General features: G+C 41.5%; 4 protein-coding genes and 5 long non-coding RNA genes across 16 annotated transcripts; 5 read left to right on the top strand and 4 right to left on the bottom strand.

Annotated features, from left to right (window-relative positions):
* The first annotated feature begins 293,306 nt into the window (after positions 1-293,306).
* Positions 293,307-995,192, top strand: RORA (RAR related orphan receptor A). 3 transcript variants are annotated; one of them, XM_028508335.2, is made up of 11 exons: positions 293,307-293,523; positions 820,282-820,311; positions 958,849-958,934; positions 973,387-973,528; positions 976,083-976,478; positions 981,872-981,993; positions 983,744-983,876; positions 984,538-984,645; positions 986,083-986,193; positions 987,332-987,444; positions 988,805-995,192. In XM_028508335.2, the coding sequence occupies exons 1-11, from the start codon at positions 293,358-293,360 to the stop codon at positions 988,967-988,969; spliced, it is 1,572 nt and encodes a 523-aa protein (XP_028364136.1). In that variant the 5' UTR covers positions 293,307-293,357; the 3' UTR covers positions 988,970-995,192. The 3 variants fall into 3 exon arrangements, with proteins under 3 accessions (XP_028364136.1, XP_028364137.1, XP_028364135.1); XM_028508336.2 differs by lacking the exons at positions 293,307-293,523; positions 820,282-820,311 and adding an exon at positions 899,909-900,065 and having other exon boundaries at positions 988,805-989,017; XM_028508334.2 differs by lacking the exons at positions 293,307-293,523; positions 820,282-820,311 and adding an exon at positions 940,443-940,941.
* LOC118499019 lies at positions 296,734-302,745 on the top strand. The gene is made up of 2 exons (XR_004901525.1): positions 296,734-301,127; positions 301,354-302,745. It is a non-coding gene; the product is annotated as an uncharacterized LOC118499019 (long non-coding RNA).
* Positions 344,549-363,411, top strand: LOC118499064. Its single transcript, XR_004901568.1, has 2 exons — positions 344,549-351,558; positions 351,892-363,411. It is a non-coding gene; the product is annotated as an uncharacterized LOC118499064 (long non-coding RNA).
* On the bottom strand, positions 369,698-379,626 carry LOC118499049. The gene is made up of 3 exons (XR_004901554.1): positions 378,538-379,626; positions 374,058-374,060; positions 369,698-369,709 (listed from the first exon to the last, which is right to left on the bottom strand). It is a non-coding gene; the product is annotated as an uncharacterized LOC118499049 (long non-coding RNA).
* On the bottom strand, positions 416,332-433,872 carry LOC118499031. Its single transcript, XR_004901538.1, has 3 exons — positions 433,748-433,872; positions 433,285-433,287; positions 416,332-416,959 (listed from the first exon to the last, which is right to left on the bottom strand). It is a non-coding gene; the product is annotated as an uncharacterized LOC118499031 (long non-coding RNA).
* Positions 567,296-567,637, bottom strand: LOC114493455 (40S ribosomal protein S27-like). The gene has a single exon (XM_028508337.2). It carries the CDS (start codon positions 567,605-567,607, stop codon positions 567,356-567,358), a length of 252 nt encoding a protein of 83 aa, XP_028364138.1. The 5' UTR covers positions 567,608-567,637; the 3' UTR covers positions 567,296-567,355.
* On the bottom strand, positions 852,286-875,057 carry LOC118499053. Of its 2 annotated transcripts, XR_004901558.1 has the most exons (4): positions 873,443-875,057; positions 862,310-862,386; positions 858,513-858,624; positions 852,286-855,370 (listed from the first exon to the last, which is right to left on the bottom strand). It is a non-coding gene; the product is annotated as an uncharacterized LOC118499053 (long non-coding RNA). The 2 variants fall into 2 exon arrangements; XR_004901556.1 differs by lacking the exon at positions 852,286-855,370 and having other exon boundaries at positions 856,740-858,624.
* An 8,165-nt stretch (positions 995,193-1,003,357) lies between the features above and the next one.
* ICE2 (interactor of little elongation complex ELL subunit 2) lies at positions 1,003,358-1,065,662 on the top strand. Of its 5 annotated transcripts, XM_036034266.1 has the most exons (18): positions 1,003,358-1,003,459; positions 1,004,156-1,004,289; positions 1,004,395-1,004,526; positions 1,006,481-1,006,585; positions 1,014,538-1,014,799; positions 1,015,876-1,015,995; positions 1,030,404-1,030,541; positions 1,031,126-1,031,242; positions 1,031,490-1,031,649; positions 1,032,847-1,033,028; positions 1,038,932-1,038,973; positions 1,040,374-1,041,358; positions 1,042,072-1,042,247; positions 1,048,018-1,048,147; positions 1,054,797-1,054,881; positions 1,055,132-1,055,182; positions 1,058,862-1,059,120; positions 1,062,683-1,065,662. In XM_036034266.1, the coding sequence occupies exons 3-18, from the start codon at positions 1,004,486-1,004,488 to the stop codon at positions 1,062,803-1,062,805; spliced, it is 2,976 nt and encodes a 991-aa protein (XP_035890159.1). In that variant the 5' UTR covers positions 1,003,358-1,003,459; positions 1,004,156-1,004,289; positions 1,004,395-1,004,485; the 3' UTR covers positions 1,062,806-1,065,662. The 5 variants fall into 5 exon arrangements, with proteins under 5 accessions (XP_035890159.1, XP_035890161.1, XP_035890174.1 ...); XM_036034268.1 differs by lacking the exon at positions 1,004,156-1,004,289; XM_036034281.1 differs by lacking the exon at positions 1,006,481-1,006,585.
* A 17,515-nt stretch (positions 1,065,663-1,083,177) lies between these two features.
* ANXA2 (annexin A2) lies at positions 1,083,178-1,125,352 on the top strand. The gene is made up of 13 exons (XM_028506998.2): positions 1,083,178-1,083,308; positions 1,093,971-1,094,029; positions 1,096,947-1,097,046; positions 1,110,661-1,110,755; positions 1,113,841-1,113,954; positions 1,117,410-1,117,500; positions 1,118,402-1,118,481; positions 1,119,709-1,119,768; positions 1,121,375-1,121,468; positions 1,121,950-1,122,045; positions 1,122,465-1,122,523; positions 1,123,855-1,123,977; positions 1,124,983-1,125,352. The coding sequence occupies exons 2-13, from the start codon at positions 1,093,982-1,093,984 to the stop codon at positions 1,125,040-1,125,042; spliced, it is 1,020 nt and encodes a 339-aa protein (XP_028362799.1). The 5' UTR covers positions 1,083,178-1,083,308; positions 1,093,971-1,093,981; the 3' UTR covers positions 1,125,043-1,125,352.
* Positions 1,125,353-1,153,433: the final 28,081 nt, after the last annotated feature.

Below are 1,153,433 nucleotides of genomic sequence, written 5' to 3'. Positions count from 1 at the left end.
AAGTAACTTAGCCTGAAGAAAAATGTGTCAAGTATAGTCCTTGTTATAGCTAGTTTTTCAGCCTCTGAGGACTTTGTAAACTGTCCAGATGTATTTATTTTTTAAAAAATATTTTCTCAAGGAAAGAAAGGATGGATTGGAAAAGGGAGAATGGGATTTGTCTGTAGAAATTATCTCTTTGAAAAGAAAACTTTTGAAAGGGTTTTTTCTTTTTCTTCCCAGAAGCATTCTCTGCCTTTTGAGCCAATCCTGAAACATTAGCTGGTGTTATTCAGATTCTGAAGAATGTAACATGACTCCCTCTCTCTGCCTGGTTGCATCTATCCTCTTTGTCCTTCTTTATTATAGCTTGTATATGGACTTAATATTCCCATCAAATGAATTGGAGGAGATGAGAACATTCATTAACAGGAGTAATTATGTGCCAATTTAAAACTTGAGGGTAAAAATTCATAGTTCCTATCTACTGTGTCTCCAAACAACAATTAAGCAATGCTTTGTAATTGGGTATAGGTTGGAGCACGTATTTCCTTTTGATGACAACACTATTGAATGTCTCTCTCATTGTCTCTTGTGTATGTATATTCTTGGCTCTACAACTCTTGGGCAAACCATCTGAGAACAGGAGTCTGTAAGATAGAGAGGTTGTTAAGAGGGTGAGCTCCTGATTCTACCATTTGCCATGATTGTTGGAGTTGGACAAGTTATCTCCCTAATTCTTGGTTTCCTTATCTATATGATTGGAATAACATTGGAATAATAATAATAATAATGGAGTAAAAGAGCTAATATTTATAAATTTGTAAGTACAATGCCTCACATATTTTATTTGTATGCTTATCAGAGGCCTTTCTAAATCTTCTATAAATTGTTGTTACTTGCCTTTATTTATTAATTTTCTCTAAAAGTGGCATAATTTGAAGAGAATCCCATTCAGAATTGTAAGCACTTAATTTCTCAAGAAATGGAATGAATGAGAAAAAAGGAAAATGTGGAATTGATGAAAAACATAAGGTCAAATATAAGGTGATTATGGTGATGCTCCAGGGTGCATAAGTATTTATATTCGAGGACTTTGCATATATTTTATCATCTTACTCCAGACTTGATCCTCATTAAGAAGGAAAACACAACTAAGTTGGAAATAATGAATTGTCAAGTATATATGTAATGAGTTTGCTATGCCAGGAGTTAGGGTTCCCTGCTCTATTTTAAGACCCAGAGACATCAGTGGGTGGGATTAGAAGATTGGAATCATTTGAGTAAAATATAAACCATTCCAAATACTCATTTCTAACCCATGATAGCTTAATCCAATTCTTATCAGTCAAACCTTTTGTCCTACAATCTCCAATCAAGAAGCTCTGATTGACATTTGTTCCCCTTTTCAGAACATTTTCCTGCGCATGTTCCCAAAGTGCTAGAGTTTCCCATCATTTCTAGAGCTTCTCCATCCCAATACAAGCCCTTAAAAATTATGTCAGAAAATAAACAAAAATCAGATGCCTTTATATTTTAAAACAACTATAATTGGAAGTCAGAATTAATTTTGGTGTGATAAGAGTAAAGCCTGTGGGTTTTTGAAACTAATAGTAATGTTCCATGTTAATTTTCTAGTTTTGACAAATGTATCATGGTGATGTAATATTTTAACACTAGGGGAAATCAAAGTAAAGGGGAACATTTTGTTTTGTCTTTGCAGTTTTATGCATTTAAGATTATTTTAAATGCAAAGGTTACTTTTTAAAAATGAAAGATGGGGTAATCTAATCCATTTTTTCTTAATGTATATGGAAAGAAACTGAGTTTTAGAACTCAGGGACCCAAGTGACCAAAATCCTGGTTTTCTGATGCCTCAGATTAATGGTGTGTTTGAAAATGAATTTAGAAACTTTGACTCATTTAACTTAACCAATGATGTCTTTTTAAAAGAAAATACAATATTCTCATTTTTTTCCTACCATATCTTCATAGACATTGTTATAGTTCATCACATGGAGTCTCAAGGGGTGGCTACACTAAGGGGTGGCTTATCTGAGTATGAGGCTAAGAAATAGAGTCTCTTACCCAAAATCATTCAGCCTAAATTCAGTCCATTTTTATTCAGCCCACCATATTATGATACAGATCCTGGAATTGCGGGTCACGTGGCATACAGGTCATGTCCTGAATATAAGTGCAGGTAGGAGTCTTAGGAGCACTGACTTTTCAAAAGGAATGCTAGCCTTTGGGCCCAAAGCAAGGTTTCAAAGCTAATGAAGTTTGAACCTAATGAGTACTTGCTCGCTAGCTTAGAGGCTAAGGCTGGCAAAGTCCATCTGTTGCATTTGTTGAGTTGGGATTTTGATGTCTTCTGTTGGCTCTTCTGGTTCCCTGCACCTGGTCGTGCCCATTGCCCTGAGATCCTGCTATGCAACCAAGGTTTCAGCACCCCGCTGCTCCCTCTTGGCTTCCAAACCTCCTGACTTTCCTACTAGTCATTGGCTTTCATTTCTCACCTGGCCTTGACAGCTTGCACCAGCTCTGTCCTGCAATGCTTATTGGTTCTTGCCTAGTAAATTACCATGGACAGCATGTGGTAATGTTATGAGACAAGTCTGCCTTCTCAATGAGAATCTAAGCTCCCTTATAAGGACTGTTCCTCACTTGTTTTCTTGAACCAGTGTCTGTCCTAGTGCTGGGAAACATCACCACAGATGGCCTGGAAGTCGATTTAGCAGTGGTGATCCCCTCTTTTTCCATAGATATGACCTCATCTTAGTTCTGGTTCTAATTTAGAAGAATTTTGGTACTAAGAAAAATGGGCAGAGTTGGAGTTAGACAATAGTACACTGAGGCTGAACTCTTCTGGGAAATTTTCTCCTTTGAGCCTTGGTTTTTTCATCTCTAAGAGGAGGTTATTTATTGAGATTTGAGTCTTGAGATTTCTAAGTAACTACACTCAACAATAGCCCAGGTTGTTTCCTCACATATAATGGAATTAAATTGTAATGCAACATCAGAAGTGAAGGGATATCAGAGTCTGCCAGGTGCCCATACCCCAATTTTATAGACGAACAGCTCCAGAGGTCCCATGAGACACAATTACATCAGTAGATTGTGGAATTAATAGATGGGACTGCATTCTCTGATTTAATCCAAGAATCTTCTAGGACAGCTTCCTCCTCTAACTTGTGTTATTTCAGCCATGAAATTTGTTGGCATTGGCATTCTTGCTATAACTTCATCTCTGAGCTAGAATACAAAAGTTTATAAAGAATATGATGGCAATTTTGTTTGAAACCTGAATGTAGACAGACTGAAAGGAAATACACTAAGATGTTAAACCATGTCTATATTCTGGAATTTTGGGTGTTTTATTCTTTTCTATTTTTCCTTTTATCCAATGAATGAATATATAGCTTTTATAGTTAGAGAAAACAGCTAGTATGCAAAAGTGTTTTTTTAAATGCCAGAGTTTACTAGGGGTGGGAAAGAAACAAAGGGGATATGAGGGAGGAAGAAGTTGGAAGGTCACGAGTAAATTACATTTTTGTTCATTCTTTCAATAGATGTTCATTGAGTACGTAGTATAAATAAATCCTTAAATCCTTAAAAGTATATCAGAAACAGAAAAGCAAATCAGAAAGTTGATCTCAAGTAATTTGGACTTTAGCAAGAGATATATAAATATATATAAAATTTATAATTAGAGCCTGTGCATTGAAAACCATATGGAATCCCTCACAAGCAGCTTTGACTGAAACAAGATAAGGGTCACTTGGGGTTTCTAGGAAAAACCTTATTAAGGAGGTGACATTTGATCTGGCCCATGGAGGGTGAGTAGGATTTTGATAAGCAAAAATGATAAGAGGAGACCATTGCCCTCTCCACCTACTTCCCTGTATATAAGATAGAAACTGTGGAGATGGGAACTCTCTAAACTCCCAGTGATATGAAGGTGGGTGTATGGAGAGAAGAGTTGAAGGGATGAGCTTCCTGAGGGCAGGAATTCCAACCCCCTCATTTTCATATTCCCACTCTGGGCATACAGTGTCTCTGTGCTTAGGTAAAGCTTAGTAAATGGATAAAGAAATTATCAGTGAAGTCATAAGCCAAAGTGGTTAGTGGTAACATGAAGTTTTCCAAAATCATGGAATTACTCAACTACTTTCCAGGAGGGAACTTAAAATATGTAATGTGAGTTTGTAAATTGGTTATACATTTGCCATTTTAAGGTTTCTTATTCCCCATTGATAACATACATACCTTCCCAAGTGTTCCCATTGTTCTCTGAATGTTCTCTGTTCTATCACTGGGAATCAAGTGCTTAACTGTAATCCACCAGCCCCATTCAACTCTACTGGCTGAGGACTGCATCTATGTGTTGTCCATGGCTGTTCCCACAGGGACTGGCAAGCCAACTGTTCCTAAGTGGACACTATATAAATACTTGTGGAATAAAGGAGTACCTGGTGTCCTATGATGATCATGATAAAGTAGCAGATAACTGTCAATGGATGTGTCAACTTGAATGAGGGAAAAATTCAAACATTCAGTAGCTGCCTGCAAATACATTTGGGGACCTAAGTTGGGTCATTGTTTAGAGATGATGGAATTAGTTTAGAGCAGAATATATAACATTTTCTTTTGGATACCAAGGGACAAAATAATAAATACAGTCGAATGCTATGTGGCAGGACAGTGAGGGAAGGGCCACTCAGAACTTCCCTCATGGTGTTGGAGTTGTTTGAGAGACCTTCCGTTTGGTCTGGACCAATTAAAATAATTCAATCCTCAGGAAGTGACAAAGTAGAGAATTTCAGTACCCTTAATAAAAATTGTCTGAAGCCAACTTTCTTAACATTGTTCCTGCCCTTTGCTAAAAACAGGTACCCTTAGCCTTCCTGATTAAACCCTCTAATGACTTCTAGATTCAGTCTTCCCACCTGTTAACAGAGATGAGCTGTTACTGCTCCAACCTCAAGCCATTCCTCCCCCTCTACTTGGGCTGCATGCTAATTACTCTTTGTTTATTTAAGGATTTTGCTCCAAGAATGTTCTTTCTCTATACTGGATAATCCCCATAAATATATAAATATGCAGTTATTTCTCTTATCTTAAGAAAACCTTCTTTAAACCTCACTGCTACTGACTACTGCCCTTTCATTCCCCCTTTTAGCAAAATTCCTTACAATATTATGTGCATTTGATATCTCAAATTCCTCTTTTCTTCTTCCCTCTTCAAGCACTGCAGTGGGATTTTTGCCCCAATACACCATCAAAACACCCACCAGCATACACCCATGACCTCACATTAATAAAGCCAGTGATCAATTCATGATCCTCACCTTGCTGGACTTATCAATGCATTTGCCATGGTTGATTACATGCTCCTGTTTTTTCCCTCACTTTGTTTTCAATTTCATTGGTGTTTCCATTTCAGCACTCTGCTGACTTTTCCTCTTTCCTCACCTTGTAACGTTGGGGTATCCCAAGGTTTACCTGTTGCTCTTTGTTGCTTTATTTTCACTCCTTTCCTTATTCAGTCATATGACTAAATACCAAATATATGTTAACAATTCTCAAATATATCTTCAGTACAGAGCTCTCTCCAAAACTCTAGACCTTTATATCTAGTTGCTTTCTAGAAATTTCCAGTTGGAGGTCCAGATACCTCACTTTCACTATATCTAGCCTTACTGCATTTCTTTCTCTCATATCCTAAATCCAGTCCAGGATATATTCTGTTAACCCTATCATAAAAAGTATATGTAGAATTCTACCTATTCTCACTGTTTCCACTGCTGCCATTCTGGTGTGAACCTCCATCACCTCTTGCTTGAATTACTGCTAAGATCTCCTGGCTGGTTTTCCTCTTTTTATACTTGCCCCCTACAGATTCTTCTCAATACAGGCAAGATCCTTTTAAAACATAAATCAGATCATGTCACTCTACTGATCAAAACTCTACCATGGGTCTCTGTCTCACTCAGAGTAAAAGCAGAAGTCCTTTCAGTGACCCATAATGCATTATGTGGTACAAACCCTTCTCACTACCTGTTTCTTCATCTCTTACTAACCCTGCCCCTCATTCTTTTTTCCTTTTTAAAAAACTTTATTTTTCAACTACAGCTAATATTTAATATTATTTTGTATTAGTTTCAAATGTACAGCATAATGGTTAGACAGTTATATACTCTACAAAGTGATCACCATATTTCAAGTATTCACCTGGCACCATATATAGTTATTACAATATTATTGACTATATTCCCTATGCTGTACTTTGCATCACTGTGATGTTTCTGTAACTACTAGTTGAATTCTTAATCCCTTCACATTTTTCAGCCAGCCCCTAACCCTCCTCCCATCTGGCAAGCATCAGTCTGATTTTTGCATCTATTAGCCTGTTTCCATATTTTGCTTGTTCATTTATTTTGTTCTTTGGATTCCACATATAAGTGAAATCCTATGGTATTTGTCTTTCTCTGTCTGATTTATTTCACTTAGCATAATTACCTCTAGATCCTTCTATGCTGTCACCTCTTTTTTATCCATTTGTCTACTAATGGGTGCTTGGGTAGCTTCTATAGCTTGGCTATTGAAAATAACGCTGTAATGAACATAGGGGTGCACTTGTATACCCTTTTGAACTAGTGCTTTGTATTTCTTTGGATATATTCCCACAAATGGAGTGACTGGTCCACAAGGCAGTTCTGTTTTTAATTTTTTTGAGGAACCTCCATATTGTTTTCCATAGTAGCTGTACCAATCTGCATCCCCACCAAGGGTGCACGAGGGTTCCCTTATCTCCACATCCTTGCCAAAATGTGTTTGTTGGTTTCTTGATGATAGTCATTGTGACAGATGTGAGGTAATATCTCATAGTGGTTTTAATTTGCATTTATCCCCTAATTTTTTCTGCTCCAGATGCACTGGCTTTCTTGATATTTTCTTAGCATGTCAGAAACTCATAGGCCCTTTGCACTGCCTGGAGTATCTGTATGGTTTTCCTCCTCACCTTCAGATCTTTGTTTAAATATCACCTCAATGAAATTTGCTCCCTCCTATTCCTAGCACTGCCAATCCCTCTTAGTCTGCTTGGCACTAACCAACTTCTAGCATATTATGTACTTATTTACTGTGTCCTTTGCTTACCCTGTCTTTACCTGGTCCGATATAAGCCCCATGCAGACAAGGATTTTTGTATGTTTTTTAGTGATAAACTCCAAACATATGTAACAGTGCCTGAACATAAAGGGCATGCAGTAAATACTTGTTGAATGAAATAATGATGCCTCCCTTGTTCTTTCCTCTTCCTTTGTAGCCAGTCATTCCTCAAACCCAGTTTTTGGCACTATTCCTTTTTCTAACCATCTCGTTCCACTCCAGCCACACCCATTGCCCAGACTCTCGTTATCTCTCACCTGAGCTATTTTTCTTTACTGTCTTCTGGACCAAATCATCCCCCAAACACTTTCTGTAAATTCATTTGCAAAGTTATCTCTGACAATGCTGGGCTCCTAACTTTAGTGATACTCTGTTGCTCATATGATGAAATTTCAGCTCCTTGGCCTCGCCCCCAAGGGCTTTTAACTCACCATTTTAGTCTCATGTCCCACTCTTCCTCTCTACAGCTCATCCTCCTGCCAAATGATCTCATCTTCAGTGTTCTCATGACACATTGCCACTATCTTCTTCTCTGCTTTTGCACGTGCTATTCTCTTCCACCCAGGAAGTCTTATCTCCACTCCCCTATCTGTTCTCCAATGCCTTGTCTCTGATGCTAGACAAGGTTGGTATAAATAGCAATGAATAAATGACATGCTGGCCCTAATGTGCTTACACAGCTCCTTTAAACATAACAAGGACCTTTGGCCAATAGGTATGCTATAGAAGACATTACAAAGAGTAAAGAACAAATGTTGTGCTTAATGTGGGAGATGTCATAATAGATTAATTTGATCATATCCTTAAAGCATTTTCTGACCCTCTTGGCCCAAAAGATCTTTCCCCCCTCAGACTTCTCACAATAGTTTTTTATCTGAACCATGCAAATGGCTATTCTTCATGTACTGCATTGTGATGGCTTCTTGACTGTTCTCTTGAACAATATACACATGTATTGCCATTTTATTTCTAATGTGTTTACTATTGGCTATTTGCCCTCTGTGAGAATAGGAAACATCTCCTACACTCCTGGGTACTCCTTGCACAAGGCAGGTGCTCATTAATATTTGCATCGACGAGCAGGACATATTGCCATGTGGCCACCACATTGGGTGGTGATGAGGGAAAGAAGCGCCTCTGTTTCTAACTGTGCCATCTGTGGTTTTGGAAAACCCTGAGCCTGAACCCTGATGGTCCCATTATTCGACTTTCCTTTGAATTAGGATTGCATAGCTGAGCCCAAATCCCATTCCAATTTGGTCTTCATGCTGGTGATTGACACCTTCCAAGGGACTAATTTTGGGGAGAAGACATGTTGATCCTCCCTTGCTGTGTGCTAGCCAAGGGCTCAGTCCCAGGCTCTTTTCTTTACCCTCTACCAAATCACGGAGCATAATTTTGGGGGGCTAAGGGTAGGAGAAGGGAGTGAGGAATGGCCAAAAGTGGCAGTGGCAGGCATGGGCCCAATAGATACAGGTTCAAATCTCACTTCTATTGATTCCTAGATGTTTGATCGAGAGCAAGTAGTTTAACCTCTTTGAAAGCCCCAATTTATTCACAGCTATCAAATGAGGAAGGATTCCTTGTTCACACTCTCTTTTATAAGGATTAAATACATAGCATCTAAAATAGTGCCTGACTCAGAGGAGATACATAGTAAGTAAATGGCAGCTGCTATATGCTGCTTTTGAGTTTTCAAAGTGTGGCCTAAGTAATGACAACATTTACTCCTCATAATAACTGTGGATTAGCTACGGGCCCTTCGCCGAGTCCCTTTTACAAAGGAATAAACAAGAGATCTGGGAAACGTAACTGGTTTTCTGAATATCACTCATAAGTGTCATGAGTAAATGAGGTTGAAAATCCAAATCTTCTGTTTTCTAAACCCAAAACACTGTGTTTGATTATACTTGATATGAATAAAGCATGTAGTTAAAGTACTTATAGACTGAGTGGTAAAACGTTTTTTATATGTCAGTTATATAGTTACAGCATGGCGTGTTCTTTAATTGGGTCTTTGTATTTAATCAGTTCACTTTATACAAACTCAGTGGTGGATAGTAATGTTGAGAAAAAGGTTTATTTTCCCTTTCAGTACCTTATTCTACAAGTTTTGTCAGCAATCCAACGTATAGTAAGCTAATGCATTTTTTATTTTCTAAATAAAAATGTAAGAAATTTCTTTATAGAAAGTAGGTAAAACTTACATTTTTCTGAAGTGGGTCTCCAAGGATGCAAAGAATTGCCAGACAAGTACTTTCCTCCCCCTCCATATAGGAGGCAAAATGTAGTCTTATTAAAATCTTGAGAATGAATTCACTTAAGTTCCCCACTGCAGGATGTTTTTCTGACAAGTTCTGTCTTGAGAAAGTATGTTGTACAACTAATTAAGAAATTATTTTGACAGGATGAATGTTTTGAAGCACTGTGTTGTACACAACCTAATATGATCTAGTTTTCTTCCAGTGAAACAAAATATGTGGATTAAAAAAATGTATGGCCAAATAATATCAATAAGAAGAGTGTCTCAATTTCAGCTGAGAAGCATTAAAAAAGCAGCCAGCTAGTTTGTCTAGGGAAATTTGCTTGCAGACAAGATGGTGTAAAAGGTCTTGCCCATGGGCAAACCATTCATTTTAAAAGTTTAGAAAAAACTTTTTTTTTACTGATTGGAAGATTTTTTCAGTTACCATTTTTGTGTGAAAGGATGCAGGATGAGTAGTAAATAGTTGGCTATCTAGAGAGAAGTAACAAATTGGGAGTGGTTTTGAGTATTTACAATTAAGCTCTGTTCTGGGTTTTAAGTATATTTTGAGCTTGCAGCATATTCCAAGAATAATGGTGGGTAAGTTGAAATGTCTGTAAATGCCAAGCTGATGAACTATTCTAATGTTTGTGTGTTCTTGTATTATTCTGCATGTGTGCATGCACATGTACATGTGCATGATAATGTGTACTTGTATATACATATGTGTGTACATATATGTGAATAACTCCAATTAATCCCAAATCTTTATTTTTCTTATTCCTTTTGTTTCTAATTAATGGTGCTTTTAGAATATAGCTTATAAAACTTGTAACAAAGTGAATACCAAACAAGTGCTACTTATAACATGAATTTTTATATTAATTCTTTTATAACCACTTTCATTATAAAATGAGAAATGTCTTCTTGAAGTATGTGTGCGGGGTGGATGAGACTACCAAAATTATACCTATGAATGCAAAGAACATTAGAAAAATGAAAATAGTATTTCAAGTCAAAAGCTAATAAGGCTTTCAAAATTATGAATACAAAATAGATGAGGGTATTTTCATTTTTCAGAAGGAATTAGTAAGCCGAGACAGAGGGGCTGTTTCTAGTTCTGCTGCTGCATTCTATAAGACACTGGTTCCTAAATCCCACTGGATCAAATAATGTGCTTTTTAAAAAAAACCCATGCCTGCCCTGGACAGGTGGCTCAGTTGGTTGGTGCATCATCCTGTACACTAAAAGGTTGCGGGTTCCATTCCTAGTCAGGGCACATACCTAGCTTGCGGGTTTGATCCCCAGTCAGGGTGCATATGGGAGGGCAACTGATTGATGTTTCTCTCTCACAATGATATTTTTCTCTCTCTCCCCCTTTCTCTCTCTGTAAAATCAATAAACATATCCTCAGGTGAGGATTAAAAAATACACATTCCCTGGCCACAGGCCAAACCAGCTGAATCAGAACTTTCTTTTCAAGAGCTCCTCAAAATTTTTTGATCAAAAGGAATTATTAATGAGGGAAATCGAGAAGAGAAAGTAGTCTAGAAGGACTTTGGTTTTCTGACCTGGGTTATGGGACATGGTGCCAAGAGAGAAATGTAGCTTTAAGGGGAAGGAGTAGCATTTGGTCTTGGATATGTTTGTTGGAGGTGCTCCTGGGAACCTCGGTAGAGACAGCCAGTAGTTTGCTGCAAAACATGATTTGGAGGTCAATGGAGAAGGCCAGATCGGAGACATGGATTGTTGAACTGTCCATTGGTTCCTGATCATTGAAGTAGCAGACATGAGCAAGTTTTCTCACAATGAGAGTTGGGAATGAGAAGAATGTGGTGATCTTTAATTCATAACACATTTTTCTGGTTACCTACTATGTGCTAGGCATGGAACCAGGCACTCAGTGATCAAAATGAGTAAGTCTCTTCTCTCAATTAATTCATTTCTTCCCAAAGGAATTCACAATTGAGTATATTGGAGAATAATAATGTTCTAATAATCTGTGGTTGTGCAGGTGCTAGGAGACCTAGAAGAAGTGGTCAGAAGAGAGGGCCTTCTTGGAAGCCCTTGATATTTGAAATGAACAAAGCGAGGGGTGAAATGAGAAGTAAATATTCTCAATAGTCAAGATGGTTTGTCATGTTTGGGGATGGGGGATAAAGAGTTGTCAAACCCTTTCTACATTACGATGGTCAGATTTAGCTCCCCCACCAAGCCAAAACAAGCAAACAAACAAAAAAAAACCCCAGGATGCCCAGTTAAATTTGAATGTCAGGAAAAATAAACATAGGTATATTTAAGTATGTTCCATGTAGTATTTGGGACATACTTCTGGTGAAAGAAATCATTGTCTGAAATTCAAATTTAACTGAATGCCTTGTATTTTTGCTTCTACTTTCATGATTCTGTCATTGTCCCTTGCTGTATTGTTCTTGCTATTACTATTATTATTAGATATCATTTTGATTGTGCTTTACAGCATTTAAAATGTTTTTACAACTTTATGGTAGCCCTAAGCATGTTGAAACAATACTTTCTCACTGGAGAATACATTTGCACTGGATCACTGTTTTGTTGTTAATAGAACGTTCTCCAAAAACATTATATTTTTCATGATGATACCCTTATTTACTTTCATTCAGTGGACAAAATATTTTCATATAACTATCTCACATGTTCTCGTAACAACCCTTAAGAGGTAAGTAGGGCAAAGATTAGTATATCCATTTCCACATTAGTATATCCATGTTGAGGTTCAGTGACTTGCCTGAGGTCACACAGCTTAATAATGGTGGAGTGAGGCCCTATTCCATGTCTGCTGACTTGAACTCCAATGCATGTTATGTTATGCTATCTCTACAAAAAGATACAAACCCATGACATTGAGGTTAGCCTTTGCATTCTCAGATTTTGCTTGAACATAACCTCTAAATTATATTTTGAACAAACTTAAAACTTGGGACAAATGATAACAGACCGATGGAAAGGGGGCTGACCTTCCTAGATTAGCTACATTTATAGAGAATTAATAAAAATCATTGAAAATTTCCATGTGTCTTTTGAATGACTACCATTAATGAAACCTTGAAATATTCTTTATAATTATATGTTGATTGCTAGATATAGTCTATTCTTATGACTTTCGTATTTGGAAAAACATTTTTATAACATAATATATCCAGTTTGTTCCTTGGTGTCTGTAAACTTGTAAATAATTTTATGAATTAAAATGCCTTGAGAAAAGAACATAGTTTATAAGTGACATTTTAATAGGGCATAGATATTTATGTAACCTATTACTAAATATTTGCTCAGTAATGTGTTTCCTATATGTTTTATGGGACATGAATGTGGTCTCCGAGAGTCTAAATTGAGGTCAGTAGATCTATCATAACAAGGAGACTAGCTTGTTATTAGAAGAACATAAAGCTTTTCACTTTTAACTTTAATACTTAATGAACGTCTTATTTTTTTTTAAGTTGCTAAAAGTAGGGGCTCTGTTAAGTAGGTGAAGATCCTTCTGCCTAGCAGTCCTCTGTTTCCCAGCGCTGAGCACTGTTCCTCTGTCAGTTTCTTTTTCTGCTGCTTTTAGTTCAGGCTCAATAAATGATACCCGTATTTTCATGTTAAATGCTATGTTCTTTTTTAATTTTAGTTTTTTCCAGTTTTATGGAGTGTTATGAAAAACGGCTCACTTTAAGAAATTGACAGGTCCATTAACAGAGAGCTTTATGTCTGAGAGTCCAAGCAGTTAGGCCTTCTGGATATTCAGGAAGTGGAGGGTGTTAGACCAGTCATTTTTATTGCAGACTAAAATGATGGCTGCGAGGAGATGGGCTCACATTATGACTTCATATAAATCACCCAGCCTGTCTTTCATGTCTTGCCTTCGCAAATTTGGAAAGCTCAGAGAGTTCTTACACTTCAAGTAGGAAAAGAACAGAAAGCTTATGAGACTGGGTCTAGCTCAAGTTTCATTCACCCAGCTTGTGTCTCAGGATACTAAGGGACATCTAAGAAGACATGTATGTCCCCTTTGATTACAGTCATATACTGCATAAAGACATTTTGGTTGATGTTGGACCACATAAATGATGGTGGTCCCGTAAGATTGGAATGGAGCTAAATTTCCTGTAACAAATGAATACGTGGGTTCAGGAGAAACATTTTTCTTTGATGGGAGCAACATTTGGAGGGCTTGGCAGTATATTCCCTCTCACTCACAGAACCTTATTTTGGAGTGTATAGATTCTATTCCAATAACTCAGCCACTGACCTGCTTCAGCCCAGAGGAGCCTGTCCCCCAGCCCTGCATATTCCGAGGGTGCGGTAGCCCTCTCAGGTCTAACTTGATGGTGTTCAGAGTAATTTTCTGTGAATTCTTTGTTGAGGACCTAAGATCCTTTGTAAGAGCACAGGTTCACAGAAGCTACCCTAGCAAGTACTAAGTGCCATTGCAACTTTGGTAAAAGCTTCTGTGGTAGTGTGGAGCCAGCCTGTCCCTGTCTTTGGAAATATTTTCAGGTTATAATAGTGTAAAGCATAGATAAATTTTATTTTGCTCATCAACTCAATGCCAGAGAGAGTCTTTTGTGCCAGGTAGAGTCAATGGACCTAAAAAGAAATTTACAAAATCAAAATACTGAGTTCTTGGTTCTATTCTACACCCTGTCCATGATAAACATTTTCTTTAAAAAAAATAATAAATACCACAAAGTTCTTTAAACTCACCACTACCCCAACATGCCATAACCAAAACCACATTGTCCTGACAATCCCATTTGTTCCTTTGCCTCTCCATCTTAATTTCTTATTCCTGCTGATCCTCAGGTCACCTTTCACCCTCTCCTCATAGTCACTACTAGGATGATCTATGCCTTAGCCAGCCAGTTTCTACTCAGTATTTCCAATCAACTCAGTCCATATTTCTGTTAATGGAGAAACACTGACAGCTTTCAAGTTCTGTTTCTGACCTTGTCAGAAGGAAGCAGAGGCAGGTCATATGGGACAGTGTTTACAAAGTTTACAGTAGGGTACAATAGCATCACACTCACCCAGCACTCAATGATTCACCCAGAGCAACTTCCAGTCCTTGAAGCTCCATTCATGGTATGTGCCCTGTACAAGTGAGCCACTTTGTAAGTCTTTTATTATAGATTTTCTATGTTTAGATGCACAAGCACTTAGCATTGTGTCACAGTTGTCTACATATTCAGTATAGTAACTGAATGCTGTACAGGCTTGTAGCCTAGAAGCAATAGGCTATACCACATAGCTTAGGTGTGTAGTGGGCTGTACCCTCTAGGTTTATGTAAGTGCACTCATTCTCTGATGTTTGCACAATGAAAAAATGGCCTAATGACACATTTATCAGACACATGTATCCCATCACTTAGCGATGCATGACTGTAATTTCAAAGAATATGTATGTCTCTCAAATAAATTAGCATGGCTTTATAACCAGACAAACCTGGTTATAAATCTCAGCCTTGCCATTGACTAAGTATATGACCATGGGCAGGTTGCTTAACCTTTCTATGACCCAGTTTTTTCCATCTATAATATGATGACAATATTGACCTTAGTCTTCTGATGAGAGAGAAAGAGGTGGCCAAGATTCTGAATTTCCCACCAGAATTTGTTGAAGATATGGAGAGGAGGCATTCCAGGAAAATGCACGTTCTTTAAGGCCATTGCTCTAAGTGGGATTCTCCCCTGGGAAGGTGAAAACCGAGGGAGCCATGGTTTCTCTCGTCAAACACCCAGAATAAATGTAGCTCCCTGAACCCCTTTCCCTTCATGCACCTCAATTGACTCTTTGGAATCTTACCAAATTCTTTGGTAAGAATCTTCTTACCATCTTCTGATGGAAAGAAGGGACACAAAGATAAGGCAAAAGAATAGAGAGGTCCTTTTCCCTATGTGCTGGAGCAAGACTGGCCTCCCTATCAACCCAACCCCAGACCCTTCTGGAACCACTTGGTCCTGTCAAGTTGGAAGAGTGCCAAAGGGAAGAAGCCTCAAACCCACATTGTGGTCCCAGTCACATGGATCAAGGACTTCCACTCAGAAAATTCAAGAGGCTTAGAGAACTAGGAAAGGAAAAGGCCAGGAGAATTAGCTGATCATGTAGATGGAAACTCTTTCCCCAATTGCTATCACCCAACTGTGTGTTCTCCTTCCTATGGATAGGAGGCAGGGTTTCCCAACCTCAGCACTGAGGCCATTTGGGGCTGGATAATTCTATGTTGCAGAGGGCTATTTTGTGCATTATAGGATGTTTTAGAGCAACCCCAGCCTTTACGTGGGCCGATAATACCCTACTCCCAGTTGTGACAAGCAAAAATATCTCTAGGCATTACTGATGTCTCCTAGAAGGCAAAAATCACCCTCTGTTGAGAACTACTAGGTTAGAGGAATGAGGGGATCTTGAAAGACAATAAGGAAAGTGCCATTCACAGTGCCTGGGATATAGAAGGTGATCCATAAATTTAGGTTCTTTTTGTTCCTCTGTCTCTGGGGAGGATACTGGAGTGTGCCACCAGATCTCCTTGAGGAGTAAGGCATTTGTTCCCCCAACTACTGGGAACACTGGCTGCTGCCAGCTCACAGCTGAGTCTTTCCCTGGGGATTGCCTGAAGCATACTGCTTCAGCTGAGGGCAGGTTACATCCCCTCCTTGGGAGCAGTCTGTGCCCAGCAACTGGCCCTTGCAGGGACAGAAGTCCTGGCTGCCTTGTTTCAACTGAGGATGTCACTGAAGAGCCATTTCAGTTTTAGATCCTAGCTCCCTGTGGGGTCACTGGACACTTTGGTGATACATCAAGTTTCCACTTCTCCCTCACCAAGTCCTGCTTCCCTCACTCCTCACAGGTGCTGCTCCTGTGTGCTCTCCCCAGTCAACTGTCCACTTGCAAACCTCTGTGACAGAGTCCATTTCCCAGAGGACTTTACCTAGGACATATCTCTTTTGTTCCAAGCTTTACGGGAATCTGTCACTTTATAAATGAGGTAATGCAAGTTAGTTCCTTTGAACTATAGTAAATGTAATAAATACTAGCTATTATTATTACCGATGAATTTACTCATGATTTAAATTATCTATATCTTAGACTTCATCATTCCCTGTGGGTAATATGTTTCTGAGACAACCATCCTTAGGAATAAATTGGATATAATTTCCCTCCAGAATTATACATTTCATGATTCATGGAGCTAGTTCATCCTCATGAGTTCTGGTGGACGTACCTGCTCACAATGGTATTCTCCTAATTTTGTAAGTCTTGGTCATAGGTGGTAACTCCTTTTTAAAATGTCTCCAATGCCCATGTTGAGATGAAATCCTAAGGGGTCACAACAGGGTGGGAGGGTGCCTTTTAGACCCTCATGCTTTTTACTTGCTCTGTTTCCACACTGTACTTCACTGGTGAATAACAGGTTTTTTTCTTGCTTGCCAGATCAGTAGTTCTTAAGTGTTCCTCCTTGCACCTCTCTCCTTTTCTTCATCATTACTCCCAACACTTCACAACACAGACTTTCAGTACTCAAGGACCACATTGTAGCTAAAGGAGCAGGGTGTGGGCTCAGGAGGCAGAAAGGGATGTTCAGCTGAGGGGTGAAAACAAAGCTTCTCTCACTGAGAATGTGAACCACAGGCTACTCAGGGGAGGATCAGGAGGCACAAGACCCATAGCATAAACACAGAAATCTCTCTGGAATATGATCAGTGACATAAATTCACATAATACTAAGTGCTTACTACACCTGAGAGTCTTTTCCCTGACCCATCTTTCCAGTCATTTTCTGATGCCCTACCATCACTTTTCAGGTGAGGAAGTTGAGACACAGAGAACCTACCTATTCAGGCTGCAATGGTAGAATTCAAGCCCAGGACTGCTGAATTTCAGACACTTATTCATGACCCTTCTAATATAAAATTTCTCAGGTGATCTGGCCAAAACCTTTCACAAGAAATCTTATGAGGCAGAATGTAAACTCTTACAAAGTTTTAAGATAAAATTATGAGAGAGCCAAAAAATTATTTTGGGTGGGAGCAGGTCATTTTTATATACCTTCTCTGATCTCCTATTCTCTGTCCTTTTTTAGAGGAAAATTCAACTTTTCTCAATTTTGGTTTCCCCTATTCTCTCCCAGCTTCCCTCTTTTGTTTCCTCACACCCTGGAGAGGAGGCATGGACCTCTTCGACTGGCAATTGTGGAAAGAGTAACTAAGCACCTTGGCTCAGCAACTCCTTTGCTGTTTTTCTTGAGAGGGCCCCCATCCCTACAGAGGAACTAAGGTCCTGTACTCCATGGTATGCAATTCTCTCCCGGGTAGGCTGTCCAGTTCTGACTGAGTGAGTAAGAAGCTTTCCTAGCTCAGGGGTTCACTTAGCTGGACACTGGATTCTCACCTAAGCTATAGTCTCTTATTTAGCTTTTGTGATACCTGGCCTCCATCTTAACTCTTCTATTTCTGAAATCGTTCAGAACCTGGCTGGAAAAAGGAGGCCTATTTATTGTAGGCTCCCCTGGAGCCCTGAATATTTGTGACTGCTAGGAGTATTTGGGGAAAGCTTAAAGTCTGCAGGTCTGTGTATTAAACTCCCTTTCCTGTTTGTTCAACCCTAGCCTGGGAGTTCCTCACAAGCAGGAAGTCTATTCACTAATTCCTCTTTCTACTTTGTAATTTTTCTCTTGCCAGGGTCCACAGCAAGGAGCTAAGTAATAATTTTATTATCTACATGTCTTATGTTTCTTGGGTGTACAAAAGCAGGCCTCATACCATGAAAATCTTCTCTTCAGAGATGATCTGGTTGTTTCAAAAATGATATTAATAAAAACAACATATGAAATTGACCATTTTCATAGGGCACCCGTGGTAAGGTTATTGTTATAACTGACAAAACAGGTGCAGAATATTCCATGTATAATTTAGACCCCTTCCCTGTGGGCTGCTCTGCTGCTTTTGTATATAACTTCAGTTATTATTGCCATTAAGAAAGATATTTTAAGGACAAACTCATTTTTTGAATAGATTGTTATCTCAAATTAAAAAAGATTACGGGAACTGGCAATCAATGCAGCCATCTAATTGCTATTTCTGCAATTAAAAATTAATATACAGAAAGAGCTGCCTGGAACCAATTGGTCTTTAGATAATTTTGAAATGAGGAAAAAATAACAGTTTAAAAGCAGTGGGGCTGGGAGGTGAGGGAAAGGTTTGTGGTTCCTCGTCTCCTCTGCAGTAGGGCTGCAGGGCCAGGCATGTTCCTGACCTTGCACCTGTGGCCCTCACACCCAGGGCTGGCTGGAAACAAAGGAATGCTGAGCTTGTGTTTCATTGTTCCTTCTCTGTTATAGATTTATGTAGAAAAATCACTGTGTTTTGTGAGGTACTTAAGAATAGATGGCAGGTGTCATTTTCGTACAGTGCATGTCATTTTATCGAAGCAGTGGAAAACGTGTGTGACGGTGCCGTGCTAAAAATGTGCCTCTGTTCTTTGAGGATGTCAGCGATGCCGTCCCAGCTCCTTCTCTTCTGCAGAACTTCATTTGCTAAGCAGTGTTCAGATAGATGGGGATCGAAGAAAATGAAATCAAAAGAAGCTGCTTGTGACTTGAAGACAGGATGTCCAAGTAAAAAAAAAGTGAAAACTTGGTTAAATCTTCAACCTGAAAGAGCCATACTTTGCATTTTGAGTATATTAGGTACTTAATTTTAATTTGGAGCCAGTTATTATACATATGTATGCATGCATACATGTGTATGATAAATACAGTGGAGGGGAAGCTCATATATCCAGAGGCCTGATTATATCCCAGGAAGGAGGTGGGTTTCAGTGAGAAAGCAGCCCTGTATTTGATGGAGCAGGGGTTGTATGTGGAACCATATGGAACCCCCCTGGGATACTGGAATGTTACTTCAGGTCCTCATGTCTCCAGACAGATAGGATGGGGCTGGAGAAGATTCAGAGGAAGAGCATGAGGATCACTCAAAGGGCAGAAAGCTGGCTAAAAAGGATGAAACTGTGTATGGAACAGCTGGGGCAGAGAGGGAGGACATCAACTGCCTGCAGATGCATGAAGGGATTGGAGCACATGAACAAGGATGTGTCCAACACAGCCTCACTGTGTACACCCAGGGAACTGCCTATGAAATTTGTGAGGAGTAATCAGGGAGTCATAAGGGAAAGAACTGAGCCATAGAGGAGGCTGAGAGGCAGATTTAGAACCAAGAAAAGGAATGTTACTCAAAATATATGCACCAAACCTGTGCTACTCATCATCTTTAGATGGCATAAATTCCATACAAATGGTTCTCATCAAAATATGGAGGATGAATCTCTTATGTGATGTCAAGGAAGACCAGATGAACCAATTATGTGATATCAAGGAATTTCTCACAATTCTTTATTTTTTCTGTTTTTGCTCTGAGTCCCACTCAATGGCCCTCTTGGTCTTTAATGGTTAAGCCTAAGCCTTGGGACTTCCTAGACACCTCCTCTCCCTCTTACCCAGCCCTCAAGACCTTGGACTTGTAATTCCTAAATACACGTCTAGTCAGTCCTGGTTTTCAGCCATTGTAGCCACTGCCTTACTGATGCTCAGACTGCAACAGAGATCAAGTAATTCACAGTCTAGGGTAATGGTATGGCATCTGAAGCACTGGTATTTTTGAAAAGTTAGCCTGCTTAACCAACCAAACTATTTTCTCCCTGCACATTCCTCAGATACTCCTATCTCTTGGCCTTCATCATGCAACTTTTTCTTATGAAATGTCTACATTTTCAAAATTTACATCTATAATTCCTAGCGCTTTTTCAGACCCACTTCCCTTGCTGCCTTTTCCAAAGCTTTCTCAGCACTTTGGAAGAAATGAGTCCTTCTCAGAACTCCCATAACACTTTTTTGTAACTCTGTTGTAATGTACTTATCACTTTGGAGTTAGAATTTTAGATATGAATGGGTATATCTTATTTCTCTTTGGAGAATTTAAGTTTCTTGTAAACAGGTCTTAGAAACTTTTTGGTGGCCCTAAGTGCCAGAAAGTAAAGTAGTTTCAGCATGGCCAACTCATAGTTCTAAGACCTTTATTGGTGCTTGATCAATTATTCTTCATAACCATTCTGTAATATGGTACTATTAGCATCACCATCCCCATTTTGCAGATAAGAAAACTGAGAGTTGCTAAACCAAGACTAGACTAGTATGTGATTGAGTCAGTATTGGAACCCAGCAGCCCATTTCCTGAAGAACTTTCTCTGCTGCCTCTCAAATCAATGAATGGCTGGGTAAAAGTACATGGGTCAGTGTATCATGCATTTCAGCAGGATCATTCTGATGACCAGGACATCTGTCCAAAGCCAGGATTCCAGGGATTGAGCTGGGCCCTTATCAGTGATCACAGTTCTATGCTTCCAGGGAACCTACATGAACTTCTGCCTGAACCCTTCATTCCTGGGCTCAGATCCTGGCTTTTCCTTCTCTCAAAGAGGGAAACTGGTATGAAAGGATACCACCAGCATGCTCCCACATGGTCTGCTGCAGAGCAGTTACACAGAAGATCACAACAAGTGTGCATGTGAGTTTATTTTTTAGGGGGGGGGCTTATGTTTGTGGCTTCTATAGCTGCCTCTGCAGCTTGTTTATTTGCTTGTTTGTTTGTTTGTTTGTTTTGGTGAGGATAGGTGTGGGTACCTCTTTGCCCCTGGGCTCAAATGTTTCATATTTTACCATCTCATAGGAAAACCTTATATGTAGGTGTGTATGTGTGTGTGTGTGTGTGACACATTTCTAAGAAAACAAGGTCTTCTTGGGACCACAGCATGGCATGGTGGGGTGGAGTAGACAGTTGGAATGACTGACTATTCCGTCACCTCTGTAGAAGGAAGAACTAAAGAGCAAGTTATAGGCAACAGTCATCAAAGGAGGCCTGAGAGCCACAGGACTCTGCAGCCCAGACCAGTCAAAGCCAGAGTGCCTCAGCCAAGGCCAAAAATGCTGAAATTAGCCAACAGCAGGACTTCACAGGCAGGTGCTTCCCTTTAAATTTTCTATTTAAAAATGGAGTATAAATATGGCCACTCATCCCACAAAGAAAATCCAGTCAGTTATTCCCTCATTCATTTATTTGTTCATATATTGAACACCCATGTGCTAGAGACTAACTCTGCTTGAAGCCCAGGGATGGCAGTGGCCAGGGCGAAACATTTAAAAAGCCAGCCCTGCCCTCATGGAGGCAGACTCATAAACAACTAACTATAATTATATTTGAAGGAATCACCAGATAGGTGATTCCTAGTCACCTAAAGAGGACTGGATGCAAAAGTCAGTATATGGGATAAAATGAGTTCCTTATTTTTATGAAGTTTGATTTAAAATGATATATCAAGTTGAATAATCACTCAAATCACACAAACATCTTGAAAAGATGCCTTTGTCCTCCCCTCCAGCACCTTCAGTTTTCTGTACTTGGTTTCTTAGAGTAGCTCCATTTTCTGCCTGTTTTTGCTAGCTTCTCAGTGTATACCTTCTTCTCTTTTTATTTGGTTAAATTGTTTTTTTTTTCTTATTTATAAGGGACTTATGGGATTGGGGCTCAACATTCAGGGACATATATTCAATATAAAGGAGTGCCTAGATCCTCTGTGGTCCACCCTTCATGCCAGCCACACTACCAAGAACCTCCTCTCATAGACTTGTGGATTGTTGTTGATGGTGGTAGGGAGGTTAGAAAGGCAAAAAAGTTGAGCCAAATACAGTGAACTAATAGGAATCCCCCAGAAGAACACTGGAAATGTGGATCAGTGGATTTGTGTCCTAGGCTAGCTACTGTGTGGCCACACCTTCTTGAGTGGAGAGAGCACAGATTTAGAGCTAGGCCAACCTGAGTTTGAAGACTACCTACTAGTTATGTAACCCTGGGAGGTATTTGACCCTTCTGGGCCTGTATTTTCTCATCTGTAAAATGAAGTTGAAAATAATACCCATGTGCCATTATAGAGAAGACTAAATTGAAGAAATATATATATTATATGTTATATATATTTGATTAGTCATTATTACCCAGCCTGTTTAAGCTGGAGTAGGACTTTAATGAGTGGATCCAAGGATGAATCAGGTGGAGAGGCCAAATTCTGTCAATATAGATCATATTCCCTTCCTTGAGCCTCTTTGTTGAAGCCAAGTCCAGAAGCATGGCCAGGGCTGATTGGGACACTGGGTCCAGTCCACAGGCACTCTTGCTACAACTTGCTCCCCAAAACTGGCAACTGCATAAGGATGCCTCAGAAGGCAGAGAACCCAAATGTCACTGTCTCCTCTGTCATCTGTTGGGTTTTTTCCTAATACTCAGAATAACCCACAGCCATGCCCTGGTTATTGATAGTTGCCTCTAAACTTTAGCATACTCAATACCATAATTTACTGGCCTAAAGTTATATCCTGATCTTGTTCTGTCATTAGGTTTTCCAAAAAAGTGTTACTTCTTGTACGATTCCCAACACCTGACACCCTCACTGAGACCTGTTCCCATGGTGGATTGAGAGACTCTTCAACTTTCAGTTCATGTTTGTCTTAAAAAGCCACCAACAAGCAATTTCCATAGGCTCCACCTCCAAAACTAACACCTACTGAACGAACACTAAAATACCAAGAAAATTATTTGTACTTGGGTTGCAGATGTAGAAATTCCTGGAATCTTGTGGGACATTCTGTTCCACGAACAAGATTCTAGAACAGCATTAGGAAGGCATCAATTCACTTGCATTACTTGCAGAGACTTCTGAATGTTGAGCAATCTTTAGATAGCCTCTGTTTCATATTTGATTCTCAAAATCCACATGTAATACTTGGGAGCATTGAGAATGGAACTTCCCTCTCCCAAGCCAGATTGTATTTTGGATAATTTTAGCCTGCCTATTTAAATTACCTCTGACATTGCCTCAGGGCAAGAAAAAGACTTGGATTTCTTTGGGTGAAAAACTGAGTTTTGTACTTCCCTCGTCTTTTTATTCCATAGTCTGTGTCAAGATTCTAGTTACTGCAGTGGGAGATTCTGTGTCAGACTAAGTCTGAAATCCCTTATCTCCCATCCACTGATATACAAGAGAAGCACACATACCTACAAGGGAAGGAGGGAGCTCTTTATGGGGGATAAACTATAGCAAGCCATAAGTCACTAACACAGTTTGCCAGCTGCAACCTTAGAGGTGAATTGTACCACAGCAAGCCAAAAGTTAATCTATCCAGAAGAGCAAGATAAATTAAAAAGCAAATTGCTTGCCTTCTCCTCCTTCCTCTTCTGTATTTCTCTCAGACTGACCCCTGAGGTTGGTGAATACTAAATCTTTCAGACTTACCTCCTATTTCCAAGAGGTTTTAGATTATGGTCAACTCCTCCTAGTGTATTTTAGCAGTGAGAGCCACATGGCTTGGAAGAAGACAGGAGTGTCATGCTCTGGCTCTCCATGTCCAACCATGTTCTCATCACCTCTACTTGCTCAGAGATCTAGCTGCCACTCTGCTTTCATAGCTGGCTCTGTCATCTTGGCACAGATATTCTCATGAGTCATTGAATGTAGAGAAGTTTGATGCTCCACAATGTTATTATGATGATTATCTGTAATCTTTTCCTAGCTGGCTTTGTCACCTGACACAGAGAAGTCTTAACATTCCTCCAGTGCCATGTATCTCAGTTTAAGGAACTGATCTATGTGGCTAGTGCTGAATGAATGAAAATATCCATCCTGGTCAAAAGCCCCCTTGTCCTCAGAAGAGCAGCCCAGGTTCCAAAATGTCCTTTTCAGATTTGCTGTGCCATTCAAGGAGAAAGCATTTAGTGAGCTCTTCTAGCACAGTGTTTGGAGTCAAAACCCAAAGGCCCTACCCCTAAAAGTGCTTGTGATAGAATTGCTCATTCTACCTTGGGTTTAGGTCTCAGTTTCAGGTTGCATTCCAGGGTAATTGGAATAGACTGAATAAAGTAATAAGAACCCTGAAATAAAAGTTTGATCCTCACTCAGCCACTCTCTAGATTATGACTTAGGACTGCTAACTTGATTATCATCTACGTAACTCTGGATCTCTGTTTCTTCAATGGAAGATGAGGAGGTAGTCCTCTTTCTGGTGCTTATAGCCTTTGCTCTATGTTCATAGTTCTTGGATATGCATTGAAACAAACCCCAGATTTGTCTTGCATTTTTTTTTTTGCAGTGCCATACCTACAGTATCTAGTTTTCATTTTCTTTATGCACTTTTGGGGGAGGTCTGTTCCTTAGATCTCCTGTTGTTGAGAAGTGTTTGTGCTCCCTGAATCTCACAGCATCATTCAGCCCTGTGCATTTTAGGCTGCATTCCGTGGCGACAGGGTTGGTGGGGCTCCTTCAGGTAGATCAACCCTAGTTCCGTGTTACACTCTGGGCTTCAGCTGAGATTTTGTTTGAGGAAAGGGCTCCCCAGTCAGCTAGTGAGCATCTGAAAATCCCTAGTTTGGATCCATTGCTCTTGTTCCCAGCATTTTTGCAGAGTTGCTTCTCCTGCTTGTCCACAACCTTCTGGTGGCATTCTCCAGGGTCTGTCTTAGTCTTCCACTTCTCTTACCTTCTTGCATGATTTTTCACTCTAGGGTTTTTAAAACCTACTTTTCAGATATCTTCACCTAGACTGAAAATTCAGTTTTTCTAAAAATGAACAATCATCTTTCCTACCTTCACCTTTTACCTCTCAAAAACCTGGTCTCTCTTCTGTATTCTTCGTCTTTTAGGGTGGCACCATCAACCACATAGCCTCTGAACTTAGAAACTTGGAATTTACCTGAATTTCCGCTTCTCTTTATGTCACACTATCACTCAGGCACCAAAGGCTGCTGGTTCTATCCCTTTCCATCTCTCCACTGAATCCTCTTTTTTCCTCTTCCCCTTGTCACAGGCTGACTTTTTTTAAAATTTATTTTTAGAGAGAGAGGATGGGAGGAAGAAAGAGAAACATCAGTGTGTGGTTGCCTCCCACATGCCCCCTACTGGGACCTGGCCCACAACCTAGGCATGTGCCTTAGCTGGGAGTTGAACTGGTGACCCTTTGGTTCACAGGTCCATGCTCAATTCACTGAGCTATACCTGAGCCCAGGCTATCATGGGCTTTTGTTTAGCTCTGAGATGTCCTTGGCTGGTAAAGTAATCTTTATATGACAGAAATATGATTATGTTTGTCCTATTAGAATCATTGCCCAAGTGCCCCCATTTCCTACCAGTGAGATCTGCCCTCCTCAGCACAGCAGACAAAGTTCTTTGTAATCTGACCTGTTTGCTCCTCTCATTCCTCTTCTACTTTGCACTTGATGGCCCTACAATATCTAAGCTTTTGTGATCCTTGAGATGCATCATGCTGTCAACAGTTCTCATCCTTCCCACATGCGGTTTCCTCTTCCTGCAGTGCCCTTCCAACCTTGTTTACTTAGGGAATTAATGCTTGTCCTTCAAATGGCAGACTTAGTAGACAGCTTCAAAGACTCATATAGACAGGGGTACTCAATTCCTCCCCCATGTACTGTACCTTTGCTGTATCACTCACCAGGCAATATGACAGTTTGTTTGCATGCCCACATTCTCTTACAGACCAGGAACTTCTTAAAACAGAATTGTGCCTTTGTTGTTGTTGTTTTTTTTACCCACAGTGCCTAGCACAGTATCTGGTTGATGTTCAGCTAAGCTGAATTCTCATTGAAGGCAGCTGAATGCCAAATTACCAAATTATAGGGTTTGTTAGTAATAAAGAGTTAACTCACTTATTTTATTCTAAGTTGTCAAAACACTCATATGTTTTAAAACATCTAGTCATTATTCTGCCTAGAGAGGAATAAAGCAAATGGGAAACCAAAACTCTGAAAAAAAGCATTTTGCATAAGGCACAAATTAAAACGCCTAGGTAAATAGTAAGAGACACAGTGGGGGATTTTAGTGTGAGTTCCTCAGGAAATATTTGCAGCTAATACTTTTAATTGATATTTTCCTGGAGCTGTGAATGTTCTACTGTGTGGCTGACTAGTTTCCATTTATTTTTACCTTTCAGCTGGCTTTATCTTCGCATAGATTATCTTCTCTGGTTGCATTTAATTCCAGTTGCCCATGGTGTGATACCAAAGTAAAGCAGTTGGGAGCCCTTTGGGATTTCATAGCCATTTGATTCAAAAATTTATTCTAGTGAAACCCTTTAAACTATGGTGCTTAAAACCACATGGATAATCAAATGGAATGAAGAAATGGTCTCTTTGGGGAAAACATTTTAATTTATAAAATATTTCCCTCAGATGCCATAGGAGGAAAGGGAATGAATGTTTTCTGAGAAACCCACTGGCAGGTGACATTCTTTTTGTTAGCAGCAGCCCTTCTCCGAGTCCCCTCAAGGTCTGGGTCAGCATCCAGGCGTTTAAATATTTGTGGTTCCTGAAGCTGTACACATTCCTGTATGGGGTCCTTCTGCCCAAGAGATTTTCTTCCTTTGAGGACTTTGCATGAGGACAGAAGCTGAGGCTAGAGCTTTGCTTTTTCAGGAGAAGGTGGCTCATTTGTTCTTTAGGCAAATGCAGCAGGTGCTGACTGTCAGTGAAGCAGACATGTGGTGGCTGAACCTCCCCAGGCCACCCCAGATTTTTTAAAAATCTAATTTGGTATGGATGTTGGACAATTTTTTCATCCTATTTAAAGTGAATCAAGCTTCCTCAGGAGATTTAGCTATTTTTATTGATTTGTGTTAAGCAACCTTGAGTAAAAACAGTGTGCTTGCTAGGAAATGTAACTTCAGTATACACCCCCAGACCCCTGTTTCACCAGTTTGCCATGCCTTTGTTCCTTCTGTAGAGAAACTTGAAGCCCCCCTGCTGTGTTTCCCAGGGGGTTAGAAAGCCTGTTTTAAGATCTCTGCTGCACTTCATTCGAGGCCACATCTAAGGACAGTCAGCGGTGGTCACTTGGGAAGAGGTATGGACTGCACGTCCAGAGACACAGCTGCAAGCTCCAGTTCTGCCTTTGAGGAAACTGCCTCTGGCGCCTTTCACTGTGCAGAATGTGAGATTTATCTATGTAGTTGCATGTACCAGTAGTGTGCTCTTTGCTATTGCTGGTAGTATTTTATTGTGTGGGTGTTCCACAGTTGGTTTCCCATTATGCATTCACCAGCTGATGGACCTTTGGATTGCTTCCAGTTTTTGGTGATCGTAAATAAAGTTTCCATCAACATTTGTACATAGGTTTTTATGTGGGCATATGCTTTGATGTCTCTTGGATGATACATAGGAGCAGAAGTGCTGGTCATATGGTAAGTGAGTTTACCTTTATAATAAACTGCCAAACTGGTTTTCAGAGTGGCTGTACCCTTTTGCATTTCCACCAGCAATGTTTGAAAGTCTCATTTGCTATATGCATACTCACCAGCCTTTGGTATTGTTATTAAAAAAAAATTTGGACCATTAGAATAGTGTATAGTAGTATCATTTAGTTTTAATTTACATATCCCCAATGAATAATGATATTTAATATCCTTTCATTTGCATTTTTGTCATCCATACCTCTTCCTTGGTAAAGCATCTGTTCAAATCTTTTGTCCATTTTTAATTGTGTCATTTGTTTTCTTACTGACTTGTGAGTATTCTTTGTAGTCTTTATATGTTGTAAATAAAAAAACATTTATCAGGTATGTTAACAGAGTGTTAAAATATTTTCTCCCAGTCCGTGGCTTATTTTTTCTTTTTCCTACAAGTATTTTTGGAACAGCAGATAATTTTAATTTTTTATAATGTCTAATTTATCAATCTTTCATTTATAATTGTTCATAGCTAAATCATAAACACACTTGGAAAAAGGTAGTAGAGGTACCTTTTTTCATCCAAAAAATTTTCCAAAATTTCATATTTTTGGAAGAGGTACCTTCCAGGAAGGGGTACCTGGATTTTCATCTTCAATTACCTTCACAATTAAAGTTTCTATGTATTTTCTTCCTAACTGTTCTCTCTACTGTCCATGTCTTTTTCTCATTTTTCCTGTATTCACCTCTACTTCTGCCACACCCAGCTTTGTGTATTACAGTGGTTTGGCTGAGATCTGAGATGGAAAGTGCCCTTTGTACTCTAACTTGACTGGCACTTTCCCTTCCAAATTTTCAAGCCACATTGGCAATGCACCTTCTTTTCCAATGTGCCCCCAAATGAGAAAGTGAATTCTGGATTCCAAACTAAACACAACTAAAAGTATTTCAAATGATGTTAATTTATACTGTGGGTTTTCTTGATTATTTTATTTCATGTAAACTCTTCTGCTTGGAGTTTTTAAATCTCTAATTGCCTCCACCTGTTTACCCATCCTCACCTGCCATACCTCCACACCAGTATGAAGCTCTGCTACAGGCACGTTACTATCCATGGACACACCCCACTTTGCCAGACTGTGTTCTGTGGTTGGAATGGATCTGCCTGCCTGCACCTTGTCAGCCTGTTAGGAATACTAGTCTTCCTTCATAACCCATGAAGTCTTCCCACCCCATTGCCCAGATCCCCACCCCAGTCATTACTGGTCTTCCTCCATACTCTGTGCTCACACTGTACTTTGCATATGCCTCTGAGAGATCTGTTTATCCTGTGGTCATAACTGATCAGTAGACAGAACCATTCCTTCTAGAATATGTACTCCTTGAGGACAGAAAGTTCATCCTTCTCTTTGTGTTTCAAGTTTCAGGCAAACTTCTACCACACTCAGGATGTACAATGTGCAGCCCAGGATGGCTATGAATGCGGCCCAACACAAAATCATAAGTTTACTTAAAACATTTTTTTTCTCATCAGTTTCTGTTAGTGTTTGTGTATTTAGTGTGTGGCCCAAGACAACATTTTTCTTCCACTGTGGCTCAGAGATGCCAAATAGTTTGGAGCCCCTAGAGGCTTAATTCTCCTTAGCTTAATGAGAAATTTCACTGTTGCCTTTTATTTGTTTTTTTTTTTTTTCTTTTCCATTAAATGTTTCCTGTCTCTTCCTTCTATCAACTTGTATTCCATTCTTTTTCCAGGTTTTATTTGGAGTTAGTCTCCTCCATGAAGCCTTCTCTGCCCCCTTCAGATTTCACTCAGTTCTTTTCTTAGCTCTTGAGAAGCTGTCAGAATCTGTGTCTCTTAGTCTGTTTCTTAATCACTATATTGCCTCCCACTATTGCTTCTGTTTCATTTGCAGTTATTCTGCTTCCATAGCCTGGCTATGAGATAATGCTGGACAGAGGCTTTGTCTTTACACTTACAGGTAAGAGTATCTGGGAAATAAATTTAACTGACTGGGCAAAACATATGCCATTGGAAACCAAGTTTCTATATCTAAAAGAAAGGAAAGAAAAGATATTGAATTCAGCAGCTAGCATTCTATGCCTGAATGGTGAGGGTATTTATTTACTAGACTGTCTTAAGAGTCAAATGAGATAATGTATAAAAATGGTGGCCAATAAATGGTATTTATTATAATTATAAGTACTATTATTTTTATTTGCATGCCTGGAATATACTCAAGGCTTATTTGAAACAAATAAAGTGTCAGTAAGCAAATAAGCATTGGTCTGAATTTAATTGCTTCATTATTCCATTTATTTCTAATCATTAAGTATTTGTTCTTTTATATATTGAAGACTCCTATTCCTTATTAGTTGGTATTTGGTAAGGATTTTTAAAATCACATCTTATTGAGCCTAAGGTCACCTGCATCATGGAACTCAGGATAGAGGACTGAGAGGAAAAAGGATGAAAGGAGGGGAAAGTATGGGGTAAGACTTGGGAAATACAGATTTTAGTCCCAGCTCTACTACCAACAGTAAGGCCTAGGGGAATCCCTTACCATTTCTGGATTTTTGTCCACTCAACTCTAAACCAGGCTCTCTTATATGGCCCAAAAGGAATTACGTATTATGTGTGGTTTTTGCTTTTTCTCCATGTTAGTGATAATCTCATTAAAAATAGAGATTATGTTTAATACGCTTCATAAGCATCCAACACTATCACACATATGTGTGAACTGGGACTCTAGCCTAGGACGCCTGGTTTTTGGTACGGACTTACCACCAATAAGCTGTAGGAACTTGGGCAGATCACCTGCTCTTTCTTTCTGGTCTTCCACTTTCTCAGCGGTAAAATGACAGGTGGCTCAAATCGTCTCTCAGAGCACTTGCAGCTCTAAATTTCTGGCATTGCAATAAAGCAGCCCATTGCCTGCACCACACATTCACCCCGTCAAACTGATGTTACAATATAGATGCTGGTGATTTTCGAATGACTGAAGTAATTTTCACTGGCTCTACATGCCTCTTGAAAGAGAGTAAACTGGCCCTTGACCTTGACACACTGGCCAGTGTCTGGTCTCTGGTTCCTTCATCAACAACAGCCTGTATCCTGAGCCACTTGGTTTGGCCTGTTTCATATAGTACATCTTCATCGTCCCAAACGTCAAATCCTCCACTGCCTCCTTGGGTCCACTCTATAGCCTTGAGCAAGTTAAATAACCATTTTGAATCTTAACTTTGCAGTTTTAAAAGGAGTATTATGATATGTACCATAGAGGACTTGTGATGATTACTAAAAATATGAATGAAAACTTCTGGCATAGATTAAGCCCAACAGAAAAGTAACTGATTTATATCATTATTGTTCAGGGCCTCACTTTACTCTCCAGAGCAGTGAAAAGGAATATAGGATGAATGGACATTTGATCACCAGATAAATCAAATCAGGTCTCCAAATTGCAGTTCCTAAAGCAAAACTGAAGCAGAGAGTGAGAGTGAGCAGGATGCTGTGCTGGTAGAACAGGTAGGTCTCAGATCCTCCAAGTCCCAGAGTTTGAAGGGTTGTGAAATAAAACCTGTGATGGCCTTAGCACTGTTCCCATAGGTGTGCTCTGAGTAATGGGTGCTTATGATTGTGCCTGGGTAGTATTCAATGTCATCTCCTTCTTTCAGAAAAACATTATTATGATCTGAATAAAACAAACAAGAAATTTCACTAGTATAGACTTTTCAGAGCAGTATATTTGAAATCAGCTTTATTTCCCTATGAGTTATCCCAGTGAATGTGGATCTCTAGAGGCTGATAAGAAGTTTAAGCAACATCAACAATGACATCAATAATAAAATTAACAATGACATTATGTATGGCTTAAAACATTCTTCCCAAAAGAAGGTAGAATCCCGACTGCCCCCACCAGCTTAATTGTTTGCTGTTGCGATTAATGGATAATTTGCAAAATTTATTATTCCCTTCTGGCCAGCAAAGCCTTTCTATTGAGGAATGTAATAGATGTAATTTGGGTTTTAAAACCAAAAAGGGAGATCAAGCCAAAAGCTCATAAAAGACTCTAAAATTTCAGAAGAATCCCTGCTCAGTCCTGAGGTAGGTTAGGTCGTCCTGGGGATATTTGTTCCTGTCTTAGCAGGAGATAAGGGAGTGAGAATAATTGTAGAAGCAGATGCTGACCTTCCTAAAGGCCACCCTGGGTAAGGAGCATGAGTATTGCTTTCAGACTCACAGAGACTGCTATACTAGAAGCTTATCTCTCTTCTAGTTAAAGCCAAGAGGATAGCAGGCTAGAGGGACAGTCCATCTGTCCCTTGTGCTCTGCACACTCAGAGTCATTTTTTCCAAAAGTATCATGTTGGCCAAAAAGTTTGTTTGTTTGTTTCCATACGATGGCTCTAGTAGTGCTTAGTTGCCTTTAACGTCATTCAAAACAATTTTGTTAAGTTGTATTGTGACAACTGTCATATCAGCATGCATTAAAAAACTTATTAAAATTGGTGAATTTTATGTGCCTATTTTAATATTTAAGATGGAAGAAAATACACAACATTTTCAGAATATTATTCTTTATTATTTCAAGAAAGGTAAAAATACAACTGAAACACAAAATAAAAATTTGTGCAGTGTATGGAGTAGGTGCTGTGATGATGTGTGGGTCACCGGCCAGCAGTGATCACGGAACGCTGCGATGGCTCGACAAAACGAGAGAAAAAACATGCACAGAGACAAACTAGTTTCTGTGGAGAAGTAGGGACGGAATGGCCACCCCCTCTAGTGGGGAGCGCACCGATTTACTGTCCAAACCTGCTTTTATTGGGCTCATTTTGCATAATAATTCAGGTAAAGTACATTACTCATTACAAGAAGGAACAATAGATAACAAGGAACTCTGCGGGGCTCTATTTTGAGTCAGGGTCAAAGAGCTGTAAGACTTTGAGGAACAAACTAACTTCCTCCTTGAACCCTTCTCATTCAACTGAGAGCATTCTAAACAAAGAAGGTTTCACAGTAATTTACATGTTCTTTCTTAGGCCTGATCACCCCGGGGAATCCATCCTTTTCAGCACAGAGCTGCACCACCCTGTCATTGTTTCAGGCTTAGGTGGAGCAAGGGAACTAAGGCAACCAAGAGATAAGGAGATTTTCTCCCAGAGATTTTCTCCCAGACTCAGGCTATGTCAAAGCCAAGGAGTGAGGGTCCATCACCCCCTTTTGCTGTAGCCCCCAAAGTCCTTCTTTGGGGGGCCTCCCACGTGATCGTGCCTGTCTTAGATCGTTCCCCCCTTGGGGAATCTTACCCATCTTTGGCTAACCAACCAAGCTTTGGGGTTCAGTTATGAATGAAGCAGCAAAAGCAGCACTCCTGCCAGGGAGATAAGCTTTTGTCTCCTTGCTGGTTTATGGTTCCAAGGGCGTTCCCTTAGCCTAAGGGGTGGGGGCTGGGTTACAGCTTCTGATACTGGGCAGGGTGGTTCCCAACACTGTGACTGATGTGTCAGAAGTGGTTTGTGAAGTTCTGTGCTGGAGATTTCTCTCTGGAGGATGCTCCAGGGTCAGGTTGACCAGTTGAAATTGATAGCAATAAAATAAAGACATTAACTGAGAACCATCAATGTTATACCACATGGAAGACAGCTGATATACTCAAAATATCTAGATCAATAAAGTTATTGGTGAAAATGAAAAACATGTCTTTTATTTTACAGATAAAAAAAATCTAGATGGACTTTTAGATCAGCTGGATAGAAAAATCCTAAACCTATAAATGGTCAGGACATCTGCCAGTATTCTGGGGCAATAGGACAAGCCATCCAGGAAATCCAAGTGATCTTTTTAAAGGGATATTTCAGATAGTTCTGATAGTATAAGGGTAGCCCAGGCAGGGACTTTTGTGTCAATGAATGTGTCCTAGGCTGTCTGGTACTATGACAGACAGCTAGGGAGCCTCTTCCATAGTGGGGACCTTCTCTTATACCTCTTTGTTGGAAGATCAGGTGCTTCCGGTGGCTGTGCTGTCTGGTGTTCTACCATGGACATTGTGTCTGGGAAGGGCACTAAGAAGGTCCCTTGTCTGCTGCAGAGTGGCTTGAATTGCCCTCCAGGTACGCCAACATGGATGAGATTTTCATTTATCAACAACGATCAGGTTTTAAGTGAAAGTAGGCAGAGGAATGTGAAAGCTCATCTTCTCTCTGCCCCACTAGACCATGAGTTCCTTCAGGTCATGGCCATGACTTTGAGAGGTTCTGATGCCTAGCACAGTGGCTGGTACTTAGTAGGCACTCAATAATGTTAGCTGAAAGATGGTCATTTCCAACAGAAGGATAAAGTAGAAGACTATCTACTTATTTGAAATCCATCTGACTTTATTGCCAAAAATGGACCAGTTTTTCTGCTTCCTGTTGTCATGATTCAAAGTCCATAAATAAAGTGCCTGGGTGTGCCTTTTGAGAATAGTTAGGAGTACCTGCTCTTTCATTCTTACAGTTATGAGTTTATGCAAATTCTAATGGGACCAACATTTCTGTGGGATACTTTCTGGAACTGCAAATTATAATTTGCAGAGATTTGTTAACTATGAACTGGACATCAACACACCAAGTGCTGATGGAAAATAGAGAATTTTTGTTCCAAATTGCTCACATTCCAGAGTGGGACGTGTTCACTTAACAAGTGAGTATAATGAAGTGCAACAAAAAAAAAGTCCAGTACCAGAGCTCTGGCTGGCGTAGCTCCGTGGATTGAGTGCGGGCTGTGAACCAAAGTGTCCCCAGGTTTGATTCTCAGCCAGGGCACATGCCTGGGTTGCAGGCCATAACCCCCAGCAACCACACATCGATGTTTCCCTCTCTCTCTCTAGCTCCCTCCCTTCCCTCTCTAAAAATAAATAAATAAAATCTTAAAAGAAAAAAAAGTCCAGTATTGGGATTTCAGAGTGCCACAGGAATGCAAAAATAACATTGGCTGGGGCAGGGGTAGTTTTAAAAGATGTGAAATGGGAGCTTGCTCCTTACAGATGACTAGGAGTTTGCTAAAAGTATCATTTCAGATGCTGGGACCAGCATGTTCCAATTTCATTCCCAGGAACATTCAAGACTTTGGCTGTTTAAAGAAAGGTGAAACATGCTCTTTGTCAGGGATGGGGGGCAATGGCTGTGGGTAGGGCAAGGAGATGGGCTTGGGCCACATGGTGAGGGGCCTGGTATGCAAGGTTAAAACATTTGAATTTTACCCAAGGAACATTCATTCATTCATTCATTCACAAATCTTTGTTGAGGGCCCATCATGTGCCAGGCACTGTGCTAAATGTTAAGGTCTCACTTGAGCAGAACAGACTAGGACCTTAGCCTAGTGACACCGGTAGTCTACTGGAAGGACAGACAGCATGGAAGTGAAGGAATAAATGAAGAAAGTAATAGCAGACTATGATAAGTGCTTGAAGGAATTAAAGAGGGTTATAAGAAAGAAGTAATAGGGTGGTTTCTTTAGATATAAGAGCTTTTAGGGGCAGAATGACACTTAAACTGTGTCCTAAGGTAGTCATTCAGCCAGGATAGATTGATGGGGAGTAATTAGCAAGGAGCAGTTAGGAGGCTGGTGTAGTCAGCTGGGGAAGGAATATGAACTATTTGGGCATGAGGTTGCACAGGCCTCAATGTATAGGATAGGGGGGATGAAGGAACAGAAGGAGGAGCAAGATTGCTAGATTCTCTCCTTCATTTTAATCTTGGGTAATGTAATTATGATGTGCCTTGGTGTGTTCCTCCTTGGGTATAACTTGTTTGGGACTTTCTGAGCTTCCTGGACTTCCTGGAAGTCCATTTCCTTTGTCAGATTGGGGAAGTTTTCCTTCATTGTGTTTTCAAATAAGCTTTTAATTTCTTGCTCTTCCTCTTCTCCTTCTGGCACCCCTATGATTTGGATGTTGGAACATTTAAAGATGTCCTGGAGATTTCTAAGCCTCTCATCATTTTTTTTTTTTGAATTCTTATTTCTTCATTCTTTTCTGGTTAAATGTTTCTTTCTTCCTTCTGGTCCACACTGTTGATTTGAGTCCCAGTTTCCTTCCTGTCACTGTTGGTTCCCTGTACATTTTCCTTTATTTCACTTAGCATAGCCTTCATTTTTTCATCTAATTTGTGAACATATTCAGTCAATTCTGTGAGCTTCCTGATTACCAGTGTTTTGAAGTGTGCATCTGATAGGTTGGCTATCTCTTAGTCACTTAGTTGTATTTTTTCTGGAGCTTTGATCTGTTCTTTCAGTTGGACCTTTTTTTTTTTTTTTTTTTTTTTTTTTTTTTGTCTCAGCACACCTGTTATGTAGTAAGGGGTAGAACCTTAGGTGTTCACCAGGGCAGGGCAACCCACATTGCTGTGTATGACACTGTACATGAGGGAGGGGTCTGAGAGGGAACAGTGGTGCTTGGCCATCCTCTGCCAGTTTTCAGTCACTTCCCCCACTACCCACAATCAAATTGGGCCCTTCTGGTGCTGATTCTCGGGTGGGTGGACTTGTGTACATTCTAGGACCCTGTGGGTCTCTCCAATGAACTGTCCTGTAAGGCTGGGAATTTCTCCTGCTGCTGCCTCAACCCCCACTGGTGTTTTCAATCAGAGGTTTGAGGCTTTATTTCCCCACACTGGAGCCGTGGGTTTTGTGGTCTGTCTCACTCCCCAGTTGTTCCTCCAAGTTTATCTGCACATGAATGTGGGACCACCTGCTCCACTAGCCGCTGCCTCACTGGGACCTCCAGCCACCACCTTGCTATGAGTCCTCTCCACCCAGCTGCCCAACTCCGGCCCTCCTACCAGTCTGGATGAGTATATCTTCATTAACTCCTTGGTTGTTGGACTTCCATACAGTTTGATTTTCTGTCAGCTTTTGTTTTTTTGCTTTTAAATTATTGTTGTCCTTCTTTTGGTTGTGCAAGGAGGCACAATGTGTCTACCTATGCCTCCATCTTGTCCAGAAGTCAAGTGGTATTTTCTGTGTTAGTAAAGTAACACCTTATGTGTATGGACTAGAAAACTTGTCTCCTGACTGCTAGACCAGTGCTCTTTCCATGATACCAGGGTCCAAGTTGGGGGATGCACTTGGGGAATGAGCAGTAAAGCCCAGGCAGGGGTGGGCCTCAGTACGGATGCAGCCAGGCCTTTTCCAGGGGAATTGGAGCCCTACGCTGCCAGGGCTGGCAAAGGTTTTTCAGACCACCTGTAACAGCTCCTCAAGTGTACAGATAGGGACACAGAGATCCAGAGGCGGGTGACTGACTTTCCCAAATTCATAGAATCTACAACCAAGATGTACTTTCTCCATGTACCAGTTCTGCACCCCAGCTTCACAGCAGAATGACCTGGGAACCCCAAGAAAAAGCATTGAAGCTGAGTCTTTGCCCCAGAAGTTCTGATGTGGTTGGTCTCTCATGGAACCCATAGTTTGTTTTTATGTTAACTGTCACCAGCTGATTCTAACGTGTAACTAGGTTTGTGTTAAATAACAAAAATTCAACTGAGTAAAATGTAAAGATCTTATTGGCTTTATGGAATGATTAATGAATCAGGCAATATCACATCTAGAAGTAGATGGGTGCTCCAAAGGGCTGTAAAAATAGAAGGCTTTTTAAGGCAGAAAGGGTGTCAGGAAAGGGAAATTATTAGTTAAGAATGTTTTGTTTCAGGCAAGGTTACCCTCTAAAGGAAAACGGAAGGAGTCTGTCAGTGGACTACCTCCTTGTTCTGACCAGGACGTTCCAGGTTGGCTGGTTAAAGGTCATATTCCTGGGGAAGGTTGCAACTGTAATTGGGTTAGGTATTAAGTCCTGCTTGCTGATGTGGGGCTAATATAAGTGACTCCATTTGGGGGGCCTATTGTCTCCTTTTTTGACAGTTGATAATCACTGTCTATTCCAATGACTGTCCAATGACAGAGATTTCAGTAGTCTTGAATTTGTGGAGTACCTAATGTATCAAGATGCTTCACACAATTGCAGAAACACTGAAATTTGCTGTCTTTCTGGGGGCTGGGACAATCTCCAAAGGCCTTCAACAATAATAAATATAGGTATCTGTGGGTTAGAAGAAAGGACTGAGAAAATATATGGGTAGCAAGGAAAGTATTGAAACCAAGAATTTCTTATTAAAGAAAAGCCACCAAGTCGCCATCTTTCTCCAAGCACTGCACAGTTAGATCTACCTTTGAAATGTGGCCTATGAGTCACATCCTTTTTTCTCTCCTACTTCTCCCCTCCCTCCCTCATTGAACTTTTAGGAGATGAAAACAGGACAAGGATACCCTCAGACTGTTTGAATTTCACTCGGGAAGTACAGGTGATTTAACCCATGTCTGCCAATCCCCTGCCAACTTCTCCTGCACCTGCTTACAGCCAGCACATTCTGTAGTGAACCTTGTCAGCTCAGCACTCTAAATCCAGCCCCTGGCAAGTGATAATTGCCTGCAGTTCCTAAGGTCAGCAACCCTCCACCCAGCAGCCTACTCCACTCCGACTCAGCTCCTCAGGGCCTCCTTGTAGTCACTTCTTGCTATGTCTGTGTCACTTGGGAGTATTTTTGTACCCTTATAGCATTCTCCCTTCTCTGTCTGCCACAGGGCCTGTGTACATAATGTCCTCAGAGCCTGAAAAGCACTCAGCACAGATCCGGTTTCTCATTTATTTGTGTGAGTACTTGATTAATCTCTGTCTTCTCCCATTAAATGGTAGGATTTCTGAGGGCAGGTAATGCAGCTCTTTTTGTCTATCCACATCTTTCTGCCACTTATGTGCCTGGCACAGAGTGAGATGGTCAATAAATATTTACCAAATAGATGACTTGAATACATGGATGAATGAATCACAACTTGTTTGGTGAATTTAATGGAATAGTATGTGTGAAAGCATTTTATAAGCTATAAAATTACTGTTATTACTGTGATTGGGCTGCCTGGTTAAAATACCTCTTCACTATTGAGATGACACTATAGAGCTATCTCATATAAGCTATGAGTATAGCTTAGAGTTATAGCTTATAACTATGACTGTAGTTATAAATGATTTTCAACCTCTTTCATCTGATGGCACACATAAACTAATTACTAAAATTATGTGGTACACTGAAAGTATATTTTTTGTTGATCTAACAAAAAATACGTATAATTTTGACTTATTCACATCAGGTGGCTATTGTTGTGTTGCCTGTTGTGATTTTTTAATTTGACAATCTAAGGGAAAAGAAATCAGTGCCCCAGACAAAATAGTCAGATAGTGCATGTTTTAAAAACTTTTACAGCACATTGGTTGAAAATCGCTGTTATAGAGAAATACTGACTAGGACCAAGCACTAAATATGTTATGGATAAAAAATTCAGATCAACAGAATGTTGTCACTTCTAACTGTGCCTATTCCACCCTTGTTTGTGCCAATATAGACTCACTTAAAGGAAGGAATTAGATGCCAGAAATGGGTAATTTCCATCCTCCTTGACTATGGGACCTCCTCAGTTGGTTGTTGAGATGGTTTCAGAAGGAAATTAAAACCTTTGAGTGCCATGATATACCAGAAGTTTTCTGAATTGCCATTTGGTTTACATTTAAGCAATTCTGAAGGCAGACATTATCCAGCCTTATTGAAAATGAAAAGAGATAAACTAATTTGCTCAAGATCTAACAAGTGGGTAGGGTATGCCTGTTTCACAGGCCCTTGATATTTCCACTGCATGTGCTGACTCTTCAATAAAACCCAGTGGCTAGTGCACAAGCAGGCATTGGTGGAGGAAACTCAAATCCTGGTCTGTTGGTAGATAGGAAATCTGAACCACAGAGAAGTTCAAGTGATTTCCTCTCAAAGAAATAGCAAAAAACCACAGCACATTTGAAGGGTTTGAACCCAGATCTTGACTATCTCAGCCTAATGATATTTAAATTATACTTGTCTGACATAAAAATATATTGCAAGTTGCTAAAAAATGTGCGCCTGCTGGTAAGAGCTGTCAGTTGCTTCCATTTTAGTCTTTTTCCTCATCATGTTCTACTTCATGTTACTCTAAAAGATACTGCACACTCCCATTAAGCATCTTTTGACATCTGTTACTTTAAAAAATCTTATTTCTTTTATTATTTATTAACTATTCTTATTGAAAAGGTGATACACACATGGTAGGAAACTCCAAATGGTACAATAGGTATGTATGGGAAAATGAGAAAATCTCTCTCTTGAGTGCAGATCCCTTCCCACCATTACCTCTTCTCAGGTGTCCATTTGGAATTATTCTACCTAGCTGCTAGTATGTGTGTGTGTGTATACATATATATGGTTATACATATGTCTTCTAACGGCCAAAAATAATTCTGTGTTTTGCAGGAATATGAAGTATGTACCAAAAATTTCACTCTAATACTACCAAAAATCTTATTTCAAACTCTTAATTGTTTTCTATTTATTTATATGTTTGGGGTTCATTTTGGGAAGAACTTGGCAGCATCAAGACATTTGGCAAGAAACCCTTCCCTTTCTTGCAGTAGTAAATAAGAGTCTCTTCCAAAATGAAGTGAATCGGGTAGATCAAATGAGTAGATACGTATTAGGCTAATAGAAGTACCCTGGTGTGGTACAAGCAGCACAGAATGCTGGGAATCAGGAACCTGGCTGTTCTACCAGCAGTATGGTCCTCGTTAAGTCACTTTATCTCTCTGAGGTTCAGTTTCCCTACCAATAAATTCCGATAACTAGGCTAGATATTTTGCCAGGTCCCCCTGCTCTGTTACCTTATGGCTCTATGAATTCTGTAAGAAAATACCAGGCTGAAAATAGAGAGCCTAGGAATTTACCACAGTGTAGTCATTAATTCTGTTGATCCAATAGTTCCACCTCTTTTAGGTACACTATAGGGATTACATTCTCTCCTTCTCTGATGTTAGTCTTAGCCATGTGACTAGCCATGTGGTCCATGAAATGTGAGTGGACATGACATACTTCACTCCTCAGCAGAAGCTTGAAGAGTCACTGCATGATTTTGTGATCTTTCTGTCTCAGTAATCACAGACTCAGGGAGATGCCTCCTCCCAGTCTGGGTTCCTATGTGAGGACAGTGTAGAGCAGAGCATCAGTTGAATCACAGAGGACCTATAGTGTGAGTGAGAAATAAACCTTTGTTGTTAGAAGCCAAAAAGTCATGAACACTGTTTGTTATTGATACTTGACCAATATGTCATATAAATGCTAGATGTATTTCTATCTCCCAGTGTGCATGTAGCTCATTTTGCACGTATGAAGGAACTTTCAGTGATCTTCCTGGACATTTTTAATGCCAGGTAGAATCTGTAGTTATCTTTCTCACCCTTTATATTATCTTCCTTCTTTTTTATTCATCTCTGTTCCCTTTTAATTGGTTTCCTAAACTTTTGACTTGCTTCCCTCTTTTATATTTCATCTTCTGAGAGCATGCTGTCTTCTCTTCCATTACCCCTGTGCCTCTCTTTTAGCTGCAAAGCCTTTTCCTGACACTCATCCCCTGACAGTTGCTTTTAGACTGCCTTTCAGCTTTATAAAGCTCCATGTTGTCCCTATCTCCAGGGTTTATTTTTCCATGTATCTTCCTTCTTCTTTTTGAACTTGTCTAAACTGTTTTGTCCAAATTCTCTAATCAAACAGACAGACACCTTTTCAAATACCTTTTAAATAATCCTCATCCTCCTTAGCCAACCTATCACCCCTAGGAGAGCAGGTGACACCTTCTTTCTTAGTTTTGGTGAATCTTTTTTTTCTGGGGGATCTTCCAAATAATGGACATTGACCTTTATTTCAATTTAACTAACATTTCCTGAATCTCTACTATGAATGGGTCACTGTACTGTTGATGAGAAACCTAAAAACTGTCTGGGATATGCTTGAGGAGTAATACATCACATGAGTTCTAGATATATTTCTGAAATATGACAACTTGTACCCTTGAGAGTTATGAGATTAATCTGCCTGTATAGATCCAGCTCCATCATATGGTCAGGTCAAAGGAGTTAAGTGAGCACATACCTGAATCTATTGTGTTCAGGAGCCATACACAGTAACTTACAGAAGCAGACAACACGACAGGAAATGGGATCTTAGAGAGTATCTAAGGGGATTGTGTAACCAAATTCTGATAACCAGAGTGCTATTGAAATGGAAATCCCATTAAAGAGCCAGGGTTTATCTTTATGCTCCCGTTGTGGTGTGAATTAAGGGTGTCACCTGACAACCAAAACTTCCAAACTAGTAGGAGAAATGAACATACATGTAACTGTTCCTAGTTCAAAGTGGGTTGAGATGCCAGCCACAAGAGCCAGCAGAGCAAAGGAAGCATTCCTTCAGACTTGGGCATCCATCAGGTCCTCAAGTAAAGAAGGCTTCACAGAGGAGTTTTGAGCTGGCCTCATTCACAACATGAGGGCAATAATCCCTACCATGCAGGGTAGGTGAGGGGTTATGGAGAGCAGGCATGTGGGGTAGAATGTCCAGTACATGGAAGTGTGGCAAAAGTTTGTGGAATTTTATTAGCTGCAGAAGAACGGGTAAGAGAAGGGAGAAGTGAAAAATGGCTCCCATAGTTTCTCTCTTTGAATCCTGATTTCTTTCTTTTTGCTTTGAGATTCAACTTGCTCCAAACAGTAGTGTTAAGTAAGACTTTTCTGAGGCAAACAGCAATTCTAAAATGAAAAAAACATCAATTTGCAAAGTGCTAAGAGTGTATATTCTGGACTTGATAGTATGGTTTCAGTTTTGGCTATCCTTTGCTAAGTAGGTGAACCTAGTCAAGTCACCTTATATATCTAGTCCTTCATTTTTTCATTTGTAAATTGAGAATGATTACAGTATTATACTGAAGATTGACTGAGACAACAGTCCTGGCCCATGAGAAGTGTTCAATAAATTGTTTTTTATCATACTAAATGTATTGTTAATCAGTGCTTAGTCAAAAGGACTGAAACTACTCTGTATATCCCAAAGAAAAAAGGACTTGAAACAGAGAATTAGGTTTTTAAAATTTCATGAAGCTGTACAAGTTATGTATCTTATATTTTAAAGTATGTTATCTCTGTATATTTTAATAAAAAGTTAAGTAATTTTAAAAAAGCTTTGGAAGGACTGGCTGCCTAAGTTAAAGTAAAGGGGCAGCCACTAGCTTTTAGCTTTGCCGCTAAAACTGTGATTCTGAGAATCAGAACCTCCTAGCCACCTCCCAGTGGTCAACAAACTGCAGAAAACCACCATGGGCAATGGTCACAGCTGGTTCTGCAGCTCCTGACAGTCAGAGGAACAGGAATGCCAGTAATGACATGTGGCCAAAGCCATATGTTCACCAGCGCTGCCAGAGGAAAAATAACTTCTAGTTCTCTTCCAACACTCATTTAAGTGCATCTCACAGGCAGAACCTAAACCATAGCAAGAACTCTGCTGACATAGGAGTCTAGGAAATGCAGTTCCCAGCCATCATTATCTGAGACACTAGGAGAGCATAGAAGGGGCTGCAAATGATGCAAGTGCCAGGTAGTGCCCCCCCCACCCCATAGATGTGCCTGCATCTGGAATCCTGGCAATGGGCTGGAAGGCTCCATTCTATTTCCTTTTCATGCTCCATGGTCAACACCCCCAGGGGACTGTAGCTCTCTTCCCTTGAGTGTCTGAGTCTGAGCCTGTAATCAATTTGTGTCCTTACTTGGCTGCTATTGGGTCTCTGGCTGAACTCAGGGGATGTCCCCTGTTACACTTAGTGCCCCTGCCTGCCACAGTGAGGTCAGTGTCATCTTTGTAATCCATGCCAAATGCATTCACAATGTTTTGGATCCAACTACACAAACTTTGGACTGGAAAGGAGACAGTTTTAGCTCTTAGAATGCTTCAGCAACATATGATTCTCCTCCACAAAGTGCCTCCCATATGTCCCGGCAGATTTTCCACACTTTCTTTTGAAGCATTTTTAAGTTGACTGCGATTCAGCAACATCACCGTCCTGCTTTCAGCTGGCCATCCATTGGCTGTAGGACCCTGGGCAAGTTGCTTTACCTTTCTGGGCCTTGGTAGTCCCGTGCACAAACTAGGAGTGTTAAGTTAGATGGTCTCTGAGCTCTTTTCCAAGTCTGGTAGGTTATATTGGAGGCTGCAGTGTGTAGTGCTTAAGAGCATAGGTTTGTACACCAGCAGTGCTATGGGACTCTTGGATACTGAGAGCATTGTCTCCCCTCAATTTGCAGCTACCCCACCCACCCATCCCCCCAGCTAGGTAAGGGCTCTTGGGTCAGAGGCCACACCTTACCTAGGTGCCTACCTTGTAACCATCAACACAGTTCAGACACTGCTCATAAGCACATGAGTCTCTGTGTTGAAAGCTGCGGCACCAATGAGAGGCCAGGCAAATCCATGTTAGGACAGAGACATGTCATGGCTCATTTTTGCCTCTGAGGCCCTCTTTGTTTGGAAGATGCTTGTTATCTAAAGTCAGCTAAATTTATCCATATTTTGTCAGCTAGAATGTACGCTCTGAAGAGAAGCCTAGCAAATCTCAGCCATGTCACACTTTATTAGTCATGCAAGCACTTAAAAGCATGCTAGAAGAACCCGCTTCCTGGGATTGGTGGTCTCGGCACTGAGAAATGCTGTGCTGACTCTTTTAGGATTTACCTCAAAAAGCAGGATGGAGGGTAGAGCATGAAATCTTCCAAACAATGAGTGATTTTTTACCCGTTTCTTGCATGATTGACAAATGAGATATTCAAATGAGGAGAAAATGTACAAAGTTGGATAGAGTGTTCATGTGGACTTTTCCTTAGACATTCCATCCAAATCTCTCCCACCTTTCACCTCAATTTGAATTTAGAAATATAATTTAGTGGCTGGCATTGGGTTAACTATTTAAGGTACAGACATGGAGAGAAAGTAACCTTTGTTGAGTATTTATTTGGAGGATGTACTTTATGTTCATCATTTTCCTCTAGTTCTAAAAACAATACAATATGGCATGTGGTTGACCTTCACTTTACAAAAGAAGGAACTAAAATTCAGAGAGGTAAATAATGAGAGCCAGGTGGTAAATTCCACTTGCTTAGCTCCTAAGACCATATTCTTCCCACAACTAGCATCAAGGTAAGTACATTAAGGAAATTAATTTAACTGTGATTTTGAGATGAAAAAATCCCTGTCTTTATAATGGCTTCTAATTTCTGTGTACAGCTCTCTGTCAGTGCTGTGTAATTTCACCCTGTGAGGCTCCAGGGTCAGCACATATGTTCAAGCAAAACCTGCAGATCTCCAGCTACCAGGCACTCTCTGCAGGCTTGGGCCCAGGTTGCTTTGGCAGTTACTGAACAAAATCTCCACTGTAAGGCCCACAAAATGAAAAAGCAAACCTCTCTGTTATTGCGGGGGGTTGGGGGGGGACTCTCCACAGCTTTTGTTCATCTGTGATAATATGGCAGGTTGACAATTTAAACTCTCTCCTAACAAACCCTTCCTGTAAAATTTCCAGAGTTTCTAAATAAAGATGAATGCTTAATTCAATATGACAAGATGCCTCCAAGCATCCTGCAAAGAGTAATCACTTTAGTGCCCTGACCCTACCACATCTCCCCTTCCCTGGGAATTAAAGGCCCAATATAAACACCAGTCTAGATTGTCTGAGATCTTTTCTCTCATCTCAAAGGACATAATGGGATTCATGACCCTCTGCAAACTGGCTGTCTGAATGTTAGTGATGGAAGGGGCCTAGGAGAAGAGAAAATAAAGTCAATGAAAGTGAAGTGACCCATGCCAGATTTGACTGCCAGTTAGTGACGGAGTCTGGGGTAAACCTGGGTCTTCTGACTTGAGGATCAATAGATAACAGCATGGGAAAGTTGAAGAAAGAAACCTCTACTCTTGATGCCACCTTTTAATAAACTATATGACCTTAGGAAACTTTTAACCAATCAGCTTCTTCATTCAAAATAGGATGAAGTTTGAAAAGAACATTTGAGATAATAAGGTACTAAAGAAAGTGCTGCCATGGAGTGGGTATTCAATGAATGGTAGCTAATATTATTTGATGCAGACATCGGCCTGCAGTGTCCATGTCATTATGGATGAAATGAGACATTCACACAGACTACCAAGTCCGGTGGAGGAAAAGGGACAGAATGGCTTTTCTCTCAAGGGGAGCACAAGCCTCGGCCTCTGCCATGACAGGCCTTTATTTCTATCTCTGGGCACATTACATGATGGTCCTCATTTACTATGCACAGGTTCGCTTTAGGTGGTTGCCTTTTACAGAAAACAAAGGAGCCAATGCTGCTAATCACATCACAGAAGAAGGATATTTGCAAAGGAAAAGATAAAAGTGGTTGAACCAGTTACACTCATCCTTGGAAGATTTAGCATGGATTTTAGGAAGTTACTTTGCAGTAAATGTCCTCAATTCAGGAGGGTATTTTACCAAAAAAACAAGACTCATAGCAGCCTAGGCACATTGCAGGCCTGATTCCCCATGGGAGAACCTATCCATGGGCATGGGTCCTGTGCATCTCCAAGTGGGAGCTGGGCCCACACCATGCAGAATGGTCTCCTACAATTATTAAGTGGTAAAACCACTAACAGTTATAAGAGTTCAAGGAAGGAAGAGACCAGCATACTGGAGTGGTAAGGAGTGATGATGGCATAGAGACAGGCATTGAATCAGGCCTTGCAGATCTGATATTTGGATGGAAGTAAGAACAGATATGGCATTCTTGATAGGGCAATGAAATGTGTACACACTTGTAGGCAGAAAAAGCAAAGATCCAATTTAAGAACAGTGAGTAATCAGGTTTGACTGGAGCATTAGGTTCAGGAAAGTAGGTTGCTAGAGATCAAACTGCCAAAGTCAGATTGAGAAGATCTTGAACATCGTGCTAAGAAGTTAGAGATGTAAGCAGTCAGGAACCTTTGAAGGGCCTTAACCAGAAGAATTACTGAGCACAGTAAATCAGTCTGGAAATGACATGGAGCCAGCTGGAGGTGAGAAGAGGATCTTGGAATGGTTCTTATAGCAAGCCAGGTAGGAGAAGAAGAACAAAATTGAAAATTGTGGCTGCTGAAGTGAATTAGAAAAGATGAATGTGAAGGGCATTTTAAAAGAAAAGTTGGCAGGGAGAATCAATACTGTTATAGGAAAAAGAATTTATTAGCTTTGTAAAGTGGAGAGAGAATATTCATGGATTGTTAGGTTGAGTGCTGTATTTTAAAGGAAACGTGTCCCAATCTACAATCTAAGAGAAAAAGAACATGATAAATGATTAAGTCAAAATGACCAAAGGACTTTAAGAAATGGTAAAATGTACTCAAATGAAGATTAAATATTCAAGATCTGCAAGTCTTGGCTCAAACAAAAACTCTTAGAGTTAACTTTCAATATGTATCTTGGTGAAGTCTTTTTACTAATGGCAGATCTAGTTGCTGAAAAATGATGGTAGCATATTAAAATCAGTACATTTTAATGCTCCCTTTGCTGTACTGTCCTATATTTCTACAGGGATGTTCACCAAGTCCATTCGAGCTTCTCTTAACAATCATATTTTTAAACTTAACAGTAATACTCAGAGCTGCCTTTCTTCTTAGGCAGCAGCTTGGCAGAAGGCTAGACCCCTGAGTTGTTCCTTAAAGAAAGGGACATAGTCCAATAAGGTCTTGAAATGCCATATACTGTCAGAGGTCAGTTAGGTAGGAGACAAAAACCTACCAATTAATTGAACAGAAAGAAGTGAATATAAAAATAATTATAAAATTCTTAACTAAGTAACTGAAAAGGCAGAAGACTAAGTTATCATAGAGGCAACAACTGCAAGCAGCAATGATCCCCACTATTGCTGGTATTGTTAAATATACCAGCTGGTATTAACAGGGTTGGTTCTATGCTAAATTCTAGAAGGTTGCAGAAAGGGCACCAAGTTGCTGAAACTTAGGCCTCTTGGGAGGGGGTGCTGCTTGCAAGGCACTAGTTTCTGAGCTCAAAGGAGGAAGAGCCCCCATGAGTCTGGGCTCCAGACTTCTGAGGAGAAGATGCTAGCCACCTGGTGCTGGCATCTCCTGTGCAGTGAGGTTGGTCTTCAAGGGTTGGAGAAAGAACAAACTGGATTCAGCTCCTGTATAGGAGTGAAACAGGCTGGAAATGAACAGGAAGTTCCTCTTCCATCCTCCCTGCCTCCTCCCAATGCCCCCTAGTGGCAGAGCATATTGGGAGCCAGGTGGCAAAGCAGAAATAAGGTTTGTGGAATTCTAGTCCCAGCACTGGAAACAGAATAAAGAGGATGGGTTTAGAGCTGAGACACAATCATTTAATAATTGGCATATGCCACTTACTGTATCAACCTCTTGGATAGTCACTGTGTATATTAAAGGCTCTGCACAGTTCTAGAGAAAATAAATCAGTTTAACTTTGTGTAACTGAGCATTCCTCAAATTGACAGGAACCTTCTTACATCCCTAGTCCTTTCCAATATAATGAAATACAACTATGAAAACAAATGGGCTGGATCTATACATTGGCATAGAAAGATGCCCATTATAAGCTACTTTACTTTCATGTGAAAAACAAATTAAATGTTTATATAAAAATAGAGAAAAAGGCTGAAGCCTGCATGCACGCCAAACTATGAACAGTGGTCATATTCTGCCTGGAGGGGCATCAGTTATGACATTTCTTCTACTTCCTACATCGCTTCTAGAGTATTTGAATTTTAACATGAATGTGTATTATTTTATAATTAAAGAAAATCACTTTTCAGGTAAAAATAAGAAAGAACACTTAGAAAAAAGTCAGTTTTCACAGGACTATCAGTGTTCCTGTTAATATATAGCACCAAAATGAGTGTACTAATTTTGAAGAGAGGGGAAAAAAGAATGTAAGCAGCGTTTACTAAACACCTCCTATATGCCAAACTGTTGGGAATAAGGCATACCTTCTCCCATTTAATTTTCTCATCAAATCTATTATTCCTGTTTTCCAGCTGAGGGAAAAAGCTCAGAGGTGTATGGAATTCCCCAAGTACCTAGTAAATATAAGGTACTACCCCAAACCTACTGCACTGTACTACTTCATTATTTATCTTATATTTCTTGTATTTAATGTGTTATTTTCTCCCTAATAATAATTGTTAATATTCAAGGGCTTACATCTTCTTTTTTAAACACATCTTAATCCTTTTGAGGGATGTTGTGGGTTGAAATATTCCCTTACTCCCCAATTCACATGTTGAAGCCCTAACCCCCATTACCCCAGAACATGACAGTATTTGGAGATATGGCCTTTAACAAAGTGATTAACATAAGGTTGTTGTTGTGGGGCCCAATCCAGTCTGACTGGTGTCATTATAGGAAGAAGAAATTTTGACTCTCAAAGAAACACCAGGAATGCTTATACATAGACTAAGGGATGACTGTGTGAAGACAGTGAGAGAGTGGCCACCCGAAACCCAGAGAGACAGCCCTCAGAAGAAAGGTGGCCTATCCACACCCTGATCTTGAACTTGAACTTCTAGCTCTAGGACTGTGAGAAAGTTACTTTCTGTTATTTAAACTCTTTGTTGATATTATTTTGTTATGGCAGCCCTTGCAGACTAATACAAGGGAATTATTATGGCTTATGCTTGTTTAAATTAGCTATTAGTGCTTTGCAATAGCAGATCTTCTGCAAACATTTTGGTTATTTACCACTTTGTTCTTTCTTTCTTTCATTTATTCAATAATCTTACTTGAGTACCTCCCTGTTCTAGGGCCTGTGAGGATATACAGTGGACTAAACAAGAAAACCCCCACCATCATGACACTTGGATTCTACTAGAGGGAAGGCAAGAAACAAGACAAACAAACAAATACATACTATGTTAAACAGTAATAAATAAGTGAAATAAGGAGGGGGAAAACAAAGGTAAGAAAAGGATGTGGGATGGGGAAGAGGGTGTCCAGAAAAGACTTCATGAAGTAGGTGACACTGGAGAATCAGCAGGTTCTTGAGTAGGTTTCCTTGGTCATTTTAAACTTCTCAGTCTTCTAAAAGTCAGCAAACATGTACTTTCTACACTCTCAAAATTTGAATTTTCATCACCATAGGCCATTAAACAGTTCAGAGATACAGGTCAATCACAGACATGCTTGTTGCTTCAAAAAGGGATTACTCCCAGGTTAGCTTTTTTTGGTTCAGAAACATTCCCTTCCTCCAACACTGTTTTAAAGCTTTACTGTGGCAATCATTTTTTTTTTAAAAAAGAGACAATGCCTAAAAGTTATTTCCATCAAGTAAAACATGGAAATGGTTTTTAGTGGGTGTTAGCATCTCCATTGGAAAGGACCTAGGAAGTTTTCTGTTTGCTCACACCACTTCATATTTTAGCAGCAACAGAAAACATTGTAGGGTAGTAGTTGGAGAAGAGCAGAGACTAAATCACTTCTAGGATTTACAGATTTGCTGGCTGACCTCAACTAAATCTCCTTAACCTCTTTTCTTGAAGCCATAGTTTCACACAATAGCAGGGATAAAGAAATTTGTGGGGTTTTCGTTGTTATCAAATGTTTAGAGCTTGTGGTTAGAAGAGACAAAAAGCAGGCCGCTGTATTTGCATAGCATTTTTATTGCTCTTCTTCTCTGTCCTGGTTGCTGTTGTAATCAACTCTGGACAGGCAGTTGCTCCCTCAGCCCTCCCAGACCACCCAGGAGACACTGCCTGTGACCTCTCTGCTTCTCTCACTTTTTGTGGACCTCCATTGCTCAAACCTGGTAGCTGTGCAGTAACAGTGAAGCTTGTGGCTGCCTTGACTTGTAGCATCCCTTTGTTTTAACCACAGTTTCAGCCTCATTATATCTATCTGTACCTACAGAGCAATGTCAGTGGCAGGCAAAAATCTAATGGACATGGAGAACTAAATGAATTTCACAGGTTGCACTAAGCCACCCTGGATACCCTTGCACAGACCATGGTAGCTCCCTGAGAGGACCTTCCCTTGTGGTTCCCCTCCTGGCTCTGGGTGCTGAGACTGGTGGAAACAAATTCCCTGTGTTCCAAAACTGCAAATGTGAGAAACTGGTGCCATGAGGGGCACTTTCTCAGGATCCTCAAATGGACAAGTAAAGACTGCACAAGGTGAAGAGGCTCTTGGTAATTGAGGCCTGGAGGCTACTAGCAGCATCCCTGACTCGGCCCATTCCCAGGACCTCATCCACCTGCCAGATCCCCTTAGGATTCCCCCAAATGACAGATGGCTCTCCCGGATGGCCAAGCAGCACAGATGTGATCCCAGCCTTTAGATAAACAGTAGCCCTTGTTGGCATGGAGAGTAACCTAAATTTCTCCAATTATAAGTCCAGCAAATGCCAGTCTTGGACAGACGCTGTTTCTAGGTCCCCATGGTCAAATTAAGGACAGAGGCACTTGCACAGAGTGGAAGATGGAATAATGTATGGGGAAAGCCTGAGGTCTGGTCCCAGCTCTTTTACCAAACAGCTGAGCGACCTTAGCCAAGTCATTTCCTCACTCTGGGCCTCAGTGCCCTCATCCATACTGATTGCAGCCGTAGGTCTTTATGGCCCATAATCCACATGGAATGCACGTGTTAACCTCAGTGTCTGCCCTTTGAGATTCTACTAAGGCTCACCCCATGTGCAGTGAGACTCTCATCCTCCCAATATCTGGGGGTTGAGGGTGGGGACTGCAGAAGTCTTGTGGCTTTCTCCTCTCTGCCTCTCAGCTCTTGTGTCAGGTGGATTTCCTCACTTTATAGCTTACGTGTGAAGATCCAGCTCTGTCCTGTGATCCACTTTATCATTGATTTCTATCAGTGAACAATCATACAAACAAATTCCTTGTACCAGGCCTTTGTGTGGGAGGCAAACCTAAAACCCTGAGTAGGAGAAAAAACAAAGACTTGGTCTTAGACATCCTGGTACTTGAAAGGCTGTCCTTTCCAACCTAAGCTCCAGACTTTGGCCACATGGCTGGGGCCTCTTTCACCCTCCCACTCCCCATTTCCTCTCAGAAATAAAAGCAAATCCTCCCACTTTCCATGCAGAGCAATTAATTTCCTGCTCTCTCCTTGTCTTCCAGTCCTGCTTTTTCCTTCCAGACCTTGTTCTGGAGGCTTTATGGTTTCACTCTCAAATCACCCAATAATGTATTTTCCTCAGTGTAGTTAGTTCCTTTCCAAGAGAAATTCTACTGCTAGTTGTTATGTAAATATACACACATTTAATCCCTCCATACTTATAAGTCCTCAATGTTTCAACCTAATATAAATCATTTGAGCACCTAGCTTGGTAAGGGGGCTGTTCACTATGGGATCTAAAAAACCAACCAAACAAAAAAACAATATGTCCACATTGGCACCTATTCAGGTGGGGAAAGAAAATTAAAACACTCATAGAACTGATTACATTTAACTGGCAAAATGTATGCTAGGAAAGGAAGGACCAACTTGATATAGGGAAATTTTCACAGATGATAAATCTTGAGAGGGGCTCCAACAAATAGACCGCCTGCACCAGGTAAATATTTTTGGAGAAGTAGGCCATTTTGAAAATCTAAGAAGTAGAGCCACCACCTTCTGTGAGGTGCAGTGATTTTTTTCAAATACATACCTAGTTGGAATTTTAGCTTGAGCCTATGTGTGATTTCTCCAAGACAGAGATGATACTGATCCTCACTTGGTTTCCCTCTATTCCCCCACCTGTTGAGCCACCATTCTAGGCTCAAATCCTTACCCTCATGGACCTATGTTTCGGATAGCTCAGTGATGAGGTGGTGGCACCTTGAGTCTGGTTGTCAGCCCAGCTTCTTGTTTTTGGTACACATCTGTGAGAGCATAACCGAGGGCAGAGTACAGTCTATGAGCAGACCCTGGAGAAAGTGAAGATAGAAGCCCAGGGCCTCCTAGGCAGCATGTATGTACTCTCATTTATTCTTTCACTGGCCATTTTTAGAGGGCTTAGTATGTACCAGGGGATAGGAAAGGGAGTAAAACCCATTCCTTCTTTATGGAGTTACCAGTCTTTTAAGTTCTGCTTAAAATATGGCTTCTGTGATGTAAATGGATAATGAGAGCTCCAGGAGCTCAAAGCAGGAAGCCAAGAATTAAATCAATGATTTGGAACATAAGGAAACAAACAAAACAACCAATCAGAATAACAAGAAGAAAAAAAAAATTTTAAAAAATGAGGCTAGTGTAAGAAGCCTTTGGGGCAACTTCAAATGTTCCAACATTCACATCATAGGGTACCAGAAAGAGAAGAGAAAAAGCAAAAAATTGGAAATCTATTTTTAAAAATAATGAAATAAAATATCCCTAATTTGGTGAAAGAAATAGACAAACAGGTCTAGGAAACAGAAAGTTTCAAACAAGATGGATGCAAAGAGGCCCACTCCAAGACATATCATAATTAAAATGCCAAAGGTTAAAGGTAAAGAGGGAATCTTAAAAGCAGAAAGAGAAAATAAGTTAGTTACTCACAGGGAGTTCCCATTAGACTATCAGCTGATTTCTCAAAAGAAACTTCGCAGGCTAGAAGGGATTGGCAAGAAATATTCCAAGTCACGAACAGCAGGGTCCTACTGCCAAGATCGCTCTATCCAGCAAAGATATCATTTAGAATGGAAGGGCAGATAATGAGCTTCTCAGACAACAAAAAACTAAAAGAGTTATCATCAACAAACCACTATTATGTGAAATGTTAAAGGGACTTATTTAAGAAAAAAAAAGAAGATCAAAACTATGAACAATAAAATGGCAGTAAATATGTATGAACACTTGAATCTAAAAAGCATACTAAGTGAACAAGAAGAACAGAAACAGAATCATGGATACAGAGAACATTTTGATGGCTGCCAGAAGGGAGTGGGTGTGGGGGAATGAATGAAGAGGTGAGGGGATTAAGATGCACCAATAGGTAGTTGCAGAATAGCCATGGGGATGTAAAGCACAGTGTAGGAAATAGAACAGCCAAAGAACTTATACATATGGCCAATGGACATAAACTATGGGGAGGTGGGTTGCCTGAGGGAGTGAGGATGCTGAGTGGGGCGGGGGGGGGGGAGGAAGAGGGCAAAACTGAGACAACCTATAATAGCATATCAATAAATAAAAAAATAAGCCCTGGCTGGCGTAGCTCAGTGGATTGAGTGCGGGCTGGGAACCAAAGTGTCCCAGGTTCAATTCCCAGCCAGGGTACATTCCTGGGTTGCAGGCCAGAACCCCCAGCAACCGCACATTGATGTCTCTCTCTCTCTCTCTCTCTCTCTCTCTCTCTCTCTATCTCTCCCCCTCCCTTCCCTCTCTAAAAATAAATAAATAAATCTTTAAAAAATAAAAATAATAAAAATAAAAATATGCTTTAGTTAGGAGTGTAACAATAGTTTAGCTGTATCAATGGACCTTTTATGTATTAAAAATTGTACCTCATGATTAAAAAGAGAAACATTTATTCCTAGTATTCTCCTTGAAGGTGACCTGTAAGAACTTGTGATAGTGGTTGCTAGGGAGTTGCAAGCTGGTCTGTGATCCCCTCTCCTCTCACAGAGATTGCCTGAAGATGTATCTGGTTACTGAATAGAACATGCCTCTTTTGCTTCCTTTTCTTAATATGATGAAGTCCCCAAGCACAAAGGGAAAGTGGGCCATTCAGCACAGAAGTGATTATAAAAATTGACTTTTATGTTGACTGTAGATTCCCTGACATGCCTCCCACCCCATGGTGTGAGAAAAGAAAAAATGTGACAGGTCTCACCCTGAAGGCAAAGGCGCAGCACTTGCCGAGAAATGCCAACCAACCTGGCAATCTGGTGCTACAGCCAAAGGTGTCCTCCAGAAACATGGATCCAAAGGACATTGTGGCTGGCCCTTTCCTCCCTCCTCTGAAAGCTGCTCCTCTAAATGTTGTTTTGAACCTGTATACTTAGATGTGAAATTATTTTTCAAGGGAGTCTAGATTTTGCAGCTGGATTTTGGGAAGTCATGAGAAGAGCCCAATAAATTCCCTCCTCCTAAACTACAAACACCAGTAAAACAATTATGCTTGCACCTGGAACAGTAAAAAATGCTTTAAAACTCTCAAATTGTCACTATAATTCCCAGTTCACATTTAGAAATGTGGGATTTGGGAGTCATTATGGATGATAGTGAAATGGCCCATTTACTGCCCTTTCTTGGCTAGAATGTTTCTTGAGTGAGTTGTTTTCTACTTACTGGCTCAGGCTATACAATGCCAAACATCTGATCCATGGAACCAAAATTTCAGCTCATTATTTACTGAGAAATATGAAAATGAAAATATGAAAGTAATGAGAGGGGGGTACGAGTACAGGGGAGGATTAGGAAGGGGTTGGGCTGTCTATAGCATTCCAAACATTTAGATTGGCTCAAGGTTTCACTTAGTTCAAATGCTCTTCCTCAATGATGTGTTAGGGACACAGTTCTTGAGTGTCAGAGCATGGTTTCATGAAAATTCAATGCAGCCCTCCTTTCTTCTGAGTCAGGCAGTTATTTTGATCTTTCAGCTTGAATTTCTGAATATTTCGAACATTAATTTGTTGGTGGTGTGTTGGGCCCAAAATGTATTCAACAACAACAAAAAATCAGGAAACAAAGATATGGTTTCCTCCCAGTCAGATTCCAAGGAGGAGGCCAAATGGGTATTAGTATTCTCCAAAATTCTCCTACATCCTGGTGGGTTATAATAAATAACCAGGACCCTTAGGAGAGTGATGTAAGGAAAGGGAGATGGCCTTCAGATATTTCCTGCCAAGCATCATCTGATCTGCATTATCTATCCCTCTTTTGTGCATTTCCAAACTATCTATCAAGTAAAATTGTTCTGTTTATTTTATGCTAATGTTTAATTAAGCCATTACCATATACCAGATGCTGCTTCACATTCATTATCTGACTCAACCTTAAAAGGTAGATGCTATTATTATTTCTGTTTTACAGGTGAGAAAACAGAAGCTTAGAAGGAATAAGTAATAGTTTCATGGGCAGTGAGCTCCTTTGATTTGAAGCAAGATTGGAAAGCAGGGTGTGTTGTTCCAGGACTCCTTTTCTCACTCATTAAGCTCAGTGGCCTCTCAATTAAAGATCCAAGTCTTCCTAAAGCCCCTCCTAATGATCCCATCCACAGTGCAGTCTCTGTACTCAGAATTCCCTTCCAAGTTTCTACCTGCAGCCCATATCTGGAAACTTCCCATTCTCAAATTTATTATTATGTAATTCCAATAGTTCTTGTTATTTTAATTACCATTTAATTCTTGTACTTTGTGAGTTTTTCTCTCAAATATATTTTAAGTTATGGTAAAATGCAGACCAGGTCTTCAATACCTATACTCTTGCCATAGATTTCCAAATTGCATGTGGGCCTGTGAGGTGGCAGACCTACCTTATTATCACCAGCAGCCAGTCCTTGGCCACAGTGACATCAGTTGTTCATATTGAAGCTGAACTCATAAGGAGACCAGCTCCTGTAGTCCTTCTGTCCCCTTGGGAGTGTGTGAGGAGGTGCTTTGAAATTGCACAGTTCTGCTCAGAAATTTGGAGCTCTGAGTTATGGGTGAGGTTTACTCACTTCTTAGAAATAGCTGGAACACTGGGCAGGTTTTGAAGGCAAGAGGCATTTTTCTGACTTGAATGTTGGCATTTTAGTAAGCCCCCTCCCTGGAGTGTTAAGTGGGGGCTTGAGAAGTGGGTAGGCAGCCAGTGTACAAGTGTATAAGCCTTTTCTGGAGATGACACAGAAAATTCAAGCAAGACTTGCAAAGTGGTTTCTGTGTTCTTGGAGTTGTCATTTTTGTCACTTTATTTGGCTGTGAAGCTGATTTTCACACAGGCCTGGTGGTTGTTAAAGTAAACACGAGTATAGTATTAATATCCCCTGCATGTATTTAGGTAAAACTGACATCCACTTGAAGTCAAGAAGTGTTTTGCTTACTCATAGTTCTTGGAAACTGTACACATACTGATTGAATACTTATGTTCCCCATGTATACTTTATGACTAACAGTATCTTCTCGTCAAATTTTATAAAATTTTACAAATTTAAGCATACAAAATATGCTTAAAATACCAACTGAGTATTTTGCAGCCACTATACTTTGAGAATCTGCCAAGCCTGCTCAGAGTATGATTCTGAAATATTTCACTTTGAAGCTTTGGGAATTTGGGAATTCATTCATTCTTTGGAGTTACAGGCCATTGACTGCTATTAAGTAGACATGTATTTCTTCTAATTAGTCACCCCCATTGCAAGAATTCTCATTGGACTATCGAATTGACCTCAGCTCCTTATCAGCTTCAGCATGTTTTAAAAATGAGGTGATGCCTCAGCTAACATGATAGTCAGCAGTAATTGCTTTAGTTAAAAGAAGGCTCACTTGATCCTGGGATGGTGGTTGGCATTCAGATTGCTTCAGTGGCCCCCAAGTCTGACTTCCATATCTTTGATGAACTACATTGTATTTATTCCACAATGACAAGGTAATGACAGTTTTGTGGCCTACTATCTCCATGTCACCTTCAGTTTCCTGTAGATGACTAGTGTGCATGAAGTATTTGGTTCAAAGATGATGAACCTAGTCCTTGACTTCAAGGAGTTTGTAATTTATTTGGGAGAGAATAAAGTCCCAATAATGTAAATTACTTAAATAGTTAATGTAAAGTAGAACTGCCAAATATTGTATAGTAATTACCAAATGAATTATAGGTAATTATAGGAATCAAAAAATGGGAGATCACCATGGTCTGAGAAATCAGAACTTTGCTAAACAGCAAGAGGAAGTTAGCCAGCATTTATTTATTATGCACCTGTTGTAAATCAAGCTCCAGACTGCTTATTTATTACATCTAATCTTCAAATGGAATCTCAATTATTTCATTTAAAAAAAATCCATTTGTAGTTTTATTGGTATTTGTTGGGATTAAAGCTATAAGGAGTGCTTTCCAAATTATAATATTCATCTTACACTTGTAGAACTTCTAGTACACCTTCCCATTACTCAACTTTTCTTATATATCACTTGGTAAGGTATTTTGCTTTCCTTCACATATATTACATTTCTTATAAGGTGTTTCTAGATACTTTATATGTTTACTGCTATTGTGTATGGATTCTTCCTACTATATGGTCTAAATAGATATTGTTGAAAAATACATATATATATATTTGATTGTCTTAAATTTTCTATGCTTACTGAAAGACCATCTGAAAATATAGTTATACCTTTCACTTCTGTTTCATGACTATTGCATTGCCCAGATTTTTCAGAACTGTAGTCAACAATTTGGTGATATTTTATATTCTTTTTTTCTAGTTTTACTAAGAATTTTTCTAATTTAATGATTCTCGATGTTTGGTATGTATTAGAATCCCCTGAGAGCAGACCCTCAGGTATGTGTATTTGGAGTGTAGAGGAGAAGAATCTCTACAAGTAAATTCTGTAGTATATAAATTTTACTACTGTCACTACCATTATTATTACCATCAGCACCATAGAATTTGGTACACAAATGTTAGTATAACACTATTGCCCTGTTCTAGGTACTGTACTGAGCACTTAGCATGCCTCACTGTGATGATGCGCACACCAACCCTATGAAGTGAGAAGTTATTATGCCCATTTTACAGATGAAACCAAGGCAGAAAGACTAAATAATTTACTAAGCAACTTACAGGTAGAAAATGAGATAGTCAGAATTTAAACCCAGGTCAGAGTGGTTTTAGAGCACACTACTCACAACCAACATTCTGTGTGGTTAGGTTAATGATAGATGATCATGTAAAGGATTCTTCTATTCACAGTTTTATGAAATATACTTTTAAAATTGTATCTACTGCTTCTTCAGTACTCATTGAGATGGTTTTTCTCCTTCACCTTACTGATGTTATTCATTATAATGATGGTTTTCCTAATATTAAATCAGTTTTTCATTCTTAGGGTAGTTTATCAAATTGAAGAGGATAATTCTTTTAGAGGCCATTGAATTTAATTGGCTAGTATTTTATTTAATACTTTTCTGCTTATATTGATTAGTGCCATTGATCTATAAGTGATGTGAGTGTATGTTTATTTAACAAATTTAGGTTTCAGGGTAATGCTTCCTTATTAAAACAACAAAACTCTGCAGCTTCTGAGCTTTTCCTATGCTCTGAAATAAATTATGTGGCAGCAGAATAATGTGATGGAGGTTCCTTCCAACATTTGAAGCAATTCGCAGAAAAAGCCTTATGGCCTCTTGACATAATTTGTAGATGATTCTTTAATAACTTATAAAATTTCTCCCATGGTGATTGATCTGGCAGAATCATTCATTGTAGGTGGAAAGGTGTCATTGTTATTTTCTGCAACCTGTTTATTATTGAAAACTTAGAAAGTATGAAGAGTAAAAAGAAGCAGAAAAATAATCACCAGAGCCCCACCCCCAAGATCTACTGCATGACTATTAATGGATTTCCTTCTACCTTTTTCAAACTCACAATTTTTGAATTTATACTGCACACAGAATTTTATGGCCTATTCTTCTCAATTTAGGTGACAGCATAAGCATTTTACTTTTATTATAAAGATTGTCTTAAATTACTGAATGATATTCCCCCATTGTCAGGGTAGTCTATTTGGATTTAAGTTCTATATACTTGTTTAATGATTGCATTCTCACTAAACTAGCTGTAGAATAAAGGAACAAAGGAGAGGTAATATACAAATGAATTATCATTAAAAACCATCCTTCTCTGAGATGTTCCCTGGCAGGGAAAGAAAGCCAAAGTAGATTTCTGTGTCCTCCAATTTAACTCACTCCTATTTTAATATTACATATTCATTTGATGGATAATTTTATCATTCTACACAGGAAACAGAAATAATTAGAGTGGTGAAGGACTCCATTGCTATAGAGGAATGAGGCAAGAGGATTTCTAGTAGAGGGGATAGTTTCAATGTGTTTTAAAGTATGAAGAAAGTATAAAGTATGATAGTTTCAATGTGTTTTAAAGTATTTCTAGGAGAGTAGAAAGTAGAAAAAGCAAAGACATGGAAGTAAGAACCAGGGAGGTGTTTCAGGAGGATTATATGTAGTGCCTGGAACACCAAGAGTGAAGGACGGCTGGCAGAAAGCCAGGCCAGAGAGACAGGTGCTACTGAGATCAGGGAACAACAACCCTCAGTAGCAAGTGATCTGGAAGCCAAGGAGTGTTGGACCACCTAACTTAACTGTGCCTATCAATATTATCCTAAATTTCAGATGCTGTCAGATTGCCAAGTTTTAAAAAATATTTTTAAGTAGATGCTTTTAAATCCTCATTTCCTCAAGTTTTGATTTAGTAAGTAATTATTTTCTGTTTAGTTAGCAATAATTGGTTGGTAGCATCTGTGTTCTCACAGAAGCAGACACTAAGACAAGGATTTGGGTACAGGTAATTTATTTGTGATTGGTCTCAGGAAGCATGAGTAGGAGAGTGGGACAGGGATAAAGGGAAGAAAAGGCAACCAGTACTATTACTGGTGTGAATATCTGGAGCCTCATCCTACCTGGAAACTCTAGGAATATAAGCCACATCCCCCAGAGTCATCCTACCTGAAGGGCAAGGGAGCTGGTGTATATATACACAAATTCCTGTTGGTAATTATTCAAGGATTGCTGAGGGAAGATGCACAATTAGTTCCCTGCATATCTGACATGCTGTATGTCCAAGAAGAGTGGGCTCTGGAGGCCAGTAGAAGACCTCAGGTCAAGAGGTACAGATGAAAGTCAGACCAGCATGCACTGTAATAGGCTCAAGGGAATATGGGTGGGGTGCTGATGACTTCTGCTATAGCTGGATAGTTTGTACTCTAGATAATTAAATGAAATAGTGTTAAAGTTGCTTTGTGTCTATAAGCTTTTGTTTACTTTGACAAATTCCATAGAATCTTAAAAGCTATACAGTCCAACTACCATTCTTATACAAATCCCTTAGATTCCATGGCTGTAAATTGTTCACATAGCCCTATTTGAACCGCAGTGACTCCACATTCCTTCCCTTCTTCCCAAGGTAGCCCATCACATCAAAATGCATCTCCTAATACTCTGAAAAAACCTGTCTGTCATCCATTGGCCCTTGGCTGCATCTGATTTCTTTTACATTGGGGTTCCTTCCCAACCCTGGCTGCATGTCAAAATCACCGAGGAGTCTTTTAAAGTATACAGCTTTAGGGTGTGTAGAAACCCCTTTAAGCTATCTGAATAAGAACTTCTTGGGGATGGGACCAAAGAATCTGTAGAATTATCCTAGGACATTCTTACAGGGCCAGTCCAGCTCTAGCCTTGGATTAGACACTGGGACCATTGCTCTATACAGCAACCTTTAATAAACTGTAGGCAGCTTTCACAGCCATCTCAAGAGTTCCCCTCTCCAAAGGAAACCTTCCTAGTCCTTGCAAATCCCTAAATACATGGTTTTGAGTTTCTTCAACATTCTGTCCTCTCATTCAAACATAGTTGTATCTATTTTACATTAAAATAGATATATTTTCACTGAATGTAATTGTGATCTGAAAGTATAGAGCCCAGCAAAATTATCCTCTCTTGCCTTTTAAACACTATAATTTAATTAATGCATCCTCAGGTCACATTAACACTTTTTGAGACCAATTAAACTACAAATTCATAATGAACTCACCATTGACTACAGCTTCTGAATCTCCCTCTGTACTTTGGAAGTTAGACTTTTACTTTAATTTTTTATTGTATTTTTTCCATTACCATTTATCCTCCTTACACCTTCTTCCTCCTCCCACCTCCTCCCTTCCACAATCAGCACCCTGTTGTCCATGTCCATGAGTTCCTTTTCTTTTTGCTTGATCCCTCATCCTACAATACACTCCCCTCACCAGCTGTCAGCCTGTGCTCTATCATTGAGTCTGTCACTATTTTGCATGGTAGTTCAGTTTGTTCATCAGATTCCATATATGGGTGAGATCATATGGTATTTGTCTTTCTCTGAATGGCTTATTTCACTTAACAGAAAGTTCTCCAGTTTCATCCATACTATCACAAAGGGTAAAATTTTCTTCTTTATTTACTGCTGAGTAGCATCCCATTGTATAAATGTGCTATAGTTGTTTTATCTACTCATCTACTGAAGGACATTTGAGCTGCTTCCAAATCTTGGTGATTGTAAATAATACTACAATTAATATAGCAGGTGCTCAAGGGCATTATCTTATTGTTTTCCCTTTTCTTCAGTATTTTTTTATCCTAATTCCAACACATACCATAAGACAGACATTAAAGAGATGGGGTCAACAGGATTTGATGATCAGTTAGATATTGACACATGATGATGTGTCAAGGGTTCTAGCTTGGAAAGCTACATGAAGTGTCTATCTATTAAGAATTATAGGATTTGAGCATTTGGAGGGTGGAGTAGAAGTGATAAATTCAGCTTTAGCCATGTGGATGGATGCCTACTAGATAGATATGAAGCTCAGAAAGAAAGCTAGAAACAAATTTGGAGCCCACAGATTTTTAGGTGGTAGTTAAAGCTACAGAACTATTCCTTCTGGCTTAAATTATTACAGATTTTATCAATCTGTTTTAGTTATAATGTAGTCATTGAAAAAATACAGAACTGCAACATGGTTCTAAAAACAACTCCCTCTGGGTGGCCATGGATTATCCAAAACATATTTCTATATTAAACCTATTCGAATAGCATAAGAAATCTTGTCAAATTTCTAAATGAAATTCAGATATATTATTTCTATTTCATTCCCCTAATGTCCCAGATTAATAACCAGGGAAAAGGAGTGAGGTCTGACTTCAGGAACAAACCATTAGCAAATTATGTTTCTATTTACAATTCTAGTCACAAAGTTATTTGTTCATTGTTTAAGTAATGCCTTTTGGCTTGAACAAAAGTCTTTGCTCATGAATTGCATTCCAAGTTTTTGTAAACTGTTTTAAGATATTTGGCGAAGCAAACATAATTTCGATTAATGATGAGCACTCTTTCTCCAGGAAGAAACTTTTAGGAAAAAAAAACACCCAATGAATTCATTTAGAAAATAAAATAAGCCAAAACCATCTTAACAACTGTATAACTTTCTCTTTCTTAGCAGTCAGGTCTCAAGTTGTGACATAGTTAAAACAAGAGAAAGCCTTTTGGGGTTTCAATACAGAAAGGGACTCTGGGTTAAAATTCTCCTTTAACCCGACTGCAAACAGAACAGAGCAACTGGGTGTGGTTCTCCATCCTTTCGGTATATGTGATCACTTCTTTGTTATGAATTGCTTTTAAATTATTCCCTTTGCTTCTGTTTACCTCATTATTCTTTGAGCATAAATCTTACCCTCAAATAATTTATGTGTAAAGGAATCTGATAGAGGAACAGAACAGGCTCACCAAGTGTCTCCTGCTCATTACAAGAGAATAAATACATAGGAATACCAAACAATCATTCTCATTAAAAGAATGTGGTGTGTTTTTTTTTCCCTAGACATCTCAAATAATTACTGAGGGATTAGGGGAACCTAACCACTGTGAAACTTGGCAGAGGCATATCAAAGTCAGCACAAATATCTGGGATTCAGCCCCGGTGGCATTATTTTCTGCCATAATAAGCCTCTTCATGATTAATCAGAGATTTTATGCTGTTGGGAGCCAAATTCTCTGTGGAAATAGTGTGGAGTTAGGGGTAGGTGCATTTTATTGGGGGTGTTTTACTAGGACACTATTTTGCTATGACACAATTCAGGGAATTAGTATAATCTTTTGCTTCAGATTATTTGATAATGCATGCTCATCCCAAGCTAATAGTGATCAGAAGAGTGAGTCTCATTGGCCCACATGGACGTTATGCACATACCTTTGGTTTCATTGCACAGTACATCAGCCAGCTGAGTATTCTCACCACCAAGAGCCACCTTCCTCTTCTATCAAATGTAAGAGTTACATACCCAATGTAGTGTCCAGTTTATTTCCATACATAAGTTGGTAACTCATCATCTCTGGAACTGGGAAGGGTGCTAGCTCCTGACTCTTCCTTGGCATCCAGGGGCTCATACTAGATAGTGAGCTTATGGAGGGCAGAGGATGTTGAATTTCATCCTAGCCTAGATACAAATGAATCCCACTAGAAGTTGCAATCGCATCGTGCTAGATGCTCTGGCCTTCTTCCCAGAATCCTCTTCAGGAATAAAGAACTCCTTTAGCCCACAGGTGCTGGGAGTGCTCACAGGTGGCAACCCTCAGCTATTAGTCCTTTTAGGGGATTGCCTTGGCTAGAGAAAATGGCCTTGCCAAAGGTCACGCCTCTTCCCACAGGCAGCCCACACTCAATTCAATGACTGATCAACATAAGGGCATAAAAGCTCAGCCCTCTGCCCCAACTCAGGACAACTCTAGAGGGCCATCCTGCTGCAAAGCTCCCCTTGAAGGCCCCTGGGGCTTGCCAGGGGCCTTCATCACAGCTAATATTGCCTTCTGCCCAACCAGATTCCTTCCCCTCCATTCCACAGGTGCTATTCCCAGGAGTCTTCCCTAATAAAAGCCCTGCATGTTAATCTCCATCTCAGAGTCTGTTTCCCAGGGACCCACACAACTTTAATGTATGTCAATTAGCTTTCTTTTTTGTTGTTTCATTGGTTATACCCCAGCTTGTTCCAAAAATTTTTGAATTCAAGTCAAGACAAAGTCTGAATAAGTAAAATCCATGGCTATTTGTACCATCTTGGGGACTGGGATTTTAGCTGATATACATATAGCAGATCATCAGAATGATCAAGGGAGATGAGAAGGTTTTTAACATAGAGTTTCCCAGGCCCTCTTCTTAATAGGACTTTCCAGTAGTAAGGCCTAGGGATTGGTATTTGCTCAAAGCCTTCCTCATATTTTGAAGTCAGCCTTCTTTCAGAATCATGGCTCTAGGCCATGCTGGCATGCTGAATTATGGAGCACTCAAGGTACCAAGCCCTCAAACTGATTCTTCCATTGCCCTGACAGAGATGTGACAGTGTTTTTCCTCTTGGCTCCAGGAGAAATATATGTCTGGGAAAGTTTCCAGGGTGTTTTAGGTCTGCCCTCTAACAGATATCCAGGGGTAGCCAACAACTGATATGTGCTCCAGACCTGGGAGCTCTAGTATCCAGCTTGACTGTGTGTGCTATGCTTAGAGGAAGGACATATTCTTGGGCTGCTTGAAACTGTGGGTGCAGATTTGCTAGCCAACATGTTCAATGAGCCAAAAGATATACATAAGCTCTTGGGAACTTTGTACAGCCTTGGGAGTCCTTATCAAGCTTTGCCAACTTGAAGCTGCCCCAGGAAGTCCACTAGAGAGGAAGCTTGGGCATTGTATTAGGTCTTAAGAGAATGCTTCATCTCCTGACAAAGGCATGTCTTTTTGGTGCAGATCAGTCAAATGTTCAGTTGGGTCAAATGTTCATCCTGGTGTTTTGGGAAAATGGTTGAAGATTACAGATGTCTTTCAGGGATTATCCAGGACTCTTTCTCAACGTGACTGCAGCACCATCCTCCAATACCATTCCCCCACTATCACCACTATCCCCACCCTCACTTCTTTATCTGGTGCATGTTGCATGAGCTCTTTATTTGGAAGACATTAAAATTAATCCTTTCCTAAGAAGAAGGAAGACATTTGGGGATGAATTTCCAAAGGTGGAGTTTCAATCACTATGTCAGACCACAGGGAGAATGTTTCCAGGTTACCTCTGAGTCATATGGGAAAAGATACTGCCTCCTATATCTAACTCTGAAGCTGTTTCAAGGCAGGCAGGAGGCTGACTTATGACAGCCAAGGGAATTCACCTAACAGGTCTGCAGTATAAGGGTGCATTTAAGCAAGGGTCCAGGTGCTGTGTTTTGAAGTCCATTGCTGAGTTTGCATAGCGGTCACACCCTCCATGTGTTTCCCTCGCCCATGGACTAAGGATGAGAGTGATACAAAGGCAGGCACTTTGGGGAGACATGAAGCTCCTCTGGAAGCCAGCTATGGCTTGAGGGCTCCCCAGCAGCCTTGCAGAGCCTCCTTAGACTTCACAGCAGTCAGGGGCACTTCTGCCCAGTCTCTTTCTTTCTCCCTTCTTTCATTGAGGGATTGGGCTGTCATGGCAGTCTGACAGCCTTTCCAGATCTCTCAGCTTTGCCCATGTCTGCTCACAGGCACTTCTTCTAATAAAATTCTTATACATTTAATCCCTTCTTGGCTTTTGCTTTTTCAAAACCCAGAATAATGAACTAGTCATCTGTCTTAGCTGCCAATATTTGACTATTTATTAATTAGCTCTTTCTCCCACCACCATCTCCCATCTCAGGGGAGTTTGAAATGGTCCTTTCCATTAGGAAAAAGGGTTGTATACTCAGGGAGCCTCAGAAAAATACTTAGGGCAAGGAACAGCAGCCACCAAATGATAATAGTATAATAATAATTACAGTAGCTTTAAAGATTAAAAAGAACATGGCTATGTACCATTAATTTAATCTTCCTAACTCTACTCCATAAGATAGGAGAAAAGGGAAGAACAACTAGTGTTTATTGCATTATTGCAAATACAATGCATTTGCCTCATAATTTTCATAAAAGAAATTAGTGTCAACCCAGGTGAACAGATGAGGGATCCAAGACATGGAAAGGCAATGTAATTAATCCAAGGTCATGCTATTAGCAGGACCAGTAATCAAACAGCATTGTAGAACTTCAAAATCTGTGCAGTGCCTACTTGTTGGGAGTAAAATAAGGATATTTATTCCACCCTTTTGACTGTAAGATGGAGAAATGGAGTTAGTTCCTTAGCAGCTAGGCACACACTAGGGTCATTTCCTAGCTGATAAGCCAAGGGTGACCCATTTGTGCTTTCCTAAGTGTCTCTGCAGCAAACAGTTGTGGAATACACTCTTAGAGGCTCTGAATAGGAGCAAATGCTCCAGGCTTCCAGCTGAGCAATTGCCAGGACTAATAACAAAGCCTGGGTGAGCAAGAAGGAAGATAAGAAGCTACCTTGTTTACACAGAAAATTCAAGGAAAAAAACCTCAGACACTACAACCTTTCTCTGGAAGGCAAAACATAGTTGCATAGAAAATCCAAGGGAAAAAAAACAAACACTACAGCCTTGCTCTGGAAGGCAAAGCATAGTTGCATCCTCACAAATAACCAGAATATCCTCTAAGCCCCCCTTGTCCCATCTCTCTTGCCTGTTTGACTAATTTTTCTCTCATGTTTGCCCAGATGCTGAGTTGAATTTGCTTCAACAAGTCTGAGGTAGGGGGAATTTGGGGAGAGTTACAAATGGTAATTGTCTTGTGTTCTACTCCACCATGCGATGGCTCTGCCTCCTTCAGCAGGTAGAGGGTCTCATTCAGCCTAGTGGAAAGTTCAGTTCCCTGGAGAAACCGGCTTCCAGAGATTTGGGGGATGTTTAAGTCTACTTGAGAGTGTGAATTTAATTTAAGAGGTGGTCAAGTTACTTAGGAATGACTTCTACCATCCTTTTAGAGTCAGAAGGTGTTCTATAACAACAAAAAAAGTCAAGCTATAGAAAGTTTTAGGCAAGTTTTACTTTTGCTATTATCAGAGAAGAACTTGGCATGAGAAGAAAATTATACCAATGTCTTTTGCATCCTGGAGTCCTTGTAATTCCCAGCACATCATATCGTGGCACTCTGGTCTCTAGAGCAGAGATCAACAGACTTGAATGCATATCACCCAAAGTTAAATTGAGCCCAGATCCTCAATTTTATATCTTTACATATATGTATATTTACAAATGATACAAATATGCTATTATCACTTGCTAATATTTTAAGGCGCTATATATATATAATTGCATCAAGGTTTATTCTTCATGAGAGTAGACATAAATCTATATTCAGATAGTCTATTATGATTTGTAGTTTCTTTAGCTGACCTCTTATTTGATTTAATTAAATCATCATTGTTTATGTATTATAAAAGGGCTTGCTCATTCTTTGAGTTAAAGGAGTATAAATCAGCTATTTTCTTTTCATTTGTACTCCATTAATATATAATGTCATCTGTGAGTCAGTTTTTAATGGGTCTCTCTCTCTCTTTTTTTTTTTTTTTGCATATTTTGTGAGCAGAGGTTCTGACCGCTTTCATTCTGAAACTGTCTTTTCAAGGATGTTTGTATAGCAAACAGCCTTACAGCATGAAACTAGTGGCTCCCTCTGGAGCAGAGAGCAGGTTTATTGCTGTCTAATATTATAAAGATAATGTCTTCCTCTGGAGCAAAGGTTGGGCATGATTTTGAGTAATCCCATTATAATAGAATTGGGTTTCCTTCACTCCAGCTTTTACAGCTGTGACACAAACACAGTGAATGTGCAGCATCCACCTGGGCTGTCCACAGTGGCCCTGTGGGACCAGAGGGGCAAGGATAGCCAGGACAAACGTGAGCTTCATGCTGCGCATTGTGCCGTGAGTAACAAAGTCCTTTGTCTCTGACCCAGGAAACTTGCTTCTTCGGCCATCATTAATGAAATGTGGTAAACTATCTTGTTAACGTGCAAATAGAGTAAAACCTCAGACCCTCCACAATTTTTTAGAATATTTTAATATATTTTAAAAATAGAACAGGAATCTTTTAAAATCACTCGTCTATTTTATGAGAGTTAGTTTGGTTAAAAGTACATAATTTTGCCAAAGTCACCTAACTGCACACACCCTAATTCGTTTGAACCCAGTGACATGAAGACCAGTGCAAGGTCCTCACTGCCCACCTGCCCTTCCACTGAGCCCACCCTTTCCTCAGCATAGCTCACCTGCCACCCAGATCACATGGACACTGACACTGAATGAGGTAGGCTATGGGTCAATTCATATATTAAGCATTAATGAAGCTAATTTCTTTCCTTTGTAGATAAAATGCAAGTATCAAAAGAAATCATAATGTCTTCTCACACCCTTAAAGAATGAGCTGGGCACTCCCATCAGAGACCACTGCTTCCGCATGTGTCTTCTCCACCAGTGCCCTAGCAGCCGCGTAATATTTATCCAACATTTAGGACAGACTAGTCACTGAGCAAACACTTCAAGTGAAGTGTTTTGTTTACTTCATATTTATTATGTCTGAGCACTACCATATCTCTTTTACACACGTGTTAACTGTGGCTTAGATGCATAAGTAACTTTTCACAAAACCGAGTGGGTAACAGCCTTTGTGGCTACAGCCCAAGTTCCAATACTGCCTCTCTGCTTCACAGACAATAAGGCTGAAGGCCAAGGTCACTGACTGACTGGTCCTTACCCAGCACCAATTTCTATGCATGGCAGTGCCTTCCTTGTTAGGATAACATAGGATGGGCCCACTAGGATCTATTTTTGAAATTTTGTTTCTTATGGATTTCAAGGTAGAGAGGGTGGGTAACTTTGGGGTTAGAGAGAAACTTAGATTAGGAAACAAAAGGAAAGAATAGCCCATCAAATTATTATATCACATTCAGGGACACATTCATGGAAGATCAAACACACACATGTATGGGAAACAATTAATCTGCTGGTTCCGAGGTTAAGATACGATAAATTATCTTTCTCAACAGAGACTCCAGCAAGTCAGATGTGTCGTATCCAAGTACTTGAGCACTGTCTCACTTCACGCCTGCTGGTCTTTACAGAGATTGATTATCCTGATGTCTCTGAGGAGACCAGCATCGTGTGCCGCCACCAGTTTCTGCATTCTAAAAACAATATTTCAATTTAATAGAATACAAGGAAAATTTCAGAAACTGCCAGACAATCTCCTGCAGTTATACAGGGAAAAATCATCTGAGCTTCCACAAGTAGGAGGAGTGCTTGTGTTGTGTATATGGGAGGTGGGGGAGACCAGAGGGGAGTTTGAAAAAAGGAAAAAGGAAAACCATGAATTTTGTAGAAGAGGACTTTAAACACATGTGGCACTTTGTTGTACAATCTAACTATAAAGCACTGTTCATTGTAGCCCTGGCAGTGTGACTCAGCTGGTTGGAGTATTGTCCCATAACTGAGAAATTACAGGTTCACTTCTTGGTCAGGGCACATACCTAAGTTGTGGGTTCAATCCCCAGTCTGGGCATGTGTGACCCACATCTGGATGCATATGAGAGGCAGCCAATTGATGCTTTTCTCTCACATCAATGTCTCCCTCTCTCTCTCTCTCTCTCTTTCTCTCTCTTCCTCTCTCTAAAAACAATGAAAAAAAAAATGTCCTTGGGTGAGGATAATTAAAAAAAAAACACTGCTCTTGGTATTTTGTGACAATATACTAGATGTAAAGCTTTCTGGAAGTTACTAAATATGTACTTGTTGGAGGCTGCAAAGAAGTGTGGCAAGAATGAGTGTGAGAATGGATGGGGAAGGTGGGAGGTGGGTGAAAGGGGCAGAACATGGGGCTGGGCAGCAGCAGTCAGATTTGGGGAACTTTGCACAAGTCTTTCTTACTTTTTTTCCACATCATTTGAAAGCCCAAGTGATATTTCGTTTACTGCCTGATCCTGTCTCTGCCATTCCCAAGAGGATTCTGGCTCATGATCCTTTTCTGGCCCAGGGCAGTGCATAGAGGCAGAAACAATGGGCCCGCATCGGCCTCTTGAGACTTTGTCTCACACACAAGAAGATGGCTGCATACTTTTGGACCTTTTGTGGAGGAAGAAACAGAACGTGAGAAAAGATATCAGGATAAATAAACCACCTCACCTGTAATCTAGGGGAAAATAAGTCAACAATCTCTCTTGACCACTGGTTAGGACATTTTGAAATTAGTGAATAAAGTAACTAAAAATTTGGAAGTTTTTTATTCTTAGAATAAAGTCTTTTTTAAAATCCCTAATTTATAGCAAAATGCTTTCATCTTAAACTAGACACAAGCATAATGAGAGCACAGGAATGGCATGTAGCCCGACATCCTCGTTTTACATAAAAAGAAACTGAGACTCAGAGACCTACCCTGAGGTCACACAGCAGGCCAGGGCCAAAACCAGGTCTAGAATCCAGGGGCCAGGATGAACCATCGGTTCTCCTCATAAAATGCAAATTTTCCTGAAAGGATCATAAATAATTCTCATATGTCTCACTTCAAATGAGTTTCCCCCTTGACAAGAGAAAAGTAGACAGCTGCAAATCTTGAAATTCTGAAGCGGTAGAGGGCACAGAACAGGTCAGTAAAAACTCTAAAAACAAACTGTTCTTTAATACCATTGTCCAGAAACACCACCCACAAAGTTATTTTCTCAAAATCCTGCTGTCATTACTCTTCTGCTCGGAAATCCTGCACAGACTCTGTTATCATCTACAGAATGAAAAGCAAATTCTTAATGCACAAAAACCAACTCCAGCTTTCATACCCACTCCTCTCCAGAGGTACCTACTTTGTGCCCAGCCCTTGGAAGACATGGGACACAGTAGTAATGGCCAAACAAGATCTCTTCCCTCTTAGGACTCACATTCAATAGGGGGGGACAATGACCAAGTAGAGAAATGAATAGACAACATAATTATGGCTTACGTTGACTTATAAAGAAAGCAAACAAGATGAAGTAACAAAGAGCAGCTTATGGTGGCCACGGAGGGAAGGGGGAAGGGAGTTCCTAACTACTTTATCTGGAAATGACATTTGAGCTGAGGTCTGAAGGCCTTGATGAGCCAGCCCTATGAAGAGTTAAGGAAAGAACTGGCTAGACAGAGTGAATTGTAGTTTATCAAGCTGGATAGCTAGTCTGCCTTCATTTCTTTGTTAATGCCATTTGTATTGTTGGAAATGCCTTTCCCACACTTGCCTAGGTTGGCCAGTCGCATTTGAAGCAACACTGAGTGGTGGTTGCAAGTGTGGGTCTGGCTTAGATCTGGATGTGGTTCTCACCTCACCACCTATGAGCTGGGTGGCCTGGGCAAGTCAGTTCATCTCAATGAGCCTCAGTTTCCTCATCTTTAAGGTGGTGATGATAATAAAATCTACCTTAGGGAATTACTATGAAAATTAAGTGAAATATTTCATATTAGACACAACATAAAAAGTCAGTAAATGTTCATTATAAAAGTCAAAAAATGTTGGTTATTATCTATGTTTCAAGACCCAGCTCAAATCATTTCTCTATAAACTTTCTGGACAACAGCAACCCAAAGTAATATTTATTTCACTGGACTTATTTTTTTGGACCTGAACACTCCCACCTTCTGTAATTTTTATATCAACATTCTCTTGTTATATATTCTGTGTGTCTCTTTTATTCATCTCCCCTAATAGATTGTGAGCTCCTTCACTATAATCATGGTGTATCCTCACATTGCCTTGCTCACAAGTTACACTACATGTGTGTTCAAAGTACATAGAGTCATGGGTGGCTGAGGAGGAGGGAGAATGAGAGGCAATGCTTACTATAGGTATGTGAGTTAGGGTGTATGGGTTGTAGTTTTACTTTTACCCTCATAATTGTGGTGGTCCAACTCTAAGACAGCCCCTCAGTGATCTGCTCCTGCTCTGTATACTCTTGTGTGATGCTCCATACTTCAGTGCTGGCTAGATTTATGACTTGTTTCTGTTCAATAGATTACGTTAAAGGTAATGACGCTACCATGATTAGATTGTATAAGAGTATGATTTCCATCTTTTTGGAAGACTCTCTCTTTGATGAAGCAAGTAGACCACCTTTTAGGGAGGCTTGTAATGCAAGAAACTGAGGGTGGCTTTTGGCCAAGAGTGACCAAAGGACTACATTCTGCTAAGAAGCAAGTAAGAGAACTTGGGAGAGGGTCCTTCCCCAACTGAGCCTCCAGATGAGATGCAGCCCTGGCTGACACTTCGATTGCTCCTGTATTTCTGATTCACAGACACTGTGGGACAATACATGTGTGTTGTTCTCAGCCCTTAGTGGTAGTTTTTAATCATTTTGCAGTAATTTGTTATGTTGCAATAGATAACAAATATACTTGTTCATTGATTTTAGGAAGATAACTTCATTTCTCTGAACTGGAGTCTCCTTATTAAAGACCTTCACTGGGCTGGGCACTAGAGTAGGCACCTGGTCTACAGTAGTAAACAAGTCAAGCAACATCCTGCCCCATGGAGACACTAGTGTACCTTCAGGTCAGGGTATGGCTTTCATCCTGCTGGTTGCCCAGGGATCTTAAGCAGTTTTGGGCTTTTTTCTTAGGAGGTCAACCCTACCTCTAGGTAGAGAGACAGAAGCCAGAGGAATTCTAGAAGCTCTTAGGAAGGAAAATCAAATCAAACAGATGGGGACTTTCAACATAAGCAGATGCATTTAGGCTTTTTTAAAAAAATTGCTGTGCTTTTAAAATAAAGGCAAATGTGAGGCTCCTTCTGACAAGTAAGTGTATGACACGAAAGACATTCTGTAACCAAAACACATTCTGTTTACCTCTAGTTCAGAATGAAAGTCTTTTTACTCTTTTAAGAGAAACATGATTATAAGTATCATTTGATACAAGGAATAGTAGAACATTAACTGTATGATGGAAGTCAGCTCTGGGCTAGAAGAAGGTGTCCCTGCCAGAGGCCTCTTTCTTTCAACTAGCCTCACACAGACTCTGAGACCACTGTCAGAAGGCTGGGCTCAGTGGCCCAGCCTCTGGATTCCCAGGTCCCCTTCTGTTTTTTGCATCTCTTTCCCCAGATGTTCTCCCATAAGTAGCATTCTCTCCACCCCACTTCCCAGAGATACCACTTTTTGTGCTTAGCCATAAATTTTTAACTGCACCTTTTGCCTTCTTTATTAGGTGGCCAGCAGCCTGTGTGAAATTATTCTCTGAAAGGATTCATAGCTCTTAAACACACAAAACTTGTTTATCTTTTTTGAAGGCTAAGTAAAATCCTCAAAAATAAATGGCCTGTTGTCCCTTCCTGGAAAGAAGATGCAAATACTTTCTTTCTTCTTTGAGACATATGTCCCATGGTCTCTCTCTCCGTCTCTTAAGATTTCATTTATTTATTTTAGAGATATGGGAAGAGAAGGAGAAAGAGAGAAAGAGAAACATCAATGTGTGATTGCTTCACACATGCCCTTGCTGGGGACCTGGCCTGCAACCCAGGCATGTGCCCTGACTGGGAATTGAACCGTGACCCTTTGGTTCGCAGGCCCACACTCAATCCACTGAGCTACACAAGCTAGGGCACATCCCATGCTCTCCTAACCCATATAAACAATGTGTGGAATGTTGTCTCTAAGATTGGGACTCTGTTACCTCACTCATAATCTTAGCACAGCCACTAATAGCTGTGGGCTTATGATACATTATTTAACCTCTCTAGATTCTGTTTCTTAAATGGGGACAATAAGAGCACGTACCTCATGGACATGATGTAAAATGCTTAGAATGGTGCCTGGCACAGGGCAAGCACTCAGTAAATGTTAGCTATTACTATTAATGTAGCAAAAGAAACAAAACAAAGACAGTTTTTATTTTCAGTTACATTGAGTTTGATCAAAACACAACTGGGGAAAACTAGAAAAACTAGAAAAACAAACAGACTTTGTTCTCATCAACTTTCTACTTTTTATTTGAATCCTCCCTTACCTTTGTCTTTTCCCAGCTCCCCTCCTCTGTTCCCGTCCCAGCCAAAGCCCCTCGGGGGACAGTACCCTGCCTGGAACCATCTCTGCTGAGCCTCAGGTTGTACTGTCCCACTTCCTGTTCATCACATGTCTCTTCTCCTTTGTCCTTGTCTCTAGGGCTTTTGCTAGCATCTGATCAACTAATTTGTGCCAAAATGTTAATCACTCCAGGTTTAAATCAATTGTTCTAAGCTTTTTTAATATCTCCACACCATGCACATGAAATGTATAATAAATCTCCATTTGTAACAACATCCTTCACTACCCTGTTGATCTTAGCTCAGGGTAGGAAGGGGGCGTGTAGTCTAGAAAAGCATCTTACCCCCAGCACGGTCTCCCCCCAGCTCCTTATGACATTGAGAATCTCAGCAAATGCTGTCTCCCAGATTTGTTTTTTGGCAGATACTTTCAATGACTTAACCCAAATAATTTCTGAGAATGAAAATTTAAGATTCTACAGCAGAACCGTATTTAAGGCCTGGAAGAGGTTGATGGGTGGGGGACTTGGGAGAAGGTATATTTGAATACTTTTCTAATGATACGTATGAACTATCCTCTCCATCCATCTCTTAAAAACTAAGTAACTGTGGTCTCTTAGCCTCATTTTCCTCTGGCTTTTAAAGTAAATGTTAGACGTGCTCTTCAAGGTCATTCTCTACTAGCATCGTCAGAGCTGTCCCTGGGAAGAGGGCAACATCTTTATTTAGAATTGGGAATAATATGAAAATTGGCTCTCTGCTTATTTGAGGCAACATATGAGCTGTTTCTTGCCACTGAGGACACTTGTCTGACTGGCAAGGTTGGCTGGGAAAGGCTAGACAGGCTTTCTGCTTCGATTCCTTAGGCCAACCGGGATAGAGTGACCACCTACATCCTGGTGTTAGTGTCCTTGATGTCCCCAAATCTCAATTGTCATTGGATCATCCTACAATACAAATTTTCCCAGAAGGAAATACACCTCATGCTATATAGTTCCCGTCTGGTTTGAGCTAAGTAAAAGTATATCAATGTGTAGTATGCTGCTCTGCTGTGGAAGATGAGTAAAAATTAGCAGACCAGATCCCACTTCAAGTATATAATTCTGTCTTCATAAAACCATCTATGATGCTTAATATTTTAGTATCAAAATAAAGTCTTCTGATTTGATCAGGGTGATGATTATACATGTATTACTTTATTTTTTAAATATTTTATTTATTTATTTTTAGAGAGAGGGAAAGGGAGGGAGAAAGAGAGGGAAAGAAATATCAATGTGCAGTTGCCTCTCACACGCCCCCTACCAGGGACCTGGCCTATAACACAGGCATGTGCCCTGACTGGGAATTAACCAGCGACCCTTTGGTTTGCAGGCCAGCACTCAGTCCACTGAACCACATCAGCCAGGGCTACATGTGTATTATTTGGAAATATCCTATAAATGGCATGAATTGTATGTGCTTCTGTGGGTACATGGGTGGATCTACTAGAATACTGGTTCTAAACCTTATATCACAGAACAATTAAGGACTCCTTCAGGCATTAGTAATTTTAAAGTTTCCCAGTTGATTCCAATGTGCTGCCAGTTTGTGAATGTGAGTATTAGAAGAAAGGGATCTGTTGGAAAACAAACAAACAAACAAAAATATTTCATTCTCAATGAAAGCTTATCTGTAAGATCCTTTCAAGCTCTAAGTTTCTATGATTAAATAAATATTTGTTGCCTTACAAAAGGAAAAATACATCTGTGAAACTTTCTCTTGCACCTGACAATATCAGAAATAAAAACAAACAGAAAATCTTTTGGTTCACAAAACATTGTCCTTAGAATGGAAACTTTGCAACTTGCCAAACTCAATTTCTCAGAATGTCCCGATTTTCCTATAAGCTGGCCCTGTCCAGCCTAACGCAAGCATTTTTAAATGTACATTTGATTTCTCCAGAAGGTGCCCTAACATGGACAAGCAAAAACTAAAACCTAGAGGCCAGGTGGAAACTAAGTATCCTGGCTAAGTGTTGACTTCTGCCTATTACATTAGCATAGATGGAGGTCTTGGGACACAATTTAAGCTGCTGAAGCATCATTAATTTCAATTAGGTGGAAAGTCTTTGTAGTGGATGGCTCCAGCAACAGTCGTTTCCGAATGTCCTGCTAACATTTTCCTTCCCTTCCTCTACCACCCCACAACCCACCCCAGGGATACTGCTAATGGAGTTTTAGGTTCTTTTATCTGAACAGAGGCTTTATTAAATCTCCTCACGTCTGTAAGTACCTGTAGCCACCCTGTTCCCTCTTAATTCATTTTCTGTGCTGCATTGAAGAGTATTTGGAATCTCTGCAAAAACAAATAAACCTCTGAACTCCGATACATGTGTAATCTGCCAAGGTCCACCCCACAACTTCAGACTGTCCCCAAACACGGCTGAAACAACATCAAAAAGCATTAGTGTTTCCTGTAATGCATTTGCCAAAGAATGCTCCAGACGTGTCATGCTCTTATTTCAGCCGTGCCTGACATTGCTTTCCCTCCAATAACGGGGGCAAGGGGTCAAGGGAGATTTTCAAGGTCCAGATTTGTTAAAGAAAATGTACAGTCACTCTAGCTCCCAGGGTTCAGCACTAACCACCCCCTATCTACTTTTCTTTCACTTGTTTATTTTTACTCGGTGGATGGAGACTCTATGTATGCTGAAGAGCTCATTGAAGGTTCTTACAGAAACCAGCTCTGCACCTTTGGGCCTCAGCAGTTGCCTCTGTGAAATAGATAATTCCTCAGTACTCTCTAATTTCTCTGATTCCATTCTACTAACTATATGAAGTAAAATAAGCAAAATAGGGCTATTTCTATGACTACAGGTATACTCTGACTCAACTCCCTCTTGACAGCAAGTTTATGGCCCTAACGAAATGTAGACACCTTTCCAAATACTGGACGAGGTGACTCCAGGTTTGCCAGGAACCAGGAAGACCAAGGACTAGATAGGTGAGTACAATACACTCTTCACACTTTCTATGTAAACTGCCAGAAACCAGAAACACTGGGGATGCTTCTTCCTCTCGTAATTACTTGGGAAGGAATGTCATAGCCTCAAGCATAATTAACAGCATTTTAATTCATTCTCTCTTTTTAGGTTGTTCACATACTTGCTATTGTAAGAATGAGCACAGAATTATGGTGTGTTAATTTTTAAAAATGAGGCCACAGATGTTGAGTTATAGCCATCCCCATAAGGAACCTTGCTCTCTGCTCAAACACAGGTTGGGGGAAAGCATTGTGTACCTGTGATGAAGCGCATGTGGGCCTGCTGTGGTCTCACATGCCCCAAATGACATACAAACAGCATTTAGTTATGCTCATCTGAGGCAGCGCCTGCTCATTATCTGGTCGGCAGGAAAAGATTTCACAAGTATACCGCCCACTGACAAGTTACACAGTTAGCCACGAGGCCCTGATGCTGCATCTGTAGGCTGGCCCTCCCTCTCCCCACCCACTTCATCACTAGGCCATGGCAGCCACACTCACCCTCTCCAGCCCACATTTTAATGAAGAGGTTCCTGTGTATTTGCTTGTGCAAGACACTGCATGTTATTCCATAAAGTGAAATGTGAAGATCTCTTTCTTGAGATGTTTTCCGCTCTCATGGATATCTTTCCTTCACTCACAAAACACACAAAGACACACACCTGTACTCATGCAGAGGCCTACATGGACTTAACAGACGTGACGAGTTTTGTCCATTGTTTAATTTCATATTCCATGGCAATGAATTATTACAAAAGAAGCAGCAGAATGTGAAACTGACATTGGTTGAAATTCAGGGCATCCTGCTTTCCTATACATTATTCCTTGCTTCTGAAATATTCATAACCACTTAAAGATGATTTATAGATGTATATGTAGAATTGTATCCTGATAATAAGTGCTTTATGTATTTTTATTTTTCAGAGAATAGATATGCTTGGTAGTAACTGAAGACCAAAATGCAGTAAATATTTATATGTATTAATTATATAATATAAATAGACATGTAGTGTATATATATATATATATATATATATACACACACACACACACACACACACACACACATATATTTGCCAAAGCTATACAATGAGAGATTCCATGTCAAAAAGCAGTAAACTGTCAGGAATCTATGAATATAAATAATTTTTGGCAACAGCATATTATCAAGGCATTCTTAACTACATTTGGCATTTTTGGAGCAAGAAAAATGCTGGGTTTTCATTAAACTGCAGTGCGAAGGAAATGGAGAATTTGGATCCTATGTGGGAATGTCCTTGAAACGAATAGATTGCGTAGAAAAGCTGAAATCACGCAAAATTGCTCCCCTGCAAGAGAAATCTCAATTTATTTTTAAGTGCCCAGAAATTAACAGAAAAAAATGTAGTAAATAATTAAGAATATGTTTAAGTGTCATATACAATATTATTTGTGATACAAGTGAAGTTCATAATATTCATCTGTTTTCTTACATAAAACAGCAAGATCAAATAAAGTGAAAAACTCTATTTTTGTGGTCTATTTCAATTGTATACATTCTAATTTGATTGTAGAAAAATTACAGATGATATTTAGTGATTCATTGCCAGAAAAAGCACCTTTTTCAATGATGAACACTAAAGTTATACAGCAAATTGAAATTATAAATGATTCTTATTATGAAACACCCAGGCAATATTTTTACCGTAATTTGGGTGCCAGGATATCACCCCAGGTACCTCATTTAAGCTAGCCAATCTGTGCTACTCTCAGAAAAGAAGAATGCATTTCTGGGAAATTCGCCATTTGAAATTCCAATGGTTGCTTATCCTTCTCTGAGGCTAATGGTGCCAGTTGCTAAGAAAACAGGGCTACTTGGCTGGCCAGAGGACACAGCCCTTTCTCTGTTGCTGCAGGATCAGGGATCAACTCTGAGACACTCATTGTCCTGGAAAATTAGTGTATTGTGAGCTTTCTCAAACCTGGCACCCAAGAATGTAATTCATATTGCTTGTTTTTCAATCCCCAGGAAGGTGCTGATGACAGTATTGAAGTCAGTGTACTAACTCCCAATATGCTCCTATTGTAAAGAACTCAAGGTCTGGCTAGCTTGTGGGGAGACTTCGGGGAAGAATTTCTTAAGACAGAGCCAAAGAAGATGGGCTGACTATAGGTTTTAGTCATATTTTACCCCTGTTCCTCATCTTCTTTATCTCCCAACACCAGTGATAAGGTATATTAATTTTGAGTTATACTCTCTGTCCCTTTATGTTCTCTTGAGCCCTGTGCTAGATGCCTGATGTTGCTGCTGAAAACATGCTGCTAGGAAAGGATCCCCTCATTTCTGTGCCCAATCAGCATGCCAGATTCAACCAGAGACAAAATGGTTCACTAGTGCAGGACAGGATGCCATTAAAACAATAGTCAGGTTGTTAGAAGTAGTAGTCAGATCTGGAGACACCATCTCAAATCAGATTTTCTCCAGAAGGCAAGACCTAATTTTCACTTACGAACTACGTATTTTCTCCAAATCCTTCTGAATGTAAATTCCAAGCTTTTCTATCTGTAATTACAGAAGTGGAGTATGCTAGATGAAAGAAGTTGAGTCCAAGGGAGGAAGGTTCTAGAGGATGATCTAGAAAGAACTGTGGCGTGAACAGTAAAATAAAGCAGTGTTGGCTGGCATTCTCCATGAAGCAAGTGATATCTACTCCCTAATTATAAACTCTACACTGCTCTGTCACTGCCAGGAACGTTCTCCCTTCCTTGTGGCAATGATGTTTGTCTCCTCTACCCCAGTTCTTCCTTGGTAAACTAATAACACAAATGTTATTATTGATAACATTTATCTATCTGTACCTGGCTACATACACATGTTATCAATAATTCTTCCCTGGATTATCCAAGGGAGATTAAGCTTTCCTTTTTTTTACAGATAAGATAAAAGAAGTTAAGAAATTTACTGAGATCACAGAGCTAACAGGTGACATAGTTGGCTTCAAACAAGTCAGTTTCAAATCCAGTCTGTCTGAACCCAGTCTGTTATCTCATCCACTATGTATTCCTCATGCCTGTCTAGTGGTTCAGATAAAACCTTCCTGATTCTTCCTTCCTCTTCCCATCTCTGTTCAACAGCAGCAGCCCAAGATCTCCCGACACCTGAGGCCCCAAATCCAGATCGGTCCGATGCCAGGGCCTCATCATTTCCCACTAATTTGCACTGTCCAATGCAATAGCCATTAGTTACATGCAGCTACCAGGTCCTTAAAATGTGGCTACTCCTCATTGAGATGTGCTCTAAGTGTAAAATACAGATTTTGGAGTCTTAGTATGGAACAAAGAATGTAAAATATCTCATCAATAATTTTCATATTGATTTTGTATTGAAATGAAAATATTTTACATATATTGGGCTAAATAAATATATTATTGAAGTGAAAACCATTACCTTTTAGAATGTGACTCCTAGGTCATTTAAAGTTACCTATGTGGTTCGTATTGTTTTTCTGTTGGGCGGCACTGCACTAGATCATACAGTGTCTGCAGGGAAGAGTTTAGTGAGAAGCTGCTGCCAACCTGCTTTAGGAACTTCACCAGCTTTCTCGCTCCAAGCCCTCTGAACCCGACACCACCACCCTCAGTGGTCAACCTATTCCTTTCACCCTTGGAACCACGGTGTCAAGTTTTGTCTTTCTGCCACATGGCAGTCTGTTTATAGACAGATTTATTTGTGCCTGTGCAGACCAACACCGGTACTTTGTTATTCAGCTAGAAGTGTGGTGAACTGGTTCAGAACTTGGATTTCAGAGTCTAATTAGATCTGGCTTCAATTCCTGACCCCATCGTTTGATACATGTATGACCTTTAGCAATTTTCCAACCTCTATAAGTGTCACTTATCTATAAAATAAGGGTACTCCCAACCTTGAAGGGCTGTTATTTGCAGGATTAAATGAAAGAATATAAAGTACTTGGTAGTTATATATTTCTCCCTGGTAAAACCAATGGAAACATTAAAAATCCGTTATAATGGCCAACATACTGATCACACACACTGTGCTTTTAAGGACTCATTTAGAGGCCTGCAAAAGGCTCAGTAATGGTACTGGCCCTTATATTTTAGGACAGAATCATCTGCTATTGAAATTTTGCCATGTGATCCCTTAAAGGTTCATTTGAGGTAATTCAGAAAAGGGATGCATTCCTTATTTCTATTTATGTCCTATTTTCTGTTGTATTTCCTTATCTAATTTCTCTCTTCTATTCTATTGAAGTCAGTGCTGAGAATCAGCACCTTACAAGAGCATTACAGCAAAGGAGTATAGGGAATCCACGGCCAATTTCATATAAATATTTGAAAGCACAAGAGAAGAAAAAGGTGAAGAGAACAGTTATCATGTACTGTGCAGTTATAAAAGCATCAGAAATGCTGCAATAGAATGGGTCCAGCCATTCAGCTGGCTCGAGTTTCTGTCTCTGGCACCCAAGGTCATCCTTCCTAAGTCACCTTAAAAGTTTAGGTCTGACACAAACAGCTTTGCTTCCCTTCAGTATCCTAGTAAGCCCCTTAATAGAGCATATTGTATGGTTTTTTAAAAATACCTACCTGAGTGAATGTGTGTGCGTGGAGGGGCATGGGGGTGGAGAGAGAAAGAGAACGGCAATCTGTCAGACCTCTTAAAATCACTATGTGTTGTTTGAACTTATGCTCTCCTTTCACCAAGTTTTCCTCAATGCTATGAGCAGGAAGTCTGCTTATCTATTCCCTTAGTTACTTTAGGTGTCTTTCTCCAACCTTCTCCATGGTGGTTACATTTCACTGAGGCTCAATGACCAGAAATCTGCTTTGGGTGATGGTGGCTGTTGGGGCACAGTGTGGTACTTGATTTTCCCTGTCAGACGTTAATTTCTTTGATGATACCTAGGATGGAGACCTCCTTCTAGGCCCTAGCATATTCATCTCACAGTTCAGTCTACAATGATTTTCATACCAATTTTACATATAGACAAATAATATAGTTACCAATAATACAAACTCAGGTCCTGTAGTTCTATAAGTGTACTGAGGATCTTATATTTACATATCATTTTGTAGTATATTTCCAAATTTCTAACCCAATTTAAAGTGTCATTGCTATCATCAACACTTTTTAATGGAAATTATCTCCTAATTACATTGTGCTTACTTACCTTCAGGGGCTACAATAAAATAAAGTGCCTTCATTTATGTATTACTAGGGGCTTGAATTCCCTTGTACCACCTTCAATTAGCCCATTTTCTGTCTTTATTTATTACAGACTTTTAAACTCTGGTACATGTATATCATGACTTGAAAATTTTGAAAATGTACTATTACTCTCAACTTTCACTTGAAGATTTTGAAAATGTAATATTACTCTCGACTTCTGAGTTGTCACAGTGGTAAATTGGATGTACCCATTAAGCCTTCTCTCACTTTTCTATTAAAATACTCCAAAAATACATAAAAGATAGAAACTGGCGACAGAATTATCAACTAAACTTTCCATGGTCAGAGGTTTACATTAACTGAGTCACTGAAGAAAATGAATTGAGGAGCCTTGTGGAGAACTACACTTCACACACACACATCCTGTCCCGAATCAGAGTAGGACAGGTACTTGCTAAGAAGGCTGAATTCACACTCACTGTCCGGGCTCACTGCTCTGTCTAGGAAAATAGGGAGGTGCAACCCTATTAAATACTGACTTTCAGAGCCCTCCTCATCCCCATCCCTGTCAGCTATTTTTCTACATTTTTCTAACTCAAAGCTTGCAATACACCATAAAGTAATAGCCCTAAGTTGTCTAAGGAAAAATATCACAGACTAGGAGTAAAGATAGAAAAAGGTTTATGAGTGGTGGATGTTGTCCTAAACTATGTCTGATATTCTATATTGTGTCAAAAAAGAAAATATCAGATCAAGGTTCAGCTGAACATACCCACACTAGAAGATGCCTGTCCTTGGCAGATTGAGTGAGGGTAGTGCACATCAACCTGAGCCGAGAAGCAGGAGCTGCCAGTACCCAAGTGAGCAGCAGGGATCTAAGGACCTCTAAGCACACCAACTTTTTTGTTGCTGAGACAATAGCCCTAGAGAGAGTTTTCTCTCTATAAGTGATGAGTGAGGGAAGGAAGGAAGGGAGCGAGGGAACGGAGGAGGGGGCAGGGGGAACATATAACATGGGGATATAAATATAGGTACAGACAGATGTAGACACAGATACCTACATGGGTATAAATATATGTCTGCACTTCTGAACTGACAGTAAAACAAAGAAACATTCTCTGAAGATTTGGAGGAAGATATTTTCTTTCAAGAGGATTTTCTGAAATTAAAATCGTATACTACATTACTCTGGTTTTCTCAAAACACACACACACACAGGAGGACATGATTTCTATGACAGAAGAACAGATTGTCACAAAAGAAAATAGAAAATTACTGAGAACAAATATACCAAAAGGATCTAGTCAAAACAAGAAATGACTACAAAGCAATCCAAATTTCAAGATCGGCTTTAAAAAACCTCATGGGAAGCCATAAAGCACAGCACCGATACTGCAGAAATGAAAATTGAATTAGTGATGTACAGACAAATATAATTAAATAAGGCATCTAAAATATGTCAAGTCCAAGATAAAAATCAGTAAATGAAAAATTGTTCAATAGAGGGTCAGAAGCTGGCATTACAATAACAGAGTAATTTTATAGTAATTTTGAGGATAAAACCCAAACAATAGAAACAAGTATAGATACTATACTATACTTGTTATAGACACTGTAATCAAAGATACTATAAGGGAATATTCCTGTGCTAAGCAATAAATTGAAATAACTGAAATCAAACAAATAGATAAAAACATATGTTTCCAAATTTTGAAAATAAGGAAAAACTCACACACATCAAGGAAGGTTTACCTTAGACTCTTCCTCCAAACCAAAAAAGACTAAACAAACAAACAAACAAACAAATAGAGAACAATTGGAAAAATGTCTACAGAACTTCAAAGAGGAAATTCTGTGATACATTTCTAAACCCAGAACTCTAATATTTATCTCAGGTCTGTCCAGAAGTTATCCAGACATGTAATATGAAAAATAGAGACATTTATTGAAGAAGATACAAGATGTAAGAAACATTATGCATAGGACAATACTGCCTCAGTCCCCTTCAAAGTAGGCACCTTGAGACTTCACACAGTTCTTTCAATTGCTACCAGCTATCCTGTTGTATTTTCTTGAAGCTCATTGACTGTCTGAAATGTCTTGCCTTTCAAAGGTGACTTTAGTTTTTGGAAAATCCAGAAGTTGCAGGGCACCAAATCTGGGCTGTAGAGGGGCTGAGTCACCTGGGTAATTTGATGTTTTGCAGAAAAACTCTGTACAAGACATGATGAATGAGTGGGCGTGTTATGATGAAACTGTTAATCACCATTTGCCCATACCTTCAGCTTTCTGAATCATCTGAATAGTTTCTGCAGAGGAATGTTCAAGCTTAACACAAAATGTGATGCAGAGCCATTGCTCTACTCAGTCATTTTAAGTGTGATGGCCACACAGTACACATGCTCACTCAAAGGCATCTACCGCCCCCACTGACTAGTTCAGTGAAACCATCATTGTTCACACATGCACACTCCAGTCCACTCTTCCTGGCTGCCATTGATGTCGTGCAAACCGTTCTCATTATTTTAATAATGGCTGGACTTTTTCCAGACAGACCTCATATATAAAAGCAACAGAAAGAAAATTCTAGAGATACTTCTACAAATAAAATAGACCACTTATATCAAAATGAAAAACTCAAGAATTGGGAAGTTATACAATAAGATGTAATAGCATCAGACATTCAAACCACTTAAATATAAGGGAGCAAGTGCTTTCAGTATAAGCCCATATTTTTTAAATTGTTAAGCAGTGTCTCACTCGTACTTCCTCTCTCCTGAATCAGGAGCTTTGAGAGAAGGACTCTAGACATTTGTGTGTTTCAGGAGCTCAACAAAGGATTGTGATATGCAGTCAAGTTTACACATCATTACAATAAACTGATAATATCTTTGAATCTGCCTTACTGATAAATATAAGTCAAAATTTAATATATTAATTAGCTATTTTTATTTTTTTTGGTGCCCTTTTATAGAAATTTTTATTTCTTTTTATCTGTGTCTGGCAATATTTCTATTCATATGTCAATATTTTTCTTACTGTTTTGAAATTTTTATTTGTTAAGAACATTCAGCATTTGTGATAAATGCTAAAAATGTTTTTCACAGTTTATCATCTTTGAACTGTGTTTAAAGTTCATAGTTTATCAACTTTGAACTTTGTTAAAAAGCCTAAGTAGCCATTCACATTCATAGTCATGGATTTTAATCATTCTAGACTGTCTGGATGCATACAATATTTTAAATTCTTGCAAGTATTTTCCAAGTATCAAGCACTTGATGTACCCTTGTACAGGGCAGTCACAGCACTGTATGTGGGGAGAATGTGGTAGAGACATTCGAAGGTAACTGGGACAACAGGAACATCAATAGGCACATGCTGGTCCTCTTAAGGCCATTCCATGTCAAGGGAACATACTAAATCCCTGTTCAAACTAGAATGGAGAAAAGGGAGCCACTTTTAAGGTCATAACTCCACACAACTCACCCAATTCTGACTGAGAGCTAACTTTCTAAACCCTCTGAGGAGGACACATGGATCTTTTTCTCTGTTTCCCCCCCCCTCCTTGGTTTTCATATTTAGAAAACCCCTTACTACCAAAGGTACTTTTTCCTGATAATTGGTTTATATTTTGTCTACCTTTATGGATTCATTATTCACCTTTAACTAATTATCCTTGCAATTGCTGTGTTGTTGTCCTTTTCAGTTTTCAGGTGACAGTATGAAATCTCAGAAATGATTTTAAAAACTTGGCTCAAGATCAGGTCTTCTGATTTTAAGGCAGTTCATTCCCAGCAACTCTGGGATATAAAATTGGTTTCCAACCATGTTAGCCCCATATAATTTCTGTGATCATAGGAGTGGTGCTGAAGCACATGGCCTGGCATGGGCTATCCTAGCCAGTGCAACAGCAGTTATCAGAGAGATGCTCTGCACTGTGCAAGGCAATGAGGCTGTGATCTGCTCTAGAACCCAAGCAGGAGCCGCCTTTGTATATGCTCAGACTTCAGCATTAAGAGCCTTTTCCAGGATGGATCTGTGGAACCTTCTATAATTTTGCTCCCAATTATTTTTCTACATATCTTAGCTTTTCTTCAAGAAACTATAGGACTAATGTTCTTTGAAAGATGAAAACAAAATTGTTTTCCTACATAGTAAGTACTAAAGAAATCAATTCATTTCAGTGATATTAATTGAACATTTTATTCCAGAGGTTTTTTAGCCTACTAAATGAAAATAATTACTTCAATCTTTGAGAAATGTGATTGGTTCAATTTTTAGAATTTTGGAGAAACATTATAACATGAGAGAAAAATGGGCTAGACAATGTCACAAGCTTACACCTATCTTCTCCAGCATCTCTTCACTGACTCTGACTCTCACATATGGGTGCTCACGAGACCTTTGGGCTAAGATTGACTCAATATTAAATGTCCATTTGTCAATACAGAGATTTACAAAAAGACTGAGGGGAAATTTATGTGTGTTGTTTAAAAAGTGGAATTCAAGATTCTAGTCAATAAATTCCTACTTGGTAATGTAGATTTTTATTAATGAGAGGGAATGTGATACAGCCTTAATTAAAACTTAGCTCTGGCAATTGCTCTTTCTTCTGTTAGAACAGAAAAAGAGAAGTAATTAAATAGGTTGCGTTTTTTAAACACCCATGTGTTTTCCTGATATCTCATTGATAAGAATACACCGTACTGAAGGTGTAAACTAACTACTTGCCTTTTTTTCCTCTGATTTTTTTTTAATGATAGGGATACATTGCAAATCATTTTGGACCCTATCATTTAAACTTCCCCTGTGAACAAAGCACACCCTTCTGTTGGAAGACTAAGCTAATTATATTAGAAAAATTTAACTGAATATAGCATGTCCAGTGTTTCAAATTTATATGCATGGTATACAAATCATTCATTCATTCATTGAACACTTACTGAATACTTAGATATATCAGGCACTCTACAAGATATTTGGAACACAAACATGTAGACAACTACCCTGGCTAGGTGGCTCATTTGTTTGGAGTGTCATTCCATACACAAAAAGATTGCAGATTTGATTCCTGGTCAGGACAAATACCTAGGTTACAGATTCAATCCCCAGTCAGAGAGAATACAGAAAGCAATGGGTCAATGTTCCTCTCTCTCTCTCTTTCAAATCAGTAAACATATCCTCAGGCCAGGATTTAAAAATATATGCAGACAATTGTCCTCAGAGAGCTCACAGTCTAGCTAATAAGGGACTCTGATGAGTGAGATAAATGCTCAAACAGAAGCATGCATGAAGTATTGAAACCGAATAGAGGAGGGAAGTGCCAACCTGCCTATGGGAGTTAGGGAAGGCTTCACAGAAATGATAATATTTGGGGTGAGTCTTAAAGAAACAAAGGAAGTCGAGCAGTTTCACCAGCATGAACAATGTGTTTAGAAGTAAGCAATCTTAAAAGAAAATGGCATATTTGGAAAATAATAAGAAAATCAGTCTGATTTTAGGATATGGGGAACCTATATTGGGGGTAGACATTTATAAAAGGATACTGAGAAGTGGATTGAGGCCTAGAACAGTGTTGGTAAATTTATTTTTCCGTAAAGATACTAAATGGCTTGGGGGAGACTTAAATATTTAATTCTACCCTTACAGTGTGAAATCAATAGTCAACAATATGTAAATGAATGGGTCTGGTTGTGTTCCAATAAAACTTGATTTATAAAAAGTTTGTGGGCCCATGGGCCATAGTTTGTCACCCATGGCCTAAAATAGGAAGGGTATTTTAATATTATATTCTAGATTTGAACCCTATCCTGTGGGCATCTTTAAGCATGGCATGATCTAGCTTATTTTCCAAGGAGATTCACTTGTATCTTCACGTAGACACAGTGGGAGTGGAGATGGATGTCAGGCCAGTCTTCTGGGTGCTAAGGGAGAAAGATAGTGGAGAGAGAAGGCCAAATGTTTGAAGTAATCCCACAGTCAGAAGGTCAGGAACTGAAGGTAGAGTGGAGAGGAAGAGGCTAAAGTTGACTTTCACTCTGAAGTCTCCCCCATGTACCCTGACTGACAATTAATAAGGAGATCATTCACTTCTGTAGCCCAATTGTCCTTTCTGAATTTTGAAGATAAAACCAGAAGATAAGTCCTAATTATTTCTATTTAAGGTAGTATTTGTCTGGCTTTAGGTCTCAAGTCTTATTCCAATGATCAAATACAAGTTATGAAATTTTTGGACCTGACTTCAGACCTGGCCACACCCCTGCTGAATTTTTTATATTAAATATTCTCATTTTTTGAAAAGTCCTTGGAGATCTTAGAATCTAAAAACATAAAGGATAAAAAATTCAGTTATTAAAAAGAATTTAGATTTGTGTTTTACATTTTTTTTCATGGATATTAAATGTTCCGAATGGCTCTATCTTGACTATGATGTCCAGAGTACATTGGAACTTAAAAATAAATTACTGCCATGACTCAGAATTGAAATTACCATATCATAAATTTCTTAGTGATCTATCTATTCCCAGGCACCTGGCCTTGTCACCATGTGTTTATATCCTGTGATTTACTCTTCACCCCTCCTCTGCTCTCCTACCTCCACTTCTACTGTGATAGACAAGAGTCATTTCTTCTAGACAGGACATTTTTGTGCACCATTACTAGTGTTTTGGCATAGTCTCATAGACATAAATCAACTCAGAGATTTTCTGAAGCAGCTTCTAACACTGAGATGCTTGACTTTGTCTGATCAGTATTATGAAAGCATGGCTTATCAGCAAACTAGTTGAAGACTTTTGCTATTTTCTTCTTATGATGATTTGCTGACTTTGGACCTCAGTCTTCCCTTGTGTTGGTTTTGTTGTGGGGCCATGCTGGCTTTGTAGGGTTTTTGAGAACCCAAGCCTTCTCTACCTCCTCCAGGCCTGGCCTGTGACCCTGAGATGCACATTGCTGGTCTGCTTGACTGATTTTCCTTCTATTCCTCAGAGGACAGGCCATCTCATAACTCCAAATAAATTAAAACACAAAGCTATGAATGAATGTTAAGAGATTTAGTGATCTAGAAATATTCCCTTTGAAATTTGTCTGTATGTCAAAAAGGAAATTGCAGATTGCTGCTTATATTCTTACTTGTGGTCTGTTTTCGGGATTAGGCATATAGGGTATCCAAGTACTTCTCCTAGGACTTTGATTTTTAAATGAAGGAAAAACCACACACATTCTAGGATTTTTAAAAATAGTTTAATTTGAGTTACTAATTTATTTGTAAAATAATGAAATTGGATTAGATGCTTAATGTGCCAACCAACTTTAAAAATATTATATTGTTTTCATCGTTCAAAATGGGTTGCTTAAGAACTTAGCATGCCTCTTCTGACTATGTTGTCTTTCCTCAAGGATGAGTTCTGCCTGGGAATCAAGATGCAGCTTCTGAGCCTCGCTCTGCCATCAGTTACCAGAAGCAGGGTATCTACTATCTCCCTTCTATGTGGAGGAGAGGATGAGCTCCTATCACTTTAGGGAGCCTTTATTTCCCTTCCTTTGCTGGATCTAGAGCTGAGACATCACAGGGAATTCTGGGTTAGACTATTCATTTCCCTTTTCTCGCTCTCTTCTCCCTCATCTAAAAACAAGATGAATGGTCTCTTGGGCCTCTTCAGGTTCTGAAGCTCAAAGACAGCATATACTGTAACCTAATGTTTTTGAGTTATAATGTTTAAGAACTGGAAGAGAATTTAGATGTCAGATCCTATAACATTAAGTGCCATACTGTCTTTGTGAAGACTGGTAGAACAGAGAGAAAATCAGAATGATTTGGCAATGTTGGAAAATAGTATTAAGATTCTTAGATCAATAATTCTCATTTCACTCTATATATTCAGCTGGTCTAAAATGGTTTTCTGACAGAATTCAATAGATATGGCTATGTTGTGCTATTATATAGCAATGATGGAATATTTTCTCTTAGGAATAATCTTGTCAGGGGACTTAATGTTGAGATTTGTTCAGTGTCCTGGGTTGGGCTCCCTAGAAGCAGAGTCAGAGATGTGTTTTGTTGTCAAAGTGACTTATGAAGGGGATTGCTCTCAATGGACAGTTGTAAGGCAGTGAGGGGGTCAGGGGAACACAGGGAGGCAGCTAGGCAAAGATGTAGTTGAGATGACACCTCACCACAGCCTGGCCCCACCAGGAACTCTGGAGCATGCTGGCATCTCCGAATCATTCTTCCTGGAAGCATTGAAGCCCTATCAGTCAGTCGTTGGCCATGAGCCACCATCCCTATTCCCTCTAGTCTTATGCTTGACCTTAAAATATTTCATCACTAAAAGTGTTTGCCTTAGGTTTTGTTAACTTTTTAAAAGCATGGTGGTATTTTTCTCTGTTTCTAGGTTTCTAAGAATTTTATCATATAAGTATTCTGAGTTTTAGAAAGTACACTAATTATATATCTTAACTTTTGTAAGTTATAGAGATTTCAAGAATAATCCCTTCCTAGGTAGAGTGCATTATTTTTTATATACATAGTGGTATTCAAGATGCTAACATTCTTTTTTTTTAATTTATATAGCTGTGTTCATAACTAAGTTTAGCCTATTTAGTCTCAAGGTTGTACTCTGTTCACAAAATGGGTTTAAAGTTTTCTTCCTGTTTTCTGTTATTTAGAACAATTTCTATAATATTGAAATTTTCTGTATATCAGCTTCTTGAGGCTGCCATAAGAAATTACCACATACTTTGCAGCTTAAAACAACTGTTCTAGTAGTTGGAAGTCTGACATCAAGGTGTCAGTAGGGCCAGGCTCCCTCCAGAGGCTCTAGGAGAGATTCTGTTCTTTGTCTCTTCTAGCTTCTAGAGGCTGTGGCCACATCACTCTAATCTACTTGTGTGGTCATTTGGCCTCCCAGTATTCTGCCTGTGTCTCTCATAAGGACATGTCACTGGAATTAGAGACCACCTGCATAGTTCAGGACAACATTCTCATTTCAGGATTTTTAATTACATCTCAAAGGGTTATTTTTTTTTTCAAATATAGCATTTACAGATGCCAGGAATTTGACATGAATATAACTTTTGGGGAAGACACCATTCAACCCACTACAACCTGTTTCTTGAAAGTTTGGTAGGTTTCATCTCTAACATCATTTGCCTGTGGAGGGAAGTATGCGCTTAAATATTTGAATTCTGATTCAACTTCTTTAATGATTTTAGGTCTAGTTATTATTTCTTCTTAAGTCTGTTTTAGTACTTCTATTTTTTCTAAAAAATGTATTAATTTCATCTGTACTATCAAATTTACTGGCATGAAGTTGTACATTAAACTCTCTTAAGATTCTCTAATCAAAATATGTTGTATAAATACTTATATGATCTAGTGCTTTCTTAATATTGTTTGTATAGTTGTTACTGTGTACATATAGGCACAGGTATGTAATCTATCCCATTACTGTATAAATACTTGCATAATTTATTACAGTGCTAATATTATGTGCATTGTTCTCCTTTTATTAATTTTTGATAAAATTTTCCAGAGATAATACAGTTATATTCATTTTTCAAAGAGTACAAGTCACTTCCTTTTGAGATTTTTAGGAGCTATCACTTCTAAGGTTTTTATCTTCCAGATTTCATGAAATTTGTGTATCCAATTTGCTTGCTTCCTTTTTTTCTCTAAATACATAACACCTTCTGGCATACTATACATTTTATTTTTTGTTCATCTTACTTATTTTCTGTCTCTCAAATATAACATAGTTTTCACAAGAACAGAGATTTTTATCTATTTGGATCACTACTGAATCCCAAGTAAATATAACAGTCAATAAATGTTTGTTGAATGAATACGCCAAAATTTGCCTTAACTGTATTGGTTTCTATCATTGTTTTTTTTCTGTTTATGAATTTCTGCTCTTTATTAGTTATCCTTTCTTTTCTTCTAATTTAAGTTCATTTTCCTAATTATTCTAATTGTAACTTCTTAAGTTGAGTACTTAGATTATTACTTTTTAAAATTATTCTTCTTTTCTAGTATAAGCACCTCTGTGGCAGTATGCTAAAGTTTTTATTTGGAGGATTTTCATTGCCATTTAGTTCCAGATGTTTTATAGTTTCTTTATGATTTCCTCTTTCCTCTATGAATAATTTAGTAATAGTAAAAATTTGTGAGTTATTTTTAAGGTTCTTAGAGAGGAACAGCTATTATTTTGTTATTTACATTTTTATTGTACTTTGGTGGGAAAATATGGTCCTTGTAACATAAATTCACTGAAATTTGTTGAGATTTACCATGTGGCCAAGTAACAAAAATATTCATAAATGTTCCACATGTGTTTATGGTATTATAAATATGGTAGAGTGTTCTATCACTTCACTGTCCCTCAACTGGGAGTTTGTATTTCTGATCTTATGAACGTTCCCTCTCTCTCACAGACTTGTCTTCCTAACACAATGGTCACTGCATTGCAATTTATCAATATCCATCAACTTTAATGAAAACATTATTTTTTTGCAACATACACAACAGAATGTTAAATTGTAGTTGAATGAATATCACTCATTTGGCTATTCATTCCAATGGTATTAAATACTGTTCCAAAGTATCCAACTTAAATTTTAGGAGAAAGGTGTCTTAATGTTTTTCATAGAATATTATGTAATATCCAGAATGTTTTTCCTTACTGTGTCAATTGGAGATGCTATTATATATATTATTTCTTATTTGATAAACTTAGGGAATCAGAAATTAAAATATGATATTTGTCTTTCACCAACTGGCTCGTTTCACTTAGCATTATATTCTCCAGTTCCATCCATGCTGTTACAAAATGTTGGAGTTCCTTCTTTCTTTCTGCTGGGTAGTATTTCATTATGTAAATGTACCACAGTTTTTTGATCCACTCTTCTACTAGAAGAATCTAATGAACAAAATAACCTAATGAGCAAAATAGAGCCACAGGCATGAAAACATGGAACAGACTGACAGTGACCAGAGGGGATGGGGAAGGGGGATAATGGTAGAAAGAAGGGGAAGGGGCTAGTTAAAGAATATGTGTGAATGATCCATGAACATGGACAACAGTATCGGAATTGACTATGGGGATGGTGGTTTGGATGGGTGAAAGAGGATAAGGGGAGGGAAGGGGGGAAAATTGGGACAACTGTTGGAGAACAACAGTATTTTTCCTAATTTAAATAAATAGTAAAAAATTTTAAAAACTGGCTATATGTACATAGGGCTATAATGTTTAAAAGTTTATTTTAAACAAAAGCATTTTTAACATTAAAAAGGTTATCTTAAAAAAAAGTTTATTCTTTTTTGGGAGAAAGATATTTTCAACCAGAAATGAGACTTTTTGAGCTAAAAAAAAACCCCAAAACAAAAAACATTTCCTTCAACAAAAAATTTTTTTGTCTATCTAAGAGTTAAAATGAAATGTCTAAAAAATTAAACATCAAGATTATCACCAACACCTAGTGACCAAAAACATATTTGAATATATGACATGTATTATATCTAAGACAGTTACAGGCAAGCCTCGCGTCCCACAAAAATATGCCTTATAAAAATGTTCCTTTATAATCCAGTGTTTGGAACTTGAATGACAATGGCCCTCAAATAGTATAAAAGAAAGAAACTGAGATCCTAAGCAAGCCCCATCCCTAATGATACATGAAATCTAAATGTACTAGGAACAAATACTGTATTATTTAATCACTTATAAAATAATATTTCTAAAGGAAAATATGTTTAAAGTCTCCATTGGGATGCCAGGCACCCATCTCTCATTCAGCAGAGAGATGGAGACTGCCCTTCCTCTGCCACCCTTAGCCTCAAGCTGCCAGTGAGGGACAGCTGAGCATAGTTACAGGACCAGTGTTTGCTGGGGAGCTTGGGTCATACCCATGAACTGCCCTCCCTTCCTAGCCCCAACTATGGTGCCCTTCATTCTTCCTTTCTCATCCCATTGCATGTACTGTTTATATGAATTAGTGGGAAAGCATCGGACGGAAAAGAGCAGTGGGAATCGGAAGGGCAACCCAGAGTCCTGGTTGAATCTGCTCTGCCCCTTACCCATTGTCCAATCTTGGTTTTTCAGTGCTTGCTCTGAACCAAAAGAGCCTTCTCTTTGAACAGTCTCCTACAGTGTTCTTGGACCAGATACTTTCCAGGCCTCTGCTAGCTCTTTGAACTGTAATTCTCTCCCTGTGGGTTTACTTCTACCAGCTTGTTTTTGTGAGCCGTTGGTTGCCAGATTTGTGAGAATCAGACTTCATCCAATTCGGCCTGAAGCCCTTGATTCTAGGATCTATCCAAATGAGAGGAGCTAGTTTATACTTCAGTCAAAGCACTGGACTATTTTTGTCTTCTTCAACTTTGAATGCAAATTTCTTTCTACAAACCAGCTCAAACATGGGGACAAAGCAGGAATATGGTATTTTTCATTTCTAGCTCCCTCTAGCACCAGTACCTGACACAAAATACTGGCTCTATCAGATGGCAATGTGTTGACTAATAGTAACAGAAATTCTGACTGCAGTTGCCTTCACAATAGGGGTTTGTTTTTCTCAGATAAGCAGTCCAGGGGTAAACAGCTGTTGGTGTTGGTTCAGCTGCTCAGCCATGCTGACAGGGATCCATGCTCTTTCTCCTCCCTTCCCCACAACATATTGCATTTTTTGTTCTTATACTTGTCAACCATGTTCACAAATGGCCACCCCAAGGTCCAGGCATCACAAAACAACGCGCTCATCCAACCTCACCCTCATCGCCCTCCTGATATATTGCAAAGATCTCCAACCCATCTCTCTGCTTACACGCTGCCACCACCGTATATGCATTTTTCACCTAACAGCCACAATGATCCTTTGAACAATAAGACCAGTTTTGCATTTTTCCATTACTCAGAACACTCCTATGTTCCTAGTAGATTTAGCAGAAAATCCAAACTTTTGCCTTCAACCTACAAGTTTCTCAGGATCCATCTAGTGCCCCCTTTGCACCTCATCTCCTATAATTCACCTTCACTCTTGTTATGTTCAACCACACTGCTTTCTTGCTGTCCTTCAGAAATATTTTGCTTAGTCTCTCTCTAGGCCCTTTGCATTTGCTATTTCATTTGCATGGAATGTTTTGTTGCTTCTTGTTATCCATGTCTCAGCTCAAAAGCCACATACTACCTGGAACCTTCCCTAACCATCTAAAATAAAGTAACCATGCCCTCTACCTTTCTTCTTCCTCCCTCCCTCCCTCCCTCCCTCCCAGTCAGTCCCTTGTGTCATTGCACCATGGCTACTCAGTGAGGCTCACTCCTGGCTGCATGTTTGAATCACCTGGGAAACTTTAAAAATACCCTATTCAGTTCCTATTTTACAGATTCAAGTTTAATTGGTCTGGGATGCGCCCCAAGCATTGGTATTATTTTTAAAGCTCCCCACATGATTCTATTGTGCAGCTGGGATTGAGAACTACTGGGCCACATGGCTAAAAGTAAGAAACCGTAAACAATAATTTTGGATAATTCTACAACACTGACTTTTTTTCCTTGATATGACTTGACTTGATAAGGAAACCTTAGGATCGTACCCATTCTTGGTATATATATGCCCTGTAGCAGCTAGTGGGTATTTGTGTTAAATCAAAACTTACAGTAAAGAATTTTTTCATAGAAGAAAATGATCCAAATAAGGAAACAGTGTTTGCTCTCTGTGTGTGCATGTTGCATGCGTGTGTGTTTTCCCAAAGAGAGTGTGGTTTCTCAGTTTAGCTTACCCTCTACACCCCCTCTTCTAACTGAGCGGCAGTTTTCAGTCAGTTCTGGGGAGATGGACTGTGGAGGCAGGGACCTCAGGGGCTCTCGGAAAGCCTGGAGCGGCCGGAGGAGCCTGTGAGAGGGAAGGCACGGGTCAGAGGCTGACAGATGGTCTTTCTGCCACATGAACTGCAGGCAGATGGCTCTGACAGTTTGGACAAGGCCGCAACTTTGGGCTGCTCAGGCGGAGCTTTGAAAAGATGCTTGAGGAAGCTGCTGATGACATTTCTCTCTTGTTCTGAGCAGACACTGAGCCTGAAGATTTGCAGGAGGTGGCAAGGAGGAGGAGAAGCAGGGGCAGGGGAATGAGGAAGATGGAGAGACTGGGACATACTAAATGAGGCAACCCTTCCAGTCACCCTCCAATTTCCTGCTGCAGAGCCTGGGGAATTAAGCCCCCAGGCCCGGAGACAGCAAGGGCAGTTAAGCACAGGCTGTCGTCACCCACAGCTGCTGTAGTTCCAACTCTCCTGCTCACTATGTGCATAACCTTCAAAGGTTACCCGACATTGTTTAATTCCTGTTTCCTCTTAATTATTGAATCTAACTGAAAGCATTCTCTTGTGGAGGCACATTTATAAAATACTCAGCATAGTGTCTGGCCCACGGAAAGGACTCCTACCAAGGGAGCTATGGCTTGTGTAGCCCAAGGCTTAAAAGGAAGTAAACCCAAACCATGGCTTCATTAGAAACACATCCAACATTTTTACTTCTGCTATGGGGCACCAGTCTTCTCTTTTCCTACCATATGCTCTTCTTTTAATTTACCAGTATGGTCAATTTCTACTCAAAAGCAAGGAGATGAGGTATAACGAGAAAGAAGGACATGAGGATGTGGGAGACTGGTCTCGTGTTTACCTCTTCTTAGCAGGAGACCCAGGCACTTTGCTTAACCCCTTTGCAACAATCATTTACATTGTGCAGGACATCTTTGCTTGCAGTCATTTCCACCAAGGGCCCAGGTGAAGGTTTCTATGACTCTCCCCGTTTGGTCTATAGACCTCTGGGAATGGCTGCTGCAATGAGCACACACGTCCTCTTTTCCCCACACACCAGATTTAGCAAGGCCTCCTGGCACAGAACTACAGTAGACATTTAATTAACATAAAACACTATATAACACCATTAAGACTGTAGCTAGATTGGAAAGCTGGCAATTCCCCAACCCCATGCAGCCAAGTTCTCAGACACAGGTATGTCCTTCAACTTGCTCACTGTGGTTGAAGACACAGGCAGTCTTTCTTATTCAAGATCAGTTGCCCCTGAAGCTCCCCCAGCAGCATTTTCTGGTGTATATTTTTGGGGTGGAAGTTGAGGGCACTGCTTCACTCCCTTCTTCCACTCTCTTTTGGGACCCACCATCTGCTTTGTTTTCATGAGGTCACTACGGCTACATGCTGAATAACCTTTGCAAACTGCAGATCTAATCCAGAACCCTTAAGGACTTTAGAGGCTCATATTTTTTCCTTGCTTATGCCAATTTGTCTTCTTCGAAGTCTGCTCCAGGTCCCCACTCTCCAGATTCGCTGTTGATGTGAACAGAACCTGAGGTCCCATTAGAGACCTATACATCACACATAATTTGCATGCCTCCCCTTATCCTCCAATTAATTGGATCATCCCCATTGTAAGTCATGTTACATGTAAAAGAGGAATGTGTTCAATTGCTCAACAAAATGTGATTGAATACTTGCTATGTGTCAGCAACTAAAAATATAAGGCATAGTCCTCATGGCTTAGAAGGTGTGTGGTTTGATAAGACCCACATATACACCTCCCTTGAATGCAATGTAAGTACACATACAAAATCCTCTAGAAGCAGAAACAAAGGGTTAACTTCAGCTAGGTAGGGGTGATGTGTAGAATCGGAAGAAAACAATGGTGTCCAATGTTCTGTGATGACCACACCCAGCCTTCTTCCTTGTTGCAGGTACTGGTGTTGGGCTTTACACACTCATGGAGCTGAGTGATTAGAGATGTCAAAGGGGGCCTTTATAAGATCACCTTCTGTGGCCTGGCCTATACCTAAGATGTCAGCATTTGAGATTTTTAAAATTGTCATCATTTAGGGAGCAAGTACTCCTGTAAGAGGAAGTACATTATGCCTAACAGGTGCAGTCCTTTTGGATTCATTTATCCTACTGATCTTTAGTACCTCTTTGGTTGTTCTTCACTTCTAGAAGGAGAGTCTGACAAAATGTGATTGAAAGGTAGAGTTCTGCATAGAGGTTTACTTAGGGTTAGGCATACATAGGGGTGAATACCTTTTTCTTTTGAATTTAGCCAAACATTACTTTGTTAGAAAACCAGTGCCTGGGGTGGGGGTGTGAGTGGTGGGTAAGGATAGAAACACAGCAGATGGAAGCACAAAACCCAAACCAGAAATAGTAGCATTTACAAAGACAGTACGATGTAGTAGGGAAGTAGTGATTTTGAGTATTTGGAGACCCAGGCTCAGGTCCATGTGTGACTACTTACTGGTTTGTAATGGTCTATGAGCTTTAATTTTCTCCCAGGCAGTGTTTTGGTTTGTTTTGCAGCTCTACCTTTCTGGTTTGTTTTGTAGATGAAATTCTACAGTTATATGAATGGCCACAGTATAATAAGATATTTTCTTATAGATCCCATTTAAACTGTGGTTCATGGACCAACAGTGTTAGCCTTACACTGCGGGCTTATGAGAAATGCAGACTTTAGGGCCCCACCCCAAACTTGGTGAATCAGAATCTAACAAGATTAGGTTGTATTTTATCAAGATCCCAGGTGATTCATTTTCAAACATCAAAGTTTCAAAAGCCCTGGTCTAGACCACTAGTTCTCAAATGTGATTATACATTAGAATCACTGAGGAAACTCTAAAAATACCAACTGTTGAAGTTCCTTTCACAGAGATCCTCATGTAATTGGTATGGGGGTCAGCCTGGGCATCAAGGTCTCTAAAAACTTCCCAAGGTGATTTTAACATGAAAAACATTTTCAAGATCCACTGCTGTTAACTGATGCTTCTCAAACCATCTCTAGCGAAAGACCACTTTGCATGTAAATGTTCAATCTATCTGGTTATAAAACTAAAAAGTATCACATGCCTTAGATATAGCTGCAAAGTCAAACTGGTATGAAGTGGGTAAATGCTTGTTCTCAGTTTGTTCCTTCACTGGTCACAAACCTGTAATAAATGTTGTTGGAACAACAGTGGTCCTTGGACCACACTTGGATAGAGTTACACTGAGTCTAGGAAACCAGGCCACCCCACTTCATCCCCATCTCCGTTTCTCTAGGTCAAGGGTTTGAGTACACTATTTTGTTGAACACACTTCTATGGCACATATATTGTACCAGTACTGTTCTAAATGTTTTACAGTGTTTACTAACATCAGTATTAAACTAATTTATCATTGCTCTCTTCCTGTTTATGGGAATGGAAATGAAGGTGGTAGAAAGTTAAGTTACTGGCACAAAGTCACTGAGTTGGTATATGGCAGAACCAGGATTCTGAACCCAGGTCATCTGGCTCTTAATCATTGTGCTGCCTCATCCACAAGTGCTTGTGGGAGAAAGGGTTGGTCTCCCACATACACCGCATCTCATTGGTCACCTGTCCTTCCCCTTTGTTTCCAAAATGCCTCTGAGCCCCATTCTTCCTTCTCCATCCATTTGCCCTCTTCCCACTTGCTACCTCCATCCGGGCTCTCAACATCTTTCCTGCACCATTGCAATAATCTCATCTCTCCCTTCAAATGTGTCCTCTGAACCTTTATCAGGGTGATCTTTTTAAATGTAAAGCCAAGCAGATTCTGAATCCTTTAATAGCTCTAACTCTGGGCCTCCCAGGAAAGTTTACACTCCCTAGCACTGTGCAGCTGCCACTGTGATGGAGCTCTACCTGTCCAGCCTTCCTTCTGCCCCCTCCCCTCCTCTCACTCCAGCTGGTCAGAACCAACCACACCAGCCTGGACACTGCCTCAGTCACTCATGCACCAGATCCTTCGTGCACCTGGATGGAGGTCTTCTGTCTAAAGCTAACTCACCCTCCAAGGTGTAGCTCAAGTAAGCCTCCCTCAGGAAATCTTTCTTGAATATCCCCTCCTGATGCACCAACAGCTTCTCCTTCCCCTTTGACACTCTCCCATAGCATTTGTGATGCTCTATATTGGTCCCTGGGTTCTGTGCTGTCATCCCTCTTGACTCCTTATATCAGTGACCATGCTCTACTCAACTTTGTATCCTTAAAACTAGCACAAAAATCAGGATCATAGCAAGGATTCGCAATTAATCTGGAATGGACAAGTGAGTGAATGAGTGCAAGCAGCACCATTCTACCACTTTAGAAACATAGTAGATGGCATCCCTTTGTGCCTTTCCTCCCTTCCTTACCCCACACCCTTGCATCCTTCACCACCCTCTGCCTTTGAACAGGAAAGCTATATGTCTTCTTCTGGCTTTTGCTGAAGCCCTTCAGACTGTTGGCTGAGGGAACCTGCCCTTTCCTTCTAAGAGCAGCAGCTGTTGGGCAGCTGGCACCACATAGTAGTCTAGCTTCCCCTTATCACTTCCTTGCTCTGTGTGCCCTGGAGAGAATATTAAATGTGTGCAAAAAAATACATGCTAAAATATTCATGAATATATTCAGAAGGTTTGTTGCTTAAACCCCCTTTGTCTGAAAATAGAACAGAAGAGACAAATAGACAAACATGACATACAAAAGCATGGAGAGAAATATACAATAAGCAATTAGTTGCAGTTGAGCACTTTGCTCTAGGTTATCTAAAGACCAGTCTTAAAACATGCCTGGACATCAAAGGAGGGACACCTCCCCAGTACTGGAAGAATGTGCTTTTTAATGAATGTCTTCCTCCTGTCTTCATGACTGTATGGTCCCTGTATTGTCTACCTTTCTCCTCATTTTTAGAATTCCTGCCCCATTATTTTTTGAGGCAACCAGGCATTAGCGAACCCAGAGAACTGGGTCAACCTGGATGGCTTTGCCTCAGCTTGCCTGGTGTTGTGCAAAGGTAGACTGAGGAGAACCCTCAGGGCAGGCAGCTAGGTAGTGACAGTGGGTGCTGATCATGCCTGGTGCTACCGGGTAGCCTTAGTCAGAAGCAGCAATGGGCAGACCCACATGAACAGGAGGACCAGCTCTCTGTCCTTATGGATCTTCCACTTGTATTCTCCATCTCGCTGGTTTCCACAGAGGGACCTGGTTCCTTCATCAAGAGCTTCCCCACCAGCCTTGACCATAGCATGTCTCACACACCTGACCTCCTGGAATGTTACTCACCTTTACTGTTTATTTCCTTCTTTCCTTCCCTCCTTCTTTTCCTCCTTCCCTCTTTTGGCTTCCCTTCTTACTTCTTCTGCCCCTCTTTTCCTTCTTCTCTGAAAATCATCTTTCTATCATTTCTAAACTTGGAACAATATATGTGTAGTACATGCTGTTTCTTTTTTTCAAATTACATTTTATTGATTAGGCTATTACAGCTGTCCTGATTTCTCCCCCTTTGCTCCCCTCCACCCAGCACACCAACTCCTTCAGGCAATCCCTCCACCCTCATTCATGTCCACAGATTGGCCATTTCCCTTCCTATATGTACTTTACATACTCATGGATATTCTGTAACTACCTATTTGTACTTCTTAATCCCCTCACCTCTCTCCCATTATCCCACGGCCCTCCTTTCATTTCTTTATCTTTAACCTTTGGCATTTTAATTATGATGTGTCTTGGAGTGGGCCTCTTTGCAAGCGTCTTGTTTGGGACTCTGTGCCTCCTGGGCTTACATGTCTATTTCCTTCACCAAATTAGGGAAGTTTCATTTCATTATTTTTTCAAATAGATTTCCAATTTCTTGCTCTTTCTCTTCTGGCACCTCTATGAAGAGAATATTGGATTGCTTAGAGCTGTCCCATAGGCTGCCAACACCATCCTCATTTTTTTGGATTCTCTTTTCTTCTCGTTGTTCTGGTTGGTTGTTTTTTTGCTTTCTTATGTTCCAAATCATTGATTTGATTCTTGGCTTCATCTACTCTACTGTTGTTTCCCTGTAAATCATTCTTTATTTCAATTAGTGTATCCTTCATTCCTGACTGGATCTTGTTCATGCTGCTGAGGTCTTCACTAAGTTCCTTGAGCATCCTTATAACCAGTGTTTTGAACTCTGCACCTGAGAGATTGCTTATTTCTGTTTTGTTTAGTTCTTTTTCTGGAGTTTTGATCTGTTCTTTCATTTGGACCATGTTTCTTTGTCTCATTTTGGCAGCTTCCCTGTGTTTGTTTCTATGTATTGGGGAGAGCTGTAATGACTCCCTGCCTTGGTAGTGTGGCCTAATGTAGTAGGTGTCCTATAGAGCCACAGGCACAGCCTTCCCTTTCACCCAAGGTGGATTCTCGAGGTATGTCATACATGAGAGCTGTATACACCCTCTTCTTGTAGTTGAACCTTGGTTGCTGTTGGCAGGTCAATGGGAGGGATTTGTCCAGGCCAGTCAGCTGCAAGGATTAGCTGTGACCACTTACCACCAACCTCCACCCTCTGTGGAGAATCAGCTGTGCAGGGACAAGGTGGTGGTGCTCCAATGTGGTCTGTAGCTGTCCGCTCATTGTGCTGGCCCTGGGGTTTCCTGGGTGGTGCAGGTCAAGATCAGCACTCACTCGCAGTTTGCCTAGGGCCACCCTGCCTGAGTTATAAAGCAATCTGAGATGACTGCTACTTGTGCTGGGCTTGGAGATTTCCAGGCAAAGCCAAGCTTTGAATCTAGTCTACTAGTTCTGGGCCTGGGGCTTACTGAGACCAGGCCCAGATGTTGCTCATTTGAGAGGATTTAGGATGCTGTGAGGCATTAGTCAAGAACAGTCAATCATATGGAAAAGCAGCTGGGTGGGCGAGTAAATTGGGTGGGTGGAGCCTTTGGGGATCTCCAAGGTGGGTCAAATAGTATTAACCAGGTTGATAGAATCTTAGCTTTGGCACCAGTCTGCCTGCTGTGTGTGGGGAGGGCCCAGAAAAGAGACAAAGTCCTCTGTTCACTCTGATGCCAGACACCTCAGTCTCCCTCTGCTCGCCACTGGTGCCCCTCAAGCTGCCTCCTCAATGCTGGAGCCCAAGGGAGTAAGTCTGAGTAAGTGAGTCCATGTGTGAGTTCTTTAAGAGGAACTGCTTGGGGTTCCAGAAGTTTCTTCCACCAACTCAATCCCCACTGGTTTCTAGCGAAGTTGTGGGGACTTATCTTCCTGGCACTGGAACCCTGGGCCAGGGGCCTGGTATGGGGCTGAGACTCCTCACTCCTGAGGTATCCCTCCCAAATTTTTATCCACTAGCACCTGTGCCTACCCTATCAGTCTGGATAGATGTGGTTTCTCTAATTCCATAGTTGTCAGACTTCCATTCAACTCAATTTCTGTCAATTCTGAGTGGCGATTGTTCTAGATTTTAATCATAATTTGTTGTGGTTGTGCGAAGAGGTGAGCCATGTCTGCCTATGCCTCCATCTTGACCAGAAGAAGTACATGCTATTTCAACACTTATTAAATGGATTGGAAATTAAGCTGCAGTGAGGAGACTCAGTCCACTCAGATACAGCTCTTTCTAGGGGTTAATCTCATGATGATGGTGTAAAAAGATGGCTGTGCTAACATAAAACCCAAGCTTTCAGAAATGCACTGATGTCAGATTTGGGACTGAGTGGCCAGGGTGTGAGGGCAAGGCTGCCCACCCTCTGGGAGTGGGGACAAGATTGGAGTTTTTCTCAAAGGGTATAGACTTTTTCCACTATGTCTCATCCTGGAAGCACAGTGTCAGAGTGGAAAATGAGAACTTGTGAGACAGAACTTGGCTCAGCCCAGGTGCTAAGGCTTTGAACAGTTTCTGCATTGGGGATGATCTGCCCCGGACCAGGGGAGGCAAGCCACGACCCCAAGAGAAGTCTTAGTAGTTGTGACATTGCAGTGGGCTCACTATACCCCATTTCCCTATCTTTTGTTCAGTTCTTGCTTAAAGTTACTATTCATATGTGCAGGACCAGGGAGAGACTAGTGTCCATGCCTCTGAGAAAGCAGTATGGGGATAGCAGGGCCCTGTCCCCTGAGGCCTGAGGTGGGGGTAGAAGCAGCTCCACCATGCTCAGCAAGGGCCTGATCTCAGCAGGGCCCTGGGAAGCCAAATGGTGGATAGCAAGAAGACATAACAAGGGAGTTACAGATAAAGAACTCAGGTGTGTCTGTCCTGAGTCATGAGAGGAAGGTGCATGAACAAACTCTCCAATATAGCTGAGGGCCTTTGAGGGAACTAACTTACATGTGTCATCAGGCACTGTGCCTCCATCATTTGTGGCCAATGTCGAGTTGAGCTTGGACAACAATAGCTCCAGCCTAAAGGAATACACAGCCTGATAGGTTGAATGGAGCCAGGGCCTTTAAAATAGGCAGGGCAGGGCTCAGATCCAGGCCCACTGCCTTAACTTAATGTTCCGCTATCTTAACAATGGTTTCCTTAAATTATAAAGTGTCTCTGAGAACCAGTGCATTATCAGGAACACAGGGATTAGTAACAAGTAAGAAGTCTGGTTAGGATTAACAAAAGTAGAAACAAAAAACACAGTGCCTCATGATCGAAATCAGTGACTTTCAGATTTTTAATGGCTGTGCCACAGGAATTTCTAAAACATGTAATCCCAGAGTATTTGGTCAGGGGCACTGACCTCCTTTCCCTTACACTGTCAAATTTAAAAAATGACAACTGCCAGTGCAACACTATCCATGCAGTGTGAATGAATAAAAATTATACCTGTTTTTTTATCAGATTGACAAAAATATATTTTTTGGTGTGCAGCTGAATTTTAGTAATTAGTTTTTGTGTGCCATAAGATGAAAAAGATTGAAAACCACTCGTCTAGATGGTCCTAAATGTTAAGTTTTTTCTTTCTATCTAAAATGGCAGCTGTAGGACACTTGTCCCAGTGACAGGCCTCACCGGTCACACCGGTTTTCACAGTGTCTACACCAACTTCTCAATCCTCAGTAGAGGAGGTCCCAGTAGCTGCTGCTAACCCATGAATTTAGCATGAAAGATGGATTTTCTCTGCCATTTTGCCAGCATATTATGCCATTTAAACAAGTGGTTGGTTCCTATTGCTGGTCCCATTTCTAAGTCTCCAAGGGATGCAGGCCATGTGATATGGAGGATCACCTACCTCAAAGGTCTTGCAGGGCTGTCCAAACTTTTGGTATCTCTGGACCACACTGATAGAAGAAGACTTGTCTTGGGCCACACATTAAATCCATTGTGACATGTAATCACAAAAATATCTCATAGTGTTTTAAGTAAATTTAGGATTTTGTGTTGGGCCACATTCATAGACATCCTGAGCCACACGTGGCCTGCGGGCTGCAGGTGGACACCCCTGGTAGAGGCTGAGGATAGACCCTGAACTTTGAAGCCTGGTGACAAAAGACAGAATTTCAACATTATATAGTACATGCTATGGCAGAAGTGTGGATAATGTTTTATGGAAGTCATGGCAAAAGTGTGGACAACATTGTGTGGAAACAGTAGCAGGAAGTGAATGAGACAGAGTGCTTCCTGGAGAAAATAGCACCTGAGCTCAGTCTTACAGGAAAAAATGAGAGTTGACCAAATGAAGGGGGCTGGGGAGTAGAGCATTATATAGGTAAGGAGACATACTGAGCTGAGATGCAGGGGTGAAAGAATATAATATATGCAGGCGTGCTGGAAACTACCAGAAGAATAATGTTACTGGAGAATAAAATTCAAAGGAGGAAGTCAGGTTTGAGTGTTAAAAGGGAGTCAGGTCACATAAAGTCTTAAATTGTATGTGAAGAAGCTAGTAACTTTACCAGTGGGCAATGAGTGACTACCAAAGGATATTTTTCCAGAGGGAGGAACATGGTCAGAATGAAATCTTAAATCTGAGGAGGGATATGCTGTCTGGTGAGGGACATGACTGGAAACAAGGTAGGAGGAAGCTGTTGATGTGGGGATGGGGGATGATAGAGAGGAGGAGACTGATCTGACAATTCTTTAGGAGCTAAAACAAGGGATGCATGATGGACGAAGTTACAGGAAGAAGTCTTAAAAATAGAGGAGGCACAGAAGCCCCCCCCCAAAAAAAATTTGTCTTTCTTGCTTAAAGTCAGTGAGTAAAAGTGCATTGTAAGGAGAATCCAAGGCAGAAGGACAAACCTTACTTTTCAAACTTGATAAAGGTGGCCCTTGAGCTTGGAGCATTTGAACTAAAGAGAATAGCCCTTCCCACGTGGAAATCCAGAAACCCTGAGAAAAATTCTTGCTATATCAGACAAGGGAAAATAAGAAGAGGTACTTTTAAAAAAATAACATTTATGGCCAATAATCTGTAAGAATATGGGCTATGATCACAGAAAGCCCCATATAGTCTACAGGCATAATATTTTATAGCAGAAGAAAGAATGAGTGAAAGAAAAGGAAAGAGAAAAGGCAAAAACTGAACTCAAGTCTGTTGTAGAATAAGGATGCTTCTACCTTTTCCCAGCCAAGGCCCTTTTAGTCCACCCCTCTCCTAGATCCTGCTTTCCCTGCTGGGGTGGAAAGTTGGTGAGCTGACTGGTCATAGTGTAGAACATTCATCTGGTCACATTTTACCAGCAAGCATGGTTACTGTGCCTTAAAAGGTAAAGCTCACTGCTCTCCTCCTTGCTCTTGCACCCGGCCTTCCTCCACACCTCTGAACTGCTAAGGTGACGGTGCCCCCAGAGGTCTTGTCTTCTTTCTTTTCTGTGTTTCCATATGGCCAGGTGGGTGAGTGAACCTACCCTAGCTATCTCTCTCCTGACTGATAGCCTCATGTGAAGCACACTGGCCTCATAGTTCAGATTTGGGGTGTGGGCATGGGGACAGGAGAGTGGAGGTTGTTCATCTACATTAGCCTCAAGTCACATGCTACAACACAGTTTTTTATCAGCATTTTAGTTTGGGCTCCTGCACAGCTATTAATAAACTAGCACTTTTGTTCTCATTCTGTTGTTGTACTCTGTGCATATAACACTCTCAAGGTAGGGGGTGGGGATGGAGAGAATGGGGAAGAGTGATTATTGAGAAAGGATATAACTATTCCTGGTGGTCTTGAAAAAAAATCACATCATAGCAGGCAAACTGACACATCAATTCCTAATGATAAAAAGGAAACCTATCTAAAGAAGAATGAAAACACTACTGTGGAAACTTGATCTAGACCTAAGGTTTAGAGATTCAAATTTCCTTTCAGATCAGAGGCTGTGGCCCTTTCTGATGTATAAAATTTACTTATCCTTCTCCCTTTGACCTATGAAGTCCCAGGTCATGTTCTGTACTATCCTATGTTCTAAGCTTGAAACTGTTTTACTCAAAGGAATTATGTTAGGGGACCAAATGTAATGTCCAATCTTAACTATTTTATTAGGCACAGAGGTTTAAAAAAAGGTTATGATCTACTCAAATCCTCTGAGGGAGGGAGAGTAGTAAACAATATATAGATAAAAAGGGGAAGAAGCAAGTCCATGCACTGAGTGCCTATTATGTGCAAGGCTCGTGCTGTTATTTTACTTGTGCCATTTCCTTTAGTAAGAATTATTAGGAATGTGCTTTGCACACCAGAAGGCACCATAGGGATGTCAAGTGTCCTATTATCCAAGAGAGAAGAAGGCATGGATTCTGATGGGAAAGACCAGTTGACATCCTAGCTCTGTCTCCCACTGGCAATGTGACCCTGAGCCACTACCTCGTCACTCTGGATATCTGCATCCTCCTACATAACCACTCAGTACAGAGTGACTATATTGATAGTGCTAGAGATGATATGTGCAAAAGAACTTTAAAAACTAGAAACACAATGAAATGCTTTAAAATATGGAGTTTGTTATTTAGATCCTTTGTATGTGTGCTGTCAGGGGCTGGCCTTGTCCTTGGAGCTAGTGTCTGGTGAATAGGGCACTTGGGGAAAGGCCACACAGAACCATGATGGCTTCAGGGTCATCAGATGATTCTGTTCAGTGTTTTCAACTGTAAATGAGCACTCTGGCCTTACCTGCCCCAGATTTTGCTAAGTCATTTCGGAGTTACATGCCTGCCAAGGAGGTGCCAGAGGAGTGTAACTTGCTACACTGCTCTTGTGAGTGTGAACTGCACTTCTCAGGTACGACAGGGCTGGCAGGGCTATTATAATATTTGGTGTGATGTTGCCTTCTGTTATCACCACCTTACCTTCTCCTCTTTTTCCTAACTGCAAGAATAGGAGAGGTGCTATATGGTTCATATGACTGGGCTGTATCTTAAATTGCTCTTCATGATATTCGAGTCCTTTATACAAGGTTTGGCAGTACTGGGACCACCCACAACTTACCAGAAAGTGGAATTTGTATTTGTTTGGAATTTTTTTCCCACCTGAAGACAAGAACTCTATCTTATGTTTTCAATAGATATTCAATAAACGTTGAATAAGTTGTTCTTAGTTGGACTTAAATCAGTTTACCACTCAGAGCTATCCAAATGCATAAGAATTGAACACACTGCTATAGAAAGTCACCAGGTACTGACAATGCTGAGCATGGTGGGTAAGAGCAACAGAAGGCCAAAACCCGGTGGTTCTCATCCCAGTCAGCACATTAGAATCAGCTAGGGAGCTTTGAAAAAAAAAATCACAGTGCCTAGGCTTCCTCCAAGAGACTCTTGTTTAATTAGTCTAGGGAAGGCTCTAAAAATTGATATTGTTAGTAATCCATCAATACTGAAGGCTTGCTTTTACTTCTAGTAGAGTTTTTTCCCGTTTTCTTTTTCATTTTTTTTGTGACAACATATTTGAATCTCCTGGGAAACTTGAAAAAGTACTGATGCCTAGGTCCCACTCTCAGGGTGTTTTGTTTTGTTTTGTTTTGTTTTGTTTTGTTTTTTAATCCTTACTGGAGGTTATGTTTATTGGTTTTAAAGAAATTCAGAGGGAAAGAAAGCGAGAGAAACATCAATGTGAGAGAGAAACATTCACTGGTTGCCTCTCATATGCACCTCAACCAAGGATGAAATGCACAACCTAGTTATGTGCCCTGCCTGGGAATTGAAACCTCAACATTATGGTGTTTGGGATGATGCTCCAACTAATTGATCCAACCTGGCCAGGGCTATTTGCTGATTTTTGATGATAGCCATTCTGATATGTATGAAATGATATCTCAATGTGATTTTAATTTGCATTGTCCTGATGATTAGTGATGGGAAGCATTTTGTCATATATCTTGGCCATTTGTGTGTTCTCTTTGAAGAAGTGCCTATTCAGACCCTCTTCCCACTTTTTAATCAGATTGTGGGATTTTTTTTTTTTTTGGTGAGGGGCATGTTACAGTTATATGAGTTTCTTATATACTTTGGTCATTAACCCCTTATCAAATCTATTTGATATAGCACCTCTCCTTATCATCTGCAAACATCTTCTTCCATTCAGAAGGTTGTCTTTTTGTTTTGTTGATGGTTTTCTTCACTGTACAAGTACTTTTTAGTTGGATGTAGTTCCATTTTGGCTTCCTTTTCTTTTCTTTTTTGGTGGTATTTTTGCCACCCTTGCCTGAAGAGACATATCCAGAAAGACATTATAAAGAGCAATGTCAAAGAATTTACTGCCTATGTTGTCTTCTAGGAGTGTTCTGATTTCATGTCTTATATTTCAACCTTTAATCCATTTTTTAATCAATTGTTGTATGTAGTTTAAGAAAGTGGTTTAATTTTTATTTTTTGCTTGTATCTGTCCAGTTTTCCCAATATCATTTATTAAAGAGACTGTCTCTACCCAGTTGTATATCATTGCCTGCTTTGTTATGGACTACTTTACTGTATACACAAGGATTTACTTCTGGGCTCTCTATTTTATTCCATTGATTTGTATAACCATTTTTATGCCAGTACTATACTGTTTTGATTATCATAGCTTTGTAGTATAATTTGATATCAGCAATCTTGATACCTCCCACTTTGTTCTTTCTCAAAATTTTTTGTTTATTTGGGGTTTTATGGTTGCATATAAATTTTAGAATTATTTGTTCTAGTTCTGAGAAGAATGTCATTGATATTTTAATGGGGAGTGCATTGAATCTGTATATTGTTTTAGGTAGAAAATAAATTTAACAATATTAATTATTTCAATTCATTAGGATGGTATATGCTTTCACTTACCTGAATTTTCTTCAATTTCTTTCTTCTGTGTCCAGTATTTTTCAGAGTACAGGACTTTCTCTTACTTGGTTAGATTTATTCTTAGGTATTTTATACTTTTTGATGCAGTTTACTTAATTTTTCCTTCTGATCTTTTGTTGTTAGTGTCAAGAAGCACAGCAGATTTCTATATATTATTTCTGTATCCTGCAACTTTATTGAATTAATTTATTAGTTCTAATAGTTTTTTGGTGGAGTCTTTAGGGTCTTCTATATATAGTATTATGTCATCTTCATATAAGGAGAGTTTGATTTCTTACTTTTCAATTTAGATGCTTCTTATCTCTTTTCTTGTATAATTGCTGTGGCTAGGACTTCCAATACTATGAGGTCTGTCCATAAAGTATCCAGCCATGGACTATGAAAAAGAGACATTTATTGAAGAGGATACAAGATACAAGAAACAATGTACTTAGGACAATGATGCCTCAGTCCCCTTCAGGGTAGGCACCTTGGGCCTTCACATAGTTCTTCCAATTGCCATCAGCTGCCCTGCCATATTTCCCTGAATCTCATCAACAATCTGCAATCTTCCCTTACAAAGGTGATTTTAGTTTTTGGAAAAGCCAGAAATTGCAGGCCACCAAATCTGAGCAGTAGAGTGTTTGAGTCACCTGGGTGATTTGATGTTTCATAAAAAAACTCTGCACAAGATGTGATGCATAAGTGGGTATATTGTAATGATGAAGCTGCCAATCACCAGTTGCCCATAGCTGCAGGCTTTTGAATCATCAAAATAGATTCTGTGGAAGAATGTTCAAGTTTAACACAAAATTTGATGCAGAGTCATTGCTCTACTCACTCAGTCATTTTTAATGTGAAGGCCACACAGTATACATGCTCACTTAAAGGTGTCTACTGCCACCACTGACTAGTACAGTGAAGTCACCATTGTTCACACATTCACATTCCAGTCCACTCTCCTTAGCTGACAGGTTGCACTGATGTCTTGCAAACCATCCTTACATTAACAATGGATGGACTTTTACTGGATAGACTTATAGAATGGAAGTGGTGATAGTGGGCATCTTCTTGTCTTGTTCCTGATCTTAGAGAAAAAGCTTTCAGCTTTTCATCATTGCTGTGGATTTGTCATATATAGCCTTTATTATGTTGAGGTATGTTTGTTCTATACGCACTTTGTTGAAAGTTTTTACCATAAAAAGCTGTTGAATTTTATCAAATGCTTTTTCTGCATCTGTTGAGATGATCCTGTGGTTTTAATCCTTGTTAATGTGACATATCATATTGATTGATTTATGGACCTTAAACCACTCCTGCATCTCTGGAATGAATCCCATTTGGTCATGGTGTATATAGTCCTTTCAGCGTTTTACTAAATCCAGTTTGTTAATATTTTGTGGGGAATCTTTGCATCTGTGTTTATCAAGGATATTGGTTGGACTGTACATTTGCTTTGATAATATCTTTATGTGGTTTTGGTATCAGGGTAATGCTGGCTTCATAGAATGAGTTTGGAAGTGTTTCTTCATCATGGATGGAACTAGAGAGCATTACACTAAGTGAAATAAGCCAGGTGGTGAAAGACAAGTGTAATATAATCATACCTATAAGTGGAACCTAATCAACAAAACAAATGAGCAAGCAAAATATAACCAGAGACATTGAAATAAAGAACAAAGTGACAGTAACCAGACAGGGACAGTGGGGTGGGAGAATGAGGGAAAGAAATCAAAGGGTCATCAAGGAACATGTATAAAGGACCCATGGACAAAGCCAAAGAGGGGAATGGTTGAGGGTGGGAGGTAGAGGTCGGTGGGGCAGGGGAAAGTGGTGGTGGGAAAATGGAGATAACTGTACTCGTATAACAATGAAAAAAAAGGAGAGGAAAAAAATAAATATTTTGAAATAGTTTAAGATGGACAGGTTTTAATTCTTTGAATGTTTGGTAGAATTTACCTGTGAAAGTCTCTGATCCCAGAATTTTATTTATTGGGAATTTTTTGTTTGTTTGTTTGTTTTTATTACAACTTCAATTTCATTGCTAGTAATTAGTTCTGTTTAGATTTTGTAGTTCTTCTTGGTCCTAGTTTTATCTTGGAAGTTTATATACTTCTAAATATTCATTCATTTATTCTTGGTTTTCAAATTCTTTGTCATATAATTTTCCATAGTATTCTTTAATGAGTCTTTGTATTTCTGTGGTGTCAGTTGTAACTTCTCTTTCATTTATGATTTTATTTTTGGCAGCCTCTCTTTTTTTTCCATGATGATTTTGACTAGTTTTGTCAATTTTGTTTTGTTTTCCAAAGAACAAGCTCTTAGTGTTATTGATCTTTACCAGTTTTAAACAATTTCTATTATCCTTATTTCTGCTCTGATCTTACCTATTCCCTTCCTTGGCTTACTTTGGATTTTGTTTGTTCTTTTTTTCAGTGTATTTAGGTGTAGAGTTATATTATTTAGGATTTTTCCTTTTTCTTGAGGTAGGCCTATATAACTATGAACCTCCACCTCAGAACTGCTTTTGCTGCATCCCATACACTTTGAAAGTTATGTTTTAAGACAGTTTTTTTTATTTTCTGTTTGATTTCTTCTCTGATTCATTGGCTGTTTACTAGCATGTTTAGCTTCCATGTATTTATATTTTTTTCCAATTTTCTTCATGTAGTTGATTTCTAATTTCAAAACTCTGAAATTTGCTGAGAATTGTTATACAGATCAATATAGAGTAAATTGTTAATATTCTATCCACTTTTAAATAATGTACATAATGCAGTTACTGGGTATTGTGTTCTGTATCTGTCAATTAAATTAAGTCTGTTGATCATGTTGTGCAAGTATGCCGCCACATCTTTACTGATTTTTTTGTTGCTTTTGCTATCAGTTATTCTTATTTTATTGCAGATTTTTTTCTTTCTTCTGGTAGCTCTTTCACTTATGAAAGCACATATAAATTTCAAATTGTTGCAACTTTCTAGTTAATGGAAAGTTTTATTGTTATGAAAACTCCCTGTATATCTTTACTATTTTTTTTTTCTTTTTACTTTAGGTCTATTTGGTCTAATAGTAAGATAGTTAACTAGCTCTCTTTTGGTTAGAATTTGCCCAGTATGCCATTTTTCATTTTTTCACTTTTAACTATTTTATTTAACATATGTTATAGATATTCATCTTGTAAGTAGCATATGATTAGCTTTTTAAAATTCATTCTGATATTTTTATTTGGAACATTTATTCATTTATATTTAATGCAATTTCCAATATATTTATTTACCATTATATTTTGGGCTTTCCATTTGACCTTCTCTTATGACCTTCTTTCCATTACTTATTTTTATTTTATTTAAATTTTCCTCACTGCTATTTTGGAGTTGTGTTCTATGCTTTAGAGGCTACCTGGGAGATTACAGTATATCTACACAATGTATCAGAGGCTAAAATTAATTACTTTATCTTTTGCCAAGATAAGAAAAAAATGTGGAAGAATTAAACTGCTTTTTTAAACACTCCCCAACTTATGTGCTATTGTTGTAATGTATTCCAATTTAGTCTTCCTCTTCTTTTTTTTTTTAAGCCCTTAGTAAATGTATTAGGTAACACTAGATGTTGCATCAGGTAAATACTGGAACTTTGGTGCTGTACTGTGAAAGCTTGTTTCACACTGATGTTCCAGTTCAAAGGGAGGTATTTTTGAAGGGTCAACAATCCATGTGGGCATTCAGGGATCCACTCTCCTTTTATCCCATGGTTCTACCCTCCTTTCAATTTTTTGATCTCTCTGCATTAAGTCAATTAATGGGAAAAGAGACCATGGGAAAAGGTATACCCATTTTTTTACCACCTCATTCCAGAAGTAACTTACTCATATCACTTTTGCTCAAACACTGGTGACCAAAATGCAGTAACATATCCATATTTAATTGCACTTAACTCAGGTATCTCATGATAAAATGGTCAGCACAATGGTGACCACCTTACAGCACTGTGCAAGCACCAAACTCAGTGTATGGGTGAGTATTTACTAAGTTCTCTCCACATGCCAAGTACTGCGCTAAGCACATAGTTTAATCTTCACAACAAATTATAATATAGGAGCTAATTCATCTTCATCTTCACCTTCAGACAATACAACAAACTTCAGGTAGACTGAGTCTTCCATTTTGAAACTGTCCTGTAGCTACTTCTCTCCCATGCCGATCTCTTCATAACAGTGGAATCCTCCCAAGCTAAGTAACTACAGGAAGCCTCTTCTGAGTCCTCCTGTGCTTACTTAGTATCTTCTCCTTGATTCTTGTCAAAATCAAGCTATTTGTACGTATACAAACAACATTGCATGGTTCTGAGTTTGTTCCATGTAGATTAATGTTGTTGTCACAACTAAATGGTAACTTCCTTGATGACATTACTACATCCTACACCTAATTTATCATTCCTAAAGATGAAAGCTGAGAACACAGCAACAGGGTCCTGATGCCTGTTGTTGATAATGCCTGAGACTCTCTCTTTTTTGTACTTTACAGTTCTTTATACAGTACTGAACACATAATGGATACTCCATAAATTGTATCGATTAATGTATAAGTATATCTTTATATGGAGGATTTGAAAAATGTTCAGGAGGCTGCAGATAGAATGGACTAGAACTCCATTTAACTAGTTATACAAGTTTGGATTTTAATTCTCTGGGCATTACCTTACAAATGTACAAAATCAGGTCTCTAAACTCAAAATCATAAGTCTCTTTTGACTCTAAATTTCCATAATTTTGTGGAGTTGGGGATGACACATGTATTAAGTTTTTGCATAATTAATTCATTTAATTCTCACACTGAAACTAAGTGGTAAATAATTATTATCTCAGTTTACAGATGAAGAAACTAGGATTCAGAGAGGCTAGATAACTTGCCTAAAGTCACACAGTTACCAAGTGGAAGAACTGGAATTTCTACCTGGGTCCCATAGAAACTAAAGCACACATTCTCCCTACTTCACCACTCAGCCTCCTAAAAACCTCTGCCTTAGCAGTAATGGAGATTTTTATCAGACTTCCTTTTAACTGCTTTTCCTCTAAATGCACTGTCTCACGCTTAACCTCAGCAGAGAAAATTCTTAGGCTGTTAGATCAGAAATCAGCCTGGCAGCCCTTCCTCACAAGGTGCATGTTTGGCTCACTTTAATTTGTCATTCATTAAGCCTGGAGGAATGGAAGGAGAGACATCTTTGACTTTGCAGGAGCCAGAAGAACAAAGTTAGTGCCCAAACTCAGTGTAAGCACTTGGGTTTCATTTGAGTTTGAGATTTTGGCAAAGGTTCAGAGCTTTCCATTTTCTCTGAAGCCATTGCCCATTCCTGTCAGGAGATCAGTAAATTTTGAAAGAGATTCCAGAGCTGACAGATGAGTCACAGACGTCCAGACTCCATAGAGCCTTGCTTGCACAAATGAAATGACTAGATAAGACCCTGCAGCTTCTTTGTGTTACATGGACGTTTGCCATCAAACACGATGTAGAACTAGGTTCTTAATGCCAATGGATGAGAGGACATAAATTGTAAAAAGCACCCTTTGAGGAGTGTCCAGAGGGTGTCCTGAGACTTTGATCTGACTGTAAGATATTGTCAGGTGCTATAGAAACATCAGGGGCATGTCAGGCACAGCTCAGGGTAGTGGGCAAGAACATGGGATTTGGAATAGGCTGGCCTGAGGTTGAATCCTCACTGCCATTCATTCATGAACTTGACCAAGTTACTCAACCTCTCTAAGACTGAGGTTTTCTCATCTATAATTTAGGGATAATATCGGTAGGATGGACTATTGTGAAAACAAAATAAACATGTATGGGGAGGTTAGCATCATTCCTTGTACACAGTAAACATAACATAAATTGTAGAAGTTTTTAAATATTCAAAAGAACATAAGCACCCCTGTGTTCGTGGCAGCATTATTTACAATCACCAAGATATAGAAGCAGCCCAAGTGTCCATCAGTAGATGAGTGGATAAAACAACTACGGGACATTTACATAATGGAATACTAGTTGGTTATAAAAAAAAGAAGAAAAATTTACCCTTTAAGAGAGTATAAATGGACCTGGAGAACATTATGCTAAGTGAAATAAGCTAGTCAGAGAAAGACAAATAACATATGATATCATTCATATGTGGAATCTAATGAACAAACTGAACTAATAAGGAAAATGGGGACAGACTCACAGATGCAGAGCAGGATAATAGCTGGTCAGGTCTATTAGGAGGTGGAGGGATTGAGCAAAAAGGAAAAAGGACTCATGGACTTGGACAACAATGTGGTGATTGTGGAGGGAAGGTAGTAATAAGGGTACTAAATGGTAACGAAAGAAAAATAAAGTCAAAAAATAAAACTAAAAATAAAAGAAAAAAAGATCAGGTTTGTAAAGCCTTAGAGACTGTGTGGTTTGTTATCTTTTCAGATAGCTGAGGGGACTGAGGCCCAGAGAAGGGAAATAAACAGTCACTTCATTTAACCAGTGATGCATAAAATATCCCTCCCCTATTTCTGGACTGAACTAGCTGGAGAACCTTTCTAGCTTCCTTTCTTCACTGGTTCATCTGACTGAGATGAACAGAGGGCAGGAGGGTAAGAAGAGCAGGAGAGCACTGAGTATCTTTGAGGTCCAGGGGATCTATGTCAGGCTGGGCTGGGTGAGACCAAGTGTTAAGTGCAGTTTATAGGACTTCGGCTTATGACTTCATACTCTTTATTTGTCATTGTTCGATCCTTGTAGAAAATGGAGCTATAAAAATTCTCTGAGAGGACGCTGGGAGGGAGAAAGCCCCTTTCTGGTTGGTCCCTGGCCTTTAGAAATCTGGCCAGGACCTGCAGGTGGCTGACAGTTTCAACCGTGGGTGGAGCTGAGAAACAAGTCATATTTGCACTGGGGGAAATTGGCTTCAGTTGTCAAAACTTCATAGAAATCTGTCCTAAAGTTTCACCAAAGTATCACAGGGAATGCCATGTAAATCCAAATTCTAGAAAATAATAATAATAATAAAGAAATTTCACAGATTGGATTTGTTTTCACACTTCTCACAGCCAGGGGATTCAGCAGAGTTCATGGCTTAAAGAACTAGCTCTTTGTCACCAGGTTTGACTACAGAGAAATTTGCATGAAGCTATTCTGTCTCTATGAAGAACCTCTTAGGCCAGTATCCCCTTATCTAAATCCAGCAACAGGGTTGCCAAATAACTTCAGGAAAAAGACGGAGGAGCCCTTTATCAAAACCTATCAGCCTAAACATTGTTCCCATGAAATACAAGAAATGAGGTGATCATATGCATTACAACTTATATTTTAGATTAGAATTAAATGGTTTTATTGGTTATATCTGTATTATGTGTGTGTGCATGCATGTATCAGTTAAGTGTTATATATGTGTTTACCACAATGTTCACATCAATATTGGTTAATTATTCATTCAGTAAATATGTATTAAGGGCTTCCTGTATGCCAAACACTGTTTTATTCAATCTGTTGCTCTCTTTGTTTTATAATCATGACCCTAAAACTTCTTCCATGGCATCAGTTGACAGAGAAATGGAGAAAAATATTAAATTCATTGTCAATAAATTCAGTAGTCTCTGTTGAAAGTGAATAATTCCATTTATCAAGATATGTTCCTTCAAATGATAAGAACATTATGTCCAAAGCACACTCCTCCTCATAAAGAGAAATCAAAGGGGACTATGTCCAAGGTGGCAGTGACCAGATTTCTAATGATTAGCCAAAATTAAGTCTTTAGTCATGAAACAGTAATTTTTCAAAATGAAATCAGGTCTTCAGAAACTTGAAGCTCCTATGAATTCATTTATTGCTTTTAAGGGGACTCGATCAACTAAATGGACAGGTGAATAATAGTTCTTCTGTAATGGAACTAAAACTTATGCACTGAACTATGTATCAGCCATTAAAAACAAGAATTTCTGTGCTCAATTAAATGTTAAGACTTTCTTAAGAACAGAATTCTTTACCTTAAAAGGCCTCTATGTGATAAAGGATAGATAAATGTTAGATAAAGGATACTACCAGTTTACCACATTGTGTACTTTAAAAATACATGTCAATAATAATATTTACCCACCATTTATTATGTGCCATGTACTGTGCTGAGTTCCCTGAATTCATCACTTCATTTGGTCTTCATATCACAATGAAAAAGATATTATTCTTATTCCTTTTTAACAGATGAAGAAAGCAAGGATATAGAAAGTAGGTGACTTGTCTACAGTCACGTAGCTGGTCAGGTGATAAAGCCTGGCAGTCTCTGCAGAAGCCGCCCTCTCCAGAAACTCAGGTGGAGCAGAGGAATTTGAGCCTTGGAGACAGAAAACACCTCAGGTTAGAATTCCAACTCTACTACTTACAGGCTGTGTGACCTTGGGCTACACTGTGTATTCAGCACTGCTATGTTGCAGAGTACTTGGCTGGTAGACAGAACTATATTGATTAAGAATTATGCCAACTGAGTCACCGTGTGGTGCAGCATCAAGATACCTATATTAACTCACCAGTAAGACCAGGGATGTGCTGGTAAATGTATAACCACAGACCCTGAAGGGGAAAAGATCAGTGTTTGCTGATTTCTGTGGTGTAATTACCCCCCCATGGCTGATTTTGGTGTGATGTAACTGAATGCTGAGTTGCAAAGAGATTCAATCAACTCTTCCAAGCTGACAAAAGCCAGCTCTAGCACACTACTGAGTAAGACTCATTTTCATATTCACCACTGACTAAGTATCTTGGTGCTTAGTCCAGGTCTTAAGAATGAATGAGAACACCTGGACATCAGGCAAGTCACAGCATGATCTCCATACAATATACTTATATCCCCACAAGGCTATTTGTCACAGCATTGTTCAAAATAACAAAAAATTATGTGCAATTTAGTGATACCAAGTAGGAGACTAACAGATCTATAATACAATACTGAAGTGTTCAAGACATTCATCAGAGTGCTGCCAAATTCAGATCAATGAGCAAAGTTCTATTTGTATTGCAATGGAGGGACATACTATCATGGATTCATTCAGTAGGTGGAATGTTGTATTGGATGGGTATGTGCAATAGAAACAGAAAGGTACAAGAGTTTAGAGGTAGGAGGAGTAGTGTAATGCCAAGCTAATGCCAAAGAAAGACTTAGTGTTTACTATAAAATAGGACAACTTGACCTATGGGCAATATAAAAAGAGTGTGATCATGGCAATTAATAATTCTACTCAGATAGTTACACAGTGATGAATGATGACCAAGTGAATATGCAAAGCTCTTAGCACAGTGTCTGGTACATACATTGGCTATAATTATTATTGTGATAAATTACAGCATCCCATATGACAGCATAATGGTCACTGGATTTTTTTAAATGTGTATTGACATGAAAAGATTCACAATATATTTTATTTTTAAATATTTTTTATTTTAATTGTTGTTCACAATATATTTTAAAGTGAAAAAAATTTGATCCGATTCTTGAAATTATATGTGCTCAATTTTGGTAATAGAAAAATATTTGAAATATCATAAGTGGTTCTTTATAGATGGCATGATTTGGGGTAATTTTAATTTCTTTGTTGTGCTTGTGAAGATCTTCAATTTTTTTTCTCCAGTGAATATTTATCATTTTCTTATTCAAAAGACATTTTTAATTAAAAAAACAAATACCAACCTATATAACTATTTCTTTCCTTGTTCTAGAACAAAAATCAGTGCCTGTTCATGTGGTCCAGTGCTGGACAGCTATGTGTTTCTTTGTTAGGTTTGTTGAATGGTAGATTGGTTAATAGCTAGTCAGAGAATCTGGATATTATTTTGAGTTCTCTGCTACCCCATAAACCTGTATGACTACCAATCAGAGCAGACCCAGAGAATGAAAAATGAAGCTGGCAAAAAATAAGGAAAATGTAAGGAATTGCCTCATATCCTTTTTCCAGATTTTATTATTAAACTGTATCTTCATATTTAAAGCAGACTTCTTTAGACCACATTTAACTGGTCTTTTATCCAGTGTGGCAATCTTCATCTTCAGGTAGAATATTTAAAGTATTGACATTTAATAAAATTATTAATGTGATGAGGTTTAAATCTACTGTCTTGCTGGTCCTTTTCAACTTATCCCATATGTTCTTTGTTTTTTCTTTTCTTACCTTATTTTGGACTAATTGAGTTGTTTAACAATTACATATTGTTTCCACTATACATACACCTCTTTGCTATTTTTATTTGATTGGTTGCTCTGGGGCTGTAAACAATAGACACTTTTAACTTATTACAGTCTACTTTATAGTCATTGTAGCTGATGCAGAAGTCTTATATCCTCTTTAGAGGATAACTAGTATAGGATAACTATATTAGAATTAATGAGTAAGACATGTCTATGAAACAAAAATGTAGTCAGTGGATCTTTAATGAGATAGAGTATGGACCTGCTTTCAATGCAGCAGTATCTGAGTAGGTTTTATGCACAATTTATTAGAAGACATTTCCTTCTTTTTCCTTTTGTCCTATGGTTCCAGAGAAGCAGCATGAGGTACAATAATAGAAAGCATGTGCTTTGGAATCAGACTACTGCTTTCTGTGGTGTGACTTAGGTAAATTACTTAAAATGCATGAGCCTCATCTATAAAAAGGAGGCAATAATATCCATTCTTCAGGAACTTTATAAAGGTTAAATGTCATCAATATGTGTAAATGCTTTGCTAATACAGAGCCCATGCTAGTGAATGGTAGTAGGAAGATTTATACATCTTTTTTTTAGTAAGTTTTAAATAGCTTTCTTTGGTCAAATTTATCTTGGAGTCTAAATGAATTTTTATTTCCCTTACATTCCCCCCACTACTTTCCCACCCCCCAAAAAGTCAGGCTTCAAATCCTGGCTCTGACACTTACTATATGAAATTGGGTAAGTCACAAATTTTCAAGCCTTTGCTTCCTCCTTCATGAAGTGGAGATATTTTTGTCACAACTTTTTCAGAAAGTGATTGTGAAAATGAGTAGAACTCTCAAATTTGTGAGATCATAGTTAGCAATAATGCATGGTAGGTTCCTCACCAGAGGAGAGGCACAAGCAGTAAGTGCTGAAACATTTCAGGGAAGAGAGAAGTTTGTGGATTCAAAGGATAAGAAAAAGTTTCCATCTTGGTGAGGGGGAACACGACCAGGGTCATAAAGATGAGTAAGAATCAAATGAGTAAAAGAGGAAGGGGAGGAGAAAACAGTCTGGGAACTACAGCAAAGGGTCAGGTGAGTAATGCAGGAGTTGGTGTGCTTGTACTAGGAACAGAGAACCCACCAGTGTAGCTGGGGTGTGGTCTTCTTAGGGAAGACAGGGCCAGAAAGGTATGCCGAAGTCTTGAGTTCCTCAGTGAGGCACTGAAATATTTTTCTGTGAGTTAAAGTGTCATGGGAAGGGAGTAGGGTAGAAAGGGGTTAGACACTACAAGAGGAAAACAGTGTTAAATTTAGTCAGACCCCATAATTGGCCATTCCACTAAATTAACATCTAGCCAAAAGACCGTCATTCTATTAAACTGACAACTAGCAACCTACAAACATGTTTTCCTGTTATAATTTTTCAAGAATATGGCAAAATGTTTTTATATAACCCTATTTATCTGGAGTAGTCAACAAAATATGCATACTTTATATAATAAGAGAATGTTATGCAGAAAACAGTATGTCTCTAGACAATTATTGTTTCACTTCACTGGAAACATTACGTAAGTGCCACACACTCTTTCAGGATAGAATATGGAACCTGAATAAGAAGACACTTTCCCTCCAAGGCTGCTTTCCCATAAACTGCCGACACTGGATATGGGTGGCTCCGGAAAAGGGTTTTGGCTTCGATTAAAAAACGATCTGCAGGCTTTCTCTTCAACATTTTCCTCTTTGTGGATTTTTTGTCCTATTCTTTATTGACTAGTTTCCTCTTCATAAGGGAAAATGTGATAGCAAAGTTTTGCAGGTGAAGTAAAAGTTATTTTTAGCCTTTTTTATAAGCTACTGGGGAAAATTGCATTTCATTTACCACATGTCATAATGGCTCTGGATGGAATGGAAAACTATTAGAACTGAGGAACTTGAAGATCCGGGCCAGTAATATAAATTTTGTCAATTCAAAAAATCTCAAGGACAGTACTCACCAAAAGCATTATTTTACTTAAACTTACAACTAGTTCAACTAACTTGACAGGCTTGAATTTAGTTGAAATTCAATCCAGTTTTGAAAAACACTCAGGCTGATGGAATTAACTAGTTATTTGACTAAACTGACTCACAGTGTGAAATGACTAGTCAGCTTAATCAAAACCTTCTGACTGATTGAGCATGCCCATGTAAAAGTAGACAGCTGAGCCCTGGCTGGCGTAGCTCAGTGGATTGAGCTCGGGCTGCGAACCAAAGCATCGCAGGTTCAATTCCCAGTCAGGGCACATGCCTGGGTTGCAGGACATGTGAGAGGCAACCACACATTAATGTTTCTCTCTCTCTTTCTCCCTCCCTTCCCCTCTCTAAAAAAATAAGCAAATAAATCTTTTTAAAAAAGTAGACAGTTGAACACTCTTTCCTGGCTATTCTTTATTAAACAAAATGATAAATGTAGAGTTTTTAAAATATAATATGAATAGCAGATTACATAAAATGAGCAAGAAAGCAAGCAGTTTCTGCCCTGGGATCAGCACTCAGTAGTTTCACTCGCAGAGTCTGGATCTTCTAAACATACTTGCCAGATTCCTGGTTAAACTAATGTCCCATCCTGGGTCTTCCTGACTACCCCTTTGGCATTTCTTGTTATTCTCTGGACAGCCGAAATATTTTGAGGATCTGTTCTGTTCTATATATGTCTTTATAATTTACTCATAATGCATACAAAGACTATATTTTTCAATTTGGGGGAAGGGTATGGAAATAGGAGATCAGATTATCTGTAAAGCATCCTAACAATAGACCAAAATGTTTCCTGCCTGAGATGTATAATTTCCAAATTTTTGTGCCACAAGACAAAAACAAGAAAAAAAGGAAGGGGGAGGAATAAAGACAAGTAGTTCATTCCATATTTGAGAAAAAATATTATATATCATTATAAAATATTATAATCAGCATCATATAAAATGAGTAGGAAATCAAACCAAATTAAAGTATAAAACAAAACTATTGCTTAGCATAATCCTTTCTCCCCCCTCTTTCTTTTGTGGCAGTTTTATTAAGATGCTATAATGCTTCTTTTTAAAGAAAAGGACAGATTTTTAAAGATACAGGGTATGTTCAGTAGCATGCTGGACTCTAGAAATAGGAGTTCTGAATGCTGAGCCTGAATGTTACTGTCTTTTGGGAAATGAGTTTAGTAAATGAGTCCTTCTTATTTTGGAGAACGAAAAAAGTTAAACAGTTTGAAGACTTCTTAACAGTGAAAACCCCTCTGAAGAGCGTTTGAGGTGGGTGAAATGAATCAAAAACATATGGATTACATTTTGCTTTGAGTGCCTCAGGGCTCAGAGTGTTGGGCTAAGTACATTTTAGGTTTTTCCCAATACAGAATTGAAAAAATACTATTGCCTGAAGCACTTTTCCAAACCCAACTTTTACTAGGATTCAGCTCAGGGAACATCTTGCCCCTCTTCTATTAGAAATGCAAATGAGCCCAAGGTATTCGTCCTTTTTCAGAATGCTGTCAGGGAATGCATGCTTGATCTATAGGCAGGAGCTGCATGGATGGCATCACTTATGAGAAAAAAGAGAGAGACAAGGTTTTCAACTCTCCAGATATGATGAGTCATAAAATTCAACTACTAGGATCTTCTCCCTTTGTGCTAAAACATTATTTACGTCCTGTCCAAATGCCTCTTCCCCTGAGCAAAGGCAATTCACAATGGTGTAGTTACTCCTGTGTGAATGAGGGCTTTAGGCTGTCTCCTGTGTAGGTCACTGGAAAAGGTCAGTCCACACCAGAAGCCTCTCAGATCCTCCAGAAGAGGAGAGACTAGCACTTTTGCTAAAATGGATACAGGATACCTGTTCCCTCTCCACTGCAAAAGCAGTGATGATGTTGGGCTAGATTTCAGTTGGATGACCTATGTTTCAAATAATGAAGATAATATTAATGTTAGATATTTCCTTCATACAGATAATCTAAATTTTGATAAGTTTTATGACCTCATTCTTAGATATTCTGATTTAATTTTTCAGGATAAGGTATGGATATTTAGTGCCCAAGAGAGAACACATATACCAGGAAATGTTTTCAAGAGTATTGGGTACAGCATTCTTCTCGTAATTAAAAAAACAAAAAACTTGAAAACAGCCCAAATGTTCCTAAGCAGTGAAATGGAAAAATAACTGTACCATTGTCATAAAATGGAAATTCTCTGCAGCAGTACATTGGATTGTGGACAAGAGTTATGAACACATTAACATGGCAACATCTGGGATACACATGGGGTGGACCCTCCCTCTGCAACAATCGCTCCTCGTGCCCCTGAAGACCAGATGCAGCCACCACGGCTGCTGCTCCCATCACCAAGGCAGTTGTTTTCCATCCTTGGGGTCAGAGTGTCTGACTGGCAAAACGAGCCCCTGACTGCGAGGCAGCCTGGTAAAGAAAATCTCTGTTACTTTCCAATTCTCTAGTGGCAGATAGATTAGGATCTTGATTATGAGGTAGGAAATTTGCAAAATAGAGGGAGAAAAATTGGATGCTGGGCCTCTGAAAAGAATACCAGACATTATTACATAGACTCCAAGAGAAAGGCATGAGATACAGGAAGGAGGAGAGAACCAGATAACCAGTAAACTCATTGTTAAGTCTTACATATACATTATACATATATGTGTGTGTGTGTATATACATAAACATAGAATTGCTAGATCAAATGGTACATGCCTTTCTAGTTTTGATAGATATTACCAAAATTGCTCTTTGAAAACCTTGTACTCTGTATATCCCACCAATAATGAATGAACATGTTCCTTCATGTCTTTACCAGCACAACGTATTATCAGACTTTTCAACATGGCCAATTAGATGGGTGAAAAATGCCACTTGTTAATTTTAATTTGCATTAAAAATCAGCCAGCTAATTTAATTATTAGTTGAAAATTTGATGTTTATAACCATTTATATTTGTTTCTCTGTATGTTCTTGTTTTGCTCATTTTTATAATGCATGGCCTTTTTTATTATTTTTGTATTGTAAAATATACATAAATATTTACCATTTTAACTATTTTTAAGTGTATAATTCAGTGGCATTAGATACTTTCACATTGCTATGCAAACATTGCTATAATCAAGCTCCAGAAACCTTTCACTATCCCACACTAACACTTTGTACCCACTACACAATAACTCCCTGCTTTTTTATTAATTTTATGATCTCTTTATATAGTAATATCATTTTTGATTTGCCATTTAAATCCTCACAATAATCCTGTGAGGTGGGCAATTGCTTTTATGAGTCATTCTAGTTAGACTTTAACCTTGGCACTCAACTAAAACTGCTCGAAGTTCATCAGTGACCTCCATATCATGAAATCCAGTCATCAACTTCAGTTCTCATCTTACTTGCCACATCAGCAGAATTTGACACAAATGATCACTTCTTTTAGTAAACTTTTTTCCACCTGGATTCCAAGATGCTGTAACCTCATGGGTTTTCTTTTATCTCATTTGCTACCCCATCTCATTTGCCTTTGTCAAGTTTTCTAAACTCTGAAGAGCCTTAAGTCTTAGTATTTGCATTACTTCTCTTCTTTGTCTGTATTCACTCCTTTAGTGAACTCTTCCAGCCTGATGCTATCATCTATATGCTAATGACTATAAAATTTATGACCCCACCCCAGATCTCCACCCTGAACTTCACACATGTATATTCCTCAGTGTTTCCTTACACATATTTAATAAGTATGACAAACCTAACAGATTCAAAATTAAATGCCTGGATTACAGCTTTTGACAATAGTAGAATAACTTGGTTGTACTATGCTTCATACAAATAACAATTTAAATATCTGGACAAAATATTTTGAAAACACTTCTGAAAGCACTGTAGAGCAAACAAATGTAGGAACCATGGAGAAGTGGGCCTTTGAAAGATAGGAATTATGTGTGGTAGTGTGTGCATGTTTGTGGCTCTCGGTTTCAGGGCACTCACTCCCTGGTTTATAGCTAGTCACAAACTGTTGAATTGAGGTACCAGTTGACAGAGTTTTGGGCTATCAGAGTGACTTGAAAAATAAAGGTGGGAGTTAGGGGGAAAAGAACCAGAAAGGAGGGAACTACAGAGGAGTCAAACACCAGTAATATAAACATAACTTTTCCAATGACTGAGTAATCAGTGAATTGTGAATATTCTGGGGATATTCCAGTCTCAGATATGTTATTGATAAGCTGCAACTTTATCTGAAAATATTTTTGTTTCATCTTGATTTATTTTATTTTATTTTAGTCATTGTTCAAGTATACTTTTCTGCTTTTTATTCCCATTCCAGCCCACCCACCCATCCCTTCCCACCTGCCTCCCATTTCCACCCCACCCCTAGTTTTTGTCCATGTGTCCTTTAAATTTGTTCCTGTAAACCCTTCCCATTCGCCCCTGAAATTCCCTCTTCTCTCCCCTCTGGTCACTGTCAGCCTGTCCTTTAATTCAGTGTCTTTGACTATATTTTGCTTGTTTCTTTGTTTTGTTGTTTAGGTTCCTGTTAAAGGTGAGATCATATGGTATTTGTCTTTCATTGCCTGGCTTATTTCGTTTAGCATAATGCTTTCCAGCTCCATCCATGTTGTTGCAAAGGGTAGGAGCTCCTTCTTTCTTTCTGCTGCATAGAATTCTATTGTGTTAATGTACCATAGTTTTTTTATCTTCATTTTTAAAGGTAATTTTCCTGGGTATATACTTGTGGGCAGTTAGTTTTCCTCAGAACTTTCACTGTATTTTGATTTCCATGTTGCTATAAGGAATCTGATGTGAGTGCAATTGTTATTTCTTTGAAGGTAATCATTTATTAAAAATTGCTTTTGATGTTTCTATTTCTCTTTTTTATTCTATAATTTTATTTATAGATGCAGATTTATTTTCTGTTTCAGATTTGCTGTGGTTCCTGAATCTGAGAATTTGTGACTTGCATCATTCTGGAAAAAATTGTCTTTCAAATATTACCCTCTTCCATTTTTTCTAGTATTTTCTTCTGGAGCTTTAGATAAATGTTTTTTATATTTTAATTTTCCATATTTCTCTAAATTATTCTATCACCTTTTCATCTGTTCCTCTAATTGCTTCAGTGTGCAATATAGTACAAGTAATTTCCTTAAAGCTCTTTTCTAGTTACTAATTCTCCCTTTAACTCTGTCTGTTCTGTTCTTTAGTTAATCCGAGTTTTTAATTTTATGAGTTATAAAACTTACCATGGACAGTGCAGCTTAGTTGGCTAGAGCACTGTTCTGTAACAGTAATGTTGTTTATTCAATTCCCAGTCAGGACACATGCATACCTAGGTCATGGGTTTGATCCCCAGTCTGGGGGGCATAATCTCTGGTCTGGGAACATACAGAAGGCAACTAATAGATGTTTCTCTCTCATATCAATGTTTCTCTCTCTCCTTTCCTCTCATCCTTCCTCTCTCTTTAAAAGCAATGAAAAATATATATATATCCTTTGATGAGGATAAAAAAGAAAATGTCCTTGGGTGATGATTAAAAAAAAAAGAGTTAGGAAACTTTTTATTCCTAGATGTCTATTTGTCTGGTATTTTTCAAGATGTCCTTGTATTTTTTTTTTACAATGTGTTATTTCTTGATCATATTTTCAATGTCCTGTTTCATTACTTTGCACATTTTAAAACATAAGTTGCGTGTTCTTTTTCTGACAATTACTCCCAGAAGTCCATGAGAGCCTAAAGCTTTTGTTTGTGGTTTTGTCAACTCTCATTCATTTTGATTTGATTCTTAGAGTTTTGTAATTTTGGTTTCTCAACTCCTATTCATTTCAGTAACAACTGCATGAATTATGCAAAGTCCATGTTACAGGTGGAATTTTCTTTTATTTCTGCCAGGCACTTGTTCCATGATCGCTGTAAATTAAGACTTTTGTCTCAAGGCTTCCTAGATCACCCAAGTAATATAGAAATAAACTTGAAATCCATGTGAGCACAGAACTGTGTTCACAGATCCTCAAGTGAGACTTTTTTCCTCACAAGAGCTTACACCCTGTTTAACAAGTTTCTCCTTTTGCCAGGAGGCTGTTTTCTACTCACGCTTTCATTGAAGTTAGGCTCCTTTTAAAGCTCTTGATTATGTATAGGAGTCTTAATTTCAACTCTATACCTTGCACAGTCCCAAAGTTTGTCTTATGTCTTCATGTGCAGCTATTAAAGTGCACTGTGACCATCAAAGGTCCTGAAAGCAGTGAAAGCTTCAGTATTTGTCTGTCATTCTTGATTTCTATTCCCTTAGTTTTTTTGGCCACTAAGCATTTTCTTTACTGTGTTGTAAACTTAGCCAGACCTTTAAAAGTTTTTGCTATATTTTGTCCTGTGTTTCTTTCTAGGTGTTGTGAAGCAGGCAGATTTTTCAAGATACTTAGTTGGTAATTCTCTGATATGGATCACAAAGTAAACCCAAGTCAAGCTGTTATTTATAATAATACAACTCTGATTTCAAATGATTTTTGGAACCTTAATATATTAAAATAAAATTTAAAATATAGGAAATAAAATCAGAACTTCTTTGGCTACAGCTGGGCAAGCTCAGAACTCCATGTTTGGAGTTGTTGTCATTCTTTATGGCAGCATCCAAGATACCTTCTGGGACACAGGTCACAGTGAAGAAAAGTGTAATCTTGACCAAACACCTATTTTCAAAAGAAAAAAAAATGCCTAAAATCATTGAACTTGCCTTGTTCAGGCTTTTCTCCTTAGACTGGATCCATTTCACAGATTGAAATGAGGAAAGATAATAAATCCAGGAGAAGATATCTTTTATTGAAGCCTTTGGTTTCCTATTTGTAAATACAAATCAAAGCTTAAACATAGTGTTAAGGTTAATACTTTTATACAGTTCTATTAAGTTTACATTCGGGGTTACCTTGATTTCTGAAGTTGGTATACCCATGACACATTTCATATAAAATTTAATGTAAAATCCTTATGTTACTTTGTCTGTTATATCAGAGTTGTGTCAGCGTGGGAAAAACGGTGCAGCTCCAGCATTCAAAACTACCTTAAAGAATGCAGAAAATCTATTATGAGTGCATATTAATTTTTTTTAAAATCTTATAATATATCAATAAAGCATTAAACAATAAAATGGAATATTATAAATTAAATTATAAATGAGATATAGAATAAATAAACCTCATTTCATTAATCAAGCACTGCAGGTCTTAACAGATTATATTTATTATATTCACAAACCCCCTCACATTCAAAGACAGCTGAATTGGGCATGTCTTCTCTGATGGTTCATTCTCTGAGAGTTTTTGGTTCCCACTTTTCCCTGATGTGTTAGGACAGATGACAGTGCAGTGGAGTAAAAAGCTGGTCATAGACACATAGTCTTGGATTTCTGTAACAAGAACCTCTGTTACAGTAAAGTCTCCTACTTTTTCTCTTCTGGCCACCATTATAGGCCAATGTCTTTGTAGAGGCTGATTTCTAAATCCAGAGACAGAAAAATTTGTGTTTGGAAAGGCTGGAAAAATGGGATTGTGTAGAATGACCACATAGCTTGGAGGTTTGTTTGTTTCCTTGGCAGGACAGCAAGAGCAAAGACAAAGACATGAAAGTGAAGCAGGAAAGAGGGAAGAGAGACAGACCAAAGAAAAACACAAAACAAGATGCAAAAAAAAATGCCTTTACTCAAATGAGCAGAATCAAGTTTAAGAAAGGGCACTTGCATGATTCAATTCCTCCAAACTCCTTCACCCAGTGGCCAGTATTTTCTGCATTTATGATATGCTCAGCTTCCTTATTAGAATCTACATTTCTTAAGACCAGGTTAACTCCTGTGTTCACTCTACCACATCTTGCATAGGACTTTACACATAGTAGATGTTTATTTAATGAAGAAATAAGTGTTTCTGGAAGAAATCAAACTTCATTTTGAGATGACTTGCAGGAATCACTTCAAGTATTCTTGTTATATCATGCCCATGCCCTGGCCAGGTAGCTCAGCTGGTTAGAGCATCATTCTGATACACCAAAGTTGCAGGTTAGATGTCCAGTCAGGGTACTTACAAGAATCAATCAATGAATGCATAAAGTAAGTGGGATAACAATAAATGTTTCTCTCCCTTTCCCTCCCTCCCTTTCTCTCTCTAAAATCAAAATTTTAAAAATAAAAAATGAATTACATTATATCCGATTCGACTTTTTAGTTATACATCATCTAATATATTATATGTAGTTAATTTCCATAGCCTTGATTTTCCAAATACCTCCAGACATTTCTCCTACATGGGAGAGCCAGTTATAGTAATACATCCTCTTTCTTGAGATTAGTAGCTTACAGCTAATAATCTCTTCTGGAGCCTGGAGTTGGCTTACACCACTGGGCGTGATGGTTGAACTGCTAGCACTAACATTTATAAGCCATCCACCAGAGGCCAGGACAGTTCTTAGAGTTTTCCATTTATCAAATCATTTAATCCCCTCAAAATACAATCCTGTGTGGCAGGATTATAACCAACAAACCTCAGAGGCACTTTCTAGATTAAGCAATTTTCTCAAGATGATTTGCTGGTAAGTGGGAGAATAGGAATTAAGAATGCAAACTGAGGTTGATCTCATTCACTAAACATCTATGGCAAACCCATTGTGTTCCAGTGGGTTCAAATGCAAAACTCTGTCTCCAAGGAGTTTTTAGTGTAGCCAAGGAGGCAGTCAAGCAAGGAAGTAGAGGACTGCAGTGCTGTGTGGTAAGGGCTGTGTGAGAACCAAGCCCAGTGTGCTGCAGCAGGGGATTTAAGGAATATCAACATGAAACTTGGAGGTCAGAAAGGCTTCCAGAAGATAATGTTGAACTGAGTCTCTAGGGATGTTTGAAACTTAATCATATCCCCCCCAAAAGCAAAATGTGTTAAAGACAGGGGCCATAATATACATAGCATACAGGAAGGCAAAACATTATAGGTCTTTGGACATGCTTAGTATTCAATAGTAATTTTATGAAAGAGTGAACAAGTGAATAAATAGATGGTTGGTCTGCTCAGAGAACTGTCAAGAGAGACAAAACTTGTAAGTATGTGTTGTGCAGTGGAACTAGAAAAGTAATAAAAGTTTGTGTATCACACTCATAAATTGGGATGAAATCACTAGGAGATAAGAGGTGAGATCTCAAGAAACACTGAATATAAGAGGCAAAAAGAAGAGCCTAAAATGACCTGGAGAGGGATAACTACAGGAGGCGAAAAACCAGACAGCAGGGAGGGAAAGGCAATATGGACACCAACCCCAAAAGGGGTCACTACCAAAGTTTATAGAGAAGACACCTGACATTAGTCCAGAAAATTGTCCTGTGTATTTCACAAGGCACCCTGGAAAGGACAACAGGATGGAGGCATAAATCACAATGTAGAGGGTTGCAGGACAATATGAAGAATAGACAACAGTAAACATTCTTTCAAGAAGCATATCTATAGAGGGAAGAGCTAACATAGGGTAGTATCTGAAGAAGGATCACACATATGTATGTTATGAATATTTTTGCCCAGTCTAAGGCTTATTGGCTTGTTGTCATAATCATGTCTGCCTACGAACTGAAGTTTGTAATTTTGATGGAGTCTAATTTATCATTTCCTCTCCTTATGATTAGTGTACTCTCTGACCTGTTAATGAAATCCTTGCCTACCCCTAAGGTTATGAAGATGTTCTTCTGTGTTCACCTCTAGAATTTTTTATAATTTATAATTTATAATATTAGCTCTATGTTTAGATCTATGATTCATTATAAATTAATTTTTGTATATAGTGTGAGGTAAGAGTTGAGGCTCAATTTTTTTCTATGAATACCCAATGATTCTATCATCACTTTTGAAAATACTTTCATCCTTGAATTGCTTTGGTTTTTTGTCAAAGATTATTTGACTGCATAAGTGTATGTTTCTTTCTAGCCTCTATATTCTATTCTATTAATCTATTTGCTTATCCATTTGTCAATTCCTTATTATCTTAACTAGCATTTTGTCTTGGTTCTAATTATTCAATTTGAACAAATTTTAGTTCATTTGACCCTCCATAATTATGGAGACATTTGCCATTGTTTAATTTTTTGTTCTATCATAGGAAGAGATACACTTACAGAAAGAAATCTATATTATATGATGAGCTAAAATCACTCAGTCAATAAATATTTATTGATCACACACTATCAGCTTAGCAGTGTGGAATACTGAAGTCATGTCCAATTTTAGTTTTGCTAATGGAAACGTGAGCTTTTCTCCTTAACCTGATGTCACTCACATTAACATCTTCCCCAAGCTACACATTCACTGCTAATTAGTTGGATTCTTCTCTTTTGAAAATTTTCCCACCAAAAAAAAGCATATTAATATGAACAACAATACCTTACATTAACATGGGGCTTTCAGCTTTTCAGAGTGATATTACATCTATTATCTTGTTTTTCTCTTCACATCGTGAGTTTAGGAAAAGCAAATATTTTTATCTGACAGAGAGAGAAGTAGATCACCATCAAACAGCTAGGGCTAGGAGGCTTCCCCTTTTCCATCCCTCCCAACTCTCTTCCTGCTCCCCCCCCACCCCCATTACTCTCTCTGTCTTCAGCATCTTATCAGTACAAAGTGTACTTGGAAGACTTCCAATTTCAGGTAATACTCCTGAGCTCCATGTTAAACTGCCACTATGGTACCTTATGTTTAAAGACTACAATAGATTGTCAGTGTTATCTTCAAGTGCTGACGGAGATTTATGAATGGGGATGGAGAAGAGAATCGTGCTCATTTTCACTATTACAACTGCCTGAAGAAGATTCATAAAATTTCTGACACCTTCTTCATCCTTTTTGCCAGGCATCAGCTGTCAAGGGAAGGTTGCCCCTTCCCACCCAGCTTTGGAATGAAGTGATAAATGTGTCGGAAAGCTCATGCTGGGTGCAATCTTCTGCCTTGTAAACAGTTTTCACTGATACATACATTACAGTTTGCTGTCTTTTTTAAAACCTCCATAAAGGTGCTTGAAAAACAGCACTGTCCCTGATAAATGTCTCCCCTGTTGCAGGACTTTTAAGGATAAGGGCTTGTTTAAAGAAGTAAGGATGTATATGTGGCTAGGTATCTTGAGTTTTATTTGACAACAGGCTGACCAGGGTGTCAGGACTGTTGTTTCAACATGAGGAAATATATACAGAAGTTCAGAATTTGCATGAGTTCATCTCCTTCTTCCAGCCCCTCTCTTATCCACCTCCAGTCTCTTAACACAAACAAACATATCAAGCCTCTAAAGACATGGACATAGTGAATGAATATTTTTTTTAAAAGGCTTTTTAGGTCAGTTTATTTTTTTCAGTGCTTCATGCAGAAAAGGACCCCATCTTGTGTTCCCATTGGCAATGTAGACAGAACAAGGAAGGCATAACTGGCATCATGACAGGAAGTGTGCGAGAGACTGAGAAAAAGATTTGCAGAATTAGACTACCTAGAAGGTAAGGGTGAGGAAGGGAAGAACATCTCTTAAGGCACAATACAGGATATATAGCACATGCCTATTTCTCAACAGAAGATGAAAGGGATGTATTATCCTACCAAATCAGGAAACAAAGACTACTACCTTAAGCAGAACCTGAAGTGATCAGTTTAGTTCTAGGTCAACTTCTGCTAGTAGTAGTATTAAATTGTGTACTACCCGACCAAGCTTCAAGGTAAAGGGAACGAGGTCAACATTGGATCAGAATGTTGGATCAAGTGAACATCGAGGGTACTGTCAATTTTTTAGTCACTGGGACTCATCAGGAGACTGCGTAGATTGTTTATCTAAACTCCCACATATAGGAAAGTGTCCAAGCAAGAAACTAAGTCTGTTTGAGTTAATCCCCTTCCCCATGCTTATCCAGTTTGTTAGAGTGACCTGACAAGTTTTCTGTTTTTATTCTTCCATTTCATTCCTGCTGTTTGCATGTTTACCAGGTCTCTCAGCACTTTACATCCAGGGTCCCCTACTCTGATCCTCTCCTGTCTTACCTGTCCTGGACTCTGACCTTGGGAAGTGTGGCTCTCAGTGAGTCACCCCCAAGTGTGCCTGCTCTCTCTTGACTGCCTCTTTTTCAATGCCAGTCAAAATCCCTGTAACCCATGCCCTTCTGTATTAGGTCCCTAGGGCTGCCATAACAAAATACCACAAACCAGGTGTTTTAAAACAACAGAAACTTATTGTCTCATAGTTATGGAGGCTAGAAGTCCAAAACCAAGATGTCAGCAGGGTCTTGCCTCCTTCTGACTCTGGGTGCTATGATGGCAACCTTTGGATACCAAAGGTATCCTGTGGCTTCAGTTGAGTTAACTGCAACCTCTGCTTCTCCATCACATGGTACTCTCCCCATGTGTCTCTGTTTCACATGGTCACTTTCTTATAAGGACCCCAATCACATTGGAATAGGGGTCTCCAGTAGGATCTCATCTTAACAAATTACATCTTCAGTGACCCAATTTCCAAATAAAGTCATATTCTTTGGCACCAAGAGTTAGAATTTCAACATATTTTTGTGGGGAGGGGCCATATTTCAACCCATACCATCTTCTTAAAGTGGCCACATCCAACCTAGCTAGTTTCAAACCCCAAGCCTCCCAACATGTCACCCCAGTGTGATTCCAAGTGTGTCATACAGACAAACCCAATGACAGCACCACCATGAGGGAACAGAAGCTGAGTCTTGAAGAGCACATCCCCCAGGGAAGGAGATTTACCTAAGAGCCCCTAAAGTATTAACAGCTGGATGGGGTTGTGTTGAAGGTGAATATAAAGTTACTAGGTAGGACTTCATGTTCTTCCTTGTCTGATACCCACCATACTCACTCCCACTTCCAGGGCTTGACTTACTATGTTTCTTTCTAACCTTAAGTAGCATCCATTCTACTTAGTCTTCAAAATTCATCCCAAAAATTATTTGCACAGTCCATATTTCCTCAGAAGCTTTTGCACAACTATCCAGCCTTTTTTGTTTTCATTTTCCAGCCCTAATGGTACCTGCAGCTTACATACTTCAACTTTGATATGTTTTTTATTGGGGAGAGCTACCTAAGACATCATCTGGGTTTTAAAGAGTTTTCCAGCAAAAGAAAAGTTTGGAAAGCTCTAATTTTTTGTCCTCATTTTATAGACAACTAAACTGAGATGTAGCAGACTGAATGTCTCATCCACCATAACAAAGCTAGTTTGAGAACTAAATAACTTCTTTCTACTAGAATTTCGATGTATACCTACTTTATCTCACATAGTTCCCACAGAAAACTTGAAGAAAAGTTATTGTTATTATTTCCCTTTCAAAATTAAAAAAAATTTAATTCAAAATAAAATTCACGAGATTTGCTGAGTTATGCCATTTAGCAGGACTGGGGTTACATTCTAGAGCATCTCTCATTCCACTAGACCACACTGTCTCAGGAGAATCAGGGACTCCTGGAGCTAGACCATGCAGATCATTTAGTTGGCCCACTTTTTATGATGTTTGTGGCAGAAAAAGAACCTAGACCTCTAATCATAAACTCATTAAATGCTGGTTACCATTATGATGTTTTTACAGGACAGGAGGCCTGGTTTGAGTGGATCTGCCTAAGGCAGTGTGTGGCTTCTTGACTTCATATAGGAAAGACTTCACAACATGAATCTAGGTGACTATGAGGGTACAGGTGAGTATGAGGCTAAGATAGGCCAAATTAAGCTAAGGGTCTGAGAAGACCCCATTTTTTCTGGTCTTAGACAGGAGGCCTTCTCTGATAACAAATAAGGATCCCTGACCTCTTTCCACCTGAACAGCATGACCCTGAATCCAAGGTGGTTTATAAAAAAGCCAAGGAAAGGATCTTTCAAGTTTCAAGTGGTTGTTAAATATTCTACTTTTGCATGCCTTTGAAGTAGCCACAGGTGCCAACTAGTCCCTCTCAGTGTCAGTTATGGTGTCATAAAACTGGCTAATAAAAACCTAAGGGGTACCTTACTTGTCTTCCCTAGATGATATTTCCCCTCAGCTCAGTAAACATAGCAGAATTCTGACTTCCAATAATGTGCTGCAGTGTTTAGGTCTAGGGCCACGGAGAAAATTGTCCCCAAAGTAAGCAACTATTTAGAAAAGGCAGAAGGCTAGCATGAACCCTGTGGTATTGGATTGAAATCTGAGGTATAGTTATAGTTATGATACCAAAATCTCATGATTTTGTAGTATATATATATATATATATATATATATATATATATGAAATGATAGACACAGAAATAATCATAGGTGTCTCTCTGTGTGTATACATCTGCTAATACACGTATATATATTTCTTAGCTCTGTCCAGTGACAGGGCCTAGGAGAAATGGCACTTTAGTGGCAGCAGGCACATGTAGTGCCAAGATCTTGGTTTCTAAATACCATTCCCCAATAAGAGTAACCTGGGCTTTTTGGATAAGTGATTGATTCCAGGGCTAGGGGAGAAAATACAGGATGAGCCTGGAATATCTGTGATTAAAAGTCAGAAGTGTTGAAAAACAGGATGGGATATGCTGAAAGGGCACAGAGTTCTGGATGGCCAAGGCCAGAACAATCTGTACGACAATAAATAATGGTAGTATTGGATCACAGTCCATAAAATAAAGTAAATATTCATGAGCATATGCTAATATAAATAATTGAATAAATAAATGCATAGAGAAGAAGGGACAATTATTCCTTACAAAAGGATCCCAATTAATCATCATAAAAGGAATGTGAAAAAATATAAAATCAACATTACAACACACTAGCAATAATTGTTTCTAGCAAGATCCACCAATGAAAGCTAAAACTAGTAGACAAAAATTTGAGGAGAAAAAGGATATTTGTATAGTCTAAAACCAACTCCCCCAAGATTTTTATTTATCACAAAGGGAACAAGAATAACTTTACAGAGGTGAAATCCTGCAGGCACCATCTTCACTGAATGATCAAGGTCAACTTTGACATCACGTTTACCCTGGTATGCACTTGTCAAGATGGCAAGATTTAACACATCGTGCCCAAAATGTGTGACCTCAATCCACTCACTGTAGAACATCAAACAAACTCAAACTGAGGGCATTCTTCAAAATAATAACTGACCGGTATACTTTAAAAGTATCAAGGTTGTGAAAGACAAGGAAAGTTTAAGGAACTATTACAAGATGGAGGGAGGCTAAGGAAGCATGATACCTAAATGCAAGTGAGATCCTGGGCTGGATGTTAAAACAGGAAAAATGCTTTTAGGGGGAATACTAGTGAAATCCAAATAAAGTCTGGAGCTAGTTAAAAGTATTATGTTAATTTCCTAGTTTCAATGTACAGTAAGTTATATAAAATGTTAAAGTTATAAAACTGGGTAAAATGTATATAGGACCTCCCTGTACTATTTTTGCAACTGTTCTGCAAATATAAAATTATTTCAAAATTTAAAAACATTAAAATTTTAAGTAGGCATCCAGCTAGGACATTTTCTTTCACAGTAAAATTTGATTAATTGCAACCCAACTAACTGTGGAACCTTGGTGTTGGGTTTTTTTTTTTCTCTATACTTCTGCATTTAGTGGAAAACCTGACAAATAAGCAGTCACATAGGATTTATTCAGAAAATTCACTTTCAAGGAAAAGCCTGGAGTTGTGGAGATTCAGTGTAGTCTACAGGCCTGGATTCTGAGTTGAGCCCCACCCAGCCTCTCTGTCCAGTCTCTTCCTCCATTGGTAGGCCCACTCTGCGACCAGTTTCTAAACCCACTGGGCACTTCCACATCCACACTTGGTCCATACTTCTTCCTCATCCAGGAGCTGCTTTTCCCACTTACCTGTGCACTTTGAGGTCAGGCAGAGCTTTGTTTGAATGATGGATGGCCCTGCCAAAAATTAACTCTCTGACTCTAAGCAAGTTACTTTACTCTCTGACTGTCAGTTTCTTTGTCTGTAAAACATAGGCACCAAGCACCAATCCTCACCCTTTGTGAATTTTAACATGTTTAGTGCAGTGGCTGACTCTCATAGACACTCTATAAATGGCAGCCCTGCAGTTAGTAATGATGGAAGGCTCATCTATGACACCCTTCCCATGAAGTCTTCCCTCCCTCCCTCCCTCCCTCCCTCCCTCCCTCCCTCCCTCCCTCCCTTCCTTCCTTCCTTCCTTCCTTCCTTCCTTCCTTCCTTCCTTCCTTCTTTCCTTCCTTCCTTCCTTCCTTCTTTCCTTCCTTCCTTCATATAATCATTAAACAAGTCTACTGAAATCTACTCTGTGCCAGGCACTATGCTAGACCTTGGAAATACAGCAGTCAACAATGCAGATTTGTCCCTGCCCTGGCACAGCTGAGAGACAGGTAGCAAACAAGTCATTTCAAGCCTGAGCAGTGCTGAAAGAGCGGAATGGTTTTAAAGCTTGCTGTCATCCCATCGATTAGAATCAATGACTCCCTCCTCTGCTTTCAGACAGCAAGGACAGAGTCTTGATAATCACTGATTTCCTCTGGTTGAGCAGGAACACGGCAGGTAACATTAAGATACGCTATTTACTACTATGTTAGAAACAGAGTTTTCTGGACAACTTCGTCTAAATAGATAGTATCACTCTCCGTGCATTCAGTGTCCTCATGAACTGAAGTTTGCTTTAATTCTTTATCCGTGCTACTCACTTCATTTCTGCATTCAATTGCAATCTCTCTGGGGCCTAGTTTGGGTGAGGTATTTTGTTGGACTGTGGCCTCAATGAGCTCCCCATCCAATGGTTGTCATGACAGTACATAAATATTATATTAGACTGTGATGTGCTAAAACCCAAAGGTGGGACTTTAAGTTCGGTCTCAGGGGAGAGGTCAGGGAAAGCCTAACCAAGGAGGTGATTTGATCTGTGTGTAAAGGAAAACAAGACTAGTTTCTGTGACAAGAGCCAGGATATTGTTACATAGAAGAGCAGAAAAGATATTACAGGATAAAAAAAATTATTAAATAGGCAGTAGTATATCCCCAGGCCAATAACTAGTCATTTTCCTTCTGCCCCACCGGATTTTGTAGACTGGGAGGCAAGGACCAGGTGAGGCCCCAAGAAGCACTACACTTGGGGCTCTGTGCTGACAGTTCTGAGTGCTATCTTTGGACTGAGTGTTTATGTTTATGTTCATCAAGTTTGCAGCCATTCTGGGTGATTCTATTCTTTGTTCGAGTGTTAAGCTTCTTTTGATTACTATCTGCATATGAGTCACTCCCCAAGCTGTATCCGTTCATGCTTAGCCTATCTCTTTCACTCATTTCCAAACACCTCCCACCTCTCAAATGCTGCTCTGTTGTGGGTGTTTTTGCAGACAGCAGGTCCTCTCCAGAAGCCTCAGTCTCCCATCTTGGCCACCCAATAAATCATCAGTCTGTCCACCATTAAAATAGAAATTTCGCCCCTGGAGGACACCATCACTTCAGGGATGCTTCCAGTGTTTCCCTAAACTTGGTTTCTCAGAAGAGTCAGACATTGAGGCATTCCAAAAGGGCACATATGTACTGCACCTGGAACCTTCTTCAGTCCACTTTTTATTTTAAGAACAAACAATGTAGATGCTACAAAGGGGGTTGTTGAAAGAGCTTTAACCTAGGAATCAGGTTATTCGGATTCAGCTCTCATTCTCTCTCTTAGGAGCCACTGTAAGCTTTAACTTCTCTAAATTTCAGTATCCTTTCTGTTAAATGGGGATAAGAATAACATGACCATCTTCTTACAAATGTCAGATGAGACAATGAACATAAAAGTACTCTGTAAACTGCAAGGAACTGTACAAATTTGAGCAAGGTATTATTAATTCCTATCATAACCTTAAATTATCCTAAATATATGGAATGATTCTTTGTTGACATTTTCATATTTCAAAATTAATCAGAGCCACTTTTTTCTATACAAATTATTGTTATTATCATAATTATTAGAAGAAGGGAATTGTGATTTATCTGAGTTTTTCTAGATATATTTCCAATCCCCCCCAAATCACAGAATTTTAATGAGATGATGTCATTTGGACAGTTCCCCTTCTCCCAGAGATTGCCTCTGAAATCAGAGGGATAAAAATGCTAGAAAAGCACATTCAGGGCCAAGAGCTGGTGCTGAGGGACCAAGCACATGAAGTTTGGATCCTGGCTTGACTGGGTCACAACTGGAGATCTGAGCACAGTAGTTGATTTCTCTGAGCTTCAGCCCCTTCTGGGCATGATTACTCCTCCTTCATAGATTAGAGTGAATATTAAATAACAGAATGCACATGAAGAATTTTTAGTAAACTATCCCATACTTCAGACAAATTGTAGTTACTGTCATTAGGTGAGAGATCTTGTATTCTTTTCTAGATTGGCAGAAATCAATCACATTGCTGGGTGTGGTGTGTGTCCTACCGTGCTTCCATGTAATAATGCATTAGGACATAGTGGAAAAGGCCACGAATTACAGTCACATTTCTGGAGTTCAAATCCCACCTGGCCACAATCTCAGCAGCTCATTGGGCTGGGGAAAGCTCTTCATCCTTTGTGTGCCATAGTTTTCTTGTTTCTGAAGTGGAAATGACAACTGCATCAATTTCATAGGAGTGTTACAGGGAGAAAATGAGTAAGATAATGAATTAAAGAACTAGCATGTAAAGATTAATTCTTTTTATTATGATGCATTTTGTGTGTCCAGCATCTCCAACAAGCCCCTTCTTTCATGTTCAGAGTGAAGACATGCCAAGGGAAATACTTAAATGCCGTTAATGGGCAGCAGTACTCATATCTCAGAAGGTATCTAATTCCTTTCAGTTGTTTTTTGGTGCAGGTTTCCCACTGGGGAGGACTTTTTCTTGTTCTTCTGCTGGTGCCACCACTGGCTACAACATCCAAAGGCAAGAAGGGTTTTATCTTGGAAGCATCCTGAGCCAAAAAGGCATCTTTGTATTTTGGTCATCATGTTTTAGATACTGCTGTTGTACAAGGTGGAACACTGGCCTGGGAGATGCCAGGTTTTGATCCCAACTCTGCACCAACTCACTGTGGCCTTGGGCAATTTATTTCAGGTCCCTAGCTCCCAGTATTCTCCTGTAGGCTTAAAGAAGAGGTACTCTGTTTAAAGTCATGTGCTCCAATTACCAAAACACTTTCTTTCTACCTTTTTATATTAAAAATTGTGTATTTTTATTTCTAAAACAAAACAAAAATGGTGGGAGTAGTTAATAGGTTATTTTGGGATTGTTTGTTTTTATGCCAATTTTGAGGCAGAATTAAAGCTGGCAATTCTCTGTTGCTACACATACCTACTTCTTAACCTCTGTCTGAAAACACCTGCACTAGATAAGAGATGGGCACTGGCATGTGTCTCTCAGTGATGGCTGCCTGGTAACTGAGCCCCTGGCCCCACCTTGTCATTATTTATTAGGAAATCTAGATCCCCAAGTGCTTTGCAGAATTACTACAAAGTGAAGCAATACTAAATGCTTAAAGAGCAGTTACAAAAATGGACAGTTGAGGTCAAATAAGATGAGGAAACTGAGTTTCAGATAAATGTCTCCCATTTTTCTTCCTCTTTCCTCTTGGCACCATAACCCTCATCACCTCCTATTGCATTGGTCTTCTTCTCTTTCTTCCCTTTGGAATGGAAGCACCTTCCTTTGGGTTAGGGGTCATATCTTATTCCTCTGTATATTCCTAATAGTGGTAACTGACTTTGTACATTATAAACACTTATTAAACATTAATTAAATGAATGAATGGATGAGTGGATGACCTCTAAGATCCTTTTGGCTTGCACATTCTGATTTCTCTACCAAAATATTGGCTAATTTTATTTCAAAGTGCCTTTTTCCATTATTTCTTATATACTCTTCTGGACTTTGGGGATGGAATTAAAATACAATACATTAAAAAGCAAAACATGTCCTTCCTCCTTCCCTTCATTCCTTCCTTTAGTCTACAATAGACACTGGGTTAAATACAATTGAGCAAGACAGACATAGTCCCTGTCTTCACAGACCTTACAGTCTAATTAGGGAGACGGATATGAAGCAGATCATCACAAAATAGAAAATCAGTTACAATTGTGGATAGTAGGAAAGCAGAGTACGAGGTAGAGGGAAAATGCATGCTGCCTAAGGTGGAGAAGTCTGCAAGTCCAGCTGGTATCTTTCCACTGGCATTCCAAGAGTTAAAGTGAGCTATGCCACAGACTAACTAGAGTGTTTCTCCCGAGACAATCCTTACTTACATCCATTTCTGCCAATCAGAATGTCCTACTTAGGTGAGCTTGCTCAGGTATTATTTCTTCTCAGTAACGTAATCTTCTACCCTCTCCAACCTATGCTGCCATCTTATTTTTATCCTAATGGATCACACTCCCCTGTCTATCTGACTCAGCATCATATTGTTTAACTCCTTCACTGGCCACCTCTTGTATTTCTCCCTTTTTGTTTTCTAGTATTGATATTTTGTACTTTTGTTGCTGGCCTTTCCACCACTTGCCCTGTCAGTTAATGGGGGAGGGGGCTGGATAACAGATTATAGAGAAAAGAAGCCTGAGTTCAATGAACAGTTATATAAACTTGGGTGAGTGGCCAAATGACCAGTACTTACTTGGGTGAGTAACTCCAAATGACCAGAGAGGTCAAATAAGATGAGGAAACAGTTTCAGAAAAACATCCCTCCCATTGTTTTCATTCAATCTTGATTGGCTGAATAATAATAGGACTTATGATATATTAAGCACTTTTATAAATGTTTTACACATACTCACTCATAAATTCCTCACATCATTTTCACGGGCTAAAGTAATCCTCATTCTCATCTCTATGCCAATTTTACATCAGAGAACATAGAAGCACAGCGAGATGTGGCATGTGCCCAAGGTTGTAATAGCTCATGAATGTCAGAAGCCTCACGTAAACAATGGCATCTCACTGCATCACCATGCACTATGGTGCCTCCCTGCTCCCAATTATACTTCTCATCTGTAAAATGAGACTAATAGTATGCAATGCATGGAATTATCATGAGAATTAAATAAGACAATGTATTATAAAATTCCTAATGCTCTGTCTGACACTTAGTGGATGATAAATAAATGTCAATTCTGACTTCCTCCTTTTTAAAAAAATCATATATGTTGTCATTTTCCATTTGTCTTCATTTGTTAACATGTGCCCACTGAGTTCTACCTATTCTTCACTCCATGTAGACATCAAAATGTATCATGCTTTTCCTTGATAAATATTCTCTCTTCTATATTCACCCATTATTGTCTCCTAACTACCATCCCATCACCTTTATTAGCAAAAATGATTAGTATCAGTGTGAACATGTGTATAGTTCAACAGGGTAAACAGGATAAAATATTTATCCCAAAAATATTAGTTCCCTGCGCAGTCTGCCACATATTCAGTTTCTTCTCCTAAAAGGCAGCTACTTTCAACTATGTTAGTCTTTTTTTCCTAGTTTACTTTTATGTTTTAAAATAATATGCACATGCTATATATCTTGATTTTTAAAAAATTTTATTGAAAAATAACCTTTCTCTTGACATCTTAAATGGAATGAGCATTTCACAAAAAACCACCACCGCCACACCACCCCCAGCCACATACACAACTGTCCCACACATCCCTCTATTTTAATTACACCACAATTTTGAAAAAGTAATGTTTGCTTTCTATGTCATTATAAACATACGTTTATAATATTAAATAAATATGTAGATCAGTTGATAATGTGTATATATATGTATATAATTTGTAGCTTAACCAAGTCATACACTATTATTACATTTGGTTCTCATTTATTTTTAATTTTTCTAGAATTAGTAACCACTTTAGCTGTCTGTGCCCCATCACTACATAATCTGACAGAAGCGAGATACTCTACTTTTGACAAGGAAGCATCTATTCTGCCTAACCCCTGGCTTTCAGTTGAGTACCTCTGCCCTCTCTTCTTGCCTCCATCCCAGATCCAGAGCTTCTCCAATGTAGTCATAGAATAAGCCTCTGGTTCATTTTTGTTAGGGAGGAGAGTGATAGATACTTGTCTGCCTGAGTTTAGGGAGAGATGAGGGATCTTTTAGATTAGTGGTTCTTACCTGGGAGGAGTTTTACCCCTGAAGGGACATTTGGCAATGCCTGGAGACTTTTGATTGTCAGAATTGGAGAGTGGTGCCCCTGGCATCTGGTGAGCAGAGGTGATGGATGCTGCTAAACCCCCTACAATGCAGGATAACCCCCCAAACAAGGACTTCTCTTGCCCCAGATGTCAGGAGGACCGAGGTTGAGAAACTCTGCTTTAGACAGAATTTCCAGCATCTATCCTGTTTGCACCCCTCTGCTGTCTCCAGAAGAATCTGGTGTCTCTAATTCCTGAGCTTTTCAAGGCCCTAAGGCATGAATCAGTTGGCTTTTCACTGGTCCCTACCTATAAAGGCACTTACATTCTGATTATTCCCATTCACAAGTGTTCCACCTTTCAAAGGACTTTTTAGCATCTCTGGTCCTCTGTTGTCTGCTGTTCCATTTTCCTTGTTCTCATAGGCTTAAACCTGTTTTATTTCTTTACTGTCCTTTTAGTTGAGCTTTGAGAGAAAGCCAAAATAAATAGGTGTGTTCAGTCTGTCCCATTTAACTGGTGTCTACATACAGTCTTCCTAAAACTCTTAAGGAACTATTTTCTCTCTTTCTTTTTACAGCCCAGTGTCAGGAATGACAAGTTGCTCCAGTGTTTATTATGTAAAGATTCTGGGAGCCACAGAGCTTGCTGAATTGTCCTATGAGGAGGGTGGAGGAGGGATGTTTTGTTCTCTGTGAATGTGTTTGCATTATCAATAGACACAGCAATCAGAGGACTCAAAAGTTGAGAGCACTGGGGCTCCAGTGCTGCAGGGGCCTTGATCATCTAGACCAGTGTTTCCTACCCTCTCTCATCACTTGACTGTTCCAGCCTTATCTGTTTGTCTCTTGTACAAATAATGGCACTTATTAGACATGCCTTTAAAACTTAAAATTCCATTTATTTTCAAAGAAAGCATTATATTGCTATCAGTGGAATAGTAAAATCACTTGCCATAATAGAAGGCAGCCTTAATATGAAATGCCATTAGTGGGAGTCTATGGGTGGGTGCTATTAAATTCTAGGTAGAGACTACTGCCTGTCCAAGTCTCTAAGCCTGTGGTTCGCTCTGTTAAAAAAAGAAAATCAGAAAGGGATTAAAGAGATGTTAAAGAAATTTCAAACTGAAACTTTCTCCACCATACGATTTAAGAAAATCGTATGATTTGACAGCAAGTTGAAAAGGGGTTAACATTTTGAGTATATGATTCAATGCTCCCAAATCTCAGATTGGCAAAATTAGACAGACCTCTGCTCCTTTGGGAAGCCCTGGCCTAGTCCAAACCTTCTCTTTGTTCCTCAGATGATGAGTTGAAGGATGAGGGGTGAATGTCCCTCATAGCGCCCCCAGCCTAGGTAACGGCTCTGCCGGTGCCCAGTTCTAGGTCTTCAGGCCCTCTAGTCTGTGTTTTCTCTCATGTATTCCTCCAATTCCCTACTAAAGTACAAACATTAATGAGGCAGAGTTGAAAGAACTGAGTGACAAAATGCAAAATCAGAAAAAGTGAGTCCTGTTTCTCTTTCCCCTCTTCCTGTCAAATAAGCAGTAACACACGTGGATTGTTAAGTGGACATGAATTTGTCATGGCAGTTCTCTTTGTTTGCCTTCCTGTGGCTCATTTTTTTGGTTAAGGCTTGTTTTTCTTTTGAAAATATGTTTTAGCTACTCTTTCACAACATTATCCACACTTTACAGAAGGAAGCTTATTAAAAGTTAAAAAGGAGCACAGAAAATAGCACTTAGGTTGCAGCTGAACAAAAGAATGCATATGGTAGAAAAACTGAGAATTCTGTCTTTATTAATTAAATGACAGTATTACAGGTTCTGTTTTCATACACATTTTTAACCAGACAGATTTAGAAATAGATATTGAACAGCCATGGTCCTGAAAATATAAATCATATTTTGACTTGGAGTTTCAAGAACAATAGAGGAAGGGATGTATCAAACATAATTAATTCAGCTCACCAAAGCTACAGTAGAGATTCTCACAAAGGAGCAAAATCAAGGAATCCAAGTAATTCTCCCCAGTTCCTGGGCTCTTTTATTTCTTTAGCCTTTATTCCTACATGCATTTCAAAGCCTACTTTCACTTCCACAATTAGGCTAAATTTTACTAGCTAGGATGCCCCATTACTGGATAATGGGGAGTCTAATAATCATTGAACACATTTTGTGTAATGCAAGTGGGTGTTTTTTAATGAGGTGAGGTTCATCTAAAAATATTACCCCCTACATATTTCACTTGTCTCCTTTTATTTGCTAGTCACATAAACCCTAGTAGGTAAAGTATTGGTATGTTAGTCAAGGTACTTATGCCTTCCCTTTTTATTTTAATACATGGAGCCCCCTCTGGCTGGGAGAGTGGGGCTGTGCTGCTTTTTGCACAGAAGTGGCCCCTTACTGAGGCAATGTGGTCCTCTGACCTGAGAAAGTCTCTCAGTCTATGGTCAGCAACCAATGGCCTGTTGTGAAGGGCTTTATCCAACTGGGCTGCTAATAATGAGCTAATCCAATTAGGTTATCTCTTTCCTCAAACTCTCACATGCACAGAAGTGGACAGGCAATGCTAGAGAACTCTCATTTGGTCTATAGAGAGTCTTAGAGAGATCTGTGGGCTTGGTTCTGAAGTTTTCCACTTCTGGGCTAATCTGCTCATACTTTTCCAGTAACTCCCTTTGCTTTAAAGTGGTCCAAGGTGTTCTGTTGCCTAACTAGCATAAATAGGTGTTAGTAGGCCTATATTACAGATGAGGATACTGAGGCTATGAGGGAGTCTATAAAAATCACTTATACACTCATTTAATTCAAGTTCAGTCCTGCCCTTGCCCCAACCCAGCAATCTATTCTCCATGCCATGCTACTTCCCTAGATTCATCATTTAAGAGCCTCATATCCCAGGATCTTACACAAGTCCAGAAACATTCAGAAGGAGGGAAAAGAGATCTCTGTCAGTCGTACCTTCAAAATATAGCCCCTACCCTTTTACTTCTCTTTCTTATCCCCTCAGTTCTGGCCTCACCCCATCATCTTGCACTTGAAACAGGTAGGCCTAACTGGACTCTTTGCTTCAACTTCTGCTCCCATCCAGCCACTCTCCACACAGCAGCCAGAGTGATTTTCTTAAAACATAAATTAATCATGCTTCAATATTGAGTATACCTCTTTTTTTTAAAGATTTTATTTATTTTTAGAGAGGGAAGGAAGGGGGAGAGAGAGAGAGAGAGAGAGAGAGTAAGAGAGAGAGAGAAACATCAATGTGTGGTTGCTGGGGGTCACGGCCTGCAATCCAGGCATGTACCCTGACTGGGAATCAAACCTGCGACACTTTGGTTCGCAGCCCACACTCAATCCACTGAGCTACACCAGCCAGGGCTTGAGTATTCCTCTTCAGCTACTTGTCACCCACTCCCCTTTCTAATTCCATTAGGTTTAGGAAGCAAAGAATGAAACACATTTTTTTTCAAGTGTTGCATATAGGAAGTGGGGAGGTATGCCCATAGTAGAGATTTTGATAAATTCCTGGAGGACTGTAAGTGGGATCACATTATACTAACTGATAAACCAGGGAGAAAAGAGACTCGAGTCAGAAAGTGTACAGAAAAGCTAAGGGCTCTTCTTTGTGTGGAGTTCTGGAGTAGCTCTGGGACAGGAAGTGACAGACCAGAATTCCCATTGAGGACAGAAGTCCCCAGGGGAAGCTGGTCCTAGTAAGTCTATGTGTAGTGCTTTCTTGAGCTAGATGCTCAGCATGGTCCTTTACTTGTAAATATGGAAGTATGACTAAGGGCCACCAGACAGATGAGGCAATCCAACAGCAAGGAGGTGATATTCACAGCAAATCACCCAAGAGATACAGGGAGAATGCAGGAAGAGATACAAGCTTTTAAAAAATTCTTTTTAGTATCCTCAGAGAGACTTAATATATTTCACCTATAAGTAAAAACAGGCTGTCATAATGAAAAAGAAGCAATCAAATAACAAGAAAGAATTCAGGAACAGAAACATATATATATATATATTTGTTTTCAACAAATTTATTTAAAGAGCTACTACAAAACATTGAGGAGTTTCCCTAAACATGGATCAAAAAAGGTAAAGATAGAAGAAAGAAGGGGAAAGTGTATAAGACAGAAAATCAATCAAGATGGGCCAACATCCATCAAAAGAAAGAACAGAGAAATGGAGGAGGAATAATAAAAGAATAATAGGAAAATCTTTCTAGTACTAGAGATTCCAGGTCTTCAGAGTGAAGGGTTTCACTGAGTGTCAGAAAGAATAAAAGAGAACCACACTTAGATTCATCCATATGTAATTTCAGGACATCAAGATTAAAATGGAGTTCCAGAAAAAAAGGGTAAAGACTTTCAAATAGACATATAAACACACAATATACACAGAAGGATGATAGGTAGGTGGTAGGTGGGTGGGTAGACTATTGGATAGGTGGATGAATAGATACATAAAGAAATAGTTATAAGACCTTTAATACTTTCAAATGGAAATATGAATACAGACACACATATGTCTGTGTATGTTTGTGTTACTCACCAACGAACAGGAATCAGATTAACATCAGACTTAACAACTTTTAGTAGTAAACACAACAGAATTGTGTATTCAAAATGGTGCTTCAGTATTTTACGTATTGTGTTTCATCTGACCCTCTCAACACCCTATGAGAAAGTGTACTAGATATAAAATGGTGCCCCTCCCCCTAAAAAAAACAAAGAAAGCAAAACAAAAAAAAAGAAACAAGGTAACCTGTATATCTAATTACAATGACTCAAGAAAATCACAAAAGAGACATTCTTTCTGCTCCTGGCACATATTGATAACAGATATAGTTGAAGATCATGAAATTAAAAAGTCAGAGCTGGGTCAGAAAATCGGTTATACATTTTTGTAAACTAGAAATAGAAGAGAAACTCAAAGTGATTACCAGAGAGCGGGGCTGAGAGTAAATCTGCTGCAAGTGAAGACGTGGACCAAAACAAAGTTCCTTCTTGAAGACTGGGGCTAGAGTAGAGCTGCCCTATTCATGAGGAAAGTTTTCCAAAATGCTATTGACCACCAGCTGGGTATTTTTGCCTTAAACATGCTACAAGTCATTGAAGCAAGATGACATAGACACTGTTCACAAGCAGAATCTGACCCATACTTCTCCTTGTCTTCATGACTAGATCTGCAGTATTGTGAATTTCACCTTGGGAATGGAGTCCTGAAATGTCATAATAAAACTTGGGTCCACACTGAGGACTCAGGGATCCAAGCTTAAGGATCCTAGCAAATGCTAGATAGAAAGGGATATGCCCAGGGGAAGAAAGGGGAAGAAAAAAACCACATGAACCAAAAATTCCCCATTCAAACTGAGCCTACAGACTTAAAGTCAAAAACCAACAAAGAAATTTAATAAAGTTAATAAGATCAGTAGTCAATCATCAAAATATGACTTCATGGGTAAAATTAATCCTATAATCTGCCAAGACTTAAAAAAAATGTTTAGAATACCCAAAGACAAAGCAGAAATTTAAAAAAATAATATAATCCTGAGGTAAATGTAGTATTAAAATTAAAAACTTAAAAATTTAGGTAGGACAAAGTTTAATGAAGAATTCATCAAAGGATACACAGATGAAAATATGTTCAACTTCACTAGTTATCAGGGATTTCAAATTAAAACAATGGGATACTAATCACATCCATAAGGCTGGCAAAATTTTCAGTCTTAAAATACCAAGTGTGGGTAAAGATGTGAATATAAATGGGAAATCTCAAGTACTGCTAGAGTATAAATTGGCACCATCTCGTTATTAAATATTTAGCAAGGTCTAGTAAAGATGAAAATGTATGTACCCAACATCCTAGCAATTTCACTACTTAGTACCCTAGAGGGAATTTCACACATGTGCACAAGGGGATATTTATAAGGAGGCCTATTATAGCATTGTTTTTAATAACTAAAAATTGAAAACAACTTTAATACACATCAACATAAGGGATAAATTTAGATATAGCCATGCATACTGTTCAATGCTTTATATTACCTAAAAAAGAATGAATTGCAGTTATCCATGTATCAACATGAATAAATCTCAAAGACTAAATATGCAATATGATGCTATTTATATAAATTTGGAAAAAATGCACAAACCAATTCTCTATATTTTTTTGACATATATTTGTAAACTCGACAATTATGGAAGTGAGTGAAAAACACCAAATTCAGAATGGCTGCTACCTCTGGGGAAGATGAAAGGAGAATGTGATTAGAAAAAGTTACACAAAAATTTTTAATGATATTTATAGTTTAAAAAGATATTATGAAAAATTTTAAACATATAAAAAAGCAGGAAAAAATAGTAAAACACACTCCCACATACCTAACTGCCAGCTTCAATAGTTATCACATAATTATGAAACATTTTACCAACCTTATTTCCTTCATTTTCCCTCCTTGTACAACCACTTATTTTTCTGTAGCTTTTGAAGCAAATATCAGACATTATGCTATTTTACACATATATAATTCAGTAAGCATCTGTAATACATGAGGATATTTTAAAAACATAATTAATATATCATTATCATAATTATCAAAATTACCAATACTTTCTGGAGTACAGTGAGTAATGTCCCCTCTAAAGATTCCTGGAACCTGTGAATATTTTACCTTATATGGTGAAATGGCCCATGCAGATATGATTAAATTAAGCCTCTTGAGTTGGGGAGAATATCCTGAAGTATTCAGGTGAGTCCAGTATAATCATTAGGGTATTTATAAGATGGAGGCAGAAGTGTCAGAGGAGGTGACATGAGGAGAGCCAACACTGCTGGCTTTGAAGGTGGAGGAGGAGGCCATGAGCCGAGGAAAGCAGGCAGCCTATAGAAGCTGGAAAAATCAAGGAAATGATTCTCTCCTAAATCTTCTCAAGGGAGCATAGTGCTAGTGGCACCTTGATTTTATTTAGCTCAGTGAAAGCCATTTAGGATTTCTCACCTCCAGAAATGTAAAATAATAAATTTGTTTTGTTTTAAAGTACTAAATTTGTGGTGATTTTTTTACAGCAGAAACAGGAAACGAATGCAGTTCCTTAATATCATCTAACAAATAATCAATAGTTAAATTTTCCCAGTTGTCTCAGAGTGTCTCATTATAGTACTTGTATCTGGTACTTCAATAGAAGAACTAATGTAGGTATCAGAGGCCAAGATTTCTTATTTTGTGACTTTGGCACTTCGTTTACCCTCAATGCTGTTTATTTTTGTTTTTGTTTTATTTTTTATTTTTAAATTTTAGTTATTTATTCTTAGATAGAAGGGAAGAAAGGGAGGCGGGGAGAGAAACATCGATGTACGAGAGGTACATCAATTGGTTGCCTCTTTCACACCCTCAACTAGGGACCTGGCCCACAACCCAGGCATATGCCCTGCCTGGGATTCGAACCAGCAGCCTTTTGGTTCACAGGCTGGCAATCAATCAACTGAGCCACACCAGCCAGGGTCTGTTGTTTTAGTTTTTAATCTGTGTAGTGGGGAGTTTTTAAATAGCATCTCTGTCACAGGAAATAAATTAGCAAATGTAAACAAACTTTTAAAACGTTAAAATACTTTCCAAATATAGATACTTGGCTTATGACCCCAATTAGCCAAATAAAATTTATTTAGAAACTATAATTTACAATGTGCAGGATACTTCAAAACAGAGGCAGTACTCTGATATGAAAGGACTTAATTCCTGACCAAAGGAAGCTTAAACTCACTTCCACTTTAAACTATATGCTGGCTGTTTTTGAATTCTTTCCTGCTCAAAGCCAAGAATCCATAATGTGTCGCTGACCCCCAGGTCCCAGGGCCCCCAGAATGCCTGCATCAGGAACACCAGGATCTGAGAGTCAAACAGACCTGCATCCAAACCAAGTCTGATTTCCAGTTTGGCCCATCACAAGCCAGGTATTACTGGAAAAGTTGCTTACGCTCCGAGAGCTTTTGTGCTCTTCAGAGAGATAATAGGATGATTAAAGTAGTTCAGCCCTGTAAAGCTATGGGCAGGTAAAAAGTGCTCCAGGTAAGCTGATTTCCTTTCCAGGTGTTTTATCAGCAAAGCAAGTATTACTCAGTTCAGGTTCGTGACTCAGCAGGATGATTCAGCAAGATGAAACTATCTAAAAGATATACAAGCCCCAGGTGTTGCTAGCTCAGAAAGGGTAAGACCATTGTCAGGTAGAAGTCAGTGGCTTAAAGAAGAGTAGGATTTAACCCAAACTTTTTCAAGTGTAGACTATGTGTGTGGGAAGAAAGCAGAGAGGAAGTCATTCCAGGCAAGAGAGGACAAGGACAGGGAGGCAGGCTCACAGGAGTCAGACTGCAGGGAGATGGTGTCAATGCAGGGGAGATTTACAAAGGGCAACAGCAGAAGAAAAGATGGGGACTGAAGTTTGCAGCCAGATCGTAGGAAGTTCTTGATGGTATAACCATCCTTCATTCATTAGTTAAGTGTTAGCACCTACAATGTGCCATATGAACCCTTCCCTTTCCCACTGCTACTGCTTTTGCAAAGAACCTTGAGGCCTGTTTTGTCTTATCTTTTGGAATTCTGTAGCTTAAAAAATAAATAAACCTAGTACAAGCAAAATTAATAAATCTCAAACAATGGCATTGTGACAGAGAGCAGAGCACACTGAATCTGTTGCCAGGAGCCATTTCACAATTCCTGCTCTGAACCTTCCATTAATCCCCACTGTTTCCATTTAATTTGGAGACCTGCACAGGATGTCCCACACAGAACTGCTTGTTATCCTATTCACCTTCATCTCCAAGTTTTTGTGTGACCCCTTACATCAGCATATATTACCCAGTCCCATATCCTTTATGTTTTTCCATTTGAGGGAACCAACTGTGAGTGAAGCCATTCTTAGGCATGTGCCCCAAGGAGCTGGGTGGGCTGACGTAGGAAGGGGGAATTGTTTCAGTGCTAAATGCTGGTTCCTTCCCACTTGCTGGTTATAGGCTAGGGGGGCTGGGTGGGGAGTAGTGCTATAGTTTAGCAAACAGAAATCCCCTGCATTTCAAACAGAGTAACATTCAATAGAGGAAATTGACTTATCAGATCCTTGGGAGGGCTGCAGGAGTAGGCTTTAGGCTGAGACCACTCACCCAGTGACTCCCAGAGCCCTGTAGAATTGACCCACCAGGGGAGCTGAGGACCACTCCAGGGTCACCAATATTCCTGGGACAGAAAGTTACTGTTGCCACCACCATCCAGTTCTTTTAATGACTCTCAGCTCCACACCTCACCAGGGTGTGATGCTGGGAATTCTCGGATCCTTAATTTCCTTTTCTGGAAGATGGGTGTAAAAATTCAATGAGGAAGGTGGTAAATAGGAAAGGAGCTTCAATATTGGAGGAATGCAATTCCACTGGTTTGAACTCTCAGTGAATTTTGGTTCCTTTTCTGTTCCTTCTGTAACAACTAAGTGCCCAGAGAAATAAGCAGGTGAGTATGGAAGGGAAGTTTAGTTTTAAGTTTCTGGCTACTGATTGTGGGAAGCATCTGGGACAATGTCTGGGACAATGTTAGAAAGTTAAACCTTTAATAGAAGGTTTAACACTAAGTCCATGACAAAGTAGTCACTGTGCTCAATTTAGTTTAAAAACAAAAGATAAAGTCACCAAGTGGATGATAGTCTACTCTACTGTCCATAAGGAAAGAGGGGTTTCATATGGACATTGCCATGTGGCCCTTTGCCCCTCCTCCCTCCTCTCATTCCTTCTTTCAATCTCCCTTCCTAAAGAACTCCTCCAGTAGAGCCCAGAGGAGCCAGCCCAGCGGCTGTAGTCACCAGCAATGTCCAAGTCTATTATAATGGTGTCTGCCTGCTCGTTTCTTGCCACAGAATCTTGATCCCATCATTATCTTCATGAGTATCTCTTCAAACACTACATACCATCTCCTCACCCACACTGGTGATTAACCTTTTTACTCTCTTCATATTTCCTGGGAACTTACACTAGACCAGACAGTAAATGCACTGGGATCACTCAGATAGAGAGGGAGGCAGATGTGTTAAGGTGTACTATGATGCAGTGCAATGAGTATATAAGAGGGTCAAGGTGGGAGGAGGGTGAAAAGAAGAGGAGCCCTGTCTCTGCCAGGGGAGTCTGGGAGACTTGCCTTAGTCACACTCTGAGCAGCATCCCACAGTCCACCACTTGTTCCTCTTTGGATCCTCACCTCTTGTCTTAGGGGCCACTACTGTCCCCTTTCTCACTGCTGCTTCCTCATCAGTCTTCTTTGCCCATCTTTTCCTCTTCTACTCAAGCTATAATTGTTGAGGCTATTTGAGGTCCTCTACTGGATTCTCTTCCTTCTTTCCCTACAGTTTGTCATTATGTGATTGAATATTTTTCACATGGGTTTAAATGTCCACTAGGTGCTGTGGAAATGTAGGTGCTGATGATACCCACATTTCTTCTCTCAACTCACACATTCAAACTCCCACTTAACATCTCTCCTTGGACATCTCAAGAACACCTAGAACATAATATGTCTGGAACAGAATTTTCTATTCCAACTTGTCTGCAGCCCAGGTTCCTCCATCTCATTAATAGGACAGCCATTCACACTGCCCTTTGTCTTCCTGAACATTTTCTTTCATTCCTCTCACATCCAACCCATCAGCTGGTTGATGTTCCACTTCCAACATTTATCTCTAATCTCTAAGTTTATGCCTACCATCATTTCTGGCCTTCACTATGCAAGAGCTTTTTATAGTCATACTGCCTGCACTTCTGTCCCTTCCAATCCATTCTCACAGAGTAATACATGTGGTCTGTTAATAGTGAGAACTGCATCATACCAGTCATTTGCTTAAATTTGCTTATAGCTTCCCATTACATTTAGGGTAAAATACAAATTTCTTCCGTTCTTTGTAAGGTCCTGAATGATCTGGCATACGTCCATCTCCCTAGAGTCATCTCCTGCTATTAAACTAGGTGGTGTCAGAGAAGTTGCTTTATACCAAAGGTTCCTGACCTTCCCCTACCCTGCCGCCCCCCCCCCCAACAGTAGTGCTATCAGTACACCCAGACCAGGCAGAATCAGTGGACACAAGAGCAGGATCCCCAGTGACCAAGCAGAACATCAGGACATGTCCTTTCATGGGAGTTCAAGCAACCCAGAGGACAGCACCCTACCCCTGTACCCTGGTACCATGGAAGGAAGAGGTAGGGGGTCAGCTTGAAGGGACAGAAAAGTATGGATAGGGAGTTTAAACTTCAAATTGATTTAACATTTATCAAAGGAGAAATTATTTTGTGTCAAAGAGTCACTTAAGTGGAAATGTTAAGTTTTTCTTTCTTTCTTTTTTTAACTCTAGCATTTGGAACGGGGGCAAGGTGAAAACAATTATAATAACTTAAAAGTTCTGTAATTTGAATATAACTTACTTGTGGGCTTATATTTTATTCCCATTACAGGTGAAAATATAACTGGATATGATGTAAACTGGAAACAAATGAACCCAGATGTTAACAGTAGTCATCCATGGGAGGTGAGAGTAACTGTTTTAACTCTTTTTGAATATTTTTCTCATTTCCAATTTTTCTACAATGATCACATATGACTTAGAATCAGAATAACACAGTTAACATTTTTTGAGAGTTCAAGTCTCTCTTCATTTATGAAGACTTCCCTGAGCCCAAAGCAAGACCTAAGAGCAACTTTCCTGTCCTCCCATTACCCGTGGCCCCCTTGGCTCACTTTTCTCCCTGTATTGTGATTATCTGGCTTCTTCATGAGGCTGTGAGCTCTTCAGAACAGGGGCAGTGTCTTTTCATCCGTATATCCTCAGTGCCAGCCCAAGATACACCACCACTGGTCATTTAATAAATATTTATTGGGTGAAAGATTAAGAATTCATCATGAGACTTTGGCTTCAGACATTTTAGTTTTAGGGGACTTTTGCTCAATTGCTGATTCTAGGAAGAGAATGGACCCTTTCTCAGCTATTAGCACTCAATATGGATGAACTGAATAGGGCCTAGAAAAACAAGGCAGCAGACAGTAAATTGACCTTGTCTGTAGCAATCAGAGATGGGTTCATGGGTCAGCACACCACCATGCAGAACAAGGCAGCACAGGGTGTATCACGGCCGGGGCTGGGGAGGTGACTGAGGTACTCACCTAGGGTGTAGAATCTCAGGGGCTCAAAAAACTCAGCGATCAAGGTAAATCTTATTTTAGTGTGCTGCTTTAAAACTCAAAATTTATGCAAAAATCCAGGTGAGCAAATTATCAAAATTATTCAATAAAGATAAGATTAGGATTACTTATTTCTCCTTTTTGCCTCAGGTTCCAATGTGGCTATTGATCTTGTCTTTACTTAAAAGTTTGGCATTTTGTTTATACTGGATTGTTTGGGGGTTTTTTTTGTTTTGTATTAGTTTAAATTTTTAAAAATTTCATAAAAATATTCATCTTGATGATGAAGTATTTAGCACCACCTCAAGTTTTGCACTGAGGTGAGGCCTCTCTCTTCTCCCATTGAAGGCCTTGGCTGATTGCCAGCCACCGGGAGTATGTGAACAAGTCCACACTCTGGAGCAAAAAAAGGGATCTTATCTGGCCTAACATCAAGTGCCTCAGTCTACCGGGCTGCTGTAACCAAATACCACCAACTAGGGGTCTTAAACAACAGACATTATTTCTCACAATTCTAGAGGTTGGAAGTTCTGGATGAGAGTTCCAGCATGACCCCATTCTTGGTGAGGGCCCTGCTGATGGCCAGCTACTCTCTGTGTCCTCCCATGATGGAGCAAGAGAGAGAGAGAGCAAGCTCTCATTACAGAGGCACTAAGCCCATCAGAGAGGCGGACACCCTCACGACCCCATATAACTTGAATATAACTTGGGAAATGGTGCCCCGAAGCCACCATCTCCAAATAGAATCACACTGGGGACTAGGGTTCAACATAGAAACATTCAGTCCATAACACAAAGGGTAAGCATTGCTTCTGATAATAGTATACATAACAATAATGGGTAAAAACAGTAATAAGCTCTTACTTAAAGTGTGTCTCAGCTTCACTTTCATTGTCTCACCTGATCTTCACAAAAAGTCTGTGAGGAAGGGTGGGCAGGCATTATTAGCCTATTTTTACAGCTGAGGGAACTGAGCAAACACAAGTTGTGAGTTGAAAACGGGTAATATGTGAACCCAGGGTTCCTGGTTCCAAAGGAATGTTCTTTGTACCACTACCAAGTGCTCTCTCCCCATCCCTTTACCTGTGAAGCACATTTTTTAAATGATGTACTTTAACCTCCATTATCTCCTTTATGATTATAACAACAACTCTGTAGAGTAAACAGGACAGGGATTTTTATTCACATTTTACAGATGCTGAAGCTGAGTCCAAAAACCATTGTATTGGCTCAAACCACAGAACACCAAAGTGGAAAGATCAGATTTCAACCCCCAGTTCTCTGACCACACCTCCTTCTTAACAGAGAAGGACTCATGGCCCCACCCTGTCCCATTGTAGGGGGTACGGGTAGGGTCCTGCTACTTGCTGGACCTGGGCCACTGCAATGGCAGAGGGCTGTGCAAACCTGCCAAGGCTCTGTGGGACAGGCTCCCTGGGGTGATGGGATGTGAGCAGGCCATCCCCCTGGCTCCTCTGACACATTTTCTGGAGCCCCCTGCCAGTGCTTCTGATGGTCACAGTGCTCCTGTGGGTGACAGTAGGTCCCAGGCCCACAATATGCAGATGGTCCCCAGGGCAGGCTGAGAAGAATCAGGCTCAGGCCCCTCGTTAGAGCAGCAGCCATCAACTGGTAGCAGGAAAGGGGCTTTCAAGGTCTTCCATAAACCATATTTCCTCAAAACAGGAGGCAGCATGTGGGCCCAGAACCTCATCAGGGCCTGCATGTGAAAAAAATATATCACACATATTTGAAATTAAATTTTGGTAATAGGAGCAAAATATTAAGAAGAAAAAGTTGATCCTAGCCAAAGTCGCTGAATCAAAGAAGAATAAAATGAAACCCCTTTTGGAAGAATTCACTGGGGGCCTCATACAGGACCCAGCCCTTTGAAACCTCGGGAATCAATCATGGAAGTCCTTCAACTCCTTGGTGGAGTAATGATGAGTCTTAGAAAGAAGGATGTCAGGTAAATGTGTTTCTGACTCTGAATAAAGAATTCATAAGTGTCAAAGGGTTCAGTGGCTATAACATTAAATATGAATGATTGAGCACAAAAATGTCAGAGGCTGGCAATGTGTTGGAAGCTGCCAACGACAGGAGAACCTAAGGGAATCTTTATCTTCCATAGAAAGCATCTATCATGGGAGAATCTAGAGTGCACCTTACAATCTAAAAAAAAACAGGTATCTCTCTTCCTTCCTCATCTTTCTTGCCCTCCTCCTCCTCCTCCTCTTTCTTTACTTTCCTTTTTCTCCCTCTATATCATTTTCTTTCTTCTTTCTTCTTTGTTCCTCTTGTTTCGCTTCTCTCTCCCTTCTTTCTCTTTCAATCTTCTCTTTTACTATTACTCCTTTTTCTACTTCCTTTTCCCCTACTGTTTCCAGAAAGACTTTTCTGCTCCTATATGCTTCTGGCTGTGTGATCTGGGGCCACCTGGAAAACTCAGAAATCTTCTTGGATATGGAAAGACTACAACACTTTTTTGGCACCAGAGAGGAGGGCATGTGTGTTGCTTGTAAGTTTTCCAAACTGGAATGTTATGCACCCATTAAAAATGATGGTCCCCAAAACTAGAAATGGCATGAAAACAGCTTATCCACTACATTTAAATGAAAAATTCATGATGCAAAATTTTATGTGCAGCACGATTATAATTGTGTTTAAAATCAGGCCAAAATGGATGTGTAGGGAAAACCTGGAAGGAAATACTTCAAAATGTTAACAGTTATTTTTGTCAAGTGGGAAGAATTTGGGGGATTGTTTTCCATTTTTCACTCCTCTGAGTTTTATTTAGTAAGTATATATTGCCTTTCCAATGAAAAAGTAAGCAGTAAAATGGCCTTGCCAGAAACTTGCTGTCAGGGCACAGCCATTCTGCAGTTTGAGGTCACACCTGTAACGGGCAGGACTTGGTGTGAGCTGAGTGAGAGCCTGCTACCTACAAAGCTTTGCCCCAAGTTCCTTACATTGTGTGAATCATGCACCCCACTTGGCTCCTATCTAAAGGTTTCTTCCCATACCTTGTTATTTATAGCCCTAAGAAGGGGGGATGTTATCAACCCCATTCTACAGATAAGGAGACTGAGACTTTGAAATGGCATGCAATTCATTCAGCATTACATAGAAACTCAGTCATAAAATGTTTTAATTTAGTTTGGTCTGAATTTTTCATTACCCTAAGTGATCTCCAAGGAGTTCAAGGTTCTCAAAGAACCAGAGGAGGAGGAAGGCTCTTTAGGATTGTAGAAACCAGGAAAATTTGGTTTGGGAATGGAACTAGCTCAGGCTACAGAACTACATGCCTCTGAGGACTGAATGATATTGGTTATCACTATTGGCTTCTGAGAATTCTTTCCCCTTGACATCTTAGTTCAAAACATTTCCATATACAACCAAACTATTAATAGCTAAGGACATAAGAGTTCCATATTCAGTGTACATTACTATGCATTACTAAAAGTAGAGTTTTAAAATATTTTTCACTCAATGTCATTAATTTTACTTACTATCAAGACAACTTTATAATATTTCAGGAAAGAATATAGGATTTAATAATCTGATCATCCAATTATATTAACTATATACATTTTTCATTTGTCTCTATAACTTTTTATGTGTGTGTTTACATAGTAGCAATCATACTTTTACATAATTTTTATCCCTGAGGTCTTTTCCATTTTCTATACTTGGTTTTTTTCATCATCTTCAGTATGTACCTAATGTTTTTGAAATGAATATGCCACAATTATCTTAATTCCCCTATGTTGGGCATTCAGGATTTTTATCATTACCAATAATGATGCTATAAATATGTTTTACATATCACTTAATTTTTTTATCTCAATTATTACCTTAGGACAAATTCCCAGGAGTCAAACTATTGCTACAAAATATGTAAAAATAGTAATGACTCTAAATATGTGCTGCTGAATTATAATCCAAAAACATAGGCTAATATACAGTACCCAGATCTTAGTAGGTACTCAATAAATGTTTAATAAATACATTAATAAATGCCATCAGCAACATATGTAAATCTTCTTTTGAATATATAAACTGTTTAAGAAAAACAGAGTTGGCCTTAATTTATTAAATGCATGCATTCTAGACACATTGACTAAAAACAGAATTTCTGAGAATCAAATATTCTTTTCTTCCTTTATTGTATTTGTTCTAACTGCAGATTTCTAAGACAGGAAGGTTCTTCAGGAGACTAACCTGGAGACCTTTGTTAGGGAAAAGGTGAGAATAAGTGCTGCCACTGTGGCCACTGGATCCTGGGTCTAGGGTAGAAACCATTGGAATTTCCAGGACCCCTCAACTCGCTGAACTTTTCCACATCCCCACTAGCTTCCCATGTCTGTGCATGTTTTCCCTAACCTTCAGCATCTCTGAGTTTAAAGCTTCAGTGTTCCCATTTCTCCTCTGCTGATTCCAGACTTGAGCAGAGTCCTAAAGAGCAGATCTACCACCAATAACCCAAACGAAGGCATGCAGCAACCAGAACTCAAAATCTAAGTCCCAATACCAAGTGTAAACTTGAGGGAAGCAGGAGGGAGTCCCTAAATAAACAAACTCATATTACAACTCCAAAGAGGAAAGCCAACAAGAATGGAAAAGATACCAACATAGGCAGAATCTCCCTAAAAACAACAGAAATCATCTGATACTAGCTCCTTTGATAGATAGCTTCCCGGGGGGGCGCAGGGGGGCTACAAATGGGAGCTTGTAGGTATAACAAAAGATGGCACTGAACTTGTAATAACAGTCCAAAGGCATCCATGTAGACCTTTCTATCAGGGTAAAGACTAGCTGGAAAAGCCTATGTACACCCAACTAAAACTATACAAAATGTCCTAACATTTGAAACAGTGCAAGAGAACAAGAGACCTGAGCAAAAGAATGAGGAGAGTTACAGCAAATGGATAGATGAAAAGCAAAACCAACAGGACTAGTAATGAAAAATGTAGAAACAGGGAATGGGTGGTGGGTTCAAGCCAAGTATCTAGTATTTACTCTGAGGACATTTGCCAAGGGTAATCCTTAAAGATAGACCATCAGAAAGTGACCTGTCAAAAATGAAACTGAAGGACAAAGACGAGTTCTTCTAAGGAACAGATATAAAAATAAGTATTATGTCACACTTCACCCATCCACATTTGGCCCACACACAGCAAGGGCCCTTGGAGGGACATCCACCCAGAGCCAAGAGAAATAAAGCTAGTACATGTACATCTTCTTGCCAAGATTATTGTTCTCCTTGTAAGCACAGAAACAGTCTTCCAAGACCAACCCACAGAACATGAAATGATTTGTCAACAAAGTTCCACAGACATAAAGATTGTTTTAGGAAGTAATGAAGATTCAAAGCTCAGCAGAATATAACATTTTTTAAAAATTATCTGCCAGTAATTAATATTCATTTTACCAAAATTTCCTGTCTCCTATATGATGTTCTTTAGCCTAAGTGCTTCTTGAGTTTATAGCTCTGGCTAACACACAATGAAGTGTTGACCCTCTTTTTCAACTAATCTTGTGAGGTCAAAGCTTTGAACTCATAAGATGAATTTATTTAAAATGAAGTCCTGTGACTGTAGAAACGGTACTTAACACGTTGCTCTGCAAATTTCATGCATTGTACAAGTGTTGGTAAAAATAAAAAGGCCTGTGTCAAAACTGGGGAAAAATTATTTTCAAAGGGGTTGTGTGTCATTATACTCACTGAACTTGGATTTTTAAAACTATTTTATCAAAGTAATACATGCATATCATTAAAAAATCAAAAAGTTATAAAAGGACTATAACATTTTCTAAATAATTACCTTTTCACCACTCCATACTCTCCTGTCACCCTCTTTGGAGGCAACTATTTTGTTTTTCTAGTTTTTTCTTCTGCATTTAAGCATACACATTTCTAAATAATGTCCACATATTGCTCTCTTTGGATTAATGAATTTTAAGTCTTATCTTCCTATTATGGTAGCAGAAGATTTAACTCCTTCTCTGCTTCTCTTTCACCATCATATTAGGGTAAATCAATATCCAGTTATTAATATAGTATTTCTATGCAAATATTTCCAGTTTTGCACTGTAGAGTATTAAATTTGTTTTCTTCCTTGCTTTTTGTCTTTTCTAAGCGGATTAATATATGTAGATGGGCATGTGTTCATTTTCATGTTAGTAGTTGTCTGTGTACATGTTGCTAATTTCCCCTACATCTACCAAAAGCTTTCCAGTACAAGTTCCTACACAGCTGTAAAAGGATTTCAATGTAAAATGGAACTGGAGGATATGAAATGGAGTGCCTCAGAAGAATGGATTTTAACCAAGAGACTGATTTCCCGTAAATGCCTGATTTATGCAAGACTGAGGCTTACCTCCTCACCATTGAACATCCACCAAGAATCTCTCTCCATCATTAAGCCAGTGAACTTACTATTGGAACTCTGGCTGGACCTCCTACTCTTTGCACTCCTTGCCCATAATACAGCCAGCCCCAGATCCTCAAGGGACTTGCCTGTAGCTTACTGCAGCATCTTTTTCCTGATTCATAATTCCTCAGTTGTTCCCAGATAAACTTAATTTCTGATAACTTGAGCTTGCCTCAATTTACCTCTTTATAAAAGTTGACATAGTCAACCACATCAAGAAATTTATCTTTTAAATTTTTTTCCTTGAGTGTATCTGGCTGGAATACCTCCACTCTTCTTTACCTCAGCCAGGTTGCTGTCCAGACTGGTAGAATAGTGTCATTCTGGAAATTTTCATTGTTTTTCTCATGGGTTGGATCCACTGCCCTCTAGGTTTTTGTGATGCTATTTAAATATCTAAAGTTATTCTGACTCTTCTTTCTGTGCACCTGTTCATTCTCACACTCAACTGTAAGATCTTTTCTTTGAGCCAAGCACTCATATCTCATAATAGTATATATTAATGAGATCCCTTTTTCTTCCACTGTACCCTCAGTGGACCTTTTCAGTCTGGAAATTCATGTCCTTCAGGAAAATATTTTTAAATCATTTTATTGATTATCTTCTCTCCCATATTTATTCTATTATCTCTGAGATAACTATTTTTGGATATTGAAACATTTTTTTATTCTCTGACTTTTAAAAATCTTTGAAAATGCTTGATTGAAATTTTTAATTTCTACTGTCATATTTTTAATTTCCATAAGTGGTGTGTGTGTGTGTGTGTGTGTGTGTGTGTTCTAACTGTTCCTTTTTCACTCCATTCTGCCTAGTTTCATGGATATATTATCTTCTCTTATTTCTGAGGATAGTGATATTTGGTTATGTTTGTTGTTTTATTTCCCCTGGATGGTCTCTAACACATGTGATTTACATTGTTCTGTTTGTTTGTTTTGGCCCCCTTCTTTTGTGTTCTAGGCTGTTCTCAGATGTTAGACAATTCTTTTTTTTCCATGATACTGGGGAGTGGGGTATTTGGTTGAATTTGAGACCTGTTGTAGCATTTCCTGGATAAGCTGTTTGGGAACTTCTTATGTGATTATTTTTATGTCTCTCCTCTTGGGCTTGGACTCATCATATAGTTGGGGGAGTACTCTTCCTATACCCTGCCTGGAGGACAAAAGTCTGGCTGCCAGCATTCTGGAAACTGGAACACAGAAGATGTTAGGAAGTTCTCAGCATTGGGTATATAATTAACCACTCAATGTCATCAATTATTCCTGTCTACTCCTTGTCCAAAGACCTTTGTTTATCCTCCCCATAATAAACCTCCAAACTTTTGATGAGATGGGGAAGAGGTAAAAGGAATGGGGAAAGAAAAGTCCTTCATAAAAGTGTCCTTTCCATCCTTTTGCTTTTATCTTTCTACCTCTTCACTCCCAATTTCAGGGGTTCTGGTGCTGACGATTCCTGAGCCTTTTAAAGATTCTGCATTGCACCTTCAGATGGTCTTCAGATTTCCTCACTTCACCTTACAGTTTTAGGCTGGTTATCACTCATCTGTCTTTTTTTAAACTTCCAAAGTCTTTTAACTATTGTTGTCTTTACTGTATCTCCTTCCATGCAGATTATTCTTACATTTTTTAGAACAATCCAGTTATCTTGTTTTAGTGGGTTTTGGGAGGAAGTAGAATTATCATAGGTGTTCAAGTATTTGCTTTTTTAGATTTGAATGATACAAAGTTGCCATTTTAATAGGTTAAAAAATTGTATGGAAATTGGCAGTTTCATATGGTTCAACTTTATGTATGTTTTTTCATATCACTTTAAAGATCTCTTTTCATGGGAGGGGAGAAATCATAGTATATTTACTCCTAAGTTATGCTCCACATGAGAGCATAAGATCACTCTGAGAAACTGACCTAAGTATTTTTGACTGTATAATATCTGCCCCTATATTTACCTCCCCACATTAATTGCTCCTTTTCCCAGAAGAGAATTTCACACTATCTTCCTGGAGTAAAATAAGCCAAACTCTGGTGTAATGAAATGAGCAATGGTATTAACATTAAAAGACTCAGTTCTTACCTTTAGTTGTTACTCCCTGTATAATATTTGGGGTTTCTTGAACCTTAATGTTTTCTTCAATAAAACCCTCTGTCTTTAGTATTAGCACTGTTGTAAAATGAATTAGCTGGGTGGCCTTGGAGAGTCCTTCTCTCTGAAAGTGATAACATACACTATGGGAGGACTAAATGTACTCATGAAAGCAAAGGTCTTAGCATGGTACCTGGAATGCAGTAGAGCTCTCAACAGTGTTAGTATTATTATTATTAATTGTTTACAATATAACAAGAATAACATGTATTACAGGCATTAAGTTATAAGAATCAAATATATGTTCATTTCCTCTCTCACTATCACTGCTCTATAGATGTAAGAATCAAATGAGACAACATATATAAAATCTCTGTAGTTTCCCGTGTATTACAGACCACTGGTCAATATTGTCCTCTGGATTGGTTAACCCAAAGGCAGTTGCAAAATGTTGAAAATAACTACTTAATGTGCCTGCCAATCAGACAGCTACTGCCTCTCTGCATCAACTCCCTAAACCACTGGGACCCAGATTAGCAGAAGTAACAAAAGTCACAGAGACCAAATCCCTTCTAGATATGGTATATCCCAAATGTATTTTATTTTTCAAGTATAAATTGGTTTCAAAGAAAAATCCTTTCCCCTAAAACCTTCAATTAATGTAATAGTTAGGGGAAAATAAATCTTAGGCTTTCTTTTCCAAATATGATCTTTCTTGCTCATTTTTGAGATGAGAGATCAGTAGATAAGACTGACCAAACATTGTTGCTCAACGTGGCTTTTAATTTCACTGTTGTGAAATCTACTGTGATCTTGTACAACTTCTTGAGATGTAACTATATGAAGAATCTGTAGGTGGAGTAAAGGACTAAAAAATTTCCAAGGTCATCTTTCCATTGGTTGGAGACTGTTTCTATGGGAAAGTCTCCAACAAGAATATAAGTCTTTTGTCAGTTTGATAGAGTGGAGTGTCGTGGGGGAAAGTCTTAAAAAGAGCTGTACTGTGATGTATTATTGCTAGTGACTTGTTAGAAAGAAATGTCTTACAGAACAAAAGAATTGTTTAAATCATCCAACAGTCTAGTTTTTGGAATTACAGAATACTACAGTTACAAAAACCATCAAAGTGGAGGAGCAAATTAACAGTCATTGAGCACCAACTCTTCTCAGCTCTCTGAGGAAGAAAAAGTGAGAGTTATCATCTATTAAGCAGATGAGAAAACAACCTCAGGGAGATTGAGTAGCATGCCCAAGAACTCCTAGCTCTTTGTGTGGAAGTGGAACAGGTAATCAGGACTGTCTGGTTCTAAAATGTTAGCTTTTCATTCTCTAACTTGACCAATGAGAAAACTAAAAGCTCAGAAAGGGGAAGTAATGCACTCAAGATTTCTCAGACCTCTCAGTTCACCAAACCGTACTCTGTATTGCCTTTTTCACAAATCATCCTTAGACTGTTATTGTATAAATAATTCTCCTATGTCCGAAAGTAAGAATGGATTTGTCTTGGTCTTAGGCCTTAATACAAAGTTAATTGAGAGGGTAGACATGAGACTTGCTGTAACTGATGAATGGTACTTAGTCTTACCTGGGATGAATTTACAGCTGGCCAGGGGGCCTAGTCAGCAGGGATTCTTTGTAGTTTCTTGATTTCTTGATGTGGTCAGATGGTGGCTTATGAGATTTATCATCTTGTTACTTTTCAGATGTCTGCTAAGTAACTGAGAACTAGGAAGGCCTCTTTCCAACAGTGATACTGGAGTATAATCATGAGGACCTACTTCATTTGTTTGGCTTTGCATAAGAGAAAGCTCATTTATCTGCAGAAATATTCCCTCGGAGAATGATGATTCAGGCCATCATTTCTCTAAATCCACTCATGTCATTACAGAATCCACAGGCCTGGCCATGGCAGGACTCTAAATGAACTTTCTGAAAAAGCTTTAAAGGGGCGTATTGATAGCTAATTGCTGTACTTAATGCTGGTGTGTTGGGAAATTTTGTTTTAAGTAAAAGAATCCTTTTCATGCTGTGAGAGAATTGCCTTACTGATGAGCTCCATGTTAAAAAGTATTGAAAACCAACTCTATACGTGTATATATAAATGACAAGAAGAATTATCATCAGGAAAGTTATTATTAACTCATAGAATATATAAATGCAAAGAATAAGTGACAGAAAATATTGAATAGATCCATGGAGTTTCTTCAATAAGGAAGAACAAGTGATGAAATTAGGATTGTTTTTAATTTTCACTTTTATTTTCATTTTATTTACTCAATTGTTAACGTGTGTGTCAAATACTCAATTTAACATATGTGTTTATATGTATGCTCTGTATAAAAATTAACTGGAATGAAAAAGGATACTTTGGTGAATTCTGACCTCATGATGGAAAGATTTTAGATTTGAAACTGAACAGACCTGGGTGAAAACCTATGCTTTGCCAGTTAGTGGTTGTGTTAGCTTTAGTGACAGAAATAAATATTTTGAGTTTTCTATAGAATCAAGATAATAATGCATACCCATTATATATATGATGAAGCTCTTAGATGAATGCCTACTATATTGTACAGATTGTGTTACTGTCTACAATTCTTTATCTTTTCTTGTATTCATGATACAGGGTGCAGCCAGGGGCTGCAAATAAGGATTTGTAATGGGGTCCAGAACTCAGGGTGTCCAGGATATATATATATATATATATATATATATATATATATATATATATCACATATGCACATATGATGTCCTCACCCCCACAAGTCTGAACTAGGGATTGGGACACATGGAGCAGGGCCATTGAGAGTTTTTTTGCATAGCAATAGTCCTGCAGCTAACCTCTGGCATGGTCATTTAACATATCTATAAATTTTAACTGGTCTCATGGATATGTTAAATATCTGTGGCTGTGCTTTGAGCCCAAGAGATGGGAGTGACTTCCACCCAGGATGTAACTGGGAGGCAACTCCCCCTGGTTACAGTGCCTGCATTAGAGCTTGGAGATGATTGGTTCCATGCCATGGGGCCACACCTGCCCAGACTTACTAAGGAAGCCCAGTGAAGCTGGAAAAATATGGGAATGCTGGCAGGTGTAATTGATTGTGGGAGAAGTCAGAAATGGGGCTGCAGAGGAAGATTGGTGCTGGGATTTAAACCCAGGCCTGGCAGCCATACCAAGTTGGGGACCGTGCAACTTTGGCAAGAGGTTGGGACTACACAGCTTTGGGGTGCTCCATTTTACTACATTGCTTAGGAAGCAGGAGAGAACTTGCTGGGAAGAAAAGGGGTGAAAGGGCTCTTGCTGGTGGGCCATGAGAAGGTGCCACATGGTTTTGGATTGACTGGACATTGCAGCAGCAACACAGGTGATGGTGTCGGGAACTGAGGGGCTACCTGAGCCACGGACTTCTACTTCTTTTCCTGAGATATACTACCCCAGACTGGGCAGAGGGAGAAGGAAGGACTGCATGCATCTGTGGGTATTCTAAAGGACTTCAGTATTTTAATGATGACATTAAGTCATTACTTTGTCTGTATAACATTTTGAATAAATAATTCCCTTCCTTTCCACCAATCTCTAGGATTGAGAGATGTCTTTCCCTGGCAGCAGGCAAGGCAAATCTAGTATAGTAGGGGGGATCCCTGGAGCAGAAGTGGGGCTCCATTTGATAATAGTATATTGTTCACCCTCCCCTGGGTCTGTTCTGTAACATCCACATTCTGTGTTACGTATCTTTATAGTGCTCTGCTATAAGCAGGACATACTCCCTTGCCTCTTGACTTAGGTTTGGTCATGTGACAGATTTGGCCAATAAAATTAGTCAAATTGTGACATGAACTGGTTCATAGTCTAGCCTTCAAGAGACCTTGTGTGTTTCTGCTCTGCTTTTGCTCCTCTGCCATTATTATAAGAACATTCTGGGCTATCTTTCTAGCCTCAGGAGGAGGCTAAGAGACATGTGGAGTAGAACATCCCTTAACTGAGCTGCCTCAGCCTAAAACAAAGACCCCTGCCCCTCCTCTACTACAGCCAACCTATAGATACATGAATAAGTCCAGCCAAGGTGAATGGAACCACTCAGATGAGTCCAGCCTACATTAGTCAACCCCCAGAAGCATTAGCTATAATGATAAGTGTTACTTATACATTCATAAAATAAATTATTTAAACCACCAGGTACTGAGATGGTTTGTTACATAGCAGTTGCTAACTGATGCACTTACAATAGGTATCTAGTAAGATCTTTGCCAATAAGATCTAGAGTTGACAAACCACAGCACATGAATCTCTAAACCACATACCTATTCGTAACAACTTGGGTCCCCTAACACAAATCTGTACATCTATGACTGAGAACCCGGAAACCCTACAAAAAGTTCTTAGAGATTCCTTCCAGTAGCTCAAAGTTGGACTCCAATCTCCTCTTCTCTGATAAGGTATCCTCAGATTCCGTTACCTAGAACCTGGATTCTTCCTCTTAGCCCTGCTCTGCAGACTTTCCTGTGGTCATCCCAACTGTTTGTCTTTTTATTTTGATTGTAGATGGAGACTCAGTCACATGATGTTCGGCTTTTTCCATTAGTAGCCCAGGAGCTTGTCCTACCACATCCCCATACTCAGCCCAAGTTCTGAGACAAGAGTTCCGGCTTCCATTTTGTCTAGGAAGAAAAACTGAGCAAGAATTACCCTGTATAATGCTTAAGCAGTACTCTCATTATACCTTTCATTGTAATTATTTGACTAAACAATTTTTATTGTAATGTGAGGGCAAAACAGGGTATTTAGCAATGTCCTGTCAAAAGTCTTCTCTCAGATGAGTGGGAGCACAGAACATGGGAATCCTCAAAGCCTGCTGATTGGACAGAGAGTGCAGTGACGTCAATCCTTAGGTGTGTAGAGAATATAAACAAAGAAGGTCCAAGAGACAACATCCATGAATGAAACCAATATCAAAAGCCAAGTACCCTGTTCAACCCAAGTGTCAATACAAAGGACTTAAGCCAGGAGGTGTAACCCAGAAGTGAGGTAACAGGTCAGAAGGCAGGAATCTCAGTCCATGTTGGTTTGAAAAGGGATCCTAGAAAACCTCCCTACACTATTGGATCCCCTGAGAGGTCAGCTATGGCTGGAAAGAAGCTTCTCAAGTCACATGCTAACTCCATCAGGACCTTCAGTGAACTATAAATCAACTAATCATACTGTCAAAGGACTTCTAATACTTCTTGGATTATGTGTATAATACACATTCAAGAAATGAGTCTCATCCAATCATTTTCTTCCCAATTATTCCATAGTGGAAGAGGGTAACAGAATAACTGCTCCCACTCACCACTGGGGACAATTTAGCCTTTTCACTTTTGAGGGATCCCATGGGTGCTGGGAGATGCCATTGACAGTGAAGATAACTGCTATGCATATAGGAAGAAAATTGTTCATATTTGCCCATGGGCCATGTGCAGTAATAGAATTTTAACACAGAAGTTGGTGGAGGTTAGGGAGAAAAAAACTAGATGACCAAGAAGAGATAAATCTTCCAATAGGTTGAATTAGTAGAGACCTGGGTGTGGATGTAATTTTAAATGTCTAGTAAATCCTATACCCTTTTAATATATCTTGTATCTCTGCCTGAAATTTTATTAGAGATTCATTTATTGGGTTAAAGAATACCTTAAATATTTCTTCAAGAGTACTCAATTATAATGCAGTAGTTCTTGGGAGAGGTAAGAATAAACTAGTCATTTGAATCTTAGTGTCAATAATCTTAACAAAATGAGGTTGAGAATAAGCAGGTGACCTGGTGGAATTTCATGGTGGGTATCTTAAGGCCCTGAGTACCTGGCTGTGAAAATGATGGCAGGGTGGGGACCAGGAGACAAGAAAGAATAGAAGTGAGGAAAACACAGAAGTGAGAAATTTTCCACATACTTAACAATTAGAATACTGTAAACAGGTAGAAGGAAAAAGGACAAGCCAGGGTTCTAACGCCAGCATCTTCCTCAGTGGACTGCCTAGAGGACCAACTAAAATAATGAAAAGTGTCTAGCACAGTGCTTGAATGCATCAATAAATGACAATTATTGTTACTTTTTTTGTATTCATTTAACTTTTTGTTATTTATTTATTTTTATTGTATTTTTCATTACCATTTTGTCTCCTTATACCACCACCCTCCCTCCCACATCATCACACTGTTGTCCATGTCTGTGAGTCCTTTATCCTTTCTCCTCAAGCCCTCTGCCCCTTGACTTCCCCAACCCCTAACTGTCATCCTGCTCTCTATGAGTCTGTCTCCACTTTGCTTGTTAGTTCAGTTTGTTCATTAGACTCCACATATGAGTGAAATCATATGGTATTTGTCTTTCTCCGACTGGTTTATTTCACTCAGCATAGTGTTCTTCAGGTTCATCCATCCTGTCGCAGAGTGAAATTTTCTTCTTTTTTTGTGGCCAAGTAGTATTCCATTGTGTAAATGTCCAATAGTTGTTTTATCCACTCATCTACTGACAGACATTTATGCTGTTTCCTTCTCTTAGCAATAGTAAACAACACTGCAGTGAACATAGGGGTGCCTATGTCTTTTGAATTAGTGTTTTACCTTCCTTTGGATATATTCCCAGAAGTGGGATCACTGGGTCAAAAGGCAGATCCATTTTTAACTTTTCGAGGTATCTCTACACAAGCATTCGCAGTGGCTGCACCAGTCTGCATTCCCACCAACAGTGCATGAGAGTTCCCCTTTCTTCACGTCCTTGCCGGCACTTGTTGTTTATTGATTTATTGATGATAGCCATTCTGACAGGTGTGAGGTGATATCTCATTGTGGTTTTAATTTGCATTTCTCTGATGGGTGACATTGAGCATCTTTTCATATATCTATTAGCCATCTGTATGTCCTCTTTGGAGAATTATTGTTACTTTTATTATAAGTAAGATTTGTCTCCCTAAGGAGATGCCTATCTTCTAAAACCAAGTGTCCAGAGACCACCAGTCTTTGCAGGTCAGATCCTGAATCTCATAACCTCACCTAGGGCCACTTTTCAATCCTCATTCCATCCAGCCCTCTTGCTACCAGGTCTGCTGCCCATCTCCCATGTAAGACCTTTCCCTTCCCCTTATACTTGGGTATACCTCCTGGTTCTAGTTCCTTCCTTCTCACCTTTTTCCCCACTTCCTTTATTCAGTGTGTACAAGGACCTGAAATACACCACCATTCAGACTCCTTCCTTATACACTGTTCCCTTATGCAGACTTTTCTAATTCATCCTGGATTCACAGAAATGACCTTAATGGAAAGAAACTGGCACTTTTATTAAACCTGAATGTCAGACCTGGCACTGCACTTGGTAGCTGTGTGACCATGAGAAACTCACCATTTCTGAGCCTCAATTTTCTCATCCATGAAACTGAGATATCCATGGAAAATGTCTTTCCTACCTTTGCTTCTCTAAGAGTTAAGGAGGCAATTTAAGAATATGTGTTATACCATGCTATTGTGTTGATTTAGACTATTACACATCACTGGAAAAAGTCTAAACATGTAATTGTACTACATAGCATAGTTTTAAAATCTTATTTAGTTTGTAATTCTTTTATATTGTCTTGGGGATTCAATGTGTTTCTTCACTCTGAGGAACAAACTGCCTTCTGTTAATATAGCTGGACAAAAGTAGCTAAACTAACATTACCAGGGAATTCCCAAAGTGGAGAGATGAAACTACTCTAAATTAACATGTCATGTGATTTTAGGTTTCCTTAATGTCTAGAAGATTTAAGCTGAAAATTGGTTTATTATTCCTCCTGCCCTGGATATATTTAGGATATTTCACAGAGTGATGAAATGTCTATTGCAGTTTTCTCTACATACATCTGCTCTCCACTTACAATAGACCCATCTCTAAAATCATATCTACCAATTGACTCTTTTAAATTTAATTTAATACTAATTAAATTTTTTTCAATTAACATTAAGTATTACTATCCAATATTATATTAGTTTCAGGTACACAGCATAGTGGTTGGACATTCATGTAACTTATGAAGGAATCCCCCTGATGGGTCCAGTGCCCACCTGACACCATACATAATTGTTACAATGTTACTGACTATATTCCCTATGTTGTACTTTGCATCCCTGTGACTGTTTTCTGACTACCAGTTTGTACTTCTTGGTCCCTCTGCCTTTTTCACCCAGTCCCTAGCCCCCTTCCCATCTGGCAACCATCGGACTATCGGATTGTTCTCTGTATCTATGAGTTTGTTTCTTTTTCTTTTTTTCTTTTTTTTGGATTCTACATGTGGGTAGGATCATATGATATTTGTTCAAAAAACTGAGATAACATTTCCTACTCTATTTATTTAGCATTAAATCCATATTTATTGAACAATATGCTGGGGAGTAGTAATATGTATACTATAGTGAGAGAAGAATAGATATGGCCCTTCTTTCTACAGAGCTCATAGTCCAAGGTAAGAGGAAGCAAATTCAGGCACTATCAAATAATGTAAATAAATATAAAATAATAAATGATTTAAAATAACAATAAAATATCAACTGTGGCAGGTGGTATGAAGAAGGGGTGTTGGACATATAATAGAAGGATTTTACCTAATTATGGAATCAGGGAAGATTAACTTTTCCTGAGAAAGTGGAGCTTGAGAAGGGTTTGAAGAACTAGTATGAGTGAACTGAAAAAGCAGTAAGAGAATGGCAAGCTGGGCACATGGAACAGCATTTTCAAAGATCTTATGTCTACACAACACTTGGTGGTGAACCGTATAAAAGTGTAGGAGACAAAGATTGAGGAGGTCCTTCTTGCTTTCTAGTGGATGAATGGCAGTTCCATGCACTGTATGGCTGTGAAAAACTAAGAGGAATCTAAGATTTTATCCTACTTGGAAGCTGACAGTTCACTCTGCTACAGTTTATGGATGCTGGCAGAAGACATGAGACTTTCAAACTCATGACATAGCCAGCAGTGTGAGCTTCATGTTTGCATCAGTTTCCCTTGCCCCCAAATCCTACAGGGCTCACAGAGTGGCCAGGGCACTGCTATGCAGACAGTTGGTTCCCATTACAGTTGAGGACCTTTAACCTCAGGAGACGCAAATTCTTAATAATGGGCTGGTGCAAACCTGCCCTTTCCCTGCAAGGGGATGTGATCTTTATTTGACTGGACAACAAGCAAATCTGCTCTTATTAACAATGACACAGGGGTCCACACTTACTATAGAAACATTGTTAATAAGGCAGTCCAGTTGTACCCCTGAAGCCTATATCATTTTATTAACCAATGTCACCCCAATAAAATCAATAAATCCAACCAAACAAATAAAATACCATGTCTTAAGAAGGTAAGAAAAAAAATAAAGACAAAGTCCACAAAAGGCTGTGAGAGTCTCTGCTCACAAGATGTGCAGAAACATGAGAGATCCAGAGGGAATTGTCGTTCTGTGGTGGTAATCCCTGGAGAAGAATTATGGGATTTTATAGCTATCATGGGGGGGTTTATGAGGATCCAAAAATGTGTGTTAAATTGACTACAAAACTACAAAGAAACAAGAGTTAGTAACCATGCTGCCACATTTTCTTAGTGAAGCCATACTCTGTTCTTCAATTGAAGCTTTGCAATTAACAAGGTAAAGAGAATTATTGGCTATTTTCTACATGCTGGGTTGAATGCTAAGACACAGTATCTTATTTAGGACTCAAAATCATATTTAAAGTTAATTTTATCCTCTTTTTATATATAAGGAAATTAAAATTAAAAGAGGTTATAAAACTACCTCAAGGCCCCTCTGCAGGTAAGTGGCGAAGCAGCCATCCAGTCCTAGGTCTCTGTGACCCCTCAGCCCATTTTCTTGGGCTTTGCATTACACTATATACCAATTTGCCTCATTTGATCTTCAAACAAGCTCCATCAGGTTGGCTTATCATCCTCGTCTTTCGTAAGAGAAAACCAAGGCTTTTGAGAAGTTGAGTAATTAGCTTGGTTTTACATTCATGAGATGCAGAGATCAGATGGATCACCCTCCCTGAGTCCCATTGATTAAAATGCCAGTAAGCCAAGGAGAGGGGCCATGGCAGTGGCTGCCTGGTCTCAGCCAGCAGAGGCAGAATGGACGTTACTGGCTCATTATAGACTGCCTGGCAGCCTATAGTATTCATGGGTGAGTTTTAAGCATGTCCACTAGAAATGATACATCTCTGATATGTTTTGGCAAACAGCAAACAAGCCTTCTTTGGAAATTTGTTATAATAAAGCATTACAAAGACATCAAATATCATCAAACATCTGTGAAACAAATTATGGAATGTCCATGCTGTGAAACACTGTGTTATTGAAAAGTAAAGTAGATATAGATGCATTGACTTGAAAAGAGCTCCAGTGTATACCCATATGTGAAAGCAAACAAATAACAAAATAATATTTATATTACCACCTACATTTATGTAAGAAGCACAACCAAAAATACAAGCACATGTGGAACCATATGTAGGTAAATGAATAGGAAGAGGATCAGAAGCTCTAGTTAACTCAGCAGGGAATATGTCCTTGGGGAGTAAGGGACCAGTGAGAAGGTTGTGGCATCCAGGGGATCTTTACATTCCATTTTATATACTTTGCACTGTTTGAATCTTTTACAATAAGAATGCTTTTCCATATCACTTATGCAATTAAGTATAAAGACAAAAAGAAAGAGAACCACTTATATTTGGCACTTCCAAATGTCTTCCTTGTGCATATTTGTACCACAAGGACACATTTCCATTTATTACCACATGATCTACATTTAAAGCAAGTGCTTGAATTTTGCATGTGCCCTAGTACCTTTTAACATTGTCATTTAAAATGTTTTGTATTGCTTTTGAAACACACTTAATCTTTTCTCCATTAATCTGCTTTCCCTAAACCTTTCCCTAATTCTTCTCAAGGATTTCCCACCTGCTGTGTGGAATATACAACAGAGTGACTCTAATCATGTTTGGAATTATTTTTATCAATTTAATCCATATTTGGCAGTTATTTCTACTCCAAAGTCTTAGACATTTTAGGCTGTGTGCTGACCAGTTTCTCAGCATTAAGTGACATTGGCAACAGATAAGATAATAAGTGGATAATTATCTTCTGAAAAATAATGTTAGCTTTTCACACAGGCTAAGCTAAGCTTGGATCTAGCTATTGAATGTATTTTAGACCTTCCAGTTGTGGAGGTTCTCTACAACCAAAAATAATACCTTTTTACCAGGTTATGCAGAGGCTGCATGTGTTTGAAGTCCTTCATGCAGGCTTCTGTGTTCACTGTTTTCTGCTGGTTTATCGGCTACTTTTTGATGCCTAATCCAGTCTGAGACTTTAAATAGAGAGGGAAGGTCAAATGGCTTAACATTTGAGATGCTATCTCCCTAGATTTAGCCAGGACTCCCTTTTGTCCTTGAATGAACTTGGGTTCATGTTCTCCTGGGGTGGTTGCCCCCTGTGTCTGCAGATGCTGGGTCTGCCTCTTCACTTTGCTCTGTAGCCCGTGCATGCTCCTCACTGTCCTTTCGTTTTCCTAAAACAGCAGTCATTGGGACTATGTGGGGAAAGCAGCGAGGCTGGCATTAGAGAGCACAGCCTCTGGGCACTAGGTGGACACAGAGGCTGCTGGGCAGGCACTATGGGGTGTGTTGTTTGATTGTGTTTGTGTATTGTTCTTTTGTCAGAAGTGGGAACCATGAAATAACACCTGGTAGTTATGATAGAAAGCTCTTGTTCTGAGCCATAGGTCCATCTCTAGTTTGACCAGCTGTGTGATTTGAACACTATCTTCATGGTCTCTCAGCACTGTGAATACAGACCTTCCAAAACTAAAAATTATAACAATATCCTTGTTCTAATGTTGTCATAAAATACTAAAAATCCTTTATATAAGTGAAACCTCACCAGAATAAAGTATTTAATTACTTTCTGCACCTGAGGTTTTATGGGTCCAACCCTGTTTCGGCCACTTACCAGCTGCGTGACTATGGTCAAGTAATGTAACCTCCCAAAGTCTCAACTTCTTCATGGCTATCCAGGAAACCTTCCTCATGAAATTATCATAAGAATTAAATAAAGAAAAAATAATTCATCCTGGACCAACCCTACCTCTGAACTTCTCATCATGTGAAACAATTTATGTCCTTACACTTAAAAACATGTTACCTGGGGATTCTCCTCACAGGCAGAAGCATCCTGAACACTTGATCGTGCTGCTTCCAAACCCGAGAGTTTCCCTTCCACAGATGCAGCCTCGTCTTCAGGCCTCTCCCCTGGAGCAGTGCTCATCCATGGATCCTCGTCCTTCTGCTACATCCGGACTACAACCATCTGATAGAGCCTAGAACTTCCTAGTTCTTAGGTTCCTGAATTATTATATTACACTGTATTCTCTTTAATTGCTTCAGAGAGGCAAATCCTTGACTTTTCTCCCAGCTGCTTCATATAAACCCAATCCCCAGGGCTGAGTGCCTACCCTACGTTTGTCTCAGGTCTGCCATTTAGCCTCAGGTTTGTCCCACAATTTCCTTGGCAACCACCGCTGTGACTTTCACAGTGAGCATCCCCTCCCTCATAGACTTCCTTTCTCTGCAGGTAGCACTAAGCCTCTTGATACAAAGCTTCACAATTTCTCCAGAGTTCCCCAAGAGGACGATGCTGCTAGGGAAAAATTAAACAAATGATTACATTTCCAGTTTCCTTTCCTGTATCCTTCCTCTTTTTCCAGGTACATATGAATATAAACACATTGATATGTTTGAAATACATAGACCTCAATTTTCTCAGATTCTAAGGCAATTTGTTGAATTCCTTCAAAGCTCTCTACTCCTTTCCCATCGATAGCTTATTCAACTGGATGTCGTGTGAAATGAACTGTCTGCCCTGAACTGCATACCCCTAAACCACCACATTTACTTGAAGTAAGACCAGGTTTTCTGACAATTAAACAAATGAATAGATTTCTGTTGCCCAATATGGTAGCTGTTAGCCACATCGGAGTTTTAAATTTAAGTTCACTACAATTAAATAAAATTTAAGATTCTTCAATAACACTAGCCACTTCATAAGTGCTCAGTGGCTACATGCGGCTAACAGCTAACGTCGTGAACAGCACAGATTACAGAACATTTCCATCATCATAGAAAGTTCTTTTGTACAGTATTGTACAGTACTGCTCTAGGTTCTGAAATGTCAAATTTTAAAAACTGAATATTGATATTCCAGCTATAGAAGGAATATGGGTTTAAATATGGTGATAACTCATTGACCCTGAGATTCACACTTATTCCACCACCTGAGTAACCATGTGACCTTGGACAAATCATTTTTTTTCTTGAACTTTAGTTATTTCAGATCTATAAAATGGAGATAAAATGAGTTATCTAACTTCCCTGAGCTATTGTATATGAAAGTGCTTTGTAACTACAAATGTCACACTGAGTTTGGTTGGGATTGCAGATAAGGCATGAAGTAGGAGTGATCACTATATATCTATCACCAACTCTCAAAATGAAGAGAACTATTTCAAGCTGACCTTCACAACAGGTTGGGGGAGAGATATGGTAGTGGTCACAGCTCCACCAGCCACTGGGATTGGCCACATGCAGTTCTTCACAGGTGCATCCTATTGTCAATCTCTCTTCTCAACCCACCTACACCCAGGAACATACACTGATTGCTTGACTATGTTTGACATATTTCGTCCAGGGCTTTAAGGGATGATTTTTTCAGTCTCACTAGTGAAGATCTGAGTAGCACAGAAGGGGTTCTGGTTGCACCCGGCGGCTGTTATTGACCATCCCCAGATCAAATGCAGAGATTTCATCCTCCTTTCTGAAGCAAGTGCAGGAGCGTGCCGCTCACCCTGGGATAATGCCCTTGTGGAGCGTCACTGAGCTGACTCTTAAATAATCTCATCACAAACAACATGTAAGCCATTTGCAGAGCCCCACAATTTATGCCATTTCCCCATGGAGGATGACATTAGAAACTCAGCTCCATTTTATTATCCGTTTGAGCAACTTTTTCAATTTCGAGCTTGCTGCCTAACCAGGAGAGCTGAATTATGACTAGTTCTCTCTCTCTCTCTCTCTCGTGTGCTCTTTCTCTTTTTCCCAGCCTAGTGAGAGCACTAAATAGATAAATAAAAATCACTGCAGAATAATTGTAGGTGCTATGGGCTAGAGGCCAAACTGGGCCAATCTGCAGACTCTGAGCCTTGTCTGTCTGGGTATTTTTTTTTGGCCCATCATTATAAGGGATTCAATTATAATCTTTCCCCATAAGCACAGTGGAAGTTTGCATACACCAGCCCTGGGGCAGTATTCATCATAATGCATTTTGAGAGTGAAAGAAAAAGAGGGAGATGTCTGGTTTCCCCTAAAGCTGTATTTTTCATTTGGAGACTTGGTCAAATTTTAGCATTTTTAAACCTCCCCTAAGTCCCTGTTGCAAGCATAAGCTATTCTCAGAGTGTTCTCATGAAAATGCTAGGGGATGCTCTAGTACGAAGGTGAGGCCTGTTGGAATTTGCTGGGGAGGGTCCCTCAAAAATGGCCAAACAAGCGGAAAGAAGTTTAAGACTGGGAATTTGTTCTTTTCCAAGTGGTTTTGAGACAGTCATGGGGAAAGTTTCCCCTGAAGCAGAAACATCCAGATCTGTAGAAATCTGCTCTCTCTGGTGCCACAGCCTCTCCTAATAACAGCCACCCCTGAATGCGTCCTGTGGGCCAGGCACTGTTCTGCCTCTTCTGTTTCTAACAGTATTAACTCATTGAAAGGCCACAGAACTCCCTAAGGAGGGAAGCATTATTATTCACATTTTTCAGAGACAAACTTTGAAAAAAAATTTAAACTTAGTCCAGGTCATAGAACCAATAAATAGCAGAGATGGGACTCAAATCTGGACAGCCAGAGCCTCTGCCTTTAGCCTTGTATATACGCAAACTGTTTCACATCAAAATATGGAAGAAATTCTCGAAACTACTACAGTCCTCATGTCTGGTCAGGTGGTTGTAGATCTTTTTCACAGCTCTTTTTTCCCACTACCCATTCATTATCGTATTCAACAAATGTGTTGTCTGGTTGTGGTTCCCTGTCTGGCAGGGTGACCCAAAGCTTTGTACCTGAAGGGCCTTGACCATAGCAGTCCTGTTTATGTCTGGTTGTTTTACTTTTCCATTTAGTTTAATTATAAGACAGGGGAGTATTAAGGCTCCAAGAAATTTCTTGCATTCCAGACATATTCTTTCTTTCCTTCAGGGTATAGCAGCAAACTGGTTTCCCCTGGTAGTTAGGCTCAGCCACTCCAGGCAGTAGAGTAACCCCCTTTTCTTCCTCACTGGCCTGAGGAACCCAAAACAGCCCAGTGGCAGTTTCAGCTTCCACTTCCAAAGAACCATTGCTGTGTCCCATGTGCAGTCTTTCCTCCTTTGTAAAGTATGACCATGAGTGGAGCAGGTTCCACAGCTGTGGAGATGGAATGCAAAAATGTTTTCACTGAGACACTAGTGAGAGGAGTCTCTGCCATTCCCATCCCTGGTTACAGTCCTATGAATTCTGTGTATGGGGAAAATAGCACTCTATGCTGGTGGCTGATTTAGAGCACATACCGTCTCCTGGAGAACACTTTCCCACCCTGCAAGATTCTGCTAGCTGAGCCTTAAAAGCCATGCCACCATTCTATCAGGCCAGCCACTTTAGGGGTAATTGGAGAACATGGTAATACCATGAGCGTGCATCAATTGCTGTAAGGCATTTGCTAAAAGATGTGTTCCTGGATCAGAAGTTAGGCTGTGTAGAATATTACTATGGTGAGTCAGACATTCACAGGTCAATGTATGGTGGTTTTAGCAGAAGTATTGCAGGTTGGGAAGGCAACTCTATATTCAGAGTAACATTCTAGTGAGAATACAGCTGCTCCTCCCACAGAGGAAGGGTTCCAATGTAAACAAGCTGCCACCAGGTAGCTGGATAATACCCTGGGAGAAAAATGCCATATCAGGGTTCAGCAGGTGGTTGGCAGATTGGGCACTCTGTAGGGTTAGAAGCCAAGTTGGACTTCATGAATGAAAGTCCATGTTACTGAGCCCACACATAACCTCCACCCATGTCACCATGGCTACTTTGTAAGCCAATTAGACTGGGATAAAGTTGGCTGAGGAAAGAGACTCACTGGTGTACACAGGACAGGTCATCCTCTCCACCAAATCAAGTTAAAAACTAAGACACAAACATAAATTTTTGATAATCCAAAGGTATTTTCCAAGGTATGTATTTCTTCTCATAATTGAAAGGGGATGTGGAAGGCACCACCACGCCTACATCTCCCAAGGCCTTGGTGGTGTCACTAATCTACATAAATCCCTCCAGAACTGGAGGGATATTGCTTTTTGCCTACTATTTTGGTAGCTAGAGACAGGTTCAGTGGCTTCCATGTGTCCATCACCAAATCTTGAAGTAAAGGGAACTATATCAGGACTGACCTTTACAATACGTGGGGGAGAGATGTGGTGGTGGTCACAGCTCCACTGGCTGCTGGGATTGGCTACTAGAATGACTGGGAGCTGCTCTGGTGAGATAGTGAGTGGGTGGTGAGTGAGTGTGAAGGCCTAGGACATTACTGTACATTACTGTATACTTTATAACACCGTACACTTAGACTACACTAAATTTATACACAAATCTTGTTCTTTGATGATAAGATAAACTTAGCTTACTATAAAATATTTACTTTACAATTTTTTTATTTTTTTAATTTTCTCACTCTTATGTAATAACACAACTTAAAATACAAACACATTGTGCAGCTGTACAAAATACTTTTTCTTTATATCTTTATTCTTTTTTTTTTACTTTTAAAACTTTTCTTTGTAGCCCTGGCTGGTGTAGCTCAGTGGATTGAGTGTGGGCTGGGAACCAAAGTGTCCCAGGTTCGATTCCCAGCCAGGGTATATTCCTGGGTTGCAGGCCATAACCCCCAGCAACCGCACATTGATGTTTCTCTCTCTCTCTCTCTCTCCCCCTCCCTCCTTCCCTCTCTAAAAATAAATAAATAAAATCTTTAAAAAAAAACAAAACTTTTTTTGTTGTTTAAAACTACAACACAAAACACACACATTAGGCCTTCACAGAGTTAGGAACATCAATATCACTGTCTCTACCTCCATGCTTCTCCCACTGGAAGGTCTTCAGGGTCAGTAACCCCCATGAAGCTATCATCCCCTGTGATAACAGTACCTCCTTCTGGAACACCCTCTGAAGGACCTGCCTGAGGCTCTTCTTGGGCATATGCCCCTCTTTTCAGAAACACATCCTTAGTGGTTTGCTTGGTTTGTTTCTTTTTTTATCATAGGTTTACTTAAGCAGATATGTACCATGAACATTCACTTTATTAATGAAAATCTTTCACTGTAGGGTTTTATGTTTTCAAACATCTTAGGGAGCTTGTTGAGGTCTGCTTGTTTAGCTTCTACTAAACCCTCCACTGTGGATTTTCTTGGGGGGTTTCTTGGGGGTTTCTCCTGTAATTTCCTTTCCTCTTGCCTCTTTTACAGCCACATGTGCCTGTTCCATTTCCAACATCTCCTCATTACTCAGTTCCTCAGGAACCACCTCTAGAAGCTCCTCAATGTCACCCTCATCCATACCCAGGATAAAGTTGTTTGCATCTCACCCACATCCTTGCTGATTTTTTGCAGCCTCCTTATCCTTGGTAAACCCTTAGAAGGGTTTGAACCTCTTGTGTGTCTTCTTCCAGATGCCATTGATATGATCCTTAGTGGTGTCACCCCAAGCCCAAGGAAGATTTTTGATGCAGTCATAGATGTGGTAATCCTTTCTGAATTGCATGATTGTCCTTCTCAGTTGCAGCAATGTTCTGGGCAAAGGTCCTCCTCAAGTAGTAGGCCTTAAAAGCTTCTATAATCCTTTGATTCATTGTTTAGATCAAAACGATGGTGTCTAGAGGAAGAAATATCACTTTCATATAAATATCACTAATAAAAGGAAGATGTCTGTGAGCATTATTAACAATAAGCAAAATCTTGCTAAGTATGTTATTCTCCAAGCAATACTTCTTCATTTTATTTCTCTGGCATAGCAATTCAGTAGGGTATCCTGGAAGAGGAGCTGGTTACCCCATGCATTCTTATTGCTCCTGTGGCACATTGGCAGTGTGTGCTTATTGATATACTTGAAAGGCCCTGGGGTTCTCACTGTGCTACATCACAAAAGATTCCAATTTCTAGTCCACAACATTGCCCCCAAGTTAGACTTCTTCTGTCCTTACAGACCTTGAAACCTGGCATTGACTTGACCTCATTATAGATGAAAGTCTTTTTAGACATCTGTTTCCAGAACACAGGGGTTTCATTATATTGAATATTTGTTCTAGCAAGTAATGTTCCTTCACAATCAGGTAATCTAGAGTTCCCAGAAATGCTTCAGCTTCCTTCACATTAGCACTTACAGACTCTCCACTGACTTTCACATTATGTAATGAATGGCGATCTTGAATCAGTTAAATCACCCAGAACAAGCAAAAAATTCAACATCATAGTCAGGTCCAGCCTTTTCTTTCAACATTGCAACAAACATTTTACTTTGGTCACGGTCATCATGCAGCTGAGAGGGATACACTTCTGTGCCTGGTCTTCAATCCGGGTCATTAGAAGTTTCTTTACATCTGAGATAGGACCTTGTTGAATTGCTGTTAGTCTTGTTGCCTTCAGTGAAAAAGATCCTTTAACAGATTCTGCCCCTTGTTCTTATTCTTCAAGATGACACCTGGGGTGGAATGGGACATGCTCGATTGATAAGTAGTAACCATCACTGATTTTCCACCTTTGTAGTCCTTAATCACTCTTGCTTTCATTTCCAGGTCAGTCATTCGATACAGCCTCCTACTGGCACCACTAGCAGTGGATTTTGTATGCTTGAACAAAACAATATGAGATTAAATCAAGCACAAGAAAAAATTAAACAATTGAGAGATGTAGTAACCAGGAGATATAAGAAGCTGCTGACAATGTAACACAGTATACTGTTTTACAGCAAAATGTTTTTATATATAGAAAGAATGCATTCTAAATCATGATAAAAAGTATAGTATGTTAAATACATAAGCCAGTTGTTTGTTATATTTTAAAGTATTATGTACTGTAAAGAATTCTATGTGCTGCTGTACTTTTATATGACTGGCAGTGCAGTAGGTTCATTTACACCTGCATCACCACAAACACATGAGTAATTAATGTGTTGCACTATGATATTTTGAAGGCTACAGCATTACTAGATGACAGAAATTTTTCAGCTTCAGCATAATCTTATGGGATCACTGTCATATGCACATTCTGCCATTAACCAAAATGTTGTTATACAAAGCATGCCTGTATGCGATTTCATTGATCTGAAATCTGGCATAGGCAGAAGCAGTCTATCAGTGTTTGCCTAAACCAGAAGACAAATGGGGATTGACTGGTTTGGGAATAATGAAATGGGCCTTTGTCATCTGTATACTTGAAATGGCTACATTCATTTGTAACCACTTTATTGAAGGCAAAATGTCATTCAATTCTCCCTTTCTAAATGTACAATTTGATGATTTTTAGTAAGTGAAACAGCTGTGCAATCATGACCCTCAAAAATGTCCTCCCCCATTTGCAATTCATTCCTACTTCTCTCCCCAGCCCTAACAAATGACTGGTCAGATGTGTATCTCCACAGTTTTGCCTTTTCTTGAAATTTCATATAAGTAAAATGATAAAAATGCATAGCCTTTTGTATCTGACTTCTTTCATTCAGGATAATGTCTTTGAGGTTCACCCATGTTGTTGCCCATATTAGTAGTGCCTACCTTTTTATTGCCGAGTAGTATTCTATTATATGAATATGTCACATTTTATTTATCTTTAATCTAGCCTAATCTATTTGTTTATCAATTCATCTGTCTGTAGGCATATCTCACTTTACTGCACTTCAATGGTGTTGCTCATTTTTTACCAGTTGAAGGCAAGACCCTCCACTAGCAGAAAGATTACAACTCACTTTATAGTAACATTTGGTTTATTGCAGTGCTATGGAGCTGAATTTGTAATATCTCCAAGGTATGCCTGTGTTCATCTGATGATTGGCATTTGGGTATGGGATATTTTCTAATACCCCAATAAGCTGCTTTTAACATTTGTATATATGTCTTTGTGTGGACATGTGTTTTCATTTCTAATGGGTAGATAGGAGTGGAATTGGTGAGTCATATAATAAGAGTACATTTAACTCATGAAGAAACTACTGTTTAAAGAAACTGTTTTTAAAGAAACATCATGGTATAGTGGAAAGAGTAAAAGCATTAGAAGCCAACAAACCTGAGCTGACATCCCATCCTGCTATTTAGCAGCTGAATGACCTCAGATAAGTCATTTAACACCTCTGCTTCCTCATCTGAAAATGAGGATAAATAATTCTGTGTTTTGTTCATGTTGCCAGAATTCATTGAGATAATATTTATAAAGTGCTTGATAAAATATGAAGAGAAGGCTCTCAATAAAAGGCAGCTAAGTGTAGTAGTAGTAGTAGCAGCAGCAGCAGTAGTAGTAATAGATAACACCCCAAATACTTTGTTATTTGGGGGATAGAGTTAGCACAAGTTAACGGTCCACTGAACATCCCGAAATTCCCAGCCAGATCAGACAGCAGGTGTATGTTGTTTGTGGTGTTTATTTTCATTCTTCCTTCTTTTTCTGAGCCTCACCTGGCATATGGATCGGTAAACCTGTCCAAATGCAGGCCAGAAAAACAGCAGTTGTCCTAGAGCTATGCATAGTAAAAGCATCCTGAGTTGCTCAAGATCCGAGAGGTGATCACACAAGAGAAACAGGAATGGAAAATAATCATCTTTTTACCTAAATCTGTTTGATGTAACAATTTGTCTTCTTACCTAATATGTGCCCAAGAATGGGTAATTAGGAGCTCAAGGCATTTGGAAGGACCACAAGCATTCTCTAGCTCACAGAGAGTTATCTAGTTAAGAGAATAAGCATAACATCCAGAAAAGAGTCAGGCAATCTGTAGTCATTTGCTCAGTCATGTGGTCCAGATTCACTCACTGCGGGACTCAGGAGGGGGATGAGATCTATGCATATATGATGAAATCTTCTTGAAAACTGTAGGGTTTGAGGTAGACACCAATTTTTTTCTCTTTTAAGACAGATAACTTGAACAATGATTGAAATAAAAAAAATAAAAAAAAAATAAAATAAATAAAATAAAATAAAATTTTGTAATGATGTATCTAAAAAAAAAAAAAAAAAAAAGGACACATGGGCAAAGCCAAAGAGGGACAGGGTTGAGGATGGGGGTGGGGATGGCTGGGGTGCAGGGGAGTGGTGGGGGGAAAATGGAGACAACTGTACTTGAACAGCAATAAAAAAAAAAAAAAAAAAAAAGACAGATAACTTAATAAGGACTCAGAAGGAGGAAATACGGAAATAGCAGACAGATGTTGGAGGGCAAAAGGGTAGATGAGATGGATGTACTGTGAAATGATCACTCAGTTTCTATAAACGTGACACTTTAAGACACGTGCTGATACCAATATGGCTATTAAAATGAATTTAATGTTCAGTTTAATGCTCATAAATCAAATAATGATGGCTTTTACACTCAGTGATTTTTGAAGTCAGGTATCCAGTAAATAGTCACCTTGCAAGAGAGAGGGTGGCAAAAATTTTAAAATTATGTATAATTTACTGCATTTCACATCATGTATAAATTCCTGCATATGTGCAGTATGTACAATCATCCTGATTATATGGTAAATAGAATGTGTGTTGGGGAAATTTTGAAAGACATAGATATATACACAAACAAAAAGGAAACTCATTTGTCCCCAATCCCACATCCCGAGATTCTGCTTGTTAGCATGCCATTATCTTTTCAAAAACGTTTATACGTGTAGTTGAAATGATTGCATTGAAGTCACATATACAGTCTCACAGGGCACATTAAAACCCATCCTCTGTGCAGATGAAAACCAGGTCACTTCAGATAATGAGAAGTTCTTCAATCACTTTTGGTCACAAAGCAGGTTGCTTCAGTAATTAATGTCCAGCCCAGGGTAGTAATATAAACGTCAATCTTTACTTAAAAGCAAAGTCTCCCCATGTTCCTTGCCCTCCAGTTTGGCCAATGTAGGCCTGCTGCCTGCAGTAGGAAAGGGGGTTTCTTTCTTCTTTCCTTGCCCAACACTTTTACTTTTCCTCTGACTTGCCCATCTGGCTTCTGAGCCTACACAGCTAGAGCATGGGGCAGGTGTTGGTAGCAGGGGGAGAAGAAAGGACACAGGAGAATTCTTACTTGACTGATGCTCTCATGAATTGGCCTTGGTGCTCTGTGGTCCTGGCAAGTATTTAAGCTCATTCTTTCTCTTAGAGAGCATTTCTATGGGTTCTTTAGAGAATCCCAACCTGCTAGTGGGAATTTCTCACTTGAAATTCTCTTGATACATGGATGCATTTCTTCTGGCTTGTCCTTTAAATTGCCTTTCTGAGCCTCTAAGATCTGGTAGTAAATTTCCAGCTTGCTTTGCTGAGGTTCGCACTTCTGCCCAGGTGGCTCCTCTTGGGCAGGATCTCAGGCAGCTGCTCACCATGTGGTTCTCAAATGGCATGTGGCTGTCAAATGTGACCCCAAAAACCTAAACCTCTTACCCATAGCAGGAGTGAAATTACTTCCTAACTTGGAACCCCTAGTTTGCTTCTGCCAGCTACTGACCCCAGGTTCTCCCTCTTTTGGTCTTTCAGGCATAAGTCAGACACACTCCAGGGACATATAGTAAGTTGCCCAAGTTCCCATTGAAACCTCTTGCATAAACTTAAAAGGAGGGAGGGAGAGGTATGAACCTCCTACAACACCAATAGCTTTCTTTCTCTATACGAGTCCTCTTTGCATCTGTAATTTCAGGTTCTTTTTACTCTTGAGGTAGATGAGAGGTTGAGTTGCAAGACTGTTTTGCAAACACCTTCTTTGCAGATCTTACATGACACTCTCATATCTCACAGCTGTTGTCAGAAATTGAAACTAATTTAGTTTTGTGTTACATAAATGCATATATACATTTAGCTTCTATAAGGCATGCAATTTAGCTGTGGCAGAGACTAGACAGTTGTTCACCAGCCATTTTTTGTTCATTCTAGACACACAGGTATATAATACTCCCTTCTCCCCTTGCGCTTAAGTATTCCCATGTGAGTGTGGTTCAGTTCTAGCCAATAGAATATGAATGGATGTGGCACATGCCTCTTTCAGTCCTGGGCCCCTGTGGCATCCCATATATGAACCCTCCTGATTTTCTAACTCTTCCATTGGTTTGTGCAGTGGAGTGCAATCATCTTAGAAGCCACATGTTGAAAATGGTAGAGCCCGAAATGGAAAAAGCCTCCTACCAATGAGGAACACTTACTTAAGTTAGATTATGAGAGTGAGAAAGTGCCTCTGTTGTAATCAGCCATGGAGATTATGCTGTTCCAACTGTGAGCACAATCCTAATTCATATGCCTTTTTTTATATTAGGGTATTTGTTTCTTCTTACTGATGTGTAAGAACTGTGTATTTATTATTAAATACGAGACGGGAAAAAGTAGTTTTACAAATGTGAGTACAAAAAACACAGTTTATTCTTGATTTATTATTTATTAATTTGTGTATTATTTATCTGTATTACAACTAGAAACCTACTTTTGCTCACCCTGTATGTAATGGGCAATTTTTTCATAAATTTTGTCAAAAAAACAAATGTTCCCACCTTGTTGTTTGCATTTAAAATTGTCTTTATGACATTTGGGTGCCTAAAAAATTGTACAGTGAGATTTGGCAATCATTACTTTTATGGTTTGAGTCTTTTGCCATTATGTTTAGAAAGCTATTTTGGAATGTTGATAATTATAAATTCAGTTGCCAACCCTTCTGCTGATATGCTAGGCTTCCCAGTAACTCTTAATTGCTGGTCTGGAGACGTCTCATCTAGAGCTACACTAAGATTTTGAAATGGCCATTTGAAACTCACTTTGAAATACTTAGTGAAAGGGTCCTCTGCCATAGAGAGAGAAAAAATATATGCCTTTGGGCCTAGTACATAAGATTAATTTCATACCATTAAAAAGCAAGATCTTGTCAAAATTCACTTAAGTAAAGTTCAAATTTAGAGTTTTGATTGCTTGTATCTTCATCCCCATCTTCTGTCAGACACTCAGCACTCCCAAGATAACTCTTGGCTAGCTAGGAATCTTCAAGGAACTCCTGTTATTCCTGGCATTTGAACCATGCTTCATGCACCCAAGTTTCATAATCTCACCCTCCACCTTGTTTCTCACATAATGGTTGTCTTGACCTGTATTATATTTCTTTAGATAACTGCAATAAAAAAAACAGAATCTGAATAAATATGGACCTAAATGCTTCACATTTGCATTATCTATACACCACAATCAAAGCAGCAAAAAAAAGGGAGAATTTGTATAGGTAACCTTGGGGAAGAAATCCCTACAGTCATGCTCTCTCAGTTACTCCCACTTAATTTATAGGAAGGGCTGACCTTGAGTCAGACAATGATCAATGTAATTATTTAGTATCTGATTTGATCCCATACTGAAAAAACAGTGTTTGCCAATGGTCTAATTTCCAATGTCAGTTTACTTAGGATTTTAGTGAAATGCAACATGTTATTTAGGGAAAATGCTGCATGTCAAATGCACCTATCTTCTCAGTACTTAAAACAGTGCCTGGTATATAGGAATCATTTAATAACTGGCAGTTTGTACTCCTTAGTTCCCTTCAGCTTTTTCACCCATCCCCCACCCCCTCCCATCTGGCACCCAACATGTGAATAAGTTACGAGAATGTAATGTACAGCAGAGGGAATATAGTCAATAATACTGTAATAACAACTTATGCTGCCAGATAGGAACTAGGCTTATGTCGTAGTGATCACTTCACAAGGTGTATAAATGTCTAATCACTATGTTGTACATGTGAAAATAATATAATGTATGTTAATTTTAATTAGAAAAATAAACTTAAAAAATTTAAGAGTCATTCAAGACTTGTGTTGAATGAGCAGAAACTTTTGCCATACTAGAGCACAGAAAGCATTTTGTGGCCTGATGCACAAGAGCACCTGAGAAACAAGAGAAACTGGAGGGAAAAAAATCATGCTTTGGCAATATTTATATAATTGTCCAGTGTCATAGGCAAGTGTAAAGATTACAAGTTTAGGGAATCAAAGCAACAAGAAGAAGGAATAGGCAAAACCAAAGTCCAGGGTGATCAGGAATTGCTTTAGGTCCTGGGGGACAAGGGCTTTCCATGAACATGGCAGTAGCTTGACAACTCCCACTTGTGAGAAACCGAGAGGGAGTCTCAAGGGAGAGAGAACCCAGAAAAGAAGCATATGGCAGAGAGCCACTCCTGAGAAAGCCTCATGGGTCAGAAACAGAAAGATTCCCACCCACTCTGGAGATGCATGAGCTAAGTGGTTACCCACTGGAGGACTCCAAGCTATTCACATCTCCCAGGACTCTCGATCACTGTGCACACCTTTAAGTTACCATGGGGACAGGGCATTGTTTTCTTTTTCTTTCTGTTTTTTGTATTTTAATGTCATTTTATCTTTAATCATTTTTTATTGTTGTTCTGTTACAATTGTCCCAATTTTCCCCCTTTGCCCTCCTCCCCCCACAGTCAATTTCCACACTGTTGTTCATGTGTGTGGGTCATTCATACATGTTCTTTGTCTAGTCCCTTCCCCTTCTTGTTTTCTTTTTATATACCTCCTAACTGAAACACTACCCTGAAGTAATCTATAGGTAAAGTCAAGGCAGCAAAAGGATGAATCTGGAATACCAGAAGGGGACCCAAATACAGGAAAATTTGACACCGTCCTCCTCCCTAAAAATGGAAACCATACCCAGAGCACCTCTCACATAAGATCTGAGTGGGGTAAGATCTACCATCACAGTGGGTTTCATATGAAAGATCATGCAGTTTGTATTGTATCTAAATAGTGGCAGATCCACTTGGCATTTAGCAAGTCCTCTACTATTATTTGTTATTATCATGCCGTGAATTTATTAAGTCAAAATAGTATCTCACATTAGTTTAGCAGTGACTAGGAGCTGGAGGGTAAGAGTGCTAGGAGATCTTAACTCCCATAAGGAGCTAGAAGATTGGCTGGTAAAGGTCTATAACAGTGATTCTCCAAGTTTGGTCTCTAGACCCAGAAGCATCAGAGTAACCTGTGAACTTGTTAGAAATTAAAGTTATTGGGCCCTACCCAGACCTACTGAATTGGAAAGGTGAGAGGCTGGGCAACATTATCTGTATTTAACAAATTCCCCGGATGATGTTGAGGTGTGACTAAAGAATATACATGGCTGAGAATCCCTGGTCTAGAGCAGAGGACTGTCAGGCTCTGTGGTGAGACTCCCAAGCAGCCATGATAGCATCAGTTTCCTAGGCGGGTACCAAGAGGTCAAGGGGAACCCCAGACCTCTTGGTCACCTAAGCCCCATTTGCCTACCTCAATATCCTGTTTTGAATGTATGCTAGGATAATCCACAGAATGCGTCTGTAGCCCCAGAGTTTAGACTTCAGCTTGAAAAAAAGTCAGTTAAAGAAAAGTAGTGAGATTCAGTGGAATAAACCTGAATTCTCAAACTGAAGCCTCAGTTTGCAATGTGATCCTGGGTAATTAACTCATCCGAGCTTCTATTCCATATCTGTAAAATAGGAAACATATAAATTTATTTTCTGAGTAGTTCTGAGAATTAAGCAGAATAGTGATGGGTGAAGTTTGTCCAACAAGGGCCCTGGCTCATTGTTAAGTGTTCAACAAGTGTTGGCCATTAGGCTGTGATATGAGTTACTTATATTGCCATCAGGTTGAACCATGTGGAATGGGTGATAGGCAACCATTTCTTGGCCTCCAAAAACAGGAGTCTCACATGGTTCAGGCTACCATGTCCTCCTCACAATTTGGGCACAAGTGTAGTAAGCTCTCATACCTCTCTCAAACTACTCAATGGCTTCATGAACAGAATTGTGGCTGACTGATTTGCATCTTTGTCTTACAGAATGATTGGATACACAAGGGTCTTAGTTTACTTCTGAGACCCAGTAGCTTTCAAGAGAACCATGGGAACAGAATGTGAAAGTGTTGATATGTGACTGACTATGACTCGTGACAGGATGGAGTGGTGGGCCCTATGTGTGGGAAGAAAACAAATCTCCTATTATTGTCATGAGTCACTAGACCCTTAATCAACCTTAATGGAGGTGAGGAGGGGGTGAGTCATCCAGGAGGGAGACAAGGTAATGACACACTGACTTGCTTCTCCAATTTAACTTTTTCAAAGAGCCACATAGTATCATGGCTATTATAGAGAGCTCTACACAGACAACTGTGGTTTGTCCTCTGGAACAGCACTTCTCAGAATACAATATACATGTGAATCACCTCAAGGAGCCTGTTACGATGCACCTCAGTGCATCTGGGCTAGGACCTCACATTCTTGTTTTGTAACCAGCTTCCTGCTGTTGCCAATGTTGCAGATCAGTCAATTATAAGGCAAAGCTCCACAGGATGTGTTGAGATTTGATACCAAATTGGTTTAATGTTCAGTGGAAATAGGAGAAATAGGAGCTGTTTAAAGAGATGAGGAACATCTGGAACTAACTGAACAGTGATGACCAATGGAGGCATCAAAAAGCACATGTAGAAGAAAATTTGTTAGCTATATCAGGGTTCCACAAACAACAGCCTGTCACCTGTGTTTGTAAATAATGTTTTATTGGGACACACAAATATTTGTTTATGAGTTGTCTGTGTCTTCTGTCACTCTCCTAAGTCAAAATTGGGTAGTGCCAGTAGAGACCTCATGATCTGCAAAGTCCAAAATATTTAATCCAGCATTTTGCAGAAAAAGTTTGCTGATACCTGAACTAGAGACTCCTGCCTTGCTCCCCTTTATCATCAGATATTTTTTTCCAAAAAGGTTTTTATTTATTTCTTAGAGAGTGGGGAAGGGAGGGAGAAAGATAAGGAGACAAACATCATTATGTGAGAGATACATAAATTGGTTGCCTCTCACATGTCCCCAATTGGAAAACCTGACCCACAATTTAGGCATGTGCCTTGACAGGGAATCGAACTAAGGACCTTTTGAGTCTCAGGCCAGGATCAGTCCACTGAGCCACACCAGCCAGGGCTCATGAGATACTCTTAAAAGAAAGAGGGAGGCTTGTTTGCTTTCTAATTAATGCTCAATCCAGTAGCATGCAAAAATTAAGAGTCTCAGAACTGGAACCAGAGCTAAGGAAGACTAATAGGATGTGCATTTGATAATCACACCTACATTTACTCTATACACAGACCCAAGTTAAACTCTGTGGAGAGTGTAAGAAAAGTCAGAGCCATGTCTCAGTTTTAAGAAGGCTCAACATCTGGTTGAAGATAATATTCCCTTCTCCTTCATTGTTTTTCTTTATATCCTCCTTCTGAAGTTCAAAAACACCAAGCAGTTGACTGATTGGCCAGTCCTGAGGTACTTGTTAGAAAATAATTCCTCCATTATTTCCCCATTTAAATAGAATGCATTATTGTGATGTTTATTTAAACTTTCTTTTAAAAATCTTTAAATCAGCACTAATATGTATGTACAACTTTGGTATACTCTATCATAAACATTTCTCCAAGTTTTCTATACATTTTATTATCTTGGTTGTTTTGGCTGCATAACGTTCTGCCAAATATACTCCATAAATTTACTTGACCTTTAATATATTATTGGAAATATACTTTGTCATCTCTAAATAGTTATCACTGTTAAATACAGGAAAGGATTTTTAATATAGAGCTTTTCCTATATTTTGAATTATTTCCTTAGGATAATTTCTCAAAAGAATATTTATGGTACCCAAAAATAGAAATACCTTTAAGCCATATTACACATAATTCTAAATGGCTTTCTAGAAGGATTATATCAATTTACATTTCTATCAACAATGAATAAGCATTCTAGTTTGATGATACTCTTAGTAGAACAGGGTATCATTTGTTTTGGTTTGTTTGGGATAAATATAGTAAAAATATGGTGTTAATAGAGGGGTGATTTAATCATCATTCCTGAACAGGAATTTTTATTGTATCTTCCTTCCTCATACTTAAAAGTATAATATGAGTTGGTAATGCCCCTTCCCTTCATCGGACTAGAACCAGAAACTGGAATCTTCTCATGGTGTTTTTTGCTCAGAAGTCTGAATAAGGCATGTCTGATTTGAATCACATCTAAGACCTTAGTTAATTTGGTTCTAAAAAGCACCCTTAATAACAACACCACATAGAAGGTGCTATTAAGGTATGATTCCTGAAGTGTTAAATTGGGGTTTCAACATGAAAAGAAGAAAAAAATTAGAAAGGATACAGTAAGTCACATTCAATCTCTTATAATCCCTTATATTTCTATAAACCTTCAAACTAAGCATTTTTACATCAATTATTTCATTTGTGCCTCATAAATACCTCTAAGGTAGAGTAAGCACTGTTATTCTAAGTCTGAAGAAGTTAAACAAATCTTGGGGAGGTAAAGTAACTTGCCTAAGGTTACATACAGAGCTACTTATAGTAGAGATTGACCAAAACCCTAGAATTTTTATTCACTTACATATCCATACATTCACTGACTAAGTGAATAAATATTTGTTGAACATGCTGTATTTCAGTGCTAAGCCCTGAGGCTAGAGCATTGAACAAATAGAAATGATCCTTGCCCACACATAGCTTGTTGTGAGAAAACAGGAAATAGAAAAGTACTCAACTGCATAATACATAAGTTTTCAATTACATAAATTAAATTGTGGTAAATATTATAGAGGAAGGAAATGGGAGAATAATGGAGAGAGAGCTATTTTATTTAGATGGGACAGTCAGAGAAAGCCCATCCAAAGAAGTGATGTGTAAGCAAAGATCTAAAGGAAAAAGAAGGCTTCAGGCTAGAATGTGTCTGTGGTGGGGCAGGTAGCCTGTGTGTGTGTGAAAGGGGGTAAAGGGCCCCTGAGGTAGAAAAGATCTTGACATGTTTAGAGAGTAGAAAAACACCAGTCTGGATAGCACAATCTACAATAAAATATATCAACTGATAAAGCCATATCAAAATCACAGAGCTTGCAGTTAACTCTCTTTTGAGTACAAATAAACAAAAAAAGAATAACAGCTATATTAGGAACATCTTCAAAATGAAGAAAAGACAAAACATGCAATCAGAAGAAAAAGGAGAAGGGGGAAAACCTTAAAATCAAATGATAACCAATATTTTCAGAATGGTGAGAGATGGTATGATACCCATGAAATAAGGACAGAGTGCTATGGAAAAGGAGTAGAGAATAATTTAAAATTTTTGAAGATTTTGATCTGACAATAATTTTAAAATCAATATAATAGATGGAGTATGAATTAAAGGCAATCTCATAGATCATAGAAAAAGAACAATGACAAAAGGATAAATAATAAGCAACAAAAGGACAATTAGAAGATTGATACAAGAAGCCCAACATTTAACTAAGTTGGTTCAATAAAACTTCCCCAAATTGAAAGACACATTCTCCAGCTTAGATGGAGCTACCAAGAGCCCTGTACAGCAGATGAAAACAGGCCTACAACATGACACATTGCATTGTGAAATTTAGAACCTACAGATAGAGGCAAGATTCTAAAAGCCTCCAGATAGGAAGAAAATAACCATATACAAAGTAAATGGAATCAAGAGCATTGAACTTTTCAACAGCAACACCGAAAATTAGAAGAAAATGGAGCACTGCTTCAAAATTCTGAATGGTCATGATTTTTAACATAGAATTATATTCATAGCTAAATTATTAACCCAAAGAATGAAGATGAAATAAGTGTATGTTCATAATTGCAAGAATTCAAATGGATGTACTCTCCCTTGAAAGCTGGTTTGGAGGTTCTAGCAGGGGAGCACAGCTACTCGTATACCCTTGACCAAAGATGTGGGGGTGGGGTGGAGAGGCAAGGAGACATGGTGTGGCACAGAGAGGTGATGGTGGTGGTGGTGGAACAGGCAAGGGTGGTCCCACATGTGCATGTGGTGGATAAAAATTGGGAGGGATACCTTGGGAGTAAGAGATCCCAGCCCAAGGCCAGACCACACAGCCCAGAGTTCCAGTGCCAGGAAGATAAATCTCTGTGACTTCTGGCTGTAAAGATCAGTGGGGTTTGGGGTGATGGGAGAAACTGCTGGATTTTCAGGAAACTTCATTTAAAGGGCCCACACAGTCTTAACTTCGCAAACCCACCCACTTTGGGATTTAACACCAGAACAACAGATGGAAGGGCGCCAGCCACATATGGGGAGTGGGTGAAGTGACTGGAAATGGGGCGAGTGCTGGGCAAACCACCAGAAGCCAAGCAGCAGCACAGTCTCCTCTCCAAATCCTTCCCCCACCCAGAGCCACAAAGTGGAGAATTGGGTTGTCCCATCCTGGTGATTACCTAAGCCGCTGCCCCACACAATTTACAGGTGCCTTTTACAGGGAGTCAGAGCAGCTCTACCTAATACACAGAAACAAACACAGAGAGGCTGCCAATTTGAAGAGATAAAGAAATATGGCCCAAATGAAAGAACAGAACAAAACCTCAGAAAAAGAACTAAACAAAACAGAGATAGCCAACCTATCAGATGCAGAGTTCAAAACACTAGTGATGAAGATGTTCAAAGAACTCATTGAGTACAGCAAAAACATAAAGGAAGAAATGAAGTTTACACTAAGTGAAATAAAGAAAAATCTACAGGGAACCAACAGTGAAGGGAAGGATGCTGGGATTCAAATCAATGATTTGGAACATGAGGAAGAAATAAACATTCAACCAGAACAGAAAGAAGAAACAAGAATTCAAAAACAAAAATATGAGGATAGTATAAGGTGCTCCAGGACATCTCCAAATGTACCAACATCCAAATCATAGGGATGCCAGAAGAAGAAGAGAAAGAGCAAATAATTGAAAAGTTATTTGAAAAAATACTGAAAGAAAACTTTCCTAATTTGGCTAATGAAATAGACATATAAGTCCAGGAAGCACAGAGAGTCCCAACGAGTTGGACCCAAAGAGGACCACACCAAGACACATCATAATTAAAATGCCAAAGGTTAAAGATAAAGAGAGAATCTTAAAAAGATCAAGAGAAAAGGAGAGAGTTACCTGCAAAGGAGTTCCTATGAGACCATCAGCTGAGTTCTCAAAAGAAACATTACAGACAAGAAGAGAGTAGCAAGAAGTATTCAAAGTGATGAAAAGCAAGGACATACACCTAGATTACTCTACCCAGCAAAGCTATCATTTAGAATGAAAGTGCAGATTAAGTGCTTCCCATACAAGATAAAGTTAAAGGAGTTTGTCACCACCAAAACATTATTAAATGAAATGTTAAAGGCCCTTATTTAAGAAAAAGAAGATCAAAACTATGACATTAAAAAGGCAACAACTATCAACGACTAAATCTAAAAAAAAACTAAGCAAACAAGCAGGGCAGGAACAGAATTATAGGTATGGAGATCATTTAGAGGGTTATCAGCTGGAAAGGGGAAGGGAGAGAATGGGGGAAAAGATGCAGGAATTAAAAAGCATAAGTGATAAGTACAAAATAAACAGGAGGATGTTAAGAATTGTATAGGAAATGGAGAAGCCAAATAACTTACATGCATGACCCATGGACATGAACTTAGTGGTGGGGATTGCTGGAGGGAAGGGGTGTATTGGGCAGAGGGGGCAAAGACAGAAAATTTGGGACAACTGTAATAACACAATGAACAAAATATACTTAAAGAAAAAAGAAATGGAATGATACATGGAAAGAGATATGGTATTAATAGAGACTTTGTTTTTTTCATGAATGCAAGAGATAATAAAGCATATTTGCTTATCAGTGAGGCAGATCCAGTAAGAAAGAGAAAAATTGGTAATGTATTAAGAGGGACAACTGAATTGGGACACTATTTGAAGGGATGAGATCCAGGTGCATGTGGAAGGGAATGGACTTTGATAGGCTGCAGGGTACTTTTTCCATTTTAACCTGAGCAAAGGAGAAAATGGGCCCCAGTGAAGATTGCAGGTTTGGTGAAGTAAAGATGATTTTTCAATTTTATCCATGAAATGAGAAATCATCATGTGAGGACAGAGGAAGGAATGGAGGAGGTTTCAGGAGAGAAAAGAAGGTATAAAATAGCCTTCTCAGAGAATAGAAAAGTAAGTAGCAAGAGAAAAATGAAAGACCTGCTGGGCAGTTTTGAGTGCCCATTTGAAGCCGGAGATCATGCATTTAAAGTGAATCATTTAGCTCTGCTGCATTTTTTTGTCTACATGTAGCAGCTCAGGTGCTCAGAGAAGGAGAAGGTAGCGCTCACTCAGAGTTGGGCTCTTGTGTGATGAATAAGATGGAGGGAGTGAGGAACAAAGGTTTTTGCAAGAGAAAAGTGCTAGTGAGGGAATGCTGGAATGTAGCCCAATGGCTAGAGAGAAAGGGCTGACCTAATGAAAACATGGGGGGATCATCAGTAGGCAGGAAACCTTCCTGGCCCAGCACCTTCCAGTCTCCAAGGAAAGTAGGCATTTGAATAGTGTATTACTGCACAATGTAATTATTTTTTGCTGGGTAGTAATTGTTGGACTAGGATTACATGCTTGTCAAGAGAACCTTACGCCTGGCATTCCATGGCAGGGCTAAAAGTGCCACTATCTGAGTTACTGCCATCCTTCTTCTTCAGAGCCCCAATAATTCAATAATAATTGTTGGCTTCTGGAAAGGTGGGGGCCAACTGTAGGCAATCCCTGGCAGGCCTGCAGTTCCTGTGCGCTTGGGGAGAGCCGCTCCCCTGGCCCTACCTTGTTTGCACCCACATTTAATCTTGTGCTCTCTTGTCCTATGTTAGAAACTCTTGGACATTCTTTAGATTTTTTAGATTATCAAAAGTAGAATGTGAATAACTAAAAGCCTATAATGTCTTTCTGGCTGAATTGCTGTAATAATTACCCATAAAATGTATAAGAACTGAAAATATAAAAGGTACTCTGGTGCCAGTGCTGTTTCTACCACTGCCTTCACTCCATGATCCCACCTTGAATTTCCTTACCTTACTAATCGTGTTGCCTGTAGCTTTAAATAGACCCTGGTTAGATTATTATTTTAGCATCAACTCTCAGCTCTCTCACACGATTACTCTAATGGCACATACTAGATAACAGCTGGGGAGTATTAGGGATGTCAGTCTGGTTTTAATTTCATTAAGAACTGCTTGGGACTGCTGCAGAGATCTGACCACTCACTACTTAGTAGTGAAGGGAAGGTATTGAACCTTGAGAGAGGTCCTATTCATAATCCAGTGAATAACTTGAAGGTGTTGGGTGTCAGCTAGGATTATGCTACTTAAAGTGTGGTCAGCAAAGCAGCAGCAGCAGTACCATCTAGGTACTTGCATCTCAGGCCTCACTCCAGACCCATTACATCTGCATCTGTCATTTAACAAGAGCCTCAGGTGATTTGTATGCACATTGGTGTTTGAAAAGCACTGAACCAGGACAAACTGTAAGAACGGCAGTCCAGGCAGTCTGCATTAGCTGATGGAGAGGTGCCATGCCACCGGCTGACTTGGCAGAATTCCAGTGGGATTATGGGAAGTGTGTGTACACTGTAATCTGATGAGTGGTTCAGACCCTGGCTCTACCACTGGTGTGTTACACTACCTCAGACAATTTGCTTTACCTTTCAGAGCCTCAGTGTCTTTATCTGTGAAATAGAAATCATCACATATACCCACCCATGAGGATCAAATGAAATAATTAATTTATGTTGAAATGACCTCAGGGAAATCAGAAAGTATTAATGTGATGATTTCTAAACAATGCCTAATGACAACTGGCTGTGGTCTTTGCCTAAAGGACATTAGGTGCAGTGGAACATCTCTAGACCGCAGCACCTAGACAGTGAATATCCGTGGACCAGATGCTAGAGTCCCCATAGGCATGTCTCTAAGAGTCTCGGGCTCTCCAGAGTGAGGGCATCTGCCACTGGAGCTGCCCTCAAAGCAGAAATTAGCCAGGACCTTCTTGTTGGATTCTACCCCAAGGGAAAAGCAGCTAGGAGAGAGTATCCCACCCTAAAAAGTAGGGATTATGAGTCCCATTTGATAGACAATAAAAGGGAAATTGATTGACTCACAGCCCACCACTTTCATTCACAGACTTGGTGTTTGGACGTAGCTCTTCCTACTATATTATTATTGTGGATACATTGAAAAACCCATCATTTTTTAAAAATATTTTATTTATTTATTTTTTTAGAGAGGGAAGGGAGGGAGATAGAGAGAGAGAGAGAGAAACATCAATGTGCAGCTGCTGGGGGTTATGGCCTGCAACCCAGGAATGTACCCTGGCTGGGAATTGAACCTGGGACACTTTGGTTCCCAGCCCACGCTCAATCCACTGAGCTACACCAGCCAGGGAAAAACCCATCATTTTAATTGAGAGTTTAATAATACAAATCTAATAATACCAATCCTGACATAGGATGCTCCCTTCTTTGATGCACATCCAGGATACATAATCGACTCACCAAAATAATGAGTGTCTTGTTTAAACACTTTTGTAAAAACAAATGATACCTCTTCAGTTATAATTTCCTTATACCCCACTGGTCTTAGGGCTCTAACTGTTTTTATGGTTCTGCTTGGTGCAATTAGGTTCTCATCTCACATTGTATGGTCTTTTTTCTTAAGACCGTGGTTTACTCTGTGAGGTTAACATTGTCATATTTCACCCACATCTTCCTGGGCTAAAAAGTGTCAACATTTTTACATCAGAATCTTGATTTACTAACCATCTGCTCAGTAGTCTGTCATCCACAGGCATAATTTCTTACACCCTCCAGACAGCAAGACTTTGCCAAGGTTCTAGTGAGTCAAGGCCTGACCTTGAAGGCAAAAGGCATACCGTATCTTACTCTTAATTGATTTAGTTGTCTTCCTGTAAAGGCAGGCAAAGAGCCCTTTTGGTTTTTCTTGCCAAATATTTTACACATTGGAGATGCGACTTAAAGGCAACCTCATGTGGGGATCTCTAAGGAATTTCTTTTTTACTGAGACTTCATTGTTAGGATCTTTGATACAGTAATCTCTTAGTTGGAAGGAACAGCAATTTGCTTGGGTGCCTCTGGGAGGGAAAAAGAAGAGATTAAATGAAAAGATACATGTGTATGCTAATCAAGGAAAAATTGAAGAAAGAAGCAATAGCAAACTCACACACACACTGGGAAAATTTTTTCATCTCTAGTGATTTTTCTTTCATGAGGACTTTTGCTCTGTTTTTATTTCTATCAGGTTTAGAAGTGATTTCCCTATAACCTCATCTCATGTGCTTCATCAGGGCTGACAGGTCCCTCTACTCCATGAATATTCTTTAACACTCAGGCCTCACTAACTGGCAATAGCCTCTCCATCCCCAAATGGCAGAATTCCTTACAGAAAAAAATCAGATTGGCCCAGTCATTTCTACAGGACAAGCTTTAGATGGCCTTTGAGTTGAGTGCTTACCCTGGGTCCAGTCTGATTATGGCTTCTTTGTCTCCCTCCTTCAGTAGGGGCCATGAGTAGGCAGATCCCCTGGGAGACATTATGGGTGGGACATGAACTTGTTATTTCAGGGCACATCTTCATAATCCCAGTTTTTTGACCCATGCTTTAGTCATGGGCAGAACAAATATGTGCAAAGTTATCTCAGTTCCAAGTACCTCCTGTTCCATTCCCCCACCCCTGGTGACCTCAAGAGCACCCAAACACAGCACGCAGAATGAGAGGGAGAACAAACAGCAAACATCCTTGATGGAAGGATGCCTGATCATATGTTACCCAGGTCCCTTGGTCTGACCTTCAAGGTCCTGTGTCTTGCTCACTTCCTGGCTCTCAGGCTTCCCCTTTTTCTGCCTCTAGTTAACCCTAACCTTCAACTCCATGGACCCAGCCCAGAATTCTTAGTGCCCAGGTTTTGATTTGCAATTCCTAGCCTCTGATGCTTTCCTTCTTACCTAACTTGCTTTCCTTTTCATTTCCTCATTTTGAAAATCCAACATGAGAGTAAGATGCTATAGTATTTACCTCAATTATGGGCATCTAGCACAAGTATAGGTAGTGGGATGGCACACATAAAATAAATTGACTCTTTCCTCTAGAAATAATATGATTATGCTGTGGAATATCAAGTAGCCATCAATAGTGAGAAAAATTATATACAAAGAAAGATTCTAAAATAGAATATGAAATAGAAATAATGTAGCTTATTTCTTATACTATGGGTATGTACATATAAAATATGAGATATATGGATTAGGAGAGACAGAGAAATATTTAAAGAGAAAAATAGTTGTTCATAAAAATACTTTGTATTTTTTCTTAAAATTGTCCTGAGTTTGGTTGCTGTAATGCTTCTGTGTTTTGTTAAATAAAAGAGGGGATGAGAATGGTGTAAACCTAAAGAACTAGTAATCAAGGAAGAGGAAACTCTTTCCAATTAACCAAACACAATTGGATGTGCCAAGTGACCCTACTGCTTCCTCTCTGTCCCTTGAAAACAGTGGGAATGCTTCACAGTGCTTTGCCAAAAGTGGTCAATATTTTTTCTTTCAAGCCTGCTTTGTCAAAATAATGATTAAAGGATGGAGGGTGTAGACTGGAAGCACAGAGCTGAAATAAGGGGCCTTGTTGGAAGGGAAGGCTTGGAATTTGGGACTTGGATAGAAAGGACAGTAGCATTCTGGGCAGGAAGCACCAACAGGATGAAGCAGAATGGCCCCAGGGTGATATGTTTGGAAGCTACTGAGACTCCCAGAGAACACCTGAAGGTCTCCAGTGGTGTTTGGAAGTACAATGGACTTGCTTCACAGAGGCCCACATGTTAACAAAATTCCAGGGCCCAGATAACTAAGGGACAGAGGCACTCAGGGCAGGGAGTGCAGGCCTCTTGAGCTGTCCCACCACCAGATGTCTGTCCCACCACCAGAGTTAGGAAGGCCAAATTGCCCAACTGTGTGTAGTACCAGGGATGATGACCTCAGGCCTCATGACATCAGTGTCCCTACACATCAACTTTCCAGCAGGGACCTATGACTTCTTATGGTCCAGCTTACACAGATTGCTCTGAGGAGCAGGTAACACAGGGAGATGGTGTTTGTTTTTGTGCTGCATGCTAAACTGGTCTCTGTCATGTATAAGTGACCTTAGACTTTCCAAACAGGCAGCCCTTCTGTTGACGGATGTCAGGTATCAGAATTTCAGGGAGCTTGTCTGTATCACCACAGATTTCAGATGGATAGCCCTGGGCCTTGACTGTAATCCCTTTGCATTGGCAGCTCAACAGGCAGCAGTCAGTGGCTCTCAGATGAGGATCATAGTCTGAGACCTATTTCCCTATAAATGCCAAAGAAACATGGATAAAAAGCAAGGTAAAAGAGTAGCAAGACAGTGGAGCTACAATTCCAGGAGCTGTATTCTGTTGGCAGCTCTGCAGCTCACTTGTATACCTTGAGCAAGTCATTCACCCTTTCAGGATCTGAGTTCCTCTTCTATCATATAGAAATAGAACTAGTTCAAACTTTTAAAAAGTTGTATTAATTATTATCTGATTCAGCCATATTGCTTTAAACTAGTCAACCCTTTACAAGTTCCCCAGACAGCACCCAATGATAATAAGACCCTAAGTCTCTTATGTGACTCTTATCCTGAACCATTTCATCCTGAACAGCCTTGCTTCCTAGCTCACATTTGGGTTTTCTTGGCTCCTAACACCTTCTTCCCCAAGAGGAGCTGCTTAGGGAAGAAGCCTATGATCCCAGTTGTTTCCCTCCTTACACATTTTCCCTATGGACTTGTCCTTCTTCTAGACCTTCCCATAACACCCTAGCCCTCTGGACCCTCTCTGGCATCATATTCATTGCATTCCCTTGGCTGCAACAGTGAGTACATTAAATATATCTCTTAGAAATGATTTAACAGTTATCACTGGCATCAAGTCCTAAACATGTAAAGTGTATTAGATACACTGGAACAAAATAATCAAAGAAAAAAAAAGAGAAGATTTTAGGAGATTTATAATCAAGTCAAAATTTTTTAAAAACCTACGCTATCATATACAAAATGTGATAACTACTATATCACATGCAAAATGTGATAACTTTGAAAAAATTATTAATACCTTAAAATAGTAAAAGATCTATGGAGTTATCTAAGGAAAAAAAGTCAGTGAAGTAGAACAGATATAAAAAGTAATCTGGAGATAAATACAGGGATAATCAGGGAAAATTGGCATTCTGGAAGATGGAAAGCACTTGAGCAAGGCATAAAAACTTAGCAGACCTGAGAAAACTAATTCTTAACTTGCAAAGGAAATTGTCAAGAATCCATCTGACTTCACAGAATCCCTGAAGATCGAGAATTGATCCCACCACTTACTTCAAGAAGTGGGAGGAGGAGGTTCAAATTAAGGATCTTGAATTGCAAGTCTAAGGCATAATTAGATATCCAGATCCCCTTTCCTTCTCCAGACAGCACAGGAAAATGTTTTACCCCTTTTTCTCTGTTGCCCCCAATAAAAGGCAAAAAAAGAAGGGTAAAACAGTCTCTGTTTGGGGGGAAGTCAGCACAAGTTAGGATGAGAGTATTTTATTGAAAGTGGGGCAATTAAGAAAACATGAACATTTTAAATGCCAAGGGCTTTAGTTCTGCCTCCCCTACCCCAGTATTTTTTTCAAACAATGGCAGAGCAGCCAGACAGATAAAATCCAGACTGACCTTTCTCATTAGGAAAGTGAGAAAGGTCAGTTCTCAGGGACCTGAACTGCCTAAGATGAAACATCTAAACATTCAAGCAAGGTGGCAACAGAGGTGCAAAACATCTAGGAAAGGCTTCTAAAGTGGAAGCTGAAGAACAAGATAAACAGAAATAAGCAACTTGAAGGAAGCAGAGACTAACTTTCAAAGTTAGAAGAAGGAAGAAGAAGGAAGAAGAAACTTTCAAAATATTTTCATCAGTGTCCCAGAAAGAGAGAATAGAAGATTATTCCACTGTGAAACAAGAACAGTGTATGTACTGTGAGAAGGATCATTCAAAGAACCACCACCACCACTACCACCATCACCACCAGTTCTCGGAAATTACAATTAAATGGATGAAACAAAATTATTGAGTTTTCAAAAATAAGGAAAATTTCTAGAAAAATAAGGCAAAGATAAGAGAATAAAACTTAGCCAGTCCAAGAGGTGCAACACCTAAAAATTCTAGAAAGGAAGAACAGTAAAAATTCATGGAAAGAAACAATCAATAGAATAATTCAAGAAAATCCCCTGGAGATGAAGAACCTGAGTTCCCCATTTGAAAAGGCTTACTGAGGGCCCAGAAAAGTAGATAGACATTGACTCATACAGGGACCATCATTCTTAAATTCCAGTACAGTTGGCTCAAAGAGAAAAACATATAAACTTCTAGGAGGGAAAGAAACAGTCACATGGGAAGGATTAGGAATTAGAATGGCTTCAGGCTTCTCAAAATCAACATTGGAAAATAGAAGGCAATTGAGCAATACTTTCCTTCAGAATTCTAAAGGAATATGTTTCCAATCTAGAATCCTATTATTATCAACCAAATTAGTGTTCAAAGAAGGGTATAATAGACATGTTCAGTGATGCAGAATCTCTAAATATTTACTCACACAAAGCAAATAGAAAACAGGATATGAGAAGCAGTAGATCCAATACAGGAAAGGAGCAAAGGGAATCTCAGGGTGCTAGTGAAGGGGAGTCCCAGGATGCCAGCTGTGTGCTAGATTTCAAGAGCAGCCAGTCTGCTTTAGAGCAGTTCTGAAGCTTCCCATGTGGACTTCTTCAGGAGATAAAATTGATAGGATACCTATTGCATCTGGATGTCCTGAGAGGATATCTAGACAACTGGCAAGGAGTTCAGTTTGTGATTGTTATTAGTGATAAAAACATAGAAACTAAGCAAAGACACAAAATAAACACAAACACAAATGGTATTTACTTTAGGCAAAGCCAACAAGATGCAGAAAAGGGAAAACTGTCTTACTCTGCATAGAACTTACATGGTTGCTATCATAGAATACTAATGTCCCATCTAACTGAAATTGTAACGTGACTCTGTTGGGAGGGGGGAGAGATGGAAAGAGCGTATGTGTGTACAGGAGCAGAGGAAGGAAAGAAAGATAAATCCTCATTCCTTGTAGTGGGACATCAATACATGTTACAATGCAAGCATATTTTCCAGAACTCTTGAGGTAAGTGTCAAAATAACCAACTAAAAATTTTTGTTCCTGGGAACAGAAAAACGATAAGTAGGTGGGAGGACTGCTAGGAGTGAGATGAGCTTTTTTTCCTTCTTGGTAGCAAATCTTAGAAAACCATTTTATTCTTTAAAGTGTGTGCATTTATAACTTTAACTTGGATTGAAAACAAAAATCTAAAGTAAGGAGATGGAGTAATGGAGCAAACAGGAAAAAAGACTCATGGGCGTGGACAACAGTGTGGTGATTGCAGGGAAGTATAAGGCAATAAATGATAACAGAAAATACAATAAAAATAAAAGTAAGGAAAACTATGAAAGAAAAAAATGAAGGTAATTTTAGAATTCATAAGGTTATTATTACCTTCAACATATGAAAATGAATTTGTAGACCAGTCTCAATTACAAACAGATGCAGAAGTCATGTATAAAATATTATTAATACATCTAATTTAGCAGCATTTAAAAACAATATGCCAAATCCAAATATTTTTAATCTCAGAAATCAAAGAACAAGTAAGAATTTAAAACTGATTGATATAACATATTGAACTTACAAATGATAGGGAAAAAGTGACCATTTTAATTGACTTACCAGAATTACTTGATAAAATTCAATACTTATTTCAGAAATAGACCCTTAGTAAACTAAATTTTGGAAACAACTTCTTTCATCTTAAAATAGATACTAAAAATTCATATCATACATTATATTTCATGATAAATTTTAGAAGTAATTCCATTAAATTGAAATATAACACAAGAATACTCATTATCATCACTTCTAAGATTCTAGCCATTGAATTAAGATAAGAAAAAAATTATAAGCATTGGATAAGAAGGAGAATGTGTTTGTTTATAGTGACTGTTTATATAGACAGCCAAATGTATTAAAAATTTGCATAATTAATAAGGGAACTCAGCATGATAGTTATATATTATTTTACCATTAATAATCAATATTTTCATGTATACTAACAATAAGCTATTTCAAAAAGAAATGGAAATAAAAATTCCATTTATAATAGCAAAAAAATCTGAGGTAATTAGTACTAAATCAACAAATATGTCTATTATTCCTTGGATAAAATTTCAAAACATTATTGAATCACTTAAAAAATTGTCTGAATTAATAGAAAGTTATACCAATCAGTTGGGAAATACCATATCACATGTATGTCATTTCTCACACAGCTACTCTATAAATACAAACAACTGTCAAGTAAAATTCCAAGGAAGTTTTTAGAGTTTAACAAGCTGATCCTAAAATTCATGTGGAAGAGAAAAAGGCCCTGTGTAGTCAATACAGTTTTGGAGACAAGAACAAGTATGTGGGCAAAGGGAGAAAATTGGGGACATCTGTAATAGTGTAAACGATACATATAAAGTTTTTAAAAAATACAAGTATAAGTTAGCAGTGGTGCCCACCCTTACAGACACCCAGATGCTTTATAAAGGTATGCTAATTAAGATGATACATTAGAGGCAGAATAACAGGAAAATAGACCAATAAAAAATAATCAAGAAACAGCCATTAAAAATATAAAATTGATATATAACAGAGATGGTATTACACATTAGGGGGAAAATGGACTATTAAAATAATAAGACGTGGGGGCAAGTGGTGATCTATATGGAAAATGTAAAATTTGATCCCTATCTCACACCATACATAAATAAATTCCCTCTGGATTAAAGAATTAAATATGGGAAAACAAAAGTCTTTCATAAGAAAACATAGAATAGCATCACTATGAATTGTGGTTAGAAAGGACTATATAACACAGACACAAAATTGACTACAACAAATTTTAAAAATTCTGCCCAACAACAGACACAAAAAGAAAAATGAAGAAGACAAATCAGAGGATGAGAGACAGTAATTGCAATGCACATAACTTACAAAGAATTGATATCTAGAATATATGAACAACTCCATGAATATTCTTTAAAAAACAGCCCAATAGAAAAATAGCTAATAATAATAATAATAATAATAATCCAGAGAAGAGAAACCTGAAATGAAAAATAGACAAATGTAACAACACTTAGCTCTAGTAATAATCAGGAAAACTCAACACAAGACAATTTCATACCAACCAGAAGGCAAACATTTAAGGGCCTGACGACATCAAAGGTTAGCAAAGGTGTAGGGAAATGAGGTCTCTCAAGAACTGCTGGCAATAGTGTCTTTTAGAGGATAATTTGAACATATTTAGAAAAGTTGAAAATATATATGCCTTACAATCCTGCCCTTCCACTTTTATTTATGTATTTATTTATTTTTGTTTATTTTATAATTTTTTAATCCTCGCTCAAGGATACATTCTTTTATTTTGTATTAGTTTTAGAGAGAGAGGAAGGGGGTGGAGAGAGAGAAACATCCAAGTGAGAGAGAAACATCAACGTGAGAGAGAAACATCTATCATAGGAGTTGCCTCCTATGTACACCCCTACTGGGGCTCGAACCCACAACCCTTTGGTGCAAAGGATGATGCTCTGACCAACTGAGAACCCAGCCAGGGTTACCCTTCCACTTTTAGTATGAACAGTAGCAAGTGTGCACAATGGACCAGGCAGGAAAATGTACGTTCTAGCATGGTTTGTAATAACAAAAATTGAAATATGATCTTAGCTAACAATGGCTATTATTTCCTGCCCAATGTCATGTGAGCTACACATACTTTAAAAATAAGAACAATTTAAAAAAATTTTTAAACTCTCCCTATTCCATGTCACAGTTCTATGCTTGTTACGAAAAGGACAGAGCCAGACATCTCAATAATGACTGATTTACAGTTCATTTTTGCCAATTTAAAAGGATAAAAGTATAACCTTTTTGGATATAAACAAGCAAAGATTGACAACTATGTTAACCAGGTATTTATTTGTCAATTATAAAAATGTCTTCTAATTTTGTCCATTTTTACTTAATTCTACAAGTGTAGATGTGATTAGGAAGAATTAATACAAGCCTGGTATTCCCTGGTGATCAGTGGGGTCCCCCAAACAGCCCCGGGTGACACACTCTTCTTTGAACACTTAGTACTTTTGGCAAGAGCCATCCCTTGGACCAGGCAGCTCTGCTTTCCAGAGCCTCTGAACATCTGTCCAAATTGTGGCACAAAACCTGCCTGTCCCAAATTGACCTCATTACTCATTTATAAACATACAAATAGATGATGGGGGAAAATCATCCTTGTCCTCTACAAGGGACCGCTCGTTACACTTCCCATCGACCCTGCAGCTGGCTTGCATTTCTGGGGAGACCTGGAGTGCTTTTCTCAGGGCGGTCTTCACAAACACCCCATTACTGCTTTGGATGTAGCACGGACATGACAAGCCTGAAGAAAAGAACAGTCTTTGTCCCTCTTATTCAGAGATGATTCATGTATGTAACACGAACACATCATCTGAACGGCTAGTTCTTTGATGCTTGTTTCCTGTTTCCTCTTTTAATGAGCAGTCCAGGTTTCCCTGTGTACTGTGGGCTTTGTGAGCCCCTAAATGGTTTCTAGGGAGCTACCAGTAGCAATAGCTGGTTTGGTGAAGAATTTGGACACTTGCCTGGTTTCCTCTTCACCTTCAGATGAGGAGAAACCCATTTGAAAGCCCTGATCAGACTCTATGCTTCCTGTAGTTTTTATATAGAACTTCAAGGACAGCATGAGAAGGGTGGAATTTGTGTTCAATTTTCTGATCAAATCCAAGCAGAGGGAAGTTGGTAATACTTGCTGTTGAATATGAGCATCTTTTTTTGTGCAAACAATGCTTTATTTTAGCATTAATTATTTTTTCTTTAAGGCAAGTCAATGTATCTATTAACAAGTATAAAAATATTCATAAATTACCTAGCACAGACTGCTGGCAGTAAGTGGTCAATGGTATAGACAGCCTGCATTTGAACCCAGTCTCTCATACTTCTAGCTGTGTTGTCTTGCATGATTTACCGAACCTCTCTCTACACCTCAGTGTTTTCATCTGTACAATGAAGATAATAGTAGTACATACCTCACATGGTTATTGTGATGGTTAAATGAGTTAATACATGAAGAGAGCTTAGAATATGCCAAGCACATGGCAAACATTTGATAAATGTTTGCTGCTGTGAAAACCTAGTGCTATGCAGCTCATTTTGGGATAAAAGAATTATGCAGCACTGCTGCTTTCCTCCAAGATATTTAATGAGACAAGGAGACAAGTAGCACACACACATTTTCTTTGTCAGCAGCATATGCCACAGCAAGCTACTAAACAGAGTGATGCAGACTGTTAGGAAGTAGGACTGCATCTGCTCAGACATTTCAGCTACATGGTTCTCAAAGAGTTACCAGAGCCACTAGATCTGAGAGCAATGGAACCATGAAGAAAGCCTCACAGAGAAGATAGGACTTCACCTGGGCTTTGAAGGTTCAGCAAAATACAGACAGAGTAGATGGCAATTTTGGAAGTAAGAATAGTGTGAGCAAAGAGATAGATGGTATAAATTTGGCATGTAAAAATCTAGTAAGGCTTAAGAATGGAATTTGGGACTCAGTCTGCAGCACCAACTCAGAACTGTGCACCTGCAGTGAATTTGTTCACTGCTTTTCCAACCAAATGCCCCCTTTTCTGTCCATGCTATTTCCTTCCCCTTATCCTTTACCTAACAGACCAGATGCTTCCCTCTCATGACCACAGTGGGAATATTCTACTAACTGAACAGCCTCTGGACATTATTATAAAAAATCTCTCCCACTCTAACATGGTGCCTGGTACCCATTCCCCAGCATGGCACTCTTGCCGAAGTCCGAAGTTGAGCCAGAAGAATGTAGAGGAAATACACATGTTTATCAGTGGTATGCATTGTCAGCTGCTTCATGAATACACATTTTAATACAAAACCTAACTAAAATCCCTGTCGTCTTCCCTTTACTTGAAGATATTGTCAAGATGTTGCTTGGAATCAGTATTATATTCTCTTACAGTATTATTTTAATGGCTATTGTTTTATAATGTCTTCATCAAATCTCCAAGTAAAAGAAATTATCTAGGAGAGAACTTCCCCCCCACAATGATATCTGAACAAAACTAACTTGAGTTTCCTTCAAAGTGTTTTTTCCCTCCATTTTCCTTTAATTGAAAATTTTGTGTTCATTATGTATCTTCTGTGAAAACAAAAGACAGCTAGATACAAGGTGCAAGGAGATAAAATGGTATGATAAAGAAGAAGAAGACTCCTAATAAACTGACATCCTAATAAACAAGCTGGAGGTTTGCTTCCAGGTAAGCTCGAGAGTACTCTTCCTCTCCAAATGGGGCTTTGCAGTGAGGCCCAGCATCATTCTGGAGTGATTTCCAGTAGGGTCACAAGTCTTGAGTGCTGCCACCCTCACCAAGAGTAAGACCTCTGAGCCACAGGAGCAGTGGGGTTACTCTCCAGCTGGGTAAGGTGGACTGCATTCCCAGAGCTCATTCATCCTGGAGCATGTTCCTTCCAGAATGTTCTGCATCTCCCAAGCTCCAGGCTTGTGCTCCATAGGAGGAAATGCTGGGGGGAAAATAAACTCTCTCAAAGAGATTTCCACCCAAACCCTAAGCTTTCATTGACCTTCAACAAGGTTAAATCTCTTAAACAGTGCTCCTTCCCCCGCAAAATGTCAGTATCTGATAAGAGGCCTTTGAATCAGAATGAAATAATTCTGCACAAATAAATATATGGCAATTGCTGGTTCACTCCTTGGGAATCAGTGGCATATGATACTCTGGTAGCTGGCCCAGAAAAGAAACACAGTCAAGGCAACAATAAAACAGAAGACACATTTTGACTTTCTATGGCATAAGCCAAAGAGCTTTATATACAACATGAAGCAAGCCACAAACATGGTAATGTAGGTCAAGTGAACCAACCATGAAAACCAAGTCTAAACTGATCAGGCCACCTCAGGAATACTAGATGGAATCTCCTCCAATCCACGGACCTTTTGTCAGTATTTTACTACCTCTAGGGCCCCACATAGTGTGTGGCACAGGCAAGCATTTGACAAGTTAGCAAAAGCTGTGCATTAATGATTCAGATAATTTGAACAGAATCAATCAGGAGAGTGAGAGAGTGGGGAATCACATAGATTAGTGCGATTATTATTATGTTTGTTTAATTCACACTGGAGAAGACCTGCAGCATTCAGGATTTAACAGGTCAGTTGCGTTCATGCAAGAGGGAGCTCAATGGTCCACGGTGTAGGGAATTTTCATTTTATTCTTAGGCACTAATTTGAATTGTATGTGTTGTTGGGGTCATGTGTGTGATCCCATCAAATGATCACTCAGTGACCCTAGCAGACTGCTAGAATCTACACTCCACACAGGTTTTTATTATCTACTCATACCTATGTATGTGCTTAATGGGAGAAATATTGTGGGGAAAGCATCAAAGTTCCTGAGGGCCTCCTGTGCAGAAAGACTTACCATATACCTGGCTGGCATAGCTCAGTGGATTGAGCTCAGGCTGTGAACCAAAGTGTCGCAGGTTTGATTCCTAGTCAGGGTACATGCCTGGGTTGCAGGCCACGACCCCCAGCAACTGCACATTGATGTTTCTCTCTCTCTCTTTCTCCCTCCCTTCCCTCTCTAAAAATAAATAAAATCTTTAAAAAAAAAAAGACTTACCATATAGAGTATGAAGGAGGCATTGGATCTAATGAAAGGTTCTACTAGAACTAATGGCAGAAGACACAGGATGGAGATTTCAACAACTGGAACAGGTTTCCTTCCAAGGAAGCATAATGATTTCAAGAGGGGACCAGATAGCCAGTTATTCAAGGGTTTTGTGTTCAAGGGAACCTATGACATTTGTCTTCTTACCTCCAATACTCAGCTCAGTGGCTGGCACATGAAAGGTCCTGGTGAAACCATAAAGTATTAGAGCTATTAAAGCTCTGATCTTACCACACCACTAACTTAGAAGGAAAACAAACCCCCAAAAGGTTAACTGACTCGCGCAGTGTCTCACACTATGAAATGGTGGGGCCAGTAATAGATCTTAGACCTTTAAACGCCATTTCAGTGCTGTTCCTGCCAGAGAAGCTCTTCACATTTATGTTCATAAAATACTCTTGAGAGTTAGATATGCTGCACATATTAAGTGGTTTGATGAGCTATTTTTAGAACTTCCTTGAAAGAAAGGGTTGTTTCAGGACACAGTAAGTTGGAGCTTTCTTTCCCGTTCACCCCAGCCTCCCCACTGCACCTTCTCCTCCATAGCAGAGATGGATATGAGAGGGTGTGGGAAAGGTGCCCAAGGAATTCCCTGCCCTAAAAGGTTAGAAGCCCCATCTAAAGAACTGGAACTTGGAGAACTCAGTTGAGGGGGAGGGGACCTTCCCCATTCACACTGTTCTATTAGACTTAGGCACATGGAAGGCTTGCAACCATTTATTCAATAAGCACTGATAGAATCATTTATGTTTCAAGCACTGAGCACTGTGGGCAGTGCTGGAAGGATGCAAAGAGAAGTGAGATGCTGATTGTTGACCATTATTAGCCCAGAGGAGAGATAAGACAACTGCTTTTATAGTATAGAGGGACAGATGAGGAAGCTCCAAGGAGGGAAACACCCCATCTTTAGGGAGATAATCAGAAAAGCCTTCCTGGTCCTGGAAAGATAAGTAGGATCTGCAGATATAGTTTAAAGATGTTTTAGGCAGAGGGACCTGAGTGAGATAAGGCATAGAGGCTGGAAAGCTCTGATCTGTCTGTAATATTACTAAATCAGTCTGTCAGAAATGTTAGATATGTGAAAAAAAAGAGCAAGCATGGATAAGTGGATGGTTCCAACTCATTGGGATTTTGATGTAGACAAAGAACTCGAAAGCTTAGAGAATCATTAATGATTGCTAAGTGGAGCAGTGATTGAACAGCGATGCTGAGTGGGCGGTACATGAAGGTCAGTGTAGTGGACACTGTCAAGGCTCTGTCAAGTGCCCAGATCCACCAAGATTTCTTTTGCTATTTCTCTATGTCCCCTTTCCTGGCTACTGTATGCTTTGCTTCTAATAGTTCACACTTCTGACTTTTTTTCAGAGGACTGCCTTTGGGCTCCAGAGGGCACTTTGACAAAAAAAGGCGGAGTGCTGAAAATGTTGGGGAACTGGCATCTCTGGGGACAGCCCTGAGCCAGTAATTGACAGTGGGGAGATATGAAAGTCCAGCTCCCTTGCCTCCAGTTTGTACAAACTCTGAGGTGTAATTTATACTCCCCAACTTCCCTACAGGATCAGGCTGGGGCTGGGATGGGTGTAAAAGCTCATCCTTGCATAGTTTCTCCTCTATCTATCTTATTTCCTGTACCTCCTTACCAGTTTCTTCCAGAGACAGTCCCTTAATACATTACTTGCTCATGAATCCTCATCTCAGGGTCTGCTTCTGACAGACAGGTTAGAATGAGAAGGCTGCTAAGGTAGGGCCAGTTAGGAAGCTCCTGCAAAACTCCAGGCAAGAGACCACAGAGGCTGGTGCTAAGACAGTGGCTCAGTGATAAAGTCAGGGAAGGGAGAAGACAAATATTCCAGGAAGAAACAGACAAAACCTTTAGAATTTGTGGGGTAGGGAAAAATAGAAGTCAACCAAGAGTATATAATTTCAAGCCTAGGTAACTGAATTCTGTTGGATCCAGTTGGAGAACCTCAAAAGGAAGAGCATACTTGGGAGGAAATCAAGTTCAGTTTAGAGATGTTGCTTTTGCAGTAACAAGGGGAGAATGTGGTGTTAAGTGCTCAGCAGCTTGGAGGAAGATGCAGCATTGAAGATCTCATTTTGGTGGTTATAAGCCCTTAGGTAGACACTAAAGCCATGAAGTAGGAGAAACTTCCAGAGAGAAGCTGGGCTTTGTGTCCATCTATGGTGGTCCCCAAAGAGGAAAACACTATAAAGTTCAGGTGCAACTCCAACAGTGGGCCTGACAGGTCTGGGATAGATCTGAGCTGACTTCTGTACCAATGTCTACTTTAAAAAATACTCATTAAGCACCTGGCCCAGGATCTAATCTCCACACTTGCACATAGCTCCTCCCTCAGAAAGGTATCTGGAAAGCATTCAGGGGCCTGATGCACCCAACGGGATAAGCTGTGACAGTTCTCGAGGTGTCGATCTGAAGGGGACATTGCCTTTAAAGGGGAATTGTTAATGAATCTGTTATTTTAATCTAAAAATCTTACCACAGGATTTCAAGACCAGGCAAGAATTGAGAGGTCATTTAGTTTATTTGACAGACAAAGAAGCTTGAGACTAACAGTTACATGACCAGTTGTGGCCGGGTCATGACCAAAGAACTCATGCCTCCCAAGTCCAGTGCTGGTCTCTTTCCCACCCAGAGGAGTGCTCATCCCCCTCCCATGGTCACTACCCTGACCTTGGCCTACCATTTACATCCAGGTGATAGATGGGAGGCTCTCAGAATGGAATAATTTTTCCAAGTGAAATGACAAGTTATATCTACCAGAGCATCTTAGTATGCTACAGGATTATTTTTAAGGATCTACTAAGATAAAGGGTGTGAAAATGTTTTAATATAGAAGAATCTATTCAAATGTATCAACATTTACAAAATGCAAAATGTCTTTACTTTCTACATGATGATTCTACATGATGATTATAGATGTGGATGGATTAGGATCATGAAATTAAGTGAAGCCACCAGACCTATTCAGGATTAAACACTCTTCCTTCATTTGCACTCACACTGGATTCCAAGCAACCAAATTTACATCATTTATATCTATTTAAGGGAAATCATATTTAAACCCAAACTCCTGGTTAATTAAGCCAATCAGCTGTCCCTGACATGAAATAATCAAATTCACTACATATACTGGTCAGCAACTATAGGCTAGGCCTTTGTAGGATGTTTTGGACTTACAGAAATGAAGTGCAATCTATGCTCTCAGGAAGTCACACTCCAGCAGAGGCAAATTTGTAAAGAAACACTTAAAATACAATAAAATAAGTGCAATAATAAAGAATTGTGCAAGGTATAGTAGTGGCAAAATGGGAGTCCTGGCTCTCATGGGGGAAGGACTTGATTCACAGAGTAGTTAGCACTTGATATAGAACTTGGATGAGATGGAAATGAGCCAGACTGAAAAGGTAGGGCTAAGGATGTCATTTCAGGGAAGCCAATGACAATAGCAAAGGCAAGGAGGTAGGTATTACTTCACTGCTTCCAAGAACTATAGTGGATTTAGTATCGGACACATATTTGCTAAATGAGGAACAACCCAAAGACTGAGTGAATGTCAGTGGAAGACAAAGTTGGAAAGGGAGAAAGGGACCAAATGAGTTAGGGCATTCTCTACCAGGATGGTATGCTGTCCTTATTCACTCCAGGATACTGGTTCTTAAAGTGTGGTATCTGGACCTGCAGCAGCATGATTACCTTCAAAATGCATATTATCAGGTCCCAACACTGACCTATTGAATCAGGAGCTCTGGGGGTAGGACCCAGGAATCTGTGTTTTAACTAGACCTCCAGGTAATTGTGATGGATGCCAAAGTTAGAGAACCATTACTCTAGGCACATAGCAGAAAGTAAAAGTTGAAAGAACATTTTATGGGAACAAAGAACTGTATTAATTTATTGGCTCTAATAGGAAGAAAGAAAGCATTGATGTCTCTCTACAAAAATGCTAGCTCAATCCTCCAGAAGTGCTCAGCCAGAGCCATCTGGGATCTTGCCTGGGTCTTTTCAATCAAGTCCTCCTGTCTCATCAGGTAAGTAATCTTGTAGAAACAGCACCTCATTACCCTCCATCAAATAAGCAGTGAGCAAGCACTTTTCATTTGAGAGCTAGATGACTGAAAAAGATTTGTCTGGGGCAATCGCAGTAGATGGTAGTGATTTAAGCTAAATTCAGTTCTGGAAGACAGCTGAGTGCTGGGACAACTTGTGTAAAGTTTAGGCTGAGGTATCAGCAGGAATGCTGAACAGCGCATTCAAACCTGAAATAGAAGGAATTAAATTCATTCATGGGTCCTCTTTCAAGCCAATTTATATATTGGATAAAATGAAGTTTACACTTGGCCTCTAGTCTGAAAATGAAGTCAGATAGCCCACGACTTCGTTGACTGAAAAAGCAAGCAATCAACTACCACTATCACCCTCCCTCAAAACACTAATGAAAGAAAATGGAAAAATCAGTAGAGAAGCCAAATGATTCATAAAAATCAATTTAAGCAGCATGAGATAAGCAGAGAGCTTAAATTTTTTAAAATGCAGTTGGGGCATCCAACAATTCCAAATGAAAACAAACATCTTTACACAAGACTCCAAATAACCTCAGGCAATTTACATTGGGCAGGATTTGACCACAAAAACCATTGTTAAAATCTAGGGAGATATCTTTGGCAGCTTTGGCTAGAGACACATAATGGTAAAAGGAGTTTGGGGGTCAGCACACTGAATGAGGTCTTGGGGATGATGGACAGAGAGGTCCAGAGGCCGATGCTGTGTGTGTGCACATGTCGGAAGTCTCCCCTTTCACCATGACACACTGCCCACTGCTCCGTACCCCAGCAGCTGGAGCTGGTGTGGAGCTGACAGAGCACATAGTCAATAGGCAATTACAGTAATCGAATCTTGGAGAAAGTGACATCAGTGTAAATAGCCTACTCCCAGTTGGCCTGTGATTAACGTGACAACAACTTAGACATAATTCCCTCCATGGAAGCAAAGGCAGCCTAGTCCATTGGAATAAAACTGATGAAAGATTGTCCTACTCTATTCATTACACCCAAACTGTCAGCGAGTATCAGCTTGAGAGGAAACCTAGGATAAAAGGAATAGGTGGGTGCACCTAGGAATAAGAGAAGAAGCCTATGTTGGAAGTACCAGATATCTGTAAAAAATCTTCATGCAGCAGTCCCCACTTATCTGGAAGAGATATGGGTCAAAGCCCCCATTGGATGTCTGAAACCACAGATAGCACTGAGCTCCCTATATACTGTTTTTTCTTATACATCCACAGTTTTTCACTTAAAGGTAGTAATTTACCCCTTCTCTTTGACATATCCAAATTGCCAGCATCACTACTCTTGTGCTTTGGGACCATTATTAAGTAAAATAGGGGTAACAAATACAAACACTGTGATACTGTGATAGTTAAGCTAATAACCAACGGGTAGGGGGAGCAGGAGCATTTGCAATGTGGACACCCTGGACAAAGGGATGATTCAGATGCCAGGCAGGATGGAGCGGGATGGCATGAGATTTCATCATGCTACTCAGAACAGAGCATAATTTAAAATGTATGGATTGTTTCTTTGTGGAATTTTCTATTTAGTATTTTCAGACTGTACTTGACTACAGGTAACTGACACTATGGAAAACAAAACCATGGAGGGGAGTGTGGCTACTGTATGTACATTAATTCACTTAATCCTTTACTAAGCAGATGTTAGCATGAGCCCTGTGAGAGCACAGGTTCAGGCTCGTAAAACAGTCTCTCCAAACAAACTGGGAACAGCACATCAGATGTGAACTCATGAGTTTTCTGAACCCAGATCCTAAGCTTTTCCAACCACAAGAAGAATAAGATAATTAACTGGGACTTCCCAGGAGGCAAAGGGACGCATGTGTGTATAATCAAAAGGATTAATGAAAAGCTTAGATCCAACCTTAGGTATTAAACATGGTCCCAAAGTCAATACCATGTCAATCACTACAGCTGTATGCTCATGTGGGTACTCAGGAATGTGAAGACTCTCCAGACCTTGGCTGCTAATGTAGACCTTCATCTTCATTTTGGGACTCAAGACAGTGTCATCCGCCTGAGCAACATGGGGATTTGGGATATGGTTTGAAAAGTGAGCCTCGGTGAAATGAGAGTGAGAGCCATTTATGACAAACATGATGTGAGAGGGCTGTGTCTCCCTGCCCTTTGAGCTGGGGATCAGGGATTCTAATTCTCAAGGCCTTGCTTTCAGTGAAGCTAATTTTAAATTAGAGAGGAAAAGGCAGGTGGTAATCACAGCAGCTAAGATCAAGTGTATGGGAAGCAGTGTTTCATATCAGAAGCAGGAAAGAGACGGAAAAAAACAAGCTATATTCTAAGGGTAGGGGAAGCATCTTGGTAAGCAGGAGAATCTCATTTTTTGATAATATCTGAGGTAGTAGAGGGAGGGCAGGCAACAATCTGACTGAAGGGAGTAAGAAGCCCAGAGGCTCTGTGGGAGAGGAAGTGTAAGGAAAGCTTTGGGTTATGGGCTCAGTCTTCCTGGAAGACCAATAATACCCTGTAATGCCACTTTATATGTGCTCGCTCTCAGAGCTCCTGCTGACACATGCTCAGAAGGGCTGGAGGTGCCCATTGTGTGGGGGAGAACCACTCCTCCATCATGAGCTATCAGATCCAGGGAGAAGTTCCCAAAAGGAAGCCTCAGAAGCAAGTGCTTTCAGACTCCTTAGGAGAAGGAGGGGAAGGCTGTACTTGAGTCTGAGGAGGCCTAGGTGCCACTGGTTATTGCTTATTTTTCTTCTCCTCTAAACCATCACTCCCTTGAGACCACAGTCATATAATAACTTGCAGGGACAGTGAAGATATTTTACTCTCTTCACTGGGAGGCAGCCAATGAAAGAGAAGTGGGGGAGAGGGAGATGCTCAAATAAGCTGCTCATGATGCAGGCTCAGAGGCCAAAGCCAGCTCAAGTGACCAAAGATGGCCAGGAGCTGTCTTCGGGAAGAAGCGTGCTCCTAACTGGAGGCCCCTGTGTGACAAATATTGTGATCAGTTTGGGCATACACATGGGAGGGGAGAGACTAGAAGAGAGTCTGACTCTTTAAATGAGAAAGAAGTTAATGTTGGGAACAGCTGAGAGAAAATACCTAGTAACACTTGGGAGCTTCGTGATATCTGGGTTGGGGATTAAGGGACTTGGCCAAGAGGCCACAGAGGGGTGCTGGGAGAATGGCAATGTTGAGGGGGGGGGATTTTACAGTGTTGATTTTGCATGTGATGTAAACCTCCCCTGCTGTGTCGTTTACGTTATATTTGACAGACTCTCGGTGCTTATTGATGCTTCCCCACAAATGAATTTTTATTGCGGGTCAGAGTCATTCTGGAAACAAGCTGAGAACTGCCATTTGCAGGGACACAGGAGCCTGATGTGTAGGGAAACAGCCCTCTGGGGTTTTATGGATGGCATCATTTCACATTTCCAGCCACTTTATGGAATAGATACTATTATTGCCATTTGAAAGTGAGGAAGTCAAACCTCCCAGAGGTCTAGTAATTTTCCCGAGAAGCAAAGCCAAGGTTGCACCAAAATCTTGGAGATGCTAAAGCTCACTCAATTTGCTTTCGTATTAATGGTTCTCAAAGTGTGTTTCCCTGGGTTAGCAGCTTCAGCCTCACTGGACAACTTGTTAGAAATTCAGATTCTCAGGCCCCTCCCCATATTTCCTGAACCAGAGCCTCTGGGGGGAGGGGCAGGTAGCATCTGTGCCTTGATAGACCTTCCAGATGATTCTGAGGCATGATAAAGTTTGAGGACCATTGATCTATGTACTACAGTGCCTCATGGAAAGCCCGCCCAGCACTTCAGGTCTGATGGGTCTGTGACTCATTGCTGGGAGATGACATGCCACTTGACAGCTCGAGGTGCCTGAGTGAGCAAAGCCTGCAGAGACACAAAATTCAGTCACTCAGCTGTAAAATGAAATACAACCCCAAATCTCAGAGGAACTGATGGGATCCCATGGGCGGGGAGTGTGCAGACATAATTATAGCCAGTTTGAAAGTCAAGGCACCAATGTTAAAAGGAAATTTAAATGGCTTGCTCCAACATCACCCTGCCCCAGGCCACCTCAGCAGCATCTATCTTTGGGCACAATTGTCTACTTTTTGTTTTGTCATATCTACAGCCTGTCTTAGAAAATGGGGGAAGTGAGTCTGTTGGATTGTATATATCAGATATATGGCTCAGGAAAACTGAACTCTCATCTGAGCCATAGGAAAGCAATGTGTTGTATGGAGAGTATTCCCTGGCTTTTGAGCTCTAAATTCAGATTTAGACCATTTGCAGACTTTACAGACCATTCCCTCTGTGATCTTAGGCAACTCACATAACCTCTCTGTAAAGTAAGGATCATAATAACATCTACTTCTCAGTTTGTCGTGAGAATGAAAGATAATGCTTGAGGCAATGCTTTGTATTGTTATCATTATTTGCATTCCATTCCCTTACCCCAAACCTTCAAACTTCGCAAATATGTGCCTGTTCCTTCACATTTCCCTCTCTCTAGAGTCAGTGATTTAACAACAGATGTTCTTGTGGTAAATGAATCCCTGTATTCTCTGATCCTCCCTAGATAGCACAATGCCCTACATAGAACATGCTAAGGCTGGTGGGACAAACCAGGAGGTGGAGGGATGCTTTGGTCTTGGGAAACCTGCAGCCAGTTTTCCTACAGGGGACTCCTATTGGGTTTTTAGGTCAGACAGGGAAGTTGGAAATCATGGAACCCATTCTTACTACCCACCACCCTCTTTATTTATAGATAAGGAAACAGACCTGCCCAAATAGCCTATTTCTTTATTTCTAAGTCCTGAGCTATTTCTTTCTTTGTGAGTTTTCCAGTGATTAACAGGCCCTGGCAAGGGTAGTGGAGGTGGGGGACAGCAGCTGTTGAGAGGATGGAGGGAGTAGCTCTTGGAGGATGTGCCCCTGGGAAGTGAGGGCCCCTGTTGTAGGCAGTAACATCAAGCCAACCCCTCCACTGGGTGCTGATGCAAGCCATTACTCTGCTGAATTCACACATGCCTAAAACCGGTTCCTGGCTGGAGCTTTTCCTAATAATATTGTATAACCAGAGTCTGATAGGTGGCAAGTCAACATGGAGTCTGGGGAGGAAAATATACATTCAGAAAAATACTAAGTTTTTGAATGCAGTGTGACTACAATATATTTACAGTCCCTGGAAGTTGGTTAAAAAGAGTGTTTGCCTTAGAAAAATGAACATGGCATGAATTTAAAATTATTCATAAAAATAATACCACTAATAATTAACATTTACTGGGTTCTTACCAAGGGTCAGGTATTATGCTGAGTGCTTTGTATGGATTACCTCATTTCATCTCTGCAAGAGTCCTGTGGATTCAGTATGAACATCACTCCCATTTTAAAGATGAGAATGCTGAAGCTTAGCTGAGAAGGCTTGTGTATAGTGATGTGCCCAAGGTAAAATGAGCTAGACATGAACCAAACAGTCAGACCCCAAAGCCTGAAACCAGTCTGTTCACTTTGCTGAGCTGTCTGCAAGGACCACTCTTTGCAAACTGGGGGGGGGTTGGGCCAAATTATTCACTTCCCTGAATGTTATCTGAAAACATTCAAATAGTCATAGTCCTTCAGGCCTCTTGGGGTTATTGCAAGGATCAAAAAAGAAAATAAAAAATACTGTTAACTTACCACAAACGAAACTCATTATTGTTTTTGCTAGCATATTTTCAAAAAGGATAAAGGACACGTTTATTCCGGGGGCATTAAAGTGAGAATGAAAGACCAACAGTAGTAGCAGGAGGCCCGGGTGACGCAAGTACTGCTCCATCGTGAGCCTTTAGAAAGTGGCACAGCACAGTGCCACCGGTTCTGCCACTACACTCCCTGCATTCAAGTCCAGCTGTTGCAGTTTATGGAAGAAGATGGCACTGCTTACCTCTTAGGTTTGGTACTGGCTGTTCTCCATATTCCCTCCTGTCTAAGATCCATTCTAGCCCTTTGCTGTATTCAGTACCCAAGAGGCTGAGGTTTACGGACTGTATCCCCCAGTTCCCAGACCCTTTGACTTCCCCTAGGGTTCGACCCACAGAAAGTGGGGAGAGAAGGATCAGGATATCTATTTCCTCCCACAACCTCCACCCAGCCTATACTCACTGGGATCTTAACTGGGCGGTAGATGCTGTCCTCAGATCCTAGAAACCCTGTTCCCTCTCCTGCCCTCCTTGTTATGATAAGCAGTAATGACCCCTGCCATCAGTAGCCTGTGGGTCTGCACCCCCTCCTCAGTTCTCTTAATCCAGGCTGCACATTTACAAGAGTAAACAGCTTCTTTATGAACTCTCTTCAGTTATATTACCTTTGAATATGCCATCTGTTTTCTGTCAGGACTCTGATTGATACAAGGTTGTGGAGAAGTTAATATGCTTAGACAGCACCTGACACATAGTAAGAGCTCCCTAAATGCTGGGGATTGTTATGAGCATCAGCAACAGTGGTGGTGGTGATAGTGGTAGTAGATCTCAGCCCTCCTCAGCCCTAAGGGAAGTACATAAGCTTTTTCTTATCTTTATTGACTGAGAAATCCCAGAGCATGAAGCTCCCACCTGATGAACCATTGAATTATCTGTTGAGAGGAATTAGCTGAAAACACTCATTTGATTTAAGGGACAGGAAAAGAGGCAGCCAATCCTGAAGGAAGAAAATCTCAGAGTGGGAACTTTCCTTAGACAGGTGGCCCCACCCTGATAGCAAGTGCTGGAGCCAGAGGATAGGGAGTAGGCTTCTGAGACGGAGGCCCCAGGCACAGTGACAGGTTGAGAGGGCACCTCTGTGTTTTGGAATGGGCTTCCCCACCATTGGCTCAATGACAGGATGAACACACCCCATAACACCCCTGGTCACATGGAAGGAGACCTGTAAAAGCAGAGAGATGAGCTGGAGCATCTGTACTTTGGAATCAGATTGGGTACAAGGGTGGCGGGAGGTGAGGAGGGAAGACCCAGGGGAGAGGACATCCTGTTCTTGTGGAAAAACTTGGAACTGTGGAAGTTGGTCGGAGAGAAAGTATGCTGCTGTGGAGATGTTTCCCCATCACCACAAGTGTGTGAGCACACAAGACCCACCGTTTCAGAAGAAGAAGGCTGTGTAAGCCAGGGTCCTGGGAGAAAACAGAAGACACAGTCAAAATGCATAATCAGTGTGCAGTTGAATTCAGAGCCTGTGTGCAAAGGTGTGGGAAGTCTGTGGAGAAGCAGTGGTGTGATGCAGCCAGCTCAGAGTGGCCTGTGGTGAGATTGCCCTGAGGTGAGCCGTGCGCCTTTCCAGCTCCACTTTGAATGAGGTCATATTGGTATTTTTGACATCAGCCATGATGGGAGCATTTATGTTAAGGAAATCAGCAAACCCCACAAAACAGGCTTTTGTTTTTGGTTTTGATTTTGGAGAGCATTTACCAACATGTCACTATAAGAAGCATCTCAGGGCTGTTAACACCTAGGATCTGTTACCACTTCTAGGCTTGAAGGACATAGGGGAGGGGGAGGCAGCCATTCCAGAACCTCCAGACAAAAGACTGTGTGGGCAAGGCCTCTGGACAGTAACTGACAGGAGCTGAGGTCTTTGGTAGGGAGACAGACATAACCCATTGTAACCCCACAAAGAGCCAGGGAAATCTTTACCAAACTTCACTCTCCTCCTTTCTGCTCCAAATGGCCAAACCCAGTGAGAACCAGAAGGCCAGGAAGCCAGTGGACACAATTCACGTTGGCTAGCCTGCTGGGCCTGGAGGCTGAGTGTGGGAGAGCGGACCTGGAGAGTATACAGCAATCAAGCAATTCCCATGCTAGAGGAAGTTCAAGCACTGTGATCAGAGTGGAGATGAACTCTGGCCCTGGGGCTTTGAGCCTCTTGCAACCCAAGAGTCTATGAGAAAAGAGCAGATTTTTCTGAGGTCCTGAGGTCCAAAGGTCCAGGCCCATGTTTAGATGGTTGAGGAGAAGGGCAAGGCACCATGAAGAGCAAAGAAGTGGCTCCAACTGTATGAAAACCAATTGACCTGTCTCAGTCTCGTCCAACCCAGCACAGCATCCCTATTGGCATTTGACTAAGGACTGCCACCCCCACTCCCCACCATCTCCAGGAAGGGCCTTCGAGTCTTTGGAATTCATAATGAATCCCTGTTCTCTGGCTTCTGTTATTTAGCACGTTTCAGACTAGAAAAGAAACATAAACATTTCCATGCCACATCTAATACAATTATAAGGTCATTATACATTCTGTAGCACAAAACAGCTGTTTCAAAGATCCTTATTAGAATTTCACAGAGTTTTATTTGTTTGGGGCAAAAGAAAGCAATCTTTTAAATTATGATTTAATGAGACTGTTAAATGTTCATCATCAAGTAGTTAGCTATTAAAGCTGCATGGAGCTTGGCTATTTGAGTTCATAAGAGGTTAACTGAGCTTTTCTCCCCATCTCAGTGCCCCCTCCCCACACACATGCCTATAGAAACAAGCTGACGCATTTTAATCTAAACTCTCTTTTCTCCCAAATTATGCTCTATTCTTTTAAAGACAAACTTCATAAAGCTAAATAGGCCTAAACTCTATTTTATTGTGGATGAGTTAGCTTTTAAGTCAAATTCATGAGTTTATGTAAAAATACCTTGGCTTCAACCTTTGAAGAGGAGAGTGTCTACACTGCAATTCACCAAATGATAAAATGTCTATGGCCAGTCCCAAGTACTGGGGGCTCTGCATATATAGGTTCTCGTGGGTTTTGTATTATTTCTCACCAGATTGAGAAACTTTTCCCGCAGCCCCATTTTCTGGGGTGAGGGCTGGGGAGGGAGGGGAAGGAAGGATTTTGCCTGATTACCTACCAGTGATCTAATACAGATGTGTCATTTTGTCAGGCTGCAATACCATAGCAGTTAATCCACCAGCATTTATAGTAATTGCTATATCCTGCAGAAGCAGTATTGTGACACAGTGTATCCCTGGAATTCATAAGTAGGTTGTTTAAATGCAAAATAATTATTAAGCACTCATTCTTGGAATTCATCCTGAGATAAGTGGGCCTTAAGAAAATGTCTAATACAAAATGACATTTGGGTTTTAGAATATATAACCTTTTGTATTAATGGTATCCCAAGGTGTTTTACATAGTAATTGGATGGTAGTGTGGTATTTCAGTAAATGAAATGGCTCTTGGGACTGAAGTAGAGGTTTAGCTATTCTTGGATTTCAGGTTGGATTTCATTGACTTGGGGAGGTGAGGTGGAATGCCAGACTGTTTAAAAGTAGCCCAAGGCCTTCATGAAACTTCACTGAAAACATCAGGAAGCAGAAGGGTCTCAGAGGCAGGGAGAAAAAAGCCCTTTGTGATAGAGGACGGACCTGGGTGCAAAGGTGAGTCGGTAGGCCCGACAGAACTGAAAACCAGCTCTGCTAACTATGAGGACCTGAGGTGTAACATTTCTTCATGGTTCACATTTCAGCTTGACCAAGTCCTAGCTGGGTGACTTAGAGCAAATCACTTGATATGGCTAGGTCTCTCCATTTTGTCATCTGCAAAACAAAAAATAGTAATATCTGCCAGAGTCAAGGGACATATAAAAATAATATATGTAAAGTACAGTTCCTGGAACATAGTAGGTGCTTCATAAATAGTGATTAATATTATAAATTCACAGTGCCACCAATCTTTCCTGCTTGAACATTTTCATTGTCAATTTGCATCATTTATCATATTAATGCTGTTATGTTTTACAATTACAAGTTATAATTAGGCAAATATGACTCATCCGACTTTCCATGTCCAATTCTCAGCACTCCTCCCAACACATCAAGAAACAAATCAAAATGCAATTAGATGCTGACTAGATACTAAATAGAAAGTTTATAATTTATTGTCTCATAGACGATTACATTGTAAAAGTGAATTGATCTCATGTCAGTAATGGAAGGGTTGAGACTAGATCTATGTCAGGCATGAAGAAGATTAATGTGGCTGCTGCTTTGACATGTTTGGTAGGGGAATGTCTTAAACTGCAGCGGGCGGGAGTTAAGAAGTGCAACCGCACAGCAACAGGCTGAGAGAGAGGCTGCCTAGGGTATTTGAACAGATAACACACTGCCTTTTTTGTATATTATAATAATATAAATATTCTTATATGTAGACCACCCAATTAAGATCCATGGAAGTTCATATTTAACCCCTCCAAAATATTGAGGATAATGATTAACTTTACCAAAGGAGTCATGATCAGAGGGCTCTTTGAAATGCCTCATCTCCCTGGTGTGAGTAAAGTATGTTTGACTCATTTTAAAATCAATTGATGAGTAAAAGTTTCAGGAGCACATCTGCTAGGCAAAGTATGTTCTTCCTGCCAGTACCCTGCAATGAAAGTGACAGTGAGATGTTCAGTTTTTATAATGAGTAAAATTATGTGAGCAGAGAACATAATTATATATTTTTAAAAGAGCATAGAAATACTTATAAACCTGGGCTTTGAAAATCACATTTTAAATTTCTAAATCACTATTTCTAAATCACCTATTTCTCTAGATCAGCCATCTTTGAGGCACAAGGTAGACCATCCCGCAAATATTATGGAAAACCTACTAACAGCGGCACCCTGGAGGCTGCTAGAGACATTGCAAAGTGTTTGTACATCGGTGACATAATTTAATCCTTGACAACTTTGTGGACTGGAATATCATTATCCCCATTCTGCTTATGAGGAAATTAAGGCTCAGAAAAATGTCCAACCTCACAAGGCTGGAGTTCCAGGCTGCCCTTCATGTTTCTTGAAACACACCACTGTCCCTTCTCCTACCACTGCCCTGATTGGGAGAAGCACCATCTCTTACCCCAACTATCACAGCAACATCCTCTTGCTGTCTCTGCCTCCCCTGTGTCCCCCATGTGTCACAAATATGACCTTACCACATTCTGCTCAAATCTGTGAGTGGCTTCTTATTACCAACAAATGAAGTCCAAACTCTGTAACATATATTCAGGACTCTTCCCCATCTGCTCTCTGTATATGCCTCTACCCTTATTTTCATCCTTCCCTGCCTTGCATACCTTAACCCCTGCTACACAGTTGTATGGAAGGTCCCTGCAAACACAACAAATGTCACCTCCACTGTCTTGTTCATGCTGTCTCTTCCCTCTGAAATGCCTTTCTCTCATCTTTGTCTGGCTTGTTCCTGCTAACCCTTTAAGACATTTGATTATCACCTCCAAGGACCCTTATCTGACCTCCCCCACCTCCCTTTGGCTGGCTTTGCTGTGCCTCTCCAGGGTTTTCGTAATATTCCCATACTGTCCCTGATGCATTATTTCAAAGTAATGTGCTTGACTAGATGTATCCCTCATATCAGAGACTTTGTTATCATCTTTGTGTCTAAGGGCTTGGAATGGATAAATGCATATGTGCATGAGTAATAAAACACAGTCCAGGGCTCTTAAATGTAAAACTGATTCTATCTTCAATGTGCCAAAGCTACATAACAAAAGATAACAACCTTCCATGAGTTTCATAGTCAAGAAGCTCATAGTTTCAATGGGTGTGGGACACACAGACCCAGAACTAAAGGGAAATGGCAGCAAATGGTGCTCAGGGATTCCCTGAAGCACCATCCCCTCTGGAAGCTCTAGGGAGGACTCCTTTCCTTGCTTCTCCCCAGCTTCAGGTAGCTCCAGGCAATCCTTGGTGTTCCTTGGTTTGTGGTTATATCACTCTACTCTCTACCCCATTGTTACACAGTCTTCCTCCCTGTGTTCTTCACGTGGTCTTCTTCTTGTAAGGACACCAGTCACTGGTTTAGAATTTACTGTAATCCAGTTTAACCTCACTTTAACTTAGCTAATTACATCTGCAAAGGCCTTATTTCCAAATAAATTCACAAAATATTTCATATTCTGAGGTTAAAGTGGTTGTGAATTTTGGGGGGACATCATCGAACCCAGTATCAGAGGTACCTCTCAATCTTTTCTATAGATGGCCCAGTTTACAAAGTGGTTGCCAAGACCCTTCTTGGCCTCCCACCCAAGCCTGGGTTGGAATGTCGACAGAACTCCACCAGATGGGATATCTTTCCCTTGAACCCGCAGTTTTCCCAATCCTGGGATCCCAATAACCAATGCCAGACTCTCTTGATATCAAAGCCTCTTTCACTGGACTCCAGTCCATTTCCTACCTCTTCCTTCTGTTTGGATGATACTCTGAACCAGAGTGGCCTCCCTCTGGACTTTTGCCTAGGGGTACTTTGTGTCCTCCTGCTGTTTCTCTCACAGACTGACCTCTATGTTAACAGCCACTGCACTCTCATACCTACACACATGTGCTCCCAAGCCCTGCCTTGCTTCCCACCCCCTGACATGCGGCCTTGCCTAGGCCTGCTGCTCTGATGGAGTCCCAGTCCTGGCTTTTTCAGGGGTGACCCATCCCACTGCTCCTAAAGCCCTGATTCTAACAAAGAAATATCTTTTCCCTGAAGTAATTTTTCCCTTCCCTAAATCCCCTGTGGGTGTTGTAGCTCTCATTTATAAACTAAAATAGTCCAAATGACAAACTCCAAATGTACTAACACTTTAGCATCATAACCTGTTAAAATATTCATGGTCATCTTCCTCTTTTAAGGTGTTTTCTGTTGATCAATCTGCATGCTTCCCTCTAGGGCACCTCTTTAAAATACCTATAAAGGCGAAGGCAGAGAATTCAGCTTTATTTGTGCAATTGTTGCTGGTGTGATATACTGGAAACAGATGTGAATTTTGTCTTTCATTAGCACAGTACCTATAGTCTTTTAAAAATGGCCCTGCTTATCAATGTGAGGTATGAAATTCATCTGAATATACTCTTCACCCTGAAAAAAAAAAGACAGCAAATTTCACACCAGTAACTTGCTCCTCTATCAGGCAATGGGGTGAGATGAGGTTTTGACAAAAATGGTAGGTATTACATAACACTCCCGTCTTCTTACAGATGCATGCGCAGCTTTAAAATAGAAACGGGAAAGCGGTGCATTGTCTGCAGAAGCAAACTATTTGAGGGAGGAGAGCAACATTCCCTTTGCCCACAAATATTAAAGTAACAAATTAGAAGGGAAGGAGAAAGATCCCTGTTGGGCATTGCAGAGTGATCTCAGAGAAAGGATGTTGGTAAGACATTATTTAGAAAATGTCAGCATTCACAGAAGGGTGCCCACCCCTTGTGGGGCATCTACCTTTGAGTCAGGAGAATCTGCCCCCATGTTCAGGAGCAGAGTCTCAGTAGCCCCTCTGTAAGTTGTACCATCTATAGAAAGCATGTAGTGGGTTAAACAGTATCCCATAAAAATTCATCTTCGCCTAAAACCTCAGAATGTGGCCTTATTTGAAAAGAGGTTCTTTGCAGATGTAATTAGGTGAGATGAGGTCATACTGGAGTAGCACGGGCCCTAAATCCAATGGCTAGTGTCCTTATAAAAAGAAGGTCATGTGAAGATGCACAGAGACAACCATGAGATGATCAAGGCAGATATTGAGGTGACGCAGCTACAAATGGGAACACCAAGGGTTGCTGGGAGCCACCTGAAGCTAGGGAGTGGCGAGGAAGGATTGTCATTCTTTGTAGCCAGTGGTTTGTGGTAATTCTTTACAGCAGCCCTGGAACACTAATATACCATCCAATCCATTTCACAACTGGGGGAAAACAGGCTCTTTGTCTTGCAATTGCTCCCATGAAAATGCTGCCCCATATCACACAAATGCTTTCTTATTCACTAATCCACCTTGCCCATCACACTTCGGGCTCTGGTTCATACCTTTGGCATTGGTCTTTCTCTTTACTCTCCCCCAAGTCTAGTTTCTTCAAGATCCTCCTCAAGGCCTCAGCCCTTATCAGACTCAAACTATGGTATTTTAGGGTATCCTTCTTGATTCTTTATTAATTGTTTAGACCAATTATTTGGGCCCACTGCCATCAGCTTTAAGCCCTCTCTTTCCATTCCTGCAGACCCCACCTGCTCTGCAATCCTGGAGAGGCTCTGCCCACACAGCACACTCACTGGATCTGTGCTGAATGTGTGTTACAGGCCTGGTGGGTCAGCAGCCCAACAAGCAAATGAAATAGATTTTCGTGCAGACTTCAGGGGCTTGTTCCAGTGCAGGAATGCAGATTCAAACATGATATAAACATAAATTAGGTTTGGGAGATGGTTTGGCATTGTGGAAAGATAAGTCACCTTAGAGATTTACAGAGGAGATCCCAGGCCTTTACTGCTTGTTAGGTATTTTAAATAAATTAGAGGTGACAGAGGGCAAGTGACTTCCTTCTTCACTGGCAATTCTTAATTTAGGTCCATCTTCATGCTCAGCCTCCTGGTTAGATTGTTGGCTCTGTCCATGTGCAGGGGAGGGTGGGGTATGCTGTTGAGGCTTGAATTTGGGATTCACACAGTGGAAATGGAGGAAGCAGGGACACACCAGTAGGATGGAGCCTCTGGTGCTAATCAGGGAGTGAGGTTCTAGGCCTTCCGTGGGTGCCCTGTCTCATGTGTTTCAGATTCAGTTCCCTCAACAGGTTTTATTGCAGCCTGGAGGCAGACCCCCCTCAGACACTGCTGCCCACCAAGAGAGGGGAAGGGGAAGGGGGAGCAAAAGGTCTGCTCCCACTCATCAGCCTGTCATCATGCCTAGGCCCCTGCTCAGGGCACCTGCCACTCCCAGGGTGGAGCATTCGGCGTTATTCCCAAACTTCATCAAAGAATTCTAACAAAATAATCTTATTCTTCAGTCTAAATCCTGCTGCTTTCTTTTAGATATTTCTCCTCATTTCTTCTAGGCTGTAATTTTTTTCCAATGTTGCTATGATTTCTCCCTCTCTCTCTCTCTCTCTCTCTCTCCCTCCCTCCCTCCCTCTCTTTCTTCCTTCCTTTTTGGAAAAATACTTTTTTTTTTGCATTTTTAGGGATTTAAGTCAGGAAGAAGAGGTTATAGTGTGTACTCAATCTAACCTTAAACAAGAAGCTCAGGCAAATTGCTTAACTTCTCAAAACCTTGTTATTTTATCTATAAAATTAGCAAAATAGTAATACCTAACTCACAAACTTGCTATATGGATTAAATGAGATAATGCCCACACACACAAAAAAGGGCATAGATCTTATAGATGTGTAACCTTTGATGAAGCACTTAACTTCTTTGAGCCTCCGGTTCCTCTTCAGTAAAATGGGGACCTAATAATGATTTCATCTCTAACCCCAGGATGGCACTGGTCAGTGTTTTTGACCTTCTACTTTTCTCCTGAAAAGCCTATTCTCTTGCTACATGGGCCTATTTGAAGTTCCTCAAACACTTCATTGTTTCCAGGCTTTTGTGCTTTTATCGAAATATTTTTTTTTGTTTGTAACATACTTCCTTGCCTATACTTCCCTGACTAGGGAAACCCTACTCATCCTCATGTTTACTCAAATCTCACATTTTCTGGTTAAATCTTCTCCTTAATTCAGGCAGAGGTCCTTCAGTCCTGTAGTCAAGAAATATTTATTGAGCACCACACTAGGAGCTGAGAATACAACCATGAATGAGATAGACAAGACCCCTGCTCTCTTGGAGCTACGTTTTTTTAAACAGACTTTTCTTTTCTTTTTTTTTATCCTCACCTCAGGACATTGTTTTTTCATTGTTTTTTTTTCTTAAGAGGAAGAGAAAGAGAGAAACATGGATGCGAGAGAGAAGCATCAATCAGTTGTTCCTGTATGCGACTAGATCAGAGATCAGGGATCAAGGATCAAATTCACAACCTAGATATATGCCCTGACTGGGAATCAAACCCACAACCCTTTGGTTACAGGATGATGCTCCAACCAACTGAGCCACACTGGCTAGGGCAATATAAATTTTATTTTCTAGAGCAGTTTTACATTTGCAATGAAACTGAGAAAAGGTACAAAGATTTCCCATATACTTCTTGCCCCCACACATGCATAGCCTACCCCACTATCAATATCCCCCATCAGAGAAGGGCATTTGCTATAACTGACAAACTTACGCTGACACATCATTATCACCCAAAGTCCATAGTTTTCATTAGAGTTTACTCTTGGAGTTGTACATTCTATGGGTTTGGACAAATGAATGACATGTACCCATCATGGGTATCATACATTTTCACTGCCCCAAAAATCCTCTATGCTTTACCTATTCATCCCTCCCTCCTTTCTAACCCCTGGCCCCCAATGGTCTTTTTACTGTCTCCATAATTTGGTCTTTTCCAGAATGTCATAGAGTTGGAATCACATAGTATATAGCCTGTTCAGATGGGTTTCTTCACTTAGTAATATGCATTTATGTTTTTGCCGTGTCTTTTTGTGACTTGATAGCTCATTTCTTTTTAACACTGAACAATATTTTATTGTCTAGATGTACTACAGTTGATTTAACCATTCACCAACTGAAGGACATCTTGGTTGCTTCCAAGTCTTGATGATTATAAAGAAAGCTGCTATAAACATCCATCCATGTTTATGTTTTTGTAGACATAAGTTTTCAACTTCTTTGGATAAATACAAAAACTATGATTGCTGAACTGAGAAGAATATGTCTAGTTTTGTAAGACGCCACCAAACCATCCTACAGAGTAGCAGTTCCATTTGGCATTCTCACTAGCAATGGATGAGAGTTCCTGTTGCTTCACATCCTCACCAGTATTTGCTATTGTCAGTGTTCTGGATTTTGGCCATTCTAATAGGCACATAATGCTATTTCCTTGTTGTTTTAATTTGCATTTCCATAATGACATGATATGGAGCATCTTTTCATAGGAGCTAATATTCGAAGGTTGGGAACTTAGTCCCTTCTCTCCATAGCTATAGGCTACAGTGCACAGCCCTCTCTGGAAGCACCTGGGCATGACCATGTCATTGCTACCTCCTGCAGGAGAGGAGGTTTGAAGCAGGCTCTGTCAACTTTCATTTCTTATTCCCCAGAGCACTTGGCACATGGTAGGCGCTCACTAAATGCATGTGAGATGCTTGCAGGTTAAATGACTGGTTGAAATGAACAGCATGCTGGTTTAGAGAATTCATGACTGTGGACCAGGGTAAAAAGATATATAGCAGCATTTGTGAAGCAATAAGCAACAGGCATGTTATGTCAGTGTCCAGATCAAGTGCTGCTCTCAGAAATGCAAATTGACTTCTGGCCAGAGTCCTCTTGGAAATTTTTTTATTCTGCGAGTGTAGCTCTTTTCCTCAGTTTGACAGGGGAGTGTATTGAGCACTCCCAGATGGGCCTTACCCCAAGCAGGGCTTGCTGGGGCCCAGATGAATCAAGTTGAAGGATAGCAAGCAGAGTCAGCAGCAAGAGAAAGACTTAACTGCAAGGTCAAACCCCATCTAAAAACAGATACAAGAGGAGGCAATTTTTCTTGGATCATTGTACAAGAAATGGAGATATTTTGTTCCTTTGCTGATGAGTTCCTTCTTACTGTGTGACTAAATAATACTATTATGATTGATTATGTATACCTCACCTAAAATGAGACCCACAAGAAGGGTGGCAAAAGCCTAGAACCCAGTGTCAGAGGACCCATTTCCATCCCTAGCACCATCCTAGGCAATTTGAGTGATCTTGGAATCCTGATCTCTCTGTGCCTTAACTTCCAGATCAAATAAAATGGGTTTGGTAAAAGCTTCCTCCTGGGTCTGTTGTGATGAAGTATGGTAGTTAATATGAAATGCTTTGAAAACTATAAAGCCCTCTATCTACAAAAGCAAAGTATTAATATTTTCCTCTGAGAAGCAAGTTTTTAAAGTGACCCTTTGCCGAATCAGCATCTTTTGCTTTCCCCTGTCTCTGCTTCAGGAAGCAGCACCTAAAGCACATGGGGAAAAGAGCAGAGAATGCAGAATTGAGGGAACCAGGGGCCTCTAAGAAAAGAAAGGAGCAGAGAAGCAAGAATATAAAGGAACCAACATGACACAAGGGCACCAAGCAATACTTGACCTTTTTAAGATGTTTTTGCACGTTCAAAGCACATTTACTATGTACCTTATTCAATTCTCACAATGGCTGATTGAGTCTATCCAAGTAGATAAGGCATTCCACTGCATCTGAAAGATGAACAAACTGAAGAATTAGAGACTTGTTTGAAGCTCATGGAAGCTCATGGCAGTCTAGTAGAGTCAGACTAGACTACAGGTCTCACAAATCCTAACCTGGCGCTTTTTCCAATGCAGCACACTATGCTGCAGGATCAGGCAAGAGTGAGTGTGCCTCCAGTCCTGCAGTCCCTGAACCGAGAAGAATCCCAGGAGACAGACTTAGCTTCTTGAATCTTAATGGACTGCTTTGAGATTGTGATGCAGCCCTGTAAAACCAACTTCCAGGAAATGCACAGAACTCATTCACAATTTTAACATACAAGTTCAAGGGCTTGCTTGAAACCATTTATAGATCTGGAGTTGAGTTCCTCTAAGTATTAGAGGGACTAAGTATTCTAGGGTTACTTAAAGGCATATTCTAAGGAAAGAGGTGAAATGTTACTGACTGTTCCCGAGATAACTGATATGAAGGGACTTCACTCTGGTTCTTTTCCTACATATTTTTCTCTACTAACTCAAGTAGATTTCAATCCAAGTGTCCTGTTCTAAGAACTGTCACAATTTTAGAGATACAAATCTGATTTTTAAAATGCTTCAAAGTACACTCAACAGGTCATTCATTTTAGAAGCTGTTGTTGTTGTTGTTGTTACAGTTTCTATAATTCTAGCCACTCTTCCTCTTCAAATCTAAGATCTTACCTAGCTAATACTAGATAGGGAAGCTAAGTGTAAAATGCTGAAATTTTCAACACCCTTTGCTCAGGAAAGTATCAGCTGGTGGGTAAAAGATCAACAACTACTAACAAGAATAGTTTTTATCTCCTTTTCATACATTGAAATCAAGACAAGTTTAGAATGAACTACAGTTGTAAGTTTTCCTACACCCCAATGTATATTCCCACAGCCATTCCTTTAAGGCTTGAGTCCTAACATGTCTGCACCATTTTTTAAATGTAAATTCTAAGTGTAAATTCTTAACAACAATAAGAAAAAAAACACAGAAAAATCTCAGTTCAGTAGTGTTTGAGCTTCATCATCAAAGACATACTTGGTTAATTCAATGTGAAATCTCTTTATGGATTAGAAATTCTTTAAAAACTGGATATTTTTAAAAAACTTCCCAAGTAAAGCTCATTCACATTCATGGCTAATGTGTGGACCCTCCAGACTCTTTCCAGGATTTCAGCCCTTCCGTGGTTTTACATGAAACCCAGAAGTACCCCTGGAATTCCTCATTCAAAGTATCTGAAGCTGAAGTCTCTTTTCTCCTTGAAACTCAATCCTCTTCTTCCAGTGCCTACTGAAGACACCATTACCTGCCTTGGTATACAGTTAGGAAACCATCAAGACACCTTAGATGTTTCCATCTCTGTTCCCCAACTCCCAACACACACCATCCATTCCAACCAGTTGCCGAGTCCTAAATTGCCCCTCTTCAAAGCACCTCTCAATTGCCCCACAGCTTCAGTCACACAGGTGCTCTCTTAGCTTTTATCTATACTGATGTTACTGGCTTTCCCACATCTAGTATCTATATGCTTCTTCTTAATATCATATAGTACTTTGAACAAAGACAAAAACTAAACAAACAAAACAGTTCTGATCAAGAAATTCCTGAAGCTCAAACTCTTCAAAGGCTTCCTAAAATACATTCAAATTACTCGCCATGGCATTCACTCTTCAGGACCTTGTTCCTATCAATCTTTCTCGTCCTGTCCCCAATGACACACTCTGGACTCCAGGAAATTTTCACTGTTCTAGTCTCCTGTTCCTTTCTACTCCCACTCTTTAATCCATCAGAGGGAGAGTTTTGGAGCTTTGCTGCCTAGTTTTTCAAGCTCAGCCCATTGCAAGCTGTTACATTGGGCAAGGCTGTTGTTTATAATGAGAATAATAACATGGGTGCTGTGATGATGACATGATTCAAGTATGTAAAATACTTAGCAGAGTGCCCAGCACACAGGAAGACATAAATAATTGTCCAATACCATTATTATTGTGCCCAGAATGCAGTTTTTATTCCTGATTTATTTTTATCTAAATTCTTGTCACTTTTCAACCCTGAACTGTGTCACCAATTCTTTGAAGCCTTCTCGGGTCCTTGCAACTTGAAGGATAGTCTTTCTCCTGTGGACTGTCCTGCTGCGTTCCTCTCCATCTTCTTCATGACACACACCATTTTATAACTGACATGAGTTTGTATCCACACATTATCTCTGCTACCAAATTATAAATTCCTTTTTAAAGCAGGATTTATTCACTCAATTAATAGCAATTGAGGGCCTGCCATGTGCCGGGCACTGTGCTAAGCACCAGATCAATATCGTGTTCCTTCTTCTGAGCCTGCCAGCGTCCTAGCACAGAAGACAAAGCAGGCGCTTAACAGACATTTCTGTCATCAATGGATAATTATACCCTTCCATTTGTGATTTGGTAAGAACATAAATGATCTCTCTTCCCCAAAATTGGGAGAGTGTTTAAGGCCCAATATAGTGAAATTAGCAATCTCAGACTACTTTAAAACAGAACTTTAAAGTTATAATCCTGAGAGCTTCTACCCTATTCTTAGCCTTTTAAAAATTAATATTTTTATTTAACAAATTTCTAGTTTTTCTTAGAACTTAAAAACATGTATAGGTTTATGAAATATTATCCAGCAATAAAAAAAGAACTAATAATACATGCAATAACTTAGATGGATCTCAAGGGTTTTAGACTAACTGAAAAAGCCAAATCTAAAAAGGTAACATTCTATATGATTTCATTTATATAACATTCTAAAGTGACAAAATTATTGAGATGGAGAACAAATTAGTGGTTGTACCAGGTTAGAGATGGTGAGGAGAAGAGGGCGGGTGGGACTATGAAGGATAGTACAAGCAAAGAGAGATTTTTGAGGAGCTGAGATAGTTCTGTATTGCAGTTGGGGTGGTGAGTACAGGAATCTACACACATACTTCATCTTATTGGGGTTAGCTTTGTTGTGCATTAAATACATTGGGGTTTTTCAGTGCTTGTTGTTGTTGTTGTTTTCAAATTGACGGTTTGTGACAATCCTGTGTTGAGCAAGTCTGTTGGCATATTTTCCCAACAGTGTTCACTCACTTTGTGTCTTTGTGTCACATTTTGACATTTCTCGCAATATTTCAAACATTTTCTTTATAATTACATTTGTTATAGTGAACTCTGACTAGTGATCTGTGACTAGTGATCTTTGATGTTACTATTCTAATTGTTTTGGGTGGCACAAACTGCACCCATATAAGGTGGCAAACTTAGTCAATAGTTGTTGTATGTGTTCTGACAGTTCCACCAACCAGCTGTTTCCCTGTCTCTCCCTCTCTCCTCAGGCTTCTCTATTCTCTGAGACACAACAATATTGAGATTAGGCCAATTAATAATCCTACAATAGCTTCTAAGTATTTAAGTGAAAGAAATAGTTTCATGTCTCTCCATTAAAATTAAGAGCGATCTAACAATAGCCAGAGGGGAGGGGACAGGGGACAATGTGAGGAAGGTTTTACAGGAACTACTATAAAGCACACATGGACAAAACCAAGGGGGAGGGTGGAAGCAAGGGAGGGAGGTGGGTTTGGCTGGGGAGGTGGGGAGTGGTGGGGGGGGGAATGCAGAAAACTGTAATTGAACAATAATAAAATAATTTTTAAAAAAAGAAAAGACAGTTGAAATGCAGGATAAAAAAGAAATAGTTTCATGTCTCTCACTTTAAATTAGAGACTAGAAATGATCTAACTTAATGAGGAAGGCATGTTGAAAGCTGAGATAGGCCAACAGCTGGGCCTCTTGGACCAGTTAAGTAAGTTGTGAATGCAAAGGAAAAGTTCTTGAAGGAAATGAAAAGTGCTACTTCAATGAACACACAAATGTTAAGAAAGGTGAAACAGGCTAATTGCTAAATTGGAGAAGGTTTTAGTGGTCTGGAAGGAAGATCACACCAGCCACCACATTCCCTTAAGCCTAACCCAGAGCAAGGGCCTAATTCTCTTCAGTTCTGTGAAGGCTGAGAGAGGGGAGGAAGCTACATAAGAAAAGTTGGAAGCTAGCGGAGGTTTGCTCCTGAGGCTTAAGGAAGGAACCTGCCTGAATCCATAACCTGAAAGTGCAAGGTAAAGAAAAAGTGCTGGTGTAGAAGCTACAGCAAGTTATCCAGATCTAGCTAACTCAATTAATGAAAGTGGTTATACTAAGTGACAGATTTTCAATGTAAATGAAACAGCCTTATATTGAAGGAAGATGCCATCTACAATTATCATTGCTAAGGAAAAGTCAATGCCTAGCTTACAAATTTCAAGGGACAGGGTGACTTTCTTGTTAGGAGCTAATGCAGTTGGTGACTTCACCTTGAAGCCAGTCCTAGCCAAGTGGCTCAGTTGGTTGGAAGGTCATCCCACACACCAACAGGCTGGGGCTTTGATCCCCAGTCAGGGCACACACCTAGCTTGCGGGTTCAATCCTCAGTATGGGCAGGTATGGGAGGCAACCAATCGATGTTTCTCTTTCACATCAATGTTTCTCTCTCTCCCTCTGTCTCTAAAAATCAATAAATATATCTTTGGGTGAGCGTTAAAAGAAAAGTTTATAAGATGAAGCCAATGCTTACTTACTATTTCAAAGATCTTAGAGCTCTTAAGAATTCTGTTAAATTTACTCTGCCGGTGCTCTATAAATGGAACAACAAAGCGTGGATGACAGCACATCTGTTTATAAGATAGTTTACTGAATATTTTAAGCCCACTGTTGATATGTACTTCTCAGAAAAAATGATCTCTCAAAATATTACTGCTCATTGATAATGCACCCAAGAGCTCTGATGAAGATGTACAATGAGGTTAATGTTGTTTTTATGCCTACTAACACAACATCCATTCTGAAGCCCATGGATCAAGGAGTATTTTCAATTTTCAAGTCTTATTATTTAAGAAATAGATTTTATAAGGTGATAAGCTGACATAGATAGTGTTTCCTCTGATGGGTCTGGGCGAAGTAAATTGAAAACCTGGAAAGAATTCATCATTCTAGATGCCATTAAGAACATTTTTGCTCTGTAGGAAGATGTCAAAATATTAACAGGAATTTGGAAAAAGTTGATTCCAACCCCCATGAATGACTTTGAGGCGTTCACAACTTCAGTGGAGGATGTAACTGCCCATGTGGTAGAAAGAGCAAGAGAACTATAATTAGAATTGTAGCCTGAAGATGTGACTGAATTTTTGCAATCTCATGATAAAATTTTAATGGATGAGGAGTTGCTTCTTGTGGATGAGCAAAGAATGTGGTTTTTTGAGATGTAATCTACTCCTGGTGAAGATGCTGTGGATATTCTGGAAATGGTAGCAAAGGATAGACTATTGCACAAACTTAGCTGATAAAGCAGTGGCAGAATTTGAAAGGTTTGACTCAATATTGAAAGTAGTTCTACTGTGGGTAAAGTGCTATCAAATGGTATTGCATGCTATGGAGAAAAATTGTTCCTGAAAGGAAGAGTCAATCAATATGGCAAACTTAATTTTAGTCTTATTTTAAGAAATTGCCACAGCCACCCAGCTTTCAGCAACCACCATGCTGATCAGTCAGCAGCCAGCAGCATCCAGGCAATACTCTCCACCAGCAAAAATTATGACTTGCTAAAGGCTCAGATGATACTTAACGTTTTTAGCAATAAAGTCATTTTTAATAAAGGTATGTATATTGTTTTTTTTAGATATAATGTTATTGCACACTTAATAGACTACAGTGTAATATAAACATAACTTTTATATACACTGGGAAACCAGAAGCTTGTGGGACTCACTTTACTGGGATGCTTGCTTTGCTGTGGCAGCCTGGAACCTGACCCACAACATCTCCAGGGTGCACCAACATACATGTGATAAAATAACAGAACCATACCAATAACAGAACAGTACATTGTGGTAATGTTGATTTCTTGGTTTCTATGTGCTACATGTCCAGATTTATCTTCAAAAATGGTCTGTGCTCTTCTTAGAAATTAGAAAGAAATCACCAACTTTACCAAAGACTCACAGGGCTGGAACTTCATTGGAAGCATAGGCAACCTCATGGGAGACTCTCCTCATTGGTCCTGATGTCACTGCTCATCGGAGGTGCTCTTTTCATGTGACATGCCTCTCTATCCTTGTCACTGCTTTCTTTTGGTACTTTGCCTGCTAAATGAGTTCTCTTGATCCCTTAATTTTCAACCTCTGTTGTTTTAGGTATATTTCTCATAAAGAACCTTGTTATTTGTTTTCAATGCAATTTGAAGGTCTGTATACATGAAGATGTGAGTTTAATCTGTTTATGTAGTGTATTGGTCATGGTTCAGTTGGAGAAACAGAACCAGTAAGAAACTGCAAAGAATTGGATCACAAAATTATGGGGGCTGGCTAGACGGTGCTAAATTATAGGGTGGGCCATTAGAAAGGGCAGGCTGGAACTCCAAGGAATGGGCTGCAGCTGCTGTCCACAGACCAGATTTCCTCTACCGGGAAGCCTCAGCTTTGCTTTTAGGAGCCTTTGAATAGACGGAATCAGACCCTCAGAGATAATCTAGGATGATTTCTTACAGCAGGGGTGTCAAACTCACTTTCACTGGGGGCCACATCGGCCTCGAGGTTGCCTTCAAAGGGCCAAATGTAATTTCAACTCTTTAACAGTTAAGGAGTAGTTACATATATACAGCCCTAAAATTATTTTGGCCTATTATTTTACTAGGTTTTTTATTTGCTGCTGCTGCTTCTCCTCCTTCTCCTCCCCTTCATTCCCTTCTAACCCTCTCATCCCTCAACCCCTTCTTCTTTCTTAATTTCTTGCCTTTGTTAAACAGTGAGTTTCTCAATTACCTTTAAGTTGTTTTGCGGTTTGGAAGTGAAAAGTTTCTTTTTTATTATTTATGTGGTTATCCTTAAATTTTTCAAGATCCATATCTAACTTTGTATTTTTCTAACTAAGTCTAAAGTTAATCATCTTTGTTTATCCAAACAACACATGGAAAATAGAATTTTCTAATCCTATGTGTACTACTCCCCACTAATAAAATAATTCACATTTTAGAAAGCTTTATTTTAAACTCTTACATTAGATTTTTCTTTTTTTGTGTTTACTAATTTCTTTTTCATCATCACCACTTGAGTTCTTTTTCTTCCTTCTAGATTCTATTCTTTTTATTAGAAAGTTTTCAGTGAGTAATAAACTCTCTTTGTATGTCCTAAAATATTTTCATTTCACCCTCATTCTTGAATGATAATCTAGTTAAGTGTCCTGGGGGTCGGGGGTCACCCAGCAGAGCTCTCCCAGCTGTCTCCAATGAAAAGAAAGCAATCATCCCAGATACAATCTGTTGCTCCAGTGGGAAAGGGAGTGGCTATTCCCTCTGGTGGAGAGAGAATGCCCACCAGAATGCCCCCAGACCTTCTCTGAAAAGGCTTCTACTGGGATTGGTATGTGCAGGGGTATGCAGCATGCATGCATAGCTCACCAATCAATGCCCAAAGGCTATAGGTAATAGACAACAGATATTATCTGTAGATAACAATTAAAGTAACACAGAGATGTCTGGGGGAGGGGGTCTGCGAGATATGCTGATTCCAGGTGGTCTTTAAGGCGTGTTCATGAGATAAGGAGTTCACTCCTAATCCTTTGAACTTAAACATCTAGCTTATACCAACAGGGCTATTGCTAGGTAGAGCAAGCTTCAAAGGATACAATGTATATTTCAGGTCTGACCATATCTGCCACTCGCTTTCCTGGTTTTCTAGAGAGACTTAGTGGCCTCTTCCAAGGCTTTCCTCAGTGGGGCTACAGTCTCCGAAACCACGTGGAGCAATCCCCAACAGTGTACAATTCTGGATTGGCCGTTATATTTTTCCCTCGACACTTTGAAGTCATTTTTTCATTTTCTTCCAGATTACCTTCTGGTTGAGAAGTCCACTGTCAATCTGATTGTGTTTCTTCATAGGTTATTTGTCTTATCTCTTCTGGTAGTTTTTTAAGATTTTTTTTTAATATTTAGTCTCTCAGTTTTCTTACATTGGGGATTCAGTGTGTGACTTTTCATTCTGAGAATTTCTCTTACAAAAAAACTCTCCACCAACATGCTACTATTCCACATCACTTCTTCTCCCCTTCTGAAACTCTTAGGCTCACATTGGAATTTTTTATTTATTCTTCACATCTCTCCTTGAGTTTGTCTTATCGTATATTTTTGAGATCTCCAAGTTACATTCTTAAACTCATCTTCTAGTTTATTAATTCTTGCTTTGGTAGACTTTGACATGTTCTATTGACTTTTACAATTATGATAGCAGTATTTCACATTTCTAGAATATATGCTTATTTTCAGGTCCACTTACTGTTTCTGTAATGTCTTCTAACATTGTAAGTTCAGTTGATTCATTTATCTCTTTGAACATTTTTTAACATATTTATTTTGAAGTCCTTTGGAAACAGCTCTGTTTTCTTTAGTTTCTCTACTGGAGGTTCTCTCGCTTGCTGTGTTTGCTGATGCATTCTTGTGGAGGTGGATTTCCTGAGGTGCTTCATATCTTTTTACTGTTAGCTTATTTTCAACAGCGGTCTTCCACACCAGTTTCTCAGTAGCGCCCTAGCTTGTGGAGGTGATTCATCCAGCAGTGCCCTCCAGATTCTCCAGTTTTGAACCATTTAAAACTTGTTTTATAATAAAATATTTATATCATATATCTGTGTGTTTATTTATTTATTATTTTCAACTTAGGTTTTAAATGTACTCAATTCTTTTTCTAACAGCTCTGACAATCTCTATGTTTAACTGCTGACTTTAGACCAACTATAGTTATAACCCAGGTACTTGGACATATTTATGCTATGTTGTTATATGGTATTTATTTCACCTTTTTTTTCTTTTTGTCTCTTTCCTGCATTTCTAATTAATAGTTTTGGAGAGATTCTTTTTTTCCTTCCTGATTTTTTCTTCTACTGGTTAGGAAAATGCCATGATTTTTATTCTTCTGGCAACCCTTAAAATTTTAGCACTGTAACATTTTAATTTTGATTTCTGGGAAGAGATATCCTCAATCAATTTTGAAGTTAGGCTCCTGTGGCTGCTGACTAACATGAATCTGGCCCGGAGCATATGGCACCCAGCACCTAGCTCCCAGTACAAGAGTCCACTTTCTTGTTGTGGCAAATGTATTGCTATTTTATTCACCACCAAGGATAAGTTGTATACCACCAGGGTACTTCTCAAGCTACTGATCTGAGTTTTTTGTTACAACAGCCAGTTACTTGCTGAGCGCCAGCTGCCTGGGTTCCAGACTCCTCCTCAGGCACTGCCTGCCCTGCCTCCCAGCACCAGACAGGTCCTGATTGCCCGTGGCCCCCCTCTCACCAGCTTCCCATGCTTTAGTTTTGGGCGTCCTTCTCATTTGTGGCATCTTGACGTTTTCGTTTCTTGCCTTCATACTTAGTTACATTTTAAAACATCTTCTGAACATTCTGTCTATGGTGTGTCATGTTTGGAGTAGAACGGTGATATCTGGGGTTAGCTCGATGTTCCCATCTGAATAAAGCCAGACAATTTTGTAAATTTACAAACATTTCTACACCAGCATGGAAGATCCTTCCGTATAAATCCACTTATCCTTAGAGTACTTCTACTGCAGTACAGAGGAGATAAGGTAATGTAAATAAAAGTCCAGTTTGTAGGTAGACATAGTACTTAATTATGTGTCAGGAAATTCATGCCTTAGTACTAATTCTATTACTAACTTTGTGACTTGGAGTAAGTTATTGAAGCTCTCTGGGAGAAGCTTTTTGCCCTCATATAATGTGGCTACTAATGTTTCCATCTGCTTCCTACTTCAAAGAATTCCCTTGAATATTAAATGGAAGATTAAATTACATAAGTGAAAGTCCTTAAATTATTTAGAAATATCTATAGGCAGATAATTTCTACAATTATTGTCACTATTAATGATGAGTTATCTACCATAGAAGAGAAGAACTGAAATTTATGGAGGTTAATAACCACATTTCAGCTACCCTACAGCTTTGAGCATAGTGCCCTAAACAGAACAGACGCTTAGAAATTATGGATGGATCGATGTGCTGCAAAGAATCCATACCACAATTTATAGGCTAGTGTTTTATTTGTGTAAAAGTTAATACAGTTAGCTTTAGACCTCATGTCATAATCTGAGGTATTAAGTCAGGAAGTATTGTCAGAATATTGCTCCCTAGACTAGAATTCAAGTAAATCTAAACTTATTTTCAGTTATTGGTAGACATTTAAGCTTTTAATAATGGGTTAAAAAAACTCTTACTCAGAATGAATGATTGCTCTTGAATGCTGAAGTGTAGTAAAGCTTTAAATAATACATTAACTAATTGCTTGTTTTCTCTGATATTTGCTGTTAATGGTTTTTAAATCTAACATATGAATGCTAATTCATTTGCCCTCAGAAACCAGAAGGGAGCGAGGGTAAACATGGTGACTGCTACCCACCCCAGGAGCTGGAGAGGTACACTTCATGTTTCACCTATTTGGACAATATAAATTGAATTCTCTGCGTGAGACCTTCAGAACCCAAAGCGAGAGAGTTGATTGCAATAGCTACCCTGGGCAGAGTCTTTCAGAATGAGCTATTGCCCAGCATTGTCAAAAATGTGCTTGTGAAATCTCAATGTGATTTTTGGTCCCAGTGGGTTACTGTAGGCACAGGCTTTGCCCATAAGACAAGGGGGCAATGTTAAGATCTCTCTATTATAATCTATACATATTGTATAGATCTGACCAAAATGTGGGAGGCCATCAGGGAAGCTGAGGCTCTGGCCATACCTAGTCTGAGTTCATCAGTGCCCATTCTTGACGGGGATGTCAGAATCCCCATTACCTGGGGAATAAAGGAGGGTTATTCAACTCCTTCCTTACTTCACTTGTTTAAGCTCTACTCTGGTAAACCCAGCCAATGGCCTTCACAATCCATCAAGCTTTGCCTTCTTCTAGTCTTCCTCTGTCTTATTATGAAAATACCATCTATTGTATTTTATACCCATCTACTAAAAGACATGCAATGCTGTCCCATTGCTCAGCATCCTAACTCCTTACTCTGCATTCAGAACCAGCCCCGCTGTGGTTCTGGTTTTGGCTCTGACTCTGGCACCTCTCTCCGACATGATCTCCTATTGTGGGCCCTTGCTCTGTGGCCTAGTTTATACAGAGGTTCACTGTGTTTTACTCATGTCCTCTTGTGAGCCGGAGGCTCCTCTAGCACAAGAGGGCTCTCCCACCTCCAATTTCATTGAATCTGGTTTTCTAACTGAAAGCAGGCCTTCCTCTGTTTGGAAAGTTTGCCATTTTTGACTAAGTTCTCAGTTTTTGAAGGGCTCCATCTGGAACAATGTGGGACGAAGTATGCCCTTTAGCCGTCCAGGTGAGCCAAATCAATCTAGAACCCCCTGGACAGGGGGGTGTGGAAGCCAGATGTCACTCTCATTCTGAATCCTCCATCTTTTGCAAAGCCGGTTGAAATTCCACCTTTTCCAGTGCACCTCAGTGGGATCTCTTTTTTCTTTCAATTATTATAAATAGTATTCATTTAAAATAAAACGATAAAAAATAAAAACTTTTCTGTATCAATACTTCCCAAACCTAAGAAACATATTAACCCCTCATGGAAAAAAAGATTCTCTCATATCCCTAATGTTAAATTATTTTTGTGATGATTCTTAAAATGCACAAATGTAAAAAGCTACAGATCCTTTAGTTTTATTTCTTATAAAAAGTTATAGATTAAATAAAACAAAACCATAACAAAAATTGAGTTCTATGCATGTCACAATGTTCTTTCTCTGAATAATTATGACAGATGATGTCATTTTGCTGAAACTAAATTAGCAACAAAAATGTGAATACAGTTTGGAGTGCCACAGTGCTGCAAGCGTGCACAGATAACTTCTCTGAGCCTCAGTGTCCTCATCTGTAAAGTAGATCCGTGGCTGCATCAAAGTAAAGTTATTATGAGATTAAATATGTCTGGAAAATATTTCACTATGGGATAATTGTGAAGGATTAAACTGAATATTCATGTAAAGTGCTCTGCATAGAGTCTGACATAGGAGTTCACATCTTGTTACACATCATTATTATATAGTTATACTATTATTCTCATTATATCATACTTTAAAAACTCAGTCTTAGTTAACACAAGTTTGCTTATGTCAAAATGCTCTGGTAAGAGCTTGCACTATAGAGAGGAAATATTGCGAATTTCGGCTTCCTGCTGGTCATACACAGATTGACTCGAGTTGAACAATATTTCAAATACTGTGGAGCATAAAGTTTATATTACAAGAATATTTCATTCCATTTATTAATTTATTCCAACCCTGTTCCCACAGGGATTTGAGGCAGCTTTCCTATGTGTAATGCAAGAACTTGATACAATAAACTGAAAAGAAAAACAAAATAAAAAGGAAATAGAGAAGCTATGAGGAGGCCAAGTTAATATCAGTGAGGCATGCTATACATTTCAATAAAGTCATTAAAGGTAAAGCAAAAATTTCCAACTTTTTAAGGAACTGAAGCACAAGGAATTTTTCTCCTATGAGTCCTCAGATAGGAATACTCTTTGAAGGTGTTGATTTCAACAACATCCTTTCTTAGACCCATTTGTGAGTTTCATGCAGATGGTAATGGCTGTGTTCCCCAATGCAAATGAGTAGCATAACGCCAAAGATTAAATCAGTAAAAGTCTACTTCCGCACTAGGAGGACCCAGAGGCGGGCCCCAGCTTATACGGAGGGACTATCACCTTTCATGAGACCTCCATGAATAGTACTTCTTTCAACTGGACCTTTGGCAAATATTGAATAACAGACATTTTTTAGGCTAATGAAGATAAAAGTAGCTGCATTTTGAGTGACTCCTATGGTCAAATCATCAAATGCTCTGTATTCATTATAGTCAATACTAATAGCTATTACTATTAGGCCCCTCCAATGGAAATTTTTTCTGATATACCTAAAATTATTTTTATAATGGCACTTAAAATATAGAAACATAAAATATACACAAATTTATTTGGTACATTCAGTGTGACAGGTTCTATGTGACTCTATAAGTAGTTATTGCATTTCATTCTGCAACTCTCCCATTTTATCAGGAGAAAACCAAGCCTTGGAGAGATTATTTAACTTGTCCAGGGTCACAGAGCTAATCAGCCTCAGAGCTGGGGGTTCTGTCCCAGGTCTGTCTGACCACAAAGACAATGTTCATAGCTGTCATCTCCTTGCTGCAGAGCACCAGCCCTTGTCAGAGCTGCTGGGAGCAGACAGGACAGCAGGACCAGACTTTTCCTCACTTAGCAGTTCAGGTGTTTTTGTATGTATGGCTGGTGATTTTTATTATAGCCATGATTATAAACACTTATTGAGCCTATTATGCACCAGACACTGTGTTAAGCAGTTTAATTGCATCATTTCATGTAATTTATTGCCCTGTAAGTTAGGTGGCAATACTATTATCCCCATTTTATAGATAAAGAGACTATGGATTAAGAAGATTAAATAACTTATTCAGAGTCACAGAGGTAGTGGTGCCAGAATTTAAATCCAGATCTGTTTCAGAGCTGACCCTATGATGCTGCATTACAACTCAGAGGTAAACAGAGGGCAGAGGGACGGTATAATCATTACAGATTTTCTTACCTTTAAAGTCACATGGCCATCCAACAATGAGAACTCCAGAGCTGTGGTTGACTGATGGAACTGTCAGGGTCATCATTACTATGGATACATGCTAATGCTTATACTTTAATGATGCATATGGAAGGAGGTAAAAAGTTATGGGTGCAATGATGATAAATGATAGATAGACACATAGACAGAGAGACTTCCCAGTTCATCTCAAGCCACATAACCTGTTTTCCTGTGTGTTATCTTCAAAAACTTTGTGCATCGTATGTGTTGGGCAATTTGCCAGCATGCCCTTGTGGTGAGGCTAAGGGATACACATTGTAAGTCAGTAATTTAGAATATGGAACATTTTCTTTCTCCTGAACAATCCAGGTTTTTATAGTTTTAAACAATGAGGTCATGTGGTAAACAAAAAAAATTATGTTTGATGCCCATTTTATCAGGAAATTAGTCCCAATTCTCCACTTCTCTTAGTAAGTATAGACCTGGCCAAGTTGTCCTCAAACATCCTCTCCTACCCCTGAAAGCCGGCCAAACTCCAGGGCAGAAGGTAACAGATTTCCAGAATGAAACCTTTCAACGCAGCAGCCAATCATGTGAGAGTGAAGGAAGCTCTTTCCTACAACTGAAACCGCAAGGGAGTTAGAACAGGAGGCAAGATAATTACCTACCTGGACAACAGCCAGGGAAGCAGCCCGGGCCTCTTGTGAAAATGCCATGGGAAATGCAATGACCACATGTGGTAAGGAGGACCTCGGCTTCCAATCTGATCTGATAAGCAAGGTCAAGGCAGGACGCTGATCCTAGGGACAGAAGGGACTAGTATTTATTATTTACCCAACACTAGCAGCCAGGCAGGCTCTACATGAGCAGAGATCTATCTGACCACCTACCATAGGGTTTAACATTTGTCTCTGGGGACCTGTACTTCTGGAGTTCTCGTGTTCCCCATTTTCTTAAGCAAAACCTTGAAAATCCTGGGGTCTTTAGTGACCCATATGGGAGTGGGGGAAATGGTTTCATGGATATTGGGAGTTCACCCTGCACCCTCACACACTCATTTCCCTAGGCTTCTCTTCTTTTCTCTGACCTATCTCCCTGTGGCTCATCCTTCAGGACTTAGCTTAAATTTCTTTCTCCAGATCCCCCAAGGGTGGGCAGGGGCACTACCTTGGGGATGCATAGCACTTTGTAACATCTTCTACCACAGCACTCACCTCACTGAACTATGAGCTCTGGTTTCTCCCACTAGACAGGAACTGTTCAGGATTTTATTCAAAGGTAGCATCCCCAGTACCATCTGCCCTTCCATAACACATGGTTTCTGTGATGCAAATTACACACACAAATCATAAAGAGGTATATGATATCTACCTAATGTGGGAATCTTATCGGATCACAGGCAATTTTTTCCACTTGACTATTTTGTTCCATGAAACAGAAGCTGATGCATACTAACATGAAGCTAGCAAGCCACAAAAGATTACAGTACTAACTGAATGCCCTTTCTCCTCACTGTGCATAATCCCCATTTACCCCCTGGCAGATGCTGCCTGGATCTTCTCTATCCACCCACTTCTGCTGGGTCACCTGTAGATAATTCCAGAACCATCAGTTACTTTCTGCTTGTCTCTAACGGAGGGTACTCTCTGGCCTACAGAAGAGATTGTTTGGCCTGTTACATAAGGCAAAAACTGCCAAGGAATTGATGCCCCAGGGGAGATCTGCAACCTGACAGGGTCCAACAAGGGGCTGAAACTCAGTGGCCATAGGAGAGGATCTGTTCACTGGGTCCACTTGATGAAGAGAAGCAACATGAATCCTTTCCCTGGCTCACTCTTCCACTCCCTCACTGTGCTTCCAGGGAGCACCTCCCTATAAACTACGTGCATCAAAATCCTGATCCCACGGTGTGTTTGGAAGGAAACCTAAACTCATGCTCATCACTCTTCCTCTTTACTCTGTCTTCATCTGTGGTCTTGGAAGTGCTTGTGGTATCACCCTCTTGTAGCCTTGGTCCTGCCTCTGTAACTCAGTGGTCTCTACCCTGCCATACACCTCACGCCCACTTCCCCCACACAGCCATCATGTTTCTAAAACAACTTATTTAATAAATATTTACCATATTTTTTATCTTTTAGAAATGTGATGAATCTTTTTAACTATACTAGGGTTTTTTTTAAGACTAGTTATTGTTTCTTTGTTATTTCTGTTAGTGCTCTTGTTCCAAAATTGTCAAGGTTTTGAGTGGTCCAGGCTTATTTTACTCCCAGGTTCAGTTATTTTTTTTTTAATGCATAATTTTACAGAACATGAGATTTTTTAGGAATGTGTTTACTATGTTGCACCATGCTCACCTGTGTTTAGCAAGGTACTTGGCAGTCATAAGTTGATCAATAAATATTTGATAAATAACCAAATAGATGAATTACTGAATGAGCATTCTAGTTGTCCTCCTAAATTTTGGAAAAAAACAGTTTTCTTTCTTTTTTTTTTAAAAAAAAGATGTCATTTATTTATTTACAGAGGGGAAGGATGGGAGAAAGAGAGGGAGAGAAACAATGTGTGGTTACCTCTTGTGCACCCCCTACTGGGGACCTGGCCTGACACCTAGGTGTGTGCCCTAACTGGGAATCGAACCAGCAACCCTTTGTTTCAGAAGCCAGCACTCAACCACTGAACCACACCAGCCAGAGCAAAAACCATAATTTTCTATGTGACCAAACTTTCCAACTAAAATGCCAATTCATATGTCCATGAGAATTTTCAGCAATGTTTGCATTATGATTACCTGTCTTACTGGATTTAATTATGTATCATTAGGTAGTAGAAGAAGCTTTTAAATGCTTCAGGAAGGAGAATATCCCAACAAAAAGTCCCTCTTGAATTTAAATGTGTATAATACATTACTTTTGGTGACATACTTAATTCTACCGAAGCACCACCACCTGTAAATCGATGGCAGCTATTTCAGTGCCTGCATGTAGGTTGCTCTTATTCTTGCTATTTCTACATTTTAAAAACATTATTCACTGACAATATGCTATAATAAAAAGTAGGGTCAATTTATACAATTTAAATAAATATATTTCAGCCAGCAAGATTAAAATGATCTACTTAACTCCACAGAGCAGTCAATAAATCAGCATGTATAGAATTGATTAAACATTTTTTTATGTGGAAGAGACTATGCTATGAATCCTGAGAAGATGCACAGAAGTATAAAATGATCATCATTCTAGGTGTTTCATGGTTGGTCTTTAAATATTCTTTTCTCTTGTGCCCAGAAGTACATGAGCTCCACTTTGGGATTTGACTGGTATCAAAGCCGTAGTATCAGTTTCTCCTTCATCAAGGGGCTTTCTTCTTTACTCAGGAAGAGAGATACATGGGGGGAACAACATGCTGAAACAACAATACAAGTGGCACAGGTCAGTTTCCTCCTGAACTCTGTGCCCCACATGCCCCAAGGGTTCTTGGGGAAGTGAGAGGGAGCTGAGTATGGGGGTCTGCAATGTCCCAAACCTCTACTTCTTTTTTCAAGTTGGGCTTCTAAATGAGATTTCAATATTTTGTAGAGTCCATTCCTGGTGGAAAAGTAGAGGGTAGAGGCAAAATGAGTAAAAACATAGAACTGGGAGAAGGGACTGGGGTTGGGAGTCCCAGTGAGCTTGGATTGTGTAGGAAAGACTTTTGAGGGAGACAAGGAGAAAGAGCCTTAGGTGGGCCTTTGGAAAGTGGTGAGATTAAGGTAAATGAGGAGAAGGGAAAACATTAGGCCCATAATGAGGGCCATCCTTACATATATACACAAAATACCGAGGACACACAAAATACCATGGTAAACCAACCAACCAACAAAAACCTGCTATCTGAAATAATTTAGAATGCAGTTCCTGATCCAGCTACTTTGGTTGATGGTCGAGAATGGCTTTGGCAGAAGCTGGAAGGCCTTGAGGCTTTGGGTCAGAAGCAGGGCTGAGGTCAAAAAGAAACACATTAATTCTCTTTTCAGCAAAGATCTTTGTTCTAAAAAATCTTGATTAATTCAATAAAAGAATATCTGTCTACATATCAGCACCAAGCTTTCTCTGGATTCCAACTAGACTAAGTACACACTCCACCACACCTACAATGAATTGTCCCTATCCCTTCACTTGACATTTCTTCTGAAGGCCCCTCTGTTCATCATCTCCTACCTCCCTCCTTACTTGCCCAAGGGCTGACATCACATTCACTTGGATTAATATTGTGTGACATTTATTTCCCCCTTTAGTGATCTGCAATGGTGAGTGGATGAGTCTTAAAGAACAGACCAAATGTAAGGATTCTGGGACTTTATATGCCTTTGATTGACATTGGCTAAAGTGGCTTTTACCTATCCCATTGCACATGCATGTTTGAAGGCTTCTTTACTAAATAATGAAAAATAACCTTGACTATGTCCTTAGAGAGGTAACCATTTCCAGTCCATGCTGTCAACATCCAGTGGCTATTCTCCATGGGTCTGAGAGCAACTCCAAGGACCTTGTCCTTGTGAGAGTGTCTGGTACTCAAGGACAAGACTGGAAGCAGGAAGAGGGATCTCATAAAAGAATAGTCTCTGCTTATCTCTAGGACTGTCTCTGTCTTTTGGCCAAATGGAGCTGTGACAAGACTTGCTGCGTGGCAACTCTGATGTTCTCCTTCATGGAAGCTGACTTAAGGGATCGTTGCCTCCAAAACCACACTAGGTCATGGAAGGCCTGTCACAAGCAGTGATTTCGTTTTAATTTATTATTCAACATTTACACAAGCTTAGGTTCATTTGGTACATGTAATAGTGAGCAAGCCAAGTTTCTTTTATAAAAACGAGAATCCAAACATAGAGTAATTACTCTGAAGAGGGAAAAACCACCGTTGGTCAAATAGTGCCACTCTAAATATTGACACTGTATACTTTCTGCTCAGGGTTAACTGTTTGGATCCCACTGGCCTTTACATATGATTCTGTCTCTGCAAGAGAAACTGCACACAGAAGACGAAGGTATTAGATAGAGGGAAGGTTGAAAGCCTGAGCAGCCGCCCACAAAGGCAGGAATGGAAGGGTCAGTGTGGTGAGTGGGTAGGCCACATTTACAAGTTACAGTGAGCAGAGCCACCACTTACTGTGCCAAGTGCTTTATATATGTTAGCTTATTCACTGCTCACATAAAATTCTTATGGAAAGTTGTATGATACATATTTTTTCCTATCATCCCTGAGTTCACCATGAGCAGATTATGCACACTTACTACTAACAGAGTAAAGGTCTTTGAGTCCCCAGAAATCATCATTCAATCCTCCCCTCAATCTGGACATTCCACCTCTATCTTTCCACCTCCCAAAGTGAATCTCTGTTAACATTTGCCTTGCATCTGCTTTTTCCCTCCTAACAATTCCAGTTGAGCATGTTTACATGTCAAGAATGTTCATGTGAGAACCCTGGACCTCTGGCTGAGTCCACGGTAGGAGTACACAACACTTGTCTCAACACAGGAGCACCTTCCTGATTCTGGAGAGGCAATAACTTTAGGTGAAAACAGGCACAGGTCTTCAAAAACAATCAGTTCTTCCTGTTTGTTTGTTTGTTTGTTTAGAAAAGTCAGACCTTAAGGGGACATCACAGTAGAAATAGAACCCCAAAACATTTACTACAAAAAGAAAAAAAGGCAATCACATGCTCCCATCCCCTCCCGATACCAGTGAAGAAATAAGCTCAGAGATGTGAGAAAGCATGTCCAAGCCCACATAACCAGTTAGCCTAAAACCTTGTCTGTGTCCTATGCTATAGCAATCTGTTGACTGGCTACTCTCATGAGGCCAATAATAACCAGAGAGCCAAAATAATTTGAATCTCAAAACTCAGTAATTAGTTATTGGAGTCCCATCCTGCATAAGAACCTAAAACTCTGAATGCCCAGCACTCACTCCCATACAGATGTGAAAATCCAACTAGCCATCTCAGAGGCTGAGCACTGTTTGCTTGCTACTGAACAGAGCCTCCATCTTATCCCTCGTTACTGAGTTCCAGGGGTATCTGCAGCAATGCTTTCCGAGCCCGTAAAGATGCAGACTCCCCATTCCAGGCATGCAGGTCTAATGAAATGTGTGACACTGATAAAGGAGAGAAGGATATTTTTCTTTCAACAGCATAAAATTTTACTTGAAGCCATACATGGTTATTATCTAAATTAAGAAGATAACGATAATGGAATAAAATTTAAAGATATCTAAAATCTTACCACCCAGAGATAATTACTGTCAATATTTTGTCCATCCTCCTAGGTGTTTTTCTATGGGTATGTGTGTGTGTTTATGTTTCTCTGTGCTTCAATATTTTTTTTCTTACAAAAAGAAGATAGTGTATTTACTGTTTAATGATTTGTCATTAATAGTAATAGCAAATTTATCCTTGTGTCAGTAAATTTACTTCTATTATAGAACCTATTTTGATGGAAGCAGAGTATTTTATGGTTGTGTATTTACTTAATTCACTTAGCGAACCTTTATTGAGCACCTATTTTGCCCCAAATACTATGCTAGGTATCAGAGCACAGAGGTGAATAAGACAGAATCTCAGCTCTCATGAAGTTACATTAGTGCCCAGTACCCCCAGTTCACTTCCCAGCACCAGTCAACGTTCTGTGATGGAACTTTTAGATTTCTAGAGTGGGCCAATAGCTAGCACCCAAGATGCTGTGGTGGCAGCCTGAGCTAACAGTTACCAAAGGCAAGGAGATCCTTAGAAAGTTTCTGAGGGATGTAAAATGTTTTAATATCTCCTCTTCACTTGCTTTCTAATTCTGTTCTTACTATAAAGTGATGCTTTTTAAGTAACCAATACATTTTTATAGATTCATTAATGCTAATTATTATTATCTGATACATGAATTTGTTTTTAAAATGTTCGTTATAAAATAATTTACTGCAGAGGCCACCTGGCTATTCTTGACACTCTACCATTCTGTTCAATATTAAACTATACAATCTATACAATGCTATGCTAAAATTCATACCATGTGAATAGCTTGTCACATAATTGTTATACTTTGTCCTAGTGTGAGTCTACAAAATTTGTTTTTCACTCACTACCATAAGTGGGTAGGATAACATCATCTCCCTTAAACATAGAGAAAGTCAAGGCCAGAAGTGTTAGGTAACCTGCTGAATATCCCAAACTAAGCTATTGGAACCTGAGCCAGAATACAGGCCATGTCTTTGCTTGCTACTTTAGCTATAGAGCATCTGTAAGCAAACAATTAAATTCAAATAATATGAAAGCTAAAGTGTTGAGTAGATGACAGCAGAACTTCCTCAGTCTGCAATGTGGAAGGAAGAGTGAAGAATCATAGGAAGGTGGGTTTCGATTTCAGCTCCATTCACAAATTTCTCAACTTCTGTGACTTGGTAGAGATTTTTGCAGAGTTGTGGTGAGTATTACAAATAATGTGTATCAAAGTGCCTTCCCAAGGGCTGGTACATAATAACAATCAATAAGAAGTTGCTATTGCTGATAGCATCATTATCATGATCACCATTATTATTCTCTTCTGTAAGAGGAAGATGTTCCCTTCCCTAACTACGAATTCGTATTGGACTGTGCAGAAGCAGAGGAAGTTTGGTACTGCTCATCTGCCATGGAGCTCTGTTTACATCTTGAATTACTCAAATTAAATGTAAAAACAGCTTCACAGCATCTTAAAGTACTCATTACTTTAATTCAAACAGCACAGAGTTCCCCTCAAAATAGATGACTCTGTCCATCTGTTTATTTCCCTCTGCTAAACTGATTTCCTGCTTTTCTTGGGCTGGTGAGAAACACTTCAAAGACAGCTGATGTAAACTAAGAAGGGAAGTCTGCAGTCCCACCGCTGGGCCGTGGCTGCAGACAGCCTGGAAGGAACAGGCGCAAGCACACTCGCCAGGCTGGGCGTAGGTGGCGTCCACAGTCCACAGGCACTGTTGCTGCAGAGATCTGCTTTAGGGAAGGGTTCGTTTGAATGCTAGTTTTTCCCTTTTGGAGATCAGTAAGTTTCTTATTTTCAGTCATGTAGAAAGCATACATTTTCACATATTTTTAAGTGCTTTCATTATTTGTCAAAACGTATTTGATCTGTTTGTTAAACAATGGATGGATCCCTTTAAATATTTAGACATTATATTTGGGCCCCCATTTACATACATACTTGTTCCCGGTCTAGGAGGGAAAGGCGTGTTTCTAGCTTCTGGTGACTATGGTGGTTATGTGAGTCCATGTGTCTGATGGGGCAAGTGTTGGACTGACTAGGAAAACTGAGAGGTTGACAAATTAATTGCTTCTTTTATGATTTTTATAGAACTGATCTTTCTATTCTTGATTGTAAATTTCAATCAAATGTTCCAGGTTCTCAGTCTGCAAAGTTCTTAAGCACTGCTCTTTGATTTTTAAGTTACCTTGAATTCAGTATCATTCAGATAACTGCTGAACAGTTTTAATAATAGGCAGATTTTCCCACTTATATTAGGAAAATAATTTCCAAAAATCTTACCATTTTTATAAGCAAGTTATTTTTATTTTTCTATGGGTCACCATAGTCCATATTATATGCATTACAAAATTATTAAAATTTTAAATTCTAGCCTACTTAGAATTTTTATATTCTATTTTGGCATAAAGAAAGTTTTCTATGTTGTCACAAATAACTACAGAAAATTCATCAATTTGGAGATTGTATTTTGTATAATCATTTTTCTATTGCAAGTTTTAGTTGTGTCCAATTGTTTACTATTAAACAATGTTGCAAAGTATTATTCTTCCTCTCCCTGACTGGCCCTATTTTGGGGATTACTTAGTAGAACTAGTAGTAATGGTAGGAGAAGAAGAAGCATTTCACAATTCATTATCTAGACCCCCTGGGACAATTATGTTTTGAAATTCAGAATCAATTAGATTTTAGAAGGGTTATATGGTGAGTTTGCTGTGCATCAGGTAAAACTCCTCCAGTGTCTGAAAGCAGCAGCCCATAATCAATCCCATTGATATTTCAGCAGTGACATACATGAATATTCACACTAGGCAGTAGAAATAAAGACTATAAATATCCCCTAATCAGTTTGGGTCAGGTTTTTCTATCAAATGAAATCACATCAAGTCAGATACTGTTGCCAGATGAGGTAGAGAAAAACTTTTCAGAGGTTTTGGATTTGGGACTGAAAATAAAATATTGAGGAGTAACAGAAACTATAATTAACATGAGCTTCCATGAATTTATTATTATGGGCCAGGCTCTCCATACAAAGCTCTTTAAACAACATAGATTTGGGTTTTATTTTATATGAAAATTTTGTTTACTTTATATAAAAATTTGAAACCCTTTTTCTTTTAATAAGGTTACATTTATATGAATGTAACCTTTGGTCTCTATGCTATCTTATCATTTTATTTGTAATTATTGGTTGTATTTTCTAAGTTTTTCTATTTGAGGTATCCTGTTTGCTTTTTCAAACATTTATTCTACTATTTCAGAAAGTCTGTATTTTATTTATTTTTTAAACATTTTATTTATTTATTTTTAGAGAGAGGGGAAGGGAAGGAGAAAGAAAGGGAGAGAAACATCAATGTGTGGTTGCCTCTCGAATGCCTCCTACTGAGGACCTGGCCCACAACCCAGGAATGTGCCCTGACTGGGAATCGAACCAGCAACCCTTTGGTTCCCAGGTCTGCACTCAATCCACAGAGCTATACCAGCCAGGGCTGTATTTTATTTTAATAGGTATATTTGTATTAATGTTTTTTTAGTGTTCTGAATTCCCTCTTTACTTATTTATTTATCCTTGTCCTAAGTTTAAGTTCCATCATTTAACTTTCATCTACAACCCATATAACAGTCAATTAACTTACCCTAAACTCTCCTTTTTTGCTCCCTTCTCCTACTTTTTAGTTGTATTCTTTCTACTCTATCAGAACATATGATACTTACATATTACTCCTCAACCTATGATGCCTTTCTCACTCTAATTTCAGATCTAAGGCTTTATAAATATATGAAATAGTCACCATCAGTCTTCCTACAAAGTGTTCTCATTCATCATTGGTTGGATGATCTTCATTCTCTAAATTAATGGTTGGCAAACATTTTCTGTAAATTAGGGCCAGAAAGTAATTATTTTAGGTTTTTTAGGCCAAATGATCTCTATTATATCTATTCAAGTCTGCCACTATTACCACAAAAGCTACCATAGACAATGTGTAAACAAATGGGTGTAGCTGTGCCCCAATACAATTTTGTTTTTAAAATGGGTGGCAGACTGAATTTGGCCTCTGGACTATAGTTTGACCCCTGATCTAACTCCACAGGAGTGGAACATATGTCTAATATTTTCTGAGTTCTGACACAGTCAAAACAATTTCATATAACCTTGATAGTTGAAGGACAGTATAGCTGGTTACAATAGCCTTGGTCTGTACTTTCTTCCTGAAGCTCATGAAAATGCTGGTTCACTGTCGTCTTGCCTGGTATGTAAGTTTGGAAAATGTCATGCCATTCTGACCCTTTTGCCTTTGTAATGTATTTTATCCTTTTGCCTCGCAGCCTTATGGAATTTTCTTTATCTTTAAAGTCTGATGGTTTTACCAGGATATTTCTCAGACATATAAATCATTCTCCATGATACTCAGTGAGCCCTGATTCAGACCTTCTTTTACTTATGGAAGGTCTCAGATTTTAGTTATAATCATTACATTGATCCATCATTTCAAGTTTCTTTTCTCAGGGACACCAATTATGCTTATGTTCACACTTCTTTGACTAACTTCCCTTTCAACCACTTTCTTTCTGATCTGTTTTCTTTCTTTATTTTAATTCTCTTGATTGTTTATCAGCTTACTTTAGTGTCATTTATTAAATTTTTACTTCTAATAAAAATTTTTATTTTTACCTTTTCTTCTTTTTTTCCCCTAGGGTTCAAGCAACTCATGTTTCATTCCCCCTTTAGTTATTTTGTCTGTTTGTGTTATGACTTTCTGTATTTTTGATTTGAGGGTTGTTTTTTGTTTTTTTTTTTTGCTGTTTTTCATATTCCCAAATCTTGTTTGAGGATATGTAATTTTCTTTAGAATGCTGTGTTAAACTTTTTTTCAGTTTCATGGCTCATTTATGAGGGAATACTTATTATCATAAGAAAATTTTTACTCACATATATGACATTTTGCAGTAATTTCATGTAGATATGGTATGCTTTTTTATTAGTACTATTTATTTTACAGACAGAATTTCTAGTTTGAAAGCAACTTTTTCTATCAGTTCTGTCCTCTTTGAAGCACATTTTTAATGATGGTTTTGTTAGTTGGCAGAAGCAGGGCACAAATTGCATGTTTTATTTCTCTTTCATTTCTTCAGAATCCTCAAGTATCTTCTTATCTTCTTTCTTTCTCTTCCTCACCTCTTCACCAAGGGATGCCACCTTTCCTCTATTCATCTGATTTTCCTCAGAAGCAACACTTCTCCAAGACTGACACTCTTAAGTCCCTTTTCTACAGGCAGAGCCACAAACATCCAAGTCCTGATCTGTGTTCAATACTTCGGCATTTACTATTGTACTTTCTCTTTCTGCGTGTGATTTTGTCAGAGCTCCCTGTAAGTCATCCACTCTCCTTTGTTCTTTATTACTGAGTCTTTTAAGATTCTATTCTCCCATTTTCTACATCTATATACTTGCAGCAGTTATGGGCAGCAAGATCTCTGTTGGAATTTATTTCTTTATTTTTATACTCACAGGGAATTTGAAGGTTGTAGAGTTCTCTTTATCTTGATAATATAGAAGATATGTTTTTGTGTACTTTTATTTATTCTCTTTGTTGGTTTTATGTTTTGAGGGGAAGAGGTAAAGGAAGGTTAATAGTCAGATATCTACCCTTGTTCAGCAAACCTAGATGTCTACCTATTCATTATGATACTTTTGAAAGTATATAAAAATCTCTTATTTATCCAACAATAAAGCCTAGTAAGGTTTTCAAAGATACAATTTCACATCTCTGGGGGATCATAGTTACACCATGGAGATTACCTTAAATATTCATTCTCAGTGGTATGAAAGACCTACTAGCCAACTCCATTCACCTTTAGATAAAAGTTCCTGGCATGAATTAGCATAAATTCTTTCATAATGTAATGAGGTATAATAACACATAGTTATTATTGTTTGCTTCTGTTATTGAATTATAATACATAATCATTATCTAATTTGCTAATCTTATAAGGACCTGTCATATTTTGGTGCTTGAATATATTTGTACGAATAACAGAATCTCAGAGTATTAGCACAGAAATTCAGAGGCAGATCAAATAATCTGATGGGGTTGCCTCAAGGTTCACAGGCTCCAAATTCCTCTCTCCCTGTGCTTCACCAGGAACTAATTGTATTAATGGTTGGTATTAATGGTCAATGTTCTTCATTTTTCATATTAGTGATATTAAACACTCCTGTTATACTATAAATGTATAACCAGGAGAAGAGGCATACTAAGTTATTATCATCAATTAATAATTCAATGCACAAGGAAAGCCCTGAGAAAATGAAATTCAGAATCAGTAAAGCTATACTGTTAAAAGTAAGGCATTGAAGAAGCTAAAAACAGCAGCAATATAATGACAGCAAAATTTATACCAGCAACAGCAATAGTGTCAGCTAATATGCAGTGAGCACCAACTTTTCTAAACCCAGGCACTCTACTAATCTATTTACAGGATTCCATCCTCTTGATAATCCTTTGAGGTAGTTAGTATCATTATTTCTATTTTGCATATAAGGAAACAGAACTTTAAAGAAGCTAAGTCACCTTTCTAAGACACAAAAGGAATTCATATTGGTGGGTATGCATTATCTCATTTAATTATTATAATCATCTTCTAAGGAATTTATTGTGATTGTTCTCATTTTACAAATAAAATGTAAACTCAGATAATAAAGTGTCCAATTTGAGAAATTTTAGAATTAGTTTCAAAAAACCAAATAGCTCACAAGGAAGTTAAAGAATAAAAAAATAATTTTAATTTATTTCCAACATTTTGTAGTCAGTACTATATTAGTCAATATTTTGCTACATCCCCCTTCAGTAAATATACAAATACACACATGGGATCATACCAAATGAATTATTTGAAAACTACTTTAGCAACTATGTGAAAATTCCTCATGTGCATGTTTACTCCTCTATTGTTGATCATTCAGGTTGTTCCTTTTTTGTTTTTTTTGTTTGTTTGTTTGTAAGTAATGCTGTGATGAATACCATAGAGGGCAATATTTTTACTCATAGCTCATTACCTCTTCTGGATTTAATTCTCAAGGTTCACTTCTTATTTTAAAAGTATTGCATCTTTAAATATTTAATACTTATAATTAAATCATATTTTTAGTAATGTAGCATGTTCTAGATTAGAATAATGCCACTTTATGTCATAGTTTCTAATGTCACTCAATATGCTGCAGTATGTGATCACAGCACTCTATACATACTTGCACATTCACACTCCAATACATAACAGTGGCTAATAATATATTTTTATTGGAATAATTTTAAAAGACCTATCAGTGAAAAATAAGAAAATCATTTCTGTATATCAGAAACAGACAGCAGCAAATGGGAGCAGAAACCTTGGTCCTGCTGGACTTCCAGAATAGAAGCAGACAAAGGCAAGCCAGGGTTTCTTCCAAGAGAAAGTGATCAAACACACCTATTCATAGTGGCAATCATGTTTAGACTCACTTTGTGAGGTCTAGAGTGGGGCTCTCCCAGTGAAATAAGGCTGACAAATGTTTAAACTGCTACCTGGGTCTGCTGAATGGCTAGGTAATTAAAGCTATAATCCCACGGGTCAAAAGCTAAGGGGCTCTAAATATGAGACCTGTTTCTGAACAAGGGACTGTGCTTGGGGGAGCCTGATGTAGACAACCAAAACATATCCAGTTGAGAAGATTGAATACAGAGAGAAAAATGTAACAAAACTCCAATGCATCCCTACTTCCCAGCCTTGATCCTTCCTTCCTTTGGTTTTGTCCATGTGTCCTTCATACATGTTCCTGAAATCCCTTCCCCCTTTACCCTCATTATTGCCTCCCACCTCCCCTCTGGTTACTGTCAGTTTGTTCTTAATTTCCATGTCTCTCGTTATATTTCGCTTGCTTGTTTGTTTTGTTGATTAGGTTCCACTTATAGGTGAGATCATATAGTTGTTGTCTTTCACCACCTGGCTTATTTCACTTAGCATAATGCTCTCCAGATCCATCCATGCTGTCGCAAGGGGTAGGAGCTCCTTCTTTCTGCTGTGTAGTATTCCATCATGTAAATGTACCATAGTTTTTTAATCCATTCATCGACATAACAAATGTGAAAAAATAAAAAATATATAATTATTTTAAAAAGAATAAAATTCCATAAATAAAATCCCCTCCCCAAAAAAACCCTTCAGTACAAAATGAACTTGCTTGTAAAATGTCAAAGGTAATGCAGAAAACTGACCTCTAAGATACCTCATCAACCAAAAAATTCCACTTTGAGGATATGGATATAATATGAGATTCTTAAAGTAATTTCAAAATAAATATATTTAAGATCTTTAATGAGATTAAGGAAGTAACAGGAGATTATTTTAAAAAGCAACTAGAAATCCTGAAAAAAATACGGCTTTGAAAAGGAGGACCTTGCAGGCAAAATAAACACCACACTGACAACGCAGTTGAAAAGAGAATTGTTAATGACAAGAAGGATAATACTGAGGAATTTATTCAGAGTGCAAAATGGGAAAATAAATGAAATATATGAAAAAGAACTTAAGAATCACAAATAAAAGAAGGGGAAGCTATAATATATATTAGAAGTTCAAGAAATAAAGGGTGGAATCATAGAAAGGCAATGCTGAAGATATGTTCACTGAGATTTTGTAAAATTAAAGAAAGACTTCAATGATCAGATATATAAAGTGAATTGTAATACACTCAGGAAAAATAAAAATAGGATGGATACTTCACAAACTGATTAACACCAAGTTTTCTATTATGCAATATTTACAAGGTTACCAGCGTTATTTTAATACTTTGGTCATTATTATTAGCTTTGTTCCTTTTGAAACAATTATTAAGTATATATGGCTAAATAATGGGGAAATACTCTTGTGATACAATACAATGAAGTACATCACATGAGTTCTTCCACATGAAATTGCAAGAACTTTGATATACAAGGTCTGCCAGAAGGTATCCAGCAATGTAACATGAAAAATAGAGACATTTATTGAAGAAGATACAAGAAACATTGTACATGGGACAATGACACCTCTGTCCTCTTAAAAGTAGGCACCTTGGTACCTCACACAGTTCTCACAATCACCATCAACTGCCCTGTCATATTTTTCTGAATCTCACTGATGGTCTGAAATCTCTTCCCTTTCAAAGGTGACTTTCATTTTGGGAAAAGCCAAAAGTCACAGAGCACCGAACCTGGGCTACAGGAGTGCTAAGTCACCTGGTGATTTGATGTTTTGCCAATAAACTCTGCAAGAGACATAATGCATGAGTGGATGTTTTGTTGTGATGAAGCTGCCTATCACCAGTTGTCCACAGGGGCAGCCTTCTGAATCATCCAGATGGTTTCCTTACAGGAATATTAAAGCTTAAGACAAAATTTGATGCAGATTTGTTGTTCTACTCACTCATTTTGAATGGGATGGCCACACAGTACACATGCTCACTCAACAGCATCTACTGCCCCCACTGACTAGTACAGTGAAGTCATCATTGTTCATGTATGTGCATTCCTGTCCACTCTCCTTGGCTGCCAGTTTACACTGATGTCATGCAAACCATTCCCATTATATTAATAATGGCTGGACGTTTTCTGAACACACACCTCATATAGCTCAATTTCTCCAGTTTTTGGCCACCAAGTACTACTTATGAGATAGTCTTCATACATAGAAATAACCAATTTTAGGTTAATATTTTAAAAATAAATCTTATAATAAAATATTAACATTTTTAAACTAGAACATCAATGATACTTCCAGTGGTCACTTACCCACTGGCAAAGCTGCTCTAGCTGCAGCTCACTTCACTCCCAAAGCTCTAAAGCCAGTCGGCTGCCACCTTGAGGAGCCCCCATCTATGATGTCAACTGACAAAAAAGGACTCCGCTGGCTGGAATAGACCTATGGAGACTCTGGCAGAAGGATAGTGCCACCTTTTGAGTGGACTTCAAACAATGGAAAAGGAAAGGCAATGGGAACCAGAAAATAAATTTGTCATCTTTTCTCCTACTCCATCCCTCTCTGTCTCTTCCTGCTCAGGATTTTTCTGTAGCACAAAAGTTTCATGTGGCCTCAGGGATGATACATCTCTAGGAATGAGCAACTGAGCTGTATTTGTTATGGAATTTGGCCATGTCAGTAATGCACTCCATTGTATTTGACCTCTCTCCTTCCCTTAATTAATTCCCACTTTTCTTCACTCTTAATTTTCTTGAATTTCACTTCTCAACCAAGTGTTAGCAAATAATCTTTTGATTTAGACTCTTCTAGTGAACCTGGGTTAAGACTGTATTACTATCCTACACATAAGCTGGGCCATAGGCTGTGTTCTGTACTCAGCCAATTTCTTTCTCTTCTTCATATTCACTATATTTAAACATCTAAATTTAGAGTCACAGGTTGCCAGGAATGGCAGCAAGTTTTTGGTGGCTCTGATAAATGGTTCTGGATTGGATATAGACATAGAAATTATGAAGAGATTTCCCACTGAAGACTACTTTCATCATTCAGTCAGATACTAAATCAATGAGCATATCACAATTCAAAAGCCAGAAGTTGAATATTTCAACTTGAGAGATGGTAGCAAATGGATTCCCAATTTTGCACTTATTGCATTTGATTTTGGAAAGCATTTCTGAATTTTCTTATGGTTCTGTAAGTGTAGAAGATCAATGGCAAAAAACCTCAAATTCTCAGAGAGAATGTTATTTGTACCACACTCTAGTCTTTATCCTTGATATTAAACAACATTTAAAAACCTTTTAATACATTTATCTTATTCAAAAGACTTAAATTATTGCTAAAGAAAAAACATAATTAAATAGCTAATATCATAGGAATGATCTTTACAAGAATTCTGAGGCCAATAATTTTATTTTATTAGACAAATTTTGACACTATATTATAAAAATTTTCCAGTATACAGAAAAGTTGAAGGAATTGTGCTGTGAATACTTTTGTATTACTTAGATTCTATATTGGCTTCCAACCAAGATGGAAGCATAGGTAGGTATGCTTCACTTCCTCTCACAAACAAAAGAAGGATAGTAACCAATTTTAAAACAAAAAAATTACCAGAGCTCCCAGAAAATTGAACTGTATGGAAGTCTAACAACCAAGGAGTTAAAAGGAGAAACATTCATCCATACTGGTAGGAGGGGCGGAGTACTTTATAAATTACTACAAACCCAGTACCCAGTACTACATTTGCATGTGGATAAACCTAGAGGAACAAAGGAACAACTGGGAAGTGAGAAAGACCATGCAACCCTGGGTTCCAGTGTGGGGAAATAATGCCTCAAAACTTCCAGCTGTAAAAACCAGTGGGGGTTGTGGTGGGGGGAGAAACTCCAATCTCACAGAAGAGTCCATTGGAGGAGCCCATGAAGTCCTAGAATGTATGCAAACCCACCCACCCAGAAATCAGCACCAGAAAGGCCCAATTTGCTTGTGGATAGTGGGGAAGTGACTGAAATCAGGGTGAGAAAAAAGCAAGTGGCATTGTTCCCTCTCTGAACCCTCCCCCACATACAGTACCATACTACTGTAGTATAGTGGGTTGTCCTCCCCTGGTCAATACCTAAGGCTCCACCCCTTACAATGTAACAGGGGCACTGAGACAAAGAAATATGTCTGAAATGAAAGAACAGATAAAAACTCCAGAAAAAGAACTAAGCAATGAGGAGATAGATAACTTATCAGATACAGAGTTCAAAACACTGATAATCAGGATACTCACAGAAATGATTGAGTATGGCCACAAAATAGAGAGAACAGTGAAAGCTATGCAAAATGAAATGAAGAAAAATATACAGGGAACCAACAGTGAAGGGAAGGAAACCTGGACTCAAATCAATGATTTGAAACAGAAGGAAGAAATAAACATTCAACAGAATGAAGAAACAGGAATTAAAAAAAAAGAGGAGAGGCTTAGGAACCTCTGGTTCCAACATCTGAATCACAGAGGTGCTAGAGGGAGAAGAGGAAGACCAAGAAGTTGATAACTTATTTGAACAAATAATAAAGAAAAACTTCCCCAATCTGGTGAAGGAAATAGACATGAAAGTCTAGGAAGCTCAGAGAGTCCCAAACAAGTTGGCTCCAAGGAGGAACACACCAAGACACATCATAGTTAAATTACCCAAGATTTTAAAAAATTTTAAAATATATTTTATTGATTATGCTATTACAGTTGACCCATTTTTTTCTCCCCTTTATTCCCCTTTGCCCTGTATCACCCTCCCACCAGCATTCCCCATTCCCTTAGCTCATGTCCATGGGTCATACATATAAGTTCTTTTGCTTCTACATTTCCCATACTATTCTTAACCTCCCCCCATCTATTTTGTACCTACCATTTATGCTGCTTATTCCCTGTACCTTTTCCCCCATTCTCCTCTCCCCCTCCCTGTTGATAACCCTCCATGTGATCTCCATTTCTGTTATTCTGTTCCTGTTCTAGTTGTTTGCTTAGTTCATTTTTCTTTTGTTTTCATCGTTTTAGGTTCAGTTGTTGATGGTTGTGAGTTTATTGTCATTTTACTGTGCATATTTTTTATCTTCTTTTTCTTAGATAAGTCCCTTTATAAATTACCCAAGATTGAAGATAAGGGGAAAATCTTAAAAGCAGCAAGAGAAAAGGAGAGAGTTATCTACAAAGGAGTTCCCATAAGACCACCAGCTGATTTCTCAAAAGAAAACTTACAGGCTAGAGGGGACTGGAAAGAAGTATTCAAAGTCATGAAAGGCAAGGACCTACAACAAAGATTACTCTACCCACCAAAGTTATCATTTAGAATGGAAGGGCAGATAAAGTGCTTCCTAGATAAGGTCAAGTTCAAGGAGTTCATCATCATGAAGCCCTTATTATATAAAATGTTAAAGGGGTGTAAAGGGGAGAGAAAAATGGGACAACTGTAATAGCATAGTCAATAAAATATACTTAAAATACTTTTGTATTACCTAGATTCTACAATTAACATTTTACTGTATTTATCATTTTTTTCCATTCATCCACACTTTTATTCATCTATCCATTCATCTCATTTTAGATATATGTCAAAGTAAATTGCACCATGCATATTGTTAACTATAGTTCAAAATCATTATAGTATCTTATAAAAATTAAATTCATATATAATGAATGTATAAATATTAAGTGTACTATTTTAGATGAAAGATAAGGACAAATCTAAACACCTATGTTATCTAAAGCCCTACTATTGTGTAGAAATGTACCATCACTTCCAGGAAGCTTCCTCATGTGACAGTTCCCACCCCTAATCTTCCAGGGACAACCCTACTCTGATTTTTTAAGGGTAGATTAATTTTGCCTATTCTAGAGTTCCAATAGGTGGAATCATAGAGTATTCACTATGTACGATTTTATGTAAGAATTTTTTTTACTCAGGATAATGTTTTAAAGATTCATACAAGCCATTGGGTATAGCAGTAGTACATTCTGTATATTGCTGTGCCTTATAACATTGTAAAAATACACCACAGTTTATTTAACCATTCCCCTATTGATGAACAACTGAGCCATTTTCAATTTTGGGCTATTATGAATAAAACTATAAACAGTCTTCTATTAGTTTTTTTATGGATATATGTTTTATTTCTCTTGGGCAAAAAAACCTAGGAGTGAAATTTCTGGGAGTGAAACTACTAGACCATTTTCTCAAAATAATTGAAATATTGTATAGGACATAAATAATACATGAGCATTTTCATTGCTTTACAACTTTGCCAACATTTGGTATTATCAGTCTTTTTAAGTTTAGCCATGTTAATGGCTATGTAGTAGTATCTTATCATGGCCTTAATTCGCATTTTTCTGATGATGTTGAGCACATTTTCATATGCTCATTAGCCATTTGTATATGTTCCTCTGTAGCATATTTGTTCAAATTATTTTACTCATTTCATATTGAGTGAATTGCCTTTTTTATTAGTAGGTTGTAGAAGTTCTTTATATGTCCTGAATGTACCAATTTTCTGTCAGATTTATATTTGTAAATATTTTATCCTAGTCTATATCTTGTCTATTTTCTTAAAAGTATCTATTGATTAACAGAGGTTTTTTATTGTAATGAACTCCAATATCATTTTTTTCTTTTTATGGTTATTGTATTCTGTTACCAAAGAAAATTTTATCTACCTCCAAGTCACAAAACTATTATTTTATATTTTCTACTATAAATTTTAAGGTTTTAACTTTTATATAGAGCTTATTATCTACCTGGAATTAATTTTTGGGTACTGTGAAAGGGAGGGGCAGAGATTCATTGTTTTCTATATGGATATTATTGCCATTTGTGAAAAGGCTTTTTTTCTCCATTGGATTAACTTGGTACCTTTGTTAAAAATCAGTTGAATTTCTCTATAGAATACTTCACCCAACAGCAGCACAATACATATTTTTTTCTAGTGCACATAGAACATTTTCCATATGTTAGGCCATAAAACTAGTCTCAATAAATTTTAAAATGCTGAAATTATACAAAGCATGTTCTCCAACCACAATGGAATGGAATTATAAATCAAGTTTAAAATGAAATTAGAAGAGTTTCCAAATGTGTGGAAATTAAAAAACACAGTTCTAAATAACCAATGAGTTAGGGAAAAGACTACAATAAAATGAAAAATACTTTGAGATAGATGAAAACAAAAATGCAGTGAACAAACAGTTATGAGAAGCAGTGCTCAGAAATTTATAGCTATGAATGCCTTCATTAAAATAAGAAATATCTCAATCAATAATCCAACTTTCCATCTTAATGAACCAGAAAAAGAGTGAGCAAACAAAAACCAAAGCAACAAAAACAAATGTAATAATAAAGATTAGAGTGGAGAAAAACAAAATAGAGAATAGAAAAACAGTACAGAAAATCAACAAAGTCAAATGTTGGCACTTTGAAAAGATCAACAAATTGGCAATCCCAAAGCTAGATTGAACAAGAAGGAAAGAAATTACTACAATGATGAATTAAAGAGGAGATCTTAACTATTGACTGCATAGAATTAAAAAGGATTCCAAGAAATTGCTGCAACTCTATATCAATGAATTAGATAACCTATATAAAATGAGCTAATTACTAGAAACATACAAACCATGAAAACAGACTCAAAAGAAATAAAAACTCTAAATGGACTAGTAACAAATAAAGAGATTGACTTAATAATCAAAAACTTTTCAACAAAAAAAACAAATGACCAGATGATTTCACAGGTGAACTGAACCAAACATTTAAAATAGAACTAATACCAATCCTTGTCAAACTCTTCTAAAAAATGAAAGAAGAGAGACTACTTTATAACTCATTCTGTGAGACCAGTGCTACCAAAGTCAGACAAATATATCATATGAAAAGAAAACTAAAGACCATTACCACTTGTGAATATAGATGGAAAAATCCTCAACAAAAAGCTAGGAAACTGAATTCAGCAGCCCATTAAAAGGATTATACAACATGACCATGTGGGATTTATCCCAGGAATTCCAAAATGAATCAGTGATCATCTCAATAGATGCAGAAAAAGCACATGACAATGTCCAACACACATTCATTGTAACAAACTAAACAAACTTGAAATAGAAGGGAACTTCCTCACCTGACAAAGGGTTTCTATGAAAACCCAGTTAATATCATATTTGGTGAAAGAGTTAAAGCTTTTCCCCTAATATTGTAAATAAGACAAAGGATGTCAGCTCCTGATACTCCTATCCAAAATTATTCTGGGAGTTCTAGGCAAGACAATTAGGCAAGAAAAAGAAATAAAAGGCATAGATACTGGAAATGAAGAAGTAAAACAATCTGTATTTACACATGATCTTATATGCAGAAAAATCCCAAGAATCCAGAAAACATATATTAACACTAAAAAATAAGTTTAGGAAAGTTGCAGGATACAAGATCCATGTGAACTATCAGTTGAATTTCTATGTACTTGCAGTAAACAATAAAAATTTAAGTCAAGAAAATTCCATTTACAATGCAATCAAGAGTAAAATACTTAGGCCCTGTTCAGGTAGGTCAGTTGTTTAGAGTGTCATCTCAATATGTCAAGGTTGTCAGTTCAATCCCTGGTCAGGGTAAATGCAAAACTCAACCAATGAATGCATAAATAAGTAGAACAATAAATCAATGTTTCTCTCTCTCCTACCTTTCTTTCTAAACTAAATAAATAAAATTTACTAAAAATAATAAAATACTTAGGAATAAGTTTAACCAAGGATGTGGAACACTTGTACACAGAAAGCTACAAAACACTGATGAAAGAAGTTTAAGAAGACCTAGGTATATGGAATTATATCCCGTATTCATGAATTGGAAGACTTAGTATTTGTAAAACAGCAGTGTTCCCCAAATTGACCTGTAAATTCAATGCAATCCCTACCAAAATTTCAACTGCATTTTTTGCACAAATGGACAGGCTGATTTTAAAATTCATGTGGAAAAAAATCCTAATTAGCCAAAATAATCTTGAAAAATAAACATGAGAGATCTCATTGGATGATTTGCAGTTTCTGATTTCAAAATTTGCCATAAAGCTACAGCAATCAAGACATTGAAGCATTGGCAGAAGGATAAATATAAAGATCAATGCAATAGAAGTGAGAATCACAAAACAAGCCCAGATAGCTATGGCCAAATAATTTTTGATATGGGTGTCAAGATAATGCAGTGAGAGAAAAAAAATAGTCTTTTTAACAATGATATTCAAACAATTTGGATCCCAAAACTCACACAACACACAAAAGTTATTTCAAAAAATCAGACCTAAAGGGCAAAACTATAAAAGTCTTATGGGGAAACATAAATGTAACTCTTTATGCCCTTGAATTAAGCAATGGTTTCTTAGGTATGATACTAGCAATACAAATGACCAAAGGAAAGAAAAAAAGATAAGTTGGACTTCATTATTTAAAACTGTTGTGCATCAAAGAACACTATCAAGAAAATGAAAAAGAAAACCATACAGGAGAAAGTCATACAGGAGAAAACCATGCAGGAGAAAATCTGATAAGAGTCTAATGTCCAAAATACATAAAGAACTTTTACAACTCAAAAATGAAAAGACAATTAACCCAATTAAAAATAGGCAAAATATTTGAGTAGACATTTCTACAAAGGAGATATACAAAGGGCCTATAGGCACATGAAAATATGCTCAATATCATTAGTTAGTAGGGAAATGCATGTCAAAGCTATAATGAAATACCACTTCATGTCCACTAGGATAGCTATAATTATAATACTTTTTAATGGGAAATAAAAAGTCTCAGTAAGAATTTGGAGAAATGAGAACCCTCACATATGGCTACTTGAAATGCAGATTGGTACAGCTATTGTGAAAAAAGTTTGGCAGTTCCTCCAAATGTTAAACTTAGAGTTCCCGTATGACCCAAGAATTTCTCTTCTTAGTAGCCATAGCATTGAAAATATATGTCCATATAAAAACAAATGTTCATAGCACCATTATTCATCATATCCAAATAGTGGAAACAACCCAAATATCCATCACCAGACAAATAAAGTAACAAAATGTGGTATCGCTACAGAGCGGACTATTATCAGCCATAAAAAGAGATGAAGAAGTACTAATACATCTACAGTATGGATGAACTAGGAGGATATTACACTAATTGAAAGAAGCCAGATGCTAAAGTCCACATATTGTATTCCATTTATATGAAATATGCAGAATGGACAAATCCATGGAGGCAGAATGGTTTCCAGGGGAGTATGGAACAGGTAGTGAGGGCTAGCAGGTACAGGTTTTGTTTTAGAATAATGAAAACATTCTGGAATTTGGTAATAGTGATAGTTGCACAGCACTGTCAATGTACTAAAAATACACTTCAACTGTACACTTTAAAGTGATGAATTTTATGCTGTGTGATTTTTATCTCAACACAAAAGTGATTTTAAAAAATCAATTGATGTTATAAGTGCTGGCCTATTTCTGGACTTTTGAGTCTGTCTCACTGGTCTATTTACATCATATTGTCTTGACCATTGTAGCTTTATTATGAGTTTTGAAGTCAGATAGAGTAAGACTTCTTTTTCAAGATTGCTTTGGATAGTTTAAGTTATGCCCCTGACTTCTAAAAACTTTGGTGCATATCTTTTCCTCTCACAGTAAGCACATATCAGCATAGCAGAGCATTCTTGTGACTGTTGTCCATTTCCTTTATTTTTTAATGATTTACTAAATTTTTGGAGTGACATTGGTTAATAAAATCACATAGGTTTCAAGGGTGCAAACCTATAGTACATAATCTGTGTGTTGCATTGTGTGTTTACCACCCAAAGTCAAATCTCCTTCCCATTCCTTAGCACAGCATATGGACAAGCGTACACTTGGTAGGTATAACTTGCTTGTTATTCACAGAAGTGAATACTTCCTTCAGTATTTAATCAGGATCAGAAGGAACATTGTTCACTCACAATTGCCTTTTTGCAATAAATCAGTCTGTGGATTGGTGTTAAGATAAAGCATCTTTGTGTGATTATAATACCTTTCCTTATCGCATGCATGTCTGATGATGCTCCATCAGTATTTATCACAATGTACCTTTTCCAGTTCTATCTTCACAAAATACCATTACCTAAATTCCTATACTTGGATTTTTCAGTGATGAACAAAGTCTCCTCACATCCTTCTCCCTCTTAGGTGGACCATGATTTGTCGGGGACCTGATTTATGCACTACACATCCCTGTTTTTTTCCAGTTGGGAACCTACATATGAGAGAGTAGTTGCTTTTTCATACTGTATGCCACTGTTGTTGTGTTGTGTCCATCTGTATCATTTGATAAAGAAATTTCACCAATAGCTTGTCCTTCTAGCTCTCCAAGGAAAATATTTGTAATATTGGGAGTCATTTTATAAGCTTCTCAGGAGCCATCATTCCTGAAGTGATCCAAAAGTGATACTTGTTGCTTTTTATGCTGTAAAAAAATGTGACTTTGAAGGATGCTTCCATACTTTGCTCTCTTTGCCTTTAGCAACAATGTGCATCAGTTTTGTGCTGAAAAACAATTTTTTGTGCTTATTATGGAAAATCTAATTTTATTTACTGGAGAAGTCACTGTGTTTAGAGAGAATTTTTTTAATGTGGTGATTTCATACCACTATTTGACAGTTTCACATGAGACAAAATACTTAGAATTGAGAGTGAACAGCTGGCTGGCTCAATAAAATCTAATTTTCAGATTCATCATAATTCTTTCTATTACCTTTTTTCTTTTTAGATTGTGTTTGAAAAATCATCACACTTGTAACTATGCATGTCCCAACACATACAGAGTCACATTTTCTGTTTAGCGCTGAGCTGCTCATTATTCATGTTTTGGACATTATTTTGAATTGTGTTATTTTATCACCACTCACCATAACTTGATTTTTAGAAAATCATAATTAATCTCATATTTCAAGCATATTCATAGAGAATTGTTCTGAGCCTTTTTCTCTGAAACCATGAAAAGACCTGGAGAACCTTTGACAGACTACCAGAGACCACCAAGATGCCTAAGACCCCTTGAGAAGCACTGCTTTATAGCCCTACCTCCCTACTGAAACACATAACCAAAATGTTTAAATATCCCCCACTTAGCAAGCCTATCTTTTTGAAGTGCTTCATTAATTTTTCCCCAACTTAGCCAACAATCTGTCCTCTTGCTTGCTGAACAATCTACAGTTCTCAGACACCTCCCAGGTCCTGGAGCTCATGCCGTGCCAAATTACCATCAAGAAAGCTTCTATCAATTTCTATTTTCCAATGGCCATGAGTAAGAAAATCTGTCTCCCCAACTTCACCAACTATGGGTAAAAAAAAAATGCAACTTGTGCATTTTGTATGATGTTTAGATTTTAGAAACAGCCCTTAATCAGATGCAGTCTAAATGACTCTTGAAGGTTCCTTACATTACCCGTGGAGTAGACAGGAAATAAGTCCACATTTCTTGTATAAAGTACAGTCTTAGAGTTCAGGCTCATTGAATGGAATGGCAAACCAAATAACCCCAAGTGTTTTATTGTGATTTTTTCTCTCCATTTATATTTGATCATTTGTTTTTGACTGCATTATGTTTTAGTTCACTTACACTAAATACAATTTGTTGTTAACTGTGTTTGTGTTTTAAAATTTGGAGTATTTGCCTTCTTCTTACATTAAGGGTATGACTACCCTTTTAATACATATATACTTTTAATTTGTTTTCTACTATGCCACCTCTGTGCCTGGTATGTTCTTTGTGTATTTGTATGTGTGTATGTGTATGCATTCTGTTTGCAGCCCTCTCCACCATTAAATTAAGTATGTGACATCCTAAATTTAATTTCTAGAATAATTTTATTTTCTTTTATATTTCAATTTTTAATCTTAATGGGACTTCTTTTTCTTTATGGCATGAGGTAAGCATCCAAGTTTATTTTTCCTCAAGAGCTTAAAAAAATCATTTCCTGGAGGAAACTCCTTAAAAATTCCCTGTCATTTTTATATTTTCTTGTTCCATTTTCCCTACAAGGCTTTCAGCTGTTAGTAATCTGAAAGATCAGGAAAAAATCAAATGTTTTCTGTACACAAATTTTTGCTTTAACACATGCATGCCCAGGGCTTTTCCTTCCTCTTGGAAGAAAATGGTGCTACTTCAATGATTTAGTTATAAATATGATGATGGAGAAAAGAAAAAGAAGCTGTTAATTATCTCTCAGTATTAGTTCCTACCTTTCTCCTTAGTAACAGACCTCCCAGTTCTTAGCTGGGTACACAATGAACCAGGATAAAGACTATAACGTAACTAGTGTCCTTGAAGCTAGGAAATAATTGTGTGTGTGTGTGTGTGTGTGTGTGTGTGTGTGTGTGAAATGTCCTCAAAAGTAGGAAGTATAACCTTTCTTGTCCCTAATTCCTTGTTGCTGGGGAGGAAGTGGACATGGTGACTGGAGCTACAGCAGCCACATTGGGCTATGTAGCTTCACGTTAAAATGGCCAGAGCAATGAGATGGAAGTAGCCTGGGTCCCTGACTTTGGGGAGCTGGCATTTCAGTCCTAGACTGCCTGTTCTACCTCTTCTTTTATCCCAACACCCCTAAAGAATGAATTTTTAGCTAGTATAAAACATTGTTTTTTTATTGGATTTTTGTTATATGTAGCTGGACTTGATCCTGAATGATACAGAAACACAGGGAGGAGTTATATTTTATTCAGCATTATGTTCACAGGGCTTGACACTGGACCTAGAACATAGTAAATGATCAATAAATGTTTGTAGGAGGCATGCATTTCCATTAATAGGCAAGATAGTAATGAATCTGAGAATTTCAGGTAAGTTGGTATAGTATATACATTCCATATCTCATCTTTCATAATTTGGACTTTGAGACCTTAAAGAAAACATCATCCTCTTAGCTATGGGTTGCATAACAATCATCCTTCACAAACAACTCTTTAGAAGCACTTCTTTTATTTGACTTTTACTTTCTAAGAATGGACAAATCTGGAGCATTCACCGCCATTTTGATTCATTTCCCTTTGGAGCACACCATGAACAGGGGGTGGTAAGACCTCTAGAAGAGATCCCAGCCAAGGTCTGGCACTGTGGTGACAGCTCTCTGCAAGGTTTATGCACCTATTTAATTGCAGTTACATCCTTCTCCATTCCCTGGGGGCCCATCTTTATGGAGAAACAGGCAGTTGGCTGAGGATGTTGGAATTGAATATTTCTTGCTAATTATTTAATTTTCATCTGGCACAAACGAAAGCCTCTTAAGATTAGTGGGAACTAAAAGTCAATTACCTTCCTTTGCTATCAAAGAGCCTACCACTTATAACTAAAAACAAACACACAGCTTTATTCTTGCCCTTGTTCTGAACCCTGGCCAATGGAACTGCTTTTCTCTGTCATCTGCTGTTCATGGAATAATGACGGCAAGCATCTTGTGCTTTCTATTGTAAAAACTGAGGCTTGGGTAAAAATGAAGTGTAGACAAAACACCGGCCTCTCAGACCTCCATTCCTTGCACATGTTCAAGGCTTTCTTTATTTCAGCTACAATTTATCAAATACTAGCTTGGGATATAATACCCATAATAACCCATCTTGAGGAATATGTCAAGAAACTGGGGCTTGGACTCACCCACAGCCACACAGCTAATAAGTGGCAAAGAGAGTTTGACAGATCTGCCCTGGTTTTGATTTAGACTCCAGACCAGGGACCTATTACTGTTACTACTGCTAAGAGAGTCTTTGACCTCCTTCTTTCCTTATCGAACTCCTATTCACTGTTCACAACGTGTTGCAGGTGCTGCTTTACAGGAAGCGATTTATACTGCCAGGGACTGAGGTCCTCTCGGTGCTCCTGCAGCAACCTGCCTTTTTATTCTAATAAAGTATTTATTTTAAGTGTTTCATTCCCTGTGTGCTGTAAATGTTTTACATGGATAACCTACTGTAATTCTCACAAGCCTTCTCAGAGAGGCTACTCTGATTATGGACAATTTAGGAGGAGGAAACTTGAGTAACAAAGCTCCAGGAGTACAAATTCAGACCTTTTTGATTCAGAAGCACTTAACTGTTATAATATGACCCATCACAATGAATTCGTTTATTCATCTGATTGTCTCTCTCATGAACTGAGTTAAGACCAGAAACAGTTTCTTACACATTTTGTGCTCTGATCAGGTGATACAGAATCTGACTCATAACAAGCTCTAGCTCATCTGATTTAAATTTCCCTCCCCCTCTGTTGGCCCTTGACTGTGCCAACACTACATGTTGTGGGAATACCAACTTTGGGGGATGGGCATAGTTTTAAAATAAGTGCACATCTCATCAAAAAGAGAGAACTGTAGATTCATTTTCTTCATAAATTTCTCTCAGGCACTTCAGGTGTGTGATAAATGGTAGCTTTCAAAGAAGTTCCCGCAGAGTTCCCTGTGCAGAAGTTCCCTGTGGTCTGGTGGTCAGTGTTGTGATTTTACCAGGTGTTTCCCAGGTTCCCTTCTGGGAACATGGTAGGGTTTTCCTTGCCTGCCACCTTGAGTTAGGTGAGCCCATATGACTTGCTTTGGCCCATTCAGTGTGGATAGAGTGACAAATGTAGAACTATAGGCTTTAAGAGTCCACTCATGATTTCCCACCACTCTAGTGACCAGCCTTGTTTGAAATACGACTATGGAAAGCAGAGCTCCTCACTCTGACCTGCAAGTTTATTGTAACTAGGGTGACCAAGACACAAATCCTGGTTGTTATAAGCTATTAAGTCTGGGTGGTTGGTTGCTACCACAGTGTAGTCTATCCTGACAGAGACACCCCTCAAAGTCTCCAAGGGAGTGATTCTTGGCATTTTTATTTTACGTTGAGGAGTAGAAGAATCATGGAGCTGAGGTCTAACCCCCAGAACTTTAGACTCACTAGAAGCTTAACAACTCTTACTAAGCTTAAGAAAATTCTGCTTCAAAGGGTGCTGCTAGTCACCAGTCCTCCATCTCCACTGGCGGCAGAGAAGGTGAGATGAGCCCAAGTCACTGCAGAAAGGATTTCAGTTAGATGAGCAAAAATACTTGAAGGTCAGAGGGTGGAACGACATCCCAGAACCTCCTTCCTAACGCCCTTCTGAAATCAGCAAAGATGGCCACCTTGCTGGAGATGGTGTAGTGAGAGTGTACTGGAGGGTGGTGGTAGGTGGGAGGACCTGTTGCTCTCAAGGCGTGCCTTCTGGCTTTATGATTTTATATCTTCAATCTTGGCTGGTTAGAAGATTCATTTGTACATTTAACCAGATTTTCCCAGGGTGTAAATTCCCCCCCAGAGGTAAATTAAACACTTTTAGGGATACGATCAGTCTGTGAGGCCACCAGGGTACCATTCACTGCTTTGCAGCAGCAATTTACCAAATGGTACCCTGGTGACTCAGGGAGTGAATGCGCATCTGTAAAAGGGCTTCCTTCACATCCAGGGATGCACTGTCAGAATTCTCCCTGTAATGCATGGACAGCCGAGGGTGGAAAATGGGGGAGTAAGGCCCCCTATTGCCCTTCTGTTCCCATCACACTCTCAGGCTGGGCTGCTGTGTCAGTGGAAGATAAGCCACTGACACAAGTGAAGGGGGGAACTCAGCTTCTGAGCGCATGCCATTTCTGCTCGGTTAGAGACACCTCCCTTGGGATCTTCTCTCTCAAGGGGTGGGTGGTGTTGCCCAGGATCCCAAATGTCAAGGGCTTTTTCTGGACCACATTTCCAGGGAGAGAGCCCATGCTTTTGTCCTGTCTTTTCTCTCTTACTTCATCAACACATAACTATATTATTTTTCCTTATTTTAGGATAGCAAATTGATTCACTTATTTATTTATTCAACAAACAATTAGCAACCACTTATTATATTCAGGATAAAGTGTTAGTTAAACACACACGTTCTTGGTTCAGATGCATCTGAGTTTACATTTTTGCTTCATCACTGACTGGCTGCCTGCCTCTGTGTCTCACATTTACCCATCTATAAAGTAGAGGTGAAGAAAAGCACTTCCCTCATGTTGTTATAGTAAGGATGAAGTGAAACAATGTACATAAAAGGTTTAATAAGGTGCTAAGCACAGAGTTAATATTAGATATTATTCTTACTTACTGTCTGCTGCATGTATCAGGCACTGAAGTGCTAGAGAGATAAATATAAATAAGACCTAGTTCTGACACTCAAGACATGCATAGTCTAGAGCAGTGATTCACAAAGTGGGGTCCCAGACCACCATCAGCAGCATCACTGGGGAACTTGTTAGACAGACAAATTTTCAGACTCCACCCAGACTTAGTGAATCAGAAACATGGGGACCTGGCGATTTGTTTTAACAAGCGCACCAGGGTACTCTGACCCTTAACTGGTTTGAGAACCTCTGCTTTATATTAAAGGAATACTAGTATCCTGATACCTGCAGAGTGCTTTAAGAGTACAAAAATGTTGCTACATGCTTTTAATACAACAGGCGGGCAAAAGAAGAGGATTCCTCCCACCCCATTTTCAACAGAGGAATGGCAGTTTCTGTAGTAGGAATGGCTGGTTCACTAACAGGACTGCACTTGTGTTTGGCTATTCATCCCTCAGGGAAGGTGACCTCCAACCATTTAGAATAAGTCCCGATTAGTTAGCCTTAACCAATTCTGGTACTTGCAGTCCTTTTTATGGTTGGTTTAGGATTGGGATTGTGACTCAATCTGGTCAACAGGCTTGAATGGAAATCTGTTGAGGAATTTCTGGGAATTGTTTTCTCTCTTTAAAAAAAAAAGAGCAAAAGGACAAGATGGTCCTCTTCTGCTAGACATGATACCTACAGCAGCAGCCATCTGTTACCACAAGGTGGGTGGGATGAGCCTCCAGCTGCCGTTCGGAGAGTGCAGACTGGGGAGAGGAAAGGCCCTTGTCAATAACAATGCGGGGCAGAACTAGCCCACCCCAGGCCCATCCGAAAGGATGGACCTCTGGTATTATGACAAATTTCTCTTCCTATTAAAGCCACTTTCATTTAGGTCTTCTGTTCCTTGGAAATGGGATACAACCTGTTAAAGTCTCAAGTGGAGAAAGCCTGGCCCAGGGTAGCAGTGCTAGCAATCTGAACTCACATTCTGAGGTTCTGAACTCCTGCTCTTTCTACAACATAACTTGATGGTGGCTGGATTCTGATGGATGGTGGTTCTGATGGATGGCTGTTCTGATGGATGATGGGTCTGATGGATGGGGCAAACTAATGCAGCAATTCACCTGTGTACCTCATGTTGCATCCTACACCACTCCCACCACCCACACCAATAGCTGTCTTCTTGAACCGAAACTCTAGGCTGCCACATCTTCATCCCCAGTACCTGGCAAAATGCCTGGCCCACAATAAATGGTAACTAATATTACTTTTACTTTTACTTTTATAATGCCTTAAAAGTGTTTGCCTAATGGAGGGAATGACCATGTAATCACATGAATAAATGAATAAGTGACATCAATAGTCATTCATTTATTCATGCCATATATATAGTGCTACTCCAGCTCTATTAAAGTCAGTTTAATGGTAGTCTTCTATGTCTTAGCCCAGACAAGTCTCGCTGGAAAAGTGTGCGAGTTCAGTGTGGAGCATACTGGAAAGGAAAGAGGCTTATGCTTTCCATAGAGTTACTGCCTGTAAGAGCAGAAAGGGACTTTGTGGTTACTGAGCCCAACATTTTGCTTTTTAAATTTTTTGCAAAGTTTTATGAGTTTTTTTTTCCTGAGCCAAACTGACAATATATGCTGGGGAGCAAGATCTCAAAAGCTCCAGAAAACAGCAGTTTTGCACTTCCTCTTATGCATTTAGGATAAAAGGAGAGAATGTAAGGAAGGGACGTGAAACCCATTGGTGGTAGATTAAAGGGGGGGAGAAAGCAAAGTGGGGAAATCTCTAGGACTGGATAAAAAGCAAAATGGAGAAACACACACTTCTTTACATGGGTGGGTACAAGATAGTCAATGAGAGTTGGAGGCAGTGGTATGATGGGAAATTAGGGAGGGAGGGCTGTTACCACTCCCCCAGTCTACTCCTCCCCTTCTTCTTCTCCTTTACCTCTTACTCTAGTTTATTTCTGATCCTCTGTTTTTGTTAGTCTCCTTTCTTACATAGAATCAGCAAATGTTAGATTTGGAAGACCTTAAAAATAATTTAGAATAGCCTCTTTGTTTGAATGATGAGAAAGCTGATGTCTGGGGAGGGAAAGTGATTGTTAGAACCCCTGAACAGCTCTAACAGGTGCACTGGGAGGTGCAGGGCAGGTTCAGAGCCGGTCCCAAATTGGGAAGGTATAATGGGGCATCGTGGTGCAGCTCTTCCCTCATGAGTTGGATCATCTTGGTCATGTTACTTGCCTTCTCTGTGGGCTTCAGTTTCCTCAACCATAGCATGGGAATGAGTAGCTGCCTCATTGCATTGTTGTGTGGGAAGTGTGTTAAATGCACTTGGAGAGTGAGTGTTTCAGTGGCTGATAATTGTGTAACAATATCTAATATGTGCTAATTAGAAGGATGGGATGATGATCAAGAAGAAAGACCTGGAATTTGAACCCAGGTTTCAGCATTCTTGTTCATTTCCACTGACTCATCCGTTTTTTTTCCTTTCCTTTTTTGTTTCCTCTAGCCTGAGAGTTAAGTTGCATTTTTGTTTTTCATTTTATTATTCTTGGCATTAGAGAGAAAATATGTCATAGAAAGAATATGGACACTGAAATTAGACAGACCTAGGTTGAGAGATTGTGTTCACTGGATATATCAACCATGGAGGTTTGGTCAAACCCTGTCATAATCTAGGCTAAGCTTCTTTGTAATGCAGGGGCTCTATCACCCAATTCCTAGCATTGCCATAATGTAAGCAACACTCTTAGTATGCTTCATAACGTGTTGATTTTTCCCTGAGGCCACAGACCTGTAAGTATCCAGGCAAGGGTTCCATGTTCTAACTGTACCCCCAAGATTGAGTAGTGACACTGTGTGCCAAATTCACTTTGGGCCAACTCCTAATTAATTCAAATATAGCCTGATCATTTGGTGAAGGCTAAGGCTGATTGCTGACCTTCTAGAATCATGTGGTGAAAGGGTGGCTAACAATGAAGGTGAAATGTCGACTACCTTTGGGGCCACGTTCATTGGGATCATGGTGTCACCATTTCATAGGCCATGCCTGTCCTCAGAGATCCTGTATCCCGCACTAAAAAAATAAAAAGTGGTTCTTTAAAGTGACCTTTCTATCAGCCAAATGAGGAGAGCTGCCTGTCAAGTTTGGGGCTGCCTGAATTTGGTCCATGTAGCAGCTGGGCAGAAGGAAGGGCCCTAAATGGGGAGTTGGGAGTCTCGGGTCCCTCTTTCACTAGGCCACCAACTCTGTGTCTTTGTCTGAGTTCCCCCTAGCCTTTCTAGTTTCCTGAATGTACAGTGTTATTTCTCTGTTTAACGAGCTTCCTCAGCATCAGAGCATTCCACCCATAACATCTTCCATACTGAACATCTGCTTTTATCCATCTCTTGTAGCACAGTTCCCTCCAACATTGCCGTTTGCAGTGCCAAGTATTCGTTAGGCAGCTAAATGGAATTGCAGAGGGGCCTTGGAAGTCACCTAGTTCCTCAGATCAGAAAACTGAAGCCCAGAGATATTGAGCAACTTTTCTGAAGTCACATAGCTTTTTGGCAGCACTTCCAGGGGTCCTGCCTCCAGCCTTCTGCAGTGAAACAGTGGTTGTGTGTGATGATGCATCCTTTCTGGTCACGTCATCCTGGAATAAATGCAAAGGGTAACAGCTGTGTAGACCGAAGCCTTTATTTTCTTTATTATGACAACATGTCCCTGGGAAGAAAATATCTGTGGATCCAACTTTTAGATGTGAAGTAAGTGTCAAATTGAAATCTTATTGACTCTATAGTGCTTCCTACTCTGATAAATGTATCCAATATGTTCCCAGTGACTCATCTGTAGGGCGGATGTGTCTTTTTTTTCTTCTTCTTTCACACTGACATTTTTTTGTTGTTCTACACAGTGCTCCTGCCCAAATTGATAATTAGCCATAGCATTATGGAATTTCATCCAAAATTAATAATTTGATTGGTTATTCAAAATCTCAAGCATTCTGCCAGTCAACAATCAATTGAGGGAAGAAATAAAATGTAAATAGATGATTTATCTTCTTTTTCCAACAAATGAGCTCACCAATGAACCTAACAACATATTGAGAAATTATGGGGGGGGGGATGTTTTGCTTGATCACTATATCTAGAAGATCCCTGAAAGATATGAAGGATTTTCTAAAACATTGGTCAGGTTTTGAAATACAATTGTTCTCTCTCTCTCACACACAAAGAAAATAAGAAAGGGGCATGTGATATAATATGTTTGTTTTCACAGTGCCATAAGGAGGTTTGGGAAGATCCTAAACTGCAAACTGAAATAAATTAGTGATGGAATAAATGACATGAGAGTTCTAAGACTAAAAAAAAAAATCAGAGACACTTAAGTGGCAAAAACTCTGCTGGGAAGAAGTATGGTGTGGAGAGGACTGAGGCTGCTGCCTGTAACCTGCCCCGGGTCTTTCGCAAACCCGTGTGGCAGAAAACAACCCCCTTCGAACAGATTTTGAAAGAACAGTTGCGAAATCCTATGACTTCTATTGGGTTAGCCAAAAAGTTCCTTTCGTTTTTTCTGTACGATGTCTCTAGTAGTGCTTAATTGTCTTTTGCTTCGTTGGAAACAATTTGTTAGATTGTATTGTGACAGCTGTCATATCAGCATGCATTTTAAAAAGCTTATCAAAATTGGGGAACTTTTGTGTAGCCATTTTAATATTGAAGATGGTAGAAAATAAGCAACATATTTGGTGTATTATGCTTTATTATTTCAAGAAAAATAAAAATGCAACTGTAAAGCCAAAAAAAGAGATTTGTGCAGTGTATGGAGAAGGTGCGGTGACTAACTGAACATGTCAAAAGTGGTTTGCAAAGTTTCTTGGTACTATTCACATTCTAGCCAAATAATTCTTTGCTGTGGGGCTGTCTCATGCACTGGAAGATGTTTAGCAGCACCTCTGGCCTCTACTCACTAGAAGCCAATAGTGGGAGATAGCCAACTGACTCAAAATATCCAAATCAATAAAGTTATTGGTGAAAATGAAAAATGTGTCTTTTATTTTATGGAAAAAACTAAATGGACTTTTTGACCAACTCAATATTTATTTACAGAATTTTGAATGCCAGAAGGCACCCCTGAAGGCAGCACTGGTAGCGGTGGAAGGCCTTTCTCCATGCACATACATATAGAACATATGAAAGTAAATGAGAAGCAAAATACATGTGTTCATCACCTGTGCAAGGGTTCTGTGCCTTGAGATGGCAGGGCCTAACTTCTAATGACAACACAGTAGGACTCCATACCCCTCTGGACTTGTTCTCCAGAGTTGTAGACATTTAACAATTAGCACCCACACCAGTGTTTTCACTTTAATATAGATAAGTAACCAACAGAATCACTAACAATTCATTAGAATTCGATGCTAAGAAAATCTCTGATCATACCTTTTTATGACTCTGACCTGAGGCTGCTCACTGGGGAACTGAAATTGGCTCTGCCACAGTAATGCTTTAACTGTAACAGGTCTTTAAAGATAGGGAGTGCCTCAAATGAATAAGAAAGGGACCTCCCCCAAGCAGTGGTCAAAATTGTTCATTTGTTTAATCAATAGCATTTGGCTTAACACCAGTGGTTCTCAGATGTGGCTGCTCATTAGCATCACCTGGGGAGCTATTACCATTCCCAGCCTGGGCTGTACCCCAAACCAATTAAACCTGAATCTCTGGGGGTGGGACCCAAGCATTAGTACTTTGTAAAATTCCCCAGCAGATTGCAGTGTACAGCCAGGCTTGAGAACCTTTGATCTAAAGATAAGCCATCTCTGATCATTGGATTATTGGCCCCAATTCTTCCCTCTCTTGTAGTTGTTCTATACATTCACAGCCTTGCCCTGTCTCTTGGTGGGCAAAGGGTGCTTCCCCACCCTTAGACTTTGGATTTTGCCATGTGACTTGTTTTGGCCAATGGAATGTTAGCAAAGGCTTGTCTGTGCTTGGTTGGTGGGCTCTCCCTCTTATGCACCCACCTTTGCAATGAACCCAGCAGGCCCCAGTCAACTACTGTCCCAAGAAGAGTGCAAGATGCATAGAGCAGCCCTGGCTGGCGTAGCTCAATGGATTGAGCATGGGCTGCGAACCAAAGTGTCACAGGTTCGATTCCCAGTCAGGGTACATGCCTGGGTTGCAGGCTATAACCCCCAGCAACCGCACATTGATGTTTCTCTCTCTCTTTCTCCCTCCCTTCCCTCTCTAAAAATAAATAAAATAAAATCTAAAAAAAAAGATGCATAGAGCAAACTTAAATCCCATTAGCCACCTGGAGCCAAGCCCAACTGAACCTTAGCTTTCCCACAGACAAAAAATGAGAAAGAAATGCTTGTTTCTGAGTTTTGGGATGGTTTGTTATTCAGTATTGTTGTATAATAGGTAACTGACATACCTAAAGTGGAAAAAATCGTTTAGTGAGATGCCCAACTACCTTTTGGGGCCAATTATTTTTCTTCTAACATGAGAGGGAGGGACAACTCAGACTATTTCTAAAGGAAAGTTTGACCCATAATATCTAGTATGATGTAGCTTTTTGGAACAGTGCTACCGTCTTTGTCACCCTTCTGATCTGTTAAGCAGAAAATATTTCCTGCTGATTTCTTACTCAGTTTCACACAGGCTCTCCATCTAAATATCTATCTTCACCAGGGCAGAACTGCCATTCTGAATCATCAGTGCCCCAGGCTAGTTTGACAGTTTTTATTCTTTTACTTTTTCTTTTAATTTTTAAATTTAAGCTCTATCCAAATTTGTGTGGAAGAACAGAAAAAAGTTCTCCTCTGTGCAATTGCCACCAAAATAATGAGACAGGCATAGATACACTTATGGTTGCTTACTTGCTGCTGGGAAATCTGAGATTGTGCTGGAGTCACATGGAGACTCAGATCTTATCTCATAAGATGAGTCCTCTTTTAGGATTCACAGTTATTCACATATGTTCATTTACACATCATGTGATCTTGAACTTAGCACAGTGGTTCTCAAACTTGAGCATGCATTGGAATCACAAAGATGGCTTGTTACCACACAGGTTGCTGGACCCCAGCCCCAGAGCTTCTGACTCAGGAACTCTGGTGTGAAACCAGAGAATTTGTTTCTAACAAGTTCTCAGGTGATGCAGACACTGCTGGTCTGGGGAGCACACTTTGAGAACCACAGAGCCAGGGTGAAAATACAGATGTATGAGATGTATTCTATCTGGGACACTGCCTGGCACAGAGAAGATTCTGATGCCTTCCTTAATGGGTAAGTGTCTGCGTGCAACACTGAGAACAGGTCCGCCTGGAGAATACAAATGGAGTCAGTGACCTCAACTCTCTGTAAAAAGGCTCAACTATACCCATTATATCCATAACCACTTACCAAATGAGTACATATCTGTAGTGTTGACTCTAGGAGAAACAACTCATAAAATGCCTCCACATCAAGGAAGCCTTCCTCAAATTCTCCATAAGGGGGCATTGGCTCCTTCTGGAGTCTAGCACTTTGTCTGAACCTGCCCTGTGGCATTCAGCACTTCATTTCTTCAAGTACAGGTGCTGATGGACTTGTCTCAGCTCCTCATAGAGCTCTACCCAATTCACCTTATAATCTCTGACAGCATCCTTCTGTAGCAGGTGCAGAACAAATATTTATAGGACCTAAAATTTATGAATGAATATCCATGTAAGGGTGGCTCAGAAGCTCAAATGATTAAAACTTGAGATGCAAAGCTTGAAGTCCAGTACCATAACCACTAGCCACATGTGGCTATTTACTTTAGGGCAGTTTAAGCTTCTTTCGACTGAATGCCAGTTAGTTTGGGTGTGCCTATCTTACTTTCTCTATAACACACAATAGTATTGTCTATATTTTCCTTAGCAACCAGCTCGATGTCCTGCAAATAGCAGGAGCACAGTGAAGATTTTGCAAAATGACAAGACAGATGTTCACTTTTCACCCAGTGGTGCCTCCAGCTGAACCCTAGGAGTTACTCTAATTAAACCATCATAATACCTACTACGTGTCAGACATGTCCCACTCCAGCACTGTATAGTATATAGATGTATAATGTAAAGCAAATAGTAATATTATATTATCTAGTAGCCAGATTTTAAAAGTTAAGAGATGAAATTAATTTTAATCATATATTTTATTTAACCCAATATATCCAAACTATTGTAACTTCAATATGCAATCATAAAATTATTAATGAGACTCTTTACATTTTTATGCTGTCTTTGAAAACAAATGTGGATTTAAGCCATATTTCAAGTACTCAATAGCCACATGTATAGCAGCTGCCATATTGGACAGTGCACTTTGATACAGTATTTTATTAACTCCTGTAAGATGCATAACAATAATAGCAATATTTTGAGTGGCAAGCATTTTAGAAGGATCATCTCATCTAATCCTCTAACAACCCTTATCCATAGATGAGGAAATATAGACCCAGAAGTGGTTAGTGACTTGCTCTCAACCACACTGCTTGTTCGTGGCCAACCTGGATCTTGAATTCAGTTAATTTGAAGCTACCACATGGTGCCATGGATTAATTGAGTGGTCTTGAGCAAGTCACTTCTCTGCATTTTACTTTCCTCATCCACAAAATGGGAAGAGGGGTGGAGTGCATCATCCAGGGTGTGTGCTCCACGCTTTGGTGTCTGGCAATCCTGGCTTTCCAGTTCCCTCCCATGGAGACCTCAGGTTCCCACCATTTCTTCTCTGATTGGAACAGAGGGCTCTCCTAACCTGGACTCTCCTCACTGGGGCCGCCCTGACAACACACTGTGCAGTAGGATAGAGCCCCTCCCAGGTCCAGGAGTGGTGCTGCATTTTCATCTGAGTTTCTTATACTTTCAGCATATGGTCCAGCTTCAGCTTCTTGATGCATTTTCGAAAGGAAACTTGTTGGCTGGGTACTCGTTTTTACTTTTCTATCTTCTTTGTTCTCAGGCCTGTTGTAGAAAGCTTCCCTCTCCCAAGGAAATTGTACGTATTTCCATAATTTTCCTTCTCTTCCTCTCCAAGAAATGCAAAGAAAATAACTGTCAACTTTTTTGCATATATGAATTTTAACAGCCCATACATGTCAACTAATCTTTCATCCAGGAAGGAAAGGTTTATTTCAAGTGATTGAAAGCTGAAATGCTTAAGTTTTCATTCTTGCTATGTAATGGAATCACTGTGTAGACATGCTACCTTATGATTAGTTCATCAGTTCCATTCCCCAAACCCACTAACTCTACTAAGTGCCCACTGTGCGCAAGGCCAGAGCCCCTGTTTTCGAAGAATTCACCTTCCACCAGAGAGAGTAAGGCAGATATTAAACCAAGCATAGCAGGAGGCAGAGTATACCAAGCACCTTCAGAGGCGTGCAAAGTACTAAGACAGTTCAAATATTGGGGAAGGTCCCACAGAGAAGTTGCCTTCTAGAATGGAGCTTGAAAGAAAAGTAGGATTTCAATAAGCAGAGAAGACAGGAAGGGCATTTAGGGGAAGAGGCATGGATGTCTGTCCTCTACACCCTGGACTACAAGGAGGAGGGGGAGCAGGAATTATCATGTGGCATAGTTTGAGGGTTACAGGTGGATTGCAGGGGTTATGTAAGGATGGAAGGTACTTGGCAAGCTCCTGGCATAAGGGTCATACTCACAATCCTCCACCTGTGGGAGACAGCATGAATTAATCACAGCCCATGCCTTCCCAAACAACCTCAGGAGTTCTTTCATGGGATAAGGTTGATTTGCCATTCCTGGTGCAGGAGAGCAGCAAAAAGTAAGACAGAACCTTGAATACCGTGTTGACTAGTTAGTTAATCGGATAGGCAGCGGGGAGCCATTAAAGGCTTGCAAAGAGGGGAGTGACATAGTGGGAAATGACTGCTCTAGTTCAGGGTAATTAACTTGACGGTGCTATCTGGGATGGATTAGCATGGTTATAAGACTGAAGGCCAGTTATCTGGAAGGTTACTGTCATGGTTTAGGCAAGCAATAATGTTTGGAACTGGCGTGGTGGTGGCAGAAAGGCAAGGCAGATGTTACAGAGATAGAATTTAAAGCACCTGACAGATATGTTAGGTTGTGGAAAGCTAGGGTAGGGGCAGGGGTCAAAGAGAGGAGTTAAAACTAGTAGTTACTTTGTTGTAAGAGAAAAGTAGTAGGAACCTACTTTTACCCCTAAGAGAGATGCCTGGGACCTGTCAGGAGGCAGAGACAGCCCTGGTGAATGTGGGGAGGGAGAGAGGAGTTGCAAAAAATGGATTTAGGCTTACTTGTTCTACGAAGCATAGTGTGTGTGTGTGTGTGTGTGTGTGTGTTAAAGTCATTGTCTGTCAGAGAACTCAGAAGCACAAAGTAAAATAACCATTTTTAGGCAAACACTATTTGGTCCCTGTCAATGAGCAGAATTTAAAGAAGGTTCCCAGCTTTCCAAATATTTGGAATTTTTGAAAACTTTAATTAGTGATCAGGGTAGGGGCATGAGGGAAGGAAAGAAATATAAACCTAATCACTGTGCTTTTCAGGTTTCAAATACTTCCCCAATCCAGGTAATTTACACTTTAGTAACAGTGATTGACAGTCAAGGAATGTATCTAACTCACTTTTATTTTTCCCTTGGGGAAAGCACGTGACTTCCCAATTGTTTTAAATTGCAGAAGCAGTAATTGAGAGCGTTAGGAGAAATGGCTTTTTGGAGCTGGAATTTACCTGGGAAAGGATGTATGGATTCTATTTTAATTGACTAAGGTCACTAGGGCCATTTTCAGGAAGATCTTTCCACAGTGAACAAATACCAGTTCAGGAACCAATTGAAGGCCCAGGTGAACAGACTTAATGGGAGAAATGTTAACAAGTTGCTACTGGCACCTAAAAAGGAGCCAGGGATATTTTTTAAGGCACTGGTATCCCCAATATAATTATTGGTGAAATTTAATATTGTATTTTGTAAATATTCTAAAAAATATGAGTCAGTGGATGTATTTTGAGACACTGTCCCACGGGAACTTATTTATTAAACTGCACACTTTGATAATATGTGTTTACTTAGGAAAGTCAAGTGTGACAAGCTAGGTCAACTATATCAAGAGCATTAACAGAGGAATCAATTGTGAATGGTGTGAAGGCTGCTCTGGATATCTGTGCTCTGCTGTATGGGGAAACACACATCTTATTTGGGATGGAGGAGACAAGCAGGGCATTGTTCGCAGGTGCTGACAGATAGGCTAAAGCCAGGGATCCTTGCAGAGACTGGATTAAGGTATCAGAACTGTTCACATCTCATTTACATCACTCTCAAGAGTGGACCCCAGGTTTTGGTGATCAACACAGACCACGGCAAATAGCACTGTGTATTTGAAATCAGACCAAGATGGGTAACAGTAACACAAACCATGTGTGAAGTCTGACACGTGGAGATTTCTCTTAAACTATTACCTCACTAGGCTTTCCCTCTTATTTTTAAAAAGCACTTTTCCCCAAACTGGGAAGTTAGCAAAAGCAAAATGTTTCCCAACTGCCTCCCCCACATACCTCTGCAAATACACATATTTATGCCACCTTTGGTATATAATAATAAAATTTGGTATAAAATAATAGAACCTGCCAGTGAGCCTTCTGAAAAGGTGGGGAGTATGTGTTAAAAATGTACTGATTTCATCAGTGTCTCCGCAGGAAAAAGAAATGGTGGATTTAGTACTGTTGCAGAGAAATGAGGTTACTACCACCTTAATGTTCTATACTGATCCAGTTTGTATTGTTCCTTCATATTGGAGTTGGGGGTCAAGGTAACACTAATGCAATTCTCCAGTTTTCTTGGGTTTCAGTAAGCACCTACTTTGTTTCAATGAAAGGAGGGATGTAGAATAAAAGGAGGGGTGTAAAATGATGCCTATAATGACGTGACTTATTAGGAGCTGTTAATTATCTGAATTTTATTATCTAGATTTATTAATGTGTCTCCAGTATATATTTTATGGACAAGGCTGTATACTTAACAGCAAGTTACAGTGGAAATTGGCAATTAGCAGCCGCGCACGAACAAGATGCATCCTGCTTGACTTAGATAGTCCTCAACCAAACAGGCCAAAGTTTTCTTCAGTAGAAATTGCCCTGCCAAGTGTTTCTGGATGCTTCGCGGAGCAAATAGCAAAGGTGCTGAAAGCGACCTCTTACAATCACATCTGAAGCTAGCTGTCCACGGAGATTCTAAACTCACAAAATCTGTTTTAGACACAGATGTATCAAACCAATATTGGAAACCCATTGGACGTCGCATCCCAAAAATCAGAAGTGTCGCGTCCCCCTTTGTATTTCATGGGGCGTCAAGTCCAGGTCTAATTTCTTTGAAGTTTCTTCTCAGTCCTGGGCTTGGTTGGGCTGGGCTGCAGGAAGCTACCCTCGGTTCCCCAGTGTGGATTAACCGAATCTGTCTGTTCCCAGGCGGATGCGGATGCGGATGCGGACGAGCTCTGTTTCCGAGACAGTCTCAGAAGTAGGCACAGAATCATCTCCCCGATTTTAATTTCTGTCCCTGGACTGGAGAGAGGGGAAGATTGGGGCACGAGAGGTTCTCCCTCCTCCTCTCCTCTTTTCCCCACCTCCCAAAATTGGCAGCCAGTCCGCGGCGCTCGGTCTGGGGTCTGGAGGGTGGGGAATGTGGGTGTGGGGGCCGGCTGGAGAAGCTCTCGCTAGCGCTGCCTGTGGCCAGACCCGCCTCCCATCCCCTCTCGGGCGCACACACACGTCCACCCAGACACACTCCGCGCGCTCCCTCGCGCTCTCCCTCGCCCGCCCGCCCGCCCGCCGCCGCCTGCTCTCTCCCTCCTGCTCTCCCCGGTCTCCTTCGCCCTTTTTTTTTTTTTTTTTTTTTTTTTTTGGTACCATAGAGTTGCTCTGAAAACAGAAGATAGAGGGAGTCTCGGAGCTCGCCATCTCCAGCGATCTCTACATTGGGAAAAAACATGGAGTCAGCTCCAGCAGCCCCCGACCCCGCCGCCAGCGAGCCGGGCAGCAGCGGCGCGGACGCGGCCGCCGGCTCCAGGGAGACCCCGCTGAACCAGGAATCCGCCCGCAAGAGCGAGCCGCCCGCCCCGGTGCGCAGACAGAGCTATTCCAGCACCAGCAGAGGTAGGAGCTGCGAGAGGGGCTGAGGAGGGGGCGGCGGGAGCCGGGGTGCGGAGCGGGGGGCGGCCGGGAGCTGGCGCCCGGGGCGCGGGGTCCGGAGCCCCGGCGAGCCTGCAGCGGCACCCCGAGCCCGGAGCACCCCTCCCCCCTCCCCCCACGGCCCCCCAGAAATGTTGCAAACTTTTGCAGCACGTTCTCGGTTTGCGGGAGGAGAGGGGGGCGGGGGAGGCGGCAGGCGGCTTGACAGCCGGCGGGCTCACCCCCTGGCTTTGATTTTTCTGCAAACAGAGGAGGAAAGCCGCGTTGCCGAAATTAAATACGCTCCCCCAAAATACGGAGAACCGGAGAGTGGGGGCCCGGGAAAGAAACTTTTAAAGCGGCAGTGTCCTTTTAAGAAGGAAAAAAATTTGTTTATGGCCACCTTCCTCCCCTTTTACCTTTTCTCCTCTTGACAGTTTGAGCCGCGGCGGCCCGAGACGGGCTGTTTTCGATCCCACACAGAACTAAGGGGTGCGGGAGGAGTGAGCGACCCTGGAAACCCCGGGGGCGGAGAAGGGGCGCCCCTGATGTAGGGGCGACGTGAGCCCCTTCTTAGAAGCACAGCGGTGGGCTTTGGGATTTGGAAGAAGAGCTGGAGGGAGTGGGCTGCGGGCGCGCGAGGTGCTCGTTAAGTTGTCTGGCGGGCGCGGCGAGGGGAGATGCGCAAGTTTGCAGACTGGAGGTTCGAAGCCCCGTGCCGGGGCTGGCGGGGAGGCGTGTGCGCGCCAGCGCGCGGGGGGCGGCGGTCCTGTGGGGCGCTCCACGCGCATTCGGAGAGAGCGTCTGCAAAAGCAAACAAGCACTAAAAGAAAGCGCGAAAGACACCAAAACTTATTTCTGCCCTGGGAATCCTTCCCTCCGTTAGGTTCCAAGCGTTTCGGCAAGAACCTGAGAATGGTCAGTGCAATTTGAATGCTAGTTGGACAGTGCCAGCGACATTCCCCACCGCCCCGGGCGATTTTTACACTTCATTTGGAATCTGTGGGTGTGGGGGGGACTCCATTGTCCCCTCCTTGCCTTTTCCTAGTTAAAGTAGAGTGTTCGGGAAAGCTCACTCACTCCCTCTTTCTTAAAGGTGTCGGAACATGATATGGGTTTTTTCTTGGGGTTGGGATAATTATTTATTTGAATGCGCCTGGAGTTTGCAAAGAACGGGAGGAAGCTATTGCTTTAATTACTGTTGTAAATAATGTATAAATCACGCCTGTCACTCCGGAGGAAGCGGGCTCGCGCCAGCAGCCCTGGGCTGGGGACAGAGAGGATCTCTAGTTCTGGCCTGAGAACTGGTCCAGTGCACCCCCTCCTCTCGCCACTCGGCTTCTGGCGGCGATTGGGGAGGGCTGGGGAGGAGTGAGTGGGGACCCCGGGAGCCGCTCCCTTCCTCTTGGTGTTATAGTTGGAGGTAGGAATATGGCTGATCATGTGCTGGCTGTTTTACAGTATTCCCCCCACCCCCACCTTAGCCACACCCCCTGTCCCGGCGCTTTCCCATTCACGGAATTTGAGTACAGTTAAAAGCCATCAGGATGACACACGCGAAAAACATTTAATTAAAGGCCATTTCGTAAGACTGAATGCACCGAACCTTGGCTTGAGCGGGAGGGGTGGGGGCAGCGAGGGCCGGGAGGGCCAGTAGAGGGATCAGGATTGGGGACCCGGGGGCCCAGACCTGACACTAGCTCAGTGAGTTTGTGTGTGGAGAGCTCTTGGCTGCAAAGAGTATATTTAGACCCTGAGACGGTGGATTTGGAATGCAAGCGGGTTATGTAACAGGGTTAATCAGAAACACTGGAGAAAATCCCCTTCATGTGTTTCTGAGGCTTTTTTTTTTTTTTGGAAAGGGGGATATATTATTTAGGAAGCCACAATAATTTCTGGTTTGAGCTGCCACTCCCCTGTCTTAATTTGCCCCCCTCTCCACCCCTCTTCCTCCCTCCCCCAATTTATTAGCATCTTCAGGTGTCATTCTTGCCAGAAGGTGTTCCTGCAAGAGATCAGGGCGGCAGGCTGCAGAACCGACTAGCAAATCGGTAACTTGCTGTTCTTGCAAATTATATAATGGGTCTTCAGTACCACCAGCCCCCTGGGCTCAGTAAAAAGGGGAGAGGGACAGCATGAGGAGGTGTGCATCTTGCACAGCTGACCTGCTGACCCATATCCCCTTGCCCCTAGAGGGTCATCCCCCCGCCTCTTCTTTGAACCAACCCCTTGTCTATCCCTCAGGAGATTTCATGTGGAGAGGGTGAAGAGGTAAGGCCCAAGCACTCAACTCACATCCTGCACGCAGGCACTAGGTTATATAACAGTCTGAATGGAAGAAGGAAGGTCAGAGATGGAGGCATCCTTTAGCTAACACAGCAGTAGTAACAGCTTCCAGAAATTATGTGCATTTGCAAGCTTTAACCTCAGATGTAGCATCTGCTCCTCATGGGTACCAATCTTTGTGTGTGAGCTAGGGAGAAAAAGAGAGAATGTGTAAGTATGCCTGGTAGATGAGAGTGATTTGAAAATGGGAAATGTTTGGGTTTTCAGATGATGTAATGGAGTTGGCAGAATATGCAAGTCGGCTCCCAGAGTGTAAGCAGCAAGAAAATTGGAGCTGGCATCCTGTATTAATGTTGCATAAATTATAATATCGGAAAGAAATTAACCTACACACTAGGTGATTACACCTTTTTAATACTTAAACATAAAAGCATACAACTCAAAAGAAAAGCAAACATCATCACCTTATAATTAGCATTTTCAACCTCAAGGAAGGTTGAATGGAGTTCTTGGCATTGGGTGCATCTGGAAGCTTTCTGACTTGGGAGATGTTTTCCGGAGAGGTTGCAGGATTAGCATCCGGCCAGCCAGTGTTTTAAGGCCACAGAGATTGTGGTCTGGATTCTCATGACATTGAGGTGACCTCATGAGACATCTAGGTAGACTTAAAGCTGTTGCTAAATTTCAAAGCCCTCAGGTTGTGTATGGTTTGCGCCTAAGTTTCCGGAATCTGACGTGTGACTCTATAATCTGAAAGACGGCCCCTCTCTTTCCTAAAAACTGGACAGGGAATGATAGCAGTTGTAATAAAAATGGTTCCATTTTCTAGGTGTATTAATGGTGTCATTCAGTCCCATCTTTACAACACAATGAAGGCGGGGGGCGGGGCGGGGGGCGGAGGGCTGCGGAGGCAAGAGGCAACATGGGAAGTAAGAATGAAGTGGAAAAACACCACAGTGAATCTTTAATTTAACAGGGCTTTCAGGGACTTCGGGGAGCCATGAACATTGTGACATAACTGTTGTTAAGAACCCTTTTCCAGAATCTCGTTATTATATGCATGCCAGAAGCTTACATATTTCACTTCACTGAAGTTATCCTCACAGGGCTGTGCGCCACACAGTTGGTTTGGAACACCCGTGCTGAAGGTTGAATGCTTTTAGGGCAGGCCAACCTAAGGGAAAAATCGAAACCAAAAGATGGGATTAACACTGAAAAGCTCAGTTGGGTTGAGATCGAACCCCTTGGAAGCTCAGTTTAAATTGATTTAAAATCAGTTAACAAGGCCTGTAGTTTATTTGTTGCCCTGAGGAATTCTAGAGCCACACTAGTCTTTGACTTTGAAAGAGTTTTGCCTCTACTCCCTGCTTCAGTCTTAGCTGATTCACTTTGTGGCAATTTAGTACCCTTTCTGGAGATTGATTCTCGGATCAGCTTTTCTTACATGGGCACAGCTCTCCACAGTGAACAAATGATGCCCCATAGCTTAAAAGAGATGCTGGCTGGGATAAAATCTTTTGCCAGAGGGATGGAATAATTATTTTTTAAACTAAGGGACTTTAATTTTCCGGTAAATCGCTCATAAAAACATTCATAATTATACCCTCTAAAAATGTAATAGAATAATTTTAGAAAAATGCATTTGATGATATTTATGATAACCTTTTCTGTTGCTTTCCTCTTTATTTTAAAAAGAATTGAATTATTAATCCAGAAGTCAAGCCCTCCGTGGCTGAAATCATTTATAGCAGAATCTCTTTATGTTAGTCACCTGCTGGAATTTCCCAAAGCCTGCTGGCTTTGTAAGGAGCCCTTGGCTTTGGAGGAAAAAGTCTCTGTTTCTGATGCTGAAACATGGAGCCCGTGTGGAAGCCCGGTAACCTAGAGACCTTTCAGCTTGTGTTTCCCAGGCAGCAGAGGTGCTGGTTCCATACTAGACTCCTAAGTGGGATGCAGGGAGTTTCGTTGCAATGGTTTGCCTTTCAGATGGAAACGTTCTGAGGATTTTGGGTGACAACAGAGTGAATCACTTTGGGAAGCAAACTGACGCCTGTCCACCAGAGCTGACCTTTTGAATGTGTTCTCCAGGCCCGTGGGTTCTCCCTGAGCCATACTCTCACTTCTGAGTTAAAATGCACATTTTCCTCCCATTTTGGGGAGATAATTCTCCTGTTTTTGCCTTGAGGAAGTGGTGGAGTGATGTTGGAGGGACAGACTGAGCTGAGTGTCACTGCAAATTCTGTGTGAGTGCCGTGTTCTCTACAGTACATGCTGCTCTTCTGGAGTGTTCTCCTCCTTTTCCTCCCTGTTCCGAGTCTGCTCGATGAATTGTGCCTCTTAGCTTGTGTAGTTCAGCATCTGCAGAAGCAAAATACATCACTACATTTCAGGTGTCTAGGGAAAGAGTCATAATGTGACTGCCCCACTTGCCAAAAAAATTTTTATAGAAAATGCAGCTCTTCTTATCTGATAGTTCCTGCGACTCACCCTGTTTGTCCTCCATGAGTCAGTGTGAGGTGGACATCAACCACTGCCCCCAGGAGATTTCTGACCCGTTCATGCCAGATCAGCGATAAGTTCTTCCAGAGCAAGAAGGGCCTGCTTTGAAAGACCTGCAGATTCTAGGCCACTCACCTAGCATGTGGAATGCCTTTTTGAATATGGAGACTGTCTTCCCTGCTGAGAATTTAGGAACAGCCTCTCTCTTTCATCTATCATTTTAAAAAATGTTTTGTTTTTAATATTATTTTTTTGAAAAAATCTCATACACGATGGGAAGTGTTGGTTTGAAAATGAGCTGTTAAATTTTTCACCCATCTTATTAAGCTGTATGTTAAGAAAAGTAAAATTGAATAATTTTGAATTAATGTTTCAAAAAATCTCTTTATATAATCAGTGCTCAAGTGTTGATTAATATGCAGTAAACCATGATTTTTCTATAAGAGTTCTAAGGTATTACTGATGATCTTTTTCTCTTTGGCAAACAGATTAACATGAATTTTTAAAAATCTTTTTCTTACTAATATATTTTTAAACTGTGCTGATCCCTTTTTCTACCCTAAAAGAAAATTGAGGATGTAACTGACTCTTTTCGGCTGAGGATCTGATGGTGCCCTAGGGTCACTGTTCTGAGGGTGAGTTCTGATTGTACATTATATAGTGCTGGAAGTGGAGATAGTGTCAGGGGTTGGACTAGATCTGTCCTGATCTCATCTTGGAAAAAATTTTTTTTAACCCTTGAAAGTAGTATGTTTTGTTATTTGCCTCCCTTGTTCTCTTAGTTGCAAGCACCAAAGTAGAAATTCACTTCAGTTATTTGGTTCTGGTCAATTGAGGTTTTTACTTTATGGGAAAATTTCAACCCAAGTCTAGAGCCATTAATTCTTCCTCTGGAATTGTAATGGATATAAAAACACTTGCAAATATTCAGGCAGGCTGTTGTATTCACAAGTAAGTTATGTATGTTGTATTATAGCATTTTGTGACCACTCCTCTGTGTGATGGTGGATAGAAATGCCAGCTAATTTTGCCTTTTGCTTAGATATGTTCAAGGGGTCTCTTTTGTAAAGGGCTCTCAGTCTGGAAAGTTAGGGAACTCAAGGGTTAAGGAGGCAAACTTTCAAGAACATCAGTGAAGAAAACTTAGATTTGCACTCCCTGTCCCCGCACCCAAAAAACCCTTTTTCCAAGCTTAGGCCTTGGTTCCCTGCACCAGTAGGAGAGCATCCCTGGGCCCACACCGCAGAGGCTGCCTGACTTTCCCAGGCCCGTCCCACGCAACCTGATGGTAGTCTGCCGTTATCTTTTGCTATCTTTGATGTCGCAGTGTTGGGAATTCAGCTTGGGAGTCTTGGTGTTCTTTTGCGACATCTCAATTATTTATTTATTTTTTGCTTTTGTAGTAAAAAGATCAATGAGATTGTCTAAAGGGAGCCTTAGAAGAAGGGAACAAGGCATGATGAGGAATGCATGTGCCGAGCTCATGGTTCAGGCAGGTTTGCTGTTTGCTCCAGTTTTCACAGGTGAATGGTAAAAGGGATTACAGGTAACAATTCCCTTGTGCTGATGGAAGAACATTATTTTTTCCCCCTCACAGATGTTTATGGCCTTAACTGACATGTCATTATTGCACACTGTCTTATCACATTACATGCTGTGGCACACTGACAACATGCGGTGCTGTGGTTTCCTGGTGATTATCTTGTCCACAGAGCTGAGGCCCTCGTGGCCAGCTGGGGAGCCCTTCGCCGTGTCCCCTCACAACTGAGAGTAGAGGCGTCCCACATCCTTGAAAGGGGCAGAAGGCCGGCAGGCTGTCCCAGGTCGGTGCTGTCCCAATGCTGCTTTCCCTGAAGCTCGGGCAGAGGCTGGAAATGAGTAGGAACAATTATATTGCAAAGGATTTGTTGTCTCCCAGCCCCGGATCTCCTCTAGCGGTGTGATTGGGCATTTGAGTTTTGATAATGAACTATCTGAACGTTTTTTGAAATTATTAGGAAGCTCCCAGATCCATGAAGAGACCATGATAGATGACACTCTTCGGGGTAGAAGGAGGGGTGCTGCTTAGTCTGGGATCCTCAAGCCTGTAAAAGAGGCAGCGCACTGTTAAAAATACCTAGCTTACTTCGGGGGAGGACTTGGCTGAATACTGATGAAGTTTATGAAATATGAATGTAGTGAAGTTGCTGTACGTAAGTGGTGGGCGTATGTGAAAGAAGTAAGACGAAATAAAATTGTGTATAAATGACACTCTGAAACTTGATGGAATTGTGTCCGTGACAAGAATGGTGGCATTCGGGTCTGTGCTTAATGGGGGAAAAGTAAACTGGCTTAAAATCTATATGTCAAGCTAGATGTGGAAATAAAAATTACAGAATAAGAAATCATTTGACTTATTGTATAAGCAAAGAATGCCACCAAGGGTAAACAGGCAGGTTGTAAAGAACAGAGGGGAAGCAGAATGGGGGACAAAGGAGGGACCGACACTGAAATTCATAATGAAGGCATACCAATCACTGTTTTAAATAATCCAGAATATTAACTATGTGCTAGGTAGAGAATTAGGTATAGCCAAACAAAAGGCATAAATATGAATTTTAGGTTGTATTGGGACAAATCCTCTTGATCCCCAAAGTGTAAATGCATGTACTGAGAAGCAAAGCTGCACACGATGTAATTTTTTCTGTCTTATCCTGATTAATTGACAGCCACTGTATGCCTCTCTCCTGAAGGTGACTTTACAATCTCCAGACACAGACATTTCTCTCAGAAGTGGAGTGAAGGAAGGAGAACCACAAGCTAAAGTGTGTTTCGCTGGGTGAAGTATTTGCGGGAAAAGATAAGAGTGGTGAAGTAGGGGGATGGAGGAGTGCACACAGAGATTATTGGGGCCGGGGAGTGGGGGCTGTGAATGAAGGAAGGGACTGTGGAGAGGGGAAAAGAGACATGTGTGCCAGAGAAAATGAAATTAGCATTGAGTCTGAAATGGCTGGGAATGTGCCTTTCTAATTTTAAATTATCTTTAACAAGGGCAAGGAAAAGAGGAAAAGTTGACACTTTGAGAAGTTACGGTGAACTTGTCGAGAATGCCAGTTGACAAAGGCAGGTAAGGGAATGCGTGGAAGAACAGAACAGGACAGGTCTGAAGGGCACGATGATCTGCTTCCTGGTGTGTTAAGGAAATCAGCGGGCATGTTTATTGACTATTCCACTTAGTTTTTAAAGAAACCTGAAGAAGTGGACACAGGCGGAGAAAAGAACACCAGACGTGATTCTGCCCTTCCAGAAGCAAAGAGGCTTCTGTCACCCCACGCCATCAACGCCGGTCACGGGGAGGAGTCACTCTGTAGAAGTTAATGGATTTTCAACATACATATCACAGAAGAAACAAGGATATATTTAGCAAGTCTAAAAACTCTTCAATAAACTGCATTGCTTTTCGTTTTCACTGTACAGTTATAAAACCGGGGGGTGGTTAAAAAGGCTATAGTAACAATATAGCATGTACTCTGGGGGACATTGGTGTGATAGGGATATTCTGTCTGAAAGGACAGGGCAGCTGGGACGGTGAACTGCCCATAACTCTCAATTGTCCGGGTAATGAAGCATTGGGAGAGCAGAGGCAGATGAAATACTTCGATAATCAAAACTGATTCTCCTTTCAGTGATCATGCTAGTTGACTGATGATGACAAGTGTGAAATTGCCAGCAGTGTATTTTACCATTTCTGGCACTTGCAAACCACTGCTGATGAACACGTTTATGCAGAAAGTGGACAGTTTCTCCAGACTGGGCTGTCAACCCAGAATATGTAAAATTTCGCAGTGTGGAGGATGAAGGTTGGAGATGAGTGAGGTGCTACAACTTCCTGGAGGCCCCGCAGAGAATCCGTAAGAGCACTGACGCTACTCTGAAAGGGCTCTGGAAATCTCTAAAGCTCACATTCTGATCTTGAGCTTGGGGTGTGTATGTCACATACGGGGTGCGTACTCTCTGTATGTGATACATAGATAGTAGATGTAGATAGAAATAGATACGGATGCTGCCGCTGCTCATGCTTCATTAGAATAAAGCCTGGTAGAGCCAGAAGAGGCCTGTGAAGCATCTGGCCTAACCTCACGGTTAAACTGACTCTCAGAGATCTTAATAATGTGTGTGTGAGGGCCCAGTCCTGGTATGTGACTGGAACACTAGTCTTCCACCTTCCTTCCTAAAATCGTTCCTCCCACTTGTATGTTCTGCCGGGATGCTCAGAAGTTCCAGCAAGGTATAGAGTCAAGTTCCTGCCTCCTAGGAAACCCCCGCTGAGGATATTCGGATGTACACAAGTTAATTCAGCATTAGGGAGTGGATATGTATGAAAGTAAGTGCCAGGTATTTTGGCTATTCATCAATAGTGAAACATTGTCAGTAATTATTATTTTTTTAAATCCCACTGGTCATTTTTATTATTAATTAAAATTAGCCAGTGAGTTTATGGCTATGTTAGTAAAGCCATTCTAAAGCATAGCAAAAATAGTGCCCGCATCTCATGGTCCAGCTTATGGAAAGTAAAGCACTGGCTATGGAGTTGAGCATCTGTTCTTACAGCTTGCCGGAGCAGTTACGGTCGCTGGAGCTCGATGCAGCCAGGGGTATGGGGGGAAGGATGTATCTCAGCAGCAGCCCTCTTTTCTGGAGGCCATTTAAGGTTGTGCCTTTTAGACATGCTCAAGAGCAGCTCTGCAAATGGAATACTACATAGCCAGTAAAAATTATCTTCTACTAGAAAAATATTTCTTGACAGGGGAAAATATTTATGAACTATTGCTTAGTGAAAAGTTATAGCTTCCATAGCATTGTGCACAGAGTGATATACTCTTTGTAAAAACTATGGTGTGTGTATGTGTGTGTGTGTGTATATACTTATATATACATATATAGATACACACTATGTGTGTGTATATTTATATATATATACATAGATATACAATATGTGTTTGTATACATATATACACACATACATGGATTCACAATATGTATCTATATATACACACACACGCACACACATATTAGAATGGACCAATATATACCTACATGATGAAGTTATAAAATGGTCATCTCTAGATGGTGGGATTATCTATGAGTGTCTTTTTTCTTTATGCTCTTCTGTATTTCAAAGTTTCCTGCAGTATGCATGTATTACTTTTGTAACTAGAAAAATATAATTATTTTTCAAAAAACATTGTTGGTGTGTTTTGAAACCAGGGATACCTTGAAGGAACAGATTCTGAACTTAGCATGTTCTGCAGAATTTGGGGGGATGTTTCAGGATGGGCTAAGTTCACTGGCCTAAAGAGCAATACTTTGGATAGTCACATTCAGCCAGGAGGGCAGTATGAAATTCAACCTGAGTATGAAAATGAGTGTCTGAATATTGAAATTTCTGGCCTCTCTGGGGCAACCAGTGTCTTTCCAGTGTTTACACTGTAACCTGCAGTAAGGAAACATACCATACCGTGAGCCAGCACACACACACACACATACACACAGTTGAAATAAATTTTTCACATCAAGTATTAAGCTTTACCTGTGATACACTGTTATTTTTTCTCTATCATTTAAAGACGAAATACAAGTCATGAGCCACCAAACAGATCTTATGATCTGTCTGTGGGCTGTCCCTGCAGTCTGAAAACCCCTCTCCTGGGCAGGAGGTGAGGGCAGCCTCTCCATGGGCCATGGCCTAGTCGTGGAGGAGGAGCGGAGGGAGGGTTTCCACAGAAACTGATGTTGCACTCCAGGTGCTCTCATTCTGGCTTCTGGGAGGAGGTGGGAGAGGGAAAATGATGTAAATGGTATTTGTAACCATACGGTACCTCTATGCCACTTTTAGCACATGCTCATTAATACCCTATCGCATGCAGGCATGCTTCTGCGTAGACTGGCTTAGAATGTAAATTCTGGGATCCCCTTTGCTTGGAGCTGATGTCACTGTGTAAAAGCAAGAGTGGGGCATTTTTTTATTCAACAGATATTTACTGAGCACCTTCTATGGGCCAGGCACTGTGCTAAGCTCTGGGGATAAAGCAGTGAACAGGAGAGGTCAGAGTCCTGCCTTCTCAGATTTTACATTCTAATGGTGGCGTTTCTCCATGTGCCATACTGTCTAGGTCACCTTTGGCCAGACACTTCTGATGAGTATCCTCGAAGTGTACTTTACACTTGGCCATTTTCACCCCTGTTCTTTCTGTGTGATGTTACCCTTCCTTCGTCCCCTCCTCCACCCAACATCCCTTATTATGTCCCAATCTCTCTTTGCCTGTGGAAATCCCACAATCATTTTAGCTCCAGATGGGATGAACCCTCTCCCTCGTACAGTTACCATGACCCTGTCTTTTACAGCAGTCACTCATTCAGTCAACATGTAACCTCTTCCTTTGCCAAGTTCCTCTACACTCCCTTGTCATCTTATTTCCTGGGTAGGAGTGTAGTCACCCCCAGGAACCCGGCACCAGGGATTGTTCTTTTATTCATGCAGTGCCTTGCAAAAAGTAGGTGCTCACTAACTGTGATGATAATCTCTCCCGCATTGCCCTACAGAGCTGTTTGCTTCCTCAGTGGATTCAGCTCTACACTTCCCAAATCTGTAAGCACAGCTTCTACTTGCTTATGTTTCCAACTGGGCCTTAGGTTTGGGTCCAGCTGCCCTCGTTTGTCCCACTGCTGTTTCTCTCAGATCCACCAAGCCTCCTCTCAGTGGCAGGTTCAGGCCTGCCTGCTCCACTCTTGAGTAATTCAGACCAAGGCTGGATGTGTTGGGAGACAGCATATATGGTTCTTACAAACCTGTGGAGAGTGAGTGAGGCCTAGGCCAGAGTCCCAGGTGTGCTGTGTATGAGCTGTGTGACCTTAGGTAAGTTCATTAACCACTCAGTCTGTTTCTTTAATCACCTGGAAATTGGGGATGATGATAGTGCTGACTTCCCAAGGTGAGTGAGGGGCTTGCTGTGTTCTGCATACTGCAGCACTTGGCAGGATGCCTGGTACACATCAAGTGTGGCTTCAGTAACAGTAGTGTTGGTGGAGCACAGGGTAGTGATGGAGGAGCACATGGTGGTGATGGTGATGGTGGAGTATGTGGTGGTGATGGTGGTGATGGTGGAGTACACGGTAGTGATGCTGGAGCATACAGTGGTGGTCGTAGAGCACATGATGGTGATGGAGGAGCACACTGGTGATGCTGGAACACATGATGGTGATGGAGGAGCACACTGGTGATGCTGGAACACATGGTGGTGATGGAGGAGCACATGGTGGTGATGGAGCACTGGTAGTGATGGTGGAGCACATATAGGAGCAGTGGGTCCCTCTAGCCACTTCTTTCTCTGTCCTCCTCAAGTCAACTCCCTTTGCTTGGAGCATTGTTCCTTGATTCCGATTTGTTGCTCTGTGAAATAAGCAGGAGTTCCAGAGCACCAGAGTCCTGAAGCCTTTCCCTTTATTGCCAGTTTGTGTTCCTGAACTGTGTCCTGCCCCAGTCTCAGCTCAGCTGCCATGGGATGCATCCTGCCAAGCGAGGATAGATCATAGAAATTCCACCCACTCAACTACTTGTTGCCTTCCCTGAGGTTACATATACCCCCTACTTTGAGCTGAGCCTGAGGAGGGCCCATGTCTGGCTGCCCCCTCCCATCCTGCCCCCACTAGTCCTGTGGTACCTGCTGGCAGACCCCTCTAGTCACTGAGGCTAGGGGAGCTTCCTCCTTCCCACTGTTGTCTCGTGTTCTCCTGTACCCCATTTCGCAGCAGCCCATTGTTCTTTGCCCTCCCTACCCTTTTACTTACTTTCTCCTCACTGCCAAAAAAATCATGTTGGAGAAGCTTGTCTGTAAGGGTTCCATTCAACTTGTTCTGCATTAATGCTCCACTATGGTGACCCACTGCTGAGTCTTTCACTTGTAATGTAATCTAATAATTTACATGCACTTTGCAAGTAATACTCTCAGAGTCTCACAACCTGCTTAAAATTGCTCTGCTGTTACAGTATTTGAGTTGATGAGAGAACAGTGTGAGAAAGAGTGGTTATTGGTACACAATGGTATTGGGTAAACCCAGGAAAATAACGTTAGCATAAGGGTGTGCTGATGGATTATAATATCTTTTCTTAGAGAACCTGCTAAGGGGGTTTTAAAATTGATTTCAGCTTGTAATTAGCCTATAGTAGGGGTAGAAGCATAGCAAGCTAGTCGAAATGCACCAAGAGTCGAATCCTATCTTTGTGGGATGCTGTGAAAATGCTTGTTTTGATGTACTACATGACTGTTACAGAACTAATTGGCACTGAGATCGGGTTGTTTTATTTCTTCACTCAAACATGCTGGAAGCTGATTCTAATATGCACTAATAATGAGACTAGAGTAATGCTATAATAGTAGTGCCATTGTAAAGTGAATTATACCATTAAGTATCTATTTTGCCCAATTTGTATTGAGATAATATGGGTGATACACACACATACAGACTTAGAGTGGCTGGTCTTTAAGAAACGGATTCAGCTGAGAAGCCCCAATCCTATGTTCAATCGAACAGTCAATAAATGAAAGTAAGTCCTTGTTCTGTGAAAGAGTAACTTTGTATATATTTAATTGTAAATGTATGTGTATCTCCGTATGCATACACATACACACATCCATGTAGATATACATACACACAGAGGGACACAGGTGTATTGTGCCAGTCAGGCAGACCAAGAAGATATTTAACTGTCTTAAAAATGCTCGCCTTGTGTTGCCCTTTAACAAGCTGGCTAGTCTGCGTGGGGACATGCATCAGCTATGGCAGGCCAAGGCAATAATAGCATCAAGACAAGGGTTTAGAAACAAGGCTTCGTGTATTTGGTTCAACCTCTTCATCCTCATTACCATGTCTGAGAACCTCTAGTAATGGTTATTTTGTCAGTTTGGGAAGAAGCATTAAGGGCCAAGGAACTATGGTCATTTTGTCATTTGTCTCTTAAGGAAGGACATCGGCCAAACAACTTCTTTCACAATGGGAAGATAGAGGCATATTTTTATGCTTTAGGTCATAAGCTAACCCATAACCCAAAAGAAAGCGGCATCAGATGGTGCCAGTCCCCCAGTGGGACCTATAAATTAAAAAGTCCCAAAATCTATTACACTTTGAGTTGGTTCCAGTGACTTTATCCCTTCAACCCCTGGGGGGACTGGCATCAGGGGGTCACTTGGCACTAATTGCCCAGGAGTTGCCAACTGTTCGGAGGGCATGTCTAGGGAGATGCTGGAGACTTACCTGGTTCATCTCCAGCCTGGATTGCTGCCTTCAGGGATCCCTCCATTTCCTGCAGCGTCTTCCAGGACGGGTTTTCCTGGGAGCCTCTCTCTTACTTGCTCTCATCCCAGGATTTTGCTTTTGCAGCACCACTACTCGGTAAGCCAGAACTTCAGAAAGACCTTGTCCAAAGAATGGAGACTTTGTGTATAGTAGAACATATTTAACCTTCACATATGTAATGCTTGCTCTAATGATCAAAATATTGAAAATAAATTTGCTTCATAAACAACTCTGCACTCCCCTTATCTCAGATCAACAATGTTGATTTGAAAGTCCACGAACATGTGAGGGGGGAGTACACAGCATCAATCAGTGCCTGGCATCGGGATTAAAAATCTACTTAGTGGAGAAATTTTATTGCAGACCTCACTGAAAAGTATCAATATCGTATTGTGTCTAATAAAATAATACAATGAAAATTACCATGGTGATCGACACCATCCCTTTATTAATCTGTCTTTTCCATTAGTATTTTCTTCGCAGCACATGCACTCTGGTTTTATCGCTCACTACTTACAGCCCGTATTGAACTCACATCTTGCCGCTTCAGCCGTGTTGGTCTTCTCCTTGGTCTCAGCTCCTTCAGGGCAGTGATGTAGATTGTCTTGAGTCTTCTGTCCTGTATCTCTGTCTCTTACTCCAGCAGTCAGTGAGGGTGGTATACAATCAATACATAAAAGACCAGCCAGCTGAGGGGAAAACAAGATGAGGCAAGAAAATCTAATATTCCTTGAAAGTTTCAGGTGTTTAAAGGTGATGCTGTGTATCACCTCCTTTCATTGACCCATCAAGTATTTACTCAGTACTTTCCGTGTGTCAGGTCCCATGTTTTTCCATGTAGGTACAAAGTTGAATTATGGGAATTGGTAGGAAAGACAAATTGACTTGTAATTTCTACATATGTGAAGAGTGCTATAATAAAGATACTTACAAAGCACATAGCACACAGAAGACAGAAAACATTTCACGAGGAGTCAGGGAGCGTTCACTGGAGTGGGTACCTTTGCTTAGTTTTTGGAAAAATGGGGAGTGATTTACTCAGAGGGCAAAAAGTGAGAAGATATTCTGGACTGAGTGACATCAGGTGGGAGTTTGTGGCACATTCAGGTAGCGTAAATGAGGTATGCAGCTTAGTTAAACACACGCAGTATATTGGTGCGGGTTCGAAGATGAGGTGGGAGAAAGTAGGCAAAGGTTATGCTAAGCATTTTGGATTTTTTCCTATGGCAAATTTTTGAGCAAGTGAGATACCTGATTTTTTCCAAGATATTTAAGTAGAAGTATGTTGCAGTTGGTACAGAGAATTGACAGTGTAGATAAGGAGCCAAGTTAGGAGATCATTGGGATAATTCTGGAGAGACATACTGCAGGCTGGGTCTTAAACAGGTAGGGAGTGGACTCCGAGGTGGGGTTTCCCAGAAGGTGGACTTGGAGGGGTGTGATAGAGGCAGTGCTGGCTGGAACGTCTTGGTGTGGAATGAGAAGAGGGGAGAAGGCATGGGTTCCATTTGGGCGGGGAGTTGGAGGTGCCAGGGAAGTGTCTGATGGGCTGTTGGAGCTGTGGGTGTGGCAGGGAGCATGTTAGTAGGTTTCCTTTGGGATCAGGGTGGGGGGATTGTATTTTGACAAGAGACTGTAGGTCAGGAGGGACAGCTGGGCTGGAGACTTCATGGAGCAGCACTTTTGACAGGGAATTGGAAGGTGAAATTTTTATACCAGGTCATGTTCATGGATTTTGAAGTGATATCAGTAAAAATAAGCCTAGGGTCCAAGTGAGTGTGGTGGAGAAAGTAAAGGGGATGGATTGGTGTAGTGACATAGGAAAGGATTTCACAAAACTGGCTTTAGCCCTGGACTTACTACATGTACGAATGGCCTAGGAAAGCAAGTATGTCTTTAAATTCAGAGCGAGGTTCTAACACACGCTGCGGCTTCCGGTGCATTGTAGTCGTGTCTGCGTTGATGGTGGTGTCTTTCTCGACTTGTCTAATTTATGACTGAAGAGTGGCTGCCTTTCTTTTAACTTTGTACACAGCCCGGCATTGATTTATCCTGTCTCTAAAGGGAATGTGCCTCACAATTGGCAGAACCTCAAGGCTGGGAGCAATGGGATGAATAGTAGCTGTGGAGAGGTCTCCACCTTGCCCTGGAGGAAAAGCTTCGAGGGAGGGAAAGTTGAAAGAGGGTCTTGAGAAAGGGTGTTAGATCTTCAAAGGATGGCTCTAGCCATGGGAAACTAAAGGAAAGATTTTTTTTAGTTGACCAGGAAGAGAGGAAAAAAATGCACAAGTATTTACTGGCAGGTGGATGACAGTGTTGATTCTGGTTATAGTGGGATTGCCTGTTGTGTTCCTGTTTCAGAGGGCTTTCAGCTGTGCAGTAGCCTCTGGAGGTCCTGGACAGAAGCCGATGATGATGTTGCAGCTCACAGAGGGACCAGAGAAGGGGTGTGTAATTAGGGAGACCCGTTCACTTAAAACAACTCGCATACTGGTAGGCTGAACTTTTCTTTAACAGCAGGAGAGGTCTTTGCCTGGGGGAAGGGCCACACCTTTGCCTTCTGAGGCAGTAGCCAAGCTCCCTATTGTTTTCAGTGGGCTCTAAGTACTTTCCCTGTACATCTTCCACTATATGTCATAGGAATTATGTGTGTTATCTCTGTGCTGTGAAATTAGAGACCTGCACCCACAGTGTGGTAAGTCGATTAAGACGAAAGCCTGTTTTTTATGGTATGGGGGAAGCTGGGCGAATATCAAGGAACTGTTTTGTGTGCGTTTGATCTGACGGTGGGGAGGCCTTGGGATGCCAGTGCCTTCTAGAACCTGCAAGCTGAGCTCCGGCTGCAGTTTTCTTCAGAGAGGTTTATGTTTTATCCCTTAACACTTCTGAGAGGGAAGGAAGGTTTGAAGTGGGTGATTCTGTAATGATTCTTTTCTAGCTGCTGTTTTCTTCTTTGCCTTTTTAGCTTCGCAGAAAGCCCTTCCAGTTCTAAGGTCAGACCCCGTTCGGACGTTGGTGGCCGAACAGTCCCCTTTTGTTAAGCCAGCGTCCTATTTTTGTTTCCCTTGAAAGGTGCCCTTCAGGACAGCAGAGCCTTTATTTGGGCTGCTTAGAATTGAGCCCTGGAGAAACCAAAACAGAAATCATTCTAAACCCAGGCCAAGTGCCTCCTTTGCCTGGCGAGGCAAAGCTAACCCCACACAAGATGAAATCTAACCAGCCGGTTACCTGAGAACCACCACGGGGAGTTCTCCAACTTGACTTCTCTCGAATTGGCCACCATCCCAAGAACCAGAAAGCTGAGGGTCACGGCCTTTCTGTGCAGAGAAGCAGGAAGAGGGTTATGGCTCTCGGTGAAGAAGCGTGGATTTGGTTAGATTTTAAAGGGCCCTGTGTCAGCCTGCAAAACTTGATGCGTGTCTAAGGATCCTGAATGGGAATGGGTCACAGATGATACTTATGTCCAAAAACCTAGTTCTCTTAGGGTGGAGCAGTTTTTCTTTATCGATCAAGCTTTCAGTAGGTTCATTTTATTCAATTTATAGATTTCAGTTTTTTAAGAAGAAGGGATTTGTAGCTTTAGCCCTCCCTCACACACTTCCTGGTTCTGCCTTGTTTACAAATTAGGTAAATTGAGTCAGTCAAAAAATTACGGTGTATATATATATGGGGTTTGATAATTGAGAGGTCATGCAGTTTGAGGTTATTTTATTTTCTTCTGTTATGGTGGATATTAGGTTAACCTCTGTCATTTGAAATAGAATATCTGTTTCTTACCCAAAGATCCTCTGGGTTAGGATTCGGACAGGCCTGCCTGCAAAACAACGGACTTCAGTTTGGGAACTTTTCTTCCTACCTGAGGTATCACCTGGGTCATTCAGGGGAAGAGTGTTGGGCTTTGTTGTTAGAGAAAGAAAGACTGGCTAGACGAGTTTGATCCCTAGGGGCAGTCCACAGCCTTCAGGGAGTGTGAGGTCATCGTTATATTTAAATTCTTAGCTTCCACACTTACTGGTCAGCGAAGTTCTGCTCTTCCTCATTAACTGCCTCTTTCCCCCTGAGTTCTGAGGAGGAGACACCTACCTCCTGGGGAACCGTCAGCATCCTGGGAGCATCTGTCCAACTGGCCCCTGTGTGTACAGACGACTGCAAAATGAAGCACTTTGGAGACAGGCATCATTTTCAGGCTAAAGTCATACATTTTAGCAAGTTAAGGACTGGTTCTATGACAGGGAAGTTGAGCTAAATATGCAGTTCTATTTTAATTTTCATTTTATGCCAAGGCGAAAGCATTGGGAGATAGGCTATAAATGTGTAAGTAAGTCACTGCAAGAATAGCCCCTTGCAAAATGCAGATTTAGGAAGGCTAAATATTTTCTCACATATTTTAATGCCCATGAATAACTAACCCTTGATTGAGTTCCTGAGAAAGGGATATTGTATAACCACTTAACCTTGATCACCGCAATGCATTGTATAGAGGTCCACATAACTAGAAAGCAAATATTTGTTTGTCTTAGCTTGGGCTGCAATAATAAAATACCAAGATTAGTTCTGGAGACTGAGAAGTCCAGACCCAGGCGATAGCAGGTTCGCTCTTGGTGAGGGCCCTCTTCCTGGCTTGCGGACGGCTATCTTTTTCCTGCATCCTCATGTGTTGGAGAGAGGACGTTCTGGCATTTCTTCTTATAAGAGCACTGATCCCGTGATGGGAACCCCACCCTCATGACCTCATCTAAACCGAATTACCTCCCAAAGACCTCACTTCCTAATATCATTGCTTAGGGGATCAGGGCTTCAACATGTGAATTTTAGGGAGACACATTAAGTCCCTGACATTGGTAGATGCTTAAAGCTTACTAATAATATTCAGGGTGGTCAATTTTTCTCTAAAAAGTTGGTTAAAAATCTTAAGTTTCTCATTTGTTTGTTTAAACAGGGTCCTGTTTTTCTCTGCATGTTTTATTGTGGGCACGGCTGTGCCTCACCTTATCCCAGCACCATCTGTCTGAAAGCTACAGGAGTAAAGCCGATGGTAATTAAGGCTGTGGTATCATTGTTTTAAATTAGTGCCTGTGACTTTTTTTTTGATAATTCAACAAGTTCCTTCATATTCTGCATAATTGGATCACATTTTAATTTTGTAGCAAATAAAGATCTATTTTACATTTCTATTAGGAAGATAAGCCCCTGTGGCTAGGTCTGAATTAGGATGTTTGTGTTGGTTGTACTGAAGCAGCAAACCTTTTAGAGTTGACTCAGCTTCTTAAAAACTCATCTATGAATCTTTAGGGTAAGGAAAGTATATCTTCAGTCTAAAGGTTATATACAGCCATGCATCTCATGCAAAATCAAATAGTGAGAAGACAAGAAGAGACATGCTTGTGAAATATATAAGCACTAATATGAGCAGAGAATAACTGAATCATGGGTTATCCAATAGGGTATATTTTCCAAACACATATTGATCTGTGAGTCAGGCACATCTGATTGTGAACATGCTTTGTTATCTGGATAGTTAATGCTGTAGGAGTTTGCATGAAGCAAAATAATGAAGGTAAGCCAAAGAGTGCACTGGACAAGTAATCAAGAGGCCTGGGTTCTGATCCCAGCTCAACCATTAATTATATGAGTGACTTTGAGCAATTGGCTTTCCTCCATCTCCCTTCTGAGGCGGGTCTCACCGTCTCCAGGTGAGCTCCAGGTGTAACTCCGGGATGCACTTAGCTACAGGTTCCTTCCAAGCCTGACATTCTGTGACTTCATGACTAAGGCCCAACTTTTTAAAGGATCTAGCAAAGAATACACCATCCTGATTCTCTCTACCTTCTTAAAAATTGAGACTTAATTTAAATATCATAAAATTCATCCTTTTTAAAATGAATAATTCAATGATTTTTAGTAAATTTATAGAGTTGTATAATCTAGTTGTGAAACATTTCTGTCATCCAAGAAAGGTCTCTCGTTTCCATTTGCTATTACTACACCTTCCTATTCTTAGTCTAAGAAAGCTATTAATCTTTCTGTCTCTATAGATTTGCCTTTTCTGGACATTTCATTTAAATAGAATCATACAATACTCTGTTCTTTGTGTCTGGCCTTTTTTATGTAACATAATTTTGGGGGGGGTTCATCTATGTTGTAGCAAGTATCAGTACCTTGGTCCTTTTTATTGCTGAATAATATTCCATTGCATGGATGTACCACATTTTGGTTATCCATTCATCAATTGATGGGCTCCTTTTCTTTTCCCTTTCTATCCTGTGGAGTACTTATGTCCACTCTAGCCTACTCAATAAGGTCTCTCTCAGAGAAATGCAACGTGTTTTTCTCAAGCCTTCAGCTGTAGCAGAGGCTAGAGTTTTGTGTTTAAGCCACTTACAGCATTTCCAGTCAGTGGACTGAGCTGGCTGAGTCATTGAAAATATGATTAAACACTGTCAGTAAGTGTGAAAGCACTCACTGTAGATCCTTCTCCATGATATATAATTAATATAAATGTGAGGTTTCCCACTAGGGAACCTGACTCAAAAGCTTTCCCAATGGCAGCCTGCTTGTTTTACATTTATTTCACACCTTGGGTGATGAAATACTTGGGAGCAAGAGTTAAGGACACTGGACATTATTCTGACTTAATAATGTCCCTTTCAGCATTTTCTTCCTGAAGGAAACAACAACAAATCCAGAGAGAAATATTTGCAGAGAAATTCATGCTTTGCTTTTCAGCTGTGAATCACAAAGACCACTAAATACAATTGTAAAGAAAAGGTAAATAGATTGAGAAGAAGACTGAGTTAAGTGTTCAGGCTATGGATTTTTTGAAAGATGCCATAGGCTAGACAACTGCCGTGATTTTGATACTTGGTGCTCTTTTTGTGCTGCGAGTGAAGGTGTGTTGCGCATTTCCATGTGGTGGTCTCAAGCTAATGGAGGGTAGCAACTCAGTAGTCTCGATGCTCCTCAAATGATCTTCCAGTTTAGGTTTAGTTCTGGAGCTGTGGTTAATCTGCAGTGTGCTTCCATCTTTAGCTGCCCCCAGGTCGATTCAATTTCCTGGAATCCATCCTTGGCGAGCGTGTCATGTAGGATGAAGAAAAAAGGCTATTCCACTTGACTTTCTTACCTCCATATGGTAGGTGTGTTTTGTAGCCATGTTCTATTCTAAATTTCAGGACGATTGGACCCACATGTAGTATGTGTGTGTTCACATATGTATATGAATGTGTATATGTGCACACATATATACTAACACACACACATCCATATTTTTCTAAATGCATAATAGGATGAGGCCTATGAAAGCCAGCAGCTTAACTCTGTTTAATTTAGCATGCTAATTACAAACAACATCAGTAATATCTTTTGGAATTTAGATATTAGACTGTTTACTATTCCCAGTGGTGGAAGTGATGTTTAGAGCATCACACTCTGCCTCTTGGGTCCTGGGAAAACTGCCTTGGTGGAATCCCTATGGTAGATTGTGGCAGAGAAAGATAAGCCAGGACGTTCTTTAGTAAACCTCAGCCCCTCTGTTGTGCTGAGCCTGAGGTGTGGAAGCTCTGGGCAGAGGAGGCTGCCCAGGGCTGTGTGCTCCCAGGCCCTCTAAACGATGAACAAGCTGCACACATTTTTACCCTTCTGTCCCCCAGCTTTAAAGAGGGAGACGTTCCTTCTCCCAGTCAGGAAGGAACCCCTTAGGAACAGTGTCTTCTTTGTTGGGTGGTGGGTAGTGGGGTGTGTGGTGGGGGAGGGCTGGTGGCCCCCCTTACTCAGACCTGTGTTGCAGCATTATCATGGTTGATCATGGCTGGGACGATTAACGTGTGAGTCTCTAAGGTGCGAGATCCTTGAGGACAGAGAGGCAGCGGAGGGGTCATTATGTTTTCCAGTGATTCCAACACAGTGCTTTGTGTACATCAGGCATGCAACTTTGTGAGTAAGTGGTCAATGAATAAATACTTTCTATACAACAAGTAATATTTGTGAATGTGTAAGTATTCACAGCAGTGCCTCACATTATTGTCAGGAGCCAAAGATAAAGAAATAAAAGACGGAATACCTGGCTCTTTCCCTCCCTCTCTCTCTCATCTGCTCCCCGCCCCCCTTCCTTCCACAACCATGAATCCAGTTCTTATACTTGCCAGGCACTGTTCTTAGGGGCCGAGGTTACAAGGATGAAATAAAATATTATCTGTATCTTCAATGAGTTTGCAAGAACAGTTTCCTGGAATTTCATATTTGATTTGATAAGAATTCATAATAGTTAAATGCTCCTCCAGTGCCCCAGGCCCTGGCCACACTGAATTCAGTCCTTAAAACTGCGATCCCCATGTTGCAGATGAGAAGACTGAGGCCTGGAAGCATTGGTTTGTCAGAGCTTAGAACATTGTGGCAGACCAACTACCATGGCTCCCTGGCCCCTTCCCCTACTGTGACACATGTGTCTCGATACCAGCCCGATTCCCCTGGGGCCCCTTTCCATCTCTGCTTATGCTCATCTCCCCCTGCAGAGCTCACTCAGTCTTGGCTAGTGGAGGGAGCACTTTGGAGTTGCGCAGTGTTCAGCCAAGTCACCTGACCACAGCTGCCCTTGGAGACTTTTATTTTTTTTAATTTCTCTTGCCCTCTGACTGTTCCTGTGGCAGCGTCTTCATCCTTCTGGTTGCGGGTTTTCCTTTCATTCCTTAGGCGTCATCCTGTTGCCCTTCCTAGGCCTGAGATGATCCTGCCAGAGAACTCGTTGAGATTGAACTCACTCCCTCACTGTCTTGGCAGACTTCTGGCTGCCGAGACAAAGTGAAACTCCCATCTTGCTGGAGGAACTCCTGCATACGGTTCTGACAAGGAACTTGAACAGACTGTTGAGAGCAACCTGCGATTGCAGTAGGCAGATGTGTGTGCTGTGGACTGTGAAAGCTAAGATGCGGAGTTTGCCACATGGCAGGGCACACCCACACAAAGATGACCCATCATCAGAACCTCCCCGGCTCCTCCAGTGCTTTGCAGCCCTAACAAGAGCTGCCAACAGAGACGTGCTGAATTTGACATTGGCTGGGGAGTGGTTTTATTAAGCCTGGCTCTTCAGGGCTTGCTGTCTCTTTCTAGAAGCTGTCTGCACCAGGAAAGTCATAGTCATTATCACAGACCCTTCTCTGCTTTACTGCTTTTTGCAAGAAGGGGAAAACTCGACTTCACAAAGTTATATTAACCTTTGCCTGGACACATTGATATTTCAGGGATGGTTTGGACCAGTGTAGGGCAGACAACATGAGAACAGCAACGGTGCCAATGAGCACATTGAAGTTTTTAGATTGAAAAGTGGGAACAGAATGTTCAGCTGGAGCTGGGGACATAGTCCTTTCCTATTTTATCATTTCCATAAGCCTCGGGGCTGATTGGAAAACATACCCACTGCGGGATTTGGATAGCCAGGGTTTTGTGTTCGCTTCTTAGGCGTGCTCGCACACATTCTCCATCTTTCTGTCTCTCCCTATCCCCCCTTCTCCTTGTACCCTTCCACCCTCCCTCCTCTCTCTCAAGCTCTTTGGGTGGGAATCTGAAAGCTGCTCATCATATTACTGGTGGGGAAGAATTCTTTCACCTCAGAGTACAGTGCTAACTTGCCTGGCAGTGACACTAGGACCCAAGTGATTTTTGCAAATGTAAATCTAATGGATCTAAACCCTTCATTGAATTTCTGTTGCTCTTAAAATAAAATGCAAACCCTTTAACCAAGCCTAGATCAGCTTTTGTTTGGGTTTCCAGCCTCCTGGTTCACCTTTCCTCCACGTGTGCTCTCTTCTCCAGCCATACTGAGCTTCAGTGCTCAAACATGCTATGCCTCCTCCCCTCCATGTGCTTTCCCTTACCCCTGTGTGCTAGCTACTCCTTTGGTTCATTCATTCATTGAGCATTTATAGAGCACCTCCTGGGGGCCAGGCACTGCTCCGAATCCTAGGGATACCATAGCGCACAGACAAGTCCCTGCTCGCGCAGAGTTTCCAGTCCTCATTTGCTAATATGTATCTGACAGGTCTCTACTTGGATTTGCTTCTTCCTGGAAGCTTTCCCTGGGTTAGGAGTCTTTACTTTTGTCTTCTAGAGTACCTGTGTTTCAGCCATCACAGCACTTAAAACGCACTTGAATCCAGAGTTTTGAGCTCTTTGAGAGCAGGGAAGTTCCTTGACCAGGCTGGCACATAGTAGGTGATCAATTAAAAACCTGTTGAAGGACTGAACAGAGGATGCATTTAACATGGAAGACCTTCCTGAAAAAAAAAACTCTCTGAAGTCATTTCCAACAAAACTCATTTTCCACCATTTGGGGTGGCCTTTGACCAAATAGAGGCACAAATTGTGCAGTGGTAAGTTTGCTGTCAGCTAACTTGTTCCTTTGTAGGTAATTGTCTTCCCGGTTGCTTTTCAGATTTCCCCTTTCTCTGGTGTTCAGCGGGGCCACTATGATGTGTTTAGGCATGGAGCTCTGTGTTCATTCTGCTTAGGATTTGGTGTGCTTATTCACTCTGATAACTCATGCTTTCTTTCATTCTGGATGATTCTCAAACACTCTGTTTTTCTTCTCAGTCTCTCTTCCTCGGCCTCCTTTTGCATGTATGAGAGATGTTCTCATTTCTCTTCTCTTTCAGATCTTTTCATCTGTTTCTCTCTGCTCAATAGTGTGGGCAATTCTTGGTTGTTTCTTTGAGTTCACTAATCTTCTTTAATTTACTGTTTAAGTTGCACACTGAACTTTTCAAATGGTGGTTGAACGTATATGCAATGAAGTAACGATGGCTTTCCATGTGAATACACTCCCTGTAACCATCTCCCAGGTCAAGATCAGCAGCGTTGCCTGCTCCTCTGCATGGCCCCTCCTTTTTGGAGCTAAATGCTTTTCTGACTTCTTTGTCATAGATTACATTGGCCTCTTACTGAATTTCATCTGAATGGAAACATGCCAAATACATCCTTTGTCTCACATCCTTTGAGTGTTTAACTTGAAATGATCAATATCTGTTCTTTCTAGACATTTTTCCACTTTGTTTTTTTTTTTTTTGCCATTGTGTTCTGTAACTGCATTATTTATCCTATGTTTTCTAACCACTTTAATAATTTTGGAGTTGCTTATCTTATGGAGCCTTTTGTAATATTTTATTATGTCATGTTTTAATGGTGCTAATTCTTGTTATTTGTATCTTATGCATAGTGGGTCTTTTTCATGTATGACTGTAATTTTTCTTTCAGTTGCAGTTGACATTCAACATTATATTAGTTTCAGGTTATGTGACTGTAACTGCTGATTGTGAATTCATCTTCATCAGGGTTTTTCCACCCGGGGGGTCTGTGGATCTCGAGTGGTGGAAGTGCCCCCGTCCTTCAGCACAAGAGGGATGGATGTTCAGAACTGGGATGCATTTGCATAGGTTTGGGATTTCAGCTTTTTACAGGAGACTTCTCTTTTCTCTAGCTGGAATTCTAGGTAGACAGTAAGTTGCTTTTGCTCATCCCTGAGCTAGGGGTAGAGTTTTTCTGGTGTTCCTTTCACGAAGGGGAGAGCTCTCTAGGGAGCTCTGTCTGAATAGGGATCTCAGTTCTAGCTTCTGGCCTAGTGAGGATGTAGGGTCCCATCTCCCGTCCCTGTGTGGGTATTAGCACCCCAACTCCTGTGTCCCCTCCCCAGGGTATTATATTTAAGGATGTGTTCTCTTTCCACCCCCAAACCATCGTTGCATCATAAGAGCATTATTTTTCTGACTCTAATTTTTTTTGTTATTGTTTTTAAAATTATTTTTCTGCCTCTAACATGTTTGCTTTGCTTCTGGCTTCTATGTTTTATCCTAAGTTTTGGCTTCTGGTAAATTTGTGTAAAAGAATAGATTAGTGAGGCCTACCCCAGATCTACTAAATTTAAATCTCTAGGAGATGGACCTAAAAACCCTATGTTTTTATGAAATGCCCCAGGTAGCTATTAAAATCGGGCAAGTTGGAGAAACATTATATGCAGTAACCTCTTAGGTCGTATTTAGTCTGGGAGGTTACGAGGACCTAATGATGCCTTTTCCATCTCTGTCCATCTTCCTTTCTCTTACCTCTCCCCTTAACCCTCTACAAAAGTGGGCATTGGAATGTCTCATCTGCATGTTCAGGCAAAAATGAGTGGGCCTCCTTCTATTTTGAGTTTGCATTACGCTTTCCTGGCCCAGGACTGGAGGAGGCCATGAGACAGTGGTTCACTGCCTTCTGTCTGCCCGACTCATCAGAAACATAGTGGTAACCAAGTGGCGTGTCAACTTCTGAAGAACAAGAGAAAGAGTTACTGAACACTTTAGTTAATTCAGGAATATTTCCTGGAAACATTTGAGTTAATGTGCAGTGTTTGAGAAAACCTTGTGCAGTTAGGTCCCCACGGGACTGAATCTGACTGGAGGCAAATCACCCAATTACTGGTGGGGAATGAAATCCTGTTTGCAGAGAAGCCTCCCGAATCCCACCCGTCCCCGTACTGTTTGCAGAGAAGCCTCCCGAATCCCACCCGTCCCCGTTCCATTTCTTCCCTTCTTTTTGCTGGCAGCAGGATGGCCTTGCTGTGGGGGCCTGGTTCCAGGTTTATTTCTGAGTGGATTGTTTTACCTGCCTCCACTGCTCCCAGCCTTTCCAACCACCGTGGTTTGCGTGGCATACAAGAAACTGCCTGTAACTCTTTCCCTTTACTTCAAATAAGCAGCAGGTTCGTGGATGTGCCAACAAATTCACGGAGACTCTGACATTCACAACATTTAATAAGATTGGTCTACCTGGTCTGACCTTGCCTGGGCACCTGGGTCTGGAAACAATTAGCTGTCTATCTTTTGGCTTTGTGCGGTGCCTCCAAGAAATGCTTGGCTTTCCAACCCCCCACCCCCACCCCAAATGTAAATTATGAGGGTGGCATGGAAGATAATAATTGCCTAATTTAGAAAAATCATTTATTGTGTCGCTCAGTGGCTGTGGAAAAAAAAACATGTTAGTCTCTTGCATTTGTTGAAACAAGTCAGCTTCTGCTTTCTGGTCTCAAAACACACTTTGCATTTTTTTTTCCCTGGGACCGTCAATTTAATTCAGGAATGATCTAATTATGAGGAAGTGAATCCAGTCCTCTGGATGGTAAGTGTTGACTACCCTGGGAGAAGCCCTGGCAGATGGTTAGTTCAGAGTGAATTTACCTTGGGATTGGGGCTTTAGACTGACAGCTTTTTTCACTCAATTAAGTGCAACAACTGCCAAAAGGACAGCATTGAACTTGATGCAAATTGCTACTGTCGCAGGCGTTGATAAAGTTTAAGCCTGTGCCCTGAGTCAACCAAACTTGTTAGGGTGTTTCAAGGCACCACATTGTGAGCAGAAAACAAAACCCAGTGATGCACAGAGGAAGAGCAGGCCCCTCCTTTGAAATGCAGGTATTTATTTCCTTTTCCAGGTCAGCTGCTTTATTTAGGGCCTCTATTTTGGTGTCCTGTCTGCCAGTGATTCATTAACTATCGCCTGCAGTTTGCTTTTGCTCTGGGCCCCACAGATCCTGTGATGACTTTCTGCTCCCCAAGTTCACTTACTACTGTTTTATGTGGGATACAGAGTGACCTCACTCTGCATGCCTTGCCCACCCTGCATGGCCCCCTAAGCAACCGAGAGGCAGGGTCCGAAAAGAAGAGAGGCCTTCCCAGTGTGTGTGGCACTTTAGTACTTCAAGAAGCTCTGTAGACCTTTCTAGGCTGTTCTCAGAAGGGCAGCTTCCCCCAGACACTGTGCAGTGACTCCCGTCCCTGACTTCCACCGGGTCTCCGGTCCTCACCACAATGCACCACTTTGACTTTCGTCTGCCTCTTTCTGCTCCCCGAAGATTCCTTTGACTTAGTGATGTACTTCTGTGGTGTCCAAGGTCAGGCCCCATTAAGATGTTTTTGAACAGTGTAAGGAGAAATGGCCTCCTTCAAAATGAGTCTTGGAGGTCGGCCTCTCAGAGGGGCTCCTTGGCTCCCCCTCCCCTCGCACCCTGCGTCCGCAGCCTCCACTCTTCCCCCTCGAGGCGCCCAGGTGCCGGTCAGGGCTGCACATCTTGTTCCGTGTTGTTATTTCTGTTTTACAAGCCAGGGAACCTGAGCCTGAAATTCCTCACTCAGGTAGATGCCGCTGTCAGCCTGTTATCAGTTTCCTGATTTACTGCGTAAGCAGTTTTGATAATCCCTTTCATATGTGATTGCGTTTCCCCCTCTTCCCAGAACATCTCGGTGTAATTGGTTTGATAAACTCGACCTCAGTCCAGTAGTTTGCTTGAAATATACTTTCACCTTCTACCTGTGTGACTAAGATGGTTTTGAATTGCACTGCTCAGGGAACTCAGGCCTTGAGTACCAGGCCTGTAGCTGTGGAAGCAAATCACGCTGGACAAGCGGCACAGGCCTGGGAGAGCCGGGACCCCAGTTACAGCTCGGGAGGCCCGATGGAATTTTTCTTCCCTCCCCTGCACAGGCCAAGAGTGGTGTACGATTTGGCATCTGCATTCTTCAAGATCCAAAAAATATTCATCTTATGTGTATATCAGGGGCCATTCATGAACCTCTTTCCCATGCTTCGTCTCTACTAGAAGCTGGGTGTACCCGTTTATTCTTTTCTTGAATGCCTACTTTGTTTCACGAGCAGTCAAGTGAAGAAAAGATGCTTTATGTTTTTTATTGTTTTCCTTTTCTATTCTCCCACCAACAGTGCTGATTCTAAGGGTAGAGAAGGAGGAATCAGTATGCTTTGACAATGAGGTGTTTTGGGTAAATGAAACATTTGGTTAATTTGGGGTTACACTGAAATACAGAAGCTATTTGGAGCTATTTCTTACTAACATTAACATGTCCCATAATTTAGCACCCAACAGAGCTCTAAGGCTTCATGGAGAAGGCAGTTGTAGAACGGAGACTGGAAGAATGAATAAAAGATTTAGACAAGGAGAGATGGGATGGGCGGGTGAGAGAAGGGTGTTTCTGTTCCCGTGGGACAACAGCCTCAGCAAAGGCAGGAAGGCTGGGAAGCCAGGTTGGGGAAAGGAAATAAAACAGAATCGTAAGCGCTAGTGTAGAGAGTAAAGCTCTTGATTTCTGCGCTTTGGAGTAGGAACGTGCGTCTGCAGGGCTTCATGAGGCAGGAGCCGCATGAGGTTTCTGAATGAGGGGTGGCACCCCCAGACCCATGCTGCCACACACAGTAAACACGCAGTAGCTGGTATAGTCGTCTCTTCTTTTTAGAGGAAAATATGATGCAGGTTAATGCTTTGTCAGTACTTGACTAGGAATTATTTTAAAGAATTATCATTCCAAAAAAACCTTTTGGATAATATTTCCTTCTAGGACACAGACTTTGCTTGAGTCACCCTTGAGAATTTCTGGTCTTAGCAGACAGAGGCCAGTACCCCCTCCCTGGCGTATCCTGCCAGCGTGATTCTATAAGTCTGTGCTCATTCTCACATATCCATGATCGGAGTGCTTAGCAAACAGAGATGTGGCTGTGGCAAGGATGAGGATGTAACAGTCATCAGCAGTAATTTCCCCTGGTTATTTACCTAGCTCTAAATTTAAAGTGGGATCTAAAGGTGTTATTACGATGGTTTATTTCACACAAGTCAGACTTATGCTTTTAAAAGAATCTGGCTGGCTGGTCATTACTAGACTGCTGCTCTTTTTAACGTTTGATATTGTGCTCATTGTGATTTTTTTTTTTTGCATTGACATTAACTTGTCAAGTATTGTATAAAAATATCACTTATCTTGGTTCCCGAGTTGTTTGACACCCTGACGTTCGGGCCTGAGGTGAGCACCCTGTGGAGGTTGCATGGACAGAGGAGTTGCCTGAGGTGGGGACTCACTTTGTTCTCAGTGCTGTGAGGTTTTTCAGCATCTCCTTCAGTCTGTTCTGTCCTCATAAAATATGTCCCTCACACTCCACAGAACAAACAATAAGCAAATCAGCGCAGGTTGAAGTTTCCCTTGAACTCACTGGGGTATCCTGTCTTCAGAAGTGACAATGGGCTTTTCCCTGGGCATGCCCCTCACCATGAGGTTTCGAGATAGGCATGGGGAGAACATCTTGTGAGTAGGAACCTCCTCATCAAGACTGACTTCACCAAGGCTTTTTGGATGTGGTCCAGGACAAACCCGCTTCATAATGAGTTCTGCTGAGGAGTGAAGAGGCCTGGAAACATGGTCCAGTGGATTTATATGTTTTGACATCTTGACAGTTCCCACTGAATGTCCTTCTCTTAGCCTCACCTGACATAGCCCAGTTTAGAATGAGAGGTTCCCTGCAGAGTTAGCCCGTGTCCATAATGAATAAAGATCTACTGATGAAACCAGAGGAAGAAATAAGAGAATTGCAAGGCCTCCTGGAGCATTAACCCCTGCCCCTTATTTTGCAGTTGGCAAATCTGAGTGAAGCACAGAGAGGTGATGGGGCTCCTCCTGAGCCACACAGCTGGCCGGCAGTGCAAGGGTGGCCCTGGAGCCGGGCCACATAGTCCTGCTCGCAGCAGGCCTTGCCGCGCCACGGGAATGGGGCAGCCCTCGCCTGGGGATGGGGACCCACTTTGTTCTCACTGTAAAGCAACCTGTTATTAAAGCCTCCCCCTGATTCTAGGCTTCAGTGCCTTTCCTTCCGAACTACATTAGGCCCCCTAAGTGCCTTTATTGCCATGGAGGGAGAGGGAGAATGCAGACAGCTTTGTAATTGAACAACCATGCTCTTGTCAGTACTCATTGTTTTCAAACCAGCGATTAGGGGGGGCTGCTGCCCACCATGGCTCAGGCAAGCCGCTGGGGCCTTCTCCACCTCCCAGTCTGGACAGCTCCTTAACCAGCTTTCCCCTGTGGTCCACGGGGCAATGTGTCTTTAAATTGTTGTTGTTTCCTAAGTTCTGCTCTGGCAAGCAAGCTCTGCCTTAAACCTGCAGAGTTAAATTTACCCAGACTGACAACTGTATATGCAGGGTTTAGTTACATAACAGCAGTTGCTGCTTTTCACAGCATGCTAATCCAAACACGGTGCTCACCGAGACCATGGAAAGGCACCCTTCCTCTGGGTGCGCTACATGGGTGACTGGATTATGTGTCTTTTACGTTTTTTTAAATACTGTGACAATTATCTCATCATCCTGACTTTGGTGCCATTAGGTGACTTTTTAAATATCTTAATTATTAGGTTAGCAGATGCTCTGTGCACATGTGCAATTTGTTAATTTATGCTGTTTGAAAGGAAATCCAGTTGTTTGCGATGTATTTCATAATATTTTGGCTAACTGAATCACGGTGCTATCAGAGTGGCAAAGCTACTAGCAGGGAAAATGTGCGTGCGAGCCTCATGTACTCTTTGATAATGGCCTTGTGTGCTGCTTGTGTAACTGCTCTGTGACTCTCACCTCCTCAGTTCTCATCTGAGAAGACCATTAGATTGTTACAACCTGTGATGAGCTTGGCGGGGTGGGAGGGGCAGGCATAGTGCCTCAGAGCTGCTGTGGCTGGGGAAGGAGGTTTTCCATCTCTAAGTGTCCCTGGGCTTGTTGGGTGGACTGCTAGGCTGCCCAGGCTGTTACACATGGACTCAGGGGTCTGAGCACTGGGGACATATGCTGCTGGTTGACTGATAGTCTAATATTGCAGACATTCAGCACAGACTGCTTCTTATCTATGTAAACAGCCTATAAGTATTTAGGAGGATGCAATGTTAAATGCATAGGGTTTTAATGGGGCAAAACTACACAGTCTTCAGGGGCATATTCAGTTTTGAATTCTGGCTTTTGGTTTATCTGCAGTGAAGTCTTGGCAGACAATTTTACATCCCTAAGACTCAATTCCTACAAAGGTAATGGAAATATCCATCTTAATAGACTTATCGATGGAAATTATAGAGTGGCCAGCAACATGCTTAGCACATGTCCGGTACTTGATAAACAGCATGCCTTCCTTTCTTTGTTTTTGGGCACTTGTGTGGGATAGAAAGACAAACGTTGCTTCAGGAGATTACAGTCTGTTTGGAGAGGCAAAGCATCAATGTGTGCTCGGTTAAATAGAGGCACAAAGTAATAATGTGAGATGTGTCACAAATAGTCTGGGACTCATTGGCTAGTGATTGGCATAGACCTGACGTTCAGTGAGTTCAGAGGAGGGGCTATATCACTAGTAATTTGAAATGTGGAAATTGCTTCATGAAGAGGTGGACCCTGGGCCAGTCTTTGAAGGATGAAAAGAATTTAGATAGATGGAAAAGACCATGGGGAAATGTGTGTGTGTATTTGTTGCTTATTAGTGAAGGCAAATAGTGTGTGTAAAGGCACAGAGATGAAGAGGCCCAAGGGCCATTTGGGAAACAATGAAAATATGCGTTTGTTTGGGAGTGATAGTTTGTATATGGTAAAGAGCAAATATGAGGGTAGAGATATAGGTATGAACCCCACTGTGGAGATCTCTGAATACCAAATTAAGGAAATAGTTTTATTAATGTGCTTTGGTTTGTTAAAACATGGAGCTCTGGGTAGACCAGCAGGCCTTTGGGAAACTCAACAAAGCAGTGAACCCACGAATGAAAGGCAGACCTCTAGTGGCTGAGAGAGTTACTGCAAAACTTAATAGTAATGAACCTTGTTTAGTGCATGTTTAAGCTTGACTCTATTGTAAATTGGAGGCAGAAAGTAAATACACAGTGTGCAGGCTGACAGCTGTAATGGCTCACAGCCTGAAATCTTAGAGTCAAAAGAACTATAGAAAGCAGAAAAAGTCATTAAACAGCCTGGGGCCTTTTAGAGATGGTATAAACCCCCTTTATATGTAGATAATAAAGGAATCACCATTTTACAAAAAAATAATAATAATTGATGACATGAAAATAACGTTAATGACATTATTATTTGTAACAACAAAAAGGCTAACATTTTTTGACTGGCACAGTGCTAAGCATTTTATTTGTATTGTCTTGTTTAATTCTCACAGCACTTCACTGAGGATGGTCCTGCTATTGTCCCTGTGTTACAGATGTAGAGGCCTATTAACTTGCCCAAGGTCATAACAGTTGGAAACTCTTATAAGCGGGATACAAACCCAAGCAGCATGGCTCTACCTGTGCTTTTAACAAATGCTCTGTAGTCCCTGGTAACCTTCACACCTTAGGCCATGATGAAATAATATTCAGAAAACCTGTTCAATAATATCAAAATGTCCAATGTTTAATTTGAAAATACAATGCAAAAATAAACAGTTTTTATTATTTGTCAAATCACTTACATGGATATTGCCTTCTCCAACAATATGGTCTAACTAAGAAACTTTTACACATGTAAAGTCAGTACGAGAAACAGGTGCTGGTTTGCTCCCAGTCCCCCTCCTCCCAGCGTGTGTAGTTTTTCTTCTTTGGGGCCCTGGAAAGGCATAGGGTCACATGTCTCTGAAAGGCATTCAGTTAACCTTCTGCTCTAGAACTTGCAGATACACTGGCCATACATTATGAGTCTTGGCCCAGCTGCACAGGTGATGAAGGGCAGCAGGAGGTGAGGTTTGTGAAAGTGCGCTCCTCAGGGTGGCACTGAATTGCTGTGGAGCCCCTTCCAACGTAGTTCTTGAAAACGGGGGCCACGATAAGACCAGCAACCCTTCCTCTGCACCCCCAGAGCCGTCCACTAAGGTTTACCTCTGCAGGTGGGATGTGGCGGAGATGGAGTGTTAAGCTAGGAGTCTTGACATTTGGCAGTGTCACCACTTGTGTGATGTGACCTTGGGAGAAATTATTGAACCGCTCTGGGTCTCAACAGGTTGACAGCTGTAAAGGTGGAAATTAAAAATACATATCTGTGAAGCAATTAACATAGTGTTTCATCACACTCAAATGGAACTGCTGTGAATATTGGCATTGGTCACAATTCTTTGTAGATACATGAGACAAACCAAACCCAAACTGGCCAAAAAATGGGAATTACTGGGCCCATGTAACTAAAAAGTCTAAAGGGAAGATCAAGAGAGTCAAAGAGTTTCTGAGTTGGCCTTTCTCTATTTCCAGGCAGTTCCTCTCTAGCAAGAGATTCAAGGGAAAAGGTACAGTTTCCTCTCCCTGGACCTATATGAATCCTTAAGAACATACTCATTGGCTCAGACTGGGTCATGTGACCCCGCCCAGTATCATTAACTGTGCCTAGGAGGGGGTGTATGTATTATACTCAGTGGCCATCCTGGGTCTTGTGCCTACGCTGGGGAGCACATGGTAGATTCTAAAAATATATTATTGGTTTATGAATGGATAGAGTTTATATAGGCTGAGCTGAGATGAAGACAGGAATATTTTAGGGTGACATGGACAAAAGTATAAGGGTTGGGAATTGGCACAATGTGTTCAAGGATCAATGAGAAGATGGGTGGTTGGAATAGATGGGCGGGAAGAAGATATATAAATTGGGAGAGGAAACTTGGGCTGGGTGGGTTCTGATCCCTGGGCTCAGGTCTGGTTGTTATTCTCCTGCAAATAGAGAGTTGTTGAAGGTTTCAGTGACTAGGAGTTATAAGATGATAGTAATAGCAACAACTAATATTTACAAACACTTCCATTGGCCAGTCACTGGCATGAATACCTTTTCCATTTGACCTCACAGCAGCCCTGTGAGGCAGGTATTAGCTCTCTTTTACAGATCAGAAAATAGGAACTCTGAGACTTGAAGGGGCTTGCTAGAGCTTTCCAATAGCCTGAGTCACAGCTGGGAGGCAGATGAGTCTCCGAGCTCACCAAAACACATGTGCTCTGCGTGGGGAACAGGGTGGGTTTGGATGTGAACCGGGAACTGTGTGCAACTATCATTCATTCATTCCTTCCCTAAATCATGTGGAGAGCTAACCAAGGAGATGCAATGGACTGACTGAATTGGCTTGGGTCTCAGAAAAGTACAGAGCTGCACTGGGTCATGGCAGGCACCTATATTTGGGGTGCTTCCAGGTATATGAGGCCGGGTCCTGTGCTGAGCTGCAGACAAGACCCCATTTACTGAACAAGGTCCTCGCTAGTTTGTAGCAGGTGTGCCTTTTGGTGATGAATGGGGTACCTGTGGGCCTCAGGTAGGGATAGTAAATTCTGTCTTCTTTTGCAGCCCATTTAAATTCTTCTACCCTGGGTGGAATGGGCTGGATCCCTTGTAGCCTGGTTAGGAAACTGACAACCCAGAGTAATTTGCACTAAGCAGAAGCCAGTATAACATGTCACTTTAAAAATAAAACACATTAATTTACTGAATGACTGTTTTATGGTGAAGAGCAGCCTGTCTAAATGAGAGGAATTAAAGGCCAGTGGTCAAGTCTTCTGCATTATTCACACCACCCTCCTCAATAAATCACAATTGCTGAAGCTGCAGGTTAGCACTTACTTAAATAGTAGTGTGCTGGTTAAGGCTGACATGTGCTGACATGACCTCTGTTTGCACACAACATGCTCTGTGAAGAGTTACCCCCCCAATAGCCGCACATATCCCTTGGCTATCAACCTAAGTATTGAGTGCGCCATTAAACAAGGTTTAGCTCAAGCCTGGACTGCAGTTGTAATCTTCATTCTAGGCAGCCCGTTCTGAGAGAAGTGAATGGCAGTAGGGTTTGACATTCAGACCTTATAGCACTCGGCAGACCTGATTTTTAACTATTCCTATTGCCACCAGGTTTTCAGGACAGATGCAGGACTACAGGATATGGGGAAGCAGAATTCATGGGCAAGCCCATCGGCCCCTTGGGTCTTGCTGAAGCTGCCTTGATGGATAGAGTTGCATGTGGGGTTACTAAGTTGTGTCCTTGGGTTAGCACTTCTGTAATGCCTGCCTTACAATGAGACTAAATTATTTTGATGTTGTTGTTTGGGGAGAGACCAGATAAACAGTCACTCCCTCAGTTTCACTGAAGGAAGGATAAGAAGGGCAGATGACTATTTTAAAGGCCAACAGTGTTTTCATCTGCAAAGCACTGGTTTTGTTTAAAATGGTTTGGACACAACCTAAGAAATACAGTAGCCAGCCTGTTGGCATCCTGGGACACATCTGAATAAATGAGAAGGGGGCTGCACGGTGCTGTCATCTTCCCATCCCACTTTTCTTTTTAATTAATCCTCACCTGAGGATATGCTCATCAATTTTAGAGAGATGGGAAGAGAGAGAGCGAGAGAGAGAGAGACAGAGAGACAGAGAGAGAGAGAGAGAGAGAGAGAGAGAGAGAGAAAGGTTGGTTGCCTACCATATGTACCCGTACCAGAGATTCCACTCGCAACCTCTTGGAATGTGCCCTGACTGGGAATCGAACCCACAACGTTTTAGAGTACAGGATGACGCTCCAAGTAACTGAGCCATCCAGCCAGGGCCCATTCCACTTTTCACTAACAACTACCGTATTAGGTGTTCCTTTGATCAGAACTGATTTCTTTTTTCCTTTTTCTTTTTTGCTATGATGAGAGTTGGTAGTGTAGATGTGCTTTCCTTAAGAAATGCCAACCTGTGAAACAGTAATGTAGGTGACAGTTGTTGAGTGTGTGCTCTGTGCTGAGAGTCCTACCAGAGGCTCCGTGCACAGCGTTTCCATCCTGCATGGTGACAGTGTGGGGAAGTGCTGCCGCTCTGCCTATTTTTAGATGAGGAAACAGAGGTTCAGAGCTTTGCCCAAAGCTGCAGTGGCGGAGCCAGCATTTCAACAAAGGTCTCTTCGACTTTAAAGGTTAGGTTCTTTCCACTACACAACACTGCTTTTCAAATGAAAACTGAAATATACGAAATACCTCCCTGATGCATTTAGTCTTTGTGTATAGACCATTAATTTCTCAGCTGAAAGACTAAGAATCTCAAAACTATGCTGTTTGTTATGAGCTATTGAAGATCAATCAGGTGTTTCTTTTTTTTTTTTTAAGGAAGCCAGTGGGAAAATACGATTCATATATACAAACAAAAGTATTTATACTTTATATAAATTGTGTATAAATGTGTACTGACACATACATACACCCTTGTGTATACGCAAGCATTCTGTAGTATACCAGCGGATGATATACAGCTTCTTCCTTGACTTCCTTATGTAACCTATCTTTCATGGCTTTCTTTTTTTTTTTTTAAGAAAGCCTTTCTTAATTTTTAAAAAGATTTTATTTATTATTTTTAGAGAGAGGGGAAGAGAAGGAGAAAGAGGAGGAGAGAACTAACAATGTGTGATTGCTCCTCATGCTCCCCATACTGGGACTTGGCCCACAACCAGGCATGTGCCCTGACTGGGAATTGAACTGGCAACCCTCTGGTTCTCAGCCTACACTCAATCCATTGAGCTACACCAGCCAGGGCCATGGCTTTCTTTTTTAGTAGAAGCATTTTCTGATACTTAATGGTGGGCCTCACCTTATGCAGGCAATGTTTCTGTCAAGTTCATGTTAGTTTAGTTTCCACCAGACGTGCTTTCTTTATACCCTGTAAAACATTCAGTTTTAGGGAACCTGTTGGTGTCCCCTTGTTAACAGGAAAATACCCTCTGCAAAGTTAGAAGTCCCAGCTGTTCTTGTGTGTGCCTCCTGGTCTCACTCTGAGCACACTGATGTTCTTAGGGCAGGACATGATGATTTTGTTGTTTGGGCCAAGTACTAATTGATGGAGAAAATCATTTTTGTTGACATACATGAGAATTTGCCCCAGCCTGCTTTTGGGGTGAGGACCAGGTACACTTTTAAATGTATCATGGACTTCATTTCAAGTCAATAGATATAAATTTAATTTTTTCTTAAAGTGTTGTAAAACTTCACATAGTATAGACATAGATTCATTTATTTATCCCTGTTGATGAATGTATACTTTGTTTGCAGTTCTTTTTTCATGATCAGTAATGCTGGGATAATTATAGATATTAATTCTACCTTTAGTGTCTGAGACCCTTTTAGGTAATAGCTCTCCTTCTTGTTGGCACATTGTCATTGTGCCAGCCTCATAGGGTGCCTCCTTCCACCAGCCTTCAAATCGTCTACTACAGATCTGCTGGGAGCTGGGGAACCGGGTGAGCAGGCCAGAGAAGACCCTCCGCAGGACGAGTCCATGGGTGCTAGTGGGGACCTGCCAACACAACACCTGCAGCTAGATGCTGATTGTTGTCTGTCTGCATCCTTTCATGTGTCCCATTGGCACCCCACTAACCCTAGTAAGGCAAACATCATCTCATGTTCATTTTTGAATCTTTTATAACATCGAGCATCAAGAAACACTGCACACTAGAGAGCCGCGTGTAAAGATGCAGTACTTAGAAGCAGCGAGTTGCTGCTTGTCACCTGGCAGACCATCAGGAGAACCGGGGCCCCCCCGTTCTTGTTTTCCTCTCACTTTTGTTGTCTTTCCCAATGCTTTGTGTATTTTCATCTAGTTCTAGAAAACATGGACCTGGGTTGGTAGTGCCAATGGTTCTGATGGGCTTGTCAAATTTCCTTTTTCAGGGAGTACTCCAAATGTCAGCTCTTAATATTGATGATGGCGGTCAGGCTTTTCCACACTGACTTGCGTTACTCCTGTGTTAGGAGATGATGTCTTGCTTCATCACAAGTGTTTTGAGCCACTCAAGGGAATCTTCTAGAGAAACATGTGACACGAGATGCTTTTGCAATGCTCTATTTGCTTCTAAATGGTAGGGTCACTTTTGTTACTTGCCCTCTCTCCATTATAGACCTCATGTTTTGAAAGATTATGATCATCTGCCTTATTTATTAATGGTCATTTTTCAATTTGTGTTCCCAGTGCAAAGTAGTTATCAAAACAAGTAGCTGATATGATTCCAGTCAGGAGATTTGGGTTAGCCTTTGTTACTGTGGAGGAAGCAAATGTATCTTCACTGTAAGAATTTTTGAGATCTTTCATCCAGTTTTGCAGAACTCCTTAGTAACTGGTTTCCTGTAACAGGCACTGCTGCTTTAGAGTGAGAGTCAGCAAACTACATCTCATGGGTAAACCTACCCCCCAATGTCTTTTTTGGGGAAAGAAAATTTTATTGGAGAGCAGCCACACCCATTTTTCCATATTATCCAGGGCTGTGTCAATCACAGATTTGAGTAGCTGCCACAGAGACTGAAAAGCCTGCAAAGACTAAAATAGTTACTATCTGGCCCTTGACAGAAGAAGTTGCCCGTCTCTGGTCTGGTTTAGAGGAAGTCTGCTAAGGAGGGTGGGGTGGGAAACCTCTTTAAAGCATAGGCAGCTTGGGGTAGCTGGGGGGCTACAGGGAGTGTACATGCTGCTAAACGACAAGGCATGAGGGAAAAAGGTATTGTCCAGCCCAGGGCCTGTCAGGAGCCTCCCCACATGTGGACCAAAGGAGGGGCGGCCTCAAGGCAGGGATTCAGGGCTGCTGGGGGAATGTTGAAGTAGGGGATGTTGGGGGACATCCCTTAAAATTCTTGTAGTAGGACCAGCAAGCACAGAGACCTCGGGCAGTTCTGTCTTCCTCACAAAATGTTCTCTAGAGCCCCCAGGGTGCTGCTGGGGAAGCGACCAGATAAACAGCAGCTCTCCCCGATGGTGCAGGCTTGTAAACTTTTCCTCCTTCCTTTTTATGCCTGTGGTGATAAACATATGCTTTGAAGCATGAGATTTGATTATCCTGTCTTAGTGCTTATAAATACAAATGTGATTAATGGTCATAAAAAACAGGTTGACAGTATAAGACTAATTCTTAGCGAAGCAGCCCCATGCTCTTCTCTGGAAGCGCTGGTGTCTTGCAGAGGCCTGAGACCAGTGTGGGGGATGCAGACCCCTTCCCGGCCCCACCACATCTTCTCGCCCTGCTCCCGAGTTTTCCCCTCAGACCCCCTTCTCCCCTCAGAGGCTCCTCTCTTTGATAATTAAAGTTGGTGGATTTTCCCCTAGAGAGCTACCTGAGGTAAGCATCCCAGTCTCTTTGTCATGCCATTAATAGTCCGGAACTCTGCAGAAAGGCATTTGGCCGCCTTCTCCGTTCCCCACTTGGGCCTGGCGGGCCGCCTGTACATGCTGCAGAACAACACAACCTAAATCCGGACAATTTGTATTTTAGTAGTGACGGGGATATTCACTCTCTCCTTCTGTCATTTTGCATTAAAGACCTGCCATTAATAAAACTAATTAATAACTGCTGGCTCGGTGTGGAATAGTTGGACTTCTGAAACCTGGCCGGCTGCCACCGCTGCCTTTGAAAGAAGCACTTCATCTCTGTCACGGACAGGATGAATATTTCTCCACACTTCTAATTGGACAAAGTGCCTTTCAAACTCGCTGGCATTTCGCAGAGAGCAGATAAGTAGTCTGTGTGCTCTCTAGATACAATCATCTCTCCGCTGCCTCCGAGGTAGGGAGCCAGCTCCTGAGAGAGGCGGGCACAGGGGGCCTGAACTTTGGCTTTGCCTCTGAGCTCTGACCCTGGAGGGAGGAAGCTTGAAGGGCAAGCAGGGGACTTCCGGAGCTTGTCAGACCCGCCGTGGGAGGGAGCGGTTCTCATGTTTGGGGAGCAGCAAAGTGAACGGGTGGGAGTAGGGGACCTGGTGGAAAATACAGATTTCCAGAACTTTCTGCAGTCCTCTGGGTCAGGATCAGCAGGGGCAGTGCTAGGGCAGCTGCATTTTTAACAAGCTCCCCAGCTGGCTCTGATGCACACCAGTGGCTGTGAACCACAGGTGTGATCCCGATGCCATCACTTCCTGGTGCAGGATGGCGTTTACTCTTCAGTGGCGCAATAACGCATCTTTATAAATGACCCACGTTCACAGGGTGCGGTGCTAGGAGCTGTGAGGGAGGGAGGGGCTCACAGTCTAGTCAAAGACAAGACACGTGTGTACAGGAAAGCTTAAATGATAAGAGTTACATAATAAAATTCAACAAACAAATTGTGCTCTGCAGACAATTCATGGATTGGCGGTTGTGCACATTCTGGTAGGGGCCAGCCACAGGGAGCACGTCGGTGTGGAGTACTAAGCAATGCAGTGCATTGGTGTTTTTCCTGGGGTGAAGGGCAACCAGTGCCCTTCAAAGCTGGGTGTTGAAGGACGGTTAGGAGTTTATCAGGTAGAAACAGCGAGTGCGGCATTCTGAGATATTCCTGTCACAGAATGGGAAGAAGTGTTAGTTTGGGTTACTTCCGCTGTTGATCAGTGACATGAGGTTTTCACTTGGTTGTGTGGCTGAGAGAGAGAAGCAATGACAAATCTGTTTTCTAGTTTGGGGACCCAGAGAGATGGCAGTGCAGCCAGCCCAAAGTATAGGAGCCATCAGCATAGGGGAAATAGAGGGAAACCACGGGGAGCACTGGGCTGGCTGAGATAGAGTTTCTGATGAGAACATTCTGGGCAGATATCACTTCTTCATACTAGAATAACCCTGGTGTCACTACAGATCCTTCTGGTCTAGTTACCTAAACTCATTCCTTACCCACTTAATGAGCATTTGTGCTCACAGGGAAAAAAAAAAAGATCGGACCAATAGGTCTGGGGGTTAAATATTATTTCGGTTGCTGGAGAGGCTCAGGAAGTCGGAGTGTCAGCAGATAATCACTTACATTTCATCAGTGTGCTGAGGCTTTGCACCTGCGAGCTGGCTGCAACAGCAATGGACCTGTGGAATGTCTTTGCAGCCTGTGTTCCTTTGTTGCCAGTAAGTCCTGCATGTCCCAGGTGTCTGCCGCCCCAGAAAGTTTCTGGGTGCTAGGAGGCAGAGGATGAGAATAACAGTCATTCTCTGATGCAGCAAACATTTATTCTATCACTGACTACATGCCAAAGACTGTCCTAGGGATACACAATAAATAAAGCAAAGTTACTGCTCTCAAGGAGCTCTTGTTATATCAGGGAGATGGGTGTGTAAATAGGTAATTAAAATGAGTGTTATAAGAACTAAACAGAATTATATACCAGGCACAGAGGTATTACAGAGCAGGAAGTAATTAATTCTGAGGAGGATGAGGGGTGTCCAGGGGAAGTGTCCTGGAGGAGGTGAGGCAAAAGTCTGGGAGGATGCCGGGGTGGACCCTTCTTCAGACTGAGAAGGAGGTGAAGGGCAGTCTAGACAAAGAGCATGGGGAATTTTCAACAGCATTTGCTTCTGAGACGTTTGGTGGGTGAGGGCAGTATGCTGCATCAGATGCTGCAAAGAGACAGAAATAAGGTTGCAAACTCACTTGCACAATATGTTTAACTTACCGAAGGAGGAATTGGGGGCAAAATGATGAAATGCAGCTGAATGCATATAACTCACCCATGGGAAGCAGGTGCATCTAACATCAGCTATTCAGAGATGGGTTAGTGAGTTCTGTGCATGAGGGGGTGGGGCTTCAGTAGGAGAAGGCTCTGTCAGGGCAGCCCCAGGTGAGAAGGCTCATTGTGTCAGGGCAGAGGGCCGAGGGAGCACCGGGGGACCCTTCCCTTCTCTGTGAATTCCAAGGATGGACAGGTTTAACCAAGGTATGTGTGTCTGACATGAATACAAAGAGGAGAGGTGTGAAAAAGACAGCAAGGGGCTATGAAGTTGCTGACACTTTCCCCTGTTTTCATTGAGTTGCAATCGACACAGAGCACTGCGTAAGTTTAAGGTGTACCGCATCGTGATTTGACTTCCATAGATTGTGAAATGATTACCACTGTAAGTTTAGTTAATATCCATCATCTCACATAGATATAAAGAAGTTTTTTCTTTGAAATGAAAACTCTCTTAACAACTTTTAAATATACCACATAGTAGTATTAACTTTGGTCATCATGTTGTACATTGCATCCCTAGTACTTATTAATCTTCTCTTATACCAGGAATTTTGTACCTTTTGACCACCATCTAGTTTGCCTACCTCCCCTTCTCTTGCCTCTGGTAACCACTAAGCTGATCTCTTTTTCTATGAGTTTGTTTTTAGATTCCACATATAAGTGAGATCACAGAGTATTTGTCATTCTAAGTCTTATCTCACTTGACATGATGCCATCCATGTTGTCAAATATGGCAGGATTTCCTTCTTGCTTATGGCTGAATATTCCATTATACTTAATGCTCAACTTCTTTATCTGTTCTGCCATCAGTGGACACTCAGGTTGTTTATATATCATTGTAGCAACATTTTAATTGAGCACTTACTTTGTGGAAAACATAGGATGAGGTGCTCTTAGCAGTGATGAAGATTCTTCCTGGTTTCTGCCCTTAAAACATTACCACTTTGAAAAGACAGGTATGCCAATTAGCAGAATAAATGAGAAAATAGAGGTTGTAGAAAGAGCTTTTAAAAGACAAAGGAAAAAGTGATTGATTTTAAAGGGGTTGAGAAGAGGGACTAGAAAGTCTTCAGTTCTGTCTCCTGCCCATCCATGAGACACTAAAAACATTTTTTAAATTTTGAAATAATTTTAGACTTGCAGAGCTTTTGCAAAGATAGCATAGAGCTCCTGCTCACTCCTCAACCAGCTCACCCAAAGGTAGCATCTCCCACAATGTCCCCATGGTACAGTCACCAAAACTGAGAAGTTAACAGTGACACAATGCTACCACCTAAACTGTGACTTGATTTGGATCTCACCTGTATTCCTACCGGTGCTTTTCCTGTTTTGGAATCCAGTCCTGGATCCCACGTTGCATTTAGTTTTCTTGTCTCCTCCAACCTGTGACATATCCTTGGTTTTTTCTTGTTTTTCATGATCTCAACTTTGGGAAGAGTACTAGTCAGTTAGCTCATAGAGTGCCCCCAAGCCTGAGTCATCTCACGGTGAAGTGGAGGCCAGGATTTTGGGGAAGACTGCAGAGGTGAGGTGCCTGTCCCAGCACATCGTGTCAGGGGAACGGGACATTAGTTTATCCCATTTTTGGGGATGAAAACCCTTATCCCCTAGTTAAAGTGGTGTCTTCCAGGTTTCTCAACTGCTTTTTCTTTTGTAATTAACAGATCCTCTGGGGAGACACTCTGAGGCGAGGCAAGGATCCTTTTTCTCCCAGACCTCTGCATGGGCCATTCTCAGACCCAGGCCTTGACCCACGAGAATGGCCTCCTTCTAGAATCAGCCCTGCTGCTTCCTGGTGGTGCTGTTGTCCATCTTCCCACAGTGGGCTCAAGGGAATAAACACGCCCACCATGGATGTTCCCTGGTGGAGGTGGCAGGTGGAAAGCATTGCTTTTATTTATGTAGGGAGGAATCGATGCTCAGGGCTAGCAGTTTGTCCAAGCGCACATTTCCAAATGAGCATCTGTACTTCTTACTTTGGTATTATGGAGGCAGCACTGAATTGGAGGAAGGGAGACCTGAGGCACTGTCTATTTCTGACGGTCCTCGGCTATGTGACCCCAGGCAAGGAACTTGAGTCTTCTGGGCTGCAGATTTCTAAAGTGGATGGGGTTGGATTAGTGCTGGGGTGACTTTCAGCTCTAGAATGGTGGGATTTCCCCTGGGCTAAGACTCTAGCTTTAATCAGGAAAACTTAGTTATAAAGGGGTAAAGAAACACATATAGAGGATGTCTGGGTGTTATATGAATTTAGAGTCTCTGATAATTGAGACATCCAATAAGGGTGATGTGAAATCAGACTAATAAATGAGAAACAAATTGCTATTTTCGAAGTCTAACAAAAGGATACACATCCAATTATACAGGATGTTTGTAGGGATGGACAAGCTCTTTGTGCTTCAAGAGACTTTTATTGTCTGTAGCTTTTCATAAGATTAGATTGCCAGTGGTTACCTAATCTCGACTTTCCACTCCAGTATTTGCCTCTTCTTTTGGAGGTATGCAGCCATCTCTTCCGTATTAGATTCTGGGCAAAATCTTAATTCCTACCATATGGCCATATTCTTAAAGCTAAACATGGAAACAGGAAACAACCTACTTTACCCATTTCTTTGCCAAAGCTAACCCTAGGCAAACAAATTCTTCCTTTGCTCCGCCAATGAAAATACATGTTCTTTTCTGATGGACATGTCATTTAAAAGGTGGCAACAGAGCCTGATTCAATTTAAAGCATGACTTTCCAACCTTTCTGATGTCACATAAGCATTCCAGCTTGTTAGATTCCCCCCTACTCCTGTCCTTTTCTGCTAATTGACCGTTTTTCATTTTAGTACCGCTATTCGCTGTGTGAGGTCTTACCTTGGTTTAATCTATCATTTGAAATACTTGCCTGTACCATTGGCAGTTTGTGTCCTTTCAGAAGGATGATAGAGCTAGATGTTCTTCCAGGCGATATGTTTTTACGGTAGGCTCTGTACATGGACCACTCTTCGTTCTCAAACACGGCAAGACTAACTCACCATCATTGAGACACACATGCTGGATTTCCAACTGAGCTGAAAAACATGGGATTTCACTACTTCCTGATTATTCTTTTTCATTTAACTTAATTCTGCTAATTGTCCTCTGAGATGACTGACTAGTTTGTATGGGTTTATAAAGTAGCTATCATGTTTTGGAACTGTGATATGTTCTAGAAGACATAGGTCAATGCTTGCGCCCTGCTTTCAAGGGGCCCACAGTCTATTAAGGGGGACAGTGAAGATAAAGAATTTCAGCCCTGGCTGGTGTGGGCTCAGTGGACTAAGCACAGGCCTGCAAACCAAAGAGTCATTGGTTCAATTCCCAGTGTAGAGCACATGCCTGGGTTGTGGGCCAGGTCCCCAGTGGCGGGTGCACAAGAGGCAACCACACATTGATGTTTCTCTCTCTCTTGTTCTCCCTCCCTCCCCTCTCTAAAAATTAATAAAATTGTTGAAAAAAGAATTTCAATAGTATGTGCTACAGGCTGCCACAGACATGTGTACAGAGGTAAGGCAGATGAAGGAATTTTTAACCTTCTGGGAAAGAATTCAAGGAAAGCTTTTTGAAGTACACAGTGTCCAAAGTGGATTTTCTAAGATAAGTAAGACATAACCAGGAAGAAAACTGGGAGAAGCTCGTGAACACCATGGCTGTGGAGCCCAACCAAGCTATCTAATTGGTCCACATAGATGACCTCAGGACCTGGTAGGGCTCTAAGCACTTGAACTATGCAGGATATTGCATAGTTTAATTAGCCTGTGCATAAAATCCTCATAAACTGCTTCAGAAGACCATGCTGTCTGAATTAATAGCAATTATTGTCTCTCTGAAATGGGAAATAAGTGGGGATAGGATGGATAAAGAAAGTCCACTTATAATTAGAACCTATTTGCACTAATACTGACCTGCCTTTGTTTTCCTTGCCTTTTCATGTCCTTATGCCATATTACCTGCAATGTCTGTAAGTCATACTTGTAGTGTAAAACAAACACTGCATTCTCTTTAAGGCAATAATTGTTTTTTCTACCTTTGTGTTTGTAGCATCTTTTTTTTTTAATTGGTAAGCAAGTGCAGGGGACCTGAAGATGGTCATCCAAGGGTCTTTACTGACTATATCCATTTGTTGAACTGTGGAGTCTTTCGTACATTTGAAAACCATAATGAAAGCGCTTCAATCGGTCAAGTTGCTGCACACCCATGGAGCATTTACTGCATGTCAGGCCTTGTGCTCAGTCACTGGCTGTCAGACTCCTTGCTCTCAGGACTCCTTAACAATCTTAAAAGATATGGAGGGCTTTCAAGAGCTTTTGTTTATGGGAATTATAAACATTAATATTTGCCTTATTAGAACTGAACGTGGAGAAATATTTTAAATACATTTATTTTTAAAATAATAAACCCATGGCATCCTAACATAAATAACATTGAAATTAAAAAAAAACTATTTTCCAAAACAAAACAGAAGAGTGGCATCCTTTTTTTTAATTTTTGTAAATAATCTCTTTTATGTCTGGCATAATAGAAGACAGCTGGATTCTCAACTCTGCTTCTGCATTCAGTCTGTTGACACATCGCATCATGTAGCTTCTAGAACAGTCTATGTCTTGTGATGAGTATTATTATGAAAATGGTTTTGACCTCATGGGTTTCCTCAAAAGAGTCTTGGGGACCCCCAGGGTCTATGGACCATACCTGTGGGAACTGCTGTGCTAAATGATGCCCTCACTCTCAAGAGAGTGGAGATGCCAAAACACTAGAAATGGCTTGAAAGGACCCTGAGGAGGCAGAGCTACAAACTGAATACCTCCAGTCCATACTACACTTCAAGATTAGTCAGTTGGTTAGAGCGTCATCCCCATACGCTTAGGTTGCAGGTTCGATCTCCTGCCAGGCACACCCAAGAAGCAACCGATAAATACATAAATAAGTGGAATGACAAATCAGTATTTCTCTCTCTCTTTCTCTCCCTCTCTCCACCTCTTTCTCTCCATCTCCCTCTCTCTCCAATCAATCAATAATAAAATAAAATAATTAATCTGTGGGTATTTTATGTGGCTGTGTTTCTGTACATTTGAATCCACATAACAGACTGCATGTGTTTAGGTTTTCTTTGTGCCAAAGGAAAAAAATATGTTCATGAGAGAGGGTCATGGGAAAACATTAAATAATGTGTTAGGTACACCAAAATGTTTTCATTCCATCCAAAGATATTTCAGAAGTTGTATGTGTTCTATATAGTTAGCTATTCAAAAACCGTGTCATTGATTTGATGTCTCTGTTTATCAGATGTCTTTTGGTAGGTTTTTTGTTGTTCAGTTTATATATGCTTGTTTTCTATTTTAACTAATTGGAGGACTGGCTTTTCTTGTCCACTTTCCTGTGTATTGGTAAAGTGGTGTTGTTGTTTGTAGTTTCTTCGTAGAGAGAGTATCTTTAAGAAGCATTTTAGAATGATTGTTTATTTCAGAGTTAAATTAGTTTAAATGTCAAAAAGCTTTTCCAATGATACTTTGGAAGCACTTTAATAGACACAGTACTCTATCAGCATTTTTCAGTATCCATGAGAAATGGGTATGGGTATTCTAGATAAAATTGATATATTTATCTGTACGCCTCAGCTCATAAAATGAAATTTGATCACTTTTGAATTATATTTTGAAATATTTACAGCAAAGTATTAAAAATGTTCTTAAAGTTAACTAGGGAGAAAAGATGAAAGACTTAATTTCTTTGGACCTGAATAATTCAAGTTGAAAGCGTCTGTATTCAATTTTCCTTGACTTCTGTTGGTTGGTTTGGGATTTTTCTTGGCCCAGGATTGAATATTTCAGGTCACTTTAGGGAAGTCAGGATGTATCTAGCTTTTCAACTAAGAACCCAGATTTATAGTTGAATGGATTTAGAATCAAAGGATTTTGAAAAACACACATTGGGTCCATTTTTATTTTTTTAAATACCGTTAACAGAGAATGAGAGTATTCTAAACATACTGCCCAGTGAAACTGTAGGAAATCTTTCTGAAAGCTAAGAAAATGGAAGAATGATTTTTTTTTCCTCCCTTGGTTTTTGGCCCTCGCCTTCTTCTTTCTTTTCTTCACTTTCTCCATTCTTCCTTATAGATTTTTTCGTTCTTTATACTTCCCCTTCCCAGATTGGCAACATTCAGATGCACATTAAAACATAAAAACAGTGATGTGAAGGGGACTGGGCCCCGGAGCTGACAGCAGCCTTTTTCACATGCTGGTGAACATGTGTGCGGCCACAAATTAGTCTTCGGCTCAATTGTTTGTAGCAATAATACAGTGATTTATAAAGTTCCCTTGCAAAACAAAATCTGGAGTATGCAAACCACACAAATTACAAACATATTTAGAGATGTAGGGTGAAAAAGCCAAGCCCATTAATGTTTCTGAAGACATATTTTCTGGAAACACAAGCCTCCACTTACCTGCTTTACTAATTGCATTTCCCTTGAACCACCTCCCGCTCACTTGGATTTTCTAACCTTAACTTGGAGACACAAATCCTCCTCCTTTGCTGGGAATAGCATTAATTGTGGGTGCTGAAATGTTCTAGACTTAAACGTCAGAGCTCCTTCTGTCACTTCACAGAAGGCCTGTTATAAACACTGAATGTTCCGTGTGGGGATTATCTCTTCAGCATTTTTTAAATCTTCAACCACCAACATCCATGTAAGGCCAACTAACCTTGTTCCTTCTTCTTCACCAACCCCCTGGCCCCCACACCTGTGGGAACAGACATTTCATAAGTGTGGGGTGAGAAATGTTCCAGAGGCTGGTAACATGCTAGTGAAAGGGCACCACATAAAAAGCATGAACATTCCTATTCAAACCTTTGTACCTCTTTTACTCTTGTATGAATGCCAATTTACTTTCAATAACAACAGTAATAGTAGCCCTTTTTATTAAGTGCTACTGTGTACCAGGCATCATGTGAGGCACTTGACAGGTGTTATCTCATTTAATTATGAGTTGCACTACTCTATAAGATAAGTATGATTCTTCTTTGCCCATTTTACATATGAGGAAACTTTGGCCTGCCCAAGTTCATGCTGCTTAGTGTGCAGGTTTTTAAGCAATCAGTAAAAACATTTCATTTTCATAGACTGGTTTACTTAAAGAGCTGGCCATCTGGTACACCAGAAAACGGAACCCACTCTCAGAAAACAGTGTTCCCCTAGTCACTGCATTTAGGCAATCCATTTTCATTTTGATCCACATAAAACCAAATGACTTAGAGGATCCCCCAGCCCAAGATGGCAGAGTTCATGGCTTAAATAGCAGTAGGGTGCCTTGAGGAAGGCACATCCAGCAATAAGACTGCCGGCTAGTAAGAGGAAGTTCGAATGCATCATGCAGCCGCCCAGCTGTGGGGTGCTGTGCATCAGGGAATGGGAAGGAACCATAGCTAGTTGACTCGGGGATATATTCAATATATGCTAAGTGATAAAAGTTTCAGAAACAAATAGATGTGTGTGTTCATCTTCTCAAGGACTGTGTGTGTATGTTTGTATTGATGTGTGTGAGTTTAGGAACTAGTGTGATGAAGTATGACTTGTACACACCCAGCTGTTGACCTGTACATACCAACCTCTCTAGAAGGCAGGAGCTTGGGGTTAGGGTGAAATAGGAGATCCTTGTTTTTGTTTTTTTTTTTATGTAAGCTCTTACTGTTTTTCTGCTACACTGATTTCTCCTATTTTGTGTGTGTGTGTAATTTCTTAAAAAGAAAGAAATCAAGCCTGACTTATAGCAGGAAGCATGGGTTTGAGCCTCAGCTTAGTGGTTCATTAGCTATGCGACCTGGGCCAACACCTAACTACTGTGGGCCTCAGTTTCCCAATCTTCAAAGGACAGAATGGGACCTAGAATGTTGAGAATCTCCTCGGATCTTCTGATTTTGGGAACCCAGTGAAAGGCTGTGCTGGCAAGGCAGCTGGGCATCTGTGCTCAGAGTCAGGTTTAGCCCAGGCCTCTGAGGACTGAGGAACGGGCCTCTGTAGGGTCTTTAGTTGAAAGAGTCCTGGGCAGGCTCAAACCATTGCCTGATGAGCTCGGTGCTCTTGGCAGGGTGAGCTCTCAGGATGAAGTGCTGTTCTTAAGTGTTTTCCAGCATCCAGACCATAGATCCAGAGCCTTTCCTCTTCTGCTAGTATTTTGATGTCATTGCTTATCCTCTGTAAAGTCATACAGATCTTCTTGTTAAAAAATTAGCAGAATAGTTAATTGAGAATCTAGGCTTTCCAGTCAGACATATTTAAGTTCGCATTCCAGCATTGCTAACTGTGCAACTGTTGGCAAGTTATTTAACTTCTCTGAGCTCAGTTCTTTTTTTTTTTTCATCTTGAAAGTGGTGATAATAACACCTTAGAGAGCTATTGTAAAGATTAAATATTATGCATATAAATTGAGGCTGCAGTTTCTGGGATGCAGTAAGTGCTCAATAAACATTAGTTGGTAATCAGTAAAATCTGTCCCCTAGGGAACAGATGCAAATTGAAAGTGTGGACCTGGATGGCTGAGGCTGACTGGAGTCTGGGAGGTGTGATAGGGCTCAGGATGCACAGGCTTCATTTCAGGTGTGATTGAGGAAATATTAAACCTCTGTGTCAGGGTTTATTACAGAAAGTTTTGATCACAGTAATACTGGTTCCTGAGGAGCATTTGTCCATTATAATCCTGGATCACATTTTTAAGGAAAAAAATGAACCATCGCTTTTTTTTCTCTTTGTTTAATTCCTATAGAAGCCTTTCTCCCTCCTCTTGCCTTTCCCCCTATCAGTTGGGGAGGGAAGAAGTCTGTTTCTAGTACAGTGGTTACTCCTGGACTCCAGTGACAAATTAGACCTACTAATCCTTATTGAGAACCTTCCATGGCCAGTGGGAAGAGCAGGGGGAGCAGAGAAGGTTAGTGAGAGCCAGTCCTGTTCTTACAGAGCATACAGCCCACTGGGTCAGACCAGGGAACAGCTCTCCCAGAGAAAAGGTGGAGTGTGATCAGGGTGCTGCAGGGGCAGGTGGGACAGGACAAATTCTAACATGAGGCAGCAAGCAGGCTTCCCAGAGGAGGCCTCTGAGCTGGGGCTGGGAGGAAAAGGTGAAACATGCATTTCAGTCTGGGGAAAGGTTGTGGGCAAAGCACCAGTCTGGGAGAGTTGGTAGTGTGCTTGTCAATGTTGTGCTGCATAGGAGATTAGAGTCATGCCCATGGATGGTCACAATCAGATGGAAACGTTTCTCAATCTAACCTGCCAATCAGCATATTCTCGGGAGCTTGCAACAAGCACAGTTTCTCAGGTCTCTCACCTATTGATTCAGACTCTGTGCTTAACATAGTTCCAAAAGATGGATTTGGAAAGATAGTGAGGGCCAGTTCAAGAAGAGCTTTGAATGTCATTCTGAGTTTTGAGTTTATTTGACTTTATTTCCCAGGGCAATATTTTTAACTAGCTGTTTTTTGGGGTTTTTTTTTTTGGTGCTAGAAGAATCACACTGCATATGATATTCAGGTGGTCCTAGGTCAGTGGTTCCTGGGGGGAGGTGTGGGATAGATAGGTATCCGTGAAGACTTTAATGGGGCCCTTCAAGCTATTTGGGGTTTTTGAAAAATCTAAAGCAAGTTATGCATTACCCTTTAGAAGTTTGTCACTAGTTTGGCTAGTCCTTTCCTTAGTGTGTCTTAACATGGATTAACATGGACCAGGTAGGGCAGCCCAGTGCAAGCGGTTACAGGCATGGACTCTGGAGACAGATCTGAGGTTTAGACTTATCCCACTGCCAGTGCCAAGATCTCCAGCAGGCTTATTCACCTGTGTGTTCCTGTGTCCCATGTCAAGTAGGGATAGCAGCAGTGCCGGCTCATAGGACTGGGATGACCGTTCTGTGAGAGGAGTTGTACACAGTGCCTGACGGAGAGAAGATGTTCAGGAAATGTTGTTCCTATTAAGCTGTCTCATGGAAAAATAATTATAAGTGACTACGTAATTTTGTTTGGTAGCAAAACTCAGGGGAAATCATAATAATGGCAAAGGGTCCGCGAAGGTGAAAAGTGTGGCGAGCTCCTCAAAGGGCCTGTTTGTTTGGACACAGCATCCAGAGCGGGGAGCAGGCGCATGCCTTTTCTTCGCTCCCCCCGTCTAGGGCAGAGGCTCCTCTGAGGACCCTCACACTTAAGCTCTGCCTCTGGAGGGTGATTTATCCTGGAATTGGTTATAACAGAAAATAATAGAAAATTACTTGCCAGGGGAAGAATCAAACGAGTGTATATTTACTTTGGGCGCTTTTCCCATTGCATTGGGTTAGTCTGCCAAGAAGTTAAAAATAGTAGTGATAAGCAGTCTGTGAATCGGTCCCTCTTGGGGTGGCAGGGGTCAACTGAAAGCAGGATCGTTCCTCTGGGCTCCTGAGCAGGCCACTTTGTCCCCTTCCACTCCGTCGAGAGCCTTTCTCGCAGCTTCTGCTGGCTGCTGTCCTGTGATCTGAATCCTCTGCCCAGTTCCCCTGCCTGTCCTATCAATTCCTCAGACTTGTTCTAGGCAGCCTGTGTTAAACCAACCAGCTTTGGATGGCCTCATGTTTTAAAGACACTATTTATAACCAGTAATTTATGTTTTCATGATACTGCATGTAGCAGCTGGTCGCCGTGTCACTGTAGTAAGGGTAGAATGAAATACATGGTATTTATGCGGGTGGCTGTAGCATTTGTCATTTTGTCTATGGATTGCTGTTGCAGGAAGCGTGTAAAATTGCAAAGGGTATTTTTCCCCTTAAAGATAAGCCCTAGCGTATTAAATATTCATCAACTGTGTTAGAACACTATACCATCTTTTTGTTTCCTTCATCCTTATTTTTTCATGGAAATATATTCAGATGTCTATACTCTGAATTGTTCTCATAAAATGCTCCTCATTGCAACTGGTCCCCTGAGCAAAACTGAAAATCTTTTATCAACAGCTGTTCCCAAATATGTTTGTGAGCATGCCCTTCAGCCTGTAGGGTCGCAGCTAAATAACGCCACTGGCACCCTGGAGGCCTTGGCTCCCAACTTCCTTGAAGCCCTGCAAGCTCATGACTTTGAGCTGTGGGTTACGTGTTGAGAATTGGTGGCCCGAAGAACCTTTTGCCCTTTTTAAATAGTTGCTCCTGCCTCATTTCCTGGGGCAGTGTTGGGTGTCTTGACATTGTATTTTGTATTTCATCATTTTGAAGTTGCAGGCTGGGAGGACAGGTGACCGGGGGCCTCTCTTCTGAAGATGTAATAAAGCCAAGGCTGCTGGCCAGGACCCCCTGGAGGAACTGCAGGGGGAGTGGAGGAGCTGGTGTAAGTTGGGGGAGGTGAGGAGCAGGGCAGGAGGAGGGGATCACCGCCATCCCTCCACCGAGCAGTATCTGTCCAGCGGCCCTCAGAGCTCTGAGGAAATCAACAAGAGGGAAGAGTGTGTGGTGACCGGTGAGGGTGGATCCCACGCATCTGAGCAATGTCTTCTCCTCCAAAGAGTTCACCTCAGGATGATCCAGAACAGTGGTTCTCAAAGTGGGCCTGGCTCACAGTGGCCCCGGGTTGCTTATCTGAAATGCAAAGGAAGGCTTCCAGGTGTCTGGGAGTGCGCCTCCAGGTGATTCTGATGGGTGCTCTGGGTTCAGAGGCACATCCTGTCCCCTTCTGATTGGGCTCTCCTAACCCTTGCAAAATGACAAGGGCTGGGCAGGACACAGATGAAGTACAAACCCGCTTTCTGCCCAGAAAGAGTGTATGGGGTGGACTGGTGTACTTCTGATGGCAAGGGACATGGGAGCCAGTAGGTGGCCAAGTCCTGGTGCCTGGAAAGAGGACAGACAGGCTCCTGTGTCAGACAAAAGAGGTTTAGTCCTGCCTTTGCTAGTCACTGGTTGACTGACCTGAACAAACGGTACAACCTGAGTCTTGTTGTGAGGAATGAAAAGTGGTGCTACCTAGTGGGGACCCAACAAACCTCGGTTTTCAAAAATGGAGGATGAGGATATGAAACTCTAAAGAGATGTTCCTGGCACTACCCAGCCCCAATAATACTTCCTTTGGCTCTCACTGAACTTAGAAGCACACGGTCTAAGTAAGCATTAACAACCGCATCTCTTACCTACTAACGCTGACGTGCATACATTGCTAGAACCATGGCTGTCATCTCCGGAGAACTTTCAGGAGACAGGCAGTGTCCTGAGGACTGTGCATGTGTTCTCTTTCCGTGTTTGCAGAATGATGCTATGAGAGAAAGGTGGTGGGCAAATTAATGAGCCCCTAACAATGTCCACCTTCTAACTAACTCCTGGAACCTGTGAACATGTTACTCCATAGATGTGATAAGCTAAGGGCCTTGAGATGGGAGATGCTTCCAGATGATCTGGGTGGGCCCAGTGTAACAACACCCTTCTAAGAGGCAGGTGGAAGGGTCTGCGTTGGAGGAGGAGATGTGGTGTTGGAAGCAGAGGGGAGAGTGACAGGAGTCTAAAGGTGGAAGAAGGGGCCGCCAGCCACAGACCAAGAGTGGACTAGAGAAGCTGGAAAAGGGGAGAGAATGCATTCTCCCCACACCCTCCAGAAGCAATGCATCCTGCCAGCGCCTTGATTGGAAGACTTCTGCCCTCCAGAACTGTAAGTCCTGTAATACGTGTGTGTCGATCTAAGCTGTGGTAATTTTTCTCAACAGCCACGGCAAAGTGCAGTCATACAGGGAAGCTGACATTTGACAGAGGGAACTGGGGATGAGAAAGACAAAGCCACCCTGCCTGCGTCACACAGCTAGGAAGTGGTGGTGGGGAATCCTGCCCCACTCTGGCTCCAGAGCTGGCACTTGAACTGTTACGGCACACACATCGTTTCCGGGAGCAGGTGCCTTCATGGTAGGGCTGCCTTCTGTGCCTTTTTGATTTTACTTGCATAGTAGAGTCGGCAAAAAAGGTTCACGTGAGACTCGACTTTGTGATGAAATCAGATGAGTTTTTCCTCTAGAGTGCTCTGTATCATTAATTCGAGCTGTTCTCTTTTCTAAGGCAGCCTGGAAGGAGGGCAGTTTCTGGGGGTGGTGTTGAGGGAAAACAGGAAGGGGCTTTAGCTTCAGTATGGATCATTCAGCTGCTTGAACAGGAGCCAAAGGTACATTTTCATGAAAATGGAAAAAATAAAATACAACAACTAGGTAACAGTGAGGCTGAGAGAGCGCCAGAGTGGTCTGTTTCCCAGCTGAAGCAGGTTGTTAAGTTGCTACGTGGAGGTGAGGAAGAGGGTTGGGAGGGCGCTGCTCTTCTGCTCAGGTAGCTAGTTTGTACTCCGGGATCAGAGAGACAGGAGCCTGGAGAAGAGGCGGCAGATCTGGCTGCCAAGGGAGAAGCTACAGTAGGGAGGATGCCAAGCACAGAGGTATCGTCAGGACCCTGAAGAGCTGAGCTCTAGACTGAGTCTTTTTTAGCCTCAAAGTCAATCCAGGGCCTGAAAGAATCCTAAACTTTCTCCGAAGCTGTTTACGGGGATGTGAAAGGAAAAGATTCAGAATCAAGGGTGATGATGGTTAAGGCAAAAGGAGGCCCCATACAGAGACCACCTGCGGGGCCAGTGCTGTGCTGGTGGCTCCTGGGGCCAGGTGGAGGAGGCAGGCCAGCCCCACCTTCAAAGGTCTGCATCTGCCCTGGTAGGGAATACAGCATTTTCACAGATTCCTCTAAGGAAGAGCCAGCAGGATAGGGCCATGAGGAGGCAGAGAGAGCAATGGGGTGTTGAGAGGAAAAAGAAATCACACCGACTAACAAGGGAAGGAAAGAAATGAATAAGGGTGGAGGGCCGCTGTGAGGCAGGCTCCATGCCAGACATATTCACATACATTCATTCTCTAGTTTAGACAGTCAGAGACACTGAGGCAAATGGTACGCAACTTCCTCGAGCGAAGCTCAGAGAGGTTCAGTAGTCTGCCCACCACAGCAAGCACTCATCAGAACCAGGCCTGAAACTGGGGTTGGGGTGTGAAGCCTGGGTGTACTTTCCATCACACTGCATCAGCTCCTCCGGTGGGGAGGGGGGCAAGGTGGAGGGCCACAGAAAACTTCCTGTGTCATTTCAGGATGTGGAGAAATGTTCAAGAGGTACAGCAAAGTGGCTAACACAGGTTATATGCTCCAGCTCTTAGTAATACCCATTTATCCTAAAAATATCAAGGTTAATATACAATATGTAATACATCAAGTGGCTACCTCTGAGTGTTGAAGTTTGGGCTATTTTGTTAAAATTCTTTTGGCTAATCTACAGTTTAAAAACTTTTTACAGGGAACAATATTTAATGTATTCATAAATACTAATAGAACTTTGGGTTTATAAACCCTTTTGGAGAAGTTTTTCCTGAACAAAGATTTCCAAGTATTTTAGAGATATCCAAAGAATGGGTGGGCCATCGGGGGATTTCCAAACAGAACAGAAGAGCAAGAGCAAATGTATAGAAGTGGGGACTGTTAGGACTATTTTTACATCTATGTCTATGTGTAGGAAATATGGGTTCAATGTGGCTGTAACATGAAGCCTGTGTAGGAGATCAGTGGAGGTGAGTGTGGGTCCTGGGCTGGTGGTTACCTTGCAGCACCCTGAATACCAGGTTTAAGATTGGGTGTGAGTTCTGCAGATTATGAAAGACCTAATCTAGTGGTTGAAATGCTTTGCTAAAAGTAACACTTTAAATGTATGGTAGAGAATTAAGTGAGGTCTATGCTAAAGAGGTTGCTCTTTGATATGGGAAGTGTTGGGAAAAGGTGGGAAAAGACAGCAGATTCCCACCCTGCTGCTTCTGGGTAGTGACACACTATCACCATCTAGTGGTCATACAGACAAATTGTAGGGCTAGTGGGCATGGAGCCCTGGTTGTAGAGAAACTTCCACCAAAGCCAAAAACTCCTAGTAACATCATCTATAGCTCTAAAAACATCTAGACCTTTATAAATATCTGGATAAAGAGTCACCTATTTCTTGTTAACTTGTGCATCTTTAATGATGTAGACATTGTTTCTTACTCAAACGCAACAGAGAGAGAAAGAACATTTATATTCTCTGAATATACAACTATCTGGGTTCAGCTGGAAGCTGAGAGTACTCAGTAGCTTTGAGACCTGTAATGAAGGGGAAAAAACTTTCTTACTTCCTACCAGGTTGGCATTTAAGAGATTTAACTGCTGAGCACTAGACAAGCGATGATTTTTACAGAAGTCCTCATTTCAGCTGATTCCACTGCCTGATTAGATGTCGTTACAAGGCCCGGATTTTGAACAGAAGAGCTGGGGATGTAAGCCGATTCTGTGATTTTTTTGTGTCACTGCAGCCAATTTGAGACATCTTCTGGCAACTTGACTTTCTCATTCTGTGTTGTAATTGTGGGGAGGCCTGGGCTTAAGTAAGTGTAGCTGGGCTCAGATAATTGTTGTTGGTAAGGGGGTTGAGGGGGTGAGGATGGGAAGGGTAAATCTAATCGTGGAGACAGCAAGGGAAAGAGCCTTTTACCACGTTAGCTTTTGGCAGGCAAAGTAGCTGTGGAAAAACGTGTCCGAGGAGCCATCCTCTCTGTGGTGGGACAGGCACTGTGCTAGGAGTCCTGAGGTCTGGCGTGCCCCCCCCTCCGTCCCCACTGCCATTATCTCTGTGTCTTTGGGTAAGATGACCTCTCTGAGGCCACATGCCCCTTAGCAGTAAAGCTTGGTTTTTATAATGCCTTTCCTGTACTGCAGTGGTACTCCATCAGACAGCACTGAGTGGCTATGGTGGGAAGTGTAAGGAGGTATGCCAGTTACCAGTGGATGTGCAGTTTCTTTGAAGCATCCAAGTGCTATGTAAGTTTTACTTCTCACTCTCCCTCGGGCTCCCCTCCCCGCCCCCTCCTGTGCCTCTTCCTGTCCCTGTGCCCATTCTCTGTGTTCCTGTTCCTCTTCTGAGCGCTGGCCCTGGCCCTTTCCTCCAGGAGATTCGAAGGGCAGGGGGAGGGGAATTACTCTGGAATTCCAAGTTGTGTCTCATTCATCTGTTGTCTCTGAGTCCAACCTTGGGCTCAGTCGAGGTTCTGCCTCTTAGGTCTCTGTGACCTTGGGTAAGTTACTTAACCTTTCTGGGCTTCACATGATTTTTACCTGTAAATTGAAAATCTATAAACTATACAGAGGGTAGTTGTGGCGATTAAGTGAGATATCGACAAGTGCTGTGTTAAGGTGCAGATATTTTGAATTTTTGTAAAGCTAGCCTATGAGTTTAACATTTCTCTCTGCCTGAACAATTAAGAATGGGTTGATGTTCTCAGCTTTCACGTTCAGGAGGGGATGTAGCTTTCTTTTCTTTCATTTTCATGAATCCCCTGTTGCCCCAAGCCTTATTTATTTTTTCCATTTTCAGGGATCAGCACCGTCTGGCTCAGTGATCCACAGGACCCTAGGGTTCTCCAATCCTGAGGGGTTGGCGGGACCCCAGCCCCCAACTCTGCTCTAGTGAGGCAGCCTGCTTTCATTCTGTTTTACATATTGGAGTTTAGAATGGGATTTACTTTGGTTAAAGGCTCCTGAGCAAAAAAGAGAGAGTTTGAAAATACCAAACATTGGCCTTGGTGTAGGATAAAGACATTGGGTCAAAAGAAAGAATGAGGTACAAGACTAGACTCTGGTGAGGCATAAAATGCTCTGGAAATAAAGAGCGGATTGAGATGCGCATAGCCACTTGTGAATTGGTGAGAAGATAGGTCTATAATTTCAGCAAGAAATAACCCTAAAGGATGACAGAGTTGCATCCACAATCATTTTTTTTTTAACTGGTGACGGTTTCCTAACCAGAAGCTTGTGGAAAACTGACTTCTGTCGCTGGGTGCTTGACATGGTGTTGACGCGGGGGTGCTGCTCCCCAGGCAGAAGCAGCAGGAAGGTGGGAAGAATGAAACTGTGTTCACTCTTGTAGCTGTTTCTTCCGTGGGGTTTGTGCAGAGGGCCTGGGGAGAGACACAGGACGCCTGTCTGTCAACAGGTGCTGGGCGGGGCATGTGAAGCGCTGCCCAGTGGGGTCTGGAGTGCAGGGAAGCTTAGGGCAGGGCTCCAACTCTGTCTTTGCAAAGAGTCTCTGCTCGAAAATAAATGGCACAGTATTCCTTAGTATTGAGGGGCACTCAGAATTTTGTGGTGTTGGCTTTGGAAAATAGTCTGTAATTTCCTTTGACAACCTTCTTTTTTTCTGTTACACCTCTGTACCTCTCTTTTAGTTTTTCAGAAATCAGTCTTCCAGCTTCTGGATCTCTGTTCTTAGCAGGAACCCTCCATAGACTCTGCAGACTGATACAGAGAAGGGTGTTAATTTAGACCTTACTGATGCAGAATTTGTGATAATCGTGTCAGAGGTAGAGTGTAAGTATAACTAGCTCTGCTCGGGAGGAAAGGGCTCTCCAGAGCAAGTTCAAGGGAACAAGGTGCTTGTAGTATTGAAGAGCATGCAAAAGGATGTTCTAATTACAAATCCTTCTTGCCTTTTCATTAAAGTAGGACCTCTGCAGGGCCAGGTTGTGTTATGTAGGTCTGAAGTGCTCCTCTTGATAAAAGAACAACACCTGATTGTTTAGGAAAAAGAAAATGTTTTGTCATTTATTCTGCTGGCCCTCAACCCCCATGTTCTCTGACCAGTCTGAAGGAGAGGGGCTGAACACCTAGCCTCGCCAGCAAATGCTGGCTGTGCTGGGGTCCAAGACTGCAGAGAGACAACATGTGGGAAACAGTTTTAAAGTGATGATGAAACCTTATATTCAAAGTCAGAAAAAGCACATGTTAGTGCATAATTAAGAATGCAGTCTCTACATGTTGTTGATCTGTGGCAGGTCACTGAGCTGTCTGGCTACACACTGGCTATTCCAGTGATACAGGAACCTCCTCTCCCTTGAGCAATGACATCTCCAATCACCAGAGCTTGTCCTCTTTCTTTTAAAAATTTTTTTATTTATTTTTGGTACAGATGCATTTAAATGATATAGCAGTTTATTGAGCCCAGCCTCTACTCCTATTGATTTGGACCAAGTTTGTCGGTGTTGCCTTGGGCAAGTCATTGTATTTCCTGGAAGACTCCGTTTCTCCATGTGATTCACGGGAGGGAACAGCCCCTTTTCGGGAAGGAGCTCAGCACTGACTTGATTCTGCACAGATATTCACAGGTGCCCTGTCACATCATGACACTGGTGGCCAGACTTTGACTAATCCTGACCAAGTGCACACACACATACACACACATAAATGGAGAAATAGATAACTGAAAATGGACAGTAGATTTTTTTTTAAAACCCCACTGAAATCAATGAAGGGAAGTCATGGTGTATAATTACATTAAATGTGTTGCTTTGGCTACTTGCAGCTGTAGGCATTGACTGTCATTCATTGACTTACATCCAACTTATATTGGGTCTGTGTATCTTATGAGCTATTCTTCTGGGTACAGTGAGTGACAGATTGGAAGACCCATTCTGTCCCTATTAAATGGAGCATAAGACAATTCTGTGTTCTGCCACATTCCTCAGTAATTGTGGGCCTGTGTCTGGTGCTGTGTTGAAGAATTGCAGTGGGGACTTCAGTACCTGGAAACTGGTAACAGAAAACCCAGCTATGAACTAGCTGAAGTAGCTTGTATACAGCTCACTGGAGGACCAGACTGTGTGTCTGCAGACCCTGTTGATGGCCTCAGCTCTTTCACTAAGTGTGGGACCATAGATAAGACACTTAATCTTCGTCTTGGACCTTGGGTTTTCTAGCCATAAAAAGAGGCAGCTGGTCTAGGTGAGCCTGCTCTTGAATTCTATTAATTTGCAGAAATGATTTTGAAATGTCAGGGCTGAAAGAGAGTCATGGCTTGCTTCTACCTTGCCCCTGTGTTACTCAGAGTTGGTGGATTTCCTCACCAAGACCGCTCCAGCTGAGCCTAGTGTGGAAACTTCTGGACCGTTCGCACCAGAAATGGCCCGAGTGGCAGCATCTCCTTTGTGAACCATCTAGCCCTGTGGCTGGTCTCCTGTGTCGCCTGATAGGCTTTTGCCAGGACTGGGTTCTGCAAAAACACACACGTAACCAAGGTGTTTCTTCTTTTGCTTTTTACAAGTTTTCAGTTAGTGCTATAGGAAGAGCAAAATTAGCTGTTAGAAGCCTTTACCAACGTAACTACCTAGAACTGAGGACTGGTCTGTGTGGTCTTGAAACACAGCCGAGGACCCAGGGCACCTGTACGTGGGCCCGTACAACAGAGGAAGGGCACACGTGACCTTTCAGAGCAAATTAACAGCAGGCTGTGGAAGCCTAGCATTACTGTGCTGTGAAGTGTTTTTTAAAGCCATCTTTAATTTCTTTCTGACTACAGACAATGTATATGCTCATTTTGGAGGAGAAAGCAACAATAAAATATCCTAGACAGGACCAATTTTACATATTCGTGCATACATATAAATACATTTCTATCTATTTACATTCTGGCTTTTGCACCAAACATGACAGCTGATACATTTCTCTTATGATTAAAAATAGTTCAAAAACATGATTTTCAGTGGTCGCATAGAAAATCCACAATGGTTGTGGCACATTTGAGCTGTTGCCACGGCATATCACTGTACTTTTGTTTGGACCTCACAAGTTGTTTTCCGTTGCTGTTGTTTCTGAAGTGGCCTTTGTAGGTGGAAAGACAAATATATAACACATTTGAAGTTCATATTCACTGTGAGAAGAAATTGCATGTAATTAGCATATTTTAATTTTCCATTATAGCCACAATCTAGGATGCTTAATATTTAAAGATGCAAATAATACATAAGGATTTCTTTTGGAGATTCTATTTTTGTCCTTATGTGTGACCAAATCCAGTAATAGAGATAAAAACAGTGAAAACAATAAAACATTAAGAAGAGAGAGGAAGGGATGAAAACTGACGGTTATGGAACCCACACTGTATGGATGCATGTACATCACCTCATTAAGGTCTCACTGCCAGTTGGTGAAATAAATGTGACTTATCCTTATTTCACAGAAGACAAAACTAAGCTCAGAGAGGTTTTGCACTCACCCAGGTTGATGTGTCTGGGAAAAGGCAGAGCCAGCATTTGAACCCAAATCCAAAATATAACTTCCATCTGTATCACATCAGGCTGCCCAAGTACAATTCAACTCTGGCTCAAGGTCATTGCTTCCTGCTTCCTTCCCCTACCCACTCTAAATCTGTAGGAAAAAAATCAGGAAGAAAACCCCTGTTCTTTGGCATTTCCTGTTCCTTGAAACCACTTGTGGGGACCTGGGAGAGTGGAGTTCATATGGCATCCATGGTCCCTCAGTCCGCCATGTGCTTCTTTCCTACTGCTTCAGAACACCCAGCTCTTCCCAGCTTCACAGATGAGACTTCTGAGTAAGAAACTGCCCCCACGTTTGCAGCCCCACGCCCTCCCACAGCATAGCAGAATTCATGCCCTGGTCTCTCACAGTGATGCAAGTGGCTTTTCATAGGAAGTTTGGTCAAAGCAGATCTGTGCTCACCCAGTGCACAGTGGAATTGTGCACGGTGAAATTGGTACATGCCCCTCAATGTCCTCCTCAGATTTCCAATGGAAATATTCATTTCTGGAACAATTATTGTATTGTTTGGGCTCCAGTGAAAAAAGTGATTTTCTTTGTAACTGACTCTGCATTGTGACTTTCATGTTTTCATTGATGAAGACAGTTCTCTTCATAACCCCCTCAGAGTTCCCACCCAGAGGGTTCTCTTTTCTGTGATCTATTATGATAGCTCTGAAGCGCCCTGCAGCCCTGAAATTCTCCACTTGTCACCATGTTTCTTATCACCTCTGCGACCTGTGCACTCATCCACTCATTCAGCAAGCAGCTACCAAGTGCCAGCTACAGACCAAGCATGAGGCTGTATTGCATTCTCACCCATGTCCCTTCTCAGGATTGGTCGAATGCTATTTTGCAAGGGAGTTTCACATTTATTTGAAGTAATAATATGAATTAACTTATTTACTGAATATTAAAGCTCAATAATAAGATACTCTTGTGTGAAATGTGGTTCAACATTAAAACAATGCTGTGAAAAAATATGAAATGTAACGCGAACTTGTAAATTATAAAAAAAGTTCTCTTTCTCACCTCAGTTACTTTGCATATGGTACCTTAGGCTAAAGATCTCACAAGCTAATGTCTATAAATGTGGAACAGCTTTTACTAGCATCGGTGACTGGAGGCAGATTCTTGTTGCTTTGCTACTATTTCCTGTTTGTTTTTAACTAGGTCTTATTCGTTCTTGGATGACTGGTCCCTGTCAGTGCCATGAGAGCTTGTGCGGTATGTTGCTTTAAGTTGGTACACCACGTTCCCATCTTTTTAAAATTCTTCCCAGCAAACTTGTGATGTAGGGATGCACTGGTGTTCCCATTCTGTGGACGAGGAAACTGACGTCATGCAGCTGCTGATTGCAGAGAAGGGGCTGGAAGGAATCATTTTTTATCTCAGTCTACTGGACGACAGCTTGATTTTTCAGAATTATGTGGGTCATTTGGTGTACCTGTCTTCAGATCCTCACAAAATGAAACTTTTTCAGTGAACATACATATTCCTACTTGAACAAACAAATGCTTTTCATTCACAGTAGAAAACTGAACCTCACGAAATGAATTCGGTCTCTCTCTATGGACAGCTGCCCAAACTGGGAAAGCATACACAAGGTACACTTCGCTGCCACTGCACATTCCCAATGCAGTGTGATCGGCGCGAAGGCACATTAGTACCCTCAGTCAATACGTCGCCCAAATGTATAAAGGCAATACAATGTGGTATTTTGGAACATGATGTTAGGTTTCCTGATTGGAAATGTTCTTGAACTAAAATATCCTCCGTGAAAAGCTTTTTTGTGGTTATAAAAAAAGATCAGCATCTCACAGGTTACCCGATTTGCTAATTACTTAGAATTCAGATCAGGTATTTGTGATGAAATTAGCATGCAATAACCATCAGCTTTTGACAAGGGCTCCTGATGGAAGAAAGGGGTGGCTGTAGATGATAAAGGGATAAGAAAAAAAGGAAGTCGATTTTCATGGGTAAATTTTATCACCTGGGTTAGATGACGGTTTAATGTCTTAATGATGTTCAGCAAGAGCAGATGGATAAATAGGAGAAGCAGAGTCACTTTATGAGAAGTGTCTCAAATGGTGTGACTTTTCCTTTAGAAAGGCTAATAACTGGAACTCTCAGTGTGGGCTGTTACCCCTTGCATTCTGTGTAGGAGGACCGACAAGAGCTGGTTATTTTCCAATTAACAAAGGGTAGAAGGTGGTTCTTAATATATTTACTTAGAGGCCCTGCTTTATTTCTATCTATTTATATATGTCTCTGCCTATTTATTTATATATAAAATCCTCCATGCTTGCAATTTACTGAAGTCTAATCTTAAATGACTGAGGCTGACTCTGAGAAAAGACCCTACTACATTTGGGTCATGCCCTTCCCTTAGTGTCCTATGTCCTTGGCTTAAGATGCTGATACAAATGTGAATGCAGTATGAACAATGTCCTTTTATCTTGTGACCCTCCCTGCCCCCCTCCTCTGCCTCTGTCCTTTAAAGGCCATAGACTATGCTTCGGAATGACTCACCCTAAAAAGGAATGGAGCTTTTCTAACTCTCGAGTCTTTCATCAAATATTGTTTCAGCCGATGTAACAGCTCCTGCAGCCATCCAAGACTGAGAGCTGTTTCTTAGCTTCTCTGGGTCCATATCACCATATTTGTACACTGGGGGCAATAACGGTACCTACCTGAAAGGACTGGGTGAGGAGTAAGTAAGTGTATATTTGTAAAGCACTAGAAAAGTGGTTACACACAGCAAGGCTCAAAAAGTGTTCATTCAATAAAGGCGAAGATCGACTGCTCTCATGGAAGTAATGAGCTACCTAGCCATTTAGACATAGAGGGGGTCAAAATATTGTGCCTGTGAGCAGTAGTAGCTACTCTGGAGAAAGAATGGAAGGTGAATATCCACTTGATGCTGAAGATGGCCCATCTCCCACCAGTTGTAGAAAGTTGAGAATCCAGGACTTGCAAAAAACATCCTGGCTGATGTCCAGAAGAGATGACCTTTCTGTGAAGGAGAATGTCAGACCTTCCTTTAAGCCAAGTCAGAGCGGCACGTATTTCCCCGCTGCCTGGAGCAGTGGAAAACTCCATGCTGTCCCTTCAGGCACTCTGGAGATCACATCTGTCAGGATGGAATCGTTCATCCCACACTCTGTGGACAAGGGCTTGGCCTCGGAGCCCGACATGTGATCCATGCTCGTTTGGGGCAGTGGTCACGGCGAACTCTTTTGGAAGGGAATTTGGTGAGTATTCCTACGAGTCAGTGTGCAGCTGGGGTTGGGCTTTGGCATGTCCTCCCATGTGTTGGACTGTGGCCCTCATGCTCTCCAGGGGCTCGGATTTGGCTCCAGCCAGGGAGCACACGCAGGCCTCCGAGGCCCAGCGCTGTTGCTCTCTGCAGCTTCACGGACTGTGGAATTTTACTGATATGGGTCTGAGCCACGGGGAGATGTGCCTCAGTGCTGCTTTCGTTTCACCCAGGCATTCTTCTGTACCTGCACTTTCCCATCCATTTATTCAATGGTCACCCTGTAATGGATAGTGGCCTGCTGTGTGTCTATCCCTAAATGCGCTTAGTAGGGCAGATGTACATAAAGTTAATGACAAGATTTTTTTTTTCTTTATTTCATTTGGTTATTTCTAGTTCCTTTCACAGTGCCTAGCACTTGGGAGGTGTCCCTTAAATTCTGGCTGTTTGAGAACAATGGGATAATTGTTACAATAAAGCAAGATACAAGGTGCTATGGGAACCAAATGTATGGCACTTGTGTAGCACAGATACCTAGTTTTGTCCAGTGTTTTTAACTTTACAGTTTGGTTTTATATTTACTCTATCACTTTGTTTTTGCAGATAACTTTTAAAAATGGAAGTGTATTTTTCTCCTTTTCTTGATGGATTAAGTACAGAGGAGTTAACCCAACTCCCCAGCATCACACAGCTCTTTGGTCACCAGGCCCATCATGGAACCGCCTCCAAGGTGGAGTTCCTTTTCACGTTCATGCATCGCTTACACCATGCCGCAAGGGCTCCTTTTCCCCCGAGAGGTGGTGAAACCCAGTGCTCCAGGTGATGCACTATACTCCCATTTTGCCAAAGTGCTTGGTTTTTGGTCATTTATTTATCCAACAAACCTATGCTGCATACCTCCCATGTGCCAGGCACTGACTACAGTGTTCTGTTTACGACTTACTGCATGTGCCCTCTGGGGTTGGTTGGTTTGCTTTCCTGAAGCTTGGAAAAGGATCAGTTATGTTCTCCCTTGAAAGTGTGTCCCTGGGTCGTTTGGAAGGGATGGGTGTTCTGACAGCCCCCAGGTTCTTCTATACAAGCATCTCTCACTGTTGGTTACAAAAGGTAGATGGCGCTGAGCTGAATCTGCCCAGGTTGCATTTTACATTCTGGAAAATTCTTTAAAAAAGCAAAGCCTTAATATGGGCCAGGACTAAGTCCTAGAAGTGTAGTCCTGAGCACGTTTATTAACCTCTTGTCAACTTAGCTTTAATATCATCTGTGAAAGAGAGGGGTCTGGAGACCCAGTCAGTTCCTGAGGGTCTTTCTACGCAGTGCCAACCACTGGCTGTGTTTCAGGGCCCTAATCTAAGTGACTGCTCTTCGAATGCCATAGTTACCAACACTGTCCTCCTTCCCAAACAGCCCCGACCTCCTAGGGTCTCAGGCTTCCTGTTTGCTTTTCACTCCCACAGATTCCTGCTGGGCTGTTCTCTGGCGCCATCTCTCCCTGTCTCTGGGGAAGATAATAGAGAGGAGCTGAGAAGACTGCATGGAGCTGCCTCTTCCATGAGCTATTTTATGACTCATGTACTGTAGGGGGTGCTGGCCTGCGGGGGGTGTGGGGAGAAGGGAAACTTCCCTTTGTTTCTTCCTTTCCACTTAGAAGAAACAACTCAAGGATCCCACTACCTCCAGCAGCTGCCTCTTCCACACAGGGTGTTTGCAAAAATTTCGAAACAAACTCTGGAATCCTAAAAAGGGTAACAGGAACAGATTTTTAAATATCTTAATTCATCTCTTCTGACTATTTCCCACCTTGTCTTACCCTCTTTTCCTTTGCTTTATTTTCCTAAAACAAACAAACAAAAAAAGTGACAGGCAGCTGGCTTTTCACCCAGTAAAAAATAGGAACATCTCTTTGGCTTTGCAGCAGCTCATGAGATTTCTCTTCAGAAGTTTCAGAGAATTTCATCCAGAAAAGACTTGGGTGAGGAGGGTAAATGTTTGCAGCTGGATTAACACTGCCCATTGGGTTCTAAAGCATCAATGGCATCTTTCTCTGTATAATCCCATCCTGCAGGATGCAGAGCCCAAAGGCACTCCTGCCTTGGCTCAATGACAACGCTGGGGTCTCCCTTCACCTTGAGTGTGGGGAGGAGAAAGAGCCACTGTTGTGAGGTGCCTGAATCCTGGGCCCGGCGCCCAGTGATTCACCACATTCTCTGCATCTAAACACATCATCAGCTTTGTCAAGTTTCTGCTGTGGTTGGATAATTAATGTTATTGGAGGACACAGTGAATTTTTTCCTCTCACAGCTGAAGATGAGACAGAATTTCTCAGGCATCACACACAAGTGTACTTTGCTTAATCTTTCCCATTTGAATGATCTCCATTGCCTAATAGAGCCCTGAGAACTCCTCCAAAGATCTTTCCATGCCTGAGGCCACAGCTCCCCAAACACCCAGCATCCGTTTGAGGAGGGAATACAAAGCAAGTCTTCTAGCTTTACTTTTCAACTTTTCTTTCTCATTCTCTTTTTCCTTCATAATATGGAAACACTTTTGGTGCCTTCTCTTGATTTGGATTTGGCAGTGTTTCAGGTTCACATGCCTAGAGAAATATTCCTTCTAACATCTTAGTCCAGGAAAGTGATGGTGTCGCATGATTGCTGAGCCCACAGATCGCCTTGCTCAGGTGACGCCCTCTTCATAATGCGAGAAGCAGAACCATCGTTCTTCCATTTGTTAGCTCATATTCCACTCTTGAATCAGCTGAAGGTCTTGACATGTATTTTCTGACATCATACATGGCAGACATAACCAATGACATTTCCACAGAGGACACGTGCCCACATGGAGGCATAGACGTAATGGGTGTCCTCGCTCTGACCTCCACTTTCTTTCCCGTTTGAGGAAGCATGCCGAATGGGGGGCTGTGAGAGGGGCTTTACTATGTGATAACTTTCCATCCCTCTACTTTATGTAGGAGACTGTAATCACTTGGAAACTAGAATTTGTACTCTTCTTAGCCACAAATGGCTCATCACGCATCTGGAATGGCGGGTCATCTAGAGTCACTGAGAACCACTTCTTTCCATGCCAGAGATTTTTCTGTGGACCACTTGCCCAGAAGTTTGATCAGAAGTGGAGTGCTGTGGCTCACAGTTTCTTACTAGTTGTGTTTTTCACCTTGAAAACAAGGGCATGAGAAAGTTTACAGGGCTGAGAGTCAGGGTGACCTGCTTGGTATATTAACAGTTGACAGGTGGCCCCAGGGAAGTCTGGTACGTACGTTTTGAATCAGTTTATCTGTGGGTCCTTCCTATGTTGCCCTTCCCTTTTGTGTCTCTTCCCATCTCGTCAATAGGATATGCTAAGAATGTTGTTCAAAGAGTGAAGCAGTTTTGTTAGTGGGGAGCAGTATCTTCAAAAATGAGCTGTGGGCTTTGGGGAGGTGAACTGTTGAAGTGGGCATGAGAAAGGGGTAAGTTAAAGTCTTAGTGTTAACACGCGAGGGACAGATGGAGAGAGTTTGGTTAGGACTGGTGGGCTATAAGCTTCTGACCCACCGATCAAGCAGAGCCACCTGCTTTGGTCAATAAGCTGTGTGAACCCACTGCAGGCTAGATGTCCATGGGACCAGAAGTGGCTTGGCCCTGCAGAATCTGCTCACTGTGAGAGACAAACGCTAGCTGGCATGAGTGATAATGGCCAAGTCCCTCTGTAGCCTGGGCCTCCATGTCATTGTGAGTCCTTGCAGAACACTTTGCTCCTGAGGGTTCTGAGCAATTGAGGAGGGAACCCATGCATGAAACCCACAGTCCAGAATGCACAAGGTCATTACTGATGCATGTAGCTATAGAGAAGAGTCATGGTGCTTTAGAGCCGGAAGAAAATTCAGAGCGTGTCATGCCCGAATCCCCTCATGCAAATCAATTAACAAAAATTATATAGCCAAACATTCACATTGATGCCCTGTAATTAGTAACTGGAGTTTGAGGTGCTCAACAAGGTAATAAAGCCCATTAGCAGCCGTCAGACCCGTGGAGTCTCTTTGGCACAGCCAGTGGGTTAGCAGCTGCTTGCTGGATGAAGTGGTTGAAAGCAAGAAAATGCCATCTCTCTGGGTATGTTGGGCCCCATCCAGACTGGGATAGTCACACTCACATTTCCTTTCCTGATAATAATTAGCAAAATTTTCCTCATTTGCCTGGGGATTGGATGGGGATCAAAATATTGAGGGACAAACCGTCCTATCCCAGTTAAGGAGTATATAGTGTAAGCCTATTTGAACAGGATGTTAAGCAAAAATGGGTTCGTCATGCCATTATTCCAGGTTAAAGCCCAATTCCTGGGCAGGCATTGAGACCCAGCCTCTTAGGGCTCCAGCCTGCCTTTCTACAACCCTCTCCTCCTAATCCCCTCCCATGCTCCAGGTCCCAGGGCTTGTTGTGTGTGTTCCAGCCTTTTCTGCACTCCCATGATTCTCTGTCTGATGTGGTTCTCTGTCAGGATGCTTTTCTGCCATAGTCTGCTTGATACACGCACACCTGTTCATCCTTCAGAGGCCAGTTCGACTGAGAGTTGTCTCCTCCCCTAAATGTGCGAGGAACACTGATCACTTCTCTGTCCATAGTGCTTTGTCCACCCTTCTGTTAAAGCAGTCTGCTATTCTTGTGAATTTCTTACTTATCTGTAAGTGCGTGGGTGTTATGGTCTTGTTTTTCCCCCAACTTCACCTAGAGCCTGGCGTGAAACAGTTACCTAGCCAATACCTCTGAATGTATGGGTGGACAGATGCATAGACAGATGTCCCCCAAAGCTGCTTTCCTGGTTTTATTTTTTGTATAAATGTAAACTCTATAAGGCCATAAATGTCCATCTGTTTTGTTCATTGCTGAAAGCCCCAGCACCTAGATTAGTACTGAGCATGTAATAGTTTCAATAAATGTTTGTTGATTAAATGAAGGAAATACAACAAAATAATTTAAAACATTTTTTTATTGGTTTTAGAGAGACGGGGAGGGAGGGAGAAAGAGAGAGAAAGGAATATCAATGTGAGAAAGACACATCAGTTGGTTGCCTCTCACGCACTCTTTGACTGGGGACCAAACCCACAACCCAGGCAAGTACCCTGACCAGGAATTGAACCCACGACCTTTCAGTTTGTGGGATGACTCCCAACCAACTGAGCCACACCAGTCAGGGCTAGAATAAGTTTTTAAGCTTTTAACTAATGAAGACACTAAACTTTTGCTCACGTATTTTACAGATTTAAAGGAAAGTCTCTCCTAGACCTGTAATGACTCTCTTCCTCACAGGGTTGGCAGAGTCATTCCCTTCCGCAGGACTGCGTGTCGGCACGTCCTTCTCGTAGCTTCTTATTGACAGTTAGGCAGTAGCTCAGCTGTTTCTCCAACTTAGGAATTGGGGAATCTTTAAGGGAATGTGAGCATGTGTTCACTTCAGAAAAATGTCCGTTTAAAATGTGTTTATAACACTTACTTTTCTGCCACTGCCTTCCCTGGTTTATCATTCTCTACCAGGAGACGTGGGGGAGGAGGCGGGAGGTGCGGTTGTTTGCTTTCGTTTGCATATCGAGGAGAGAAGCTATTGAGTTGCAGAGAACATTTGAAATAGCACTGGAATCTTTGCCAAGCTCCTCTGACTGGCAGCTTGATGGGGAAAGATGAGCAGCTATTTTCACCAACTCTAAAGCAAACTGGGCCTTCTCACAACGTGAGTATGGCAGATGGAAGACAAGCCATGTGCTAATAGGGGACATGGGGACTGGAGAGCAGTCTACATATTCTGTGCGTCGACTTTGCCCTGCACCTATCAAAGCACTCTGCTACAGTAAGCTATTAATAAGTAGATGCTGCATTTAACATTAATGTTGTTTGAGTTTCATCATCAAAAAAAGTATTAGGAGTATTAGAAGTCAGATATTTGAAACTTTCCATTTAAACATGAAAACGATGGTGTCCAGAGAAGAGAATATTCAGTACAAAGTGTCACAGGTCTGAAACAGTGAAGTCAGGATCGGTGTGCAGTACTTATCCTGTGGGATTTAACTTGTGGGGTGTTTGGATTGGTAATTACGAGATGGATAATAATGGTTGCTCCAGTATTTTTGAATCCGGGAGTGAGTTGCAGTCTTTTCCATTTGCCTACTAAGCTTCATTTGATACCCAAATATTATGACTTGATAATAATTAGGAGCATTGTTCCATTCACATCTTCCCACAGGAAAAGGGGAAGGCACTAAAAAACACAAGAGAAGTGTCTATTTATTCGCTCATCCCATGTGGTGATTGTTTGTTAAGCATACAACACAGTACTTGGTGTCTACTGGGAGAGCACTGGATAAGGGCTGTAGAGTTGAGGGTGTAGTCGTGACTCAATTGCTTAATGACTGTGCACCTTAACCAACTTGGAGTTTGGTATCTTCTTCTCAACATTGGACATGAATGATGTAACCAAATGCAAAAGCTTTCACCTCATGTGCTGTCAATTGTTATTAACTGCCTGTCCTGCTATGTTAAGAAGAAATCAGAGGCCACATTTGGGTGCAGAGTAAATGGATGCTATTCTTGATCGGCTGGCTATGTCTGCTGTGGACGGGGGCAGGGAGTCACAGCATGTGTGCAACTTAATTTCCATCCTGGGCCAGATAATCTGTGTGGTTATAATGCCTGTGTACTGTTGTTCCATAAAGTTGAGTCTGCCTTCTAAGAACTTAAAACTGCTGCATATTCCTGGTTCTGTGCAATTTAAATATGAAAGCACCTAAGGGCAACTGAGGCAATATAATAGTGATAAATCCCTACCTATAAGTAAAGAAATGTCAGTGTTCTTACAAGCATAATTTTTCATGCCATTGGTCTTAAACAAAACAAAAGAAAAAGGATGGCTTCCCCTTGTCAGTCTAGTTTCCATCTATGCCAGTGAAGACTTTTTAAACAAATCCAATGCACCAGTAGAATTCTTCCTGAGTTACTATTTAGCCTAAATGAAAGATTAGCCATCTATGCCTCATTTCAGTGAAAACTTTGAATTTTTAAATAAGTCACATGAAGTTTAAAAATATAAGCAAGAGACTTTTTGTATATTTTGGTCTAGGAGACAGATTTAACTCCAGTTTGAAATTTTGTTTCATTAGGATGTTTTCTTTTGACTGTAGGTTTAAATTAAGGTTGTTGTACATAACAGTGTTGGTATAGGGAGGAACAAAGAAGATTGCTAAATGTGGGCCACAATTCTGTTCCTTTGCATGTATTATCTATGTATGTTCATTTCTGTGCCAATTATGGCTCTAAAATAATTATTTTAAAATTGTACACCCCATTTGAATGAATTGGGCAATTGATGTAGAGCTTTAGAAGTCCAGTTAGGATCAACCAAATAAGGCCAGTAAGCATTTCACAACTGACTTTCCAATAGCATATTTCTTTTATTTCTAAGAAATATGATAGAATGCCCCTTGTCATAACGTGGCTTATTATCAAAGAGAGTCATAGAGTATTGAGTCATATGACACCTCCAAAAACATAAAAGCTTAAGAATTAATTTATTCTAGAAGGAGGATTTAGTCCTGTTTGTACACATACAGAGGAGTTTTACCAGGTGTGATATTCCTAAATTTTAAAAAAATGGAATGATACATTAAAAATCCTATAACATTGGATAGAAAAGGCTCTTTGGTTCTTGCCTCTTATTTTATTAGAAAGGTGAAGCTATTTCCTAAGACTTTGGCTAGTTATGGCAGAACTAGGCATTATGTGAGGAAATAATTTTTTAAAAGATTTTATTTATATACTTTTAGAGAGAGGGGAAGGGAGGAAGAACATCCATGTGACAGACAAACGTCAGTTGGTTGCTTCTTGCACCTGCAACCCAGGCATCTGCCCTGACCAGGAATTGAACCGGCAGCCTTTTGTTTTGTAGAATGATACCCAACCAACTGAGCCACACTGGTCAGGGCATCAGGAACAAACCCTAGTCCAGTGTTTGTTCTTTGCTCAAGTAATTCATCAAATAAAGACAGTATAAAACAGGATGAAGTCATGTGAACATTACAGAGGAGAAATGGGAGCTCTTATCCAATAATTTGGCTTTCCCAAGTCAATGCTTTGAAAGCTTCTTTGAACTCACTGAGATGTTGGTATATTTCATCATTTCAGATCCTAAACAACAGGTAGCTTTCCCTAAGCACTTTACCTTTTCTTGTGGCTACCTGTGATTCCTGGCTGATGTTCATGTTGAATCTCAACAGTTACATTGATTATTATGGGGTTGGTATATGGCTTTCTGATTTTCTTTATGACATATCTGCTGTAAGCACCTTCAAATCCTCTCTGGAGGGGAGTAGAAAAGGAAATGAATAAATGAAAAAGGAACACTTGAGAAAGAATGGTATCTTCCTAGCAGCTAAAATAACTTTTTCCCACTAGTGGTAGTAGGGTTCTTTTGATGAGAAATTTGTTTGATGGCCTCTCTGTAGGAGAGAAGGTAGACTTTGGCATACCTACATTTCAAACCAAAGTTAAGGTTTCTTTGTTGATGAAGAGGGACAGGAAGGGCCACAGATGAGGGAGGTGAGCACAGAGAGAGGAGGGAGGAGAGCATCTAATGGGGACTCCTCCCTATGGTCCCACAGATCTTCAATAACAGGAATGATCATAGTAAGCCAAGAGTTTCTCATGGAAGCTGGTGACAGGGCTGTCTTTTGTGTAGGTGACAGCACAGGAACAGGCAGCTGACTAGATGCAGTCCCTAAGTCCTGAGTCACACCTGATTACATAAACCCCACCTCAGCATTTGGAATTGCCAGATGTAGTTTCTGTCCATTTGTTGAAGCATCATCAAGGGGAACAGAGCAAACTGCCTGATGCGAAGCCCCAACAGAGCTGGCCTGAGGGCCTGTCTAACAAGCACATGGGAAGGAATCTGAAACAGATGCATCCACAGATACAGCTGCCCTTGTCTCTCTGCATCAGGTGCACTGTGTGCAGGGTGTGTGAGCTCACTCTGTTTAATCGGCCTTCAAAACGGGTCACCTGGGTAGGTGTTGTTGGCCCATACAAAAGATCATCCAGGCCTCCTTCCCTCATGGACTAGTCAGACCACATGATCCCATTGTAATCTGATTCTATGTAACTGCTGAGTAGATTTATAAGGGCGTCTTAATAATATTGAACATTTGGTCAGGGTGTTATCTGTTCCACTTTCTGACCTGAATGAATTGGCCATGACATTGCAAGAATGTGATAAACATCAGTAGGCAGTTCCTCCCACCCTCTCTCCGTTCTCCTTTCTTTTCTGGGGGTGGGAGAGGTGGTTTGAATGAATTAATTTATTAGGTCTTTTAATAATACTTAATAGGAGTAAATCCATTCTTTCATGCTTTGGCCATTTCTCGAGACTAGGGAGAACTTTCCATTAGTGAGCAAAGTGATGTGGTGATCCAGGTGACACATCACTATAGCCTAGCAGACTGTTTAATATCTGGCAAGGTGGAGCTAACAAGCCAGAAATCTAGCATTAGCTTCTGAACACCTCCATTTGGATGGACCTCAGGCACCTGACTCCCAAAGTGTGTGAAGCAGAGCTTGATGCCCTCCTCCTCCATCCTCCCCATACCTTGTGCTCCTTCCTGTTCCCCTCTCACCCCTAGAGACCAGCACCACCTTTCCCCTCACTCTCCTGGCCTGACTTTGGAATGCCCGTGCCCTTCTCTTTGTCCACATTGCTGCCCACTTCACTCAGCCTCCATTGCACACCCTCAGTCCATGCCTTCAGTCCCCTTCTCACCAGGATTGATGGAACAGCCTCCTCATTGATCTCTTGGTCCCTGTCACACCATTTTTCACCTTGTTGCCAGACTGATCACTCCAGGAGCAAACAGACCCTATCATTCTGTTTCAGATTGGCAGTTGGCTCGCTATAACCTTCCTGATAAAGTGCATCATTCTTAGGGTAAGGCTGAATGGCCTGTCCTTGTTTCTGGCCTGCCCTGTTTCTCACCCTTTCCTCTGCATGCTGCCCAGGGTGTAAGCAGGTTGAGCTTATACAGTGAAGCAGGCAGGTCAGATGCCTAAAAAATGAACACACACACTCACCCACACACAAAATCACCCACACACCTGTTTGCCTACTGACCAGTGACTCCTGTTTTAGAACTGCAACCATGACTGTCTCTATCCAGGTCACTTGGGCTTAGAAATGTGAAACGAGTGTCACCTGCTTAAGACAGCCTCCCTGCTTACTTATTCTTCTCGCCACCCTTTCTTCCAGAATCAGAAGTTACTGACGGAAGGCCCATTTCTCCTCAATTTTATTTGTTTATTTTTGCCTGTAACTGTCTGTCTTCCAGGAGTGCTGGAGCCAGGATTTCCTGAACCAGAGTCAGCTAGCCTCTAGCAAGGGTTGGAAACTTCCACACTCCTTTTGCCTTGTCCTGTTGCACCTGTCAGGTGACCCTCCTCTCTTTTCCTGAAGGGTCAGAAAGGTGGCTGGAACTTGCTGTGCCCAAGTAGCTTGGCTTCCAACAGGAGCAGAAAGAGCCAATCAAGCGCAAGTGGACAGCCAAGCTCCACGGATGGCCCACGTCACAGCTGCTCAGCATATGAACATCTTCGGTGCCCCTCCCCATCCTCACAGTGCCCCTCAGGGGGAGTGGGACTGGAGGCTTGTGTTTTATTTCAAAGATTCCCTGGTCACAGGTGTTGTCAGTGTCTGCAGTTTAGGCCGTGGCTTTGTGGTTGCCTCATGTGAAAGTTCTAGGGAATAAAATAAGGCGGCCTGAAAATGGCCAGAATGCATGAGGCATCTGCCAGAATCGGACCTATTGTGATGTTTGGCCTGCCTGGTGCTCTCCAAGTGCTCAGGGGCGGCAGAGGAAATGGAATCCATTTAGTTCTCCCGTGACTGCCCCCCACCACGAATTGCCTGGAGAGGGTTTTCTTGTGAAAACGTCTGCTTCAACCTTCTGTTTCTAGCCCTTGTTTTATTGCCTCCCCCTCCTCGGCTGCCGCTATTTCACCGCCTCTACCCTGACAAAGCACCAGGTTTATTCTCTCCCTCTGCGTGTTCGCCCGCTTGGGAGTCTAACCAATGTCCCAGCCTCAGCTAATACATTAGAATTTGAATAAATGTATAACAGCAGGTAGCAAGTGACTGGTGACAGGGTGACATATTGACTTAATATCTTGTGTAATGTGATATGAAAGATGTGCCTTTTGGTGTGTATTTTCATTTTAATTATTTTTTGTTGCTTTTCTTAGGCAGACACTTGTAGGCAGTTTTGAGTAATTGTCTGAAATCATTAACATGTTTATTAAATAAGGAAGCAGAGTGCATTATCTAGCGAATCAATTATGTAAATGCACAAAAAGCATAAGAAATTAGTCTTTAACTGTTGCTGAGCTGCATCCATTTTCTAAATTATAGATGAAAGTTGCTCTGTGCACCGTGAGTGTGTTGGGGGTATATTTAGAGTCATCCTCCTTTCTTAGAGTTTTAAAGCAGCTACAACTTATGGTTTTCTTTGGGAGGGGGCATTTCTGAGGTAAGCAGCTGGTAGGGACTTAATGTCGATCCTTCGTGTAGGTGGCAACAGACAGTCAGCGGTGAGACACAGAGCAGTCTCTCCTGAAGGGTCCAGGCGAGATGATAAACAGTGTCAGTGGAGCAGAAGCGATCCTGTCCCTCCTCTGGATGACAGTGACGCCATCTAGGTTCAAAATTGTCAGTGCTGTATGTTTTTTAAGTGAACCCATCATTTACTCTGATTGCTTATAATTAAAATCTTCTAAAAAATATTTCTGCTGTTTTGGCTCAAGCCTAATTTTTGGTAACATTGGCTGTTTTCATTTGGGAAGTGGTTGCCTCCTATACGTAGGAGCTCACTGCAAGTACCCACCATCCCCTAGCTGATTAAATTACCTCGACATTTAAGAAAGGCACTCTTCACTTCATGCCCCTATTGTTTGTTTGATTTTTGTCTCAGGACTTGGTGGGTCCCCTTTCTCCCCACAGATTCAAATAATTCACTCAAACATACATGGATTCCCATTACTTGGCCTTGAGTTTAATGACTGAAAGGGAAACAATTGTGCTGGACTCCTACCCCTTCTCTTGGCTCAAGGTATTTCCTCTAATCCTTCTTCTCATGGCAACCCAACAAGGAAGACTGGGGCAGAGATCCCACCTACTTTGAATTCTTTTTTAGTGAGAGGTTTACGAGCAGATTCAAGTGCACTCAAAAGCAGATAGTAGGGAGGGTGAAGACTGGCATTCTAATACGTGAAATTTTAGTTTCCTGAGCTGGAAGGAGACATTTGCCTGTTACAGTTTTTCAGTCCTTTCTTCTTTAAAATGGAAATCATACTACTTATATTTAATGTAGGTTCCCAATGTCTGCTTACAAAACATTTTGGAAGCCCCTCTCCTCCCCCCAAAAATGTCAGGCAGAAGGATGTGTAGAAAGGGGTAGGTAAACATCTGGATCAGGGCTGGACTCGGGTACTTTAATCGGACTACACAGAACTGGTCATTTAACTGTTGTGCACTCTGTTTTCCTATAAGTAAGTTGGGAGCAATAACACATAACTCATAGGCTTTTTAGGATTAAATTGGAATATATATTAAATACCAATTAGCATAACTGGCACATAGTATTTCAACAACTCAGTTTCCTCTCCAGAAGTGTTAAGAACTACTAGGATTTGAGTTAAATTGGCATAGTTTCCTATGCAGAAGATAAATACATTTGGAGACTTTATACAGATTGTTGCATATAGGAGTAAGCTTATGATATTGATTGTAAGAGAATCAGGAGATATTCCCGCTACAGGAGTACAGAAACAAAAAGAGAGTTCTGTTAGGTGTGGAAAAATCTTAAGTCACAGGCCATAAAGGTATCTTTATAAGTAGAAATTTCAATTGCATGTTCCGATTTTCTCTTGACCATTAGGATTTTAAAGTAATAAATGTACAGAGTAAAGAATACCAGCGTAGTATGGAAGCATAGACAATGAAGCACAGCTCCCATCCCTTCCTTCTGGACCAAGTCCCCAGAAGTAACCAGCGTTAACAGGCTTTGCGTGTATTTTGGATACACGTGTGAATCGATCTGTAGGAACAGTTCCTAGAAGTGGAGAAGCTGGGTCCAAGGGTGAGTGCACTTTTGATTTAGAAAGATAGGCCCAATTATCCTCCATGAAGATTGGTAGGGAATCACATTCCTCTCAATAGTGTGTGAGAGTATCAAAATTAACAACTCTGCCTCAGCAGCCATTTAATCTTTGTTTCTCTAGTAGGACAAATGGCACTCATTGTTTTTTTAATTTGCATTTTGTTCTTGAGAATGAAGTTAAGTATCTTTTTATGTGGATTAGCCATTTGCCTTTCTTTTTCTGTGAACTGCACTCACAAGAGCAGACCCTGCTGTGCTCAGCTACTCAGAGGGCTGCTCAGGAGGAAGCCCCCTTCCCTCAGCTGCTACACAGGCTGTGGAGGAAGGAACTAAGCTGCCAGCTCCACTCTGGGGGTTGCTTCAGCTGAAGAGAGACCACTAGCCTAAGGGTCTCACCCCCTCCCTGCAAATACCCATGTCCAGTGATCAGTCAGTTTGGGATCATAAGGGTTCAACCCCTTCGCTACCCATTTGGAAGCCCCAGCCCCAGAGCTGCCAGTCCAACTGGTGGACGTCTTGGCTATGGTTTCAGCACTGCCCAGCTTCATCTGTGCAGTCCTGGTTCCTTCTCTTCCCCATAGCGGGGGTGGTCCTGGGAACACTCCCCAGTGAGCCTCCTGCACTCTGTTCTCCGTTTCTAAATCTGATTCCCAGAGAGCCCAACGTATACCCCTAACCATACCCATTTTAAAGCTGAGTTCTCGGTCCCTTTATAAGTGGTTTAAAGGTGCTCTACTTAGGACACATTAGCTGTTTCTCTAAGTTGCCAATATTTTTGCCTCTGTCATTTTTCCCCACATTGTTGTTGGTACTCTTTGCCTTTCAAATGTTTCAAATGCTGATGCAAATTTATTAGTTTTTCTTTATTTTTCTTTTTTTGATATGGCATTTGGTTTTTTGTCCTTAGCCTAGTAGGGCCTTCCTTATGTTAAGACTTTTTTTAATGTTCTCATTTTTTTGTTCTAACAACTTTATTTTTCACATTTACATTTTTGAGCCATCTGGGATGTATTTTGATGTAAGACATGAGAATAGAACCTGCATATTTTTCTCCCTAGTAACTGGCCAGTCGTACCAACGTATTTATTGGTTAATCCATCATTCTTCCACATCCGAGTTGCCAACTTTATTATAAAGTAAATTTCTATATGTATTATATCTGTTCCTGATCTATTGTTGTTCTATTTTTCTGACTGTTCTTTTGCTAGTAACAAACTGTTTTAATTACCTTAGCTTCATAATATGTTTGAATATCCAGTTGGGTTAATAACCCTATATATCCTGAAAATTCTCACAGGTCAGTATTTTATGTGCATTTTAAAATTAACTTTCCAAGTTTCAGAAATACTCTTACTGGCATTTTTATTGGGATCATATTAAATTTATAAAGTGATTTGGGGAAAATAAAATGTTACAGTGTATTTTCCACTCATGAGCAAAATACATGTTTCCACTAATTTGTCATTTTTCCTATCTCACTGTAGGATTTTAAAGTTTTTCTAATGAATTCTATGTACTTTCAAATTTATTTCTTGAAAAAGTATGCTTTTTGCTCTTGTACATACTACCTTCTATATCTTCTAATAGCTTTTGTTTATATAATAAAAGCTATTAATTGTATGCTAGTTTTGTAATTCATCTGCCTTAATTCTCTCTTCATGTTTTGATTCATTTTCAGTTGACTCTCTTTGATTTTCTAGGTTCATATACGTATCATCTGCAAAAATAATAATTGTCTCTTCCTTTATAAGTTTTATTATTCATGACTACATGACTCTGCTTGGACTGCCATAACAAAATACGTTACCTGGGGTGGGGGCTTAAGCAATAGAAATTTATTTCTCACAGTTCTGGAGGCTGAAGCCCAAGGTGAGGAGCATGAAGGGGGCTACAGTGTGAGCTCTCTGGTATCGCTTCTTGTAAGGACCAGTCCTGTAGGATCAGAGCCTACCCTTATGACCTTGTTCAATTTCACAACCTCCCTCCAAATAAAGCTACACTGGGGTTCAGGACTTGAACACATGAATTTGGAGGTTGAGCACACCAACATCCTGTCCATAACAATGACTTTCTCCTAATTGCATTGGAAAATGTAAAATTATAGGGTATTACTGGTCGTGGCCATTTTTGTCTTAATGAGGATGCTGCTTATGTGTCACCATTAAGCCTGATTCTGGCTTTTGAGTTAAGATGTATTTATTTATATATTTAGTTAAAGATTTTATTTATTTTTAGAGGAGAAGGGAGGGAGGAAGAGAAGGAGAGGAATATCTACATGAGAGAGGAAACATTGATTGGTTGTCTCTTACATGACCCCAACTGGGGGGGGACCTGGCCTGCAATTCTGGCATATGCCCTGGCTAGGAATTGAACCAGTGACTGATCTGGGGGAGGACACCTAACCCACCAAGCCACACCCATCCAGGCAAGATATATTTATATGTTTCTTTTTCGTATAAAGTATTCATAGATTCCTATTTTATGAGCACGTTAAATCATATGGATTTTGATTTTATTAAATGCGTTTTTAGCACTTATGGAAATTGTCATATGGTCTTTATCCATTAATGTATAAACATTATAAATTTTAGAAGTACAAGTTCTGTTTTTGAATGATGCTGGTAGCCCTGTTTGGTCATGATATGTTATTCTTTGATGTGTTGGATTTTGTTTGCTAATGTTTGAGTTAATATTTTTACATCGTTATTTATAAGTTGGATTGGTCTGAATTTTCTTTCTCGGGTTATTTTTGTCAGGTTTGGAATGAGTGTTAAAGCTGTTTTGAAAAAATAACTTGGAAGTTTTCTTTCCTGAATACATATTTAAGTATTTTAATGTGAATCAGCATGAAACAGCTTATTAATAGTGTTTTTTCAGTGATTCCCTAAATATGTTTTTAGAGGAGAATATTATATTATTAATTGACCAGGCTGGGCCTGTCCTTTTCGAGCTGAGAAGGGGGTGGAGAGGCTAACAGATGCACAGGCAGACCTCAGAGATATTGCGGGTCCTTTCCAGATGACCGTGATAAAGCGAGTATCACAACGAAGTCACAGTCTCTTTGCTGGTGGAGAGTCTTGGCTTCAGTGAGTTTGAAGAAAAAAGGCAACATCTGTGGAGTGCAATAAAGCGAAGTGCCATACAGTGAGATGTGCCTGTATTCCTGAGGCAGGAAGAAACGCCGCCGGTGCCGAGCAGTTGGCCTGTGTGATGGGAAGGTGGGGAGCTGTGGTATGCAGCTGGAACACTGGGAAGCCATGGAGAAACCTTGGAGATATTTAGGGTAACAAGAAACCCATTATACGTTGGTCTATATTGTGTGCATTCTGAAATTAGAAATCTTTACATATTCACACTGTTATCCTGTGGCAAAATGTGAGAAGGGTAAATGTCATAGTTCTCCCCCAGTTTATAATTTCTTTGGAGACCCTCCCCATACCTCAGCCTCCTGCCTCTTCCACACTTAGGTCAGGATCCACCTGGTGGCAGTCCTGGGCAGGACACCAGGACCCAGTCACTCTCCTTCCTCCCAAAGTGTACATTTGTGAATGAACCATTTGGCCAATCCAAGCTCAAGTGCAAATTGGTGGTGGTCGTTTCTTTCTGTGTCTTCCACAGGTGACCTCTTTGTATTTTTCAGGGTGGCCTGACAATACTTAAAGCATGGAGCTGGTGGTGACCTACCAGGTGGGCTTTCAGTGCCTTTTTGTGTATCCGGTGGAGCCTCGCTCCCTGTTCTCACTCAGGCTGTGATGGGTGGGGTCGACTTGATGCTTGTGAAATCAAACCCTGATACCGTCTCATTGGGTCTCAGCAGTTGTTGCATCTTTGAAGGCACTGATTTCTTTGTAAAGTCCTCTTGAGGTTAATCCTCTAATAGATTTCTAAAATTTAAAGAAAAAAAGCCCTTTTCCCAGGTTTCTGTTTTCTTCTTTCTCATGCTGGACAGTGGGATTAAATTGGATCATTTTGCTTTTTATTTTTTTAATTTATTTTAATTCATTTTTTTCTCTCTTGTTGTCTTGCCGCTAGTCCTGAGCAATAGTGTTAGACTTTGTAACAGAGGATACGATTATTACACAATAACGTGCATTGGCTTAAAACTGCTTCAGCCACAGGCTGCTCTGATAAAGTCTTTATTCCAAATTCTGCATCAGTTCCAAACCTCACTCATCATGAAGATGTATTCCTAAGAACATATATTGAAGAACATTGTACATAAGACAAGCCTGTGAACGTTGCTTCAGCCCCAGAAGTCAGTATGCACCCCTTTCTAAATACAGCCTTTTGAAATGTGACTCCTTGAGCAGCTTTTGGCTTTAAAAATAAAAAGGATTTTTGGGGGGTCCAATTTACACTTTCGGGTTGTGATATTAACAGATAAGGATACTGCAAATAGAATGGAAGTTGGTAGGATTTAGGCTTCTGAAAGGAGGTTTCTTGCATGAAAAACAGCCTTTTTTTGACAAGCTGCTTGTCAAGGGTTTCATCAGCCTTTCTTTTCATTTATTTATTTGGTTTGAGTGAGTTTGCAAGTTGTTTGGTGTATTTTGTGCTTGCTGCTCACCGTCAATAACAGAAGATTAAAAATATTCCCCAATATGAATATTCAGTAGGTTCTTCTTCCATATCTGCCCTAGAGGACCAGTGTTAAAACCCAGACAAAGGGCTGGCCCTGGCAAATCTGCCCTGAGCCGAGCCCCTGTGCCTCTGCTCTGGGTTTCCTGCGCCCCTCGCCCCGGCCCACGGCCCATGTGGGCTGCTCCTGACTAAGATCTCCGGTTCTCCTCGGCATTCCCTGGCTCACCAGCTCCTCATCTGTGGTTTGGACCCTCCTGTTTTAAATTAAATTTATTGGGGTGATGCCAGTTGATGACAACATTATATAAATCTCGGGTGTACATTTTTATATAACTCTGTACTGTGTGCTCACACCCACAGTTTAGTCTTTTTTTGTCAACTTGTTTTTGACCCCTGTTACTCTCTGCATCCTCCCCCCACCCCTTTCCCCTCTGGTAGCCACCATTCTGTTGTCTGTGTCTGTGATCTTTTTCTTTTATGTGTTTTTTATGTTGCTCTTTGTTTTATATCCCACATATGAGTGAAATCCTGTAGTTCTTGTTGTTTTTCATCTGAGTTATCATAATACCCTTGAGATCCATCCATGTTGTCGCAAATTGCAATATTTCATCATTTTTTATGGATGAATAGTATTCCATTATCTGTATATATCACATCTTCTTTATCCAATTATTTGTTAAAGGTTACTTAGGTTGTTTCTATGTCTTGGATATTGTGACTAATGCTGCAGTGAACATAGGGCTACATCTATTTTTATGAATAAATGTTTTCAAATTCTGGGAGAAGATACACTGACTTTGGATTTCCAAGTCTTATGGTAACCCTATTCTTAATTTTTTGAAAAACCTCCATACTGTTCTCCATAGTGTCTGCACCTATTTACATTCCCATGGACATTACACAAAGGTTGACATTTCTCCACATTCTCTGCAACACTTGTTACTTCTTGCTTTGTTGATAATAACCTTTTAAACAGGTGTGAGGGAGTATCTCATTGTGGCTTTGATTTGCATTTCCCTAATACCTGGTGATGTTGAGCATCTTTTCATGTATCTGTTGGCCATCTATATGTCTTCCTTGGAAAATTTTTAATCTGATTGTTTGTGGGTTTTGTTGTTGTTGTGGTTGTTGAGTTGTTTGAGTTCTTTATATATTTTGGATATTAGCCCCTTATGGGAGGTATCATTTGCAAATATCTCCTCCCATTCAGGTGGGTTGCCTTTTTGTTTCATTGATGGTTTCTTTTGCTGTTCAGTAGCCTTTTAGTTTGATATAGTCCCATTTATTTATTTTGCTTTTTCTTCTCTTGCTTTTGGGGTCAAGTTCACAAGACCCCTCTAAGACCAACGTCCATAAGTTTAATGCCTGTATTTTCTTCCATGTATTTAACTGTTTAAGGTCTTATATTTAAGCCTTTAATCATTTTGAGTTAATTTTTGTGTGTGATGTCAGATAGCAACGTAGTTTCATTCCTCTGCACATGGCTTTCCAGTTTTTCCAACACTGTTTATCAAAGAGACTTGCCTTTCTCCACTCCGTTTTTGGCTTCTTTGTTGAAAATCAGTTGCCCACATATGTGTAGGTTTATATGCATCATTCTTCAACTCTTCTGTACAGCATTGGAACTTACGGAACCAGGAAAGTTCCTTTCCTATGGAACCAGTGCTTTCCATTGTTAAAAGGGAAGCTGAGGCATATTCAAAATTTTAAGAGGTTATTTGAGCAAAAATCTACTTGAATCTAGCAGTGCCAAACCAGCAGTGACTAGGAGTACTCTGCCCGCAGCAGCTCAGGGGCAAGACTTATATAGAGAAAGTGTGGAAGCAAAGAAAGGAATTACCTGACTGGCTATAGTTTAAAGCCTATTGGCTGTTTGTGATTGATTGTCCTTATTGGTTTGATTTCATAACCTTGAGGCATTTACAGGCTTAGATTTTCGTTTGCTTTCATAGGCCACCAGGGCATTAGAGACACTTCAGTCTAATGGGTTCCTTGTTGAACTAATTTAACACTCTCAAGGCATTTTCTGGAGTTCTAGCAGAGAACCATTCGAGTGAGAGAGAGCTCACATCTGGGTGGAAACATCATAGAATATTTCTTGAAGGAGATGACATTTAAAATGGATCTTCAAGAAGAGTAGAATTTTGACAGGGGGCTGTTGTCAATCAGGCACACCTCCCCATGAAATGGCATTCCTCGCTTGCTCCCAAAGCCCCTGTCCCCAGAGGCCTCGAGGCGGAACATTTTAGGCACTATGCTTGGCCTTCTGCCTGAACAGAAAGTGAGTGAAGTCAGAACCAAGTTTTCTTCTTCTGTCTTTGTATTTTTGGCAGTGAGCAGACACTGGTAAAATGAGACAATTGACATGTTGAGGAGACATTTTCTCTCCCGAAAAATAAGTTCGACATTGTACATTCAGTGTGCTGTGAATGTATATGCATACCGGTGGTTACATTTATAGCAGTACAACTGAGAATGTGCAAATGAAGCCTGGGAAGTGCCAAATGGTGTCCTCCAGCATCTAGCAGAACTTTTCTGGTGTGAGAGAAACTTTCAATCAGGTAGCAACTCCATTCGGTCCAATTTATTTAACTCTGTTTTGAAAGAAAACCTCGGAAAAGAGGCTAGAATTTTGGGAAAACAAAACATAAAGCCTTTAGGGGAGCATCTTTTCGTTTTTTTACTGTGATTTTTTTTTTAGGTTCTTTTTCTCCCATCAGATACTAGGCTCCCTGTGTCCCACCTGGCCCTGGTGGCAGCCTCCAAGGCAGGGCTACAGGTGTGTGTTGTCCTGTAGTGGCCTTGCTGGATTTCTTCACGAGATTGGTGAGCGAGAGATTGTCCTGAAGAATCAAACTCATGGCTCTTCCAAAGCGCTCCGCTTCCCCCAGCAGAAGTAGGCCCATAAAGCCCGAGGGTCACTGTCATGCTACTAGTCTAGGTGGGTCCTGGTCACATTTTCTCACCTGCAAATCAAAAAGCTTTCTATTAACTTATCCACATGTTGACATATTAAGAGCCTCTTCTTTCTTTTGTCCTAGTTGACGTCTTGAATTAAATTGTTTTAATTTTCTTCTTTGTTGGTATGTTTGTTTTTGTTTTCTAAGAAAGCAAAAAAACCCCCCAAAACAAAAAAAAAAACTTTGGGTCTTTTCAGGCAAAATGCTACCCAAACTGAATTTCATGGAACACTGGTGGTTGGTGAGGGTGAGGGTGGTGGTCTGTGGGGAATATTTTCCCAGTCAGTTTAGTTTGGGAAAGCCCTACTTTCTGTGTCTCTCCTTTGTTGCTTCCCAGTGCTTATTAGTATATTAAAGACTGAGAAGTTTGCAGTTTAAACATTCTTAAACTTTGTTTAGCCTAGCATTTGCACAACTGCACCTCCTGACATCGGAGGGACACAAGCGTTCCACAGAACAGCCTGGGCTGTGCAGAGAGAGGCCCTCCCCACACCTCGCAGGAGCTTCTCTGTCTGCGCTTCACAAACTTCCTTGCTGGTGGCACTAGTTTGATTCTGAGGCATGAAGGGACTTGGATTTCTTTTACTGTGAAAGCCTGCACATTTTGCAAAGGAATTCCGAGGATCTGCGCTTAAAACAGGCCCCGTTGCGATTTGAGCGTTCTTAGAGGGGTCTTCTTTGCCCCGGGGAGCAATGACAGCCTACCCGAAGCAGTGAGTTTTCATACTGTGTCAAGTCTGCTCTGCGAACATTTTTATTCATGCGTCGTTCAGCATACACGAGCCATCTAGCTCCATCCCACGTCTGTGTGAGTCACTTTTTTTTAAGTACTTCTTTTTTAAAAAAGTGTCTTATGCACATAGATAATTAGAAAAAAAGAATAAAAATAAATCTTGTTGTTTAATTAAAAAACCCAAATGAGTCTTAAGAATCAAATACATATGTTTCTCACTTTCTTGGATTACCAATAATTACCACCTTTGTTCTGGTCTTATTCCAAGCATGCGAGTTAGCATTTTTTAGCATAAAAATGAATAATATGAAAACAGCATGTCAAAATAGAGGTGATACTGTATTAAGTTCTTCCAAATGAGTCAGTATAAATACAAAATGGAAAAGTTTACCATAACCGTATGCTTCAGGTTCACAGCCCCTTGTATTTCTCTTTCCAGGCTAATTATGTTGTCCTGATGGACAGTAACTTTCCAATTTGTATGCTCCTGTTTCAAGATTATTGCCCAGGAAATGGGATATTTAAAGTTATTCATTACTGTTGAGTGGATTTACTGATTGTATGATATTTGTCAGAATTGGAACCTGCTATTACCTATTATTTCATCATTAAATTTAATGTATGAAAACTGTAATTTTATAGCTGTTCATTACTGTGTTAATTTAACGTAATGCAAATTGATTGTTCAGCAAGAGTGGCACTCGTCTAAGCACACGTTTTAAATTAAAAAATGCTAACTGTAGTTTGGCTCTGTTCTGAGAGGAGGAGTGTGTTGCAGCTCAGGAGAATGTCTGCTCTTGGAAGGGCCCAGCACACTGAACAGGCTCAGTAATTCACTGCTGCAGGCTGATGCCTCTTCTATTGCAGGCATACGCTGCCAGGAATGGGAGCATATTACAAAGGGGAACATGTATGTGCAATATATTAATTTTGCAGGAAAGAGCTTAAGGTCTGTTTCTTTAAGAAGGTTAATATTCAGAAACATAGGAGACAGGTGAACCTCGATCTTCAAGTCTGGGCTGTCTTTCTCTCTTGAGACAGAACATTTTTGAAAGTTACACCAGTAACTATTGTGGCTGATATTTCCTGTATTGTATATGCTGCAGAATAAATGAATGATGAAGAGCCTGGAGAGAAATAAAACATGCCAGATTTTGTGGTATTCAGAAGGCAGCTTTAGCCCTGGCTGGTGTGGCTCAGTTGGTTGGAGTGTCGTCCCATAACAGAAAGGTTGCGTGTTCGATTCCCAGTCAGCACATATACCTGGGTTGTGGGTTCAGTCCTCGGTCTGGTTGCATGCAATCCCTGGTCTGGTCATGTACGGGAGGCAACCAGTCGAAGCTTTTCTCTTACATTAATGTTTCTTGCTCTCCCTTCCTCATTCTCTAAAAGCAATGAAAAACTGTCCTTGGTTGAGGATTAAAAATTTTTTTAATAAAATAAAATTTTAAAAAGGCAGCTTTAGAGTCAGTATATCTAGATTTCTTTGAAACATTTTTATTTATATTGGAACATATTGGCCATATTTATTTGGATCTGGAGAGATCAGTGCTCCTCCCTTTTTGACTGTTGTTAGCTTGGGTCTCCAGCCACTAGGTGATGGACCAAGTCTTCTAAGAATAGGTGGATGACAACATGGAAATCCCAGGAAATATCATATGCAAAGCTGAGGTTATTCTTGTCATTGGACTTAAAATAAATGTCATATTTATGAGCCTTATTTTTAAGAGCGTAAACTTCAGGAAGAGATAATATCCTGACCAGGAAGCACTATGAACAAAGTTTCAAATTCTTTGCCATTAATGGCATTGTGTTACAATTGCCATTGTTATTATGTGCCAGTCTTGGGCTGGTTCATCAGCCCTGGTGTCTCTGAATTACATATTAATGGAAACACTTTAGCCTGAAGAACTGCCCTTTTTCCTGTTCGAATGAGTCATCTTATTTATTTTTCCATGTTTATTGAGCTATAATTGATATACATCACTTTGTGAGTCTAAAGTATACAGTACAATGACTTGACCTACAATATTGTGAAATGATTGTCACAGTTAACATCCATCATCTTATGTACGTACAAAATAAAAAGAAAAAGTGTTTTTCTTGTGATGAGAAGTCTTAGGATCCACTCTTTCAACTTTCAGATATATTATGTAGCAATATTACTTATAGTCATCATGGTTGTGCACTACATTCCCAGTACTTATTTATCTTATAATTGGAATTTTGTACCATTTGACTACTTTTATCCAATCCCTCCTCCTGCCCCCATGCCCCACTTCTGGTAACCACAAATTTGATCTTTTCTTATGAGTTTTCGTTTGTGTTTAGATTCCACATATAAGTGAGATCATATGGTATTTGTCTTTTTCTGTCTGACTTATTTCACTTAGCATAATACAACCTTTGTTGCATAAAATGGCAGGATTTCCTTTTTATGGCTGAAAAAACTTTATTATATGTATATGTATATGTATGTGTGTGTGTATACACACACACTACTTCTTTATCCATTCATTCATCAGTAGACATTTAGGTTGAGGCTATGACTTGGTTAACAGAAATAACACTGCTATGAACATGGCAGTGCACATATTTCTCCCGTAGAGTGTTTTTGTTTTCTACAGTTATATTCCCAGAAGTGGAATTGCTGGATCATATGATAGTTCTGTTTTTAATTTTTGAGGAACCTCCATACCATTTTCCATAATGGCCACACCATTTCACAACTCCATCAGCAGAGCACAGGGTTTCCCTTTTCTTCACATCCTCGTCTGCATTTGTTATCTCATGTCCTTTGGATTATCACCATTCTAACGGGTGTGAGGTGATAGTTCATTGTGGCCTTAATTTCATTTCCCTGGTGATTAGTGATACTAAGCACCTCTTCAGGTACCTGTTGGCTATTCATAGAACTTCTTTGGAAAAATGTCCTTTGCCCGTTTTCAATTTTTTTTTTTGCTATTGAATTATATGAGTTTTTAAAAACCCCTTTTCAGATATGTGGCTTGCAAATATTTTTCCATTCCATAAGTTTTTTTTAATGAAGATTTATTTCTAGAGAGAGGGAAAGGGAGGGAGAAATAAAAGGAGAGAAACATCAATGGTGGTTGCTTCTCATGTGCCCCCTACTGGGAACCTGGCCCGAAGCCCAGGCATGGGTCCTGATTGGGAATTGAACCAGCGACCCTTTGATTTGCAGGCTGGTGCTCAATCCACTGAGCCACACCAGCCAGGGCCATAAGTTTTCTTTTTCATTTTGCAGTTGTTTCCTTTGCTGTGCAGAAGCATTTTAGTTTGATGTTGTCCCACTTGTTTATTTTTCATCTGTTGTTTGTGCTTTAGGTGCTGTATCCAAGAAAATCATTGCTAAGAATCATGTCAAGGAGCTATTTCCCTATGTCTAGAAGTTTTATGGTTTCAGGTCTTATGTTTAAGTATTTAATACATTTTGAGTTAATTTTGTGAGTGGTGTGAGATAGGGAGCTCGTTATTTTACATGTGAACATCCAATTTTCCTAGCACCATTTATTGAAAAGACTTCTTATTTTTCCATTGAGGATTCTTGGCTTTCTTGTCAAATATTAGTTGACCATATATGCCTGGATTTATTTCTGGTCTCTTAATTCTGTTCCATTGATCTATGTGTTTGTTTTCATTGCAGAACCATATGATTTTTGTTGCTAGAGCTTTATAACATAGCTTGAAATCAGGAAGTGTGGTGCCTCCTGCTTTCTTGTTCTTTCCCGAGATTACTTTGGCTGTTTCATGTCTTTTGTGGTTCCATATAAATATTAGGGTTTTTTCTTTTTACTTTTGTGAAAAATGCCATTGGAATCTTGAAAGAGATTGCATTGAATCTGTAGATGGCTTTGGATAGTAGGGGCATGTTAACAATGTTAATTCTTTCAAATTATGAACACAAGATTCCTTTTCGTTTATTTGTGTTTACTTTGCTTTCTTTCATCTGTGTTAGAGTTTTCAGTGTAGAGATCTTTCACCCCCTTGGTTAACTTTATTCCTAAGTATTTTATTGTTTCTGATGCTATCCTGAATAGGAATGTTTTCTTTTTTCCAGATAAATCATTGTTAAGAGAACTGCTTTTTTTTAAACTGTGTGTTCATTTAGTGTTTGTTTATAATAAATAATATCTCTTTTTTTCCCAGTGTTGTCTTGTGGTAACAAGGTGCCCATTTTGTTTTATCTCATTGTAGTCTATTCTTTATTTTTTTTCTTTAATTAAAAAAGAACCTAATTAAATGATTTTGCTGGGATTGTCAGTGACTGTAAATTAAATCTCAAACATTAGGTATGAGTTACAAATTCACTCAACTGTGAACTTCACAACTAAAATGGAACCATCTCTAGGGTCAGGTGTTCCAGTTGGTTAATAATGCCCATCAGCATCACGTAACCGTTTAAGAAAAAAATGGGGGGAAATTGTATATGGGAGGAAAATAAGTAGGGGAAGTATAAATTCTCCAGCTGGTTTTGTGGACAGATCATTGTGGGGGCAGTAAGAGTCTTGATGTAGGGATGATAATGACAGCCACAGATTCTGAGCGAGGAAACACTCTACACCCTTTCCAGAATAGTGGAGAATAAGTTCCGGAAGTGGCACACTAAGCCAGAGTCGATCCCTAAAAAGGAAAACAGGTAATACATAAGGAAGTTCAAATCAGATTCTACTTGGACATTTTGGTAGCCTTTTTGCTTGAACTTTTGAGGAGTCAGAAGTTATTTCCCCCCTCCCCCACAAAGCTTTCACTTCTTCATCCAACAGTGGGGTGTTAGTTTTCCTGGTGTTTCAGAGCTGGTAGATAGATGGCCAGTTGGGTAAAGATCATAGTGGTGCATGTTGGTTGTCTGTGTTTAATTTGAAATGATGTGTCAGGTCTGGCTCCTAATATTCCTTGGTGTCTATTAGATTTTTTTGATGGGCAGCTTATTACTTTCCACCGTCTCTCTGAGTTCATCACCCATGGTTCTGTAGTCCTGCTTTCTTCTTTCCTGGTGCCAGGCAAAGCACTTGAACGGAGGGATGTGCTGGCATTTGCAGCTACATGATTTCAGGGTTTGGTGGTAGGTTTTATTTAAAATTTTGAAATGTGGAAATACAAGCCTCTGACGTTAAAAATGTGAGAATAACATCAAAGTGTGAGAAAAGCTCTCACACTTAAATATTATTCTCACACTTTGGGGAACAAAATAGACTTTATTGGTAGGTTGTGTCTGCACTTGCTGTAAGTGGAATATGTCATATTATTCCTCCAAAGTTATGGTATAAACAGACAACACCAAAGTTTTGTTCAAGCATGCATTTAACTGGTGCATCTGCCAGAAACAAAACAATATAAAGAAAGAGAACTCATTACTGTTAGAAAAAAGGGGAAAGGGGCGTATTTTTGTTGTTTCTAAGGGTTTTTTATTTTGACTGTAAGAATGGCCTTTCCCTCAAGAAATGAACAGCTGAATTGAGTTCTTCCACTGAAGCAACAGATTCTGTATCACAAATAAATTGTAACTGATAAGGAACAGGTACCTTTGATCAAGGCCCTGGACCTAGTCATTCCAGATAAAAAAGGAATGAAGATACTATTTTTCTTAAGTCCTCACCTGAGGAAGTTATGTTACTGATTTAGAGAGAGAGAGAGAGAGAGAGAGAGAGAGAGAGTGAGAGTCAGAGAGACAGTTGTCTATTGGTTGCCTCCCATACATGCACTGACTGGAAATGAAACCCGCAGCCTCTTGGTGTATGGGATGATGCTCCCATACACCAGCCAGGCCAAGATACTAATTTTTAAATTATATTTTAAATGGATGGATATTAAGTTTCATTAAAGACTTTGGCTTATTTCACAAATAGACCCACTTAGTCCACCTATATTTGAAAACTAATGCATATAAACTATGTATCTCCTCATCAATTTTCAATTTCTGCTCTCCGTTCTAGTTCTGATATCCTTTGTTTTGATTTTTGTTCCTGTGAAGGGTTTTCATCTTTAAAAGGAAACTAATTATTGACCAAGAATGTGGACTTTTGAGTGCGCCCTCCAAAACCAAGGAGAGACTTGAGTAATTATACAGATACCTAAGAATAAAAACATGTTTTTTTTAATTAAGCAGGTAGGTAAGACCAAAAGAAGAATTCTTTTTATGTGCTTTTCCTAATAGAACAAATAATTGTTGACATTTTCAACTTTGTCACACCCTAGGGAAAAATTACCTTACGTGGTGTGTGCTCCTGAAATCTGTCAGGACAGTGGTTTGTGGGAGATGCCATGCTTCTTGAGGTAACAATCAGGAAAGGATGGGGGCAGTGACGTACTGATAAGGAAGATGCCTATTCTCCCGAAGGCCTATAAAACTCTGAAAAGTCTCAAGGTGTGACCACACCTGTCAGACACTTGCTGGCATTATGTTTGTTGGGCCAAAGATACCTAGAAAAGGTCTGAATCACATTTGAACATTATGATGTGCATTTAGTAATCTAAAGTAAAATGTACACTTACGTTTTTCATAAATTAAACTTGGACCTTTGCATAATTTTGTGTTATTCCTACCCACATAGCTGAACATAACGGCTTTTGCTCTGTTCTTTATGGGTTAATCATAAAGACTAATGTTTGTTGAGTGCCTGCTCTGTCCCTGGCACTCTTCTAAGTGCTTTACATGTATTCTTTGGATTTTGCCTTGCAGGGTTTGTGAGGTACTCTTACTATCTTCTGGCCTTGTAAATGGGGAACCGAGGCCCAGAAGGTGAATAGGAGCTGGTCATAAACTCCAGCGATAGGCTGCAGAATCCATGCCCCTTGCTAACTCTAGACTGCGTGTCCCTATGTGGGGAAGCGACTCTTTTTCAAGGCAAACTGATCAAGAAACTTTACAGTGTGTCCTAAAACTACTCATGAGTATGCCCTCCAAATCCAGCAGGCCGTCCTGTCCTTTCAGACTGGCCTGGCCAAGCCAATTCTCAGCCTTTGGGAAGTTTCTGAGGGAGAGAGATAAAGTTTCAATGAGCTGTAAAAGGCTAAATCAGAGCACTGAATATGGGTACCAAAAGAGAGGTCTGTCGGATGCAGAAGGAAAGAAGCTTGGGACTGCTCTGTGGTTCCAGAAATCTGTGGCCTACCTGCCTGAGCCTGCCAGAAACCAGGCATATCCTAAAAGAAACCAGAGTGGTTTCAGCAAACCCACCTGACTTCCACTTCAGTTATGTTTAGGTAAGATGCCTTCCTGTGGGGGATTTTGGGGAATTTCAGTGGGCTTTGCTGCAGTTAGAGATTATTTTCATTGAGCCTAATGTTGCAGTAGGGAGAAGGGTGCATTTTAGAAGAGGGAAGGAGGCATCAAGACAAATATTCCCAGATTCCTGGAATTAAAGGGGAACCTGTACATGATGCCAGAGCAACGAGTCAATTTCAACAAATGGCTGGTTTATTTCAGGTTGGAGGAGAGCAGAGAAGATAAGCTGACGTAGATGTAGTCATGGCCTGAAAGTACCTCCAGTGGAGCCAATGGGCCTTTTGTCTGTCTGGGCTCTCCCTGGCCACTCTGACTTCTGACTCAGCCTGTCGCCTGGCTTGCAGAACATTACAGCATCTGCTGACCACCTCCTCCCTCTCTGATCAATCAGCAACCTTCCATTTTCCAGGTTTCTTAATCCTGATATATGCTTCTCCAGATTCTTCTTGCTTTGGGTCATTTTTGTTTTAGTTTGTTTTGTTTTCACAAAAAGATGGTTATGTAAACCCGCTGAAAGGACAGATTTAACTTGTTTCATTGTATGACAATCACTACCTTATGTCTTGTGAGAGTACTGCAATTTAAATATGTAGCTGTCCCGTCATTCAAAGATGCAGGCAGGGGTGCAGGGCTGCTTTCTCTTCCCATCCCCGAGGGCTTTAGCAGCTACTGTGCAGAACCTTCCATATTATCTGATTGGTGTTATTTTACATGTATGTTAATCACTTGGAAATAGTACTTACGAAAGAAAGACAACTTATGTTTGGGAATAAGGAACAAAGCTATTGTTTCTTTTATACATTTGCTAGTATTTACGTAAGTTTACCATCTGAAGCATGCTTAGTTACTATTAAACTATTGTGTTCCCATAGTTGGAAGAATCTAATAAAAAGCAGGCTATTTTTATTAACTGCCAGATTTCACAACAGTGGAGCTGTTCCATTTTGATACTGAGATCTATAGACAGATTTATTCAGCGAGTTCTTTATATTTATAAAAGTGTCAACAGTAAAAACAGCGCATATTTATACAGGTCAGTCACAGAAATGTACCGAGCAAATGGTGGCCCCCAACTTCAGGGCTGTGTTTCCTGCCAGCAGTGCTGTGTGACCTTATTTACACGACAGTAGGTAAACTCCGTGTTTGTTCTTCAGCTGTTTGCCTTTCTGACAGCAGCACTGCTACAACAGAATGCACCCAAAGCCAGAGGAAATTCTATTTATGTTTATAATTGCTAAAGAACAAGCCCTTAATTAGTGCACTTCAGTGTTTTAGAATTGTAATTATAGCACATTGAAATTTACATTTTCATTATTCATCTTTGACATTATTTATTGCAGTATCATGAGATTATTAAAGATAATATTGGAAGCAAGGAAAAAGTCTGAACTGGACTATTTGATGTCTACAAAACAGGAACAAGGATGATTATATTTTATTATGGAAAAAAATTTAACAGCAGGAATATCAATTCTAGACACTTGGCTGTACTGTCTTTGTTTTGTCATGATGGAGGTTGTGGTTTATTGATCATTCAGATATCTGTTAGGATGTAAAAAATTAATAATTTTCCTGTTGACACGTATTTATACTAGCACTTAATGTGGTTATTCATTGGGGAAATTAAGATGAATTGAATTTATTTTTCTGGAATGGCATGGTTTCTATAAACCACTCTGAATTATGCATTTCAATGAATTTCTACTTCCATTTTATCCAGAGAATAGACAGATTAGTGAGTGAATTCCCTTTTTTTAAAAAGACTTGAATGCATATCTGATTTCTTTTAAAAAGAGAGAGGGAGAGCAGGAAGGAGAAAGAAAGGGAGTTGATGGGGAATGCCCAGAGGGATGTGAATTCTCTGCATTACTTTCCAGATCCACCAGCCATCCATCCCCAGTTCCAGTTCAATGCAGCTTTTCCAAATGAAATTGTCCTCATTTCCCATGTGAAATGTCACCAAAGAGAAGTGGCTGGCCCTAGAATCACTGAGTGCCAGAAGTGAGGAGTCGGGTCTCCTTTTGCTCAGCCCTGTGCTCCTTCTCTTTGACTCCCCATAAGCATTGGAGCTTTGGCTCAGTGCGTTTTCCCCGCTGTACCAAAGCAGGGCTTGGATTTTGGAACATTGACTTTTATTTTGTATTAGTGAGTTAGTATGTGAAAAGTGCTTAGGATATTGTCTAACAGGTAACAAACAGTGGATCATGTTTGCTGTCAGTAATACTACTTTCATAGCATAACTAATTTGATCCTAGTTTCTTGAGCTTTCCAAAAAATGGTCAAAGCACCTTATAACCTCCTTCAGTCCTTTCTCAGCAAGCCCTCAGAGGCCACCCCGCCCAATATGTTTCCTAAGGGACCACTGCTTCATTCTCTACAGGGGGGCTGGAGCTCCCCTGCCCAGCAAGCACCACTTAAATCTGTGAGAAGACTCTGTTTGACAGAGTCTAGATTCAGCTTTCCACAGATGAATCAAACAGTTTCAAGACAGCTAGTCTGTTTATTATTAATGGGTGAATATGCACATACTGGGAACACTTTGTTGAGACCTGAGCAGGATCAGGTCATCTGGAGAGTTACAGAAATAGGCCCTGGTAAAAGCAAGGGCAGGGATGTTAGGACTGCCGTGTTCACACCCAATGTTCAGAAATGGTTAAGTCTTCCCACGAAACATGCTAGTGTCTCCCTCTTAGGTGAACTGTATTTTGCCTCATTGGAAGCAGAGGGTTTGAGTAGTATCCTAGGAACTAAAAACTACTGTGTGTGCTAAGGTTATTCATATGTATAGAGGAGTAGGAAAACTTTTATATTTGGAGTCAGGAGACCTGGGTTTCAGCTACTACTGATGAGCTGGATTTTTTTTTTAATTCTCACATGAGGATACATTTATTGATTTGAGGGAGGGAATGGGGAGAGAGAGAGAAAGAGAGAGAGGGAGGGAGGGGGAGAGAGAGAAGGGGTACAGAGAGAAGCATCAATTTGAGAAATATCCACTGGTTGCCTCCTGTACATGCCTGACAGGCACTGAACCCATAGCCTAGGTTTGTGCCCTAACTGGGGATCAAACCTATAACTTTTTTGGTGTATGGTACCACACTCCAACCAACTGAGCGAACCAGCCAGGGCTGATGAGCAGGGGCTTAGTGATACCATAACTACATTGTAAAAATAGATGTCAGCCTTTTCTTTGTTTCTTCTTAAAGCCCTGACTTACTTTTTTATGAATTTCATAACACTTTATTATAAACACATTGAAACACATAAGAGTGGAAAGAAATGTATAGGGAAAACCCACCTTATGGTGGATTCCAACAGCCATGGTGCCAACAACTGTTGTGTATTGAGTGCTCATGTGTTAAACCCTTTCCTGCATTTTCCGTGTATCGTCCTCATAGAGACAGATTTACTTCTCCCCATTTTATAGATGAGGAAATCAAGGCCAAAAGAAATGAAATTACTTAGAGTACTTTTAGCTATTATGTGGCAAAACAGTATCTGAACCAATGTGTTAGCTCTAAATTCTGAATGTGTAACCCCCACCTTACTTCCAAAACTTCTCGTGCTGCTAATGACAAAGACTTCACTTGATTCTTCCATTTTCATAGAATCAAAATCTTCAAAGCATCAAAATATTCAAAGCCTGCCATAAAATATTGTCTTTTCAAATCTCCAGGTGCCTTACTTTAACTCCCTAGGCCTCTCTCTTTCCCCTTGTAAGCTGAGAGAGCTGTAGAGTCATCTGAGCCTCTTCCAGTCCTAAAGTCGTGTAGATTCAGCTACTGCTACCTGTAATCAGACGTGTTCGTATGACATCCCTTCCAACACAAATCTGAGTCATCTTCATTTTATGGTTGAAGAAGCCAGTAAATTATTATGCCAATATTTTTTATAACCAATATTATGCCTCCTCTTCAGAGCAGTGGAAAGTAATTAATCAGGCACTCAAGGTTCAAGAAAAGCTTTCTCCAGATACTATCATGTCCCCTCCTCTCCATCCTTTTTCTGCTGCTTTCCCTCCCTGTTTCTCTCCTTCCTTATTGACAAGGAAGGGAGATATCATCAGGAGGTAAACGTCTGGAGCATTTTGGAGTTCATAAGCAGTCATCTTCAATTTTCTGTTGTTTGCAGATGCTCTTTTTTGAGGTTATGAATTATCTTTGGACTTTATTTAACTGTAAAAATATCTTTTTTCTTTTATTTTTTATTATTCTATTACACTTGTCCTAGTTTTTCCCCATTTGCCCTCCTCCATGCAACCCCCTCCCCCACTCCCACAGTCAGCTCCCACACTGTTGTCTGTGTCCATCAGTCATTCATACATGTTCTTTGACTATTCCTTTCCCCTTCTTTCCACCATTATTCTCCCCACTCTTCCCTCCTGGCCACTGTCAGTCTGCGCAGACGCTCTTAAGAAATTGAATCTATCTGAAAGTTTGTTGGCTGACTATGGGTTAGTCACCTGCTCCTTTGGACTCTTAGGACTTTCTGGTCAAGAAAGGAGGGAAAGGTGGTGGTCTGTGTTCTCATCCCTGTCTTCTCAGTCTTGCGTCTCTTTCTGCTGCAGAAAGATCTCAGGACTGGAAGGCAGAAGCAGGAAACCAGGTAGATGGAAATGGCTCCTTCTTTCCTCTAACCCTTCATGAAGCAGAGTGAACCAGGCTGTCTCATCCATTGATTCATCTGCCATTCATCACTATGTAAACTTCTAATTCCACCATTTAAAACACTGTCACTTTTTAAAAACTTTGGTAAAATACACATACCATAAAATTTACTGTTTTAATCATAAAAAAATACACATTTTGTTGGGATTAAGTACATCCACAGTGTGGTGCACCATCACCACTCTAGTTCCAGAACTTTTTCACCCACTTGGACAGAAACCCTGCACCCAGTAAGCAGCCACTCTCCATGCCCCTCCCCCAACCCCCCAGGACGACTAATCTACTTTGTCTCTATTTGCTCATTCTGGACATTTTATATAAATGGAATCATATAATATGCGGCCTTTTGTGTCTGGCTTCTTTCACTTAACATGTTTTCAAGAAAACATTGGCATTTTAAATCGGCAGGTATTTTATTTTAGACATATTTTTGCCTTCAGATCACAAATGGTACCTGAATTTTTGGCCTCTTCAGATGCCTTCTGTAACATACAGAGAAGGAAAATATCTAGAAGTGAAGACGATATCTAGAAATAGGAGATCACATAAAGAGGAGACATATTTCCATAATGACTTGTAAAACTGCCAAATGCAGATTTTGATTTTCTGCCCAGCTGGAAAGTCATTTAGTGTTAACGAGACATGTGAATTCTTAAATTATTCATTTTTTAAAAAATTATTTTCAGCTATTTTAATTCATGATACTAAATTATCTTCTGAAGGTCGGGGGCATTTGCAGAAGGGAATGGGTCATAGGCAGACCCAGGTGTCAGTCCATGTGTGGGACTAGATGGCGGTTCCCCTTCCCTGGGCCACTGCCTACATGCCCATGAACTTCACTTATCGTTTGACTTCCTTTCTCGCAGGCTGTGAGCTGCGTTGCCAACGTTGGATTGTTCCTGAGAAAATACATTGATCTCTTGTGATCTACTTTGACTCCCCTGGAGGAAATTCAATAGTCCTCCTCTCCTCTTCCCTGCCAGATATCACAACTTTCATGTGTCGCTGGTAGTTGAGAACCAGAGAAAGGACGTTGCAACCCTCCTGTAAAGCTGGAAAGGCCAAGGGAGTGTTTGTGACAAAATCGATTGCCCACCCCAGGATCTCTCTCTTTCTGTATCCCTGAGTTCCCGAACCCAATCAACAGCCTCCTAGGTCTGTGCTCATGGTATCTGTAATGTTATTTATTTTTATGTGCATCCAGGGAATTCCCGCGAGGAGGCATGTGAGTGTGAACAGGAGCCTACTGGAACGACAGCATCACTTGGGGTCTTGCACATTTCATGGGACTGATCTTAAATTTATATACTGCTTGGATTCTTTTTTCTTGTTTATTTGAAGTTATAAAAAATAAAAGTAAGCCCATCATTCTCAGGCCAGTTTATCATTTCTTCTCAGTGCTTTCTGTGTACCCCTGGGGAAAACACACACACACACACACACACACACACACACACACAGCAATTGTGATAGAGGGGAAATACAGGAATCAGTCCAACTTAAGTAGAAATGACAAGTGAGCTGACTCCTGAAATTATGTTTCAGTGTGAAACCAAAAACGTTTTGCTTCCCTTTTCCCTTCTCATTTTTTTCCTCCAGATTTAGAATCCTATGGGTAAGCCTCTTCCACTCACTGCATAATTAGGTGGATTAATTAGCACCTGTCCTATAGCTGTTAGAAGATGGTGCATACAGTGTGGACTTGTAGTCTATGCCAGACCACTTAAAAAGAAACTGGGGGTTCAATGCCTGGCCCTTTGGCATTTTCATAAATTGAAAATATTGAGAGTCAGCCATAGTGCCATGCTCTTGCTGGAGAGCTGGACAGACGAGTGCAGTTTTGCAGGGCGATCTGTCTGGATGGCCCATGTTAATGACAAATGAACTTCAAAGCAACTGTTGGAAAATGTTGGAAGCCTGAGCTCTGCCACAGAAATGCTCTGTCAAATTAAAGAAAATCAACTGAGTTGTCACGAGTGCAAAGATTGTAGTAGGCAACTGAAAGTAAATTCCCGAATTGTCAGATATGCTGCATATTTGATATTGCCATTAATTTGGTTTCTAAAATCATGTAAGAAAAGAAAATATCGGGTAGTGGGGAAATGACTGCCTGTTTGTTTTTGTAAGTATTTGCTAAACACTTCAATTCAGTGAAGGAACAAGTTGTTTAAATAAAGAGCTAAAAGGTGTGAAGGTCCCATGGAGACCTTTTTTTGTGACCCTGTGTTTTCTGACATCACACAGAATCCCATCTCTGGAGTCCCACCAATTTAAATGTTGTGTTTAATTTGTTTAATAGTCTGCATGAGGAAGACTCAGTGTTCCTCACGTCATCCTCCAAAGTCGACGGGTAATGGTGTTATTAAAGTTACTCCATCATGAGAAATAAAGCAAGCCCTTTTCTGCTCCGAGAAAGGCTGCCAGGCGTTGTTTAACACACCCTCAAGGTCAGAGGGCCCAGTCAGCAGTGCACAGGGAAGCAGTTTGAAGACGGTGACACACTGCCTTTCAGAGATGGTCCCCTGCTGGGTCTTTCCTGGGTAGGTGTCTAATATCGTAATATATTTATAATTGGATTTTAATTGCAATTTGATTTTAGTGTGTGTATGTTCCAGTTTGCCGCTACAGAAGGACAATGCTCCAAATGAAATTATACAATACCTCTCCTGGGGCAGTTTGTTCTTCGCCAAAAATATATTGGAAGGATAAAATGCACGCGCAGTGTTATTTGCCTTAGTGTATTCACTTAACAACCCAAGTCGCTCAATTCTTGGGTGTTTTACCTTGCTCTGTGGTTCTCCCAGCAGTACATCATGGTGGAGAGAGCATGGGCGGGGCTGCAGGCAACGGAATTGCCGTGGTCACTCTGCCCCTTCCTAGTCTTGAGTCCCTGGGCAAGTTACTCACCGCTTTAAGTTCCATTTTTCTCCTCCATAAACGAAGTAGCAGTCTTTATCAGGTGTACGTGTGGGCTGGGAGTGTGTAGTGACCATTGAATAGGATGAGGCAGGAGAAGTATCTGGCATCGGGAATAGAAGGTAACTTGTTAATTACAACTCCTTTGATAATGGCAGTTTTCTCACTCAGTATTCTTCACTGTCTTCGTATATTAATCAAAAAAAATTTGAGAGCCTTTGTTGATTTGAGGATGTGGAAAAATCAAGGTCTGGTTGTTGACTGAAGGAGTGGTTAAATGATAGTGAAGGTTCATGCTTTGTAGCCTCAGAAGAAGGACTTTCTGAAGAAAAGTAACCAGAAGACATCCCAGCTTTCATTACCGAGCTGCAAACTATAATTTAATGTAACGTGAGACTTCAAACAGAGCACAATATTAATGCGTGTGTCAATTGGTATTAGAGTGCAGCTTCCCAACATGAAGTTTTGCTTTTCTGGATCCTGTGCCACCGTTCCTCTGCTCTTACAATACTGCATACAGTAAATGTGACAGTTTCCCACTACTTTTAGCTAATTGATTTTTTGAATGTGCTAATGGGACTGATTATATTCAAATCAAAAGCATTTGATAGCAGGGCTTTGATGCAAATTAGAAATTTTAGGTTCATCCTTGTTGGTAGTTCTAATTCTACTGGAAAGAGAAATGGGGACATACAGAAAAAGCAGCAAAATTATAGCAGTATTTGCTAAATAAAGGTATTACAAACATAGTCAGTTTTTAAAATCCATTCATAGGAAAATTATTAAAATAGTATAATAAAGTTACCACATTCTAATCTATTTTTACAAACGGGCATATTTGGGATCAAATAATATAGCACATTCATTATAATCTAACAAACAAAATGATTTGGTATACTATAACTGAAATAAGCATGAATTCAAACAAAATTAGTAAACCTTCTCTGGCCCTTGTGTGAACACCATTCAGAATAGTACAGTACACGTGTTTTATAACCTAATAGTACTAATCAGGAGACTGAGTGCTCTGCATGGAACCAATGGCAACAGTCCCCTGTGGTGTAATTTTATAACACCTCTCTGTCTGCAATACCAAGAATATTGCCCAAACTCCATCAGTTTACATAAATACACATACGGTATTTAATGTCACATTTTGTAGTTCCCTCATCCCTTTTGCCCTTAAAAAGTGCATTTTTTGCAATAATGTGATAATTGGCTTTTGATGTGAATACTAAATTAACATATGTAAAATATGACATTTAGTGGGGGGGAGAAGAGGCAGTTCTGTCTTGTAGCCAATTTATTTTTATACCACCAATGTTGCAATAATAGGAAAAAATTTAAATTCTTTTGATTCTCTCCCCCATCAACCTGAAACACACACTTATTTTGGGGGGTGTCAGAGGTGGACAGGGATGGGTTGTGTAAGGGAAGATAACAATATTAATGCCTGCTATCGATTAGATGCTAGATTAATACCTAAGATTATAATGGGATAAAAAGGATTTACAGTGAGTCATGTGAGATCAGAATGGAAGATGACCAGTCCTCTAGTGAAGTGTGATCTCCTTATCAGAGGGGGAAACTGAGGCCCAGAGAGGCATTTAGTGTTACTGAGAGTTGTAAGGCTCACTAGCAGTACCATCTGCCAGGTTTAGGGATGAGGTTTTATTTCTCCCAGGTAGGAATTTAAAATTAAAGGAATTAGGGGAAAATGATGCTGAGAAAAAAACAAAAGGAAGGTTAAAAAGTGGTTGAATAAACACAAGCCAGCCATTGCTTTTGAAGTTACCTGTGTCAGAAACTATGGGGTTATTCTCTCGAGATTCTCTGGCTAGAAAGCCGTGTTCAAGTTCAGCCCTCTTCTGCTGTTGGTAGTCCTGAGCTTCTTTATAAGAAGCCAGGCCTGGAAGGTGGACTCCACACTCTGCTCTGAGGCAGCCTGAGAGGGTGCTGAATCTGCACACAAGGCGGGAGCCTCCCTCCCGGCTTCCAACTGCATCCATTTTGTTCCTGCCCGGAGGTAGACTGCAATCAGGATCCCAGTATACGGGAAACAAAACCTACCCAGCGTGAATTGTTATAAGCACCCACTAGAATATAAAAATAGTATTTTCCTGGTGTTTGCATTTTCTCTGAGTCCTGATAAGGGAATTGCTTAAAGTAAAAGGAGCTGATACCTTAATGGTAGGGGGTGCCAGGCTGCATAATGGTCCAAGAGCAGGGAGCTTGGCCTTGGGAAGCTGCAAGGGAGCTGAAGGGAATCAGCAGAGCCAGTGTGGTGCTGGGTGCTTGGGGGGTAAGGAACCTCGCACATACGCCCTGCAAAGGCTGTTTGCCTACACTTGTGGAAGGCTAAGGCTGATAAGCATTTTATTTAGTAGATTAAGCAGAGACTTCGAAGACTTCGAAGCAGTCTGAAGTGAATTGTTCCTTTCTTCTCCCAGCATCCTATCTGGAGGTGTCTAGTGCCTGGAAAGTTTGGCCCTGAGATGGAGGGAGTGGACGGTATGATTGCAGCCATCCCTATTTCTCAGTAGGGGTGGATGGGGAGGGTGAGAAAATGTTTTAGGTTAGAGGCATGCAGAGTAATAATCTTGCTTAGATCTAGGCTAGAAGTTTTCTTCTCAAACTGGCCTGAGTATTAGAATCTGCTGGGGAGGGTGTGTGAAGGGGATGGGGTTGGGGACAGGCTTGGGCACAGGATAGGGGACTGTTAAAAACACCTTTGCCTACACTCTACCCCAGACCAGTTACATCAGAATCTGGAGGCATGGGGTCGGGGGAACCCAAGTATCAGCTTTTTTAAAGACTATGTAGGTGCTTTCAATTTGGATCTAAGTTTAAGAACCACAGGGCTAGACCGTTCCTGATCTGTGGATAGTTTTCTCTAAGGGACTTGGGGGGAAGGGTTGTCTTGGGCCACAGGAAATTTTTAGGGACTCTTTATGTTCACCCTAGAGTGGATTAGACACCCGGTTTAGCCCGGAGGAAGGAAGAGGAGGAAGAGGAGACAGACAAGATGCCACCTGCCCTTTTGTCATATAGGGTGATGCATTTGCAGGTGTTAGCTGCTCTGTTTTGACAGACATTGATCTGTGAGTCAGTGAGAACTCTGAGTCCTCCCCACCAACACACACACATAGACACACACACCATGCTGGCTGACAGTTAACTCAGCCTTTAGAGTATGAAGAAAAATCCTCACTACCCATATAGGGTGCACCATTCTCCCGAGAACAGGGCAGAGCCGAGACGGAGGAGTGGAGCCCCAGGAAAGAAGTCTCATCAGGAGTGGATTAAAACCCCAGCCTCCTGCCCTCCAATCATAAGTACCTGGCCCTGGGAAATCGCTCTCTAATGGGCTTTAGGCGATCAAGCAACAAGGTTGAAATTGAGGTTACATTAAAGCCTAATTTTCTTATGAGGAAAATTGTGCAAATGAATATGAAAGTGGTCTACCTTTGTAATACAGCTTCTTGCCTGTGCCCAAACATCCTTAGCCTTTGTCTCAATTTTCTCAGTACAGCGTATGCCTGGAGCCGCCTGAATATATTTTATCCAGTAATGCAGTTCCCCTTAACTGGGGTGTAGGCAGGGAGAAATGGCTTAGCTCCACATGGGGTGAATCAAGACTGAAGAAGCCTGGTATAGCTATGTTTGCCTGCAAGCCACACACCTAATACAGGCAGATTTCTGGATACCAGAGAGGGAGTCCAGATACCTGGCTACAAAGACTGCCCTTTACTCATTGTGTAAGCTTAGGGCAGTGGGGGCGGCGTGCAGAATCAGATTCTCTTAGCCCTGGTTTTTTCATCTGAAGAAAAGGGATATATTTTCAATGGGGTATCTATGAGATCATATCTGGGAAAGGGCTTTAAGCATTATAGAGCCATGTGTAAAATGTAAGTTAGGACTTTATTAGACCCAGTTCATCCTGGAGGACAGCTTTATAAGCTCAGGCAAATGCCCTGAGCCTGGTTTCCTCATTTTAAAATCAGGAGTTTGGAGGGGACACATTTAAATACACTCTAGCTCTGTAGTTCTTGTGCCTAAATTCTAAGAAAAGAGGGTAAGCATGCAATTTTCCCAAACTGCCCTTTTTCAAGTACTTCCTTAGTTCCCAGTCCCTCTCCTCCCCTTTCCATCGTCCATTGTGAGACCTTAGAAATAAAATGGCAAGGTGGGAGGCTAAGGAATAACACCCTCAAGAACTTTTCAGCTCAAACAGCAGAGCCTGGCTTCTGAAAGAAGTTCTGTGTTTACGAAGAGCTGCTGAGACTCCATCCGGAAATGCTGTTTACTCTCTTGCAAGCACCGTGAAAGGTGATCCCGAAATACCAAGTGAATATCTTCCCTCTTACATGCAGGTCTTATTTCCCTGGTGTTACTAGGCAGTATTAGCCTTTATGCTTAAGCAACCCATCTTATATTGTCCGGGGTTTCATACACACTAGATGACATTATGCTATTATCACTTCTAACGCTGCAGTAATTTTCATAACCTGCAGTATGTATGTGGATCATTATTATAACTTCTACTTGGGTCCTTTTTTATAAGAAGTCATTTTTTTCTCTTTTGACAGCTACATTGCTAAGGGCTTTGAGGGTTTTCTTAATGTCGTCACTCAATGGGCGTGTGTTCTGAATTGTCATTTTCTGCTTTTGTGCAGTTTCTCCTGTTCCTGTGAGCTTCGTTACCTGCTCATGAAGAATATGACTCTTTGGAAGTATGGATTGCAGGCAGTGCTAGCGATGCCCAGAGCCTTGTTAGGAGGGCATTTCTTCTTGCCCTTGGCATGACAGATTTGAGATTCTGGTGCAGGCTGAAGCTGAAATGAATTTCTGAGACGAGACCCCAAAGACAAAGAGACATGCTAGTGGCTAAGGGCTTCAAGGGGCAATTTAATCATTGCTGACTTCAGGCTTACTGGTTTGCAGAAATTGTTCCTGTAGCAGCAAAAAGCTCCCACTTTGAGAAGTTATTAGAACTTGACTCAGAGATGGTAGTGGGCTCCCAAAGTCATTTGATGGCATTTAGAAATTTCCTTCAGAATGAATGCATGGATTCCTCATGGGAAATGCACAGCCCCCACCTCAAGTTTTGCTTTTAGCTAACTGTGTGCCCTTGGGCAAGGAGTAGCCTCTCTGAGCCTCAGCTTCCTCATCTTTAAAATGGGTATCTTATAACCTAGTTTATTTTATAAGGTGGTATTAAAGTATTGGAGGTGATGCTTTTTATGTTGTTATTTGCCCTTTTTTAAAGCACTAACAGAACCCTCAATAAATTTTTACTAATTTCTATCTAGTAGATAGAGGAATGTAATGCTTTGATTCCTGTAAAAAAATTTGCTGCCTTTAAATGATGGGACTTTTTTTTTAATTTTCCACCTGAGACAATGGTCTTTATCCTTGCCTGCATATTAGATCCTGGCTTAATTGCTCCAGAATGCAGACTGGGCATCAGTATTTTATTTATTTATTTTTGAGGTGTGTGGTTTAAGACAGTAAAGTACACCAATCTTAAGTGTATGGCTGGATAAATTTTTACAAAGGAATGCATCCATGTAACCACCATTCCCATCAACATACAGGACATTCGGCATCTGGATTTTTTGTCCGGATGACTGTAGCAGACAGCTGGGGCTGAGAGCCACAGCCTGAGGAGGCGGTCATCCACTCAGGATGTGGCACTGGCTTTTTCTCCCTCCCCAAAATGTCCTGTGTGTTTTCACACCCCTGTGCCCATGCTCTCCCCCACCATCGTCTCCGTTTCACAGAGCTCTTGTCCTTGCCCACCTGTGTGCCCCGGCATCTGGCCACACTTCTTTAGTTGACCTTGGCTCTTTGCACCACAGAGTGAGTGGGTAGGTGTTTGTCTCCTCCACAGAGCTAGGAGCTTCTCAGCTCCTACAACGACTGGAGATACAAAGACTGGATTTTCCCGGCTCTTCATGTCTGCAGGGTGAACCCACTGAGCCTGTGTGGAATAAATGAGTTAACTCTGCTGTACCCTACTGTCTGCTCACCCATAAGAATTAACTGTCATGGGAGGGATTGAGTGCAGTTAAGTCTAATTTTTGACTGTGGCCTTTGTGAGGAACGGCTGTGGGGCAAGCTGTAATTGCACATTACCTCTGAGGACATCTCTGGGAAATGCCCTTCCTCCAGGTAAGCCCAACGCTTGTCCCTGTGCCTCCTAGTGATTGTTCCACAATGGCTGTCCCTTCTACTCTGTTCACTGAATCCTCCCAGACTTCAACACCAGCTTGAGACGATGTCCTGTTTTATAGTGTCTTCCAAGGACCACATCCCTCACAGATTCCATTTTCATTTTTTTTATTTTCTCTTACACTTGAAATCTGTATCATGGTTGCTCACAACAGGCTGGTCTGGGCCAAGCCTAACATGAGAGATCAACTGAGCCTTAATACCTCCTCCCTCCGTCTGGCTCGGAGAGAAATGGAGAAAAAAAATGTTTCAGAAACATTTGGGGAATTTTAAATGTGGATTTTGTGTCCTCTCTGACTTGCTTTTACAAAGGGAAAAAAGTAGAGAAAATCACTCTTTCCATTTTGGGCAGGGGGAGTGTCACCCTTGAGGGGAGGGTAATGGAAGGAAAGTGCCACCTCCCCCTGTACCACCCCCCAGACCCCTGCTCCTCTCCGACGTCTCTCTGAGCCCTTTTCCTTTGTCTTTCCTTAGCAGAATCTTCCCTAACTCTCTGGGCCCTGTGCCTAAATTTTCTCATCTGTGAAATGGAGATGATACATAGTCCTTTCATTTTAACTTCTCTATAAATACAAATAAGATTGAGAAAATCGCTGAAACTGGATTTTTAAAAACCCTCTTCCAAATCATGTTTGGATGTTTTCCTTAATAGCTAGAGATGCAAAAGCACTCATTCATTATGCCACAGCTTTCCGTGTCTCACCGTGGGAAATAATCCCAGTCCAGCCCTTCAGTGCTTTGGTTCACAAGGCCCTTTCCCAGCTGTAATCTCACAGGAGACTCACCACCGGCCTGTGAGGCCAAGACAGGCAGGTCTTGCGTAACTTTTTCAATGCACCCACCACATGTAGGATTATCTGTTTGTACGGCTTTCTCCCCTTTAGACTGTGGGCTCTTCAAGAGAAGAGACTGTCTTCTGTCATTTCTCTCTAACCATTGCCCAGCATGACACCGTGCTATCAAGTTTAGTATGTCTTTATTGAATGGAACGGATGAATGAAAGAAAAAAATGAACAAGTTGCAGAGTTATCAAGTGGAGGAGGAGAACCCTGCTATCCTGAACTTATGAGGACCATTTGGGGACATTTAACCTAATTCTTTTATATGACTTTCTGGCTGTCTTATTGTGGATTTGAAATCATTTTATGTTAAAATTTATTTATTACTATCATATTTTATAGCAGCAATAATTAAGAATACTTTCATTCATATTTTGATGGATTATATGATGCTTCAAAATAGAAAATTCACAATTTCAGAAGCCCCAGTACAGGAGCTAAACTGAAATTATTGACTCATTTTCTTTTGTTAGGGAATGACTTTGAAAGATTCAAGTGATTTCAAATTCCAGCTTTCCAATGTCTGAGAGAAAATTTCTCAAACATGTTTAGCAGTCAAAACAATTTTATATGGTCTCAAAGAAAGCATTTCTATTTCAAATTAAAGTTTGCTAATTCTATTAATGAGAAAAAGGTGACTACTTAGTGGCAAAATATTTTCAGCAGGAAAGAATTTACTTTGGGAGATATATCAGCATATTATTTTGGGGTGGCCAAAAAGTTGTTTGTTGTCTTTCTGTAAGATGGCTCTAGTAGCACTTAATTGTTTTTAATTTCATTGGAAACCATTGTGTTAGATTGTATTATGACAGCTGTCATATCAGTGTGCACTTAAAAAAACGTATCAAAATTGGTGAATTTTTGTGTAGCCATTTTAATATTGAATGTGGAAGAAAATAAGCAACATTTTTGGCATCTGAGGTCTGTCTTAGAAAAGTCCAGCCATTGTTAATATAACAAGAACAGTTTGCCCAACAAACTGTGTCCCAACCTGGCAGCCATGGAGAGTGGCCTAGAGTGCACATGTGTGAACAATGACTTCACTGTACTAGTCAGTGGGGTGGTAGACATCATTGAGTGAGCATGTGTACTGTGTGGCCATTGCATTCAAAATGACTGAGCGAGTAGAACAACAGATCTGCATCAGATTTTGTGTTAAGCTTGAACGTTCCTCTCCGGAAACTATTCGAATGATTCAGAAGGCCACAGCTATGGGCAACTGGTGACTGGCAGCTTCATCACAACAATATGCCCTGTCATGATTCATGTCTCATGCAGGGTTTTTTGGCAAAACATCAAGTAACCCAAGTGACTCAGCCTCGCCACAGTCCAGATTTGGTGCCCTGTGACTTCTGGCTTTTCCTGAAGCTAAAGTCGCCTTACCTAAGATTCAGGAAAATATGACAGGGCAGCTGATGGTGATTAGGAGAACTGTGTGAGGTCCCAAGGTGCCTACTTTGAGAAGGACTGAGGAATCACTGTCCTATGTACAATGTTTCTTGTATCTTTTATCTTCAATAAATGTGTCTGCTTTTCATATTACATGGCTGAATAACTTCTGGACAGAACTCTTACTCTGCTTTATTATTTCAAGAAAGGTAAAAACACAACTGAAATGTAAAAAAAAAAAAAAAGATTAGCATGTGGAGAAGGTGCTGTGACTGATCGAATGTATTGAAAGTGGTTTGTGAAGTTCTGTGCTGGAGATTTCTCGCTGGACGATGCTCCACAGTCAGGTAGACCAGTGGAAGTTGCTAGAGATCAGATCAAGACATTAATTGAGAATAGTCAGTGTTATACCACTGGGGAGATAGTCAACATATTCAAAATATCCAAATCAATAAAGGTGAAATTGGTGAAAATGAAAAATCTGTCTTTTAATTTACGGAAGAAACCAAACGAACTTTTTGGCCAACCCAATATTATGCCAGTACTATTGAACAACAAATTCAGCAATTTATAGGCATTGAAACAACTTGGATTAAGGTAAAGGACTCTTTTTTTCTATTACTATCTACACATTAAAGTGGAGAAAAGTCTGTGAGTATGAAGTTAACCAAATCACAGTAGATAAATTGTCATGAGAACAGTCTTTGAAAGGTTTTATTTTGGATTTACTTACCACCATTAACAGAAGCCTTGTGCCTGCAATCCAGTGAAGTTTCATTTTGTTTTAATCCGATTTGTTGGTGGAGGCAGTTATGTTGTTAAAAAAAATGTAACTTTTAGCATCCAGCTGCTTTTCTGAGAATTACCCATCTATGAAAAAAAGTGGCACCATTAACATTTATGAGAAACAGACTTAACATTATCATAAATTATACAGTAAACTCTCTTGGCCTGGGATTGAAAGGTGTGTGTTTGTCTTTGAAGCTGATGTATTTTGACAGCACACCAGGAGGCAGCTCACTCTGAATAATGGGCGAGATGAGAGCCTCAGAGGAAAGAAATCACTCCCTTAAGTGAGCATAAACCAGATAGGGGGTAAATGAACTTCCCCACCTGGACACATCACAATTTTAGAAGCATTGATCACATAAGAAGTTAGTGCTAGCAGGGACCCAGGAGCCATTTGGTTATATCTTTTTTTATTTACAAATGCAAAATCTGAGGCTCAGGAAGAAAGAATAATTCTCTGAGCTTTATCCAGTGTGTCAGTGGTGGAGGCAGGAACAGAACTCACCCGGCACCACAGCATCCGGCTCTCGGAGCCTGGGGAAACGGCAGCTACCTGCTCAGTCTCTGCCCCCTCCCTTATAAAATGAACACGTTTTGAGCTTTACTTGAAATATCTCATGTTTAATGGTTTTTGTAATCATATAGGTGATTTCTGTATTGCACTGCCTTGTCTTATCCATTTGCTTCATAGGGATGGTGGTTTGGTATGGAACTGGCAGGAATGGAGTGTCCAGGGTAGATGATTGTACTGTGATATCCTTAGGATAAGGGAAATGGGGGGAGGGGTGTCTTTCAACTGCTGCTCTCCTGTTATTCTAGGGCAACAACAGGTCCTACTTAAGGTCAGTGGTAGACACGAGCAGCCCCTATCCTGGTTTATCTGCACCTGAAATCCAAAAACTGGACCCACAGTTGGGCAGTGGGTCAGCAGACCCATTGCTCAGGAGGCGGTTGTCTCTCCACTGTGCCTGTTAATCTCACGTTTTCCTATTCACTGTCTTCATTCTAACGCCGTCTACATTACACCTGAATGATTACCACAGACTTATAGCTAGTCTTGTCTTCCCAATCCATCTTGCCCATCATTGTTAGGATGCTTCATCCTTCATCAAGACAGTGTTTCTTGCCCTGGCTGGTGTGGCTCAGTAGATTGAGCACTGGACTGCAAAGCAAAGGGTCGCTCGTTCGACTCCCAGTCAGGGCACATGCCTGGGTTGCAGGCCAGGTCCCCGGGGGCGGGGTGGGGTGAGAGGCAACCACACATTGATGTTTCTCTCCCTCTCTTTCTCCTTCCCTGCCCCTCTCTCTAAAAAGAAATAAATAAAATCTTTTTTAAAAAGACAGTGTTTCTTGAGGAAGCATTCAAGGAGCAGTTGTGGATTGCTAGGGCTCACCACTGCTACATTGCCTGACCTGCAGCAGCCGTTCACTGGTGGTGGTTCTTCCTTCAGCAGTGAGCCAACCAACCAATTTACACCGTGTCCCCTACCCAGGTAGCCTTTCTATCTGCTGATAGGAAGTGAGCTCATGACTACCCCATCAAGGAAGCCCCCTGTTCAACGACTTCTTAGCTTTGGCCTTGGCTTTGGGTGTTGCATGTGGAATAAGTACTGGATCATTCATTTCTGGTGCGCACATTGTTGATGTCCTCTTACCTCAGAAAAGTTGTGGTGCTGCAATTCCTTCTTCCTTCCCGAGGCTCTTTGGTGCCTGCCTAAGTCCCCCAACCCATGTGGAACATTAATGGAGGCACTTCTTTGCAGAGGCCGATTTTCTGAGACTGCTACCATACGAGGGGAAGGGGGTCCATTTAGCAATGCTATCTCTAATTAAAAAAAAAAAACTCTCTTCACTGTGGAGCCACAGAAATGTGCTTGAGTCTGTTTTGGAAATTCCATGGTCACAACCAGCAGAGCTGTGGCAGGAGGCCTGTGGTGCGGCATGTTCCGGATCAAGTGTCCTGTCTTTCAAGTCAGCTGGGCTCCCTCTAAGGCCAGTGGTTTGCTGAGATCTTGTGTGGTTTTCATTTAAATAGTGCCCTCCAGTGTGGCTTGCATTCGCATTTCATTCGAATATCCATTACAAAGTCTTCATAGTAGGGAGCCTCCCAGTAAAAGGGGCAAAATTAAAAGACTTGAAGGCCAGCTCCTTCATGCACTCTGGATACACAGAATAGGATGGTGTCTTCATTGAGCCAGTCCCAAGATTTCAACCTTATGGGTGCTGGGCCCTGGGGAACTCTGAGTCTTCACCAGGGGTGGGGATCCATATACTTCCCACCACCAAACAATGCTTACCCACTGCACACAGAACATTGTCTATACTACTCTTGCAGATAAATAACAGATGCCTTGGGATCTGTAAGTACATATTTATTTTAAAGCACTGGCAAATAATTTGTGCGAGTTTTCATTAATAGGCTGAAATTGTAACTTGAAAGATGTGGGAGTCACATAAAATTTTGATGCCATAAAGGAGTTCTCACACCCCCTCCCTGGGCGACAGCCAATGGACAGAGACCCTGGGTGTCTATGGTCCTGTCCATGTGGACAAACATTGGCCAGGACTCCAACTCAGATAGGTTTGTATGCCCACTTGGGCTGATTGCCATGACAAGAGCAAGGTGTAGGGAGAACTGTCCTCACTGATAAGCCAAGTGTAAATCCAACTGTATCTGAGGGGGCTTACAGACCAGCATCTTGTTAAACCATTTTGTAGGTGTAGCATTCATCCACAGGATTTTTGCCTGGAAAATTCTTTCAGGCAACAGAGGTAAATGTTAATGCCCAATTTCGTTCCATCACAGCAACAGGCATTTTAGTAAATATGGATACAGTGAGGAAAGTTGAGAGCCAGGCCTAACAGCAGTGTATTTTTTTTCTAAAGATCATATGAATATAGTTGGTTTTTTTCCCCTTCGCAGAACAGATACTCATGGAGTAAATTACTTGGTCTCTTTCCTTACACAAATTTTTAAAGCTGAAACTCACCTGAGCACCGAATGAGTTTGGAAGTGTGTGCCAGCCATGGGATAAAGCTGAAATTTCAACCCTTTGTTGCTTTCTCCAGAGTTCACTTGGGTTTGGGGGAGAGGGACATGGTGACATTGGATAGACAGAAGGGTGACTTCAGTCTCCAGGCATTTAAAGAGAAAGGCCTCCCAGTCGCCTCTGTGGTGAGCCAGATTTTCAGTCTCCCAGTTAAGCGTAAATCTAAAGCCCTGTTGGATGAAATGGGAGCTTTGCGGAGTGACATTTCTGTTTTAAGGTCTTCTGTGGGTACCGTATTGCTGGTGTAGGGATTTAGCTTTATGGAACAGGAAACAGTTTCAGGCTCTGGTGAGTAATATTCCCCTCTTTCAGATGGAAACCATTGAAAATCATGATTTTGGCCCTGCAAGATCAGCTCTTCCTGGCTGCCACGGTTAACTCTGTCTCTGGTTTTGCTTTGGCAGTGACAGCCAATTAACTGCAATAACAGGGGCTTGGAGTTTTATGGCGCTGACATCTTAAAATTTGCTGAGGTGCTTCACCAGCTAGTGTCCAGACCGAACGTGCCTTCCAGGATGTCACGGAAAGGTGGGGAGGGGTTATATACGTGTGTATATGTGTATATGCATATTTGTTTTATTATAAATTATATTTATACATTATATTTAGTATTATGTTATTTACTATTTTAACAAATAATAAAACTTGTTTTAAAGCAGATTTAGGAACTCCCTAGCAAGACACTATAAGGTCCTGTCTGCAAACTGTGAACTTGGGCATGACAACAGCCATCATAGGTACCTCTCTGAGAGAGCACTGACTCTTATATCAGCTCATTTTAAAAAAAAAATTTCTCAAGAGGACTGTGACCTAGGGCCACATGAGTAACTCTGTCATTTCCCACAGTGCTGTCCTGCTGAGCCCAAGAATGTTCTTTGTGGAGGTAAGGAGCCTCCCATTGGACTGTTATGCTCCATCCATCTGGATTAGTTCCTTCCTGTCTTCAGCTCCAAGTCCACTCCCAGAGCCCGTCTATCTCCTGGACCCAACCTACTGAGCTGGTCTCCCTTCCTGCCTCTCTGGAGGCAGCCAGGCCTGCGTTTGAGTCATTGATACAGTTTACATCACACTTAAAAGCATGTGCAGCGTTGCTACACTGTTAGGGACAGAACATACATCTTGTAAGGTTAGATTAAACTCTGTAGTTAACTAGCCAGGGTACCAAATCTTGTCCATGTGATGTGAGGTGGCTGCTCAAGCAGGGGACAGGTGCAGCCAAACTTGCGGAGCTTTGCCCAGGTCACTAAGAAGGGCCTGTGGCAACAAGATCCTTAAGAAGGGTCTTGCTGGATCTGGGAAGCCCATGCTTGTTGCTCGCCTGCATATTCATCCTTGGGCTTACATCACCATTCCAAAAGAACCTGCAAGAAAATTTTATGTCCTTCTGTTTAAAGAGAATATTTACATATCTAGCTCAGTCCCACGCTCTCTTCCAGCTGGAGACCATGGAGTTGGTGCCCTTCTGTCTCTGAATGGCGCCTGTCTTCCGCCTCCCCAAGGTGCACCCTCACCTCTGATTTAATAGCCTTCATCTGTCTGGAAACCATTCTCACAAATCACTGTCCCTGCAGGTAGTTGGAAGGAACAAATGAGATAATTTCCACCTCATTCTCAGCATAGAGCCCAGCTCACAGTAAGTAGCCTATAAATGTTAGCCATTATTATCATTACTATTCACCTGCCCTTTGCTTTACAGAGACTTGAATACATGCCATACACAATATAAACCTTTCATTTCCTGGCCTCAACCTTTCACCTTGCCTCAAAAGACCTGTTCTCCTGCCTTTATCTCCAGATTCCTCCACTTCCATCCGGCTGTGCTCACGTGCCACTCCCTCCCGTTTCCCTCCCAGTTCAGAGGGTCGCTCACTCTCTTGTTCTCCCCTCCTGGGCACTGTGCTACTTCCCTTTGCTCCAGCAAGGCTCCTTCCACTTCTTCCACCTTCAGTGCATCATGGATCAATACTTTGAGAAGAAACAACTAAAAAGAAAAAAGCAATTAAAAATACAAGCCCCAGTTTTTTATTATGAGAGTTGCCATGTATAAAACTACACTGTGAAATTTATGTGAAAGGTTTTTAAAGCTTACTCTCGGTTTCTGTCCATCTCTTGTCCCGGACTGGTAATGACCAGGTTGAGGACCAGCTCTGTCCATGAAGCACACTCTGAATAGTGCAGGTTATGTCATCACTGTCTCCCCTGGCACAGTTATTCAGGTACATGTTAAATCCAGTGTCCTCAAACTCCCACACCTGGCAGGAGCCTTACACATAGAGGGCGCTTGATAAATTAATTGAACTGAATGGGTGAATAAATGAATGCACCACAAATATTAGTTGAATTGAATGAAAGAATAAACGATTGTGCAGAGCATAGTTAAAACTCATAATCCTCAGGAAGAATTTTCTTAATGAATGGCATGCCAAAGGGATTATAATTTTTTATTTTTCCCTTTTATAAAATTCACTCATTTGCATTGCATATTAAGACTCATTCTTTTTCCTTGGTTGTTAAAATTTTCTATCTCTGATAGATAAATGGAGATAAGGGTTATGCTTTCACCAGAATATGAGCGTACTTGATAATATCTGCAGCACCAAGACATAGATGAGAATCTTAAGAGAACACATACCTTGTGCTTTGGTGAGATTCAGAATTTCTGAAGTTAATAATTGCTGTTTAGAGAGCATAAGGAAGAGATTAGATACTCATATGTATATAATGTTGACTAGAATAGTTACAAATCAAGAACCATACTTGAATAAGAGAGGTACAATTTTATTTTGTTGTATTGCCTTCAGTCACCAATTCAGTGTTGGATGAAAAGAAAAGCTGCCTCCCAAGGTTTTCTCCTCCTTAAGGAATGTACTTTGGTTATTGCCAAAGACATGGAAAGGGACCAGTTCCCCAGCTAGCAGGGATGCTTGCCAATAATCTCTGCTTCCATCTCAACTTAAAAGAAACCCAGCTAGACATTCTCTATAATCACATAAAGGAGGTTTTTAGATTTGAGGGTAAGCTCTATACATTCTTCTCTACAAATCACATGTTACTATTGTTTCTTACCTTACAAAAGAAAGGAACTATCAAGACCTGCAGACAGTTCAGCTTTCTTCGTTTTACTGTCTCACCTCCCCACAGACTCTTCAAGTACACAGTAATGTCTCCTGCCTCCGGGGTCCACACTGCCCAGTCCTTCAGTCCACAAACAATCATGGAGGCCTCCTGTGTGTCAAGCTGGAGTCAGCAAGACACAGGAGCAAATAGCTACGCACATGTGGTTGATAGTCTATGGCAGAAGCAATTACAAGAGTGATGCATCTATGGTAAAGAAGTGCAGAGTGCAAGGAGTATGGGAACTGTAGGGTGGACACTGACCCAGTCAGAGAGTGGGTTGGTCAGGGCAGATTGCTCCAGGGAAGTAGACATGAAGGATGGGTAGAAATGAACCAAAGGAAGTATGGCATGAGGGAGAGGCGTGTTCCAGGATCTCTAGATCATTGTTTTCTCTAATCATCACCTGTGCCAACACATGCACTCATAGATTATTATATCTTACTAATTGCCTCAGGTGCCAGTTTCTTATTTTCCCACTCATAGAATTAAGAAAATACAACAAATGTCACTTCAAGTATATATTAATACTTATTATGTGACAAGCACTGTAACTGTGCAGTAGCCCTCTTAGTTTGATATTATCATTGTCCCCATTTACAGAGGGAGAAAGTGAGGCAGTAGGAGGTTAAGTAACTTGCCCGAGGTCACATTGCAAATGACTGATGGGGAGAAGCAGGTGTGATCATTGGGCAGTCTTTCAGAGCTGGTGCTTTTAACCCCTGCACTGTTTTCTGTGTGCTGCAGGCGAACATTCTTTTTTTTTTTTTAAGCTTTTTTTTTTGTTTCTAACACAGTGCTAAGCAAATCAGCACCAATAAAATTATTAGCCATTTAATCAGGTTAGATTTAGTTATCCCATTGCCAAAGGGTCTTTATTTAATTGAAAACAAGATGGGCTGGAGGAGACTTGCTGACTATAATCCATGTATTAACAGAGGCAATGAAGTAAGTTTTAAGAAAATGAAAGCACTCGGTTTTAATTCTCCATTCTGTCACTTTGCACAATACCAGGACAAACTCCCTGGCATTTTTGTGAGAAGTAACTTCTATTCATTCCCGATATCATTTGGGTGGTGACAATGTGCTACCCACTGTTCTAAGCACTGAGGATTCAGCAGTGAACCACGCAGACATACCCTGCCCTAGTAGAGCTTTCATCCTAGTTACATAAAAATATGCATCACATGGTTAGCACAGTGCCTCTGATTATCTGTTAATTTTATGATATGGTGCTTCTGTTTATTGCTTTTTCTGGGGAGTATTGGCACATTCCTAATTTTTTCGTGAGGCGTGTCAAATGAGATGACAAAACAGGGTTTGTAGATGCTGATGGTAAATTAGGTAATACAAGGTGATTCTGTGGTTCCTTGGAGGCCTTCGTGATGACTCCTGTGGAGTAATCATACACCAGTTGGCCTCAGTTTTTTAAGATATCCAAAGGGTTCTCTTTGGGAGTACTTTTGATAGTGTGCATTTCAGTGCTAACATTTTCATGATAACAAGGATCTACACACTTTTTCTGTAAATGGCCAAATACTCAACAGGATTTATGATAACAACTCTACCTTCCCCTACAGCTAGAAAGCAGCCAAAGACAGTATGACAATGAATGGGCATAGCTGTGTTCCATTAAAGCTTTATTGATAAAAGCAGGCCTTCAGCTCACAGGCCCTAGTTTGCCACCCTCTGTTCCAAAAGAAAGTAAAAACTCTGTTAGCAATAACATCATGCATAGCACCCGCTTGGGAAGTGGAAAGAGAACGTGAACAAAATATCATGTTGACTTCCTTCAAACTCTGCGTACACTCTGTAGACAGTTCCAAGTCTGGAATTGACTCTTGATGGTTTTAGTTTCCTGTTTTGCATGACCTTCTTTCCTGACCAGTACAAAGAAGAAGTTTCAAGAACCCAGAAAGGGCATCTTTCCTGGAATAGAATCAGAGTTAAACTGTCCCATGGGATTTATGTTTAGTCGAAGGAGGAATGTTCAGCAGTGAGGGCCACGCGTTATCGAAATGTTACTGAGGAGGGTTACCGCTGGAAAGGATTTTCCTTCTCTAGATACTTTAAATTCTATAGATAGGCACCATTGGGGTTGCTAGTCAACACACAACTATTAGTCACTGACCATTAAAAAATCTGATTTTCACCTTGTCTTTTCTGAGGTGGTTAGTTCCTGATCTAGCCAGAAGGCTGATGGTAGATGAATTTAGTGGGTTGTATGTTCTCTCTGGGATTTGGTGGTCCGCTTTGTAATATTAGCAAACTAGAATGAAGTCTCACTAAACTGAAGGGAGAGGAAGCCAATCTGAAATAAAAAAGAGGAAGCATTTTCTAATGTCTTTCAAGAAATGAAACTTTATTCAAGAAGCCAAAAGTGCCACAGGGTAATGGGACCATGACCAGCGAACACCTATTGTAGATAAAAGTAAATTTAATTAACATATCAATAGTTTGTAGATCTTAGGTGTTTCCAAAATGCTTGAGGGTGTTTGACAACTTTTTTTCCCTTAAGCTCCTTTGCTTTCTCTTTGAAGAACCATTTTAAAGAAATAGAAATGCTGTTCCCATCTATTTTGATCTCAAGGATGTCTGATTTAATGTAATTTTCTCACGTTCCTACCACTTGCCCAAGGTGAGGAATAATTTAGAGAAAAAGAACAAAGAGCTTTTTGGGAAATGGAGATAGTGGACTTCTTTTAAAAATAAAATTTTTTAAAAAGGGAAAAGTACTGTAGTTTTTGTACATATTGGCAAAACTGCCACTAATCATTTTTAAGCTTCTTCATTGTCAGATGGTCTTACTTGCATTTGGAGGCCTTTGTGAATTTGTTCAAACTGGCAGCCATGCAAAAATAGCTTGTGTTCTTCTCTCTCTCTGGTCTCCTGTGTATTTAGATTGGGTTGATGGGTGTATTAAGAGCAAGCAGAGCAGAGGTGATTCCAGCCCATTGGATGCAGCAAGTAATTACTTTACACCCACTTGGGAAATGAATGTAGCCAGGGTCGGAGTGGGCAGATGCTGGCTGTTCAGTGATCATGTTCAGGAAGACGTGCGTAGGAAGGGAGGAAGGGTTCCAAGAGGACTCAGTTACCTTCTTCTAGGATTATTAGGACTTAAGTGGGCCTGAGGAAAGGCTTACTTGCCATCCTAACCCCCTCTTTCAGCTATCAGTTGCTCTTAGGAAGACTTACTTTGATTCAAACAAAAATATACTCGTTTTAAATCTGCAGAAGGTTCAAGGGACCATGGCCTCCTGGAGTTCTTAACAAGATGGAGAAAATATACACTGAGAAAAAGAGAAATGAAAGCTATGCAGTAAAAGATGACTGTGTTTAACAGCACAGGCCAAGCGGTATTGGATGAGTAATAAAATCAGTATGCAAAATATAAAATTTTTAGAAGGTGGGGAAGGGGGAAGGTAGAACTGGCCCGGGATGGTTGAAGGAAGGCTTCATGGAGGAGATGTGACCTGACCCTGGCCATGGTGGGTGAGCAGGATTTGGACGGAGGGGGAGGACAGGATCACAGGTGGTGAGTGTTATGAGTACCTGAAGAGTAGGCATGTGGTGTTTTTAAGAAAAAGTCGTTGCCTATTGTTTGGTAGCCACTTAATAGATGCTTATTAAGTGAATGAATGATTCTTTTGATTCTTTTTCTGCTTTGACCTTAGCCTATACCTCCCAGTTTAGAACTTAGAACTGAATCCTGTACTATCTCGCATTACTATCTCTTTCTGGCTCTACTGTTAGTAGTGCCTTGTGGGAAAGACCACTGTTTAATATTTTTGCATCTTCTACAGTACTAACTGGAATGTTGAGCATGGAGCAGGTGCTGCCTAAACACTCTTCCTTATTGAACAAAATGGCTAAAACCACAGAATACTAAGCGTAGGCTGAAACTAATGTTTTGTTGGGCACCTTGAGAAAGAAATTTTTGTAGTGTGAGTTGCTTTGTGGGCACCAAGAGCACACCCACCTGTGCTTGACACTACTAGTGGGGATGAACCCATGTAGGTTTTATCAGGTTCTACATGCCAGCTAATTTTCCTGGCAACTAATTTGGTACATGAACTTGGCCCATGCTGCTCCTATAGTATGTCAACTTGTAGGCATGTGGACTTTAGTTTATGATGGTCTAACTTGGATACTGGAAGTGTTTTTTTCATATTGTCTGATGAGAGCTAATAGTTACCTGGTATCTAGTATATGCCAGGAGGTATGTTCAGTCCTTGGAAAATGTTCTTTTAGTTAACTCTCACAATAGCCTTGTAGATACTACTTTTTTGTTTTGTAAGACAGAAGCTCAGAGCATTGAAATGCCTTGGCCATGGTCACACAAACAGTAAGTAGTGAAAGCTGAATTTGAATCTAGGGCTCTGATCTAGAGCTGCACTCCTATGACTGTGTTATGCAACCTCCATGGGCGACTAGGCAGATGGGACCAAAAACGTCATTTCAGATGAGGAGCCATGATCAAGGCAATGACCTTGGCAGAAGAGGGAAGTACCTTTGGTGGACTGATAAGAAGTCTTGAATTCTCCTATGATTTAGTGGGATTGTGAAGGGTTTGAAAATTTTCAGACTTTATAAAATGTCGTGAGAGCCATTGGAAAGTTTTTAACTAGAGGAATGATCTCAAATTATTAATTAATTTGTTTAATTACAGACACCAGATGCATACAATTATGTGCCAAGTTCTGTGTTGCAGCAAAATGTACATTGTTTTAGCTCTCATGAAACTTCGTGGGGAAGACAGAGCTTAGTTAGTTACATGTCATAAATACTGTATTTAATTACCAATTGTGTCATGTTCTTCAAAGTAAATATGTGAAAATATGAGAGAGTAAATGCGGGTTTTTTCCTACACCAAGGAAGTGACTCCAGTTAAAACCCAAAGGGATGAGAAAGACCTTGATGAGAAGAGGATGCCACTCAGAGTAATAGTGTATGCAAAGGTCCTGTGGCCAATGGAAATTTGACCTGTTTGGAAAATTGAGGCGGTAACCCTTTGTGGGGCTGAGTAGCCTGAAGAGGGGATGGGGGTAAGGTATGAATGGAGTAGCAGACAAGAAGTAAATCTTAACAGGACCTTACAGGTGATTGAAAGATGTCAGCCTTTACCAAGCAAGGTGGTTGCATGCTCCTTAGGTGGCGGGTGTGTGATGAGCAGGGAGATGAAGATAAATGTGAAAGTTGCTCATGACCAAACCCTGATGCTTCTTCTATTTCAAAAGAAGAGGCAGAACTCAGAGGAACCATCCTCCTGTTGTGTTTGCAAGCTGTTGGCACAACCTGGAAGGTGAAGAGTTTTCAACAGATTTGTCAGAGTTGTGTTCTATGGAAACTGACAGAGCCTACAGGCTGAGGGGCTAATTTTAATAGAAATAACCTGGGTGGGTTTGTTAATTTTCTCCATTCCCTCGATGACCTGTCTGCATAGCGTGAAGGTGCTTTGATGTGACTAGGAGAACAGAAGGATATTTTGTGCATAGCCAACCGTGAGAGGGATGCTGGTTTTGCAATGAAGAGGCACAGGAAGATGACAGGTGAGTTGTGTGGAAGGGGGAGAGTAGAACAGGTGTGGATTTTCCCACCTTCCCAAGTGCAACCTTGTTTATGTAAGATTCATCTTTCTTCTAGCACAGAATTAAGTTTTATGAACTCAGGGTGTTCAGAGTTCCAAGGAAATTGCACAAATTGATGAAGTATTTTGTAACTGGCATAGTGTGAGCATCAGGGGAAGGGAACAGACCCCTCTTCTTTCCTCTGATTTATTGAGTTTGTTGTCATTCCTCTTTGGTTGCATAAAACTTGTGGCGGTTGCTGAGAGCTTTTTAAATCCAAGTCTTGGGACACATTTTGCCTGTGTAAATGGACAGGATGGGGGATGGCTTCTTCCCTGAATGCAAATGATCTTGGTGTTGCCTTTGTCAAGTTCTTTGCTGGCTTCTGTATCTGGATCAGTTCTGGGGGTGAGTTGCCAGGACAGTGTGAATGCTGTGAGAATTACAATGCATCTCTGAGCTTTCTGCACCCACTGCCTTTAGGTCTTTGAGGTCTCCCCACAGCAGCAGGCAGAGTCCCCCAGGTATGGACAGGGCCGGACACTGAGGAAGGCATGGGTGCTGGACCTTGGTGGTTCTTCTTGTTGTCCTGGTGTCTGTGGTGGTGGTTATGTTTCAAACTCAGCTCAATGTGGGAGGTGTCTGCTTCCGGATGTACCACCTCCTCTTCGAGGGCTTGGAGAAGGCCCTCAGCCCGTGGTTTACATTTTGCAGGTGGAAGTCATTACATTCTCAGCACTTGATTTACTAGGATGGAGGGAAGAGGGTGATGGAAGAGGTTCTGGATAACCCCAAGTTTGCATCCAGTTAACTCTCAGTTATCAGTGGGCTACAGTTATGACTGTGTCCCCCTCACCCCCACTACTCCTTGACACTCAGCTCAGTGCCAGTCCTCTGCTGCCAGTTGCTTAGCCCCACCCCTGAGGGGAGGGCAACCCACGTCTCATTGTGCCTTCCTGTGATTAGCCAGGACACTGCTTACCCCTTCCCATACTCCCCCTCCGGAGCACACTGTCTGCAGCTACCCACCTAAAATCAGTGGAAAGACTTAAGAGCAAGGGAGATATGTGAGGGTATCTGAACAGAGACATTTATTATGCACATATCTCTCTGCAAACTCAATTTTTGTGCAGCTGTAACCTCACCGAGCATTCAAAATGAAGAGACATTTAGATCCAAAGTACAGACTATTATAGAAATGGAGGGTTGGGGTCTCTCACTGGGGCTTTGAAAGGCCTCTGGTAGTCCTCCTTAGGAAAGCACCCAGTCCATTAACTGGAGGAATCTGATTTTGTAAAACACAGTCACAGGAGGGAGGAAGTGGTCAAGCAAGACAAGGTTGAGAGGACTGTTTCATATTAACAGAAGAAAAAGCGGCACCGTTCAAAGTGGGAGTGGCATTGGAGAGGGCAGGCTGGCTGTGGGGGGCGGTTGTAACGGTGGAGCACTGGGGACACAGGAACAGAACCAGGAGGTGGGGGTGCACAGCAGAGAAATTTGGATCAGTGCTCCAGCAAGAAAACAAAACCGTACTTTTGACAGTAGGGGCCATATCTAAAAGGGAAACAGGATATCACAGTATGTTTGAGGAAGAGCTGTGGATGTCAGGAGAATGGAGCAGAGGGGATAGTGGAGCAGAAGCAAAAAGCTTGGGAGGCCAGAGGTCCTTAGCCGTGGCCCTGACAGTTGGGGCAGCCAAGGCCAGAACTCACAGTGGTAGGCAGGGCTTTTATTTGGTTGTTTTAAAGGAAGGATGTTTATGAGCCACACAGGGAAGAGGAGAGATTAGATTGTACTGTCTGTGTGACATTTTAGAGTCTGCCTTGGCAAAACTGAGCTTGTCAAGTCAGTAGGGTTGAGGAGGGCACTTATATGGAAACCCCAAGAGTGAAGGTCTGTACCCTGCATGACAGCTGTTGACAAGAATGAGTGCATGGTTCTCTCAAGCATCTGCTTTCTTCAGTGGGGCCGGGACCCGGACCAAGGTAGAACCTTGTGACGAGGATTGGAGGAATATATGTGCAGGTTGTGCGAGAACCAGGGACAACCTGGAGCTTGTTAATTCTCAGATGATTGCCCTGTCCCAGGTGTGTGCCTGGGAGGTGGTCTTGGCGATGGGCCCACCCCTGGTGGTCTAGGTTAGCTTCAGATTGCACAAACCGCAGATACATATTGGCCTCAGCCACATATTCAATCTGTGACCCGAGACCTTGAGAGTTACTTCCAGCGTTCGTACCAAACCCATCCCTCACCCTGCCCCACCCTGCTCTGGTCCAGGTTCCCACCCCACTGACTTCCAGCGGCCCTCTGGTCAACCTCTCATTTTTGCTCTTACTCCCTGCCTTGTCCTCCACCAAGCCACAGTAGCAGGAGGAATGTCCTGTTGGAAATGCGAGTCTGGTTCTGTCACTGTCCTGATTGGAGGCTTTCTGTTACCCTGAGAACAGAATTAAAAACCCTTCAGCACTGCTCTGACTGGTGTGGCTCAGCAGGTTGGGTGTTGTCTCAAAAAGTGAAATGTCCCATCCCTGGTCAGGGCACAGGCCTGGGTTGTGGATTTGGTTCCCAGTCAGGGTGCTTATGAGAAGCAATTGATTGATATTTCTCTCCCACATCGATGTGTTTCTCCCACCCTTCTCCTCTCTCTCTAAAGATAAATAAATGAAATCTTTATAAAACCCTTCAGCAGGTTTACAAAGCTTTGTTTGATTTTATTTTGTTATTTTCAAGGAAGGATATTTCCTGGACACTTAGGAAAAGGAGAAATTGGATTTCCATATCACTCCTGCTTCACCTTCGTGTTGCTGAATTCCAGACATGCTGATCAATCTGTTTCTTGATGTGGCAAGCTCTTCCCCACCTCAGGGCCCGTGGACATGTTGTTCCCAATGCCCAAAGAAAACTTTGTCTTCTCATCTCTCACCCCCCGGCTAATTCTGACTCACCCTTCCAGTCTCAGAATAAATGTAGTGCCTTCCTCAGTGTCTCATGGTCTCTTATAACCCTTACTTTCCTTCATTCCTTTTGCCACAGTTTGCAATTGCATATGTTTATTTGTGTGATTACTTGGTCGACGTCTGTCTTCTCCATTAACCATAAACATCCTAAGAGCGGGGGGCCATGCCTGTTGTATTCCACTCTATGTCTCAGTGCACTTTAAATATTGATGGAATAAAAGAATTAATGATCAGATTGAATGCATCACAGCAGGTCACTCTGTCCTTCTTTGTGCTTCCACATAGAAGAATTTAAGCATGTGTTTATTAATTTGTTTGTTCTACAAACATGTAATGAGCAGTAAGTATGAACAAGGCAAGAATAAGGCATAGTTCCTGTCTTTAAGGGGCTCTATTGGAAGAGACAGTCTTAGAATAAGCTAATTTTCCACACAGTAGAAGAAATGTTCTAATGCAGTTATAGACAAGGTGGCCAGGTAAGTGTTCCAGGTAGGTTATTAAGTATAACTTTCTGAAATTAAAGCTGGTGCGAATCACTGTGCCAGGGAAGTGATTAACCATTCCCAAATCTCATCAGAAAGACATTAACCTAAACTGTAAGGAGTAGCAGATAAACTGTGATCTAGTTCATTGTAACACAAGGGCGTGTGTTACTGACGGCAATATGGTGGCTGATAAGGAATACTGAAAAGCAGTGTCTAGGACAGCAGGTTTGTGTCACGGCCCTCTCCCTCTGGGGGAGCGAGGGCTCAAATTCCCCAGGAGTGACTGGTCCCCCTCTGGGTACACATAGCCCTGGCATGGAGAAAGGCAAACTGTTCTGCATCTTTCATGTAGAACTCCAGTCCTAGCAGCTTTTCAAAATACTGTTACAAATTAGAAGAACATTTAAAGATTGACCACTTATTGTTAGGTATCAGTGGGGATGGGTAAGGAGGTCATTTCTGGCTCTTTTGAATTCTGTGTGTAATTTAGCATGATTGAGCAGTTTATTGAACTTAGTAAATTAAATGTGTCCTCCCTTTTAAAATTACTTATAAGAGATGATAATGCTGAATCCAAGCTTACCACTTCTAGAGCTCTCTTCACTAACTCTAGAAAAATGACCTTTAGATAGTTACTCTGAGAGTGTCCTATGAACTGGCTCCCTCCTCCTGAGGGTTGAAGGGTATGAACTTTATTTCCTGACTTGATGAGTATTTCATGATAAACCAGTTCTGGCCCATTAACTTCATTTCTCAAAATGCAGGTTTTAAAAGAGTGTTCCCTAAAGGAGTTGCCGCTAAAAATGGAACGGATCCAACATGTTGGAAATAAAAATGGTCAGAGCTGAACCTGATACACAATCTTGATGAAAATAGTTTTTTGGTTTTCTTGTGGGGGACTGTGTTTTAGTTTTAAAATAATAAGTACCACTTACAAAGAAAAACTGACCTGTATCTGATTAGCTGCCTAATGTCCTGTAACTATTAAGAATGCCTGCGAAGGCCCTGTCTGGGTTCCTTAGTCCGTTAGAGCGTCATCGCAACACACCAAACTTGGGGGTTTGATCCTGGTCAGGGAACATGCAGGGATCAACCAATGAGGGCACAAATAAGTGGAACAACGGATCTCTCTCTCTCTCCCTCACCAATCAATAATAATAAAAAAGAATGCTTGTGAAATATGAGCCTACTCTCCCATTCCCCTAGTATCTTTCCTAATTTATCTGGAAAAGTAAACAAGTGAGGTAATGTTCCAAGAAAGCAATCCCCTCCCCTGTAGGGGATTTAGCAGAGAACAAGATAGGCTGTCTTTTTGGAGTTAATTGTAACCCACATTTACAGGGGCATCTGCCTATGCATATATAGGCTTATGTAAATGAATTTGCCTGAACGTGCTTGGGGAAGTGGTGAACTGGAAACCCCTTGGTGGAATTGGCTCCTTGTAGGGTGTGGTCTCATTCAAGGAGTGCCTACAACGCCCACTTCAATTTGAGTAAACAGACAGATAAAATGGTCACTGGGGTAAACCATAATTAGGTGTGTTCTTGAAATTTTAGAATGATTCTTTCATTTGCTTTTAAAGTCGACAGTATTTGACGGAGAAATTTTCCCCATAGATGTTTCAGCTAATTGCTCCTTCTAGGTAAAGAATGGCCCCATTTCTTGGTCTGTCTGATGATGACTTTTCATTTTCTGCCATAAACTAACCTAATTTGCAAATGAAAAATTTCACTGAAGCATTCGTTGCCTGCAAGGGAATTATAGCTGTGCACCTTTGGAAGTGTTCAGCTGAACACGCGATTGCCTTTTACACAAAAGACTTATGATCTTAATTCACAGTTAAAATAACAATTGCTCCTGGGTGGCACTTATTATTTTTTAAAATTTAGACATTTCAATAACAGTAATCAAGAGGAGTTATAGCAATAATTGTCAAGACTTGCTTAGTACTTCCTGTTTGTAGGGGAAGGTTTTCCTCAAATCACACTCCAGTCTCTTGTTGATACCTTTCACTGATAGTCTTTCTAGATAATTGGGGACTGGAAGCCCTTTACAGCTTCCTAGGAAGAATAGGAGTAGCAATTCTCTTCCAAGCCCTGCAGATCAGCTGGGTTTAGCAGAAGCCAGTAGGATTTAGACCAAGCAGAGGGCTTGGGGTCGTGTTGACTTGTGACTGTCCAAAAGGTTTTTTGGCTTGAGTATCCATTTTCTCAACTGTGAGGTAAGAATTAAAATGCCCAGTCTTTTTGTGTGGGCTGAGACGACCCTGTACATGAGACCTTCCGCAGGTCCCAGTGGGGAATGAAAGGCCATAGTTATCAGGCTTAATGCTCATTATAGTCCTTGTGGTTTAGGGCCGGTGAAGTGATTATAGCCCAGACAGACTTATTTAAAATTAAAAAATATATATCCAGGTGAGTTCTCCAAGGACAGCCTCACATTTGCCAACTCATTTACACTCTAGTTTAAAGCTTTGTTTGATTCATTAATTTGCTCCAGAGGTATCGATTGAGGAGCTCCTACTGTGTGCTGGGCACTGAGGATAAAATAGTAAATGAGGAAAAGGCCCTGCTTTGATGGCCTTTATTCTGCAGGCAGAGGGAAAAGTCCTGCAAGCTGGATGAGTTTGAAGAGCAGGGTGGCTGCTGGAGGGCAGGGAAGAGGAGGACCCGAGTTTGGCGAAAGAGGTAAGGTGGGGGCACGTGGGCTTGTAATTTGGGGAAAAGAGTTTGGATTTTACTCCAGGTATGTGGCAATTAATTTCTTTTATTTACTTGGCATGCAGAAAGCCCTTTAAAGTCCGGATATTTAGCTGCACGTCCGATGTGCCAGAACAGCATACGAGACAAGGCAGGCCCCTCTCTCATTCAGTCCCGGCTCCTGTTAGTCTCACCTGTCTTTCTGGACCCTGCTCCAGTCTCATTTGCCACAAGATCTTCCCCGTCTTCCCAGTCAGAATCACTCCCCTCCTGTTTGCTTTTTCCTTTTTATAGCACTTCTCCCATTCTGCCTTGTTTTAATTCTTGGTGCTGGTCTCCTCTGGTGGAGGGAGAGCCATGGGATGCTGGAGCCGTATGTTACTCCCTCTTTCTTCTGCATCCATGCCCTGAACCTGTGCTTTCTGTGTGGGTGATACCCAGTAAATAAATATTTATCAAGTGGAGATAACTTGAATCCAAATATCAGGCTAGCAGGGAGTAGTTTTCTAAAGCATTGCACCAGGGAGAAGCTGATCCTAGAGCACAGTGGGAAATGTATCATGAGTGCCCATGGAAGGGTTTCATTATTTTATTAGTCTTTACTTTTCAAGGATATTATAGACTCAAGTATATTATAGTTGTGCATTATATTGTGCATTATATAGTACATTATAGATTGTTTCATTTGCTTGATGTAATTGAGAGGATTGTTAACCTGGAAACTTTTAGAATTAAATTCTACTTCAAGGGAGAGCATTTTTATCCATTTTTAAAAAAAATTCAAACATAATATATACTTAAAAATTCAAACATTTAGAAAAATACATAAAATAAAAAAATTGAAATCGAACTCTCATAACCTCAGTATCACCCCCTATTCAGAGGAAATTATTATTAAGAATTCCTTGTTTATTTTTCCAGAATTTTTCACCTGGTATTTGAATTCCCTTTGTCCATGTCAGTGCTTACAGATGTTTCATTCTGTGAATGTTGCTTCGTCTTCCCTAAAGTGGGCATATTATTTAGACTTTCCCCTATTGAGAGGTATTTGGGTTGGCCTCTATTATAATGAACTTTTTGCTCATACCACTGTACCTCTCAAATGGTGTATTTTGCTGAGGCAACATATGAGTGCATTCTCCATGTTTTTTAAACCTGGATCTTCTATTACCTATTGTGTGCCTGGCACTTTGCTTCCATATTCTAGACCACTGAAGGATAAATTAGATCTTGCCTATGCTGTCAAGAAGCTTGCAGTCTGCTGGGGGACCTGGCTCTACCTAAGTAATTGTGTACAGTGTATGAAAGTGAGCCTAGAGGAGAACGCAAGGTGTCAAGGTGACCTAGAAGGAAAATAGTCAGATCTGCTGGTGGGTGTCATGGGAGAAGCACAAAGAGGGGATGGACTTTTAATCAAGAGGGTGGTCTGGAGAAGGGCATTTTGGGACAAAGAAAAGCACTGGGAATGGTGGAGCTGGGATGTAGGATGTTGGGGGAGGGAAAAGGAGAAAGAGATGGAATTGAAAATATATGCCTATCAATTGCAGAGGCCTTTATGTGTAAGAAAGAGTTTGCATGTTTTCATGAGCTTTGTGCTCATCCCACTGCATTTAATGCAATCATGCAAGGGATCGCTGCATATTCAAATTCATGTCTTTTAGAAAATAATGTCCTGCTTTTTCAAAGAAACCAAGCTAATAAGCCAGTTTGAGGGTGGAGGTGCTGTTCCACTGTACGGTGCATTTCAGTGGACTGCCCCTGGCTCCTGTAGGCCTGCACCTGGGCTACAGTATTTCTTGCTCTCTCCTCACTCTCACCCTTTTCTGCCTCTGCGTGGAGTCTGTGTGCAGAAGGGCCGAGCATCTTTTGCGGATCCTGCATCTAAATGGATAGGACTGGTCCCCAAGGATGTCAGCCTGGCAACCTTTAGAGTGTGAAATCCATTTAAAAGGGGATCAGGCAAAGAAAATCAGAAAGAATGGGGAAAGACTGTTTAGATGGGGTGGTTTATACAGTTAGTGGCTTTAATTTTTATTTCCTGGAAGGGGTTTGAGAGAAAGACATGTAAGGTAAATTCTCCTGTGAAGCGCTTATAGAATTGCTACTCCATCAGCAAGGAAACCACAGACCAGGGCATAAGTACTGTGAATTTAAAGCAACCTGGGATTAAATTCCTCAGGTAAGCCTGCTAGTCATGTCTCCCCAGTGCATATTTATCCAGATGTCCTTTTGGGATGGGACAGGACCAATTTTTAATGACTCTGAACCGCCTTCCCTGGGTCCTCAGAGGCTGCATTTTGCTGACAGTGGAAGCTCTTTGTGTGAGCTCCACGGGTGGCTGTGTGTGTGTAAGGAGGATTCTGCGCTCGCCGCCTCTCTGGGAGCCTGCACCTGTCAGTTTCTCCATCTCTGAAATGGGGATTGCAGCCCCTCTCCCGGAGCCTTGGTGGTAATGGATCATTTTGTGCAGGACTGTTTTGTTAAGAAAAATAAAGATTTATGGTATTAAAATATGCATGTTTAAAATAGCTCCCACTGCTATTTGGCTGTCTTTGCCTGAATTTCACTATGTCTGTAAGTGAGATTCAGCACTTTTTTGTGGACGGTGAATTGTTGCTACTAAATGAGCTTGTCAGTCTCTGCTAAAGAACAAAATGTCCTTGGATTTACCCCACACTGCATTGCTTTGTGTCCTTATACTGGAGTGCTAGATATGGACCGTACCCAATTCGGATGTTTCCTGAGAAGGCTGCAGCTCTTTAAGGGACACTGGTGCCCACAGCCACTCTCCAGAGCCACGGAGGAGCATTGGAGCCTCGGACTTGGGTCTGTCACAGACTCCCCCACTTCCGTGTGGGTGCAGGCCTGGGTGAGGTGCTACCCCGTGGGCCCTCAATGTGTCATCTGCAGGATTCCCAGCTCTGGGACTCATCATGAGGAGCCAATCCTTTGTTACTCCCACATCTCCTACTTGGGGATGAATTCTTGGAGTTTTTCTTTGTAGCCCCTGGTGCGTGATTTATAAATTCCAGCTTCCTGGTGATTATACAATAAGCAGCCATAAATAACAATCAGATGCCTTGGGAGCTCATCTTGTCATTTGGAGAGGTGGGTCCTTGCAGTGAAAGATGGGCCAGTGTGGAAGTTTCCTGGACTTTCGGAGAGTACTTTGAGACCCAGGGGACTTTTGGGTATTTGTCTGGGGCCTCTGTGGGCTGCTGCCAGATGCAAGGAAGGGACAAAGACAGTGGACTCTGGGGTCCCCAAGCTCCTATGGCTCCATCTCAAACAAGCATCCTTATTTGAGATCTGATTCGCCTACTGGCTTTTGCATAAGGTTTTCAGGAAAGGGTTCTGCTGCTTTAAAAAAAAAGTGTTTAAAACCTCTGGTTTATGCACTCTGTGATTTTGTATCCTTGCACAACCTTGGCGCGGTCTTATCTCATTCTCCATGAAATTGGAAAATGCATTTGTCACCCGGGCCCAGCCCTCAGCCTGAGTTGATATTTACAAAGTTGCCAGGATTCCTCAGATGGGTAGCCACTGACCTTGCTTAGTTGTGTCAAAGTCTTTTTATTAGTGGTTTTACATATGACTTCCTTTAAAATCATTAATACCTATTAGTAACTGCATTTTCTTTTCAGAAAATAAGCCTTTTAAAGGATGTTGCCTTTTTTTCTTCTCATAAATCTTTTTTAAAGTATATCTTTGGTACACAAATTGCTTTTATGGGTGTCTGAAATACTTTCGGCCACAGACTCATGTGAGGCTCACATGTCTGCATATCCCGGTCTTTCCCGCCCATCAGACCGCTTCCAGTGCTCTCTCCCGGCACTCTCACTCATCCCGGACAAGCCAGCTTACTCCCACTCCCCGGCCACTCGAAAAATCTTTCAGAAATGAGGACCTGACCAGGGACTGCCCTGATGATGGCTTTGCACCCAAAGGACAGTGTGTCCATGTCCCGAATTCTCTGACTCACTCAGTAACCTTTACTGAGTGCACATGTGTTTTGGGCATTGTGCTGAGCACCAAAGAATCAAGGCTGATGTGGGAGAAAGAAGGATCCTTTTCTTTTTTCTGCCTGGCAAAATGTGGGCCCATCATTCAAGAAGCAGCTCAAATAGCACCTGTTGTGAATTCTTCTTCACTTAGGTGAAGGAGCACCTCTCTTGTTCCTGAGGCATTGAAATGTATACCTATTTTCCTCCTCCCGCTGTAGGGTTATTGTACTTAGTTGTCTGTAGAACTATGCCCGAAGGCCAGCAACTGGGTCACGTTTGTCATTGTATCCCCAGCATCTCGCCCAGCCCTAGATACCTACTAGTTGTTCGGATGAGATTTCCCTTTTCCTGTCTGGCCTGGGAACAACTTATTCCTCTTCTTTTATGACATTTATCTCTTTCCACTTTTAAAATAGTTATTTATCTAGCTCTTTTATCTTTCTTATTGAAATCTAAGCTCCCTGAGGGCTGGTCTCTGTCTAATTCATCTTTGTCTTCCCCATAGAGCCCTGAGCACAAGATGTGTTTGGTGCATTTTGGGGGACCTTATCTTGTTCCAGCGAGTTGGTGTCATTTCGAGGAGGCTCCTTTTCGGGGAATGGGAGCGGCATTCCTGGTTTGCCCTCTAGCCAGTGGATTGGACATCACCTGGGGGTGGGGCAGAGAAAAAGCTCATCTGTACGCTGGCATCAGACAGCAACTGCTGAAATATCTGCTACATGGGTTCTGTTTGTTATTCCCTTGTAGTCATATTTGATTAATTCGAGTGTGTAAGAGGAAAATACTGCTTTGAGGCCAATTTAGTGGCCTAGATGTTGCTTCCTGTAACCAGGGGATGAATCTCAGCCATCTAAATGTATAGGTCCTTCCGTAGACAGAAATTCTCAGAACTCCGAGATCTCTTTAGAACCTAAAGAAGTCTCAGTATTTTTGTGCACTCACCTAAGGGAATGTTTGCCCCAGGAATGGATGTTTCTTGATCCTCTAGCCTTAGGAGGAAAAGCTGGGTCTTAGCAATGAGTATCACACCTTGACCTGCCGCATTCATCAGCACAAGGCTCTGTCCTGTGTCCCAGTCCTATTGTGAGGCACAGCCCTAGGCTCTGTTGAACCTTGGTAAAGGTCTCAGGTCATCTTGTGCCTCATTGGAGTTGGCAGTGGAAGCAGGGATGTTTGGAGTTCTCCCCCTGAAGTCACCTCTGTCCTCTGTGGCCCACCAGCGTGGAGATGCTGTTCCATTTTCAGTCAGTGTTTCCCTGCTCAAACCCTACTTCATGGGGTGCTGAACCTCTGTCGACTCTGCATACAGGGTGAGGGCACATAGACCTCGTGGAGCAAGGGAAAGATTATGCTTTGCTCCTTCCTCACCTTTCCAGTTTGTTAGCTTCAGAGATGGCTGTGAAGTGATTGATCACGAGGAGACCAGCTTTGCTCTGGTCCCCACCTCCCAGGGGTTGATATGAAAGGGGCTTTTGTCAAGGAGGACCCACAACCCCACAGTCCAGATGAGCACTCTTGCTCACTGTCGACCCACCTGTAGTCACCACCATATTGTGGAATGTATTCTGTGTAGGTCCCTCTCCCAAATGGTTTTCTGCATCTCCCCACAGCCAGTATAAACCCTGAGTGTAAGGATGAAAACAACTCAACATGTCGGCCATCGGTGGAGAGAGGATTGCGTTGTTGGCTGGGGTCTCCAGGGGTTGGGGATAATGCTCAGATAATTTACCACATGGCTGCGTGTCTGCATCATTTGTTTGGCTGGTGCCCTTGGCAGATGCCATACCTGACAGCCACCTAGTACAAGACCTTGAGCTGGGCCTTGGAGAAGCTCTGAGTTCAGGATGTTCTCTAATAGCAACTAATGCATTTATATTGAAAGGAGCCTGGTCATAGCAAAGAAAACTTTTCTTTCTAGCTGGGGTTTCAGAAAACTATTACAGCTGGAAGAATATTGCCCTATTTTGTTCCCTTGTCTCTTCCTGGGATAACTGAGTAAATATTGTGACCTGACTCACTTGAGCAAGATATTAGCCATCAGTCTAACCAGAGAGTCTGAGAAAGCAATGGGTAGTATGCACTTCAGAAGAGAAGTCCAGGAGAATTGAGTAGCAGTGGTCACAGCAAGTACAGGAGGTGGATCTGGAGATGGGGAGTATTTAAATGGCAAACGGGCTGGAGGTAAAACGTCAGAGTAGGTCAGCACCTCCTTCATCCTATAGCTACATGGTTTTCTAGCTTTCTCTAGGATTTACCTGGTGAAAGGAGCTGTGGAGAAGCCCCCATAGCTCTAGTTTGAATTCCCTTAAGCAGTTGCTTCAAAACCTCAGCTGGTATCTGTTGAAGTTTTGACTGTGGTTAGTACTCACCATTCCTTGCACAATGCCAGCACCACCCCAGGCAGTTCATAACATTTTAATTTTCTCCTAAAATGTGCTTTTATTTTATTTTGTAATGTGTAAGTTCATGAGATTGTAGTGATTTAAGCAAATGGAGACTGTTATGTGGAATCTAATGGAAGACACACCCAGCGAGCATTTTCATTCATATTTTTCCATTTCTTTTGGCAGCAATAATGCAATACTTCTATTTTTCACTATTATGTAGTGTTATGGGGAATAGTCTTTGTGGGTTTAGATTCCAGAGTAGCATATCTGATTCATACTTGATAAAACAGTGTTTGCTGAGTAATTTTGTTGAAAAGCAGCTGCTTAGGGAGAAAGGGAAGAGCCTGCTATGAAAGAACAGAGCATATTATGTAGCTCCAGTGGAGTTCACTGGGACCAAGAGACTTTGGCTACCATGAATTCTGGAGACTAGGTTGGTTTGATTAGGCTTAAATTTCAATTTTATTCTCTTCTCTCCCCCCCTCCTCTCCCCTCTTCTTTCCCTCCCTCCCTTCCTTCCTTTCCTCCCTCCTTCCCTCCCTCCCCTCCTTTCCTTCCTTCTCTCTTTCTCTCTTCTTTCTCTTCAGTCTGCCAGCCTTCCTTTAAATTACATATTTGCTAACCAACAAGGTCCTTGATTATTTCTTCCCTGTAGGACTGGTCACACCAACCTAAACAATATAGGTGACTATACATTTATTGTAACCTTGGAAAATGTTGTTGGTGATTTATTAAGCATTCTTTCTCCTGATCCCAAACAATACATTGTGTTGGCCCATGTTCCCTGGAGGGTTAGCTTTTCCCTTATCACACAGACCAATGTTAGCTTATTTTTATCTTGGTTGGTTCAGTTGTTTGACAATGGTGTTGGCTTCTTGAAATATAAAAGCCAGTCTTGGGACCACCATCAAATGTTTAAAATGTTTTTTCAAAGTACTTCAAAGAAAATTTAAATATATGTCATTGTATTACAAATCAGGAAACATTGAAGCTTACTTGATTCTTTTTTGCCAGTTGGATATGGGTCCACAGGAATAGTTCTTAACGTTTCTGACTTAGCAACCTGGGGCACTGTTCAGCGAAGGTGTGTTGACTCTGCTTTTCCAGAAGGAGTTCTCTTCATATGTATCTGCTTGTGGATCAGTAGAGAACATCATGCGACTACTTCCTGTAGTTACTCTAAGACTGTCAGACTGAGGAAGCTGGGGGCAGGGCGAGGTAAATGACTCAGCCCCAGGACCCTCCTCCCAGAGAGTTTTGTGGTGTCCTTTGTTTGAGCAGGGGAGCCTGGTGGGATTGGGAGGTGGGAGTCTGTGTGCGCCCAGCCCCAGAGTGTGCTGGGCTTCCTTCATTAAACAAGCCCTTGAATCACACTCAGGCAGTAGCAGTTGTAGCAGCGCTAATGGATGCCCATTTTGATGGCAATTTGGCAGCGAGTCAAACTTTGGCCCTAAAGCAGAGGTGGTGCAATTAGACAGCTGAGATGCATTCTCTAAACACACACTTTTAATTGATTTCAGCTTGTTCAGTTCACAAAGATAGAGCTCTGACACATAGCAGCCTTCTTAGAGGGGCTTATTTTTACTTTTCCTTTATTCAGCAGCGTAATTCAACAGCGACAGAAGCAACAATAATACAGAGCTCTACAGAGCGCGTACTTGGCATGGCTCGGATACAAAAAGTATTATTAAGAACTAATGAGTGAGATAGTTAGATGTTAACCGGAAAAGCATTAATGAGCAGAAGAGAATTCTGGCATAAACATCTGTTTCTGAAGCAGATGTTACCTTGTAAATCTGCTGAAGAAAAGCCTATGCAAACGGAACAGCGGGCTGTTTTAGGTAATAGGAGGGGCAGAGCCATACAGCAAGGTTTTCTGACACTGTTTTTGGCTGTTTTGAAACTCTCAAGTGACTTTGCGTGTTGAGGCAGTGAATTTTAGAGGGCATTTTCGGGGTGACAAAAGGTATCAAACAGAAGCTCATTGTAGTGTCAGATCACAAAGAGCGGTAGACCGTGGATTCCTCCTGCACAGGAGAGATTTGGGATTCTCATTAACTAAATGGCTTGTCTCTTGCCCCGTTTTGTCTAATGCTTCGTAGTCATTTCAGTGTATATGGATTGTGGCTGCCGTCATCTTCCTGTGCTGGAGATTTAAGACCCTTTCTGCCCCAACAAAAGTTACTTAACCTTTGGCTGACTGATTGGATGGCTGACAATGAGTTAATGGTCACACGTTCCAAGATGACACAGTGAATACATTTTAGCAGCTTCCAGTCTTTCATCCAAGACTCACGAGGTGGCAAGATTTTTAGGGATCCCTAATAGAGGCCTGCATGTTTTTTTCAGAGCCCTCAAATACACCGTGTAGGCAACTGCCTCATTCATATCTCCACGGGGACAACCTAACTTAGCTTATTTTCATTAGTATCAACTTAGAGCTGGAAGGAATCTTTAGGATCATTTAGTTGGTCCAGACACCTCAGTGAACACACCAAGAAGCAGAAACAAAAAATAAGAACAAAAAACCCTGAGGTCCTGAAAGTGGTTTACCTAGAATTATTGGTGAAAGGTCTAGTCTGCGGAACCCGGCTCGTGCCTGGAGCTCTGTCCCCTTCACCCCATTGCAGGGAAAACTCCTTCTTCCTTCTCGAGCCTGCTGGAGGTCAAGAATGGAGAGTTTCCTCCAGCAGAAACAGACCCTTGGGAGAAGATTCTGGGCTTGCTCCATTTGGTGTTTTGAAAACTAGGAGTAGGGACTAGAGTGAAAGAGAATTCCAGCCCCCAGGCTATGTAGTTAGAGGTTGCCCTTGCGTGGCTCATTTGTTTACTTAGATCCACCCTCAGAATGATCATAAACATGGTAATTGAATTTTTTTTAACCATTCATCTCTGGAAAGCCACGTTTACCAACAGTGTGACAAGGCATGGCTCCCCAGTGGCACACTTGGAGCCCCCTGCTTGTCCTTACTCTTAGTGGTGAGGCGCAGAGGCACTCAGCAGCCGGCCCCAATCCCAGGGACCCAGAGCCTGCCCCAGTGGTGTTTGCCGCAGCTGGATGGGTCTGCCTGTCCCTTCCTCCCAGAAAAAAACAACAACCAGACAAACACCAAACAAACAAAATTTGTGGCTCTGAAACCTTTGAAGGAGAATGTCCTGATTAGAAGGCATTTTCCCCGTTTTTGGCTGTACTAAGCCTCTCTTCCTGGGCCCCAGGGGCTTTTTCCCAGGGACTGTTGGGAAGCCTCCGAGGGTGGCCTGGGTATTGAGACATGTGAAAGGCATCCTTTCTCCTTTGTACTGTGTTTATAAAAGCTCTGGGTCTCAACCCCGCAGACATGACGATTCCCTTTTCTGTGTGTGTGTGTGCGCACGCATGCATGTGTTGTTCATGCAAGAAAGAGCATGAACAAAGCCAGAGTTGCACAAAACAGGATGATTTCCCAAGTTAGCAACATCCATATCCTCCCGCGGAGTTCCCTCTCACACAGAATCAAGGAAGGCCTTGGTGAACAGTAACCACTCATCTCTGACTTTTTCCCGGAGCACAGACATTTACTCATCGTCAGTAGGGGCTTTTTGTCCTCCCTAAGAGAAACTGGCACAGCTCATGTTAACAGAAAATTTTAAATTAATTCTTTTTGTTATGCTCGAGGTGCTGATTCATTTCTCTGGAAAGAACCTTTGCGTCTGTCATGTAGCTCCTGGTGTGTCAGAAGCGGGCTTTGTGTTACTTCAAGGGGACTTCTGTTTCACACCCTGTGGTACTGGGGACACGTGGTGCTCACAGAGCTCGTGTTGGGTTTAGACTTCGGGGAAGGTGCTCATGGGGCTGCCAGTTTGAACAGTGAAAATTGTGTTTGTGATTCATTGTTTCCTTGACAGCGTGTCTTCTACTTTGTGGTGATGACCCAGGAACATGGGAGATTCAAGCAGCGTTGCTCTGCCTTTGAGTTTCTCTCTTAAATGACTCCTTCCATCATTTTTCAGAGCTGGTGGAGGAGGCTATCCATAGACTTCTTAAAAATTCTTAAATTCTCTTTTTAAAAGGCCCTTTCTTGCTGTATAGAAGGAGTGTGTTTCTTCCATGTGACTTTGTTGTGAGGTTACAGTTTACTAGATGTTTTTGCTCTCAGAACTCAACCATCATCTCCTTGATCCTCATGCCAACCCTCTGAGGTACATATTACCAATGAGCACTCTCAAGGTTATGGAAATTCTGGGTGTTCCTGAAGGTCACACTGCTAGTAGGTGATGAAGCTAGAACTCGAACCAAGATATATCTCATTCAAGCCCATACTCTTTTCACAGTTGTGTCCCCTGAGCCCGTGCCACTTGATGCCATACCACTAGTAAACTTCGTGAACATTCTGGGAGAAATCGTCCAGTTTCCTGTAGCTGTGGCTTTGTTCATGTTTTTTTCTTGTATGAGCATCACACACACATACACACAGAGCTTTTTTTTTGTTTCTGTTCCTTATATCGATCTTTTAAGCCTTGATTCAAAGCAATCTTTCAGGAGCTCTTGTCTGTGCCCCTGCTCTTGTCTGGGAAGAGCTCCTGTGGCCCTCTGTGTAGCTCTGTTACAGCACCTCCCATGTGGTATTGTGTGTCTGGGCTGTCACCTGGGTCACCATGGCAGTGCCTTGAAGTCGAGGGCCTTGTCTCAGGGCCTCCCTAGCCCAGCACCTGGAACATAGAGTCCATAAGAGCTCTCTCCAGATCTGAACCAAATCAATAGTGGGGATTTCAAACCCAGGCGGCATCGGTAATATAGGTTACCTGCACTTCAGGAGGTGGCACAGGCTGTATCCTGGAGCAGGTCTGGAAATGGCGTTGCTAAGGGAAGACATCTGTGCCTTTCTACTTGTCAAGCACTGTGACAATCTCCACAAGCAAAAGGTTTGAAGAACTATAACATTTATGGCTCACTGGCCATAAATTCACTGCAGAACACATAAAAAATGCCATTCCCACAGGGTTATGGCAGAGATTCAGTATTGCAAACATCTGCATATAAGCAGTAAAGCTAACCTCTGGTGTGCAGCGCTAGACTGTTAGCGACGTATATTAACATTAGTGACAATCAAATGTGATTATCTGAGATGGCATTATATCTGCCAACTACAGACTTATGGCTTCTAAAAACCCATTTGCCCCCTTCCTCATATGTTGTTTTTATATGACTCAAATCACATGCAGAAATTTGTAATTAGTGTGGCTCTGCCTTTGGTTTTTTTGGTGGATAATGGGGTATGTATAAATTTTCAGTACTTAGATTGATTTTAGCACTCTGGATAGAATAGGCTTTCAAAAGTTTGTTAAACAGCTGAGTAAATGTCAACGCATTATTACTTTACATTCAGAGACATTACTGAGAACTAGGAAAAAGGACCTGATTCTGATACTGGTAGGCAGGGCATTTGATCCAGCAGGTTGGTAATTAATGTACAAGGTAATTAATTGGTTGGAGTATACATGTTATGTATCATGTGTTAAGGTTTAAATGCTGCCATTATTTCCTTTCTATTATTTAAACTAGGGTTTACAGCCTTTTTCTTTTTCTGTAGAGGGCTAGATAGTAAATATTTTAAGCCTTGTGGGTCATATGCTCTCCGTAGTAACTATTCAACTCTGCCATTAGAGTGGCAGGAGACAGCTTGTTAACACGAGAGGGGCTGTGTTCCAGTGAAACTTGATTTACAAAGACAGACGGTGGGATAACTCCTGATTCAAACAAATACAGATTTTTCAAATAGCTATTGGGAAAGTCATGCAAAAAATTTTTTTAGACCTTTTGGGAGTGGACCTCTTATCTGGCTCCTATTCCATTTGATAATTTCCACAGTGGCCAGATCAAATTTTAAGTATAAGTTTTTAAATAAAAAATTATTCCTTATCCTTCTGTGATGATTCTTAATATTTATGTGATTTTAGTTAATCTAATGCATAGACTACATTTCTAGTAACTGGCTTACTGCAGCACAAATTTCCAAAGAGGAGAGGATCTACGAAACACACTGATCTGGTGACATTACTCTGAATAATTTTCTCTAAGGTGTCTCTTAAAATTCTGCCTTAGCATGAGCCTTACTGCATTCGAATAAGTAGACTTTCAGATGGGCACAAATATTTAGGCTTCTAAAACACAGGAGCTCAGAACCAAAATTTTTTTCTTAGACATAATCCAAGCATCACCAGCCCAGTGCTTCCTCCATCTCACATGGGACCCCTCCACTCTGTGAGGATGGACACATGCAGGAATTTGCAGACACCTCCAGGTGAAGGTCAGATTGCTGAACAGCAGAAAGGTCTCTGATTTTGCATTTTGAAAAGGATTACAGAGCTATGAGCAAGGTAAATATCTAAGAGTATGCTGCTCTAATACTTATTTTTCTATTGCTTTGGAGTCATTTTTTATGCCTCTCCAAACAGTACGTGAGACTACCAAATTTGCATTGCACTGTTCCAGGTGACTTAAGCAGTCTGACCCAGGATAACAACCTAGGCAAGTGGAGCCTGTATAATTTATTCTTATTCCTGTTTTGCTATTTTGAGTTATTTCCATCTTGTAATTTCAAATGGTTTCTAAGATGCCTTCACGGGTGTAGCAACTGCTGACAGCTTAAAGCTACGCCAGTAGCACTCCTGACCCCTGCCTTTGCTGCTTGTCTTTGCAAATGACTGCGCAGGAGCTGGGGACAAGAGAAAAACCGTGTAAGTGTGGGAGAGGCCTGTGACCTTGGTAGCCCTTTGTGGAATTCTTCATAAAACCAGGGCCAAATAGTTCTGCTTTCTCTTAGCCCACTGAGCACAAGGACAGAGCAGTGAAATATCTGGAGTGGAAGATACCATGGGCCGTCATTTTCAAAGTGCATTCCTCACTCGGACTTGCAGCATCAACATCACCAGGAAGCAAGTTAGAAATGCAAATTCTCAGGCCCTGTGGCCAGCCTAATATATTAGAATCTCTGTAGGTGGGCCCAAGAATCTTTTAACGAGGTCTTTTCGCAAAACTGTAAAACAAGGCCACCAGATGATTGTTACTCACAGTGAAAGTTTGACAAGAACCATTGGAGTCGCCATCCCGTCAGATCTGTCTTGTCCATTTTTATGGTTGTGGAAATTGAGGGACCATGCAGCAGCTAGTCTAGATTTCTGTCCAGTGACAGTGCCAGTCCAGGTGGATTGCAGGGAAGCCAAAGGCTTTGGAAAGAGTGATGACTTGAGACCAATGTCTGCCCACCAGCATTCATGCCATGGTGGACAGATGCTGGGGTTCGAGGAGGAAGGGAAGGGTTTGAGACTGTGAGCTCCCCCCCTACCCTGGGCAGTCTCTCTCCATGTAAAAGCCTGGTGACCCTGCTGCTGAACTTCCTCTTTTGAATAAACAGCTCCCCGGAGCATCCTTGGCTGAGCTTAGCAAGGAGGGGCGGGCGGGAGGAGAATGGGCTCCCTGTTATCATCATGTCAGTGCAATCACTGGGAATTACTGTTGAGGATTAAGAGTCACTTGGGGATAATTCAGCTAGGCTGCAGAGGGAAACACACACATGCACACACACTCACACATGTGTGTACACAGACAACGTAAACAGATTGCTAAAACTCATGGCAAAAAACAAACAGCATCGGGGAAAAAAGGGTGAGTGGAACTGAAAGGGCCTGCATTTTGAATAGGTGGTATAGGCTCCAGAATGATCTGTTTCCTAAACACTTTGGGTGAAGTTGTATACACAGTGACTAGAGCAGAGCAGCTGCTTCCCCAACTCTGTGCATTGCTCTGTTTCAGAACTCCTAGCATCCTTCTCCTCCAGGCATCTGTTACTGAGAACACTTGAAGGTTCTGCCAAGAGAACTCAAACTGGCAATAGAATACTTGAAATTTAGAAAATGAGACACACACACACACACACACACACACACATACATGTACACGCTTTTAAAAAGATACAGCAAGTCTTAAGGAAAGTGTCAGATATTTCCCAATATCTAGGTACCTTTTCAAAAGGTCAGATATATTATCTGTCTCTTGTGATTATCCGTGGGCTTGACAAGAGACCTCAGGAAGTTAGTGTTCTGCTTTTCCCAGAGAGGTTGTGGACCTTGTTTCTACTTTTTGACTTTGGGTCCCTATGGTTGGTACTTAGAAGGCTTTTTCTTGCCATGTGGGGTGAGTCTCCAGCCCAACGGGCTTCTCACAGGCATGGTTAATGGAGTCTGGAAGAACCTTGTGCTTTTTCAATGAACCCTGAAAGAGCTTAATAGACCAGAGCACTCTGAAATAGAGGAAATAATTTGTCTGCCTTCACTGAGAGGCTTGGCAGAAAATTCGAGTGGAGTGGCCTAGGTAGTTCTCATGGGGCCAGTCTAAGGTGAGAGAGCCCCCTTCAACCCTCATGTGTCTCTCCCTTCAGGGTGGTGGCAGGGATTCGTCTCCATGCTGAAGAGCCACTTGCCCACTCCCACCCAGCCAAGTCCTGGGCTTTAAACAGTGGCGATACCACGAAAGGGTAGAAACAGCCCCAGGCTGTCCATGCAGGAGTGGCTTGGGGTATTTGCACATGCTCTTAATATCACTTTGAGCCAAACAGAAATGATTCTTGTGTCTATGTGCGTTTCTTCTCCATTCTCCTTCTTGACTTCAAGGACTTGATAATCAAGAGAGGTCTGTGTACTCCGGTGTTCTGTTTGCCCGGCACAATGAGGCTGACTCTATTTTACCTCCTGGAGAGGAATAATCCCCAGAGGGGAGAAGGGACTTGGGAGAGATGGCCAGGGGTGTGAGCTGAGGGGTCTTTCTTTCCCTATTCTAATTTTCCCTGTTAGCCTAGAGCACTACAGCATCCTTTTCCAGATGAACAGACACTGCAACAGATGTGTCGGCAACAGCGTATTCTGGGGTTATTCGGGTCTGTTTAAATTGGGCTTTTCTTGCACCAAAGGATTTTGTAAAATATGTTGGGTTTTTGGTCGTGGAAGGATTTCCAGCCTCAGATTTGGAGAGGCTAAGAAATTAATTTCCCTGTCCTTTACGGTCCGTGGGCTTGCACGGCTTTGTACTGGGGAAACTACCTCTTCAAGTCCAAATAAGCTAAAAGAACAAGTCTCTTCTCTGATACCTATGGGAAGTAGACCTTTCATGACCCTGGTCTTCCCCTGTGGATTCTGCCTGGAATTTTTGTAACATGGCCACTATTACTAAGGCCGATGGCCAACTTACACACTGCGGGGTAGACAGGGAAGCCATGTCGGGCCTCATGGAAGGGACATGGGTCCTGTCTGCTTATTGTGGAGGTACAGAGCCAGGATCCTGCAGTGACCAGTCAGGCACCACCCTCAGCCACCAGAAACAGCTTTCATAGCAATTCCACACCTTTCTGAGGGGGATGCTTTTGTGGTCTCAGACACTGGCTTCATGTGGAAAACTAAAAGAAAAAAAAAAAGGTTTTGTTTAGCATGGAATACTCAAGATTCAGAGCACTCAAGGAGTCAGAAGCCCTTTGGTCTAGACCTGGTTTGGTGATTCTCTGTCATCTGGGGAGATCCACTCGGCCCCTCTCCAACCCCCTTTCCTCGTTGGTCAGATGAGTAGGTTGGATTCGAATAAGATGCTTTCTAAAAATAAAACCCCAAAACTCCTACTGGACACAGACAACAGAAGAAAGGAGGGGTAGGGAGAGGCAGAAGAGGGCAAAGTGGTGAATAAATGGTGACTGACAGAGACTTGACTTTGGTGGCAAACATGCAATACAGCGTACAGATGATGTGTTATAGAACCGCACACCTGAAACCTACATCATTTTATTAACCAATGCCACCCCAGTAAATTCAATAGAAAAGAATAAGATGCTTTCTAAGTTTCTTCTAATGACAACACTTTCTGATTCTTTGAATCAATAGTAGACTGACCAAGTCACTTACTCATATCCTACCTCTTTTCTCAGGATTCTCAAGAAAGCTAAAGAAATAATAGGTGGTAGAGATTTATTTATAAGTATGATATAACATTAAAAAAATATGCCAGAGTAACTTTTTCCCTGAAAGGGCAACCCCATTGGCATCTTCCCTTCAAGCCTGACGAGGAACTGGGAAGATCTCGGTTCCTGTGAAGTCCAGCCCTTTCCAAGATCGTGCCAGCTGTGATCACTATGGCCAGCCTGCGAGGCGACTGTGTGTGAGCCCCACGGAGGGGAATGATGAAGCAGTGATACAGCTGAGATCTAAATATGGGTCTTTTGTCTCCCAGTTTTACAGAATTCTGGTTATTATTCTCAGGGCTAATTTGAACTAATTACTGAGTGTAAATCCTGGTTACTCTGTTGATTAGGTAGGATTTTAGCACCTTCTACAGACTCCACTGTTATATTTGAAAAATAAAACACAACCAAGGAAAAAAGTATGTACACCGAGAAGTGATTAATGAGATCAGTTCATATTTAGTGTCTGCAATATATATATATACACACACACATATATATAGTCCCAAATTTATAAATAAGTTTAAAAATGACTCACCCTCCATCCTTTTTATAAGCTGTATCTAGTTCGTTTCCCTTTTCCAAATATAAATCCCTAAAGGTTAAGAGTACTGTTATTTTTAAGGCAATAAGGAACAGACAAAGTTAGCCTTTTCAGGTATTTTCATGTAGGCAGGGAAGCTCGCCAAGGGAGTGAGGATAAGATGGCTCAGTGCCCTTGGGCCTTCAGAAAACATCTCGTGGGGATAAATGCTTTGATTCCCAGCAGTGCAGGAGGGAACGGATGTGAGGCTCTCCATGGTGCTTACCAGAAATATGTATGTACTGTGGGACAGAACAAGGTACTTTGAAGATTGGAGAATTCATCGGCCCCGTGACTGTTCACTTTATTGCTTTCTTCCTGTGCAAAATGTCTGCAGACCCAGAGGGAGAGGCACCAGCCAGACAGTGAGTCAAATGACAAGTTGACAAAATGGTTGTAATTCTAGAAGCTGCAGTCCCATCCCGATCTCTTTATGTAGGGGCCAGGATGGAGACAAAATCCAAAACAGCTCCCAGGAGAGCAAGAGGATATTGTTACTAATGGTTGACCGACTCGAATTCTTCCACACTTATGTATGCCAGACATTGGAATAAACATCTGCATCACATCTACATTCACACCTATACCTAGCAATGGTGAACTTCTTCAGAGTCAGGCAGCCAAGCCACATAACATACTCTATATCCACTGTGTGCAGGACAAACAGTGGATGTCCTGGATGGCCTCCAAGTGACACCACAAGCACCTCTTTTTCTTGTCCAGAGATTGAATGCCACCAGGCACAAGATGGGACAGCAGAATTTGATGCCACATTTGAGCCATGTACTTTTATTAGGGCAGACTTGTACAGGTTTGGACATGGTGTCTATTTGTGTTCATTCATTCATCTTCTAAACAAATGGTTCCTGACCACCTGCTACCATCCGTTATTGTACTAGGAGCTGGGGAGAGAGCCCTGGCACACGGTCCTGCCCTCCAGTCTCTTACACTCTGGTAGAGGCTGTAGGCAGAAAACAGGACTCTGAGAGGGGAGTGACAGGTGCTGAGGTATGGGTAAGTTTAGGTGCTTTAAGAGCATATGGGATGAGTCATCACTCTTGTGATGGAATGGGAGTTTTAGGAAGAAATGGGAATGGGGGGTTAGGTTAGGCTGAATGATGAATAGAGGTTAACCAAGTAAAATGTGCATGGTGTTCAAGTGAGGGAAGTGAAAGTTGCAACCAAATGAAGGGGCGCAAAGTCCTGGAGAAGGAAGACAGGGAAGTTCTGAATAACTAGTGGCTTCCTGAGTTGCCTGCCATGTGGAGGGTGAATCCACTTTCATCTGTTCAGCTGTGTGCTATCCTTGACTTTCATAATCCTTGCTATATGCTGGTCACATGCTGGCTTCCTTATATACAAGATTTGTGTATGACCCTGGCCAGGTGGCTCACTTGGTTAGAGCATCTTCTAAATACAACAAGCTTGTGAGTTTCATCCCTGGTCAGGGCACATACAAGAATCAACCAAGTGAATGCATGAGTAAGTAGAACAATAAATTGATGTTTCTCTCTCTCTTGCTTTTCCTGTCTCTCTAAAAGTGAATAAATAAAAATTAAAAGATTTGTTTATTCCTTCCTACCCTGTTATACTCTTGTCTCCATTTACAATTATGGAAACTGAGTCCTCTGGAGGTTAAATAGCACACTCATAGTTGCACAATAAAGAAAATAACAGAGCCACGTTTCAAATGAGTTCAGATTCAAAACACAAGCTTCTCAACATCAACATCCACAGGTGTCCAGGGCAGAGTGAAACTCATGGAAGATGTTCATTAGTTTGTCTCATCTGAGAATCTCCCTTTCCTAAGTCCCTTCCAGGGTGAGGATTGGGGTTACCCTTCAGCAGCACTGCCGAGCCTATGACAGAGCAGGCACATTCTACCTTCTCGATAAACATTTGCTAATAGAAGTGCACCTCTACCTCCTGTCCCCTTTCTACCCTTCTTATAACTGTTTGGAAGGAACTCAACAGTGACAGTTAGACTCAGGCATTTTTTAATAGTACTTCTGAAACTGGGTAGATGACTGAGTAAAAGATGAACTAGTTGATTTATGAGAAGTTTAGCTACTCTTAAGAAACACTTGAAATCCTCATACACTACTTAATTATGCAAGTGGGGTGATGATTGCTGGAGAGGAGAGAGTTTAGCCTGCCACCAGGGAAATAAAGTCAGGCTGTGTCATGGAAAAAGTTTTACAAACTAGAGGAATGATGTAGAACTGCATCTGAGATCTGGGAATGAATTAAGGTACATCTCTTTAATTGATCTGTTAATAATTTTCAATTTTACCACTTTTTTAAGGTGAGTACATTTTATTTGAGAATTTGAAGGCAACATCTAAATGAATTAATGGCACCATTTTTGATGCTCAGAGTATATAATCTATTTGTGGGTATGGTCTTAGAGTAGTCCTGGATTTGAGTCAGTATTTTCTTTTACTAGTTAGGGGGAACAGGATAATAGGTTGGCAATTGGCTAATAAGGCGATCTGGGACGAGTGGAGCCAAGAAAGCAGAGCAGGAAGCATGTGGGATTTCTAATTTAGTCTCTTGTACATACCACCTGTGGAAGTGTAGGCGTGTTCTTCAGTCACATGGACTCAGGGTTTTCTTAAATGAGGATGAAACAGCTCATCTTTTAGGGTTGTTGTGAAGTTCAGAAATAGCATATGAAGAACAACTCATTGCCCAGCATGGAGACATTGATTCTGTGAGATGGATGAAAACCCATGCCCTTCTTCAGATTGTCCCTGTGTGGGATGTGCCCCGGTTGTGGCGTGGTTTCTGGCCTTGAATTCACGGAAGAGCTTGCACACTGAACTCAGACAGATGTGGATTCAAATCACGAGTTTACTATTATTGCTATGACTTCTGCAATTTAGTTATTATCTCTGTGCATCGGTTTTCTCTATAAAATGGGAATTATTACAGTGTCTACCTAGTAGGGTTATGGTGGGGACTGAGTGAGAGAAGCTGTTTAAAGCTCTTAGTATATAAGTTGCCACAGAGTAAGTACTCAGCAGATGCTCATTATTATCAGCGACTCTTGTTATCCAGTGGTTGCTTTCCTGGGAAGTGGGTAGCTTGCTCTTCCGAATATGAGGGGCCTTGCTGTCTTCACTGAGGCTTGCTTTGCAAATCACGTTGCAGCTCAGGGTCTCTGAGAATGTGACACAGCTGCTACGTGGAGCGCAGAAGAAGCGCAGAAGTGCTGGCCCTCACTTCCTGGCGCAGGGGGTGTGGGACAGTGAGGTGAGCGAGTCTATCTGCATGGGCGATAGTCATGGAAGATCCACCGATCAGGGTAGTTCAGACGGCACTCAAGAAGAGACTCCTCTGTGTGGAGTGGGGTGGGGGGCTTCAGAGACGTGTTGCGCATCGATTTTCGTTTCAAGGACCTAACAGCAGAGAGAAGGAAGAAGGCACATTTTTGAAAAGCTGATTTCCTTGGAAGGTCTGCATCCTTATAAACACAGAGAGAAATATTGACAGAAGACATGTAGTTGGCAGTGGGCTCTCAGCTGTAGGCACCTGTTTTCTAGTCTCTGCAGTGAATGCTGCCTGTGCAGTGGAGGCCATGGCTTTGCTGGGATGGCTTGTGAACTGGGCAGTGGGGCAACCAGCTTCTGCCTCACCTGGTCCATAATGCTTTTTCTAGGTACGTGCAGTCTAGACTGAAGGAAATGACTCAGACTTTGCAAGATGTGATGTTATACCTGAGACATGGATGTAGAAAGATGATAAATAGCAAACGACTGAATGCAGAGTTGTTTGGTTTCCTTAAACACTGTCTTCTTCATTGGAAATCTGAATCTGCATCTGCTCAGTCATCCATAATGTGACATCCTTCTAAAAAGCTTTCTATTCATTCGCTCTCCCTCTCTTCCCCCCTCCCACGCCCTCCCCATTTGAAACAGGTAGCTCCCTGATCCCACCTAGGGCCACCTACAACTAAAGATCACTTCAACTGCTGAGAGTATCCCAAGCTGTTCTTTAAGACGATGCCATTCCACTTAGCAGTGCCCGGTGCCTGCTGATCCTGCTGTCGTGTTTTCGCCATTTAAGACGTTGCCTCAACAAAATCTGTTTCAGAGTTTCCCTTGCTTCTCTGTGCTGAATTACAGTCACAGTCAACGGCCCACTTGTGTGCAGTTCAAGAAGCAATTAAGGGCTCTTTCTTTGAACAAGCAAGGGAGGAGGGAGAGTGAAAAATGATCATTATTCTAATGATTCCTCTGTGTAGCTGAACAGCTCACGGATCTTTGATACTGTAAGTCCTGCACACTGAAACTCATCTCTGAAACTGCCTTCTGCAGCCCTGCCTGTTTGTCAGACTGACCTGATGGCGGTCAAGGACACACATGTCATTAGGTTGGAGCAGCGCAATCTGACTGTAGGATTGAGATTAAATACAGTTGAAACAGCTGCACAGCTGTCCACGGCACGATGACGGTAGCACTGAAAATCAGAAAGCACAAACTCCTGAGACTTCCCAAGGAAGCTTGCAATGCCTATGGTCACTTCTTTGTTTTATTCGGGGGGATTTATTATAATTGGGATATGGTCGTCTCATCTTTCTAAGCACATGTACATGAATTGTGTCTGTCTTTAGAGGGCAGACTTATTTTTCTAACTTAAACCACACTGGGTGTAAAACAGAGCTCAAGACAGAAGCTGCTCTACTCTTCTCGATGTTCCTCGGTGAGTACCTGCCACGTGCATGTGGGGCAGTCCACCACGCCCTGGGAAGAGACAAGTCGTTCTGTGTAGGCAGTTTCCAAAGTGTGGTCCCTGCATCAGCAGCTTCAGGACCTCTTGGGAATGGTTAGAAATGCACACCTTTGGCCCTACCCTCAGACACTCTGGGGGTGAGACCCAGCAATCAGTGCTTCAACAAGCTTTCCAGGGTATTCTGACACTTGCTCCTGTTTGAGAAGCACTGGTCCACACTCCTCCTGGCCCTCTAGTGCCTCCACAGACTTTCTTCTGTGAACAGAAGACTTGGGGTATGAGTGAGACTAGAGGACTGGGGACTGAGCTCCCTTGGGTTGAGGACAAGCTTTGACATAGCCTCCCATCTGCCTCCTCTGGAAGTTTTCGGGGTTCACTGGCAGCTCAAGTTGTCAGGTAGTTCCACAAGGCTGCGTAGGTGTGATGTTGGACCATTCTTGCCATGAAGAGAATGTCTGCTTGCTTCTCCACCGAGTATGCCTGTGGAGGCAGAGAAGGGCACTGATTCTTGCTTAAAATCCAAGCAGCTGCAGTGTGGTGAGAGGAGGGTTAGATGTGGAAGACTTGGATCAAGGCACAGCTATGCTGCAGTAGCTTTGGGACACTGGGAAAATCCATTAACCTCAATAAACTCAGATGGACCTGAGTTTCCCCATCTCAAAAACGAAGCTAATTATATGTGCCCTAGCTGTGTCATACGATGTTCTGCTCCACTGAGGTAGGGGCAAGGAAGGGATTTTCCCCAAACTTGTTCCTAGATGAAGGTGCCCTACCAGCAAGAATCACCACTCAATTGGGACAAAGTACTTTGTTAATTACATACATAATTTACATACTGCACACACACTGTAGGGTTTCTCTGGTAAGGGGTGGTAGAACACCGGGCTGAGTCACAGCAACCTAAACAAGGCCTCCCATAGCCACCTGTGGCCAGACTTTATGTCCAGTTGCCCAACCAGCTCAGGTACAAGTAGCTGGAACCCCAAGTACGACCAAGGTCATGGTAGGATGACCACACACAGGCAGGAAGCCGAGTTGGTCCTGACCAGTACAGATGCCAGAATAAGAGAGGAGGCGAGCCGAGAAGGCTGCATGAGAGGACAGCAACCCTGCCCCTTGCGATGGCCAGGCTCCAACCCAGGGCTTGGGGCAGGCCCTCCCATGAGAGAACTAGCAAGGAGTTGAGGGTAGAGGTGCAGGTCTGAAGCAGTGCCTGCAAGAGTCCTCTCAAATGGGAAAATGCTCAAACTCTCTCCTCTGTCAGGCAGAAATCCTCCTTCCCTGTAGTACAAACCCTGGGAGAGGATGGGAGAGGTTTCCTCCTTCCTCATTAGCCAAGCAATCACTCTGAAAATGCCAACAATTTATAGGTGTGCAATTCTGTATTGCTTTTGCATTTTCTTTCTTCAGTCCTGAGTTCCTTGACTAGCAGCAGGCCCGGAAAACCCTCGATGGCAGGATTGGCTCTTCCCTGCCTACTGGGCAGGGATGGGCCTCCAGGGCAGGGTGGGCAGCAAACTAGCTCAGCTTGGGGAGTGGGGCAATTCCAGGGGGGGTGGGAAGAGTGGAAGATGGCATGGGAAGGTGGGAGTCAAGAGCAAATCTGGAGGAGAATCGTCAAATAGGACGAAGCACACGTTGAAACGAGGTGGGAGAGGGCTTATGGATGAATGCCTCCAGTGGTGGCTGGTGTTTGTTACTTACTTTTTTACCAGTCAGCTGGGCCTGTTGAATGGGTGGCAGCAGGCCAAAAACCCTAGTCCCACTCCTAAGTGGTACTTGAACTGTGTCTCAGTGCTGCCCCGACCCCACCCCACCCCCAGCTGCCCGAGACTCTGCCTGTGTGCCTGGTCCCCACAACTCCTCTTCTGCTTAAACTGGGATGCTCTGCCACCTGCCGGGCTGGAGACAGTCCTCCACCCCAGGATTCTTGAGTGAGAACCCGAGAGCTCTTCCTGCTGGTGTCCTAACTCTGGCCTTAGTCATTGCTGCCTGAGTTCCCATTTCTACTTGTCTGGAGGTGCTGTGTGAACATTCACCCAGCAATGAACATGACTGTTGGCCAGAGACACCCATCTCTATTTTCCACCTATCAAATGGGACTTTAGCATACCAAGCAGGGTGGCTGCATAAGGTTGTACAGGTTGTGTACTAGACAACTCAAGATGGTACCTTCTGCATGGCAGTTGCTGTATGGGGTGTGTAGACACGTCTGGCAGCCCCGAGTGCACAGATAAGACCTGAGTTTGTCATACTTCCTTGTGTACACATTGTAACTTAGACTGACCAACTCAACTTTGTTAAGCCCCATGGCTCCTTGCAAAGATCTGCTCTTGGGGTAAAAAGGACAAAAGAATAGATTCAGAGAGAATGCAATTTTTTAAGTCAACCAAGTTTGGCTACAGATAATAATCACAGCCAGCACCCTCCCACTCACTGCTACTGCTCACATTTATGGAGCACCTGTGACTCGCTAGGCACATGATGGTTGAGAGGCATCACAGAGCTTTCTCTAACTGTGCTTCTGCAGGCCCATCTCTTCCTAAACCCGCAGTGGCATGTCACACATGACAAAAACTGTTAAGTCTCTTGTAGCCGCTCCCTTCAAGGATGGAAGGTAGAGATACTCTTAAACCTGTTGCTGAGGACATTGAGGTCTGATGAAGAGAGCTTCTTCCTCCCATGTTCCCAAGGTCCCCAAACAGTCTCAGCTCACGGTGCCTTTGTGTCTCAGTAACTTTGTGCCTCCCTAGACCAAGAAAAATACCCAGCAGTGCCATTTGTTAATCGTTAGTTTCAAAGAACTTAATGCTTAGTAGTAGTAGTAGTAGTCGTTTCTGTTGTCTGACATGCAACTGTTACCTTGGAAATTTTCAAATACTCCATGGCTTTGCTGTGAGTTTGTTGCAGCCTGAGGCTGGACCCTCACCCGAAGCCAAGGAGATGGAACTTAAAACCCTGAGAAACACCTCCAGGAGTCTGCCACCTGTATAAAACGTTCCCCTGGACCAGTACAGTACAATAATAAGAATTTGTATCCATTTCTTTGGTAAGGAAGGTGATTTTGATAAATTATAAGACATTGGTAGACTTTTTTTTTCTTACAGTTATTTCAATATCAGTATCAATTTCAGGCCAGAGGACAGAGCTTCTGGCCAAGAATGTCTTTGGACCTATTGCTGCTGGTGGTTTGGTTTTGAAACAGTGATTTCTTTCTGGAGTAACAGAATGATTGACCGTGTAGCATGCCTCTTTCCACGTCTGAATCAATCAGTGGACCTTGGGCTGCTTCGGGGCAGGGTCTGTGGAGAGCAGGTGCTCAGCTGCTCAATGTATCTGTTTCTTCAAATTATGTAACTTCTTTATGGATGGCTTGTGAATGGGGTATTTTTAGATGTTCTCCCAAACAGCCATCATGAAGACTTTAATTTATTAAGTCACCCTGACACACATAATGGCTTAAATTGGTTCACTACTTCCATGTTGTAAATTTTTTAAACTGAGTATCATTGATATGTAATATATATTAGTTTCATGTATGCAACATAATGATTCAGTATTTGTGTATATTGCAAAATGATCAGCACACTTAAGTTTAGTTAACACCCATCACCATACATAGTTACATTTTTTTCTTGTGATGAGAACTTTTAAGGTGTACACTCTTAGCAACTTTCAAATATTCAATATAGTATTAATTATGGTCAACATGGCGTTCATCACATCCCCAGGACTGACTGACTTTATAACTGGAAGTTTGCACCTTAGACTCCTTGTACCCATTTCACCCACCCGTCACCCCACTCCATCCCGTCCTCTACATCCCCACCTGCTGCCTCTGGAGCCATCAGTCTATTCCAGGGGCATCAGACTCATTTTCACCAGGGGGCACATAAGCCTCGCGGTTGCCTTCAAAGGGCTGAATGTAGTGTTAAGACTGTATAAATGTAACTACTCCTTAACTAGGGGCAAGGAACTCAGTGCTGCCGCCTGGTAGAACCAAGGTGGAGGGCTGGATTTGGCCCACAGGCCTTGTGTTTGCCACCTGTGGTCTATTCTCTATGTCTATGACCTTGGATTTCTTTTTGTTTGTTTTAGATTCTACATATTAGTGAGCTCATATAGTATTTGCCTTTCTCTATCTGACTTATTTTACTTAGTATAATATCCTCAAAGTCCATCTATGTTGTAGTAAATGGCAAGACTTCCTTCTTTTTTATAGCTGAATAATATTCCATTGTGTGACATTTTCTTTACCCATTTATCCAGCAATGAATACTTAGGTTGTTTCCGTGTCTTGGTTATCATAAATGATGCTGCAATGAACATGAAGGGGCACACTTCTCTTTGAGTTAGTGTTTCTGTATTCTTCAGATGAATATCCAGAAGCGGAACTGCTAGATCATATAGTAGTTTTGAGCAACTTCCATACTGTTTCCCGCAGTAGCTCTACCAATTTGTATTCTCACCAGCAGTGCACAAGGGTTCCCTTTTTACCACATCCTCGCCAACATGTTCTCTCTCATCTTTTTGATTACAGCCATTCTAACAGATGTGAAGTGATACCTTGTCGTGGCTTTGATTTGCATTTTCCTGATGATTGGTGATGTGAAGCATCTTTTCATGTATCTTTTGGCCATCTGTGTGTCTTCTTGAGAAAAAATGTTTTTTCAGATCTTCTGCCTATTAGTGGATAGTTTTAATTTCTTAAGTGGCTTCCCTACTGTACATCACTGCTGTCATTCTTTAGTCTTGTTTCTTTTAGGTTTGAGGGCAAAGAATAGCATAAAGATGTTCAGCATTGTGGCTAAGGCTTAGGCATATCCTTACAAGAGTTCCCAAGGAGAAGCGGGATTGAAGTGGAGGGGTCCTGAGATCCTTTGCCCCTCACGACAATAGCAAGCACACCCTTGCAGATTTGTACTAGGCTCCACTCTGCAGGTGTCATCATTCCAGAACAGGAAGCCATTGGAGCCTCCCTACCATCCGCATGTTATGATTCACTCAGTTGTGAGTGGTAAGGCAAAGCTTTGGTGGTAAGAAACTAAGAAACAGCATCTTATGTTCACTGAAATGAGTGGCGTGATATTCTGGAAGATGATGGTTTCAATACCAGGGAAAGCCTTTTGAAATTTTGCAGTGAATTTGGAGGTTGTTGGCATTTGTTGGGGGTGCGGATTTAGTAACTCCAGAAAATCCAAACAGTTTTTCTTTGAAGCTATCTCTGCTGTGGATTGCCTGCCCTAACCTGATGATGGGTAAAGCATAATCTTACCCACGAAGGGAGTGGCTTGCGAAGGCAACGTGCTCATGTCCTGTGTAATATTTACCTTATTTAAGTCAGCTGCCTGACAAATTGAGATGACAGTTTCTGTCCTGGGGGTTTCTCGACTCTCTCCACAAGTCCATTGTCTTTTACCCACTGAGGCAATACCACTGAACTCCCCAGGGTTGAGGCAAGTCAAGCCCAGCAGTGTAAGCGGTGGCACTTCGGCGAGGTGGTTCCTGACTGTGAGGAGTTCGGACCACTGAGCAGTGACTGACAGTGCTGTGAGGCGGTGGGCCTAAACTACCTCTGCTACCCATTTCCACCCCCAGAGAGTCCAGGTGTCTGAGATGTGAGCTGTTAGCAATCCCACGGGCTCTCTGGGTGTCTTGGTTTTAAATGAAGCAGAAGCAGTAAGGAAGCAAATAGCACACCTACTCACTGCCCTCCTCCTTACCTCCCAATCAAATGAAAGGTCTTTAACATGTGACTCTCAGCAAACTGCTCAGAGGACCCATTGACTGCACGGATGAAAAGGGGAAGAGACCATTTCTAGGCCTTTGCCCGTCGTCCTTCCAGCTGCCGTTCGGAGCAGACATGTACTGCCTGCCTCGCTCACCTGCGTTTCTGCAGGAAGTTAAGAAAAGGTTGTGTTTGATAGTAGCAGGAAGTGGATAGGAAGCCACACCTTTATAAAAGTCACCATTTGCTACAAAGCCACCTTGAAACTGCCCAGATGTAAGTTCCTGGAACTCACTTTCCCTGGCGCTCCAGTGGAATGGAAACACTGACTTTGACCACTTAACATTATTCCAACACTTTTACTGTGGTCCACGCCGTGTTCTGTGCTTCAGATGCACTAACTCGTTTAATTATCAGAACAGTATTAAAATCCATAAGAAAGATACTGTTACTGTGATCTTCCAGGCCTCCTTCGGGCCTTATGGTAGCCTGATATCTACGGTATAATCTTGACCCTCCATTAGTTTCTGGGAATAGCACTAGGCTTTATAAAACAAGAATTGTTTATAAGAAAATAAAAACGAGGTAGCTCATGATAACATTTTTGTTAAATGTGCAAAGAAAAGACCCCACCTTATACAAAACTTCATTTCTTTCTTTAAAGGTTCGACTTTGTTACAGTTGTTGTTGAATGGTACACCTTTTAGTATAGATTTATTTGGAGGTCAGACATGAGTAACCCTTGGGACAGACAATATCTCCATTCAGCACTTAATTATAATCAGTCTGCTCTAATGACTCTTAGAGTAGCTGGAAATATGAAAATGTGAGTGTTTTGCACCCATCACTTTGGATGTTAGCCCATGTTCTAAAATCATGACATAAAAATGTAAACTTACTGTTGTATTTCTTGTAGGCTTATCAGTGCCAGTGTCCACTGAGGGGCCTGAGAGAAGGGGGCACGATGCAGGTAATGATACTTTTTCATAAAGAAGAAAGAAATGGAAATGTTTTGGCTGTCATTGAGTAACATATAATTTGCAATGTTCTTCCCCTCATTTACAACCCTGTCCATGTATAAACAGTAATTTGCTCTTATAAACACATATTGTAGTTAGAGTTCTGTTGGGAGAAATTGGTGCTCTTTATGTGTGACATCACGAGCATTCAAAAAATAAAAAATATTCCATAGGGAGAAAACAGTAGAAAGAATTGGAGAATCTGTCTAGAGGGTGTGTTGAATTGCTCTCTCTCTGCTTGTACTGCCCCCTACTCCCATTCCCATCCTGCAAAACTCAGTACAGATTTGCCTTTTGCAAAGCTCTGAAGATGTTACCATTTAGAGAACAGTATTTACTAACGCTGTTTCTTTACATCTGAAATAATTTGTTGCCACAGTTAACAATGATCTTTCAATTCTAAGATCTGAAAATGAGTAAGCCTGGATTCTTTTGTCCTAAGCAATGAGTTGTGGGTGGTGATTTTTTTCTTTTCTATTCTTTTTTCAAATCCAAGGATGTTCCAGTGGAGTCAAGGTTTGTATATCCCTGAATGGTTTGAATTGGAAAAAATATGACCCTGGGCACACTGGTTAGTGCCATGGGACACTAGCAGAAGTATCTGGGTGGAAAGCATCAGTGTATCACAGACATACTTCAGTTTAGTAAAACTTGTAGTTACAGAGTGTCGTTTCAACAGAGGACGCCATTAGATTACTAATGGGGTATTTACAGGATGAGCAAAGCGCAGTAGAATCTGAATATATAAACAGTTTACGTTCTTAAAGTGCAATTTATACTCAGCTTTTGTAATTTGCAATGTATTTCCCTGTAGGACTGTATTTTGTATGCTTTTGATCTCCCAAGCTAGTTTATGAAAATCTGTGTCAAGCATAATGTAGTAGAATGGTTTTTTGGGAAGAGCCCAGAATTAGGTACTTGATAGTCCTGGGTTTGAGTCTTAACTCTAGCACTTACTAGTGGAATGGCCCTGGGCTGGTCGCTGAGCCTTTCTAAACCTTGGTTTAGTCATATACAAAATCCACACGTGGAAACCCAGTGTTTGGTGCAGAGTTTGCTGGGTGAAGAAATGCATAAGCACGTGTTTTATTTCTGTAGGAAAAAACTCACCCAAAGGATGAGGGACCCCTGCAACCTCTGCAATCTTTGGAGATTTCAGGCAAGGACCTACAGAAATCCAGACTTCTTGAGGTGCCTTCATGGCCCTTTACATGGCTTTGCAGTCTCCTCTGAAGGACCCAGTGGCTGGATATCTGGCTGCAGTAGCTTCAGAGACAAGCCACGGCATTGCAAACGCCTTTCCAGGCTCCTGCTCAGGCTGTGGCGGCTGCGTGTGTGTGTGTTTGACTCATGCACAAGGTAGATGTTTGCACATACAGGGCTGTGTGTGGGTACTCTGTGAAATGGATCAAAGGTACAGAGAAAGGTTTTTATTAGAAAGTGTGTTAAATATAGCTACCCTGTAATTGGCCCAAAGGAGATGGGTCAAAGCATTTAAAATAATGGGAAGGAAAAAAATAAACATACTTTAAAAAAATGAAATGCCTAGCGTTACTCCCAGCAGGGAGCAAAATGATACAAGGCATTTCAGATTTTGAGGCGTTTGTGCTCTAATTCGGGGAATGGACTGTGGGTTTTTTTCTTTTTCAACATGACCCCTAGTTTTCTAATTATAGTCAGTTCTCAAAGAGACACGGGTAGGAGCAGTTTTAAATCTATCTTTTCTTTCAGTAGGCGTACCTTCTGAAAAATCCCTAAAATTTGAAGAGGAGCTTTTCTTCTTTTTTTCTTAAGCAATTGCTGTTTTTTGAGCTCCAAGGGCTGACAGCTGTTCTAGTTTTGCTTGGGGACTTTTTCACATTGTGGATTAATCAATGTTATGAACTGGGTCCGTGGGGTTTTGGGAATGTAATTGGTTTCAGATGACACTTTGCTAGTCAATCTGTGAAACAGCCGAATGTTGACACAGCTGAACAATTCCAGCTGTTTCCACTCGCCCCTTCCTCTTTCCTTGGACGCTACATCCTTTGCCTTTATTTTTGTCTGCCCTCTCTCATTGTGACTTTGCTAAACTAATTTGTTATCCTTTCTGAAATTTCTTTTTGCTTTTCTCTCCTTTGGGATATCATGGCCCCCCATTTATGATAGCCTCCACCCAATTTTATTTTGCAAAACTTTTTTTCTTGGCTTACATAGTTTTAAGGAAATCATAATTTTACCATTTAAGTTCCCTTTTATGTGTGGCAGTCACGTAGTTTGTTTATTTAAGGGCACACAGCAACAAATTTGGGCTTTACACAAGTGCTTGGAATCTGCGAATATTTGGTTTCTCAACTGCTCGATTAACATTTTTTTAAAATTACCACAGGCAGTCCATTGAATAAACAATACAAGCTCTTAGCTTTGTGCAATGCATAGCTGCTTGCTACTGTATATCCTTCCGAAACAGTGAGAAAAAGAAATTCAGGTGTCAGTGTTGCTGCTAGAAAGATGTATGATTAGAAGGGAGGAATCAAAAAAGAGCAACTCTGAATTATGTACAGTATATAAAAGTTTATATATATTTTATAAAAAGTTTATTTATATATATAAAAGTTTATATACTGTCAGGGAATGGTTTATAAATTGCTTTCAGTGGTTTTTCATTATCAGACTAATTTCTCTTTGTATTTTCAAGAATACTTGCTTCTGCACCTTTTCCAATCAATGGAAGAAAGTTTTTAACTGCTTGTGTGCCCAATAAAATTTGCTATTTTATTTTGCTATTTTATTGGGTGATAGGCTGCAGAATTAGAGCTAAATGAGCAAAACCAAAGAATAGGACTGCATAGATAGATACATGCATTACTGTGGCTATTCCCAAGAACAAGAACCGAATCTGCTGATGTGGGAAAAGTAATCTCATTCTTCCCAGGATGATGGCCCAGATTCACAGGACAGTTGTACAGCCAGTCGCCTACCCTGCCTTGCGTGTGTAGACTTGCATGCACAACACAATTAAATATTCTGAAGTCAAAGTCAAGTCTAGGATGTCAGAGAACATGGAATAATTAAACAATTATGATGAGAATTTGGCAAATAAATAGAATTGGCATAGTGAATTTTTCCAGATAGTTCCTCCCACTATAGTTATTAATGAGCATGATATCAGAGGAAACCGTCTCAGGGGTGGAGGCTGTCTTAGAAACAGGACGGGGTGGGTAGATACACAATGTCATTTCTCTGAATGGAGGACTATAAAGAGGACAGGCCCCGAGGCGTTGGTCAGTGGTCAGGGCGAGCCAGTTTAACACTTTTACGTACTTGTGTGTGTGGTGGGACTTCTGGGTATTTCTAACAATGAAATACTATGCTGTCGTGGGCAAGGGTGCTAAAAAGAGGCAGAAGAGCGTCTGTATGAACAAAGCACATGGACAAAATAACTCCAGGTGCACTTGGAGACGAGCAGCTGGAATCATAGGTCAGAGATAACGCAGTGCACGGGTTGACGGATCCTTGCAGGTGGTTGTCTGGAGACTGACTGAACTGTGGTCATATTCATAAAGGGAGACCCAAACTGGATGGAATCATGGACAATGCCAGAATCAAAATTGAAATGATGCCTCTGGCTATTTACAATATAATTTACAATTCAACCAGTACACCTTGAGAACACCCTGACACAACCAAGGAAGGTCCTGAGAGGGGTATAGCAGCTAAGGGATTTGAGGTATTCCACATGAGGGCAAACAGGCATACCCAGAGCCCTTCATTTAGAAAGCCGAGAACGAGTGGGGTGGAGAGCTGCAAGATCACAGAGGGTAGGAGAGTGCGGACCTAGAAGAGCTCCCCTGACACAACAGCTGTGTGTGTGCTGAGTGTGGCCCTGCCGTGTGCTGAGTGAGGACTCTGGCGTTCCCAGCCTTGTCCCATCAGTTCTCTGTCCAACCACAGTCATTTCACCTGAATGCTAGCACTGCTATTAATTTGTGAAACATCCTGCAGCCTCAAAGACATTGTTTTCTCGGTTGCTTTTTGGACTCATTCTCTACGCTTGATGTTGTGGGAACACTGAGTTGACCCTTTTTTAGTCTCTGTAAGGGGGAGACTGGGAGGCGTGGGTAACGAGCTCAGGGCAAACAGTGAGGCAGCATTAGGTGTGCGGGCACAAGGGCTAAGGTGGGAAACTTGGGGGGTGCTTATTATTCCCAAGTGGGAATCTTGCATCTTAGAAATTCTGGAATTCCACTTCTGTGCTAGGAAAGGGGGCGGGCAGATTGTGCTCTGATTTTTCTTGCTGCCTGGTGACAGCAAAAGTGGAGAAGCATGTGCTCAGGAAATGGTAGTCATGCAGGCAGTCTCCCCAGAACGATCCACGATCCACGAAGAAAGCGGAGAGTGGTTTTCACAGCGCGGGCCACTGACATCAGAGGAATTTGGGGAGGCTCATTAACTTGGCACTCTCCTGGGCTGTGCCACAGACCTGCTGTCCCCAGGTGACTTTCACGTGCTCTAAAGGCCGCACCAGGGTTTTAGGCTTCGTGGGAGTGCTGGGGTACAGTCCAGGTGCAATGGGGTGGAGCTCACTGGTCTAATAGGAATCCAGCGAGGATGAGCCACGTAGACACACCCTTTGTAATCCAAGGTATTGCAAAAATAAAGAGTTCCTCAAATGTTTGGTGCTGAGAAGGTGCAGACTAAAGTTACCTGGACAACCTTCTTAAGTGGAAGCTACAGCTCATCATAGTTGTTCTGAGTGATTGGACTTGAGTTGGCACCTTCCCTTCAGAGTGGGATTGCGTAACTGTGTGCAGGCACAGCCCTCCCTCGAGGCAGAGGGCTAATTATATAATGTGTCCGATAGGCCCTATCACTCTGTCCTCTAATTATGGCTTATAAAATGCACTGTGTTGACCCTTGCCATCACAGCTGCCTTAGAGGTTGACTCCAGAATGTTATGGCTAGATGGGGCTTGCGGCTTTATCCAGCACTAGCTCTGCCAAAGAGCTTATTCTGAAGTGAGTGGGAGGCTAGCAAGGTGAGAGGATGTGCCCAGGACTTCCCAGGAAGGTAGTTCAGGACAGGACTGGAAGTTGGCCTTCCTAGTGCTTTCCGTTGTCAACAGGGAGGCCGAGCACACTCTTCCTCTATTCTGCAGCACTGGCTCATTTCTCTCAGGAAAACCGATTACAACAACTTGGGGTTTTTATGTTGAAAAGCCACCATCTAGTGTTCTTACTCTTTTATAATTACCAAAGTTCATATTTGTTGATCACATACCATATGCCAGGGAGTGTGCTAAACACTGTATGTGCATTAACCATCTACTCCTTTCAGCAGGCCTATGAGGTAAGTATCCCATTTTACAGACGGGGAGGATGAGGCTTTAGAAACTTTTAAGAACCTTTCCCAGAAGATGTAACTACTAAATAGGAGACCGAAGATTTTGGCCAGGCCAGTCCGATTCTAGGATATTATTTTATATTTCATTAGACTGTTAGTTGATCATGTTGGTGAACAAAACTTCCTTTCGTATAGATACGAGGTCAGGGAACCTTCTCTGAATTGCTCTTTACATTTAGATAATAAAAGATGAAGTGTATTCCATATTTACTCTACACCAGGTTCTAGATTACAGAACTTTTACTTTATCAAGTTACATTGGTAGCATATAAATACTCTAGCATGTTCTCTCTGGGTAGTAACTATCTCTGTCTGCCAGATGTGAATGCCCTGTGGACACTGAGTGTATAAATTAATATATATATAAATTTGTATTTATGTTCATGCAAATGGTGCCCAGGGACTCCTGGAGTTTGCTCATCTGAGAGGCAAACCTGCCAAGCCTTTTTCTAGGCTGTTCCCTCTGCCTGAAACACACCCCCCGCCCCCGCCTTCTCTGCTAGGCTGACTCCTCCTGGTTTCTAGTGCTTGACTCAAGTTTCCCTCCTCTGAGACCTCTTCCCTGACTCCATCCAGGCCAGGAGGGCCCCCCTCTCTACTCCCTGCTCTCTGCTGACCTTAGCTAGCTTCTACGCTGTGTTTGGTTATAATTTTTTATCTGCTCTGCTAGACCTGGTTTTCAGGGTTCCCAGAGGCCTCTCCAGGGAAATACCAATCCAGAGAAATGCTCCTTTCTGGTGAAGGGAAAAGAGTGAATCCTCTTCTTCCTTTCATTAGCATCTGGGCCACTTGCTTGGCGTTTGGGGACTGGGACCATCATCATTACTGGCCCAGGAGCCACTGCATGGCACTTCTAGAGCTTATCGCCGATGTGGGAAGAGAGGGAATACTCTCAGAATATAAAAGGGGCTACTTAGTAAGCTCCAAATGAAATGCAGAATCAACAGTGCAATGCTGCAGAGAAGGGGAAGGTAGCTAAGAATAGGAGGGCTTGAGGAGAAGGATTTGAGCTTGATCTTGAAGAAAGGGCTAAAAAGGAGACAAGAAGTGGGAAGTGTGGCCCAAAGCCATCTCCTCAGTTCTGCACTTCCCGGCAAAAGCCCTGTATGTGGGCATGAGCCTTTGTCCTTAGAAGGCGTGGCATTCCCCCCAACCCCATGCACCTTCAGGCATAAGGAGCTGAGAGGACCTAATGAAGAGGTGACAATACTCCTTGGGGTGCCAGTGCTGGCGTTATCTCCTGTCTTTCTATTCAACTCATTAACATTTATTGAAAGCTTACTATATACAAGACGCTGATACAATGATGCATAAAGCCCTACTCTGTAGGCTCCTTCTGCCCAGCAACTAAACTAATAATATTTTTTAACTCTCACAATTACAAAGAAGCTATGCACATCTGAATAATTTTCAATATACCTAGGGATAAGTAAATCAAAGAGGGCTTCAGGGCTGGTGCATGAGAAAATTTAAAATCTGGGAATTATACTTTAGAATGAGGGATAGGGTCAGAAGCTTACGTACCCTGTGCCGTCAACACCCACTAACACCACCCATGCCTTGAATCAGCACACAGCAGACATGCCAGCCACCTGCACCAGTGTCACCTGGATAGCGGCACTTCCTGCCTTGCCCTTGAATGCCAATTCCGGGGGTGGGGGGAGAAAGCAGCTCCCTCCTTGTAAGGACATTGGGGATACCTGCTTTTAGATTCAGGCTGGATATTTTAAATTGTCTTTGATGCCAGATTCTATTTATTTCACTTGTTTTAATAAAAAGAATGCGGTTATGTGTGACCACTGACACATCCCAAGCTACTGTTCCCATTGTGCTCTGTGGGTGAGGGAGCAGAATCTTCAGGGACAGGGTCCCCAGTTGCACTGAGCAGCTGACGGTGGTGCATGGCCAAGAGAGATGTTATCAACTGTGGCTGGGATCTCCTCACGTCATCCTCTGCTGTGGACCTCGGTCTCCCTCACTCCCTCCTGCCCTGAAGTGTAGGGGAAGGCCCTTGTCAGGTTCCTGCTATTAGGGTGTGTTGTCATGGCAACCACCTGGGACCAGGCCAGGGAGAAACTAGCTCCTGTAGTGCACTGACTTAACTGGAGCAGAATGGGGAGGAAGAGGTGAGCCCCAGAGGACATTTGAAACGGGAGTCTGTATGCCACAGGGCCAGGGGACATGATTATCAGGTGCTTAATTTTACACATCGTGATGCCCAGTGTGGAGGAGGAGCCTGGGAAATGTGGAATCCGTCTGTCCCTGTGAGAAGTGAGTTGACAACCTACTCACCAAATATTTACTGAGTCCCCCCTCTGGAGCCACACCCTGCACGAGGTGACGAGTTGGATAATACAGACACCCCTCTGCCTCCAGGGAACTAATTGTTGGGTGGCATTTACCAGAAAGTATTGTTTTGTTTTGTTTTCAAGTATAGAACTGTGTTTTGATCTACCTTATACATTTTATGGATTATTTTATTGCAATATCCCGTTTTCTTGATGAGAGCTTTTGGCTGCCAGAACTGGAACTTTGAATCTGCTTATTTTTCTTCTCAGTACCATCTGTGTTTGTCCCTGCTTTTAGACTGATCCCCATTTAGATACAGAAAAGGTAAGGAAAATTGAAGAAAAGAATCTTTTATTATAGCCCATAAACAGTAGGAAATCCTGGGCTCTAAGTTCCCCAGGAGAGGAGAGGTTCTGTTGATATCGGCCACAATAGTGTATCTCAAAGCAGATTTTGAATGAAGGAGGATTTCTATAAACCTCTGTTCCACCAGAAACATGTGTAATTGCTTATACAATGGTTTTATAATAAATAGGTGCATTTGCATAACTCTCTGTAAGCAGAGAAAATGAAGCGAGCTATCCTTCAGAGTGACAATTAAGTATTGTTATTTACAGTAGAGTAAACATCACTCTCAAGAAGGCAGTGACCATCTGAGATTGTCTGTCCGTGGCTCAGACGGCCTGCATCTCTGTGTTCCTTCGGTAGCCATGGGCCGTGGATGTCCTGACTTTATTCAAACAACTGGAAATTATGTTTCCCTTTCTCCTCCTGCTGCCAAGATGGAGGCATCTCCTGAGGTTGAGTTTCTGGCTTTCTTGTCTTCCCTCTGCTCTCTCTCTAGGGGACCGAGTCATCCTCATTGTTGTGACATGCATCCGCCCGTTGGAAAGGAAAGGATACAACCGGTAGGCTTTAGGAAGGAAGATGCAGCAATATCTGTATATCATGGAGGAGCTACTTAAGAAAGAAGTCAAAGAGGACCTCTCCTCAATTTCAACATTGGTTACATCTAAGGAAATGCTTTAATCACTGTGAATTCACCCAATTTTCCAAGTCAGCTTCCTCCCAAATGGAGCCTCCCTGTGCAATGGCTATTTCTCAAACACCTCTTTTGTGTTAGGTGCTTTGCTTCAGGAGCTTGGAACGTATAAAGGAAAACGAGATACAGGTTTTGTCCTTGCCTAGCATTATTCAGGCAACACTGAATAATGATAATACAGTGTATTTTATCTGGTCGAAATACAGAATGATAGGTCCTGGAAGGTGGGATAAAGTGCCCCTGAATTCCCTGTGTCTGTGAATGCAGCCATCATTTTTCTGGTCACCTCAACACCAAACACTGGCTATCAGTAATCTTGTCCTCCCTTCCCAGCTTACCCGCTGGTGTTCAGTTAGTCTGTGACTGCCCTGACATTCCTCAAATTGTCACCCTTGCTTTCTCCAGCCACTGCCTGAACCTAGGTCCTGTCTGTCTCCTGCCTGTGTGGTTTTCCTTGCTTCCTAAACTGATTTCTTTGACCCTGAACTGACTTTCTTCAAACCTAACTCAGACCCTGCAGCAACATTAAAGTTCTTTAAGACAATTCCTTCCTCCTGAGCTTTCAGCTCCTGCACATTCACTCATTCAGCAAGTGGTTAAGATGTGGTTCATGTCTCTCAAAACCACCATGGCTTTGGGGATGAACTCTAAACCTTAGCCTGACCGTGTCTGGCCTGACCACACCCTGCCTTTCTGGTTTACCCCTCTCCTCTCTAATGTGACCTTCCATCCAACGCTGCCTCCTCAGTCTCACGTCAAGCCTCGTATGATCCTTTCTCCCCCTTTGCTCTTTTCTGCTCCCTACGGGGGTATCCCAAGGCCCCACCATGGTCTAACTGAAGTCCTGTTTTTTCCATGAGGCCTCCCTGACTACTGGCCATAAGGGGACAGACCTGAATGATGGAAAATACCCTATCCAGTCAGCAGTGAACCCCTTAGTACCCCTGAATCTTTTACTAAATCTCTCCTTAAACTTGATTCAGAATTAAATACTTGTCCTTTAATCTTCCCTGGCCACAGTGGTCTATTTTAACAAGTGTTTTTTTCCTGAGGGATGGATTCCTGAATGGAGGCATTTTGGGAACTACAGAGTCCTGTAGAGTCCCAGAGTCCTGGGTCATCTACTCTTTAGCAAATCTGGGTGAGACTCTCCAGTGTAAGCTGTGGGTACTGAAGGTGGCATTGTACAAAGACATATTTTTTGTGTGGTTTCTGCTCTCTTGAGTCTCTTGTTTTAAGGGAAGTGATAAAGGTGAAGCATCTAGAGGTTTCTACAGATATGTATGCCTCCAAGGTGCCACTGGGCCCCGAGTTCGAGGACCAGAAAGAAGGCTGGTACCTGAAATGGGCAAAAGTATTTCATTGTCACTTTCATTATTATGTGGTAGTGTTGTGTGCTGACTCCAGATTTCATGTGCTTCCAGTTTAAAAATGCTGCATGACATCTAACGAAGTGCCAAAGACACTTGCCTTCCCAACAGAAAACACTAAACACATCCTGCCCAGAAACGCTGGCAGAGAGATCAAGGTGGAGCGTGTGGCGGCCAGAAGTCACATGCTCATGCATTTCTGCGTTTGGGGGCTCAGCAGTCAGAAGTGATATTCTTTGTCTTTTATCCTACTCTTCTCTTTCATACTTGAATATTAAACAGCCAGATGTAATGAAGTGCATAAAATTGAATTAGAAGTGGGTTGAAACACCTTCATTTTGTGGAGAGCGTCCGGTGAGTCTGCTCGTGCTGCCTCCTCTGGCTTCCTCTGCCCGTCCAGTCTAAGGAGACCTGGCAGCCCGAGATGCCCTTGGGTGTTCGGGGAGATCGGCAAAGACAGGCGCCTTTGATGTGCTCACCTACCTGAAATGTCACATCCCCACTGGTGCTGTTGTTTCACATTGAATGTGAGAGATCCACTAAAAGGTTAATTTCAAGTCTTGCCCAGTGTAGATCACTGAAGGCCTCACCTTTCCATGGCTCTCTTAAAACCCATCAGCGGGGAGAGGGAAGGCGGGGGTACAGGGTGGATCAGGCCGGAGAGTGTCAGGAGCTGTTTGGACAACTGCATGAGGGTGTGTTTGTCTACGCTCAGCAGAAGTAGTGATCGGGGACTGTTTGCAGGAGGAAATAGGACGGGTATCTGCCTTTCCTAACAGCGAAGTAGGTGTGCTCTTCTCTAGGACTGGTTTGGGTAGCTCTTTTTCCTTCTTTGCCTGTATTCTAGGGTAGAGATTGCCCATATTTTTTTTTTAAATGGTTTTTATGTTTCTATTTGTTTTGATTTCTAGGACCATGTTTAGATGACAAAAACACCAGCTTGAAAGACTATCCATCTGGTATCTTTGGCTTTCATAAGAGCCAGTTTGAAGCACATCATCGTTGATCCAATGGCTGGAAAACACATATTTACTCAAAATATGGTTAATTCGATGTCTCTGAATAATCCTGGATTGTGTCTTTTTAGATAGGTCAGGCTTCAGTGTCTCTCCCCCTTCTCCTTCCTCATGTTGAGAGGCATTGTAAGATGGGGAGGACCATGGGATTGAGAGAGACCCAGATGGCAGCTCTGGTTTTTCCATTTTAGAGCTTTTGCCCTTGGGCGGGATGACTTCTCTGAACCTTGGTTTCTTTATGTGATCTAAGGATGTTAATACCTACCGCAGGATTTAAGCTGAATCAGAAAACACATATATGAGTATCTAATCAGGAGCTAGCAAGTTAATAGCGCACAGTTCAAAACTGGTATTCACTATTGGTATTATTGTTTCTGATTTTATTGATTAGCTCATTTATGTCTTACTTGCATTTACTCCTAATATTTTTCTCTTCATCTGCTTTTTTAAAAAAATATAAGTAGTATACAGATCTTTTATTTGTTTGAGTTGGTAACTGATTAATTAAATGTTTAAGAGTTGTTGTATGGTTTTTGAAGACTTTGAATTTAGTTGAAGTGTGCCTTTCAATAACAGCACAGTTACACTGAGCAGTCTGAAGTTACAGCCTCATGTAAGGGACATTACCTGCCAAGAAACATTTACTCTCCTGGATGAAGGAGGAGGGAAGAGTGCCGTGGTGTAAATTATTTAAAGCCACTTTTTCTGAAACCATTTCTCAAACCCTAATGACTCTGTTTGTTGCCTGTAGACACTGGCAGTGCCAGTCTACACTTTCACTGAGACGACTCTAAAAATACAGCCAGGAAGTTGTGATGTGTGACAAAAGTTCAGGATGATCAACCTGTTCTGCCTGTGTACTTTCTCTAAATATTGCTTTCAAAAACCAGCTGGAATCTCTGAAGCAGTCTCTTTGTTTCTAAAACTGTTGTGTATGGCGGGCCTACCAGTGGCCCCGGGCATCTGAAACACCTTCAGAAGCAGAAACACCTGCACAGTCATTGCCAGGGAGGTGGTGTGAGAAGTAAGTAGGCAAATGTGTTTTCTTTGGGAAGTGAAGTGAGTTTCCGCTGAACAGCTTAAGGTACTCTGTAAACATTAGCCACAAAATAAATATTGGTTCCCACACTGGCCGGGGACTCAGAGCAGCCATGCTTACTCCATAAAGTGCTGGGTTGAAGAGTGAGGAAAAATCTCAATGAAAACCAATTCATAAAGCACGACATTAAAATCCGTAACACTGAACTTCTCTGCAGAAAGGGTGGATTCACATGTCAAAAAAAAAAGAGAGGGAATGAACTGAGAAAAAGAGGAGGCGGCTTAGAATAGTCAAGGTGGCATTCCTTAGCCAGCCCGTGGGAGAGCTCAGGTAAACGCAAGACTGTATTTTACACGTAAGAAAGTTAAGGGGAGAATCCACCATCACTTCATCAGTACAGCTCAGAGAATATGGCCTTTTTATAACAGTGCATTGTTTCATGATGCCATTTATGCACTGTTCATATGCCTCGAGCTGTGCAAAAATAGAATATTTAAAACAATATGGTTAATGAGAGGAAATATAAAAATACTCATTGGAAAAACTTTATTGGGACACTGAGTATTGATTGGAGCCTCAGTCGGAAAGCTGGGTGTTTCTTATGCCTTCAGGGAGTGAGAAATACAAAGGCGGTGGCTCCCAGTGCTGGCACTGTACACCGGCCTCCTTGTCACCATCACCCCCGATTTCCGTCTCCACAGGAACACACCACACGCCATTGGAGACAGGTTAGAAATAGAGTATGGCTGTGGCAAGAAATGAAGCTGAACTCTTTTGCATCTATGGGAGACAGTTTGTCTAGAAAAGAAAAGTTCTTTGCAAATGTTTCTAGGGGCTGCGGGGAGACAACTCAGCTGATGGTGACTTTCATTTCCAGCCTTTTTCTTTGTTCTTCTCACATGACGTATGTGTCTTCTTGTCCTCAGGAGCAACTGCATACATGTAAAAGCACAAAAGTGCTGACTAAGTCCATCCTTAAAGCTTACTTTAAGTTTATTATAAGTCCATTTATTCATCACCATTCTTTTCACATTTTTTTTTCTGGTTATGTTCAACCCAAGTGGGTTTGCTTGAAGCAAACGGGAGGTTTGCAAGTCACACCTACCACCCAGCAGCTTTGGGGTAAAAATATAATATAGTCTATTTTACTTGGAAAAGATTCCTTTTAAAGAAATAGCTTTGCAGGGAACAAAGAAAATAGCAAAAGTAAGCTGTCCCCCATTCCCACTTTTCCTTAAGTATTGAATTTTTGCAGGAGACCTTCCCCTAAAATGCAATAGGTACGTCAAGCTTGGGGAGTGTTAAAAGGACAAATGAGGTCTGAGAGTGCTTCACTGCTGTGTAGATTCTGAGGAGCATCTTCATGGAGTGCTTTTGTCTGAGCACATGCCCAGCTCTTCTTTCACTTGTTTTCTGGCTGCAAAAAGAACTGTCGGCTGTACTGCCTCCCTGTAGCCCCTCACAAAGAGAGGAGCAAGGATTTGAGAGGCATTCTCAGAGACTGTGCATACCCGGCTTTATGGCCAGGGCTCTGCCTCTCCCTCCTGGGCTCAGCTCTGCCCTGGACAACAGCTTCAGAGCCGGCAGTGATGGGAATCACAAGGGGCATCCAGCATCCGCCCGTTTGTAACTATCCGCTCAGCGCCTGCGTGGTAGCTGTCGTGAAGCTGTGTTCACAACAGCGAACACTCTCACTGAGCTTTCTCTGCTGCTGAGGGTCACCTGTGTAAGGCCTAATTACATCTGGACAGGGAGGGAGCAAAGGGAACCTTTGTCCTTTTTGTCAGCGTGAGTCAGTAGGCCACCATCGAGTCTCGGGGGAAGAGGGGCAAAAGCCAGATTTTTGTGTCCAAAAAAAGAATGTTTTCACAGCTGACAGATGTATGCAAACAGTAACAGTACATCGTGACGAGCATTTTAAAATATGGGGAGTTGAGATTATTGGCTTTGGGTGAAAACCAAGTGATTGAGTAGTTCCAGTCAGGTCTCTGTCTTCCCGACGACATGGGCATTGGTTGTTCCAGGGACAGAAGTAGGAGTGATGGACCTGGTTACACCTTTAGTCATACAAAGTAAATGAATGGGCATGAATATGAGTTTATTTTTCTTTCAGGTACTTTTTATTATACTATCATTTCTTCCCAAAAGGCACTTTCAGTGAATTAGAAAAAGGTGTCCCTTCTGTAACCCTGTACCAGGCACACAGTTAAGTAGGATATAGGCTGAACACTTCTGTGCAACTAACCAACCATATAGCTTATTGCCTGAAGTCTTCATCTTAGCCTCTCTCTCTCTCCTTGTTAGGCTTTTCGTATACTTTCTGTGCTTTTCTCTTATTGATTAACTGTATAAAAACAATCAAGAGTGCATGGAAGTACCTATGACCTAGAGTAGAAATAGTCAGTGAGGGAATCAACTATTCAATCTGAAAACATACACTGAATTAGTGATGGTTTGTAGAAATGGACTGTCTTTTGATCTAGTGAAGCAAATCCAGTTTTGTAAACTACAATCTGATAAATGCCCTTCACACCCTCCATTCCTCTCCTGGACTGATGCTTTCCTTCCTCACGGGAAACATACAGTCATTGTTTAGTAAAATAGTATCATATGATACTGGAACCACTATTTGAAAGCACCATTAGTGGTACTGCTGCAGTTAGCTGCTTTTGGAAGGGTGAAAAGCATTATGCATGAGGCTTTGCCATCCAGACTTCTAGAATTCCAGTTATTCAGTAGACCCGAAGTGTGTGTAAGTGTGAGTGTGTGTCTGATGTATATTCTTTGGTAATTAGTGCTATAGAGTTGGGCTGCTCCCTCTTAGCACAAAGTCATTTATAGCCTATGAGCCTCATGGGGAATGGTTAATGCAGCCATAAGGAATGTTTTGAAGTGAAGTGGAGAATTCAGATCTTTTTTTTTTTTTTGCGTGTGGAAGTGTTGGCCAGAAATAGCAAATACCAGGCCTCCCCACAGCCTCTCCTGCTTTCTTCAGGACGGGAACAGTACAAGCAAGCATCACTAGGTGGCACAGCTGCCTTGGTGTATTGTCCTCATAGAGCCCAGCCTGTGACTGCTATGGGATGCTTTCATGATATACCCTATAGGACGCCTACCCAGAGGCACCAGGACAAGCCAATCTGGGTGGGTTGAAGATTCCATTAGCAGTGGGTCATTGGACTGACTCCAGGAGAAAGAGAAGCTGTGTGTTAGGTCTGTCACCGCATCACCTGCTCACCACAGTTTTTCCTGCCCTGGCTGCTGTGAGCCAGGGCTGCTGAGTGGAATGCAGGCTTTTGAGTTTATGGTAATGAGGGCTTGAGGCTAAAAGACTCACATCAGGTTACAGCAAACCCTTTTTGCTTTGGCCACAAACCAATGTTGCTGCACCACACTTTCATCTGACCCTTGTAACTGGGGTCAGAAAACCACCACCCATGGGGCAGATGTGGCCGCCGTCTGTTAAGTTCCCTGGAACACAGCCAACTTCATCCGTTTATTCATTCGTCGTCGATAGATGGCTGCTTTCGTGTAACAGCAGATCAGAGTAGTGAGGCACACGCTGCATGGTTCATAAAGCCTAAAATACTTACTTCTTTAGCCCTTTATAGAAAAAAAGTGGCCAGCTCCTGTCCTCTGGAAAATGGTTTAGGAAACCTACTTCATTCCTGGTGTTGATATTTCTAAGAGATTTCTTAAGTCAACATTGAGGCACTTCCCGTGGTTAGTAGAATGTGTTTAATAATTACAGTAAATCGCTTTCTTGTTGACTATTTGAGCATTTTGGTAATAACACAGGAAGGCACTGTGCCACGAGATATGTATGGTCTTTGTCTTCAGAGAGCTCACAAGCTAGCGTGGAAGGCATTGTGTGAAAAAGTTAATACAGAGCACACGTAAGTGGGTGCCAACGGGTGCTGTCAACAAAGAGGAGGCAGTGTGGTGGGCTGGGAAGAACCTGGGAGCATGGAGCAGTGAAGCAGATGTGGGATCTCGAGCCAAAACAGTTGGGGTTTAGTCTTGGCTGTAACACTTTCTCCTGTGATAAAAGTACAACCTACTTCTTATTGAACATTTACTGTGTACCAGATGCCATCCAGTTGCTTTACATGAAGTTTCTTTTAATTCTCATCACAGTGAAGTAGGTCCTATTATTTTTCCAGTTTATTGGTGAGGAAACCAAGCCTTAGATTCACTTATCAAAACAAAGCACATACTAGGAAGTGGTGAACAAGGGCTAAAACAGGAATGTGTGACAGCTAACCCCCGTGTGACAGTGGCTCCTTTTGAGGGATAGCACTTGATCTCTGCATTTCCCCAGAGGTGGTGGGATGTCACAGCATCCCCTTGTCACAGACATTGTGCAGAATGGAACATTCTGGAACCTCTGACACGCAGCTCATGTTCACTGGCTGAGCAGCCTCACAGTGAGCAGCGCAGCGTCTCAGGTGGTAGGAAGGTTACGCTGGGCTGCATGGTTTTTGCAGAAGGTCGCCTCTGTGCTGGGTGTGGAAGGATGAGAGAAGGGAGGGAGGAACGAGGCTTTTCGGGTGGATAGAAGGCAACCATGCCTTCTATTCCTCAACTCTGAAGGAATCAGGAAGATTTGGGAAAAATATACATCCATACATATATGTGTGTGTACGTATATATATTTCATTTGAGTCTTTTAACTTCACAGAACTTACAACCATATTAAAAACTCTGAAAAGTCCTGCAGTGAAGAAACACTTTTGGTTTAACCTACAGCTTCCCTATGTCTGTGAGCAAGGAGCATATCAATAACATCTCCTAGACCAGCTAGTCCTCATATCAGTAGTTAGAAATGCTGGGTTTCTTTACAGATCACTCCAGTGACCCGACTATATTTTTTAATAGTAGAGTATTTGCATTTATGACATTGTTACTTTCATTGGAGGAAGTGGACTTTAGGATATCCGCTCTCTGCAGATTTGCGTTGGTCCATGGAATGTAGCACCTCATCAGAAATGCGCGTATGCACTAACCCGCACGGCGGGGGGTGCTGGAGCAGGACCGTGTATCACAGTCTCGTCTGTGTTGAGCGCCAGCATAAGTGGGAGTTCTTAGAAGCCGTGTGGTTTAATACATCTGTCTCCTTGGCTGCTGTGCCAGCTTTTCATGACAGTGCTTTTCATCATCTGAAACATGTAATTGCTTTTGACGACAACAAGAGAATTGTGGCGAGAGAACTCTCCACAGTTTCCGAAAACACTGAGCCGCCAGCATTTCAAGTCCGGTCAACTTCAGCAGACGCCGTGTTGGGACAGGAGGGTGTTCAGACCCAAAGGGTGAGCAAGGAGATGCCTCGGAGTGGCTGCCTCGGTGGGCACTTTTCTTCAAAGTAAGGATTTATGGACGGAGCTCCACCACAACAGGAAGGCGTGATGGAAAACTGAAGTGGAAGGGGGTGTCCAGGAAAAGGTTACAAGGTGTGTGCACAGCAGGCTGACCCTGGATGTGTCTGAGACCAGAAGTGGGTCTCGATTCCCATTAAGCTCCAGGCTATGGCGTGTGCTTGAAGAGCCAAGTCTTAAGTAGAAGAGACTGACAGGAGGAAGCCCAAACCCCTCCTCTCTGTGCCAGCCCCTATTTAAAACCTCCCCTTAGGCTTCCCACACAGACGAGATTGTTCGAGGGGACTGCACGGGTCCTGCTGGAATTGACGTCAAAGTTTCCTTGTGTCCTGAGCTTAGGAAATTTCGAAAACTGCACATGCCAGCAGATTGCCTCTGTCAAGCAGAATAATGAGAAACGGGTTGGCTGCTCAGCCACGATGCTCTCTGGGCTTCCAGGGTGAGGGCCACCTTGGGGATATTTGGGGTACGGGTCCAGTGGATACAGTTCGTCCAGGGAAAGGGGTCTCATCCTCCCATCCATGTGCCTTTTCATAGAGGGCAGAGACCCTGCATCAGGGACATCTGTGCCTTCCTCCCTGCCCTGGTCTTGCCAAGTTGCTGACCTCCCGAGAAGCCCGGCTGATGAGAAAGAGGAGAGAGGATGCAGTATTATCTCCCGTTCCCTAGGGTAAAGTGGGCATTTGGGTAAGTGAAGTTGGATAACTTCAGGAACACGCTCTCAAAGGCTTATGGATGAGGACCTGCGAACTTGACCTGCATATAATTTAACCAGGGATACCAGCATGTTGTTGACATTTAGTTTTTAATATGAAGGGAAGAAGCCATGAAAGATGTGACTTACAATGGCCAGGTGTCAAAATGAACTCAGCGGAGTGATGAAGGTGGGGGTCACACACCTTACTGACATGCTGGGAGCCCCTCTTCGGCCGTGCATTGTTCTCTCTTCCAAAGCCGTGTCTAAATCCCTGGTTGCATAAACACATGAGTCCCTTCTGCCTCCTTGGGAGTTTTAAAGTTACTCACTTTGTCACCATGGGGACAAGTATCTTTGTTAGGATGGTCTCTCCTGGAAAATGGGTTTGCAAGAAATGCTTGCTGAATAAATGACTGTGTCCTTTTTTTGTGGCTGGGGAAACCAAGGGAAAAAGTTGTTACCAGAGGACCACACTTCCTCTGCTTTTTTGTGAGTCTGTTCAGGATATGAACAATTATGATGCAACAAAGGCGTAGGAAGGAGTAGGAGGTTTTGTGCTGTCAGACAAAATAAAAAAAAAGAAACTCACATTTTGCATGGAACAATGCAGCAAGAAGATAGAGGTGCCTTAGATTTTTTACTGAAGCTTTTCTTGACCACTCTTAACACCTCGTTTTAATTCATTTCTTGAGAACAAGTCAGAGACACTCAAAGGAGAAGTTCCAATTGCCCTTTCGAGAAGGTAGAGAATTCACTGGAGGATGCTCTTACCAGCCCCTCCACAGGTGCTTCTATGATCTTAATGCATTTTTTTCCTTCTACTTGCAAATCCAAGCCCTGTTGTTTCCCTCTTCAGGAAAAATGTGGGTATAGAATGAGAAAAGTGGTCATCCTTTTGAAACCTTTCAAAAACCAGGGGACACAGATCAGTGCCCTGCTAAACCGACTTTATTTCCTAGTCCTGTGCAGAGAAGGATTCTGCAGAGGGACCCAGGCCATGTGTCCGCTGGTGGGAAGAGAGGTGGTTCACATCCTGGGCGTGAGGACAGACAACCCATTTGCTCACAGCATCAATGAAGACCCACTGTGCTGCTAGAATGAGGTCACATAGTGTCAGTTCGCAGCAGACTACAGACCCCAACCCCTCTGAGGATGAATGGGGACGATCCTCATAGGTGCACATCTTACAGGTGCACACTGTATAGGTGGCTACAGTGTGGCTGGTGGCCCCATCAAAGGTAATCAAGTACGTGTTCTGAGTGGAGATGCCTAGAACGAGCACATCTGGCTGCCCTGGAGTCTCACTCAAACCAAGACAATCATTTTAAGCAAAGGCACTCTCAGAGAAGGGCCTTGAGCTTGACAGTATGAACTCCACTTTGACAAGGTATGTTGTCTGGCTGGAGGCTGGCTCTAGATACCTCCGAGGGCCCTTGTATTTCATCAGAGCAGCTTTGGGGTCAGAGGAACCTGGAAGAGTTCATGCAGGTGCAGCTGTCCTTCCCTGTGTGCTGAAGGCCTTGGAGTCCATGCTGCGAGTGACTCTGGCTCCTTTTCTTTAGTCCAGCACTGGGTCCTGCTGCATGCTACGTTGTCCAGTCTGGCTGCAGTTTGTTGGTTTTCTTAAAAAAATAGAAAGAAAAACATTGAGTAACAACTGGCAAAGAAGACCTGCTGCTTGGCATGGGAGCCTGGGGAGCGCCCTTCACTCACTCTGCACGAAGACCTTTGTGGTGATCTCTGGCTCACTCGGGTGGAACTCCAGGCTGCTCCAGGTGTCAGCAGGCGGGATGGCTGTAACATATGTTCTGTGTGCCCAAGTCTACTTCCCCTTCACAGGGGCTTATCACTAATAAGAACCTGCCGACTGTATCCCACTTCTCCTTGCCTGCTCCCTAGGACAATTGCCAGAGCTAAGAAAGAGCTGATAATGTTTTATGAGAATGGGGCATAGGGACGTTGAACTTGCTTAAGGACCATTCCTATTCTGTAATGCCCTCTGGTCATAGATAGACTCCTCCTTTTCCTCATGCTGATCAAAAGGGAAATTTATTTAAGATTTGAAGACATACCTTCATATTTCTCCCTCCAGCTTTCTTTCTATCTCTATTTCTATCTCTGCCTTTGTCTCTATCTCTATCTCTGTCTCCTCCCTATTCCTCATCCCTAGGCACACAGCTTCTGATGGAATTTTTACATCCTGACTCCTTTCTCTCCATTCCTCCACTTTTCCTCATCTCCTTTCCTTGTTCCCCAGTTTCTGAGTCTGTGCTGTGTTTTCTCTCTACCCACCACCCACAACCCCTGCCGCTGCTCTAGCCCTCTGCTTTTCTGTTCTGAGGTTGGCTGGGTGGGGGGTTGCGGATGTCTGGTAGAGTGTGCCAGGAGACAGAGACAATAGCTGTGACTGCTGCTGTCCGCATGCCATACTGTCCTCTACCCTGAGCATTTGCTTCTGATTTAAAAAATCAGCTTTATGAGTATATATATTTTTATAGCTAACATGACCAGACAGTCCATTTGTGTCAAGAATTTTAGGTCTAGAAAGAATGAAATGGAAAGTTGGGACGCAGCACAGTCCTTCGCCAGATCTTTGATTTGCAGGATGCTGTGGTGTGCTGTGGGGCCCCCTTCTGTTCCATTTGCCCCACCAAGCCTGCTCCTCCCCAGGGCCTGGCGCAGGATGGTCTGTACCTTGTGATCCCAGCAGAAGCAGTTCTGCTTGGGCTCCTCAAAGTGCCCCCCATCCCCCAACACACACACACACACACACACACACACACACTGGTCTCAGCTTTCTTGCTTCCATGGAGTGATTGAGGCACCCTGTCCCTTACACCCCAGTTTTAACTTGTTAACATGCTTACAATTCACCTGGGGACCTATTTATAATCCAGATTCCAAATTAATAGGTCTGAGGAGGGATCGGGATTTGAAATTTCAACCAGATCCTGGGATCTGTGGACCACATTTTTTCAAGGACTACAATTTGTCAGGGCCTGATTCTGTGGGTCTGTTAAAATGCAAGGTGACTACTCTGATGAGTACATCAGTATTAATGAGGTAGAGAGAGAGCCAGGCAAGTAAGGGCCTTGACCTTTTCCTGAGTCTTCTGAGTACAACACCTTCCTAGAGATAACTCATTTGTTCATTCAACAAGTATTTCTCAAGCGCCTGTAGAGTGCCAGACAATGGTTCTCAAACTTCCACAAGTGTGCAGGTTGCCTTGGGATCTTGTTAAAATGCAGAGTCTGATACAGTGGGTCTGGGTGGGACCTGTGAGCCTGCCTTTCCAACAAGCTCCCAGTTGAGCTCTTGCTGCTGATGGAGGGAGCACATCACACTTGCCAAGACTCTAGACCAGTGCTGTCCCGTGGAAGTAGGGCACGGGTCACAAATGATAGCCACCTTTTAATTTTAATTTTTTCATTAAAAAATTAGAAACAAACAAATTAAATGAATCTTAAAGAAATGTGTTTTTTAACCTAATATGTCCAAAATATTACCATCTCAACATGCAATCAATATACATTTGATTGAGAATATGCAATCTCAAACATTGTCGAGATATTCATATGAAGTCTTCAAAATCAGGTGTGGCTTTTGCACTTACAGCACATTTCAGTTTGGACAAGCCACAGTCTTGGTGCTCACAGCCACATGTGGCTACATACTAGTGCGTGTTATGCCCTCATCACTGTGTAGCACAGCAAAGTGGCTCGGGGAAGAGCAGAAGGTGCCACCCCTGGGCCCGGGGCTCCAGTTACAGAGCCACATGGTCTTCTCGAGTGAGGAGCAGCCTCATGACATGAATCTTACACCCGGTCACTTCCCACCCCTGTGAGAAATAGAAATCTCAGAGCTCAAGAGAAAAGTAACCTTCCTTCTGGAGAAAAGTAACCGCTTTGGGGTGGGTCAGATTTTCTTTATGTCTAAAACACTGTGCCCATCCCGCTTCATTAAAGTGCGCTCTCCTTAAACTCCACTGCTGAGGTGAGATGGGGGAGGAGACTACAGTCCATTCTTGTGATCTTTCCAGGTTTCTTAACAACGTCAAACCCTTTGAGCATACAGCTCTACTCTGGGAAGCAAATCCTCTTGACACTCTAACCTGCTCAATGAAACAGAACTGGTTGCACAGTGCTTGAGGACTGGGAACATTTAAAAATAAAATCCTTTTGCTTCCTTGACTTTGCCCTCTTCTGTCCTCTCCATCCCCTGTGTTCTGTGCTTTTACGGTGTTTTGAAAGTATTTTATCCTTGTTGACAGTACATTGGGATGTGGCAAATGTGGCCGCCCTGGGAGATAACTGTGTGGCAGGTGTAAACCTAGGACAAAATGCATTTTCAGGGTAGGTGGCATTTGCCCAGGCCCCGTGCCTGAGGTCCAAGTTAAATGGCTCTATTAGAGCAAATTCTCAAATAGGGTTTAAAGGCTCGTGTAGTGATAATAGTTGACATTTATATAGCACTTCTTACTTTATGTACCTTTTTGACCCTCTTTTTATTGTAATTTTACAAAGTTCTGGGTGTGTGTTTCCTGGAGGAGGAGGAGAGACTGAGCTGGAGTCCTCCACTGTGAGATGAGGCCGGAGGCACGGATCTCTCTAGTCCCATTCGTCTCTGGCTTTGTGATCTGCGGACTTTGTGCATTTGAACGCCAAGGCCTGGTGGGTGAGAATGCTGGCTCAGGGTGAGATTGCCTACGTTGGAATTTGGACAGAATTTTTGCTCTAAGTCTCAGTTTCTCCATCTCTAAAAAAGGAATGGTAATTGTACCTGTCACCTAGAATTGAGAGAGCATTCAATGAAATAATCTATGTAAAGCATGTTATAACTTCTTGGGAGCATTTCAGTCATCATCAGCATCTCCGTTGCCCTCAGCCTGGTCTCCCTCATGTCTGATTATAGTTGTAATCATTGTGAAGGAGGCAAAGGATCTAGACAACCTTGTTCTGGCTCAGTCCTGTGTTTCCCTGCCTGTCCTGCTCTCCAATGCCCTGATTCTTTCCTGCGTTGCTTTAGAAGGGGAGTTTGGGGCCTTTGCTAGTATTTCCATTTCCCAAAGAAAAAGGACCCATGAGGAAATGAAAAGTTGCAAGTTAGAACTCATCAGGCAGGGAAAAAATGAGGTACATTAGGGCTCGGGTGGCAATTCCCGAAGAAGCAGGCCTGGGAGGGACGGTGTGGAACGTAGGAAGGACGGCTTATGTAAGAGAAGCTGCCAGTCCGTGCACAGGCGCCACCCGCCATTGAGTTCTGCTCAGCCAGCTAAGTACAAATTAATCTCTCGTGGCTGACCAATTACGCACAGTCCTTTGTGAGACAACAAATTGAAAGAAATGCATTAGGTAAAGAAAGGACTAGCAGCTCGTGTGTGGGGGGCGGAGGATGGGCTTGCACAGTGTCAAAAGATTTAATTTCACATCTGTAGTGCAACTGATCTTATTGGACTGTATCTGAAAGTGACTATGTCTAATCACCTGTGTATGGACATATATGTATTACTAGGGTAACCAGGTGACTTTTTTACCTGGGACACTTCACGTTACAGCTGTGGTCATGGGGTAATTATTAATAGTGCCCCCTTTCCCTCTCAGCCGAGTCTTGGTTTGGGCAGTAAGTTATATGGTCACCTTAATATAAACACATAGCACACCTGTATATATAATAAAAACATGATTTATAGTGCTGGAAGGGTCTTCTAGGCTGTTGTTAAGATATGGCTTTTTTTTAAAAATCCAGAAATATAAATCAAAGCTGTATTCTGGAAAGAAGCTGGCCTTTTGGAAAAGGCCAACCTAGACCCTATTCTAGAGCATGGTTGGGTGTGGTAGTTAAGAGACCAGGGTTCAAATTTGACAGGCTGGGTTCTAACTCCAACCCTGCCACTTACCAACTGTGACTCCTTGGTCAAGTTACTAACCTCTCTGTAAAAAGGGCATAGAGGTGCCCACCTTGTAAAGTTGAAATGTGGATTAGATGCATGAAACCATGACTGACACTGATTGATTGCTCAGTAAATATTTGCTGTTACTTTAGTCCCAGCTTTACTGTTCCTCAGCTGTTTGGCAATGGGGATGGAGGTCTCTGAGCCCTGATTCCTGGAAAATGAACATACTGCTTTCTACTTCGTGGGAAGCAGTCAGTGTCCAGTGGGGTCCTATATGTGCAGAGTATAGTGTAGCACCTGTTTGTCAATGGATTCTCAACAAAGGTTAATTTTTCATTCCTCCTTTTCCTGATAGCTCCTGGAGCTTGTCTCTCATCTAGTTAGCCTGCTTTGAGATAATTTAAAGTTTTGTGGCTATGAGGCTGTGAAGCCCATCAGTGTGATAAGTAAACTTCCCAAGAGTTGCCTCTCATCTGAATGATGCTTGGAGGTTCTGAGCCCAGGATGACTGGAGCAATAAGCAAAGTGGGTTTTTAAAGATGTCTGAACTTTTACAGGGTTCTAAAGTGCCCATTGCTAAATACCTTGATGAGGTTTGTTGTTTTTATTAGTCTTCCCACCCCTCTTCCCAATCCTCCAACCTCATCATTCCCCCAATGTCCGTAAGTTATTTTGGCTTCCAATAACATTTCTGCTTAAGTTATAACAAAAATGAAATGAGCTGAAGACTGCAAAGAAAAATCTGTGTGCTGGCTGGTATTACAAAGGAAGACATGTTTAAAATACTGTATTTGTTTTTGGTTTCTATGGGGCAGGTAATGCCTAACCAAAAACTTTTTTTATCAATAAGGACAACCTTTGAAAAAATGAGTAGTCACTGGTTAACATTGTAAACTATGGATGTTTCAAACTAGCTTTATTCATTCAGACAGTATCCAGACAAGTGAGTTTTTACTTATTGTCAATCATGCATCCATCCTTTTACTTATTTACTTATTCAAAAAATATTTGCTGAGTGCTTACTGTATGGAGGGCAGTGTGCCATGTTCAGGGGATACAATGATAAAAAAAACTGTCCTTATAGAGTGGACTGTCTACTAGTATATAGACACTGCACGTGTCATCATTTAAACACACTCCAATGCCCATCAAATGTCCTGAAACACAGAAGTAAAAGACAAAAATTAACTGAGAAGGAAATGCAGGGAAAAGCTCACTATTAATGATCTAGAAATGAACAAACAAAAAGCCTTATATCAGTGTTTTGCAAGAAGATAAAATAAGTAGCTCAAGCTGAGGTCATGCAGACAGATGAGAGTAGAGAAATGAAACAATCTTATTGTGTTAAAGCTTCCAACTGCTCTTGCTGTGGTTTCTGGTCTCATCTCAAGCTTGAAGCCATATCTTCTCTGCTGTTTTTCTACATCATTTGCCTTAGACAAATTTTGATGGGATGAATGAGCATTCCACATACCACCTACCCATTTAAGATGAAGCCTACTTACCACTAATAGCAAATGGTTGCTGTGTATGAAAGCTTGTGATCCTACCCATGAAAATGGTGTTTTTGGGATACAGATGATATACACAATTCATGAAGTTAAAAGTGGCTGGGAGGAAATGTGATGGGAAAACCACCATCAAAAAATGGCCCAAATCCTTTACTGAATATCATTACCAATGTTTTTCAAGGCAGTTGGCAGAGAGAATGCATGAGAATGACCTGGGCCCCTTGCGAAAAAGGCAGGTTCTGGGCCCCATCCCACCTGTTACGTGGGGATTTCTGGAGATGGAGCACGAGGGTTTGTGTTTCAGACAGTGTTGGTCTCATGCACACTGAAGTCTGAGAATCATCAAGTTGACCCATTTCACCAAGAATAATTTGACTGTCAACTTTAGAAAACTGTCCCTGAGAAACTGAAGTCTGAGAATCATCAAGTTGACCCATTTCACCAAGAATAATTTGACTGTCAACTTTAGAAAACTGTCCCTGAGAAACGGGCAAAGCAATAATGCAGTACAAAAGGAAAAAAAAAAACAAAACAAAACAATAAAGCAATTCTTGGAGGAAATACAGAGGAATCTTGGGAATATTTGGGATTTCCAGGACTACACCTACTTTTGCCTAGGATCATGGAACCAAACGCCTTTCAGAGGTCCAAAATGTTTGAGATTGATAAGAGCCCAAATATATTTGCCAGAATCAGATTTTCCCCTCAAATTTTACCTCCCACTGCCATGCATTTCTGGGGAAATTCAACCGAGGTATTCTTGATAGTCCTACACTAAATTCATCAAAATGTCCTTTTTGTAACAATGATTTGGTAGCCCTGTAGTATTTCAAAAGTCTTTTGTTTTCCCTTAGAAACAGGAAGTTGTGTTTGCCTGAGGACAAACCAACCCCAGACAGAAAGGAGTTGGAGATGACTCCAAAACACAAGCACCACAAGCATCCTGTGCATCTCCCACAGATTCTGGGCTCTCTGCTTAGAATTGGAACCTAACCTTCAACTAGCCCAACCCTATTACCACCACCAAAAAAAAAAAGAAGACATTTAATAACAGCAGCATGACTTCTGGACCAGCACTGGGCCGCGGGAAAACTCATGTTTTAGTCTTGGGTTATCATCAGTTATCTGTGTAGCTTTGGGCAGACATTTTAACCTCTCTGGCTCTCTTCCTTTATGTTTAAATGAAAGGATTAAATTATATGACCTTTGGATCTAAAGTACTGCTCTGTCTTAAGTGTCATACAATTATTGAAATTGCTGCCTAGTGTCTTCCACAACCACAGTGTATTTGGGTTGGCTTCTCTCTTTATTGCCTCTGCAAACATAGGGCATTGCTGTGTCTTTGGCTTCTTGCCAGGAAAGACGAGCCAATTTGATTGTGTTGCTGCTGGATGTCAAAACATTGTCATCTGACCAGCCACAGAAGAAGTTTGTCGAAAGTGTGACTGACTGACATAATGACTGATTGGCTGATACTGGTGGCTGACAGTGATTGATTGAGTGTAAAATTATCTGCTCTCATTACTTCTGAAACTGTATTGAGATTGGTTCTATTGGAGGGTTTCCATGGAGACCATAACCTGCTGTAGCAGGTGTTGGGGCTTATTGTGATCAATACCTGTTTCCTGTGCTAGTCTGAAGAAATTATTGGTGATTGTAGTCAAAAAAGGCAGCCACATATACAGAAAAAGACTTACATTCTGTTTTACTGCTACATAAAACCAGTGTGGGACTTCTCAGAGCGTGGGCCAACTGGATTAGTCTGTGAGACACTTAGTCATTTGCCGTTCTTTGTTATTAACTTGGAGGGCTTGCTCTTGAAAAAATAAAGTGTTCTTGGATTTTTTTCTCTTTGAAGAAGATCAGAGCAGTAGATAAATGTTCATGTTTTTAAAAATGTAATATAGTACAGTAACAAACACTTAATCACATCTTAAGCACACACATGTTAGTACAGAGAGAGGGGTGGTCCCTGAGGATTTTTCTGAGTTGTTTCCACAAATGAAAAAGTCGTTAAACAATTTCATAGGCTTGCCTGATTGATCTCTTATAATGGCATGCTATGTCGGCTCTTCAGGGAAGCCTTTCTGAACTTCCCCCATCAGAGTCAATTACAACTTCCTGTGGGTTCACATGGTATTCTTCCACCTTCCATTATAGCATTCATCTCAGCAGACCTCACCTTCACGTTACTTGCATCTCTTTTGCCCTCAAGATTATGACCTCCTTGAGGACAGGGTCATTTTCTTTTCTTTCTTTTCTCTCTCTTTAGATCATCCTCAGCGTCTAGTGGAGTTCCCGATACATCACAGGGGTTCAATAAACGCTCGTTGAATTGAATTAACTGGGTTTGCATTGCGAGGTCATCTCTTTCCAGACTGGCGCTTAATGGGATTCCCACGAAGAGAGGCAGTGGAACGTGTGCTTGGTGGTTCAGTTGAATTGTCTCCTGCCCTGGGCTGTGTTTGCCCGAGAGGGCTGTTAGGGAATATTGTGCTACAGTAGGCTCACACCGTATAGGAAGTCTGCACAGCTTCTAGAACTGCACTGCGACAATGGTAGGACAATACCTAATAAGGATTCAGGTTTTTTGCTTGCTTAGCAGCATTCATTCATTGGTTCATTTGGGTTCTGCTTCAGCTTATCCTCTCCCCAAAGATTTGGCTCATTAGTTGAGAGCACTTTTGGGTGAATCCTCTATTAATAGCAGCTCACATTTTTTGAGCACTTATCATTTGCTGTGCTTGGTATAAAGTACTTCACATATTGTTCAGTTCTTTCATATTGCTACCATTGTTCCATTTTGAAGATAAGGGAACTGAAGCACAGAATGGTTAAGTAATTTCCCTAAGGTTACACAGCTAGGAGGTAGTAGAGCTGGGACTGGAACCTGTATAGTCTCGCTGCAAACCCCACACTTAAGCCATTTACCACATTCCATCTTTGTGGAAGTGTTTCAAAGTTTAGTTCCTTAACCACCAGCATCAAAATCACCTAGAATGTTTGTTAAAAGTGCAAATACCCCCAGACCTGCTGATTCAGACTCTTGGCTGAGGCCAGTGAATCTGCACCAAGATGCTGTGTTCTGGTCTATACTTCAGGAGCCTTGATACTGGTTTGTTTTCTTGTTTTGTGAGTGGGAGGGACAACTTTATAGATCTCTGCTCTATGGCAGGTACTCCTTGAGGCTTCTAAATTAAAGTCAAGGCTTTTATTTTTTTAATGTATTTTATTGATTATGCTATTTCAGTTGTCCCATTTTTTACCCTTTATTACCCTCTGCCCTGCACCCCACCTCCCACCAGCATTCACCCTCCTTAGTTCATGTCCATGGGTCGTACATAGAAGTTCTTTGGCCTCTCCATTTCCTATACTATTCTTAACCTCCCCTGTCTATTTTGTACCTACCATTTATGCTTCTTATTCCCTGTACCTTTTCCCCCATGCTCCTCCTTCCCCCTCCCTGGTGATAACCTTCCATGTGATCTCCATTTCTGTGATTCTGTTCCTATTCTAGTTGTTTGCTTAGTTTGTTTTTGTTTTTGTTTTTTTTAGGTTTGGCTGTTGGTGGTTGCGAGTTTGTTGTCATTTTACTGTTCATAGTTTTGATAATTTTCTTTTTCTTAGATAAGTCCCTTTAATACTTCATATAATAAGAGCTTGGTAATGATGAAGTCCTTTAACTTGACCTTATCTGGGAAGCACTGTATCTGCCCTCCCATTCTAAATGATAGCTTTGCTGGATAGCATAATCTTGGATGTAGGGCCTTGCTTTTCGTGACTTTGAATACTTCTTTCTAGCCCCTTCTTGCCTGCAAGGTCTCCTTTGAGAAATCAGCTGACAGTGTTATGGGAACTCCTTTGTAGTTAACTGTCTCCTTTTCTCTTGCTGCTTCTAAGAGTCCCTCCTTATCTTTAATCTTGGCTAATGTAATTATGATGTGCCTTGGTGTGTTCCTCCTTGGGTCCAATTTCTTTGGGACTCTCTGAGCTTCCTGGACTTCCTGGAAGTCTATTTCCTTTGCCAGATTGGGGAAGTTCTCCTTCATTATTTTTTCAAATAAGTTTTCAATTTCTTGCTCTTCCCTTCTCTTTCTGGCACCCTATGAGTCAGATGCTGGAATGTTTAAAGTCATCCCAGAGGTTCCTAAGCCTCTCCTTATTATTTTTGAATCCTTGTTTCTTCATTCTGTTCTGGTTGATTGTTTACTTCTTCCTTCTCCAAACCTTTGATTTGAGTCCCAATTTCTTTCCTGTCACTGTTGGTTCCTTGTATATTTTCCTTTATTTCACTTTGTATAGTTTTCACTTTTTCCTTAATTTTGCTACCATACTCAACCATTTCTGTGAGCTACCAGTGTTTTCAGCTGTGCATCTGATAGGTTGGCTATCTCTTTATCACTTAGTTGTAATTCTGGAACTTTGATCTGTTCTTTTATTTGGGCCACTTTTTTTGTGTCGGTTGGCCTATTAAGTAGTAAGGGGTGGAGCCTTAGGTATTCACTAGGGCAGGGCAACCCATGTGGCTGTGTTGTGGTGCTGTATGTGGGGGAGGGGTCCAAGAGGGAATAGCACTGCCTCCTCAGCTCTTGGTGGCTTTCAGTCACTTCTCCTGCTACCCACAAGCAAATTGGGCCCTTCTGGTGATGATTCCTGGGTGGGTGGGCTTGTGTACAATCTAGGACCCTGAGGGACTCTCCAATGAACTCTCCTGTGAAGCTAGAAGTTTTTCCCACCACCACAACCCCCACAGTTTTTTTCAGTCAAAGGTTTTGAGGCTTTATTTCTCTGTGCTGGAACCCTGGGTTGTGCAGTCTGTCTTGCTCCACAGTTGTTCCTCCTGGTTTATCTGCATGCAAATGTGGGACCACCCGGTCTACCAGCCACTGCCTAGCCTGGTCTACCAGCTGCCACCTTGCCACCAGTCCTCTCCACCCCAGCTGCCCATCTCCACCTCTCCTACCAGTCTGGATGAATGTTTCTTCTTTAAATCCTTGGTTGTTGGACTTCCATACAGTTCAATTTTCAGGCAGTTTTGGTTTTTTGTTTTTAGACTTGTCCTTGTCCTTCTTTCAGTTGTGTGAGGAGTCACAATGTATCTACCTCTGCGTCCATCTTGGCTGGAAGTCTCCCCTGGCTAAAGTGAAGGCTTTGGAGTTTTTGTTTCTTTGTACTGCCTAACCTTAGAAATAACTGGCAGTGATAACAAGAAAACATTTTTAAAGAGAATTATCAGGCCTTTCTGGTAGAATGAGTATTTAATGGAACAGTCCAGAGAACTCATCAAGGATGTTCATTAAAAGGCAAAGACCTGCTCCAATTAAAGGCCCAGACAATGGTGTTACCAGTAAAAGGACTGTTGAAGAGCACATTTCACAGGACTCCCACAAGTACAGGCAGTTTGCTGGTGGCCTATCAATGAACTTCATGGCCTTACACTTGAGCTTCCTGAAGCACATATCCTTGCTGCAATAAGTGGAAACCAATGGACAGCCGAAGCAATTTAATGGTAACCAGACAAACCTCTGTTTCTTCCAAAGAGAGTTGTTTTGTCTTGCTTTATCTTCACTAATACTCTCCGATGACCCATCCATATCATGTCTTCTCTCCCATTTTTCCAGCAGAATTTTGCCTGCTCTGTTCCCAGTGCCTTGTTGCAGAAATTTGCCCTGCCAAATGCAGCTTCCAAGGAAAGCATCCCACCTGGAAGTTTTAAGAGGTTTATGTCTCTGGGGTTAATTCAACCCTAACTTTCTATTTCTAGTTATCTTCCTTTAACTTGTTCCCTAAATTACTCTAATGACCTAGACTTTTTTTTTAGCTCTTTTTCTTACCCATTTCCGTCATTTCAGTGACAACCACAGCATCTTCACGTACCAGCGCCACTGGGACCTCTTAGCATTTGTTTCTTTTCCCCCCAGTTTTATCGACATTTACCTACTTGACATATAACATTGTGTAAGTTTAAGCTGTACAACAGAATGACTCGATAAATATATATATTGCAGAATGATCACGATAAGTGTAGTTAATATTTATCACCCCACATAATGATAATGTTTATTTCTATTTTATGTTTTTATTGTCTTATTTGTTTATTTTCTGCCTTCCACCATTAGGAAGTTTGTAGAACAAATGAATGCTTGTGGATTAATGGATTTTCCCCATATCCCCTGCTCCCAACTTTCTTTTTCTCTCTCTCCCTAACCTTAGAAAGGCTTCTATTCTTGTAGGTATAGCCACTGTCTAAAAGAGTCATAATCCTGGTCCTAGTGCCATCAGTGTGCAGTTGTGTGTGTACCATAAACATTTTTTAAAATCCTAGTGATTCAGACACCTGTCATTCAGCTTTCCTGCTGTGGCCATCTGAGGTGAGCTGGAGGACCCCTGTTTTGTTCTGGAAGCTGCTCACAATTGAAAAGCCTCCAGGTGGTTTGCTCCAGGGGGGTTGCTGCGACTTCCCTGCAGTCCAGAAATGCTTGGTGACCCCAGCTGTGTGGTTCAGACAGCATATTTAGGACTCTCAAATGAAATGAGACAGAAAATTGCTTGATGTATTTTCCCACCTGAAGTACATTTAACTGCTGCCTGTTCTTTATATCCTTTCAATTAAAAACTCTCCTAACATTGTGTGGGTAAATTAAGAAAAATCTTTTTATTCTTATTTGTTCTGTTTAGAAAAAAAAAGAAAAGAATCTAGGCATTGTCAAAATATTTGCTTAATCTTGCAGATTTGGGAAGTTGTATAGCTGTTTGCTCTGACAGACCAGAACAATGGTCATTAAATGAGAAGCAGATGCAACAAAGTGTGCAGTTAAAGCCTCCTATTACGGGCTGTAAGGGGAAAAATTACTTGTTAACAGAACACAGTAAGCGTTATGGAATAAATCAGAACAAAACCATTCCCAATTACTGTACAAAGATAATTAAAGTCTACAACACTAATTAAGGTCTGTTTATATCTATTTCTGTTTGTGTACAAACACATGCACATAGTTGAATATTTCCTATTGTTTTTTATGTGATGCTAACTTCAGAGTTGAATCTCTCTGAATTTAACTTTTGTTTTTATATCCCCAGGAAGTATAAAATTGAAACCCCAGCTTTTCCTCCTTGACTTTATTTTTCTTGGCTAACTTCAAAAAATTCTTCAAGTATGTAGCACTACTTCCTTAAATTTGTTTTGTCTACTATGTTTTCAGTGGATCAACTAGGTTTTGAGTTGACCAATATACCAAATTATATTCACATGCTAGCATTTTACATGCTAGCATTACATAGGATTATAAAATGTCCTTTGGAAATGAATCTCAAGAAAATTCATACCAAAGAATGAAAAATTGACAAATAATCCTTCCTACTGGCAGTTCCCCAGGGTTTTCTTCACAGGCTATAAATATCACATAAATATTCCCTGAAATGTAAGCTCTGATTTTTGGATGGATGTCAATGGTTTGTAACGGGAAACAACAATGAGCTATAATTATCATTCAGAAGTGATCAGCTAAACAATTGGGAAGGCAATAGCTTTCAACTAGGGTCCAAGAATAGCCTCTGTAGATACTGTACTTGACTCAACCTTGTGGGTCAGGAAGAAACTGAATTCTAACTCGCTGTTGATGTTCTTTGGAAAATTACTTTATGCCACTAAACAGATCAACATTCACATTTTTAATAGAAAATGCTTGATACTCTTTTTGACTTCCTCCCCATTCTTTCATTCCTTCTTTCAAACCCACCTACTTTCTCTTTTTTTTCCCTGTTCACCCAGGATTTAATATAGCTGCAATTTTAATACAGTTCTTTCTTCTAGGATTAAACTAAAGCAAAAAGAACCTGTATGTGATGCGGAGCTTCAGCTGTCTCAGTGCGGACAGCGCTGGCAAGCCTTCACTCCAGTCCAGCTCTGTCCAAGAGAACTGGAATGCCAGGGGCCTATGTGTTTTCACATTTCCTAGTAGCTATTAAAAAAGAGTGAAAAGAAACTGATGAAGTTAATTTTGATGATATATATTTTATTTAACCTCATGTATCCAAAATACTTTAATTTCTCCCTATAACCAGTATAATGTAATTGTTAATGAGATATTTTACATTTTTCTCCTAAGTCTTTAAAGCCCAGTATGTATTTCACACTTGCAGCACAACTGTTAAATAACACTCAGAGAGGACCCCATGTCAAATTAACAAAATCTGGAGCCTTGAGTGTCTTGTTTATGTTGTTTATATGAAGATACTTACCTAGGTCTTATATGAAGATACTTACCTAGGTCAGTCTGCAGATAAAGGAGGAATCACCCCTATTTCCTCACTTGGTTGGTGATGAATTTGGAGGGAGAAATGTCAGGTCTTACAAATTTGAATGGTCCCTCTGATAGCATGCCTTCTTTTTTGAGCATAAAGCTACAAATATGGAGCTTTAAGTTGTACTTGTATGGGAATGTTCTGTTTAGGGCCTCATATTCTTGCTATAAGCAAGGGAGAACCCAACTAGCAGGATCATGGGGAAGAATTAATTCACTCTGAACAGTCTCAAAACAGAAGGAACATTTGGATTAAAAGAAAGCTCAGCACTCCTCCTTCTTGCTTGCCTGAGGCAGCTCCTGCTGCATCAGAAACTTATGTTGCCTCTTCTGTCTGTATTGTACTCATAGAATAGAGCCTAGACCCATTCCAGGCTTAGTGATAAATCTATAGGGACTCCTTGGGATGTATCCAAAAGACCATGGAATTTTAGAATCTGATAGCCTTCAGTCTGAACAGCTGGGTGACTTGAAGCAAATTGCCATCTGAACTCTGTAAAACAGGAACATTAATGCTTACCTTGCAGAGTTCTTTGAGCAATAAATACCATCAAGTGTACAAACCAACTGGCAGAGTGCCGACACACAGAAGGCAGTCAATGAATGATAGCTATCATTATAACACAAATATTACATAAATATGCAATATTCACATAGACATAGATACTGATGCCATATTTAATGATTGTCCCAAGCTGCTGCCATGGCCCTACACTAATAGATCCCTTGTATTGCTCTACAGCCCATGGTCCATATGGTAATTTTTGATGAAGCTAGGGTGGGAATCATTAGAGGTCTATGCTGTGTTAGAAAATTCCTAAGTGTTTGTTAAATGAAGCTCCTCCTGCCTCTTTTCATTTTTTCAGACTGACACACTATGAATGCAAAAAAAACCCCAAAAACACCCACACTTGGTCCAGCCTGGGCGTGTTACTGTGTGCTTCCTCTCTCCACGGTTGTCATCTGAAGAGGTGGAGCGCTCATGCTTTGGTCTACTGTGTTCACCAAACACAGATACAATTTTCGTGTTTTCTTTTTAGGAGCTGGTGGTTTTCTTGGAAACCAACTTTTATTATTTCTTTTCTCTAACTTTCAAGATTGCAAGTTTAGCAAAATCTCACAATGATTCAATTTCATGGCCAGAAAGGCAGTACTTGCAAGCTTCTATTTCATTTGGGGGATGGGGAGAAAAAGGGTCTTTGTTATTCTATTTGCAACTCTCTGCTTTAGATTATGTTTGGACCACATTTTATAGCTTATTTTATGATCCATGACAGTGGTAACCATAATTGGCTAAATGTGATGTGAGCCACTTGGAAGGGCTTTCTTTATAGTACTCTGCATGTAATTTTGCTAACCAGTCTATTAACTCAAATGTTCTTCATGGATAGAGCATGTGCTGAATTTGACATACACTGCTAACATAAAACATATCCCTTTCACAGCACACTTTTCTTGTGACATAAAAGGACACTGTTTTAAAGACAAACCTGTTTAGGTAATCAGTGATATAAAGACCATCCTTGGCAGGGAAGTAGGAGGGGCAAATATCCTCCAACTCCTCAGAAGAAGAGTCAGTGATTTAGACAACAAAATTATGAACATCTTCAATTCTTACTCAGAAACAACTGCATATAATATTTTACATAAGAATGTTCTTTAACAATTTCTGTGTTTTCACCCTTGTGCCTCACCACCCACATCATGAGAGAACAAGAAGGACAGACCTCTGTTCTTTTTCATGTTTCGCGTTGCTAATACAACACCGACTAATACACATGTGCATGTGCATGGACACATGCTTGCAGGGGGCCTCTCCAGAGGTTTGGTATGGAAGTAGAATCACACTACACATATTGTCATTTTTTTTGCACTTCACAGTACATCGCAAATACCCCTAAACCTCAGTAGGTGCAGTCCCAACCCTATCCTTTGTTACCTGATTTGCTAAGAAGATCTTTAACTGCCTCACACATGCAAATTGAGTATGCATACACAACCAGGTTATATTCCAAATTTTATTGACAATAGTCCAGGAAGTTGGCTGCTTGCTAAGCCAAGTCATGTGTCAGTTCAAAAATGCATTGGCAGGAGGGAGGTGGGGAGGAATGGGTGGGTGGGCTGGGATGGGAGTAAAGAACAGAAAACTGTACTTGAACAGATATTAGAATAAAATTTTAAAAAATGCATTGGCACTAGAACCAAATCAAAAGAGTATTTCCATTTAGTGTCATGAATAAACTGGAGGGGTGATGTCTTATGAGCATTATAATAAGATCCTAGATGAAGAGATACCAAATAAAGTTACCCTTCACCTGGAGACTAGTGAGATCTGGAAAAGACAGAAGATAAATTAGAGTTCTGTAAGGATCTCTTTTCACTGAGTTTGATAGCCAGAGAGAATTTTTCTTTATTTCATAATTGAGTGTCAGTTGGCCAAAAACAACTTTGGATTTAATATTTTTATGCAGTTGTTTCTCTCATCCTTTCTTTTTCATTGCCAAAATATTGTCAAGAGGCTAATAATTTTTAAAGAAATTCAATTTAATTCAGAAACTATGTATTGAACAGTTACTAAGTAAATTACATTGGTCTCAAGGTGTTTTGATGATATTTTAAAATGACCTGACGTATTGTTTTATTAAAGTGAAATATGTATGTGTTGTGTGTGTATACATGTGCCGTACATACACACACAATGCACACCTATTGAGTTGAACTGTTTTGTGAGTTTTAAGCTGTCTATATATTTTAAATATCTTTCACGGTTGGTAATTTGAATTTTTTTCAAATAAAACCAAGAGAGCAATAACTTAAAACATAGTTTATCTGTGTATATATCACATAAAGAATCAGTTTAAAATGTTACATTTTTAAGTCCTGGAGTGTGGCTCAAAGGCACGTCGCTGTTTTCTCCGTGATCGCCGTCTTGTGTGAGCCCCAAGCCTGCCTGGCCGTCTTTCTCTGCTTCTCTCTTGAACTCGTCCTCCCACACAGCATAATGACTATTTCAAGTCTCTTCTGAAATGGTCTTCTCAGGACCTGTGCACCATTGATTATTCCTTGTCTTCTACAATCCACTCCTTCTGAAATGGGTGTGCCCACTGGTTTATGAAAAGTAGCAAGACTAATACAGAAATCTTTATTTTCCTCTGAATCATTTGAGAGTAACCCATTGCCCTATCACCCCAGAATACTTGGGTATATAACCCCTGTATATGCATATCCATGATATTAACCATTGAATCAAGAAATTAGCTCCGATACATTACAACTTTCAAAAGAGGTAATAATACATATACGGTCCCTTTATAGCAAAAGGCTCCAGTTCAGAATCATGTATTTCATTTAGTTGTCACATGCCTTTGGTTTCCTTTCATGTGGAACGGTTCCTCAGTCTTTCCTTGACTTTCAGGACCTTGACATAGTTGAAGATTATAGGCTGATTATTTCATAGAGTGACCCTCAGTCTGGGATTGTCTTACGCGCAGATTTTAGTTACGTGGTATCAGGCTATTAAGTGCTGGAATCCCTCAAAGCACGGGTTCAGGCCTCCTTGTGCCAAGGCCTCCACAGAGCCAAGTTTGTGCACACCTACGGTTCCACCTCTACTTTGGTGACTCACAAATTCACATGTCAAGCTCAGGACTCTCCAGAGAGCTCTGGATTTATAGAACCAACTGTCTGTCCTTCCTAGTTTCTGCACTTGAGATTCCAAGCACCAGTCTGACACCTTGTCCGCTAATTGAGCATCTTACACATCTTTCTAATCTGTCCATCAGTGCCAGCTCCACCCTTGCACTGGACTCTCACAGCCTCATACATGGTCTATGTGTATGCTCTCTGCTTTGTTCTCCTTCAGCCAGGAAGATCTTTTTAAGATGAAAATGTGATTGTTTCATTGACCTTGCCTGCTTAAAACCTAGCCATGGTAGCCCTGTGTACTTTGGATATGAACATGAGCATGGCCTGTGAGGCCCTGTGTGGACTGACACCTGCCTTCCTCCGCCTGGTCTCATGCCTGACCCTCCCTGCACTGCCACATCAGCCTGCTTCCTGCCTTTGCACTTGTGCTTACCATGCTGTTCTGGTTACAACTCCCTTGCTCCTTAGCTCATCATCTCCCCAGCCTTCCAGTATTTTTAAACACCTTTATTGAGATATAATTCATAAACCATACTCACTTAATTCACATACTCAAAGTATAAAATTCCATGTTTCTTGGTGTATAGTATAAAATGAGTACACCTAGTTTTAGAATATTTTCAACACCCCCCACAGAAGTCCATATTTATTAGCAGTCATTCCTCATTCATTCCCATTCACACTCTTTGCCCCACCTACCCTAACCTGTTTAGCCCAAGGCAACCACTAATCTTTCTATCTACAGATTTTCCTTTTCTGGACATTTTATATAAATAAAATCTTACAACATGTGGTGTTTTATGGTTGGCTCCTTTTATTTAGCATAATGTTTTCAAAGTCCATCCATGCTATATCATGGATCAGAACTTCCTTCCTATGACCAAATAATGTTCCACTATGTGGACATAACATACTTTATTTCCCCACTCATTGGTCAATGGACGCTTGAGCCAGCCTTCCAATCTTGAATCAAGCATTCCTTCCCCAGAGAACTTCCTTGACCCGCCTAGCTAGGCCAGATCCTGCTAGATGGGGTTTCATTGCACTGTCACTCTCTCCTTGGTACTATTTCTCCTAGCTGCAATTTTATTTTTGTTTGCATGATTCTTGATCTACTTTAAAGCTGGTCTTTTCCACCATAAGTAAACTAGATGAGGAAAGGACCATCTCTGTTTTGTCTCCACATGGTATCCCATCACCTAACACAGGGTCATACCACAGTAGGAGCACATTACTAGGTATTTGTTAAATGAATGAGTCCTAATTCCATTCATTAAAACAAGATTGCTTCTGGCAGTCTGGATATTTGAACCATTTGTATGAATTTCCTTGGCATGGCCTCTCTTGTGCTTTAGATTAGAAGGGCCCTCCATAAACCATTCAGCCCTTCCTCTTGCCTCCAGCATGCCTTTACTCAATTGTATTTCTTAATGGAATTCCACATTTATTGTATATATTTATTTGAATTAAGTTGCAAAAATATGGATGTAACTATGAGAGGCAAAAGCAGAGAGGCCTGCTGAAATTAGTGCATTGCCAGCCTATTGCAGAGCTGGAAAGGTCTGCGTTGCCATCAGATGTGAAGAGAAACGGGATTCCTCGGGCAAGCTTCTGTACGTGCCTGGGGGGATTTTTTTTGGTGTGTTGCTTCTTTGTCATTAAAGTGTGAGAAATAACTTATGGTTGACATTTTTTGCTTTGACAAGTGGTTAGCTTGAATGATGCTAGCCTCCCTGCCTGGATTGCCTGCTGAGGGCTATACACTGTGCTATGGACTTTGGGTGTGCAAGTTTATTTACTTCTCCTGGTGTTGCCAGTTACCCTTTTAAGATGAGTAAACTGAGGCTTTGAGAGGGAAAGTGACTTGGCCTTTATCCCATAGTTTTTCTAATTCTAAATCACATGTTAACTCGAACAACTTCAGGTACCACCTTTCCATTTGGTCAGATCTCTGGGGTCCCCTTGTAACTAGAAGGTTTAAAGTAAAGAATTATAGTAGCAAATTAAAAGCTATTAATGATTATGCCTGAATAAAATAATCTTTATTGTGACAGAGCAGTTGAAATGGCTTAGGGTCTTAGATGGATCTGGTTTTGACTTCAGCCTCTACCATTTCTTAGTTAAGAATGTTCCTTACTTCCCCTGAACCCTAGTTTCCAATGTTAAAAGTGGGAATAATTATATCAATCTCAGTGGTATAGTTAGGGATTGAATGAAATAAAACTCCAAGCCAATGCCTGATGCAAATTAGGTGCTGAAAAAAAAAATACCACCTCCCCTCGAATTCTATATGAATGTGCAAATAAATGGCATCAGTATAAGGTTTCATCTAGCATTTCTGTTAGTACCTTTTCAGGCCAAGACTAGAAAGAAATTAGGTACGAGACATTTAAAATGTCTGTTTAGAAATAGAAACTTGCATTTCTACCTTAAATATTCTTCTCTTAATTTCAGTGAATATGAGTTCAACTAATACTATTCAAGCACAGAAATGAGGATAACAATAGTAGTCCTTGGCCCACTGGGCTCATATTCCAATAGAAGAGACACAAACAAACAAGCTTTTTAATTCAGCCAAATACTGTACAGCTCCCTTACTATGACAAATACTGTTGAAGCTGCAAGGGGAAATTTGACAACATTTTTACAGGCCCAAGGCTTTCTGAGCTCACTTCTGATACAGTTCAACTCAAAGGTGTTGTTCAGATTCCCTACCTAGCACTCCCATGGAACATCAGCCACAGGTACTTCCTATGTCTGCTTCTTAAGAGTATAAAGCAGGCATAGACTAAGGACAAATTTGGAGGCCAACTGGAAAAGCCAAATTCTATTGATAAACATTTCTCATTGTTGTGACCCTAGTTACTTTGTTGTGAAATAGAAATTGTGAGGCCACCAAATGGCTTATTTTACTATTTATGAGGCAAGCATATTAAATATGACATAGACCAGCTGGAACTGTAGATGGTATTTCATGAAACAGTGTCAAATGTTGGAGGTAAGGAAGACAAGGAGGTGAAGTATTCCTGATTTTCTTGGGAGTTGCTTTGCTCTTAAATACATGTATACTAAATGTTTGAACACATTTTTAGGACTCCTTTGTATAAAAAGTGAATGGAATGGCTACCATTGTAATTCTGCTGCTTCTAGCAATTCACCAGCAGAGTATGTCCAGAAATAGCATGTGTACAAAGCAGTGTATGCTTTGGTGAATCTAATAATCTTGTGAACTCCTTCAGTGCTGGGCTGGTAATCTGTATAGCTTTAACAGTGAACTTTATAAAATTGAGAGCCTCACGAATCAGAAGAGAAAGAACCAAAAGTGGACAGTTTTAACAATGATGGATGAATTGCTAGGGAGTAAAATTAAATGGTTGATAATAATTGTGGTAGCTCACAAAGACTGATGTTATTTACAAAAGCTCCATTTTGCATGTAATCAGATGTCTATTCCCATGAGCTGGGTCATAATTCATATTCCACTTTAATGTTCGTGGAAAATGTGCTTCTCTCTGTGTATGTATTATTTTTAGGATGTTATGTTTCCTTGGTGCATACACAATGAGCCTGAAATCCTTTAGGAATGTGTTTAATTTGAAAGTTTTATCCTCTGGGTCTGGTTAATTCAAATACACGGCTAGGAACATTACTGCGGGGCCTGAAAGAATGTAGGCATGGCCAATTACATGCACAAAGGCAACCCCAACCAGTGTTGCCTACACTCATTTGGTAAAAGGCAACCTCCTGGATCGCCAACACTCATTTAGTGAAAGGTGGCAAGGAGAATTTTATTCCAAACTTTTTTTCATCTACCCATTTCATATTTCTGCACTAATTCTTTATTTTAATATGCTTCTTTTACATGGAACCAGATTTTTCTACTATTAAGTTCAGGACCATCTCTGGGGCTCTTTTGAATTAAAATGTTCATCCTGGGGACCTTTTATAAACTTGTGCCTCTCACCCACTAGATCCAGGGGGTCCCATGGTTTCCTGTATGTTGTCTCCGGTCCTCGGTCACAGAGATGGTCAGATCTGCGCTGTCATCCCTAGTAGACAGGGAGAGTCCTCAGGGTCTGACTCCAGGATCATAGCTCTCAGAAAGAAACTGGGTTCATCTTGCTGACACAGAGGATGTGTTCCTGAGTCACATCATTGAGGGACAGTAGGGTCCTGGGAATTTGGCCAGCAACCCTTCCAGGGGATGGGTGGCTCTCTGGGAGCCGAAAGGTCTCCCAGGAGAGACATTTTCACAGGGTTCTGCAACACCCAGTCTGACATGTGGACAGAATTCATATGTCTTATGAATTGAGAAGTCTGAGGAGAGGTTAAATTTTGTCCCAGGGTGTGGTGCTGTGCTGAGGGAATGATTAGAACATTCCAGAACGTCCTGAGCCTGACAGGGTCTCATCATTTTTATACTTTATGGGGCTTTGGAATCCCAGAGACTTGGGTCTGAGTTCTGGATGCTCAAATGATTGTATGTGTGATCTGGGCCTGGACTGAGGTTTTGAAGATCTTACATATGTAAGGCAATTATGTTGGGGGGGGGGGAGTGAAACCTGAAAGTGAGTATAAGTAGATTTAGCACATTTCTGATATTTTCCTATGATGAATGGTACCTGAATGACTTTTTTAGACTACCAGATTAGTTTCCTCCAAATTTTACTTGTTCCTGTATTAGGCTGGTATCCTTGGTTTGGGTTTTATGTAAAAACCCAACACCTGGAATTACTACCTTCCTCTGTGGGAGTTGTGTACTTTAAATAAACAAAAGTGTGTTATGAACCTTGTACAGTTCTGAGCATGGACACAACATTGTTTAATTTTCTTTCATTCCTCATCTTCTTTTTTTCCTGCATAGACTCTCTGAGACCCATTTAATGGGCCTCCAGTGCAATGTAACTGGGCTGTCTCAGCTGCGTTTGATCAAAGTAGGTAGGAAAGTAGCATGGTTGTATGTACCAGTGTGTACACTTTGGATAGTTTCAGTTTTTTGTCGAGCCACTGGGAGTTACCTATTGATGAAGACGACATGTGATGAGATCTCTCATCTCACAGAAAATCATGACTGGGAAGAAGTCAGATTTGTGATTATGATGAGAAAAGGCACGTCTTTTACAGCTTGTTCATTTGTTTTAGTGTCTGCCCACTCCAAGGGGATTTGCTTTGACAAAAATACCCAAAGCTGTTAATGGGAATGGTGCAGGGACACCAACGGCCGGCTTGCCCTCTCACAGGTTTGCGGCTGATCCTGAGATGCTCTCATCTCTTTGCTGCCCTGCAAAAGGTCAACATCTAGTTTTGTTGTTTTTTAAGCATTGGTTACCTCCAGGAGTACTGTTGCCTTTCTGCATCTTTTCCCTGAGGAGCCAAAAAAAAACAAACTACAGACTTAGTTTGTAGGCTTATGGTCAATCCACCCCTTTCTCCTTCCCTGTTTAAACAGCTGAACCACAAATATGGTTTAGAGTAGAATCAACCAGTGAATCCTCAGTTTGCTATGATGTGTCAGAGGGTCGTAGTGTTCACCTAGCTCTGAAAACACAAAATTACAGGAAGTTGTTTTACTTATCATGACAGGGCTCTGAATATGACCCCCACCTGTCCATTCTGAACCCCATACATACTATTGTGGCTCTTACAAAATATTTATCTTTTCTTTTGTTTTGTCACTGTGGTCTTTATAAGACCTGTGTGCTGGATGCATTGAGTGTGCTGTGTGTTTGTGCCTTGCTGAGTCTGTAGCAGACGTCACAGCAACACGGTGTGCCTGTGTGGGTGGGCACCATTGACAAAGGTGGTATGTGGAAATTTGAGCTCTGTTCTTAAAAGCACTGGAATGATGGTATTGACCTTCAGGTCAATCCCAATGGCTACACATCTGACCCAAACTTACTTTTTTGAAACATCTTAGCACATGACACTATTGCCACACACATTTCTACTCATATACATTTGTTTACACAAGTAATGAATGTGTGTGAATTAGTGGTTGCCAAAATTTTGAATCTTTCTATGTTGGGCACTTCACAAGCATTAGAATACACAATGGTTCCCACTGCCTTATAGGGTAAGCACCCTTTTTAATTATGGTTTTACAGATAGGGAAATTGAAGCAACAAACTAATGAATTAAATTCTCCCAAGTTATAGATCCCACAAGTGGTTGACATGGTGTCTGAATACAGGCAATTTGATTGTAGAGCCTGTACCCCACTCACTCCTCACAGCTGCCACCCTACGGTCATTTGCCAACTCTGCCCACCTTCCCAGGCTCCCTTAGGTCCGTACGTAGTTCATTGACTGGGAGCACTTCTGCTGAACAGAGCAGCACACATGGCATACCAGGGGATGCACATACCATTCTCATCTAGTACCTGCCCACACAGCCCCACTGTACAAGTGCAATATGATGTAATCTGTCAGCAATCACTCTGCTGGAGGTGAAAGCCACAGGGAGAGTGGTCCTATCCTGGTTTGCTGAGACACTATGTCCTCCTGGTATAGTTGCTAACCAATCGTGCTGTAGTTTACTCTCAAACATGCCCTACTTTGGGTGATATCATTGCTGTAGCTATAAAAGGACCTCTGAAGATTTAAGGAGGAAAGGGGTACATCTGGCCCTCACACATTATTCTTTATGGGGAAGATTGTATTGTATAGTTAAGTTATTCCTTGCAAGGCAAGTATTGTGTTGTGGCTTGGAGTGTAGGATCTGGAGTCAGTCTGCCTGTTTTAAACCCCTTGCAGACTCAGCATCCTCACCTGTGAGACCAGGATAATAACATTCTTCAGGGTTATTGTGAAGATTAAGAGCTAATACCCGTAAAACATTTGAAGCGCCATTTGGACTACAGCAAGTGCTTACTAAATATTAGTTATAGTTATTTAAGTAGACCCAGGCTTGAGAAGGACAAATATCCTAGATGTCCCTGCCCAGGCTTTGGGGCATTTAGAGTGCATTTAGGGAACTCTAATCATTGGTTACTTGCCATCATTCCCAAAGATTCCTTCTCCCTTGCCAGTCTTGCACTGTACAAGGTAAACAATTAATATCACTTTCCCAGAGCCTCTTGCAGCCATGGGACCCAGTTACGGTCAATGAGGGAAGAGAGAAGGTACTTTAAGGAGGATCTTTCCATGGAGGTTTCCCCTGCTTCCTGCATTGAAATATAGGTATGTACCTTGGAGCATTGTCCTGTACACCACAAGGTTGGGGGTTTGATTTTTGGTCAGGGCACATACCTAGGTTGCGGGTTCAATCCCCATTCCAGTATATAAGGGAGGCAACCAGTCAATGTTTCTCACATCAATGTTTCTCTCTTTCTCTCTCATCGATAAACATTAAAATTTTTTTAAATATAGGTATGGACTTGATGCTTGAAGCTGCTGCTGTCATCTTTTCTCCTTATGGAAAAGACCAGGAGAATAACTGTGGCCTAGAGCCCTGCCCTTGTGCAACCTCTGAAACAAAGCACTAAAGCATCTACCCTTAGACTTCACGTTGTGTGAGGGGAAAGTGCTTATTTCTTTAGTCCACTATCAATGGGTTTCTGATACTTGTAACTACATTCATCGTAACTGATAGGGAACAGGAAAGAATCAAATTTGGCACAAGGATCAGTTACCTTTTGGGAAATAGAGATTACCGAGGTGGGGCCAAAAATGTCCTAAGAATACCAGAGAGAGCCCTTGAAGTTTTCTTAGCGTGGGTGCAATGTAACTTGAGTTATGCTTTAGGAAGGTAATTCTGGCTTCAAGGCCTATGATAGATTAGAAGAGAGTCTTTGAAATCTAATTGGGTACCAAGATTTCTGAGGAACTTTTCAACATACACTTTTGAGGGGGCTTTTGTGAGGCTTTTGTGCTTTTCTGAATCAAAATCTGTGAGGATGAAGGTTTTGGGAATACCTGGATTGGAGGAGGGAGACAGTGGTTGTAACAATAGCCAGACATTGTTATTTTCAAAAAGCCACAGGAAAGGAGCCTCATTTATATTTCAGATTTGTAAAGAGGCACCAAATCCAAATTGGAATCCTGGCCCATCTTTGCCCAGAGTGTTGGCTTTCCCCTGCAAGATGCTCACTTCTAGACAAAAGGGGATCTTCCATCCGGGCCTTTAGGTGGCAGGGTCTGAACATGAATGGTGGGAGAGAGGATGGAATGTAAGTAACAGGTGTGAGGAGCTTTGTGGAGGTGGTACTTGGAAGCTGACTCAACCTGGGAGCCAAAACGGGGAAACTGAAGGACATAGGAAGCATTTCCCACTTGTAGAACTCTGGCATGGGTAGCCCCCTTGGGATTTGGAAGGAAGATGAAGCATTCAGAGCTGGTTTCACTGGTACTTCCCAAAGGGCCCTTCCATGGTGATGTCCAGCAGACACTTGGGAATGTGAATCTGGAGCTCCCGAGAGAAGTTAGCCATTCCTTTGATGGTTAATTCTATAAGAGGCATAGCGAAGGGCATAGGGAGAAGAGACAGGGTTAGAGGTCAGTATGTTGGCCCTGGGAGTATACTTGGAGCCAAAGCAGGAATCAGAAGATGGTTGAGAAGTGGGAAAGGAACCAGGAGTGGGCTCTGCTAAGGAAGTGAGCAGAGGGGCTGAAGTGAGGGTGATTGGCACATCATTGGAGAGGGCAGTGAGGACAAGGTGGGGAAATTCGTGAAGGGGTTAGGTCATCATTAGGGAAGTGCAGAAGAGACAAAGCAAGGTGCACAAAGTAAGGAGGGAATTGTGAGGGACTTGAAATAGCAGAATGGTTTATTCTTTGGGGAGGAGCACCTGGAAAGGTGGGGACGGGGGCTGTACAGGAGGATTGTTCAGTTTCCAACTCTTCCCCAAGCACTGCAGCCCAGAGCATCCTCTCATTTTCTGAACATCAACAGTGGTTATCATCTGAACCAAGCTATTGTATTAGCACTAAGACTAAATCTTCCATCGGCCTCTAATTGTTTGGGTGCCAATCTTGTCTCTTAAAAATCTCAGATTGTCATTAGTGGATAGTGGTGTTTACTATATGCTTGACAGACAGCCCCAGGAATTACTGCAGAAAACAGGGGAGGAACCCAGGACAGGAGACGTTTTTCCTCTTTAAAGACAGGGCATGATGGAGGACAGACCTGGGGAAAATATTTCTTTAAAATGTGGAAAGTACAGCCAGAGAACAAGTGGGGTCATCATGTTAATGTGGGAAATACGAGGCGAGTGGTAGTGGCAATATCACGTTCAGAAGCGCTGTGTTGTAGGGCGTGGGATGTATTCTGCTGGGCATGTCCTGTGGAACCAGGAAGCCAGTGCAATTCTGTGCCTCACAGCAACAGGGTCCTTTTGTATTAGAGGGCTTTGGAGATGTTAAGAGTATTTGGGGACCTTAGCAGAACTAAAAAAGATCTTTCCTTTCAGAGGTTGTAATAAACAAGATGGAAGAAAACTCAGAGGGGAGTAGAGACAGATAAGCTCTGCTTGCTTTAAGCCTTTTGGCCTGGGCACACACAGATCTAGATGTAGTCTTGGGCCATTTCAGGTCCTCTCTCTACTGCAAAGGGCACAGATTAACTGGCTCAGATACACACACACTTAATGTATTGGCACATAGAGACACATATATGTATGTGAGTTACATATGAGCATGTATGTATGAGCATTTATATATAATGAGAACATATATGAGTACATCATCATATACATATTGTATAAGCTTATATGGTTGAGGTTACTATATGCATATATACATCTACTTATGTATGAGTACCAATACATGTAGGTACTCATATGTGTTCAGTATACAAATATATGCAGATATATTTATACACATGAATATCCATTAGTTCAAATACAAATATGCATATACAAGTGATGCAGAATATATGTGTGCTTTACCTTACACACACATCCCCTTACTATTTGGAGACTCGGGGCACCTTACATTTATGAAGTATTTTAGATACTTTTTCAGATTGCTTTTGGCATTCTTTTCTCCCTCTTTTGATTCCTAAAGCAATCTTGGAATATTAGCAGCGGAAGAGGGGAGGAAGCCCCTTAAATCAAAGAGGTAATAAGTCCACTGAGGCTCTTGGCCTCTGAGCTGCCTGAGGGCATGGAGCAAGTGACAGCTAGAGACAGGCAGAGGCCTCAGGCACTTGTTACTTTGAGCCCACTACACTTTGCTGAGGAATCAGGAGGTGAGGCTCCTCTGTTAGTGAAAAGCCTGAATTATATTTATGAACACATTTCTACTATGTATATTGAAATATACTGGCCTAACAAAGTATTCCATAGGAGAGTTCTTTTGGGGACCCACTGTAATAAATAGAAAGGCAGTTGAATAGTTTTACCAATATTCTATATAAACAGTGCTTCCAAATGCTTCAGACAGGCCCACTCCATCATGTAGGTTGAATGTGCATTGCTTTAGTACTCATTCTGATATTTATTTGCTTTGCCAACCATTCACCCCTTAGATAATGTGACCACACCACAAAATGTGACCCCACCCCTGTTGGGATTATCAACACAGGGAATTTGGAGAACTGGAATTTATATAAGTTTTATCTGTCCCAGCAATTAGGAAGGAATGCACATGTGTTTGTCTCTGGGACAGTTAGAAATGGAAATAAATGCAAAAATATGCTTTTCTGGCAAGTCATCACTTTTAATATGAAAATGGAAAGCTCAAGACAGCTTTGTTTTGCCTTTTTTCGGGGTTGTGGTTGATTTTCTTTTCTTGCTTCCTGGCTTTTTTGCTAGAAAGAAGCTTGTTCATTTCCCACCCACTTCACACCCCCTCTCCCAAGTTGAAGTTCCTGTCCACGGTCATCCTTTTAAGTGCTCAGTCTTAGAAAAGGGAGAAGAAAAAGAACTGTGATTTAAAATATATATCTACATTTTTTTAAGCTTGCAGACTGGGATTTCTCAACTTAATTTGTGTTCTTGAGACATGGGAGTCAAGTTTATATATAGTTTTTGATGTAGGACCTAATTAGGCTCTCAGCATATCTTAATACTTTCTGCTACATCTGCATTAAAGATAACATTGCATACATTTGCATTTCATTTACATAAAAAGTTAGCCATGCTATATGTAACAATCACTTCAACCAAGTACCATTGACAGCAAATATTTTGAATGAGCATGTGAAAATCCATGTCTACACAAAGCCTGTCCTGGATTCTGTTGCATCTCTCTCATTTGGAACTTGCTTATGTGAAGCACATTCCGACAGAGCCCTTGAGGTGAAGCCAACAACTAAGGACGTAGCAATCAAGGGGGTCTGATGCATGCCACACACTCAACTGGGGAAAGAAAGCCTCAGTTGATACTCATGTTGATGCTGTTTATAATTTTATCAATAATGATAATCAGTGGTAGTAATAATGGCGTGATTTTTATGATGTGTTTTAAAACGGATAACCTTGAAATAAAAGTATTCATTCATTTCTTTCTTCATTCATATGTCTCTGGATGAATCTATATGGGGCAGCCTTATTTCCAGGTCTCACTTAATGAATCTCAGGTTTATCTGGGCCATTTGACTTTAAAAGTCAGCTATTTACCAGGGGACTGCACCACAGTTTCCTCAGAATGAACTGCTTTTTGTGTCTTAGGTCTTGCACGCAGCAGGCACATTTCCTATGTTTCAGCCTGCCCAGTTACCCACCTCCCAAGTTCGTACCCCCTTACAGGTCCTGAAACCTGCAGACAGACTCCAGAGTGCAGTTTATGGACATCAGGCATGGCGGCCACCGCTCACGATGCACAAGCCCTTCTGTTACAGTCAGGGCGCCCAAAGCTTGTTCTGTGGAACACACTCTTTCCAGGGAATGTTCTTTAGAGATGGTTCTAACCAAACACACCTTTGAATTGTTACATAATTTTACCTCTTCTTGGAAAAGCACAATGCATCGAATAAAAATCTTGCTTAATTTTCTCTAAGTTGTTATTTCCCAAGCCTTTGGGACCATAGACACCTTTATTGGCATGCCACCTGTTTACCCCACAAGACCAGTTTTCTGCAGTGATTTTGGAAATCCCTGTTCTAATTCAAGAACCTTAAGAACAACAAGAAGCACAAGAGCAGCAATAATAATAGTGGCTAGAATTTGCTAAGAGCTTCCTGAGTGCCAGGTACGGGGATGCTTTACTTACATAATCTGAACTAATTCCTGAGGTTAAAGTGTCATATCCGTGTCATCTTAGAGCTGATAAAATTAAGACCTAGAGATGTTAAAATGCTTGCTCCACATGTTGCTACAAAGAAGAGAAAAGGGTGAGACTTGAAATCAGGTCGATGCTCTTATTTACTATTGTATTGTTTGTGGTCTCTCACAAAGCCTGGCACTCTTCTGTGTCCGGGCTACCAATGCATCTCCTTCAGTCGTTTCTCACATGTCATGACTCAAGTCCCTTCACCTCCCCGCAGGACACCTTCCCCCTGGTTTGTCCATGTCCAATTTGTTATAATGAACACAGTCCCCCAGGTGGATGCTGAGGTCCAAGGAGTCAGGCAAAGCCATCACCTCCCTTGCCCTGGACCCTCTACGTTCATTAATGCAGCCTAAGACTGCAGTGACTCTTTTACAAGTACGTGATTATCTTGTATCATTTGGGGCATATTCTCTGAGTTGTTCAGTCCTCTTTTCCCATGTATGCAGCTCATTTTTAAAAACTGAGATTTGTGATCTATAGCAAATTTCCAACCTCTTTAAGTCTCAGTTCTGGTGAGTAATAATAGCACAGACCTCCCAGAGTTGTGGGGGCAGCAAGCGCGTATGTGCACTTCTCGGTATAGTGGCTTGTACACGGTAACTCTTCGGTAAATGTTACCTGGTGTCATTATTGTTGTTATGAGAAAATTGGAAATTTCTGTTGAGCAAAAAACCTATTTTCCAAACTGTTTTTGTGCATTTTGATGTAATTAATTTTTCTTTACTTTAAACATTTTGAATTAATATCTCAATTTGTAAGAGTGGTTTTGTCGGTGCATTTGAAATGATTCCCACACTGCTGATTTAGGCAGTTTACATTTTTATATGCGTATTTAGCTGGTTTTTAAAGTCACAAGACTCTAAGGAAAGAAACTAATCCCCAGTTGGCAGGCAAGTCCCCTCCCTAAACCTTTGGATTAAAATAGAACCTGCCGCAGGGGCTTTCCTTGTCTTCTGTGATTGAGATCTGTCTCGGGGAGAGACGCCCGCACCTGTGCACGGCAAGTGCATTCTTTAGAGAGAGAATTTGCAACTTTAATATTTATCAATAGACACACTAATTCTCTTGATGATGGTAATTAATAAGGTGCTTATAACTTCTTCTGCGGTAGTTCAATGGGCTTCAGGCTAGCGGGGAGATCTGGTGCTTACTGTAAGCGCTAGAATCAAAGATGCTAGAGGAAAATGTGGAAAATGGAGTAGAAAGATTAAGGTTTTAGTAGATAAAATGACTCAGATTAAAACAATCTGAAAGCAAACCTTGGTAAGGCAGCAAGGTTTAAAGATCTGACAGCTTTCTGGGAAGAAAAGTCACATTTCTCATTCCTTTCCCCTCAACCATGCTGTTAATTTTGCCTACCCGTTTGCCTTTCTACCCCTTGGTCTGGTCTGTGTTAGTGAGCAGTGTGAGGCGAAAAATTGAGAGGAAAACATTTCACTTCCTAAGGCTTGGGTAGTTAGAAGCCAAAGCCTTCTGTCATATCAGGTTTTAAATAATTGGTCCAAATCTACACTTAATTTCGCCTTAGACAGCTAGCCTTATAACCCTAGTTAACCTGTGTTTTCTCCTGTTCTTTCATCCTTTGGAAATGAGGTCCACAGAATACAAATTCAGAAAGGCAGAAATTCTAACTCCTCAGAAGACAGGAATAGAAGTCAAAGTGACCTCAATAAATCAAAAGCAACTTGAAGTTCAATGGGGACAAATGTAAGGCAGGATACTTATCTCCAATAAATGGACTCTCACAAATGCAATATTACCTAAGCACTGTAGTGGTAGAGAGTGTCTTGATCAACGATATGAGGAAGACATCTGTGGCCTTGTCATAGGACCTACTGTGTGCAGGGCATTCTGCCCAAGTCCTTATGTACAAACATATTGTGGTTACTGCTACAATAACTCTCTAAGCACTGTGTAGTCTGTTCTCTTATTTTATAGGTGTGGGAGCTGCAGTTGAGAGAGGTTAAATAATTTGCTCAAGTGTTCACAGTGAGTAAATGATGAATTCATCATTGGTTTTGCACTGTGCTCTTTCAACTTGACCAGGAGCACGTCATTACAGAGCTGTTCTTTAAAAAGCCCACTCAGTTCTTGGCTGTATTAATTTGGATTTCACTTGAGAACCAGATAATAACCTTCCCAGTATATTATACATTAATTGAAATTTAAAAGAAAAATGAACAGCAGGAACTGGAGCAAGCCCAGAGATACCCCACCCAGTGACAAAGGCAGTGGAAAAAATTTAAAACTGAGCTAATAGGAAAAGGGGCAAGGCATTTAGGATTGCCTAGCTGGGAAGAATGCAGCTATGGGGTCAATGGCACATGAATTGCCTATAAACATTGAAAAGGCAGTAGTAAAAATTTACATTTCATATAAATATTGCAGTTTACAAAGCACTTCCAGATCCGTGGTTTTGTTGGTTTCTTACAACAGTCTTCCAGAACAGGAGTTGGCCAGCTTTTTCTATGACGGGTCAGATGGTTTAATGTGTTCGGCGTGGGGGACCATGTGATCTTTGTCACAGCTTCTCAGCTGTTCTGTTGTAACATGTGAAAACAGCCCTGGACAGTTCCTAGACAGATGTGAGTGACTGTGAACCAATAAAACTTTATTTACTAAAAGAGCTGGCAGGCTGGATCTGGCTCTCGGGCTGTAGTAATGTGAATACATGTTATTGCTCCCCTGATGGAGGTGAGGAAATTGAGCCTCACTAAAATAAAGTGACTTGTGAAACGCAACTCAGTGAATAAACAAAGACTGTGGAACTAGAATTTGTTTCCCTGGCTCATGGTTTGATGATCAATGCACTGAATGGAAGAAGTGTCCCCAGAAAGATTTCCGGGAGGTTTGTCTGTAATGGTGATTAAAGTTTGGAGCAGAGTAATCTGGAAGTAAGGTGACTGACTACCTAGTGTAGTGAAATAGTATTTGCCAAGCATTTGAGAAGGGGTATCAGGTCAAAAAAACATTTCCCAGCTTGCCTGAAATTTCCATTATTAAAGCAATTACTTAATCTTCCTAAGACGTGAATTTTACTTAAATTACAGTATTTCCTGTACCTAGGAAAAAAAATACATTAGGTGACTTGCAAACTCACTTGTCAAGTTATCATATTAATAAAGGGGAGGATTGAGAGGGAATATGGCAGTGTACAAGTTAGCATTTGTGGGATTTTGGGTGGGGCAGAAGTTTGTCAGCAAAGATTGCTGTACTAGTGGGGATGTCCTGATATGAACAAATGGGGAAATCATTAATTTTATCTGCTAAATTTATTGGGTAATTAATATAGTCTTCTAGCACATGTTCTGAGATCTGTGCTTGAATGAATTCATTGAATCCCCCAAACAGTTCTGTGAGACAGGTGCTGTTACTGTTTCCATTTTAGAGGTAGGAAAACTGAGGCAGGCACGAAGGTCACATCAAAATCCTGGGCAGCTCTGGGGAATGGAAGCTCGGCACCACTGGGGAACTTGGACTGCAGACCCTCGCTTTCTGTGCAAGTGGCTGGACCAGGTGGTCTCCCAGCTCTTTATGTTTTTTAATAGAGGTGTAAATTGAGGCAAACTCTTGGGAAAACTGGGCACATTCTCTGGAAGTTATTGCATCATGCCTGTTGAGGCTCCCTGGCACAAACTGTAGCTGAAGAATGTTTCCTCTTGTTTGCTGAAAGAATTCTTAAGTGGGCACTTGTAGCAAGCTTGGTTAAACATACCCTGCTTGGGGTTAAACCTTCCAAAAGCAGAATAGCTCAAGTGACCCTAATGAATGCCAGATACCAAGCAATTCCTGGAGTAATTCAATATATTTCATACGTGTCAAGTAGCTAATACTTTAGTGTGTGTGTGCATGCTCGTATGTGGGAAAGCTTTTGCAAATATACTTTGAATAAGAGTCTTTTCTCAGTATCTCCCTTGAGAAAATAGAGGGGAATGCCACTTCTCTTGCCTCTTCAAGATTACAGTTTTCATTTCAAATCACTGTTGTCACATAAAATAGACAAGATTTCTACATTTTAAAATAAACAAATGCAAAACCTTTTATCATTTTATTAGCCTTGACATCATTAGTTTCAGGGTATCATTATTATTACAGTTTCTTCCCAAATTTCCATTCTTTCCTTAGGATTTAGGAACTTTAATACCTGTATAGTGGGAAATATATCGAGTAATGAGATAATGCATGCTTATAAAGGAAGAGATAAAGAAAGAGAATGTGAAAGATACAGATAGTGGGAAAGAAAGAAATATGAAATGGAAATAGCCAAGAAAGAGTAGGAAGCTAGATGTGTGTGCAGTGGAATGAGGAGGAAGGAATGCTGAATATGGAATCAGAAGATCCGGGTTCAGTTCCCAGCTCTGCCCTTTTGCCTGCTTGACCTTTGACTTATCACTTGACCTTCATCACACTGCTTTTCTATCATATGAGAATAATTCTAACAAGCTTTAAAGAGTGTTTAAGTGACATGATGTGGGTCAAGGCATTTGGCTTAATCTAGAAAGATGTGTGGCATCTAAGTCAGTGTCTTCGAATAACAGCAGAACAGAACCAAGGGACCAGGATCAAGATGTAAGCAGATGGGAAGGAAGGACATAAAGGAATACATTCATTTGGGTGTTCTTAGCAAGAGTGCTCATCTCCAAGCTCTGAAAATTCACGGACCCTTCTTACTGTTTACTGTGCCTTACACAGCACCCCCTTACATGTAAGTCCTACTGTTTCACTAGACTTTACAAGCCAGCAGTTGGGTCTGGGATGTGTACCATCTTATCCATGGACACTTAAAGGGGTAATTTTGGTAATATGAGGACCTTTTAGATGGGGCTCAAGGTGACTCTATTTGACTATGATAGTATTAGACTCTGTTTCCAGTGTGCCTTAAAGATTATGTATAGAAAAGTACCCCAGACTCTATCAAATACAGGCTTTTTTTCCCTAAAGCTAGGGATTTTCATAAGCTAGATTTAAATTTAATTCTTTTCTCCCAGTGTCTTTTCTTTTTAACTCACCATCTGACAGGGAATAGTTAGTATATAACCCAAAGCATATGTGGTAAGCTTGTTCCTCTCTGCCTAAATATGAGTTTAATAAAAAATAGCAGTTAAACATATGTTAAAAATGAAGCAGTACAGTTGGGGGCAAAGACTAAAAGGCGACACAACTGTTTATTAGTTGTGTTTTTCATTTCATGTTCAGAGAATTTTAAAACCCGGATTTTTTCCCCCAAGCCTCAGCCAGATCCACTCAGTTACTTACTCTATTTTGGTTTTTATTTCCTACAGATAAACACTAGCTTGACAGTGTTGAAGTCCATGTCCAAAGCAATGAACATCAATTATCAAGTAAATGAATTAGGATCCTTTTTCATGTCCATTGTCCAGGTTAATGATGTCAGGGTTTATAATGTATTACCTCAAGAGAGAGCTTTGGCATTACATACAGAAATCAATTTAAGAAGCGTTAAGTGATCTTGGCTCTCTGGATTTCAAGATTTGTGAGTTTTAAATGTGGGACAAATTAGATGGCTCTATTTCTCATTGTTGTTTACAGCTTTAGGACAGCCCACCTGACTTAAAATCAGTGATTTGTCTTGACCTTATGGGTGAAAATTCACTCACCAATTTCTCTTTCCTATGTCACAAGGATGAATCAAAGTAGAGGCCTCTTTCATTCTGGTGTGACTGTCTGCACCAAACCATACTTATTTGAAGAATAGGACTGTGCCCAGAGCCCTGGCTCTTTGTTTCATTGTAGTGAACCAGGGAGGCAAGCCTAACTTTTCATTGCGATGTGAATTCTCCCTATAACGATTTGGCCTTATGTGTATGACATCAGTGGGAACCCTATCTATATCTATCCCTCTGTCACAGGTGGGCACAGGTAACCAGGTTCTTAGTTATCGGGACAAAGAATTGAACCGAACACCCAGAGTTTATAACAGAGAACATGGGAGCAGGCCAACTCCAAGCAGAGATTGACCTCATGAGCTGGAGGGACTCTATTCTTATAGGGCGGATCCTTCCTGGCTAGTTTTGGTGGGCTTTTACTGAGTATGTACAAGTAGTCGTATTAGTTTAAAGCTACTGCACATGTGGTCTCCCATGATCCTCTCCAATTGGCCACCAGGGAAGAGGGTCCTACAATGCTACCAAATTGACCCCATTTCTCCTGAGGTCCCGCTGTACTAGATTTGCCTTTCCCTAAGCCAGAGAATTATAGCTATCCATGTTAGGGATTGGTGAAAAGGAAAGTAATTATTTATTCAAGTTACACAGCCTTAAGAGTAATGACTTAATGTCTTCTTTAAAATCCCAAAGTCTCTTAAAACACCCACAAACACACACAGTCCTTCCTTCCCCCCTTTGCCCAGTCTGGGGTACCGTATGTCGGGGAAAGAAATAGAAGTCCATGGCTCAGGCAGCTCCTGGTTCTTTCCAGTAATCTGTGCTTGGCTGGTAGGCCTTCCTTGGTTCTCAGCACCATCGGCTATGTTGCCGGAATCTCCAGCTAAAGCCGAGTGGTGGTTCTCTGCTAAAGCCATGCGGTGATTCTTCTAATGGCTGCGGGGTGGCGAGGGTGGGGGGAGGGGGAGGGCGGTCCCCTCACTCTGGCCAAAGCATGTGGTTCTCCTCACTGCCACAGCTGCATGGTCCCTCTCCTTACATGGCTGCAGGAGTCTCCACTCAGCCAAAACCGCATGGTTCTCTCCTCAATGGCCACCAAGTCTGGGTTTAAATATCTTTCCAGCTTTACTGGCCTCCATCATGAGTCTGCACAGGGGTGGCCCCATGTTGTGGAGCCTATCATCTCCAAGCTCTCACACAGGTGCTATAACTAAGGGGAGTTGCCTCCCAGTTACATCTTGGGGGGAAGTTCCTTCCATCCCCATGGCTCAGAGCATGGCCACAGCTATTTAACATATCTATGCAACCAATTAAAGGTTATAGATATGTTAAATGACCATGCCAGAGGTTAGCTGCAAAGGTTAGTTGCTATGCAAAACAGCTCTCAATGGTCCTGCTCCATGTGTCCCTTCCCCCAACTCACACCTGTGGTGGAGGGTGAGGACATCCTATATATCTTTCTAATATTTCCTGGACACCTTGAGTCCTGAACCTCATTACAAATCCTTCTTTTGGGGACCCCCTGGCTGTACTCAACTACACCTCTACCCAAATGGGCTGCCTTATAAGGAGAGAGAGGCAGCATCAAGACAGAGAATGGAATAGAGGACACCAGAGTTAAGGTTCTTCTCACAAAGGTGTTGGTGTAGAAAAGCTTTTAAGACTCAAAGTGATGAATCAATAACGATGTATAATGTTCTTTTGGATTCAACGCTCCTTTGCTCCTTGCAGCACTCTTGTGAAGTAGAAGGCAAGGCGCCTGTTTTGAATTCCATTTTAAAGACAGGAGACCAAGGCTCTGAGAGGCTAAGGAGCATTCAAGATGGCAAGTGGTGGGACCTGGTACTTTCTACACCCTTTGTCTTTCTAATCACGTTGAATGGGTAACTTCTTGTTCCCGAAGTTGCTCCTGGTCGGAGTTGGCAGAGAGGAGGAAAGGCTGTATATGTGTCCCTGTAATTCTTCTGTGTGATTTATTTTCAAGTCTTTTCCATTGTTTGGGTCTCAGTGTAACTGCAAGCAACTTTCTAAATAACATAATGTTCTCAGTTGTGGGATTTCTGTATAATGAAATCAAAGATAAAGCTTTCAAATGTGATAAATAGTAAGATATGGCCAACAGAGATTTTCTCCTTTGTTTTCCATAGGATTTCTTTCATTCTTGTAAATGGTACATATAAATTACTAGACAATAGCTTCAAGTCACACAGGTGGGAAGTTTAGTTTTCCTTTGTTTTTGTGAGTCAGATTTCTTCCACCCTTCAGGGAAGGACCCCAAGGCTGACATCACCCTTGTCCCCAGAGCTGCCCTGTGCCCTTCTTTGTTCAGGTGCTTTAAACCTGCTCCAGCCTACACCTGGTCTGTGGCTGCAGGAGTGTGGCCAGATGTCTTGAAGGGACTAAATCAAGTATTTTCTGTAGCCCCATTAAACTCAGTAAAATAAATGTCATTTTCTTGGGTCTTGTAAAGGAAAAAGGGAAGCCATAAAATGTAGTAGAAAGTGAATTCCATTTTTTTTTGTCATTTAACCCCTACCCCCTCAAAAATTAGAAATTCTTTGTACCTACTTGCACATGCTTATCTAAATTTTGACTTTAAAAATTTTGATCATAAGTTTAAATAGTTGCAAAGGATATAACTCCTAGCAAATTATAAATATTTACATTTTAAAATAAAGCTGATCACTTCTGAAAATGCACCCAGTGAAATCTAAGTACCATTTTGAGTGAATAATCACCATCCTTCATTCGTTTTTAAATATATGAACAAGCTGTTCTTTAACACTCAAAATTTTACATTATTTTTTCCTTTGAACTTGTATTTCTATTATATTTTTCTGTGGAATTTTTTCCTCATGTTATATATTCTTGTGCTTAAAGGAGCTTTTCTTATTCTTAGCTTATGATAATGCTATTATAATCCTTTGCAATAAAAATATAAAATAAAATTTTACAAGTTCTATGATCATAAAGCTCTAAGTAATAAAGTCTTCTAAATTGATTTATCATTACAATGATTCTAGTACAAAGTTGATCAAAACAACATAAATGTATTAAACATTTTGATAAGTAATTGTTAAATGTAAAAAATAAAAATTTATGCCCTGGCTGGTATAGCTTAGTGGGTTGAGTACGGGCCTGTGAAACCAAAGAGTTGCCATTTAGATTTTCAGCCAGGGCACATGCCTGGGTTGAGGGCCAGGTCCCCAGTTGGGAGCTCAAGAGAGGCAACCACACACTGATGTTTTTTTCCCCTCTCTTTGTCCTTCCCTTCTCCTCTGTCTAAAAATAAATAAAATCTTTTTTAAAAAGTAACAATTTATTGGAAATGTATTTGTTAATGAGATGAATGGGCTTTATTTTCAATTATTTCAACCCATAGATGAATATTTTTTATTGTTGCAGGTTCAAGGCCAGTTCCATTCCTAGCTTTAGTTTTTATGATGTAAATGGTGAGAAATGGTGTCTACATAGCATGTGATAGGACAGATGGAGTTCCATTAGACCATATTGTTTCTGTCTTTGAACTTCTGAATAATAAGCCACACCAAACCACCACCAGTAGCCATATTTATTGATCTCAGTTAATAAGTTTCTTAGGTCTTCCACTGATTTTGTGAAAAATGAAGAATTGTTGGGCACCTGGCTTTAATAAGCATTTATTATCCATTCATTAAAGTCATCTACTTTCTTGATGTGTACTAAAAAGTATATCACAAGACTTTAACAAGGTATTAAATGACTAAAAATTACGTACTTTTTTTACTTAGTGATACGCTGCTTAACTTGATCTACTTAGAAAGTGTTAGCAATTTAGAAATGTTGGTAATTTCAATACATTTTCACCTACCAAGCAATATTTTTTAAATCCTCACTCAAGAATGCATTTATTGATTTTAGTGTGGGAGGAGAAAGAGAGATAGAGAAACATCGATCCATTGCCTCCTTTACACACCCCAAGTGGGGACCAAACCCACAACCTAGGTGTGTGACCTGACTGGGAATCGATCCCATGACCTCTTGATGTACAGGGCATGCTCTAAACATGTAAGCCACACCACCAGGGCCCAAACAATATTTTTAACATAATTGTGGTTGAAATGCTTTGATCACATTATTTAAGTACCATACTCATCAATCTTTGGATCTGAAATTTAGTTCATTCATTCAGTGCATAGGTAACATACCCTAATTGTCCTTGCCATTCATTCAACCACCCAAATCAGATTTATATTGTGTCAGAAAAAGTCTCACTTCATTTTTCAATGAACATATTTAATATGCATCTGCCTGACAACCAGGTCACTTTTGAATTCAAATTTTAATATAGAATTTGATTAAGATATAACTCTATGAGGACAGGGTTTATATATATGAGTATATATAAATATATTTGGAGGGGCAATTATTCAATGAGAGAGAGAGGGAGAGAGGTGGAGAGATGTTGATTGAGGAATGGAGCTTTGGAACCAGGGCCCTGTGGCCTGGATGTGGTGAGGCTGCACAGTAGTTCTCACTGACTCTTCGTTCCAGCAGGGTCTCTAAGAATAGTTGAGGGATAGAAGAGAAGAGATTGTGAAAACATAATTATTGTCATTCTTACCAAATGATAGAATTGTCATTCTATCAGAATTCCCCAAACGGGTCAAAATATACTATTTTTAACTCTTTACAAAAGCCCTCACACCCTGGGTTTATCGCCCACTTTGATTACAGGTGGGTCACTTTTAACCTGTATATCAGATCGGGCTTTTCGGGGCCACTCCAGTGCTGTTTAGAGCTCCCGGACAGTGTGGTATAGTAGATTTTCGATGGTGAGAGTCATGTGTTTCTCCTGCCAGGAGGAGAAGGATTACTGTAAGAGGGCAGGTGAGGATACTGGAATGGACCTTAAACACAGATGCATTCTCAGACAAATTTAGGAAAGAATCTTAGGAGAATAAAAATTCTGGAAGTTAATTCCCTTAACACTATCAGCGCCCATGTACTTCTTGTAAGGATTTTTGTGATACTTCAGGTATGTATGCACACTCCCTAGTTTTGAAGACCACAGTAATAGAGAAAGAAAAAACTTTACAAAACCAAGTACTATAATTTAAAGAAGGCTAGAATTTGGGAAGGGTGGGGAGCCCAGCTGCATCTAACAGGCACTGGTAAAGCATCCTTCAGGCAGAATATATTTCCCTTTGATTTTGGGTCAATAGTCCTCCCTAAGACAATGAACACTGTATTAGAGTCCCGAGAACCCCTCCTGGAATTAGTGTACTCCAAAAGACAGGCGAGAGAAGGGGCAACAGTGTTTATTGAACAGGTATTGTGTGGGGGTGGTTTCCCATGCCTTAGCACATTTATTTCTCACTTTACATGACAGAGACAACATGACCTGTCCCTTGGCCCAGAGTCAGTGAGTGGTTGTGCCTGGCTCCAGTACCCATCTGGGGATAAAAGGTCTCTTCTTAAATCCTCCTGAGTCCCAGGGAGTCAGGTAGTCATAGTCAGAATATCATCACTAAAGAAGAGCTAATTTTATTTTTTTCTTAGTTGTAAAAGAAACACACATTCATTGTAGCAGTCATTTAAAAAAACCCAAAAGACTAAGCAGTAAACAAAAATTACCTCTGACCCTACAGCTCAGATACGATCACAGATATTTCAGAGTGTATATATTCATGAGGAAGGACACAGGTACACAAGCACACACACAGCAGAGAGAATGAGTGTGTGTGTGGTTTAGAACAGCACCCGCCTGGGTTTAAACTTCCATACCTGCACTTTCCAGTGTCTTTATCTGTCACAAGGTGATAATAGCATACACTTCATGGGGCTGTTGTGAGTGTTACGTGAGGTATATAGGTAGGTAGGTAGGTAGGTAGATAGGTAGACAGATAGTAGCTTGCTTTAGACTTCTTTTGGTTAGCAGCATTTTCTGAAGATTTATCCATTTCATTCCTTATGTATTGCTGTAAGCCTGACTTTTAATCACATCCATTGTGTGACTTAGCCAATTGTCACGTTGAACATTTTGTTTCCAACAATTTGCAATAAATAATGCTGTGATGAACTGAAGGTGACTGATAAAACAAACTGGTAAAAGTGCAAGTTAAGTATAAGGCGTTTCCAACATGTTGCTCAATTTAACTCCAGAAATATAAGCCCTACTCATTTATATTCCAACTCTAAATAGACATGAGAGTGCCTGTTTGCATTAACCCTCACTGGCGGTGGTATTATCTTTCTTTTTCATCTTTGCTAATTGGATAAGATTTAAAAAGTGTAACACATTTTACTTTGCATTTCTTTGATTATAAGTGAGGTTTGACATTCTTTTTTATTTCTTCAGCCTTACAACAACTTAACAATGAAAAGGCATGCAGGTGTTTGTTCTTCTTACGGTGCTTAGTGTTATTTACCCACAGTCTGTATTCATCTCTTTTCTGTAGGAGGCATAAAATTAAAGTTAAGCTTTCCTGGAGCGGATGTGTATGCATAAGAGGTTTAATCAATAACTGACAGAGGAAGTGGGGGCTCAGAGTGCCCTCCCAGGGCTCTGTGGATTCTTTATCTTTGAATCTGGCTGCTGCTTCTCTGACAGGTGTACTTCTTAGCTCCGGGGACCTGGACCAGACAGCCCTTCGCTCTCACTCTGCCCGATGTGCCTTGGGACTCCGGACGGTGCAGGAATCCATATGGTCTGGAGAATACAAAAGGTCACAGGCTTATTTTTAGATTGGGAAAATGAAACCCTGTTTTAAACAGAAAACCCTAAAATCGGGTGTATCCTCTTGCTGCGTTATTTGTCTTCTGGCATTAGTTGCTCTCCGCATGTCTCTGTCTCTCTCCACCTCCACCCTGCCTCTCTTTCTGGCAAATCATACTTTTCCACAGCAGGAGATGCTGTCCATAAAGAAAGCAAATGCTCAATAAGGAATTTAAATAATAGAAGAAAATGTCCTAAACCTGGGAAAATCTTCTTGTTTGCAAACTGACAGGGTGAGAAGGAATTTTCTCACTTTGCAAACAATGGAAACTTCATCTTCTCTGGGTTCTCTCCACTCAGAGATCCGAAACCTGTGACAGCTCCCTGCTGCTTCAGCGCTTCCACATCGGGATTTTGGTTTATTCCCCTAAAAAAAATTCTTTTCTGACCTCGACAAAAGATTTCTCATTGAAAGAGAGAGATTGAAAGAGACTGAGAGAGAGACTGTGTGGGAGAGACAGAGAGAGATGGGGACACAGCAGCCAGGGCCAGGCCTGTGCCTCTCTCCCACCGTTTTCTGTTCATTTGCTTCCCGCCGGGGAGAGGGGCCTGGCCTTGTTAGCCACCGCTGGAGTGAATTGGAACTATTATCCGTACCTTTTCTCACATTTCAGCATTTCTTTCTTCTCCTAAAAGCCATCTGGGATAAAGATAATTTCTTCCTAAAAGCTGGCTCTGTTCTCCCCGACCTCCTATGCCTGACCTTGTTTTGCATTTTGTAGGTAAAAGAACATGAAATAAACTTTAGAACTTGCTTGATTAAATAGATTAAATAAATATTCACAGCTACACACAAGCCCGCATGGTCAATATGACCACAGTGGGCATATGTAGACACCAAAGATAAATCTAGTTTGTCTTTGAATTTCAAAAGTTGGCATCTCCCAGCTGGAATCCTCAAGTGGGCCTGCATTCATATATATTCAATACCAGCATAAACGGGATCCTAATTAATGAGTGTGTTAATTCTTCTTTGCCAGCTGGGGACAAAAACCATTGTTTGGTCTCTAGCCATTGTGTGTGTGTATGTATATGTGTGTGAATTTGAAATCTCCAGATTTCAAATCACAAGATCAGCAGATTATATAGTCTTTTCTGTCCCTTAAGATTTTTAAAAAGCATCGACATTCTTTTTTATGGTGGTTAATAATCAGAACCAATCTTTTTTTTTTTGGCTGCATGATATATAGCTTAATGGATGCATTGAGTAATAGATGTTAGATAGTTATATCCTTGTATTTTCAAGTGACTTACAGAAAACCAGTTTTATGACATCGGTAAGCTCAAGATATTTATATTCCCTGGCTGGGTGCATCCAATAACTCCTTTTCAAATTGGAGCATCAGCTCCAAGGATGAAAGGATCACTTCTCAGAGTTTAAACCCTAAAGCGGCATCATTCATAAGAATGATTTGCTTGCAGAGATTAGCTCTGACTAGATGATGCTTTGGATAAAGTAAGAAGTGGGCTGTCTAGTTCCTAAATTACAGGTAGACTGCATTCAGAAACTCTAAGGTATTTTTTCAATATGATAAAGCCCTTTAATCTCTCTGCATGGCATTGTTTTAGCATTGAGCAAGGCTCCTCAAAGCCCAAGATTAAATTAGGAGAACTCCCCCTGCTGCTTCTATTGAATTGAGTTAATATAATGAGTTTATTGTTAAATTAAACAAAATGAAACTTGCCATGTGAAAGAAATACGGCTGAGATCGCAGTGGGATGTTGTTTTTTCCCTTCCTACCTTGCTTCCCTGTTGCCTAGAGGTGGTTCCTGACTCAGCTGCTGCACCTCCAGCACACTGACAGCACTTTCCCTGGGAGATGAAAGCTGAGAGTTGAGGTTGGCACAGAAAGCAGAAAGGAACCTTGGAACTTTTGGGGTGGTCAGATGTGGTGCCCAGGCTGCCTATGAGGAATTCTTTCTTTGTAGGTGCAGGTGCTAGTGTTACATGGACATGGCTTCTGCTTCCCTCCCATTGTTTCTATTAAAAGACAAGGATGAAACCAGCCAGCCAACCCACTGCAACAGCCTGGCAGAGAGAGGAGCTTATTAGGCAGCAGTCAGCTTCCCAGCTGCCCCTCTTGTCCATCAGTTGCCTCTTTGGCTACATTCTGTTTGATGTTTGCTGTCTCCACTGTACAAGCAGTGCCCTTTCCTCTTGCTCACTTGATCTGACTCTTGCCCAGATCTTCACATGGCCGGGTCCTTTTGTCATTTTGTTCTTGCTTTAAAAGTCATCTCTTCAGAGAGCTCTTTTTCCCTTTGCCACGTAGAAGTAGCCCCTCAGTCACTCTCTGTCATAGTCCCTCGCTTTACTGCATTTTGGCATGTATGATGCACATTTTTTTGCCCAAATTTTTCTGGGGAAAATAAGGATGTACATTATACTTGGGTGTAATGATAATATACCGTGGGTATAATAATCCCGTGTATAATGCATACCAAAACATGGATGTGCATTACACACAGCAAAATATGGGTATTTTTGTCATATTTTATTCTATCAAGTATTTCTGTATGTTTACAGCTGCTCATCCCTCCCCCCACTAGAAGGTAAACTTTGTCAAGGTAGGTGCCACGTAGACTTCTCCCACCGTGTCCCACAATGCCTAGAACAGAGTGAGCACTCTGTAGACATTTGATGAAAGTAGCCTTCCCAGTCTGCCCACGTGACCTGGAGCAGGCTTCCTTACCTCTCGGAACTTTAGATCCTCACTTATAATAAGGAGATAATAAATGCCCCCCTCCCTCTGGCATGATAAGACTAACATCCACTACAAGCAAACTAGCCCAAAATGACGACTGACATATGCTAGTGTCCTCCTTTGGGCTCTAAAGTGTCGGCTTTGAATGCTTTCTCTGCATCTTGGAGCCAGAGGCAGCAAGCAAGAGCACTGTTATATGGTTGATGAAAAAGCTGAGCTCCAAGTGAAGTTATTAATGACTTTTCCATAGCCTACTCTTCCCCTCCCACAAGGGTTTGTAATTCATTTTTAAAAAGCATCATTTCCCACAATAGACCATGCATTGGTTAACATCGTCTTTATCCCAGCAATTTGATGAAAAATCAGTGCAGGCCCTGGCTGGTGTGGCTCAATGGATTGAGTACTGGCCTGAGAACCAAAGGGTCACTGGTTCAATTCCCAGTCAGGGCACATGCCAGGGTTGCAGGCCAGGTCCCCAGTAAGGGACACATGAGAGGCAACCACACATTGAAAAAAAAAATCAGTGCAGAACCAGAATGTTGGGTGGGACTCTCAAGAAACCATTGGGTCAAACTTTTGTCTTTTATTAAGGAAATTAAAAATGGAGTGTCCACAACTTTACCTGATACTTCTCAGGTAAAGATTATTAACCTTCTCATTTGAGAAAGGTTAATTTTTTTAGTTTATTTTTAGTTAAGAGATTCTCTTGAGTGGGAATGTTAGAAGTAATTTGTTGCAACCTTTGTATCTTACAGATGAGGAAACTGAGGCCCACAGAGGTTAAGATGCTTACCCAAGATCTATCTCCTCATTTGTTAGTAACAAGCAGGTCCCAAGCAGGCCTCCTGATTCCCAGGCTGATCACTGCCCTCTTGCCTGACATTCCTCCCCAATTACCCACCTGAATTTCTCTTATATTCACTGAATTTTTCTGAAGCCTCTTAAAAAGATCAGTCATAAACTTGATAAGAGTAATCAAGTTGCTTTCTTTCTTTTCTTCTGAAGTTGAAACTACCCTAACTGCACTAATCTTTCCTCCCCAGATCTGCTTTCTGTCTAGTGAGTGGCCTGGGTTCCGTTATGTAAATCCTCTCTATTTGCTTTGCTGCTGCTTCGAGGGGAGTGGCTGGCCTCTCCTCTGTCCCAAGCACTCACCCTGGGCAAGGTCCTCTTTGCCTCTGAGCCTGGGATCCTGGGCCTCCCTTGACTGCAAAGTTCTCTCACCAGCATGACCAATTATCAATTAATTTCAATTGTGGAATGTTCACTTTGCATTTCTAGCTTTGATGCCTTTCATCTTTCACATTAGTTGGCTGATCAGTATGACAATCTGTTCCCCAACTTTAAATTTGTATATTTAGTGTTGTAAAATGTCTAGTTAATCTTAGGAAAACCTGTATAAGCCTCATGTTAAGCTGATTAAAGTATGATTTAACATAATGAACATTTTTATTTAGTATAACGAACATTTTAAAAATTCTTGCCATCATCATCAAGAAGTACTAAACATCAAATGTATTTTCCAAAAAGATCTTCTTTAGCTAATAATAAAAAAATCTAAATGCTAAGTATATCCTATAATTTTACATCTGTTAAGTGATTTGAACTATGAAATGTTCACACTGAAACACAGTTTGCCTTTCCAGCTGTTGATCAGCTCTAAACACTGAGCATTACTGACTGCGTAGCCAGTCTTTCTTGCACCCTTGAAGTAGTTCCTTCTGAGGGGGAATGAGGAGCAGATTAATTTGTCTGTAATTTAGCTGTTTTCATTTGTTTTAGCATAGAAAGTCTGTTTAGAATTTGTGCCCAGAATATGATGCATTTCTAAATGGCCATAAAGTTTTCATGACTCAACCCTATTCAAAAAGGGCTGAGTCTGCTTTGAAGATAGCAGGGGAAAAAACCCAAGAACTCAGAGCAAAATCTCTTCCTTCCCTGATCTTCCCCATGCATGGCCAAAGGTGCCATGGGTTCTTCTGAAGGCTGAGTCCCCCGCATACACGTGCACAAGAGGAGCCTTGATAAGACCGAGTCTGTGTAAGATTTAATTTGTAAAGAAACTGTGTTTTCTACCACACTTGATGATTTTTCAACTCCCTTCTAGCTCTGGGGTGTTGTCAGTATAGTAGAATCCATGGTGATTGGTTATCAGGTCTGGATCCCCAAAACCACCACTGATTCTTCAGTGTGCTCATTTCTGCTTGTGGTCAGTAAGCCCCGGGTCTTCGGTGTGGTTGGCAGGGATTCGAACCTCCTAGTAATATCTTTACATTGTGGCTCATTCTCTACATGAACAGTGTATTGGAGACATGAACAAGAGTATTGGTTTGTTTTTTTTATTAAACATACTAATTTCTTTCCATGGGATTATGGCTTTTACTAGCAATGGCTATCACTAGCAATTCTGAAAGCTACAAATAGAAAGATAACTTGCCTAGTCACTGAGGCAAAGTTCAAGGAAGCCTTGGGGACCAAATGGGAGAAAATGTGGGTGAAAAAATGCCTTTGAAAATCTTATGTTCTAGGCATGGTTATCAGCAAACATGCATTAGAATTTTTAACAGCCATAACTATTAAAGAGGAGACATACATGAATACTTTCTAAAATGATAAACATGAGTAATTGAGTATAACACTAGACTATCTTAATTTTCAAAACACTTTATTTGAGCAACCATTTTCAGGGGAAAATTTTTATCCTCAAGATGTTAAAATATTACTTAGTAAAAATTTACTTTGTAGAAAGTTGATGATAGATAAAAATATCATATTTGCTTGAAAATTTTAGTAGAGGATGCCATTTAAAACACAAGTAATGCAAAACTGGAAGGAGAAATGGACTTGAAAGCCAGAAGACCACGTCTGGGTGTTCTCGGACACATTGCTTTCCTTCCTGAGCCTCAGTTTTTGTGTTGATTTAATGAGTTGGAGAGACCATATAATTCAATACTTTTTCACCTCAGATGTCCTGTCTGTCTCTTCCTGAATTGAACCAATGTTCTCATATTATCTGCAAATCAGTACAGCTCAAACAAACCAATTCTATTGTCCTTCCCTCTAAACTCCCCACCAGCATTCCCCACATTAAGGCTTTTGAGACCAACTAAGTCAAGCACCTGACATACTTTATTTTCAGAGTATAAGAATAATAGTAACTAGTCAGCTTGCATGTAACATAAAACTGCATCAGCTCTCCTTCCAAAAATTTATTTTCTGACCACTCTGGATTATTACAAGCTCCTAAAGTGTATTTGAGGATAGTATAGGAATTATTTTCAGTTCTTTTGAAAATAATCCATTATGTAAAGGATAACCAATGGAATGACACCACGGATATTTTTCTTGGGCATTTTTATAGTAAAGAGCATTTCAGTATGCTGGTATAGATGTACTTTGTAGACTGAGTGAGTGTTACTGGAACATAAGCGCTTGTATTTATTTAGATATAATTAGCATACAATAAAATGCCCAGAATCTTAAGTGTTCAGTTCAGTGAGTTTTGGCAATTGTATAGATCCGTGTACCACCATTTAAAACAAGATGTAGAACATTTTTATCCCTTTCAAAACTTCCTTTGTGTAAGCACTTATTTTAGTACAGCAGGTCCTTGAATGAGGTCATTTATTCAATGTTGTTTCGTTATAATGGTGATGAGATGCTCTAGGAACTTAACTCTTGTTTATATCAATTAGCCTATGGCAAAATTGGTTTCCTTATACATCATTTGGCTTAGTTGAAGACCCTATGGATGATGTTAAGTGAGTTATCTTAGTTCCTCATTTTGTGCTTTTTGTATAATTATAACCCATAAATAAAAATCATAGAAAAAGTGGACAATTTTATAGGTAAGGAACTTGAGCCACTATATTACCTTGAACTCGATTCAAAGTATTAATTGCTTTGCTTGAACTGAATAGCCAGATGTGCCCTCCTTTTGTCACATTCATACTCTGTGTGTGGACATAATAATGTGTAAATAAATGTATATGGCATACTGCTTGGTGTTAGTGAACACTTACAAAGACGCCTTCACTGACTTGTGAGGAAATGCCAGGATGTTCTTGCAGGGCGTCCACAGACTCTGGTTCGGTACAGTGATGTGAAAGGAATAGGCATCAGGAGTTTCTAGGGGCCTTGAGGTGGGCCATCCGATGTGCTCTCAGACACTTGGGGACAAGAGTCCTTTTGTGGCCCTGAGTGAGCAGGAGGAAACCCCACCAGTTTGAAGTGAGGAGAGAACTTGTCAGTTAGGAGGGTGTTGAAAAAGGGAAGAGGAGAAAGTAGAGGAAGATTCCCTTTCCAAGGTCACTTTTATCCAACCCCGAGGTAGAAGGGGACACTGGTAAGGTCCTGGAGGCCAGGAGGACACGTGCCGGCCCAAGCTGTCTCAGCAGTGGCTCTGGAAGACCTGCTGCCACACCTGAGGCAGCCCCTCGTCTCCCTGAGCCTCTGTGCCAGGACTGCTAACAACCAGCTCAAATTGGCTGATTTTTCCACATTTGTCAGGGAGCCAGCTGCACTGGCTCAGCTGAGCATCTGCAGAAAGGGAAGCAGAGAACCAGAAGAAAAAAAAAAGCTTTTAAGTCATTATTCTTATTCATTTCCCTATTCTCTGCCCCACCCCTCGCAGTCTCCACTGCCATGCCTCTTTCTTCTTCTTCTTTTTTTAAAAATCTTTTTATAACAATCTTTTCCTTTATGTGCCTAGGGCCCTTGGCATCCTTCCAGTGACCTGTCTGTAGAGAGATACTCCTCCCTTATAATTAGGCCTTTGTTACACCACTTCCTGATTTTCTTCTCTTTCTCTCCTTTTTAAAGCTTCTGGCCCTTGACATCGCAATGCCCCAATGGAATAACCACCCTTGTTAAAACAAAGGGTCTTCAAAAGGGTGATGAAGTTGGCTTCCTCAAGGAGGACTGTGAGTTCATTCAGGCCTGTCGTTACAATGGGCCAGGGCATGGAAGGACCCAAAATAAGACGTGTGTTGGGATGTCTTCATTGTGGTCACAACCTCACCTACAGAGCTCTCCCCAGCATCCTAGTCCCTGTCCTTGGGCCACTCCATTTCTAGATCACAGTCTCTGTATTCCACCATTCCTGGGCTGTAATCTTACTGGTTTCGGGTAGGAGGATGGGAATTTTGGTTTTCAGATACTCCTGAAAATTCAAAAAAGAGCTAATTCCTAAAGAGGTGAGGAGAGCAGAGATGTAAGCAAGACAGGCGCAAGAGAGATGAATGCAGCTGAGACCCAGTTCTCCGGGGGCCCACGAAACAGTGGTCAGGGGAGGAGGGGTACCCTTCGATTAGGCTCCAGAAAAGAGATACAGATCTGGTTATTTGCAGAAACACTTGGCTGCATTCCATTCAGTTCTTTTAAAGACAGTAGATAGCTACTACACTTAATAGCCACCACATTTGAGGGGACTCACGCAAAAGCCTGGGAGTCTTGCAGCCACTGAAGTCTTTAGAAAATTAAGAAGAAATTGTGAGAGATTTTAGTTCTCTCAATCCTGTCAGGATTGGTGATGTTCCATTCTGTTTCCTTTGTGTTGAAATCTGAGATTCAACAGTAAATAAGTACCAAACAGTCTAGATAACCACTCTTAGTGACCTCTTGTTCTCTGAGGTGACTTTTAGAAATAAACCTGTTAGTCTAGTTCAAACTTAGGCAAAATACTAGATTTTTGTTTGCCCTCAGATTGACTTTCTCATTAACCCAAAGCTGTACCAAATGGCTTTAGTGGTCCTAAATCAGATAAGAATAAAACCAAGGTATTTTCTTCCCTTTTATGAGTTTTAGGATTTTTTTTGACAGAAATTATATTTCCTTTAGAAAATTATGGGGGAACATTAAAGGGAAAAATAACTTTAAATTTTTTTTTGTATGAGGTCTCTCCACAAGGAGTCCAGCAATGTAGTATGAAAAATAGAAACATTTATTGAAGAAGATACAAGATACAAGAAACATTGTACATAGGACAGTGATGCCTCAGTCCCCTTCATAGTAGGCACCTTGAGACCTCATACAGTTCTTCCAATTGCCATCAACTGCCCTGTTGTATTTTCCTGAATCTCATCAATGGTCTGAAATCTCTTCCCTTTCAAAGGTGATTTTAGTTTGGGGATAAGTCAGAAGTCACAGGGTGCCAAATCTGGGCTCTGTTGGGGCTGAGTCACCTGGGTGATTTGATGTTTCACCAAAAAACTCTGCAGGAGACATGATGCCTGAGCAGACATGTTGTGATGAATCTGCCAGTCACCAGTTGCCCATAGCCTTGGCCTTCTGAATCATCCAAATAGTTTCCATGGAGTGGTCACAGTTAATGCAAAATTTGAGGCAGATCCATTGCTCTACTCACTCAGTCATTTTGAATGCAGTGGCCACAAAGTACACATATGCACTCATCAGCAGCTACCACCCCCACTGATGAGTACTGGGAAGTCATCATTATTCATGCATGTGCATTCCAGTCCACTCTCCTTGATGTGCCATGTTACATCAACATCAGACCAACTGTTCTTGTTGTATTAAGAATGGCTGGACTTTTCCCGAACAGACCTTGTATACAGAGATTCCCCCTTAAATTGTATTTATAACCAGCCTACTAGTAGTACTTGTAGGTGCCTAGTTAAGAATACCAAATGTTCTTCCTGATGGTTTAAAAGATTGAAGTTAGATGTCTTGGTAAGTGTTGACTGGTTGAATGAGAATTAAATGAGGTATTGATTGTAAAGTCATGTCTAAAACTTTGAAGCCAAATCCCAGATCTGTACTGTGCTTTATAAGTAACTTAGCCAATCTGTAAAAGGGGGTTATTTATACCTTCTTCACCATAATGCAGTGAAGATTAATGAAATCTCATTTATGAATTACCTGATAGGATCCTTGGCATTTGTTATATGCTAGAAGAATGAACACACTAGCCATTTTTCCCAAAGACCTTTGCCTTTCAAAGTGCTTTTCAACTTAGAAAGGTTACCAGTATCCAAGTAGGAGCTGAGCTTAATATAATGAGGATGTTGTAGGTAACCAGCTGCTACCTAGGTTGCTAGGTAGCCCGTGCAAAGGGTTGATACGTGTTGCAAAAGAATTTGATAAGAATCTCATTCTCTCCTTTTCAAAATAGTCCATTAATTAAATGGAAGGGGATAAGTGGGTGGAACACCTCCAATTTATGGACCAATTGCTTTGAGCTGAAGCACTTGAAAGTTTTTTTGTTTGGTTCCAAGAAAGACTTTTCCTCTAAGGACAGAGGGGCAGTGTTTTAAGTATCGAGTACCCAAACCAACCCATAGCAGGCTTTTGAAACAAACAAAACACAGGTTGACTTTTGCTTAGTATCTATAGTATTGGTTTCCAGACACATATCATTCCCCAACATCACCACATCCTGTGTAAGTGCTCCCTGACAAGTTCCATGGTTGCAGACAAAGGATGACAACAGATAGGTAGATGCTCATGGAGATAAACCTGTGTCCTCTCAACAGCTGAGGGTGGTGGTGAAGCCATCCCACTGTAACTCTCCATCTGATCTAGGCTAATTCTCAACTCTAAGTGGGGAAAGAAAGGATTTCCACCTGCAGGGTTAGGAGGATCTAGTCTGGACTGTTCTTCGTTTCCATTCTTATACATGAATCATTCATAAGTTGAGAGTATGTTGTGTCAGTTAGGACCTACCCTACAAAAGTTGTAATGGCAGATATGTAATGCATAGATTGTATAGATCTTTTGTCTTATGGCGTGTGTAAGAAGTACAAATACCCAAATTTCCCTTCATGATTGAGGCCCCAGACCTCCTAAACTAGACCTCCTAAACTCTGCAGAAACTGTGATAGGGCGCAGGTCTCCAAGGCATTCTAGTGGATCCTAGAGTTTGAGGATTACTGGTTTAAGCACTAAATAGAATTCTTGTCTGCACTGCAATCTGTGAGGCTAGAGTTGCCTAGGGAAAGTGGGATGAGACAAGTTCCATAGACAGGAGGGGCTCAATGAACATTTCTGGCTTTTGTTGGGAATTTACTTCTGAAAGTAGGGCTGCCAGATAAAATACAAGATGCCTCGTTACATTTGAATTTTAGATTAAAAATATTTTTTTAGTCTAAGTATGTCCCATTTGATGTCCTGTGTTTTCATTTGCCCAATCTGGCAACTCTGAAAGTAAAGATAGGTTGTGCAGAAATTTGGCAGACACCACCTGAAACAAGTGATCAGGGTCAGCTTCACCAGTGACAAATCACGCTAACAATTAAGTACCCCCTGGTAAAATGTGAAGAGACAGGCACTTCACCTCTGAAGTATTTGTCTTGAAAATCATAACCTCAGTCTAGTCACGAGGAAACATCAGACAAATCCAAATTGAGAAACTGTTTCAAAGTGTTGAGATCATGAAAAACAAGGAAACACTGAGAAATTGCCACTGCTGGAAAAAAAATTAGGAGACATAAATGACTAAAGGCAGTGTGGGCCTCTGGATGAGATCCTGGAAAGAAAAAAACGACATTAGTGGAAAAAATCTGAATAAAGTCCAAAGGAGGGTAGTTAACAGTAACACGTTCTTGTTAATTTCTTAGTTTTTAATACATGCACTGTGGTTATATGTGATGTTAATATTAGGGCCAGCTGGGTGAAGAGTATATGGGAACTCTGTACTGTCTTTCCAATTCTTCTGTAGTTCTAAAATTATTTCAGAATGAAAAGTTTTTTTAATTTTAATTGGATTGGGTATCCTTCAGCAGCTTTGTGAGTACCACCTTCCTTTGTTTTCCTAAGGAAACAAAGAACTACATTGCTTGAATGCTGGACTGTGTGAGAACATTTAGATGAATTATGTGCACACAGGACATGACTCTTCTAACATTATGGGGGCCAAACATGTTGCAGTGGTCTTAAATATGCCATGCACAAATGTAGCCTTTTCCATGAGCATATAATGTGTTTTGCCTGGACATTCATGGGACTCATATTTACTATTATGGCATATTCACCACCGAGCTGATTGAGGTGGCCTGTTGGGAAGGAGGAGAGGCCAGCAGCAGGGTGGCTGTGTAAAAGCAGGTTGCAAAAGGATGGTAATCAGAGTGGCTCAGTTGTTGCAGAAAGATTCTGTTGTATTACCCCAGTTTATAGTTTGATCTGCAGAGTTTGGTCTCCCTGAGCCCATGAGCTGGGGGATGTGATAGTAGCGCTTCTACCAGGAAGATTTTTCCGCAGCACCAGTTCGTGAATGGTGGACCAATGTGTCCTGGAGTTAGTGTTTCAGATAAAAACTCTTCTGGTAGCGCCTCTACTTGCAGGCACTTGGGATCATGCAGTAATTTTGCTTTATTCCCCATTCTATCCCCAATTCCATTAAGCAGTTCCTGTATTTCCTTGCTTGGGGATGTATTATATTAAATTATAAGCCCCCAAACATAGGGACTGCATGGGGTCTTCTTCCTAGGGGCTGAGATGCTGAGAGCCTTCCCCACAACAGAAGACCCAAGGACTGCCATCAGCATCTCTTCAGAGGGTCGGGTTAACTTCATCCCTCGCTGTTGGTTGGAACTCTCTGTTTCAGTCCCGTCTCTTCATTTTTCCTCTCCTCCCCATCATTCCAAACCACAGGCCTTCTCAGTACCATTTCCTCCAGCCGGAATCCAGTCTTCTTTGTTTGAAACTCTTGCGTTTCTTAGTAGAATAATATTTAAAAGCATATTTGCTAGTAATTTTAGATTTTTTGTACTGATCTTAACATTATTTCATATTGGCTTCTCTTTGGGTCAAAAGACTTGATTTTATTTATTCACTTACCATAATTTTCTTCTGGTTTCTATCAGACAGTAATTTATTAACATTAAATGTTATTGATATTTATAATTTGTTATTTCTTAATGTTTCTAAATTTTTGCTATTTAAAAAAATAACAAAATTTATATTTTTAAAGTATTACTTTTAACTTAATTTCATCTTTTGAGTCATTTTTATTAGGAAAAATTCTTAGCTATGTATTACTGGGACACAAAAACTCTTACAACTTTGAGGACTTTTGACATGTATTGCCTGTCAATTTAATTTTGGCATGTCTAAAATGACCAGTAACATCGTCTGTCATCCCCTCTAATCCATGCTTATCACATCCTTAAAAACCAACATTAAAACTTCCCTCATTCAGTATGCAATTTCCAAATAAATTTTGGGTACTTCTTGATCTTGTCTAGGTGTTTCTTTCATGCATTCATTCATTCAACATACAGTTCTACTTGCTATATTGGTATTAGTAGTTTTGTTCTTTGGTTAAAAGTGAACATACTACAGGAAATTCTGCTGTCTTCCCATTTGCTTCTGAAAAGCATGAGGTGGTTATCTCCTGGGTGTAATTGATATCTTATCAACTGAGTCTAGGTGTTCCTTTTAGTTTATCATAGTGAACATCCAACAGTATTGCATAAATGAAAATGAGTAAGATTTGGTTCTTTGTAATTTGCAAAATGGTTGTTTTCTGTTTTAATAAAAATAACATATAGATAAGGATTATCTGAGATTTGGTGACATAGATAATAATTTTACTTAGTTGTTGGTAATTCACTTGAACTAAGTAGATGTCAGGTTTATAATTTGATTTCTGCCTGCATCATATTTGAGATCCCATTTATTTCTAACTTCTTTATAACATCTAGTGCTTGATAGCCTCAAGTATTGAGTGAATGCCTCTTAAAGTAAATAATGGTCTAAGTAGTTTTGTTTTGTTGGGAGCCTGGGAGATTTGCTCATGGTGTCAGTAGGCATTTAGCTGCAAGTGGGTGTTTACAGAAAGGTTTGTGAGGAAGTAACTTGATAGTTTACATTTATTTTATACACATTTTCAGTGGGCTGTTGTCTCATTCAGACAACACAAATTCTCCCAGAAATCACTGTCTTACCAGTTTATATTCCTAAGGAATGTTCGGGGTAAATGTATTGGCTGTTTAACCATTCATTTTTTATCCAGGAATAATCGGCTTTGAAGGAATTTCACATTTCTTAATAGAGTGTAGGACTTCCCATTATATTTCACTTTTTATTTTGTTTTCACAATTCACTGAAAAAAAGCACAGGAGTAGAAATTTACTCATTTTCTATTTTTAATGACTAAGTATCTGCCCAATCATTACATGTAACAAATACAATTTTATCTTAAAACAATGGCTAATAAAAAAAGGAAAATCACACATAAGCCTTCCTAATTCCAAAATATCCCAACACTTTTATACCATTAATTATTAAATCAAAATTTCATATATTATTTCATTAAGTTCTCTCAGTGTATAAACTCTGCTTTAGAGCATAATTGGAGCTTTTTAAAATAAAAGTTATAGTTGATCTAAGAAGATAAAGTCTGTTGCTTTCGATTTTCCCAGGAAACAAAAAGCTCAGATCTCAGCATGAGCCAAATGAAGCTGTGTTCCATGAGTTCAAATTAGTGATATTAATCATATGACCTCATGGTGTTTGAGTTGAGGTTAAAAGTTAGAATTATTCTACAAAATAATTAGTGGGATTTTTTTTTTTAGCTTAAGAAGTTTTAGATTTAGCGAATGAACTATATATGGAGTTAGGAACCAGGGAGACTTGAGTCCTAATTCTAGCTCCATCTCTGACAAGGCAGGGTACCTACCCACTCTCAGCCTCAGTTTCCCCATCTTAAAACAGGCTTAAAGCAGCAGTTCCACTCCTATGTGTATTCCCATGGGAAACAAACACATATGTGCATGCATGAATGTTTATAGCAGCATCAGTCATAGTGGCCAAAAAGAAGAAACAATTCAAATGTCCGTTCATCAACTGATAAATGGATAAACAAATTGTAGCATGCACATATTATACAATGGCATATTATTCAGCCATACAAGAACAAAGTACTCATGCATGTTACAAGTTGGATGAACCCCCAAAATGTACTGTTAAATGAAAGGAGCAGCAGCCATACTTAAAAGTTGATATATTATATGATTTCTTTGATATGTTATATCCAGAATAAGCCAGTCCATAGAGACAGAATGCAGATTAGTGATTACCAATGAAAATGTGGAGTGAGTGCTTAATGGGCATGAAACATTTTTCTGGGGTGATGGAAGTGTTTTGAAACTAGAAAGAGGGAGTGGTTGCCCAGCATTTGAGTACACTAAATGTCACTGAATTCTACACTTTAAAATGCTTATGTGTGTGTGTTACATGGATTGCACCTCAAAAAAAAAAAGTACAATAAGAATACCTTACCCTGAAGTTTATTAGGATTAGAGTGATGTACATACAGTAGGCACTCAAAAGATACCTTCTTTTTTTATTTGACCTTTATCACTGCCCACCCCTGCCACCCCCTTTTCAGGATGATTCCTTCTCTTGTGTAAAAGGAAAGAATGAGATAATATTAGCATTTCAACTGAAAGTGAGTGGACATGATGGGGGAGGGTGCAAATACCATTCCTGTGCACCTGGAATAGATAAATCTAGGTCAGCTCTTTAAGATGTTAGTGTCTACTAAACCACATGGTGTACCTTGTTTAAAGTGTTTCAGGTGGCCTTTAAACATCATAAGGGGTGGGAAAGGATAGAGACAGCTGCGGAGTCCAGAGCACTTCATCTAGGGCAGGCATTTGCCAAGGAAGCAGCAAGTCATAATTCTAATAGTTTAGCAACAGATGATTTGCCATAGTCGATAGGCCGTTTGTCAGCAAAGCAAGTGTTCTGCCTTTGGCTATGACTTTTATATATTCTTTCCAACAGAGTCAGAACAACAAAACAACAAAAATCCCAAACAGTGTACTCACTGGTTGAAAAATAGGCATTTCTTCAGCTGAATGAAGGCAATTGCCATCTGACCTATGAGGTTATTGGTCCATTTCTGAGGCCTGAAATGTGACTCCCCTCCTATTAGCATGCTATGACTGATGGCAGGTTATGTTTACCCCTGATTTTGTACCTGAAGGGGAATTAATATTTCTACCTGATTCTAGAAATAAGTAATCTATCATTTGCTCCCGGGATCCTCTGTCCCATATCCCACTTCAACCCTGCCAGATGTGCTTGGGGGTTTTGCCTGCCACCTTGATTTCACTCTTACCACTTAGTGGCCTCTGAAATATGGTTTGCTGACTCCCTGGGTCCTTAGACTTTGATGGCATTGTGCTGATGCTCACTGTGATGGCAGAGGGAAAACAGAGCCAGAGCAGAAAAGCATCTCTCAAAAGCAAGGAGGATGTCAGGTAAAGATGCTGTGAAGACAAAGATGCGATCTGACTCAGCTATGAGTTCAGTCCGGTGAATTAACCAGTCAGTCAGTATTGCCCTCCAGCACCTACTGCACCTACTATTCGGAGAGCACTTGCTGTGATTAATAAAGAACTGGGGTTCAAGGCCAGCCATGCTAGAAAACTCATCCTCAGTTCTCTATTCCGTAAACAGAAGGTAAAAATCTCTTCTCAGGGCTATTTTAAAAATTAAATGAAAGCAGCCAGTAACTAGCACAAAGTAGGTGTTCCGTAAGTGACACTCAGCATAACTGAATCTCTGCTTCAAAGATGTGGGCTGTCCTCACTGACTTCAGGGGTTCTTAGGGAGAAAAGGCCAGAACTCTTGAATTATTTGCCGATCATACAAATGCTGAAAGGTGTTCTGATTCTTGTGATTTGAGGGTATTCATGAGAGAATGGTGGTTGGAATAATAAAAGCTATAATATCCCGTTTATATTTTTGTACCTCTGATCCTCACAAATGACTGAGCATTTTACAGTAAAGAATCTGTGTGAGATTAAGCAACTTGCCCATCTCGGGTCTAGCCAACTCAGTGCCCGTGGTTTTCTGACCACCCAATACTATTTGGGAGGGAAGGCGTTATGGAAGAGATAGAATTTGAGTTGGACCTTAAAGGAAGAGCAGGTGTGGAGAGACCATGAATCTGACTTAGATAATCGTGACTGGAGAGACTGTCCTCCAGGTGAGGAGGAACAGTGGGGACAAAAGCATGGAGGGGAGGATGGCTTTCCCAACAGTAAGGAGACGCAATCGCCGTTGAGTGGGAGGGATGAATGAGACATCACAACCCCAAGTCTTCAGTCTTAAAATCTGTTCTGAGCATCGGTATCCCCAACTGACCACAGCATGTTGGCAGCGTCATTCTGTCCTTTTTTTTGTGTTTACAGTCCACTTTAATGGGGCTAGCTTAGCCTCCAATGAGGGAACATTTGATATTTCTGAATATCAGAAGTAGCAGAAAACAGAGTGCTTTATTCACCCAGTTGAAGGAGTGTGCTAAATGAAAGTCTCAATGATCTGAAGTACTTCTGTGTCCCCCTAAACTGAAACAGAGCAGATAACCCCAGGAAAACTGGAAAATAGCCTGTGTATATGCAACCCTAGCGACTCAACCAGACCCCACGTGACTGGCTTGGAGAAAGCTGTCCTGCAGTTAGAGACAGGTACACGTCAACAACAACCACAGCCTATGATGTGCTTTATGATCTAAGCAGTTTCAAAGCCAGAGACTCAGGATTTGTGTGTCACTGGACAAATAAAGCTTGACTGGAGCCTTCACCCTGCCCCCAATAGCTACATAGTGAGCCTAGGTCTGAAGCTCCAATGGCCACTGATAGTCGCCAGCTTCTCATCCAGCCAGCTTCTTCTCTGCCCTGACTTGCTTTGATCACCCCAAATTTTGGCGGCTTGAAGAAGTGGCCTAAGTTATTCAGAAACATGAAAAGTTCCTGAAAGCTGCCCTGGCTGGTGTGGTTCAGTGGATTGAGTGCTGGCCTGTGAACCAGAGAGTCGCCAGTTCAATTTCCAGTCAGGCTACATGGCTGGGTTACAGACCAGATCTCCAGTAGGGGATGTACAATTAGCAACCACATATTGATGTTTCTCTCCCTCTCTTTCTCTTTTCTTTCCCCCCTCTCTAAAAACAAATAAATAAGATCTTAAAAAAAAAAAGAAAAAAAGTTCCTGAAAGCTGATTGTATGCAACGTCTAATTCTAGCCATAGAAAACCACAAAAAGTAAGTGTGCACTAGATTAGAAATTAGGTGACCTCATTGCCTTTACTCCCAATCCAGAGTCCCATGTCCCAGCATTACCTACCAGTGTCTTGGACTTCAAATCTTAGCTTATCATTACCTAGGACTCTTCAACTCTAAGTTTAAAGGGCTATATTTGGATTAGTCATGGTGCCAGTTTGCTTAGACTTCAAACACTGTTGAAATTTTAATTTAAAGGTTAATGTATGTAAACGTTTACTACCTTTACTACACCTCCGTTTCCCTGTGGCAACCATCAGACTGTTGAGACCTATATAACTGTATTAACTAATGTCACCCCAATAAATTTAATTTAAAAATTGAAAATAATAAAAGGCTTAATGTAAACTGCTGCTTTTGAAGAACTCCTTGATTTAAGTAATACATGTCAGGGTGAGCTCCTTTTCCAGCCTCCGCATAAGATTAATTTTTCATACATGAGGAAAACATTGTTTTCATCCATATCCAGATAGGATGAGGGTTTTTAAAAATACAGGTACTAAAGTTTAAGAAGGATTTAGTTTTTCTCAATTTGATCAAATATTCTGATTACTTTCAGTGCCAAACATTTTAATTTAGTTCTTCTTTCTCTTCGGCAGGCTCAAGCTCTTCTATCTAATTCTGAAAATGAGAAGGCACTTAATTTACGTTTTCTCCTTTGCTTCAAAATTGTACCAATCACACTAGTTAAATTCTAAATCCCTTCTTTAAGTAACTTCAAAGCCAAAGAGGAAATTAAAAGATTTTAATCCATTTCCTGATCTTACCCATCATAATGGGATGGGATGCCTCTACTCAGACAAGAGAGATGCAAAACCTTAGGAGAATTTGCATGCCTTGCCTTTCTAAATTTTAGGAAACTTGATCATAGAATTTCCCTCCATTCTCCACCCCTAATTTATAACAACGTAAAGTCCTACTTGTTCCATAAATGCTGTTCAACCCTCTAATACATAGTGATATCTCTATTCCTTTAAATCCAAACAGTAAATATCAACCAAACATATTTCTCAAAGCAAGTAGCAGAAGTTGTCTAAACTAACATTTCTCAAACTGTCTTAATGAAGGATTGTTTTTCCCCCTCCTGCCCCCCACACTCACATTTATTGCAGACTAACAGCTCTGTTAAAAATGAAATACCAGAAAAATAAAATAAGAGGAAAAAAAGACAAAATACAAAAGCAGTTCCATTGTTACTAAATTCCACAGACAAAATTTTTCATTTTGGGGGGATGTGCCCCATTTTCAAAGTGTTTTGAGTTTATAAACACTATTCTCCAACTTCTGTACTTACCTTGTCTCAAACCAGTAACAACAGGCTTGCAGATCAGCTCTGGCTGTCGGGCTGTACTTGGAGTAGCGCTGGTCATTACGTGCAGTGCCTCGTTATCTTTGTGTGTGTTGTCTCCTGTATTGTGTAAATTACTTGTGGACAGAAATTACACAGGTGCATATTTCTGTATCCACATTCCTCCCACTCTCTTTTGTAAGATGCACAAGTAGATAAATATTGGCAGTAATTATAATAATCATGATGATAATGATCATTCTAATTTTAAAAAATAATTAGCATTATTGGTAATATTTATGAATTATTATTGTTATTCTTTTTTCTCTTTTTATTTTTTATTTTAATTGTTCAAGTACAGTTTTCTGCCTTTTACCCCCGTCCCAGCCCAGCCCACCCCAGCCCTCCCCACCTCCCTCCCGTTTCCACCTCCTCCCCTTGTTATTGTCTATGTGTCCTTTATAGTTGTTCCTGCAAACCCTTCCCCTTTCCCCTGAAATTCCCTCTCCTCTCCCCTCTGGTCACTGTCAGCCTATTCTCAATTTCAGTGTCTTTGGTTATATTTTGCTTGTTTGTTTTATTGATTAGGTTCATGTTAAAGGTGAGATCACTGTTCTTTTTTAAAACAAAAATATATCAGGAACTCATTCTTTAATCTCTTATATTCAAAATATACAATTGTTTATACCTAGTTTTTTAGGGAAAGTATAATTTTTTTAAAAATCTAAAAAAATAAACATCTTTTGAATTATTACTACTCAACCAAGCTGTATTTTCTTATACAGTGGATCAGAAAATAATCACATATGAGGAACTTCATACTTGAGCACGTTCTCCACATCTTGGTTCTCGTCCTGCTAAATTAAAATATGCTCAAAAAGGTTTTAGTATTATCTTCAGTGTTGTCAAGACGCAGGAGTGCTTAGGAAGAAAAATACAGCAGTTTCAATTTTGCTACATAATATACAATTCCCCCCTCAAAAAATACTACTTCTTTCCCAGAAACCCCCAAACCCTTCTCCCAACTCTCCCTTCTTCTCCAAGGACTACAAAGGTAGCTGGCTTCATGTGAGACCCAGAAGTAGGAGGTGCTCTTATGTTAATAACAGTGGAGAAAGCAAGACAACAGGTGGCATTAGAGAAAACAGTGAAGTTAGGAATTCTAACTTTGAATTCCCCATAAAAACAAGAAAAAATCTGGCAAAAGCTATCCAAGTCAAATTCTCAAAAATCTGGAATTTAACCAAAGGCTTACAGTAATCTGGGGAGCATTTATTCTTCTTTGGAAAAAAAAACAATTATTAATAAAAAGAGCAGACTTACTTATGTCTTAACTTACTTTACTTCTATCTCCTTCTCCCCAACTCAGCATCAGCTTTGAAAATAGCAGCCCACATTCTTAGTGCAGGTGTCATGGATGTCATTAACAAAGAATTCTTATTTGGTCTGTCTGGTGGCTCTCTGGGAGGCCCACTCAAAAGGAATGTCCTTTCCCCTTGTTTAATGCTAAGCCATGGTCTAAAACATACAGAAGCAACCAAATAGAAATTCAGGCATTGAAAAATACAGTAATTGAAAAAAAAATTAACTAGAGGGGCTCAACAATGGATTTGAGCAGATCCAAGAAGGAATTAGCAAACTTGAAATAGGTTAATTGGAATTTTTCGGTCAGAGGAACAAGAAGAAAAAAGAATGAAGAAAAATTAACAGAGGTCCTGGGCTCAGTAGTTCTGTTGGCTCGAGTGTCATCCTAATATGCCAGGGTTGCAGGTTTGAACTCCAATCAGGGCACATGTAAGAAGCAACCAATGAATGCATAAGTAAGTGGAACAACAACTCTCTCTCTGTCTCTCTCTCTCTCTCTCTCTCTCTCTCTCCTCCCACCTCTTTTTCTCTCTCTCTCTGTCTCAAATCAATAATTTTTTTAAAAAAAGGAAAGAAAATTAACAGAGCCTAGGAGACCAGAGGCCAAGCATAACAAAGAGAAAGGAAAAAGGATCGCTTAAAGAAATAGTGGTGAAACCTTCTCAATTTGATGAAAAAACATCAACCTACACATACAAGAAGCTGAATGAATGTTAAGTGAGATAAACGCAAAGGTCCACACTGAGACACATCATAATCAAACTATTGTAAACCAAAGACAATAGAGAATCTTGAAGGCAGCTAGAGACAAATAACTTGTCCTATATAATGGATTCTTAATAACATTAACAGCTGATATTTTTCATCACAAACCATGGAGGCCAAAGGCAGGGATGGCATTCAAAGGTATGTCAAAAAACTATAGTCAACCAAGAATTTCGTATCTGACAAAACTAGCCTTCAAAAGGAGAAATTAAGGTAGTCCCAGATAAAAACTGACACAGTGTGTCACTCGAACACCTAAACTACATTAAAAAGAAATCTCACATCAATAACCTCAGCTTCACCTTAACTAATTAAAAAAAGAGGAGAAGACTAATCCCGAAGCAAGCAGATGGAAGCAAAAACAAAGATTGAAGTGGAGACAAATGAAATAGAAACTAGAAAACAACAGGAAAAAATCAGAAACAAAAGTTGGTTCTTTGAAAAGATCAACAAAATTGACAAACTTTAACACAGACTAATCAAGAAAAAGGATGACTAACATTAGGAATGAAAAAATAGACATTACTACCAATTTTATATAAAGAAAAATGATTATGACCATATAATGAGTGATATACCAACAAAATGGTAAACTTAGGTGAAATCAGCAAGTTCCTAGAAACACACAAACTACCGGAACTGACTGAAGAAGAAATAGAAAATATGAGTTAGACTTATAACAAATAAACTGAGTTAGCAATAAAAAAAACTTTCAACAAAGCAAACTCAGGGCCAGGTGATTTCATTGATGAATTCTACTAAACATAATTTATAGAAGAATTAACAGCAATCCTCCTCAAAAGTTTTTGAAACATTAAAGAGCAGGAAGCACATTCTGACTCATTCTGTGAGGCCAGTATTACCCTGATACCAAAGCTAAACAAAGACATTACAAGAAAAGAAATCTGTAGATCAATATCTTTTATGAATATGTATGCAAAAATTCTCAACAAAAATACTAGCAAACTGAATCCTGCAGCATATTAGAAGAGTTGGACACCATAACTAAAAATAGTTTATCCCCAGAATGCAAGGTTGGTTGAATATGCATATTGATCAGTGTGTAATGTAATACAGAATATTAATAGAATAAAGGAAAAGAACTCACATGATCATCTCAGTAGAGGCAGAAAAAGTATTTTTACTGTATCTAACATTCTTTCATGATAAAAATATTCAACAAACTAGAAATAGAACTTTCTCAACCTGATAAAGGATGTCTGTGGTAAATTCACAGCTAACATCATACTGACTGAAACATCACACCTCCCCTGTGAGATCACAAACAAGAAATGGATATCTGCTCTAATCACTTCTAGTCAACATCACACTGGACATGTAGCCAGGACAAATAAGCAAAAACAAAACTAAAAAGTAAAAAAGCCACTAAATTGGAAGGAGGGAGTTAAAACTATATGAGCAGATGACATAATCATATTATGTATGAAGACTTAAAGGATAAACACACACACAATTAAAGCTAATAAATGAGTTTAGCAACATTGCATGATACTAAATGAACATACAAAAAAATGAGGTATATTTCCACATAGCAGGTCCTTGAACATCCTCATTTCATTCCTTGTCATTTCATTATGATGTTGATGAAATTTCATGGAAATGTATTTTTTACATATTTATTGAATTTATTGGGGTCATGACATTGATTAATAAAATTATATAGGTTTCAGGTGCACAATTCTATAATACATATTCTGTATATGGTATTGTGTATTTACCACCCAAAGTCAAATATCCATTCATCAACATTTATCCCCATCCTCCTTTCCCTCTGATAATCACCATACTGTTGTCTGTGTCTATGAGGTTGTTTTTTTCTTAATCCCTTTACCTTTTCACCCAGTCCCCCAAGCCCCCTCTCCTCTAACAGTTGTCTATTTTCTATACCTATTAGTCTGTTTCTATTTTGTTTATTTTGTTCATTATATTCCACATGTAAGTGAAGTCATGTGGTGTTTTGTCTTTCTCTGATTAGCTCACTTCACTTAGCATAATGTTCTCCATGTACATCCATGCTGTCACAAAAAGTAAAATTTTCATCTTCTTTATGGCTAAGTAGTATTCCATTGTGTAAATGTACCATAGTGTTTTCATCCATTCATTGACTGATGGGCACTTAAGCAGCTTCCAAAGCTGGACTATTGTAAATAACACTGCAGTGAACATAGGGTTACATATATTTTTTCAAATCAGTGTTTCAGGTTTCTTTGGATATATTCCCAGAAATGGAATTGCTGGGTCATGAGGTAGTTCTATGTTTAATTTTTTGAGGAAATTCTATACTGCTTTCCATAGTGGCTTCACCAGTCTGCATTCCCACAAATAGCTCATTAGGGTTCCCTTTTCTCCACGTCCTCCCCAAACTTGTTTGTTGATTTATTGATGACAGCCATTCTGACAGGTGTGAGGTGATATCTCATTGGGATTTCAATTTGCATTTCTCTGTTGATAGTGATGCTGAGCATCTTTTCATATGTCTGTTGCCCATCTGTATGTCCTCTTTGAAGAAGTTTCTGTTCAGGTCCTTTGCCCATTTTTAAATTATATTGTTTGCTTTTTTGATGTTGAGTTATATTAGTTCTTCATAAATTTGGGGTATATCCCCTTATCAGATGTATCATTGGCAAATATGTTCTCCTATTCAGTGAGTTATCTTTTCATTTTGTTGATGTTTTCCTTTGCTATGCAAACACTTTAGTTTGATGTAGTCCCATTTGTTTATTTTTTCTTTTGTTTCCCTTGCCCAAGGAGACATATCAGAAAAAATATTGCTACAAGAGAGATGTCTGAGATTTTACTGCCTGTGTTTTCTTCTAGGATTTTTATGGTTTTGAGTCTAACATGTAAGTCTTTTTCAGTTTGCTATTGTGTATGATGTAAGAATGTGGTCTAATTTTATTTTTTTTGCAAATATCTGTTTAATTTTCCAACACCATTTCTTGAATAGAAGATCTTTACCTCATTGTATGTTCTTGCTTCCTTTGTCAAATATTAATTGACCATAAAGATGTGAATTTATTTCTAGATTGTATTTTTTTCCATTGACCTATATGACTTGTTTATATCAATTAGCCTATTGTAAAATTTGTTTCTTTATATGTTGTTGCTCTTAAAGTCACAGAACCTATCAATAACATTAAGTGAGGACTTTACTCTTCACTTGCAGTAAACAATCCAAACATTAAATGTAGGAAAAAATTTACTTAAAATAGCATCAAAAATAAATATTGAGAAATAAATTTAACCAAGGAAGTGAAAGTTTCATATATTAAGAACTACAAGAGTTTTGAAATAAATTAAAGACACCCTGTTTTCATTAATGAGAAGACTTAATATTAAGATAGCAATATTTCCTGAATTGATCTACAGAGTCGATATAATTCCTATCAAATTGCTACTGGTTTTGTCCTGACTGGGTTGCTCAGTTGGTTGGAGCATCATCCCATACACTAAGAGGTTGCAGCTTCAATCCTGGTCAGGGCACATATCTAGGTTGCAGGTTTGACCTCTGGTCGGGGTGCATAAGGGAGGTAGCCAATAGATGTTTCTCTCTCACATCAATGTTTCTCTCTCTTTTCCCCCGTCTCTCAAGTCAAATAAATATATCCTTGAGTGAGGATAAAAAAACACCTGAAATACTAAACACTACAGAATTATACACTTTAAAGTGGTTAAAATAGTGAATTTTATGTTACGTGAATGTTATCTCAAAAAAAAACAAGCCTTTATTTTTATAAAGATATTTAAAAGTAAATATGAATCAACAATTTATTTGATTTTAACACACTATTATATTGTTAAATACAGGGTGCTTTGTTAAGTTGACAACTAACATCTGCTTTTTTAAAAAGCTACAGAATACCGTTCTTTCTTATATAATCACAACACTAAATTGCATCCCCACCTACACCTCAAACCAAATAACTTCTGTGGGCAAAAATAGTCTCTGTGATCTTGGAACAGTAATCTTACAATTTAATCATTCTTAGCTCTATAGGTTTTCTTCCTCCCTCTAACCAATTTTGAAAACAACTTGGTAGAGCCTAGGTAACCGCATTATTTATTGTCCAACTGGGACACTTTTGAGTGTGAAAGTGGGCACTAACCATATGAAATGCTGGCACAACAAGCATAAATCAGGCTGTCCTGGGCAACCCAGGACATCTGGCTACCTAAACAGAGGTGACATGTACATCCAGTCATAGACTCATGGCTGGATACTTGAAAAATACTTGTGGAAGCGAGGGAGGGCTGCTTCAAAGATAACAGCTGAGCTGCTGCTGCAGGTGGTAGTGAGAGGAGCCCCCTGTAATCCCAGCTAACTGGGGCCAGGATTTCGGTGGAGGCAGGAAGGGTGGGGCTCCTCTAATGATTTCAGTGTGCCCGTCCAGGGTCTCCTCCTGAGATGCTCACTGGCCCTTCCTGTTCTGCATCTAAGTAAGGGCATTGGGATTGGCCTGGGCTGCTTTGCTAATGCTCTCTCCATTATCAGCTACTGTATGTGAAAGAGAGCATCCCCAGGATCAGGTCAATTTGGCAAACATTGGAAAGTACTGGCGGGGCCTGGACAGTCCAGACACCAGCAGAATGGGTGGGTGTCAAAGTAATCAATCACCAGTGCACTCTATGCTGATTTGTGTTTGCCTGAAGACACTGAAGTGATTTAAACTGACTCCTTCATTTTATCAATGAGGAAACTGAGGCTCAGAAATGGTCAAGATTTTTCCATTTAACATCCCTCTTCTGGAGAAGAAATTGTTCCCCTTCTATTCAGCTTGTTTTATTGAGGGTGTTGGAGTGAGAGCTCTTAAAAGGAAAGAAATTTGCCAAGATGTTGGGAAAGTAATCCTGAGGGTCCCAGGTATTGAGTCTTACAGAGGTGTGTGCTGTGCCACAGGCTCAGGTATCTGAGGTTCTAATGTCCTTCCTGTCACCATCGATTCCTCACCTGGCCCAGCATGTGCTAGAGCTGCTGCTTTGCAAGCCCATTGGTGAAATGGCAATCCCCTGTCTGTCTCCTCAGGGTGGAATGTGGACTAATTGCTCTAGGCTCATCTCACTATCTATGCCAGCCCCTGCTAATGAGTGGGGAGAAGAGGTGGGTGGGTATTGTGGGATCTGAGACCCTCAGAAAGGGGCCCCCATCCGAGAAAGCCTGACAGGTTGCAGATTCTAACTCTTAACTGAGGGTTGAAACTGATGGGTGTGTGTGTGTTTCTCAGAGGTCGCAGCAAAGTAAGAAGGGCCACATGCCTGGCATGTGACAGTCAGAGAACTATGGTAGAGGTGTCACATTTTCTGTGCTCCGCCTGGCACTGCATCAGTTATTTCACATGCATTTAACACTTTCAATCCTGAGTCCTCAGTCATATATATCATCACCCCCACTTTCGAGGTGAGTAGTGAGAGTGACCAGCTTAGCCTACATCAGGAGGTGGTTTCATTAAAAGTGGCCCAGATTCCACACACTGATGGTGAGCATGTCCAGAATATGATCCCCCATGTTTATCTCCATGCTTTTTATAATGAGTTCTGGGATCTGCTTTTCTTAATGTCTTCTGGGTTTGGCAAACTGGAAATGGGCTCCTTCTGGAAGGTCTATCTATAAAAACCTGCTTGACAAATCCAGGAAGATGTCGTGAAGGTGGCAGGACTTAGAGAGCCTGGGAAGCAATTTGGCAGGCCTGGGCGACTTAGCAACAGGAATCCAGCACTTGTTTTATCTGCTGTGTCTTTTCAGACCTCACTTTTAGCATCTGCCGGTCTTCACATTCTGTGCTGTGAGAGATTGGGATGTTTAGGCTTCACTGCTCCCTCCCCAGTTCACTGCAGCAGCCTCCAGGGGGCATCTACAGGACATCTGCACTCATCCTGCCATGTTCCCCTCCTCCCTCCACTCTCCCCACAGTGACATCATCATGGGGTTGCCCTTGTTGAAATCCTGGTGTCTGGGTGTGTGTACCCACCTCCCCTTGCTCCCCCCATGGACTCCAGGTTCTCGGCAGTCTGGCACAGGCCCACCTATCTGGTTGCATTCTCCCATGCTTGTTCACAAAGTCCAGCCAGACAACACTGCTTTTCCTTCCCTGGACCTGTCAGCCTTTCCTCATCCTCTTCCCAAGGCCTAGGACAGCTGCCTCCCACTTCTCCACTGGCTGAATCCTGGAAAATCTCATACTAGCTGGATGGGGGAGTCCTCAGGAAAATGTGTCCGATGCCCTGGCCCCTTACCCCTAGGCTGGGAGTGGAGGCTGTCCTCTGCTGAAACCACACCCTGTTGTGTAGGCCACACAATGCTGCCACTAGTCTGTAGGCCTTGGGGGCCTTGTTTGGATCTCTCACTACTCATTCCCTTGCACAGAGCCTGGGGCAGAGAAGAGGCCCAGTGCATGTGGAATGAATGAGGTCTTTGTGGGGCTGAAGTCCCAGAACATGTTTCTCTCATGTCTTGCCTCTTAAGGGGTCTGATAACTCAGGAGCCACAGAGGTAAAGCACAGAGTGAATAAGTTGCACGCTGCCCAAGAGGGTAACAACACGTTCCTCAGCAGGGCACTACGCTCTGTGCCACAGTCACCTGGAGATGGTACAGGGGAGAGGTGACTGAGGCAGAGATTGTCCCCAATTTATAAACAAGGAGCCAGAGGTGAAACAACCTGATTAAAATGTGCTGGCAAAGGTGCTAGTGAAGTCTCCGTATCTCTACCATACCTTCCTTAATACCCTGGAAGGACATGAAATAACCCAAGCTCATTAGAAGATTCAGGGTGACTAATGGGGAATTGTTGCTCCCATAGCCAGGCAGTGCCCATGGGGCTGGGGTGGAGGCTGGGCTGGAGGTCCTCCCAAGTCATCCACAGCCTTTCTTCAAAGGAGTCTTCATCTGGGCGACTTACCCCAGGACTCAAGGAGCAGCGTGTTAGCTAAGTGAAATCGATTGAACAAAGTTTGAAATGTAATAACCTGCAACTCAGGGATGGATTTCTAAAAATAAATCCCTGTGTAAAATGACCCTCTATTAGCTAATTGCTGGTAGAGATCTCGTGCAGAGGAGTGTCACCAGCCGTGGCACAGGCAGTGGCTCAGGTCTCCAACCCACAGTGGCAGAAGGGGGTGATTGCAGGAGGCTGGAGCAAGCTGCTGGCAGTTCCCAGGCCCTCAGAGCCAAGGCCACTGTTCTTTTTGTTTGTGACACCCAGCCCTGACGATGTCACCTCCTCCCCAGGCCTGGCTGCAAGGGTCTTGAGGGCAACTTCTGTTGTAAGCAGAATAATGTTAACAGCTGGGATGTGCCAGTTTGTCAGAGGTCACTGCTGTGACAAGTTTCAGAGTGAACACTTTTAGTAGGGGAGACAGGAGGACCGCAGGCTACACTTTGAGGCTGCAGACTTGAAAAATCAGAGTATTTTCAGAGCACAGGGCTAAGGCTGCCTAGCCACCCCTGCTCGTCCCTGTCCCTCCCAGGCCCTGCAAGCCAGATGGAGACAGCTTTGAGTAAAATTCAGCAGGTAACAGGGAAAAGTCAGTGGCCTCCGAAACTGGAGGTGGAAGTGTTATTCCCGCTCCTCCACCAATAAGCTGTGTACACCCAGGCAGGTAACTGACTTGTTTGGGTCCCACTGTGTGTGTGCTGGAAGCAAGGAGAACTCCTAGATCTTGCCCTGACATTCAGTGAACCTGTGATTCCAGGGTTCTTTCATGCTTGGGCATCAACCACATTCCTTTCCAGGACTCCCCCGACATTTTTTTTTGATGTCTCTACCCACTGGAACACACAGGGCTTAATTTGTGTCTTCTCATTGCCCAGCTGCCCAAACTGCCTCCACTTTCCATGCTAATTCCAGATTTCCCATGAGTCATGGATGATTTGGCAAAGCTGCCTCTCTCTTTTTGATGGTTCTTAATCAATTAAAGCAACACTTCATTTATTATCTGAAGAGAGATGGGGATTCTTGAGTGAATGCTGGTCAGGTATGTTGGAGAATCTTTAGGTCACAGGATAATTTATACACACATATACATGTATACATATATGTATATATACATATATATGTGTATATATATTAAGAAACATACTCTGTGCCAGGCTGTATGCTGAACGATGAACATATGTTACCATACTTAAATCTCCCCCCTAAAAAATGCTTACAAATTAAGTAACGTTATTCCCATATTTACAGATGAGGAAACTGAGTTTAGAGAGGTTAAATGGTTTTTCTAGAGTCACACAATCAGCAAGTATTGGAGGAGCATTTGAATCCAGACTAAACATTGAGGCATTTTGTCCTCAAGGCTAACTAGAGAAATTCTAGACTTTGCTTTTAAAGCGGGAGACTGAACACACCCACACAGTGTTACTCAGAACCAACAGGAGAATTTATACATATGAATGAGTTCCAGGGTTCAACGCCAGCACCTTATAAGGTCAGTTTGTGCCCCTATTCCAACAATGTCATGAATGCTCCGTTGGGGTTCCTACTTTCTCCCGGGAATGCTTATGAGCTGCTCACACGCACAGTATTTTCAGTCACCACCACAGTCTACTTCTTACCCTGTTCTTGTTTTACCTTCCAGTGGTGGTATTATTCCCTGTGCTCACATATCTTTTCACCAGTCTTGGCTCCAAATGGTCTTTGGCTCTTTCCAACACGCACATCCGATCTACCCTGAAAGGGAGAATTTGCCGCCAGTCTGACTGGCAACATGTTTTCCCACTAGTCCGTGGCTCACAAAATATTTTAGCAGTGGAACCATTTCTATTTCTGCTGGGATCTTGTAGAGAAGTCAACTTTGTAAGGCAGCTAAAAGCAGAGCTTCTGTGTTTGAAGCATGAAGGGGAGCATGGCCCTTGTCTCCTCTTCTCTCCTTCCCTTCTCATTCTCCTCTTTGGCTGGCCTAGAGCAGGGGGATCAAACTCATTTCCACCAGGGGCCACATCAGCCTCGAGGTTGCCTTCAAAGGGCCAAAATAATTTTACAAATTAATGCATAAATGTAACTACTCCTGAACTGTTACAGAGTTGAAATTACATTCGGCCCTTTGAAGGCAACCTCGAGATGATGTGGGCCCCGATGAAAAAGAGTTTGACACCCCTGGTGTAGAGGGCACTGCTCAGGAAACTTCAAATTCCAGGGGACCCAGTTTGAAAATGACTGGGGCAGCCCAGGCAGCCTTGTGGTGGGAGGGGCAGCGTCAGAAACTCCATGTACTCTTGCTGGCCCGGTGCAAGTGAGTCCTGTATCAGAACTGAAGAAACATGCTGTCTCCTTTTAAATTCTTACTGGCTACAAGGAAGGAGAACATGACTCCATGGTGAAGGCCTCCTCAAGGTTTTTAATCTAGCATTCATATTTGTGGAAGAGCTTTAAGAAGTTTGTGGAAATGCTTTAAGGAAGAAGAAGAGAGAGCTCAGTAGCTATAAATAGAAAAGCTAGTTCTAAGGTCAAGAATGATAAAAGGAAGAGAAAAAATGTAAGGATTGCATTGGAATGAAGAAAAGAATCACAAAGGTATGAGGACAAGCATACAGAGTGGGTGTTTCCGGCAGAAAGCGAAAGGCACAGTGTGTCCAAGTCCAGGCTGGATGTTGGACATCTGCTGCGTCCTCTGCGAGTCCAGCCTGTCATCGCAGTTAGGGGCACACCAGAGTGGGAGGGGTGAGGGTATGCCTGCTTCCCACTAGGCCTGGGGAACTCACTGTCTAGTAGGGGACATACTCAAAAACAAAATCCAAAAGGAAATCAGGAAAACAGGAAGGAAGACGCAAATGGAGTGTTAGGGGAGACCAGAGGAGGGGCAGCCCGTGAAAATATCCAAGCCAAAGCTAGTTCCTGTAATGAATGATGTTCCTTTCATGCTTCAAAAGGAATGTTGGGGATATTTGGACTCTTCCAATTTTATCTTATCAGACTTATTTTGACTCCCTCATCCTAATTTCATTCTCCTCATAAAAAGAAGTTATTCCTCTGTTTATACCCCCAAAGGAGGTTAAAGTTACAGCCACGTTTTTCCAACATGAGTCAGTTGGACCCTTGCTTCATCCTGATTGCACGGGGCTCAGGAATCGTTTGGGCCTTCCGCCTGAATGTCGGTGGAGCATGGCAAGGCCCTTCCATTTTTGCTTAATTGCTGTGAAGTTGCCTTCACTTCACATGGGTTCATCTAGTACCTCAAACCATGGGGTGGGAAAATTATCTTCTTAAAGTTAAGACAAAGAAAAAAGGCCTCTATTAGTTTGGAGGACCTCAGCCAGTTACTAGTAATCTGGGAGGAGACTTTGTTACCATATGAATGTAATAAAACCAAGGGAGAGTATGGAGGATTGTTGGATCTAATCCTGTGTTTTATTCATTTTCTCAGCAGCACAGTGCTGCGAAATGGATTCCAAACCACGTTTCTGTTTCCTCTTGTTAATCAGTCCCTGTACTACAAACTGGATTTGAAATAACTTCTAAAGTTGGCCAGCAGTGGGCAGTATTAGCTTTGGGCTTGAAGCAACACCTTGTTGAGCTCTATCTCCAGGGCCCAGGTAGTGCCTGGCACACAGTAGGGACTTGCTCAAATAATGTTTGTGGAACTGAACTGATTATGAGTAAAAGCAGAAAAGCGGGAGTCTATAGGGTGTGTGTGAGGATGAGTGATAGAAATAGCTGACATTCAGTAAGCATTTGCTAAGGGCAGGTATCATGGTATTTTATGTTTCCTTCTCACACCTCACCAGGCCTCCATAAAGTAGGACTAAGAATATCCATTTTATGGATAGAAAACAGACTTAGATCATATAAGTGACATCTTAGTTTGCTAGAGCTACCGTAACAAAATACCATAGACTATGTAACTTAAACTACAGAATTTATTTTTTCACAGTTCTGGAGGCCAGAAAGTCCAAGTTTGAGGTGCCAGCTGAGTAAGTTTCAATCAGAGGACTCTTATGTTCGCTTGTAGATGGTAGGCATGCTGCTGTGTGCCCACGGTGACCTCTTCTTAGTACATGCAAACTGGGGAGTGCAAAGCTCTGGTGTCTCTTCCTGTAAGAGCACTATGCTCTAGAATCAGGTGCCACCCTTAGAACCACATTTGACTTTACTTCCTTGGAGACCTCATGTCTAACTATAGCCATACTTGGGGGTAGAGCTTCAACAGAGGAATTTGGGATGGGCACAAACATTCAGTCCATAACAAGTAACACGCTCGGCCCATAATAAGTTGCACAGCTAGGAAATGTCAGACAGGAACTCAAACCCCCTTGGTGTAAAGTTTATGTTCTTAGCTTCAAGGCAGCACTTCCTTGGTACGTGGGGTCATGGTCTAGTATATACATGGAGGGCAAGGACCCCACTGTTGGAGATGATGATGATGAAGTCATGTGCGTTCACGTGAACCCTGCAGGCTGAATCTCTTCCCACCCTCATCCTGCCCACTAGCCCTACTGAAAACCTTGCAGTTCCCTGAGGCTTCTGCTCATTCACTCCAATCCTCCACATATGGTGCTTTGCTCTACCTACAGAAGTAGTTTTTCACCTGGGTTGCTCATTAGAAGCTTTAGCAAAACCAGGAGGCCGAGCCAGATTGAACGGCTCCCACTGGCCTCAAACAAGTAATGATAGTTACAGACTGTGACCTTCTGAACAAAACAAAAACAAAACTACCTAGTGGATAAATTGAAAGTTTGGTGCTAAACAGTCGCCACCTTAATCGAGTGACCAAAGTGAACATTATCAGTAATGGGACAAGTAGAATCCATGTGCCACGTTGTCATAGGTTACAAAAGAAGGTGTCATGTCACCTAAGTGATAGCCCTGTCAAAGATACGGAGCCTGAATCTCATCTTGAAGAGACATCAGACAAACCAAAACTGAGTGACATTTCTACAGCATAACTGGCTTGTAACCTTCAATGGTGTCAATGTCATGAACGTTACAGGAAGACTGAGGAAGTGGTTCCAGAATAAAGATGACTAAAGGGACACAGCAGCTAAAGGTGACCCAAAGTTCTGACCGAGATCCTTTTGCCATAAAAAACATTGAACATTTGGCAAAACTTGAATGTATGAATGTGTACTGAATCAGTGTGGATGGTTGCATTATAGTTATGTAGGGGAATGTTCTTATTTGGAACAAAATGCACACTACAGAGTAATAGTTCAGTTAAAAAAAAAGCAAAACCACACACGTTATTTATACTGTAATTGCAACTTTTCTGCCAGTTTGAAATCCTTAAAATACAAACATAAAATCCCTGATGTCCAGTTTGCACACCAAACCTATTAAAACAGAATCTCTAGGGAGGAGACCCAGGGTTTTTAGTAGCTATTGAAATTCCCAGGTGATTCCAGTGTGAGCCTGTGCTGAGAACTCCTGGCCTATTCTCCAAATATGGTCCCCGAACCAGCAGAATTAGAACCAGTGGGAAACTTGTTAGAAATGCAGATTCCCAGGCCCCACCCCAGACCTCCTGAATCAGAAAATCTGAGGGTAGAGCCCAGCAATCTGTATTTGAACACGTCCTCCAGCTGGTTTTGGTTCACACTGAAGTTTAAGAATCATCAGTCTAGAATCTTCGTCATTCTTCTTCTGTCCATACATGCTCCCAATTATTCCAGTCCAGTCAGACCTTCCCCAGGTCCCATCCCTGAGGTTACCTCACTATCTTATTGCACACCTCAGGGTTTAGAAATGATCTGTTTACACACCACAGCCGGTCCAAGTCTCATTCACAAAGTCCCTGGCATAGAGTAGGCACCAATGCATGCTTATTTAATTGATACTTATCAAATGAATTGAGGGACTGGGTGTGATGTTCAGCAGTATTCCCCTATGCCACATTTGCTTCCATTTGCATGCCCTTTAGAGGCATGCAGTGATATGTCTCAAGTTGTTCCGTGATGGGAATTTGATAAGGGACTGTGTGGAGGCAGGGAACATGACAGGCATCTGAAACCACATTCACAAGCACCCCCGCCTTTAAGGGAGCCTGTTCTGAAGCCTTTTACTAAAAGGTGCCTGCAAGCTGCTGGGCTCTCTAATTAAACCAGATGGACTGGATGATAGCTGATTAGATTCCTGACTTACCGATCCTGCTTCTATTTACTCACATAAATACGTTGATGAGCCAGAAACCATCTCATTCAGGAAAAGCACCTTGCTGAATATTTTTAGAAAATTAAACGTTTATGGATGACCTAGTCTGTGAGCAGCTAAAATGCCAAAGTCTGTTTCCTATGGCTGTTGGATGGTTGGGCTATCAGCAGGGGAACCGTGAACGAGTTTGTTTCTGCGAACGTGTGCCAAAACAGCCGCGACAACAAATTACAGGCCCATCAGTCATTTTGGAGGGAGAGAGGAGCATGTCCGAGTGATCGACATAACCAGGGTGCAGGCACTTCCTGCGGTAACTGCCTCTGCCTCTCCTGGCCCCACTTGATGGTGTCACATTTCATTGGTGCTGATCCCAGTGTACTTGTCTGTCTTGACTGGTACTATTTGGGGGTAGGGTGATGAAGTTGATACTCAAAAGAACATGAATACATTAAAATATATGTTTACAAACATGCACAGAAACACAGCTACATCTGTCCATGCATAAGTGTATATGCATGCATATATACCAATAATTATATGTCACACTGTTTAAAAGTCTACTCAAGATATAGTTATTCAAGTGGCAAGGACCTTAAGTAATAATGGGTCTTGAGAGATTCCTAACTTCAGGTCCTGCTACTGATTAGAATCCATATCCTTATCTGTAGAAGATATGTATATGACCCATACTGAACCCATGGAAAATCATTTTGTGTGATGCATTGCTTTAGGATGTTTCCAAGATAATTCTGCTGAGGTGACAGCAGAGCAAGTGGAAGATTCTCAAGGTATATGATATGGCATGGATGGCTTTGAAGGAACCATGGCAGTTTAGAGCGCAAACCTCAGTCTCAAGTGTTCAGATTGGCTTTGACCTACTGAAAACTGGTGCTGAGCTGGACTGACTGACTTCCTTGGCTGAAACCCATCATCAGAATTCTAGTCAATCATATTCAAAGAGTATTTTTGACTTCCTGATGGATTGCTGTCATGTGTTTACTTCTGTGGCTAATGCAAAATATTTAGAACATATCAGGTTTATGGAAAATACAGAAGTGTCCTCTCCCTTGGTGAAAGCCAAGATCAGATTGTTCTCTCAAGACAAAGTGGGTCTCTGGGCTGTTAGAGAGAGGTAATCCCAATGTGGAACTATCTATCATTTATGCATTTATCTAGTATTTAATACATTCCTACCACATGACAGATATTGTTCTAGGAGGAAACAGTAGTAAGACAGGCACAATCCCTTCTTTCATGGAGCTTACAATTTTTAAATGTTAACTAAAGATTAAGTTTTGTGAGCATAAAAATGGCTGACATTGGTGGGATTTGCAAACTATCTGCGGATATAAAACTCATCTTCTAGAAACCGATTAGAAAGCTATCTCTACAGAATATTGCTGTGGGCTGAATTGTGTACCCCCTACAGTCCATATGCTGAAATGTTAATCCCCAGTGCCTCAAAATGAGAACTTATTTGGATGTGGAGTCTTTAAAGAGGTAATCAGTGTGGCCTCTAACCCAACATGCCTGGTGTCCTTATAAGAAGAGATTTGGACGCAGATAACATAGAAGGAAGACAATGTGAAAACACAGGGGAAGATGACTTTCTACAACCCAAGGATAGAGGCCTGTAGCAGATCCTTTACTTCACAGCTCTTGGAAGGAAACAACCCTGTGACACCCGGATACCAGACTTCTAGCCTCCAAAACTGTGACACAGTAAATTTCTGTTGTTTAAGTCACCCAGTGTGTGGTGCATTGTCAGAGCAGCTCCCAAAACTAAGACAAGTATAGTGAGTGCTAAAATATAGGTAGGGAATGAACGCCTCTCCTATTTGAAGAGGAATGGAGTGTGAGATAGGGTGGACTGTTGGTGAGGTTTTGAGTAGGAATGGAGGGTGGAAAGTTAGTGTTTTGGTGGGGGAAACAAATTAATGCTTGCAAATAGTGCTTGCAAATAAAGAAATCAAGATGCAGCTCTGCATGCTAATAGCTCCATCAACATGAAAGTGACTTCTGCCCTCTCTGGAGGATGCATTCCCTGTGATGTCAGGTTTATTGAATTGTCTTGTTTTACAAGGAAACAAAATGATTTCATGTAGGGCTAGTTCCTTCTTTCGCTCAGCTGTATTAAGTTTATCCACTGTAAGACTCTCTTTGCCCCTTGTAATTAATTATGCTCATTGGCATTTCCTTAGTGCTGGGATGCAGAGTGTAAGCCCAGTGGGCAGACGTCATCACTAATTCTGCATTTGGTTCTGTGCCCCGACCACAGATGGCCCTCAAGATACGCACTAGGTGGTGAGAGAAGCAAGGTACTGAGAAGAGCATGGTTGTTTGCCATTACTGCTTTGTTACTAGGATGGTCTATGGCAGGGTGTTGATAAAATGAACTGGGAAGGAAGAGTAGGGCAGAAATCAAAAGATGTGAGGTCAAACACTGCAGATACCTGGTGTGAAATGGCTGTTCACTGGTGCTCAAGAGGAGTGAAAGAGGCTGCAGCGCAGGAGGGCCCTACATCAGTCCCCCTGGCCCAGACAGCTGTCTCCATGGATGGCTCAGCGACATGCTTGTGAAAGGGTCTGATTGCCAGTTGCATCACTTGAGAAGTCCCCTCACCACGTAACACCACAGCTCCTATTCCTCCATGTCTTGAACCTCCTTCCCACTGGTCACTAGAAAGACTTGCCCAAAGGTGAGAGCAGTGCCTTCAACTCTGAGAGGGGTGGACACTAAGATGATGAAGGGCCCCTATCACCATGTACTCTTCTGTGTTAGAATTGTTCATTAGTGCTCTGTTCACCGCCCCCTACTCCACCCATGGAACAGACTCATTGACAGGGATCCCCTATAGTCCTTTCAGTATCCCTAGAAACTAGTCTGTGCCTGGTTCATAGCTGACATTCAGTGAATGTCTGTTACAGGGAGAGAAGAGGGAAGAGAAGCTTTCTTCTTCATCCGAGTTTACTCCTCATGGCATGATTAATGTGGCATAATTCAGTGTAACTTTTGGTTCACCTCTCCCTACCCACCACCCCTTGTAACTGTTTCACCCAGAAGGATGACTCAGGTGTGCTTGAAGCCAGTCCTCCCTGCTCTCCCACACCATCCTCTGGGATGCCCTTTTCTGCTAGGGTTGCTGTGCCTGGAGACAGAGACCAGTTTTCCCCTTGTTTCTCCTGGTCCACCTGGAACCTTGCCTGGCAAACCGCTCAGGACACTATGGGGCTCAAGCCTGTGCCCCAACTCCTGCTGGCTGTACTTACCTCTGTTGGCCACCAGGCAGCACTGCCTGCCTCACACTCCCCAGGCCTCAAGAGTTTTACTAGTTCTTTTATTCTAGTTCCAGGACTCAGGGCCACAGGAGATGGGACTGAGTGAAAGCTCAGAATGACTCTCTCCTCTCTGGCCCTGACCCTGGTTCTAATACTGTGGCTCTCAATGCTCATTCCCTTAGGTTGGGGGCTCTCCCAGGAAGATTTCTGCAATCAGACACCCTCCCCACCCCACCTTCTACCAGTCAAACCTGAGTCCTACCTTTAGGGTGAGAACCAGTTAGACTTAAGCTGGGATCTTTGCTTTATAAAGATGTACACTCATCTTCCTCAGCTAGGAGGCCATGCCTCGTCTTATGCAGGTAGGCATATTAAAGCCCTGGTTGCCGAAAACAATCCATATAAGCTGCAGAAAAGCTTCAGTAGAGTAGGAGAGCCATGCAGGGGTGGGAGTCAGGTGGACTTCTCTTTGAAACCAGACTGTACAACCTATGAGGTCTATGACCAGGACAACTGAGCAGTTCTGGGCTGTGGTTTCCAAGTCTGTTAAATAGGATAGTTTCTATCTCAGGTGTCTCCTGTGAGTGGAAATATGAAATGAGGGTAGGGCGTTACTGACAAATAATGGGTACTAAATGCACCTTGGTTTTCTTGTCTTCCCATTCTCTAAAGTTAGGAGTAAGGCAGAACTTGATAGAAAGCTTTGATTTTAAACTACTCGCTGCTGAACCTTCCCTTGAATATCCTAGCAGGAGAGCCCCATCTCCTGCTAGCAGGGATCCCATCAAGGGATCCGTGTTCCCGTAACGGGACACGTAAGTACCTGAGTCCCTTCATGCTAACTAGGGCTGAAATTCACACCTGCCCACCAGACCCTTCTGGAACTGGGCCATTCCTGCTGAGTTCTGTAGCATTGCATGGAACTCTTTCATTAGGATGCTCAGAGAGGGCTTTGGATTAAGCTGAGGGAGGTACCAGCAGCAGAGCAAACTGAGCGTGGAGCAAAGGGAATGGGAAGGAAACCTCACAAATAAGGAAAACCTCTTTGCGAGGAAGCCAGGGGTCAAAAACCAGAGTATGCCAGCATCATTTCCTGCGCCACCCAGAAATGGTTCATTGCTCTGTCTAAGAGAATTTAATGTAAATCTCTTTAGGCTCCTTCCAAAGTTGGCCGTTTTCAATCATTTGCTCCCACTGCCCACCTATACCATTCCCTATCATTGCAATTCCTGCATAGCAGTTGGTCCTCAGGGCACAGCCCCTCGCCCGTGCTTGGAAACAGGCTCTTCTGCACCACCACCACCCACACAAGACAAGCACATTCTACCTTCTAATGTCCCGCTTTTAGGGCATTAAGAGGACAGACTTTAGGATCAGAGCTGACCTCTTCTATTGGCTGTTCAGTTTAGAGGCAAGTCATTTACCCTCTGAAATCTTCAATTTCTTCTGACTGTGCATAAAGATGGTCAAATCTGCCTCACAAGTTTGAGAATTAAATGAGATGGTGCATGTACAGCATCTGAGTGCCTGGCATGTTGTATCATCACTACCTATCAGTGTCATGGTAGAGCACAGCGTGATGCTTCACCCACACCAGGAAAATACACTCCCTACCTGTAAAACCATATCTACTTTTCATGACCACAAATGGCATCACCTCCATATTGTCTTCACCATCTCCCGTAACCATTTAATTTCCTTTGAACTTGTGTTGCACCTACTTTCTACCATTTTTTTTTGTGGGGGGCTTTTATCTCTTGCTACTGATTCTTCTGAGCAATTCTCATATTTTACCAGTTTGACTGTAAGTTCATTCACACAGGACCATACCACCAAAACGACCCATTTGGTGAGTGTTACAGTATAGGCTCACAGGAGCTGAGATCATCGGTGAGTATCAATATCCATGTTTGGGCAGGTGGATGTGTTAAGGCTGCCAAGTGTCCATTTCACAATGGACACACAGTGTACATCTGTGTGGAGGACAGCTCAGAAACAGCTGAGGTGAAGTGCAGGAGGGAGGAAGTGTATAGCTTCAAATAGAACTCCAAGGGCCATGTCGAGGGGCTGCTCCCAGAAAAGGCCAGCCTCTCTGATCCGTGGGAACCTTTGGGACCAGGTGACTATAGCTGAAGATAGGTTTGGGAATTTCCATGCTGCTAAAGATACCACCTGAGAACCATTTTGTACTTGGTCCTGACAGCAAATGCTGAAGTGGAAAAAAAATATTTCCATCTATCTGCACTAATCTCTTGTTTCTGTAGCAGTTAGAAAGGGGAGGGCAGGATAAATTAAAGGCTGCATCAGAAAACATGCCGAAGAGCCAGGCTTCTGCTCCGTCCCCTGCCAGGTCATTTTCCAGTTGGTACAGGAAAAGCCAGACTTCTGCGGATATGGGGTGGAGGTGCTGGGAATATAATCATTTGAACTTTGATAATGGAAGGCATTAAAGAAAAAGGCCCAACTGAAAAACTTCCAAGACAGCAGAGGCACTCAGGATTCAAAGAGGCCATTTGCTGCCTCCAGTCTTGTGGCCACAGTAAGAAGACAGCTGCACTTGGTCAATATGGGGGCCCCTTTGCACATCCCAAAGGAATCTACCCATCTGCAGCTGGTGCCCTGTGCCAGACAAAATCCAGACCTCAGCACCTTTCCACGTATTTATGCAGACCTTCCATGTTTGTGTGTATAAACCCGTCCGTGTGGTGCTTGTATCAGTTACTGCTTTCAGGCTGGGACCCCAGGGAGCATAAACCTGATGAGGGCTCTGCGCGTACCGTCGGTTACACAATCTGCGTCTTGTCCTGCTGCCCATTAACTTAGCACGTGCTTGTGTTGGCTGGAGCTGGCGGTTCCCAGTGCTCCTGGAGACGGGCCAGGCTGACAACATATATCTGCAGATTAAACCATTAAAGCCGTAACGGCTTCTGCCCCCTTCTCCCCCCTCCTTTCCTTTGGCCCATTCACAGCAGAGACATCTCTCCAAGGTATGAGGCCCCTGCCCATTCATATCCGAGGCCTGATTGAAAACAGCAGCTCAGGGGCTTTATGACAGCACAAACTTGGTTGTTTCACATGATTGGTGCTTAACTTTTAAGTCTCTGTCATGCACGTCACTGGGTGATACACATTTTCTTCTTGTTCACTTATATTTCTTTCCTTGTGTTTCTTGGCTTCCAGGACCATGTGTGTCTGTCTTAGGTGTGGGAAGACTGAGAATGAGAATGGCCTGATGCCTTTATTAAGCTATCAGAGAACTCACCTGTGAACAGGTTTCTGTGGAGCATGATGAACCATGAACCTAATACTGTTCAAGGTCGTAGCAGATACAGAAGTAATAATGTGTCTGATCCCTGACTTCAGGGGCCCACAGTCAGATCAGAAGCCCCCCCTCCCCACACAAATCAGCGTGACACATGAGATAGGAAGCATGAGTGAGAGAGCACAACGAATCAGGGGCAAGGTGACAGGAGGACCAAGAGCTCTCAGAAAGTGCTTCCTGAAGGAGGCAGGATTGCACTTGACCTTGATGGAATCAGTCAGGTTTGGAGAAGGTGACAAGATTACTAAAACCTTTAAGAACTGACAACAAAAAGTAAAGACTGGAGACAGAGGGCTAGGGCTTGAATCTCAGCTGTACTTCTCTCTATCTGTGTGGCTTGGGGCATGTTCCTTAACTTTTTCATTCTTCCATTTCCCCAGTTGTGGAATGATGGTAAGAATATCTCATGGGGTCACATTGAAGGCTGCTGAAATAATAACTGAAAAGCGCATAACTAAAATGCACCGATGATGATGGTGGTACAAATCTCTCAGAGCAAACAGTGGAATCGTCTAGAGTCAGGGGAACACATCGCAAACCAGAAGGACTCAAGTGAAGCCAGCCTTGAGAGGGTCCTAGGAGCCATTTAGAAGAGCTTGGACTTTGCGCAGTGAGAAGGAACTGTTTTTAGAGTGTATGTGTGTGCTTGCACACACACTAGGGTGCAACAGGGTGAAAGTGGATTTTAAGGGAAAACTAGCTTGTCAGCATTTCATCTTTCCTGATCGTTCGAGTGTGCAGTCCCTGCCCCCCTCATTAGATCATCTGGGCAGACACTCAGTCAGCCATCCCAATGGGCCAAAGCATCAACCGGACTGTTTCCTGAGCATGTATTTCATTCCTAATCAGAAGGACAAATGTGTGACCTAACCAGCGCATCAAGTGCCGTGGCAATGCCAGCACGTGTTTCCTAAGAGGGTCACCCAACATTGAGGCTGGCTTCAGGAGGACAGGGAAAAGGTCATATTTGCTCCTGGCAGCCACCCCGGCCACAAGTATTTCATAAAAGCAGGGCTTATTACATGCATCAGCCATAAGCTGATGATTTTGTAATAAAGTAAAAAATTTTTTCTTTTCTCACCTCTATGGGGTCGTGTCATTTCAGAGTGGGAAGGGGACTCAGAAATAATCTAGTCTTTGCAGCAATGAGGAGAATATAAAGCCAGGTGGCTCCATAAACTGAGAAGAAGTGTCCAGAAACTCAGATCCTAGTTGCAGGGAATTTCTGCTTCCAAAAAACATTTTAATTGATTTTATTGGGATGGCATTGGTTCACAGAACCATACAGGTTTCAAGAGTACAATTCAACAAAATATCTGCATACTGCATCATAAGCCCATCACCCACAGCAAATACCCACCTGCACCTACCCCGCTTTCACTCTGGCTATCACCCCACTGTTGTCTGTGTGTGTGTGAAGGGAGTAGGGTTTGTTTTTTTGCTTAATTCCTTCACTTTTTTTTATCCAGCCCTCCAACCACCCTCTCCTCTGACCACTGTCAGTCTGTTCCACATATTCATGCCTCCATTTCCATTTTGCTCATCAGTTTATTTTGTTCACTAGATTTCACATGTAAGTGGTATCATATGGTATTTGCCTTTCTCTGACTGACTTAGCATAATAATTTCCAGGTCTAGGTATTCATTCTATTGCAGAAGGTAAGATTTCCCTTTTTTTTTTTCAGCCAAGAAGTATTTGTGTAGATGTACCACAGCTTTTTTTTATCTATTTGTCTACTGATAGTACTTGGGTTATTTTCAGATCTTAGCTATTGTAAATAATGCTGCAATGAACATAGGGGTGCATATATTCTTTTGAATTAGTGTTGTGGGTTTCTTTGGATATATTCCCAGGAATATATCCAAAGAATATATTGGTAGGATCATTGGGTCAAAAGGCAGCTCCATGTTTAATTTTTTGACGAAACTCCAGACTATTTCCACAAATCCTGTTTTCATTTACTTTGGGGGCTGCTGAGAAAAATATTACAACCCCTGTTGGCTGCAGGAGAGTACAGAGGACAGCCTCGCATATTGTGACACCTGCCACTCCCCATTTTCAATTCCAGTAATGACAGATGATATCTTAGGTGTTGGGTGGGAGAGGAATTGAGAGAGAGGCTCATAGATGTGTCTCTGCCAAAACTCTGTATGGTGAAATGAAACCTTTCTCTGGAGGAACATGGGACCCAGCAGCAGAAGGAACCTCTGGGACCATTTAATCCAGTATTTCCAAAGGTATGTTCTACCAGTTTCCCAAGATGTTTACAGGTATTTCACATTGTGGTGCCTTAAATTTGGAAATGACAGCTTGCAGCACAGGTGGCAAACACAAGGTCTGAGGGCCGAATCTGCCCCTACACCCTGTTTTATCTGGCCCAGCACCTTGTTTCTACCTGGCAGCAACACTGAGTTCTCGATTAGCTCTTAAGGAACAGTTACATTTACACAGTCCTAAAATTACATTCGAGCCCTTGAAGGCAACCTCAAGGCTGATGTGGCCCCTGGTGAAAATGAGTTTGACACCCCTGGCTTACAGGTTTGCATCAGGAATTTCAGAATTTTAATATAGTACTATTAGCATTGTAACTTTCCAAGAAGCAGATATAAACATGAGCCCCATTAATGACTTCTTTTATTTTTTGTAAAGAATCCTTTCATGTTAAGGCTCCTGCTAATATGTCCCAGCATTTGTCTAATACCATAGTTTATAGACAAGGAAATTGGGACAAAGGCATTTGTCAAGTTTGGCTTGAACCAGGACTCGAACCCAGGTCTCCTGAGCACCTCCTTCCAAGTTCCAGAATTCACATTAGGCAGGCTAAGCTGCACACTTCACCTGCAATTGTCTGAATGTTTCAGGGAAACAATGTCTTAAAAGATATTTTACTCGACCTCTCTGGTTCATGTTTCTATTTGTCACCTGTCGGTCACACAGAGGCAAACAGCCACAGAATATTCAATACAGCCCTCTTTCCAAAAGACATAAAGGGAAGGAAAAGGAACACCGAATCTCTATTCCTTCTGCACAAAAGTGCTCAGTTGGGATGGCTATTTTACGCAGGCTGGTAATCCTGGTTTTTAATTTCCACAATCTTGCCCATAATTATTAGCCTTGGAATGTATTCTTAAGGATCTATTAACAGGTACAACAAAATGGGGGGTGCCAATTTGCAGGCTTTGGCAGTGTCTGAAGAGTTTTGATACTCTGATTTGTTGGCCCAGAAGGGTAAGGGACCTCGACTCTCTCAGTTCTCGCCGGCCACCTAAGAAGGTGCCTGAGCCAGGTTGCTGTGCAAACCAGAGGAGCAGATGTCTAGGCTCTCTCGTCCTGTCCTGACCAACAGCCAGAAACCTTCTCCTCACATAGAGCATTTTCCATGTCATACATTTTGTAGGCATTCACTGAGTTTGATTTTCTTAATGACAACTATGGCTGCCATTCTCGTTTAGCTGTTAGTCACCATCCTAGGCATTTAACATATGTTTGGTCTCATTTACTTCTCACAGCAACAATTACTGAGTTCTAATTACCTGCCCCGGAATAAGACTTCTGGTCCCTCTGTGCTTCAGTTTCGTCAGGTGAGGTTGGGAAGATTGAGTATGATGAGGTATGATTGAATGAGCATCTATCTCATCTCTGGCATATACTAGGCAATTAATAAGTAGCCATTTATTGGGTCAGAATTTACATTGTGTAGGATATTATAAAATCCCACTTCCCTCTTTCCCCACCTCTATGGAAGGCAATTAGAGCACAGTAACATTTTACACAGGGTATGTTTTGATAAAGAAGCAATGGACCACATTAGCCTGCTACCTCCAGAATGGCTCTCCAGGGCCACAGCCTGTGAGGGCCAGGGTGAAATGGAATTTGATTCTCCAAACACTCGAGGGCTCAGGTGACTTGAGCCTGATGTTTAATATAGTACGAACATCCTTTGTTTGCCGTCACCACTTTAGGAAAATAAATATTTATATCAAACATCTTCTATAATGAGATATGAACCTTGACTGCCAACATTCTAGCTGAGTTTAGATTTGCATGATCCCATCATCAGGTTTCTGAATAATTTATTTATCTAATTGGAGAAATAAAGTAGATGAACTATTTCAAAGGAGACATTGAATCAAAGCAGATCACTAATTATTCCCTTCTCGAGGTATTCTGGTTCAGGAAAATAAAAGGCAACTCTGAAATCAAACATACTTCACAGATAATTGTGAATATTAGCTATGCTTACAGAACTCCATATTTAAAAAAACATGAAAAGTAGTTTACACAACGTGATTATATTTTGAGACCAAGTATTTACATTTGAGAGGAAGATGTAGCAGTTTACTAGGGTAAGTACTTAGCTTTTTCAGAATAGTTTCTACCTTTTATTTGTACTTTTTCCTTTTCTGTGATAGTGCCCTCTTTTTTTCCCCCATCTAACTAGTTAACTCTCACTCTTAAAGACTAAGATTAAGTGTCACCTCCTCCTAGAAGCTTTCTCTGCTCTCCAGGTGGGCTAAGGGGCCTTTCTCCATTTTAATCTTGTGTCCTTCACTTACCAAATCTCCACCATGAGTGCCTTATTCTGGAATAATTCGCTTGTGAATCTGCCAGCCCCACTGAGCTGCAGCCCCCTCAGGACCTGAGCGAAGTATCCTTCCCATCTTGTTTGTCTCGCACCGTGGCTGGTATACAGTGGGTCTTCAGTAGGTGCCTCCTTAAAGGAACTACAGCAAGCCCCGGGACACAGGGCACCCCCACTGCATTGGTGGGAAGAGCTGAGGAGTTACATGGTGTCACGGAAGTGATGGAACTGTAGCTAAAAGGCCTCTTGCATTTACTAGTTCTTCCATGCCGAAGAAAGATGACAGGTACAATGGAGTCCTCACCTGCCTTTCCTGGCAAAGTTCCTGAAGGTGGGTGTTAAGAGGATGTTAGTCTTTTCCCTCCAACAGGATTGTAGGATGCATTAACCTTTGTAAAGTGCTCTTGCAGCCCCCACGGTGTCTATTTTGGTAATAAGCACATTGTGATAATACCTTACTTGAATTCATATCATAATATAGTCATTTATCATCTTATATGTCTGTCTCCCCCACTATCCTGACTCATGTTTGAATTGCCACTGTTTAGTACAGTGCCTGGCACTTGGCAGGCAAGCTGCCAACAGTCGATGAATGGATGATGAAAAAATGAATGAATTTGCATTACACCTTATAGACTATGTTGTACTTTCCCTTCGGATCTCACTTGATTTAATCCAAACAGCAACACTGCGAGGCTGATCGGACTAGAATTATCATCCCACTTTATAGACACAGAAATGGGCTGTCGGAAAGATTGGAGAACTTGCTCCTGATCTCGTAACTGATAAAAGGCGAAACCAGGACTCACACCCAGGACTTCTGGAGTTTGAGCCAGGGACTTATGCCCCTCCCTCACAGCTTCTTCTATATTTATAGTATTTGATAATTGAAGGGATAATGGGACCTGACAAGGTACTTTTCCAGGGAAAGGAGTCCGAATAACCATAGCTGTTGCTACTCACTGAGGCCTTTAGATGGGCGCTCAGTAAATACCGAGCACTTTTCACGAGTCACTCTGACAAACTCATGTACTCAGAGGTAGCTCCTACGGTCACTCCCATTTCACACAGGAGGAAGCGGAGGCACAGAATGTGTGTACCTTGTGCTTGGTCACAGAGCTAGTTTGCAGCAGAGGCAGGATTTGATCCTGGGCAGTTTGAGTTCAAAGCCCCTACTTTCAACCATTTTATCATTTTACCTCCTTCCCTGAAAACCCAGTTTTCTCCTAAATTGTCACTGTTTCTGAACAGGCTAACGCCTGGTGAGCAATTTTGACCTTGGGCAAATTATCTAACTTACCTGGGCTTTTGCTTCCTGATTTGTAAAATAAAGAAATTAGTATCTGCCTTTTGGAATTGCTGTGAGAATAAAAGCGTAATACATAAAGAATGTGCTTTGTAAGCTATAAAGCATTATACAAGTGAAAGTTATTATTGCTCAGTGGAAAAAAAGCAACAAGCTATTGTAATAATAATTTGATTGGATGCGTGGTTTCCGAGTTCATACTGTGGGCAAGGCATGATCAAAATAAGGGAAAAACTTCTTACTATTCATCACTGAACATAATACTATTAAATTTCCAGCAAGAGAATCTACTTTCCCTGCTTGTTTTTGTTACAAAACTGCTGGGGAAATTATCTCACAAGGAAGTAAACAAAATCAGGTAAAGCAATCTTGTTTAAAATTGCACCAGTGATTACGACGTTGTTCATCATTTTCTGTTTTCAGTAGAATGCTGTCCTGCTTAAAAGCTTTGCCTACCATTATTGCAACCTCAGACGTCATCTGGCCCCTTCAAAGAGCACACATGTGTAAACTGTCCTTTACTCAGTGGAATAAACAAAACGGATAAACTAATGACATGCTGGAATGCTGCCGGGAAGAACCAGCGAGGCACTGGGGCTGTCAGGACAGGAAGTCGGGCTTGGGTCTGACTCCTCCTTCGGCTCCTTCCCGGCTGTGGCCTTGAGTGAGACAGGTAGGCTGGCTGAGCTTCCATTTCTTCACCAGCAAAATGCGGCAGTCGAAATTCTGTTAAAAAAAAGTAAAATCTTTCACACAGTATTAATGTGAGTTCTTGTTTTATGTTGAATTTCCAGGAATATTGAGCATCTTTTTTGAAAATATAGCATGACAGTTAGGACCAGGAATTTTAAAGGCACACAGTTAATGTCTGGTTAAACTTATTTGTAATAACAGAACAGCGCTAACATGTATTGAGCACATATAATATAACTGACATGTGCTGAATGTTACATGTATCGTTTAATGATGTTCATAGCTCTTGATCTGAAATTTTAGCTATCTGAAATAACACATATAAATTAAGATCACCTTTAAAGAGATATATAATCCACATAAATAGAAGTCAATGCAAGAGGTAACTGGAGAAAAATGCCCAATTTTGCTCAGTAGTTACCGATTGAATTAAAACCTGCCAGTTACTAGATGGCTGCAAAGAGAAATGAAACAAGTCTCTGCCCTCAAGGAGCTAGCTCACCATGTAGCTCAGCACGCATGAGTGCTGATGACCACCCATGATGTGCCTGGGGGGCTCAGGGGAAATAGTTCTGCCTGGGGACTCACAGATGGAGTTCAAGGACAGATTGACTAGGGTTTCCCCCTTGAAGCTTTTGGCAGCAGACCACTTTCATGTTTGTTAAATCCACTGGAAACTCCATATAGCAATAGGTGGTGAACACCAGATCCACTGGGGAGCAGTCCAGGACTCCCCTCCCCAAGGTACCTCCACAGAACCAAAGCTTTTCCATGTATTAGGAGAATTGAAGTCCTGCCCTTACAGGTATGGACCGTTCCCCTCTGAGTACGTACAGACGCTAAGCTGAGGTTTAGCTCCTAGCTCACAGAGCTTGAAACCATTCTGAAAGTTTTTCTATCATCTTAGAGGATACCTGTCACCCCTTTTGCAAAACCAGTGTTTGTGATCCATAACAGATGGTATGAGATGGAAGATTCATCAGTTGATTTCACTTATAAACCCAGTGCAGATAAAGATGGAAGGAGTTGCTGAGTGAAAAAATGCAGTGCTAAAACTTTGTAGGAGGGTGTCACCCCGCCGCAACGTCTGTGGCAACTGGAACACAACATCAGGTGACAAGAAGAAAGCTAGAAAGCATCCCCACAGTCTCCTCCTGGCATCCTGCCATGCGGCCTCCAGTCCCAGAGTTCAGATGAGGCCACGAACCTCAGAGCAGAGGGGGCAAGGTCTCCACATTGCCACCTTGGGCATCACCACTGCTCCGGCGATGGATTCCAGGGCTGCGCAACATTCTCCTGGGTATAGTAATGCTAGGTGCCAGTATTTGGGTAATTTATATAAACATGCTGGGCTTTTCCCCATTTAGTTCTATATTGAGAGGTTTTGTGTCTGTGAGGGAATGCTGATAAACAGCCTAACTTGCAGAGCCAAGCCAAAGTTGGCCTGGCAACTTGCAGTGTTGTCATTGGGGGTAGTAGGTGACAGTTGTCTGTCCGTGGGGTGCAGCGCTCTCACCACATCAGTCCGTGAGCTTCTTGAAGAAGGCACCCTGATTTAGGGATGTGGGTACCCCTGGGGGTGCCCTATCTCCTGGTGCTTCAGGGATGTTAGTGAGAGCAGGGAAGCTGCATCATGCTGCATTCCACCCTCTGGTTCCGCTTAGAAAGACAGTTCTGGTTTCTTCCCCTCGTTCACTCCTCAGGGATACTTCCACTCAGGCTGTTTTCAATTTGCCTGTTTAAGCCCTCCTATCTCCCCTTCTCTACAACAGCTCTGACATCCCCCACCTTCCCTGGTCTCTTCCTGTCTGAATTATGGTGTCCCGTTGGCATCCATCCTTTGGAACTAGACCACACATCAGCCAATGCTTGTCTCAGATTTTTCACTGGGTTTGGGGCTCATGGATCCTTGCAAGCAGGGAGTCAGATCCACTTAGTATCCCAAGTGAGGGAAAAGTGTGGGCGATGATGAAAAGACTCTGGAGCTAGAACTGGAAAATTCAAGTGTGTGACCTGACTCTGTCCCTTAATATGTGGTGTTATATGATCGTGGTCAAGCCACTTAACTTTGCTAAGCCTCAGTTTTTCCATCTTTGAGTTAGGAACAAACAGTGCTTGTCATGGTGTAGTCATGAGGATTAAAGGAGTTTGCTGACGTAAAAATGACTGGCATAAATTAAATATTGTTTGGTTGTTGTTGTATTTACCACCAATAGAGGTGAGCGCTAGCTGGGAACTTCATCTATTTTTAGCCACTATTTGTTGAGTGACTGAGGAAATGAACCATGGAGAGTATTTTGCCTTCCAGAAGTGACTCCTATAACTCATTTGTAAATGTTGGCATTTTGGAGTGGAAAGAAAAAATGGATTTTGTTTCTTTTAAATGGATGGTGTTGTGCATTTGCATTGCAGGAAAAAACAGAAAAATTTTCCCGTTCAGTTTTATTTTTCTTCTTTAACACCTGTGACTTGTGTTTCTTGAGCCATATATGCCTGGAATAAAAAAATAGCATCTCCAAATAGTTTTGTTACCATTCACTCTGAAAAAATTGTAATCCCTTCCCTTCCCAAATATCTGTTAAGTGATCTGGAAGCCTTGGGGTGTATCTCAGGTGACCTGCTTGTCTTGGCTGCCTTCACACTCCTGGTGGCTCTCAGTGATGGCATCTTCTGAAGCTGCTGATGCTGAAAACAGCAGCTCGGACATGACATCCAAGGGAACTGTCACCACCAGAGATTCCCGTGGGTGACCCTGAGATGGTGGCACTGCTGCTTATTGATAGCAGTGATGCACTTCTGAGGCCCACAGATAGCTGCCACGAGGCACTGAGACCCTGTGCCCTGCCCGATCAAGGTGCCATCACCACTGCAGCTCCCACCACTGCCCTCGCTTAGGTACCGGCTCCCACTGCTGAGGCTGCAGGTGACAAAGCAGCCAAGATGCCCTTGTGCTCACAAGGTGCAACCCATGTTTTAGGGGAAATTGCTCCTTTTTGTTTCATTTTGTTTTGACTCACCCGTGCAATTGCAGCTGTTCTCTCACGAGGCACAGGGCAGTTGGGGTAAGGAACACTGCACTCCACTCAGAATCACCCGCCCTCCAGTCCTGGCTCATTCTCTTTGCTTCCAAAAGTTGCACTTTGAATGTGCATCTCCCAGTGGAATGCATTGTCTTCCCAGAGGCTCCTTGATCCTACCTGCCTGTAACCTACCCTGCGTGTCGCCTCTCCTCCAGACCCACCTGAATCCTAGGGTGAGCCCAGCCTGCACTCATGGTGTGGATCCTGCTACATTCCTGACTCTTCGGAGAGCCCAGCTGCTGGGAGAACTCATGACTGCCATGGCCTGGGTAAAAAGGGCAGGAAGCAGACCCAGTTTTTCTCATGGATTGAATATAGGGTTGATAGCCTGGTTTGCCTCTGGCTCTTTGGGCTGATTGGGTGACTTTTAATTCCTGGCTCCCCCACAAAGAGAGGTGACCTCATGATCTCAGGTCTTGCCACATGCGCTGTATGTAATAGACAAGTACATACACCAAGAGAGTTGCCTTCATTTGCCAAATACATGCCCCTTGCCTGAACGAATTATTTCCCCTTTTCCCAAATTTAGTATCGATTGCACTCATTTATACCTAGTAATACTTCTTGGTGGAACATCTTTTTGTGCATGTTGTGGGGGGGTGAGGTGGGTGGATTCAATGGAAGGAATTTGGAGAAAGTGTTTTTCTCCCCAAACAGTGAGAAACCTTTCTTCTAGTGAGCTCTGTTCCTGGCAGCTGTAGCCTGAAGAGTCTCATCCTTTCCCTCACCTTCTCATCTGCAGCAGCCATGAAATAACAACATTCCCCCTGACTGGAGCGCCGACAAGGCACCGTCTCCTGGGTGTGAGCCAGCCCCACATGCCGGCCAGTTGGCACCTCCCACCTGCATGCAGGAAGCCCATGCTCTGCTCAGTCCCCGGAGACATCAGCCCTGCAGTGCCCTGCTCCTTCCAATGGGCACCTTGGAATACACACGAGAGTGGGCAAATATAGGTTAATAATAATAATAATAATAATAAATAAACACTAATTAATAAACAATGATACAAGAATAAACTGTGTTTGCATACTCACAACTGCAAACCTACTTTTGCCCACCCCTGTATTGCCCTTAAAAAGAGCAATGGGAATCTCTATTCCCCTTCCCCATGACATACATGGTTCACATGATCACAAGTTTGGATTGCAGAGAGAGTGTTGGGAGAAAAATGATATATTATAGGTTGTCTCTCCACTGCAGCCCCACATTACTAGACTTCCTGGGTATATTCAGCTGTGACCTTCCTCCCCTCTGCTCTTAAGTCAACCAGGTCCTGGCTTTTCCAGTCTAAAACCAAGTGAGCTGTTTGCTTTTGCTGTTGTCTCATTTTTTTCATTTTGCTCATCTTGAGCATCTGTTATATCTCCAAGCTGTGGACCCTGTGGAAACTCTGATGTGTCTGCATACTCTGCCTGTTGCTAAGCCCAGATCACTGTCGGTGGGAGTTCAGACCATGCTGGGCATGCAGCACCCTTGGTCATGGGGTCTGGTGTGCAGTTTTAAGTGTTACTCTTTTTGCTAACACATCTCTAGCCTTCTTCAGGGACAATCACTAGAAGTAGTTTTCTGCCCTCTGAGAATACAGGAGGTGGCATGCAGGAATTCTGGGCCATGCATAGATTTGGGGTTTTCTACCTGCCACTGTGTCCATTAAAGAGGTTTGCGCCAGTTTCCTAGGGTTGCCCCCACTGAGGCTGGCTGGGTCTGGGGCAGGGGGCTGTATCTCTTGTTGTACATGAGAATCTTCTGGGGGCTTTTAAATAATACTAATCAGTATTCCTGGGAAATGGGGAACAGGAGTGGGGCAGGCTGGGACTCAGGAATTTTTAAAGCTCCCCTGCCACTTCTCATATTTAGCCCATGTTGTAATTCTTCACTTTGTAGAGTTTCTCTGACAGCTGGATGACCTTGTGTGAGCAAGTGTGTGTGTGTGTGTGTGTGTGTGTGTGTGTGTGTGTGGTTTTCCCTTCACAGTGAGGGTCAGCCAACTGACTGTGGCAATGGCCTGTTTTATGGTGTGTTTAGTGAGTAGGAGTGATGTACTTACCTTCACGTTACTGTCCCTCTTGCCCAGTCCCTGAGAGCATCGGCTGTGGTTAAAGATGTTATACTTGGAGAGTGGGACTGAGGCAGCCTCTCGCTGGGCTGAGACCCTCAGACTTACCCTCATTAGTCCAGTCCTCTGAAACAGTGGCTGAACCCTCACACTGAAAACATCATCACCTCAGAACCCTAATCAAGAAATAACATTTTATTTTAAGTATGACCTTGACTACAGCAAAGAACAAGGTCACCTCAGAAGAGTGACTATGAGAGCCAGAACAAGATGGAATAGAATCAGAAATGACATTCTTCAGCTAATTCAAAATGTGAAAGATTAAACTCTAAACCTGGCAGTCTACTCTTAAAATGTCCTACAGAACTTGGCAGTCTGGGTTTCCCTACTACATCATAGCAAAGTCACCTCTCTTTGTAAACCTCTAGTTGAATGGACCAGTCTCAAAATAGGAATCCGCTTTGCATAGATACTTGGGTTGGCTTGGACAATGAGGACAGTGAAGATGGGTACAGTTACCCTTCCTCCAGTTTTCTTGATTTGGGTGAAGTAATTACAAAGAGTGTTCATGCTTACAATAGAAAGTTGTTATTCAACCATTCTACAAAGGTAGAAAAGAGAATCTAATAAACTTGACCTTCAGTGAGCTGTTCTCTCAACTCTAACAGGGCTTTGTGGGCTTGACAGTATTATTAACCTTGTTTGTTCCATTATGTATAAGGGCAGCAAGGGCCAGTCTTGGAATTGTGAGTCTGTGTATTTTTCTCTCTGGTTATGCTGAATTGCCTATGACCTTCCCACCCTCATCCCAGTGTATGTCTCTATTATCACTTTTGCACATAAACCTAACTGTGAAAGACAGAGAGTGTTTTTGAAGGAGGGTAGGGAGAGCTGGGTTAAAGAGAAAACTAATGTGCTTGTTATGTATATGCAGATAACATGCATTCAGCCAGCCTTCTAACATCATCAGTAATATGAACATTCTTTTAAGCACTAATCTTACGAACTGATTACAGGTCACTGCTCACAATGAGTATGTGCCTGAGGCTATACTGCTAATGTGAAATAAAAGGTAAGACATGAGAAACCTAAACACACACCTTTTCATCCATGGGCAAAAAATTGCAGAACATCTTGCTTAACACACACAAAGAGCCCTGTGAATGGAAATATAAACAGAAGCCTGGTCCTTGAATTTGAAAATAAGCCATAGAGCAGAGAACATTGGTTTATGGATTTGGCTGGATGTGGGTGTATGTCCTAGCTCTGCTGCTTACAAGTTGGATGGCCTTGGACATGTGACATGAACTTATAATGACTGTTTCCGCATTCAGTCGTGAGGTTCAAAAGATCTATCATGTACACAGCACCTAATCATTATTAAGGGCTTTTTAAAAAAAGTTTATTTTTTTTTTCAGGATGTATCCAAAATGTGTTTATTGGGATGGTTCCCCACTCATCTTGATTCATGGTACTTTTAGTGCTGCCTCCTTCTGAAGGAGCATCCTTCTGTAAGCCTTGCTTTTCCTCCTGTAGGCTGACAGAGGACAGTGGAGCAGCCAACACACAAAACTACCGTTTGTGCATGGCTAAAGATGGTGGTGATTTTATAACAACCTGGGCATTTCACATCCATGAAGTAAGAATTGGGACTCTGCACCAGGCGCTTCTTCTTGTGTTTCCTCTTCTCTTCTGGAGGGGGATGAAGGAGATCTTTTGCAAGAGGCATATTGTCGTGGGGAGTTCGTCACCGCCGGAAAGGGCTATTAAAGGCTTTATAAATAATTGTTTTATGATTAGCTGTGGCTTTTGCTGGTATTTTAGTTTTTAGCCAAATCCATCAGGTGGAAAAAAAAATACTTTCAGAAAATTAACAGGAATCTTTCCAAGGTATTATAGATTAAGTTTTCATTCATTCTTTTAGGGTTTGCTTGAAGACTCCACAGGTTTTTGCATAGATTTGCCTTCTCACTAGACTGGTAGATGATGCAAAGATCAACAGTTAACTTTGCAAAAGCTCTGCTTTTGAAAACCATTTTCTTAATAATAACTGCGGTGCTGATCACCACTCAAGAAGCAGGTTCTTATGTCTTTTCTTTTCAAGAGAAAACTTTAAAGCCCTTCCTTACCTCCACAGTCTTTGATGAGATGAAAAAGATAGATCAGTGATGAGAGGCATCTTGGGTTACAGATGCTGATGTGATGACTGAAGGACTCACTACTGCGTACAAAAGTGAGATTTTAAAAATTCCTTGTCTTGAGATCTAAGTTTTCTTGGGCTACAAAGTAAGGATTCACCAAGGAACTAAAAATAAAGCAGGTAAGTCCCTGGAGATCTTCCAAGACCACCTCTGGGTGAGAACATAATAGAAACTGGCTACTGTGCCCAGGTCGGGAAGTGATCCATGGAAGGATCTCATGTTGAGGTCCACTGTTGCCTATGTCACTGGTAGTCTTCCTTCCAGGTGTCTTAGGGTCCTTCATCCCATTGTCTAAAATATTGACACTGAGACCAGCCATACTTGGCTGGGGTGGGGTAGAAGGAAGCCCAAGAGCTAAACGGAATCATAAGATGTCAAATCACTGAAGGACTTGAGAGGGCAAAGAATGGCACAGTTGTGCCATTGAAGAGCTCCAACAGACATCACATCCAACTTCTTCACTGTCACAGATAAGACACTGAGGTCCATGGAGGTGAAACTACTCACTTGAGATCATAGTGCTGGTGAATTATTCACTCTATCATTTCAGTATCTTGTAGACCCGGCTTCAGTTGTCCAGAAGGTGAACGGGGACTGACAGTACTTTTCCATCCCCGTGGTGGTATATGGAGCTTAGCACCACTCCATAGGGAGTATGAAGTGCTTGGCCTCTATAAGTTCGGGCTCATAGGGTTGGTTTGTTCACTTTTGCTCTGAGTGTAAGCCATGTTCCTGTACAGTACCCCTCCTGCCTTGTGAGAGGGGCTTCTGTCCCATAGGAGCAAGGTGGTGGTGACTTCCTTTAGTTAACAACTTTTGCTTTCTGTTCTTTTATTTTTAATTTTTTGTTATGCTTCCATTTCTCAAGGTTTTATCAACAATTTTAGGGGTACAAGTTGATAAACTTTGGTAATTGTATATGGTCACATAACCACCACAGAAATCAATATATAGAACAATCTCCTCACCTTAAAAACCTCCCTTGGGCTCACTGGCTTCTCCCCACCTCTGGCTTCTGGCAACCACATATCTGCTTTCTGTCACTACACTTTTGTTTTGTTTTTCTCCTAGAATTTTATATGAATGAGATAATCCAGTACATAGTTTTTTATGTTCAACTTCTTTCTCTTGCATAACATTTTTTGAGATTCATCCATGTTGTTGCATGTATTAATACTTCATTTCATTTAATTGCCGGAATAGCACATTGTAAACATGATACAGGAAATACAATTTGTTTATCCATTCCCCAGTTGATGGCCATTTGGGTTGCTTCCATTGGGGGCTACCTGGAATCATCTTAGCCAACAGTTTATCCTTGATTTTTTTTAGTCACCTAATATCTTGGCCCAGACTCTAACTTTTATGATCTTGGATTGTTTGTCATCACTATTACAGTGAAACATTTTCAAAAAATGCTGATGGAGTAGAGATGTTGGCCCCTGATCTTTCCATCTGCAACTTTGGAAGTGATCTTCTGCTCATCTGGAAGTAGCAATGTCAAGACCCAAAGCCGACATGATGGCCTATGTGGTGTGCTATAATGTCACTTACCGTCCCAACAAACCTTCGGGGGCATGATAGAGTGCAACAAAATGCAGTTTCCAGTATTTGCAGTAAACCAAGTTGAGTGGCTTTTTATCTTGCCTTGTAGAAAAGTGTACACACTTCATGTTTTTTGTTTGTTTGTTTGTTTTTGGTTTTGGTTTTTGCTCATTCTAAGTGCTCAGGGAGGGAGAAGAGGGAAGCTGGTAGGTGATACTATCCCACACTAGTGCAGCCAATTTTGAACAACCTGGGATGAGTTAGCACTTAGACGTAACAGGAGAGACTCTCCTGAAAAATGTGCTGTCCCCCTGTTATAATTCACCATAATGAGCAGGGAACAAAAGGTTGTGAAGGAGAGTGGTGACTGATGGCCGACACGGCCGCCCCGTGCTGCAGCTGGCGCGGCTCCCACTGGCGAAAGGCATAATATATTATTGCTCCAGGTCACATAGTGGTAAATGAACACTTACGGCCGCTATGGCAACTGGATTGATTGTCGCAGCTACCTCAGGACCAGTCTGGCCCAGCGTTACAAGTGAGCACGTGCGTCCCTGCCGTGTTTCAGTCAGAAGCGAGCCTCAAAGGCAATTTGTACAAACTGAAATCTCTGATGACTGCAAGTCCCTCCTCCCCTGCCCCGCACATCCAGTGGAGACTTTTGGTAAGGCTAGCCCAGATGTCTGGGCCTCTCAGACCAGCAAGGCAGGGCCACCATGTTAAAAGGCAGGGCCTGGTTCATTGAGAGAGCAGAACAACTATTTGTTGAATACAATGAAATGAATGAATCCCTGAATGGAATGCTAAGAGGTCCAGGACAGAGTGCTCAGGGCACAGTGGGAAGGGAGGGTAGGTGGCTGAGCAGGGAGAGTATCGGGAGCTGGAATGCCTAGGCAGGAAGTACCAGAGAGCGAGGAGAGGGAAGCACACTATTTCAAGTTAAAGTGGGTCAACTTGATCAAGCCACTGCTGGCCACTGGACTTGTACATATTCCTGGAAGCATGCTGCATGAATAAGCTTGGTTCGTTTTAGAAGCAGGTGCTGGGCCACTTCATTTTCTTTTAATCTATGGATATTGGTTGGAATTTACACATAAATCTTTATTTTTTCAATAGTCAAGGAAAAAGGAGCAACCTGTGTCCCCATAGGCAAATCTAGGCAGAGCTGCAATAATGCTCTAAATACACTCAATTATCATCTTTAGTTTGACCAATATTTTATTAAAAATGTCAGAACGAGTTTTTCCTCTTCTAGTTGGTGTAATTTGATCTCAATATGTATCATAATGGATAGCATTAGTGATGCCTTGACTTTCTTTTTGACTGGCAGAAGTTTTACTCTTTGGAATTTAAATGTCAAGGTATTTCAATTCTTTGCACATGACCTCTGAGCTAGAACATTCTTACAGGAACTGATGAGGCCACCACTTCCTCTGTGTTCGAACACAGCACATGGCTGTCCATTGTAGGAGCCTCCTGGCATGGCAGTGATAATCTTTATTAACTATGGGAAATGGGACGATATAGTGAAGATTGACCAGTAACTCAAATTTTTCATTATTGCCTTCTTAGGAGCCTTTTTTCCTAATAACCCTCCCTGTGAAATTTTAGTACCACAAATACACTATTGTTTTTCATATGCTGTATGTCTAACTGTGATTTATATATAAAAAGAGTGAGATTTTTTTTGCTCCCAAGAACCAATTTTCTTTCACTCTCTTAGGGCTGATGTTAACTAATGCACATGCTAGAAAAATCTGGGTTCAAAGCCTGCTTCTGCCAGTTCTCTCCTCTGAGCCTCCCCTTTCTCTTTCTCACCAGCAGTGAAGATACTAGCATCTGCTTAATGGGATTTCTGGCACATAAGCAACCCAGAAATGTTATGTATCATTGCTGCCTTTGTTATTTCTATTCCTAGATGTTCTCCCATGTGGCGTTTTCATTGATCCTAATTGTAAACCTCAGACATGTGTGGGTTTATATCACATTATTACAAATGTCATCTCCACTTTGCTGATGGTCAGAGTGGTTTGGTGATTTGCTCAGGGTTGTGCAAATAGGTTAGAGCTGAGACTTAAACCCAGATGTTGTAGTTCAAAACTCTGGTTGAGAAGTCTCTTGGGTGTACCTTTCTGCCTGTGGTGGCACCAGACTCTCTTGTGTAATGAACACCCAAGTTGGAGTTCAAGGAATTGGAGGAATCACCTATAAGACTGGACTTTAAGGACCAGTGATGCATTTTCTGCCATAATGTGCAGAAAAAAGAATTACCGAGTTTTTTCAACCAAATGGTCACACCCAGTTTCAGGAAATCCGTGATAAACTTTTCCCATGTTTCTTAGTATCTTTTGGGTTTAATGAGGCACAATTTCCTCAAGCTTGGAAGAACTTGGCTTTCCAGCTGGATGAGGGTGAGCCTTTTCTCACCAGGATGAAAACCTTATGAAGTAAACAATAATAACCACTCAGAAGGAAAATATTTTTGAGCAACTACCATGTTCAAGCTCAGCATTGACTATCTAGAAGCATTTATAGAGGGCTTGTGCTGGGCCTAGCATTTTTCTGAGTCCTTCTGCTAGAGGCTGTATGTTGGAGAGGGCCAGTTTGAGTTCTGGCCTGACTTCCTGGGATCTAATCCCAGCTTTGTCACTTGCCAGCTGTGTGCTTCAGTTTTTGTTGTTGTTGTTGTTCTCTAATTCAACTAAAAGCACTACATACAGCACCTGGCATATATGAGGTAAATGTTTGTAATTATCATTAGATAAAAATATGAGACATACAACCCTCCCTTCATAGAGCATAAGCTCTAATACTACTCCTATCTAGTAATCTGATATTCAGCACAGAGCTTTATATCTGTTGAAGTGGTTTTACTTGAGTGCATTCAGAAAGAGTTCTCGGCATCTGGAGATTTCTACCATCTTCCCTTGCCCCATCAAAACGCCTGCCTTACACATTTCATCAGTATAAACTGTCATTTTTATAACCAGCTGGGAGACATTTAATTTTCTGCACAAGAGAAAGAGGATGCATAAAGGACAAGGGTTTGTTTCTTGGCCATTGTCCCCGCATGGTCAAGGGCAGTGCCTATTGCTAAGGCACAGTGGTCTGTATTGATTACTCCACTCCGCTCTCAGGGATGAATAGAGCATCTGTGATCTGCATCTGACATACTAGATGGTAGCGACAGTGACAAGAGGATAGTGAGGCAGGCATTCTTCCTTCTGTAGCTGCAGAGTTTGAGGGCCTGACAGGCTTTCAAACTCTGTTTGTAAGGTGTAAGGACAACTCTGCTTTTCCATTTAGGCTGTTTGTGTGCTGCTAATTACACTAGATCTCTCTAGCCGAGCCACTCCACAGGTTGCCAAGCACCAGGCTAAGCTGAGAACTAGGTGAGATTAACCTGGATTGTTCCAGCTAAGAGAGGCCTGTTATGATCAGCTAGAAAGAAAACTGTAAGGGGTGAGGCAAGTGACATTGCTCCCAGAGATGGGTCTTCCCTGTACCCACAGTGGCTCCCCCATGGGCTGTAGATACCACAGGAAGATCAATAAGGCTTGATTCTGCCGTGGTAGTCTTTCTGCTAGAACTCTGCATGGTGACTCTGAGGACTTCCCCCACTCAAGTATTTCCCCATTGCTGTTATTACCATGGTGAGCCCTGGGGGTGGTTAATTGCAGGTCAGGCTATGTGGGGAACCCCTTGGAGGTGACCCAGAAACTTCTGCTGGTGATGGATCCAACATCAACTCAGAGAGATTTGAGTTCAGACTCACTCTGCAGTCACTGTCTTCCATCCACAACAAACAAAGATATTCTCTAGATAGAGCAAAGCTAAGTATCTTCTAAGAAGAGCACGAATCTTAGGAATGACCTGCCTGCCTCTGTCTCAAAGGGCCGCATTTTGCTGATCATTTGTGCAGCATCTTGGTGAAGTCCACTCCCCACCCCAAAGCAATGAAAGCTGAAGCTACCAGTTTGAGTCTGATGTTTTATTTATTTGTACTGGTAGCTTTATGTGTGGTGTGTTTTCTCTGTTTGGGCCTCAAGGCTGGTTAAGCAAAAGGCGGGAAACATAAATAAGTAATAGACGGAGAGGGCTGTCCATTTCCAGACTTTCAAAGATGACCTGGTTTTCTGCTCCAGTGTGAGCATTAGTGCTGCATTAGAGTAATATGCATCCGGAGATGTTTTGCCGGTGCATTTGGTGGTGATAATCAAGAGAGACATATTCATGTTCTATTTTTATGATAAAAAATTAAGAAACCTCAGGCCACACCAGGGGCACTTGTTGGCAGTGTGAATACCATGAGCCCAACGGTCCATTTTCCTCAGAGTGTATGGGATCACTGTGTTCCTTTCTGCTCTTCTCCAGTTTCTGGTTATTATTAAACAACCCTTTGTGAGGGATTAACTCTGGCTTTCCTCCCAGCGAGGAGATGTCTACACAGAGCCAGAATATCCAGCCAATTGCAGGCAAACGGGTTATTTGGTGCAGTGCAGGAACAAATAACTGGTGGACAAGCCAATTCTTCACTTTTTGATGGCTTCCCCTGGCATGAAAACAGGCTTCTGTAGTACATAGTGTAAATGCTTATGAGGTCCTTTATTCCATTCATTCAGAAAGTATTTCCTGAGGGCTCACTCTGGGAATCATCATTTACAAAGTGGGGATAATAATAACACCTCCTGCAGAGAATTATGTAGATTAAATGAGTTAATATGTGTAAAAGGTTTAGAGCAGCACCTGGCACACACTTAGGGCTTAGTCCATTTGAGCTTGGCTACCGATCTCCAGTTTTACTTTCTAGGCAAGGAGAAGGCAGTGGAGCCAATGGCCCAAGCAGATGGGTGCTTCTGAAGGTGGTTTCTCTGGCGGTGTAGGGGAAAGATCTTAAAAGGGCAGAGCCTGGAGGCAGGGAGATAGCCACACAGCCACATATCTCCAGTCCAACCTTTGATGGCTGTCATTTGCCTTTCTCAGGGTAGCCTAGAGCATTGGTTCTCAAAGTGGAGTCCCCAGACCACAGTATCAGCGCCATCTAGGAGCTTGTTAGAAATGTACAGTCATGGGTCCTGTCCCAGAGCTACTGAATCAGAGACTGAAGTATGGGCTCAGCAGTCTGGGTTTTAGCAAACCCTCCTGGTGACTCTTGATGCTTGCTGGTCTAGTCTCCTGAGGGGAAGTGAGAAGTGGGAAGGAGAGCTTTAGAAACTCTCTCTCCTTACCCCTTTGGATGCCACTGGGCCAGCATGGGGCAGGTACACAGCTTTGGGGAGGTTCTTCACACATGAGGCAAGCCAGGGGAATATCACCTTGGGTAGCTGGTCTCACAGAAGGAGAATCCTCATTAACTCAGATGAAGGCCACCTGTTGAGCACAGTGGGCAGCAAGGGGGAGGCACAGGGAAGGAGGGCACCAGATCTCAAGTCTCCTGGCTTGCTGCCAAGAGGGCACCATGGCCCACCCTTGTTGATGCATATGGTGTAAGTTGAAGTGGTGCTATGCTAAGTAGGTGTTTCTTTACCAGAACAACTGTTGGCTATAAGACTCTGGTGTGCCTCTCATCACGTTGAGAAATGAGGGAGGCCAGGCGCTCTGGTCCCTTTCAGAGCAGATGCTGCATCTGGTTCGTAGGAGTCTGTGCACACACCCAAAGATATTGCATGGCCAACAGAATGGATTGTACCAAGGCTTCTCTCCTTTCCCATATGAAAAGCTTGTAGCCAGGCTGGTTTTTATTACTGATGTGTAGCCACCTCTGGAATGAAATTGTGTAGCTGTAGATAATTTTAGAACACCCATTAGATTTTTTGGAATTCATTCATTTAGTTCATTAGTACAAACTTGTATAAACTGGTACAATGGGAAATAAAGCAAAAATAGTACATTCCCCTCACCTCCCACTGTTCGTTAAGGAGTATGCCATCCTCAAGGACATGTAAGTCATTCAAGCAAATGCTGGCAGTTCAGAACAGGGTGCTGTGTGTCCACAGGAAGATACCAGCAAAGTGTAGTGTGAGAGACCACAAGAACTTTGTAAGAGATGATCTGGAGAAGCTGAATAGAGGAGGTGGTAGCATTTGATCTGGGCCTTTAAGGGTAGGTGTAATTTCAGGAAGCAGAGAGAAGGCATCTCAAGTAAAGGGACCTGGACCTGGAAAAGCCTGGAAGGTGGGAAGTGCATATATTCTAGGTAAGAGTGAGTGGTTAAGTCTGCCCAGAACATACAAGTAGGGTAGTAGAGGAAGATGAGTCCTGAGAGATAGAATGGGGTTCGAATACCAGGCTAAGGAGTTTGGATGTGATGCCACAGGCAGGGAAGCCCATGGAGAATCTAGGGTAGGAGAGTGGTATGATGATCTCATGGCACTGGAGGATGAAAGGGCTAAAAATAGGATTGGAGTGCAGAGGACTCAAGGCCTCTGATAAAGACTTGCTTGGGGCCCTAGCCCTAGGAAGCAGCAGGATCAAAGCTAGAGCTCTTTCTGTGTCCACAACTTCAGCGCTGTGGGAGGCAACTTAGAAACTCCTGGTGAGAAGAAGGAGTGAGCTTTTAAATTTAAGGTCACCTGATGCAGATAGCCATCAAAACTCTCCAGAGTTTGGGAGGCAAAAGAGAGAGAGCCACTGAGTGATGTCAGCTGCTTTTCTGGTCCATACTCCTTGGTCTGTCAGAAAGAGCATTTCTCCCTTAAAGATAAACACCAGAGGTCCTCAGTATCCCAGGCCAGCCAAGCCCAGAGCATCTTAACAGTGCCACAGAGTATTGGCACGGGCTGGGCATTGGGTTGGGTTCTGACTCAGAGGAGATGGAACCACCTACTGAGTCATTTGTAGGAGCTGTGGTTTCCTGGGAGGCTTCCCAACCAGTTACCCACCCTGCTGATGGTTGGTAGTATGCAAGATCTGAAGGAAATCTCACACTGTGCCAGGGCTTCAGGCAAATGCACCATTGCACATCTCGAGCTGTTGCATGGAAATGATTTCCTGCTCTGCATAGAGAAACTTGGCACTTGACACTAACAGATAAACAGATGACACTTTTTTACTTACGGGCTAGTTGCCAGATCTTGAGGAGGCCTCAGTTTCCACAGCTATTAATGAACAGTTGGGATTGAATGAATTGATGATTCCTTTGGGAACGCCCAGGATGTACCAGAGCTCACAAGAACCTGCCTTCCCTGCAAACACTTGCCCCAGGATCCTGGTGGGAATAGAATTAAACCAAGTCTGCTCATGGTACTTCCATGTATTACATTTTTATCTGCTGCCGCTCAAGCAACTTTGCCTTCTTAGGTCTCTGCGATTTCCTCATAGTAATCTTTGAAATTTCAAACACCATGAAATCTTTCCACTCAGAGAGATACTGTAGCTTGATTTTCAGGGTGAATTAAAGAAAATTGGTGCTGCTATGTTATTCCAAATACAAGTTGCCTCTCTATTCCCCATTGTTGAATTTTTTAAACATCTCTTAATTCAGTATTTTTCTAGAGGTTGCTTTTAAAATTTAGAATTAGAAGAGGTTTCTTTGATAAATTCCAGACCCTAATTGCCAGCATTTAGTAGATATTAAGCTGAGTGCCAGGCTAATGCAGTAACTTAACATGGCTCCCAAACATTGAGCTAATGTTGATCTAATGGATATATAGCTGGAGAACTCGGCCAACTGTTTTGGATCTCAGCTGTTACTATCATAAGGCAGAATAGCTTGAGGAGAAGGCTGAGATTTTTGCTATTCCAAATCCCTTCTTCTCCCTCGCTTCCATTCGGTTAGGAGGAACTCACAGTGGCCTGTAACCCGTAAGGACTTCTGCTGTCAGACTGTCTCCCAGTGTAGGGAGAGACACTTTTGGCCCCATGTAAAATGCTTGGGAGCATTAATCTGGGCATCAGACACATTCCCTTTGATACCAGTGCTTGTTTTCTGGAGGCAAAATAAGGCCCCTTGATGAAAAGAGAGGATAATCGAATGTTGGGACTTGAACGACCCCAGGAACCTGGGAAATTGGCAGAGCAAGACCTCTGGAAGCTGGAGCCAGGCTTCTCCTCCTCTTCCCCTGCAGCTTCCCCTGTGAGCTGGGTTCTGCTTCCCTGGGAGCCAGGGGAGTGAGTTAGAAAAGCGCTTGGGCAGGGAGGGATGTCCAGGGGTGGCAAGGGGTTCAGTCAGAGCCTGTGCCCTTCCCTTCTGGAATGGGGGCTCCGAACCTCTGGTCAGGAGCAGCCCACCTCCCAAGACCTCAGACCTCGTGCAGGCTACCTGGCCCCACGTGTAGGCCTGGAACCTTACTGCAGCCATACTCAGACACACCTTTCACTTTCCCGGGAGAAGTTTTTTTCACAGAAGGGGAGTTTCCCCCTCCGATCCTTGACCAATCACACTTTCATATGGCTTTCCCCTTACCCTTCAAAATATATATATGCATGGGGTGAGTCCCTCTTATAACACTATAAAAGGGAAACATCCATATCCTTTAATCAGAGAACAGACCACTTCTGCTTTTCAGGGCCACTGGCTTATCTCAGCCATAAAAGCAAGACATCAGGGCCTCACCCAGGCAAATGTGAGGCTGTCTCATTTTAGTCCAGACTGGTTGTGCCCTGCCAGGGTCAGGCACTGGACTAGGTCCTGGGACTTCCAGGCAAATGGGCCCTCGTGGCTCCTCATGGATTTCAGTCTCTACAGGCTAGCCAGGAGCAGATGCTGACAGTCACACATGCACATGTGACCATGGAGGTGGGTCCCATCTCATCACGACAAAGAAGTGGGGAATCTACCTTGGACACTTAAGGAAGGGACTCAGAAGTCTCAGTTCTCTGTGAGTTGGGCACAATTAACCATTAGGCTGTCTCATGAATCCCAAAGTGGGGAAGAAATGTCTCATGTCTAGAAGTGCTCACAGCAGTAGCTAGGGGAGCCTAGACTCCTGGCCTCTCCCTTCTGTGGTGTTTACTGGTGCATCCCAGGGTTCTCTTAGAGCAGTTATGACGCTGTGCCATCTGGCACTGGGTCACTTGTGTATTTGTCTTCTCTCCCTGTATGAGGAAGAAAGGGACCTAGACCTAAGGGACCAGGACCATATCTTACTCTCAGACCAGTCCCTCACAGCCCCAGAGAAGGTGCTTATGAAGTTTCATCTTTGTCTCCTCACGTGCATAGACCTCAGGAATGGAAGCAGGAGGATATACATATTTTCCTGCCTCCTACCCACAAGTGACTAAACAGGGCACACCCCCGGGGCTTATAGTACTTATTAGCTGGCAAAATAAAGGGCAGTGGGAGGAGACTGGTAGATCAGGTCTCCGGTGCATATGGAGTTTTTCAGTTTGTGCATGCTCTCCAGCATTCAAATAAGCAGAGTGATGGCTAGAGCTGTGCTGTCTAACATGGTAGCCACTGGCTACGTGTGACGATTTAAATTTCAAAAAAATAAAGTTAAAGAAAGCGAAGAAATTCAGCTCCCGTCTCACACTAGCCACATTTCAATAGCCATGAGTGACTGTCGGCTACAGTGTCAGCACTGATACAGAATATGTCCGTCATCACAGAACGTTCAAATGAATGGCACTGGAGACACCAAGTGGCATTTTTTTTAACTGATTTTTTTTTTTTTTTAGAGAGAGAGGAAGGTGCGGGGAGAGAAAGAGACAGAGACATCAATTAGTTGTTTCACTCATTGATACATTCATTGGTCGATTCTTGTATGTGCCCTGACTGGAGAATGAACCTGCAACCTTGGCATGTCAGGACAGCATTCTAACCAACTGAGCTACCCTGCCAGGTCCACCAAGTGGCTTTTCTTGATCCAAACTGTGTGCCATAAGCCATATGCATCTGAATTATTCGAAGGCAAAGAGAAAGGAGAGCTTGTCAAAAGACAAATTCCTGGTTCCTCCCACCTGAATCTGAATCTCTAGGGGGTGGGAAAAGCTGGAAATCTGTATTTTAACAAGCACCCCCAGGGGGCTGTCACATTTCAGCATCAGCACTCCAAGGGATGCCAGAAGTTGAAGAGCAAAGCTGGAAAACCTCCTGGTACAGCAATTCTGAGCGTCTGAGATGTTTTATAGCACTTGCCACTCCAGTGTAAGGTTTCCTAGCCCGACATATCCAAGAGTTGTGATGGGAGCTTCCAGACTGTCAGCTAAGGGTGTCACCTCAGTAAAGTACTGGCTGTTCTTCCACCAAGTAGTAAATAATGAAGAAAGAGGCTGTCCTGGCATTATCTGCCCCCTCTCCTCTTGTAGCACCAGGAAGATGGAAATAAACTCGCTGTTCCCCTTGAGCATGTTTGAATCACAAGTACCTTTCCTCTGAAATAAATTTATTTCCTGCTCCCTTCATCCCAACAAAGACCAGCCAGTGATGAATACCAGACTTCATAGCTTATTTGTCAAAGCAGCACACCTGTGAGGATTCCTGTGGAAGATAAATTTTGGTTTGGGGGAAGGGGGCCTGGAGGAGGAGGGACCTGGCCAGGAATAAATCTTAACATGTTGCACCAGACGGTGAATGAGCGTTTGCCTCACAAGGCTGGCTGTCCTGACAAGGTATGATAAATTACCCTCTTTGTTGACACCTTCATTGGGTTATTTATGGCTCATTAATTGAACCAAAAAGGGTCCTTGTAGACCCAGCAGGGGCACCTTACAATGCTCCTCCAGTGGACCCAGCTCAAAGAGAAGAACAAAGAAGAGGATGGGGGAGGGAGCACACTAGTGTGCCTGCTCCTTGGCTTGAGACAGTCTTCACCAAAGAATTCAAGATTTGTTAAAAAAAAAAAAAAAAGAAAAGAAAAAACAACTTTTTGGCAGCTCAGGTGAACCTCTCTAGAGATGATTAGCTGTGTACCCCACTTGCAGCCTGTGCTGTCGCCTGGCATCTTCCAGTGAATGCTGTGTCTAGAGCTCTGGGCAGGATCGCCATGTTTGCTTCAGGCTAGCGTGGGAAGTCAGCACCGCACAGTGGCAACCATCAGGGGACCCAACACAGTCCCTGCTTGTTCATGCACTTGCTGTGTGACTTTGGGGAGGTCAATGATCTCTCAGAACTTCAGATTCCCCCCTTGTGAAGTGAGAGTGCCAGACCAGACGATCTCAGAGTCTTTTTCAGTTCTAAAGGGCCTAAGAAAAACAACAGCTTCCTCTTTACTTCCCAGTGTATTGGTTTAACACCTTCATTGCTGGTATTAATTAGTATATCCATTTGGCAGGCAATCTTTTCTGAGGCCCTGCTATGTATTAGGTTCCAAGTAGAATGCAGGCATACTGGGTGGGTATAGTTTTCTTGTTGATTTCCACTAGTTTTCAGTCTAGAATTCTGTTTGTGTTTTCAAGAGCTGGTTAGGAGTACTTAAGGATTCGTCTACACCTTAAGTCAAGTACTTATAGGAGCTTGTACATGCGTAATAAACTCTCCTGTACATAACAGTAAGGAACATGAAGCATTTCTAGCTGTTGTGTGTGTAAAATTGTTTCTCCAGGGTGCCGCTATGGTCAATAAGTTGTAAAAGGCTCTTTTTTAAAGTTGCAAGTGTTCTCTCTGTTGCTCTTGCCTTCCAGAAGATTCCATCCTGTGGAAAGAAGTTCTGAATAAGAGGAATGGCAGCATAGTTGCATTCATTCATCTAGTCATCCATTTGCTCATTGTTTTATTTCCCAAAAATCTTACAGAGTATCTACTCTCATCTTTGTGTTAGAATCTGTGTTCACAAGATGAATGAGAAAAAAAACTAATAATTTAAGGAATAAGTTAAGGAAAGTACACTCTAGTGGGAAGGTAGATGCTCTCCACGATTATTGAGTGCTGCCGTAGAGCTGTTCCCTCTAGTCTGCCGGAGCACATGGGAGGCAGCAGAACTGTGCTGGGGGGCTTTAGGAAGGCCTCCAGGATACCTAAGTTGGGTTTTGAAGTAAGGCCTAAAGTTTTATAGATTACTACAAAAGACAAAGAATGTATGTAAAAGCACAAACATGCACATCTGTTAACTTAGTTGCATATGGTTCAGTCTGGTTGGACTTAGAAGCTGGAAGGCACAGTGTGGAGGGTGAAGCCGGAACAGGGCAGATCTGGAAGAGGCCCATTTGAAATGCAGAGAAGCCTGCTCTGTGTCCTGGAGGCAATGAGGAACATTTGGAGGTTTATTCAGAGGAAGGACATGGTCAGATCAGTGCTTAAGGAGATTCTCTGGTGCCAGGGTGGGGTGAGTTTTAGCATGCAGGAGACTAGGGGAGGAAAAACCTGCTAGATGACTATTATAATCACCCAATCAAGAGAAATGTGAATCCTAGACAAAGACATGGCTGTGAGGAAGGTGAAGAGAGCACAGGACTAGAAGATACCTTGGTTCTTCTAATCCTGTCAGTATGTAATCTCTGTCCAACTCAAGTTATTTTCTCTACAATGTGCATTCCACTGCATAAAATGAGACATTGGACTGGGAGGTCCCTAAATATGACTCTGACATTCTGTAAGGATTGCATTTCTTAATGTTCTCCTATAGTTAAAGTGGGAAGAAGGAGGAAGGTGCAGATTTGTATTAAAAATTGAGAGAAGTGCCCTAGCCAGTGTGGCTCAGTGTGGTGGAACATCATCCCATAAACTAAAGGGTCTCGGGTTTGATTCCTAAGTCAGGGAGCGTACGAGAGGCAACCAATCAATGTTTCTCTGTCACATCAGTGTTTCTCTCCCTCTCTTTCTTCCTCCCTTCTCCTCTCTCTAAAATCAATAAGGATGTCCTTGGTTGAGGAATAAAAAAAAATGGAAAAAGGTTGAGAGAAGTATTATTTAATAATAATGGTTGGAATGTTCATCAGCTGCATCCAACTGAGGTTATATTTGGGCCTCAGTAGATGAACTTTACAGCTGATATTAGGTCAAGTTCTTTGCCTTCATTTCCAATTTCACAGATTAGGCTTCCTTAGGGCTCATACAAAAATGGGGATTTGTAGAACTCCTATTCTGCTTCAGGCCTTGACTACCTGGCAGCTAGAAGGGAAAGCTCTTGGAAGAACTAAGTACTTTGTATCTACTCAGGTGTACGACAAGGATGAGCATGACCAGTGCTAAAGTCTTAGAAACTGATTCCAACTATTTGTAGAGATCTCCACTCTTTTGACTTCTAAGGTCACCAGTGAAATTATTTTTTATTTCAAAAAGAAAATAATTCTTTTCCTGATACCAAAAATGAATGTGTTCATTGTGAAGAATTCAAGCTGGAAAGAAAGAAAAGAGAAGAGAAAGAGAAAGAGAGAAGGGAAAAGAAGAGAAGAGAAGAGAAGAGAAGAGAAGAGAAGAGAAGAGAAGAGAAGAGAAGAGAAGAATTTACCTCAGATCTCAAGGTGTGGGTCACAAGTTAATGTTTCTGTGAGGATCCTCCATACCTCTCTATGTACAGTAATCTGGGTATATTTACATGTATAGGCAATATTGCATAAACTGTTTTATTCCATCAACAACGTCTTCTGGACATCACTTGTGCATTATTATTTTCATGACGCCTAGTACTTCATTCATCAGTTAATCATAATGTATTCAACTGATGTATCATTATTAATGGACATTTAGGTTGTTTCTAATTTTTCTTTTATAAACAGGACTAAGAAACTTTGATGTACATAAGCATTTATGCATTTGTCAAATTATCCCCTCATACAAGGGCACAGTGTCTGCAAGTTTTGAAGTTTTGTTACATATTGTCAAACGTGCTCTCTGGAAAGATTTACCAACGTATTTAAAATGTGATTTAATGTTTTATTTTATTGGAAAGAGTGTTCCAAGGGTTGGGGATGGGGCAGGATGGAGACAGGGAGAAGCCTCTGGTCTGCCCAGCGACTCCATACTCCCTGAGCACTGCTGAGTTCAGAGGCCCCCCGGGGGTGTGAGACTTTGCCAAGGGCTCAGGGAAGCTGTAGTATAGAGAGTCCCTGGGCCAGACCAGATAGGGTGCCTTCCTGGTTCTTCTCTGGATGGCTAACCCTGGATCTTGGCACATTTGGCTTTTGGATAGTAGCGTGTCACTAAGTATGAGAAGTACGAGAAATGCAGATGTGGAAAGATTCCAAAAGCATAGCTGCCTGCCTGTCTGAAACACTACCTTCTCCAGGCCCCAGTGCAATGTTTTCTGGTTCCCAATATGGCAGCCTTCGGACCTAGACATTCAAGGGCAGTTACAGTCCAATATTCTTCATCTGGCTGTCTTCAGGGATGGCTCTGTGCATAACAGACCATGCAGGCCAGATTGGGTTCCAGTAGTTTTGATACCATGTGATGAGTTAGAGTAGAATTCCCTAACCTGTATTTCCATTCATGACAAGCACAGAGTTTCCAACCATTTATTCCGTGTTTGTCCACTTAGAAATATTACTGAGAATGTATGTTATTGCAGACACTGTGCTGGGCACTGAGCAGACACACATAAATGAATAAGAACTTACAGGTTTATGCACTTGGAGCTAGAAGGAATCCTGGCATTCTCTGCACCAATCCCCATTGTTTCTGTTGAAGAAACCGGGACCCAGAGAAGCATCATGCTCCACCTCTAATGGCCAGTCTGCTGATCACTGCTCCAGTCCGGGTGGATTACTTTTCTGGGTTGAGGAGTGCTTGGGCCCAAGCTCCTTGTGGGTCTCTCTGGGGATGGCCTTGACTCCCCTCTGAGGACAGGCAGTCCTGTAGGGCCAGAGTCTTTGACTGGGCCACACAGACAGACACTGTGTTGTTAATACTGTGGGATTCCAGGGGTAGACACTCACAAATGCGAGTAACTCAGCATCTCCGGGCTGGCTTCGCTGGTCCAGCCACCTCCCTTAGGTGCGAATGTAGGAGCATTTAAAATGCTCCTTTGGAGGTTGATCCTACCTAGAGAGGATTGATAGTCTGAAAATAACAAACTCTGGGCTGGGAAATGTTCCAACACTAAGAAACTGACAACTTTCAAAAAAATGCTATTGAGAGAGTGTTCTAGAATATGACTGCAGCTAGAATCCACCTGCCAAGGTGTGGCATGGAGGAGCTTTCTGAATTGTTAGATTACTTTTGAATCCTTACAAAATATTTTCACCACATCAGCTAGTTCCTTCCCTATGCCACTCTGTGTATTACTGTCTTACTAATTAATTTTACTGTGTATTTGTGCTTTGCTAATTAATGAGAAATCTGAAAATGGAAAGGTTAAGTGACTCGCCCAAGAGCTAGCAAGAGATAGAGTTGGGATTTGAAACCATTTTTCTGACTTCAAGTTCTGATCTTTTCCCAGATCTGCCTTTGTCAGCCCCTGGGTTTGTGCACTGACCAGTCACGTGAATGGCCAGCTGAGAGGGCCAGCAGGGAAAAATGACTTTCTGCCTGGAGGTTTGAAGGCGGGTTAGGAGAGACTCTTTGCCTTAACCATTTGTTCTTATCACAAAACATTAATTCCTTTGTATCTTGGAAGCTTTCTGTCATTAAAAATTCCCTCTCAAAATACATCTTCCCACTTCAGTAAATTAAAAATGCAACCATATATCACCTCAGGCTGGTGTCTCAGTTGATTGGAACTTTGTACTGTATAGCAAAAGGTTGTGGGTTCAATTCCCAGTCAGGGCATATACCTAGGTTTGATCCCCGGTTGGGGTGTGTTCAGAAGGCAACCTATCAATATTTTTTCTCTCCCTGTCCCTTCTCCCCTTTCTCTTTCTCTAAAATCAATACACATATCCCTGGGTGAAGATTTTTTAAAAATGCAACCATATTCTATTTCATTAGAATTAGATTGGAAAGGGGAGAGGAGGGAAGAAAGGGGAAGGGGTGGAAAATGTGTATTCTACTAAAATAGAATTCATAAAACATGAGTACAGGTATGATAATGGACACATAATATATTCACTATACATATATGAAAAAATCTAGTTTCTATCATTTAAAAGGCCTAAAAGTGTGATAACTTTAGTTTTCTCTTTTTTTATGTTTTTGTACTATGTGCATATACTAGTGGAAGTGGTGTGCAATAAGATAACTTTAAAAAAATTAGGCAACTATCCCAGTTGCTTCCTTAATTTCAATGAGTAAGAAAGGATGGAATAACTGTAATCACACCTTCCTTCCATTCTCTCAGTGCCTGTATGGGTTATAACTTAAGCCTCAGAGAACTCATGAGCCAACACCTTCAGGAGATGAGCTGTCAACAAGCTGAGAGCCAGAGCTTTTTTCTGGAATGTGATAGTACACAGGGAGTATGAAAAGGACAGCAGGGAAGAGAAGAGCAAGTACCAAGGTGAATTTCACCACTTGGTAAGTTTTTAGTGAGCTGACCCTACATGTACTTGCCAAAACACAGTGGCCCTTTCCCAAACCTAACAATGGTCAGTCATCCAACTCTGTTCACAAGTTGGAATTAGATTGGAAAGGGGAGAGGAGGGACTAAGGGAACTAAGCATCAGACAGGGACTAAGGGGAAAGAGAGGCCTGCTTGGTGCCTTCTCACTGCAGCTTCCAGGGTGACTTAGCTGAACCATGTCTAGCATGCAGCATACCATTGGGTGAGTTAGATGGGCAGGTTCCTTCTGGCCATTCTGTGTGAGGTTGTTGGGGTTCATGGTGGGGACACAAGAGGTGCAGGAGGTATAGGGCAGCCTATAGACGAAGGTGCATTGACGTGAGGTGTTCTGAGAGGCCTCAGACAGAACTTTGGCTAGATGTAAATTTCTAGGTGGATCAACACAGAAGAGAAGTAAGTAAAGTAAGTGCATTGTAGAATTGGGGACTCTTTCCTAAGAGTTGGAAAAGACCCCAGAAATAGCTAGAACCCCACAGAAGGGGGGGTCGTGGCTTGTCCCAGGTCACTCCAATCATCAGAGGCCAGACTGCAAATCTCCAACCCCCAGTCCAGTGCTTTTCCCACAGGCTCTGCTCACTGTCATTCACTAACTCATTTCACACGTGTTTGTTTCAGGACCTACTGTGTGCCAGGTGCAGTGCTGGGATGGGGAATCCACAGATGAATAAAATGAGGGCTCTTCCCTTGGCATTCATATCTAGTTGGAGGAGACAGAAACATTACCTAGTTATTTGATAAAATGCAGTGAGATGCCTCCACAGTCCAGGAGACAATATGCTTTTTAAGGAATCAGCAGAAGGTCAAACACTGCTTGGGCTCGTGGTCCGGCCTCAGACTCAGAAATTGGCCGGGGTGCAAGATAACACTAGGAGGAAAACAAAAGAGCAGAGGGAAAAAATGCATAGTGCAACTTTCACTTTAATTTGGGCAGCGTGTTCATCTGAGGAGCGCTAAACACTTGTTTCATCTGAACAGTTGAGACCAGTTGACAACACCTTGCCAGGCTTCCAGGAAATGCCCTGTATGGGATTTCTTCTGTATATTGTGTGACCATAGTAGCTGCTCTCCCATTTGTATAAAGTCTTACGATAAAAGGGTCTGTCCTTTATTGTGTTAGATCTAGTTTGACAATGACAGCAGCCATCCATGGTTCTAAAGAATTCAGAAGAGCGCTGTAGACGGAAACTCTGGGTGTTGTCAGGAGCCTTCACGACAGCCTTCTTCTTCCTTCTGCATAGAGGACTCTGTCATTGGTGGGTAGGGGTCATAGACAGCCTCTCTGCCCATGGCCCTCGTCACCTGTTGAGAGACTAAGTGAATTAAGAATGAAATAATACACAACAGTATACTTTGTTTGGATCTTGGTTTGAGTGAACCACTTATAAAAAGGCATTTTAAAGGTGATCGGGAAACTTGATAGGTAGCAGTAGTAGTATTTAATGATAATGAAATTATGATTATGTATTTTAAAAGTTATTTCTTAGAGATGCAAGCCAATAGATAGATAAAATATGTACCTTTAAAATATACCCTTTTTTAGTGGTTGAGGAGACAGATTTAGATCAAACAAGACTGGCCATAGGTTGGTTGACAATCATTGAAGCTGATTGATGGGAGCATGGGGGTTGGTTATGCTCTTCTCTTTCTTTCTGTGTGTATTCAATAATTTCCATATTTAAAGCTTTGAAATAATGAATGACTGTATATCAAGCAGCTACAACGTGTCAGGTTCAGGGCTGGCTCTTGTATATGCAGCCTCTTACTATATTCTCACAATGTCCCTATGAATGGGTTTGTATTATGCTGATTTATCAAGTGAAGAAGCTATAGCATAAAGTGAACCCTGGAAGTCATACAGTGTGTGGCAAAGCTGGGAATTGAACCCTGATCTTTTTCTTTAACTTTTGATTGAAGTATAACACATATACAGAAATGTGCACAAATCATATTTGTACAACTCAATGAATTTTTATGTGACCGCATCAAATAGCCTAGACCCATATCAAAAAATGGAATAGTACCAACATCCTCAAAACCACCTCATGACCTTGCCAGTCACAATCCCTCCTCAGAGGTAACCCCTATCTTGACTTCTAGCACTCTAGGTAAGATTTGCATATATTTTGAACTTCATATAAACAGACTCACTCTTTTGTAGATGGCTTTCCCCCCCAACATTATGTATGTGAAATTCATCCATGTTGATGCCTCTGACAGGTCTTTCCTTTTCCTTGCTATATATTCCATGGTGGAAATATGCCCTAGTTTGTCCATTCTGTTACCACTGGGTTTGGGAGTGTGTCCATGTTATTCTGAGTAGTGGGTTTGTGAACATTCTGATACACATGCTTGAGTGGACCTAAGCATGGGTGCCTGGTGGACATATTCTTAGGGGCAAAATGACAGGGGAATAAGGTGTATGTAAGTCAGGAGTTCCAGTTTCCCTCTTTCTAGCACCCATTTCTCTCAAAATGGACTAAGAAATTCACTGCTTTGTGGGATCAATTGTATAAGACTGGTGAATAACATAGGGTCCCAGAGGGCTCAGAGGAAGAACCGACATTGGAATCTGAGACTAGAATATTCCTGTCCAATGTTGATGAACCCCACGTCCCAGTCCAGACCTTCAGTGCATCATGAATGTTCCTTGAAATAAGTTTAGTGCAGGAAAAGCACTCTGAAGTGTCTCGCACCTGTGATTTATCGTAACAGCATGTCACTCCAGGACACCAACAATCATATAACAGAGAAATATGAATGTTGTCATGTAATCCATCAACAAAGAAAATTCATAAAACAAAAATTTAATAAAACCCATCATGACATTTGGTGCACTTGAAGATTTGTCAATATTATAACAATGGTATCATTACAATTTCATTCTGAAGGATGAAAAGTAGCTATCGTAATAGCTTGTGATTAACTGTGAACCCCAGGGAATTGTCTTCTGCAGCTGGTTAGGAGGGTCATTCTCATCCCTCATACCTGTACCCCCCAACCTGTTCTTCCCAGGAGTTCATTTGGGGTGCTGATAAAGCTTGGTAACCTTTGGCCTAAGGGAGACCTAAAAGAGGTGGCCAGGTGACAGTGACGGTCTGAGGGTGTGAATGATATGGAAGAAAAAATGTGGGCTTTAGATACAAATGAGAATGGATTCAAATCCCATGTCTTCTTATTATTTGACCTTGAAAAAAATTACTTAATTCCAAACTTCTGCTTTCTCTCTGTGAGAATAAAGATGACAAAATCAATTTTAGAGAAAATTGGAAAACGTTAACTAGAAAGGTTATATATATTATATCTAGCTATATCATTCTCTTTAGAGAGAGACAGAGACAGAGGCAGAGACAGACATCACACACAGCACCAGGCACATTGCTGCCATTGGGAAGTGTCAGTTGCTTTCCTTTGCTAGTTATCACATGTGTTCCACGTTATTATAGTTCTCTCACCAACTCACACAACTCCAAAGTCTCCAGAAGTCTTTGATTGTTCCTCTGACTCTTCTGGGTATAATGGTTAGTGGAGTGAGATGGTGCTTCTGCAGCTGGCATGGGACTGATAAAGGAATTGGCCTCCTCTGCCTACTGTTCCTTCCTGCTAAAATGGAGCCCTCCCCACCTTGGCACTTTGTAGGTGGTACAGGAGGGTGTGGGGTCCTTCCCAACTGGTCTGTCAATTCTGTCAGATTTTATTGTCTACACGGTCGAACCCCTACGTGTAAGATTATTGTTTATTTATTGTTACTTACTGATTGTTGATAGCCTCACCTCCATCCAGAAATTTTATAATAAAAATGCAACTACAAAAAAGATTCACACAATTTACCTAACGCAAAAGCAGGCATCAAGTGAATGAGAAGGAAAGAAAATTATAATGAAAAGTTCTGCCTGGGGAAAATTTGAGCAAATAAGCACTAAATGTAGCTCTCAGTCTCCCAACAGCCAGGGAGGAAAAGGGGGGGGTCATTGCAGACTGCGGAGTTCTCATTGTCTCATAGTAGGAGGCATTTCAGGCCAGGAGGAACAAATGTCTGCCTGCTCTTGACCACTTAAAGGCATTTGTATAAGGTTATTTAAAAAGGCAAAGATAAATATTACCCCAGAGTAGCTTTTCTGATGGATTCAGAGGCACTCCCCATAAGGCCATTATTTAAATTAGTCTAGTCTCAATTTGAAGCATCAACAACGCCTCCCTCATGAAGGAGTTGCAATATGGAAAACCACTTGCAGGTGACGGATGGGCATTCTAGACCTGGCTCTCCCATTTATGTGCTGTGTGACTTTGGACCACACATTCACCCATACTGGGGCCTTGGTGTCTCCTCTGTTAAATGAGGGACCCCTTGCAGCTCAAAGAGCCAATGATTCTCTGATTCTATGTGTGCCAAGCCCTGAGCTCCTGGAGGGTGAGAACCCATCACATTGTGTGGGTTTCTCCTCCCCGTGCTGGTGATAGCCAGTGAAAATAAACAGCAAGAACAACCTCAGAGCATAGCTCCAGGGGTTGAGGAAGAAGGGACAAGGAAAACACTTCTGCCAAGAAAACCAGCCTTGGGACCAATGTTGTTTTCCCAGGTAGTGCATGCCCAGTATAAGTTATATGACCTGCATGCTTTTTCATAGTACCCCTAGTGAACAGAATCCACCATCTTCTCTTTTTCTGGCCTCCTTACTACAACATATATTTTCCTGGTCCCCACACAGCAGGCAAGCAAGAAATCATTCAACCTCCTCACTCCTATGCCCTTTAGTCCTAGTGTAGTTTCTCTGAGCTCCCTCAATCTGTTCTCTAGTCGGTAATTTGCACTGGTGCACCAGCTCCACAGTTGTGGAGACTAGCCTGACACAGCTTAGTGCTTGCACCCTTGGCTAAATAAATAAATAAAGCTCATCCAGACATGCCCAGAAACAGAACAAACCTGCACAACTGCATCCTATCCTGTCAGAAAAAAAATGTTTAAAAAAATATTCCTGGTATTTCCAAGGTTCCTGCTTTTCCTGTCAATTGGAAGTGAAAAGATAAAGTTCCTTACATAACAACCTTTATTACAAGGCCACAACTAATCACATCATAAAAGTAATTTCAAGGTAGCCAGTTGTTGAGGAACATGTACCTCCAAAGTGCCTAGTATCTACTTGGCAATTCCACTGTAATTATCATGAAATTATATAACTGCAAATTACCCTGCCATGTGAGTGGTATAAATAAGTATGTTCTTGCTCTGTGATAATGAGCTTAAATGACATGGCTAGTTAATTAGTAGCCATTGGAAATTCACCAAAGGGCTAGCAGACCCATGACTTTCTCCTAAAGAGGGAAGACAAGGCTGGAGTTTGTTCAGTTTAGTTTCACTGAGGCCTCGGTGAAGACATCGACAGTACTGTTCTTTCTCCTGTTGAATCTGGAGAGTGAGCTTCTGTTGTGTTTCCAGCGAGAATACCTAGAATGAAAGCCAAACTTGGACACCAAAGATGATGAGTCCAAACATGGACTGGTGGTATGACTTTGGGAAAGCACTTAATTCCTCTGACTGTCCATTTCCTCCTCTGCAAAATGGGAGTGATACCAGATGATGGTGATGCACATCTCCTGGTTGTCATGATGATTAGCTGGGATTATGTACATGGAAGGTGAGGTACACACTCACCCCTCTCCTGGGTCAGCTGTTACCCTTGACCAGGTACGGGAGGAAAGGCCAACTTCAAAGGCCCCAGAACCTCTGTTCTCCAAGGGCTGGGTCTGACTCAATTGGGTGTGAAGCACTGTCAGAGGAGAGACACTGTCACGCTTTGTCTCTTGAGGACAGCAGACTGAACCCAGCTCTGAACTTTTGCCATTTTCTAAAGGGAAATTATAATTCCAGTCCCATCAGGAAATAAGGGGCGATGTTCAGATACATGAGTGGAAGAGATTATACCCAAAGAAATTTAACTCCTGAGAGATTATGGTCTCTGCCCTTGCCTTTAGCTGGGAAATAAATCAGCTAAGCGTAAACAGACATGTAACAACTCCAGTTTTGCAATAGGAGGGCCCTGGCCTGGCAACCAGAGCTGCCCCATAGCCAACATTTCTGACTTAGTCCCCGATAGCTCTTCTGGTGGGCCTTATGGGTACCTCACACAGGCTGGAAAACCCCAGCGGGGAGGCAGTGGGACAGCACCCAGCAATTTCTAAGGAGTGTCTACAAGCAGAGGACTTTCAAATACAATTTGACTAAGGGAGGTCACTTCCCTGAAGACAGAAAACTGAAGCCACTACTCAGCTTGCTTTCTGATGTGTGTAAGGGCTGAACCTTGATAAATAGAAAGCTACTTTCAGGGATGATAGATTTATATTCCAAAGTACGGCTAAACTTGTAACCATAGTAACAAACAAAGCTATTACATAAAATGGCTTAACCATGTGAAAGCAATAATTATATTAACCCAATGGGAGGAAAAAGGAGAAAGAAGTCTGATCAATGTGGAAGGCACCAGTAAATTGGATTGAAAATGCATGACATTTTCCTAAATTACATCTGTTTGGAGGAGGGGCCGTAGCCCAAAGCTGAGGAGCAGGGATAAAGTTGGGACCAGGTCCCACCAGGTGGCAGTATGCAGAAGTTGTTGAAGCTGCTCTTTCATTGATGGTTTTGGGGCTCTGGAAACTGGCTTAACACTTCTTCAAGGCTTGATATTAAAGCACCACCCCCTCCGATCACCAATTCATTAGGGAATTTCCCGGTCAACACTAACAATGTGGAAATGGCCCAAATTGGTCTTTATTAAAGAGGATGTTGGTTGAGAAATATTCTAGATGCAATAAACAATATGTGCTAAACGAAACATCCGCATGATCTGATTAGGCCTTGAGTGTATGATATAGACCAGGGCTCCTGGTGCAGTTAACTCCTGAATTCCTACCCAGATGGCTCCATGTGAACACATGGTCCCCAAATGTGGTTGCACATTAGAAGCATCTAGGAGACTTATTAAAAAGTGCTGGTGCCTGGGTTCCACTCTCACCAGTTCTGATTTAGTTGTATGTGGTATAGCCTGGGCATCAGGATTTAAAATCCCCTCCAGGAATGATGTTGGCAAGGACTGAACAGATAGGGAACTATTTATTAAAATGGGGCAGATGCGAAGTATTCAGTGTTAGCATCTTTGAAGGCAAAAGGAATTGGGGACTGACTTTCTCATCAACTGCTTTCTCTTTAATGGGTAAATCCATTTAATTCTAGCTAGAAGATGCCATCTAAGTAGCATAGAAAGTGTCATCCTGAGGTGTCAGACTGTCTATGCATTTGTCATAGAATGCCAAGGAGCCTTCCCTTGTTTCTTGTGAACTGTAAATCTCAGAGACGATGCCTCCTATAAAATGCCCGGCTGGTCAGATCTGTTCCTTTACAAGGCTGGGAGGATTGCACAACACAGACATATCTGAGAGAATCTGAATATCTGGCTAGATCTTGTGTAATTTGACCCAATCAAAGATATACACAGGGACAGCCCTGGGAAACATGTGACGTAGGCAAAACTGCTTTTCCTTCCCTCCCTCCCTCCCTCCTCCCTCCCCTCCCCTCCCACCCACCCCCCAGTGCCCCACCTAATGGATTTTAATCTTGTCTTTCCTTCCACTCAATTTTAGATGTGATCTGTTGGTGAATGAAATGATGGACTAATCAGAGAAAAATGCTTCCCTTATCCCTTCATCTATATAGCCCTCATAGTAAGAGCTTTCTTCCCCACTCTCACCCAAAGATGTTTTTTTTCCCATTGTGTTTAAAGAAAGAGGAAGGGGGAGGAAAGGGAGAGAGAGAAACCGTGCAAGAGAGAAGCATTAATTGGTTGCCTCCCATATATGCCTAGACTGGGGATCAAATCCACAACCTAGCTATGTGCCCTGACTGGGAACTGAACCCACAACCTTTTGATTGTGAGACGAAGCTCCAAATAACTGAGCCACCTGGCCAGGATGGAGCATTTTATCTTAATTTTCACAGCACATTAATGTGGAATCCATTATTATCTCCATTTTATGGAAGAAGAAATCCAAGTATAAAGACATTAAATACCTTGTGCTCAACTATAGCTAATAAGTGGCAGAATGGAATTTGAACCCACATTTGTGTAAATGGGAACTCTTATTCATACCTTAGGCTGCTTCTTTCTCCACTTCTTTAGAGCTTAAGATTCCTCACTTCTTTGTTCAGTTTGGGAGCCACTAGATTCATGTGCTTATTTAAATTTAAATACAGACCTCTGGTCAAGATGGAGGCATAGGTAGACATGCTTCATCTCCTTGCACCACCATGAAAAGGGTTACAACTAACCTCAAAATAAAAAAACAAACCAAACTTCCATAAAATTGAACTGTATGGAAGTCCAACAACCAAGAATTTAAAGAAGCCATATTCATCAAGATAGGTAGGAGGGGTAGAGATGGGGAGCCAGGTCAGAGAGGGTGCAGTGTGGTGGCAGCAAGGAGGTGGCAGTGGCTGGTGGAATGGGTGGTCCCACATTCACATGTGGTGGATAAAAATTGGAAAGGATGCCTGGGGAGCAAGTGATCCTGGCCCCAGTCCAGACCATGGAGGCCAGGGTTCCAGTCCCAGAAAATAAAACCTCATAACTTATGGCTGTAAAAACAAGTGGCGGTTGGAGCAGCGGAAGAAATTGCCAGTCTCTCAGGAGAGTCCATTTAAAGGGCCCACGTGCTCCTAGACCATATGCAAACCCACCCAGTTCAGGAACCAACACCAGGACAACAGCTAAAGGGGTACCAGTTGTGTACAGGAAATGGGGGAAGTGTCTGAAAGTGGGGAGAGTGCCAACCAAGCCTCCAGAAACCAGGCAGCAGCAATTCCCTTCTCCAACCTCTTCTTCAAATTCAGAGCCACAAAGCTGTGAAATGGGTTGCCCTGCCCTGGTGAATACCTCAGGCTCCACCCCATAAAACTTAATAGCTTTGCTAAGACAAGGAGTCAAAGCAGCTCTACCTAATACACAAAAACAAACATTGGGAGGCTGCCAAATTGAGGAGACACAGAAATATGGCCCAAATGAAAGAACAGAACAAAACTCCAGAAAAAGAACTAAGCAAAATGGAGGTAGCCAAACTATTACATGCAGAGTTCAAAACACTGGTGATAAGGATGCTCAAAGACCTCACTGAGTACAGCAAAATCATAAGGGAAAAATTGAAGGCTACAATAAGTGAAATAAAGAAAAATCCACAGAGAACCAACGGTGAAGGGAAGGAAGCTGAAGTTCAAATGAATGATTTAAAATGTAAGGAAGAAACATTCGACCAGAACAGAAAGAAGATACAAAAATTCAAAAAAACAAGGAGAGGCTGAGGAACCTTGGGACATCTCCAAACGTGCCAATATCTGAATCATAGGGGTGCTAGAGGAGAAGAGAAAGAGAAAGAAATTGAAAACATACTTGAAAAAATACTGAAAAAAGACTTCCCTAACATGGCAAAGGAAATTAGACATACAAGTCCAGAAAGCACAGAGAGTCCCAAACAAGTTGGACCCACACCAAGATACATCATAATTAAAATGCCAAAGGTTAAAAATAAAGAGAGAATTGGAAAAGCAGCAAGGGAAAAACAGAGAGTTACCTGCAAAGGAGTTCCCATAAGAATATCAGCTGATCTTTCAAAAGAAACTTTGTAGGCAAGAAGTATTCAAAGTCATGAAAAGCAAGGACCTACAACCAAGATTTCTCTATCCAGCAAAGCTATCATTTAGAATGGGAGGGCAGATAAAGTTCTTCCCAGATAAGGTCAAGTTAAAAGAGTTCATCATCACCAAGCACTTATTATATGAAGTGTTAAAGGGACTTATTTAAGAAAAAGAAGATCAAAACTATGAACATTAAAATGACAACAAACTCACACCTATCAACTAAGTCTGAAAAACAAAAACTAAGCAAACAACTAGAACAGGAACAGAATCATAGATGTGGAGATCATTTGGAGGGTTATCAGCAGGGAGGGGGAAGGGGATGAATGGGGGAAAAGGTACAGGGATTAAGAAGCATAATTATTAGGTACAGAATAGACAGGGGATGTCAAGAATACTATAGGAAATGGAGAAGCCAAAGAACTTATATGCACAACCCATGGACATAAATTAAGTGGGAGATTGCTGGAGGGAAGGGGTTACCAGGCAGAGGAGGGCAAAGGGGGAAAAATTGAAACAACTATAATAGCATAAGCAATAAAATGTACTTAAAAACAAATTTAATTAAAATTATATAAAATTTAAAATGCAGTTTCTTAATCACACTAACCACATTTCCATCATGTAGTAGGTATATGTCTAGTGATTAATGTATTGAGCAGTGCAGAAAATAGAGTATTTGTATCATTGTACAAAGTTCTACAATGCTTATAAATAATCTGTCAGACCTTTTCAATTTACAGATGAGAAACTAAGGGCCAAGAAGGGAGAGTTATTTGCCTAAGCACCAGCCTTTCTTTGCCCTGCTGTTTGCTCCAGGCTTTACATTAGACTGTACCTGCCACTCAAAACCATTCTCCAGCTTTGAATAAAGGAAGCTTGATGCCAAGCTGGGAGTCTCTGCATTATCTCTGTGGAGCGGCAGGGGTAGCTGTAGAAAGGACACTTTGAATGCTGCCTTTCTAAGCTCCAGAAGGCCTTCCTCAAGCCCTAGGATCATTGCTGCTATGGTTGAATCACAAGGGTCAGTGTGATAGCAAGGAAGTATCTCTATAGAGACATCTGTGCTCCACCAATGAAATTGGTGCTGCGTGAGCACTTCCTCCAGTGCCAGCGCTTTGTGGCTGTGTGCCCTCCCTCAGGTGGTTGTGGGGCTGTAGTCAGAGCACTTTTGTTCAGCTGGCGACCTGGAATGCAGCTTAGGAGACATGTATCTGTGTTTCCTCTGGCCTATGCTGAGGAGAGCAGGCTACAGAGATGCATAAGACTTGTCTCTGCTCTGGAGGACTCAAAAGCCATAATACTAGGGTCCAGATACATGGTGGCTGGAGAGAGCTTCATTTTACAGTTACATAGACCTGCATTAAAGTTCTGGCATGGCCACTTTTTCGCTGGGCAGCCTTGGGTGTGACCGGTAGTATCTCTTATCCCCTGTCCTCAGGATCACCATCACCATCTGGTAGGTTCCATTCTCAGAACTGAAATGAGAGACGGGAGTACTTGACCAATACCTGGCTCAGAGTAGGTGCCAAAGAAATGTTCGTTCGTTTCCCTCCTCTTCATGTCTGCATCCTCCTGGGTGACTCATGAGCCCCAGCATCCTCTGACATTTTGGGGGTCACTCAGAAGGTGAGTAATCACTTGAGTATGTCTGAGATTTTGAGTCTTCACTGCATTTATTTTCTGTATGGTGGAACTCCAGGTCTTGGTTCCCATTTGTTAATCGTGTTCACAAATTGCTTCCTCGGCAAGTGAGATGTTCCAATGGAAAATTCATCCCAGGACATTTGTGTTTTTAGAGCACAAGGAAAAAAAATGCACATTTTATGGGGTAAAAAGCCAGTCAGACTTTGACATAATCATTCACATCCTAAGTATTTACTAAGTGCTTTCTGTGTTCTGGATACTGTGCTAAGCATTGGAGTACGACCCGTGGTCATGATAGACAAAATTAAAATCGGGAAGGCTATTTAAACTGCAAATTGAAGTCACACCTTTGTGTTTCTTGGTGTGGATATAGCTCTGACCATGGATGTTTGTGAGGAGGAGTGGTTGCCTTATCCTCACAAAGCACAGCTGTGGAGTTACAACATTGTTCTCTTTCACTGGGAGTCTGCCATTCCCTCACCTTCTCAGTGGACAAGTGCTTTGGGAAAGCCCCTTCCCCAAAGCCTTCAGCCCTTTCTCTTGCAATCCCACATTGCAGTTTATATTTGGTGTTTCTGAAGTTAAAACAATTTCTTATTTCAGCATATTATCACAAATTGTCCCCTGGCCATGTAAAGCTTGGTAGATTAGCACAGCAGAAAAATTTGGTCTGCATGTGAACTCCTCTTTGTTTTCAGGGTCCTTTCCTAGTTAACTGAGTGTGGGTCATCTCTGGAACATCCTTTTGTGCCAGATGTGGTGTTGGACTCCACAGTTACAAGGATGCCTAAGACATGGTCCCCTGTCCACAAGACTTGCAGTGCGGAGGGGAGACAGAACACCTGATCCACCAGCCTAAGTCCACAGGAAGGAATGATGTGAGAAAAAGGAGTTGTCAGTTGTTTGGGGTTAGAGAACTATGAGATAGAAGGACAGACAAGAGGAGGAAAGAGGATCCTCAAAAGAGGTGAACATGGGTAAAGGCATACATGTCTTTGGTTCTGGTTCTCTTGAGTAGACTAACTTTAGTAGACAACTGTTACTTTGGCCCTAAACAGTAGATCTATAGTGTGTAGTGTAAGCAGATTCTGTACTCAACCAAATATCCGCTCATACCCATTACTTACCCATGTCTGCTACTAACAAATGCCAGCAAAGCAAAGCAGTATCTTTGTTCTACTGTTTGCCTTAAAATAGGGCTTCCTGTCCATCTCTCACTTGACTCCCAGTGAAACAGAAAGACCTGAAACGAGGCAGTCATTTGGTGCCCTGAGATAAAGGGCAGCGTAGCCTGTCACATGGCTGTCAGGGGGGAAGTTGTACTGACAGTCTCCAAGAAGTACAAAAACAATAAGGGGACTTGGCAACCCGAGTGGAATGCCAAGATGTTGGCCAATTTCCTTCAGGCTTTCTGAGGATAGGTGGGTGTAGGAGGCTGGGGTGGAAGGGCTGGTCACGTGTTTGTCCTTCTTGTTCTGGAAACTAGAGGTGTGACCCAGAGCTCTCTGTAACTTTCCAAGTAGTGGGTGTGGAGGCCGTGGAAGTGACGGTGGACCTTCCTGTCAACACCAGGGGCGCCTCCTTGAGCCTGAGCACTGAGAGGCCGGACTCTAAGCTCGCCCCCAAATCTCAGCATGCAGTCACTCAGAAGGCAGGAAAAGAAGGCTGATCTTTCCAAGCATGGTTGCCCTTAGGTGGTGAGGCCTCATTGAGGAAGATATTGATAAAATGTTGTGATAGGGAAGCAGAATTACCTTTTAAAAGTATTCTTTCTTCAAATTGAACTTATTACTAAAAATAGATTATTGTGATGGTTACACTGCTATAAATTTACTAAAATCAGTAAATTGAACACTTACAATCTGTGGATTCTAAGGTGTAAATTGTATCTCAATAAGTCTGCTTTAAAAAAAATTAATCAGACCTATTAACAGATCCTCAGTCTATTTCACTAGAACCTAGAAACTGTTTCATAGGCCTTGCCTTAAGCAAAATAATGTAGTCAGGGCTCCTAGTTTGCTAGGTGGGAAGAGAATTGATTATTATTTTACTTATTCATTAGTGAATGAATCTGCTGCCCTGAATTGATTCTTTAGTATATTTGCAGCTTAAACCTGTCTTTAACTGTAGAATGGTTGCTTTTCAATCCCCACTCAAGGGACTTCAAACCTCAAGGGCAGAGATAGAAGAGAATTGAAGAAGAGGTGCTTTCCTCTAGGAACCTGAAAGTTACAACAGGAAGGCAACCATCTATTTTGTCTACAAATAAAATCAACCGAGCGAATATGATGAAAGATTGGGTTGGTCCGATGTTCTTAGACCTGGCCCTGTGCATGGCCTTGGGAGCAGAGGCTATGCTGCAAGACTGGTCTAGCCGTTTCATCTTATCCATCAGTGAATCAGCTACCGCCAGGCGCTTCCGGCGCTTGCTGTAGTCATAAAGATATCCAGAGACTTATAAAGATGATTTATGTCCATGGAGAGGAGCATAGACTCCTAAATATTGACATGACTGGCAGGATGGGGATGAATTTAATTAGTTATTGCAGTGTCACTTTTTTTTTAACCCTAAAAAGCAGTTTGTGTATACCACAATAGAAGCAATGCAGTACCGGAGAGGGAGAACTGGATGTGGAAATAGCTGACCTAGGTTTGTCCCTTCTCTACTGCTCTCTAGCTGTGTGAACTTAGATGAGCCACATAATCACTCTGAGCCTCAGTCCCCTCATCTCTAAAATGGCACTGTTACCCCAGCTACACAAGGTTCTTTTAAAGGTAGGTGATGTTCACCTGTTTACAGATATTGCAGGGAGTAGTTGATATTGAATAAAAGAAGGCGTTTTTACAAACAGAAAGTATTATTTACCTGATCTTCCAAATACATTTCAGGAAAAAGTCATATAGATGGTTATTAGGTATGTACTTGAGGGCAAAGAAGGGCACCAGTAGCTAAGTAACGTGACTGCCCAGGATTAACGTTCACATTTCCTGAGAGAAACATGGGACTCACTTGAAGGCAAAATTTTTAAGATTCAAGGTTAGTCAATTTCCTCTGTGGTTCGGGGGATCTGGACAGGGAACATCAGCATTGACATTTCAGAACCCTTCCAATTAGTCTCAAGAGTTCAAATAGCCCTCTATTCAATACAACCCAGAGTGTAATCGTTTGTTGGTAATAACCTAGCCCTTGTTTAGCTTCATAGATCTGACTCTGAACCTGGACATCCCATGGACAAAAACACCACTTGCTTTTTATTGGCATGTTGGGTGGAATGGCTCCACACAGCTAGGAAACAATTTTATTTTTCCCCTTTGCAACTCAATTATAAGGCTGAAGGGCACATATAGATTTTTTACTGCAGGAAGCAAAGGGCTTTCAGGCTTACTTTATTGGTAGATTTCTGCATCCCCTCCATGGTGCAGGCTTAGGTGCTTTTAAGAGGCAGAAATGGCTGGACTGAAACAAAGAAGGGAAAAATAATAACGCATTTCCAGATCGCCTTGTAAAACATAGGGAAGCATTCTGAAGCTTGGCTTTTCACTCCTGTCCCACCTGAGGTCACTCCCTTTCTAGAGGCTCCATGAATCAAACCAGCAACAACAAGAGCCCTGGCACTCTGAATCAGGAGCCAGAAGCCCCAGCCAGGGCTCCAGGGCTCTGCCCGCAATTCTGTCTGACACATGTCAAGAGGGGCTCTGTTTCCAACCTTCAGCCTCTGTTCCTCAGTTCTTCGTCTATAAAATGAAGAAAGTGGACTGGCTGCTTCACAAATGCCCCCTTTGAATGTCCTGTGACTCTCTTTCCTACAGATTTTTAGAGTCCATCTTTCTCCATTTCTTCCTGCATGTGAGGATTAAATATTGCAAGAAAGGCTAAGTTTGAGGAATAATGAGAAGGCAGGGGGAAACTTTGGTCCTGGGTTTACTGCTCATTTTGACTTGGCCTGCCAGCCCACCTGAGTGCTAAGGAGCTAGCCTCCCAAGCATGGACACCGGAGCCTCAGGGCTTGGCGAGATACTCTTGTTTTACTGTTAAATCCCAGAAATTTCCGGACACCTTGAACAGCTCAGCTGGCACTTTGTGGCTGAGGCTGGCAGATGTGTCTAGTCTGGCCCCTGAAATAGAACCCAAAGCAGGTGGAATAATGGGTGCTGGTATCCTTGTGTCTGAATATTTGCAGTAATTTTTCTAGTCCAGTAAAGCTGTGGATGGTGAATATGGATGGCTTCTCAGGACAGGCTTCAACCTGCCCTGAGGTCGATGGTGTGAGCAGACGCTTTCCTTCCTCCTCCCCGAGGTAACAGGAAGTTTACCCCCTGAGGGCAAAACAGAGTGGGCAGTAAGTACATGGGGCCTACACAGATGAGAGAATCCTCAAGTCCAAGGGGACATCCTTTCTCTCCAGAACTGGGGTGTTTGTCTACATTAACCCTAGAACTCTCTGTAAAAAATAAAATAAAAATGAAGGAAAATGATCCCATCTTCAGTACACCAAGCAGCAAGCAGGGCATAATTGCCGCAGTGCTATGGCATCTGGCACAATATTCAGTTGGCAGGACCACACTGTCTTGAATGGGTAATATGCTCAATATTTAGCCTGCATTACAGGGCAAGGAGGGGGGAGAGTGGAGGGGTGGGAGGGGGACAAGATGGAAGAGAGAGCACTATAGAAATGATCATTGAATCCAAAATATTATTGTTGGGATCTCTGGAGAAAATGGCTCCCGAACATGCAGGTTTTTCAATACAGTTTAAAAAAGGAATGACTCTTCTGGTTTTTCCATTTATTGCAGCTTCCCAAAGCTTATTTTTAGTAGCACTAATAGTGCCGCCTACCCCTGTACTCATTTTCTACAGATTTTAAAATTTGGTATTATCCTGTCTCTCCAGAGGTGCCTTCTATTTCTAAAACATTAGTACCAAGGAAGGGGGGAAAATAGGGCATTTCTGAGAGAAGAGAGCCTTGGATATTTGCATTCCATTTTGATTAGTGTTTTTGCTTCTCTTGGTTCATTCTGAATCGAGGGAAAACATATTTAAATGGAAATAAATTGATGTCAAGGATCTCTGGACACCAAAGGCTCCCCCCTAGCCCTGATACACACAGCCTGCTCAGGCATGAGTGTCCCCTTGGTGCTGGGGGGATAGTGGTGCCACACGTGAGTCCTGACCAGAGCTACAGACCTCTTCACAAGCAGCGCGGCTGTGCCACACTACGCGTGGGAGCTGCACGGTGGGCAGCATGCGCTCTCTTTACCTGTTGGCGCCCGGAATGGCTGATTATTCCTGAAAGCTAAGTGTGGGCATCCTCAACCCATTCATCCTCGTGATTGCTTTGTGACAACATGGCTATCTCAGTTCTGACAGGGACATGACTAGGTCGAGTCTTGAGAAAATAATGCTATGTTAGATTTCCATGTATGGCCTCTTCTAGCTCAAAGAATCCACAATTAGCCAAAATGTTAAATCTGCAAGGGACTTAAAAGATCTTTTATCTAATTCACTGTTGTATATAATAGTTGAGGTCCCTGAGCCTAGAGAAGGGGTGTTACTGGCTGAAAGTCCCCCAGCAGGCATCTTGTACAGGGGGATGCATCATGCCTCTGGGCTCTTTTCTTGCTCTTTCCACTGACCCTGGAAAAAGACTAACAGGATGGCTGCTGTGACTTGATGTGCATTCAGAGAGTCAGATTCCACTAAGCCCCCATGGCTGCCTCTTTCCCCTTCTTCCCTACACTTCCATGCTAGGTGGCCCTGAGCAAGTTTCTTTACCTCTCTGTGCCTTGTCTACTACATGTGTAAAATGCAGATGATACGGATGCTGCCAGTGGTGATGATGATGGTACCTCCCTCCCAAAATGGGTAGGTGGTCCAGCATGAGCTTTAGAGTTAGAAAATTGAGTTCATATCCTGGTGACCCATCATCCTGGCTGCTTGGAGCACTTGGAGTCATTCTGTGAACCTCTGTTTTCTCAATTTTAAAATAGGGGTAATGATTCCTAACTCATAAAGTTTTGTAAGTATTAAATGAGAAAATATATAAATAAAGCTCTTAGCTCAAGTGCTCCCAAAATGGCCACCGCTATTACAATAATTGCCAACCATAATAATGAATTAGAAAAATGTCAGTAAAAGCCCTTAACAAATCTTAATGTGTGATAAAAAGTAGTTTATTAGCAAAGTAGGCAGCGTATCCGTCCCAAGCTATTGGTAAGATTCCTACATATCTCGCAACTGGATCAGCGCAGAGCTGGGCACCAGGTTAGCTTGTGGAGACAGTTTCAATTACTTGTTTGCCTCTGATACAGTCTGGTTATTTCTGACATGGCCAAAGAGACCACAAAGGGCATTAAGCTGCAGAAGAGCAACTACAAACAAGATTTCAGAGGGAGAGATTCCCTATAACAGTTAGGACCACCTCCCTGCCAGTTTGATTCCTTGCGCAGATGAATGTGTTAAAAAGATTGATGTGGGCACGACCTTCAGACCCTGTTTGGAAATCACACAAACAAATGGTACTTTAATGGCACATGAGGCAGTTGGGGGGTTGTGTTAATTACATTTGAATAGAGAGATGGCGATAACTCACCAGCTCAGCCCCTGGTAGTTAATTTTGTTACATCCAGGGGAAAATTCTGTTGGGGGCTATGAGTAACTGTGGTGCAATTAGGCGGCAAGAAGGTTTTGTCGGTACAGTTGCTATTGATTAGTATTTACTTTAAAAAGAGTAAAAGCTATTCCCTTGTGCCAGAACTGCCTAATCTGTCAGGGACAAGGCTACATGTTTCAGAGATGCAGAGCTGGCTTTTTTCATATATTATGAAACTCCCCAAAAGAGAGTCCAGTGTAAAAATCTTCCCAATTGGTTTTTTAATGATGCGCCAATAAAAGGCATACACCACAGGCAAGCTCTCATTAAAAGAGGGAAGTCTTTTTGTAGATTTGCTTACTTATTTATGAAACGCCTCTGAAATATTTATAAATGCTTCCCTGATATTTGTCTGAAAATGCATTTTAGGGCTTCTTTGGTGGAAGGCAGGGGGAGGGCAATGGAGGAGAGCATGCGGGTGGAAGACAAAGTAGTGAATTCGCCACAATCCCTTCAGTAGCAGTGAAGCACAGTGGCCAGAGTACAGGAATGTGTCACTAGGGGGTGCCCCAAGAAGCAGGCAAACTCTCACCTGCTCAGCACAGGTGACCCAACTTGCTTGGATCTCTTAAACAGAAGCAATGGCAATCACAAGTGCTCTGTTTAATTTTCCTGACAGAACCGGGGCAGATACAGACGCTCTTGAGGCCTTTATCCCTTCCCTCACTTTTGGAGCTATTTATTAATGAAATAATAGTTACGCTATCCCTTGCCTCAGACCTACTTTCATCTGTTTAGCGACTGCTTTCTATGAAACACAAAGAGCTCAGCGATGACACTGGTGTCTTAATTAACCATTGAATACCTCGTAGAGCAGCTGTCACACCTCCTGTCACTTGAAAGAAAGCACAGTGGTCCCTGTTTTAAAAAAAAAAGAAAGAAAGAAACATATACACAGGGGAAAAAAAGTTGATCTAATGAGCTGTCTTTGACGTGTCATAAGAATTATGTTTTTATCATCGCGCTTTGTGCTCATATCGCAATGCAAATGAGGGAATCTCAGGCTGCTCTGGAGGAAAGCAGTAAATTTACTTTTCTGTCCGCCTTTCAGAAAGAGAGCTTGGTTGCACAGTGACTCAGGGAAGTGGTCCAAGATCAGAGATGATAACCAGGCTAAGACTGCATGTCAGGTAAAAGAAGAGGAGGGGCTGATGTAAGCTTATGTAACCAAAATGCTTCCAAGCCGCCTAGCCCTGGGTGTGAATGAGGCTCATTGACTTGAAGACTACTGCCTCAAGCCCTCACCTGCTGGTGCAGGTAATACAGTCCCTTACAAAGCTTATCCCAACCTCAACATCCCTTTGCATTCCCAAAGTGGTGCTTCATGTGTGTTTAGGAATTAATCTGGGCTTCCATTTACCGCTGAACCTTCCTTGTTACTTAGGGTCCTCCTGGTGCCATAACATTGGCCTTGCCCACCCCAAATTGCACCACTCTTGTTGTTCTTGACTACTACCTATAGACATTGCCTTCTCATGGTTGATCACTGGCCCTAGCCACCAGCCATCCCAAATCATTTATTACCACAACAGAAGAGCAGCCTGCAATGAGATGAGAAAAAGGTTTTTGTCTCTGGGCTCATTTAAGCACATATTACCTTAGTAAAGTAGTTTGAGCTCCCAAATATTCTAGAATTTAGCGAGAGAGTTTTTCTTAGTATATACATAAGCCCTTTCTTCCCCAATGTATATACAGCCCCTGGAAGGTAGGGCTGGATGAGTCCAAATACCAGCCACCACAACAAAGAACATCCAACCCATCTGAACATCTTCCCATGGGGCTCTCAGACTGTGGCTGAGTCTAACTGGCCCTTCCAGATTCTCCCGCAGTGACCCCTATTTTTGATCCCTCATCTCAGCTCTCCCCTTCAAACTATCATATTGTCCGAATCTCCAGTGTTGCTAAAGTTTGAGTCTAACTTTCCAACAAGGAAGCTCCTTAACCCCCATGTAAATCAATATTTAGGAAAAAGAGGCATCCTACTCCATATACTGTGTATCTGAAGTTCTACTTCATCCCAACAAGGACCTTCAGATCATAAAGGTAAACCTCATAAGAGAGGAGGTCTGTAGTAAAACCCAGGATAAGTCTTGGGGAGGATAGATGTAAAAATGGTGTAATAATCGGCTTGTTTCACATATATGACTGCAGTTATATGGTATCTGAAAAGGTCCAGAGGACATCGATGCCTAGTAACTAGTCTGAAAACTCCTCAAGGGCTAAACAAATGCTTTCCCAGCATGGAGGTTAAGTTCCAGAATTAGAAGGCACTCAATATAAATGATGGGGAAATCATAGTAACTCAAGGACTGTTAATATCGACATTTCATTTTTCAAAGCAAACAAGATACTTTATATGTCACTATATATGAATGCAAAATGTACCCCACAGGCTTATCAAATCAATGGAACAGCAAAGCATTTTATAACACAGGTTTGCCATGAGAACTTTAACAGGTTAGAAGATATTATACTCATTGCTACCTCACTTAAATCACTGTTATGTGAACTTTTAGACTGGCCCTGTTCTCCTATGCATAATTCTAAATGCAGAGCCCCTGGGGAGGTAATAACCCCTGTCAGAGCTGTTGTGTTTCTGTTTGTTTCTGCACACACTCACCTATGAACTTATTTGGGGATATCGTGGTGCATTCTGAATGGTCATTCTCTAGATTTGCCACCTTGAACTGCAAAGCATTTGGGGAGAGAGTCAGTGAAATATAATAGCTTTGTTAGTTGAATTTCAAAATAAAGCAGAATTTTAAAAATCAGTACCAGATCATGGGCCTGGAGAAACTGAGGAGCATGATGCAAAGTGGACAGAGCTGGGACTCTGAGGCTACGAACTCACACTGGGCAGCGTGTGGCTGGAAGATATTATGTACAAAGCTTCTTGCCAAATAGGCCACTGGAGCCCCATAAATGTGTCTAGCAGTGGAAAGAGTGAGTCCTAAGGGTCTCTGCCAACAGTGCCCCCAGGAAGATAGACAGTGCTGCTTGGTTTACTCTAAAGTTGCAATGAGAAGAGTCCACAGCCGGGTTTTGCTTGCTTCGTGTACCATAAGCCTCCTCTCCCCTGTGACATCGTCCGTTCCTCAGGACAGAGATGACACTGTTGTCTCTTAGGACCCTCCAAAACTATTAATGAGATATTGGGCCTCTGGTTGGTGCCCGATGAATTCCTGCTGACTTGATTTCCCTGGGCGGGAAGGCTCAGCCAGCAAGGTCAGGATGGTTTCTGCATGCATTCTGAGGGGGAGATCAGAATTCATGCCCTGCATAAAATGCTCCCGATTAGCCTACTTTCCTCCAAAGAACTCTTTTTTTTTACTTTATTTATTGTATCTGGGAGAAACCCCCAATTAGGAGCTAATAACCCAAACATTTGCATATCTTCCTTTCAGCAAAGAGCATGTCTCTTAAGCCGGAACATCTTCAGGCAGCTGTAGAAGAGAAGACACCTGTGCCCAATGTGGGCTGGAGCCTCCTCTCCAGAGCTGATGGAGTGCTTCTTTTCCCAGCGCTGAGCACAGTGACCTTACTTATCCATGGTGGGGGGGTTTTGGAACATAGAATTCAGCCTATGCTAAAGAGCAGGATTTTTTTTTCTTTCAGAGAGCCATTGTTACCCAGGTGCGGCAAATATTGTATGCCCCACTGTGCCTCTCTTACCACTCTCTTCCTGAACAAGGTTTAAACCGTCTTTCAGCTCTGGAGACATGCCTATAAAAGCAACACAGAATAGAGTCTGAATAGAAGCAGGGACGAGTCATGCTACTTCCCTAGGCATGGGTTCTAGATGCCAAACAACGAACATACAAGCAGAGTTCTTAAGTGATGAGCTAGACTCGGGTGTAAAAGGGGAATCCCTTTTTTCATGTTGAATGAACTTAGAGGAGGCTTATCCACAGTTCACACATCCCCATCAAGGAGAAGAATCACTGGGTGAATTTCATGTTACTCTATGGATCTTCGAGGTAAACAACACTTGAGACTGAGATTAGTAGATATTTATCTGAGTCCTTAGAACCTTCATTGCAGAATTCATCTGGTGACCATATATTACTAGAGCAGATTTTAATAGGTGAAATGTTAAAGACTAAAAATGTAAAGAGAAATATAATTAGAACTCCAATATAGCAATTCTGCTACTCTTCAGATTTATCTATAATGTGCAATTCATAGTTCTGTGATACAGGAGCACAGAAAAAGAACCTGATTTGAAACTGTTGATTAGCCTTTTGGTTCCCAGACAGCAAGCCAGACGCCGTGGACATTGCAGCAAATTCAAAAGAGTGCCAGGAAATATGTTTAAGTAGTTGAGGAAAATACATCAATTCTTGACATCCGTCAGACACCGTGTGAACCACTAGCTCGAGGTAGTTCAGTTTCACTACTGGAACGCATGACATTCTCTTTAGTGATGTCATACCTTTGTGAAGCTAGGTTTTTTTCAGTTGCCTTAGCATATAAAGCAATACCTTGTGGTACAATGTGGAGCAGGAAGCGAGGGCGGGGGTTTCCAATCCAATGCCAGGGTTTGAGGAGTTAGGAAGGTCCAGCACACACGTGCATCTCAGTAGTAGTAAGCACTTGTGATCATCTGAGAATAAGATATTATTTTTTATTTATGTGTGTTGTTTTTTAAAAAATCTACTAAAATGTTAGGACACAAATACTTATTAAAGCATGTGGGTCTTATTAATAAACAGAATGGTTAGGTATTTCTTTTAGCCTAGGAGTGCTGTTAAAAATTACTGATAGATTAATAACGAAACAAGAACGTTTAGGAAATTCCAGGTTAGATGGTACAAAAAGGTAAATAATCAATGTTTGCTATTGAATAAACGGCAAGAAGTATATATTTTTGCCCATTACATATAGGCATAATTTCAAAAGTGAACACATACACACAGGGTCTTGCTGCCCAAAGGTGGAGGGAGGAAAGGAGAGGAAGGTCCAGGGGCCGATATTTACATGTAATTTTGTTACCTCTGTGTAAAAACCTATGGGGATGGTCGTATGTCCTCATGTCACAGATTGTAGGCCAGTTTCAGAAATGAGACACTCACCCACACCACAGGTTGGCAGGAAGTGTACAGGCTAGCATCTGACTGCACTGTCTTTGGTCCCCAGGCACATTCAGACTCGTGCTACCAGCGTCCTGCACGATGATGACAGCGGTATTGAAATAGCTTTCAACAGATCAAGGAAATGCCATTTTAGGTTTTAGGTCTTCAGTGACAATCCGAATAACTGTGTGTTCTCGGGCTACTGTTGTTTATATTTTCCTGCACTGATTGCTTTGTGAGCACACTTAATTCTGTGTGTGAGCGTACATTTTAATTCTTTCCTTTTCCCCTGAATTATGTGACTGAACCATTTCACTTTGAAACATTCCATTTGGCAGGCAATAAATGATCCTTTTAATCCTGGACTTTGTAGCTTGTACCCAGCAAAGTTAAATCCATGCAGCAATGCCAGTTGTATTGTCATTGTGAGTTGTGTGATGCTCCAGCTTCACCCACAACAGTTAAAGCAGATCAGAGAAGGAGCTTTCCATTCAAAGTAATAGGAAAAGACTATCTTGCTCTTTCTGGGAAACAACTAAAATAATTCTGCCTAAGATTTGCCTTCTTGATCTTTGCATTAGGAAAAGCAGGCTGTAGGGTGGGAGCTAGTGTGATGCTGGGTTTCACTTCCTCTCCTATATTGCCTGGATAAAAAGTCCTTAGCAGCATCTCAGAAAAAGAGTTTGACTTTGTGGTCTGCCATTTGTATAATGGATATTCTGTACACACATTCCCCAGATTTTGTTGATTTGTAGATTACTCTAACTCCATCCTAATTAAGCTATATTATATCAAGGTTTACTTACTCATTTGCTTACTTTTAAGTGTGGAGAGTTGTTTTGGAAAGTGAGTTGCTACTTGGGCTGAAAAGGCTTCTTGCTGACGTCCCTACCTGGTGTAATGACAAGAGGTGGTTTTGGTAGGTGGTCCAGCACTGGGTCAGATGTCTATCAACTTGACTAAGACAACGCCATGAAAGAAACGTGGCTAAAAACTGCCGGGTTGTGCTTGCTCAGGAAACTCCCTGTCTGGGTCACTTACCTTTTATTACTAACATTTTACCCAGTCACTATACTGGATTTCCCCTTTTTCCCCTCAGAAAATTAGTAATCATGTCATTTCCAATCCACATTAGTGCACTTCAGTCAGATAAGAGCTATGGGGGTACCATGTCCATACTGGGACATATTCTTTGGCTGCTGCGTGGTAATCTGCTTTTGACCTTTCCAGGTGGCTGAATTCACAGGTCTGTGCTTCCCATGTTAAGGACTTTTGAAAATGATGTATTCGTGCTTATCTGTCTGAAATCTTGCCTAGGATATCCTAAAGCAGGGTAGAAGAAGCTAAGGTTGGAAAATAGTGTGTATCAAACATGTTTGCATTTTAGCTGTCCTGTCAATGCGAAGGTATCATTTGTATTGTATTGCGGATAACCCCTGGTGGCCTGGAGAGAAAATGCTGCTTCTTGGTTTTCTGGGTAGGATGTGGACCACCCCTGACCCCAGTGCTTATTTACAATGGCATGAAGGTCATTTACTGCCCGTGGAACTCTTTCCTAGATGTTTTCCAGAAACTCCAAGAAATATCTATCTTGGTCTCATACACCAATAAGCCTGACATTGAGGCTTGCCTCTCCTCCCATTTCCTTGAAAACTGTATACTAGATAAAACTTCTTTATAGTAATTTCGAATAGTTATTCTTAGGGCACTTCACCATCCAACCCCATGTAATATTTCTCAAAAATTTATTGCCTCATTTTTCTGAAGAGTCCTGCTGTGCCTGCCCTCCTGCCTCTGTTTCCCCTAGAGGACCTATGCTATACAGAGATTTACCACTTCTATTTCCTTCTTTTCCTTGAGCCTTGAACTAATTTCATAATCTTACAGTTTCTTTTTTTTTTTTAAGATTTTATTTATTTATTTTTAGGGAAGGAAGGGAGGGGGGGAGAGAGAGAGAGAGAGAGAGAGAGAGAGAGAGAGAGAGAGAGAGAGAGAGAGAGAGAGAGAGAGAGATGTGCGGTTGCTGGGGGTTATGGCCTGCAACCCAGGAATGTACCCTGGCTGGGAATCGAACCTGGGACACTTTGGTTCCCAGCCCACGCTCAATCCACTGAGCTATGCCAGCCAGGGCTTACAGTTTCTTGACTACTGTTTAAGATCTGTCTTCAACATCCATTCATCCAAGATAAAGATAGAGTTACACGTGGAGGGAAACATCGAGACCCGTCTCTAACTCAGCAGGGGCCCTATCTGGTCTTTTCGGAGGAGTCTCCTCTCTTTAATGTGGGCACAGTTTTGCTTTTCCATTTGCATGGCTTTGTGCTGAAGAGGAAGTTCAAAAAGAATGAAGTGAGTGAATTAAGATGTGGGGCTAACAGCTGTTGTCTGTTATGGGGTTCACTAAGCGTTACCTGTGTAAGCATGGTCCACGGACAGACATTGTAAAATTTCCAGGTTCATCTTTTTCACCTAAGCTTCATTTTTTTTTTCAGTAAAAGTGCAATTTCATGAACACTTCTACATAAGTACATCTCACAAATCATTTAGAAAATAAGTGCCTCAATTTGGGGCTCAAAAATATGTCTTTAGCCACAACAGATCTATCCAGGGGTGCTGGAACACAAATGCATAGATTCGCCCCTGAGCAATGGTAAATGAAGCTGATGGAAACTTTTGTCCTCATCACCCACCCCAAAACAGACAGTCATGGTGTCCAGACATGTCACCAAGATAATGGCTTCACGCTTTCCTTTACATACTCATCTGACATTCAGACCCCTTCCGCTACAAGAAAAAGATTTGAGGCAACTGTTCAACTTGATCTTTAGCGAAGTAGAGATTTATGTGTTCGTCCTGATTACTCATTGATCCCACAGGCAAAGATCTTCAGATATCATTTTTGAGATAATGACTACAAGGCCCTGATATGTAATCAAGTTAGGGCAGAACTGCAGTGAAACGAGTAAGACTGTGAGTGGAGTTGGCGACCAGCAGAGGAGTGGGGCAGACAGGAGGCTGTCCTTGCTACTCCCTCGGGTCCTCGCTCCTTCTTAGGGCGTTTTTTTCAACTCTGCTGCAGTCATTTCTCCCAAGTGACCATGATTCTCCTTGTTTCCACTGTTGATCATTAAACAAAACACACACACACCCCTCTGGTGACCTACTCCCTGAGGCTGCTTTCCCAGGATGTGCCCTGTTGTTTTTTAGTATTTTCTGTTTGTTTGTTTGTTTGTTGTTTGTTTTAAATCTCTTCTCAATCTTAGGAGGAAGATCTATCCTGACCCCTGTCTCCTTGACCAGCCACTGCTGAGCACAGCTCACGTGGCAGATCCCACACAGGGTATTCTTCCTGTTTCTTTACTCCTCATTTTCAATTTCTTTATTTATTCCTACTTCCTGCTTCTTTACTTACTCCTTGCTTCTTTATCATTCCCTTTTTGTAAATGAAAAAGCTGAGCCTCTCAGAGGCGAAGTGACTTGCCCAAGTTCACAGTGCTAGGAAAAATGGCTCTTGGAATCCAGCTCCGGTCTGTATGGCGCCCCAAGGCCAAATTCTCTTGGCAGTGTGACCAAAACAAAAGACCAGCTAAATTCTCTAGAGTCTTACTGATTAAATAGGTGTAATGGGTTGCCTCTCAGAACAATTTAATATGTAAAGGGTATTCTTGGACTTTAAAATGTCTTTTCAATGGTGACATTTTAGTCAAGAGGTAGATTGGGAAGGGAAGTATGTGGGGGTTGGGATTTTGGGTCACTCCCCCATATCACACCATGCTAAAGAACAACCTAGAATATTAATGCCTCAAACCAGGTCTGTAACTAAGACTTGCTATTTGGGTATCAGTAGAAATATTTTTTATCCGTCAAAAAGACATTTTTAATGGGTCTAATGATAGAAATGGAAATTTTAGAAACAACCAAGGGGATATAATCAATCCTTATTCACATGAGAAGGGTTTTGCAAGTTCGTTAGCTTCCCATTGATTGGCACCAATGATGATGTGTTGGCTTGGAGAGCTGATATGAGAACAAAGATTTGGGTAGAAAAAGTAGAGTGGAACCACCTGGGAGGCAGATATGAAATGGCCCTGCCAGAGTACCCTCGCATGGAGATAAACGCCAGAGTGTCTCTGAGTGCTTACAGTGTGAGCGAGTGTTTCTTGCTCACTCCAGCTGCAGAGGCAGGCCTCCATAGTCCAGTGAAAAGGACGGCAGAGGCTGCTCGGAAACACAGCACCAGTGCCGACCACGGTTTTCAGAGAATGAATACGTGGCCCTTCCCGGACATAATTAGAAAGCTGCCAGTGGAAAAGTTGGGTGTTATCAGTGTTCACCTTTGTCTGATTTTTATAAAAAGTCATTATCTACACTTGTTTAAGGATGAAGTGTAAGCTCTCACCCTCACCGAATAAACAAATTGAGTATTTCAACTGTAAGGAAAGAGACAAAAATGGGAAAAGGTAAAAAGCTAAAGTTGGAGCTTGTAACAGCCATATATTAATTATTGTCGGGGAAATTGCTGAGAGGGAAAAGGGACTGCACTTGAACATGAGTGTTGTACAGGCAAGCCTCTGAAACATGCAACTAGGTAAGTGCCTGTAACGATTTATTTCCAGCCACTGACTTTGCTGTGAATGATGGAGTTTATTTTATTTTATTGTTTTTAAAAGAAGAAGCCTCAGCCTGAGGAAGCACCGTGCTTGCACAAATGCCAAGCTCTTGAAAGAGTCGTTCTGAGAAGAGGGTGGGGGCAGGGGAAGTAAATTTTCTAAGATTTTCCGATACTAAAACCCATTTACGAGAGTTGAGAAAAATCTCTCTGACGGAGGATTTAGCTCTCGTTAATCCTTCAGTGACTTGTTTTGACAGGGCCTTTATAGGAGATTTTTCTCAGTAACTTTGGTTTGCTCTAAAGGAGCAATTACTGATTTGTCCTCCAGCACCTTCTCCTTTTTTTATTGTTTCCTCTTTAATGTATGCCAGTTAATGAACTTCATGTATGTTCCAAAAACAGAGAGGGACTCTGATCAGAACTGTTGACTGTAGGAATGGAGGAGTGTTCGGATTTTCATGAATCTCCCTTCTCCTTCTTGCCTCTGGGTATCGAGGACCTGGATTTCATTCCTTGTGTCATGCGGCCTCCTCAGCAGATTCTTCGACGCGAGCTTGTGGAAATTGAGCCCTCATTTCTATTTACACTGCACTTTCTCTACATAAAGACGTTTCTCCCCTGTTTGGGGAACGAGCATGGCCCCCCGCCCCTGCCCCTGCCCCTGCCCCCCCTCCTTCCCCCGTGGTTCAGCGTCCCGGTGTTTGCTTTTGCTCAGGTAGGCATTATCTTGTTAGAGGTGGCTAAAGGAGACCGAGCACACGGCGCATCTCCCTGTTAAAGGGACCGTGGGTCCTGATGCTGTGACAGCCCACAGTTTATGCACTTTTATCTGCCCCCCTGCCTGCTGCGCCTGTGAAGGATTTTTAAATTCCTCCTCAAATTCTGTCTTCCACATTGTAATTAAGTCCCACTCCAGCAGAGGCAGGGCGGGGGGGGGGGGGGGGGGGGGGGGGGGGGAGAGGGAGGGTCTTTACAGCCCACAGGTTCTCAGAGTGGGGTCCCCAGCCCAGCAGCATCAGCACCACCTGGGAACTCCTAAGAAGTGTGGATCCTCAGGCCCCACCCCTGACATGAGAATCAGAAAGTCCAGGAGTGGGGCCCAGCAGTCTGGGTTTTGACCAGCTCTCCTGGTAATTCTGAGGCAAGCGAACATCTCAGAAGCACTGTTTTCCAGTCCCTTGCCCATCTCATTGGCAGGAGGGACTGCAAGAGAACCATCCTCCAAAAAGAACGACCACCTACTCCCTGGAAGTTCCCCAGATTTGTGATTCCACACTCAAGTTTGGGTCTGTGCCTTCGAAAGCCTCCTCTGCACAGTTAGGTTTCTGGTCCTAATTTACAGCTGGGTTTACCATAGCTTTTGGGGTTTTGTTTTTAATTTCAATAAACCATTCTAGTGATGGGATGGCTGTTGGGGTGGGGCAGAAGAGATTTATGGGTTTTCACGAAAGTGTACAAAACTCTAGACAAGCATTAACATATTGCATTTTAAATTATTCTTGAGACTTTTTTTTGAAAGCTGCCTGCTTTAATCCTCTTGTCAGGGAGCTGCCGAGTTAAAAAAAATGATTGCTGAAGCGGCTTTTGCCAGCTTCACAGAAAAAGTCAGCCCTGAGAGCTCCTCACAGAAGAAACTGTCTCTGTGCCCAGTGATGGAGCGAGACGGTTCACAGAGGATGCGGGCAGCCTAGCATTGCGTTTGAGGAGAGGAGCATATCAGGAAGCCTCTTGCGGGTGGACGAGGTCATCGTGGTGGCACTTCAGTGTTCACATGGCTGCTCGGTGGCGCTGCTGCCGCTGCAGGGGACTGCAGCGAAGGCACTGGGTTGGGTACCTGGGAGAGCTAGATTGTGGTCCTGGTTCTCCCTTCACACGTTACGTGGCCTTGGGCAGGCTCCTCGCCATTTCTGACTTTAGTTTCCTCATTTATAAAACGAAGGAGGTTATACCAGCTGACCTCCAAGGGTCTTTTCAGCCTTAACATTTATGACTCTGGGATTGCTTCTTCCAGCTGCCTCCCTGCTCCATTCCTCCCCTTGTGTACAGGAGCAGTAGAATTTATCGATCCCTTGAAGTCTCTGTCACCCACTTCTCTTTCCTCCATGCTGCCTCTTCCCTTAGGAGCCTCTTTCTTGCAGGGCTTAGTGGGGTGGGGGTGGGGGGAAGGCAAACAGATACAAGGAAATATTCTCTTTTCAGCTCTTTGGAAATTCAACTGCAAATTGGTGCTTTGATTTCTTATGGATGGGTAAGGTGGGCACCCAGAGATGATGGAGTCTGGGTCAGGGTAGGGGGTCAGTTGCTGAGGAACCCTCCAGAGAAACTCCAGATGAAAACGTGTAATGCCCTCTTCCCTCAGAAAATCAGGGCTCCCAGCCTAATCCCATTCCCTCTTGCCCTGTCCTCTGAAGAAACCGAGCTGCTAAAAACACAGCGGAGGTGAGACAAAGGACATGGCTGCTAATTGCCGTTGAGCATCCTGGGATAGGGGGTTTAGGGAAAGTCCTATCAGCATCTCAAATTTGCTTCCAGTCCTGGGAATTCGCCTGTCTTCAGTGAGAGCCGTGTCCTTGGGTAACCTGGCTAAGCAGGTCATGTATTGTTGAAATACCTAACAGGGGGACATCCTGGTGATTCTTTTCAGCCCAGTTTGTTGAATTGAAGTTGAAAGGTTAGATGACCCTTTATAAACTCAAGCCATTCTGGGAGAATTCATCTCAAATCCCACGCTCCCACAGAAGCACGGGTGGTGGGAGAGGGGGTGGATGGGCAAGTGTTTTGTGTTTCTCACCATGTAATGTCTCAGGAAAGTGCATAATAGAATTTTATAAGATGCTCCAGCTAAATTTAAGTACAGTGGTAATGTGACAACTTCTTGGTCATACTGAGAGCATGCTAGCTTTCCTTCTCTTATACCTTGTAACCTCCTGACACTGGAACCAACTGGAAAATTCCTGTCACTAAGACAGGGAAAGACTTTATCTAATGAAACCAGTCCAAGTATATTTTTTTCTCAGCAAAGTTTCAGATTCCAGGCTGAGGAGTGAAAGGTGAGGTTGGGAAAGGTGACTTCACTTCCTCTACCTTTTTCCCCCTGGCATGGAGAAACGTGCATCGTTGTGAGGGCATATCTGTGATATTGGGAGAGTCAGCTCAGGGGTCTTCATTTAAACCTGGGGAACGGGCACTGGCAGTGCGAACGTGTGAACCAGAGAACTAACAGTCTGTTTCCCTTCACTGGTTCCTTCACTCTGTAATTTCCCTCCACCTTTGAAAACAGCTAGGAGTCTGCTAAGGTCTCAATAGTCCAGATTTAGAATCTTTTGGAACCTTAACAGGTAAAAGGAGCACTTGGTGAGGAATCACAAGACCTGGAATTCCTGTCCTGATTCTGCTGTTCACCAGCCTTGCAACGCGCGGCAGATGTTTCCCATCTTTCAGGCTCAGTTTTCTCATCTGGCTACTGAGGATGTTAGTCTGCAGCAGGAACAGCAAAATGTGGCCCATGCCCTGGAGTGGCACGTATCTTTAACTGACTGTAGCATTCTTTCCAAATGATTCCAGGTGAGGCCTCAGAATCCTTCTCAACACAGTGCCCCAGGCAGCCATGGCCCTTTTAGAGTTCAGAGCTGACCCTTCCCACAAAACCTCTTTGCCATCTCCCTTAGGCAGAAGCTTGGAAATTAATGCGAGGTGATCAGAGCACATAGGCATGGTACTTAACCCAACCTAAAGATTTGGGAAGCAAGGAAGGCTTCCAGGAGGAAGCGGCTCTAAAGCCGTATCTTGGAAGATGGGAGACATTATGAGGGGAAGAGAGAAAGAATTATGTCGGTACAGGGAACAGAGAGAACAAAGGCAAGAATGGAGAACAGCACAGAGCGTGCTGCATCTTTCATCCGATGGCACATTTGATGCAATTTTCAATTAACGGCAGCAGGCGATGAGACTGGAAAGACAGGCAGAAACCAGATCATGGAGGGTCTTGGAGACCAGGCTTTGGAGGTGTGGTTTCATTGACAGACATGTCCCTCTAGTCCTTTATGCCCCTGCCTTGCTCCCTACTTGCTGGCTGATGGCTTCAGAGGCTGTACTTCTCTGCTTTGTCTCTCGTTCCCAACCTGACCTGGCTCTGCCTCTCTCTCTGTGGCTAATGTTATTCCCCTCATCACCTCTATCTCTGTGACCTAACCAGGTGCTGACCCCTTGACCTGAGGATTACCCTAGATGCTTGACCATTCTTTTACACTATGAGCAGCCCCCCATCCACTTTCTCTACTTTGTACGTACATCTTATTCTTTGCTGCCCCCTCTTTTTCTCCCCCTGTGTGCACACACACACATACATGCTCCCAAGATCTGAAGCTTACATCAAGGGTGCTTGGGAAATATTACATAATGACAGCATCCTTCAGATAGAGTTCAGGGCGGTTAGAAAAAGAAAAATGGGCTCATTTGCAGGATATCAGCGTGCACATGGAAGAGGGTCTTTGAGGCTCTAATGGGAAGGCAGCTGATTCTGACAGCAGAATTCTGTGTCCTTGATCTTCCCAAGACATCTCCCCCCTGTTTTGAACATTAGCTGTGGTGTGGGTCCTTCCCATGGAGAACTGTGAATCCTATTCAGCTGCCTCCTTGTGATTTGGACATGAACAGGGAGCTTTCTCTGTCTACTTAATTCCCTTTGAAAGCTTTCTCGTCCCACTATTGGGCACTTCAGAGGGAGCACTGCATTAATATCTTCTGCTCTGGTTTCAACTGGGTATGGTTTTGTGATCTTAAAATAGATGGAATTACCACGGCAAGCAATGTTCTGCCTTGAACTTAAAGTCTCAAGAGCAAGTACTTCTAAAAAAGTTAATCCTTTTCTTATTTGCAAGGATTTTGGCCTGCAGTTTACAAAGAAATATGCTAAATTATTTATAATCCAGGATTATTGCAATACCAAAGATTTCCTTGCATAACATCCCAGCTCTGTTAAAATGGCACAAACGGAACAGCCCTCGGCCACACCTTATCGCTGCTGCTCTCTGCAGTCCCCATGAAGGGGCTGTGGAGCATGAGAGAGACGCTGAGGCCCTGACCACGGAAACACATGCTCTATAGGGCATCACCCTCCGTGGCTCACGTGGTCACAATGCTGCTGCTCCAGGGGCCTCTAGGGCAAGAGAGAGAAGCTGTGTGGTGTGGATAAGCGATGTACCTCTTAATGGCAAGCCTGTCATTTCTTTCTTATTTCAAATTTATACCCCGCAGTCTTGTAGAGGAGTTGGGATGGTCCATAGCTAAAGAGCATGATTAAATGAGACATTTCTGAAGCAACTAGGCTCAGGGTTCTAGACCCAGCTCCACTCTTAACTTTGAGAAAACTCTTTGAGTCCCCAATTTTCCTAAGTGTAAAGTAAGGGGGATTAGAGCGAATGATCCTGAATATGCCTTCAGCTCTAACATCAGATGCCTTTAAACAAGTACTGACATGGTATAGGGATGCTTCTGTGTACAACACAGACAACTGGAAAGTAAGAGAGCACCCTCTGAGCTTCCCGTTATAGAAAGATGGACCCCGGGAGCCCTTGCAGGGCCTGCCACGAGCAGCAGACCTTCCGGGGTATACGTGTGTGTGTGTAGTGTGTGTGTGTGTGTGTGTGTAGCACGTTCTCCTCTGTGTTCAAAGTTGGGAAATTACCTGATGCTGTTTTATAATCTCTTACTCATCATAAGTTATTCCCAGTCTTCAGAAGTAATCTCCTTATATTTTAAGGTATTTGTATCGTCATTACCATCCAAAAGGATTGTTACAATTTAGGTTTCCAGTAGGAGTGTATACACTCCTATGTATGAGTTCTATGTGTAGTTTCTATGTATGAGTTCCACCAGGAATAAGTTTAGATCTGCCAGTGGCCAAAAGTGAAGGAGGTGGGTAGGAACTGTGTATTTTCCTGGTTTGGTCTGTTGCCCTTCAATGTTTTAACTTCAAGTCTTCTGTATCTTTGCCTCCCAAACAGGCCAAAGTTAAATTCTAGCAGGACCCGGTGCCTCTCCGGATCCCCTCCGACCCAGTCCTGCTCCAGATGCCCAGCAAGGCCCTGCCACTGCCTCCCTTGTTCACTCCCCTCAGCTGTTTGGCCTTTGACTTCATACAACCTTGCATTTTGTTCTCTCCCAAATCATTATGTATCCCAGCACTCATTGGCAAGTCTGTAGGGCAGCGGAACCTAATTCCCTAGGGTTCTTGGAAGGAAATGAACTAATGAATGTCAAATGCCTGAGATGCTTCCTGGCCCATGGGTAGTCCAGAAAGCTTGATTTTTTTTTTCCCCTCCCTCTCTCCTTTTCTTTCTAAGTACCAATTTCCTTCTCTGCAAAAGGAGGCTGAATAATGGATCAGTCCATCATTCAACAAACATTTAGTGAGCGTCTCTCTTCCGGGAACTGTGCGGGGTTCTGGAAGCCCTGGTTCCTGCCGGAAAGGAGTACTTAGACTCATGGGAGGTGGCCAGCTGCCGACCAGGGTGATGGCAGGTAAACAGAGAATGCTCATGGGACCACAGGAGGCAAACCGAACCCCCAATACAGGGCAGGGAGGTGTCAGGAAAGGGACTTCTGAGGTGGCCCCCTTAATCTTAGCATCTCCTTTAGTGTGAGCATCTTCTAGGTTCCAGGGCTGTCTGTCCATGGAAGACATTTCTTTCTGGGTGAAGTCCCCATTTTCTGCTCCCACCCTCCCCCTGCTCTGAGCAGAAAGAATATGAGGATCGGTCTGGCCTATCTGCCTCGTTCCTTCAGGGCAAGGGGCCTGCTGCCGCCTCAGGAAAGGTTTGCAAGGTGGCAGGCTAACATCACAGAGGGCACAGCAGCTTCTCTCTCCCTGCTCATTCGCATTGACAAGCACCCGCCTGAAATCTTAGAGGGAAAGACAATCTCGGAGGAGAACCAGCAACAGCAGGGTTGAAAGGAGCCCTGGGGTAAAAGACGTCATCGGCCACACTTGTGCCCAGAAATACCGTGTTCAGGCTGGCCAGACAGCTGCTGTTACCAGGAGCTTGGCTTTGCTTTCATTTCGGTAAGAAAAACTGTCCGTGAGCTGCGGAGGAGGAAAGATTGTTTGTGTGTATGTACACACACACATGGGCTCTCTGCCCATCAGACCTTCCTCTCCCTGCCTCTTCTTGCCCCCACCCCATGTAGCTCTTCCATAACCCTCACACAGGCTAAAAGAACGTGGTAGAAAACCTACCCCAGAGATTGGTGACACTCAGGACCATAGCCAGTGCCCTGCTGTATTCTGTCCAGTCAGTCAAGTGGCCCTGGAGGGGAATACCTGCCAAGATGCCAGCCCCCACCCAGCTGAGGCCAGAACTTCTCACCTAGAGTTGATGGAACAAGAGACAGGTAAAACAACAACATCAGCAGAAATCACTTGCTCAGATGAAGTGCTGTGAATCAGGCAGGTGGAATAGGTGTGTGGCTGGAGGTGTCTGAGGCCAGGTGACAGAGAAGCTAGAGGCCCAGAGCCTGGTTGGTGAGGTAAGGGCTGGGGAACAAGGCACAGATGGAGAGAGACAATCCCACACTTCATCCCATAAGCAGGGCTAGGTTCTCTATGAATCCCTGTCATTGGCTGCAGCGGACAAATTTTTAGTTTTTCTTTGTTTTGAGTTCTCACTAGCCTTCTTGTTTTTAGATGCCCACAAGCAGGCTACATGATGTGTCAGACTAGGTGAAGGAACGTGGTTGTTCTCAGGTGAAACAAATAGCATTGCTGGAACCCTGACGTCACCTCCTGCTCATCCCGCAGCCAGGAGCAGCCAAGGCCATGGTGTGGTCCTTGTGAGAGGACAGCCCCACAGCTGGTATGAGTGGTTTGCAACAATCAGCCTTTCATGCTAATACTGTCTTGTGCCAAAGAGAGTGGGCTATTTTTAAAAACCCCTTTCCTACCCTCTGCCCAAATGCCAAGTAACCACAAGCATAGAACCACAAAGAAAGAAATAGATGTCCTCCCTGTTACATCAATGTGCATGAAAAGAGACATTTTTCTAACCACTTTTTACTCCTGCTTCTTTTTGTTCTTTTTCTTCTTCCTCCTCTGCTCTTGTCTTAATATGTAGAACACTGGTTCACTGAACTTGGGTTTAATCCTGGTAAGGGGCTTCGATAATGCTGAGACTTCTGAAATTTCTGTAAAAAGCCAGTTTGGCTCCCTTTTATCATGAACCAGGCGTGCACCCTAGTGACAGCATGACAGTCAGAGTAGGAACAAGAGATTGTCATCACAACTGACCAAATAACTAGATCCCTTCAGGCCACGAAGGGTTGCAAATCAGATATGCTCTACATCTCTGTTAAAAGATCATAGGTGTCAGAGAGGCCCTTGAAACTTTTTTTTCCTAATTCTGGCTTTCTCACTTTCTCTCTCACTTAGCTCTGGCAAAGGAAAGTATCTTGCTGATAAAGAAGCCAGCTTTCTTTTGACCTGTCTTGCTTTTCATTTGCGAAAACCTGATGAAGAGCAAATTGCTTCCAGAAGTAACAAAAACTATCAAGGAAGGTGATTTTGTAGTCCAGGAGCAAGAGAAAGAGAGTCACAGAGGATGTCGTTCTAGTATGCTATTAGGTTTCGATGGGGTGACCATGAGTCTCATCTGGTCTTTGCAAATGGTAAGATTTTTAAAGTCATTAGTTATTTCTGAAAAGGTTTGGCACACCTGCTCTGTGTTTAGTCTGTGCCACAAACACATAACAGGTGTGCCAAACCATCTCAGAAAGAGACCCACTTGTCTACGAAAAAGTTGTAGCTATAAACCATATTCATTACAAAACCTGGATGAGGACGTGGTAATCTTAGTAATGTCATAAGTTGTTCTTTAAGAATTTTCATCCTTTCATCATCCTTATAATTGTTTATGCAAGAAAAGTTGCTTTTTCATTACTGTAGATGCACCCAAGATGGAGATCAAAGCTGTCTGTATTATTGACTAAGCTAATGGATTGAAATATTTTGCAGGAGTTGTTCAACTCCATGGTTGTAACCGGGTGGCCCTGGGCAGACCGAGACTGGGTTTAACATAAGCAAGTGTAAGGAAAGGTTCTGCAGGAACCACCCAGGCATGGAAGCTGGGCCTTCCATGTGGGGTATTTCTGTTCCTTTCAGACCACAGTATGTCTTACCCCTTGTGGGCTGTGAAAGAGAGGGACCATCAGGTATGGAGGGGCTCCGACCTTGCTCATCTTTGTCTCATCACTGAGCTAATGTCATGTTGGCATCTTCTTTTTCTTATTATTTCACTGCTCAGGGCCTACGTATTTCTTTTTTTATGTTTACATTATGGATGTTTCGATGGTCTGCCTTCTGTCATATCATGTTGTCTGATTTTGTTGGGAAAATGTGATTCCACATATAACAGAGTCTTGTCTCTCACTGATTTAAGGACCTTCTGCATGCCAGATGGGGTTCTTTTAAAGATGCTTCTATTTGCTGAAGTTCTCACAGAGAGGCAGGTTGAGATATAGACAAGACAAACGGGGAAAAGTCGGCGTGTCCAGGCAGTGAGCTGGCAGGGAAGCTTGCCGGGGGTTGGAGACCACAGGCTCGGTGGGCGAGGTGGGGCGAGGTCACAAACTGGGGAAGCATCCTGCTGGGAGCCATGTGCTGTGCTCCAAGCTCCATGTCTGCTTTCTCTTGTGACAGTCACAACAACCCCATCCAACAGGTGTTGTCAGACCCATTTTACAGATGAGGAAGTTGAGGCTTAAAGAGGTTAGCAGTTTACCTGAGTAATTCCACCAGGCTAGTGGCAATGCCGAGGTTTGAGCTAAGCTAGACACTGTATTGTATTCCATAAAGAGCACAGACTATATTTTTCTCCTATTTGGATAGATAGATAGATATGAATGGATATATAGAGAAGCTTCTGAGGCAAATCTAATACTGAAAATGGACAAACATTGTCACATGATCACCCTCTCACCTGGACCAGACTATCTGTTGCTCACTGTGTAACATAGACTGACATCCTACCCCAAAACTTTGGAGCTTAACAGCACAACTGTTTATTCTATCTCACAGTTTTTTGTGGATTGGTTGGGCAGTCAGGCAGGGCTGGGCTGGGCAGTTCCTCCATGTTCCACATGCTATCAACTGGATTCACTTGCTGGTTTTCAGCTGCACGCAGGCTGGTCTGGAAGGTCCAAGGGGGCTGTACTGGTGTGTTCAGCAACTTGGCAGGGACAGCTGGAAGTCTGGGGCTCAGCCGCCCCCGCCCCCTTCATGTGTTCTGGGGTCATTTCCATAGAGCTCTACCACAGAGTATGCAGACTTCTTGGGTGGCAGCTCAGGGCACAAGAGAACATGGTAGAAGCTATCAGTTCTCTTAAAGGCTGAGCCCCAAACAGGCATAGTAATAAAACACAACACACACACTGTGCTGTATTGCTGAAAGCATCTCATGCCAGCCTAGACCCAGGGAGAGAGAAAAATCAACCCCACTTCTCACTAGAGGGAGAGCCGAAGAAATGTGCAGCTGTCTTTAATCTGCCACCGTCACATATGCTCTGTCCATGGAATCAAGGAAAAAGTCTGCTTCTTACCACAGGGCTTGTGGTGGGCCAAACTATGAAGAAAATAGCGTTGGTTTTTGTGGCCCAGTGTCTGATTCTCACCTTCCCCCTACCGTTCCCCTATGTCCCTGAAACCTGTACTGATGAAAGTTGAGACACCCACGACTCACATGACCCTGTGGGCCATTCTCATCTCGAACTGTACCTTTAATTGGAGAATGAAAGGATCTTTCTGTTAAAGAAATGTGTTGTTTTGGAGTAACAGAGAAGGCAAGAGAGAATGGGTTTGGACAGAGTCCCTGACAGAGCCAACAAACTGCAGACCGTTCCAGGCGCTGCCCGAAGACAGTGAGTGCTGGGCACCCTCAGTCTCATAGGCTTTCCACACTCTTCTCTCCCTCTCTCTCCCTCTCTCCCCCCCACCTCCCTCCTCTCTCTCCCTCTCTTCTCTTCTTCACTCTGACTCATTTATTCTCCCTCCATACAAACATGTGGATTTGTATTTTTAGATTTGTTTATTTTCTTCAGTCACCCCACCAAGAATGACCACAAGAGTCAAATATATAAAATCCCCATGCTTTTTTCTACCTAGGTGACATAAGGATCCAACAATTCCAGGAAAAGGGCAGATGACATTTTTCAGGGCTGCAGTCCCAATGAGGCATTTGTAAAAAGGGGGAAAAAAAGTTCTACAAAGGATGTGAGAATTATATTCATGGGTCTGGGTTAACGGTCTTTTTAGGCTGTTCCAGAAGCTCGCCTCTCATGTCTGTGTCATTTTCTTCTTCTCTCTCTCTCTCTTTGGGATACTTTTTTCTGTTCTATTTTGAGCACCACGGCGCTGCTCTTTTATTCCATCTGTCAGCCGCAGACGCACATCCAGTTGAAAAGCACCCCCAGCCTCCACTGCCACAATGCCTCTGATCTTGTGGCCACTGGGGCCCCTGACCACACAAGTCTGTTGATTTGTGGCTTCTCTGTTGTTTTAGCTCTTGGTGCTACCAGTGGGAGAAGGACTCAAATGAGGCAGGAATGCTGAAAGAGTAAACCAGTCATGGCAAAGGGCTGCTGCCCAGTGGCTTATGTATAATCCCGTGTTTTGAGCCCATGGTAGCTGGGGCACTGTCGCCGTTGGTTACATCACAGGATGTGCTTCCCTTGCACAGAAGGGCCTTGCATTCACTGTTTCTTACTGAATTCTTTTTTTTTTTTTTGCTTTCTTACTTAAGTTCTACTATGTTCTTTTACTTTTTAGAACAACGAAAACTATATCTTTCTTTCTGTTTATAACAGTAACACATGCCTATTGGAGAATCTTTGAGAAACAAAGGGAAATAAAAAGGTTCTGTTATCTGTAATACTGTCACTGATTGGTGACCATATTCATTGATTCATTTCACTCATTCCACAGTAATTATTACATACCGACTGTGTGAACTGCTGTGGACTCCAGGAGGGCAGAGGGAATCAAAAAGGCAAGATCCCTGGCCTTGTGGACTTTAGTGCAATGGAGAGACCAGCACTGAAATAATAAAAAATGTGACTTTTAGAAGCTGCATAACATTTCATCATTTGCATATGTTGGGGCTTAGATTGACTCTTTTTATATAATTTATATATTTTATTGAGCCTAACTAGATTTTAGTACACTAATCACAGGTTATTAGATATTTAGATTGCTTCCAGTGTCTTCTTATTATAAATTGTTTCACTTTACATTCATGTATATAAACATTTGGAGCCTCTTTGTTTTCCTTGAGAAAAATTTCTTAAAGGAAGATTACTAGGTCAAAGAATGAACACTTTTAATGACTCAGTACATGTGATCAATTTGTTTTCTAGAAGAGTCTGCATTTACACACTTGCCTATCCCACCCTACTGCCCTGTAATGCTGGTCTTGCCATATTCTTGCCTCGAAAAGTGTTTATTAGTCAGGTTAAACTTTATTACATTTCATATAGTTGTTGAAAATGAAAAGTTTTTTTTTGCTGCTTAGAAAAGCAGTACAAAAATAACAAACCAAATGAATCCAAGCCAGACATATCAGAACAAAGAAGAAAAATCAGTGCATTCCTACTATTCAGAAGTAATCACAGATTACACTTAGGTGTGTGCCCTTCTAGGCTTTCTTTTTTTATGAGGTTAAATACTATTTTAAAAGTAATTCCTTTTAGAGTAAGCACGCTGTGGGGAAAACACACAGAGCCAGCTAAGCCAGGCTCCATGCTTGTCCTCACTGCTAGCTGGCTAACTTCTGGGCAGGTCCCAGCATCACTCCCTCCCTGAGCTTCTGTTTCTTCATCTGTTAGGTGAGGAGTTAGCCAAACAGATTTTTGGTACCGTGTTTCATTTAGACAGTGGGTTCTCAACTTCAGCACTGTTGACATTGGGTAGGATAATTCTTTATGGTGGGGGGCTGTCTTGTGCACTGTAGGAGGTTCAGTAACATCCCTGGCCTTTACCCACTAGATGCGAGTGGCCACTCCCACCCCTAGTCGTACCAATCAAATATGTCTCTAGACATTGCCGAAACTATGATGGTGGTTGGTCGGATAGGCAACCTCCCTGCCCCCAGAATGAGAAGTTCCATTTCGGGCTGAAAAATACCATAATTCCATGTCTAGTGAACTTGAAAGGTTTCCACAAAAAGCTTTGGGTGCTGACCAGCATGTTTTGTATTGGGAGACGGAAGAGGGTGTAGATACAGGAGCAGCAGGGCTAAGAAGGAGAAAGTACCACCTGCGTCCTGGCCTGGACGCATGCTGGGGACAGTTCCGGGGCATACACAGGAGGACAATGCTCTGAGCCATATTTAAGTCTCAGGTGCCCATTCATGGTCAGCGAGTAGGAAAACAAATTTCTTTTGGCGTAGATATATTGTACGCCAACAAGGTGATGAATTATTGAATGGGTTCTTTTTCTATAAACATATTTATCATCTTTCTTTTTCATCAGTCCTGTGGTGAACAAGGGAAGGCAGAAACAGGGAAACATTTTGCAAAGAGCTTCAAATGTTGCCTCTTTGGTAAATGGCCCCCTGGTTTGAGGTGTTATTTCCTTCTTGAGTGGTTTGTCTGCCTCAAGGACACCTTTTAATGCCGCTATTGTTTGGGAAAAGACTCACCCTGTTTTCTAACACTTTCTCTCTCACTCACTCACTTTTTTATTTTGGTGGTAAAAGGAAGACAAAGAGTTTATTTAAAAATAGGAGGACAGTAGCAGAGTGGCCGTTCTATGTTTCGAAATGTGCTTTGAGCCTTAGCTGTAATGGCTGCCCTAGTAGTTTAAGTGGTATCCTGACAGTCCAAGTAATGCTGTTGAGCTTTACTGAGTGTTAAAATGGCCTTTTACCCAATGGGTGGGACAGGAACTTCAGGGGAGTGGAACATGCTGAAAACACCCTTACTGAGCAATGGGGACCAGCACTGGGTCCCCTGTGGGGCTGCCTGGCATGTGTCCGTCCAGGCCCCTGGCCTGATGAGGGACCTCTCTCCAGCAGATACAGCCGTGGGGGTGTGCCTGGGAGGGGTGCAGTGCAAGAGGTCATTGGAGTTTGGGGTCTTAGGCAGAATAAAAGCAAGTGCAGCCAAATAACAGAGGCAAGCCTGATGGTAATAAAGATGTATGGAAGGGTCTGAAGTTCGTGATGAAATTAAGTCAGTAAGGCTCACTGTGGGAAGGCAGAGAGCAGGGAATTGCTCCCAACTCTCTGGTGATGAACGCTGTTTGTTTAGATGAGTGTTTTTCAAATGGTGCTTTGAGGAGTCCTTAGGGGTCCACAGAAGAGGACACGAGGTTACAGCGAGGGTGGGTGGTGGATAATGGCAGCCGAGGGCTCGCATGGGCACGGGACCAGCAGTGTCACTCCCTGCCTCGACGTTCATTTAAAGAAAGGACTTCTCTAACTGAGAAAAAAAGTTAAACCATTGGCAGATTTTTATATTTCTGGTTGCCTCAAAGCAGACATATATTAAATTTAATCTTTTTGTTTCATAACTTTATTGTCTGTAAAAAAATCAGACCATTATTTTATTTTATTTTATTTTATTTATACTTTATATCCCTTTACAGAGGTTTTGAGCTGACCTATAACGTATCTATAGACTAGAAATGGTAAAAATGGATTGAATCAAATGAAGTTATTGAAATTCAATGAGTTTTGACCTACAAAAATGGCAATTGCTTTAACATAATAGAAATTCTTGTTTAGAGACTAAGGCAGGGCAAAGTTAGAGTGAAGAGAAGGATGCCACACCAGTGCCAAGGAGAGGGTGGGGTGGGAGAGGAGGACTACACAGGCCAAGGGACCTGCAGGACTGCTAGTAACTGAGCCTTACATGTAAACCGGGGTGTAAAATGAGATGCAGTCAGTCAGAGGAAAGTACTTCAGTCTCTGAGGGAGGGACATCTACATTGTACACTTTTATCTAGAAGAAATTTGTGTACAACCCTCTTAATGGGCTCATGGCTGATAGAGTAGCTTATTTCTTCAAAGCATGCTGAAAGGAAATAAAGTCACAGATTTCATCCATCTCCTTCTTCTAACGACTCAGATGGAAATACCACATTCATGATGATGGCTTGCATATTTGTTTTTCGAAGGAAATAGGGTTCTAATGTAGCACGTATAGGTGGAGGGTTTATGTTTTGTCTTATTTTACAAGTGATAGAAAAGGAAAATTTGTTTCTCCTATATAACATGTAAGAGCATTTCCTTTTAGTATATGAAGAATTTTCAGAATCCTGCACCTAAACCCCAATTATGTCCATCTGTTAGAGGTAGATTTTTTTTAAAGATTTTATTTATTTATTTTTAAAGAGGGAAGGTAGGGAGAAAGAGAGAGAGAGAGAGAGAAACATCAATGTGCGGTTGCTGGGGGTCATGGCCTGCAACCCAAGCATGTACCCTGACTGGGAATTGAACCTGCGACACTTTGGTTCGTAGCTCGAGCTCAATCCACTGAGCTGCACCAGCCAGGGAGAGGCAGATTTTTTTGATGTCCTCTCATATCTGGTATCCAGTGATGTCACTTCAGCTTGTTTTAAAGTGAGTCCTTACAACACATTTCTGTAATCTACAGGATTGATCACAGACCCAAAAAGTTCCTTTTGGGGAAAATGCTTCAGATAATATAAATAGTGCATTTATATAATGATAAGGTTGTATCTAAGTAGATGTTTTCCCATTGACTTTTGACAGTTACTTGATTTTCCTTCTCTAAATAACACAGCTAATATTTCTGGACAGTCTCCGTGAGTCAGGCTGTTCTAAGGAATCTACATGGTGCATCATCTCACCTGCTCTACCTGAAAGTCTCATGATTAGTCCCATGTTATTGACAGACAAACAGAGGCTCAGAGAGGTGAAAAACAAAACAAGTAACTAAAACTTCCCCAAGGCCCCCTGGCTCACAACTAGCAAGGCAAGGACTGAAGCGCAGCACTGTGGCCCCGTGACCCTGGCTCCCCTTCCTGGAACACTCCAAGGCACAGATGCTTGTTCTTTGCTGCTGCTCTGTGGAAATGAAGCATGTGCTTCTAACACCTGGAAACAGCTTGACCTTATCACACAGGAATCAACTTGCATAGTAGAGAGACTGGGGAGCCAAAAGGGTCAAGGACAGCTGGGTCTCAAAAAGTATGACTCCAAGAGCTACAAAGGTCCTCTCCTGAAACCTGCTCAAGCTGACAGGTGGCTGAGTTGGGGCCTGAGCCGCAGAAAGCCACCTGGTGGAAGTCTGGAGGTGTGGAATCCAAGGAGCTCAAGTAAAGAAAACATATACACATAACCCAGAGGCACAGACAACAGTGTGGTGACAGCCAGAGGGAAGGCAGCCGGGGACTGGGTGGAGGTGGAGCTGGACAAAGGGAGGGGGGAAATGGGGACATCTGAAACAGTGTCAACAATACAAATAAAGAAAAAGAAAACATAAAGACTGTAGGACAAGGGACCAGTTCTGGATACCCAGAGGGAGGGCTGTGTAATGGGAATGCCTTCTAACCAACCATTGCACTAACTTGGGGAAGAGTACCCTACCTCTGGGTGCAAGTTGCTTCATCTGGAAAAACAAGGACAGTAGGTCACTAGAGTGATGTTGTTTCTCATAACTGCTTTTGTGAGGCCAGGTTTTCAGACACAGGTCTAAGCAATGATGGTAGTCATGAATTAGCCATGAAGCTCAACAGATTTAGCCAGAAAGCTAGACGGAGTCCTCATAAAGGAACAGAACTTCTTCTAAGCAAGAGCTTACAGGGACTAGCCTTCCAAAGTATCCAGGACTTAGCTGGTGTAGGACGAGCAGGCAGACCCACAAAGGAACAAGGCAGTATCACCACATCTTCAGTTTCTGTGCTTCTGTTTTCCTTTCTTCTGAGTCACCCCAGACACCAGCAGGGAGGTGCCCAATCCCCCGCTCTCACTGCTTTCCAAGAGGGTGAGTGCCAGTGAGGAGAAAGTGACACAGTGCGTCTTAATACTGGAAAATTCTATCAGCTTAATTTAGGCTCCACACTTGAGTCTTCACCAGCCCAAACTCACTTTCATGGAATCCATTTTTAAAGTTTGTGTACTATGGTGAGCCATGAGAAGTAGGGCATTTTACATGTTTAGTTTGCCTTGAATAGAAATGAATCCAAATCAGGTCCCATTAGAGCACTGCTGGTGTGTGATTTAGGCAATTTTACTATTATCTGCAAAAAGAAGAAATCATGGGTGCATTCAGATGTAATTCCATAGCATAAAAGTGAAATCTCCCTTTTATTGCTCTGACTGCTAGATTTTATTTATATATTTTCCCTGCACTTCTGAAGTAGTAAGCATCAGGAAGCAGTGAGTATGAGCTCAAACTGTTAATGAATTTTTAGACCTTGGAATGTTTTAATGTTTTATAGGGTGAACTTAGGTGTTTTCATTTAATGTGCTTGGTTACTTCCTGACCTGAGAAAAGATAGTAGCTTTTTGATAACAGTGAAAAATATTTACTATGGGAGAAGACCTGGTCAAGGTGCTGTGAAAAGATCCCAGGGAGAGAAGGCAGAGGCTGCTGTAAAACAAAGCCCCCAGGGGCTAACGCTGCAAAAGAGAAATCCAGGCGGCAATTATTTTGTAAAGTCTTCAGCTGGCAACAAATAACTGCTCAGTGACATTCAGTACCATGTTGGTAACAGTGATGATAACAATGAGCATGATAATATCTACCATGATTAAAAAAAATAGCAGCTCTGTTGAGATATAATTCACATATCATAAAATTCATAGTTCAGTGTGTATTCACAGGGGGTGCAACCATCACCACCATCTAATTTCAGAATATTTCTATTACACCAAAAAGCAACGCCTTCTCTGCTAGCACATTGCATACCGCATAGAAATCTCTAAGACATATGCCAAGGACTGCACATTTTGGGGCAAACTGCACGTTATTTAAATCATCATAACTACATATCATAATGCACTTTAGGTATTGTTTTTCAATAATTATAGCATTTTATTTACAAAAACAATTAAACAACTAATTAAACAATTAAAGTCTCTAGTACTTTTTTAACGTATGGTACTGCGTAAATCATTTTCCTCTATGAAGAGGGACCAAACAAAACTTACATAAGTATCCAGATTTGCTCCTTTTTCCATGGGTGGCACAAACTCTGCAGGCTCTCGTATGAAATTTTTTCTTTCCACTCTCTGGAATACACGTAGGTTCATGCTGCTTCGTATCACCTGACAACCTTTTGGGTGGATCTTTATGAGGTGCTCTCCTTGCACCCCCAGGGGAAGGGCTGGACAGATTTGTCTCTGGTTCCAGAGAGCCTTCATTATTGTCATCCATTATCCAGTCTCTCGCCACTGATAGCAGAAACTTTATACTTCATTTTTGCTTGTAGATTGAGGACGTTGTACACTCTAAATGAATTGAAAAGTCCATGGTTTATAAGGTACAACACTACTTTTTTTGTCCATTTCATCGTTTTCCTTAGAATGGAACAACATGAAAGGAATTGATCCACATGGTCAACACCTTTCATGCGGGCATTGTACTCCTTGATGCAGGTAGGTTTTACAATATTCTCTCCCATTTTTCTATTTTTTTTTCCTGTTGTCAAGATGGAAGTGTCATGGATCGTTGATATCATTCAGACAACCCACTTGTCTTTCCATGGTAGGAGAATATCGCCTTTTCTGGAAAACATTATGTCACCTTTCTTCATTCTTGATGTTTCCATTTTCAAATTTGGCGGTAAACCTCTACTCTCCCTAATAGTCCCACAGACTCTAGTTTTGTTCTGTAACAGCAACTCAGCAGTAGATGTAGCATTGTAATAATTATCCTGGTAAATATGGTGCCATATGCCAAGATAGGGTCCAAGGACTGAAAGAACAGTTTCTTGCAATTTCTTTCCTTCAGCAGTGTATATCTCCATATTGCAGATATAGCCAGTGTCACTCTCGCACACCATCCGAACAAGTAAATTGTGTTCTGTTATTTTTGCTGGGTTGTACGTGCAAAATTTTAAACGTCCCCTCCATGGAATCATTCCCTCGTCCAAAGATAACTGTTGCTTTTGGTTTGTATGTTGTTTGAAATTTATGCAGGAAATAATCCAGCACAGGTTGGATCTTGAAAAGTCTCCCCGAGCGACTATCCATTTTGGCGTTATCATTGAAATGCCAGAATGTCCATATTTGCTCAAATCTGTGGCAACTCATTGTCTGTGGAAATATAGGGGTACATATCAAAGGATCTGTTGACCAATAGTCTTTCAAGCTATCTTTTCTTGTTTGACCCATCAGATTAATTAGGCCAAGGAATTTCTTGATGTCCTTCTGTGTAACCAGAGACCACTTTAGTATTCTAGATGGTGTTTTGCATTTCATTGCGGTTTGATCGTGATAGTTGGACAGTTCTTTGCACAACATCTCAAACAATTCATCACCAAAAAAGAGATTGGTCACAAAGGGTACAGAGTCACACTGAGATGGAAATGTAGTGACCCCAGCATGGCCTTCAAACATTTGTAAGTGTGGTGGTGTGTCAATTTCAGACCAACAATTATCAGTAGCTTCGTCAGCGTCGGAATCACTTGAAAGCACCGCCACCTTGCGCTTCCTTACAGGTCTAATAATTTCACTGTCAGTAGAATCAATAGAATCGTCTCTGGGATCATCAAAACAGTCATCCGCATCTTTGATCTCACTAGGAATATCTGATAAATTATCGTTAAATACTTCTGGAAGTGTATCAGTTTCGTTGGTTTCCTTCCTTTTTCTGAGAGAGGGCATTTTTAAAAGCTCCAGGAACTTGAAGACAAAGACTATTCGAATGACCAAAATACAATGTAACTGCAATGCTTTATGGGTTCATGCAATTATATAGCTTTTCGTAGATTGACCTGCACAATGAGATCGCTTCATTTGATGTGGACCAGACAGTGTATTGACATCTAAAGTCCATACCGATGGTGCACGAAACACGAGAAAACTCGTGAGCGGTACACAATGTACTAGCAGTCACTACCCATGCTCCCTTTCCTTTAGGTCTTAGCAAACCACTAGTCTGTTTCCTGTCTCTGTGGATTTGCCTATTCCAGACATTTCATACAAATGGAATCATATAACATGTCACCTTTTGTGACTGAGTTCTTTCACTTGGCCTCTTTCTGAGATTCATCTATGTTGTTACATGTCAATACTTCACTCTTTTTTATTGCCTAATAATACTCCATTATCCAGATATGCCCCATTTGTTTACCTATTCATTGACTGGTGGACTTTCAGGTTGTGTCCATTTTTGACTCTTACAAATAATGTTTCTATGAATATACAGGTACTAGTGTTTGTATACACATGTGTTTTCAGTTCTTTTGGGTTTACACACATGGGTGGAATTGCTGGGTCCTATGGTAACTCTATAGTTAACATCTTGAGGATCTGCCAGACTTTTTTCCAAAGTGGCCACATCATTTTACAGTCTTGCCAGCAACCTGTGAGGGTTCCAATTTCTACAAATCCTCTCTGAGACTTGTTCTTGTCTACCATTTTTATTTTAGTCAGTCCTAGCCTGTGTGAAGTGATATGTGCCTATGTGAAGTGATATGTAGTTTTGATTTGCATAATTACTAATGATATTAAGTACCTTTCATGTGTTTATTGACCTTTTGCTTCTCTTCTTTGTAGAACTGTCTCTATAGGACCTTTGCCCATATTTAATTGGTTGGTTTCCACTTTTTATTGTAGACTTGTGAGTGTTCTTTATATATTCTAGATACAAACCCCTTACCTGATAAATGACTTGCTAAATTTTTCTTTCAGTCTGTGAGTTGCTTTTACTTTCTTTATTATATCATTTGAAGCACATTTTTAATTTTGATAAAGTTCAATGTATCTATTTTTTTCCTTGCCATTTGTGTGTTTGGTGTCAAATCTAAGAAAGCATTGCCAGATCCAAAGTCTCAAAGAATTGTTCCTAGGCTTTCTACTAAGAAAACGTCACTCTTACATTTAGGTCTGTGATTCATTTCATGGTAATTTTTTGCATATAGTATAAGGTAGGGAGGGGCCCAGTTTAGTTCTTTTGCACATAGCTACTCAGTTGTCTCAAAATCATTTGTTGAAAAGACTATTTTTTTTCATGAATTGGCTTGGAATCTTTGTCTCATGCTTGTTGCTGTTGTTGGTGTTTCTCACTAATTAAATCAACTATATAACTTAGCATCATATCAAAGAGTCCCACTTCATATCTCCAGAGAACTTGCTGTCACATTGGGAGAAATGCTTACCAAAAGAAAAGGCATAAGAACACCCATTCATTCATTCAATGTCATTATTGTAGTCTTACAAAATGTTAGGCAGTATGTTGGGCCCCGAGAAGACAGGGATACAAGAGAAGGATAAGGGTGTACCACCCTGAAGAAAGTGAAGGAAATACAAGCTTTCAGTTTTAATGAGATCACATCAGGTCCCAAGATGTTTTCGAATCTCTCTGTATTTGCACTGATACATGCTGAGCTTGTGTGCGCCTGCCCATTCCCTTGCCTTGGTGAACTATTTTTCACCCTTGGATTCAGAAGTCATTTCTTCTAAAAGGTCTTCACCAATATCCCCAGAGTCATAAATGCCTCTGTAATAGCACTTAGCATGTTCAATGGTAACAAGGTGCCTGTTAGTCCCACTGATTTTTGAGGAAAGAACTGCGTGTCTGTGACATCATATGACTTACAATTCTCAGACGTAGAAGATGTCCCATTCAGATATATTAAACAAATGAATAGGAGGTCGCACTTTGGAAACTCCTGAAAGGGGTAATTTGCAAATCTTCCAAGTGATTTCAGAAAAGAAAATCAACAAAGATCTGAACAAGTTCAACACATTGTGTTATAAGTGGACTGAAGTCATGTGGCCCTCACCTCACCTGGTTCTGGTAACGAAGGTTTAAAAAATGGGTAAGGGAATGGTGTGTATGGGCACCAGCACTGTGAGGTACAGGACTTCCAAGGAGAACATTGTCTTTGGCTTGGGAAAAAAGACCTTGGCACTGAATTCAAGCCCAATATGACCCAGATGTCTCCAGTCAGCAAAACTATTTGTCAAAAGAATAATTCTACTGACTTGAACAGTGTGGTGGTCTTCTAGTCCTCCTACTTCCTGTTAGAACCCACAAATGATAGAGCCCAGAAAGCACCGACCTCAAAAAAAAAACACTTTTTTTTTGGACCAACCTCAGGAAGTTAATTCTCTGCGCTCTAGCTGTCACGTTCATAATTCATTAGCTTAAAGTTCCTTGAGAGAACATTCATGCTGTTGTAGCTTGATTGGCTTGAAACAGTAGAAATATGTGGGCCTTCAGGAGGGTGTGGTGGTACGAAGCCCTTGGCTCTCACAGCTCTGGTTTTCCTCCTTCCCTGAGGATAACTTACGTTAAATACACCAAACCACTCTGGTCTTCAAAGGAGTTTTTTGAGAACCTGATCCTTAAGTGAAATAAGCAAAACATTGAAAATAATTACCATGAAAAATAATATTTTGATGGGCTTATTGGGTGGTCTCCTGGAGCATGCCACCAGGTGGAAGAAGCCAAAATGTTTAACCTCATGCGGGCATTCTGGTTCACAGTGATTCTACTGAAGGCCTGGCTTTATTCATGCATGGAGGGATTGAATTCTCGTGTCCAACTTAGGCCACTACTACAGAAGTTACTCTCTGAATGACTCTATTCCTCTCGCAGGTAATTTCCACTGGTAGCCTCATTACTGGGCATATTGATGGGACAACAGCACACCCATTTCTAGCAGAGGTTTGGGGTAGGCCTATTTTCTCCAAGTCCTCTTCATCCATCCTCAGGGTAGACCCAAGGTCCCCTGGACACTTAAACTGAGTGTGTCCTTCTGCCATCTGTAGACATGTCCAATGTTTATTACTCATGGATCATGTGGTTTCATAGGACCTTGACTGGAGAGGCACAGTGCCTGGCTTCCCATCAGGACTCTGATACAAAGTAGCTATGGGACCCTCTGCAAGTCATGTCACCTCTCTGAGCCTCACTGTTTTTGTTGTTAGTGTTGTTGTTGTTCTGAAGAATAGCTAGCATTTGTTCTGAGTTTTCTGTGGCTCATGTGCCCTGATGTTTATCTAAAGAGCCTCCTGAGATATAGGTAGTATTATTCTCTTCCTTTTATTCAGTGAGCAAAATAAGGCCTAGGAGATTAAATAACTTGCCTCAAATCATCTATGGTAAGTGGAAAAGGCAAAACTTGAACACTGCCAAGCTGACCCAAAAGGGCACACTTTTAACCACAATGCTACCACATGAGGGGAAAGTAAGGTTTAAATATGTGAATGTCCCTTTTCAGATCTAAATTTCTGTAATTCTGTAACTCATTCCATAAATTCTATAACACTACTACTTAGTTTCAGTGCTCTATAAGAAATGTTATAAACTCTAAGACAAGTTGACAAACTCTGCCCTGCAAGCCAAATCAGGGCCCCTGCCTGTTTATATTGATAAAGTTTTATTGGAACACAGCCACATTCCTTCCTTTACATGTTGTCTGTGGCTGCTTTTGTATTACAGTGGCAAGGTTGAGAATTGGAAAAGACAGTCTAGGTGCAAAGCCAGACACTGTATAGAAGAAATTTGCTGACCCCTAAGCCAGGATGTAGGGCTATAATGCTGGAACCTTTATCCCGTTTACTGCTATATTCCCAGTCCCTATAACAATGCTTGTGACATAGTAGACGTTTGATACATAGTTTTGGAAAAAATTAATAAGATAAAATTTCTTGTTTGTAACTTCTTTAACTACGCTATCATAGACATAGTTTCAGTCTGCAAATAAGCAGAATTTTAGTATAAACTATCCCCCCAAACCCTATAAAATTTAATGTTCACATATATAAATTTTATGAGCAGAGAACTCATAAAATAAGATTTTTATCAATTTTCCTGAGCTTTTACCACAGGCTGTGGGGAGGGATTCTAGATGTAAAATAAACAGTTGGTTTAGATTTTTCTCCCCATCCGCTTCAGAATCTGGTGCCTTAACTTGCTAAAATTAATATTGACATTGAAAACTAGTTTATTTGTTTAAGGTGGTGTCTTTATAAAACTAATTGGAAAATATGCCTAGAAGGATAGACAGACTGCTTTGCATTCTGTATTTGCCCTTTCTCCAGTGAATTAATATGCAAAAGATAAATTCCCTGGTATTGTACACCTGTCAGTTACCTATAAAATTTGCTCTTTTTTTTTTGCTCCAGAATGTATTGTTTGGGGGAGGGGGTTAAAACAGCAGTTGGGTATCTCTAGTTGTATCCTAATTTATTATAGCTAATGCAGCTAATTGGAGGTGGGAGTTATTCAGTGGAAGGTACTTTATATTCCAGAACAAACTTAGAAGCATAATAGCTATGGCAGTTTTTTTTTTCCCTAAGTTCTTACAGTCATTTATCTTAGTAGTGAATTAATTAATTTTCTTTCATTATCTGGTACTTAGTCATAAAATGTTGTCATTCTCATTATGTCATTCTGCAAAATGCTCTGTATGCACTGTTAGTACTGCTGGGGAGTATGAGCTCACTGCTGCTCGTAAGGGTCGTATTTGAAAATTAGTCTGGTGGAAATAACACTCAGTGCTTAATGCCATGTGTACTCCTGACCTTAGAAGCACATGCATACTCCTGGAATAGATCTCAGTGGTGTAACCATTTTATTCATTGATTCATTTATTCCTATAACCTCGTTCATGCTGAATACTTGGCTAAATGATTAGAATGCTGGAGAGCACGCCTGCACGCACACATACACACAGAACTTTTACCCATAAAAGACCACAATCCGGTGTGGAGGGTGATATGGAGTCAGACAGACAGAATATTGGGTGAACTATCTGATTATGGATTAGCGGGAAGTACCAGCTGAGGCTGGGAGAGGGGAGAGATCAGAGAAGAAACTTTGAAGACTTGACACTTGATGTAAAACCTGAAAACCAGGAAAAAGGAAAATGGGAAAGGGTGAGAGGCCATAAATAAAGGATTAGGAAAGAAAAGATGAGTAGGGATTATCTGAGAAGAAAGATATGAAAGGGCAGTCTAGGGAATAGGAAGAACAGGTCAAGGGCATATAGCACTGAACACTATGTGTACATGAGAAACAGCAAGTAGGTGAGAACTACTGAGGGTGAGGAGGAGAGTACAAGAGATGAGCTGAGGTGAAGGCTCTGCGTGCTATGCTAAGCAGTTAATTTGATTGTCTAGGTGCTAGAGAACCATGAAAGAATGAGCAAATGTTCTGTGATAAGAGAGAACTAAACAGTTGGAATGACAATTCAACAAGTATGAAGAATGAACTCTGCCTATAAATGAACCCCCTCCTCAATCACTAGAAATTGAGGTGATTACACTCTGGAGTCCCAGAGCTTGCAGGAGATGCTTAGGAAAAGCTTTGCTACTGTGACTACCCTGTTTTGCACTTGGTCACTGAATCCCCACTGTGGACCTTGAAGTTGTCCTGGTGTCTTTTCTCAGGCAGCATTTGAAAAATTTTCCTTGCTACCAGCTTCCGGCATTGAGACCAAACTGTACCTGCTCTGTGTTTGCCCTTAAATCAGGTATCTGTATGTTACCAAGATACTCAGTGGCTTGTTTAGGCCACCTTTCAAGTGCTTTGTGCTTTTAGGTTTTCGGTGAATTCTCTGAGACATCTTTGTGTGCGGTCCTATAATGCCCCTGTGAGAGCTGCAGAGCCCCGTGCAGATAGATGTCCTTTCTACAGGAGGTTAAGTGACTGATCCTAGGCCATGGCTTTAACTGCATGCAGACCTTGGCTCCTGCCTCCTAGACTAGTGCTCTCTCTGCTATGCTTGACTTGCTTTCTGCTACAGATGTTCCCTTAGAGCACTGCCAGTGAGTCACCCTCTAATACTTAAGTTTGTTCATACCTTTTTTCAACAAACTCTTTATTTTGGAATAATTTTAGTTCTTTAGAGAATTGCAAAGATAATGCAGAGGTCCTGTATACCTTTCACCCAATCTTCCCTAATGTTAATATCTTATATAACTATGATTCATTTGTCAATATTCAGAAATTAATATAAGCACATCACTGTTAACTAAAGGCCAGACTTGATTTGGATTTCATCAGTTTTTACATTGATGCCCCCTTTCTGTTCACATTGCATTTCTGTATTTATTTACTGCATTGCATCCTTAAAACTTTTAATTATGCATGACTGTAGTATATGGAAACTGACTGCTCTGCATGAAAGGCTTTGAACCTAGTGAGACTGAAAAGCAGAGAGACATTTCTGTAGAAGAAAGGTTTTCTTTTTTAAGTGAAAAAGCCAGCCAGCCTTTGGAACATAGGTGCAACAGTCCCCTCATCAATTCTCTTAAGCAGAATGGTTTTAACAAGGTAGAAAAGAATTGGATGAGTCAAAATCTGACTTGGCAATATTTATTTGATGAGTGGAATTATGAGAACACTGGCTGGCCATGACCTCTTGAAACCTGGTGCTCATAAAACAGTTCAAACCTCATGTTGATATATTCAATAGTTTCCTGGTTCCATGAGCAATGCTTTCTTTGCTAGGGCAGGGGTGCGATGAAGGTCATTATTTCATACACCTTGGGCTTGTAAGCCAAATTCCAAGTTTAACAGGAAAGTTACCAAACACTTCTTACAGGCCTTGAAGAGTTTAGCTTTCAAATGTGTTCTTTGGTGTGGTTTGGGGGAAAAAAAACTTTGATCTGTAGAAGGAATGCAATTTGGGAAAGTGTACAAGACTTATGTTGCCTGAATCTCTCCTGGACCTGAGCTATTATGCACTAAAGTCCATTCAAATGACTTCTTCCTATGCTTGTTCTCATGTACCATTTCCAAAAGTTTCCACTTTGGATAAAAGAAGATCTGGCTGTGTTTTCACAGAGTAGCAGAACCTCTCCAGCTTGAATTTTCTGGCAAACCAGACATCCATGGTGTGTCTTCATAATAGGACTAGTGGTATAACTGAAAGAACTAAGAACTTAACTTTAAAAATACTTTTTGGCAAAAGATCACATTCATTGTCTTGGAAAAGAACAATATGATTATGACTTGTCTCTCAGGAGGGCCAGAAGGAGGCATGTTCTAATTCTACAAGAGGACAGTGAATCACTTCTCTGAGCGTCCCATCTGTGACTGGTGAGGGTGAAGATTGAGCTGGCTGGCATATGTGCACGTTCACCATTGAAAACTAGAATGCTCAGAGAGAAGGTGGAAAACTCAGGCCATTGTCCAGGCCGCATGCTTTTGTGATAACAAGTAGGTTTCTATCCAAAGTATTTCAGGATCATCAGACACAGTCATAAACTGACTGCCTTGTGCCTTCAGTAGAATGCCTTCTTAGCCTTTTGGACACAGACATTTGCTGCTAAGGACACTGATGCTCTATCTTTGCTGCCAGCCACCAGCACTACGTGTCATCCCCTTAGGTTCAGGTTCTTTTTTATGCAGCCCAGCATATGAGCTGTCTCTTCCATGTAAGCTTGGAGGAAGAAGACACTTGCTCCTGCTCAGATGCCCTAAATCTCTACCTTTGGCTCTTAGATTCACTTCCCACTCTCTAGTTATACAAGTAGGTATCTAATGCCTCCTCATTTTGTACAATTAATTTTAGCACAGGATTTATGTTCACTTTCACCTTTGTCTGTCCCCACAGTGCTTAGCATGCTGTTCTTAGCATGAGGCACATAGCATCAGTTCAATAAATATCTCAATAAAATGCACCTGGTTTCTGTAACCAGTTATGCAGCTGATGACACAGTAACCCTAGCCTCACCCTAGCCACACCTTCTAAGTGACATCATGAATAAGAAGTGGTCTTAGCCAGATGACCGAATTCTAATGCCATTGTTGCAAAAGATCTTTTCTTTGATCTAATCAACCATGATGAGCTTTCAGCAATGAGGGAGAAAAGATAAGCATGAACTTGAAGAAGCAAGAGAATCCCAAAAATGCTTTTTCTTGACATTGCTGTGAATTCTGAGTTGAACACCGTGTCCTAGCTGAGTTGTCTGCTCGCTCTGGAATGTAGGATAGGGAGCATGGAGGGAGGAGAAAAGGTGACACACTAAAAAGCCAGAGGGACCAGAGGAGGATGACACAGTGTCAGGGCCAGCTTTCTGCTTGGACCAGCAGCTTATACCATTTCTTATCTGTTTAACAGTTTTCCAAGAAGAGGTGAAGCTATAATTGCCTGCTTGCTCTTTAATGTCTCCCCGTGCACCCCAACCCAGGGCTGGAGAGGCTCCTGTGTAAGAGCTCTGTGAGAGCCCTAACCTAGAGACAGGGGAGGCAAATTGAAACTTCTAACAAATATTTATAGTACCCATTATGTGACCAGCCACAGGCTGGACACTGCTTGCCACCAGACCTGCCACCTGCCCACTCACATTTCAAGAGACTCTACCAACAAGAAATTGTCAGTCCTCTTTCCAACCAGAGTCTTTACTGATCTGAAAGTGTTAGGTTGAAACCTGTCCTTCATTGCTGAGACTGCCATTTCTTCTACACCTAGACACAGGTGCACCTGGACTACCTACATTGTAGACTACCTGGGGTGCCACCTGTAGTCTCAACCTCTATAACAAATGCCCCTTTGGGGATTTTCATGGGGAAAAAAGCCATCTTTAAAATCACAAAATCAATTTATGGCCTCTCTCTCTCTCTGGAGGATTTCCCACCTGTGAATTCTGCCCTATACAGGTGCCTAACAACTCCTTAGGCAAAGGTCAGTGGAAAGTTAGCACGGTGGCATGGTGACTTGCAGATCTCTGGTCACTCTAGACAAAGTGTAGAGAGCCTATATGTTCTTTTGCTTGGATGTGGCATATTTTCTGAAGGACGCCACCATCAAAATAGGAGGAAGTAATGGGGGGTACATAACAGAGCGATCTGGTGTGAGGTTGACAGGAATGAAACCAGAGCGTCCATCACGTTCAGCACGTGTTCCAGACAGCCTGGCTGTTTGAAGTGTGCTGGCTGTGCCTTAGTGGAAGCAATCAGGTCACCACCCTGTGTTTAGCGAGCCATGGGGAGAGCAGCTCTGGCTTACAGATTGATAGCAAGGCATGAAGCGCTCTCCGACATTTCCTCCACTCTCCGCTTCCTGGGCCTTTTTTCCCTGGAAAGTATTTTAATAACTAATTGATAAGGTCCCGAGTGAAATGTACTCATGAAAGAAGAAAGAAGTCCTAAGAAAATGACACTAGAATCCTTTAATTTTCCCCCCAATACCCTTATGCTACCTCTGGTGAAACAGATCTGAAACCTGAGTATCCTGAACTTTGGGTTTGAGAGGAAGCCTAATTGTTCCCTCACCCAGCCCTTCATCTACTGTTGAAATGCCCCTCACAGTAGCCACACCAGCAGGTGTAGTCCATGATTCCAAGTCTTTGATTCTTCTGATGATTGAGAGCTGGTGATCCAACAGTCAGGTCTGGACGTGTATTAAGCTAATAACACAGCTTTCAATGCATGAAGCCCCTTTATTGATGATAGCTACTTTTCACAAATGTTTATCATATGCTCGAGGCAGTGGGCAAAGGGCTTAAGTGTTTGTCCTGCACCGGCTCATATACTGTTAGCAACAACCAAAAGGGAAATGTTCTCACTCCCATTTTATACTTAAAGAAACTGAGGCTGAGTTGGCCAAAGTGCTGGTTCAGTATATTCACAGATACCCCCAGAGACAGGGACTACGCAGTTCTTCATGAAGCAGCTCGAACTCTTATACAGAAAGTGCTTCTGTAGAAGGTGAAATGTGCCTCCATGCAAGGGAAGCAGTAGGTATTTATTGAACCCCTGGTAAATTTCAGGCACAATGCCAGGCATTTCACATTCAAAGGAATAGTGTGTTTTATTTATGTATTTACTTATATTTTATCTCATTTTAAGAAATACTTGGGACAACTGAAAAGGACACATCTGATATTCGACAATGGCAAAATATAAATATCTGAGAAAGCATAAATAAAATTGAAAACTGTTATGAACAAATTGAAAGTATACAAATCCTTTGAAATAAGAAAAATTATATCAATTCATTTTATATTTGATCTGGGCTTCCTGGCAGCCAAAGCGAGAGGTCAGACACTGCTAATTCACAATTCTTATTAACAAAATGATCATCAAAATGGAATAGCTATATTTCTGAAATTAAATGTGGAAGAAATGTCTCTCATAGGACTTTGTGCAGGAAACATGGAGAGACTGACTTAGCTGTAGTCTCGGTGAAATCCCTAGAGCACAGGTGGCAAACACAAGGCCCAGGGGCCAAATCCGGCCCTCCACCTTGTTTTATCTGGCACCTTGTTTCTACCTGGCGGCAGTGCCAAGTTTCTTGCCCCTAGTTAAGGAGTAGTTTCATTTATATAGTCCTAAAATTACATTCGGCCCTTTAAAGACAACCACAAGGCTGATATGGCCCCTGGTGAAAATGAGTTTGACACCCCTGCATAGGATACACATTAAATATACTTTATGTACTTATTTTTGCAACATCTTATGTTAGAGCTCAGGGTCAGAGCATTTAAATAAACTTGGCAAACAGAGCAATGTAGGCCACATATGGCCTACATATGGCCTTCCATGGCCTTCTAAAATATGGCCCCTCCCACAAAGGGTCTTCATTATACCTCTCAGATGTGGAAACATATGACATGCTTGAGTCCCAGACTATAGATAAGAAGAATATAGAGAACAGGAACTCTTCTGAGGTTCAGAGGAATAATCCATTGTCATGGGCTGAGGCTTATCGGGGCTATTTCTAGGAAGAGTTGGCCTTTGGACTAGCTGAACTGAGCCATCAATAGGAAAGATGGAAGAAAGATGAGTCAGGCCAAACATGACTGATTTTACTTATTCCTTTCACTTAAATGTACTGTGCCTCAGTTTCATGTGTCCGTGGAAGACACTCTTGGCACCAATCAGAAAGTGCAACTGGTGAGGGTTTGTGGGCTGTGGCCAAGAAGCCATGAGCAGTCCCATCGCCAGTGCTTAGAGTAAGTCTCATCAGGCAGATTTGGCTCCCAGCAACAGCCACAGCTCTATTTTCACAAAGTAATTTCACTTGTTTGCCCCAGTTAACATTAATAAGCCCAGGGCTACATGCTTCTACTTATAAGAGCACAGAGATAATAGAATAATGCAATGTTCAAGCTGAAATAGACCTTGGAAGTCATCTAGTTCAACCTCCTCATTTGATAGATGAGGAAACAGAGGTGCAGGGACATATAAAGGGCCAGGTTGCAGATAGTCAGATTTACAGCCTGGGCTGGAACCCAGTTTCTCTGACAGCCAGCCCTGGTGGTCCCATCCATGGTGGTCCATCCGATCCATCTGACATCTTCCTACTGCATCCTTAAGAGCTGGGAGCACCAGATCAGGCAATGAGAGAATGATGACTTAAAGATACCTTCATTTTTATGCTTGCATTTCTCTAGCCTCTTACTTCCTTCCCACATCAACTTCATTGTGAGCATGGATACCTAATACTTTTCCCCAGAGGAAGAGGTGAGACAAAGCAAAATGTCTCTGCAGTGCTGACAACACCATGGTCCTTTAGAACGAACCCAAACTTGAGACAAACCCAGTGTTGCTGGTACTTTGTGCTCTATGACTTTGAACACACTTTCTGTTCTCACTGAACATAAGCTTCACTGGACTGTTGTGGTTACTATGTGAGTGTGTGTGTATATATACACACACAAAGCACATAGCACGAGGCCTAACACTGAGATGCTAAAAACATGCTCATTCCCTTTATTGTGCTCCTGCCTCCTTCCTTCCTGACAGATCACATGGAAGTCCATGTGCATCTCTAAGGGACACGAATGACCCAGAACTCCATGTAATCAGAATGTAGAGTGATCTAATGTTCCTAGGTTACTTACCTCTTTTTCCTGAATAAGTCAGCCTGTGGGTCTCATTTCCATTTCTCTTCAACTAACCAAACATCCATTTTCACCTACATGGAACCTTCTACTAGCCCAGGGACAAATAAATCACATTTTGAGTGGTCCCAGGACAATTCAGCTTTAAAGAAAAGAAAGGATGGCAACATGAAGGACATTTGCTGTGTTGGGCTGTCACCAGGTCCCCATTGGAACCATGAAAAATTATGGTGAATAAAATAACATTTTTCAAAATGCAACACTACCCTTAAATTTATCTTGGGCAATAAATGGATTTTGAAGAGAATATTTGAGGGCAATTCATCCTTTAAGCACTCAGTAACATATCATAAATGAATTGCATTATGAATTTATAATAGAATATTATTTGGCATTCACTTTCACAAGCTCTGGCATTAATTTTCTCTTTCTTTTTATTCATCTCAAAATATTAGCAAATACTAACTACCCCAGCGTGGCACCCAATCCTCTCCACCTCCTCCAACAAATACAAAAATGTTTCTAACTGGTTGGCATACAGAATCTCTGGCCATCTATTTATGATAATGAAAAGAATAAGAACAAAAGCAGCCAGCACTGATTGAGATTAACTGTTTGCCAAATAGTATGCTAAACAGTTTAACTGTATTATTTCATTCAATCTTCCCAACAGTCCTGTAAGGGAGGTACCATTATTATGCTGATTTTACATATGAGGAAACTACAGAGGTGGAGAATCTTTTCCTAAAGCAAAAAACAGGCAAAATACCACCATCCCCTCTAAGGAGGTTTCATGGATACAGGTTTTACAGACCAGGTTCACTTAAATCAGGATGTTTGAATACTGTTCCTTCTGCATAACACAAAATCCATCTTTCACTGTACCCAGGTCTAAATAAGAAATGGCAAAGAAAAAATCAAGTTCCTATTTAGTTAAGACCAACAAAATGATGTCTTGGGGAAGGAATTCTTTTTTAAATAAATTACCTGATTAGGTTGCTGTAGATGATGCAGTGTTAGGATGGCACTGCAGTGACATGTACAAGTGTTTTGATTATTTTGCCCCTGAGAGTCAGGACGCCTGGATACCAGCCGGCTCTGTCACTCGCTCTCTGTGCCATAGCAGGTAGATCACTTCATCTTTCTTTTCTCAGTTGTAAAAGATTGGCCCTATGATCCTACTGTTCCCAGGGTTATATTGACCACAGGGTAGGTCCAAGCAACAATTTACACACTAATCATGAAGCTGACGGAACAACAGCCCATCTTTGATGCACAGTGTCCAACATACAAAGACTCGACTTTGAATTTCAACCTGTCTGAAGGGAGAACTGTATAATTGGACTGCAGAGAGGAAAAAGCCAGTATGAAAGCTTAATAACAATAACCAAAAAAAAAAAAAAGCAGCCTTGAAGCATCATGACGCTAAAAGCTCATTAAGATCTCTGTCCCAACGATTACACTCCTAATTGAACAGTTACACAAATAGACGTATGATACAATTGTGGCTCTAATTAAGGCTCCGACCTTAGAATCTAGTAAAAGCTTGTACAGTTCCTGCCCGCCCCCACCCCTACTTTAAACAGCCAACCTGGGCAAGCTTTGGGAAGGGAAACTGTCCTATTATGACTTCCCTGAAATATCATGAAAACTCATACAAGTACCTCTTTTTGTTTCTTTCCCACAGAATACCTCCCTCTCACTACTTCTTTCACTCCTGGGAGTGTGTCCCTTTAGCAGGAGAGAATGCAGTTTTGCAATTCCAATGGTGTCTGCCACATCACTGTCCACATTTTTCTGCAGTGCCCTCACCCAGTGCCTGGACCCACAGGCTGGAGCTGAGTCTTGCCTGGCACTCTCAAGCAAGACCCTCTCTCTGCTAGATAATTGGTTTCCTTGCTCGTATACGTCTGACTTTCTCTTGTATACACCCCATCTAAGAGTTGTAACAGATGAACGGGTTTGAGTTTCCCTGTACTTTTCCATCTTCCCTCTTGTCCGGCCTGTGCAGGACAGAGGGATGCCAGAGCCTGGAGGGGGCCACCTTGGGAGGAGTAAAAATCAAGGGCTGCTTTTGAATAATGAACAATCCGTATGCTTCTACAAATTCTAGAAGAAGTTATAGATCTATAACAGCAGATCATCAAATAACCCCACTTTGTTCAATGTCATTTCCTTATGTTGATAAGAAAAAAAAATAAGAAAAAATTGCTTCCCTGCTGGGGCCACTGCCTATGAAGTGTGCACGTTCTCCCCATGTCTGCCTGGGCTTCTCCAGGGGCTCTGGTTTGCGCCTACTCCCCAGAGATGTGCCTGAGAGTGAATCATCATGTGTTCTACATTGCTCCCATCTGAGGGAGTGTGGGTTTACATGAGTGCACCCTGTGATGGAAGGCCATCCTCTCCAGGGTGTGTCCAATCTTGCACCCTGAGCTGCCAGGATGGGCTCTAGCCACACACAGCCCTGAACTGGAATGAGCAAGTTTGAAAGTACTTATCTTCCCTTCTTTATTACTCTTTCCTAATTGTATGTATAGCTTGCATTTATTTCAATGTTTAATATCAAAAGCGTTTTTGATCTTTATTTAAAAGTGTGGTGATGTTCTCGTCACTAGAAATATGCTATAGGAACTTAACACTTGTTTATATCACTTATTCTATAGTAAAATTGGTTTTGTAATACCTGGTTTCTCTGAAAGTTGCAGTTCTCAAGAAACTATGGATCATGTTAAGTGAGGCCTTACTATACATAGAAAATGTTCATAAAGTGCCCATTTTCTGTCACTCTGAGCTAATCACCTTCCATTTTAATGGGAGCTGGAGCCAAGATAAAATGTAGAATGAAAATAACTTGAACTTAAAGTTGACCACCTTCACCCCATGGCTAGTGGCTCAGTTGGTTGGAGCATTGTCCTGTCCTGTACACGAAAATGTCATTCTATTCCAGGTCAGGGCACATACCTAAGTTGTGTGTTTGATTCCTTGTCTGGGTGCATATGGGAGGCAACCATCAATGTTTCTCTCTCTCTCTCTTCCTTTCCCCTCTGTCTAAAAAAAAATTAATGAACATGTCAATGAATGAGAATTTTTTAAAAACCCTGATCACCTTTGTGAATTACTTTCCTTCTCTCTTAAAACTAAGGACCTATTTTGAGGATAGCTAGCATGTCTGTTGAGGAGAACCAGTTGATCTAGAATTACTTTACTTCCTTCTGTCTCCTTAAATTTGAGTGGTGAGGACTTCTGCAGAGCCAGTTAAACGGAGGAGAGTGTAACACACCATGTCAAGTTACATGAGGAGGAAGGTAGTGTAAAGAGATGATTTATTCCTTGGAATTTAAAAAAAATACTTCTCATACTTTTGAGGTGAGGAATAGCTGCCTTTTGCTTAACTGAGAAAGTAGTGTAAGAGGATCCTCATCTCCGTGCTGCCATGTCATGGTATGACATGTCATCCCATACTAGCCATGTCATCCTGTGACAAGCCACCAGCTACCCCAGGATGACTTGGACAGCCCACTGAGCAAACATTAATGAAAGTGCTTTTGAACAGAAAGGTGGCTTACCAGTGTAAGTGGTTGAGCCTACAAACATATTTACCTTCTCTAGTGGGGATTGATTACAAAGATTAAGAGGCAAGCACATTTTTATGAGATGTGTGATTGACATTAAGCCACCCCTGCTCTGGACGGTTGACCTCATTATCAACTGTGATATGAGTATGCTTCCCTCGTGCCATTTTCAGTTTCAAAAGCAATATAGCATCATGAACGGAGCCTTTAGGATCTACTTTTATTGTTGACATCCTTAGGGACAGCCACAAGTTTTCCAAGAGCTCAAGCTGGATCATAATTTTTAAGGATTCCCTAAGAACTGTGTGTGCATCATAATGAAAAGAATTTTCCCACTACATTGTTGGTTGATGCATCTGTCAGTCTCAGCTGGGATGCAAGGGGCTGATGGAGGGAAAACCTCCTGCTCCAAGCTGAGCTCAGTTTTGGGGACCCAGTAGATGGTCACTAAATATTTGAAAAGAGAAAGTCAGTGAGGGGGGAAAAAGTGGGGAGGTCCACAATAAATGCTAAATACCTAACACTTCCCCTAGTACGTGGCAAGTGCCTACAAATGTACATTGGATTAATAGCTTTGATGTCTATAGCTATCTGTTCTGAATCTAGTCTGAAATTTTAGAATTTTGTACTTAAATAGTGATACTTGTTTAGCATGTCACAATTTACAACATTTAGGAAATCAAGCTGAAGACTTTGGTTTCACTTCCTTGGATTTCAACAGTTTCTCCATGTCTCATTGAGCAATGGCTGCAGGCTGCTGTTTCATGAACCATTGTTGGGCTATAGTCTTCAGAAGCAGAAGGTGCTGCCTATGTTGTTGTTTTTGTTAACACTCTAGCAAAGGGTTCAGCCACTTTTAAGAAACAATGCAATACATGCCTGTTTATGCTGGACATTGGGTCAGATGGGCTGTATTTTCCTCAGAAGCTTGGACTGAAAGCCTGTATTATTGGAAGCTGGTGGTTTGACACCCTCTTGAAGGTGTCAATTTTCTTACAACTTTTGACCTTTGATGCTGCACTTCAATTTTCCATTGATGAGCAAATTATGCATCTGCTTTTAGAGAAATGAGTGTCTTCTCTTGGATTGGGTTGGATGGCAAACTAAAACTGGTGATCAACACATTTGGAATGGCTCGAGCACCCAGATTTGGTTTCAGTCCCCATCTAAAGGTTTGGATGGTTATCTGAACTTGACTCATCTGATCTCAATCCAGACCATTGAATTTGCAACATGAGGCTAGAAACCTCAAGAATGAAGACTCTTGACATCTCTGGTCATGCCAACTTCCCATCAGGCCAGCCACATTTCAGCGAAATGTCCTCAGACTCTTTGGTACGTTTGGCTCTATTCCAGGTCAGGTTGTGGTTTCTTTGAAGAGAGTAAGTGTAGGTGGTAGGTACATGGAAATAGGCCACTGAACTCTGCAGAGTTCATCTTAGGAATCCACTGCAGGGCTGAGGACTGAGGGTGAAGGGTTTGCATTCCCTTAACCATTTACTGTGTCCTCCTGCAGGAGAGAGAACTTCAGCGGGAATAACTGGCTTCTTCAGGTAGATTCCACAAATACTGATTACATGTTTCTCCCTCCACCTCAAGGCAAACTTGAATGTTGCCCTGAATTACCTAGGAATCTTGTTAAATTGACAATTGAGAGTCTGTGGGTCTGGGTGGAGTGTGAGTCTCTGCTCTTCTCACAAGCTCCAGGTGGAGCTGATGCTGCTGGTCCAGAAACCATAAACATCTTGAGAGCAAGCCCTGTACCAAGTGTGGGGAACACACTGGTGAATAGAGGAGGAAGACAAGGCTATTATTACCTGAGGGAATCACTGTGTGGTGGGGAGACAGGTGGGTAAACAGTCACCATTCCACAAGTGATCAGGGCAGAGATGGAGGGGAGTGGGAGCCCTGAACGGGATCTTCAAGGGGAGGAGGAAGGGAGCCAGTAGGGAAGCCAGAAAGTAGTCTTTTAGGCTGACGCTAGAGCTTGGGTAACAGGTGAAACCAAATACAAACTCATCATCTTTCTTAAGAGCAGATGCCTAAATATTTGTCCAGTTCATTCCCAAGTTCCAGAAAACAAAATGAAGCTATGAAAGCACAGAGCATTCCAGAGGCGAGTCAGCAGTCACTGGCTTGCTTTCTGCTGCACAGTATGTGGGGCTGGCCAAAAAGTCCATTTAGTTTTTTCCATAAAGTAAAAGATGCCTTTTTCATTTTCACCATTAACTTCATTGATTTGGATATATTGAGTATGTCAACTATCTCCCACTATTGGCTTCTAGTGGGTAGAGGCCAGGGGTGCTGCTAAACATCTTCCAATGCATAAGACAGGCCCATAGGAAATAATCATTGTATTGTGGCCAAAATGTCAATAGTACCAAGAAATTTCACAAACCACTTTTGACACGTTCAATGAGTCATAGCACCTTCACCATATACTGCACAAATCCTTTTTCTGTGTTTCAATTTTTACCTTTCTTGAAATAATAAAGCATAATATGCTAAAAAGTATGTATTCCATCTTCAATATTAAAATGGCTGCACAAAAATTCACCAATTTTGATAAGTTTTTAATGTACACTGATATGACAGCTGTCACAATACAATCTAACAAAATCATTTTGAATGAAGTTAAAGACAGCTAAGTACTACTGGAGCCATTATACAAAAAAACAAACAAACAAAAAACTAAACGAACATCTTGGCCAACCCAAACATTAGAATGTTAAGACATGGATTAAAGGAAACACTGAAGCCAGCTGAAGCTGTGAAAAAGTCCAGCTTTCCTGTTCTCAGCACTATTTGCAGCCTTGACATTATATCTTATAGATTGACCTAACTGGGGTTTTGCTTTTTGCCCTTTTTTGGGGGGAAGAGGGGTATTGTCTTTCCTTCTTTTTAATGAACCCGAAAAGTCAGAGTGAGACTCAGGCAGATTGCTCACTTTCCCCAGGTTCTTCCTCTCCTTCCTGCTGCCTACGCCTGCCTCTCTGTCCCTTGGACTCCCTTGGAATCCCTCCCTTTTGCACTGCATGTACTACATGTCTCTTCTCACACCCAAGCTCCACTTTGGCTCATCAGACTTTCTGATCCCAACTGGAAGAGTCCAAGCATTGCCATCCAACTGTTGTCCAGGAAAAAGAAAACAACTCACCTGGTCTTTCTCTTTCACTGCTTAGATCCAGCCTTGGCTCCACCACTAACGGGTAAGGAGTTTCAGAACATGTCTTGCCATAATGGTAACAACTTGGTTAGAAATTTATACAGCTCTCATTTTCAAGCCTTCCAACAATCCTGGCAAGTAATTAGGGCAGGTACTAGCATTCTTATCACTATATACCAGGTGGAAAAACTGATGCTCGGGGAGCCACCTCTCATTAATGGTAGACCAAGGGTAGGAATCCATTTTGTACTTACCATGAGCACAGCCTGCAGTTTATCTGTTAATCCTCACATCAACCCAGATTTCAAAGAGGAAACTGAGGCTTAGAGACCAAAGGAACTTGCCTGAGGTCAGTGGCTTTCAAACTTGGGATGCAAACCCCCTATTGTCTGATATCAGAGCCCTCACTCCCACCCTGTTGCCATACAGCTTCTGAGATCATTGCAGGGTGTGTTCTGCTTCACTGGATCTCCCAGGACCCTGTTTTCTCATCTGAGAAGTGGAGGCACTATCTGTTATCTGTGGGGTCCCTTCCCAGCTGTCACAGGCTATGATCCTGTAATTTTGTCTCAGAAACCACCGTTCTTCAATGCCAGCTTCTAGTCAATGCTAATTATTTTGCCTAATTATGTTTAACTCTGAGTGTTTCACTGCAGCTGTCAACACATGTCAATTTGTTATGCCACTGAAGTTGAGAGCTGGGTGTGAGCACCTGTGTGCCATTTTGCAGCATGCATTCAGCAGCCAGGAGAGCCTTCTACTTGGCTGCACATTACCATGTTCCCCCTTGATGCCAGCTTAGTTCCTCAGTTTATCCTGGAAAGAAATGGGTACCCCTTTAGCTACAGATACCCAGAAAACAACATCAATAACCTTTGGCTGAATGTAAACTGCTGGTTGTATTCCAGAGCCTGGCATGTTATGTTACCAGGATATTCAAGGTGAAGAGAGCAAAGACTTAAATATGATACATTTTCTTCCATGGCAGGTATATGAGCAAAGATAATCTCAGTCTTGGTTTTCTCCATGATAACTCCACTACATGGGTGGTTCCCCCTATGGTTGGAATCCCCACTCACTGTTTCCTTTCAAGCCTCAGGAGGTGCCACATTATCTAGAAAGCTTTCCTTTACATACTCTGTCTATGTTCATGCTTCACCTGTGTCCCTGAACTTCCATCCATCACAACCCTTGCCCCTCCATAATGAAAATGTCTCTCATTATTTTTCTGGCTGAGAGACCAGCCATATGTCATTCATTCCTGGGTGCTCTCCCACTAAATATTCATTGAATGAAGAGTGGATGAATGAGTGAATCTACAACAGCTTTCTCTGTGATCACCCTTCCAGTGTTTCACATACAGACCAGGAACAAGATTTTCCTTTGTATTTCTGATGTTCCCATTATTCCTCTTCCTTCCTCTTCCGACAGATTTTCTCTGAGTTTATCCAACCACCCTATCCTGCCTCTTCTCTTCCGAGCCTTCTATATCCAGAACAGCATTCCTTCTCTCTCTCTTTCCCTACCCTGGACTCTCCTCTAGTGGGCTGGGTTCTCTGTCCTCCACCTCTGACGTGATACCCAAAACTGTGTTCATTTTCCAAGTGGTGTTCTTTGGCCAGAAAACAGGCAGCACTGTCTGTGGTTTCCCAGTTGAAGTAAACATGCAGTTTCCAGGACTAGTCTGTCTTCACATGCTACAGAATACTCTTTTCTTTCCTTGGCTCATACACAATATAAATAAAATTTTATATTTTTAAGCTATGAAATTATCGATTCATTTGCATTGATAACTTTTTAAACTCTGGCTTGTTTAGATAATATTTTTGTCCTAAGGGCCCTTATAGTTATAAAAAACCTTAAAAAGTCAATGATTCTATAAATAAAGGATGGATCTCACCCCAAGGGGTTCCATTCAAGGGGTCTGCCACCAGCCCTTACATCTGAACAGGTGACTGGTTGGTTGGTCAGAGGGAGGCCTGACCAAGGTGAATGCCATTGAGTATTGTTGCTAGGAAGAGAGTTGGAAGGGAAATAAATATGGAGTGTTGGGAGGCATTTGGATAGCTTCCTCCTTGAAAGATAAAACCTATCATACCACTTTAAGAGTGGGCTGGAATATACCAGAAAGATCTGAACTGTTCTCATTGTCTTCCATGTTTTCCTTCTCCACTTGACTGGTTTCTCAGGTTGGTAGTGATGACCTTCAGACCCACCCAGGGCTGTGGCTGGTGAGGAGGGACCCACAGCCATTTTCAACTTCAGTAGGTTTAAGGATCACTGAAACTGGCTAAAAGTTTAGATTCCCAGGACCTTCCCCAGGATTCCTGATGTAATATATATATGAAGCAAGCCCATAAATCTGCATTTTACTTATCTTTGGTTCAAATTTAATATAGGAACAAGGTTTTAAAAAAATAAGGAAACATGATAAAAGAGTAAACATAAAATATAAGACACCACTCATTTGCTTTCCAAGACCAAAGTCAAATTCTCCCTGCAAAGTGGGAGAACATGGTAAAGCCAACTCAGACCTAACTATGCTTCAATTTCTGCTCTGGTCCATCTTCATAATTATGTCACTAAATATGACCAATTCTACTAGGTGAAATTCTATTCTAAACTGGTTCTAAACTTTTGGGGGGAAGGCTGGGGAAGAATAGCAAAGACCCCTGAAAAATCTGGTGAAAGCCCAAAGATCCGAAGCCCATGTATGGATTCCTTTGGTGAGGGGAGTGGAGAGATTTGGGAATCCATACATGTGTAGTGAAAAATCTTGCCCATGACGAGAATGGTTCAATTCCTCAAGATGGTTCCTTGTAGCTCCAGAAAGCAGAAGCACCAGGGGAATGACTCAGCAGTTATGCAGGCTCCTGTACAATGTGCCATGTGGTGTTCATATGACCTTAAAATTTGTCCTAAGTTTTAACTCCCCAGCTAATCTCAATCTCCCTCTCTCTCTCTCTCTCTCTCTCTCTCTCTCTCTCTCTCTCTCTCCCTCTCTCTCTCTCTCTGTCTAATTTGCAACATTGAAATGTCAGGAGGCATCCAATTCCTTGCATACACAGTGTCCCAGGAAACTTGAGAAAACACATTTCTCCTACACCTTAACAAAGAGCTTGTGTCTACTGATGAGTTGTGTGGAGGCCAATAAAGCAGACAGTTGCAGGAGCAGCATCAACATGGTCAGCCACACAGACAAACGTGATCTTGAGCTCTGCCCCCGCCCCTGAGCCCGAGGCAGCTGCTTTGGATTACTGTGCTACACTCAAAATGACTACAGGCATCTTTTCCAGACCTGTTCACCAGGGTTGGGTGCACACCTTTAGAAAGAAAGCCTTATTGCTTTGTTGGATGATTCTCTATATTTTGGAGTATTGCTGATACTATAATCGATGTCTTCTCGATAAGGAAGGGAGAAAATATTTTGAACTACTAAACTATCATTTCTGCTTTCATCCTCTGTGCTTGGAAGATTTGAACATCAGAGTATCCATTACCTGCATGAATTGACAAATGACAAATGCCTTTAGCTAGAGCATACTTGGAGGGACCAATATCACAGCCTAATGTTATGGTGTATGTATTTTCATTGCTAGGAAGCTTAGGTGAAATGCTACAAGTTGGTAATTTTGTTTCTGATCCCCACCCACCCAAGGCCACACTGAGCCCATGTTCATACCTGTGCCATGTCCCTTGGTTTATTTTTCTTCTTGTGTTTTATGTATCATCCACCTAAGTAGTTGTGTGGCTAGCATTTCTCAGGTTCCATTTAATCATCAGCAGCTGAAATTCTTCTCTCCCGCAAGGTCTAAGACAGAAAAGCGGCATCACCTCAGAGTGTATAGGGATTGGGATCACCTCAGAGTGGCTGTTATTATTAGCTAATAATAATAATAACTATTACTGCTTGTATTTGTATTGTGCCTGGTCATTTATAAAGGACTTTTCCACCTTTCTTCACATTTAATCTTTGCTAGGAGCTTAAGCTATAGATATTGAACTCATTTGGATTTTTCAGATGCCAAAACCATGGAATCACAGTACAGAAATGATAAAAGATGATATAAATTGCCTGTCAGATAAGGACAGTAACTGAGATTTGAATACAGGTCTGTCTGACTCCAAGTCCAGTTTATTCTATGTTTAAATGTCTAAGTTCTGTGAATTAGACAGTGGCATTGTTGCTTGTGCTTGGCCACAGTGATTGGACTATTCATGGAACCATATGGCTAATGCCATACGCTATTGTATCAAGACCTGTCCAGATAGATTGTAAGCCCATTTCCACACCATGGCAATGTCATGGGGTGTTCTAATCACTACTTTCTCCTTCTTCTTTGATGTCTTCTTGTTGGCAGTAGTATAGCCATTTGTTACTCCCCCAATTAAGTCAGCAGTCTTGTAGTCTTTTGTAGAATGTGCAAACTTCTCGTTTTATGCCTTGTGACTCTGCTTCATGGAGCCGACAAGAGAGATGGCGGAAAAGGTTACAGTCACTCCGTTTCTCTATTATCGTCTACTACTGAGAGCTTATCACTGATTTTGGTGTCAGAGCAATAGTCATCTTGAAGCCTCGGGAAAGCCTACATACTCCCCAGAAATGCAGACAAATCCCCTGACCTTTGCGACTGGAGATAATGGCAAAGGCTGAGGCACAGTGATCTTTAGGCCAAGAGTGGGTGGCAGCACTTTCTTTTCTGTGACATTCATTTGGCTTTTCCCTCTGTCTATATTTTTAATTGGAAGCATGTACAGTGCAGACCTGCCTGATTCCCCCCCCCCCACCCTGAACTCTGAGTAGAAAGATTGTGTCTGGCTGGCTCTTGTCATAAAGGAATGCTCTTAGCACTAAGCTGGGGGTCATGACTAATTGCCACAGTTCTAGACACAAAGGATATTATGGGTAACCTTTTGGGGAGATGCTATTAGCAGAACGGGCCCAGCCCATGCTTCTTTCTCATGTTCATTTTACCCCCATGATCCCATGAGATAAATCTGGCACTTGGATTTTTTTTCAAACAGCATGTTTCATTGCACCAGAACGCTCGTTTATTCAAGGGGAACTGTGGCCACTTAAGCCATTTCATCCAGTTCTATCTCAGGTTTGTTTGCTGCATGAAACCGTTTGCTGCAGACTCACCCAGCCCCCTTCATCCCCTTTCTGGTCTGCAGACAGCTGAAGCCCATACCAAAGATCTGGTGATTTGTTCCATTTAGTTCTTTATTATTTACTAACTCTATCAGTTTCCATAATTACTTTCTACATATTCATCTTGTTCCCTCAGATTGACTTTTTTACAACTTATTAAAGAACAGCTGGCCACCCAAATTTCCTGAGCACCTACTAGGTGCCAGTTCCCTGGGTCAGGCACTTCAGACATAGCTTCATTTAATGCTCACAGCACACTGTGGAGTTAGGAGTTGCCACCCCCATTTTATATATGAGAGACTGGAACTTACATGCACTGTGCATGTTGTAAACTTACTGAGGGTCATGCAGTGTTTGGACGCAGGGGGCCCCACTGCTGTGCAGCTCCATGTGCCAGGGCAGGGTGCCATCCACTGGATGCCTATTGGGGGTGAGTGGAGGAAGCTCAGAACCTGTTCGATGATAGGCTCCTGCAGGCACCTGAACACAGGTTAGTCATCCTTGTACGATCACACTCCACAGTGCCGGGTGCACAGTTGGTGTTCAATGAGACCACCCATGATGGTGTTCTTAAAGGTGACACTCTTTGTGTGGGAACAGCTCTCCCCGCCCCTCTCAGACGGAGCTTCAAGCACTGGTGTATCACTGGAGCAGGGAGACTCAGTGTGGGCTCATCCAGGGCCCTGGGGAGACGGCATGGGAAATGTGGCAGAGTCCTGGCCCTCAGGGAGCTGAGGCATTATAGAGAAACACTTCCTCCTTCTTCAGAACCATCCAGTGACCCAGAAAAAAGGTTCTCAGAACTTCTGTCTGGTTGGCACAGTGACCTCTTTGACAAAAGCTGGAGGGAGGAAAACTTGTGGGGGGAAATATCACACACAGAGACACATACATACACACACTGCCATAAACCACAGAACTGAATTGTCCTTAATGAAGGAAAACTTACAGAATGCCAAGATTTACTTCCTTCCCCTATGTGAAATGGTTTTTTATTTCCAGAAAACTCAGAGCAGGATACAATAATGTTCTTTAACTTGGATTGTGTGATTCGGACAGCCTGGAACCTAGAATAACCCATTCCTCTGGTATCTCAAACTTCCCCCACTCTCGTAGCACACAGTTGCCGCACCTCCCAGCCCACACCAGCCAGGCCTTTCACACACAAGCCCAGGGAGCCCCGTGGGTCGGGAATAGAGCAATCGTTGCCTTCTTCCGGGGGAGAGAAGGAACAGTGTTTCCAAGGCAGCAGGATTGACATCTGAAATTGTCCAAGGGGATGACAAGGTGCCAACATCTCAGAAGAACACAGTGCTTTTATGTTCTGCCGACTTTTGAAATCCAGTTTCCGCTCACCAGTCATCATGTAACCACATGGAGGATGATGTGGAGTTTTTTATCTATATATACATGTGCATTGTTGTCCTGACTATTCAAGCAGCGGGGCCAGTGGGAACTTGGACCATCTCACAGAGCCCTTAACAAGAGACCCTACAACAGCAATATGTTACCTCTTTTGTTTGTACTGCATCTTCACACCCACTCACTCAGCAACAGGCTGAATGAAATGTGCTCTAGTGCTTTGTGTCAGGAAAAAGAATGAAAATAATGGCCATTCAGGCAAAATAAAGCTTCTTAGTGCTTTTCAGAAAGTAGTCTTGTTTTCATTGTTGTCCCTGTGGTCACATAATGGCCTTATTTTTGTCCTTCATGGAAACACGCCCAAAGCAAGGAAAACATCTCACCCTGCGCAGAAACAAATATATGTTCTTAAAGTGATCAGCCAGCCAGGCAGGGGCCTGCGAGGGCTGTTGCACCCGGTGTTTACAGGATATGCTTCCTGCTCAGAGCAGAGGCAATGGACAGGTGACTCTGAATGGTGGGAAGGAGCTTGTTAGGAAATTAGCTTTGGAAATTAGGTTCTGTCTGCAAGACCTTGACAAAGGGAAAAACATAATTTTCGCTTTCATCACCAGCCTTGTACACATTGATCAGGCACTGACTATGCTCCAGGCATGGTGCTAGGGGATTTTTATGCATCATGTAATCTTCACAAAACCCTGTGTGGGATATATTATTATTACCCTCATTTTAGATAAGATAATCCTAATATCAAGTCACCTCCCCAGTGTCTCTCATCTGGGCAGTGGTGGAGTTAGGATTCGGATTCAGCCCCCACCTGACTCCAGTATCAATTTCTTACATACGTACCACCCTAAGATCCTCAGAATCAAATTTCTCAGGCTTCCAATTTAGACAAGATGACTCTTGGATGAGGGTGGGAATTTTAAGGAGGGTTAGTTTGGGTACCTTAAAGGATTGTCCCAAGTTTACTTGACAGCTCATCTTTATGCTGACTGCAGGGAGCTGCATCAGTCAATCAATCAGTTAAAATTGTGAGAAGTAGAATGAATGAGGGAACTAGCCCAGGTTCAGGTCTGGGTCCTATAACCAGCTCAGTGAACATGGACTATTCACTGCTTCTCACAGGACATCAGTTGCCTAAGGTCTTAACTCTACCACATGCTTGTTAAAATCAGTGCTGGGCTGGAAAATCATCAAGGTCCTCCTGGCAATAAAATTCTGTGTGCCTGCATCTCTACAGGTAGCTCACTTCATGATTACATCTGTTAGTTGCTTATTTCTGTTTGTCTCAATGACAAGAAACCCAGTGGAGCCTCAAGGGCCATTGAGACCTTATGTCACAAGCCCCAAAGAGATATTTGCCTTTGTGTGCACCATGCCTCCTGCCCTCTCCCAAGGCCATTCTCATCCCACCAACTCTTCTAGGCTTGGTTGATATGCCATCTTCTCAACAAGACCTTGTGGTTAGCTCTTCCAAATGTTATGTGCAGAGACATTACAATGGTAGCTTGAAATCAGTCATAGTAGGAGTATTTATACCACAGAAATTGTCAAGCAGTACAAATCAGGCTGTTGTGGTGGTTGTCATTGTTGCTGTGGTTTTGAGAGCTGGTTTACCAGTACACCATTGCTTATACCTAATGCCCCACCACTCATGTGCTCTAACTGTTTAACACCCTCACTGGCTGTTGTTTTATCATGTACCCTCTACGGAAACTGTAAAAGGGATAGGGTCATTGAATTCTTTGTATCTGTGCATCACCACCATGGTACCTTGTGAACAGTAAGTACTAACATCTGTCAGTGTTGTTCATTTTACCTACTTGGGTATACTTTTTATGTAAAAGTTTTTAAATGATATCCAGTTGGTTTAAAGTAAATCTTACCAATAGCCAACTGTCATTCATTTGTGTGTGCATTTGTTCATTAACCATTTATTCATACCAAGGATCATTTACTAATTTTAGGACACGAGTTCGAAAGGCAGAGTACCTCATGACAAACACATCAAATGAGGTGTCCACCCACAGGGAATTCACATTCTAGTAAGGAGAGACAGAAAATAAACAAGTAAACTAATAAATAAAGAAGATTGTGTCTGATAGTAGTAGAATATATGAAAAGAATAACCTAGAAGGATGGAATAGAAGAAATAAGGGTTGGGTATTACTGAGTCTCAGATTGGGAGGTGTATCAGTTTCCTTTTGTTGCTATAACAAATTACCATGGTGTTTTGGGCTTTAAACAAAACAAATTTGTTATCTTACAGTTTGGGGGGTCATAAGTCTAAAGTGGGTTGGCAGGTCTGTGTTCCTCCTGGAGCTCTTGGGAAGAATCCCTGTCTTGCCTTTTCAAGCTTCGAAGACTGCCTGCATTCCTTGGCACTTGTCCCTGCATCTCTGCCACCTCTGCCTGTGTCCTCACATCTCCTTCTGCGACTCTGATTCTCTTCACTCCTTCTTTTTCCTTATATGGACCCCTGTGATGATATTTGGCCTGCCTGGATAACCCAGGATAACCTCATCTGAAAATCCTCCATGTAATCATATCTGGAAAGTCCCTTTTGCCATGTATGCTAGCATAATGACAGGTCCCTGGCATTAGGATGTGGACATCTTTGGGGAACTGTTACTGTGTCACTCACCAGAAGGTGGGGAAGGGCTCTCTGAGGAGGTAACATTGGAGATAAGGCCCCAATGATAAAAACACATGAGGAAAAAGGAGTCCAGATAGAACCACCAGCCTGCAAAGCCCCTGAGCCTGGGGCAAGCCCAGAGTTTCTGGAAGAGATGACCACCTGACGGAGGTCAGCAGTCAGAGGAAGGCTCAGGAGTGGGCAGAGACCAGGCACTGCAGCATCATGCGGCCAGGGTGGGAGCATGGACCATTGTAAGTGCAATGGGAGCTGGTGGAGGGCTTGAGAGTTGTGTTTGCCACTGGGATGATCTGCACTTTAATGAAAATGACTTTCTCTGGTAATCATCTAAAGCAGTGAAGTCCAGTAGAAATATAATGTGAGCTGCATTTCTAAATTTAAATGTTTTCATGGCCATATTTCAAAAAATGAAAAGAAATGGAGCAAGTTAATCTTAGTAAAAGATTTAATCATACCAGTATAGCCCAAGTACTATCATTTTGTTTGATAATCAATATAAAAACATATAAATGCAACACTTTTTGTTTTTTAAATTATATTTTATTGATTATGCTATTATAGTTGTCCTGATTTTCCCCCTTTGCACCACTCCACCTAGCACCCCCAACTCCCTCAGGCAATACCCCCACCATTGTTCATGTCTATGGGTCATGCATATGAATTCTTTGGTTACTCCATTTCCTATACTGTATTTTACATCCCCATGGCTATTCTGTGACTACCTATTTGTACTTCTTAATCCCCTCACCTTCTCACCCATTCCCGCATACCACCCTCCCATCTGGCAACCATCAAAACATTCTCTGTATCCATGACCCTATCTCTGTTCTTCATGTTTGCTTAATTTATTTTTCAGATTCAATTGTTGACAGATAATGTATTTTTGCCATTTTATTGTTTATAGTTTTGATATTTTTCTTAAATAAGTCCCTTTAACATTTCATATAATAATGGTTTGGTGATGATGAACTCTTTTAGTTTTTTCTTGTCTGGCAAGCTTTTTATCTGCCTTTTGATTCTAAATGATGGCTTTGCTGGGTAGAGCAACCTTGGCTGTAGGTCTCTGCTTTTCATGACTTTGGATATTTCTTGCCAATCCTTCTAGACTGCAAAGTTTCTTTTTAAAAATCAGCTGACAGCCTTATGGGAACTCCCCTGTAGGTAACTAAGTTCTCTTGCTGCTTTCAGATTCTTTATCTTTAATCTTTGGCATTTTAATTATGATGTCTCTTGGAGTGGACCTCTTTGCATCCATTTTGTTTGGGACTCTCTGTGCTTCCTGGACTTGTATATCTATTTCCTTCACTGAATTAAGGAAGTTTTCTTTCATTATTTTTTCAAATAGATTTCTCATTTCCTCCTCTTTCTCTTCTGGCACCCCTACAATGCAAATGTTGCATCTCTTGAAGTTGTCCCAGAGGCTGCTTATACTATCCACATTTTTTTGGATTCTTTTTTTCTTCTTGTTGTGATTGGTTGTTTTGCTTCCTTGTCTTCCAAATTGTCGATTTGATTCTCAGCTTCATCCACTCTACTGTTGTTTCCCTGTAAATTATTCTTTATTTCCATTAGTGTATCCTTTGTTCCTGACTGGATCTTTTTTTTATGCTGCTGAGATCCTCACTAAGTTCTTTGAGGGTCCTTATAACCAGTGTTTTGAACTCTGCACCTAAGAAATCATTTATCTCCATTTCATTTAGTTCTTTTTCAGGAGTTTTGATCTGTTCTTTCATTTGGGCCATGCTTCTTTCTCTCCTCATTTGGGCAGCCTCCCTGTGTTTATTTGCAGGTATTAGGTAGAGCTGCTTTAACTTTATGTCTTGGTAGCGTGGCCTAATATAGTAGGTATCTTAGAGTGTCCAGTGGCACAGCCTTCCCTTTCACCCAAGCTGGGTATTTGAGGTGTGCCATATATGTGGGCTACATAATTTCCTCTTCTTGTAGTTGAGTCTTGGTTGCTATTGACAGATCAATGAGAGGGATTTGTCCAGGCCAGTCATCTATAAGAATTGGCTGTGACCACTTACCACTGATTTGTGCCCTCTGTGGAGAATCAGCTGTGCCAGGGCAGGGTGATGATGCTACAAAGTTGTCTGTAGCTGCCACTGGGTGTGCAGGCCCTGGGGTTTCCCAGGTGGTCCAGGCCAAGGTCAGCCCTTACCTATGTTCTGCCTAGGGCCACCCAGCCTGAGCTATAAAGCAATCTGAGATGGCTGTTACTTGTGCTGGGCTTGGAGATTCCCAGGCAAAGCCAAGATGTGAATCTAGGCTGGATGGTGTTAGGGCTGGGCCTGGGACTCACTGAGCCTGGCTGTTGCTTATTTCAGAGGATTTAGAAAATTGTGCAGTATGAGCCAGGACCAGCCATTCACATGGAAAAGCAGCTTGGGTGGACCTATAAGTTGGGTGGGATAGAGTCTTTGGGGATCTCCAAGGTGGGTCAAATAGTGTTAGCCAGTTGTCAGATATAGAGTATCAGATATGGTACCAGTTTGCTGGCTCTGTGGGGGAAGGGTTTAGAAAAGCGACAATGGCCTCTGCTCCCCTTGATGCCAGGTACTTCAGTTTCTCCCTGTGTGCCACTGGTGCCTTTCAAGCTGCTGCACTGGTGCTGGAGCTCAGAGGGAGTGAATCTGAATAGATGAGACTATGTGTGGGTTCTTTAAGAGGAACTGCTTAGGGCTCCAGAAGTTTCTTCCACCAACTCAATCCCTGACAATTTTTGCAACCAGAAGTTGTGGGGATTTATCTTTCTGGCATTGGACCCCTGGGCACCATGGTGAGCATGGTGTGGAGCTGGCACTCCTCACTCCTGAGATATCCCTCCCGAATTTTTATCCACCAGATGTGGGTGAGGGACCAGCCCATTTCCTGTCTGTGCCCCTCCTACCAGTTTGGATGGATGTGGTTTCTTTAATTCCCTTGTTGTCAGACTTCCATTCAACTCGATTTCTGATGATTCTGATGGACAGTTGTTCTATATTTTAGTTGTAATTTTGATGTGAGTGTGCAAAGATGTGAGTCATGTCTGCCTATACTGCCATCTTGACTGGAAGTCTAACAGAACATTTTACAACCTTTCTTTATGGGTTACTACATCTTCAACATCTGCTGTATGCTTTATGCTTAAAGTGCATCTCATCTGGGACTAGCCATATTTCAGATGCTCAGTCACCACCTGTGATGACCATTTTGGGCAGTGCTTATCCAGACAGTATCCTCAGAGTCCCGTGCAACATCTACTCAGGCTGTGTTTGAAAAGCAGTGGGCAGTGGGATGTCTCAGAGAATGTGTGGCACATGTCACTCCCACTAGCTCTCCCCTACTTCAGAGGCACTGAGTAGGCCACAGGAAGCAAAGGGAGGAATAGCATATTCTAGAAAAGAATGTGCTGCTTGGTGGGGCTAGTGGGGGCCCTAGACCCTGACTGGACTCTTATCTGGCTGCAGCCTCTAAGGGACACCCGTCTCTATCCATTTGATTCATCTGTAAGTTCACCTCTGTGTCCACCCCTCACAACTTTAATCCCCAGAGGGAGTTTTAGCTGAAGCTAGACTTTTCTCATTTCTTTATAGACAGGGCCATTTATTCAACTCATTATACCAATATTACTGAAAACAAGGGTAGAGGTCAAGAACAGGAAAAATTCAATGAAGCAATGAGAGGCTATCAGTTGCCAGGAAAGAACTATACTCGAGGCATTTCCCAGCTACTCCTATGCTCTCTTGTGCTCTTGTAGTGACCCCAATGTTAATCACAAAAGTCTAGCCCAAAAAGCTTAGGACCAATAGAATATCACATACGTCCATTTGGATTATTTTTACAATGATGTTAAATTAAAGGGGTTTATGAAACAGAAAATAAAGATCTGAATTAAACATGTAGGTCATAGTGGTTTGCAGAAAGGCCAGCTTATGAGAAGCATATTTAATACTACACAAGACAATAAAAATAATAGCAGAATTTATTAGAATATCCTATTTGGGCCAACAATCTCCATAGCACACAGCTTTCAGGAGAAGGGTTGGCACCCAGTTCCCCTCTGATGATGGTTCATTGGGCTGACATCTCGACCCTGACATCTGGGCTGTGGGTACCAGCAGTCCTATCAATAGGCAACTTGGTCATTTTGACATGTAGTGACAAAAACTGTAACGTACAAGGACAAAAGTGCTTTTAGTGAGTACACTGGTGCTTTAGATCATCAGTCAGATTACCTGTAACTCTAATTAGTGTGACTGTGACCTGGAGTGATATCTGTCTATATTCAAAAAAGTGGTGGAATGTTTTTCTTTGTAACACATTAGCACAAGTCTTTCTAGGGTGAGTTTTCCAAAATTGTAAGGACATGATAGTATGGAGTAGAAGCAGCTATGGCATAGAAACCTGTTGCCTTGAAAATCAGCAGCTACCTTTTCAATCCCCTAATTAGGTAATACTTATCCAATTCCTGTGAAGTGCTACACTCTGGGGGGACTCAAGAATTATGGCACCCTACTTTACAGAGACTTAAGACCTGGGTGGAAAAAAACAAGTATGTCACAGGTGGCAAACACAAGGCCCGCAGGCTGAATACGGTCCTCTGCCTTGCTTTATCTGTCCTGGCACCTTGTTTCTACCTGGCAGCAGCACCAAGCTCCTTGACCCTAGTTAAGGAGTGGTTACTTTTATACAGTCCTAAGGTGACATTCGGCCCTTTGAAGGCAACCATGAGGCTGATGTGGCCCTCAGGGAAAATGAGTTTGAAACCCCTGTTTATGCAATGCATAGTAATAGTACATAGTGTCATTGTGGTACACCAGGTAGGCTCTGGCCTGGGAATCCACAAATCTGAGTTCTGCCACTAACTCAGCCACCTATGAGTGTTGCTGCCTTCAGCCTAGTCATTGTCTGTCTGTGGCAAGAACTACTGGAGCACCCAAAACTCATTTCCTTGGGACAAGTCACCTTACCTCTCTTGATCTCAGGATCCTCTTGTAGAAATTGAGAGGTTTTAAATGGATTATGGTAGTGGTGATAATAATAATCACTCCATATAGTGAGGTCTAACTTTATGCTCACGATTGTGCTATGTCCTTCATATGAATTAACTCAGACATTTCTAAGCAAACTTAACTAGGAGGTGGGTTCTGTTAGTTCCAGTTTATAGATGATAAAGCTGATATTTAGGTTAGGAAACTCACCCCAAAATCTAAGAGCATTGACTGATGCAGAACTGAGATTCAGTCACAAATTTTTGAGCCTGTGAAGCTTGGGATCTTAATGCCTTACAGCCCATCCCAGTTGTCACATCCTATAGTTCTGGGGACTTTAAAGGATCATGGGAAGATTGCTTGGGGACTGAAAGGGGATGGGTGATGGAGCAAACCATGTTGCAGTAAAACTTGGGCCAGCCATGAGCAGAGCTTCAGAAAGGAGAAACACCCTCATGTGTGGCTCAGAGAATTCAGACCTAACTATATCAGAGCAGCCTGACACTGGAATTCAGGGTCTCCTTCTGGAATGTACGGATCATACAATGCTAGGATCCCAGTTTGCGGTAATGTAGCACCCTGGTCATTCAGCAAGTGAGTCACACAGCAGGTAGAGTCCCTGGAGAAGGATTTCAGGCAGCTGCATGACAACAAGTCTCACCTTTTCAACCTTTTCGTTTTACACCAGTCTCAGCCACAGGTGGGAGAGCTGTGAATTTCACTTTAGCCATATGTTTAGTGAGGACACACACATACACAGAGATTGGCACCCACAAAGTCTTCACTTTGAGATGAGGATAGGTTTGGTTTCCTTTGCTCACACAACTGGTACAGCCGGGGGACACTTTGGTTTAGATGGCTCGTTGGCCACAAACCGTTTCGTTATGTGTTGCCCAGTTACCATGGCTTCCTGCACATTCTCTTGAGCAGATAGCTCATCTTCTTATCTCAGAGAATTGTTTCCCGAAGTGTAGCCCCGGAGTCTAGAGCTTTGATACCATCGAGGCAAGAAGGCATTAAACCACCGTTTTTGTAATTGTCTTAGTTGTACTTTCTCATGTCTGTTTCATGAAAAGAAGATGTGGTTAGATGTAAGCTGGGCCTTGCTGAGGGTATCATTTATGCCTGGGGTTACCCACATCATCACTTGGCTTACCTCTGTTGCAGCATAGTGATTTTATCTTCTGTGCTGCACCTGCCATAGAGCACCCAGCTCCTTCGAGCTTCTGTGTGTGTGCACACACACAAGTATGCATTCAGGCACACATGGAGGTTGGCCCATGGCTTATAAAATGATACTTTACCTAATTCACCTATAACGAGGCTTTTGCTATATTCTTAAGAAAAAAAAAGCCTTCACTGGCTTTGCCACTTGTGAATTTAGAGCAAAGTTTTCCTTAAGCTGACACATTTCTATTTAATTTAAGCTGGTCATTCTGTTGTTCCCTCCATGTACCAGAAACTGACCTAGCTACTCAGGATACAAAGATGAATATGACTGAGCTACTGTCCTTGAGAGATTCTCAATATAGCCATGGAGAGAAAACATGTTAATAAATAGCTAACATTCAATCCAGAAAGGGCCAAGGAGGGGCTATCAATGGAGTTCTGAGGGAAGACAGATGAGGAGCAGGCACTAGGAGGGAAGGGCCAGGGGAGGCTTTCAAAAGCATACATTTAAGCTCCCAACTCAAAGTCAAGTACAAGTTCATCAGTTAGAGGGGGAAAAAAATATCCTTGGCAGAGGGAATAGCAAAAGAAATAATGAAGATGTGAACTGTGGGCTATGTTTTGTGTGGTCTGAGCAGAGAAGGCATAGGAGGAGAGGCTGTGGAAAGACAGGCTGGCCCGGCCAGGGAAGAACTTGGTGTGTCGTCCCAGGATGCTTACCATTTAGTTTATGCTTTAAGATTTAGACTCATGAGTGTACCAGAGACCCCAAGGAAATCCAGAGGAGTCCTCCAGGGGTCAAAATGAAGAGCTTTGCCTTCTCTAGCCAGACAGGGCTGTGCTTGCAAGTCAGTCGCTTGTTCTGACTCAGCCAGTGAATTTCCTTTCACAAGTGACTTCACCCTCCTAGTACCTGGCTTGCCGTGGTCATAGTATGAATCTTCAAAGTGTCCTTGACTCCTACAGACAACTTAAAAGATACACGGGACTAACTGCCTTTATGTCTTATCTGGCCCTTGGGAAGCCAGTGGATACTTAACTGTCACCCCATCAAAGGAACAGTTTTGGTTTGTGTGGTTGCAGCTGCAAGGTTGCTGGGCGAGGGCAAGTGCTGTAGGCCTGGGAGACTTTCAACTCCTAGTCTTGTCTGGGCTCTGCCATATTCATGCTGAACAACCGTGGACAAGTAATTTCCATCCAGGCTTCAGTGATTTCATATGCAAAATGAGACACTGGAGCCTACGGCTTCTAAGGGGCTTCTCCTACCTTGTCTGAGTCTGCTTTGCCTCTTTAATTTCAAGGGAGTCAGTGTGGTCTATGATGGAAGAGTCTGACCAAGAAGTATTTCATCTTAACAGGGGGCTCTGGGGGTTTCTTTGCATGTGTTTGGTCAAGAAAAAAAACAACCTGATGAGGATGCCTCTTCCTCCATTTCCCTGTAGCAAGCCAGCAGGGGTCAGGGGCGTGAGAACCCAATTTCCTGTCTGCATAGTCCTTGGATTTGGAAGTTTGGAGAACACACCAGGGATGCAGCCTCGTGAGAGAGGCAGGCAGTGTGAGAGAGAAGGAGGCAGATGCAGGATGCAGTTTACAATCTACAACTCAGAGGAGAACAACCAGCTCAGAGCTCTCCAACACTACTCTCCCCCAGTAAGGCAGTGGGCCTGCTCCCACTGCCTGTCTACTCAAAGCTTCCCTGGGCAGCACATAGCTTTTCACCCTGCTTTCTACTTTGAAGGCTGAGAATTTTTAACAAGTATGCCTTAGGGCTCCTCTGCACCAGATCCCAGGTTGGGTTTTGGAGGGGTGATCTCTAGACCTGTAGCTGTCCAAGTCTTGTACTAAGGGCAAGGGCAAGGAGTGTGTTGGCTGTGGCACGGGGCACCCGTTCAGGCAGATGGGGCAGTGGAGAGAGCTGGTCATGTGCACTGGTTTTGATATCATAAGACCCAGGTTCAAATGCTGGACCTATCTCTGACTCACTGTGCAGCCTTCTAGTTACCTCTCTCTGGGTCCCAGTTGCTCAACTGTGAAGTGCAAGTAACAGGACTTTGTAGGACTTTTACAAGGACAACTCAGGCAAAGTGCTTAGTGCTGTGCCCGACACGTGGCCAGTGTCCCATAAATGGTAGCTTTTTTAGAAAATCTGTTATTATTCATGTGCAGAAAAGTAAGTTAGAGCCAGAATATAGAGGCTCCTCTCTACCAAGAAAGGAACTTGGACTTTCTCCTGCAGGCCGTGGGCCGCCAGCGAAGGTCCTCCCACAGGGAATGGCATTCAACAAATGGTGTTTGTGGAGATCTCCTCTGGTCATCAATTTGGGACAAACCGGAGGAAAGAAGGAATATTGATGAGGAGACTCTGTCTCTGTTGAAGCAAAGTATGTGAGGGCCCAGTGAGGTGGCAGAGGGAGTAGAATGGAAAAGACAGATTCAAGAACTTTAAAAAGGAAGATGGCTGAGGAGGAAGGGTGGGCCCTCAGCTTGAGGACAGTACAGGAGAATAAAGGAGGCATCACAGATCTGTTTTCAGCTGTACCAATGATGGTGTCAAACCCAAATGGACATGTGAGGAGAGAGAGGACAATGCCGTTCTCTGTCCTGGGGGGTGAGGGAGGCCCACTGTCCTAGGTCACTTGACCCAGGTCCTGAAATCCCATGGGTGGTATTTGGCACATTGATTGGTTTGTATGTTTTTGTCATGCTTTGTCCAAGTGTTTCATATCTGACAGAGTGTGTGGTTTACATTTTCCTCATAAGTAAAAATGAACTGAAACAGTAATAACCAAAGTAGCTAAAAAATATGGTAATAAGGATGGGAGGACAGAATGAGGTATAAAATGACTGACAAACAGGGTTTATTTAGTCCTAAAATATCCACTCTTGGCCTTAATTAAGATCCTATCATTCCTAACCCAAGCCCCTTCTGAGGGAAGAATCCCTCCCAAAGGGACAGAAAAAACAGCTTCTTTGACCTCTTTTCTAACTTCCAGAATAACAGTGGGGTATTTCTCAATGGTATTTTTAATCTTCCTTTTCTTTGTAATGGGAGAAGCAAAGGCAGGTACTTTCCTCTCCAGAAATGAGTACAACTCCCGGGAAAGGATGAGAAGGAGGGAGAGAGAAAGCAAAAAAAGAGCAACAAAAGAGAGGGAAACAGAGACACCCATGGCCAGTTGGCACTGCCAGGTAACCCCGCTGGTCGGATGGCTGTGGCGGTGGCTGCCACAGAGCCATCCAGCTTGTGGCTTTGCTTCCTCTTTCTTTCTCTGTAGTAGCACAGAATCACTCAGCCCTAGATTCCTCAGGGGTTCAGAACCCAAGAGGAGTGTGAGGGCACCTGATAAGGCCTGAGGCCCATGAGAGAGTCCAGAGCCACTGCAGCATGTATGGAGTCTCTCTGGGCAAGTGTTCTTTCTGCAGACAGGGTCAGCTGCTGGGTGGCATGGGCAGAGGACAAGAAAAAGCTGTTTCCTGCGGGTCTCTGCTGAAAATGCTCACGGGGAGGCACACAACATTTGGTAAGTGCAGTGAACATTTTTACTTTCAATGCCTAAATTTTTCTGGCTTCAGTAAGGTATTATTGTCGAGGAAAAAGGTGCTATTATCACCACCCTCCCTCCCCTGTGGTGTGACAGCACAGAGATAGTGATCGCTACACCCATCTCAGAGTTGTTTTTTGGGGGTAACTGCTTTCAGAAACCCATCCACGGGCCCCAGCCGGTCAGCCTCAAGGACAGTTACCACAATGCTAACAGGGAGGTTGCTTTGTCAGGCAGGCTGTGGGCCACAGATGCAAGCTCTGGGAGATAACTGAGAGCATTCCCACCAGAATGTAGGCCCACCCGATTACTGGGATGCGGTTGAGGGGAGTGGGTGAGAAGTTGTTCTGGTCAACTCTGAGTAGCTTCTCTTCTTTCCTCTGTGGTCTGGCAAGGGCTCATGCAGGGGCCCTTTCTGGAGAGGACAGGCAGCTTGGCAAACATCTAGCTCCATGACCTTCTTTCCAGTGGGGACCCTGAGGCTCATAGCATTGATCTAACTTCCAAGGTAGAGCCACTGCTGCTTAGAGCTAGGACAAGATTCAAGGTTGTAGAGCTCTGAATCCAGGGTTCAGAGACTTCTAGGTTAAGTGCGAAGAACTTGGCCAACATGAGGCATCAGTTGGCCGGGTCCAGGCCCTTCTGCCTTTCTCCTTGGATAGCACACCCCGGACCAAATCTAGCCTAAGGACCTGAGGGATTTCATCTTCATCCAGCTCATGCTGAGCCACACAGCCCCTGTACCCACCCACCCACCCCACATAGAGATGCTACAGAGCCCACCTGTAGAGCTGCCAAGAACATTTGGATGGGAGTATAACACATTTGGAGCCACTGGGTCACAGAAACAATCATCCCTCTTTCCCTCTATGAGCAGGTTCTTCTAGCCTGGAATGGACTGTCCCAGAATAGCGCTGCAAAAGGAAACCAAGGTTTCATGTTAGGCAGCAGTTGCCAACACCAGTCACCCTGGAAGAAGTTCCAATAGGTACTGAAGACCCAGGTCCCTCTCTTCCCACTGGGAGCCATCTCAAGGTCAAGGTCAGCTCTATATACTGAGCCCCCTTCCCATGGTCACAGCTCACGTCCCTCAGATGGTCTCCCTGCAGGAAGGACTCTCCTGCCCAACCCTCCCTCAGCCTGTTCACCCCAACAGAACCCAACTATTAGTTCATCTTCTTCCAGCCTGGGTGTCCTCCTTCTCCATTTACCTTTAAAAGCATAAATATGTAATTAGGCAAGCAGCAGAAATATAGGATGATCAGCTTCCTACCTCCATATTAGATGCCACTGGTGATACAAAGACATACATAGTCCATCCCTATACAGGATTTTTTTTCCTCCTATACTTCTAGTGCCTCTAAGGACAGGGCTTTTTTGTCTCGAAGTTCCCAGGGGTGGAAGAGGGGAGTCATTGACCTTGTATCCTACAGAGTTGTGCTCTTGCCAGTGAAGTCTGATGGAATCCCATGAATGCTGCTCCCCAGAGGTGTGAAGTCCCTGTGCAGACCTGGGGTCCTGCTGCCACATGTGCCTTATGGGTGTGTGGTTACTGTATGGTCTCCAAATTCAGACTGATCTAGATTCAATTTGGGCTCCACTATCTAGAAGCTGTGTGACTTTTGGCCAATTACTTAATCTCTCTGAGCTTCCAAGGAGATAATAATTATTTTTATGTTGGTTTGATAAGGTAAATGAAAAATACAAAGAAAGAGTGTTTTCAGTGAGGCATATAAAGGGTTTATATTAGCAATTAATCTTATCATCATTAATGTAATTATTGCCTAGTCTTATTGTCATTATGTTCATTACTGGCAGGATGTACTGTGCTGACGGTGCCCAACATGTAGACACTTAATAAATATGTGTCGAAGGAAGTTTTTCAAGGCTGATCAAGGGGCAACCCAAATGGTCTCTTGCAAGAAAAAGAAGAAGCATTTCTGGGGGAACTGAGTTAGAACCAGAAGACACTGAGTTTTCTAATGTGGTTTTTGTTGAACCGTGTTCCCTGGGAACTGAAAGCAGAGAGGGAGATCTTGATCTGGACACACTTGGACACCTACAGGCATGAAGCCATTGTATCTGGTGTGACCAGGGTTAGTTCTGAAAGACTTCTTTCCTTGACCCCCATGCTTCTTTTCCTGAGGAAACTTCCAGAAGGAGAGGATTTAGGTCTGTAGTCTTTAGGTCAGAGTTCATCCTATACAGAGATAAGGTGGCAGCCCTGGATGCAGCACTCTGTCTCCACAGCCAGCACGAGGCATCAGCCGGCCTCTGGGTCCAGGCCCTACTGCCTTTCTGCTTGGGTAGCATGGCCTGGTCAATGGGGCAGGTGCCATGATGTTATCCTTTCTCCATGCCAGACTTCTGGATGTTTAGAAATAAGCACATAGCATTTTTCTTTTCCATTAGGTTCCAGATGCTTGGTGCTGTGCAGTCACCTCCATGGCCTGGGTAAAATCCTATACCCAGGCCTTGTCGTGGTCCACTTGTGTTCAGTGATAAAAGCAGGTTGCACATCCAGGACTCTACAGGCCAGGCCAGGCTGAAATTGGCAGGTTGGGATCAGGCCTGAGCAGGTGGGGATGAAGATTGCATGTGTTTTCTGTGGCTGTTGGTGGATTAAGCAGACTGTGGGGTGTGGTTCCTGAGAAGCAGTGTGCTGGTGAGAGAGCAGGTCAGCAGAGAGAGCAGGGTTGGGGACCCAGAGCATCCCGAAGCCTATGAATCCCTGAGCAGATCTCAAAGATCAACAGAAGCAGTGAGAACAGAATCTCCATTCAAAAAAGCTGGGCAGCCAACCCTTGAAAGATGTAGAGGGAGAGCTGTGCTCCACCTCACAGTACATGGCCTGGGTTATTTGTTTATAAGACCCCTTCTCAAGCATTTGTAGGCATTTCCTTTGCCAACCCCTATGCTAGGAAACAAAGACAGAAAGATGAGGGAGACAACTTATGTCCTCATTTTAAGGATGGACCTTCACAATGCCAAATTCTTACATGCAAAGTAAACAGCTATTTGCTTCTGGAGGTTTCCACATATCCAGATTTTTGCCATCAGGAGCAGAAACCATCAGATGCTAGCTTATTTGCTAAGGCCCTTTGTGTTTTCCAAGCAAGTGAAGACTGTGCCCCAAGTTAGCTTTTTAGAGGAGTGAATGGTATACTATCTCTAACTTTGTTGTCAACATGGAAACCAAGGGCAAGGCTATAGGGCAGCATGAGGCATGATTTAGAGTGAGTGCATCTCTACACCCTAGACAGACTCTCCGTGGAAGGCAGAGAAGGAGGTAGCTATTTTCTTGCTTTTTGTTTTTCACATGTTAAACTCGTAGTACCTGCTACCAAGCCTGTGTTGACGTGTGCAGGGAGGGGTGTGGTTGGCATCGTGTTGTGCCCATTGATTGATATATGGGCATCCTCGTTGCTGCATGATTATTAGAGCCCCACCTGTGAATGAGCTTGTGTTAGCAATGCTTCATCTCATATCTAGAATCACCTCAACCAAATAGGCTTTTTTTGGTCTCCTAATCACTTAATTTCCCAATGACAGTGCATTGATCAGAATATAGAAAATATGGGATAGAAAAAGAACAAGAAAGAAATGTAGGGTTTTTTCCCCAAGAATTCAAAGTGGGAAGATAAGTTTACAGGCTCTGACCCAGGATCTGCCTCTAACCTGCCATGTCCCATCCATTGCCCTGGTCTCTATTCAGGCAGGCTGCCGAAAAGGCAAAAGACAAGGTTATAGAGGGCCTTAGAAGTCCAGGCAAGGATTTTATACTGGCATATGGGGTCACTGAAGGATTTTTTTCAGTAGGGAATGTCCTAGTCAGATTTGCCTTTTCAATGCCCCATTGACTGTAGTGTACTCAGGGTGTTGGGTCGTTGACTAGGTAGGAGACTTGGAGGACCTGACCTAGGACAGTGGGTTGGGAAAGCAGAGGAGGGGACTGATTGGGGGAATCTTTAGCACATAAACCCTTGAGGACTTAGTGACTGGCGAACATGAGCTATGATGAAGAGGGTAGAATATGGAAAGATTTCCAGCTTTCCTACTGATGAAGGAAGGATGGTCAGAGAGGTCCAGGGACAACTAGTGTAACCTTTCAAGCCTCTTCTCATTCTGTCATTATGCACGTGAGAAAAATCAAGAGCAAGAGTGAAGTTTCTTTGTTTTGCTCTTCTCTTAGTTGACACTTAAAACAAAATGGACCAGCACAGGTATTTAACTGGTGTTTCAAGCCACATGGTAGTTGTATATTGAAATGCACCTTTCACATGGGCTGGCATTTCTATGAGCATGTTCTGGCTAAGCTAGCATCACAACATGTCAACTGTATTTTCAGTTGAATGCCATTTATTTTTTTTATTTATTTTTAGAGAGGGAAGGGAGGGAAATAGAGAGAGAGGGAAGGAAGGGATGCACAAACAGCAATGTGTGGTTGCTGGGGATCATGGCCTGCAAGCCAGGCATGTACCCTGTCTGGGAGTCGAACCTGCGACACTTTGGTTCGAAGCCCGCACTCAATCCACTGAGCTATGCCAGCCATGGCTTGAATGCCATTTATTTAAAAAAAAAAAAAATCACTTTGAAAACCAACTTTGTCTGTCAGTTGTTCTGATCAAAGTTTAACCATCAGAAATATACCCATTGATGGACATAATTAACAGAGGTCAGTATAATGGCATAAATAAGTGATTGGGCAATACCCTTGGTATTGAACACACCTTAAATATCACAGAACTTGACAGCTCTTCAGACAAAAACAGATAAATGTCAGGAAGGCTATTTGCGTTTAAATTGGTAATAAGTTTTCATCTCAATGCTAATTTTTGGAAGTAAAAAAGAAGATTAATCAATTTTCCTACCTTTGGAGGTGAATCAAATGACACAGGCCAGCCATCTTCTAGGTCATGTCCAGGTAAACTAAACTGGAGCATCATAGTGATGAAACAGACAGTTCAGAGTTAAAATACAAATAAGCTACAGATGAATTTGTAAAAGGAAGTTGGAATCAGAAGACCTGGGATCAGGTTTCCCCTACCACCACCTCTCTGACCCTCAGCATTCTCATATGTAAAATAGGGATGATAATAAATTGGAACCACAGGTTTTCCTGACAATTAGATGTGTATGGAAAATTATTTGTTGTGTGTAATGTGTTGGCCACAGGTTGTTTTTATTGGTATCTTATCTTGTGGGAAACACTTCACTTTCAGGTACGTCTCAGACCCCGGGAAGGCCAACCAGAGAGCTGATTGTATTTCTGCAGGTTCTGTTTCTGAAACCGCTGGCCCACGCAGTTTTTGCTTACCCTCTCCACTTTACGAACATCAGAAAGATTATATGATTGACTGATAGAATGCCAGCAACCCAGAGAGATATTGTACCATGGCCCAGGGCTATACTTTCCATTTTTATTAAAATTCTTATTAACTCATAGCCCAAGAGCTTTTAAGCCAAGCCTGATCTCCTTTAGAGGCCGTGGATTTGATCAGAGCAATTTGTGTGCGTTGTTCAGGTCCCACTTTGTGGAAAGGCTGCGAAGACAGCAGACAAATGATGTTATTCTGAAGGTCCTCTCTCCCTCCCACACCACCTTCTCTTACAACACCACCCCCACCCTGGCCATGTAGACACACTTGAGCTCCGTAATGACCTGAGTTGAAGACCTCCAGTCTGTTTGAAATTCTAAATATTTCTAGGAAAAATAACTCTCAGTCATCTCTGTCTCCATGATGCTGAGTGTGCTGACTCGTGAGTACAAAGATAGTGCTTTTAGGGGAAAAATCATGCAAGGATAAGGATCCTGAGGGAGAATGTGCCATGATAAGTTATAAGGGGAAAGGGGCAACAAGAAGGGGGCTTGAGGCATTGAACTAGCTCCTAGCCTTGGTGAGCTGGAGCTGGGGCTGGGGCTGGGGCTGGGGAGCTCAGCCACCCTTTGGTGTGAACAGAGTGGCTCTGTCTCAACCAATGAGCAGGAGCTCTGCCTCTGTGATGGGATTGGGCCCATCCTCTGAGCCACTGGGAAAAGCTGCATCTCTGTTCTTTCCCCAGGGATCTTACAGTGTTTTTGTTTTGTTTTTTTTTCCTTCTACTGGTGTTTGCTTAAGTGGCCTCCCTGATTTTCTCACATTTATCTTTCCATTAATAGGTTGTCTTAAATTTAATGTCATCACCTTGGTAATCTGCTAAACTATAGAGGACCTGAAAATAGCAACTCTCTGCAACTTGCTGAGTAGAAGCCATTTCTTTTCTGACATTAAGTGTATCTGAAACCTTTGTGATTTTTCCTTATGTTCGTGTTGAGATAAGGAACACGCAGAGTTGAAACTGAAAAGAGAGGTGTCCCTGTTCACAGAAACTAATCCTGAAATCTCCAGTATTGTTGACTTAGGCTTTATTGCCATGAATTAGTGAGTAATGTGGCCCTTAGAAACCACTTATGAATGAAAACTTGAGTTGCAGTCTTCAGTTTGATATGTGTCCAGTTATTTTGTGCCTTCTTTGCATTCAAATGAGTAGATGTCCAGGCAGATCCTTACTCTTGGCAATTTCATGATATTTAAGGAACTGTTGTTTTTACCTTTTTTACCCCTCCTTTGCTCATTCTACAAGGATTTGTGGATCTGTTATTCACTCCATCCCTGGCACTATAGTAAGCCTGCTAGGGACATCTGGTGAATATTAGAGAGAGGACCAGTTTTCAAGAACAATTAACATGGTTATGGTACTTGATGGTTGCTGAAGTATTCTCATGGTATCCAATTTCACCACAAGTTGGTGGAATAGGCAAAGGAGGGATTATAATCACCACCACCTTGTAAATGAGGAAATTGTCACTTGAGATTGACAGTCACCCAAGCAGCAAGTGACAGAACTCAAATTTGAACCTGGATCTTCTAAACCTAAGCCATGTTATCTCTACCACACTGACTCCTCCCAGGAGACAAACCTTAAGCATGTAATAAGTGACTGTACAAAGAAGTCTGTGATTAAATATCAAATGCATGGCCAAGATAGGTATTACCAGATTCCAGGAAAGGACAAAATCATGGTACTCAAAAATGATACAGCAGATGGAGTTTGGTGGGTTAGGTTAGCTGGAGAGAAGAGACCTTTAGAAGCTGATTTATCATTCACATGAAAGTCTAAGCTGGTGTGGCTTCTGTGCTACGTGAAGTTGGCATGAACCCAGGATCCTTCTGCCATTTCTGGGGTTTCCCTTTATCTGCATGTCCAAAATGGCTCACTGCTATGTCCACATTCCAGGAAATAGGCTGAAGAAAGGGGTAGTGGGGAGATAGTCACCAAACATTCCATTTTTGCCCAGAACTAGGGGATTTTCTAAGGCATGAAACTCTCAATGCTAAAACCAGGAAAGTCCCTGGTGAACAAGGAGGGGTGTCATACTAGTTCTAGGGCCCCACCTGCAAGGTCCATGCTACACTTGTGCTTATATTCCATTTGCTAGAGCTTAGTCACATGGTCACACCTAGCTGCAAGGGAGGATGGGAAATATCATCTTTATTCTGGGTGGCCATGATCCCAGCTCAGGTCTTTTAGGGTAATGGATATTGGGCCACTTGCTCTAACACAAATATTTTTATTGGTAGAAGAAAATAATGTTCACAAAACTTCACAAATATTTGTGTGACTGCTGATGCTGTATCAGTAATGATATCTCTGTAGATACCGTCCCAGAAAGTCAGACTGTGTGGACTTCATGAACATCCTACCATATTAGCTGCAACTTCATCCTTTTCCCAGCCTGGGAGGCATATCTGAGAGTGATGTTTTATAAGGATAACCTTGGACTCTACTAGCTTATAAAAAAGTATTAATCATTCACACATGGTTCTTGTGACATCCTCACAATTGATTGCAACATACCAGTGTGGCCGGGTATGGAAACTCAGATGCATTCTAGTAGGTTGTCAGAATGGTTTTGAGTTTAGGGGTCATGAAGTGACAATGATGAAAAAGTACTTGAGAAAGATTCATCTGGAGGGATGTCCCTCAACTTTATCCTCAAATTATCTAAATGAGGTAGGGCAAATGTATGAATCTGGAGTTTTGGATTTAAATATTACCAGCAACTGCTGGCTTCGAGGAGACTCAGCTGTAGGAAATTGAGGACTTCCTCAATCTTGCCCTTTGGGGAAGAGTGTCCATTTAACCAGTTAGCTGGCACCCAGACCAGCTGTGAGAGAAAGGTCAGCTGGTGATCCGCACTGTTAGGAGGTGATATAAACCTTGAAGTTCACATGTTGTGGGGAGGGACCCTAAGTTTCCAGGTGTGGCCACTGAGTGCTGAGGACACTCAGTTTGTCCTGCCACTTACACCGTCCAGACTTGTGCTGGCTGTGCTGGAGTGAGTTTCCCACACAAAACCTTCCCAGGTCAAGTTTTAAATTCACTATATCCAGTGCTGCAGCTTCAAGACACAGAAGACTGGATTGGGGTAGGATGGGGCCTAAGGAGTGAAAGACAATATGACAACATTTGGAAATCAGTCGTTCAATACAAGAGAGCCCAGGACACAACTTATTTAATGGTTTCCAGTCTGATAAAGACCCTTCATCACCTCCTCTGTGATGGTAGCCTCATGGGGAGTCTCAGTTTTCAGTGATACAAGCGTATGATCAGGTGTGTACTTTGCACTATTTTCCTCTTCTTGATGGCTGAAGATAATATTTTCAGCAAAATCACTTTGCTGTAGAAAAATAAAATATTTCTGTTCCTGATCTGAGGCACAGCCCCTTATGCCCAAGTAAATCTAAAGTGTTTGGTGGATCCACTAGACCCTTGCCATGTGTTTCTCATCATGTTCTATGCCTGTCTCCTTGTGTACCCTGGAGCTTCCAACTTGAGGAGAATCAACATTCCAAAGACATTAGCATGCTTGTATGAATTAGTAACTTGGAGGAGGGAAAAGCTGAAGATTACACCCAGTCATACTTGTGACAGCTCCACTTGCCTGGAAGAATTTATTCGTGATTTTGTAAGGGTTTTTAGTCAGCATCAGCCACTACAATGGTTACAGAAGCCTGGGAACAATTTTGATTGTGCCTTGACTGGGGAAGTTATTAAGGACTATAAATCTGCATTAGTTAAGAATTGAAGAGCTATAATGTAATATTATACAGCCATTAGTATAACATTTTCAAAGCATATTTAATAATGTGGTAAAAATGCTTGTGATATTATGTAAGTGGAAAAATCAAGATCTAAAACTGTAAATACAGCATGATTCCAACATATTTAGAAAAAAGACTAGAAGGAAATTCTCCTCACTGCCAACACTGTTGGTGAGATGATGGGCAATTAGTTTGTTCTTGACACAATCTATGCTTCCCACATTTTCTAAACACTATTCCTTCTATTTTAATATAAATACATACTACATTTTTAATGACAGAAAGTTAAAGAATAAAGACAAAAATGCCTTTTGAGGAATATGTGATGGTACGGATGAAATCTAATTTTCTGCAAAAGTCCAAGACAAATGTTGTGACTCCCCATCTTTGAATGAGTTCTAATATACAGTCATGTGCTCAGTGGGATATCTTTAAATTTGTTTATTGTTCATTCATTGATCCATAAACTATGTGTTATTTTCCCTCTATATGCCAGGCACAGTGCTATAGTGAGGAAGACCCCACTCTTGGGAAACCTGAAATGCAGCAGGGAGGTGTTAAGTGCTAATCAGGCAACATGTTCATGGCCTTATAATGTTGTGAATGGAGTATATGTTTACTTAATGTTAATGGATGGGTCAATTAATGAGTAAACAGAAACAAGCATTTGTCACCAGTACTGACCTTTCCTTCAGGAGTTTTCTGATGTTCTGTGAGATTTCTCCCATTTCCTTGTAGAATTCTCAAGTGTCTATGCCCAACCCCTTCAGTCAATTGCTTCATATAATGACAAAGGCTCATGGAAGAACTGACAGGCTCTTTCCACATGCTGTCCCAAGGAGCTTGTCCTGATTCAGAAATGGATGACTCTGAAAGGAGTCTGAGTTGGAGGCCTCCAGACATTCAACGTTTCTCCCTAGCTAATGCAGGGTTTCTATGGGACTAGAACTCAGGCTAGAGAGACAAACAGATCACTATTTGGGGCAGCATTGGGCACACTAGGAGATAGAAGTATCTCTATGGTGTGATCTCAAGGGCCCTGAAAAAATCCTCTCTCATCCCCACTGTCCCATGACCATTGATGCAGTAACTGGGGACAGCATCTTCCACTCCAGCAAATAATACAGTTTGACAGATCAGTATCCCAGGGAGCAGCAGCAACCCACTGAATTCCATTCACCCTAAGGTATCAATAAATGCCAAGGGAAACTAACACTTTTCACTGTGAAGCTCCCTGGGGGTATATCCTGCCTCCAGACCAGCAAAAATCGAGGTAAGCAAAGGTGAGGCTGAACCAGCTTGGGCCAGAGGAAAGACAACTCCTCCCTGGTAGATTCTTTTTTCATTTTTTTAATTGTATTTTTTTCACTACCCTTTTACCCATGCCCCATCCCCAAATCATCACACTATTGTCCATGTCGATGAGTCATTTTTTCTTTTTGCTTGATCCCTCCACTCCCTGGCCACTCCCCCTGCATAGCTGTCATCCTGCTCTCTATGAGCCTGTCTCTATTTTGGTTGTTAGTTCAGTTTGTTCGTTAGATTCCACATATGAGTGAAGTCATATAGTATTTGTCTTCCACTGACTGGCTTATTTCACTTAGCATAATACTTTCCAGGTCCATCCATGCTGTTGCAAAGGGTAAAATATTCTCCTTTTTTACAACAGAGTAGTATTCTATTGTGTAAATATCCCATTGTTGTTTTATCCACTCATCTATGGATGGACTCTTGGGCTGCTTCCATGCCTTGATGATTGTAAATAACACTGCAATGTATATAGGGGTGCTTATGTGCTTTTGAATTAGTGTTTTGGATTTCATATGTTTTTTCAAATTAGTGTTTTGGGTTTCTTCAGATATATTCCCAGGAGTGGTATCACTGGGTCAAAAGGCAGATCCATTTTTATTTGACAGAGGGAGCAAGCACATACAATGGGCTAAAAATAGTTTATTCAATAAATGGTGTTGGGAAAATTGGGCAGATACATGCAGAAAAATGAAGCTAGACCACCCTCTTATACTACACACAAGAATAAATTCAAAATGGATTAAAGACTTAAATGTTAGATTGGAAACCATAAAAATCTTGGAAGAAAACATAGGCAGTATAATCTTAGACATTGCTCATAGCAATATTTTATCTAATATTTCTTCCCAGGCAAGGAAAACAAAAGAAAAATAATAAACAAATGGAACTACCTCAAACCAAAAAGATTTTGCACAGCACAGGAAACCATCAACAAAATAAAAAGACAATCCACAGAATGGGAGAACATATTCACCAATACATCTGATAAGGGGTTAATATCCAAAGTTTATAAAGAACTTACAAAACTCAACACACACACAAAAAAAACAAACAATCCAATTAAAATGTGGGCAAAGGACCTGATAGACACTTCTCCAAAGAGGACATACAGATGGCCAAAAGACATATGAAAAGATACTCAACTTCACTAACTTCAGAGAGGTGCAAATTAAAATCACAATGAGATATCACCTTCTACCTGCCAGAGTGGCTGTTATCAATAAATCAACAAATGACAAGTTCTGGTGAGGATATGGAGAAAGGGAAATGCTTGTGCACTGTTAGTAGAGTCTTACTAAATGCTGTGTCACTGTCTCTCTCACACTCTGACCCACCACCTCCCCCCAGCACAGTTAGCAGTCTTTTTGCACAGATGGACTCCTAATGTCTCCTTTGTAGGACTCCTGGAAATCCTTAAGTGATCCAAGTAAATGAATTACTCTTTGCATATTGCAAGATGAAAGTAAATGAGTTGCCCTGAGACCATAATGAATACAGATGAATTCCGCACCTTTCCCCAGGTTTGAGAGAGACTAGAGGAGCTCTTGGTGGCCAGACATCTGAACATGAGAGAGATTCAAAATCAGGGAAGAGAAATGCAAACTGCTAGTCCTTGGAGAAGCTTTTTAACTAAGACTTGGCTTTTAGTGCTTTCTTCATATGGTTATAAAAAATATCCTGGATGGTTTCTGCACAGTGCCTCCTGAGAGTTTTCCAGGGTTCCACATCCCCTAAGGGTCTGAGTGGGCATAGGCGGTACATCCATTTGACCTGCAGGACATGCAGATGGTATAGCCCACTCCACATCCAGTGCACCTCAATCATTAGCTGCTTCGCAGTGTGAGAAGTGAATAGGCCACCCCAATGTGGCTGAGTCCAGATCTGACAGTCACTGAAGAGTATTTCTGCCTCCCCTCTTATTGTCCTCTTAGACTCTCTTCCCTTCTGGCAGTTTCTTGATACCCTCTGGGCCCCAGCTTAAGCCTTCCTTTACCTGGAACTGATCAGTAGATTGATTGGCAGGACGACCTTTCTCACCTGCGTCCCTCCCTTCATCCTCCTGCTCCAGGCTGAGGTCTGAAGTCAGAGCTTCAGAGGGAGCGTAGGGAAAGTGAATCTTAACCAAAAGCTCTTCCCACTCCTCACACTGACCACCACTGCTTTATGGCTATCTGCATATTCTCAGCTCCCTCCCCATCTCCTTCATGCCTTCTTCAGGAAGCCTCTAGCCTGTCCCCTTTCTTTGCCATTCCTGGCACTGCCTGTTCTTCATCCCTAGTGACCCTCTACAATGAAATGCCCCACTTCTTCAGTACGAGTTGGTCTCTAAAATGCACACAAGTCTTTCTCACCTCACCTAGTTTTCACTGAGCACCCAGTATCTGTCACCCACTGCATCAGGGTTTACAAGTGTGAATGAGAAGTAGTTTCTACTGCGTATAAAGCACTAGCAACAGTACCGTTTCCTAAACACTATCATGGCACTGGCCACTATAAAGGAGTCTTTAACAGTTCTAATGAGAGGCAACATTAATGATCCCTGGGGTCGTGTGAGGCAGACATCTTCACATGAAAGTGGCTGTTCTCAGGGACAAACATAAGTAGCTCCTACCCGTGCCTGGTTTCCTTTGAAGACCACCAGTCTTTCCCGGGTGGTAGGCTACATCCCCACATCACTGCAGCAGGAAGATGGAGTATTGGCTCCCAAACTAGCCCCTGAATGCACTTCCCTGCTGAAGCCTTGCTCTGAAAGGTGGTTTGGGGCTACCTTTCAGATTGTACTTCAAGTGCATTATGGTTAAAACATACTTTTTGAGACTGTCCTCTGGGAACATAACCGCCCTTCACAATTTTGCATTTCTAGGGAATATCTCCCAAATCACAAATGAATAAATGAATTCGTTTTAAATTTTATGTACACCAGATGTTTTCTTATCAACCCTAAACCCTTTACAACTCCCAGACTCTCAAAGCTCCATTTCTATCAGTTAACTCATCTTTTAAAATCACTTATGTCAGTGCATTACTGGGTTAATATGCTACTTTCATAAGTAATACACATTTCAGCAGAGGGTTCTGATTGACTAATTCTTAACCCTCAAAAAAAAAAAAAAGAGGAGGAAGAGGAGGCTTCTTTATTCTGGTAACTCTCTCTACAACTGTAATGGAGGAGATCTCAGATAGCTAGTAAGTCAGGTCAGTAATAGAACCATTTAGGAAGAGGGACATGGGGCACTCTGAAATCATATACTTAGAGTGGTATCTAGTATATGTAAACACACATTAATATTGTTTTCCAATTAGGCTTAATGTTATACTTGCACCAGGTACTTGACATTATCTCTGTATCACAGGTCGGAGAGGGAGAGGGTGTTGGTCTACCCAGTTTGATGCCTCTAATTCTGAACTGTAATTGAAGGTTGTGGATTTTTCTTAACTAAGGTGGTATGCTTTTTTTCCCCCTGTGGTTGCATTAGGGCTTGGGAACTAAAGCTAAAGACAATAAATATCTTAAGTTTGAAATTTGAGGGGAAGAAAAAAAGAGTATGTCTTTAAAAGGAGAAGGAGAGAGCAGGTAGAATAATGTCCCCAGGCCAGGAAAGTACCAGTCATTTTCAGATAAATTATACCCTCCTCCTCCTCCATGGGAAAAAAAATCATACTCAGACTTAACTGTCCCTTTGGCACTTTTGTCAAATGAGTTTTAGTAGCAGGAGCTGCTAAAAATATAAGCCAATTTCTTTCTTCATTTAAATCAAGTGCTTAAAAAAGTGTAGCGCCTAGAACTGGTGCAGGGCTCAGTCTAGCAGCAGCTGGTCTGCCTGAGTCCCTGAATAGTCCTCCGTGAGAGCCCAGCGCCCTCTGGGAGCTAAGGGAAGTCATTGGCGAGGTGGGAAATGACCCTTTGAGAGTGGGGCTATTTTTAAGCACCTTGGACCCAAGTTGAAAAAGTTCCCTTATATACCCACTGACCAGGTCAGATAAGGCAGGTACTCTCAAGAGTACTTTCTTATTTAGACGTTCATTAACCCTCTCTCCCTTCCTCCTATCCTTCCTTCTAAAAAAACAAAGTCCAAAAACATTTAAAAGTACCAAGGACAGGCCAATACCTGTATACAAACAGGACTCGGGGCTACGAGTGAGACATGCTGCCCACTCTCAGGTAGAATGGGCCCCACCCATCCCATCCAGTGTTCCATCCCATGTTCTCAGTCATGTTTGAAAAGCAAGGTGACCCATTGGCCCTGACTATAAGGTAAGAACTAGTGAGAGCTTCCAGTGTTTTCAGGTACCTGCCTTTTAATAGAAGACTCTTAAGAATTTAAAATGCTTTGAAGTCCAAAGGAATATATTTATAATGGTAAAATGTCAGGAACTGGAGTAGGGAGAAGGGGGGATATTTTTTTCAGCAGGGATACTCTGCACGTTATCTTGTGTGACAGCCATTTGTTCTGTCCGAGAATCAAGGAAATTATGTCTAGATTATGCATATTGAAAATCATCTCAGATTTAAAGTTTAGAAGTAGAAGGTCTTAGAAATTAGCTACTCTAATTTTTGTATTTTTACAGATGAGGAAGTTCTGGAAGAGTCAGGCCCCTGGCGTGCACTCTGCCACCCCACCTCCCTTGTCCTGCTTTATGCTGGGGCGGAGGGTGGGTGGAGCAACAGTACCCTACTTTGAGGATGAAGATGTAAGATAGGGGAGCAGGCCTACTCGGAGCTGACTATGGATTATGCTAGGATTTTACTATACTGCCTCCAGTTCTTGGCCTTGGGACTTATAAATGAGGCCACCTTGATTCAAACCCCCTATGGAACTTCAGTGATTCACACTAACCTCCTGAATGACACTCTCAGACAGCTTTGCCATAGTTCAAATTCTGGTCTCTCATGAATAGTGAACATAATTATTAATGCCACCGCCACTTCCAGAGAATAGCGACATCATTTTTACCCCTCTATCAAACTGGACTTTCCTATGCAATAATTGCATCAATGCCTTCTGTGTGTGAGTATGGTGTGGATATAGAATTACCTATGCATGTGTTAGATGTGGTGATGTGTTGCAGCAAATCATTTCCAACTGTGCTCGCTTCCAGTTTTACCTGGTAACAGTGGCACAGCAGTTTAGAAGGCTGCCCAAGATCCCTGTTACCATGGCACAGGAGGGAAGTCAACTCATTCCAGTGAGGTGTAGCTCTGTAACCCTTTGTTCCTCACAGTGATGCTCTAGTCACCTGAGCTAATCCTAAGGTATCAGCACTAGACAACTCCAGAAGTTCCTGGCTACATAGTCCTATGTTAACCTATTTGGACCCCCTTTATTTATGATGTTTTGTACTCTACCACTGAAATCACCTCTGTGACTTTTCCATAAGTATCAGCTTATTTTGTTCCTGGCCAGCTGCTATACTGTCTCTTAGCAGAATTACAGTTCATTTTGGGTATCTTTTGGATAAGTAAATAGCTTTTAACAACTTGGGTTTGAGATTGAGTTTGGTTTCTAAATAATAATTGCTAACACTTTTGTAGCATTTCTTTTTTTTAAGATTTTATTTATTTATTTTTAGGGAGGGAACGGAGGGAGAGAGAGACAGACAGACAGACAGACACATCAATGTGCGGTTGCTGGGGGTTATGGCCTGCAACCCAGGAATGTACCCTGGCTGGAATCGAACCTGGGACACTTTGGTTCCCAGCCCGCGCTCAATCCACTGAGCTACGCCAGCCAGGAGCATTTCTTATGTGTCAGGCACTGTTCTGAAACTTCACATAAATTGCCTCATTTTATCTCCACAGCAACAACCATACCAGTGAGGTATTATTATTAACCCCATTTTACAGGTGGTGAAACTGAAGCAAAGGAAGGTCATGTAGTTTGTCCAGGATCACACAGCTATGAAATGGCAGAGCTGAGACTTGACTCCAGCCAGTCTGCTTTAATCACTGCAGCACACGGCTGCTAGCACACTACATCTTGAAATGTGGATGTTATTATTGAATGTAACACCCCAGTTGCTGGCACTTGAGGATTCCTTTTACAAGGGGAGATGTCTATGCAAAGAGCCAGTTGGCCTCTGTCTGCAAAACGGTATTTGAAGCCCATGGAGACAGTTGAGTCTCCTCATTTGAACCCCCAAATCACATCCAAGAACAAAGTTTGTCTTGACTTCATAGATTAGGCCTGTTCTCCACACAAAGCTAGAGAGAAATGTTGACTATGTTAACTTTCAAAAGCCTCGCTGAGTCAAAAATGTTTCTAAGTCCCAGCCCTCTTCCTCCTCCACAAAGGCCCTCCTGATTGTGCCAACAGTCACGTGCTCTCCCTTTGTGGGTGTCTTCCTTCCATCTGCCCTAACCTAAATCAGGACAGCTCATCCAGCCTGAACACAGAGACATAAGCATTCAACAGACCTGCATATTAGAAATAACACTTACTACCTACTAACTTATGTTTTCCTTCTTATAATTCCACACCAACAAGCTCTGTTTTCCCAACAACCCCAAAGGCCCTGAACCATGTCTTAAACTTTCTTATTTCTCCCGAAGGGCTTATTAATATGCTGGCCACCCCTAAGCTACCTTCAATAAATATTTAGGGATATGACTTTAAAAAAAAAACAGTACTGTTTTAGGCAAAACCACTCTTTGGGCCAAAGTTATTACATTGATTTTGTTGTTGTTGTTGTTGTTGACAGTATCTATTTTTTATTTATTTTTATTTTTCTGTCTTTCTTTAGTAGTTGTCTAAAATTTCCTAGTTACCTGCTACATTGAGATGAGCTTCCTTTTTCTTTTTTTCTGGGGGAGATGAAATGTGTATTATATATGTTTATGTTCTACAAGGTCTGGTACAAATAATGCCCCCTTTTTATTACAAAATCTTTTATTACAAAATTATAAGCATGTAATTCCATAACATGATAATGACACACTGAAGCACACCATATGACATTTTAGGTGAAATGTTCAAATTGCTGTCCATCTCGTGCAAGAGATTCTCATACCCCACCAATCATACTCAAACAAGCCTTATTTTTGCCAAACCCTGTGTCTCGAAAAGACCACAGCAATGAATTCTGAAAAGTGAAAAATTCAATAATATATCTCTTGCCTATACATACCTAACACTTACTCATTCACTCACTCACCAAATCCATATTAGTCGACTCTCTCCAGCGTGCCAGGTTCTCTGAGTTATACAAACAGACATGTCAGAACCTCCCACCATGAAGCCTGCCATCTGGAGTGGAGGGGCACGGGCAAAGGACATGAAATGAATAAATATATAATTTCACATCTTATTGAGTACTATGAAAACTAACAACAGAGTGCTATGAGAGAAAACGACAGAGGGCACCTAATAAGAATTTGGAGTTGTACCAAGTTCCCTGGTTTGAGGACCACACTCTGAGAACCACTGCTCTAAGATATTATGGGTGGAAGAAATTTCTCTTGCTTTATGATTGGCTCAGCACACATTGGAATTACTGGAGGCCTTTAAAAAAATACTGATGCCTGCCCCCACCCCTAGAGATTGTCATAGTTGTTCTGGGCTAGGGCCTGGGCATCCATATTTTCAAAGCTACCTAATGTGCTTGAGGATAACGAACCACTGATGCTGGATGGCACCAGGGAGGGTGGATGTCAATTGCTGAGTGCTGGCTCGTGTATGTGTCCTTGGGTGGTTTGCCACACAAATGCTGACTCATTCACTCACCAGTCAGCTTAGTGGTGGGGAGTTCTGACTTTTCCACTCTGGATCTCACAAATCTCCGGTTGCAGTGTGATTCTGTAATTCTACCCACCTGTCATATGAAAGAACTGGATCTTGATGGACTTACTTGCCATGAATTTGAGCTCCAGTATGGAGCTCTAATAATTTTGAGTTGGACTTTCTGTTCCTGAGCTGAGAAGCCTGGGATAAGAGGATGGTGGGGAATGGGCTGAGGGGGTTGATGGTAGTGCCACTGGAGTCAAGAGACACGGGTTCAGTTCCAGCTCTGCTCTGGGGAGGTAGAGACATCTGACTCCTCAGGCTATACCATCTTCATTTGAAAAACGAGGGCATTGAAGGAGTTCACCACGCTTCTTCTTAATGATCTAATTCTATCAATTCTAGTTGTGGAAGTAATAATGAAACCAAACCCCAGTTTTCTCCTCCATAAATAAGACTTGAACTCATGACTTCTAGGACTGTTCTCAGCCCCAAGTGTTATGATTCTACCCCTAATGACAACAGCTAACTTTTAAAGAGCATTTATATATGCCAAGCAGTGTTCTAAGAAATTTACGTTGTCTAACAATAAAATAATGAGATAAATTCTTGGATTATCACCCCCATTTTATAGACAAAGAAGCTGAGGAACAAAGACGCTATAGAACTAGCCTCGATCACACAGACAGCAGACGACAGAGCTGTACTCTGACCCAGGCCATCTCAGCCAACAGCTTTTTCTCAAAGTCTTCTTTCACTGCTCTGACCCTCTGATCCTGAGCAATAAAGTCAGGATTTAACTAAATGATGTCTAAAATGCAGTGCTTCTACAGACACTGCCACTTGTCCATTTGCTCATATTTCCTTGGTTTACTGAGCAGTCTTCAAATGAGCTCTTATTCTGGGACTTAGGAGTCAGAAACTCAGATTCCCACCCTGAACACACCATTTATTTGCTGTATGACTTTGGTCAAGTTACCTAATCTCTTTGGCCTTGCTGGCCTCACTTATCCAAATGGGATTAATGAAAGTGTCACTCATGCAGGGTTGTTGCGAGGACGAAGTGGCATAGGGCCTGAGAGAACCTAGTATGATGCCTGCCAAACAGTAAGCACTCAGTGCGTGTTTGTGTCAGTACCACGAGGCCCCACACTAGTTTCCAGGGATGCAAAGATGAGTAAGACACTGTCCTTGCATCATAGAGCTTACAACGAGGCAGAGGGGAGGTACAGATACAAATAATTTGAATACGTTGTGAAACCACAGGAAATGTGTATAGAGGAGGGAGTGATTATTTCAGGGGCAGGGGGCCAACGTGGTGAGTTACCAGTCATATCGAAGCTTCAGGCCACTTGGGTAGCGAGATGAAGAATAGAACACTACCATTTTAACATGAGCCACACCTTCTGGAGGGCTGAAGTCTTTGGGGACCACCAGCACTAGGACGTGGGCAGCATATGGAGCAGACCCAGTGTCTAGGAGCATGAAGTCTAGGAGCCCCTGATCCAAAAATCCAGGGAGACACAGAGTCTGATGCTGATCAGAGGAGCAAGGCAGGAGTCAGCCTGAAGGGGGTGGGCAGGCAGCATGGAGCGGGAGCCAGCAACAAGTGACGCAGCGGGGAGTTGTCTGGAAATGGAGCACACACCACCAGTGGTCTGAGAGGCTGGGGGCATTGAAGTTTTCTTCAGTGGGAGGTAGATCCCTTACATACCCAACTGACCCACTACTGGGCTCTTCCTTATGAGCCAGTCTTGGCCAAGTACCTGAGCCCTGCCAGTGGGACTAGATAATTGGTGACACCTGGCAGGGTGAGGCGCCCTGTGGCCGTGGGGTAGCTGGAGTTCCTGATGGAGCTCCTGTCCCGGGAGTCTGGACTGGTAGAGTGGCAGAGATGGGGTGGGCCGGGTAGGTGTGGAAACTAGACATCAGCTATCTCCTTTACAGATCCCCAGACACACCCAGCATCCTTCAGGGCAACTCCTGGAAATCTGCATTTTAACAAGCATCCCTAGCAGTTCTCATGTCTTCAGTCTGTGATGGCACTTTGAGTGACACGTGGTGGAGGGAAGGCCGGTACTGACAAACTGAGACTAGGCCGACATACAGAAGTTGGGACCTCCGCTTTCGCAGCTTCGGGGAAATCAGTGTTATTTTCCTCAAAGTTTCCTGTAAGACCCATAAACCTGTCTCTCCACTCCACCTCTGTGCACATTCTCAATATGAAAGCTACAGGCCCAAAGAGTAACGTTTAGCTTAAAAATAATTTTAAAAAAATTTACAGGAAAGAGAATGGAACTTTTTTTTTAACCTCCAATCATAAACCCCTTTCATGTAATACAGGGTTCTTTCCCACCAGTTCGTTCCCGCATGTGCCACGCAGCAGAGTGCAGGATTCCCTTTCTGGGAGACCTCCGGCACGCTGAGAGCTGGGGGGCTCTGTCCCTTCCCTCCTTTTCTCAGCTCCTTTTCTAGTCTTTTAAAACCTCAGAGAACTGACTTATAGCTATAATCAGCAATGTTTACCTCTCTCTGAGAGGAAAACAAAAGGCTGCATTGAAAACACATGCTAGAACCTGTGCTGAGCAGAGAGAAACCCTAAAAATTCCCTGAGCCTCCCTCAGGTTGCTGGGAGGCAGAGGGGAGCGCCTTGGCTTGCAGCATCACTTGTCAGCTTGTCCCAAATGACTCGTTTCCCAATCGCAAGATAGCAGGATGGCTTCAGAGCTCCGTGGCCCAGGGGAGGACCCGGCTCTGTGAGATGCATACACGTGCACACTTTTAGTTTAGGTTGTCAGGGAGGGGAGCCGTTGGTGAGAAAATTTCCTTCCAGGTTACCCTGAGGCCCTCACAGGGGTGGAGCCACTGGTCCCAGAAGCTGGCAGGATACCTCCAGGATCTCTCTCTCTATGAGGCTTTGCCTAAGGAGCCTACCTGCAGCCTCATTTGGGGAGCAGGCCTTTACTCTGAGACGGGGCAGAGAGCAAGGCCCATGAAGAGCGGTCTTGTGTGTGTGTGTGTGTGTGTGTGTGTGTGTGCATGTGCACATGTGTATGTTTGGCCTCAATCCTGAGATGATCGTCCCAAAGCTCCAGGAAGCCCCTTACTGGAATTTCAAGTGCCCAGCCAGTGAGAGTCCAAGAGAAGGAGGAGGGAGCCAGCACCGAGTTCCTTTCACGCCACAGACAAGTCCCAGCCTCCGAAGGGCGCCGGCAGCTGCTGAGTCGCTGTGGAAATTTCTCTAGGGAAATCTCACAAGCCTGTAAGAAACTTGACCTCATTTGCATTTTCTGATTGAATCACAGATAGGTTTTGGTTCTCTCCCTTCCCTTTACAAAGACAGGCCCAGGAACGAATAAAGGCTAAGTTACCTAGTATTTTCAGGAGATATGTATTATTACTGATTATAAATAAACTTGGTTCTCTTAACACATGATATTTCTAGGCTTTGACTAATTCCATAGTGGATGTGTGTCTGTCTTGTCTTGAGTGATTTAAAAATCGTCCTTCCCTTGCACATCGTTGTTTAATGAAAAGCTCAACAGCATCAGAGCACACTCCTGAAGGATTTATTAGTTAACTGAGTCTTCACCCTCATGATGGTAGTGATGGAATTTCTCTCCAGGCCCGCAGTTGCAGTAAGAGTATAAATCAAAGACAAGACAGTTGCTTGCTCTGTGCAGGACTCTTGTTTTGAATCTCATTCCCCAGAGGGAGAGGAAATTTCGATGTAGAGAACCAGAGAGTGAGACCAAGTTATTTAGATGTCAGTAAGCATCTGGACTGCTGGAGTCTATTAGCTGGTGTCACAGAGCCTTTGAGAAAGGCACGCAGTGGTGGGGAGTTCATTCTCCAGTGATGTCTGCTAGGCTGTGTTGTGCTGGTTTTGCAAAAGTCCATGAACGCAGTGCTGGGTGCCAGGCCCGAACTGGCGGAAAATATTGCTGTGATGAGGAATTAACAGCTACTGCTTGCTGGGCCTATGTACACAGGACTACGAGACGTGGACCTAATAATAGGAAAGGCAAACCAAGAGCCAAGGAAAATCAATTCATTTTCCTTCTGATGAAAGAAAATGGGTATTTTTCTTTTTTTTTTCCTTTTTTCTTTTTTTTCACAGTAGGAAACCACTCTTTAAATTATAGCATTAATACCTAACTGGGTGCTAAGTTCCTTAGTGATTGGTTACCCACTTTGTCTTCTTCATTCCAAAGAGAAGGGACATATGAGAACCCCAGAGCCTGAAAGGAAGGATGCTCCGTCAGCAGAGTGGACATCTTACTCTTTTAAGTGGGCAAGGTGAGATTCAGACACATTCAGGTTCCCTGTTAGGCTGTGCTGTCTATTAGCTGTGTGACCTTGAGCTAGGTACTCCACCTCTCTGAGCTTCCCTGCCTTCCTCTGTTAAATGGGACCCTAATGACTATCTGACAGTGAGTGTGAGCAATCAAGGAGATGACAAAGATTCCTCACAGTTTCTCCTGCCCTCCTCACTTCTTACATGGAAAATTCCTGAGAAAGAATTACAATGCAAGGATGGCTAATCTAATTTTAGCATATTACAATCCTTGTACCTGTTCTCTTTCATTTATCCTCCCCTCCCAAATGTTCCTCTTCCTTTCTCACTTTGCCTTGTTCCTAATCCCTCTTGCCTATAGTATCTTTCTCCTTTTAGGGAATCCATACTCCTCTTCTTTTCTTTATCCGTTTTTACTTGCCCTTGGTTGATTTAAGGAAGGGGTAGGAAAGGGTTAGGTTTAGGGTCAGGCATAGAATACAAGAGAATGGAATATAAGAAGAAAAAGAGAGAAACTATTTTTTTCAGGCATTCAACAAATCTTGATTAAGCACCTACTCTGTGCAGACTCAGGATTAGCATACTTCATGCTCCCACAGAATTTCATGGGGAGACCTGGAAGTCAACAGACAAGTTTGATTTTCTCTGCCACATGCTTGGCTCAGAATACAAAGTATGTAGTGTGGCACCTAGGAGGGCTGAAGGTAAAAACTAGAGAGAAAGCATCTGCAGAGTCTGTGGAACAGCAGGTAGAAAGCCCAGAGGAGAGAGAGGACCTGTTGTGTTTGAAGAAATAAAAGATCAGGGTGGGGGAACAGAGACCAAGGGGGAGCCTCTAAAGATGAGGTAGAGGGGCAGTCAAGGATGCAACTCGAGGACTTTGCACTTGGGGAGGACTACAGGCTTGACTCTTAAGAACCAGAGGAAACTGGTGGAAATAAAGAGGGGGCAGCAGTGATCAGATTTGGGATATGGCGCCTCACTCCTCCGGCTACAGGGTGGGAAGCTGGGCCTGCTTATCTTGGCTCCTTGCCTATCTTCTCACAGTCCTAGGTTGGGCCCTTAGAGTTGCCAAGGCTTCGGCTTTGAAAACAAGCTGCCTTGCGAAAGTTAAGTGCTTTCAGTGGTCCAGCAAATTGAGATCAAAAGAGGTCCCCCTTGGCCAGGCGCTGTTTTAAGGCCTCCACTGAGGGTTTACACCGACTAGTTTTGAAATGTAAGACAAACCATAATCACTGGGCAATGCTCCCTTGTTTTGCCAGGGAGAGACATTTATAGGTATTAAACTAGATCCAGAAGGCCTCTAATACAGTTTCCTAAATGCAATAATAACACAGAATTATTAGGGGAAACTATTATTATTATTTCAAGTAATAACATAATTTTGCGCCCATGGAGGGCATCCAAAGTGCTGAGAGAAATGAGCACTGGTTAATTAAGCCTCGTCACTCCTCCATGAGTTAGGCAAAGTATCATTAGACTCGTTTATAGAGGAGTAAACTGAAACGCCGTTGGGTTAGTTGACTTCCTTAAGGTCAAACCGTGGGAAGAGAAAGTGAGGTTTTAATATTTTATCAATCCCTTTTGCTTCATGCATCCTGCTTATGAGCAGGAGTTTTCCCAGTGCTGAAGCAAAGGATACACCTAAAGTCTTGCTTCAAGGAGAGGGAGAAAAACACCCAGAACCAACCCGATAACTGTGCCCCCTGCTCCTCCCCATTGCATTTGCCTTTATGCATATAGAGAGGCTGATTCCTCACCAGGCCAAGGGCAGCCCTTTGCAGAAGAATCACAGCCCTGTTGGAAATGGCAAACAAAGCCAAAGAGCATGGAGAGAGGGATGGAAAAACAGAGAGGTCACTGTTGTTTGTGGCTTTATGTTCTGGTGGCAGGAGCACGAACCCCAGAAATTCTTAAGCACCTGCTGGTGTAGCCTCTTTCTTCTCCTCCACCCATTTCCTTCAGCTCTGGTCTCTTGCCTCCAAAATTCCAGGATTCGAGCTTGGAAATGACACCTGTGGGCCTATAATGGACATCATATGCAGCTGTGTTTTCTCTCTCAGATCATTTCTTTTCATTCCATGAACCTTGAACTCCAGTCAAGAACCACACTGGATCGAGAAAATACAGAGCTGAAAAAGGCTTGATTCCTACCCTCAGGAAATCTAGGATTCACCTGGAGGAAAACAAGGATGCCACTCAGCCCCTTCACCATGCCCACCTTTACCAATAATCAACAACCTAAACATAGATATGACCTGTGTGCTCCAGGGCTCCCTGAAGAAGGCAGCCTGACTAGCTGGGGAGTTTAGAGAAAACTCTGGGGGAGGGAGTAGCCTATGAGCCAGCATTAAAAAGATGAGACTGTTGGGCTGAGGACTAAGAGAAAGTTCTCTGTGCAAAAGGTGCAGCCTAGACAAGGGCACAGAAACATGCTGTACTAGGTTTGGGGCCATTTAAAAACTTTCACCTTTGGGGTGCAAGACTGTCCTCTGGATAGGAAGAGCTAAATTAGTGCCTAATTACATATTCTCTCCTAATTTTCATAGCTTGTTTTATGAAATGTAGTAGGCCTCTTTATCCAGATAGATTATAAATTACTTAAGTTTGAACACCTTGTTTCTCCCATAGCACAGAACTCTCAACAGCACTAAGTAACCTACCAGACACACAAAGGAAAAGTCAAAGTTAGACGCAAGTCAAGACCCAGGCCCAAGGGCCACTTCCAGCTCCAGCGCACTGACTGGTCTGAATGTGATCCTTCCATTCTCTGAGCTTTGATTGCTGAAACATAAAGTTGTGATAATTCTGCCACTTATTCCCAGAGTATTTCCATGATTAAGGCAACAACGATAAAACTGCTTTGTGATGTATATTATATAAAATATTGTTGTTAGGTATGATCTAATAAATAATTATAATACATATGTAATATTCTAGAGCAACTTCTTTTGTTTTTATTCCCTCAGCTGTCACCAATTAGAATTTCTGAGTTCAGCCACAAGGCAGAAGTGCTGGGAAGATGGGCAAAGGATACCAATGAGTGGAGCTCAATTTTAAAGATCAGGTTTCAGTCGACAGATCCAGACCCCACTCACCACTAGGGATGGAGCTCCTACGATATTGACAACCTAGATTCTCCCAGCCTTGGAGACTGGCAGGGCTAAGCACACAGGTTTCAGTCTTGGCCACCTGTGGGTTCCATGGGACTTGAGCAAAGAGAGACTGGAAGGCCACTGCGTACAGTCCAGGGTGTACAGTGAAGAGAAAACAACTTAGATGTTGAAACAACTTAGATGAGAAAACAACTTAATATTTTCTCATTACTTAGAGAAAGCAGCCAGGTGTTCACCTAGCCCTCCACACAGCGGGTGGCCCTCATAAGGCTCTGTACTCACCACCCTATCTGTTCTTCCTGGGCACACAGGATGTGACACCTCCCAGTCTCCTCAGGTTGGGGCCATGAGGCTGAGTTCTGGCAAATTGAATACTAGTGGATGTGGTAGTTCTGGTGCCTTTTCCATCTCTCTTTCCCTCCCCTGGGGATCTTTGGAGATCATGTGCTCCAGATGGCAGAGAAACAAGATAGAGAACCATTGATCCACATCAGACTTCCTGGAATTAAGGGAAAAAGCTTTTCCTCTTAAACTACTAACATGTAGGGATTTCTTGGTCATCGCAGAGCCCCGCCTTTTCTGGTCAATGCAATAGAATTGCCTTGGTATTTATTTTCATCATAATCCAGACTCTGGCAGTATCCTTTTTTAATCCAGTAGCAGGACATGCCCCCAGATGATGTTCTTCCACCCAATGTGCATGTTCCATCAGTCATATCACACTAGGGCTCTCTGACCTGAGACCCTCTTCCTCCCAACTTTGTGTATTTCTACTAGAACTCACTAGGTGCTGAACTGACAGTTTAACTGTCACATGACAGTATTACATCCCTTACATAACTGAGGGGTTAGGGAGTGTCTCATTGTCAAGCCACACTTATATTGAATACATATTTATTAACTTTATTCCTGAGTCCTTAAATATGGACCAGTAAGGGATGATAATGGATAGCAGTAGATAACATCTGCTGAGCTCTTCTACATGTCAGTCACTGGGAAAAGTGCTTTATCCATAGATCATTTAATTTAATTTTCATGATAAACTTAGTGTATAGACATTATTGTTGCTTCTCTTTTACATATGGGGAAGCCAAGGCACAGAGGGGTTCATCAGTTTTCCCAAGGTCCGACAGAGGCAAGTAGAGATTCAAATGCAGGCAGTGTGATGCCAGAGGCTGTGCTTATAAGCGCACTGTGCTTTTCTATAATATGTACAATTCTTCAAAGTTAAAGAATGCCACCATTTGATTCAACTTTGGGGAATTAGGGGTTTTCAAATAGGTAGGGAATAACCATTTCAGTACTAAAATAATGAACATACAAATGAATCAACTTTCATAAATAACTTGAGATGGAAAATTGTTAGCTGCCCAAGAGACAGTAAATGAAATCAACATGGTTTGGTCATTGGCTTGCTTTATACATTGCTCACAGTGGATTAATAGCCAAACAAATATTTAAAAGGCTCAGATTACAAATCCAGTAGGCAGGACCGGGCCTACAGACATGTACTAGGCAGAAATGAGAATTGAGATTTGGGCAATAATAAATGACATAAAGAAGCTGTTGGTTTTCCAGTGGATTAAGAGTTCTTTCAGGCAATGTTTCTACATCATTGGTCCAAAGTATATTTTACTCTTTTACTATGTTAAAGACAGAATGAAGGAACTTAAAATAGTTAAAGATAGAGATTAAAAACACACATTTAATTTTATTCTGTCTTCAAAATCCACTAAAATGATTTGGAAAGAGTCTTTCTAAAGGATAATCTACAAGGCCACATGTGAGAATACATCAGCCACAGTATTCTGAAAGCTGGAAAGCCAATGGTGACTGACATAGATGACAAAGCTGAATCCCAAGCCAGTAATGGGGAAAACCTAGAGTGTCACAGAACCCTGTGCCCCAAGGTTCAAGAATTGATGACACCAGCTACTTCTGAAAGTGTGGTAGGAGATGGGCTAACAACAGAGTATTGATTCAAAGTCTATTTAAGTAATAGATTCCCAATGGGAAATGGGCCTATCCCTTCTCTGAGCAGAACTAATTTTTGTAGACTGTAAATGGATACCCCCTTCACTTGGAACATCATATAAAACAGTGGGGCTAAGAGTACATTATTATAACTAATTGGAGACTCCCTGCTTTCTTCCACTGCTTTGGCTCACATACAGTTGCAGTCAGATGTAAACCTCTTAGCAGGAGCTGGAATCTCCACTGTGGTATCTGATCAGACCACGAGGAATAAACACTAAAAATTCTGGAGCTGGAGTTCCCCAAGGAAATGGTCCAATCAGTTAACCCAACAGTGAATGAACCCCTCTCGTGCACAAAAAATCATACTCAGCATTTAATGCCCCACTTGTAAATATGGGCAGATAACCAAGAATTACCAAGCATTTGAGAAAAGCATTAATATGAAAGATAGAGATTTTTTAAAAGTAGAAAATTAGAGGAAACAAAATATTGGGGGAGAAGAAAGCTAAGGAAGACGGAAATACTCCTGTTTTAACAAACAGAGAACAATAATGGAGATAATGACATCCATGAAAGAAGAATCAAATATTCTCTCTCTAAAAAAAAACACTCAAAAACAGGATTGAGCTATAACAAATTTAAAATTTAAGAGTAGAAATGAAAAACGAAGAAGGGGAACCCTGGCTGCTGTAGCTCAGTGGCTTGAGCAAGGGCCTGGGAACCAAAGGGTTGCTGGTTCGATTCCCAGTCAGGACACACGCCTGGGTTGCAGGCCAGGTCCCCAGTAAGGAGTGCATGAGAGACTACCACACATTGATGTTTCTCTCCCTCTCTCTTCCCCATCCCCTCTCTCTAAAATTAAATAAATAAAATCTTTAAAGGAAAAACAAAGGAGAGGAATAGGGAGAATGGAAAAGATAAACTAATTCAAGAGATGATTCAGGAAAATTTGGAAGTGAAAGACATGACGTTTCTGATAAATCTATCAGAATGCCTAGTATAATGGATGAAATTAGATCTTTACTAAGTCAGGGTCATTTTGAAATTCAGAACACCAAAGACAAAAAGAAGACCTTTGATTTCCAAAGAAAAACAACAGGTTTCATATAAAGGATCAAGAATTAGACTGATTATATTTCTGAACAGCAACATTGGAAACTAGAAGCTAAAGAAACAAGGTTTTCAAAATACCAAGGGAAAAATGATTTCCAGTGTAGAATTCTATATTTAACCAACTCTCAATTATGTGTGAGATTAGAATAAAAAGCATCTTCAAATATGTGAGACACTATGTGAGGTCTCTAAAATTTTACCTCACACACATCCTTTTCAGGAGACTCCATCAAAGTGAGAACATAAACCAAGAAAGACTTAGGCTTAGAGACTAGGAAGCCAACACAATTGAGAGTGAAGAGAGTTCTGGGGATGATGAGCCAGAGACATCAGAGGACAAGAACTGAACAACAGCCCAGAGGAAAACCAGTCTAGGCTTCAGCTGGTCAGAGACTCCTGGGGAAATTTCTTTGAGAAGGTGAAATTGGCAGAATATTTATGTTTGAATGTGTTGAAACTGATGACACTAAAGAAGAGTTTGGGTTTAAGTAATCAGTACATAGCAAATTAAGGAAGCCAAGCAGTCTGTCATTAACTCTAGGAAAAACATAGTATTCTACAGAAAAGGAAGATTACCCATGGGATACAACATGACCTAGAAGTGAGTAACATTTTTTGTTGTGATTAAACCAAAAGCACAGAATATTGATCCAACCAATTGTGATAGAACTACCCTGGCAGGATGGGAAACAGGAAACATGCTTGTGTGGTGGGGGCTCTTGAAAGAAAGCAAAACCTCATCTTCCGTCCTGGAAGGTCAATAGATAAAGCCTAAAACTGAAAAGTCAAGAAGTAGTTACATAAACATGTTATTTAGAGATATGGAAGTCAATATCAAAAGAATCAGCTAAAGGAGTTAAAAGTGGTTGCCATTGGGGCATGAGAAATGGAGGGAGAGGACTCTTGGTTTTTCTACAAAGCTTTCTAGAGTTATATGTCTCTTTAAATAATATGCAGATATAACTTTTATACATGAATTTTTAAAAAGGGAATTGGAATGAATTGCACACGCTTCCACTGATGGCTGTAGTTCAGGCTGCTATTCCCATAATATTTACCAATCCAAACCTGATGTCAGTTTGGTCATTCCAAGGAGGCATGAAATTCGTTATAGAATTTAGAGTTGAAGGACATTGTTTAATAGACCAGAACCTCCCTACAAAGAAGGCAAGAACTTGCCCACATTCCCCTGGCTCGGAGCAGAATCAAAACTGAAGACCAGACCCCTCACACTTAGCCCAATGTACTTTTTTGTGACACCCTCAAGACTCCACTTTTCTCCTTTTTGCAGGTACCCATGCACCACCTGAGGGGGAAGGCATCAGCCCTGACCTGCTGGTCCTTAATCTTACTAAACACGTTGGTGGTTTTTTCATCTGTGAAATGGGGATAATAATGTGGCTTTGCCTGTGGGTAACATTGCTGTGGGGATCGAAGGAGTGTGGAGAAGGGAGCATTTTGTGGAACTGTAAAGCCTTTAAGATACCAGGAGGTGCTAGTATTCTCATTACCACGGCAACTCCCTGGGAGAAAGTGCTGTAAAGGCAATCTAAAGTCCCCCGCCAGCAACAGCGATGAGAGATCTTGTGTAGAATTAAAAGAATGGCATTCCAGAAAGCGTGGCAAGAGATATTTGAACTAGTCTCTTCTGGCCTGGCCCAGAGTTGGTCAGGGGCTGCTCTCTCTCGGGTGGCTATACAGACACCTTCCCACAGGGCTGAGCTGATAGAGTGTGCATTATGCTAGGTGCTTTTTGGTGAGGCACGCAGGCCAGCCATCCACTAGAACAAGGATTTTCCTCTGTGCCTGAAGTTTTTGTTTTTGTTTTTTTAAACCCCTTACATTTTTTCCCTCTTGGGTTCTTACCAAGAAATCAAAAGCAGAAGAGTTAGACTCCTTCTGACAGTTCTGACTTTCCTACTGAAAGGAAAAATTTCAAAGCAGCACATCACTGCCTAAAATGCTTATTAAAGATGTGTGGAATTGGCTGGAACACTCCAGGGGAGGCTTTACACAGAATTCCCGGGCCCAGTCCTGCCCAGTCTGCCCTCCGCATTCCTGGGGGAGGGGCAGGCCTGGAGAGGTCCTCATGCTCCAAAGGAGGGCTTCCTGGACACCTAACTCGTAAACCTTTGTCACCTGTGTTGACAAAATGGGTAAAGGTAAGAACACCATATTAGAGACAGTCACACTCATTTAACAGAATTGGAAACTGACATCAAGTGATGTGATTGCCTCAAGTCCTTCATCTGGTCAAAGTCAAACCAGGACTGGAATCCAGGCCTCTTTCACATCCTTGTTAATGGTGCAGGAAGCAGTTTGCTAAGTGAGAGGGGCACTTTGGCCTCTTATGTGCAAGGAAAGCAACTTACCATATAATCCTGTTAATAATACAGTATGAATCAGCAAACATGAATTTTGAGTGCTATGTGTTTTACATAAACACTCAGAATCTCACAACCCTGTGAGTGGGATCCTCTTATTAATTCCATCCTACAAATGAGAAAACAGGATGAGAGAGAGTAACTTTCCCAAGGTAGCATCCTCCGTTAGCAGAAATGCTGAACTCAAACCCCGTTCTTTCTGACTCCTTACTCCTCCCTCTAGCCACGCTGTCTCTCTACACTGCCCAAGTCCATGCATGGCTGACTGTGTTTTCACAGCTTGTGCATATTCTCTCTCTCTCTCTCCTTTTCTCACTCTGAGTTCCTGAGGCCTGTTGGACTGTTGTTTGTGGTTTAAATGACATGATTTTATTTGGGCTGTTGTCAGAGTGATTGGTACGGTGAAGTCACCCTCTGGCAGGTGTTCCCTTGCCTGTCAGGGGAGAGTGGCGTCATGGTGAGAGGGCATGCTGCATGCAGGGGGAGGAGGGAGCAGAGAGGAGCTTGGGACATCTTGGGCTCAAATTGGGGAAGTGACTGGTGGAAGCAGTGATTCACCACCCTGTGTGCTCAGGACTCGATCCATGGGATTCCCACGATTTTCACGCCCTCAACAAAACTGGCGCATTTAAAAAACTGTGGCTGGGAAGACATTTTCTCTTCCTTTACTTGGGTGACGAGGAAATAATTTCAAAACTACATATATAAAGAGGTCATTAAAAAAGAACAATGAACAAATTTGGATTTTAGGTTTCTTCTGTTGAAAAGGAGAGACTATTTTAATTTAAGGGCTGTGATCACAGGCTTATGAAGAGAAATAAAGTGAGCCAGGATCTCTGAATTTACAATTCAAATTTATAAACCCTGGCCCAAAATTCAACAAGATTGGTCTTTGTGTGTATGTGTCTCTTGAAATCAGTTGTTTAATCTCATACATATGTAATTTTATAGTCACACCTCTCTCTTTTGTGGAAATTAAAAAATATTGGCAATCCCTCTTGGCTGCACTGGAGCTTAAGCAGTCAAACTTACTAAACAACATTTTAAAGGATCCTGATTCATGAACTTGCTCACTTCAGCACTATGGACATAGCATTTATTTGAAGGTCAGGTGACCCTGGCTTCAGATTCATATTCTGCCATTCCCTGTGAAATCTTGGGCAAGTTACCTCTCTGTGCCTTGGCTTCCTCATCTGTCAAGTGGAGAGGGTTAATGTGGGCCTCCCTAGGTTATACGGAGCATTAAATGAGATAGTTTTATTAAAATTTAGGACATAATACCTACAACAGAGCAAACCCATCTGCAGTGTTCATTAATATTAATGCTAGTTCCAGATAGTGTTTTCCCTGTTGCTGAGATAAGTGGAAAAGAGAGACGGTAAAGCACAGAGAGGGAAAAAAAGAGAAGGAAAGAGTGGCGATAGAAAAGAAGACCAAACAAATACAGGTTTCCCCACCCAGATGTATAAAAACCAACTCTCCCTATCATGGGTCAGAACCCTAACAGTTGTCTGTACCCTATCTGTTTTGGAGGAAACAGCTGCTTCACGGGGATTTAAACAGTACTAAACAATGGACTACTTCCTCTTGAATTCGAGTCATAGAATGTCAGAGAAGAAAGATCTCGGAGATCTTTTATTTTACTGCTAAGGAAACTGAAGCCCAGAAAGATATGACTTGACCAAGGTGACACACACTTAGCAGCAAAACAGGGACTCCCAGTTCCCAACAGCCACTCTGGCACTCCTTCCGCTCTGAGATGCTGTCTTAGGGGCTCCATGTGCCTCCATCCCGTTCCTTTTTAAAACCTCGTCTTTTCTCACAGCAACAAAAAGCTGACATGCTTGCTACATGCATGTCCCTCCACTTTGGGCTGAAATTGTTGAACATTTCATAATAGGTTGCTTCCTTGGACGATGAACAGGAAAATGCTGAGCAGTGAACTAGACAGGACTGTTGGGGCCCAGCTGTGCTTCTACCAGTTCCACCCTCCTTCTGAGAGGGAGAACTGCACGGGCTCTTCCCCACCCTGGGCTGTGCACGGTCCGGCCCTACGGGGCTGCTGCCCCGGGTGTGCAGATGAGAGGGAAGATTTCAGCCAACCGGAGTTCTAATTTGAGGCAGAAATTAATGCACACCTGAACAGGTGACATTATCCAAATGATAAATGGCTATAGGCACAGGCCATTGTGTTCATAAGGGTGATTTATGGCTCAGGTTTGGAAATGAACAGAGAGAGAAATATTTAAATGTAGCCATTTAAAAACAAGCTGTTAGGGTTAGGGCTGTCTTTTTAAAATTGAGGGCATCTCTCCTTTCTCAGAGTTGTCCATATTAATCAAAATAGAGTGAAGGGGATTTGTAAATTTAAAAAAATAGCATTTATGTTTTAAATAGGGCATGTAAGTCTTTTTGTTCTTATTTCATTTTTTCCAGAACATAGAACTCAGAATGAAACCTCCAGGAATCTGTATACATTTCCTTTACTTAGGCCATCTCATCATCTTGTCTTTTGAGGCTAAGCAGAAAATGAACACCTTAATTGATTTCCTGCCTTATTGAATCTGGCAAAGATTTTCTTCTCTGTCTGTCAACAAAGAAGTATGTGAAAAAGACAAAGATGGTTTGTCAATAACAGGTGAATATCATTTCAAAAGTAAAGGAAAGTGGAAGAATAGGCAACTAGGCTCCACACACACACACACACACACACTCTCTCTCTCTCTTTCTCTCTCTCTCTCTCTCTCCCCCACCCCCAACTTTGATAGGCATGGTTGTTCCTGCTGAACATCGGAAGCCAGATCAGAACTCAGGTGTTTGTCATTTGCTCAGCCCCTAAAGGAGGAAAAAGGTAAAGGTCCTCATGAAATTTTTAGAGGGATTTCTATACAGGTAGAGTCCCAAATAATAAATGAAGTATCCCCTTTATAGGGCCAAAAGCCCTCTATAAAGCTAGAAATAATGAGAAAAAGCAATGACTACCATTTTTTGGATCTCTACCATGTACTTTATCTGCTCCATCCCCACTTGATCTTCACAACAATTTTTTAAATGGTTTATTTATGGATTTGAGAGAGAGAGAAACATCACTTTGCTGTTGCACTCATTTCATGCATTCATTGGCTGATCTTTGTGTGTGCCCTAATGGAGGATCGAACCTGCAACCTTGGCATATCAGGATGACACTCCAACCAACTGAGCTACCTGACCAGGGCACAGCAGTTTTTGAGTCATTATTCACATTTTCAGATGAGGAAACTGTGGCCAGAAGGAACTCAGTTGGCCCATGATCATAAAACCTATCCTTGGGAGGGTCCAGGTGCTGAATCAGGTCTGATTCCAACACTCCTGTCCACTTACAGTGCTGCTCCCCATTATTAAACTCCCCACCCCTACCCACTCCTACTAGTCATCCTGCAAGAGCTCTGGGTTGTGCTGCAAGGTCACCCACTACTCAGCACTCAGACCTGGAGCCAGCCACAGCACCTCTCAGCCTTCATCTCCACATCCGTAACATCAGCAGTCCACTGCCTATCTAGCTAATACAGTTGCTGTATCCAATAAATCCAGTTTACACTGAGATACACCTCCACCATCACCACCACCACCACCACCATCATCTTTATCATTTTATACTATAAGACAATTAAGATGTTACCCCCAACCAGCATGGTTATGTTTTGTTAGGAAATGCCTGAAAACTAAGAAAGCCATGAACAACTCTGAAACTCTTCTGAAATGGTGAGTTTCCTTTGCAAGGGTCACAAATTCCACACTGTGGCAGGCTACCTCTCCTGGGCTTTCGGACAACTGTATCAGGGGCATTTGAGGCCAGAGAGTTTCATGTCTTTATAACGTTATGCATTAAAGTCATTTGTAAGATGAAGAGACATTCCAAATAGCCCTTATGTTTTTCATTTTTTCTTTTTGGCACGAGGATGCAGAGCAATTTTCCAGAATGTTTTAAATAGGAAAAAACGGTCATTCTCAGACAGCTGTTCTGTATGCCCAAGCCTCTGGGTCATATTCACATTCTAAAATATCTGAGCCACTGAAGTCTGTGTTCCTTTAAATGGGCTGTTTCTTTTATTGAAACAAATGAAGGCAGCATTCATTCCTTATGTAATGTGCTTACCTCTGAGCCCTGTGGGCAGGGAGGGTTCAGAATCCTGAAACAAAGTTATTGGAACGCGCTGGGAGGAGAAGGAGGAGGCCACTATTTGGAAGAATGCTTTCTGTAGTTCCTAATTGATCCTTTCCACTCACGTCCTCCAGGTGTGCACAGATCTACTCTAACAGCTATGTGATTAAATGCTGTAATAGGGTCTGCACAGGCAAAGGCTGTTCCTAGGGCTTGGCAGCAGTGTGCCACCCTTTCGGGGGTCTTCCCTTGATAATAACCCTTTACATTGTACGTATTATGTTAACAGTTTAACAGTCCTTCCACTTCTACTTTTTGGTAGTTCACTTTCAGAAACAGATAGTTGTCAGCTACTGTGTGCGAAGCACCTTGAAAAGTACTGGGAATGCAGCCTCGGTGTGGCCTTTGCTCTTGAGGAGGTCACACAGTGACAGAGGCTGGGGTGGGGGGCAGTCTATAAGCAGCTCACAAATATAATGTATAATGAATGCTAGAATCAAGTATAATAAATGCTAGTATCGAGACAGGAATGATGGGCCAAGAGACCTGCATACCAAGGAACAAGCCCTCTTCACCTGAAGGAGATAAAGTGGCTTTGTCAGAGCAGCAGAGGGAGCAGGGACACGAGAACTGGGTTCAGGAGGATGAATATGAGCTCATGGCGGAGGGGAGGGGGTTATCCTGTCGACGAAGCAGAGGTGTCATTTACTACTCAATACCAAGGAAACCTGTGCCCGGAAAAAGTCCCTGGCTCCCGGAGGTCACAGAGAGGACGCTGCTGTACTGACTGTTCACACTGAGCCCGACACACTTCTTCTCACACCCCTGTCCCAGCATTTAATATGGTTCTCTTTTTAACATCAAAAGAAATGAGAAATGATGTGAAATCTTCACCCCTACCTTGTGGGTTTATAAGGTTGATACTTTCCACTAGAGCTGAGTCAGAGGCTGTCTTACCAAAGAGAAATTTTGTTTTAAATTCGTCTTCCTGGCATTTCTTTCTCTGCTTCATAACTAAATCCCCAGGCTTGTCAGCATGTTGTCAAGAAGAACCTGCAGAGGGTTTGCTATGAGTAAAGTCAGAGAGATGTTGGAATTGGCCAAATGAAAGGGAACAGCTCATCATTCTTCCTTTGTTTATTTAACAAATATTTGTGGAATACTTATTATCAGTGGTGAGCTGATAAATGTCTAGGGGGAAAATGGCCCTGATTTATAGTGTTTGCTAACTTCTTTGGCACAAACTCACCCATTGTGGTCAATTTCAGGCAACCAGTAAAAATGCCTGAGTGCAGGGTTGAGAGGAGATTCGCAGAATTGGTGCAGGGGATGGGCTAGTGTTGGAATTAGACTAGTGAACAAAACAGACGCGACTCCTGTCCTCCTTAAGAAATCAGAGCCCCCATCATTGGGCAGCTGAGAAATAATTAATATTTTCCATTTTGTCCTAGCAATATTTCTGTTATTGTTTTAAATAGAGAGACAGAGAGAGAGGCACTGAGAGACAGAGAGCTAGAGAGAGACAAGAAGGCAGAGATGTCCAATATACAACTGATAAATTGATAGGTTTGTCCAATTGATAAATTCTAAAAAGCTTCAGCCATTTGTCTCCTCCTGTGCTGCTCCTTCCTTATCTACCTCTGTGCTGTTGCATCCTCCAGGACATGGCAATTAAAAAAACATCAGAATGCAGAGGAAAGTGAGAAAAGGAAAAGAAATGAGTGCTGCTTCTTAGAGAGAGCATGTTGACATGAAAGCATAATGATAAACTTAGTATAATACTTTGGTGGTAGGATCTTATTGGCACAAGAACTTATTATGTCTGGTGACTCAGCAGCCCCTCCACAATATTTTTGGACCAAAACAGAATATAAGTAAATAAGTGACTGTGAATCAGTGGGAAGGGGTGCTATGTTTTGAATGGCTACCTACCACCCTCTGACTCTGACTGGGAGTACCAGATTATCTTCCACAGCAAGTGTGTGGGTCTTCTTAGCGTCCCAGGATGCATATGGTAATGCTTCAAACTAGCCATACAGAAGACATTGCTTACAAGGTGTGATTGAGAGGACATACCTTTGCTGAAATGTCACTATTAGAGATGTAGTCCTTTGGCTGAGGACAGTGCCCCTCGCTAACTGATACCCACAAAAATTCTGCTTTGCTATTATCAAACACTGATACTTTAGAATAAATTATATAAGATAATTATTTTATTGGATACTTTACAGAAGAATAGTTACCAAAAAGTATGTTTTAAAGAGAGAGGGAGAGAGTCTGAGCAGAAATGGGCATAAAGCGGTGGAAGCCTGAGGTGCCAGGGTCCTGGGGGCATGGGGGAGAGGGCAAAGCATTTTGTTGGAGGGAAGGTCCCTGCCTTCTCCCTGAGAACGCACAGACTGCATGTTAACGCTCTCCTTATGACTCAGGGTTCTCATGGAGAACATGAATAACCAGACCACGCCACGATACCCTGATGTCCTTAGGTCTTTAAAAAAAAGTCCTTTATTGAGCAATAACTAGATGCCTTTGTTAACTCATTACATAAATCATCTCATTTTCACAATAACCCTGTAAGGTCGATATGCCTCTTCCCACTCTCAAGTGGGGATGTGGTATTCCTTTATGGGAAGATACTAGGGGTAAGAGAGGGGAAGAAATATACTCAAGACGGCGCAGCAAATAAGTGGCCAAGTCTGGCCTTCAAACGTGGGTCAGGCTGCCTCCTCCACCTGTGTTCCCTGCACTCTGTGGTGCTGGCCTGTGAGGGTGGGTACTCTGTGCTGGTACTTCTCGTGGTTCCGGGCTATTGGATTTTTGACTGCTTCTGCTTGCTTTTAGTCCTTTTGGATTTTCCTGCCTTGGTGGTCAGTAATCACATGTTGCTGTAATCAGGGTACAGCAACCTTCAGGGGTCCCTCTCCTCCTTCTAAGGAGCCAGTGTTTTGGGTTTAAGAAACAGATACCTAAGCTTGTTGTTTCTTTTCATAAAATAAGAGTTCATGGACTCTGAATATAGTCCTGAGGGTTTAGATACTTGATTTCTGAGACATACCTGGAGCAGGTTTTTTAAAAACTCATCTTCTAATTTTTTTGCTATTTTCTGAATAAATGAAATATTTCATTTTGTTGGTAAAATACCCCATATACATTTAGATTTACTTTTGTAGGTACACTCAACATGAAGTGTGTGTTGGGGGGGTGGCGTATGTGTAAGAAGAGCAGGAAGAGCAAGAGAGCTCTTAGCAACTTATTAGGGGCTCATGCATTAAATAAGGGTTTGGTTTTTGTTTTGTTTTGTTTTGTTTTGTTTTTCAGATATAGTCATTGGTTTAGTGACTCTTGTCAAGTGAAAATTTTTGTAACTTGTATCACAATGCCAGAGTTCAAGCTCAATGGATCCAAGTAGGCATTCTCGTGGTTGGGCTGGGGCTGGTCCTACGGCCCAGCCATAAAGCATGGAGGTTTTAGATGCTTGGTGGATTGTAAGCCTTCAGCACACCACAGCAAAGTGTCAGCCTAGCTCCTGAGGAAAGGACTGGAACTTTTAGTAAAACCAGTTTGTGTAGGCAAGTCCTTTCACCCTTCTGGGGCCTCCACAGCCTCGAGTGGAAAGGGAGGACCTGGCAGTTGCTTGATAGGCCCGTCCAAATCCATATCCAAATGACTGCTCCTTCCTGTCAACCACGTGTTGCTCTTGGTGGAAACCAGAGTGCTGTTACTTTATACATGACACCGGTGTCCCCGGCTATGCCAGTAAGGAGTTAACATCTCGTGCTCGGAGAGTGAGGAGGCTTACATAACTCATTCAGTCTCATCTCATGGGTGTTTTTCTGTAAACTCTGCCAGAACTAATTTCACAGCTTTAAAACAACTCATGGTACCAAAAGAATGTGTAATGAGCTACCATGAGATACGATTGTTTCCCGTTTGTAAGGAAAAGACCTGTGGCTCCTTGGGACTTATTAGGAATAATTTCTCAATTAAGCTGACAAGCCGGGCCCTTGGAAAGGCAGGCACAGTGCAGCAGAGATGGTTTTGGAAGGTTCTGGAAGCTCCACCTCATTGTCTGGCTTTCTTTTTTTTTTAATTGTGGCTTGATACATATGACATTTGCCATCATAGCCATTTTGAACTGTACAATTCAGTGGCATTTAGCACATTCGCAGAGTTGTGCGGCCATCACCGCTCTCTAGTTCCAGAACATTTTCATCTCCCCAGGAGGAATCCCCTTCTCAGTGAACAGCCACTCACCACTTCCAGCCCCTGACGACCGGTAGTCTGCTTTCTGTGTTCACACATTTACCTGTTTGGGGTATTCATGTAAATGGCATCATCCATTATGCATTCTTTTATGTCTGGTTTCTTTCACTTAGCATAATGTTTTCAGAGTCCATCTATGTTGTAACTTGTGTCAGTCCTTCATTCTGTGCACACGTGCGTGTGTGTGTGTGTGGCTCCATAATATTCCATTATGTGGATTTACCAGATTGTGTTCATTCATTCATTAGTGATAGACAAAAGGTTCTTTCTCCTTTTGCTGATTGTGAATAGGGCTGCTGTGAGATTTATATACAAGATTTTATTTGAACAACTGCTTTCAGTTTTGAGGAATATACACCTAGGAGTAGAACTTCTGGGTTATAGGATAATAATTCTATTTTAATTTACAGAGGAACTGCCAGAATGTCTTCCCAAGTGGCTACACCATTTTACATTCCCACCGTCAATGCACAAGGGCTCCAATTTCTCCACTTCTTTGCCAATACTTACTTTCCTTTGTTCTATTTAATTCTCATTGTGGTGGGCATGAAATGGTCTCTGTCTGGCTTTCTTTGGGAGGGATTTGTTTCTCAAAACAGTTTAAATATTTCAGCAGTGGAAAGCTTGTACAGGCCAAATCACTGCCCATAGGCCAGCCCAGCCTTTCCCACTGAGTCCTCATTGTCTCTTACGTTGAGAATTGGGCTCCTGATTTTAGGAAGTTGAAAGCGTTACCTCCAGGGTTGCAGTGTGCATCAGAATATCAAGAGCTCACCTAGTTTGTGAGCTTTCACCATCTTGGGGAGTCCCATCCAATTTAAATACAAGGTATGTTCAAAAGTGGATGATATGAAAAATAGAGACATTTATTGAAGAAGATACAAGATACAAGAAACATTGTGCATAGAACAATGATGCCTCAGTCCCCTTCAAAGTAGGCACCTTGGGACCTCACACAGTTCTAATTGCCATCAGCTGCCCGTCACATTTTCCTGAATCTCATCAATGTTCTGAAATCTCTTCCCTTTCAAAGGTGATTTAAGTTTGGGGAAAACCCAAAAGTCTCAAGGCACCAAATCTGGGATGTAGGGGGGCTGAGTCACCTGTGTGATTTGATGTTTCGCCAAAAAACTCTGCACGAGACATGTTGTACGAGCGGGCACATTGTCATGATAAAGTTGCCAATCAGCACTTGCCCATAGCTGTGGCCTTCTGAATCATCCGCTTAGTTTCTGTAAAGGAATGTTCAAGCTTAATGCAAATCTGATGCAGATGTGTTGTTCTACTTGCTCAGTCATTTTGAATGGGACAGCCACTCAGTAAACACACTCTGCTGACGTCTACCACCCCGCTGACTAGAACAGTGAAATTCGTCATTGTTCACAGGTGTGCATTCCAGCCCACTCTCCTCAGCACAAGGTTACATCAATTTCGTGAATACTATTGTCATTATATTAACAATGGCTGGACTTTTTCCAGGCAGACCTTGTAGTCTGTGTGTTCCACCGGAGGTAGACCAGCACTCTGCATGATGCGGAGAGACGGAGAGCTAGAGGAACCTTGTTCCAGCACACAGGATGAGAGGGTGGCAGAACCACAGCCAGACCCAGGCTCACTCCTATTCCCCAGGCTTCTTTCCATTCTGTCACAAACCACAGGTTCATTTTACACTTCTGGCTTTGAGGATGCAAAGGTTAGAAAAATACCATGGTGATGATGATGATATTTACATAGGCTTTAAACATTTGTTATTTACAATAAGCCTCTGATGTGGGCCAGACGTCAGGGATTACTATCCCCATTTTAAAGCTGAAGAAACCAAGGCACAGGACCATTTAGGTAATTGCCCAGAGCTATTTCCACTATAATATATTGCCCTAAATAATGTTCCATTTATGGTACAGTGGCTTACAGTCTACAGGGCACCTTCACATAAGTAGGGCTGGAGGAGAGGGAAGGATGGAGGGTCCAAGTGAGGGAAATTGATATACATGGGGGGTGGTTATTAGGAAGGTCTCCTCTGATAGATTGAGGATGACCAAAAAAAAAAAACAAAAACAGTTGTTTCTGGCTGGCTCACTGTGGAAGGAGGGGAGGAAGTAAGCTCTCTGAAGTTTTAGTCTTAAGAGTTCGGTGACTGCTTCAGGGGCTGCTCCAGATCCCTCGTAATTATTGTGCCAACAGATAAGGTGCCTATTTTGTGCAATCCTTTGGGAAAAAAACAACAACAAAGCCCTAGAGGAAAATACTTTGTACCTTGGGACAAAAGGTCAAAGGATCGAGCCATCCCTCAGGGAGCTTCCAGTCTAAACAGCTGTCAAGTTTTAACTAAAAAAAAAAACAACCAAGAAACAAAAAACCACTCCTGGGATTTGGCCACCTTTCTGAGACAGGGCATAAGAAGAGTATAAAAGCAAAGTGTGTATGTCAAGCAAATCATCTGGGGCTGAGGTTTTGTCACTGTTCCTGCTGCTGCTGTTTGTAGCGAATGCAGGAGTAACGGGCCGGGGCTGCCAGCCTGCAGACCCTGAACTTCCCCTGGTGAGCATTGACTTGGGGGCACCATTTTGAATTCTCTTTATACCTGTCCCCATTACCAGCCACAAAATTCAGGTTGGCTCTTTAGAGGTAAGGATGCTTTGCTCTGATTCCTGAGCTGGAAGACTTGAGTGGGTGGGGATTTTGGATAGCTGCTATCACCCCAGGATATGCATGCCAAAATAGTAATAGATTATAAATTCCAATGCTTATGGCAGTGTTTCTTTGAGGCTCTTTATGTGGTTGTCAAGCAGTAGAGGAGATGTCACACTTTTGAAACTAAGGTCCAGGATTTGGTTTTAGACAAACCCCTCTGAGAGCACTCTCACCACCTTGCATTTCCCACATTTGCTTCATTGAAGCACTCGAAGTACAAAGGCAGAACTCCAGGTCTAAGCAGCTTTTTGCAGCGAACTCAGGGACATAGGCAGATGGGCCAAAGCACCCATCTTAACAGAAAGCAGGGAAGGAAGCCAGGTGCTTTTCACTCTGCTTTAATTAAATGGCAGAATATAAGTACTGTTATTTGACAACCAGTAGCCTATGGCTTAGATGGTTCTGGTTGTCATTTTGAAAATATATTGGATTTTGCTGTCAGAAACCCTCAGGCAGCTCACAGGAACTGAGTCCGTGACTCAGTTACCTCTGCCATCAGTGGATATTTGGAAATTGGAAGGCAGGCTTTGGCTCACTGATTATGTACCCAGAATTTTCCCTTAGGGTTTTGTTGTTGTTTGTTCTTCCCCCAAAGGATAGCTTAAAAGCAGTTGTAATGGTCTTGAGGTGACAAGTTCGAATCTGTCTAAGAGCCATTCAAAAACACAAATGATGTGTATACCACATTACTTGCTACAAATTGGGAAGTTGGAACAAATTAAGAAAAGGAAAATTTAACCTGGAATGTGTGTGTAGGAGGGAAGAAAGGCTTATCAAGAATGTCATGAAATAAGCAGAAAATTATTCAGCATTTCTCTGCTCTGTTCATTAAAGCAATGGTGTTAGGCTTTGAAGTTTTCTGTTTTAGTCAGACCTTTATTTCATTTATGCCAGTATTTATAAATAATTATATTAATGTGGCATTTTAAGTAGACCTGTTTCCAAACAACATGTTATTTATTCACAGTGAATGTTTTCTGAGGAGAAAAGAAACAACTGAACACACTGCACTCAGCAGAATCATAAAGCTATTGTACTTCCAATAAAGGGATCAAATTATTCTGCCTTTTCCCTGCCACTTGGGATAGGCAGCTAGGACCAAGGTCATCAAAGAGCCAGTTCTAGAGTCTACCAAATCAGTGAAGAACCTCCAAGGGCTTGCTTAATCCAACAGAGTCTCAGAGGCACTGAGGCAGGAGGGAAAGGCAGACCATGGTGGCCTACCCTTGGAGTCTAGCCTAGCTTCCATCCATCTGTGGCAAATCGCCCGAGAGCCCTTGGAGTTTCTACAGATTCTCCCCCACCCATGGAACATGGACACACTGAATATTTAATTAACTTCCCCTAGTCCTTAGGGTCCCATTGCTTCCCTAGTCTCTGCTTCACACGTAGGAAAGACTTGTACAATGAACTTCCATGGTCAGCTAAGCACATTTTGATGTGGCTTTGTGTAGCTCCTCAATGTTCAAGGTACAAACAAGGTACGAATTTGACTCCTTTAGCAATGAGAATATGTTTTTAGTTATTTTTCAGTCATAAGGCACAAAAGGTTTTGGTGTGTCTAAGAAGCTTCTGAAGCTCATTAGTTTGTGGGTGAACCTAATGAGTTTGTTTGATCATTAAGAATAAAACTCAAATACTTAACTATAGTGATGGAAATATAAATATTAGTAAAGAATTAAATGGAGAATATTACTAACACACTGTTTCAGTTTAGTCATAGAATCACAGTATGTTCAGGCCAAAAGGAACTTAGAAGACTTAGTCCATCTTTTCATTTATGCATTAAAAAACAATGCACAGATAAGTCAACCTTTTGCCTAAAATCACACACCTAATTAATAAAACCAAGTATTCTTTTCTCTTTTTGGGGGGGTAGGGGGTAGCAAAGAAAAAGCTGAAAACACTAGAATGTATAGGATCTAATGACTTTAGAGATTGTATGTCATTTAATCTATGGTAAAGTACAATTATGTGGATAAATTTGCTATCCACTAAAAAAATAATAAATGCTTCCATTTAAAATTTTTTTTCAGTGATTCTCATTTCTTCCTACAGATCTGATTTACCATTTGGTGTTATTTCCCTTCAAACTGAGGAAGTTCCTTTAGCATTTCTTTTAGTGCAGGTCACCTGGTAATGAATCTCAGTTTTATCTGAAAATAACTTCATTTTGCCTTTATTCCTGAATATAGGATTCTGATTTTACTATTTTTTTTCTTTGTGTACCTTAAACATGTCATTCCATCATCTTCTGGCCTTTGCCAATTTTGGAGAGAAGTTGGCTGTCACTCATACTGTTGTTTCCCTGTATGTCATAGATGTTTTTCTCTGGCTGCTCTTGAGATTTCCTCGTTATTCGTGGATTTCAGAAAACTGACTCTGGTGTGCCATGATATGGTTTTCTTTGCATTTATCCAGCTTGGGCTTTTTTGAAGTTCTTGAATCTCTAAGTTAATATCTCTCACCACATTTGGGAAGTTTTCAGCCATTCATTCAATCATAGTTTCTGTCCATCCTCTCTCTCCTGTCCTTCTGAGACTTTAATTTCATGTATGTTATACACTTTGATGGGCTGTGATGCTCAGATCTCTGAGACTCTGTTTACTTTTCTTCAATTTTTCACTCTGTGTTTTTTAGATTGGTACTTCCTACTAGTCCATGTTCAAGTGCACTGACATTCTTCTGCCATCTCCCATCGCCCTTTAAGCTCATGCAGTAATTTTTTTCATTGTAGTCATCTTTCTTTTCAATGGTAGGATTTCAATCTTGTTTATTTTTATAGCTTCTGTTTCTCATTTAGGTTCCATATCTATTCATTCTTTATGTATCTATTTCTTTCAATTCCTTAGACATATTCATAGTGTCTTCTTTAGAGTCCTTATCTGCTAAATGATTCATCATGTATTTGGAAGGTTTTCTTTTGACTGCTTTTCTTTTCTTGAATATGAGTTGAATTTTACTTTCTTTGCATGTCTAATGACTTTTGATTGGGTAATACGTAATACAAATGATTATTGCAGAGACCCTAGATTATGTTATGTTCCTCTGAAGAGAACTTTTTTTAGCAGCCACTTAACTTGGCTGGACTAAAACTCCAGCTCTACCTTCTCTGTGCTCAGTAATAACTAAAGTCTTTTCTGTTCCTTCATCTTCCAGCTGCTGCTTTTGTATTGGACCCTCAGAGATCTTTTTTATGCATGTATATGAATATTTTAGCAGTTAGCCAAGGACTTGGGCAGATTTTATACACAGATGTTGTGATTCTCCCCCTCTGCTATTTCCACCCTCCCAGAATTTCTCCCCTAACTTTCATGTGCCTCTCCCAGCCCTGGATTTATCCTCAGATAGCCCAAGTTATCCTGAGCCAAAAACTGACTAGAGAGTGGTCTGAAGCAAAGTTACACACTAAGTTCACCAAGTGGAAGCCCTATCTTTCAGAGTAAAGACTCTCTAGTCTTACAGACTTCTGTTTGCTTTTGGTTGCACTCCACAGTTGGATTATCCACAGTTGGATTAGTAGACCTTTACCAGAAGCCAATACTTCTTATATTTACATTTAGATTTTTCAAAACACATTGACTCCATGTCACAGCTCTGTGAGGTAGGACTAATGTTATTAAACCCATATTACAGATGAGGAAACAAACTCAGGGAGGATAACTGATGTGTCTACATTCACATAGCTTCATAGTGGTTGGGCCAGAACTGGAACCCAGAGCCCATGACCTAGGCCTAGACTCAGACCCACAGTTAGTGTTATGCATGTTTGATTCTAAGTGAGCTGGAGTTTTCAATGCCAAAGCTCCTATTGCATCCTGTGCCCACTAACCACCATTGAATAGACAAACAAATGACAATCCTGCCTTTTTGAAGCTTTTTGGTCCAAAGGAAGGATCTGGGACCATGGGTGCAGATGTCTCTGAGAAGAGAGACTCTTCCATGCTGGTGTTAGATGCAAAACACTTGTGGTGATTCTAGAATCAACTGATACCTTCCAACCCAAGCATGTGTGATCGTGAAACAGAAGCCAGCCCAGAAGTTTCTTTTGGGGGGAACCATGTGCAACCACAACAGGGCTGTTGTACATTACCTATCCAGAGCTCCCTACTGCAACATGGCATAGCAGAGCTGAACACTCAGCCTCCCTTGGCCCCCATCACTGGAAAAGGTGTTCTGCTCTTCTCCTTTATACAGACTCAGCACAGAGTATCTGCAGGTTGAAATTCACGGGAACACAAGGGCTGTTCTTAAACTGAGGTTTGCATAGCTATTTCAAAGTATATCTAAAGCCTCCTCTACTCTCCAGGTTCCAAATGCGTGTTTCCCACCCTCTGCCAGTCCTGGATCTTCCTCAGGCCATGCTACCATATAGTGTTTTAAGTCACATTCCAGCTTCTTAAAAGAAATATTGTTCTCCACTAGCCCCCCAAAACCAGCTCCCAGCCAGTTCTCCCAGCCTACTCTCTTTCAACACTAACATTTTTATTTAGTTAGGGTTTCTTAAAATGTGGTCTTAGGAAACCTGCTGAAAGATCATGGGTGTTTCTGGGGATCTGCTGTAAAACATGGTGGCTAGAGATAACAATGCTGTACCACAGACTTGAGAGTTGCAGTGAGAACAGAGTTTCAATGTTCTCGCCATAACAATAACAACAAAATGGTAGTTATGTGAGGTGAAGGGTGTGTTAACTGCCTTTATTGTGGTAAACATTTGAAATATATATCACCTTACAATTTGTCATCAGTCATCACATTGCACACCTACAAGGTTCACAAGTCATGTGAACCAGGCATAGTCAATGTCGCCAGAGGGCAAGATCATGAGTGGGCACAAGTGTTTAAAATGCAGGTTCTCAGGCCCCACTCCAGTTAAAAGAAATAAGAATCTCTTGCGTTCGGGCCAGGAACTCTGCTGTGTACCAAGGGATGCAGGTGATGTTGGTGCTCACAAAAGTGGGAGAACCACTGTTCTGGGTGAAATGAGGAATGCTAAGGGTGATTTAAGGAGTAAAGACAGACTTGTTTGAATCGCATGTCTTTTCAATTGGGGGCGTCTGCTTTTTTTTTTTCCAGTTATAAGTTCTCACGTGGAAAGACCTGATTCTTGGAAATCAATTCTTATCAGCTCTATCATCTGGGCTGCTATGACGTGAGAGGCTACCCTTGCCAGGTTTCTTGGCTGAGCCTGTCACGGACTATGTACTCAAATGTAGTTCCTTTTCCTATAGTCGTTCAGTTCATGCTGCCTACATTGTTGAATGCTTGTTATGAGCAAGAGGCAAGAAGTAGACTCACCACAAAGGTGATAAAGCTTAAACTTCAGAATCCCTTATTTGCACAGGTTTCTTCCAAGGCCCTGGGAGGGAGTCTCATAATAAGGTTTCACGGTTATACTTTTCTCTATTATTTGCAAAAGTCAGATAGTTTTAAAATCTTTCTTTCTTAAAGAAGTCTCCCAACCAACATAAGCTTCATCCACCACCATAAACCTGTATCTGCCCCTATGAAGAGCTTATAGCCAGTGGGAGAAAGAGACATACATGTCGATTATTACAATACAGTGTGGTAGGTGCAATGTGAACTGTCTTCTGGGTATTCTGGGAGCATACTTGTAAGGAAGGAAGGTTATCTGGGAAGACTTCCTAGAGGAGGTGATGCCTGATCTTGACCATGAAGTAGGTAAAGGAAGATTCTTCTAAAGAAATAACTTGAGTAGAATTATAGAAGTGAGATAGGTCACAGGGTATGTGTGCCTGTGTGACATAGGGAAGGTGTGGGAGGGAGAGAGCGACAGAGCCCTTTGCCATTTGAGAGCATTCCATTTAGGCTGGGGGAATCGCCATTAGCAGGAAGGTGCCCAGACCATGCCCGATGCTAAGGATCCTGAAGCCCAGCGGGCCACTCTACTTGACCTTTCCAATTAGTTGACTACATCAATAATTGTTCTTTAAGAAAAAAAGAAAACCCTTTTACTCCTCACTTCTTCTCCCATCTCCCTTCAACCTTTCTTTACTATCAACCTTGCAAATCAATATTTCATTTTGAAAAGCCTTGTTTGATGCCAGTTCTGCTTATTTGCTTCGCAGCCACTGTGGGTAATGCTTTGTAGGTCTGTCAGTATGTAAATTAAACCAAGCATAGATAGCTTTGTGTTGCTTAATGTTCAGCTGATAAAAATTAATGTGGTGTGAAATGAGCATTTTATCTGACTGCAGATACAGTGACAGAGTTAATTAGACAGGCAGAGCGAAAATGTTATTAAGCAGGATGGGGCCTTTCTCCTGGAAGGGGCCCTGACCCTCAGACAGCAGGCATGGATGGGCTATGGGTGTGGCCCGGGAGCCTCAACTGAGGTGGCTGGGAGCAAGGAGGCAGGGAGGATGCCCTGTTTAAGCAATCAGGTTCATGGTGCCCATGATTGTGTGGATTCTGCCCGGGGAGGAAGGGAGGGAGGCACAGGCCAAGCCAGGCCAACCAATTCCAGCACGCTGCAAAATGCACATGTCAGCGTTTGCTGTGGCGGCTTCTTCTCTGGGCAGCATCACTGCCATTGATAGAGAAAGGAGTTTCGTTCTGAAGCAAGGAAGAGCAAGACAATGGGCCAAGCATGACCCCATACAGCAGTCAACCCAGAGAGCTAGAAACCTCCAACCCCAACCAAGATCTCTTGAGCTGTTTCCTGGCCTTTACATATGTTGTTCCCTCTGGTGGGGAAGTGTTACCCCCACCTAGTCATGAAGGTAGCACATCCTGCTATAATCATCTGCCTCCTCCACTAGACTGCACGGTCCTTGGGGGCAGAGGTGATTTGATCATCATGGTGGCCACAGTGCTGAACACATAGGTACTTTATAAATGTCAATAGAATGAATGAGTGTACATGATGCCTCCTCTGCTTCAAGTCTCTTCCTGCCCGCACTTCCAGCCCCTTGGCCTTATACACTGCTGAGCATCCTTCCCGCCTCAGCTCAAATGGCACATCCTGGTCAGAGGTCCTCCTGCCTCCAGACGGGGTCGGCTCCCCAGATATACTCTCTTGAGACACCTTGTACTTCCCCTGATAGCACTTTCCAAATTTATGGTTAACTCTTTGTGAGCCTACCACCCTCACTAGACAGTAAGCTCTACAAGGTAGGAGCTAGGTTGTTTCACTCACCACTGTATCCCCAGCACCTGGTAAGGTGCTCAGCACAGTTGACTGTTGAACAAATATAAATGAATGATCTTTGCGATGACTGATGAATTCCTAGTCTTTATCAATGCCTTGTTTCAGGAAGGTTTCCTAGGCTCTCCTGGCAGAGATTTTCCTTCTTCTGAGTTCCCATTACACCTTGTGTATTGCAGTGCTAGGCTTCCCAAAGGGCAGCTGTAATTTTGGTCTATTTGGCCTTCTAACTAATTAGAAAAGCAGTTGGGGTGGGTGTCTTAATCAGTTTTGCATTCTGTGCTCAGCACAGGGGTCTGGCCTTTGAATGTGGTCTATACCAGGCTGCAGAATTAGTAAAAACAATGTTGGATGCCCCTGGGTTAGTGAGGCAGTATTTCCAGTAAATGAACAAATTCTTAGCCACTAATGCAGGGGTGTCAAGTTCATTTTCACCAGGGGCCACATCAGCTTTGCAGTTGCCTTCAAAGAGACGAATGTAATTTCAACTCCTTAACATTTAAGGAGTAGTTACATTCATACAGTCCTAAAATTATTTCAGTCCTTTGAAGGCAACCAACCGTGAGGTTGATGTGGCCCCCACTGAAAATGAGTTGGATACCCCTGCACTAATGTCAGCTCCACCACCCACTACACCCCTTGCAAAGGGACAGCCAGAAAAGACCGTTGGCTGTGGCCATTGCTCCTCAGGGTTGGCCATAAGTGAAAGGGAAAGGTTGTGAGGAACGGCCACATTTAGTGGCTCCATGATTCCTGTCACCATCTGATGAGACTGTGACCTTTCCAGACAAATAAGAAAAGGGCTGGTGCAGTGTTTCATTCAGTGACTGCCACATCCGTCACTCATCTAGGCCAGGGTGCCTGAGCTCCCAAACTTTGCAACAGCTGCTTAAGCAGTAGCAGGCCCTTCTGTTCTGATAGTCCTGTGTGGTTATCCAGCACTTCTCCCCTGTTATTCTGTTAGGTCTGATTTGATGAAACTATATCTACCTTTGCAGCATTAGATGACTTTCTGTACACTTGCTTATTAACCTCTCTGCTTCTCATTTGCAAAATGGGATGACATTGCATTTTGAGAACTATAAATGGGAAGGCTTAGTTTTTTCAGAAAATATTGATGAGGTTCCACTCAACCCCCAACCCAGTGGTTCCCGAGTCCTCTGATCCTGAGAAAGACCATGGTTCTTGCTGTGGTTACACAGGACTGTCCAAATCTCTGCTCCTAAGGTTGCTGAAATGCTGTCACATGCTGAGATCCACAGAGGGAGCAGCTCCTGAGTGAGGGCTGGGTCCAGTCAGGTAGCAAGGGGTCTTCCTGTTTGTTTGCCCAAGCCAGGTGAGACAGGGCTCAGATACAGAATTCAGGGGGGATGGTTTGCTTTACAGAAGAATCGGTTCCTTTGCTCCTTTGCCCTGGTCTTCTGCCATCACAAAGCTGTTCAGTGTCCCTGTTTCAACGTGGCAGTCCTCTGTGTGAGGCTCTGGTCAAAGGAGGATGGTGTTCCCCAGCTCCCTAGCAGAGATCCCTCTTGTCTGTCCTCTTGCTGCTAGACTGCACCCCAGCTTGGCCCAACCCTCTCCTGCTGCTCAAGCTGCATCTCACCCAAAAGGGTTGCACCCATCGTGTTTTCTAGTAAGGCCCAAGACTCTTTATAGAGGCAACCAAGGAGGTGGTTACTTATAAGTAAAAAGCAGTATCAGTATTTTCCTTTTCAAGGCATTTTATTTTCTGCTACCTGGATTTATCCTCTAACCATTCAGCAAAGGGCACACTGATATTATCATCATTTGACAAATGGGGAAATGGAGGGAGAGAAAGTTTAGTGGTTTGTCCAAGGTGCTGTGTGCCCTCTGGAACACACCTGGATGCTCTGCTGCCACATACAGCCTAACTCACAACCTCAGTGACATGGTTTATGTGTGAAATGGTCTCTGAGCTGCTGAAAACCCCAGAAGCCTGGAACAGTGACTTGTAATTTGTTCTACAGGGTGCCTTGCAAAGGCAGGTCATTAAACAAAGATTTCGATGAGGTTAACTGTCAGAGATCCATTCATTCCATTTGTTTAGTACTTAAACAGTTACTAAGCGCCTGCCATGCGAGGTCCAGGGGACAAGATGGGGAGCAAACACAGGCACTGGTCCTGTACTGCAGAGCTAATAGTCTCATGGAGACAGAGTCCATCACTGCCACCAGATAAATGTAAAGTAACAGCATCAACAAGAGCAGTGGAGGATACAGCTGCTGAGAGTGCATACTAGGGGATTTGTCTCATCGTGAAAGGAAGGAATGCTTCCCGATGGTCCGAAACAGGAATAGGACTGAACCAGGCAAAGGGAATGTCATGTGCAAAGGCCCTGTAGAGAAAAGAAGAATCAGCGTTTGAGGGACTGGGTGAAAGCTACCAAGGTTGGAGCCCGGAATGCAGGAAAGCGCAGTGTGAGATGCAGCTGGGAAGGTCGAGGAGCTTTCTCCCTTAAGCTTCTTACACTACAACAGGCAGAACATCTGATGTTTCTTTGCATCACATGTGACATGATTTGCAAATGAATTTGTTCAAAGGATTGCCCTGGCAGTTACAGCTCTTTGCACCTTCACGCCTCACTTACTACCACTTAAAATTCAAATCTCTTCTCCATTTACCTCTTTATTAATTTAAAATACTTACCGCTGGAAAAGGGAGACTGGAAGTTCGTTCCCCTTCCTCATCTGCATCACTGACCTCTGGAAGAAAGCACATGAATTGCAAACCCGCACAGATGCCCCTGCTGGAGTCTCTGGTCTCCAGCAGGGAGTCTACAGAGTCTGTGGATCAAGCCCGTTAGAAAGAGGCTTACTGATGTTTATGTTTCAAGTGCATGAAACCAGACATTGAAACTGTTCATTAAAAATTCCTGTGTTCAAGCAGACAAAGAAAAATCATTTCAGAAGCTCTGTAATGAATGTACAAGCGGGTACAGGTTATCTTGTCAAATGCAATAATCATGAGTAAATGCCAACGGATGCTGCTTGTATTTGACTTTGTCTCTCGCTGAAGCACAGTGAAGGCTGCCTCTGGCCCTCTACCACCCTGAGTGGGAGGGCCTGGCGTTTTGCTCCTCTATCCCTTCTGGCCAGGACTTGGGCAGAGGCGACATGTAAATATGATAAGCATCTAGTCAGGGAATAAGATGGAGAGAATGCAATGACATTAACACACATGTAGGCACTTTCATGGGACCCACACACAGTGACGCAGCCCGGATGCTGGTGGAGGCTGGAGATGCAGGAAGCATTTCTGCGCTATTAGAACCGCTGGAGTCCTGTAGCTGAATGTGGCTGACCCAGGCTTCCAATTGGGTTTTCAGAGCCCACTTTCAAAGTTTTCTCCTCAATTCCACAACTGTTCTTAAGATTTCACTCGCTTTGTCCAACCACAGAATAGTCCAACAACAGTTTACTCGGTGCTGTGTTAGTCACTAAAAGACGCAAGGATGAATAGGGCACAGTTACTGAACAAAGACGCTCCCGGCCTGGAAGGTCGGGCAGGCAAATACAGCCATGGGTGCAGAGCTCTGTGATAGTTGCACAGCACATTCTGAAGTCACCAGGACCGGACCTGTTTGCCATACCCTTTGGTGTGGCCTCATTAGAATGTCCAGAATCTCCATCTCCCTCCTAATGAGGACCCAAGGCTAACCTGTTTAATGAAGTGGTCTGATTTCACCAGCATTTGGAGGGACAATACAAGGTTCCTTTATTTTATTGCAAAGGAATAACAGAAACAAAAAAATAACTTCCATCTATTTTCATCATCTTTTCCCAAAATGATGGAGTTTGAATATCAAAACCTAAAAAGGACATTATCTTAGAATAAGAAAGAATTTTTTACTTTGAGTCTCTTTAGCGTCATAAAAGGTCATTATATTATCCTTATTTTCCCCATTGGACACGAACCAGTGAAAACCACAGCACGGACCTGCCCACAGTTTTCTGACAGGCACGAGGAAGCTGCTGATGCAGAGTGAAGGAACGGCTGCACTTGGTTGGGCCAGAAATCATCACGTTCAACCAACGATGGGACTGGATGATCATCATGTATAGAGATTCACATCTTTGCTAGTGTTACCAAGGTGATCAGTCACTTGGATCTGAGTTTCCTTAATTTCGGGATGGGTGACAATAAGATTGTCAATCTGGAGGGGTCTGAAGCCCTGGCAATACATGTTCCTAGGGCCCCTGGGGAAGTGCTTCTAGTATCTGAATGGATGTGAGCTCATATGGCTGGTGTAAGGAGAGGGGAGCCCCATTTTAGCACCTTCCAAAGTCTCCCCTTTTGGAAAATTTTCAATTTTTCTTGAAATTTTTGTTCAATTTTTGTTGAGGCTGTCTGCAAGCATGAGACTCAAAGGCCAAGACCTAACTTAGACTCCAGTCAAGGCTTTGAGGTCTTGAGCCTCCCCCAGGATACAGCACAGTCTGGGTAACCTCTGTATGTCGTTATTTTCATTTGGAAAATTCTTAATAAGCACCCCTTTGTAAAGATGACCTGAACAGGAAAATAATTGTTTGATAGGCCCCCTAATACATTCTCTATAATAAACATTTTTATATATTAAAAAAATAAAAGGGTTCAAGTAAATTTTATCATCCTTGTGATATTACGTATTAAATGTTCTCATCATGGCTTTTGGAGTTTCATAGTGGCATACTATCCCATTGTCAATATACTGCATTTTGTTAAGCCATCCCTAATTACTGAACATTGGGCTTCTTCTGGAGTTTTGTGTATGTGTGTGTGATTAGATTTGATCATTGGAGACAGTGCCACAGTTTGTGTAGCATTTTGCTTCTGCTGTATTATTTCTTTAGTATAAATTCCCAGGAGAAGGATTACTGGGTCAGAGTAAGCACATCTTTATGATTCTTGTTGCACATTGCCTTATTTCTCTCAAGAAGAATTACACTGATTTAACTCAAGTGTTATAACATTTCAGTCTATCAGTTTCACATCAGCCTGACCATCATTAGGGTATTATTTGGTAAGACTAAAATGCAACCTTTTCAGTTGCTTTAATTTGCATTTTTTATTACTAGCAGGGCTGAATGTTTTCCCACATGTTCACTTATCTGGTACTAGTCATTAAAAAGGTTTTAGGGCCACATGGGGAGGGGGCAGTAGGGATGGGAAACTTTACTTCTCATAGCTGGAGGGCCCATGACAGCTGTGGGTGTCTATATGAATAAAACTTAAGTTGATTTCTGTGATATGAAGTGGCTGCACATGACATGACTACCTTTCCAACTTAAAAAAAAAACAACAACAGACAGTTGTAATTCTTGTGAGCAAAAGAAACAGAGCAAAGTAAATAGCCAGAAAGGGCACTCATCTGTTTACCCCATTTTCCTTATTGGAAGGTTTCACTCAGGGAAGTCTGGGAGGCCAGCGATCTTCAGGACTTTCCACCTTGCCAGTTGTGCACATTAAGACTTTAGAAGCAAAGGAATAGTTGCAAAACTTAGGACATTTCTTTAGCTGTAACTGTGCACTAATCTTCACATGTTCTTCCTCATCAACTTCGCTCTACTGAGAACAGTTGTACAACAGGGCATATTTTATGGCTAAGTAAACTCATTCCCCTGTTCGCTTTGCCAGCCTCCCGACCCACAGCTGACCGGACTCAAATGCCCAGGGTTGGAAGATTATAGAAGTAAGTGGGAAACAAACTGCTGTATGGGAAGCAAACAGTTCCAAACGCTCAAGTCTCTGGAAGATTTCAAAGTCTGTTTTCTTAACATTACGCTAATAATGCCTTTCCTGCTCGGCGCCCCTCCCCCGTCCCTGCTTCCCCTCCAGGGAGGCGCTCAGCCCAGAGGTTACATAACTGTGACTTGACACCGCAGCCAAGGTACTGGAGCTCGGGAGCTCGGTTCACTGAACTGTGGTGAGGCAGTTGCCAGGGAGGAGTACAGTTAGCGGATAAACAGATGACTCCGCGTTATGATCAGCTGCACCTAAGTCTGAGGGCTGGCCGCTCTGTGCTGCCGAAACGTTGGTAAGCAGGCCAAGCGGTGTCCTGCCCCAGGAACGGAAATAAATGGCTCCTGGGTACAAAATTAAGCCCCAGCACGAAGAGTTCACGTTATGTTTCCTCTGTGTGTGTGTGCGCGTGCGTGAGTGTGTGTGTGTGTGTGTGTGTGTGTGTGTTTTCCCCTCAAGAGACCAGCCTCAAAGGCACTGCTGACCATAAGGCTGCCCAGGCTGCTTGGAAGTGCAAGTTCAAGAGGAAGAGAGGGTGTTTCTTAACACTAATCTTGAAAGCTGCAGACAGCCAAGATGCCGAGTCCACTCTTATTTGGAGCAGCAATGACCTAACCAGAGAAAATAATGTGCTCAGCTCTCCCCACCCCACCCCAACCCAGCCAGCCAACCTGAACACCCCACTTGCCTGAGCCCCCACATACCTTCTGTGCACTTCAGAAGCAGAATAAGGTAGGGGTGCAAACTTGTCCTGCTGAGTCAGAAAGACCTAGTTCTGCTTCTTACAGGTTTTGTGACCTTCAAGAAGTTCCTTAAACCCTCTAAGTCTCAGTTTCCCCATCTGTAAAATGGATACAATGATAGAACCCATCGAATAAGGTCATTATGAGGATGAAATTAGAAATGGAACAGAAAGCACTTGAAAGGTTACATGACCCACAGAAAGAGGCAAATGAAAATCAGCTTTTATTATAGAACTTTTCCTTTTTTTGTTTTCTTACCCCCTCCCTTGCTAGACTGATGACCTAGCATGTAGGCACTGTATCTGCCTCATCTCAGTACTGCTGGGATCGAGCACAGTTCCCCGCACGCAGCGGGCCCTCAGTAAGTCTGCTGCACGCATGGCAGGCCCTGAGGAAGCCGGGCCTCAGGGACCGTGCCGTGGTGCAGCAGCGTCGGTTTGGTTTGGTTTGGTTTGGTTTTATAAACTTTTCTCATTTTAACTCATTTTGGGGTCAGTAATATAATCCCTAACTCTGCTCATCTCTCAAGCAGATTATTTCTTTTGAGTTCATTTAAATAAGAATGAAGGATTTCTTGTTTTAAAATGGCTTCTTACATGAAAGATACTATAAAACTAACTTACTAATTGAACAGTGATGCTGGTTGGAAGCAATTACCTGAGGAGGCCTTGCCCAGTTCTTGTTTAAGGAACATCACTCTTGCATGTTCCCAGACAGGTAATGTAACTCACCTGTGTTCACAGCCCAGCGCTTCCTGAGCCTGTCTGCACAGCAGCATCACTAAAGGAGCTCTGTTTTAATACCCCTGCCTAGCCCTCCTCCTGGAGAAGCAAGTCCAATAGGACTGAAATAGACATAAAAATTTCCCAGAGTTCGCCAGATGGTTCTGATAAGCAGCCAGGGTTGAGATCCACTTGGCTAAACTTTTCCATCCCAGCATGGTAGTAAAGACAGACATTTCTCTCCCCCAACCCCATTCCTCTTTAAATTCCCGTATTCATTAGGGCTCAGCTAGAAGTCCTCTGACCATCTCCCCACTCAGCAGACACACTTCCTGTGCGTTCTGTAAAGTACAGCCATCGTTGCTTCCAAAGGTCCTTTCGTGAGATGTATAAACATGTACTGAAAACCCCCAAGTGCTTTGGAAAACACGTATTCACATGTTTTTGCTGAGGGAGAGCTGAAATCTGAGCGTCACTATCCTCTGAACTGAGGCGAATCTCCTCGGTGCATTTGAACCCCAAAGATAATTCCTCCGGAGTCTCATTTGACCATTTCACAATGTTTTAGTCAATATAAAGAATATCAGTTTTCACCAGCTTCAGGCAATTCATGGGGACAATGTAGAACCATTTCGAGATTCTCAGCAGCTCCATTGCTAAGACTGTCTTGAGAAAAACCTTGCACAGTTTTCTGCAAAGCGTCCAACAACTTGGTGTTTATAAAAGACATGTGGGTTATTAAGATTAGCCAACAGGCTTATATAGTAAAAGGTTACAAAATGTATTGGCCTGTCTGTCTGTCTGTCTGTCTGTCTATTTATCTATCTACCTACCCACCTACCTACCTACCTACCTACCCAACTGCCTTCTGACCTAATTGTGCCAAACAGCACTCCCTTATACAGTCCTGCCGGTCTTATGTCTCCCATGGCTGCAGACCCAAGGTGCAGTGAGCAGTGTGGATTGAAGATGACTTCCACAGGCTAGTGAAACTCAAGCCTGTGGCTCATGGAGTCTGATTAGAGAGAGATGTCAGACAGACTTGGGCATTTAAATGACCCAGAGGTGAGCCTTTGATCTGAGCTCCTTTCAGTTGTATTGGAGGAAGGCAATCCCTTCTGCCCAGAAAACTGAAGATGGAAATGTGCGGCAGCCATGCTGAGCTGAAAGGCACACTCTGGCCACTGCAGAGAGGCAGCTAAGTTAGGCTCAGATCCCTGACCCTGGAACAGGGTTTGTACTGATTTTTGTGAGTGAGAAAAGTTGCATGAGCCCTTGCTGTGCACGGGAATCAGAATGGCTCATCCCTTCACTGACTAAAGTCCGTCAGAGCTTGGAACAAGTCATTCATGCTCCCACCTAAATGTTCTCATCTATAAAATGGGGCCAGTTCCTACCTCACACAGTGTTGGGAGGGGGAACTGATTAATTAATGTTTACAATGTGCTTTGAACTTGAAAAGGATTCCCTAGACGTTGTTATTAAGCTTATATCATTTTTACTTTGAGTTCTTGGGTGTGTCTAAAGCTGAAACTCAGGGGAAACTTCAGTTTGTTGCACTTAGAGGAGAGAAAATAATGTGATAAGATTTTTGCGAATTCCAGGGAAATGGCTACCCTTTAACCAGTGGGCAATGTGTTTTTCATAAAGCTCTAGGGGATCCTGAGCAAAAGGAAAAGAAGAGTAGCCATCTCCGTGCAAAGAAGCAGGTAGCTGTTCTTCTGAGAAGGGGCAAGGGGAAGGGGGCAGGTTTCGTTGTTTGGTACAGGAAGACATCAGTTCCCGGAAATTTTAGTTTTTGACCCTCTGCTTTCTTTGAGTCCCCCAGAAAGTCAGATTGTAGGGTTTGCATAGAAGGCATTAACGCATATCAATGTAATTTAATTTCTAGTTCTCTTCATTTATCCTATTGCCACTCAGCAGCAAACTACAGACACCTGCCAGCAAGCAGGTATTTGGACTGTGAGATAGGGTGAGGTTAGATACCAAAGTGACGTGTGGCAGGGAGCATTGTAATGGGCAGCGGTTCTTCATGTTTGAATGGGGAGAGAAAGGTCCCTGTGCAGTGGGGGGAAGATCATGATAACCTAATCCCTTTAGAGAACCTTGTGAGCCGTAAAGCTAGTGAGCCTGTGCCCAGCTCCTGGTCAGCCAGATCAAAAATTATTAACAACATTGATCCTTGGAGGCTGACCATTCCCACCAAAGGTAGTTTGGGATAATTGTTTGTTACTAAGAAACAACTGCCAATGGTATGTATCGATACCAGGCCTGCACAGTAGCATTAGATGTTTCTTGCCCGAGGCTATAGCCCGAGTTTCAAGTCAATTGAATCTATACAACAGTAGCTCGCATTGACTATTGGATTAAACAGCGAGTCAATTTATTTTTCTGGGTTTAATATTCAAGGATACACGAGAGCAAAGAGATCCTCCAAATGTGTTTTTGTGTGGTGCTGGTAACCCACTCACATTGTTGTGATGCTTTTTAAGCCATTTGAAAGAACATTTCCACACCCCTTGCTCAGCGGTTCAGTAGGCACCTTGGCTATCGGCGTTTTACTCATTCCCAGTGCTGGCAAGATTGCTGCTGGATTCTGGTTCCCCGAAGTGGCTATTAAAGATAAGCAGTTGGACTCCGCTGGACCAGAGGCTCTCAGAAACTCACTTCTCAGAGTAAATGCCTTCTCTGCTGAGTAAAGGTGTCTAAAAGGAGGTGTAATCCACCTGGGGGCTGCCACCCACACTTGTGAAGGAAGGGGATGCAGCTTTAGTTTCTCTCCCATAACTGATCAAATTTAGGTAGTAGGCTAAAAAGCACCTTAATGTTGAGACTAGGTAGGGTAATGCCTCCTTAGGGCCAGAAGTGTTGAAGTTCATTAAATATTTGAACTCAGTTAAGCTTCACTTGGATGGAGAACTGAGGCCAGGGAGGAAGGTGACTTGCCCACGGTCACACAGCTGGTGTGTGCCAAGCTGGGTCTTCAACCAGGTTTTGGTTGTATGTAGGCCAGTGAGTTTTCCATGATATTATGAGGCTTCTCCTTATGAAGAAGGAGATATATCTGTGTTTATTCACTCAGGAGGAAACACATATGTCTGTTTCCTCCTGAGCTAATGTTCTGGATCTGTTTGCTTTTCGCAGCTTTTCACCTAATGAATAGAAACACACTTTTTATTAGAGAGGACTAAACTGTGTGAATGCTTATTCTTTGTTTTTGTGTTGTCCTGTACTCATTACTGCCTTAAAGGGTCTCCAGTGTTTTTAAAGTATGAGAACTGCAAGTAAGAGTGAACAACATTCTTTTTATTTAGTAAATATTTACTCAGCAACTACTAGTAACCAGGCACAATTCAAGGTACTAGGAATACAATGAGGTCTGTCCAGAAAAAGTCCAGCCATTGTTAATATAATAACAACAGTTTGTGCAACATCAATGTGACCTGGCAGCCAAAGAGAATGGACTGGAATGCACAGGTGTGAACAATGATGACTTCACTGTACTAGTCAGTGGGGGTGGTAGACGCCACCAAGTGAGCATGTGTACTGTGTGACTGTCACGTTCAAAATGACTGAGTAGAGCAACGAATCTGCATCAAATTTTGTGTTAAGTTTGAACATTCCTCCATGAAAACTATTCAGATGATTCAAAAGGCTTTTAGGGATGATGCAATGAGTGCAGCACAAATAAAAGTGTGGTACAAATGCTTCAAAGCTGGTCAAGAATCTGTTGAAAGTGATCCGTGATCTGAAAGGCCTGCAACAAGCAGAACATCTGAGAATTTGAATGTGTAGGGGCTGTAATCAACAAAGATCAGCGACTGACAGTGTGAGAACTAGAAGCTGATCTGGGGATTCCAAAAACTACTGTGTCAAGATTTTGATATAGGATCATGGCATGGAATGTGTCATGGCAAAATTTGTTCCACAGCTTCTACTACCAGAGCAGAAGGAACATCGTGCTGCAGTTGCTAATGACTTGATTCAAACTGCTACCAATGAACAAGACTTCCTTAGGAAGGTCATAACCAGAGGTTAATTTTGGGTCTATGGCTATGAGCTGGAAACAAAGACCCAGTCATTTTAATGGAAGTTGCCTAGTTCTCCATGCCTGAAAAAGGTGTGGCAAAGGCACAGCAAGATCAAGACCATGTTAACTGTGTTCTTGAATTGAATAGGTGTTATCAATCATGAGTACACCCCTCCAGGCCAAACAATTAATAAGGAGTATTACCTCAATGTTCTTCATTGGTTGAGAGATGCAATACAACGAAAGCTGCCACAGCTATGGGCAACCGGTGATTAGCAGCTTCATCACGACAATGTGCCTGTTTGTGTATCACATCTCATGCAGAGTTTTTTGTTGACAGATCAAATCACCAGGTGACTCAGCCCCCCTACAGCCAAGATTTGGCACCCTGAGACTTCTGGCTTTTCCCAAAACTAAAATCACCTTTGAAAGGGAAGAATTCCAGATCATCGATGAGATTCAGGAGAATAGGACGGGGCAGCTGGTGGTGACTGGGAGAAGTGTGTGAGGTCCCAAGGTGCCTACTTTGAAGGGACTGAGGCATCATTGTCCTATGTACAGTGTTTCTTGTGTCTTGTATCTCCTTCAATAAATGTCTCTATTTTTCATATTACATAGCTGGATATATCAGCAAATAAACAAATATCCATCCCTTTGAGTTGCTTATAGTCCTGCAGGGAAAAGACAGACAATTAGCAATAAATATAAGAAATAGTAAATTACAGTCTTCCCCGGTATCTGTGGGAAACTGGTTCTAGGACCCCCGTGGATGCATGGTTGCTCACCTCCCTCCCATCAAATGGCATAAAACAATGCATAAGGTTGGTCCTCTGTAGCCATGGATTCCCAACCATGAATTGAAAATACTGCTTTCCATCTGCAGTTGGTTGAATCGGGGGATGCAAAACCTGAGGCCTACTGTACAGTGTCCTATGTTAGAAAGTGGTAAGAGCTAAGGGAAAGAGGAGACAGCAGAACAAGCAAGGGGAGGCAGGTTGCAGAATCAAATAGAATGGTCAGGTTGGACTGCATAAATCCAGAGACAGCAATTACACTTTATTGATGCAGCATCTAGGCAGTGGTTGGTGCAGATCGAGAGTCAAAGACTCTACATTAACTTCACTGCCCCAGCCACATTAGAACCCCAAACTCTGGGGACCTCACACCTTTTTCATCTGTGGCCCAATTGAAAGCATTTAGCCTAGGGGTCTATGTTCTGCTATAGCAGTTTGTTTTGCTTAATTTAAAAGGAGGAGAAAAAAGCACATGTATTTCAATGAAGCCCTGATGTGAAGTCTTTGATGTTCCCTCCTTCCCTCCTACCCCAGCACTCAGCTCTCAGTTGTGCTCTTAGCTTCCCAGCCCTTCCCTCCTCACCAGGCAGCCTTTGGCATCTCTGAAGGCCTGGACCTAGTCACCGGGTTTTACTTCCCTCCTGAAGACCTTGCTAGGAGATTACCTAGCCACCTGGCAGATTAATCCTAGATGAAAAAAGGGAAGTAGCTAATACCCTGTAACATCCCTCTTGGGTGACATTTGCGTATGAACAATACTAACAATGGCAAATATATACATCCCTTTTGATGTGGGCCAGGTACTGTTCTCAGCACTTTATAGTACTCACCACTTAATATTGACAACAACCATATGAGGAGGAGACTAATTATCCTCATTTTACAGTTAATGAAACCGAGGCACAGAATAATTTCCCCAAACTCACACTGCTTTTAAGTGGTAGAGCTGGCATTCAGACTGCCGGGGTCCAGACTTATTCAGGGCCTTCACCCAGGAATGTAAGTAGGATCCAGCTCCCAGGTCAACTCCAGGTGACTGGTCGTGACCACTTGAACTGTCATAGTGGGAAAGATTTGGGGCCCTGTTTGGTATGAATGGGAAAGAATTCTGTGATTGATTAGCAATGTCTGCCGTGGGTTCCGGGTGAGGGAATTTATGGTGCGATGATGTCAATGCTGAGGATGCCTTAGCTCAGAAAAGAAGTGGAGCTTCAGGCCTAGGGCATGACCTGAGAGGGAGTTGTTTAGGGGCTGGTCCCTATTAAATCATACTGGTAAGTCAACTCCCTATTTTACCAGCTGAATCTGATTCTTATTCTCTTTTTGTGGTTGAGTTTTGTTTTGTTTTTTCCCACAAGAGTGGAAAGTGTGAGGCTGGGTATACAGAGAATGCAGCCTGCAGAGCTGGGGAGGGTGGGGAGGGCAGGCGCAGGGGAGAGGCTCACTCCTGCACACTGGCCAAGAGGGCCTTCACCTCAAGCCAGTTGCTCATCACAATATCCTGGGTGCTGTCTAAACTCAGCTCTAACTGAGCCAGCAAAATACCTTCCCCTTCAACAAAGTTTCAGGTTCCCACCAAATTACTGATAAGGACTAAGCCACAGAATTTTAGGTTGAACTAGTTCACACACAGGCGTTGCTGATGTCTGCAGATCTGACGCCTTTCCCGGCACCTAGGGATGGAGGAGATGGAGTCAAAGGGTAGAAGGGTAGGGGATTTTTCCCCCTGCCACGCCGTATTCCTTAATGACTCAGCGGTGAAAGGATGGGGGAGGGGTGCTACAGAAGATAACTCTTCTATGTCAGTAATTTTAAACCTAAAGAGGTTTGATGTCCCATAAGCATATTCATCTTTCCATGTTTATTAAATTAAGCCCTCCATGAATCTGCAACAACATACTGTTCATTAATAGGAAAAGAGACCATTGTTTCCCCCCAGGGAATACGTTGGCTCAGATCTGTTCCAAGGTAGGCAGAAATGAAGTGAGTGCGCATGTGTGTGCCTTGAGTAGGGGTGGTGAAGGAGGGGCTGAGAGCAGAAAGGGAAGGCAGGAGAAGAGGTCTTAGAGCTTAGACTAGAAACACCCAAGAAGACCTCTTATCAGAATGAAGTCTAAGTACTCCTGGCCAAGTGCCTAGCAACATGTTGGTTTTATATGCAGGAAAATGAATATGTAATCATAGTGTCTCCCTAGGAAGAAAAGTGCAGATCTGTTCAGAAGAACCCCCCACACAAATCTGAAAAGAGCTTACATACAGGAAAATCACATTTTTCCTTCTAGCAACATTAACATAGTCAAACAACTGAAGAGAGAATTCTATTAACGAAGTCAGTCCCATCAAGTTAAAGCCTCGTAATACTGCCATCGGGGCTCAGTGGGAAATCTAATCATTTGCAGCTCGGACCAGAATAATGTGGAAATCCCATTCGTTTTGACTCACGTTACTAGTTATGCTGAAGGCAAATCCAGGAAGCCCAATCTGAGTGTCGGGAGCTTCTGGAAGAAGGACTAGAGAAGAGGGTAAAGGTGGTCTGGCAACTGTGCGGTTTGTAGACTAGAAGCCTGAGCGTCCTGGGGAGGCCTAGACCCCACTGGTAACTTGTTTCAGGACAACACACTTTATTCAGAAAATGTTACAGCAATATACTCAAAATTTCAGTCACAAAGGAAGTTGAGGAAATGTGTTGAGTAATCATGAATTGATACTACAATTACCCTAAATTTTCTAGTTTCCAGTTAAAGCCAATGGTTGTTTTGTAATAGAATCTAAGGAACATGCTTATAATGTGGGTTTAACAAAGAGAAAGCTTTTGTCCTCAATTCTTGTGCTATGTTTCAGGATGAAAATAAGACTACCGTGGGAGGGGCAGACTAGAACCTTTAGAAGGAGACCGTAAATGGCTGTCCATTTGAAATACTGGTGACAAATGTGGTATATATCAGGACTTCGGTGTAAAGTGAGACGAAGACCATGAGACAACTGAGTGACCTAGATATGAGTACATCCGTTGAAACCCTGAAACGCTAAGACTGGTGGCTACTCGAGGCAGTAAGCAGGGTAGGGAAGTGACAACAGGGCTTTCCCTTTTTGAGGAGTAACTTCTACTGATAGAGGCAGAAAAATCAACAGTCCTCTGAGAAGGAGTCTTTAGAAAGGTCGCCCTGGCTGGTGTGGCTCAGTGGACTGAGTGGCCAGCCTGTGAACCAAAGGGTCGCCGGTTCCATTCCCAGTCAGAGCACAGGCCTGGGTTGCAGGCCAGGTCCCCAGTAGGGGGCATCCAAGAGGCAACCATGCACTGATCTTTCTCTCCCTGTCTTCCTCCCTTCCCCTCTCTAAAAATAAATAAAGTATTTTTTAAAAAGAAAGGTATGTCTGGTGGAGGAGATTGGGCCTCCATGATCCTTCTGAGGCCTCTCAGGATATAAGCTTCTGGTGATGGTTTCTGCATAGGACAGATTCTCAGGTGAAGACACTGAGATATGGGGCAGCACATTTAGAGACGACTATTAAGACTGACCTTGACATTGATAAGTGTACTCTGCAGACTCATCTGACCCACATACTCTGATAAAAGTTAATCCATCCAGAGCAATAACAGGATTAAGTTGCCTGACTCGTCCAGCTGGGAACTGTCCTATCAGGAATCTCCAGAAACCATGGCTGTGGGTCAACCAGGTCCTCGAATTCGCATCAGGCCAAAGGCAGACACTGTCATCAAAGGGACTCTTCAGCTGTGTTCCACCTCAGTGGGCTTCATGTTGCTGCTCAGGACTCCTGATTTATGCCGCCCCAGATAGCCCCACAGTATTTCTTAAGCAATCAGAATTTAAACCTGGGAGAAAAGGTGTATTTTAATGTAGGTACGGCTATTGTCAAGTCTTTATTACGTAGCACATGAATGCTGAGCACATGCCTCAGAAAAGAGCTCTTGGCTTCTGCACTGGGGAAGCCTCCATTGGAGGGAGGGTGGTGTCAAGTCTGGTTAGCTTGCTATGTTCCCAGAGTTGAGTCTGACCTGGCCTTCTTTGGGATTTTACATGCTTATCCATTCAGTGGCCAGAAGTTGGCCTTGCAGGCCTTTCATTTAGCTGCATTTGCTCCTTCACAGCCAGTTTCGAAAAGTTTGTTAGCCGTGGCATTTTTTTTTTCTTCAACACACAGAGGCAGTGGGTGGGAGAAAACTGCAGCCATTCTTCTGTCCCCATGAGCCTGGGCTCTGCAGAGCTCTTTGAGCTCCTGTAGCAGGACAGAAAAGCTGACTACCTGAGTCCCTGAGTTTGCCTTGACCCTGCTGCCACTGTGTAACCTCCACCACAGTCTTTTCCCTTCCTGGGCCTGACTTCCGTCTCTCCCCAGTGGACAGTTGGCTTACTCTTTCTTGAAAAGATCATTCCATCCTCTTGATTCCTCCCTCACTTTTGTAACCAGACCATAAAAGGTACCCAGGATAACATCTAGTGAAGTAGATTTCAAAGTAAGTCCGTATTGGTAGAGCAGATACCATTATTCCAGCACTGTAAGTTTATGAACTTGATAACTCGACTGTGATTATGTTAGAGAGTATCCCTATTCTTAGAAAACACCTTAGTGAAATGTTCAGGATTAAAGGCTCATGTTGTATACACCTCATCCTCAAACTGTTCAGAAAACAAATTATGTATATCCATGTAGAAAAAGAGAAAGAGGGAGAAAGAAACAAATTCTTGTAAGTAAATCATTATGAGTAAGAAAGCCAACACAATGAAGAATATCACTTCTTCATACACTCTCCAGGTGAAAGTTTACTGTAGTTGTCTCAAACCAAGAGCCCACCTGCAAGCCTGTGGCCCCCTGTACTCCCGCTTTCATAGGCTGGTCAAGATGGATCAAGGCTTCAGTGCCCCACTCCCAACCTTTAGCTGTGAATGAGTTGTCAAGGGAGATTTTCAGAGAGCGAAAAAGAGCCTCTTCCTTAGAGACCAGGAGAGTCCGGTCTCCCATTTTAGTCAAAGGAAGCTAAATGGAACTTGCAGCCCAAAAAAACCTAATGATTCACCCCATGGTAATGAAGCAGCCCTGGAAAACTCCCCAGAGGGATTAATCTTAATCGGCAATTAAGATAAAGTCAGGGCACATGCTAATCCAGGGTTTAATCGGAGACATTTTAATGTGCTGCTGTGGTGTAGATGTAAGACTGGCTTGCACTAATTGAGCCCGAATGTGGGTGTGAGGAGGAGGATCCACAGTGCACAGATGCCCATACATCCAGCAGCAAAATGAGGTTTTGCAAGAGAGCTGGGCCGTCCTGGCTGGCACGAACACTGGGTATGGCTCAGCCTGCTGTTATGGCTGCCTGGTAAATGAAAGCCCACTGTCTTCAATGCAATGCAACAAGAGCAAAAAGGAAAGCAAGCTCCCAGTACAGTGTGCGGGACACTTCTGGCCTCACAAACCCGTCTGAAGTCCCAGGTTCATGAGATGATTGACGGCTCACACAAAGTGTGGAGACCAATGTGAGCATGAGGGAAAGCAAAATATAAAAATAAAATAAAATAAAATAATGCCAACAGTTTTCAAAGAAATTTAAAGCTGATATCATTGCTGTGTTGTTTTCTTCCTAGAATTTCCTTTTCTGTGTATTCCTAAATCCAGACAATCATGTGATGTAGTTTGTATGGACAGATTCCCAGCAACCGTGACTTAGTCCCCTAGCTTAGCCAGAGAATCCTGCCACCTGCTCTCCAGCTGGTTTGGACTGCAGTTGTGTCATTTTACAGTCCCACTTTACCAACCATGATTTGAAGACTTGATGCTGACATGAGCCCTGAAATATGACTGAGAGCATGCACGTAGGCTGTCCCATGTGCCCACTAGTTCATGTTGTGGAGCAGGTACTGAGCCTTCCTTCAATGTGAGAAAATAAGTAAGAAGTTGAAGCTGCACAAGAGAACAGCTCAGTGATGATCAGTAGTTATTTTTTAAGTCAGTAGGTACCTTGTGAGCAGCAATTATGTGAGAGATCTAGTGCGGCACTCTGACACGCAAGAAGAGGTGTGAGAGATGGCCACTTCCTTGGAAGAACATGTGCTTTCTCGAAAGGAATACAATATACTGGTGGAACAATAACCAAAGCTCCTTGGTGGGAATGACATGGGCCAATGTAAAGCCCAAACAGAAAGAGCTCTCTGATCGAAATGGAGCAAGAGATTACTTTTGGCTGGGTGTTCTTGGAAGACTTCCTGGAGGAGGCACATTTGAGTCATCCAGGGAGAGAGAAGGAAAGGAGGCATTCAAGATGGGAAAATAACCCCAACTCAGAGCCTTAGTGGCAACATGGGGCTGGAGGGGGGAAAGAGGTCAGATACAGTAGAAAAGAAAGCAGAAAAATAAGGGTCGGAATCCATGTGTGGAGGTTCCATAAAGACTGTCCTCTTATATTAAGGATGGTGTTGCCAGACTTAGAAGAAGAAGGAGAAAAAAAGCAGATGCCTAGTTAGACTTGATTTTCAGATAAAAATAATTTTTGGTATAAGTATGTCCCAAATATTGCATGGGACACACTTATACAATAAAGTATCCGTTGTTTATCTGAAATTCAGATGTAACTGGGTAGCCTGTCTTTTATCTGGCAACCCTAACTGTGAACTCCCAAAGCTTTGGAAGCAGAAGAATTCCATGAAAATAAATCTCTTCTGAAAAGGAGTCTGCGAATTAAATAGTGAAACCTTGCTGATCGCAAGCTTTTCTTTATGGGAAAGCTCAGTGGAACCCCTCATGCCCCATCTAAGGGGTTCCCTGTACCTGAAGTGTACAAATAACATGGTTGTCAGACATGGGCTGAACATGAACTCTGAATTTCACAATGTTGCCTGTGAAATAATTGTCCCTAGGTAGGCTGATTAGTGTAGAGCTGGATTGGGCTTTGAAAACATTTCTCACAAATCCCTGACTCCTAGGCTTTCTTCCCCTGCCCGTGTGTGCTGGACAGTTAAGAAACACAAAGGGAGATCGGACATAATAGGCATGGCATAAAAAGCATAATAGGAAAATAATGCTGGGCCACAACAATTTTCATTAAAATCTTTTTTCTCCAAGAAAATAAGTAATGTATTTTTTTAACATTTGTAGTTTTTAGAATTTAAATGGGCAGCCTTCAGAAACAAAAAGCCCTTTAACGAAGGTGTAAATTGTGCCTTTTAAAATGACTTTCCTTCCCTACCCTGGTATTCACAGTAATGAACACTCCTACCCAATCAAAATAGGAAAACAAAATTGGAGCTGTGTCAGCATCTTGGCTGCAAATAAAACTCAAAACAGGTTATAGCACATGCTAGGAATACAAAATAAGGTTAGAAATAATGCTTCAGCTGTGAGTTCTTCAGGCTGTGGAAATAATAGAGCATAATTTAGTAGTGGGGGAACAGGGGAGTCAGCATACACAGGAAAAATGAAAGAAGCAAGAAAAATGCATGGGCTAGGAAACAGAGTTGGAAGAAATTGGAGGAAGATGCTGGGTGGCTAATTATTAGGGGAGAAGAAATGCCCAGCCTAGTCAGAGAAGGGCCAGGAGCACAGAGGCCACACTGGTTGAGTTTTATATAAACTGCCCATATTGCATTTTCAAAGTGGTTCTAACTGGACCTTGGACTTCAGAGGGGCGAGCCTGTAGCATTAAGGTTTGTGACATCAATACCTGACTCCCAAGAAGACCAGAAAGAAGGAGTCCACTTTTCTTACCTGGTAACTAGAACAGTCAAGGGCTGTTTACTTTATTAGTCTAAGATTCTCCCCTGAAAAATAAAATAAAATAAATTTAAAAAAAGATTCTCCCCTGAAACTTAACCAAATTTGTACAGCCACTCTAAGTTTCTTCATTTACAGAGTCAGAGGTCACCGCACAATATGTAACTGATTGGATTTTTTTTCCATTTCTTTTTGCAACTTCATCAAGATATTACTAGTCTAGATTCCCCCCTGCCCAGCCCAGCCCTACCCTGTCAGAGCACCTGACCCTGGTGAAAGAAGAGACAAAATGGTTAACAAGTTTTCTGCTTTGTATTGTACTTGCAAGAGGCTTATCAAACAGTTATCTTAAATAGCAATTTGCACATTTACTTTCATTCTAACTCAATTAAAGAGTATTTTCTTAACAAATACTGGTCATAGAAGTTAATTTCTCTCTGTACTTCACTTCCTGGTGCTAATAGTGAAGAACCTGAGTATGATGATAACCGAAGTTCCACTGGCCACGTTCACTGAAAACTCCCCTAAATGTGCTGCAGCCTCTTCCTGTGTCTTCTCTCGAAATAATAATTCTGTGAGAGGACACATTTCTCACCTTTAATAATTCATTGCCAAAGTCAACCCCTTCCCTCCCTCCTGGTCAGTCTTTTCTCATTGTCTGCATATGACAAGTTCATTAGAAAGAATCGAAATCCGTTTTATCAGGCCAGCCTCCCACTGTTGTCTGTCAGTGCACCTGCTCTTAATTTTGCCACTCACATGTAATTCGTGTGTGAGATGGAGTGGGATGGAGTTTGAGTCTGGGCCTCTGGTTTGGATTATTCCACACGTATGTATGCTAGTCCATATTAATTTCTCTTTGAAATTAAGTCTTTAGTGGTTAGCTGTAGAGGCAATTATTTACACTTTCAAAAGTGATATGGAGGTAGAAAATAAGAATAGGAAGTTTAGTTGAGGACCAGCCATTGATTCAGAGGGAAAGCAGTGTACGTGTGGGGGAGAGTTCCTCACCTCAGGTGGGAAAGAGATGGCCAGCCAGCACTCAGCCCATCTGGGCAAGCCTGCCATCCTTCCAGGTATTTGCACAGGCTCTGGGTGGGATTGGTCACCTCCTGATTGACTTTACAGCCATGTCCTGACCCTGCAATGCACATGTGCCAGTTCCTCATCATCCATGCAGTGCTCGTGATATGTCTCACATTTATAGCCACTTGATGGACTAGTAGTCACTAGTCCATTAGTAGTAGCCACTACTAGTGAGTGTGTTCAACCATCTGATACCAGCAGACTGGGTGGCAAAATCTTGTTAAGGAGAGAGTGGGGAGGATAGGTGTGGGGCAGTGATGGGGCATGAGAAAACAGAATGTAGGTAGAGTTTACTGTTGACCCTTCCAATTTAATTTTACTTCCCCATGGAGACCTTGAAAAGGACATGGTTCAGATCACTCCACCCCACAGATCACCCTGTGTTGAGTACTTACTACATGTCTGACACCTGTTCCAGGCATGGGGGATACAGTGATGAATGAGACACAGTCTCACCCCTAAAGAACTAACAGTTGGAAGACAGGAGACGTGTATGTACACCTACCATCAAGCACTTGAGTAAGAATGGAGGCTACAGGAGCTCCAAAGTCAGAATAACTGACTCAGGGGTTCCAAAGGAGCTGACAGTCCAGCCGGATTTTGCAGAAGCATTTCCAGGTACAGAAGGAAGTTGAGGAAAGAGCATTCAAGGCAGAGGGGACAGAATGTGCAAAAGTGAGAAGTGATGAAATGGTTGGACCTTTTGGCATCTGTGGGCCCAACTGGAAGAAAAAGAGTTGTCTTGGGCCCCACATGAAATACACAAACCCTAATGAAAACTGATGAGCAAAAAAAAAAAAGATTTTAAGTAAATTTACTATTTTGTTGGGTTGCATTCACAGCCATCCTCGGCTGTATGCGGGCCACGGGCCACAGGTTGGACACCCCGAGGCTATCTGGGGTCCATTGAGCAGTTCGTGTAGCTAGGCTAGAGAGAGCTGAATGAGAGTGGACGTGCAGAGTGTGGGGTCCGGCAGCACTTGGTGCGCCCTTCCCAGATACTGTCTTGCACTGCTAATTGGAAAGAGGGAGGCTTCAAAGCCAATAGCTCTAGTTCCAGCACCCAAGTGTTCCATTCATCAACTGCGTGAAATAGCACAAGGTCCTTAAGTAGAGAGCCTCGATATTTCCATGTGTTAAAAAGGTTTTAGAATGCCAGGCTTGCAGATGTGTTAGGATGATCAAATGAGATGACATAGCTAAAGTACCTGCGGGCGGCCCTCAGATATGCCAGTAATCATTATTTGCCTTTGTGTATATTCTCATCGTGGACGGCCCAGCAGGTAACATAAAGATACCGAGAGTGGAATAGCATCTGTCACTCACTTGAGTTGAGAAAGAACATACGCCCTGCCTGAAACAGGAACCCCAGCAGGAAGGAAGCCCTGCACAATCACATCTTCCAATTTTCCAGGAAAAGCTGGAAGTACAAATTTCTAAGTAAATTTCTCAACTCTTCCTTGTTGACTACTAATCTGAATTTAAAACATTGAATGTGGAAGGTGGGGGGTGGGTAGGGCAGGGGACAGCAATGGGGGGGAAATGGGGACAACTGTAATTAAACAACACCATTTTTTAATAAAATAAATTTTAAAAAATTTAAAAAATAAAACAGTGCATGCAAAACAGTATGTCCGTGACCCGTGGGCTGCCAGTTCATGGCCACGGATCTCCAGCTCCCCTCTCCCACCCCAGTTCAGGCTCTTACTGGTCCAGGGCTCTGGTGGGCCGGTGGTGCACACATAGCAGGGCTGGTTTATGGGGGGCTTCGTAGTTGGAGGGCACTGCCTTTAGCCACATACAGACATTGGCACCAGAGGTGAGGACAAGTCAGCCAACAAGTGAGGTGTTCAAAAGTGTAGAATTCAAAGACTGACCCAGCACCATTGCTCAAGCCCAGGAATGAAAACTTTGAAAACTCGGCCCCAGCAAGAAGCTCCTGGGAGAGAAACAGATCCTTGGGGGGAAATGTGCAGCTTGTGAAGGGCAAAGTTTGGCAATCTATTAAACAGCAAGTTACAATAGGCGAGTGCGGAGATCACAGAGGCTGGGATTAATGTACACACATCTATACAGGGAACTTTGATGCTTTCAAATGCCTGCTCGCCATCTGAAAATCAGGCAGCAGGCATCGCCTACATATCTCACAGCAGTCTACCTGTCTGGGTGTTTGGGCTTGACAGCGGGGAGCTCTTTGAAACGAGGCTGAGGCATTTCAAACACTTCTGCTTGTTGAATATCCAGTTTGTATATTCTGCTGATGCCTTTTTTAAAATCTTCATTTTATTTTACTAATTTTGGAATTGCTTATGAAGTCAGAAGTCTGCAAAAGAGCAAATTACAAAGCCAAGATGACTTTTGACCATCTCAAGTCAATAAGCAACACAGAGACTCCCATGCAACCCCGTGGTAATGAGGAAGGAAAGTGTTATTCTCAGATCAGAACTATTTTCAACAAGAGTTCAGTAAAAAGTGCCAAATGATTGAACTGTTTGACTTCTGCCCAGATAATTTCATAATGGTGTAGAGAGGAGTGTTTACAGGTTTCTATGAGTAATAAATAATCTAGAAGCTATTCATTAAAACCTTCTAAATTACAGACACTGCAGGCAAATTCCTTCTTTTAAGAAGAAAAGGATGATGACCTGAAAATTTGTCCCCTGTCTCTTCTCTTCTTCTTTTTGATTCTCTTTTTTTCTTATTTTCCTTACTAGCTAAGAGAGTAAAATACCAGCAGTAGAGGGCTTGTGCCACCGTGGTCCAGGGGAAAACAAAGCTGGGCCACACTGGCTGGGTGAAATGGGGGGTGGAAATCTGAAGATCTTCGATTTTCTCCTCAGGAACACAAATGTCTTGTTCATTGTTCTCTGTTCAGTTTTAAAAGGAGATGCCAGTGTCCTGGCTGTGAGAAGGGCAAGGGAGGGATTGGCAGAAGGGAGGAGCTGTGACTCAGGTTTTCAAAGCTGCCATGCAGAAGGCAGAAAATATTGTCCTCGTCGGCATCATGACAGAGGCGTGGCAGCTTGGCTCTCTCTCCGGACACCACTTTGCAGGGCCTTGATGGTGGGGTGTGGGAATGTTACACAAGACCTAACCAAGCCAGAGAGGATTAGTTTAAATTTCATTCAAAAACTCTAAGTAGGAGAAAAGGCTGTCAGCACCCTAAGGCGATACTTAGGAACAGGCAGAAGTAGGTATGGTTGGTTTGAGAATGACAGCAAGATCATGATTCTGAGCTGATCTCCTGTCCTCCCAGGCCACACTCAGGGGACACACATGGAACTTATTTTCATTTGGTTTGGTGGGGGATCTTGGGTGCGGGGAGCACTGCTTCAGCTTACAGGTGTGCAAGGTAAGAAACTAGACTGAGGACTTGCGCCGAAGTTCTCCTGTTTCACAGACTGAGAGAGGAATTAGCAGTGTGCTGTAGACTCTATGGTGTCCCGGTAAAAAGTCACCCCTCTCTCTAAGGTAGGCATTTGGGTGTCCCCCTGCTTTGTCACCCATATTAAAATTTGGCAACAACATTCCCAATCAAATGGAATCGAGGTGACACAGGACACTGTCCTTTTCAGTAACAATCTCTAGGCTGGCTTCCTGTCATTGAGGCAAGCCACTGAGAGGGCACGCTTCAGGTTCCAGACACAGCAGCCATCTCCAGCTACGCGAGGGACACATTGTTTAAGATGTCCTCTTTACGGTTTCTTAAATGACGGGTATTTTAAGCACAACATGATAAAGGGTCACGATCAGAAAGCCATGTGGCTGGAAAGGAGGGTATTTCATGTGAGCAGCAGTGTCAGGCAGGCTTTATCAATGAGGGGAATTTCCTGTGAGTAGAAAGATAAATGAATTAGTAACTCAGAGTAATTTTTTTAAAAAATACATATCCAGATGAAAGCTTGGATAAGTTTGATCCCTTTTAGCCAATGAAGTATGATCTCTAATTAGGTTTCCACGTGGATGGTGCGGGCTTGGAGTACGTTTCTGAATCTAGTTGACCTTTTCATCTGGAGAAGCCAAATGATTTCCATTCCTTGCTCTTTAATTCTGAAGGAATTTCTAATTTGTTGCCAGAGATAAAAACTCACTCCAAACAGCAAAAAAAAAAAAAAGAAAAAAAAGTTTTAAATAGTCCAGAGTCCCATTTATAGAATATTAAGATTTTTAGAGCTGGGAGAACCCTTAAAGACCATTTTATTTAATTCCTCTCTTTTACTGGTACTAAAACTGAGGAGCCAGGAAAAAAAATCAAAGACTGGCCCAAGGTCACTCAGGGATGTAGGACCCAGAGCTAGAACTCGCACTGCCGGCCTCATCCTCCGGACTTCCCCTGTGCCTGGCTTCCCATTTGCCTGCCAGGCCCTCGGAGTCGCTCATGTGTTGCTGAATCAAAGGTCCGTCACTGAACCCCAGCAGCAGGCCTGCTTCAGGGAAACTTCCACGGGCCAACACCTACCCTCTTGCCTTTCTTAATTTCTTTTGGAAATTCTCTATTCTCTCACCTTATTAATGTTAAAACAAAACGGGTTCTTTTATTGCCACAGGCAGCAGAAAAGTGAACTTCTTGATGGAGGAACGTGCCTTCCCTAGTGAGAGCGAATAAATTAGTTTTGAGGTACTCTCGCTCACTGTAACTGTAATGAGAGAGACATGGCCCTTCTTCATTAATGAGACGCCAGTCACACAGGGAGCAGCCTGGCAGGGCCTTTGGGGAGGGGGGTGCCAGGGGGAGAGCAGTGATTGGCACCAGTGAGAAGGTAAAAAGCAGAAAAGCCTCCGGAGGTGGGAAACACACGTGGATGATCTAGAATTGGCGGGGCAGGTCCGGCGGGAGCTTGCAGGGCTCCTGAATGGGCCAGTCGGTGTAGTTTATGAGAAACATCTTTGAAACTGAGCAGGAGAATTGGGGAGCAACCGTCTGGCACATTTTCTCACACATGCTTCCTGAGGCAAGGTTGTGATCACGCTGAGTGTGTCCCCATGGGGACCCCTGTGATTGGTGACAGTTGGGGTTGGTTAACATCGGGGCTCTCTTGGAGAGGTGCAAGCAGCATAGCTTGTCTCTCTGTCTTAGGACTTGTTAAGAGTTTAACATACTCTGTAACCTCCTAAATTTGGAAAAGGAAACTTTCTAAAAGAAAAGGAGTCTGATGCCAAGGAAGTCTCGTCCTTGCAGGAAGTAATTTCCCTGGTAGGAGACCCTGGCCTTACATTTGCCAAAGAACCAGTTAACTTGGGGCAGGGGGAACATCTAAGTCAGTGATGTTCAACTTTTTTTTTAATCTCATGGCATAATAAACTAATTACTAAAATTCTGTGGCACACACCAAAAAATATATTTTTTCACCCATCTGACAAAAAAGAAATAGGTATAATTTTGATTCATTCACACCAGACAGCTATTGTTGTGTTGGTTGTTGTCATTTTTTTTATTTGACAATCTAAGGGAAAAGAGGTCAGTGACCCTGACTGAATAGTCAGGTATTGCATGCCTTAAAAATTCTTGAGGCGCACCAGTGTGCTGTGGCACACGGGTTGAAAAATCACTGATCATGTTTGTTCAGCTTTCACTATCAAAAATGGTTTGAGAGCAAGTCCTTCCCCTGGCGGCACAATGCTGTCTTTCCCCCTTAGCTGCCCAGAACAGCTTTTACCACACTGTGCGGAAAGTTTGGGGAAAATATCTGTGCAGTCTCCTAACTCACTCTTCAACATCTGCAGCTTGCCTTTGCTTGGGTAGTTTGGTTAAATTTTGTGCCTCTTGGAAATAAACAGAACTTCTATTTGGAGTTAAATGCCCATTTTTTCCCTCTTTTTTTTTTTTTTTACTAAAACATGTATTTTTATGACTATGAGTCTATATGAAGGTTAAGAGACTTTCAGCACTCAAAACAACTTAATAAAATGTGTGAGCACACAATTAAGCACGTTTATGTCCTTCAAGAATCAGGCAGCAGAAGTTCTCATTGGCAGGGCAGCATCTTGAACATCATTTTCTAAACCATTAAACCATGTCTAAGAGAAGGAGGAGAAGCAGTAGCAGTTTATGTTCGTATGGAAAATAATACAATAATTAATAAATAATGATACAAACATAAACTCTGTGTCACCTAGTCACAACTGTAAACCTCCTTTCACCCCACCCTGGATAGCTACAAAGCCACAGTCACTTCAAGCAAGATGATGTTTGTTCAGATCACGTGTAGGCTCACCTGTTTGTAGAAATGGGAGTAGATATGTGTGCCAGCAACCTGGAGACACTCCTTATTGTGTGTGTGTGTGTGTGTGTGTGTGTGTGTGTGTGACACATTTCCTAAGACACACAGTCAGCCCAAGTGCAGTAACGTGCTCTCCTGTCTCTGAATTCTCCACGACCTTTCTCACAGATTGTGTAACATCTAAGCTTGTCGTTTGACAGAAAGGACACACATCTGTCGAGTTTTCAAGCCTGATACCATGACCTCCAGGTCTGGCTGCTTTGGGTTTACCACCATTAACATTTAGGAAGATCTGGAGTTGTTTAATAAACCCAGACCAGAGCACCCCAGGACACTTCAGTGCGCCTGGAATCCCCTTGTTTAGTTCAGCTCTTCGGAAAGTCTGACAGGACATCCAGGAACTCCCTTCTCTGTAGAAGGCCAAGAGGAGGAATCGCCATGGAAAATAAAGATTCATAAAGCCAATTGTGTTTCATTTTTGACGTTTTGTTTTTGCTAGAATCCTGTTTTTCAAAACCTTAGTCGGCAAAGCGTCTTTGCATGTTTTCCCCCCCTTAGGTTTTAGACACCTGCGTTTTTAAAGATAACATTCTTGCAGATGTTTTGGATTAAGTTGTTTTCAAAAGTGCCCAAGAACTTGACTTCCAAGGACTAGATGTTTTTTCTTCTTACCAATGACTGTAGTTTGTGAGAAGGGAGAAACTCAGTTTGTGATTGGCTTCAGTGCAGTAGTCACTTCCTCCTGGTTTTTAGGAGCTTTTGAAAGGAAACAGAGCGCAAGGGCTCTGTTTAGGAAGAAAGAAAGAGAAGAAAAGGAGAGGAAGGAAGGAAGGAAGGGGGGAGGGAGGGAGGGAAAGGAAGAAAGGAGGAAGGGAGGGAGGGACAGAGAGAAAAACCTGTTTGTTTTTTAAAATAATTTTGTCAACTTTGTCAGAACAAACTTCTTATATAATGGTTTGAACATCCTCTCCTCAAGGAGAGGCCTATGTAAGTACTTAAGGGAGAAGAACAAAAGTCTGCCCAAAAAATGGTTGGTAGGGAAATGAGGGAATTTTAGTTTTACATACTCCAGCCTACTGTAAAGCAGGTACTTCTCCAAACTGATTAATGAGCCTTTTTTTTTTTTTCCCGAGAATGGAGGCAGTGTTCTGGGAAAACACAGGAAAGCAGAGAAGACCTGAGATACAACATTATCTTTTTACAATATTGTAAGAGAGGGCCGCCCAGGACTTTCTTAACCAGTACTTTTTGTGAACTGGCTCTTCCACACATTCACCATAAAATAATTGATGTTTGTAATGCTGACCCTAAGGCACTACGGGATCCCAAAATGCTTTTTGAATCATCAAAGAATGATTCATTGCGTTCTGGGTGGTTTTCTTGTTGAGTGTATTTTATTGTATACTAATCCCTTTGAAAATTGGTAACACACCTATGACAATTACCAGAGGTTTGCAATCAAGAGCACGAAGCCACAACTGGTGAGTGGGAAGTTCCTTTGGTGTACAGGCTGTTTGCCACCCCCACAGTCTCCATCCCCCTGCCTCGGAAAAGACGATGCTGCCCTGGGAATCTGCAGAAATTGCTCTCTGCAGAGGTTTCCATTCAACTCCTCCCCCTCCCGCCTTTCTTGCTCGGCTTGCTGGCTGGAGCCCACACGTAAACAGAATTCCATATTCCCACCCCTCCCTGTGCCTAAAAGGAGAAGGGCCAGAAACTTTGGGCAGCATAATTAGGGTGGACCATATGAAAATTCTGATATTTGATCACTGTCTATCTACAAAAGCAACAATTTAATGTGATCAATTTCAATAATTATAAATATCGGGACGGGTGCCTGCATGCCTGTGTGTGTGTGTTTGTGTAGATATGCATATACATTCACTTACTCAGTTAACAAAGAACGCCGAAGCTCCACCAGACCACACAATTTGCTGCCCCCTGGTTTGTTAAGCAAATGATTTTTCTTTCTGTGCTGTTTTAGCTGTTCCAGGAGATGAGCCCCAGCATGTCACAGCACAACTATGTATTAGGGGGAAATGGCCTTCCTATTTCTTGGTATGCTCTGTTTATATTTTAATGCTGTTTACAGATGGAATATTCTATAAATATTCATACAGTGCCTGTACAAAGGAGAGTCTCCCAAGATCTTTTTATTAACAAGCTCCCTCAAGTAAGGGTAACTGTGGGAGAGAGGGCTTTAATCCATCCTTCTGAAGGTCTCACCCAAATACAGCACTGCCCTCTTTATACATACTGTGGGGGTGACCTGGGATTTATCAGCTAAATTCACAGCTCAAAGTGTCAGCTAATGAATTATTACAAGTAAATTAACAGACCCAGGGAATCCTTCTTCAGTCCCATACCAATGCTCCCTTCATTAGCGAATACTCTTAAGCTAAGAGACAGATCAGCTGGATGCCCAGAGAATGTTCTGCCCACAGTCAGTCCCTCCACAGCCTCCCCACCCCGACAAATTTTGAATTTTATTTCGGCACCCAAGTTCAGTTGACATTTATTAGAAGTGGAAGGCTCAGAACATTAGAAAAAAAAATTTAGAGGTCAGAGAAAACTTGTAATGAAACAAATTGAAACACTTAAAAAAACACACAACTTTGTTTTGGGGCTTTAATTTTAAAACTAGTTAAAAAACAACCCACGGTTCTACAGTAAAACATTTTTAAGACTGAGTTACTGACTGACTTAGTAAGTCCAAAATACTATCAGACTGATCTTTGTACCAAAGAAATTAAAGTGAAAATAACAAATTATTTTGTATCTGAATGAGGGAAAATGAGATATCAAATGGTAATGTTACCCCGTATCTGTGTATCAGAGATGGTGAGACAGTCTTTTCTGTTCAGCCAGACTGGCTTCACTGGCAAGATAATATTTGGGAAGACGAAGGAGAAGGAAGAATGAAACTGGCAGCTGCTAGGGTCCACAAGGCACTGTTTGGCACGCCCTTCTTTGAGGCCTGTCCAGAAGTGGTTAATCAGAGAGTGGGGACGATGTCAGGTTACACTAGAGGCAGATTTCTCTATGTTTATGGGCAAATCTGAGCCGGCCAGTCTCTCAGGTCTGGAGCTGCGGTTGCATGCAAAATGTGATCCTAAAAATGAAATACCAGTATTTAATCCTTCCAGTGACTGAGCTTCCTCATTATTCCCTTGTGGGAATTGTGGTTGCTACACACTCAAAGCTCTCCCCCTGCCCCTCTCTTTGGCGATGCATTAATTGCCAGCGGTGTCCTCAATGCCTGGACTCTAGCAGAGGGCCCTGTAATAAGAATTCAATTAGTCTCAAGATAAAAGGCAGCAGCGAGAACTTTTATGTACAACACTGTGTGTGTATTTATGTGTGACGTGATGGCCTCAGTGGATCAGGACTCTAAGTGTGTTCTCTCGCCACCCCCACCCCCTGCCACCTCCCGTGGGGAATATTTCCTAGCAGAGCACATTTTTGTTACATGAGGGCATAGCTGCATGTGGCCACTGAATCAAACATTTTGACGTCAGTTAGTTCTTTCCAGTTGTCCTAATGACTGTTCATTGAGCCTTTGATTGGATTAGGGTAGGTTGATGCAATTCAACTGAATCCAAGTGCTGGAGAGAGGGGAAAAAAGGACTGAAGAATGGTTCCAGCCTCAGCTCAGCTACCAACTTGCTGTGTGACATTCAAACCTCTTGACCTCTCTGAACCTCGGTTTCTCGGTCTGTAAAATGATAATCTGTCTAGCCTCTCATATCAACCTTTCAGGGTTTGTGTGACGATGAAATGACTGGGGGATGCAAAAGTTCTTTAATCCATTTGAGTTATCAGCCTGAATTGCAGAGTTAGTGACATAGTGCTGCTACAGGAGATAATTTGAGGGTGGCTTTGCAGTCAGAAAACATTCTTTCATTAGGCACCAATGGCAGTAAGAAAACAAGGAAGGCACCTGGATCAGCTGGACCCACAGGCTCATCATTCCTCTAAAGAGGAGCAAAAAATGGTGGAGAGAGTCATGGCAAATTTTCTGCATTAGTTGTCACTAAAGAACTGGAAAGGAAGATGCCCACTCCCCAATTGTATTTGAAAACAGAAAAGCCGAAAGCTGTGGTGAATGGCCAGGATGTCCTGGAATGGCACTCTAGGTGTAAATAAATCACTGGAACTGATGGCATCCATCCAAGGGTTTTGAAGGAACTCAAGGGTGAAATTGTGGAACTGTTGGCCAAAATGTGTAACTTGTTACAAATGGGTACTGTGCTGCGGGCCTGGCAAGTTGCCACGGCAACTCTGAAAGAAGAGAACTACAAATAGGGAGTCTCACTTTCATACCTGGCAAGCTGGTGGAGGCTATCTGCGTGGATAGTGTCACTGAATATGTGCTTATCTTTGCACAAAGCCCATATTGAGCATTCCCCGCGCTGCAGGCACTGTGCTAGAAGACAGAGCGAACATATGGAAGTGTCTAGGAGGCAGTTTGAAAAGGGGGCCTGAACATTTTGATGCTGCAAATTTGAATTTGGGGAGTCATCGGCATATAGGTCAGAGAAACAGCTTTCATCTGGAGTGCTAACTTTATCAGTGGGCAGAGCCTGCTTGGAGCACAGTGCTCACTAGGACTAGACTGTTTTGAAAAGAGAGCTGAAATCCACAGGTATCGTCTGCCTGGGGCAGTACCAGGCTCTGAATTTGTCACCCCCGTCCATGTAGATGGGTGTTCAAATTCTGAGGGTGGCTGTGATAACCCCGAGGAAGAGGGAAGAAAGAGAAGGGAAAAGGTTGGAAAGCAGACTCCTACACAAAGCAAGCATTTAAGGAATAAAGGAAAAAAACAGCAAAGGAAGCTGAAGCAGATCATAATTTATTCATTTGTTCATTTATTCAACAAATAAATATCAAGCAATTTCTCTGTGCCAGGCACTACTTTACATGCTGAAGTCATATGCAGGGAATAGAGAATGCTCTCGCTTTTGGACCGGTTCCAAAACAAACAAGAAAAATGTCAGGTACTCATAAATCCTCAGAATCAGAAGAACGTGGTGTGGTGGAGAGAGATTAGATGGGCACTTTGGCAAAACTGGTCAGCTCTTGGAATAGCGGACACCTGAATGACAGGATTCAGCCAGCCATGCAGAAAACTAGGTGAAGAGCATTCCAAACAGAAGAAGCAGCTAGTGCAAAGGCCCTGAGGCACAGGAGATGGCAGAAAATCCTCCTGCCTGAAGCTTGTCTGTGTAAAGTGGCAGCTTGAGAGAAAGGCAGGGCTGAAGGGGAAGTTTCCTGATGTTGCTTATAGCTGGGTGGCTGGCTGTTAGAATAGAGAAACTTGATGATTGAGAAAGTGAGAAGGGAAGAGGATTGGCGGTACAGGAGACAGAAGGTATGATAAGCGATGCTGAGAAGGACATTGACCTTGGGGAAGGAGAAGAGATGGTAAGAGCAGGGACAGAGAGAGAGTTCAGAACAGCATACCCCAACTATTTTTAAACTTGTGAACTCATTTCTTAGTATTATGTATTATCTGGAAACATTTTAGTCACCTGATCATTTTTTATGCAATGCAAAATAAAGTGATTTAATGCTTTAAAGTGTATGTGTCATTTTAGATCAGTATATATTATAGATTTTATTACAAAATTAATTGAATACAATATTTACTAATATTCGTGGATTATAATAATAAATTCTGAATGAGTGCCATCTAACAAGTGATGCACATGATTTAATTTACTTTAATTATGTAAGAAATGACAATTTATAAAACACACATTAAAATAACATAATAGTGTGCTTAGTTTGGAAACCAAATAAATATTAAGTGGTGACTTGAGATTTAACTATGTATCATAACATCAAATATAGACAAAAACATATAAAATCTGCTCTCATAAATAATGTTATAAAACTTTGCATTTTGAGTCAAAAAAATCTTCTGGTTTGTTTTTATTCCTTTTCTTTTATTTCCAAATAGTGAAATAAAAAAAGAAGATTTCTGGCCACTATTGATAAACACTGCTATATAAATAATTAAAAGCTGAAGTGGATATAAGCAGCACTGAATTTTCTGTTATTAACAGTACTTTCCAAAATAAGGAAGAGGTGGCTGTGGGTTATTTGAGACATCAATCAATTAACTGTAACCGGGAAAACTGGTGAAGAAAACATTGAAGTGTATCTGCAGAATTACTCTCAGATGTATACTTTTCATAAGCTTTCCAAATTTTTACTTCAGAATTCTTCTGCTATTCGTCTTTATTCAAAGGCCCACTCTGGGTAAAAGTTAGACAACTTAAGTCAACAACTACCGAAAAATAAACATTTTAAGTTGCACGACAATCAAATTGCCACAGTGGCTGGTGACCTTCAGCACAGCCCCAGTCCTGGAGGGTGACCTAGTCGTGAGCCCAGGTACCTGATCTCACACTCTTCTCTTTCAAATGGAAAACATGTTTAAGTAATCATTATAGTTAGTTCCTCAAGTAGAATTTAAAATGTATGCCATTATCTCCTGTCATGAAGTGAACAGTCTTGAGACTTTTTTGTGAAACTCTGGGTTTCCCTCAAGTTGGGAGCTGTTGCTTAAGAAGAAAAGGCAGAGCCACGAAGGGCTGATAAATAAGCTCCATGAGGGTGGAGACTTGATTGTGTTCATTGCTGCATCTCCGACACCTAGGGCAGCACCTGACACACACAGCAGGCACTTCACAGACATTTGCTAACTAAGTGAATGAGTGGATGAACGAATGTGTGGTGAATTAGAAAGGCAAGTCCTCTGGGGAGATGTGGAATGGAGTGGAGGAGGTACTAAGGAGAAAGGAAGAACAAGAAAGGAACCAACAGGGGATGGGTTAGCAAAGAGCTTCACAGACGAAAAGGCAGACAGTATCCATAAAGGACAATCATTTATCCCCAAAGTATTTCTTGAACAACTACTGTGGGTTTGGGCTTGAGAAAGATGCTATAGGGCTCAGAGATGAAAGAGACTCAGCCCTCGCCTTCAGAGGCTCACGGAGTGTATGGAGGTAATGAGACAAAGACCCATTCCAGACCCTGTACACAGCATGCAGCTATACAGTTCCACAGACACTGGGGGGAGGGGCCTAGCAGAAGTAATGCCAGTCTCAAGAATCAGGAGAGTGGGGTACTTGCTCCAGCTTTAGCATCAACCAGAAAGTCATTTGACCTCTCTGGACACCGTTCTCTTCATTGACAGAAGAAGGGATAAAGACTAGGTCTCCTCTAAGGAACCTGCTGAGTAAACCTCTGATGGTCTCCTCTATGGGCCCTGGGAATTTGGAGGCTGGGGGATGTCAGTGCTGGTAGAGGTACTGTGAAAATGCATCCTCAAAGATGTGGACATTGAGTTGTCCTTGAAGAATGGGAGATGGTTGTAGAAATTAGGGGCCAAGTGTTTCAGGCACAAGGACTAACAAAGCGAGGAGGCAAAAGTTGCAAAAAGAATTTTCTGATGGCCGTTGTATGAATTAGTTAAGAGAAGAGAGAGACATGAACAAGCAGGATCAAATTTTTATCATGGATGCCCTGCGAAAGTTGCAGTTAGCATGAGTCTCTTCATTGTTGTTTTTATTGCTTACGTAAAAGAAACAAAAGGGGAAAATGACCAAATTGGAGTAGCACCAATGCTGGGAACCTTACTGATGTAAGAGCTAAGAATATGCAGTGAAATCTCCACCTTAGAAAATGATGACAATGTTAGTAGAAGATGATAGCAAAATGCTATAAATTCTTATAAGGTAGAAAAGCAGCAAATAATTGTGAAGGTGCACAAGTGTAAATATAGGCCAGGCCATATTTCAAATGTGGATTTCTACCTAAACAAGGTATGATGTGGAGACCCAAAGACTGACACGTATAGGCAGCGTCCAGGAATCTACTGCCGCCAAAACTGAACACTACATTTATCAGCCCCATTGAGACAAAGTTAGGAGGAAGAGGAATGAATGAATAGTCACTACCCTGTGTTCCAGTTCTAGGTCCAGTTCTGGCAAAATGCTTAACCTTAGTCTCCTCATGTATGCAGTGGGACTAGTAACCCCTGCTCTGTGTGAACCACGACACTGTTGCAAGGATCAAATGAGATAATGGGACTGAGTTTGTTTTCAAAAGAAGCAAATGCTGTAATTACTGGAATGAGGTAACCAAAAAACTGTACAGTTGTCATGTCTGTCTAGTAGCAGAACATCTTGTGCAAAAAGCACTTAAAATAATTCTTTGTATTTGCAAAAGACTTTAGAGTTTATCGGGTTCCAAAAAATATAAAGGGACCTAGTACAGTTTTGAATTCAGAAAACTTGGATCTGAATTCCAGTTTGGATGTTTGCTAATGTAATTTGGCATAGAGTTTTTAAAAGTGCCTAGACTCCATCTCCTCACTTGTAAAACAGGGAGAGTGATACCTACCCTGGCAGGGAGGGCACTCGTGAGATTTAGACACAATAATGGATGAAGGGGGACAAGGTCAGCACCTGCCTACACTGCTCACAGTGCACGGTGGCTGTCTTTATTGTCACACTCCACCAGCCTGTGACCTCCCAGGGCTGAGACCATGTCAGTAGGTATTCCCAGGGGCCATCATAGCTCCTGCAGTGCAATTGGTGTTCAATAAGTATTTGTTGAATGGATGGATGAACAGAATGAATGGGTGGGTGAACACAACTTTGTAATAGAGATGAAAGAAGGTGATATCTGCTTTCATGAGTTAGAAAACCAAGGCTCAGAGAGTTTAATGACTGTCCAAGGTTCCTGTCAGAACTGAAAACTACAAGCAGGAACTTCGGTCTTGAGCTGCTTTTCGAAGCTGCAGCGTGCTGCCCTCTGTTGTAAACCTCTGGCCTTTGGCAAGATGGGGCTAAAGTTTTCTGGGTCATTATTATCTTATCTTTTAGAAAGGCGGGAGCAATACTATTGGCCTCTGCATTTTCTTTTCTTTTTTTTTTAAATCAGACTTAAAAAAGAATTCAAGTCACTTATTTTTTTTTTTTTTTCCGAAAAGGGGCCAACAGGAAAAGAACAGGATAAAAAAAAAAATAAGCAAAATCGCAAATGTCTTTGGTTTTGACAGTCCTTGGTTGGTGGAACATAGCCTGAGAAAATAATCTTCCCTGAAAGGTACAGTTTGTTTCTTTCTCCCACAGACGGAAATGTGTGTTTGGGAGGCTGATTCATCGATGGCCCTTGCACCAGGCCTGGGACCAGCACTTTCCATTATTTGCTCTGTTCCTCTTTCGTTTACAAGGTCAGAGTCGATGTTTTGGTTGTTTTCCCAGCAGTGCTCTACTGACCGACTTCGCTCTAATCCCTTGATGTCACTTAAATAAACTCGAGGCGGGTGGGGGTGGGGGAGCGATCTGAGAGCTCCAATGATTTCCTGCTGCTGTTGTTCTCGGCGGCAAATTAATTTGATGCTGTTATGTAAGTGTAATCATCCTCTCTAATCACATCACAGGATTGGGAACTGCCAGAAATAACAGAAGGGAACATTCGAGGTATCAAAGGGGAGCCACTAAAATAGATTGTTTATTTAGGTACCAAATTGAAACGCTATTATTGGGAGATGGAAAACAACCCTAGCCACACTTTCCTTTCACACGTCCCTGCATTTTACATACTGTATTTGTCAGTGTGCATCATCCAGAAGTAAAAGGAGATATGAAATCAGAGCTTCCAGTCGCTCCACTGGGGAAGGAGAGGAGGGATGCTGGAGGTATCTGGCCATCAGGGGGGTTTTGTTGATGCCTGAATTTTTGGTTGTGTTTATGCCATTCTGAGAGGTTTCTCTCTTTTCTCTTGATGTGTTCTCTTTATGCCTGCCTCCCTCTCTTCATTGTTCTCCCCCAACCTGTCCCATTGCCTTCTCTCCCCCCAGTTTTTTAAGCAAGTCAAAGCAACCTCATCCTAACTCAGATGACCCTGTCCAACTCCTTCTTTATGCCCCCTTGCTCACTTGACAGGTCACAGGAGAGATGCTAAATGTTTACAGCTTCTCTGTCTTCTAACACACTTTGTCAGTTCTTTCCTCTTCCCAAGCCCCAGTCCGGCTCCTACCTGGACAGAGAACCCTAGACACGAGAACCAGCGTCCCATTCTTATCTCAGGGTGGGTTCCAGAGTAGGCTGTGGAACAGTGGAGAATGGCTTACAGCCTTGTTTTGGAATGTCAGCTCTTCCCCTCTCCCTGGGCAGGTGATCATCTCTGAGCCTCAGTTTCCTCATCTATAAGAGGAGGTAGCAACACCCGGCTCAGCTTGTTTCTGTGAGGATTCACAAAGGTAACACCTATGATAGCACAGCTTATGGTGGTCAAGAATTTGGGCTCTGAAGTCAGAATCTGCAACCAGACTTTGGGATTTGAGTGCCAGCAGTGTTGATCTAGCAGCTGGCCTCTTCATGCCACAGTGTTGTCACCGGTGAAGTAGGTAATGATGATACTGGTCAGAACAGCAGAAGGTCAAATAAAATCACATATTTTAAATGCTCAACATAGTGTCTGACTTACTAAATGTTAGCTTAACAGTGTTATTATCTTTCTCAATATTTTTATCATTCTAATAGCAAAACCTAGTTAAATCAAAACAGTAATCATGATGATGAACTGCTTCCTACTATCCCCACTTCTTATTTCCACTGTTTATCTTCACACAACTGCCGATCGCTCCAGATGTTATTTCCCGTAAGTAATCAAGGCCTGACCAGACGGTAAAAGGAGGCAGAACAATGTAAAACATGGACAGGTTGTGGGGAGGGAGGGCCCGCCATGGGGAGGGAAAAGACAGTCAGCTTAAGGGTCTTAGCAGACCTCCGTGGAGCCCCAGTTGCAGCCTTTCCCTGCCTTACCTGGGCAGGCGCTGCAGTCCTCTGCCTCGTTCTGGGTTCAGCCCCCTCTTGCCTTTAGGCTCACCGCTCGGCTTTGAAATCACTTCCACCCACAAAGTCGGGCCGAGGAAATAATCCCTTTATCATGGTGTAATGGGAGGGGCAACACCTGGGGATCAGGAGGCTTGCGTTCTTCCCCACCTTTTCACCTCTTGGGTGACTTTGTCTATAGGCCTCGGCAGCCTTCTCTGTGAACAGGGACATCAGGGGCATCGCCCATGAGACCGCAGTGCCCGCCTGTTCCCCATCGGGAGCAACTGCTGGGACAGTGGATGCTGCTTTCCCTTGCCTTTCCTTCTCTGCGCTACAGATCTTTTTTAAGTTAAAAATTTCATTTCATAAGTTATTCTTTACATGCAGATCACAAAAGGGAATAGATGACTATCCCCGGCTATCTTTTCCTCTTTCTCCCTCAAATCTAACCTCAGTCTGATGTCCCGGAAAGATTTCTCCCCGAGAGTCTAATGCTCCGGCTGCCCCAGGCGGCTGCTGTACCCAGAAGGAATGCTGAGGTCCTGCCACAGGTCCAGGCAGGGCTGAGTTCTGTGGCAACCAGGCCAAATGTGTTTACAAAAATATATTGAAAATGAAATTTAAAAGGGATTTTGTTTTTCCTTTTCCCTACGGAAAATTATCTGGACAGTTATTTTCTGTGTGTCCCCTCGTTCTGCACAATGCACGTGTGAGCTGGCCGGCTTGTGCCTCAGACGGAGGAAGCGCTGGCTGAGGAGGCCAGTGGCAGTGGAGAGCCAGGCCCTCCGCGGGTGCAGACACAGCCGGATCTCCGGGGCTTTAGCATCAGACTCTAGCGGTGCCACTTCATAGGTGTGTGGCTTTGGATCCATCTGTAAGGCTGTTGTGAAGGCAGTATGAAATAATGAATATAAAGGACTTGGCACGCAGAAAGCACTCGATTGTCTTAGCTGTTATTGGTATTGTTGTTGTTTAAATTTAGATCGTCAGTGCCTAGAATCAGGAAGCAGATTTTCTCTCTGTCATCTTCCCAGTAAAGGAGACGCTGTCTAAACGTGCTAACAGATACTGTGAAACGTTCATCTCGGGAGTTCTAATTCATGTTTACTTTATCTTGCAAAACTTGGCCTGTCAAGGCAAGGGTTACTGAGATGACCATGGACTGTTCTTCCTCTCTTAACTAGTGTAAAAATAGCCTCTAAGTTAACTTCTAAAATAGCTGAAACAGTTCAACATGTGACTATATATCATAACTCACTACCATAGAATGTTAGGGAAAAAAAAACAAGCATTCACAGAAATCACATTAATTTGTATTTCATCCATTCTTACAGCAGTTTGCAGTAATTTAGCCTGGATCAGGCTACATTAAGTTATACATCTATGTTTTACAGAAATAATTTCCTGGAAGAATTAATGGTTCAAGGGGTATTGTAGGGGATATACTAAACTATTTACAGACAGCAACTATTTTTCTTAACCATAATGGTCTATATTAAAATACAACCTAATTTGCCATGAGTGTTGTTCAATGAATACATAGAAAAAAACTGTCAAAATTCCACCCAAGAGAGAGAATTGTGGAGATAAAAGTCCAGGATTCCTGAACTACACCCTCAAATCTCTGAATTCCAGGCTCTGTAGGGGTAGAACCTAGAAATGTGTATTTTAACAAACTCCCTGGCTAATTCAGTAGGTTTACTAAAATTTAAGAATGGCTTTTAAACAGAACATTGGAAAATCGTGTGTACCTTGATTGAAGGAACCCAGGAAATTTTCTTAGGGCTCTTCTGTGTAGTAGGAATACGGGGGCCTCTTTCCTCTTTTACAATATTGTGAAACTTAAACTCACTGAACTGTACCCTGACTTCCCGTGATCTGTGCCAAGCATCCTGCTTTAGAACACTCCAACAGTCAGAAAACCTTATGGCCTAAAGATCATGATGGTGAGGTCAGGATTTGAGGTGATGAGGAAATGAAAGAAAGCAGGCTGGTATCCTGGTTTCCTGGTACCCAGGTGAGAACACGCCAGGGACTCCATCACTGAGCCAGGAGAAGCTTGGTTCTAAAGGACAGGCCAGGAGCCCAGGTATTGGAATGATGCTCAGGACAGGTTGTACAATCCACCCCTACGTTGACATGTAAGGCAAAGTGACATGAAACTTGAACACATCTAAGAACAACATGAGGAGGAATCTTTTTACTGTATTTGCATGGAATTTTCTTTGAAAGCAGATGACTTAGTCATTATGTGTACCCATTCCCTTGTTAGTAAAATAATCCCTGTGTCTGAAGGTGCTGGTTTATGTCTCTTCAGATCTTTGTTTGCTAACTGTACCACTACTGCATTAGGACCATGCTTCCCCACCCATGTCTGTAAACAATATATCACATAGACGGGCACAGGTGCATCCACACACACATTTCAGACCAGCATGCATATGCATATACTTAAACTATTTTAAGCTAGGCTTTGAGTCCAAACCAGATTTTCACATCTCATTTTATAAAGGCAAAGGCTATGCAGCAAATTGACCTAGAGGTCAATCTTATGCCACTGTTTGCCAGAGATAAAGACTATGGGGTGAGCAAGTTTGCTTGTAATGAAAGCACAGACTCTTGGCTATTTGCAACATTTTAAACTTTAACAAGTGGGCAATGCAATATAAATGATGCTTTAAACATTTATGCATTGGGTGGGAATCTATATTAATTATAAAACAAAGGACCAAGTCCTAGAAACAAAGAAGCATTAGTTTTTTTCTTCTTGAGTTGCTTTACTAAGAATTAGATCCCTAAAGGAAAGGCGTAGAAACAAGAAAGGTTCTACCTACTTACCAATACTTGATTGTGGCTTACCTGGGAGCCCAAGACCACTCATCCAAGAACTTCCTGTGCTCTGTTTCCGACTCTGCTCTGTACACTGCTTGTGTCCTGCAGCTGTCACATATGGTGTGTCTGATAGCCCTTCTTCTTGTGGTCCCTCTGGTGAAGCCTCGCTTGTTCCGAAATCCTGAGAGAGTAGAGACAAGCCCAAACTGTAGGCTTATAAAAGTATCCCTGGAAGGTGACTGGGGCATGTTAGCATTTTTATCTCTGTACAAAATAGTTGTATATTTTTCTCTACTAACAGGCCAAGGTTAAGTAATGAAATACCAATTATTTCAGAGCTTTTTCTTTATGTTTGCTCTATTTCCAGCCACTCAAACTGGACAGCACAGAGTAGAGCAAGTTCATCCTTAACGTTTTTGTCTCACACAATGTTCTACTAGTTCCTCGAAGCTGGTGGGTGAGAAGGGTTGAACATGCCCACTTTCCAATTAAAAATATTTCTCTCACCAGTTGCCTTTGGTTCCAAGGAGTCCAACTCTTTTTGGACTCTCCCTTGTGGAGAGTTACTGGGGAGGTGGGACACATACCCAGCTATTCTCAGCTTAACAAAAATTAGTTGGTTTCTTAGAGAAGAAGAGACTGTCCCCAACCTGGAATGCTGCCAGGTTTGCCAAGCTTTAATGAAGGGTCCCTATCACTGGGGACTAGGGGGAACAAGAGGAGAGGGCAGTGGCTGTGAAAACAGATGATCACCAGTTCACAGCTCAGCCTGAGGCCGACAGTAACCGCATTCAGTCCGTGAGCTTGTCCTTACTATTTTGTTCAGAGTGATTTGATATGGAATTCGACTCTGCCTCACTGGAAATGAAGTCCTAATTCTGCAGGTTTAGCTACAATGAGCAGCCTGCAACATGAAGTTAAGATAATAATCTGAGTTAGTTTTTCAAAGTCACTATGGGAAAGGTATTTTTATGACCATGTATTAGAGATGGCCTATGCACTTCAAGTGTCCTGTTAAGTGTACCACCTTCTGTTGCAATCTTGTCTGTCCACACATCGACTTAGCGAGAAATAGTCGCACACGGTGAACTGGTCTGGAATCTTTACCTCTTCCGGAAAGCCAGTAGAAGCTTCTTTCTCCTGGAGTTTCTTTTTCAAAAGGTTTCAGTTTTCTCTTGGGAAAAGCTAGCAGGAGCCTGGATCATTGATCACAGGTAGTTTAAGGTCAGAATACTTTCTCTCTCTCTCCCTTTCCAATCTTTAAACGTGTTTATAGAGAGAGTCCTAAAGACTAGAATTTATGACTCTCAAGGCTCATAAACCACTCTCCACCCACCGTGCAGCTGTAAGCCGCGACTGCGCACATCTGCCAGGCAGACCTGGCCTGTTCCCCGCATGCTGAAAAGCTGCCACTGGGCAGCAAACCTCCATTCATTAAAAATAAATAAATAAAATGAAACAAATGTACAGGACCCACCACCCCCGATGGCTGGCAGCCTATGTTTTTCCAGCTAGGTTTCAGCTTAACACCTCATGGGATGTTGTCTTCCAAAAGGGTGTGTTGTGCTTTTCAAATCTGACTTTTGGATTCAAAAAAATGAGGTCCAGAGACGATGTTGGACACATACTTATAAATCCATGAAGGCCTAGCCTACAGAAGCCACAGGAAACACTATGATATTTTGGAAAAGGTCGAATTTCATAGATTCTGTAAGGCACTCAGCAGGTTCTAATTATTTCTTTTATTTAAAAGCCCTCCAGATATTTTTTCCAAAGGGTCTCTGCAATTGAGGGGAGCAGACATTTCTTTCATACTGTACATTCTTTTTGGCCAAGTGCTGGAAATACACAGGAAATAAAGTGGTTTTTGGAAGATCCAGCAGAGTCCAGGCCAAGGCATGAAGTCACCGAAACAAAATGGGAAATCTCCAGATCAGCAGCATCAGGTTTTGGCTGCCTTTGTCCCCTCCTTGTGCAGGAGGGAAAAAATGAAGCAGGTGAACACACTGATTTGTTGTGTTCTAACAGAAACCAAATGTCACTGTGTCCACAGGCCTGGCTCAGCAGCTGGAATCGCTCAAGAGGTTTAGACACAGGCCGGCAAGGCAGATGTGTTGAGGCGGCCAGGAAAGTGGAATGAGTTGCCTGTGTCTTAATTCAAGGTCTTGGTGCTACTTTGGGCCCTGATTTCTACTGGCCTGGCTCAGGGCGAGAGCAGGACTGGCCATGCAGAGGCCAAAGAAAGCAGGCCAGCTCCTTGTTGCCCCAGCCTCTGGGCTGCCTCTCAGGAAAACCAGTTGCAAAGACATTTGCTTCAATCCAAAGATGGAATAGGCCAACCTTTTGGTCTCAGCTACTAAAAACAAAATGACAGGATGTGATTTTGAGGCAGCAGGTACATGTGCCTGGCTTCCTTTCCATGGGGAGGTGCAGATCCTCGGAGGGACAGGAGCATATGGGAGAGACCTCCATTGTAGGCGGGCTCTGGGCTGCAGTCAAGCTGTTGCTTCTGTGGTTGGATGGGATTCTGTTTGAATCCTGGAAAGCAGAGGAAAGCTCCCCTGGAAACCAGCTTGGAGCATGTGAGGTCTTCACTGGCCACTATCTCGTTCAGATTCTTCTTGGCTGCTTTGGGCTGAATAGGGTTAATTTTGAGCAAAAAGGGAAAGAACTTCAGCCAGCATGAATGAAACACTCCCAGGACAAGTCACAAAATGGCCTTTCAAAGCCTTCCATTGAGATGGGAGCCAGCAGGTGAAGTCACCGGCAGCACAGGGCGCGGTGGCCAGGCCTCAGTGGATTCAACAGAATCCTGGCCAGGGCCCATCACGCCCTCCAGCATTTCCATTTAATCAGTGTTGGAGGCTGCGGGTGAAATGAGGTAGGGAAGTTGTGTCGTTCCCAACAAGCTTCCTGGGACTGAGTTTATCCCTCGCTGTCTCCCAACTCAGAGTTGACACCAGGAAGGGGCAGAGAAGACTGGCCGATAGCCCTGGGCAGAAGCAGTTCTGGAGCCACTCGAGCCACCATTGTTAGCATCAGTTATAACAAGTCGCTGAGTATCTTGCTGTACCGGAGGCCATATTTACTGATAATTTGGGTAGCTCTTTAGGGTTCAAAGTATGCTCAAATACTCTTATCTCATTTGATTGCAAGGAGGCCCAAGGTGCAGTCACATGTCACCTTCATTGCCCACAGTGTACTTGTGAGGACACTGAACTCAGGAAGGTTAAGGGACGTGCCCTGGGCCACACAGTTAATAAGAAGGAGAACCAGGACTCAAATTCAGGTCTTCAGAACCCTCCTTCAGAGCGTCTGTACATGTGACAAGAAGCCTCCCTGGATATAACAGAATCAGTTACACAAACGTTGGCCCCGACGTCCAGAAACTGCGAGTGCAGAGCAACCAGCCCATACACACCTGAGCTGCCTCACGGCCCCAGTGTGGGCACAGGTCGTTCCCCGAAGAAGTGCACATTGACTTCCAGAAAGAATTTGAAAACGACTTATATCGTTATTACAGTCTCTCATAAAATTCTAAACAAAGGGTTCCATCTGTAGTTTACAAGAGATTTTTCTGGAAAAAAAAATCTCCTTATTCATCTATCTCCTCAACTCACCCAACACAATATGACAACCATCTAAATCCCCCCTCCTCAAAAAAAAAAAGAAAAATTCCTTTGAACTTCTCAAACTAGTGCTTTCTGATTCTTATCTTTTTCTCTACCTACCTCTTTCTTAAGTCTGGTTTCTCCATTGCAAGCCCATCAGACGGTCTTGGCTTCTTTATTCCTTCTCCTCCATCACCAGTCCGTTACCCTGATTGGAACTACAAGGCCTGGGATCAGATTGGACTGAGGCCAGCTTCTCCCTGGAGTGCAGGAAGAAAGGAGAAGATATGAATGTTTTATTTTTCTCGAACCTTAGATCCAATGCAGGCAGTGTGTAAGATGTGCAAGGGTGGGCCTTGCACTAAATTTGGGCTCCGAACCGGAGGGACTGGCAGGTGTGCTCCCCATGCCTTGCTTACACTTCTTCAGTCAACCTCAATCACTCTTTTACTCAAACCAATGTTTCCTACTTTTCTTAGACTCATGAGAGTCTATAGCAAAGTGATAATAGAATTGAACTTGACTCATCATCCATGTCACGATAGATACCTTGCGTCTGTTCAGTTTTCTTATGATAGTCTTGGTCAAGCTTAAGGTTTCTGCTTAAGAATAAAAATGATCCTTTTGTGGTACGTATATAAACAGGACCAATTATTAAGTAGCTACAAGACTTACTCTTTGCTATGGAAATTATCCACTGTTTAATGTTTGCCTGTGTCATAGAGGCAATGTTAGTTGAGATTAAGCATAAATGCATATATATAGAGTGTGATTTCCAGATTCTTCTGGATAGATTTCCACATCTACAAATCCAACTGTTTAGTGTGAGCATTTGGCATTTTTATAATTGGTAAACATTAATGTTACTTTCACTTTTTAAAAGAGTAACAGCATTCACTGTGGGTGGCAGAGAAGAATACACCAAGCAAGTTGATGGTTGATGGAAACTAACTCCTAAAATTACGTGTGTGTGTGTGTGTGTGTGTGTGTGTGTGTGTTCTCTTGAAGCCATGGGAATCATTTCCATTTCTCTCTAATCAATCTAGAATGGCTTCCTGGAGGAGGTTGGATTTCAGAGGTTACATAAGTGATGTGAGAGAAACTTTTGTTCAGCTGGGAGGAAAGGAACTGGAAGGCAATATTCTGAGTAAGCTTGGCAAGGAGTGGCGTGTTGGTTTCCAAGGAGATTTGTGCAGTTGGTCTGAGGCATGTAGGGGGTGGGGTGGGGGAGTGTCAGCTGTGGCCCTGCAGGAAGTGGGAAAAGAAGACCAGGAAAGTCAGGTTGCTGAGGCCTCCCATGTGAATAAGGAAGAGGCGCAGAGTGAGAAGGGCCCTGAGGCTCTAAAGATTCCAGGGAGAGGGCTAAGTCCCTGGAGTCCATTAGGCTAGTGAAGCTGTGGTGCCCAGGTCTCTGTACTGAGCTGTGGTACCAGCAACTGCTGTAGTGAGTTATGGGGCATTTGCTTAATGCCCAGGTATAAACCTCCATCTTTTCAGGACCAGACAGGGAAGAACCAGCTGCAATCTCTGCCCTGGAACACTGCTCTCTGAGCAGGTTGATGAAAATTTTCACAGACCTACCCTCTGCCCTATTCCATTCTCTGGAAGCTCTCACTGCAAGGAAGCATTTTCCCATCTTACTTTTCCCTGATACTGGTTATTATAGGCTCCAGAAGCCCAGAGCATGTTGAAAGCTGTATCATCAGAGATTCCCGTGGACAGAGTAAACAGTCTTCTTCCTTTTGGGGAGGGAGAAGACTGGGTGTACACGCAGTCCCTGCAAGGCAAAGAAAGCCTCAAGGTCACATTAAGCAGAAGCCACTGTTCCTTAGAATACTGCCTCTGAGGCTCATACTGTGCCACATGGAGTTTCTGGCTGGGAATTGAATTTAAGTCATTTGTTCAGTGAACCTTGTCTTCCTGACCCACATGATTTGCTAATGGTCACTGTGGTATCTGGTTAGTCAGCAGGGCATTTGGAGAGGACTTTGACATACCTTCAGCGGTCTGTCACATAGTGACCTGGAACACAGAGCCTCCATTCATTCTAAACCACACCATTTTCACTGCATGAGCCAAATGCTTATGGCATATATCTGGTAGCTACTGAACGTCGTACAGGAAATATAGGTGAGCTGAGTGTACAGCCTGGAAAAGTACCATAGCTTCTCTCTCGCCTGGGGATTGGTCAGCCTCTGGGCTGAGTCTGGGAGGTAAACCAACATGAGGATCTTTTTCGAGGAGGAAGACGGGCTCTGCTAGTTTCTTCCACAGGTCGTTTGGTCTCGTATATTATCATCATAATGATAATGCATTATCATTTTTGTTTTAAGTTCACAAAAACCTAAGAAGCTTTTGGCTAAGAGTAACCACTACCATTATTTTTTGACATTTGTGCAGGGAGAAAGAGCCTTCCTGAGGCCTGTTGAGTTTCAACTGCTCATCTATGTACACATCTGGCTCTCCCATTTTGGCGTGCACACCCTCAAAGCCATTACTGTCTTTTTTTACCTCGGCCCACTCTAAGAGAGAACCATTTCACAGAGACGGTTCGGCTATCGACACAGCCTAGCTGGCGTTGTCACCAGTGCCTTTAACAATGTCTTAGACTCCAGTTCACATCCAAGGCTGTGAATGGTGTTGCCAGAACCAATTGTGTGCCTGCAAATGAGCTGTAGCCTTTGCCATTGAAATAGACCGGCCAAGTTCACGTACTGTTTCAGTTCTCCCTTTATGGGCCCCCTTGGGCTGTGCTGCTTTATTTGGCTGTTTTTGTGTGAGGTGATTTTTCTTCTGAATGTTTCTGTTTGGGGGTGGGGGTTGTCCAAGAGGGTAGCTTGCACTTTGTTTGGGTTTATAGAATCCTTTGGGAATTAAACCATTGAGCCATGGACTGAGAAAGAATTCAGAGGCTTTTGTTGTGGTGTGCTGATAGTAACTTAAAAATTGAAGCAAAAAAAAAAGGGGGTGGGGTAGGGGAGTGATAATCTCAGGTATCCTTTCCAGCCTTTCTCGCTCTTTTTCTCTCTTTTCCAATAGAAGGGAGGAGAAAAGAGGTTGGTGTCCGGGGAAAATGGGCAAGTGTCTTTCTTCCGAAGGAGCCTCTCTCCCTTTCCCTCTGTTTTGGATCATCAATCTAGACCTAGGGGCAGGTTGAGCAAGAAGGGAAAAGGTTAACCTGGGATGGCAGAGCATAAGCAGTGCATGGCCTTAGTGAAATCAGATTTAAAAAAAAGAAGAAAGAATATTCTTCCTCAGTTCCTAGGAAGGCTCAGCTCTGAAAAAATAGCAGTGAGCATGCAGGATGGAACCTCAGGGTGGGGAAAGGTTTGCTCCTTAGTCTCCTGAGCAGTGGAAAGGGAGGAGAACCTGAATTCTCTCTGCTGCGTTCCACTCTCGGCCAGGGTGTGCTTATTGAACATTTCCCCTGTGCAAGTTCCTGTGCAGGGGCAGGTGGAGAAGGCCAAGCTGATTCGTGGGGCGGGTAAGGGATGGCGTTCTCCTAGGGGAGAGTAAAACCTGGTTGCTCCTGGGCCGAGGCAGGGTTAAAGCCCACCCTGGACCTGTTGGAAATGAGGCACTGAGAGAAGTTAACTTCCTCCAGGTTGAGCTGATCCACAGATCTTCTTTGAAGTACTTTTGAATCCTTAAGTATTTCCTTTAAAAACAAGATAAAACAAAACCTATCGTGTCTCCCTCTTTCCCCTCCTGGGTATTAATCTCATTTCTGATGCTCTGGAGACCCCCAACTTTCCTCTTACCATCAGAATCCCCGAGGAAGCTTGGCAGCAATGGAGTATCTGAGAGACACAGGGACTAGGTCCCTGTTTCTGGGTTGAATTGTGTCCCCTGAAAAGTCATACGCTGACATCCTAAATGCCTAGTACTCAGTACGGCCACTCAGAGGAATTAGTTAAAGTGAGATCATACTGCATTAGGGTGGGCCCCTAATCTGGCATGCCTGGTGTCCTTATAAAAAGGGGAAGTTGGGAGACAGACATGCACACAAGGAGAACAAACACCAGGTGAAGACTGAAGGTTCGCTGCCACAAACCAAGACGCTACCAGGAGCTAGGAGAGAGACCTGGAGCAGATCCTTCCGTAGGACCTTCAGACAGCATGTGACCCTGCCAACAGCTTGATCTTGGACTTCCAGCCTCCATATCTGTGAGACAATAAATTTCTATTGTTTAAGTACCTAGTTTATAGTACTTTGTTACAGCAGCCCTAGGGAATTGCTACAGGCCCACAATACTTTAGGGTCCCACAAAATTATTTCAATTTAAATTTTTAATCAGAAGGAAAAGTGGATATAATAATAATGAATATATATGAATGAAATCCAGCCCAGATCATATTTGTCTTTACACCTATGCAGTCACGAAATATCATTTTTATTTTTCTATGGAGGAAGGGGCTTGTGAAGGCAAAAGTACACAGGGCCCACAAAAGGTGTGATGCAGTCCTGGCTGGGTGGCTCGGTTGTTTGGAGCATCATCCTGCACACCAAAAGGTTACAGGTTTGATCCCTGGTCTGGGCAGGTATGGGAGGCAACTGATTGATGTTTCTCTCTCCCTTCCTCTCTCTCTAAAGTCAATAACTGTATCCTCAGGTGAGGATTTAAAAAAATAATGTGATGCACCCGTGAAGCCTGGAGTGGCTTCAGAAGAGGTGAGAGGCTAGATTGCCAGAGAAGCCCTGGAATTTGTGGTTGGAGCAGGAGTCAGCCCAGACACCACCCCCCTGCCCCACCAAAAAAAAATAAAACATCCAATTGTTTGTGTAACTCTGTTGCAAAATATTCCTCAAGCTTTGCTGATCCTCCGTCCTTCTTGCTTCGGCATATTGAGCCATTTTCATGTTTGATTTCTATGGGAGAAGGAGGGCCTCAAGAATACCCCCCTGTGGTGGATCGTCTATGATCTGATGCAGCGGGAGCACAAAGTGAAGCCGAATGCGCCACGGTCTCGGCTCGTCCCCTGTGGAACTGCTCGCTTCGCTGCAATGAGAAGGTAGAGCTTCAAATTAAGTCTGGCCTCCTTCATTCAGCTCCCAATAGGTCTTTCTTTTCAACTCTCTCTTCCTATTCACTTTAAAAAGCCGTATTACTTATTTATGACCCAATCCAGTTGAAATAATATGCACTTAACTTGCACTTGCAACTGTTATCCTATTAATTACTCAGTTAAAAGCCATAGGAGTGGACGGCTGTCACCATCGACTTTGCTAAAATCCTGACAAAGAGGAGCAGCTCTTGACAAATTCATTAATTAGGATCTAGTATGTAGTTCTTTGGAGTAAAATAGCCTGAGCTTCCAGGAGCCCAGTGGCCTGTGAAGATTGGATCCTGTCCTCTGCATTTGAAAGTTCACACAAACTATGGAATTAAAGTGGGTATCTCTTTCTGACAAGCAGCTATAAATAGAGGGCACTTCGGTCAAACAAACAGGTGATTCTAAGTTGGCGAATAATACATACATGTGACCTTCATAGCCCCCAGTCTGTACACCAGTGGGTCTCAAATTGTAGTGAACAGCAGAATCCCTTGTAGGGCTTGTTAAAAGCACAAATTGCTGAGCCCACCCCCACAGTTTCTGACTCTGTGAGTCTGAGATGGAGCCCAAGGATTTGCATTTCTCCCTCATTCACAGGTGAGGCTGCTGCTCCTGTCCAGGGGCCACACTTTGAGAACCAGTGGTCTAGACATTAGCCTTTGACTGGTCTTTATCACTGACAGGTGGCAGAGGACACCACCCTGCAGTTGCTAGGGGACATAGTGAGTGTTTAACATAGGAAACGACTGCCTGAAGTTACAGAACCTTCCCTGAATTTGAGTTGGAGGAGACCATCAGTTTTCCAAAAGGATTTAAGCAGTTTAGCTGTAAGTCCATGAAGTAGGAATGACAATATGATCAGCATGATTATACCATGTCCGCCCTCCATGAGAATTGCTACCCTCCCTAGTTAGTCCACTGGCATCCCCTCTAGGGTAGAGGTAGGGTAGGGTAGGTCTTAAATGGTTGTAGCAGGATGGTCCAGGATGAAGACACTGCAGGGGTACAGGTGTAAAAGCAGTGCACCTGGAGGCTGGACACTTGGGAACAGCTGGACAGATGGGGTTCCAAGAAAGGGTGAAGAGGGTGGGGAATAAATGTTAATGAAGATTTAGCAAGAGCTTAGTTTTCTGATCAGTGGAGAGGTGGGAAGAACCTGATTTCTCTCTACTGTATTCCATCAGCCAAGGCGTATTTATTGAACACTTACCTTGTGCAAGTTCTGTGTAGGGCAAGGTGAAGAACGCCAAGGTGATGCATCCAGAGGAGCTGATGTTCTAGTGCGGGAGAGTGAGGCAGGCCCACAAATCATCATAATACATGGCAGGTGGTAGGTACTACGAGAGCAGATCACAGTTCCTCAAAGGTGCTCTGGAAGTCATCATACCTCACATGTAGTAGCTTTCAGTAGGGAGAAAAAAAAGAGTTTCAGATTAGAGTTTGTTCAAATCAGAGAATATTCAATCAGAGTTCATGAACTGAGAAACCTAAGCCAAAGTCTTAAACTGAACGCTGGCCTATGCAAAGGCCTTCCTTTAGGTGCAAAAGTCCTTTTTCCAATATTAGCAAGTGCCAAAGGGCCCCTCTTACCAGGACCCTCTGGAAGAGAGACACAGAAAGGGTTGTGCTCTGAGATGTTTTCCTTAATAACTAACCTCCTGTCATGTGGCTAGCACTTCTGCCATCTGCCTTAGACCCCTGTACCAGCTGAGATTGCCAATGTGAAAGCTCGCAGTACAACCAGAAAGTACTATTGCAGGATACTTGGGGACCTGGGGAAAAGGCAAAAGATTGAATCTGGGCCCTATACTCAACTAGTAATGAGCTGGCATCCCTATTCACAGTCTCCTAACCCCACAATCTGCCCATCTCCTCCCCAGACCAAGTCCTTGCCTCTGATAGCATCTGCTTGATCCCTAGATGACGTCTTAGAGGTGACAGGTGAGCAAGATAATTAGGAGAGGAGACAGCTGAAATGTGATAGATAATACCCTGTTGTGAAGGACCTGGACACATCTAATCTACTATGTATTTAGAAGGGAATGGAGGATTAAGTTGGGCGTGGATGGTCAATATGTCTTTCTCTGGTAGTGAATCAACCTTCCTATTGCTGACTTTGCTATTTCCCAATATTTCATTTCAAATGAAAATAAGGTATTGAATTTTATCTTCAAAAGCATGGGGCCCTGACTCCTCTTGTTCTGGTTTGCTTATATTTTTTTGCCAAAATTCCTTGTGAAATGTTACCCAGTGAGCAAAGCTCACCCCTTCCACAAAGCCTTCTCCTGCCATGTGGACTTCCCTAAACACAAATATTTCTCCACTGAACTTCTGTGTATCTTATTTTTTCTAGAGGCCAAAGTGGTACCTGTTTTTTCCTTTTTTCCTCAGGATGCTTAGCACAATTTTAAAGGCAGTAGGCCCTTCAGTAATGCAGTGTTTTTGTTTGTTTGTTTGTTTAATTAACACTAGTTTCTATCTCTAGGTAGCAAATTAGACAGGAAGGATGTAGGTGTCATGTGCTCTCCTAGACACTGATGAGAATGATGTCTGCCACAGATTCAATAACACTGATTGGTCTCTGTCTTCTTAAAAGACCTACAGAAAGTGTTTGGCAATATCATATAAAAAAAGCAACCCGTTATAAAGCAAGCTATGTTTAGTTAGGGGTCAGACAATGCTTTGTTCAGTATGTCTTATCACAGATGTCTTTTATCATAAGCAAAAAATTTTTCTGTGCTGGTGAATGTCTCTGAAGCAGATGTCCTATGACCCAGGGTGAGGGTTTATTCTTTGTTCTGTGTTATATTTGCCTTCCCTTGAATTACAGGCTCGTTGACTCAGCTCTCTCTCTCCTCTAAAGCAATGTCAGTGACTGTTGTTTTGCTCTCTGATGCTTTATACCTCACAGGGATTTGCTTTTGTAAACTGCATGGCTAAGGGGCACACCTCAAATAACACCATTAAATAACTCTTTTATACCCAACTGTGCTGCCCACAATTGTCTACAAGTCAAGTCCAAGTGCACATAGCAGAGTGAGTGAAACAATAAAAGCAGTATAGAAACAAACATTCAGATTGATGTATCGGATTAGAGGAAAGCAATTTAGTTAGCCATTGCCAAAAGTATTGCAGAAATTTCTAGCCCCATTTGTCACCTCAGAGTGGGTGTGTCATTACCATGATATAATATACACAGCTGAATGGCCTTTTTGAAGAGTGTGCTAGATGTTCCTGAAGAATGATACCAAGGTGTGGGCCTCTCTTAAATAGTGGAAGCCTACTTTTCTGAAATGATTGATAAAGGGGGAGAACCCACCCAGCACATGGACAGGCCAGGTGTCCCAAGAAGCCTAACAGTAGCCATTTCTTGGTGATTCTCTCCCTTTAGCAGAGGGAAAGAGAAGAGCTTTCACTACCACAAGCTCAAAGGCTTGTCTTTGCAATGTTCAGAGATGTGAGGACAGATTCAAATCCTATAAACTCCCAAAATTGATGTGTAAAACCAGAATGTTCTGTGCTTACTTAAATGAGAGATTTTTCCAGCTGTTTCTTCCATGGTACTTCAGATGCACTAGTTAGCTAGTGTTTAAGGCAGGAGTTCTCTGATGTATTGTGCATCAAAATCACTCAGAGAGCTTGTTAAAACACAAATTGCTGGGTCTCACCTACAGAGTTTCTGATATAGTAGGGACCTGGGTGGGACCTAAGTTTGCGTTTCTAGCAAATTTCTAGATGATGCTGCTAGTCCAAGGACCACACGTGGAGAACACTGGTAAGGGGTCATGTTGAACGAACAAGCAATAATTACTAAACTCTGAAAACCTTACCAAAAACAGAGAGATGCTCACAGACTCAAAAACTAGGACTGACTGAAGGATCAACAGAGTTGCATCTCTTACATCTACCTTACTCTCCCTTTCTCTTTCCCCCCTCTCTCTGTGTTCCTTTTCCCTCATTCATTCTCCTTCATTTCTCTCCCTCTCCCTCTCTCTTTCCCCTCCTCCCCACTCTATGCCTCATCTGTGTGCAGATAGTTGGATACACACAAATTAGGTGATTCAACTTTTCTGCCACTGGGAACAACTGACTAGGTTCTCTGGCCTGAAAAATCCCTAGGGCATCACCTGTGTTTGTTTCCAAGACCCTCCTTTCCTTTCTCTCTGCTTCCATGGCCAGACTTGATCATCATACCTTCTTTTAATAAATTATAAATTCAAGCAGGTTTTAAATTTTTTCTTCCAGAAAGCCCCATAAGGTAACTGCATATTTCTGCCCTGGTCTTTTATATGGGATCATACAGCTTAACTTGCATGCCATGGTCTTTTTTTCTTCCCTAGTACTCAGTCTTGGGGGGATACCCTCTGTAATCCCCAAATATTGACAGCATTAATATTTGCACTTTAGTTAAATTATAAAGACCTTCTATACTGAAGTGTGTTCTTTCTTTGGTGTCTCAGAGTAACACTGCTCACTCTTCAGTAGAATTCAGTATTAGAACGAATTGGCTTGGCCCATACAAGGACCCTACTTGTCCATGGTCCTTAACCACATACTGATCATACTCAGTATATAAGCCTGGCATTTGTTTTCTCTCTTGTCCCCTTTCCCATCTTAATATAACACCCTGTTTATGGCTGCTGCAGTTGGTGGCTTTACTAATTCAAAGAAATCACCCCAAGAAACAAGAAAAAAAAGATTGAGAAATAAATGAGTAGGGGAGGAGGTTGAGGACATTGACTAATGTATTTCCTTATTTAGCTCCATTTCCAAATTTAGGGAACTCATAAGAAGCATAATTGAGTCTCCTACTTATAAAAGTTCTGAGCCAGAATTCCTCCAGAGGAACAGGCTAATACCATCTCGGCAATAAAGGGGCTGACAGCAGAGCAGGTGTGTGCTTATTTTCCGCATGGTCCCCCAGGCTTGGAGTTTAGGAGAGTGCCCCTTAGAAGGAGATTTCTATCAAAAGAGAGTCATTTTTGTTCAGAAGGAAAATAGTATGATGGGGGAGGGGCCAATATCTGAGTCTGCTTCTCTGGGGCTGATAGGACAGTATGCATGAGTAGATGTGTGAGTGTATATGGGTGTGGGTGTTTATAAGTGCGTGAGTATGTGTGTGAATATATGTGTAAGTCTTCATGTGCCAATGTGTGTATGTTTTCTTGTGTGTGTGAGTGTACGTGGGTGGGTATGTGTATGAGTAAGTGAGTGAGAGAGAGAGAACGAAAATGATCATCCTGTTTCAGACAGGCTAGACGGGCTTGCTCTGACTTCCCTCTGGTACCATGAAACAAAGCAGGCTAAATCAGGTAAAGGCTTATTTCACTTGCTTAATTTTTTTCTGATTGGACAGTCTTCTCCACCAAAACTCTAGGAATGCTTCCTGAAATGTGGTGGTAGACAGTTCAGCATGCCCCGGGTCCAGGAAGTCCGTGGCTGGCTGCAGACTCACGGCAGGGAGGAGGGCTTGGGCCTGACTTGTGCCCAGCAGCCAGACTCCGCTGCCTCGCAGGACTCTGGAAGGTGATGGCTCGCCCTCACCTACCTTTCCATCTTCTACAACCCACCAATTTGACACTCACTTCCTCTTCCTGTTAGATTCCATTTCCACTTTCCTTGATGACAACTGTATTTTAAAACATGACACCGTAATTTTAGATAATAAGTTCTCTTAAAAATATGTAATTTGGGAGGTGTCTAGGAAGAAGCTTCCCTATCCAGATAAGACATTTTAAGGCAAGCTTTTCTTTTTTAATTCTTGGGAACTCTGTGTACTGAACATCTGCTAGGGCTGTATTCTATTCCATTATAGAGTTGATTTGGGCCCTCATTCAACTCAGCACCTGCTGTAAGTTGGATATTCTTTTGGGCTCGAGGGGGACAAAGCTTTTGCCCACATGGAGTCTCTAGTCTGGTGTGGAGGAATCCTAATTTATTAGCTAAGAGAGATCTGTTTTCCCTGGGATGTGTCCTCCTGCAGATACTTGGCTGAAAAAGAATCCTGACAGGAACTTTAAGCTTATGCAATTCATCTCTGTTTGTGAAATTCAAACTCATGGTTGGTAATAATGCAGTTGATGACTCCTTCACGTGACTGAATGAAAAACCGGATTTCTTTCAGGGCAACAACTACAGTCAACTGGTAGTGGCTGCCTAGAGTACTGGCTACAAGGCAAACTGCATGCTAGCTGTGCTTTTTCCCTTTTGTCCTAGTTAACAGAAGAAAGCCACCACTTTTATAAGAGTCTGTTTTTATTTGCTTGATGAAATTAACTTTTGCCCCTAGCAGTTGGGGTTATCTCTAGATAGGTGACTGATATTGCAATTAAATTGAAACTCATACTGTTTTTACTTTTTTCTGTTTTCTTTTTTGATCACATTCCCTCTGTTTTACATCTCCACCTCCCCTGTTTTAGAGTCCTCTCCCACCAGAAACACTCAACGTCGTCATATTGAATTGAGCTTTCTGCGAAGGAAAGCGTCCAACAAACTAAGTGGTTGTTCATTCCTAAAAACATATGCGTATTCTAGGAGAATGCCTAGAGCTGACCATATTTGAGCCAAAGGAATGACTTTCTATTGGTGAAATTTAGGTGTAGTACTTGAAGGTTTTGTGGACATGGTTCAAATGACCATATTCGTTTTTACTGATATTGTTCACCCCATATGGCCCATCAGAGTTCTGAAGTCTCTAGCAGTTAAAAAAATATTGTTTCACTACTTATTTTACTGTTTACTACTATTTAGCCTCAATATATATCAAGTTATTCTCATGAGCAATGTGAATACTGTTCTTTCTCTGTTCTTCCTGTCAAAAGAATCATTCCTTTCTTACACAAATGTAGGTAATTGTTGAGACAAAAATTCAGACTGTGATATACCTTTCCATTCTGTGTATTTCTATATAATTGTATTCTGTGTAATTCTATATAGCAGTTAGAAGGAATAATGCAAATACAGATATATTGACTTGGAAACCAATCCATGATGTATTTTCAAGTAAAATAAAATAATCACAGAACAGCGTACAAAGAAAAATGTGAGCACCCATATATATAAAATATATATATAATAAGCCTGTATTTAAAGCCTAGAAAATACATAATGAAGCCTAAAAAACTTATATTAAAAAGTTTTACCTCAGAAAAGAGGAGAGAGATTAGGAATAGGGGAAGGGAGTAAATGGGGTCTTTTGATTTTTATTTTATATCCAACTATATTTTTTAGCTCTTTACAGCCAACATGTATTACTTCTATAATTTAAAGAAACAGTGATTTAAATGAACTGTAAGGCAACAAAAGAAATCAGTCTGTAAAAGGTTAAGGCCATTGGATCGAAAACAGTTACTCAGAATGAGAAGAATGGCATTTCCTACTGCCCTTGATAACACCCAAATTTCCAGCTGCTCATGACAACCCCAAGGGTCCTACACTCTCACACACACACACACACACACACACTCACACATACATGCATGTGAAATGTGAAGGAGAGCTGTCTTCCTTCAGGGTGAGGAAGGCCTTCCAGCATACTCTACATTAGGCCCTCACCTGTGGTCAGCTGCAGGAAGATAAGATGCCGGAAACCTCATATGGAACTGCTGACTATTTAGAAATTATACCAAGATCTACTTTTTAAAAACTGCTTCCCAAACACTCAATGTTTACTCTCATTTGTGGTTTTCTTGATTTGAGTTTGACAAGAGATAAATGTGAAAAGTGACAGGTCCCACGACAAGGGCCACTTTGATTCGGTGCTGGGTTGCTCCTTACAGAGATGAAATCAGGAAAGAGGGAATTGAGCGATTTTTTTTATGTTGGTGCTAAATCTATTATTATCAGCAGAGAGGTGAGATGTTAGTTAGCAGACCATATAAAGTGTAGAATGTGCAGACTTTACATTTAGATGTAAAGCACAGTTAGAGGAACAAGTAAATAAGGGACTGCATTACATTTCTACAATCCAGTTAGAAGGGATGTGATGCTATTTGCTGGGACAGTAGGACCACCCTACTTGAGGCACTGTAGACAGGCTCCCTTTGCTAAGCTAAAATCCTTGCCCATGATTGTATTAAAATGTACTTATTTGTATATATTACATGTTACATACAACATTGGAAGTTTGTTGTTGCTGAATTTTAACAACAAAGCAAACAGAGGCTCAGAGAAGTAACTGGGTTTTTCCAGGGTTACTACAGGGAGTGACTAATCTAAGACTGGAACCCGAGGCTCCAGAATCAGTTCTCTCCAGCTCTCCTAATATGGAGTTTCTTTTGGTTCAGGGCTCATCCCCAGATGACTTTGTTAAAATACAGTGTACTATTGGAGTTGGACTAAGGAGAGTGACCAAGAGATTGAGGATTTCCAGCTAATGTGTTGTCTTTCTTCGTGGCATTCGTGGGACTCTTTAGCACTGAAGTTTTAATGAAGCAGAACAGGGGTGGGAGGCAGCCAGAGTAAAGAGGTGGGGTTGAGGTTATCTGGGAGGGAGCCCAGTGTGGGAACCTCTATCCCCAAGCAAGGGACACCAAAGAAAAACAGGAGGTAAAGGCCAGCATCAGCTGTACCTCTTCCTACTGGCTTCCAGCTCTTGTCCTGCTAGTATTAATTACACCTACCTAGAATAAATACACCACCAAAGGAAGTTTTAAATACCCCATCCGTGCAGATACTGAAGTGTCACTTTCTCTTCAAATAGGTTAACTTAAGGGGAGACCCCTGAACTAATGAGATGAGGAATATCTTATGTTTATCTAACAACTTTATCATTTTATAATTTTTTAAAACCTTCACCTTACTTATGGTACTTTTTACACTCTGACTTGCAATTTAATTATATATAAATGTGAGTTACCTCCCTCCCACGCTAAGCTTTTTGAGCTTAGTATGCCTGCCTCATCTTTAAGTACTGAGAAATAAATGGCACTTCAGTGTGGACTTGTTGCATTTATGAGTGAATCAGGGATGTTAACACAGATCTTTACATTCTCTTTGATGTTTTATACTTGTAAGTGCATTGTAGCTGTGAAAATTGAAAAGTAAGAGGCTCATAGTCTATTACTCATTTTTCATCTGCTTCGATTTCGTAAGTGAATTGCATGTCTTTACAGGTGTTTTGGATAAGAAAATGATCATTTATTTAGTTGTGATATTTTAAAGTACAAGTGAACTAAGATCCTATGTTTGTGTCGATGAACTACAACTTACTGTTCAACAAATATATAATTGAGTAGGAATGGCCGAGGCCCTACACAAACAGGGACAATATAATCCCTATCCCATATTGTGTAGGTCTAAGGGCATTGGGCATATTGAAGATCTTTAATCAATACTATTGGGTGATAAAAGGACATTTGTCTCTCAGTTATGGATTCTGGTTTTTAAAAAAAGCATCTTCTTTTCTTGTTAAATTCTACATAAAGAATAAGCACCCAGATGGAAAGTAAAAGTAATATTTTAGTTCTGATAGCATACAAGATAAAATGGGAAATTTTCTTAAGCATGCATTCTCTTGATACAGAGGAAAAACACTGGGCTCCGTGTTTCAGAGACCTTGGCTTCCCGAGCTCTGGTTAAAATGCGGATGTCGCCCGTTGTGAACAGGCAGACCTTTCAAATGCCTTTGCTGCGTATTTGCAGGGAGGAGGTGCAGGGACGAATACCTTCTGAGTGCTGTGAATATCAGAAGGCCTGTGAACCTCTCCTAGGGTTTCACTTGGCAGGCAGGCACCCCATTGAAACTATCTGCTCTGGGATCTCATGGGATCTGAGATCCTGCTCCTTCTCTTACCAAGTGGGATAAGAGCAGTAGCCGGTTCATGTGAGGACACGGACAGATTCTTTTCGTTTTCGTGCCATTAAAAACAAAAAGTCCTAAGCTATGTATTCCAGGCCCTTCTCCCTTCACACCTTGGTCCCAGTTGCCTTTCCTTTGCCTCTTTCTTCCCAAAGACACCTCAGACACCTGAAGCTAGAACTGTCTCCATTCTTTCTCTGCTCTGTTTTGCTCCTGAACTATTCTAGTTGACAGTTTGGAGCTTTGGTTCATAAGTGGTCAGCTGTCAGGGCAAGGAATGTGAAGCTCTTAGTTTGAATGGGATTTGGGCAGAGCCTGTCTGAATCTTTGCTTTTGTCTGGAAATGTTAAGAACGACTCCCAGCAATGTGTGCCCAGCGGCCTGGGAGTGTAGGTAAATCTAAGCCGAGGTCTTTTAGCTCAGGAAGGTATGCTGGGAATTCACTGGGTTTGCAGTCATCCCAGAGTCCAAGTCACATTAAAGGCTAAAAATGAGCCGAGGGAAGCAATTACAGAGAATGGGAAGGAGGCACAAGTATGGTTGTGTTTCGGGCTATTCCTGCCAAACAAAAAAAATGAAAGCAATGGGCTCAGTTCAGCTGAGCAGTGGAGTTAGTAGAGGGCAGAAGTATTTGTCTTTTGGGTTGCGCATGGCCTTGTAATCGTGTGGATTGCCGGGGAAGGAAACCCAAAAACCTGCCAACCTGTGAGGGCTGCTGTTTATAAGGCGTTCACGAGAGTTTGCGATCCAAACCGATTGTGAATGTGAAAGTTATTACTGCTCAAAAAACACTTTATATCAGGGTTAATTATAAGGAGATTCTGGAGTATAATTAGTGTTCTTTCTATGGAGGATTAAGGGGCTCTCCTAAATGGCCTTTTTGATTGCCTTCTTCCCTTTTTTAATTTCCTCCTTGTCCTTTTTGATTATCTACCCCACGACCCTCAGGGCTCCTCAATGTAATACAATTAAAATAACATTTTTGTGTTAGGGGGTTTTATTTTATGAGCTATTAACCCCCTGCTTGCCTGCAGTCTGGTTCAGTCTCACCGCACACCCACCACCCCCAGACACCCAGGCGCGGCTGCAGCCCCTCGGGAGACGTGAGTAGATGCACGTCTGGCCGCCCATTTGAGCAAGGCTGGGAACTGCCTTCCATTGGTCTTTAAAAGGATGATTGTTAGATGATTTTCAAGAAGGAATGCAAGGTGAAAAGAGCTTTCCTGGCTCGGCTGGCTTTAATATAGGTCGGCCGCTGGGTAATATGACCTTCTCCCAATTCTGTTCCCACTCCGTGCCTTAGCAGATTGCCTTGCACACAGTAGGTGTTCAAAGCTGGCCATTAATTTCCTGGTTAAGGTCATTTACCTTCTTTTTTTTGCAATCCTAACACAACCAGATACTTAGACATTTTAACTTATCTTCCGTATTGGTCTTGAGCCCATTCATTTATTAGACTTGCCAGCTAGGCCTCTTATTAACCTTTATTTCCTTTGTTCTGAGCCTAAAGGGGGATCCCAGCAGGTGCATGCATTTCAGAGTAAAGGTGACTCTGGAGAGCAGTAAGGAGGAAGAAGTATAATTTTGGAGTCAGGTAAGCCTGGAGCCATACCCCAATCCCACCACCTACTTAGCTGTGTGGACTTTTCTGAATTAAATTCTCTGAGCTTCATTTTAATCACTGATAGAAGGACAGGGGGATTATGTCAACATCTGAGGATGTTATGATGGCTAAAGAAAATCAAGTGCATAAAACATGTAGCCCAGTGCCTAATAAGTATGGTTGTTCCGGAAATGCCATGCACGCCATCACCACCTGTCACCCCTCCCACCATCACACTCATCCCTACCTCTTTTGCCACTCACAGTTGACCAAAACTTCTACAGTTCTACCTGGAGAATACTCCACAGAACCTCCCTCAATTTCACTTATGAATGACCCAGCAGTGGAGGATATTTATATTCAGTTTATTTGAGGGACTTAATCTTTTGTGATGTTCCATGGCCTATCCCAAACCATTGTGGAACACACACTTGCACAGATAGACTCAGAAGGATTGCAAGAGGCACAAGTCACAGTGATCTCTTGTCAAGAAATTTCCACTGGAGACAAATCAAGACATGGGGACCATGAATTAACAATGCAAGAGTTAAATAGCATTTGGACACAATAATATATACCTCTAAGTAAACTATGATGAGTTGTCAAGTAAATAGCCTATGTAATAAGAGCATAGAAGATGTAGGATGGGGGAGATGGTATCAGAGCAGGAAAGGACTTGGTGCTGACTACATTGCTCTGAGGTGAATCTGGGGGAAAAGAAGTCATTGAAGTACCTGCATGTAATTAAAAGTGCCCATGAGTACACTAAGTTAGACTGAGATCAAGTCAATTTTATAATCACCAATCAAGACCTTTCTTCCCTGCAAAATGTGCTTCTTCCTGTTGGATAAAACTGGGTATATATACTTTACAGTTCACACATCAATAGTGGTTTAATTTTACAAGCATCACCTGGACAGGTAGAACTATCCACGTGCAAGCAGGTGAAGCTGCAGAGCCATTATGAAGGGACCAGTGCAGGGAGGAGGGAGCCAGGATGTGGACATGCCTGTCTGGGAAGCTTGCACAGTGTTCATGGGGAAAGAGATGGGGCCCTCATCCGTTCAGTCAGTTCACACCAGACTTTTTAAATGTCTGCTAGGCTGATATATGCCACCTTACAACTTGAAAGTGAGGAGGACACAGCTCCTATTCTTAAGGAGCTCACCCTCCGGAGACATAGGTGCTTAGATATGGGAGCTCCTACCAACCCAGCCACAGGGTCAGGATGGAATCACAGAGAAAATCAAGCCAGTATTCAGGGAAGACACAACATAAGGGTCTTACAGTCAAACAATAAAGGAAGCCTGATAGGTCAGACCAGTAAACAAAGGGCTTCTGCCCTGTCGGGAGACCTGGAGAGTTTGACCCCTAGATAAACCACAAGGAGCCCTTCCCCAAGCCAACTCTGTGGGTTCAAGACCTGGCCCCACTACTTACTAGCATGTGACATCAATTGTCTGTGCTTTGTTTTCCTCATCTATGAGATAGGAATAATAATCATAACAGTCTCAAAAGATTATGATGAAGAATAAATGCGAAAATACTTATAAAGTGCTTGGAATGCTGCCTGATATATGTTGAGTTCACTGTGAAAGTTGCCAGTAATAATAAAATTACTGTTACTATTATTTTGTGATTTTGTAGAGTAATTGTATTTATTTTTTGTATATATTTGCCAAGATGTTTTTTGTATATATTTGCCAAGATGTTTTGAGGTAGCTTATAATAATGCATACAATACACATGATAAAAATTCAGTGAGTAAATCAGGGCAGAAAGAAAACCCGGGTAAGAATAATAAAATGAAGCCAGAGGCAAAATAAGTATACAAATTGGACACTATCAGACTCAATACATTTGCTAAGCCTTAAGAGAATTAACACCTTTCCCTAAGTACAATACATAGTCTAACACAAGGTCAAGTGCTCCAGAGTTAGCTGTGCTGCATAGCTAGATCCACCTGGTCTCTAGTGTGGTTGAGACGAGCCCTACACACATGAATATACTTCACACTGTTGCCTTCCTGTCACCCTCCCAGAGGACTGAGAGCCTGTCTTGGTCCTTCTTGTAGCACCAGCCCTCAAGAACAAGATTTTGCACATAGTAAGTGTTCAATCAATACTTCTGGACTTGTTATTTGGGTGGGTGGATGACTGCATTGATGCCTGGGTGGCAGACTGAGTGGAATTAGATACACTTCTATGTAGAGTCATAACTCTGACCCTAATAACCACTCAGGAGTTTATGTTAATTTGTTTTGGTGTGAAAGTATCCAGGAAGAATTATTTGCTTAGAATCTATCATGTATTTTATTTAGGGGGATTCCATTTTTCAAGTCATTTCACTGAGAAAGTGCTCCACCAGTCCAACTTCCCTTCTTTTCTTGTGTTTTTTCCTCCTAACCCGAGGTGTCTTTCCAAAACTTTTCCCCAAAAAATGGCCATTTGTGTGTGTGTGCTGGGGAGGTTGAGGTGCACATGTGCACATGGTTTGAAAGGGTCACATCTGTCCATCTCAACCAGTTTTGAGGTAACAAATGGTCTTTATTTTTCTCTTTCCAGCAAGCCTTTCAACTTCTACACTCATGTAAACCAAGGGTAGCTGCTATACTGAAGTAAAACTACATATTAATCCATTTATCTATGTATAACTGTTAAGTTTTTTATAAAATCTAGTCTTGGTATTATCTTCCTTGGCTTCCTTTCTTGGGTAACAAGTTCTACATCCTCAAAAAACCTCTATGTTTAATTTTTTTCTCCCCCTCCCCCCATGTTTAATTTTAATAAGATTGTTGACAAAAGTGAAGCTCCATTTTCTACACATCCTTAAAATTCTCGGCAGCCCAAGGACATTTAACGCAGGGAAGCCAGGGTTTCTTGCAAACTAATCTTATTCCATCTTTGCAAAGATCTGGTGAGATGTTAAACTCAGTGGTTCATGATAACATTCAGATGCAGAATTCCTTTGGCTCCAGGTCTTGCTACACCCTGGACTCTTTTCTGGGAATTGTTCTCATCTGCGAAACCTGGAGAGAGAAGGCTGAGGAATGGGAAGGAGACCCCTCATGTGTGATGTTGGAAATGTTCAGCAGAACAACAAGGTCTATATCAGCTAAGGTGTGGTCCTCCTTTCCTGCATTCTTCTTGGATGACTGCGGGATCAAGGCTGCCTGGGAATGACCAGAGTCCAACCTTGCTCAAGGCATCTGGCATATAGCACAGGTTCAGGCCAACCAGGAAGTCAGCAGGACCGGGGAGGAGCAAATGGCGTTGATGCTGTACATGGGCAGGGCCTACAGTCCAGGAGGTCAGACAGGTGTCAAGAGTAGCAAGAGTGAGCCAAGAACTCTGATCCTTCAGAAGTTCAGAGAGCTGCAGGTAATCCTCTACAGGACTAAGGCAGGATGGAAACATTACCCTGTGCAAACACTGTGTTTACCCACACAAAGATAAAAGTTCTAAGAAACAGTGTAGTGGGTGATGTGAGCAGGCTAGGTTTCCCAGGTTATCTTTGTGATTTTGTTTCCTCTTCGGTTTGCTAAGTGCAGCACAAGCTTAGTTCTTTAATGATATGCAGATAATTTCATGCACTTATATTAATGATATGCATTATGTTGGTAACACAGAAGTTTTCTAGGAATTTGGAACTTAAGAAAATAGTATTTGGCTAGCTCAAAAGGGAGGAACGGAGTCGAGAGGAACAAGGGTAAGAATAAACAGTGGCAACGTGAGCCATTGTTTCTTTGAGAGGTTTTCAGTGGAAAAGGTGGTGGTGTAATGTTACCAGGTGTGATCATGTAGACAGTGGCTGGGCTAAATCCACAATGAGATGATTTGTTTGTTAAGCAAATGAATCTAGGTATAGTTTGTTAAAACAACCGATGTCTTTCTGAAGAGCTGGTTGTACATGTTCTATGGTGAATCCTTCAGTTAAATAAATCACAAGCCTGTAAGGAATGGCCCCCAAAATGAGGTTCTGTTTAGGGATCAGGTGCTTCTATCAGGGGTGTCCTTTTGCAGAAATAATCTTTACTCAAACTGCAAAGGGTTTTATCTTTTGTTTTAATAAAAAAGACCAGCTCCTGATCTGTCTGTTTTAGAATTGTTCCATATGCCCGGTTTGTTTAAATAGCCTTGTATATCGAGAATGTAAATAAGATTTCCAGCAATTTTATTTTTCCTACCAGAAGAGCAACTTGTTTAAATAGCACTTTAAAAAATAGTTATTTACCAGGTTCTCGGAGGGCACCTGTATCTGCCTGCCCCGTGGCGCTTCGTACTATGAATTGCCCATAGTAGCACCCAACACACGTGGTTTGCAATGAGTAATAAATTTATACTTAAATAATGTACCCAAGAATACATAAATAAGAGTGTGATTGCAATGGAAGCAGAGCCTCGCTCTCCTCAGAGAGAGAGGTGCTTCGCTGTTGTGGTTTCAATTTCCTCTTATCTGTTTGTGAATCAGAACTAACACCAGGTAAATTTATTTCTCTAGCTCTTGAGACTATCTATAAAATAACAAAACAGCATTTTGATCATTCAGAATTTCTGTGAATTGGGTCTGTCCTCTCCCCAGCGCTCAGGCCCGCTTAATGAGGTGATTTTTCTGTAGAGGCTGATCTCTCCGAGACAGAGAGCCAACCCATGGCCTCTTTTTCTCTCCTCTGCCCCTGACTCATTCCGTGACCTTCAAAACTAAGGCAGCGCTACCCCAGGAAAGGTGGTTGTATTGATTGCAGTTGAGAACTGAGGTTTCTGCGTTTCTCGGGTTGTTTGATTGATGATGTGTGAGGCAGGGAAAGCAGCGTTCAGGGAGACTCTCAGGTGCGGGGGCGGAGGTAGTAAGTTCAAGAGTACCACAAAGATCTCTAGGCTGAACCGAGAGCCGGCTGGGGGTTTTGGTTAAATTGTGTTTGAAAGCCCTCGCAAAGCCCCCAGACGAAGTATGGCAAATTCGAATGCAAGGAACACTATAGAAGTCGTACCCACAAACTCTGGGAAATTACAGCCGACCGTTATTAGTCATTCTTACGGGCAATAGACAGTGTTTAAAAAAATTCAGACCTGATGCTATGAGTAAAGAGCTGTTCTTTCCTGGGCCTGATAATAATATTGCCAGGATCGATTCAAGAAATTCATAGGAGTCCTTGCTCTGTGCTGCCAGCAAGCTTCGGTTTTGTCAAGTTCAACCTGCACACAGATGTTCTTAAGTTCCTGGGGAGCCACCAATGTGTAGAATCCCCAGAACCACTTATTTAGGCAGAAATGGGGGTTCCTGAGGGAAGAGGGAAAAGAGTAAACATACCACAAATGAAGGTGGCCGCCAGGAGTTATTGTTAAATTTCCTATTGATAAAAAGTTGATTGGGTCCATTTGGGTATTTTTGACCGGGGGGGTCTGGACTTTTAAGTTACTGGCTTAGACTGTGTGGTTAATTATCTTCTGCTCTGCTCTGTTCACATTGAACTTTGCAGCCCTGATGGGACACTTGTGTGCCATCTAACTCTGGGGCAGGAGAAATAGGTGATGGAGGGTGGGCACATCAGTCTAGCTCTCATACAAATCATGGCATAGGCACTCAGGTGTCTTAGGGCTAGGAGTAAGGCAAGAGACACACTTGGGTGTGAGATGTGGCTCTCATGTCCCTGAGGAGGCCCCCCAAGGCTGGGTCATTGCCTAAGGCTTACAGTAGTAGCACTTACAATAGAGAGACTAAATTCTAGGCGCCTACTTCTCTCCAAAATGCTGCCTGTCTCCATTGTTTTGGACAGAGACTGGGAGAGGGGAAATAGAAATAGAAACCACACTTTTTAGACTCTAAATGCCTCTCTGGCGAGGTGGTATGTTTTGCATCACTGAAAGGTACTGTGGTAATGCAGCTGTGCCCCATACATTCAGAGCTGCCTCTCCCTGCTCCCTCTTAAGCGCACAACACACTTCATTTACCTGTGAACGCCCACCCCCACCCCACATCAATTTTGCTTGTACCCAAGCACCTCAGCCAATCCTTGAAGCCAGAGTCTGCAAGGTGAATTTTCTAACAAGCCGACTTTTCAAAGGTTTTTCAGCTTTCGAAAACATGAAAGCTGTGTTTAAAAATTTAAGGGTCTGATATGTACCAGCTCTTCAGAGCAGCAGCAGGACGTAGCTTTTGCAGTGCTCTGATTCCCCAAACCCCAACTCTTTAAATTAAGATGTTTATGACAGCTGCTTGTGCTTAATGGAATGCACGTAGGATTGGCCATTAATTATTGCTCTCGGGTTTTCACACCTACTCCCTGCCTTTCACCGCAGAAGTCGGTATTGTTGTGTAAACCCTTTATTTGGGGTTGGATTTCTTTTTAACTTTTATTGTAAAAATTTCCGAACACTCAAAAGTTGAAAGAAAACTCAATCTTCCAATGGGCCCATCATTCAGCTTTAACAACCATCAAAATTTTAAGTTGTTTTATCCAGCCCCACCCCACCCCCTCCGTGCAATCTACTTTTTAATTTTGCTGGAGTATTTCAATGAAAATCCCATATGACCTGTCGTTTTGCCAGTAAACATTTCAACGTACAACTTTTTAAATTTTTTTTGTATAACCACATGCTGTTATCAAAATGAAAGAAAATTAATGATTCCTTAATATTATATGATATTGAGACCATTTTTAAATCTGCAGTTGATTGAATCAAATACAGATCCAAACAAGGAAGAAAAGCATTGAATCCACTGACCAGGTTGTATGAGGTCTTTTAACTGTGTTATTAACCATCATCCGGAAATGACACACATACACACATACACTAACACACATTGTTGATCTTTTTATGTTATTATTTTAAAGCTCTAAAAAGGTCAGTCCTGGAACCGTGACCTTTACACTTCACTTTCAGAATGGGTCTAGGGCCTGTACGAAAGAGAAGCTTTGCCTTGGTGATCATACAGCGCCCTGTGTCTATTGTGGAAATTCCTCAGCTTTGTGACAGAACTTATTACTTCCTGGTGGTAAATATTTGTACAATTCCTTTTGATTTTCATCAGAGAAAGGCACATGGTCTTGGTGTGCCTTTGAGAGATCCCTTTTCCACATATTGATGACTTCCTCATCTGCTCTCTGCCATGTTTGTACTTGGGTTAGAAGGAGGTCAAGACATGGATGTTTAGATGAATTTCCTGCTACCCGAGCTTTGTGTATTAAGTTCTCACTAGTCCACCCTGGCTCTAGTTATCTTTTCGAAGTCTACTTGCAGCATGATGACAATTTAATGGGAAAGTCAACTTAGTGAAGGACCATTTCTCATTCAAATGGTATAAATCCAAAGACTTTTATTTCTGTCTAACCAGAAGAGCCTCTTTAAAGTGGTTTTTCATCTACGATATGTAAATCTAACTTTTTTGTATTCACTGGACTAATTTTTAAAAGTGGGGGATCACCTTTCCTAGGGGAATGTCTTTACTTCTCTGCTACCACATTCACCTTAAATTCTACAACAGGGGAACAACCCTTAAGAAGTTGGCAGGTCCAGTAGCTGCACCATCAAGGATGAGGTGAGAAACCTGAGCATTCTTGAAAGACTCTGCCACTCGTGCCTGATGGATGAGCAGGATAAAGCTCTGCCTAGAAATGTCCAGACCACCATTTATTTCTGCCTCTATGCTGAAAGAAGTTTCATTATGCTAACTCTGTTATGTTGATGTAACTTCACTGATAGGCAGGTCCCACCAATAGGATACCAACTCTTAGAATGAAAATGCAACATTCTTGATCAATTATCTAGTTTCCGTATATAAATTCCAACTAAACTGGAAGCTTGTTACTCTTGGAGATTTCATCTGGATATTTGATTCAGTCTGTGGCACATAATAGGAGCTTAATAAAAATATGTTAGTAAATTAATTGATTAGGCCAAGAGCTGTGAAAGTAGGTATGACAACAGAAGACAGGAGAGGAAGACAAGGGTTTTATAACTTACTGCCAATAGAGGAAGATTGTACCTGTGCTTCCACCACCTTGCTTTCTAACTTCCAGCATCATGGCAGACTTTACTAACTGCTTTAGGTATCACAAACCCCATTCTTCCTTGTCTGTGCTGACCAAGCCATGCATGGAGCACTGATTCTGGGCATGACACTTCAAAAGAAAAAGACCTGATGTTTGTTGAACTCCTACAGAGTGCAAGGCTCTCTGCTGGGCACTGTAAATTCCCTCATTTACCCACAATGACAGGTGCATGGGTGGGAATCTGAGCCCCACTTTTACAGGTGTGGCTCACAGATGAGAATTGCCTGGCTACTAAGTGGTGTTGCCGAAATTCAGACCCAAGTTTGCATGGTCTTCTCCCTGTGCCACTGCAATAGACTGCTTCCCTTAGGTTAGTAACTGCAAGTGCATTCAAAGGAGAGGGAAGGAAGATGGTACTGCCCGAGGTATGTGAATGAGGGAAGATTTACAAGGAACGTGGTATTCTGTTACCCCAACCATAATTGTCTCTGGCCCATTTCTTGCCCTAGGGAGAACAATCTTAAGTAGGCTTGTCAAAAATTGTGCAGTTAGCCCATGGATTGGAAGTTTTGGCATCACCTGGGAACTTGTAAGAAGTGTAGAATCTCAGAGCCACCTCCAGACTTGCTGAATCAGAATCAGCATTTTTAACAAGATCTTCAGGCAATTCGTATGCACATTAAACTTTGAGAAGCACTGGCCTAGAGGCTTGTGGGAAATGATGATTAAAGATGCTGACTGAGTAGTTCTAGTGTAACATAAGATCATTTCTGGGTAAAGGCAGTTCTGCATTAGGCTGAGAGGAAGAATCATAATGTTTTTTATTTTTATAAAAAGTATAACAGATTTGTTCCAACTGTGAATCTCAAGATTGGTGGTTTGAACTAGGAAATGCATCTTTCCCTCTTCTAACATTTTAGATTGGTGTTTGACTACTGACCTGGGAGTGTGTTTGTGCACTTGTACACCTAATTAGAAAAAAAAAGCTAGCCTGTGAATTTATTAGAAACTCTTGTTGGGGATGATTTGGAAGGTTAATGGAAACTCAATTGTGTTTCCATTATATTTCCTTTCTAAATATATGACTTTGGTTTTGTTGTTTTTCAACATGCAGAACAATTTGCACAATTTCTGCGAATGCAAACCTTAAGGAATAAATAAAGTTGTGGTTTTTCAGAGTTTTGTTTGCCCAGTCTTCTACCGTCCTTAGATAATCTTCAAGGAAGCGCTTTTCAGTGTGCAGTGAGACACCATGTGAAGGGCTTTGGAAAAACAATGTGTGAGTTTACCGCCCACCTGTTGCCATCAATTGTAAGAAAGTTAGCAAAGGAGGACAGTGTCTCACAGGTGACTGTGCCACATCACATAGTTGACAGAAGGTTTTCAGTAATCAGTGTTTTCAAACTTTTACCACAACTGAAGTTCTTTTTTCCTCTTACATACACCTTTCCTGATCATTGTGTTCTTGTATGTGGGATTGCTGTCCCTTGTAGGTCTTCCTATAGAATTGATTATACATTGGGAGACATCACCCAGACCCTGCATCACAGAGTCTGCTAGAGAAGGAGTGGGTGTTCTGTGTAGTTGTCAAAGCTGATCATCCTTCACGAGAAAGAACTAGAATCAGAGAGTCTTACAAAGTCTAATACTTTCCAACAGCATCATTAATCAACCCAGCTACCAGAAGTAGCTTGGTGAAATGAAAAGATGTTTTGACAAGAAGTCAAAACAGTTGTATTCTAGTCCCCGCCCCCCTTCCCCTAACTAGTTAAGAGATTTTGGCCATATCCCCTCAGCTTTCAAGGTTTAGATGGCACTTCAGCAAAAGGATGGCCTTTGAATTTAAGGATTCCATGATTCAGTCTCTCAAATAAGGAGACCACATCGAGTACAGCACTGCGCTCATTCGACATTCTTTCTTTCTAATTGGTCAGAGGCTGCATCAGTATATTATCAGACAGGGAAGGCAGAAGCTCATTTTGACATCCCAGGACTCCCCTACATACACATTTTCTATGTGGGAAGACAAATCTTTCTTTATACAAGAATGTGAATTACAGTGGTGCTATTTTAATTGCTCTTGGGTTTCTGCAGGGCCCAGTTTTGCCTCGTGAGAATACTTCACTCATCTGAGAAGGTTGCAGGACTTGACTTCATCACTCTATGAAATCTTAGCTTGAGAGTCTCAGAGTCAATGGTCTGACAGCTGGCAGCTACTACCCTGCATAGTAAATCCTGTATTATGGCAAATATCTTAGGAACCAGTTGCTTCCCTTAGAAAATTTAAATGATAACCATAGCTCATGTATACTGAGCCCTTTCTGCATGACAGGTACCAGAACTAGGGACTGATATTAACCTCACTTTACTGATGTGGAAATTGTGACATGAAAATGGTTACTTACCTAGGTCCACACAGCTAGTTAGGATCATTGGGATTTGAACAAAGACAATGTGGGGACATTATGTCACCTCTCTCCCATGGGAATATTCCCATGGGCTGAATATGGCTTGCTTAAAGAGAAGAGGAAAGCAAGGAGAACCGAATCTATGGGGGAGCGTATTTTAAAACATTCTTTTAATTTTGGATCTTTTCCTCCTTGTTGCTGCTGTTCAGTCTCAGTTTCACAAGAACTCTTCAAATATCCATTCAGCGTTCTCTGAGAACTGGGAACACTGACAGTAGGAACCAAGAATGTTAAGTACAGAATTAAACATTCCCTTTGTCTTTTTGCCAAACTGATAAAAGGCGCCATTGGTTTTCTTAGTGGGTAAAGAGTAGTAGGATGAGGCAAAAAGCCATTTCCTTGCACCAGATGACCTCTTCAGCCTTGTTGCTGTGGCCCAAGGAATAACTTATATTCTCCTGAGTGGCTGGGCACCCTATTAAGAGGTGAAATTCCTGGGCTCCCCTGGCATGGATTGTTGGCTCTAGCACATTTGTTTTCTTATGGAAGATGATTGTATTAGTGACTGTAATCTTCCTACATAATTTAGAACAATTTACTGTGATCTTTTTTATTGCCACTGAAACCCTGGCCACAGTCTGAAAAAAAAGTAAAAGAAATGAAAAATCTGTTTGCCTTGCTGATGAATGTAACCTAAATTATTGGAGGGTTTTTTTCCAGCTTAACTCAGGTTCAAAGTATCCACCCTTATTGTTGAATAGGGTACAAGTCCAATATCCATGAGTGGAGAAATTTTGGGTTTCATAGCCTGAGATAGGATTTCCAACTTCAAGATTTTTCTTCTTCCGAGGAGAGCAGTCTGCCCTCTGGGAAACAACTGGAGGACAATGTGAATTCTAACCCTGGACAATGTGTTGTTAACTCTAGTGGTAGGATATCCCGAGTCAGGGAAGGAAAGGCATCCTGGAAACAGTAGGAATTGAGGCAGACCTTGTATAGGGTAGAAGGAAGGCTTGCCTCCTAGCCCCTGGGAGAATTGCCAGAGCTTAAATCGGGCCCTGCCCGTCATATAATATAATGCCTTGCAATATTCTGGGTCCTAAATGCAAGTGATTAAGCCAGCTGGGTGCATATTAAAAAGAGAAACCAAAAGGAACTTAAACCATGGTGCAAACCTAATGTTCACATGTGACCTCAGTTCCCTAGCAGTGGGGAGTGGGGTAGATTGTGTCAACTTGGGAACTTGTGCTAAAGACAGCAGCCACTCGCTTAGATCAAGTGCAATTGTGTAATTCAGGAACACAGGCTTTGTGTTGCTGCATTTTCTATTTCCAAGATATAAAACATATTCATATATATGTTTGTATATGTGTATATATATATATGTGCATGTGCATGTATACACACACACACACATATATGGTGGGGCAAAAGTACGTTTACAGTTGTTTGTATGGAATATAATACAATTACTAATAAATAATACAAAATGTTTCCAATACTCACAACTGTAAATATATCTTTGCCCCACCCCATATGTGTGTGTATATGTGTGTATCAAAGGAAGTACATATATCATATAAATACATACATATATCAAAGGAAATGTCTGCATGTTTAAATCTGGGAATGCCCTGTATAATTGGATTTTTAGAAGTGCGAGACAGTCATTAGTGATCCAAACAGAACATGTTGGGAACCACTGGTATGTCACCTCTGGAATGAGTCTTCCCCCCCTAAATCAATATAATGATATTTTCAGCATGTCCTGTCTAGGGCATGTGTTCCATTTGAAAATATCAGCCATGCTTTCTAAGATAACAAACATCACTTCTCTTCTCATATTCATAGAAAAAAATACTGTCATTGACATTTCAGATTTCATTTCTAAAAAAAGTCAATTATTATTAGATTACATATCACAAAATAGTTTCATTGTACTCTTGCAAGAAAAGAGAATGGAAACCACAGCTGTTAAAATACAGCATCTTCTGAGTGAGCATGGAAAGGCTAAGGAATCTGGTGTTTTGGTTTCAGTAAGCGTGTTTTAAACTTGGAGTTTTTCTAACAGGTCATGGGTGCAAAGGTGTATTGCTGGAAGCTTTTGAAAAGCCTGGAGGACCAATCTGAGGTTAAACCATAGGCTCTAAAGGAAGTATCATCTCCCCATAGCCCTTGGACTAGAGGGCATCAGGACCAGAAGAGACGGCAGGGCAAGAGACTATGGGAAAGAACAAGAGGTGAATGGGAACAGAATGATAATCCACCATGAGGGGTGCTTCTCACAAGACAGTCAGTCCTCCATCTACCTTCCTCTTCAACTGAAGAGCAGTGCCCTAAAAATAAAGCCTTGTAGTCCATGGTATGTGTGGTCATGGAAGTCAGGGCACAAACAATAACAGGGAGGAAGAGTCACCTAATATCACCCTTATTGCAGCTGGCTGCTAATTAACTGCTGCCTCAAGCTGTCCATCTTCTTGAGTACTGTAGGCAGCTTTTTGACATTTATTCATTATACATTCATTTATTTAATAAATATGTATTGATTACTTGCTCTATGCTGGCAGCTACTTGGGCAAAAAGAAGCTGGCAGCAAAGAGAGAAATATATATAGTCCCTGGTCCACATTTAGAAGTGGAAGTGAGAAATGTATATTAATAACTAATTCCAGGTAAAATAGAGATACACAAGGCCTTGAGGGCATGGAGGCTGTGCTGGGGGCTGTACATTGGAAGAGCAGGAGTGACCCACCTTTATGAGACCTTACAGAGTCAAAACCTCCTCTGGAATACATTGGCCTAAATCAGGCTGCAGGGTAAGAGTGAGGCTGAAGAAGCTCTAGCAATCAATGTGTGATAAAAAGGAGCCCTGGAATTCTGGTCTCAGCACCCCCTAGAAGTGTGACCAGTTAAGCAGGGAGCTTCCTCTAGCATCGCTTTGGTTCCCCCAACTTAGTGGTGGAAATGGAGGGATCATCCTGGAAAGGCCTTCAGGTCCTGACTGTACTCGTTCCCTGGAGCACAAGGGGTGCAAGGTTTGCTGAGATTCCTCATGTAGGGCTGCCCTCCCTCTTCTCTGGCCTGGGCCCAGTGTAGTGAGAAGGGTCCTGCCCTCTGGATGCACCACAGGAGCCATCCAGAGGCCCACTGTGGTCTTCCCACTGCTCAGGGGAAATTGGGCTCCAATGGTGAGAATGCATGCCCAGTGAAGGCCACCTAGCCATTAACTGCCAACTCCTCGTCTCACGGTTCTTGCCTTGGCAAAGACCGAAACGTCTCCTACACCACATCCTACACAGATAGTGATCCATGATCTGCTCAAACATTTTCAGTGGCAGGGTTATCTGTTCTATTTTTTGATATGGATAATGCCTAAAATAAGGAAGAATCCATCTCCCCAAGTACAAGTGCAACGCAAGATAGAGTTTTGTCCAAAGTGTCAGAGCCTGGGTTAGAATCCAGTGTCCATCATATTAAGCCTCCAGCCCCAAAGTGTTCTTGGGACAGTAAAATCAAAGTAAACACTTTGATTATCCCAACTGTTGATATTTCAGTTACTTTGTCCCTCCCCACCAAAATCCTTGGACTCTACCCCTTGGATGTAGCCACTGCCTCATTGGCAGAACACAGAGGCAGGTTGGTCTAGAGAAAAGTCTGAATCCCTCAGTCTGTTACTTAAAAGCTATGAAATTTTAGGAGGTTACTTTGCCTCTCTGAGTTTCTCAATCAGTAAAATGAGAATAATAATAATGATTTCTCAGTGGTGTTGTAAAATTAAATTAAATCCGTATGTAAAATATCTGGTGCATAGTAGAAACTCATTGAATGGTAGTAGCTGTTAACTACTGCTGTTAAAAAATGAATTGTAGTTAGTACAAAGAGAAAGTTCATCAGAGTAAGGGAGGAAATGTTAGAGTGTACTAGATTGTAGGGTCTCTCTGCTGATCTCTCAGAAGTAAGTTTGGGGCTGGGTGGGCCTGGAGCTCAGTGGTTCCTTGAAGGCCTCTGTGATTGTTCCCATCCCCACAGCCTTTCAGGAACCGCCCTAAGACAATCCCATCTACTTGCTCGCAGACCCTTTGCAGGCCGCACTGGCACTGCACCAAGGCCTTTCCCTGCATGGCCTATGCTCTCTGAGTTCTGTCGTCAAGTCAGCCTACTATACAGCATGGGGTTTTACCTTATCATCAGTGCTTTTCTTCGGCCTGACCCCTGGATGCCCTGTGAGGGGATAGATCTTCTGATTCACTTCCTTCTTAGAATTCTGCCACATAAACAAGCCTGAGCTCTAAGATATAAATAATTCTAACTCTAATAGCAAACAGACTTAGCTGTAGTATTCCTGCTGTACCCTGGAAACAGGGAGGGTGAAAGTGGAGGGAATTAAAAGGACCTCAGAGGGTGGGGAACATGTCAGAATGTCTATGGCAAGTCTGTGGCTTTAAGTGAAAGAATTTTTGTGTACGTAGCGTGGAAAATTCCTCAATGGCCCTTTATATAATAGGAGCTATTTCTAAGTGTTTCTCCCACCCACCTTGGGACACACACAGGCATAAAGTGACAAAGAAGCTCAAGTTCTAATGCTGTGCCACAATTGAATGCCATTTGGATGAGAAGTTGGTGACATTTTGTTTTCAAAAAGAACATAGGTGCCTAGGAAAGTCCCAGCTGGGCATTGAACATAAATAATACAGAAGGACCCTATGTGGCCAGAGAGCTATGGGGAGATTCAAAGGATGTAGCATATAGTCTCTTTACTTTTAAGAAGCCTAAACTTTAAGCCTTAGTCCAAGAAGTAGAGAGTTTGTTTGGAAGGACCAGCCTGAGCAAACACCAAAAGAATGTATGCAAATGAGTGATAAACATGAAATCAAATATGTACCCAATTAGTTTTATGTACATTTTATGGGGATACCAAGATGACTGGCATGAGGAACAGACCTGGGGGAAATCAGAGTAAGCTCCCAGTGTCAAAAAGGGAAAGGGATAAACTAGGACATATGGAGTGATAGTCCAGCCTGGGCAGTGGCCAGTGTACGAGCTAAGAACTGGACACCAAGAAGAGAAGAGCTGTGGGAGGGGAAGGATCCAAAGAGGATTTATGTGGGAGTAAGAAAAGGAGGTGGACTTAGGGACCACTTGAGTAATTTCAAGAAATAGAGGACTGTGGATGCTTGAAGGAAATTATTTTTGTTTGTATGAGGGTCAAGCTAGAGTCAGAGATTTAATTCAGGGTGAGAGGTCTCCCCTTTGCAATAGCCAGCAGTAAAGTAGTCTGCCCTTCTGGGATGCTTCAGTAAATGCAAACCAAGACCCAGACTCCAGTGACCAACTGAGGGCCATCTGATCAACCCATTAAATTCCAAGTTTCAGCAAAGGGATGTCTTCTCTCGGAACACACCATATATATATACCTCCGTTTGCTAAACAAATGACGATATTTGTGTCCTTTTTTTTTTTTTTTTTTTGAAAGACAAGTAACAGTATCTCCTGAGCTAGCTAGGTAAGTAAGAATCAGAAACTATTGTCGTAACATGTCGAGAAATGTAGTTCACATCAGAGGCAACTAGTTTATTAATTTGACTGAATTTTCTCTTGGGGGGGTTTCCGTTTTGGGAAGTGATTTTAGCTGAGCCCTAACTCCCCAGAGAGCTTGGCACTAAAAAGAGTTTGAAGTTGAGGAAGTGCCACTTTGGCTGTCGTTTTCAGACTTGCTCACTCTTTGCAAAAGGACCCTCTTTAGTTCATCAGTTATTGATCAAGACACTGGTATAGGCTTCTGTTTCTGCAGAGAGTGTGCAATAATGAAAAGCCGAATTCTGGCCCAGAATGTTTAAAATTGAAAAGGAACAGTATTTATGGCAGAGGCCATAAGTACTCTCTGGACTCTCAGCTGTACACCTCTCCTGATACAAGAGATGTAGACTTGTGACCTGCCTTCTGTTGATTTAACAGATAGGGACTCCCAAACAGGTCATTCAAGACCCTGACCCCTTCTCACCATCCCACCAACCCCCCCAAATACCATGCACAAGCCCACATTGGAGGGTGCAATGAACAGAAGCTTGGTTAACCAAACTTATAAGGACAATGAGACATGAAACTATAGCCACGTGGCCGATGTGCTCTTTGAGGGCACTGTGTCTGTCAAGCAACAAATATTCAAGTTCTTCTGAAGAGACCCTCCAGGCTAAAAGGTAGGAGATGTGGGTTCCGTCAGTGGTACCCCATTAAAGTTTCTGCCACATGACCACAGCTCAGGGAAGGGCAAAGCATGAAGTCAGACAGTCCTGTCCTGTTGTTCACTTAACAACCAGTATCGGTCATGATTGATTCTTCTTTTCACTGAGTTGATTAGGTGCTTTGAGGTCATGCAGACATAGCCTAAATTACTAGGCGTGTACCCTTTTTACCACTCTTTATATAGCTCCATTTCCTCACCTGAGACATGTTGATGGTGCCTGATGAACCTTCATAAAACTGCCACTTCCCTTCCACCTGGGACCCTAGGAGGATTAATTAGATATTATCCATAATATACTTGGTGCTCCCTGGAGAAAGATTCTACATAAAAGCAAAGTATTATTATTTCTAAGAGGGATAGTTATTAGCTCTTTGTAGGATCATTAAGCAAATAGATTATGCTTCGCTTTTGAGAAATTATCTCCCAGTTTTCTAATTCTTACAACCTATAGAACAGAACATGCACTCTTAAAAAGGGGGAAGGTTGGTTGGTGAAAGAGAATGGGGTGGATTTTGAATCCTAACTCCAGATCCTTGTTTTAAGGATTTAGTCAACCCCTGTAAAAAAATAGACTCTACTAGCACCTTCCCTCTGATTTTCTAAAATGCCGCTGTCTCCCTTATAGTAATTACATGGTGAAGACGGCTCCACGTCTCTAAGTTTGATCATCTTGTGGCCTTTCGATCCTACTGTTGTTGAATCCTTTGATTGCATCACACTGTAGTTAAATAGTTGCAGAGAAATCGTAGGGCCACCATCGCACACATATTTGTGGTGATATTTGACAAATTGATAATGTAAGTTATGAGTGGAAAATTTTAAATCCAAACACCAGCCCACAGAAATTTCATGGAAAACTCAAACCAGTATTCATTTTATATTCGCTTCATTTTCCAGATTGTGTCAAAATTCCTTATTTAATATGAGCCCAGCCATCGGATAAACCTGGCTGCACACGACTTATGTTTCGGGTAACTTTCTACAGTGAGGTGCAAACTGCCTGGGTTTCTTCACTGTGTAGGTAGGGAACTGCTTTCTTTTTCTGGCACAAAAGTATCATGATGAGAAGGAAAATGTTGCTGAGGTAAAAGCAAAACAAAGCACAATGTGAAAACAACATTCTGAAGACCTTAAAGTGACTTGTTGCATGCTTTTTAGAGAAGGAACCCCATGCTAATGATGTCTGTGGTGCCTCTGCCGGTGCACGGAGAGCATTGCCAGCCCCCAGCCATCACACGTGGAAGCTCATGCGAATCACATCTTAATCCATTAAACTCATTCACAGGCAAATGTAATGTAGGTCAGCGTGGAGAGCACGGTGGAGTCGTGTGCAAGCTCATTCACCATCCAGAGTGATGAGTCAGGGTGCTTGGTGTGGAAGACTTGAAGCCAATGTTGTGTGATGCCCACATGTAACCACGGAATGAATCCATAGCTAGCAAGGCCTGATGTCAGTGTCTCTAATACAGCATTCTGCGAATTAGCACCCATCTGACCTAGATTATGCATTTGAAGTCCCTGCAACTTCATTTTTGTCTCCTCATTCTTTCCATTGCATCCTTGGCCATCTTGTTCAAGCTTTTATCTTTTCCATGAACAAGGCTAATGCTTCTTGGAGAGATTTAAGTTAAAACCAGTGGATTGTTAGAACAGGGAGAAAGGAGACAACAGAAAACTTTGCTCCAGAGAGCCCTCCCTGGTGGTGGTTTTTATTTTTTGCATCTCAGCCTCCTCAGCCCCACCTTCTAAGACTCTGCCTCCAGCAACTGCGGGGAGCCACCAAGGCAGTACACAATAGGGTTTGTCGATTGTGTTTGCTCTCAGGATGGGTGTGATGAAAGGAGGGGGCAACGCCCTGTTTTCCTCAGAACTAGGCACTAATACAACCCCTCCCACAACTAATCTCCAACCCAACACCATGAAAAAGCACCAGAAAGGAACCAAAATGTAAACACTTTTGGGGGGAAGAAAACCCTAAATTTTGTATTTTGTTCATTCAGGTTTGAAGTCACCCAACTTTGTCACAGCTCTATTGCCTAAAGTGAGAGGTAAAATTCCTTGTGGGTAGTGAGGTCTTTTAAGGCAGATTCGTTAGAATCGATGTGTTTAAAAAGAGCTTTTATTAAATTATCTAAATCAAGTTCATGGTAATGTCCCCAGTATTAAAGTAAAATAATACTCATAAGAAATTTTGGGAAAGATATAAAAGCGTAAAGAAGGAAAAATATTGAATACTATCCCAGTTAAATGCTGATGCATTTCCTTCTAGACCTTCGTCCTTTCTTTTCCATCCTTTTCCTTCTTCCTTTCCTTTTCCCTTTTTTTCCCTTTCTTTTAAGTACTCAAGTGTTTCCTAAATCCCAAGTACTATTTTTTTTTCAGTCTCAAATATGTGGTGTTTGGAGATGTACTACTTTAATCAAAATACAGGGGCGTATGGGGATGTGCCTTAAATTATCCCATCACACTCCTCCAGCCCTTCTCCATCACATTGACCAGGAGGGATGTGTGATGTGAGCTGGCATCCTCTCAGTCCCTGAAGCAATTGGAAAAATGTTAGGGTGGCGTCAACCGTCCACCTAATTGCCCTTATGCAGATTAAGCCTCCTACTTCTAGTGGTAAAACCTGCTAGGCTGCTGGTGGCTGTCCCCACCTGCCCCCCACCCAATCCATTGTTGATTAATTGCAGATTTGCTTGCTCCACAATAGAGGGGTGAACACTTGTGTGACTCTGGTGTTCTATGCGCCTGAGTCTCTATGTTTGTTGACCGAAGTGGAGCCCTATGGGAACATGGCCAGCAATGCAACTGGCTTTCAGATGCATGTCCCTATAACACATCTTAGTGCTATATTTATCAATGGATTTAAGGCCTCAGAGAACTTTCCAAGGTGAAAACCTAACGTTGCTTCCATGGATGTGGAGGGTAAAAGCCCTTAACCCTTCGACTTAATGAGAAAAAAAATTAAGTGCTCCTTTAAGCAGCTTAGATTTATCTTGTCAGTATAAGTGATGGGAGGTTTTTGTGTGCTTTAGAAAAGAGATTGTGTGTGTGCACATGCGCACGTGTGTGTTAATCTAAAGCATCATCTCCTTGCTTCATTATGTCACCATCCACATTGCTCCTTTATGATAGACAGGGTTCATCTATTCCCCTGCTCTAAACTTAATTACTTTGCAATTAATTCTTTGTTGAAAATAGCAAGGCTCCTAAACTCAGAACATCTCATTGTGAGAAAGGCTGTTTATGGATAGAGGTCAAGAGGACGTATTGGAATATTCCGCAGCACTGCCACAGATATCTTGAATGAAAATGGCAAGAAAGAAAAGGCCCCTTTCCAAATGAGGTGGCTGCAGAAGGCAAGGGCTTCCTCCCAAACAAACTGAGCTAGGAAGGTTAAACATAGCACTGTGGAAAAATCTCATTCCAGTCATCTGAAGGAGCTAACCAATTATAGGACCCACTTTGTCCTAAGTGAGAAAACTGAACCTCCATTTAGAAGTACTCTGTCAGACCCTGTGAGTCAGTGATACCAGCTCACGTCCTCTGTGAAACTTACCCTAACTTCTCCAGTCCCCTCTCATCTTTGGTGCTTCTTGTCCGAACCTCTCTTCAGAAACTTCACATAGGAGACATATTATGTGTCATGGTGCTTATAGCAAGATAAGGTGCTTGCTCAGAGCCATGTATTTCTTGAAGGCATTCATTTTTTTATTCATTCAGCAAATATGCAGGAGAGATTCCCTAAGGAGGTCCTGTTTCCCAGGCATAATACATGGGTTCCAGATCCAGAAAAAGAGATAATGTCCCTGTGCTTCATTGGGAGGAGTGATGTTTTATATCCTTGTGTGGGAGGATGTTGTGGGATAGAGTGTGCATGGGGGTTGTGCATGGACAGAGAAATAAACAAAAATAACGCAGCATGATAGCTGTAAGGATGGTAAGCATGAAAAAGACAACCTTTCGGGGAAATTCAGAAAAGGTGCTCCTTCCTAGGGTGAATATAGACCTTCACCTGGGCCTGTGAATGAAATACGGAGTCTGTTAGGAAAAAATCCAGCCATTGTTAATAAAACAAGAATGGTTTGCAAGACATCAATGTAACCTGGCAGCCAAGGAGAGTAGACTGGAATGCGCATGCCTGAATAAGGATGACTTCACTATACTAGTGAAGGGATGGTAGACACCATTAAGTGAGCTTGTGTACTATGTGGTCATCAAATTGAAAATAACTGAATGAGTAGAGCAATGAATCTGCATCAAATTTTGCATTAAGCTTAAACATTCCTCCATGGAATCTATTCCGATGATTCAGAAGCCACGGCTATGGGCAACTGGTGATCGGCAGCTTCGTCACAACAATGTGCCCACTCATGCATTGTGTCTCATGTAGTTTTTTGACAAAACATCAAATCAACCATGTGACTCAGTCCCACTGCAGCCCAGATTTCACACCCTGCAATTTCTGGCTTTTCCCAAAACTAAAATCACCTTTGGGAAGGGATTTCAGACCATTGATGAGATTCAGGAAAATATATCAAGGCAGCTGATGGCAACTGGGAGAACTGTGTGAAGTACCAAGGTGCCTACTTTGAAGGGGACTGAGGTGTAATTGTCCTATGTACAATGTGTCTTGTATCTTCTTCAATAAATGCCTCTATTTTTAATAGTACAATTCTGGATTCCTTCTGGACAGACCTCATATATCCCTGCCCATTCCTTCCCCAGTGCCCTTGAGCTGTGACCATACTCACAACAGACCACAGCAGGCCAGGTTAAGAGTGCAAACAGGAGAGACAGCCAGCATGGCCTGGATGTGATGACCAGGTAAAGCCTACACTGAATCTTGAAGTGGGGGAAGGGAGGAGAAAATGAAGAGCATTCCTGGCCAAGGGAACAGAAGACCAAAAAGCTCAGAGGCCTTTAAGAACATGAACACTTGGGGAAGCTGTACAGGCTAAGAAGCCCATTGCCTTTCTTTAACATTATATAGAGAAAATGTTTATCACTGGTGAGACACATCATTGAAAAGATTCCTACCTTTTTTTCTTGTTTTGTCTCCTGGGCTGTTCTTTTCCCTTGAAAAGTAGAGAATGACTCTACAGTGTCCTCAGTTCCCACATCCTTAAGGAAGGAGATGATAGTTTGCCTGTTCTCTATGAGTGGGATGAAAGATTTCCCTTTGCATCAATGCATGGACTCTGCTTCCTCTAGCTTCTGCAAACCTAAAGACCTCAGGGATTGGGGCTATAGTCAAATAGGATCAAGGTCAACCATCCCACTCCCCTTTTCTTACAGTAGACTTTATCTTCTCTTAAGGAACACATTGCTACCTAAAATTGTGTTCTGCAACACCTCCTTGCTGGCAATTGTCCCAGTAAAGGGAGTAAAGAAGGAGGAGTTGTTATACTTTACACACTTTGAATAGAGTGGAAAATTGTTAATTCAAATACCATTTGATGGCCACTGTGCACATTGTTCTTCCCATGTGCTAGTTTTCTCACAAAATGTGTGCTTCCCCAGCCCCTGCCTCCCAAACCTGCTCCTCCTATTTCTCCTAATGAGCACAATTCCCATATCTGGACAGGGCAGCCCACTCTGCAAACTCCTTCCTTTCTCTGTGACCTCCCTGCTTTCCTTCTGGACATAAAGCAGATCAGCTCGTGGAAGAGCATCTGGAGTGTACATTGTGTTCTATGCATGTACTTTGTGTGAAATCAGTGAATGGAGCCCTCTTAGCTTCTGGAATATAATTCTAATTAAAAAAACTTGGGTAAACAGCACATGGGGCCTTTTTTATAGAATCAACTCAAATTGAAAAACTATTGGTAAGTATTAAAATATTGCCAATAGTTTTCATTGCAGGCAAATACTAAATATACTAAGGATAAAAATGAAACTTTCTATTATGCCAGTGATCTGTTATACAGAGCACTAAGCATCAGCGCTGTAGTCCTATGCTTCTCTTGTTATAATTCCCATTTTGCAAAGAAATCAGGAAACATGCCCAGGTTTACTCAGTGAAAACAAATTTAAGGAATGGGTGCTCCAGCCCTGGCTGGTGTGGCTCAGTGGATTGAGTGCCAGCCTGCAGACCAAAGGGTTGCAGGTTTGATTCCCAGTCAGGGCACATGCCTCGGTTGCAGGCCAGGCCCCCAGTAGGGGGTGCACGACAAGCAACCATGTAGTGATGTTTCTCTTTCTCTCCTACCCCCTCTCTCTACACATAAATAAATAAAATCTTTAAAACACACACACACACACACACACACACACACACACACAAAGAAATGGATGCTCCAAATCCTAATGTTGGCCTCATTTTCTTAAGAAGGAATATGTTGACTCAAATGCTACATGTAAAGTTTTTGGGCTAGAATTTGGCTACAAGCCTTATGATATTCTTGATTTTTTTCCTGACATGACAGACACAGTGACATACCTCATTTGGAAGAAAAACAAAGGAAAACATAAGACAGTTGTTGTGTTGTTTGGACTCAAATATTAAAGAGTGGGGTGAAACAATTTTTCTACAAGCAAAGCTTAAGAAAGAAAAAGAGATAAATTCCATTTCAATTTTTAAGTTACCTATGAAGAATAAAATTATAAAAGTATTTTTAAAATGCAGGTGAATATGTTTTTGGTCCTGTCTTTCGGCAGGGCAGAAGTCATAAGTAAAAGACTAACTGGATTTGGTTTGATCGTACCCCCTGAAGTAAAATAATTTTTTAATTTGTGCATGTGGGAAAAAAATTAAACAAAATTTAGAAGAAAAAAGCAACATATGATTAATTTACAGAATTATTATAAATTGGCAAGTGTAAGACTATTAACATAATATAAAAATGAGCAGAGATTATGAATAGACAATTAACCACAGAGGAAATACAAAAGTCAGCAAAGTTAAAACAATCTCATAAGTCAACAGAGAAATACATATTAAAAGAAGATACCTTTTTAGTGACTTCAGCTTCAGGATTTGTTTTTCATGATAGTGTTAGTGTTGGTGAGGGTATACACTACTCCAGGAATTATAAATTGACAAATATTTTATACAGGATACTTTTCAATTCTTTTAAAAAGCTATACTTTCTAAATATAATACTTTTTTAAATTGTGAATGCCAACAAAGATATAGGTAATAAGGATATTTATGGTAGAATTATTTTTAATAACCAAAAAATGGAAATAACATAAAAGGCTATGATTATCAATAATTGATGGAATTAATGGGAATTTAAAATTCTCTAATTTTTAAAATTTGTATAGATGTTCTGCAGTAATTGTGTATTATTTTTATTTTTAAAAATGATGAGTGTATCTTAAATAAACGATATTGTAATGCTTTCACAGTGGCAGGTAAAATAGGTTGCAGACAGTGGGAGAGTCTGGCCTATGTGGAGAGGAATGTTTTATCACTGACATTGCTTAGACTTGACAGTCCCTGGTAAGAGTCAAAACCAAATCAGCTTTTGGTCAGGCTTTTTGCTGTTTTTAAATTATTGTCATTCAAGTTATTCAAATCAATGCACGCTGGGCAACTGCTCCCACAGCATTCTCCCCTCCTTGATGTGTGACTGTGGCTGCTGATGCTTTGGGAAAGAAAGAAGGGGTCACACCTCTGTCTCAGCGCCGGGTATGTGAAAAAAAATCACTCCAGTACTTTATACCAGTACTTTATACCAGTTTCTGCAATGAAAGGCATAATCACGTCAGGACTACAAACACTGCAGCATTCTTCCAGCTTACCTCGGTGATCCCACTTCAGGAGTGGAGCGGCATTGTTTCCACTTTGTAGGCTTTTCTATTCTGTGTGCGTGCAGAATCCCACAGGAGCCTCATCCATCCTATCACACAGGAACTTCACACTGCATGTGGTTGGCTGACTGAGAGGCAGAACTCTCCCAAAGGAACCGTGGATGAGATGCCATATAATATGAATGGCTAGCCCCCTAGGCACCCTATAAATTTATTATAAAGCTCTGGATTCTGCAATAACAAAATAACTTGTGAAATTTGAGGAAAGTGTAAAAATGAGAAATTTATGTCTCTTTAGGGTCACCCTAGACTACAGGTCCTACTGAGTAACAGGCCTGATTTCATTAACACAAAAGCAGGCCTTATTGTATTCAGAACAGGCAGATATACTGTGTGCAAGTGTATCTGAAATTTCTAGTGCTTGTGGGCAGAAAGTAGACAGAAGTTAACCAACTTTTCTGGAAGGAAATAGCAAATGGGGACAACTCTGTAGTTTGAGGCAGTCAGAACAGCCAGTTAGATGATGCTTTGTTTGCATTTAACATCCATTTTGTAAAAGATCCACAGGAAGGTCCTATTTGGATTTTTGGCTGCACCAGAAGGTTGGGGTGGGGGGAGGCTTCATTTGGGCAGCCGTGTGGGATGTATAGCTTGTGGTTTGTGGAAAAAACAATATGTTGGGGATGATGTAGCTCTTTGGATGTTTATTTTTCCAACTCGTTTGGCATTTAGTCATCTTTCAAGGAAGTCATAAGTAGAGGTAAAATTTGTAATATGGTAGTTACTCAAAATCCTACAAAAAGCAATTCATACCAATCAGAATTGTTACAAGTTCGTCAGAGCTGAGAAATTTCTGCCCCTATTCATTGTGCCAGTCAGTCAAGAGTGAGGGCAGGACATAAAACCCCCTTCAGAAAGCAGGCTCTTAATTTTTCCCTGCTAAACCCCCTCGAGAATCCTAGAAAACAGCACTTTTGCTTCAGCTGCCCACCCCAAGTGCAAGTACTGTTTATCTGTTCCATAAGTTTAATGAGAGGACCATCTCTCACTCATTAAGTTGATCTGAAAAATGATCAGAAGAATCACGACTGTGTCCTTTGAGAATCTAAGTGCCTCCAGCGCTGTATCCATTTTAGGAAAACCAGGTCTTTACCTTTGCTCTTGCTTCACCTCAGCATTTTCTCCTGCAGCAGAAAACACGCCCTTAGTCATTTTGGAACAACTGTCTAATACATTAATGATTGCGGGTGCTGTTCCTAGAATTTTGGCTCTGCAACCGTCATATGGTGAGTGGATCAGAGTGGATCAAAGGTGGCAAGTGAGGGTCATGTAAAGCAAGGATTTTATGAAGTGGGGAGACGGCAGTATAAGAAGCACCCCACATAATTCAAGTAGATGCAGAATACATGCCACATGGGCTGTCAGAGACATATGTGGCCAGGCAGTAGACTGGGAGAAGGGGACAGGGGACCAGAAGGAACATTAGAAAGATAGAAAATCAGAGAAATTTGGGCCTCCCATACATTACCTTCTGGAATCAGGGAGTTGTTATATAATCCACAGTAGCAGCTTCAGGGGATTGAGTTAACTTAATTTTTCTAGAATGTCCTTTTTCTTTTTTCCTGTAAGTCAACCTAAGTGGAAAGAAAGTGGAATTCTCCTCAATGAATCAAATGTCCGGAGGGGCCCGGTGGGAGGCCTGACTCCCCCTGGATCCTGTACGAATTACTCCACTCCTTGGCTGCACTTCGAGTGCAGGTTAAATGAATTGTTCCCATTAGCGAGCTGATAGGACAACTCCTTTAGATGAAGGAGACTCTGTACTTTGAATGTCACTATGAGGAAAAGGTAGCTCTCACAGAAAAGTTGACAGTGCCACTCGTGGCAGTATTTTACAGTCACTGTTAAAACTGTATAAAATGATGACTTACCGTAAGGCTCAGAGTTGCAGCATAATATATAATAATAATAAGACGTCTGTCAGCTTCGAAATGGTGTCGGGATTCTCTTCAGCATGGCGGCTCATCTGAGGCACGGCGGTCGGTCGCAGAAGCACTTGATGCCACGCTCGCTGTAGGAGGCTGATTCACCCTGACACTGAGGCTCCTGACTCAGTCGCATTCGTTCTGATTAGTCACTTCTGCCTTCATTTGCTGGAACTGAAATCCCGAAAGTTTCCTTGCTTCATCTGTGTACCTCTTATAGCCATTTTAAAAGCACACTTCGATAAGTGACACCGAGTATGACTATTGGGGGAAAAACATTAACAACCAGGCAGATGCTGAGTTGGCTGAAAGCTTCGTCATGTCTGAGTTCAAAGCCATCCAACCTCCACTGTATTGGTATCACGGGGATGGCTTGTTTTATTTGTGCTGTTACCTTGGAAATGAGGCACAGGTTTCATTTGTCCAAATAAAGGCTTAACAGAATTAGAACATCATCATATAGCAGTTGTAGGAATTATTTGGAGTATTTTGCTTATGTACAAGGATCTTTTAAAATGCAAATAAAAATCAAGATGTTTATAGGGGGAAATATATAAGTAGGAAGAGATCTCTGTCATGTATATTTCTTAATGAGCATGGGCACCTGAAAAACAAAGTCCCCAGAGCTTCCATTGGCCAGGGATGCAAAGGGAATGTGCTAAGGGGTGGGCTAAATTAACAGAGCTGCATTTTTTCAGTGCCCCTCAAACATGTTTTGCTCCTGAAGCTCAGAGATATCAAGAGGAGTATTTGGGCTTCACTAAGGAGAAGAGCTGACTTCTAAGACCATGACTGGGGCTGGTGCAAAGTGGATAGGCAGAATAGAATTTGGGTCAGCAGTTGAGGTTTCAGCTGATACTCATACTGTGGGCTTTTCTCCCTCAGCTGCATGAGAACGGGGGCTGTGGCTATCGTATTGGCTGTTTTATTCCCATCATTTAACATAGTGCCTGACAACGTAGGACAGGGAGAGAACAAAAAACCATACAGCCGATGCGAGGCAGTATATATGCAAGTTTGAATTTTTATACTTGAACAAATTCCACTTCTAGCTGAGAAATCAGATTGTTTATATATTGTTCATTAATAAGATGTTTGAATAGTTTCCAGCTTTCCTTTGGCTCTGGGCTCAAATTAGTGACAGCTCTGAAATTAGAGGTAAATAAAGCTACCTCACTGGATAGGGGTTGATTCACAAATTCATAAAGGCATCAAGGGTGCTGTTTTTACATTGCGTGGGTGAAAGGTCAGAGAGTGGAGCACGTGGTTCTGTGTGGCAGATACCATGAGGTATCTACTGTGTTTGGATAATACCACAGGAGCCCAGTCTCTTACCTTGATAGCTGGGAGTGTCCTCAAGGCTTGGGCCAGTCCTCCCCAGTGTCTTGCCTATACATACAAGGGGGTAGAACAGAGAGGCACTTACTTGTACAGCAGTACACCATCTAAACTGCACAAAAAGTACAGCCAGACGGTAAAGCTAGAAGAGCCTATTAGTGAAAGAATTGACGCTGGTGGAAGAGAGGGGAGACCGCAGGGTCTTTGAGCCAGGATACAGATGTTCATCTCTGATCATTTTTGCTGGATGCCTTCAGCTTTTGGTGTGAGCTTGGGAAGGAGCACTTAAAGGATTCAGCCAGAGGAGGAAATAACTGCAGCCACAAAAAATGTCACTGACTGAACTCTGGTCCCAGCTCTGCCACATGGGGCCAGTTGACCTTGAACATGCCCCTGCATCTTTCTGACATTCAGTTTCCTTATTGAAAAAAATAGCTTAATATCTTCACTGCTTATTTCAGAGAGAGAGATGAGGAAATCAGAAGTTAGGTTGAAAATATGCTGTCAACTGTGCACCAATGAATACGTCATTACAATGGTTAACAGCAAATTGTCCTTGAATAATCTTCTAGTGATTAAAAATGTAGGACACACACACACACACACACCAAAAAAAAAAAAAAACTGATGGGGAAATGCTACATCTTGTTTGAATGAGGATCAGATTGCTATTATGAATGATGAATTGAAATTACCTGCAAAGGGGCTGAATTGCAAGTTAAAAGTAACCCTCTGCCTTAAAATAACACTTAAGAGGGTAGCCAGGATTTCTCAGGTTCTTGTTTGGGATCATTAACCAAGGGACATCTGATTCCATTTAGGTTTCTATATAGTAGAGGTGGCCTGCTTTCAGGAGTGGCTGCTATTATATACCACTGATGGGACTTTTATCCAGTCAACAAAACATGGGCTGCTGAGAACAAAGAGAGCCGAGCAAAAGATTATCCAAGAGGGCAGACCCATTAAAACTATAGTAAAAGGATGGCAGAGGGCCAGGGGAGGGGAAGGTAGGGTTCAAAGTCAGGTCTGACTTACTTTCTACTGCATGCTTCCTTCACGTGGCCATACCAAATTCAAGTATTTCCTCACAAATCAATGAGGCTATCTATGTTCCTAAAATGTATCATAGCTGACAAAATCACAATGGGAATGATGTACAGTGCTAAGGAGGAGGAATAAAGGGTTTTAATATTTATTTTCATAAATAAAAGAAGGTGAATGGCCAAATACATATATTCTGAAGGTATCTGCTCCTCAAAGCATTCAGACCTACTCTGGTGAGCAACACTTTCTTCCGTAGGAAATACCAATGCTGTGTATTCACACGCATGGTCAGAATCACCCACACACTTAGTGTGAGGGGGACTGAGCCTCTTTTTAAAAGCCTTTCCATCCAGTAAGGACTTTTTATTATGAAAATTTCAAACATACACACAAAGAGAGGCAGCACTGCAGTGAATTCCTATACACTCAACACCCAGATTGAAGGCTTTTCAAGATTTTGCCCCTCTTGCTTCATTTATCATTTTTTTTGCTCTGCCAAAGCATTCTAAGGCAAATCTTACACATAGTATCATGTCATCCATACATATTTCCCATTTCAGTATGCAGTTCAGTGCCTGCTACACTCACATTCTCACCTGTTTTCTTTTCAAGGCCACTCAGGGGTTTTGTAATTGTTATTGTGTTTTGTTTTCTGGACCTGCCATGTGGTATAAACTCCTCTTCCCTTTCTGTTCTGCTCTCACAGACATGACCTGGACCGTGTGGTCCAGAAGAGTGTGAATCAAGAAATGATGCTACGTATTCTATTTAAGAAGAATGACCCCAAACTCACAAATCAAACAGTCATAATCCTCCTCTTCCTCTTCCTCCTCCTCCAAGGATTTAGAATCTGGGGTATACAAATAGAAAACAGAGCTATCTTTAAAAAATAAAAATAATCTAAGTTTGGCTTTTGGTCCCAGCATAATTCAGTGGCAGTGACATCCTGATTTTTATTTTTGAATCACTCTGAAGAGAAGGGGGATGGCTAAACACAAGTCAGCCTCTAAGCTGTTACAGCTAAGAACCCTGAGTACTGCAGTCACTGTTTTCAGAACAGCTTTCTCGGTCTCAGAAATGGGAGGGTTAAACTATTCTAAATTGCCACGTATGAGAAGTCATGCAAGGTCTTCTTCTTGCTAGAGCATATGGCTAATAGGGAATTTTTCTGTAGGTTCTTTATTATGCCGGAGCCAATGCGAGATTAGCTTTACAAGCTGGGTTATAACCTCTACAGCTTCTGTGTCGGGGATCCGGTAACAAGATCATAAAGCTCTTTCTAACAGATGAGGCCTATGTGCCCTGTGTTCAGCTCTGGTAATGACCAGATTGATTTTATCAGAAGTGTTTAAAAGTGCCATTTTAACTTTTCTATTGCTTACCTGACCTCGGGGTCCTGGCGTGGGGGTGTGTTCTCTCCCCTCTCACTTTTATGTGCAGCCTCCCTTGTCTGTGTTTCTCTTTACCTGTGCAAACCTTACCTTCTCTGCCCCACACCATCCCATCAAGCATGTGCCTCACCGTCTATATTCCCCTTGTGTGCTCTGTACCATTCTAGAGGGACTGGGCTGTGGGGGCACCATCGGTAGACTAGCTGCATGGCTTTGGGGAGCCATTCATTCATTTGACAGATTTTCTTGAGCTCCTACCATGTGCCAGGTACTATTCGAAGCACTGAAAATATAGTGATCATTCAGGAACATGAAGTGCCCAACTTTAAGAGATAATAACATTGTTGGAAAGACATACAACAACTCTTTGATAGAATGTCGCAGGGAGAGCACAGTCAAAGAAAGTAAAATGAAGTGGAGAACAGGGCTGGGAATGCAATTCTAGATCAGCTGACTTGGGAGCATCGTGGGAGGGGTGACCTTTGAGCAGAGATCTGAATGGAATATTGGCATATATTTTTTAATGTTTTTTTCCTCTTAGGACAGCTAGAACATCTTTCTGTGCAATTAAGTTTTCATTAGTTTAATGATGGTGGAGTATTCCATTATGTAGACATACCACGGTTTATTTAACTCACCCTGTACTGTTGACATCTGGGTCATTCCTCCCTAGCATTTTGCTGATAGAAGCAATGCTATGAGGAGAACCTTTCTGAGTACACCTATAATGATTCTCTAAAGACTATGTTTCTCGTGGTCAAATTGAACAAGAACATATTTTCCCGTCTTTGGAGATGAGGAAACTGAGGCTCAGAGAGATTATTTTGGCCAAACTCATACAGCTGGCAAGTGACAGAACTCAGACTGAAATCCATGTTTCCTGACTCTAAATCTCATATGGAAAATAGTTTTGTAATGTAATAATTGTCATACTCAATAAATTCTGTAAACGCAAATGGAAGAGCTTGGTGACTACTTTCTCTTTTTGAATTGTCACCCAGGAGGGCCCAGTCCAGACAAACTGCTATAATTCTGCCCTCAGGGGATAGTAAAGAGGCCACAAATACATATTTAATTGAAGATTTCATCTTTTTTGAGTTGATAACAATTTTTAGAAATCCTTTAAAGACTCATGGTATCCTGTGTGTTAAGGAACAATTAAAGCCACCTCTCCCCTTCTACATATTTATTTTCTATCTCACTGGCTCCTGAGGCTTTGAGTGTTTGTCCTGGTTCTGATGGTGGAACTCAATTTCCCCAAATTTAGAACCAAATTCCAATAGTTTCCACTTCAGCAGGTTCCCTCTTCTTTCTAGGCAATTCAGGATGTGAGTGATCCCTGGATTGCTTTCTCCTTTGCCATAACCTTTATCTCCCTGGAACATGCATGCTTCTCCTATCAGTAGCAGCCTTTGGCCTGGGGACAGCTGCAGACCAGGTGAAATTGCTTTAGTGATTACTTGCCTTGACCTGGTATGCTGACCAGGATCCATGCTCCATGAGGTATGATTTAGGTTGTCTATACAAGGGCATAATATGTGAAAAATGTCCATTGTGTCTGACTTGCTTTGGGGCTGCAACTTTGTTATCTTTGGGTCATCCTCACCCAACCAGTTCTGGTAGCTCTGCATTTGCAGATCACAGCTACAGCCACGTGTTTGACAACATCCAGGCAAGTCACCTACAGACAGTTCAAGTCGGTACCTGCCCCTGTTCGTGGCAAAGATAAACAATTTCAACAGATTTCAGAGGTGCATAAAGTAAAGTGTTTCCTGGAAAAGTGTGGTAAGAGCTGCTAATTTTTACCTGAGTTGTACTATTTACTTATAAAACTCCTCAGTTCTAAAAGGCTAACCTGGAAGTGTTGATAGTTGTCATTTCTCACATCCCTGCTCAGAGCTCCAAGACCAACCACATTTAAGTCACCCAAGTCATATCTAATGGGTAGCTCCATTTTCAATATGGAGACTTGGAAAAGTAAATCAATTTGAAAGAAGAAGGATTCATATTGTTCTTACTGTCCATTAGTGCTAATCAAGTATTTGGCACCAGCAAGCCTTAAGAGTAGAAATTGCCCTTCTTAGGTCTGGACTTTGTATAACGCACTGAATAGTAAGCTCTAAGAGACAAGATGGATGTTTCCCAAATACATTGAGTCTCAAAATTTCTTTCTAGGCTAAACTGATGGCTCTTCATGTTGACTTTGCTGGGGGACCAGGAATAAGGTTGTGCCCTTGGAACTAGTCCATCAAAGGGAAAGGCAGGGCTTGAAAGAGGATCGAGCTCTGGCCAGCCTGTCCAGAATTAAAAGATATTTCTGGGTACCAATGTCAGGACATGTGACCTAGGCATGGAGGACAATCACAACACAAAGAACTTTTAATGCAAAGAGAAAAAAAAATTTCTTATCAATACCCATGACCATTTTTCAAATGAAAATGGATTTTTTTTTATTGTAAAAAGCACCTTGATTGGTGTAAGAGCTGGAATATTGTTACTAAAACAGCTCAACCTAGACTCAAATGTAAAAGAAAGCTCACATGAAAGTATTATTTATCTTCATAATTAGTATTTCTAAATGATTTCTAAAGGCTTTTTATGCAATTACAAAATGTTTGATTGTCGTAACACTGCTAATGCTGGGATGCCTTCTGCGTGTTGTCCTTGGTCCCTGCAACCCTGGCACATAATTTATTTCTCTTTTGAGTGAACTCTAAGCATTAGTGTCCATTAAGAATTTTTGAAACAAAGTCCAGAGATTACTTGGAGCACTTTCAGTAATATGTACTGATTATCATTAATAGCTCTTTTGTCCTAGACAAGGACATTGTTTTATAACATCATTTTGTTTGGTGAGGCCCTTCTCAGCTGTGTTCCTGATCCACCTCCTGTATAGATTCTCTCCTTGACGATGTGAGGGGTGGAGCAAGTTCAGGGGACCACTCGGGACTGGGGGCAGGGAGACACGGGGCCAGCCCAAAGTGATCTTTTTTCTTTATGAAATAATTGTTAATCATTAAAAGAAGAAGAGCCTAAATGTTGGGCCTTTTTCCTTAGCTAGTGTTCATGCAGTGCATTTAAAGTGCTGTTTTAACTACTAGTTCCTTACAATGAGGAAGTCAAAAGAAAGTAGAGGTAGCATCGAGTGGACCCAGGAGACAGCATCCTTCTTTGCAGGATGCTTGTTGAGAATATGGCAGAAGGAAGTCACATGTTCCAGATTTTATTTTGAAAGTTCTGTCTGAACTTTCAAACATGCATTTACCAGGTTGTCCACCTGTTTAACAGCATTGCCCTGATGGGCATGCCTGTCTTGCCCACAGGATATCTCTCTGTTTATCCAATGCAAAGTGTCTGCCATTAGAAACAGCTTTTGTGGAGAGAGGCTAGGTAGTCCCTTATAGGGACACTGTGCTGGGTGAATTCTCTCAGTGAAGTCTTACTGTAAACTTAGCACACAGAATTTTATCTCCATTTTATAGAGAAGAAAATAAAGGCTCAGAGAGGTTAGGCCACTTGCCTAGAACCTGACAGCTCAACCAGTGAATATCTTATTAAACTCAGGCACCTTATGAGAAGTGAGAATAAGTCTCACTATGAAGGCCTTCAGAGTGGGAGCCCTCCTTTTCTAGGAACTAAACTAAGTCAATGTGTGGGGCTGTTGTAGACTCGGGGCTAGTTGGCCAATTAAAGATTTGGCCAGTCATCATTTGGCACCTCTCCCCATTCTTGACATACAAACTCACTTGAAATGTGGAGATATCAGCATATTTTAAAACAAAAAAGAAGAAGAAAAGAAAAACTTTGCTGCATTTTATTTTAGGTATTCTGTGTTGTGCTTGTTTTCTTTTTGTTTTTTATTCTCACATAGAAGTTGTCCATGTTGAAAGTATGTCTTTCCTAGCAATTATTTCACTTTGAAAGAGGACAAGAGAAGACTCCCAGGCAGCATACTGGCCAAGCGGCAGAGGGCACCTCTGTAGCTAGGGACTTGTCCAAAAGGCAGGGCCCCTGGAAATGCTAGTTTATCAATTGACATGTCTAGGGAAGAAGAAAGATGCCATTTCTTACCCTCCCCCCAAAAAGTTAAACTTGGAATCCAGACAATTGCCTAGAAACCAAGAGACAATAACAAGTCCATCAAGGAAGTTTAATTGGTCCAAGATTTGGCACTGATTGAAAATATCAGATTACATTCCTGAAGTGCTCTGCTCTGTGGTGACTATAACTTTGAAACTACTGATAACTGTGACAGTGATAAATTTGTGGTATTTTCATTACATTTCCTTTGCTTTACTTTGAAGCATGGTTGACTAAATAGAGTCAGGCAGTCTTGCTATATTAGAAACCCTACTTGGGGTAGGGTATTTGTGGAGATTTTTCCTCTTAGTTTTAAGAGTATTAATTGGCCATATAAAACTGCTATCATATTGCTAAGTGAAAAATTAAATCATTACCTGGAAATAAATCTGTACGTGTGTGTGATCTAGGTGAAATATAATATAAGGAGTCTTGCAACTTTTCAAAAGGTACCATTTTTCTCTAGCCCAGATAATTTTAAAATATCACCCAAAAGAAGCGTATCTTTTACTTATATAACCTTTTGTAGGCACTGCCTTCTTTCTTCTTTGGATTTAAAGGCAAAAGGGAAAAAGTTTCAGGTGGTTACCTTTGATTGTAAGCTACAGTAGATTTTGTACAGCAAGAAATAGACCTGGCAGCCTGTTGCTTAGAAAGAGGAGGTTTGGTCTGACACCTAGAAAGCAGAGCAAGGAGCCACTGATCAACGAACTAGAAGGGAAATTAAGGATCGTGCAGTTCAGTTACCTCATTCGACAGATGAAAAAACGACAGCCAGAGAAGTTAAGTGTCTTGCCTAAATCATCCAGCGAGTTCACTTTTGGCTCAGGGTATGTGAGTGCTTTGCATTCAGAAGTTGTTTCTGCCCCATCACTCTTCCTACAACTCCAGGAAGTCCCACTGTCTATAGTAAACATTAATCTGCTCAATGACCTGTTTGCAAATCTCAGGGGAAGAATCTTGGTCTCCTTCCCAGTCATTTGGAAGTGAATCAAAACCTTCACAACATCTGGACTTGGTTCGACACCCTTTGGTGGTGGTAAGCTAAGTCCTTCTCCTGTGCTGGTTGGTCAGCAGCCTACTTCGCCTCCTTGCCAGGGAGCAAGTATCTTCCCTTGATTTCAGAGAGGAAAGAGTCCAGTGGAGTTCTGGGTGTAGAATAGAGTCCACTTTCTTTTAGGAAGTTGGTTGTGTGTCTCATGCTGTCCCCCATCAAATATGAATTTTGAAGTCAGGAGCACAGATCTCAAAACCAGAATCCTAGGCCGTGAGTCAGTGAGAAACCCAGAAACATCATGAGTAGCTATGACTTATCTTTCAGTAGTACATTCTAATTCAACTTTGTTAAAATAAGACTGTGTGGACTGGCCCCCACTTTGTCAAAGTAAGCCATTGACCTGTATATCACCTTCCCTAGTTTGTAAAGCTCTTTACACATCCTTATTTCACTTTAATTGTCACAACAGCCTTTGAGCATTATCATGATTATAATACATGTAATGTAATCTTTCACAGTTGTAAAGGCTAAGAAACACAGGCCCAGAGAAGTTAAGTGGCTTGCCCAAAGTCTCCCGGCCGAGAGGCAGCAGAGTGGATGGGCTAAGCCTGCAAGCTCCAGCTACTTTAACTCCAAAGCCAGTTACCTTAAGAGCTGCCTTTAAAAAGTTTACTCTTTTCTACTCCTGGGCAGAATTACAGCTATTTGCTTCCTAAACACTCATCAAAATTTGTCTTCAGAAAACCCAGTTCCCCAAGAGTTTTTGATTCAGACATGCTGCTGTTACTAGTAGCACTGGGTTTAGATTAGCCTTCCCTCTTCCACTTGAGGACCTGGGCCAAATATGACTGCCCCAGTCTCATTGAGGATGAGTTCTATGATGAGAAAGACAGGAATCTTGCAACCTCTGGGGCAATGAGAAGAAAGAAAAAAAGGAAGACCCACCCCACCCCACTGAATGAAGAAGAAATGGCTGCTGGTCGCAAACCTGGAGACACAGGCACCTCTGGTTGAGAGCCTCTCTCACCCAATCCCTGGTGGGGCTTCCTGGTTTACACAGGTTGGGGGACAGGGAATTAATTATCGGCAGCGCTGACTGCTGAGCATTACACTCCAGGGAATGAATCTTTTCTTTGAATATTTACTCTTTTGAGAGGCACCCTCTGTACCAGGGTTTTAAAATGTGTGCCATGGACACACTTCCAGTCTGATACTAACTTCCCACAGCCAAGTTTTTTATTATGCTAATTAAAGACTTCCCTGGACCTCAGTAGATCCATCTGTGAAATGAGAGGGACGGTTTTGCTTCTTCCCACTTCTGTGGAGTCAGTTACTGAGAAATGCTGGATCTTCCTCAGAGAAAGGAGGGACACAAATCCAAGCCCTCAGTTGCTATTTTTCAGGAGAGGAGGAGGAAGGGAATTCCAGTGCATTTTCTGAGCGTTCCATTAAATTTGTCTTTTGTGTGTTCATAGTTTTCTGTTTGCTTTTTCTAAGGAAATAGAATTTTGTCTCCTTAATGAATATCAAAAATAAAATCCATAAATATGCACAGTCCTATCTCCATACTTAGAAGTTATGATGCATTTTTTTAAAATACTGCCTTCATAGAAGTGTGTTTTTTAATCCTTTCTCCATAAAATTGTGTTTATTAATTGACTAGCATATTCTTCATTGTATATAATAGATAAAATTAACCTTATATTTGTATAGATTATGGTTGCCCAGTTAAATTTGAACTTCAGATAAATTGGTCTCTGAAATTCAAATTTAACTGGGTATCCTCTTTTTTATCTGCCAAATCTGGCAACTCTAATACAGGTGTACCCGCCTCCAATTATTTCTATTGATTATTAATTGGTGATTAATCAAAAGTGAGGGACCAAGTTTGTGCCATTGCTGACAGCATGCTTTCTCCTGAACCCAGTTATGACAAGTTTGAGCCTGGTGCAACCGTGGTCTCAAAGATCGGGCAGCTTTCCTGGAAAGATTTTCAAAATCTATTATCAGTGTAATCATCATGAAAATATTTGACGAGAACACTGCATCACAGTGTATAATAAATTTAAGTAGAAAAGTCGAAGCGGTGGTATTTTCATCAGGCCTTTGGGTGTCAGGAGAAAATAGTTCCGCACTCAGCGAATATAGATAGGTCTGTTTGGGGCTGTGTTAAATCCGATTGTGTGGAGGTTCTGAATAATCAGGAGTGACAGCATAAGCACTTTCTCTTCAAAGTGATTTTACAGAAAGCATTATTTCCTAAGGAAGGTACACATATAGCTCTCACAATGCTGAAAGAGCACTAATGTATCCATTTATTGGTGCTGGTGTCACGAGCTGGAGTTGCAAATTGTATTCAGATTTTAAACTCTACTCACTCTTGCTGTGGGGCGAAGTGCCTGTCCCGTGATCGAGCTGATTTCAAAAAGTCCTGGAACGCTGTTTTAGTTCCCATGTGGGAGAGCCTTCGAGACTTTTTGCAGAAAGTGCTAACTTCACCTTGGGAAATCAAGTCAAACATGGCGAAAAACAATAGCTTAGTTTTCCTCAATAAAAAGGGGGAAAAAGAATTTGCATTGGGCTATGTAATTTCAGCTTCCCTAAATAAGTCCTTTGGAAAGTTGTGGGGGGAACAAGTGTGTGATTTTGGCCTTGGCATACGACTTTCAAACTAACTGAAAAAAAAGAAAAAAAAACATCTACCATGGATTTCAAAATGGATTTCTTCCCTGCACCATATGTTCCATAGCTAAGTAATAAGTCTGATGTGGGTGCCACATTTTTTAACAACTTTAACTTTCCAGAGTAGGGTTAAATAGCTCTCTTAATAACTTGAAAGAAAAAAATTTTCAAGGTTTACCACAGTTCTTAGTCACAGGAGAAAAGTTTTCAAGAGTTTTTTGGTTTTTTGTTGTTGTTTTTTTTTAACTTTAAGACTGTCTGGTCTCGAGAATAGCCCCCAAGCAGAATGAAGCGGGGAGAGTTCGAACGGCAGCAGTGCTTCTGACGCAGATCGTACTGTCTGCACTGAGCATGCGTTCGTGCTGTCGTTAGGTAGACTTACGTGCCTGATCTTGCTTGGTTCCATTTGTCGCCTGCTCTCTGTCAATAATTTTGGAATTATCAAGGGTGCTGAGTCATGAATCCATGTTTTCATACTATCTGTGTCTGTGTTCATTTTGGCATTGTTTACAAATCATTCCCCCTCTGACCCTAATGAGTATGGACAGATAGGTACATTTTGTGGATGTATTTTCCCTCACCATTAAAAGTGTGCTTCAGGCAAGCGGGAAGAGTCATTTTCATTAAAAAGTAAACGTGGAATCAATGGCCACAGCAAATTAATTGCTCTGGTGTATGAGTAGGTTGGCATCATTCCTTTGAGTCTTAAATCTTCCCCGCTCTGCCTATAAAGATCATCTCTCCTATTTAAAATAAAAAATAAGAGTCTTCTCTCACCCTGTTTAATTACTATCTGTGCTACTTCTTTATTTCACCACAGAACCTCTTAAATCAGTAGGCAATGCTCACTGTCCTCATCATTCATGGTGGCATTACTCTGGGGTCGGTCCAGTGGTGCTGCCATGAAAGATGAAGCCTAATCCTGTCTCTCCACCACGGTCTGAACAAACCGTGTCCCTGAGCACTCTGCAAACAGTGTACATGCTGAGAAGGACACACAGGATGCTTTCTTACCTTTGTCATTATTTCTTCTCTTCCAGGTATCTCAGTAACGAAGAAGACACATACATGTAAGTAATGCATTTTTTTTCTTGTCCCACGTTTTCTGAAGAGTTGGAATTCGCATATGTCTGGCTGCTGTGACCCTTCAAGTATAAACTAATGTTTCAGCTGTGATTCATGGTCAGCAGAGGTCATACTTTTCTACCTGTAGTGGTCAGAAATGGTACATTTCCACCTGTGTGTACTGAGTGTGTGTTAAAGAAAGTCTAGACATATTCTGAGGAATTCTAGTCACTTAAGCCATTAAGCTGCAGAAGAAAAACATAAAACCTAGCTGGGAGGATCAATTAATTACTTACAGATCATCCTTACTCTGGATCCTTCTTAGAAGAGTCATGTTTCTAGGAAATATCACTTTGATTTCTTTTACACTTTGGTCTCCTTTTCCTCACTGCTAGTTCCCGATTTAGGCCGTCTCGTACTTGTGTCTGTGGAGCAGAGATGCTGACTGGGAATGTAGGCGCTGTTGTTTGACCATGAGTGTGGCCTCCCAGGGCCCCGGTTAACGGCATCGGTAGTTTGATGTTGAAATGTGCGCTGGATTTATACTTTGTACTCACTCGCACTTCTCAGGTTCAACTGCTCTCATCAATTGCCTTCATTCAAACCGTACTACAAGTTTACAGACTCATGTCAATGTAAAGTGTTGTGATTTGCAATCCGATCAATGATGTTTGACTGTGCTTTGAACCTCAGGATGAAACTAATATGTCATTGATGCAGGCAGTCAACTCTCACTGGACTGGACCAGCATATTTAGACTTTGAATTAATTGTGTCATGAGAATTTGATGACTATTTTAGATCACAGATATGTGCTACCTATGAGATGTGTTTGGCATCCTTCTAAGGCAAGCAGTGGAGATATTTATGGCACAATTTAGGACCGACAAAGACATGTCCCCAAATTTTTCCTAATTACACTTTAAAAATGTTTTTATTTCATGTGAAACATTTGGGGAAAAAATCTGTGTAACATCAAAGTAGTTTATCTTGTGCCTCAGTTGATTCTTGAAACCTACTCTTGGGTTTGTCTGTCTGTCTATCTGTATTTGTAGCAAATAAAAAAGCAAAAAAAAAAAAAAAATCCCACCAAATCTCATAGCTGCCTGACTTTTAGTGCCCAGTCCTACAGTCTCTCCACGTGGCTCCCCCATGGGCTTCAATGGAATATTTGAGGAAAGGTGAAAAGATCAGGCCTGTAAGGGACACACAATCAGGACAGCACCTCCATCTTTCAACACACAGCTCCAGTTGGCTGTCCTTCCATCAGGGTAGTCTGTGGCCCTTAGCTTTTTGGGGGTTGTTTTGTTGTCGTCGTTGTTGTTGTTCTTGCTGTTGTCGGTGCATAATTGAGCTCATGATGACTGAGAGATTGACAGTACAGGAGACTGAAGTCCTCTGTATATCCGCAGGGCAGGCATGGTACAGAACGCTTCCTTGCACAGCCTTGCCCATGAGCTCGTCCCTGGCCTGGAGGGACCCACTCTAGAGGTGGTAAGTAATTCAGTCTTTCTGCTAGCTCAGTCCTGGGCCTCTCCCAAACAGGGGCGGATGATTGTGCCTGCTCTTTGTGGTGGTTTGGGGTATGGACTCCTGGCCACCTGGCAATATACAGAAAGCCACTGACTATTTGCATTACGACTTGGCTCTTGGATAAATGGACAGAAGCACTAGTTCAGTTTCATTGGATACCAAGGGTCCTCCTCAACTAATGAAACAGAGACCATAGATTTTCATTAATATATAGACTGACCATCCATATGGATCTTTAAGGAATTGTCATCCCTGAGAGTAATTTCATTGCTCTATTGCAGAAATAATGACCTGCATTTGGATTTTAATTCATGGAAGGATTTAGGTGGTAGCTAGTGAGGAAAACTGAATTTCCAGTAAGAGACAATATAAGCAGGTTGGCCTTGCAGCGGAGGCTTAACTAACTTCCATCAGCTATGTGCCTGCTTTAAAACAAAATCAAGATATAGCCAGAGTGGGTGGATATGGATTGCCTTTCTAACTAAGAAAATGAGCAGGGAAATTCTTACACATTAAGCACAAAATAAATGTAGAAAAACCTAAAATAAAGATCCCTTTATGTAATTCAATATTAAATGGACAGAAAGATTTAGATCAGAAATCACCTTTGTTTTTTTGGCTGATGTTTACTTTCATGATTTGTGGAAGGAGACCCAAAATAAAATGGCCAGTCAAGTTGGGATAAATAGCACCTGAGTAGACAGTCGGCACCAAACTTCACATATGCCAAGAAGAAATTGAATTGTCCAAGTTGCGTGTTAGTAAAAGTCTTATGCCACTTAAATGTGGAGATTGTTTTTGTCATCACACTGAGCAGAGAGCCCATCATATTTCTGATCTTAGCATCTCTACAGGGCCCACAAGTTGTGAGGAGGAAGAAATTCAACTGGTTCTTTCTCTGATAACAGTCACTCAAATGACTTCTTTAGCATCTGTCGGATTTTTCTTGAAAACGGAAATGTCCTAACTTGCCTATAAGTTTTCTTAAGACGTTAAATTCCAGCTCTCTTAAATCATCTTGACATCTGTTCTTCAGAAAGTTTCACTATCAGTGAAGTGTATGAATTCATTTTTGGACTGTCTCACGACTGCCATTTTTAGCCAGGGCTCTGGAAACCTTGGTCCAGGCCTGACTACATCGTCATTGACAGCTGAAGTCACCCCCTATTAGCACTTTTGCTCTGGTTTTCCTAACAGCCCTCACAGAGAGAGCATTCAACTTACAAATTAACATGTACAGTTGTAGAATATATTATCAGACCAGAGTGTCAGCTCGCAGGTACACCAGTCAGAGGTGCAGGAACTACAAAATGAACCTGAATAGTTGTGACACCTGATAATATTTTAGGCCACCTTATTATCTGGAAAGCACAGGTATTACTTTAAAAAAATGCTTTGGGGTGAGTGGAGCCAGAAATTCCCAGGAAAGGAAATCTTATTGTTAGCTTCACAGGAATCCATAAGCATGGTCTTTGAGAAGGCATTCTCCTGAATTCCTGAGAAGAAAATAGACACTTCTCATGGTTGTCGTTAACTTTCCTCAGCCCACAGGTGAGGACACAGCTTTCGGGTCTCTAGTGCAAAGTCTCCGTGACCAAATTGATCAAGGAATTCTTACATTTTTGATGTTCTTCCATTGCTAGGAAATGTTGCTGTTGTTTTCTGGTGTGGGAACATAAAAGGGAGTTATTGCTTGTGGGACAGAGACATACTGGAGAAATTTTATACTGTGGTACAGAATTTCAGTTTAATTTCTGTGGTGATTATATAGCACCTGTATTTGGTTGGACACTTCCAAGATTGCTTTTGCTTTGGTGTTTCACAAGTTTGTTCCGCTCTCTTTCCTGCTGAAATAGTACCGTTGGATAAGGATCTTTTTCTTGGAATCAGCTGCTATCTTGCTCTTTCTTAGTTGCCAAGGACAATTGGTCATTTGCTCCTGACCTCTTACTTAATCTAATTCTCCTTGGATGATTCTTCATTCACTAAAATGTTAGAATATGACAAATAGGGAGGTAAAAAAGGGAAAAATGCAACAGATCATCTTAGCTACTGCCAGCTACTGGGAAGTTGATCGTCGTGGTGTCATAACCTTTGAGCTTCTGTCAGCCAGCCACCACGTCAGAGACCAAAGAGATAACTGGTAGGCTTCTGGATTGCTTCCAGAGGCAACAGACCATGGCTACTTCCTTCTGATCTCATCCTTGTTTATATTCCTTATTCTTCCTGTTTCAGTATGTTCTGCTTGCGTTCTTCCACACTGAGAAACAGGCACTTACAAACATGCAAAAACTGCAGGTTACTCAGTAAGCAGTCAGGAAAATGTGTGAGTGTGTACAACTTAATGTCACTCTTCCCCCCAAAATAACAAAATATGCTTCTGAACCCTCCAAAATATTTTAATTTTAACAGAGATTGCATTAAAAGGTAATTTAGTATATTATGTTTGGCTGTAGCAGGCTAATACCTAAATTATAAAGTTAAAACACTGTAGAGACTTAGTCCTCAATAGTAAAAATATTTTAGAACAAATCAGGATAGTTCTTTGAGAAATAATCCTTTGTATCTGTAAAAGAAAAAGTATTTATTGCAATCATTTAAAGTAGAGTAGGATAACGTATTCACTTTACCCTAGAGACTTGGCTTTGAATTTGACTTACATAAAAAATTAGTTCTGAAGCCTCACCCTCCTCTCCTTAGGCATTTGTTGATATCACAAAACCAACCCAACAATTTGTCATGACTGTTGTCATTTACTCAGGAGGTCCAAGAACTAGAATAACTTTATTTTCTCGTGTTCTTTTCCTTTCCTTGAGGCCATTCCTTTTGATTGTAGACTCTTAGCAACCCCAGACTTGGGGCTCACCCATGTTATTTTCACAGTCCAGGAAAACTCAAGAACCATTCTTGGCAAAGCTAATGGAAGGGGCTTTGGTTATATAGTTAGTAGGTTGCTGTGACAACCCATGTGACTCATGGCGTGACTCACAGCAATTATAATTGCAGTTGCTGGCTGGGTGTTTGGTTAAGACAGACCTGAGAAGAAGCCACACTGAAGTTCTTTAAGTAGGATTCCATCTAGATCCTGTCTACCCATTGACAAACAGTCAGGAAGAGAGATAACCTAGTGCTCACCAAATAGCCAGAGGATTCATTTCTCAGCTTGCTAAGGCCCCTGGCCATCCCAGACATTAAGCTTGCATGAAGAGAGGCTTGCGGGCCACTCAGAAGGCTAACCAATGGACAGCTCTTTATTGAGAGACCAGTGTGTGCTGACAGATTTTTGCCCTCAAGAAGCTTACACACTAGGTCGAATGTGGGAACTGGGAGTGGGGGTGGGTAGTGGAGAGACATAGTCCCAGAAAACAATCTGAAACACAAATGTCGAGTATACCATTTCCAGAAAATTCACATCACAGCTGGAGAGAGACTGAGCTGGAAGTGTGGGAGAGGAGAAACACGTTGGAGAGGCCATCCAGGATTCTGATACCGTGGTCCAAGCATACAATAGCAATGAGAGGAAAGGGGGAGGTGTGGCCCTGGATGCTAAAAAATGATCCCTCCTACTCATCTTCTCCCACCCTCACCCAGAGGAAACCTCTTCAGTCTCTTCAAAGTCAGCCACTCCAAGGAAGTAAAAATCGTCTCGTACTGTCTAGAAACCTTTCACCGTGTTTAGACTCAGTCTGTGAGGCTAGAGCCAAGCCTTCCTGAGCGTAACAGGATTTCTGTTTCATCATATCAGGATATAAATGGACTGCACTTGGCCCTGCTGGTGAGTTCTTCCAAGGTAGAAGATTCACATGGTATTAAAACCCACAGTTTATGGTGAGGATCTGTGAATTCCATTAAGAAAAAACAACCCAGAATATTTAGCTAAGTGTTTCCATCAGAGCATCCAGTTGGTTCAAGTTTGCTGTTAGAAGACCTCACATTAATGAATTAAACTTGGACAAAAAGTATTTGTGTTCTATTTCATAATAAGGGTTCAAAAGGGTGTCCTGCGATGGTGAACGGCTCTTGAAAATCCATGCTCATTACAAAGGAGAAAACAAAAGTGCCTAGCCTACCAGGTACTGGTATGTACTTGATAGATGTACTACATATTTAATAAAACTCTTAGACATGATTGGTTTGATCTCTAAAGAAGAGCTGGGTGTCTAACACTCCAGGCATTCTGTTTAGCACTTGGCGTGCTTTGCCTCCTTCAATCTTTTCATCAACTCAGTGAGCTGTGTATGACTTGCACCCCCCTTTTAGGTGAGAAAATTTATCTGAGAGATCAGTTACTTAGAGAAGTGAAAAAATTTACAGACTCATCCAGCCGGTACTGGGCAGAGCCAGGACTCAAAATAGAGTACATTGACTCCTTGCATACACAGAGGTGCCACACCATTATCTCCAATATCAAAGTTAAGTAATAGTTTTGGAGCATTTACTGAGTGCTAGATGCTTTTCTAAGCACTTTATAAGTGTTAATTTATCTAATCTTCACCACAATCTTGTGCAGCAGGTAATTGCTACTATCCCCACTCCATAGATGAAAACTGAGACCAGGGTCCTACAACTGGCTAGTATGTGGTGGGGCCAGGATTTAGGCCAATCCACAGAGCCTAAACACTTTACCAAAGAACTTCATTCCTTAGAGTGGTCCTTCCATTCTTAAATGTAGGAAGAAAGCCCAGCGTGACATAGCCATTTTTACAACTGACTCAGATTTTATTTGACCACACAATTTTAACTGTAAAGTCTTCTAAGCTTGGTGAACCAACTGATTATAAGAAAGTGGGGGAGTTATTCCCACTATATGAAAGCATTTATTTAAACAAGGTGGGTTACTAGAAACTGTACAGTCCTCTTACTTGAAAAATGACCATTACTTATCTTTTTAACACTCTAACCTAATTCATAAAAGAACTGGAATCCACTTAATGTCACTGTTCGTACCACTCAGCGGATTTCATAATAAAAGAACAGTTCGAAGTGGTCACTTTCACTGCTAAGATGGTCGTGTTTCCCACACTAGCAGTAATGTGTGTTTCTTACTGCATGAACCTGTTCTCCAGTAAGACAAAGTCTTGAATGGATGTTAATGAGATGTATAATAAATTTCTTTATTATTCTTTTGTCAGACCAACTTGATAATTCATTGCCACAAAGAGGGAGTATGATTCAGGATACTGTGGTTTCCCTGAAACCTAACCAAAAACAAATAAAACCATCAAAGCTAAAAGAATGCCCAGGGAACTGAAACATGTATCAAAAGGATACATAAGAGAATTAAATATCGTGGTTTTGAGTATGCTTAAGCATACCTGAATTTAGGGCTGGATTTATAGTTGTATCAGCTTCTCTCTTTGCAGCCAAAGGAATAAAAAATTAGCAGGTGCATATTTCAAATATGAGCCAACATATTTGAAAAATGAAGAAAGTTATTGGTCTCCATTCACTTTCTTTATAAATTACATGCATTTTTTTACACTAGCTTCATCAACCGTACTGCCAGGAACTTCGTGTATTTGTAGTCACTTGGGCCTTTTGATATAGCTGATATCCATTTCTGTACATTGTGGTGACTAAGGTGTTCATTTCCAAGCTGTTCAATTACCCGTTTTTCCTTTGACTGCCCAAGATTCCTTGCAGTGGAACGTTCTGCCCTTCGCCTCCAGGGAAACATTTTGCCTAGATAGAAGTGATAGCTCTTCCCCTGTTTTACTTTGTTGATCTCCCAGCCATTGACCCCAGCTCCTAATGTCCTAAATAATTAACAGCCATGCATAATAATTAGAAGGCATATTAAAGCACAGAAAATGCTAACATGTGCAAGATTGAGGTTTGGATTCAGTGAAAGAGACTTAATCCATAAATCCATTATTTTAAATTTTGTTTTTGGGGGCTAGAGGGAGGAGAGGATATGGTAATAATCCAGATACCTGTAGTACAGGGGTCTAGGGAAGGACGGTTGGAAAGCAGACCCCAGCCAGTCCCTGTAGAGAGAGGATAAAGCTGGGAGTCAGAAAGATTTTATTAGCATAGCATTTTCCACCCCCTACTCTGTGCCTAGCCCTGTGTTAGGCACCACGTAATATAGAAAGTTTAACTGATACTTCTCCCTCTCCAGTGGTTTAGTCTGTGTCAGAGGAGGAGAAAGGACAGAGCCACTTGAAGAACTTTCAGTAATGAATGAATTGCAGGGGCACACAGGGCTGTGACCCAAGTCATTTGTCTGTGTGAGCTGGGGAAACTAGTGCTGAGCTGAGCTTGATCCAGAAGCATAGCAAGCATTAGGTGTTACATGGTAGGTCACTCAGGAGAGGGCTTGGAGGATGGTGGTATAGACCTGTCTGACTAGAGGCGGGTATTTACAAGGAAAAGAGAGGACGTGGAGAACAGAGATAAGGTTTTGGCTTTATCTCATAACAACCAATGAGAAGCCATAGAATGTGTGTGAGAAATACAGTGATCTGTAAATAACATTTTTTCCCATTTTCATTTAGGTATATGAACAAAATGTTCCACACTTCAGTCCCTTCTCTGAACTCAGACGAAATTCTTATCTTTAGATGGAAGTCCTTCTCTGGCCTTTCCTCTGATCAGCTGTGTAGAAAAAGTGCTTATTGAGCAGGGGAGATCTAGTCCAAAAACAGAAGGCTGTTTTGATTATTAAAGAAAAAGTGTATCACCCTGCCCAGATGGTTCAGTTGGTTGGAGCACCATTCCATACACCAAAAAAGTGTGGGTTCGATTCCTGGTCAGGATACATACTGTTGGGGTGTGTGAAGGAAACAACTAATCAATGTTTCTCACATCAGTGTTTCTGTCCATCACTGATGTCTGTCTGTCTGTCTGTCTGTCTCACTGCCCGCCCCCGCCCCCCCGCTCTTCCCCTTCTCTCTCCTCTCTTCTCTCTCTCCCCCCTTCCTTTTTCTCTAAAATCAATAAATATATCTTCAGGTGAGGATTAAAGAAAAAGAGTATTTCAATCTTTCGCTCTGTCCCTAGTTTTAAGGTCTACTTGTAAGACCAGTTTTCCCCATTTCATTAGACTCAGAAGAATGAAATGAGCAGTGAAGTTCAAAAAATATAAGTGTGCTTTGAATTTTGTGGCTAATGGTTCTCTTTGTTTTCTTTTATTCGAACTGCTCATTGGCTGGAGGCTCCTGTGATGCATTAGGAGTCTGTGTCTTTCCAACCCTTTTAAACTCAGCCGCACATCACTTTCTAAAACTTGAAACCCAAGCTCCAACCTTGTTCACACCTTAGGTAGGCAGAGTAAACTGCAGTGATTATTATTTTTTCATCAAAGTATTATGTCTCTCACAGAAGTGAACAATGCAGTTAGAGGATAATTATGCTTCCTTTTCTCTCTGTTGGTGTTAATTTTCCAAGAATGATTTTCTGTTGTTTCACTTAAAGAACACTATGGTCCGTTGGAGGCATTTTCGTTGGCTACATGTTCATAGAAGTCTTCAGTGTATAATGAACCGTATCACGTTAATTTATCTGTCTCTGCTACACCATGTCTTTTTGTGTCGACGGAACTGAAAATTCCCTTCCCCTCACCCGGCTGGGGCGTCAGGATAATTGATTGTTACCAGTCTGTGCTGTTAGTAGACAGGATAACACCAGTGCCTCTAGAGAACAGGTGAAAACTAAACTCTGTCCCCTGAGGCCAATGAAATAGCTGTTTGGTCCCTTGTGTGAAACTTCCTAATAACTTAACTGGGCAGCCTCTGGGTCCCTGGAGGGTTTCTCCACAAGAGTATTCCCTCTCTTTGTTAAGATTGCTTATTAAAAATGATTTTATAATGAAGTTGCCTCAAATAGCAGCCCTTTTCCTGGTTGTCCTTGAAGCTGTGGTGAAGAATCTTAGAGACAACTGTCTAGGGTTTTCCTCCTTGTTAAAAACTTCTCTCTTACCACTGTTACTCTTGATTTTTAAGGAGACAAAGTCTAAATGACACAAGTCCCACTCCAGTTGATTATGTCGCTTAAAACCCTGTGCAAGGCATTACTGGTAGTTTAGCTTGTTACTTGGGCTCAGGAATCCAAATTGATCTACGTGGATTGAGGACATTTAAGTCTGCGACGGGAAAAGGCTCTCAGGCTTCCCTGGGAAAGCGGCTACCGAGCAATGCTGCTGCTGACTCTGCCCGCAGCTGCATCAGAACAGTGGTTTCCAATGACCTTGTCTCTTTGGTCCTGGATGTATCCTGCCTGCAAACTAACTACTTTTCTGCTACAAGGGACTGTCATAAAGAGGCATCAAATAATTTTTGAAAATGAGTATTATGTATTTTGCTATCCATGCACTGTATAGATTCAAAGATTTCTAATAAAGGTAGTCAAATAAGAGAAAAAAATCAGCTTTTTGTTGTTCATCGTCAGCTTGGCTCTGGACCGTGGAAAGAGTTTTGGTGTGCTGGTGTGTTTAACGCAGAAAACAGCAGAGCAGTTGCAGGTGAGACTCACCACTGGACACATCTGCTTCAGATTCGGTCTCCCAGGGGCCGGGCTACTCGGGAAACAACAAACCGTGTAAAGTTGTTAGTGACAGATTGAGCTTGAAATATTTTTTTAACTTAAGGCTTATCAGGCAGTAAATCTGCAGAGCAGAGTACTCAGGACGCAGCTTGGCACTCCTCTGGCTTCGCTGTGTGACTATAACAGAACACCAGCGGGAGGAGGGACCATTGTGAACATTACAGTGGAGAGATCAGAACCTTTTCTAGTGGTATGAAGAATTACCGTGTGCTAAAAACATACCTGGGCTAAATTCTGATCTCTGAGACCAGGCATATTAAAAAAGACTACCTTGACATTCAGCAGTTCCGGCTCTTCCCTCCCCCAAAGGAAAAAAAAAAAAAGAAAAACTATAGACTGCTCTAGAACTCCACTGTCGGCAGGATCGTCTTGTTCTACTTCCTTAATAGCCTTCTAGAGTCTTCCATTGCCTGAGGAGTCGAAACTTCTTAGTATTCAAGGCCCTTCACAATCTGTTCTTGATCTTTCCACTGTTCTTTCCTTGACTTTTACTGTGCTAGCAGTTTTTCCCGTTCTCAGTGACCAGTTCCTAGAAGATTCCATGCATGGGCAAGCCCCAGTGCCTTTGCTTCTCCTGCACTTTGTTTGTCTTGGAATGTCCTTCACCAACTACAGCACCCCTGGAAGTCTTACTGCTCCTCTGAAGGCTGACACAGATGGTACCCGCCGTGCACAGCCTCCTCCAACCCCATCTTGTTGATTGCTGCAGGTCCTCCATCCACATCGTCAGGAAGACAGCACAGAACGTGTGTTGTAGAACAGTGGTTGTTTGTGTAGCTCCGTCCCACTGGGTATGCTTTAATCATCTTTGTGGCCCTTGGGCTTAGTGCAGTGATTGGTATCTACTATGTGCTCATTTAATATCTATAGGTTTTAAATAAGTGTATGTGTTATCTGTGTATATACACAATTTTATGACCAGTTTTCTTACACAGTTGAGTCTAGGGAAAAATAATAATCTTTCCATTGTTAAGAGCTTTAAGGAAGAACAGAGATTTATTATTTGAAACTATGTTGTGAGACTTGTGCTATATTAGCTTGGAAACCAATACTGCATCTCAAAGGGCTTTTTGATGTCTGGCAATTTACCACATGTATTTTGAGCCTTAGGTTTAGAATGGGTCTCTTTAAAGTTTCTTTTAGCAGTTTATAAGATATAAGTTAGAATCTCATCCAAAAGATTTAAAAATACTTGTTTATCATTCTAAAGATGAAGAATGCATTATTTTTCTGAGTGACCTCTTAAATACCATGTGTTTGCATTATTAGTACAAGATTTTATAAACCAGATACTCAAATTTATAGAGTAAAATAGAGGCATTTTCTGTTATCATTGGTATCTATTTAAACACAAAAGAGAAAACTACCTACTAGGGAAAAGAATTGGCTGATCTTTCCAAGAATGGGGGACATATTCTATCAAGGGAGATACTCTGTATTTGTCTGATCTGCAGAGGAAATAGGATACTCGTGTGTTAAACAATTTGGGAAGTAGACGTTCTGATAGCCCTAGCTTCCTTATTGAATTCTAAGGGAAGATCTGGCAAGGTATGACATTGATTTGTTCCAAGTCAGCACACGTGACATCTCCATGTTTGTCTAGTCTGGAATGTACGTGTGTCCCCTTGACTTAGCAGGGATCAATGATTTCAAAGCTACTGTCCACTTCAGAAGCAGCTGCTCACAACTGTGGTTTCTGTCTGCTTTTCCAAGGAATCCTGTGTCTCTGCAGCTTCATGTGTGGCTTCCTCCCTACTTTTGTTTGTAACTTTTTCTTGAGTCAAAACAAGAGGAGCAAAATTATCCCCTGCAGTGTCAATTCCTTGAGTGGAAACCATGCTTATAAATGAGAGGATGAGATGTGACCCAATAAAAGAATCTATTTTTATTTTAATTTTAATTTATTTCCTGGTGGCCTTTTATGCCTCCTTAGGCGATGACCTAACCAATTCTATCTTCACACTGATTTTTTTTTATTTTCAAGGTCAAAAAGCACTTTGGAATTATTATAATAGGAGAATAAATGTCCTTTGCTTCTAATGCAAGTCTGTCTCTTCATATGAAATTTAAATCCTAGGTTTCTCAGCTTCACAATAATTCTTCTCTCATTAGGTATTTATTAGCAAGCTGAATGAGAACAGGATGAAGTAAGAAGACCTTTTGGGACGCTGGAGTTGGTTTTGCTGGAAACGTCATCTCTCGTAGCCTCTCTCATCCCTTTCCTTTCCCAGGCGGGGGTCTCTAATAACGCAGCGAGGGGCACCGTCTTCATTTTGTGCTGCTGTCTCACACGGGCAAGTGCCAGCAAAGCACACACCATCCCAGAAGGCAGCTCCGACTATGGTTTTCAGGTTGAAAAAGGAAAAACTTACACCATCACACATACCTACCCACCACCATCCCCCTCTGCTCCCCCAACCCCATAAAGAGAGTTCTAACTAATAGTTTTAAATCAAAGAACTTGCCATGGCCTGATTTGGAGAAGTTACCAAATCCTGCATAGAACTGAGGTAATTTGAGAGACAGGAAAATGTTCTCAATTTCATTATGGGAGCCACTGGGAGACAGTATCGTTTAGAAGAATGTGTTTTTATTGCCCTAAATTGTTTTACCTGAGATTCCATTGATGTGTTTCTCTTAAGTTAGATTTCTAATGAACAATATGACCAATATGGGTCCCATTCTCACAGACTCTCCTAGTGCTTAAGCTACCTTTTAATGGCCAGTGAGTTCTTACTCATTGTATCCCAGAGTGTCACTTACGAGGAAGAGTCCTAGAGGCTTGGGCTAATAAACCCCTGAAACACAGAAGAGCCAGCTTCCAACATTCTGCAGGTGGCCAAAGGGTCTCCCTATTGTCCATGATTCTTCTACATTGAGGTGATAGTAAAACGTCATCCTAAAGTTATATGATCACCATAAAGTGAGCTCACCACACAGTTCTAGACTTAGAAAACTTCTGGAAACAACCCTGTTTGCATAAAGGCTAGGCTGGGTCTACCTCACACTGAATAAAGTGAAATTCTACCATATTCCCCTCTAAAATTCATCATTATTCCTAATTTGCCACTCCACTAAAGTATCTTTAGATAAATGGCTATCTTAGATCGAGTCCCCAGAGAGGAGGCTCTGAGACTCTGAGATTTGGACACAGGAAGTTGATTGGGGAGTGCTCGTAGGAACAACACCTACGAGGAGTAAAGGGAGCTAGACTGGGCAGAAGGGGAAACTAAGTCATCCGTTGCATCTCTCTGAGGTCAGCAGATACCACAGAGAGATCAGAAGCAGGGGTGTTTCTGGAGAGATGTCCCAAGTCAAGGCAAGGGGGCTGGATGTTTTACCCTGTGTCAACTAGCCAGTGGGTACCAGCTGCCTCCAGGTAGAGGCATAATCATGGACTGTGCAGCTCCTTTTAGCTCAAGGCAAGTCTCAGGGGTGAGCCATTGGCAGTCAACACTCCAGGTCCCAGGGGGAACACGGGCCTCCGTCCTGAAGGGAGAGCTCTGGGCGGCACGCCGCGGCATCACTGCAGGGGCCACAGTGGACATTAAATTTAACTTTTGTGAAAAACATGGTTTCTTTATTTGAAACGACACACATTTTATTGCTTAGGTAGGATTTAAACTAATAAGATATATGCTTGGCCTCAGCATTGTGGTAGACCAGAATTGCAAATGCTGAAAAAAAATTTTTTTTCTGTTGAATAAGGTTCTTCGTTAGAATTTCTGGCCCTGGATATGTGCATTATAAATCATATGTGTGTGCAATTCCATACAATGTTTTATTTTTCCACACATGGACATTCCAGAGAGTTAACACATTTTTCTCAATTAAAAAAAAATAACTATTTCCTCCTCTTTGGGCTCATGTCACATGTATTCATATAGAATCAAAGAGAATGCTTGTGAGAGGATCCAGTTATACACAGTGCACGTTATTTTCAGATTTTGACAGTCTGCTACTGTCTTATAATTGAGATGCAATATCTGAAATATTTTTCAGGGTTTATGTATGTACATAATGTCTCCCTTTGTAGTGGTTTATGGGACTCCATCCTTTTTTTGCCTGTTAGCAATTACTTGCAAATGAACTTGGAATTAAGCTGGAGATTAGTGGGGCCTGTCCAAGATGAGAGCCATCCCCAGCCAATAATCCCTTCCCTCAATGGCTGTCATATTAAAAAAAAATGCTTCTCGGTAGTAATTAGTGATAAAGTACAGGACGAATTTTAGTTTTATTTCTCAAAGTCTTGACATAACCTGTGATTTTGTGAAATTTGACTTCAATTTTACTTCTAAGAATGAGGAAAATCCCACATGAGAAAATCAATCCAAACTGTCTTCATGAAGCATTTATTATAAGGAGAAAAAAAAAAAACTAAGTGTTTTGACTCTTTCTTTCTTGGTTCAAAGTGTATCTCCCCAACATTCTAAAGCCCCAAGTTTTTCTTCATGTGTTTCTGAGATTTTCACAGTTCAGAACACCTCTCTTCCCTCGAGAACCAGCAGCTCGAGGCACCTTGCAGAGCTGAACACGGACTTTCCAGTTTCACAGATGCTGAAGGTTCAGCCAAATATCTGAACCTGTACAGCTCAGACAGAGTCCGGGTTTATCTAAATGGAATTCAATCTTCATGGCTTTCCAGGGTCTAGTTTCTGTGCCTCTGCCTTGGAAAAGAGGGGCCCCTTTCAGATTGATAGTGAAGTTAATTCAGATTGTTCTTTCCCTTATTCAAAGAGAATTAATAGAGTAGAAAAACCCTTTACCTGGCCTAAAAGCTTCCATGGTTCCAACAGCTCCTACCTGGGAAAATCCCCAGCCATTATTTTGGAGGTCCCTGTGTCTGAGCCCTAGTGAAAGGAATTCTGAAGCTGCCCATTGCCATCAATATCTTGATCAGTCTGCCCTGGTTATTACCATAATAATTACAAAGTCCTGACAGATAGCAGCTTTTCAAGTGGCAAAATCTTTGGTAGGACAGTAACTCCTGTAACTCACTCTTGGGAGAGGAATTCCGTGTATGCTGTATCAAGTAACCCAACTAAACTTGCCATTTCACAGAATACGCCTGACCCAACCCATCCATTGCAAGCATTGTGCAACCATTCTTCTTTACATGTGCTGATGGATAGTGCAAATGAGAGTGATTTTTTAAATCTAAAGGTAGCTAATGAGCTGACATGTGACATAATTGCCATTTTCGATGGACAGGATGAATTTACTTCTTAATTTTTTCCTGAAAAAAAATCTCTGTATTTGTTTCTTTTTCTTTTTTCTTTTCTTTTTCTTTTCTTTCTTTTTTTTTTTTTTTTTTTGCCAGAATTTCAGTGAGTGATTCACAGTACTGTCAATTACACGCCCTTATTATGTATTACAGCCACCAGGCAGCTATCCAGGAAAACACAAGTCTGAAAATGCTTCTGTTTTAAGAAAACTACATTCCTAGTTGCTCCTCCTGTGGGCATGTGCAGCAGGCAGGAAGCCTCCACTTTCTCGCCAAGGAAAGGGATAAGGCCTTACCTACTTTATCTGGATTAAATAGCCACCCTGACATCTTGAGATCTTGATACCGGTGCCTAGACACAGGGCTGGGTTTGGGTTTCTGAACCGTCTTATTTTTTGTGTTTCAGTGTGTGTTACAAAACACAGACTGGTGTTATAAAACAGTATTTCTCGTTATGAGTCACAGCAGCGCCTGTGTGTTAGCAGAACGGCCTCATGGAAGCTGAATGGAGAAACTGTTCACCTTCCCCCTTCCCGAAAGTCTGAGTCTGCGACAGTTCAGGGCTCTTAGTCCTATTTACAGAGCTGACCAGTTGTTGCCTTGTTCAGCCAGATGCCTCTTTTTTGAAGTGCAGGGGAAGCTCCAACTGAAAGTGCTCCGTTTGCTATTGGGCTGCTGTACAGTCTAGGAAATTCAGCTGGGAGGGTGTGTCAGATGTTTTGTTTTGTTTTTTTTTCCCTGGGAATGTTATAAAGTTTAACAAACTATCTCAAAAGCATACAGTTAAAGTTGCCTAAATTATTTCTGCATTTGAGAAGACTATGAGAATTGCTTGCTATTTTTCCAGTTCTGAGACTTAAACTGTATTTGTATCTGATTCACAGACTCAGACCTTTCAAATAATGAAATCTTTAGTAGCAATGAAATAAGCCTTCACATTTTTTTTGTTCCGGATACATTGTGTCTAAGTAATGTTAGCATCTAAAAGAAATATTTAAAAGACAAAGGAGTGTATATAGGGTGAAATCAGTTTCACCTCTGTTTTTGTTTAGATGTTGATTCAAGCCAAAAACTTTAAAAAAAACATGTAGATGACTGGTGGACTGGTGGTTTAGACGATGTTAAGGAATTATTTTTAAAATACTGTCAGGTATAATAATGGCATGGTAGTTGCTTTTTAAAAAAACTTCATAAGTTAGAGATGAATACTGAAGTAGTTGTGGGTAAAATGGTAAGACGTATGAGATTTACATTACAATGTTCCGTAAAATAAGTATATTGAGTGGGACTGGGAAGAGGTGAAGCCAGAGTGGCAAAGCCTTGTTATATCAGGGGAGGGGAAGGAAGTACGTGAAATGTGTCACGCTGTTCAATTTTTGTATAAGGTTTATATTTTTAATAGATTAACTTTTCTTTACCGTCTTGTTGTCTACGACTTTTAAAATGATTAGTTTTCCATGGGGGGTTTGACCACTTTGGATAAGTAGTGCTCAGGGAGAAACACATGATACCAATGAGCATGTCAGCTTCAGGAAGTTGATGGTGATGTCTTAAACTATGTAAAATCCCTACATTGCTCTCAAGATTCTGATTAATTGTTAGCATACACGTAAGAAAAAATTACCTTTTTGTGATGAGGTTCCTGCACCTTCATTTCAGCTAGGGAAAAATGAGGGAGCATTAGCTGTTCTGGTTTTTCAGTCTTTTCATTATCATGGTTGTAAAGGCCGTACTTAGATGAAGACATTTCTCAGGGAGGCATCAAGTATCTTGTTCCAAGTTACGGAAGTGGAAGCAAGACTGGAACCCTTTGAAACCCGTACCCTTTTCGACTCTGTCATGCCACCTCAATCTCGTCCTTTAAAATACTCATTAACAATCTCCTCTCTGGGGATCCAAGCAGTTTTCTAAATCCAGACCAGTGACTGCGTGTCAGATGTTCCTTCCAAGTAGTGTGGCCCCAAATTATCTTTTCTTTTATTGAACACTATTTCCAAGCTGTGTGATAAGTCCCAGAAGTGATCATTTTTAATTCTGTTCTTGTTAATGCTCTGCAGCAGGTGTGCTGCATGTTCTTCCTCCTCTGCCTTCCACAGACTTTCTGTCAGGGCCAGGTCAATACGCTCCAATGACAGGCTAGGCTGACAGCAGGATGCACTTGGCTAAGTGATTCTGCAAGGACCCTCAGCCACCTCGAGTGCCTTTCCCAAGGCCTCGTGTAGTGTAAGCTGAAATTCCAAACATCAAAGTTGAAAATGGTTCATTTTTCTCCAAATGGAAAAACGGATCCTGTTCAGCATTTGTGACCAAAATCTTTTAAGCACAAACATCCCTGCTGAATTTTCTCCTTGTTGCACTGTACTTAGTAGCAGCTCATTGAGAGAGAGGATCAGATTGGCATTTATAAGATAATTTTTACCCAGTCTTTTCAAGAGCTTTGCAAAGAGCATGCCTCTGAGTCCTAAAACAATTGTTGTACAAACGGATGGAAAATGGAAATACAGGCAGAGCACTTTGCCCTGTTGGTGTACTCAGTGGGGACAGGATTTGCTGGCTTTGCTCCTCTCTTTCTCCATCCATTGCTCAGGATTCTGGATTCTTTTGTCCACCATGTGCCCAAGAAATACAAATTTCACGTATTCATTTAGAAATTCTGATCTTACTAACCTCCTAATATGTGGAAGGTATGGGGGTGTAGAGAGAGAAAAGATTGAATCTATCACCATTGCCACCCCCTTTCTTATGGCAGGAGTACAGAGACAGAAAAGTACCCAAATGCCTAATCTAAGTGCCTTGGATACAAGTGCGAAGGAAAGAGATGACTGACATAGGGCCTGCCTCCCACGGGGTGCTCCTGGAAATCACCTTGGATGAAGATCTGGCTAAGTGGTGTAACAGAGCAGGACGGAAGAGCCAGAGAACAACAAAACTGCGGTATTGAAAGATGGCTAATTTATCTGTTTCCAAGGTAAACCTAATCCTGGAGATTAGAACTCATTTCATCTTCCCCTTTTTTTCTCCAATGATACCTTCTAAGAAACATCTACTTAATTTAGAACCTAAGATAAGAATCCGGTAGAGGAGGCTATGATTGGACAGATGAAAACAGGGAAGTACTTTGTTTCCATTGTAGGCTCCGAAGGAGTTCTTAAAGGGCCTTACACTCATTCAGCTTCCCAAGAACTGGCTTTGTTGTTAATACGGGGAGTTTTATTTCTTCTCTGGGTCTTCAAATGTAGCAGCATGATTTGACCTTGTTAGGAGAGGAGTTAGTAACTCCTCTAGTCCTTCAGGGAGAAAAGGACTCACTTTGCCTTGATTTTGTCCATGGAAACATGGTTTGTCCCATTGTCTGAAGCTGCTTGCAGGTTTCTGGTTGGTAGTTTTCATGGAGCGAGCCCGTTTCCCCTGGGGCTTGGCAGAAGCATTGTAGATAGGTTACAATGAGGCCCACTGAGACACCACAACCAAAACGAGAAGAGAAGAAGTGAAGGCAGGCAGGCAGGAGCAGAAACAGGAGGAAGAGGAAAAGAAGAAATGTGAAAGGCACAGGTGGCTTTGGAGGTCACCCAGGGGCTTCCTTCATGAGCCATCCTCCAGCCTGGCAGTCGGTAGAAGGCCCTTTACTTCGTTCAGGAAACTCTAGAGATTTGTGGTTTCTAATATTCACGGTGCTGTGTGCCAGCCCACAGAGCCAATTCTGCAAGCAACTAGGGCTGCCGACATATGACCCCTGTGTCTCACAAATCCCACTATTCAATGGTCTTTGTGTTCTTCTAATTATACTGAAAAGAGAGTCTCTGGTGGGCCATAATCTCTCTGTGCTGATACTTTGTAGTCAGGGTCCAAACCAAGAGCTTCCTCTTTCACAGCTTGAGCGTGTTTTGTTACTTTAGAGCCAGGCTCGACTGATGGGGAGGAGACAGCCCCTTGGCCCCCTGGGGTGGCCGTCAGTGGATTTATCCTTTACTCGTCTTCCTTTTTGACCCAGTGCCTCATTTGGTTTGGCTTGCCTGGGCAGACGGAGACACCTGCCCAGAAGGTCTCCTCCAGCATGCATTGTGTGGTCTGGCTTAGTTGTTTACTTTCCAGATCAGATACTCAAATAGCATGTGTGGTGAAGTCTTTAACTAAGTTATGGTCCAAGAGTTTGGTTTAAAGGAACCTTGAAAAAAAGAGAGAAATTCACTATTTCACAAGTTTGATGATTATTGTAAAAAGTGAGAAAATGTCAGAGGTCAGCGACTTAAAGGTTCCTTTTAAATCCCTATCTCTTTTATGGAGTGTGTCTGTTTACTTTGTGTCATGATCTTCTGTATACGGTGTTATCTCCACTGCTAGGGTGTAGTGAACACCTGGAAAGCAAGATTGGCGTCTACTTACTTCCCGCGGCATCATCGAGTGAAAGCAGGCAGATGGGGATGCCCATTGGATTTGGGACTCGGAAGGCCGGGGCCCTGGGCCTGCGCCTGCCGTTTCCCAGCCTGTGTGATCTCGGCAGCCCCATCTGGGCCTCAGCCTTCCTCACCTGCAACGTGAGGAAGCAGGACTAGACGATCCCCAAGGTCTTTGCCTTCTTAAATTATGATTCTGAGAGCCAGCCAGATCTTGAGTTGGAAGAACTGGAGTTATTTTCAGTCTTTATCATTAATTTTTTTTCTGTTCCTCCACCTCAAAAATGAATCACTTAAACTTCTCCATGTTGGTAGTGGGTATTGATTTTACCTCTGTGATAAATCTAAAAGAATCCTGAATGAGAAGTTACTGTAAATCACTAATATAACCATTACGTGTTAAGTTCCTTAGGGGAGCTATACTTCAATCAGCCAGAATGGCTTAATTTATTTTCCTTTAAATTAAAAGACTGGCACAAATTAAACCAGTGAGAGGGCCCCGGAAGAGAGCGGCTGTATCGCTGTGGCCTGTAGTCCCCGTGCCCAGACACGGGAGGCGTGTTGATAGGTATGTGTGTCTGTGGGAGGTTGGGGGTGCCCTTCCGTGTTCTTTAGTGCATGAGAGTAAGAGCTTATTGAAATTAGCATCCAGGGAGCCAGAAAAGGCAGGGATACTAGAAGACTGACTTCTACTGTAGCAGGATTTGGGAAGGAGGTGACCGGGTCCCATGTGTACCCTGGCTCTGAATGTGATTCATTCTACCATTTCCTTGTCGAGTGCTTACTATATACCAGACATTCCTCAAGGTGGTATTATTTGTTAGTTATATTATACAGTATGGATGCTTCTTCTTCTCCCCCATCTCCCTGGTGTTTGAGTCCCAAGAAGCACTACATAGGTGTTCCTAAAGCAGTTGGCCTCTAAATGCTGTTTTCATGCCTGTGGTCTCTTCCACCTGCCCCCAGGGAAGAGCTTACTAGCCCTGAAGAGCTAATACAAAGCTCATACAAAGCTGAGCTTTAAAGAAATATGAGGAGGGACTCAAAAAAAAATGAAATTTGTTAATTAAAAAATTGTGTATTTATTGTTACATGTTTAATCTTCAGTCACCTTCCAAGTGCTCTCCATTGCATGCAATACATCTATAGACACATTTTTCCACTGCTCAAAACAGTTTTTGAACTTGTTGATTTTGATGCCTTTTAGTGCTTCTGCCGTTTTTTGTTTCACCTCTTCCACATCGGCAAAATGCTTCCTTTTGAGGGTTTTTTTTTTCATCTGGGGAAACAAATAAAAGTCAGTCAGGGCAAGATTGGGTGACTAGGGAGGGTGGTGGATGGGGGTCGTGCTGTTCTGGGTCAAAAACTGAAGAACAGTCAGCATGGTCTGAGCAGGTGCGCTCATAAATCACCCATCCTGAAATGGGCAAATGCATTGAGTCTTCAAAAGAGTCTTCAAAAAAATTTGACTGAAGCCAACCAAACACACCTCTCACAAAAGCACCAGCTCATACACTGATCCAGATGGGATCCTAGAACACTCTAGGAAAGCCTGCACTACAAGGAGCCCAGTCCTCCAGAAGATAATTTTGGGTTTCTATGGGTTCCCCTCCCATATTCCTCTCATCCTCAGAAAGAGGGAATTTTTTGCCCTGGCCAGTATGGCCCAGTTGGTTGGAGCATCATCCTGTAGCCGAAGGGTTGCGGATTCGATTTCCAGTTGGGGCACACTGTTTGGGTTGTAGGTTCAGTCTCCGGTTTGGGCCTATGACCCCTGGTCTGAGCGTGGATGGAAGGCAACCGATCAATGTTTCTCTCTCACATTGATGTTTCTCTTGCTCCTTCCTCTGTCTCTAGAAGCAATGAAGAAAAAAAAAGTGTCCTCCAGTGAGAATCAAAAAAAAAAAAAAAAAAGAAAGAAATGGGGACTTATTTAAAGCAAATGTCGCTATGAGTGGTGTACATTTTATTCCCGTAATTTCCTTCCTTCACATTTTCAGTTCTTTCAGTAAATATTAATTTGTGAGTCCATCTTCTACGTCAGGCACTAGGCTGAACATAAGAGATGCAATAAAGGGTAAACAAGCTTATTAGTTTTACATTGCTTCTGTAACAAATTACTACAATTTTGGGATATAAAACAACACAAATTTACTCTCTGAAAGCTCCAGAGGTCAAGAGTTCTAAATCAGTTTCACGGAGCTAATCAGGGTGTTGGCAGGGCTAGTTCCTTTTCGAGACTCTAGGGGGGCATCTGCTTCCTGACTTTTCCAGCTTTAGAGCCACCAGTATCCCCTCATGGCCCCTTCCTCCCACTCCAAAGCCAGCAACACAGCACCTTCGACTCTCTTTCTCTGCCTCTCTGCTTTCAGAGTCATGGCACCTTCCCTGTCTTTGACCCCCTTGCCTCCCTCTTAGAAGGATCCTTGTGATTACATGAGCTCACCGACATAATCCAGAGTACTCTCCCCATCTCAGAATCCTTTACTTCATCACATCTGCAAAGTCCCTTTTGCCATCTAAAATCACATAGCCACAGGTTCCAGAGGTTAGTGGACACCGTGGGGTTAGAGGAGACCGTTTTCAGCCCAATGCAACAAAGTACACAACATTCCGATCTCAAGATGCTTAGCTTCCCGTTACCCAGCAAGGAACAAATGGGGTAGGTGTTTTTGCCTGTTTGCCTGTTTACCTTCTTGTTTGTTTTTGATGCTTTATATCTTCCAGCCATATAGATTTGGTGGAAATAAGTTTATAAAATATAATATGGGAAAAAACCCTGTTCAATTCAAATTGTGTCAAAATGGAAAAATAAATCTTCCCCTTATAACACTCTACCTTGAAAACAAAACATCAAACATTTTAGGGTATCTGTCTAAACTGTGGCATTATACATATTTCAGTATGAGAAGATTGGAATCTTTATTTGCAAAGAGAAGAACTAAGCCCTCTCTGTCCTTTGCCTGTGAGAAACTTCAGTCAGCACTTCTTTATTCAGTAGCTTCTTTGATTAAAATGATAGACATTCCAAATCCCAACTATCCGAGCAGGCGGCATTCATCGGAGAGGAAGAGCAGCAACTTGGCTACAAAGATTGGGGGTCTCCTGGTAGGATCCGTGCTCTTGATGAGATTCGAATTATCCCTAAAGTTCTTCGTAGTTTTGAAAGTTCAAACATGAAAAATGATGCCCCGGGATACCTGAAATATGAATGATAACATTAGGCAAATAAAAGAACCAACTTAGAGAGGGAGGAATCTGGCACAAACAGTGAGAAATAAAATATCAGAGGCAAAAAAAAGGGGGAGTGAGAGAGACAATGTGACTAAAACAGGGTCTGAGGGGCAGAAACAATTAGTCTTCACTGAAAGTCACCAAAAAGGAGTCTCATGAAAGATCCAGAGGCCTCAGAGTCATTATCATGGGGTGACTTGTGCCTGTGCCACCAACCTAGGTGTAATGTGGCTGTGGGCAGGCTACTTAGTCTTTCTGAGCTCCCTCTGTAAATGGGGATAATAGTCCAGTAGTGCCCCCCCCGCCCCAACGACAAGACACAATTTTGTTCTCCATGGTCTCAGTTACCCAAGGTCAAGGACAGTCCAAAAATATTAAGTGAAAACAAAGTTCCAGAAACAAACAACATGCCATTCTGAGTACTGGCAGTGCGAGGAGTTTTCGGCCGTCCAGCTCTGTTCCGGGCTGTGAATCATCCCTTTGTCCACTTATCTGCCCTGGAGACACTCCCTGCCCGTTAGTCACTGGTAGCCCTCTCGGTTATCAGATCAGCTGTCACAGTACCACAGTGCCTGTGTTCCAGTCACCTTTATTTTACTTCATAATGGCCGCACAGTGTGAGAATTAGTGGTGCTGACAATTCAGATATGCCCAAGAGAAGCCACGACATGCTACCTGTAAGTGAAAAGGTAAGTATGTATCGGATAAAACACAGAAGCTAGATTTTGGTACTATCCAGAGTTCAGGTTTCCACTGGGGGTCTTGGCACATATGCCCCTCGGATAAGGAAACTATTTTACTAGCCGAATAAATCGGATCGTGTGGGTCCAAGCACCTGCTGTCTCAGTGCCCGGCTGGTCCGTGTGTGGTCAGTAATGACAGTCATTTCGTGATGAGGGTGAGGGTGGTAACCCTCCTCCCATTTAAAGCTGCTGTTGATAGTCACATTGGCCAAACTGAAGATGCTGTTTTGTGAGGTGCACACAATTTGCTTCATGTCTTGAGCATGTTCAAGTGCACAAGCACACAGTCTCCTGGAGGATGCCCCTGTATCTGCGATTCATACATGGCAGCGAATTTTCCAAGCAAACACAAGCACTCTAACAAGGGTTTGGGATTTGTCTGCAGGCTCATAGGCCATTTCCCCGAGAAAGCTAAAAAAATTCACTTTCCAAGTAGTTTGTAAACCGTAGAAAGGAAAGCACTCCATGTAACATCTCAGGGAAAACATCCGGTGTCGCTCGGATCATGCTTACTGGCTGACCTCCGGTGACTATGAAGTGAACCCTGGTGATGGAAACCTGCGTGCGCATCCCAGTCTGTCATCACTTTTACTGGCAGTTGTCACGGCTCAGTCAGCAGGAGGGCAGGATGGGACGGTGCTGCCGAGCTGGTGAAACACACAAACAATAGAGAGGAGGAAAGCGAGAGGCAGCAGAGGGAATTTAGATTTGTCTGAACATAGAATTATTTGTGTAGTGGGAAGTAATTAAAACTTATAGCCATGTGGCTTGTGTTCAATGTTAAGTGTTTCAAAATGGTTACATGTGTTCTGTGCCCTTGGCAAAAATGGTATTCTCTAGCAACTAGTCGAGTGGAGGGGGAGAAAAATATGGGAGAGATCAGTCTTCTAGAAGGAAAAATGAAAAAATGAGAAAAAATAATGTCATTTTACTTGATATCTTCACTGGAGATATCAAGAGGCTGTATCTTGGCATTTTGGAAGGACACATATGCAAATCAGAGAGTCTTCGAGTTTCAAGATTAGCAGGGAAATTTGCAGTAGCCAGTCTGAACTCCCATCTGTTCCAGGATCCTCCACCAGCATCCAGCTTGAACAAGTAGAAGGTATTTACTTCTTCATTTCTTTTCAAGGCAGCCCATTCTATTTTTGAGACTATCCGGTTTTTAGAAAGTTCTTCTGGTCACTAAGCTGGAAATCTATCTGCCCAGTGTCTGCCTACTGATCCTAGATATATCTTTCATGTATTATTACTTCTCTTTACTAATTTGACAGTCGGAAAGACTGGCACTAAGGTGGGCTAAGTAAGTTGTGCATTATTTTATAGCTACAAATCACAGAATGGGGATTGAAATCGAGGTCTGCCTCATTGCACATCTCCTGTTCTCTCCATATGTCTCCCAGCCCTTCACTCTAGGTAAGAGAAAGGCAGCCTGCAATCTTATACAGGGGGTGAGTCATGAAGACCAAGCAAGCTCTGGCTCAGAGGAGGGAGAGGTGAATTGGTGAGCGCAGTGATAGAGCCGGCAAAAGGACACCCTCTCCCATCAGGGCTACACTTTCTCAACCCAGACTGTGTGGTTACTCTCATGTAGCTCAGATCCCGCTACACACAGCTTTCCACCTGGCGACTTGCTTAATAACGGCCCATGCAATTCTAGCCCTCAGGACTCAAGCCTGATATTTATGGTTCCCCACATAAACCTAAAGTGGATTACAACTTTATCTCTGTCAGATCTAGGTGACTAAAATGGCTGTTCAAAACTCTGGGAGGGAAAGTCAACTTTATGGACATGTTGTACCAACTTTATAAAAGATTAGCCTGGGAAGAGGGTGCAGAGAGCTGCTACTCCCAGAAGCCTCCTCGAGTGGAAGGCTTCCCGTGTCCTTGCGTGGGTCGGCATTACGGGGCAAGGGAGAAAGGGGAGGAGGTACGTGTCAATTTTGTACCATGGAAAAGATGCCTATTTTGTGTAACCAAAATCTATTAGATCATAAAGAGCAAATGGAAGTTACTCAGCATAGGTAGGACACTTTCTAAGCTCTAGAGTAAGCCTAGTAGATATTTATTTGCTAGGCATATATGTAGTGGGAGATAGCTAAACAGGACCACCAGGCTTGTGGAAGACCTGTGCCTGTGAAAGCACAGATGAACCTTACTGACACCGCTGGAGGCCAGCAACGTGTGGTGTTTGCACGAGGTCAGGTGTGTGCATCCCTCAGGCGGGACACATCAGGAGACAGCAGCCTCCTCATCTCTTGCTTCTCCACTGAGAACTTGGACCATATGCAGGATGTGGCTTAAATTTTACCAGCAAGTTCCAACATGCAGATTTTAAAAGGAAACTGCTGTATACTTCCATGAAAAGGTGGGGACATAGTAACAACGACCAAAGTGGTAACATTTCCTGCCTGGTGCCCACTCCCTGATCAAAGCTCTTTAGTATTCTTCTCCAGAAGTTTCTCTCTCTTCCCACCAATCATACTGGTTGTTGGGAATGGCATAGTTAGGAGCAGACATGACACATGGGAAAGAGCTCAAGCATTAGAGGCAGAAAGACCCAGGTTTGCATCTTAGATTTTTTGGGTTTGTTGGAGACTTCACCTCTAAGCCTCAATTTTACAATACATCAAATGGGGATAAAAACACCAATGACGTCAAGAATGGAAAATAATGGGTTTGGCCCTGGCTGGGGGGGCTCATTTGGTTAGAGCATCACCCCAATATGCCAAGGTTGTGGGCTTGATTTCTGGTTCAGGGCACATACAAGAATCAACCAGTGAATGCAAAAATAAGTGGAACAAAAAGATCTCTCTCTCTCTCTCTCTCTTTCTCTCTCTCTCTCCCCCCCCCCCTCAAAAAATCAATAAAAAAAATTTTAAGAAGGAAAAGTAATGGGTTTGTACAATAAAACAAGAATATTATTTGCAAGGGTTTGGCATTGTTCCTCCTTTACTCTGGAAGATAATTTGCTTGAAAATTCAACTGTGTACCAAATCCTCCTCCTAAGGGACCTGCAGAAGATTGCAAGCTCCCTCTGAGTGGAAACCCTCACTGGGGCTCCGCAAGCAGTCTCTCTCAGCTCTGGGTTTCATCCCACCAGAAAAAGCATTCTCCTCGCAGGCGTGTGCACGCCATGAGAAAGCTTTCTCACCCTCTCTCTGTGGAATTTCTGTCTCCACTTTTTGAGATATCCTCCCCTCAAGGACAGAGCAGTGGTTTGGAAACAAATTCAGATGTGAGTGCTTCCCCTCCCCCAGGCTGGGGATGGGGTTTGCAGGCCTCCTTTTCAGAAGGTACTTAGTGCATAACCTGAAGTTGGAATGCCCTCCTGAGGTCGATATATAAAAGCCAGCAGCATAAATAGGAGCGAAGGCTGAAGTAAGCATAAATGTTCTCAAACAACTTCAATAGAGAGAGGCTTGTTTGATCCTCTCTAAACTTCCTGAAACCGAGCTGAATATTTGTTTGTTTTGTGGTAGCTCAAATTTTTTTTTCAAGCCTTGTAGTGCATGACTGTTGGTTTCTCAGTTTAAAAGGAAAGTGCTTTTCTCAGTAATGATGCTCTATTCTGAACTTGGCAATACCCACTTCTAAAGGCCATTTCATCATAAAGATAAAGTTCTGCTAACTCTTAGGACTCAACAGATAAAGGATGTGGCCAGCTACCACCTCCCCGAGTCATTTGGTACACACACCAAAAAGGGTGTGAACAGAAAGTTTCTAGATTTATTTTCACATTGAAGATCTGATCCCACAAGGGGGAAATGTCAACATAAATGACTATGCAAAGATGATAAAATAGCATTTTGACCTTTCAATTGCCAAAGAAACAAAGGCCAAGTTAAGGTGACGTTGCTATTCCATTGTTTTTTGAGGAGCCTATTGGCAAGTGGCACTATTGTTTCACATTTTAATATTTGGGGAACTCCAGTTCACAGATGCCTGGTCCATAATAGATGGACAGACCAAGAACAATACATGGAGAACGCGCCCAGGGGCCAAGGAGGGGGTCACTTGCAGAAGACAGCCACAGAGGTGAGCTCTTCCTTTTAGCTGCCTTTCTGGGAGATGAGTATCAACATCGAACCAGCGTGTGATGTCAGGCTAACTGACAACTCCTAAGACAGAATGTTCTGAAGCTGGAAGAGCCAAGAAATGGCATGTCAGGGCTGAGGTGCTTGGCAGAGCTTTCAGATACATGGAGAGTGTTTTTCTACACCTTGTCTCCCAAACACTCACCTTCCCAGGCTCCTGGTGTCTCGGGGCCCCTCGCAGTGTGGGGGACAGCACTTAGTTATGACAGCAACGGTCAGGCCTCCTCTCTTTGGCCTGTGAACACAGGGGGAGTTTGCCATGTGTCAGATGCAATAATCGTATATGCCATGGATTTCTTTTTTTCCTGGAAGCAACTGGAAACCAACTGAGTGACACTTAAGTCCTTCACCTGCTGCGTTACTGTAGCCAGTGGGTGCGAGCCAGAGTGGTACCAAGAAGGGCCCTCATTGGAACAGCCGCGGGGGTTATGGGCTCTGGCTTGGAATGGAATGTTATATACTATGTTCACAGTCATGGCAACTTGAACTTGGCAACCATATCTGCTTCTGAGATTACAAGTGCCTCACAGCCAAGTGCACCTGTGATGAGAGTTGACCTTGGAGTGGGATATAGATTGAGAAAGCTCTCTTTTATAGCTAACGATTCATTTGAACTCTAACAGCTGGCGGTTTGGTGGCAGTTTCAATGTCAGAATTACCTGGCACTGCTTTCCACCCTCCACATATTGAATAAAGGGTACATATGGAATCACTAAAAGCTTCCCTCCCCACAGAAAGAGAGGGGGTGCTTAGAATTAAAAGGATGTTTCCATAGTGTCTTTAGTTTCCATCATCAAAGTGTATAAAATTAACTTCATTTGAAACTGAGAACCCTCCATGAGGTATAATAATAAGTTCCCTTTGCAAAGGGGCTATTTTTCAGAGGGTTATTAAGACCATATTTCATGATAGTCATGTTTCAACGTATTTGTACTTCTCAGAACAGGCCGCATTTGCTTTCATGTGTTGTGATTAGCTGGCTTCTGCATTTAATCTGTGGCATGTGGCATTTTTCAATACTAGTGTTTCTATAGAAAATTTTACTCTGAGCATGTGAGAGACCAGTTATAATGGTCTGGTTTGAAAAAAAAAAACTATTCAACATTCCCAATAGCCACGTTTCCAAAGAAAATCATCTATGGGGCACCCAAGGTTAAAGTTCCAAAAATTATTTTTGCATTTTCTTCAAGTGCATTTCAAATGAAATTGAGAAATAGTATTAAGAATGTATCCAGTATTGATCTAATTAGGATATACTTTATACTCTGGTATTACCAACCTTCTTTGATACGTTTGTGTATATTTAAAGTAGCATTTGGTTTACTGCATATCGGATTTCCTGCTTATCCCCACCTTCTTCAGGACTGTAGTATTTGGAAGGCTGGGTCTCACTCACATACAAATGAGATACTGTCGTGCTTTCAAAAGTGTCTTCTCTCCCTTTCTCCCCCTCCTCCCTCAGTTGGCCTCGTGTTAAGTTAGCCAATCAAAGTCAACATTACATCTTCCCCTTTGGCCTGTGTTCTTCCTCCTCTTTATATAAGCCTCAGTGGCCCCACGTCTTTCCACAGCCACCGCCACACCTGGTCGGGCAACCTGCAATAGGTGTCTGACGCTTCCTCCTCCTCACCTGATTCCTGGGGCTGACCCATCTGCCTCTGCGGTGTGATGCCAGGGACTCTGCAGACAGCTGCGGCGGGAGGAGCGTAGAGAGGCTCTGTGTCAACAAAGGGCATTTTCTGGCCTGTGTTCCTCTCTCAGCCATGAACATGGCACACAGTGTTGGTTCGGGGTGTAAGTCATTGGACTCTTTTCTTTCTGAATGGTTTTGGTCTTTGACTATCTCTAGCACAGGGGCAGCCTCTGTGATTTAAAGAAGAAAAAACAGGGAATAGTAATAATAAGGCTTTTTCAAGGCAGTAAGTCAACTCTTGCCTCAGGATCAGTTGTCTATTTGCAACAGCAATGAAGCTGCAGGCCCTGGCAGCGAGGGAAACACTGGCTCCCCGAGGGCGCTGGCTGCTCCCAAGAAAGGAGGGCATCGCCAGACCGAGCTGCGGCGGCATTTGTGCAAGGCTTCACAAGCCCCTGGGTCTTCTGGTTTGGGGAACCAACCCCTACGGGTTTGCCCACAGACTTCTTGTGCCATTCGTGAACCTTGTTTCTTTTGAGTGTGGTTTCAGAACACAGGCACCAAGATCAAAGTTTAAGACCTCACAACACATCTGAGCATAAGGGAATCATAGAGAAAGTCCTTGTAGTCCGGGAAACAGAGGCCTAGAGGTTGCAAGCTGTACACCAAAAGTTAGCAGCAAGGGCTACAGACTGTGCTGGAAGAGAAGAAATGAGTAAGTGGTCCATTTGCCAATCAATACCAAATGAGCCATTTTAGGATGAAAATGGAAGTTATATATACATACATATTTTTGCTAGACTCATCTTCCGGGTCATAAACACTTCCCACTATGGGTGACTGAGCCCAAAAATAAATATGGGGAGAAAATCCTTTGCGTGCATGAAGCACTTTATATTTTCCGCCTGCTTCTCAGTCATTAATTAAGCCCTGCAGCCACCCTGTGAAGCCGATCATTACCACTGTGTGAGGAAACCGAGTCCCACAGGAATATGTGACTTGCCCAAGCATACGAGCCAGACAGGCTGGGCAGGGTGAGACTTCTCAGTTTCTGATGCCCACGCCCCGTGTGCAATCCTGCCTCGTCACCCTGCGTCTTGGCGCAGGGAATAAATAAACAAATGATGATTGCATTGCTTTTACTTCTGGGGAGCAATGGGTTCTTATTCAAAATAGGAACAAGGGGCAAGACAAATAGCATCTAACAGCAAAACTCTCAGAGGACAATGGAGTTCTGCCCTTTCCAAAACTGTGTGTCCACTTGTAAGTTTCTTTTTATTACTCACATACCCAGGTGTCATTCAGCAGGTGTGTCATATGTCTTGCTGGGCAGTGTGGAGTCAGAAGTGGTACCATAAGGTCTACATTGTTGTATTCAGAGTCAATACCATGTGATATGTGCTGTAATATATACATTTGTGTGTGTGTGTGTGTGTGTGTGTGTGTGTATCGAGAGAGAGAGAGAGAGAGAGAGAGAGAGAGATGGAAATCAGGGAAGGCTCCACAGATAAAGTAACATTTAAATAGAGAATCAAACATGATGAGTAGGAGTTTGTTAGTTGGAAATGAGGGAAAAGAGCATTTGGGCAAAACTACGGGCAGAGGTTTGATCAATTGTGATTTCAGAATCCACCTCCGTATTCAAATTGTGTTCCCTGTAACCGAAGGGGTAACTGAAACAAAAAGTTCAGCTCTCAATGCTGAGGTCAAATGATCTCTCTATGCCCTTTGAGATGTCTCTCAAAGAACTTTTTCCATACTGTATAGAAAGCCAAGGCCTTGGCAGGATTTCTGAGAGTTCCAGGGTTTGAAAGCACAAGAGGAAGGCATTGGGGGCTGTGTTTTTCATCACTCCTGGCGCCGATTTCTGCTTTTTACTAATTCATCTCAGTTTGATGTCCTTTATATAGTAGTTACATGTCCATTGTGTGTGTGTGTGTGTGTGTGTGTGTGTGTATTGGGTTGGCCAAAAAGTCTGTATTTTTTTTCCATAAAATAAAAGACACATTTTTCATTTTCACCAATAACTTTATTGATTTGGACATTTTGAGTATGTCAGCTATCTCCTGCTATTGGCTTCTAGAGGGTAAAGGCCAGAGGTGCTGCTAAACATCTTCCAGTGCATAAGACAGCCCCACAGCAAAGAATCATTTGGCCAAAACGTCAGTAGTACCAAGAAACTTCGCAAACCACTTTTGACACATTCAATCAGTCACACCTCCATAAACTGTACAAATCTTTTTTTTTGCATTTCAGATATTTTTACCTTTCTTGAAATAATAAAGCATAATATGCTGAAAATGTTGTGTATTTTCTTCCATCTTCAGTACTAAAATGGCTGCACAAAAATTCACCAATTTTGATGGTTTTTTTAATGCACACTGATATGACAACTGTCACAATACAATCTAACAAAATTGTTTCAAATGAAATGAAAGACAACTAAGCACTACTAGAGCCATTGCACAGAAAAAATGTAATGGATTTTATGGCCAACCCAGTATAATCATATTTGCCCAACCCAGAATATTCATATTCAGATATTCAATTCATATATTCATATTGACAACATGTATATGCATGTATCATATGTACATGCATATGTGTATAGGAAACATACATGTGACACATGTGCATTATCTGCATTTACATAAATACATAAATATACTTGTATATGATATCCACCCCTTACTTGATTTTTTAGAGAAACCTGCGTCTCTGGAGACTTTCCTGGGAGGGAGGAGAGGGTGGGCAGCGCGCAGTGACCCTCCCACTGAGGACAAACAGCTGTGGGTGGGCCCTGCGCAGCCTGGCTGCCAACCCTTCAGCAGCGGAACCACTGCAGACTGTTCTCATCTCAGCCATTTTGCTAAATGTCCTTGTGTCTTCCTCCTTTGTTTTTTTCCCCACTCCCACCCTCTTCTCTCTCGCCCTCACCCTGAGGTTCCTAGGCATCTCTCTCCTCCCCCTCTTTCTCCTCTCTCCTCCTTCACCCAGGATCCAGCTCAGCTCAGTTAATTGTGTCTTGGTCTTTATCACCCCTATCTTCAAGGTCCACAGCTTATCATGAAATGTTCCTAAGCCAGGACAGTTCCTTTCCGAAGAGAAATTTGGGTATTACAATGGTTTCAGTTTCCATTTGCCTGTCTGTGACTCACCATATCTCTGCACACAGATAGTCCCTGGCAATAAGTGAGCAATCAACATTATCTGTTCTATGAATTAATTAATCAATTTCATTGTACTTTTAAAGGGTTTGTCTTATCCTGGTGTTTGACTGTCCTAGAATTCTGCCCTGAATGCTAAAGAAAATGAGGCTCATAAGACATCTCAATCAAAGGGGCCCAGCGGCTGCCCCCTGCATGGTGATGTGCACCGCCACCGAAGCCAGGCAGCTGGGAGACCAGCTCCAAAGGCATTTGTTAAGCTAATTGGTCAGGCCTGCATGCAGGCCAAGGGTGGAAGGGCACACACCTGCTGCAGAACAGGGTTTGGCTCTTGGGAAAGAGGCAAAATCCTCCAGCTTCACGAGAAATCTGTGTGGCATCGGGCCTTTGTCTCTTACCACTGCTATGTTATTAAATTGTGAAAAGCCTCATGATAAAGTACTACTCCCTGGGTACCTCCGATTTTTAGAAAAGCTTGCTGAAGTGGCCTCCTCTCCCTCACCTCCCTGTACAGGGAGTGTTATAAATGACTGTAAAGAATTCTCTCAAACTAGTCCCATCCCCAAGTCCTTTTCAGAGCAACATGGAAATAGTATTTCAAGATGAATAAATTAAAAAAAAAATCCCAGTGGCTTCCAGTGCTATTCTAGTAACTTCCTGGGAAGGTGAGAGAGATACACAGACATCCCCGCAGCCCTTTTGGTTACTAATAAGCCTCAGAGAAGCCCAGTCACGAGGTTCTGTCCAAGTTGCCACCCACTGTTCTGAACCTCCCTTCTCTATTTATTTATTTATTTTCTCCCATTCTAGAACAGCCAGCAAATGATTTCACACCTTTTTGTTTAGCTGCTAAAAGCAACACAATAACTCCCCTCAGGGCTGCCTCTGTGGGTTCCAAAAATAAAATGGGCTCATTTTCATGCTAAGCATGTAAAGGCTCATAGGGACTCTAATGAAAAGCAAGGGAAGGAAAAAAGGAGAAAAGAGGTGTCAGGCTGGGGGCTGTTGCTGAGGAGGGTCAGCTTCTGCAGAAAGTTACCAGCCACCCCTGCTAGAAGGAATAGCTTTAAAAAAAAAAAAAAAACAGTTCTCAGATAACAAATTAAAAGGTGATCTAATCCAACCCTTCAGCTTCCCAGCTTATCTTCTACCCCTACACCCAGGGTTATTCCCGAAACGCAAACTGGTGTTCTCCAAGAAGAGCAGTGGCCTGCTTCAGCCTTCCAGATAAGAAATCTCCCGGGTAGGAAACAGTAAGGTCAGAATACAAAATCTTGCTTCCAGGTCACAATGTAAAATAAAATCATGGCCCTGGGAGATTCTAAGCTAACTTTTGAAATTCAAAGTTTTCTGAACTTAAGTCATTAGCTACAGCAGACTTATCATACTCCACCTTAGATGTTAGAAAAGAACACTGTGATTCTAGCCCGTCCAGAATGCTGGACAGATTTCCATGAGAGCTTGCCAGAAGTGTGCGTGCTGCCCGCCTACAGCAGGAGGAAGCCGTGTAGGACACTGCTGACTCCGGGTTGGCTGGCCCGAAATTCAGCAAAGGTGCCTGTTCCTTACATTTCCAATCAGGCCTCTGCTTAGGAGGCCAGACTCTTGGAGATTCCTTCTGTGGGTTGAGTCATATTCTGCTCCCCTGTAGCTTCTACTCATCGGTTCTAGATTTGTCTCATGGCATATGCAGAATCTGTCTTTTTATGAGAAACGTTCAAATATTTGACAACTCTGAGTCTGCACAGTCCCCTCCCCTGTTAGTTAGGCTTTCCATTTTCTTCTGCTAACATGGTTTCTGGTTCCTTCCCTAGGATGTAATGCAGTTTACAGTGTGTTCCTCTTCCAGCACAGCCTGGAACTGGCCTGACCGACACAGAACACAGTAGTGGAGTAAGGAACATGCCAGTCATGCAGCCTGTGCTTACCTGGGCCACTTCCTTTAGCTCACGTGTTGTGCTGCAGCATTGTATTCCTTCCAAGACCTGTGAAGAAAGGATGTGCTAAGCCAACTGTCAGTAGGATTGCTCTGAACATCTTACCACTGCTTAAAGGAACATGACTTTTAAATAGTGTAAAATGATCCCTTTACATACATTATTTACAAATAGTACTTAAATGGTCCCTTTAAATACTGGACATGCAAATAGTAAGTCGTTATTCTTTTCATTAAAGCACATAGCCAGAGTGCCTCCACTTGGCAAACCTAGGATGAATTATTCTATATTGCCTATTGGAACATTTTCTAACTGCATGTCTTTAACATTGTTGTGGGATTCAGACTTTCTGTGCAAGGAATCGGGGAATATTTAGAAATGGAAAAGGCAGGAAGATTTTCAAATCCAATCACAGACTTTCAGGAAGATATTGTTACCCCTTTTTACATGTTTACTCAGAATTCATTCCCGGAATGTCTTCAGAGCACCTACTCTGTATTGTTCTAGGCTTATTCAAGGGTGGTAGATATCGTCCACCTCTTTCAAGGAGCTGACATTCCTATGGGGCAAACGGCAAAATGTAAAATGATTTCCTGTACTGATATGTGCTACGAAGAAAATAAAAGAAGCCTGAGATAGAGACTGTGTCAGGAAAAATAAATTTTAGGAGGGACATTTGATCTGACTGTTAAGGTTTCAATCCCAGCCGAATATGGGAGAAACTTGTTCCAAGCTATGAAATCAGCAAATGCAAAGGCCCCGAGGTAGAAATAAACTTGGTGTGTTCTGGGAAGTAAAATTAGGCCAGTACAGCTGGAAAATATTAATAGAAGAAGAAAGTGTTAGCAGATGAAGTCACAGAGGAAAGAGGTGGGCAGGGGAGGGATCACATAGAGCCTCACAGGCTGTGGTGAGGGGTTTGGATTTTATTCTAAGTGCAATGAGAAGCTACTGGGGTGGGGGGCGGGTTGGGTAGGGGAGTGGCTTGATTTAACGTACATTTTAAAATGTCCTCTCTGCTTGTGTGCAGACATGGTTTGTACAGAGTTTAAAAATAGAGGGAGAGGAAGGAGTTAGGACGTTGTTGCAATGGCCTAGGCAACAGATGCCAGTGGCTTGAACTGGCATGGTAGCAATGGAAATAGAGAAAAGTGCATAAATTCTGAATGTACTTTGAAGGTAGAACCAGTAGGATTTCCTAGGAAAGGGGCAACTGGAGTCCAAAGAAACTTGACTGACTTGCCTGCAAAGGAAGAAGGGGACCAACAAAAGTTGAGCACTTAGTAGTGCCATGTACTCTAATCCTAATATTAATCCTAATAACACTGTGAGGGAGGTATTATTTTACCAATATTTCATATATAAGGACCCTGACACATACATTTTATTTTCAACCCCTAAGAGATGCTTTTCAGATGTTTATATTGCCATATTCTTAATTGAATGCTTTGGATGACTACAGCTAGTTGTGCACTTATATCCTCTGGTATTGCTTTTTAACCTCCCTGGAATTCATTTCCTAACATTAAAGACATTTTTAAGGGGGGAAAAGCCCAGAGAAGCTGAGTAATTTATTCCAAATCAAACACAGGGTCAACCCCGGCTGAGTGGCTCAGTTGGTTGGAGCATCATCCCATACACCAAGAGGTTGCAGCTTGATCCCCAGTCAGGCCACATGCCTAGGTTGTGGGTTTGATCCCCAATCAGGGCACATACAGGAGGCAATGAATGTTTCTCTCACATCTCTCTCTCTCTCTCTCTCTCTCTCTCTCTCTCTCTCTCTCTCTCTCTCTCTCTCTCTCTCTCCCCCTCCCTCTCTCTCTCTCTCTCTCTCTCTCTTTCCCCCCGCCCCTCTCTCCTCGCTCACCCGCTCCTCAAAAATCAATAAACAGATCCTTAGAAGATTTTTAAAAGATAAAAATTAAAGTAAAAAAAAAACCATTGGGTCATATTAAGCTGGGATTCAAACTCAGAACTATTTGACGCCTTATCTCATAGTCTTTCCCACTACACCACATTGTTTTCCAAAGTGTGGTGGAGAAGGAACCCTGAGCAGGGACTCTGCAGTAGGACTCCTTCTATGGATGTGTTCTGCCAAGTTATTGCAATACCATTATTTGCTCCGGATCCCCCCAGCATGTCATTATATTTAGTCCAGACTAAGACGACGCCCCCATCCCAGGTCCATTCTGCCCCCTTGCCTTGCTCCTCTGAACCGCGGAGTCAGAGCCAGCTCCTTCCTGTGCAGTTTCACTAGCAGGGCCCTGAGCCCCTGTGCCCGCCTCCCTTCCTGAGGAGCTGCAGCTGGAAATGCTTGTGCAACCCGATGACAACTTATCTATATTTAGCAGAAAAAGTGGTGGAAAAGATCTGTCCCACTCAATTTTTTGTTTTACGGTTTCAGTGTCAGGAATCTCACAGACAGTCTCCTGAAAGGCACATTGGCCCTGACAGTGTCCCAGTGGAAGGAGGCTTCCTCCCTCTCACAGGGTTACCTACTCACTGGAAGCCTCGTTCCCAAGAAATTCGGAGGACACGCATTGCACCCATTGCAGAGCAACGGCTGTGCGTGCTCGACACTCCCCACCCCCAACATGAGAGCCGCTGGTACTGTGGGCACTTTGATGGCTTTTAAGTGTTATTCTAAGACAGGAAAAGAAGCATGAAAGGTTTAAGAGGGAAATGGACTATTACCCAATTGTTTATGCATTGAAGTGATATGTACGGCGCTTGGTTTTTATATCTTTTCAATGTGGCATGGAAAGAAATACAAAGTGCTGCTTATGGTTTGAGAACAAAGATAAACTTGCTTTGTGGGGGGGGGGGGGTGAAAGAGCTGTAGCAGGTATTTTCAAGTGCTTACTATGACAAAATGATTGCCACGGAGGCTGACTATCCTTTATACTGAAGCGACTAATTTGAGGCTGAGGCACAGTTTAGCTTTTCTCGAGCCAGACCAAACCAGATATGGTATATTGTCCATGACTCTGACCCTCCTCACCGCTGGTCAGCCAGAGAGAATTATCTATTAATGAAAAGCAGAACAGTTAAGAAGAGCTCAGAAAATAGGAAAGCAAATACCGTTCAAGAAAAATGGGAATCTTTAAGAGTACAATAATGTCAATTGTATCACAAAAGAGGGAATTTACAGGGGGGGTAGCGGGGCGGATTGTAGCCTGCGAGTACTTACCTGATAGTTTTCTACCATTTAACATGCAAGAGGTATCAATCCTTGGTCATCAAGGAAAACATGCTATTGGAAAAACAATTCCTATTTGCTTTAGGAACAGCAATTTTAAAAGGTAGGTTTTTTATACCTTCTTCCACTTCCCAACCTCATTTTGGGTTAAATCTTATTCAGAGGAAAAAGCACTTGGTTTAGAAATGGCCTGTCTCATTTTCACAAAATCTCTTCTAATGAGATGAGGTTTTGTGGTGCTGTGTCTATTAAGGAAAAGAGATGAAGAAACAGAAAATCCACTTTTTGTACCATTGCACTTCTTGGGACTAAAGCTTCCAATACTGTATTCCAAAAGTTAATCAAAAGATCATGAAGGGGGAAAAAAGTTTTTATACAATTTGGGGCAAAAAAAAGAAAATACAATTAAATTTTTGATAAGTCAGCTATAATCCCATCATCCTAAGATAAGATATTGACTATGAACAAGCCTTAAAAACAAACAGAATTATTCAGCACGTACCTTGTATCACCCCAACAGGATCATTTTAACTCAGGCTTTCTCTCATTTTTCGTTTTGTGACAGTTTCCGGCAATTTTCTACAGATACACGGGTTGGTACCTTGACTGACACCCTAGAAGCCCAAGCAGAGATGATCTTTCAACATTAAATGTCTTAATGTCCTCACTGGAAATTTTCTTTTCTTGAGATGAACAAGAAGATACCCAATGCTTCTGTGTATTACTATTCCTACCACTGTCAAGAAACCCAAAGGCCTTTCTGGTTTGCTGTGTCACAGCCTGAACCCCACCCTTCACAGACACAAGAAAAGCTAACACTGTATTGTTGGCACCTAAGACCTAAACTAAATGCAGAGATTCTCTCTCTCCAGTAACTTTAGACAGCCTTCTTTGTATGCCATCTTGGCCACCTATTAAGTTGAAAGAATCAGTATAAGTACTCAAAGGACTTCTAAAGAAGAAAGGATTAGGGCTGAAGAAACTACTGGTAAAAGAATAGGCAAAGAGATCGTGAAACAGAGCGAGAAAACTCATCTTGGTAAGAGTAGTCAGCAAGTTGCGCTGTGACGGTTGTTAGCTTATCAGGAAAAAATCAATTTGTTCTCATCCCATACAACAAGTGAAGTGCTAGACTGATGAAGGAAGCAATATTTTTGAAAAAACTAAATAACTAAAGGAATATACTTTAAAGTAATGAGAGAAATCATAGTAAATGATCAGTAAATTGAAATACAGAGAAATATAAACATTCTCTATGTCAAAAAATAATCAAACAAAATCAGAGGACAAAAAGCAAACTGGTAAGAAGATGTATTTTTCAAAAATTGAGACACAAGTAGTTAATAACCCTAGTTTATAAAGCATCACTATAAATCAATGAGAAAATAGACAAAGGTCATGAACTGACAATTTACAGAAGAGAAAATACAAAGCTAATTATACAGTAAACAATTTTCAGCCACACCAGTGAATACAAAGTTACATAACAGGAACCTAGCAAAACAGCAAAGATTCTTAAGGGACATTGCAGCCGGAGCTTCAGGAAGACATTCCCGTTCTGTGTTAACGTAACTTGGTATACCCCCGCTGGTAATATGTATTAAAGTCCCCCAAAATGATGACATTCTTTGATCTGGTAATTCTTTCAGGAGATTATCCTAAGGAAGTAATTTGAAATGTTAAGATTTATAAACACACACAAGAAATGTTTACTTAAGTACTCCCTAAATATGCAATAATAGGAAAATTATTAATAAATTATAGTATAGTCATATAATGGAAAATTATACTGCTATCAAAATAATATTTAAAGAATGAATAATGCCATGAGAAAATATTTTTGATTGATTAAAAAAACATAGTATGTGAAATTCTGTGTACAGCATGATCTCAGTCATGTAGAGATTTTTAAAAAGCACACAAAAAATACTGGAACCGTTTATAGATGTTAATGCTGGTTGCTTTTGACTAGTAAGATAATAAGATTTGGTAATGTTTTGTGTACTTTTAACTTATTCTAAATTCTAAATTTTCTACTATGTATACTCATATGTATTATTTTTAGAACCTCTTAAAAAGAAAGAAAAATTGAAATTGAAGTGGTTCGGAGCATGCCACCCACAAATATATCACTTTGGCAAAAGGGTTATTTTGAGCTGAAGGCAACAGAAAAAAAGCAGACACAGGACACACTCTCTGGACTCCCCCTCTCTACCAGGAAGGGCAGAAAGATTCTTAACCACCAGAGACAACTCTAGACTCTTATCAGCCCAGAAACTGAGCTGGAGAAATCTATGCAACAAATCTTGCTAAAACAATCCTTATCTTCCATTAGTTTCCCCCATGCATTTACCTTCCCATAGTGGGCTGCCCTTGGAAGCCTAAAACCCTAAAATAAGTCACTTCTCGACCAATTCATTGTTCTTTGCTAAGACACTATAGAAGCCCAAGTTCTGATTATTCCTGAGTTACTACTTATCACTGAGAAGACACTTGTTTGTTGTGGTTGTTGTTAATCTATCTTTTGTCAGCCTAATTTGCAGGATCCCAGCAATGAATGAACCTAAGATGGATAGAGGACAAAAATTTTCTTCTCTTACAAATGACCACAATAATAAAAAAGAAACAATGGTGGGCATTTTTTTCCTTCAGCAACCTTAGATTGCACTCTACTTAATGGTAGGGATAATAGGATACTTCCAAGCCCATAGAGGTACCACTAACAACTGTGAGTCACCTTCATGGAAAGTGCAGAGTGCTAGGTGATTTATGTGGGGAGGGGGTTCCTGGGGTGGGGGCAGGTCAGGGAGGAGTAGCTACTTCCCCTTCTCTTTCCTCAAGGTTTAGTGTCCCCTTCTCTTCCTTCCTTTCTCCCCATGTGACTCAAGTAAAAGCCAGAGAACATGAGCACCACATCCCTTCCCCTTCCCAAGAGTGGTGAGATAGGATTAGTTTCATCTGTCCTTCCAAGCCTGAGAAGATAAACCTGAAAAGGAGAACACAGATTTCCTGTAGGGTGAGGAGGAAGGGTCTCTGTAAGGACCTAGGCAAGCTCCTCCAACCCTCATTCTTGTAGACCGCTTCTGGAGAGGCACGGAACACACTCCCTCAATAAGTTCATTTGAGAAACAGACAGAGGGAATGTTTGCCTAAAAAAAGATTTGGGTGTTTCCACTGGTAACTCTTAGAATGACAGAGTCTACTACCACGCCCCCTACCCCCACCACAACCACCAAGGGGGCCAGATCTGAGAATAAAGGGACTGAAAATTCAATCATACCCGAAGTTGACTTGGACAAGGGGTGGAAGATGAGTAGGCTCGGGATATTTCTTCAGCCAAGTCCAAAGTGAAGGATTTTTTTCTGTTTTGTTTCTAGTTAAAATTTAAAGCAAAATGTAGAGTGTACTGTGTCTAACTCATTTACCCTAACAGTTTAAGCATGTCTCTGTTCCTAAGGAAATGGAGGGCCCAAGTCTCTGATTCATTTCCGTGATGCCACATAGCATCCTTGAATGAAAGGATCTCTGTCCAAGAAGGCTGGAATGCTTTTAAAAAGCCTTTTAAATGTGTTCTTTTCCCTTTAAATCTTATAATTGCATTCTGATTGCAGACAGCATATTTTAACTCAATAGAGGGAAATGTCATTAAAATCAGAGTACACAGATTTTGAATGTCTGGAAAGAAACACCTTGTTAACGATTATAACTTCTTGCCAAGTAATTAATTATTATATTATTAATTGTGGCTATTTTCTCTCTATACCTAGAACCCAGAAACTAGGAAAATTTAGCTTTTCCATGTGACTTTCTTTGGATTCAAGGCTTTCTTTTCTCTCTTCTCTCCCACAAAAATCTAATTTATTCTCGTCAGACTAAAACACATAATTCAGCAATATGCCACCAACACCCTAAGGTTTAATGTTCTTTCCACTGAAAATAAGTAAAAATAGTACATTATCCTCAAACTTGGTGGTTAGGAAGAGAAATATACAGGAAGCGTATAAGCAAGTAGCTATCTTTAAATTACCATGTGAGGGCCACAGCCATCTGCATTTCCCCACTTGCCCGAGGCAGCACCCCGGTGTTCAGAGTCAAGGTGGTGGCAGCGAGGTCCAGGGGACAGACATCATTAAAGAGAATCAGATGCAGGCTGTGCTCTGTGGGTTTCATTCGCTTACTTGTTGTGTAGGAGGCAAACCGTGTCTGAAGGGCTCTGGACTTGGTGTCTGAAGGGCTCTGGGCTCGCTAACCAAAATGGCTTAGAAACAGTAAGAAATTAGTGAGATGATTATCAAGTACCTGGAACAAGAGTTGACTTTCTGCGAAACATCATTCTGGAATCAAAGCCAAAATCTCTCTCTTCTATTCAGTTGAGCCTGAAGAAAAAAAAGAAGAAGAAGAAAAAAAAAACCCCAGCCATGTCAGAATTAGTAAGACAAAAAACAAAGAGAGAGGAATGAAAACAAGCTGATATTAATTAGGGCTAGGGGTGTGGTACAGAATCCTCAGCTTCAGTAACTACAGAAGAGCTAGGCTTTTGAAAGGTTAAAAAAATGGTTGTGTTGCTTCTCTCAGAAAGACAAACGTCGGAATACCTCAGGGGTCCTGGCTTTCTCCGTGGTCAGGAGTGGGACTGAGGGAGGGCACGATCAGGAGGTGATGTTAAATGGCCTCCTAAAATTTCAGGTTAAAGTGATTTTTTAATGGAATGTATGTGTTTTGTATCTTGTTTTTTACTTATCATAAAAGTAATAGACAATTACAATAATTAAAAAACACCATCACTACAGAAAATCAGGTTTTTTTTTTTAAAAAAAAAAAAGGTCTCCTACCCATTCCCCTAAGGCAGAGAGTATCACATAACAAGTTGGGAGTAAAAATATATTTATATGATTTGTATTATATATCTTTTAAAATAAAGTCATGGGTAGTTATCACAACCCAATAAATATTTATATAATAATATTAAGCTTAAATAATTCAATATTGAATGCATGACAGAATCAAGAGATAGCAAATAACCCTATGATTAGAAAAAGGCTGAAATAAAGTGTGTCCAAATATTTTAAAAGTTGAAGGTATTCCTCATATTTTTAAGCATATACTAACGTGTGTGTTTAATGACTACTTTGCTTTGAAGAGCCCCGGAAAAGGATACTCAATTTCCAACTTCATGGCCATGGGGAGAAAAAAAGAATATTTGGAGATTATTGGTAAATTATGCTTTGAATCTCTCTGCAGCATATGAACTTAATTTTCAGTCCTATCTGAAGAAAGTTCCCCTGCTTAAAAAAAAATCCTTTATGTGTGTTTCTCGGGCAAGAGAAGGAAAGAGGAAACTGCATACAAGACTTGGGTTGGGCAATTGATTTTAATCGTGGTTTCTATTAATTACTCAGCAATTTCAGGCAATTATCCACTTTCTCACCATAGTTTTCCCTTGTGTAAAATGGGAAGGGTGATAGAAAAGCTGAACCTAGGGACTTGGTCTCCAAGCACTGTTGCCAGCAACACCTGTCTTTGGCAAATAGCCAACTCTGCTCAGCCGGGGTCACACATTCTGCCAGCTCACAGGAGCCAGGAGGCTTAATTACCTGTAGTTTCAAAGATCTCTGAACTCTCTTAGGAAGGGGGCTAAGTTCAATGTTACATTATCCAGTTCCTGAAGTATTCATTTTACAGAGATAGAGAGGAAGAGTACAGAGATTGGGCTGTGCTCCAAAGGAAGCTTAGAGACAGGTTTTCTATACATTATAGGTTGAGGAAATGCTCTGTGGTTTGAGAAAAGTCACAGCATACTTCCGCACAAATAATATGCTTCTCAGAAAGAAAATATTTAAGTTACATATTCATTTAAGGTCATCAAAATTTAAACTGGCTGTGTTTACCTTCTCTTTCCTCACCAGAAGGTGATTATCTCCTACCAGCACAAACCTGTGTGATGTGCTGTATAGCGACTGTCATTTTACAGGTGCTACTGAGGTACAACCTTGTCTGCGAGTTCTCAGGTCCTGGGGCCAGCACCACGTTGTGATGAAGTGTTCACGAAACTGAGGGCAACACGTTGTCAGGCTGCCAGCTTTAAGAAGTATTACTCTTTATTCCAAGAATGTGTTTTTCTACTTTAGGGGTATTAAAATGTCACCTACTTTCTTTTGTGAATGAATGGCAATTGAAGATGGTAGTTGTATTTTTTTAACATCCTTATTGGATCAAATTTAGACTTGGCAACACAATATTGATCTTCCCACAATTTCCTTTTCTTTTTACATTTTACTGGTCTGCAAAATCAAAACTCTGAAAAAATCATCAGTTTATGGCTAATTCTGTCTATACAGTAATAGGGAGCATGTGGATAATCACCATTTTTAACCCAGAATATCAAATTCCTCCCCTACTAAAACATGTGCCTCAGCTCATGGTAAGTAGGACACCCAATGTGCTTGAATTGTGTTTCTCTCTCCACCCTCTAACAGGGTTCCTAAAATTAAGCCACTAAAAAAAGAAGGAAGCAGGAAAAAAATAATCTGGATAATAAATAAACTGGCTAGTTAATGAACCCAGTGTTCATTAACAATGAATAAATAGGGCCCATACAATATTTGGAATGTACTTACACTAAAACTTATTCATTGTTTATTTTTAATTCAAATTTAACTGGATATTATGCATTTTATCTGGCAACTCCCCATGCAAGAGTATCTGACCCTTTAGAAAATACATATGCAGTAAAACATGAATTAAAGTAGCCCCTATGCATAAATAACTATTAATGGAATACACATAAGTGCCTATTAATGAAATATTGTTTTGGTTCCTTTATGCTGTCTAATTTTCTCACCTAAATATGAACTATTTGGATGATTGAGCTCTTATAAAAGGATAATAACTCTGAGTGAAATCCAGAGAAGAGTAAAACAAGTTAACTTGCCCCACTTGGCTTACCTTGTAAATGAGCTGATAACCCGTGTTTACAATCAGGTTCTGCCAAGTCACCTCAGCTGCCCACCTCTGTGCTGGCTGCTCAGGTGCTGCAGAGTAACTCCCTTCAACCCACACTGATGTTGTAGGATCTGAAAGTTTGTGGGTGGGAAGTGAGGAGGAAAGCCAGGATCCTTGGAGGAGCCCTTCGGTTTACTCAGCATGCAGTCAGCACACTTGCTCTTTGTTTCGTATTTGCCCCTCTGACATTAAAACGAATGCAAAGTTAAAAACTCTGCATCATTTTCACCATACTATCTGGCAAATGTAGAGTTCCCCACCTGGGCTTGAATCAAAAGTAATAATAAAACTGTCAAGTAAGTCTAGTAACCTCTCTGGTAATATGTGCAAGGAAATTACTTTCCCTCTACTAGGTTGCCACGTGCTTTCTGTGAGGGATGTGAATTGATAGGAGCTGGAGATTGGCAGGAAAGTAGGAGTGGGGGTCAGGTACCCTGTGTGCATTTCATTAAAGTGAATGCGTGTGTGGGTGGTGTTTTGTTTTATTTTTCCTCTGGCCACCTCAAGGTTGTTGCAAAAGTAATGTGAGGGGGAAACAAACCCTCACATGGTGAGTAGTGCTCATATATTCAAAGAAAGGAGAGTGGAAATCAAAATGTAAAATCGGAGCCAACTCTGTGGTCAGGCCCCAGGTGGGCTGCCTTGGATTGTACAAGGAGAGCTGGGTTAGAGGGTCTCACCCTGGCTCCAACACCATCTATCAGGCGACTCTGGCCAAGTTGTGCTGTTCTCCAAACGTCAGACTCCTCCCTTTTCAAATGAAGAGATTGCACAAGCTAATGCCTATTCTCCCTTTAACCCTTATCTAAGGAGGTACAGAGGAGAGAAGGAATTTCTGAGTTACAAGTCAGGATTCACCCACTTACCTTCTGAGGGTTCAAAGGCTGTAGATTTGAAATAACAAACACACACTCTGTGTCTCGTGTTGTGACCTTCACATGTAGACATGCTGCCATTTTGTATGCCTTCCTTGCTCACCCTAACTTGTCAGAGGAAGACTGGTTGGACCTTTTCTTGTTTTTCCCGGGAATCCCTGAGCTCTGTCACCAACAGCCCCTTTAGAATCTCATCTGCACAGGTCATTGTTATCTTTCTTCTTCAAAGCTACTACTTAGGTCGGCTGAAGAATAAGCAGAGTTCATCCACCATCATTATTTACACGGGTATACAAAGATGGCACTTCTTTTTTTGTTTCTGAATTGTATTCTGGACTCCCCAAGTTTCTTTGCCATGTGCTTCCCAGTCCTTGTCTCTCTGGATTCATTCCCATCAGAATCTGTATGAAACACTGCCTCTTTGGCCAGCCTTTTAAAATTGAACTCAGGTGAGGAAATATATGGTTTTTAAGGTAGTCAGTGTGTACACTCTGGTTCTGTCCTTTGTAACCATGTAGAAGACATGGTGGAAAAGATCATAGATTTCTCTGTGCCCTTTCCATTCTGAGTCCTAGAGCTCATTAAGCACTGGTCTAGGTTTCCTCACACTTGCAAAGATGGCCGTCCTTTCCCTGAATCAAATCCGAGAACAAAACTATGAGTCTTCATCTTCTACATTATCTTTCTTATTCAATAGTGTTGACTAGCATGCCCTTTTTCCTCTTGGGTTTGTGCCAACACCAGAGACACTAAACTGAGTACCCCGCCCCATTTGCCTTCCAGGAGCATTTTGTTATTCTTGTTTGTGGGATGTGTTCTCAGTTTATATAAACATTCCTAAGGCCCGTGTACCTCCCCCAGCCCCAGTTATTCCTTATCCCCTTTGTTAGTCCTATAAACCCTTGTTGGCCTTCCCAAGATGGAAAATTACTAGATGGCCTCTGCCTCTGTGTGGCCCACACCTAGTACATTATTGGCCTTTGCCCAAATTATGCCACCCCATTTGGGATTACCTGGTATCATGTGATCCATCTCATGACCTGGCAGCATCCCATCTGCCTACCCGGTGCACTGTTGCTCCATCCCAGCACCTCTTGCAGCAGTTGCTTATTATCTTCTCATCATCATCTCACATCTTGTCAGGCTTATCCAACATCAACCCTTTTATTCCTTCCCCAAGATAACTTGAGTACCACTAAGTGCCAGGTAATGGGTTCAGCCAAAGTGAATTAAAAATACAATGCTTGTCCTCAAGGAGTTTAGATTCTAGTGAGGGAGACAGACAATAAGGAAATAAACAATAAATCATTGTAAACGTTGGCAAAGAAAGAAGGAAACAAACAAGGCTGCTGCGAGGGAGTGGCAGGTGGAACCTATTTTAGATAACATGGTCTGCAGAGGTCACATTTAGGCCTAGACCTAAAGAAAGAAGAGTCCAGCAGCCATGAACAGCAAAGGGCTGCAAATTCAGGAAAGAACTTAGTGTATCTGAGAAAGGAGAAAGGTCTCTCTAAATTGCCCCCACTTTTCCAGGCCCTTCTTACATAGAGATGTTGTTGGCCTCACCCACTCATACTGATGAACCCATCTCCTGAGCTACCACAGGTCATCCTCTCAGTTCCCTTACTTGACATTTGGCCCCTTACTTGACACTTGAACTGGCTTTTATTATTCAGCTGTGTGGTAGTTCTTTAGAGGGCCCGAGTTCTATGCTTAATCTCTCCAAGAGTATCAATCAGGTTCTATTTATATAGGAGGTGCAAAAGGAGGTGCTGGCATTCTGTTCAGTTCAATAACCATTAATCAAATGCCTGGTGTTTGCAAGCTGGTACATGCTAGGTATTTAGCTCAGTGCTGGTATTTAAAAATAAATCCAATGTAACCATGAGAAAAACATTAGACAAACCCAACTAGAGAGACATTTTACAGCATACCTGACCACTATGCCTCCAAACTGTCAAGGTCATCAAAAACCAGTGAAGTTCAAGAAACTGTCACAGCCCAGAGGAGGCTAATGAGACATGACTACTAAATATAATGTGCTACCTGGATGGCATCCTGGAATAGGAAAAGGGCATTAAGGAAAAACTAGTGAAGTCTGAGTCAACGGTGAAATGTAGTTAACAGTAATATACCAATGCTGATGCCTTAGCTGGAAAAAATGTACCACAGTTAAGCAAGATGTTAGCAGTAGGGGAAAGTGGGCAAGGGGTCTCCGTGAACTCTCTGTACTACTTTTGTCATTTTTCTATAAATCTAAATCTATTCTGAAATAGTTTATTTAAATTAAAATAAATAAACAAACAAACAAACTACCATAACATGTTCTCTCCCCTCTACAAGTTTATGCTCCAGTAAAGGAGACACTATCTAAATAAATATTTGCAATGCAGCATGATAAGGGCAACAATTAAATTGAATACCGAGTACAGAAGTCACCCAAAGGAGGGCATGATTGCCTCTAAGAATTTAGCGAAGATTCACAGAGGAGGGAAAGGCCTGGAGCTCACTTTTAGAAGATTACTAGGAGTTTGAAGAATGTGGAAGACAAGCCTGGAAAAAGTTAATTCAGTTCTAGGAAACACCACTTGACAGGGCATGGAATTCCTTCAAGCCGTTTAGCTTTGACAGAAAGGAAGAGAGAGAGGAGCACAGCTTGGGTATTTGCTGACCAATTATGGAAGAACAGTGAATAACTTCATTATTTGTGTCTGGGACTTGCCTGCCTATGGCAGCTGGCCCGCAGGGCCTCTGAGCAATGTCCACCAGGATTCACTCCCACCGTGTCCCCCCATCTGGTCACCCAGGACTCCAGAGTACACTGGGGCAAGACACAGCTCCTGTTTCGGGAGGTGGATGAGTAACCAGGAAAAAGCATAGACAAAAAGAACCTTAGAGGTGGTACCTTAAGGACTGAGGCCAGAGTTCAGTGGTCAGTCACGGATCACTGTCTGTGAACTGGACAGGCCAGAATCTGTGCCACCCCCTAACTGCAGGTGAAGGAGATACAAGCAGCCCACTGGAGCCAGGGCTTTGCTCTGTTGCTGCTGCATCCCCAGTGTCCTGTTGCCTGGCTTAAGGTCAGCTCTCCAAAAACCATTTGTTAAGTGGAGGAAAAGACTAATCCCAAGAGGCCTGGTAGCCCTCAGGCACAGATAAATGAAACAAAAAGGGGACCTACCAGGGACGGCCAACCCCAGGCTGGGAAGTGGCTGGCCTGCAACGGAAGGATGACCTCTCAAGTTCTCTCTCATGGGTATTTGAACAGGAGGACTAAAGAGGAGGCAGTTAGGAGGCAACTGAAGCCCAGAAGAGACCTTGAGGTAGAGAAGGGTCTCGAAGGACCTTGTAGAAGCTGGTGTTGTAAGGGACCAAAATCTATGAGCAGGCCCAGCAGGGAGGGAATAAGCCAAGCGGTATTAGAACAGAGGGACAAGCAGATGTACAGACAGAAGCAGCAGCCCTGAGGGAGGGATGCCATGCTGCCCGTGACAGTGAGACCAGAGAGGGACGGACTGTCCGGATCCCATTTCCAAGGTCACTCTGTGGCACCAGTCACCTTTTCAAGGTAAATGCCCTTTTGAGTAGAGGTAATAACAGTGACGACCTCCTGGGTTTGTGGTGCCATGGAGGCAATAGTATCCACCCAAAGCCCTTAGTACAATGCCGGCCACCCAAGTGCTCCGGAATTGTTATTTTTGAGGATACTGTTTTATGACTCTTACTGGATTCCCAGAGAACTGTGCTATTCTTATTACTCCATATGTATCCTTGCAATAAGCATCCCCTAGCATGGTGAGTCTTTGTTCTTTGTGACCAAAAACAGCCTGATTCCAAAATTATCTCTGGTCAGAGTTGGAGGAAATATGTTTGATGTTGTCCAGTGGGGGCCCAAATCGTTAGGGATCCTTATCCTTGTCAGTCCTATAGGGAAGGTTCCTGAATACTAAGGTCTAACTCCATAGATCTGGTGCAGATCAGGGATTTCCTGGTTTGGGGGAAGGCAGCTCAAACAGGCACCAGGCCGACCCTCGCCCCCACATCCTGCACTGAGCTGTGGGCAGCTCAGGAGGGCAGAGGCTGGGAAGCCTGGTATCCAGGGGAACGTGGGAACATGGGAGAGCCTGAAGACACGCTCCTCCAGCCCCACCCCCAGAAAGTGGTACGAAGTTCATCTTTTTATTTTGTTGGTTAATCAGTGGTTTCATTCACATAAGCATTATTTAAATTTTTTGAATGGGTCACATGGGTACATGACACAATATTCCAAAGAATATAAAGTGAGAGGTAAGCCCTATCCTTTAACCATTACCAGTTTCGTAGGCAGCCTCCCAGAAGTAATGCATTCTGTGAATATAGGAGCATGATGAATACAAACCTATATATTCAGTGTGAATATACACACATAGACATATACACACACATTGTTATGCATATGGTTTTTTCAGTTAACACTACATCTTTAGAGCTAACTCCACAGCAGTGTACATAAAGCCACCCTATTCTTTTTCACAACTGTGCAGTATTCCATTTTATAGACACACCAGTTATTTAACCCGCCACCAATCAACTTTTGAGTTATTTTCAAACTTTACTAATACAAACTGTGCTGTAATGAATATCCTTGAACATATACCATCTTGTATACATACAGCAGAGAGTCCTAGACGTGGAATTGTGAGGACGAAGGGAAAGCACGTTTTAAGTAATGTCACTGGATGCGCACAGTGGGCCTCCAGAGGGGTGTCAGCAGTCTGCATGCCCACCGGTCATGTATTTGAGTGCCTGTTGCCCTACACCCTCACCCACACAGACGCATTTGTTGTTTTTTTAAGGATTTCATTTTGTAGCAAATATAAGCATGTGGGCAAAAGCCCATTGCATCGCTTTCTTCTGAAACCCAGTCTGTTTCTCTGGATGTCTGTCTCTCTTCTCGCCTCCTGGGCCGTCATGTGCACACACACAGTCCCTTGCCTTCTCCTCACCAGAGTTTGATTTTAAAAGCTTTCATTCTTTCACTTTTCATACTGCAATGGGTTTTTATCTTTGGTGGTGTTCATTGGCAAAAAAAAATGGAAGGGAGGGAACAAAGGAGGAAGGGAGGGAGGGAGGGAGGAAGGAAGGAGGGAAGGAAGGAAGGAAGGAAGGAAGGAAGGAAGGAAGGAAGGGAGGAAGGGAGGAAGGGAGGAAGGGAGGAAGGGAGGAAGGGAGGAAGGGAGGAAGGGAGGAAGGGAGGAAGGAAGGAAGGAAGGGAGGGAAGAGTGATTCTTGGGCAAGTGTTTTCACTGTCTCCTACATTCCCAAGTGTAGCAGGTCCCCTAATCTTTCCAGAAGTGATTGCTGCTGCCAGTGTGCCAGGACCTCTTTCTTCATTAATTTTTTCAAAACCCTCATAATACTGAGGGGACCGATAGTGGGGCCGATAATGCCCAGTAATTCTCAGTATTTACAGAGCTTCTTTGTCTGAGATCTCAAAGCACTTGGCAGCATTAAAGCTTCATTCCCTTGACTCTCTCAAAGGCATCTTTGAACATCGATGGTTGATGTGCAGAAGTGAAAACGCTGCTTTCTCTCCAGATGGTCTGAAAGGTGACCGGGAAGAGAGTACACACTAACCAGCCTCATTTCCAGCCATAGTGGCGTGCCTTCTGGTTACACCAATTTTTTCCCTTTTGCGGATGCATTTCCAGTGAATAGTCTGTGTACAAACAGCAAATAGAAAAGTCTCTCTTCCATGCAGGTGGTAAAGGGGTTAAATACTATCACAGGGTTGAGCCCCTGGATGTTTTCAAGCTACTCACATTCTCTCTGGTGAGTCTCTGTTATTCTTTTCTATCTGAGAAAACATGTAAATATGACAAAACACACCACTTCCACTGGCCCAGAGAAAGATAGAGGGAAGGGAGGGAGGGAGAGGTAAAAAATGAAGAAGGCAGGCAAGGGGGAAGGGAACCTAATTCAGATCTGATGCTTTGGACCGTGTTGGACAACACCTTACAAGTACAAAGCCTAGCCCATCCTCACACATCATTTTGATTCTACCAGTGAGTAATTGCTCTTTTAAAGAGTTTTTTTGTCTTCACTCCACCATTCTCCTCCCTACCCTTTCTCATGCCCTAGTCTCCCCACTCTCTGTGCCTATACACACCACACACAAAATACCAACCATAGAGCAAATATTTCAGAGGGAAATGTTAGCAAATATTAGCTCATATTTCAGATATAGAGAGCAAGGCACAGAGAAGCTATAATTTACTTAGTGACAAGAGCCTATGTTAAGTACACATATCCCAAACTGCATCTATTGAGTCGGGAGTTATCAATCTATGGGATTGGTTTTTTTAATATTTATTGCACAAATAACACTGAACATTAAAATGAAAATAAACATCACTGCAATCCCACCATGCCAACTAATCATTCTGCTTTCACTCTGCCTCACCATGTCCTTTGAAAGTCTTAGTTCACATGCACATAAACAATAGCCAGATCCTAGAGAATATACTATTGTGGGCAAGAGCCCAGGCGCTGGAGCCAGGCTATGTGTACTTATATCTAACTCCACCACGAACTAGCCGAGTCTTAGTTCCCCCACCTGGAAAGTGGGAATATTAGTAGTACCCACCCCCAGGATCTATAATGGGCAATTGATGAGGCATCCATGTTAAGTAGCTAGCAAAGTACCTAGAATATGTTCTATACCTGGTATATGTTAGCTGCTGCTGTTACTAAGTTTTGCTCTGTGCTTTTGAAAATGTATCATGAGCCAGCACAACAGAATTGTCTGATCCCAAGTTCTCACTAAGCTGCCTGCCCACTCCTGTGGCACTTGTCCCTCCAGGTTCCCAGAGAGGTATATCCTTCTACTGCAGGGGCACAGGCAGCGTCTTCTGGCCCCTCCCCTTTCAGGGGCTTCACAGACCACACCTGGTATGGGCACCACTGCCCTTCTGATCCTCTCACCCTACAAATCTCAATCCTTCAAGGAAAAAAAGAACAGGGTGGGAAGGTAAAAGGGGAACCACAGAAGACACTACTCCTCAGAGGTCCCAGTCTCCTGTGGCGGTAGCGGCATCCATCCGACCAAATTACGTTCTGGTTATTGCTGACACTTTTCAGAACAATGGTAATAAAAGGCACTGTCCTTTGTGTTGGTGTAATTTCAAATTTATATGAAGTTGCAAAAATGGCACAAATGTCGTTTATCCAGATTCTCCGGTTATAGACATTTTGTCCTATTTGCTTTATCATTCTCATTCTCTCTCCTTATGTCTGTGTGTTTCTGTGTATATACAGATATATACATGCATGTGTGTGTGTGTGGAGAGAGAGATAGGACAGTCCTCCTTACTCTTTCTCAGAGGAGATTTCCTAGGAAGACAGTCTTTCCCTTCCACAGCCACGGTGCAATGATCATAATCAGGGAATGCAGTGTTCATATAATACGGCTCTCCAACCCACAGTGTTTTTGTATGTTCAAAGCCTCACTTGAACAAGGAGGTGTGAGACAAAGATAATAAATGTACATCACAGCCTAATTAGGCCATTTACTCACCTGACGACCTTCTCACCAGAGTCAGTCTTCAGAGCGAAGCTCTAACAAGACTCCCCCGCAGGCCTGGGCAGGCCGCTCTCCAACCTGGCAGGAATCCTTTCTGTTCAGGGAGCCCTACGTGGGGGCCCCCAGACAGCTCTCACATCCTACAGCAACAACTTCCTGTCTGTCTCCACTCTGGACCTGAGCTCCTCTGTGTTCCCAGGGCCTGCTTGGGTAACTGATGGATAAACAGGTGCCTGGGAAATGTTTGTTAAAAAATGAATGGGCAACTAGACACATGGAAGCCTCCAGTGAGTTGACCTTGATAAAGCACTAGGTTATGTTTTTAATTCTATTAGATGAAAGTTAACCATACACAATACAGTGGGTAAAATTACCTGTTCACCTTAGGGACATCGCTGGGCATGCATGGGATCTTGGCCCATGCCTTGACTGCCACTCCCTCAAACTTTTTCTCCTCCCTCTGCCCCAAAATACAGAAACTGCTGAAAGAATACAGTTATGTGCAGGGGACATGTACAGACTAGATTCTCAAAAGAGCCGTGCCTGTGAGCATAAGAAACACAGCCCAGGATTTCAGCACTTGGCAGCCCCGCGCTTTCCATCTGTCCTGCCACGTTAGCACGCAGTAACTTTCCGTGCAGGCTCTGGGCGGTGAGGTCGGGGGGCGGAGCTCCGGTCTGCCCCCTCACCGCGGCAGCTGCAGCCACCACCGGCGGGGGCGCCCTGGTGCCCAGCAACTGCTCCTCCAAAAGCCGCACGCCCCAACTCTGGGAGCGCTCCCACTGAGCTGAGTTTGTGGAAGAACCTGGTAACTTCCAGGACTCTTGAACTGGAGCACGGAGCTTGCTGCGCTCCCAAGATTTTCTGCTTCTGCAAGGCATGGTCACCAGCCAGCCCGTTGGCTCTGAGAGCGGCTCCATCCCGGGCGCCTGCTGGTTCCAATGTCAGAAAACAAAGAAGGTAGTTGAGTTTCCATCTTTATAGAGCAGCTTCCCTGTGGCAGGCACTCTGGTAGATTTTGGCATGGTGTGGTATTTAATTTTTATTTTCATTTAACAAATGCCTATGTGGCATTTGCTACATGCCTGGCACTGTTTTAAGCACTTTACAAATATGAACTCACTTAATTCTCATGACAGCCTATGAAGTAAGCACTATTATTTTTTTCTGTGTTTTTTTTTGTAACTGACATACAGAGACACTAAGTAACGTAAGAGGGTGAAGGCTGCGTTTCTGCCCTTGTTTGAACTAGTACCATGATGTCTTTTGCTCTTTCACATGTTCTACATTATTTTTATTTACTCGCTTTCCCACTAGACAATGATTGTATCAACAGTGCTATTTGGATCAATCTATGTATATATGCATTAGTACTCTCTATGTACTAGATATCCTGGGGAGTCAGAAGTCTAAGAAGATTCCTCACTCTAAAAACAGTGGAGTTTGATTAGGGAATGAAACATCTGCCCTCTAGCAAAAGGGAGAGGATGGGAGAAGTTGGCCATAGGAGCTTCAGGAGTTGAAAGGAAGGGGGAAGCCTTATGGGCAGGAATGGTTGGGGGAGGCCTCAGAGAAGGAGGCTGGACCACTGAAAATCTATTCAGCTTTGAAGGAATGAAACTGAGAGGATCACCCTAGTGTAGACAATGGCTTCCTGTGCCTTGAGGTCTGAAAACACAGCAAAGATGCTGTGTAACAGCTACAGAAAGTACCTCAAGCAATGCCTGGGTTCTGTACCTTAAAAATCATAGAGTCCTAAAACCTTGGGTAGTTTGGTTGTTCTGCCTCCTCCTGAGTCACCGTGAGGTGGTCAGAGTGCAGATCCTGGGGCTGTAAGCATTCATGATTCACAACGAGGAAGTAAAGACACAGAAAAGCATGGTGGCAAGCAGAACTCCAGCCTGCATGCAGACATCAATGCTAGGAAACTGAGGTAGAAGGAAAACAGCTCAGTGTGTTTAAGGTTTCAGTGAGTTCCTTAGTTTCCCTGTATGTTATGATATAATTGTTGCTGTTTTCCTTTTAAAATTTTTAGTTAATATTTCAGTTACAGTTGACATACTATATTATGTTTCAGGGATACAACAGAGTGACCAGACATGTATATACCTTACAAAGTGATCACTCCAATAAGTCTAGTAGCCATCTGACACCACACAGAATTATTACAATATCATTGACTACATTTCCTATGCTGTACTTTACATCTCTGTGACTATTTTTACAACTGGCAATTTGTACTTCTTAATTCCTTTCACCTTTTTTACCCAGCCTCCCACCCAACCCATCAGGCAACCATCAATTTGTTCTTTGTAACTGTGAGTTTGTTTCTGTTTTGCTTATTCATCTTTTTCATTAAAATTTATGTTTTTAGCAGAGCGCAAACAAAAATCCCTCGACCCCGCTGATTACGAGTACACCCAAGAGGAGTCACCATGATACATCATCTGTGAATGTGGGTGGCCATATTTGTAGCCCCAAGATATTTTACACCAAAGTTAATCAAATGAAGCTGAAATGGCTGTGGGCAGTGCGTAAAGCTAAATTTGATCTTCAATAATCACAGGAATCAGAACCTGCCTTTGTTTCCAAATAAAGATGATCTGCCAAAGAAGTGTCCATTTTTGGAGTGGTTTTATTGCCATAATAATCCTTTAAATCAAAGAAGCCATGACTGGGTATTGAATTCTAAAGAGTGCACTTTTCATTATGAAATATTATGGTAAGCAGCCTCCATCCAACATAGCTGCAGTTAGAGTGCAGTGAACCACGAGGAGGGGAGATCCATGCAGGGTGCATCAGTGTAGACTCGTTTGCCAGGAATGCAGTCTCCCGTCTGCACAGCTGTTGAAGGAAAGGTTCCAGTGTTCCCTGTGAGAGAACCTGTCGGGTGTTCATTTGAACAGGGAACACCTCGTTTGTGTTTTCAAAGACCACTCCCTTTCTAAGCTGAGCACCTTCAGGCATGTGTCAGTAGGAGGTGTTGGGACAGATTAAAAAAAAAAAAAGTAGCACAAGCTTCCAACCCAGAAAATTGGCAAGATTTTGGAAAATAGCAAGGCAGGAAAAATTCCAAAGACATTGTCATTCTGTAAGATAAATGTTAGAAAGTGAAGTTTGGAGAGTTATTATGGGTGGGGCAGGTGGGTGAGAAAGGGATTGCTTTAAAAGGTAAAACCCACAGGAAAGATGGCCTTCTGCTACCTTAACATGAGAAAGTTAATTATTTTCATTTTTGTCACCAATGTACAAAAAATATTACATACATATCCTGACACTTATAAAGTTCCTTCATGCAGAATAAATACATGGAAAAAAGCTGTGTCCACAGAATTTTATAGTGAGTTAAAGCTTTGTGGAGACAAATGCAGAATGGAGTAGGTACCTGTCTCCTAATGTTTCAATCCAGTCATTCAATATTTAACGTATACACTGGGCACTGCTGTGTGCCAGGTGCCTGGAGCACATACAACAAGGCAGGCTTCAAGACATACATGTGCATATGTGCGTCAGTGCTGTGTGTCAGTGTGTGCTCTCTGTGGGGGCTGTGTGGGTAAGAGGGATGACTGAGGGAGGGACTACAGCAGAGGTCAACTCTTGGCCTTGGTCAGAGTTGAGAGAGGCTTGGGTCCTGATGCCCAGGCACAGATCCATTGTTGTCTCTCAGTATGGCTTTGCCATCAGATTCTTGGAGTAGCTACTTACATCTGCCTCACCTCCAGGAACAGGAAATCAGCCAAGCTAAGTGTTAATGACAAGAAAAGAAAAATATGTGGTAATACTTAGGAGACTGTTTAACAGCTTGTCTGTGGCCTCTAATAGGCCTGTTCTTATCTGATCATTAAAAAATGCCCTCAGATACAAGTCCCATCACTTTCCTGTGACTTAATGGTTTTAAGAACCAAAGTTGGCCCAACCCTTATCACTCTCAACAAAACAAGACCCTTTCAAGCACCTCTCATCCCCAGTGGCGTCCCTGTTTCCCCCGTGTACACAGGGCCACCCCAGTCCCTAATACAGCCAGGCCCTGCCTCAGAAACAGTCCTGCCCCAATTTGGGCTTAGCAACTGTTGCCAGGGTCAGAGGAAACCAGGCTTTCTGCCCTCCATGGGAAAATCTGCCCATCACAGGTCTGAAGACTTAACGAAGACGGGGCTGTGAAGAAGCTCACAGTTCCAGGGTTTCCTGTGTGAGTGTGCAGATATTGTTTGCTTTATTCTTTGTTCCTTCCTGATTAATACAGCTCGTCATCCACCATGTTATGAAAGTGTAACAGGCATTGAAATTGGCCCAGGAGAGCTCCACCAACAGTCCCTCCAAGGGTGCCTGTGGACAGGGTGTTCTCTGAGAAGGCCTCTCACCGTCGCAGTTGTGCCTCTTGCTAAGTTGCTACCTCAGACCTCGCTGCCCTTCAAGACTTAAAAGAGAGGCCCCTGATTACATTGTTACTAGGGGTGTGTGTGTGTGTATATATATATATATTTTTTGCTTCAATTGAGGACCCACTGGGGTTCCCCGCTCTGCATGATTGATTGATTGATTGATTGATTTACCAAATCTGAGGAACAAAATGGCACCTATTGTGTTCTGAGCACTGTGGTGGGCTCTGAGGTTGTAACTCTGAGCCAGGCAGACACCCCTGTCCTGATGGTCTCTACAGAAAAAAAAATATATAATTTTGATAAGTTATGCTAGGAATGAAAGGAAAAAGTATGGGGCTGCTGTTTGTTTTGATTTTGAAGCAATTCTATAATGTGGAAGCCTTTCCCAAAATGCATGGTCTTTTATATGAAGCTTGTATGTCGTAGTAAAAGCATTTCCATCAAATCTTCTTGAGTTATTTTCTCAGAGTTCTGCTCCAGAGGCCTGGGTGACACCAGGCTGAGAACCAGGGGCTTTCCTGCAGCCTTGCCACTGACTCAGCAAACCTTTGAGCTAGTTGGGCTGAACCTGGCTTTGCCCCAGATATAGAATGGAGGTGTGGTCATCCTTATTAGTGCAAAGTGCAAGATTATTCAGGGAAAATCAGTTTATTTTTACCTGACAAGCTTCCTTTTCCCAGCTCTTTTCCTGGAACGTTGTTCTGACATATTTGGGGTCTGTTTTGGTTCCAAGAACAGAATCTCTAGACCTTGTGGCCACTAGAATTCCTTGAGACTTCCCGCAAACACGCCTTTGGTACTCTTCCAGACTTTTGATTTCTTTCTGAACCTTTCTAAGGACTACAAGGGAGATTTTCTAACGTTTAGTTAACAACAGATACCAATAAAACAACAAACAGAAGTCGGAATTTCTCAATCCTTGCCAACCAGCAACGGTCGCCATGCAGCTGGGAGGGTGCCTGACAAGTGTGGGAGACAGATTTGAATAGACAACGAGGTGAGCAAAAGGAGAGAGCGGGTGCATGTGCTGGCATTGGTCTCATATACGCCAAGGACACGTCATAGCACCACCCTGGAGAAACACACACCCTTCTGGAGTTCGATCAACAGCTTAATTGTTTAACACTATCAGTCTACATGTTCTCAAATTTACCTGACTCTTATGGATGCACAAACCACAAATACATGTGTGTGTATGTAGGCAGGTATGCATACATTAAACACAACATGAAGTGTTTTATGTATGTCTACATATTTACAGAATTTTATATTTTAATGCTCTTTATACTGAGTTTTTTGAGTTGATATGGAGATGCGTTGGCTTCCCCTGGAGCACTTGGCACTTTGGGTCTGATATAAATGCAGCCCATCCCAGTGTGGCGTGACCATAACATAACAGAGCTTTGGGTTGTCCACGCGTAAAGGAGCAGGATAGTGAGAAACAGACTTCTTTCCAAAGTGCCTTCTCAGAGGCATCCACGAGACTCTAGGCATCTAAGGGTTTTCGAAGCATTGGGCCTCATCAGTCACTCCTTGATCATTAACAAAAGGACTTGTCACCTGGAGAACTGGTTGCTGTGTGTTTATTGTTAGGAGTTCAGGACAAACAGGTTTCAGCAATGCACAGACGTTTTTGGCAAACAGAAAACATAAACAGTTTCCTTATGAGCTGGTTTGGGAGGGAGCAGCTTCCCCAGACCCCAGCTATCTTGCATTCACATTCTTTGTCTGCCTACCAGCCACTGCCTCTGTGGTGGGTTTTGCTGGGTAAACTCAAATCCCACTATTAGTCTTCTCCTCCTGGCTGCTGACAGAGCTCCAGGTACAGAGTTACCTGCCTGCTCCCAGTGTGTTCTCACAGCCCTCGTTGGGGAGAATCTTGCCTCCCTTTCTCATTTTACACATGTTGCAAAGTGTGGGTTAGAGATACTGGCTGGGGTATTACTCTTTTTTCTTCCCAGCTTCTCCACAGAGAATAGAAGCCACCCTCTTCCTCTTTATCTGTATCCCCTGACCCCAAGCGTGGAGTATTACAGGATTCAAAACACAGGAATCAGAGCAATCAGCTCATCCGAGTGCTCTAGATGTAGGTGAAGAAACAAGAGAGAGCATTAGGACTTGGGACTGTGGGTAATGGTGGCCAATCCACTACCACGTTCTGGGAAGCAGGGTGGGGCCCTGTGGTCTAGTGCTGCCTATTTCCACTGGCAGCTGTTAATCTCATGACTCCCTGAGAAGGCTGTTCTGGTCCCCCCTTGTGCATATAAACCTGGATGCAGCTGCAACCTTAACTTTATTAATTTTCTTATTATCTTGGGGTGGGACTTATCTTTCCTGCTCCCTGTAGCAAGAATACATTGTCTGAGAGCTTACTATGTTCCAGGCATTTTCTATGTATGTAAGTGTGTGTATATGTGTGTATAATCTCATTGAAACCTTATGATAACTGTGACTAATAGGTATAGCTATGAATATTAATTGAGGAAACTGAGTTTCAGATGTTAAGCAATATGCCCAACCCACATAGCTAGTGGCAGAGGTGAGTTTGAACCTGCCAAGCCCCGAAGTCCCTGTCCTTCCTAATGAGCCATGCTGCCCCCCTCCCTACAGGTTCATAGAACCAAAGGCGGAAGGGCTGTCTTCAGAAGCCAGAGTATCAGTGAGCTATATTCTGAACTCTTGAATACTTTTCTTAGAGCCTTCTCAAGAGATATGGAGCTTACCAGTGCACCTTGTGGATGCCCCTTTTCTTCCAAAATAAACACATACTCTCGAAGAGTCAAACCCTTAATGCTCCTCCCTATATTATTTGCCTTGCCTCTTTTACGGCTTTGCTCAATTCCATTTATCCCCCCATCTGCAGCCCCTTGAGCTCCTACCTAGAGCCCACGTTCTCCAAGTCTGCTCCCCTCAGCTAGTGGCCATCCTTCAGAGTTGTCCTTCCTTCCTTCCTCTTCCTCACCTCAGCCAACACATGCATTCTCTCTGTGCTGTTAGGGGGAAAGTATTCCATTCCTGTGCCATTTACCTTCTGACAAGGTAGCCTATCACCCTAAAAGGATGAATCACCAACCATAGCATTCTCTGTCTTCTACCTAAATGTCCAACCTCATCATAAGAATGATAAAGGATACTATTGAGGAAAAAAATACCCATTTTCTCACTAATCTTAACAAAAAGATTTCCAATTGTCCTTTTTCACCTTTTATCATATATCTATGTCACTTTTATTTTTTATAATTATAGGTTCAATGTTGTATTTTTTCTCACAAAATTTTCCCATACTAGACATCATCTATTGTCTGAGGAAAAGTTGACTGAGGTAGCAAATGTATCATCCCACACGACTGCCTTTACATGAGTCATCTACGGGAGAATATGTGGGCACCCCTTTCCTAAACAGTAAAGTCTTCCTCTTTGACACCCCTTTTTTAGGTGTCTTCAGTGATCCTAATCCTAACACAAAAACCAGGCATCAAATTTGAAACATTACAATTATTATCCTCTCTTACACATTAATGATTTTTAGGATTTTCAAAGGAGATCAGAAAGAAACATTCGTTGAACACGTTGCACCAGGCACCCTGGTGGGCTTGCTGTAGTAAGTTGTTGTATTTCAGTCACACAACAGCCTGTGGGGAAGATGCTGCTACCCTCACTTAGAGATGAGGGAACCAAGGCTCAAACTATGACACTCCCTGCCCAGCTGACACGTGACAGGAAAGTTTTCAGAGTTGGATCCACCTGCCTGCCAAGCTCTTTTCAACTTGCCACCTGTCTTTCTCTCACCTTAGGAAACACTTCACTGAATAAGAGTTAGTCTGTGTGATTTCCAAGGCATACCAGAGCAAATATGACAAAGAAAAAGAAAGGGAGAAGCTTTTACGGGCAGTGACACTTGTGTATATTACAGACACACAGAGAATGTGAAACAAATGTAAATGTATTCAAGAATTATGAGAGGTGGTTGTAGTTGTACATGTTAACAGGAGACCTATTACGCATAATTGATTTCACTAATATTTTAGCATCTGACCTGTTTCTCTTAATTGAATTGAAATGACTTATGCAACACATTTGTTTTACTGACTTTGGAAAAGTATAATCACCTTCACCTACACTTTTAATTTTAAATAGATTTTTTTAAAATAAATAATTCCTGAACAGTGGTCTTACAGATAAATAAAACGCAATTAGAACTTTCTTCCCTAGGAAATGCCTAGAAAATTGTGATTACTTTGTTTAAAAAAAATAAAGAAAGGGCATTTTGCACAATGATCAGTTAGGTCACCCTGAACAAAAATAAAATATGTCCATTAAACTCTTCCCAAGAATCACAGATCGAGTCACTCGGGAGTCACTACTCTGCCCTGTTTAACTTAGTCAAAATTAGTCATTCCAAAGCCCTTAAAATATAAACCAATTTCACATTTGCAGAAAAAAACTTTACCACCGGGAACAGGGTAAATCAGAGAGGCAGAGAGAGAGATTCTTCTGGGAGCAGAAGCATCTCGAATCTCTGCTTCTCAGGACAAATGGCCTGCCCTGCCAGGCTGCAGAGAATGCCAGTCTGCTGGGCTTGCCAGTGCCTGGGCCGGCAACAGACCAAGGATGAGAATTCAAGAACATACCAAGAGATTGTTCACTAAAGCAGGTAAAAAAAATCATAGCTCAAACCTCAGGCTTCCACCGGGCGCACATCCACCAGTTTCTGCCTGGGGTTAGTTGAGGCTTGGAGAAACATGCCAAAATTAGGGGAGGTTCATTTTTGTTTTTCAACTTGGCACATCTTGTCTTGAAAAAGAAACAGAATTAGTATACCAGCTTTAATGGATTATAAGATGATTGGGCATTGGGCGAGAGCAGAGAGGGGGGAAAAGGCAAGAAAAAAGAAAAAATATTTTTGAGAACTTGCAAGAAAAAGGTCTTGCTGGCCAACCGTGGCCCTCACTTGACATCTGTTGTATGTTAGTTTCAAATGTGCCTGTTCGTGAATAAACGATCTCAGAACTTCAGCGATAGCATCCAAAGGAAAATTACAAAATGAGCTTGAGCTTGAGGAAACATTTTTCTGGGTTCCTTCTCCCTGTGCCCAACAGGGAAAGAGCTGATAGAAGTCCTGCCTAGTCTAACTTGAGGCCGCCCATTGGCTGGTAGACTAGGATGAAACATCAGCACCTTTAATGTGGGGTTGAAAAACGGAATGCCAGGAAGTTAAAAGGACTTAGGGGAAAATGTCCTTTGGCCTTCCGCTGCGTGACAGGATTCTGAAGTGGCAGCTAGTGAGCAGAGTAGACTCAGTTAGTCCAGTCAGAGGAAAAAAGCAGCAAAACCAGAGGACCAACATCAGTAATATCTTTGAGTACAGTGATGAAAGAGTGAGGATGGCTCTGCCAGAAAGGCGGGTCTCTTCATCAGGTTCCCAAAAGCGGTTTGTGTCTCTGGCCAGCTGTCAGGGGAAACCAGCCCTACCCACTGGCTGGTATTTCTTGAGCACCTACTAGGTGCTCAGATTATGATAGACTCTTCATGCAAAGAAGACTCCATCCTTCCTTATTTTTGCCAAACATAAGATTGTTTGAGTTGGAGCCCAATGGTGATTTTGTTTTCTACCAGGACAAGGAAAGTAACGTGTGGAATGAGATAATGAAAAATAGATACATATTTTCATTTGGATAGGAATCTAGGAGCATGCAAACACGGAAGGTTCTGAGGAGGGCTAACACTGATGTGAACTGAATACCTTCCTCCTTCCACATGTGCCCCATTCTCACGCTGATTCAGTGCTGGTCACCTGTGGGGAGGTTGGGGGCGGGGGATGGAATGAACACCAAAAATGGGAGACCAAAGAAATCAGAACAAGGCTCCAGCCACTCCTCTCAGGAACCTCTCTTGGAGATCTTTTGAGTCTAAGAGACTGAACCCATTCAAGAGCACAGAATTTTCCATTCCTCACTGCCCATGTAATAATACCCAGCCCGGCAGGGTGAAAATAGTCAACTAGGAAGAGAAATTTTCTTTCCCTCTGTATGCAAACCCCTTTGGACTTGCGCCTACTAAGAAATACCTTCTTCCTCCCTTTTGTCCAAAATTAGCTTAAAGAATAGCACGAGAAAGACCACTGGCCCATAAACTTTAGATGACATGACTTCTTAACCTTGCTACAAATACACACATTACTTTTGGTCATTTGATGATTTTTATGCCTTACATGAACCAAAACACTCTCAACCCGAAGGTATTATGGACAATTATCTGCATGAAAACAGAATAACTTTTAAAAGTCTATATATTTTACCTCCCTAATGCCATTTATTCTCATTGTACTTGAGTGAAATCGAAAGGCTTTTTTCAGGTGATTGCCCTGGATTGGACACAGTCTTGAAGGGCCTCTCCAATCCCTTAATTGTCTCTTTCTCTCTGACCTGGGCACTATTGCTCAGTTGTGCTGCTTCTGTCATTGCCTACTTAGTCGTAGCAATGAGAAATGAGCCTTCAAAGTGATAACCCATCATAGTTTTTTTATTCTGCTGGTCTCATAAAAAAAAAAAAAACTACCAGACAGTTATTTCATCTCACTTATTGTCGACCAGCCCCACATTTTTTGCCTCCTTACCGTGATTTTCTTTGTGCTGTGGTTTCCAGCCACGGCCTGGTTCCTGCTGAATTAAACTGCAGCCCAGACAAAACCAAAGAGCACATCTCTCCCAAAGTTCACTCAGAAGGTCGCCCCTGGTGAGATGGACATTGCAGATGTGCTAGAAAGATTAGAGGCTGCTTTGATAAAGCCTGCGTCTGTTCTTTGCTCCTGGTCCTCAGAGTGGAAGAGCGGATGGCTTTTTATTGCCTTGCATTATTTAAGAGTTTTCATGAGCAGCTCCCATCAAAATTTCCTACTGATTCTGGATCGTGTGTGTGCACGCTCATGCACATGCGTGTGTGTGCGTGTGTGCGTTAAGCAGCACTGTCGAATGATTGAGATCTTCAAAGGGACCTTGCCAGGTGAGCTCTTTGTAGGGCTCCCATTCCATTAGGTTGTTCTTCCTTAAGGTCTCTTAGTGGCCCTGTGTTCTATTTGATGGCAAATTCTGTTCATTCCAGATTATATGAAATCCCTTTAGCGGCTTCAAACAGCTCTCTCACCCTGCAGTTTTAGTATTTGGGTGCTGATCACATCAGTCCCTGGACTTTTGTTATTTCCCACCCTTTGATGGTTTTCCTCCGTCCCTCTGTTTTCGTGGGCTTCCACTTTCATCTCCGTCGTCTGTTCTGCGATGGCGTTATCTATTCATTTGAGAGAGTCCGGCCATTCAGCCCATGAAGAAAAGGCCATTCCCTCACTTCTCTGGCCCAGCTGCCCCAGCAGGGAGTCCGTGTTTTGTGCCTTTCATCACACAACTGTGGAGGCCCCTCTTTGGGCAACCACTTTGGTGATGGGATAGGATTAGCATGTCGTGATTTCATTTTCATCAACCTCTTCTGTGTGTTCGCATTTCCCAGTTGCGATGCAGCGGTTTCTGTCATGGCAGGGATTTTTATAGATGGCTTCATCTCTGAGCATTGCCAGTAAAGAAAGGTAGGCTACCTCATTTCCATCTGACAGACTGTCCACAGATACATATTTATCGTGTCTTCCTACAGCGTGGCCAAGCGGTCAGAACACTGAATAGGAACGAGACCTGGAGGACTGTGTTCCTGGGTCTGTCAGGATCTCTGCCGGAGACCTGACATGTCATGCCCTCCCTAAGGCTACCACATTGTTGTGCCCTCTAAAATCCTCTCCGTAATTATTGCATGGTATTTGGCCCAAATAAATATTTTGTGTTTTATTTCAAAGGCCCTAGTACCAAATAACATAAGTTTTTAAAGATAATTCAACCTATTAATGATTCTTTTTCTAAACTAATTCAGTATTTTATACCAAGCAAAGGGTGATAACAGCAAAGTTCTGAGGGACAGAGACACCAAATGAACATCCCTCACATATGGAAGGAGATGGATTTTGGAATTAATCATAGGGACCACTCCATTATGCTATTGGAAAACATGTGATACAGCCTGCCTGGATCGCCCCCATCTAAATGGATAAAATATTAAAATTTATTTTCAAAATAAGCTAATGAAAAAGCAAGCCATAAAAAAAAGACATAACTTCAAAATATATTCTTAACTCCTGAGGCCGGTGTCACAGCCGGTGAACCAGGCCCTTAAAAACACTGAGTATCTCATCACACTGAAGAGACTGGAAACTGTGAAACCACTCTCAGCCGACCGGGCTTGGGTTTTGCTTCGCATCATACATGCTAGTTTTGTGTAGCTTATTATGAGGTCCAATTAATGAACAATTACTTGGTGATTTATTGGTGGCATATTTTTGAAGAACCGTGTAAATTATCAGTTTTGGCAGGAATAAAGAGATAAACTAAACATGTATGAACCAAAAGGAAGACATACTTAGTGACCAAAATCTTCTGAAGAAGTCGCCAGACAGCCTCATGTTTAACTTTCAAAAACCATCCTATGGAAAACTTTCCTTATACTTGCCAATTCCTCAGAATATAAATTCTTAAAGAATGGGAAAGCAGTTGTTAATATCTAGCACATGGCAACATTTTTCCAGCACTAGACTGAGAGTCAGAAGCCCGGCTGATGGTGTATCTCTACCATTAGCTGTGTGATGCAGGCTAAGCTGGCAGACCTCTCTGAGCTTCCTTTACCCCATCTGTGAGTGGCGGTAAGCATCCCTGCCTGCCTGTTGTCATTCCTGGTGTTGGTGCTGATTTGTAGCCCTCAAACAGCACTCGCCTTAGCAATAACAACAACAATGGAATAGTAATGAAGAAGATAATGATAAATTTAATAGCAATTTAGAGGTGGCCGTGGTCATTTTAATACAAAAAGCACTATTCTGGAGCCCAGACAGTGTGTGGAGTGAAAGCAAGAGAAACCTGAGAGTGTGGCCCAGGACATGGACAGCCGTGCCCCCCCCCCCCCCCCCCTTTCTCCATCTAGCCTGGAGCAGAGAGAATCAGTCTCGGGAGCGTCGGCTCCTGCGCTGTGGCATCTGCACAATGTGGATCAAGCCTGGCAGGTATAGAGGCAGCAGTTTCCATGACTCCGATAAATTAACTAGTGTTCACGGATGTTTTGCAGCTGCCCTGGAAACAGGTTAGCAGTTCTGAGAAAGAATTGTTACAGCCATGAAGAAGGCGTCGGTATCATGTATGTGCATGTATAAAGCATACTTTAAAAAACCAATCACTTCGCCTGCATTGAATGAGAACAGTGCCAACATGTACCTACGTTCTTCTTTCTTTTTTTCCTATTAAACTTACTTTCATTGCTAACCTTTCCTTTTCCAGAATTGCAGCAGGTTAAACATTATTATATAAATAGCAATTTCTGTTGTATAAATAGCAAGTGTCTTAATATAATGGTATGTATTTAAACCTCAGCCCTGAACACTTGTCATTGAAGCAGTAGCTTTAAAAAGAGAGAGGTGTGTTTGAACAGTTTTTATTTTATTGATATTTGGTTCATATTGGGATTGAAATACCAGTGTATAAAGCAGGTACTCTCCTACTATGGAAAGCTCCTTAGTTGTCCACAGGCTTCAGAGCATTGCTTACTGAAACTGGACTAAGACTCTCATTGTAAGGTCTTCATTAGTTAGGGTTATCACTTCATGCATATGTCCTGATTTATATACCCACTCACAGATACTATGAGAAAATGAGATATCCTATGTAAGTCAGCTTTCTGCAGTATATCTCCCTAAGTGCTTAAACCACTTCTCTGTATAAGGGGGAGAGGGAGGCTTTCCAAGTATATTATGTAAGTCCCTTTCTTTGTAGAGTTCATGGGTTAATCCATTCTCAATATTTCAAACTCATTATAAGCATTAATTATTGTGGTGTGTGCAGTATGCTGTAATACAGGTTGTCCTCAGCATCTCTGCAGGTGTGGCTGGCTATTTGCCCCTACGCTAAATGGCCCCCTGCTGCCACACTTCTTGAGCTCTCATGTCTAACTTTTAAAAATGTTTTATCTTTTCCTTCAATACTTATTGTTTTTCCTTGCTCCTATGAGCAAAACTCTCTACTCCTTTCTGCTGTGTTTTTTATATATTCTGTATACTGGAAAATCAGATCTCAAGGTTGTGAAAATTGTATCTTACATAAGAGTAAATAGTTACTGAATGAATGCCAGAGGGATTTTTTTAAAAGCACAGATGCGAACTTTGGTTCTTAGAATTTTAGTCAGGTCTTTGTGGGTCTTTCTCTACTTCTGTTTTCCTTTCTTTCATTCTTCCCTCCTTGTTTTCTTTCTTTCTGTTTTTTTCCATGTTCCATTTTATAAAGCTTTTAAATAAGAGATCTGTAATTATGAAAAGTTTTATAGCAATTATTTCTACTTCTTTGATAGCAGTTCTAATTTAGTATTATTTAATTAACCATTGCCTCACCTAGTGAATATACTGGAACCCACACACCTTCTACTAAGCCTTAATGACAATTTTTGCTGAGTAAGCAGGGGTAGGACTTTTTACAGTTCCTTTTTCAAATATCTCATACCATGCCTCACCCACAGTCTGTTCTCAGAAAATATCTGACGATTAACAGAGATTTAAAAATACTTATGACCCTGGCCAGAGTGGCTCAGTTGGCATCATCCTGTAACCAAAAGGTTGTGGGTTTGATTCCTGGTCAGGGCACGTACCTAGGTGATGGGGTCCATCCCCAGTCCAGGCACCTACAGGAGGCAACGGATCTATGCTTCTCTCTTCTTCTCTCCCTTCCTGTCTCTCTAAAAGCAATGGGGAAAAAATGCCCTTAGCTGAGGATAAAAAAAGATTTTTTAAAAAATGATTATCATGTACAAGCTACATACAAATGAAACTTTCTAAGAACTATACTTGTCTTCCATGTTCTCCAAAATTCATCTGTGCTTTTCACACCTTGGTTTTAAAGAAATTAAGAAAGACCAAGTTAAACATAAGTGATTTAAAAAATGTGTAAAGTAGCTGAAAATAGAACTCCTCATAGATAGGAATTCTGAGTACATCGCAGCTTTCCTATGGGATTATTTTGTTGATGGAGGAATTTGTAGCTCATAATTAGAAGCCCTTTGATTCATTCATTCATCCCAACAATAGCATTTATTGAATGCCTGCTGGGCCCCACCAGGGAGGCACAGGCTTATCAGACACAATCTCAGGAAACAGACGTTTTGGCCAGAATTTCAAGGTTGCTGTGAGTCACAGCCCAGCTGCCATATGTTTGAAGCATTCCCGAGTTAAAACTGAAAGCTTCCACTTGAAGTTTAAGTTCTTTTTAAACTAGCCTTGCTTCTCTTAGAACGATCCCAAAGATTTCATGTTCTGGGAAGAAATCAGGAGAAGCAGTGTCATAGTGTTTCCCTGTTCCCCTACAAGCCGTCCGGTAGCCCTGTCCAAGACCATTGAAAGCAGCCTGGAAGTCAGCGGAAGTGAAGTGCCTCTGTGGGAAGCACTTGGAGGGTGCCTCCCGGCAAACAATGTCTTAAACCCCAGGTTTAATGTAGACCTGTTACTGGGTCCGCATAAGGATGTATGTGTTTAAAAATGTCATCTCAAGAAAAGTTAATGTAAGTGTAAGTTAGGAAACAATTAAAGTTTCATATAAAATAATAATCATTGATTCTGAGGTTTTACCTATCCATTCTGCTTTGTAATCAAATACGCAAAGTTCGCCTTGTTCCCTCCCTACCGTGATCTTGCTCTGTCGGTGAATCATCATGTTTTGCATTCAGAAAGACCAATAATCTTAAAGTGTCACTTAATCCTATCTGATCATCATAATTTTGCAAGGCAGTCATATGTATAAATTTCAAGTGATGAAACCATTATGGGTTTATTGTAACTTCTTTTGTTTATGTAGCTCCTTTCCCCTGTGTTTTAGCTTTCAGATGACCTTGTTGTCCATAGTCACGCACAGGATTGGGATAATTTTATAGAAATTGTTGATTTTCATTGCCTTGGAATCTTAAAGAACATAATAGATCTTTGTAAGGAAACATACAAAATCATAATATGCGTATTAATTAAATTTATTTTTTTTGTTTTTTCAGGAGTGTTTGAAAGAAAAATAATCTTGTTTCAAGAGAGTACAAACTCTAATTATGTTATTGAAGAATCACTTAAAAATATTCAGAAAATATTTTGAATTGGAATAGGTAAATCATCTTTTCTCATGAAGACATATTTATAGTATATATAGTATATATAACCTTTGGTTCTAAAGAGTATGGCTAGATGGACAGAGTGATAAAACATCCACTTCTAAAGTGAAAAATTCTCTTAACTGTTTGGGTTCCCTGAGTACATAACACCATACACACAAAAAACAAGGCTATGTACTGATCAGCTGACAAAAATATTATGAGCACAACAGTCTTAGTGCCTAATCCTAGGGGCAATGACACATTCTTCACTAATTCAGTGATCCCAATGACTTTATAGAACACATCTACCTCAAATAACAAGGGTTGACAATAGATAGACAGATATCGGACAACACCAGTTGCTGGTGAGGATATATAGCAACTGGACTCGCCTGTATTGCTAATAGGAAGGCAAAATGGCACAGCCCCCCTGGAAAACCATTTGACACTTCTTGTAATTAAACATCTGTATCCCATATCATCTAGATATCCCAAACATAGATATTTATCCAAGTAAAGTAAAAACTTACATTTATATAACAAGCAATACATGAATTTTCATAGCAGCTTTATTGTGATTGTGAAAAAAAAATGGAAAGGACCTAAATGTCGTTTAACTAAGGAAAGAATAAATTGTGGAATGGACTATTACTTAACAATAGAAAGTAACAAATTATTGATATCGACAATATGGAATGTATCCAAAATGCATTTGCTAAGTCAACGAGACCAGAATAAAGGCTACATAACATAGTATTCTACTTACATGTTATTTTTAAAGGCAAACTACAGGGATAGAAAAAAGACCTGTGGTTGCCAGGGTTTGGAAAAGGGAAAGAAGTTGGCTTCGGAGGAATTTGGGAGGAGAGGGAGATGGAACTGTTCCACATCTTGATTGTGTTGCTGGTTATGCAATTAAAAACCTTTGTCAAAACTTGAAGAACTGTACATAAAAAGAGTGAGTTTTATGTAAATTATATTTTAATAGCAGGTGAAAAACAGAGCTGAAGAGTAAATCAAAACACACAAAAAAAGTTCCAGTTCGCCACAGTAACATCAGTAAATACCACTAAAACAGAGAGCCCTTCCTGTGTGGTACTCCAGTTCTAGCTGATAAGCACTATGTACTAATTTATACTGCAACCAAGGACAGTGGGCACTAGGAACATACAAGACATGTTTTCTTTTCTCTCATTTTGTAATGCTTAAACGTAACATGGTTCTTACTGGTTTCCAGGAAATGGTTTTGTACTGTTTTTGACAAGTGGTGAAATCTGCAAACTATACTTTAATACCAGTATATGCATTATTCATAAGAGGACAAAACTTTGATTTGAATTTCCAAGTTAAATGGCATTTTGACCTTGGGATAAGAGAAAACGAGGTAAAAATAAGATACTATTATTTATCTTGCTTATATGTGATTTTTTAATGATAGGCAACTGTCAGAGAGGGTCAGTTTATCCACTCAAGTCTTTTTAGGCAGGAAGATCTACCACATGACTTCGCTTAGTGTCTAAGGATTCTGATATTTCTCTTATTCATTCTTGCTTGTTTATAATGTCTTCGCCACGTTACCTCTGTTATATGTCCTTACTGTAAATCAAATCACCATTACATTCTAGTTTCTCGAAATCATTTTTGCCGTACAGTAAGTACCTAGCCTTTGGAACAATAAGCAAGTTGGATCATCTGAGACTCTTATTGTACTTAAGACTTTATAACAAATTCAATAATGAATATCAATAGTTTCTCAATAATACCTGCACTAAAACAAGCAAGTGATTCTCACTTGTATTATAATATTTTAAAAGTTACTTTATGCATATTTTACTTAAAATGTGTTGTCAAAACATCTCAAGGCTGTCTAGGTACCACGGCTTTATGTAAGTGACAAGGCCGTGCTTGACTCTAGTCAGTAACTCTGGGCGACTATTTTTTTTAGGTGCATTGAAAACTATACTTAGTGCTTAAGATTATTATACTATCAAAGCCATTTGTTGGATGATTAAAATAGGTGAAGGAAATACTATAGTATATGACATGTTGAAAAACTTTACCAAGACAGCAGCAGGCATACAATTTTTAAAGGTAAGAGCAGTAAATAGCTCTATTTACTCTATTCTTTATAGAATAGAAAAAGAAGAGAGTTATTCTTTTTCTAATAGCTTGGACTATGAAATTATTATTTTTGTGTGTTTTTAACCGATACGTTATTTTGCTTGGAGTCTTTTAGAAAGGCAGCATTGGCTTTCATAGTATTTAGTTTCCTTTCGATCCTCTCGAACATGCCATTGCCAATATTTACCATTGTTCAATTAATTCCAAAATAGTAAAGAATTCCCCTCAAGGGTTAATTGAATGTGTAGCAAGTGTTTCTTAAATGTACAAATGGCAACATTGTTTTCAAAAAGGATAATTACAACTGTGTACAGTATGTTTCTTCATTAGTAAGTAATTAAATAATTTACTACATTGTGCAATAATTCATAATAACACTTGCTAACCCTGCTCAATTACAGGAGCAAGTGATAAAAGAATTTCTTGCACACATGCCTAAAATTGACTAGAGTAGTAATTTTTGATTCCTGAAGAAGTCAGCTTTGCCACTTTCAAACTACCGAGTAGTGCTCGGTGTAAGGAAAAACTACTAACATTTTGACAGTGGCAGCATCATGGTTAAGGGCGCACATCCTGGAACCAGCTGACAGGTTGTTGTTATGGTTTCCCCACTCACTCACTAGCCTTGTGTTCTTGGGCAAGGTAGTTCATATCTCTGTGCCTGAGTTTCCTCATCTGAAAAAAGAGAGTTTGGGGTAATCACCCCAAACTCTCAATGTTACAAAGACCATAAAAGAAGTGCCTGCCACCCCAGTGCAAGTAATTGTTTAACAATAGGAGAGGTAAAATCAGCCACAGCAGCAGTGATGTATAATTATTGAGATACCATTTTGATTTTGGAAAATTGTCTTTGGGGAACACAAGGTTTGACTGGGTACTCAAAAATCTAATGTGAATTTTAGAGTCTCTGAGTGGAATGCCTAATTTAATCTAATTTCATCTTACAAAATGTAGGAATTGTTTTTAAGTCAAGAGAAAGGTATTGATTCTTTTTTTGAAAAATGTGAGTCTAACCTATTTAGATGAATTTAAACATTTTTTATTAAAACAGAAAAAAAAAATACCCAGGTCTATTCTTGTTTCAGTATCCACAGCGTATTTCCCCAGCGCAGGCCTGGACAAAAATGATACGTGTGCTTCAGAGAGCTGAGGGCGGACTTCTGCTCAGGTGCTGTCTGCCCAGCGAATCCCGTGTCATCAGCTGAGGCTTAGATGTGAGCATCAGAACCACTATTGACATGGGGCACAACTGTCTGAAATGTCAATAGTTATAAAATGAGTATTTCATAATGCAGAATAATTGATTACTTTGCTTGACTGAACAGAAACATATTTGCTCTGAGAAAGCAAAATAGTGCCAGCCTCTGCTCCTGGAAGGCTCCTGGCCGAGAGGCGCGGATTTCCCAGCGAGCCCACGCTGCTCTGCGGTCCTTAATCATGCATGACAAAGAGGGGGGAACCATCTGTAACTGCTTATCTTTTCTCCATTATTTGAAAATATATTTTTAAGATCGTTGTTTTTAAAATAAGATACGGCCTATGTACAAAGCATCTATATTAATGGAACTGTCTCAGATAATTTTCAGAATTGAAATGGATGAGATACAAAATCAAATAACATTCAATTTATCTTGTTCATCCTAAAATGCTCTGCTTAGCTTTTTGCTCTGATGAAGGAACACGCATATCCAGTTTTATTCTTCCTCAGCATGCTGTGATGTGGAACCCTTTTGCTCTATGTGTTTTATTAAGTGTAATTTACCTTTATGACTATCAGACTAACTATTAATCCTTACAATAAAGCAATAAAATAGGCAAACCAAAAAAGAGATTTATTTTCTAAAGCACAATTCCCTTCTTCTGCTCAGTTACTTTTCAAAATTCATTTTCCAAATGTGTGTAGTTTGCAAAGCTCTGTACTAGGCACTTTGAGAGAACACAGAAGAAATAGCTACAACTTACATTATGAGCTTTCTCTCCTCCTTGTCTGTAGGTTATGTTTCTGTTACTGTAAACCTTCACTACTAGTTCTTCCTTAAATAAGAAACGTGTTATATCTCTGTACTTTCACCTGTTTTCTGCCCTTTTCCTAAGATGCCTATTACTCCTTGTTCTGTCCACTAAGATTTGATTTGTCCTTCAAGGTCTTCTTCAAGGAGGAGCACCTCCTCCATGAAGTTTTTTTATCTTGAAAAGTTTAAGATTAACCCTGCAAATAACCTCTTTACTTTTGGCTTACATAGAACCTTATTTCTGGAACGCATAGAGAAGGTGTCACAGCTTCTGCCTCACATTATAAATGTTGCATTCATTTTCCTACTAGATTTCAAGCTCCTTGAGGGTAGATCTGCCTTTGTAATCTTTTTTTTCCCCTTCCCTCTGCATGTTCAAGCACAGTGTAACACACAGGTGTTTATCAATGTTTATTGGATGGGAGCTTACACTCTTACAGGAAATAAGATATAGAAAAAACCTTGTACTCTGACTCTTATAAGAAATTAGACATAAAAAAGGGAGATCATGAATACCCTTCAGCTATGGGGTAATTTAATTTTTATTCATCTTTGTACTCCCAATATCTAGCAGGTACTTAATAAATGTTTGTTTTATACACACACGTTTCAAAACTGCAGAAAGCTTAGCAAAAGTGCATGCTAATAGTCATTTCAACACATCTTTATTAAGGTTAATAATTTGTGCCAGGCACAAACTATTGTCTGTATGCGTAGCAATGTAGGGGCTGCTGGTGGGGGTGCTGATAGTATTCCCACTTGTAAGCCCTACTGAGAGAGAGTCACTCTGTCCCACTTTTAAATTGTTTAATTTATCCCTCCCAGTGGCCCTACCAGGCTCTAATATCCTTATTGCACATATGAGAAAACAAAGGTTTGCTCAGGATCACCCAGCTAGTGAGTGGGATGAAGGTTGGTTTTGAGCCCAGCTTTGTCTAATGCCAAGGATCATCCTACTATACCATGGAGTTCAGTGAAAGAAAGAAGGCTGGTTGGAGAAGTGAACATGGAGCAGCAGAGACAAAGGGATGTAGATGTTCCTGAGAAGTGGGTGGGACGTGATCTGCAAAATACTTATTGGATGTTTGAGTTGCAGGAGACCTTCGAGGCCTCTTCCCATTCCGTCACTCACAAGAAAGAGGCCTGATATCCTGAGAGGTGCCGTGACTTGCCCAGGGTGATATAGAAAGCTAGTGGCAAGTGTGAAACTTGAACCCAGATATCCAGGTTGTAAGTTCACTTCTGTTTCTCAAAACCCTTGAACTAAAACCTCATTATTTCCTCAACAGCCTGTTGCAGGGCCAGAGGTAGGGGTGAGGTGAGAACACCCCATAGGAACACAAGGGCTGGAAGTCTCTCTGGCCTCTGACGTGCATTTCCTTCCTCGCTGCCTGGGCAGGTGTGTGTGTAGTGAGGCACCTGCTACCCACCTATTCTGTGGAGGTTGCTCAGGTCTGTATGCCTGTGAACTTTACCCTGTCCCTCATTGTGATGGTTACAAAACATCTGCAAGTTCTTGAATTTCCTAATAGATGCATGAGACATGTGGTTCCGATATCTCAGAATCCCTTCACCATTCTCTCAGTTCCGCCAAATCTTTTACCTTTAACATCCCATTACACTAAAAGCCACACTAATGATTTGCAGCCATCTATCAACTGTGAGGGACAAAGTGCTGTGCAAATGTCTTTTTCAATGGGCAACCAGGCACTGCCTTCCTTAGGAATGTTCAGACTGACGCAGGGAACTGACTTTTCTATGGGGTTTTCAGAGCCAAGGTCAGCTGATTAGCAAGCTTCTTAAGATCGGGTCTATTGTCTTGTCCTTGTTTGATTCTCCAGTACACCGCCAGGCACACAATAGGAATTCAGTAAATGTGGCTGGAACTGTTGATGTGTGTATATGTGTACAAAATTAATGATGTCTCTCACCACCAAAATAGTTTATTTCATTGTATTCCATTGACGATGCATTTACGTGCATACCTGTATGTGCATTTAAATCTACAACTATATTTCGTTTAAAAGCTTGAATAAGACAGATAAGCTATATTAGGCACTTCATCCCATCCCCTTAACATTTATAAATACGGGGCCCCTCTATCACTGTTAGTGTCTGGGACTCACCTGTACTATTCCATTTATAAATAATCCTTTATGAGACACTGGCTCCTTCCAGACTAAAAATTAAGCAGGGCTATGATCTGTTGTAGGTTTGTGCATTCTCTGAAGTTTCTCAAGAAATGCTGCTTAGAACTCCCTGGGTCTGACCCTGTTGGGTCCATAGAAGACCTGGTCCCCGGCTCTGTGTCAGCCAGAACAGCCCAACTCCTACAGATCACAGCACAGTGGTGGCTCCGGATGCAGCTGCATCAAACTGCCTAGGACCACATTAACCTTTCACTGATCTCTTTCTTGTTCAGCTAGAAAGAAATTAATTGAATTAGCAAGCTGCCACACACTGGGGAGAGAATCAGGGCCTGGGTGAGACAGAACCACAGAGCCAAAATGCTCTCTCTCATGTGCATTAGCAAACTTTGAAATCATCTTTGTATCAGAAGCTACTTGCTGACTCGTGATAAATTTGTCAACCCATTGGTTTGCCACTCCCCCAGTAGCACTGTGTTTGTGATTCAAGGTGGTATATCATGAGGTCAGACTCCCTTTGTAAGAACAACAAATACACTCTCATAAAAATCCAGTATCACTTCTTTATTTAACCTCTGGAAGTGCAAAGATTGGCACCAATTTACCGATTATATTCCAGTTTGGAATCCTGCAGAAATACAGCAGGCTTTTCTCATAGGCATTTGGAAACAACCTGGCATCAGAAGTGTCTCTCCACTTCCCTGCTAAGTGACAGATCCAGTGTGAAACCTAGTACATAGGGACACCATGTGGGGCTGTCGCCGTCTCTCCAGGACTGAGATGAATAACACGTGTGCCTTCTTTTTCTGAGATTAACCAACAGAAACATTTGAGTGGAGAATTAATGTACAACATAATCCCATCCATGGTAAAGAATTCCCATCCTATCTAATTATCGTCTTGTAAGCAATAGTCTATTTTTTTGGAACACTCAGTAAAATAATTTTTAATGGAAAGGCTATATTGCTTAATGTTGTTTCCCCCATGGTAGGTATTCAATAAGCATTCGTTTAATGTAACCCAAGTAATTAGTCACACATTTTAATATGTAGTTGGTAAAAGTCTCCACTGAAATGTGCAACATTTATGGCTCCAATCTGGTAGTATTAAAGGAAGATGTGGACCTTTTCATTCCTGACTGATTTTTTTGGTTGAGGACTTACAATTCCATAGAAAATTTGTATTTCAAGAATTTTCTTTTAAACTTTCAAAGTTTCCTAAGAGCTCTGTGTTCATATGAATAACAGTAACATAGCCTGGGTTAAAAGCTGAAGGCATTTCATAGAGCCACTTTCACAAATAGCATCTAGCCACACGGGAAGATTAAGATTTAATATCTGCAATTCTGTTGCTCATTAGTTGTAGAATGATAATGAAATACATTTCTAAAGGGCAAGGTTAGTATTACATTATTCTGAAAACATCTTTGTTGAATAAATGTGTAAATATTTCAAATAAGTATTATGAGATTCTACTTTCATTGGGAACACTTACAGGACAAATGACTCTGCTGCATGGAACGGCAGGAGTACATGCCATGTTGCATGTCATTCCCGATTCCTGATTCCATTTGAAATTGTCTGGAAATAAATGCCAATTACTAGTAATGTAAGACTATTTGCCTTGGAGTCCTATGTCTGACAGGCAGGCTACAGCTAATGGATTTGGTTGTTTTCAAAGCATTATTTTCTAAAGCAGGATACTGTTTGAAAGCAATGTGAATTTTCAGGGTTGTATATCCGGACTCATGTTCTGGAAGAACATGCCTATGAGCATACAGTCTCTAATGGTTTTCCATCCTTTAACTGTATAAAGGAAAGAAAAATGGTATCCAGAATCTACTTACAAGATAGCTTGGCATTAGCCTTCCTCGTTAGTCCTTAGCACAAAGAAAATTGAGAACCAAATGTGAATGATGGTGTCAGGGTAACTGAGGGGTGTTGCCTAACTGAGAGATGCAGTTGCATCATGGGAACATGGTGTGATTTAATTTCATAATTGTAAACATCACAGAGGGTATGGTTAATTCATTTGAAACTCTAGCCCACTTCGCTATGGCTGGACAGCTGAGTTAACATGGGTAGGTCTTGGCTTCATACTTTTATGACTTCTTTTCTTGTTTTTGTGGTTTTATTTGGAAAAAATTCTAAAGAAAAAAACTGCATTAGGTTGACTTTAGCTGAAATCAAACTTTTATAAAGCTATGGTTTGATTTAAGGTACAATGAAATTTTTTGACCTTCTAAATCAGAAGCTTGTGTATATTTTGCCTTGACAGGGAGTCGGGTGGGCAGTGTATGATCCTAACTTCCTACAGTGCTGATTGCTGACGTGTGTTTTAAATTACGGCCCAGCTCATGGGACAAGGACAACTCAGTTATATGGAAAAAATTCTAGCACTCTGCTTCTTTAATCACCATAAGTGCAACAAGGAATAACTGTCTAATATTTTAAGTTGTAAATGGAAACAGACCATCAGAAAAATAAAGCAGAATTGAAGGGACAATAGTAGGTATGCAAACTTGGCTTTTGATAATTTTTTTTCTGTTATGCTCAATACTACAGATACGCCTGATGTAATTTTAAATGATGTGGACTCTGGATAACTAACACCTGAAATTCATGGTACCGAGATTCATCTGATAATAATGTCATGATTTAAGTTTCCGTAAAGCCAGTAAAAAGATTAAGCTTCAAAGTTTGGAGGGAACTGGTTACAAGTTAAAATTCACAACGCTGACCTTTAGAAGTCTTTTTCACCCCTGTGCTAGAGCCTTTTCCACTTGTGAGTGGGTTCTCTGAGATGGAACCCAAGATTTGGAAGAGCCTGGAAATTTAGTGGCCCAAACTGGGGGGTCTGCTGGAGCTTTTCTTCCAGGTGTCAGTGCTTGGGTGCTGGGGGAAGGAAAAGAAGGGAGAGGGTATGTAGGAAGAGAAGCATTTGTAACCCAGGACCTTAGTTGTTGGTGTGACGTGAGTTACCAATATGTGTTCCCCCTGCCCAGCCTGATTCTCTCAGGAAAGACTTTAGGAGGCGCTTAGCTCACTGCTCCAGGTGATTGGGGGGCTGCGTTCTCCGTGGATCCGGAGGGGCTCTACCTTCGGAGTAGAGTTGGGGCACCCTGGAAAATGCGTAATGAGTCTGGCTAAGCCCACCCCACCCCCGAGACCAAATCCGTCTTTTATGCCAACTAGCCGGATTAATTAACACCTCTGGGGACTTAGAGAAGGGAGCGGGAAAGTGGCATTGCTTTGCGTGCCTCTTGCTCCTAGGGCTGAGGGAAGAAAGTGGTCAGGCACGAGTTCCGCGGAGCTACGCGTGCAGAAAGCGCCGGGGCGGCCCCAGGTCCACACGTAGGCGAGGAGAAGGCCGGGGTCCCGGGCTCGGGCCCAGGGCACGGGAGGGCAGGGCGGGCAGAGCTGAGCCGCCCAGCAGCCTCGGCTCACCTGCCCGCGGGGGCGGGGCGGGCGCGGCGCGGGGTGCGCCTGCCTCCCGCCTCCCTCCTCCCGCCCAGGGAGGAAGCGGAGGGGCGCGGTGTAAACAGAGCGGCGGCCGTGATGTCAGCCGGTCACATGGAGCCTCTTATGGCTCGGGATGGCTCTCGGCGGGCGGGCAGCTGCGGCAGCTGCTGCTGTGGCTCGGGCGGCGGCGGCGCGGCGGCGGCAGAGGGGGCTCCGGGATCGGACCATCCGCTCTCCCTGCACTCTCCGCACCGCGGCTTAAATGATGTATTTTGTGATCGCAGCGATGAAAGGTGAGCCCGGGCGCCCCGCCGGGGCCGGGTGGGCTGTCTGTTCCTGGAGCCCGGGAGGCGGGCGCGCAGGGGGAGGGGTGGGCGCGCCTGCCCGAGCGCACGTACTGCCCGGGGCTAGCTGCCGGAGCCCCGCCGGGGCCTTCGGGGCCCGCGCAGCGGCGCCACCTGAGCTTGGCGGCGGGCTCTGCCTACCTCCTGTTGGGGGCAAAGGCGCATGAGCTGGAACCCCCTCTTCCGCCCAGTCCGGCTCCTGTCAGTTGCTCGGGTCCGCCTAGCACCTGGCGGGGCTCCCGGAAGAAACTTTGCCGGCCGTCGCTGCGCTTCTGGAAGGGAGGGGAGGGCCTGGGGAGCTCGCAGAAAGCCGGGGGCGCCTGCGGCCAGTCCCCGAGGCCCACACCCCAGACATCTCCGGCCTACGTGGAGAAGGAAGGCTCTGTGGCCAGGCCGGGCCGTGCGTGCTTGTGGACACGATGTAGTCCCTGGGGACTGGTCAGCGCCCCAGGCCTTGCGCCCTCCCCCCTTGGCAGCCCAGCAGCCCGGAGCGGCCGCCCGCCGGGGAAGTGCCGCAGGTCCGCGCAGCGTTCTGCCGGGCCACTTCCGAAAGTGTCCGGGCCCAAGTGAGACGGACTTCTAGAGCGTGTTAAGACTCCCTTGGCGGCAACCCGCAGCCGCAGCGCACCCCCCAGTTGATACTTTGGGTTGTGTGATTTGCGGGCAGTGGTGGAGGTTAGATGGCAGTGAGGGCCAACCAGCGCGGGTGAGTCGTGGCCAAGCCTGTCCACCCAGCCTTCGCCCTGATCCGGATTCCGTGTTCAGACTAGTGACGGGATGGCAGGGGGCTTTGGTTGAGGACAGGACTATCTCGAGGCCCTCCCAGGTGAGGAGGAAAGAAACAATGGCAAGTCAAGGAAGTTTCTAATGGGCAACCAAAGTTTGGAGGTGTGCAGGAAGTCGCCTGTGCTGCTAAGAAAGAGAGACACGCTCTTAGGACTGTTGAAAACACCCCAGAGACAGTCCGCTCAGCACGCTCGCAGCGCGCCCTTGCAACAGCAGGTTCCTGGGGTTAGATAATCTGCCCGAGCGGCTTCGCAGACCCGGCCGCTGGGAATGGGGATTTAGATTCCCATCTGTTTGCCGCGGACAGAGCTCCTCTAATGCGCTGCATTTTTGCAGATCCAAACTGCCCTGCAGGTTCCGCCATCCATGCGAGTGCCGCTTGTTAAATGTTTGCTAGGTTGAGGTTTTGTTGCAATCCAGGAGGAAGGCACTGGTTCGATATCTGCGCTGGGCTTGCTTTCGGATCCTCGAGCTTTGCCTTTCTCACTCGAGATTGGGTGGCGTTTCTTTTATTAATTATTAACAGGACGCAACGTACTGGACGCTGCGATGAGCTGCTTGAGATGAAATTCTCTCTACAACGTGCCCACAGCAAATTTTGTCCCTTTTTTTTTCTGTGGCTTGCGGGAAATAAGATATAATAATTTTTAGAATATGCAACTGATAAAGTAGTGGAAAACTCCCTGTGATTCACGTTCTTAAACATTTAAAATCATTTTGGAAAGAAAAAATGTGAAGATTTTCTACCGACTTTTATGTAAAAGAAACCTATGCTCCTCTTCTCCTCCCCCCCATTTTTAAATTCTATATTCTATGTTTCATTAATCTGTTAAGAATAAAATGACTCATATCCTTTGTAATTCAGACATTTTTTTTTCATTTTTTTCCCTTTAAGTTATAAAATAGATTTTGCTAGTTGGGAGGTGCCAAAGCCAGTCCTTGTCCATTTCATTTAGTATAATTTGTGTTGATTGGGACAAGGATGAGAAGCTAAGTCTGGTTCCTCTAATGAACAGTAACCAAGCAATAAAGTATGTTTTAGTATTTTAATTTTGATGTATCCACGTATATAGGGTTTTTTGCTTTTGTACTTGTAGTACAAAGTGAACTTTTATACTATCCCTCACTAACAATATCATGAGAATTACACCGCCACCCTCATCCCCCCAAAGCTCTAGCCCACACATTTGTCTTGGAGTGACCTCTGGCTGCCATAAGATAATGGATTCGTAGTATTGTGCTTCGAGAAAAGTAGTTCAGAAGTACTGGCAAGGCAGTTTTCAATACACCAGAGAGAGAGAATTACAGTGCATCTTGATAATTAGGATACTTTATTCCCAATATCATAACATCCTGTGTTTTAATGGGATTATCTTGCCTGGGTGCAAATTTAAACTAAAGAGAAATAGTTTGTGGGAACATGAGGAATGCAGTAAATGTTTCCGTATCAGATTGAAGGGTCGGGGGAGGAGGGGAAACCTGGCCCAGAATCATATTAAATACTTCCCTACTGCCTCTCAGTATTAATAGTTAAATAGGTTCCATATGTAAGAGAGTTTGTATAATTAGATTTTTTCATGCAAAACAGAAACTCTCTTTACAATATAGCTTTGGGTATGTGTCTGCCACTGGACGGGGGAGTCGAGAACAAGCAACCATAAAAGAGAAACGTTCTCTTTGTTGGCTGATTTACTGTTGTTTTTTAAACATCATTAAATCAGGCCTTTTGAACTCACCAAAGAAGAAAATCCTTCCTCTGCACTAGTTGTCAAGTAAGTTTAGGCTTAAAGTGGTTTCATGCTTAGAAGTAATAAATCTTCATTCGGGCAACTCTAGTCTTCCCCTTCAGTTCTGTTTTTGTGTAATTAGTAACAAAGTTCCAGTGCCGTCGGGACTGCTTCGTGGGCAGATGGAGCTAGCCAGCGCCGACATGTGCGTCAGGGCAGCACTCGCTCCGCCCGTCACAACCCTGCACCGGCAGTGTCAGGCAGCAGCCAGCGCTTCGTCGGTTTCAGCAGATTGTGTATCCCTTTGCTGCTCTGAGTCCTCAGCCTACGTTCATGCAAATGGAGTTTTCAGAACGAAGGGGAGGCTTAAAGGAAATTTCTGTCCCTTCATAGATTCCTCTCCAACACAATTCATGTGCAAATGTAAGGCACCTTGCTACTTTGAAAATACTGTGGACGCTGGTGATTGGCAATGTCTCCAACTCCAATAACTTGATTTTATAGTTTTGAATAATTTGGCTTTTCTTTGTACCAACTGAGGTCTGGATTTTATCCCTGGTTTTCTTTTAAGCACCATGTCAGTGGTATCCCTGCACTAGGATTTTTGTCCCATTTTTGTGACCTTTGATGGGTAGGGTTGAGAGAAGGAAGGTGATGATGCCCTGATCATCTTGAAAAGAGGAAACCCAAATGGCTGCTCCACTGAGCAGAGCGCTTATCATGCAAAGAGAGGTCAGCTCTTTTAAAGACAAAGAGGATCTCTGAATCCATTTTTCCACGGGAAGAGAGGAGAGCTCAGATTCTCTGTGAAGTAGAGAATATTTTAAAAGCACCGTTTTCAGGAGCAGCCTCTTGATTTTTATATATTTCAATCACATTACTTGAAATGCAAAGCAACATCATACGCAAGTAAACCACTTTGAGTTCTATTTGATTTGAAAACCATGTGACTGCTTCAATGCTGCCCAATTACAAAATAATTAAATATCTAAACAGAAATAGTCTTTTCGATATATACATATTTATGTGATATAAATTTTAGGGTTTTTCAAAGCCTAGTAGATAATGTTAGTAAATATATTAATAGTTCTCACTAGATTCCTTTTTCTCCCACATGTCCCTCCCAACCGAGTGAACCACAATGAAATAGATGTGATCAGAAAGTGGGCAAAGCACCTGCAGTAGCACCCAGCCACTTTGCAATCTGCTGTGGGCCACCTGAGAGAACAGTATTTGCAAATGACCGTTTAGTGGGAGAAAAAAAAATGGCTGGATGGACGGGTGGATGGGTAGGCAGGTGGGCAGATAGACAGGCAGAGAGATCTGCAGAGGCGGAGTTGGGGTTCAGTTTTCTTAAAATTCTCTTATAGTGCTTAGTGATCCGTAAAAGCCATTATATGGAATGAATCTTCTAAGAATACTTTGTCATAGAAATGTTTTCCACATTCTAAATATTCACAGTGTTTATTAATAAGAAATCAGGCTGACTTAACCTATCTATTTCACATTTACTAATTTTAAAAACCACAATTAGTTGTTCAGAGTGGCTGCACCGTGTTTATGTTTCTCTGCTTAAACAATAATAATAAGGAGATAGCCACTGGTGACAACACAGGTGTGAACAGACACTTGATACCATTTCAAAGACTTTTTGAGGAATGATTCACAAGTTCTCTCTCCCCTCCACCCCCAGCTCTTCCACAGAAAATACCTCCCTTCCATAACAGTGTCCGAGTCCTGGGCTTACAGACTTGGATTCAGAACTTCTTGGGTATCTGTCAGTGTTGTGTGTGATAAGATGGAACATGGTTTTTTTGTACATTGTCAGAGTGCTCTGTGTGCAGACACAGAGGTCTACATAGACAGATAATAGTGTATACTAGCCAAAGGTCAACATGCAAGAAAACAGTTGAAATCTTTTATTCTGGCTTTGACATTTGTTAGCCTCATCATGTTGCAAGGAAGTAATATGATAAATCTTTGCTCCTGCATAAAAAGTAATGTCAAACCCATTCTCTAGGCTTGCCAGCAATTTTATGTTTTTGCTTTACATTTCATGGTCTCTGAAGTTGACTAGGCATTTCATAAATAAATAGAGGGGTGATGTTAATCTATGTTTGTTTTGCACTTTACAAAGTTTACCAACATGCTTATCTCTTTTACTTCTCCTTGGAAGGTCAGGCTTTTTAGCTGAAGAAACTGAGGCTCACAGAGTCCATGGGCTGGTGCGCTCATCACATGGGGAAGTAAGGACTAGAGCCCTAATTTCCATTATCTTCATGCTGCCTCCCCTGGAGGAAGCTGTGAAAATGTCCTGGATATAACTTTGTCTCTAGTTAGTGGAAATTATAACTCTGGCATTTATAAGGGAAAAAAATAGATTCAATTATGTAATGCTTTGCTGAGCCTAATATCCTTAAATTACTATTTAATAAAATCAATTTGGTACAAATGGAGTTATTCTTATTTGCTTATCATTAGCTCCCTTCATCCATGATTTTCATTAAATCCGCTTGTTATGAGAGGATCTGGGTAAAATGTAAGCATTTCTGTACTTTGCTAAAAAAGACAGAATACCGTGAAGTGCAACTTAACCTGTGTAACCTGTCTTCACTGTGATAGAACTGAGCTAGAGATTCATCTGTATATTCCACTCACCTGTAGGCACAGGAGCATTTGCAAATGCATCTTCTAATGTGAATATTCCTTTATGCAGTAGAAAGCTCTGGTGTCCTTGGGCTTGCAAGTACTGTCCTGGTTGTTTGCATGGCACAGCTAAGGGGCAAGGCTGTGGACGTACTCTGGAGAAATCTGTTGTCTTTTAGAAAATCACATGAGGAGGTAGAATTTCCAAGTAGATCTGCAAAAGCTCATTTCTCACTTGATAGGTGTTTACCTGTCTGGCAACTGGTTTGAGGTGTGTTTGTCTGAAGGCAAATAAGCATCATTTCATAGAGTCTAGGGGAGAGAAGAAACCTTAACAGTCATTCAGATGCATGTGCTATATTGGCATTTGGTTTCTCTCCACAGGATTTCTGCCAACTGATTGTCTGGTCGTGCCGGAACACCTCCTATGATGGAAGCTCACTATTGTTAGAAGTAGCTCATTCTATCTTGAATGAGAAAATTCTTATTTCAACTATAAATCTCTACTTTGTGCTTTTAATTTATTTTTAAAATTTATTGATTTCAGAGAGAGAGAGAGGAAGGGGGAGAAACAGACAGACAGACAGAGAAATCGATTCCTTGTTTGCATTCATTGGCTGAGTCTCCTATGTGCCCTGACCAGGAATGGAACCCGCAAGCCTGGGACATTGGTACAATGCTTCAACCATCCGCGCCACCCGGCCAGGGCTCTTTTGTACTTTTAATCTCTTAATTCTGATCTTTTCTTTGGGGCCATGTAGAATACAGTCAATCCATCATTCATATGAAAGACTGTCGGTAATTTGAAGGCTAAGGATGAAGCACAGCACACAGGCCCCTCTAACCCCTAGTCTGTGCCGCTCCTGTGCACTCCACAGCTCCCACGGCCAGCCTTCCCACAGTCTCGGTCAGTTTCTTCCTCAAATGCACTTCAGTTTGTCTAGAACCGCTCAACATCTTCGTACCAAAAGTGGAACCCAAGGACTAGCTGTGGTATGACTGACTCAGCCCTCAACCCACCACGGAGTAAAGAGTAAAGTTTTTAAAACTTTGTTCTAAAATGTTAAAATACAGAAGCTAGGCTGTATCTACAGACCATCTCAGCCTTTGTGATATTGTAATTTGTGAAAGTGAACCTTGGGCCGATTTAGGAATGCTGTTAGATAAGCTGAAGTTGATTACCAAATATTTAGGGAAATAAAAATATTACAAAAATAATTAAAGGAACATTAGGAGCACTTACCAGATGTTTTTCTCCAAAGCACTGTCAGATCTGAGATGAGTCTGCCCTCTAGTGGTTGCTTCTGCAGGGAAAGCTGGACGCGGTGGTAATGGTGCCAGTGAATTTCCCATCAGGCTGCAGGAGAGGTCAAAGGTTGAAATTATTTTCTCAGTTGCTTTGGGGAATTCTGCATCGGATTGAGAAGTGTTTGTGTTTTGCGTGGTTATTAGAAATGGAACTGAGGGAGATCATGAATTTTAAAAGTTTGCTTGGAAGGAAGGGAATTTTTTTAAAGTCTTCAGATAGATTAAAGCTGATTCATAAAATTTGGCTCCATATTCAATTTAAAAATTTCAGTAAGATTTGGTTTGCAAGTAAACAATTATTTTGACCTTTATGGTAATCCTTTTTGGGTTTTTGTTTTTTTTTAGAGTTTCAACTTCCATGCAATTCCACTACCCTCCAATATCTTTTAAAAAGAGACTGTCAGTCGTTTTGATCAGAGAAATACAGCATTTTCCCTTTTTAAATCTAAAGCATTTTTCTTCAAAAAGGATAAACATTTAGAAAGAAGTAAACTAGTGTAGCTATTTTTGGCAGTAAAACAATTTTAAACATAGATGCAAAACTATTAACCCCTTGGTTTCTGAAAACTTATGGTTAGATCATTTGGTTCATTTAAGTGTGTAGTTTGCCAAAGTGATAGCATGCACGTTACATAGGCTTGTAGAACGTCACACAGTTTATGCTTTAAAACACTGCACAGCGTACTGAGAAGCGTCTGTTCGTGTCATTTTTTAAGATAAGTAGATAATACAAGTGAATCGTGGGCTGACATTTTGATGGTGTGAAACAGTCATAAAACTATCTGATTTCTGTGTTGGAATCAAAGAGATAAGTGTTGATCTTCCCATTTCCTTAAATATGCCTTGTCCTGATGCTACACAGAGGAATGAGATAGCAAGTTTGCGTGAATTTTATATTGCCCAAGAAGTCAAGGCTTCTGAGCTGAGCGAGAGTAACCAGAGTGACAGTAATGACCGGCGATCACCAGGACCTTAAAGGCTGACCGCGATCTCTCGTTCTTACTGAAAGGATGAAATTACTTCTTTATGTGAAAAACAAGTAAGGGTGGGGGGAAAGCAAGGAAAACCTGCTGTTTAAACCTTTCCATCGTAGAAATAAGGTAGTGGTTCAGAAGTGAAGACTTGTGGTTAAGTTTCGGGTCAGTTCTTGAAGCAAACTGTTTTTCAAACCGTGCCACCCTGAAGTGTGATTCTTTCACTGCATGAGAAATATTCTCTTCTTCACAGAATGTTATTTTCATTTTTCAGTTGTTGGGTTTTTTTTTCTTCTTTTATTTGTTTCCTCTCATGTCAAATCTTCTGTAGCACACTGGGTATAAATAAATAAATTTGTTTGAGCGAATACTTACTAAGTGCCTACTGTGTGCTAGGTTACTCAAGTGCCACTTGTGTGCTTTTATAATAGTTGAGACAACTTCCTTCTAATCGTGTCTTGTAAACCATGAGTCAGCATTTAAAAAATGCACTGAGAAATTGGCAGCCATGCTTAACCAGAGAAGGCTGCTTTAAGACCATTGGGCTTATAGGTTTAGGTTTGTAGTTTCTGTGAGCCACATGCCATTTAAAACAGGGGAGAGCTTGTGACACGCAATGAAATGGTAACGTGATTGGGCAAAGCCAATTCTTGTAGTAATGTGTGAACATGATTTGATTTCCTTCCAAATAAGCCATAGGTAGGCTCTGAAATCCTGCCAAAAGCGGTGGTTCTGAAAGTGAACAGTATTCCCCACAACCCAGAGAGTTCCAAAGGCAGGTTCCTGAGCCCCACCCAGAGAGAGCCTGATTTTTCAGTCTCCTCTGTCATCTGGTCTTCCTGACCCAGGAAGCCGGGAATTTGAAAAGCATCTCCAGTGTTCCAGTTTGGGTGCTCCTCAGTGCTCCCTCTGTGAAACCTTGTCCTTGCCAGTCAGAGCTACATGGGCACTGGCGTCCTCCAGTCCTCAGGCCGTGTCCAAAAGTCATTGATCTTCACGGGCAACCGGGAAGAATTTGAAAGATAAATGCCTGTTTTTCCATCACCTGTACGGACCCTGCTTGCAATGGTCTGGGGTAAGGACAAGGAATTTGAATTTGTAAAAGCTCCTCAGCTGACTGAACATCAGACAGGTTTGGGAACCTGTCTGGTCTAACTCTGTCTTCTTACTAGTGGGAACACTGAAATTCAGAAAGGTATTAGGGCAAGCATAAGCTTCCTTTTAGTCCACTTAAATCTCTTTCAGAGTGGAAGAGGTGCCATTATTTGCATATTACTATCACACTTGAGATAGATATTCTCCTGACTGTTTCAGCCTTGCTGTCAACCAGTGAGTAGAAGGAAGTGGACAGACTTAAAATCTGTCACCCAGATGGTCCAAACAGGAGAGGATGCTTTAGAACTGGGGGTGCTTTGGAACTGGGGGTGCCTGTAGCAATTTCCAATTACTGGATTTCTTTTCTGCATAAATCCTTCCAGGGAGCTCCGGCCTTCCAGCCCTCAGTGAGCTCGGGCTGGGTTTTGCCACCACTGTGACCACTAAGTGGGGAGGCAGGCTGGGGATTATGCCACAGGCATCAAAGCCAACTCCAGTGGAAACAGTGATATCTTTTTTTGTTGCTTTTTCAGCAACAAAGTAAAGGTTTCAGTGCCCTGCAGGCTCTCTGCTTTGTAAGATGGCATTTCTCAGGCCCTGAGCACATGGTGTATATCTGTGCACGTCCACGCACTGAAGGTGGCAAATCTGAACAAGGCAGGCCCAACACAGCCTTGCTGCAGCTTAGATGCTAGTCTGGTGAAAGAGGAAAAGGGGAACAGCTCTGGTTTATGTGGAGGAGGGCAACTCCAGACCCTTCTGTCTTTGGAAACAGTGTGCGGTGTCCCATTGCTGTGGCAGGGTGATGCTGCAGGGCTGGGGCGGCAGAACTCAGCGGCGGACTTAGTGTCTGGTCTTTGTGCGTGAGTGTACGCTCTGGTGGGAGAAGGGAGACCACACCTAAGTAAACACATAAATGAACTAGAGCAGAGATTTTCAACCTTTTTCATCTCGTAGCACACCTAAACTACTGACAAAAATTCTGTGGCACACCAAAAAAAAAATATATTTTTTGCTGATCTGACAAAAAATAGGTATAATTTTGATTCACTCACACTGGACAGCTTTGTTGTGTGGGTCTTGTCAGTTTTTTGACAGTCTAAGGGAAGAGAGGTCAGTGCCCCTGACTACATAGTCAGGTATTGCATGTTTTAAAAAGTCTTGCAGCACACCAGTTGAAAATTACTGAACTAGATAAATGCTAAAAGTGACAATAGCTAAGCCAATGGATAAAAACAGTGTAATGGCTTAGAAAGGCTTATGGCCTCATGGATGGACATTGGGGAACAGAACCCAAGAAATTTTTTCCAGCCGATGGTAAAGGTTAGGCAATAGTCCCAGGAGGGAACTTAGAGGACATTTGTTCTCTTAGTTCTCAACCTTGTCTGTACATTAGATGTCTAGAGAGCTTTTGAAAAATATGCAAGGCCAGGCTGTCTTCCTAGAGGCTCTGATTAATGGTCTGAGGTAGGGCTCAAGCATTGGTAATTTTTTTAAGCTACCCAGACAATTCTGGTTGAGAAACCCCTGAAGTCCAACACCCTCACTTTACACATGAGTCATGGTCCCCAGCACAGGGAGACAGCCTTGGATGGCGGAAACCCCCTTATGTCTGCTACCCCGTCATTGTCAGGTTATCTCAGTTGTTCTGTTTCCCCATTTGTCAAATTAGAGGGTTGGACATGATAGCCATCAAGATCTTTTCCAGCTCCCTCCTTCTGTGGAAATGTTTCTGTTAGAACAGGAAGATGGCCTGGTTTCTTGTTCAAGACTTGGAAGAAGCAAAGGAAGGCCTCTGGTCTCCTTATGCCCCAGCTCCACCCCTAATTGCTATAGGTGTTTCCATCCACTCATCAGTTCCTTTTGGAGGTGAAAATGTAAGGTAAAAAGAAATGATTACTTTTTGCCAACCATTTAAAGGAGTTAAAGAGCAAGCAAGATTTCATTAATAATAATAATAATAATAATAATAATAATAATAATAAAGTATGCCTAGACTTGGCTCTTGTAAATTACAGTCATACCTTATTGATCAAATTCTAGCCCAAAGCCTTCTGTCCATTTTTGATGGTTGAGTTAAAACCCAGGCAGCTGAGGGTAGGGAGGTTGTTTAAACACAGAAAACCTGAATAGTCTTAACAGTTGTACACCACAGTAATTTTATTCCTCACCAAGTGTTCCAGGCCAGAAACCCGGAGAATGCGACTCTTTCCTAATATATTGTTTGGAATGTATTAGCAAGCAGAAACAGTGTATCTCCTGTGTTGCCATTTTATAAAAAGAAAATAACGAAACTAAGCTCTATCACAAAAAAATGTCATTGCACTTCCTCAGTTGAGACCTGTATCTCTTAAGAACTTGAGTTTCATTGAAACATTTACTTAGAAAGATAACAGTTCATTATAAACCAGCATGGTGTGATGTAAGCACCTTAACTTTATTTCCTCTTTGTGTGGAATCTCCCAGAGGGGGTTGATAATATTCAGCAGTTCCAGAAGTGATAAAGTAGTTTGAAAAGTAAATCTGATGGGAGCTGGTGAAAGAAATTAGAGCCTTGTCTTTTTCAACAGAGGTTTTCAAACACAAGCATACTGCCCGGCTTGCATGAATATACTTAAGAAATTGCACACACATTGTATTTGCCTCCAGTATGCTTACCTTAGACATAAAATCATGAAAAACCATCTTCCTCTAACTCAAGTTCCATCCATAATAGCAAACACCTTCTGAAAATGATACTGTTTAACAGAGTAATCAGCTTGGCAGAAATCTATTTCAAAAGCCAAGTTTTCTATCACAAGCAAAACCGGGCAGAACAGAAGTGTTCTGTTTCCACCATTGCAGAGAAACAAAGTTGTTGAAGATGAGTTAAGATGTCTCAGAGTTTTGGCAGGCTTTCTAAGCCTCCTGCTGCTGTTACATTTAGAATCCCTTTTAATGTGGCTTGGAAGTTTCTGTGTGATTTGAATGGCTGCTTAGGGGAAATATTGACTAAACCACTCATTTTTACTGTTAGGATGGCTTAAGCATTTTTAGAATGTTTTCATTTGCTAGAAATATGTTTTGCGCCCAGGCTTCTCTCATCGAAGAAGGTTGGTTACCAGCCATCTGATGACACCTCAGGGTGTTTACAGAAAATGTGGGTGCTGTAGTTATGTTTGAGCACAGCCCTCTCCCAGTAAAGATAGTGTGGTAATCAGCGGGAATGTGAAAACATGTATTTAAGGATTGATGCTTGTAAAAGAGGTGCCGTAAAGAAACATGGTTGTTCAGATGTGAGAAATGACTGACAGCTCTCCTTGTAGGCATGCTAGTAACAATAAAATCTAGAAGTTCAACATCAAAGCGATCACAGCTTACTCCACCAGTGACTTGCACATCAAAGAGGGAGCGCAAGACAAAGGAAGTGTACTGAGGTATATTTCTGCCTCATTGCCAGATGCTCAGGGGGAGCTCCCAGAGTTCCTTTCATGAATGCAAAGTGATTTTTGCAGATCAGTGTCTTCATTTCATAAATGACCACGGATACAAAAGAAGGGCAAACGAGTGCTGCTGTAATTGTTCCCCTCGCTTTAAGTTTGGGTAGGGAAGAGTCATCGCAGGACAAATGGGTCTGTCTGGTTTCCTTAAGTAGTGAGTTCTGTACCAGTGTGGGCAGTTCTCACTTCACCTAATATATAGTACAGGGGATTATTCACAGAGTGAGAGAGTACATCTTGGGTACATTTCAAGTTCAAGTTGGTTGCCATGAATTCTGCTTGAGAACATAATACTGGACCTAAGTTTGTGGACTTATACGTGTCTGTCTGTCTGTCTGTCTCTCTCTCTCGTGCTTGCTTGTTTTTTCTGACGTTTTAAAATTAACCTTGTGGGTGGATTTTTGCTGATTCAGGTGTGCATTACTTAACAGGTGTGCGATAATGAAATTTAGACCTGTTAAACCGGCTCTTTATTAATCACCAGATCTGTGCCTCAATTCTCTAAATCAAATGACCTGTGCTTCAAAATGCCAAAAGTAGAACAGGAAGAAGAGTCTGGAATTGACTGCCCCCGCCCCCAACTTTGATATTAAATAGAAAATAAAATTAACTATGCAAGTACTCTGGGTGGTGTGAAATAATGTGCTCTTTTTTTGCTTGCCTTTGAAATTTGAAGTGCTTTTATAGTTCATCTTCAGTAATTTACTCATTTTTAAATGCTATTGAAAAATAGTAGTGCCCTGTGTAGTCATTAATAAATACAAAGCAGCTTTCTCAAGGCTCCAGGGAGACCTAATAAACACAACTGTGTTACTAATTGATGCTATACTGAGCTGACAAAAGTAGTGCATTGGTAAACAGAAGTTAGAAAGCAAGAAGTTAAAGAACTATAGGGGATTATGTAGACATCAAGGAATGGAAATTATAATAGGGCCTCTTTAGGGGAGCATTAATTTGCATGTGGCTGAATTAGGACACCCAATTATTTCTGAGGACACTACTAAGAACTCATCTGAAATACCCCCAAAGTGAAAGGTTTGGGGAGGGTTGGGAGTTCGTTGGGGTAGAGGGGACACTAAGCATGTCATATTCCCTATAACTCATAATAGTTTTCCCAATAGCTTGTTAGAGCAGCTTTCTTTGTTATGGAGAAAAATGCTGATGAAGTCAAGAGTACTGCAATTTCTTTGTTCCATGCACACAGTTTATGTTGAATTGCCACAGTGGAATTTTTTTTTTAAGCAGGGAGGGCAGGAGGGTGGAGACAGAAATAAACCTTTTAAATCTTCTTTACGTGAACTCCACAAGGACAGGAGCACAGAGCAGATTAGAGAGTGGATTTATACTGCCCCTGTCCTTTGCTGCAGTGGCCCTCACCTTCGATCCAGGCACCCCAGGGCTTCCCAAGACCCCTTCTGGAGTTCGAAGACATAAAAACTATTTGCATAACAACACTAAGATATTATTTGCCTTCTTTACCGTACTGACCACTCGCATGAATGAGAGTCCAAGCATTGGTGGGTGAAACCCCTGACACCGTTGCAGGAAACGAGGCCATGACACCCACTTGTGCTGGTAGTCACGGCGTTTGCTGTTACTCGCTGTTAACAAAACATTGCCGGGCTCATTTGAGAATGTCCTTCATGAAGCAGTAAAAATTATTAAGTTGATTAAATTTTGACCCTTGAGTGCAAGTCTTTTCTAATATTCTTTATGACAAAATGGGAAAGGCGCATAAAGCACATGAAGCACTTCTGCTTCGTACCAGGGCGGGATGTTGGTCTCCAGGGAACAGCACTTGTACCATGGTCGGAGTTAAGAGCTGAACTAGCTGCTTTTGAGTGGAATGCCATTTTGCTCACTAGAACGGCTGACTGTGGTTATTCCGACTTAGGTATATGTCATGCATTTTCTCAAAAATGAACCAAGCGAGCCCGTCATTTCAAGAAAAATAGTTGGCAGTATTTATTCCCATTAAATTCCAGCTTGCAGGCAAATATTAGAATTTTTGGAGTACTTGTATTCAACTCCTTGAACTTGACAGCTTCCTACGTTTTAAAGACTTTTCTCATGATGTCTGTGGTGATATTAATAAATGTGATTACTTGATATAATCACATTTGCTAATGACATACTTACCATCTGGAAGAGCAACGTGACTCAGTGAACTAATTAATAGTTTCCAAGTGACCAATGCATGCTATTATAAAAACATGCATGGGTGAAAGATTCCTTCAAGGTGCAGAATACACAAATGTGCTTGGATGTCACAGAGTACAAAAATTACTGATGCTGTGTCAGGTTTTATATTCCAGCTGACCTTTAAGAATCTCTGCAACTTGTTGAGTTTTGGTGTAGCATCAAAAAGAATATCCAAAACTATCTGAAAGGCTATTGAAATGGTCCTCCCTTTCCAGCTGCATCTCTGCATGAGGCCAGATTTTCTTCATATACATCAACCAAAAAGCACAACAGATTGAATGCCAGCACAGATGTGAGAACCCACCTGTCTATTCCAGAGATTTGTAAAAATGTAAAGTAATGGCATTCTTCTTACTTTTTATGGAAAATATAGTTATTTTCATAAAAGTAATTTATGTTACTATTAATGAGATATTACTATTATTTTTAAATTAGTATGGATTTTTAAATATTCTCAGTTTTAGTTTATTATACAGTAATTATTGGTATATTAACCCACATAAATAAAAGCTCCTTGTGGCTTTTAAGAGCATAAAAGAATCCAGATACCAAAAAGTTTGAGAACCATTGCTCTATAATTTACTCTATGGGACACAGAAGATTTGGTGACAAAGTATGGCTATCAATAGAAGGGACTTTAAACTTAGACAAATTTATCAAATAAGTCATGCATTATATATTAAACAAATCACTTCCAAATATAAACTCAAGAGCAAATTTTCTAATCCCCATTTTCTTTATAATGTTTTCATCTGTAATGGCCCTGAAAGACCAGAATCATTGCTGATGTTATATTTTCATAGTTTTTGTTGTTTTCTTTTCAACACACAGAGATTTGCCATAAAATTATGGTTTACGGGGGCTTTACGATTTATCTTTAATCATCTGCAACCTACGTTTGCAAAAATAGTAGTTAAAATTACTGTTATTTATCTTTTCAGTTTGGACTTGTACATTGGACAAAATTACATGGACAAAAAAAACTGTGTACAGTTAGTACAACTTTCAGAGCTGTCCTAACTCCTGGTAGATGTGAGGTATTTGCCACTAATGTGGGCACTTTGGGGAATTTCCTTACTGTGTGTAGTGACAGAAAGCCCTCCAGGTCCTGCCACCATGCAAGTGAGGGGACCTCCACCTGGGGCCCATCATTCACACCCCTGAGACCTTCTCCAAGAGGGAAGAGTTCTGCCCAGATATCCATCTGCACCAAGAGTGTGTCAGGAAGGCTAAGCCTTCCAATAACTTCAGATGCCCTTGGCAGAATCAGTTCCATTATACTAATTAAATGGATGAAAGTCCAACCTTCCCTGAAATTCCTTGTGAAAGATAATGTACAGTCAGAAAATACTGTTCAAATCCTTGTTCTTGATTTTATAATCACTTTGTTGGCCTCTAACATAAAGACATTTACCTTGCCCTTTGTAGCTGGGCCATCAGCTACAAACCAGGGGCACGCAGGTCTTGGTTTCATTTGGTTTCCTATCAGTAGGCTGTCAGTTGAGTGGGAGCAAATGTGTTTTGGCACTTTCTGCATTTCCAAGGTCTTGCTCCTGACTCTCGTGACTAGGAGAGTAGTTGGTGCCCCTACAGCCAGATCAGTGTCAGAGCATCAGGATAGCTCCCTCCAGCATGGTTTCATTAGCCAATTAAAGGTATAGGCTGAGACATACTCACTCTGTAAACAGAGACTGTACAGTGGCCGGCAGCTAGCCTGGCCAGGAGAAAGAGCACCTCATTTCTTCTTGGATCTGCCCAAAATCAGCAGAGCTAAGGAGAGTGAGATGGCCTAGTTGCAGAACAACTCGTGATGACAGTGTGGGGAAGGATGGGAGTGGAGAGGAAGGAAACAGATAGATAGCGTCCTCTCTCCTTAGAAAGGCTGTTCGGAATGTGAAGCGCTAACCTTTGTGGAAAGGGTTAGAGCAATAACTATGTGCCTATTCATGGTTAAAAACAAAACAATGCTTCTTTCAAATTTCCAAGATAGTGATCCTCCTTAAAGTAAAATGGCTCTTTTTTTGCCATTGTGTTTTATTAAATTTCATGTCTCTGCTAATTTAACTTAAAATAATAAATTTTATGCATTAAGTTTTGCATGATTCAGTGGTTTGACCCAGGTATAGAAAAATATTAAGAAACCAAAAAGGGATTTTTTTCTTGATCTGAGATTGTTGACTCTGAAAATTCATCAAGCTCACATTTATGACTGGGGCCTGTTTCTGAGTGTATGTTGCACTTCAATAAAAAGCTTACTCAAAGGTGGGGGCATTCTACCTCTTTGTGTGTGTGTGTGTGTGTGTGTGTGTGTGAATAATATGCTCCCAGTACTGAAAATGTTCTCTACACTCATGGCTTTGGAATTTTTCACTGTCATTTAACACACATTTTGTTTATCCTCAGTTCCTTTATACCACCACTTCACAAACATAAAATCAAATCTACGACCTTGCAGAAGGGAAACTAAAGGCATTTATATACTTCAAGTGTGTGTACAAAGCTGTAACTCTATATCACAAAGGCCTGATAACAGCTTTTATGTTTCCCTTTTCCTTTTTTTTTTAACATTGGCTTTGCAATGACCCATGAGGAAGGTAGGAGGAGAAAATGAATCAGAGGATACGATGGTATTATAATAGGAATAGGAAGTTCTTCAAAGACTTAATACTCTCTGTGTACTTTTTAGCTCTTTGCTAAAGTTTCTGGCCCTGGGTAAGGATGGCCTCAGGCAAACTGACTGTGTTTTCAGAATCTGTCATCTCCTTTCTCAGTGTCCTCAGAGGTCTCAGGCTTAGCAGATGAGGGCAGAGTTGCTCCCCTGGCACATAAAGATGGAGCAGTTTCTCTCTGCAGACTGCCTCCTCTTCCCTTTCCTTAACTCGGGGTGTCAGTCTTATATCCCATTTCTCCTGGCTCTTCCAGGTAACACAAGAGAAATTAATAGAAAGGAGCCTGAGAAATTTGACAAAAGTGTAAGAGAACATATGGATTTGGAAACTTTTCCAACTACAGGGTTTAAGTCCCTGAAATGCTACATTCTAGCTGAAGGATCTTGGGCAAGTCACATAACCTCTCTCAACCTTAGTTTTATCAACTATAAAATAAAAGTAGTAATACTATTGACCTTACTGGGGTTTTGGAAAGTAGGAAGTAATACATAGGAGGTGCTTCCTACAATGTCTCTCCTGTAACAGGTACTTAGCACATAGCAGACACTGAATAAGTGTGATTAATATTGTCATCATCATGTTCCCATGGGGAGCGATACACATCATGTTCAGGGTAATGATTTCACCCAATCTTATCTCAGCTGGTGCTCTTTGACATTTTTACAGGGGGTTTTGTCAGTGCCCAGAGACATGTCTTACGTGATCAGGTCAGATGGAGGCTTCTGGAAGGGGCACTTGGATGCTATTTCTCCTCACGTGACCTAAGAGTCTTCTAATTCTGCATTATCCAAGCCGTGCCACTGTAAGCTGTGATACATGTTCTAAGCCTGTCATTTCTAAAGCACTTCCTCTGTGCCAAGCACTGTGAAATGGATTACCACATTAATGCTCATGTGAGCCTTTCATCCCCCTTTTTACAGAGGAGGAAGCTGAGACTCACAGAGGCAGAACAACCTGTCCAGGATCTCAGAGCTAGCATGTAGCCGTCATTGCAGGCCAAGCCTGTCTGACTCCCGAGGCTGTGTTTTTAACCTCCTCGCATCCTGAGCCGACAGCCCAGCATCATGGGAGTCTCACAAAAACACATAGTTCTGGACTCTGAGATTGGGTCATCGTGAAAATTTGGCTGGTGGGCTCTTTCAGAACACTTTGGTGGAATGGAGGCAGGCAAAATACAGATATTTATTAAGCATCTGCTGTGTGTCAGACACTGTGTGAAGTGCTAGAATGAGAGAGGTGAAAAGACATAGCCCTTACCTTCAGGGAGCTCACAGGCCAGTGAGGGAGGACCCGAGGTGGGAATGAAGTCATGACACTGTAAATGCCAGAGAGAGTAACAGGGGATATGAGCGGGGCACACAGAGGGAGCCCTGATCAGACTGAGGTGTTGGGAACTGCTTCCTAGGGGAGGTAAAGGCCTAGCTGAGCTCTGAAGCGAAGTTAGCAATTTCCAGCACACAGTAGAGCTTATGACAATTCTTAAAGGCTGGATGGCGAGTGAGGGGACTCTGGGGTTGACAAGTAGCTCAGCGTGGCCTGTAGAGACTAGGAGATGGGCCGAGGGATTTACACCATGAAAGGGCCTGCTATAATTTTAAGGGGGCTGTCCTTTATTTGGAAGGTAATAGGTAGCCCCTGAGGGACATTACCAAACATGTTTAAGACGTGTGGAATCATTCGGAGCAATCAGATGTTCTCCATATCTTCCTTTCCTTTAGTTATGTCCAAGGGAAAAGAAAACTTTTTGGATGTAGCAAAAGACCCTTGTATGGTATGATTTGGGTTTCTGTGCGGACACTTTGCTGTTCATTTGCTGTTGAGTCAGGTATGAAAGGCATCCGCCACGAGACTCCTTCAATGGATTTTTGTACTTTGCTTGTTATAAACTGATTCAGGGACTTCATTATGGTGCCGCTAAGATGAAGGGGGCAGTAGTGTTGTGGCTTGTGCTGCCAGGAGGAGGGAAAACAAGTTTCTGTGGTGCCGCAGTTCAATCACGCTGCTTACAGAAGTGAGGCCATGAAAGGACGGAGGAGTGTGTCTTTGATACTAGAAACCCTGTAGCCCTGTTGGTGCTACAAGCCAATGCTTAAATTAAAGGTTGGAACCAGCTTTCAAGTATTGACTATCGAGCAAAAAGCTCAGCCCACACTCGTGCACTTACTCAAGCTTGTTAAAATAAAAATACACTCTCAGCTAAGCTCATGTCACAGCCAGTGTAATTATCACATTGACGATGATTGTTGGAATTGGAGTTGCTGTAGCACACGTTTATTTAAAGATATGCTTGGTGATTTAATATACGTTAGTCAGGACTCATGCCCAAACTGTGAAGGAGTAGGTATCACTGCCAGCTGCCTCTCAGGTTGTTTCGTCTTCATGCATTCGAGACAAACCCTTGGCACTGGGCAGATTTACCCAGAATAGAGGTGATTTGACTTCCTCACCAAAAGACCAGTTGTTTGACTCACCGAGCTCTCCTCTGCTAACGAGGATAACCATGGCAGCACCCTCAGTGCATTGTTTGTTTTTTTAATTAAATTTATGAGGTGACGTTGGTTAATAAAACGATATAGGTTTCAAGTATAGAACTCTAAAACACAGCAATTTTCAACCTTTTTCATCTCATGGTACACATAAGCTAATTATTAAAATTCGGCAGCCCACCAAAAAAATGCATTTTTTGCCAATCCAACAAAAATATAGGTATATTTTTTATTGGTTTACAAAAAAGTAATTAACTACCCTTTTTGCTCCAAAGTGACTTTTTAAAAAAATATTTGTAATGTTTTTAGAAGGTTTTATTTATTTACTTTTAGAGAGACAGGAAAAGAGGGAGAGAGGGAGAGAAGCACCAGTGTGTGAGAGATACATCGATTGTCTGCCTCTTGCATGCCCCCAGTTGGAGACCTGGCCTGCAACCCAGGCATGTGCCCTGCCTGGGAATTGAAAAAAATCAGGTGCCTATACTTGTTTCTGGTACCAAGAATTAACCAATCAGATGCAACATTATTATGCAGTGTGACCAATAAGATCCAGCTCAATTGTATCACCTATATATTTATGATTCAAGACTGGGCATCCACACCAGATGGCTGTTGTTTTGTTGGGTGTTGTCATTTTTTTACCTGACAATCTAAAGGAAAAGAGACCAGTGCCCCTGCCTAAATCATCAAGTATCAGCCTGTTTTAAAAATTCTTGCAGCACATTGGTTGAAAATCACTGCTATAACTCATCATCTGCACACTGAATCATGCTCCCACCACCCAAAGTCAAGTCTCTTTCTGCTGCCATTTACTCAGTGGATTGTTCAGAGGTCAGTGAGATAATATATTTAAGATGCCTGGCCCATAAGTAAGTGCTTCATAATATAGATTGATTATTGATATTTCCAGATATTTTTACAATGGCGGAAAGGAGTATGACTTAAATGCCACTCTTTTTGTCTGGATACCAATGATAAAGGCAGGACAATCCAACTATGTGTAATAGCTTTGAGCTTATTAAACCTTTAGGGTTATACTTCCTGTACATGTTGTTGAAGATTCTCAAATTATTCAAGTTTTTGGGAAAGATCGTGCAAATATGAAATATTTTGCTCATTTTGTGATTGGTTTCTTATGGGATTCTTCCTTCCCCTTGATGTAGAAATTTCTAAGTCATTCTCCCCTCCTCGCCTTATACTGGCTGTGTGAAAATCAGTGCAGCATCTGTCCAGCACATGAATCCACTTTATATCAATTAGCTGAGCTTCTTTCTACATTTAAGGGTACTCCACTTTGCTACTTAACCTTCGGGTCCTGAAATTCAAACCATGGGTATTGAGGAACAGGGAGGATACACCTAGTACCTTTTTTGCAGACCTGTGGGAGCTTGTGGATGGCACTTAGCGGTCAGACCTCCCTCTTCCCATCTCAGAGTCCTAGGATTTCCAACCTCTGAAGAATGCTCTGGTATGTTTAAGTTGGAATATTGTTCTCTTGATATCAATTACCCTCACACCCCACATTGTTTATCGGATTACTACTTTTTAACAAGGTAACAGAAAAGCGGTGAGGTCAATTTATGTGTCAGCACGGTGTCCTAATGAGTAAGTTTTGATAGCTTCCCAGTTGGGAGCAAAATTTTGATCACAGAAGGTGACATAACTAAAAACAACAGTCCCTTAGCTAGTCAGGCAGCTTATAGAATATTAGACCTATACGCAACCTGAGAAGTCATCGAGTCCAACCCGTTTACCTCCCAAATCGTGTGGTTGGGAGATTAAATCCCAGGGCCGGGATAACTTAGGGCTGATTAAGGACTAGAATCAGTCTCCCCGCTCCCCTGCCACGTTCTTTTCTCTGCTCATGCTTTGTCTAAGAGTGCGGCAAAGAGTTTCCATGTAATATTATCAGATTGAAAAGTGCTGTTAGTGCTGTTAAGCCTCTTTACTCTTTAGTAACTGGGCTAGACATTTTTATCACATATCCAATTGCATAATTATTTGTATTTTCATAGAAAAGGGAAAAAATTCCAGCTAAGAGTAGCAGCACAAAGACCATATCCACCGTAGCTTTAATTAAGTCTTTAAAAAGCCCAGAAAAACACAGGAAACCCCTTCAAATATTCCATCACAATGAATTCAGTTCTAACTTTGACCGAGAAGCCAACAGAACAGGGTCCCTTCCTGCTGAGTATTGTGAAAATCTATTCCTGCTGTTTGCTGTGGTCTCCCTGAGAGACACACGTGGCAGTTCCCTCTGGTCTCCTCCCTGCCCCCTTAAGAAAAAAATTGCAGGAACAGTAGATAACAACCCAAGACAATACAGTTAGGTAAACACTTCCAGAACTGATTATATAGAGAACTGTTGACAAGGCATTATCAGGCGAAGTGAGGAGGGTGGGGGGACTTTGGTCTGCCATTCAACTCCGGGAACACAAGGCAGGATGGAGACAGAGTGAGAGAATAAGGATTAGTGTGGTAATGCACTTCATTGTGTGCTGAGGGTCCTTGGAGGGCCCGGGAGAGTTATCTGGTCCAGGCCACTCCTGTTACCCCAGAGGAAAGGAAAACTCAGAAAGGTTAAGTGGCTGGCCCCGTGTCGCACACCTCACCGCAAAGCCAATTTTGGAACCCTGGTCTCTGGACTCTCAGTGCAGTGCTCCAGCTACTGTAACCTGACCTCCCAGTTGAATCTAGGACAGGACCAGCGTCAGGGGTACGAGATGAGGCTCACAGGAATTTCTCTAAACAGTTGTTGAAAAGTCATCATTAAAGCTGTCTGTGCCTTTTAGCATCTCCAAAGGGCAAAAAACTTGTCCATACGCTATTGTAGAAAAATCTTAAGTTACATCCTCATATGCAGAAAGGAACTTTTCGTGTATGTTTAGTCAGTCAACAAATACATGCTAAGTGCCCGTGCTGTATTTGTGGGCCCTGTGCTCCGTGATCAATTACCCTTTCTCTCTCCTCTGAGTCTCCTAAGCAGGGGATCATTGGATCTGTCCCTTTCACCTCCCTTCTGTGTGAGGATGTCACGCTCACATCATCTTACTTTTCTCTAGTCTTTCCTATCCTTTTAATCTGGTCTTTAAATGTCAGTCTCTGTTCTCTTCTCTGTTTTGTTAGCCAGTGTGGGTTTCTCCTGTTTATCTTCCTCTCCTTTCGCTGACGTATTTGCATCACTTTAGCTGCAGTTAATATCTGCTAAATCAAACCATATTGGCCTGAATAGCTTCCATTGATTGGCAAATAAAAGGATGCTTCAGCTGCCCAGCCCTGCTCTCTGTCGTTCTTTGTCACCAGTAGGTTTTACTTACTCAGAACCCTCCTTATCCTTGTCCCTCTTTTACCCCAGTATTGTTCACCCTCCCCCTGTTCAAGCCGACGCATCCTTTTGAGCTGTCCCTACTGTGAACACGATCTCTGTTTTGGTGGGTGACTGCTATTTCATTTACTCATTATTTAGTGAATGAGGAGACCAATTGTCATGTCTCTTTGCTGTTGTCCTGTTTTCTCTTTTAACCATCCCCCAAAGTATCATGAGGACTAGAATATCTGTTATTAGCTAAATCATATTGAGCATCTACTATGTATTTGCTAAGCATCATTCAGAAGACTTGGATTTTGTTGTTTTTTTAAAAATGGAGCATTTGTTTTCTCTTGAGAAGGGTTGCAAAAAAGCCACTTTCGTTGATAAATTTAATTCAGCCACAGAGAAATGATTAGATTCTATATGCTAGAAGAAAAAAGTGTGAAAAGACACTAACCACAAAAATATGATTTTGTCAGTCGTATTATCAGCCTACCTATGTTACACTCCAGGAAATGCCATAATCTTGATAGTTTTTTCTTAGCTTAAAACCAATCCAACCTGAAATCCATCTGAAAAAAAAAATATCAAAACTCTTTAGTCAACTTTTACCTACTTCTTGGCTTTGTCATTCAACAACTGCCCACTCCTCCTCCACAAAAAGAAACTCGTCACTTTTACTTATGCCAAAGACATACAAAATCTCATACTGATTGGTTGCCAATAGAATAACCATGCTTAGATTCCAGGTAAACTTGTATTAGAGGAGACATGAAAGAAGCTCTCAGATGAGTAAACTTAGACGTCAGAGGCCTTCGAGTTGGAGGACAGGGAGGCACTGGAAGGTGGTCTGATGTATTCTGAAATCTTGGTTGGCCTGCTTCCATCCTCCCAGGTGTTCCAACCTTCCATGGGGACAGCAAGCCCTGTTCTCCCCATGACACCCGGACTGGACCTCTCCCCTGCCTTGTTGTGGAGAAGCAGCTTCTTCTGTCCTCAGACACATTCTGACACCACACTTGGCCACTGTATGGGAATGGGGAGGTTTGGGTCTTGAGAGTAGATCATGCAAGTTCATGTCCTCTTTCCCCCAACTACATTAGTAATAGAGAATGCAGAGAGAGGAGCCTTCACTCCTGTACCATCTGTGGAGGTGTTTGAAGATTCTCACAGGCAGGAGAGGCCTTTTGGGGCCTATTTTGGCATCACACAGAGGCTGCCAGGTGGTTCCACACCCCCCACCCCCCACCCCACCAGGTGGGACAGCCTTTGCCTCTGGCACAATGGAGAGGTGCTCCAGGCAGAAGTAACAGCAGAGTATGAGGCATTTTCCAGCAGAGCACCACCCTCCCACCCAGAGGTTATTTTCCAGCAAAGCCTCTCTTTTAATGCACTATGCATGCTCATGTCAGAATGTCTGCCTCACTTGCCCTCCCATCTCAGCTTCCACTTTCTATTGAACTGTGATATTTATTCTCCATGGCCCAATCAAATGACAAATGATCTTCCTGAATCATCTCTCAAAAAACCTGGATTGTTATATTATGTTGTTAAGATCTTTACAACTTACTACATACTCATTCAGTCATCCATCTCTTTTACCTCAAGTGACATACATGACCAGGAGGCGAGGGACCCAACCTTATTTATTGTTCTCTCCTCCACGAAAACTTAGCTTTCAGCAAATTTAACTCACCTGCTCCTTAACCACCGACCAGTATGCACTCTGGTTAATGTGGCAGTTTTTGCATGTAATAACCAAATTTTCCAAAAAAATAATAATAACATTAAAGAAATGGAATTTTGATTTTTGCATCATTTAAGGTATTTTATTAAGAGAAAAAGTAAAACTTGGGAGATGAGTAATACTTATTAAACTTTTGAAATAGCATTAAATAAGTATTTTTACACAGTTAAATATTTGCATCTATACTTAGATATATAAATTACTACTCTTTGAACTAGAAGTGGAATTTGAACTGTGCTCTCCATAATTATAATAATCATACATTATTTATATATAGTTGGGCTATGTAGACATTAACCAATTAATTCTTGATGACATTGCCTAATAAGAAGACTTTCCTTGGTAACCTATTTTTAGAGTGTCCATATTGAGTGTGTGTTAATTATAGACCTTTGGTCTTATTCTGCATCATGTTACCCAAATGCCCACTGAACAACTTACCAGCATCAAGGGGGTAGGTGGGCAAGATACTTGTATTAGAATTAACTTCTGTTTTCAAGCCAGGAGATGAGTGGCATTTATAAACCCTTTCAAGTACCTGGCCTGAGTCCAAGGACAATTCAGTTTCCTCAGGTGTGTGAGTGGTTGTCCAAGGGGATGTATTGACTTTCTCAATTCAGGTCACATCATAATTAGCTAAATTTTTTTAAGGAGTAGTGGAAATATGTCTTTGAACCAAACTGAGTTTCTTATGATCCTGGTTCTATGTAGATGATATGGCTAATAATTAAGTTATCTCTGTTAGGTTATGCTTTCAGAAGTTGCTGTTGCCTGCTACCCAGCGCATTAAAAAACTGCCTTTAGTCCCTTTGATAGCTCAGCTGGTGGAGCAGAGGACTGTAGCTGCTTTCCAAAAAACTGCCTTTACCAATAATTTTAACATGAAACAGATCGATTTGGAAAAAGCCCATTGTGAATGACAGAATTGGTTGTTGAATAATGCAAGTTTATGTGATACAAATGGGAAGACATTGGACAAATGCAGTTTATCTCATTATTTAAGCAGCCATGTATTCCAAATGCCTCAGCTCACGAATACATACATATAGATCACATATACTGTGCACACTGCGAGTCACATTTGCAGAATGATTTTCCCACCTTTCCCACTGTCCAAAACCAATCCAGTTTGAATGGCAACAGTACTTGAGATTCTGGTTACCAAAAACAGCTTTTTTAAAACAAAAAAATGTACACATTAAATTACATTTAAAATGCAGAAAAGTCAGTGTTTTTTTTTCTGTGGAATTTACCTTTGTGTAAGAATTCTTGGGAATACACCAATTTTATCTAAATACAATTTTGTTTTCTGTTAAACCTCTGTTGTCCCTTGAAATCAGCCCACATCAAAAGAAGACAATGTTCTTCTTGAAAGCACTGGTGGACGAAAGCCGAGACTGAGGTTTCAGGAACACCCTGTCTTTTCACTGAGATGTTGGTAGAACACAGGAGATAACACTCAGCGAGCTCACAGCGTGGTCACTGCTCACCCATAGCAGTTTGTGAGCAGGTGGTTGTGGCATTGAAGTGAAAGCCCTGAAGAGTGAAGCAAAAGTGTGTAATGATGCTCTTATTGCACTGGTTACAGAGTTCTACCTCAGGCATCATCAGGGTATTGAGTTATTTAACTATCAATACTTTTATGCTCTCACATAATTTTCTTAGAATAATTGTAATTTTACATGGACAAAATCGTTTTAATTTAGGGTTCTCTCTGATTCTTCATCCTTGAAATGTACTTGAAAAATAAACTCACTGAAAGTTCAACAAGTCAAAGATGACTGGCTCTTGTGGGCCCCTGTCTTTCTTGGTTAGATGATTGTCCTAATGAGACCAAAACTTGAGATTTATTAGGATTCAGAGGCGTTGAATCCAGGAAAACAGTACTTTGCAGCCTGCAATTGTACCCCTAACCCTAGTCAGCTCTCTCACCAGCGTAGGTAAAAGTAACTAGATGAGAAAGTGTGGACAGTTTTCTCCAAGTTGTCGTCACTGCAAGCAACAAAAACTTTTTAACTCCAAAACAAGGCCTGATTTGGTGAACAAATGTGAAGAGCACACTACTAGGATGAAGTCAGCGACAATGCCAGCACCAGCTGATGATGGTTGAAGCTTTCCTATATGCCAGGCGTCGGGCTAAGCAGCCGACATGCATGGTCACATTTACCTTCCAGCAACTCTGTGAGTAGGAGTTGTCTCCTTTTTACAGGTGAGGGGAACTGAGGATCAGAGAGGTTAAACGGACTTTGAGATCACAGAGCAGTGGGAACTGAGATTTGAATTTAGGTGTCTAAGCCCAGAGCCTCTCAGCCATGTCTCCACAGCTGCGCCATATACCAATTGTAAGCCTATGTATTTCTTAGATGTTGGATTCATTGTTTGGACGTTAATTCACAGGCTAAAGGAAAGTGTGTGGTGACCAGCATGCTCATGTTAGGAGGCCCACACCTGAGAGGACAAAGTGAAAGCTGGACCCAGGCCCAAGGCATACTCTGAGTACGTTTCATCCGATACTGAGTGCCGTGTTTGCTGTTCTGTTCGTATGTAGGCCACTGTCACCTGTACGTGTACTTGTATGGGAACGAATATTCCACTGACCACTAAGAATGAACCGCAGTGAACTGGGTTCTGTGTCCTCTGATAAACAAGGTCTGTCGTGTAACCACACAGGAAAAGCCATGGTGAACCTCTGGGGAGTCAGTTTCCTAGTAGACTCTTTGGGGTGTACAATAAGAGCTGCCATTTACCAAGAGCCCCCAATTCCCCAAGGACTGTGCAATCTCATTTTGTTTTTAGAACACCATGAGGTGAGGTGAGGGGAGAGGAGGGGAGGGGAGGGGAGGTGAGGTGAGGTGAGGTGTAAGATCTCCATGCTACATATGAAGAAACTGAGGTTCAAGGAAAATTTTCTAAGATGTACACAAGTGGCAGACAGAAACCCCAAGTATTTTTGACCACTGCACTACTTGAAATTACGTACATAAGGGCTAAAATTTCCTGAAGTTTCCCTAATCAAACTCACAAGGTAGACTTCATTTTGAAGTGAAGTGAGATACCGTTAGTTGAAAAGCCTGTTTAATATCCTCTATCCATCAATATAAAAGTATACTTTGGCCAAAATACAAAAAGTGGAATCCCGTGGGGGAAACTTCAGGTGTACCTAGTTAGACAAAGAAGCATAAAACACTGAGCAGTTGTCTGGCACTCCTCGTATTTGCATAGTCAGAATCTTGGACATAGTAGGTGCTAAGCAAATATTTGTGGTTTGCTTCAGTAACAGGGATTTTTGTCTGAATGCTTCAGTATTCACCTCATTGTGGTTTCGCTGTGGTAGGCTGACTCGACTTGCTTCGGGAGAATTTCAGCTCCTACCGATATAGCTTTGGGTTGACATTTGCTTTCCTTCTGTTTCGTCTGACCCTTTTTTACATGAATTGGTATTTTACAATTTGGAATCTATTACATTATGGAAAGGGGCCCAGAACCTTAGGAGCCATCTTATGGTTAAAGCACCTTCCTCCTGTTTTCCCGGATCTATAACACTGGGTGAAATTCTTGCATTCATTTCAAAGTTCAGAGTTTAACATTTTCTTATAACAATTACAATCATGTCTCACTTATTTGTAATTTTCTTGCATTTTCCAATATTTAAATAAATACAAAGTAAAATTCCCCATGTACAAAAACAGTTTAAAACATCATCACCAACACGTATGTGTTTGTGTGTGAAGATGTGTGTATACGGTCATGTACATTATTAATGCCTTCATTGATTATCTCTTGGAGTAGAGACTATGAATACATTTTTTCCTTTATACTTTTCTATGTTTTCTGAATTTTGTTTAGTAAGCCTGTGTAACTTTTAAAAAGGAAACAATTTTTAGTCTAAAATTACAGCTAAATATTAGCAGCTGCTGTAAAGAGCAGACTGACAGAGTGCCTCAGCAGCCCCAGTAGAGGACGGATAACCGCTTGAACGTGGTCATGAAGCATAAGCCCAGGAAAAATGGAATGGCAGCTCAGTTCCTGTGTTAATCAGATATCAGCGGTGTGGCGGGGGCAAGCTGACCCTGGTTATGTCACGTGGATTTGACCGTTTCAGGAAGCACTCTTGAGAAGAAAAAGTAAATGAAAGAAAAAAATGTTAGAAAAGCATCCTTGTTACTCAGTGTTTTTTAAAAAATCATTTTGCTATTTTTCAATCACAGGTGACATATAATATTATATCAGTTTCAAGTATATGCCCTGGTGCTTAGACATTGTATAACTTACTAAGTGATTATCCGGATAAATCTCATACCCATCTGACACCATACATAGTTATAGAATATTATTGGCTATGTTCCCTATGCTGTGCTTTACATCCCCATGACTATTCTGCTACTACCAATTTGTACTTTTTAATCCCTTCACCTTTTCCACCCAATGCCCTTGCCATTTGGCAACCATCAAAATGTTCTCTGTATCTATGAGTCTGTTTCTGTTCTGCTTGTTTGTTTATTTTGTTTTTTAGTCGATTATTGATAGGTATGTATGTATTTATTGCCATTTTACTGTTCATATTTTTTATCTTTTTTTTCTCCTTTTTCTCAAAGAAGAACATTTAATATTTCATATAATACTAGTTTGGTGGTGATGAACTCCTATAGCTTTTTCATGCCCTTTGATTCTAAATGATTCAAAATCTTTGCTGGGCAGAGTAATCTTGGTTGTAGGCCCTTGCTTTTCATTACTTTGCATATTTTTTTTTTTTTTGCCAATCCTTTCTGGCCTGCAAAGTTTCTGTTGAGAAATAAGCTGATAGTTTTGTAAGAGCTCCTTTGTAAGTGACTAACTGCTTTTCCCTCGCTGCTTTTAAAATTCTCTTTGTCTTTAACCTTTTGCATTTTAATTATTATGTGTCTCGGTTTGGGCCTCTTTGGGGTCATCTTGTTTAGGACTCTGCATTTCCTGGATGCGTATGGCTACATCCGTCACCAGGTTAGGGAAGTTTCGTGTTGTTATTTTTTCAAATAGGTTTTCAGTTTCTTGCTCTCTTCTCCTGCCAGCACCCCCATGATATAAATGTTGGTACACTTGAAGTTGTTTCAGAGGCTCCTTACAAAATCCTTATTTTTTTAATTCTTTTTTCTTTTTGCTGTTATGGTTGGGTGTTTTTTCTTCTTCAATATTATAAATCATTGATTTGGTTCTCCAATTCATCTTCTCCACTGTTGATTCCCTGTAACTTATTCTTCATTTCAATTAGTGCATCCTTCATTTCTGACTGGCTCTTTTTTATGCTGTTGAAGTTCTCACTAAGTTTCTTGAGCATTCTTATAACACTGTTTTGAACTCTGTATGTGTTAGTTTGCTTGCCTCCATTTCATCTAGTTCTTTTTCTTGTTTTTTCACTTTGAACCTGTTTCTGTCTCATTTTGGCTGCTTCCCTGTATTTATTTGTATATATTAAATAGAGCTGCTTAATTCTGTTTTCTGGGTTTGGCGTAGTGGCCCGATGCAGTAGATATCCTATAGGGACCTATAGCACAGTCTCCCCATTCACCAAGCTAGGGACTCAGGTGCACACACCCACTGTGTGCTGTATATACCCTTCTGTTGTAGTTGAGCCTTGATTGCTTTTGGCACACTTAATGGGAGGGACTTTCTCCCAGGCTGATTGGTTTCAAGGATTAGCTGGGATCACCGTGGAGGATCAACTGTGCAGGAGCCCACCCCATGGAGCAGGACTTACTTCAGAGGACCTCTCATTCCTGCTGAGTTCACCCCTTGAGTGTGTCTCTTGTGGAAATGGTTGCATGGTGCTGCTGTGTGGTCTGAAGGTGTCTACTAGGTGTGCTGGCTCTGGGGCCTCCTGCAAGGTTCAGGCCAAGGTCACCTGCCCCTGTGTTTTGCCCTGGGCCTCCCAACATGAGCTACAAAGTGGTCTGCAGATGGCTGCTATTTATGCTGGGCTCAAAAGTGCCTAGAAGAGGCCAAGCTGCAAACCAAGTCCAGATGCTGCTAGAGCCTGGAATAGGGGCATTTAGCAAGAGGTATGGGCACACTGAGGCCAGGTGCTGCTTGTTTGAGGAATTTTAGGAAAGTCTGAAGCATGAGCCAAGACAGCTTGGGTAGGCCCACAAGTTGGGTGAGACAGAGTCTCAGGGAACAACCAGACTTACTCAGGTGATGGAGACTCAGATGTGACACCTGACTGCCAGTTCTGTGAGGAAAGGGCTCAGGAAAAGGACCAAGGGCCTCTGTCAGCAATTCTTCCTGGGAGAAAGCTGCCCCTCTAGCTCTCGCCTAGATGCCAGACAATTCAGTTCTTCCTTGTATGTCCCTCTTCAGCTGCTGCCCAGCACTGGAGCTCAGAGGGAGTGAGTCTGAGTAAGTCCATGGGTGGGCCCTATAAGAGGAATTGCCCGGGCCTCCAGTAGCTCTCCATCTCACTCAGCCACAATTCCTGTTGGTTTTTACAGCCAGAGGTTATGGAGACTCCTCTTCCTGGCACTGGAACCCTGGGCTATAGGGCCTGGCATGTGACTATGTTCCTCAGTGGGGACCTCTGCAGCCTAGATACCCCTCCTGATTTTTGTCCACCACATATGGGTGTGGGAACAGTCTATTCCACATCTCCACCCCTCCTACCACTCTCCATGTGGCTTCTTTTTTATATTCTTAGTTGTAGGACTGCCATTCAGGTAGATTTCAGGTGCTCTGAATGATGGTTGTTCTGTAGTCTAGTTATAATTTTGATGTCCTCATTGTTTTTTTAAAGTGGCATGTATTTCAACATACAGCCAGACTGCAATCTGTGGCCGTATAATCAACTTAAACTGCCTTAAGAGGTCAGTCAGATTCTCTGGAGAGATTGAAATTGAACACAATCTCATAGGGAACAGAATAAAGACTTGCTCTGATAAATTTTTTGTTTTACCCAATATGAACTACATATTATCGATTGACATGGTCTAAAAATGAACTAAAACCTCAAATTCAAATTATTGATAGACTGCTTGTTATAACACAAGTTTCTTCTTTAAGAAAAAGCAACTATAGTAATTTTTGATTACCTGTAATAAAGAAAAAAACAGTTGCCAGAATTTATAATGTATACATATTTAGTTTGGAACATTTGGGGGGGCATAAAATTTGTCTTAAGTCATATTGAATCAATTTGCCATTCTTCAAAACATTTGTATGTAATGGCATTAAGACTAGATTGGGAAACTTTCTCAAACCAAATGAGCTTTTAATAATTACCAAAGACCGTAATGCAGATAATGGTCTGCTATCTGCACCACACTGTCTCTGGGGAATTTGAAGAACATGGTCTTTCAGATACCATTTTGCCAATACTTTACCTATGATGACCTTGTCCTTTTGCAACCTCTTCTATCAGGAACCATCTGAGAATGTAGGAAGTAAGTAGAGAGTTCTTTGGGCTGCCAAAACAGAGTCCCAAAGTTCAAGCACTAGAGCTCATGTCCTTGACTCAGAGGAAATCCCTGTAGACCCAATACATCCTATTTATAATGGCTTTGCACAGGTCCTCTGACAAGTTTGGTTATCTGGTCAGGTTCCAAGCACATGGCTAATCCTAAAATGAGATATTAGTTGTGAGTAGGATGGCCTCATTAGATCAAATATGTGACTCCAGATGGAACTAATAATGGAGGGGAAAAAAACTCTTAACAAATCAACATACTGGGGCATTTAGTATGGAGGCAAAATGTCATATAAATCTTAGTAGGCCTTCAGAGCATTGCAGTGTAAATAATAATTATGTAGTTTTTGGGGTAAGTTTCTGATAAGTTTTAAACTATTTTATGATAAGACTGCATTATCAGGAAAGAGTAAATTATGCTCTTGGAGGAAAAATAAATGTCATGATTTTAGAAATATTCCATAAAAAATATTTACGATAACTACTTCCTTTGCTTCGATGTGCTTGCTTGGATAAAGCTTCAGCTATTTGAAAATTTAGCTATCCCAGATTACTTACTAGGGTTCTACTTAGCTGAGGTGCATGTTCTTTGCTGTAGTGATACTCTAAAAGATAATGTTCAAGAGGTTTCTGAAGTTAGGAGAATTTACCTCATCGAATTCTTTGAGAGAACTGTCTAGAAAATAACTTCTATCTGTTTCCAGTTTACAAGATGTTTCTCGTGTAGCCGAAGGGAATGTGCTCCTGATGAACCATGGGCTTCACAGACTTGAGGGGGAGGACAGAGTTTCCGGTGTTTATCCTCCCACCCCAGAGTCTGTAACACTTGACTCTGGTGATTTAAACTCAAGCAAGGCTGAGCTTATATCTCATTACATAAGAGTACGAAGTAACTTAGCCATAACACCATGTTCACTACCCTGGCCCTTCCTGTCATGTAACCGCAAGCTCTGTGATTTTTGCTCCTTCCAAATGAAGGCCAAACCACATGTCATCTCACACGTCCTCGTCTACAGCCAAAAAGCTCCCACTTGCTAGTTCCCAGGTAACTACAACAGTTGTGTATGTTTTTTATCTTACTGAAGAAAATGGGTCCGTTTTAGGTATGGCTGTAGAGGGATAATGCAGTTTCTTCTATGGCAACTTCAAGTTCAACCTTCACAGAATCAAAGTACTAAGCAGAAAAAAAAATACAAGTAGCAGAAAATTCTTTCTGCCAGCAAGTAGGAGGAGAAATTTCTCTAGAACAAAAGGAGAATAACACATATCCAGTGATAGTGGGATTAAATCAGGGAGTAAAGGTTAGCTATTTAAAGGATATTTATTGGGCATGTATTGCTGTTCAAGCATTTGGGGAGGTTCAAGCACTTGGGGGAGATGCAGAAATGTGTGCTTCGATAAATCTGTTCCTTGTCATGTGTCATTGAATTGGGGTTGGGCACACAGATGTTCCTGGAGGGAAAAAGGGGTAAGGCAACATATTCACAGAAGGAAGACAAAGTTCAAACAGAATACATGAACAGTGAGGGGAAACATCTATTGTAATTTGCAAGGTTTCTTCATTTTAGAAGACTTTGAGGAGGAAGTGATGTGTGACTCAAAGATGAGGTCTCCAGTGTACCCTAAAATCATGAAGAGAGGGGGCAGTTATGAATTTCCAGGCTTAGAAGACCTCATCTGTGGCCAATGGATTCATGGGATCCTCACTTTGGCTTATGACCCTCAGGCATGTTCACCCACCACGTGTGAGAAGTGTGGGGAGCGGTCAGTGGCGAGATTTTCACCTGAAAATCGCCGAGCAAACAGAACTGAGAAGATAGCCTGGACACTCAGAGTAGGAAAAGGATCTGCCTAAAATATTTAGATAAGCAATACAAAACTTATTTTCAAACAACTGCCTTCTCTACTTTTTCATGATGTGTTCATAAAAGAGAGAGGGCATGGGCGGCAATATATGATTTAAATTCAGACATTGTTGCTTAGGCCAGATTTTCCTCCTCCCTGTTTCTGTTTATGAAACTATCCACAGCACCTTCAGTGTTGAGAGTAGATCTCATTTGGGGGTGGCTAGGGAACACAGAGCCCCTCATCCACAACTGAGTGGGTCAATGAGGAAACAGAACTTGAAATCAAGATGAGAGACAGACACCCAGGATGCATCCCATTTTTTCCTAACCACGCATTTGAAGTGAGTGCCAGAGACTTTGAAAGCTTTCATTACAGATAACTCGAACTCCCTCTGCTGTTTGTTCTTCATTAGAAAATAGAAGGACCACAGTTTCAAGAGGGGGAGATTTGGGTAACAGGAAGAAGTGGCAAAAAAAAAATAGGTCAACAAAGTCAAGTGACCTCGCCAGATGGATGTTTCAAGATGCGTAAGCTGTGGCTCCACAATCACAGAGTCACTTACGAATATCAGGAGTCAAGGCCGGAAGGGAAAGATATTTTCTGGGCAGGTGGGAGTGGGGAAGAGGGAGGAGAAGTGGGTTATCTTCTTTCAAATAACTACCACTTGAAACATTTGTTCAAAGTTTCCTGAAAGTCATGGTGCTCAAAAGATGACAGTATTTCTTAGAAAAGAAGTAGAAAAAAACTCAAGCAGTTTGAGTGTCCTCCCAAACACCACCTCCTGTTCCTTCCCACCTGTGAATACAGGACAATTTTTTCCCCTTTATTGGCCTCATTCGGCTTGACTATCGCAACATGGTGCAATCACTTCTCGTTTCAAACAGTAACGTAACACCAAACAGAATTTTAACATAGCCACTAATTCTTTTGAACAAGGCTGTGTTGGCAATTATGAAACAGGGTAGACATTGGCAAGCGCTTTCAGAATAATTATAGGGTTTCTCGAGTAGTACAGTATAAATAATTGCTGGTTTAAACGCATTATTGTGAGCAGCAATTTATACTCAAATTTATATTTGCTCCTTGAAACCAATATACGTCAAGAGTGCCTCGCTCCCACCCCCACACCCCCACATTGAGAGCTCAAAGGCTTTGGAACCTTTTGATTCCATTACATTTTTAACTTAGCAAGGCAACTACAAGGCCCGTCTGGGCTGCAGAGCAAATAAGGGTGAGAGTAATGCGTTTAATAAATGGGCATGAATGAAGTAATGAAACGGTTCCAGCTCCGGCCACCCGGTGTACTCCCAGGATACTGATGTTCAGAAGGGCCATTTTGGTACAGAGAGGAGCTAAGAACTGCAGTGGTATCACTTTTGCCTGGCAAGTAGGACACTCCAAAGCAGGTTATCACCTCCTCTTTGGCTTATGATGGTGTGGCTGTGAGGCACAGAGGACCGAGACACAGGAAACTCATGGAGATAATGCCGCTCGAAAATAGCCACAGAGACTTATTGAAACACATATTTTCCTCTCTGTGGAAATTCTCATTTCAGCCTATGGCACATTAGAATCGGGTAGGTGTGTCGGAAAAACAGGGTGGGAGGGGGGAAAGGAAGCCTGGGTGGTGGGGGGAGCTGTTTGTGAAGGGCTCTCCTGTGGGGTGAATGCTGAATAGAGGCCCTTCTTTTCCAGGCAGGTGACTGTGACTGCGTGTGTCATCTTCTTGTCTTTTTGTTGATCCTAGTGGCTTCTCTTACCCAGTATGAGAACTCCCCTGAGATTCTCACATCCTGAATGTTCCTCACCAAAGTAGCTAGTGTTCTAGGATAATGTGGTTTTTGTTTCAACGGCTATTCCTGGTTTCTGCTCTCTAAAACCCTTTTAAGCCATATTTTCCATGATTGTTCAGTGCTGGCTTTGGTATTTAAATAAGCCTTTCAATGGGTCATTAGCTCTGTAATTAATGCCAGCTATTTTTAAATGGTGCCTTGGTTATTAAAGGGCTGCCATATTCTCAACAGCCTTGTCTTTCTTGGAGCATCCCTCAGCATTAGCTGATTATTTTTTAGCGCCAAAAATATCATAATTTTTTTTTCTTCTTTCAAAAATATTCTTCATTGGTAGGAAGAGTCAAACTTTTGAATGAGGACAGGAAATATTTAACTGTTACACTTCTGTATGATAGTCTTGGACTTTTACCTTTCTTTCAAATGATCTTAAATAACCATCAAGGACTTCCTGTAGGCCAGGCCCTGCCATATATATATATCTGACATTTTCCAAATTGATATTGGCAAATCACAGGATTTCAACAGGAAGTAACTTTATGGAGAAGTGACTGAATCAAATCATTTAGCCAGTTAGCTCCAGAGCGAGAATTAGAACCCAAACCACTTAACACTTAGCCCATTCTTTCCATTTCTTTATGCTTTGTTATATAATATTAGCATAGCTGTTAGTCTCTGCGACCCTAGAAGAACCTTACCAATGCCCATATTAGAACCAGCGGGCCTGGCCCCACACCCTTGGCAGACGTCACAATCAGTTGTAGCACAGTGCGTCTCAACCAGCATCCTGAGCCTCCCCTAGAAACCCATCTGACTTGGAAAATGAGCTGAAACCCACTTGCTACCTTGATCTTATAATAATCCCAGGATAAAGCAGTAATTCCTGGTTCAGAAAAGCAGATGGAGATTAACTTTGATTATTGAGTATTATCTGAGATCAAATAAAAATACCAATAGCATATAATAATAGTAACAGTGGCTACCATTGTGTGCCAAATGCTGATCTACTTGCTTAGATGTATTCTTGCATTTGAGCCTCATAACAACCCTGTGAAATAGTTGCTCTTGTCTCCGTGGTACAGATTAGAAAATAGTGGACTGGAGAGGTTAAATAACTTGCCCATGATCTCTGAGCTAATAAGTGGCCACCTTAGCACTAAGGCTCCCATCTGTCTATCTCTGAAGCTACGCCTGGATGTCTAACAGGGCACACGGGGCGTTCGTGTTCGGACCACTTATGGATCAGCCCTTGGCATCATAAGAGTAGTTTCCACCTTTCTCTCTGTAGAAGTCCCTTTTCCCCCAATTCCAGCTCCCACAGTCTTTTTTTGCCCCCAACCTTATGGATTTCTTTGGCATCTTTGGGTTGCAGGTTCTAGTAAATGTAGTTCAGAAAAGCATGGTTGCCCCCATTGATTTTTCTTATTTGTTTCATTTTATGATAAATTGGGAATCCTTTACGTTATTTTGGTTCTTGCCATGGAGTTTCCATGCTAGAAGAACAAAAAATGCTTAGTGGTATCTAGGATAGCTTTAACAACCCTTGCATTCCCTCTAGAGGTGTAAGGATTAGTACATGCTGGAAGCAGGCGATAGGATTCTCTAATTTATGCATTGCTTTGGAGTACATGCTGTATGTCAGGCACTGAGTTAGGTTCTGAGAATATAAGATGAGAAGGAAAGACAGGCCCCTGCTTTATACACTTTCCATTTTAAACATGTGGAGATGGCTAATCATTACATAGCATTCCAGGGAATGAGAAATGAATCCAGGTGTTAAAATAGCAGACAGCTTGGGAAGAGAGGACTAAGAATGTCGCTGGTTTTTTATTTCCTGTGGACCCTAAGACGAATAATAAGGGAGACTTTAAGAAGCAAGTAAAGCTTCTATATCTCTAGATATGTCTGAGGTGCCACAGCTTACTGCCTCTTTCCAACACTACCGTGACCAGTGAACCATCCCATTTCCTGTCCCCAAGGTCAGCCCACCCACCCCCCTGCAGCTGCCAAGGCCTCAGCTAGCCACCTAATAAACTGACCTCTGCCCACTCCTCTCAAGTGAGAGATTTCTGTTCTGTTGACACTGGTTCTGTTTTCACATCTGTGAAATGGGAGAGTTAGTATAAGCCTGGTTGGAAAGATGGCAGGAGAGTGAGCAGGTGTGGTGGTGGCCACTCTGGATTTCACCCCAGCTAGGTAGTCTCAGGACAGTCACTTTACCTCGCAAAGCCTCAGTTGCCTTGGCTAAATAGTAAGGGACCTTGACCAGGTCATCCCAGAGATCTGAAATTCTGTACTTGAAAGGTTCCATTTAGCTCTTAAGAGCATGCCAAACAGAACAAAAACTATGATTGTCTAACTCAGAGAAGGAGTTTCTGACGAGGCGTCAGACCAGCAAGGCATCATTGCAAGGCAGTAGGAGAAATTATTCGAGGTCTTTCAACTTCCCTTCCTGGGGAGAATTAGTATGGGCAATGGACTCTTACTGAGATTATTTATGAAATGAAAAGATGACTCTTCATACACTCAAATTATGTTTAATATCTTAAACCTTAGACATAGCAGGTTTTAACTGTCAGCCACATCTGCTGACAAGGATGTGGTAACTAAGCAGAGACCAGAATAAGCCAAAGCATCAAAATCATTTTCTTGTGTAAGTGACCACCTTCTACTTCCTTGTTATCTGTCATTTTACTCCATATTGAGGTCAGGGTGGTAAAGCCATTATGCACTATACATTTCCTTTTGCTCAAAAGGCATGAGATTATCAAGACAACAGGCGAGGGCACTGAATCACTCTCACCAGTCATTTCCAAATGCCGAAAATAAATATGCACGGATCTCCTCTACATGAGTATATTAATGTGTTTTGTATTCCCTGCAGAGCTATAGTTACTACTTAATTGACTTCACTTATGGAATCCTGTGAAATCTCCTTGCAGAAATCTAACAGATGACAAGAGACTGCTTATGCATAGCTGTCTTGTCTGCTTCTAAAGGTGTTGCCTTATGTGATGAAGAACAAGTGGTCCACACGATGAATCCCCTGCACAATCTAAATTAGCAGAAAGAGCAACAAATTAGCAATGGTTCTGCAAAATGCTCCTTTTGTTTTCTGTAATTGTGGTAATGATTTCACATAAATGAAAACTTACTTTTGTAAGCCTATATTTGGTGTAGTTTGAGGTGTGAATTCAGCCATTCTTTGCTTGAACTTTTCTTTCAGAATTAAGGTAGCGTTATTAGACCCCTTCATCTCCTTTGCGAGTCACTGTAGATAGATATGGATGTAGATATCTATTTCCAATTTTTTTAAGATTTTATTTATTTATTTTTAGAGAGGGAAGGGAGGGAGAGAGAGAGAGAGAGAGAGAAACATCAATGTGCGGTTGCTGGGGGGTCATGGCCTACAACCCAGGTATGTGCCCTGGCTGGGAATTGAACCTGCAATGCTTTGGTTCACAGCCCGCACTCAATCCACTGAGCTATGCAAGCCAGGGCTCTATTTCCACTTTTTTTTGACTGTCCTTGAGAAAAAAAATTAAGAAAGGTTAATTTTTTCCAGTGAAAGCTTATTATATACTGACAATAGCCTTAACCCCTTTAATGTCCAAAGGAGAAAGATTGATAATTGATAACATTCTATTGATATTTTCCAGCATGATTTTATAGAAAAGATTTTTTAAAATATTTTTGGTGAACGCTAAAGGGGGAAATTATTGATACCTAGATCATAAATTTTATGGCTTTAAACATTATTTTCTGAAATGAATGTGTTTGGTGTTAAGTATGAACAACTTAAAACATTAAAATTCCCAACCAGAGTTCCAGTCTTAGGTGTTCCTCTCCTATATTTTTTTACTAGGTCAAAAGCAGCTCAGTCATAAACAGTTTGTACTTGATCATTTGTTTTTAAAAGTCATTTATATTTTGTTTTATAAAATGAGCTGCATTGTCCTTGTGATTTGATTGATGGCTGGGAAATCAACAGACACTATCTAAAGCAAGATTGTGTACTCTGGAGTCCTATTAGTGGGTATTTCACAGTACAAATAATGATATGTAATTTTATTTTTTGGTTTTTTAGATTAAAAATGAGATAGACGAGGATGAAAAATGACATTGCAATTTGAATTTATAATTTTAAAGATAGAAAATTAGTGAAATAAAGAGATTACATAAGAGTATAACCAGATGTCCCACCCTCCCCAGCACTCAAGCAATCTCTGTGTGAGAATTCACTGTGGACATTTGAAAATCACTGCAATAAAAATGTGATATTAAAAATGGCATACTATCACTGTACGAGTATGGCAAATATGGGATATCTTGGGAAATTGCAAAATATTTTCTCATCCAAAATTTGGTATCTTGCTTTTAGAGTGTTTGAAACCAAAGGAGTGCAGCAAATACTGTTTTACACTTAGCCTATTCCCAGATGTCTTGTTTGTTTCTTAAATTAATTCATGGGCCTGGAATGGTGGGAGGAGGAAAATAACAAGAACAACAAAATACCCTGGTGATATGATAGTGGATACCACCACTTCCTAATGCTTACTCCCTACATAAGAAAATAGCTTTATTTTCTTCTCTTGACTGCAGAGCGAGAAAGTAGAGGGCAACTCTGTTGTTTAATGGTGTGCCATCAACTCTCCTGCACACCGCATGCTTCATTCCACAGTCTTCATCGCTTTGGGGTGAAGTATGGTGTTTTGTGGCTTGTCGACAACATAGGCAACAGATGTGGTACATAAAAGGCACTATATATCATCAAACATATCGAGAGTACCAGACATTTTTATGCTTTATTAGTAATACCACGTTAAACTGTATATATCAAGAAATTCAAGGGGAACAATAAAAAGCTACTCTGATATGTCTGCACTTTAATCCACCAAACTATTACCTTCAAACGTAGTATTGATACTTCTTGCCTTCCAAAGTTTGAGGATTTCATCATTAACTTGCAGAAAGGAACACATTTTTTTCACAGAGGTTATTGAATGACTTTGGCAAGTTCAGGCCAGCTATTAACTGAAAAGTATTGTGTGTGTTGGAGGACCTAGAATGGATCACCCAGAGGTTCTCTTTTGGGAAAGCACCAGCACCGTGCCCGAAATGCCAGAGAGTGGAAAGTCATGGTCGCGCCGGGGAAGTGACGGTAGTGTTCATGGAGACAGTGTTTTCGCATGGCTGACGTTAATGACAGCCCAATGCTGTGCACTCACTGAATGTTTTCATTCCAGGAGAGCATCAAAACCACTGAGTCCTTTCAAGTCATCTTCTTTTACTGCAAAACCAGAAACCATGCCGACAACTACTTTCAGTAATAACCTGTGTCCCAGCTGCAGGCTGTATTAAACTCCTTGTCATATAATTTTCTAATTTGTGTGTAGGTAGTTGTAGCAAACAACTTAGTTTATTTCAGAGCATGACATCAGAAAGCATACTTTAATGCAGCAGGGATGGTAATGAAATCAGAATTTCCACAAAGTCCACTCTAATTGAACAGCATTGTAAGGAGAAATAAAATACAAGTCTCCGAGTTTCCTCCCAAAGTCATTTACGTTATTAGGTAATGAGGCTGATTTTATTTTAACAAATGTACTGGGAGGTATGCTTCCACAGGAACATTGCCCCTTCAAGGCAGTCAACTGGGGAGGCTAGTGAACATTTGTGCCAAAAACACTCACTGTCACTGCCAAGACCCAATACACAGTTCTTCTTCTGGAACTGCTTTCAACTCCTTCAGCTGTGTTTTAATATTCTCCATAGTGGCTATTGTTCTGGAATAGTGAATTTGATTTTTTAAAACAACCAATAGTTAATGGTAAAAGAAGAAATCAGACCAGACCATTTTCCTTTAAAAAAGAGAGAGAGAGAGACTATAAATTGACAGAGTTGTCTTCTCATCTCATTGACACTGAGAGCGGTTGCCAGAGAAGTGGTTCAAAGTAGTTTGTGGCAATGACAACATCACCACTTTGAAGGTCAAGCATCATTTTGGTGTAGAGACTGGTGCCAGTGATTTTATTGGAAGAAAATATTGGCCACTAATGTTCTTCTTCCAGAAAATTAATGTGGTAGATGACAGCAACAACATAAACAAAGGACATTCAAAGGCCATTCTCTGCTGCAACACATGAGCACCCCTCCCACACAGTAGGCGTCCAGTGTCCAGGTCACCCCACTCCTGATCATACACGTTTCCGGTTGGGTCAGAATGACTCCTGCCCTGACTAACAAAATTGTACAGCAGGCAGTGAGTGTGGGAAGCTGCCTGGAGGGAGAACCAAAGGGAAACTTACCCAAGAGGACCACGGAATGGTGGCTTCCATTGTCATAATCTGATGGTAATCACAGGAGGATTCTGACTTTAGCCGCCGGTTCAGAAATCACTAAGAGGCAGCAGAGTTTGGTCGTGGGGCAGGTCGGTGCTTTTACTGCAGTCAGCACCGACTGCCCTGTTTCTGGGCTGGGCAGCCCTCACTTAGCCACGGGGGTTCAGATAAGGGCACACGGGGGAATTCGATGGAAATGTTGTGACACTGCAGCTTTCCCCATGAGAAGTCATGTGGAACTATCAATCTTTCATCCCATTTCACAGTGTGGTGTGTTTGGAGATATAAAAAATGGGCTTTCTTAAAGTTTGATTTTTTTCTTAAGGTTTTGATGTTACTAAAGAATGTATGGAACTGCTACTTATTTTCTTATCCCTGTGCCTTTCTGCCAGGGCTTGTCTGGGCTTGCTGCAGATAGGGAAAAGGAACACCCTGGACGGAAGTGAGGGCAACCTTCCTGGAGAAACCACTTAGAACTCAGATCTGCCGCTCATGGTCTCTGACCCCTTGGCCCACTGGCCATTAGTACCCATTGCTGAAGTCTTTGTAACTCAGTTCCCCCAGTCTAGCATGATTCTCTCAACAGACAGGCCAAACATTAATTCAAATAACAATTCAAATTAAATTCCTACAAGAGTAAAATACATCATTTGTTAGTTAGCCCTTGGGGTTCTCAATTTTCTCCCCATTTTTTTGGTTGTAGGTGAATAAAATGGGGGGGGGGGGTGTCTGGCAAAGTCGGCAGGGATGGAAATGCCACAGCACCCTCTGTCGGGTTTGGAGAGGAGTGAACACCTGTGCTCTCGGTTGGGAGTGAGGTCTCCTCAGCCCCCGGACTCCCTGATGTAGGTGAGACTGAAGGCAGCCTCACCCCCACTGTCAAAGTTTGCTTCTCTCCATTTTAATCTCTTCCTTAGAGCCCCTTTAAGGAAAGTCCCCACTGTGACATGATGTAAAAACCACACGGACCTTTTAACATCATTACTAATTATGTCACTATTCCTGAGATCACCCTGCCTTATTGATGACATTGTTTTGGCAAAGCACCTTGAACTTTGTTATAGGTTCTCAAAGTGTATTTGTAAAAGTATGCCCAAAGAAAACGTACTTTGAAATTAATTAGTAATGTCCAAAAGTTGAAAAAGAAAGGAAATGAGACAAGAAAGGAAAGTAATAGATTCGCTGTAAAATGGACTATATATCTAATTGGCAAATGAAATTAACCTCTTGAGTGCCGGTCACCTCGATAGAGCAGGAGAGGAGAAAGGATTGCTCCGTCATAGGTGGAAGAATTCACTCTCCAGAATCGTTTTGAAATGGACTGATATTCCTCTGGTAAGAGTTACCTGACTTGCTATTGACAATGGTAAATTTTATGGTAAGGCAGTCAGTTCATTTTGTCTAACTGACAACTCGAAAAGCTGATTCCAAAAGCAGGAACTTGGCTTCAATAGTAAGACTATTTGTTTATTTTAGAGGGTGGAGATGGGTGAGGACCAGTCAAGCTTATTCTTGTGACATATTCTAAAGATATTTTAATGAATAATAATTCCACACAGGTGTTAGCTATCCCTTTGATTATTGATGGGTGTGTTTGAGGTGTGACTGAATTTTTTCAACAAACATCCTGAAGTTATGCACCCCCGCAAAAAAATCTTGTCTCGTTCAGAATTTCAGTTTGGAAGTCTGCATACTTATTCAAATGATTTTTTTCTAAGCCTTAACTCTTCTCTTTTTTTTTCAATTTTTATTTTTTGAACTCCATTTCTTGGAATTGCTTTCAGTGGCTGCTTTGGGTTCCTTTGAATAACAATGAAGGCAAAATAAGGGCAGGTCATGGTGAGCAGTTGCATTGATTCTCCTGGAGCAGTGGCCTGACTCCAGCCTCCCCTCTGGACATTGGCTCCCCAATATGTCACAGGAATGGCGCTTGTCCGCTTGGTTTGCTTTTATGGTACCACCGTACCCTGCCTCAGGAGTTATTTCTCTGTGCCCTAAGGGTCACTGACATGGCCTTGGACTTGGTCCTTGACATCTAATGCCTTAGACAGTTGTAGCTAGGAACGATGTAGCTTGAGGTCCTAAAATACTTTGCTGATGGAGGATGCTTTCTTCTGAGAAATAAAAATAATGAGAAATAAAAAATAATGAGAAATAATTTTGGATTACTGATGCAACCTGCCATGATACATAATTAGTAGCCTTGAGAGAGAGAGAGAGAGAGAGAGAGAGAGAGAGAGAGAGAGAGAGAGAGAGAACACCAGACTCTGTCCTAGCACATTCAATAGAAACTGTTTAATTTGAAGGGGAAAAGTATTTTATTTTCCATCAATACCATATTAGCATCATGTTGCCTTGTCTGTTCTATAATGGCAGGGTGTGGTATTAAACAGAATTCTCTTTGATTGATAGTGGTACTTTTGTTTTTAATAAGACAAAAAAGAGGAGGCAGGTGTATTGAAATAGAGTGCTCTGGCTCCAGTGGGTACTCTGCAGAACTTTGACTCCGGACTTTGACAAGAACATTTCAGTGTGTTTCCCTTTCTAAACCAAAATGTGGTGAAAATAGACAGATTGGTTGCCAGGTGAGCTTCTTTTTCACTTTCTGTCACCACTTTTCCCCAACTAGATGATACTTGACAGCTTTTACCATAAAAAGATGTCTCTACTATTGGGGAAATTACAGGTCAACTCACTCTTATCATTAAATCACAGTGCGGTATAGCAGGACCAGATCTGGAAGATTATCTAGCACAGCACTATACCTAAGAACAGGTGAGGGAAGGTGAGCCCTGGAGAAAGATGGTCACACAGTCTCACAGGTTTTTTGCAAATGTTGCTCATTACACAGGTATTTCCTGGATTCACTGCACAGCTCATACAGGGATCTCTCTCTCTTCCTCCACCTCTCCAAGATGCCAGCCTGGCTGTGGGCTTTCCTACAAAGTGAGCAGCTGACATTATATTCGCTGGTTTCTTTCAGGCATGCTTTGTACCTGCTTAGTGTTACTTCTCATATTAGGCCTCTGCATCAGAAATAAAGCTGCAGAACTCCATGTCTTTATCTAAAAGAAACAGAGTGACCTGTCCCTCTTCATTCTTGTAATGCAAGAGTGAATTTGTGCATTCTTGCAACCCTTGCCAAATACCACGATCCTTAAAAGATAAGTGATGGTGATGATGATAGTGATAGCTAACATTATTGAGCATTTACTATGTGTAGGCACTGATTCAATGGCACTATTTGGGCACCATATAATCATGAGGTAGGCATCATTTTAGAGGCAAGGAAGATCAGGCACAGATTAAGAAAGAGAGCCGCTCAAGTTCACGTGACTAGTTAGTGACAGGGCAAGGATTCAACCTCAGACTCTAAAGCTTACAAATTGAACCTTGGCACTTAACCTTCAAGATGGTACTCAACTCCTTTTGAAAAAATTTTCACCTTCATCCTTAATTCATATACAGTGAAGCTAATGCAACACGATGAAGGGTTTAAATGAGCTCTGTGTAATTTCTTCACATCTTTGATGCTTAATTGTGCAGGTTCTCAGCAAGTGGTGGTAGGACTGGCAGCTGGACAGAGCTGGGTGTGAGCATGTGGAGTGTGTGGTAGGTGTGAGCATGTGGAATGTGCGATATGTGTGTGTATGATGATTTAAGATGGTAGGAGCCATTCGCATTAAAAAGGACCTGCTATTCTGAGCTCCTGCCCCGACAGTAAGATGCACCCATAGCAGCTGTTAGCAATCAGAGTGTGTTTCTATCTGATGTGAAATGTGCTGCCACCACTTGTGAAACAGAATTCAAAACCTTGATGTACTGAAATACCACAGTGTGTGAATGGTACACTTTTACTGCAAATTAGAAAGATTCACTTATTCCAATGATAAAGTCACACTCACTCTAGCTGTCTTAAGTGGCGAAGACGCACATTACTGAGTGCTGGATAGCTGAGAGCAATATGTTCAGGGCAGTGATAGAATATCATGTGACATGTTTGTGTGCAGGAAAAAGAAGCTTCTTAGCCCTGTGTGGTTTGGCTCAGTGGATTGAGTGCCAGCCAGCAAACCAAAGGGTTGACAGTTCGATTCTCAGTCAGGGTACATGCCTGGGTTGTAGGCCAGGTCCCCAATAGGGGGTACATGAGAGGCAAGCACACATTGATGTTTCTCTCCCTCTCTTTCTCCTTCTCTTCCCCTCTCTCTAAAAATAAATAAATGAAATCTTTTTTTTAAACAAAAGCTCCTTGGGCTGTAAGAGTAGAAACTGGAAATGGGATGGTATTGCAAACCTTATTCGAATATCTTTACATGGCTATGGTGTTCTTACCTCACCTCTAATGCACAACTTACACGAAAATAAGTAGCTTCAAGATAAACAGCCAAGATATACCTTGCCTTCTTTTGGGAAAAAAATTACATTTCTTAGGTGTTATCATCTCTGAATTGATGCTTAGATGTCAGACCTTCTTAAAATAAATCTGTCAATCTCTTAGCTTGGTCCAGAGCATTCTTTCTCCTCACACCTCCCAACTGTTTAACATCCCCAAGGCTCAGCTGCCTTTTTCTATCTTCTCCTTCCCAGCTACCAGCTCCTGCTTTCTCCCCTTTGGCACAGACCGTAGAAACAACTGTGCATCAGATTTCAGCAAATATCGCTATCCATTTTCTGGTTGATCTTGTATATTATAATTAAGAATGAAATGTTTCTTTTATAAGCGAGTTTAAAGAGCACATGTTTAGAGAGGGTGTCAGAAAAAACTCCTTGGGTCTTTTGTCTGGTCATTCCTCTGCCTGACTAAACTGATTGGTTCAGAAAAGCATTATAACAGATGATTTAAAAAAAAAAACAAAACACTGAACTGCAGTCCTCAAATACATCTATAATGTATTTATTTGAAAGCTTAGAACTTGCCATATCTCTTGTTTTTATGCCATTGTCTATGTCCTGGAAATGGTGTGTGGAGAACCTAGTAGAATTTTTCTTCTAGGAGAAGTTGGTCACCTGCTCCTTTGAGATCTTAAAATGATTAATATGACAACATCTGTACTTCTGCTTCTGACAAGTCTAAATAATTTGCTTGTGATTTTTAATAAAGACCAGACCCTTCTCTGGTCACTTGCCCAAAACTCCATTCTCCCTATTCATTCTAGGGAAACTCTGTGAAGTGGAAAATAACACAGAGATGCAGTAGGGATCTGGGCTGTGGGATAATTTTCTTAACCATCCTCACCCACTAAAATGATCTGTAGACCAAGAAAGTTTCGGTTTCACAGTCTTTGTTGCTATGCCTATGGGTATGTTGTCACTTTAGTCCTCTATGGCTTGATACAGAGGGTGTAAATGTTTTTTCATGGGGGGAGGTTAAAATATATTTTATCGATTATGTTATACAGTTGTCCCAACTTTCCTCCTTTGCCCTCCTCCATCCAGTACCCCCATTCCCTCCAGCAATCACCCCCTGTAGTTCATGTCCATGGGCCACACAAATAAGTTCTTTGGATTCTCCATTTCCTAAAGACTTCTTAACATTCCCCCATCTATTTTGTACCTACCCATTATGCTTCTTAATCCCTGTAACCTTTTCCCCCCATTCTCCCCCTTCACCCTCCAAGCTGATAACCCTCCAAATGATCTCCATATGGAGGGGAGATCATTTTGCCTGTTTTGCTTGTTTGTTTAGTTTGTTTTTTTAGATTCAGTTGTTGATAGTTGTAAATTCGTTGTCATTTTAATGTTCATAGTTTTGATCTTTTTCCTAGATAAGTCCCTTAAACATTTCATATAATAATGGCATGGTGATGATGAACTCCTTTAGTTTTACCTTGTCTGGGAAGCACTTTATCTACCCTTCCATTCTGAACGATAGCTCTGCTGGATAGAGTAATCTAGATTGTAGGATCTTGCCTTTTATCACTTTGAATACTTCTTGCCACTTCCTTCTTCTCTGAAAAGTTTCTTTTGAGAAGTCAGCTGACAGTTTTATGGCAACTCCTTTGTAGGTAACTGCTTTTGTCTTACTGATTTTAAGATTCTCTTTTTTATCCTTTGGCATATTAATTATGATGTGTCTTGGTGTGGTCCTCTTTGGGTCCAACTTGTTTGGGACTCTCTGTGCTTGGAACTCTCTGGACTTATATGTCTATTCCCTTCACCAAATTAGGGAAGTTTTCTTTCATCATTCTTCAAACAAGTTTTTAATTTCTTGTTCTTTTCCTTCTGGTATTCCTATGATTCGGATGTTGATACATTTGGAGATGTCCCAAGAAGCACCTTATACTAGTCTTATTTTTTTAACTCTTTTTTCTTCTTGCACTTCTGGTTGAATGCTTATTTCTTCCTTATGTTCCAAATATTTGATTTAAATCTTGGCTTTATCCCCTCCACTGTTGGTTCCCGGTATATTTTTCTCTGTTTCACTTAGTGTAACCTTCATTTCTTCTGGGGTCATTTTTGCACTGTTGCCATATCCAATGAGTCCTTTGAGCATCCTGATCACCAGTGTTTTGAACTCTGCATCTGATAGGTTGGTTATCTCTGTTTCATTTCATTCTTTTTGTAGGGTTTTGTTCTGCTCTTTCATTTGGGCCATATTTCTTTGTCTCCTCAATTTGGCAGCCTCCCTGTGTTTGTTTCTGTGTATTATGTAGAACTGCTTTAACTCCTTGTCTTAATAGTGTGACCTATTATAGAAAAGGCACCTGTAAATTGTGTGGGGCAGAGCCTTAGGTAACCACCACAGCAGGACAACCCACTTTGTGGCTCTGTGTCAGGGGAGGGCTCAGAGAAAGGACTTTGGTGCTGCCTGGCTTCTGGAGGTTTGCTTAGTACTTGCCCTGTGTGACTGGCACCCTTCCAGCTGTTGCCCTAAAGCTGAATCCCAAAGGGGGTGGGTTTGTTACATTTTAAGTCCATGCAGACTCTTTAAGCAGAGTCTCCTGAAAGTCTGGCAATTTCTTCTGCCACCCCAACCCCCACTGGTTTTTACAGCCAGAAGTTATGGGGACTTATCTTCCTGGCACTGGAACCGTGGGCTTTGCAATCTGTCAGGGGGCTGGGATCACTCACTCCCAATGTACCCCTCCTGATTTTTATCCAGGACTGCCCATTCAGCCGCCACCACCTCTCCACCCATCTCCACCCCTCCTACCCATCTGGATGAATGTGGTTGTCAGATCTCCACGCAGCCTGATTTTCTGATGGTTCTGGTTGTTATTTATTTTGAGTTCCAGTTATAATTCTTCCTATGGTTGTGCAAAGAGGTGAAGCATGTTTACCTATGCCTCCATCTTAACTGGACATTATATTTTCAAGGTTTAAGGTTACAAGTTATTTCCAGTCTTTTGCCATGAACTCAGACTCTGGCTTGGGAATATTTCTTTGGTTAGGGAATATTTTTCTGATCTATTATTCAATGAACAGTGGCTGATCTTAAAAAAAAATCCAAACTAATGGAAAGGAGAAATGGGTTCCTTTGCCTGGTAAGCTTTGATGACTTAACCTGGAGTCTTGTTATTTTGACCAACTTATGCATATCTGCACTTAGCACTGTAAGGGGTCAAAGAAATTGTACAATTGGAATTAACAAGCAATGGCTGAATTTTGAGGCAGGAGACTTTGTCCCTTTAAGGAGTACTCTGAGTCAAACAGAGTGCTTTGATTGATTTATAGTGAACTGCGATGCTGTGTGCTAAGCATACAATGGACCAAACTCATATGAAGGCATAGAACTGACAGACTTAAATAAATATGCTGTTTGTTATAAGACCCATTTCTGTATCAATAGATTTTCCTGTTTCTGGACTTATAATTGAATCACTAGGTTTGTTTATTTTTATAACATCATATGTATCCATTGAAAAAAGTAAAAGTTTCTAAATTGAAGTATCAAGATTGCATGGGTCTAGCTTGAGGTATATATAGGCAAGTGTGAAGATAAGAGAACTATAAACAGAGTGGTTATCACTTGGGCTTAGATGTGAAAATTTGGGGGGAATTGTGTAAAATAAAGTTATTTCAAAAAATGCAGTAAAATTCTGATGTTTGGCTAAACAGAAACTAGATAAGATCTCCAGATTTGGTTTGGTTTTAAAGATGTTCTTTTCTGTTGTTGTGAAAAACAGACTGTGAATGATGAAAGCAAAGAGCTGACCCCATTGCTCTCAACCGTGAGCAAAGGAAGACTTAACCTAAATGTGGCAAAATTGTTCTTGTTAAGGGGAAAAAAGGAATTGGTATCTAGAGTGAGGCTGATCACTAGAAAAGATTAGATGCAGTTCTGTGAGTCAGATGACATTTTTTTTTGTCTAGTATTATCCAGAATCATGTAGGGGGCACGCACCTGTTGTTGGAAAAGAAGTTATTAGGGATTTCCCTTGAGCATAGTTGAAGCACTTAGTAAAATAAAGTGAATTCTTTTTCCTGCTGAAGTGAAATGACAGTTAACCCACACTGAGAGGTTCAAGAGGATTTTTATTAGATGTTTCCCATCTCAAAGTCCTAGAAGATCTTCAAGAATTATATAATTTAAAAATGCAGTTAATTCCAGAATCCTAGAGGAATCTTATTCCAAATGGGAATAATTGGCCAAATGACCAATTACCTCTGTCTTGGTCCCTGATTTCACATAACCCACAAATCTCGACAACAAATATGTTCCATTACTTACAAAGACAACAGAGAGATTAAATTAGGAAGAACAAAAAAGATGGAACTATTTGTGTTGCTGAACTTAATGGTATCATCTTCTGTTGGCTGAGAATTTGTTCAGTTTCTGACATACTGGATGAGTAAAGTGAAGTGTTGGGGACTGCTTCTCTTGCTGTTTGATTAATGGATTCAAGGTTTAGTTGGTTACTAGGTAGTTACCAAAACTGGCAAATAGTTCATTGCCTTCTATGTAGGTATTTTGTACATGACTGCAAAGTAGGAGAATTCCTGGCTCTAAAAAATCAAAGCTATCCACTGCTCCTCTATATGAAAATCTGTTTTCTCTTTGATTTGACAGAATTCCCCTGTCCAGGGACAAAAGTGCTCATTTGGATTTAGCTTTTAGCAAAGATGCATATGCATCAGGGAATGTGAGTCAGTTTCTCTGGAAAGCTTAATCTAGTAGGGATAGAAACATATTACAAAGGATTAATATTCAGCTCCCATTGTCAGAACTACCTGCATGTTCGCAGAAAGCCACATGAGAAGATGTGCCTGCCGTCCTTACTCTTCAGAGGTTTCCTGCATACACAGCTCCACTTTCTCTGAATTTATATGGGCCATTCTGGCCCAGTGTTTTAACCCTTATGCACCTAAATCTTACATTGTATAAAGACTGAAGGAGATAGAGTTCCAAAACTCCAATTTTGTCTTACTTTAGATTTAGTTTGCAAATGCTTGACCTCTTGATTATTTGAGGTGCACTTACGTGTCTGTATTTGGCAGGTATATGCAACACATTTTATTTAAAAATTATTTTTAAAGGCTGTTAAGTTATTATCAGAAACCACAATCAAGCTAAAGCCTTTTAGAGGTGGCTTTCCGTAGTGGGTAAGGGGTAGGGCTTGGGAGGGGGCAAAGTCAGGCACCGGACTTTGTTCTTTAATGGCTGCTGTTTGACAGGGTTCTTTGAGTCAGATGCCAACTTACTACTAAGGCTCGGGATGTCAGACTACAACACATTTGTTTATTGTGTCTATAAGAGGGAATCATGCCACTTCCATGACTCCCCCACAAGATTGTACAGCCCTGGTGAAAGTAAAGTTCAGGGATTTGGCTTGTGACAGCTATTGCAGAGAAGTGACTTCTCCATCTTTGTGCTCTTTTTCTCTCAAGCAGAGACTAAGCTAGTAACACCTGGATGCTTCTTCTCTCAGGAAGACGTTCTGGGAGTCAGCCATTTTTTTTTAAATTTTAAGTCAGTCTAGCTAGCAGATGAAAATTACAGTTCTATATATTTTTCTTTATTCTCTTTGTGGCAGAGCCTGTTGTGGGTAGTGAGGGCACAGCGTCCTGGTCCTTGCCAAGAATGATATGCCAAGCTTCCTAAAGCTTCCCATTTATATAGGTCTTTTCATCTTCAAAGAGCTTTGCGAGCATTCGTTTACCACCACCTGCCTGGGAGGTAAGAGTTATTCCCATTTTATAGCTGGAGGAAGTAGAGGGGTGAGTGACTTGCCTGAGGCCACCCAGGGAGTCGAGGGGAGGCCATGGCCTTGGAAGGATTACTGATTCCACATCTTTGCTCCAGCTCTTTCTCTCATGTCATTACCTTTTGAGATCCCCAAGAGATGATAACATAAATCTAAAGGCGGCAGATAATCTTTAGGAGGAGAGAGCCACCAAGTCTTTCTGCTTCGTGGCTGGCTGCCTTTACAATCAGATCCTAGGAAATCTAGACATAAGCCATTTAATCCTCCTGAAGTTCACTTTCCACATCTGCAGAATGGGCATGATGATACCCATCTGCCTACTTCAGTATTGTAGTGACCACCAAAATCAAAACAAGCTAACGAGGTAAAAAACTTAGCAAACTCTGCAAATATCAGGCATTGTGATTGCTGCCAGAAGTGACCACCAGACTACTTTACCAAAGTGGTAAGGCTTTTCTAAGTGGGGGGCTAATTGCTTCGGTGAGGCTCAAATACTGTCATGAAAGAATCCAAAATCAGTAGAAGAAAAGAGTTGACTAAGGAGGGAAACATACGAATATTATATTTTTAGTATATATTTAGTAGACAAAATGGCAGAACAAGTTGATTATTAGTTTGTGTCGTATGCAGTTGGAACACAGCCCTTGCGGACCATGCCTGGGCTGTGGAACATATTCATGCTGTACTCCAAGCCAGGGGTCCAGGATGACAGAATGTGCCAAACTACTGGAAGCCACAGTCTGTGCCCCTCCCTCGGCGGCAGCAGCAGCAGGAGTGCCCACAGCTAGCGGGCTAGCACACACAGCACCCTTGCACCCTGCAGGGAAGGCAGCACCTCTGGAAGGATGGTTTGAAAAAGGGCTGTCATCAGGCCAAAGTAGGAAAAGGCTCCCCAAGTCCAGGCTGTTAACAGCCACGGGACTCACAGCCAGATGAACTTCAGCCCCTGCCTTTACCCCCTCACCTGGGCTCCATTGGGCAGGGCACAATGTCCTTGGAACTAGGAGGTGGCTAGACCCAGAGAGGCCACAAAACTCTGGAAACCAGGCGTTCCCCAAGTCCCTCCAGGGAACCAGGTGAGGACTCCGCCACTCTCCACCATCCGGCCTCGACAGGCACGCCAGGCTGCCACGCAGGCAGCTGCAGAAGCCTTTAATACCCCAGCAGTTTTAAACTGGGGATAAAATGAAGTGACTAATCCATAAAGGACTCAGGCCATTTTACTGAAAATAAAATCAAATGCCTTAGGGTTTTTCTTTTTAATCTTTATTGGTTTTTCTGCTTACAGAAGTAATGCATGATGGTTGTAAAAAATTCAAACGTTAGAAAAATGTAACTTAGCAAGTGAAAAGTCCTCTATATTTTCAGCCTTCCATAAAAAAATAAAAATAAAACACTGCCAACAAACTGATGCAGAAGATATTTTTTAAAGTGGTAGTCCTTGACCATTTTTGCAAGACACACAAAATTACTTGACATTCTTATGAGTGACATACTCTCATGGATATATCCAGGGTTTAGCCATCACCTAGCAAGCCAGCAGGAACCCTAACCTGTTCAGTCTAATTCAGGAGAATATGTGCAGGTGAGCTTGATGAAAGATATTATTGGGGTAACCTGGGGTCCTATTAATTTATTTTTATGTGGAACCGTACAATTTTAATTTTCCAGTTATGAATAACAAGTTCCAGGCGACACATCCACAGCTGATTGCAGCAGAGCACGGAGGGCAGCGAACGGTTAAGCGCCGATGCTGTAAAGGATTGCTGGGGTGGCTGGCGAGAGCTGCCTGTCATGGTATTTGGAGGATAAGCAGCTTTTCTCTATCCCCACTTTGGAAAGAGCTTACAGACTGCAGAGAAGAATTTCATTCCGCTATAAGGCAGGATTTCTTATCAACAATAACAATAATAATAACAACTATTTGTTGAGCGCCAGCTACTTCTGAGAACTGTGTGATGTGCAGAGAGAGAGAGAGAGAGAATATATAAAATAATCATATATGTGCTGTGTCATTTATACATCATATCATTGAATCTTCACTTATGAAACTGAGGTTCAGAGAAGTTAAGGAACTTTCCCAGCCTTAAAAATTGTTCAACCTTGGCATTGGTGACCTTAAGGTCAAAAACTAGAAGAACGGCCTAGAAGGTTGATGATTACTGCCAGTTTTAAACCAGTCAGGTAACTCCCAGAAAGACACCTTGATATCAGTTCTGAGTAGTATTCAAGCTTAACCAAAGTCCTTATGTCTTTGGATCTGTTAATGGTTACACGCCAAGAGTGGCAACCACCTGGTGTTCGTTACTGAAGCGATCGGATGCTGGCAGTGCAGAGTGGTGAGAAAGGGGCAGGGGAGGGATGTAACCCTAAATTTTCTGTCAGACAAAAAGACAAAGTGTGTCCAAATTTCAGTGGTACTGCTTCCTAGCTCTTCAACTTTGGGCAAGTTATTTAGCCTCTCTGAATTTGTTTTCTCAACTAAAGAATGCAGATGATGATGGTGATGATGATGATGATACCACCCACCACATAGGGTTGTTGAAGTAAATGTAATAATACCTCACATTATAAACACAAATACCTGTTAGCTATAATTGATTGTTATAAATCTGTTAAATTACTATCCAGAGCTCACTACTCACTGAAAGTGAAGTGATGGGTACTCATACTATTGTATTTTTTTAATTCTTTGGGAAAATGGACATCTTTCTTATGACCACGATATCTCCCAAAATACAGGGTCTGGCAGGAGCAACGCCTGCTTGAGTAATAGCTGGTAGGGTAATAATATAGGTGTAATAATTTATAGTTTTAATTTGAACATTTTACCTAAAATGGTATATGGTGTTCTTGAGTGTGATACTGTTATGTTACAGAATTACATGCTTATGATTTTGTAAATAAAAGTTTGTAATAAACAGAGGCATTATTTGCGCCAGACCCTGTAAGTCCTGAGAAATAAATGAGTGTTAAGAACCCATGTTCTTGTTCCGTTCATAACTAAAAGTAAAGAGCAGACCTTGCGCAGAAGGACACGTGAGACTTGGTGATAGCCCAGCCCACAGCCCCCTCAGCGAATGAGCGACTCGCCTGGCGGGATCTCCTGATGCCCCACTGCCACTTGTCAGCTCCTGGAAACCGCAGGACTCTGCCTCTGCAGGTGTGGCGCGCCTGCTTGAATTACGTAGGGTGCATGAGAGAGCAAATTATTTAGGCAATAGAGCTGAAAATGTAGGCAAATTAGAATTTTTCATAGCAAGATTGTTCATTGTTAAGCCAATTCATGATTACCAGTGTGCGTCTTGCTTCAGATATTCCCCTGCACAATAAGCCTCTTTGCCATGATGAATATGTATGTGGGCTAATTTAATCAATGCACTTGTGGCAGAGTGCTGTCTGACAGGACTCAGCCTTTGAAATACTGGCAGAGCTAATGTGTACGGTATGTCTGTGGGCCAAGACTCATAATTTGTGCTAAAAGATTATTTTGAAAAGACACAACACAGCCTGTTGGAAAAGGGAAAAGCCTACGGGATGGAAAGCAAAGGGCAAGGGGAGTTTTTTTCTTTTCACTCTTCTTGGACTGAAAACTCAAATGTATGGAACTAAACTGCCATCCTTTTGAAAAAAATGTGCATGCCAGTGACTACATTTCTTATTCTCACTGTTACAGGTAAACTCTGTAAAGTGACTGAAAGAGGGAGGGGGCGGCTCTGGGGCGTTGTTGGAGTAAACGGAAGGCTGAGTGACCTGCTCCAACCTGCAAATGTTTGCTTTCTGGAAATACCAACATGTGTGATCAGGTCATATTCAGAGTTTGCTTTCTGGGGCAGGTGGGTTTTAGTCATTTCTTAAAAAGCTCTTGTAACAGAGATTGTTTTCTGAGATAAGGTTGCCCGCCTCCTACCCCCAGGAGACGGGCTGGCAAGATAGTTTGATCTGACCAATCAGAATGCCCAAACCTTGCTTTGGAGAACACTTCCATTACCGTAACTACCACAAGCTTCCTAGTGGAGTTTCTTTTGACTAATCCTGACTTTCTGGCTACCATTGCCCACTGCAACTAAGCACAAACACCCTGGGAAACAGATGACCTCCTGCCTGAAAATACAAGTCATCTATAGTGAGCATAGATGACTCACTGTCCTCCATAAATCTTGTGAAATTCATCTTAGCTTGAGTGTCTTACAAATTTGAAAGACCCTGGGAGCCAAAACAAGGCTGAAGACCAAGAGCTTGGGAGCTTGGCTCAGGCCACCAGTCAGTAGTGGCACCAAACTCAGCGTTTGTGCTACAAGGACCCTCCCCCCGGGACCACCGTTATTACAAGCAGACCCCTCCAAGCTAGACTTCCATATCACTTGTGGGATGACAGCAGCCACTAGCAGGCATTCTTGTCACTGGCTTAAATGCCATCATTTCACTTCTTATGGGTAATCCACTGAGTTCAAACCCAGCCAAACGGCAATACATCATTTTCCATTTGATCCAGATACAGTTTTACTCAGCACTCCCATATGGCTTGCTCAGGGCCTTCCTAGCTTATAAAGGACTAAATAGATGTGCTTGGTCTCCCCATTGTTAAGGTAGAATGAAGATAACTCTTGCAAGGCCCAAGTTTAGCACTAGCGTTGCTTTAGCTGCCTCAGATAGTTTTGACACTTACTTAAACTACAGGGCCTCACTAGGTTTGTCCATGTCTGATTTCTGTGATTACAGATTGAGATGAGACATATGCAGAAGCAGCTCAGTGTCAGTCTTCTTTATTCCACATATGAATTTTGTTTATTAAATGGTCCAAGTGCTTTGTGTTGTCTGACTATTCCATTCCTTAGGGGTTGGGGTGGGGGAGGCAGGTTCTCATTATAGACTGGTTAATTCATATGGGAAAATCCAGGCAATAACTGCTAGCTGATAAATCCTTTCAGCTACCACTTGGCTTTTGTGGGTCCCTGAAAAATGTTGAGCATTAACTCACTCTCTCTCTCTCTCGTTGCAGATAATCTGTAACACAAAACTTTGGCTTGACTATATTAAGAATATTGGAGGGACCATAGGTATGAGACATTATTAGATTTCAGATTTCTCAGAGAATTTTCCTTGAAGAAATCAAACTAGGCGCTAAGGACAAGGAGAAGGATTTGGAGGTGGTCATTTTTTGTTCAATGTGACCCTATAACATATTAATAAATTGCACGACTCAGAAATAGGCATATTTGACAGTATACAAAGACACCATTATTAGAGTATTAAAAAGCTTCAGGGTTATGGAAAATATATTGGATGTGATTATTTCGAACCATCTCTAACTCCGGGCAATAAAACTCAGTGTGTCAACGCTAGAAGTGATAGATAGGAAAAGAGCTCTCTAGAATAGCTTGCACGCCCTGATCAATACTTGTATTATTCCCCTTGAAAGGAAGTTAGCAGGTAAACATGCTTTGTAATGAGATTAAATCCAAGAATTTCAACATCACATCACATGCAAAGTACATGTTGTGGAAATGATCCCAGGGTGTGGGATTACAGTGGAGGGGAGAGTGGGCTGTATGTATGTGTGTGTTACTTATATCACGTAACTTACATCCTCAGACAAGTCATCACTTTGTGTAAGGCACGGGGCTGGGAAGGAACTATTCGAAAATGAAATCCACTTGGGCTCTTGTACTTGTGTTTGTATGTGTGATTTAGTAGATAATCTGATGTGATATCCAGTAGTGGAAACCATGGAAAGTGAACTTAGCGTAATGGAACATACTAGGTAGACTGGTGAGCACTGCGGCCCGGTATATACTCTTCAATGTTGATCTTTTTTTCATATATAAATCATATTTCATAGTTGACCCAAGTACTTTGTCATACCTAATTATTTCATTCTTAGATTATTTTTAAGTCCTTAATTATGCTATTTCCAACTCTGCTCAAGATACGATGTGTATGCTTAGAAGTGTGCTTTGTCATATCTGAGAATGTTGGTGTACTATAGTCATATATTTCTGTATTTATTTGGTTGGGTTTACAGCATGGAGCATCTGCAAGTAATCAGTTGGATAGAAACATGGTCATGCTGTACCAGGAAATCAATTTCCAATGTAAAGAACTTAGAAGTCATTTATTCTATTTGTCAGGATTCATCATTATTAAAATCAATTAGGATATTAACTTTATGGTTGAAAGATTTTGGTGGTACACAAATGGACTCGTTTTTTTAACACATGGTAACTATGTTAATTAAAAAGAATAAGTAAAAATTCTTAACTTACCATCATATGTAACATTGATGTTTTGGATTGAATCATTTTCCTGAGTATTCTTAACCTTTTGGAGTATATTTTTCTCTAGCAGTCAAGCTAAAGTGCTCAGCCAAGACAGATTTATGACCTTTTAAAAATAATGATGGAAAATAAGATCGGAGGAAACATTTTAGTATCTACTTTGCTCTGAGGCCGAAACTGCGAAGTCTCCAGTTCTTGAAGGCTTTGAAATGCTGATTCCAGCCTTCTTGTGGGTCCTTAAACACCTTCTCAAATGACCCATTTTAATAACCCGAAAGCTATTATATAACGAGCAGCCATAATTTAGTCCAGGGCTCTAGGGGGACCCGTACAGTTCAGCAATGAATAGTTAATGCGGTATAATGTTTAGCAGGTTATTAGTTTTCACTATACAAATGCTGATCGGGGAACGCTTTTATAAGGTGTTTAAAAGAAAATGTAATTAACTGGTTACGTGCTTCTGTTGCAGCTCAAATTGAAATTATTCCATGCAAGATCTGTGGAGACAAATCATCAGGAATCCATTATGGTGTCATTACATGTGAAGGCTGCAAGGTAAGCCTTTTTAATTGCTGTTGTTTTTGTCAGTGTTAGAATGTGTCTTCGGAAGTCTTAGTTTTTACTTATCTTACGTTTAAAAATGCAGCTCCTGGGAATTTGGAGTGATGAGAAATGATGGGACAGAATATTTGGGGGTTGCGTTACAAGTGAAGAAGTTATGTATATTTTTTAATTCCTTCCATCAAGTTAACAGGAGGCTTGAGAAAAGTGTTGGAGCATTGCTTGTTTGTCACTTCCAATCTCAGAGTTGATTGATCTGATGAACAATCTCTGTGGTTACCTTTTAAAAAAGGATCTGACTCTAGACTTCTATGATGTCCCTGTTACAAGCTTTGTAAGAATGCATTTGCAGGAAGTTTAATTGGAATATGATGGAAAGTCTTATTGTTGGCACACAGATGTTGACGCAGCTGGCCAGATGATGGCAGCGCCGTTAGAGAGAACTGAGCTCTGGTCCTGGTGCCACCGCTTGTCCATATTGCTTTGGGCATCTCTCAATACTTGAGTGACTCAGTTTCTTCATCTATAAAGCGGGCACAACACCTGTTCTTCGTCTTTTTTTAGAACTACTCTCAGAAGGGAATGAAAAACTAAATAAAAGTCCTCGTAAACTGAAAAGTGCAGTTTAAATCTAAACATTATCATTTGTGTTGCTGTTGTGAATGTTTTAATTCTGACTGACTGCTAGTCTCAGGGCAATACGCACAGCACATGCACAGTAGGGCAATGGGAAATAGAGATGTTTATCCTGATCATCCAAGGCCCCTAAACCCAGATTGCCTCTGTTCTTCAAATTTCAATTTATTGGGATTTTACTTCTCCTGCTTGTATTGGAAGGGCCTTGAGACAGCTTACAGGATAAAACAATGCAAAACAAACAGAAGAGCAGCTATGTAAATATGCTGAAGGCCTCCGAGACCAAGGATTGCCACTGAACCAAGCCTGAATGAGCCCTAAGGCATTTTGAAGATGAGGCAAAAAATAAAATCCACAAATGTGGGTAGCTCTCCTTTAGTGCAAGTAGAAAAGACAGTGTGATAAAATACAAAAATCACGTCCAGACACAAATAACTACTGAGAGGCTGCAGGGAAATTTGGCTCATAATTTCCTTAGGTCTTTGTTTTACTATCAATCATTATAACATTTGGCACTTTGTACGTGTACAAATGTTCCTTATTGAGCCCATCGTGGTGAAGCTTGAGATTTCTGCCCACCACCAAACACACTTCTTCTTTATTTTTTTAAATCACCAGCCTTTTAGGAATGGGGGCTTGCTACTTAAAAGGGAATTGGAATGATCTCTGTGGTAGCCCTCAATGCCTCAGCGTTCTAGATTACCAAGGGGGAAAAAAAACAGTTATGCCCTTTTACTTCCTCAGTCTGCCCTCCCTCAAAATTAATTAGTTAATTAAAATAAAACAAAATGAAATCAACTGCCTAGCCTATACCACCTCAGAGAGGGATCTGCCTGTGACATTGGCCACCCGAGTGCCATTCAGAGTTAATTTGGCTGACGTGGCTGTGCAGATGTGACACTTCTCTCTCATCCACTCTGTGTTCACACCTTCCCAAAGCTGTGCCCCTGGTAAAAGTGACATGGCCTTTCTGGATGAGGACATGTAGACAGCAGTCCTCCCCCACCAGGAGTTCCAAACAATGGTGATTTTTGTGCCCTGCCTACCACCCAGGTGTTTTCTTAAGGGGACAGGGTCCTGGGCATCAGCTGCTCTTCATACCTTCCTCCTGCCCAGACACCTGCCCACTCCCGCTGTATCCTTCAGGAATGCCACCTGTGGTTTTATGTGGCAAACCGAAGTGAGTGTCTAGGAATGGGGTCTGGGAGCAGGGGCTACTTCCTGTGAATCACCCCAACAATTCAGAAGGTTAGTTCCCAATGTGCTGTTCAGTGAGAACTGAATCGACGGTCTGAGCGCCAGTACTCGCACAGGCGTGAACACTGTGTGTTTTCTCCATACCCCCAATGCTTATGACAGAAATGAAAGCAGTAAAATAGCAAATGGCAGCTATTATTTCACAGTTGTCACTTTTCTGGATTCCCTTGCAGATATTGCCCATGTACTGACTCAGTGCCAAAGTGGTTTTTGGTTACTGTGTTCCTCTATTCAAAGTCACAGAAACAAACAATTAACACTTAATTTTATTAACAGATTGGGCCTATGCCCAGCCTGGGACCTATACAATGGTATGTGTTTATATTTGATGTACGTAGTATTTACTCTGCATAATAGTTTCTGTCCATTATAACTAACTTTTTTATTTCTAGTCGTGGGGAAGTCAGGAGCCTTCTGCCTTTGCGAGTGATGTTAATGGTGCATCATGTTCTAACCAGGTGAAGGTGGTTGTGTTATGACAAACTATAAATAATTTATCTTGGTGTTAGTGTCATTAGACATGAGGAAAATTTATAATTAGATATATAAATAGATATGTAATGAGAGGAAAGTGACTTAGTCATTTTCTATGCTAATCATTTTGTGAATGTGTTTTAAATTGCATTTAAAATTGACAACCTGAAACTACCAGAAACTAGAGAGCCTAGTTCATTGCTGAAATGATTATGTTATCACCTATTGGCTCAGGTAAACATTGCCCATAAACAGCAAAAAGGGTAGATAGTGTAGTAGCTCTTTCTCTGGTGTCTGTATGCCCTGCTCACTGCTCCTGACCCCCGAGCCTCTTTGCAGGGAAGCAGTATCGGGTCATGCTGTGCTCTGACTCTGGAGCCAGACTGCCCAGGTTTGCATTCCAGCTCTGCTATCTACCAGCGGTGAGCAACTACCCAACCTCTCTATGCCTCTGTTTCCCCATCTGTAAAATGAGGATAGTAATCATAGTTAGCTTCCTAAGGTGATCACGTGCATTTCTGTGAAGCACTTAGAAAACTGCCAGGCACGTAACAAGCACTCGGTAAGTGTTAGCTGTTGTTACTGCCATTCCCGGCCAAACTCCTAGTGCCTGAGTTATGCTGTTCTGAGTAGTCACATATATTTCAGGTTATCCATGGGTCCAGTCCTGATTTTTGTGACCATTTGTGCTTTGTTACATAGACTCTACCAATTAAAACAGCAAAAATATGAGCACCCATCTTGGGACCAGACACTTTAGAAGCATTGTAAGGTTCCAAAGATACACAAGGCCTAATCCTCTGTCAAGCAGTTTATGGTCTAGGTGCAGAGATGAGGCCAGCACAGGAAAAGTTAAATAGCAACGCAAAAAGGAAATAATAGAGCGAGGCCACAGTCTATAACATGACAGAAGGGGCACATGACCACTAGGCAGCAAGAGCCCACAAATGGGGACATCCTGGTTGTGCTTGAGGGACAGTATATAGCCTAGTGTGACTGGAGCAGGGGTCACTTTCTGTGGACAGTGGACAATAAGGATAGACAGGTGCACCATTTCCAAAATGTTAAGGGCTCTATTATGCTAGGGTTTTTATTTTTAAAATATTTCACTTCTTCTTTTGAAATAATGAGCTAACAGTATACTAGCCCTGCTCAAATCCTGAATGCTGAAGTGTTTGTAGAAAAATGACCATTAGTTGAGGTTTTCTTTTGAAAAATGGTCCCATTTATCATTAAACTCCAGTTCCCAGCTTCATCATTAGAGACAGTAGCTGCTCAGGTGATGATGAAAAATTTATCTTAAGATAATAAAAACACAGTTTTTTATGTTTATGCTTGTAGGCTTTTTGGCTCTACAATTTCAACTATAACTTTTTTTTTTTAATTTTATTTATTTTTAGAGAGGGAAGGGAAGGAGATAGAGAGAGAGAGAGAGAAAAAAACATCAATGTGCAGTTGCTGGGGGGTGTGGCCTGCAACCCAGGCAGGTACCCTGGCTGGAATTGAACCTGCAACACTTTGGTTCGCAGCCCGCACTCAATCCACTGAGCTATGCCAGCCAGGGCTCAACTATAACTTTTTAAATGATAATGTACAATTGACTATTGAAATTAGTGAATTGATTACTGGTTACATTTAAGACTCTTTGTTCTTGATAGGTCTTAGAGTAGCATTTGTTTATCAACATTTACTCATTATAATACATTGATGATGCCTTATGCTAAGCTTCCTCTTTCACTCAGTAAAGGGAGAATTGGGTCCTCTTTCACTCAGTAAAGGGAGAATTGGGAATAGTTTATTTGTATTGACAAATATAGTACCTGAAATTAACAATAGAAAGCCTTTTCAATGATATCTAGGGTGTATACTTATTACTTTTTTTATACCTGAAAGCACTAAAGCAATTTCTGGAATATTTTTTGTATTAGGTAAAAAAACAATGACCATAAATGTTCCTTTTAGGCCCCAGTTGATTTTCATAGGATTCTAATATTTTTAATTTCAGTTGTGAAATGTCACTAGTCTTATACCAATTTTATCCACTCTCCAGCATGGATGCATTCACGTTCAACATTTTTATTTTAATGGTTTATAATAGCTGGCCACATTTTTAGAGCTAGCCATTTAAAATGAAAATTGGACTTGGCCATTACTGCATACTATGACATCAGAGTTTCAGCTCTGCTACATACAGGTGATAAGAAAAAAATTTTTGTTTTGCTAAATCTTCCAGTCCTGTGATTAAATGCACAAGTGGTAGAATGTAGTAGAACCCCAATTTACATCAAGATCATTTAGATTTTTTTCTTTGTTTAGGTCTTAATTATGTATTAATAACTGCAACCTTTCCTCAACTTACAGAAAACACTGGGCTGTGGGCTCGTAGATGGGGCTATTACATGATGTCTGGCTCAGGGTAGGGCCCCTCCTGTCTGCGTGGGAATCACTGTTGCTGAATGTGCTCGCTTGGATTGGATCTGATTGTAACAAATCACACTACGGCAAAGCAGCCATCTACACTTACCAAATATGACACATGAGGTCGGCTTTAATCAGAGATCATTTTTACATAAAATTCTACAGGGAGGCCAGTCATTATTGAATAAGAAAGTCGTTTAAGAGATCTGTGTTTCTGTGGTTTATGAGTGTAGGGCTCATACATGATTGGAGGAAATGACTATGCCCTCCCTGTCCCTGTCCTGTGATTGGAGGAAATGACCACTCCCTCCTTGGCCCTACCCTGTGATTGTAAGAATAACCACTCCCTCCCTCCCTGGCCCTGCCCTGTAATTGGAAGAAATGTCCACAGTAAAAGTGTTTTGTGAGTGAGGCTGCCTGTTCTTTTTAAAAAAACAAATTTCCTTCTTCATTTGCTTCCTTAAGACTGTTATTTCTGCTCCCTGCCCCCCCATTTTAATTTTATCATTTCTTTAGCGTGTTTCTTTCGCTAATTTTAATCTATCCATTTCTTCTCTTTACCCCTCAATAAAATTAAGTTGACAATTATATTCCTTTTCCCTTTATCCAAAAAGTTAGCTTTCTGGCCATGCTAATTCCAAAGATACTTCTTCTACTTCTTCTTCCTCACCCCCATACTTCTGGACAGAAAGTTCCCAAGATAAATAAAATCTGAACATAGTGCATGCTTTTACGTGTAGGATCCTCAGTCCTTCTCAGCCTCAGAAATCCCACAAGAAGAACACATACACCCACTTCAACAGTCCCAAATTCTAAGTTTTTACTTGTATTGGAAAATACAATAATTCGGGCAGGCATGCCAGCATTCACAATAAATCATAGAGTTATGAATAAATCTTGGTTGTCAAAAGCAAATGTGTAGCCGTTCCAAAGCGTCTGCCATTAGAATTCAGCAAGGCAGCTGTCAGCTGTTTTCTTGTAATTAAACAGCCAATGAGCAGCTAATTAAGACATATGTGTATACAGAAGTGGAAGTGGGTATGTTAATGAACTGTAGGAATCAATTCATTAAGTGAAAATTGTCAAAAGACCAAACATCAGATCAGCATTTCAGCCTGTGCCTCACTGAGGAGGAGCCCCAAGCAGAAGGGGAGCCCTTTGGGGCAAGACCCCTGTGCACCTTCCCAACCACACCCCCAGTTCTGTGCCCAGCCAACCCACATTGTGGGGCAAAACTATTAATCACCCCAATAGGAAATGCCATGTTTATATCAAAGCTTGTTTTTAGTAGATCTTGCAGATAAAAATGTTTTAAATGGCTATGTATTAATATGTATGTATTCAGTAACATAAAATGCCATATCCCTCACCTTGGGTCTGAACCATTACATGAAACTACCTACAGAACTGAAAATCCGGGTGGGGGCATTATTAGTTTTGTTTTGTGTTGTTGTTTGCCTGTTTTTTGTTGGATCTGCCCTACTGTTTTGTGTTGTTGTTTGCCTGTTTTTGTTGGATCTGCCCTACATGTTTGTCTCAGGGATTTTTTTTATGGTACATTAAGAAGTGTATGGCCTTTGGAATAAGATGCACCAGGGGTTTGGGAATTCAAATCCTGGTTCCTCCCCTTACCTGCTATGTAATTTTGTATGTGTGGCTTAACCTCTCTGCATTTTAATTTTCTCATTTGTAAAACAGATATAAAAATACTCTGCAGAGTTGTTGTGAATTGCAAACAAACAATGTTTGCAAACACCCTACATGGTGCCTGGTATAAAATAGGTACTCAGCCTCTGATTGTCACTACTGTTTTTATCACTACCGTCATCTTTTTTTCCTTTGGACGTATATTCAGCAAGTATCAGTTGACTTCTCCAAGTCCTTGGCTAGCTGTTGGAAACAGTAAAACAAGGCAGTCAGTGAGGGTGGCAGATTAGTAATACAGCAAGTTAAGGGACTTAAGGGGGACACAGAAAGGGCTCTAAGGATACACATGGGAGGAGCTCCTCAACCAGCCTTGGGAGGGACAAGGTCAGAGAAAGCTGCTGGAGAAAGTGAATCCTGAAGAGAAGGAGAGAGCTTTCCAGAAGTGTGTGTGTGTGTGTGTGTGTGTGTGTGTGTGTGTGTTAGGATTGGGTCAAGGTAGCCTTAGAGGAACTGTGAACACAGTAGCTGAGGCTTGGCCAGAGTGTGGCTTTGAGAAGAGGACTGAATGGAGGAGAGAGTTGCCTGGACTGGTGGTCATAGCCTGGTCATCAGTAGGGAGCCATTGAGGGCTAATGAGCAGGGGAGTGACTTGATCGGGTTTATGTTTTTTAGAATGAGATTGTAAGTGACTGTCTGAAAATGAATTGGAAGGAATGAGAACGGAAGGAGGAAGACCATTTGGGAGGCTGTATAATAACCAATTAAGGGGGAAAGAGATAAGGAAACAAGAAAATTGCAGTAATGTTAAGAAAGAAGTAGATAAATTTGAAAAATATGGTGGCTAGAAAGAGCCTAATCTGGTGCCTGTGTGGATATGAGTGTGGAGGAGGCAGGGATGAAATGAAGCCCGTCTTTCTGTCTTGAGTGGATGGGTGAATGTGGCGCTGTTCACCAAGTGAGCAGGGAAACTCTGGAGGAGACAAGGCTGGGAAAGAAGGAGTGGGTTGGCATATATTCTGTCCCGCAATGAAGATAAAATCATTCACTTAAAGTTTCTGGAGAGTGTGTGGATGGTGGGGGAGGCAGATGGAGCTATGCAAAACCAACCTGCAACTATGGGTAAATTCCTATGTAAGGTGAAGAGGCTTCATTCAGACAGCCTGATGAAAAGTTGGGGATCCAGCACCGACTGGGCTCCATCCAGCCTCATGCCCATCAGTTTTTAGCAGCCAGCTCCCTGGAAAACAAACGATGTCTATATGTCTGTACATAACTTCAGTGTGTATTTTACTGATATAATTTCACACAGTTTACAAAGAGCAAAATCTATAATGCTCTTTATTTATGAACTTCATACAAATGTTTGGTCTCACTAAATGGTCTTCCTGATTTTTGCTGAACTCTTACATCCATACCAGGAGTTGCAGTTGGCAAAGGACGATAGTGTCAACACGAATGTTGGTTAGTATTTTCATTTATGTTAATGAATAAGAGGCAAGTGAAAGAAGGAAGACATTTTAGAACTGCACTCATTCATCTGTGATGATGTGAGCAACTTCTTCACTGAATCAGATAATAGCTTTTAAGTACTGGGAGAACATTTCCTTAATTTTTAAGTGCTATTTACAATGTGATGGTTACAGACACGACACGCTTTGACATTTAACCCACATTGTTACCATTTTCTTCAGTAAGCTAGACAGTAAGCGGAACAATAAACCAAGCCCCGGCTTGCAGTATTTGCCTGTTTCTGTAGTATAAATACTACCACCACGCGGTTGGTCCAAGCCGGCCAACGTGCAGTGTCACTGAATACAGAGTAGGGAAGAGATGCACAGCAACCCGCCATCATGTAGTGCATCCACCATCCAGACAGAATTGATGTAAATAACCTCCAGAATGTGGAGAATAGAAAAATAATGAAAGAAGACGTTGATGTTTAATAATGATTATAACTGGCTCATGGGATTTGAACATTCTGCTCCCGCAACCTGGTATGAGCCTTTTCCCACGCACCCTTCTGTCTGTCCCAGACTGGGGCACTCCATCCAATCTAGTGGGATTGATGAACAATTTCACCAGTCAGTATACAGCCATATAGATTTTAAAAAATAGGCGATAGAGAATGAAAAATAGGCGACTTCTGATAGGCAAACTCAGAAATAAAACTCAATGATGGGCACTTTGAAAGGCTCGGTGAAATAAAGGAAGAAACACTGGAGAGTTCTCCCTGACACAGTGGTAACGGAGACAAACGGTTAATGTGTGGGGAGGCTCTGAGTGGGCAAACTGAGACTGCGTGACATCAGTTTTATCAGTCCAACACTTTTGGAAAGATACTGAAGTGAGAGGGCACTGCACTCAAATTTAGGGCACTGGAGTTTGAACCCCAGCACTGACTCTCACCTGCCAGGGGACAACCTTAAAATTCTGAGCTTCATTCTTGCTATCTGTAAAATCAGAAAACTAGAGTAGATCCTTTTTCCTGCAAGAGGAAGGCATCAGAGTCTTCAGGATGCTTTGCTAAAATATTTACCATTCAAAATTGACTTTTTTGGTCATAAAGCAAGTTCTATTTTTAATTTTTTGAGGTAACTCAAATACTGCTTTCCACAGTGGCTGCACCAGTCTGCATTCCCACCAATAGTGCACAAGGGTTCTCTTTTCTCCACATCTTCTCCAGAACTTGTTGTTTGTTGATTTACTGATGATAGCCATCTGACAGGTGTGAGGTGGTATCTCATGGTGGTTTAATTTGCATTTCTCTGATGATTAGTGATGTTGAGCATCTTTTTATGTCTGTCAGCCACCTGTCTGCCCTTTGCAGAAGTGTCTGTTCAGATGCTTTGCCCTTTTAAAAATTAAGTTGTTTGTTTTTTGGTGTTGAGTTTTTTAAGTTCTTTATAAATTTTGGATAACACCTTATCAGATGTATTATTGGCAAACATGTTCTCCTATTCAGTGGGTTGTCTTTTCACTTTGTTGATGGTTTCCTTTGCTGTGCAAAATCTTTTTAGTTTGATGTAGTCCCATTTGTTTATTTTTTAAACTTTTTTATTTATTGATTTGAGAGAGAAAGGGAAAGAAACATCGATTTGTTGTTCAACTTATTTATTCATTCATTGGTTGATTCATTGGTGTGCCCTGACCAGGGGATTGAACCCACCACCTTAGCATTTAGGGCTAATGCTCTAACCAAATGAGCTACCTGGCTGGGCCATTTGTTTGTTTTTTCATATGATTTTACTTATATGTGGAATCTAATGAACAAAATAAAGTAACTAACAAAATAGAAACAGACCCATAAATACAGAGAACAGACTGACAGCTGTCAGACAGGAGGGGGAAGAGGGCTGGGTGAAAAAAGTGAGAGGATTAACCAAAAAAAACCCCTCATAGACAGGCTACTGTATGGTGATTACCGGAGGGAAAGGGGGTAAGGGGAAGTAGAAGGAGGGTAAAGGGGGAATAAATGGTGATAGAAGATGTGGCTTGAGGTAGTAAACACACAATACAATATATAGATGATGTATTCTAGAATTGTACACCTGAAACCTATATAATTTTATTAACTAGTGTCACTCCAGTAAAGTCAATAATTTTTTTAAGATTTTATTTATTTATTTCTAGAGAGGGAAGGGAGGGAGAAAGAGAGAGAGAGAAACATCAATGTGCAGTTGCTGGGGGCCGTGCCCTGACTGGTAATCGAACCTGCGATGCTTTGGTTCGCAGCCCACGCTCAATCCACTGAGCTATGCCAGCCAGGGCTCAATAATTTTTTTTAAATTGACATTTCTCCTCTTTTGACCTACAAAAATGACCATTTAATATTGTTTTAAGTAATATGGATGTCTGGACTACATCCCCCAAGGTTTTGGTTCAATAGACCTAAAGCATATTTTTTACAAGCTTTCTGAGAGATTCTACCTCTGTTTGAGAACTGTGAAACCTGTTCATCTCTCACCTTCCTTCCCCTAAAGGCCTGTGTGTTTTCTAATTTACTGTTCACAATAACTGCATGTTAGTGTGCGGCCACTAGGTGGGGGTAATGTGCCACAGTCACACTGAGGATATACTACCTTGAAATTCATCATGGTGGCTCTCTGCTCAAGCCCAACCTGTTTATAATGGCACATATCCATGTATTTTGACATCTGTAGAAAGTGAGCTTTTAAGAAAGTTCTTTTAGAAATAAAACTCCAAAATCAATGTGCTTAATTTCTTTTCAAACTAACTCACAGCATCAGCACTTTCTCTGTTCTTTCTACATACCTCATCAGTTCCACCCAAGACTCCATGCACTGGCCTCAGACTCCCCAGCCTCTAGCACTGATGTCTCAGCTCACTCATTGTGCAGTGAGACCCTCTCCAGGACTGCTCCCCAGTCAGTCAGGATCCTGCTTCTGCATTTATGAGCATACATCTACATTTAGGTAGGAAGCTACCTACCATACTTTCTACTTTGCTTCCTCTTCCTTCTCACTCTTCTAATCTTTCTCCCTCTTATGTGTTCATTAGCTTTAAATATCTTATTAGTTCAACTTCCTAAAGCCTTAAACCTCTGAGAAGCCCCAAGGCATGCTGAAAAGGAGAGCTGAGGAGGTGGGGAGGAAGACCAAGCCCTCCTTCTGTCTGATGGGCAAAGTTCAGTAGTTACCTGTGTCACAGAGGTTAACGCTCTCTCTCCCTTCAGGGCTCTCGCTTTATAACCCCACTTGACCCCTCCTGTCTAGTATCTGATAGCTCTCCTTGTGGCCCTGACTGTTGACTTAGTCCAAAAGAAAGACCTCTTCTCTGGTTTTTAGCTCTGCTACTCCAGGCCCTTGCTCAGCTGACTCAGTGAAGAATAAATGGTGCTGTGATGAGCAAGGTGTCTATTTGCTTGCTTGCTGTTCTCAAACCTTTCATCATCATCATCATCATCATCATTATCATCAGGCCCCCTGAAACTCTAAGGTTCCATCATAGCAGAGCAAACTGGTGATTATATATGGCTTCTCTGCTAACATTCTGGAACTTTATTAGTGGTGGTCTATATTAACTTGAGTTTAATATGTGGGAATTAAAAAGTAGCATCCTTTTTGTTAACAGCTCCATCACTATTCAAGAGCTGTATCTAGTTCTAGATTTCAGATTTATGAAGGAAATGGAGAAACTGGAGGTGACCCTGAGGAGAAACACTAACCATGGGAAAGAACCTGGAAAAAAAGGTGGCAGAGACTCTGATTGGGTGTACGGACTAAACATTGCATGATAGCCTGGCAGCCCCCAACTACTGTTTCCATTTAAAGGAAAAAAAGAGATCACTCAGAACTCTCTATATTCAATGATCATAAAACAAAATGAAATGGGCTCATTGTATAGTGAGCAAAATACAGCCTCAACTAAAAGGAAAAGCAAATAATTCCTGACCCCAGATGTTTGCGGTGATAGATTCAGACACAAAGGGGCTGAACAGTGGTACGATCTCAAGAAAAAAAAGGAATACCTTTTAGCTTAGGCACAGATTATGTGTCTCCGACTTAACTGACTACTTAGACAGCTGGCCTCTTGGTGTCTCTTTCTAAGGATTATCTGCCTCTGTAACCATTTATATTTCCTTGAATTCTCACCATCAAGCCCCAAAGAAAGCTTTCCTTCTTCTCACTTCCTCTTCACAGAAGAAAAAAAAAAGTAACCCCACAGTTTATATATTTTGAGAAAAGAGAAATTGCTTCACAGAAGAAGTGAGACTTGATATAAGGGAGATTGAAAACACTTTCTGAATACTTTCAATAGAAAGACTCTCTGAGACCTTGGGCCCCAAGCCTTGCCCACATTGTTGAGGTTAGTGAGCAGCGTGGCAGAGATCAGAGAGGGGGTGAGGTGTCTGTTCCCTGCTCTCTCCCAGGTTGGCTTCCAAAAGGAAAGAACTGGGAACCGAGGTCACGTCATATCCATCGATGAAATCACATAGTCCCCCAGCCATCACAAAAGAAAGCAGATGTACTAGACTCTTTTCACAAATGTTGGATATTTAGCATCTTTCTAAATTGTTTTATATTACAGATCCTTGTAGGTAAATCTTTGCATCATTCTTAATATTCCTTTAGAATATATTGCCTAAAAGAGTAATTCCTGGTTCAAGGGATAGGTAGTTTTTAAGGATTTTGGTACAACTGCCAAGTTGGCCTCCAGAAAAATCTTCAGGTGAGAAAGTATACCCTTAGCAGTTTGCTCCCCACTCTGCCAGCTCTCCAGGATTGTACGCCTCCCCTCTCCACTAGTGTGCTGTAGGTTGGCGTCATCTATCCTAATCTTTAAAGATTGAAAGATGTTAATACTCTTTTGTGCACTTTGTGGCTATGCTTCATAGAAATAACTCTGGTTACCTTTGCTCTCTTCGGAGTACTGAGAGATAACTCATCCATAAAAAGATAACCAAAAACCAGCCATATGTTTGGATATTAAGAAATGTGCTTCTAACATATGGATTAAAGAAGAACTCTATTGAAAATTGGAGCATGTTTTCGTTTGAATGATAATGAAAATACTACATGGCAAAATTGGTGGGTTACTACTAAAGCATAACTAAAAGGAAAGCTTGCAGCTTTAAGAATAAACACTGAAGCCCTGGATGGTGTGACTTAGTTGGTTGGAGCATCGTCCTGTAAACCAAAAGGTGGCAGGTTCAATTTTCAATTCCTGGTCAGGGCACATTCCCAGGTTGCAGGTTCAGTCCCCAGTGGGACATGTACAAGAAGGCAACCAGTCAGTGTTTCTCTCTTACATTGATGTTTCTCTCTCTCTCTCCCTCTCTCTCTTTCCCTCCCCCCCCTCTCTCTCTCTCCCTCTCTCTCTAAAGGCAATAAAAATAAGAATAAAACAAATCCTCTGGTAAGAATAAAAAAAATTTTTAAAGGAAGAAATAATAAACACTGAAAATTAATGAGCAAGTAAGGATCCAACTCAAGAAGTTAGCAAAAATGAGTGAAAGAAGAATGAAATCCTTAAAGTCAACAGTTCCCTTTGCATCTTTGGTCTATATATACACATATGTGTATATTTATTACCTGTGCATTTTTGTACACCCTCTCATCTCCAAAACAGTGCTTAACAGATCATTGTAACTGGATGAACATCAAATTGGATTTGTTAAATTGTAAGGGTCATGCCCTAACCAGTGTGGCTCAGTTGGTAGTGCCTCGTCCTGCAAAGCGAAAGGTCACCAGTTTGATTCCCGGTCAGACCACATGCCTCAGGTGTGGGTTCAGTCCTGGGTTAGGCATATATAAGAGGAAAACAATTAATGTTTCCCTCTCACCTCGATGTTTCTCTCCTTCTCTTTTTCCTTTCCTTCTCTCTAAAAATAAATAAATACAATCTCTTAAAAAGAAATTGTAAAGGTCATGACACTAAACACGTGGTACTTTCAGATTGTTAGGGTTGAATATTCCCAATTTGACTGATTTGCCAGAGTAGTCCATACAAGTGTCATTAAACTTTTTTGGGGTGGCAGATTCTGACGTGGGAAAGGCAAGACGCCTGAAGGATTATGCACTTGAGTGGGTTAGTAGCCATTACCACCATGCACAAGGATTGCAGCCACTCTGGAGCATGGTAAGGATGAATTTCCTTATCTCCGGACACCCAGAGAAGTGGGTTGTATTTATTCTACTGAAAGTGTTTTGGAAATAAAGGTTAAATATTATGTGCCCTTGTACTCTTCCATCAACACCTTGCTTTTGATCATCAGAAGCCAAGAACAGGGCCCGACCCCATGCCTTTTCCATAGGCTGCCGTCTGGTGCAGTTCAAATTCTGCACGTGTGCAGGACAGAGGATTGGGCTCTGGGGGTCAGTTTTACTCAGGGAAAAGAGGTGACTTTAATTTCATTAATGGTCTCCTAGATGATTCTGCTATAAGTTTAATCCTCATTAAACATTCATGCCACTCAGTTCTTATTATACTGTCTTTAGCATCATACAGCTCAAACTGACACTAACCTGTTTTATGTCTTATAACTGAATCGCAGGGCTTTTTCAGGAGAAGTCAGCAAAGCAATGCCACCTACTCCTGTCCTCGTCAGAAGAACTGTTTGATTGATCGAACCAGTAGAAACCGCTGCCAGCACTGTCGATTACAGAAATGCCTTGCCGTAGGGATGTCTCGAGATGGTGAGCACTCACAGCTGGAGTTGTATGGTGCATGGGGTTATCAAAGAGCTTTCTGAAACCTGGACCCACATCTGCCAAAATAGGTCCTCCCTCCCCTGCGGGCTCTGTGGGTTTCGGAGCAGTTACTTCCTCCTCCATCCTCCATGGGAGTCAGCTGCCTGGCTGGTGAGGGGCGCATGGGAGAGAAGTATCTGTGTGGTCAGAACACCTTCAGATTTTTGATGTTTACCACATGACAGGTGGATCAGTCAATTGGAGGTTAGTGTGCTCTGAGGGCCTTAATAAATGTACCTCCCATAGTCATTCCCCCAGAAGAAAACACAAGTGAAAGCTAATTATTACATACTTTACACTAGTGAGCTTAGTGGCAGTTGGGTTCAATTAGCTTTTATGCTAAATGGATATTTTGAATCATAATGCCAAAGTCAAATATTTGTACACCAAGAATATATGAAAATAGTACAAAACGTGGCTCAATGACAAATGTTCTTTTTGTTAAAAGAAGCTATTTTAAGAAATTAGACCACCTACCATTCAACTGCAGAACATTTCAAGATCTTCCTGGAAAACCAGCAGAAGCGCACTGAATAATCAACACCAGATTTCAAGACAGTGATTCTTATATAAGGAAACTGTGCGGAAAGTACAGCGGGTACATTTTAAAGACTTTTCCAAATATACTAGCTGGCTCTCTTAAGAGATCCCTTTGAAGGAAACATCTCTTCCTATAGAGTTTCAGCTTATGGAAAAATACTTGAGGATGCTGGGCTGGCATTCTGAAGGCCAGCCTTACCCATAATCAGATGTTCTTGAGGCCTGAGGACTTGCCCAGACACAAGTTGCAGTGACCCTCAATAGTGGGGCACAGGGTGGCCTCTTGTACAATATGTAGAAACAAAAGTGGAGTTTTTACCATTGGAACATGCAAGTCACAGAACTTACACCGTATTCTCAGGAATTCCTGTGATATGCAACTCCGCAGATCCGACCTGCCAGTGGCACTGCACCCACCAAGCTGGGTTCATCTCTTATGAACTTAAACGTTAAAGTCACGAGTCGTGTCTGCATTTTCACAGTAGCTGGTCTTTTCATTTCCCTTACAGGATGGTGTGATTACTGTGGTTAATATTCATGCAAGTGTTCAAGGCAATTCAGAGTCACAGCAGAACAGGTTTCTCCTCTGAATATGAATCCCCTTGAGTGTTCTAGAACATAGACTCTGTCACAAAAAAACTAAAGCGCCTTCGGTATATCTCCTGAAGGTTTTGTAGAGAAGTGACACTACACATTGTTGAGGGCTCAGAGTGAAATTGGGGGCTTATAAAAACGTGGCCTGAAATTCAGAGCCACGTCAGCCTAACTGCCGTCTAACTAGCCTCACCCAAGTGTGTTCCTTCCTTCCCGGAACCTGAAAATTGGCAGTCTCAAGCTCACTTGTTTCCTCTCTGCAAAAGGACAGTAGGTCCTCCTCGGCAGAAAACCAGCATCCACCAGCTGGTAGCGTGGGTTCCCGGAGTCCTGTCCACCTATCCTGCCTTCTTCCTGTAGACTCACAGAGTCATGATGATAGTCAGATGGGTGAATTCATCCTCCCCATCAGGTATAAGTTTAACCACAATCAACTAGAGCATCTTAGTCCCTCCAGCAGATGCTTCATCTGCATAGACAGGGTCAAGCTGAAAAATAAATGGGTTCATGGGAGAGTTCAGACCAGGACATCATAAGGGGCTTTTTTTTTCCCTCAAGTAGATGGGCATTCCAGGAGGAATCATTTGGGATTCTGAATGAACTGGGAAGTTACTACAGTCATTGTTCCACTTTAAATACGGGATATCGCAAGGAGAAATGTTGCAAACACAAATTCGTCCAACAGAGAGGGATCTTAGACAGTGTTCGCCCTTTCCAGAATTCCGACACTCTTGTTACTTGAGGCAAAATAAGAAGAGTAGAAAATGTCACTTGGAGATGGGTCTAAGGGCTTTACAGGGGCCACCAGGACCCAGCATAGGGGAGGGGGCTTCTCAGATAGACTCGGAGATGTAATTCAGGGAACTGCAAAGGCCTAATCCAGTTTGTTTAGGTCTCTCAACAAAGCCCCAGCTTCCACTGTTGGGAAGAAACTCATTTGAGCGTACAGGATAGAGGAATGGATAAAAACTGAGGTTTGACTGCTTGTGCTTCGATGTATCTCTGTGAGTCTGTGCACTGGGAAGGGAAAGAAAGGGTCCAGCCCGGCTGCATGGGTGGACAGTGAACACCCCCATCCAGCCACCTTCCAGTGGCTCCCACTGAGCGCGGGGTCACATAACAGCAGGAGACCATAGGTGGCCGTTTCCCAGGTCTCCTCTGCCCATCCTCAGTTCCTCTGGGATGTGTCTTGCTGTTGTGGGCGTGGGGTGGAACTGTGTTCACCTCTGGATCATACTCTTATTTTGCGGTGATGTGGTTTTTGGATGAGATTGTCTGAGACTTCAAAGGAACCCCTAAAGCATGCCAGAGAGGATAATGAAGAAAAGCATATTATATATGGTGTGGTTTGGCGTTTTTCTTCCAGCTGTAAAATTTGGCCGAATGTCGAAAAAGCAAAGAGACAGCTTGTATGCGGAAGTGCAGAAACACCGGATGCAGCAGCAGCAGCGAGACCACCAGCAGCAGCCTGGGGAGGCCGAGCCGCTGACTCCCACCTACAACATCTCGGCCAACGGGCTGACGGAACTGCACGACGACCTCAGCAACTACATCGACGGGCACACCCCCGAGGGGAGCAAGGCAGACTCTGCCGTCAGCAGCTTCTACCTGGACATACAGCCTTCCCCGGACCAGTCAGGTCTCGATATCAATGGAATCAAACCAGAACCAATATGTGACTACACACCAGCATCAGGCTTCTTTCCCTACTGTTCTTTCACCAATGGAGAGACGTCCCCAACTGTGTCCATGGCAGAACTAGGTAATGGCTTCCATGCTTCTATTGGGACATGCTGCATATGCACTTGGAAGTAAATGGGATGTGTTTGACTTTCCCCTAAGGAGTTATGTGATTAAAATGATGCAGCTAGAAGGGAAACTCACCTTTGCCATTTGGACCCCTTTGGAACACCACCCTCCCTGCCGCCTTGCTTTTAACTGTCCACTGTTTCCCGTGGACATGCAGGGAAAACGTTGACCTGTCGCCATCAAAGATGGGTCAGCGTGAATTAAAGCAGTCTTAAAATTCTGCAGAAAACTGTTATGCTCAGAATATGGCTCCTTTTACTTGGTTAGTTGTTCACTTACTTATATTCCAGGTATTGCTTTTTGACCAGTGCTGAGTTTTAAAATTTTGAATCTGTTGCCAAAATTTAAAAGCTGGACAATCTCACACAAAAAATGTCAGGTTGTCAGCTTCTTTTGGGAGGGAAAAAATGATCTAGATATAGGGGACCAGCAGGAACTAGCTGGCCCCAGTGAGGAGCTAACACCTTTGGAGCACCCCTCCCTGCCCCCACTGTCCCTGTGTGTGTGACTGACTGCCCAGCCCCTGCAGACAGGTAAGTTCTGCAACCCTGATGCATCATCCTGTAGGCACCAAAGGGAAACTGGCCTCTTTATTTGCCAGAATGTTTTGGTGATGGATATTGGTAACAAAACTGATATATTTCATAGAAGACTTACCACACCAAAAAACAAAAAAACAAAAACACCCTGAAAAAACAAAACCTTGTCATTTCCTTATTCCTGTGACATCATTTTTGCTTCTTCAGTGATGTGACCTAGAAATGTTGATAACACAATGAAAAATCCTCCCATTTCAAGGAAGTTGTGTCAGCATCCTCTGTTATATTCAATCAATTTTTAAGTACAGCACTATTGTTAGAGAAACTTTGATAAGAACCTTTGCAGTTTTAGAATTTGATCTGTTCCTCCCCATGACCCCCTTGCACAAGGTTATAATGCTCTGGGATATTTCAATTAGTTGCTGTGGAGATTACTAAATTAATGCGAGGAGAGAATGAAGACTTCAGATGGAAAAGAACCAGCAGGTTTTGACTTGAGCACAGAACTCCTCAGTTCACAGAAAAAAAAAAAATGGTTGTGTTCTTCAGATGGTTTCTCCACCTCTGTACCCCATAAAACATTTTTAAGTGAAATTTATATTTCCAGTAAAATCTTTCTCCAAATAGAACAAATTGAATGTTCTTTACGGTTTTTACACAAGCACCTCTTTATGGGTCTAAATTTAAATCCTCAAGAGCAGGGACATTTTAAGCCTGGTCTTTAACCACTGAACAGCATTAAAGGTGTATCACAGCTCTTTTGATTAACAGAAAAACCTCTGAACTAGACGCCAAGCTGAGCAGAGGTAGGTTTGATTTTATTTTTCTTGAACTAGAACAAAAACCTTCCATTTTTGTCATGAAATCTTGGTTGGCTGAGCCTTAAGCAGAACTATAATGAAAGTAAAATTTTCAGAAATGAATAAGGATTTGATCGAAAGTTGACATGATATCATGAAAAAAGACCTGGTTCTCTTTACCTTAGGTCTGCTTCCACCTAAATACTGGTGAATCTATTCTGTTTGCTTGTCAAATGTCCAATCCTGAAATAAATCCACAAGGCTTAGCCAAAGTGTTACCCTTGAATGTGGCACTCCAGCTACATGTGTAGTGACACATGAGTGGGGCTAGAAGTGGCGAAGCTGACTCCCCCAGCTCCCTGTCCCCCACAGGTCAGTTCCTCTCCCGCGCTGGCCGCCCGTCAGTGCAGTCTGGGAGCCCTGTGCCTTCCTGCTTTCTCCATGTTCTCCTAAACTAGGGAATTTTTACGTGTGTTCTGGCATTTTCCAGGATGAATAAAACTAACTTAACAGGAGAATTAGTCCCAAACCCAAAACTTAAAGAGGAATTTATCTGAAAAGGATGTAACTGGGCTGTAATTTTTCTATCCCATTTATATGGGCAAAATAGTTTGAAGAGCTAAGAGTAGCCTAAAGGTGGCCAACCCTTACTGTTTCTTCTTCAAAGCTGTGTGTCCTTTGGGGCTTAAGTCCTGCTACCTCTTTAACTAAGACTCTTGACTTTATTTTAGGCTAAATTTTGTCATTAGATCTTAAACAAATGAAAACAATTATTCGATGGAAAAATAAGTTGTAAATTAACACATCTGAAGCCCAATTCTATCATTCAAGAATAGTATCCATAACCCATTACTTTTATTGGGACTATGTCTGCATTCATGGCTAGGAAATGTAGTCCTTGACGTACAATTAACACCTGAATTATACATTCCAGATAAGCCATCTGAGTTCATTTAAAAAAAACTAACTGCACTTGTTATGTAATCAATAATTAAACTCTGTGCAGAGAGACAGTGACATAACGGGCAAAGCATGAGACAAGAAGGCAGCTTACATGCGTTGTGGTCCTAGCTTCACTATAGGTGATACAGCCCAGTATAAGTCATGTAACCTCTGCAAGCCACAGTCTCCCTGCCTACTGAGTATAAAGATTAGGAGCATGGACTCTGGAGCCAATTGTGTATGTTTAAATAATTGGCCACTTGCCAGCTGTGACACCTTGGAAAAGTCACTTAACCTCTGTAAAATGGAGATAATACTAGTACCTTCCTCCAAGGGTTGTTACAAAGGTTAAGTAAGAAAAGGAAAGAAAAAAATGTGTATATATATATATATATATATATATATATATATATATTCTGAATATATATTATATGAGCCTGGCACACAGTAAATGCTATTAAATGTTAACTACTATCATCACTATTAATGTTGTTATCTGTAAACTGAAGAGAGTTTGGACCAGATTATATCTACAGGTCCTTCCTATTGTGAAAATTGATGAAGCAGCCGTGGGTGAAAAGTGAACTGATTTGCCCGTCCCAAAGGGTCACCTATCCACTGAACTGACCAGAAACCAGGTCCCCTAACTCCTGGTTCCGAGGTATTTATTCCAGGCTGCTTCTCTGAGAGACCGTGCTAACTTGTTGACTTTTACTCAGTCTGGCCATTTTCTCCTTTGCTGAAGTGGCAATTTAAAAACAGCAAAGTGTCTAAGGTCTTACACTTGCTAAATCAACCTGTGAATTGGGAGTCAAAGGCAGTTGATGAGTAGTTGGCAAGAATGCAGCCACTGCCCTCTACTGGTTAGTCACGTACATTGTGTGGTTCATTGCCACTTCTAAAAGCTGAACCAAAGCAGGGAGGGAGGGGTGAGTGAGAACAATTTTTAGGATGAAGTGAAATGACAACATGTTGACCATATTAACCGGAAAAGAAGCATAATCTGGCAGAGAATGCTGCATCCTTTTCCCTCCCCTCACCTCATAGGATCCCCCTGTTTCTCTGCAAATACTGCATCATTTTTTTCATATCTGCAAAACTTGGTCTACATTCTAGAATCTGTCTTCTGTAGAGAGCGCTCTTTCTGCTGGAGATAGCGCACTAATTTACACACTTATTTTTTGTTTCTGACTCCCCATTGTTTTTGTCTTGGTTCTCCTCTTCACAAGAGCCATTGATTCTAAGACATAATTTACTGGCTTCTCCCTCTTTCTCTCAGCCTCTCTGTCTCTCTCCTTTAAATTCTTTTCTTGTTTTCATATTTCATTTTTATGGTATTGACGTACATTGTTTTGTGTCTGTGTGTTGTGAACAGAGCCACTAAGATTTATTGTTTCAGTGTCTCTAAAGAGATTCTAGTTTCAAGCTTCATTTAGGTGAACCTGCTCTGTTCCCACACAAACGAGTCTGATTCTGTTTGACGGAAGCAGCAACAAATTCCCAAATAAACAAATAGTCTTGCTACTGCTACCAAGTTCGCATTCAGCACCACTCTTTAAATGGCTTTCTTGCTAAACATGCAAGACCCTGGGGGGGGGGGCGGTTCCTGTTTGCTATGGTTTTATATTCACAGAATCTTATCATTTTTTCTTTTAAAACTTTTCATTAGCCTTCCCTCCAGTGACAGTGATTACCAGCCTGCTTCCAGCTCCTAGTCCCACCCCTCTAGATCCAGCAGATGGCTAAGGGGTCCTCTTGCCTCCAGGCCCTATCCTTCAGCCATCTAGTCACGAAACTGCTTGTTCTGTTTCCCCAGATACAGTGTCCAGCACCTCGGCTCCTCCTTGAGAATCTTGCTGACTCCTTGTGCTTCATCTGACTCTTGATCCTAATATTCAAGATCCTTCAGGATTTGGACTCTTACCTACTCATATTTCTATTTTGACTCTATCACTTTAACACATCTGCCTGTCTCCTGTAAATGCTATATTGGTTCTTTCACCTGCTATCCCCTGACTGTGGAACAGACCTACCCCTTACACCACTGTCCTCCACCTACCAAATCCTACCCATCCTCAGGGGCCAACTCTAGTGTCCCTATTCTGCCAAGAAGTACCCACTAACTTCCCTAAGCTAACATTCATCTCTCCCCTTCCCTGACAGCACCTATTAATCAGTTTTTCTTTCTCTCCTGACATAATTCAATGTTATACTTTATTGTCTAACACTTTGAATTGTCCTTTCAGTATGCCCATACAAGCTCACCAGACTATAAATTCCTATAGAAATTTTTTTTGCCATCTATTTCTTATAATCAAACTCTCTATACCATAGTGTAATAAGAACTAATGTCAGGTAGCACACACTTTGTAACCCTTCCTAAGTTCTCAACTCATTTAATTCCCATAGAAGTCCTATGAAATAGATCCTATCTCCCTCATTTTGCAAATGAGGAAACCAAAGCACAGAGAAGCTAAGTAACTTACCCAAGATCACACAGCTAGTAAGTAGCAAGGCTGAGATTCAAACTCAGGCATTCTGGCTCCAGAGTCTCTCTCTTAACCACTATACATGTATAGTGACATAGTAGGCCCTCAGTAATGTTTATTCTGCCATTTGCAGGAAAAACTAAAGAAATACATTTCTGTTGTCACTTCCTAATTTTTCAATAATAATCCTTTGCAGATGAATGGATATGGCAGATGTATCTTTATAAAATTTCCAGGAAGAGGTTGCACCCATCATTTCCTATACCTATCAAGGTCAATTTTTTTTTATTCCCAGACATTGGTGGAAAGTCATAAAGAAGGTCAGGAGTGTATTTGAAGTCACCAAGACTTATTGCTAACTCTTGGCTTTGCCTGTCCTTCATCCTCATGTTCCAAAATATAGAATAGTTTCAAATTCTGTATTTGAAACTATTCATTATAAAGATAATGAAAACTGGTTCAGCATGATGCTTTTTATTTGTTACTTCTTTACAGCAAATATCACGTAGGGGAAAACACTGATTGCCTGAAGTAGAACTTGACTTTTCATGTTGTGATCTCCTGTTTTCTCCTTAGAACACCTCGCACAGAATATATCTAAATCACACCTGGAAACTTGCCAATACTTGAGAGAAGAGCTCCAGCAGATAACGTGGCAGACTTTTCTGCAGGAGGAGATTGAGAACTATCAAAACAAGGTACACTCTGAAGAATTTTATCAAGGGTGGAGGGAACAGTGGGAAGGTTGTTCATGCAGGTGATTTGATCAAGACTACCAGCAGACCAAAGAACGAATGCCTTTCATCAGCTATCAAGTTTCTGTTTAAAATTCTTCCTTCCAGAACTCATTATGTACTTGAGGCATCATTGTCTTACTGAGATGCCAGTGTGTGAAGTTTCAGCAATAGCCAGCAAATGCTGCTGTGCCTGTAACTGTACACACGTCTCCTATCATTTGTCAATAGGGGGCTAAACGAAGCAGTTTCCATAAGCCTCAATTAGTTGGGATTTGTCCCAATATCATAATGGCAGATTTCAAGGTCAGGAAGTCATGTAAAATAGTAATCTCAGCCTCATGTTTCCAGAGGTTTAGAAAAAGGAGTTTAGGGAGCGTGTACACAGAAAGGTTTGGAATCTATGACTGTAACTCCAGTCTGCACCTAGCAGTGTGAGGCTGACCGGTGTTGCTACCTGACTTATTTCTGTAAAACTCTGATCAACAAGCCACCAAAATGGGAGAGTGGGACTGGAAAAGGGGAACTTTTAATTATCCACTCTCCCTTTGGGTAAAGAAAATGCTGTTGTTCCCACCTGGTATTTGGAGAAATTCAGGCTTAGGAAGGACCGTAGACTTTATCTAGGCCAAGGCTGCCCTTCACTTCACAGAGGAGGAAGCCACGTGGGCATGTGGCTGGGAGAGCAGACGTCAGCACTAGACCGCAGCTCCTGCCCCTCACTCAGTGTCTCTTCCACCCCATCGTACTGGTGGAAACAGTCTTAATGTCTCAAGAGTAATTTAAAAATTTTCAAGACTAATGTTTCAAGAGTAATTCTTTCCAGGTAAGTGTATACGGCAGGTGCGTCTTTATAAAAATGCCGAGAAGAGGCTGTGTCCCTGGTTTCCCACATCCATCTAGGTTAATAATTGTTCATTCCCAGACACTGGGGGAACAGGTGAGCAACACCGCAGCCCCAGGTCACCCTGTCACTAAATTAGAGAGTGGGTATATAAAAATAATTTAAACAGGTTGGGGAGTAGCAACACACACTTTGTTTGCCTTCGAGATATGCCAGCGGCCGAAGACTCACACTGCTGCAGGAAAGCAGAAGCAGCCGCCAAGTGTACGGAATGGGATTCAGAGTCCGGGATGCTAGGATCTGAATCCCAGCTCTGATGCCTGTTCTCTGCGAAACGTCCATGAGTGTTCGTGTCTATTTGTGTCCATTTATGGAAAACGGGAAAATGTTCTTGTGAAAGTGAAACAAGACAAGGATGTCATAAAGCACCTAGCTCATAACAGATACACAATAAATGTAACCGACTCCCCCTCTTTTCCCTTCCCCCAGTAAAATGGTGTTAAATTCCTCAAGGCAAAAAATATTGTAATTGCTAAAAAGAAGATCCTGCTTTCTATTCTCCATGGCCCAGGGTTAAAGCTGTGCCATGCGATTTTATCTTCTACAACAGCATGCTCATAACATCTTCCCCTGCCCCTCTGCCCCCAAAGAGGTCAGGAAGGAATTGGAGGAAATGAGAAAGGACTTGGAAGCTATCATTAATTATATCCCAAATAACTGGCCAACTGTTTATTTTGGAATCCTCTAGCCCTTTTTTTTTTTTTTTTCGGTCCATTTCCAAAGAAGGATTTTACAAAAGAGGCTCAGTTAAACCAATTGAGCCAAGAGCATGGCTAGCTGTGTATGTTAATGTGTCTCCCTCTTTAACAGCAGCGGGAGGTGATGTGGCAATTGTGTGCCATCAAAATCACAGAAGCTATACAGTATGTGGTGGAGTTTGCCAAACGCATTGATGGATTTATGGAACTGTGTCAAAACGATCAAATTGTGCTTCTCAAAGCAGGTATGTGCTTTGCAAGTGAATGTTGAGATCTCTTCCTAACCTGCTTTCACCCACCTATTAAAGAAATGCTTGGTAAGGAAGGTGTCGGGAACAGTTTTTCTCCGACGATGATAGTCCCGGTTTCTCTTAGCAGAGACTTGCGTTCTTTCTAAAGGCATTTCAGCTATTTGCAGGAAACATTCCCTCCATTCTGCTTCTCCCCTGGGTGAAAAGATTAATTTGAAGGACACGTGCATTCCCTAATTTTACCATCACCTGTGTTTTGTTTCTACCTTCCAGGTCCTCAGGAGGTTCCAATAAGCTGTTAGGAAGAAAATGTGGGACCTCAGAGAGACAGCCCTGGCTTTTTTTGTTTGTTTTATTATATATGAATAAATATTTGACTAGCAACTCCGAGACTTTGTATTGTAAGACAGAAGAGTGACAAAGAAGTCATTTGTAAATCAGTCCTTTCTTCAGTAAAGCAGGCCTTAGTTTCATTCAGCACAGGTGTTGAATTACACCAGTGAACTTTGCCCTTTTAGATAGAGAGCTAAGGGCACTGAGAGCCCACCAGCTAAACAACACCCAGTGCGGGGACTCAGAAGTGGGTGTCTACGTTAGTGCCTTTGGAATGAACTCACCAGGATGGAGTAATCCAAGCCATTCTGCCTTTGCTCAGGTTCCCTAGAGGTGGTGTTTATCAGGATGTGCCGTGCCTTCGACTCGCAGAATAACACCGTGTACTTTGATGGGAAATACGCTTGCCCCGATGTCTTCAAATCCTTAGGTAAGGAAGTCTCTTGGCGTTTTGTCTTTAAGTCACAATTATATGAACAGATGGGAGCTGGATGAAAGCTCTTACTGAACAAAATGGAAACTGGGTATTTGGAAATAATTCAATAATTTTATACCTATTTTTTTGCTTTATAGCTAGACACTACAGAAAAGTTATATTCCTCAGATGCCTTTTGTCTATATTACATGTAAAGGTCTAAAGTTTCATTTTATGTAGTTGGTAATTGAAGAAATTCATATTATATATCCTTCCAGATTTTAAGAACCAGGTAGGCAGGGGGTATGTTATTCAGATACACTACAGGGTGCGATCTAATACATAAACTGAAGCAAAGAGCCAAAGGTCTGCCCTTCCTAACTCCTCAGAGAACACGCATTAATGAGAATTGAATGTGGGTATCAGAGAAAGTATTGCTACCTTATAAGTGAAATTGACACATACTTTATAAATTATATTGGATATCTATAATGTAAATAAAGCGGAATACAGTCATTAAGAACAATGGGACAGTATCTAAAATATGTTATGTGACTTTTAAAATAGTAACATGACAAGGTATGTATACTCAAGTATAGTATAGCGCATTTCCATTTAAATTACAAGGTGGGGCAAAAATAGATTTATGAAACACAGAGTTTATTCTTGTATTATTTTTTATTGATTATTGTATTATGTTCCATGCAAACTGTAAAACCATTTTTGCCCCATATAATTTTGCCCTGTATATAAATAATGTGAAAATCTGAAAGAGTAGACACCAAACCTAACCAGTCTTTGGGGATGGATTATTATTTTACGGGACTTTCACGTTCTGTGTTTTCAGTTCTGTAATAGTTACAATGATTTTGCCCCACAATAATATGTCATTGGTTAGTATTTCTTAAGGCTGTTTTAGATGAAATAGAGCCAAACACCAGAATGAGTGAGCTTAACATTTCACTTAGGGTGTGCTGCTGACTCTGCTGGCGAAGGAGAGTGTGGGCCCCAAAGTTGGGCAGCCTGACTCTGACACCCAGGATGTCGCTTCCTACCTGTGTGATGACCCTACGTGCATGACCATTTTCTCCAAGTCTGCTTCTTCACCTCTAAAACGGGGCTATTAAAAATGCCTTCTTCACAGGGCTGCTGTGAAGTGTAGGAAACCCAAAGAAATCTCTTGGATCAGTTCCTAACATACTAACCACCCAGCAAAAGCTCACCCTCATTATTTTGAATGATGGTGATATAATGACAGGGATGGGGAGGGCAGGGATGGTGACCTTGGCTAAACAGATTTTCCTTTGAAGATTTCAAACAATTGAACTGTAGAAATGTTATCAATGTCCTCTCTCATCTTCTACGACTAGATCCCTCTTCACTTGCTTCCATGTTTTTTTCTACTAGGATAATAGCCAAAATCCTAAACAATCTTCATTTTAATTTTGGCAGGTTGCGAAGACTTTATTAGCTTTGTATTTGAATTTGGAAAGAGTTTATGTTCTATGCACCTGACTGAAGATGAAATTGCATTATTTTCTGCATTTGTACTGATGTCAGCAGGTAAGATAACCAAATAAAAATAAAGTGATTTAAAAATTGTCCAGGTAAAGAATTTTTACCAGCTCCATAACTTTTAGAATATTGGGAGGCTAGCAAGAGAGGCTGTCCCACTTATTCAATCTATTTTTAATTTCTTCAAGCAACAACCTCCCCACACACACGTGAATGTGCCCTTTTAAAAAGACCTCATGCTGTTCTGCTAAAATCTTAAGAAATGAGAATTAAGTAAAACCCAGTCCTTAAGTCACCTCCAGATACCAAGAGAGATGCTACAGTAGAGTCAGGTTTCCCTTCTTAATACCAATCTCCAAGACGACATGGTTTTTAAGAGATCCAACTTTTTCCTGAAATCTACTTGGATATCATTCACAAGTTTCTCTCAGTTTAATCCATGTTTTCAATTAGTCCTGCCTCTTGGAGATCATCAGTTTTGCTAATTTACAATCTTCTACTCAGAATTATTTTCTTTATTTTTATTTTTTATTTATTGATTTTGAGAGAGAGAGAAACATCACTTTGTTGTTCCACTTATTTATGCATTCATTAGTTGCTTCTTGTATGTGCCCTGACCAGGGATCAAACCCACACCTTTGGTGTATGGGGGCAACACTCTAACCAACTGAGGACCTACTGAGGACCTAACCCAGCTAGGACCTACTTGAAATTCTTACACATAAAGACTTTACCCTAAATTATGAACTTTTAAGTCATGTGGAATTCAGTTGACAATTTTAGTTGCCTTGGATTAAAAGGTTATTTTCAAATTTTCCAGAAAGACTAGCAGGATTGATATAAATATTTCATTCAGAAATATTATTCTTAGAAAGGCTTAAGAGGCCACAGTGATTTCATTGCACTTATACATGTATGGCCTTAGATTGAAATGGCTATCCTTTTGGAAGGACAGGACCCTCCCTTCCTTTAAGTATCAGTAAAAATAGAACAGTTTAATACCCTTTGTAACTGTATAGAGTAGTGTTCTACTCCTTCAGGAGCAAATTTTGAAAGAAGAATGAGACTGGCCTGTTAGTTTCTAACTCTGCCTTGTGGTTTAGTACTCTGGGTGTAAGAGTCGGGGAGTTGGGGTTTCTGACATCATGTTGGAGGAACACTAAGAAATATCACCTTTCATGTGCAGATCGCTCATGGCTGCAGGAAAAGGTAAAAATTGAAAAGCTGCAACAGAAGATTCAGCTAGCTCTTCAGCACGTCCTACAGAAGAATCACCGAGAAGATGGAATACTAACAAAGGTGAGAGCTAAAGGTTTCCAGCTGGCAATGGCCCGAAATACCCCTGGCCACACATCACGCTGCCAGTGCCCTAGTACGTCATCTGACCAGCCCCCAGCAGTATCAGTAAGCAACAGGCTGCTGGAAGGAAAGAAACAGGTCTATTTCAAAAGTTCGATGGGGCTAAAATTCAGGTTAAATTCTATTCATTATCATTGGTTATAAAGTGCCCTACAATAGGGAAATAGTAGAATTTTTTAAAGCATTAACACGTTCTGGAAACCCTCTTCCTATTCCATTGAAGTTGAACACAAAGCAGAGCTAATGGTCTTCATTGATAGAAATTAGACAGTCTTTGAATTTTGAAAGAGAAAGTTATGAGGTACTAAACCAATTAACTAGGATAACCATACATTCTAATATTAGTTCTGTTTCCATTAAATTCATCAGTCAACAGTAAATGACTTTTGTATTTTCTTCACCAATTTCCCATTACTCCCCTGTATTCAAAGCATAAACTTTCATTTTTGCTAGTTACCATCTTTTCCAATAATAGCATAACTAGGATGTCAATTTAAAACATGCTAATGTTCTTCAGTGCTAGAGCCAGGACTATGTATTTGGCCTTAGAAAAAAGCAGCCCTTTCTTAGATTATTCGTTGTGTCCTATTGTTCAAAGTGGCGATTTGAAAGGTTTCGGGGGTTTTTTCCTTGTTTATTTTCTCATATTTACTACTGATAGCTAGGTTAAGTCAGGAAGGGGAAATTGGGGCTTAGTTGCTGCCTTGTTTATGATTTTGCACACATTGAATGAAAGATTGGGGAAGGAATGGGAAGGAAGATGAGAGCTCAGGAGCTTCCCTCTTTTCTCGGTCTTCTCACTGTAAGACAAGGGTACCACTAGGTTCTTTGATTATAACCGTACCTAACTATACACATGGTCAAAATCTATGATCTGGTGAAAACATTTCTTAGGAATTTTTCTGGGTTGAAATACTAATTATTGTGTGCTTGCATAGTGCTTTAGAGTTGAAAAAGTATTTTTGGAAATCATAGTAGTAGTTTCAGCTGGTAAATGGCCGATGCTGGGACTTCCATCCAGGCCTTCTGACTTTCATATTTGCACTGAGACTTAGGCACAGAATTGCTTTGTTTTAGGCACACTCTTTCTCAAGAAGAAACGTCATTAGGGTTGAATATGTATCTGATATTCTGTGGTATATCACCATTTATTTTCATCAGTCCTCTCTTACTAGACATTTAAGTTGCTTTAGGTGTGTTTCACCATCATAAACCATGTTGTAAAGACCAGCCAGACCCCCTGAATTTTGGTTCTCACGTCTGTTCTCTCCTAACACCATGTCCTTTCTTCCACTTACAGTTAATATGCAAGGTGTCTACATTAAGAGCCTTATGCGGACGACATACAGAAAAGCTAATGGCATTTAAAGCAATATATCCAGACATTGTGCGACTTCATTTTCCTCCATTATACAAGGAGTTGTTCACTTCAGAATTTGAGCCAGCAATGCAAATTGATGGGTAAACGTATCACCTAAGCACTTCTAGAATGTCTGAAGTACAAACCTGAAAAGCAAACAAAAAATATTAACCAAGACACTTTATATGGCCCTGCACAGACCTGGAGCGCCAACACACTGCACACCTTTTGGTGATCGGGGTCAGGCAAAGGAGGGGAAACAATGAAAACAAATAAAAGTTGAACTTGTTTTTCTCATGCATATGATTTCCATTATGCCTACAGATATGGACCCTTTTCTGTCTCGACTTCTTGATCGTTGACCTCTGTTTACAACAGAAGGAGGGTACTAAAGTTGGAGGATTTCCTTTTCTTGTAGCTCACTGCCCACAGACTTTCTACAGAGTCACCAGTCTGTTAGTACTAAGAGAGTCCAGCAATAATCGGTGACTGGTGTGCATAGCGGAGGTTGCAGCATTACTTTGCACAACTTTGCTCTTTGTTTCATGAAGGAAGTTTTTATTTTTTTCACCGATTATTGCCAGTCAGCAGGACGGCACGAAAAGGGTCCATAGCACTAGCAACAATAGCATTATAATATATTACAGGGTAAATGGGCATGAAGACTATATATAGCTAAAAGAGATATTGTTTATATATTGTTTTAATTAATATAAAATGTAGTTACTGGTGTAGCTTTTCCTGTTGAATTGATAAGGCACTTTCATTTTGCACCTTTTTCTTTAAATTAAATGCTAGCGTGTTCACTGTCGTGTCGCATGTGCACCAGAAACACAAGTTTAACTGAAAAGGCTTGGAAGGTACGTCGGGAGGTATTTATGCTGCTGTTTACAAAATTACTTTTAAGGGACTGGCTGGTCATATCTAGAAATCACAATGTTGGATTATTTTTTTTTACATGTGAATTTGGAATTAGAAATGAAACTCTCCCTAAATTACACTTTGCATTTGGGTAAGTTTAAGGATAGATGTGTTTATGCTTCATACAAAGTTGAATGATGGATTGGTGCTGTGGACTTATTCTATCATGCACATTATTTTTAAAAAGCTTTTTGAAATGCCACCTCAAGGAGGCAGGGGAGGGGAGGCTCGTTTTATACAATTCAGTAGTTATCTAGGCTCAGTCTCAAGTTGGAATTCACATGCTTTGAGAACAAATCAGAAAGCAGAATATTGTATTAGAATCTAGCTTTTATAATAAGAAGGATCCAAAGATTCTATGTGGAGCAAACGTACACTCCCCATGTGAGGACATGAGGCATTCATGTTGTGAATGTTTATGTTCTTGGTATAATCTAGGAGCCCGAAGAGTTTATCTCAGAGTGAACTATTTCTAGATTAGCTGCCTCTAGATGCTATTGTTCTAGAATGTTGCTCTCTATATTTCATAGACAATGAATGCAATGAATGGGAGGGTCGGGGAGGAATACCATGTCGAACCAGTTTCTGTTATTTAAATATTAAGTATTTTAAGCCTTTTAAGTGATTAGTCAGTGCTTGCTGCAAACATTTACTTTTGTATTTATTGTCACTAGAAAACTGTGGACTGTAATTTATTTTACTAAATATTTAGATTATTTGGCTTTGGTGTTCAGGTGAGAAATAGTGAGGGTTTATTTTAAATTTTGTGGGTTTTTAAATGTAATTCCCAATGGGGGAAGGGAGAAAGAGCTGTCTGATGTACAAGTGTGCATATTTTAAAAACAAGTGACCTTTGGGAATGGAGGCATTTAGAGGGTGATTTCAGTCCCCCTCAGGGCAGGAGTCAAACTTCTGGTCTGACATCAATGACCACGTTTGTTCAGAAAAGGGAACATCCTCCCACAGCAAAAAGGTGGGAGTGTCCAAGCGGCCCTTTATAGTGGAGACAGTGTCTCCTTCACCACCAGGGTCCCTCCTGAGTCTTCTGTGGGGACTGTGGCTCCTGATGTGCCGGGTCACAGCTCAGGCTTCACAGAACCCTTCACTGTTTTAAACTCTGCTGACTTGGAAAGGGAGAAGCAATCATTCACACAGAAGTGTGTATGAAGCCTAAATAACATCTAAAAATTTTTTCAAAAATATAGTAAGGGTTTAACCATAAATAGAAGACAAGAGTATTATTTACTTAAATTTCTTACAAGCATATAAAACTTTATAAGTGTTTATATAGAGAGGTTAACTATAAGCATATAGTATTTATATTTGGGCAGGAAGGGTTAAATCAAATTTTTAATTTAAATAAGCATAGTTCCTTTAAAAATCAATAGTATTTATACTCTGAAAAAAGTACCAAGTGTAGTTATTTATTTGTCCATGTTTTTCCTATTGTTTCTCCTCTGGGGGGAATGGTGTATTTTTACTTGGTTTGGTTTTGTTTTCTGTTTTTTATCGTTCTGATTCACTAAATTTTAATAAAGTATATTAACTTCTTTTTAACCAAAGCTTTCTGAATATGACCAGCCTCAGGTGCTAGTGCATTAAAGAGCAACTAAACCTAATTCCAGTGTCCATTTATGAAATGATACGAGTTAATTGAACTTCTCTAAGGGTGAGAGAGCACTTAATGTTGAACTTGAAAGAAATTCCTTTTCCCAGAAAGGATTTTGCATGCACCTAATGCAAAACAAAAAGAGAGAGAGAAAGAGAGAGATGATCTAATCACAGTAATAGCCACTCCATGGTGACACTGCTTTCCAAGTAAACCAGGATACATTGGCATGATGCTGCTACTAGGTCTTCCTGAAAGAAAAGCAGCGTGGGGACTTTAAGAGCAAAGCACCTGGAGGGTGTAGGAACAGAGTAGTAGAGGCATGCTCCATGAGATAAGAGAACAACTCACTGCTATTTGGATCAAAGTTGGGATATGAAGTTAAACAGTAAATTCAGGTGGAAAAAAAATGAGGTATAGACAATGGTGTGAAAAACTTTGCATTTTTATTTTCTTCTTTATTATAGAAAACATCTGTGGGATGATACAAAATATTTGATGATATGGAACAATTATTCTGACTAGTTCTTATAAAGTTCCCTAAACTTGAATGCCTGATAGTCTTTTAAATACTGGAATCGCATTGTCATCCTGGTTGCTGTAAGGCCTTATGTACAATGTTTGCCAGTGAGGAAACGAGGCTTTTGCACAAAGCCTGAATGAACTTCAGTTCTAGTGGTGTCCAAATGGTTGTAGTTTGTCGTGAAGGAACTGGCCTTGGTCACAATGCAATCAAAAGTGCAGATGAAAGTGCTTTTTTGGACAGTTGCAAATTGTGTTAAAGCTGTGGATTTTTTTAAAGCATTCTGCATCCTAGTTTACGTTAAAGCTATGGATTTTTTTTGAAAGTCTTCAGCATCCTAATTCACCCTTCCTAACTTAAAGAAAACATGACTTAAGACACTGCTTCTAAGTTTGGTTGTTCTTTATAGTGTGGATACCCAGATGTCTGTGAGCGTATAGGGGTGGGCTGAGGGTCAAGTGAGGAGGGAATGTGTGTGTGTGTGGGTTTTGTGTATGATGTGTGTGTGTCGGACCGCTTCTAGGCTACTAAGTGTCAATGTAAAAGAAAATGTATTCAAAATACTTAAATCAAAACTAGAAGATGGGGAAAAAAGATTTATTCTATACAAAGCCTTGTCTGGACCACTTTAGAGAGACTTCTATTTTTTTAACCCTTCTATAAATATTTGATGGCACTTGAAATATTCCTGCAATAACATGTGATTTGTGTAAAGAAAAAAAAAGATTTTGTAATGTGAAACAAAGAAAGAAAGTAATGTAATTTTCTAAAAAAAAATACAAACAAACAAACTTTGTATTATTTTCTTGATGGAATTTGTCTATCTGTCTTTGGAAAACTTTTTATTTCATTGAATGTGCCATAGTAGAAATATGTGTTTTTAGTTTTAGACTAAGGAATAGCTGTTTGTGTTCCGACATTCCAGAATGCAAAACAACCTAGTAGAATCTTTAATGAAAAGGTTTAAGTAGGATGTAAGCTTCTCTCATCGTTGCTTTTTTGCACATGTTCTTCATTCCTCTCTAGTGCAATATGTACATAGAGCACTTGCGGGTGTACCTGGATCCCTCAGGGAAAAATACATATTTGTACAGTTGTTGTTGATGTTATTTTTTCCTTTTGTTTTTGGCTAAGGAATGTCGACTGAATCACTTGTTATTGTTGAGGGGCAGCCAGATAATAATCCTAAAGCCACTGTTTCTCAAACATTGATTGTTTAAATCATGTGTCCTTCCAGTGCTATTATTTTAAAGATACTAATAATAAAAAGTTATTTTCTGACAGTTCTTTGTGCTGATTGGTGAAAAAAAAAGGGTAAATAAGCACCTTATGATTGACTTACTGTGAATGACAATCCATCTTGGTATCAACGATAGAAGCCCTATCATTTGGAGTTGGGGTTAAGAGTCAGAAACAATGTGCTCAGGGATCTTCTAAAACTCTTCAAACAGGGTGGCCAGTACTACTGGGACAAATTGTGTTTTTTATTATTAATCATGATGATAATACTATCCCTCCAAGGCACAAGTGAACTGTATAGAACTAACTGCATGTGTGTATAAACTTCACTATCATCTCATTTTTTTGAGTTTGGAACTTAGGTGTTCTTCAGTGTGTTGTGTGCTTAAAAACACTGAATGGCTTCTAGAGCTACGCCAGTAGAAAGTTACGCCAGTATGTTCAAAAGATAAATGTTGGTCACATACCAACAGAGAGCATCGTTCAAAGTACAGCCCTGCATATACCATTCATCATTTCTCAAATAATTAAAATATTCATGATATATTTATAGCATTATATGCTAAAAACTACTTCCAGTTCTACATAATATGGATAAAAAAATTTAAACCAAAGGAGATGAGGGACCTGCCTATTGATGGAGTGAGACAGGTAAAAGATACAACGTGTATTTTTGTTAAAGATTTTGTTTATTCATTTTTAGAGAGAAGGGAAGGAAGGAGAAAGAGAGGGAGAGAAATATCAATGTGTGGTTGCCTCTCACGCACCCACTACTGGACCCACAACTCAGGCACGCATCCTACTAGGAACTGAACTGGCGACCCTTTGGTTTGCAGCCCATGCTCAATCCACTGAACCACACCAGACAGAGCCTACAACATGTAATTTTTAATGTCAGCAAACAACTATTGTTTTCACTGTATTCTCCTTAGGAAGCAAGCCAAAAAAATTCCTTTATGTAACACAATTCTCCTATTTTCATGTTTATAGTTTTTAATCTGTTACCCACCTGGTAACAATAACATGAGCCAGCTTTTTGGGTCATGTTTTCCATTTTTGAAATACAGATTTGTTAACCATGTTCCAATACTTTTCATAAAGTCAGTCAACCTCAGTGTAATTGTTGGCTTTGATTCTTCCATTTCACACTTGGAATACACATTCAGAGAAAGCTTCTCGTACTTTCTTAGGACCACACAAGAGTATAATCTGGGAAAACTTTTTATGTCATTTAGATGAAAAAAAAAAAGCCTTTACCCTGCTGTTTTTAATAATAACAACTATGGAAATAGGCAGAAATATCTCATATGTATACATATACATACACACATATCCATATATGAATACACATTACTGACAGTTTTACATATTATAACATTTGATTGCCACTTCTTATTTATAAAGGGATGACACAGCAGAACCCATAAAAACAGCTTTCTACTCTAAATCAGATCATGTGCCCAGAAAGGCAATTGCAACAGTAAATCTTGATCCATTGCTAATAGTCTATAACACAAGTCTTCATTCTGTCCGTAAACACTAGTATTATAAAGAGGTTCCACCAGATTTCATTAAAGGGGCCTTCCTATGATTGTCTGTTCTTAAGAGGTAAGGTGAACAAGCAATGCCTTTACCAAGCAATTGGTTTCCCTTCTGAGTCCGTTTGCTTGTTTGTTAGTGTAGGTGAAATCAGTATTGTTAGACACTCAGAAAATTTTAAAAATAATCTCAAAGCCTGGTTTTATACCAAGGATACTTTGTAGATGGGGAGGTGGAGGAGGAGATCTTCATGTTTAAACAGACCCTCAGAACTTAGAGCAATAACCTCATTCATTCATTCATTCATAAATGAATGACAAAATAGTCAATCCAAATAAAAACATTTTTCCAGCAGTGAAACATGAAATGGAGTCTTGTGTTAAGAGAGTAAATATGAATATTTTAAATGGATGCCTAGAGAATCTGTGTTTGCTGTTTACATTTAGTATGTTTACCACGTTAGCAGTATCACACTTCTTCTATTTTTCTTCTAAGAACTAATGAAAGATAGCTTGGCCTCAGCTTAGACAAGCTGCACATGCAATTATGCTATCCTCTAAGAGCAACTAAATTCTTCCCATTGTTCCTGTGTGATTCCTTTCTCATTCATTATTACTTCAGGTGGAGGAATACTGTTTGTAGAAATGGTCATCATTGAACAGATTGCGTATGTAAATGCAGATAATTCTTGAGCATATAGTGAATGTGATTTCACACACACACAAAATCTGTATGTACTGTACTCACCTTCCTGAATCTAAAATTCTCTTCTTACCACAATGGTTTCAAATCTCACATAAAACAGTGGTAAATTTTAAACATTAGGACATTAGCTGGCTGCTTCTTTAAATGTACCTGTATTGTCTGCCTGCTCCTTTTGTGGAGATGTGTTTTTGTATTGGATGTTTGGGCCAATGGGAGGCTTCAAGCTACAACATATTTTCCCAGTTTAAATATATTTAACATATGACAAACCCCAGACAAGGCTTTTAATATGTATAAAGAACTGCAGTGTTAGGTGGTTTATTTGCAAACCGTTTTCAATGTTGTCCATTTTTATGGCACCTTTAACAATATTCTTGTTTCCAAAGTACAAAAAAAAAATAGGTTAAATATCTAGCCATAACTGAATGTCAAGCAATAAAACAAATGACTTTTGTGTATAGACGTAAAAAATACAAATTTTAGACATCTGCATGTAAATGCAATCTCTTGTTTACTGCTTTCTTCAACTCGAGCAATTGATTCCTTATTTACTATTAACTTAAGAACTTGTAATGGCCTGTAAACATTTTCTCTCTTACTCTTCTTTCAAATTTACCTTCATCCCTGCTTTTGAGTCATAATATTTAATGTCGTTCTGCACATCTCTATACAGTTAACTTTTTGGCTCTCAATCTGTATAGATAAGAAGATGTTATATTATAAACAGCCTACTCAGTGCAAATATTTATCTGTTTATCAAATCCACAATATGCTGTATAATACTGGTTTTACTATATAATCTATTTTAGACATAGCTGTTTAGAACTAGAGTGTGCTATTTTTGTGTTTTTCTGATGTGTGGTGCTAGATAAGTTACTTTTGTGAACAAAAAGAAAAAAACCCTTTTATTCCTAGACAATACCACCTTGGGTCTTGTTAATTTCACTGAGTATAACTATATATTTGTATATATATACATATATATATATATCTCTACCTGTGCCCAACTGGCAGCTGTATCAGAGTGCTGGATTTGGGACATGCTTTTCTCTTTAAATACATAATATCATTATATAAATTATTCTAGAGTGTATTTAATTAGGATAAAATTACTTCCTTAGTATGGATATTTGACATCTATAGGGTGAATTTGTTTATAAATATGGATACATGAAAACTTATTAGCAATTACTTTATGTTTGCTACATGGCTTTATACCGTATCTCCTGAGCTGAAAAATAATTTGCCAGGCCTTCAAGATCCTAAAGAAACACTCTAGTTTAATGGAGTAATGCCTTTTTTTTTCTTACTAAGGAATTATATTATTGACATCTGACAGGGTTGTGTACTTAGCTCCTATTGTAGATAATAGGCATTTATATAAAATATCTTTGGTGGCTTGATGGCCACCTTCTCCCTCCTACCTGAGCCGTGAGAAGTCCGAAGACATCCACTGTCGTGGCAGAACATGGGCCATAAAGCAGATTCAGCGAAGGATGTTCTGCGCTAATATGACCTCAGCCAGTTCCATGAACTGAGTGAAGGACCTTCATTTTAAAAGTCATTTATAACGAGCTTAGTTAAACTCCTTCACCTATTCTCCCAAGACCTATTGGCACTGTTAAAAATCCAAGTATATCAAATATCTAACTAAGGATGTAGTTAACCTTATTAAATATTGATTAGAATTGTTCTGTAATATTACTGAATTTGTAAGATCTTTAGCAGAGATTTTTGAGCAATTTATAAATATAGAGCAAATGTTTCTGTTTACTGCACTTTTTGTAATCGAAGGTGATAAATTCTCAAGCCATGGTTATTGGCTTCCATGCACTGCGTATTTACCCACAATTTAGACATTTTCCATTTTTATGGAAGAGTTGCTATTACCTTAATTATAAATGTAATCATGTGGTTAATGAAAGCTAATGCTAATAGTTAACCTTTTAAAGTGAATTGGCTACAGTTTAGGGAGAAATCTCTTTTCACACAAATCATGTCATTCCTTATTGCTTTGCTTAGAAAGAGAGGGAAACTTTTTTTAAGCACCATTCAGTATCCTAAGCTTCCTGAAGATAGAGATTGTATTTCTTTGTGTCTGCACAGTGGCCAGCACGTCAGCATTTGATAATTGTTAAATGACAACATGTGCCCCAATTCAAACTCTTTTTCTGGGTTGTTACAGTAAATTTATAAAGTGTGTCAAGCCTTATGGTTAACACTGTCTCCTACAACCAAGTATTAAATACACATTTAAAAAGACCACATGAAATGCTGATTCTAATTGTGTGTAGGTCTTGAGGATTAAGCACACAAATTTCACAAAACTCTGTGAGTAACAAACTCAGCCTTTTGTAAATATACATGCAAGTTTGGAAACAGTAATACTGTACCTATAAATATATCTGTCTGTTCTGTGTACAGTATGTAAAAACTCCTTTTCTGCCACACTAAAAATGCAAGCCATTTATGGGTATCCTAAAAATAGTATTGTACTAAAACTTTGCTAATGATCTTTATTGGAGGATCATCCAACTTTTCACATCATTGGGTTTTCTTTTCAATTCACTCTTACAGTAGTCTGCTTATTTCCAGCTGTTTGTTATTTTATTGTGTCCTGAATTTAAAAAAAAATATTTTGATTCATTTTGTAAATACAAGCTGTAAAAAAAGAGAGATTTAATGTTGTCTTTTAAATACTCCGATTTTCATTCTAATATGAATGTTGTTATATTGTACTTAGAAACTGTACCTTTAATATTACATTACCTTTATTAAAAGTGCATTGAACACATCAATTTTAGATGTGCTTTATGTACTGTTATCCTATAATAAAACTTCAGCTTCTAATGGAACACTTGCCTTGTTTTTTGTCTTCCTTGTTTTTTTTTTATTTTACATGATTTTCTAGCTTATATCTTGTCTTTAACAGAGACAAGGACTCAAAGTGTGGTCTGCAGACCAGTAGCAGTGGTATCACCCATCACCTTGACCTTATTAGAAATGCAGAATCCAAAGTACCACCCAGAACTACTAAAACAGAATCTGCATTTTTACAAGATTCCCCAGGTGATTGGTTTGCCTACTCACATTTGAGAGCACTGGTCTATAGTATAGGACTTAAAAAAATGTTATTTCCATTTTGCAGAGGGAAAAATATGTGCAAGGATAAAACTACCCTTTTGATCAGAGAAGGCAAAGAAAGAAGTTTTAACTTGCGAGCTAACATCTATTGATTGATAGAGGCTTCTGAGGCTACTTTCTGTGTCAACGGAGAAGGGTGCCAGGACTGATCGGTGATATCTGCCCTGAGTGTGGGAGGGGAGAAGTCCTGAATGCACACCATGCATGGTCATCTCTGCTTTAGAAATCATTAAAATGTAACATCATAAATGCTGGTGAAGGCTTTAATGATGCGAGAGACTAAAAATCTGACTTTCCCTGGGCTAGCATTGCCCCCCTCCAGCCCCACCCCTCCTCTTGAGTAGATTAGATAGGAGTGAACCAATAAATTTAACATCAGCTAAGTATCACACTCTTATAACAATACAAAAACCTCACCACAAATTATTTTAAAGTACTGTCAAGGACATTCAAATAAAATATTTTGAAGTTGAAATAAAGGCAACTATGCCTGCCTTTTCCTACACACGCACATACACACACTACAATACCTAAGGGTCTCATGCACTCAGTAAAATAAATGTTTGAATTGATCCCCCAAATTTTCCTGTGTACTAAATAGTCCCTAATCCTGCTTTTATTTCCAGCTACCCCACAGAAGAGGAAGAATGACATGCATGGGAAATATATGTGGACTGTCAAATTCCATATAAGTATGAATATTCACCACCTTCCAGTATCTCGGGAAATTGAGAGTTAATGGAAATATTGGAGATCAAAATATGAAATCGGTTTCCTCTAGGCCTTTGGCCAAGCTCATCCCTGAGTTCCTTCTGATAAAAACAGTGGTTTACACTCAGCTTTCCTTCATGGATTAGTTTGCTGCACTTCAAGACGGGTACTTAAACAGTAGTATGAAAGGGACATCTTCAAGTTCTGTCTGTAGTGATCTTATGGGATAATTAGATAAAGAAAACAAGTGTCAAGTTATTATGAATGTCTTGGAGACAAAGCCGAAGAAATAATCATAGACTAGTGAGTAAGACCTGACCACATGTCTTGGTGGCTGCTGTTACTACTAAGCTTTATTTCATAGGTCAAGATCAATCAAGCCCCTCAAAACTAGACTTCTAATTCTAATGTGCATTTGGATCAAACGGACCGGTGCAAAGCAGGCCTGCTTTCCATGCCAGGTCTCGGAAGACCAGCCCATGCTCATGTGCTGGGGAGGCTAATGACTGATGTGCTGCAATGCAGATGGCCTTGCACATTTCTCCGTCTTGGCTTAGTTCACGAGAAGAGATACAAACCTAGTAACACTTATGATAACTTCACTTAGCAAGGTGCTTGCAGTTTAAAGCATCCTTTTTGAAATTTTGGTCTGATGAAACATTTTACGTGCTCGAAACAAGTACCTACTGTTATAAATTCTTTCAAACTGAAATTGGCTTCTCATTCAACTTCTGGGTTTGCTTGTTTCTCAGTTTAGCAGAAATAGAAAACCAAATCTTTTTTCTGCTTAAAATTCCAAAGAATAAAACAGTACAATCACTTTGGAAAATAGTTTGGCAGTGTCTTGAAGAATTAAACAAATATTTATCACACAACCCAACAATTCCACTCCTGGGTGTCTACCCAAGAGAAATGAAAACACAAAGTTCACAAAGACTTGTACACAAATGCTCACAGCAACATTGCTCGTAATAGCCCAAAGGTGGAAGCTACCTTATGGTTCATCAACTGTCAAATGGATAAACAAAATGAGGCATTTCCATAATTGGGCTACTATTCAGCTACAAAACCTAATACCTGTTATAATGTGGATGATCCTCAAAAATATTCTGCTAAGAAAAAGAATCCAGGTGCAAAAGACTACATATTATATCATTTGATTTCTATGAAATGTTCAGAAAAGGGGTTGAAGGTGAGAAGGATTGACTGAAAATGGACACAAATGATTTTCCAGGGTAATGGAAATGTTCTAAATTTGGTAATGTTAACAGTTGCAAAACTCCAAAACTCCCCCACACTTACTAAAAAATCACTGAATAGCACATCTAAAATGGTTTGCAATAGGTTTACTACCTACCTACACACCTCACTAAAGCGCTCTCTCTCTCTCTCTCTCACACACACACACACACACACACAGGTTTTCTCATCACCAAGAATAAAGTCCAAAAGCTCAAATTCTCTAGCATGGCATGAAGACCCCCTCTAGCCCCTCTCCTTAATGAGCTTTATTCCCTCTGCTCCACACATACACAGTAAGGCGGTAACTTTTCACCTTCCCCAGAACATGCTGTTTCACACTTCTGTGATTTTTCACACCTGAAAATGCAGTCTGTTCTCTACTCAGCAAACTCCTACTCATCCTCCAAGACCCAATGTAAATCAAGCTTCTCCAAAATAGCCTCTAAAGTGTCCCAGTCATCAAAATGAGTTCCTTCCTCATTCTGTTCCCATGAAATCTTCTATGTGTGTGTATCGTTTCTTATTTTTATTATAATCACTTGCTTTCAATGCCATGTCCACTGTGTTGTCGGTTTGAGGAGAGCAGAAAAGTATATACTAATAGCTACTATTTGTTGAACATTTACTCTTTGCATATTACTTTTTTTTGCCTATTTACTCATTTTCATGTTACTTCTAATCCTCACTACAATCCTGTAGGTGAGCTATTACTGTCTCCTCTACTTGGGCTCGAAGAGTAAACACAACGTGTTCTAGAGCCCCACTGCCTATAAGCAGAAAACAGATCAAGCCCATATATGCTGGACTCCCAAAATCCATGTTCTTTTCACTAAATTGCTTCTGGTTTACAAAGCAGAGCATATAGGGGGAAAAAGATGCATATATTTAATACATTCTAATGGTTAAATTATGAGACCTGATTTTTATTTTTTAAGCTTTATTTTTAAAATTTTTCATTATTATTCTATTTGAGTTGTCCCAATTTTTCCCCCTTTGCCCTCCTCTGCCCAGCCCCCTGCCCACTGCCCCCCCCCCGCCCCCCACTCCCACAGTCGATTCCCACATTGTTTTCCCTGACCTGATTTTTAGAATCAGATTTATCACACTAATCATGTAATGTTGGAAAGGTCATTTGACAATCTGGGCCTCAGTTTCCTTATCAGGAAAACGAAAGGGTTGGACTAGATAATCTCCAAAGTTCCTTCTAGCTGTAAAAACTCTGAATCTCTGTGCTATCTTACAACCACCGGAACTCAAGATACACCAAACCAGAGAAGACTGCTTGATGCTAATCTAGAATCTCAACACAGGCCTTATCTGGTGATGTCACGATAGCACACTACTGTAGGCTGGTGCATCCCAGCTGCATGAATGCTTAAACAATTCTGGAGTGGGCCTTGACCAGTTGTTGAAGACTAGGACAGGACACCCAACTCTCTCTGACTGTGACTCGATGCTTTATGAGATAGTTCCCAACATATTAACTGCTACATTGCCTTATCTCCATGTCCATCCTAGGACAGGCCATCAATATCACTCACCTAATAAGAAATACTACTGGCGTAGTGCCAAGCATTCTACAAGTTGATCTGCGGGGATTCTCAAGCACCGTCTCCTATCCAGCCTCTTCCTTACAACTGATTCACTACCTTGCCAGATAAACTTTCCTGAAACACAGAAGATCTGATTGTGTCATTCCTCTGCTTATAAGCTCCCCTCTCCTGCCAGCATTCTATTTCTTATACAGTAAAGTCAAAATCCATAGTCTGGCTTATAAAATCTTCTGTGGTCTAGTCCCAACCTGTTTCTCCAAACTCTTTTTTACTACTCTTCATAAACCTTGCATTCCAGGCAAAAGAAGCTACCTAAGGTCCTTATATTCAAAGGAGGTTTTTAACATCAGCATTATTTTTATGTTAACTTATTTTAAACACCATGAATCATCCTAAAATTTAGAACAAACTTTCCTAATAGCACACAAACTGGATTCTGTTCATGCAATACGTTTATGTAACTCCTTGTGCTGGTTTCTGTTTAGAATGTTCTTTCCCATCATCTTCATATTTCAAATTCTTCAAATGAGCTGACATGTTAAGTGGCCGATGTGGTAACGGACATATAAGTACTCAATACATGTCTTTAGCTATTCAAAGCTGCCTTCTCTGCCTCTCTGTACTCACACAATCTCTTCCACATACCTCTTACATAACTTAACACTTCCTATTTTGTTTTATAATCACTTAATGTGAATGTCTTAGATTCTCAATGATCAAAAGCTCTTGGAAAACCCACTATCTGGTCTTAGTCCTAAGTGTACCCAGCGCAAAGCACACATTACAAGTGCTCAATAGATCTTTCCTTAATGGATGAGGGGAGGAAAGAAAAAAAAAGACTAATGTGAGAGCCACTCAGGCCACTGGTGGAAACTGACCTCTAAACCGTAATAGGGATGGAGTGGAGAGCTACTATGTGCCAGGTACTGTGCTGAGCACAGTTCATCACTTATTCTATTGAATCCTTTTAAAAAACCTACTAAGTATGTCTGTTAATTTTACTGAAGAGGCGTCAGGTTAGGGAAGTCAAAATCGTGAGCTAAGGTCAAAAAATTCATCTGTTGGGGTCTTTCCAGTACTATACTTGTCACCGACCCTCTTCCAATTTATCATTGAGGTGGAGGACGTTCTCGAACAACAAGCATCCCCGCAACCTGTTCCACCCACGGGTGGGTGGAAAGGCCAAGCAAGCGCAACCTGGCTGTTTCCGCGCTGAACAACCAAAGTGCGCGGGTCGGAGCGCGGCGCTAGCCGTTCGCACAGGCCCCGCCCGCTGCGCCGCGGAGTGACGTCATCACGCTGTGCCGAGGCGGCGCGGGCACGTCCTTTAAATAAGGGCTGTCCGAAGCGCGCACGACAGTGTGTGGAGTGGGGACGCAGCCCAGGCCAGGGGCATTGCGGGCCGCGAGGTGGGAAGAAAGGCTGCTTTGCTGTGGGGACGCGGAAGGGAGGCTGCTACCTTGCAGGCTGGAGCAACCTTGAGGGGCGGGAGGACGGAACATGGCGGCACCATCGGCTGGGACGGGACACTCGGCTCCTGGCTCTGGCGCGGCCCCGGCCCCCAGCTTAACTGCCCACCTTACCTGCTTTCCTAGAACCTTGTTTCTCTTCTTCTTTAGTTTCCGTTCTTTTTGGCCTCATTGACTCTCCCATACTCTACTCTGGGTCGAAGTGTGACATATGGATTATGTGGGAGCTGGTCAGGCCTGCCCACTGCCCAGAGACCGACTCCTAAATTTGTAAGTGTCTCACCTACACCTTACCAGTCCGTCCAAGGTGACAGGAGAAGCCCCGAACATGCAGTGGTCAAGCCTGATTTGTAGTAAGGGTGATTCCTCTAAGTGACCCGGTGAAATGTCACTTGAGTTGCCTTTCCTCAAAAGTGTGGTGCTCTTTGAAAGATTCTTGATGTCCAGAAAGCTTTTGGCCTGAATTGCTTCCCCAATATGCCCCATACCAGAGTGTGACTGGGAAACCCAAAGCAAATTTATATTGGCAGTTGGAGCTGGGGGAGAGCTGAGTTAGGATGTACTTCTCCACGCCATAATGTGATGCAGTGTGGAAGCAATGAGAACACCATTATGTTTCTGCTCTTATTTTCACAGTGAGTATTCTGAGAGTGATATTACTGTAGTAAGTTAAATGGAGGAGAACGTATCCTACACCATCATTGCTGTTCTACAAAGAGCCTCGGCAGGATCCTTCTGTCTGCTGTTTTAGGTGTCCTGTCAGTTTTAGGGTAGGTATTAGGACCAGATCCTTACTGATGTGAGTTAACAGCACCTGGTTTAACACCACTCAAACAATCACCTGCTTTTAATGTTGACCTTTTGTTTTTCTTCAGGTGAATGTTGATTGTGGAGAAATCCTGCCTCTGCTGTAGCCTGCATTACCAGGCAGCAGAATTGTGAGCTAGAGTGAAGAAGTCTGAGAATATGAGCTCCATTGTGGCCATGAGTGAACCAAGGCTGAACTGGTGAGCTACATCTGTTTGCAATCGCCTTCAGAGAACTAAAGTGGGACTGGGCTGGTTTAGGAGAGGAGGCTTTCCAAACTGGAGAGATGTGGAGGGAACAGAGAAAATACAAATTCAATGTCTCAGAATTTACCCCATTCTTACCTTCACATACTGAACACTTTTGAATTATAGTTAACTGCACTTCATCTTCTAAAGTGGCAGGTCGGCACTCATATTGCTACTAGGTATGATTCCATCATGTATTTATTTGTGTCTTTTATTTTTTAAAACATTTTATGATTTATTTTTAGAGAGGGGGAGAGAGAGGAAGAGAAACATCAGTGTGTGGTTGCCTCTCAAATGCCCCCTACTGGTGACCTGGCTGGCAGCCCAGGCATATGCCCTGACTGGGAATCAAACCGGGAACCCTTCAGTTTGCAGGCCAGAACTCAGTCCACTGAGCCACACCAGCCAAGGCATATTTATTGTGTCTCAGTGAAGGAGAGATGCTGGAATTTTCTTGTGCCCAAGAACCTTACCCACTTCTATATAAGTAATAAAAAGACTCCCCCTTTAAAAATAGACAAGTTTCTTTTTATCATGTTGGAATCTATATCAAGCAATCATGTAAATGCATAGGCTATTTTAGAAGTGTATGAGAACTTCACAAATAGAGGACTCATTTAAGTATCATAAGTGGCTTTGTAGAGATCTAACTAATATATGTTCTGCTTTAAATTAATTTAACACACATTTACTTAGCACCTGCAATTTGATAGCCGAGGAAAATACAAAAGTTACAAGAGATTATAGAAATAATTAAAATAGTACCTGACTCAAAGAAGATGCAATCAGTATGTGCTCAGTAAGTATTTGCTTATTACAAACAATGCTCCCTTCCCCCACGGAGCTCACAATCCCTGAGGCCCATGACTTTGTTTTTGTATGATATGCAAAAACCTTAAAATGTAATGAGATGGCACAGATACAGTACCATAATAGTAGTAAGAACTGCACTGGTGAATAGCAAGTAAGACATTCTAATTTTACCATTTATACTTTAATCTTTTGGGGGGATATAAACGCCTTTAAAAACAGTAAGAAATGAATATGGAGCAAATATGCTAGAATTTTCCATTTGGGGAATGGGCCAGCCAGAAGTTACCATTTAATTGGAGGTATACACAGTAATGCTCTTTGCCATAAAGTGTGTGTTCAGATGCAGCACAGTGTTCTTGTACACCATTGACATTGTGAAACCAAGTGTGGTTTCGAGCATTTGCAAAGCATCATAGCCCTTGAAACTCTCCTCATCCACAGATTTCTACTAATCTTTGTCTTCCCAGGTTAATGGTTCTCAGTGTTTTTAGTTTTTTAATTCCTTCATTCAACTAGTATTTATGGAATGTTTACTAATGGCAAACATTGACTGTACTAATCTCTAAATTATTTATGTTATGGAAAATCATATATGACTTAGAAGTAGTAGTTTTAGTAGAGGCATACCATATATCACATTTGCCAAGGTAATGAAAATAGGAGATATGCAGTCTTTGTGGAGCATGAACAAAAATAAATGAGAAGCATTTTCTGTCAGTAACCAGACATAATGTTTTGCCCAGAGCCGGAGGTGAACCATGCTCCTGACAGATCTCATATTGTGCTTTAATCTGTCCTATCTTTCACACTTTAGAATCTCTGACACTTATTTAATGGGTTACTAAAGGCAAAACAAAGCTGGTTGTTGGAATTGGGAAGTTTCAGAATGGCTCTACGCTAAAAGCTATTTAAGAAGGAAAACATCTAAACTCATACATCTGGTACTTGAAATTAAAATTATTAAGAGGTGATTGTCTAGGAAAGGGGCTGTAGAGGGCATGTCGTTATAAATTACAATTGTATACCATTATATCGCTTACTCTAGCAGGAGATTTTGAATTGCCAAATGCAAGTAAATTACTTTGCTTCACAGGGATGTCTCCTCAAAAAATGGCCTTAAGACATTTTTCTCTCGAGAAAATTATAAAGATCATTCCATGGCTCCAAGTTTAAAAGAACTGTGCACTTTATCCAGCAGGTAATATGTTTATTTATTTGGTTAACTATTTCCATATTTGGTGGTTATTTTTCTGATAGTTGAAGTTTTATATCTACAACCACTATTAAACATTCAAATTATAGAAATATAAAAATTAGAAAACAGAAGAACTCAGTAACAAAGATGACCTCTCTTTGGAATGTATCTTTTCAGACCTTTCTCTGGCCATTAACAGATGAATAGATATTAAAACAAAAATAGGTTCATATTATATTGGGTCAGCCAAAAAGTCCATTTAGTTTTTTCCATAAAATAAAAGACACATTTTTCATTTTCACCAATAACTTTCTAGATTTGGATATTTGGAGTATGTTGGCTATCTCCTGCTATTGGCTCCTAGTGGGTAGGGACCAGGGGTGCTGTTAAACATCTTCCAGTGCATAAGACAGCTCCACAGCAAAGATTTATTTGGCCAAAATGTGAATAGTACCAAGAAACTCGCAAACCACTTTTGACATGTTCAGTCAGTCACAGCACCTTCTCCATATACTGCACAAATATTTTTTTGTGTTTCAGTTAGCATTTTTGCCTTTCTTAAAATAATAAAGCATAGTACACTGAAAATGTTGCATATTTTCTTCTACCTTCAATATTAAAATAGCTGCACAAAAACACCTTTTTTGATGTTTTTTTAAAATGCATGCTGATATGACAGCTATCACAATACAATCTAACAAAATTGTTTTCAATGAAGTTAAAGACAGCTAAGTACTACTAGAGCCATTATATGGAAAAAACTAAACGAACTTTTTCTATGCTATATAACGCTACAAATGTCATATAATACTACAAATACTATAAAACTTTTATAGTTTGTTTTTTTCATTTAAAATATTTCCTATATCTTTCTATGTCTCTGCATATAGCTTATCTTCTTAATAATTGCATATTACCTCATTATGTAAATGTACTTTTTAATTCATTTACCTAGTCATATTGTCAAATGTGTTCCTTTTTTGAAATTATAAACTTTACATCTATGAACTTTTTGTAGTAATTTCTGAGATAAATTCATATAAATGGTTATATGGCATATAATATTTTAATAGACACTACTGAATTGCCAGGCTTTTTTTCCCCCTCTCTGGAATGAAAATACTCATTAATTAATCATTTTCCCTTCTCACTGCTTGCTTGACTTCTAACAGCTCTTCTTTCCTTTGTGATTGGTTGTTTCTACAGTATTGTGAATGGATCTTGAAACAAGTAATCAGGTTTACTAGAAATGAGTAAATATGCCAAATGAAGAATTAGGTACTTCTGGGGAGCTCAACATTTACTTTCATCCTTTGTCCCCTCATTTTGCAGTAGAAGTACTATATTTTCAGCCTCTTCATCAAATGGGACCCCATCTTTTCCTGCCTTCTCAGTACCCTTTCTGTCAATTAACATCCCCTCTTACTCCTGTATCTTTGTTCTCTCTGGATCAGTACAGGCATGCCTCAATAATTGGGCTTCACAGGTATTATGTTTTTACAAATCAAAGGCAAGACCACTACCTACAAAAGATTATCACTTGCTTTATTGCAAAATTTGCTTTATGCAGCGGTCTGGAACCAAACCTACGATAACCTCAGAGGTATGCCTATATTTAAAAGTGTTTGTGTTTTTCCTGTCTTTAATCCCTGGTCATCAGATTCCCTCCTAATTACTTTCTTACCCCTTTGTCCATTTATGCTTAGACCCCTTTAAAGACTTGTATGCTGGGAGGAAATGAGGGACAATAGTACTGACATGCTGAAACAATAAAATGGCAATAGTAAGTCCCTCCCTATCAATAATTACTTTAAATGCACTGAACTCTCCAATCAAAAGACAAATTGGGAGAATGGATTTAAAAAACTGTATTAAAAAACTTCTCTTCATTGTATAGCTCACAGGACTTACTTTCACAGAACATCCCACTGTAACCTGGCTTCCACCCTGTATAGTCTAAGACTGCTCCTCCCAAGATCATTAAGCTATTGACTGTGGAGATATCTTACTCCCCTAGTTTTCCTCCTAGTCTGGTGACTGTGGAGTTTCTCAGTCTTGTTTGCCATCTTCATTGTTAGTCTTACCGTGCTGGCTCATCAGACCATGGATCTTTAAAAAAAAAACAAATACTGATTTTGCAGTCTCAACCCAACCTTTTTTTTTTTTTTAAGATTTTGTTTATTTTTAGAGAGAGGGGAAGGGAGGCAGAAAGAAACATTAATGTGTGGTTGCCTCTCACTGAGGCAACCCCTACTGAGAGCCTGGTCCACCATCCAGGCATGTGCCCTGACTGGGAATCAAACCGATGACCCCCTGGCTCGCAGGCCAGCACTCAGTCATTGAACCACACCAGCCAGGGCTCAACCCAACCTTTGGCATTTCAGTCTTTGAGGATGTGTCTGTGGAATCAATTAATTAACCTTATTGATATTCATTTAGGTCATCTCTGTTTCTTTACTACTATAAACAGCATCCTTTTTATACATGTGCTGGTATAAGAACTAGAATAAATTTCTATAAGAGGTGGGTTTGTATGTGTTTTTTATCTTGACGGCTATTGCCAGATTGCCATTAAAAACATTAACAAAACAAGCACTTCTTTTGATTCCATCAAATTAATATGTAGGTTTATATAAAAGCAAGCAAAAATTGTATTAAAGAGACAATTTCAAAAATAAATATTTTAAAAGAGGCAATTTCAGAAGCAATTTTCTTCTTCCCAAACTGCATACTTATGTCTTGGCTAATGTCAGCTATATGTGGGTAAGATAATAAATCCCTTATAAATGTACATCTGTGGTTATTTCTGATATTCAACTTGTACTGTGTCTTAGAGATAAGTAATTTCTTTCAAACTTACTAAATAAAGAGTTGCCTTTGTTTATTTGAATAATAGAATGTGTACCAATTCTAGTATCCTGGTATTTAGTGAACATATAGCTTTACCTTAAAAAAAATTTCTCACAGTTTTAAGAACTTTTATCTCAATCATCTTTTTTTCATCAAACTAAAAATTTCTAATATTAATCTTTTTTTATCTTGCCACTGCTTCTCAATTATTTTAATGGCTGTTTACAAGTCCACTCCCTTCAGCATATTCCAGGTGTGGACATAGTCTGGATTGTATAAGGGAGAGGACATTTTACTGGCATTAGGGTTCACCTAACTCCTAAAATTTATTCCCTAGAATATGCTTGTTTTTCTGTAGATTTCTATATAGCACAAAATAATTTTTATTATAATATACCTTTTAATATAGAAAAATAAAGACAAAAGCATTGATTTCATATATTTCTAGTCTTTTTTGCTAACCTTGAGTTTTATTAAGTTTTACAGTAAGGAATGGATTTTCAGACTGTATTAATTTATAACTGTTTTCTTGATTGAAAACTAGGAAGAAAATAAAATTTTGTTGCCCTTAATTTTGTGTTTTTATTCTCTAACATTTGGGAAGATACTAAGAACGCTAATTACACGACTTTCAAACAATGTGAAGTTTTTGTGCAGCCCTTCATTGAAAGGTAAACATTTGCCTTTTTTTCAAATTTAAAGTGTCTGGTTGTAGACACTTATACCTACCTTGCCAACAAGGGGGTAAGTAGCTGTAAATAGAAAATCAACTATTAAAAAAAGTAAATCAAATTTGGGAGGTAGAAGTAGACTTCAGATAAAGACTAGAAAAGCAAGCTCCATTTCCAAACGCTACTTAAAGGAGTGCCCAAACCAGCAGACTTAAAAATTAGGAAACTTGAACTTTTGAATTGTGGCTTTTTTCCATGGAAACTTTAAGTAAAAAAGGAGAATGAGTAGTAGACAAAATGAAGGGGGAAAACTTCAAACCTTCAACTAAAATAAAATATAATGCTGTAAATGTGGGTAGAGAAAACCTGTCAGATGCTTTTGGCTTACACCCTGATGAAGATTTTGACAGCACTGCACACGGAAATGATCTTGATGTGCTGCCGTTTCATTCTCTGCTGAATGTAGCCAATTTAAACTGCTAGAAATTCTTGACATTCCTACTCTGGCATATCTGAGTCAGCATCTTGTTGCTGCAGCAGCTTAATTAAATTTGCCAGCTTGTGCCACAAGGACAGACATGTTCTCATATTCAGAGAGACAACTGTGAAGCAGTATTGTTAAGAGTTGTGGACACAATACCTTAAGGTTTGAATAGCTCTCAAGACATTTTCTAGTGAGAAATCAATTTGCTGTGATATATTTCTCCCAAGATCAGCAGTTAATATTCATTTTGTTAACCTAAAATATGCTTATTTTTATACAGTTATGGGAAAAACTTTAGTCACTAAGTATGTCTTCTTTCACCTATATTATTTTCAGAGGCAATCTAAGCATTCTTAATTTGCATAATTCTTTTCCCATTTACTAACCACCTCTCTTGATTAATTTTCCAGTCATAGTTTAGCTCTAAAAAAGTAATCTTGAATATTTCTGCTTTGTTTGGGACCTCAAGTCTTCTAAAAATTTTGGAATTTTTCCCATATTTGTAAAGTTGATTTAAAACAAGTCAATGTTAGTTTTGGATGGAGCTTAACTAGCCCTTTGTCCAGGTTCAGATCTAGATTGGTAATTCTCAAACTCATCAGGCCAAAACCCTCCCATTTTCATAAATACTTAAACAAAATAAGATACCTCCTTTACTAGCCTGAATTGAAATTCTTAGTTAATAATACCCATAGATATAATATTTAGAAATAATATCCTAGATATATCAATATGAATAAAAGAAAAATAATTTATATTCTAATATATGTTTTAATGTGTAAATTCCTAAAATACTACAGTAGAAGATATGATGAAGTCAAATGTACCAGCCAAAACGAATAAGGTTGGATTTAAGAAATGTAATTTAAACTATACTATAAAGCGGTGATTTTTCAACTGGTGTGCCTCGGGATTTTTTAAACATGCAGTACCTGTTTTGTCAGGGGCACTGACCTCTTTTCCCTTAGATTGTCAAATAAAAAAATGACAGCAGCCAACAAAATAATAGCCATCCAATGTGAGTGAATCAAAATTATACCTATTTTTGTCAGATCAGCAAAATATATATTTTTTTTGGTGTGCTGCAGAATTTTAGTAATTAGTTTATGGGTGCCATGAGATGAAAAAGGTTGAAAATGACTGCCATAAAAGAATCATAAGAAAACCAAAGAGAATAAAATGTATTGTTAAGATAAGTAATAACAAGCCCTGGGTAGTTCAGTTGGTTAGAGTGTCATCCTGATACACCAAAGTTGCAGGTTTGATCTCCAGTCAGGGCACATACAAGACTCCATCAATGAATGCATAAATTAAGGGGAACAACAAATTAATGTTTCTTCCCTTCCCTTCCTTCTTCTCTTCTCTCTCCTCCATCTCTCCCTTCCTCCCTTCTTTCCTCCCTTCCTCTCTCTAAAACCAGTAAATAAAAGAAAAAAAATAACAACAGACCAGACCTACTTGTATATGATAACAGAAAGCCTGAAGAGACCTTTGGAAGTTGTGCCGAACACCATCATATGTTACAGCCAGGAAGTATCCCTCACCTCTAAATGCCTTCAATTCTTTCCCTCTTTTTTGACAACCCAGACGCGTGCACAGGCTTCCAAAATGCCCTCAGGGAATTAATACTGTTATAACTGAGAACCACTGCTCTGGATATTTCCTGCTTGTCCCACTCTCCCTCTGAATTCCTGATCTTGATGTCCTTAGGATTCTGCCCAGTTGCCTATTCAGTGTGTTTAGTTTGCTAACCTGAGAGCTCCACAGTCACACTGTATTGATGTACATATTTCACTTTCTTTCTTCCCCATTCATTTTATCTGCTTGATTATAAGGTCCTAGAAAGTAGAGATTGTATCATGCTCAATATTAGTTGTATCTCTAGTACCCAATATACGTCTGGCATATGGTAGTCACTCAATAAATATTAATTAATGGAGGAATAAAGAATGAATCAACAGACATTCCTCTTTCTCATTACTTTTCCTTTCTCTTGGGTTATCATTGTTAAATTTGGAACAAATATACGGAATAATTACTGTCATAGAAATTAGAGTTATTGAGGCTAAGAAAATTTAGTGTGTATGTGTGTGTAACCAAGTGAACCAGGGCTTGTCCATGTGGTGCCTTGATGAATGACCCAACAATTAGTGTTGGTGGAAACAGGCTTTTATTTACAGGATTCCTACCTTGGGGGGCTGAGAGCACTCCTGCTCAGAGCCCTGCTGTTCCACGACCCAGCATTTTCCTTGCTTCCCAAAAGGCTATAAGCCAGAACCATGCCCAGAAGTTCCCTATGTCCCTATCTGTTCTTAAGCTAGCTGTGCAAACAGGTCTCCATCTCCTCTGGACGGTTCTCTTGTGGGTTTCAGAGTCTCCATCCTCTTGCAGCAGCTCTCTCCTTCATGATCTGGGGTACATTGTCCTCAGCCTCCACATAAAGTTCAGGGGTACATGTGCCATGTTACACTGGATCATGGTGGAGTCCAGAGAGGCAAATGTCCTAAGAGAGTGACTTCTCCATACATCCTTCACAGAAGCAGAAGTCTGCAGCTCAGCAGACCCATTTTGGCTCCAAGCACCTCCCACAAATCCACACTTGGTTAGGCAGGTCCCCGCACAGCTCCATCAGCTCTCTTCTTAACACCCTTTCCTCCTGCATGGTTTCTTCCTCCTCCCTTTCAGACCCCATGGAGGAATTCCTCCTTACTACCCCAGGCTTACATGGCGGAATCCCCTTCTCTTTCAGACTGCCCTTATTTTAAATGCTTGGCCCAGAACTTCCTAAGTGACTTCACATTCCAGTCCCTCCTGTGATGTGCTACATTTGCAAATTCCCCCATATCTTTTACCTTCTTTCAGCTGCCATCTTCAGTCAAGGCAAGAGTTCCCTGTGGCATAGGCATCCAGGGTGGGCATCCACTTCCCCTGGCTATGTCATGGGTCATTTGACTCTCTGAAAGCCACTTACACCTTTTGCCCAGGGCAGTGGCATAGCTATTAACTTGCAACAGTTATGCAAAATATCTTAAACACCATATCTGTATTGTCTACCTCCCCCAACCACTGTTTGTGGGGAGTATATCAGGGGCTGCACCCCATTACATGTATACTTTAAAACTTAATTAAAATGTAGATTATAACAGCTGAATATCAGGAATAAAGACAGTATGAACAAGATAATAAATTTGTATTCATATACTTCAATTGGAGTGGTAAGGTGCTTTTTCCAAAATTGGGGATAGCTTTTCGTAAACAAATATGGCAACAGGTTCTCTAGCTACTCACTCCAGTGCATTTCATTATAGATATGCCAAGGTTCTCTTTTGCATCCACACAAAGCATAAGGACATTTCCATGGATTTAGCCATGTACACGAGTGCTAGAGGATTATACAACTTAATATTTTTTATAAAATATGACATACAGGTGGAATTTTCTCTTTAATTCTTGAGATAATTGAAGCAGAGGAAACCAGAGAATTAGAGTCTCAGTGGATTGGTTAACTTCAAGCCTGTGAGCATATCATAACCTGCTCTCTGGCTTTTGTTCATCATAGTAAGTGATATATTTTATTGAAAAATTTAATAAGCATTGTAAAGCAACTAAAATGTAAACATGAAATACCTGCATATATAATTGGCAAGAGTGATTTACCGCTCTTCAATACAGGGAAAAAACTTTCAAATTGAGTAACTTGTCAAAGGAATATGCCTCTTCCTTTCCATCAGATAATTGAAGGTGAGCTTGTAATGCGATCCTATCCTGCAGAATACTTAATTTACACAAAATAGCTAGACATCAGAATGCAGGTGGCAAAGTTAGATAATAATTCAGAATGTACTGTGTTAATCATGCTACATTCTCCCTGGTGATTAAGAATCATAAAGTTCCATGATAGTAATCTTCATGTGAAAAGCACATATTTGTAAATTGTATTTTTTTTCCAGGCGTATGGGAGAAAATTTGAATGCATCAGCAAGTTCTGTAGAAAATGAGCCAGCAGTTAGTACAGCAACTCAAGCAAAGGAAAAAGTTAAAACCACAGTTGGAATGGTTCTTCTTCCAAAACCAAGAGTTCCTTATCCTCGTTTCTCTCGTTTCTCACAGAGAGAGCAGAGGACTTATGTGGACCTCTTGGTTAAGTACTCAAAAATTCCTGCTAACTCCAAAGCTATTGGAATAAATAAAAATGACTACCTGCAGTATTTGGTATGTGTTCTGTTCTTCAACTTCAGTAAAAAACATGCTTAAAAGTTAGGAAACGTTTTAAATTTGCTTTTATGTTTTACAAGGGGGCGAATGGAGCAGAGGAGAGTGGTGGAGGGGGAAATGGAGAAAACTGTACTTGAACAACAATAAAAATTTAAAAACAAATAAAAATCATAAAAACAAAAGTGGACAATGTAAGGAGATTAATTGATGGACAAAATGGTGCCGTAAGCCTTTCATTGGTTGTGGTACAGTTCAGGCAGGTTGCTCTTGTTCTGAGCATATTTCTCTCCAGTTCATCTTAAGTACTGGTAGTAGAGCTTTGCATGGGTCCGGGAACCAAGTCAAAATTTTTATTACTTTAATTAAGTAGTTTCCAAATTCTCAACTATATAAATGATGCTGTACTGACATCATTGTTGTAAACTCTGCTTATATCTATGATTGTTTCCTTAAGATAAAGTTTTTAAAATAAGCCTGCCATATCAAGAGCTATCAAGGCTTTGATATGCATTTACCCATGGGTAAATTGCTCTACAAAAAGTTTAAACCAATTTCTTTTTACCACCATTGTATGGAAGGGTTTTTTTGTTTTCGTTTGGTTTTCAGTATCTTCACTAATACTGGGCATTACCTTTGTTCTCCTCTCATTCAATAGGGTGAAATGGTGATCCCTTGTTTTTCATTAATTTACAGTGATTGCTAATAAAATATTTCTCATGTGTTTATAAGCCATTTCTGTTTCTTCTTTTGTAATTTACCTATTCATTTTGTTTGCTCATTTTTCCATTTGGGGTGGTATTTGTTGTTGTTAATTAAGAACATTTTATAAAATAAGCTTACTAATTCCAAAGTGTATATTGTAGTATTAGTCATTTTCTTTTCTTTTTTTGAAGAGTTTTTAGTAACAAGTGTGTCATTATTGTATAATATTTTAATTAGCCTTTTGTTTGTGATTTTTGCTTTGGATGTGATACTTTTAATTACTCTTTAATTCCAACTTATTACAGCAGTGATTGAGGTGATCATTTTTAACCAAACTGCTTATTCTACATGTCTACTTTTTTAAAAACTAGGATATGAAAAAACACGTGAACGAAGAAGTTACTGAATTCTTAAAGTTTTTACAGAATTCTGCAAAGAAATGTGCACAGGATTATAATATGCTTTCTGATGATGCACGTCTCTTCACAGAGGTAAAAAAACAAAAAACAAAAACTAACATTTACTTAAATTGCTGAGTAATAGGCAATAGCAGCATTTTAAAGTGTGTGATGATCCTGTCAAATGCATATGGAATTTAGAGATCAAATAGTTTTTTATGATGTATGTGAATAATAGAAAAATTATGCTAATGTGTCAAAATCATGTACTATAGTATATTCTTTTTTTCTTTTACTGATCCAGCTACTGTATTTGAGAGTTAATATTTTACTCACATGGATGCTTTGATCTGAGGCAATGATTTCCTTTATGAGGTAATGGGTATTTAAGGAGTTAACTTTAGTCATTAAAAATCTAAATGGTCCTTTAAAACTTAGTCACATAAATTTGTATTTATTATCTTTGTGGTAACCAGCTACCAAATGATAATTTTCAACTGTGAGTGCATTTTTTATATAATACATGTAAATTTATTGGTAAATCATGTAAGTCACTCTGCCTTTATACCTAACCATCATTCAGTGGGCCTGGAAGAAATTTAGAGTAAGCTACTTAAGTAATTACTATTAATATATGCAGTTGACCTTTAACACAACACAGGGGTTAGCTTTAGCAACCCCCCACACACACACATAACACACACAGTCAAAAATTTGTCTATAACTTTTAACTCTCCAGAAACTTACCTATTAATAGCCTACTGTTGACCCAGTAGCCTTACCAGTAATATAAACAGTTGATTATACATTTTGTATGTTACATGTATCATAAACTATATTCTCGCAGTAAAGTTACCTAGAGAAAAGAAAATGTTATTAAGAAATTCATAAGGAAAAGAAAATACATTTATATTATTTATTGAAAAAAATTCACATATAAGTGGACCCATGCATTTCAAACCCATGTTGTTCAGGGTCATCTGTATTATGTGTAGAGTTCATCTACCACACCAACACCAGTCTGGATTTTTCCTTTAGGCCTTTAAAACTGGTCACCGTACACAACAGTGTGATACACCTAACACTATTGAACTCTACACTTAAAAATGGTTAAGATGAGTTCCGGCCAAGATGGAGGCATAAGTAGAAACCCTTTGCTTCCTCACACAACCAAAAGGAGGATAACAAGCAATCTAAAATCAATAAACGACCAAAACTGCCAGAAAATCAAATTGCATGGAACTCCGACAATCAAGGAATTAAAGAAAAAATCAACCAGAACAACCAGACCGGCAGCCCCAAGGCGCAACAAAGAGAGTTACCCTGTCTGGGTGAATACCTAAGGGCCCACCCCCTTACAATCTATCAGCTGCGCCAAGACAAAGAAATATGGACCAAATGAAAGAAACAGAGCAAAACCTCAGAACTAAGTGATGAGGAGATTGCTAGCCTATCCAGTGGAGAATTTAAATCCCTGGTAATCAAAATGCTCACAGACCTGATTGATCTTGGTTGAAAAATGCAAGAACAAATGAAAGATACCCAAACTGAAGTAAAGCAAAATATTCAGGGAACCAACAGTGACAAGAGGGAAACCAGGATTCAAAGCAACGATTTGGAACAAAAGGGAGAAATAAACATCCAACTGGATCAGAACGAAGAATCAAGAATCCAAAAAAATGAAGAGAGGCTGAGGACTTTCTGGGACAACCTGAAACATTCCAATATGCAAATTATAGGCGTGCCAGAAGGAGAAGAACAACAGCAAGAAATTGAAAACTTACTTGAACAAATAATGAAGGAAAACTTCCCCAATCTGGCAAAGGAAATAGACTTCCAGGAAGCCCAGAGAATCCTAAAGAATTTGGACCCAAAGAAGTTGGACCCAAAGAAGAGCACACCAAGGCACATCATCGTTAAGTTACCCAAGATTAAAGACAAAGAGAAAATCGTAAAAGCAGCAAGAGAAAAGGAGACAGTTACCTATAAAGGAGTTCCTATAAGACCATCAGCTGATTTCTCAAAAGAAATCTTACAGGCAAGAAAGGGCTGGAGAGAAGTATTTGAAGTCATGAAAGGCAAGGACCTACATCCAAGATGACTCTATCCAGCAAAGCTTTCATTTAGAATGGAGGGGCAGATAAAGTGCTTCCCAGATAAGGTCAAGTTAAAGGAGTTCATCATCACCAAGTCATGATTATATGAAATGTTAAAGGGACTTATGTAATAAAAACAAGATTAAAACTATGAACAGTAAAATGACAACAAACTCACAACTATCAACAAATGAACCTAAAAGAAAAGAAAAACAATGAAAACAAAAAGTAAGCAAGCAACCAGAACAGGGACGGAATCAGAGAAATGGACATCACATGGAGGGAGTTCAGTGGGGAGGGGGAAGGGAGGAATGGGGGGGAAGGTACAGGGAAGAAGAGGCATAATTAATAGCCATGAAATAGATGGGGAGAGATAAAAAATGGTATAGGAAACAGATGACTCAAAAGAACTTATATGTACAAGCCATGGACATGAACTAAGGGGGGATACAGGAGGGTTGGGGGGGTAAGGGTGGAGGGGGGATAAACGGGGAAAAATTGGGAAAACTATAATAGCATAATCAGTAAAAAATACCTTAAAAATAGTTAAGATGTTAAGGTTTGTGTGTATTTTATTACAATTTGTTAAGATTTTTATTTATTTTAGAGAGAAGGGAAGGGAGGGAGAAAGAGAGAAACATTGATGTTTGGTTGCTTGTCGCACACCCCCAACTGGGGACCTGGCCCACAACCCAGGCATGTGCCCTGACTGGGAGCAGAATGGGTGACCCTTTGGTTGGCAGGCCAGTACTCAATCCACTGAGCCACACCAGCCAGGGCTTGTTACAATTGTTTAAAAATTAGGTTACTGGATTTTTAAAACCCTTTTTAGGATGAAATTTTGTTGTTAGTATGAACCAGGAGAATGATTCTGCTAAATAAGAAGAATTCCACTTTTATTTTCTCTGAACTTAAATGTAATATACTCAGTGTCATGTTTTTTCCATGTGGAAGAGGAGCTGTAGCTTTACTATTTTAATAATGCTTTTGAAATTATCAGAATGATAGTTGTAAAAATAAATTATATCTCTTCATTTCACTGGTTTAAAATGTCTCCTTACCTCATCAGGAAGAGACAGTCTGCACAGATCAGCCCCCAAGCCCCAGGCTGCTTGTTTTCTACCTACCTTACTCCAGGTGGTTCCGTATCAGTCTTCTGGCCTCTGTGTTTCTTGAATACTCCAAAAGACCTTTGTCTGTTTCCAACTTTCTGACAAGCTGTTCCCCAGATACCTGCATGGATTAGTACCTTTATCCCTTCAGGTCTCTCTCTGTTCAGATGCCAACTATCAATAAAGGATGTTCCTAATTACCTTCTAAAAAATAACATCACCCTTAGTGTTTGCTTTACCATGTTTTATTTTTGTTTATTATCTTTCTTCACAGTGCCTATAAGTAAGTATTCTTCTGTGCACTGCTATGTTCCCAATGATGGGAATAATGCCTGGCATACAACAAGTGCGCAGGTGTTCAGTGTAATTATTAAAGTGAATATAAAAATGTTTATTAACAGAGTACCCTATTTGGTACCTAACAATCAACATTATGTCATTTTTTTTTAATTTTTAAAAATATATTTTATTGATTATGCTATTATAGTAGTCCCATCCCCCCACTTTATTCCCCTCCACCCCACTTCCCACCTTCATCCCTCCCCCAGCCCTTAGTTCATGTCCATGGGTCATACATCTAAGTTTTTTGGCTTCTTCATTTCCCATACTATTCTTAATCTCCCCTGTCTATTGTGAACCTACCATTTATGCTACATATTTCCTGTACCTTTTCCCCCATTCCCCTTCACCCCCCTCCCTGCTGATAACCCTCCATATGGTCTCCACCTCTGTGATTCTGTTCCTGTTCTGGTTGTTTGCTTAGTTTGTTTTTGTTTTTAGGTTTGGTTGATGATAGTTGTGAGTTTGTTGTCATTTTACTGTTCATAGTTTTGATCATCTTTTTTTCTTAGATAAGTCCCTTTAACATTTGATATAATAAGGGCTTGGTGATGATGAACTCCTTTAATTTGACCTTATCTGGGAAGCACTTTATCTGCCCCTCCATTCTAAATGAAAGCTTTGTTGGTCAGAGTAATTTTGGATGTAGGTCCTTGCCTTTCATCACTTTGAGTACTTCTTTCCAGCCCCTCCTTGCCTGCAAGGTTTCTTTTGAGAAATCAGCTGACGGTCTTATGGGAACCCCTTTGTAGGTAACTGTCTCCTTTTCTCTTGCTGCTTTTAAGATTCTGTCCTTATCTTGGGTAATGTAATTATGATGTGCTTTGGTGTGTGCTTCCTTGGGTCCAACTTCTTTGGGACTCTCTGAGCATCATGGATTTCCTAGAAGTCTATTTCCTTTTCAGATTGGGGAATTTCTCCATTATTTTTTCAGATAAGTTTTGGATTTATTGCTCTTCCTCCTCTCCTTCTGGCACCCCTATGATTTGGATGTTGGAATATTTAAAGTTGTCCTGGAGGTTCCTAAGCCTCTCCCCCCTTTTTTTTCATTCTTTTTTCTTCATTCTGTTCTGATTGAATTTATATCTTCCTTCTGGTCTGAAGCATTGATTTGAGTCCTGGTTTCCTTCCAGTCACTCTTAGTTCCCTGTTCATTTTCCTTTATTTCACTTCACATAGCCTTTACTTTTTCCTGTATTTTGTGTATGTCTTGTTTTTTTTAGCCAGATTGACTTGTCAAAGCATGTCATCTCAAAATTTATATTTTACATCTCCACCCCAAAGATTCACTGGTATTTTTAACACTTACTTACTGTTTTAAAATTTTAGTTTTATGTTATGAAATGTAATGTACTTATGGAAAACTTATAGAACAAATATATATAGGTTAACAAAGAACTATACAGTGAGCACTTACATGTAATATAATTACATTTCCATGTGATTCTTTTCCAAATCAAGAACTACAACATCACCAGTAACCCAGAAGCCCCCTGTGTATCTTTCCTGGATAATCGCATTCTCCTTCATTGAAGAGATCATCACTGTCCCAGATGTGGTGCTGATAATTTTCTGTGCCTTTTTTTTTTTTTAATTTTCTGGTCGTTCTTTAATCTCTCTTAGCTGTTTTTGAACTTTACATGAACAGAATTATTTTACTCTTTCATGTGAACAGAATTGTTTCTTCTTTCACTATTATGATTGTGAGATTCATACGTATGTGTGTAGTTATAGTTCATTCATGGTCATTTCTGCACATTATTCCATTTTATGAATAAAGTACAGTTTATTCTGTTGATCAGAATTTGGGTAGTTTCCATTTTGGAGCTATTTTAAGCAGTGTTCCTATGCAAATTCTTATACTTTTCTCTTGGTGCACATGTACACACATTTCTACCAGGCATAAAATTATGAATGGAATTGTTGGGTTATAGAAAATGCATTATCTTCAACTTTATCATATATGTAATGTCAAACTTTTTCCAAGGTAATTTTACCACTTTACATTCCATCTATCAGTTTATGAGAGTTTTGTTGCTCCATGTCCTCAACATTTGATAGTTAAAATCATCTTAGTTTTAGCCAATATAGAGGCTATGGTACTATATACTTAATAAGATTGTGCACCTTTTCTTACGCATAGTGTTCATTTCTTGTGAATTGACTGTTCCAGTTTTGCACTTTTATGGATTTCCTATTTTTTTTATATGTGGGAGTCCTCTGTATATTTAAATAAAAAATTTTATAGGTTATATACTATGTTGGAAGGGTTTTTTTTTATTTTGATAAAAGTTTCTTTTAATCTACAAGCTCCCCCTCCATCCCCTTCTTTTTCTGCAACCTCATCTTTTCAGGAACCTGGGTCATTTGACCTGTGGAGTTTCCCCCAGCAGAGTATAATTGCATATTCATGATGATATTCAACACATCCTTTTTTTTCTGTATTTCTTACAAATCGTCATTGGGATCCAGGAGCTTGATTAGAATTAGAATTAGTCTTGCCAAAGGGGTTGAGCACACAATTTGTGGTGTATTCTTTAATTAGGTGACACATTATATCCCGCTGTTTCTTTTTGTGTGATGTTCCATACCTAGATCCATTCGTTTACTGGGGTTTGCAAAATTGTAGATTCTAATTGCTTTATTTTTATTTATTAGAATAATTTTATTAAGACATGTTTTCCCTCATCTGCTCTTTGGTTTCCCACTTCCTATAGCAGGGAAAAAAAGATAGATTATTTCCCTTTATATACCAGTTTTGAAAAAATTCATAGGTTCCTTCTTCAATGGTGAACAGTGTTTATTTTTTAAATATTAAATATTGGAATTAAACCTATTTAGTGGGTTCTAGTCCACTGCAAGCATCCTTTTTGAAGCTTAAATAATGCCAACTTTGGTCAGCTGACAAGCTCTGCATGCTGACTTTTGAGCCCTTGTGAGTCACTCTTGTCCTCTTTGAGGCTCACTTTGAACACCATCTCTCCAGCTCTAGACCCAGCCATTTTCCGGAGCCCTTGTTGTTGTTTGCTTGCTTGTTTGTTTGTTTTGTTGTGGTTTTAAGTGGGGAATGGTTATTTCAAGGCTGCAGTCTGGGCACTAGGGATGCTCATTGCTCCTGGGTTCATGGAGCTAGGAGATATATATTTAAAGGAAAAATAACAATACTAGTACTAACACTAATAAGGGATTACTGAAAACAGTTTGAAAAAAATTTTTGTGTGTTCTCCCTACTCTCCTCTACTTTCTCTAAAAGTTTATACTACTACATTTATATCATTACATACTAAATAATCTGCATTTTAATTCACATTCAATTTTTTAAATAGATTTTATTGAGGTATAATTTCCATGTAAGTATTCATTTTAAGTGCATGTATGTGAGTTTTGACAAATGTGTACACACGTGTAGCCCTGACCATAATCATGATATGACATATTCCTAACACCTTAAAACGATCTCTGTGCCTCTCCCATCGTGGCCTCAGGAAGCCACCAGTGGGCTTTCTGTCACCATGGATTAGATTTGCCTTTTCTAGAGATTCATGAAAATTGAGTCACATGCAGTGTCTACTCTTTTGTATCTGGCTTCTTTGTCATTCAGGGTTTTTTGGATATTCATTCACATTGATACAAGTATCCATAATTGTTCCTTTTTGTTTTATATTTTTTACACAAAAAGTGATTTATCAGTTCAACTGTTGATGAACATTTGTGTTATTTCCATTTTGGGGCAATTATGAATAAAGCTACTATGCACATTCTTGTACAAGGTGTTTTGGGGACATATGTTTTCATTTTGGGTAAATAACTAGGGGTAGAATTTTTAAATCATATGACAAATGTTAAATTACATTTTATTGAATATTTTAAAAGTATTTATTTCTAGAGAGCAGGAGGGAAAGAGAGTGGGGGAGAAACATGGATGTCAGAGACCAACACCAATCGGTTGCCTTTCCCGTGTCTCTAACCAGTGAACCAGCCTGCAAACCAGGCATGTGCTCTGACTAGGAATCGAACCAGCAACCCTTTGGTTTGCAGAACAATGCTCAACCCACTGAGCCACACCAATCAGGGCAAATGTGGTTATATTTTATCAGAAACTGCCAAACTTTTTCACTGTAGAGGTAACCATCCCTGGCTGATGTGGTTCAGTGGACTGGGCACCGGCCTGCAAACCATAGTAGATGTAACCCTCTCACCAACAACATATGAGCTCCAGTTCTACACTTTTACCAACACTTAGTATTGTTCATCTCTTTTCATTTTAGCCAACCTAATTGGTGTGTAGTGGCATCTCATTATGGTATTAATTTGTATTTCTCTGATAAACAGTGATATTTGAACATTTTTAAGTGCTTACTGGCTTTGTATATATCTTGTGAAAATGTCTTAAAATTTTTTGCTGATTTTATTCGTTTTTATTTCTGAGTCTCAAAAGTTCTTTGTATAGTCTGAATACAAGTCCATTGTATACAGTTTCCTCCCAGTTTGTGACATGCTTTTAAATTTTTTAACAGAATTTCTCAAAAAAACCCCAAAATTTTAATGAAGTTTAATTTTTCAAAATGTTTATGATTATTGCTTTTAGGTGTTCTTGCATGGAAATATTTTCCAATCCCAGGTGGTTCTCTTCTGGGGTCACTTTTACTCTTTTACTCTGTCCCACATCCTCCCCCCCCCCACCTCTGGGACTTTATCAATATCTGGAGACATAATTGGTTGTCACACTGGAAGACTGATACTAGTATCTACTGACTAGAGGCCGGGGATGCTGCTAAAAATTCTACAATACTCATGACATCCCCACAACAAAAAATTACCCAGCCCAAAATGTTGATAATGGTTATGTTGAGAAAACCTGATCTTGAGGTTTTATGGTTTTAATTTTTATTTGAATGTCTTTGTTCAAGTTATTTTTTGTGCAATATGTGAGGTTTGGATCAAAGTTTATTTTTCTGTCATATGGATATCTAGTTCTAGAGTAGTGATTTTCAACTAAAGAGTGCTTTTTGCCTCCCAGCAGACATCTGGAGACATTTTTGGTCATCCCAAGTGAGAAAGGAGTACTTCTGGCTTCTAGTGGGTAGAGCCAAGGATGTTGCTCAGTATTCTACAACGTACAGGACAGCCATAAAGAATTATCTGGTCTAAAATGTCAATGGTGGCAATGTTGAGAAACTGTGTCTAAAACTATTGGTTGAAAAAGCTATTCTTTTCTTCATTGAATTGCCTTGTCACCATAGAAATGTGGGTCAGTTTTCTAATTCTGTTCTATTCCATCAATCTATATATGTGACTTTATGCCAATACCTCCTGGTCTTGTAGTAAGTTTTGAAACCATGTGGTGGAAATCCTGCAACTTTGTTCTTTTTTAATAATTGTTTTGGCCCTTATCAGTCCTTTGCATTTCCATGTAAATTTTGGTATTAGCTTGTCAGTTTCTACAAAAATGCTAGGTAGGATTTTCACTGGGATTGCTTTGAATCTATAGAACTTGTATTTTACAAATATCTCAAAATAGTTTAGATTGCCTTTTATCCTTTTTAAAATAAAATCTGATTATCACTTATCTTTTAATTAGAAAGTTTATTCATTTACATTTATTATACTAATTGGTGTATGTGGACTTGCTTGTTATTTCTACTTGTCTTACTTTTTCTAAACAACTTCTTTTACTACTTTTAAAGGAATTGACTCTCCCCACCCCTTCCTTTTCTCCTTTCTGTTGATTTGGCATTTACACATTATTTTGTTTCTTTTTTCTCTTAGGGGTTACCCTTGAATTTTTACATTGAATTTTCCCCCTCATTGAATTACCTCATTACCTTTGATATGTGGGTCATTTTCTCACTCTGTGTTCTATTAAGCTACACCTCCAAAGACCACAGAGCATTTTGACTTTCACCACGTCCTCCTCATTGATACTGTTGTAATGCTGTCTCTTTTTAAGACCCACTTAATATTACTATTTTATACAATGTTTAATTTATCTAATTTTTTGTCTTTTCTTTATTCTCAAATCTACAATCTGAAATCCTCTTCATTATTCCTGAAATGCTGTATGTTCTACATGTTCTTTTGATGAAGTTCTCTTGGTGATAATTCTTTTTTTAATCTGGAAATATATTTATTTTGCTCTCATTCTAGTAAGATTGGTTTTTTTTTTTCTATACATAGTTGTAAGTTGACAGTTTGTTGTATTTCTTAAGATTTGAAAATAAAATTGTACTTTTTCTGGCTCGTGTTATTGCTATTAAAAGTGTTATCTGTTTAAAGTCACTTGTTTTAGGGAATCTATCTTTTCTCTCTAACCTTTATTTTTGGTGTTTTACAGTCTTGTTGCAATGTGATTTTTTTTTTCCTGCTTAGTTCATTTTGTCTTTCTTTCAATTTTTTTTTAGGAACATATTAAATTTCTTTACTAAAACAGTGCTGCCCACCTCATTGGTTATCCTGAAGAGTAAATGAGATATGTCATGTAAAGCATAGTATCTAGAATGTGATAAAGACTCCATGAGTGTTATTAATTGATGCCTTTATCATTAACATTTGCATTATTGTGAGTTCATATCCTTCAATTCTAGAAAATTCCCAGCCATTTTAAATGATTGCTTCTCCTTCATTTTCTCAACACTGTCATTTTGGGATTCCCAAATACTAAGTTTAAACCTCAGTTTTTCTTCAGGTTCTCTTTCTCTCTTTTTTTCTTTTTGGTAAAATATACATAACAGCCCTGACTAGTGTGGCTTGATGGGTTAGACATCATCCTGCAGAGCCAAAGGTCGCTGGTTCAATTCCAGGCAGGGCACATACCTCAGTTGTGGGTTACTTCCATGTTGGGACGTGAATGAGAGGCAACTCATTGATGTTTCTCTGTCACGTAGATGTTTCTCTCCCTTTCTCCCTCCCTTACCCTCTCTAAATAAAGAAAGAAGCAAACATACTATAAAATTTACCACTTCGGCCATTTTTAAGGACAGTTAAATGGCATTAAATATATTCACACTGTTGTGAGTGTATTTCTACAGTCCATCTCCAGAACTTTTTTATCTTCCCAAACCGAAACTCTACTCGTTAAATATGTCATTATTTGCCCCTCCCCTGGCCCCTGGCAACCATTATTCTTTCTTTATAGCTGTATGAATTTGATTTCTCTAAGTATCTCATATACAGTATCTGTCCTTTTGTGATTGGCTCCTTTCACTTAGCATAATGTCACTAAGCTTCAATCGTACAGTGTCAGAATTTCCTTCCTTAAAAAAAATTTTTAATACTCCTAATATAAAATTTGCCATCTTAACCATTTTTAATTTATCTAATTTTAACCATTAGAATTAGATGGCACATCTAATTCTTGACACATTTTTAAGTGTCAAGTTCAGTAGTATTAAATACACTCATATTGTTGTGTAGCCAATCTCCAGAACTCTTTATCTTGTAAAACTGAGACTTTATATCCAGTTCTGAGCTGTTTCTACTCAACACTCTGACACCAAATTTGTTGAGGGATGGGGGCGAGATTTCCCCACACCAACCGATTCTCGAACTTTCAAGATAGTAAGCCTAGGGCTCCCATGAACCCCACCTCTGATTCAATAGTTTTGCTAGAATGGTGTGCTAAATTCTGGAAAGTACTTGCTATTTTCACTTTTTATAAAGGATACATCTCAGGAACAGCCAAATAGAAGAGAGATGTATAGGGCAAGGTATAAGGCAAGGGGCACACCACCCTTCCAGCACCTCCCCATATTCACCTGGGAGCTCTCTGAACCCCATAGTTTAGGGTTTGGTGTTGATGTTTCACTTTGTTGGCATGATTGGTTATCATTGGCTCTTAGTGACTAACTTCCCTACCTGGAGGTCAAGAGTAGGACTAAAAGTTCCAGCCCTCTAATCATGCCTTGGTCTTTCTGGCAGCCAGTCACCTCATTAGCATAAAAAAGACATTCTTAGCACTCAGGGGGTTGTACATGTTTCAGGAGCCATGTGTCAGAAACCAGGAACAAAGACCAAATGTACCTTTCTTTTTTATCCTCACCTGAGAATATGTTTATTGATTTTCTTAGAGAGGAGAAGGGAGAAAGAAAAAAAATCGATGTGAGAGAAACTGGGTGTCAAACCTGCAACCTACATATAAGCCCTAACTGCAATCGAACCCACAACCTTTTGGTATATGGGGCATCGCTCCAACCACTGAGCCAGCCTGCCAGGGCCCAAATGTGTATTTCTTATTGTATCACCCATTAAACCATAACTCCTGATTTCCCCCTTCTCCTAGCTCATGGCAACTACCATTCTACAATACTTTTTGAATTTGTCTAGGTGCTGTCATAAATGGAATATAACAGTATTCTTTTTGTGACTGGCTTGTTTTATTTAGCATAGTATCTTTAAGAATCATCTGTGCTGTGCATGTGTCTGAATTTCCTTTATTTTTAAGGTTGAATAAGTATCCCATTGTATGTGTATGAACATTTTATTTATTCATCCATTGTTGAACACTTCAGTGGCTTCTACCTCTTGGCTGTTGGGAATAATGCTTCTGTGAACATGGATGTACAAATACCCGTTCAGATCTTTATTTTCCAAAGGTTAAATATGCTAGGCTCATGTTTAGCTCTCGGCTTGGTCTTAGAACTGGTTGAGGCATTTGCCTTCAAGCTACCTCACCTTTTGTGGGTTTTCTTACTGATCACTGCTCCACCTCACTCTAAGTGTTTCAATTTTAATTATTTATGGTCCTTGGAGATTCTCCTGTTTTACCGAGCCCAGCAGTGCTATAAAAATTGTTAGTTGTAATTTATCCAGGATCTAGTGTTATTTGGATAGGAGTGCTCTTCAAGATACCTACCTATTCAACAATACTGCCAGAAGTGCCTATTAAACTTTGAAACATATGGTATCTATATTTAATGGAATACTACATAGCCATAAAAAGTGATGAGATATTGCTCTTTCGGACAACACGAATCAGTCTTGAGAGAGTATCAAGCTAAGTGAAATAAGCCAGAGGGACAAAGACAGGAATTATATGGTTTTATTCACATGTGGGATATAAAACAGAAAGCAACAAACAAACTTATATATAACAAACATTATGGAGATTACCAGAGAGGAATGAGGTAGGAGAAAGAAGAAGAGATAAAAGGGTTCAAATATATGATGACAGAAATAGACTAGATTCTGGGTGGTGAGTATATGATGTAATATACAGATGTATTATAGAATTATACACCTGAAACTTACATAATGTTATTAACCAATGTCACCCCATATAAATTTTCATTAAAAAAATATGTGTATAATACCATTTTTTATGGCCCAAAAATAAAATTTAGGGAGATCGTCATTTTCATTTTTCTGTGTAGTAATAGATCTGTATTGTGTGCATGCATGTGGTTTTGGGGTATTTAACTTTCAAGTTATTTTGCATGTTAAATAATATTCAGGGGGTGAATGTTGGGGAACAGCCTGAATCTCTCAACCTTGCTTGTTCACTCCCAGCTGTTTTTCAAAGACAAATAAATTATTAGTTAAAAAACCTTTTTAATTAAGTATATCAAATATAATGTTCCTTTAGTTGCTTAATATCTACCAGTTGTGAAACACCTTTAGTAATATATAATCTATTGAGTATAGGTATAAAATTGTCTTAGATTTTTCCTCTGACTCTTTCTCTTGCCAAAGTTACTGAATTAAGGAAAACTCAAATAAAAGCATTGTGACATCCAGCAATTTTACCAAGAAAGATGTGCCACTAAATCTCTAACCAGAATGGTCTCTATGCCATGTAGTTCTTTTGTAACTTTGCACGTTCAGATTCTCACAATGGCTGCCATAGGACAGGAATGTTAGGCGTGCAAGTAACTAATGTCATCAATGAAGAACAAAAGTATACTGATCTGAGTTTGCAGGGGACTAGAGTTTAAAAAAACAAAACAGCTTTTTCATGTTAACCTGCATCTGCCTTAGTTGCAAGTAATATTCTGAATTAAATACTAAGGGCAATATTGAAAAGCATGGAAGGAAGGGGAAAATGTGAAAGAGCTGGGAGTGAGGATTAAGAGGGGAAGACAGGGATATGAAACTATAGATGGGCAGATATACTGTAGTAAAGTTATTGATTTGTCATGACAGATTTTATTAATGTCTGAAGAGAAAGGAGATACACATGAGACATGCTTATTACTAAGGGCTTTTGTGATATAAAATACGTTCTACAAGGATCAGGTTAGGTTCATTGACAAGAACAAACACCTTAAAAGATAATGCCTCTGTAGTTTAAAAATTGTAAACCCTACCCCCACCCAAAACTACTGTGTTCCTTTGAGTTATCTACATGTTATCACAAGGCAAGTGTTGGGTAAAGCTGTGAGTTTTATTTCCTTCCTGGTTACATTTCCTGGTAAGTTAGTATTTTGAACAGTGTTTAGAGAAAAGAAAAATGCTCCATGTTTGAATTAGTTAAAACATTTATCTCTTTTTTTTTTTGGTTGTAGATTAGAATGGCATGTAAGATAACTACGTTAATTCTTTGTGCTTAGCTTTAATATTTTTAGGATATTAAAGTTATTCCTAATTATTCATATAACTACTTTTATGGCAGTAAAGTGTTTTGAAATTTTCATGTGGCTTTATTTCCTTGACAGTTTCTTAAATAGCATACAAAATATGTCTTCAATTTAATTTTAAATTTTAATACAATTGCTAATTTTAGTATTATTAAATATCAGTATTTTCAGAAATTAAACGTAAAAGAATTGTTATGAAAAATAAGAGATTACATCCAGTGAAGAATATACAATACACCTGGATTGTTAAAATTTTGATTAATGAAATGAAGCTATATTTGAAATGCATAATTATATAGCCACATGTAACTAAGTTATTTCTGTTAGATTATTAAAGAAAGAAGTACAATGAAAATGAATTTCTCTTGGTTTTTCTTTTCTAGCAAAGTTTAAGAGCTTGCATTGACCAAGTAAAAAAGTATCCAGAATTCTATACTCTCCATGAAGTCACCAGCTTAATGGGATTCTTCCCATTCAGAATAGAAATGGGATTAAAACTAGAAAAAACTCTTCTTGCATTGGTAAGGTTTACCATATGAAAGTGTATACTTATTTTTGTTTGAAACATCATCTGTATTTCACATAGACATTTGTGTTTAAATTTTGAACAATAATGAGATACCACTTTTAAAATATGCAGTATAAATGTGTCCTTTTTTAAATGGATTCCAGTACTTGATGTTTTTAAAAATGTCGCTACCCACTTTATTTCTTGATTTTGTTAGTGCCCATCTTAATGTTACTGAATATAAGCAAGAAGTCATAGTTTTTAAAGGAATTTTATGCACAATCATGGAAGTGTGGCGAAGAGGATAATTTAGAGTTTCTACCATACCCCGTGATCATTTGTACCTCACAGTATGAGGTAAAAGTTTAAAGCGGCAGGAAAAATTCTATGGCACCCTTGTCTTTGGCCCTTTTTATATACATATATACTGGTTGTCAAGCAAGACAACATGAAAGTCAACTTAAGAAGACTCTAAATTTGACATTTTCATTTCGTAGAATGAAGAATTTTAACTTCAAAGTTTCCTACGATGAAAGGATACTCCGAAAAAAATGCATCAAGATTTTTGCAATAAATGTTTATTTTTTTCTTATTTAGGGTAGCGTGAAATACGTGAAAACAGTGTTTCCCTCAATGCCTGCAAAGTTACAGCTCTCAAAAGATAACACATCTGCCACTGAGACACCAGAACAAACAGCTGCAGCTATGCATTATGTAAGGACGAAGGCGGTTTGGGGTCTTTAAGTAATCTTCTGTACATATAATCTGATTATTCTGAAGTTCTCTTTCTGAATTTCTTCAGTTCTTTTTATTACTTCATTAAAGAAGTTTCCACGGGGTTGGGGGCGGGAGGGGATAAGTGGACAAAATGGTAATGGGAAAAAATACAATACAAAGTTAATTTAAAAAAAGAAATTTCCAATAGGCATAATGAAATAACAAGTCTTATGTTGTTTTCCAGGATATTAGTAAAGATCCAAATGCAGAGAAGCTTGTTTCCAGATATCACCCTCAGATAGCCCTAACTAGTCAATCATTATTTGCCTTATTAAATAATCATGGACCAGACTACAAGGAACAGTGGGAAATTCCAGTGTCTGTTCAAGTAATACCTGTTGCAGGTTTGTGATTTGCCATGTCAGGTAATGCTCTTCGCAGAGGAGTTGTGATGGTTCTATTTCAGCAGTCTAATTATAGTCAGTTATCAAATACAAAAATACAAGTTTTGATTTAAGGAGGATGTAAGTTTGACATTTACATTCAATGGAACTTTTTTAAAATAGATGGTGCTACCATAGAATTGACACCCAGAGATAAATGAGTTATTACATCTACAGAACCTGTATTTGTGTTAGGACTAAGAGGTGTTAAAGAAATAATTATGGTTTAGTGTGACCAAGAAGACATGATATGGTCAGGTTCTTTATCTTTCAATGAAATGAAAGGAATACAATACTTTATTAGGCAGCCTCAAATGGGTGGGTGAGTTTCCAGGACTTACTTACTTGTCTGTTATTGGAATTCAGAATTAAAATAAGTCTATACTTATGAACGTAGGTTAGTCAGTCTGTTGAAAGTAAAATTATATTTGCATATAAATTCCTCTGTACAAAAGATTATTCCCTCCCTGGCTGGTGTAGCTTGCTAAATTGAGCTCGGGCTGCAAACCAAAGAGTTGCTGTTTTGATTTCCAGTCAGAGCACATGGCTGGGTTGCGGGCCAGGTCCCCCGTGGGGACCATGTGAGAGGCAACCACACATTGATGTTTCTCTCCCTCTCTTTCACCCTCCTTTCCTCCCTCCCTTCCCCTCTTTCTAGAAATAAATAAACCTTAAAAAAAGGATTATTCCCTTTCTGTTTTGGTTCATATTTAATAATTTTTTCTTATTACCCAGAAGTACTATTATGATTATATGTAACAACATAATTCTGTAAATTAGGACTGTGTCTAATGAAACAAAACTACAAATTAGAATTAAATGTAATATATTCTCTGTGGTAAAAATTGTATCACCTTTTGAAAGCATAACCCTGTAAGAACTGAATATTAATGATGGTGAAAGTATAACAATAAAAGCAGAAATCCTTTTTGAAAATTGTTAGAAAACATTTTTCTTGCCAGTTTTATTCTCTGGTCCTCAGATCTCTAAGGAACTTTAAAGATTTTCTAGTTCAAGGTTGGCAAATATATGGGACTTGTGCTCCCACTTTCCTATCTTATGTCTCTTTGTTTAGTGATCCTTCTGTCATACATCCTGGGTTTTTTTTCTTAAATTAACTACTAGAAACTGACCACCCTCTTCTGTTTCTGTTTTAAGGTTCAAAACCGGTTAAAGTAATTTATATTAATTCACCACTTCCCCAAAAGAAACTGACAATGAGAGAGAGAAATCAAATCTTCCATGAAGTTCCATTAAAATTCATGATGTCCAAAAATACATCTGTTCCAGTCTCTGCAGTATTTATGGACAAACCAGAAGACTATATACCTGAAATGGATGTATGTAATGGTTTTTATTTCTTAAGGGAATGTATTTGTTTATTCTGTTGAAGCCTAAAGTTTTATTATAGGTCTCTAAATCTGTAGATAAAAATTTGAAACTTAAAATTGAACCCCAGGTCAAGCTAGTCTTTTGGCAAGTAATTTAACTTCCCTCAGCCTCAGTGTTTTTCCCTATTTAAAAAAAAAGTGATTAATACCTACTTCACAAGATTGCTGTAAGCATTAAGTTTGACATTACATGTAAAATGCTGAGCACAGTCTTTAGTATACATGTAGTAAAAACTCAGTCAATGACGGTGGTAATTGTGGTGAAGTTGTATTTAATTATTTGTATTTATATTTAAGGGTTTTTTTTAAGTATGAAAAGAAACAGATGAATTTGATTGATACAGAAAGTATTTGGCCAGATTGTTAATTCTTTTCAGGATGCTTAGTAGCTGTGTGACCCTAAGCCAGCTATATAACTTCTGTGTCTACTCTGCTTATCTGTAAAATGGGTATCATGATATTATTTAAGTCATGGAAATATTTGGAATTAGATGAGTTAATACATGTAAAGCATTTAGAACAATGTGTGGCACTCCATAAATAGTAGTTTTTATTATTTTGCGTATTTTAAAATATTTTCCCGTGATTATTAAAGTGAGACATTTTGTTTATACCAAACTTTCTTCATTTGTTCTACAACTGTTTATTGATAATACTGTTCTATACTGCAGTGAGGATACAGCAGTGAATATAAGTCTCTTTTCTTTTGGAGCTTTCATCAGTGGTGGAGGGCACAGATAATTAACAAAATAATAGCAAAAAAAGCAGATAGTAATAAATGCTATGCAGAAAAATAGAGTAGGTTGAGGAAAGGAGGTAGAAATGGGAATATTTCGAGAGATTTATGGTCAGGAAGGCTTTTCCAAGGATGGGAAATATGAACAGAGACATGAATAAAGTGAGAGAGAAAACAAATTTAGAAAATAAAATAGAAAAACATTTTTTATTACTGCCTAAGAAAGAGCTTATACTATCTTAAGGATACTAGCCTTTTGTGTTTTATATTTGTTTATATGTTTTTCTCTGTTTGCCCTTTGTCTTTTAATATTTTCATAATGTATATGTTCATAGAACACTTCCAATTTTTCTTAAATTTTTTTGTTTTACATTTTGAAATCTACCTAAAACTTATATTAATGTGAGGAAATGTCGGGAAGTAACAAGTACTATGAAGAAACATGAAGTAGGTTAAAAAGGATGAAAACTGACAGAGTAACTCCTTTCATTAATGACAGACCACATTCTTTGGATCTTTCTCATTACTGCTGACAACTAAAGCTGAACAAAATAAAGAAATTATTTCTTAAAGTCATCAAAGAGCTAACAAGATAGTGAGGAATTACAGGGCTGAGATATCAGAGAAGACCAGAACCCAGGGAAGTAATGCTGTCACTTAGTGTTTTTTTTTATTACTATTTTAATTTTTTATTTTTGCCCTGGGTAGTATTGGCCAGTTCTGAAGAGGCCACAGAAAATGAACTGTGGTTTTGGCAGCATGACAAGACTAGGGAGACAAAAGTCTCTGTTCAGTTTTTCATCAAAGGCGTGGACCCTGCAGGGCAACACCCCAAAAGTAAGGGTGAACCAGAAACAAATCAGCTTTCTCAGAGGTTGTAGCTTGAGTTTTCAAGCCTTGAACTTGGATTCAGATGCCTTTAGATTACTAGTGTCTCTAGACATGTAGCAAAAGCAAATGAAAATAATTCTTAGAGGAACATCACATCATTTTGAGCCTCAAATTGTTTCTGTGAATTACTTTTAAAACTACAGGATAATTTTTTAACTCTTTTTAATCCTCACCTGAGGACATGTTTTATTGATTAGAGAGAGAAGATAGGGAAAAAGAGGGAAATATCAATCAGTTGCCTCCTGTACATATCCCACCCAGGGATTCCAGGCATGTGCCCTAATCAGGAATCAAACCCTCAGACTTTTGGTGCAAGGGATGATGCTCCAACCAACTGAGCCACCCAGCCAGGGCTAAAATATAGCATATTTTAAAATAAGTTCTTAAAATATAGATAACTAGAAATAGGAGGAGATCATGCAGATACTATGAGCTAGAGCCATCAGAAACAATGACCGAAGAAACAGACTCACATGAATGAATCTTAGAATTATCTGTCAAAAGCTATTAGCCAACTCTGTTAAATTATACAGTACTCAAGGATATTAATGCTTAAAAATTTCAGTGAGGAACCAGAAACTTTTAAAAGCCAATCACATTTGAAAAAGAACTAAGTAAAAATTTTAAAACTGAAAATATGATAAATACAGTTAAGGGGAAAGACAGAGACAACTGTACTTGAACAATAAGAAAAAAATAAAAATTCTGTAAATGGGGTCATTAAAACACTTTAGGTAATGCTGAGAAGAGAAGCAATAAACTGAAAGATGTGTCTGAAAAGACTGTCTGTGATGTGACACAGACAATAAAGAGAGGTGAGAATATGGTGAGAATGTTCAGCGTGTGTAGCTACACCCAGAAAGGTGGTGTGAGAGAGACATTGGGACCAAGTCAGTACTTGGAGACAAAGAGAAAACTCTTAAAAGCCATCAGAGAAATAAAAGGACTGAGAGTTAGACAGACAAATAACTTCTCAACAACAACAATGGAAGCCAGAAGATACTGGAATGATATATTGTGCTAAGAAGAAGAAAATCCATTTACTAAAATTTTCTAACCATATTAAACAAGATCTTTTTCATTAAAAATTGAGTTTGGTACCAGTAGACCTCCTCTAATGGATACTTTTGAGGCACGAGGAAAATAATCTCAATGGAAGGAGGAATAAAGAAAAACAAAAGTGAAAATAATGTTTATAGGCTCTAATTTTAAGTGATTGCAGGGACACTCAAGAAGTTAGATTTCTAAGGTTTCTAGATTCCTGGACAATAGGAACTCTAGAAACTAACCAGCCAAGGTCCTTTCCAAGACAAAAGCCTTCACTCAGTAAAAATTACTGGTAGTAGAGTCCATATTGACCAGAACAAGGACATTAAAGATCAAAAAAAAAAGAAGTTTTCAGATAACTATAGGAGAGAATAGAGGAACCAAATGTCAGAATATACTCAAGATTCACACACATACACACGAACCTACATGTGTGCATACTTCGTGGTAACAATGAAGCGTGAGTGTAGAGCCATGAAGCTAAGAAAGCCATCCTGGCACATCCCCCCACACAGTGGTTCTCCCATAGGAGAGCCTGTCTCATTTAAACATGAAGAACATGAGAGGATTGTTGATGGAAGCTTTTACAAAGGTATTAGAGGAAAAAGAAGCAGGTGCTATAACATTTCTATAATCAAGATGTACCCACAAAATGTGAAAACTGTGTTCATTCTAGAAATCTCAGTTCTAGAAATGTAGCTCAGAGGTACACCAGGAAAAGAACAAAATGTATGTGCAAGTTATTCATTGTAGTACTGTTTGCAGTAGTAAAAGATTGGAGACAATTCCCATGTCCCTTAATGGGGTATTGATTAAATAAAGTATACATTCTTAATAGCATAATAAGCAGCTATTAAAAAGAATGAGGAAACTCTAGATATGCAGCTATACAGTGATCTCCAAGATATATTGTTAAGTGAAAAAGACAAGGAAGAGAACATTTCCTATAATAGGCTACTTTTTATTTAAGGAAGGAAGAAACAGGATGGAGCAAAAGTAGGTTTACAATTGTATGTGAAACACAGTTTATTCTTGTATTACTATTTATTGTTTTATTTTCCATACAAACAACTGTAAACCTTTTGTCCCGCCCTGTATACACACATACATATTTGCATATATTTTGAAAGAAAATTCGTACAATGAAGAATAAATTTAAAACTAATGAAAATGGTTAATTGGAGGAGGAATGGAACATAGAGGTGGCAGGATTATCAACTGGATTTCTCTGAATATCTTTTGTTTTATAGTTTTAACTTTAAGCCATATAAATATTTTACATGCCTATAAAATAAATTTTAAAATATTAAAAAGCCAATCAAAGCTGAAGTGAAACAAATGAATCCACTGTATATCAAGTTAGTAGTTTAACCAGAGAAGAATTATTTTAAGTGATTAGAAACTTGGTAATTTGACTGTATAGCCCTAGAGATTTATATCCTAAGTTCAGAAAGAACTGCTGAAAAATCTTAAACTGCATATTGCTATTTTTATTTTGAATACACTAGTATGATAAAGCAAATAAATTTATATTAAGCACTAAGAATTTCAACATAAGAGATAAAAATGCCAGTCAAAGAAGTTAAGTAGTACTGCAACAACAATTAAAATAAAATTTTTTTTTAAAAAAGGAGGAGCGCTTATGTGAGGTTATATGGAGGAGCAATACTGAGAGTAAGGGATAGGAAGTCAGCATAGTGTAAGAGCAAATAAGTTTACCACAATAGTAATAAAGCTCAGGAAGATGGTGAAATGGATTAAGACCAGGGAGGGGTGCTGTGTGGTCTTCGTAATAACAGCAATATGATAGAAAATATATAACCTGAATAAAAAGAATACAAACTTTAAAAAAAAGAAGTTAAGTAAATGCCTTCTGATAATACTGGAATCATATCAAAAAGACATCGGAGCCAACTTGAAGGGTTTCCCATTGGCCAGAGATGTGTTAGTCTGACTATGGTAAAGGATGACTGCAATGGATGGAAATGTATGAACTATGTTAAAATCCATGAATTTATAATGATACTTTACAAAAAAGTACTAGCCACCTTCGGAGAATGCTTGTACGAGAAGTCATTATTCTGACAGCTGATTTAAAAAAAATCAAGTATTTGTCTTGCCTTTCCAGTACAAACTATATTTCAGGGTAATGAGAGAATATGACTGTCATCATTTTGTAGCTTCTAATGAAATAGTGAACCTAGGCAATGATCCTCATCAATAGCTGCTAAAACCATTAGGAGATCAATGAGGAATTTTATAATGGATAGATTAAGTTGATGAAACCTGATGAACCAACAAATCAATTGTAACATCACAAGAAGAAAGATAACCAGACATCATTAGCCTCCTGATTGAAGTGGGAGCACAAAGTGCCACACATAACATATTCAGGTTAAGAAAAATGGTACCTGAACCTGATCAAGTTACTAGATCATTTTAATGGGAAATTCCAAGGATATAAGACTGTGTTAAATGACATTACAGGGATGCACAAGTTAAAATCCAAAATGCAGAAATTTTTACAGGATAACTTAATCTGGCTTCTTCTACAACTACCTGGCTGATGAGGGAGTTGGCCGAGTTTGAGGAGAGTCATTTGACAAATTAAAATAAATTGAGAGGTGTATCAACCAATTGGATACTGATTGCAATAAACAATTATAAAAACACATCACACTGGGAAATTTTAACACTTGGTCTGTTATTTTATAACATTAGGGAACTATTAACTTTTTCTGATATAATTAATGATATATTTTATAGAAGAATCCTTTTATAGCTGCACAATATTTATGGGTACATACTATTTACAGATAAGTGATATCTTTAACTTAAATTCCATTGTGAGAATTGTTTCTCAGTTCATTAAATTTTGGTTTTATATTTATGAAATGTCTTTATTTTATTATGATGATATTCTTATTTCTTACAAATGCTATGAGCGATACTTCTGATTTTTAATGTCTGCTTTCTAAGTTTTGCTTTTAAATATCATATATGTTATTATCATATTAATTGATTTAATAATTGGAGTATTTCTTATTTCCAAGGGCTTGGATATTTTGTTTGTTTACATTTTTCTTAATGATGTGTTATTTACTTTTAAACAGAGAGTAAGACCTTAGCAAATTGTGCTTTGTGCTGTATTGATGTTTTTTTTAATATTAATTTATAGTCCATCTTTGGAAATGCCCGTTGGATTCTTGGGAGGGAAAAGGTATACCTTTGTAGTCTGTATGTATGTTTCCAGTTATTTATATATATTTCTTTCAACCACTTAATCTCATTTGTACTTTCTGTTTCTATTTTACATATTAGAGACAGTGTATCATTGACCAAGTACAGTAGTTTTTCTATCAAATTTTCATTTTATTTTTAAGTTTTGACTACCTGTTTTGATGTTTTTGGCATGTCACAATTCATGACCAGACCATATCTATTTATCATGGACTTCTTTTTTCAGCATTGGACTCCTTTCCTTGTCTAATGCATTTTGCATTGAATTCAGCTTTGTCTAACACTGAATGTTGCCATTCTGTCTCTGTTTCTTGATGTTATGCCTTGTGGTTTTGTTTTTTAATATTTTTGTGAAAGAATGTCTTATGTAAAATAGCATATAGTTTAATTTAATTATATTTTTTTTACTAAAGCTAGTCATCTTTTTACTTTAGTAAGAGGTGCCATTTACCGAGAAGTTACTATGTGCCAGAGACTATACCAAGCGTTTTTCTATGTAGTGTTTCTCATTAATCCTTAGAACAAATCCAAGAAGATGACCCTATTATCACTATTTTAGTAATAAAGAAATTAAGGTTCAGAGAGGATAAAAAAACTTAACACAGGCTGATCTTACTCACTACTTAATTGCTGTCAGATGATTTCTTTCTCAAATCCTAAGCTGCAAAGCTAACAGGTGTACATAGCCCAGACTGTAACCAAATTTCCATGGTATGTGTTTAAAGTGCTATGCCAGACTGAGGAGAGGTCTGTTGTAGCTTGGGGAAGAAGATAGTTTATTCTTGAATAAATTAAAGCTCTTCCATTATCAAAATAGTACATGAAAAACTACCACTTCAATGGCTTTGTGTCCTAGAATACAATAAAATCACTTCCTGTCCATTTCTCCTCCTGTTACTGAGATTTGTTTTCCCTGAGTAGATGTAGAAAGTCACTGATTGATGCACCAGACGCAGAGGCTGGCGACCCTTCACAGTGGCAAAGAGGCTTTTCTCCTGTCAGCTAAGTCCAGGTGTCTCTGCAAGAGTGTGTGGAATGGGTGTGAATGAAAATCTGCTTCCTTCCCCTTTTCTTTGTGGTCCTGTCTATTTTTTGATTGGTGGAAATTCCTCACAGGCTGTGATAGTTCACAAGTATTCCCATTCCCTGTGTTGTTACAGCTTGGCAAATTTGTGTTTCATCAACGTTTCAGTGGGAACGTAAGGTTAACTAAGTTAGTTGGTAGTAATTTATTGCCATCTTAAGCAAGAACCTTTCAGAGCCATTATACTTCTGCTTTTAAAGAGCATGAACCGTGTATGTGAGGAGCAGGGGCATTAAGAGATAGATGAGGTGTGGCCTGGAATTTTTGCTAATAGTTTACCAATATACTTTCTTAAGATATCTAATGAAGTTAATGAGTGCCGAAAAATTGAGACCCTTGAAAATGTGGATCTGGATTTTGATGATGACGTCACAGAACTCGAAACTTTTGGAGTAACCACCACCAAACCATCAAAGTCACCAAGTCCAGCAAGCACTTCCATAATATCCAACGTGAAAAATACTTCCACAGCCCCCAGTGCAGCAGCCACTCCCGTGGCACCAGCTGCACCAGCAGACATTTCTGCTCACTCTAGAAGTTTATCTCAGATTCTGATGGAACAGTTGCAAAAGGAGAAACAGCTGGTGACTGGTGTGGACGGTGGCCCTGAAGAGTGTAAAAATAAAGATGATCAGGGATTTGTACCATGTGTTGAGAAGGCATCAGGAAATTCTGACAAACCTCTGATGCAAGATGGTGACTTGAAAACATCTGATGCCTTACAGTTAGGAAGCTCTGCAGAAAATGAAACCTCTGATAAAAATGGCATGGCTACTGATACTGTGTATGCTGGTGAAAGACTAAATGTTCTAGAGAACACAGACAATTCAAAGGAAAAGACTGTTATATCAGAAGCAGCAAAAACTGAAGATGCAATGCTTTGCAATAGTGATACAGATGAAGACTGTTTAATCATTGACACAGAGTGTCAGAAGAATAGTAATGGAAAAGCAGTTGATGTGGGTTCTAATTTAACTTCTAAGCCGGCCAGCCCAAATTCTTCCTCAGGAAACCAGACTAATGCTACTTGCAGTTCTGAAGAGTCCTGTGTTCTAAAAAAACCTATCAAACGAGTATACAAAAAATTTGATCCAGTCGGGGAAATTTTAAAAATGCAAGATGAACTCTTAAAGCCAATTTCCAGAAAAATACCTGAATTGCCCTTAATGAATATAGAAAATTCTAAACAACCTCCTGTTTCCGAACAACCCTCTGCTCCTTCAGATACCTCTAGTTGGCCAAAAACTGTATGGCCAACTGCATTTCAGAAGCCAAAAGGACGTAAGTAAATATTAATTTAAAAAGTTCATATCAACTGTTTTGCCTATTCCTTGTCCTTCGGGTTTTTCCCCCTTGTTCCCTCACTTTCTCTTTGTTATAACTTGTCTTATAATCTTTACGTAGTCATTGATAAGTCATTTTTTAAATCTACTGATCATTATTTTAACTTCCAAACCTCTCTGAATATATACCCAGAGTTGTATGGATTTTGTAACCTGTGTTTATCCAACATGTACAGTGACTGCTAAGCTATAGGTAATGCCGTTTCCCAAACTGATGAAAAGGAAGTGCATCAAAAATAATCATAAACATTTGTTACTCCAAAATTTATTTATTCTTGGTGTTTTGTACTTTTTCATTTTGTGAAATAGATACAAAGCTGCACTTCAGCTCTGCCTAGGTTAGGAATAACAGTTTTTAAAACTTTTTTTTTCTTCTCACTTCATATGTTGTCTCACTAACTTACTCTTTGTCTAGGGTTAGTTAAGATAGTTGTTAAAAGAAAGAACCTTAAAGCTTCGATTTCAGTTCTTGCTCCAGTTCCAGTAAAAGGAACCAAGTGGTAATAGTGTGATGGTCAAATGAGATGAACTAGAAAGTTAAAGATGATAGAAATTTAAAAGTAGTGCATTGAATTGTTTTATCTTGGATTATGCTAGATAAACAACTAATGTATTTTAAAATAAAAACGAGAAATATAATTATTTTTAAAGGATTGCCATATGAACTTCAGGACTATGTTGAAGATACATCAGAATATGTAGCTCCTCAGGAAGGAAATTTTGTTTACAAGTTATTTAGCCTGCAAGACCTGTTGTTACTTGTACGATGCAGTGTCCAGAGGATAGAGACCAGACCACGTTCTAAAAAACGGAAGAAAATCAGAAGAGTAAGTTGTTACTTGGGGAGTTAGGGTGTACTAGCATAAGTCGATAATCAGCAATATTTAACATGGCTTTGTTACGAAGTTTAAGTTGTTGAATATTCTTGTAGTAATGTTTCCAGGTTGAAGTGTTAGTAAAATACTGAAAACATTCTTAATAAGGAAAAGTGCTTAGTTAAATATAGTAATCATGAATGATGATAATGTTCTTGCATGAAATAACATAAACTTTGTGGAAAATGACAACATCATAGATTTGACCTAGACTGGCACATGTGTTCTACTTTCTCTTTGAGTTTGAATTCCATTATGTCACACTAACCCCTTTCTCTCTTACTTCGGGGACCTTCTTGTCTCATTTTAGAAGTCCAAACTGTGAAAGGTAGGCTTTCACACACATTTGAAAAGTCTTCCCAGAATTGCTAGGAGACCAAATGTCATTCTTTCTTTTTCCTGTCTTGTTTCTTTAGGTTTGATGTCAATATTTTCCTTAGTTAAAAAAGTTTTTGCTACAGTTTGCATTAATTGGCTCTTTCAGCAGTTTTCTCTATTTGATATTTGAAATTATCTTCCAGATTAGTTTGGGGTGTGTGTGTGTGTGTGTGTGTCTGTGTGTGAGAGAGAGAGAGAGAGAGAGAGAGACCACTGAACTCTGGTGAATAAAGAGTAGCTTCTATATTATAATCGATTATGTAAGACATTGTGAAGTCTCTAATTTTTCTTGAGAATTTTTTCTTTTCTGTACATTTGTTGTAGTATATATATTTTTTGAAGTATTAATGCCTAACCTACCACCCAGTAAGGATCCTCAGTCACTACTTTATAAAATTCCTAACTTATCATTTGGTTTCCATCACCTCTTCAGGCTTGAAATTTTAGAAACCCAGTGGTTTTGAATTAAATATATGGGGGAGTGTTTTTTTGTTTTGGGTTTTTGTTTTAATAAGAGAAAGTCAAGGTGACAAAAAAACTGTACATTTGGTAACAGTCTCCTTGTTACAGAACAGACCTGGGAGTTACGTGGTCCCTCTGTCACTGTGGATTCTTTGCCTGCCACCAGGAAATTGGAATTATGGCTCTTAATGCCAGAGTTTGGTGAAAAGGAAAGGAACTATTTATTCAAAAGTGGTACAGGCTTAGAGTAATGGCAGAATGTCACTGTTAAACACTCAAAGCCCCTTAAAACACCCACAAACACACACAGTCCTTCCTTCCCCCACACTGCCCAGTCAGGCCAGTCAGGGGTACTGTCCATGGCTTGGCTAGCTCCTGGCTTTCCACAGTAATCTGCTCGGCTGGCAGGCCTCCCTTGGTTCCTAGCACCATCAGCTGTGTTGCCACTTATCTCGAGATCTTAATCTAAATCCATGTGGTATCTTCCCCTGGCCCACCAGCAAGAGTCCTTTCACCCCTTTCCTTCCTGCAGTGTCTTTCTTGAATTCTTTCAAACTGCTAAGAGAGCTCTGCATGGCTGCTACATCTTGCTTTCCTGCTCCCTAAGTCACATGGTAAAGGGAGCCCCCAAACCACGTGGTTGGTCCCCCAAAACCACATGCTTAGACCCCCGCATAGCTGCTGTGCCTGGGTTTAAATCCCAGTGTGAATCTTCCTCTGTAACCCCATTTCCAAGTCCTCCCACAGTTGGCTACACCTACCAGCATTCCCGTATTTTTCCAGCCCTTCTTGGCTGCCATAGTCAGTCCAGGCAGGTGTGGGCCTGTGGCATGGAGCCAACCATGTCCAAGCTCTCACACAAGCATCGTAAAAGGGAGCTGCCTCCCAGTTACAGCATGGGTTCAAGTCACGCCCATCTCCCTGGTTTCAAAGCATGTCCACAGCTACTTAGCATGTCCATGAAGCTAGCCAGCTGTTATAGATATGTAAAATAACCATTTTTGCATGTCAGCAGTGAAACTGGTCAACTGTTGCTATGCAAATAACTCTCAGTGGCCCTGCTCCATGTGCCCCATCCCCCAGTGCAGACTTGTGGGAGTGAGAATATCCTGTATTTTTATGTTTTCTGGGCACCCTGAGTTCTGGACCCCATTGCAAACCTCTCTTTGGAGGGAACCCGGGCTGCACCCCCATTACATCCTCCTAGATAAATACCAGTATTCTCTGTATTAAATGATTTTACTTTATTTGTTAATTTTTCCTGTCTCATCTACATTTAACTCTGATCAATTTAATGGCCATAGCATAAACATCTCAAATACATAGAGTGTCAGTGCTATGGATTATCTTTTCAAGGTGTTATTTTTATTTAGTTATTTTTTAAATCCTCACCTAAGGATATATTTATTGATTTGAGAGAGAGAAAGAGAAACCTTAATGTGAGATAGAAACATTGATTGGTTGCCTCCCATACATATCCCAACCCGGGATTGGACCTGCAACCTTTTTGGTGTGTGGGACGATGCTCCAACCAACTGAGCCACCTGGCCAGGGCTCAGAGTTTTATGTCTTTAGTTCTTATTTACTATCTGATTTATTTGGGGAATAACCTTATTTCTTCCACTACCCTGTGAACCCATACCACTTTGCATTGATCTGCCAGCTTATAGCACTCAGAAATTATTGATGGCCAGGGTTGCTCGAGTAAGAATTGCCTAGAGATGTTTTGAACACTTACTTAATTCCTGAATTCCTATTAAAGACACTGTTATTCACTTGACTGAAGTGAAATTTGCAAATATCAGAACAGAACCTGATTGGAGAGAATTCACTCTACATCAAAATATATCCAAACAGTCCAGCCCCAAATAATATCTGAACAGCCTTGTATTTCTGATTGTGTCAAACCCAGAACAAAATTTAAATTTTTTCAGTGAAGAGTTATTATATTACACCTATCATTATATGTAATAAGGTTTAGTTTTTTCCTGTGTTTAGTACACATGGTTTAAATCCCTTAGTAGAATGTGTTTCCCTGGCTGGCGTAGCTCAGTGGATTGAGCTTGGGCTGGAAACCAAAGTGTCCCAGGTTCAATTCCCAGCCAGGGTACATGCCTGGGTTGCAGACCATAACCCCCAGCAACGGCACATTGAAGTTTCTCTGTCTGTCTCTCTCTTTCTCCCTCCCTTCCTTCTCTAAAAATAAATAAATAAAATCTTTTTAAAAAAAAGAATGTTTCCTTTGGAATCATATCCTGTTTATCTCTGTTTCTCCCAAATGTTTTATACCATAGAAACTCAATAAATAGGTATTGAATAAATGAAAAAAATTGAGGGGTGAGGAAGGAGGGTGTTCTTAAAGACAGGAACTTAGGGAAGTTGAGGCACTAGTTTGAGAAATTTTGAAGTGATACTATTTAAACTGCAATTAGGTTAGAATCCATCCTCATCAATATTTCCTGCTTAAAAATCAGCTTGTTTACAGAAAGCTTTAAAATATGTTTAGAAGTCTCTCTAACCACTGATGTACAAGAACCTCATCTTCTTTAGGTCTTCAGTTTTCTGTTATCATGGTGGAAATTTTAGTTTCCAATATCATTTATCCTTGTTTATCAAATCGCTGCTTAATAAGAACTGCACATCAGAGAACTTGTAACAGCAGCCAGTCTCAAGTGATGGAACGAAATAAAGAGGGCTAATTTGGACTGGGGTGAAGCTAGAACTTAGTGAGGGCTACACATAGATACGAAATCCACACCGGGTAACTTGGAATGATTTAATATTATGTGTTATTATATGTCTCAGTTAGCCAAATTTCCTAAGAGATGTATTCTAAAATGATTCAAAATTTTATTTTTTATTGAATTTATTGGGGTGACACTAATAAATACAATTTTATAGGTTTCAGCTATACACTTCTATAATATTATCATGGAGCCAATTATTTTGTAATTTATATTGGTATTCCAGGATGAGAAAAAGGATAATGAAGGTGCTTGAATATTAGGAAAGAATGGAATGTACACAATAGGATCAATGCCAGGAAATAGCTATGAAATATATATTTAGGAATGTATATAAAAGTTTAAAAGGTTTATGTGAAAAATTGAAAGATAGAACCAAGAAAAGAAGAAAAGTTTTCACTTAGGGAGAATTAGGAGTACCTATCAAGGGAGAAAGGAAATACTAAGTTTAATTTTTATAGTTAGAAAATTGTTACTGCATTTAAACTTTCACTTTAATTTTGGAGTACTAAGGTAAAATATTCAGACTTTCCCTTGGCTTCCTGGAGATGGCAGTAGAATACATACAGAAATTAAAACCAGATTCAGGAGTTAGTTTAACAAATATGGCAGTATTATCAAAAAAATTCTCCAAAGTATTTTCTTTTCAGAAATAGTACAGTAATATCTTTTATTTAAAAAAAAATCTTAACTCTGTTATCTATTTCTGATTCAAAAGGGGAATCTTCTTCATCAGTTGTTCCTTTCCCAACACTGCTGGAAACAGGCCGTGTCCTTGAGAAAATTTCTTACCCCTCTGAGCCCTCATTTCTTTATCTCTAGCTACTGTTTGCAACTATAAGGAACTTTAAATGCAAATTGCCAGTTGCTGAAGACTTATTATACAATAAAATTCTTGAGCAATAAAATTGTTCTAATCATTATATATATATATATTTTTATGTAAAATATATATTTTTTTCTTTTTTTTTGTAATCAAGGGGCCTTAGTACTGAAAGTTTGGCCCCAGGAACAACAACTTGTTAAAAAAAATGCAAAACCTTGGTCTTCACCTCAAATTCCACATTTAACATGATCATATTCCTATGCACATTGAAATTTAAGAAACACTACTTTAGAGTTTTAAAACATTCAAAGGTAATTATGAACCAAACCTTCTGTTAGCATGAGTTTTACTTCATTTGAATTGTTCTTACCACCACCATTGTGCCAAGCCCTTATTTGCCACTTTGTGAAAATCAGGAATTCTGAAACATTTATAAAATATTTTCAAGTATATAATTAGTGACAGCTTAGTGTAATTTCAAAAATATTGTACTAAGTAGCCACGTCACTCTAAGTTCCATAAATCATGTGTTTCTCCTTCTGCAGCTGGAACTCGAGACACTGCTTGTTACGCGCAGAATTGTCTGGCAGAAATGAGATGACATGACTAACGTTATATTATTTCACAAGCATGTGTTTCCTTACATATCCTCCTTCAGACCAGTAATGGGTACAGTTGGTTTACTTAACCTGTTTAGTGTCCTGACCAGTACCCTCTAAACAGATAATTTGCCAGGTACTGAGTGTCTACAATAAAGCTTTCATGTAAATGAAGCTGAGGCATTCACAGATGTTAATGTAGGTATTAATGCTCATACATTCATAGAATGAAAACAAGCTGCTCAGAGTATTCGAGCCTTGGTAATGTGAATGTGACTAATGCTTTAAAGGGGCAAAAAAGAAATCATTTTTTTATCCTCTTGAGAATTAGTATATTTCACAGTCATTCCTTCCCGGAATCCCGTTTTTCACCTTCAGGCAATTATGTATCATAGGCTATGTTCCAAAGTTTCTGCTGTCAGATTCTCTGACAGAAGTCAAGTGTGTACATTTGGGGCCCAGGGGCAGGAGGAAGTGGAGGAGTGTTGATTGGGATGGGCTTTGGTGGGGTGGTTCAGGATCTCTTATTCAGCCTCATCTTGCCCCCATCTACCAAAGTTCCATCTATCTTTCTGTCTGAATCCTACTGTATTTGAAAGGATCAAATAAAATTACTTGAAAGTGTTTTGAAAGTGGCAAACTGTATAGGCAAATATATATGCTGTAAGTAGTAAACTAATGGAAGTTTGAACAAGTATAACCTTGCATTGCAGCAATTTCCAGTGTACGTTCTACCAAAAGTGGAGTATCAGGCTTGCTATGGAGCTGAAGCTCTGACTGAAAGCGAAATTTGTCGCTTATGGACTGAAAGCTTACTGCATTCCAACTGCTCATTTTATGTTGGTAAGTTGTATGAGAGGCTTTGCTCTCCTTTTTCATTCTCTTGTAAATACATGCTGTATTTTGCCGTGTATGATGTGCATGCATGCTTTTGGCCCAAACTTTCAGGGAAAAAATCTTTAGTTTTAAATATTTTTATTCAGTTTTTTATTTATTTAAATTTAGAAACAAAACCAATCATCATATTCCAGGGTATTATTTTGCATACAGATATTGTTATTGTTTTCTAGAGTTACGCTTTTAATGCCTAGGCATAAATAAAAGAATTAAAAGCATTTATAGTGATATGGAAATAGTACTACCCATGTATAATGTGCATCCTTATTTTTCCCTCAAAAATTTGGACAAAAATAGTGCACATTATACACAGCAAAATACAGTTTTTACCTTTTTAATATTATATTTTATTGAGTATGCTGTTACAGTTTGTCCCAGTTTTCCCCCATGCACCCCTCCACCCAGCACCCCCCACTCCCTCAGGCGATCTCTGTACTATTGTTCATGTACATGGGCCATGCATGTAAGTTCTCTGGCTACTCCATTTCCTATGCTATATTTTACACCCCTATGGCTATTCTGTAACTACCTATTTGTACTTCTTAATCTTTCTTCATAGTTGTCGGACTTCTATTCAGCTTGATTTCTGAAGGTTCTGAGTGATGGTTGTTCTGTAGTTTAGTTGTCATTTTGACGTGGCATGTGAGGAGGCGAGCTGTGTTTACCTGTGCCTCCATCTTGCCTGGAAGTCAATACATGCTTCTTAATTCAACTGTAAATGTCTACCCTATACTTTTTGTTTTCAGATTTGTGACTTTGTTAACATTCCTTTCTATTAAAACACCATTCCTACTCCAGAGTTAAATGGTAGTGTGGGACTAGCAATATCTAATGTTTTGATTTACCTCTTATTCCCTATCTATTTAGTTGTATGTGAATGTCAACAATATTATTTTATTTTTAAAATATATTCTTTAACAATATAATTAACTAGAAATATAGATGTTTTCTAATGAACTTCTTTAAAAGTACTTTTTGCTTTAATCATATATTTTGAAATATCTTTAAGATTATAATGACATTTTCAAAATCTCACATATTGATGACATTTTTTTACTCTGTTTTTGCTTTGTTGTCTTTTGGGGGTGCATAGTTAGGCAGGGATTTAATTTGTTTAGCTGGGTTCGTGTACTGTTAACGTACTTCACCCAGAGAATAACTAATCATTATTGATATTGTTCCTTTCCAGTGGAATATGCCTAATGCCACAAATCTTGAATCAATCCCAGCCATCTCAAGTTGCTCCTCCATTAAGCCATTTTCGGCCTCTGATCTCTCAATGCACTGTCTTTTTTTCACTGCTCTTGTGACTTGTTGCTTGCTTTCTACTTCATTGTTATGTTTTACACCTTTCCTGTCTTCCCGCTGAACAGTAAGCAGTTTAAGAATCTAATGAAACTCTATATTCTTGTAGTGCTCAACATAATTCCTTGTATATAATCAATGTTATGAGTGTGTTTTTCTTGCTTAATCAAAAAAGGTTACATACTGGAAAAATTTTTTCCATATTTTAGTTAACCAATATTTTGTCTTCATATTCTATGAAAGTATTAATAAGATAATTGATTCATCCTCTCTGCTTAGCTCAAAAAGGAAGTGCTAAATGCACTACTTGGTGGTACTCTAGCCCCCTTCACCCTTCATATCACAGAAGTTCATTGTAGCAGTTTTCGACCAGTGACAGCCACGAAACATACCGACAGTCCACCCGCATACCGAGCAGTTGCCATCCACATCCACTTTAGGAAAGGACCAAAGGGAAACTTATCACTGAAATCTCCTTTAATTTAAAGTACTGACAGAGAATAGATATTCACAACTAAAACATTTAAGGTTTTTTTAAACAGTAATGTAATGGCATAGATGAACAGTTCACTCAAAGGAATTCAGCTTTATGTGTCACCATAGTGTCAGGAAGACCACTGTCCTTTCTAGTACATTATCTGGTACTGTCTCATCTGTAAATTGGGAATTGCAATAATTTTTATTTAATTTAACTTTTTATTTTTTAATTACAGTTTACATTCAGTATTATTCTCTATTAGTTTTAGTGTACAGCAAAGTGATTAGAAAATCATGTACTTTACAGAGTAGTACCTCTGCTGCTTCAGGTACCATCTGACCCCATGCATAGTTATCACGATATTATTGGCTGTATTCCCTATGCTATAATATACATCTCTGTGACTGTTCTGTAACTACCAATTCATGCTGTTTCATGCCTTTACCGCTTTCACCCAGCCCCCAAACCCTCTGCCTTGTGCCAGCTGTCAGCCTGTTCTCTTGTCTATTTCTACTTTGTGTATTTTAATAATTAGATTATACATATAAATAAAATTATATTATTGTCTTCCTCTGTCTGACTTATTTCACTTAGCATAAAATACCCTCTAAGTCCATTCATGCTATCACAAAAGGTAATATTTCATTCTTTTTTTTATGGCTTAGTAATATTCAATTGTATACATATACCACAGTTTTTTTATCCACTCATCTGTTGATGGGCACTTGGGTTGCGTCCATGTCTTGGCTATTATATATAATGCCACAGTGAACATAGGAGTGCATATATTCTTTCAAATCATTGTTTCAGGTTTCTTCAGGTTTCTTCCCAGAAGTGGAATCTCTGAGTCATAAAGCAGTTTCATTTATAATTTTTAGAGGAACCTTCATACTATTTTCCACAGTGGCTGCACCAGTCTGTGTTCCCCCCAACAGTGCACTAGGGTTCCTTTTCTCCGCATCCTCACCAACACTTGTTGTTTGTTAATTTGTTGATGAGAGCCATTCTGGTAGATGTGGGGTGGTGTCTCATTGTGGTTTTGATTTGTACTTTTCTGATGATTAGTGACATTGAGCATCTTTTCATATCTCTATTGACCATCTATATGTCTTCCTTGGAGAAGTATTTATTTAGGTTTTCTGCTACTTTTTAAATAGGTTGTTTATTTTTCTGGTATTAAATTGTCTGGGTTCTTCTAAATTTTGTATATTAACCCCTTATCCGATGTATCACTGACAAATATTTGTTTTCCCATTCAGTTGTCTTTTGGCTTTGTTGGTGGTTTCCTTTGCTGGGCAAAACTTTTTTTAGTTTGAAGTAATACCATTTATTAATTTTTCTTTTGTTTTCCTTGCCCAAGGACAAATACCAGAAAAAAATATTGCTACAAGAAATATGGGAGATTTTACTGCCTATGTTTTCTAGGAATTTTATGGTTTTGAGTCTTATAATGAAGTCTTTGATCCATTTTCAGTTTATTTTTGTATATGGTGTAAGAAGGCAGTCTATTTTCTTTTCTTTTTTTTTTGCATGAATCTGTCCAATTTTCCCAACACCCATTTATTCAATAGTCTTTATCCCACTATATGTTGTTGCCTCCTTTGTCAAATATTAATTGACCATACAGGTGTGGGTTTATGTCTGGGCTCTCTATTTGGTTCTACTGATCTATATGTGTGTTTCTATGCCAATACCATGTTGTTTTGATTACTGTGGCACTGTAGTATAGTTTGATATCAGTTGTGCAATACCTCCAACATTGTTCTTCTTTCTCAAGATTGCTGAAGCTGTCTGGGGTCTTTTGTGGTTCCATATAAATTTTAGGATGATTTGTTCAGCAATAGTTCTGTGAAAAATGCATTTGGTATTTTAATAGGGATTCCACTGAATCTGTAGATTTCTTTGGGTAGCATGGACATTTTAATGGTGTTAATTCTTCCTATTCATAGACATGATATATGCTTCCGCTTATTTGTATCTTCTTCAGTTTCTTTCTTTAGCATCAAAATTTTCCACTGGTCTTTTAGCTCCTTGGTTAAATTTATTCCTAGGTATCTTTTTTTGTTGTTGTTGCAACTGTAAGTGAGATTGTTTCTTACTTCTCTTTCTGATAGTTCATTATTAGTATATACAATCAATTTCTGAATAATAATTTTGTATCCTACTTTACTGAATTCATTTATCACTTCTAGTAGTCTTTTGGTGAAATTGTTAGGGTTCTTCTCTCTATATAGTATCATGTCATCTGCAAATAATGAAGTTTAAAGGTTTTTTTTTTAATGTACAGTTTAGCATATAAAACCGCCATCATCTATATGGCTTACTTCATCTAAAGTATTCTTAAAAGTTCTTAGTAATCATTATCCTGTGTGCTGTTTGTCCTCAACAGTCTTACCCACTTAAAGCAATTCATTTTACTGTAATGGGATGGTGTACTTGGTTTCTTTGACAACTGTTTGGTGAGAAACTTACATTGTATGGATGTGTGGTTCTGTTTTCTCTGGGGGGTTTGTGTGTGGGTAAATATGTTTTGAAAGGCTATTTCTTAAAAAGATTTTATTTATTCATTTTTAGAGAGAGGGGAAGGGAGGGAGAAAGAGAGGGAGAGAACCATCAATGTGTGAGAGATACATTGATCAGTTACCTCTCACATGCCCCCAACTGGGGACCTAGCCTGCAACCCAGGCCTACGCCCTGACTGGGAGTCCAACTGGCGACCTTTCAGTTTGCAGGCCAGCACTCAAACCACTGAGCAACACCAGTCAGGGCTGAAATGCTATTTTTAAAGCATCTGTGGGTATTAAGTTTTTTTTCAATGTTGTTATATTACTCTTTTAATTTAAGAAAAATTTTGCAACAGGGAGGGAGTGTAGGAGACAGGCTAGGCCCTCATAACGCTTAGTATGGAATTCTCTGTGTAGTTATTTTTGACTGACCATATTTGATGTACACTTTAATACATACTTTGAATTAAGATTTCTTAAAAAGGTAAGAACTGTTAGTCTCTTCAAAGTCAAATTTAGTAAATGTCTAAAAAGATTTTATTATATTTAATGTTCCCTTTCTACAGTTATTAAACCATTAAAATATCTTCGTTATTAGAAATGTCATTCTTTGATGAGTGTTAGAAATGCAAAGGTGAAACTGAAACTTAGCATAGAAAAGTCTACTACTATTACTACTACTACTACTTGTTAGTAGTATGGGAAAAATGGATTTGTTGTCTTAGAAGAAAAGTATCTGGTAAAAATGTTTCTAATTCTTTTTATTAGCATAAAGCAAATGAAATGAAAGAGGGCTAGGTATGAAAATGAGATGCTAGTTATGTGCATTTTTTATTGTCTTAATGATTGGCATTGGCTTTTCAGGTAATGTGTTTTCATAACTAAATATTGAAAGTTAAAAAAGTAAAAACAAAAGCAGTATTATTTTCAGCATTAGTGAGAGTTACACTTATAAAAAGCAAATTGATGTTTTTAACCATGGTGCTGAAACATGGTTTTTGTATTGATCTAAGGTTTAACTCAGGGCTTTTATATCCTTAGAACATTTGAGGGTCTCGGTGTTGTCTCAGCCTGTTTTGTCATGGAACATACACATTACTTTTTAAAGTAGAAGCATCATCTTGAGAATTTGTCATTTTGGTTTTTGGAATTTCACAGTTATGTCACATTTGTAAGAAAGTAAAACTTTGAGCAGACTATTTTGATTTTATATATAACCACAAGAAATCTCATGGTCTGCCTTAATTAAAAATAAGTCAGATATTTTCAGCTTTATTGGGTTGTAATTGACAAAATAGTAAGATATTTAAACTATGCTTTGTGGTAAATTCATATATGTAGACATCATGAAATGATTTCTCCCATATATAGTTAATTGACATATCACCTTACATATTTATATTTTTATTTTTTTGATGAGAACATTTTGGCTCTGCGCTGCCAAATTTTAATTATATAATACTGTGCTATCAACTATAATCACCATTTATACATTAGATCCTCAGACCTTATTTTTCTTATAGGTGAAGTTGTACCATTTTACCAACATGGAACTATTTTCCTCATCCCCCTATCCGGGAGAATCACTTTTCTGCTCTCTATGAGATGGTATTTTTTTTTATTTAGATTTCCTGTATGAGTGATACCATGCAGTATTTATCCTAGTCTGACTCATTTCACTTAGCATAATGTCCTCCCTCAGGTTCTATCTCTTTGGTCATAAATAGCAGAATTTCCTTCTTTGTCATGGCAGAAGAATATGCCATTGTATATACATACTGCATCTTTATCCATTCATCTGTTGAGGGACACTTAGGCTGTTTTCATATATTTGGTACTGTGAATAAGCTGGCTTTTATAATCTAATTTTTATCTGAACCAAATATGTCTTAGAGATGTATAGAGCATGCCCAAATGAAATTTGACTTTATCTGTTTACTTTGATAATAGGTGTATATTTCTCTAAAAATTTAATCTCCATAAAATTTCAACTTTCATATCAATTAGAAACACCAATATTTTAAGTTGTTATTTTTAAATTGGGGGTTAGGGGTATATTGATATATAACCTTTTCTACATTCGGCACATTTTTTAGAAATAATACATCTTTTGTAATCTGACTTTTTAGGTCATTTTAAAAACAGCTTTACTTAATAAACTTAAAACTCCTCTTTTGGAATGTAAAGTTCATTTATAGTTATTACAGCTTTATAAAAACATCTTTAAAGAGACTAGGTAACTTGTTTTTTGGTTTTGTTTTATTTTTTAATTACTGCAATTGTTTTCAAGTTTGATATTTTACTTTAGGTCATATCGATGCATTTACTTCAAAGCTTTTCCTGCTAGAAGAAATTACCTCAGAAGAATTAAAAGAAAAGGTTTCGGCACTCAAGTAAGGTTTATTTTGTGCTCTCGTACAAGCCAATACTTGATTTTGAAGGAAGCTCAGAAAATGGCAAAAATTAAATAAATATTATAATTTAATCAAATTGGGGATGCATTTTGGTGTTCTGTGTTTTACATTGTCTCACCTATTTTTGTTGTTGTTATGGAGGGCACTTCTCTTCCTGTAGAACTGTAACTGTTAAAAAGTAAAGGGTCTTTTGTTGTTTAATTTTACATGAATGTCTTCTATTTTATAGGATTTCAAGTTTATTTAATATCCTCCAACACATTCTAAAGAAATTAAGTAGGTAAGAATTTTTTTGATAGTTTCATTGGTATTTTTTATTTTCTTTGATGAAAATTCATAGAAACTGTGAATATATGCTATTAGGAATAGATAGAATATAACCTAGAAATGTAAGATGTATTTTTCTGTGTCAAAGTTGAAATTATGAAAATAAACTAAAAAATAATGTCATTTACACTTTTCTATGAGGCAAATTACGTTGATTTCCTGTTGCCACTGTAACAAATTACGGCAGACTTAGTGGATTAAAACAACACAGATGCACTCTCTTAGGTTCCACAGGTCAGAAATCTGAAATGAGTTTCCATTGGACTAAACTCACGTCAGCAGGACTCCCATGGAGCCTCTGAGGTGACGGTCCTCTCCCCACCTTCATTTTCAGCATCTAGTGGCTCCCTGTATGCCTTGACTTGTATCCCCCTGCCTTCCATCTTCAAAGTGCACCGCTCACATTCCTGCTTCTGTGTCACATTGCGTCCACACACATTTGCAAAGCCATTAAAAGTAACATTAACAGTTCTGGGAATTAGGATGCAAACATCCTGGGTGACCATTACAACCCACCATAGCTATACTGTTCACATTTTCAGGGCAAGGAAGCAACATAGAGCTAGTGATCAAAAGCCATTAGGTCCACAGCAAATCTTAGATATGGATTCTCCACCTGATCATTTATCAGACCAATATGTAAACTTGTTATATGAACTTTAATGTTTCTTCTGTTGTCCCCTTACCGAAACATAAACTAAAAAACAATTCAAGAGTGTGGTCAAAAATCTCAGAATTTTAATTCTCCTGTTTATTATGCAACTGGATATAAGTTTTTGTATTTATAAAATGATGGTGTTGAATTCAGTAATTTCCCAGTTCTGTGATTTTGTGGCAGGATTTTTATTTTATATATCCTGTTCCTCATGTAAAACACAGTGCTTATACATGAAATTTTCCAAATGCTTCTTGAAATTTTTTATCACTATCTTAGTTTGTATATTAGTTTTCTACTGTAGCTGTAACAAATTACCACAAAATTAGTGTTGTAGAAAAACAAAAATTTATTATCTTGCAGTTCTATAAGTCAAAAGTCTAACAGGTTTCCCTGGACTAAAATCAAGGTATCAGCAGGGCAGCCTTCTTTTCTGTAAGGCTCTGAATATGGTCCATTTCCTTGACTTTTGTATATTTTAGAGGCCACGTGCATTCCTTGGCTCATGCCTCTCTTCCTCCATCTTCAAAGTTTCAAAGGCACGTCCTGGCGGGTAGGCCAGTTGGTTGGATTGTCATGCTGTACACCAAAAGCTTGCAGGTTCCAATCACGGTCAGGACAAATACTTAAGTTGGGGTTTAATACGCGTCAGGGCACATACAAGGAACAACTGACCAATGTTTTCGGTCTCTCTGTCTCTCTCCTCCCACCTCCTTCCTATCTCTCTAAAATCAGTAAATATATCTTCAGGTGAGGATTAAAAATTTTTTAAATTTGTTTTGAACAGTTGAGTCCTCCTTATATCACATCATTTCTGACCTCTTCCAGACTCACATCTCCCTCTGAGTCTTCCCTGCCTCCCTTTTCCACGTGTAAGGACTCTTACGATTACAGTGAGCCCACTAAGATAGCCCAGGAAAATCTTACTGTTTTAAAACCAGGTGGTTAGAAACCTCAATTCCATTTTAATTCCCCTTTGCCATGTAATGTAACATTCACAGATTTTAGGGTTTAGGACGTAGGCGCTTTCGGGAGGCCATTTATTCACCATGTACATTGCACTTTGTGGCACTTTTAAGATCCTCTTCTTTGGAGCATCTTTCTCATTCTTTTTGAATTCTCTCTGCTAAGCAAAGGCATCTTTACTTTTGGGAAAGTTAGTTAAGCTATATAATTTTTGTTGATGAAAGATCAATTTTTAAAATGTTATTTATTCCTACTACCAAATCAACTATGCATTTCCTTATATGAAAATGTGAAAGCGAACCAAAGCATCTCAGGTTCGATGCCCAGTCAGGGCACATACCTGGGTTGCAGGCCACGGCCCCCAGCAACCACACATTGATGTTTTTCTCTCTCTCACTTTTTCTCCCTTCCCTCCCTCTCTAAAAATAAATAAATAAAATCTTTTTAAAAAATATGAAAGTGATTGTTGGAAAAGAAATTCTCCAGAGGGTAAGAATAATTTTTTGTACCTCCTTTGTCCACACCTATTACTTTTCTACTTAAAAAAAATTAATGAGAAAGCCCAGGCCAGTGTGGTTCAGTTGGTTGGAGTGTTAACGTCGTAACCAAAAGGTTGCGGGTTTGATTCTCAAGCAGGGCCCATTCCTGTTGCGGGTTTGATCCCCCGCCAGGGCGCATATGATCACTGGTCTTATCACATTCTATCTCTTGTCTGGGTGCATCTGTCTCTCATTGATGTTTCTCTCCATTCCTCTCTCTCTAAAAAGCAATGAAAAAATGTGTTTGAAAAAAAATTAATGAAATGCAACTTACCAGGTTTGTAGGCAGATCTGTGTAACTAAAGCATGATTAATCCTTATTTTTAAAGATATATTGTGGGAAAGAACTGATGCTCTCCTTAGCACCTTTGAGCTAAGAATATAAAATCTTAAGAAAGTACAGTATATTAGCCATATTCTTTTACCTCTTTATGTTGATATACTTAATTCCTTAAAAGTTTTCTAAGAAAAAAGGAAAATGTATATTTGATATTTGACAGAACTGATTATTGTGACAGAGAGGATCATGATTAAGGGTATGGCCTGTGGAGTTTGTCTAATTTTATATCCAAGCCTTGCACTCAGGTCTTTGGGCATATTGCTTATCATCTCTAACTTCTGTTTATCTCTACTATGAGCTTAATAATTAATATTATGCACCGAAGGTTTGTTGTGGGGATTTAATAATAAAATGGGTACAAGCAATACAGTAGTTTACTTGCGATGAACATTCAGTATCTATCAGCAGGTACCTCATTATATTGTGGTCCTTTGACTGTTTCTGCTACTTTTAAAGTACAGTACTCAATGTAGTGAATGTGTCACATGCACTTTGTATGTCTCTTCACCTATTACTAGATACAAGGTAGATGCACTGTTTGTTGAATGAATTAAAATGTTCTGTATAAGAATGGCATGAAGCCCTGGCTGGCGTAGCTCAGTGGATTGAGCGTGGGCTGCAAACCAAAGTGTCGCAGGTTCGATTCCCAGTCAGGGTACATGCCTGGTTTGCAGGCCATGACCCCCAGCAACCCCACATTGATGTTTCTCTCTCTCTCTCCCTCCCTTCCCTCTCTAAAAATAAATAAATAAATAAATAAAATCTTTTAAAAAAGAATGGCATGAATGTGCAGTCATGAAATGCTTTTCCATATAAGTGTGTGTTGTCCATGATTAGACACTTAGGCAGACTATTTGTTTCCCATTAAATAATTGAAAACTTACAAATTGGCTGATAATGACAGTAAAAATAAAATACTCATATATCCTGAACTTTGGAATAAGAATGAAAATTAGTTGCCTAAAAGACATGAAAATAGTTTAAAAGACTTCTTGAATCTAATTTGATCATAAAGTTATTTTTAGAGGTGGTATCCCATTTCCGTACTGTTTTTGATTTGACTCATAGTTCATGATTAAGAAAATGCTGTTGAAGTTGACACACTGAGTTGAGTTTCATTGTGTGGATTTAGCTTGCAGGAGGGTTCCTACTTGTTGTCTCATGCAGCAGAAGATTCTTCACTCCTGATCTACAAGACCTCTGATGGAAAAGTCACCAGGACAACATACAATTTACATAAAACACATTGCAGCCTGCCTGGTGTCCCTTCCAGTCTCTCAGTTCCCTGGGTTCCATTAGATCCCAGTCTGTTGTTACCGTATCATATCTATCATGGAAGAATACCTTGTACTTTTCCACCTAAGTCACTAGGTCCCACAGCGCAACAAAAGGTAAGATCTTTTTTTAAATTAAATGTGCCATTGGGTTGTTTATTATTAACCTATTTCACTGGCTATATACTATTTCAACTTGATGTCCACATTCACCATATCAATCATAACGTCATTGTAAAAGCAATATTCATAGAGAGGATAGATAAAGTTGTATGCTCTCCTGAGTTTAGTTGCTATGTCAGTGGAACTTTCTATTTTTTGTAAGCTTTATAAGTCAACTAAAGAAAGTTCTTCTAGCTTGCCCAGTGGGCGCATGAGTGAAGAAGCATCCCCATAGTTAAGTCCTTTGTTCCTATGAAAAGCAAAGTTTGGTAATTTTTTTACGATAATGCTCTATTTCATTAAATATTTGAGGCAGTTTGCAAAAGAATACATACAATAAAATTATGATACAATTAAAAATTGACAAGTAGGCTATAGGAAAATATAAAAACTAGCATCAGTGATTAGGGAATGCAGTGCTTATTAAAAGTACAATAAAATGTTAAACACTATATTGTGTTTTGCTAAGTATTATATAACTCAGTATTTATTCAGTTATAATAAATGTTAGTCTCTTTATAGAATCCTTCCCAGAAATACCAGCTGGATGTGTTTCCTCTGTCTGAAACTTCCCGTAAGGCCATGACTAAGAAATACCCTTCATCGTGTCACTTGTTCTTTACAGCGTGGAAGAAATTCCAGATTGACTTCAGCTGTAGTAAAAGTTTTGATCCCTACAAATCAGAATCTGAATGTTCAGGAAACAAGAAAACAATGTATTTTCCTTCCCTGCTGCCAAAAATCTTTGAGTCAAAATCATTGTCTAAGTCTATAGTCTTCCCAACATGTGCACCCAGAACGTGTCACATGTGGACTGTGTGGGTGTTTCTCTGCTCTTTTTTTCTTTCACCTTGAGCAAATGTACTCAAGGCCTTTGAGAAACAGCTGGAATGCAAATGCTGAAGTTTCTAAGATAATTTAGTGAATAGGTTTTTTTAAATATATTTTTTAATTTTTTAATGTTACTATTTGGGAGGATCCTTTTGGAAATGAAAACTCCTTGCACATTCTTAGTTAACTTTGTCTAAGAAAATATATAAATGTTATTAACTAGTTGCTATGAATGAAAGAATGGAGAAAGTTCTTAGCATTTTAAACCATTTTATCTAATGTTTTGGTTACCTATTTCCAGTTTACATTTAATATAAGTTGTGATTCTTATAACCTTCTAAGGCACAATTTTCTTAGCTAATCTAAAAATAATAATAGAAAACTCTTTTTAAAGGGTTTATGTTCATTCTAGAATAATGAATTCCTTTTAATTTATAAACTCTGTTTATAGTTTCTCACCTCTAACATAATTCTCTGTGGAATGGCTCACTCCTTTTTAGTGAGAGTCAGCAGTCTCATACCTGGATGAGACTCATTCTATATATGTAGGGTTTGACCACATAAATACAAAGTTAACAATTCAGTGATATATATACTACTGAGAACTTCACTCATGTGTGTTTTTTAAGATAATTCATGCATTCAGGGACAAATACTTAGATTATTCAGGACCTAGTTGTCATACAGCCTAGCATTAAGTACAGTAGAAATTAGATAATTAATCTTTGGTTTGATATTTTCTCCAAGCCCATGAAAAGTTGGTGATCTCTGACATACTGCCCTACAATCTAGCCCTACATTTGGTGGGAATTACTTCACCTTCCTCCCTATTTCCTCTTAGTGAGGTCATAGGAATGGGACTTTCTAGTCCAACCAAGATAAGCAGAGATAGGAATTCTAACCTTAGCAGCAATAGGGGAAGACCAATGCTTCAGGAAGCTTGGGAAAGTAAGGCACTATGTGAAACAGAAATCATCTATATATTTCATGCTATAAAAACTCATATAACAAATGTTTCTGCCTCTAATGTAATCCCTTAGTTTCTAGTCCACTTGAATTGGTGTCTTATCTTTGTGTAGTGCCTTGGGCACCAGAACCCTGAGAGTATCCCAGTAGAGGCTACCTCTGCCTCCTCCTTCATAGAACAAAGCTTAATAGTGGGATCCCATTTGCTTTCTGTGCTACTCCTCACTTCTGCTTCCAGTCCTTTTGCAGTGGCTCTGTGCCTATCCCTTTTCTCCTTCAACTTCTGTAACAAACATTCATCACACACACAGTCTTACAGTGGACATTTCAGAATGCTTGCTTTCATTCTGATATATAGTAGATACAGTCATTGTGGTCAGTATACTTTTGTAGTGAATACCAACTGCGTGGGGAGTGGCCTAGATCATCTAAAACCCACAGCACTTTTCTGATCAGTATGTTACAAAAGTTGATCACATTCAGACAGACTGACTGACAGACTCAAATCTCATCTCAAGATTGTCCTTTCTAGTCATCTAATGGTAAACCCAAAAGTTCCCCTAAAGGGACAAGGTATTAAGAGAGAGAAGCTGGGGTCTGATTCATTCTCAGTGAGCCAGTATTCCTTGAGAGCAGTGCTAGTAATCTGTCTGTTGTATTAGGAATATGAGAGAGAGTGCTTGGAGTTACAGCAACACCCATCAGTCCAAGGTCTAGAGTTCACTGGACAAGACGTGAACGGTACAGGGTGGCTAGGGAAAGTAGAGGCAGATATGGACAGCTTCTGGGAAAGTGGTATCAGGCTGTAAAGTTTTGGTCCTTCTCGGTGAGACCTGGCTTTCTCTATTAACCCATTTTAAAACTTTATGCTCTCTCAGTGACCAAGGTAATGACAGCATTTCCAGATCTCATCTTCGGCATGTCTGTAGTTAGCAAGGGATTGTGTCTTAAGAATGTACCTTCTCTCTTCCTTAGACAGTGTGAGCTAGAAAGTGAGGATGAGTAGACATTAAGGTAGAACCAGCACCCCAGCTAAGTTTCTTTCCCCATTTCCCTTCTTTCTCTTTTTCATCCTTGTAGTCTCCTTTCTAATTCTCTTTTCTTTTCTTCTTCCTCCCTCCCTCCCTCCCTCCCTCCCTCCCTCCCTCCCTCTCTCTTTCTTATCTTCTCTCAGCTCTTTAGTTTTTCCCTCCTTGCTTGGGCTCTTCTCTCTTTTACGTCTCTTCCACATTTATTCTTTACCCCTCGTCTCTGTACTCTTCTGTTTATGTTGCTTTCTCCACTTTGTAATTTCTCCCTCCTCTTTATCAGGTCTGACCTTGGTGAAGTTCCTTTGCCTCCTGTCAGTTTTTATTTCTTCCTCTCTCCTGCCCTTCAGCTTTGTCATTGCAGACACATTGCTTAAAAGGCCTGTGATTCCCTCATTTTCTAATTTAACATTTTGACCTCTTCCAAATTTAACACAGAGAGTGGTTTCCCCTTAGCTTCTCTTCATCTACTTTCATCTGTCCCCTTTCCTGATTGTTACTTGAAAATTTAGTACTTTAAAACTGTGTCAAATTAAAGCTTATTTAGAAGCAGCCAGGTGGCTAGGGGTTAAAAATATATAGAGGACCATTTACAAAGAAAGTAATGCATGTGGTAATAATACAGAGTTGACTGTATATAAATATGTTGTAAACATGTTAAACTATTTTCTCTTCTTTGCTTCATCTCTTAGATTAGTGGAACAAGAATGCCTACACACAGCCGCAGGAATCCAGTTGCCATGGAAACCAAAAGCCTGCCTGCTCAGCAAGTTGAAAATGAAGGAGTGGCTCCAAATAAAAGAAAAATAACTTAAGGACTCTACCGTGGAAAATGAAGGAGAAACAGTTATAACAATGTTCAGTTTGGAAATGTTTGGGGGAAATATGCCTAAAAGATCAGTAGACAAGTTGAACTTTTTTTTAGTGTCCTTGAGAGTTCTTAGAGTGCCTTGAAAAAATTTGTTGGCTGTGTGAAGGAATGTCTCAGCTAAAATGGAATAGTAACTATACTCTTAACTTCTGATGTTTGAGGAAAATCTAGATATGTTTTAACATGATCATGGCAGGGAACTATGTAGAAAAGAAAATTATTTTTATAGTAGACCTTTTCCAAAAATTGTAAATAGAATAATTTGCTTTTTTCCAAGAGCAATATTTATTGTTGTGTGTTATATTAATAACTTGAGTTATATTATATTACCAGTCTGTTGAGGGTGGTTCAAAACATTAGATCTTGCCACTGTCAAATACCATTTTGAGCAACATGTAAACCTTGTTTCTGACCCATTGTGACAGGGTTTTTTGGTGGTGGTGGGGCTTTTTGTTTGTTTTTTTGTTTTTAATCCTCACCTGAGGATACATTTATTGATTTCAGAGAAAGGGGTAGGGAGAGAGAAATATCGATGGGAAGCATCAATCCATTGCACCCTGTACATGCCCCAGCCAGGGAGTGAACACCAGCCTTTTGGTGCACAACTTGACACTCCAGCCAACCGAGCCGCCTGTCCAGGACTGACAGTTCTGGTTGTTGTTGTTGTTCTATTACAGTTGTCCCAATTTCCTTGGTTGTGATTGTTGCAGGTTGGTAAAGTCAATACCTTTAAAACTTGGTGATATTCTGCTGCAGAAACTAAAATTTAAAATAAAAAGCTTCCTGCCTCTGAAAAGTTAAGCCACCAATTTTTTAAAGATTTTATTTATTTATTTTTAGAGAGAGGGGAAAGGAGGGAGAAAGAAGGAGAGAAATGTCAGTGTGTGAGAGATACATCAGTGAATTGGTTGCCCCTCACATGCCCCCAACTGGGGACCCGGCCCACAACCCAGCCATGTGCCCTGACTGGGAGTAGAACCAGCGACCCTTGGGTTCACAGGCTGGTATTCAATCCACTGAGCCACACCAGCCAGGGCCAAGCTGACACATTTTTTGTTGGGCAATCGTTTGTTAAAACAACAACAACTTTTATTGTGTTATAGAGTTGGCGACGAATGCCTCTGTCTCTTGGCACAAATTCCAGTTGAGTACTGAAATACACTCCTGAAAGCAAAGAGATGATCATGTTTTCCAGAAAAATCTTATTATTTCAGCTGATAAGGCTAATGTGTGGTAAAACATAAGCTATTTTTTCCTCATCTATACTGATTAATTTAAATTTTTCAGGACCACATCAATGAATTTGGAAAAAGTCATGATCAGCTGATGTTAATGTAGCTAACTTGGACTTAAGGAAGGGATGGACTTATTTAATTTTTTGTATTCATGTTGTTTAATGCCACTAAAGTTTTCAGAAATAGATGCACCATTTATAAATCCAAGACAATATTAGCTTTGTTTTTGCAATTGTTATATGTTTTATATTAATATAAGACATTTATATTAATATAAGAAATCTAGAATTCTCTAGAGTTCTAGAAATCTTTTCCAACTGTTAAAGGTGATAGTTGGGTATTTTTATCTTAAACTACCAAGTTTTATTTAGTTTAGATTTCTTCTAGGTCGTTTCTAAAATATGTTTAATTAATGAGTAACTATTAGTAAAGTTGTTTTATGTATTTTAATATATAATTTCCTCACGATCCTATTTCCTTTTTTTTAAACATTGAGCCTCCTTTAATGGACTGGTTTTTTTTTGCTTTGTCACCTACTCCCATATCTCAGAAATACTTCAGCTGTGAATCATTTGGCAGGGAACCTAGGGAGAGTCAGGGATTCCCTTGGAATTTGCTCTTTTTAAAAAACTATATAATGATTTCTTCAGACTTCTAAATACCAGAAAGTCTTGACTTTTGTTTTTTTTAATACTACTTTTTACTTAGTAAAGTATGTGATCTTGCAAGTGATTATTTTGGAATTATTTTAGCCATATACTTGAGTAACTGATAATATATTAAGCTAGTCTTAGTTTTCTACTTGTGCTTAATTAAGCCTTTATAAAACATATATTTGATCATTTCTTGTGTTCTTTTTCTTGATTTTTAGTTCTGAGAATGTGTAAGTAACAAAGTGACAGTGACAATATGAGCATTTTTTTTCTTTTAAAGAAAGAATAAGACAGACTCAGTGTTAGCATTAGCAAGGATGTGATGGACCTGGCCCTCTTTTACCTCTAGGGTGAGGGTGTAATTCATACATACCTCTTGGAAAGTATTTAATTCAGTAAAAGTTTGGGTATATCTGTGTCTCACACAGTCTAAAGTAGGTCCCCACTCATAACATTTTCTTTACTATATGTCACAGCACCTATTTGTTTACTTGACTTACTGTGTTTCTTCTTGAATAGACTACGTGCCCTAAAAGGGCAGGGGCATGTTTGTTTGGTTCACCGTCATATAACACACACCTTACACAAGCGTCTGTCACATCATTATTTAGTAGATATAACTTGGATATATGAATAAATGAACAAGTAGATAGATTCTTTTTTTCCCAGAAGCTCACATTCCAGTGAAGGACACAGCACTGATCTATGTAAATAAATGCTCCAGTAAAGTAAGATAAGAAAGCCGTTTAACCTTTCTTATTAGAAATGTAAGGCAGATTTTTCTAATATGAAAGTTGAGCTGAGTCTTTTAAAAATGAGGAGTTAGAAGGGAAGAATAAAAGATCTTCCACACAAAAAGAAGGCAGCAATATACAAAGGTTAAAGGTGGCCAGGTTGTAGGCTGTGGACATGGGAGATGAGAGAAAAAGACACAGGACAGGGACAGACATGCCATCCTGTGACATTTAAGTTTTGTCTTGTGCAAGGTGAGAACAGGTAGTGAATTTTAATCAAAGTAAATAACATGATGAGATATGTGCTTGAAAAAGCTCTTGCTGCCATTAGTCCAAAGAATGGAATGGAACTGGGAAAGACTGCAGAGAAGGAGAAGAGTTGGAAAGCATGAAAACAGGGTAAAGGCCCTGAATGGACACTCTAAGTGTAGGGTGGGCTCAGTGATAATGGGAAAAAATGACAGCTCAGTGAGATGGTTGGTAGGGAGAGCCAAGTATGGCTTCATGGTTCTCCTTTGGAGCGCTGGGTGAATGATGGTATTAAACACTGAAAAGGTAAGAGAAGGCATGTAGAATGGGAAGAATTTCTATTAAAATGTTCATTTCCTTTCACCACTTCTATTCCCTGAATTTGGGGTTCAAATATTCTGTTATGTACAGCTGCCTAATAAATTACCCCAAAACTCAGCTAGTTAAAACAAACATATATTATCTCAGAGTTTGCGTGTATCAGGAGTCCGGATGCAGCTTAGCTGGGTTCCTGTCACTCACGGCTTCTAATAAGGTTGCAGTCAAGCCGTTGGCTGAGGCTGAAGTCATTTGAAGAGTTGACTGGGGCGGGAGCATCTGCTGCCAAGGAGGCTCACTCTTGGTGGTGGTGGGAGGTGTCAGTCTCTCACTGGTTATTGACAGGAAGCTGCATCCTCACTACCTGTACCTCTACACAGATCTACTTGAGCGGCTTGACAAACAGCTGGCTTACCCCAGAGTGAGCAAGGAGAAAGCCACAGTATCTTACATCCTAGTCTTCAAGAGAAGACTGACTGCATCCATGCAGATTTGGGAATTGGTGTACCTTTGATATTTGAAGTCAGAAAAAGAACAACATATAGCAGAAATGAGTGGAATGACGAAAAGGCCATAAATGGAGCCCCAGGGAAAACTACAGTAAAAGGAGAAGTTCCATTAAAGTGGCCAGTATGGGAGTCAGATTTATAAAACAGGAAATAAGTACAAAGTGAGGTAGAAACGATGGAATTCTTCATTGCCAATTGACCAGCAAAACTTGGAAATAATTTCACTATGTGGATCTTCTTTTGCAATCACAAAGGGAATTGACATATTTCTTCATTTCCGGTTGTACTTGGATTCTGGGTTTGGACTCTGCAAATTTTTAGAGGTATAAGGAGGCGTGGGTGTAGGGTAGAGAGGGGAGAGAACACTTTTCTATTCTTTTATTAACATACTATATCTGAAATTTCTGATGGGCATACAGATAAAAATATTAAGCTGCTTGTGTGCTATAGACACATGGTATTTTTTAAATCATATACCTTAGAATATTTGATATCAAGATTTGCTGAATTTCTCATTGAGATGTTGAAATAAAGGGGATGCATTTAATTGTGACTTCCAGTCTTGCCATGTTCCTTTGGCTAATGTCCAGACTCCTTATGAAGGTATGTAAGGGCAGGTACACAGGCATCGACCTGGGGTTTGGGTCTGGTCTGAGCAAAGCTTCTGGAAAGAGCTGAGGCCCAGGTGAATATATCTAGGATGGGCCTCTAGATTTCTTCATCAAAAAGGAAGATTCTGCCAAGGGTTTGCCTTGGCATATATGTTTGCTTTCAGTATATAAGCTACTGTTAAGTAATTAAGCAAGTAGCTACAAAAGGGTTTTTTTTTTTTAATTGCTGTATATGTGTAGTACGCCTGGTGAATTCTCTGAGGTAATGGGGTAGGGGGCTAGGTGTAAATTAAATGCTGATTTGAAAGTCAGGAAACAAAGATTCTGTGGTTAGTGAGTTGAATTTCTTCTTCCCTTTTCTTGAGAATAAGCATTTCTTAGAGGGAAAAAGGAAAAATACTTCCTATACTTCCTATCCTGGGTTTTGCTTACCCCCCTTCCCCCCCCAAAAAAAACAGCACAGGATGGTATGTGCATGTTAATCCCAAGAGTTGCACTGCAGTAAGGCAATGTCATACTGCTGCAGATTTCAGGTCTCTTCTGAGCATTGCATTAATGCAACATCTGCTTCAGCCAGGCGTTGGTACCATGTGAATTAGCCATTCCTGTCCCTGCATGCATGCTTCTGCATGTAGAACTACATCTAGTTGGATTTGCTTTCACCTGTCAAAACTTTGCTTGTCCTCTATGGAAGTAATAAGGCATTTTTGAGCATCTGTAGGGTGTAATACATTATACCAATCTTTTGGGATTTCAAGATAAATACGATTGGTTTCTGCCTTATGGGGATTTCCTAATCTAGTTGGGGAGATATATGTACATAATTAGCTATAATACAGGGCAGAATATTGAAGTGGCACAGTAGTGCATAAGAGTAAGAAAAAGGGATGCTTGCATAAGAGAAACTCATAGAAATAACTTTTAAGCTGTGTTTGAAAAATAATAGTAACAGACAAAAAGGAATCAGAAATTAGAGCATAAGGGGAAATCATAGGAAAAAGTGCTGATTTTAGGAAATAGCAAATGTACTCATGTAATAAGCGTTGGAGCAAAGGACAACAAATGAGAGGTGAAGAGTTTAGAGCTTGATAGTGGAAGGTATTCACAGTTACTCCCAGGTTGTTTGATTTCATTTTGAAAGCAATCAGGACACATGTAAGGCTTTTTGAACAAGATAGCATCAATTTTAGGAAATTTACCATATTAAGGATTATTTAGAAAGGAGAAAGTCTTATAATAAGGAGACATTAACTATACAAATAGCAGGCAGATGGTAAAGATGTAAATTGGAAAGTCACTTAAAAGTTAGTAGCTATCAGAGTTAACTCTGCCCCCAAAATGAGTATCTACCACATGTAACATTGAGTCTCAACTAGGTAACAGTAGGTGTTGGGAACACAAGCTGAATGGAAGATGTGGCACATGAAACAACGTGTGTGTGGAATTAGGAAATGAGAGGTTTCAGAGAGCTTTAGCCTGAGTGCTGCTGCTGGCAAATGGAAATGTCAGAGGAAGAATGTGGATGGGGTGAAAAGACAACCAGCAGTGTTCTCAACCAACAGTCAGCCGTACAGTTAAGGCAATGTCCTATAGACTGAAAACAGGGTCTGGAACTTGGTGCAGAAAAATTGATAGTGAGGTTTGGGAGCCCATCCACCAGATAATTGGGGCTAACTTTTTTTTTCTTTTTTCCCTGTTCTTTCTCTCCCCCTCTTTTTGGGAGGACTAGGAGTTTGGTTACATACCCAGTTAACTGAGCAAATAAATGCATTGAGAATAATGGGAAAGGGAAAGGCAAGAATAAACCCTGTGATGTTGGTTTGGAACTGGGAGTATCAGAATGAACTCATGGTACTTACCATATACACAGAGAAAGATGAAGAAACACAGTTCTGTGTGTGTACACATGCACACATATTTTCTAATTCTGCTGACAGGATCTAGAAGCAATGATGTTCTAGTAGCAATAGCGCACCTGGCACCCAGATCTTGGGTCCTAAATCCCGTTCTCCACTAAAAGAAGTAAGGGCTCCTTGGAGAAATGACTAATTCTAAGACCAAGGCAGGGAAATTATGTCATCTTGTAACAAAGTAAGAAAGTACTCAAAGAATGGTGGGATGTCAAAAGAATATGGGAGCTAGCTTGAATGAAAATTTGAGTATCAAATAATGATAATGGTGGATTGGAATCCTTTGAGTAAAATAGTCATCCACAAGCCCACATTGGTATCAGTGAATAGAGAATGAAGAGAACATTCTGTCCTACAGTAGAATTCCAACCCATAAGTCTAGAGGGAATGATGGAATTAGAAAAATCACCAATTTGCAGCCATTATAATTTAACTATTTACCTAAGAATCATCAAAGATTCTAAATGCAGTGGGTCAAAATTTGATGGCAAATAGGAACATTTACGCAGTATTAAAGAATCTCTCTACAAGATAGTTACTAATTTATTAAGTATAACATTAGTTAACTTGATGCTGAAGAACCCTAGCAGAAACTATTTTAACCAAGTGACTGAAGTTAATATTACCAGTAATGAGACAAATCAACAATGTGTGTTTCTTGGTACACACCAAGAAGAGCACAATGTGACTTTTGTGATGTATTCCTGCCATGAGGAAATACCAGAGAAATTCAGAGGAATTGGTCTCTAGAGTAATCAGTTAGCAATCTTCAAAATGTCAGGGTTGTGAAAGACAGAAACCTGGCAGGAATGTTTGACTTAAAGATTAACCGAATGTGATTCATGCTCCTGGTCTGGATCCTAGTCCCCTGAAGGGCATTATCAGGACAATCGGTTGAACTGGAATGGAGGCGTGTGGGTGATGTGACAGTAAGGTATGGATATTAATTTCCTGATTTGATGTGGTCATGTCAGAGCTGCACTGTACTTAGGAAATAAACACTGAGGTCTACATTAATAATGGGGTATTGTGTCTGCAAGTGACTCTGAAATTGGAGGCCTTAGGCAGCGAAATGTTAACAGGAAGTCTTGAAAGGATGATACAGGAGCTGTGTATACTATTTCTGTAACTTTCATATAAATTTGAGATGATCTCAGAATAAACACTGTAGGAGGGGTATAATTCACAGTATCAGGTACTACAGGGGAGTTACGAAGGACAAAGGCTGGAGGGAAAAAAAGGCTTGGATTCAAAAGTCAGACATAAAGACAGAAGCGTTGAAATGAAATGAGGAAATCAGATTCCTGTTTTTAGGGTCCAGGGCATAAAAGTTTCCTCACGACTCAAATCTCTAAAAGCCGTTTCTCCTTTGAATTCCTGCAATACTTACTAAAATAGCACAAATTCTGAATCTCAGATGTTATCCTACCTTATTCTCCTTTGAGGATTGTATGTATATCCCTAAACAGATCGTACACTTCTCAAGGGCAATGGTTGTGTCTGTATACAGCTGTGTATATAACCCAAATCCAATTCCAGGGGTAGGCGGCCTCCAGATGCTCCATCACCATGTATTACATTGTGCTGATTCCTCAGAGCCCTCCATACACCAGCATGTGTCTGGGTCGTCCCCTCCTCAATCTGAGGCCTCACCGCTCACAAGGGCAGGTCTGTGGGCAGCTGGGAACCCTGCACAAAAAAGTGAATTTTTAAAACGTATCGTTTATTAAAGGCAACACCAGTCACCCCGAAAAAAAGAATAAAGCTCTATATTTTGGATACATTTTACAACACTGCCTAACTCATTTAATGTTATGCTCATGTAAGAATAACAAAAAATACAAATTTAGTTTAGGTTTAACAATTCAGAAGTTAGTATCTCTCAAAATCTCTTAAAAACATTCTACCTGGCAACCAAAACTTTGTCTGAAGAAGCCTGCGACTCTTCCTGGAGCAGAAACAAAACAAAACAAAACCCCCTACCAAAGGGAAACCCATGCCCAAGTTGCCTGTGCTCCAAAAAGAAGCCCGTGTTACACAGCTCTGCAGGGGGTGCCTTCCGAAGCGGGCAGACCCAGGCTATCCGAAGTTTAGCAAGCTGGACTTGCGACAGACCTCTCTCCAACCTAGGCCCCTGAGCTAACTGTAAAGTTTTTTGCTTTAGCCTCTTAGATTGAGACTCCAAATAAATGAGGAGGACATTGTGTCCAGGAACAGTCTTACTGTCGAACCCTCCCTGAAACATTTAAATTTGCTCCTAAAGTTTTCAGCTGAAAATGAGATATGAGTTCAGAAAAAAAAAATCAAGTAATTATCATCTCTAACTGAATGAGAAAGTTCACATTTCTGCACAACTAAGAAATGGGATGTATTTTACAGAGTTTGTGTTTTATTTTTAACTAGTTCACTATGGATCCCAACAATATGCAAAGAGCAGTTTTACTAATGTGAAAAACAAATAATGGAATACATTTTGCAAGTACAGTGTCTGCCCTCTGCCCCACTGAGAGTGCTACATACTTTAGTTTCCCAAGTGCCACAGCGGGCAGCTGGAAGTAGTTTCTGTCCAATTCCAACATGCTGTCTCAAAGAATTGCACGATGAGTTCTTCCGAGTTCAGGAAGAGGGTGAAGAAAACTGAAATCACAGTGCATTAGGCTGGAAGGTCTCTCTCTGCATGTGTGCACACGTTGGGAGGCTAATAAAGTAGTAGGTCAGTCCCTAATTCAGTCTGGCTTTTTTTAATGCTACACTCTAGTGCCTGAAAACTTTTGCTCTTAAGGAGCAAGGACTCTGTAACTTAGTAAGTGCCTAAGGCCAGAATGTCATTTTGCATACCAGGGAGTGCTGAGGTTGCTGTCAGCCAGGCCTTCTGCCTCCCTGGAGCCCATGCTAGAGTTAATTCATATCCAGCAGTTGGGGACGTCTTCAGAATGTTAAAGACTGTCAGCTGCAACTTGAGAAGTATGAGAGGTTGGGTCTTACAAGGAGCCAGCTCACAGCTGGAACTTGTTGGAAGAGGCACTGGAGGTGGGGAGGTTTGGGGTGAGTACTGCGTAGGAGTCTGAACATCATTTGCTAAGGCCTTACCTTTCCCCTCTTTGAGCCAAGGTCTTTTCACCTGTACAATTCAGATATTTATGCTTTCCCAGAATATTCTCCAGGCTCTAGTGGCCCTCCAATAAATAATGGATATCAAAGTTCTTTTAAACTGCAACTCACTGTGTGAGTGTGAAGTATTGTCAGGTTAAATCAGTGAGAGATGTCATTTGAGTTAAACTTGAAAGGAGTTTCCAGACTGGAAGGAACATTTCAATGTTGCAGAGGTGCAGGCACATGCGGCATGTTGGAATAGCAGGTCATCCAGGCGGCTGAGAGCTGGCCAGGGTGCCTGTGGTGAGGGGATCCAAAGGAGCTGAACAAAGCGTGCTGGAGAGAACTCAATACAAAGTCCTGGGTGCCTTATTAGAGACTGAGGGTGTTGTCTTGAACTAGCAAGTCATCCAAAGTGTTTTCATGAGGGTGGCCACGGAGGGGGCAGCGTGGTTAGAATTCTGTGATGGAAAGCATGGCTATAATATGTAGGCTAGATCTGGGGGTGGAATGGAAACTAGGGAAGTCTAAAGGCAGGGACATCAGTGGAGGTTGTTTTTCAACCTAAACAAAAACCCGTAGTGATCAGTTTTACTTGAAAATCTGTCATCTTTGTTTCTGCATTATTAAATACACCTGCCATGCTGGGGAGAGTGTGGAGAAGACAACGAGATCTTAAGTCTACTGGCGTTGGACTTAATAGGGCACTAAGTGCTGCAGGTCCTCACCGAGCTGGGTCAGATGCCGCTCCTTCCTCTACAGCCCAAAGCTACATGGAGGAGGAAGGGTATCTCTGCAAAAATTAATCTTTGGGGGAATTAAACTCCAATTATATTATTTGGAAGTGGACCCTGAATCCATGGGGAAAAACGTTCATACCCTCCCAAGAAAGTCACTTAGAAAAGATGGTTAACTCTAAATGCTATTTTGACCTAGTTGGTCTCTCTCCTAACCTTTTAAAATGAGGACTCCAGAATACAGGAAAGAAAAAGGAAGTGAGCCAAGCCCTGAGCCCAGAGGCCCAACCGGAAACCCAAAGTGCCCTCCGTTGAGGAGCTTGAGGATCAAAGTAAGTCATGCCATGAGCTCCTCCCAAAAATGTTTTAATGTTTGTGTGATATTTATGTTAATGTTCAAATGTTTAAAATGCATACTACAGCCTCGAAAGAGAAAATGTGGCTTAACCAGTTAAAACAATAGTAACGTGGAGAACGGCGCTGCCAGCCCATGTGGGTCTCAGCTGTTCCTTCTCAGCTTGGTGTCATTGAGATGAATGCCTCATGTATTTTTTTTAACACTACAAGAGAGATAACTTCATTACTTGCATAATGTATTAACAGACTGATTTGTGAAAAGGCAAACAAGCAATGTTCACGGTCCTGCGGACGATTTCAGTTTTTGAAGGAAGAACAACACTGCCGGTGCGGGGAGGTGGTGGGCCTTTGTGAGGACGGGCGGGGAGAGGTCTCTGGGCTGAGTGTGCACCCACCAGCTCTGTGCCTCCTCTCCTCTTCAGCGTGTGGGGCCAAGTGTCAGTTTGTTCCTGCTCTCTAGAATGCCTGCAAGAAGGCCACTGACTCTGGAAAAGGAAAGGGGCTGACAGTATCAACTGGACCCGTTTTGATGGTGACCTCCAGGAGGCCGGTGTCACTAATTGGAAATCTCAAACAACTTGGTCCGGGGAGTATCAGTTTTTGAGATTCATTTTGGTGTGTTCATGCCTCAACCATAGGTACGTTATTACTGAAGATTCCATTTTAATCCACTCTATTTCTGGATATTCTCACCCTAACAAAGAATTGTTTAAATAGTATTACATGATTTTGAATATTTAGTATCTCAGGAACTCTGAGAGTTTTACTGGACTGATAGCTATCCACTTCAGACTTCACATCAGAGTGATTGGATTTCCTGAGTCCATCAAACAGTGTAGTCAAATGAGGGCCTGAACAGGGCTTTATGCATTCCTAACCCCAGTTACAAACATACTTTCCTCCTTCTATCCTTTGGCCTCTTAGTCATGATCCTTGGCGCAGAATGACCTTTAAATGTTCCTCAAAACTCTCAAGTGACCAGGATTTGCCTTCGGCTCTTAGGGAAATACTTAAGTAGAGGAGTTCCAAAAATATCTTCACAATTTTCATAATGGTGGCATTAAAGAAATATATATCTCCTCTAGTGGCTAATCCTCTTTGCCTGTTTTTTATACTAGAATGGTCCGTTTAAAAATTAACAGCCACACCTCTCTCCAATGACACTCCCTCTGGATATTGAACACGTTGGTTTATGTTACATTTCCTCTTTCGTGGTTATGCAATGACTTCAAGTGGCTGTGAGTAACTGTGACTGCACTGGCCAGAATGGAGTATCTTGGTTAACCTCTCCTAACAGATTTGTCATTCTCTTACTGGGTTCCACTAGCCCTTGGATTTGATTTCTGATGCATTCGTCAAATTATAATTACTTACTTACTTCCACTAGGCCTTAAGGTTGAGTTACCATGTTTGTTTTTTTTTTTCTGGTATGCATCTGCTAGACAGTCTTGCCCTAGGGCCTGACCTATGCTGGGTGCTCGGTGTTTGCTGAATTGAATGAATTTGTCTTGAGAGTTCCTTGACTTTTCTAGTCAGATACGGGCGACTTCTTGAGGGATACGGGTGACCAAAATCAACAAGGCTTCCATCTGTATTAGAACAAGCATTTTACCAATTTCATAGAAAAATATGTGTAAAACACTTGTGAAATGGAAAAGTTCATGTAGTTAATAATGGAAGAGGAAAGATAGGAGGCACTGGAAACAGGGAGACCTTTTAGAACATATGTCTGAGTTAGGAGTATTGTAAGTTATAATTTTTCCTTTATTTTTTTTAAAACAATCTTAAACAGTTTTTCTTAGATTCCTTCCTTGGAGCTCCAACATAATCTGCATACTAGAGCTGTGTTTGTGTTTACCCCACCCTAGTTGCGATAGCTGATGAATCATAGAAACCAGAGATGGGAAAGACCAGTGAAATCATCTGGTTTGTCTCCAAATTAGGGAGTGGCTGGATCATTGGAATTTGGGGAAGACTAACCTCTCATTTGAAAAGAAAAGAAAAGAAAAAAAAAAACAACCCCCCCCCCCCAGACTGCAACCAGAGCCTATTAGAGCAGCTCACCCATCTTTTTGTCTTTTGCTTCTAGCATAACCTTGAGATCCACCCTACTGAAGTAATGAGGAATTCTTACTGAGGATCCCAGGAAAACCAGACACCAAAGTGCTGAAGGAGTGGAACTCAAATTCTACTGCCCGAGTAATGAAGCTGGATCATGAATCTTTCAATGGTTGTCTTAGTTGAGTCTTATAGAATACGAGACTGTTTTTAGGAAGGAAGGCCTTACAAATTCAAGAGCTAGCAAGGACCTCCCAGATGGTCTGGGCTAAACTGCCCAGTGCCCACATGCAGACTGCAGGTGTGCCTGGGGCAGCAGTGCCTGTCGGTCCGTTTCTCTCTGTCCCAGTAACACAGCACCCCCTCCACTATTGTCTTCTTCTGCTCCTTCGTGTTCTGCTCTATTGCATTGTTCTTTGAAGAAATGGCAACGATGATTTAGCATCCATGTTCACTTCATATCAACCAAGCTTCACCCTCAGGTGTCACTTGTCCTTGAGCCACAGAGACAAGGGCACTTCAGCCCCACCTGCAGCCTTACCTCCATTTTCCTTGCTTCCCTCCTACTTGCTTCTGTGTTGTTCCAGCTGCAGAAACTTGGCTTCATCTCCTGTTCAAACTCTGCTCTTGTTCTTTGGAATTTTAAAAAATTATAGTGTCCTTGGTACTTAGCTTAGCTCTACCCCAGCTTCTGATGCCCTTTCGTAGCATCCCTGCACCAACTCTAGCCTCTCAGGTTATAACCCTTCCTGTAAACCTCATGCAACAAGTTATCTTATTTATTACACTAATTTGCTTGTCAAACCTTTTCTTTCAAACAGTGAATGAACCATGTAAGATTTACCTGCACCTAGGTTGCATTATCACAAAGTATTTATTATCAGAGAAATCAAAACCAAATGAAACTTAAGTGTTTTCCTTGTCAGGAGAGAGTGCTATGATATACAACTTTTCCTCTATAGTTTTTATTTGTTTTGTTTTGTTTCGTTTTTAATAGTTACTCAAGGATATGTTCACTGATTCTAGAGAGTGGGAGGGGGGTGGAGTACAGAGAGAGAAACACTGATATGAATGAGAAACATTGATTACTTACTCCTGCTCCCCGACCATGCACCTTGACTATGGATCGAACCTGCAACCCAGGTTTGTGCCCTGACCAAGGGTTAAACCCACAACTCTACAGTGTATGGATGACATTCCAACCAACTGAGCCACCTCACCAGTGCTCCTCTATAGTTTTTTCCTTGTGTATTATGAATATATATGAAAAATACCATTAAAAAAAAGTTTTCCCCACAGCCTGGCATGGGCTGTTATCATCTTAATTTGTGAGAAGGAAGCCTTCTTTATATTAGCTATATCTCTTTTTTTATTTATTTACAATTATAGGTATATACTCATTATTAACAAAACTCAAATAATATAAAAAAGTGTATGTAATAAAAAGTAAACATTCTCCTTTATATAAATATACCAATTTTCCTCTTTCCCCAAAGTAATCAACATCAGTTTGGTGTATCTCCTTCCATATATTTGCATATATGTATATATCCATGTACACACCAATATATGTGTAAATGTACATAATCATTAATAGAAATAGTCAAATTAGTCATATTAGTCTAATTGTTTGTTTTTTTTTACTCAGTCAACAGAAGATCTTCCAAGTTTTAAAATATACAAAACTCCCAAATGCATCTAATGGACATTTAGTATTGATGAAAAGCTTCAAAGTGTAGCTACTTTTGTGTGGGTGTTTTCATACTCACTACACATTTTATGTAAAATACTGTCCTCTCTTGAGTGAATGCTGATAACTAAGAGATGTATGTGTCATTCCAGAATTAGGATTTTCCCACTGATAGCAGACATTGAGCACCTAAGTAGTTGTTCCTATATTTTTGTTTAACATCGTGTGGAAAATACTGCTTAAAGACACAAGAGAGGTTGGTAGAGATGGAAATATTCATCTTCTGACTTGACAAACAGTAAAAACGCAGTCAGATGTGTGGGGGTAAGAACTAAGATGCTGATAGTTCAGAAAGCATCCCAATATCCCAGCCAGTGAAGGAAAGAATGATCACAGATGGGTTGGCATTTTTAGCCAAATTCATTTTCATAATCTTTTTTTATGCCGGCGCTGTCACTCACTATGCCCACAAGGCACAGCCAAGCTCACCTGCTCGTTCCTCCCTTTAACACGGCGTTTTTGAAATCTGTCCGTGTCAGAACATGTTGCTCTATCCCATTCTTCTCAGTGGCTTCAGTCCGCCACATAGACTTTTCCATAGTTAATTTTTACTTAGCCTCGCTGATGAACACTTCCGGCTGTGATCACATGTGACACTCTTTTCAGGATAGCTTTCCAGAAGCAAACTCATGGAATCAAAGGGCATGGACGTTTTAAACACTGGTAGACCCTACTGCACTGCCTTCCCACTGACAGCATGTGAGAATTCCCCACTCACTCACGTCCCACTGCACTGGGTATTACCAACCTTTTACTTTTTGTCGGGTGAGTGTAAGTAGGAAGGAGGCAACATAATGCATTTACGGAGAGAAGTCCAATAGTGACAGGCACTGGCTGAGTCCCTGTCAGCACAATAGGAAGCAAGTAAATGTCTAGTGGCAGAGACCAGTACATAAAATACAGGGTCTGGCACAAATAACACCCCCTTTTTATTACAAAATCTCTCATTACAAAATCATAAGCATGTAATTCTGTAACAATATCCCACTTGGGCACACCAGATAACATTTTAGGTGAAATGTTCAAATTAAAACTATAAATTATTGTGCCCATAGTATTACCCCACCAGCCACCCTTCAGCAGGTGTTACTTCTGCTGGACCCTGTTTAAAAATGCAAGGTGACCACTGAAAGAGGGGAGGTATGTAAAAAATGCAAAGAGAAACAGATTAGAGCCAAATCTGCCTGAAGGACTTGGTGAAGGCTTTCTTCGTGAGAAAATAATATCAACATTTGCTCTCAGGCTTGAAGGATAAGGCAAAGTTCAGCATTGCAAAAAAACGGGAAAGGCACTGGAGGCTGGTAAACAGCATGGACAAAGGCACTAAGTGTGAATGGAAATGCACTTGGCCATGGTGCATGGTGAGCGGGACAGGGCCATATGTGGGAAATAAGATTATCAGGTAGGTCAGACCCCACAGAGAGAGTTCCAGGGAAGGGTCATATAATCAGACCTATTTCTTAGAAAGGTCATTCTGGATGCCTTGTAGAGCGTGTATTGAGACCAAAAGTGTCTGTTAGAGCTGGGAAAAGGAAGTTGGAGTTACTGCACTTTTTCCCCTGAAAATAGAAATTGTGGTTTGTCCACACCAAGAGTACTCTGTGTTATTAGGGTCATGATATCTTAATTCAACAAGTTTATTTAAATCTTACTACGAGTTCAGCAGACTAGATGCTGAAAAGACCCAACAAGCTAATGAAATAACCACTGTTTCTTCAACACCCACTGGGCGCTTTTTATGTGTTGTCTGCTCTTTACAATGGCCCTGCAATACCACAAATGAGAAAACTGAGGTTTTCGAAGTTTCACCTGGCCAGGAAGAAGCAGAAACAGAATGAGAGCCCCGGAATGGTTCAGTCCAAAGCCCCACGTGTGCTCACTCACTCAACGTCTCTGATTTTCCCCTCCCTCCCCCTCCCTCCTCTTTTTTCTCTTTCCTTCCTCTTTTGTTATCTTTAGTCAAGTTATATGAGTGAATAGTTTTAAAAGCCACATATTTACATGAGAACTCCATATAATTGTATATACAATTAGAGTTAAGCTTGTTAGTAACAGAGCCTGGATGTAAGTGACTTAAATAAAGTAGAGATGTGTGTTTTTTAAATTGATTTTAGAGAGAGAGAGGAAGGGAGAGAGAGAGAAAAAAAAAAACAACTACATCGATTTTGTTGTTCCACTTATTCACGTATTCATTGGTTGCTTCTTCTATGTGCCCTGACTGGGGATCAAACCCACAACCTTGGCACATGGGGACGACGCTCTAAATGACTGAACTACCTGGCCTGGGCCAGTAGAAATGTGTTTTTCTTTCATATAAAGGAAATTTACAGGAAAGCAGTCCACGATTGAACTGGTTTCCCAGTCATCAGGGAAACAGGCAATGGTTTCCTCCTAACTTTTTTTTCAGTATTTTTGTTTTCATACTCAAGTTTTTGTTTTCCATCCTTTGTGCCTAGTTTCCATCTTCCAATTTCCCTCCAGGTCCACAGTAACTGAAAGAGCTCCAGCCATCATATCAAGTATTAGGCAAAGCAAGTAGAAAAAAGGGGGGGTTCAAGGGGGGAAAAACCATGTCAACTGTTTTCACTTAAAGTGGTTTTATTGAAACTGTACCTCATAACTTTCATTGGCTTCCTCTCTTGCCCAGAATTTAGTTAAATGGGCACATCTAATTCCAAAAGAAGCTGAAAACTATAATCCTTTAGCTGAGTACATTGCTGCCCACTTAAAAAAACAAACAGACTGGGTTTGTTGCTAAGAACCAAAGCAGAATATATATTGAGTGAGAAATGCGTACTTTCTATCATAGTTTCCTAACACATCCATGCACAACACACAGGCACACACGCCCAGTAGCAGTTACTTACCTTGATCCACGATACCCACATTTCTGCTCTCTAGAACCAAACACTTTCAACTCTTGTGGCTAATTCTTATGGTGAGTCACCTATATACAGGATCTGGCAAATAACGCCCCCTTTTTATTATAAAATCATAAGCATGTAGTTTTGTAACATAACAATATCATACTCAAGCACCCCATATGACATTTTAGGTGAAATGTTCAAATTAAAATGATACATTATTACACCCATATTATGTTCTACCAATCACACTCAAGCAGGCATTACTTCTGCTGGACTCTGTGTTTCTAAATAGCATGCCAGTATTTTCTAATTTTTCAGTTTTAAATAGTACCTATTGTCTACTGTGAAAAATAAGTCTTTTACTCTTTATGTATATACACACAATGTTTACAGAATTATGATTGTAGAAATACAACCTGAGCCTTTAATTTACTGTTTGTATTTCCTTCTCATGATAATTGTTTCAGTTATACATTGCTGCATAACTAACCACCTCAAAATTTAGTTTCTTATAACAACAGTAAGAATTTGTTTTGTCCACTAGGGTGCAATTTGGACAGAGCTCAGTAGGGAGGTTTTTGCTCTATGCGATTTCACCTGGGGTGGCTCAACAGGAGGTTGGATGGTCCACTTTCAAGGTGGCTCATGTAGTCCTGAAGCACTTGTCCTGGCTGTCAGCTGAGGACCCTGGTTCCCCTCCACAGGCTGCTTGGGCTTCCTTGTGGCATGGTGGCTGCATTTCCAGGCACATGTCCCAAGTACACAACACAGAAATGCATTCATGATCTAGCCCCAGAAGTCACAGCATCACTTCGGCTGTACTCTGTGGATCAAATAACTCAGAATGGGTCATGAAGTTCAAGGGGAGTGGGCATACACTCTCCCTTTTGGTGGGGAAGTGACGAAGTTCTAGAAGAACATATGGGGTGGGAAATATTATTATGGTCATCTTTGGAGACTATAATATTACATGGTGTCTTAGTCTATTTGGGCAACTACATTAAACTACCATAGATTGCATGGCTTATGAAGAATAGAAATTTATTTCTCACACTTCTGCCCCGCCTGGCATCACAGGGAACAGAGCCAAGCTATCCCCACTGAGTCCTGTTCAAACTGTAAAATTAAGAGCAAATAAATGCTTATGTTTTAACCACTGAGTTTGTGGTGGCATCTGTTACATTGACACAAGTAACTTGGGTGTAATATGTAGTCTCTGGACTGGGCAGGAGACTTTATTTGTGCCCCAATTTCTTCTTTCATATGTAAAAATCTAGAATTGGGCAAATGAGTCTCTTAAAGCCTCTTTCTGCTCTGACATTCTATTACTGGGTGAATAATGCTATCATTCTATACTTTTTAGTGAGTGCCTGTCATTTCTAGCTAGGCACTGTTAGGTGTGGAGGTACGGGGAAGTGTGAACAGGCAAGTCAGAGGCCTGAGAGGACAGAGTGCAGGCCTCACGGCAGACGTAATATGAGATCTGTTCTAGCAGAAACATTCTCCCCAGCCCCAGGGGGAGAAGAAAAAGAAAACAGTGGATCTTGGCACTAAGATCTGTAAGTTTTTTCATACTTATTGGCCTCACATTCCTCAGATATTTGTAAACCATGACTTCTAATTACTTCATTTTTATAATAACATCAGTGTAAGTTCTGAAGCATGAAGCAAAATCTGGCTATTGCATAGATCTGTTTGTTTGGATCTACTGGATGCCAAAGATAAGCAAAAACTTTCGTGTGTGTACTCGGTGGCTTTCATGTATTCCACATGGTTGGATTTAAATCTTCTGTGGGGGGCCTATCGCAGCACCATTAGGAGTCAGAAGCTGTGGAATCTGCCTACAGGAGTAGAAAAAGATGGCAGAATCCTGTCCAACCATTTACCACCTGTCCCAAAATGTTCAGGATAGTAGGCAGATAAACACCGTGTAGGCTTTAGGCCTAAATTGAAGAGCTATCAATGTAAATCAGAAATTGTATCAAAACAATTGCTTTATTTTGTTTGTCTCTCTGAGAGGCCCTATCATGTATCATTCCAAGTGGACAGACAGGGTCACAGTGATCTCTGGGCTGAGTGTCCTGAGACCCCGTTTGAAGCCTGGACTTGGCAGCTAACTGGCATGCCAACGGAGGTCTGTTGGCCTCACTATCATTTTCGATTCCCGGAAGTGAAATGATGCTCAACTGGCAAGTAGAAATGAACGTTAAGATAGATAGGAGATTTAAATACGGAAGCATTAAGACTAGGAGAAAGGGCTGCACGAAGTGAGTGTCAGAAGGGGGTATGCAAAGGCGCTGCAGCGAGAGGTCTTTGGGACTCTTAGCAAAACACTCCTGTTTGAGGTTTGAGTCCAGTACTTGCGCAGTCACACATAAAAACATGTTTGCTTACACGTTGCCCCTGTGGAAGCAAAGCAGGGAAGAAAAGTGAGAGAAACTGAGCAAAACCAAGCGAGGGAACTGGCTAAGCAGCTGCGAAAAAATGACCGTTGTGAAAAAAGACAGGAAACTTCTTTGTTGGAACTGGAGGTTGAAAGCCACCCGCCCCACCCAGCCTGGGAAGGCCTGCCACGAGGATGCACAGAGCTGCCCAACGCTGAGTGCTGCGTCCGCCCGGAGGCTCGGAGAGAAGCACAGCCGAGCTCTCCCAGGGAAAGGGTGCCTCCCGGCGCAGGAAGGGGCTGGGGTCTGGCTCCTGGCTTCTGCTCCTGCTCCCCCGTCCTGGCGCTGGCCTCCCTGCTGGCTCAGAGTCTTGGCGGGGCAAGAGCCGAAGGATCGCCCTCCCTGCATTCCTCCTGGGAATTGCTGGCCCGAGATTAAGCTAACAAGTTTGCGGACGGTAATGGAGAGCTGGATTCCAAAGGCCGCAGCCCAGGGGAATCAAGACTTATGTTTTTTGGACCAGTTTTTCATTCCATTGCATCGACGCCAAAAAGAAAAAAGTGACTTAATGAAGCTCTGAGTCTACCAAAGTCTTGTTAATTTATTAATCTAAACCAGGGCTGAGCACGCCATGTGGCGCTCAAGAAGTAAAATGAGGAAGGGAGGAAGAAACCAGGCCGACGGCCCTCGAAAGAGCCTTGGGGACGCCTTCATGGAGGGCAGGGCCGCGGGCGCAGGGGCCGCTTGGGCACGGTGAGGCCAGGGGAACGGTCTAGGGCGGGGCTGGCCCTCCTGGCAGGCTGGTCGGGGAGGGTGAGTCACCCTGACTCCGGGTGGGAGAGGACCGGGAACCAGGAGGCGGGGCAGGGCGGGGCGGGTCTCGCCTGCACCGGGAGGATGTGGCTGCTATAAAAGCCCCACCCAGGCCCGCCGCCTGCGCTCTGTTCCTGGGGACACTCACAGCTCTCTGCGCCCAGCCCAGGTAAGCGGCGCGCCCTTCCCTCCCGCTATGTCCCGGGGGCTGCTGTGCTAGCGGGGCGCGGAGACACGGGGAAGAAGACGGCCTTGCAAAGAGAGGCTCGAGCGACGGGGACTCTGTAGGCCATCCGACGGAGGGACTGGGGGGCGGTCCGCACGGGGTCTGTGGAGAGGGGGCGCAGTGGCAAGATGGTCCCGCTGCAGTGAGAGTGGCCAGTTCTGCCCCGCGTTGGGGTGCAGGGTAGAGGGACAGGGTTGTGCAGCCCCCCCAAAGTGCTCCCAGGAAGCCCGGAGAGGTGGCACAGGGGAGAGGTGGAAAGGGAAGCCCCACATTCCAGACGCACAAGGCGCGGGCAAGGTGTGGGGGGAGCAGGGCGTGGCCTCCCTGGGAGCCGCGGGTCCCAAGAAGAGCAGTAACGCGGGACATTTACCTCCACGTTTAACAGAAGCTTTACGGCTGTTTAGAAAGTAACCCCCATCTTTTACAAGTTACTTTACTTGAAACAAATGCGTTTTTGTGGAACTTGAACCGACCAGCTGGAGAGAAGCGGTGGGGGGAAGAGGAGGAGGGGTAGGAATTTTTAGTAGCAGCCCTGGTCCCCGAAGCGAAATGAAAACAAACAAACAAACAAACAAACAAACAAAACCTTCAGCTCCTTCTCCTTTGTCTACGTTATCTTGCGAGAGAGCAACTTCTGATTTCCTTGTGTTTGGAGAGTTTCCCACTTGGTTGACCCCTTTTGAATCAGGAAGGAAGTGTCCCCCCGGGTTCTGTGGGGAGGGTTGTCTTGATGATGCCACAGTGAGTCAGGGACTGAGGGTACAGAAAAGGGTGTGGCCCCTGGGCCTCTCCCTGCAGTTCTGTGGAGTGGGTCCCAGCGCCTGCTGTGGGAGGGCTGGATTCCATAAACTGACTGTTGGGGGTGAACATCAGTTTCCTTAGCTATGAAAGTGGTTTAAGGATGCCCATTTTTTAACCTCCATTCCCATACGGTTATTATCAAAAATTTCAAAAAACATGTTCACTCAGAAATAAAATATGTAAAGCATACTGAAAACATTGTGCCAGGCAATTGTGGAATGTCATTTGTATGTTAAGATTTGCCATTTTAAAGCTATGGGCCTTCTGAATTTCTGTGTAAAAGGGCAGTAGCCTTATGGGTGCGCATTTGGTCTTTTCCAAGAACTGTAAGTTCTGGAGTCCAGGAACCTGGGGCCCTGAGTTCAGACAGATTCTGTTCAAAAGTGGGTGCCCCTCTGGAACTTGATGGTTTGAAAAACAATGCACTTACCCACTGAAACAATGTTATAGGAGGTGCTTAGGTTCCAGGCTAGCCCAGAAAACCTACTTAACATGCGCTGGTTTCTAAAGACTAATTTGGGTGGTGGGGTGATGGGGGGAGGAAAGGTGGAAGGGTAAGGGAAGGTATGTGGGTAGGAAGAATAAACCACCGAAATATATTTTTTGGAACTTTTATTTGTTTTAAAGTTGACCCAGATTAAATTACTTTAATTGGAAAATTATGTTTTTGCCCCTTCCTCCACTTTTCTCTGCCTTTCTCGTGCCTCCTTAGAGACCTTCTGTCTTGACAATTTACAAAAGCCACCCAAGCTTAGCCACTTCTGCATTCCCTCCTCCTTCCTACCTCAGTGTCTTTAACACCCAGCTCAAGATTAGCAAATTGAATTTATTCATTTATGTACATTAATATTCTATATCCGGAATGATGGTGGTCCTAAAATCTTCAGCAGTCCAGAGGAGTTCTTTAAAAAACAAGAAAAACTTGTTACCTAAACAGATCTGTAATTTATAGAGTTAGAGGCTTTGGAATCAAGGAGACACATAATGTAATATTCAGGCAATGTGTGAAGGAAGATTTTAGATGAAGCCAAGTTCAGAGAGGCCAGTGGTGTTAAGATATTCCCGCTTAGTGCTTTCCTCCCTTCTCCTAATTCTGCCTATTTGCTAAAAGCTTCAAGAGTTTCTCCAAAATTGTCCCTCACATATGCAGTGGAAGAGTGTGACCATCATTGTGCATTTGTTTTCAGTTGGGGGTTTATGATTTGGAGACCCCCAGATTTTGTAGTTTCCTGCAGTGCCAGATGACCTGCTTGGGTTAAATGCCCAAGGAATACTGCTGACTCACTGACTTTGCTCAGGAGCTTGTTCTTGGACTGGCGTCTCAGTGCTTACCATTCTGCGCTTGAGCTATTAAAGTGCTGTATTGATTGACGTTAGGCCAGACATTAGGCCAGCAGTCCTGGCCATTAGTTTCCTGATTAATGTCTGATTGAAGTAGTTTTTCTGGCAAGGTAGGTATCTTTCTGTAATTGCTATTGATTTTGAGGTCTGTAGGCACTTCCTGCACCACTGGGCCTAGACTCTTGTCACCAACACAACACGTGGTCATGAGCCTTTGTTCTCATTCTGCTTGTGGGGGTGGGGAGGGGGGCCGCCCTCTGGCCTTTTTTGGTTCATGGAGGGTGGGTGTGTCACACAGGAATCCTAGGCCCTGCTGGGCTGCTCTAGACATGCATTCATTCCACAGTATTTCTTAAGCACCTGTTAAGTTCTACTCACAGTTACAGGCACTGGGGATACTGCAGTGAACAAAAGGGACAAAAAGTAGACAAAGTAAGTGAATTGTTGAGGCAGTAACTGGATTTTGAATGTTATATTTCCCCAAATCTATGTTAGTTCCCAAGCTTGGCTGGGGCTCCTTGTCCCTTTAACCCAGCTGTCCCCCAGATCTGAGCATCAGATTTAACCTTAGGGAAACTGTTACTTAAAGTTAATGTGACTTAACTTGTGTTCTGGATTTGATTGTGAGAATTGGATAGAAAAGGAATGCTCTTTTTTTTTTTTTGACATGAGAATCCACCCTCCTCATTTTCCCTCACACCACACCCTATTCTAGTTTTAGGCTAACTCAGAGGAAATTCCAGTCATTAAAAAAAAGTTTTTCCGCCCTTTCACAGTCTGCTGTATTTTTCCTTTTCCTATGGGCAGAGGCAGTCCCCATCTACTTTGTTGGGGAACAGGTCAGCAGGAGGGGTCAGGGAGACCCAGGCTTGTTCTGGGTGGTTCTCTGGAGATTACCTCCAAATCACCTTTTCAGGGTACACCTGAAGTTTTTAAGCTGTCTGAGCTCAATCTTGTCAGAGAGAAGTCAATAGCATTCCTAGTAGTCTAATCCTGGGCTTGGCGTTGGAAGTTCCGACTGACGGGAGTGGCTATGACCGGACCCGTGCTCTTTGTCTCCCTGCCACTCCCAGTCTGCTGCACACAGCTCACAGGAAGTCAGAGTCCCAAGGCCACTCTTCAAATCCTTCCTCCTTCCCACCTCCTTCCACAGGAGATGTAGGTGACATTTCAACCTTGCCCATTGGACAGAGCTTGGACCCAAGAGCCTTGAGAGGACAGAGGTGGGGTGCTGAGCTGGGGTGGGAATGGGCTGCATATCGTGAAGAAAAAGAACGTGCCCTCCAGTGAGCTGGCCAGGCTTTGCAAAGATGTGTGCAGAAGCTGGGAATTGAAGGCCCCAGCTCTGAATGTGTGTGGCCCTGGAATTTCACTGGAAATGCTTAGTCTGAGGGAGAGAAAGGAAATTGAGGAAGGGAAGTGCATTGGAAAAGAAGGAAAAAAAGACAGAATATGGAAAGACCTGGTGTATGTAAACCCTCCCAACTTGTGACTGGACGCCTAGTGTGTGCTGGGCACTGCGCTCAGTCAGACCCATTAGAATACTGGAGTGAGTAACACAGAAACCCCATGGGCAGGTAGAATGGAAGACTGCCTAGATACACTTGGCTCTGAAATGTCAGACACACAACAGCCACAGGGGCACGGAGCAGGGGAAAAGGTAACAGTGCTGTTTGTGTCCAGAGGCCTCCTGGGGATGTTAGCTGGTTGCGATTGAGAGTTCCCGGTGGGGGAACTCGGAGAGCCCCAGCCTGGAGGCAGCAGGATAGTGCTGAGGGTTTGGAGAACAATTGCAGCTGGAGTCTGATTTTGGGGCTGGTGTGCTTGTGTGTGTGTAAGAGATATTTATGAATCAGTAGGTAAAGTCCAGTGTGTGAGTTTAGACCTTTTTTCTGTTGGCAGCAGGGCCCCATTGGAAACACAATTTGCAGGCCATAAAATGCTGAAATTGAGTTGTAGATGTGAAGGCCTTGATTTCTCAACTCTGAAAGTGCTTCCTGCCAACTGAGGTCATTCTTCCCGCTGGTCTCTTTCCGCCCACTCCATCCCCAGATCAGGAGACTGTGTATGGAGAGGCTCTGAGAGCAGAAGGCTGCAGCCTGTCTGTAGGTAGCAAACAAAAATGGATTCACATCAGGCAATACAAGGGACAAGCCAGAGCAAGTGCTGTGTGTCCATCCTGCTCAGAATGATCATGGCCGCTGGGCAGAATTCCAGGATTTCTGGAGATGACTTGGCCCTGTGACTCAGGCATTAATTAAGACCATAAAACCAAGGAGAAAGTATGTGCTTTCAGGAAGGTTCTATTCAATAAAAATGCTTTGTGGGTTGGAGTGTGGAGTATAGGGAGAATTTCCTGCCCACCCCAACTCATGTGTTTCTTTTTCTCCCCTTTTGGTTTAAAATTGCTGTCTGGTCCCTTAGACACAGCATTTTGCACAGTAAGGTTTTTGGTGGGGAAGCCCAGCCCTCCACCTCCCTCCACCCCCCTCCCTTTTTTGGTTTTAAAAATCTTCTTTGTATCATCGAGTCCCTGATTGATTCAGCATGGTTGCTAGGGCTGTGTTTTGTGGAGATGTGTCAACACTACAATGAAACTATAAAGTGGGCGTGTCAGTGAAACTGTGAGGTTAGAGTCAGATTCTGCTCTGCAGACCAGCTCTGTTGCAACACGCTTTTGTTCCTGCGAATTAATGTGTGGTCTTCCTGGAGCTGGTTCTTAATTCATTTCAGTAGAGCTTATTCTTACTATTTCAAGTGTTGACTTTTAGGTTTACTTTTTTGTTCGTCAGTTTCAACCTGTTTGCAAACTTTGTTTTAACTTTTCTGGAGAGAAGTTAAAACTGTTTCACTTGTACTTTTTTTGTTCTGTGTATTTGAAGTGAAACAGTAATACACAAACCAATCTATAGGGTTTTTTAAAAAAGGACAAACCCTTAAATTATCTTTAAGTTAGTCCTGATGCTAACTGTAAATTACTTGTTTTTCAATAGTTTTTCATTAATGTCTAGATTTTTACTCAAGAGCTCTTGCAGTCAGACAATTAAGTCTCATTGATGAATGTTTCAAAGGCCAGAGGAAATTGTTCTGTTTCTGTGGTAGGGTGTAACTGAGTGAGTCTGTTCTCACCCCGTGGGGTGGTGAATTGTTTCAAACCAGTTTGAAGTGGGTGTGAGTCTTTCAGTAAGTCTCTCTATTTTCTTAAAGGAAAAACTTTCCCTGACCATTTTAATGATCTTGTCTAGGAACCCAGCCCTTCTCTGGGAATGGAAGGTACTAGTATGCAGAGGTACTCATCAACAGATAGAATTTGCTGATTTCTTTTTGCATGTCGAAACCAGTTGGAGATCTGGGTGAGGCTGATGTGTCTGCAGGAGTGATGCAGGCTGCCACGTCCGTGTTCTGTAGAGCAGCCTGCCAGAGAGAGAGTGCTTGTCCTGCTTGAAATGCTCTTAGGAATTTTACGCTGCGATGAGGAATCAGTGGGAATGGAATCACCTCACGGCACGTAGACTTTATCTTTTCATTTAAAGCAATAGGTACATTAAGACAGAGCTATTATTTTCAGTAAGAAAATTCAGCCTCCAGAGCAAATGTTGTGAACAGATACTATGAGTATTGGGAACAAATCACATTAGCTTTCTGGCCCTCCAGTATTCCCGAGCTTAAATTTGCACCATTCGGAAATTTTCGTTTTAGGCCTCCACAAGGCTTGTTTTAAGCCTGTTCTCTGGTTCTCCTGCCACTTGGGGACAGTCTCCATCCCACCTTCCCAGGCTTTCCCCAAGTTTCTCTGGCTGGAATCTTCCAGGGTCATTGCCTTTCTCCAGCTAGGCAGTGCCTCACCCTTTCAGCCCTTACTTCTACTGTTTAGCTGACCTAACTTCTACTGTTTTTATCTTTCTCTTGATGTCTTCATCTCTTAGAATAGAGAACCATTGTGGTGAAGGGGAAGGGGCAAAGACCCCAGAGTCCGAGGGCCCGGATTCTGGCCGTCTCCCCCTGCTCATTGGCTGGGTGCCCTGGGCCAATCGCTCAGGTGTCTCACTGGTGCGAGCAGGGAAGAGAGCTGAAGGTCCTGCAGGGTGGGGCCTGCATTTCACAGTTGTGGGCGTCTCTCCCACTGCCGTGAATGCGGTGCAGGCCAGTGCGTGCTTGTGCGGGGGTTGACAGATTACTTGAATGTTACCAGGGCATGTAACCGACAGTAGCTCTGCCAGGACTTTGACTTTCAAGGGTAGCAGCACACTGGCACCATCTCATTAATCAAATATACTATATTAGGCTAATGTTTTAACAAACAGAAGTGGGAAAGCCAACTATTTCTTCTAGAGACTAATCAATCATTCACATAATGATTTTGCTTTGTCAGTGGGATTAGATTCAGTAAAGAAACAGGGGCCGTGGTTTATGTCTAAGGTGAAATTAAGTTTGCCATTAAGCTTGCATGAAATAGGAAATATTTATATGGATTCAAAAGACATGCATGGAGTTATAGCAAATTTCATGGATATTACTTTGTAGTTACTGGAATTTTTGCTTTTCCAGCAGGATGTATAAATAAAACATGTATAAACTGTTAACTATGTAAAATAGCAGCTTATTGTTTCTAAGTGTACACTTAGTGCCTAGAATGTGCAAAGACACCCTTAAATCTGTGGGTAAACTGAGACTCAGGGAGATGAGGTGAGACATACATACTGCCTGCTACATTGAATTGAACTTAAGCATTTGCTGTCTGAATACTTGGTACATGGCAGGAACTTAATGGATGAATCTAGTAGCATCAGTAAGTGCTCCCGGCATTGAAAGGAGGGAGAGAGCTCTGTGGAATGGGGTTGTGGCTGCCCCTTTAGTGCGGACACCACAGTGGTAGTGACTTGAGGGATGGGCGGGGTCTATAACCAGAAGAACAATGTAGGGTGAAGAGATGGGAGAAGAATGACCAATCAGGGCTCCGTGGATTAAAGGAGTAAGGTGTGTTTGGTGAGAAGGAAGTAACAATTTGGCCTAAGTCCACTTTTGCTGGGGAGTGGATAGAGGGCACTGAGGCTGGGTTCCTACGTGCAGGGCGCCGAGGCTGGGTTCACAGGCCACTCCTGGAGAGCGGGACTGAGCAAGAGTATGAGACCGCCACTGAAAGATGGACATTGAGTTGGCGTTGGTGGTACAGTGGTACGCATAGCTGCCTTCCAAGAATGGACATTGAACAAGATCAACTAGAGGAATTTAATTGATGGTGGCACATGGGACTGATTTGATGAAAGAGCAGCATAACTTGTGGACAATAAAATGGAAAGGAAGATTTGTGGGATTTTTAAACACCTCTATTTTCTGTCTCTCCTCAGTACGTTGTGGCTATGGGAGAAGAATGACCATAAATGGAGAGTGTATATCGGACTGTCTTTGATTTGGACCTACTGGGGTGGCATGTGGGACATGGTTATGGTGGGCAGCTGTCTGCAAAGCCGGTGCTCAGAGCTGGAAAGGCAGCTCGAGAGAACTACACAGTGAAAACATACTGTGCCTCTGTGTTTGAGATTTCTTAGACATCGGAACCAATGTGAGGTCCTTGATTTAATAAATAAATGGAATTTAATCCACACTTCCTTGAGCAGAAACAACTCTGTTTGCAACGGACTTACCAGTCCTCTGTGTGTTTTGGCAGTTTTATTTCTTAGGGGTACACAGTGGGGACTAGAATTCTGCAAGGCAGGTGACAACAGTTTTACTCTTCAGTGCAGACCTGGTCAGTCCACTTTTCACCCCACCCCAGGGGCAATAGTCAAGGCCAGGGCTCGAGTGGGTGTGTCCAAAGCAGAGGCATTTTATCTCTGCTTTGGTGATTCTCAGGCCGATGGATACTGATGAGACCCTTTGGAATGTTTGTTAGCCCAAGGTGAAATTGGAGGTTTCTTGAGCAGACTCAAACTTGTTTGTCTTACAGAGAATCTCAAACTTAGTCTTTAACTGACCTAGCCACTTCAAAGGCTGGGAACCAGGATTGGACTTCGAGACCTGTGCTGTCCAGTAGAAACAGAATGTGAGCTGCATATGCAATTGTAAATTTTCTAGTAGTCACATTAAAAAAGAAAAAAGCCCTGGCCCAATGGCTCAGTTGGTTGGAGTGTCATCCCATACACCAAAAGGTTGTGGGTTCGATTCTCGGTCAGGGCACATACCCAGGTTGCAGGTTTGATCCTTGGTTGGGGCACATACAGGAGGCAGCCGGTCCTGTTTCTCTCTTTGTCTTCCTCTTCTCTCTCTAAAAGCAATAAACATATCCTTCGGCGAAGATTAAAAAATATTTTAAAGTAAAAGAAACAGGTAAAATTAAATTTAAATAGTTTTTTATGTGACCCATTTTACCCAATACATCATAAATATAATATATAATCAATGTAGAAATTATTGAGAGATTTTTACATTTTTTTCCTCATACTAGGTCTTCCAAATCTAGTGTGTACTTACACTTAAAGTACATCTCCGTTTGGACTGGACACTTGTTGCTTGATAAGCCACATGTGGCTGGTGGCTAGCTACTCTGTTGGAGAGTCCACCTCTAGAGCAAGACTTTGAGAGAGAGAAAAATAGCCTTTCTTTTTAGGGTAGTGTCAGGTTCCCAGAAAAGCTGCGTGGAAAGCTCCTGTGTATTCCCAGCCCCACACGTTCACAACAGCCCCGCCTGAGTGGCACCTTTGTCACAACCGACGGCCTACATTGGCCTGTCACTATTGGCCAACGTCCACAGTTCACATTAGGGTTTGTTCTTGGTATTGCATGTTCTGTGGGTCTGACAGAGGTGTGATGACGTGTATTCACCATGAGAGTATCATACACAATAGTTTTATGGCCCTAAAAATCCTCTTCGCTCTACCTGTTTATCCCTCCATCCTTCCCTTCTAATCCCAGACAACCACTGATCCTTTTGCTGTCTCCTTAGTGCTGCCTTTTCCAGAATGTCAGATAGTTGGGATCATATAGTATATAGCCTCTTCAGATTGGCTTCTTTTGCTTAGTAGTGTGCATTTCAGTTTCCTTCATGCCTCTTCATAGCTTGATAGTTTCTTTCTTTCTTTCTTTAGGCCTGAATATTACTCCATTGTCCGGATGTACCACAGTTTATTTATAGAAGAAGACTTTGCAAATTAGGGTTATATGCCAGCACTAGGATATTTGGGGGTGGGTGTCTGAGAGTTGTGAGAGTGGGGGGAATTAGAATAGCTGTGATTTTCTTTTTGCTGTGCTTAAAAAGCATCTGTGAGCATTCAGAAGAGAGAGGAGAGGTCTAGGAGAGAGATGGGGATGGAAATCTTGCAGAAATATATCAATAACCAAAACAAAGGTGAATCCTCATCTCTTACATCCCCCGCCTCCACCCCACACTGAGCCTGGAATCCCCACCCGAGTGAGTTTAAAGCCTTCTGATAACAAAGTGACCATGTCAATTCTCCCTCCAAGCCAGTTCTATGAAAATATTTAGAGTAAGCACATTGTTGGAAGAGAACAGAAAGCTGAATTTGCATGGATGCATTTTCGTTGATCAAATAATATTAAGCACCAACATACCAAAGCAGGAGATGCTACAATTCAGGCATTACTCTCATTGTTCGGGATGCAGCTCTCCTCTGTTTCTTTTATTTGGGGGCGGCTGCTGAATGCCCTGCCTTGGCTCAGGTGAGACAAATCTCATGCCAGTCGAGCACTCTGCCATTGGCAGGGGCTGGCGTATCGATTCCGAGAACTGTGTGATGGCAAAGCCGGAAAGCCAATGCATCAAGCTGCAGTGCCACAGCCCGATGAGGTGTATTAACGGGAAGATGACTTCATTTCAGCCATTTTGAATCTTAAATGCAAGGATCAGTCTTTTGTGGAATGCGTTCATGTCAGAAAATCTATCCCCTGTCTTTCTCATTAACAGTTTAATATCTTCTAAGCATCTGTGAGCTACACAAGTAATTACGGATGGTAATTAAGGCTTCCATTTAGGAACGGGCCAGGATGAGAACGGTATTGATTTCGGTTCACACTAAGAGTTTTCAGGCGCCTTTCCGTATGTCAGATTACTGGTGAGAAATAACAGAGGTTGTGACAGGTTTGGCAAACTTACCACTTCGCACGAGAAGTGGAAGGCTCGGTTCTAGCCTGTTGGAACGACAAGCTGCTTTAGTCTGGAAGAGCGCTTTGTTTCTGTATTCACGAGTCAGCCGTCCCAGCCGGGCTTCTGTTCCAACAGAGCAGGCGGAAGGCGGGCCCGTGCAGTAGCCCGTCCCAAACCCGAGGCACACTATCACCAAACTTCAGTTTCCCCAATCATGAGACGGGAATTGCATGCATTTGTAAAAATTACTTTAATATCTTCAGATGAAATGGTCCAAGAAGTAGAGATTAGTGTAATGAATCACAGTGCTTCGGGGAAAGGAAAGCCTCTTCCTAAAGACATTTTGCTTTATTTTTTTCCAGCTGCTTCCAACATGTCTACTGTTCACGAGATTCTGACCAAGCTCAGCTTGGAGGGTGATGTAAGTATATCATTTTCACTTTGTGTCGTTTTTGCAAATTGGACATCTCTGGATAGTGCTACTACTCCCTTTCCTTGGACATCTGAGAAAATGGGGCAGAATTCGGATAGGCATTCCCCTCTTGGTTCCTCTTTCTTCCCATTACTTTAGCTCTTCTTAGTACCTCAATTTGAAAGCAATGTCTTGGCTCAAGAAACTTTTTTGGCATCACATTAAAATAGGACAGACACTAGTGACACTGAGGTGGTCAGAATTTTGTTCCACTATATATTTAGCATGTCAGTGGTGGTAATTGTTATGATGATGTATGACTTTTCATGTCATGCCCTGGGATTTTATTAATGGCTGGCCATCTCAAAAATGATCCTGAGTTTTTGGGACTCCTTAGTGTCCCAGAGGTTATTCCAGACAAGAACTTATACCTTTTTTTTTTTTTAAATTTAGCACCTAAGAAAGCTTTTTTCCCAAAGAATTGGGATGTTTGTCATTATTCCTCTTTTTAAAATAATGGTAGTACTATAATTCATTATGTTTCCTTTTTTGCTTTGGCTATCAGGGAGCTCAGAATTATTTTTAATTGTCTTTCCCAGGAAATATGTGACATGGAAATTCTGATGCATTTGCTTTTTTGTCTTATAGTTTAAAATTTTTAACCTATATATGAGGTTATGTCACTACAAGTACTTTGAGAATCAAGTAGAATATAAATTATGAATATGTAAAATATCTAATTATAGCATGCATTTTTTAGGTCATCTTGGGGAAATAGCTTTTACAAAATCTCAGTACTGGTTTGTAGGCAGATCTTGGAGATATTTCAAAATATTCTATTAAATTAAAATACAAAGAAACTCAAAGTGGGCTGACAGCAGCTTGGACCATGTGCTCACGGAACCTCTGTTGTCCAGGGTGCTTGCCTCACAGCGTTCGGGAGGATGGCGTCCCCGTGAGCACAGTGCATGGTGCGTAAGCCCGTGTACGTCCCTGATCTTTCCTCTTGGAACTTGTGCACAAGGGTGTTGGCAACAGTACAAGCTGCCATTGAGGTCCAGACAAGTCCAGGAGCTCAGTGTTTTCTTTCTTTAATGGGTCTCACCATTAGATTGTTTTTAGCATCAGGTTTCCTGAGAGGGCTTTTCACACAGCTTCAGGAGCTGCTGTACTCCTGTGCAATGTATTTCTCTGTCCAGTGGGATGTGCCTGCTGTAGAAAATGGCATGTTTCCCCTAGTATTTTGAAAGATCACTTTTGCCTCAATAATTTGATTTTTGGATGAGTGATTTTACAGATAATAGGTTCAGTTATCCGTTTCATTTTGTTTCCATAGATACTAAAAAATTATGCAAAACATGCCCCTACTCACTGTTTTGGAATAAGATGCCATGGCACCTGGTACATGAAGCCATATATGATATGGCTCAATGACCAGACTGTCTGCCTTTGTAAGAAACTGATGGCATTGTTAATAAATAGGAGGATTTTTTCCTTAGATTTCCATCCACAGTTTGTAGCCGCCATAGCAGACAGCATTTCAGAATAGCACTGTGTTCTTACCTTTTTCTGAGCATGCCCTCCATTTCCATTCAGTTAATCTTACTGGAACATTTCAGAAGTGAAGTTAGATGGCAAACACCTTGATATTTTATTGTGTTTCAGAGTTGTAAGTAGGAACTGGATTTACTGCTTGGTCAAAATGGTCACAAGTACATTTTGAGATGTTTTGTCCCATTCTGAACTTAGATTTCTGGCTTGTTCCAGGAGACATTTAAGAGGATGGCCTCTTAGTGGCTTATCTGGTCAACCTCCATGCTAGTAGCAGCAACTGATGGGGGAGCTGGGTGCCTGAATCATAATGCCTGTGGGCGGAGGTAGGTCAGGGCACCTTAGTCTCTGACTCTTTCCAGAAACCGAGCCAATGACATTTATCACATTATGATGTATGTACCGAGGGAGGCAGTGGGGGAATTTCAGGATGGGGAACATTGACGCTGAAGGTGGGGTGGTGGTAGGTGGCACCACCCGCCATCAGCTAACCAAAACCACATTGCCCATTCTCTTTTGTCTATCCTTCGCTTTGGGGCTAGGTAGCAGGGGCGGGGAAAGCTGCAAGAGCATGTCCAGGAAGTAGGCAAGCTGACACTTTGGAAGAGAGAACTGTTGTAGAAGCAGGCCATTGCCCTCAACTCAGTCTGGGTGGGTCCTTCTGACCAGGAAGGGGAATGTAAATCATTGGAAAGGAGGAAGGCATGTTTTACAAGGCCATAAGAAAACCCTAGGAGGAGTGGTAGGCAGAGGGGATAGTGTGGAAGGCAGCAGAGGGGAGGGGACAGAGGCGAGAGAAGGGCAAGAGGAACTTGGTTGACGTGAAGGAGGATGTGGGCCCTGTGCCTGACCACCTGGGAGCCACAACAGTGGCCACAGTGGAGGGGCTTCCTCATTTACCTGGTACAGACAAGCAGGCAGGTGTTTTACATTTGCTTTTAAAAGAATGGTGAGCTCAGCCAAAGAGCCCAAGAGGAAATTCGTGTGCCTGTTGCAAAAGCTTGGCTAAACACACTTGTTATTCAGGCATCCCCACATTTTCAGTTTGTTTTGAATTGTTGCCAGCCCAGTTTTAATGCTCTTCAAAACCTTCCCAAATAAACAGGTGCTTTCAAGTGCTAAGCTTTGTGTGTGTCTGCTTTTGAGCTCACACTATTAAGATAAGTGGAAATAGAGGCAGCATATTGTAAACTCGAGGGGCCTTGGAAAAAGAATTCTCATTAGAAAGAATCAAGCTCCTTATAGTTACTGAGTCTAAGAATGGTTTGAATCGTTAAAAAAGAAACAATAGGAAAAAATCTATTTGAGAAATCGATATTTCAACAAGAGGGACTTAAATGTGTATGATTCGGGTATGTTTCTTTTTCGACCTCAGCACTCCACACCGGCAAATGCATACGGGTCGGTCAAAGCCTACACCAACTTTGATGCTGACCGGGATGCTCTGAACATTGAAACGGCCATCAAGACCAAAGGTAGGTGACACATTTGTCCTCTCGTCAGGCTCTGATCGGGTATTTGCAGTTGTCCCTCGAATCTCCATACTTTGGTCATCTGAAATTGTTTTAATGGAGTAGGGTTTTAATGGAGTGGGTTCAACCCTACCTTACCCCCATACCTGTTTACTTTCCTCCCTCCTTTCTTCTCCTCCTTCCTCCCTCCTCTCTTCGGAGAGAAGAGATGTAAAACACGAGACAGCATTTTAACCAAATAGCACAGTAACATGGAAATAGGCCTCAGCTGACAGCCAGGAGGCCCGGTCCCCTGGGTGTGCGCTCGGGGCCCAGCTCCACCCTCCGAGGCCTCAGTGCCTCTTCTGTAAAGGAAGAAGTTGGTCATGGGGACCCCTAAGGGCACTTTTAGGGGGTCCTGATTGCCCTTGAATTTCATTACTTTTGTTGGGAAAATGCTGGGGAAATTTTATGCCTTTGCTCTTTAGGTTGATCTAATGAGAGAAAAATTCAGACTCTTTTTTTACCCTACTAGTTAACACCACCCCTGAGGCCTGGACGTAAAAGAATTGTTGGAATGAGTCTGTTTCCTCGAGTTCCAGGATGAGTAAGGGAGGACCAGCAGGCACAAAGCCTCCCTATCTAAATCCAGCAGATAAAGCATTTAATTGCGTGCAGTTGAGCAAGAGCTTGTTCAAGTCATCACAGTCTTTTCCATGTCTACAGCAGTAAATGTTCTGACTTTCTGGGCTTAGGTGTTAATGAAGAATGTGTCTTTGAGGTTGCCCCACCCCCCAAATTCCTGGAAACATGGCGATTATTGGGATGCTGTGATTCCACCATACTTGTTCTCCCTTCTGGACTTCCTTTCCACCGTGAGGTTGGATGGAGATGCAGACAAGACCCAGCAGTCAGAGCTGCTGGATCCTACCCTTGCTGAAGAGCTAGAAGACATTTTTCTTTTCTGGCAGAGTGAACTTATTGACACATTCATACCCGAGTCACTGACAGACAGGGAACCTCAACCAAGGTGACCTAGAAACCTATGGAACATGACCATATGTCCTGGGTTATGCCTGCACATTTACTGCTTGTGCCCCTTTTCACTCTCAAAATTGTTTTATGTTGCAGAATAAATTACACAGTCACCTTTCCTAAAACCCTTGGAGAAACTGGTGACTTTTTTCCAGCGGTGGGAAGAAAAGGAGAAAAATGCCCTAGCTGGAGTGGCTCAGTGGATTGAGCACTAGCCTGTGAACCAAGGGGTTGCTGGTTGGATTCCCAGTCAGGGCACATGCCTGGGTTGCAGGCCAAGTCCCCAGTAGGGGGTGTGTAAGAGGCAATAACACATTGATGTTTCTCTCCCTCTCTTTCTCTCTCTCCCTTCCCCTCTAAAAATAAATAAACAAAATCCTAAAAAAAATGAAAGAAAGAAAAGGAGAAAGATCCTCCAGGTCCTGTGGTTCCACCGGGACATGGGGGTTGCACCACCTGTCTCTGAGCAGCCTTAAGTTCCAGGGGGACACTGTGGGCACTTTCTGGAACGGCGGCCGGGACATCTGAAGGGAGAATAATGAAGTGTCCAAATTTGGCCTTTAAAAAGTCTTCTTTTTTGGTGCTTTTAAACATGCTTGTCAAAGATCAGGTTGGGAAGTCAGGAAATCACTCATCAGAACATAAAACTAAAGTCTGTAAGGCTTATCTCGTTACAGTCTGTTCTACTCAGTGAAGCGCAGTAGATGGGAACATGTGAGATCATTGTTGTAAATCTTGGCTCCACCACTAATTTACTAGCTGTCTGACTGGAAAAATACTTAACTTCCTTAAGCCTTAGTTTTTTTACTAGTAAGTAGGACCTGTCAAAGTTCCCACCTCACAGGGTTGTTACAAACCAGCTCTTACTTAACACCTTAGCATAGAGCCCGGCATTTTGACATTGCCCCAAATAGTTTACCTGAAAACACACACACACAAATCCACTTTCCTAAAACTCACCCTGTCTCATTATCTGGGTGTGTCTGCGTTCCTGGGGCTTCCCACCGAGCCATCGGAGAAGCACACTCGAAGTCTAACAGTTAACTCCTCTGACAAAGACGGTGCCTTTCCCCAGCTTGAGACAAAGACTGCTTTTATCCCTGCATGAGAAAGCTTTTAGCACACTGGAATGTAAAGATTGCGCAAATGAACTCTGGGAACAGCTGAAACTCCCATGGCAATAAAAATACCTTCAGGCGATTTCTAAGTTAGCAGGAAAATACTGTCGTTTCTAAGCAGAAATGTCTGCAAAGCTGAGACTTGGATTCCTGCTTTCTAGTTTGGTCCAAAGCAGCTGACATCACCGTGATCCCAGTGACAACTACTTATTGAATTTATTGAGTGCTCATTATGGGCAGCATTGCAACCAAGCACTTTTGTAACATTTATCTTAGAAGAACTTCAAATTCGCCCCGTGGTGTATGAGGTCAGTTTATGGGTGACACAGTTGAGGGTTAGCATGCTCTCGGTCTCTTGGTCCTGTTTCAGACTGGGGTTTGAACCGGTTCTGTCCAGCCCCAGGCTGTAGGCGTAAGTACCCCAATATCTTGATGCCAACCTTACAGGATTGAACTTTCTCTTTTTGCTGAGTGTCAAACGTGAGAAACACAATTCTGTTGTTATCAGACATGTCATATCTGGGGTCCTGCTTTAGAGGCCTGTCCTCTTCTCTTTCCGACTTAAACCCCATTGAGTTCCTCTAAAGGACCCATTTTTATTTACTTTTTTTTTGGTGCCTAATGATTTTAGAGAGTAATTAAATTTTCTTGCATTGTCTCTCGGTCCTTTAAAATAATTTCTACATTGTCAGTATCTTTAAAACCTTAACTCCTCCTAGGAAACTGTTGAGATCAAAGAATATGATACCCATCCAGAGCTCAGTGTACCAGGCATGTTAATGTCAGATACCTTCTCGTTGGGGAGTGACTCAGGAAATGGGGGGAGCTCACTCTATAGCACGTAGAATGTCTGTAGGCTGCCACAGAGACGTGAAAATAAAGTGTCTGAACACTTTTTAACTTTTTTATTTGATATCATTCACATACCATATAATTCACTACATAAAACGTACAATTCACTGTTCTTTAGTGTATTCACGGAACTGTGCAACCATCACCACAATTCCAGAACACTGTTTTAACCTTTACCCTAACTGTGACATTTACATCAAGACATGGACATCAAAGAGTACATACAATGTGATTATACCACAATTTTTTATGTCAAAAAGGAAAAAGGATGTTAACTGATACATAGAATATGGGTAATTGATTCTTTTCTTTTGCGTTCAATATATTCTCCAAGTTTTTTTATTTTGATGACACATATTAACTTCATAATGAAAGGCAGTAAATTTAATTACAAATAAAAATGAAGTCATTTGTTGGGAGGGTAAAATCCTTTTTGTTCCTTTTCCTTCCTCGTGATATTTTTAGATAACTAACACCACTTAAAAATGAACTAATTAAGATTGTAGCCCTCCCTTTTAGAATGCCTTCTACCTCTAGTGTAATTAAGAAGCTCTGCCACACCCCACTCCCACCTCCCAGGCTTTCTGTGGAGAACTCAATGCTAAGTAATTGGTGCTTCCTTGACATGAAAGGAAACGAAGCGTAAACCTTAAATGCTGATACAAACAAAAGCCAGAAGACCATGAAAAGTAAAGAGGACTATCTAGGTCTTCTCTCCTAGAAAGGGTAACGTAAGTGTGTGTGCACAGACCTGGGGGGGGGTGGTGTGCCAAGTGCAGAGCATGCTGGGTAGTGCCTGCTGCACCTGATGCAAGATCCACTTCCTTACCATCTGGATAAGTACTCTCTGTAGGAGAGCTGTCACCTGTGGTGGAGGATTAATCAGTTGCTGTTAAACACAAGGAATGTGAAGGAGCAGACATGGCGTAGGGAGGATTAACGGGAGGAGTAGACTTGGGCAACATCTGTAGGCTGGTGTGGCCTAGACTGGTCAGAAGGTAGGTCGCAAAGCAGCTCTTACCCATCCCTTCCCCTTTAGCATCTCTCTTTAGCATCACCTGGCCTGACATCTGTCCTTTAAAAAAAATTATTGATTGATTTTAGAGAGAGAGGGCAATGGAGAAAGAGAAAACAACAGTGATTTTGTGTTCCACTTACTGATGCATCCATTGGTTGATTCTGGTATGTGCCCTGATCAAACCCGTAACCTTGGTGTAGCGAGACAGCGCTCAGCCAACGGAGCTACATGGCCAGGCGTGTGTCCTTTTAATGGGCCTCCTTGCCTCATCCATTGCAGGTCTTTTTCTGTCTCCTCCAGGCTGTTCGGTGCCCCAGACAGAGCCTTTGCTCTGGCAGGAGAGCGCTGCCACCTTCCAGAGGGAGCGTTTACCCATTTCTAACATCCAGGCAGTCCTCCCCACATCTTTCAGCCCAAGCTGATACACAGCCTCTTCTCTACGTTTTCTTTGAGGAGACAGAATCCATTATTTCTTGGTCTGTATCTCCTTATATATAGCTCTTGTCACACTTGTGTATGAATTTCTCTCCCACCAGAAAATGTCAGCTTCTTGAGGGCAAGGACTTTATTTCATTAACTGGACTTAATCTTATTCACACAGCCCTTGGGACTGCGTGAGAAGGTAAACATTTCACCCAAATAGCCAGTGTTCTCTGACACCAGAACACACGATGCGTGCGGGGAGTGGGGACCCCCATGGCTGGCAGATGAGGTAGCAGAGGGCAGTTCCAGAATCAGGACAGTGTCCAGAAAGGGTAACAGCCCTGTGGTGAGCTTTGATCTGTTTTTACAAAATGAATTTAGCTCATTCTCCTAAGCCTGCTTTGTTTCTACTTTGAAGAGATCTCAGTACTTCTTGAGTATGTTACCTAAACCCGGTGCGTGATTGTTACATGTTATGCTCTGGCTTGAGGTGGACTGTGCAGTTACTTACCTTAATTTATGTCTAGTTAGAAGCTGGAGAAAGCTATGCAAAAGTAGTAATATTGCTTAATTAACAAGAGGTTTTAGAGACTTAAATCTGTAGGAGTCTCTTGGTCTAGATTGGCCTTGGGTTAAATATATACTATGGAGTGTACAACACAGCTGTGAATGGTTTACCATATGGGTCCAAATAACTAGAAAGGAAAGTCAGCTAAATTAGAAAAGGATGAATCTAGACTACATAAAATAGATTGTAATTAGAGGCAGCACAACCCCGGAGTTAGTGTAAGTGCCAATAAACTGGTACAGCTTGGGTCTCTCTCGCTCTCTGGAAGGGGAGGGTAATGAGTTGCCCTATTATTATTGCCAGTTTTGATTTTAGCAGTATTTGTGTTCTCCGGAAGGGATGCAAAAGTGGGTAATGTTTTTCCCCCTTCTCATAAGCATAAGTATAGAAGCATCACTGCAGCAAGTTTCTGCACTTACTTTTTTTCTTATGCTTTTAAAATGGAACCACTTAGGATTTATTTCCAGTTTGGCCAAAAGTCTAACATCCCTCTGACAATGGTGAGCAAGCCAGGACCTGTGTTTTCGGTCTCAGGGTCACACCTGCACCCCTGGAGGTGTATCCATTTGGTTGAGAGAGCAATTAGGTAGGAATATGTGTTTTAAAAGATGCCAGGAGGCAGGTTGGCTCTGAAAAGCAGCTTCTCTCCTAGTAGAGGGGGTGGGAGGTGAGGGTCCAGAGCAGCGAGAAGGCCTGAGTCTGAGTGAGTGTGCTTGTGAGGAAGGCTTTGGGGACTCCCGTCACCCCGGGTGTCTGGCCCTGCTGGAAAGGAGAAGGAGGGAGCGTTCCGTTGCTGAGGCCTCTCCCTTGTGCAGACTTACTTTCGTTGGCGTTCTCATCTTACACCACCGTTGGGGACAAAGAGGCACCAGTGCTGAGTCACAGCCATCTTTGCTCAGGGCACAGATTTTCTGATTTCCTTCAAAATGACTTCTGTCTACCCGGTGGTGGCAGGGTGTAGATGCCCAACCCGAGCGAAGATGCCTGTAAAACATGGGTGAAGGATTCTTTGCTCCCTTTCTAAACTCTAGGCCTCAGCCTCTGCTGCCTACCTCTCAGTTCTTCCTTTTTCTGTAAAAACTGTCCCCTCTTTTCCCCCAAGGAAATCCGAGTATCAGTGCCACCGAGGGACAATGGAAGGATCCAGATTCCTACCTGGTATCAATGCTAAGTCAATAAGTAATACATTCGCTGCCAGTTGAGTTCAGTGTGTAGGTGTGTTAGGCCCTCTTGGCTCTGTCCAGATTTTTAGTTTTCAGTTTCAAGGGGCTGATAGAGTAGCAGCACACAAAGCGTGCTTGCATTTCATGCACAGTCCTTTATTTGCAATTTGATTTGATTTAATTTGAATCTTGAGTGGGGGCCTGTGTTGTGTTTTTCAGCTGGTCCTGTAGAGTATTTCAGAAATGTAATTGTGCATGGAGAGCAGACAGGGGTCTAGATTATGAGAGTACCCAATAGGACTCCCAAATAGATGGCATTCGAATCTTTTCTAAGGGTCTCAGCTGAAGCGAGACCAGAATGGAATGAGGACAGAAATTTGATTTCTGGGCCAAGCCTTCTCCTTAGGTATTTAGCTGAAATGACACTTTCCCTGAGTGGGGACCATGTTCCCCAGCTGTGCCAGACTTGGGAGAGCAACCGAGCTTCCCTTTCTCCTCCCACCCTGCGCAGTGCTTGTTTTCTGTCCCCTCTCTCAGGCAGCTGCCATGGTTTGTCACAAATTGGACTCAAATCTAATGCATGCTGGTGGCCCCATGTTCTCTGTGCCCTATATGTTCATGGACCAGAAACAGAATGCAATCAGGAGCCAGGCCTGTGACAGCGAAGCCGAGTGGAGAAGGTGGTAGACACATTCCCAGCCACTAACCCAGCCAGTCCTTTCTGCATCCCCGTAAATTGTGTTCTCATGGTCTCTACGATACAGGATGGGAAACCGAGGCACGGGGGGGTAACTAACATGCCCCAGATCATAAGTTCTTGTCCCACGTCACTGCCAGAGCACTACGTCTGTTGCTGCCACGTAGCCAGATGCCTGCCTCCCTTTCACATCTGTCGCCCACCTGGACGTCTGGCTCCTGGTGAGACTCTGGAGACAGAACTCACTTCTGCTGAGTGGTCCAGAGAGGTGACTTTGAGAGCAGGAGTTCTGGCCAGGCAGTGGTACCGTGGCTGATGGTGGCAAGGAGACTTTTGGGCATCAGTTTCTGTGTGTGTGTGTGTCCTTAAAATCACTCCCGATAGACAGATGACTTGTTAGCAGGGACTGCCCCCTTCCCACCAAGTTCTTAGTGGCTTTCTCCGGAAGAGTCTTTTAGCTCTTTCTGTTGAAAAAACCCAAGATAGGTGGTCTCTTTGCTGGCCACGCAGAGGCAAATCCAGTAATATCTACTTGATTATTGATTATTAAATGCGTTCATTTATATGTACTAAGCAAGTTCCATTTTGTAGACATATAAACACATTACTGTCCGAAATCTGTTTTAGGAACTGGTTGTGGGAGGAATGTGGTATGAAAATGTATAATTTGTAAAAGGTACAAACATGACTTATAAATATAGGATCAACACATTTAACTCGCTTAAATAAGACTGGTTCAAAGGGTGATTGAGAGACTGGGTGTTTATAGGCATTGAATAAAGAATGTTGGAATGAGCTTACTGGGCTGGACGCAAGACTGTTAATTTCCTACAGGGCACTGAGACCACAACCCTTGGAGCTCTCCTTGCCAGTAGGACCTAAATCTCCAAGTTAACATGTTGCTTAGGAGAGCCTGTACCCTGGTCAGTGGTACGTAGCAGCGAGTCGAGGGGGAGCACGCATCTGCACAGACTGCATTGGACGGGCCTCCTAGGCACACTGGGAGAACATGCGGTCTTTCTCTTGCCTTATTTTCAAGTTTTGGATAATTTCCTGTAGCAGGAGCTAGGATAGCCCAATTCAGTGAGCCTGGCCCTTTAATCCTGGTTTGAATCCCAGCTCTGCTTATGTGAGTCCCTGCCTTTTTTAAAAACATTTTTTATTTATTTATAAAGACTTTATCCTTTAGAGAGACCAGAAGGAAGGGAGAAAGAGAGGGAGAGAAACATTGATCAGTTGCCCCCCACAGGCCTCCAGCTGGGGACCTGGCCCGCAACCCTGGCATGTGCCCTGACTGGGAATCAAACTGGCAACCTTTCGGTTCACAGGCTAGTACCCAACCCACTGAGCCACACCAGCCAGGGCTTTATTTATTTTTATTTATTGTGGAAAGAGAGATCAGTTTGTTGTTCTACTTATTTAGGGATGCATAGGTTGATTCTTGTATGTGCCCTGAGCCCTGACTGGAAATGGAACTGGCAACCTCAGCATGTTCGAATGACGCTCTAACCAACTGAACTGAGCATTGCTTTTCTCATTGGTAAAATGGGTAAAATTCAACCCACCTTGCCTGGATGTGGTAGAATTACATGGTAGAGTGGTGGAAAGCACCTGGCAAAGTGCCTGGCACCTAGTAGGTACTTAGTGACTGGCTGGCTTGATGTTATAATAAATAAAATAGGTCCACACTTCTGCAAATACAGCCCTCTCTTCTCAGTGGCTTGCCTTGGACCTTGCTGTAAAGATGGTTTCTTCTGAGGTTCGATACTGATATGCCCGGTAATCTAAGCTGAATCGTGGTTTTTTCCCAGGATCGAGATAATGAGAAGATCTGGGCAGCTTGTCTGTAGTGCCTAATCAGTCAGCCCCGCCCGACAGCCTCCTGTGTCCTTCATCAAACCAAATGAAATCCATTTTCTGTGTGCAGCCAGTGTGTCTTGGCAGATGTGAGTCAGCATCCTGTTCAGAATGGCCTCCTGGTTCCTCGCCCGTGGACAATAAAGACATTTTCCATGGAGTGCCAGATGTGGAGCTGACTTGGGGTTTCCACCCACAGAGAGGAGGAGGAGGAGGAGACTCCAGGAGGCTGATTTCGTGGTTTGGGATCCAACCATTATTTTAGACTGCAAGTGTTCTTTAGGTTTTAAAAATACAGCGGGTGGTTGAAAGAACCCACGACCCCAGACCTCTGTGCTTGAGCCCTGCTGTCAGCAGTGCCTCCCTGTGGCATCACTGGGCAGAGCTGTTGCTGCAGGTTCCCTGCCTTTTGGAACAGGGCCTGGCCTCTCAGGTGTCCCAGCTCAGTGTGGGGAACGGTTTGTAGTCAGCCGACCATTTTCATTTCAGGAGTAAAAGCTGACAAACATTATGGTGCTCTTTCCCATCAGGAGCCAAATAAATTTATCTTAGATCCTCACCAGTCTTGAAGATCTTAGCCTCTATTTGCTTGAAAATAATTTTTAAAAAATTGTATTTATTGTTTTTGAGAGAGAGAGATTTATTGTTCCACTTATTTGTGCATTCATTGGTTGCTTGTATGTACCCTGATGGGGGCTCGAACCCAGAACCTTGGCGTGTTGGGACAACATTCTAACCAACTAAGCACCCAGCCAGGACAAAAATAAATTTTTTTAAATATAAAAAAAATCTGCGTGGACCACGGAATTTCTGTGTTCTCACCACATTCTATAGGACCCCCCTACCTGCATCACTGCTTCCCAGTGTGAGCCTTGGCTCAGATTACTTTGTGACCTTCCACATCAAACACAAATGCAGTGGGTGGCAAAGCAACACTCAAGTTTGTTGTTTGTTATTTTTCCCTAATTCTTTTGCCCCAGCCACACTGTTTCATTTAGATCCTGGGCCCTTCAGCCCAGCAAACACATCCCTGTTACACGGGAACAGCGTGAGCTGTCCGAAAGTACAAATGCAGAGGGGCAGAGCCTCATCTCCTGGGCATCTGCGCCTATGTTGTGTCTGTTACAGCGCTCCTCGAGGTCCACACTCACTGTCCGCTGTTGACGCCAGTTGTGCTGACGTAGGGAGCCGAGTGTTCGGTCCCCATCCTTCAGCTACATCCTGGGCAGAAGTGATGAGTCACCGGATGACCCTGGCAGCTCCACCTGTGCTGGACTGTTTTCCGCAGGAATAAACTGTCTCACCAATTATGGTAGCAGGTCAAGAGGGAGCAGCAGTGCTCTGAAGATAGGGTGTTTAAATCCCACAGGCCCATGTGTGTATTCTGGTGTTTTGACATAGGAGATGCCTTAAGTGGCTTTGACGAGGCAATTGATCCTGGGCTCCATGATTTTTCCTTCTTTCCAGTTCAATTTGAAGCTTGCAGGCAATGGTGTGGGAGAAACAACTGATGTAGGTGAGGTTATCAGAAGGCAGAGTGGCTTCCACTTGAAGAAACAACCCCCTTTTAATTTCTTTGTAGTTGCAAGTATTAGCATTTTTGTAAAGCATCAGCTTGTTCACTCTTAAGATATCCCAGCATGTTGGAGGCTGCATCTCAGCAGGCTGTTTGGTTGGTAAATAATTTAGGTAAAACACATTTAGATTCCTTCCGACTAGAGCAGTTGCTGCCTCCTAGGTGAGATTCAGGTTAACTACCCAGGCTCTTTATGAGGATTTCCAATAATTGGATTGAATTCCGACTCGGTGGGCTGGACGCTTAGGCGCTCTGAACAGAGAAGCAGAAGGCAGTTTTACTGACTGAGAGCACGACTGCACCGTGGTTTGTGCCGTGAGCTCTTCGTGGGTGTCACTTCCTGCCTGGGTTTTTGGGACAAAGGTAAGCATTTCTCTCCCTGAAGTTGTAGACGACCCTGCACCTGACAGATGCAGTTGGTAGAAGTGTACTTGAAAGTCTTGGATGTGGGGAGATTTCAAAGAGCTTTCCATTCCTTACCTGTGCTTAGCCATCTCTGCTGGTGACTCTTAGTGGCTCCTAAATAATCACCATGGAGGTGGCTGAAGTGCTGCTTCCTGGGTCCAAAGTCCTAGAGGGCCTTTAATCAATAGATCTCAGGTGGGACCCAGGGGACTGTGTTTTTTAGCAGGTGCTTCATGTGGCTTTAATTCAGGTGGGCCTGGAACCACATCTGACACAAATATAACTTTGCATTTGCCCCCAAGGGAGAATAGTTTTTTTATGGTTCAGTGCTCTTGGGTGCTTTCAGGTCAGCAGCCCCAAAGTTGATTTCAGGAAATACTAGGATGGAAGTTAGAGGATATAATTGTATTTGTTGTTGTTCTCTAGCATTTTCAAACTTGGGTAAGAAAGTTAAGTATAAAGTAAAAAACACGTATATAAGCAAGTGGGTATTTTTTTCTTTTTTTAAAAAAACTTACTGATTTGAGAGAAAGAAAGAGAAACACTGATTTGTTGTTCTACTTATTTATACAGTCATTGGTTGATTCTTGTATGTGCCCTGACTAGAGTGTGTGAACCCTCAATCTTGGCATATCAGGACCATCCTCTGTCCAATGGAGCTACCCATCCAGGGCCCCAGTGGTTTTCCTAGTATAAAGTTAGAGCCATAAAATAGAGCCAGGGGAAGCATACATGCCAGGGAGTACACTGGTGTGGGGGTAGGTGTGCGTGCAGGTGCACATGCCCAGACACATGTCCACTAAGCTAGCCTCTAACTTTCACGAGTCTGCCTAAGTCTATCCTACTCGTACCTAATTGAAACTAAATACGTTAAAGCTTGATTGTGTCAGTGTTTTGTGGAAGTAGAACTGGAGATCGTTGCTCAAGCCCCTTCTGCAGACGTGGAAGCTGAGATCCAAGGAAGGCAGATGCTTATACCCATGACATCTGTAAAGTGGGGCCTCAGCCTCTGAGTTCAGTGTCTTTATCTATAAACGGGGAAGAGAAATAACTATCTCCACAGGGTGATTAAATGGTATAGTTATTAGGATGTTTTGGAAATCAAAGAGGATTATATAGTTCTAGCTCCTAATATAATGCATATTGTGTTTTATTAACTAAAGTATTTAGAACCATGCCAAGAATTTGTTGAGGTGAAGTCACTAGTTGATTCTAGATCATTGATTACACATCACTCACAGTGCATTTAAAAAACCCTTTTATGCTTATTATGGAACTTTGAAAGCATATAATCAAAAGAAAGAAAATCTTAAATTACCCATAATTCTGTCACTCAGATGATCATTATTAAAATTTTGTTGTAAAGGGTTTTAGATATTTTCTTATACATGCATATGTATTTTATAAAATCGGGTTATACTTGGCTGCTTTGCAACCTGTATTATTATTTTTTAATGGTGTTGTTTTTTTTTACTTAACAGTATGTTGTGAGAGTATTTTTCCATGTCAATTAATACTTTATGCCACCATTTCAGTTGACTGTAATATCCCGTTATATAAACAAGAACATTTATTTAATCAGTCCCTTAATGGACGTAGGGCTTTTTCTTCCCATTATTTTTGATATTATACAAAATGCTGAAATAAGCATCCCTTATATAGCAGTTGGACTTCTATGTTGACGCTGGCTACTCTGCAAATCAGAACTAACGTAACAGATGCTGCAGTTAAGATGACCAACTCACGTGTTGGCATGAATTCACTTTTATTTTTATACCCAGGAATTCTAACTTTCAGCTTTCTGATCTTTCTAACATGCTTGAGAGCTGAGGACCCCTTCTCTGTCCACCTGCTCATTGCCCCTGCTCAGGAGCGTTGTATTCTGGCCCTTCTGTCGCGCTGGGACACCTGGCTGCTCCCAGGCCAGGCTGTTCGCAGTGTGCGTGTTACCTTGTGGGCCCAGCTACTCTGCTCCTTTCCCAGGAATCACTGCCCACTTGTGGCAAAGACTCTTTATATTAAACAAAATTTATATTCAGTTGAGAGAGACACTTTGCTTTCTGAATTCCTAAAATCGTGCTTTCTTAAGGTAAATGGCATGTTAGGAGCATTTCTGACATAAAATTGGAAACTTTCAGATCCCAGAAGGCATTGCTTATCTTTGTCAATGCACATGTTCCAATTAAAATAGGTGCTAAAATATTTTCGTGGCACTTCAAAACTCCCAATTTAGATTTAATTTAGATTAAAACACTTACTCTTTTTAATAAAGTTATAAAATTGATTATTAAAATTGCCTATTGAAGATTAAAAGCAGTGGAACATTTATTTTCCTTATAAAACAATTTGGTCTTCAATAAATATGATTGTATTAATCAATTATGCTATTAAAATACAACTGCCATATTAAGTATGACTCATTTGTCATGACAGCTTCTATAATTATAGAAATTATACCTAGCTACTTACATAGGCATACTCCTGCAATAAATATAAATAATTGTCTCTATTAATTCAGTCCGCAGTTACTGTCTATTAAATCCCCAGTTAAATAGCAATTTGGGGACCTTCATTTAAAATCCTTCTAAATCTTTGTTGTTCCATCTGACTGCAAGAGCACTGCAAATGCACCTCCTACTGTTGATTCCAGAAACCTATTTATGAATAAAATAGTTTTTTTAAATACAAATATTAAAAAGGTCCAGTTCGGCTTGAGGTGTGAAGTGCTCAAGAAACCAAGGAAGGTGGGCGTACACATTGGGGCGGAGGGCACTGTCAGAGAGAGAGAGACCAAATTTTGATGTCTTGGTATTTTTATTTGGAAAACAGTATATACATTTTTATTTGTAAAACTGTTTCAAACTTCCTGTATAAGCCCAAAGGACCAGAGCATACGGCTAACTCTTTGCGACTTGCATTCCCATAGGTGTGGATGAGGTCACCATCGTCAACATTCTGACCAACCGCAGCAATGAGCAGAGGCAGGATATTGCCTTCGCCTACCAGAGAAGGACCAAAAAGGTACAGGCAGTCTGGGGGACAGCGGGCACTCCTTGTTGAGTTTCATTTCTTCAGCCATTGCTTTTTCATTTCATGCCCTCTGGCAGGAGCCTTCTGGAACCCTTGGGGGTCCAAGGTTTCCCCTTACAACCTTGTGAGAGCCACGGCTCCCACACACGTGGCCCCTGGAGTGCGTGGAGCCCTTACACAAACACCACGTGCTCCTCCAGCTCCCAGTGTGCAGAGGAGCAGTTCTGGGAATAGTCAGAAAGCCGGAGGTTGTAACAACAACAGGTACCATTTATTGAAGGCTTGCTTTTTGCCAGGCAGGTAGTTTGTTTACATGTAGCAACAGCTCATTTCATCTTTATGACTTCTGCTGGCTCTTGATAAGATGTTTCTAATTTAATCTTAGGACACTTGGCTCCAGCCAATATTGATCCTGACATGCTCCTCTCGTTCTTAAAAAATAAAAAAAAAAAACAAAACATAAAAACAGCAACACTTGACTTCTAAGAGCTTTGCAATGAACGGGCTTAATAGTTCGTTTGGTCTACCAGGCTATCTTCGACATGCCATGTTCCACTCTTTAAAGGGTCCTTTGTGTGCTTGTTCTCTCGCTCGTCCACTAGTGGTTAAAGGACAACCCCAGGCTTATTCATCCTTTATTTTGTTGCAGTGTTAGGAAATTTTATTTTTAAGAACGGGCTGCTTTATTTTTAACTTCTTGCTATTAAAAGCTTTAGATTTATTCTTGGATGCTGCAGTAAGTGTGGCTTCCTGCAGGTCCTGTTTGACTTACGGCTTTCACTCGTAGCCCCCGTGGAGGTAAGCTGGAAGTGTTCTGGAGAGCATTTCTGCTCTTGAGGCTGACATGCCCACCAGGGTTCTGGGAGTTGCAGGCCAAGCCCTGTTACGGCTCCCTCCCTCACCTCCTAAAACTGTTGGAAAAGACATAAATAGGAAGGCATCTGGCTTCTTTCATGTTGTGTGCATTAAAATGCTTCTTCCAGCTAGACTTATAGTAATCTGTAGTGAGGCACAAAGGAGAGTGGATTATTTCTCCACTTCCCCAGTGGGATCCGTGAGCTGATAGAAGTGCGTTTCAGTTGGCCCAGAAGGCCACCTCTTTGGACAGGGTGCCTGTTCCTGCTCCTCAGCTGTCACTCACAGGGTGGGGTCTGGGAACACACTTGGGTATGTACACAGAAGTGTACAAGGGAATATAGAAGCCTGGATCTTGATTTCAAATTGGATGGAGGGCAAAGCTGTCATGTACCCTGTTGGAGGGAAGATATTTATATCAGAATCATAATGGGGGTCAGTGACCTCACAGGCTTTGCTGTGTGCTGGGGACAACTCACTGTCCTGATTCATCTCTCAGCCTTGGGCTAAGGAAAACCATCATCTTTTACAGAAAGATATGTAAACTCCATGAGATAATTTCTGAAGGAAAACCGGGACACAGACCTTATTGTTTCGAATGAGTTGTTTGCATAAGAAAGGAGGAAGCCTGCAGTGCAGATCACTTGAGGGATACGGCCCATGGCTGCCCAGGTGATGAATTTGAACGGCCCGGGCCGGGCAGAGCTAGTAGAAGTGGATAGGAGCTGGGGGAGAGGGTTGATTTTATATTGCTTTCATGTTTAAGCAGATGCCAGATGCCAGGTTTCTCCATATAAGGAGAGACTGTGTTTTATTTATCAAACATTTCTGGAGTTTCTGTTAGGTGTGAAGCCTTGTGCTAGGCATTGTGAGAAGCAGGAAGCTGAATGCCCATAAGGTATTTATAATAGAAGTGGAAGAAGTCAGTAGGTACACAAATGCTATTTGAGGGTTGAACAGAGCATGGGTAGAGGGGAGTGTCAAGGGTAGGCGGAGTTTGGAATTACCTAACCTCAAAGTTCCAAATGGGAAAATTGGTACTATATTTGGAAGGTGTTGCTTTTAAAGTCCCCTCCTACAAGCTGCGAGTAACTGGGCCAGTGGGAAGCAGGAGAAAGTTGGTGTGGTGAGAGGGTTGGGCTGATGATTCCTAAGATCCCTCTAAGCTCTCAGCCTCTGCGAATGATTTGAGAAGATTCTCTCTGAAGTAGGCTGCACGTCACCTCTCCGCTCCTGCAAGTACCTGTAGGGGCTGAACATTGTATCAACAGATGCCGGGGGGCTGCTGGAGAACAGGAGAGAAAGATAGGAGGGAGAGAAGAGGAAGGAAAAAGGGGAAGGAGAAGAGAATAATTACCGCAGCAGGATGCCGGCGTCAACCCCCATCCATTATTTGTGGGCCCTGTAATCCCCGAGGAAGCTGCATTGGATTTTGGGGTGTCTGTTTACCTACATAGGTGCCAACTCAGACCTCTCCTGATGTAAAATCTGTGTTAATGTGACAGTGGAACCCTTAAGAAATAATATACCATGGAGAAGCTGATGGGGTAATTGGGGTGCTTTAGCCCCGCTGTCGTCACTGTCAACCCTGTCGCAATTTGCTGTGGACAAGGAGATATTTTCTCGGTCCTGGATGAAGTGTTTTGTGTGGGAAAGCTTCATGAGCCACTTCCCAACATACTGGGGCCTCTGGTCCCTTTGGGAAACTTTTTTGGGAGCCACCCTTGGCACAGCTGCACACTCACCTTTTCTAGGAGGATATCAGCAGGTGACAAGACCTCTGCCTCCCTGGAGCGCCCCCCATGCCCCGCCTCAAACTGGCTCCCTCTTAGCAGGGCCCTCAATGACCCCAGAAAGTGCCCCACCTTCCACTGGCTCTTGCCACATGCAAGTATGTCGGAAACGCCCTCACACTCGTTGCTTTCAGAGGAATTGTAGACGGCTCTGATTTCCTTTTAATGACTTGGGGGAGAAGGCAACATCAGCTTGGATTTTAAGGGTTTTTTGTCAAAGCAAAGTCCGATCCTTCTGTTTCTGCCACCTGTGTCTGTTGAAGGGCCTGTAGGGGAGGGACAGTTTGATCCAAGACCCCTGAATAGTCAAAGAATCGCAATCTGCTTCATAAACACGTCACTTTTCCTTTTGTTTTACTCACCAGTTTTAAAGTGAATATTGGTTACCCACCAAGTTTTCCATGTTCTTGCTGTTTTTTTTCCTGAAGGAACTTCCGTCAGCGCTGAAGTCAGCCTTGTCCGGCCACCTGGAGACGGTGATTCTGGGCCTATTGAAAACACCTGCTCAGTATGATGCTTCCGAGCTGAAGGCCTCCATGAAGGTAAACGTGTTGAATCTGTCGAATCTGCCGTTAATATTTGTGAATTGCAGCGTTTTGAGTGTAATTAGGTGATTTTCGGTTTTGTTGAATTCTCATTTGGAGCCATCTTATTTGGAATGAACTGCAGCTACAAGTCTCAGGATTTGTACCAAAAATATTTCAATTACTTTTTTTTTAAGACTGTAAAGAAATTTCATGATGCTGAGAAGTCAGTTACCAGCTGCTACTGCTTGGCACCTGGGCAATTGAAACACCATTTGGAGAAACTACTTCCTTGATTACACTTCCTCCTTAAAAAAGATTTGTTTTGATATTAAGGCAAAAGTAAAACTCAGAGGTTTTGTTAAATGAGGCTTGCAAATTCTGCCCATGCTCTTGGGTGTTTGTTTTTCTGACCTCCTTGTCAGTTCCATTGTTTGATTCAAATTTGGGCAAATCAGAACAGCACAGTGCATATAAAAAGTGATTTCAGATTGTGAATGGTATCTGTGTTTTGTTTAAAGTATGGTGGCACATTATCTTTTGTTTTTCTTTTCAAAGTTATTTTGAACCTGCAGTTTTGGTTTAAATTAGATAATCAAAATTCTAGTTTGGAAACCCTCTGAATGTTGCACACACCTACAGCGTCACATATTATATAATTGTAACAGATGCACATTCGTAAGTGCGTGTTACAGCAAAGCATCTCAAGACCCTTTGCAGTGTGTGACTGCGTCACTGAGCAATCGGATACTGCCCTCTGCCGATAAACCTGGGGAAAGCCTCCGCCTTAGGGAAAGAGCTACAGTTCTGATTTTTTATTCTAAGTCTGAGAGGCGTTTTCTGTGATGCCACTGTTCCTGAATTATGAAGAGAACGAGCCTGTCACCAGAGTGAATGTCACGGTTCAGTTGTCATCCCGTTCCCCAGAGAGCACCCCGAGAGTGAGGCAGCTTCACACAGCAGGCATTTCCAGGGCCCGGAACTTGATAGATCGCTCAAGGCTGCGGAAAGATTTGTTGTGAGCGCTTTCTTCCTTCACTTCTCTAGGTTATTTGAGCAGACTTGCTCTGAGTTTCCTAAGTGGGCGATAGTATTGCAGGGAAGGCATTATTAAGAGTGATAAAATGTCAGCAACACTTCATGATCCTGCTTGATGAAAAGAACATGCCTGAGAACCCAGTCGTGGGGCCTTTGGAGCTGCAGATGAGCTGGCCTCCCCCAGGCTTCTCCAGACCATCATCACTTCAGACCAGTTTATCTTATTTTCATCAAGTATTCATTTAGTTGTGGTTCATGCAGTTTTGCTAGTATCTATTACCAGGATGAGTGACTTGAAACTGACCTGTTTGAGACGTCAGTCACCACTGTAATCTATGTGACTGGGTCCGATGAAAGGTGCTTTGACTTCTAAACCTTTGACCTTGCGCCAGCATTTCCATTAGCTGTCACAGCCGAGTACCCTTCCGAAACCTGTAAAGCTTGAAGTGACAGTAACTGAACTATGCTTTAAAAATTCTTCTTTTGTTTGTTTTGACTTCTGGCAATCCCAGTGGCAGTATCTGCCACATGTTACAGAAGAAGTTGCCCTAATGATTGGAATTGTGGATAATCTGTGGAGAACTTGAGCCAAGTAGTAGAAATCGCCAAGGTTACCTTTGAATACAGAGATAAAAAGACACTATGAGAATTTTCAGATACTAACACTGGTATATAACACTGGTATATCAGTGATGGAAGAAAATAGACCTTACGTTGCCTACCTGCTGTACATTTCTATGGTGTCAGGGTATAGCATTTCTCCCAATGCATGAGTTATTTTTAGATGAAAAAATGCCCTCTAAAATATTTAAAGATGCTTAGTAATCATTCTATAACATTTGTATAGAATGCTTTGTAGACCTTTTGCTAAGAAAAGAAATTTTGGCTTTGCTAGAACCTCTATGATTAAAAACCCTGTAGGAAGAGCATGGGCTCATAGATTATATTAAGAATAAAATTCAAAATTAACCATTAACCTGAGGCTTAGTTTATATTACACAAACCCCTTTTCAGGAGCATATAAACTCTAATAAGTTTAATTAATAACTGACATACTTTTCATGTGTATCAGTAAGTTTCTTATTGTATTAACACCTTATAATTGGTCTACATTTTAAACAGTTGTAATTCTACTTAGTTCAAAGTGATATTTCCATATTCGGAAAGACAAGTATTAGAGAATCCTCATTATTAAATCTTGACTTTGATCATGAAGCCAGCTTTGAAATACATGTTTCAGGGAGTCCTTTCAAGCTATCTGGCACGCTCAAAAGTATATATATTAAATTTGAATACATCACCCATCAAATTCTTATTCCTTAATAAAGTGTTGGTGTCTAGGTTTATTTGGCACTTCATTATTTCCCTTTGCTTCCCTAAAATGCCTGGAGAGTGCATAGTAATCAAGCAAAAATGGAAATACAAGAATGAAATTTTTAACATTAACCCAATTTTACATTTCAAAGAGGTGAAGCTAAAAATATCATCTGATCTATACCTATCCTTGGTAAAAAAAAGAAAAAGAAAAAGAGACTTAATTCTAATTGAATGATGTTGGCTACAAATGACAACATAAAATCTCTATATGCCTGTATTTTATTAGTTTGTTTTTTAAAATATTTATTGATTTTAGAGAGAGAGGCAAGAGGGAAAGAGGCAGACAGACAGACATCAGTTTGTTGTCTCACTTGTCTGTGCACTCATTGGTTGATCTTACATGTGCTCCGACTGAGGGTTGAAACCGCAGCCTTGGCATATCAGGATGGCTTTCTGACCACCTGAGCTACCCAGCCATGGTTATTCCTTTATTTTCAATTACTGAGCAGAACTGTTTAATAAAAAAAGTTACTTCCACTCTGGCTGGTGTGGCTAAGTGGATTGAGTACCGGCCTGAGAACCAAAGGGTTTCCTGTTTGATTCCCAGTCAGGGCACATGCCTGGGTTGTGGGCTGGGTCCCCAGGAGGGAGGGGGCAAGTGAGAGGCAACCACACATCTTCCTCTTTTCCTCCCTAAAACAGTTTTTTTTTTCTACCTGTTAAAATAGTGGATGATTATAGAAATTGAAATATAAAGAAAAATGGGAATACAAAATTATTCATTTTATAAGCCCATCACTAAAAGCAAATACTTTTAATATGTTGGCATCTCTCCCCATATACCATACACACACACACACACACACACACACGCACATATATTTGAGCTCAAATATGTCACTTATACTACTTTGTATTCTGGTAAAGCATTTTTTAAAGGAACAGAAAATAACATTAGCCTGTGCCGAGGAGTACAGTGCAGATCCCTCAGCAGGAACGTAGAAGGGAGCGTGCTAACAGACCCAGCCCGTGTTAGCAATTTACTGGACTGAGATGAGAGAAGTAGGGAAATGGCCAGGAGGACTTCCCTGCTAAAGTCTCTGATGCCTGGTTTACAGGGACTGGGGACTGATGAGGACTCTCTCATTGAGATCATCTGCTCAAGGACCAACCAGGAGCTGCAGGAAATTAACAGAGTCTACAAGGAAAGTGAGTAACTCTAGTTCCGTGATGCATCCTCTCTGCCCAGTTTCTCTAGCCCCCTTCTTAGCTACCGGGATAGGACGTCTGATTACAAAGGCAGAAATGCCTGCCCTCTGTCCAAGGGTTTGCCATGGCCCGAGTACCTCTCCTTCACCTCCTGATGGCCTGGGTTTTGATTATTACATTCCGCTAGAATGTCTACAAAAGGAAAGAGGAGAAAAATCAAAATGCATTTAAAAGATCTGATGGTAAACATAGAAAGTATACATGGATTTCATTTATTGGGTGCCATCCCGTCTCTGCTCAAGAGGTTCCCAATTCTGGACTGGATGATTGTGGCAAGAAGTTGGTGGACCTGCGTGCACCAAGCAGTATAGGAGGCTGTAGGGAGAATAAATGCATAAGTGTGTGTGTGTTACCATGTTTCAATACAGATGCTATTTTGAATAATACAAGTGGAAATTCATTCACAAGTACTACTTAATTCTTACTGGCTTTTGCCATTGTGCATTTTGTCAATCACTGGATAATAAAGCACAATTGTGTGTATGTGTTTCTGTGTGTATCTGTGTAGCCCTTTAAATGTTTTGATGTTCAGAATGAGTATTCATAGTCCAGGAGGTTGGGAACCAATATTTTAGCCACAGAAGAGATCACTGATTATAGGTGAGCTTGAGTACCCCTGATCAGACCCAGCTCTGTCTGTCCCTTGTTACTGATAATAACCCTGGCTCTGATTTAATGAAGGTACAGTTCATTCTGGGAAATCCACTTGCATTTGGGCAGGTACATCCATGCTGCCACAGCCACTTCTGCTTTTCAGAGGCTTCGTGGGCAGGGGGTGATTGGAGGCGTGGGTGGCTGGCTGCACAGGCAGGAAGCTAACCCCTACGTGCTGTTTTCCAAGTGTACAAGACTGACCTGGAGAAGGACATCATTTCTGACACATCTGGTGACTTCCGCAAGCTGATGGTTGCCCTCGCCAAGGTTGGTTTCCGGTTTATTTCTTGTCCTTACTTCCTCCCGAGGCAAGTCATATCCCTTATTTTATACTCGGGAGTGAATTCCCTCAGTCCTCTGTGCCTGCATTGGAAATGGCAGCTGCATTTTTGACGGTGGGTCTGCACTATCACTGTGGATTGCTGTCATTTTTGTGTAATAGGATTTCTTATCCAGCAGAACTGCGCAGGCTGGTGGGCTCTGGGGGCCGGAGGAGTGACAGGCAGCCCTCTGGTCCTGGCCTGGGTTTACGTGCCAGCCCTTGCCGTGGGACCTCGGGAAGGTCACTTTGCCTCTGTCTATGGTCACTGGGGACCCAGTGGGAAGTGACCCCCTTGTTTGTTTCTTCTGCTTTCACTTCTTAGGAGATTTGCCTGTGCAGTCTTTGGCCTGGAGAGGGTGTGCGGAGGGCTTTGTTTGCTAATTTGAGCACACTAATGGGAAGGACAAGCATTTGCCTTCTGAATCTGAGTTCTGACAGTGCACAGTTTAATGCCTACGTGTCAGGGGAGGGGAGAGAAGTTATTTTCTCCAGGAGCCCTGATGACAGATGATGGCTGGGCATGCTATACATCCTGCCCCTGCACATCTCCAGCACTGGAATGGCTCTGTGCCGCCGCCCTGCTCTCCTCTCTTTTTCCCACCCTGCACACCACCATCCACTGATCATTTTGCAGTCCATTTTCACCATTTTAGTCCCCAATCAAAACCCATTCCTGCTGCATCAAATCCAAACTTTTACTTTCTCAGAAAGTCCTCTATAGCCTGGTTCTCCCTAACCTGGTCTTCCCAGGGTTCCCTCACCACCTGCTCCAGCTGGGCATCACCTCACTCACCCGAGCTGGCAGGTGCTCAGCCTCCCCTGTGCTATTCCTGCTGCGTGGCTTTCTCCCTGTGCCTGGCAGCAGCCCCATCTGACTCACCCTTCCGGGCCAGCTCAGCCGTTCCCCCATCTGCAGACTGTGCTGCCTCCATGGGGCTTGGCCCAGGACTGGGCACCATGGAGCAAGGAGGATGTGGGGCACAGCCGCCCCTTCAGTGCCTCAGCCGTGTTGCCCCTCCTTGGCCTTGTCTAGACTTCAAAGTGAAGAAACAATGTTAAGTGGGTATTCGTTCAATAAATTAAATAATGGCTTATAAGAATTGGAGAGAAAAATAACATTGAAAATGCGCAAAGGAATATATTTGATGTTCTTATTTTTTTTCCTTCTGTAGGGTAGAAGAGCAGAAGATGGCTCTGTCATTGATTACGAACTGATTGACCAGGATGCCCGGGTAAGTACCAAGGTTTTTTGGTGCGAGTTTCTGTTTTGTGATAAGTCTCTGGATAGTTTGTATAGTAACTATGTACCCTGTGTGACAAATCACCTCCAAAGATGAACTTTTACCGTCACTCAGTTTCTGTGGGTCAGGAACTGGGGAGTGGCTTGCTTGGTTGCAGCTCAGGTAGACAAAATGCCAAGTAGGCCTGCAGCCTCCCAAGGGGCTGACAGGGTAGGAGGATCTGCCCCAGGATGGCCCACCCACGTGACTGTGGTCAGAAGACCTTGGTGTCTCTCCGTACGGGCCCCCATGGGGCTGCCGGAGTGTCTGCACAATGCGGTAGCTGGCTTTCCCCACAGTGAGTGATCCCTGGGAGAAAGCAAGGAGGAAGCCAAGTGCTTTGTGACCTAATCTGAGTCACACACTGTCACCGTGTCCTACTCTCTTCACTAAAAGTGAGTCACTGTGTCCAGCCCACTGTCTGTGGCAGGGGAAGTAGCCACCACATTTGGAAGGGAGGAATGTTAGAGAGCCTGTGGGCTTCGTGTTCACTTTTTGGGCACCCTGGCTATTACCAGGTGTTCCCTTGCACTGCTGCTGTCGATGACAGGATCTGCAGCTGACTTACGTCTCTTTGAGGCTTCCAGTGTGTGGAAGCAGCAGTTTCTGCAGGGTGTGATACAGCTGTGCTCACTGGTGTGCATTTGGTGCAAGGGAACGCCAGCAGAGTAAACAATATGAGAAAGCGGAAGAAGATGGGGGAGGCACTGCCAGGGACAGGGAGGGGGGATGGGCAGGGTGGCAGAGGCCCTGCCTTCTTTAGGACTCTTGCTGGTTCGAGTTCCATCATCCCTGAGAACTGTTTGTTAAGCCTACTCACATCTCTGTGAACTACATACCTTTTCCCAGAGGGTCAATAGCTGTCTCAAGACGTTTCCTAAGAGCTGCAGAACAAAATTTATTTAAATCCATCTTCATTTTAAATTTCAACATATTTCACACAGCACCATTAGCAGGCAGTAAAGAGTTTTAAATAAAATAAAGAAGTTGGATTTTGCAATGCCCAGATTGTAGGTGGTCACGGAATGAGCATCCACCCTTGCATTGGCCTCTCCCACTCCCTCCCCAGCTTTGTTAGCGTTACTTACAGTCTTTAGATTTCCTGGAAACTGAAAATAGGGTTGGACTGGCTCCTTTTTCAGCTCCATCATTTTCCCCAAGTCTCTGGGAAGCTCAGGGGTGGGTACCCGCCCTCCAGCTGCCTTCGGTAGGTGACCACTAGCCTACTAACTATTGAAGTGCCAACAAGGAAGGAGGCTGGATATGCTAACAAATGTTTGCCTGTCCTTCCTTATGGAAACGGCAGCTCTCAGTCCTTTCTTGGGTGTTTGAAAAAGGAGACTTGTGCAGCACTGACCTCACAAACAATCCGGTCTCGTGCCACTCTGTCCGTGGTTCGGGAGGACTGCTCTCGATGAAGACCTGAGACCTAATTAGTGCATTTTTGCCCCCGACTGCAGTGCAATCTTCCTTTCTCACTTAGCATTTTGAATGTGCGGGTTGTAAGTTTTTTTTGTGACCTTGCTGTATGACCTTTCCTGGTGGGCTGTGCTTGCAGGACCTCTACGACGCTGGAGTGAAGAGGAAAGGAACTGACGTTCCCAAGTGGATCAGCATCATGACCGAGCGGAGCGTGTGTCACCTCCAGAAAGGTGGGTGTCATGTGGTCCCGGAGCCTTGGGTGTCCATATGGGGGGTCCGTGTCTGCCAGAATGAAGCTCACACTCCACATTGCACCCCTGTATCCCTCATCAGGTCCATTTGCCTTTCTCTCCTGGTTTGGATCCTTCTTTCCCCTAACTAGTTCTCGTGATACGGTGCTTTAGCTTGCTGCCCCTTCTTGTCCGAAGACCATTTTATTTTGCTCTATTTGTTGGAAGTGATAGACTTTGCTGGGCACATCTCCCGATGTATCCACTTGGGAGAGGGAGATGTTCAAACGTGGCCCGGGCAGTGCCATTTAGGGCGACCGGTGTACTGTCAGCTCTGGTTTACCATGGCAACCCCTGAGGCCCTAGGATGCTGTGACTGTCCTCTTATTTTTTTTAAATCATGTTATATAACCATGTGAGTGATCATTGACATCTTTGACTAGCGGCTCTGCTGTAGTAATTATTTGTTGCTTTTCCTCAGTATTTGAAAGGTACAAGAGCTACAGCCCTTATGACATGTTGGAGAGCATCAAGAAGGAAGTCAAGGGAGACCTGGAAAATGCTTTCCTGAACCTGGGTACGTGAGTGAGGTCCCTGTCCCTGGCGGACATCAGCTTTCTGTGCTGAAGTAGAAGAAACAAATGACCATCCTATTAATTCAAGTGTGTGGGGAGGCGTGGCTTCTTTACATGATTTGGGTGGCTTTATAACTTTCACTGTATAAATTTAGGAAGGGTTTAAGTTGGAACGGAGATTTGCTGAGGAAGAGTGAGAGAAGAAAAGCTTCCCCGGCCCCCTGGGTTTCTGCAGCCCTCGGGGTTCGCTGGGTTACAGCCACAGAGGAGCTGAGTGTTTCAGAGGATCCCTGGTTTTCCCTAGACTCGCCCATTCTGCAGCCCATTCCTGTTGCGTCAGGTCCTCTGGTCTGTGCCGGGGGCAGGGCCTCCCTCCACTGGTGGACAGAGGGATGACTGACCCCTTTTCTTCTCTCCACAGTCCAGTGCATCCAGAATAAGCCCCTGTATTTTGCTGACCGACTGTATGACTCCATGAAGGTAAGGGCAGCCAGCTGTGAGGTCCATGTTTCCACACTAGTCCTTTCTTCTTTCCTGTGCCCACACTAAGTCTTCTTGCTTAGTGGATGGAGGAAGGAGCCCCACAGTCCAGGTGCACAGTGCACCAGTCAGCTGTGGTTGCATTTGACAGGTCAGAGGACCACAAGCCCATCCTCTGTCTCCCAGCTACTTGAACGTGTGTTTGTGCACAGGTGGAAAATGGAGTGTGTGGGGGAGGAAACACCAGCTGAGAGTTGTGCTGACCCCCGCTTGGTCTCCTCAGTGACTCCCTCCTTTCACCTCAGTGAAGATAAGCAAGGAAGGGAGATTGTTAAGCAACCATGACAAAATAGACATTGTGCAAATTACTTTATTTACCTTAAAAAAATTACCAAAGAACCTGGGGCTTATTTTGTTGCTATTTTCTTTATTGGTGAGGAGACTGGAGCTCAGAAAGCTTCAGCTTCCTTGAGGTTACATAACCAGATTTGAACTTGTCTGAACAGGGTCTGTTGATTCCGAAAACCAGCCCAGCAACTTTCACTCGAATGAAACATCTCTTCCCCCAGTCCTGTCCCATGCTCCATGTCTCAAGTGTGCTTTCCGGCTTTCAGGCCCTTGCACGGCCCCCCAGGTCACCCCCTTGCCCACACTGCCTCTCCCCTTCTCCTCAGGTTCTGTGTAACCCCTGACCCCTTCCTAGCGGCCTCTGGTCTGAGGTTCTGCAAGGAGACTCAGTGGCCCCTAGTGCTCATACCTGGCACAATGGTGCAGAGCCACATGGGAGTGTGATGGCACAGCCACTTCAAGGCCCTGAGAGCCAGGAACCGTTAGCTACGTGTGGGCCCTCGCACACCTGTTAAACCGAGCCTTGCTGTGCTCAGTGCTCAGCACACGTTCACTGAATGTGCACATGCACTGATGTCACCCTCGTGTGTTCCCTGCTCATTGCTCTTCAGGGAGCAGTTTCACGGCTACGTCAGTGATCTCTCCGTGGGCAGCATCAAGAACACAGATCAGTTCCATGTGCCAGAAAACTTACTACATCGGGTTTTTTTTTAAGATTTTATTTTATTTTATTTTTAGAGAGGGAAGGGAAGGAGATTGAGAGAGAGAGAGAGAGAAACATCAGTGTGCGGTTGCTGGGGGTCATGGCCTGCAACCCAGGCATGTATCCTGACTGGGAATCGAACCTACGACACTTTGGTTCCCAGCCCAAGCTCAATCCACTGAGCTACGCCAGCCAGGGCACTACATCTGTTTTAATTTACACTGAACATTGATTAACGCTGTTGGTGGGTAGTAACCTGGGACATCAACTTGACTTTCAGGGCAAGGGGACACGCGACAAGGTCTTGATGAGAATCATGATCTCCCGCAGCGAGGTGGACATGTTGAAAATCAGGTCTGAGTTCAAGAAGAAGTACGGCAAGTCCCTGTACTACTACATCCAGGTGAGCCCTGCACAGTGGCGCCCCACACCCCAGAGGAGGGATCGGTGTCCTCTGATTCACTGGGGAGGAGAGGCTGGTCATCGAATGTCAGGGGTTTATCTTGGAAGTGCCATCTGTGATTGTCCTGGAGTCCTAGGGAAGCAGGCAAATCTGTTCCTATTCCCCACATCTGTTACTCCACAGTGCTAATCAGTGTTCTGAGGATGATCCTGTAAGAGCTGCTGACAAGCTCAGGAGACTTAGATCAATTAAATTTTACATTGCATTATATTTCCCTTCCTTGAAAAGCCTGCAAAGTGCCCGGCTCCCCTGGCAGCCGTCTCTGTGTTGCAGGGAAGGGGCATCTCTACAGGGGGAGCGACTGCACTCACAGTGGGCCCGCTGTGTGTGGTTCAGGGAGGCGTTGCAGCCCCCCTTCTAAAGATCCTGACGTTTCCAAAGGCAGGCTGCTGGTTACCCGGGGTGAATTTGACAGTGGGTTACTATGCCCGGGTTTATTGGGCCCAGGTTTAAAGTTTAGGTCCCATTTAGACTCAGTCATAGTGTCTTCACCTCACCAGCTCATTTCCATGAGACCTCAAGAATCTAGGAAACAGCACAGCAAAACGGGAAAGTCCCCCTCTTCTCTGAAGTGGGGAGGACCAGAGCGAAAGGGGCGGTGTGTGTGGGAAATCACAGTAGTCAGAGCAGTCGCTTACCAGGTTAACACCCAGCATCTCGCATTTGCTCTACCCTTGCAGTAATGTGACTTGAAAGTCCCCCTGTGCCACACTCCCTGAGAGCCCTCTGATGGTGACGACAATGATGATGATGATGCTGATCGTGGTGGTGGTGGTGGTGGTTGGGGTGTGGCCTTCCAGGCCTTTGGGCCTGGGCAGGTCCTTCAGAGTCTTCTCTGTTAATGTGGGAGAGGCTCTGTGTGCACTGGCTCTGCTTGTACGTTATTGCGAAGTTTGAGTCTTTTTCTTGACATCACATTTCCTTTTTCTCTTTGGCCCTTTATAGCAAGACACCAAGGGTGACTACCAGAAAGCGCTGCTATACCTGTGTGGTGGGGACGACTGAGGCCCGCGCCAGCTCGAGCACCCCAGAGTGGTGCTCCTGTGCTTCCAGCTAGCGATGCTAGAAAATCTGCTTGCGACTAATAGCCCACCCCCCCGTGCTTGTCCCCGTGAGGGTGATGTTAGCGTTGCTCCTGCCCCACCTTATTTCAGCTGCCCAGGCATTGCCTGGCTGTCCCAGCTAGTCTCTCCTGTTAGCCAAAGAAATGAACATTCCAAGGAGTTGGAAGTTAAATCTATGATGTGAAACACTTTGCCTCTTGTGTACTGTGTCGTGAACAGATGAATAAACTGAATTTTTACTTTAGAACCAATGACTTTGTTGACCTCATTTTAAATGTAACCGTTTAAACATCAAAGACACCTGAGGGCTGTATGACTCAGCTGGTGAGGCTGTCCCTAGAGGAAGAACACTGTGCAACTGAGCCGTTCCATAGGGCAGCCACTACCCAGATGTGACCATTTACATTTAAATTAATTTGAATGAGATAAAAATTTCATTTCCCCCTCATGCCATCCACATTTCAAATGCTCAGTACCCACATGTAGTAGGCAGAGAGTGTGCTGGACAGTGCAGGTGGAGAACGAACCTCTCCATTCTAATAGGAAGTTTTCCTGGGCAGCTCTATGGACTCAAGAGTTGATGTTGTCTGTGGGGGAAAGATCCTGGAGCTACTCCTCACTTGCTCATCTTCCTACAGCTACATAAGCTGAAATCGAGCATCACTGGTGGCCTCCAACTAGGAAGAGGGGTGGGGTGGTAGATTCTGCAAATGTTCCTTGAAGTCGTTAGACTTATAAATAGCATCCTACCCCAACCTCAAGGACCACGTCAGTGAGTCAGGCTGCAGTGTTCTCATAAAGGACATGTAGTGAAAGTGAATTTGGCCCACAGAGAAGACAGCAATTGCTTCTGACTGTTAAGGAAGATGACTCAGGAGAAGGTAGCATTTGAACTGTGCCCCAAAGTCTAAGGTGAAGTGGTATAGCTGGGAGGAAGCTCTCCACACAGGGTCTTAGGGTTCTGGTAGTGGGTAAGAGGTAATTGATACAACTGGTATGCATATCAGAAGACACAAGTACAGAAGATACGGTGACAATTATGTCTCCTCCTCTCCCCAGCCAGCCAGAGACCCGCCCTAGAGTGACATGGTTCATTGTCCTTTCACGGATTGACTGCACAATATCCGTGTCATTTATGTATTCATGTTCACAAGGTGGTTTGTAGGCCGCTAGCCCAGGATACTGCAGACAACTGGCTTATACTTGTACTTCCTGAAGCAGGGCATAGGGCTGGGCAAAGGTAGGGACCAGGGGGTGGGGTGAATGGGAGTTAAGCTGACTGTTGCCACTGTACTTTCTCCTCGTCAGAGGATACTGTGTCAGCCACTAGTTCTTGATGCCTGGTCGATCCTAGGGGAGCATCCTGGGTGACTCTAGACCCCTAAGTGGTTTGCTTGTACCTTCCTCGGCAAGTCCTGTAGACCCCTACAGCCAATTCTGCAGTCTGCAGGGGCTGGGCAGGTGATGAAAATAGGCTGTGTGAAATGGGCTGGTTGGGCAGAATTAGGAAGTCTGGAGAAAGGGAGAATGGCTGCCCCACTGCAAACATTCAAATTCAAGTAAAATGAGACCGTGTCAACCAACACAATACACCTGTGGGCTGACTGACCTGCTGTGCTGGCCTTTGGCAAACTTGAGACAGAAACTCAGATGGAGCATGGCTCTTGAGTCACTAGTGCCCCATAGAGTGTCTAAGGCCACTGAGCTAGTCTTTACAAATCCGGTTATGCAAAAATAGGGTATTTTCTCAAATGTACCCTTCTGGGCATATTAGCATGGGTGCTCCAAATCCCAAAATATACTTTGGGCTGAGTTCAAGGACCTGCATAAAAGGCAGGACCTTTCTGTTCAACCCTGAATTGTCATGTTGAACTCCCAGGGCTGATGGGGCTGGGCAAAGGCTGTCGAGAGCCATGTCTCAGAGCAGCAAGTGCTTGGGCTTTGTTTCCTGCCACCATGCAGTGTGTTTCTGGCAGCAAGAGGAAGGTGGTAGAAGGGAAGGCAGGCTGTGCAGCCAGCGTGAGGGCAGGCCTGTGCTCCTGCCATGCCGGGGACAGCCTGGCCACTGGTCTGGCTGGTCAGGACCCTCCGGCAGGCATGAGGGAAAACCCGAAAGGCAGACTGGGACAAGAAATGCTCCTGGGGAAGCATCCCAGCACTCCTGCTGTCTCTCCTCCATGTGGAGCGATGGTTGTCTCGTGTTTTCCGATTCTGACAGGGCACTTGGACTTCGGTCTCAGTCTTCTGGGCTTCAGCCTGTCTTCCTCAGTCAGGCTGTCCAAAGCATTTCTTGAAGAACCATCTGGAGATTTGAGTGTTCTCCCAGTTTTACTTGGTAAAGAGAAGGGACTGGTCAGCAGACAGGCTTTAACACTTTGTCAGCTAGTAGTAAGAAATTTTGATTTCATTCCTTGAGGAGGTGGGCAAATGCATGCAATATAGCTATGAAAGCTTACTGAACTGTGACTGAACAAAAACATGACCTTCCCTCACCCCCATCTGCAGGGCGGGACTGGGCTGGGCTGTCCCATCGCACACCTGTAGATGGCGCCCTCCACACTGGTTTCTGTGAGTGCTGCTTCCCCCCACCTGCCCCGCCCCCCCCAGCTGCGCGGTGCACAGCTGGGGCAGCCATACATGACGGCCCTTTCTTCTGACCCTGTGTGTGTGCAAGACGGCCTGTTAGACCTTTTGTCACAGAGTTGGCATCTAGATTAAAGTCGGAAGACAAATCTCACTTAGAAACAGACAGATAAACTCACAAGACCTCATCTTTTCCATGGACTCTTGATCTTCGGACCCGTTTTAGGGACCGCGCACAAATGACTGTGAGGCATGAATCTAACCGGTATGTGAAGATCCTGCGGTGTAAATGATTAGTAAAGATCGCCAAGGCAGGGAAAACCAGGTTCACGAAAGTAGCAACATTTAGCAAGAAAAATGATTTGAGGACAGAAATCTTTTAAATCAATTTTTAGTCTTTAAATGACTCCAATCTCCAGGCCTCTCCCCACGTCTTGACAAACGGCTTTGGTTTCTTATCCACATCAGTTTATTTGACCTCCTTTTCCCATCAACTACCAAAATGAAAACCCTGCTACACGCGAGAGAGGGAGCAATTTTAAACATCTCATAGCAATGAGGCAGAACATGCTATAGCCATCAAGTTCTAGTTGTTCGTTCTATTTATTGAAAAAAGCCTGTAGCCTGATTTCTTTTATGCGAGTACATTTGAGCAAGCAAAGTTTATAGAGATGACTTATCTCATTACATTAGAAGAGTGATTTGCTATCTCAGCATCTATAAGCAATTTTAACAGACATTTCTGGATGAAGAAAAGCTTTTGTAAATATATGCGAAAGACACAATTTCATCAAGCATTAAATTGGAGGTGCCCTGGAAAAAATATTACATTTGTGCATTCAATTAGCTTGATTGTGGCTGAATTCTGTCCATGGAAGGCAGCATTTCTGCGGAAAAACAGAAGCATTCCCTAAGTCAGCAGCTTTCCTAAAACAGAAAAGCACACTTTCCCCCTTTGCGAGTGCTCTTTTGCATTTGTGCTGCTCCCAGCTCCGCGTCCCTAATCAGACTGCTCGGGCTCGTTCTCCACAGTCGAGGGTAAGGGGAGAGTGAACCAGAAGTCACTGTATTTAGGCCTCATGGAAATCCAGACCCAGCAGTTTCAACTTTAAATAGCCTGCGTTTGGCCCAAAAACTAGGTGCGCTCTGGGAAAGATTGGGACTGAGGCAGTGGAAAATGGTTGGGGCACAGGAGGGCCTTCTTGGACCCCTGAAATCACAGTAGAGATATGAGCTAAGTTTTTAGGATGGTCACCAGCCGACCCATGCTCCCCCTTTGCTGCTCTGTGTAGTTGAACCATCAGCTTTCTATTAAGCAACAAAACAGAAGAGACACACTATGTCAATGAAACCTGGCTGTGGCTGTGGCTGTTAAACTTTTACAGCTAGGTGAGGACAAAATAGGACTTTCCCAGCTATAATTCTCTGTAGCCCATGGCTATCATTTTTAAAGATTCATTAATTCAAGGATTAACGAGGAATTTGTATCAGGAATAGAGAAACGTTTCCAACAAGCATTAGGTTTCTGTATCAGAGAGGTTGCTGGATTTCAGATTTTACCATGCGTTCTTGAGCTTTGAAGAACCATCTTGGTCTTAACGGATGACCTTTGTTCTATAGACATGAACTCATATGACTAGGAAGATATTTAAAGTCTGGAGTCGAGCAGGTCATGTAGCACATCAGTCTTTTGCTTGCTTGTTCACTGATGTATTAATTTATTCACTAGGCAGTCCGCTGGTCCCTGACCAAAGCACTGGGGACTTGAAGAAGGGCGGGGCAACACTGCACAGGTAGAAAGATAATAGACAGATAAGGGCTAAGGTCAAGGAAGGCACAGGTGAGGTGCTTCAGGGCTCCTCGTGTCAGAGTCCCACCCCGGGTGAGGCGTCCAGAAGGTTTCTGGGACAGGCAACACTTAAAGCAGGACTTTCTTGCATTTTTTTCTGACACACAAGAGGGATACGTAATTATTGTAAGAAGTTGAAAAATACAGTAAACTATAAGGAAGGAACTCCAGCCGGAACCAATCACTGCTAACACCTGGAAGGCTGACGGGTTTGAGAATTAGCTCCTGTCTCCTTGGCAGGAAGCACGTCAGGGAAGCTCGCAGGACCCGTGTGTGCGTGGTGTGGCCAGGCGGTGCAGGCCTCCGAAGGCCGCCGGGGGGCATTCAGTGGGCCGAGCCCTGCAGGAGGACAGGGACCTCGCACCTGGTGGCACCTGGATGCAAGGTCAGCACTTCCAGGGCAGAGGACCGGAAGGTGGGCTTCGGCAGGGCCACCCTGGTGCTAGGCCGGCCTTGGCTGTTGCTGAGCCCCGATCTCCCGCCCAGGCTGCTGCGGGCTCTCCGGGCTTTGCTTTTCCATAGGGGAGTGGGCTTTAGGGTCAGGCGACACTCAGGTGATTCCGAGTAGAGAGGCTCACGTCCTGGTGTGAGGAAGCCAGTCGAGGGCAGGCCGTTCATCTCCTTGTCAGTGAGACAGGAGACTTTTCTCCTGTTTTTCTTTTTTAAGTTTCCATCCACTGTGGACCCTCTGAAGCTGGGGAATACATGTAGGCCGATTGTGGGCAGGAAAAATGCTTCAGAGTGGCCATTCCTTCCTGTTCTTGAAAACTGTTTAGGCAGATGGCCTGACACAGGCCAGTGACTTCAGAGAGGAGTTGAGGGCTCACGTCCTGGAACCTGTGGCAGTTGCTGCAATTAAATGGTGGGAGTAAAATCGTGGGAAATATCCAGCCGCCGAGGCTCGGGAGAGTCTCGGTCCCACTAGGTCGGAAAGCACGGCAGAGTCCAGAAGCCCCCGGCGTGCGGTTTCTCTTCCCTGCAGCCACGTTCGCCCCGCGCGGCGAGTCTTACTAGTAGGCGGTGCTTCTCCCACTCGTTCCTGCGGCCACGTCCCCGCAAGTTGCTTCTGGAGACATCTCAGAATAAAGATCCATTGGCCATTTATTATATAAACCAGGAGCAGTTTTATTGACGGAAAGTTTTATAATCATATGTGCACAGCCTCCATGCCTCAAAAACGCACGCGAGGAACATTTCTGGGAAATGGCATGTACAGGCTGGTCCTTCTAGCTCCTCTCCTCATCTCCTTTCCTGGAAGCAGGCCCTTGCGGATTCCAGGTAGTGGACAGGGGCCTTCCACAACAAGACGCCCCTGTTAGCCCAATAACTTGTAAGGAGGTTGGCTGGTGGGAGTTGACCTTTTTGGGGCTCAAGGTTTGGTTGGCTTTTAGTCTTCTCCATCTTCTCCTCTATTCTCGGGATGTGAACATGGAGCAGAGAATGCCCACGCTGTGCGTATGAAGGAGAGGCATGGAGGGTGTGGGGGGAGAGATGGGAGGAAGGGCACCTTTTCCAGAGAGCACCCACAGAGCCAGGGACTAAAGCCTCATTTGTACGGGCTGAGCCCAGGAGTCAGATCGAGCAGATTACAGAAGAAACCCTGAAATTTCTCCCACTAGAAAGGCTTTCTATTAGTTACCACATATTGCTGGAACCTGGAACAAAATACCTGTTTGAACATTTTTCTGGAACTGACATTGGTGTTTGACGGGTTAGGTGTAAGACATTCTCTTACCCACAGTGAAGGACTCAACATAGAGATTTCGGAGAGGCTGAGTTTTTCTGTTTAAATCTGTTTACTACCAGGACATTTGTCAATCAGTCCGCACTAGCTGGCTAACAAGAACAATAATTTCTTGAGCCCACTGTGCGCCCAGCACTTGGCGCAGGGTTTGATGTTGAATTCTCACGGCGTGCCTGGGGAGCCGGTACCATGAGCCGCTCGACTGGCGGGAGGACTGAGGCTCGGCCCGGTTAAGAGGCTTTCCTGAAGTCAGGCAGCTAGTGAGAGGCAGAACCCACATCTCTCAGTCCTACACCTTCGCTGGTAACCGGTTCACTCCCCTGGCTCAGCACCAGGATTCTAATAAACATGGAAGAACATTTTATCCATCAATTGTGTGTGTGTGTGTGTGTGTGTGTGTGTGTGAACTGGGAAAAGGCTATCAACATTGTTTAAACAGAACTTTTAATTTTATGAGAGGTTTGGATGAGCGAAATTATTGTGAAGATAGTACAGAGAGGACCTGTGTCCCCCACACCCAGTCGTCCCTTTTTAAACATCTTACATTAGTATGTCTGTCACAATGAGTAAGCCAACAGCGACACATTACTATTAACTGCATCCCACGGAGTATCCGGTTCTCCTCCATGCCCAGTTTCGGCCCCCGCGTCCCGGCCGGGATCTGACACTACTGTAGTAGTCGGGTCTCCTTCCCTCCTCAGGTTCTTGGCTGTGGCAGCTCCTCAGACTGTCCTTGGTCTGGGTGGCCTTGGTGGTTCTGAGGACTACTGGGCAGATATTGTGTAGAATGTCCCTCATTGGAAATCGTCGGATGTTTTTCTGACAATTAGACCGTGGCAACGTATTTTTGGAGGGAGACTAGAGGTAAAGTGCCATTTTCACCGTCTTGTATCATGGGTCGCCCTATCCATGTGACTTACCACTGTGACTGTGTCGATCGCCTCACCGAGGTTGTGTCTGTCAGGCTTCTCCCCCGGTGAAGTCGCTCCTTCCTGTTTCCACGCTGCCCTCTGTGGAAGGAAGTCACTCTGCAGAGCCCACCTTACGGAGTGGGGAGTAATGCTCCGCCTGCTTCAGGAGGGAGTAGCTACACAGGTCATTTGGAACTTGGTACAGTGGATTTGCCTCTTTTCCTCATTCATTCATTCATTCATGTCACTATGGACTCATGGATATCTATTTCATACTTTGGATTTTAGTCCAGTACAGACATACCTCATTTCATTGTACTTTGCCTTATTGCACATCATGGATGTTGAATTTTTGTTTTACAAATCGAAGGCAAGACCCAAAGGATTATGAGTTGCTTTATCGTGATACTTGCTTTATTGTGATGGTCTGGGACTGAACCTGCAGTATCTCAGAGGTCTGCCTGCTCCACTGTATTTTGCTGCTCACACTGTTTCAGCTTTGGCTCCTGGGAGCTCTTTCAGTCGATCAAACGTCCACTTAATTTTTTTTTGAGCACTCCCCTACTTTTTGTCACTATAAGATACTCCCAGTTTATCTTGTATCTCTCCTGCTTCCATCTTTGAATCTGCCCCTTCTCCAGGAAGCCCTGGTCCCTTGCCTCGGAGGACGATATCATTCAATAGGAACCTGGGCACTAGATGTGCTCATCGCCACTGGGATGTCACTGTTTCTGTGCCCCGTCAGCTGGACGAGCAAGGAAATGTGTGTGTGTGTATTAATACTAACCTCTGTATTTGCACGTATCTATAAAGTTTTCCACATCTAACCATCTACACCTGTATTAAGCTAAACATGAGCTCGTACTGCCACCTCCCTCTCTAATCTATCACGGTATCATTCCGGCCTCCTCCCTGGCTCACCTGCAATTCCCACTCCAACAGTGAGAGGACTGGCTCCTGCTGCTTGCCCTCCACAACTTATTGTTCGATCCCAGTACACACGTAGCAATGCCGGGTGCTAACCCACATCCCCAGGGAAACAACTTTATCAGCTGGAGTTTAGTGCTCTGTGAAGCTCCTTTCCCTTCAGTATGACAGGTCCTATTCAGCTGCGACATTGCTTAGATCAACACCAAGTTCACCCACCATCTTTCATACATTTGCAGGACAGTTGGGTTGTTTGTCACATTGTGTATTCCATTCTGGGATCCACTTTCCCCCTAACTAATGGTTTAAAAACATTTGCAGGATCACACAGAATAGTTTCACCATGCCCAAATCCACTGCACTCCATCTACTCCACCCCACACCCCTCACTCCTGGCAACCACCTATATGTTCATCACCTTGATCGTTCTGCCTTTTCAGAATGTTATGGAATTGGAAACATAACTGTAGGTAGTTTTTCCAGACTGGCATCTTCCATTTAGCAATATGCGTTTAAGAGTCATCCCTGTCTTTTAGTGGCCTGATAGCTCGTTCTTTGTATCGTGGGGGTGACCTCCCACAGCTTGTTTATCTAGGCCCCTGGTACAGGACATGCTGGCTGCTTCCAGCTTTTTGGCGATTATGATATAAAGCTGTTATAAACAGCTCTGCAGATTTTTGTGAAGACATACATTGCAGCTCATTAGGATAAACACACAAAAGTACAATTGCAGAATCATATGGTAAGCCTGTGTTTAGTTTTGTAAGAAACTGCCAAACTGTCTTTCAAAGGGGCTGCACCATTTTGCGTTCCCATTAGCAATGAATGAGTGTTCCCCTCGCTCTGCATCCTGCTGGCATTTGGTGTTGTCAGCATTTTGGGGGATGTAGTCATTCTCTTAGTTGTGTGTGGTATCTCACGGTTGTTTTCATTTGCATTTCCCTAGTGGCAAGTGATGGCGAGCACCTCTTCGAATACTCAGTTGCCGCCTGTACATTTTCTTTGGTAGGGTGTCTGTTCAGGTCTTTTGCCCCATTTTTACTGTTATTTTAATTGTTGACTTTTAAGAGTTCTTTTTATGTGCATGTATTTTTAAAAATAAATTTATTTTTCAACTACAGTTAACAAAACATTATATTGGTTTCAGAGGTACTGCATAGTGATTAGATATTTATATGCCTTATGCCCCAGTCGGCCCGTTGAAGGGCTCTTTCATACTGTGCGTATGAGCCCTTTATCAGGGATGTGTTCTGCAAGCACAGGGTGAGGCAAAAGCAGGTTTACGGTTGTGGGTGCGAGAAGCACAGAGTTCATTCATGCATTATTATCTATTAATTATCGTGTTGTTTCCCATACAAACAGCTGTAAGCCTACTTTGCCCTGCCCTGCATTTTCCTTCAGTTCTTGCCCTGTCTTTTCATTCTCTTGACAACATCTGTCACAGAGCAAAAGCTGTCATCTCAATGAAGCCCAACTTGTCAATTTTTCTTTCACAGACTGCTCTTGGGGTTGTATTTTAAAACTAATCCATAAACCCAAGGTCATACAGATTTCTGGTTCTCTTCAACATGTTTTTGTAGTTTTCCACTTTCCATTTAGGACTCCCATCCATTCTGAGTTGACTTTGTGTGAGGTGTAATGTTTGTGTCTCGGTTCATCGTTTTGCACGTGGACATTCAGATGCTGCAGCACCCTATGTTAAAAAGTCACCATTTATTTTTTATTAGCAAACATATTTCTGTTCAGTTTGTGGAACAAGAGTGCTCTGGAAGGAAGCGTGGACCACGCTGGCCCTGGTCACCGAGGTCGTCTGAGAACCTCCATGTACTGTTTTTATTCGCCCACTTTTCTTCCCAGTCAGATATCACCAGCTGCCTCGTAAAGAGTTCGTATGTCTGTGGCTGTGTGCGAATGTGGGTGCATGTGTGCAGCAGACAGAGACGGCCAAGTCCCTTCAGGAGGGGTATTTGTGCAGGAAGGGGCATTAGTTGATGAGCTTCTACTTTAGCCTTGAAGATAAAAAAATACTTAAGACGGGGGGATTCCAAGGAGCAAGCTTTTCAGATAGAATTCACTTTTTAGGAAGAACACAGGATCATGCATTACACACCACGTACACGCACTGGGCCTTTTCCCCCGAGTCCTGGGGGAGTCAGGTAGGAGCTCTCTGCATTACATGCCTGGTCCTCAGGGAAGTCGGGGGCAGGTTTTCATAACTGGGATGCATGTCACAACATTGAACATGATAGTACATTAAATCAGCGGCAGATTTCACAACCTCATTTATCTAGACGGTGTGAAAATCTCTGTTTTTGTTTGCTTACGATGAATTAAAAATAAAGAATGGTGCCATCTTGTGGGCATCTTTATTACTACCACAAGCACATCAGATCTTGGTGGAAGTTGTCAACCCCAGAGAATCCTTTGCTTCTGCACACACCTGTATGTATCAGCTGCAGGCAACTGATCACGGGCCTCTCTTCAGCTCTTTTCTATGGGCTTTTATTTTTTTGAAGACTGAAAAGCACTTCCTAATAACATTTAAAGTCAGTCATGGAATAGTACTAATATTGACATTTATAACAAAAAATGGTACATTGTCATTTCCCTTATCTGCTCTAATTCCATTTTATATAAAAAGTTTGGCTTACAAGCTCTACAGTGCATGAGGCTACATGTGATGGGAATTCCAGAGATTTCCAGGGAGGATGTTTTCTATTCAGTGTCATACCGAGTTTAGTTGTGCTTTACAATTGTTGCTAGTGTCTTCTTAAAGAATATAGGTGTCATTTATCCCTGTGGGGAAAGGACCAGGACAGACCCATCAGTAGGAGAAAAGTTCTAGTAGCCAGACCACAGACCAGAGGCCAGGACAGGGATTGCATGCCAGAAGCAATTGGACAAGACCGGGAGAGGAGGGCATGCTAGGTATAGCTGAGAGACTCCCTCCAATCCCAGGTTTGCAAATTCTTACGCCTCACTGTTATTTTTTTTTCAGTCTGTAGAATGACAAGTTTGAAGTGTATAATTTCCAGGGTCTCTTTAAGACCTGAAATTTGATTATCAAGCAGAAGGCTTCATTTCTCAACACTTCGTAACCCAGGTTTTCTGGCCAAAGGCAGGATTTATGACAGATTCTTATTTTTAGTGACACTTCTAGGTAAATCATTCTGAAGCCATAGAAATGGTTTATATTTAACATAGTTAATAAATTATGGAAACACTTCTATATGCTTACTCCCTTCAATCTTTTCATCCTCACTTTGAATTCCTGCAGCCCTGCTGGAGGGGCCCTCAGAGAAGAGACACACTCACTTCCACTCACGGACAGGCCGCTGGGCCTTTGACTGACTGGGGATGTATGCACACATGTGTTCTCCTTGCAGACGGGTGTAGTCAACAGCACTGCATTTCAAGACCTCTCAGGCAGTGATAGGTGGCCTGATCCACCCAGCCTGCAGCCACCACATCGATCTCATGCATCAGTATCTGACAGGGGTGCTGGTGCTGGAGGAAGAAACCATTCCTTCCAAGGCCAGCTGAAGGAGCTTTGAGGATGGGTGTCATGTCACGAAGAAGACTTTCTTTGTTTTTATGAGTTCTTTCTCTTTTTTTTACTGCTCAATACCTCATGAGGGAGATTTTCTATGTTCCCAAATCACCAAGGAACATTACTTTGCATTTGTGTTTAAGTCATGTGTAGGGGTTTTAAGTTATCATACATTTAAGAATTCTCATGCATTCCTCTTTGCTTGAGTGAATGCAATTAAAGGTTTTTCTAGATAAGATAAGATCCAAAATCCAAAAAGGTACTAGAAAGTTGAACCACGAATTGCAGAGTATCTTTGTCAAAATTGTGCTATTGTGGATTGTCAAATGTGCCTTCTAGAAAAGCAGGGAACAGAAATTGTGTTGATGACATTTGACCACAAGAGGGCGCTCTAACAAAACACCTCAGTTCAAAAATGAACCCTCCTCAAACATTTAAACGCTGCAATCTCTGGCTGGTCTTACTACATAAAAGCTTGGTGTCACGAATGTTGTTTTAAACATTAAAAAATCAGATTTTATAAAATGAATGTTGGTAGCCTTCGAAGTGAATCCTGTGCACCAGTTAAACTACTTCGATTAGCTGGATTTGGTGTATAATTCCCACATCAACTTCCAAAAAGGGGCAGCATTCAAAAACCTTTACTTTCTTTAACAAAAGACCAAACAAGACAAAATTAAAACATCTTAGGAATGTTTTCATTTCCAAACTAGAGCTGTTATGGATTATGCTTCTAAGAATTTTAAGTCTAGATATATGATAAAACAAACCAACCACCAAACAAACCCATTCTCCAATCTAGATACACCTCTCGGAGAAAATGCTCTGTTACCTCTTCTGGGAGGCAGGCGTTGGAGAAAGACAGCAGGGGAAGGGGGAAAGGCTGTGGGATCGGCTCAGAAGTAAATTAAAGCGCCCAGGCTGCATTTCCCTAATACACAGATAGCCCTTGAGGGATTATTGCCAACGATGAATATCCTTTACATTTAAACAATCTTTACTGATAATAAAATAATTAGAAAAATTTATGTGCATCTGCCTTAATACTAACATGGCTTTGCTTAAAGGAGATCAGCTGGTTGTTCACGGGTATTACGAGTGTCTCTTCCCCCGCGCCCCAGATGACATGTTTATACTCAGGCAGCACTTCTAAATTTTTAATAGAGACGAAGAGATCCCATTTAATTAGGTAGAGTGACTTGTTTATGTGCAGGTTATACATTTATGAGTTCTAATGAAGAACGGAAAACACCTATTGAGCAGCCTTTGAAGTTTCGCTTGTTTAAGGATAATTGTGAATCCAGCTCCGTGGAAAAGGTGTCAGTCCATTCAGTCAGCGGAGGGTGGAGCACAGGGAGCTTAAGTCCAGGTAAAATAACTGCAGAAATCACGCGTCCATCAGTGTTCAAAGGATTATTTTTCTCCCAAATCAAAGCTCTTCCATCGTACATTTGATTGGAATATTGAAATGGTGTTGTAGTGCCCTGGTTGGTGTGGCTCAATGGATTGAGTGCTGCCCTGTGAACCAAAGGGTCTCCAGTTCCACTCCCAGTCAGGGCACATGCCTGGGCTGCAGGCCAGGTCCCTAGTAGGGGGTGTGGGAGAGGCAACCACATGTTGATGTTTTCTCTTCCTCCCTTCTCCTCTGTCTAAAAATAAATTTAAAAAGAAAGAAAGAAACTGGGTTATGGGGGAAAATGCTAAGGAAGTAACAAGATTTTTTTCCTTGAAAAATACCTGCATCATTTATACAAACCTCTCTTCTTTCCTTTTAATTTTTACTCCTTATATTTTGTTAGCTTATATTATTTGCAATTTAGATGACATAAACATGTTACTGTCAGAGCATTTTTCACATATCAATCCTTTCTGGAAATGAGAAGTTAATTTTTTCTTAACCGCTGACCTAAGGTAAAAATTCCAAATATTTGCATGCCTCAGATGTACTGCAAAAAGGCCACCTAAATTAATGAGGTTTCTTGAATCGGTGTACAGAAATGAATTACAAAGCTTAAGAAGTCGAAGAGATTTCTTGTGATTTTTAAAGCAATATTAATGGTCGTATGGAATGAGAAAGTGAGCTTTGTGTTATTACTATAGGATTAGTTTTTAGTTCCCGAAAGCCAGTCTATTTATGGGTACATAGAATGGAATTAAACTCTGAAAAGGTTAATTTTTATTTAAAAATATTCTGTGGAAGGTCTGTATTCTATCACCTTGTATAAGTTTCCCTTTGAATTGTAGTGGCAATCTGCATTTGGAGTGGGTCCAGGAAGCCTGAATAATAACTCAGTCCCTGGTGGAGCCTCCTTTAGTGGGGGAGTAGAAAGAATGAAGAGCTACATACGGGTCTGACAATATGTATATTCATCTTGATGTTATCACAGCTGATGGATTGTAGCAAGGCCACTCCTAGGACTGGCATTTGCCACCTTTAGCATGCGTTATAATTTCTGTGTGGAAAACAAAACCCCAACATACCAATGAAATAAAGCTATCCCTAACTGAAAAGTAATACTTTAAAAATATTCCCTGGAAGAAAAAGATCTGTCTTGTTGCAGGGTAAATGCAGAGCAGAGAATAAAAGACCGAAGAAGAAAGAGGAAAAACCATTGCCCTTTGCTTAGCTTGCTGACCACACTGAAGGCCCTTCGAACATTTCAGCACTAGCACTTCCATTTTCTCTTTCATCTGTGTGCTTGTCTAATTTATTTTCCTAAGGAAACTCTGCCTCTCGTGTGCATGTGGAGCCAGCATTATGTGGCTGTGATCTTGGATGGTGTGGGTTTAAGATCAAACAGGACCTAATACGGTGGGATTTGTTTTCTTATTGATCTTATTGCTTGGGGTTGGGCTGACAAGCTGCCAATTGATGGGGAGGAATTAGGGCAACAGCTCTTCAGAGAAATGCATCCTGGCCAGGTCTCCACCTCGAAATGGGAGAGCGAGAGGTGGCAAACAGCAGAAAACCAGGGGTTTGCAGGCTGGCTGAGTGGAAGTGGGTTCAGGGGACCTCCCAGCAGCAAAAACATTAAATGTTCAAGATGCTGGCTGTTTCTTTAAAAAAGTTTTTTTTTAATTCATTAATTTTGGAGAGAGAGGGTAGGGGAAGGAGGAGAGAAAGACTGATTTTTTGTATGTGCCCTGACCAGGGACGGAACCCTCAACCTCAGTATATTGGGATAATGTTCTCACCAACTGAGCTACACAGCCAGGGCACTGACTTCTTCTTGTTTATTGTATTTTGGGTTTGGCAGGTTGGCTGATACCCTTGGTTAGAGTTGTTTGATAGACCTAATCCAGGCCTAATTTAAGAAACCAAACTTTCCCAATTTTGTGGGAGACAAAGAGAAAACCAAAGGAGTTTGGGACTTTTTTTAAAAGTTCATTTAGGAGTCAAAAAACACTTTGGTGTTGTTTAAAGAAAGCTGCAGAAAATTAGAGTGAGAAAAAGAATTTTTGAACAAGTTAAACTCTCTGCCAGTAAACGGAAAGGAGCAGGAGAAAAAGATTTGGGGAGAAAACTGCAATGACTAAAACCGAATTGTTCTGGTCCAGTCTTTCTTTTTAAAGCTGTAGGGAGGAGTTTATTCACTTTTTCTCTCTTCAACAGAATTTATCTTGCTCTCGTCCACACACGGCCCACACTTTCGTGAACGGGGGATGGAATTAAACAGCCCTGGTGAGCTTGCTAGATAGCCCGACCAGGGAGCACTGAAGTCTGTCTCCCGTTGGGGCAGGGAACACGCGTGTCGTGTTCTTTCAGAACAGGCCCTGCAGGGCCGTCGTGTTGTTCTCATCTATGAGAAAATGTGTCCACAGGCTCGACTTCGTTTCCGACAGCCACTTCCGTCCGCTCAGGCACCGAGGACCATGTTCTGCTTCTGCCCCCCACCCGCCCCTTCATGTTGCAGAAAAGCATGAGGGAACAGCAGAGCAGAAGGGAGTAGCCTGTACACGTGAAACAGTGTGGAGGGCACTGGAACTCCCTGCGCCCAGAGCTGACGTGTGAAAGCCCTTCGGGAGATAGTTACAGATGCAGTATTTCGTCAATCTCCTCCCTTACTCCACTCTTTGTTCCTTTAATGGACAAATTAGCCTTCAGTACTTGTCAAATCTGTTCCCGTTGAGAAGAGAGAATGCTGTGCATTATTATGACCAGGCACTTGCAGATGAAATGTCAGTTGGAGCAGTGCCCCCTTTTGGGGACCTTTTCTGTGGGGACGTGGCTGTCCCCCACAGCTTGACTGTCAGCTTCCTGGTGAGCCTCACTTCTGAGTGCAGTCCCGTGGGGGGAAGGGAAGAGAATATGCAAAACTGTGCTAGTGAGAAGGAATTTAGAATGTGCCTAGCTGCACAGTTGACCCTTGAGCAACATAACGGGTTAGGGGAGCCAACCCTGATTCCCACACAGCTGAAAATCTGCATATAACTTTTGGCTGCTCCAAAACTTGACCCTTGGCATCCACGAGGGATTGGTTCCAGGACCCCCTGTGGATACAGAACTCCAGGGATCTCAAGTACCCAGCATAGAATGGCTTAGATCAATGCAAAAAGTCTTCCATCTGCATATGCAGACTCCCTACCTCGGGTGGAGTCTGCTGTACAGGTATTTGTTGAAAAAATAACTCACATTTAAGTGGGCTCACGCAGTTCAAGCGCATGTTGTTCAAGGATCAGCTGTGTCTGGGCAGGAAGTCCTTCCTTCGCTATTGGAGATGGTGGGAAGGAACTGGAAGGTCAGATATGCCAAGTTTCTCATTTCCCGGGTGGGTAAACCGAGGCCCTTTGGAGCTCAGTGAATTGTTCAAGGCAATGCAATGCGCAGTGGTAGGATGATTTCCATCCTGCAGCACACCTTTGAGGAGGAAGCTGCTGGGGAGTTGGGACGTGTTTTAGGGGCTGGGAAAGGCCCTGAGGTAAGAGAATTGTGCTCCTCGCTCCTCCAAGTGTAGTTGTGGGACCAGCAGCATTGGCATCTCTGGGAGCTGGTTAGAAACGCAGCGTCTCGGTCTCTCCTCCACACCTGCTGAATCAGAGCCTCCAGTTCAACAAGCTTCTTAAATGGTTTCTGTGAATGAGAGAATTTGAGAAGTGCTGGTTCCTTAAGCCCAAACCAGAATTACTGGCAACTGAAAGCTGCCTAGTTTCAGCAGGTGTCATAACCACTTCTGAAAAAGAAGTTCTTGTAGGCAACACTTGTAGCTAAGGTGTGTGCATTAAAGTAAAAAAAAAAAAAAAAAAACGAATGCAAAGAGTAAAAACAGTAATACTGCATGGTGAGGGTGAAGATAGGGACAAATGGTGGTATTTAACTTCACCACGTTTTGGGGGGCGCGATTTGGTAATAAGCATTCATCTTAACAAGTACATACCCCTTGATCCAACAATTCCACTTTCTAGGAAGTTATTCCTGAGAAATAATTGAAATAGTTTGAAAAGATGTGCGGATAAGATGTCATCATATTTATGATAGCCAGAAAAAGTGGAGGCAGTCTTCACATCCGACAGTAGAGGGTGAAGAGGTTCTGGAAGCTGTGGAGCAGGGGTGTCAGACTCACTTTCACCCGGGGGCCACACCAGCCTCACGGTCGCCTTCAAAGGGCCGAGTGCAGTGTTAGGACTGCATGAATGTAACTGCTCCTTAACTAGGGGCAACGAGCTTGGCGCTGCCGCCGGGCAGAAACAAGGCGCCTGCCGGCTAAGACAAGGTGGAGGGCCGGATTCAGCCCGAGGGCCTTGTGTTTGCCAGCTGTGCTGTAGTGGGATACCATGTGAGCGCTTAAAGTGATAAATGAGAGGAGTACTTAATACTCCAGAAATATGTTAGTATCTGTTTGTTGATGAGTAAAAAATTTAAGTTACTATACTCTGTTTAAAATGATCTTCTATTTTGTTTAGAAGTAGAAACATATTTTAAAATCCAGAAGTCCATGCAGCTAGTGTTAACAGTAATTTCAGATAGTAAACTTATATTTTTCTTTTTACTTACCTTTATTTTATGATTTTTAAAGGGATATGTATCAATTACTTAATTAAATATGGTAACATAATTATTATTTTGGAAGAGCATGTTTTTCTTTAACGTCTTGAATATTTTACTTCTTAGGTCAAATTCCTAAAAGGAAAAGTACTTTAATATTTTGTATATAACTTTTTCACTGTACCGACTGCATTACATTAAACTTACCTATTTAACATCTTCCTCCTCCGAGACTGTGAACACCCCGATGACAAAGACCGAGCCTTGTGAGTCTCTCTGTCTCGCGCCCAGCACAGACGTGGTGCGCAGCATGTGGTTAACCATGTGTCAAACGGATGAAGAAAGGGCTCTGGATGACTGTCTATGAATTCTATTTTAGTTTTTCACGAGTGGCCTCTGGGATTAAAGTTCTCAGCACACCGAGACCGACGGCACGCGCATGCAGGCAATGTGCTTGGTGAGACCACTGTGGAGGGCCAAGTCCTGCCTGACCTATTGGTTTAGCTGCAGTATCTACTCTGGTGATGAACTGTTCTGTGAGGTGGCGGCCAGTGCTGAACCCGTCAGGAAGTCAGGCCACAGGGGAGGAAATGTGCTTCCCAGGAGCTAACCGCCGTCTGCCCCCATGGGGCCCCTGCTCCCCAGGGGAATCCTGGGTGAGGACTCAGGGGAAGGTTCGTGGGCAGTGGAAACTGGGTTTGTGGGTCCTAGTTTGTTTGTTTGCTGTAGTTGTGCCTTTGGACCTTTCCCATTAGGAGACAGAGTTATGAGTGGCTAGAACTACCGCTAACTAGTGCTCACTCTGTTTTGGCATCATAGTACGACACGTCTGCGAGCATCGTCTCACCCAGGACTTACCGCTTCCCTCGCCGACAGGCACCCATTTCACACAGCGGGAAACTGGAACTGAACAAGGGTAGCTGCTTGCCCCAAGCTCAGGCACAAAGAGGTGGAGCTGGAATCCATTTGGGGGGCTCACTTGGGGGGCCAGAGTCCAGACCCTCCTGCCATGCTATAAAGAAGTTGGGGGACGGTGTGAGGGGCTCCCCCCAGCTATAGCATGCTTCACTGGGACTGCCCGAAGAGACACCCCCAGGCCTTTCTGATTTCTCCAGCTCTCCTTGTTAAGTAGTATTAGATTCTACTTAAGAACGAGCCTCCCCAGTCTATGGTCACTTTTTTCTTTCTTTTGGCTCTAAGTGAAGTCACCAGAAAACCTATTTCGTAGATTAAAAAAAGAAAGAAGTTAAGGGAATCAAAACTGTGTTTTTTAAAAAGATTTTATTTACTTTTAGAGAGAGGGGAAGGGAAGGAGAAAAAGGGGGGGAGAGAAACATCAATGTGTGGTTGCCTCTTGGGGCCCCTCACCAGGGACCTGGCCCGCAACCCAGGCATTTGCCCTGACTTAAACACTGTTTTAAGTAAAGTAATTCATATGATTTAGAAATAGTCATAAGGTTCAAGAAAGTGGTTTGTGTATTTTACTTAAAGGTAAACCCTAGCTTTACACTTGATCTTAGCCAAAAGGCTGAGAAGCGATATGTAAACCCTAGTTTTAATTTGGCTTATAATTTAATTATGAATTAATTTTAATTCATAATGTTCTGAGAAAATCCATGGAAGATTCATTGAATGTATCTGAACATAGGCTTGTTTGTGTATTTAGAAATGTTAATGTTAATAGTGTAAAAAATTTTAAGTCTTCATCTACAAAATCGGGAAGATGTTTCTGATCTTGAGTGATGCAGTAATGAAATACGAATATCTGTCTATAAGTCATTTTGGCTGTTTTACATTTGGAATTTGCATAGTAATACGGAAGGATTTTGAAAAACATCTGGGGAAGGGTTATGGTCTGGTCCAAATTATATACCCGAAATATTTCAAAGTCATAAAGTGGTAAGTACTACTCTGGGCTCTGGGCTTTCTTAGTCCCCCTGCTCCCAGGGGTAGTATCTAATTTGTGCCTTACGTTCACTTGTGTGATGATTTGATTGACATCTCTCTCTTTCTAGCCTTCAAGCTTCATGAGAGCAGGGGAGGCACATCTGCTTTGCACTTCAGTGTCTGTGCAGAGCACGCAACAGCTCAGGGCAGCACAAACACACAGCAACAGCAACAGCAGCAATGGTGACGGGCGGGAGGGACAGATTCCGGTGGAGCCCTCACCGTGTGCCCGGCACTGTTCTGAGAGCTCCATACTGGTCCATGTACTAGAACTTGGACGATGCTGGTTGACTGACTTCTATGTAAATGAAAAATCATCTGGTAACTATTTCGTGTTGTGGAGGTTTGGGAGACTGTTTATTACAACAAGAGCTGGAAGATATTGGACTTAGAGTGATTCAAAAAGTATGGCTTTTCTCATTCGTATCTGATAAATATTTAAGTTTTCATGTTTTTACATTCTTTGCTATTTGTTGGTCCCTTGCAGAGCGTTAAGAAACAAGAGAAAAGGCTAGACCCTCTCTCACTAAAAGAAATAAAATGGTAATACCATGAAAAATGGGCTTTGATTCTAACGCAGAAGTCTTTGACTAGCAGCTCGCTCACTCCGATGATGGGAGGGGAGGCTTGTGTTTCAAGGAAGTTTCAGGCTGGCGTCTGTGTTGCTGCTGCACTAACCTCCACGTAATTTATTGTCCTTCAGTGCAAAAATTGATGAGAACATAACCTTTGTATGGTTTTGATGTTTTATTGGCTATAAAAGATAAAATATGGAGTAAAAGGAAGTAAAATAGTTTTTTGTTAGGTCGGAGGATGGATTTATGCTTTAACTAACTCATAGAATAATCGGAGGGTCATAAAGATCAGAGTCTCTGCCTCCTGTCTCTTCTCTTTGTATGCGTGCATTCAACAGGCTGCTCGTCGTGCCTGTCAGCCCCACGGGGCCCCCCAGACACCAGGCCCCTTTGTCCAAGGGCACCCACTCGGCTGTTCAGATTGAGAACATCGTGAGGCTTCAGTTGTAGACATTAAGTGATTGGGAGAAGCCTAAGGGGATCGGATACTGGACATGTGCAAATGGGGTGCTCATTGGCAGGGGCTCCCGCACCGCACTGTGTCTGCAAGGGACAGACAAAAACGAAGTGTGTGAGTTAGTTTGAATTTTCTGGGAAACACACAAAGATCTGGTCTTCAGCAATTGTGGTGTGTGGGAGAATGCTGGGAAGGTCAACCCAGCCAATTCCCCCAACACACCCTCCCTAGCCAAAAAAAAAAAAAAAAAAAAAAAAAGAAGAAAGAAAGAAAGAAAAGATACCAAATAAATTTCAAAATAATGAAATTCGATTATTTAGGCCAGTGGTTCCCAAACTTCAGCCCAAGTCTCAGAATCCCTGCAGGGCTTGTTAAAACCCCGATTGCTGGGCACTAGGCCCAGAGTTTCTGATGCAGTAGGTCTGGGGTGAGGCTTGAGAATTTGCATCTTTAACAAGCTCCCAGGTGATGCTGATGTTGCTGGGCTGGGGGCCCCCCTTGAAGAACTGCTGCTTCAGGCACTCATTTGTCCACAATGTAGCTGTGCTGATGTGCCTCAGGGAGCTGTAAGAAGAGTCCAGGAAAAGGTCTTCTACCTCAGAAACATGCAGCTGGGTGAGTCTATAGGGGTGTGTGTGTGTTTCACACATAAGAAAGCCAGGATCTGAGGATAAATAATTGCTTTAATCTTTAGAGCTTGCAATCTAAGTTTGGGCTGAGATATAAAACAGGCAAGTTAGTATCTTTCCTTAAGTGTCCTGTTTGTTTTGTAGGATTTGCTTCCAAAGTAATACACTTACTTAGAGCTTCTGGAGGATGCAGTTTATTGCTGTGTCCTGGATGCTAACTAAGTACAGGGCGTGTACCAGACCTGTTACATAATTTGCAGGACTCAATGCCAAATGAAAGTTTGGGCTCCTTGTTCAAAAATCTAGAATTTGCAGGGCATTAATCCCAACATGGGCCCCTCTGAGCGCACGCAGGGTCCTCTGTGCCTGCACTGGCTGCACACCCATGGAGCTGGCCCTGCTTGTCACCTAGTAGAAACAGACATACCTTGTCTTATTGCGCTTCACAGATGTTGTGTTTTTTACAAATTGAAGGCAAAACTCCCTTTCCCACCAGCAAAAAGATTACGACTCACTTTTTGCGATACTCAATGTATTGAGGTGGTTTGGTATTGAACCTGCAATATCTCTGTGCTCAGCAGAAGCAACAATTGACTGAGAAAAGATTTTGAAGGACCTCCTAGTTTGACTCCCTCTTTTATTTTGGGTGGAGGCAAGTGCTATCATTTTATGTAGCCGTTGTGGCTACCCTGGTGCCTTTGCACCTGGCATGCATTTGCAGCAGCTCTGTGCCGTCAGTAAGGCCCCGTTTGCACAAGGCTCAGCTGTGACTTGGCCGTGGTGATTTCACCCAGTTTCCTGAAGTTCAGTGATGTTTTTCTTTTTTAATTAGTGCATTTGCCTCTCAGAAAGTTTTAGCTGTTTGCTTGGAGGCACACAGCCAGTGACATTGAACAGGAATTTGAACCCAGTCTTCTAAATCGTGGTTGGAAGTTCTTTCAATTACCCAGTGCTGGAGAAAGCAAGTTTTGGCAAGTTCATTGATTCTATTGATCAATATTTTTGAGCTCTGAAGCTTGAGAATTGATCCAAGAAATCTAGTTGATTCCTGGTCTGTTTCTGTCCCTGTGCGCTGTTTGTTTAGTTCTGAGAGCAAGTGCTCAAATGCACCCCATTCCCAGGCTCCTTCAGTGTTAACGAGTGCTGGCTGGGAACACTTCCTGGGAGTTCATCCGCAAGTCCCAATGTTTAGATGAGATATTTATCTCCCAGCATGCACTGCTCCTCTGCCCCGACTCTCCTGGTTTGTCTGCGTGCACCTGATGATCTCTCTTCTGCTCTCTGTGGGGGTGAAGCTCTCCCTCCCAGGGTGGAAAGCCAAGTATGTGGACATAATGGTCATGATGGCAGATGCCCGTGGACAGGCTCTCTGGGTTCGGGTCCTGCTTCTCCCTCCTGTTGGCTGTGTGATCTTGGCTAATTTTTTTTTTATTTGAAGTATAATTGACATATAACATTGTATAACATTTTATATGTGCAATGTAATGACTCAACGTTTGCCTATATTGCACGATAATCAGCACAAAAAGGTTAGTTAACAGCCCTGGCTGGCATAGCTCAGTGGATTCAGCACGGGCTGCGAACCAAAGTGTCGCAGGTTCGATTCCCAGCCAGTGTACATGCTTGGGTTGCAGGCCATAACCCCCAGCAACCGCACATTGATGTTTCTTTCTCTCTCTCTCTCTCTCTCCCTCCCTTCCCTCTCTAAAAGTGAATAAATAAAAAAAATCTTTAAAAAAAATGGCTAGTTAACATCAGTCATCATACATAATTAACAAAATTCTTTTTTCTTGGGATGAGAACATTTAAGATATACTCTCTTAGCAGCTTTTAAATATGCAATGCAGTATTCACTATTGTCACCATGCTGTACATCCTATCCCCATGACCTCGCCCATTTTACACCCTCTGTGCCCAAGCAGGCAACTGCCCATCTGGTCTCTGTACCTATGAGCTCATTGTTTTTGGCTCCATATGTAGGTGAGACTATACAGTATTTGCCTTTCTCTGTCTAGCTTATTTCACTGAGCACAATGCCCTCAAGTTCCATCCATGTTATCACAAGTGGCAAGATTTCATTCTTTTTTTTTATGGCTGAATAATATTCCATTGTGTGTGTTCCACATTTTTTGATCTATTCATCTACTGATGGACTCTTAGGTTGTTTCCATGTCTCAGATATTGAAGATAATGCTGCAGTGAACATGGGGTGCATATACCTTTTTGAATTAGTGTTTTTTTCTTCAGATAAATACCCAGAGGCATTTAGCCAAGTTTTTGATGTCACCACACTGAAGCTTGTTTCCCCGATCTGTAACGTGGGAATAATGCAGTAACAGATGATTGCTGCGATGAGTTAAGGGCATAGTTTCAGCTGAGCGCTTTGCTGATAATGTTAGTGCATGGTGGTCTGGCCCTAGACACAACTGGGCAGTGGGTCCGACTTATTTAGGTTCTTCTCCAATGCATCTTTCACGCTTTCCTGCCCCCTGGGAGGGGACTGCTTGCATGTCACCTTTTACTGTGAAGTATCTGCACGACAGTGCATTCAAGATTTCAACCCCCCACCCCCCAAAACAATGGAGGGAATGGTGTTGCCACAATTGGCAGAAGCGGTAGATATTTTGAAAAATACTTGTTTTTGGTGGGGGGTGGAAATACCATTTTTAAAAAATTACACCTTGTAGGTGGCCAGGTTTTCTGACAATGTGAGGAAATGAGTGTGTGTACAAGTGCATGCGTGAGCAAGAGTGTGAGGCACTCGTGAACGTGATCATTAGAATCTCTCTTCCCCTAGTCTCCTAATCTTTCCGCACCCTAACTTTGCGACGTGTTTTGGATGAATTGATTCCGTGGTGGTATGGGGCTCATTTTATTTTGATGTGCTCACTGTAGCCTCTCATCCTCAGTTTCTTCTATTAGTATTTAGAATGAATGCAAACATTTGTTTACCAGTATCTTAATATACCTACACATATGTTTATACCACTAAAATGTTAACATAGCCATCAAGAAGTGACATCAGTATAGATGTGTCTGATTCCAGGTGCTGTGTCTCGATAGTCGGAGAAATGGAAGCTGTGTCCTTTGAGCCCTATTTACTTTCAGCACCTGCTTGCTTCATCCCCTTCAGCCGCCCTGCACCTGGGCAGCTGCCCGCCTTCCACTCTGCTCATCCTCCCTGCTGAAAACAACCCATGGGCCTGGGCAACCATTCAAGTCCTTGTAGTAGGGATGAGACGCTTCAGATTTTCGCAGAGCAGTTTTTTGGGGGGATGGGGTTGAGTGAATGGATAATAGCTAGATTGCAATGAGTAAGCTTAACAGAAGGATTTACTCACTCTAAGTGCCTGGGGAGTTCTCAAGGTTTTTGCATTTATTAAAGGCACATGAAATCAGGACCAATATTTGGTCTATAATGTGACAACTTCATGGAAAACCCACATTGTTGGTGCCAATGAGAACTGCACTTCTCTTCTGGTATCGATGACACTTGTGCCATCTCTTCTAGGGTTTCCTGTCCCACCCTGGTTGAGCCTGGTGAGCAAGGATAACATGGATCCCTAACACCACAGACATCTAGGAATTTCTTTATTGCTATGGGGTCCTGTCCCTTTCCTAACTATACAACAGAGATAAAGCTGCCACCACTTTCTCCTTTAATTTCCTTTTCTCCACTCTGGGTCAGGCTGATGAGCATCAGACAGCTGCTTCGAAGCAACCCTGAAGCAACCCCGAAGCAACCCCGAAGCCGAGTCATCAGATGCTAACTTGGACGCATCTTTCTTCTTTTCCTTCCCCCCTCTGCACCAACAACTCTGCTCCTCCCTTCTCTTCCTTCTGAATTCCTCTCTTCCTTCAGATTCCTTCTCTTCCTTCTGAATTCCTGATCCAAAGCAGATCTTTGAGGATCAGCCAGGACATTCCCTTTTCCTCACCTCAACGCCCAATGACTCACTAAATATTAGTGGTACCTCCAGTTCCTCTAGACTCCCTCCCTTGCTCATCCCCATTTTCCCTGCCCTCCTTTAAGCCATTATCTCTCTCAAGTGGTGGCTGTGGTCTCCTGTCTGCCCTCCCTCCCTCAGTCCTGCCCTGGACTGGTAGTGCTGCTCCAAACTCCTGCTTTCAGCCTTGCCTACCTCTCTAGCTACATCTGCCAGCCTGTCAAAAGCAGCTGGAACACATCACTTAATTTCCCCAAATATGGCCTATCCCTTTAACTTTCTTGGCCTTTTTTGTGAGCTCTTTACCCATGCTTCTTTTACTGTGCTCTCTCTGAATAACGATTTTCAGCTCAAGAGTCACTTCCTCTTAGAAGTCTTCCTTGATTGCCCAGGCAGAATCGACTCCTCTCTCCTTTTGACTTCATATAAAAATGTCACAGCACTGGCGGCACTGTATTACATCTAGTTTTTAACAAGTCCTTGGAGACAAGGAGCTAATCACACCATTATTATTATAATATTTAAAATTTTTCTCATAGAACATTTTAAACATTTTTATGAATTATAGAAAACATACAAAAGAGGGTTTAAAATGTATCTATGCGATTTAAAGAGCAGTCACAACAAAGTTAAACACTTGTGTGTCTATAGCCAGGACTTAGACATGGGATCTGCCAATCTTCAGAAATCCCCTGTGTGCCTCTCCCTGGTCTCATTGCCTCTCCTACTGCTTGTAGGTAACTACTATTCTGAATTTTATGTCAATTATTAACTTGCACTCATTTATAGTTTTTAATACGTATGTATCCCTGGGCAATATATTGTCTAATTTGGTCTGTTTTGAACGTCATGTAATTGGAATTGTTCTGTTTGTATACATTTGTGACTCACTGCTTTCTCCCTCTATTATGTTTATGATGAGGTTTATTCTGTTGATATGCGTTGTCATGGTTCATTCATTTTTTCATGGTTGTGTAAATTCCATTTCACGAATATGCCATGTTTTATTTACTGAAGCTACTGATGATGGCTTGTTTCTAGGTTTTGCAATTATGAACAAGGCTCCTATGGACATTCTTGTCCACGTCCTCTGGCACATGTGCAAGACTGGCATAGGATAGGTATAGCTGGGAGCAAGGCATCTGGGTAGAATATATGCGCAGGTTCACCTTTCCCAGGCATTACCAAACATTTACCAAAGTAGTTGTATCAGGGACTATATCTTTTTAATCTTGCTGTCTCTAGTGCCTAGGGCAGCAAATGGCCAAACATAGTTGTTCAGTACACACCAACTGAAAGAACTGAGTGAAAGAACAAGAATCAAGTAGGTGGCAAGTCTGTGAATAACTCTAGAAATAAAGCCAAATTAAGTACCTTTTCCACTCCCAAATCAGCCAACGGAGGAGGCCTGCTGGCTTAGGATAGAATGACGTATTTTGTTAATAATAAAGATAGAAATGATGCAATTGTAATGTTTTATACCACTTTATTATTTTTAAAAAATTATTTTTTTTCAATTATAGTTCAAAATTATATTATTTTCAAGAGTAAAGCATAGTGGTTAGACATTTATTCACTTATGAGGTGATCCCTCTGATAAAGTCTAGTACCACTTGCTCCGTGCATATTTATTATAATATTAATTTATTTACTTCCCTGTGCCTATTTTGAAACTACCAGTTTGTGTCTTATACCACTTTAGAGAGGATTCTTAGAAGACCCAGTTGACATAACTTCAGAGGAAAATGAGTACCATCTATACTTTTAAAATTAATTATCTTGTCACAGATTGCCAAGGGCTAGGTCTTGGGAGCTAACATACTTTGGAATGTGGGTCTTTCTTCAATGCATCTTCTGGAGCTTAGAGTGGATAGATCTTTGACAGAGGAGAGATTAGTGCTTCTGGAATGGGTGTAAAAGGCCACAGCTTTACAGTGCTACCCAGAGAAGGATGTAGATGGACTTTCTGTGTAGGAAGACACTGCTAAGCCCTGTTAAATTGTAGGTCATAAATTTGGATAAAGGATAAATTTAATCATGTTCCTTGAAATATCTCTCCATAAAGCAATATTTTAGGAATTTCTTCTTTTATCCAAGCCTTATTTAATAAATCGGTTCTTTAAAAAAAAATCTTTTTATCTGAAAATAACTTGAGATTTATGGAAGAGTTGCAAAGATAGTTCAGGGAGTTCTGTATACCATTCACTAGTTTCTGCTGATATTAGCAGCATCTCACATAACCATGGCATACTTACCAAAACTAAGAGAATAATATTGGTATAATCCCATTGACTAGGTTATAGAGTTTTTTCCTGATGTCACCAATTTTTCAAATAATGTTCTTTTTATTTCTAGGATTCAACCCAGGATGCCACATGCATATAGTTTCATATCTCTTCTAATCTGTGACAGTTCCGCAGGCTTCCCTTGTTTTTTGTGATTTTGGTTGGCCCTTTTGAAAAGAACTGTTTAGGTATTTTGTAGACTGTTCCTCAATTTGCGCTTGTCTGATGTTTTCTCACGGTTAGACTGTTTTGGGGAAGAATAGCAGAGGCAAAAGCATGCTTATCACACTGAGTGAGGGGCCCATGCTCTCATGACTTAACCGCTGGCCATGTGGGCCTTGGTCACTTGGTTAGGGTGGCGTCTGCCAGGTGTCTCTATGGTAAAATTACCATTTTCTTCTTTCCGCATTCTGTTCACTAGATGTGAGTCATTATATTCAGCTCACATTAAGGAGAGAAGTGAGGAGTATCAGAATTTGTGGATATATGTTAAAACCACACAGTCATTAATAAATATTTCGGCAGATACTTCGAGGCTATGCAAGCATTCCTTTTCTCCTCACTAGATCTTTCATCTTAAGCAGAAAATGGAACATTCAGAACCCCAGGAACAGAAATAATTAAAAGAAAATTTCAATAACAAAAGTTCTTAGTTGTTACTTAATAACTTACTGTTCAGGCCTCTGCTAAAGAGGCTTCTCTTGGCCTAAAAGTTGAGCAGCTGAAACCAGCATTGTAGGGTTAGTGAGCCAGAGAAAGGCTCATCCTTGAGCAAGTTCTGTGGATGGCCCCTGGTGACTGTCTCCTCCTCTTATTTCATTAGCATGATGACATCCTTTCACAACTTTATTTTTCTACTATGAAATTTTAAAAGTTGGGCTTTATTTTTTAATAGAAATATTATTAAACAAGCATACATAATTTCTCTAGACAGATAGCAAGAAT

The sequence above is a fragment of the Phyllostomus discolor genome, chromosome 1, assembly GCF_004126475.2.
Source record: "Phyllostomus discolor isolate MPI-MPIP mPhyDis1 chromosome 1, mPhyDis1.pri.v3, whole genome shotgun sequence".
Taxonomy (NCBI): domain Eukaryota; kingdom Metazoa; phylum Chordata; class Mammalia; order Chiroptera; family Phyllostomidae; genus Phyllostomus; species Phyllostomus discolor.
The sequence above is the reverse complement of the archived record's forward strand: the minus strand, read 5'-3'. Positions and strand labels throughout refer to the sequence as shown.

Bases quoted from the DNA above. Each gene is read 5' to 3' on its own strand.
- ICE2 (XM_036034268.1), top strand. From the start codon at position 1,004,486: ATGAGCTCCATTGTGGCCATGAGTGAACCAAGGCTGAACTG. The intron at 1,031,243-1,031,489 runs GTAAGGACGAAG...GTTGTTTTCCAG, and splicing joins CAGCTGCAGCTATGCATTAT to GATATTAGTAAAGATCCAAA. The intron at 1,059,121-1,062,682 runs GTAAGATCTTTT...TTCATCTCTTAG, and splicing joins GTCCCACAGCGCAACAAAAG to ATTAGTGGAACAAGAATGCC.
- RORA (XM_028508334.2), top strand. From the start codon at position 940,683: ATGGATCACCCAGAGGTTCTCTTTTGGGAAAGCACCAGCACCGTGCCC. The intron at 984,646-986,082 runs GTAAGGAAGTCT...TAATTTTGGCAG, and splicing joins CGATGTCTTCAAATCCTTAG to GTTGCGAAGACTTTATTAGC. The intron at 987,445-988,804 runs GTGAGAGCTAAA...TTCCACTTACAG, and splicing joins AAGATGGAATACTAACAAAG to TTAATATGCAAGGTGTCTAC.
- LOC114493455 (XM_028508337.2), bottom strand. From the start codon at position 567,607: ATGCCTCTTGCAAAAGATCTCCTTCATCCCCCTCCAGAAGAGAAGAGG.
- ANXA2 (XM_028506998.2), top strand. From the start codon at position 1,093,982: ATGTCTACTGTTCACGAGATTCTGACCAAGCTCAGCTTGGAGGGTGAT. The intron at 1,113,955-1,117,409 runs GTAAACGTGTTG...CCTGGTTTACAG, and splicing joins AGCTGAAGGCCTCCATGAAG to GGACTGGGGACTGATGAGGA. The intron at 1,118,482-1,119,708 runs GTTGGTTTCCGG...TTCCTTCTGTAG, and splicing joins TGATGGTTGCCCTCGCCAAG to GGTAGAAGAGCAGAAGATGG.